Source organism: Scyliorhinus torazame, chromosome 14 (assembly GCF_047496885.1).
Source record: "Scyliorhinus torazame isolate Kashiwa2021f chromosome 14, sScyTor2.1, whole genome shotgun sequence".
Taxonomy (NCBI): domain Eukaryota; kingdom Metazoa; phylum Chordata; class Chondrichthyes; order Carcharhiniformes; family Scyliorhinidae; genus Scyliorhinus; species Scyliorhinus torazame.
This window is the reverse complement of record NC_092720.1, coordinates 119,494,461-120,511,862: the sequence shown is the minus strand read 5'-3', so window position 1 is coordinate 120,511,862 and position 1,017,402 is coordinate 119,494,461. Positions and strand designations below refer to the sequence as shown.

The window sequence follows — 1,017,402 nt, the reverse complement described above, 5'->3', positions numbered from 1 at the left end:
GAGCCTGCACCCGATGGAACCCGCCACCAGAGGAAAACTGGGAGCCCGCGGCACCGGGGCCCGCCGCCAGGGGGAGCCCCCGATCATTCCGTACCAGGTGTCATCGGCAGGGGGCGGGTGGAATCGGATGAACCAATGCTGCAATGGACAATGCTGAGATTGAATTATTGGTTCCAATTGCAAACAAATTTAAAACAACTTCCCCAGTTTTTTGTGGGAAAATGGCAGAAGTACAAAAGACCAAAAAGAAGTGCTGTTTTTTTAGAAGTAAATTTAAAGCGACAGTCCACTCAATGGCCTAGAATCCTGCGGATGCAGTGGCAGCCTCCGGTCAACAGCAGTGTCTCCCAAACCAATCTTCCCTCCCCCCGCCCCCCCCCCCAGCAGCTTTACGGACCCCCACATATTCTTATAATGTCGGCGCACTTTTTTGCTGCGAAATTGGTGGGAACAGAGAAATCAAATGTGTTGTGTTGGGTGCTCTGCTACACAGACAAACCAACACGGTTGCGGATGGTACAACTCAGTTTTATTACTAACAATATTAACAATGGTAAACTGGTTACTGTGGTTCGTTCATTACCCTTGAATCTGTGGACCTATTCCTAATACTATCTTGTAGTGGCACTCAGCACATGGTGGATGTCTGAGTGGCTTGCTGTGAGCTCTGTGCCCTGAGCTGTCTCCTGCTGGAATCACCCGGGAAGTGTCGTGTTCCCCGTTTTATAGTGTGTATGCTCTTGCCTGTGATTGGCTGTGGTGTTGTGTGTGTATTGATTAGTCTGTTGATCTGTCCATCAGTATGTATGTCTTTGCACCATGATGTTTACCTGAATATCATGACATCCCCTCTTTTTTACAAGAACATGTGCCTATGTGGTTATAAATAGAGATGTGTACTGAGTGCAGCTGAATGTGTGAGTGTGCAATATCTACAGCATGTACATGAGGCTAAACTATATACATGGGGCAATGTCAGGTACGAAATAGCAACGAGGTTGTACCATAAACAAAACACGTGGAAATGTTAAATGTCAAAACAAACTCCTGTAACGACAAGGAAAAAGAGAAACATATTAACACAGTGGTATAATACATCAGTGAGTTCAATGTTCAAACAGGCTCATAAATCCAGCCTAGTAGGTGGGCGACGAATTCGGGTTGACCGCCTCAAGGGTGGGTCAGGATTCACCGGCTGAGGAATGGGCCTGGCCACGGGCGACGACGGAAGGGGCATGGTGGCAGGAAGCTCCACGAAGTCGACATCAGGAACAACAGGAGGGCGTGGCACCGGTGTAAGTTCCCATAGCGAGCGTGGAAGCAGGCAAAGAGCCCGGCGATTGCGCCTGCGAATGTAGCCATCAGGCATGCGAACCAGGAACGAGCGGGGAGCCACGCGTCAGAGAACTTCGGCAGGTGCTGACCAGCCACCTTCTGGTAGGTGGATGCGGACGTCGTCGCCAGGGCGGGAAGATCAGTTGCCCGTGTGTCATGTGCCACCTTCTAGCGAACTCGCTGCTGTCGCATCCTGTGCAATACTGGAGCATGGTTGGTTGTGGGGACATGAATGGATAGCACAGTGGTCCTGAGGGCACGACCCATCAACAGCTGGGCTGGTAAGAGGCCAGTGGCTAGTGGGGCCGAGTAATAGGCTAGCAGGGCTAAGCAGAAATCCTATCCGGCAGCAGCAGCTTTGCAGAGGAGCCGTTTGACGATGTGAACGCCCTTCTCCGCCTTTCCATTGGACTGGGGATGCAGAGGGTTGGACGTCACGTGTGTGAAGCCATACGAAGCAACAAAGGAAGACCATTCCTGGCTGGCAAAACAGGGCCCATTGTCCGACATGACAGTAATTGGAATGCCATGGCGAGCGAAGGTGTCTGCAGGCCATTATGACAGCGGACGATGTCAAATCGTGCAGGCGTATGACCTCTGGATAGTTTGAAAAGTAATCTATGACGATTACATAGTCCCTGCCGAGCGCGTGAAAAAGGTCCACACCCACCTTCGCCCAGGGGGACGTCACCAGCTCATGGGGCTGAAGCATCTCAGGAGGTTGCGCCGGCTGAAACCTTTGGCAGGTGGGGCAGTTGAGCACCATATTGGCAATGTCATCACTGATGCCCGGCCAGTATACCGCCTCTCGGGCCCTCCGTCTGCACTTCTCGACCCCCAGATGGCCTTTGTATAGTTCGTCGAGGACCAGCTTGTGCATGCTGTGTGGAATCACAATCCGGTCCAGCTTTAGGAGGACACCATCAATGACGGCCAAGTCGTCCCGGACATTGTAGAACTGCAGGCACTGTCCTTTGAGCCACCCTCGCGTCATGTGGCGCATCACACGTTGTAGAACGGGGTCAGCCGCAGTTTCCCGGCGAATACGGGCCAGACTGGAGTCATCGGCTGGCAGATTTGCCGATGTGAAGGCCACCTGCGCTTCGACCTGACAGACGAACCCCTCCGAGTCGGGCGGTGTGCTCACTGATCTAGATAGGGCATCCGCAATGATAAGGTCCTTTCCCGGGGTGTAGACCAGTTGGAAGTCGTACCTCCTGAGTTTGAGTAGGATGCGCTGGAGGCGAGGGGTCATCTCGTTCAGGTCCTTATGTATAATGCTGACCCGGGGGTGATGGTCAGTCTCAACGGTAAACTGGGGGAGACCATACACGTAGTCATGGAACTTGTCTATCCCGGTTAGCAAACCCAGATACTCCTTTTCGAATTGCGCGTAGCGCTGTTCTGTGGGGGTCATGGCCCGCGAGGCATAAGCGACCGGGGCCCATGACGCAGTGTCATCCCGCTGTAGGAGTACCGCCCCAATGCCGCTCTGGCTGGCATCAGTCGAAGTTTTAGTGTCACGAGATGTGTCGAAAAACGCCAATACCGGGGCTGTGGTGAGCTTAATTTTGAGCTCCTCCCATTCCTTCTGTTGCGGGCAGCCACTGGAACTCGGTTGACTTCTTGACTAGGTGGTGAAGAGCCGTCGTGTGGGAGGCAAGGTTGGGAATGAACTTCCCCAGTGAAGTTGACCATCCCGAGAAAGCGTAGCACTGCATTCTTGTCTGCCGGCTGCGGCATGGCTGTAATGGCGCTCACCTTGTCTGCATCCGGACGGACCCCTGACCTGGATATGTGGTCCCCCAGAAACTTCAGCTCGGTTTGGCCGAAAGAACACTTGGCTCGGTTGAGTCGCAGGCCATTTTCCCGTATCCGCGCAAAGACGCGCTGGAGACGATTGATGTGCTCCTGTAGTGTGGTGGACCAGATGATGACGTCGTCAATATAGACGTGCACCCCTTCGATGCCCTCCATCATCTGTTCCATGATCCTGTGAAAGACCTCTGATGCCGAGATGATGCCAAACGGCATTCTGTTATAGCAGAACCTGCCGAAAGGAGTGTTAAAGGTGCAGAACTTCCTGCTGGACTGGTCCAGTTGGATCTGCCAAAAACCCTTCGAGGCATCCAGTTTCGTGAAGATTTTAGCCCGGGCCATTTCGCTCGTGATCTCTTCCCGTTTGGGTATGGGGTAGTGTTCCCTCATTATGTTGTTGTTGAGGTCTTTTGGATCAATGCAGATCCGGAGTTCGCCAGAGGACTTCTTAACACACACCATGGAGCTGACCAATGGAGTGGGCTCCGTGACCCAGGATAGCACCCCTTGGTCCTGGAGATCGTGCAGCTGCTGCTTGAGGCGGTCTTTGAGTGGCGCCGGGACCCGGCGAGGTGCGTGAATGACCGGGGTGGCGTCCGGTTTGAGTCATATTCTGTAGGTATAGGGCAGTGTGCCCATGCCCTCGAATGCCTCCTGGTTGTGGGCGAGGAGCGATTGAAGCTGTGCCCTAAATTCTGCATCCGGGAAGTCTGATGTGCCTTCTGGAGACAGAGCGTGGACCCGCTGCACGAGGTGGAGAACCTTGCATGCCTGTGCACCTAGCATGGAGTCCTTTGATGATCCAAATTTCGAAGGACAGTGTGGCCGTGTACGTGTTGTGTGTCACCTGGAGCTGGCAGGATCCCATGGCCGGGATAATGTTTCCGTTGTAGTTGACCATCTTGCAACAGGATGGCCAAATTGGTGGTCTGACCTTCATGGCGTAGAAGGCTGACCATGCTATTAGGTTGGCGGAGGCACCAGTGTCCAGGCAGAATGTTATCGGTGATCGGTTGACCGTTAGGGTGGCACACCATTCATCACCCGGATTGACGCTGTTCACTGGCATCGGCTGGTGGGTCCTGCCTGGAGACATCCGGTTCCTGTCGATGACCACAACGCGGAAGGCGTCCCGGTCGTCTGTGTCACGGGTTTGGATGTCGTCTGGGCACGACTCGTAGTACGGAGGCTGAATGGTCCGCAAGCCCCTGCGAGGTTGTCGGAATTGGGGAGCATTGGCAGGTTGAGCTGCTCGACAGCAGGCAGCATCGTGGCCCATCTTGTCCTCACCTTCCACGAACACCAGGGAGTTGTAGACATGGATGGCGTGTTGCCCTGCCGTGGAGAAGAGGAGGGCGATTTTTCTGGTGTCCGAAGCGCTCTCCCTTTCGGTGGCTTCCAGGAAGAACTGGAAGCGCTGTTTGAACAGCTTCCAATTGACGCCGAGGTTTCCAGCGATTTGTAACGGCTGCGGCATGCTGACGGTGTCCATGGCGCAGGATGGCAGATTCCTGAGGATTCGTAGGTAGGTCTCACAGTTACAGGGTTCCAATCCTGGTACTATGTCGTGTTGGGTGCTCTGCTACACAGACGAACCAACACGGTTGCGGATGGTACAACTCAGTTTTATTACTAACAATATTTACAATGGTAGACTGCTTACTGTGGTTCGTTCATTATCCTTGAATCTGTGGACCTCGGAGTGGCTTGCTGTGGGCTCTGTGCCCTGAGCTGTCTCCTGCTGGAATGAGCGGGAAGTGTTGTGTTCCCCGTTTTATAGTGTGTATTACTAACACTAGTGTGTATGCTCTTGCCTGTGATTGGCTGTGGTGCTGTGTGTGTATTTATTGGTCCATTGATCTGTCCATCAGTATATGTATATTTGCACCATGATCTTTACCTGAATATCGTGACAAAATGTAAACAAGTCTTTTCTAGCTATATCTGTGCCTCCCTCACACACACGTGCTCTTCCCTCTTCCTCACAGTAAGAAGTCTTACAACACCAGGTTAAAGTCCAACAGGTTTGTTTGGAGTCACTAGCTTTCGGAGCACAGCTCCTTCACCAGCTGAGCTCTGAAAGCTAGTGATTTGAAACAAACCTCTTGGACTTTAACCTGGTGTTGTAAGACTTCTTACTGTGCCCACCCCAGTCCAACGCCGGCATCTCCACATCATGGCTCTTTCTCACACACACACATGCGCTCTTCCCCCTTTCGCACATACACACGTGCTCTTCCCTCTCATACACCCACTCTTCCCTCCCTCTCATACACATGCATGGGCTCGTCCCTCACACACACGCATGCGCTCTCCCCTCTCTCACACGCACACGCTCTCCCCTCACATGCGCTCTCCCCTCATACACCCACTCTTCCCTTTCACACATGCACACGCTCTCCCCTCACTCATACACACGCACTCCCCTCCTACACGCACTCTTTCCTCTCTCTCACACATGCACACGCTCTCCCCTCTTTCATACACACACTCTTCCCTCACTCATACACACGCTCTTCCCTCTCACACACGCACATGCTCTCCCCTCATACACACGCTCTCCCCTCTCTCATACACGTGCTCTTCTCTCTCTCATACACGCGCTCTCCCCTCTCTCATACACGCGTTCTTCCCTCTCACACACGCACACGCTCTCCCCTCTGATACACGCCCTCTCCGCTCTCTCATACACGCGCTCTTATCTCTCTCATACATGCGCTCTCCCCTCTCACACACGCACACGCTCTCCCCTCTCACACACCCTCTCCCCCTCTCACACACGCACACGCTCTCCCCTCTCGTACACGCGCTCTTCCCTCTCTCGTACATGCGCTCTTCCCTTTCATACACGCGCTCTTCCCTTTCATACACGCGCTCTTCCCTCTCACACACGCACACGCTCTCCCCTCCCTCGTACACATGCGCTCCTCTCTCTCATACACATGCGCTCCCCTCTCTCATACACAAGCTCTTCCCTCTCTCTCATACACACGCTCTTACCTCTCTCATCCACACGCTCTTCCCTCTCTCATATACGGGCTCTTCTCTCTCACACACGCACACGCTCTCCCCTCTCTCATACACGCGCTCTTGTCTCTCATACACACGCTCTTCCCTCTCTCATACACACGCTCTTCCATCTCACACAAGCGTCTTCCCTCTCACACACGCACACGCTCTCCCCTCTCTCATACACGCGCTCTTCCCTCTCTCTTAAACACACGCTCTTCGCTCTCTCTCACACACCCACTCTTCCCTCCCTCTCACACAGGCACTCTTCCCTCCCTCTCACACACCCATTCTTCCCCTCTATCTCTCACACGCACTCTTCCCTTTCACACACACAATCTTCCCTCTCTCTCACATACTCTTCCCTCTCTCTCACACACAATCTTCCCTCTCTCATGCACTCTTCCCTCTCACACACACAATCTTCCCCCTCTCTCACACGTACTCTTCCCTCTCTCTCACACGTACTCTTCCCTCTCTCTCGCACACACAATCTTCCCCCTCTCTCACACACGCACTCTTCCCTCTCACACACTCACTCTTCTCTCTCTCTCACACCCACTCTTCCCTCTCTCTCACACACCCACTCTTCCCTCCTTCTCTCACACGTACTTTTCCCTCTCTCTCACACACCCACTCTTCCCTCCCTCTCTCACACGTACTCTTCCCCTCTCTCACACACCCACTCTTCCCCTCTCTCTCGCACACCCACTCTTCCCCCTCTCGCACTTGCACTCTTCCCTCTCTCTCACACACGCACTTTTCTCTCTCTCTCACACACGCAATCTTCCCCATCTCTCACACACGCACTCTTCCCTCTCTCACACACGCACTCTTTCTGCTCTCTCACAAACACAATCTTCCCTCTCTCACACACGCACTCTTCCCTCTCTCTCACATACACAATCTTCCCTCTCTCACACACACAATCTTCCCTCTCTCTCTCACACAATCTTCCACCTCTTTCACACTCTTCCTTCTCTCACACACGCACTTCTCCCTCTCACACAGTCCTCCCTCTCTCACACACACACTCACTCCTCCCTCCCTCGCTCTTACACACATTCCTCCCTCTCTCTCTCACATGCTCCTCCCTCTCTCTCTCACATTCTTCTCCCTCTCTCTCACATGCTCCTCTGTCTCTCTCTCTCTCTCACACACACACACACACAAACACACAAGTCCACAATATTTTTTTTTGTATACTTTGCCCTACTGGTTACTGTTAGATGGGCCTATAAATCACTCCCACTAATGACCTCTTTCCCTGACTATTTCTCTTCTCCACTCAAACCGATTGTACACCCTGCTCCCCTGAACAAAGGCAATTTCTAACTGTTGTACCAATGGAATCCTCAATGAACAGTGCTACTCTTCCATTTGCACCTAGATTCCTATTCTTCTTGAATGTCACGTACCCCTCAATATTCAGAATCCAATCCTTGTCATCCCGCAGCCATGACTCAGATAATATTTATTTACTTCAATGTGCATTATCAATTCATTTACTTTGCTATGAAGACTATTTGCAGATACAGAGCCTTAGGTTTAGTCTCTTTATTGTCTCTGTAACATCTAGTCTTGAACGTTGGTATATTCTTACTCTGCCTCTTCCTGCAATTCTCACCCTCATTTTCCATGTTACTATTTTCCCCCCCAACTTGACTCTACTCCTTGATTTGCAACATTAACCCAATCTTTTTCTCTCCCCCCCCCCTTGTTTAGTAGAAAGCCCTCTCTACATATGAGGCTCACTAGAACACTGCTCCCAGCGTGGCTCAGATGTAGACCCCCCCCCCCCCCCCCCCCCCCCCCCCCGACAGTATAACTCTACCGGAACGCACTTCTCCCACACCCGTCTGAACCATGCCCTCATCTTATCTACCCAATGTCAATTTTCACACAGCTCAAGTAATAATCCAGAGATGAACTCCTTTGAGGTTCTGCTTTGTCAGGGTTCTCCTTTCTCCCTCCGAGACCTTCACCGCAATCAAGGTCGAGGCACCAGATTCACGTGTGTATGACTTGAACAAAATAAGAGCATAAGAACTAGGAGCAGGAGTAGGCCATCTGGCCCCTCGAGCCTATTCCGCCATTCAATGAGATCATGGCTGATCTTTTGTGGACTCAGCTCCACTTTCCGGCCCGAACACCATAACCCTTAATCCCTTTATTCTTCAAAAAACTACCTATCTTTATCTTAAAAACATTTAATGAAGGATCCTCTACTGCTTCACTGGGCAAGGAATTCCATAGATTCACAACCCTTTGGGTGAAGAAGTTCCTCCTAAACTCAGTCCTAAATCTACTTCCCCTTATTTTAAGGCTATGCCCCCTAGTTCTGCTTTCACCCGCCAGTGGAAACAACCTGCCCGCATCTATCCTATCTATTCCCTTCATAATTTTATATGTTTCTATAAGATCTCCCCCGCATCCTTCTAAGTTCCAACGAGTACAGTCCCAGTCTACTCAACCTCTCCTCATAATCCAACCCCTTCGCTCTGAGATTAACCTAGTGAATCTCCTCTGACACCCTCCAGCGCCAGTACGTATGTCCTTTCTCAAGTAAGGAGATCAAAACTGAACACAATACTCCAGGTGTGGCCTCACTAACACCTTATACAATTGCAGCATAACCTCCCCAGTCTTAAACTCCATCCCTCTAGCAATGAAGGACAAAACTCCATTTGCCTTCTTAGAATCATAGAATTTACAGTGGACAAGGAGGCCATTCGGCCCATCGAGTCTGCACCGCTCTTTGAAAGAGCATCCTACCCAAGCCCACACCTCCACCCTATCCCCATAACCCAGTAACCCCACCCAACACTAAGGACAATTTTGGACACTAAGGGCAATTTAGCATGGCCAATCCACCTAACCTGCACATCTTTGGAATGTGGGAGGAAACCGGAGCACCCGGAGGAAACCCACGCACACACGGGGAGAACGTGCAGACTCCGCACAGGCAGTGACCCAAGCCGTGAATCGAACCTGGGACCCTGGAGCTGTGAAGCAATTGTGCTAACCACTATGCTACCGTGCTGCCCTAATCACCTGTTAACCAACATTTTGTGACTCATGCACTAGCACACCCAGGTCTCTCTGCACAGCAGCATGTTTTAATATTTTATCATTTAAATAATAATCCCTTTTGCTCTTATTCCTACCAAAATGGATAACTTCACATTTATCAACATTGTATTCCATCTGCCAGACCGTAGCCCATTCACTTAGCCTATCCAAATCTCTCTGCAGACTTCCGGTATCCTCTGCACTTTTTGCTTTACCACTCATCTTAGTGTCGTCTGCAAACTTGGACACATTGCACTTGGTTCCCAACTCCAAATCATCTATGTAAATTGTGAACAATTGTGGGCTCAACACTGATCCCTGAGGGACACTACTAGCTAATGATTACCAACCAGAGAAACACCCATTAATCCCCACTCTTTGCTTTCTATTAATTAACCAATCCTCTATCCATGCTACTACTTTCCCCTTAATGCCATGCATCTTTATCTTATGCAACAACCTTTTGTGTGGCACCTTGTCAAAAGCTAACTAGCGAGACAAGTTTCTTCTGATAATTCAGAATCACTTTATTGAAACACCCACCACCCTCAGGGGAGCTCTGCATTCAGCAATCACACAATGCAGTGACAATTACAGTAATGTTACCTGGAACCCTGTTTCATTACAAACAACACCTCCACCTTGTTCCTTATACAGGTATAGAATCAGAGAATCGCTACAGTACAGATACTGGGATTAATTTTTATAAAAGTTTTTAAAACTCCCAAAATTAAGACATCCCATTCCCAGTACCCGACATGAAGTCACTACAACTCAGTTTAAACTTACAAACACACAGGCAAAACACCATGGGCGGGAATCTCCGTCGGCCGACGCTGATATCGTAATCGGCGATCGGGCTGCGAATCCCTTCCGACGGCCAAATCGGGGCGGAGCCGGTTTTTGAGTCTCCGCCCCCGCTGAAATGGTGTCATTGCATTGCGCGTCACACGCTGTTGGAAAGGCGGTGGTGCGTCATCGGAAGTCCCTCCCCCAATGGGGCGAGTTCCCGACGGCGCGGAACACTTATGCTATTGCTTTTGTCAACCCCGCGTGGCGGCTGCAGACTGAGTCCAGCACAGTCGGGGGGCAGCTGTGCCGCTGACCGGGAAGGCTTCGGCGAGGGTTGCGGGGAGGACTGGTGAGGGGGATTACTGTGGTCATTATTTGGCAGGCTGGGTCTGCGCGCAGCCGCCACCGTGCGCATGCGTGGCCATGGAACCGACCATTCTCCAGACATTTTTGGCATGGGAACCAGGAGCTTTACCCGGCGCGGCTGCAAGCCCCCCCCCCCCCCCCCCAATGGTTCTGGAATCGATGCAGCTGTTGCGCCGTTTTTTCTGGTGTAAAACGCCACTGTTCCCATGCCGGCGTCAGCACTTGGTCTGGAAATCGGAGAATCCAGCCCCATGTCTTGTCCAGAAACCTTAAGTGTCCAGATATTTCAACCCCACCCGTACGTTGTGCAGTGGTCAGACAGCTCAGGTTCCAGGTCAATAATCCTGATCCTTAATTCTTCGGGCTGTGTACTTTCCGCAGACATGTTTGTCCTGGATTGCCTTGGCGTCCAGGTACTCCCACATTCCACAGCTGCTTTGCTGACAGATCAAATCCAAAATGTACCCAATGAACTCAACTCAGAGAACCTCTTCCCCGGAGTGTGGCTGGACTAACTCCAAAATAATCTTCATATAAGAAACGTTGACCAAGATTGAGAAACATCCGTAGAATCCCTACAGTGCAGGTGACCATTCGGCCCATCAGGTCTGCACTGACCTTCTAAAAGAGCACCCTTCCTCGGCCCACTTTCCTACCCTATTACTGTAAGCCTACCTAACCTGCACATCTTTGGATTGTGGGGGAAACCGACCACCCGGAGGAAACCCATGCAGACACAGGGAGAACGTGCAAACTCCACACAGTCACCAAAGGCCGGAATTGAACCTGGGCTCCTGGCGATGTGAGGCAGCAGTGCTAACAGCACTGCCAGCGTACCGCCCCACTTCTGAATGTTCTGAAAGTTGTGAACCTTAACCTGGATTAGCTAGACTTGTTCCTGAACCCTCACACTTATCTTCAAGAGACTGATCACTGTAAATGTGATGGAGATGGGTATAGGGAAAGTGTTTTATTTAATGCAGATGAGATATTCATAGTTGCAACACAGTTTACAGGTTAAGGGCATTCTATGCCAAGCTATAGTCGATATATTAGACAACCTTGACAAAAAAGGCTTTTGAGAGTGTCTTCTTGTAACATTCTCAGAAATTGAGTACTGAAGCTCTTCCAAATTGTTCAAAATGCCTATAAAGCCTGGTTGGTGCACATCTGCGATGAAAACTACAAGCACAAGAAGTAGGACCCACCTGTGAATGGTTCTGTTAGTGCTACACCTCACAGGACAAAGGAAGAGAAATACAAGGATCACCAGGTAAATGTCCTGTCGCCAGTGGGCAATTCCAATTCCCTATTGCAAAACCAAGAGTCATACGTTGATCTAAAAGTTAGACCTACTGCAGCAGAGATTGACATGAACAAGAATCTGGAGTTGCCAAAGGAAACAATCATTCAGGCGAGACGTCACAAAACATTATAGTCTTTAAATCCTCAGCAGATGGTGCAAATCCATCCGCAGGTAGCTTTTGCTTATGTATGTCTGGTTTAGTTTTAATGCATGTTCTATGAAGAGAAAGTTGAAGAATGTTGGACAGATGGTTACAGGCAGCTCCTTGGTGCATTAAAACGTCTATGATTCACACTCATGTTAATATGTCAACAGCAGCTGAACCATTCAACACCCAAAGATGGAGATTTTCCAATAGATTCTGAGATTTAAACAGTAGGTCCGAGCATGGTAGCAGTCTCGTCTCAGTATCCTTTTTGCCACCATTTTCAACCTTGGTTACACGGCTCGTTCAGCTCATCAGCTGCTTCAAAAGCTTCATAGAATATACAGTGCAGAAGGAGGCCATTCGGCCCATCAAGTCTGCACTGGCCCTTGGAAAGAACACCCTAAGTCCACACCTCTACCCTATCCCCGTAACCCCACCCAACCTTTCTGGACACGAAGGACAATTTAGCATGGCCAATCCACCTAACCTGCACATCTTTGGACTGTGGAAGGAAACCAGAGCACCCGGAGGAAACCCACGCAGACATGGGGAGAAAGACACGGGGCTTCATTACCTCTCAACCTGACTATTCCAACGCACGCCCGGCTAGTCTCCCACGTTCTGCCCTCTGCAAACTTGAGACCATCCAACGTTCTGCACCGAATGGCCCAACCCTCATTCACTATCACCACCCTATTCGCTGACCAAACTTTTTCATCCTGGTTATCAAATCACTCCATGGCCTTGAAATTTGTCCATCGCCGTAATCTCCTTTAGCCCCCAAACCCTTCAAGATGTCTGCACTCATCTAATTCTGGCCTCTTGAGGATCTCCAATTTTAATTGCTCTACTATTGGCGGCAGTCTCTCAATTGTCTCGGCCTTAAAGCTCTGGAGCTTTCTCCTTACATCTCTCGAACTCATTACTCTCTGGGCGGCACAGCAGCACAGTGGTTAGCACTGTTGCTTCACAGCACCAGTGTCCCAGGTTCGATTCCCAGCTTGGGTCACTGTCTGTGCGGAGTCTGCACCTTCTCCCTCTGTCTGCGTGGGTTTCCTCCGGGTGCTCCGGTTTCCACCCACAAGTCCCGAAAGATGTGCTGTTAAGGTAATTTGGACATTCTGAATTCTCCCTCTGTGTACCCGAACAGGCGCCGGAATGTGGCGACTAGGGGACTTTCACAGTAACTTCATTAGTGTTAATGTAAGCCCACTTGTGACAATAAATTCTTATTAAAACACTCCTCAAGAACTACCACTTTGAAAGTCTTTGGCCATCTGGCACTATATGGTTTAGTGTCTTACTGGTTTTTAATGATACCCGTGAAGCACTTTGGGACAATCCTTACATCAAAGACACTAAATAAACATAAATTGTTGCAGTATTCCAATTGAACATCACTTTTCCTTGAAATCCTCATTAAAACAGACCTTGGATAAGAGTTGAATTATTTGGTCTCCATATCCAAAGGCATACTTGCCATAGCGGGCGTTCTGCAAAGATTCACCACACACTGATTCCCGAGATGGGAGGGATTGTCCTATGAGGAGAGATTGAGGAGACTGGGCCTTATTCTCTAAAGTTTAGGAGAATGAGGGGTGATCTCATTGAGAGATTCAAAATTCATACTGGGCTCGACAGGCTAGACCCGGGAAGGATGTTTTCCCTGGCTGGGGAGTCGAGGACCAGGGGGCACAGTCCCAAAATGCAGGACCACCATTTAGGACTGAGATGAGGAGGAATTTCTTCACTCAAGAGGGTGGTGAATCTTTGGTATTCTCTACCCCAGAAGGCTGTGGGGACTCAGGCACTGAGTATGTTCAAGAGATCGCTAAGCTTCTAGATATTGAAGACATTAATGGAATTGGGGACAGCACGGGGAAAATGGCATGGAGGTAGATGTTTAGCCATGACCTAGTTGAATGGTGGAGTAGGACTGAGAGGCCAAATCGCCTCCTCCTTTTCCCTGTGATGCACAATGCTGTCCTAAATGTCAACAGGGCAAGTTGTGTATGGAGCACCTGAGAAGAATGCTCTTAAGTTGTGTGGGTGTGCGGCTCTTAAGTTGTGGGGATGTGCCACTCAGGGAAAACAGGCCCTGCTTAAGCCACAGTACGTTCAAAATGTACGCGCATACAGTCATCCTAAACGGACATGCAGTGCAACAAGCTGACTGCACACGACAAAGGGAAATTAGAGATGTCCATTGCCTGAGAACTGTTCTGACCACACAGTACCTGCTCCAGATGGATATTGAAGGGTGGCAATTAAAATGTGTAGGGAAATAATTCCACACCACGTCTGGCACATAGTGGACAGAAAATATTGTGGAATGCATAGAATTAGTTTAGAAAATTACACATCAATGGTACTTGTTAACTATTCTTTTTCAATTAGTAAGCTTTACTGTGCAATATTCTTTGAGTAGAATGTGCTTGTAGAATCTATAAACGTACATTATGATGCAACCCTAATTACTACCATTAGAATAATTTACACATTCCATGCATCCACAAAGATTGTGCGGTCAGATCTTCCACAATTTTAGCTTCTGCAGGAGTTAGCAAAGTCAAACTTTGCTGTTCAACATCGGATTCCTGTGTTTATCGATGGAAGCAGCAAATCTCAAGTAAAAGATGACCAGGTCCCATTGTTATTAACCAAGTTCTTTTCGCAACAGGAGACAGCTGCCAAGATGCTCACACGTCTATTTACCAAAGGAATGGATTTTTATATGTACCACCTTTGAGGTGCAACTGCAGAACAGGATTGACCACGAGTTCAAAACAATGGTGTATTGGTGCTGGCAATAAATCAACACTGACATAGCACAAGGATTTAATCTAAATAAATAATCTTTTAAACAATATCCGGGCCTCCTGATTGAAAGTTAGGAAATTTAAATCATATCAAGCATTGGATCAACACAAAATCAAACAGGTTGTTAAAAAGAATTCTCAGGTTGCTCATGACGCTGTGAAGTGCCCACCCTGATCCTCCGCGAATTGATGGCCACCGCTGGCTACGATGGTGCTTTCATATCATCGTTAAATCAGGAATTGGACACAGCGACATTGCAAAAGTAATTCATGTCCACGTCAGGTTGATGTTCTGCTTGGAGATGATGGTGTTCCCATGATACTGTTTTTTTTACTGGAGACACTCACCGTCTGGCCTACACATGGTATCAGCCTGTAGTTATTCAAGTCTGGCTCTGACATGAGCAGCTTCACAATCGGAGGGGTTGTCAGTGGAGCTGAACACTGGAATCATAAACAAATAACTATTTACGGCTGAACAGAAGGCCACGGATGATGGAACTGAAATTGAATGGGCCAAGGACACAGCCCTGAGGAAACCCTGTAGTGGTAGCTGATGGCATGCCTCGAACAGCTCTGAATATTTCCTTCTGCATCAGGCGCGGCCAAGGTCACGTTAATTATGTGTGGCAATCAGAAACAAGCAAATTTCTCACGGAATCTCACAGAATTACTAGTGCAGGAGGAGGCCATTCGGCACATCGAGTCTGCACCAACCCTACCAAGAGCACCCTAACTAGGCCCGCTCCCTATCCCAGTAACCCCATCTAACCTGCACATCTTTGGATTGTGGGTGGATACCCACGCAGACACGGGGAGAAAGTGCAAAGTCCACAGAGACCTCCACATAGACAGTCACCCAAGGCCAGAATCGAACCCCAGTACCTGGCGCTGGTGAGGCAGCAGTGCTAACCACTGCGTCACCGTGCCCCCCAGCAGTTGGGTCTTGATCCATCTGGAAAACACAGGCATGTTTACTCTGGAATCATACACACGTTCAAATCGCTATGCAATAAATCAACAATGCTAAATTTAAGGCAAAATTCTATAATTAAGTTTCAACAATGACTAGTTACATTTTTTTATTCTCTTTTTAAGCCCACCATTTAAAACTAGTGACAATGCTCATCATGGTAGTTTCAGAAGGCCTGGGATTATGAATAGCTTCATCTCACCTTGAGTGGGAAGTGCCTGATTACCATTCAGCCCACAAGAGGACAGGGCACAGGCAATCAATAAACACATCAAGTTTACATTCATTTTTGGAAATACAACTTCTTATCACATGACCAGACAATTTGTAGTGAGGAATTGTTTTAAATTAACCACACAAAATAGCCCCAAAAAATTGTTTGCGATATAATACAGCAACACACAGGACAAAAAGATTGGGCTGCATTTTCAATATCTACCACAATATACAACATATTCCAGATAAATAACAGCACCACCACAGAGAGACTGTACTGCTATAAAGATTGATTTTGATCCATTATTTTATTTCCCCAGGAACAGACAAAGCGGTGCACTGCCAGTTCAGCAACACAAACAACATAAAAAGCACTGTTCACAACAACATGCTAGCTGTGGAACATGAACAGGTAAATGTCAAAGGTATCATGCTGGCTCAGCTCTTAGCAGACATTGTGCAGCCAAGGTTCTTGCACTTGTTTGAACCTTCAGCATTAATAACTTCTGGATCTTTGGTCACAGTCTCACTTTTGTTGCCATCGTGTATGTGAATCAATTCCCTTCTATTGGCAGCACAATGACGTCCATTATTACGTCTGATCGCTCACGCGACTTTCACAAGCCACCTTTCCACAGTTCCAAGGTCTGCTTCGCCTTTGTCCCCTTTGCTCCCTCGTGCACTGCACTCGACAAATTCAATTTTCATTGGTGCCTGGGACAAATCAAACTCCTTTCCCTTCTTCCCTAAAGACACCACAGCCCCAGTGCTAGGTCCATCCAGTGACTTTGGTGCTCCAGAGCGAATCATCCTCAGGGTGTTTCTGTGGGTGAGACGAGATAAAACAGCGGAATTAAGTGATTCGTAGCGGTCAAAAAGAGACAAAGCAAACTCTGTAAGTTAATTTGCTCTTCCATACAGGACAGTGAGATTTCTAAAGGCGCACCCTCAAATGCAGTCAGGGTCAGACATTTTATAGTCAGGAGAAAGGTTCAGGTACACTATGTGCATTTGGTTCTTAAACAAATGAGCATCAAGCCTTTAATGCCAGGGATAAGTGCAGAGAATGTATGGCAATGTGCGTTATTTCTACCAGTTGCCCATTCTGAATCAAATGCAAGGAAAATCGATTTCTCCATCTGCTGTCCTCCCCCACTGTAAAAATCATAAACAGTCAAGATTAATAAATTAATTCACTTTAGTGTCAATTTATACCACCTATTACAAATGAGAGCGCAATATATCAGTTTTTATATTCTAAGTTATTTTGCTAATACTGCCTGAAAATGTAAACTCCTTTGGTATTTAGAATAATCAGATTTGCTGACTCTTGGCCCTAAGCTGTTTATTTAAATATAAATTTAAAGTACTCAATTCCTTTTTTTTCTCCAATTAAGGGATAATTTAACGTGGCCAATCCACCTACTCAGCACATCTTTTGAGCTGTGGGGGTGAAACCCACGCAGACACGGGGAGAATGTGCAAACTCCACAAGGACAGTGACCTGGGGCCGGGATCGCACCCGGTTCCTCAGCGCCGTGAGGCAGCAGTGCTAGCCACTGTGCCGCCCTGCCCTAAGCTACAATTTTAACTAACGCCGTATTTTTAATTAACATCTAATAAACAGACCAGAATAAGCTACAGAAGCCGGAAGGTACACTTGTGTTCAGCACGAGAGGTTTAAAATCAGGAAACCTTATTTATATCACAGATTCAAGGAATATTTACCCAGATGTAAAGAAAATAGTGTTTGAGCAAATGTGCACATTGAGCAAATGGCGTGTTATTCTTTTCTCTGCAAGCAAATCCAACATTACAATGACATTTTCTCATTTGAAAATGAACACGTTGAAAGGAGATTTGACGCAAGAAAGAATCTTCATGTTACCATTTTAGACGTTTCTTCGGCATATGTCAGGGTGTACTGAGAGTACAATTATAGCATAAATACAAAGTGCTTTCACTTTGTACCGACACCACAATTTCATAATACACCTGCTTTAAACACAGACCAGCAATAATTACATTTAACACAGAAAGAGGGTCATCTTAACCCAGCACACCCACAGTAAATAAACTCTCTGGAGTTTAGAAGGATGAGAGGTCATCGCATTGAAACCTACAAGGTTCTGAAGGGGGTTGATAGGGTGAATACAGAGAGATTGTTTCCGTTGGTCGGGGAGTCTGAAACACGGGGGCACAGTCACGGGATAAGGGACCGATCATTTAGGACTGAGATGAGGAAAAATTCTTTCACTCATAAGGGCTGTGAATCTTTGGAATTCTCAACTCCAAAGGGTTGTGGGCACTCCTTTGTTGTAATACATTGAAGGCGGGGATAGATGGTTTTTTGATCTCGCAGGAAATAAAAGGGATACGGGGTGGGGGCAGGAAAGTGGAGTTGGAGGCCCAAGATCAGCCATGATTGTACTGAATGGTGCAGCTGACTCAACGGAACGAATGAGTGTTATTTTGGCTTGTTTTTTCGGTCGATTAGGCTGAAATGTTCCCTTGTGGAAATTATTTTAATTAATGGTTTCCGGATTCCTCTGTCTTTGTGTATGGTCCTGCACTGTGAAATAGATCCATCTTTTTGTTTAACTGTATCATTGCTCTGTGATTATTTTCCTATAATTTTTATGGGTAAATTACACAATACCGGTTTTAAGGAATCTTTTATGGAATGACCTCAGCCCCGACCTATTCTGTAAAAACAGCATTTATCTGGATTATCAATTGAAAAATAGGGTATATCTGTGCTCTCAGCACTTTTATTGCTTTTTAAAAAAACTGTTAAAAATATACAATTTTAAGGTATTGCATCTCCCACAAATACTCCACCCTCTTCTGTGGATTTTCTTATGCAATCTAGCCACTGAGGTGCAGCGAGAACCCCAAGTCTGCTGCTCGTAGAAAGAAGTGCTCACACATCCAGTCTTTTGCTCCCAAACTGGGCAGCAGAAATGTTGAAAAGATAAAACTCTTGAATTACAAAGCCCACCTCGGTTATTGCGCATTCCAACAGTTACACCCTGCAAGAATCAGACACTTACAGTTCCTTTTCCAACTGCTGCTGAATTAATTTTGCAGATTTGGCCATGGTCACATCTGAAATTCAACAGAAAACAGAATGATAATCCCCCCCAAATTGTGGAGTGCACAAACAATTTCATTTGTGTGTGAGCCAAAATCCAAATGTTGCCCCTCAAGAGATATCTGCAGATAGACTATACTTTGGCAATTGTCACGCTCACATTTATAACAGAAAATAGGAGCAGGAGGCGGTCATTCGGCTCTTTGAACCTGTTCCACCATTCAATATGATCATGGCTGCTTGTCAAACTCAATAGCCTGATCCCATCAGCTAAGTGTAATAACTTCATCTTATTTGTTCTGGTGCGATTTTAAGCTAAATATTCTTTAAACTATTGAAACAGAGCTCATATAAATGGTAAGCAAACAGCCAGACACTAAACCTAAGCCTACTACTTCACAGCAATATTTACAACATTGTCCTCAGAATTTAAAGCTTTGGATATGTCAAAGTTTGTGAATAGCAATCAGTAACCTTTCTGACTTACCTCAAAATAGAGCAGAGACTGAAGTATCTCTCTATTCCCACAATAAAATGTAGGACTGAGGTCCCCCCCAAACTCAAATTAGACAGAAATGAAGAGGCCCTCTCATCTGTTCATTACACTGACAACATCATAAGACCTAGGAGCAGAATTAGGCCACTCGGCCCATCAAGTCTGCTCTGCCATTCAATCATGGCTGATACTTTTCTCATCCCCATTCTCCTGCCTTCTCCCCTAGCCCCTGATCCCCTTATTAATCAAAACGATCTACAATTATTCAATTGTTGTGTCAGGCTTCCAGTATGACAACTATTAGATTGTTAACCCCAACTGTATGATATTAAAAAAAAGGACAACCTTCTCTTTACCTTGTTTGTTGCAGGCTATAAGGAGTGGAGGTGCATTCTTCGCGATCACAGCATCGGTTAGCAACATGTAGAGGAACTCAGCTACATCCTTCACTTCTTTTTGAAATGACACACTGTCCACTACAAAGACAATGCCTCTGTGAAAAGAATACAGAATTATGTCCAGTGTTATGAGCAGTGTCATAAATACTCAGTATTTTATTTTACAGTGCTGTTTTGAATCCGAAAGGCACAGCCAAAAATTAGGATCTAATTGCTTCTTATTGTCATATATTAAATGCATAGGATAAATAATTAGGATAAAAGCCCCTCCCCCAAAAAACAAAGCCACAGTAAAGCAGATAAGATTGCTAACAAATGGGCAGACCGAGTTTAATAGTTCACTGATTGGAGGCAGTTCCCAACGATACTACCAAACCATGGGAAAAATAGGCTAGGGACCAGGACTTACTCACACCATAGAACAGGAGGCCATTCGGCTCATTTAGTCTGCACCGACCCTCTGAAAGGGCACTCTACCTAAGCTCGATCCCCTGCCCTATCCCCATAACCCCACGCATGGATCATGGCCAATTCACCTAATCTGTACATCTTTGGATTGTGGGAGGAAACCAGAGCTACCAGAGGAACTCCACACAGACACAGACAGTCACCCAAGGTCGGAATCGAACTTGGGTCACTGGTCATTCATAAATCCACCAGCTCAAAGAAACAACTCAAGTGTGGTCCAATGCCTTTCCTTGCATAAAACAGGTGGACTATACATCGCTTACCCCCAGATAATGTAGTCATTGACCTTTGTTGCCAATTTGATGAAAGTTTTGGCACAAACGTCATCCTTTGATGCTATGGTGTCATAAAGATCTTAAAATTTTCTTCTTCTTCTAATAATTATAATAATCTTTATTGTCACAAGTAGGCTTACATTAACACAGCAATGAAGTTACTGTGAAAAGTCCCCAGTTGCCACATTCTGGCGCCTGTTTGGGTACAATGAGGGAGAATTCACAATATCCAAATTACTTAACAGCATGTCTTTCGGGACTTGTGGGAGGAAACCGGAGCACCCGGAGGAAATCCACGCAGACACGGGGAGAACGTGCAGACTCCGCAGACAATGACCCAAGCCGGGAATCAAACCTAGGACACTGGCGCTGTGAAGCAACAGTGCTAACCACTGTGCTACCGTGCTGCCCGACAGGTGCAAGTTGAAGAGGGGATGGAAATGCTTGTGCTCAACCTGTTTTGAAGTGGTAAGTCACAAACAGGAGGGGTAAGTAAATATATTTGTGTAGTTTATTGCCCGAAACCCTAGGCCGAGAGACCTCTCCATCATGGATTCCTCTGAAAGGTCAGCCTATTTTGCCATCTTATGAAAAGCGAGAGGTGGAAATCAGGGAATTTTAGACTAGTTAGAGCTGCTGCTGGATAATGTCTAGAGTTGATAACCTGATTGTAAAGCTTGAATTTTTTCAAGCGCTCAGAGATAGCCAGTCTGAATTTGTAAAGGGTAGGTCCTTCCTGATGAACTTTATTGAATTTTTTGAATGGGTGACCAAGGGAGTGGACGAAACAATGTCTTTGGATGCTATTTATATGAACTCCCAGAAAATGCCCCTTGAGAGACTGTTTAGCTAAAGTTAAAGCTCATGGGACTGAAGGCAAATTACCGACCTGGTTAGAAAGTTGGCTGAGTGGCAGGTGAGAGATTAGGGATAATTGCTCATACCTAATTGCCCTTTAATTAAATGGCTTGCCAGGCCAGTTCAGAGGGCATTTCAGAGTCAACCACATTGCCGTGCTTCTGGAGTCACATATAGGACTAGGTAAGGACAGCAGATTTTCTTCCCTACAGGGTATTAATGAACATTTACGACAATTCAGGTTTTGAAAAAAAAATAATATATTGAATTCAAATTTTACCATCTGCCCTGGTGGGGTTCGAGCCTGGCTCCCCATATCATTACCCTGGGTTCTTGGATTAACATTCCAGTGACAATATCACTACAGCATCACCTCTCCAGTGATGCCATACAAGGATCTGTGCTGGGGTTTGAACTATTCATCGTATTAACTACTGAGGACATTGTAGGCACAAAAATTATTACTTCAGGCCCAAGCATAATTCATAATCTTTGATCACGGGGATCAGCTATTTTAAAACACAAATTGAATTTTGTGGATTCACTACGAGACCTTGGAGCAAAATGACTGAAATTTCAGCAGTAAAGTTTGCCGATTAAACAATTATTTGAAAGAACATGAGAACCCTCCAATGAAATGTCACGTTACAGCTCATCACAGCATGAAGGTAATCCACTCCCACATCAATCATAAACAACAGTTCTCAAAAGTTTCCACCCAAATTCACAGCTATACAATATAAAGCACAGTATTGTCCTGTTACCTGGCATCGCCCTTGTGTTTCTCCAAATACTTAAGACGCAGACTCTCATGCCCAGGAAGGTCGTACAAAGCAACAGTGGGGCCCTGTGAGAAGAGATACGGGGTCAATGGTTTTCTCACACTTTAAATTTTCATCAGTTCCTTAGCGCCTGCTTCGCTAATCTGGCAATAAACTCCACAACCCATCAGAAGCAACCTGAATTTTTTTTCGCTTTTAATGCTAGGCTGAGGCTGGTACCATTCCAAGAATTTGCACTAGGAAAGGAATATAGAATCCTAAGCATAAATAATACTTTCCCAGAGTTGAAACCCAAGGAAGGAAGCCTTGAACTTGTACACCAAAGATTGTCAATCAGTCACAAACACCATTGGATAATAGCAGTATCCCATTATTTGAAGCCCACTGTTCATTTAACTACATATTCAATAGAAATAGTTCAGCGTCGTACAGAACTTGCATGGAAATTCTCCCTTAAAATACCAGCCTACCTCAAATGTTTAATGCCTTGGTGTGAAGCTTGAACCTCCATTTGAACTGAAAGGTGAAAGAACCACCAGCTGACCAAAACCAATATTTACCAAAATCAACATTAACTGGAGTCAGAGATGCCCACCTTTGGATGAGATGTTCAACTGAGGCCCCTTCAGTTTGTTCTCGAGTCTAGGTATTGTGATGAATGTAGGAAAGTTGTATATGTGGTATTGTGTGTTTGTTGCAGTAATATTATTAAAAGCACTTGTATTAAAGTATCCATATTATATGTATGCTAAGGCTGTGATTAAGGGGTCAACCGCTAGGCAGGTGGTGATGTCACTCACAGGAGAGGCTGAGTCTGTTTTTTAGTTTCGTTTTCAGCCCCGACCTGTGCCTGCTGTCTTTTTTTTTAATAAACAATTTTATTGTGGTATTTTTGGCATATAAAACAATGACATTATATAGTACTGTACAAAAAGAAAAGCAAATAACACATAGTACAAACCACAACTCCATTCTCGCAAGGACCTGCCTAAACCACCCACTACTCTACTCTTGCATCCCCCCCCCCCCCCCCCCCCCCCACGATTAATTCTCCGTGAAGAAGTCAATGAATGGCTGCCACCTCCGGGCGAACCCAGATAGTGAACCTCTCAAGGCAAACGTAACTTTCTCTAGACCGAGAAAGCTCGCCATGTCCGATAGCCACACTTCGGTCTTCGGGGGCCTCGAGTCCCTCTATGCCAACAGTATTCGTCGCCAGGCTACCAGGGAAGCAAAGGCCAAGACGTCGGCCTCCTTCTCCTCCTGGACTCCCGGGTCCTCCGACACCCCAAAGATTGACACCTCAGGACTCATTACCACCCCAGTTTTCAAAACCCGGGACATGATGTCTGCGAATCCCTGCCAGCACCCCCTGAGTGTAGGGCACGACCAGAACATGTGCATGTGATTAGCCGGCCCACCGGCACATCTGGCACACTTGTCCTCCAGCCCGAAGAATTTACTCATCCGGGCCACCGTCATGTGGGCCCAGTGCACGACCTTAAACTGGACCAGACTGAGCCTGGCGCATGTTGCAGTCGTGTTTACTCTGCTCAGAGCTTCGGCCCAAATACCATCCTCCATCACCCACCCGAGCTCCTTCTCCCACTTAAGCGTCAGGTCCTCAGTCTCTGTATCCTCTGCTCCCATTAGTTCTTTGTAAATATGAGACCCTACCCTCACCTCGATACTACCCTGGTCCTGCCTCCCCTTTGGTGGGAGGCGTGGGAAGGACGGCACCAGCCTGCGCACGAAGTCCCGCACCTGTAAGTATCTAAAGTCATTCCCTCTCGCCAGCCCAAACTTCTCCTCCAATGCCCTCATGCTCGGGAAGCTCCCTTCCAAGAACAGATCACCCACCCTCGCAATCCCCACCCTCCGCCAGTCGATATCCGCCGTCCATGTTCCCCGGGGCAAATCGGTGATTGCCGCAGATTGGGGTCCGCACCGATGCTCTCACTTCCCCTATATGCCTCCTCCACTGGCCCCAGATCAGAAGAGCCGCTACCACTATAGGGCTGTCGGAGTACCGTGCCGGCGGGAGCGGCAGAGGCACCGTAACCAGGGCCGCCAAACTAGTGCCCCTGCACGATGCAGCCTCCATCCGCTCCCAAACCGACCCCGTACCCACCATCCTTATCATTGCCATGTTGGCCGCCCAGTAGTAGTTGCTGAAGTTCGGCAACGCCAGCCCCCCTTCCCCTCTGTTCTTTTCGAGCATCACCTTCCTCACCCGCGGGGACTTCCCCGTCCAGACAAATCCCAGGATAATTTTATTCAGTCTCTTAAAGAAGGTCCTCGGGATGAAAATGGGGAGACACTGAACTATGAACAAGAATCTCGGGAGAATCGTCATCTTAACAGTCTGCACCCTCCCCGCTAGTGACAGCGGGAGCGCATCCCAACTCCGAACCTCCTCCCTCACTCGTTCCACAGTCGGGACAGGTTGAGCTTATGCAACTTGCCCCAGTCCCGTGCCACCTGTATCCCCAAGTATCTGAATCTTTCTCCTACCAGCCTGAACAGCAACCCCTTCAGCCTACTCTCCTGCCCCCTCGCCTGAATTACGAACAACTCGCTTCTTAGCCATGTTCAATTTATATCCTGAAAACCGGCCAAATTACCTCAGGGTTTCCATGATGCCGTCCATCCCCGCCATTGGGTCCGAAACGTATAACAGCAGGTCATCCGCGTATAACGCGACTCTATGTTCCACTCCCCCCCGGACCAGCCCTTTCCAGTCCCTTGAAGCTCTCAGAGCAATTGCCAAGGGCTCCATGGCCAGCGCGGACAGCAGTGGGGAGAGAGGGTAACCCTGTCTTGTCCCGCGGTGCAGTCTCAAGTAATCTGATGTCGTCCTATTCGTCCTTACTAGCCTCTGGGGCCTGATAGAACAGCCTAACCCAGTTAATGAACCCCTCCCTGACCCCAAACCGTCCCAGCACCTCCCAAAGATAGTCCCACTCGACCCGGTCAAAAGCCTTTTCCGCATTCATAGCTACCACTAACTCTGCCTCCCTGCTCTACGGGGGCATCATAATCACATTAAGCAGCCTTCCAGCTGGCCACCAATTGTCTACCCTTTACGAACCCGGTTTGGTCCACCACAATTACGTCCGGCACACAGTCCTTCATTCTAGTCGCCAAGATCTTGGCCAATAACTTAGCGTCTACGTTGATCAAAGATATCGGCCTGTAAGATCTGCAAGCCTCCGGTCTTTTCCCCGTTTCAGAATAAGCAAAATAGTGGCCTGCGACATCGTCGGGGGTAGAACCCCTCTGTCTCTTGCCTCGTTAAAAACCCTGACCAGCACCGGCATCATTATCTTGGCAAACTTTTTATAAAACTCCACCGGATACCCATCCGGCCCCGGGGCTTTACCCGACTGCATGACCTTCAGGCCCCCTAATACCTCTTCGATCCTGACCAGGGCCTCCAGTCCATCTACCAACCCCCTACCCACTCTTGGGAAGGTCAGTCCGTCTAGGAATCGCCTCATCCCCTCCGGTCCCCTGGGGGTTCCGAAGTGTACAGCTTACTATAAAAGTCCCTAAACACCTTGTTCAGCTCTGTCGGGTCCCCCACCAGATTTCACGCCCCATCCGCTATCCTTCCTCTCTCCCTAGCCGCTTCTCTCTTCCTTAGTTGTTGCACGAGCATTCTGCTGGCCTTCTCTCGATGCTCATATACCACGCCTTTTGTGCCTGCTGTCTTTAGTTTCATTTTTAGAGTTGTGCTCTGGATTCTGAGGAAAGGAGGTGAGTTTCTGTTTTACTTCTGAAATCTGCTCTCCCAAGAACTTTAAATCTGCAAGCCATTGAGTGTTAACTTTATTAATGTAGTATTTGACTTGTGTGTGTGGATTTTGCTCAATTGCAAGTTTAGTAGATGGGAAAGCAAGGTCAAAGACCTTTCTTTATTTTATTGTAAGAACTGTTTAAACTGTTAATGGAAAAGCAATTTTTTTCCTTGAATTGCAAAGGGGTTAATCGTGAGTCAATAATAAAGTTTGTTTTAATATAAAAAGATCCTTAGTTGTCAGTGGAATCACTCCTGGAGCGAAGTATCCGTTCCTCACAGTTTACAAATTGAAAAATTGTTTGTCCGATTTCCTAATATAATTGGGGTCTGGTCTGGCTACTGTAACAGTAGACATTAAGGAACCGCTTGAACAAGAGAGGGATTTCCTCTTGAGCTAATTCCTCCCCAACCCTATTGATCAAGAACAGATTAACTGGCATTTTCTCATTTGTTGTCTGCAAGACCTGGTGACATGCAACATTACTGTCTCTTTTGCTTGCATAAGAACAGCGATTGCGTTTTTAAGGAACTCGTCACCTGCAAAGTGCTTGGGTGTTACTGACAGATAGGATAAGGTGCAATATAAATGCAAATCGTTGACAATATCTTCAAAAGAAATGGAAATAAATTGAAAAGAATTATCTCTCTTTGTACTCAAAACAAAACTATACAAGAAAAAGTAAAAACAAAATCCTTTAAATATCAGTAACAAGTGTTTGATATTTCATGGAAGGTAGTTGATATAATGGCACTTTGAGGGTCTTTACCCCAAGCTGTTTGAGTGGGAACAATAGTTAAACCAAGCAAATGTCCTAGTGAATGCAAACAAAAGGAGGACTCAATCATCACGACATTAAGTGTTTGTAAATTTCAGACACATTACGATCACTCTTGCCTGTCCATTACTCAATACTATAGGTATATCGAATGCAGGGAAGGCATCATGTTTCATCCCTTCCCCCCGTTAAGAACCAAGTGATGTCTCAGAGAATCGTACGTATCAATGAATGTTATTTCAATAAATGTAGAGGCATAAATTCATTACAAGGCACCTACCTTGTCACTTCTAACCCTGTACAATGCAGAGTTACTGGTAATGGATGTGTGTGTCACCTTAAATTTCCCGGACAATAACTGAAATGAGAAGAGTTGACAAAGGAGTTGAATTATTCTGAGGACTAATTCTTTGTTTTACATGTTGTCATATTCTGCATTGGATCTGTAACCAGTTATTCGTATGCAACCAAATTTATTCCAAGTGCCTCTCTCGCCAGGAAGTACCCCAGAAAGTTGGGAAAGGCTAAGACTTTGAAGTAAAAACTTGAAGAAAGTCATTAAAACCCATTTGAGTGGGTGAATGTAGTGTCAAGATGGAACATGTACGTCGAATTATTGTTATGATTAAAATCTGTTTTTGAAATTTCAGTTCTAGGCGGCGGGGGGCAGTGGAATTAGCACAATCGTTTCCCCAAACACCAAATTATTTGGTTCAATGAACTTGAACGACAACCATTTCTACTGGACGCTCCATCAAGTGGCAGTCCCCAGCACCACCATTACAAACGTCACATCATTGTGGAGAGCAGTCTACTGCAAGGCACACAAGACAATAATTCACCACATATTGTTTGTAGCGATCAATGAAACAATACCATTTTCTCAGACTGAGGAGTGGGTCTTTCAGCTCTGCTGCAGGTTTATGCCGTGGGTGTCTAACAGGAAAGGGAAAGGAGTGATGCAGCAAGATTGAATATGGACTTCACTCATAAATCCTGATGAGAACAATTTTGGGGAAGCACCAGGAAGTCGACCAAAAGGAGGCAATTACAAAGACCTCTAGTCACACATATATCAGATCACCATCTAGAGAAGATTACTGATCCTTTCAATTAGGAATGGAATGTAGTGGAACAGAAAGCAGAAAAAGTTCAACAAGGCTGATTTCACAGGAATAATGTTATTGCAGAGTCTTACCCGGCAGCACAGGACAGTCTTCCCAGAATCACACAAACCAGCCAAAAGCACTGCTCGGCGACTGCTTTTCCTGCTCCTTAACAGCACAAAAAGAACTGGAGAACAAAACATGAAATACAGTTTAGCAACAAACCCGCTGAATTATAGGAATGGGAGCTGGACATTTGATCCTGAGCTCATTCCGCCATTTAATTAGATGAGACATTAAAATCCGGGAGCTCAAAAGACCAGAGTTGGAGGAATGCAATATTTCGGAGGAGTGTGGGGCTGGAAGGAGGTGCAGGAATAAGGAGGGGGAAGCCACAGAGGGATTTGAAATTAAGGGTGAGAATTTTAGAATGCAAGCTTTATCTAACCAGGAGATAGTGTAGGTAAGCCAGCAAATACAAGAGTGAAACCAAAGAGAAAATGCTGGAAAATCTCAGCAGGTCTGGCAGCAGCTGTAGAGAGAGAAAAGAGCTAACGTTTCGAGTCCAGATGACCCTTTGTTAAAGCTCTTTTCTCTCCCTACAGAAGCTGCCAGACCTGCTGAGATTTTCCAGCATTTTCTCTTTGGTTTCAGATTCCAGCATCCACAGTAATTTGTTTTTATTAAATACAGGAGTGACGCGACTTGGTGCGAGTTAGGACGAGGGCAACAGAGGTTAGGATGATCTCAGGTTTACGGAGGGTAGGTCAGCATTGGAATAGTCAAATCTAGAGATAACACGCAGGTGGATGAGAGTTTCAGCAACAGGTGTGGAGACAGGCAATGTTACAAAGGTCAAAATTGATGGTTTGAACAATGGCATGAATATCTGGTTGGACGTTCATTTCTGGGTCAAGAATGGCACTAAGGTTGCAAACAGATTGGTTTAGTCTCAGACAATCATTCGGGAGAAGTATGGAGCAGGTGGCGAGGGAACAGAGTTTGTGACAGCGACCAAAGGCCATTGGTCTTCTCAATAACTAATTGGAGGAAATTTCTACAGGATGTTGGACAAGCAGTCTGATTAAATTTAGAGTTGGTGGAGGGGTCAAGAGAAATGGTGAAGTAGAGCTGGGTATCATGTGGAAACTGCTGTGTTTTTTCAGATGATGTCGCCAATGGGTACCATGTAGGAGAGAAACACGAGAGGGTCAAAGATAGGTGTCTTTGGAGACATCAGCGTGCAAGGGCAGAAAGAAAAGTAATTGCAGGTCACTCTCCAGCTACAATGTGTCTTACAAATTTGACTGCATTTTTCGAGGAGGTGTTAAGGTGTGGGTAGTGCAGTTGATATAGTCCACATTAACTTCAGTAAGGCTTTTGACAAAGTCTTGCATGGGAGACTGGTCAGGAAGATAAGATCCAGGGGAATTTGGATCCAAAATTTGCATCGTGGCAGGGGGGGAAGAGGGTGATGGTTAAAGGTTGTTTTTGTGACTGGAAGCCTGTGTCCAGTGGTATTCGGCAGGGATCGGTGCTGGGTCCCTTGCTGGTTGTAGTGTACATTAATGATCTAGATGTGCATGTGGGGGTATGATCAGTAAGTTCACAGATGACACAAAAATTGGTGAATAGTGAGTAGGAAAGCCTTCGACATAGATGGGTTGGTCAGATGGTAGGACAGTGGCAAATGGAATTTAACACTGAAAAGTGTGAGGTGTTACATGTTTGGAGGACCAACAAGGCAAGGGAATAGACAATGAATGGTCGGACCCTAGGAAGATCAGAGGGACCTTGGTGTGGATGTCCAAAGACCCTTGAAGTCAGCAGAACAGACAGATAAGGTGGTTAAAAAGGCATATGGGGTACTAACATTCTAAGCCTCGGCTAATAAAGGCAAGAGCAGGGAGGTTATGATGGAGCTGTATAAAACGCTTGTTAGGCCACAGCTGGAGTACTATGTGCAGTTCTGGTTGCCATACTCTAGGAAGGAAGTAATTGCACTAGCGAGGGTGCAGAGGATTCGCCGGGATATTGCGTTTCAGCTAACAAGAGAGACTGGGGTTATTTTTCTTGAAGTAGAGAAGGCGGAAGGGGGGGACCTGATCGAGCTGTGCAAATTATTAGATAGGAAGGAACTTTCCCCTTAGCAAAAGGGTCAATAACAAGGGGGCATAGGTTTAAGGTAAGGGGCAGGAGGCTTAGAGGGCTTGAGGGGAAACCTTTTTCACCCACAGGGTGGAATCTAGAACTCATTGCCTGAAAGGGAAGTAGAGGCAGGGACTCTGAACATTTAGGAAGTACTTAGATGAGCACTTGAAATCCCATAGCATACAAGGCTACGGTCCAAGTGGTGGAGAATGGGATTTGAGTAGATCGGCAATGGCTGGCATGGAAATGACGAGCCCCTTTCTATGCTGCAAAAACTCTATGACTGAATAGATAAGAATGAAATCAGGCAAGTGCAGTCCCCGCTAGCTGGACAATAGTGGAGAGGTGTTGAAAGAAGATGGTATGGTCAACATCAAAGACCACTATGCCCCAAATCCCAGAACCAACAAACAGTTTCTCTCCATCTACCCTCCGTTCCGCTTTTAATATTGAGAACTTCGATCAAATCACTTAACCTAATTGCCAGGGAATACAGCCTTAGTTGTGTTATCTCTCATAATTTAATCCGTGTAGTCTATTTAAGATTCTATTATAGTTGTTCTACACTCCCAAGGTCAAAACAACCTTTCTAATGTACCAAGTCCACAACTGTTCAATGTTCCAGCCCTCCCCACAGGAAAAAAACCCACAATTTTATAGTACTCTGGATATATAGGTAAGCATCACACTGGCTTTTTTGATTATTTTCTGCATCGGTCCGCGACATTTTATTGATGTACTAAATTTCTTTGCACCTCAACTGCCTTATACCATTTAGAAGTTTGATCCTTCAGAGGACAAAGTGGATTACCTAACCCTTGCCAATATTAGAATCCAGTTGCTTAATGCATCAGTGTAATTTTATGATTCCATCTATGCTGTTTACAATGTCATCAATCTTTGCATCATCAGCAAATCTGGATATGTAGCTTTATATCCCGCCACCCAGGTCGAGTGAATAGTTAAGGCTCCAAAAGAGAATTAGAAACATTGCCACAATCTAACATTATCGGCCCTGAGCGGGGATCTGCTCCTTTGATCTGTAGCTGCTGAACCTCACAGCTCGAATCGCTGGTTCTATTTGCTGCGTCCTTGCCCTCTTCAAATACTGGGCGAGAAAGCATAGGTCAAAGGCTGCTGTCCCGTCTCAGCACATCACCTACTGAAAGTTTCACGAACACCAAGGCGGTGTTTCTCTCAGCAAGTCTCATGGCAGCCTTTTCCCACGTATACAATGAGCGCTGCTCCACACAAATGCAGACAACATATAATTGTGTTCATTGTGTGTGTTTACATTATTGGAAGAGTTAACGCTGGCCTTGATACTGGGAGAATGACATTCCTTAACATTTAGTGTGGGATAAGTCTGAAGATTATGAATCCGGGGTGGGGGCGGGGAGACGACACCCAGCTGACACATGGCAGGGCTCTCACCGGCTGGGCCCCCGCTGTGCGGGACCGGACTAGTCGCCGCTCCCCGCTCCTGCAGCCTCCTTACCGATGGTGACCAGCACCGCCCCCAGCGCTACGATAATCCCCAACACACTTGGATCCTGACGCTCCAACTCCCGGCGGATCGACTCCAGGTAAAGTTGCAGAGTGGCGGCCGCCATCTTAGAGCCAGTGAGGCACCCTGGGAGGTGGGCCGGGCCCGCGCTGCACCCTGGGAGGTGGACCGAGCCCGCGCTGCACCCTGGGAGGTGGACCGAGCCCGCGCTGCGCCCTGGGAGGTGGGCCGGGCCCGCACTGCACCATGGGAGGTGTAGTTTATTTGCGTTGCAGGAGGACGGAATCAGATTCAGAATGCTGCTACTGTCCCAAAGAAATTGGTCATTTTTAAACAGATAAATTAATTTTCTAGTGACGGATATAAAGATTTCACGTTTTAAGAATTTTATTTTAGCAAATAAACTACAATCAACGTTGACTAAATATTACACTGTAGGCACCTAATGTTTGGATTGGATTGGATTTGTTTATTGTCACCTGTACCAAGTACAGTGAAAAGTATTTTTCTGCGAGCAGCTCAACAGATCATTAAGTACATGGGAAGAAAAGGGAAGAAAATAAATTACATAATAGGGCAACACAAGGTATTCTATGTAACTACATAAGGCATTGGATGAAGCATACAGGGTGTATAATTTAGGAGTCTGGTAACAGCAGGGAAGAAGCTGTTTTTGAGTCTGTTCGTGCGTGTTCTCAGACTTCTGTATCTCCTGCCCGATGGAAGAAGTTGGAAGAGTGAGTAAGCCGGGTGGGAGGGGTCTTTGATTATGCTGCCCGCTTTCCCCAGGCAGCGGGAGGTGTAGATGGAGTCGATAGATGGGAGGCAGGTTTGTGTGATGGACTGGGCGGTGTTCACAACTCTCTGAAGTTTCTTGCGGTCCTGGGCCGAGCAGTTGCCATACCAGGATGTGATGCAGCCAGATAGGATGCTTTCTATGGTGCATCTGTAAATGTTGGGGGTTAATGTGGACATGCCAAATTTCCTTAGCTTCCTGAGGAAGTATAGGTGCTGTTGTGCTTTCTTGGTGGTAGCGTCGACGTGGATTGACCAGGACAGATTTTTGGAGATGTGCACCCCTAGGAATTTGAAACTGCTAACTGATAGACATCAATTCAGACGAGACGCAGAGAAGCAGTGAACCGATGCTTTAATAAGCTAAATATGTGCCGACCTGTAGCTCCTCCCGCACTGCAAGGCTGACCCAGGTCAACAGGCTTTATACCTCCACAGCTGGGCTTAGCCACAGGCAGTGCCAACAGCAGCACCAATAATAACATTCCAACAGTACAACAGCAACAACCAATAACAGAACAGCAATAACAATAAGTATATACAAAAGTGGAGATAACAATACTAATAGAGCAGTAGAACATATATACAACAGCCTTACGTAGCCATACGTGGCTCACCACATTCACCCCCCGTTAAAGAAAAGTCCGGCAGGGGTGAAAGGGACTCATAAGTTCAGTCTCACAGGAGGATGAATAGTTCGCTGCGAACGCCTCAGCTCCGGCTACGGCGTGACCACTGGCACAAAATCTTTGGCTCCGGGAGCACATCGTCCGCACAACAGGGTTCCGGATAGGGTGACAACGCAGAGGCAGGGCTAAAGGACCCTGTGGGAGATGTTGGTGAAGGTGTAGGTGGGGAAGTGGGTGGGGAGGTGGCTGGGAGGGGCGCGGTGATAAGGGGCGCAGGAGTACCCGCGGGAGCCAGGTCCCGGAGGGAGACTGTGTCCTGTCGTCCATCGCGGTGTGCCACATACGCGTACTGAGGGTTCGCGTGGAGAAGCTGAACCTGTTCGACCAGGGGATCGGCCTTATGGCTCCTCACGTGTTTGGAGGACTGGCCCAGGTTTTGTTAACCAGGCCGAGAGTGAGACCCTGGAGATCGACGTCCTGGGAAAGTCAAATAGACGGTTGTGAGGGGTCTCATTTGTGGCAGTACACAGAAGCGACCGGATGGAGTGCAGTGCGTCAGGGAGGACCTCCTGCCAGCGGGAGACTGGGAGAATTTCAGACCGTAGCGTTCTCCCTCTCCACCTGCCCGTTCCCCCGGGGGTTGTAGCTGGTAGTCCTGCTCGAGGCGACGCCCTTACTGAGCAGGTACTGACGCAGCTCCTCACTCATAAAAGAGGAGCCCCAATCGCTATGTATATAGGCGGGGAAACCAAACAGGGAGAAAATGCTGCGCAAGGCCTGGATGACAGTGGCAGAGGACATATCAGGACAAGGGATTGCAAACGGGAAGCGGGAGTACTCATCAACAACGTTGAGAAAGTACACATTACGGTCAGTGGAGGGGAGTGGCCCTTTGAAGTCCATGCTGAGGTACTCAAAGGGGTGGGAGGCCTTCACCAGGTGAGCCTTGTCCGGCTGATAGAAGTGCGACTTGCACTGTGCACAGATTTGGCAATCCCTGGTCACAGCCCTGACATCGTCAGTGGAGTAGGGCAGGTTGCGGGCCTTGACGAAGTGAAGAAGCCGGGTGACCCCCGGGTGACAGAGGTCATTGTGGATGGCCCGTAACCAGTCTGTTTGCACCCTGGCGCATATACCGCGGGACAGGGCATCTGGGGGCTCGTTGAGCTTCCCAGGGTGATACAACATGTCATAGTTATAGGTGGAGAGTTCGATTCTCCACTGAAAATCTTGTCGTTCTTAATCTTGCCCCGCTGCGTGTTATTAAACATGAAGGCAACTGACCATTGGTCTGTGAGGAGAGTGAATCTCCTGCCGGCCAGGTAATGCCTCCAGTGTCGCACAGCTTCCACAATGGCTTGTGCCTCCTTCTCGACGGAGGAGTGTCGAATCTCAGAGGCATGGAGGGTATGGGAAAAAAAGGCGACAGGCCTTCCTGCCTGGTTGAGGGTAGCGGCCAGGGCAAAGTTAGACGCATCGCTCTCCACCTGGAACGGAAGGGATTCATCCACAGCGTGCAATATGGCCTTTGCAATGTCGGCTCTGATGCGGTTGAAAGCCAAGCGGGCCTCAGCCGTCAGGGGAAAAATGGTGGACTTAATGAGTGGGCGGGCCTTGGCCATGTACTTGGGGACCCACTGGGCATAATACGAGAAAAACCCCAGGCATCGTTTCAGGGCCTTGGGGCAGTGGGGAAGGGGGAGCTGGAGAAGGGGGCGCATGCGGTCGGGGTCGGGCCCTAGGACACCGTTTTCCACAACATAGCCGAGGATGGCTCTCCTTATTATATGTTAAATTAAGGAGTCGGGCGGTGCGGAGGAATTTGTCTAGGTTCGCGTCATGGTCCTGCAGGTCATGGCCGCAGATGGTGACATTATCCAAGTACGGGAACGTAGCCCGCAGCCCGTACTGGTCCACCATTCGGTCCATTGTTCGTTGGAAGACCGAAATCCCGTTGGTTTCGCCGAAGGGGACCCTGAGGAAATGGAAGAGGCGGCCATCTGCCTCGAAGGCAGTGTACTGGCGGTCTTCTGGCCGGATAGGGAGCTGGTGGTACGCGGACTTCAAGTCTACCGTAGAGAAGACTCGATACTGCGCAATCTGATTGACCATGTCAGATATGCGTGGGAGGGGGTACGCATTGAGCTGCGTGTACCAGTTGATCGTCTGACTGTAGTCGACTACCATCCGGTTCTATTCCCTGGTCAGGACGACCACCACTTGCGCTCTCCAGGGCTGTTGCTGGCCTCGATGATCCCTTCCTCCAGGAGCCACTGAACCTCTGACCTGATGAAGGCCCTGTCCTGTGCACTGTACCGTCTGCTCTGGGTGGCGATGGGCTTACAGTCTGGGGTGAGGTTCGTGAAGAGCAAGGGAGGGGCGACCTTCAGGGTTGCGAGGCTACAGATCGTGAGAGGGGGCAGGGGTCCCCCGACTTTTAGTGTTAGGCTTCTGAGGTTGTACTGGAAATATAACCCGAGCAGGAGGGGAGCGCAGAGATGAGGGAGGACGTAGAGCTTAAAGTTAGTGTACTTTACGCCTTGTATTGACAGGTTTGCGACGCAATACCCCCAGGTCTGTATAGAACGCGAACCGGACGCGAGGGATGTAGTCTGCGAGACGGGGAGGACCCGGAGGGAGCAGCGCCTTACCATATCCGGGTGGACAAAACTACCTGTGCTCCCGGAGTCGAAGAGGCAGGACGCCTCCTGCCCGTTGAGTTTGACAGCCATCATCGAATTTCGCAGATGATAAGGCCGGGACTGGTCGAGCTGGACCGAGCTGAGGTAATGCGAAGGACTATCTGTGGCAGCAGTGTGATCACAAAATGGCGTCATCGACAATGTCGGCCACGATGGCGGCGCCCACTGGTCGCACGTGGCGGGCCACGTCGGCGATGACGACCAAGATGGCGTCCTCCACGGGTCGCACGCGGCGGATGACACGTCAGAAGGGGGCGGTCCCGGCAGGTACGATGCCACATTGTGGGGTCTGTGAGCCTCAGGCCAACAGGCTTTTGATTTTGGGGCTTTAGAGTGGCTCAGACATACCTTCGCAAAATGAACTTTCTTGCCGCACTCATTACACACAGCGCTGCGTGCTGGACAGCGCTGCCGGGGATGCTGGCCCAGCCCGCAGAAATAACAGCAAGGTCCTCCAGAGCTGGCCGACAGCCGTGCGGCGCAGGAGTGAGATACACCTGGGTCAGGTGATGGCTTCGCCTCTGACATCCCCGAGGATGCCGTGTGGTCGGACGGGTAGGCCTCGAGGCTCTGGAAAGCCACTTCTAATGAGGTAGCCAGCTTCACTGTCGCCTCGAGGTCGAGAGCCCCTTTCTCGAGGAGGCGCTGCCGGACATAGCTGGACCGGACTCCAGCCACATAAGTGTCCCGAATCATTAGCTCCGAATGCTCCGATGCAGAGACCGCCCAACAGTTACAACTGCGGGCGAGTACCCTCAATTCACGAAGATACTCCGTGCGCGACTCACCCTGGCGCTGATGCCGCGTGGTGAGGAGGTGTCGGGCGAGGACCTTGTTCACCGGCCTCACAAACTGTTCCTTGAGTACATCTACAGCCTCCGTATATGAGCCCGCATCTCGGATTAACTGCAAGATCCGGAGGCTCACCCAGGCGTTGAGGGGACGTTGCTCGAGTGCCGGGGAAACCGCAGCAGTCGAGGATTCGAGGTAGGCCTCGAAGCAGCTGAGCCAATGCTCAAAGATAGCCGGCGCTTCAGCGGCCTGTGGGTCCAGTTCGAGACTTTCAGGTTTGAGGGCAGCATCCATTATCAAAATTTTAGCTTATTAAATTGATAGACATCAATTCAGACGAGACGCTGAGAAGCAGTGGACCGATGCTTTAATAAGCTAAATATGTGCCGACCTGTAGCTCCATCCGCACTGCAGGGCTGACCCAGGTCAACAGGCTTTATACCTCCACAGCTGGGCGGAGCCACAGGCGGAGCCAACAGCAGCACCAATAACAACATTCCAACAGTACAACAGCAACAACCAATAACAGAACAGCAATAACAATAAGTATATACAACAGTGGAGATAACAATACTAATAGAACAGTAGAACATATATACAACAGCCTTACGTAGCCATACGTGACTCACCACACTAACCATCTCCACCTGGGTCCCGTTGATGCTGACAGGGGTGTGTATAGTACTTTGCTTCCTGAAGTCAATGACCAGCTCTTTAGTTTTGCTGGTATTGAGGGAGAGATTGTTGTCGCTACACCGCTCCACTAGGTTCTCTATCTCCCGCCTGTATTCGGACTCGTCGTTATTCGAGATCCGGCCCACTATGGTCGTATCGTCAGCAAACTTGTAGATGGAGTTGGAACCAAATTTTGCCACGCAGTCGTGTGTGTACAGGGAGTAGAGTAGGGGGCTAAGTACGCAGCCTTGCGGGGCCCCGGTATTGAGGACTATTGTGGAGGAGGTGCTGTTGTTCATTCTTACTGATTGTGGTCTATTGGTCAGAAAATCGAGGATCCAGTTGCAGAGTGGGAGCCAAGTCCTAGGTTTTAGAGCTTTGATCTGAGCTTGGCTGGGATTATGGTATTGAAGGCGGAGCTGTAGTCAATAAATAGGAGTCTGATGTAGGAGTCCTCGTTGCTCTAGGGCTGAGTGTAGGGACAGGGAAATGGCGTCTGCTGTGGACCGGTTGCGATGGTATGCGAATTGCAGTGGATCAAGGCTTTCTGGGAGTATGGAGGTGATGCGCTTCATGATCAACCTCTCGAAGCACTTAATTACGACTGAAGTCAGGGCCACCGGACAGTAGTCATTGAGGCACGTTGCCTGGTTCTTCTTTGGTACCGGTATGATGGTGGTCTTCTTGAAGCAGGTGGGGACCTCGGACTGGAGTTGGGACAGGTTAAAGATGTCCGCGAACACCTCTGCCAGCTGGTCCGCGCAGGCTCTGACCAGGGATCCCATCCGGGCCCGTCGCCTTCCGAGGGTTCACTTTCAGGAAGGCCGATCTGACTTTGGAAGCTATGTTGGTGGGTATGGGTGAGTTATGGGCTGCTGGGGCACTTGACAGCGGATTGTTGGTTACCTGCTCGAACCGAGCGTAGAATGTATTGAGTTCATCGGGGAGGGGTGCTCTGCTGCCGGAGATACTACTCGGCTTCGCTTTGTAGCCTGTTATGTTGTTTAGTCCTTGCCACAATCGCCGAGAGTCTGTCTGTGACTCTAGCTTAGTTTGATATTCTCTCTTGGCATCTCGGATGGCTTTGCGGAGGTCATACCTGGATTTCTTGTATAGGTCAGGGTCGTCTGACTTGAACGCCTCAGATCTGTCCTTCAGTAGGGACTAAATGTACTAAAAGTATTCCCCATCAACTTCTCAACACAACTGAAAATCCCACACTGCATTTTTACATTACACCACATTGTCAGCAGAAATGTAGTCGTGTGTTTAAAGTCCCAAGCTCCTCTGGGCTTTAACAGGTTCGCTCCACCCTGACACATCAAGGTGAGTCTTCCAGTTTCCTTTTAAACAAGTCCCTTCACTCAATCTCTGAGCATAGCCAAATGGACTTTCAGAGGGCAATACGGTGGCACAGTGGGTTAGCATTGTTGCCTCAAGGCGCTGAGGTCCCGGGTTCGATCTCAGCTCTGGGTCACTGTCCGTGTGGAGTTTGCACATTCTCCCCGTGTTTGCGTGAGTTTCGCCCCTACAACCCATCGTTGGGTAGGTGGATTGGCCACGCTAAATTGCCCCTTAATTGGAAAAAATTAATTGGGTACTCTAAATTTATCAAAAAATTGTACTTTCAGTAGTAAGGCATCTTTTAATGACTCCTCAGTCCTTAACTCTCCACAAACCTTCAAAAAAGGAATCCATCCTCACCAACACTAATGCAAAAATATGACTTATTTTGTGTTGGATAGCAGCACCTGTCTTCTTTCTCAAATCACAGACTGATTCTTAAAGTATATGGACAGCAAGAACAGCTGCTTTCCACCAAATCCCAGATATTAAAACTTGTACCTTACTTTCAATACATTTTATCTGGGCCCCTGGCCTCTGTCCCCATGGCAACCAGGTCACATGGCTTTTCGCTAGGCAGATTTCATAGGAGGTCACATCCCCTCTCCAATCTACTCCATTGCAACTTAAATCATTGTATCTTAAATGGGTGGCATGATAGCACAATGGTTAGCACTGTTGTTTCACAGCGCCAGGGTCCCAGGTTCGATTCCCGACTTGGGTCACTGTCTGTGAGGAGCCTGCACGTTCTCCCCCTGTTTGCGTGGGTTTCCGGGTGCTCCGGTTTCCTCCCACAAATCCCATGCTGTTAAGTAATTTGGTCATTCTGAATTCTCCCTCAGTGTACCCGAACAGGCGCCAGAGTGTGGCAACTAGGGGATTTTCACAGTAACTTCATTGCAGTGTTAATGTAAGCCTAGTTGTGACACTAATAAAGATTATTATTATCATTGTTTTATGAAGACCAGTGCTCGTAACATGAGACACAGATGGGAATTTCCACCTGCCCCTGGTTTTCACCCTCTTCAAAATATAATATTGATGTTGTTGAGTTTGGCTTTGGCCCAGGGGTAGGATTTCCAACTTTGCTTGGAGAATTCCTGGAGGTTACATCATCCCATTTTACACTATTAAGGCAGTGATATCTCTGTTATATCTCAAAGATATCTCCCACTTCAATGTTGTGGCAGCATGGGGGTCATTTACAGCTTTGTGTAAAATGGATGAAAATGCATCTGCAGCTCATCCAATGGTCCCCCCTTTGCAAGGTGTCACAGGGACAGTCGTTTTGCTATCACCTATTACACTATCGCACAAAGTCAAATACACAGCCACCTCTTCCATGCACCCAAGCCCCATGCCCATCAAATGACTGCCACCTCTCTTTTTAACTGATCTTCAACGTTGTTGTGGGTGGGAAAATGGGCTGATTTCATATGGTGTTAGGTCACAGATCAGCCATCACCTCACTGAAAGGTGCAATAAGCTCAAGAAGCTGAATGGCCGACTCCTATTACCCTGAATTGATGGAGGATGCAATCTGCTGTGTAAATGAATGACTGACGTTTACTAGTCTCTTTAAAAGAACAATAATTTTCTTTTTAAAACCATTAAGCCAGTAATGTTATAGTTTGGCTGATGTTAGTGATTTTGGTTTCACACACTGTGTAGTGTATGAAACTGACCAAAATGAATTACGTAGGATTGCATTGGTTATACAGCATAGAATCTGCCATTCAGCCCAACCAATCTGTGCTGGTGCTTCTGCTCCACTCGTGTCTCCTCCCACCTATCCCATCTAATCTACCATCATAACCATTTATTCCTTTAACCCTCAAATGCTTGTCAAATTTCCCCGTAAGTGCATCTATACAATTCAGTTCAACCACTTCCTGTAAAGTGACCAGGCGAGTGACCACACGGAAGCGATGACTGTTGGACAACTCAATATTTATTTTACCTACTAGATATAACTCCTACTCCCCAAAGGGTCTCCTGCACCCACCTGAAATGACGCAAAAGTCGGGACTTACCAAGCACCATGCCGCGTGTTTTCCAGAGGCAGAGGGAGCCCGCCAGTGGGATCTACCAGTCCCGCGCTGTCAATGGGATTTGACGTTGACAGCACCCATTGTTGCCGGGAAACCAGTGTGCTGGTCTGAACAACCGGTAAATCCCTCCCTTAGAAACTTTTCCATTAAATCGTGCCCTATGTCTGGAGTAATGTATACAGTATTGATCGCCTTATTTAAAAAAGGATGCAAATAAGTTGGAGGCACATCAGAAAAAGTTTACTGGACTAATACCTGGAATGGATGGATTGTCTTATGAGGAAAGTTTGGACGTAGAAGGTTAGGCTTGTATCCACTGGAGTTTAGAAGAACAGGAGGCGACTTCATTGAAACATATTGGGGGGATTCTCTGTCCCGCCACACCCATTTTCTGGTGCGGCGCTTCCTGCCGGCAAATGGATCCTCCATCCTGCCAGCCGGCCAATGGGGCTTCCCATTGTGGGCACCCCCACGCCATAGGGAAACCTGCGGGCGTGCGCGAGTGCACTGCTGGCAAAAAGGTGGATCCTGCCGACGGAGAATCAGGTGGGGTAATTCCACCCATGATCTTATTGAATGGTGGAGTAGGTTTGAGGTGTTAAATGGCCTACTCCTGATCCTAATTTGTACATTCCAAATGAATCGGGACGGAATAGAGGTGAGACGACAAACAAAATGGCATTGACGGCCTGCGTACCCGTCTGCTGTCTCTGCTCCAGACTCTACTGACATTCCTCAGGACGGGATGGGGGAATGCGGGGAAGTGTGTGGGAAATGAGGTTGTTCACCCCTTTAATTGGCCGTGTTGACGTTATTAGGGAGCTCATTAAGATCTCACCTTCTTGCCGAGATTTTCACAGGGGTGGGAAAATAGCCATTAGGAGCTCGATGAAACTGACCAGCTGCAACCTGTGCAGCAACAAGGCTGGCAGTGCTGAAACGTTTTCATTTGATGGAAAAAAAAAGTCCTTCACCTGTGAGCTGCCTGATATGAAATAACGGAAATTAGGTCTGGAAAGAAAATGGAACCATTTTCATAGTGCACACTTGTTAGTTTAATGGTAAATAACATATAGTTTGAAGGGCAATTCCCTAACCAGCAGAATTTCACTCTTTTTCCATGGATGTGACCAATTTTGAGGGTGGGGTCTGACTCGAGAGAATTAGATATTTTTAAAAAAAAAATTTAGAGTACCCAATTATTTTTTTTCCAATTAAGGGGCAATTTTGTGTGGCCAATCCACCTACCCTGCACACATTCGGTTTGTGGGGTTGAGACCCATGCAGACACGGGGAGAATGTGCAAACTCCACACGGACAATGAACCAGGGCCGGGACCGAACCCGGATCCTCAGTGCCATGAGGTAGCAGTGCTAACCACTGCATCACCGTGCCGCCTGAAAATTAGATACTTAACCAGCATAAATGGAAAATATAAATGCTCGTGGTTTTGGGTGTAGTTCACTGACCATTAAATCCTTCTGTCCTTTGCATTTGTTTGGCCAAGCCCATTTTGTATTGATTTAAAAAAAAACTTTTCATGGGATGAGGGTGTCACTGATGAGGCCAGCATTTGTTGTCTATCCCTAATTGCCCTTTAATTGAGTGGCTTGCTGGGCCATTTCACAGGGTGATTAAGGGTCAACCACATTGCTGAGCCTGGAGTCACATATAGGCCAGACCGGGTAAGAATAGCAGATTTCCTTCCCTAGTGAACTCGGTGAGTTTTTACACAATCAATTGTTTCATGGCATCATTACTGGATTATCTTTCAATTAACTAAATAACCAAATTTAAATTTCACTAGCAGTGGTGGGATTTGAACCTATGTTACCCAGGGCATTAGCATGGACGACTAGCCCAGAGACATTACCATTATCCCACCCATTATAGAATCATATAATGACTACAATGCAGAAGGCAGCTATTCGACCCATTGAATCTGCACCGACTATCTGAAAGAGCACCCTCCCTCACCCTACCCCGTAACCCTGTAACCCAATCTAACCTTTGTGCTCTAAGGGATAATTTAGCATGGCCAATCCACCTAACCTGCACATCTTTGGACTGTAGGGGGAAACAGGAGCACCTGAATGAAACCCACAAAAACAGGGGGAGAATGTGCCAACTCCACACAGACAGTCACTTAAGGTCAGAATCACACTCAGGTCCCTGGCGATGTGAGGCTGCAGCACTATTGGTACACATTGGCTGAAACTCAAGCCCAAAGTACCAAAAGATTCAGATGTTGCTTTGCACGAGTTGTTCTCAGCAGAGATAAATTTCAAAATCATATTCAACTATTTTTATTCGTTTCCAATTGTGCCCTTTGCTCACTGACCAGCAGATGGCACCAGACACCAGTACATCAAGAAGGAAATGCCCTTGCCTGCATTTTCCCTTCCCAGATCGGGACAGAACAGAGGCGAGACGGCGAACAAAAAGACTTTAATCAACTGCATGTCCCTCTGCTGCCTCCTTTCCTGACTCTGCTGACACTCCTGAGGATGGGGTAACGGAGAGCAGGGAGGTGAGTGGGAAAGTGAAGTTGCCACTGTTATATTACAGAGATGTAATATATATATTACTCCTTTGTCTTGCCGAGTTGCATTTAACTTGATGATAAACAGTCGAAAGTCTTCCAGTTGATGACAAATTATTTATTGAGTAACAAAATAATATACTTGTGAGTTCTTTTACTTTAAGATTAGATTGAATTAACAATTAATATAATACACTACACTCTGTGTTGGTCACTTCTATCCTCCAGTTGCAACACACACACACTAACACTAAGAAAGAGCGGGAAACTCCTTACATAGTTCCTGTTAGCGTTGTCATCTAGTGATCATCTGACTGTACTGACTGCGCATTAACTAATCATGTATTTTAAAAAAATATATAAATTTAGAGTACCCAATTATTTTTTCTCCAATAAAGGGGCAATTTAGCGTGGCCAATCCACCTAACCTGCACATCTTTGGGTTGTGGGGGTGAAACCCACGCAGACATGGGGAGAATGTGCAAACTCCACACAGATGCGACCATCAATTCACGCAAAACCAGGAGTAGAAGTAAACTGTGGCTTTAATCAACTAGAACAGTGCCTGCCTGCGACTGGTCTGCTAGTGAGAGCCGCCTACAGGGCTACTGCTCCTTATACCTCCCCTCAAGGGTGGAGCCAGGGGGCAGAGCCCACAAGGCACCAACATGATACATTACAGGTAATACCTTAGAATGGTCCATTGGTGGAACCCACATGGGCAACAGCGTGATACAGTTATATACATGGTGAATGGTTACTGCAATACGTTCACCACACACACGGACAGTGACCCAGGGCCGGGACTCGAACCCGGGTCCTCAGCGCCGCAGTCCCAGTGCTAACCACTGTGCCACATACCGCCCTATCTAATCATGTATTCACATATACAGGGATCACTACAGCCATCTGTAAAGGCATGCTTTTACAGAGTTCATTAGCTAACACAAAAAGGTATTGACTAATAAGAATTGTACAGCAGCCGTATTGCTACAGCTTGCTCCAAAATGTCCCTTGCCTCCGAGAACTCCAACCCCTGGGGTGATGCCCTACTCTGATTCTCTTACTCTGCTGTGTTGGTCTTAAAGGGACAATTACCACACCCATTTTGTTTATTGGGCGTGTTGATGTCATGAGGGAGCTCATTAAGATCTCACCTTCTGACTTGCTAATATTTTCATAGGGCTGGGAAAGTGGCCTTTAGGAATTCGGTGAAGCTGACCAGCTGCAACCTGGTGGCAAGAGGGGCTGCAACGCTGAAAGACTTTCATTTGATGGGAAAATAAGTATAATTTTGGATTAAAAGAACTATTGAGCAGCACTGAAATTTTTAATGACTGACCTTTCCTGACCTTTTCCCAGGCTCCAGCTCTCCCTTTGTCCTGGCTAGTCTGTGCACAGACCATAGCAATGCTTGCTAAATCAGGACAGAAAGTGCCCACTCCCGTCATGCCCCACCTTTGTTCCCACCCTCTTGGGATTTGGGAGAGAAATCTTGGGCCCTGCGTAGTTCATCTTCTGTTTCTGAGGCCCTTATTCCAACCCCCTCTAAACACCCCGCCCTGCTCCCCACCACCTTTAATTATTGAGTGTGAATGAAGGGGAGAGGGAGGAACAATTTGAGACTAGAGAGAGTAATGTTGGTTTTTGCACCAGGGAAATGGTCTTTGAACAGGGGCCATGGGATCTGTAATGTCCAGCTGAAGTGGTAAATGGGGGCGGGATTTTCTCAGCCCTGGGCCGGGCTGGAGAATCTCTGCGACCGGGACACGCTGCCCCGACGTCGGCACGCGATTCTCCGTAGAGCGGGTACTCCGGTCAGCCCGGTGCAGCCCTAGTACTTGCTGAACCGGCAACACATTCACACAGTTCAGTAGTGAATGGCTCATATCACCTAGTCTGATACCTACCTACTCTTCCGCCGCCTTCTCCATCACTCTTCCCTGGCCTGCAGCCACAAAATCCCCTCAAATCCCAGACTCTCCCGGGGCCTCGTCCTGCCCAAAAGGTGGCCCACCCCACACCCACCAACTGTCAACTGCTGCCTGTGAGGCATTCTTCACATGATCCCATCCCTACCAATCACCAACCACAGTCCTGCAACACTTGGCCCCCATCGCCACCACCCCCACTGCCCAACGCGTGACCCTGTCACCGCCAATGGCGACCCGTCTGCTGTCCAACACATTACCCTCTCCTGATGGGATTTTCCATTTGTCTCTTTGACCATTTTCAGTATGGTCAGCCTGGTCCCTCCTAGGGCCTGGGCCCAGTGTTTCATACCCTGTGCGCCCGCCTGTCTCGGGTCTTGTGGCCACCTCCCCCTTCAGACAGAGACCGACCCCAAAACCAGCAAAATCCCGCTTCCCGGCATGCTGGTGACAGTGGAAAGAGCGTGGGCCGGGATTGGTCCTACCTCCTCGATTCCCGCCTCGAATAGCAAAACTAACCCCTTGTAATTGAATGCAGTGAAAATTGCCAGGGAGCTTCCCAGAGGCATGATTAGGTAAAAAATAGAATCTGATACTCGCAGGGCTGGCTACGAATTTGGTACGGTGATATTTTTATGAGGAGATGGATCTGCAGTGAGATTTAGGGAGGAAATTAGGACCTCAAAAGGCTGAAGTCATGATGCCAATGCTGGGGTGAAAGGATAGGGGTACACACAAGAGTCTGGGGTCAAATAAATGGATTCTTATCAAGTATTAATACAGTGGGAGCACCATTTGGTTGTGATATAATAGGGGGAAAGGACAACACCTTTCTCTTCAATATAGCGAGAGCAAGCAGAACTAAACCACCCCGTCCCGTCTCTAGCAGGCAAGCCAAAAACACTGATAGGGTTCCAACCATCAAACTGGAACAGGGGAGAGTGACACTGTGGTAAAACCTGCATTACAACAGTTAGGTTGTCTATAGTCATAGAACCAGAAACAGAGACACACCACAGTCTCTGTAAAATTGATAATTTTATAAATACTGCACCAAAACCCACTAAATCATTTTACAGAAATGATATAGGGCGCTAACTCAAGGTAATTGAGATTTGCTATGTCTACGTACAATATAGAATTTATTGAACTGAAAGCTCTTTCAGAATTATTTTGCTGAAGGGTCGATAGGTTTAGAAACAAACTGTCCTACATCTGCCCAAATTATCAGTGAGAACTCAATGTAACCATAGCAACTGAATATATATACTACTGCCATACAGACCATACAAAGGTCCAGGCTTTCATTCCAGGTTTGGGTGAACAGAGTCAGGAGATTTCTCAGCTTGGACAACCTGACATTTAAAAATGACTGCCCACAGGTTGGATTTTCGTTTGAATGGAGTGGGGGGCGTGGTTGGGGGTCTGAAGGGATATGATTTTTGTCCAAGGGAGAGTGTGGTTAGGGGTCCATAAGACCATAAGACTTAGGCATAGGAGCAGAAATAGGCCACTCGGCCCATTGAGACTGTTCCGCCGTGCAGTGAGATCATGGCTGATCTGATGTAATCCTCAAGTCCACTTTTCCGTCTTTAATGACCGAGGAAGTGAGAGCTAAGGAACAAAGATTTATTTTACTTATTAACAATAATTTGCCCACAGCGGTAACTATCTACAATCACAGTCCCATTGGAAAGGGTGCAAAGGAGATTTACCAGGATGCTGCCTGGTTTGCAGGATAGGTCTTATGAGGAAAGGTTGAGGGAGCTAGGGCTTTTCTCTTTGGAGCGGAGGAGGATGAGAGGTGACTTAATCGAGGTTTATAAGATAATGAGGGGAATAGATAGAGTGGACGTTCAGAGACTATTTCCTCGGGTGGATGTAGCTGTTACAAGGGGGCATAACTATAAGGTGCGGGGTGGGAGATATAGGAGGGATGTCCGAGGTAGGTTCTTTACTCAGAGAGTGGTTAGGGTGTGGAATGGACTGCTTGCTGTGATAGTGGAGTCGGACACTTTAGGAACTTTCAAGCGGTTATTGGATAGGCACATGGAGCACACCAGAATGACAGGGAGTGGGATAGCTTGATCTTGGTTTCGGACAATGCTCGGCACAACATCGAGGGCTGAAGGGCCTGTTCTGTGCTGTACTGTTCTATGTTCTATGTTGGAACAATCAACAGCTCCGGGTTTTGCTTGGGCCGGCTATTAGTTCAGTTCTAACGAGCCCCAGCTGGATGGGCCTCTGCCCCCCGACCTGGGAAGCTCGTACTCCACAAGGCCCATGGGGAGATCGACAATGGTTTCTCTGTGGGCCCCGTTAGGGTTATGACACCGCCTTATTCCCATAATGCTTGATTCCCTTTCTGATTAAAAATCTATCCATCTCAGCCTTGAACATACTTATCGATCGAGCCTCTACTGCCCTCTGTGGTAAAATAATTCCTCAGATTCACGACCCACTGAGATAAGAAATTCCTCCTCATCTCTGTCTTATATGGGTGACCCCTTTGAGATTATGTCCTCTGGTCCTAGACTCTCCCACAAGAGGAAACCTCCTCAGCATCTATCCTGTCAAGCCCCCTGAGGATCTTATATGTCTCAATAAGGTCGCCTCTCATTCTTATAAACTCTAATGAATACACACTCAATCTACTCAATCTCTCCTCAGAAGAAAATCCTTTTATAACCGGGATCAACTTAGTGTACCTTCTCTGGACTGCCTCCAATTCCAAAAAATCTTTCCTTAGATAAGGGGACCAAAACTGTTCATAGAATTACAGGTGTGGTCTAAACAGTGCCTTGTATAGTTTGAGCAGAACTTTCCTACAATTCAGAAGGAGGCCATTTGGCTCATTGGGTCAGCACCGACCCTCCGAAAGAGTACCCCATCTAGGCCCACCCCCCCACCCCAACCCATAATCCCATCTAGCCTGCACATCATTGGACACTAAGGGGCAATTAAAGCATGGCCAATCCATGCAACCTGCACATCGTTGGACTGTGGGAGGAAACCGGAGCACCCGGAGGAAACCCACGCAGACACAGGAAGAACATGCAAACGCCACACAGTCACACAAGGCCGGAATCAAACATGGGTCCTTGGCACTGTAAAGCAGCAGTGCTATCCTCTGTACCACTCCATTCCCTTTGAAATGAAGACCAGCATTCCATTTACCTTCCCAACTACCTGTTAAACTTGCATGCTAGCTTTTTGTGATTGATGCACGAGGTCTGGGCAATTAACTCTGGAATGAATGTGGAGGCTGCTGGGCACAGAGGCAGACTCGGTACAAGGCCTGCCTATATAGGCAATGGTATAGTGGTGTTGTCACTGGGCTAGTAATCCAGAGACCCAGGGTAATGCTCTGGGGACCTGGGTTCGAATCCCACAATGGCAGAAGTTTGAATTCAATAAAAAACCTGGAATTAAAGATTTAATAATGACCATGAAACCATTGTTGATTCTCAAGAGAACCCTTCTTTAGGGCAGGAAATCTGCCCTCCTTACCTGGTCAGGCCTACATTTGACTCCAGATCCATACCAATGTGCTTCACTCTTAAATGCCCTCTGAAATGGATTATTCAGTTCAGGGGTAATTTGGGATGTGCAATTTCCTGAAAAAATAAAAAAACCCTGGCACTGTGTTTCAATTTAAAAAAGAATAAAACAAAATACAGCCCTCACCACCAATACACCCCCTTATACCTCATCCATGCTAGCCCATGCTCCCACCCATGGCCCCTCACACCTGTTAAACCAACTTAGTGCTAACCTATGCCAACCCATGCCCTTCTACCAATCACCCTTTGGCCTTACCCATTCCACTCCAACTCACTTAATATCGTTGGACATTTCCTTGACAGATTTGACACTTTCGTGACAGCTGGACAGTTTCAATGAGTCTGTGCATAAAAAGTGTAAAACCACATTCACATTTAACCATTCCAAAGGGTGCCATAGCCATCCCAAAGGGATCCCGGCATGCTATCCAATGAGGAACCTTGGGCTGGATTCTCTGTTTTTGGGGCTATGTCCCCATGCCCTATGTCCACGTTAAAACTGTGGACGTTCATGCCAGAAAACCCAGCGTGAAAGGACTACATATTCCTAGACCTGCAGGGGGCTAGCAGTGAACCAGCGTGAAACTAGCAGCTTTTGCTGCAAATAGGGCCACGCATGCGCACGGTGGCGGCCTCCAGAGGCCGCGCCATGCTCCATGGCGGACTCAGACCGCGGAGCTGGACCTTGAACATAGTGCCCCCGATTGGCCACATGCCCAATCTGGATCACCCACCCCAAAATTGCCTGGCTGCGTATAAGGCCCCCCCTGCCCTCCAATCAGCCTGCCCCCAACCAGGGCGGCCACAGACAGAGTCCCCAGCTGCCACACAAGTATCCTGACCGGCAGGACCATGTTAGATCCACACCATCGGGACTTCGGACGGTCGAGGGCGGAGAATGGCAGGACGGGCCTCCAGCAATGGCCGCAGGTAGGGATATGCGGTGCTTTTCGCGACCTGGAGAATCAGGACACCGGCAGAGATTTTGCCATCGGTGTGTGTAGAACCCAGCCCCTTATCTCTCCAAAGGGGTACCTTGGTTTTCTATAAGAATCCATAAAGTTCAGACGTCCTGAAGGGCAGCACGGTAGCACAAGTGGATAGCACTGTGGCCTCACAGCGCTAGGGTCCCAGGTTTGATTCCCCACTGGGTCACTGCCTGTGTGGAGTCTGCACATTCTCCCCGTGTCTGCGCGGGTTTCCTCCGGGTGCTCCGGTTTCCTCCCACAGTCCAAAAACGTGCAGGTTAGTGGATTGGCCATGATAAATTGCCCTTAGTGCCCAAAAAAGGTTAGGAGGAGTTATTGGGTTACGGGGATAGGGTGGAAGTGAGGGCTTAGGTGGGTCGCTGCAGACTCGATGGGCCGAATGGCCTCCTTCTGCACTGTATGTTCTATGTTCCTTTTACCTGTTCTAATCCACACACTCTGGGTATCACATTTTGGGCTGACCAAAGTCCCATTTCAGTGGAGGCAACCGATGACTTAAATGGCCAGCAGACTCCGCAACCCACGCCTGTGCAAGCCCAGGTTCAACTCGACTGAGATGGGAAATGGGGGTGGCCTTGGAAATTTATGGATTTTCGCTGCAACAGAGAGACTCTGGTGAAAGGCTAAATGTTTCATGAAAACATGAGAGAAAATACTTGCCATCCCTTGAGAACAGAATTCCCAGCATAGAAACGCATTCCATCATGACATTCTCACCCCAATCAGGGACAAACCCTCCTACCATGGCTTACATGAAAGCCCTTAGTAATGATAACATACGTCTATAGTTATTTTATTTAGGGAAGTGGGGTGCTGGTAAATCCCACCCTCTCTGTCAAGGGAATGACAAAGGTGGGGGAAGTAAGCTTTCCTTCTTTGATGACCATAAATTCATTGTTTTATTGTCAGGAAGTATTCTTGGATGCTTTATCATTATGCAACCAGCTCTGTGCAAAACAAGTCCCACCACATTGAATAAATCCTCTCCTCTGAAAATCTCCTTTTGCTATTTACTTAAATATCAATACAACACAAAAATAGAAATAGAATGAGGACAAGGCTGAATACTGAATACAATACTTATTCTGAGGGAAGAATTCCTAAGAGAAATTCACTGGACTCATGTTAAACGATCAACATCATATACAATAACCATTCCAGCAATATCCTGTATATACTGATTATATTGGACAACACCAAGGTTAAAAACTGTAGCACAGAAACTAAAGTAAATCAAGAAGTTAAGGTTGGTTTCATGCCTTCAGAGGATGTTTGATCATGGTCACCCTCTCTTCATGGAATTGGACACGGGAGCCGCAGTCTCGGTCAAAGGTTAACACACATTTGAAAACATTCAGTCAGGAGCACAACAATTGACCTTCCGTGATACGGAGGCAAAACTGACAACCTACGTGGGAGAACCATAGCTGGGTGCACGGTGAGCCCGGTGATTTAGGGCAGCAATCTGAAAGACTGTCGTTGATTGTCGTAAAACGACAAGGCCCTAGTCTGTTAGGCTGCAATTCGCTGCAATGTCTTTGCCTAGATTAACAGCAGATTTTTCAGATGAGTGCAGGGGACGTCTATTTGGTGTTGGGAAATACCCTGAAGTTTCCCAAACCGGGCTGGGAGCCATGGGGAAAATCAAGGGAGCCATTGCAAAAACTCATGTTGATCCTGAAGCACAGCCTAAATATTTTCGGGCCTGCCTGGTCCCCTATGCACTACAGGCAAAGGTTGAGGCAGAGCTCAGCCAACTAGAGGGCATCAAGACTGTTCGGTTGGTAGAATTTGCCGATTGGGCAGCATCATTAAACTGGACAAAACTGTTCGACTTTGCAGCGACTATACATTGATAATAAATAGGTCCTCCTGATTGGATAGGTATCCAATGCCATGATGTGAAATTGGCTGGAGGTCATTCATTAACAAAGCTTGACATGAGTCATGCCTATCTTCAGCTGGAGTTAGAGCCTGAGTCTAGACAATACGTGACCATAAATACCCACAGGGGTCTTTAAGAGTACACTAGATTGCCCTTCGGTATATCGTCGGCCTGCACCATTTTCCGGCACCTCATGGAAAACATTGAGGGGCCTGCCACGCGTGGCGATTTATTTGGATGACGCATTGATCATGACAGAGTGAGAATACTTGAGCAACTTGGACGAGGTACTCTGTCATTTTTTTCAGAAACGGGCATCCGTCTAAAATGAGAGAAATACATTTTCCACGCCAAGGAGGTAATTTACATTGGCTACAGTGTAGACCGGGATGGGCTACACCCAGTCGAGGAGAAGGTGAGAGCAATCCAACAGCCCCCACACTAGAGAACACAACTGAGCTGTGCTCGTTTCTGGGGCTTGTGAATTATTATGGCAAATTCATCCTTGGACTCGCAACCTTGCTCATCCCCCTGCACGGCCTGCTAAAAACAAAGCCAGTCATCGGCGTGGAGAGTGCCTCAGGAAGAGGTGTTTATGCAAGTAAAGACAAAATTAACTTCATCTGGCCTGCTGAAGCACTACGATCCCGCCAAACCACTGGTAGTCACATGCGATGCCTCGCCATACGGCATTGGTGCTGTGTTGTCGCACTGCATGGGCAACAGTAGAGAGCGGTCGATTGCATGTCCCTCCAGAGTGCTGTCAGTGGCAGAGAGAAATGAGAAAGAAGGAGTGGCCGTAGTTTACGCAGCCAAAAGGTTATATCAATACGTGTATGGGCGTCGTTTACAATACTGACAGACTACAAACCGCTGTTAGGACTCTTCAAAGAGGACAAGGCTGTCCCATCCAATGCGTCAGCCCATTTCCAGAGATGGGCCCTCTTGTTGGCGACGTATGAGTACGCGTTCAAACACTATTACAGATTGCGAATGCCGATGCACTGAGTAGATTTCTGCTGCTGACATGACCCCCGACTCCCCTCAGAGCCGACAAAGTGATCGCCACGTTGAACTTCATGGATACGTTGCCTGTCACGGCAGCCCAAATACATGAGTGGACACAAAAAGACCCTTTATTTCCCAAGTTCCACCATTCTGTGTTATATGGTGGTCAACATTGGAAACTGCCCAACGGGTTAAAGGCTTTTTCGACTAAATGTTCAGCGACTAAAAGTTTTCGACTAAAGGTTTTTCAAATTCAGCGTCAAGGACAGCATCCTTTTGTGGGGAACTTGCATTGTGGTTCCCCCAGAAGGGTCAGGACTTTATACTGTGAGACCTGCATAACGGGCACCCAGACATGTCAAAAATGAAAATGCTCAGCCAAAGTTACCTCTGGTGACTAGGCCTGGATGCGGAGATAAAGCAGCTGGCTCAGCAGTGTGGCATTTGCCAGAAGCAGTAGAAGCTCCCGCCATCCGAACCTATTAACCCATGGGAATGGCCGGGTTGGCCTTGGGTGTGGCTCCATGCTGACTTTGACGGTCCTTTCCAGGACTCCATGTGTTTAGTTGTTGTGGATGCCCATTCAAAGTCGTTAGAGGTCCACAGGATGTTGTCCACTACTTCGAAGGCGATGACTGAAAAACTGCGACTCTCGTTCAGTACACAGATGTTGGTCACAAACAACGGTCCAGCTTTTACTCGCGAAGAGTTTGGGAAGTTCGTTATGGCAAACGGGGTACAGCACATCCATACGGTCCCGTACCACCCGGCTTCAAATGGGCTGGCCAAAAGGGCAATGCAAATATTTAAAAGAGGCTTGAAGAAGTAGACCTTGGGGCCTGGTCGACACGCGACTGGCCGGATTTTTATTTAGTTACCGTACCACCCACATGCCGTGACCGGTGTAGCGCCGGCAGAGCTTTTAATGGGCCAAAGACTCTGGACCCACCTCAGCCTTCCATTCCCAGATATTGGCGGAAAAGTGCGCCGCAGTCAAGAGCAGCAGGGGCATTGCCCAGACAGGTGGTCGCGGGCAATTTGGACCAGGTGATTTAGGAACTTCGGGGACAGCGCCAAGTGGGTCCCAGGAACGGTAGTTCGACAGACAGGGTCAGTTTTATACCACGTTCAAGTTCAGTGAGTGCTGAGTGCTGAAGAAGCACCTAGACCAGCTCAACATGAAGTTCCCGAAGGTACCAGTTTCAAGTCAGACAGCCACGGCGCAAATGAATCCAAGTTCATTGTCCCCTGGGGGACCCAATGCAGAGATATGGGAGGTTGAGGACCTGGATTCCGATGTGGAATCCCAGGCTTCGGAGGTTTCTGATGGTGAACCAGTCGGAGAGCGGCCGCGAGTGGTGACTCCCCTGCGGCGATCAGCAAGCATACAATATTCACGGTTCAGATATACACCTCCTGATCCAGCCCCACAGGCGCAGGAGGCAAAATACAAATGAAAAAACCAGGTGCCCTCCTGCTCCACCTTCCTGCGATGGGTCTTCAGACTTTGCAAGGGCAAGGGTGGGGGTGGGGGGGGGGTGAGAGGATGTTATAATCCACACGAGACCTACGGGTCGGACCAAATAACCTCCCAGTGAGCCTTGTAAAATATGAGCTTCCTTACTGAGGGGCAGGGGCCCATCAATGAGTAAATGGACTCTAGCATTAAAGCCAGCCCAAATGAAGTTGTGTATGAGTGGTCTCTGCTGGGTGCTGAAGCGTAATTTGTGTATATAGTTTACTTTATGATATTTTCTTCACTCCTCCCATTTGGACTTCTATGTGGCCACTAAAGCACCATTCATTCATATGGGATTGGGTAAACATGTTTTGCATTCATACATTTAGAATAGGTGCATGGGAACATTTGTACAAAGGTAGAATGGTTGAAGGCATTAGCAGCAGAGTTTTGTGTGTGTGTGTGTGTGTTCTGCTCAAAAGCGAAAGTGAAACTAATGGGGTGATTTTGCAGCGAGCATAAATTGCGATGCGGGCATAGAATCTCGTTGGTCGGAAAACGAGATTCTTGCCGGCAAGATCCTATTTCCCGATTGTCCCCAACCCTTGCCGGTGACCTAATGAGGTTCCCACCTAGAAAGGGCAGGAACTTCATTTAAATACATTTTAAATCAACCTGCAGATTATTAAATGGCCTACCTGTCACATGATCGCCCTCACTGAATATTCAAACCTCGCCAACTTGAGTATCTCAAGATCTGGTATGAAATCTCAGCAGTACATCGGAAGAGACACACTCTGGTTTTCAGTCCGAGCCTGGCACTCTGGCAAATTACAGGAAAATTCATTCAAAGACTGGATCACATGACACACTTCCCTTCTGGTGATGTCATGCAGCTATCCCTATGTGGCACATTACAATATCAATACTGCTGTGAATCAGTGAACCATTTCAAAGGGAATATAATAAACAAACGTTTATCAAACCTCCAGAGCAACCTGACAGTCACATTCATGCAGTGCAGTGATTAAGTTGTAGGACTAGCAATACTGAGGCCCAGATTAATAATCTCACAATTACAGTTCATGAACTTAAATTAATTTTTAATAAAACTTCTATCAGTAAAAGTGTCACAAAAATGCCAACTGGCTTTATGAATGAAGCACTCTGTTTGTACCAAGCTTCTGCAAAGAGTAAGAGCTCCTTCACCACAGACTGCAGAGGCTGAATAAGGTGAGCCACCAGCACCTTTTCATGGCAATAAATGTCAGTAACACCCGCAAGCCATTAATGAAGCAAAAATAGCATTAATGGATATCTCATTCAGATCTGTCTGGCTACCTGTCAAACCTTTCATTGTCTCAAGGATAACATCACTGTTGAGACTCAATAGGACAGACATTAAAAATGTTGTAGGAACTGGGGTGGGGTAAATAAATCTGGCCTTGTGGTATAATTACTAAAAATAGGGAAAGTGAAGGAATCCAGTCAGTTCATTAGGAATTCTGCTGGTGATTTCTACTGCCCAAACATACAGAATTAATATAACTTGGCTGTGCTGAAACCAAACTGTAACTAGCCTATAAATGATCAAGTCTTTCCACTTGTGAAATTAAACTATGCATTCTGCCATTCCCCACTAATAACCATCTATTTACTCACATGCACATGCACACATACACACACGTGCACACACATAAATGCACATTTACACACACGGATGCATATACATGCACACACACACAAGCACACACATACACAAGTGCACAGGTACACATGTGTGCAAATACACATGCTCTCAGACACGTGTACACATATGAACCTATACTAACACATACACACATCTCCACACACATACTCACATAAAGCTAAATCAAATTGCTGGTATCTTTGTAAACATTGTTCCTGCGTTAAATATACTAAATGCAGTCACGAGAGATCAAACCAACATTACCTTGGGGCTGTTGCACCTGAGAAATCTGAACCTGTGTCAATGAGAAGCTGAAGCATTGAGAGCAAGGTCAAATCATAACCTCACAGGGCAGCACGGTGGCGCAGTGGGTTTGCCCTGTTGCCTCACGGCGCCGAGGTCCCAGGTTCGATCCCGGCTCTGGGTCACTGTCCGTGTGGAGTTTGCACATTCCCCCCGTGTTTGAGTGGGTTACACCCCCACTACCCAAAGATGTATGAGGTTCAGTGACAAGAAAAGATGCTATCAAACTCTCGAGGTAAGACTGGCAGAGCCAGCACAAGCTCAAGGAAAACAAGTCAATCGCCCAGGGCAGCAAGTATTGGGGAGCAGCAACATGGCACACCGGCAATGTACAAATTGAAGTCAAAATCCTGAAACTTTAAAATGATATTGATATGACTTAATTATAAGATGAGCAACTCAATGGAGTGTGTAAGTGTGGGGCACTTCAAGGTCAACCATTGAGGCATGTTCCTGGGGAATGATCTTATGAAGTGGGCGCTGAGGTCTTGCAAGAGGAGCGGGGAAAGTGAATGTACATGGCACGAGAGAACATGGTGCAGCAGAAGCAGAGCAGTGTGATGGAACTTGGGAGGCTGAGACCTAAGTGAGGGTTGGGGGTAGGCCATAGACAACAGCTACCCTTGAGTTTGACCAATTTTAGTGGTTCTGTGAAAGTGGAACCATTTTACTGCATTCAATTTCAAAAGTTAATTGGAATTGTTTATTGTCACATGTACCGAGATACAGTGAAAAGTATTTTTCTGCCAGCAGCTCAAACAGATCACTTAGTACATGAAAAGAAAATACGTAATAGGGCAACACAAGGTACACAATGTAAATACATAGACACCGGCATCAGGTGAAGCAGGAGTGTAGTATTAATCAGGTCAGTCCATAAGAGGGTCATTTAGGAGTCTGGTAACAGCGGGGAAGAAGCTGTTTTTGAATCTATTCATGTGCTCAGACTTTTGTATCTCCTGCCCGATGGAATAAGTTGGAAGAGTGAGTAAGCCGGGTGGGAGGGGTCTTTGATTATTCTGCCCGCTTTCCCAAGGCAGCGGGAGGTGTAGATAGAGTCAATGGATGGGAGGCGGGTTTGTGTGATGGGACTGGGCTGTGTTCACGACTCTCTGAAGTTTCTTGTGGTCTTGGGCCGAGCAGTTGCCATACCAGAGTGTGATGCAGCCAGATAGGATGCTTTATAGCGTGCATCTATAAAAATTGATAAGAGTCAGTGCGGAGTTGCCGAATTTCCTTAGTTTCCTGAGGAAGCAAAGACGCTGTTGTGCTTTCTTGGTGATAGCATCGACGTGGGTGGACCAGGACAGATTTTTGGTGATGAGCACATCTAGGAATTTGAAGTTGTCAACCATCTCTACCTCGTCCCCATTGATGCAGTCAGGGGTGTGTACAGTACTTTGCTTCCTGAAGTCAATGACCAGCTCTTTAGTTTTGTGGGGGAGGGTGGGGTGGTGGGTGGTGGGGTGGGGTGGGGGGAGGGGGGGGGCGGTGGAATGTCACCAGATTAAAAGTTTTACTAAAGTGGCAAATACCCTTGCGTCAGCCTTTGAAACACTTTTTAAAACTCCAGCAATTAGGAATGAATTGAGGAAGACCAAATCAGGCAAGGAACCAACCTTTATCAGGGAGAGCTTTCTAATAAGTGATTGTGCCCAAAATGCCCTAATCATTTTAATTTACATTGATGGGACGATAGAGGACCTATTGTCTCATTATTGCATCTGGAATGGGTTATGCTTGGGCTAAATGTGAACGGAAACTGGATGGGGTGAGACACAACCCAATAATGGAGTCCTTCTCATTTTCTAATCATTTAAAATAACATGCAACAATAGGTTAGTCCACCCCATGAAGTTTATTTGACTGGGACGTACCTAATACTTTTGTTTTAACTGTGTTATCTAATGTTTGTCACACTAAAGAACTGTTCTGAGGCCATGCTCTCTACCTCCTCTGAGTCTCTTATCGAGACTCCCTGGCTGCCATGTCAAGTTGAAATAGAAAGCGCCTTTCTCTTTTGTCCTGCTTGACCCCCAAGATCGAGTTATGCGAGCTACCTTTTTCCAAAACTGGAACATTGCTTTGATTTTCTGCTTGTCTCTATGCTCAGGGCTTGACTTCTCAAATGCTCTTTGAATTGGCCTCATGTTACTCCTCACATATACCATGACTTATATCCCCACCACAGCCTGCTCTCAAAGACTCACTGGCTCCCTGTGCTCCTGCCCTCTGATCGCAGAATTCTCATTCTTGTTTATCAAATCTCTGCTTTGTACCTTGATGTTATTTTCTTTCCCTCTATGCCCTCCCCACTCCTTTAAACATTGTCTGTCACTCATTCCCTTCACTCCCCCATTGGCAACTCTCCATTCAACCACTACTCTGCTACCCTAAGTGATGTGTTGGGTGTTTTGGATCACATACAGGTCACCAACACTTGAAGTAGTGCAACACTATTTTATTAAAAGGTTAACTATTTAAACATACTTGAACTGTGTGTAAATACGATACCAGCTTTAACTAAAGACCCTTGCCTTGTCCTAACCAGTTGATGCACTCAGCACATGGTGAATGTCTGTGTTGCAGGCTGTGAGCTCTGTGCTCCTAGCTAGCTGCTACTCAAATGAGCGGGAACTCTGATGTCCCCTGTCTTTATAGTGCATGTGCTCTCACTGGTGATTGGCTGCGGTGTTGTGTATGTTGATTGGTCCCACTGTGTGTCCATCAGTGTGTGTCTGCACCATGATATACTGGTGTATATTATGACATCCCCCCTTTTATATAAAAAAATGTGCCTGCGTGACAATAAATAGTGTGTGGTGAATGTTCCTGACTACGTGTGTGCGAAATATTTACAGGACTATGTACATCAAACTAAGCTATTTACATGGGAAGGTGCCTGGTGCAGAAAAAACAGTGTGTCACACAAATAACGAAATGAACACGATATAGAAACCACTTGAACGATTAAACGGAGGAACAGAACAGACCAGGGAGTCCATTAGTGCAAAGTTCACAAATTAAGTCACTGAGGTGGGTGACGAATTCTGGTTGACCGCCTCAAGGGTTGGTCAGGAGCCACCAGCTGAGGACTGCATCAGAGCGAGGAGGATGCAGAGTAACCGGAATCTCTGCATAGTCCAGTTCAGGGACAACAGGAGGGCGTGGCACTGGCGGAGGATCACGTAGCGAGCGCGGAACGAGATGAAGGGCACGCCGATTACGGCGCAGAATGGAACCATCCGGTAGACGAACCAGGAATGAGCGGGGAGCCACCTGCCGAAGAACCACAGCAGTTGCAGACCAGCCACCATCCGGAAGATGGATGCTGACGTTGTCATCTGGAGCCAGAGCAGGGAGATCAGCTGCACGGGCGTCATGAGCCGCCTTGTGCTGTGCACGAGACTGTTGCATTCGTTGAAGGACCGGAACGCGGTCGAGATCTGGGACGTGAATGGACGGCACCGTCGTCCTCAGGGTGGGAGCCATGAGCAGCTGGGCTGGCGACAGGCCAGTGGACAGTGGGGCCGAGCGATAGGCCAGCAGGACAAGGTAGACGTCGGATCCCGCATCGGCAGCCTTGCAGAGGAGCCGTTTGACTATGTGGACGCCCTTCTCCGCTTTGCCATTGGACTGGGGGTACAGGGGACTGGATGTCACATGCACAAAGTTGTACCTCCTGGCAAAGTTGGACCATTCCTGGCTTGCGAAGCAGGGGCCATTGTCCGACATCACAGTGAGTGGGATGCCGTGACGAGCAAAGGTGTCCTTACAGGCACGGATGACTACAGACGATGTGATGTCGTGCAAACGTACCACCTCCAGGTAGTTTAAAAAATAGTCTACAATCAGTCCCTGCCCAGCGCGTGGAACAGGTCGATGCCGACCTTGGACCAACGGGACGTGACCAACTCATGGGGCTGTAGGGTCTCACGTGGTTGGGCCGGCTGGAACCGCTGACAGGCGGGGTAGTTGAGCACTGTGGTGGCGATGTCGTCATTGATGCCGGGCCAGTACACTGCCTCTCGGGCCTGTCGGCAGCACTTCTCCACTCCAAGATGGCCCTCGTGTAGCTGTTCCAAGACGAGCTGGCGCATGCTGTGCGGGATAACAATGCGGTCCAGCTTCAGGAGGACACAATGCGGTCCAGCTTCAGGAGGACTACTGCCAGGTCGTCTCTGACGTTGTAGAACTGCGGGCATTGGCCCTTGAGCCACCCGTCCGTTAGGTGGCGCATGACACGCTGCAGCAGGGGGTCAGCCGCAGTTTCGTGGCGAATTTGGACGAGGCGTTCATCCGTGGCCGGTAGATTGGAGGCCACGAAGGCCACATGGGCGTCAACCTGGCAGATGAGTCCCGCTGGGTCACACGGGGTGTTGACTGCCCTGGACAGAGCGTCGGCTATGATCAGGTCTTTGCCCGGGGTGTATACGAGCTGAAAGTCGTATCGCCGGAGTTTGAGCAGAATGCGCTGGAGGCGAGGCGTCATGTCGTTCAAGTCTTTTTGTATTATATTGACCAGCAGGCGATGGTCGGTCTCGCCGGTGAATTGGGGAAGGCCGTACACATAATCATGAAATTTGACGACACCGGTCAACAGGCCCAGGCACTCCTTTTCTATCTGCGCGTAGCGCTGTTCCGTTGGGGTCATGGCGTGTGACGCATATGCAATGGGGGCCCATGATGAGGCCTCATCGCGTTGCAGGAGCACTGCCCCAATGCCAGATTGGCTGGCATCGGTCAAAATGTTTGTCTCTTTCGCTGGATCAACAAAGGCCAATACCGGGGCCGTGGTAAGTTTGGTTTTAAGTTCTCTCCATTTGCGCTCGTGGGCAGGAAGCCATTGGAAGTCTTCCTGACCAGGTTCCTGAGAGCTGTGGTATGAGAGGTAAGGTTAGGGATGAACTTCCCTAGGAAGTTGACCATGCACAGAAATCGGAGGACCACCTTCTTGTCCTCTGGCTTTTTCATGGCTGTGATGGCGTTTGAACACGCGCTGGAGGTGACTGATATGCTCCTGCGGGGTGGTGGACCAAATGATTATGTTGTCAACATAGACACGAACACCTTCAATGCCTTCCATCATTTGTTCCATGATCCTGTGGAATACTTCTGACGCCGATATGATCCCAAACGGCATCCTGTTGTAACAATATCTGCCAAAAGGGGTGTTAAAGGTACACAGTTTCCTGCTGGATCTGTCTAGTTGAATTTGCCAGAATTCTTTCGCGGCGTCAAGTTTGGTGAAGAGCTTGGCCTGAGCTATCTCGCATGTGATCTTTTCGCGCTTGGGGATTGGGTAATGCTCCCTCATTATGTTGTGATTCAGATCCTTTGGATCAATGCAGATTCTGAGCTCGCCGGAAGGCTTCTTTACGCACACCATGGAACTGACCCAGTCGGTTGGTTCCGTAACTCTGGAGATCACTCCTTGGTCTTGGAGGTCCTGCAGCTGCTGCTTGAGGCGGTCCTTGAGGAGTGCTGGGACTCTGCGAGGTGCATGCACCACAGGCTTGGTGTTCTGTTTGAGTATGATCTTGTAAGTATATGGGAGCGTGCCCATGCCTTCGAAGACGTCGCGGTGCTGGTCGATGATGGTGTTGAGTTGCGCCCTGAAGTCAGCATCCTGGAAGGCAGAAGTGTCATCAGGAGCGAGAGAGTGAACTCTTTGAACGAGGTTTAGCAATTTGCACGCCTGTGCGCCAAGCAGAGAGTCCTTCGAGGAGCCCACGATCTCGAAAGGAAGGATGGCTTTTCATGACTTGTGCGTCACTTCGAGTTGGCATGAGCCGGTAGCAGGAATGATGTTGCCATTGTAGTCCAATAGCTGGCAGGCCGATGGGAGAATGGTTGGTTTGACACGAAGGCTTTGGAAAGCAGACCACGCCATGAGATTGGCTGAGGCACCAGTGTCCAGGCGGAATCGTATTTGGGACCGGTTGACCGTCAGGGTGGCACACCACTCATTGTCTGGATCGATGCTGTATACCGACAGCGGCTGGTGTCTTTGCTTCGGGGGCAGCCTGTTTTTTGCTATGACACCGACTCGAAAAGGCGTCTTTGGGTCCTCGGTGTCACTGCTGTGTGGGAGGTCGGAATCGGACTTGGTGACCGGTGGTTGAATTGCCCGAACATTCCTACGAGGCCCGCTGAAGCGATATGAATTGGAAGGCTGAGCTGCTCGACAGCAGGCAGCATAGTGGCCAAGTCTTCCACATCATAGGCATTGTCGAGATTTTGCGGGGCATTGCCGCTTTAAATGGGCGGAGCCACAGTTGCCGCACGCGTGATGTCAGCACGTTCGCTGCGCCACCGCGCATGCGTGGTGCGGTCCTGCGTGGTGCGCGCCTGCGCATTACGTTCCTCCATGTAGCCGTCCCCTCGTTTGGTGCGTACAAGCGCGGGAGTCCGTGAAAAGCGCGCAAAATGGCCGCCCTCATCCAGGCTGAGGCCCTGGAGGTGTTCAATCACTTGGACCCGTTCCACCTCGTGGGGACGTTGCCGTGCCGTTTCAGCCGCTTGTATATGGGAGTACCGATTGGTGGCATTTTCATGTAGGACACAGGTCTCGATGGCGGTCGCTAGGGTGAGTTGCTTTACTTTGAAGAGCTACTGATGTAGGGGGTCCGACTGAACACCGAAAACGATCTGGTCGCGTATCATGAAGTCGGAGGTGGGTCCGTAGCTGCAAGATTGCGCAAGGATGCGGAGGTGCGTTAGAAAGGATTGGAAAGGTTCGTCCTTACCCTGCAAACACTGCTGGAACACATAGCGTTCAAAACTTTCATTCACCTCTACGCTGCAGTGAATTTCAAATTTGAGGAGAACCGTCTTGAACTTCGTCTTGTCTTCGTCATCTGTAAAGGTGAGAGAGTTGAAAATATGGATGGCATGGTCCCCGGCCGTGGAGAGGAGAAGAGCAATCTTTCTGGTGTCCGAGGCACCTGCCCTGTCCGTGGCTTCGAGGAAGAGCTGGAAGCGTTGTTTGAATATCTTCCAGTTGGCCCCGAGGTTGCCGGCGATGCGGAGCGGCGGCGGCGGGCTGATGTTGTCCATGTTGCAGAATGATGGAATGCTGGCCTAAGGCAGATCACTTGCAGGTAGCTCTAAGAAGTGCTAGTATGCAACCACTTCTCGTATCATGATGTGTTGGGTGTTCTGGATCACATACAGGTACACCAACACTTGAAGTAGTGCAACACTATTTTATTAAAAGGTTAACTATTTAAGCATACTTGAACTGTGGGTAAATACGATACCAGCTTTAACTAAAGACCTTTGCCTTGTCCTAACCAGTTGATGCACTCAGCACATGGTAAATGTCTGTGTTGCAGGCTGTGAGCTCTGTGCTCCTAGCTAGCTGCTACTCGAATGAGCGGGAACTCTGATGTCCCCTGTCTTTATAGTGCATGTGCTCTCACTGGTGATTGGCTGCGGTGTTGTGTATGTTGATTGGTCCCACTGTGTGTCCATGAGTGTGTGTCTGCACCATGATATACTGGTGTATATTATGACACTAAGGATTTCTCTAAACCGTTACCTCTGCCCTATCAGCTCCCTTCCTACATAGGAGCAGCAATAGACCATTTGTCCCTTTGAGCCTCTTCCATTATTCAATTAGATCATGATTGATTTGTATCTTAACTCCACGTGCTCATATGGTTCTGTCGCCCTTAATTCCTTTGCCTAACTAAAAATCTATTCATCTTAGCTTTGAAATTTTCAATTGACCCCTAGCCTCAATAGTCTTTGGGAGAGAATTTTAAATTTCCACCATCCTTTGTGCAAAGAATTTATTTTTCCTGATATGACTTCTGAATGACCTAGCTCTAATTTTAAGGTTAAGTTCTGTTTTTCTGGACTTCCCTGCCAGGAGAATTAGTTTATCTCCATTTGTCCTCTCAAATCTTTGATTATTTTAAACACCTCAAGTAGACCACTCTTTGATCTTCTATATTCAGGGGAATACAAGCCCCGTTTATTGTAACCTGACTTCATAATTTAACTCTTTTAGCGCTGCTCTCATTCTGCATTTCACCAACTCCAAGGCTAAAATATCTTTCCTGAGGTACAGCATCTGCAGCACTCCTCATGTGATATAAACAGAGCTAGATACAGCTGTGACATAACTTCCACTCCTTTGTATTCTAACTGGCTTGAGATAAAGGCCAATTAGCCTTTTAAAATTATATTTTATACCTGTTCAATAGCTTTGGATGATAACAGCTCTTGAAACCCTGAAAACTCTTTGCTCATCCACTCTTCCTAGTCTCTCAGCATTTGGAAAATACCATCTGCTTTGCTAAGTCCCAAAGTACATGACATCACTCTTTATTACACTGAATTCCACACTCACTTAATCTATCATTGTCCTGTAGCGCACAATGACTTACGAGAGAGACGAGTAGAGATGAAGTCGATGAGGCTTTATTAAGCGAGACTTGTCCCCAGCAGTTCAGCAACAGAATGGAGCGGCGGGGAGAAGCTCGGGTTCTTATACTCCGCCTTCAGGGCGGAGCCAGGAGTCAACAGCTAACCAGGACCCGGGATCTCTCAGCCAATAGCATCACGGCTTCACAGTCCCACATGACCCCTAATACATACTACCACATTCACCCCTTGTTAAAAATTAACCCGGCGGGGTGGTGGTTCACATGGTGGTAGGGGTTTACAAGGCTGGTCCTGGGAGGAAAATTTTGGGCATGTCATTACAGTTTTAGCCCTACACTGGGCTATGTACAAGGTTTGTGAAACTATTTACAATATTAGTAAGAGAAAATTTTTTTGTTACAGTCCAACAACATTCTTGGTGTCACGCCGATGCCACGAGTTGAGCGGGCGGTCTGGTCTTCCTCGTCGATCGCCTCAGCCCCGGTGGTGGTGCAGGTACTTGTTCCGGCGTTGTCGTCTCCGGGAGCGTTTCGGTGTTTGTTCCTGTTTCACTCCTGGGCGGACACGGGAGGAGGACCGATCCTCCCGGGAAGGGGGCGTCGCGGGGTGCGCCGGTGGCAGGGAGGGGATGATCGGTGTCGGGGGGGTGTGTGTGTTGCCGGCGGGCGCCAGGTCTCGCAGGGAGACCGTGTCCTGTCGGCCGTCGGGGTACGCCACGTAGGCGTACTGCGGGTTCGCGTGGAGGACTTCCTCCCGACCAACGGGTCCGACTTGTGCGCCCGCACATGTTTCCGGAGCAAGATGGGTCCTGGGGCCACCAGCCAGGTCGGCAGCGACGTTCCGGAGGAGGACTTCCTGGGGAAGACAAGGAAGCGCTCATGAGGCGTTTGGTTAGTGGTGGTACACAGCATCGACCGGATGGAGTGGAGAGCGTCCGGGAGGACCTCCTGCCACCGGGTAACTGGAAGATCCCTGGACCGTAGCGCCAGTAGGACGGTTTTCCAGACCGTGCCGTTCTCCCTCTCTACTTGACCGTTCCCCCGGGGGTTGTAGCTGGTCGTCCTGCTCGAGGCTATGCCCTTGCTGAGCAGGAACTGGCGCAGCTCGTCACTCATGAAGGAGGACCCCCTGTCGCTATGGATGTACACGGGGAAACCGAACAGTGTAAAGATGATGCCAAGGGCTTTAATGACTGTGGCCGCTGTCATGTCGGGGCAGGGGATGGCGAAGGGGAAACGGGAGTACTCGTCCACCACGTTCAGGAAGTATGCGTTGCGGTCGGTGGAGGGGAGGGGCCCTTTGAAATCCAGACTGAGGCGTTCAAAGGGGCGGGAAGACTTGATCAGGTGCGCTCTATCCGGCCTGAAAAAGTGCGGTTTGCACTCCGCGCAGATGTGGCAGTTCCTGGTGACTGTACGGACCTCCTCCACAGAGTAGGGGAGGTTGCGGGACTTTATAAAATGGTAGAACCGAGTGACCCCCGGGTGGCAGAGGTCCTCGTGGAGGGCTTGGAGATGGTCTATTTGTGCGTTGGCACATGTGCCGCGGGATAGGGCATCGGACGGCTCGTTCAGCTTTCCGGGACGGTACAAGATTTCGTAGTTGAAGGTGGAGAGCTCGATCCTCCACCTTAAGATCTTGTCATTTTAAATTTTGCCCCGCTGTGCATTGTCGAACATGAAGGCTACCGACCGTTGGTCGGTGAGGAGAGTGAATCTCCTGCCCGCCAGGTAATGCCTCCAATGTCGCACAGCTTCCACTATGGCTTGGGCTTCCTTTTCCACTGAGGAGTGGCGGATTTCTGAGGCGTGGAGGGTTCGGGAGAAAAAGGCCACGGGTCTGCCCACTTGGTTAAGGGTGGCCGCCAGAGCTACGTCGGAGGCGTCGCTCTCGACCTGGAAGGGGAGGGACTCGTCGATGGCGCGCATCGTGGCCTTTGCGATATCCGCTTTGATGCGGCTGAAGGCCTGGCGAGCCTCTGTCGACAGGGGGAAGGTAGTGATCTGTATTAGCGGGCGGGCCTTGTCTGCATACTGGGGGACCCACTGGGCGTAATATGAAAAGAACCCCAGGCAACGTTTCAGGGCTTTGGAGCAGTGGGGGAGGGGAAATTCCATGAGGGGGCGCATGCGTTCGGGGTCGGGGCCTATTATCCCATTGCGCACTACGTATCCCAGGATGGCCAACCGGTTTGTGCTAAAAACGCACTTTTCCTCGTTGTATGTGAGGTTCAAGGCGTTAGCGGTCTGGAGGAATTTTTGGAGGTTGGCGTCGTGGTCCTGCTGATCGTGGCCGCAGATGGTTACGTTGTCGAGATACGGGAACGTGGCCTGCAACCCGTGCTGGTCAACCATTCGGTCCATCTCCCGTTGGAAGACCGAGACCCCGTTCGTGACACCAAATGGTGTCACTTAGGAAGTGGTATAGACGCCCGTCTGCCTCGAAGGCTGTGTACTTGCGGTCACCTGGGCGGATGGGGAGCTGGTGGTAGGCGGACTTGAGGTCCACGGTGGAGAAAACCTTATACTGGGCAATCCGATTTACCATGTCGGATATGCGGGGGAGAGGGTATGCATCTAGCTGTGTGTACCTGTTGATGGTCTGGCTATAGTCTATGACCATCCTTTGCTTTTCCCCGGTCTTTACTACTACCACCTGGGCTCTCCAGGGACTATTGCTGGCCTGGATTATGCCTTCCTTCAGCAACCGCTGGACTTCAGACCGAATAAATATCCGGTCCTGGGCGCTGTATCGTCTGCTCCTAGTGGCGACAGGTTTGCAATCCGGGGTGAGGTTTGCAAACAAGGACGGCGGTTCAACCTTGAGAGTTGCGAGGCCGCAGATAGTGAGTGGGGGTATTGGGCCGCCGAATTGAAATGTTAGGCTCTGCAGGTTACACTGGAAATCTAATCCCAGTAATGTGGGCGCGCAGAGTTGGGGAAGGACGTAGAGCCTGTAGTTTTTAAACTCCCTCCCTTGCACCGTTAGGTTCGCGATGCAGAACCCTTTGATCTCTACGGAGTGGGATCCTGCAGCTAGGGAAATCTTTTGCGTACTTGGATGGATGGTCAGAAAACAGCGTCTTACCGTATCGGGGTGAATGAAACTTTCGGTGCTCCCAGAGTCGATCAGGCATGATGTCTCATGTCCGTTGATCAGCACCGTTGTTGTCGTCGTCTGGAGCGTCCGGGGCCGTGATTGATCCAGCGTCACCGAAGCCAATCGTGGTCGTAGTGTCTCGGCGTCTTCTTCGGACCCCGTGGAGCCGTCGATGCTGGGGTCCTTTGTTGTCATCCAAGATGGCGGCGTCCATGAATCGCACGCGGCCAGGGGTGGACAAAATGGCCGCCCCATGGATCGCACGTGGTCGGGGGTGGACAAAATGGCCGCCCCCATGAATCGCACGTGGCTGGGGAGTCACAAGATGGCGGCGCCATCCTCCCCTCGTGGTGCCCGGGACCCAAAATGGCGGCGCCCGCGGGTCGCACATGGGGCGTTGGGGGGGTTGGGGAGCGTTTGGGATGCGCTGGGCTCGTTCTTCTCCGGGGATTGCGGCGACCCCCCGGGACCGGCACACAGCCGCGTAATGGCCCTTCTTGCCGCAGCTTTTGCAAATAGCTGCGCGGGCCGGGCAGCGCTGCCGGGGGTGTTTCGCTTGCCCGCAGAAATAGCAGCGGGCCCCCTCGGGATGATCTGGCGCTTTAACCGCGCAAGCCTGTGAGGGAGGGGGGGGGTTTGTCGCGACGGGGGTCCACAGAGCCCAAGGGGCTGCCGCGCGGTCGGGGCCGTAGGCGCGGGCGTTTTGCGAGTCCACATCTAGGGAAGCTGCAATGGCCCGTGCCTCTGAGAGTCCTAGCGACTCTCTTTCTAAAAGTCTTTGGCGGATTTGGGGAGAGTTCATACCTGCCACAAACGCATTCCGAATTAGCAGGTCCGTGTGTTCAATCGCGTTCACCGGCGGGCAGCTGCAGACCCGTCCCAAAATTAGCAGCGCGGCGTAGAATTCCTCTAACGATTCTCCGGGACTTTGCCGTCTCGTTGCGAGTTGGTCGCATGCTTAGACCTGGTTCACGGGGCGAACGTAGATGCTCTTCAGTGCTGCGAGCGCCGTCGGGAAATCCTCTGCGTCTTCTATGAGAGGGTAAATTTCCGGGCTTACCCTCGAATGCAGGACCTGCATTTTCTGGTCTTCTGTGATCCGGCCGGGGGCCGTTCGGAGGTAGCCTTCAAAACAAGCAGTGTTTAAAAACTGCTGCCGAGTTCGCTGCGTGGGGGCTGATCCGCAGGCATTCCGGGGCGATCCGTAGCTCCATAGTCCTTTAAGCTCGCTTAATAAATTGTAGCGCACAATGACTTACGAGAGAGACGAGTAGAGATGAAGTCGATGAGGCTTTATTAAGCGAGACTTGTCCCCAGCAGTTCAGCAACAGAATGGAGCGGCGGGGAGAAGCTCGGGTTCTTATACTCCGCCTTCAGGGCGGAGCCAGGAGTCAACAGCGAACCAGGACCCGGGATCTGTCAGCCAATAGCATCACGGCTTCACAGTCCCACATGACCCCTAATACATACTACCACATGTCCTATGGCATTTTTCTGCTCCATCTATATTATTTAGTGTGCCCATAATTTAGGATCATCAGCATTGGATACATGGCTCTCTCTTTTTTCATTAAAACTATTTACAAATGTTGTGGCTAGTTAATGCCACAGTACAGATCCCTGAAGGACAGCTTTCATAAAATCCTACCAATTTGTGTTCATACCCATTATCCCCACTGTCCTCTCACGCCTCCTAACTAATTCCATGTCTAAGGCAATAGGTTACCTTCAATTCCAATCACTTTAATTCTTGCTAACATCCACTTATGGGGAACTTTGTGGAATGCATTCTGGAAATCTATATAAATAGCATCTATAGACAATCAACACAGTTATTAATCTCCTCAAAAAATTCAATTTGTTTTTTTTACACATGATTTACACTTTTTGCAAATCCATGCGAGCGAGCTCTGATCTGTTCATATCTGTCCAGAGATGGAATACCCCAAATTTTCAAACTACTCTTCAAATCCTTCTTTCTGTCTATGCTCTTGATTCATCATCTTCAGCTCTGTATTCAGCACACCTGTCAAGTGCCAACGTGGATCATTCAGCAACACTCTCGCCTGAGAGTTGGATGTTCAAGCCCCACTGGCAGACTTGAGCCTGCAACATAGGTGGACACTGACTGAATGCAGTATTGGGGGAGGGCTGAATCATTCGAGTTCAAAAAGTAGCAGAGGAAAACATTAATCCTCAACCTGCCTCTCTCTCTTTCTTTAAGATGCTGCTTAAAAACTACTGGCTGGATTCTCTGATTTTGAGGCAATGTGCACACGCCGGTGTGGGAACAGTGGCGTTTTACGCATGAAAATATGGCGTAAAATGGCCACCGATCCTCCGTTTGGCCGGGGGCTAGCATGCCGGCAGCAGAGAGCACCCGGCTCTGGCTGCCGATACAGCCCAGAGAATTGCCGGGTCCGTAGCCGCACATACACATGGCCACAGCATGCAGCGGGCACACCGCGCTACAAGGCAGCGGCCGCTCACGGACCCAGCCTGCGAAATATTGCCCCCCCTTGGGCAGCTCGCAAGCCCCAGACCACCCCCCCACAGCCCCTGATAAAGTCTCAACTGCCCACGGATCGGCCTTCCCCCGACTGAGGAGGTGCTGGACTGAGTCCGCAGCCACCAGGCCGAGTTCCCGACGGATGGGACCATGAGAGACCCACGCCATCGGGAATTTGGCCGGTTGGGGACGGAGCATTTGGGGGCGATCCTCAGGCGTTGATACGTCGCATGGTGTACCCTCCATGTACGCCGCTTGGGAAGGGGCGGAGCATCACGAAAGCGCCACCGCCCCCAATGGTCGGGAACTGTGCTTCTCCGGCCAATCGGCAAACAAGATTTTGGTGTCAGCGACCGGAGAATCCAGCCCTACCTCTTTGACTGAGTTTTTCGTCACCTAATGTTAGGAAAGCAAAGGTAGTTTTAAGGGATTTATATTTGTATTAGTAAATATTGGAAATAAAGTATAGTTCTAAGTGGGTTTAATTTACCGTTTCTGTGCCTGGAAGGGTAAAATCTATAGTTACATTTATGCTAGACAATGTTGTTTGTATGTGTGGAGGTTGGTTAAGTTCCCACTGTGATTCTATTGTGCTTCGAAACAAGTGGGAAGAATAATTAGAAGTAAGTCGGTGCTTAGCAAAAGGAGGCCACTTTCAGAGGGAAGCGCTTTCCTTTGTTCTTAGTTTTAACTGGGATCCAGAGCAATTGGAGCCAGGTTACTGAGGGGTGAACAGCTCTCAACTCTGCCAGGAGAAGCTGGACAGGACAAAAGAGTTGCAAAGATGTAAGCTTCCTAAGGAACACGATACAGTTCAGATAACAAGTGAATTGGACAGAAAGATTGTCTAAGAAGTCTGAAGATACATAAACAGAGAACTAGATATTGTTCAGAAGAATTCAAGGAAGAGTAACCAAAGTGTTCCGAGTTTAAAAAAGACAATCGTAGTAACTAGATTTAACTTGGGACCGCTGATTTCAGAGGTAGATGAAACATTCAATGGAATTTTAATACAATCTGGGAATTGAGCGTTAAAGCAATTGTGAGCAGTTTGCACAGTAGTAAAGGCCAAGAAATCCTAAAAGGGTTGGTGTGAAATCCTGGACTGGATTCACTGTTAAAAATGGAGTAGTTTTTTTTCTGGGGGGCATTTGAGCAAGAAAATACATGAATGATCCGGAAAACTGAAATGTACGGGAGGAATCCAATGTACAAAGTTCTGTATCATATTGACTTGCCAAGTTCATGTCTTGCTACGCGAACTTTCTTTCTTTTGTGTTACTGGGGGGGGGGGGGGGGGGGGGTTGTTTATAAGGTTGAAAATTTTGTTTAAAAATTCTTAATAAATATATTTTTTTTAAAAAAGGGACTTTTTGTGTTAATGAGACCATTGTAGTTTAAGGTATACTTTGTAATCCATATTAATCTTTAATCTGTGTGTACTTGTTAAAATAAGGGAGGAGCAAAGACATCTGGTATTATAATCCAATGTTTTCATATTTAATACATGTTTTCTCCTTGTTGGCAAAACTGATTAGTGGTCCTGTGACACTGTTCCTCCATGTTTTATTAAAAAAGGTTGTGAGGCGGAATGCTTCACCCCACCGCACCCATTTTCAGATGCGGCTCGCCCCCGCCGGCAGCAGGATTCTATGTCCCGGCAGCTGCCCATGGGGTTTCCCAGTGTGGTCACCCCCATACTGTCGGGAAATCTGAGGGTGTGAGTGTGCTGTCAGCGAAACAGAGGATCAAGCCGACGGAGAATCCAGCTCATGGTCTTTTGAGTCAGGGTTCTATTCTGGGATCTTCCCACCCAGTTTTAACATCAACTGGGATCATAACACTCCCTAATATCTCCTTCCTTGGCTCAATGCCAGCTTTGTTGTTTGGTAACACTCTTGTGAAATGCCCTGGGGCATTTTACTATGTGAAAGGCTCTATATCAATATAAGTTATTGTTGTTGTTATATTATGACAGTAGAAATGTTGAAGAAATGAACTCCTGAGCAAAGCTATAAAAGCTACAAATGAAAGAAATACTGGGTGGGGGGTAAGGGGTATTGCTATTTGGAATCTTCCTCTGTTGGGTTCAAACGTTCGTGCATCACATCACTTCCAGAGTTAAAAAGCAGTCAGCCTTTGAAATAGCCTATCGCAAGTAAATCAAAATGTAATCAACACTTGTGTCACAAACAGACATCTTCTTCATTTGTGCACACACCAGTGATAATGCACCATGCCTCAGAGCGTGGCAGGAATAACAGGTTATTGTCATATAGAGTACAAGAGGCAAGAAACCTCACGTTATTCTGGAGCAATCCACTATTTCCATTCAAGCGTCAGCTGGACGCGACCTGACTATTCGGTGTGCAGTGATTTGTCAGTATAAGGAAAGGAGGAATGTATTTTATTAAATAAGAGGCAACTGTAAACCTTCTGAAGTGGGCATCTCGGCCATTAACATCATATTAGTGGGCAGCACGGTAGCACAGTGGTTAGCACAGTTGCTTCACAGCTCCAGGGTTCCAGGTTTGACTCCTGGCTTGGGTGACTGTGCGGAGTCTGCATGTTCTCCCCGAGTCTGCGTGGGTTTCCTCCGGGTGCTCCGGTTTCCTCCCACCGTCCAAAGATGTGCAGGTTAGGTGGCTTGGCCATGCTAAATTGCCCTTAGTGTCTAAAAAGATTAGGTGGGGTTACTGGGATAGGGTGGGGTGCACTTTCCAAGGGCCGGTGCAAACTAGCCTCCTTCTGCTCTGAATGGCCTCCTTCTGCACTGTAAATTCTATGATTCTATGATTCTATGATTCCATGATATTCAACTGTAGCCATCTGGGATGGCCACTTCCAGAGTACAAAATGGACATTTGCAAAGATTGCAGGGAAAAATGGACAATGTTAAGAAAGCAAGCAGGCACAGAGCCTGGCTGCATATTGGAGAAACAGCTCCCAGACGAGACCTAATCTGTAGGCCCATTAGCATATGGATGGTCCATCTCCGGGAACAAAGGAAGATACTTAAGTAACCGATCTGGCCCCAGACCTCGCGCCGCCAGTTCCCCAAACCGAAAGCAGAAACAAAGCCAGGCCAACGGCCACCTAGGACACGCCCAGCCATCAGGGCACCCACCCCTTTATTAGTCAGGATCAATGCGAATGATCAAGAATCGGCCCAATTGATTGGGGCCAGGTTCAAGGCCCGCCCAAAAGTGCGCGAAGCCTCCTTCGGGTATAAGACGAAGGCCCCAAGAGAGAATCGCTCTCTTGGAATCGGCTCTCACAGCGGAGAGATCCTTCCACCAGCTACACCAGAAGCAAGTAAGTCCAAGGTCAACGCTCGTACCAGACGGACGACCTTAGCTGTTCCCCTCTACCACTTCAACCCCAGCAGCCTCAGAACTGAACAACGGCCATTGTTCCTCTGACTGAGTGGGCGCCCGAAGCTAAGTATAGGCTTTAGCAGTAGTGATAGTTTAGTCTGTAGTATTTCGTGCTTGAGTAGATATTGCTGTGTGTGTAAATAAATAGTATTGACTTTGAACTAACTAACTGGTGTACCGGGTTTGAACCTTGTGGCAGTATCGAAAGATACCTGGCGACCCTAAAGCAAACGTAATTAGAATTAAGGAAGGTGACCATCTTGACCGACATATTTAGAAACATCCAAAGAGAGCGACACAACGTCCCAATACTTTAGTCATGTGGAGTTTGAGAGAAATGTATCTCTCACAGACCTGCTCCCTTACTGCGCCTTTCTGCATGATTGTGTCCTCAAGCTCCATTTTGCTGCCACAGAGATGAGGAGATGTGCCAGAGATGGATTCATAGAATTTACAGTGCAGAAGGAGGCCATTCGCCCCATCACGTCTGCACTGGCCCTTGGAAAGCGCGCCCCACCTAAGTCCACACCTCCATCCTATCCCCTTAACCCAGTAACCCCACCTAACCTTTTTTGGACGCTAAGGGCTATTTAGAATGGTCAATCCACCTAACCTTCACATCTTTGGACTGTGAGAGGAAACCTGAGCACCCGGAGGAAACGCACACAGACACGGGGAGAACGTGCAGACTCCGCACAGACAGTGACCCAAGCGAGAATCGAACCTGGGACCCTGGCGCTGTGAAGCAACAGTGCTAACCACTGTGCTACCGTGCCGCCTCCACTGTGCTACCATACCAATGTAGTGTTAGAGACTGGCTCACCCTTTTCCTTCCCTTCCCTTCAGCAGCTTGTTACAATGGAAGGTTTTTTAAAACCTTTTGGGAATTTTCCTTCCTGATATAACTTCTTGTGTGAGTGGAGCTGAAATCTCAGCATTCAAATGAAAAGGAAGAAGTTGCATTTATATGGCACCTTTCACAATCTAAGGATGTCCCAAAGTGTTTTATAGTCAATCATATACTTTTGAGATGTAGTCCTTGCTGCAATCTAGGAAACACAGCATCAAATTTGCACACAGCAGTGAGATAATGGCTGGATAATCAGCTTGCAATGAGTAGGTTGAGGATTATCTATTGGTCTGGACACCAAGGAGAAGTCCTGCTCTGAAATATCACAATAGGATATTTTTCATCCACCTGAAAGGGGAGATGAGGTTTTGGTAAATGTCTCATCGAAAAGGACCCTCCATAGATAAGCACGTACAAAGACATTTAAATCTTTTTGATTTTTGATTTTTTTGGGGGATTCCAGAATATTTATTGCTGATTTTGCTTTTGCATTTTATGTCTCCATCTGTTTTCTTCATAGAAGTTAAAATCCAAGGGCAGTGCATTTATTGATGAAGCAGCTGCTATTCCCTATGGTTGGGAATATTGGGTTACCCTGACTGAAGCCAAATTCCATACTTGTTATGTGGGATTCTAGGAGTTTGAATTAGTGTTTTGGGATATAGTCCATATTTTCATCTGTTTTTATGAATATAAAACCAGGGCCTGGCTTATCAGAGGACTAAACTGATGGAACCTACAAGCTGCTATTACGCATCTAGATTTTCATGCTTGTAGTTTATGGGTGATAGTACGGTAGTGGTCTTGTAAATTCTGCAGGCTACAGTCTGTATATTCATTAGATTCAGTTTTACCTTTGTGTGGATAATAGTCACATTTTTCTGGTTTGAGCACAAGGCTCCTTCTTGGCAGCCTCAGTATTTACAAACTCCTACTACAGACACTCTTGTGTCAACTCAGTACTATGTCCATTTCTGATCACCAAAGCACAAGGATGCCCAGAAGATGGTGTAGGAAAGAGTCACAAGTTGCCATCAGATGACGGAGATGTGAAACCGGTCACCTCAGCCTCAAGAGAAGTACAAGTGTATAAAACACAGACTGATGTGGAATGGGTAGGTCTGACACTCAAATTAAACTGAGATTCAAAGGCAGGCAGCAGAGGGTTAGGTTGGCGAGGGGAAAACCTCAGGATGATGTCAGGAGATTCTTCTTCACTTGTGATCAACATGCAAAATGGCCTTCAGGGTAGGTTGGTGGAGGCAGAAGCACAAGAACCACTTGAGGAGCTGTTTCTGTGACAGGAGAGTTCCTGGATAGTTTGGGATGCAACTGAGTGGCCTTCCTTATCTGTACCTGGCATATAATACTCTACAAAATCCCAAAAATTGGCTGGGCAGATCATCTTTGGTCTACTTTCACCTGATGTTTTATTGTAATATCTCACTTTCTCAAAGATAGAAGTCTTACAACACCAGGTTAAAGTCCAACAGGTTTGTTTCAAATCACTAGCTTTTGGAGCACTGCTCCTTCCTCAGGATTCACCTCAGGAAGGAGCAGTGCTCCGAAAGCTAGTGATTTGAAACAAACCTGTTGGACTTTAACGTGGTGTTGTAAGACTTCTTACTGTGCTCGCCCCAGTCCAACGCCGGCATCTCCACATCATTTCTCAAAGATGAGGTAACAAGCAAAGATTGATAGATAAAGGAGAATCTGCAGCTGTGGTGTACTTGTATTTCTTGAAGGCATTTGATGGAGTACTGCAACAAAAGTTGATATGTGTGTGTGTGTGTGTGGTGGGGGGGGGGAGGGGGGTCACATGATGTAGGTACGGGAATAGATGCTTTTGTGTGGGCTCTGGAGCAACTTGCTTAAATCTGTCATTTATCCTGATTTTCTGATGTTTATCTGCCTAATCCTTGAGTTAATATTTGCTGTTATGTCTCTGGAAGACTTTAGGATTAGTATTGTTAAGAATGTGACAAACATCATCAAGCAATCTGTTGATAAAAGGGGGCAACCAGATTCAGTGTGGGAGGGGGGAGCTGCCCTTTCTATATGGTAGCTTAATCGAGGGAGGTTTCTCGACCCCGCGTCTCCGGGGTTATCTTGCAAGTGGTGAAATGATGACTGCCGGTATTATCTGACTGATTGAGCAAAGGCTTAGTGTGTTGACCCAAAATCTATGTGCTCATGAGGCTGGGTTTCAAAGCATCATTCAGGGTCTTGATGATATGGAGGAGAATTATGCATGTGGATCAGGATACTGCCTCGGCAGAGGCAAAAATTCAATCCTTGCAAAACTGGTTGAATGGCATGGCGGAGGTCCTGGAGGACTTGGAGAACTGAGGTTGGAGAATGAGGGGTGCCACGGTGGCACAGTGGTTAGTATTGCTGCCTCACAGCATTTGGGCCCCAGGTTTGATTCCGGCCTTGGGTGACTGTGTGGAGTTTGCATGATCTCCCTGTGTCTGCGTGGGTTCCTCCAGGTGCTCCGGGCTCTTCCCACAGTCCAAAGATGTGCAGGTTAGGTGGAATAGCCACGCTAAATTTCCCTTTGGTGCCTGAAAAGTTTAGGTTGGGTTACGCAGATAGGACAGGGACATGGGTCCAGCTAGGGTGCTCTTTCGGAGGGTCGCTGCAAACTCAATGGGCCGAATGGCCTCCTTATGCACTGTAGGTTTTCTATGAATTGCCGGTCTGCTGCAAGGTGTGAAGGGTAAGACCCCTGTTAGAGGACTGGCTGCCACATTTCCTCAAGCTGTATGTGAAGGCTGGGCATTTCAAATTAGAAAGGGCGCTTCATATCCTATCTTTGACACAAGGAATGGTTTCCATCCCTGGGCCTCAATTATTTACTTACACAAGCTTAAAGACTGTCAGAAGGTCTTAGAGATGCCACGGAGGAGGGACCTGGCTCCATGGGGAATGAGGATGTTTCAGCGGCAACGCAGGCCAAGCATCAGAGCTCCAATGAACTGCGAAGGCAACTCAAGGCAGTTGTAGTGAAATAAATAATGCTTTATCGTGCAACCCTGCAAATTGTATCCGACAACTCCGTCAAGTTGTTTGATATACAACTCTGCTTTGGCCTTCATTCAATCCATGAGGGGCATGGAAATGGGCTGATGGTCTGCTGCTTGGACCTATCAAGCTCTCATCTGGACTCTTTCCCTATCATGGTGTTGTCTGATTTTATTATCTTTTATCCTGTTAAAGTGATTTGTTATTATATGTGCCCTGATTGATTGTCCTCTGCTTCTCCTGGAATGTTTCAGGGACTCGTATTATTAGTATTATTACTATTGCATCATTGTATTATTTCACCTTAGTCATGATGATGTGCTGGCTGCTTATTATCCATCTTATTTCTTCTTTTCATAGAATTTACAGTGCAGAAGAAGGCCATTCGGCCCATCGAGTCTGCACCGGCTCTTGGAAAGAGCACCCGACCCAAGGTCAACACCTCCACCCTATCCCCATAACCCAGTAACCCCACCCAACACTAAGGGCAATTTTGGACACTAAGGGCAATTTATCATGGCCAATCCACCTAACCTGCACATCTTTAGACTGTGGGAGGAAACCGGAGCACCTGGAGGAAACCCACACACACACGGGGAGGATGTGCAGACTCCGCACAGACAGTGACCCAAGCCGGAATCGAACCTGGGACGCTGGAGCTGTGAAGCAATTGTGCTATCCACAATGCTACCGTGCTGCCCCCATTATTCGAGTTTTAATCATGGCTGAACCAAATGGCACCATTGCTGAGGGATAGTTGGTGGTGGATATGGGTCTCCATGGAGGACCTAAAATGCAATTCTCATTCCCTTGTTGACCATTTTCTTCTCCTCGTTCTGGAGAAGTATCCAGATGGTAATGACGGTATGGCAGTCGGGTTAGTCCTACAGGTCCTCAGTATTAATGAGGGATGTCCCCATAGAATTATTGTGGTTGTTATTTTTCTTGTTTCTGTTTGGTTATTTTGGGAAGGTTTCCTTTTAAAAATTTTTAAAAATAAATGGAGAGTACCCAATTTTTTCTTTAACTCAATTAAGGGGCAATTAAGTGTAGCCAATCCACCCAATCTGCACATATTTGGGTTGTGGGGGTGAAAACCACGCATACACAGGCAGAATGTGCAAACTCCACACCGTCAGTGACCCAGAGCCAAGTTCGAACCCGGTACCTCGGTGCCGTGAGACAAAAGTGCTAACCACTGTGCCACGTGTTTCCCGGACATTGTTTCTTTGATGAATGTTTTACAGATCCCCAATTTATTCCCTGCAGTTCATTATTCGGGCTTTTTGGGATTTTGCTGAGTTGGCCTCGGCTAATTTGATTGTGACTGGTGATTTTAATTGCCAGTTGCACCTTCCCCGTTACCAGGAATCCCGCCACGCTGCAGGCTAGGGATTTATCCTCGGCCTGTGAGGATGTGGGTTTTGTGGATGTTTGGAGGACTTTACACACTAGGGGTAGGGACTTCATTCTTTTTCAGCCCAGCATCAATATCATACTGGAATTGACTATTTTTCTGTGCCTATGACGATCTTGCACTTTGTCTCCTCTTGCTCCGGAGGGCCAATTTACTTTTGCACTATGCCCCCATTTTCTTGGAATTTTTGCTTGAGCCCTGATGATCGTAAAACATGGATGCTTGATGCCTCCCTGAGATAAGATATATCGGGTGGGATTCTCCGTCCAGCGGCGCCGGAATCACGAATTGCGGTCAGGCGGCGAATCAGGCATCAGCCGAAGCTCGAGGACGGCGCCAGGCACCACGCTCCAGCGGCTTGATGATGGTGTGGATGCGTTCCACACTCCGCGCCAGCTTGGGCATGCAAAATGTACAGCAGCATTCGTTAACATATCATTAATGGCCCGACCCGGTAATCTCCAGCCTCCTGCGAATCTCCGCCTCGCAGTACTGACACTGACATGGTGCACTTCTGGTATTTTTAAATGGGGGATCTGACACCGTGGCGCCAGGAGGTAAGAAAACAATCCAAAAGCGCAACGGAGTGCGAGCAGTTGTGCCAATGACTGGGGGGGGGGGGGGGGGGGGGCAACCTGCCAGGGTCGGGGGAACAGTGGGGGTGGTGACCAGAAGATTGGCGGTGGGTTCGGGGTGTCCACCCTGGGATCGAGCTGTCCGGGCATGAACTGTCATTGCTCGTGCAGTCTGGCTGTGCTCTCCACTGACTCCCATTGGTGACCTGTAAATCTGCAGAGCGCCACCGGCCATATGGGTGCCCCCACCCAAGGCCATTCGCCCAGGGACCCTCGATCGCAGCTGCCCACCAACGGGATAGGCATGGTCCAGTGCAACAAGTAGCCCACTGGGTGCTGGCACTCCTCAGTGCACCCATCTGAGGCACTGCCCCCTGCAGGACGCACTTTGAACAGAAGACGCTTGCACCGTGGCTGTTGGCACCAACCCTGGTGCACTTCCCCTCAGAGGGGAGGCTGGATCGGCTGCGACTTTTTTCCTTGGAGTGTAGGAGGCTTAGGAGTGATAGGGCAGCATGGTAGCATTGTGGATAGCACAATTGCATAACAGCTCCAGGGTCCCAGGTTCGATTCCGGCTTGGGTCACTGTCTGTGCGGAGTCTGCACATCCTCCCCGTGTGTGCGTGGGTTTCCTCCCACGTCCAAAGATGTGCGGGTTAGGTGGATTGGCCATGCTAAATTGCCCTTAGAGTCCAAAATTGCCCTTCGTGTTGGGTGGGGTTACTGGGTTATGGGGATAGGGTGGAGGTGTTGACCTTGGGTAGGGTGCTCTTTCCAAGAGAGCAGACTCGATGGGCCGAATGCCCTCCTTCTGCACTGTAAATTCTATGATAATCTATTATCTTATAGAGGTCTATAAAATAATGAGTAACATAGGTAAGGTAGATAGTCAACATCATTTTCCAAAGGTAGAGGAGTCTAGAACTAGAGGGCATAGGTTTAAGGTGAGAGGGGAGAGATACAAAAGAGACCAGAGCGGAAATTTCATCACGCAGAAGGTGGTGAGCATCTGGAATGGGCTGCCAGAGGCAGTGGTAGAGATGGGTACAATTTTGTCCTTTATAAAGCAATTAGACAGCTATATGGGCAGGATGGGTATAGAGGGATATAGGCCAAATTTGGGCAAGTGCAACTATCTTAGTGATAGAAACTGGGTGGCATGGACAAGCTGGGCTGAAGTGCCTGATTCCAAGCTGCAAACATCTATGACTCTATTTGCCTGGCCGCAGCGGCCCTTGTGGACGCACTGAGGCTTCACAAACAGGAGCTTCTCAGGGAGAAACCCTGTAGAACATGAGCCTATCCCAGAGGAGCCGGGGCTAGCTCGTGAGGCTGGAGAGCTGGCTGTCCAACAGGCCGAGGAAGAGGTGGAAAGTAGACGCCACATTAAGCCTCATATTCACTAGCACCGTCTGTCATTCAAGGACCTGCTGGACAGAGCGTGTCGCCGATGACTATGGCTGATCAGAGAGACGGTGCAAGATCTCTGCCGGATGATGGTGCGCTTGGAAACCACGGGTATATGGGGGAGGACACTCACTCCCGGAGGCCATCAAGGTGATGGCCGCACTGAACTTTTATGTCATGGAGTCCTTCCAGGCGCTGAGTGGGGACCTGCCTGTGATATCACAGATATCCGTATACAGTTTCACACATACAGTCACGGATGCCCTATGTGCCCGAGCGGCGCATTATATAAACTTCAATGTGGACCGAGACTACCAGGTTTCCTGGGCAGTGGGATTCGCCGTCATCACAGGCATGCCCCTAGTCCATGGGGTTATCGATGATTCACATGTCCCTCTGCAAGCACTGGCATGAGGGGCTGCCATTCATCAATGGAAGGGCTTCCACTACATGAATATGCAGTTGTTGTATGACCACCAGCTGCACATCATACATGTTTGCATCTGGTGTCCAGACAGTGTGCACGATACATTCATCCTGGCACACATGTAGGTGCCCAACATGTTTGAGGCGCCTCCTTGGGTGAGGAGTTTGCTCTTGGGCGACTAGAGTTATCCGTTGAGAACATGGCTGATGACACCTGTCTGGAGGCACCAAATGATGCCCGTGCAGCAACCAGGAGTATAATTGAGTGGTGCATCGGTGTGCTGAATGTGTGGTTCAGGTGCCTGGACTGCTCTGGTGGGCCCTCTACTATAGCCCTCGTAGTGTTCCCCACATTGTGGTGGCTTGTTGCGTCCTCCACAGCATCGTGCAGCAGAGGGACAACCTGCTGGAGGAGGATGAGGAGAAATGTCATGCCTTGTCCAACAAGGAGGATGCAGAGGAGGGCCAGGATTGGTAGGGCATAGGGCCCAAGCCTGGACAGGAGGCCACAATACCTGTGCTCCAGGGCCGCCATGCATGGGACAACTTAATCACGTCCAGCTTTGCCGACTAGGTGACCTGGCCACAGGCAGACCAGTTGCCTCATCCCACCCCATCATACCCCCTCCTCCCCCCCATGGCCACCCACCTCTCCTCTGTACCCCCTACCTGTGCTCCACACCCCCACCCCAGCACCTCCAGCCCCTCCGAACTTCCCACCAGTTTCAGCATAGGATGCTAGTCCTAGGTTGACAGTATTAGTGGCTCTGGCCCATGGGATGGAGGATGTTGATGGCTCGTAGTGTGATGATCTCTGGTGCTCTGCACCGTTTGACAGAGTCGGACCCCTGCCCCAGTGCCATGATCCACTGTCCGCCTTTGTGATCCCTCCATGCGTGCTAGCCACTCCATTACACGGGCCCACAGAACTTCAGGGGAGGCGAGGTGGAGATGGGGTCTGGGCCAGGGGCTGCGGGGAAGGGGGGGTCATCATGGGGTTGGTGAGTGGTAATGGTCCAGTCACCGGGTAGACCTTACCACATTGCGCCCCCGCATCTCTGGCCTAGTCGCCTGCCACCACAGAGTACATGCCTGGGGGTACCCCCGACTGTCTGAGGTCCCTAGCTCGTGCCGTCCTCCAATTTCCACACCCCACATCATTGGCCTCCCACACTATCAGCTGTTTTCAGAGCTGTATTCATCCAGGCATTTGGTGAGTATTCTGTCACACTTGATTTGTGCCTTGCAGATGCTGGACATGACTTGGGGATTTAGGGGATTTGTTATTTGCCACAGAATTCCCAGCCTCTGACCTGATCTCAGTATTTATATGACTGGTCCAGGTAAGTCTCTTGTCATTGATAACTCATAGAGCATTGATAGTGGGGAGCTCAGTGATGGTTATGGCATTGGATATCAAGTAGAAATTATTAAATTCCCATGTTGGAGATGCTCATTACCTGACACCTGTGTAGGGTGAATGTTACTTGTCACTTATCAGCTCAAACCTGACTGTTGTTAAGGTCTTGCTGCATGCAAACATTTCAGTGTCTGTGTTGTTGCGAATGAACTGAATACTGTGCAATCAGCAGAAAATGGGAATTGGCAGTTCTAATCCGCAATCTATTCCATTGAGGCAGGCAGCACCTAAACCTCTTCCTCATTTGCTTGATCATAGTATGCAGCTGAGAATATCCCACACTATTGGTTGAATGTACACTTAGCAGGGGACCTAAGAGGGCACAAGGCTGGCACGTGTTCCAACTAGCCTCCAGCACTTAAATACAGTCTGTTCTTCATGTAGTGGAGCTGCACTGATTGAAAGGAAGCTGCTACTGACTGCCAGTACTGTAATTGTCTGCAACTGGAACAATGTGAGTGGAGTTCCAGGCCAGGGAGAAGGATCTTGAGATCACAAATACAACACAAGAGGTCTTAGTTATTGGAGTTGACTGGAGGAGAGAGGCTATGTTTTTGCTGGGATAGGAGGCCACCAAGGAATGTCCTCCAAAGAGGATCGGAAGAGGTGACCAGGTGAAGCCAATGTAAGGAGTCCAACACCAATGATCTGTAGTGATGCCACTGGGAGTTCAATGACCTGGCATAGGGGTCAAGGTCAGTGAATGGATCTTCAAAGGAAACCTACTGATACATAACCACCCTTGCACATTGCTCAATGCACACACCCCATCATAAAACTCTCGCAACCAGCACTCATGTTTAACATTCAGATGTTGCACCTCACCCCCACACATGTCCCAGTGCTACCGACTTCATGACACCTCCTGCTGCCTCTATATACCTCCAGCTATTCATTCATAGCAGGCACATCACTCCAATACAATCACTGACATTCTTTCTTCTCTCTTGCAGGACAAGATGGCTCAGAATAGAAAGCAGCATAGTGGAAGTGGCAGCAGACAAGGACTCCTCCATTTCATGAGCCCTAAGGAGGAGATGATTCTCTACAACATGAGTCTGTGTGTGACAGAACCCATTGCATCCTGTATTGTCCAGAACATTGAGGATAATGGTACGTTCCTACCTTCCACAACTTCCATCTCACCTTGTCCAGCAGCAGAACTGTATTCAAGCACAATCTGTAACTTCAGGGCCTCTCATATACCTCACTCTACCATTACTATCAAGCCAGGGGTCCAATCCTGCTTCAATATTGAGTGAATGATGAGCACAATGGGAGCAACAATAGACATACCAAAAATTAGGTGCCAACCCGGTGAAGCTACAACATAGGACTACATGAATTCTAGGCAGAGGAAACAAAATGTGACAAGCTGCTGAGAGATTCCACAACCAAAGCTTCGGGGATCACAACCCTGCAGTCTTCCCACATCCAACAATGAATGGTGGTGGACAATTAAACAACTAATGGGTGGAGAAGTCTTCACAAACATCCAGCCTGCTCAAAGATGGAGGAGACCAGCATGTTGTGGTATTATTATACATGCCAGTAAAGTTTAATAAAATGTCCACAGAGAGCCACTAGAGGAAGCTAGTCTCAGAAGTATATAAGGGATGATGCAGAGCCTTGTGGGACAGTAGGTTGGAGTAGGTGGTAGGAGCAGGAGCTGGCTAGAAGGACTGAAGATAGCGAGAGAGCAAGAGAGTAGTTTATTATGTTAGTGAGTTAGATGTAGATGAGTATAGTGAGTATAGTTTATGTGTGGTCAATCAACTGTTTGTTTCTTAGGGATAAGTGTCAAATCCAGTTAGTAGTGTTTAATGAAATATTTTTGTTGGTTTACAAGACTCATTGTTCTCTGACCAACACTACACATCGACACCATCTGGATAGAGCAAGGCAGAGAACACAAGGCTGAAGCATTTGCTACTACCTTCAGCCAAAATTGCATAGTGGGGGATCCATCTCGTACTCATCCTGTGGTTTCAGCTTCAGGTACTAGTCTCCAGTCAATTCAATTCACTCCACATAATTCCAAGCAATAGCTGAAGGGACAGGACACTGCAAAGTTTAGGAACCGGACAGTATCCCAGTTGCAGCACTGAGGACTTATGCACCAAAACTAGCTGCACCCCTAATAACTACATTGTTCCAACACAGCTTTAACACTGTTATCTCTCCAACAATGTGGAAATTTGCCCAGGTACGTCCTGTGCACCATAGGCAAGACAAATCCAATCCTGCCAATTACTGTGCCATTGGTCTACTCTTAATCATAAGCAAAGCGATGTAATGTGTCATCAACAGTGCTCTGAACAGAACTTACTCCTCAACAACCTGCTTGTCAATGTTCAGTTGGGTTGCTCCAAAATAACTTGATTCAAACATGGACAAAAGAGCTGAATTCCAGAGGTGAGGTGGGAATTTGTTTTGGACACCAAGGCAGCATTTGACCAAGTGTGGCATCAAGAAGCCCTCATAAAATTTAACTCAGTTGAAATCAGAAGGATTACTCAGTGTAGTGTGTTTGATCCAAACCTCAATATTCTGGGGATTACTATTAACATTAAACTGATTGGACCAGTCAGATAAATACAGTGGTTAGGTGGATTGGCTGTGCTAAATTGCCCCTTGGTATCCAAAGTGTTAGGTGGGGTTACAGCATTACAGGGATAAGGTGGGGAGTGGGCATAGGTAGGCTGTTTCTGAGGATAAGTACAGACTTGATAGATTGAAAGGCCTCCTTCTGCACTACAGGTATTCTATTATATTCTACGATTTCTATGCCTGGATTAGTGCAGCTCCAACAATACACAAGAGGCTCGATGCCATCCAAGTCAAAGCAGCCCATTTCATTGGCAATTCTTTCATTCTCTTAAATATTTCCTCCCCGCACTACTGACGCACAGTAGTAGCAGTGTGTACCATTCACAAGATGTACTGCAGAAGTTTACTAAGGCTCTTTCAACAGCATCTTCCAAAACCGGAAACTCCACCAATTAAAAAACAATGACAGTAGATGCATGGGAACACCATCAACTGCAATTTCCCTTCCAAGTCAAATGCAATCCCACCTTGGAACTATATCACCAGTCCTTCAATGTCATTGAGTCAAAATCCTGGAACTCCCTTCCTGTGGGTATATCTATACTACATGGACTGCAATGGTTCAAGAAGGTGACTCACTATTACCTTCTCAAGGTCAATTAGGGATGGGCAATAAATGCTGGCCTAGCCAGTGATGCTTTGCTCCAATGAATGAAAAATGTCCCAGCAGAAATGGAAAGGGGACAAAAGAAACAGCACACTCTTCTCATTCTTATGCAATTCAATGCTCGGGGAATTTAAAACAAGCAGGGACAGTCTCAGGATTAGGGGCCGATTATTTAGGACTGAGATGAGGAGAAATTTCTTCACTCAAATGGTTGTGAATTTCTGAAATTGTCTACCCCAGAGGGTTGTGGATGATCCATTTTTGAACACATTTAATTTCCGGATAGACAGAGTTTTGATCTCTCAGGGGATTTGGGGAGGGGGCAGGAAAATAGAGTTGATGCAAAGATCAGCCATGATGGTATTAACTGGGGGAGCAGGTTTGAGTGGCCGAATGGTCTTCCTGATCCTATTTTTTATGTTTTTATGTTGTTAAATCAAGAATTTTAACTGGATGCATTGGCTTAAGAAAAAGATGGCTTCTCTTTCACATATTCATCGAATCCCTACAGTACAGAAGGAGGCCATTCAACCCATTGTGTCTTCACTGACCTCCTGAAAGAGCACTCCACCCTTCCCAATAACCCCCTACACTAAGGGGCAATTTAGCATTGCCAATCCACTTAACCTGCATATCTTTGGACTGTGGGAGGAAACCGGAGTACCCGGAGGAAACCCACACAGACGGGGAGAAAGTGCAAACTCCACACAGATAGTGGTCCAAGACTGGAATTGAACCTGGGTCCCTGGCGCTGTGAGGCAGCGGTGCTAACCACTGTGCCACCGTGCCGCCCACTCATTGCAAGAAGCGATCAACTGACCGTTAATTGCACTGGCAGATTTAATAGCTGAACACTATTCATCATTCGCCTACAAAATGCTCACAGCGATATTATTAAGCCAGTGCTTGATATCTTGCTGTGGTATCTCTTTATTATTTTAGCTGAGCACCGGCACATTGGAAATAGCAAGGGAATGCCTTAAACACATCCCAGGGCAATGTCACTCAAACACTGCCTCGGTCCTCAGATAATCCCGACTGCAACTTTCAGGCTACTATATAAGGAGAACGGGTGGGGCAATGGGAGAACTGAGTAGTTTTTGCAGATGGCATGGACAGGCCGGCCCGAATAGCCGCATTATGTGCTGTACTGTAACCATTCTAAGGTTGTATGCTTTGAAAAGGCGGAATGATGCAGTCCAATAGGCAGGCTGTTGCAGAGCACGCTCTGACACTGTTGTAGGATTTTCAACCGGATATCTGATAATGGATTTGGTTCAATATTGAAAGCACCGACCAGCCACATCACAGAACCACCGATCTGCCCGGGGTGCTCTTCCCGATAATAACCCAGTCAAGGAAGCAAGGTATTGTTCGATGTGATTTTCTTTTGTTACAGTTCAAACACACGGCAGAGGCTCCATTCTGCAGGCGCCTCGTTTCTAACGTGAAACCGATTTAGAAATTGCCGTGAAATGCACAAAAAAAAAGAAACTCTCAAATTCGTATGTTGGTCTTCTGATCGGTGGGTCTTGTTAGTTTAACGGCGGAGGCTCAGCTGTTTTCTGTAAATACACCATAAATATTAATGTCAACATTTATTATGGAGCGAATTATCTCCAATTGCGGCGTGCGGTGCATTTAATTTTCACTAGTCGCATTCGCTGTGCAAAGGCAAGGTTGTGGGAAAACGCTTAACTGTTGCTGGGTCTTGTGTTTATTTCGATTTGCTGAAATATGCATGGATCTGTTGCAGTTTCTGGTGCAGACATGTGGCATCATTGTGGTGGGTGCTGCTGGGTTTGGTGTTTGGGGGTGACGCTGATTTACATTCTACCCGCCCATTTCTCCAGTCCTAGCCCAATTTCCGGATACCCCTTCCCGTTTTCCTTAGCCGGGAAGCCTTCCCTCATAAGTTCCAGGAGCGGCTGTTGAATGTGAAAGGGCAGCCGGGTGGAGTTAGGATAGTCGACAACCATGAGTCTAATTGAATGGCAGAATAGGCTCGATGGGCCGAATGACTCCTGTTCCCTGGGCAGCTGGACAGTGTCGATCAACCCACCGTGTTTCCAGGTATGGTGGTTCCCTGTAGGTCAGGGCGCCACATCCCGAGAGAGGCGTGTTGCAAGGCAGCGGATTTCTACAGTAACGAGGCGGTGCTGTAGGATCTCGTTGCAAGGAGGTTTCCAGGCGATGGGGGTGTATTGCCTTGCAAATCGAGCTACCTCTGCGCCACGAAACGGCAGGCAGCATTGCTGTGACTGCCGGCACTGAGAAAGCACAGCCCAGCTACCTCAGGTATGTGCAGCATCGCCCATCCGGCCCCTAGTTCCCGTGTAAAACGCTTCTATAATCAGGAAACACGGACCCGGGAGGCGAATCACTGTCACAGCCACCATGGCAAAAAGGAGACTCGCACAATAGATGGTTGGACTGAGAATACTGGAGTAAAACATAAGAACCTATGGTAAAGGAGGATTGAGGGTAAATCAGCTTTAGGGGTAAATCAGATAAATCAGCAAATCAGCTTTAGGGATTCTATTCCTCCATTGTTCATTTTTGCTCAGCAAATTACCAGTTGCTGCAGTGTTGCAAGTGGCAGTGCTGCCAGTCGTAGTGTTGCCAGTGGCAGTGTTGCCAGTGGTGGTGTTGCCAGTGGCACCGTTGTCAGTGGCGATGTTGCCAGTGGTAGTGTTGCCACTGGCGGTGTTGGCAGTGTTGCCAGTGGTGGTGTTGCCAGTGGCAGTGTTGCCAATGGTGGTATTGCCAGAGGCGGTGTTGCCAAGGGGGTGTTGGCAGTGTTGCCAGTGGTGGTGTTGCCAGTGGCAGTGTTGCCAATGGTGGTATTGCCAGAGGCGGTGTTGCCAGTGCTGGTGTTGCCAGTGGCAGTGTTGCCACTGGTGGTGTTGGCAGTGATGGTGTTGCTAGAGGCAGTGTTGCCAAGGGGGTCCTACTGCCAATACTGGCAGTATTGCCAGTGCTGGTGTTGCCAGTGGCAGTGTTGTCAGTGGTGGTGTTGCCAGAGGCAGTGTTGGCAGTGGCAGTGTTGCCAGTGGTGGTGTTGCCAGAGGCGGTGGTGGCAGTGTTGCCAGTGGTGGTGTTGCCAGTGGCACCATTGCCAGTGGCGATGTTGCCAGTGGTAGTGTCGCCACTGGCGGTGTTGGCAGTGTTGCCAGTGGTGGTGTTGCCAGTGGCAGTGTTGCCAATGGTGGTATTTCCAGAGGCGGTGTTGCCAAGGGTGTTGGCAGTGTTGCCAGTGGCAGTGTTGCCAATGGTGGTATTGCCAGTGGCCGTGTTGCCAGTGCTGGTGTTGCCAGTGGCAGTGTTGCCACTGGTGGTGTTGGCAGTGATGGTGTTGCCAGAGGCAGTGTTGCCAAGGGGGTCCTACTGTCAATACTGGCAGTATTGCCAGTGCTGGTGTTGCCAGTGGCAGTGTTGTCAGTGGTGGTGTTGCCAGTGGCCGTGTTGCCACTGGTGGTGTTGGCAGTGGTGGTGTTGCCAGCCGTGCTGCCTGGGACAGGAGCTGGCCGTGGTGCTGAAATGATCAGCGCCGCCACCACATTTGGGTTTGGTCCTGGTTTCCTCTTCCCATCCCACCTGTCACTTCCTATTTCAGGCGCTTTAGGGAATAACATCTCAAACGCGGGAATGCGCTGTTTACCTGAAAACATTCTTGTGCAGTCAAAGAAACAGCCCTGAGATTAAAGTGGGCGCTCTGCCTGCCTAACGTTGTATCTCAGACTCACGGTTTTTGAATAAATTAAGAAATAATTCACCTGCTGGTAGCAGAACAACATTCCTGCCGCTGATGTGCCGGTTTAGTAACACAAACAAAAGAATACTTAAAGCAACTCATCTATCTCGGTGTGGAAACAAGTCAGATCCCAAAACACCTTCATTGCCATATGTTCCAATAAAGTGGTCGCAACGGCAAAGCCCAATAACAAGCTATACTGCCCATGCTCCTGAGAAATATAATGACATAGTTCACAACAGCTATTGTTAAAAAGCACAATGAATGGGAATTTGCTGGACTTTCCGCTAGAATGTGGCTGCTGGGTTTGATAAAATGTACCCAACTTAATACTGGCGCAGTAAGATCCTCGGCTTATTTTTGATCGAGACAGTTTAAAACCAGCTGGAATACAATAATACTGTGCTTGTATGTTCATTTTGAGTTCACATTCAAGCGAGGCACCGACTGGCGAGCAATCAATACACACAAATGTATTTTGGTCTGAGAACAACGAATGTGTTTTTTTATTCAGTTAGGTGTCTTCCGCCTACTGGAGAACAATCACCCTGCTCCCCGCTACCAGTGCTATTCTGAACACGTTTCACGCGATTCAAGCCCAAATCAGTCTTTTCTTAAAACCTATTTGAGTGACTGCACCAAATCCCCTTCAGGAGGTAGTGCAGGTTAATAGTTTTATGTATATGTATCGACCCGCAGTTTGACCCTACCCACCCTCCCCATCTACTCTGGATGAAGTGAGTATGAAAAATAACTACTCGAATGAATAGATAATCCTGAATCAACAATGGCGCATTATCGCGTTCGTTTCACAAGTGGGAAACACCAAAATACTGGAAATAGAATATTATTTGCAATGCATCATTAAGTGAGAAATCTTTACCATATATCCAGTACGTATAAATAGTCTCTCCTTTACTAATGTTGTTCTCACAGAGCAAATTGGAGATCCTTAATTTACCATTTTGGAAACCTAATATGGACTGCATGTTTATTCTGGTTGGATCTGTTTCAATATCTGTCTGTTTTTGATGTCAATGCTGCTACTCTGTGGCTATTGCAAGGCTTTGTGTTATTTCTTTGTGTGAGAGGACATTTTAGGTACATTACAGTCTCATATATACTCCTAAAAAGCTAGAGCTGTGTACAATGAAACAACCAGTCCACAAAACAAACTGAAAGAAAAGGCTGATACAAATACAAAGAATAGCAGAGATTCCCCCCAGACTGGGACAGATATAAAGACTAATAATACCAAGAATGTGGAGAGAACTGCAAAAAAGGGCATATGAGAAAAAAAATTGCTAAGGAAATCTAGAACAAGATTAAAGATTTTTGCAAGTGCCTTGGTTAGTGTGTAGCACAGATTCCAGGGCTAAAACTGTTAAACTATGAGGACAGAATACCTGAACTATGTTTGTATTCCCTCGAGTATAAAGGTATAAGGTAGGGGTGGTGTAATTGAAGCGGTTACCATGATTAAATAATTTGATAGGGTCACTATAGAGAAGCTATTTCCTCTGGTGGGAAAGTCCAGAATGAAAGACAAACCCTTAAAATTAGAACTAGGTCATTCAGGGGCGATGTCAGGAAGTAATTGTTCAAACAACATATAGTGGAAATTCAGAACTCTCTTTTTCAAAGAAAGCTGGTGAGGCAAGGTCAATGTAACATTTCAAAACTGAGACTGATAGTTTTTTGTTAGCCAAGGGGATTAACAAATGTGTAATTAAGGTGGGGAACTGGAGTAAGATACAGATCAGCTATGATCCAGTAATTGGTGGAACAGCTTGAAGGGTTGAACGAGCTAACCTTAGAATCATAGAATCTACAGTGCAGAAGGAGGCCATTCGGCCCAACAAGTCTGCACTGGCTCTTGGAAAGAGCAACCTACTGAAGTCCATGCCTCGACCCTATCGCTGTATTCCAGTAGCCCCACCTAACCTTTTGTACACTAAGGGACAATTTAGCATGGCCAATCCACCTAACCCGCACATCTTGTTCCAATGTTTATTCCTACGTATAGGAGAGCAAGATTTTACAAAAGCCAAGAAATTATATGGTTTGTTGTAGCCATGGATAATGCATTATGTGATAGAAAGACAGCTTACATATGGGTTTGATGTACTTTATTTCCAGTGCTGTGAAACGTCACTGGTGTGGATGTTGAAAACATGGCAATCAATTCTTGAACCATTGCTTCCCCAGAGTCATGTTTAAAATATGCAGAGATTAGGTGTTATACTTTGCAATGCAGATTGCTTTCTTATTAGCATATTGGTTGAAGGACAGATTTTGTTTCATAATATTAAAAACTGGCTTCTCCTATCATTCCAGACTTCCATTTTTCTTACTTTTGAATATTTTACAATCTCCATATTAAGGGTGCATCTGCCGTACAACTGCATTGTCAGCATGGAGCGGTTTGTCTTTGTACCAAAATGAATGAAATTGTGTTAAGTACTGAGTCAGCATTTGACGTGAGAGACTCTTATGACAAAGTAAATTTGCTGCAAGTTGTGGTGCAAACACATCCATATTTACTTTTTAAATGTGTTCTGCTTCAAAAATTAATTGTCATTGTTTCATTTCTCTATATAGTTTTGCAACAGCTTTGTACTTGATAACAAGTCTGTAATTTGGTTTACTTTTAATATTCGTAATTAATATACTTGTTTGTTTATTGCTAACTTAATTTAACCTCCACCAAGTTAGTGCATCTAACCAATGCTTCACATTCAGAACAACATTCTGTCCATGTTACCAATCGTTCCTCCTTGACCAAATATTCCTACTGATTCAATCTTTAGTGATAAAAGGAAACAATAAAATGTACAAATGCATGCACGTGCATCATATCCTAACTGGCCAAAGGGAAGGCACAACCTGCAAATTGAGAGAATACCAGTTCAGGTATTTTAGTCGAAAAATGTATTAGCTGAACATTATAGTGGTAATTTTCTGCCTATTGCTCCACTGACTGCATTATAAAGCAAACCACAATTTATGTGCTTAATTGTCACAACAATAATATGCAAAGTAATTTGAGCTTTTGGAAGTGACATGCTAATTGTTTTAACCAGGATAGGAATTACAGGATTGCTTTTGTGTTCTTCTTTATTTGGTTGACAATTTATGTTTGTATTATTTGTGTGAATTCTTGGGTGTAATTTGCTGATTTTTTTCCAACTTAATTTGATAATTGTGTAGAGTGTTAATGCCCAAACTCAATGCTAGATTCTAGGTTTGATTGATCACCCACAATGGCCAATGAACTTCAGAACTATCCTGCATGTACGTTTAATGATGCTTTTGCAGAATTTTAGTGACCATTGTGCAAAGGATCAAATGGTATAGTCAATCTACTGACATGGCTGAACTTAGGTTTATCAGCAACAATCGATTGAGCAAGAAACAATTTCATCCCCTGAAAAGACTGGCCATTTGTGCATAGTTTTGGTCCCCTTATTTGAGGAAAGATGTATGGCATTGGAGGCAGTTCAGAGAAGGTTCACTAGGTTGATTCCAGAGATGAGGGGTTTGTCGTATGAGGAGTAATTGAACAGCTTTGGCCTATTCTCTCTAGAGTTATAAGAATGAGGGGAGATCTAATTGAGGTATACAAGATGATACAAGGTATTGATAAAGTAGATTTGGAGCAGATGCTTCCTGTTGTGGGGCATTCTAGAATGAGAGGTCATAGTCGTGATGTAAGGGGTAGCAAATTTAAAACAAAGTTGAGGAGAAACTACTTCTCTGAAAGGGTTGTGAATCTGTGGAATTCGCTACCCAAGAGTGTGGTGGATGCTGGGACAGTGAGGAAGTTTAAGGAGGAGTTAGACAGATGTTTAATTGGTAATGGGTTAAAAGGTTATGGAGAAATAGTCCTGGGAAAAAGAACTGCAACACAGGGAAGAATTTATGAAATACATGGAATGCAGTGTACACGTTTGTTTATTATGCTTTCCTAATGCACCCATGAAGAATGCATTATGATCTCAAAATGCAATGGAAAAAAGTCACCTTGACTTTTAATGAGCTAACAAAAGAAAACTTTTAGCCAGGCACTTTCATTGACCGCTGACAGGCTGCAAATTCAAAATAGATCAAAATCAAATTAAATTACTCAAAAGAGACACAAAGATATTCCAGCATTATCCACATGTTTCTCAATGAAGGCTAGGTATTGTTGACTGCTTGCAATCTTTTCATCTTTGATGATTGCGATCAAATCCAATCTTGACTGGTCGGCCTCATCCTCCATCCTTCTCTTGCTTGTAATGCTGCCGGATAAAATGTTTTCAACCCAGACTACAGGCACAAATTAGCAGCCTCACTGAAAAAGGGCACAATAATTTGAGTTGTAGGCAAAGGGAAAAACATCATGTGCATGAGAAGTGTTTTCTTGAGGATGGGACTAGGGACCACCATGCAAATTTCTAGTGCCTCTAACTCAGTGATGGGCAACCTGCAGCCCGGGGGTCACATGAGGCCCATCTGGGCTCTGAGTGCGGCCCCACGAGACGTTTTGTTGATCGGTGCCCATGCGCAGGGTAGCCACATTCCGATGATTTCCACCCACATAGCTTTTTTCCGACTGGCATGACTGAAGTGATATGGACGTAAAGCAAGTGCAAGTGAAGTGAGGTGCATACTGATTGCTCACAACATTGACTGTGAGAGTCCTGCGCTCCCTCTGAGTCTAAAGTGTAAATATTTATCTTGTTTTTTATCATTCAAAATTGACAGTTCTATTGATAGATAAATGATTAAGCATTTTTGGGTACCTTGTTGTAAAATATTCAGCATGTACTAAATATATCTAATCTTACTCATGGAGACATGGTTAGTGAACAAGCCCAATTTTAATCTTGTGGGCCACTGAGATGAAGGAGGGCCACTCATGTGGCCCGTTCGCTAGCCCAGGTTGCCCATCACTGCTCAAAATTATGACAAAAACAATATATTAAAAGATGAAGGAGCATGTATGTGGGGAAAATATATTCAATATAAAGAATTCTGCCTTAGGATGTGTCATGCAAATTATTTACTCACAAAAAAAATCATGTATTTAACAGTTCACCCATAGATACTGAATATTTACTTTCCAGAAAGCCAGTCAGTTCATTGAAGCTGTGGGAGCAGCAGTAAATTGGTACTTGTTGAGCCTGGATACTGGTCAGCTGTTTCTGTTTACTTGGTTAATGATACCAGTTAATTGACTCCCTGTAGAGGTGGGAAGCTCCAGCAGCAGAAAGGACAACAGAGCTGCAATTCTCAATAGATCCTTATTGCAGTCAGGTGGAATAAAAAGAAGAGCATTGCACATCACATTTATTTTTGATGCACTTTAAATTTAAAGTGTACCCATTGAACTTCCTCTTAAACAGCCATCTGTGAATTCGTAGTATCACTATGAGAGTAGTTAAGTAATTAATATTTATTAAAATTCACAGGTCCTTAAGGAATTTCAATGGTCTTTTATTTTTGTATCTAATATAAAGGGATATAAATGGCAAATGTCTTTTTGAAATACAACAAAAAATAATTTCTTTGTCTTCCTGATTTGATTTATGATGTAATATTTATAAAGGTGTGTTATGGGCCAGGGTTTAAAGAACCCCAAAGTGTATCATGGAGTTCACCTGACCCACAACTTTTACTAGATTATGGTATGGGGAGCACACGGCCCACTCTACAGGTATGGTACAGCCTAAATGGAAAAGTATTTTTTAAAGCAAAACAATGTTTATTCCATTGACTCAAGTTAACCTTTTTAAAACATACAGTGAACATCTGAGCAACCATCAATTCAACTACAACCCCCAAAGAATACAACACTAAATAATCATTAAACTGTCCTTTTAACATCCATAAGACTGTAAAACTTTAAAACACAAAGATCAGGTATAAATTCACTATTGAGAGCAGTTATTAGTTTTAAATCACCAAAGGATCGATTTACAGTCTTTAGACTACAGAGAGAAAGACTAATACCCCTTCTGGCTGTGACTGCAGCTATCCAGCTCTGAAAATGAAACTAAAACACATCCTGCAGCAAACAGCCTAAAATGAAAGAAAAAAGCTGACAGACAGCCCAACTCCACCCTCACTCTGACATCACTGATAAACACCCATTTCTTAAAGGTACATTTCTTAAACACTCATTTCTTAAAGGTACTCTCACATGACCTCCCAAGAAAAAAAATAAACCATCAACTTCAAGATGGTTTCATTTGTCACCTCTTCACTATTCTTTAAGAAATGCACACAGTAAATAAACTTTTTCATTTCAAAAAGCAACACACGCAAACAGGTATAATAAAATAGTCAATTTTCTGTTCTTCCTCCAACTGAAATCCTTCTCCATTGACAGTCTCTTTGAACAAGAAGGTCTCTGCACGATCCATCCATTTCTCTACACCTTGACATTTCTCTTTAAAGTCAGATACTTTAGTTCAATCTGATCACAGAGTCGCTTGTTATTCTCCAACACATGGGCATTGATTATCACAGCTCTCAGGCAGTCAAATGCTTGTTGAAAGTCCACTGTCCACTGAAACTTTTTCCGTTTCTTCAGCAAGTCCATTAGTGGAGCAACCACGTTATTAAACCTTTGCACAAATGTTCGATCAAATCCACTCAGGCCAAGAAATCGCATTATTTCCCTTCATCTTGAGGGTATCGGAAACTCCTCAATGACTGTTGGTTTCACATCCCGTGTGACCATCGACCCTGTCCGATTGTATGGCCAAAGAAAGTGACTTGGGCTTTTCCAAATTCACTTTTGACTAGGTTTATCACCAAACCTGCCTCCTGAAGTCGATCGAATAACTCCATCAGATGTTTTAAATCTTCTTTCCATCTCTGGCTGAAAATGACCAGATCGTCGATGTAAACCGCACAATTGGGTAATCCAGAAATGACTTTGTTAGTTAACCGTTGAAATGTGGCTGGAGCGTTTTTCATGCCAACCGGCATAACTTTGAATTGGTATATACCATCTGCAGTCACAAAAGCTGAAATCTCCCTCACCCTTTCGGATAAAGGTACCTGTCAGTAACCTTTAAGTAAATTCAGTTTGGAAATAAAAGCTGATTGTCCCACTTTCTCAATGCAATCCTCCAAACGTGGGATAGGATAAGAGTCCATTCTTGTAACTGCATTCACCTTTCTATAGTCCACACACAACCATTGGGTACCATCTGGTTTAGGCACCATCACTATGGGTGAGCTCCATTGGCTGCAACCCGCTTCAATTGTGCCATTTTTAAGCATACTCTCAATCTCTTTTTTAACCTGTGCCAATTTTAAAGGGTTAAGTCTATATGGATGTTGTTTGATTGGAACAGCATTTCCCACATCTACATCATGTATCGCCATTTTAGTACTTCCCAATTTATCTCCACAAACTTGCCCCTGTGATATCAATAACTCTTTCAGGTCAGTTCGTTTTTCCTCTGGAAGGTAACTCAACAATTTATTCAAATTTTTAAGAACATCCTTATTTTCCAATTTAATTTGAGGTATGTCAAATTCACAGTCATCTGGATTTGGTTCGTCACTTTGAGTTAGAATAAATAAAACCTCCTTTTTCTCTTTTTCCCTTTCAAAGTACCTTTTAAGCATGTTCATATGACACACTTGGTGAGTCTTCCTTCTATCCGGCGTTTTTACCACATAATACACTTCACTTAATTTCCTTTCAATCTGATAAGGTCCACAAAACCTAGCTTTTAAAGGCTCACCTACCACTGGTCACAACACTAAGACTCTATCTCCACTGGCAAAACTACGAACTTTGGATTTCTTGTCCGCTAACCGTTCCATCACATTTTGAGCACCTTTTAAATGTTGTCTAGCCAATTCACCTGCTCTATTTAATTGTTCCCTAAAATTTGACACGTAATCCAATAATGTAATTTCCGATTTCTCACTCACCAATTTTTCCTTTATCAATTTAAGTTGTCCTCTTACCTCATGACCAAAAATTAGTTCAAAAGGTCTGAATTTGGTTGACTCATTAGGTGCATCCCTAATTGCAAACAGTACGGATGCAATTCCTTTTTCCCAATCCTCTGGATAATGGTGACAATAAGCCCTCAACATTGTCTTTAATGTCTGATGGCACCTTTCTTTTAAAAACATTTTTTTAAATTCAATTTTAGCCAATTTTCAACAAACCCCCCCTTACAGAAAAAAGAAAAGCATAAAACAGACAGATCAGTATCGTACACTGATATCACGAATTCCCCCAATGTACAACACCTCCCCCATGAAACAATAATAAACACAGACCTGACCCCCCCCCCCCCATGTGTTGCTGCTGCTGCTGACCACCTCCTAATGTTCTGCTAGAAAGTCTAGGAACGGTTGCCACCACCTGAAGAACCCTTGCACAGACCCTCGCAAGGCAAACTTTACCCTCTCCAATTTAATAAACCCTGCCATGTCGCTGATCCAGGCTTCTACGCTTGGGGGCTTCGCATCCTTCCACTGTAGCAGAATCTTCCGCCGGGCTACCAAGGACGCAAAGGCCAGAATACCGGCGTCTTTCGCCTCCTGCACTCCTGGCTTATCCAATACCCCAAATAATGCTAACCCCCAGCTTGGCTTGACCCAGGTGTCCACCACCTTTGACACAGTTCTCGCAAAGTCCCTCCAAAACCCATCCAGCACCGTACACGCCCAGAGCATATGGGCGTAGTTTGCTGGGCTCCCCGAGCACCTCACACACCTGTCCTCTACCCAAAAAAACATACTCAACCACGACCCTGTCATATGCGCTCTGTAAAAAACCTTAAATTGTATCAGGCTAAGCCTGGCGCAAGAGGAGGAAGAATTAACTCTACCCAGGGCATCAGCCCACAGACCTTCATCTATCTCCTCCCCAAGCACCTACTCCCATTTACCCTTTAGCTCCTCCACCGAGGTCTCCTCCTCTTCCTGCATCTCCTGATAGACCGCCGAGACCTTGCCTTCTCCAACCCACACCCCCAAGACCACCCTAGCTTGAATCTTACGTGCTGGAAGCAGTGGAAATTCCCTCACCTGCCCTCTCATGAACGTCCTCACCTGCATGTACCTGAAGGCATTTCCGGGGGGTACCCCAAATTTCTCCTCCAGCGCCCCAAGTCTCGCAAACGTCCCGTCTATAAACAGGTCCCCCATTCTTTTAATTCCTGCCCGATGCCAGCTCAGAAACCCCCCATATATTCTACATGGGACAAACCGATGGTTCTCTCGGATTGGGCACCAAACCGAGACCCTACCTCACCCCTGTGGTGCCTCCACTGCCCCCAAATTTTCAGAGTCGCCGCCACCACCGGGCTCGTGGTGTACTTTGTCGGCGGGAGCAGCAGCTGTGCCGTCACCAGCGCTCTCAGACTCGTGCCCACACAGGACGCCATCTCCAGCCTATTCCACGCCGCCACCTCCCCCTCCATTACGCACTTACGGATCATCGCCACATTGGCAGCCCAGTAGTGCCTTCATAGATTGGGCCACGCTAGCCCTCCTCTGTCCCTGCTACGCTCCAGAGACACCCTTTTTACCCTCGGGGTCTTATTCGCCCACACAAATCCCATTATGCTCCTGCTGACCCGTTTACAAAAGGCCTTTGGGATCAGGATGGGAAGGCACTGGAACACAAAGAGGAACCTCGGAAGGACCGTCATTTTCACCGACTGCACCCTACCCGCCAACGACAGTGGCAACATATCCCACCTTTTAAATTCCTCCTCCATCTGCTCCACCAGCCGCGTCAAATTGAACTTGTGCAGGGCCCCCCAACTCCTAGCCACCTGGATCCCCAGGTACCGAAAGCTCCTTTCCGCCCTCTTCAGCGGAAGCTCATCTATCTCCCTTCCCTGGTCCCCTTGGTGTATCACAAAGAGCTCACTCTTCCCTACATTAAGCTTATATCCGGAAAAGTCCCCGAACTCCCTGAGGATCCGCATAACCTCCGGCATCCCCTCCACTGGGTCCGCCACATGCAATAACAGGTCATCGGCATACAGCGACACCCGGTGTTCCTCTCCCCCCCCCTCAAACCAGTCCTCTCCAGTTCCTGGACTCCCTCAGTGCCATGGCCAAAGGCTCAATTGCCAATGCGAACAACAAGGGGGATAGGGGACACCCCTGCCTCGTCCCCGGTACAGCCAAAAGTATTTCAACCTCTGCCGGTTCGTGGCCACACTCGCCACCGGGGCTTCATAAAGTAGCCTAACCCAACTGATGAACCCCTCCCCGAATCCAAACCTCCTCAGCACTTCCCAAAGATACTCCCACTCCACCCTATCGAAGGCCTTCTCCGCGTCCATAGCCACCACTACCTCCGCTTCCCCTCCACTGTGGGCATCATAATTACGGTGAGGAGTCTCCGCACATTGGTGTTCAACTGCCTAACCTTCACAAATCCCGTCTGGTCCTCGTGAATCACCCCCGGGGCACAGTCCTCAATTCTGGTAGCCAGCACCTTTGCCAACAACTTCGCGTCGACGTTGAGGAGCGAGATCGTCCTGTACGACCCACACTGTAATGGGTCCTTGTCCCGCTTCAGGATCAGTGAGATCAGCGCCCTGGACATTGTCGGGGGCAGGCCCAGGCCCCCCCCCCCCCTCGCCTCATTGAAAGTCCTCACTAGTAGTGGGCCCAACAGGTCCATGTACATCTGATAGAATTCCACCGAGAACCCATCCGGCCCCGGGGCCTTCCCTGCCTGCATGCTCCCCAACCCTTTAACCAGCTCCCTCAGCCCAATCGGTGCCCCTAGCCCAACCACCTGCTCCTCCTCCACCCTCGGGAACCTCAGCCGATCCAAAAATGGGCGCATCCCCCCCTCCCCCGTCGGGGGCTCAGACCTATACAGCTCCTCATTAAAGTCCCTGAAGACTCCATTTATTCCCACCGCACTCCGCACCGTGTTCCCCTCTCTATCCCTAACTTCCCCAATCTCCCTTGCTGCCTCCCGCTTCCGAAGCTGATGTGCCAACATCCGGCTCGCCTTCTCCCCATATTCGTACACCGCCCCTTGCGCTTTCCTCCACTGCACCTCTGCCTTCCTGGTAGTCAATAGGTCGAATTCGGCCTGGAGGCTTCGTCGCTCCTTGAGTAATCCCTCCTCGGGGGCCTCTGCATACCTCCTATCCACCCTTAATATCTCCCCCACCAATCTCTCCCTCTCCTCTCTTTTCTCTCCTTATGGGCCCTAGTGGAGATTATCTCTCCCCTGACCACCGCCTTCAGCGTCTCCCAGACCACCCCCACCTGCACCTCCCCATTGTCGTTAGCCTCTAAATATCTTTCAATGCCCCCGGATCCGCCCGCTCACCTCCTTATCCGCCAACAGTCCCACATCGAGGCACCACAGCGTGCGCTGTTCCCTCTCCTCCCCCAACTCCAACTCCACCTAATGCGGGGCATGATCTGAGATAGTTATGGCTGAATATTCCGTGCCCTCCACCCTCGGGATTAGTGTCCTACTCATAATGAAGAAATCTATCCAGGAGTAGGCTTTATGGATGTCGGAAAAAAAGTAAAATTCCCTGGCCCCTGGCCTGGCAAACCTCCATGGGTCCACTCCCCCCATCTGGTCCATAAACCCCCGAAGCACCTTGGCCGCCGCCGGCCTCTTACCCGTCCTGCACCTGGATCGGTCTAATGCTGGGTCCAACACCGTGTTGAAGTCCCACCCCATTATCAAGCTCCCTGTCTCCAGGTCCGGAATCCGACCCAACATGCGCCTCATGAATCCGGCATTGTCCCAGTTCAGGGCGTATACATTCACTAGTACCACCCGCACCCCCTGCAGCTTACCACTCACCATCACGTACCGACCTCCATTATCTGCCACGATGTTCAGCGTCTCAAATGACACCCGCTTCCCCACCAAGATCGCCACCCCTTGATTCTTCGCGTCCAACCCCGAGTGGAAAACCTGCCCTACCCATCCCTTTCTCAGCCTAATCTGATCTGTCACCTTCAAATGCGTCCCCTTCTGCCTTCAGTCCCTTCAGGTGCGCGAACACAGGGGCCCTCTTGACCGGCCCGTTCAGGCCTCTCACATTCCAAGTTATCATCCGGATCAGGGGGCTCCCCCCCCCCCCCACCGACTAGCCATCTCCCTTTCTAGGCCAGCCACATGCCCGCGCCTCCCGCACCCTCCATTCCCCCAGGCGGTGGACCCCCGCCCCGACTCTCTCTCCGAGCTCCAGCTCCCCTTTGGCCAGTGCAGCAGCAACCCAGTTCCCCCCCCTTCCCCCCTATTCCCCCTCCCCCACAGCTAGGTTCCCCCCCCCCCCCCCCCCCCCAGCTGTATTGCTCCCCCCATGGCACTCCCGTAAGTCAGCAGACTCCTGCTGACCCCGGCCTCTCCCGCTACTCCATCGACCCCCCAGTGTGAGAATTTCTCCTCCCCCTGGCAGTCAGCGTGCGCTCCCCTCCAACACCGCCCTTTCCCCTTGACCCCACCCCCTTCCTTCTGATGCCACCTTTCTAACGCTCCCTGCGATTCTGGATGGTACGCAGTTGATATAAATTGTTTTATTCCTAAGCTATCCATAACTTCTTTGAATAACCTTGAGGTAAAATTTAATCCTTGATCTGATTTTATTTCTGTGGGTAGTCCATATCTAGTAAAGAATTTAAGTAACTCCTCCACAATCCTTTTAGCTGTAATGTTACTTACTGGAATGGCCTCTGGAAACCTAGTAGACACATCCATTATCGTCAAAAGATATTGATTCCCACTTTTTGTTTTAGGAAGCGGTCATACGCAATCAATTAGGACCCTTGTAAAAGGTTCCTCAAATGCTGGAATGGGTATTAAGGGCACTGGTTTTATCACTGCTTGAGGTTTCCCTATCACTTGACATGTGTGACACGATTGACAAAATTTAACTACATCTTTATGTAGTCCAGGCCAATAAAAATGTTTTTGGATTTTAGCTTGAGTTTTCATATTCCCAAATGACCTCCCACTGAACATAGAACATAGAATGATACAGCGCAGTACAGGCCCTTCGGCCCACGATGTTGCACCGACGTGGGAAGTCAAAAAACAAAAGCCATCTAACCTACACTATGCCATTATCATCCATATGCTTATCCAATAAACTTTTAAATGCCCTCAATGTTGGCGAGTTCACTACTGTTGCAGGTAGGGCATTCCACGGCCTCACCACTCTTTGCGTAAAGAACCTACCTCTGACCTCTGTCCTATATCTATTACCCCTCAGTTTAAGGCTATGTCCCCTCGTGCTAGCCATTTCCATCTGCGGGAGAAGGCTCTCACTGTCCACCCTATCTAACCCCCTGATCATTTTGTATGCCTCTATTAAGTCTCCTCTTAACCTTCTTCTCTCTAACGAAAACAACCTCAAGTCCATCAGCCTTTCCTCATAAGATTTTTCCTCCATACCAGGCAACATCCTGGTAAATCTCCTCTGCACCCGCTCCAAAGCTTCCACGTCGTTCCTATAATGCGGTGACCAGAACTGTACGCAATACTCCAAATGCGGCCGTACCAGAGTTTTGTACAGCTGCAACATGACCTCATGACTCCGGAACTCAATCCCTCTACCAATAAAGGCCAACACTCCATAGGCCTTATTCACAACCCTATCAACCTGGGTGGCAACTTTCAGGGATCTATGTACATGGACACCTAGATCCCTCTGCTCATCCACACTTCCAAGAACTTTACCATTAGCCAAATATTCCGCATCCCTGTTATTCCTTCCAAAGTGAATCACCTCACACTTCTCTACATTATACTCCATTTGCCACCTCTCAGCCCAGCTTTGCAGCTTATCTATGTCCCTCTGTAACCTGCTACATCCTTCCGCACAGTCGACAACACCACCGACTTTAGTGTCGTCTGCAAATTTACTCACCCACCCTTCTGCGCCCTCCTCTAGGTCATTGATAAAAATGACAAACAGCAACGGCCCCAGAACAGATCTTTGTGGTACGCCACTTGTAACTGAACTCCATTCTGAACATTTCCCATCAACCACCACCCTCTGTCTTTCAGCTAGCCAATTTCTGATCCACATCTCTTAATCACCCTCAATCCCCAGCCTCCGTATTTTCTGCAATAGCCTACCGTGGGGAACCTTATCAAATGCTTTACTGAAATCCATATACACCACATCAACTGCTCTACCCTTGTCTACCTGTTCAGTCACCTTCTCAAAGAACTCGATAAGGTTTGTGAGGCATGACCTACCCTTCACAAAGCCTTGCTGACTATCCCTAATCATATTATTCCTATCTAGATGATTATAAATCTTGTCTCTTATAATCCCCTCCAAGACTTTATCCACAACAGACGTGAGGCTCACCGGTCTATAGTTGCCGGGGTTGTCTCTACTCCCCTTCTTGAACAAAGGGACCACATTTGCTATCCTCCAGTCCTCTGGCACTATTCCTGTAGCAAATTCCGGTACCTCATGTGCAACTCGCAACACCTCCTTTCTATACCCTACCGGCAATACTACTTGATGAACTTCTGCCCACTTTTCATCCGCCTGCATATGTAAAGGTCAACATTTTCTCATCAAGACATTACTTTTACGGTAATAACACTCTGGTATACACTCCGATTCCTCTTCCGTGTATGCTTTCTGATACATCCGTTTTATTTCTATATCTTTTTGTTGTAACTCCGCCAATTTTCCTGAACTAAAAATATCCGCCTCATCCTCCACCTGTTCTTGTTCTTTTTCAACCATCTGATCAAAAATCGTTTCTGATAATTGCTCTTCAACTTCATCTTCACTCTTTGATTTCTCCTCTTGTCTTAACCTGTGACTTTGCGACCTTGTTACTACACAATCAGGAAAACCCCCAGGATATATGTCCTTCAACACTTCAGTTGTCTGATTTTCCACTGGCTTATCCACCACAGTAGGCATCACTCCCACCTGCTATATCATTATATTCAGCTATATCATTACCCAAGATAAACTGTATTCCTGGACAAAATAGTTTCTCTATTACTCCTACTACCACTTCACCACTCTTCACTGGACTTTCCAAACTTACCTTATATAATGGAACACTGCTCCTTTCACCCTGAATTCAACATATTACACCTTTTCTGGCAACATTCTTCCCAAACTACACAACTCCTCATCTCTTACCATTAAAGATTGACTAGCTCCCGTATCTCTTAAAATTGTGACTTCTTTACCTGCTCCTCCTGATACACATGAGTAAACTTTACCCACACAAGTAAATTCTTTAAAGAGATCTGGCACCTTCTTATCAATCACCTCTTGATCAGGCTGTACAATCATTTGCACCTTCTTCGCTTCACTTGGGTTTTCCTTTATCACTATAACAAACCCCACTGTCTTATCCTGTTTTACCATATCAGCCTTCCCAGTGCTTTTCTTCAACCACCAACACTGTGACTTTACATGGCCTAGTTTATTTCAGTAAAAGCATTTGAAACTTTTCATTTCTTTTCCACCCTCCTGGATTTCCTTTTTAATCTGAGGTACATTCTCCTTATTATCTCCCATCAGATCACCTTTACCTTTACCACTTGAATATTTCTCATGTCCCCAGTTTCTGTGACTTTACATGGCCTAGTTTATTACAGTAAAAACATTTGAAACTTTTCATTTCTTTTCCACCGTCCTGGATTTCTTTTTTAGTCTGAGGTGCACTCTCCTTATATCGCCCATCAGATCACCTTTACTTTTACCACTTGAGTATTTCTCATGTCCCCAGTTTCTATCCCTCACAGGCTGATGTCGGAAACCAAACTTTGATTTATGAACTAATTCATAATCATCTGCCATTTCTGCTGCTATTCTCGCAGTTTTAACCCTTTGTTCTTCCACATGAGTTCTCACTACATCAGAAATTGAATTTTTAAACTCCTCCAAAAGTATAATTTCTCTGAGAGCTTCATACGTTTGGTCTATTTTCAAACCTATCAAAATTACTCTGTTTGATCCTATCAAACTCCATGTATCTTTGACCAGGTTCTTTCCTTAAATTTCTAAACCTTCAGGCACTAGTTCATATGCACCTAAGATGGATTTTTTCACCTCCTCATACGACTCAGATACCTCATCTGATAGTGATGCAAATACTTCACTAGCCCTACCTACCAGCTTTGTTTGAACCAGTAATACCCACATGTCCTGTGGCCATTTAATTTTGTTTAGCTACCTTCTCAAATGAAATGAAAAAGGCTTCTACCTCCTTCTCATCAAACCATGGCAATGCTTGGACATATTTAAATAGATCCTGACCAAGCCTTCGACTATGACGCTCTTTCTCACTATCCTCATCACTATCATCTAACTGTACGGTTCCCTTTGCACCTGCCAATTTTAACTGACTGTCATCTTTTATGGCCATTTTCTGAAGTTCAACTCTCTCTCTTTATCTTTTTCCCTGCTCTGTATCTCCCTTTCTCTTTCATTTTCCTCCCTCTCTTTTTCTTCTTCCTCTCTATCTCTTTCATATTCAAGCTGCTTTAATCCTTTCTCATGTTCCATTTGTTTAATTTGTAACTGAATTTTTGCCATTTCCAATGAGTCAAACTGTATCTCAGGCAACTTTAAATGCTTAGCCACCACCATAATTACCTTATCTTTTTGCATTTTGTCAGGTAATGTTAACTGCAATGTTTTTGCCAAATCTAACAGCCTGCTTTTGTCTCTGTCCGTAAGGTACTGCGTGTGACCATCTCCACCCCCAAAAACTTCAGAGCCTCTGAAAGAGCCATTGTTTACAACACACTCCCCACTTAAACTGAAATACCACACCTGAAAATCAACCACAATATGCTCACCCCTCACTGTCTTTAAGTTCACTAAGCCAATCCAATAGATAGACTTTTATCCCAGATGAGCCCCCAATTTGTTATGGGCCAGGGTTTAGAGAACCCCAAAGTGTATCATGGAGTTCACCTGACCCACAACTTTTACTAGAGTGTGGTATGGGGAGCACACGGCCCACTCTACAGGTGTGGTACAACAGAAATGGAAAACGTATTTTTTTAAAGCAAAACAATGTTTATTCCATTAACTCAAGTTAACCTTTTTAAAACATACAGTGAACATCTTAGCAACCATCAATTCAAATACAACCTCCAAAGAATCCAACACTAAATAATCCTTAAGCTGTCCTTTTGACATTCATAAGACTTAAAAAGCTTTAAAACACAAAGATCAGGTTTACATTCACTATTGAGAGCAGTTATTAGTTTTAAATCACCAAAGGATCGATTTACAGTCTTTAAATTACAGAGGGAGAGACTAATACCCCTTCTGGCTGTGACTGCAGCTATCCAGCTCTGAAAGCGAAACTAAAACACATCATGCAGCAAACAGCCTAAAACGAAAGTAAAAAGCTGACAGACAGCCCAGCTCCACCCTCACTCTGACATCACTGATAAACACCCATTTCTTAATGGTACATTTCTCAAACACCCATTTCTTAAAGGTACTCTCACATGACAGGTGCAATAAAATTTAACTCTTTTATAAGCTCACAGCCAACCAATCATTTGCCAAGATAAGTAATAATGCAAACAGCATTGTATAAACTGCAGACGAGATTTCTGAATAGCAGGATGACATGCATTCCATTCACAAATAAGAGCATACTGTACCTCGAATTATACATGTCTGCAGAACATATATTACATGTACTATTCACATCGTTATCTGCTACACGCAACAAAGAAATCAGTCGAAAATTTACTAAATGAATTATATTTAAACTCAAAATATTTTACAAACTTCATGTCAAAAATTCAGGGTTGCTGCATTACTAGTAATCAAGGTGGACTAACTAGATTGTGCTTTACTGAATACAGTTTATTTAAATGGGTAGCTATGACGTTTACAACTGAACAATTATACTATTGTGCTGAATACCTATGGATTATATTGCTGAATATTTGTACTGTATGTAGCAGAATTGTGTTGGGGTCGCAGTAGAAAATTTGCTGGTGTTACAAAACCTAGCAAAATAGCACAATAGTGATGATGATAATTAAAGGCTTCATGGTGGCATAGGCTGGATGGTGAAATGGGCAGAATCATGGAGTTCAGTTTGGAGAAATATGGGGCAGACTTCTCGGAACCTCCACGCCAAAATTGCGATCAGCGCGGGGAAGGAGAATGGGCATTGACGCCGAAAACCAGCGCGACACTGGTCCCTGGAGAATCACCGTGAATCACGCGCGTTCTACGCGGAGTGGGCCATTGACAGAGGCCCCACCTCACGATTCCCCGAAGAAAACTGGCCGAGTTCCCAATAGCGTGGTTCTAACCATGTTTTGCCTGTCGGGAATGGTTTCTTCAAGAGAGTCCAGAGTGAAATGCCCGTGTTTTGATGCTGGAGTGGTGACATAGCCCCATTATTGGAGAATCCCGCCCATGATATAATGCTCTTTGGGGGAACTAATAGAAAATGCCAGCATGCTAGAAATAGCACACTTTGAAAAGTGTAGATGAGCAGAGGCACCCTTGGTATTCAGAGACACAAGCCCTTATAGGCGGCACGACAAGTGGATATGATAGTTAAATAAAAGTGTATAGGCTAATTTGGTTTATAAATGGTAGAATTGAAAAAGAAAGTGATCATGCTAGAACTTCATTGATCGCTGGTTTGCCTGAGATAAAATATTGTGGACAATTCTGGGTACCTATTTATGATTTATTATTTCTATTAATAACACCACAGCAAGAGATTGGATTAAATTAAAGGGTTAGTTTATTTGCACACTCTCAAATTTTGGAGGGGGGTAGCAATGTTACCTCCTATGCACTCATACAGTAAAAGAGGGATAGATAAAATAAAGATTTACAGGGAAAAGACCAGAGAGAACATAATTGTTGTTTCTTGTGTGCCTAGAGTCCAGAATCAAAGTTCAAAAAGGTATCTCTTAATGGAGTTTGGTACGTTGAAAACCAATGCTGTATAATTCACTTTTCCAGTGGAGTTGACTTCACATGAGGAGGTAACCATACAGAGATGAATCGGTCTTGTAGGCAATGGTAAGTTCCAGTAGAAACACTGTAGATAGGCCAGGTATTTAATCTGGGTAAAGCCCCTTCTCTGTGTTTCTGCTTGTAGATGGTAAAATAGCAGTTACTTGCGAAATTCAGGCCATTGATTTAACAGTTTCCTGTGCACTAATTATGTGATTGGACTGATCTGAAAATAAAAACACCCGAATGAGTACTCAGATTTCTGGTAACAAGTATCATTGTAACATAATTGGTGATTAAGGTTATAGACTGTCGAGGTTCAGATGATCGGACGCTTGTCTTCAAGAATTTAAAAGGCTATGAACACATGATGATAGATTCTTTACGCTGAGAAGAAAGATGGTAAAATGGGGGTACAATTTTAAAATAATTGCAAATGGCACACATCCCAGTAGCCAAGGGTGGGCGATGTTGCTGCTCATCATTTGTTTCTAGAAGAGTGAGGAGTGCCGATCTGACAGGTGCTCAAACTGGCTCTCCTGGGGAAAGGGTTGCTGTGCCCTTAGCCAAGCTGATCCAATATAGCTACCGCACTGGCATCTACCCAGCAATGTGGAACATTGCCCAGGTATGTCCTGTACACAACAAAGCAGGACAAATTCAACCTGGTCAATTACTGCCCCAGCAGTCTGCTCTTGATCATCAGTAAAGTGATGAAAGGGGTCATTACCAGTGCTCTCAAGTGGCATTTACTGAGAAATAACCTGCTGGTGCTCAGTTTCAGTTAGTCCAGGGCCACCCAGCTCCTGATGTCATCACCACCTTGGTTTAACATTGACAAAATAACTGAACTCCAGAGGTGAGGAGAAAGTTACTGCCCTAGACATGAAGGCTGCATTTGACTGAGAATGGCATCAAGGAGCCTGAGCAAAGCTGGAATCAATGAGAATCAAGGGGAAAACTCTCTGCTGGTTGGAATCATATCTGGCATGAAGGAAGATAGTTGTGATGGTTGGAGGTCAGTCTTTTCAGTTCCTGGCCATCACTGCAGAGTTCCTCAGGGTAGTGTCCTAGACCCAACCATCTTCAGCGACTTCAACAATGACTTTCCTTCCATCACAAAGTCAGAAGTGGGCATGTTCGTTGGTGACTGCACAATGTTCAGCAGCATTTGTGGCTCCTCAAACACTGAAGCAGTCCATGTCCAAATGCAGCAAGACCTGAACAATATCCAGGCTTGGGCTGACAAGAGGCAAGTAACATTCAATGCCACACAAGTGCCAGGCAATGACCATCTCCTACAAGAGAGAATCCAACCATTTCCCGTTGGCAGTCAAAGACACTACCATTCCTGAATTGCCCACTATCAATGTCCTGAGGGTTACCATTGACCAGAAACTTAAATGGACCAGCCATATAAATACTGTGGCTACAAGAGCAGGTTAGAGGCTAGGAATTGTGTAGTGACCAACTGACCTCCTAACTCACCAAAGCCAGACCACCATCTACAAGGCATGAGTCAGGAATGTAATGGAACACTTACCTACTTACTTAAGGGGTATAATGGGACACTCCACTTGCCTGGATGAGTGCAGCTCAAACAACACCCAATAAGCTCGACACCATCCTAGTCAAAGTAGCCTGCTTGATTGGCACCCCATCTGCAAACATCAACTCCCTCCACCACCAGTGCACAGTAGCAGCAGTTGGAGCACTACAAGATGCATCAACTCACCAAGACTCCTTCGAAAGCAACTTTCAAATTTGTGACCTCTATCACCTAGAGGGACAAGAGCAGCAGATATGTGGTAAAACCTCCACCAGCAATTTCCCTCTCAGCCACTCACCATCCTGATGTGAAACTATATCACCGTTACTTCACTGTCACTGAGTCAAAATCCTGGAACTCCCTCCCTAATTGCACCATGGGTGTACTACATCACATGGTCTGCAGCATTTCGAGAAGGCAGCTCACCTTCACCTTCCCAAGGGCAATGAGGGATGGGCAATAAATGCTGGCTTTGCCAGCGACACCTACATCCCATGAATGAATGGAAAAAAATGGTGTTGCAGGTGAAGAATGGATTAATGAATGCACTTTCTGCCATTCAGATGAAGAGAAGCCATATTGCGCTGGTGTGCACACGGATGGGTGATGCTGGGGTGCCCAACATCCTGATCCTGTCCACATTTGAATCGGATGCCCTGGACTTGGAATGCAAGCGAGGAGCAAGGTCCACAGGTCTCAGAGAGGCAGGTTTCTAAGAGAACAATAAAGTGTAGTTGGCAGATGAGATACTGAGCAAGAAGGGCAGGGTTGTACCATATCCAATGAGACATTCAAATCCAGAGAATCCATTGCTTGGCCACTCACAGTGCATCAGCGAGGCACATGTCTGTTTTGGTAAGACATTGTTGTGTTTGCACAGTTACTTAGTGAGAATGCTCTTAATGACATAATCTGATTCTCCACCATAAGCACCATCCGGACGATGCTCTGCTGACCCTGAGGAGGAGCTGCTGACCAATGCACCCATGTCGCATGCACTGTTTGTACCGAGCACCAGTGCAGATACAGGCACATCAATGGTTTACGGTGCATCAGCTCAGTTTGGAGCGCACTGTGGTGAGGGCACATCATACTTACTTGAGAAGCTGGCAGAGGCAGAGAGAGCCCAGGGTGCTGAAGGCTGGAAGACTGCTGGAGGCCAGGATCTGAAGCAGTTTGAGGCCAATGGTGAACGGCTGGAGTCAACCATCAGGCAGCAGCTTCTTGTTATCCAGTGGAATGCGTAGGATGATCTGGCAGAAAGCCCTGAGGGTCTATGTACCATGGTATCTATCATGCAGGAATCCATGGGGAGCGTGAGCACTGCGTTGATCCTGAGAACTGAGTGCACAGCCTTCTGCATTGAGAGAGTAGCGACTATCATGGAGAGGCAGCCCCAGGAACAGAATCAAGGGTTCCTGGGTTTGCGCTTGGACCTGCCCACACACTGTCTGTGATAAAGGTCACTGTCAGTGTGAGAGATGGATGAGGAACCTGGTCTCTCTGCTAGGTGCCTGTCCATCAGTGGTGAGCAGGGAGGTTCAGCCATACTTCACGCTGGTTGACGTGCTGCCTGTTGCCTCTGTGACAAGGGCGACAGCTCCTCTGACTTTCTGTCTGTGACCTTGGCATCATCTGAGGACTCAGTGACAGAGGAGTGCCCAGTCCTGTCGTTGATTGTACCCTCCTAGGTGGATCCTGCTGAGGACTCACCAGCCGGAGCATGCCTGACAGGTTCACCAGGGCCAACAAGACAATAGAGCCAGCAATCTGCTTCCAATGCCACTGTCAACAAGGTGGGGGCACCAAAACGAGCACCTGCAAACGTACGTTTAAGGCACCATGATTACACAATGAGTTCTCACGGGTGACATGCATTCTTTTCATCAGTGTTATGTGTCATTTTTGTGTGATGTTAGTAACCTTGGGCGTCATTCTCCGACCCCCCAGCGGGTCGGAGAATGGCCGTTGGCCGCTGTGAATCCCGCCCCCGCCAAATATCCGGTACCGCGCCGGTTGGCGGGCCCCCCCGCTGGATTCTCCGGACGGGATGGGCCGAAGTCCCATCGATAAATTGCCTGTCCCGCCGGCGTAAATTAAAGTACCTATTTACCGTCGGGACAAGGCGGCGTGGGCGGGCTCCGGGGTCCGGGCGCGGTGCGATCTGGCCCCGGGGGGTGCCCCGGCCCGCGATCGGGGCCCACCGATCCGCGGGCGGGCCTGTGCCGTGGGGGCACTCTTTCCCTTCCGCCTCCGCAACGGTCGCCACCATGGCGGAGGCGGAAGAGACTCTCCCCACTGCGCATGCGCGGGAAACTGTCAGCGGCCGCTGATGCTCCCGCGCATGTGCCGCCCGGAGATGTCATTTCCGCGCCAGCTGGCGGGGCAACAAAGGCCGTTTCCGCCAGCTGGTGGGGCGGAAATCCCTCCGGCGCCGGCCTAGCCCCTCAATGTCGGGGCTCGGCCCCCAAAGATGCGGAACATTCCGCACCTTTGGGGCGGCGCGATGCCCGTCTGATTGGCGCCGTTTTGGGCGCCAGTCGGCGGACATCGCGCCGTTTGGGGAGAATTTCGCCCCGTGTTTGTAACTCTGGTAACGGTTTTGTTTCAATACCCTGAGTGTCCTTCTGTTCAATAGACCTCATCAGTGCCTTATTATAGATGGCATGGGCAACAATCTTCATTCCAGAGGTTGAGAGGTGACATTGGGGTCATGGCATTGCCTCCTCAGAAATGTGTATGATGGTGGTGTTGCCCTTGCAATGAGATTGAAGTCATGTCTTGGCATCCTAGCTGAATGGCATGGAATCAAGGTCTCCCTGATGTCTTTGTCTCCATAGTTCCTCAAATCTGCCCCCTCGTCCTCACTCTGTGTCTGTCCAGCCTCCTCATTCGATCCATCAGCAGTCTTCCTGTGATGCTTATGGAGCAGCCTTGCTATTCGCATTCTCTCGTGGATCCCTCCCCCCTTGCTAGAGCCACATTGTGCAGAGTGCAGCAGACAATAGTGATATATGACAGTCGCTCTGGAAGATATTGCAGTGCACCCCCTGATTGGTCCAGACAGTGAAACCTCATCTTCAGCAGCCCAGTAGTCCCCGCAACCACCACCCTTGTGGTACCAACTGTATCTCTCTTCTGCCACTATCCTAGAGTGCTGGAGTGGCGTCGTGAGCAACAAACCATTCACCTGAACTCGAGTCACAAACAACTTTGGCACCTGGGAATGTCGCAGGATGTGAGCATCATTGACCCTGGCAAGAAACCTCTCCTCCCACAGGTCTCTCCCTGTGACGCTGCCTGTGGACACCTAGTCTCCTAGCCCTTTGGCCCCTCTCTTCCTCAGAGGAGGAATTCCCCCAGGCAGAGGACACAATTCCCATCTGCTGAAATGCAGAAGGCACTGCCCTGGGCAGAAGGCTGCAATGGGTAGAAATGCTCCAACAGAATTACCAGGACAAAAATACCAGAGCAAAAGCTTCAGAAGACACCCCAGGGAAAGGTCCAAATTCTCGGCAATGAAGCAGCAGCAAACTCTCGCCTGAACTCCTAACAACTCACACAGCAAATGCTTCAGCCCCCTTTTATCTCACCCTTGGATGAGAAAAGTGAAAAAAGACAGGATGCCCACTTGCCCGTGTGACGAGCGTGAAATTGTATGGGTAACATAAAATCACCTTGATTTGTCCTTTTAATTTCTTTGAATGGCTGATTAATTGTCCGGCAGGTGCGTTTCTGATTCCTGTGCAACCGCCGACCGTGCTATCACATGAGTACGCGATGACGTCAGGCCACGCGCCTGGCATCTTCTCATGATATTTCACAATCTTCCTGTTCTGCTGCTCACCCACGTCTACCATGTAAAATTCAGGCCATTATCTATTTTTGTAACTATGAAATAATCTGCTGGTTTAGAAAGGTCTTCCCATTTTCAAATCTTAAATTCTTGTATTTTTCTACCATTCAATTCTCAATCAATGCCACCTAACTGAAAATACCCTTGCACTATGTGACACAATAGCCTGGATTTTCACATGGACAGAGAGGCTCTCCATCGTGGCACAAAATGACAACTAAGCCCAGAAATAGTAAGTCCCACCCCCAGACACACAGCACTACCTATTTCTGTGGGGGAGGGAATGGAGTCATGCTGAGGTTCACGCATGCACATTTTACAGAGACAGTTGGCCATTTAAATCATCAGATGCATCTGCTGAAGGAGGATTTTCGGAGGCCAGGAATGTGAAAACCTGAGTGTGCACATTTGATGAAACAAGAGCTGGTCTGTGCTTGGTGAATTTGTTTGGATAGCGAGGGTCTCCCTTTGGAAAGATAAAGTACCCCTTTGAATCTGATCAAGGCCCCCTTGGGAAGGTGACCTTTAGTGTAGGATAGATGTCCTCTGGAATTGTTAAAAGTAGGCTAAATATGCAAAAAAAGTGCATAACCCCAGTATTGTCAAGCTAATTGGAACTGTCAACAAATCTTTCAAACTCAACGATCAAAACTGTCAGAAACATCTGTCAAAGGGACCTGTAAAAAGAAGCTGTCAGAACTGTCAGGAAGACTCATCAAGACTGTCAAGATGACTTGTCAAGTTGTCAAGGTTTTTAAAATGCCTGCCCTTTAAATATTTGAAAGAATGCCTGGAGTGTTAAAACGTTGTTTGCCATAGTTGCAGGGGTATAGGTTGGCATGGAAGGTTTGGCATGAGGTGGCATGCATTGGCATAGGTGGGGCATGTGGAGTATTAGGAATGAGGACTGGAGGGATGTTTTTTGTTTTATTGTCTTTCACGCCATGCCAGAGCACAGATTCAGGCCTTCTGACAAGCCCGACTCTTCACTCATTCCGGGCATGGTCGGCCTGATTTCCAATCCAGCCCCCCCGCGCCCCCCCACCCCCCTCCACCCCCCCCTCCACCCCCACCCCCCCCCCTCCCCCTCCAACTACCCAGAGCAAAAATTACAATTTCCAAGCCTCCTTTTCCCGGGTCAGGCCCACAAAGTTGGGAAATGTCCTGACTCAGTGCAGCTGACCCGGGAGCAAAAATCCAGACTAGTGCATTAGCGTTCACCATTGGGACCCGGACTAAAGTTTTGTTGTTGAGATGAAAGCCTGCTCTGCCTTGGGCCATGTAAAATAACTGTGCGCTGTCTCATCGACGTTCCCATTGTATATTGTCTCACACTATTCGATATAGATTGTCAATCTGAGGCCGATAACTGATGTGAGGCATGATAAATAATTATCTGGTGCAGTAAAGCATATCCTTCTGAGGATGGGATTGTTGAGGTTGGTAGAAGGACTCTTCCTTCTTGGTATAGTTGGAGTGCATGATGTTGACACTGGGATGTAGAAATTGTGATGTGTGTAAACACTGAACTTACCTTCTCGGAAATTTATCCTTTACTATTTTGCGAGATTTATTGCCCATTTTTAAAACAAATGTGTCAATGGCTCAGTTAGCATAGCAGAAAAATATATTTTTAGATATGCGTTTGGAAAGTTAACACCTGCACTGCTCATTTTCAGTACCAAGGGTGGGAAAATGTTCTTTTTCTCAACTCCAAACTGCTGATCCCAAAAAACAAATTGCCAAATGCATATTTCCTTAAGTGTGAATATTTCCAAGTGTGGAAATGTGAATTTGACGGATATGAATAACATATTTCTCTTTTTAGCAGAGCAGTTGTGACTCGTGGCAATGGAGCCAAGAAGGTCAAGACATTTTCGGAAGTACAGTCTGCAACAGGCTGTAAGAAATGCGGAGACCTTCATCGATATTGATTTTGAGCGAAGGTCTGTCAGTAAATGTCCAGTTACGAGTGGAGGCAGCTGCAAAGATGAAAAAATGAAGAAACTGTTCTTGAGATCAGGGCAAGCTCGGAGTGTCACGAGCACCTCCGACAGAGATAAAGAGGAGGAACAGATTGGATTTTGGAATGTGCAGAGGTCTGTACGAAAAAGCAAGACGCATGACTGTGTTGTGTCTATGGCAGAAGATTCAGAAAGTAGTCAGTTGGAGAAACCGCAAGATGGTAAGATCATGACATCGCTGGAAAAAAATAAGGATAGAATTATTAACGCCATAAATTTCTCTGAAACTGCAATGTCCTCTGGGCCTTATGTTTTGAATAGGCTGCGTGAAAGAAGGGCCAAGTGCCAATCTAACCATTCAATACTTGAGCCTCCAAGTCCTTCCTCTCAATCATTGCCATCAATCACAAAATGCATTACAAGCAGGCGTCTTGCACTGCGAAAACCCAAAAGGGGCTTTAGGGGTTTATTTACTATGAGGAGAAACAGGCAGGAGAAAGTAACGTCATTGGGATCCAAGGCCCATAAGCCAGACTCCAAATTCTTCAGTGGCAGAGTGACATTAAGACCTAATAAAGGCATATACAAAAGCTCAAAGATTTTAACACATGCTGGTGATTCTTTAGCACAGTATTTTACTGACAGCGATCCACCCTCAGATTCCTCACATGAATGTAGTAGCACACTCTGTGAAGACGTTGCTTCCTTGAAGAGCTTTGATTCCCTTACAGGCTGTGGGGAGATCTTTGCAGATGAGGAAAGTACTGACCAACTAGAGACAGGCCACAGTTTTAAACATGCTGCTGAAAGGTGTGAAGATAGACCGGCTCCTTCAAACGGATCTTTCCAAGGTGGAGGGGAACAACTCGCATCACCTGGACAGACGGACAGCCTGGAACTAAATGGATTTTGGAAAAATATTAACAATCCTGATGCAGCACGCGAAATTGCTCAGGATGCAACCAGAAGTGTAGAAGGCGCAAACTCTGCAGCACTCAAGACTGGGGATGAACAGCTAGTTCTTTCACCTTCAGAATTTCAAAAGATCACAGAGAAAGAAGAGGTTGAGGAGGCTGAGAAGAATTTAGATGCTTTGATGGACCTGGGGACACCACAGAGTGACCATCAGGAATCAACATCAACCAGTGATGAGGGATACTATGACTCATTCTCCCCAGGGCAAGAAGAGGACGAGAACAAGTGTTCACAAAGTCCATGTGCAAGTAGGCAATTCCCCAGGGACAGTTACAGTGGTGATGCACTCTATGAACTTTTTTATGATCCAGAAGAACCTAGAATGAGCCCCATCTTAGATGAAGAAGTATCCACATCGCAAAATTCTTTGGCTCAACCCCAAACCCCTTTGTCCATGTACAGTTTTTATGTCGGAGCTGAAGAAAACATGGCCCCATCTCCTACGGTGGATGCCAACTGCCATGAGTTCTTCCAGGGCAGTTGGAAAGGCAAAGAGTGCTTACTAAAACTTTGTGATACTGAACTTTCTTTGGCAATGGGCCTGGTAAACTGGCTTAGGCAGAAGACAGAAACAAATGTGTTTGGCTTCAATGTTCAAAATAATACTGAAAGTCATGATCCATCAAGGACAGACATAATCAGTTCAACAAATATATCCACTAGTCATTCTGTTTCCTGTGTAGATACAGATGGAGTATTGGAAGACAGCAGTGTGAACAATTTGGCCGAGGCCACATCAATGCGACAGAATGGAGAAGATGAACATAGAAATAAACTTCATGGTCAAAATTCAACTTCCCCATTTGTTGAATCAACAAATGATGCTGTTTCCTTGGCAACGCATTTGATGGCTGGGGATGATGAGTCTGGATTCCTGCAGAGTAAACATAGCTCTACAGGCAAAGTTGTTCCAGATAGTTTATTAACAAAGCAGGTGTTGTTGACACCTCATCCACACAGAGAGCTAAAGAGCACAATAGTCTCAACAGGAGAGCTGACAGCAACATCAAAATCTATGATAATCGTGGAAATCAGTAAGACCAGTCTTTGTCAAAACTGTAGGAAATCAGTGGAATCCAATCTTGCTGAGGTAATGTTGTGTTCTTCTTGCTTTGCTTTGGTTGGCACCCATAAAACATCTGGTGTATTGTGCAATTTTAGCAAAAGAGTTTGTCATTCTGGACCAAAGGTCAATCATCAGAGTAATTCCAACAATCCAAGGCCACAAGAGACAGATATTTATGTGGCTCAGCTGCTGGAAGACTGCGTTAATCGTGTGGCATCCTTGAAGATGAACAGCAGTGAAACTGGTCAGTTCTGTAATGAAGCTGCCACTGAGGACTGCCCATTGTTTCTTGCATTGCATGTTGATCAACAGAATCAACAAGACAAAAATGGAAGACTCATAGGTACTAGATTTGTTGGAAACAATGACTATTATAACCGAAGAGTTAAAGAAAGAAATGAGGGTCTAAATAATTGTGCACAGAACATCAGTACAAAGACAAAAGAAGAAGTTTCTCTCCCAGGCCCTGAGCTTATTGGAATGGAATCATCTCGTAAAATTATGAATATAACACCCTCCGTCATAGGTAATCATCAATCTCAGCCCTTGAACAAGAAAGCCAAAGAGAAATCAGTGTCAAGGAGGTCAAGTCAATGCAACGATGTTACAGTTTCAGAGAATGAAGATGCCTGGTCCCTGGATGCAAACAATTATTCTGATGAACCACAACATGAAAGCATCCCATGTGGAACTGCTGGAGTTACATGTCCCAAGAGAAACCGATATAATACAAGTCTAAGTGAAAATGCACATTCACCTCCTCAACCATCCAATCTGCCGCTCTCAAAATCTGCCTGCTCAGGTCTCCAAAGCTATTACCACCAAGTGGAAAACGCCAAAGGTTGCAAGAAATCCATCTCACAGAAAGGAGGTCGTTGCTTTGCCTCGTTTCCCAGCTCGCCTTCTCTCCCTTCAGCTTCCAGAGAGAAACTGTTTGTATTGCAGGCTGCATGTGGTTTCACTCCACCTGAAGAACAATGCAATCACAAAAAGCAAGGAAAACACCCCGAGAAAGGAAAAGAATCAGTAAGTAATGATCATTCTCTTCAAATGAATGTTATTTCGAAAGCTGCTGTCTTTTCAAATGTAAACAAATTGGAATGGGAGCAAACACTAAAGAACGACACAAAATGGATGAGGGACAGAATTAATGTCGAAATACCATGTACAATATAAAGCAGAATTTGTGTCACTTTTACATTTAAATAAACCAAAAAGAATACCGAGGAGCTCAAGGTAATTAAAGTGACGTTGTTTTGTCCCAGTAACTTAAGGTATGTTGTGTCTAAATAACATTATGATATATTTTCTCTCCCAATTAACTAATTATTGCCAACATATGATTTGCCCATTTAAATTTCTTCACTGACATGGAAGATTAAATATAGATGTCCTGTCCTATTTGTGTGAAACCCTCAGACATACAGCATTTTGTGCCTGAGAGAATTCAGTAAAGAAAATATTGCAGGTGTGCGAGAATAAATTTAAAAAATAATACAAGATGGCCTTGAAGGCTTGACGAATTGCAGAACATAAGAAATTGGTGCCAAAGGAGGCCATTCGTGCCTGTTCAACCATTCAATAAGATCATGGCCATTTTTGTGTCTCAGTTCCACCTTCCAACACACTTCCCTCATCCTTTAATTCACTTAAGTGCCCAAAATTTAACAACCTCTGTCTTTAACAGACCTTTTGCAACTTTCTGGGTGGAAAGAATGCAAAAGATTCATAGCCCTCCGAATGATGAATTTTTTCCTCACCTCAGTCCTAAAAGGACGATCCCTGATTCAGAGACAGTGAGGGAGAACATTTTCTCAGCATCTACCCAGCCAAGCTCTTAGAATTTTAAATGTTTTAATTAACCACTTCTCCTTCTAAACCTGAGGGAATATATGCCTTCTCCACTCAATTCCTTCATCATGGACCAGAAGATATTCAAAATTGAGACTGTAGCTCAAAACTTTGACAGACCTTGCTTCAGTTTGGTGTAAGGAAGGGTAAGATCTCTAAATCTCACTAGAACACTATCGCAAACAGAATAATATATTTATTGGTCATAGGTTTCCAGACCGCATCCCTCCAACCCCACCCTGGGGTTCGTCATGGTGGGGTTGACAGGCCATTAAAATCTTCTTTCGCATCGGTACGATCAGAAGATCACGCCGGAGTGAAGGGCTGGAAAATTCCGGCCAATGAAAATGTGGAAGGTTATTCCACTGCCAGTCCAGACCTGATCCCTCTCTCTGTCATTGCTGACCCAATTTTCGACGAGTCCGAGGATGAACAGTTCCTATATGAAACTTTTGTTCCAACCTAAAGCTTGCCCTTCAGTTGAGGATAATTTGTAACTCACAAACGATTATGCAAAGAATACAGAAAATAAAGTTGTCAAGAAAATACCATCACCTTCACACTATTATAACAAAAACCAAATGAGATGCATAAACTCGTAAGAATCAGATGAATTATTGCAGCTGCATGTGATTAAAATACGGCCTTGTCTTCATGCAGCTCTGAATAACCATTTTATCCATAACTTTGCAAAGGTGTAGGGCAGCAGGGTGGCGCAGTGGTCAACACTGCTGCCTCACGGTGCCAAGGCCCCAATTTAAGATCCTGGGTCACTGTCCGTGTGCAGTTTGCACACTCTCCCCGTGTTCATGTTGGTTTCGCCCCACAACCCAAAGATGTGCAGGGTAGGTGGATTGGCCACACTAAATTGCCCCTTAATTGGAAAAAAATGAATTGGGCACTCTAAATTTATTTTTTTAAAACTTTACAAAGGTGTTTATTTTCTATTTACATTTCTATTTACAGTCACCAAGTTAAGAATATCCAACAAGGTTATGTGTTAATCCATTAGAATTAAGAATGAAATAGTTGGAGATTGAGCGTGAATTCCCCAACAGGTTTCTGCTCCTACTTAAAGGTAAAGTCTCCATAGCCTGCTTTCCCCTTTGAGGGGGAGAGCTGACTGGTGGTGATTTAACTTGAGGATCATCACACTTCGGGCGAGGGGCAAAGTTGAGAAGACGGGACCTTCATGAATAACATCAGCCTGCTGGCCTTGCTCTGCATCACGAACCTTGGGCGGAATTCTCTGATAATGGGGCTATGTCTCCATACCCGCAAGAACATGGGCGCGAATAACTCTGGATTTTCGTGGAGACTGATCCCCTTGCCCCCCACCAGGGCGGCCGTGGACTGGGTCCGCAGCCATCACTCCGAGCTCCCGTTGGGTGGAACCATGAGTGAACCAATCCGGCGGTAACTCAGCCAGTTGTCAGTGGAGAATCGCCGCGGGGGCCTCTTTCGGGTGGCCCCCGACCGGCGCCGCATCGACCACGCACGCGCGTCTAGCAGCGATTCTCCGTGGGAAGGCATCGAACCCGATCGCAGGTCTGACGCCCGATTCTCCGCCCCCGTGCCGAGCACGATTTCGGCGCGGAGACTCGGAGAATCCCGGCCCAGCTGTCTAGCCAAGTGAGCTAAACCGGCTCCTACATGCAATTGTAATCGTTAATGTTTCCTATCATTATCCGAGTTTCACCTTACTTCAAAAACCTTTTATGAACTTTTTCTAATGCCATGTTCATTAAATAGGACCTTATTAAGTGCTCTGTTAGAATATTGTGTTTATGTATTATCATGGAAGTTAAGCATGAAATTTGTAGACAATAATATATTAACAATAGAATGATAAAGAGTTTTTAATGACTGCGATGGGCAAAATGTTAGTGATGTGAAAGGAGGATGTTTGACATGGTGTTCAGGAGTGCTTACTTATTGCTGCTCCAAACAAGGAAGGAAGCAGAGCTTAATATAGTTCCAGTAAATAAGGGAAAGCACACAGCTAACAGGAATGTCTACATACAAACACACAAGTGAGGGGCAGGAGTAGGCCACCTGGAGCAGCTCTGCCATGATCATGGCTTCAACTCCACATTCTCCCCTACCCCAATAACAATTCACCACTTGCCTATCAAGAATCTTTTTAGCTCTGCCTTAAAAATATTGAAAGACTCTGCTTCCACCGCCTTTTGAAGAAAAGTTCCAAAGACTCATGACCCTTTGAGAGATAACATTTCTCCTCATCCCTATCCTAAATGAGTGATCCCTTATTTTTAGACAGTGACTCCTAGTTCTAGATTCTCCCACAAGAGAATCTTCCATATCCACCCTGTCGAGAACCTTCAGGATCTTAAAGGTTTTGATCAAGTCATCTCTTGCTCTTCCTAAACTCCAGTGGATACAAGCCTAGCGTGTCCAACCTTTCATCATACAAGAACCTACCCACTCCTGGTATTAATCTAATAAACCTCTGAATAGCTTGTAATGCAGAAAAGTGACCACACTACAACAAGTGCAAGAATATAAAAGGAAAAGTGACATGGCCGAGGGTATAAGATTAGATGAATAGCAAATTATAGTAAGATTAGAGAAGCTTTGTTTTATCCAGAGATATTTAATTCCCTCTGCTGCCCAGCTGCAGTCACCAATTATTGTTATGACAATATTTCGATTTTCTTTTCTAATCAATAATTCAAGATCTCGGGCGTCATTCTCCGACCCCCCGCCGGGTCGGAGAATGGCCGTTGGCCGCCGTGAATCCCGACCCCGCCCCCGCCGAAGTCTCCGAAGGGAGAAAAGTCGGCGGGGCGTTAATGGCGCCGCTGCTGCGGAGAATGTCACGGGTCTGCGCAAGGCAGCCGATTTTCGGCCTGCCGATATTCTCCCTCCCGGATGGGCCGAAGTCCCGTCGACGTGATGACCGTTCACGTCGACGTGAATCAAACCTCCTTTTCATCGGCGTGACCCGGTGCTCCAGGCTCACGCCGACCAGCGAGGAGGTGAGTGACGGCCTGGGGGGTTGGCTCTGGGCAGGAAATGGCGTGGCCGCAGACTGATTGCGTGAGGAGAGGTGTGTCTCGGCTTGTGTGTGTGTGTGTGCGGCGGGGGAGGGGGGTGGTTAGAGTAGGCTGGGCTCCGGGGGAGTGCCGGGAGGGGGTCCGTGCCGGGGTGAGGTGGGGGGGGGTCCGTGCTGGGGTGGAGGTTGGGGGGGGGTCCGTGCCGGGGTGGAGGTTGGGGGGGGGTCCGTGATGGGGTGGAGGTTGGGGGGGGGTCCGTGCCGGGGTGAAGGTTGGGGGGGGTCCGTGCTGGGGTGGAGGTTTGGGGGCGGGGTCCGTGCCGGTGTGGAGGTTGGGGGGGGGGTCCGTGCCATGCCGGGGTGGAGGTTGGGGGGGGGGTCCGTGCCGTGCCGGGGTGGAGGTTGGGGGGGGGGTCCGTGCCGTGCCGGGGTGGAGGTTGGGGGGGGTCCCTGCTGGGGTGGAGGTTCGGGGGGGGGGGGTCCGTTCCGGGGTGGAGGTTGGGGGGGGGGTCCGTGCCATGCCGGGGTGGAGGTTGGGGGTTGGGGGGGGTCCGTGCTGGGGTGGAGGTTGGGGGGGGGGTCCGTGCTGGGGTGGAGGTTGGGGGTTGGGGGGGGTCCGTGCCGGGGTGGAGGCTGGGGGGGGTCCGTGCCGGGGTGGAGGTTGGGGGGGGGTCCGTGCCGTGCCGGGGTGGAGGTTGGGGGGGGTCCGTGCCGTGCCGGGGTGGAGGTTGGGGGGGGTCCATGCCGGGGTGGAGGTTGGGGGGGTCCGTGCTGGGGTGGAGGTTGGGGGGGGGTCCGTGCCGGGGTGGAGGTTGGGGGTGGGTCCGTGCCGTGCCGGGGTGGAGGTTGGGGGGGGGTCCGTGCCGTGCCAGGGTGGAGGTTGGGGGTTGGTGGGGGGTCCGTGCTGGGGTGGAGGTTGGGGGGGGTCCGTGCTGGGGTGGAGTTTGGGGGTTGGGGGGGTGTCCGTGCCGGGGTGGAGGTGGGGGGGGTCCGTGCCGTGGTGGAGGTTGGGGGGGGTCCGTGCCGTGCCGGGGTGGAGGTTGGGGGGGGTCCGTGCTGGGGTGGAGGTTGGGGGGGTGGTGTCCGTGCCGGGGTGGAGGTTGGGGGGGATCCGTGCTGGGGTGGAGGTTGGGGGGGGGTCCGTGCCGAGGAGGGGGATGGGAGGGCAAGTGAGTTGGTCCACCTGGCCAGGTGCCAGCCTCCAACAGTTGGACCCATGCGGTCCATGCCACCCGACTGGGGGGAGGAGGGGATATGGGCAATGATGACATGTCGTCGTTCCCCTCACCCCCACCAGGCCGTCATGTTTTCAGATCATCCAGAGATGTTGGCCGCCGTGGTGGCAGCCGCTCATGTCTATGTTGCCCTGGATGAGGAGGAGGAGGAGGAGTGTGCCAGAGAGGCGGCGCAGGCTGCCGCAGAGGTGCAGGCGGCAGCCGCCCAGGCTGGAGGGACACCTGACCGTCAGGACGAGGAGGGGGAGGAGGACGTCGCGGCCCCACGGCAACGGAGGCACCCGAGGGCGCCCCGTGTGTACCGGCCCCGGCAGTCATACCAGGACCTCACGGACCGGGAATGCAGGAGGAGACTCCGGATGAGCCGGGAAACCGTGGCACACATCTGCCACCTGCTGGCACATCTGTCACCGCGTGGCACTGTCGGGGGACACCCTCTCCCTGTGTCCGTCAAGGTTACGGTGGCCCTGAACATTTATGCAATGGGGTCATTCCAGGCACCGAGTGGGGACCTGTCCGGCATATCGCAGACATCGGTGCACCGGTGCATCCGGGCAGTGACAGATGCCCTATATGCCATGGCGCACCGCTACATCCGCTTCCCCGTGGACCGGGCCAGCCAAGATGCCCGGGCCGTGGGCTTCTCTGCCGTGGCCGGGTTCCCCATGGTCCAGGGCGCGATCGATGGGATGCACGTCGCCGTGCGGCCACCTGCAGATAACAGGGCCGTGTTCACTAATAGGAAGGGGACCTATTCGATGAATGTACAGGTGGTCTGTGACCACCGCATGATGATCCTGCACGTCTGCGCCCGTCACCCAGGCAGTGTACACGACTCATTCGTGTTGTCACGGTCATCCATCCCCGGCATGTACGAGGGACGCCATCCCCGGCTGAGGGGCTGGTTGCTGGGCGACAGGGGCTACCCATTGCGATCGTGGCTGATGACGCCTATACGGAGGCCACGCAATGAGGTGGAGAACCACTACAATGATGCCCATGTAGCGACAAGGGGAGTGATCGAGAGGTGCTTTGGCGTGCTGAAGATGCGTTTCAGGTGCCTGGACCTCTCTGGGGGCGCCCTCCAGTATCGGTCAGATAGGGTCGGCCGCATCATTGTGGCGTGCTGCGTCCTGCACAACATAGCCCAGCAGAGGGGCGATGTGCCGCAGGCAGAGGAGCGCGGAGTGGAGGAGCAGCAGGAAGAGGCCCAGTCCTCCCCAGATGAGGGGGATGGGGGCAATGGTCAGGGCAGACGGGGTAGACACAGGCTGGTGGCTGTCCACCGTTACCGGCTGGCCCAGCGGGCACGGGATAGACTGATAGACGCCCGCTTCACTGACTAGATGGGCGTGGGAATCGGGTAGTATGGCCACAGACCGCACACCATGGCAACAGCCGACCACCCACACCCCCCACCCATCCACCCACCCAGCACCCTCACCCCCCTCCCCAACCCCATCCACCCCACCCGCATGCACACCCCCCCCCCATTGCCGATCCACCTGCGGCAAACGGGCTGGGCTCACACAGTTGCGGGTGGACGCGTGTCTATCGCAGGCCATGGAGGATGATGACAACCCGCCCTGCGATGAGCTCCTGGCTCTACATCGTTGGACTATGTCTGACCCATGGCCACAGTACCACCATCCACCCGGACCATCCCTGCATGCGGCTGTGACACTGCAGCGCACGGTCCCGTCCTCTGCCCGGGGGATGTTAATGGCGGCCCAGGGGGAAGGGGGCAGACTCACCTGGGGCTGAGGTAAGACCACCCCTCACACACACACTTGCGCTCAACATACATGACACCCCCGCACACTTTGGACAGAGCACAAAGGCAGCTTCAGTAGGTGTTACATTGACTTTAATAACCAAAGGAGTTCATGCACGTGCCCTAGCCCCTAAAACTCATCTGTGCCCTGCACCCGTGCCAACTTACTCAGTGTCTAATTGTTTGGCCTTACGGGCCCTTTGACTACGTCTACGTGGTTCCCCAGACGGTACAGCAGAACTGGAGGTGGACTCCTGTGATTCCTGCCCTCTGACACTGGATCCCTTTGGCGGCCGTTTCCTGGGGCGTCCTGGCCTAGATGGGCCAGGCTGCGGCCCGGGCGACTGGGATGGCGAGCTGCCAGCCTGTCCTGCCCGTTGCCCACCCGATGCACCTGGGACGGAAGGGGGGGAGTCCGAGGTGTCACGGTGTACCGGGACCTCCCCTACAGAGGGAGCCGGGACGGACCACACCACCTCCTCCTCCCTCGGGGTGCCCGATGGCCCCCAGGCCTCTACATGGGTGGGGGATGCGAACGGACTGGCCATCCGACGCCCCCCCGACATCTGGCGCTGCTAGTACTGGAGGCCCGTGCTGGTATTCACAGGGGTCTGCAGGTTTGCAGCCATGGAGCCCAGGGGGTTGGCAAACCCTGTCTGTGACAGTGCGGCGCCGGCTCGCACATGGCCACTGGCGCCGATGCCCTCAGCGATGGCCTGCAGAGACTGGGCCATGGCCTGCTGAGACTGGGCCATGGCCTGCAGAGACTGGGCCATGGCCTGCTGAGACTGGGCTATGGCGTTGAGCGCCTCTGCCATCTGGCGCTGGCACTGGCTCATGGCCTCCTGTGAGAGGGCAGCCATTTCCTGGGCCACAGACGCCGCCTGCACGGAAGGCCCCAGGCCTCGCAAACCGTTCCCCATGTCTGACACCGTCGCACCCATTGCCTCCACCGCGGACGCCACCCGTGCGGTGTCGGCCTGGGTGGCACGCATGACCGGCACCACTCCCAGCACCTTGACGCGGGTGGACTCCTCCACCTGCGACCGCAGCCGCCGCAAGCCGCCCGTCACCCTCTTCGCTCGTCTCTGGGTCGGTGGTTGCATCGGATCTATGTGTGGGTGTGGTAACTGCAGGAACCCGGGATCCATCTGGGCGGCAGATGTTCGCTTGGCCTGGGCTGCCCTCCGACCGCCCGGTCCCTCTGCTGCTCCTACCTCCACCTGCTGTACCGGGACGGCTGTGTTGTGCGCACCAGTGAGTGTACCAGACGCCTCATCACTAAAGTGCTCAACCGTGGTGAGTGTTTCTGCGATGGTGGAGGGTGTTGGTGACAGCAGTGGCGTTGTGTCGTGCTCTTCGTCCCACTCTGAGTCCATGGCACTTTGGGGTGGGGGTTCGTCTCCACCCGTCCACTCTGTGTCACTGTCCGGTATTTCGTCTTCCTGGGTAGTGCTGTCCCGGGTAGGGGTGTCCTGGGTAGTGGTGTCCTGGGTAGTGGTGTCCTGGGTAGTGGTGTCCTGGGTAGTGGTGTCCTGGCTCGGATGTGACGGGGGCCTGTGGCTGCCCCCCTCGTCGCTGGGTGGTCGCTCCCGCACGTGACGGGGGTGTCGTCTCCCTGTTGCTCCAGGTCTCTCCGTCTCCCGTGGTGTGCGAGGGGCATCCTGCGGGCGTCGCATGCTGGAGGGTCCGGGTCTCTCCGTCTCCCGTGGTCTCCGAGGGGCATCCTGCGGGCGTCGCATGCTGGAGGGTGCGGGTCTCTCCGTCTCCTGTGGTCTCCGAGGGGCATCCTGCGGGCGTCGCATGCTGGAGGGTGCGGGTCTCTCCGTCTCCTGTGGTCTCCCAGGGGCATCCTGCGGGCGTCGCATGCTGGAGGGTGCGGGTCTCTCCGTCTCCTGTGGTCTCCGAGGGGCATCTTGCGGGCGTCGCATGCTGGAGGGTGCGGGTCTCTCCGTCTCCTGTGGTCTCCGAGGGGCATCCTGCGGGCGGTCTGCATCTGCGGGGATGGGTGCCTGGACGTTTGGTCCTGCGATACACAATGAAGCATGCATGGTTAGACATCAGGCAGTGATCAGGTGATACGGGGGAGGGGGATATAGGGGAGGGGGGATATGGGGACGGGCTGTCGGTGGCTCACTCGCTAGTACGCCCCCGACCTCTGCATCAGCAACCTCCCGGTCCTCAGGTCCGCCAGCCAGTTCCAGGGCCCTTTCCTCGTGTACGGTCAGTGGCCTCTCATCAGCGGGCCCTCCTCCAGTCCTCACATGCTCCCTATTGTTGTGTGCGCGCTTCTCCTGTGGGGGGGCAGGGGTAAAAGGCAACAGTGTTAGGCAGGTATATGAATGCACGCCATCGGTTGCGCGTGCATTGCAGAGGTTAAGGTTAGGGCTGGATTCACTTGGGGATATGGGGGATATGGGGGAGGGGGGATATGGGGGAGGGGGGATATGGGGGATATGGAGGAGGGGGGATATGGGGAGGGGGGATATGGGGAGGGGGGATATGGGGGATATGGGGGAGGGGGGATATGGGGGAGGGGGGATATGGGGGAGGGGGGATTTGGGGATATGGGGGAGGGGGGATATGGGAGAGGGGGGATATGGGGGAGGGGGGATATGGGGATATGGGGGATATGGGGAGGGGGGTATGGGGGATATGGGGGAGGGGGGATATGGGGGAGGGGGAATATGGGGGAGGGGGGATATGGGGGTGGGGGGATATGGGGGAGGGGGGATATGGGGGAGGGGGGATATGGGGGATATGGGGGAGGGGGGATATGGGGGATATGGGGAGGGGGGATATGGGGGAGGGGGGGATATGGGGGAGGGGGGATATGGGGGAGGGGGGATATGGGGAGGGGGGATATGGGGGAGGGGGGGATATGGGGGAGGGGGGATATGGGTGAGGGGGGGATATGGGGAGGGGGGATATGGGGAGGCTCACCCTGCCTGCTCTGACGAGGTCGTTCACCTTCTTGTGGCACTGGGTGCCTGTCCGTGGTGTCAGGGCCACAGCGGTGACGGCCTCTGCCACTTCCCTCCACAGACGCCGGCTGTGGCGTGGGGCAACTCTGCGGCCGTGCCCGGGATACAGGGCGTCCCTCCTCTGCTCCACCGCGTCCAGGAGCGCCTCCACATCGCGTGACTCGAACCTCGGGGCTGAGCGACGGCCAGCCATCCAGTCGGGTGTTGCGGTCGAGTGTTGCGGTCGGGTGGGGGGGAGCAACGCGGCCTTATGAGCCGTCACGCCGTGCAGCGCGTATGACACTGCACGGCGTGAACCACTGCGCAAGCGCGGATCCCGTTACGTCGCTGCTAGCCCATTTCGGGCCGGAGACTATCGACCCATTTTTCCGACGTGACGCAAGTCGGATTTGCGCCGTTTTTTGCGCCGATCGGCGGACTTTCCGCCGATAACGGAGAATTTCGCCCCCTGTTAGGGAACCGGAGAATTCAGTCACGTATGTATAATACTTGCCAGGATGTTCACATTCAATAATATAATTTAATAACATTGAGCTGTTCACCCATACCCATTTCTTTATTACAGCTCGATCTAACGAGGGGCTTGAAATATGTGCCCGACTAATAATTGACAATTCTGGTGTTTTTTGCTGAGGGGAACATTAATGTTCTGTTTGTACTCTGATTAATTTTGCACATATAAGCTGGAGGGCACAAAGACTACAATTTGTGTGACATTGAATTGTTCTACACAGTAATACTCTTGGGAGAGCAGCAAGTGAAGAAAACTGACACGCATGTGCTCAGGGCTTGTTATGCTCTAGTGCCCCAGCTGTCATCTGCTATGTGCCAGAAATCATGATTGTAACTTATGCCACGGATGTATGTGACGCTATTGAACCAAAGAATGAAGCTACAATATAGGGTAGGTCTGCTCATTTCTCACAGTCATTGAGAATCGTGGACCATCAGAATGTTAAGCTTTGGAGAAATGGGAGCAACATTTTCTCCACATGCCTCATATTATATGCATGGCTGTCAAGCACATTCATCTATCTTGCAAACTTGGCAAGAAATATACCTCCCTCCTGACTGCAATGCCCTCAGAGGTGAACAGAATATCAGAGGACAACCAATGCCCATCAAACTATAGCATGAAGTAAGTAATTCACAGGAGAAGGGCGAAAGGAGGATATAAATTGATGGATGGGAGTGCAGAGGAAGAAATAGATGCCACTAACTATTTTCTATTGCTTCAGATGGGAAATTTATTTAACAATAAGAAGTAACCATTTCATTCGAAGCTCAGCAACAATTAGAACCATAGAAAAGGTACGGTGCAGAAAGAGGTCATTCAGAACATTGTGTTTGCGCTGGCCAATATAAGAGACAAAGAAACTAGCCACTTATTTTAAGCTCACTTTGCAGCACCTGGTCTGCAGCACCTTGCAGATGACAGCACATTAGAAGCAGATCCAGGTACCTTTTAAATGAGTTGAACATGTCAGCCTCAACATCCAATGCACTGCCCTCATCAATCTTCCTTAAAAAATTCTATTGTTAGTAAGACACAATTTTCCCCGAACAAAACCATACTGACTATCCCTGGTCAATCCATGGCTCTCGAAGTGACAGGTTTTCCTGTCTCTCAGAATTGTTTCCAATAATTTGTCCGCTGTGGAAGTCACACTGACTGGTGTGGTAGTATGACTGGGGGTACTACGATACCTTCAGAGGTGAGCTGCCATTGATGCAGAGGACTCGCTGCCCATTGGCCCAGGTAAGTCATGTGCCTCTCAGGATATAAGAACCCGTGTTCCCCGGCAGTCAGCCATTCTTCTGTTCATTTGCTGTCGGGCACACATCTTGTGTATTAAAGCCTTTTGTTTGGATCGCATCTTCGCCTCGTGTCCAATTGATGGTGCATCAATTTAATACACAAGTTTTAAAAAGATGGAGCTTTTTATCAAGCCGGAGTGCCTTCGACTCAGCCAGCATGCAGCAAATGCAACAGCTGCATTTAAACACTGGCTGGCGTGTTTTAACAGTTATTTAAGCACAGCCGAAAGCTGCCCGTCGAGGGAACAAAAACATCATATCCTCCACTCGTGCGTGGGCACTGCTGTGTACACTCTCATAGAGGACGAACCAGACTTTGACGCAGCTATGGACTTACTAAAAGGACATTTCAGCCGGCTGGTGAACCAGGTCTACGCACGGCACTTGCTGGCCACGAGACAGCAATTCCCCGGTGAGTCCTTAGATGAATTCCACCAGACCCTCCTTGTTCTGGGGAGGAACTGCGCCTGTCCACAAGTTTCTGCGGCAGAGCATACCGAACTTTTAATTCGAGATGCTTTCGTGGCGGGTATTCAATCTACCCAGATCCGCCAGAGACTTTTGGAGAAGGAAACTTTAAGCCTCGCTGAGGCGTGGGCCTCCTCTCTCGATATCACAAACCGCAATGCCCGCGCGTACACTGCTGATCGCGCGGCGGCTCCCTGGGTGGCATGGAACACGACCCCGCTCACCTCCACAGACTCTAACCCCACCCAGGCCTGTGCCGCAGGGCGGCCCGATAAACCCACGGGGCACCGCTGCTATTTTTGCGGCCAGGCCAAGCACCCCCGCCAGCGCTGCCCAGCCCGCACCGCAACCTTTAAAGGCTGCGGCAAAAAGGGCCATTACGCGACTGTTTGCCAGTCCAAGGCGGTCGCTGCGGTCCCGAGCAGTGACCGCGGGGTCACCCCCCCGTGCTCCTCACGCGCCCCGAGTGGCCCGCAGACCTCGCTACCCCCACCCCCCACCACCACGAGTGACCAACGGGCGCCGCCATTTTGGGCCCCCGACGCCACGTGCGATCCCAGGGCGCCGCCATTTTGTTCACCCCCCACCATGTCGGCCGACAGGCACCGTCATCTTGGATCGGCACCGAGGACCTTGCAAGTGACCACTCGCTGCCGGATGACGACTCGGAGTTCCTGCCTCGACTCGCCTCAGTAACGTTGGATGAGTCACGGCCCCGCAAGCTTTCCACGGTGACCACGAAGGTTTTCCTCAACAGTCACGAAACGAGCTGCCTGTTGGACTCCGGGAGCACGGAAAGTTTCGTCCACCCCGCCACGGTAACACGCTGTGCACTTCCCGTTCATCCGGTTAGACAAAGAAACGCTCTGGCCTCCAGTTCGCATTTGGTCCAGATCACAGGGTGCTGCAGAGCGGACCTCACGGTCCAGGGAAGGGTGTTTAACAATTATAAGCTCTTCGTCCTTCCCCACCTCTGTGCGGCAGCACTCCTGGGGTTAGATTTCCAGTGCAACCTCCAGAGCTTAACTTTCAAATTTGGCGGCCCTATGCCCCCCCTTACTGTCTGAAGCCTCAGGTCCCTCAAGGTTGATACCCCATCCTTGTTTGCCACCAGGAGCAGACGGTACAGTGCCCAGGACCGGATCTTCATCAGGTGCGAAGTCCAAAGGCTCCTGAAGGAGGGGGTTATCGAGGTGAGCAACAGCCCCTGGCGAGCTACAAGTGCTGGTGGTTAAGACCGGGGAGAAAAATCGGATGGTCATAGACTACAGTCAGACCATGAACCGATTTATGCATCTGGACGCGTATCCTCTCCCACGTATCTCCGACCTGGTTAACAGGATCACGCAGTACAAGGTTTTTCCACGGTGGACCTTAAGTCTGCCTACCACCAGCTCCCCACCCGCACAAGTGACCGAAAGTACACTGCGTTCGAAGCGGATGGGCGACTCTACCACTTTTTAAGGGTTCCTTTCGGTGTCACGAATGGGGTCTCAGTCTTCCAAAGGGAGATGGACCGAATGGTCGACCAACACGGTTTACGGGCAACCTTCCCGTATCTCCATAATGTCACCATCTGCGGCCATGAGCAGCAGGACCACGACGCCAACCTCTGCAAATTCCTCCGAACCGCAAAACTCCTTAACCTGATCTACAATAAGGATAAGTGCGTGTTTAGCACCAACCATCTAGCCATCCTCGGCTACGTAGTGCGTAACGGAGTGATAGGCCCCGACCCCGAACGCATGCGCCCCCTGATGAGCTCCCCCTCCCCCAATCCCCCAAAGCCCTCAAGCGCTGTTTGGGCTTTTCGTATTACGCGCAATGGGTCCCCAATTACGCAGACAAAGCCCGTCCCCTCATCCAATCAGCCGCGTTCCCCCTGTCGATGGAGGCCCGCCAGGCCTTTAGCCGCATCAAAGCAGACATTGCAAAGGCCATGATGTGCGCTATCGACGAGTCCCTCCCTTTTCAGGTCGAGAGCGACGCGTCTGATGTTGCTCTGGTGGCCACCCTCAACCAAGCGGGCAGACCCATGGCCTTCTTCTCCCGAACCCTCCATGCTTCTGAAATCCGACATTCCTCGGTCGAGCAGGAAGCACTGGCCATAGTTGAAGCTGTGCGACATTGGAGGCACTATCTGGCCGGCAGGAGGTTTACCCTCCTCACAGACCAACGGTCAGTAGTTTTCATGTTTGATAATGCACAGAGGGGCAAGATAAAGAACGATAAAATCTTGCGGTGGAGGATTGAGTTGTCCACGTACAACTACGACATCTTGTATCGTCCTGGGAAGCTGAACGAGCCTCCCGATGCCCTGTCCCACGGGACCTGTGCCAATGCACAAGTGGACCGCCTCCGAACTCTCCGCGTGGACCTCTGACACCCGGGGGCCACCCACTTTTTCCAATTCATAAAGACCCGCAACCTGCCCTACACCATCGAGGAGGTCAGGACAGTCACTAGGGACTGCCACATCTGTGCGGAGTGCAAGCCGCACTTCTACTGCCCTGAACGAGCGCACCTGATAAAGGCTTCTTGCTCCTTTGAACGCCTCAGCGTGGACTTCAAGGGTCCCCTCCCCTCCAATAACCGCAACACGTACTTCCTCAACGTGATTGACGAGTACTCCCGCTTCCCGTTCGCCATCCCCTGCCCGACATGACCACAATTACCATCATCAAAGCCCTGCATACCACCTTCTCCCTGTTCGGTTACCCCGCATACATTCATAGCAATCAGGGGTCCTCCTTTATGAGCGTCAAGCTGCGTCAATTCCTGCTCAGCAGGGCCATCGTCTCCAGCAGGATGACCAGTTACAACCCCCGGGGTAACGGGCATGTCGAGTGGGAGAACGGTACAGTCTGGAAGACCGTCCTGCTGGCCCTACGGTCCCGAAATCTCCCAGTCTCCCACTGGCAAGAGGTCCTCCCAGACGCCCTCCACTCCATCCGGTCACTTCTCTGTACCGCCACTAACCAAACGCCTCACGAAAGTCTTCTTGTTTTTCCCAGGAAGTCTTCCTCAGGTACCCCGTTCCCGACCTGGCTGGCTACCCCCGGGCCCATTCTGCTCCGGAAACACATGCGGGTGCACAAGTCGGACCCGTTGGTCGAAAGAGTCCAGCTATTCCACGCGAACCCGCAGTACACGCATGTGGAGTATCCCGACGGCCGACAGGACACGGTCTCCCTCCGGGACCTGGCACCCGCCGGATCAAGGCCACACCCCCAGCACAGCCACCCCCCCTCGACACCCACTGCCCCCAGCAACGACGCACCCACAGCTCAGCAGACAGGGACCCCCTCCCCCGGCCTGGCCCCCTCTAGCTCCAACTAGGGGTACGGGCACAGAAACACGATCATCGCTCCCGGAGTCACGGACGACCACCGCTCCGACAAGATCATCGCTCCCGGAGTCACGGACGACCACCACTCCGACGTCACCTACCGCTCCGACGTCACCGGCACTACTACGCAGGTCAAGCAGGACATCGCGGGCGCCCACTCGACTGATTGAATCGATGTGACCTACGGGTGGACCTGGGGTGGACTTCTGGCTGCGGATGGACTCTTGTGATTTTTTTGTTCTTTAACTGTTTGAGGGTATTACGGTACCTTCAGAGGGGAGCTGCCATTGGTGCAGAGGACTCACTGCCCATTGGCCCAGGTAAGTCATGTACCTCTCAGGATATGAGAACCCGTGTTCCCCGGCAGTCGGCCATTCTTCTGTACGTCTGCTGTCGGGCACACATCTTGGGCGAGATTCTCCGACCCCCCGCCGGGTTGGAGAATCGCCGGGGGATGGCGTGAATCCCGCCCCCGCCGGTTGCCGAAGTCTCCGGCACCGGAGATTCGGCGGGGGCGGGAATCGCGCCGCGCCGGTTGGCGGCCCCCCCCGTGCGATTCTCCGGCCCGGATGGGCTGAAGTCCCGCCGCTAAAATGCCTGTCCCGCTGGCGTAAATTAAACCACCTACCTTACCGGCGGGACAAGGTGGGGCGGGCGGGCTCCGGGGTCCTGTGGGTGCCCCCATGGTGACCTGGCCTGCGATCGGGGCCCACCGATCCGTGGGCGGGCCTGTGCCATGGGGGCACTCTTTCCCTTCCGCCTCCGCCACGGTGTCCACCATGGCGGAGGCAGAAGAGACTCCCTTCATTGCGCATGCGCGGGAATGCCGTCAGCGGCCACTGACGCTCCCGCGCATGCGCCGCCCGGAGATGTCATTTCCGCGCCAGCTGGCGGGGCACCAAAGGCCTTTTCCGCCAGCTGGCGGGGCGGAAATTCGTCCGGCGCCGACCTAGCCCCTCAATGTTGGGGCAATGCCCCAAAAGATGTGGAGCATTCCGCACCTTTGGGGCGGCGCGATGCCCGTCTGATTTGCGCCGTTTTGGGCGCCAGTCGGCGGACAAGCGCCGTTTCCGGAGAATTTTGCCCCTTGTGTATTAAAGCCTTTTGTTTGGATCGCATCTTCACCTCGTGTCCAATTGATGGTGCATCAACTGGTCTATAGTTTTCTGGCCTATCCCTCTCACCCTTTTTAAATGACGGTACAATAAGTTCCTTATTTTGCACATACTGCGGCACTTAACTTTAAATACAAGAGCAAAGCTTTTGACACTTATCCATAAATCAGTAAAGTTCCCACACAGCAAATGTGGAAGCATCGCTCATCTAGTTTAAGTTTAAAATAACTAAAATCTAACCTCATAGCTCTGTTGGTATACATTCCAGTTGGACTCAGAACATCTAGACTGTCTTTTTTGTCATGACAATTGCCGATTATTATTAAGCATCTAAAACCTGTACTGATGGAGAGTCTCTTGATTTGTTAAGAGTCCTTCCTTTTGATTTCCCTTTGGTCCCATTTCTTTTGTTTTTATGTTATTATTTTTGGTCAGTGGACCCATAATCGGAATGTGCTTTTAAGCAGTGGATTCAAACTGAAGCAGCCTGCTAGTCAGGACATTGTGTTCCAGGAATTGAATTTTGGAGAGGAGAAACAGACTCATCGATGCAGGCTTATATAATGTACCAGCTTTGGAGGAAGTCAGTTCGATTAGCTGACTGGCTGACAACTGTGGGTCAGTGTTCTGGCTGACAATAGTTAGTGATTGGTTCCTACGGGATGCTTCTGAGAGAGCTGGGCAAGGTGTTTGGACCTGGAACGAAGAAAGAAGTCTCCCTCTCTCTCTCTCTCTCTCTCTGCTGAAACAAAGAACTGCTTTATTGTTCTGAAACCAATGAGTACCTGCCACATCTTTACTGCATAGTTGAAATGATCTTGAATCTACAAAGAAAGTAGACAGCCTTGCCAGAGAAAACCCTCTCGAGCTTAGAAGGGCAAAAGCATTGAACCGAAAACTTGAACTGCTGAAAGACTTGAACTGAAAACAATTGTAGTGCATCTAAGATTTTTTTATCCTTATTACTTGATCATCACTTTTTCTTCCCTCTCCAATACCCATTCCCTCTGCATTGTCTGTGCACGTGTCTGGAGAGTGGGGTGAGTTGCAAAGGGAGGGGGTTGGGTAAGGGATATTAGGTAGTCAGTTACATTTTTGTCAGTTTAGTTGTACTACGGATGGAATTGACTGCACACTAGCCGAGGGGGTCGTGACAATTTGCAGCCTCTTATTTTCCATATTTTCAAATAAGAATATGTAATGATGTGTTGGAGATTTTTCACTATATCAGCTTAAAATTTCTGTTGAAATTCCTGCGTGACATTTGCAGATGTGTCTGTGTGTGCCTGTGTGTGTGAGAGTGAGGAAAAAGACTCAGTGGATCTGTTTCACATTTGTGAACTGTGGTAATACCAGGTATTGCGGTACCTGAGAGGTGGATGACCATTGGTTAGACCCAGGAGTCTACCATTGGCTGATGTACATAGCTCCACCCTGAGAAGCGGAGTATAAGAACCGATGCCGTCCCAGCAGCTTCGATACAGAAAGTGATCACTTGGGTATCGGTCGAGTCGGGAAACTGTATTCTGTATATATAAACTGTAAGTTTATAGTCGCCACACAAGCTAACTGTGGCATCTGGCTTCATTACTGGTACAATTGGTGCTGCCCAGTCAGCAAAACGGACGGGCCTGATAATACCCAAACTCTCCAAACGAGTGAGCTCCCCTTCTACCTTCTCGAGCAAAGCGTAAGGCACTGGGCGTGCCCGGAAATAGCGCGGCGTGGCTCCTGGTTCAACTTGGATACGGGCTGGGGAAGTGTTGTAGCAGATTAAAGACTATTAGTTATGACTCACCTTGTCTTGAGAGTAATTGATTGCGCATCATGAACATTTACAAGCAAACTGGCGTTGAATATTCCTTCAGTTTAATGCAATGCATAGAATCCATAGAATCTGTAAAGTGCAGAAGGAGGCCATTTGGCCCATCAACTCTCAAAAAGAGCACATCACCTAGGACCATTTCCCCCACCCTCTCCCTACCTAATCTACACACCTTTGGACAATGGGAGGAAAGCAGAGCACCCGGAGGAAACCTACTGTTATAACCTGCCTACTGACGATTGGCTGGGGACTAATGACTATCCCACAATCCTATGGGAGTATGAACTTCCCCAATGAGGGGGGTGGAGAAACTCCTACTATAAATAAGCTGGCCAGTCCAGGAACCAGGAGGAAGGAGAAGGTAGCAAGGGAAGTTACTGCTACTGTTATGTATATATTGTTATAGTAAATAAACGTTATTATTTTGTATCCTTAAAACTCGTGCTGGATTCTTCGGGGCCCTTACAAAACTGGCGACGAAGGTAAAAGTGAATAGCTGTCTACACTGCTGAAGCCACCTCCCTGGATTTTTGTTGGATACAGGTTGGAAGTTGTTTTCTATTATACCATGCCTCTGTACGGACGTTTGGATGTTTTTGATGCTGCGCTGGAAAGCTGGAACCAGTACACACAACGGATGCGTTACTATTTCCGGGCAAACAATATCACTGAAAACGAGCGCCAGGTGGTCATATTGCTCACCGCCTGCGGGCCGCATATGTTTGGGGTGATTAGGAGCCTTACGTACCCAGCTGCGCCGGACACCAAAACGTTTGACGAACTTGTGAATATAGTGGGGCAACACTTTAACCCAACCCCGTCCACGATAGTCCAGCGTTACCGGTTTAATACCGCTGAGAGGACCCCTGGAGAATCCCTTGCCGATTTTCTATCCAGGCTACGCGGGATTGCGGAATACTGTGACTATGGTAAGACCTTGTCAGAAATGTTACGCGACCGTTTGGTTTGCGGTATCAACAATGCGGCAACCCAGAGAAAGTTGTTAGCGGCGCCAACATTGACTTTTCAACAGGCAATACAAATAGTCTTGTCCCGAGAGAGTGCAGAGCGAGGAGTACAGGAGCTACAGGGAATGGAAGTGCATGCCTTGGGGTGCAACCCTTTCCGCCCAAAAACGTTCCCCCGCACTCCTGCGGTACCTTGGGCGAGGCAACGACCAGACCGACGCCAGTGGCCATCGGACATTCCTCCCCGAAGGGAGCCTTCTCCAGAGCCAATGGATGAGGAGCCATGTCCGTGTCAGACTTGTAGGCGCCGACCCCGTAGCGGACGGCGGTCCTGGGGACGCCAGAGGCGCCGTCGTTCTGACCGAAACTGGGACCAGCCCAGGGGCCGTAACTGGGACCAGCCCAGAGGCCGTACCTTCCATGTGGATGAACCTGCGGCGACCACTCCTGAGGACGTGGAGACGGAGGACGACTGCCTGCAGCTGCATTGTGTGGCAGCTCCCTGTGTGGCCCCCATTAAGGTGACAGTACGGGTCAATGGCCACCCGTTGTAGATGGAGTTGGATACTGGCGCAGCGGTCTCCGTGATCGCCCAGAGGACATTCGACTGCATCAAGCAGGGTATACAGACCCTTACATTAACTGACTCACAGGCCAGGTTGGCCACCTACACGGGGGCACCACTGGACATTGCAGGAACTACAATGACCCCTGTTGTCTATGGACGCCAGGAGGGGCGTTTCCCACTTATCGTAGTGTGTGGTCATGGGCCCAGCCTGTTGGGTCGGGACTGGTTGCGCCATTTGCGGTTGCAATGGCAGCACATCCTCCAAACAGTTTCTGGAGGGTTGACTGAGGTGCTAGGACGATACCCAGAGGTATTCCAGCCTGGTTTGGGGAAAATAAAAGGGGCCATAGCCCGTATCCAAGTTGAACCAGGAGCCACGCCGCGCTATTTCCGGGCGCGCCCAGTGCCTTACGCTTTGCTCGAGAAGGTAGAAGGGGAGCTAATTCGTTTGGAGAGTTTGGGTATTATCAGGCCCGTCCGTTTTGCTGACTGGGCAGCACCAATTGTACCAGTAATGAAGCCAGATGCCACAGTTAGCATGTGTGGCGACTATAAACTTACAGTGAATACAGTTTCCCGACTCGACCGATACCCAATGCCTCGCATAGAGGATCTCTACGCGAAACTTGCAGGCGGACTCTCATTCACAAAATTAGATATGAGTCACGCCTACCTGCAGTTGGAGCTCGACCCTGCCTCCCAACCATATGTAACAATTAACACACACCGGGGCCTGTATGAATATACACGGTTGCCCTTTGGAGTATCCTCTGCCTGCGCAATTTTTCAACGTGTTATGGAGGGCATTTTGAGAGGTTTACCACGTGTGGCTGTCTACCTAGATGACGTGTTGATTACAGGGACGTCGGAGCAAGAGCATTTGGAAAATCTGGAGGCTGTCCTTAAACGCCTTTCGGAGGCTGGAGTCCGTTTACGTCACACAAAGTGCGTATTTCAGGCAAAAGAAGTAGTCTACCTAGGTTATCGGGTGGACCGCGAGGGTCTGCACCCCGTCACAGAGAAGGTGCGTGCAATTCAACATGCCCCCACCCCGACTGACACTTCGCATCTTCGTTCTTTTCTCGGTCTCATAAACTATTACGGGAAGTTCCTCCCTACGCTGGCCCCCTTACACCTGCTGCTAAAGAAAAATCACACCTGGGTTTGGGGTCAGCCGCAAGAAACCGCTTTCCGGCGGGTAAAGCAACAATTGTCGTCGTCTGGGTTACTAACCCACTATGATCCGGGAAAGCCTTTGCTCGTCACATGTGATGCATCCCCATATGGTATTGGGGCTGTCCTGTCCCACAAGATGGAGAACGGGGCCGAGCGACCGATAGCTTTCGCCTCCCGCACATTGACTGCAGCGGAGAAAAAGTACGCGCAGATCGAGAAGGAGGGCCTGGCAGTGGTTTTCGCGGTGAAACGCTTCCACCAGTATGTGTACGGCCGCCATTTCACTATCGTGACTGATCATAAGCCCCTGCTGGGACTCTTCAGAGAGGATAAGCCAATCCCGCCCATTGCTTCTGCACGGATCCAGCGCTGGGCTTTGTTGCTTGCTGCATATGAGTATTCTCTGGAGCACAAACCAGGTACGCAGATAGCAAATGCCGACGCACTGAGCCGATTGCCTTTATCAACCGCCCCATGTCGACCCCCACGACCGGTGAGGTGGTCGCAACCCTAAATTTTATGGACACCTTGCCTGTCACGGCATCACAGATCCATGAGTGGCCCCAGACGGAGCCAGTCCTGTCAAAGGTTCGGCACATAGTCCTGTATGGTGGGCAGCATAGACAGCTCCCAGGCGAGTTGCGGGCATTTTCCTCCAAGCTGTCAGAGTTCAGCGTGGAAGACGGCATCCTCTTGTGGGGGACGCGTGTGATTGTCCCGGAAAAAGGCCAGGAGCTGATATTATCAGACTTGCACAATGGGCATCCGGGCGTGACCAAGATGAAAATGTTGGCCCGGAGTTATGTCTGGTGGCCAGGCCTCGACACCGACATTGAGAAGGTGGCCCAAAACTGCTCCATTTGCCAGGAGCATCAGAAGCTTCCGCCGGCCGCGCCCCTACATCACTGGGAATGGCCAGGGCGGCCTTGGGCACGCTTACATGCAGATTTTGCAGGCCCTTTTCAGGGATCCATGTTCCTTCTACTAATTGACGCCCAGTCCAAATGGCTGGAGGTGCATAAGATGCAGGGGACAACGTCCTGCGCAACAATTGAAAAAATGCGTTTATCATTTAGCACGCATGGCCTCCCCGAGGTGCTGGTCACGGATAATGGCACTCCATTCACGAGTGAGGAGTTTGCTAGGTTTACAAAGACGAACGGCATCCGCCATATCCGCACTGCCCCTTACCACCCGGCTTCAAATGGGTTGGCAGAGCGTGCAGTGCAAACATTCAAAAGAGGCCTAAAGAAGCAGTCTTCCGGATCAATGGACACGAGACTGGCTCGGTTTTTGTTTACGTACAGGACCACCCCCCATACAGTGACTGGGGTAGCTCCCGCAGAATTCCTAATGGGCTGGAGACTTCGCACCCGCCTTAGTATGGTCTTCCCGGACATTGGCGCAAAAGTACGCCGCACACAAGAACGGCAGGGACCGGGATTGTCTCGGCATCGTCCGATTCGGCAGTTTGCGCCCGGTGACCCAGTATTCGTGCGGAATTTTGCTGGTGGTGCCCAATGGGTTCCTGGTGTAACCTTTCGCCAAACGGGCCCTATATCGTACCAAGTGCAAGCCCAGGGTCGTCTCCAGCGAAAACATGTAGACCACGTCCGGTCCAGAAGATCATCCCCGCAAAAGAGCCCCCGGAGCTTAGTTCAACAGCGGCAAAGACCAGAAACAAGGGAAGGTAGTCCTCCAAATCTTCCACTGGTGCCTCACTCAAAGCCTGCGCAGGTCGTGACGGGACCGAATGGGGATAGAGACGCTGACATGACAGAGGCAGCAGACTCTGACTCCGAGATGGAGACACAGGATGAATCAGAGGGGGAATCCTCGGGTCCACAGGCCGTGGATGTACAACCGTGCCCATCATCACGGAAGCGCTGGTCTCCGTCTCGTTATATGCCGCCTGATCCAGCGCCGCGTGCAAATGGCGTCCGGCCTGCAGCCAAACGAGTTCGACGCCTTCCTTCGCCAGGGCCTACGGTGGATTCCTTGGACTTTGGGGGGGGAGGGATGTTATAACCTGCCTACTGACGATTGGCTGGGGACTAATGACTATCCCACAATCCTATGGGAGTATGAACTTCCCCAATGAGGGGGGCGGAGAAACTCCTACTATAAATAAGCTGGCCAGTCCAGGAACCCGGAGGAAGGAGAAGGTAGCAAGGGAAGTTACTGCTACTGTTATGTATATATTGTTATAGTAAATAAATGTTATTATTTTGTATCCTTAAAACTCGTGCTGGATTCTTCAGGGCCCTTACAAAACCTACACAGGGAGAATGTGCAAACTGCACGCAGACGATCGCCCAAGGTTGGAATTGAACCCATGTCCCTGGTGCTGTGAGGCTGCAGTTCTATCCACTGTGCCACCATGCCATTGCCACAAACTGGGATCTCGTTATTGCAGGCATATAGAAATATGCTCTGAGACAAATGGAATTACAAGTGACACGGGGGTACACTTGGTATTGATTACAAACTAAATCAGACATGGGTAGAGAAAATCATCTGTGACATTCTGACATAAACGTCGAGCATGCTGTTTGACTGGCTGAATAACATTAAAAATTGAAAGCAGAAATGTACCAGTGAATTTGACACATTCTAACTGAATTATTGTACTTTGAGTAGGATCAATGGATAATTAAAGAGCAACGTATATTAAATCACCCTTTTATGGGAACAAAGGAAAAGATTAAAACATCCTTGATAACCCGAGATCCCACACATTTACCTCAGGGCTGGAAGAAAATGGGAAAACTGAATCAGAATGGACAAAAACTGAAGTTTATTGCAAGAACAAAGGATGAAAGAAGATTTTAGATTTGAGTAAACCATTTTGCAGAAACACAACTTCATTAAAGCAAAGAAAATCAGCTATTTTTAAAATACAAAGACTGATTCAAAATGAATGATAGGATCTGAATTTAAAAGCTGTATTACATCAACCTGCAACATATCGGAATAGCTGTAAATTGAAGCAATTCATTGACACCATTTGAATATACCCATGAAAATATTAAATGGATGTAGAATCATTAGAGCATGATGGGATCTTCATATCTAATTGCTGTCTCGTTATGCTGCCATGGGAGTAATTTTGAACTCCTCATGGACGGAAACCTGTCAATGTATGTCACCCACCTAATATGGAGCCCATCCGAAATTGGTGCCATTGATCCAAAATCAGGTGGGTTCTGCAAAGGTTGGGTAGATTGGTCTGTCGGGTTAGTCTTTTCACAAAGTGTCAGTCAGCTTTTGAATGCGAGAACATGTGTGTTATTGATTTTGCCGGAAGCCCTTTATTCAGCTTGCATTCTGGAATATGGTCAGATGCTGCAGACATGGCTGGTGGATATTGTGGAGCAGCATAAGGCGTACTGCCTACAAGTGAGTTGTTTGAAGAGGGTAAGCAGAGTTTTAAAAATTCCCAGCCCCACAAACACTGTTAAATCTGGTCAAAGAAAATACTGGAAGTGCACGGCAGGCCAATCAGCACCTGCAGGAGAAAGAAGGAGTTAAACTTTTGAGTAGAGTGAATTTTGGCTGTCCCATAAATATCACAATGAAAGATTTAGCTAGATTGTGAAATCAACCTTTTCCTTGAGATAACTTGTTACTTTGACCAATCAATATTTTTGCTGAGGCAACTTTTTAATTTGCTTTATTGCTGATAGTGGCTATTTGTTAATCATTTTGCATAATTTAAGATGGGGAAACTGGCCACATGTTGACAGTTGGTTAACAGCTGCTTAGTTAATCTGTAGTAAACTACGCAGTTCAGTGATTCATGGAAATAGGTTCAAGACATATCCAAACATAGAAGAAGCAGTTGAACTACCAACATGCAATTATATAAAATCTGCAAACTCTGTCACATTTGAGGCAGGTGGTGCTCGGAGGGTTGGGTAATTGCTTTGTCTGGGGATTTCTAAACTCCCTCTGATGCTTTGACTTCATCTGCATGTTCCCAACATCTTTCAATGTGCTTGGTGTTTTCCCGAGAGAATCCTTTCCATTTTGGTCGGTCACGAGCAGGATCCCCCATGGACTGATGGGTATTTTTGACTTCTTCAGGGATACTCTGAGGATATCCCGGAAGTATTTCCACTGTCCTAGTGGGAGTCTTCTGCATGCGGTGTTCTTTGTGATGCTAAATTCAGGATGGTTGGCATAGTGTTCACAAAGACATCAAAATAGCTTGAACTTAAGCAAAGCTATAAAAGTATTAAAACTACTCATTTGGATTCGACACGTACTTCTAAAGCATAGAATTTACAGTGCAGAAGGAGGCCATTCGGCCCATCGAGTCTGCACCAGCCCTTGGAAAGAGCACCCTACCTAAGCCCACACCTCCACCCCATCCCCGTAACCCAGCAACCCGTAACCCAGCAACCCCACCCAACCTTTTTGGACACTAAGGGCAACTTAGCATGTCCAGTCCACCTAATCTGCACATCTTTGGACTGTGGGAGGAAACCAGAGCACCCGGAGGAAACCCACACAGAAACGGGGAGAAAGTGGAAACTCTGCACAGACAGTGACCCAAGTCAGGAATCGAACCTGGGACCCTGGAGCTGTGAAGCAACTGTGCTAACCACTGTGCTACCCTAATAACACACAGTTGATTGTTAACATATAAATTAAACTCATCTACAACTAATCTTAGTACAGTTATAAACTATGATCTGCTCTAACTCACACTAATAATACTTCTGACTGTCTCTAGGTATCTCCTGGACTACTCTCCCCCACAAGGCTTAACATCAATACCTTATACACTTGTATCTGTAGTTCCCTCTAGTGGCTACTCTACACTTTTTATTAACCCTTGCAGTTCTTACAGTTATGGTAATACTACACTGCATTGCCCATTTTATGAGTAGATCAATGGCTTTGGAGCTCTGGTGTCAGGCACACTATCAATATTTCCTGCCCAGTGAAGCTGGTACTGAGTGATTAATTCCTTGATGTAGGACAAGTTGGCTTGGGAGATGACAGTACTATTTGGTCACCTATCTTGCCAGCAGGTTTGATGGATCATGCAAAGGCACTGTTAGTGATCCTTCTCCAGTGCTTTGAGGTGCCTGCTGTAGGTTGTCCAAATCTCGGTAGCATGGGGATCACTGTTGCCCAGTAAACCATGACCTTCGTCTCAGGTTTGAAATCCTGGTCCTTAAATAGGCTTTTCCTCAGTTGGCTGAAGGCTGAGCTGGCACATTGGAGGTGACACTGAATTTCATCATCTATATCTGCCTTCATTGAGAGGAGGCTCCCAAGATATAGAATATGGTACACATTTTCCAGGGTCGCATTGACCTTACCCATAAAAATATGGAATACCAGGCCATGAGACAGACCTGGCACTACACTAACACATTGGCAGGAGACTGGATGATTTATTTATTCAGCATGTGCATAGTCAAAGTACAAAACAATAGCCTTCTCAGTGACTAGATGGAGTTCTATAATCCCACCTTCAAGGTTAGTCAGCGGACAAACCACTCCTCGACTATGTGCATCATTGTTGGATGGTCTTGTCGACCCCACTGATGTTGGGTAGTTGCATAGAGGTCTTTTCCAGGTCAGAAATGATTTTAAAAGGCCGATTGTTACCATGGGAGATCAAAGCCAGGTAGACAAATCAGTAAAGTCCTCAGTAAGAAAGAGGTCCCTGGTGGATGTTTTCTCCTGCCATGGATCCTTAGCGGTCACTTCTCAGTAAGGTGGGTTCAACCATGTAAGGTGGTGTGATGGAAGGCATACTGCTGGTGGGTAGAGGAGAACATCGGATAAGGCAGGCTTGGATTGGAGTTGACATTTTGCAATGGCTTGCTTGTTGCAATTACCATCCTGTTCGCGGGGGGGGAGGGGGGGGGGGGGGCCGGGGTGGATGAGTGGGGAGCAGAGGAATACTGCTCATCGCTGGGAGCCAGGGCAAGTGAGTTTAATTTTTTTTCGAATTAGAGGGCAATTTAATGTGGACAATCCACCTACCCTGCACATCTTTAGATTGTGGGGATGAGACCCACACAGACACGGGGAGAATGTTAGTGACCAGGGGCCAGGTTTGAATCCGTGTCCCCGGCGCCGTGAGGCAGAAGTGCCAACCACAGAACCACCATACCACAGGAGGTGAGATGATCAAAGACTACTGTACACATTGTTGAGTTGAGTTGCACATCTATAAGTTTGGTGTGTATGTTGTGTATGTGATGGCAAGAGCAGAAATTCTTAGATGGCACATGTTGGGTTGGTTCTACCATGGTAGGTGAGCATTAGACCAGAGAGGCATTCCTCAGAGTCATGCTGTGGGGAGTGGGCCAGAAAACAGGTACACCAGGGAAACAAGTATTGATGTTCAAGTGAACTTTGATCAGCCTATGCCTGATGGAGATTATAGCTTGTGGGGCAGATTCAAAATCTAAGAGATGCATTTTCAACAGGGTTTCAGCAACTGTGTGGGTGACTGACAGATGTTCCAGGCTTTAAACCTATCTTACAAATTGCATTTTTTCAATGGAGTGAATATTGACACCACTGTGCCAGTCAGTGAATTGGAGGTTGGGTGGGGCTTACAGGAGAAAAAAACATAAATAATCTCTATGAACTTCAACAAACAGAACTCATGACTGGAACATAGGCACAATCTAACGGAAAGGTTTTTAAGTGTAATTTGTGGCAGGTTTTGCTGGGAGCTTCCCGTTGGTTCTGTTGGCGAGTTCCCCACTGCCAATTGTGATTACACTAAAATAAGACCTCACCATACTTTCACTTTATTGGGCCCTGGGGAGTTTCTCCTGGTCAAGCCCATACTTAGAATTATTTTCATCACTGGGGAGTTGAACTCGCTGGCCAGACCAGCTCCTCAGAGATCGGGCCACCATTGCCCCACACCCCTCAAGTGATGACACCCCGCCATAGGGTCTATTATTCGGGCATGGCACGGCTTGTAGATCATACCTGACAGGAAGCTCGCCTGATAAATAAAGATTATTTCTCCAGAAAGGTGAAACAAATGGAAGATAGTCATGCAATACAATATGTGTGAAGTCAGTCCCAGCCACTTCCAGCAGTGGGACTTCCATTCATGGTTGCTAATTAAATTGTCCAACTTTCTCCCTTTTGGCCATGATTTATGGCATCACACTATCCCGCCAGCTTAAAAATTTTCTGTGGTTGATCCAGAATATAGAACAACATTGTTGGAATTTATTTTAATGTTTTAGAATGATTTAATTGTTCACTGTCAGCTTAAGAACTTTGTATAGCAGCTATATTAACCAGATTTGTTGTACTTCTATAAATATCAAATTTCAATTATGAAGATGTAAGAGATTTGGCTTGTTTTTATTTCCATGTAGATTTGATGAAGTGAGATAGGAACTGCACGTAGCCATGCTGATTTTTAGATTTTACTCTGGGATTTTTACCAATATTTTTGGGATTGCCTCTATTTATTGGTAAAGAGGAAATAAGTAGCCATAATTTTTTCCCCATTACTTACTTTTATTTTTATATTACAGTACGAAGTCTTACAACACCAGGTTAAAGTCCAACAGGTTTGTTTCGATGTCACTAGCTTTCGGAGCGCTGCTCCTTCCTCAGGTGAATGAAGAGGTATGTTCCAGAAACACATATATCGACAAATTCAAAGATGCCAAACAATGCTAGGAATGCGACCATTAGCAGGTGATTAAATCTTTACAGATCCAGAGATGGGGTAACCCCAGGTTAAACCTCTGGATCTGTAAAGATTTAATCACCTGCTAATGGTCGCATTCCAAGCATTGTTTGGCACCTTTGAATTTGTCTATATATGTGTTTCTGGAACATACCTCTTCATTCACCTGAAGAAGGAGCAGCGCTCCGAAAGCTAGTGACATCGAAACAAACCTGTTGGACTTTAACCTGGTGTTGTAAGACTTCGTACTGTGCTCACCCCAGTCCAACGCCGGCATCTCCACATTATTTTTATATGTTGTCAATGACTCAGATCTCCAGTGCAGAATTCTGCTAATTTTTCTGTGAGATGTATTTGGGAGTATTATTGTGTTAAAGATGCTGTGTTGTTCCCGTTATTCTTGATAAGCCAAATTGATTGCTCTGAAATTAATGTCATCACCAGTCAGTGGCTTCAAGCAGACCCTTGTTTTAGAGCCACAGTAAAGCATCGCTGAAGATACAACTATGCTGTTCAGTTGATGGATTTGCAACTATCGCTTCTATTGTGTGATCATCATGTGAACTGAGAAAAGAGGTAACTGTGCGATCAGACAATACGATGTTCATTCAAATTATGTTAGCAGCACTTCGAACTGGTCCAGGGGCTTGCTGTCAAAGGTAACAGGCGGCTCTAAATATAGTATTGATTTTTACTCCGGATTTCGCCTTCAGGGAGATTGGGATGTTGAGAAAATTATGATGTATTTTTGCTGCAATAACTTATTTACCATATTCACTTTTAAATCCATTAACTGGACCATTTCTTTCTGTCGTGAGAAATGGTCAATATTTATAACTTATTTTCCCCTTGTGTCTCATTTTAATGCATTTTTACCCATCTTCATCACAATTGATCTTTCTCTTAACAACACTTTTCTTCTGCTTTTCTTTTCTTCCCATTATTTCAATTCTTGATCACTAATTCCCTGTCATTCTTCTGCCTCATCTCACCCTCCCCATCCACATTATATTTTTATTGATTTCTCAACCAGTGTTAATGCTTCTTACATTTTTGATCTGTTCATATTTAAAGTCTCTTGGTTCCTTCATTTCCCTCACTACCTTTCTTTATCTTCCATGTCTGCCTGTACGGTTTGCAGAAGTTTTATGTTGTCTCCCAGCATTCATATTAAAATTGCTGTTTGCATTTACTAAAGATAATCACTTGGTAGTGGAGAACTTGAATATTGCTGAAAAAATACATTTTGTCGAAGCTTTTTGTCTTGAACGCATTAGGACAACCACACATTTCCTAAATAATCCTCAGTGTACTAACTGACAACCATTTTAAGACTGTCAATTAGGCACACATTTGCATGTGCTGGAAGCTACATATATATTAACACACAGGGACAGAAAGAACATGTACACACATTACGCCTATTTCAGCTAAACAAAATAAGTGAGAGCCATTTGCTGTTCATTCCTCAGGGCAATGCTGTGACCAATCAGAGTCAAGCTGCCTAGTTTAATTTTCAAACAATACTTGGCAATTAACTGTCAGCCACCATGACCTGGTGCATTCTCCATTGCATTGCCTCTACCAATCAGAGTCCACTTGCCAGCAAGATAACCACATTATTCAAGAAGAAATCTGTTTTGCCAGTGTTTGTGACAAATATAATTGTGTGGGATGCTATGCAGCCACATACATTTTAAATAGTTAGTTCAACAGCTAATAAACACAAGGGTCATAATAGGGACAAATGACCTGATTGCAGAAACACGTTGATCAGATTTACTCGCAACTGAAACAAGAGAGTGACATTCGATATTCTACAACCCTGTTTTTTTTCACAGAGACATTTTTTTCCCTTTGGGGGATTGTGGGGGAAGTAGTGGAAGGATACCCAAGCTGATTATCAGCCCCTTCAGCCAGGTTATGAATCTTGGCTAACAAATTCTGGGGGTGGACTTGAACTTGGAGCTTCTGGTTCAGAGGTAGGAATCCTATCACGGTGCCTCAAGACCTCCGATAAAACAACGCTCCTGTGTAAAAGGGTGGCTTTGAACTTCTCCCTTCCTCCTCTCAGTGGCAACTTTAAATTGCTGATCTTTAAAGATATAGGGCAGGATTCTCCGACCCCCGGGAGAATCCCCGGGGGGGCGGCGTGAATCCCGTCCTGCCGCCGGGTGCTGTATTCTCCGGCGCCGGGTTTCGGGTGGGGACAGGGGCGGGGATCACACCACGCCGGTCGGGGGCCGTTGGCAGCGCCCCCCCCCTGGCAATTCTCCGGGCTCCAATGGGTTGAGCGGCCGTCGGTTTCTGGCCAGTCCTGCTGCCGTGGATTGGACATGGTCCCACACGGCGGGACCTGGCAGTTAAGTTGGCTGGTGCGACACTCTGGGTGGTGCGGGGGGGATACGACCCCGGGGGGGGGGGGCCCACGGTGGCCTGGCCCGCGATTGGGGCCCACCGATCTGTGGGCGGGCCTGTGCCGTGGAGGCACTCCTTCCGCGCCGGCCCCTGTAGGGCTCCGCGATGGTCGGCACGGAGAAGACACCCCCCTGCGCATGCGGCAGAATACGCCGGCTGGTCTGCGCATGCGCTGCACCACACCAGCGGTTCTTCGCATGCGCTGACTCGCGCAGTCCCTTCAGTGCCGGCCTAGCCCCCGGAAGTGTGGAGCAACTTCCGGTCGGTCTGACGCCGAAATGGTTTGCACTGATTCTTATGGCGGCGTCGGGCCATCCCGCCGATTTGGGAGAATCCCGCCTATAGAATCCCTAAAGTGCAGAAGGAGGCCATTGGGCCCATTAGGTCTACACCGACCCTCCGAAAGAGCACCCCACCCAGGCTCACTCATCTCTGATCCCCGTAACCCTACCTAATCTGTACAATTGTGGGAGAAAACTGGAGCACCTGGAAGAAACCCAGACAGACACAGGGAGAATGTGCAAACTCCACACAGACATTCGCCCAAGGCCGGAATTGAACTCGGGTCCCTGGCATTATGAGGCAGCAGTGATAACCACTGTGCCATTGACGTGCCCTTTGACTCTCCAAACAGATAAAATGTTATTTCCTTACCTAATCTCTGAAAGCTGCACATGATTGTACAACGCTCAGGTAAATCTCCTCTTAGCATCTTTCCTTTTGGGATTCCCAGGCAATACTTGATAATGGAGAGCTGACTGACCCATCAGCACTTTCCCAACATTTAAATTTAACTGTTGCCAAAGTAGACCGTTACTTGGACATACAAGCAAAAATAATTGTTTTTCTCAGCCAGAGAGCATTGTGGAGCCTGCAGTATAACTCAGTTCTGTCAGTATGGCATTGTTCAACAGGTGTTGAACAGCGATGCTTTACTGTAGCATCATGTGCCCTAAGCTTCCGAACAGTCTGTGCAACTGAAGTGCATGTGTTATTCCATGTGTCTGAATAAAGCTCGTAGTCTTACAGTTGAAGTAGATGCTTTATTGTGAGTTTGTTCTATCTCCAGCGCTTATACTATGTTACATCTGAGCTGCCTGTCTATGTCCTGCTCACCAGCTGCTGTTCCTGTGAAGAGTGCCCTGACTTCCTGTCTGTATTTATACATCTCCCGTGCTCCCACTAGTGATTGCTTAGTTGTAGTGCATCTACATTGACCTCTGACATATATACACACACAGATATGCAGATCACTACAGTGCAGTGTTACTCAATTCACTCACTCTGCACAGGCAGTAGCTGAGCTCCAAATGGATACTGTCAGCTGCGGGCAAAACCTCTGACTGTTTTGGCCAAGGACTTGGAGAATGAAACCTTTATTTATCTCTCCCAGCCTACCCTTTGGCTTTCACATTTTATTGACGTATTCAGTTAAGATTCACTGTTCAGTTCACCACCCGCTATCTCTAGTGTCATTGAGGTTTGATTTGATTTGAGTTATTGTCACATGTACCGAAGTACAGTGAAAAGTATTTTTCTGCGGTCGAGGGAACATACACAGTACGTACTTAGTAGACAAAAAGAATAATCAACAGAGTACATTGACAAATGGTACATCGACAAACAGTGTTTGGTTACCGTGTGGAACAAGGGGGTCAAACAAAGCAAATACACGAGCAAGAGCAGCATAGGGTGTTGTGAATAGTGTTCTTATAGGGAACAGGTCAGTCTGAGGGGGAGTCGTTGAGTCTTGTAGCTGTGGGGAAGTTTGGCTGCATTTTGAAAAATGCTGGTGATCTTGCTGCATCAAAAGGGTTAAGTCACCATTTATCAATTGCATTATCATGCCAATTCCTCTCCTCACAGTATCTCTTGCACCACAGGAAAATGAATGATTCCATGGTGTTCGCTGCCACAGGAACTCTCTTACCAAACTTTACCATATTTCCTCTTCATCATTAGAAATTTCAAAGACCTTCTATTGGCCACTACTCTTAACCTCTCTCTATGACTTGATGTTTTTTACGCACTTTAGTGAAAATTAGACTAATTGACTGAACTTTGCAGGATATTGGCTATCACCTTGAAGTGCTTGTTTACATGGGTGGCATAGTGGTTGTCACTGCTCCCTCACAGCACTAGTGACGTGGGTTTGATTCTGACCTTGGGTGACTGTCTGTGTGGAGTTTGCACGTTCTCCCCATGTCTGTACAGGATTCCTCCCACGGTCCAAAGATGTGCATGTGTATTGACCATGCTAAAATTGCCCCGTAGTGTCCAAAGATTAGGTTACAGCATTATGGGGATAGGGCGGGGAGTGAGCCTAGGTAGGGTGCTCTTTCAGAGGGTCGGTGCAGACCTGATGGGCCAAAAGGCCTGTGCACTGTAAGGATTCTATGATTACTTACTTTTTAGAATTCATTTAATTCATATTTCATGGGGGGGAGGGCGTTGCTGTCTGGGCCAGTATTTATTACCCATCCCTAACTGTCCTCCAGTTCAGAGGGTATTTGAGAGCCAACCACATTGCTGTGAATCTGGAGGCACACGTAGGCAAGACCAGGTAAGGGTGCCAGATTTCCTTCCCTAAATGGATAGATTTTTACGACAATTGTTTCATGGTCATCATCAGAACTTTCATTCCAGATTTTTATTGAACTCAAATCTGCCATGGCAGTACTTGAGCCCAGGTCCTCAGATCTTTCTCTGGGTCCCTGAATTAATCATCTAGTGACAATACCACTATGCCATCACCTCCCCATAGGGTTCCTCTTATATGGCTGAAAGAGATTGCATTTGCCATTTTCATTGTTCACCTATCCCCATAATCATTATGTCACTCTGAAGGGTAGCAAGCATTTTGTCATTCCTTTGTACAATTATAATTGTGGTTAATGGAAGTTTAAGAACTTTGCAAATAGAGACCATTGTGTAAATGCATGATGGGCTCAGCCTCTAATAGCTAAAGCTAAGGTGCACTCAGTACCAATCAAACGATTCATTATTTGTCTTATCTCATTACAATCAAAGCTCAAGAATTGCCGTCATTGCATTATTCTCATATTTGGTAATTGGCACTGAATGCTCTGTCAGACATCACTGTTATTTTCCTCTAAGCCATTGTAAGTTTTAAAGAGGCTGTACTGGAGTGCTTCCCAGGTTGAGCTTTTTTTGTACATAGTATACATTTTTGCCCTTTGTAAGTTCATGCTTTGTATATTTGCATGTGCACAAATGAGAATGTATGGCGGCAAGAATGTAAATAATTAAAATGTTAAAATCTTTCAGTCCCATTACAAAATAAAGGGCAAAATGTGTTTTGCATTAGAAGATAATATTTCCCATGTCACATTAAACTCTCCCTTTCGATTTTGTCTTCCTATTGTCCTTTCTCTCCTTGTTGTATACAAACTCAGACTGTTATTACTTCAGCTAAACCAGTTCGCTGAGGACTTCCAAAACATATGAAGTTCAGCCATGTAAAAGATATTCTGAACCTTCTCCGGGTTCACAGGGAGGTTTTGCTTGTTTTCTCGAAGTGGCGGTTGTTAACATATTTGTTTTTCTTGGCATTCATTCTCTTTTCCCCTACGTGGTGGTGTGAATTTTCTTTCGTTCCTCTTTTAATCGCCTCTCTCTTTCTATCCCCCCCCGCCTCCCCAACCCCCCACCCCCGGTGATTGGATCAGTTTGCTTTATCTCTTTGATCTGCATTTACTTATCCCCACAACCACCAACACCTGCGTAGGCCCCCTCCCCTGCCCCTGCCTCCCAGGCCCCCCCTCACCCGAACATACATACACTTTTGCCTACATTGCTGCAGATTGAATATCACGGTCAATAAAATAGAAACTTTACTGAGAGAAAATGCAGTGGGCACTCTGCAATCAAGGGTTTGTTTTATAATCTGCTTCTTTTTCGAGAAGACTTCTCACTGGAGGCAATGGTCCTTGTTCAAAAACATTTATTTACATGCTAACTATTTACAAAGGCTGAATAGGACTAACATGTAGCTAGAACTGCCCCTGAGATACCACTCAGGCATCCTCATTCAGCGATTGACAACACCTTGACATAGCTTCTTTTGCTTATGCTTAGTATGCACCTATTAGAGTTAACCCTTTACTGTGCAGACACTCTATTAGAGTAAGCTTCTGTTTACCCACGCTTATTTCAGAAATGGTAGCATGTTGGCTTTTATGTAGAACATTAATGTTGCCTTCTTGCCGGCTTTATGATGCCATACATGTGGCTATTAGGGCAAATGTTAACATGCATTTGGAAGGGAAGTTATGGCAGCAACATCCCGATTGGAGAAACTTAGCCCTCAGCGGGTACAGCAGCTCCACATCAGTTGACATTTGTCCTTTAGTAATTTGCCCAACCCAGAAGGGATTGAGGTTGAACATTGCAAAATTTCATCTCCATGAATCAGCAATAGAAAAAAACAATAGTTTTGAGCAGTTTGGCGAAAAGGCATGTAAGGGTTCAATTTTCTCAATAAAACACTGAAATTACTGTAATGAAAGTGGAATTTCCTGCAGTTTTTACCACATTTTGAGGAGTCAGTGTGAAGAGGTGCTAATGTAGCACAGTCATTTTCAAAGTCAGCGTTCGACCCATGAGTGGGTCACGGGTGGGTGTCAGGAAGGTCGTGGGTCCATTGGTCGCAGCATTCCTGATCGCGGCACCATGTAGCGTGGCATTCCCGATCGTAGGACGTAGTGCCGAATGCCTGCGACTGGCTTTTAAAAATGCCGGCCACGACTGGCTTTCGGAATGGCGGCCTTCCCATGCGTGCCCCCTCAGCAGGCCTGAAGACCAGCGATGCAGACCGCCTCCTCCTGACATCAGTGCGCTGACCCAGCAGCAGATTCTTTTTAAAAATCGATGGAATTGCCTGCCTGGAGCAGCGGCAGAGAGCAGGTCACATGCCCTGTACACTGACATCATGTCCTCTATTTGGTAGCTGCCTCTGGTGAACCCATGAAGATTAAAACCTTAAAATTTCAAAGACATTTGAAAACTAAAAATGGCAAGTTCAAAGACGAACCTCTTGATTTTTTTCAATGGATGCAGCGAGATCTTAAATCATCAGCTGAAGTCCTCAGCAAAAATGTAACATTGAATGACAAAGCGAGTGAGATCGTGAGGACCAAGCAGGCTCACCTGTCACATTAAAGTAAGCGAAAATAGTGGGTCATGAAGTTCGGGGGGCATGGGTCGTGAAGTTCGGGCAGCGTGGGTTGTGAAGGTGGGCCAGCTTGGGTCGTGAAGGCCGGTTGGCGTTGATCCCGAAGGATGGCCGGTTGGTAAAAATGGGTCCCAGGCAAAAAGTTTGAAAAACACTGACATAAGGAGCTCTGTTACAGATGTGGAGGCTGAAGGGCAGAAGAGTGCAGTGTAAAAAAACTCCAGAGCAGATGGAGGTCTGCTGTGAGAACCCATTGCTAGCAGAGTCAAAGGACCTAATCAGATAGCAAAAGGGTGAGAAAACTTCAAAAAAAGGCTGAAATAAGCTTTTAAATAAGGCACATTAATCAGGCAGCACCGACAAACCGATTGTTTTGGTGAGCACAGCTGGAGGAACACTGCAGCCCAGATCCAGAGTCAATATCATAATACATCATAACTGTGTGTCAATGGAAAAAAAATTACAGAGAAGCCAGAGCAAAAAATTAACTTCAATTTGATTCTCCAGGCTTAGGAGAGCAACTGGCTGGTTCATTTAAAACAAATTCTGCAGAAACGCTGAAGTTTAAAACGGCTCCATATCTGCAATGGAAGCCTGCCAAATCCTGCCAAGTGCAAAAAGAGAAAGAAAAATAAATGATTACTCCAGCACCATTCAAAAAAAAAAGCTTATTCCTCTGTGCTGAAAACAGCCTTGGATGGAAAATCAACACAGACCTAAGGCAGATGGAAGGCCCAGACCAGGGGCAAAATTAGGTGTTATGGAGAAGAGGATTTTAAAGCTATCTGATAGCATCAGGCTTGGATAAGAAAGCAGAGGCACAGTAGGTCCAATAGCTGCTGTAATCTTCCAATAACTTTGAAGGGATCCTGAAGTCCTTTGATGCAGAAGCAATAATAACATAAGCCATAATATTTTAGAGTGAGCAAAATTTAACAAACGCCCAGGGAACCTGTAGACTCTTTCATAAATGAGTTATACAGATTGGCTGAAGGCTGTGACTATGGTGACCTTAAGCCTGAGCTCATAAGAGATCAAATAATAGTGGGAGTGGCTAATTAAATTATTTAGGATGTACTCCAGTCTAAAGAAGATCTGACCTTGGAAAAAGCCTTTCAAATCGGCAATCGGATGTCCGCCAGCAAAAACAACCCATTTTACATGGTGACGTTAAACCATGATACAGATCAACCCTGACAGCCCAACTCATAAAGCCACAAAAGGCCAAGGAGAATCTAAGACAAGGAAAGCAATACTCAAACAAAACACAAGATGGTGGATGGTGTCAATGCTGTGGAACCAAAACACCTCATGGGGCAGGCAGTGTCCAACAATCACTGCGCAGTGCTTCCACTGCAACAACCAAGACGCGTGATTAAAAAAGCTCTAGATTGCAGAGAATCCCAAACAAATCCATAAGATAGATGAGCTAAAACTAAGAAGTCCAATAATGCTTCTTAGGAGAAATTAAGGATCCCAGATTCACATTTTGGAATGTTGACATATCTGCGTATAGTCACCTCATGAATTTTGAATTAGACACAGGAGCCAGTGTGATGGTCCTGTTGGATCAGGCACGTAGCTAAAAGACCTCTGACTACTAGCATCCTGCAGGAATTCAACTACTGGTAATAAGCATGAATTAAGGGCTGCTTCAGTGTGGCAACCAACAAATAATTGAAGCTCTGTATGTCACCTGTAACAACCCTTTTCTCTCCTGAGCAGTGTTGCCCTCAGCCTCCTCAAAACAAAAAGAGATGTCAAAACAACCACTACATCATGGCACCGAGTCACTGTCCATGTGGAGTTTGCACATTCTCCTCGATTCTGCATGGGTCTCACTCCCACGACCCTAAGATGTGCAGGGTAGGTGGATTGGCTATGCTAAATTGTCCCTTAATTGGAAAAATGTAAAAAAAAACAACCACCACAGTCAACTATACAGAATTGGGGCAGCACGGTGGCGCAGTGGTAGCACTGCAGTCTCACGGCGCCGAGGTCCCAGGTTCGATCCCGGCTCTGGATGACTGTCCGCGTGGAGTTTGCCCATTCTCCCCGTGTTTGCGTGGGTCTCGCCCCACAACCCAAAGATGTGCAAGATAGGTGGATTGAACATGCTAAATTGCCCCTTAATTGGAAAAAATTAATTGGGTACTCTAAATTTATGAAAAAAAACTATATTGAATTGGAGACTCCTGAGAGCTTCACCAGTGCTGGTGATCTTCGACTGGGACATCAGTTCGGAATTGTCCTCATTCTTGGCAGGTGCAGTTATTCCAGCTCCTTTGTAGACATCAGGAAATAATCTTTTTCAGTCAGACCAGCCAACTTTCTCAAAATAGAAGGTACAGAGGAAAAGGAGCAGCAGCAGAAAGTTGAGCTTAAACTTCGGAGCGAAACAGTTGCTCTCACAGAGCCAAGAAAAACTACTGCGACAAAACTGGAGCTTCAGGCTGACACGCACAACCTGACGTTGTTCCTGGAGAAGGAGGAAAGCAACCATCACTCACCAAGACTGGTAATCACCACTGTTGTGTATATTAGGAGATGTGTGGTAAGGCCCTGTACTACAGGTACGTGGGTAGTCCCTGCCTGCTGGCTCTGCCCAGTAGGCGGAGTATGAATATGTGTGCTCCCTATACAGCAGCTATTTCGCCAGCTGCTGTAGGAGACCACACATCTTAGAGTAATAAAGCCTCAGTCGTATTCAACTCTCGTCTCTGTGCAATTGATCGCACATCAAAGACAAAACTCAGGGGGGCACAAGTGCTCATGAAGAAATGGAACACAGCATCAGAAGCTAAACTCCACATTGAGTTTAAGGATGAGGAACATCTAATAATAATCTTTATTATTGTCACAAGTGGGCTTACATTAACACTGCAATTAAATTACCGTGAAAGCCCCCTAGTTGCCACACTCTGGTGCCTGCTCGGGTCCACTGAGGAAGAATTCAGAATGTCCAAATTACCTAACAAGCACGTCTTTCGGGACTTGTGGGAGAAAACCGGAGCACCCGGAAGAAAGCCACGCAGACGCAAGGAGAACGTGCAGACCCCGCACAAACAGTGACCCAAGCTGGGATTCAAATCTGGAACCCTGGCATTGTGAAGCAACAGTGCTAATCACTGTGCTACCATGCCACCCTAAATATAAACATAAGGGAGGTAAGCCTTCAACTTCCAGGAAGAACATGGTGGACCCCCCTGAAAGAAAAAGCCAAGCACACTCTAAGAGCGTGATCGAACGCTGTGCCATGCCCGACTCTCGCAGGACCTTACGAGGCATCTCAATTTGCAAATCAAGTGAGCAGTTGGCCTCACTTGAATATGTCTATGCTGGATCTACCCAGCGCCCAGGATCGAATCCCTCACCTCAGAGACCCCAGCCAGGCGCCATTTGGCACTGGTATCCACAAACGTGGAACAGGTGGAACCAAGTCGGGGTTTTCCCAGGCGGTCGGAGGTGCTGCAAAGGTGCCCAGATGGCACTGCCTTGCTGGCGGGCTCGTGCCCTGCCAGGGTGCCAGGATTTTAGTGAGTTGGGGCATTAAGGGGGTCTGCAGCTCACGTTAGGGATCCAGAGATCAGGGCATCATTTGAAAATGCCATTGAGATGTCTCCTGCACAGGCAAGCTGAGCTTTTTAGTGCAGGAAATGAAGGTGAATGCAGCCTCAGCGAGGCCTTCCTCGTCGAGTCCCAAAAAATAAGAAAAAGCTGGGTCGTTTTTGGTGCTGCAAGCACTAGGATACACCCCGCTAAATGCTCCCACAATGGGACTCTGTTTTTTTCCCCTTTTAAATCGCGCCCAGTGAATGAACGGAGTGAACGTTCCCACTGGAAGGAGGGGGGATAAGTCCATGGTCACTGACCAAGGAAGTAAGATTTTTGATAAAGAAAAATAGGTAAAGTCACCATCATTCCAGGTGATCATAATCTTCTTTCTCCTTTGAGGGGGAGAGCTGACTGGTGATGATTTAACCTGAGGATCACCGCACTTGCATTTAATTCCATATTTATGAATTAATTGATTTTAAATTACCTCAGCTATGTGTGGTGGGATTTAAATTAATTTCTCAAGAATATAAACTGGATTACTAGTCTGGTAACATTAATAAAATGCTACTGCAGCATTTATGTAAATTAACAATAGTCCATGGCCTGGTCCTCAAATCTAAGGCACCTGACTCATTCCCTGATGGATACTCATTGTAATGAGTTTCTTATTCATTCTTAGTGAATAGCCCGAGTCGTCAAGACTTTACTTTATTTAATCGTGCTTTGCGTGGAATTAGACAAACCTTTCGGAATTTTATTTATTGAAGAGAATTTCACTCGATTTTCAATGAGAAGTGAACTCCCGTTTTCAATGTTGTGAATCGTCTGCTGTATGTTCTGTTGCAATCTAATTGTTTAGCTCCAATTTTATCACCAGGAGGTGCTGTCGCTTTTCTTCGATATAATGCATCATGGGAGGGCTGACATCAGTGTGATTGGCTTGTGTTGTTACACCATAAAACTCACAGCGCTGTAGGATAAAACAGCCCCTCTTGAGAAACACAAGTGTCTGTTTTGTTCAGCAGCCAAGAGTCTCTGGAAAGTTTTACAGCACACTACAAAACACAAGTCAGCTACAATAATAAAACCATTTCCTGGATCTTTAAGATGGAGGAAAAAGAATGATGGCTTTCTTCCCTCTCCCTCCTTATTCTCTCCCCCCCTCCCCCGTTGCCCAGTTTTACCAGTGTATTGTTACAATCTGAATTTTTACCCAACACAGCAACATGTGGTTTAAAGCAAATAGTGGAAGATTTTTTGGGGGGGTAAATTATTTAAAGTTACAGATTTCTTTCTCCTCAGCAAAGGGAAGATACTACTTCATAAGAAATCCCAGTTAAACTCGAAAGCACTTGACATATTTCTCCCAATGTGCGGTCAAGAAAGGAACTGAGTATTGTGCAGGAGGTAAAGTAATTTAAAAAGCAGATAAATACATTGCAATCTGCAGCACCTTTGAACACTTGGATGGACACACTACTAGTTTGTAATAACACTAATTCTTATAGATTTGAGAGGCCGTGTATTAATTGTGCATGAACACAAACATTGAGTAGTGCCTTCTCCCAGGCAAAGAAACTTTGCAACAATCGAAAAGTAGAACACTGCAGATGCTGTAAATCCAAAATCATAATAGGAAATGCTGGAAATAGTCAGCAGGTTATGGCAGTATCTGTGGATGAGTTGAGAGACTTTGCAATCAGCTGTTTTTACTTCACCTGAATATAGATAAACGCCACTGTAAGGGAATGCTGTGGATGAGCTAAACACAATGACCAAAGTGTATCAGATTGGCAATTTAACAAGAATCTGTACATTCTTGCCAGACCTTTCCACTGGAAGGTATGTATCTAATTTTTAACCCAGCCAAGCGTTTTTTTAAGTGAGGTAATTCTGGAATTGCAATTCTAACCAATACACTCAGAGGACTAGCCTAGATGTACGTTATTAATTGGACTTTGTGGGCTATCGGTTGATTTAACTTTTGGGGTGGGCATGGAGACAGTCGGCAAAATGTTTCCTCAGTATATTAAATGGAAAGATTGTATACGACCTGTGAAAGGGACAGGTTTGATGGGCTGAGTGTCCTTCATAGTGCACAAGGCAGGAGGACACAGAGGGATTGCTGCACTATCAGAGGTGCTACATTTTAGAGGCGCCATGAAAGAAAGGCCCTGCCTGCCATCTCAGGTGTACCAAAAGAATCCCATAGTAATATTCCAAGAGGAGTTCTCCCAGTGTCCCGGGCAGCATTTATCTTCAAGCAAAATCAGAGTATCTGGTCGGTCATCCCATCTCTGTTTGTATGAATGGGTAAAAATTGGCAGTCATGTTTCTCTGCTTAATTACAGGCCATTCAAAGAACCTACCTGATCAGCTGTTAACTGCTTTGTGAGATTCCAGGGCTGTAAAAGGCAATAGATATATATGAGTTTGTACATTCTTTTGGTGAATGATCTTCTCCAGGTCAGAGCTGAAATGTCATGTGAACCAAGGTTACTTACTTTCAGAAGAACACAAGAAATGGGAGCAGGATATGCCATAGGACCCACTGAGCCTGCTCTGCCAGCTGATATGATAATGCCTGATCTTGGGTTTCAACTCCATTTTTCTGCCTGCTCCCCATATCCCTTCATTCACTGAAAGACCAAACGTCTGTCCAACCCAGCCTTAAATGTATTCAAGGACTGAGCATCCACCACCCTCTGGGGTAGAGAAACTTCCAAATATTCGCAACCCTTTGAGTGAAGTAATTTCTCCTCATCTCAGTCCTAAATTATAGGCTACTTATCTTGGGATTGAGCACTCATTTTTTAGATTCCTTGACCAGCAGACACAATCTCTCAACGTGCCTCCTATTAAGCCCCTTCAGAATTTTGTAGGTCGCGATGAGATCTCCTCTCATTCTTCTAAACTCCACGGAATGTAAGCCCACTTTATTCTACTTCTCATTATAGTCTTTCATCAACATTTTCCCCATCACTCACTTTAACTTATGATGCATTGTCATTTTGAAAGTTGTCCCCATAAAGCAAACCTGCATGATGATACATGCACATTTTCAAATTCTTTCACAGGATATGGGTGACGCTGGCTAGGTGGTGAGATGACTCTTGAACCGCTGCAGTCCATGTGGTATACGTACACACACAGTGCTGTTAAGGAGGGAATTACATGATTTTGACCCAGTGACAGTGAAGGAACAATGATATAGTTCCAAGAAAGCCACCCTGGTCTTCCTAGGTGATAGAGGTCACAAATTTGGAAGGTGCTATTGAAGGAGTCTTGCAGGAGTAGCTGCAATGCATCTTGTCGATGGTACACACTGCTGCCACTGTGCGTCAGTGGTGGACGGAATGAAAGCTGAAGGTGGTGGAGGGGGTGCGAATCAAACGGGCTGCTTTGCCTTGGATGATGTCAAGCTTCTTCAGTTTGTCAGAGCTGCACTCTTCTGGGCAAATGGAATGTATTCCGTCAAGCTCCTGACTTGTGCCATGTGGACAGGCTTTAGGGAGTCAGGATGTGAGTTACTCACCACTGAATTCCCAGCTTCTGACCTGCTCTTGTAGCCAGAATATTTATATGCCTGGTTCGATCAGTTTCAGGTAACCTTCCAGGATATTGAGAGTGGGGAATTTGTTAATGCCATTGAATATCATGGGAGGATGTTTAGATTCTCTCTTGTTGGGGATAGTTATAGCCTGGCACTTGTGTGGTGAGAATGTTACTCGCCACTTATTAGCCCAAGCCTGAATGTGTTGAGGTATTGCTGCATATGGACACGGACTGCTTCAGTACTGGAGGAGTCGCCAAAGATGCTGAAAATTGTGTAATTATCAGCGAACCTCCCCACTTCTGACCTTTAAACACATACAGTTGAGTACATTTCTTTACACATAGGCTGTAATCCAGATTGGTCATTTGGTTCCTAATCATTCTTGTGCCCCACAAACCCCTGACAGCCACACCTCTGCTTGCAGAAAAGAAATGATGTCAAACAGCAGGTGGGAAATCATCCTCAGACTGGTTTTCTCTGTTCCTATGAACTTGCCAAGCTAGAACTGCTGGTGAATGTAAAGGGACAGAACCATGGTGAAACTGGAGGACCCACAGAAACTCAGAGCTGGTACCATTCCTTTCCTATTATTCTTTCACTCATTCACCTGCCCACCCACCCACAATCTTCCTTACTCCTATACTGTGGGAGTGCCTGGAAGGAATCTTAGTGGATCACTGTGCAGATCGATGCCCCTTGGTCCATCGCACCAGTTCTATCCTGCTGCCCCGCTCTTCATGGCTTTTTGTTTTACTCTAGTATCTAATTTCCCCTTAAAATTGTGTTTGCTACACGCGCTCTTCAAATATTCCATGCTGCGACTAGCCTCGGTATAAAGAAATTCCTACTAATCACACTCTTCATTCTCAGTGGCCATGTTTATTTGCTGGACACTCTCATCTCTGACTCACAGAAATAACCCTTTTCTAAACACCCAATCAGCATCATTCAGAATATTTAAAATCTCCATTAAATCTCTTTTTAACCTCTGTTGGGCCAATGGCATTGATTCTAATAATCTCAAGCCTGTCTTCAATTGCAGATTCTCATTACTAGCATCATTGTGATCAGTATAAGTTTCAAGCTCACTATGGCTTTGATTTCCTTTCTTTAATGTGGTGTTCATGCTGCAGCCAATCCTCTAGTTACAGGCAGAACAGTTCTTTACATTAATATTGAGAAAACCCCAAATTCTATTGGTTTTTCTCTGGCTTTATATACCTGCATTCACATTTCCAAGGAATTAAGTATTTGCACCCTTGGGGCTCTGTCTTTCCACAGTATTCAGCATCTTTCCATTGACATGTACCTCATATTTGCTCTTTTTGCAAAACTGCTTCCCTTTGGATTTTTTGGCTGTAACTTTTCTCTGTGTGCCCATTCTGCTCACTGGTCCATGTCTTTGTGAAGTATTTTTTGCCAATCTTTTCTTTGTTTGCTGAATTTAATAAGTACTTTTTTCAAATTGATTAATTAATGCTAGAAATGTCTTAACTTGCTTAAATGCTTAGAAATGCTTCGACTGTGAAATGTGGGGGATCCGTGACATTTCCAGCGTTCCGGGCAACTACATCTGTGGGATGTGTTCCCAGTTGCAACTCCTCACAGACTACATGGATTGTTTGGTGTGGCAGTTGGATGCACTTAGGAGCATGCAGATAGTGGAAAGCATTATAGACAGAAGTTTTAGAGATGAGGTCACACCTAAGGTGTAGGCAGATCGATGGGTGACAGCTAGAAGAGGCAGGCAGTCAATGCAGGAATCCCCTGTGGCTGTCCCCCTGTCTAACAAGTATACGATTTTGGATACTGTTGGGGGGGGGGAGCTATCTGGGGAAACAACAGCAGCAGCCAGAGCAGTGGCACCACAGCTGGCTCTGTTGTTCAGCAGGGTCAAAGCGTGGAAGAACAGTAGTTTTTTTAAAAATTTAGAGTATCAAATTTTTTTCAATTAATGGGCAATTTAGCGTGGCCAATTCACCTAACCAGTACATCTTTTGTAGGTTGTGGGGGTGTGACGCATGCAGACAAACTCCACATGGGGAAGAATAATAGTTATAGGGGATTCTATAGACAGGGACACAGATAGGCGCTTCTGTGGATGTGAAAGAGCCAGGATGGTATGTTGCTTCCTGGTGCCAGGGTCAAGGATGTCTCTGAACAGGCACATGGCATTCTGAAGGGGGAGGGTGATAAGGCAGAGATCATGGTACACGTTGGTACCAATGACATTGGTAGAAAGAGGGATGAGGTCTTGCATCAAGAATTTAGGGAGTTAGGCAGAAGGCTAAAAAGCAGAACCTCTCAGGTTGTAACTCTGGATTACTCCCAGTGTCACGTACTAGCGAGTACAGAAATAGGAGACTAGCACAGATGAATGCGTGGCTTAAGAGTTGGTGCGGGAAGGAGGGTTTTAGATTCCTGGACTACTGGGACCATTTTATGGGGAAGGTGGGACCTGTACAAGCAGGACGTTCTACATCTAAACCAGAGCACGGCTAACATCATTGATGATGGGTTTGCTAGTGCAAGGGAGGAGTTTAAACTAATTTGGCAGGGGGAGGAAACGCAGACTGTTAGCAGAATAGGGATACCGCATAACCCAGAAAAGCAATCAAGTCAGGTGGAATACAGCGGTGGTAAGTTTCAAGGGAGTAAGACAAGGCTGGATGGCCGCTAATTTAATGTCAGGAGTATTACAGATAAAACAGATGCATTAAGGGCGAGGATTGGCACATGGAATTGTGATATAGTAGCCATCATGGAGACGTGACGAAGGGAGGGTCAGGATTGGCAGCACAACATCCTGAGACATAGAATCTTCAGGCGAGACAGAGGAGGGGATAAAAGAGAAGGAGGCATTGCATTATTAGTTAAGGAGTCAGTTACTGTGGTGAGGAGAGATAAAATCTTGGAGCGGCATCAAATGAAGCTTTGTGGGTAGAGCTTAGGAACAAAACAGAGACAGCCACATAGACCCGCAATTAGTCAGCGGGAAACTGAGGAGCAAACATGTGCGTAATTTACAGAGGGGTGTAAAAATAATAATAGGGTCATTATATTCGGCGATTTCAACTTCCCAACATTAATTGGAATAATCACTGTGTTAAGGAGTGGAGTTCTTAAAATTTGTACAGGAGAACTTCTTAGCTCAATATGTCGAGAGTCCAAGCAGGGACAGTGCAGTGCTGGACCTAATTCTGGGGAATGAAGCCAGACAGGCGGTTGATGCATTAGTGGGGGACCATTTTGGTGATAACAACCACACATAGTGCAATTTAAGTTTGTTATGGACAAAGAAATGGACAAGTTACAAAAAAAAGGTTTTGGATTGGGGGAGAGCGGATTATAGTAAAATAAGGCAGGATCTGGCCAAGGTAGATTGGAAAGAGTTACTTGAGGGGAAATCTGCAGAAGAGTAATGGGAGGCAATCAAAAAGGAAATGGGAAGGGTACAGGCCCAACATGTTCCCTCTAGGGTAATAGGAATAAGTAACAAGCCCAGAGAACCATGGATGACCAGAGATATTCAGGATTCAATGAGAAAGAAAAGAGAGTACAAGTACAAGGGGAGCAAATCAACGAAGGCTTTAATGGAGTACAGAAAGTGCAGGATGGAGTTTAAGAAAGCAATTAGGAGAACAAAGAGGGGATGTAAGAAAGTTCTGGCTGGTAAAAGTAGAGAAAATCCTCAATATATTCTATAAGTATATCAATGGGAAGAGAAAGAGTAGGGCCCATTAGGGACCAACGGGGATATTTGTGGGAGGACATTGGTAGGGTGTTGAACAAATACTTCATATTTGTCTTCACCCAAAAGAATGAGGAGCGTCATATGAATGACGAATGTCACTTTAAGAAATGTTTGTTTTCTCAAGTGGCTGCGGTGATGTCATTATGTGGGTGGAGCTGAGCTCTGTCTCTGCTTTTTACTTTTGTTTTGAGCTGGAAGCTGTTTTGGCTCTGTGTTTTAGTTTTGTTTTCAGTTGGAGAGCTGCATTCAAACCAAGCAGATGTATATTGGCCTCTCTCTCTCTATGTTAAACAAGATGTTTAGATCACTTGATGATTTAAAACTGATAACGTTCTCTGTAGAGAATTCAAACCTACTGTCTTTGTTAAAAAGTGTTTTGGCTTATGGATGTTGTCAGGAAAGTAGAGTACTGTAACTTTTTTTTGGGGGGTTATCAGTGTTGGTGGTTCATAAGATGTTTACTGTGTGTTTATAAAATTTTAACTGGATTTATAGAATAATCATTGTTTTTGTTTAAAAATACTTTTAGTTCTATGTTGCATCACACCTGTAAAGTGGGTCCTTGTGTTCCCCATAACCAAAATCTATTAAAAGTTGTGGATCAGGTGAATTCCATGATATACTTTGGTGTTCTCTAAACCCTGGCCCATGACAGGAGGTAGATATGGAACTCGGGGAGAGAGACTGTGAGGTTCTTGAGCAAATTGTTATAGGGGGTGACAAGGTATTGGAAGTGTTGGCAGGCTTATAAATGAACAAATCTCCAGGTCCAGATGAAATGTGTCCTGGGATACTGTGGAAAGCAAGGGAGGAGATTGCAGGGGCTCTGACCCAAATTTTTAATTCCTCTCTGGTCTTGGGGGAAGTGCCAGAGGACTGAAGAACAGCTAATGTGGTCCCATTATTTAAGAAAGATTGTAGAGATAAGCCAGGGAACTACAGACCAAGGAGTTTCACGTCAGTGATAGGGAAATTATTGGAGAAAATTCAGAATGAGAGAATCTATCTCCACTTGGAGAGGCAAGATTTGACCAGGAATAGTCAGCATGGCTTTGCCAGAGGGAGCTCATGCCTAACACACTTGATTGAATTTTTTGAGCATGTGACCAGGTGTACAGATGAGGGTAGTGCAGTTCATGTAGTTTACATGGATTTCAGCAAAGCCTTTGACAAGGTCCCACATGGGAGACTTATAAAGAAGGCAAATGCACATGGGACACAGGGTAACTTGATAAGGTGGATACAAAATTGGCTTAGCTGTAGGGGACACAGGGTGATGACAAATAGCTGATTCAGTGACTGGAAATCAGTGTCCAGTAGCGTACCACAGGGATCTGTGCTGGGTCCCCTATTGTTTGTCATTTATATAAACGACACAGATGACTATGTGGGGGGTAGGATCAGTAAGTTTGGGGATAACACAAAGACTGGTTAACAGTGAGGTTGAGTGTCTTAGGTTACAGGAAGATATGGATGGGATGGTCAAATGAGCAGAAAAATTACAGATGGAATTTAACCCTGAAAAGTGTGAAATGATACACTTTGGAAGGAATAATGTGACAAGGAAATATTCAATGAATGGCCTGACACTGGGATGTTCCAAGGAACAAAGGGGTCTTAGCGTGTTTGTCCATAGATCCCTGAAAGCAGAAGGGCAGATTAATATGGTGGTGAAAATGGTATATTGGACACTTGCCGTTATCAATCGAGGCATAGATTACAAAAGCAGGGCGGTCATATTGGAGTTGTATAGAACTTTGGTGAGGCCACAGCTGGAGTACTGTGTGCAATTCTGATTGCCACATTAAAGGAAGGATATGATTGCACTGGAGGGAGTGCAGAGGCAATTCACCGGGGTGCTGCCTAGGATGGAACATTTAAGTTATGAAGAGAGGTTGGATAGACTTGTGTTGTTTTTGCTGGAGCAGAGAAGATTGAAGTGTACAAGGTTATGAGAGGTACAAGATTATGATGGGTAATGACAGGCTAGATAGAGAGCAGTTGTTCCCCTTAGTTAAATGGTCAGTTACGAGTGGACAGAAGTTCAAGGCGAGGGGCAGGAGGTTTAGGGAGATTTGCGGAAAAGCTTTTTTACCCCGAGGACGATGACGGTCTGGAATACAATACCTGGGAGGGTGGTAGAGGTGGGTTACCTCACATCCTTTAACAAGTACCTGGGTGAGCACTTGGCATGTCATAACATTCATGGCTATGGGCCAAGAGCTGGCAAATGTGATTAGGTAGGCAGGTCGGCTGTTTTTCATGCGTTGGGGCAGACTCGATGGGCCAAGGGACCTCTTCTGCACTGTATTATTCTGTATTGTTCTGTGAACATTCTGGTTTTGTGCTGTCAGTGAATTTTGAGGTTGTGATCCCTATAGCAAGTCTAATCACCGCGATATTTCCAGAATAGCACTCATTGTGCAGGCCTGGATCTGAAATTATTAGATTTCAACATAAGATTATTAATGGTTCTGAAAACGTGGGAGTTCACAGCTTCATTGTACTTCTGTCAGTTGAGCTGTGTGGTAAAGGCCATTTTGATCAACACTGGTCTCATGTAGTGATGAATACAGTGTATGTGCATAGCTGGTCTGGCACCTCTTAAGACCTTGTGATTTGCAGAGCTGTGAAACAAAAAGCTTTAACTGGTTAGCCCTGTGGCCACCAAATAAATGATGTGGAGATGCCGGCGTTGGACTGGGGTGAGCACAGTAAGAAGTCTTACAACACCAGGTTAAAGTCCAACAGGTTTGTATCGATGTCACTAGCTTTGGGAGCGCTGCTCCTTCCTCAGGTGACTCAGCCTTCACCTGAGGAAGGAGCAGTGCTCCGAAAGCTAGTGACATCGAAACAAACCTGTTGGACTTTAACCTGGTGTTGTCAGACTTCTTACTGTGCTCACCAAATAAATGATTGGTTAATAATGGCTCAGCCCAATTCTTCTTCAGTGTATATCCAAGGATAGGACAGGATTAAGCTGCCTGCTAAGTACCCAATATTATAAAGATCTTTGTTAATAATAATATAAAGGAAACTACTGTAAATAACCACTCATTAATAAAACAGTAATTACTGCACAATATCTGCTTGGAAAAAATGTAAATCAATTTTAATGAGGTATGCTGTTAATTTCTACTGCAATGTGAGGTCTCTGATCAAAAGAAATTCCTGCAGCACATTTGTTGGCAGATCAAATCTATTATGGAAAGTGGCATTCTGAAGGAATTCGGAGACTTTAATAGTTTCCAGATGTCTCCGGAGATTCCTTTGAAATTCACATGTTTTTGAGATAATGTTTCCTTTCCAGGAATCTTCCTTGCATTACGGGTTTATGAAAAATTATACAACAAAGCCAAGCTAGCTGTGGTTTTCGGTACCTGACACTTTGCAAAATCATTAAAATACCAAAACCATTGGCGCTTCATAACAAAAAAGGGAAACTGCTTGGGATGCAAATTCTGAAGTCGTTATTAGTTATAGTAGTGACAATAACAGCCTTTTCAGAATTGAACAGCATTATAGCACCAAGTTAAGTTGTCATAAGGTTTTATATTATGGTTTCTCCAAGTAGTAGATGTATTCAGAAATGTTTCTTCAGTATCATCTATTACTTGCTGTGTCCATGCCAGCACTTTGGAAGAGCTAACCAATTAAACCCACGCTTAGACATAGACATAGAATTTACAGGCCATTCGGCCCATTGAGTCTACGCTGACCTTTGGAAAGAACACCCCACACCTCCACCCTATCCCTGTAACTCAGTAACCCCATCTAACCTTTTTGAACACTAAAGTCAATTTAGCGTGCCAGTCCACCTAACCTGCACATCTTTGGACTGTGGGAGGAAACGGGAGCACCCTGAGGAAACCCACGCAGACACGGGGAGAATGTGCAGACTCCTCACAGACGGTGACACAAGCCGGGAATCAAACCTGGGACCCTGGAGCTGTGCAGCAACTGTGCTAACCACTGTGTTACCATGCTGCTTCTGCTCCTTACCCACGGCACTGCAAATATCTTCCTTTCTGAAATTTACTAATGCATTTACTTTCACCACACTTTCAGATAGTGCGTTACTGATTGTGAGAACACACTGAGTAAATACTCCTTCTCGTTCTCACCCTGAACCTTTTGCAATTTTCAGCAATTCATCCATAAATATCTATTTTGAAAGCTATTGTCTTCAGCACTCTCCACATGATTCTACAGTAGTCAGCACCATTTGCTACTCCTCAGGTACTGAAGGAGTCCATGTCCAAATGCAGCAAGACCTGGGTAATATCCAGGCTTGGGCTAGCAAGCAGTAAGTAACGTTCACCCCATACAAGGGCCAGGCAATTACCACCTCCAACAAAAGAGAATCTAACCATCTCCCCTTGACATTCAGTGGCATTGTCATTGCTGAATTCCCTACCATCAGCATCCATTAACCAGAAACTGAATTGGACCAGGCATATAAATAGAGTTGGAGCAGGAGCAGGTCAGAGGTTAGGAATACTGCAATGAGTAAGTCACCACCTGATTCCCCAAAGCCTGTACACCATCTACAAGGCACGAGTTCCATTTGCCTGGATGCGCCAACAACATTCAAGGAGCTTGACCTTGTCCAGGACAAAACAGCACACTTGGCTGGGACCCCAACCACAAACATTCACTCCCTCCACCACCAGCGAACAGTGACAGCAGGGTGAACCATCTCTGAGATGCACTACAGAAGTTAAGCAAAGCTTCTTAGACAGCACCTTTCAAACCCACGGACATGGGTAGCAGATATAGACGAACACCAACACCTGGAAGTTCCCCTCCAAGTCACTCACCATCCTGACTTGGAAATATATCATTGTTCTTTCACTGTTGCTGGGTCAAACGCCTGGAACTCACTCCCTAACAGCACTGTGGGTGTACCTACACCACATTGACTTTAACAGTTCAAGAAGGCATCACCTTCTCAAGGACAATTAGGAATGGGCAATAAATGCTGGTCGAACCAACGATGCCTTCATCCCTTGAATGAATTTAAAAAAAACATTGGACAGGTTTTGATCACCCTTCTTTCTTTGGTTTTCTCCACTATGAAAGAACCTTGGGACTTCTTTTCTTCATTAAAAGTGTTTCATAAGTGAAAGTTGATGTTGTTATTACTGTAATGTTCTTGTCGGATGGCCCGATTTATATTATAAGAATACTTGTGGCTAAATCATTGAATCATAGAATTTACAGAGCAGAAGGAGACCATTCGGCCCATCGAGTCTGCACCGGACCTTGGAAAGTGCACCCTACCCAAGTCCACAACTCCACCCTATCCCCATAACCCAGTACCCCAATCTAACCTTTTGGACACTAAGGGGCAATTTAGCGCAGCCAATCCACCTAACCTGAACATCTTTGGACTGTGGGAGGAAACCGGAGCACCCGAAGGAAACCCACGCAGATACAGGGAGAAAGACATTGACAGACACCCGAGGCCGGAATTGAACCTGGCACCCTGCAGCAGTGATGCAGCAGTGCTAACCACGGTGCCACCATGCCACCCCAAAGCTATAAACGATTTATCAACATTAACTGTGGATCAACTATATACAAACAACAAATTAATAATAATACGAACATGCACAAGCAAGCTCTCTCCCAACTCCCTAGTCAGTCTGAGGCCACCTGACTCTGACATTCACGTATATACTAATGAGTCTCCGAGTGGTCAGTAGGCAAATTACAATACCACCATGATATCACTGCAAATACAAAATGCTTTAGTGTTAAACCTCAAAGGATCATAAGTTTGCAATTCCAACCGGAGGCATTTATATTATTTTTAAAAACAACAATAAAATGAAACTGGGGTTGGGGCCACACCCCACAAGATGAGCAAGTGAGCTCAAATGCTGTTGGTAAATTTTTGGCATTACAACAGTGCTTGCCTTGGTCCTTGACATAGTTTATGTGTTTACAATCGGCCTGTAGCCTAGTGACTTAATGTTTTCCAAATACAAACTGGAAAGCTTTACTTTCAGCTTCTGGAGTGAAATTTCGACTGCCAGGAGGAGCATTACTGGCACTGAGATTCAAATGCGCAGGGATGATAACATTTGGCAGTATGCAAACCCGACTGACTCCTTCTGGAATCTCAAAGTGCATAATTTTCCACTTGGTGTAGATTTTGAATGAAAACTGTGATTTATTATACAATGGCCAAAACAAATGCAAATCAGAATGCATATGATTTCTGCCATTTATAGTGAAATATCTTGATTAAGTAAACCCACCCATCTGCCACACATGTAAAGCAAAGTATTTTGTGGAAAGGAGTTCTTAAAACGGTAACAGCATTAATTTCCTTTTTCTTCTTTACCTTGCTTTTTAAATGTTTCTGCTCATTTGCTGCATTTTATTTTATGTTGTTTTGCTTTACAGCAACAGAGCCAAATCAAAATGTTTCTATGAAAACAAAACATTGATTGCTGAAGCTTGAGAAATCCCTCTGTAGTTGCAGCATTTACAAGGATTTAGTGCAAAAGAAAATGTGTTGAAGAGCTGTCATTCCCGTAACTTTGTCTCAATGGGCAGGTTTCCTGCAGGCTTTGGGACCCCAATGCCATGGCTAAATGTAGTTCTTGAGTCCGCAGTCTCTGGGAGCTAGGGAGTGTGTTGATCCTTGTGTCTTAATAACACTCGTAGTCTTGAAGTTGAAGTAGATGCTTTATTGTCAGTTCATTTTCTTCGGTGCTTAACTTTAAGTTACATTTGAGCTGCCTGTCTGTGTCTTGCTACCAGCTCCCGTTCCTGTGAAGTGTGTGCCGACTTCCTGTTCGTGTGTTTTTCAAAATCCTGTTTGTGTGTTTTTATACCTCCCGTGCTCCCTCTAGTGATTGCACAGTGGTATTGCATCTACATTGGCCCCTTGCTTAATACACACAAATATACAGATCACCACATCCCCCTTTTTTTCTTTACATATTTTCTGTACAGTGTTAAAGAAAATTGTACAAAACAGTTAGATTACTTATGATATGTATATCTGTACAAGTGATGATGATATTGGATATTTTACCAAGTCAATTAATATTTATGAGTCCAATCTTAATAAAAACATTTATGAGTCCAAACTTGATGAATTTGTTTGTTGAGTTTTTTCTTTTTCGTTGTTGAATTGGTGATATTGATATTGCAACTCCGTTGTGAATGTTGTCGGTGTTATTGATTTTTTTTTAAAGTAACCAACAAGTCGCTCCGAGGTGTTTGAGTGGTCGAACCACTGATGTTGACTGACATGGACTTTTTTCTGTGCTTGTGGTATCGATTTAGTGTGTCATCTGTCTTGAAAGCTGGCGTGCTTGCTTGTTCTGGAGCAGATGTGAAATTGTGCGAATCGTTGTCATGCCATGGCATGTTTGTAGCCTCGTCATTGTTTTGCAGTGTGCTGTCGCATTGTCCTTCATGTGCAGAGTTGTACCATCTTGTACAGGTTGTTGTTTCATTGTTGTTGTTGCTGTCGTTTCTGTCTTTGTTGTTTTCGTTGTCGTTCTTGTTGCTGTTTTTGTCGTTTTTGCCGTTCTTGTTGTTTTTGTTGTTGTTTTTGTCATTGTTCTTGTCGTACTTGTTGTTGTCTTTGTTATGCTTCTTGTTGTTTTTGTTGTTGTTCTCGTAGTTTTTGTTGTTGTGCTTGCAGTTTTTGTTGTTGCTGTTGCTGTTCTTGTTTCTGTTGTGCTTCTTGTGGTTTTTGTTTTTCTTGTTGCGCTCAATCAGTGTTCCGTGTGGATAATTTGCGTAATTGGTGAGAGTGTCCTTTGTGGTATCTGTTACCTTGAGCGTTTCGTCTCGCGAATGGTCTGATGTTGCATTGATGTTGGTGACATCAGTCATTTGTGGTGGATTTGATTCCTCTTCTTTGCTTTCTTGGTGCTCCTCTTCTGGAGTCAAAATCTTCACAATTTCATTTTCTTGTTGGTCTTGGTGCTACTCTTCTGGAGTCAAAACCTTCAAGATTTCATTCTCTTGTGCGTCTTGGTGCTGCTCTTCTGGAGTCAAAACCTTCAAGATTTCATTCTCTTGTGGGTCTTGGTGCTCCTCTTGTGGAGTCAAAATCTTCACGATTTCATTTTGTTGTGGGTCGTGGTGCTCCTCTTCTGGAGTCAAAATCTTCAAGATTTCTATTGACGTGGTCTCTCTGGACTCTTGGTGCTCCTCTTCTGGAGTAAAAATCTTCAAGATTTCAATTGGCGTAGTCTCTCTGGATTCTTGGTGCTCCTCTTCTGGAGTCAAAATCTTCAAGATTTCTATTGACGTGGTCTCTCTGGACTCTTGGTGCTCCTCTTCTGGAGTCAAAATCTTCAAGATTTCTATTGACGTGGTCTCTCTGGACTCTTGGTGCTCCTCTTCTGGAGTAAAAATCTTCAAGATTTCAATTGGCGTAGTCTCTCTGGATTCTTGGTGCTCCTCTTCTGGAGTCAAAATCTTCAAGATTTCAATTGACGTGGTCTCTCTGGACTCATGAGTAGCCCTACTCTGTGCTTCTGTACAGACAAGCTGAGATCTGTCAGTCTTGCTGTGATCCTGCACCTCCTGTATGTCAAGTGTGATCACATTGTCACTGTTTTCACATGCAGTGGGTAGACTTACATTGTCTTCTTCTTATGTGAGCTTCGTAGACTTTCATAGTCTGCTTGTGGTAGCTCAGATATGGTGGGTAGACCCTCATGATCTTGCTCATGCATGGCGTTCACAATGGAGTGTTTGTTTGCTTCCATTTTGGAGTCTGTCAACGAGCTGTCCATGGAGGCTTGCATCGCTTCCTCTGTGGAGTCTTTCATCGCTCTCTCTGTGGAGTATTGCAGTGATCTCTCTGTGGAGTCAATCTGTGCTCTCTCAACTGAGTCGTTCTGTGCTCTTTGTGTGGCGCCGTCTTCTTCTTGGGTATTGCTGTCATCCAATATCTGGACGATCTGCCATGGCATCATGGTATTGGATTCATCTACCCTGAGTAGAGTCGTGATGAGCTTTGCAACCGTGTTGCTGATGCTGTGATCAGCATATCCAAATAATTCAGCCATGTCTGGGTAGTATTGTTCGAAAAACAAATCGTCCTTTTTTGTTTCGGATGTGTTTTCGTATTTGTTTCGCATTTGTTATCGTTCTCTTCACTTTGGGTGGTGCGGACTGCTTGTTCCAGGGTGTTGTGAACGTTATCTTCCACTGCTGGTAAACGTTCAGGCATTGGTGTGTCTTTTGAGGTAAGAAAAGTCGGTTTTACAGCTTTAAGTTTCTTGTTTTCAATTTTCGGGCATTTCCCTTTTAATGGGCGTGGTCCGGGTCCTCTGACGTCATGACATTCGAGACGTCATGCGTGGGGCTTGATTGCGCATGCGCAGACCCATCTTCGAATGTTGCGATCTTTTCTTTGCATTGTGCATGCGTGGCTTGCGCATGCGCCGAAGGCAAGATGGCTGATTTTAACTGCACATGCGCGGCTTCTGTTCCCTGCGCATGCATAGACGCAGATTTTCGTCTTTTGTTCCACAGAGATTGTAAAATGTGCTCAGACGCCATTTTGGAGTGGATTTCAGCGTTTTTGCTTTGGAAGACATTAAAGTTACTTTTTCCTCTCGATCTGGACTTTTCACTCGCAATTTCTAGACTGAACCCTTTCTGTTCTGGTAGTGATTATTTGAGTTTTGCATCACTCATTCCCTGTGCAATTTGGTCTCTGTGCATACAGTACTGTTCAAATTCCATACAGTGCTCTTCAAATTTTTTAATGAAATCCACGCTGAGGCGTTAAAAGGGGCGGGAGGCTTTCCCAGGCCCGCACGGTCCGGCCGGTAGAAGTGCGGCTTGCACTCCACACAGACCTGACAGTCCCTGGTGACTGTCTGTACTTCCTCGATGGAGTAGGGTAGATTGCGAGCCTTGACAAGATGGTACAACCGTGTGACCCCCGGGTGACAAAGGCTGTCGCGTAGGGCCCAGAGTCAGTCTACTTGTGCGCTGGCACAGGTACCTCGGGATAGGGCGTCTGGGGGCTCGTTGTGTTTGTTGGGGCAATACAGAATCTCGTAATTATAGGTGGAGAGTTTGATTCTCCACCGCAAGATTTTATCATTTTTGATCTTGCCCCGCTGCGTGTTGTTGAACATGAAGGCTAGCGACCGTTGGTCAGTGAGGAGAGTGAATCTCCTGCTGGCCAGGTAATGCCTCCAATGCAACACAGCTTCAACGATAGCTTGGGCCTCTTTTTCGACGGACGAGTGAAGAATTTCTGAGGCATGAAGGGTGCGTATAAAAGAATGCCACGGGTCTGCCTGCCTGTTTGAGGGTGGCAGCAAGTGCGACGTTTGATGCGTCGCTTTCTACTTGGAAGGGCAGTGTCTCGTCTACTGTGTGCATCCTGGCCTTGGCTATATCAGCTCTGATACGGGCGAAGGCATGTTGAGCCTCGGCCGTCAGGGGGAAAAGGATGGACTGAATGAGTGGGCGGGCCTTGTCCGTGTAGTTTGGGACCCACTGGGCGTAGTAGGAGAAGGCAGCGTTTGAGGGCCTTGGGGTAGTGGGGGAGGGGAAGCTCCATGAGAGGGCGCATGCGGAAGAGATCAGGCCCCAGAACTCCGTCCTGGACCACGTAGCCGAGGATGGCAATGCGGGTTGTGCTGAACACGCACTTCTCCTTGTTGTAGGTGAGGTTGAGGAGAGTGGCGGTGCAGAGGAATTTAGTAAGGTTGGCATCGTGGTCCTGCTGATCATGGGCCGCAGATGGTGACGTTGTCTAGGTACGAAATGGTGGCCCGCAAACCGTACCAGTCGACCATTCGTTCCATCTCCCTTTGGAAGACCGAGACCCCGTTAGTGACGCCAAAGGGAAACCTGAGGAAGTGATAGAGACGACCGTCCGCCTTGAAAGCAGTGTATGGACGGTCCGAATTACGAATGGGGAGCTGGTGGTAGGCAAATTTTAGGTCTATCGTTGAGAAGACCCGGTACTGCGCAATCTGATTGACATAACAGATATGCGTGGGATGGGTACGCATCGAGCTGCGTGTACCGATTGATGGTCTCGCTGTAGTCCACGACCATTCTGTGCTTCTCCCCAGTTTTAACGACTACCACTTCAGCTCTCCAGGGGCTGTTGCTGGCCTCGATGATGCCCTCCCGAAATGGCCGCTGGACCTCGGACCTGATGAAGGTCTTGTCCTGGGTGCTGTACTGTCTGCTCCTGGTGGCAACGGGTTTACTATCCGAAGTTAGATTGGCAAAGAGGGAGGGTGGGTCGACCTTTAGGGTTGCGAGGCCGCACACAGTAAGGGGTGGTAGGGGCCCGCCGAATTTGAGGATGAGGCTCTGGAGATTGCACTGGAAGTCCAGCCATAGTAGTAGTGCAGCACAGAGATTAGGAAGGACGTAGAGGCGGAAGCCACTGAATTCTACGCCCTGGACCGTGAGAGTGACCATGCAGAACCCCCGGATCGGGACGGAATGAGATCCGGAGGCCAGGGAGATTCTTTGATTGGCGGGGTGGACCACGAGGGAGCAGCGCCTTACCGTATCCGGGTGGATGAAGCTTTCGGTGCTCCCGGAGTCCAGCAGGCAAGAGGTCACGTGGCCGTTGATTTTCACCGTAGTCAAAGCGGTGGCCAGGTTGTGTGGACGAGACTGGTCGAGCGTCATTGAGGCGAGCTGCGGTTGGTCGTCGCTGGCGTCCGTAGATGGAGAGCGTGGGGTGCCCAGGTCTTGGAATGTTGTCGCCGTCCATGCCCCGTGGGGAAGACAAGATGGCGGCGCCTGAAGATCCTGCAGGGGACAAAATGGGCCGCACGTTGCGGGGACTGGATAAGATGGCGGCACCCATGGGCTGCACGTTGCGAGGGCTGGACAAGATGGTGGCGCCCATGGGCCGCACGTGGACTGCGGGGGGGGGGGGGAAGATGGTGGCGCCCACTGGGCGCTCGCGGCCCCGGGAGGTGAAGATAGCGGCGCCCACTGGCCGCGCGTGGCCCCGGGAGGTGAAGGTGGCGGCGCCCACTGGCCGGGCATGGTCCGGGACGAAGATGGCAGTGCCCATTGTGTGTGGGTCAGGGGGTCAGGGGCGATAGCGGCGACTGCGCGGGCCTGGCACACCATGGTGAAGTGGCCCTTTTTGCTGCAAGCCTTGCAAATGGCAGCGTGGGCTGGGCAGCGTTAGCGAGGGTGCTTCTGCTGATCGCAGAAGTAACATCGGGGACACCCGGGGTGCGCGGATTTGTGTGTGGCGCAGGCGTATTGGCTGGGTAAAGCCCTGGCTGGGACGGCCATTTGTGGGGTCCTCGAGGGATAGGAGGGGTGGGCTGTGCGGCAGGAGGGGTAGGCCTGAGCATTACGTGGGGCGACCGGCATGGAGAGTGCTAGCTTCTTCATCCCCGTTAGGTCGAATGTGGCCCCTTCAAGCAGCCTTTGGCGAATGAGGTCCGACCCAATCCCCGTTACAAAAGCATCACGCATAAGAAGCTTAGAATGTTTGGTGGCCGTAGTGGCCTGACAGTCACAGTCCCAGACGAGTGGGATTAGGGCCCGCCAGAAGTCTTCTATGGACTCACCAGGGAGTTGAGAGCGAGTGGCGAGTACATACCTGGCGAAGAGTGTGCTCGCTTTCTGTGCGTAGTTTCCTTTGAGGAGCGCCATGGCGTCCGTGTAGTTCGGGGAGTCCTGGATCAGCGGAAACACGCTGGAGCTCAACCTTGAGTACAGGATCTGTATCTTCTGAGCCTCCGTCAGAAGGGTGGTCACTGAGTTGATATAGGCCTCGAAGCAAGCTATCCAGTGATTAAAGTCCTTTCTGGCGTCGCTCGATTGCGGATCCAGCTGCAGGCGATCTGGTTTGATTCGGAGGTCCATCTTATAGAAAATCCTACTGCAATAAATTGATGCACGATTAATTGTACAAAGACTCAGGTTGCATACAACTGTGGCTTTATTACTCTACGATGTGTGGTCTCCCACAGCAGCTGGCGAAATGGCTGCTGAATAGAGGACACGCATATTTATACTCCTCCTACTGGGCGGAGCCAGCAGGCAGGGGCTACCGGCGAACCTGTAGTACAGGTCCTACCTTACATCACCTAATACAGGTGTAACAGTGGTTTACCACAAGCGGCAAATGTGGAGAAGGTGTGGAGCTGGGTCAGAGGGGTTGATTCCCAGTGGGTCAGAATGGAGGAGAGTTTGTGCAGGGGGTCGGGATTGAAAGCACTAGCAACAACGCCGCTCCCGATAGCCCCGGGGAAATACTCAGTGAGTCCGGTAATAATAGCTTCATTGAGAATTTGGAGGCAGTTTCGCCAACACTTTGGGTTGAGGGCAGGGTCAAGGGAAATGCCGATTAGGGGGAACCACAGATTTGAGCCAGGGAGGTGGGATGGAAATTTTCAGAAATGGGAGGAGAAAGGGATTAAGACACTAAAAGATTTGTTTCTTAAGGGTCGGTTTGCAGGATTGAAGGAGCTGGAAGCTGTAGCCATCTGGGATGGCCACTTCCAACTAGGTGCAGAGGAACCCGCAAAGACTGGCGGGTAAAATGGACAAGCCAAGACTCAGGCAGGCTCAGAGCCTGAAATGCATATTTGTCAGCAGAAGTCCAGACGGTATCGAAACTCCGTCCCATTAGCATGTTAATCAGGCCGATTAGCATTTGATGGCCCATCTTCCCCAAAACAAAGGACTGGTACTCAAGCAACCGGGACAGTCCCAGGCATTTTGGCGCCACTCCCTGTTCAAGGGAAACGCAAACGGGGTCAGTGACCGCTTGGGACACGCCCAGCCATCCAGATACCCGCCCACTTATTGGCTAAGGAATCTAACGGAGTGATCAGGGATCACCCAATTAGTGAGGTCCAAATCGAAGGACCGCCCAAAAGAGCGCAAAGACCCCTTGAGTAAGACCCCGGTCACGGTCATCGCCAATCGTAGCAACACCAGAAGCGAGTCCAAGTTCAACACCCGTTACCAGACGGATGAGCCTAGCTGAGCAGCAGTTATTCCTTTGAACCTGAGAGATCCAGAATTGAACAGCGGTCACTGTTTTCAGACCTAAGCCGGGTGCCCGAAGTTAAGTACAGGTTGTCTTAGTTGATAGGTGTAGTTAACTAGTAGTGTTTATGTTGCATGACTAATTGTGTGTAAATAAAGTACCCTTGACCTTGAAGTAACTAACTGGTGTTTGATCGATTTCCGGTTGAAACCTGTGGTGGTATCATTCGATACCCGGCGACTCTAAGCATTCGGACATAGATAGCATTGGAAGAAAGGCAAATTCACTGATTGCCCTAATTGGAACAGAGCCACAGAAAAGACCAAGTAGAAAGAGAATCAGCAACAAAGCGAAGTATGGGCTGGAGCTGGGGGAAATGTTTAGATACATGCAGGTTCGAGATTTTGCCAGAAAGGAGATACAGAGTTTCACGGTGGAGCCGGCCTCCACATTGCTGGAGGAGGTGGTGACGATAGGGGGACTGGAGAAGGGGTTAGTGTCAGCGGTTTACGGAGCTATTTTTGAAGAGGAGAAGGCACCACTGGAAGGGATCAAAGCAAAGTGGGAGGAAGAGTTGGGAGAGGATATGGAGGAGGGGTTCTGGTGTGAGGAGCTCCGGAGAGTAAATGCCTCCACCTCGTGCGTGAGGTTGGGGCTGATACAGTTGAAGGTGGTATACAGAGCACACCTCACGAGGGCAAGGATGAGCCGATTCTTTGAAGGAGTAGAAATGTGTGTGAACGTTGCGGGGGGGCCCCCGCTAATCACGTTCATATGATTTGGTCCTGTCCAAAGCTAGAGGATTACTGGAAGGAAGTTTTTAGGGTAATTTCTAAAGTGGTGCACGTGAAACTGGACCCGGGCCCCCAGGAGGCCATATTCGGGGTGTCGGACCGGCCAGGGTTGGAAACGGGTGTGGAGGCAGATATCGTAGCCTTCGCCTCGTTGATCGCCCGAAGGCGGATCCAGATAGGTTGGAGAGCAATCTCTCCACCCTGTTTACTGGCGTGGCGGGGGGACCTGTTGGAATTCTTCACTCTTGAGAAGGTTAAGTTTGAACTGAGGGGAAGGATGGAGGGGTTCTACAATTCATGGGCATTATTCATTACGCACTTTCAAGAACTGGGTAACATCGAACATTAGTTGGGATGGGTGGGTGGGAGGGTTGGGGGGAGGGGGGCTGTGTGTGTTAATGGCGACTATGGGCGATCCCTAATTCCTTTTTGTCATTTGCTTGTGTGAACATGCGGGCTAATGTTTGGGGTTTGGTGGAAGATATGGGGATTGACATATTTGTTACTGATTATTATTTATTGTTGGTGGGTGTAAATTTGGGAGAAAATGTGAAAAGGAGAATAAAAAATATTTATTTAAAAAAGCATTTAGACAGTTATATGGGTAAGATGGGTATAGAGGGATATGGGCCAAATGCGGGCAATTGGGACCACCTTAGTGGTAAAAACTGGGCGGCAGGGTAGCACGGTGGCACAGTGGTAGCACTGCTGCCTCACGGTGCTGAGGTCCCAGGTTTGATCCCGGCTCTAGGTCACTGTCTGTGTGGAGTTTGCACATTCTCCCCGTGTTTGCATGGGTTTCATCCCCACAACCCAAAAGATGTGCAGAATAGGTGGATTGGCCATGCTAAATTACCCCTTAATTGTAAAAATGAATTGGGTACTCTAAATTTTTTTTAAACTGGGCGGCATGGACAAGTTCGGCCGAAGGGCCTGTTTCCATGCTGTAAACCTCTATGGCTCTATGACTCTATCCTACATCCAGCATCATCCTCCAAAATCTGTAGCTCCCACCAAATCTATACAGTAACGGGTCTCTCCAGGCTCTGTGTCAGTCAATGGTTCAGCTGCATCATCAGTGAAAGAACACCAGGATAGCACTGCCTTTTCCCATGCTGCACAGTGGCAGCCGTGTGTACCATCTACAAGATGCACTGCATCAACTCACCAAGACTCCTTCAACAGCCCTTCCAAACCTGCAACCTCTACCATTTTAAAGATTCTTTCATGGGATTTCGGCATCGCTGGCTGGACCAGCATTCGTTGCCCATTCCTAATTGCTCTTGAACTGAATGGCTTGCTAGACTAATCAACTACATTGATGTGGGTCAAGAAACACATGTAGGCCAGACCAGGTAAGGATGGCAGATTTCCTTCCCAAAAGACATTCGTGAACCAGATGGGGTTTTACGACAATCAATAAAGGATTCATGGGTATCGTTAGGCTTTTAATTCCAGATTTCTTTTATTGAGTTCAAGAACCTGCAGCGGGATTCTCCGACCCCCCCGTCGGGTCGGAGAATCCCCAGGGGGTGGCGTGAAAATCGCCCCGCCGCCCCGATGCTGGCTGCCGTATTCTCCGCCGCTGTTTTCAGGCGGGGATGGGGTTCATGCCACGCTGGTCGGGGGCCCTGGCAATTCTCCGATGGGCCGAGTGGCCATCCGTTTTTGGCTTGTCCCGCCTGCGTGAATCACTGAGCTCACATACGCGGCGGGACCTGGCAGGTAAGTTGGCTGGGGCAGTCCTCGGGAGGGTGCGGGGGGATCCGACCCCGGTGGTCTGGCCCGCGATCGGGGCCCACCGATCTGCGGGCGGGCCTGTGCCGTGGGGGCACTCCTTCCTTTCGCGCTGGCTCTGTAGGGCTCCGCCATGGTCGGCACGGAGAAGAGAACCCCCCGCGCATGCGGCAAAACACACCGGCGGCTCCGCACTTGCGCGAGATCACGCCGGCCTTTTGGCGCATGCGCGAACTTGCGCAGTCCCTTCGGCGCCGCCTGGAATGGCGCCAACCCTTCTGCCGTCCACCTAGCCCCCGAGAAAGTGGAGGTAAGTAGAGAATTCCTCACCTAGGGCCCATTGACGCCGGAGTGGTTGGCGGCGGTTTTCCCGCCGGCGAGCGGACTTTGTCCCCGGAAAGGAGAATCCCGGCCCTGAAGTATCAACCTAAAGTGGGATTCTCTGGCCCACCCGGCGACCAGAGAACCCGCCCGAATGTCAATGGACTTTTCCATTGTCCGTGTCTCGCCCGTAGCGATCTTGCGGCAGGTGTGCCGGAAGAATCCAGCCCCTAATGTATCAAGCAGGTGAATATGTCAACGGTTCTATTTTCTTTACTTCCTGGCAAGGTAAAACTACCCAGTCAAACTCACTGTTAGCTTAAAACCTCAACCAGGAGAACTTTCAGATCATTAAAGGAATTTAATCAGCTTTACCAGCTATAGACTGGTAGACTGGCCCCTCTTGGAGATTTAAAATGAAGGCAAAATTATCTCAGGGTTGAATGTATCTAAAGGTGTGTTATACCAGAAACAACTCTTTAAATTTACCAATATCAGCACTTAGAATTCTAAGTTAAGAGTTCAAGGATCATGTTATCTACATGTGGGCTGAGGATATAAGGATGAGACTACAATTCTTTTATACTTGCTTATGACTATTTTTCTAGGAATCAATTACAGATTACATTGTAGTAATGAATACTATGTCATAGAATATATGGGGCAGGATTCTCTGTCGGCTGATGCCGACATCGGGAAAGGCGATTGGGCGGAGAATCAGGTTTGATGCCGGAATCGTGGCCGGCACCAGGTTCATGCCAAATCACGATTCTCTGGTGCCTCGACAGTGGCATCAATGCATTACACTCCACACATACAGTAGATGCCTTTTGCATATCAATCACGGACCTAACCCGGTATTCTCCGGGGCCTCTGGGATTCTCTGTCTCCACTGGGGGAAAATCCCACTGGCTGAGGTTCGCTTGTGTTTTTAAAAATCGGAAAACAGGTGCCATGGCTGATGAGGAAGAGAAAGGAGGGAGGACATGGAGAGGTGCGACCATAGGTTGCTGGTCCTGCCACTGACTGGGCTGGCCGGGAAGAGGCGGTGACAAGGGAACTGGTCGTGGGGCCAGGCTGAACCCCAATGGGACTGGGGCAGTGTCCAGGCACAGACCGCCAATGCCGCGGCCTGCAAGGCAGCCATCTTGCTACGCATCACACTGACCGCCCTGGCCCATGATCCTGCAGAGTGCCACCACGTACGGTGCCAACTGCCGGGTCTTCAAGCAGAAATTCAGTCTATACGTTCAGGCCTCGGGCCTCGTGGATGTGTCCAATGCCAATCGACTGTGGGGAACCAGGCCATCAAAATCTTCAATTCGCTCACTTTTGCCGACGGCGAGGACAAGACCCAGTTCCAGACCGTGTTAGCCAAATTTGACAGTCACTGCGAAGTCGAAACGAACGAGAGCTTTGAGCGCTATGTCTTCCAGCAATGCCTTCAGGGTAAGGATGAGCCTTTCCAACCCTTTCTAACTCATCTCCGCATATTAGCGCAATCCTGCAACTACGGTGACATCGCTGATTCCCTCATCAGGGATCAGATCGTGTTTGGGGTCCACTCCGATGCCCTGCGGGAGCAGCTCCTAAAGATAAAAACATGACCCTGCCAGTAGCCATCGAGACGTGTAAAGTGCATGAACAGGCAAAAAGTTGCTACTCCCGCCTTAAATCGGCAGAACAGGACCACCTAGCCTCCCACGAGGCAGAGAGTACAGGCCATCGCCTGAATGCGACGCCTTAGCACCGTGAAGGCGGCCATTTCGCGCGCTTTTCCCGGGGTCCCATGCATGCGCACCACAGACGGGAGAACGAAGCGGCCGAAAACCACACTGCGCAGGTGCGAGCGACGGCTGACCGCACTGCGCATGTATGATGACGCACGGAGCGTTACGACGTCAATGTCATGAAGCGCCCGAACTGCGGCACCGCCCACTTAAAGCGGCAATGCCCTGCAAGAGACAGGCAACGTTTAAACTGTGGGAAGCCTGGCCATTATGCAGCCTTATGCAGGGCTGCACCTCCGATCGTGGGCCAGTGATCCCACTTCCAACTCAAATGCGTTCGAAGTGTGCAGCAAGAGCTGCTGGATTCGGAACCTAGTAACACCACGGATCCAGAGGACAACTGCCTGGAGTCCCCATATCGTGTGGGCATCATTACCATGTATGACAAGGCCTCCTCAAATTCAGCAACACGCCTACCCATCCTCAACGTGGATTCTGCGGATGAATGGCGTGCTGTCGTACAAGTCAACCAATGCAGCATCCGGTTCAAGCTGGACACTGGTGCTTCAGCCAATCTCATATCTCAAGCAGATCTTGCTCGCATCCAAAGGCAGCTAAAAACTCTTCTGCCGGCCTGCTAGCTGCTTGATTATAATGGCAATGCCATTACTGCATTAGGGTCTTGTCACCTGCATGTCTCCACCAAGGCCATCAAAGTCACACTGCGATTCGAAATCGTCAAGCCTGCCAAGGCTTCCCTGCTTGGTGCCCATGCATGCAAGCTACTCAATCTCGTCCAGCGGGTACATGCCATGTCCTCTGCCACTATGAATCTTCAGGCTGACATTGCAGAAATCCTGTCACAATACCCGGATGTGTTCATTGGGATGGGCACGCTGCTGTACCGCTACAAAATCTTACTCAGGCCTGATGCCTCGCCTGTGATCCATGCACCACGCCGGGTGCCGGCTCCTCTGAAGGACCGTTTAAAGGCGCAGCTGCAGGAGCTTCAAGACCAGGGTATAATCTCTAAAGTGACGGAACCGACTGACTGGGTCAGCTCGATGGTCTGTGTGAAGAAGTCCTCTGGAGAACTGCGCATATGTATAGATCCCAAGGATCTTAACCGAAACATAATGCAGGAGGAGCTAACTAGTGAGATGGCACATGCCAAATTCTTCACGAAGCTAGATGCATCGCGTGGCTTCTGGCAGTACAACTGGACAAGTCCAGCAGGAATACACCTTTCAGAAGGTACTGTTCCAACCGCATGCCGTTTGGTATTGTTTCAGCCTCTGAAATCTTTCACAGGATCATGGAACAGATGCTGGAGGGCATTGAGGGTGTGCGGGTTTATGTTGATGACGTCATTATATGGTCCACGACCCCAGAGGAACACATATCTCGTCTCCAACAAGTCTTTAGACACATACATGCCAACGGCCTCAAGTTGAACAAAGCCAAATGCTCCTTTGGCATGTCATCAATCAGGTTTTTGGGTGATCAAATATCCCAGCAGGCTGTGCAGCTGGACTCGGACAAAGTCAAGGCCATCAACACCATGAAGACCCCGGAAGACAAAAAGGCGGTGCTCCGCTTGTTGGGTATGGTTAACTTCTTGGGAAAGTTCATTCCCAACCTCGCATCACACACCACGGCTCTCCGGCACCTGGTGAAGAAGTCCACTGCCTTTCAGTGGCTACCCATACATCAAGCAGAGTGGTTCGCGTTAAAGGCAAAGCTCACCACTGCTCCGGCACTGGCGTTTTTTGACCCAGAGCGGGAGTCAAAAATCTCCACGAACGCCAGCCAGGACGGCACTGGTGCAGTGCTCCTCCAGAAGGATGACTCCTCGTCCTGGGCTCCAGTGGCCTATGCGTCCAGGGCCATGACTCCCACTGAGCAGAGGTATGCTCAGATAGAGAAGGAGTGCCTGGGCCTCCTCACCGGTATTGTAAAGTTCCATGATTGCGTCTACGGTCTACCAAACTTCACAGTAGAGACTGACCACAGACCCCCGGTCCATATCATTCACAAGGACTTGAATGACATGACGGCCAGGCTTCAGCGCATTCTCCTTCGACTCCCCAGGTATGATTTCGAATTGGTTTACAAACCGGGCAAGGAGCTAATCATTGCGGATGCCTTGTCTCGCGCCATCACCTCGCCCTGTGAACAGGTCGACTTCATCCGCCAAATTGAGGCACAGGTGCAACTGTGTGCCAGTAACCTCCCGGCCTCAGACGAACAAGTCGTCAACATTCGAGAAGAGACTGCCAAGAACCCTCTTCTGCAGCGGGTCATACATCACCTTGCAAATGGTTGGCAGAAAGGGCAATGCCCCCAGTTCTTTAATGTCAAGGATGACCTAACAGTTGTCGAGGGGATCCTCCTCAAGCTGGATCATATTGTTATTCCTCGCAGCCTCCAGAGCTTAGTGCTCAAACAGATCCACAAGGGACACCTCGGTATCGAGAAATGCAGGCGCAGGGCCCGGCAGGCTGTCTATTGGCCTGGCATCAACGAGGACATATCCAACATGGTCCTCAATTGTGCGACTTGCCAGCGTTTCCAGCCTGCTCCGCCCAAAGAAACACTCCAGCAACACGAGATCATGACCTCTCCGTGGTCTAGGGTGGGAATCGACCTTTTTCACGCCAATGGGCGTGACTACGTGCTTATAATTGACTACTTCTCGAGTTACCCCGAAGTGGTGAAACTGTCCGACCTCACATCAAGGACTGTCATCAAGGCCTGCAAGGAGACATTTGCCAGGCATGGTATTCCGCTCACGGTCATGAGCGACAACCGTCCCTGCTTCTACAGCCAAGAGTGGTCCAACTTCGCGAAGCTATACCAGTTCAAGCACATTACCTTGAGCCCGCATTACCCGCAATCTAACGGGAAGGTTGAGAAAGGGGTCCATATCGTGAAGCAACTGCTCTGCAAGGCTGCGGACTCAGCTTCTGACTTTAACCTTGCACTCCTGGCGTAAACCCCTCTGTCCACCGGTATGTCTCCGGCACAACTCCTTATGAATCGTGACCTGCGGACGACTGTTCCGGCCATTCATTTACTTGACCTGGATCACCTCCCAGTGCTGCAAAAGGTGCAGCAACTCAGAAATCGGCAGACGCTGATGTACGATGCTCATGCTACTGATTTGCCTGTGCTCTCTCCGGAAGATGTTGTTCGCATCAAGTTGCCTGGTGGAGGCTGGTCAGCTCCAGCTGTTGTTGTTCGACAGGCTGCTCCCAGGTCATTCGTGGTTCGCATGGCTGATGGATCCATTGTCAGACGCAACAGGAGGGCACAATGCAAACTTGCCTACCCACCACCGGATCTCACATTCCCTGCTGTCGTTATGCCTTTTCCGGACACCTCGCGCCATGAGGCCACCAATCTGGCTGCAATCCCGGCTGTCAAGGCGCCGTCCTCCTCACCTCCACCTCTCAGGCGGTCGACAAGGATCCAACGCCAGCCCCAGAGATTGGACTTATAAATATTTCCTTTGTACATATTGTTCTGTATCTGCACGCTAGATACCTTACATGTACATATGCCTTCACTCGCCATTTGCTGTAAATAGTTATATCTGTAAATATGTCGTATATGCTCTAAGCAACCGACAAATCTTTTTTAAAAAGGGGGATGTCATAATATGCACCCCTGCACATCATGAGGTAAAAACAGGCAGTGACAGACACCCAGGTTAGCCAATCAACATACAGGACAGAACACAATCAATCACCAGACAGAACACCAGAGGGGGGCTTCCAACTATAAAACACACGAGGCATCAGCAGTCCGCCTCTTTCCACCGGTGACAACTGTAGTGACAGTCAGGGTATATATATCAGTCAGCACCACAGGGGGGGGGGGGGGGGGGGGTGGAGGGGGGGGGGTGGGGGAGGACACCGGAGTGGTGAGAACTGCTGAACTACGGTCCCTGGGCCAAGCCCACACCGAGCATCTGCCCATCCATCCCCTCCCCTCCCCGCCTGTGCCCTCTCTGAGGCCGGCGCAGTCCACTCCTCACATTCTTCTGACAGAGCACCGAGGCAGTTGTAACATTGTACAAAGGTGTTTAATGCGAAAACAGAGATGCAGGTTTGTGCCCTAGCCCCTATCGTTAAACTGTGCCTTGCACCCGTGCCAACTTAACTGGTGCTGACTTTTCTGGCCTTATGGGCCCAAATGCTACCCCTAGGTGGATCCGCAGACAGTATATCAGGAGTGGAGGCAGCCCGCTGTGGTTTCCGCTCTGTGACCTGGGTTCCCTTTGGCGGCCGCCTTCTGGGGCGACCGGGCCTAGATGGACTCTGCTGCTGATTGAGTGTCCCAGGTGGCGTGGTACTGCCAAGTTCTGACTGCTGCCCATGTGATGTGCCAGGGACAGGAGGGGGGGGGGAAGTCCAAGGTGCTGCGGTGTTCCAGCCCCTGCCCTGCAGGAGTCACTGGCACGGGCCCCATCACCTCCTCCTCTCTCGGGGTGCCCGGTCGCCCCTGGGCTATTCCATGGCAAGGGGATGCAAGCGGAGCTAACCCGAGGCTTTCTTGCCACCTGGCGCTGCCAGCTCTGGAGGCCCGCTGCTGTCTCGATCAGGCTCTGCATGCTGACGGCCATGGAGCGCTGGAAGTGGATCACCCTCCATCGGGACTGCACCACATCACGCTGTGACTGTGCCACGACCTTCTGGGTGTGTGCCACATAAGCCAGTGACTGCGTCATCTCCCTCTGGGACTGGGCCACCTCACCCAGTGTCTGTGCCACATCGGCCAGTGGCAGAGCAATGTGGCGATGCTCTGTGCCATGGCCCGCTGTGACTGGACCATGCGCTGGAGTGCCACTGCAATGTCCAGGTGGCCCTGTCACATGACTATGTATGATAGGGGAGCCCTGTCCTGGGCCTTGGCCACTGCCTGCACAGAGTGCCCCAAACCTTGGAATTGCTGATCCATGGCCAAAACCTTCACCCCCCCAAGGCCTCCATGTGGACGCCAGCTGTGTGGTGTTGGCCTGGGTGGCACGCATGGTCAGCACCACCCCCTGCTCCTGCATGCGTTTGGACTCCTCCAACTGTGCCAGCAGGTGCTGGATGCTCGCCGACCACTCCTCATGTAGCCCCTGGCTCTGCGACTGCATCTCCACAATCGACGGGGCCGTCCGTTCCAGGAGCCCGAAGCCCGTCTAGACGGCAGCTAGTCCCTGGGGTTGGCCCGCCCTACGACAGTCCGCTCCTTCTGGAGTTCCAACCTCCACCTGCTATACTCGGGCATGTGTGTGTTGCGCACCAGATAGTGCCCCAGGAGCCTTTTCAACAAGGTGCCCAGCCGAGGTGAGTGTCTCTGGGATGGTGGAGGGTGTTGGAGACAGCTGTGACGGGAAATCTGTGTCATCCTCAGACTTGTGCTCCGGGGTGTCCTGGGATGCAGTTGAGGGCTCCTGTTCATGTCGGTGTTGTCCTCATCGCTGCTCGGAACCTGGGGTTCTGGCTGTGGCTGGGGTCAGGGGCGGGGGGGACACCAGAAGGGCCCGTCCCATCAGCAGCAGCTCCTGCAGGACACATGACAAGAAGTATGGCGGCATCGCAGGCTGGGGGGGAAAGTAGGGGTGTGGGGGGGGCATTAGGGAGAGGGGCATGGGGAGTGTTGGGGAGGGGTGTAAGGCGGTGGTGGAGTGGGGGTTTGGGCATGTGGGTGGTGTGGGGTGGTGTGGGTGACGGAGGTGTGGTATTAGGGAGTGGGGGGGATGACACACATGCCATGGGGAACTGCAACTCTGCGGGGTCTCACTTCCTCGCCCGATGCAAAATTGCCCCCGCCCATCCCCGCCGCCCCCCCCCCCTCCGCCCGCAGTACGGGGTGCCCCGACCTGGGTGATTTCTGTTAGCTTCACAGCTGACCACTTCAAAGTCACTCAACTATGAAGTGTGATGGATGGAACAATGCTGACAGCTTTGTGTGTGTGGAAGCTGTCAAGGACAGCCCAGTAAAATCAATATCAAAGAGAAATGAATGAATGGTTTGCAGATCAAAGATCTATGGGGCTTTAAACCCAGTTGACTCGTTTTCTATTTCCAGAATTGACATGTTTTTAACTACCTCTGCCTGGACTACTCTCTAAATTCCAGACAGCGGTCTCTCTTCTGGGGGGGGTCTCTGTGGGGGTCTCTCTTTAATTAGCGGGTCTCTTAGTTAGGGGGTCTCTGTGGGTGGTCTCTCTTTTGGCGGTTGGAGGGCCTATTTACTTTGGGGTCTCTGGTGGGGCCTCTTTAATTAAAGGTCTCTGGAGATGATCTCTTTAATTTGGGGTTTCTGGTGGGGGAGCTGTGGAGGGAGTGCCGGGGATGGGGTGGGCAGATCTTGCATTGTGTGGGGGGGGGGCTTTCCGATGGAATTTGAGGGAAACTCCCATAAAGATTTACCCCCTTAGACCACTGCGAGGTCCACCGTGTCAGGTACACGCTTGTCAGGACAAGCATTAATTCTCGCCCATGTGATTCCGGCCCAGAGGGCCGGAGAATCAGTGGGCCCAGAGAATATGGGGCAGGATTCTCCGAGCCTCCACGCCGCAATCGCGCTTGGTGCGGGGGCGGAGAATGGGTGTTGACGCTGAAATTCGGCGCAACGCCACTCCTGCGATTCTCCGGTAACTGGAGGATCACCACCAATCGCGTGCGCGCGGTCGATGCGGCGCCAGTCGGGGGCCATTGAAAGAGGCCCCTGTGGCGATTCTCTGTCGGCAACTGGCCGAGTTCCTGTTGGCGTAATTCTAACGTGGTTCCACCTAGCGGGCACTTGGGGTGGCAGCTGCGGACTCAGTCCACGGCCGTGGTGGGGGGCGGGGGATCCGTCACCGGGGGGGGGGGGGGGGGGGGGCCTCCAGGACGGACAGGCTCGCGATCGGGAGCCACCGATCGGCGGGTGCGCGCGATCCGGGGACACCTATATTGTGGGTCCGCTGTGTGGGTCCGCCATGTTGCGCAGGACAGTCACCGAAGGCGGCCGCCACGCGCATGTGCGGACCCGCAGCCGGAAGTGCAGGGCCCTGTAACGGCAGCCGGAGCTGCGCGGAACACTTCGGCGCCCTGCTGGCCCCCTGTGGGCTACAGAATTGCTGGGCCAAGAGACCCATTGATGCCGTCGTGAAAAGCTCCGGTTTTTAGGCCCGTGTCAACATTTGCCGTTGTTTCGGAGAATCCCGCCCCCTGTATCCGTCCCATCTCAATGACCCATTTGTATCCTTCCGCTGATGCTGGGTGTGAACCTTGATCCTGATGCCAACGGCGGGGGGGGGTGCATTACATCATCAAACGGCGCTGGCGCCGATCCCGCTTTTTACCTGACGCTGGGTTCTCTGTCACACCGGGAACCCTGCTACTGGCGGTGAACAGCGGAGAGCCCAGCCCCTTGACTTTGTCTCTGTGGTTAATTGAAACAGGCTGGCATAGGGGGATGAGATGAATGGTGGGGGATGGGGGGGGGGGGGGTGAAGGGGAGGGTGGGTAGGTTTGAAAAGGGGGGCCCTCAGCGACCCCATAGTGGGGTCAATGCCCATGTTTGGTGGGGCGACCTTGTCTGCGGGTGAGGGTGTGGGGATCCTCAAGCTCACTTAGAGATCGGGGCATTCTTTCAAAATGGCGGCCTGATCTCTGAGGAGCCTCTCGCTCCGGCGAGCTCAACTCCCCACTGCTGAAATCATTTCTAAGTGTGGGCTGGACTGGGGAGAAACTCCTCAAGGCCCCCAAAAAATGACTAAGTGTGGTTGAATTCCGGTGTGGATATCACCCAAACAAGCCGGCAGGAAACAGTCCGCCAAACCCACCCAAAACGACACTTAAGTCAGGATTCTCCGGTTCCCCAGCCGCCTGTTTCTCAGCAGCGTTCCATTCGCGGGATTCACTCTTCCTGCCGCTTATCAATGGGATTTCCCATTTAGGCCATCCCACGCCGCTGGGAAACCCTCAGGAAGAAGTGCGCTCTCAGTGGGAAATGTGATTTGCAATGGCCGGAGAATTCCGGCTTTGGAAAATATTTGGTTAAATTCTGCCTAAAGTCAAACTACTCTGAAATATACAGTTTCCTCTAAAAATATTTAAAAAGGGAGAAGAGAAAACTTGAATAACTCGAATAATCAGAACCATATTAAGAAATTCAGTACTATAACTGCAAGAGCATTTTGAACAATAATTTCGATCTCTTCAATAAAATTGAAGTTGTGAATAAAACAAAGTTAGCAATATACTAGATCATTATTTCCTGAAGCATTTGTTGCAAAGGAAACTTCTAGCATGCATTCTTCATAAGCATTGCAGCAATACGTACTGACTTTGATATCATTGTCATGGAAACACTGAATAGGCTTAAAGGACAAGAGCTAATTAACCTCAATCATGGGAGCTAAAGGTGTACCTGAGATAAAATTGATCAAGTTCTGACAATCATCAATGAACAGAGGAGAACTCTCAGTGGATTGTAAACAAGCTAACTGGATCACGAAAGAGAATGAAAAAAATCTGGGTAACTACAGATCTCGTACTAAAAAAATAATGGAATTGATCAGTAGGAACACATTTGAGGCCCTATCAGTCTCAGACCTTAACGCTTCTGAGGAAATAGTATCCTAAATGTACTTTTGAAACTTCAAAACAGTGTATCCTGTCTTCCAGAAAACTTCCAGTAAAATCCACACGGAGAGTAGTACAGAATGATGGGGAAATAGGTTTCTGAGGCCGAACTTAGAGATGGATCAGCAACTGGCTGAAAGAAGTGAAGCAGCAGGTACAAGTTGGTGGAATTGTGTTGGACTGGGGAAACATAGAATACAGCACCCATGGATCAGCTCCAGAGCCACCATTATTTCTCATTTTCAATATTAATTAAACTTGCAGATGATACTGAACTAGGCAGGAGGAGGCAGAAGAGCATTAATGAAGAATTTATTACAGGTGACCCTCGATGATGTTTGTCAGTGAATAAGTGTTGTCTCAGATGAAATTCAATCTAAATTACAAGTACTGGGTCCACACTTTATATGGTCTTGGGTTCGGCCCTTACATCTATTCCTCTCAGGAATTTACATTCATTACTCTGTATATTTCAAGTAGAGTGGTTAAGAATGTGTTAATGGCAGTTGAAAATGCGACTTTCGCTGATAAAAAGCTTGTTGTATTAAAACTGCATAGGCAATTTGCACATCCGTCTCCTCGGAGGCTGAAAATTTTATTAAAGGATGCAGGGGTAAGGGATGAAGACTATACTAAACTGATAGAACAGGTTAGTGATTGCTGTGAAGTTTTAAGGAAGTACAGAAGGACACCAGCAAGACCGATAGTAACCCTAACTTTGGCCTGGGATTTTAACGACATTGTGGCTATGGACCTTAAGATCTGGGATAAGGCCATTTTTTCGAAAGGACAACTACCAAAAGTTGGTACAAAGGTGACATACTTGCCTGAAGGGTCTAGTCAATGGAAGGATGCAACTGTTATTAGAGCAGGGGAGGCCACTGGAAAGTATAAACATTGGTTGAATGTACAGCATTCAGGGAAGGGAGTTAAGACAATGGATTGGGAACACGAAGTTCAAAAATGGAGGTCACAGAAACGCAGTGCCAGTTCAGATAGTACATCGGTTAATGAACAGGTCCGCAGGAAAAGGGCGAGAATTTTGAAAGGACATCCCACAGCAGATAGGAAAGATTAAGCTGTAGCACTATAGAACAAGTTACCAGGCTGGAGAGCGGACGTAGTTTATCAAGGTCTCGGAACATGAGTAAGACTACGAATACTAATAGGAGTAGAAGCCCACATGCATGTGAGATTTTGGTGGCTTCCAATAAATTATATGAAAAGTTATCAAAGATGCTAAACAGCAAGAACTGCATAGTTGGGCTGAATTTGGGGTATACACGGAAGTACCGGATAGGGGACAAAGAGCTCTGTCCCACAGATGGATTTGCACAGAAAAGGTTCTTCCGGATGGAACTTATAAGGCAAAGGCCAGGCTTGTGGCAAGGGGATTTGAAGAAAACTTAGAAGATCAGGATTTAAGGGTAGATTCACCTACAGCAGGAAAGGTTAATTTTAATGATCTCCTTTTAGCCACAAAGGCATGGGAATGCAAATCTATCGATATGAAATCTGCCTTTTTGCAGGGGCATCAGCTCCAGAGAGACATTTTTCTCCGTCCTCCTAAAGAAGCAGTAACACAGAAGGGGTATTCTGGAAGTTGATAGTATGTGGTTTAAATGTTGCATCTAGAGTCTGGTATTTTTCAGTAAGGTCAGTTTTGTTAAAGTTAGGCTGTTACCAGTTGAAAGTAGATCCGGTAATGTTTTACTGGCACTATAAAGGGAACCTTTCTGGCATCTTTATGATGCATGTCAAAAAATTTTTGTGGGGTGGGACAAGTGATTTTGAAGCTTTTGTAATCTCTGGTTTGAGGAAAGAATTCAGGATCGGAAGTCAGGCTTCTGGTGCAATTAAATATATTGGACTGGAAATCGGACAGACTAAGTTAGGGGCAACTTTACGTCAGCAATCTTATTTGGAAAGCATCAGCCTAATAGCAATTAGTCGTGGCCGGGTTTTCACAAAAAGATGCAAGGTTTCAAAGATGGAAAAAGAGCAACTGCAAAGTTTAATTGGGCAACTGAATTGGTTAGGTAGACAGACTAGACCGGACGTGAGTTTTGATGTCTTAGAGTTGAGTACAAAAAAAATGAATGATCCCAAAGTGGAAGACATAATAAGAGCAAATAAAGCGTTTGGCCAAACTAAAAATGCAGGAGTGTGTTTTAAGGTTACCGGTTTTAGGTGACCTTAGGCACTTGAAATTCATAGTTTATAGTGATGCGTCCTATGCAAATCAAGTACAGAAGGTTTTATAATTTTCCTCTTGGGGAACAATGGTAAATGTTGTCCTCGTGTGTGGGAAACAAAGAAAATAAGGAAAGTGGTCGAAAGCACTTTGGCTGCTGAGACGTTAAACTTGTTAGAGGCGGTGGATATGGCCTTTTATTTATCTCAGATATTGGCAGAAATTTAACTTTTGGATATTGTTAATGAAGGGCGCCTGTTTCTGTGATTTTTTTTCTTCCAAAAAAAAAAATTTGAAAAAAAAGAAGGGGGTAAATCTCATGTGTGTTTTTGAGTTCTTTGAAATTTTGTTTTCACCTAATTATTTTTTTCTCCAGTGAAGGGGAGACTGTTAAGTAATGGGTTAAGAGTTAAGTAATGCATTAAGAGACATTGCAATTAGTTGTCTCATTTATGTTAAGTATCCAATGATTGACACTGATATGTAAAGGGGCTTCAGGTGGCCATTGGGTCTGGTGATGTGTTTCATAGAATTTACAGTGCAGAAGGAGGCCACCCGGCCCATCGTGTCTGCACCGGCTCTTGGAAAGAGCACCCTACCCAAGGTCAACACCTCCACCTTATCCCTACAACCCAGCAACCCCACCCAACACTAAGGGCAATTTTGGACACTAAGGGCGATTTATCACGGCCAATCCACCTAACCTGCACATTTTTGGACTGTGGGAGGAAACCAGAGCACCCGGAGGAAACTGACGCACACACGGGGAGGACGTGCAGATTCCGCACAGACAGTGACCCAAGCCGGAATCGAACCAGGGACCCTGGAGCTGTGAAGCAAATGTGCTATCCACAATGCTACCGTGCCGCCACTACCGTGTTGTTCGAGTTTTGTGCAGAGGCTGTGGAAGTGAAATAAATGGCGTTTGGTGAAAAGGAACAGGACTTTTGATTCTTCATACAACAGTAACTAAAACGTATAACAACACCCTGGGGGTTATAATTGACCGGAAACTGAACTGGACTAGCCATATAATTACTGTGGCTACAAAAGCAAGTCAAAGGTTGGGAATTCTGTGATGAGCAATTCACCGACTGACTTCCCAAAGTCTGTTCACCATCTACAAGGTGCAAGTAAGGAGTGTGATGGAATACCCTCCACTTGCAGCTCCAACAACACTCAAAAAGCTTGGCGCCATCCGGGACAATGCAGCCTTCTTGGTTAGATTCCATCTACCACTTTCAACATTCAGTTAATCACCACCGATGTACAGTGGCAGCAGTGTACCTTCGACAAGGTGCATTGCAGCAAGTCACCAAGTCTGCTTCAAAAGCACCTTTCAAATTTGTGACCTCTTATCATCTCGAAGGACGAGGGCAGCAGCTGCATGGGAATACCTCCATGTACAACTTCCCCTCCAAGTCACACACGGTCCGTTTTAAATATATTGGACTGGAAAAAATTTTTTTATTGAAGTTTTTACATTTTATACACTGTACAGTCAGCAAAGATATATGCGTCGCTTCCAATATAAAAGTAATTTCCCTCTGAATCGATCCACCCCCCTTCAACACTTCTTTTGTTGCTTCAGAGTCCTTTTCTGGGTCGCTTATTATACATTGGGTAGTTAGCTTCTATTTACATATGTGCGGTTTTTTCCCCTTCCCTCCTCCCCCTTTTTGTCGATTTGCCTCACCCCCTTCTCGTCCCCACCCATCCTATTTTCAGCGTTTCTTTGGGGGTTCCGTTACTTGTGGCCTTGTTCTTGGCCCCCTGATTTCTGTATTGGCCATTTTCCAGTCTTCCCCTTCTGTCTCTGGCCTCTACCAACCCCCCCCCTCCACTCCCCTCCCCTGCCTGTTCCCCGCTGTCTTGTTGGCTCCCGTGCACCCTCACTCCCCACATTCTAATGGCTGTTGGCCTCAAACAGGTGATGGAACAAGTTGATGAATTGTCTCCACGTGTTGTGGAAGCCCTCTTCAGTCCCTCGGATAGTAAATTTGATCTTCTCCAGGTGCAGAAATTTCGCCAGGTCTGCCAGCCAGTCTGCAGCGGTCATTGGTGCTGCTGATCGCCAGCTGAGCAAGATTCTCTGGCGGGTGATTAGGGGAGCAAAGATAAGGGCATCGGCCTCTTCCCATGAGTAGTTCTGGATGGTGTGATACCTCGAAGACTGCCACTTTTGGGCATGACTCCACCCTCACTCCCACAACCTTGGACATTGCTTTGAAGAAGGCTGTCCAAAATCCGACAAGTCTGGGGCATGCCCAGAACATGTGGGCATGGTTGGCCGGGCCTCCTTGGCACCATTCACATTTGTCCTCCACCTCCAGGGAGAACCTGCTTGTCCAGATTTTTATCAGGTGCGCTCTATGCAGCACTTTCAGCTGCATAAGGCACAGCCTTGTGCAGGAGGAGGTGGAGTTGTCCCTGCTCAGTGCATCGCTCCAGAGTCCCCACCCTATTTCCGTCCCTAGCTCTTCCTCCCATTTTTCATGTGTTTCATCCAGTGGGGAGCATGTCCTTTCTAACAGTTATCCATACAGGTACCCGCAGTTTCCCCTTCCCAGACTGTCCAGTAATTCCTCAAGTATTGTGTTTTTTTGGGTCCGTGGGTAAGCTGTCGGGTCCTTGCGGAGAATGTTCTTGACCTGTAGATATCAGAGTTTGTTTCCGTTAGGTAGCTCCAGTCACTCCGTTGGTTCCTCGAGGGTCGCTAGTCTGTCTTCAGTGTAAAAGTCTCTAACCGTCAGTACCCCCCATCCTGTCTCAACCTTTTAAAGATGGCATCTAGCATGGCTGTTGAGAACCTATGGTTGCCGCAGATGGGGGCCATGGTGCACATTTCAGTCAAACCAAAGTGCTGACTCATCTGGTTCCACGTTATGAGGGTAGCTACCACCACTGGGCTTGTTGAGTGTTTTGTTGGCAGTGATGGGAGTGCTGCCATGGCGAGGGCCCGACGGTTCGTTCCTGTACAGGAGGTCTCCTCCATCCTCACTCATTCCGTGTCTGGTACTTTCACCCATCCCCTCACTCTTTCCGCCGTGGCTGTCCACTATAGGTTTGGGAGGTCTAGGCCCCCCACCTCACACACGATCCTGACTTGAAACTATGAGCGTGATCGAATGGCCTCGTCACACCCAACTCGGTGTCGCGACGAGGTTGTTAAATCTCGCGGGATTTGCGATGTTCTGAACGTTTCACGAGGTCTAATGAGATGTTGCGATATGGAACTCGCCTTTGCTGGGTGAGATCCAGATTAAAATATTTAAGTGACACCAACTTGACAAGGCGTAATGGCACCTGGGGAGGGTTACCCAGGTCATCGGTGGCCCCGGGGTGGCTGCGCTCTAGACAGGGTGGTACCCTGGCACTCCCGCTGGAATCCGGACACCTTCCAGCCTGGCACCCTGGAAGTGCCACCTGGGCTCCCTGGCTCACCCTGGCAGAGCCACCATGCCACTACCATGGTTTCCAGGTGGCACTGCCAGGCCAGCAGGGACACTGCCACGGTGCCATGCTGGCAGTGTCAAAGTGCCCAGATGTCAGGTTGCCCATGCTAGGGATTGGCCTGGAGGTGCACTGCCCTTAAGAGGTGGGGTGAAGGGGGGGGCTTGAGGTCCCCCATAAGAGGTAAATTGGGGTGTTCTGGCGGGGTGGGGTTCAGAGGCTGCGGTGGGGAGATCAAGGAGTGTTGCGAGATCTGGGGCAGGCTCCGCTGCTGCAGTGTCCTCCTCCTCGAGCAGCCCAGCTCGCACAGCCGCAGTGCATCCCCCAGAGCTGCGGTAATTCGGAGGAAGGCTACGATTGCTGGTTGAATTCCAATATCGATTGTCTGCAGGGGGTGAAAGGCCAACATATTAGCACTGTACGTATCCCTGTGCACAACTAGGCCCAACGAGCTGCATGCTGGCCCTGGTTGGCACTGCGGATCCTGACGTCGCATGTCCCCCTGCCTCCCCCATTTCCGCGACCATGGCCTCACCCGTGCCCGGCACCATGGGGGTCTCTGGCTCTGACAGTTCCCATGCCAGTGGTACGCTCCGCGTTGCATTTGGGTGGGGCGTGTGATGCCCCGCCGGTGGGGGTGGGCTGCTTGCATGGCAGAGAGTGGAATGTGGGGATGGTGGGGTGGAATGTGGGGCTGCAGTATGGATGGTGGTGGGGTGGGGGCAGCCATACAGCTGGTGCCACTCTGCAGAATAACAGGCCATGGCGTGGTCAGTGGGGTGCACTGCAAGATGGCTGTGGCAATGGTGGTCCATGCCTGGACACCCTGGTCCTCTGGCCGGCCTCAAGGCCCATCCCCTGGTCCCCTTCCGTCACCTTCCCCTGACCTTGGCAAGGCCCCCCACCCCCCAGCCAGGCCGGCCAGTGTCAGGACCGCAGCCCACAATCGCACCTCTGCGTGACCTACCTCATCTCGCTCCTTCATCAGCCACGGTGCCTGTTTCCCAATTTTTAAAAGCACAAGTGAACCTCGCCGTCGGGAATTACCCCCGGCGGAGGTTGAGCATCATGGAGGCCCCGGAGAATACCGGGTCAGGCTCATTAATGATATGCAAACAGCTTTTATTGTCCATGCGGAGTAGAACGCATTGACACTGCTGTCGAGGAGAATTGCGATTTTTCTGGAGGGCAGCATGGTGGTGCAATGGTTAGCACTGCTGCCTGTGGCGCTGAGGAACCGGGTGCGATCCCAGTCCCGGGTCACTGTCATTGTGGAGTTTACACATTATCCCCGTGTCTGGGTGGGTCTCGCACTCACAACTCAAAGATGTGCAGGCGCTAAATTGGCCCTTAATTGGAAAAAAAATAATTGGTTACGCTAAATTTATTTAAAAAAAAGATTTGGGAATTGCCGCATCAAGACCGATTCTTACCTAATTGCCTTTCCGGATTTTGGCATCGGCTGACGGAGAATCCTGCCTTATATATTTCACAGCTCACTACTCATGGAATATTAGAAATTGTTTTTGTCACCAGAATAAATTCTAAATAAATTTTCACAATAAATTTTATCTAAAATCAAAACAAAATGTACAGATTTGTCCTGTGACCTTGTGTTCTGTATTCTTTTTACCTATTCGCCATTTTTTTTCATTTTCAAGGAATATTCAAGCTTTCAGTCATAATTGAGTTTGAAGACTGTTTAGCCTTTAGGCAGGATACAAGTGAGTGTCTGTCAGATTTGCTGTGTTATTGTTATGACAGTACAAATAGAAGAAGTATATGGTAAATTAGACAATTTTTTCTGACCATTAAACACATTTCTTCAATGCTGGCGGCCAAATATGAAAAACTGCTTACTTCACTGTTTCCTCAGTAATAGATCTGACCTGCCTGAGCAAAGAACATTCTGCACAATGGAACATTCTGCACAATGGAATTGAAAAGGATTCTTACCTTAATTCAATATCTCATTCAATCTGTCTATATTTGAGGGGTTTCGTTATTATCTAAATTAATGAACAAGATTACAGCAAGTTGGACAATTATCATCATTTCAATGTCTCATTCAGAGTGGTTAAAAATATCAATCTGTACACTTCAATATGGATGGTGTTGTAGACAGAGGCAAAGACTCCACAAGAGGCCAGACTGACAGGATATAATTCTCTTAATTCTCACACTAGATCCAACAATCACTCCTCTCCACTTCCCGCAGGGTCACCTTCCCTGAACTGCTTCCAGATCGGGGTTTATATCCTGTGGGGAGCTCCTCCAAATGGTGGGAAGCTCCACCCCCTAATCATCTGAGTAGCTCATACTCTGAGGTGTAGGAGGGGAATCGAATGTTGTACAAGTTCTGTGTCCGTCAGGAGTCGTAACACCACTCCTCCCCCCACAAGTCCGGAGAAATGTCTATGTCCTCAAGTGGAGGGTCTCGTGGCAGCTTGGGTTCTCGTGGCAGCTTGGGTTGTGGGCAGAGGCCCAGGGTTGGTACATTCGGCCCGAGAGGCGTGTAGCACACTGATGACTGCCGCTTCCGCAAGAATCGTTATAGTTGGCGCGACTTAGCCGGCAAGGCTGTCAGTACAATCAGCGCAGACGTATCCAAATGGATGTGGTCTCAGCAGTTTCTGGGCTTACCGAGCATTGCATTTTCACCCTGTTCCTGACTCACTCCAGTAGTTGTCCTTCGCATCAAACTCTCCTAAGCTTGTAAATTATAATCAATTATGTTAATTTATGAAGACACAATACATTGGTATCATAATCCTTTCCGTATTTTTTGAACAGAGTTGCCAACCTGTTTCCAGATGTTTTCTGCCCCTGTGATCAGACACCTAACTGATCGTTCAAATTTCCCTCATGACCACTTCCTGATCTCCAATTCAATTATTCCGATCCCTCCCCCCCCGATCTTTCCAATTTCCGCTGGAGCTTACAATCTGCTCCCATGACTCTTCCAATCTCCGCTTTGACCCTCCACTTTCCCCAGTCTGATCCTTCTGTTCTTCTCCACCGAGGTCCTTCCAATCTTCCCGCAACACCCATTCTTCCAATTTCCTCCAAAACCTATTTTATTCCAGCCCCATCTACCTTATGTCCCTGAACCTTCCAATATCTCCCATTGAGGCTCTTCCAATCTCTCCACGACACTTTGGATCATTTTCCAACCCCTTCTAAATCACCTGATCTATGTCAACATTTCTGATATCCCTGGCCTTGATCTTTCCAATCTCCCCATGATTTTTCTCATGTTTCCCCTGAAGCCTCCATTTTCTTCTATGACCGACCCTTCTATTCCACTCCCCGCCACTATCTCCCCACCACCAAGGCTGTTTTGATCTCTCCCTAACACTGTCCTTTCTGATCTCTACTCCAAGATCCTTCTGATCTTCCACCCAACTATTTCTATCTCCCTCAGCCACAACCCTACCAAGCCCCCATCATCCCTCCTTATTCTGTGGATTTGTCTTGGGATTCCTTGGTTTATTACTCTGGAAGAGATCTACTGGAGGCAATGGTCTTTCGCACAAAATACCTTTATTTACACCACTAACTATGAACAAGGTTATTGAACATCAGGACATAGCTACGCTCCGCTCTGAAATATTTCTCACTCATCATCTCTCGGTAAGTGACATCACTACGACATTACTCCTTGCAGACATGCTCAGTAGCTATCATCAGAATTAACCTTTTACTGGACATTAATTCTCTCACCAAGGCCTCTGACCATCACCCTTCACCACTCCCAAAGACTCTCCTCTCATTCCCTCTAAGGCCTCCAATCCCTTCTTGAGGCCTCCCCGCAGCCCCCAACTAAAATCTTGATGGTTAAAGGGAGGTGGATCCAAGGGATTTCCAAGTTGAGAGATAAAGGTTGTTTACACTTGTTGTTCATTTAGCAACACGAATTGTAAAACATCATCAATCACTGGAATATCGAAACTGTATTTTAAGAAATTTCCTTTCTCATATAAAGGGTTTATTAATGTACTGAATCCATGATTGTTTCTCAAGAAAAAACTAATAACATCATGGAAAGAGAGTCAAATGTTGATTTGACAAAGAGAAACAGAAAAGGACAGGGAAAAAAAGAGAGTACAGTTGATATTACCAGCTCAAGAGCTGGCACAGGGCCGAAGGGCAGAAAGGCCTCCTTCTGTGCTGAAATTATAATGTTTTCATGAGAGAATAATGAATAAAACAGCAGAAACATCAGTGGATGTACTATCAGCACCATAGGACATGACACGCAAGAAAAAGCAAGAACAGCAGCAATGGCGGGAATAGCACCAACTGTGGGAACAGGTCACAGCTGAGCATAAAATCACATCTAGTTCTTATTACTTGCAAGTAGTAAAACCCACGTTAATGCAAAGCAGTTTTATTTTGTATTTTTATTGACATCCCCAAAATGGGCTGAATTAATAATTAATTAGGAAAGAAAATGTAAATGAATCATGGTTAGTGGTTAGGACGTGAACCATATCGCGCTGTCATGGGCAAACAGCGCCTGGTCCAGACCAAGAACACTGACAATAGGTAAATAGCAACAAGTAAATATTACGTCACGAAACATAGGCCGAAATTTTCCGGTTTTGCCGAAGTCAATGGACTTTTGGCTGGCTCACTGTGGGGGCAGCCCGCTGCAGTGGCCCTGGAAAATCCCATTCCTAGGCCAGGATTTTCCAGCCCCATCATGTTGGGACCATCGAGGGAGATTTTGGAGGCCCACCGAAAAGCCCATTGACCTCTTGTGGGACTGGACAATCCTGGCAGAGGGCGAGGCCAGAAAATTCCACCATAAAGGGTGAAAATATTCATCAACAAGCTTCATTTGTAACTGTTTAAATAATGCTAATGCTTTCACCACATTCCTTTCTGTGCTCTTTTTGGTGCTACCTCAGTTAATGTTAACTGAGTTAAGGCTGGAGTGAATATGTTGCCCATAAGAAATCAATATAAGTGCTTTAACCATTTCTACATGAACTTCACTGATTTGAAGTTCTAAGCTCTTGACTTAAGTGTACAAGTTACACATACTGTTTAAATATTTTCATTTCATATATAATTAAGTTTGATATAAAAGTCCTTTCTTGTATTATTGTGTACGTGATCCTGATTTAGTGTTTAACACATAAGGGGCGGGATTCTCTCAGCCCGGGACCGGGGCGGAGAATCCCTGCGACCGGTGTGAATCGAGCCACGCCACCCCGACGCCGGGACACGATTCTCCGCAGAGTGGAGAATCGGCGGCGTGGTTGGTGCGACGCCGGTCGGGAACTGCTCTACTCGGCCCCCCGCTGATTCTCGGCCCGGGATGGGCCGAGCGGCCGTTTCAAAAAAGCCGAGTCCCGCCGGTGCCGTTCACACCTGCTCTCAGCCGGCGGGACCTCGGTGTCGAAGGGTCCAGGGGCGGCCTGTGGGGGCGGGGGGGGGGGGGGGGGGGGTATCCGATCCCAGGGGGGGCCTCCGATGTGGCCTGGCCCGCGATCGAGGCCCACCGATCGGTGGGCCGGCCTCTCTGGCTGGGGGCCTCATTTCTTCTGCGCCGGCCCCTGTAGCCCTGAGCCATGTTGCGTCGGGGCTGGCGCGGAGAAGGGAGCCACTGCGCATGCGCGCATTGGCGCCGGTGCCACAGTGCATGTGTGGACCCCGTGGAGCCCAGTTCACACCAGGCTCCAGTGCCATGCTGGCCCTCTGTAGGGGCCAGAATTGCTGATCCTGAGGCCATGTTGACGCCGTCGAGAAATGCGACGGCGTTTCCGATGGCGTCAACATTTAGCCTCAGGATCACAGAATCCCGCCCAAGGTTCCCATCACTTGCACAACTTGCAGGTTAAAATTAGACATTTTAGGGATCTGAATGTTTCACTTAACCTGCTCATTTAAAAAAATATATTTTTATTCTCCTTTTTCACATTTTCATCAAGTTTACACCAACCAACAAATAATCAACAATAACAAATACAATGGCAATCCCCTGGCCAACAATTTCTTCATCGTACCCATCCCCAAACAACATTTTAAATACAAAACACAAAAGAAAAAGAATCAGGAAGCCGTCGTCCAACCCGTGCCGGAATGTGGCGACTAGGGGCTTTTCACAGTAACTTCATTGAAAGCCTACTTGTGACAATAAGCGATTTTCATTTTCACACATAATTACCAATAATCTATACATTCCAATCCTCCCCAATGTTCGATGTCATCCAATTCTTGAAAATGCATGATAAACAACAATTGTAGAACCCTTCCATCCTTCCCCTCAGCTCCAACTTCACTTTCTCGAGCGTAAAGAACTCCAGCAGGTCCCCTCGCCACACCGAGGCACAGGGCGGAGAAGCTGACCTCCACCCCAATGGGACCCGCCATCGGGCGACCAGCGAGGCAAAGGCTAAGACATCTGCCTCCGCACCCGCTTCTAATCCCGCGCACGAAGTTGAGGCATTCACCCTCCGGAGCACCTCACACCACAACCCCTCCTCCATACCCTCCCCAAACTCTTCCTCCGACTTCACCTTAATCCCCTCCAATGATACCTTATTCTCCCCTAGAATCACTCCATAAATCGGAGACACCACCCCCTTCTCCATTCCCCCTGTCGTCAGTACCTCTTCCAACAGTGTAGGGGTCGACACTATCGGAAATCACTGTACCTCCTTCCTCGGGAAATCTCGGACCTGCAGAGATCGAAACATCTCCCCTGCCCCAACCCATATATATCCCCTGAGGGGAAGAATGAAAGGGTTCTACAACTCATGGGTATTGTTTATCATGCATTTTAACCTGCTCATTTTTAATTGCCCACTTTTATTTAGCGAATGCAAAGCCCCTAAGCCAAGCTGTTTCTTCCGGTCCTGCTGTATTGAGTGTGACTAGTCCTCGCTGAGTCTGTGGATTAGACATTCTTTTATGATGTGGTCGTAGTTTGCTGACTCCACAGGCACATAGGGGGCTGACACTTAATCCCCATCTGTGGAAGTTGGACAAGTAAGAACCATGGTCAGTCCTGAACCTGTTAAGGACTGAGCAGGTAGGGATTAAAATAGAACTATTTTAATGGTTAACTACTTGGCTATTTTATGGTCATAGCCCATGAATTTCCAAATTTACTAAATTTAATTGGGAGAACTATACACAAAACTGATGGGCGAGATCTACCGGCGCATTACGCCTGAAAGGCAGCACGGCGAGGCGGAATGCGACCGGTAGGTGCCAGGAGATCCCTCTTCCGGGATCTACCCAGCTTTACATGCCTCGCGAGATCTAACTTGATATCGCGAGATGTCGCAATGTGAATCCCGCCCATTGTGGGCTCGATCACTTTTTAGCAAATCTGCATGTTAGAGTGAGACAACTAATATGCATTCCCATAATCAACCCAAGGCATGGGATCCAACTCCCTTGCCTTGGAGATCTCAGGTGAATGCTGTTTAGTGCTGGTCTCCACAAATAGGGACCAGAAGGAACAGCATTCGTAGGGGTCTCCCAAGGAATCGGGGGCCCTAAGGTGCTTTCCCTCTGGTGAGGGTGGCACCCTGGCACTGCTGGTGCCATTTGGACACCCTGGCACTGCCAGCCTGGCACCCTGCCACTTGGCACCACCAGCCTGACACCCTGGCAGTGCCACCAAACTGGCACTGCCAAGGTACCCAGGTGGCACTGCCAGGGTGCCAGACTGGTGGTGCCAAGTTGGCATTTTTCCCATGCAGTTCACTGGGCCAAGTGGTGCCCTGTGTGGGTGCAGGGGGTGTGGGGGGGGGGGGCTGAGTATCCCTTTATTGGTGAGTTGGGGCTTGGGAGGTGTTTGGAGCTCACATCGGAGGGTCGCGGGATTGGGATGCCACTGATGTCCTCTTGCGTTGTGGAGTTCTGACGAGTGGAGCTTCTCAGTGCAGGAAACGGGACTAAGTGCGGCATCATCGGGACGTACCCTGCTGAGGCTCCGTAGCTACCTGAATGCCACTTTGATAGTTCGTTTCTCGGCCCTCTGATCGCCAGGAAGCACTTGGCTAATCGCGTGCGCTAAGGGACTGTTCCTATTCAAGTAGTTCGCACCCAGTGTTAAAATGATTGGATATCCTAAAATTCTTCTTCTTTGGCTTAACATGAAATTTGCTATATCCGGGTGAGGAGGTGTAAAAATTGACTCCACTAATTTATCACTCCAGCTCTGGCTGTAACAAGGCTTTTTTTGTGAATTTAACGAGAACATGCTTTGATAATATTGCACAAGTTCCACTGTGTACATTTTAAGATTGCAACAAATTAATCAGACAGATTTTCTGAGTTTAAATCAAAGAACAAAATAAGTTTATTGACCCTACTTCCCGAAGTCAAATAAAACCAAATAAATCGTAAAACTCATTCATATGTTCCTGGGACCCCCACACACCAGTTCAGATAGTAGAATATGAGGATGGACTTAAAGAATTTTTATAGTTTGCAAAGAAAATATACAGATAATTGTCCCTTGGATTGCCTCAAGGCACTGATTCCAAGTTGCAGCCAATTTGCTCAGTTCCTAGGGATAGCTGTATGGAGTAGATTTCCATGTCCCAAAATATCTTGGTTTGCAGTGGATTTTCTCTTCTTGGATGGTTGCTCTGTAATATCCATGCACAATATTTCCAAGAGAGAGAAAAAGAAAGAGACATCACTCTTTGGAGCCTTTCTACGATCTGTGGTCTGATAACCTCTCTCTGGCTAGGTAAACAATCTTCAAAGTCCAGCTAGTTGTATATTCCAGAGGAATTTGATTATTGTGTCTGCTGTAGTCATTGTTTTGAAGAACAGGTAATAGCATCCTGAAGGTTCATCTCAGAAAGTTTTGAAGAGTTTCAAGCTAGAATGAAACCCAACAGGAGATGGGGGGCTGGATTCTCTGGCACCCGCTGCTGGTAGCAGAGTTACTGATGCGGCGCAGAAACCAGCGTTGAGCAGAAAATAGTACTGGTGCCGATCTCCCACTGGTGTTGGGATCAAGGTTTGCACCCCGCACCAGCAGATTATGGGCCAGGCATCATAATTTCCGGCCATGCTTTTCCAGTCCCCTGCGCGGAAATCATGTGGGCAAGAATTGGTGAAAGTCGTAACAAATGTGGCCCTGATGCAGTAACCTCACGGTGGGCCAAGGGGGTAACTCTTTAAGGGAGTTGCCCCCAAAGTCCATTGGAGGGCTAACCTCCCCACACAACAATGCAGGACCTTCCTACTCCAACCCCACTAAACATCCCTCCACTGCACGAGAGACCCCCTAATTAGAGAGGTTCCCACCAGAGACCCTCCATAAGAGAGACCCCCTGGCTGGAAACCCCCCCAGAAGAGAGACTCCTGCCTGGAAGCCCCCTATAAGGGGGAGCCCTGCCTGGAAGCTAGAGAGCAGTCCATACAGAGGAAGCTAACAAAAAGATGCTTTAACATTCACCTGGGCAATACATCTGCTGGCTTAGGTAGAGGAAGCAGCACCTGTCAACTCTTGGAAGAAAAAATCAGTCAGCTGGGTTTAAACCCCCTCAGATCGTTGATCTGCAAGCCTTTCACTCATTTCTCTGTGAAATTGGTTTCACGAGGCAGTGATTAAAAGCTTCCACACATACCCAGGGGTCTGCATTGTTTCATTCATCTCCTTTCATGTTTGAGTGGCTTTGAAGCTGTGAAGCTAACCACAATGTTTATAAACATCAAGCTATGATTAACAGCTCCTGGACCACATCAAAGTTAGTTAAGTGCTTTCTGTTGGTTTCACAGTTTCCCTAATTAGTTCAAAATGGCCAGCAGATAATGGGATCCCCTGGGGAATCCCTCACTATCCTCACCATGCATAAAATTTCATGGCAAAGGATTGGGACTCATTTCCTGATTTGCATTCTCAGAGTGAAGGAAATCAGATGCGATTCAGCTCCGGTGGTAGAACATAGGGGCTGAATTCTCCGCTGTCGGGATTCTCCATTTTCCTGGAAGCCTGGGGCTTTCCCGCCCCACAATGGGGAAACTCCATTGACCAGCTGGCGAAGCGGAGAATCCCAGAAACCTTGTTCAGCAGGACGGAGAACCCTGCCCAAAGTCTCCCAAATGGAGAATCCTGCCCATGGTCTTTCACAATGCCCAGGGGGGTTTGAGTGTTTGCTGCCTTTACATCCTACTTGGGTGGAATGCAAGTTGTGTACTATGACTGGCAAACAGTCCCTCATTGTCTTAATAAGATTACAGTTAATTAAAATCCAGCCAGGACAAAAGGCACTAGGAATTGTATCTTACTCCTAAAAAAAAACACATCCTCATAACAAATTAGGAAATGATCAATGGTACATAATGCTATGGCACCTGTTCTGCCCTTGATTAGCTGTTGATTGTTAAGTCGTGGATGTACTTAATATTATTTAAATAATAATCCACCTAAACAACTTTTCTGTTTGCTCATTTACCCAGTTTCCTCCTCTTCACAGCTCAGTTGGAAGCCCAGCGAAGTTTGTTTGAACATCTGAAAAGTGCTGCATGTGCACTATGAAGGTGAATGATAATTCGGCAGATTCCTGGTGCTGAAGATAATAAATTCATACTTAAGGTCTCATCAAGTTTAAAATAAAAAGGTGATTTCTCCTGTTTCTAAAAGCTGAAAATATTCCCTGAAATTGGCTCCCATCAAACTCTGAAGGTTGTTGGTTGACATTGTATTCAGGAGGAATAAAGTCTTTTGCCTCAGGATGGCATGGTGGCACAGTGGTTAGCACTGCTGCCTCACAGCACCAGGAACCCGGGTTCAATTCAGGCCTTGGGTGACTGTGTGGAGTTTCCACTTTCTCCCTGTGCCTGCGTGGGTTTCCTCCAGGTGCTCCGGTTTCCTCCCACAGCCCATAGATGTGCAGATTAGGTGGATTGGCCATGCTAAATTTTCCATTAGTGTCCAAAGACGTGCCGGTTAGGTGTGGTGATGGGGATAGGGCAGGGGAGTGGGCCGAAGTAGGGTGCTCTTTCAGAGGGTTGGTACAGACTCGATGGGCCAAATGACTTCATTCTTCACTGTACAGGTTCTAAGGTTCTAATATGGATGCTGAATTTGAGTTATAGTCTTTGAATGATTACCCTTGAATGGGACAGAGACTCACATCCTCTCACCCACTTTGCTTAATACTTGCCATATTATACTGTTTCTCCAAGATCTTAATGGTGTTGACATATGAATTATGTTATTTAGCCTGCCCAGTTTAAATACATTCAGCAGGGCAAAAGTATTAGCTAATAGCTAGACATGCGAGTACATTAAAGTTGTTAAAAGTAAGGAGAGGTAGAACATTTGGAGTAATAGGGCGGGTTCTCCACGAACCGGCGGGGTGGGCCACTCCGGCACCGAGGAGTGGCGTGAACCACTCCGGCGTTGGGCCACCCCGAAGGTGCGGAATCCTCCGCACCTTCAGGGGCTAGGCCGGCGCTGGAGTGTTTGGTGCCGCATCAGCTGGCGCGGAAGGGCTTGGCGCCACACCAACTGGCGGTGGCCGGCGTGAGTTGGAGCATGCGTGGGAGTGCCAGTGTGTGCTGGCGTCATCCCAGTGCATGCGCAGGGGGGTGGTTCTCCGCACCGGCCATGGCGGAGGTTGACAGCAGCCAGTGTGGAGGGGAAGAGTGCCCCCATGGCACAGGCCCGCCCATGGATCGGTGGGCCCCGATCATGGGCCAGGCCACCGTGGGGGCCCCCCGGGGCCAGATGCCCCCACGCCCACCCGCCGAGTACTCTGCAGGCCGCCTGTGGAGCCAGTTCCCGCCGGTAAGGACCTGTTGTGATTTACGCCGGCGAGACTCGCCGAAAACGGGTGGCCACTCGGCCCATCGCGGGCCGGTGAATCGCCGGGGGGGTGGGCGCTGCCAGCGGCCGGTGACCGGCGGGGGGTCGGAGAAACCTGCCCATAATCTCCAATTACAATGCAATTCAAAAGTAGCAACAAAAATGTTTGGAATTAAACTATACTGTAAATATTGACTGGGAATGAGCACATCTGTATGAGCCTATCCCATGTGTTGTTGTAAGTACATGAGGAAGGGTCAAATGATGCCCCTACTCTACCAGTCCAGGTCTGACTGTAAAGGTTTTTTTTTGTAAATTTAGAAGGGTGAAGGTATTCATTCAATGTCTGTAGCTTAAGCATTTATGTGCTGATTGCAACAAAATAAATCCAACAAGTTTTCTTGAGTTTAAACAAAAGGGATTAGATTTTTATTGAACTGAAAACCCACCTAGGTAAAGATATAGAGCTATTTAAAAGGTAAACCCATGTCCCACCTTTTACAACACACGCATACACACAAGCATGCAGAAAGTTCTACGGTGGGAGGTTAGCCAAATTAAGATTCAACAATTAAAGACAAAAATAGAGAGTTCACTGATTCTGAGTCTTTTCAACTTTTATTTCTATTTGTGCTTATCTGGAGAAAATCAGGAAATGAAGTCTGCTTATTCCATGATGTGCAAATTGATGCCGCATTGAGTTTATGCTGAAGAGCTACGCAAGTGATGATATGACCATAATTAATCAGGACCAGGTTGCATCTATTGGCCGCTACTGTTGCTTTGCCAGCCACTAAACTTTAATCCGATTGTATCTTTCCCTGATATTACATGAGCAAGAAACCCTTTTACTTGTCCATTAGCCAGGGAATAGCATCATTAACACAACAAGTAAATGTTGCGTACTTGCCACTGTGACTCCTTAAATGCTGAAAAACAATGCAGATAATGTTGTCAACTAGTATTTTCTTCTCACAAACGTGGCCTGCATGTGATTAATATGTACAAGAACACCCTTAGGCTGGAAATGCATCAAAATCATAGCTATGATTGCTATTGATAATGATGCAGTGTAATAAGGTAACAACAGACTGAAAGGATTTAAAAAATTGAGTCCTTCGCCCACTGTGTACCCTGATGGAACATTCAACCTGCCAAACATTTTTCTGTTTCTATGGAAACTGACTCACACTTCCCCCAAAATCATTATGCAGAAAAACAGGCTGATGAAGTTAAATGATCATTTAACTTTCATCGTTAAATTTCAAGGATTTAGAAATTAGATAACCTATGCTTTTATTTCCCTGTTTCTTCATAGGCTGATAGGAAATTAATATCAGTAGTTACGAATGCCTGCCATTCATACCAAGCTTCAGTATCTGGGTAGATGGTGGGAGGAAAGGAATGCTTTCTATATTTACATGGCGTAATGATTTGTAGGTAATGTTTCCCAGATTAAAATAATGGCTAATCTACTACTCCTGTCCTTTAATCAAAGAGATTGAAGAAAGAGGTTTAAAATTTTACTTAAAGCTGCAGAGATAAGGGGAACTTCTCATTTAACTTTTGGAACACTGTTCAAATACATTTTCCTTTTATCCCTGGAGGACTCCATTTGAATCATAGAACATAGAACGATACAGCGCAGTACAGGCCCTTCGGCCCACGATGTTGCACCAAAACAAAAGCCATCTAGCCTACACTATGCCATTAACATCCATACATTTATCCAGTAAACTTTTAAATGCCCTCAATGTTGGCGAGTTCACTACTGTAGCAGGTAGGGCATTCCACGGCCTCACTACTCTTTGCGTAAAGAACCTACCTCTGACCTCTGTCCTATATCTATTACCCCTCAGTTTAAAGCTATGTCCCCTCGCGCCAGCCATTTCCATCCGCGGGAGAAGGCTCTCATTGTCCACCCTATCTAACCCCCTGATCATTTTGTATGCCTCTATTAAGTCTCCTCTTAACCTTCTTCTCTCCAACGAAAACAACCTCAAGTCCATCAGCCTTTCCTCATAAGATTTTCCCTCCATACCAGGCAACATCCTGGTAAATCTCCTCTGCACCCTCTCCAAAGCCTCCACGTCCTTCCTATAATGCGGTGACCAGAACTGTACGCAATACTCCAAATGCGGCCGTACCAGAGTTCTGTACAGCTGCAACATGACCTCCTGACTCCGGAACTCAATCCCTCTACCAATAAAGGCCAACACTCCATAGGCCTTCTTCACAACCCTATCAACCTGGGTGGCAACTTTTAGGGATCTATGTACATGGACACCTAGATCCCTCTGCTCATCCACACTTCCAAGAACTTTACCATTAGCCAAATATTCCGCATTCCTGTTATTCCTTCCAAAGTGAATCACCTCACACTTCTCTACAATAAACTCCATTTGCCACCTCTCAGCCCAGCTCTGCAGCTTATCTATATCCCTCTGTAACCTTCCACACTATCGACAACACCACCGACTTTAGTATCGTCTGCAAATTTACTCACCCACCCTTCTGCGCCTTCCTCTAGGTCATTGATAAAATTGACAAACAGCAACGGCCCCAGGACAGATCCTTGTGGTACTCCACTTGTAACTGAACTCCATTCTGAACATTTCCCATCAACCACCACCCTCTGTCTTCTTTCAGCTAGCCAATTTCTGATCCACATATCTAAATCACCCTCAATCCCCAGCCTCCGTATTTTCTGCAATAGCCTACCGTGGGGAGCCTTATCAAACGCTTTGCTGAAATCCATATACACCACATCAACTGCTCTACCCTCGTCTACCTGTTCGGTCACCTTCTCAAAGAACTCGATAAGGTTGTGAGGCATGACCTACCCTTCACAAAGCCATGCTGACTATCCCTGATCATATTATTCCTATCTAGATGATTATAAATCTTGTCTCTTATAATCCCCTCCAAGACTTTACCCACTACAGACGTGAGGCTCACCGGTCTATAGTTGCCGGGGTTGTCTCTGCTCCCCTTTTTCAACAAAGGGACCACATTTGCTATCCTCCAGTCCTCTGGCACTATTCCTGTAGCCAATGATGACATAAAAATCAAAGCCAAAGGTCCAGCAATCTCTTCCCTGGCCTCCCAGAGAATCCTAGGATAAATCCCATCAGGACCCGGGGACTTATCTATTTTCAGCCTGTCCAGAATTGCCAACACCTCTTCTCTACGTACCTCAATGCCATCTATTCTACTAGCCTGGGTCTCAGCATTCTCCTCCACAACATTATCTTTTTCCTGAGTGAATACTGACGAAAAATATTCATTTAGTATCTCGCCTATCTCTTCAGACTCCACACACAACTTCCCATCCCTGTCCTTGACTGGTCCTACTCTTTCCCTAGTCATTCGCTTATTCCTGACATACCTATAGAAAGCTTTTGGGTTTTCCTTGATCCTACCTGCCAAATACTTCTCATGTCCCCTCCTTGCTCGTCTTAGCTCTCTCTTTAGATCCGTCCTCGCTACCTTGTAACTATCCATCGCCCCAACTGAAACTTCACACCTCATCTTCACATAGGCCTCCTTCTTCCTCTTAACAAGAGATTTCACTTCTTTGGTAAACCACGGTTCCCTCGCTCGACGCCTTCCTCCCTGCCTGACCGGTACATACTTATCAAGAACACGCAGTAGCTGATCCTTGAACAAGCTCCACTTATCCAGTGTGCCCAAAACTTGCAGCCTACTTCTCCACCTTATCCCCCCCAAGTCACGTCTAATAGCATCATAATTGCCCTTCCCCCAGCTATAACTCTTGCCCTGCGGTGTATACTTATCCCTTTCCATCATTAACGTAAACGTCACCGAATTGTGGTCACTGTCCCCAAAGTGCTCTCCTACCTCCAAATCCAACACCTGGCCTGATTCATTACCCAAAACCAAATCCAACGTGGCCTCGGCTCTTGTTGGCCTGTCAACATATTGTGTCAGGAAACCCTCCTGCACACACTGTACAAAAAACGACCCATCTAATGTACTCAAACTATATCTTTTCCAGTCAATATTTGGAAAGTTAAAGTCTCCCATAATAACTACCCTGTTACTTTCGCTCTTATCCAGGATCATCCTCGCCATCCTTTCCTCTACATCCCTAGAACTATTTGGAGGCCTATAGAAGACTCCCAACAGTGTGACCTCTCCTTTCATGTTTCTAACCTCAGCCCATACTACCTTGGAAGATGAGTCCCCATCTAGCATCCTCTCCGCCACCGTAATACTGCTCTTGACTAGCAGTGCCACACCTCCCCTCGTTTGCCTCCTTCTCTGAGCTTACTAAAACACCTAAACCCCGGAACCTGCAACATCCATTCCTGTCCCTGCTCTATCCATGTCTCCGAAATGGCCACACATCGAAGTCCCAGGTACCAACCCATGCTGCCAGTTCCCCAACCTTATTTCGTATACTCCTGGCATTGAAGTAGACACACTTCAAACCACCTACCTGAACACTGGCCCCCTCCTGCGACTTCAAATCTGTGCTCCTGACCTCTATATTCTCATTCTCCCTTACCCTAAAACTACAATCCAGGTTCCCATGCCCCTGCTGCATTAGTTTAAACCCCCCCAAAGAGCACTAACAAATCTCCCCCCCAGGATATTTGCGCCCCTCAGGTTCAGATGTAGACCATCCTGTCTGTAGAGGTCCCACCTTCCCCAGAAAGAGCCCCAGTTATCCAGAAATCTGAATCCCTCCCGCCTGCACCATCCCTGTAGCCACGTGTTTAATTGCTCTCTCTCCCTATTCCTCATCTCACTATCACGTGGCACGGGCAACAACCCAGAGATAACAACTCTGTTTGTTCTAGTTCTGAGCTTCCATCCTAGCTCCCTGAAAGCCTGCCTGACATCCTTGTCCCCTTTCCTACCTATGTCGTTAGTGCCAATGTGGACCACGACTTGGGGCTGCTCCCCCTTCCCCCTAAGGACCCGGAAAACACGATCCGAGACATCACGTACCCTTGCACCTGAATCAATGCAAGAAGAAATGAGATGAAGGATTCCTTTGTGCCAAGGGTGAGAATGACAAATAGTTGACAAGGAGAATGGGTTCATAATTTCAAACTGCCCCACGCTTGACTCCATTCCATCTTAGAAAGAAGAAAGATTACATGTGCAAAAAAATGGAAATTGCACATTGTAAGAGTGCCTAAGGATCTGGCCTAGATAGATTAGAATCAAATGATGCCAGCAAAACTGGCATGGAATGGTGGGCTGCCTTTATCGAGGAGATTGTTTGAATACAGTCAAGGTACATTCAAAGGCAAAAGCTAGGGCAAACACTTCCAGAGCTCCTTGGATGATGAAAGAGAAAGAGAGCAAGCTGAAGCAGAAAAAAATGCGGATGATGATGTCAGGTGGTTGACACAATTGAGATCCAGCCTCAATACAGCTTTAGAGGGGAAGTGTAACAAATAAGAGAAGCAAAGAGAGAGTATGAGAAGAGTTAGGCTGCTAACTTAAAAGGGAATCGAAAAGTCTTCTGTAGGCATATCAGTTGTAAGAGGGTGTTGAAGGGAAAAGTGGGGCTGGTTATGGACCTTAAAGGGGATTTACATATAGAGGCAGAGGACATAGGAAGGCTACTAAATGAGTACTCATGAGTATCTATCTTTACCAAGGTAGATAACGCTGCACAAATCATTGTGATAGAGGAGGTAGTTGAGGCACTGAATGGCCTAAAAACTGGTAAAGGTGAAGATTTGAATAGGCTGGCTGTACGTAAAGTTAATAAGTGTGGAAGAGGTGGATTCAAGCATTCTGAGGTAAGTAAGGGTGGAAATTGCAGAGGCACTGGCAATAGTTTTTCAAAGCTCCCAGATACAGGGGTAGTGCCAGAAGACTGGAGAGTTACAAATGTTCCTGTTCAAAAAAAGGATCAAATGATACGTCCTGTGGCTACAGGCCAGACAGTTTATCCTCTGTGGTAGGGAAGTTTTTAGAAATGATAATTTGGAACCAATTTAACAGAGACTTGACAAATGCAGATTACTTAAGGACAGCCAGCTGAGATTTGTTAAGAACAATCCTTGCTTAACAATCCTTGCTTAACATGCTTGTGTTTTTTAACAAGGTAATAGAGGGTTGATGAAGGTAGTGTGGTTGAATTAGTGTATCGATAGTTCCAAAAGACTATTAAGTGCCACATAAAAGGCTCTTCAGCAAAGTTATGGTGCTTATGGATATAAAGGAACAGTGGCAGCATGGATACAAAATGCTGGTTTAGCTCAGTGATGCAGAACAAGGCTAGCAGCATGGGTTCAATCCCCATACCAGCTGAAAAGAGGGCATTTGATAAAGGTGTTCAAACTAGGAAAAAATGTTTCCATTGGTGGAAGCTGTGGGAACCAGAACACACCGATTTAAGATGACTGGCAAAAAAATAAACCTTTTACACATTGAGTGGTTAGGATCTGGAAAGAAGTAAGCCTGGAAGTATAGTGGAGGAAAATTCAATTGAGGCGTTCAAAAGAAAATTAAACAATTATCTGAAGAGAAAGAAATTGCAGCATTCTGGGGAAAAGACAGGGGAATAGGATGACCTGAGTTACTCTTGCTGAGACCCAGCATGAACAGGACGGACCTTTTTAAAATTAAGATTCTTTTATGGGGCGTGGGCATCATTGGCGAGGCCAACATTTATTGCCCATTACTAATCGCTCTTGGGAAGGTGGTGGTGAGCTGCCTTCTTGAACAATTGCAGTTCCTGTGTCACAGTTCCACCCACAGTGCTGTGAGGGAGGGAGTTCCAGGATTTTGATCCAGTGACGGAGAAGGAATGACGATATATTTCCAATTAGGATGGTGGGGGGCTTGGATGGCTACCCTTATCCTTCTTGGAGGTAGAGATCACGGGTTTTGAAGCTGCTGTTGAAGGAACCTTAGTGAGTTGCTGTTGTGCATCTTGTAGATGGTGTGCACCAACGCCATTATGCATTGGTCATGGAGGGAGTGAATGTTGAAAATGGTGGATGGGGTGCTAATCAAGTGGGCTGCTTTGTCCTGTATGTAGTTGAGGTTCTTGAGTGTCGTTGGAGCTGCACTCATCCAGGTACCTTCTTTGGGATTCAGGGGTCGGGATTTTCCCATTCGGCGGCAGAGTGTCCACGCCGTTGGAAACGGGTCGCTGGGAATACCATTTCTGGCCCCTAAGGGGGGAACCGCTCCAGCCTCCCATCCCAGCACGAACTGTGCGGCGCGGGATCCATGCATGCGCAGGGCGCCGGCGTCAATGAGGACATGCGCAGTGGCGCCGGCGCCAACCCGCGCATGCGCGGTGGCCTCTCTCACCGCGCGGCCCCGATGCAACATGGCGTGGGAGTTCAGGGGCCGGCGCGTAAGAAGATAGGCCCGGGGAGCGAGAGGCCGGCCCGCCGATTGGTGGGCCCCGATCGCGGGCTAGGCCCCATCGGAGGCCCACCCCGGGGTCGGAGCCCCCCCCCCCCCCCCATTAGGCAGCCCCACGACCCTGTGCGCAGAGTTCCTGCCGACTGCGACCAGGTGTGGACGGTGCCGGCGAGACTCTGCCTTTTTAGAGCGGCTGCTCGGCCCATCAGGGCTGGAGAATCGGCGCCTACGACCGGCGCCGCGCCAAACGCGGTGGCGCCAATGGCGCCGATTCTCTGCTCTGCAGAGAATCGCGTGCAGGTGTCGGGGCGACATGATGCGATGCGGGGATTCTCCGGCCCAGCGCGGGGCTGGGAGAATCCCGCCCAGGATGTGAGTTACTGGCCACAGAATTCCCAGCCTCTGACCTGCTCTGGTAACCACAGTATTTTTATGGCTGATCCATTTCAGGGGCGAGATTCTCCGACCCCCCGCCGGGTCGGAGAATCGCCGGGGGCTGGCATGAATCCCGCCCCCGCCGGTTGCCGAATTCTCCACCACCGGATATTCAGTGGGGGCGGGAATCGCGCCGCGCCGGTTGGCGGGCCCCCCCCCCCGCGATTCTTCGGCCCGGATGGGCCGCAGTCCCGCTGCTAGGATGCCTGTCCCGCCGGCGTGGATTAAACCATCTCTCTTACCGGCGGGACAAAGCGGCGCGGGCGGGCTCCGGGGTCCTGGGATCATCTGGCCCCGGGGGGGTGCCCCCACGGTGGCCTGGCCCACGATCGGGGCCCACCGATCCGCGGGCGGGCCTGTGCCGTGGGTGCACTCTTTTCCTTTCGCCTTCGCCACGGTCTCCACCATGGCGGAGGCGGAAGAGACTCCCTCCACTGCGCATGCGGGGGGTGCCGTGAGCGGCCGCTAACGCTCCCGCGCATGCGCCGCCCGGCAATGTCATTTTCGCGCCAGCTGGCGGGGCTCTTCCATCAGCTGGCGGGGCGGAAATCAGTCCGGCGCGGGCCTAGACCCTCAACGTTAGGGCTCGGCCCCCCAAGATGCGGATGATTCCACACCTTTGGGGCGGCGCGATGCCCAACTGATTTGCGCCGTTTTTGGCGCCGGTCGCGGACATCGCGCCAATACCGGAGAATTTCGCCCCAGTTTCTGGTCAATAGCAACACTAGGAATTTGATAGAGGGAGATTCAGTGATGGTAAAACAGTTTTTAAAATTTATCGTTTTTTATTCATTTATGGGATGTGGGCGTCACTGGTTAGGCCAGCATTTATTGCCCACCCCTAGTTGACCTTTCGAAGGTCATGGTGAGCTGCCTTCTTGAACTGCTACAGTCCCTGAGGTGCAGGTACACCCACTGAGCTGTGAAGGAGGGAGTTCCAGTATTTTGCCCCAGCGACACTGAAGGAGCGGCGATATGTTTTCAAGTCAGGGTCATGAGTGACTTGGAAGGGAACCTCCAGGTGGCGGGGTTCTCGGGTATCTACTGCTCTTATCCTTCTAGATGGTCGTGGGTTTGGAAAGTGCTGTCTAAGGAACCTTGGCGAGATACTGCAGTGAATCTTGTAGATGGTACACATGGCTGGCACTGTTTGTCGGTGGTGGAGGGTTTGAATATTTGTGGAAGGGGCAGCAATAAAGCAGCCTGCTTTGCCCTGATAGTGTCTAGCTTCTTGAGTGTTGTTGGAGCTGCACTCATCCAGGCAAGTGGAGAGTATTCCATTACACTCCTGACTTGTGCCTTGTAGATGGTGAACAGGCTTTGGGGGTCAGGAGGTGAGTTACTCACTGTAGGATTCCTAGCCTTTGACCTGCCTTGGTAGCCATAGTATTAATATGTCCAGTTCAGTTTCTGATCAGTGGTGACCACCAGGATGTTGATTGTTGGGGGATTCAGTGATGGTAATGCCATTAAATGTCAAGCGGTGACGGTTAGATCCTCTCTGATAGGGGATGGTCATTGCACCACATCCACTGGTTGCTCCTCTATATTGCAAGTAACATCATCAAATAACTCCAACATATTTGTCAAAAATGATTTCCCTTTCATAAATCCATGTCGACTCTGCCCAATCACCATTATTTTTAAAGTGTTCAGTTATCTGGGGCGAAATTCTCCCGAAACGGCGCGATGTCCGCAGACTGGCGCCCAAAACGGTGCCAATCAGACGGGCATCACGCCGCCCCAAAGGTGCGGAATGCTCCGCATCTTTGGGGGCAGAGCCCCAACATTGAGGGGCTAGGCCGACGCCAGAGGAATTTCCGCCCCGCCAGCTGGCGGAAACGGTCTTTGTTGCCTCGCCAGCTGGCGCGGAAATGACATCCCCGGGCGGCGCATGGGCGGGAGCGTCAGCGGCCGCTGACAGTTTCCCACGCATGCGCAGTGGAGGGAGCCTCTTCCACCTCCGCCATGGTGGAGACCGTGGCAGAGGCGGAAGGGAAAGAGTGCCCCCACGGCACAGGCCCGCCCGCAGATCGGTGGGCCCCGATCGCGGGCCAGGCCACCGTGGGGGCACCCCCTGGGGCCAGATCGCCCCGCGCCCCCCCCAGGACCCCGGAGCCCTCCCACGCCGCCTTGTCCCACCGTTCAAAAGGTGGTTTAATCCACGCCGGCGGGACAGGCAATTTATCGGCGGGACTTCGGCCCATCCGGGCCGGAGAATCGAGAGGGGGGGCCCGCCAACCGGCGCGGCCCGATTCCCGTCCCCGCCGAATATCCGGTACCGGAGACTTCGGCAACCGGCGGGGTCGGGATTCACGGCAGCCCCCGGCGATTCTCCAACCCGGGGGGGGGTCGGAGAATGACGCCCCACATCTTTCATAGTAGATTCTGCAATTTTTCCTACTATCTATTTCAGGTTAACAGGCCTGTCCCATTTTCTCTCTCCCTCCTTTCTTAAACAAAGGGATTACAAATGCTGCAATTCAATTCGCAGGCACCGTTCCAGAATCTATGGAATTGTGAAAGATGACAACCGATGAATCGACTAATAATAATAGTAATCTTTATTAGTGTCACAACTAGGCTTACATTAACACCACAATGAAGTTACTGTGAAAAGCCCCTAGTTGCCACACTCCGGCACCTGCTCGGGTACATTGAGGGAGAATTCAGAATGTCCAATTCACCTAACAAGCATGTCTTTCAGGACTTGTGGGAGGAAACCGGAGCACCATGAGGAAACCCACGCAGATACGGGGAGAGGGTGCAGATTCCGCACAAACAGTGACCCAAGCTGGAATTGACCCCTGGTCCCTGGCGCCGGGAAGCAACAGTACTAACCACTGTGCTACCATGCCGCTATCTCTATCGCCGCCTCTTTCTACACTCTGGGATGTGGATTGTCGAGTCCCGGGGATTTATCACCGTTCAGTTCCATTAATTTCTCTGATACCACTTTTTTTTAACTAATTTCCTTCAGTTCCTCATTCTGACAATGGCTCTCTACTATGTCTGGGAGATTTCTTGTATCTTTCTCTGTGACAACAGACAAAATAATTATTTAATTTCTCTCACACAATCTCTCCTCAATGCCAGCAAAACTAAAGAGCTGGTTATTGACTTCAGGAAGCAAAGTACTGTACACACCCCTGTCAGCATCAACGGGGCCGAGGTGGAGATGGTTAACAGCTTCAAAAATCTGTCCTGGTCCACCCACATCGACGCTACCACCAAGAAAGCACAACAGCGCCTATACTTCATCAGGAAACTAAGGAAATTTGGCATGTCCACATTAACCCTTACCAACATTTACAGATGCACCATAGAAAGCATCCTATCTGGCTGCATCACAGCCTGGTGTGGCAACTGCTCGGCCCAGGACCGCAAGAAACTTCAGAGAGTTGTGAACACCGCCCAGTCCATCACACAAACCTGCCTCCCATCCATTGACTCCATCTACACCTCCCGCTGCCTGGGGAAAGCGGGCAGCATAATCAAAGATCCCTCCCACCAGGCTTACTCACTCTTCCAACTTCTTCCATCGGGCAGGAGATACAGAAGTCTGAGAACACGCACGAACAGACTCAAAAACAGTTACCAGACTCCTAAATGACCCTCTTATGACTGACCTCATTAACACTACACCCTGTATACTTCATCCGATGCCAGTGCTTATGTAGTTACATTGTATATGTTGTGTTGCCCTGTTAGGTATTTTCTTTTATTCCCTTTTCTTCTCATGTACTTAATGACCTGCTTGAGCTGCTCGCAGAAAAATACTTTTCACTGTACCTCGGTACACGTGACAATAAACAAATCCAATCCAATCCAATCACACTTCCTTATGTTCCAATATTAAATGTTCTTGTATCTACCTGCAAATAACTCATATTTTTCCTGGCTAATCTACCTTTTTTACAAACCTATAGAAACTTTCACAGTCTGCTTTTATGTTTCTTGCTGGTTTACACATATTCTGTTCTCCGTTTCTTTATCAGTTTCTTGGTAATCCTTTTCTGATTTCTAAAAGACTCCCAATCCTCAGGCTCACTACGTTTTTTTGGCAACTTTATAAGCCTCTTCCTTTGATTTAATACAATCTTTAACCTCTTTTGTTCGCCCCAGAAATGATAATTAATATTACATTCTACACTTTCTCAGCCAAATCCTAACATTTATCAAATTTGACAGAATTACATATACATGCGCCAGGATTTCCATGAACTATGGATAGAATAGGTAGTGTATAAATCTTTATTGCCACAGTCCGTTTAAATATTTATTCTTATAATTGATTTGGTATAAAGATGTTTGTTAGTAAAAAGTGCCCGGAGTTCTGAAATGTAGTGATCTCGCTGAATCCAGTTTGCTACAGGATCATCTAAATTAGATAATTGGGGAACATTTTCTAATTGGATTTGATTTTTAATTTTAAATTATGCTTGAATTAAAAATTACATATCATAGTGAACAGTTGAACACCAGCTTGGTTCAAATACATTCTGTTCTGTAACAATTTCTCTGAATTTTGCAATTAAACTGGACAACTTATTTTTATTTTCGCTTTTGTTTTAAATTGTGTTTGTTATCAGAGGCCCATTCAGTGCAATCCCAACTGCCCTTTCATCACAACAGCCCAAACACAATGAAGGAATCAGCCACAACCAATCTGCAGGCAAATACAAATCATTCTCAGACCCCAGCAGAGATCAGTAACAAGCAAACTGCCGGGATCCTTCAATCTGCATTGCTCCCAACACAAACAACATCGACTTGCATTTCTATGGTGCTCCGCATGTGCAGAAGGACATCTCAAAAAAATTTCAAACAGCAAATACTGAGCAAAGAGAAAAATGGAAGCGGTTAGGGATTTGATCGAAGGTGTGGTAAATGAAAATGTTTTTGAGGAAGATTTGGAAAGGTGAGTGCTGTAAGGATTAGTCCAAATGTTCCATAAGGTAGGAGAGTACATATGTCCAAAAATAAACCGAACGCTTCAAGCTCAATGTGTGTGTGTGGAGTGAGACATTTGAGCATTTTTTTAAAAAAAATTCATTTACGGGATGTGAGTGTCGATGGTTAGGTTAGCATTTATTGCCCATCCCTAGCTGCCCTTCAGAAGGTGGTGGTGCGTTGTCTTGAACCGCTGCAGTCCCTCAGGAAGAGAAATTTCAAAGTCAATTTGCAGAATGCTGGAGAGTCATTAGAAAAGGACTGGGGCAATGGGAAGATGAGACTTTTGTGTAGGTAAGGACATGAGCTTCAGCATTTAGATGAGTTCAAATATAGGGAACCCTAACATTTTTATTATTTAGTTGCAGTAATGACCCAATGATGGAAAGGCTGCATTTACTGTGCATGGCTATTCTGTGGATTGTTTGTACAACTGTTGCCCTGAGAAGATTGTGGTGGACCTTCCAGCAATTGGGTGCCACTGAGTGGCTTGCTGAGCCAAATCAAAGTATATGAGTTAACCTCACAATGTGGACAGGAGTTACGTGCAAATCAGAAGTTCACCAGAGAATACCTCTTTTATTCATTTATGGGATGTAGGCGTTGCTAGTTCGGCCAACATTTGTTGCCCATTCCTAGATGCCCTTCAGAAGGTGGTGGTGAGTTGCCGTCTTGAACCGCTGCAGTCCCTGAGGTGCAGGTACACCCACAGTGCTGTTAGGAGGGAGTTCCAAGATTTTGACCCAACGACAGTGAAGAAACGGCGACATATTTCCAAGTCAGGGTGATGAGTGACTTGGAGGGGAATCTCCAGGTAGTGGGGTTCCAAGGTATCTGCTGCTCTTGTCCTTCCAGATGGTAGCGGCACGGTGGCACAGTGGGTAGCACTGCTGCTTTGCAGTGTCAGGGACCCAGGTTCAATTCCGGCCATGGGTCCAATGATGTAGGTGGATTGGCCATGCTAAATTGCCCCTTAGTGACCAGGGATGTGTAGGTTATGGGGTTACATTGAAAGGGTGGGGTGGATGGGGGAGTGGACATGGATAGATTGCTCTTTCGAAGAGTCGGTGTACACTCAATGGGTCAAATGACATTCTTCTGCACTGTAGTGATTCTATGATTCTATGGTAGTGGTTGTGGGTTTGGAAATTGCTGCCTAAGGAACCTTTGTGAATTCCTGCAGTGCATCTTGTAGATGGTAGACTCTTCCTGCAGTGCATCTTGTAGATGGTAGACTCTTCCTGCAGTGCATCTTGTAGATGGTACACACGGCTGCCATTGGTGGTCAGTGGTGGAGGGATTGTATGTTTGTGGAAGAGGTAGCAATCAAGCAGGCTGTTTTGTCCTGGATGGTGTTGAGCTTCTTGAGTGTTTTTGGAGCTGCACTCATCCAGGCAAGTGGATCCAGGCAAGTTTAATAGAAACTTACAAGATAATGAATGGCTTAGATAGGGTGGACGAAGGGAAGTTGTTTCCATTAGCAGGGGAGACTAGGACCCGGGGGCACAGCCTTAGAATAAAAGGGAGTCACTTTAGAACAGAGATGAGGAGAAATTTCTTCAGCCAAAGAGTGGTGGGTCTGTGGAACTCATTGCCACAGAGGGCGGTGGAGGCCGGGACGTTGAGTGTCTTTAAGACAGAAGTTGATAAATTCTTGATTTCTCGAGGAATTAAGGGCTACGGAGAGAGAGCGGGTAAATGGAGTTGAAATCAGCCATGGTTGAATGGTGGAGTGGACTCGATGGGCCGAATGGCCTTCCTCCGCTCCTATGTCTTATGGTCTTATGATCTTCTGGAGAGTATTCCATCGCACTCCTGACTTGTGTCTTGTAGATGGTGGACAGACTTGGGGAGGGAGGGTGGTTAGGAGGAGAGTTACTCGCCTTTGACCTGCTCTGGTAGCCCCAGTATTAATATGGCTAGTCCAGTTCAGTTTCTGGATGTTGACAGTGGGGGCAGTCAGCGATGGTAATGCCATTGAATGTCAAGGGTGATTGTCAGATTCTCTCTTATAGGAGATGGTCACTGCATGAATGTAATTTATGTGGCATGAATGTAATTTGCCACTTGTCAGCCCAAGCCCAGGTCTTGCTTCATTTGGACATGGACTGCATCATTATCTGGGATACATCATTATCTGAGAAGTTACGAATGGTGCTGAACATTGTGCAGTCATCTGCGAACAGCCCCACTTCTAACCTTATGATAAAAGGGAGGTCATTGATGAAGCAGCTAAAGATGGTTGGGACTAGGACACTACCCTGAGTAACTTCTGCACTGATGTCCTGGAGCTGAGATGATTGACCTCCAACCACCACAGCCATCTTCCTTGGTGCCTGGTATGACTCCAACCAGTGGAGAGCTTTCCCCCTGATTTCCATGGACACCAGTTTTGCTAGGGCTCCTTTTGATGGTACACTCGGCAAAATTCTGCCTTGATGTCAAGGGCAGTCACTCTCACCTCACCCCCTTCAGCCGGCTCGCGGATCGGCCCTCCCCCGACTGTGGCAGTGCTGGACTGAGTCCACAGCCGCCATGCCGAGTTCCCGACAGGTGTGACCACACGTGTCCCACGCCATCGGGAACTTGGTCAGTCGTGGGTGGAGCATCTGGGGGGCAGGCCTCAGGCAATGTCCTGAGGCCGCCAATATGTGGCACGGCATATTCCCTGAGTATGCCGCTTTGGAGGGAGTAGGGCATCGCGAAATCACCGCCGCCCCCGATTTGGTCAGAAACTTGGATTCTCCGGCCGGTTTCGGTGTCGGCGACTGAAGAACCCTGCCCCAGATATCTGAACTGTACCCTGCTCCCCCTCACTCCCCAAGCCAAACCTCAGCTTCCCTACCCAAGTGCTGAACTTACCTCATTATTTGGTTTCCCATATTTTCTTATGATTTTATGTGATGTGACTATCATCGCCAAGACCAGCATGTCCTGCCATGTGGTGTTGGTACACCCATAGGGCTGATGGGAGTTTTAGGATTTTGATCAAGTGAAAGTGAAAGAATGGCAATGTAGTCCAAGTCTTAATAAAATAAATTAATGAAAGGAGTAACAATTTGCGTTATTGCAATTGGCATTGAACAATGGATATTAGCATCAATTTTGTGGCTTTATGGAAACAGTAACATGATATTGATTATTAGTCTGATTGATTATTTGTTTTCAGTTACACAAACATATTGAATAACAAAGTGGCACAGCCTGCTTCGAAAGCTTCAGTACTCCTGTAACTTGCTGATTGCCATTTAATGAACTCAAATTAGTAAAATTGCCTCAAAGTGCCGGTATCACTTTACAAACATTCGTTTGGTTTGAATGACCAATCCTTCATGCTGAGTACAAACTAAATTCTCTCACCGAATCAGAAAAGGCTTGATAGGGTAGATGCTGAGAGAATATTTCCCCTGATCAGGGAATCTAAAACATGGGAACACAGTCTCAAGATAAGGGGCCGATCATTTACTACTGAGATGAGGAGAAATTATTTCATTCAAAGGGTTGTGAATCTTTTCATTCTATCCCAGAGGGTTGTGGTTGCTCCAAATATATTCAAGGCCGGGATGGACAGAAGCTTGGTCTCTCAGCGAGTAAAGGGATATGGGGAGTGGGCGGATAAATGGAGTTGAAGCCCAGGATCAGCCATAATCTTATTGAATGAGGGAGCAGGCTTGACGGGCCATCTACCCCTGCTGCCATTGTGCAGAAAAATTTATAGCACATATTCAATGGTTGGATACGAGTCACATCTCTAGACAAGAACTGGGCAGTCATTGCTTGCAAATATTTATTAACAGGTATATTTTGATTGACATGCATCTGCCAGAATGTAGGACTGATCACCTCTGGAAGGGGTTATACTGCCTTCACTAAAAGTGGGCCATGCTCTAAATTGTAAAGAACAGGTAAATAATGAATAATTGCCCTCAAAGCTCTGTTGGGGCCAGTTAAAGTATATGCATGCTGTCAATTTTGCTGTGATGAATCTCATTGGGCGAATTTCTCCAACCTTCAGTGTGAAATACTTCATGAAATGTTCTGTGAAGAGCCACTGAGCCATTAGGGGAGTTTTAACTCGAAGAGTCTTTGTCTGGTTTCTCGTGAGTGGTAGAGTGAAGTACACTAAAGTTGAATAGCTGTACTTTTCTTTGCAACAGTTTGAAATGAGTGTAGAAAAAAAATGATAACCGTTTGCTATCTGAAAATTGGACCTGAATAAAAACTGTTCTCAGGTGACCTCAGGTCAGGGATGTTGTTAGCGTGTACTGGAGAACCACACAGGCATCTTCTATTTAATGCAGTCTTGTCCAACTCAGTGTGGCCCGCCAAACTTGTTGGACATTCAACTGACTTGTGTTTGAAAAATACTGTGAAGCTACTGTCATGGACGAGACATGGAAGATAAGAAAATATATACTGTGTGGTATTATCAGGTATTGCAGTACCCGAGAGGCTAAAGACCATTGGTTAAACCTAGGAGTTTACCATTGGCTGTTTTGTATGTAGCTCCGCCCTGACAGGCGGGGTATAAGAACCGGTGTCGTCCCAGCAGCCCTCATTCTCTACCGAAGCTGCTGGGGAACAGTTCTAGTCTATTAAAGCCTTCAGTTATGTTACTACCTCGTTTTAATAGTAATTGATCGTGCATCATACTCATCAGCTGGACTATTTTCCAAAGTATTATTTATTTCCATCTTACCTCGAATTTGCTGTGCAACTGATTAATAGAGGAGTGGAACAGTTCCAAATTTAAGAGTAGGGGAAAATACACCACCATCTACAAAGCGGGAAATCAAGATTTAAAAAAACCTTTTGCTTTACAGACAGGTAGTGAGCGGGGAAATCAGGGCAATTTAAAATTGGTATAGTGCTTGTATACCCTATTGGCAGCTTTACGTGGAATTTAAAGCACTGAAACAGGCCATTTGGCTCATCCCATCGCCATTTGTGTTTATGTTTCACACAAGGCTCCTCTTACCCTTCTTGATCACATTATCAGAGTAACCGTCAGTTTTTTTTCCTCCTCATGTGTTTATCAAATTCCTTTAATGTGTCTATGCTAGAATTACAGATTCCAGTATACATTGGATGGAATTTTCCCATTAGCAGTCTGGGCGGGAAAGACGGCAATACCGATGGCTTTCTCCACCATATCATTTGGCTTATAGCCAAAAAGAAAATGAAGGCACAGGTTCCATGATGTCATGCTGGCAGGGCAGGTTCTGATTAAACCCATCCCTCCAACAACTTAGGCTTTAAAAGATTGGGGTGCCCTTTTTGAAAATAGACCTCCCCAACCAACACACTGCTGAACGTGCCCACCCAAACATCACCCTTCAAATACCAACCCCTCCGAACACCCCTCTCCCCCACAACTGTAGGGACAATTGATAAATCCTGCTGGCGCAAATCACGTTTTGAGCCTCCTGCAAGATTTTGTGCTCCAACCAACGATCCTGTCCTCCCAAAATTGTCTCTGTGTTGGTTTTCTACAATCAGCCAGTTCCACTTCTCCATCTTTTCCATGTAGATCTGTAAAAGCTTCACTTCAGATAATTGTCCAGTTCTCTTTTGAAAACCGCATTTGAGTCTGTCTACACCACACTCTCAGGCAGTACATTCCAGATCCAAACCACTTGATGCATAAACAAATTTTTCCTCATGTCATCTCTGGTTCTTTTGTTTGTCGCCTTGGGGGTCATTGGCCTGCTGCCAATGGGAACAGTTTCCATTTATTCAATCCAGACCCTTCATGATTTTGGACTCTGCCTAGAAATCTCCTCTCAGCCTACTCTTCAAGGAGAATAGCCTCAGCTTTCTCAACCTATCTGTAGAACTGAAGTCTCTTATCCTTAGAACCATTCTTATAAATATTTCTGCATCCTTTCTAAAACCTTCACATCCTTCCTGTTGAGGTGGAACCAATGTTTTATGAAGGTTCGTAGCTCAGTTGCTTTTACCCTGTGCCCTGTTTATAAAACGCTGGATTGAATATAATTTATTAACTCCTTTACCAACCCGCCCTACTACCTTCAGTGATTTATGCACATATACATCCAGTTCCCTCTGCTCCTGCATTTCCTTCAGAATTGTCCCTTTCACGAGCGACATGGCGGCGCATTGCTGCCTTGTGGCGCCAAGGACGCAGGTTCGATTCCTGCCCGGGTCACTGGCTGTGTGGAGTTTGCACATTCTCCCCATCTCTGGTTGGGTCTTACCCCCACAACCCAAAGATGTGTAGGGTAGGTGGATTGGCCATGCTAAATTGCCCCTTAATTGGAAATTAAAGAAAAGAATGTACCTTTCATTTTATGTCACCTCTCCTTGGTCTTCTGACCAGAATGTATCACTTCACACTTCCCTACATGAAATTTCATCTGCCAATTCCATCAGCCTGTCTATATCTTCCTGAAGTCTATCGCTATCTTCCTCACAGTTCGCAATACTTACAGATCTTGCATAATCTGCAAAGAATAAAATTGTGCCCTGTACTCCCAGGCCTAGGTTATTAATAAAAATCAGAAAGGGGCGGCAAGGTTCCGCAGTGGTTAGCACTGCTGCCTCACGGCACTGAGGCCCCGGGGTCAATCCTGGCCCCGGATCACTGTCCTTGTGGAGTTTGCACATTCTCCCAGTGTTTGCATGGATCTCACTCCCACAAGCCAAAAGATGCCAGGGTAGGTGGATTGGCCACTCTAAATTGCCCCTTAATTGGAAAAAACTATTGGGTACGCTAAATTTATTAAAAAATAAATAAATTTTTAAAACTTTATACAAATCAGAAAAGCAGTGTTCCCACTATAGACCATCCTCCAACAAGTAAAACTTAATGTAATTCACGTTTTTAATAGGCTTGAATTACATAATTAAACAGTTGCAGAACTAAATTTTAACTATGTTAATGTTTAATGATTCAAAATGTCATGTAGTTTGAAATAAAATGCCCACCGGCACTAACATGTTTCACTTAAAAAGCATAGTTGCACTGATGTTGGGGACTCAAGTGATGAATACACAGGAAAACAACATAATAGTCAATTTAGAAATAATATGACCAACATATTTAATCTTTCTGCACATTAGAGCACCTGCACTACACCTCTGCCTCAGGTATCGGTTAGTGGAGGGGCCTTTGGGGCAGGAGGCTTAGGATTCAACTCTGGGCACAAGCACATTTTTTTATTCTTCCATGGCTTGAAAATGCTATTTTCTTTGTGTGATCGCTCTAACTGATAAAATCATAGAATTTACAGTGCAGAGGAGGCCATTCGGCCCATCGAGTCACCATCCGTTCACAACAGCAGGATTCTCCCGAGCCCTCTGCAGTGAATGGACGATCTAGTTAACTGCCAAATTCCCGGTCCTCGCTATCAGAGGCAGCAAGGCGGATTCACAATGGAGAATCCCGGCCAAAGTCTTCAGTTATAAGAACTGGGTTTAAAAAATAAATAAACGTGGAAGCAAACAAATAATAAAAATCAAGTGAAAAAGCAATGTGCGTTGCACAATATTTTCACTCACAAACATGCAAGGTAGCATACACAGCTAAATCAAACCAAGAGACCTAAAGGATTATGAAAACTGCTGAGTTTGGTACCCCATATCGTGTTGCAGTAGAATACATCAATAGGAAATATTACCTACTATAAACCTTTCTTCAGATTTCAACAAAACATGTCTATTAGGGAGTAACCCACCTCTCTTTGCCTTACGTTCACTCGATATTTCAGGCTGTCTCAGCTGAATTTTCACTTTGGCACTGGGTAGCAGAAGCAGGACTGTTTCTGGGCTCCAAACCCGTCCCCAGGGGGTAACTGTCACTCGTTAGAATTTTGCCTGGGGTGCCTCCTTTCATTGGCATGGAGAAGGTTCATTGATCGATTAAGGGTGATAGGCTTTCAAAGCTGGTGGACCAAGCAGAGATTTTCTAGCCTCAGAGGAGCACCAATAGAGGGTAAGTAACTGAGAGGGTGCTTCAACATGAAGGTGCCCTCTTACCAATTTAAAAAAAAACTACTTAATGAAGAAATAGAGATAGCAGCCAGACCACCTGTGTGAAGGGGGTAGGGATTGGCATGTGGGTGGGGTGGAATAAGTCTGCAGAAGGCCTTTGCTTGCACCTTAAACCAGGCAGTCAAGGAGGGCCAAATGGGCCTAGACAGCTGGCACACCAGCCTATTATGGGGTGCACCCCCCGCCCCCTAGTCAGTTGCTTTTCCCCTGTTGTGTCGGGTTGACTGAAAAAATCCTTAACTTCCCTTTAACAGGGATTTAATGAGCCTAATTTTTCTGTCTCCCATGTTGAGGCTGTCAGCACTTCCTGCCCTGAACCTGCATCTGGCCAAAAGGGGTTGGCAGGCCAGCTGGTTCTGGCATTTTCAGGCCTCATCTGCCAGCATTCCAGACCTCAAGCGCAGAGATGTAATATTGAGGCTAGAAAAGGCTCTGGTCCGACCCCATTTGGAATCTTGTGAGCTTGTTTTGAGCACCGTATCTAAGGAAGGATGGACTGGCCTTGGAGAGGGTCCAAAGGAGGTTCACACAAATGATCCCCAGAATGAAGGACTTGACATATGAGGAGTGGGTGAGGATTCTGGGTCTGTACTCGTTGGAGTTTAGAAAGATCAGGAGGGATCTCATTGAAATTTATAGAATACTGAGAGACCTAGGGCGGGATTCTCCGACCCACCGGCGGGTTGGAGAATCCCCGGGGAGCGGCGTGAATCCCGCCCCGCCGCTCCGACGGCGGCTGCCGTATTCTCTGGTGCCGGTTTTCGACGGGGGGGGGGGATCACGCCGCGCCGATCGGGTGCCATTGGCAGCGGCTCCCACGGCAATTCTCCGGGCCCCGATGGGCTGAGCAGCCGTCGGTTCCTGGCCACTCCCGCCGGCGTGAAATGGACATGGTCCATCACGGCGGGACCTGGCTTGTAGGCCGGCCACTGAAGTCCTCTGGGGAGCGCGGGTGGATCCGGCCCCGGCGCAGGCCCGTAAGGTGGCCTGGCCTGCGATCGGGGCCCACCAATCTGTGGGCGGGCCTGTACCGTGGGGGCACTCCTTCCTTCCGCACCGGCCTCTGTTGGGCTCCGCCATGGCCGGCGCGGAGAAGAACCCCCCTGCCCATGCGCAGAAACATGCCGGCCGGTCTGCAGGTGCGCGGAACCATGCCGACGGTTCTGCACATGCGCCAACTTACTTCCCTCCGGCACCGGCCTAGCCCCCGGAAGTGCAGAGGATTCCGTAACTACCGGTTGGCCCGCCGCCGGAGTGGTTCGCGCCGTTCTTGGCGCCGGTGTTGGGCCATCCTGCCAATTGCGGGAGAATCCCGTCCCTGGAATGAGTGAACGTGGAGAGGATGTTTCCACTAGTCGGAGAAACTAAAACCTGAGGGCACAGCCTCAAACTGAAGGGACGATCCCTTAAAACAGAGATGAGGAGGTACTTCTTCAGCCAGAGGATGCTCAGTCTGTGAAACTCATTGCTGCAGAAGGCAGTGGAGGCCAAACCACTGGGTTCTTTATGACAGAGATAGGTAGGTTCTTGTAAATAAGGGGATCAGGGGTTATGGGAAGAAGGCAGTAGATGGGCATGGGAAACATATCAGTCATGACTGAATGGCAGAGCAGACTCGATGGGCCGAATGACCTAATTCTGGTCTCATGGTGAGGGTTTGAGACAAACAACCAGCTATGTCTTCCACCCCGGGACCCTCCATGTCCCCCATCGCGTCTCCACCCCACCCCCCCCCACATCAGATATGCACATGCACCCCCAGCCATAGCGGGGTCACTGGTCACAGGACCCCAGACCCTGTGCCCTAGACACCCGCATGAAATGCTACTAGGACCGGGTATTGGTCCCGTCCTCATTGCACACGCCCACCCTCTGGTTGCAGAATGTCCTGGGTACCGGGGCCCAGCCCCTGGATGTTTGGATGTTGGCCGCTGCGTCCTAGGTGTTGCCTCCCGCAGTGTTCAGGCACAGTAGTGTCCAGGCAACACGGTCTGATTGGGGTGTTAGGCAATAACTCCCACATGCTACATGGCGCGCCTACCCGCGGGGATCCACGTGGGATGTGTGAAGTGCTCACTTAACTACGATTGCCAATTCCCAAGTAGCAATGGCCTTCAGTCGCAAGGCCAGAGGCCTCTGCGGTCAGTGGGTTATAGGTAGTTGGTGGGGCAGGCGGGCTGGGACTGGGGTTACCCATGGAACAGGACCACATGGTCCAGTGGTTGGCATCGTCAACCCATGGGCACTGAGACCCCTCCCCAAGCCTAGCTAGGCCATGGCCGGCCATCTCCCCTGCTCCGCAAACCCCCTCCCTAGAGTGCGGCTCACTCCGACTGAGGCTGACCACACGGTGGCTCCCCTCTGCACTTCCGAGGACTGGCAGCAACCCCAGTGCCCCCGGGAGTTTTGCCTGTGAGTGAAGATGGGTAGTCGTCCCCTCGTGTCCCCACTGCAACCGTTTCGCCAAATTCATGTTTTTAAAAAGGGGCACTAATCGGTGCCAGCATGACCACTTGTTGGGCAGTTATATCACGAGAGGCTGTTAGATCAGGTGTCGCTCCCATTAATTGTATGGAAATTGGCCTTAAATGGCCACACTACGGTGGGATACTGATTTCGCCAAAGGGATCAAGCTGGTTAGATTGCAAATCAATCGGCGCCTGGAGCAGTTCTCATTTTTGGCCTCTCCTGCAATTCAGTGACCTCGTCGCGCGGTCTTCAGCGAGATACGGCCATTAAACCGCACCCTCTATGTTGGAGTTGTGGCTGGAGGATAGGAATGTCAATGAATTATGAAGCATTGTGGTCAGGATGTGGGATGGGGGGGTGGAGTGGGGAGAAACAAAAGGCGGCCTGAGGAGCTAACAGGAAGGGGAGGAGACAGGAGAGTAGGTCCCAGTGTAAAAACAGTGAAATAATAATAACAAATTAAGTCCTGAGCAGTCACCCAAATGCAAATCAGAATACATAAATCAGCAGAATACAGAGTCCCGGGGCGGGATTCTCCCATTCGGCGGCAGAATGTCCACGCCGTCAAAAGCGTCGTCGCGTTTCACGATAGCATGAACAGGCCGCCTGGAGTACTGATTCTGGCCCCTGCAGGGGGCCAGCACGGCGCTGGAGGGGTTCACGCCGCTCCAGCCGCCTATCCCGGTGCGAACTGTGCGTCGCGCCAACCCGGGCATGCACGGTGGCCTCCTTCAACGCGCCGGCCCCGACGCAACATGGCGCGGGAGTTCAGGGGCCGGCACGTTAGAAAATAGGCCCGGGGAGCGAGAGGCCAGCCCGCCTATCGGTGGGCCCCGATTGTGGGCCAGGCCCCATCGGAGGCCCCCCCCCCCCGGGGTTGGAGCACCCCCCCCCCCCACCCCCCCGCAGAGGCCACCCCCCGACCCTGCGCACAGAGTTCCCGCCGGCTGCGACTAGGTGTGGACGGCGCCGGCGGGACACTGCCTTTTTAGAGCGGCCGCTCTGCCCACCGGGCCAGAGAATCGGGGCCCGGCCGCGTAGAGCGGCCTTCAACCGGCGGCGCGCCAAATGCGCCGGCGCCAATGGCACCGATTCTCTGCTCTGCAGAGAATCGCGTGCCGGCATCGGGGCAGCGAGGCGCGGTTGCGGGGATTCTCCGGCCCGGTGCGGAGCTGGGAGAATCCCGCCCCCTGAGTCCACAAAACCTAAAAGCATAATTAATGTCACTGTGGACAAATAATTGTGAACATATTTTTGTTCCATGAAGACAGTGTGACAGTGATATTCTGCCAGCCTGTCTGAACCATAACTTCATCAGCTGGTTTACACAGTTGCTCAAAGGCTTTTGTGATTCAGTTGAACAGATCGCTTATAATGACCCTTGAGCAATCACATGATACACTGGTAATTAGCACACCCAAGCTACCAACCAAAGACGTATTAGCACACCCAAGCTGCCAACCAAAGTACAATTTGTCCTCACTAAATGCAAACGAAGATCCCAAGCACATTGATTTTACCTGTAGGGATCAACAAGTGCAACATCGTCAGTCTATGAATCTGAGCTGAACCCAAGTGGCATGGTCTGACCCAGTATAATCTCATGGAACTGTGTAAGAGAGAGTGACTGAGCATTGTTACACAGCAATTTAAAAAGCTGATCCAATTAAATTATTAAGCACAAAAATAAAACTCTGGAAACTTAAGGACAGCAAAATGCACAAGTGGGAACTTAAATATAGCTTAAATATACTGCCAGCTGTTTGATTATATCTGAAGATACTATTTATGTTCCCCAGTGAAATATTGGGAAGACTGAAACCTTTAGTTTTCAGTCCCTGCTCTAAACTCTTCCTAGCTACCGATACCATCCCGGCATATGTTTACAATCTTGGTGCCACGTTTACTGTGGAGATGAGCTTTGAGCCTCAGATTCGTGTCATCACTAAGACCACCTATTTCCACCTCTGGAACATCGCTCAACTTCATCTCGGTCTCAGCTCATCTAGTGCTAAAACTTGAGGTCATCCAAACTCCTGCTGCCTGTTTCTTAGTCACAGCAAGTCCCATTCCCCGGTCTCACCCCTTGTGCTTGCTGACCTGCATTGGCTCTGGTCAAGCAATATCCTGATTTTAAAATTCTCATCATTGTTTTCTAATCCTCCTTATGGCCTCACCTCTCCCTATCTCTGTAATCTTCTCCAACCCAGCGAGATATCTGCACTCCTATAATTCTGGCCTCTTGTGCATTCCCAAATCTAATCTCTCCATCATTGGTGTGAAGGTCTGTGCCTTCAGCTGTCCAGGGCCCAAGCCCTGGAATTCCTTCCCAACATCTCTCTGCCTCTATATCTCGCTTTTCTCCTTTAAGACCCTCCTTAAATACAACTTTTTTGACCATGGTTTTGTCCTTCTGATCTCATGAGGGCTGAGTGTCAAACTTTATTTTATACTGCTCCTTCAAAGGGAGCCACACGGTGGTACAGTGGTTAGCACTGCTACCTCACAGCGCCAGAGACTCTGGTTCGATTCCGATCTTGGGTGACTGTCTGTGTGGAGGTTGCACATTCTTCCCGTGTCTACGTGGATTTCCTCCGAGTGCTCCTGTTTCCTCCCACAGTCCAAAAATGTGCAGGTTATGTAGATTGGCTATGCTACATTGCCCTGAGTTGGGGTTAAGGGGCAGGGTGGGGGATTGGGCCTAGGTAGGGTGTTCTTTCAGAGGGTCGTGCCGACTCGACAGATCGAATGGCCTCCTTCTACACTATAGGGATTCTATGAACATAGTGCCCTGATATAGCTGTCTACATTAAAGATGCTATATAAATATAAGTTGTCGGTGTAATTTTTATTTGTATGTATAAAATATTCACTCTTTGAATTTGCTATCATGATGTACATGGTTCACTGGGATTAGCTGAGGTTGTGCTATTGACGTGAAAATATAATGAAATACACAGTGGCATTTGAAGGTCCATGACTGGCAAAGTATTATAGTATTATAAATGTTGTGAACTCTATTATTAAGAAAACTCAATAGTTTATAGAAGAACTTTTGCAGCTGCAAGGTTACGAAACATGAGCTTAGAGGCACCCAAGCCGTGAATTTGCACTAACTCAATTCAGTCTGGACAAATTGATGGATATTCTGAAAGTTTCAGACTTCGAAACACACAAGTCTACATACGATACTTAATTCAATTCGTATCATCTGTCCTATATGAATAAATGAGAACTATTGAAGCACTCAAATTGATTCAACATTTCCTCCTCAAAATGCTGACTGGTCAATCCATAATTTATATGACCGGCATGAATTATTCAATTAATGGGAGAGGAGAAAGGGGCAATTTGTGATGGGCACCAAGGTTTCGAGGGGATTTAAGCATTTTGTAAAAATGATTGCAGCACTTTACATATTTTATTTTGAAAACGTTTATCTTTAAACTGAAGTTTCTACAGGCCTGTGACGTGCTGCTGGAGTGGGATATTTGTAAGAGCGTGTCTCCGGGACGGAGGAAACAATTTGGCAGATTGACAGACTGCAAACTCCCAAAAGACACAGAAGGTGACACCGAAGGGCAGAGATCGAGGAGCAGGAGGGATTAACCGTGACAGGATTTATCAAACAGAAACACCAGATAGAGGCCAAAAAGGGAGGAGAAAAATATACAAAAAGCAGAAAGGTTAGAATAGGAGGGACAATAGACTATTAGAGAGAATGAGTTTAACAATGAGCAGCAAAATATATTTGCAAAATGAAAATAGAGAAAGCACAAATCAATAATTTTGAGCAGTTTGCTTGCAATGAGATAAATGAAAGGGCATTCTGTATCTACACTGATAATTTTTAATTTTTGAATTTAAGTTACCATTTCTTGATTAATAAGGGGATCGGGAGTTATGGGGAGAAGGCAGGAGAATGGGGCTGAGAAAAATAGCAGCCATGATTGAATGGCGGAGCAGACTCGATGGGCTGAGGAGCCTAATTCTGCTCCTATGTCTTATGATCTAATTCATGTTTTTTCCAATTAGGGGGCAATTTAGCGTGGCCAGTCCACCTATCCAGCACATCTTTGGTTGTGGGAGTGAAACACACGCAGACAGGGGGAGAATGTGCAAACTCCACACAGGCAGTGACCCAGGGCTGGGATGGAACCCAGGTCCTCGGCGCCATGAAGCAGCAGTGCTAACTACTGCGCCACCCTGCTGCCCAACATTGATAATGTTAACAATTAAAGATACTCCCTGGACGCGATTCCCTCAAAAGGGAACAAAGTCCCCTAGCGAACGTGTTTAGCCGTGTGTTTCTCAGTGCTCGCAGTGCCAAGAAGCACATGGCTAGTCAACATGGCCTGAATGGGGCATTTGTCGCCGAGGCTGTACATAGCCCCATTTTGTACAGTGGGGAGTTCCGGCATCCTGATCTCCGAAGCCCCCGAAACAAACTTGACCTCCCCCCCCCACCTCCAGCCCAACACACTATGGGAGGATATCCAGTCCCTTTACTCCCAAAGACCACACCGGGCAACACTTGTGCAAAAAATACCAGCTTGGCAGTGCCAATCTGGCACCCAAGCAGTGCCCATTCCAGCTGACAGTGCCACCCAGGCACCCTATCAGTGCCCATTCCAGCTGGCAGTGCCACCTGGGCACCTTGGCAGTGCCAGGCTGGCACCCAGGTGGCACTGCCATGGTGCCAGGCTGGCACTGCTAGGGTGCCCAGGTATCATCACCCTGTCCAAAGAGCATGCAGCTGGCAGCCTCCGATCATCTGAGAGACACCCATGAGTGCCATTCTGTCGGGTCCCCTTTTGTGGGGACCAGTGCTGCACGGCGCTCACCCGAGGCGAAGGGGTTGAATCTCAAGGCCCAAGGTACTTCAGGAATCTGCACATTAGAGTGAGGCTTACTGCCTCGCTTTAATATGCAGATTTGCCAAAAAGTGATGCTGCCATTGTTGGCGGGATTTACATCACAACGTCTCATGAGATCATGTTGAATCTTGTGAGGTGTTGCGAGCCGGGTAGGTCCCGGGAGTGAGGCCTCCCAGCTTTCAACGGCCACGCTGCCCTGCGGCAAGCTGCTTTCCGGACGCAGTGTAGCCGTTGGATTGCGCCACCTGAGTTTTACCTGGTAATGAAGCTGTTTAGCACAGGGCTAAATCGCTGGCTTTGAAAGCAGGCCAGCAGCACGGTTCGATTCCCGTAACAGCCTCCCCGAACAGGCGCCGGAATGTGGCGACTAGGGGCTTTTCACAGTAACTTCATTTGAAGCCTACTTGTGACAATAAGCAATTTTCATTTCATTTTCATTCATTTCATTTCATTTAATTTCAAGTGACGTGCAACAATTCTATTGGAGCAGTGAAGCAGACTTAAAATGATTATTGAAGTTATCTTGCAGAGAATAAAATGTGAAATCTTTTGGGGTTACTGATGAATTTACTGGGAAAAAGAACACCTGGTACATGAGACAAAGAGGTAAAAAGAGATTACTTGCCAAAGAGGGGGAATGGGAGACCAGTTTAATTATTAGGCAAGAATTGTACAGAAATGAAAGTCGAAGTTGAAGAAAATGTTAGGTTTGTAAAGATTTTCCCAGGTTAATTTTCTCCCCTTCATAACTTTCAGGTTGTGTTGACCAACCTCTGGGACATTAGGCCCAAATTACCATCATTTATATGTGAACCATGTGTGGTATTATCAGGTATTGCGGTACCTAAGAGGCTGATGACCATTGGTTAAAACTAGGAGTTTATCATTGGCTGTTGATACGTAGCTCCGCCCTGACAGGCAGAGTATAAGAACCGGTGCCATCCCAGCAGCCTTCACTTTCTGTACCGAAGCTGCTGGGGAACAAGTTCTAGTCGATTAAAGCCTTCAGTTATGAAATCACTTGGGCTTGAGTGTAATTGATCGTGCATCAATTTAATCGACTAGAAGGATGGATCTCCGAATCAAACCGGAGTGCCTACAACTCAGCACGCACGCGGAGAACTCGGCTGCAACATTTAAACACTGGCTGGCGTGCTTTAAAGGCTACCACGAGATGGCCAGAGGCACCCCCTCAGAAGAACAGAAAATGCATCTCCTGCACTCAAGGCTCAGCCCTGGGATCTACACCCTTATCGAGGAGGCGGCGGACTACGATGCCGCGATTGAACTGTTAAAAGGACATTATATCCACCCTGTAAATCAGGTCTACGCACGTCACCTGCTTGCAACTAGACGGCAAAGCCCCGGGGAATCGTTGGAGGATTTCTACCGGGCGCTACTGGTGCTGGGCCGAAACTGTGGCTGCCCACAGGTTTCGGGGAGCGAGCACACGGAACTTTTAATCAGGGATGCCTTCGTAGCAGGTATGAGCTCCTCAGAGATCCGCCAAAGACTCCTAGAAAAGGACACCCTGGGACTTAGAGAGGCACGGGCCCTGGCAGGGTGCATGGACGTAGTCTCCCAAAATGCACAGTCCTATGCGCCCGACCACGCGGCGGCCCCCTGGGCTGCGTGGCACCCCACAGCAGCAGCCCCACAGACCTTCCCCCTGACCCCGCAGGCCTGTGCTGCAAGACAGCACGCTAACGCCGCTGGGCCCCGCTGTTTCTTCTGCGGGCAGGCGAATCATCCCCGCCCGCGTTGCCCGGCCCTCACCGCCACCTGCAAAGGGTGCGGCAAGAAGGGCCACTTTGTGGGGGTCTGCCAGGCCCGCGCCGTGGCCGCGGTCTCCAGCGACTCCGGACCGCCGCGGCAACCCCCGCTTCAGGCCCTGACCGGCCAGCGCTCATCACCACCCCCCTATCCTAGGGCCACGTGCGACCCACGGGCGCGGCCATCTTGCCCCCGCACACCATGCTGGATGGGTGGGCGCCGCCATTTTGTCCATCCCCGCCGCCATCTTGTCCATCCCCGACCACCATGTGCGACCCATGGGAGACGCCATCTTGGATGGGGCCCCAGGCCCCAGCACGGCCAACTACATGCTGCCCAATCAGAACTCGCATCTGCTTCATCTGGCCTCGGTGACACTGGACCAAAGCCGACCTCGGACACTCGCAACAGCAACAACGACGGTCTTCATCAATGGCCACGAGACGTCTTGCCTGATTGACTCTGGGAGCACGGAAAGCTTTGTTCACCCCAACACGGTAAGGCGCTGTTCACTTGTTACCCACCCTGTAAACCAAAGGATCTCCCTGGCCTCTGGGTCACACTCGGTGGAGATAAAGGGGTTCTGCCTCGCGAACCTCACTGTCCAAGGCAGGAGATTCAACAATTTCCGCCTTTATGTCCTGCCGCACCTCTGCGCGGCTACACTCCTGGTGTTGGACTTCCAATGTAACTTGAAAAGCCTGACCTTTAAATTCAGTGGCCCTATACCCCCCCTTACTGTCTGCGGCCTCGCGACCCTGAAGGTCGACCCGCCTTCTCTGTTTGCGAACCTCACCCCGGATTGCAAACCCGTCACCACCAGGAGCAGACGGTACAGTGCCCGGGACCGGACCTTCATCAGGTCAGAGGTCCAAAGGCTGCTGAGGGAAGGGGTCATTGAAGTGAGCAACAGTCCCTGGAGAGCTCAAGTAGTGGTGGTAAAGACCGGGGAGAAACATAGGATGGTCATTGACTACAGTCAGACTATCAACAGGTTTACGGAGCTGGACGCGTACCCTCTCCCCCGTATAGCCGACCTGGTAAACAGGATCGCGCAATACAATGTCTTCTCCACGGTGGATCTCAAGTCCGCCTACCACCAGCTATCCCTCCGTAATAGTGACCGCAAGTACACTGCCTTCGAAGCAGATGGGCGGCTCTATCAATTTTTAAAAGTTCCCTTTGGTGTCACTAATGGGGTCTCGGTCTTCCAGCAAGAGATGGACTGAATGGTTGACCGGTACGGCTTACGCGCAACGTTCCCGTATCTGGATAACGTCACCATCTGCGGCCATGACCAGCAGGACCACGACACCAACCTCCGCAAATTTCTCCAGACCGCGAAAATCCTTAACTTAACGTACAATAAGGATAAATGCGTATTTAGCACCGACCGTCTAGCCATTCTAGGCTACGTAGTGCGAAATGGAGTTATAGGCCCCGACCCTGAGCGCATGCGCCCCCTTATGAAATTCCCCCTCCCTCACTGCCCCAAGGCCCTGAAGTGCTGTCGAGGGTTTTTCAGTTACTACGCCCAGTGGGTCCCTAACTACGCAGACAAAGCCCGACCCCTAATTCAGTCCACAACCTTCCCCCTGTCGACGGAGGCCCGCCAGGCCTTCAGCCGCATCAAAGCAGACATTGCAAAGGCCACGATGCGCAACATCGACGAGTCCCTCCCCTTCCAGATCGAGAGCGATGCGTCCGACGTAGCTCTGGCGGCCACCCTCAACCAAGCGGGCAGGCCCGTGGCCTTCTTCTCCCGTACCCTCCATGCTTCCGAAATTCACCATTCCTCGGTCGAAAAAGAGGCACAAGCCATAGTTGAAGCTGTGAGACATTGGAGGCATTACCTGGCCGGCAGGAGATTCACTCTCCTCACGGACCAACGGTCGGTTGCTTTCATGTTCGATAATGCACAGCGGGGCAAGATTAAAAACGACAAGATCTTGCCGTGGAGGATAGAACTCTCCACCTTCCACTACGAGATCTTGTATCGTCCGGGGAAGCTAAACGAGCCTCCTGATGCACAAGTGGACCGCCTCCGAGCCCTCCACGAGGACCTCTGCCACCCGGGGGTCACTCGTTTCTTCCACTTCATCAAGACCCGCAACCTGCCCTACTCCATCGAGGAGGTCAGGACAGTCACCAGAGACTGCCAAATCTGCGCGGAGTGCAAACCTCACTTCTATCGGCCAGAGAGGGCGCACCTGATAAAGGCTTCCCGTCCCTTTGAACGCCTCAGCATGGACTTCAAAGGCCCCCTCCCCTCCACCGACCGCAACACATATTTCCTGAATGTGATTGACGAGTACTCCCGGTTCCCATTCACCATCCCCTGCCCAGACATGACCGCAACCACCGTCATCAAGGCCCTCCAGGGTATCTTTACACTGTTTGGTTTCCCCGCGTATATACAAAGTGATAGGGGGGACCTCCTTTATGAGCGACGAACTGCGTCAATTCCTGCTCAGCAGGGGCATTGCCTCAAGCAGGACGACCAGTTACAACCCTCTAGGAAACGGACAGGTGGAGAGGGAGAACGGAATGGTCTGGAAGCCTGTTCAACTGGCCCTACGGTCCAGGAATCTCCCAGTCTCCCGCTGGCAAGAAGTCCTCCCGGTGGCCCTCCACGCCATCCGGTCACTGCTCTGTACAACTACCAATCAGACACCTCATGAACGTCTCCTTGTTTTCCCCAGGAAGTCCTCCTCCGGGACCTTGCTCCCAATCTAGCGACACCCGGACCCATTCTGCTTCGGAAGCACGTGCGGGCGCACATGTTTGTCGAGAGGGTCCACCTGCTGCACGCTAACCCCCAGTACGCCTATGTGGGGTTCCCTGACGGCCGGCAAGATACAGTCTCCCTTCGGGACCTGGCGCCCGCCGGAACCCCACGCGCACCCGAACCATTACCCCCCCCCCCCCCCCCCCCCACAGCATCTCACTGGAGGGTCAGTACTCCTGCCGCTCCTGCCTGGGCCCGCCCACCCACCGACGTCCCCTACATGCCCCCCCCCCGCCCCGTGTCAACCGTTTGCCACAACAGCGCCGCCTAGGGGTGACAAAGCTGCCAGGGAGGCCGAAACCACGCTCCCGGAGTCGCAACCACCTGGACCCCCACCAGAATCACCACCAAAGCCCAGACGATCCAGAAGGACGACCAGGCCACCCGATCGACTGATTGCTTCGCTGTAACTTTAACCGTGAACGAACACTTTGTAAATATTCTCGGCAGCCCTGAAAGGAGGTATCGCGGTACCTCCATATCTGATCATACCATGTTAAAGGCGACTGTTACCACTGGCCACCACCCCCGCCTGACTCTTTTTTAACAGGGGGTGAATGTGGTATTATCAGGTATTGCTGTACCTAAGAGGCTGATGACCATTGGTTAAACCTAGGAGTTTACCATTGGCTGTTGATACGTAGCTCCGCCCTGACAGGCAGAGTATAAGAACCGGTGCCGTCCCAGCAGCCTTCACTTTCTGTACCGAAGCTGCTGGGGAACAAATTCTAGTCGATTAAAGCCTTCAGTTATGAAATCACTTCGTCTTGAGTGTAATTGATCGTGCATCACCATGATAAGCACTCATCACCTTAGCTGCATCTGGTCCTGAGTTCACTGTAGGATGGGACACCTCCAGCACTTCTGCCCAATTACAGTCTCCAACGAAGGGGCAAACAACAGCACCATGGGAACACAATGCCTATCTCACACTTCCAAGGTGAAGTCAGTCAGCTTTCTCAGGATTTCTAGTCTGTCAGTTTGGAGCTCAGTGTTCCCAATATGCTTCACAGTTGATACAGGGACAGGGAGCAGTACTGGCTGATCACCTTCCATGGCTTCACGCAATATCTCTTCAGCCACCTGATATAAAACCCTGGGGGCTGGTAAGAATAAACCTACATGTTAAAGGTCAGATTACTGCCACATGACGCCACAAAGGGTAACAGATCATAAAGATCCTTCATATAATTTGCAACCAGAGTATTTCCCAACTCAGGAATATGTGCGTACAGTTAGATATCATACAGAAAAGCAACAAGTTTCTTCCATTGGACACCGGGGTCACATTCGTCCAGCAATATCCACAACTTTTTCAAGAGCTGGGGAAGCTGAAAACCGAATGTCATATTTCTCTGCTCCCAGACACCATGGGCGGGATTCTCTGATCCTGAGGCTAAGTGTTGACGCCGTCGCGTTTCTCAACGGCATCAACATGTCATCAGGAGCAGTGATTCTGACCCCTACAGTGGGCCAGCACGGCACTGGAGCGAACCACGCCGCTCCAGCTGCCGGTCCCGGCGACAGATGGGGGCCGCGGGTCTGCGCATGTGCAGTGGGACCGGCACCAATACGCGCATGCGCAGTGGCTCCCTTCTCCGCTCTGGCCCTGACGCAACATGGCGTAGGGCTACAGGGGCCAACCCGGAACAAAAGAGCCCCCAGCCCGAGAGCCAGCCCGCCGATCGGTAGGCTCTGATCACGGGGCAGGCCACATCGGAGGACACCCCCCCCCCCCGGCCGGGTTCGGACCCCTCTCACCCCCCACCAGGCCAACCCTGGATGGCTGCACGCCAAAGTCCCGCCGGGTAAGACCAGATGTGAACGGGGCGGGCGGGACTCGGATTTTTTGCGTGGTCGCTTGGACCATCCCGGGCGGAGAGTCGCCAGGGGGGCCGCCTAGAGCAGCCCACGACTGGGGCCGTGCTGGCGCCAATGGCGCAGATTCTCCGCTCTCCGGAGAATTGGCGGACCGGCCTCAGCACGGCGTCGCGCGATTCGCGTCTCTCCCGGCGATTCTCCAGCCTGGCCTGGGCTGAGAGAATCCCGGCCCAAATGTCCCTGTTCACCCCTTGGAGGTTCACCCCCGACTGCCAAAGATTAGGGAGGAACTTGACTGCTTGTTACACATGAGCCTATTTTCCCAATTACACAACCAACCTGCTGCCATTCCTGTCTGGTCAGCATTCTCAAACCTAATGGTTACCTCCGGGTTTGTGTGGATTTTATGCAGCTTTATAAAGCCGTACAGAGGTAAGTCCACCTGATAGTGTTGGCAGACAACAATTTGGCGAAGCTTACTAGTAGCATCCGTTTCAGCCAAGCTTAATGCAAATCATGGGTTTTGACAAAAGCCCCTCGACAGGGACTCTAGACTACAAATGACCTTCATCAAGCCATTTGGTCAGTTTTGTTTAACCACCTCCCTTTGGGCATTTAGTCTGCCCTGAGATATTCCAACATATAATGTCAACAATTCTTCAGGGCAGCACGGTAGCATAAGTGGATAGCTCTGTGGCTTTACAGCGCCAGGGTTCCAGGTTCAATTCCCCACTGGGTCACTGTCTGTGTGGAGTCTGCACGTTCTCCCCGTGTCTGCGTGGGTTTCCTCCGGGTGCTCTGGTTTCCTCCCACAGTCCAAAGACGTGCAGGTTAGGTGGATTGGCCATGATAAATTGTCCTTAGTGACCCAAAAGGTTAGGAAGGGTTATTGGGTTACGGGGATAGGTTGGAAGTGAGGGCTTAAGTGGGTCGGTGCAGACTCGATGGGCCGAAAGGCCTCCTTCTGCATTGCATGTTCTATGTTCTATGTTCTATCTGCCATATGGACAACATGCTCACACATGGTTCTACTGGAGCCAAACACAACCATAGGGTAAGAGAGGCCCTCAAGGCTCTCCAGGAAGCAGCTGAATGTCAAGTGTAAGTTCACCAGGACAACATAAAATTCCTAGGATATATCATTCCAGCAAGGTATTACAGCCAACCTTCAGAAAACAAAACGCCATTATTGAGCTCCTGCAACTGATGTGCATCACCTATCTCTAAAGTTTCCTGGGGATGGTAAACCAAATGAGAAAGTTCATCCGTAACTTGACCACACTTGCCGAACCATTGAAAGATGACCTGGAGAAAGCTTAACAATGGTTCTGGGACATGGAACAACTCAGGGCCTTACAATCCATTAAAGATCGAACAGTTTCCTTTCCACACCCCATACAACAAGAGATTCTTCACACCCTCCTCAGAGCCCACTGAGGCATTGCTAAATGGAGAGCTCTGTAATCAGTGTGTGGCCGTGCATTGCACAGGTGGTCCAGGATTATTTCCTATCCTGTCACATTAACCCTGGTTCCATATGTCTTTCCTTACTGATGTGGGCTCGACCCTTTTGACTTCAACGACACCTTGTGGTTATTGACTATTCTCGATGGTTCGCGATAATCTGGTTTCATACAACCACAATGGAATCGGCCACCAAGGCACTACAGACTGTTTTTTACATGCAGGGATCCCCAGGCAAAGAGCACGCATCAGAGCCAAAACAGAAAATACTGGACAATCGCAGCAGGTCTGGCAGCATCTGTGGAGAGAGAAGGGAGCTAACCTTTCGAGTCTGGATGTCTCTTTGTCAAAGCTGGAGAAAACTGAAAATAGGGTCAGATTTATACTGTTGTCGGGAGGCATGGAGCAGTGGGGCTGGATAGGGGGCCAGCAATCGGTGGAGATTGACAAAGATGTTGTCAAAGACAAAAGGAATGTAAATAGAAGTGATTAAGGGTGCCGATAGTGGTAGATAAAGAGATTAGAATGTGTGAATGGCAAACAAAGGTGAACAATCTGTCAAAGGGCAACTGGGAACAGGGAACAGATGTCCCAAGTGGGGTGGGGAAGGGGAACAATAGTGAGAGAAAAACAGATCTATGGAAGAAATGAAGATAAATTGATAGAAATAAAAATGGGGTGAAGGTGGAAGAGAGAGTTCACAGTCTGAAGTTGTTCAACTCAATATTAAGTCCAGGCAGCTGTAATGTGCCTAATCTGAAGATGAGGTGCTGTTCCTTCTGTTTGAGTTGAGCTTCACTGGAACATTTCAGCAGGCCAAGGATGGACATGTGGACATGTGAGAGCAGAACGGTGAGTTAGAATGACAAGTCAGGAAGGTCTGGATCCTGCTTGCAGATGGACTGGAGTTGTTCTGCGAAGCGGTCACCCAGTTTGCGTTATGTCCCTCCAATGTAGATCGCATTGGGAGCAACAAATGCAATAGATTAGATTGAAGGAGGTGCACGTGAAGCGCTGCCTTACTTGAAACGAGTTTGGACCCTGGGATGGTGAGCAGGGAGGAGGTAAAGGGGCAAATCTTACACCTTCTGCGTTTGCATGGGAAGGTGCCGTAGGAAGAGTGTGAGGTATTGTGCGTGATGCAGGAGTGGACCAGAGTATCCCGAAGGGAACGATCCCTGTTAAATGCTGACAGGAGAATTAGGGGAAGATGTGTTTGCATCATGCTAACATTTTTGGAACTGGTGGAAGATGATTCATTGAATGAGCAGGCTGGGGGGAAGAGTGAGGGCAAGGGGAACCCTATCCTCAATCTGGGAGTGATGGAAAAGGGTGAGAACAGAGGTGGAGATGGGTTGGACACGGTTGAGACCCCTGTCGACCAGGGTGGGTGGGATCCACATGATTAAGGAAGAATGAAGAAATGTCGGCAGCACCATTTTGGAAAGTGGCATTAGTGGTGCAGATACGTCAGAAGCGAAGAAACTGGGAGAATGGGATGGGGTCCTTACATGATGTGGGGTGTGAAGAGCTGTTGTCAAGGTGGCTGTGGGAGTCGGTGTATTTGTAATGGATATTAGTGGACAGTCTATCCCCAGAAATTAAAATAGAAAGGTCAAGGAAGAGAAGGGAAGCGCCAAAGATGGGCCTGTGATGGTGACAGAGGGATGGAAATTGGAAGCAAAATTAATAAATTATTCCAGGTCCAGGCAGGGACATGAAGTGGCATCGAAACAGCCATTGATAAAAGAATTGTGGGATGGGGCCAGAGTAGGACTGGAACAAGGAATGTTCCACATACACCATAAAGAGACAGGCAAAACTGGGACCCATGTGGGTACCCATAGCCACACCTTTGCTTTGGAGGAAGTAAGGCAAGTTAAAGGAGAAATTGTTTCATGAGGAGAGTGGTGGTGGATGGAGGTTGTTCAGGCCTCTGTTCGAGGAAGAAGCAGAGAACCCTCAGACCATCCTGGTGGGGAATGGAGGTATAAGAGATTGCATATTCATGGTAAAGAGGAGATAGTTAGGGACGGGGAAATTAAAGTTGTTGCTATGATGTAGGGCATTGGAGGAATCATGAATGTAGATGGGAAGGGACTGGACAAGAGGAGGGAAGATGGAGTCAAGATAGGAAGAAATGAGTTCTGTGGGGCAGGAACAGGCTGACACGATGGGCCTGCCAGGAGAGCCCTGATTGTCGATTTTGGGGAGGAGGTAGAAGGGGGCTGTCTAGGGTTGGGAGATTATGAGGTTGGAAGCTGTGGAGTGAAGATCTCTAGAGGTGATGAGGTCAGTGACAGTCCTGGAAACAATGGCTTGATGCTCGGTGGTGGGATCATGGTCCAGGAGGAGGTAAGGGAAAGTGTTTGAGAGTTGATGCTGAGCCTCTGCGGGGTAGAGGTCAGTACGCCAGACGACAACAGCCCCACCCTTGTCGGTGGGTTTGATGACAAAGCCAGGGCTGGACCTGAGAGAGCGGAGTGCAGCCACTTCAGAAGGCGACAGATTAGAATGGGTGAGAGGAGCAGACAAAGCCAGGGCTGGACCTGAGAGAGCGGAGTGCAGCTACTTCAGAAGGCGACAGATTAGAATGGGTGAGAGGAGCAGAGAAATCGAGATGAGACGAAGAATTAAATGAAACTGGGGACAAGGACAGCTTTGAGATAGTGTATCGGCACCGCTGGATTCAGAGATCGAGCCGTGCCTGGCGTGGATCCGGGTGCACTGAGCCAATTGCAGGAATGCCCCAAATCTAATATCTAATATTTTCTCTTTATATTACAGTCCAAGCAGTCTATCCCTACACATTAGTTGTGGGAGTGGTATCAATTATGGGGCGAAATTCTCCGGTATCGGCGCGATGTCCGCCGACTGGCGCCCAAAATGGCGCAAATCAGTTGGGCATCGCGCCGCCCCAAAGGTGCGGAATCCTCCGCATCTTTGGGGGCCGAGCCCCAACCTTGAGGGGCTAGGCCGGCGCCGGACGAATTTCCGCCCCGCCAGCTGGCGCAGAAATGACATCTCTGGGCGGCGCATGCGCGGGAGCGTCAGCGGCCGCTCACGCCATTCCCGCTCAAGCGCAGTGGAGGGAGTCTCTTCCGCCTCCGCCATGGTGGAGAAGGCGGAAGGGAAAGAGTGCCCCCACGGCACAGGCCCGCCTGCGCTGCCTTGTCCCGCCGGTAAGGTAGGTGGTTTAATCTACGCCGGCGGGACAGGCATTTTAGCGGTGGGACTTCGGCCCATCCGGGACGGAGAATCGCGGGGGTGGGGGGCCCACCAACCGGCGCGGCGCGATTCTCACCCCCGCCGAATATCCGGTGGTGGAGAAGTCGGCAACCGGCGTGGGCGGGATTCACGCCAGCCCCTGGCGATTCTCCGACCCGGCGGGGGGTCGGAGAATCTCGCCCCATGAACACTGAGTGAATTAATGATTTCCTGATAACAAATATTTCTGATATACATCAGATGTCCATTTGGCAAATTGAGCTCAAAAGGAGCCAACTGAGTTTCAATAGGAATTTCTTTTAATACAGGATGTCAGTATCTTTGCAACAAGTCGATCACTCACTTTACAGGGTACATAATGTAATGTCACATTACACTCAAAACTCAAGTGCCTGATTCTGCATCTTGATGCTATTGAATCACAGATGTGGAGGCTGTTCAGTAGCTTAATCCAGTTACCATGTTTAACTTTATTTTATGGTTAATGTCGCTTCTATGAATACCCACTTAGTTGGAAAGATTGGTCCCGTCTTCTTAGCAGCACATTCGGACTATTACTGGAAAAGTTCTATTGCTGCACAACAGCTGGTGTTGAGGTTTCTTCATGTTTCTGTTGTTGCCAGATTCCTATGACCTGCGCTATTCTTGGTACGGATTCATGCGACTACTGCAGTCAACCTTCCCGACACTAACGAACGGTTCACACAAAGAGATGGAAAATCATTTACTAGCCGCCAAGCTGACAACGTTAGGACATATCTGGTTACCTGCCTGAACAGGGCAGCATGCTGCTGACCCACACTCCTGTTGCTGCATGATAAATGTCCCTGGTGTGAAGAATTAAATAACAACCCACCGACAAATGATTCAACAGAGTAACTTTTATGATACACTGAAAGAAAAGATACATTTTCATTTGTAGCGTATTTCTCACAACCTCCAGACATCTCAAAGCACTTTACAGGCAGTGAAGCACTTTGAAAGCGTAGTCGCTGTTGTAATGTAAGAAACGCAGCAGCCAAGCTCCCACAAACAACAATGTGACAATGATTACATAATATGTTTTTGCTGAGGGATTTTGATTGAGGGATAAATATTGTCCAGGACTCCAGAGATAACTCCCTGATCTTCATCATAATAGTGTTATGGGACTTTTTACATCCAGCTAATAGTACAGGGGGAATCCTCACTTTAATGTATTAGCCAAAATATGGTACTTCCAGCACTCCCTTAGAGTGGCAGCTTTGATTGTTGGGTTAAGTCATGGAGTGAGACTTGAACTCATTATCTTAAGGGTCTTTGACTGCTACCAACTAAGCCGCAGTTAACACTGAAAACTTCAGTGAAGAGAAATCAAACAAGGGCAGCTTATAAGGAAGTAATATTGGAAGATGGACATAAATGCAGATCATTCAGCTCCTTGAGGCTCTTCACCATTCAATTAGATCATACTTGATCTATATCTTAACTCCATTTATTTACTGGATCCTTAGCCCAAATTGCCCTTAAAAAACCTATTAATCTCAGTTTTGAAATTTTCAGTTGCTCAACAGCCTCAATGGTTTAGTTCCAGATTTCCACTACCTTTTGTGCATATAAATACTTCCAGACATCGCCTCTGAATGGCCTAGTTTGAAGATGATGGTCTCTTCTTCTGGATAACCCCCATCAGAGGAAATGGTGTCTCTTTACCTGCTCTACTAACTCCTCTAATCACCTTGAACACTTCAATTAGAATGCCCTTGAGCTTCTATACTTGAGGGAATACAAGCCTGGGCTTTGAACCAATGACTTTATAATTTAACACATTAGGCATGATCATTTCCTTAAAGGCACAGAAAAAAATCATAACTTGTTCATGTTCAGGCAGTACATTTAAGGAGGGGTGCCCTGGTGGTCCATTTAAGGGGGGGTGCCCTTGTGGTCCATGTGACTGGCTCAGGGCCTATCGTGCGGGTGCGCTCAAACCCTGACCAATGAGGAAAAAGCGTGGGGCCCAGGGAGTGCGGTTCTGCTCAGAGGGAACCTGGAAGCCAGAGTGTTAACACCTATATAGAGGCTCTGTGCCTGCATATAGGTTACCCTTGTTAGTTTCCAATAACGTTTTTGTTCTTCCTTACTGATGCCTACTTGGTATTGCCTCGAGCCAGAACTTGGCGATGAGTATAAGCCAGATTGTTTGCAATCCCTGGTGAAGGAGCTGCACTCCGAAAGTTAGTGCATATTTCACCAGTTTGTTTATGGACGGCATTTCACAATATTAACGGAGCACAAGACTCTGCTGGGGCTCCTTAGTGAAGATAAGCCGAGACCATCAATCACCTCAGCCAGAGTACAACAGTGGGCATTGTTGCTACGAGCCGATGACTACATCTATCAGCATAGGCCAGGTGCACAAATATCGAATGCTGATGTGTTGACCCGGCTCCCACTTCCAAAAAACCTGGTACCCCGCAGGTACCTCAAGACGCCATCATTGCATTGAGCTTTTTGACACCCTGTTAGTTTCATCCGGCCACAAAGAGAATTGGACACAACCCGACCCAGTCCTGTGCAAAGTGAAATGCATGATCTTAACCGTGTGCCATCATGATAAATCTGAGCAATTAACCCCTTACTTATTCATAAAGACAAACTGTTGTGAGGATGGAGTCATACTCTGGGGATTTTGAATGGTAGTACCCCCAGCCCGAGAGCCATCTGGGCCAGATAAAAATGGAAATGCTCGTTCATAGCTACATTTGGTGGCCTGACATCGATAAGAACATTGAACACATGGTGAGCCAGTGTGACCCTTGCCAGAGACACCAGGTGCTGCCACCTACAGCCAACCTTCATCCTTGGGAATGGGCTGGTCACCAATGGACAAGGGTACATGTGGACTTTGCTGGTCCTTTTCTGGGAAAGATGTTCCTTGTTCTGGCCAGTGCCCATTCAAAGTGGTTGGAAGATCAGGAGATAGTAAAGGCAACCTTGGTGGCCACGATAGAGGTCCTACGGCGGATGTTTGCTACCCATGGCCTCCCCGAAGAAATGTGTCTGACAATGGCACTTCCTTCACTGCTGAGGACTTTCAGCAATTTGTCAGAGAGAATGGCATTCGCCATAGCAGAACAGCACCCTAAATGTCTGCCTCAAACGGGTTAGTGGATAGGGCTGTGTATAGGTTCAAGGCAGCTATGAAGAAGCAGTCCAGCAGACCACTGCATCTTAGGTTGGTCAACTTTCTTTGTCTTATAATACAACCCTCCCATACCTCTATGGGTGTCACACCAGCAAAATTACTTATGGACCATCATCTCCGAATCTGTTCGGACTCGGCTTTCCCAAATTTGGCGGGCCTTCCAGAAGAAACAACACTTTTCCGAAAAAGGGACAGATCATTTCAAGTGGGCACCCTTTGTGCTTGTCAGAAACTTTGCCTCAGGCCCACTATGGCTATCAGGCTGAATTGTGTTCAGGTCAGGTCAAGTCTCGTAGGTGGTGGATTTGAATGGCAGGACAGTACGGCAACATGTGAGAAGCTGGGGGACCACAACCCTAATCTCAGAACAGCTGGATCCAGGAGCACTAGGGCTCTTGTGATGAAGCTGGAACAATGGGGATCCAGGAGTGTTGAGGGGGCCCCATCGATGATTCAGGCACAGGCTACAGAAAGAAATAGCCCAGTGGGGTTGGTTGACTCTCAGGGATATTTTGCTAAGGATAACGATGTTGTTATCTCCAAGTTGGAAGAGCCAGTTAGGGCTGTCCATGAGACCCAGGAAATCTCCCAATGTGTTAACGTCGTGATGGACCATTTTGGACTCTTTTCCCTTTCATTCCTCGGACTGATGTTGTAAAAAGTTACTGTATATAGCATATTTGTAAATATGTTATTGATGGACTTAGACGAGGAGGGAAGCGGTAGCACTGCCCGTTTACAGGGGCATGCCCTCACAGTCCGTGTGACTGGCTCAGGGCCTATAGTACGGGAGCACATGAATCCCGACCAATGAGGGAAAAGTACAGGGACCTGGGAGTGGGTCTCTGGTCAGAGTGAATCTGGGAACCAGAGTGTTAACACCTGTGTAGAGACTGTGCCTGTATATACGTTACCCTTGTTATTTATGAATAAAACCTTCATTCTTCTTTACTGATGTCTGCCTGGTATTACCACATGTTCCATTGTGGTACCGAACTACCACATGTTCCATTGTGTTTTGCTGGAAGCTTTGGCTGCACAGGGCAAATATTGCAAGGACCTGCTGAGTTGCTGCAGTGCATCTTGTAGATGTTACACACGGCTGCTATTGGGATTTGCTGGGTGGAGGGAGTGAATGTTGAAGGTTGTGGATGGGGTGTCAATCAAATAGGCTGCTTTGGCCTGGATGGTGTCGAGCTTCTTGAGCGTCGTTGGAGCTGCACCCAGGCAACTGCAGAGCACTCAATCACACTCCTGACTTGAATCTTATTGCTGGTTGACAGGCTTTAGGGAGTCAGGAGGTGAGTTACTCTCCGCAGAATTCCAAGCTGTTCTTGTAGCCACAGTAAGTGGATAAGTGGCATAAAACTAATATTCTGAAAGGTCCCAAATCAGGTAAGCAAAGTAGATGGATTTCTATCAATGATTTACCAGCCATAAATACAAATATAGAATGTCTGGCAAATCACATATTGTATCTAAACAGAAAATTATGGTTGTAAAAGGCAATTCAGCTCATTGATGTTTAGATTGATCCTAAAGCCCCCAGTGCAGTATCCAGTTAGTTCTTAATAACTCCCAATGTTTTTATCTCTGCCACTCTGTCATAGACCTGAATGTTCATGCAGCTGGAGAGACTCTCCACCTTAGTGAAAATGGCTGCGGCGACATGGATCTGGAAGCCCCACCCCTGAAACTGGCTCCTGACATTTTTACAGAGGACAGGTTCTGAAGAGCACATCCATGTTTAACAGAGGCAACTGCACATATTAAGGTGCAACTGTCTCAGTCCGATCTTATTTTCGCGAATGGAATGTCCAAAATATAACTTGTATGCTTTAGACCTGGCAGGAATAGGTCTAATCTCACCGCAGTTCTTTGGCGAGGTAAGGTTCCATTTTGGGTATGGTCCACCTTTGGGATCTGTCAGCTGTCCTTTTTGAGAGATAAGGTGCACTTTAGGTTGTTGAAAGTAGACATGAATGTGTGTAAAAATGGTGTAGTTGGTGTGTAATCATACTGAGCAGATTTTGCAGATGAATGCCTGGTAGCTGTCATGATACCTTTGATCTGAGACAGTTTGCAGTAACATCCACATTTGTGGCAGCACCTGATACCAGAAGGTGACCGCTGGATGACAAAGACTATCCCCTATCCGTCCTCGGCATGGCTCCATTGTGGAACCCAACCACAGTTGGGTAATAAGAGTCAGGCTGACCACTGAAACATCATTGAACACTGGGGGACTCGAGCAATGCTTCCACTACTTGGCCTTCCTGAAGGAACCTTGAAGTACTCACAGGAGAGTGTGTCATGAAACATTGTTAGCTGCGGATCTTCAATGGGAGTAGCTGCAGGTGACTTTTGGGGGTGATCTTTCACAGCCTTGGCTTGAGAAGGCCCCATTATGTATTGCATCATCTTGGAAAGAGCAACAGTCTTGGCTGGATTACCTCACAGGTAACAGTAGTAGCAGTGATCAGAGGTTTGTTACAGGGTCAGCTCGGTAGATCATAACATTTATTTTTTGTTTAGAGATGTGGTTGTTTGTGTTATATATTAATGATTTGGACGTGAACGTGGGGGGCACAATTTGGAAATTGCAGATGACACAAAGATTGGCCGTGTGGAAGACAGTGTAGGTGATAGCTGTAGGGCGGGATTCTCCGACCCACCGCCGGGTCAGAGAATCGCCAGGGGGCAGCGTGAATCCTGCCCCACCGCTCCGACGCCGGCTGCCGAATTCTCCGCCGCTGGTTTTCGGGGGGGGGGGCGGAGATCACGCCGTGCCAGTCAGGGGTCGTTGTCAGCGGCCACCCTGGCAATTCTCCAGGCCCCGATGGGCTGAGCTGCCACCCGTTTTCGGCCAATCCCGCCGGCGTGAAATGGACATGGTCCATCATGGCGGGACCTGGCTTGTCGGCCGTCTACAGGTCTGCACCTTGCATCTCTGGGTGGAATTCTCTGGCCTCCCAGCCGGGGATTTCTTGGCAGCTCGAGGCGACGCACCGTTCGCTGGCAGCGGGTTTCTCTGCTCTCGCCACTGTCAATGCGAATTTCCATTGAAGCCACCCCATACCACCAAGAAACCCCCAGTTAGGGTGCATTGCCGATGGAACAAGATAATTCCACCGCCAGCAAACAGCCAGAGAATTCCGACCTCTGTCTTTAACTGGGAGCCTCTCTCTCTCTCTGTCCCTTTCTTTAACTTCAGTGAACAGTACCTTGTTCATATTCCTGTTTATTGTCCCTTTGCACAAACCTGGGCCCCCCGATGAGGAGTGCAGTCACTCAGCAGCACCCTCAGCACTGGTTTACATACTCATGATCGTTTATATTCACAGGTCGCATAAAGTTTATATGCTGCTAGCATCACAATGTACAGGTTAGGATTAACCGCATACCGTGTTCCCCGTAGCTGTTGCCAGACCAGATGCAATTGTTCCCCCAATATGTTTCAAAGTGATTTTATGTGACAACCCTGTGAATTGGCAAAATAAATTGCTGAATATCTTTTGAAAAAGGCAGGATTCATCCAGTAATCCAAGCCTTTGTATTATAATTTAAAATTATGAAACAGCCACTGTCTGCGAAGCAATAACAACAGCTCTGAAGCTCAGTCAAGGGTAAGCTGTGGGTTTATTTGAGTCCAAAGAGGAAAGAATAATGTAATTCTTAGCTAATCAAAACCCTTCTTTCTGACTTCCTGAAATCCAGTGGAGATTTGCTTCACTGCCTAATTGGTTTGCCGTCCAACATGCAGGATAAACGGATGGATTGAATTCACACAATATTGATCCAAATGGCTTTATGCAAAATGGGATATTTGCCAACATGCTTTAAAGATTGCGTCCGTGCCCATGGATTCTTTATTTTTTCGGTATCAGCAATCTATTTTAACCATAGAATTGTTTAGCAGTATGATAAGTGTACCTTGACTGAGCTTCAGAGCTGTTTTTATATTAGTAAGTTAGCCACTAAAGAGAAGATTTATTGGTTTGGAAGAAATCATCCAACAACAGGGGCATTCTTCCCCACAGCACTAAAGACTATCAAAGCTGGAGTCCAATCCTATTCACTGGACTTTAATAATGGACTCCTCTATGTAATTTGTTCACTGCTAGTGCTTTAAGTTCAGGGCAAGAAACATTAGAAGTTATTGGAATTCGATCACATGACAGGAATGAAAGAACTGAAGGAGTGAACGGAATCTAAACATTCAGCTCATCTGCGGAGCTGGGGGTTGGAACACGTCAAATGATTTACGTTCATATCTAGGAATTATATAGCACCGATCATTTTCCTTATACAGCTGTGCTTTTCTGTTCAACTTCAATTTTGTCATTGTACTTTGTATGGTTCCGGGCTACACTTGTTACTGTGGTGATTCTATATAAGGGGCATTGAAAAGAGGGAGGCTGTAAATTATTCAACAGCTTTGAAAGAAAATTCTCTTCAGTGATAAATTATTCAGCTAACTCTGAGCCTTTGTCATTTAAATGAGATCAATATTGTGGGAGAAAACCTCTGAAGGTTTGCTCAAGATTTACAAATTTCACTTTCCCCACCACCATCCACCATGCCTAATATGGAAGAGGATGGGTAGAGAGTTAAAGGTCAGATGTGCAGTTTGACATCTGAAATTTAGAAAAAGATTTGAAAAAGTCTCTGTAAACCCAGGACATACATATGTTTCAAGTAGAGACCACTTGAAAAACGGAAAATGTTGACAGCTGATTATATCAGGTTAACATCTCTGGTAGCATCAAGCTCTCCCAGCTTTCTAAACCTTTATAGATGGCTAGTTAGGCAAATGTATTTACCATTTTTATCTCCATTTCACTCAATATGCAATTCCTCTTCCTCTAAAAAAAGAATAGTACCAATTCGGAAACTTAATGTGCACCAACTGTTTGCAAAGATGACAATTACTTAAAAACTGTCATCAAGTCTCCCATGCAATATTATTGCACAATTACATGGGAGTGTGGTATTAACATAACTGTAAGAACTGCAAGGGTTAATTAAGTGTCTAGAGTAGCCACGAGAGGGAGCTACAGTTACAACTATATAAGTCAGTGTTGCTAAGCCTTGTGGGGAGTTAGCTGGAGAGTGTCAGAAGTACAAATAGTATAAATAAGAGCAATCATAGTTTAGATCAGTATTAAGATTAGCTGTAGATGAGTATAGTTAAATGTTATTAATCAACTGTGTATTCTTTAGCAGTACGTGTCGAATCCAAATCAGTAGTGTTAATACATTTATAGGTTTGTTTAAGTTCAAGCTATTTTGTAGTCTTTGTGAACACTACACCAACTATCCTGAAATAAGCAACACAAAGAACACCACATGGTACCAGGTGTCTATTTCCACTGGTAAGCAAGTTAGATTAGGAAAGATTAACATTAGGAGATTGAAGAAACAATCCAGAAGCTACAAAACTCAGAAAATCTTCGACGAAGACTAATCGGAAGATAGAGGGTCTCAAGAAGCCTGACCACTTCAGGACACACGGTAAACTATGCCAAAACTGGGAATTCTTTAAACAGCAGTTTGTCATTAATGCTGTGTCGCAGCAAAGAAAACTGCATACAATGGCTGGTGGCCATTTTGAGAGTGATGTCACGAATGTGATGATATGCACATGCTGTGACCACGGACAAATGGAAGGGGACTTTAAGAGATGGGACTTGCTCCCGTTATCACTGGCGGGGAGGGTACTGACCGTGAGAATGACAGTCTCCCCAGATTTCTGTTTGTCTTTCAGTGCCTCCCCATCTTCATCCCTAAGGCCTTTTTCAAGCAGGTGAATAAGATTATTTCGGGCTTTGTGTGGGCGAGTAAAACCACACAAGTGAAGAAAGTGTTGCTGGAGCGCAGTCGGGGGGAGTTTTAGCACTGCCAAACGTCTGCAATTACTACTGGGCGGCTAATATAGCGATGATTAGGAAGTGAGTAGTGGGGGAGGGGTTGGCATGGGAGCGGATGGAGGCGGCGTCATGTAAAGACACCAGTCTGGGAGCATTGGTAACGGCACCTCTGCTGTTCTCGCCGGCCCGGTACTCCACAAGTCCAGTGGTAGTGGTGGCTCTGACGATCTGGGGGCAATGGAGGAGATAGAAGAGAGTGAAGGGAGCATCGATTTGGACCCCGATTTATAATAACCACAGGTTTGTTCCGGGTAGGCTAGCTGGCGGGTTCCGGAGTTGGCAGAGGGCAGGAATTGGAAGGATGGGGGATCTATTTATAGACGGGAACTTTCCCAGCTTGAAAGCTTTGGAGGATAAATTTAAATTGCCAGCAGGGAATGGTTTTAGGTATTTGCAGGTGCGAGACTTCCTGCGAAAACAGGTGCCGGCCTTTCCGCTCTTGCCGCCACGGGGGATAAAGGATAGAGTAGTTTCCAGTACCTGGGTGGGAGAGGGAAAGGTATCGAATATTTACCAGGAGCTTTCGGAGGCGGAGGAAACTCCGGTGGAGGAGCTTAAGGGCAAGTGGGAGGACGAGCTAGGAGGAGAGATAGAGGCGGGTCTATGGGCGGATGCCCTAAGCAGGGTTAATACATCCTCATCATGTGCCAGGCTTAGCCTGATACAATTTAAGGTAGTCCACCGGGCACACATGACAGCGGCTAGGATGAGTATGTTTTTCAGGGTAGAGGATAGGTGTGTGAGGTGTGCGGGAAGCCCAGCAAATCATCTCCACATGTTTTGGGCATGCCCGAAGCTTAGAGGGTTTTGGCAGGATTTTGCTAAGGCAATGTCCACGGTACTAAAAACACGGGTGGTGCCGGGTCCGGAGGTAACGATCTTTGGAGTGTCAGAAGATCCGAGAGTTCAGGGGGCGAAAGAGGCCAACGTCTCGGCCTTTGTCTCCCTGGTAGCCCGGAGACGGATCTTGTTAATGTGGAGGGACTCTAAGCCCCCGAGTGTAGAGACCTGGATTAGTGACATGGCTGGGTTTTTCAGTCGGAGGTGGCAGCCGTTCGTCGACTTTCTCGGGGAAAATTCAAATGTCAGCATATGCAATATTCCAAAGGAGGGGGGGGGGGGGGCGGCTTGTTGTTGTATGGTTGAGGTGTGTGAAGATTGGGCTGAGAGGGAAATGTTTATTTTACCATGTTACTGTTATAAAAATTTTCAAATACCTTAATAAAATATTATTAAAAAAAAGGAAAAGCAGAGAAAGGAGTAGGAATAATAAAGAAATTGTTCCGCAAAGCGATTGATGATAATCAAGATCTATCGTTGGCGTTGTTTGCGTACAGAGCGACACCACTGTCAACTGGATTATCACCTGCTCAGTGCTAATGGGTAGACTACTTTGCACCACATTACCTGAGATCACCATTCCTGATATGGATAATAGAGAGATGCAAGAACGTATCACATCAAAGAAAAAGAAGCAAAAAGAGGACTATGATAAACAAATCAAACCTCTGTCTGGACTTTGAGAAGGTGACTTTGTACGGATTCAGAATCCAGAAGGAGGATTGCACCACATTGCAAAAGTTCTGAAACAAGAAGCGCCAAGGTCATACTCAGTCAATACAGGACAGGGATTGCTGTTCAGGAGAAACAGGCGAGCACTGCTACGTATCAAGCATAAAGCTCAACCTCAGTTCAGGAATGTTATAGAACCAGATTACATCTTCAAGGGCATTGACTTTCCTTACTTGACACAGGCACAGCAAGAAGATGTGGCAGAGCAATTGAATACCTTGAAGATGCCGTTAAAGAGAAGAAGACCACCTGAAAGACTTAATTTGTGATGACTGTATAATTAATCATTTGCTCATCTGTGATGTAACAGTTATATACAAATTAATGTATAGGATTCGAGCACGTTTATGATGAATACTGGCTAATAGTCAGATTCACACCTGAAATGTAAAGGTTAAAGAAAATATCACAACCAATATTATAAGAATTTACTTTTACAAAGAAAGGGGGATGTGGTATTATCTTAACTGTAAGAATTGCAAGGATTAATTAAGTGTCTAGAGTAGCCACTAGAGGAAGCTACTTTTACAACTATATAAGGCACTGTTGCTAAGCCTTGTAGGGAGAGTGTGTGCAGGAGTTAGCTAGTGAGAGTCAGAAGTACAAATAGTATAAATGAGATCTGATCATAGTTTATATTAGTATTAAGATTAGCTGTAGATGAGTGTAGTTAAATGTTATTAATTAACTTATATTCTTTAGGAGTACGTGTCGAAGTAGTGTTAATAAATTTCTGGCATTGTTTACGTTCAAGCTATTTTGTGGTCTATGTGAACACTCTGCCAACCATCCTGAAATAAGCAACCCAGAGAACACCACAGGGAGGATTACTTTGTGTGAGATGTATTCATGATTTGAGTTGAGAAATAGTTCCAGGGAAAGGGTAAGGGATCAAAATGAGCTGTACAATGTAATGGAGGATTCACACCAGAATTCAAAGTACTTTAAGATAATGTGAAAGGCAAGTGCCATTGATACAATAGATGAATTACTAGAAAGCACTGATCGGCTTTCTCTGCCATTCTTGACTCGGTAAATAATATAATAATAATATTTATTATTGTGACAAGTAGGCTTACATTAACACTGCAATGAAGCTACTATGAAAATCCCCTAGTCGCCACACTCTGGCGCCTATTTGGATACACTGAGGGAGAATTCAGAATACCCAATTCACCTAACAGCACGTCATTCGGGACTTGTGGGAGGAAACCGGAGCACCCCGAGGAAACCCATGCAGGCACGGGGAGAACGTGCAGACTCCTCACAGACAGTGACCCAAGCTGGGAATCGAACTTGGGACCCTGGCGCTGTGAAGCAACAGTGCTAACCACTAATATTGTGATATTGGCTGGGATTCTCCATTGACAGGATTTTGGGGCCAGAGTCCCGTAGTGCGAGATTAGTCAGGTGTTACCCAGCGCATGCAGCGCCGAGAAACACTCCACTATCTAACACCCATCCAGATAGATCCGGGACCTTAGCTGGGAACACGTGGCTGAGGCTGTACTTAGCCCCGTTTTGCGCACTGAGGAGCTCCACTTGCTGGAACTCCTCCCTGCAGGGAGAGATCGGGACGCCATTTTTAAATGGTGTCCCGATCCCCCAAGTCCCTGACATGACCCCCGAAACTCCACAAGCCCCAACTCACTATTGAGGAGTCCCTGTGCACTCCCCGTACCCGCACAGAGCATCCCCAGTCTGATCACCGCCTCACAAAAACTGCCAGCTTAGCACCTTGGCTGTGCCAGCCTTCCACCTAGATGGCAGTGCCAGGGTGCCAGGATGGCAGGGTCAAAGTGCCATGCTAGTGCCAATGTGCCACTCTGCCCAGAGGGCAAGCACCAGGGGGCCAATGAGGTGTTTGTCCTCTTTACGGTGTGATCTGCTGAAAGTGTCATGTGACCCGGGTAACCAATCAGGGACCAGAGTGGGAAATCATCCTAACAAGTGTGGGTTTCTGTATCAGTTCGATCCTGGGCTGAAGTACAGCCATGAGGCTGCGAACCTCTGCATTGTGCTTATATGTAAATAAATGTTACAATTGTTACTTACCTCTCTGGTTAGCGGGAAATATTATCCAAGCCTTTGGAAAAGAACTGTTTGGATGCACCTTTGCATCTCCAATTGAATGTACAGGCCATGGGGAATATTCCTATGTAATGGCAGAGCGATGCACATTTAGATTTTACCAGGGAGACTATTATGGCCTGCAGCAACACATGATTTCCCAAGTGAAAAATTGTGTTGAGAGATTTGTGGAGGAATGCCTATTCACAGCCAGAATGGGTAATTGAAGATTGAAGATTTTATATTGGGGATTTCCATTGTAAACGTTGACAAAAGAATTTAGGAATCTCAGTCATATTTGAACAATGTTGATTGTCAGCTCATTCTACGGTCTAACAGCTGGAGTTCAGACTTTGAAGCAACAAGGAGTTCTTTCTGAGAAAATGGAAAATGGTTGTTCATTGCAATTAAAATCTGGCTGTGTAAATTGATCAGCAGATTGCCTAGTTTTATTGCTAACACATTCCTGTTTGTCTTTGTTACCATGTGCAAAACACTAACATACTCTGAGTGACACAAAACTCACTCGCATGTCTTCTGCTTTATTGTTGCAAATAAATTAGGTGGTTAATTCACTAGTTTGGCATAGGATATCAGGTGGGTGACGTAGTCTAATGTTTCTATTACTATACTCACACATAGTTCTTTCATGGGCAACCACACGTAAGAAGGATATTATCCGCAGTGGAGAACTCCTAGAAAAATAAACTTCTTAACTGTAGGGTGTGAGGCCTTCTCTCGATCAAACCAATATAAGAATATTTTCATTAAAAAGCCTGGAGCAAAAGAGGATGCACAAATTAAAGCGGGCATGGTACACAAGGCAGGCTGTAATATAATGCAGGCTTTCGTTACATACGTTGGCAGCTACCAACAGCACATGGAAAGATGACTGCAACCTTGGTTGAAACATTGACACCATCTCATCAAAAGTTTGCTCATTAACCAAGGAACCAGGCTAAATAGGAGGCTTCTTGCAATTTCCTGGCTGTTACTATCCTTTTTGTTTTGCCCATTCACATCAAAAGCAGTGATGAGGTTTTTAAAACCCTTTCCATGGTCTAAGCTACTTTTGTCCTTCACCCAGTGCTATTGTCCTTAATAATGCAAAGCTGTACACCACTTCGAATTGTGGCAGGTAAGATGCCAAACCAGAACCAGTACCACGTCTGGATTAGTGTTTCTAGTTACTGCAATGTGAATATATGGATAACCAAGCCACCACATTGCAACGACATTGCTATAATCATACTCAGAAAAGCTTCCATTTTGTGTGGTGCCATTTTACTTCATGTCAAAAGATCACTTCCAAATGATCACAGCTCCTGGATGCTGATTTTGTGACAATCGTTCCTCATTTTGGATTCCTACACCAGGATTCCCATTCCTGTGCATTCTCTTCCTCAGGTAGGTACACTTGAGTTCTTTTTTGTTTACAAGGACTATGCTCCAAAATTCGAGATTTGGGTGGGATGTGAATCAATGCTCTTTACCTCCAATATCCTATTATCCTATTCTATTTCACAACAATCTACATGTTTCCCAAGGCTCTCTATCTGCGATAAACACATTGACGAAATGTGACACATAGGTCACCTTGTGTCTTAACAAGATTTGCTGGATTGCTGAAGTTTCATTTTATTTGCGATCTAAATCTATGGGTGCAATCGTATGGCCTTGTCGCATCCGACTTGGTGACGCGAAAAAGCCTCTCACGAGATTTGCAACACTCAAACACCTCACAAGATCTAACGTGATCTTGTGAGACCTCACAATCTGGATCTCGCCCTCATTGGCAGGATCCAGATTTGCATATTTAAGTAAACAGTTAGCTTCACTTAAGTATGTCTCCATTGGAGTATCCCAAGGCACGAGATTGAATGCCCATGTCTGGGAGACCACACTGTGGCGACATTTACCACTGGTTTCCACTAACGTGGACCAGGCATAACAGCACTTGGGGGGGGTCTCCCAGCTGATTGGAGGCCTGCGGGTGGTCAGGCTCTGGGCAGTGTGGTACTCTGGAAACCCTGATACCACCTGGGCACTGTGGCACTGCCACTTGGGCATCTTGGCACCTTGGCAGTGCCACCCTGGCACTGTCATGGTGCCCAGGTGGCACTGCCAATCTGGAAGGGGCACTGGCAGGGTACCAGGCATGCAGCGTTAATATGCTCGGGTGCCAGCTTGCCCATTCCGCGATAAGGTATCCTGCCCTTATGAGATGGACTCGAGGATCCCCTGATCGTAAAGTTGGGCATGGGGGTGGGGGGGGTGGGGAGGGGGGGGGGGGGTTAGGGGAGAAGCAATGTTGGGGGGAATCGAGAGGTTGGGCAGCGTTTGAAAATGGCATCCCGATTCTTCCTGTTCTGTCGAGTTGAAAGCTGACAAGTGAGATAGGCGCGTCATTCGTCATTTCTCAGCTCATCAGAACAGGAAGAGATCGGGATGCCATTTTCAATTGCCGCCCTGATCTCTTGGTGGGGCGGAGCACTCCCCACAGAGGCCCCCCAAAAAAGTGTCTGGTTTGATAGTGGGGTCTTTCTCAGCACAGCAGGCTCCGAGAAAGACACCACTATTCGCCCCCAAAACGGGACTTTTTTTTCTTTAAATTGCGCCCTATATTTTGCTTTTCACCTCCAAGTCTGGGCTAGCTCTCTACCATGATTTGTAAAACTGTCTGCTGTCCAATCCTATGCAGGGCCTTCCTCAGATTTGATTTTGATTACATTTATCAATTTTGACACCAAAGAGGGTTGGTCAGCTCAATTGGCTGGATAGCTGGCATGTGGTTCAGAATATTACGAATAGTGTGGCGTTTGATCCCCATTCCAGCTGAGGTACACTTGGGACCTGCCGCCTCACCTTAACCTGTATTAAGATCATAGCACAAGCCACAGCTCAGAGCCCGAACGTCCCAAGCGTTGACTTAGTTTTGATCCTGACTCTTTTCAGATTTGACTTTGTTTGGCTGCTGCCTGACCCAGGGTTTTTTCCTCTCTTATGAGTATGAGGTCCCATTGCATATTTTCCAGCACTATATAAATGTTCCTATTTTGGTTGAGTATGAGATCCCATTGCATATTTTCCAGCACTATATAAATGCTCCTATTTTGGTTGTTTTGAACTATGTTTTGTGAAAGGTTTAGTTGATTTTTTTTTAAACACTCTCACCTGTGCTTAATACGGTCAAACTCAAAATTTAACTGATGTATATCCTATCAGCAAGTAATTTGATTACGTCAGCGTATCCAGGTTAAATCCAATGCTTATTGTGATGTTCTGCAGTTCAAGTTGCCGCATGTGGACTGTACCCAGTTGTTGTTAGTTAGACATTGATTAAGCCAATCATTTGTAGGTTGATTTTTTAAAAAAATTCCTTTAAAAAAAATTCCTTTCAAAGCTGTTGATCAGAAAATCAATGATAAGCAAGATACAAGGACATGTTTGAAGAATTTATGTTTTCCAAAGTTTCCCACACCAGGCAGGGAAGAGATGGTCGAGTGAGGGAACCATGGTTGACAAGAGAGGTTGAATGTCTTGTTAAGAGGAAAAAGGTGACTTATGTAAGGCTGAGGAAACAAGGTTCAGACAGGGCATTGGAGGGATACAAGATAGCCAGGAGGGAACTGAAGAAAGGGATTAGGAGAGCTAAGAGAGGGCATGAACAATCTTTGGCGGGTAGGATCAAGGAAAACCCCAAGGCCTTTTACACATATGTGAGAAATATGAGAATGACTAGAGCGAGGGTAGGTCCGATCAAGGACAGTCGCGGGAGATTGTGTATTGAGTCTGAAGAGATAGGAGAGGTCTTGAACGAGTACTTTTCTTCTGTATTTACAAATGAGAGGGGCGATATTGTTGGAGAGGACAGTGTGAAACAGATTGGTAAGCTCGAGGAAATACTTGTTAGGAAGGAAGATGTGTTGGGCATTTTGAAAAACTTGAGGATAGACAAGTCCCCCGGGCCTGACGGGATATATCCAAGGATTCTATGGGAAGCAAGAGTTGAAATTGCAGAGCCGTTGGCAATGATCTTTTCGTCCTCACTGTCAACAGGGGTGGTACCAGGGGATTGGAGAGTGGCGAATGTCGTGCCCCTGTTCAAAAAAGGGACTAGGGATAACCCTGGGAATTACAGGCCAGTTAGTCTTACTTCGGTGGTAGGCAAAGTAATGGAAAGGGTACTGAAGGATAGGATTTCTGAGCATCTGGAAAGACACTGCTTGATTAGGGATAGTCAGCACGGATTTGTGAGGGGTAGGTCTTGCCTTACAAATCTTATTGAATTCTTTGAGGAGGTGACCAAGCATGTGGATGAAGGTAAAGCAGTGGATGTAGTGTACATGGATTTTAGTAAGGCATTTGATAAAGTTCCCCATGGTAGGCTTATGCAGAAAGTAAGGAGGCATGGGATAGTGGGAAATTTGGCCAGTTGGATAACGAACTGGCTAACCGATAGCCGATAGAAGTCAGAGAGTGGTGGTGGATGGCAAATATTCAGCCTGGATCCCAGTTACCAGTGGCGTACCGCAGGGATCAGTTCTGGGTCCTCTGCTGTTTGTGATTTTCATTAATGACTTGGATGAGGGAGTTGAAGGGTGGGTCAGTAAATTTGCAGATGATACGAAGATTGGTGGAGTTGTGGATAGTAAGGAGGGCTGTTGTCGGCTGCAAAGAGACATAGATAGGATGCAGAGCTGGGCTGAGAAGTGGCAGATGGAGTTTAACCCTGAAAAGTGTGAGGTTGTCCATTTTGGAAGGACAAATATGAATGCGGAATACAGGGTTAACGGTAGAGTTCTTGGCAATGTGGAGGAGCAGAGAGATCTTGGGGTCTATGTTCATACATCTTTGAAAGTTGCCACTCAAGTGGATAGAGCTGTGAAGAAGGCCTATGGTGTGCTCGCGTTCATTAACAGAGGGATTGAATTTAAGAGCCGTGAGGTGATGATGCAGCTGTACAAAACTTTGGTAAGGCCACATTTGGAGTACTGTGTACAGTTCTGGTCGCCTCATTTTAGGAAGGATGTGGAAGCTTTGGAAAAGGTGCAAAGAAGATTTACCAGGATGTTGCCTGGAATGGAGAGTAGGTCTTACGAGGAAAGGTTGAGGGTGCTAGGCCTTTTCTCATTAGAACGGAGAAGGATGAGGGGCGACTTGATAGAGGTTTATAAGATGATCAGGGGAATAGATAGAGTAGACAGTCAGAGACTTTTTCCCCGGGTGGAACAAACCATTAGAAGGGGACATAAATTTAAGGTGAAAGGTGGAAGATATAGGAGGGATATCAGAGGTAGGTTCTTTACCCAGAGAGTAGTGGGGGCATGGAATGCACTGCCTGTGGAAGTAGTTGAGTCGGAAACATTAGGGACCTTCAAGCAGCTATTGGATAGGTACATGGATTACGGTTAAATGATATAGTGTAGATTTATTTGTTCTCAAGGGCAGCACGGTAGCATTGTGGATAGCACAATTGCTTCACAGCTCCAGGGTCCCAGGTTCGATTCCGGCTTGGGTCACTGACTGTGCGGAGTCTGCACGTCCTCCCCGTGTCTGCGTGGGTTTCCTCCGGGTGCTCCGGTTTCCTCCCACAATCCAAAGATGTGCAGGTTAGGTGAATTGGCCAATGGTAAATTGCCCTTAATGTCCAAATTGCCCTTGGTGTTGGGTGAAGGTGTTGGGTTTGGGTTGGGTGCTCTTTCCGGGGGCCGGTGCAGACTCGGGGGGCCGAATGGCCTCCTTCTGCACTGTAAATTCAATGATAATCTATGATTAATCTAGGACAAAGGTTCGGCACAACATCGTGGGCCGAAGGGCCTGTTCTGTGCTGTATTTTCTATGTTCTATGTTCTATGTCAGACTCTGTGTCCTGGATTCCTCATAAGCACTCCAAGAGGGCTAGGCTTTGCAGTGAGAACTTGAACCTTGTACAATCCATCTCGTCCAGTAACATTACAAAATTTCACATTTAAAATATTAGCAACATTTGTGATGGGGTTCAAATGAATCAAAGTCAGAGTATCAGCTTATAGCTTTGACTTATTTTAAAGTTGAAAGTTACATAGGATTTGAATCTACTGAATTGGCCAATAAACTATTCATCAGTTCATACCTACATGTTTAGTTTTCCTTGTTTTGATGCTTCAAAGCATGATACCATATTAAGAAGAGACCCCAATTCTGGCATTACCCCAATCGTTTTGTGTTGTTTCTGGGTCCAAGTGATGATGCATCACATGTAATCAATGTCCCAGTTTCCAAGTGAGCAATTAAAAACACATTAAACTGCCATTCAAGGGTGGCGTGGTGTTTAGCACTGCTGCCTCACAGTGCCGAGGACCCGGGTTCGATCCCAGCCCCGGGTGACTGCCTGTGTGGAGTTTGCACATTCTTCCCGTGTCTGCGTGGGTATCACTCCTACAATCCAAAGATACGCAGGGTAGGTGGATTGGCCACGCTAAATTGCCCCTTAATTGGAAACATTAAAAAAAACACTGCCATTCAGATCTATGTATGTCCAGCACTTTATACATCATTCAAGCGGCCATATTACTTTCCTGCTTGTCCTTTATTTAAGAATCAGCAGTTTCTCATTTCATGAGAGGTGGTGGCATAGTGGTATTGTTACTGGATTAGTAATCCAGTAATCTGTCTAAATCAACAGATTTGAATAACTCGCTGCACCTGCCCTGGGGAAACCAGCCCTGTGGGGCTGGAAGATTCCTGCCACTATCACCAAGTTAAAACTTTGTGTCGTATCCAGTTAATATAGAGGAAAGTAGGGTGTGGTGTTGGGTGCTCTGGTGCACAGATGAGCCAACACAGTTGTATGTGGTACAACTCTATTTTATTTTAACTCTTATATACAGTTCGTTCTGGATACTCTGCACGTGCTGTCTCCCTGAGTGTGTCGTGTAACAGGTCTGTCCTTGTCCTTGTCTCCAGCTAATACTGTCCACCAGGTGTCGTGTTTGTGCTTTTATATGTTTCCTGTCTTTGTCTGTGATTGGTTGTGGTGTTGTGTGTTCTGATTTGTCTGTTGGTGTGTCCATCATGATGTGTGTGTTTGAATATCATGACATCCCCCCTTTTTACAAAGATATGTGCCTACGTGGTTATAAATATAATTGTGTCGTGAGTGCATCTAAGAGTGTGTGTGTGTGTTGTGTACAGCGTGTGTATATGATGTAACTATTTACATGGGGCGATGTCGGGTGCGTCACACTAACAAGGTTGTACCATAACAAAACATGAATGCGAGAAAAAAAACAACAACTTGAACAGTGGTCCGGTCAGACGATATCTGGAACGATAAAAAACAACAGGTTATAATACAGAAGTGTTTGACTTTTTGAACGTATGAACAGCGTTATAAGTCCAGTCTAATGGGTGACCGCCTCAAGAATAGGCTGGTCCTCAAGCCGGTTCAGCTGTGGAGATTTGGGTTCACACTGGTTCACATTGGACTGTTGGAGGTGATGCTGTTGCCGAAGTCTCTACTTTTCCATTTTTTGTACTTCGTGCAGTGCTTGGTTTTTCATTCGTGCAAATATAACATTCAACATCTTTGTTAGTGTTGCCTTGGCTGTGGTTTGGTTTAGTTTTTTGCTGGCCAGGTGTATATTGTAGCGCGTTCTAACAGCCTGTAACACAGTTCCTTTGTGTATTTCTATGTGCTGAGATGTTACTGTAGTTAGTAAGGCCTTAATTATCTGCAACTGAACACCTTCGTCGGTTTGTGGTCCTTGAGAACAACCACATATTGTCTCTCTAATTCTATCAATTAATTTCTGTAGACAGTCAGATGATGTGCTGACTATGCGGGGACATTTCGACTGGCATGCCAACTCAAAAGGGAGAAAATACTTGTCTGCTTCAATAAAGTTTGGCCTGGATTTGACAGGTGGCAAGGTCCCAGAAACAGCCTTAGCTTCTGCATGGGGAGGATTTTAGCTGCTGTGGCCTGGTCACGGGTGGCGATGGAAGGGGCATGATCCGTGGCATCTCCACGAAGTCATCCTTGGGAACCAGTGGAGGATCCAGCGTGTGCGTACGGTTCAGTTGCGAGCGTGGAAGACGGCGCAAAGCTCGCTGATTGCGCCTACGCACCAATCCATCCGCACTGCATGCCAGGAACAAGGTGGAGTCTTTATTCTTTTTATGTTTGTGGTGGACGGCATCTTGTAGCCGATGGGTCGTTGCCATCGAAGAAGCACCAACACTAATGTCATGCAAGGTGATGACTGTGCCAGATGTGGAAGTTGGCCGAGACCGTGCACGCTGGTTCCGGCCACCTGCTGTGCCGGAAGGGCGACTCCGCAGAGTAACGTCGAAGCATGTCGCCTTGGAGAAAGAATTGTTGCTCGCATCAACGTCTGGCGATGGCGCGAATTGGTGTGTCCATCTTGGACCGCCGGTGCTGGTGGCCACTGCCGACCCAGTGGGACTGCCACGCGATCCATTCCCTGTCGCCGTGGCATCCGCCGTCACCCTGAGCGTGCCATCACTGAGGCCGCGACACCGCCCGTCCGGAGCAAGGTTTGGCGTGCGCGAATCAGAGTCGGTGCTTGGCTGCTCCCCATCTGGAGTCCGGTCTGCCTTCCGTCGATGCTCCCCATCCGGAGTCCCAACAGGTTCACTGAAGGCAGCCGAGATTCCCTGAAGCTGCACATCTGGAGTCGGAACATGCAGGAATGCACTGACCAGTGGAGAGGCTCGAGCCATCGAGGGTGGAAGCGGTGCGCCGCCAACGCAGTCGTCAGTGGTCCCACCATGATCGTCGAGTGCCTCGGTACGCACTAGGCGAGGTCTGTCACCTTGCACCTTTTGCATGAGAAGTGGGATGCTGTCGTCACTCGTCTCACATCCCGTGGATAGATCCTCATTAGCAGCTTGCTGTTCACTAGGGTTGGGTAAATTGTCAGAGTTTTCATCTGGTGGTGCACACCATGTCGGTGGACTGTCATTGTCTTGCCGTTGTCCTTCATTTGGGCTTTTCTTCTTTGGAATTTTAAATCTTCCCCCAGACATTGCAGAACCTTGTTTATTACCCCCAAATTCTCCCATATGTATGGTCTTGAATATAGGATCCAATGTTTCTATCGACATTGTACTATTTTCCAAAGAACATTCCATTTCACTTTTCTTCTCAGGTACCTCATATGTATCTTTGTCTAATGTACATGCCTTCATGGTCTCTGGGTCTGATTTTGCTGGGACTGGCATGGTCACAGTCTCTCTTTTACTGTTCTCAATTGCCCACATTATACTCCCCATACATAACTGCTTAATCACTGGGGTTAGTGTGGTACAATGGATAATCGGGTCGACCTTATCTGCATCTTCACCATTAGTGGAAAGCACACTTGGTTCACTTGAAACTGCTGCGGGTTTTAAATTCGTTATCTGGCTACTCGATGTCGGTGTCCTCAGGATTCTTGCTCCAATGTTCTGCTCATTTATCAGTGGAGTGTGTTTAGATTCAATGCAGTTAATGTTCCCCTCAAGGTTTGAAGAGTCATTACTGACTAACTGCTGGTCTCCGAAGTTGGGACTCTGCGGTGTTGAGTTGAAGGGAGACATTTGTCCCTGCTGTAGGTATGATTCAGGTTGTGTTATTTCCATTAACTGAGGATCAATGTCTTGTCCATTTTTTTTTTCGTACTAAAACACTGGCAATTCTCAGTCTGCTCCTTTTGTGACTGTGCAGCATTATTAATCTCTGTTCGGCTACAATGATTCTGAAGGTCAGCGCATGAACCTTTTTCCTTCGGGCTTGGAAGAGGAGATTCCTTTGGCTTGTCTTCAGTTGGGCTTGAACAGTCATCAGCGCTGTGCCCTTCATTGTAGCATGAGAGACTGTCATGGTCATGCTGCTGTGCAGTGGAGCATGGTAGGCTGTCATAGCCTTCTTGCTGTTTACGTGAGCATGGCAGACTTGCATTGTCTGCCGCTAGTTGGTCAGAGGAGGTTGCTAGACCCTCATGGTCTTGTTCCTGCAAGGACTGCACATTGGAGTCTTGCGTTGCTTCTATCGTGGAGGCTGTCCACGAGCTCTCTGTGGAGGCTTGTGACACTGGAGTCACTTCTTGTTCGTGCAAGGACTGCGTTCTGGAGTCTTGCATTTCTGCAATTGTGGAGTCTGTCCACGAGCTTGCTGTGGAGGCTTGTGACTCTGGAGTCACTTCTTGTTCGTGCAAGGACTGCGCTCTGGAGTCTTGCGTTTCTGCAATTGTGGATTCTGTCCATGAGCTTGCTGTGGAGTCTTGCATGTCTTCTTTCATAGAGTCGGGAACGCTGAGCGGGAAGTGGACCATGCTCTGTGTGGCAGCAGGCCTCTCTCCGTGGGCTTGCTCCCTGTCTGTTAATGTCAGGCTGCAGCATCATCCAGTACTGATAAGTTGGGACGTCATATCTGCTAGGTTGAAGATCTTCAAATCCGAAAAATGAATCCACATCTGCGTCGGATTCAATGTGGGGACCGCCAATGTGCAACACGAAAGGTTCGTCCGAGTCATAGTCGTATAGGACCACAGAGCTATCATTAGGCTCGCGAGGTCCCGAAACACTGTAAAGATCGTCATCGAAGTATTCGAGGTCGGAATCATCGGCTTGTGCGTAGGTAACAGCTTGTCGGAGGGTTCTTCGGAGGTCAAATTCATCTCCTGGGTCAATTTGCGGCAATGTGCTGTCATTCTAGGTGAGGGAAGGTTGTTTTACAGCTTTAACAGATTTTTGTTTTTTTGATTTGGGAAGTTTCCCTTTTAAATTGGATTTGGGACGTTTCCCCTTTAAATTGGTGCGGTCTGGGGCCTCTGACATCCTGACGCTCGGTATGTAGCACGTAGGAAGCGACTGCGCATGCTCAGATCGTTGTTCCTTTACCGATGGCCGTTTTCTTGACTGCGCATGTGCAGCATCTCGCGCATGCGCAAACGAAACTTCCGGTTCTGCGCACTGCTCGCGCAACTGTGCTAGCGTGATACCTTTAGCAAGATGGCCGCCGACCTCGACCCAGCCCTCTCTCAGGCCCGGGATTTCGGCCTCTGGGAATTCGGGCTCCGGGATCCCGGCCACGAGGTGAGTACTGCCGCTTTTCTTACCTTTACTTGCCGATTGGAGTGCGTTTTCCTCACAGTATTTGGCGAATTTGTCCAGGACTGCCTGGTAATCGTACCTTTGCTGCCTCCTGAAGAAACTGAACCTTGTGAATATTTCTCTTGCCCTTGCACCGGCGATGGTGAGGAGAAATTCAATTTTTTCACTATCATCCAGGTCTTGGAGTTCAGCTGCCACCAGGAACAATTCGAACACTTGCCGGAATCGCCGCCAGTTTTCGTGGAGGTCGCCGTGGCACTGGAGCGGCTGCGGAACCGGGAGCTGTAACATTTTGTCTGGGCACTGCTGGTTGTCTCTGTACACTGAGGTATGCCGGCAGGTATCGATCCACTCCTGTACCATGTGGTGTTGGGTGCTCTGGTGCACAGATGAGCCAACACAGTTGTATGTGGTACAACTCTATTTTATTTTAACTCTTATATACAGTTCGTTCTGGATACTCTGCACGTGCTGTCTCCCTGAGTGTGTCGTGTAACAGGTCTGTCCTTGTCCTTGTCTCCAGCTAATACTGTCCACCAGGTGTCGTGTTTGTGCTTGTATATGTTTCCTGTCTTTGTCTGTGATTGGTTGTGGTGTTGTGTGTTCTGATTTGTCTGTTGGTGTGTCTATCATGATGTGTGTGTTTGAATATCATGACATAGGGCGAGGAGAGAGAGTGAGCATGGGGTAGAAATAGGAAGGGCAGAATTATGTGTTAATGTCTTGTTAATTATATTGTTAGGGTTTGTTTATGTAATCGATAAGGTTAGGAGAAACAAGTAATGGGTATGAGTTGTCTTTAACCATTTTTCAATAGGGGATACCGGGGACACTGGGTGAAATGGGAGGACAGCTGTGAGACTGAACAAGTCAATAAAGCTTCTTGATAAAGAAAAGCACTGTGACTTGGTTTCAACTTCATCAATTAGCTTGGATCCTATTAACATTCTGGAGGGTGAGGAAAATCGAGGCACAAGAGAGGAGGTTTTTGGCAAAATTACTGAAAAGGATTTAATCCAAAGTGCCTTATTTTATGGACAATAGCAGAGAATATTTGAAGCAGTAAAAAACATAGGCCGGGTTGCAGGTGCAAAATCCCACAAGACCTCCAAAACGACAATCTCGGCGGTGAGATCCCGCAGCACGATTATCCCCACCTCCTGCCATTGACGGAACGTGACAGGTGTCATGTTCTGTAGATTGGCCGAAGTAAATGAACAGCAGAACATCTAGTTTAAATAATTTATTATTTAACAACTGCGTGATAAAGATAACTAAGTTAAATAAAATAATAAACTACTAACACTAATTAACTTTTGTAGAGCTAATGCAAAGTACGTCTATTCCTCAGCACAACCTACTCCCAACTTCTCAGCCACTGGGTCACGGGGTGGGTTAACACTGCCACGTGGTCGGAAGTTGTGCATAACATTATGTACAAACTTGCTTTTTGCATATCATCACAATGGGAACCTTAGTTAAGTCAATTATTATTTCATTAAGGGGCTCCATGCAGTATCATCTCCCACAATGAGATCTCCCCACTTGTGGATGTGACTTCACATCGGTGCACTTTACAGCAGGTTTTTAAAAACAGGAACCAAGCGAAGGTAACCCACCGGGGGCACACACGTAAACACAATCCCCGGGGGGAGAGGGATGTGCCTGGGCAGTACCCTGGCACTGCCCCCGGCACTGCCCCCACTGTCAGGGGGCAGTGTCAGTGGGGGCCCTCTGGGGACCTCCATTGCAGGAAGGTTCCACTTATCCATGAAGGGGGGGGGTGTCCATGTGTGTCTGGAGGAAGGGTCTCCATGTATGTGGGGGGGTGGGGGATAGCCAGCTGTGCAGCTGGTGAGCTGCAGGCCTGTTTACTTGTCTCAGCCAGCATTCTGAGTAGAAATCAGGAAAATCCGGCCATAGGTATCAATCCCCATTGAAGAAAAGAGCACGTGTTGCCTTCCTTCCACCAAATCCCTTGCTACAGTACACCTGACAATAAAAGCTTAATCTGTAGAATTCCTACAGTGCAGAAGGAAGTCATTCGGCCCATCGAGTCTGCACCGACTCTCCAAAAGAGCACTCTACCTAGACCCACTCCCCCACCCTACCCCCGTAACTCCGCACATTGACAATGGCCAATCCACCTAACTTGCACACCTTTGGATTGTGGGAGGAAACCGGAGCACCCGGAGGAAACCCACACAGACACGTGGAGAACGTGCAGACTCTGCAGAGACAGTGACCCAAGCTGGGAATCGACCCTGGGACCCTGGAACTGTGAAGCAACAGTGCTAACCATGTGTTACCGTGCCGCCCATCTCGGGAGGAATTCACGCCATTTTGGTTGACAGACCGGTTGACAGATGGTAAATGGTTTGGAAAAGACAAATTCTTAATAATATTTTCTGAAAATTGGAAAGCAGGACAAGGCAAGACAAAGTACAAGGCAAATTTAGGACAGAGATCAGAAAGCTCTTTGCACAAAAATAATATATATGGTTGAAGTTAAGATGAGAACTGTAAATTTCATGTGCTGCTGGACAAGGAGTCCATGTGGATCAGCGATTAGAGGCGTGATAGGAGAACAGGACATGGTGTAAGTTAGGATTCAGGCGGCAGAACTTTGGATGAGATTTAGTTTACGGATGGTGAAAGATGGGAAACTGGTCAGAAGAACAATGGTTTGGTCCCGCCTCGAGGTAACAAAGGCAGGACTGAGTGTTCAGCAGCAGATGGATTGAGGCAGGCATGGTGACAGACAATATTACGAAGGTGGAAGTGTAGTGTTGGTAATACAGAGGATTTGATGTCTGGAATATTGCAGACAACCGTGCTTGTTGCCAGGGAGATGGATTAAGTTTTTAGCGAAAGATGTATGTAGCGGGAGGTGCAAACAAAGGGCACAAAGTACCCGACTGGGAACAGAATCCCATAGTGCGCAATTAGCCGGGTGTTTCCGAGATAGGCCATGCTATTGAACGGCCACTTGGGTAGATTGGGAGCCTTAGCGGGGAAAGCACAGCCGAGGCCGCACTTAGTCCCGTTTTCTGCACTGAGTGAGAGATCAGGAGACCATTTTTAAATGGCGTCCCAATCTCTCCACCTCCCAACACAACCCCCAAACCCCCAACTCACCGATAAGGGGTCCTCGGTCCCCCATCTGCCCCTGCAGGCCCCCACCTCCTGCCCCAGGCCCAATCCTCATTGCACAGAAAAGGCCTGCATGGCACTGCCAGCTGGCAATGCCATGTTGGCACCTAGGCAGCACTGTCAGGGTGCTAGGCTGGCAGTGCCAGGGTGCCATTCTGCCCAGAGGGCAAGCACTTGCCGTTCTGTCGAGTCACGTTTGTGGGGACCAGCACTGTACAGTGCTCACCTGAATCTCTAAGGCGAGGGAGTTAGCTCCCAAGCCTTGGGTAGATCTCAGAAATGCAAGTTAGAGTGAGACTAGCTGTCTCACTCTAATATGCAGGTTGCCAGCAAATGATCCCACCCATAATGGGCGAGATCGCATTCGATCTAGCGAGGTGTGGTGATCCGGGTTGATCCCAAAAGAGCGATCTACCAGCCGCGCCGCGTTACTTTCCGGGCACAACAGGCCGGTAGATCTGGTCCCCAGGTCTACCCAAGGTTTAACTGAAGGAAATTTCTGCTCATCTAGCACTGGATCTCAGGCAAGTAAAATGACAAATCTGGCGCAGTAGGTGGGTTAAGACAGGTGATGATGAGGTAGAGCTCGGTGTCACTTGTGGAATCTAACCTGGTTTCAGGTGATACATGAAGATGAGAAATAGGAGGGAGCCTGATGTTGGAATCTTTGTGACTCCAGAGGCACCAGCGTAGGAACTGGAAAAGAAACTACAGTATCCCTTGAAGACACTTCATTAAACCCACCTCTCTGATGGAAATTTTGATATCCCCATCTATCTCTCTCCTTCTTTGGCTGCTCGCCCATTTTCAAAATGTTGAGGTAACCTTTCAGTAATTATAGTCGAGGAAACACATAAGATTGCTGCAAGATACAAAGGTGGTGCTTCAACATACATTTCTATGATTTATACTCCACACGTGGCAGGGCTGTCAACACTCAGAAAATGTTTACGTGAGATTTGCGACCACTAAAACACTTTAATAAACTACAGCTGTTTTTTTTTTTAAAGGAGTGGCATGCATCGTATTTTTAATTCAAAATGGTTGTCACTTTTTTTATGAGTGGCACTTAACAGATTTTTGTCTGCTTGTAAAAGGGGCGCTTTTCTTTTTTTTAATCTGATTGCCTCTGCCCGTTGTTAAATGCTTCAGACTGGAAATTAAGTAATAAATCTAAGCAGTAAGCAACCCCAATACAGTCAAATTAACCTATCGTCAAAGTAACCTCCTGAGAAAAAGTGAATCAATAAGCAGATGAGTGGCCTGGCCTTTGTTCCGTTTCCTTGGCGACACACCTCTCACTGAGGGTCTGATCCCTTTTATGTTCCTCTAGAAGCAGTAGGTCATCCTCGAACTGGATTCTCTTACTACTCAGGAGGACGCATGTTGTGAACTGGGTCATTTTCCACTGAGGAAAGGAGCTTTGATATGCTCATGCATATCAGCTGCAACATAAATTGTTGTTAAATACTCAATTTATTTTCTGCAAAGTAATTTCTTGTGCTAAGCACAAAGAAGTTGACTGACCTGCTCCATTTCCTAAAATGTTTACAGCTAATGAGATTTTTTAAACCTGACACGGAAACAGTGATTCTGTACGGTGTACTGGCACTGGGTCGCGACCTCCTGGATGTCCAGACCCCTGCTACGAGGACGTCAAGTGAAATATGATGGACATTGACACTGACAACTGGGAGTCAGTTGCCGACGGCTCTGATCTCTGAACGCTGACTGTTTGGAAGGGCATTGGAAGAAGCAATCAGAAACTAAAAGCTCAGCCAGCCAAGAGGAGGAAAAAAGAGAGGCCAGAGAAATGAGCACCTTCTCCACTCATTGTCTTCTCTTTGCAGCTGGAGTGGCCACACCAGGTGATACTTGATGCAGAGATGCCCACTATGGCATTGTCTTACAAGATGGAAGGGCTGCCTGATGTGACCATCAATTCACACGAGACGATTAGTAGGAGTGAACAGTGGTTTTAATAAGCTAGATCTGTGCCTACCTGCGCCTGCCCTGTACTGAGTGCCGCCTACAGGCTACAGGTTTATATACCACCTCTGAGGGGGCGAAGCCACAGGCGGAGCCCACAGGGGCATCAACGTAGTACAGTACAATGCAGTGGTGAATTGCAGTAGCAATACGTTCACCACACTGCCTACGACACAGCCTGTGATAACCCAGTTGGTGGTCTGGCATTCAGATTGGTTCACTTAGTGTAAGCATACGGGTATCAACTAAACCAAAACGGATTTTCCCAGCACTAAATTCCTGAACTAGTCGTTCACATGTGGGAGAAGGTTGACTCACATGGGAAAAAAAGATGTTCAGCTTGTACACATGGGGAAGAACACTTTATATGGATGCCTCTGAGGTCAAACTTAGAGTTTCCAGAAATTGCTTACTGCATGGCACATGCGGACATGTACAGGAGGTTTGTTTAAGAGTTCCGCAATACAATTTGAAGCCCATGAACCGCTGCTCACTGTGACTCAGTTCAGAAGTACTTTTACAGGAATAAAATCCTGCGGATTCTGGTGATCAGGAATAAAAACAGAAAAATGCTGGAAATATTCAGCAGGAATGGCAGCATCTGTGGAGAGTGAAACAGAGTTAATGTTTCAGGTCTGTGAATCAGAACTCCAAAAGGTCATGTAATGAAAGGCCATCGACCTTGTAGCGCACAAAGACTCCGAGAGACGAATAGAGTGAAGTCGATGAGGCTTTATTAAGCGTGTCTGTTCCCCCGCAGCTCAATAGTAAACTGGCCTGCGGGGGAAGACGCATGCTTCTTATACTCCGCCTTCAGGGCGGAGCTTGAGGTCAACGGCCAACCAGGACCCGGGATCTGTCAGCCAATGACATTAGGGCTTCCAGTCCCACATGACCCCCAATACATACTACCACATTCACCCCTTGTCAAAAATGAGCCCGGCGGGGTGATGCTTCGTATGGTGGTAAGGGTTTACAGGGCTGGTCCTGGGAGGACAAAACATTCACATGGCAATACAGTATTGGACAATTTCGTCCTGTTGCAACTATTTACAGAGGGTATAGGAAGAAAAGCAAAATGTTCTTGTGAACAGTCCATATTTGTTTTACATCGACGCCACGAGTCGGTCGGGCGGTCTGGTCGTCCGTGTCGATCGCCTCGGCCCCGGCGGTGGTGGTGGTGCTTGTACCAGTGTTGTCGCCTCCAGGAGCCGTACGGTTTCAGCTCGGGCTTGATTCTTGGTCGGGTCTGAGGGGAGGGGAACCGATCCTCCTGGGAAGGGGGCGGTCGCGGGGTGCGGCGGTGGCAGGAAGGGGGGGGTTGGGTTGATGGTGTCGGGGGGGTGTGCGTGTTGCCGGCGGGCGCCAGATCCCGCAGGGAGACCGTGTCTTGTCGGCCGTCGGAGTACTCCACGTAGGCGTACTGGGGGTTCGTGTGGAGGAGGTGAACCCTTTCGACCAACGGGTCCGCCTTATGTGCCCGCACATGCTTTCGGAGCAGGATGGGTCCTGGGGCCGCCAGCCAGGTCGGCAGCGACGTTCCAGAGGAGGACCTCCTAGGGAAGACAAGGAGACGCTCATGAGGCATTTGATTAGTGCTCGTACATAATAACGACCGGATGGAATGGAGAGCGTCCGGGAGGACCTCCTGCCACCGTGAAACCGGGAGGTCCCTGGACCGTAGGGCCAGTAGGACGGCCTTCCAGACCGTGCCGTTCGCCCTTTCTACTTGCCCGTTCCCCCGGGGGTTGTAGCTGGTCGTCCTGCTTGAGGCTATGCCCTTGCTGAGATGGAACTGGCGCAGCTCGTCACTCATGAAAGAGGACCCCCTGTCGCTGTGGACGTATGCGGGGTAACCGAACAGTGTGAAGATGCTGTTCAGGGCTTTAATGACTGTGGCCGCGGTCATGTCAGAACAGGGAATGGCAAAAGGGAAGCGGGAGTATTCGTCCACTACATTAAGAAAATATGCGTTGCGGTCGGTGGAGGGGAGGGGCCCTTTGAAATCGAGACTGAGGCGTTCAAAGGGGTGGGAAGCCTTAATCAGGTGCGCTCCATCTGGCCTGAAAAAATGCGGCTTGCATTCCGCGCAGATGTGGCAGTCCCTTGTGACTGTACGGACCTCCTCTAAAGAGTATGGGAGATTGCGGGACTTGATGAAGTGGTAAAACCGAGTGACCCCCGGGTGGCAGAGGTCCTCGTGGAGGGTTTGGAGGCGGTTAATTTGTGCGTTGGCACATGTGCCGCGGGATAGGGCATCGGACGGCTCGTTCAGCTTTCCGGGACGATACAAAATCTCATAGTTGAAGGTGGAGAGCTCGATCCTCCACCTTAAGATTTTGTCGTTTTTGATTTTGCCCCGCTGTGCATTATCGAACATGAAGGCTACCGACCGTTGGTCCGTGAGGAGAGTGAATCTCCTGCCGGCCAGGTAATGCCTCCAATGTCGCGCAGCTTCCACTATGGCTTGGGCTTCCTTTTCTACTGAAGAGTGGCGGATTTCTGAGGCGTGGAGGGTCCGGAAGAAAAAGGCCATGGGTCTGCCCGCTTGGTTAAGGGTGGCCGCTAGAGCTACGTCGGAGGCGTCGCTCTCGACCTGGAAGGGGAGGGACTCGTCGATGGCGCGCATAGTGGCCTTTGCGATATCCGCTTTGATGCGGCTGAAGGCCTGGCAAGCCTCTGTCGACAGAGGGAAGGTCGTGGTCTGTATTAGGGGGCGGGCCTTCTCTGCGTACTGGGGGACCCACTGGGCGTAGTACGAAAAGAACCCCAAGCAGCGTTTCAGGGCTTTTGGGCAGTGCGGGAGGGGAAATTCCATGAGTGCGCGCATACGTTCGGGGTCGGGGCCTATTATCCCATTGCGCACTACGTAGCCCAGAATGGCTAGCCGGTCGGTGCTAAAAACGCACTTGTCCCCGTTGTACGTGAGGTTCAAGGCTTTGGCGGTCTGGAGGAATTTTTGGAGGTTGGCGTCGTGGTCCTGCTGATCGTGGCCGCAGATGGTTACATTGTCGAGATACGGGAACGTGGCCCGCAACCCATGTTGATCAACCATTCGGTCCATCTCCCGTTGGAAGACCGAGACCCCGTTTGTGACGCCAAAAGGGACCCGTAGGAAATGGTATAATCGCCCGTCTGCCTCGAAGGCTGTGTACTTGCGGTCACTTGGGCGGATGGGGAGCTGATGGTAGGCGGACTTGAGGTCCACGGTGGAGAAGACTTTATATTGGGCAATCCGATTGACCATGTCGGATATGCGGGGGAGAGGGTACGCGTCTAGTTGTGTGTACCTGTTGATGGTCTGGCTATAGTCAATGACCATTCTTTGTTTCTCCCCTGTCTTCACTACTACCACCTGCGCTCTCCAGGGACTATTGCTGGCCTGGATTATGCCCTCCTTTAGTAGCCGCTGGACTTCGGACCGAATGAAGGTCCGGTCCTGGGCGCTGTACCGTCTGCTCCTAGTGGCGACGGGTTTGGAATCCGGGGTGAGGTTCGCAAACAAGGACGGGGGTTGCACCTTGAGGGTTGCGAGGCCGCAGATAGTGAGTGGGGGTATGGGGCCGCCGAATTTGAACGTAAGGCTCTGTAGATTGCATTGGAAATCTAATCCCAGCAAGGTGGGGGCACAGAGTTGGGGAAGGACGTTTAGTTTGTAGTTTTTGAACTCCCTCCCCTGCACCGTTAGGGTAACTATGCAGAATCCCTGGATCTGTACGGAGTGGGATCCTGCAGCTAGGCAAATCTTTTGTGCGCTGGGATAGGTGGTCAAGGAACAGCGTCTTACCGTGTCGGGGTGTATAAAGCTTTCCGTGCTCCCGGAGTCGACTAGGCATGGCGTAGCGTGGCCGTTTATTAGGACCGTTGTCGTCGTCGTCTGGAGTGTCCGGGGCCGAGCTTGATCGAGCGTAATCGAAGCGAGCCGTGGTTGTAGTAGTGGAGTGGGGTCCGTTGTTGCAGTCCAAGATGGCGTCGGGGATGAACAAAATGGCCACCCCCATACATCGCACGTGACTGGGGGGTCACAAGATGGCGGTGGGGGTGGACAAAATGGCCACCCCCTTGCGTCGTACAGGTCTGGGGCGGTCCAAGATGGCGGCGCCCCTCCTCCCCTCGTGGTGGCCGGGACCCAAAATGGCGGCGTCTGCGGGTCGCACATCGGCGCCCCTCCTCCCCTCGTGGTGGCCGGGACCCAAAATGGCAGCGTCTGCGGGTCGCACATGGTGTGCTGGGGGGGCTGGGGAGTGCTAGGACCGCGAGCGCTAGGACCGAGAGTGCTAGGACCGCGCGGAGCTCCCTCACCGGGGACAGCGGTGGTCGGGGCCCAAGTCGGCGGCGCCGGCGGGTCAGGCGTGGGGCCGCGAGCGCTAGGACCGCGCGGAGCTCCCTCACCGGGGACAGTGGTGGTCGGGGCCCAAGTAGATGGCACCGGCGGGTCAGGCGTGGGGCGCGGGGTGGGGGTTAGAGTGGCGTTAGGGACGCGGAAAACTCCCTCCTCTCCGTGGAGAGTGTTGGCCGGGACCCAAAGCGGTAGCGCCAGCGGCGGGTCATACATGGGCTGCGGGGAGGGGGTTGGGGAGCGCAGGCGGTGTGCAGGGCTCCCAGTTCTCCCGGGACCGCGGCGGTCGGGACCCAGAGTGGCTGCGCCTGCGGGTCGTACATGGCGTGCTGGGAGGGTTGGGGCGTGTAAACTGCTTGCAGGGCTCCCTGTGCTCCCGGGACGGCGGCGACCTCGCGGGACCGGCACACAACCGCATAATGGCCCTTTTTCCCGCAGCTTTTGCAGATAGCTGCGCGGGCCGGGCAGCGCTGTCGGGGGTGTTTCGCCTGGCCGCAGAAATAACAGCGGGCGCCCCCGGTGCGACTCGGCGTTTGGACCGCGCAAGCCTGTGGGGTGTCCGGGGGGGGGGGTAGGGGGTTTGCCGCGACGGGTACGTACGGGGCCCAATGGGTTGCCGCGCGGTCGGGGCCGTAGGCGCGGGTATTACGCGCGGCCACGTCTAGGGAGGCTGCTAAGGCCCGTGCCTCTGAGAGTCCTAGCGACTCTTTTTCTAGAAGTCTTTGGCGGATTTGGGAGGATTGCATACCTGCCACAAAAGCGTCGCGCATTAACATGTCCGTGTGTTCATTTGCGTTCACCGACGGACAGCTGCAGGCTCGTCCCAAAATCAGCAGCGCGGCATAGAACTCGTCCATCGATTCTCCGGGAGCTTGCAGTCTCGTCGCGAGCTGGTAGCGAGCGTAGATTTGGTTAACTGGGCGAACGTAGAGACTTTTCAGTGCTGCGAACGCCGTCTGGAAATCGTCCAAGTCTTCGATGAGGGAGAAAATCTCCGTGCTCACCCTCGAGTGCAGGACCTGCAGTTTTTGGTCTTCTGAGACTCGGCCGGTGGTTGTTCTGAGGTAGGCCTCGAAGCAAGTCTGCCAGTGCTTGAAGGCTGCTGCCGCGTTCACTGCGTGGGGGCTGATCCTCAGGCATTCCGGAATGATCCTGAGCTCCATAGTCCTTTTTAGGCACGCTTAATAAATTGTAGCGCACAAAGACTCCGTGAGACGAATAGAGTGAAGTCGATGAGGCTTTATTAAGCGTGTCTGTTCCCCCGCAGCTCGATAGTAAACTGGCCTGCGGGGGAAGACTCCGGCTTCTTATACTCCGCCTTCAGGGCGGAGCTTGAGGTCAACGGCCAACCAGGACCCGGGATCTGTCACCCAATGACATTAGGGCTTCCAGTCCCACATGACCCCCAATACATACTACCACAGACCTAAAGCATGAAGTTTGGGATCAATTCAATGGAAAGGTTTCCAAGTGTGGTAGCGAGCAGGAAGTGCCGCGAGTTTCCCAATGCGCTGCCCGACGAGGCCGTCACCAGCATCAAACATTGATTGGTCCACTTAACGAGGCCGCAAAGCTTCACACTGCAAATGATGGACTGCCAGCTGATTTGCCGGCACAGCGTCTGCCAGCCACCCGCTAACAAGGGGAACCGCACTTAAACCGCTCCTGCAGAGCAAACACCACACAGCTCGTAACCATGCCACCGAGACGAGCAGTCTCACGATTCAGGGATGCCGATCAAGCCAGATTGTTGGACGCAGTTGAGTGCAGATGGGATGCCCTGTTCCCCTGGGGGGCCTGAAGGGTCAATCACAGGGCAGAGTGCCGCCTGGGAGGAAATGGCAGTGACCGTCAGCTCGGGGAGCGTCACTATGAGAATCGCCACCCAGTGCCGTAAGAACATCAACGGCCTCCACCGGGTCACACAGGTAGTTGGGCACTGGCCCCCTGGAACTGGCCCCCATGCCCCCCCCTCCCCCATGACCATGCGCCTGGCACTGGGCACTGCCCCTGCCCAGCAGCATACTGTGCTCTGACCCACCCTTGACCAGCCATGCCACCCAGGCTGTCCCCCAATCCCGCCACACACACCCATAACCCCCATTCCCCACCCCATAAGCCCATCGCCTCCTGCATCCCCCTATCTCCCCATCCCTCCCACCCTGCTCCCCCCCACGTGATGAACGAAGTGTGTGGTTCATGATGCCCCCTGTGTCTTTCTGCAAGAGAAGTTGGCCCACAACAGACAGAATAGGGCCCAGAGGGGCGGCGGTGGGCCGGACATCAGAGTCCCCACCCGCTACGAGGAGCGGGCTCTGGAGATGGTGGAGGTGGCCGATGACACTCGGTCACTGACATAGAGGTTGGCGGATGGAGCGGAGGTGAGGATCTATCGGCCCCCACCAAGATGACCTGCCATGCAGACTGACTCATCCCTCCCACTGACCACATGTCCATTCACCTGCAGGATCTCCATCCAATTTGGCGGCATGGTGGCGCAGTGGTTAGCACTGCTGCCTACAGCGCCTAGGACCCGGGTTTGATCCCGGCCCCGGGTCACTGTCTGTGTGGAGTTTGCACATTCTTCCCATGTCTGTGTGGGTTTCATCCCCCACAACCTAATGATGTGCAGGTTAGGTGGATTTGCCACACTAAATTGCCACTTAATTGGAAAAAATAATTGGGTACTCTAAATTTATTTTAAAAATAAATAATTAAGGATTGCCATCCGATGGTGCCGGCCCATCCTCGGTGTTCCCCCCCTCGCCACCCATGAAAACACCTCAGAGGGGAGCTCCGAGGAGACCACCATATTCACGGCCAGTTGTAATCCCCACCCTCCACCAGTGCAGAGACACACACCTCGGTGGGCGACAGTAGTGGTCAGGCTTCTGGGGCACATTATGGTGAGCACCACACAATTGCTGATGCACATCAGGTGGAGGCAGGAACGCCCACGTGAGACAGCAGTCGGAGGTCTGCTGGGTCCCAGGATCCAGCTGGGTCCCAGTCAGATGCTGAGCCTCTGGGCTAGGTTCACACAGAGCTGATGCAGTCAATAGGGTGTGGCCGTAATAGTTAAAGAGGGTGTCAGTTACGCTGCAGCAGGTCTGTAGCTGATTGGAGGAGTTCCAGAGGCTACGGGCGCAGGAGATGCCACCGGCAATGTGAAGCAACAAGGCCAACACTACTAGGGTGGCGGCTGCAGTGGAGTGCCTGGTGCATGACGTCAGCAGCATGAGTGGAGGAATCCAAGGCATGGCTCAGTCAGATTCAGCCTGTCCGACTGTGATGAACGGTTACTGCCTTATCATCATGTAAGTGATGTCCCCTTTAAGACCGGGCTTGGAACCCTGGGGACTCCGCCTCTGGCTCCGCCCATCTGGGAGCAATACATAAAGGGCTGCCTCATGGTCTATGTAACAGTCAGCTCTCGTCTCTAGCTCTAGCATAGTTATTAGTCTAATAAAGCCTTTTTTACAGTTTAATATCTAAGTGTCATTATTGAGGGTACCTCAATTTATTAGACTAAACTAGATTCAGGATGGACGCAGGCCTAAAACCAGAGAAGCTCAATCTGGAAGCACAAACGCCGGAGGCGAAGGAAGTTTTTAAATACTGGCTGCGGTGCTTCGAGGCCTACCTGGACTCCGCAGAGGCTCCCATCCTGGTGCCATGCAAGCTGCGTCTACTCCACGCCCGGGTGAGTCACAGAATCTCCGCCACCCTCAAAAAGGCGACGACTTATGATGAGGCGATCGGGTTGCTCCGCAAGCGGTTTGTCAAACCCATCAATGAGGTGCACGCCCGGCATCTGCTCTCTACCTGCCGGCAGCGCTCGGGGGAATTGCCCGACGAGTTTGTTGAAAAACTCACCGCGCTTGCCAGGGACTGTGACCATCAGGATGTGACAGGGGAAGTCCATATGAACCTGCACATCAGGGACGCTTTCATGTCCGGCATCCGCTTGACCTACATCCGGCAGCGGCTGCTCGAAAACGGGGCAAACGACCTCCAGGAGACGCTAACGCTCGCCTCCTCGCTGGCGGTGGCCCGACATAACTTGGGTACGTACCCCGCGGGCTCTGCCAGCCCCCCCCGGACTTCCTCAGACTGAACCGTATTACAGGCCTGCGCCACACGGCGACCCGCTCACCATACTACTTCTGCGGGCAGGGCCAGCACCCACGCCCACGCTGCCCAGCCCGCTCCGTGATCTGCAGCGACTGCGGAAAGAAAGGGCACTTTGCGAGGGTCTGCCTGGCCAGACCGAGGGGCCAGAAAAACAAAGAACAGCCGGCCCGAAAATCAGGCTCTCGGGCCCGCAGGCCTCGCAATGCTGCTGCGCACTGACCCGACATGCCCTCTTCTGACGCGTCATCAGCCTCGTGCGAATCATGGGAGTGGCCATCTTGTCGGCGGCCATCTTCTCGACCCGACACGCGCAGCCGGCGGCGGCGGCCATCTTATGAGTCCAACTCAGCTGAGGACTCTGACTACCCGCGACTGGGTGCGATCACCCTCGATCAAACGCCATGATGCAGGCCCAGGTCAACGGGCACGACACTGCATGCCTCTTCGATTCCGGGAGCACGGAGAGCTTTATCCACCCTGAAACGGTAAGGCGCTGCTCCCTATGCACCCATCCCGCATCCCAAACTATAGCCCTAGCATCTGGGTCCCACTCGGTACAAATCACGGGGTATTGTATTGTGGAACTCTCGATCCAGGGCGCCAAATACACCCGTTTCAAATTTTATATCCTCTCTCACCTCTGTGCCCCCCTACTGCTCTGACTGGATTTCCAGTGCAGCCACCGAAGCCTGACACTGAAGTTCGGCGGACCCTTGCCCCCCCCTCACGGTGTGCTGCCTTGCGACACTGAAAGTCGCACCCCCCTTGCTATTCGCAAACCTCACTCCTGACTGTAAGCTCGTCGCCATCAGGAACCGGCGCTACAGTGCCCAAGATATGGCTTTTATCAAGTCAGAGGTCCAGCGTTTACTGGGAGAGGGGGTCATCGAGACTAGCAACAGCCCTTGGAGAGCGCAAGTGGTGGTAGTCCGGTCCAGGGAGAAGAAACGGATGGTTGTGGATTATAGCCAGACCATAAACCGATTCACGCAGCTTCCTCACATCGCGGAAATGGTAAATCGGATCGCCCAATACCGAGTCTTTTCCATGGTCGACCTCAAATCCGCCTACCACCAGCTCCCCATCCGACCAAAAGACCGCCCCTATACTGCCTTCGAAGCAGCCGGCCGGCTCTTCCACTTCCTCAGGGTCACCTTTGGTGTCACAAATGGGGTCTCCGCCTTTCAAAGGGGGATGGACCAAATGGTGGACCAGTGCGGTTTGCGGGCTACATACCCGTACTTGGACAATGTCATCATCTGCGGCCATGATCAGCAGGACCATGACGCTAACCTCAAAAAGTTCCTCCAGACCGCCCGAGTCCTTAACCCGACCGATAACGAGGGCAAATGCATTTTCCACACCACCCGGCTGGCCATCCTCGGCTATGTCGTGGAAGACTGGGTCCTAGGTCCCGACCCCGACCGCATGCCCCCTTAAGGAACTCCCTCTCCCCCGCAGACTCAAGGCCCTCAAACAGTGCTTGGGGCTTTTCTCCTATTACGCCCAGTGGGTCCCCAAGTATGCAGACAAAGCCCGCCCACTCCTAAAGACCACCACTTTTCCCCTCTCGGCTGAGGCTCAATTGGCCTTCAACCTCATCAAGGCCGACATCATCAAGGCTGCCATGCACGCGGTGGACGAAACCATCCCTTTCCAGGTAGAGAGCGATGCATCAGACATCGCCCTGGCTGCTACCCTCAATCAAGGAGGCAGACCAGTAGCGTTCTTCTCCCGAACCCTCACCGCCTCCGAGGTTCGACAATCTGCAGTCGAAAAGGAGGTACAAGCCATTGTGGAGGCTGTGCGGCGCTGGAGGCACTACCTAGCCGGTAGGAGGTTCACCCTCGTCACCGACCAACGGTCGGTCACCTATATGTTCGATAACACGCAACGGGGCAAAATAAAAAACGATGAAATTTTGAGGTGAAGGATCGAACTCTCCACCTACACGTACGATATCAAGTATCGTCCAGGGGAGCTCAACAAGCCCCCAGATGCCCTGTCCCGCGGCACGTGCGCCAACGTGCAGGAGGACCACCTGCAAGCCATCCACAATGACCTCTGCCACCCGGGGGTTACCCGGCTCGTCCATTTCATCAAGTCCCGCAACCTACCTTACTCAACCAAGGAGGTCAAGGCCATGGTCAGGGCCTGCCAAGTCTGTGCGGAGTGCAAACCGCACTTCTATCGGCCAGACAAGGTTCGGCTCGTGAAAGCCTCAGGCCCCTTTGAGCGACTAAGCGTGGACTTCAAGGGGCCCCTCCCATCCACCAACCGTTATGCCTATTTCCTCACCATGATCGATGAGTTCTCCCGTTTCCCATTCGCCATTCCCTGCCCCGACATGACCTCAGCCACGGTGATTAAGGCACTGCACAGCATCTTCACCCTGTTCGGTTTCCCTGCTTATATCCACAGCGACCGGGGTACATCGTTCATGAGCGATGAACTGCGTCAGTATCTGCTCAGCAAAGGCATCACCTCGAGCAGAACGACCAGTTATAACCCGCGGGGAGACGGGCAGGTGGAGAGGGAGAACGCGACCGTGTGGAAGGCTGTCCTTCTGGCCCTGCGGTCGAGAAATCTCCCAACCACCCGCTGGCAGGAGGTCCTACCCGATGCCCTACACTCCATTAGGTCGCTCCTCTGCACGGCCATGAATGAGACACCTCACAACCGATTGTTTGTCTTCCCCAGAAAGTCTACCTCCGGGGTCTCGCTTCCACCTTGGCTGATGGCTCGGGGACCTGTTCTTCTCCGGAGGCACGCGAGGAGCCATAAAACGGACCTCCTAGTTGAAAAGGTCCGACTGCTCCACGCCAACCCCAGTTACGCCTATGTGGAGTACTCCGACGGCAGGCAAGATACAGTTTCCCTCTGGGATCAGGCACCCGCTGGATCCTCCACCACAGACGCCCCTTCCCGCGCCGCTCCCCTGCAGGAGCCGTCGCCCCCTACAACACACCCCCTTCCGGCCCGACCACCGTTTGTGAGCCCCTACCGTGCGCCCCCCCCCTGTATACACCCCGCCGGCGCCGTCACCGCTACCCCAGGCCCTGCCTACTTCCCCTGCCCCGACCCGGACCGAAGCTCCGACCGCTGTGCTCCCGGATGTGCCCTCAACCGGGACGTCCGTGCCCGCCGCACCACCGCCCGAATTGAGGAGGTCGAGGAGGATGATCCAGCCACCAAGACGGATGGACCTATGATGGCACTTCACCCCCGCCGGACTCTTTTTTAAACAGGGAGTGAATGTGATGAACGGTTACTGACTTATCATCATGTAAGGTGATGTCCCCTTTAAGACCGGGCTTGGAACCCTGGGGACTCCACCTCTGGCTCTGCCCATCTGGGAGCCATACATAAAGGCTGCCTCATGGTCTGTGTAACAGTCAGCTCTCGTCTCTAGCTCTAGCATAGTTATTAGTCTAATAAAGCCTTCTTTACAGTTTCATCTCTAAGCGTCATTATTGAGGGTACCTCACCGACTCACTGGGGGACCTGTCCCAGTCCCAGGTGGACCTGTATTGGTGCTGCGGAGAATGTCCCAGTCTCAGGTGGGCATTGCTGAGGCACTCCAGAGCATGTCCCAGTCACTAAGGAGCATCGCAGAGGGCATCGACACCATGCAGTAGGCATTGGGGAGCCGCCAGGGCTGGCAGAGCCAAATGACATAGGGGCAGCCAGGACTCAATCCAACCGACCCTCCGTCCCGAGGTGACATCCAGGGCACTATGGGCTCCAGCCAGGAGGGGGCACTGGGTGCCAACCAAGGGCCACCCTACGGAGTTGCGATGACGGCCACCAGCTCCCCTGAGTATTATACAAATGGCAACGGTGCGTCTAGGAGTCAGTACCCGGACCAAGGCAGCATGGCAGAGCATGTGCCACCGGCAAATGGGCCGGGGCCTTCCGGCCCCAGGGTCCCCAGAGGGCGCCTGCAAGGGGCATTGAAGGCCATGGGACAGGGTAAGCAGCAGGCTAGCACCACCTCCGATTTGCATCTTGGGAACTCACCTAAGTGCAACGATAAAGCACAGAAGGCTAAGCAATTTGAAGATCACTGAGAGGGCACTGGGGGAAGGAGGGTAGGGTAAGTAAGGGGGGGGTGAGGGGGGAAGGGGTGGGGGAGGGGTTGGAAGAGGTGGGGAATGTGGGGTGGCACCATCGGGGGTGAGGGACAGTTGGGGACACATATGTACAGCGTTAAAAAATACTGCACTTGAGAAATATGACGCCTCTGGCACTTTCTTCTGCAATTTGGGCCGACCACCAATGCGTTGCCCCAGCTCCCCGGGCATTGAGCTCCTGGATGCCTCTTCCCAACACCCCCTGCACCATTCCCCCCCCCCCCACCCGCCCCAGGCATGTGCAGGTGATGGGTGTGAGCGAGCACTTAGCAGGTAGGCAGGAGTCAAACTATCGCGTAGATTGAGGGACACCGGCACTCAGCTCTCAACGGGTTTTCATCATCTCCCTGCCTTCGACAGTGACCCAGTGACCGTGCCGACATAGTCCCATCACCCTGGAATGATGTTACACAGACACTGAGCGGGTGGAACAGGGTGGTTGGGAGGGAGGGGGATGGAAGGGGGAGGGGCGCGGGGAAGGAAGGGGGAAGGAAGTGAGAGGGAGGGGGGGGGAGGTCAGAGAGGGTGAGATGACGGACAAAGCCACGGCCTATGTGAAGCGGGTGAGGATGAGGACCTCTCTGGCCTTCCGGGCTAGCCGGTACCTTGCACCTGCCGCCTGTCCTCCATCCTCCGGCTGGTCTTGCGGGTCCTCTCAGGACTTGTCCTCCAGCCCCTCCTGGTCAGTCAACTCCTCACCCTCACCTCAGAGGTGGCAGCATGTTCCTCTTCCTCCACCCCAGCACGTCGCCCCGCTGCTCTGCCAGGTTGCACAGGGCACAGCAGACCACCACAAAGCGGGTGACCCTCTGGGAGGTATACTGCATTGCACCACCAGAGCAGTCGAGGCATTGGAACCGCATTTTGAGCAGCTCGATGCACCCTCAATGACAGCTTGGGTGACCAAATGGGACCCGTTGTATTGGGTCTCTGCTTCGGTCTCTGGCTAGGCCAGTAGCCAGGTCCTCAGTGGTTACCCCTTATCCCCAAGAGCCAGCTGCCCATCCTGGGGTCTCCGCGAAGAGGCTATGGGAGTTATTTCCGGCATCCCAATCAGACTGCGATGCCTGGATACTGTGTCTGAACACTGCAGGAGGCAACACCACAAACGCAGCTCCCAAAATCCGAAAACCCAGATGCTGGGCCCCAGAACTGTGGACAATTCCGTACTGAGGGTTGGTGTGCGCACTGGGGAGGGGATAGAACATAGAACATACAATGAAGAAGGAGGCCATTCGGCCCATCAAGTCTGCACCGACCCACTTAAGCCCTCATTTCCACCCTATCCCCATAACCCAATAACCCCTCCTAACCTTTTTGGTCACTAAGGGCAATTTATCATGGCCAATCCACCTAACCTGCACATCTTTGGACTGTGGGAGGAAACCGGAGCACCCGGAGGAAACCCACGCACACACGGGGAGGATGTGCAGACTCCGCACAGACAGTGACCCAAGCCGGAATCGAACCTGGGACCCTGGAGCTGTAAGCAGGAGACAGCTGGTGAAGGTCAAAGAACAGTTAGTGTGAGATGGTCAGATTATAGTTTATATCAGTTAGTGAGATTAGCAGTAGATGAGTGTGTTTATATGTTATTGATCAATTCTGTATTCTAACAGGACTGAAAAAAATTCCAAAATGGCGCTGCAGCGAGGCAACTTCTTGCAAGTTGTGCCCAGCATACCATCTAATTCTATCTTTTACTCTTGTTCTATGCTTCTAAAATATCATTCTAACTCTTTTAAACTACATTCTGCAGTCTCTCCTTCTTTCCCTATGTACGGTATGCATTGGCTGTATAGCATGCAAGAAACAATACTTTTTACTGTATACTAATATATGTGACAATAATTAATCAAATCAGTTTAGTAGTGTAAATAAAATCATAGCTTTGATAAAGTAAAAGCTATACTGTGGTCTTTGTGGAACACTACGTCTACCATCCTAAATAAGCAACACAGAGAACACCAGTCGTGTAACCATATATTTTTGTCTTCAGTCTGAACTCTCAGTAGCAAGGCTACCAAACATGTTCTGGTTAAGTAGCAGGGTTGCTGGGATTTATTTCAATCAGAGTTTTGAATACCATCTCTAGAACCCAAGTATTATCGTTGCCATAGGCTCCACCATTCCCAACAGCTGTTAGAAATAAAATTGATTTAACAGCTGGTGGACAGACTTTGGCTCAAGGAATAAAGTATGGCTGCATTGTAGTTCCAGCTATTTTTCTCCTTCATATGAGAAATTACTCTTAAGCAATACAATGAAAATGGCAAAATTACCTTGAGCTAAAGATATTTTTGTGGGCTATTCTCCTAGAGCCTCCATGGACAGAAACTGGTGGTCCAAACTGTAAAGTGCATGTGATAATTGCTTGGAATCTACAGTATAGAAACAACTATTTGACCTGACTGGTCTAAACCAGTTTAAACTCTGCCTAAACTCCCTCTCGCTCTAATTAGCTCTTCCAACCCTGACACCACAACCCCCAATTTGCAGCCCCATATCTCCCTTTTCGCTCCACTCTCATAAGCATGCTTCAAGGCTCCCTTTAAATACATTAATGATTTTTAATTCGATCACTTATGGCACTAAGATCTACATTTTCATCACATAAATATATCCTTGTTGCTTCAGACTTTACTCTTTTCCTTGTTAGTAATTATTCGTTTTTCGATATTTTCAAACTCTTTTCATTTGTTCATCTCTCCCTTTCTTGGTTGCTTATACTCCTTTGAAAGCAGCAGCAGAAGAACAGAATTGCTTTGGTCCAATGGAGGAAGCTGTGAAAATGCCGGCATAGATTTACTGACAAGATAGCTATGAATGAGAAAGGGCGTTAGGCTAAGCATAAGTCATCCATCCACAAAAACCTATAGTTCCTCTTCTTCCCAGCCCACCTTTGTTTTTAGTTAAAATTTTTGTCTTCATAACTTTACAGTGAATCCCATTCTAACTATTGCTCATTCTGTAGAAAGAGTACCCAGACGTTAATGTACCTTTCACTCGTCAAACCTGTGTTGCCTTGTTCTACAGTCAGGAGTTCCCTTGAAGTATGATGTTTTCTTTATTCTCTTTATTGTGGTATACATTTCTATGAGGTTCTCCAAACCCCATTGTTCCTTTTTCAAGGGGAATGGCCCAAGTCTTTCAAGTCTATCTTAATAACTCAGTTAGTGATCCAACATAACTCAATGATATCACTCCTCAGTCGCCTCCTTTCAAGATACTTTCTTACATCTCATCCTTTGGTATTAGACATCAATGTCATGGTTTGGCTCTGAACTGTTTTCACAGCCTGAATGTTCACTTGGGATGTCAGTGACAGTCAGCACCTTCTAGTTCTGAAGCAATGTCGACTGTTGATTACTCAGCTATCACTGTATCCTTCTTAAATTGTTCCAGGCACTATTTTGCTCCACACAGGACAAATAAATAATTAATTTTAAATTAATGCATTGATACGATGCTTTACCCATCAGTCGGACATCCCCAAGCACTGTACAACAAATAGATTGCTCTTGAAGTGCATTTACTGTTATGCAGGAAAATGCAGCAGCCAACTTGTGAAGAACAATAAACCACAAACAACAAATAAGTTAATAATCAGTTCATCTGTTTTTCATGATGTTGATTAAAGGGAGGATTGCTTATTCAGGCATGATGAAATCACTCTGCCCATTGTCAAGTAGTATCTGGCATTCTTGTCATCTACGTGGGCTGGCAGTTGAATTCTGTTTCCATTCCCCTCACAAAAAAAGCAGTTAGACTTTGGCAGAGAAACAAGAGGCAATCGTGAACCCAACATGCTATGGTTAAATCTCACAATTATATCGGTTGTAATGAGGTCGGAGCAGTTCAGAACAGAGGTTGGGTTCAGTGTCATCGAGTGGCAAGGGTTAGTCAGCAGGTAGCTGTCCTTCAAAGGTAGAATTTCCCCTGGCCAAAGCATTATCTAGATTGGTGGAATTTTATTCACTGCTCCACTAGCTGAGGTTTTCTCTCGCTCTCTTACCCTCTTCAAGGACTACAAAGTGGTAAGAATGAAGCTTTGGAGTGTTTAATACAAGGAAAGTCAGGTAGTTGATGCCCAGCGCTGGAATATATTGGCCTAGATCTTCTGTATAATCCAGCCACAATTCTAATCCAAGAGTCTGATCTTCAGGAAAATCTGATGACATTGTTACTTTATGTGACATAGTAATTGCTGCTAGGTTTGAAAACAAAATATTCAGGAATCAATAATAACAATAGTGAATGATATTGTTCTTTGTTATGTAAATTTTCTTCAGAATATTGTCTCCATAACTAAACACAATGTCATTGTCGTTTTGGCTGTTACTAGAAACATAGAAAATAGGAACAGGAGGAGGCCATTTGGCCCTTCAAGCCTGCTCCACCATTCGTTATGATCATTCAACTCAATAGCCTAATCCCGCTTTCCCTCCATATCCTTTGATCCCGCTTGCCCTAAGTGCTATATCCAACTGCTTCTAAAGGGACCATCTCCATTTATACTCAGTATTGCTACTACAAATCAAAGATTGGGGTGCAGTTTGATCTAAATAAATTCAATAGGACGTACAAGTCAGCCTGAGGGACCCTTGAAATCTGCATCCCTTTAAGGTGGCCATAAGGAGATTTGTAAGGCCCCAGATGTCATCTGAGAGGTGGGAACTTCGGTTTGGGGTGCAATATAATAAAAGGAAACTGCACGAGAATAGCTCCTTAATGCCGTCTTGCCACCGGGGCATATTCCCTCCAGGGGGCTGTGATGGCTGATTTGCCTGTGTAAAGGCCTAATAAGGGCCATTTACAGGCCCAGTGTATTGGATATGGTCTCTGTCGTGTTGGGTGCTCTGCTACACAGACGAACCAACACGGTTGCGGATGGTACAACTCAGTTTTATTACTAACAATATTAACAATGGTAAACTGGTTACTGTGGTTCGTTCATTACCCTTGAATCTGTGGACCTATCCCTAACACTATCTTGGAGTGGCACTCAGCACATGGTGGATGTCTGAGTGGCTTGCTGTGAGCTCTGTGCCCTGAGCTGTCTCCTGCTGGAATCCGCGGGAAGTGTCATGTTCCCCGTTTTATAGTGTGTATGCTCTTGCCTGTGATTGGCTGTGGTGTTGTGTGTGTATTGATTGGTCCGTTGATCTGTCCATCAGTATGTATGTATGTTTGCACCATGATGTTTACCTGAATATCATGACATCCCCCTTTTTTACAAGAACATGTGCCTATGTGGTTATAAATAGAGATGTGTAGTGAGTGCAGCTGAATGTGTGTGTGTGCAATATCTACAGCATGTACATGAGGCTAAACTATATACATGAGGCGATGTCAGGTGCGACATAGCAACGAGGTTGTACCATAAACAAAACACGTGGAAATGTTAAATGTCAAAACGAACTCCTGTAACGACAAGGTAAAAGAGAAACACATTAACACAGTGGTATGATACATCAGTGAGTTCAATGTTCAGACAGGCTCATAAGTCCAGCCTAGTAGGTGGGCGATGAATTTGGGTTGACCGCCTCAAGGGTGGGTCAGGATTCACCGGCTGAGGAATGGGCCTGGCCACGGGCGACGACGGAATGGACATGGTGGCAGGAAGCCCCACAAAGTCGACATCAGGAACAACAGGAGGGCGTGGCACCGGTGTAAGTTCCTGTAGCGAGCGTGGAAGCAGTCGAAGAGCCCGGCGATTGCGCCTGCGAATGGAGCCATCAGGCATGCGAACCAGGAACGAGCGGGGAGCCACGCGTCGGAGAACTTCGGCAGGTGCTGACCAGCCACCTTCTGGTAGGTGGATGCGGACGTCATCCCCAGGCGCCAGGGCGGGAAGATCAGTTGCCCGTGTGTCATTTACCACCTTCTGGCGAACGCGCTGCTGTCGCATCCTGTGCAGTACTGGAGCATGGTTGGTTGTGGGGACCAGAATGGATGGCACAGAGGTCCTGAGGGCGCGACCCATCAACAGCTGGGCTGGTGAGAGGCCAGTGGCTAGTGGGGCCGATGGATAGGCTAGCAGGGCTAAGCAGAAATCCTATCCGGCAGCAGCAGCCTTGCAGAATAGCCGCTTGACGATGTGAACTCCCTTCTCCGCCTTTCCATTGGACTGGGGATGCAGAGGGCTGGACGTCACGTGTGTGAAGCCATACGAAGCAACAAAGGAAGACCATTCCAGGCTGGCAAAACAGGGCCCATTGTCCGACATGACAGTAATCGGAATGCCGTGGCGAGCGAAGGTGTCTTTGCAGGCCCTTATGACAGCGGACGATGTCAAATCGTGCAGGCGTATGACCTCTGGATAGTTTGAAAAGTATTCTATGACGATTACATAGTCCCTGCCGAGCGCGTGAAAAAGGTCCACACCCACCTTCGCCCAGGGGGACGTCACCAGCTCATGGGGCTGAAGCATCTCAGGAGGTTGCGCCGGCTGAAACCTTTGGCAGGTGGGGCAGTTGAGCACCATGTTGGCAATGTCATCACTGATGCCCGGCCAGTATACCGCCTCTCGGGCCCTCCGTCTACACTTCTCGTCCCCCAGATGGCCTTCGTGTAGTTGGTCGAGGACCAGCTTGTGCATGCTGTGTGGAATCACAATCCGGTCCAGCTTTAGGAGGACAACATCAATGAAAGCCAAGTCGTCCGGGACATTGTAGAACTGCGGGCACTGTCCTTTGAGCCACCCACCCGTCATGTGGCACATCACCCGTTGTAGAAGGGGGTCAGCCGCAGTCTCCCGGCGAATACGGGCCAGACTGGAGTCATCGGCTGGCAGATTTGCCGATGTGAAGGCCACCTGCGCTTCGACCTGACAGACGAACCCCTCCGAGTCGGGTGGTGTGCTCACTGATCTAGATAGGGCATCCGCAATGATAAGGTCCTTTCCCGGGGTGTAAACTAGTTGGAAGTCATACCTCCTGAGTTTGAGTAGGATGCACTGGAGGCGAGGGGGTCATCTCGTTCAGGTCCTTATGTATGATGCTGACCAGGGGGCGATGGTCAGTCTCAACGGTAAACTGGGGGAGACCATACACGTAGTCATGGAACTTGTCTATTCCGGTTAGCAAACCCAGGCACTCCTTTTCGATCTGCGTGTAGTGCTATTCTGTGGGGGTCATGGCCCACGAGGCATAGGTGACCGGGGCCCATGAGGCAGTGTCATCCCGCTGTAGGAGTACCGCCCCAATGCCGGACTGGCTGGCATCAGTGGAAATTTTAGTGTCATGTGATGTGTCAAAAAATGCCAATACCGGGGCTATGGTGAGCTTACTTTTGAGCTCCTCCCATTCCTTCTGGTGTGCAAGCAGCCACTGGAACTCCGTGGACTTCTTGACTAGGTGGCGAAGAGCTGTTGTGTAGGAGGCAAGGTTGGAAATGAACTTCCCCAGGAAGTTGACCATGCCGAGGAAGCGTAGCACTGCTTTCTTGTCTGCTGGCTCTGGCATGGCTGTAATGGCGCTCACCTTGTCTGCATTCGGACAGACCCCTGACCGGGATATGTAGTCCCCCAGAAACTTTAGCTCGGTTTGGCCGAAAGGACACTTGGCTCGGTTGAGGCGCAGGCCGTTTTCCCGTATCCGCGCAAAGACGCGCTGGAGACGATTGATGTGCTCCTGTGGTGTGGTGGACCAGATGATGATGTCGTCAACGTAGACGCGCACCCCTTCGATGCCCTCCATCATCTGTTCCATGATCCTGTGAAAGACATCGGATGCTGAGATGATGCCAAACGGCATTCTGTTATAGCAGAACCTGCCGAAAGGAGTGTTGAAGGTGCACCGCTTCCTGTTGGACTGGTCCAGTTGGATCTGCCAAAAACCCTTCGAGGCATCCAGCTTTGTAAAGATTTTAGCCCGGGCCATTTCGCTCGTGATCTCTTCCTGTTTGGGTATGGGGTAGTGTTCCCTCATTATGTTGTTCAGGTCTTTCGGGTCAATGCATATCCGGAACTTAGGGCACAGCTTTAGCCAGAGGGCTTCTTAACACACACCATGGAGCTGACCCACGGCGTGGGCTCCGTGACCCGGGATAGCACCCCTTGGTCCTGGAGATCCTGCAGCTGCTGCTTGAGGCGGTCTTTGAGTGGCGCTGGGACCCTGCGAGATGGGTGAATGACCGGGGTAGCGTCCGGTTTGAGTCGTATTCTGTAGGTATAGGGCAGTGTGCCCATGCCCTCGAATGCCTCCTGGTTGTGAGCGATGAGCGATTGAAGCTGTGCCCTAGATTCTGCATCCGGGAAGCCTGATGTGCCTTCTGGAGACAGAGCGTGTACCCGCTGCACGAGGTGGAGAACCTTGCATGCCTGTGCGCCGAGCAGGGAGTCCTTCGATGATCCGACTATTTCTTCTATATAATAAAACCTTTTTATTAAAGGTTTTCATAAAATATCAAAAAGAAAAAAGAACCCAACAGGGTTAAGTACAAAACAAAATCTAAAAAAGCAACCCCCCAAACCCCTCCCCCCCTGTACATAAAAAATAAATTAACATTAATACCCTGACTTAACACAACAGGTTAATAACATAAACAAAAATAAAGTAACCCCCCCACCCCCGAGCTGCTGCTGCCATTGACCAATGTCTATCTTTCTGCCAGAAAGTCTAAGAACGGTTGCCACTGCCTAAAGAACCCTTGTACCGACCCTCTCAAGGCGAATTTCACCCTCCCAATTTAATGAACCCTGCCATATTGCTGATCCAGGATTCCACGCTTGGGGGCCTCGCATCTTTCCACTGAAGGAGAATCCTTCGCCGGGCTACCAGGGACGCAAAGGCCAGAATTCCGGCCTCTTTCGCCTCCTGCACTCCCGGCTCCTCTGCCACCCCAAATATTGCGAGCCCCCAGCCCGGTCTGACCCTGGATCCTACCACCCTCGACACCATCCTCGCTACGCCCTTCCAAAATTCCTCCAGCGCTGGGCATGCCCAGAACATATGGGTGTGATTTGCTGGGCTCCCTGAGCACCTAACACACCTGTCCTCACCCACAAAGAACCGGCTCATCCTTGTCCCGGTCATGTGTGCCCTGTGCAGCACCTTAAACTGTATGAGGCTGAGCCTCGCGCACAAAGAGGAAAAATTCACCCACCCTAGGGCATCTGCCCACGTCCCCTCTTCGATCTCCTCTCCCAACTCCTCCTCCCACTTACCTTTCAACTCCACCACCGAGGCCTCCTCCTCCTCCTGCATCACCTGGTAAGTTTCCGAGATCTTCCCCACTCCCGCCCACCCCCCCGAGAACACCCTGTCCTGTACTGTGTGTGGCAGTAGCCACGGGAATTCCACCACCTGCCGTTTGGCAAACGCCCTTACCTGTAAGTACCTGAAGGTGTTCCCCGGGGGGAGCCCGTACTTCTCCTCCAGCTCACCCAAGCTCGCGAACTTCCTGTCCACAACCAGGTCCCCCAACCTTCGTATCCCTGCCCTGTGCCACCCCGAAAACCCTCCACCTGTTCTTCCTGGGGCGACCGGTGGTTCCCCCGTAATGGGGTCCACGCCGAGGCCCCAACTTCCCCCCATGCCGCCTCCACTGCCCCCAGATTTTGAGGGCCGCCACCACAACCGGGCTCGTGGTATACCTCCTTGGATGGAGCGGCAGCGGCGCCGTTGCCAGCGCCCCCAGATTCATACCCACACAGGACGCCGTCTCCAGCCTCTTCCATGCAGCCCCCTCCCCCTCCACCACCCACTTGTGCACCATCATCGCATTGGCGGCCCAGTAGTACCCACAGAGGTTGGGCAGCGCCAGCCCCCCCCAGCTCTACTCCGCTCCAGGAACACCCTTCTCACCCTCGGAGTCCCTCGCGCCCACACAAATCCCGTTATACTCCTGTTAACCCGCCTGAAAAAAGCCTTTGGTTAAACACGGGGAGGCACAGGAACAGGAACAAAAACCTTGGGAGCATCGTCATTTTGATTGACTGCACCCTACCCGCCAAGGACAGTGTCAAGGCGTCCCACCTCTTGAACTCCTCCTCCATTTGCTCCACCAGCCTTGTAAAGTTAAGCCTATGCAGGGCCCCCCAGCTCCTGGCCACCTGGACCCCCAAATATCTGAAGCTCCTCTCCGCCCTTTTTAGTGGAAGCTCACCAATCCCCCTCTACTGGTCCCCTAGCTGAACTACGAACAGCTCGCTCTTCCCCATATTGAGCTTGTACCCCGAAAAGTCCCCGAATTCCCTAAGCATCCTCATTACCTCTGGCATTCCTCCCACCGGGTCCACCACATACAGCAGCAGGTCGTCCGCATAAAGCGACACCCTATGCTCCTCCCCTCCCCGCACCAACCCCCTCCAGTTCCTCGACTCTCTCAGTGCCATAGCCAGGGATTCAATCGCCAGTGCAAAGAGCAGGGGGGACAGGGGACAACCCGGTCTCGTTCCTCGGTGCAACCGAAAGTACTCGGACCTCCTCCTATTTGTGGCCACACTCGCCATCGGGACCTCATACAACAGCCTAACCCACCTGACAAATCCCTCCCCAAACCCAAACCTCTTCAGCACCTCCAACAGGAACCCATTCTCTACCCGATCAAAGGCTTTCTCAGCTTCCATCGCCACCACTATCCCCGCCTCCCCCTCCCTCGCCAGCATCATGATAACGTTCAAAAGCCTCCGCACATTCGCGTTCAACTGTCTCGCCTTCACAAACCCCGTCTGGTCTTCATGGATGATCTGCGGCACACAATCCTCAATCCTCGTGGCTAACACCTTCGCCAACACCTTGGCATCTACATTTAGCAAGGAAATTGGTCTGTAAGACCCACATTGCAGGGGATCCTTGTCCCGCTTCAGGATCAAGGAGATCAGTGCCCGGGACATCGTCGGGGGTAAAGCCCCCCCCCCCCCCCCCCCCTCCCTTGCCTCATTAAAGGTCCTAACTAACAGTGGGCCCAACAGGTCCATATATGTTTTATAGAACTCGACCGGGAAACCGTCCGGCCCCGGTGCCTTCCCCGCCTGCATGCTTCCTATTCCTTTAATCAGCTCCTCCAGCCCAATCGTGGCCCCCAGTCCCGCCACCAGTCCCTCTTCCACCTTTGGAAACCTCAATTGGTCCAGGAAACGACCCATTCCTCCCTCCTCCCGTGGGGGCTCGGATCGGTACAATTCCTCGTAGAAGTCCCTGAAGACCCCATTGATGCCAACCCCACTCCGCACCACGCTCCCTCCCCTGTCCTTAACTCCCCTGATCTCCCTAGCTGCGTCCCGCTTCCGAAGCTGATGCGGCAGCATCCGGCTTGCCTTTTCCCCATACTCGTAGACCGCCCCCTGTGCTTTCCTTCACTGCACCTCCGCCTTCCTGGTGATCACCAGGTCGAATTCGGCCTGGATGCTGCGCCTCTTCCTCAACAATCCTTCCTCAGGCTCTTCCGCATACCTCCTGTCTACCCTCACCATCTCCCCCACTAGCCTCTCCCCCCCCCGCTCCCTCTGCTCCTTGTGGGCCCTAATGGAGATCAGCTCTCCCCTCACCACCGCCTTCAGTGCCCCCCATACCATCCCCACTCAGACCTCCCCGTTGTCGTTGGTCTCCAAGTACCTCTCTATACTTCCTCGGACCCGCTCGCTCACCTCCTCATCCGCCAACAGCCCCACCTCCAAGCGACACAGCGGGCGCTGGTCCCTCTCCTCCCCCATCTCCAAGTCCACCCAATGCGGGGCGTGGTCCGAAATGGCTATTGCCGAATACTCAATATCCTCTACTCTCGCTATCAGCGCCCTACTCAAAATGAAAAAGTCGATTCGAGAATAAGCCTTATGGACATGTGAGAAGAATGAAAATTCCCTAGCCCCCGGCCTTGCAAATCTCCAAGGGTCCACCCCTCCCATTTGGTCCATAAATCCCCTCATCACTCTAGCCGCCGCCGGCTTCCTACCCGTCCTAGACCTGGAGCGATCCAGTGCCGGATCCAACACCGTGTTAAAGTCTCCCCCCATTATCAGGCCCCCACTTCCAAGTCTGGGATCCGACCCAACATACGCCGCATAAAACCCGCATCGTCCCAGTTCGGAGCATACACATTGACCAGTACCACTCTCTTTCCCTGCAACTTACCATTATGTACCTACCGCCATTATCTGCCACAATGCTCGACGCCTCGAATGACACCTTCTTTCCCACCAAGATCGCCACCCCTCGATTTTTGGCAACTAGCCCCGAGTGAAACACCTGACCTACCCACCCTTTCCTCAGTCTTACCTGGTCTGCCACCTTCAGGTGTGTCTCCTGGAGCATAACCACATCCGCCTTGAGCCCCTTCAGGTGCACGAACATGCAGGCCCGCTTAACCGGCCCATTCAGTCCCCTTACATTCCAGGTTATCAGCCGGATCAGGAGGCTACCCACCGACTAGCCATGACCCCTCCTCGGCCAGCCACGCACCCCACACCCGGCCTGTTCCCCACAGCGGCATACCCCCGTCTCGACCCCCCCCCCCCCCACTCGCTCCAGCTCCTCCTTGACCTTAGCAACAGCAACTCGATTCCCCCTCACCCACCCCCCACCTCCACCCCCTCCCCCCCGGCTAGGAACCATCCTAGCTGGTTTACTCCCCCCATTGCACCTCCGCAAGTCAGCTGACTCCTGCTGACCCCGGCCACTCCCACCTCCCCTTCGACTCCTCCCATTGTGTGGGACACCCTCCTCTCCCGCTCCCCATCCACAGGCTCTCCCCCTCCCCTCTCCGTTCTAAGTGCGGGAAACAATCCTCGCTTCCCCGCCCCGGCCCACCCCCCCCCAGTCTTCGGCGCGGGGAAAAAGCCCGTGTTCTCCACCTACCAGGCCCCGCCACCAACCAAAACAGTGCCAAACCCGCCCCATCCACCCTCCCCAACCCGAAAGAGAAAAACACAGAGAAAAAGAAACCCAAAACAATGCAAAGGCCCCCCCGCCCCCCACCGAACCAAAAATAGGCATAACATATCCACCGCAGTCCCCGATCGCCCATCCCGACCCTCAGTCTGTGTCCAGCTTCTCGGCCTGAACAAAGGCCCACGCCTCCTACGGAGACTCAAAATAATGGTGCCGGTCCTTGTAGGTAACCCACAGTCATGCCGGCTGCAACATGACAAACTTCACCCTCTTCCTGTGCAGCACCGCCTTCGCTCGATTGTACCCGGCCCTCCTCTTCGCCACCTCCACACTCCAGTCCTGGTATATCCGAACCTCCGCGTTCTCCCACCTGCTGATCCTCTCCTTCTTGGCCCACCTGAGCACACACTCCCGATCGACGAACCGATGGAACCGCATCAGCACCGCCCGCAGAGGCGCGTTAGCCTTGGGCCTCTTCGCCAGCACTCTATGGGCCCCTTCCAGCTCCAGGGGCCCCTGGAAGGACCCCGCTCCCATCAGCGAGTTCAGCATGGTGACCACATAGGCCCCCACGTCCGGCCCCTCCAGCCCCTCCGGGAGGCCCAGAATCCGCAGATTCTTCCGCCTCGACCGATTCTCCATCTCCTCAAACCGCTCCTGCCATTTCTTGTGGAGCGCCTCGTGCGCCTCCACCTTTACCGCCAGGCCTAAGATCTCGTCCTCATTGTCAGAGATCTTTTGTCGAGCCTCTCGGATCGCCACCCCCTGGGCCGTCTGTGTCTCCAGCAGTTTATCAATAGAAGCCTTCATCGGCTCTAGCAGGTCCATTTTAATCTCTCTGAGGCAGCGCTGGATACCCTCCTGTTGCTCCTCCGCCCATTGCCTCCACGCTGCCTGGTCTCCGCCCGCCGCCATTTTGTCCTTCTTCCCTCCCTTCTTCAGGTCCAGCACCACCTTTTTTGTCGCCCCACTCCTAGTTAAAGCCATTTACTGATGGGGAGCTATTATTAACTCCTTCCCATACCGGGAAACGTCGAAAAAGTGCCCTTGGGGGCCCTGAAAAGAGCCCAAAAGTCCGTTTTTGCGGGAGCTGCCGAATGTGCGACTTAGCTCCGCATAGCCGCAACCAGAAGTCTCGAGAGGGAATCCTTTTGGCAGTGTTCGCTTCACCAATCTGCCCCAAAAAGTCTGTGGAAACTCCTGAAAAAGGTCTGAGAGTCCATTCCAGACGGGAGCTGCCGAATGCGCGACCTACTCCTCCATGGCCGCCACCGGAAGCCTCGTCCCCGCTTCTTCAATGGCCTTGGTAGATCTTTTCACAGTTGTTCCCTCTGCTGCTAGAATTCACCTTTAATAAAGGCCCTCAAGTCAGCTTGAAGCCTTTCAGCTTTCCATTCCCCCGCCTGCATGCTGGAAGAGGCTTTGTTTAACCTGCAGTTATAGCCAAATCTTTTACTGTTTCTGCCGGGACTGGTATCCAAGAGACATACCATTCCTGGGGGACACTGTCGGGGGAATGTTGCAGTCTTCTTCCCACACCGGGAAATGCCGAACAAATGCCGTGGGGGCCCTATAAAGAGCCCAAAAATCCGTTCCAAGCGGGAGCTACCGAACATGCGACCTAGCTCTGCATAGCCTCACCTGGAAGTCATGATCCGACTATTTTGAAGGACAGTGTGGTCGTGTATGTGTTGTGTGTCACCTGGAGCTGGCAGGATACCATGGCCGGGATAACGTTTCCATTGTAGTCGACCATCTTGCAACGGGATGGCTGAATTGGTGGTCTGACCTTCAAGGTGTAGAAGGCTGACCATGCTATTAGGTTGGCATGTTATCGGTGATCGGTTGACCGTTAGGGTGGCACACCATTCATCACCCGGATTGACGCTGTTCACTGGCATCGGCTGGTGGGTCCTGCCTGGAGACATCCGGTTCCTATCAATGACCGCAACACGGAAGGCATCCCGGTCGACTGTGTCACTGGTTTGGATGTTGTCTGGGCACGACTCGTAGTACGGAGGCTGAATGGTCCGCACGTCCCTGCGAGGTTGTCGGAATTGGGGAGCATTGGCAGGTTGAGCTGCTCGACAGCAGGCAGCGTAGTGGCCCATCTTTCCACAGCGGAGGCATTGTCGTTTTTTTGCCAGACATTGCCGCTTTAAATGTGCGGCTCCGGAGTTGCCGCACGTCGTGACGTCATGGCGTTCGATGCGCCACCGCGCATGCGCAGTTCGGTCTTGCGTCGAGCGCGCCTGCGCATCACGTCCCTCTGCATCGACGTCTTTTTTGGCGTGAACAAACGCGGGAGGCCGTGGAAAGCGCGTGAAATGGCCGCCCTCGTCCAGGCCACGGGTAGGGAGGAACTCGAATGCCTGGACCTGTTCGGCCTCGTAGGACGCCTGCCTTGCCGATTCGGGCGCATAGAACCCCTGCCGCGCCGATTCGGCCGCTTGAAATTGGGAGTAGCGGCTGGTCGTGTTTTCATGAAGGACACAGGCTTCGATTGCAGAGGCTAGAGGGAGGCCTTTAATTTTGAGGAGCTGCTGGCGTAGGGCGCCCGAGGTGACCCCAAAAACAATCTGGTCCCGAACCATTGAACCGGAGGTGGTGTCGTAACCGCAGGACTGTGCGAGGATACGGAGGTGTGTAAGGAAAGATTGAAAGGGCTCATCCTTATCCTGCAGGCGCTGCTGGAAGAGATACCTCTCGAAACTCTCATTTACCTCGACGCTGAAGTGTTGCTCGAGTTTGAGAAGGACCATCTTGTAGGTGGTCCATTGGTCCGTTTGTCTGTCCATCAGTATGTATGTATGTTTGCACCATGATGTTTACCTGAATATCATAACAGTCTCTCTGTGGTAGTCTGGGAGGCCATTGGAACCGAGGCTCCACAGCATAAAGTGGATGGGGGAGATGGGTCGGGTGGTGCTCTGTGATGCTGCTGAGGTTTCAGTGTTTCCAGCCCTTTGATTGTACCGACAGCATCAGGAGCCCTTAATTGGGGTGGGGAGGATGTTTGCTCTGCAAAGAGGGCCAGTGATAAAGACGCAATGCCCCCCACCCCGCCCCCCGCCCCCCACCAACCTGAAGCCCAAGCATGTAGATTTGTAATTTTGTCCAGCATTGTTACAGCTATTTAGATGTTGGATATCTTGAATATCAGTGAGTATGTTCCTCCCAACATGTTTCAACAAGGAGAATGGTTTGACTTGAGGCAGGCTGATAACATCTGCCTTTGAATTGTGATATATGTGTGGTGGCAGCATGTTAGTTAATACAGCTTTCGTTTGAGTCCCTTGGAGATACTCTTGGGAATGATGGTTATGACTATAACCTGGATTTGGATGTGACGAGCTTTAAAATGTTTGGCGCAGATTCAATGCTAATAGGATAAATCCTGACAGTCTTAAGTGGAACTTAATTGGATAAATAGTAATAGAATTTAAGTTGACAGACAAGGGGCCAAGATTGATGACTGGAGTATATATAAAAACTTGGGGCCGGTTTAGATCAGTTGGCTGGACAGCTGGTTCATGATGCAAAGTGAGACTAACAGTGCACGTTCAATCCCTGTACCAGCTGAGGTTATTCATGAAGGTCCCGTGTTCTTAACCTTGTCCTTCTCCTGAGGTGTGGTGATCCTCAGGTTAAATCACCACCAGTCAGCTCTGCCCCACAAAGTGGAAAGCAGCCTATGGTCATCTGGGACTATGGAGACTTTCACATAAAAGGTGTGTGTTCTGGAATTTCGGTGAAGAAACTAAAAACTCTGTTGAGACAAAATTTCTTGTGTTCTACAAAGAAAACAACCTGTTATCATTATCAATCTGTCCGACAGGAATGATTGAGGAAGGTTGGTTTCAGAGCTCAGCTACATTCTACTGTCTGTATCCTAACTCGCAACAGATCCCATTCACCCATTATCTGTGTACTTACTGAATTACATTGCAATACTGGACCCAGAACCAGCAATTATAAACCTCTCATCCTCTTTTTCAAATCCCTCCATGACCTTGCCCCCTCTCAATCTCTGTAATCTCCTTCAGCCCCACAACTGTCCGAGAACTCTGCACTCATCTAATTCGACCCTCTTAAGCATGATTTTAATTGCTCTACCATTGGTGCCCATGCTTTCAACTACCTAAGCCTGAAGATCTGAAATTCTCTTCCCTAATTTCTCCTCCGCTCTACCCCTTTCCTCCGTTACGTTCCTTAAAAATTACCTCATTGACCAGGCTTCCGGCCATCTGCCCTAATGTCTCCTTATGTAATGTTGCATCAAAACTTGCTCCTGTGAGGGCAGCACAGTGGTGCAGTGGTTAGCCCTGCTGCCTCACGGCGCCGAGGTCCCACGTTCGATCTGGCTCTGGGTCACTGTCCATGCGGAGTTTGCACATTCTCCCCGTGTTTGCGTGGGTTTCACCCCCACAACCCAAAGATGTGCAGGGTAGGTGGATTGGCCACGCTAAATTGCCCTTAATTGGAAAAAATTAATTGGGCCCTCTAAATTTATTTTAGAAAGAAAAAAAACTTGCTCCTGTGAGTTGCGTTTTTGTGCTGTTTTACTACAAAAGGTGATATTGGAAACTAAGAGGCTTTTTAAGATGCCAGTATTAACTTCTATCAAGTTATATGCCCCCACGCCACCCGCAACACTGGGTGTACCTACATCACATGGACTGCAGCAGTTCAAGAAGGCAGTTAGTTCACCACCACCTTCTCAAGGGAAATTAAGGAGAGCAATAAATGCTGGCTTGGCTAGATATGCCACGTCTACATGAATGGATTTACCTTATTGACACTGTCCTTGCAGCAAGATGCTGCCGGAGCTTCTGAATGTTTCTATAAAAATGTAGGAGCTTTGTTTTTGTTATGACCCTCTTGGGGGCCCAGGACTATGCTCTATAAGATTACCCACCTTTACTACAGTGCATGAACTCTCCTGATAATTAGGGGTGGGGTTTTTATTTTAGAAGGGGGAACCTCTCAGTATAAAAACCTCGACTTAGGTGCAGGTCGAGAAGAGTGGCCCTTCAGGGAGAGGAGTTGTTGCTTTTGTAATTATTGTGTATACCGTAATAAACCTTTGTTCATTCCTATCCTGCCATGTGTTCCTGCATCTCTTCCGTTGGATTCTACACTGGCGAGGAGGATGGGACTGGGACTGGGAGAAAGTGGGAATGGGGCCCACAGTACAAGAAGGCGTTCCTAGAGTTTAAGTGGCAGCTGTCACCAAAGAAGCTGGTCACACACTTCAACCAGGAACAAACACTTTGTCTCATGTGTGATGCCTCGCCTTATGGCGTGGGGGCCATTTTCGCACACCAGATGTTCGACGGACCAGAAAGGCCAATCGCTTTTGTGTCTCGCACACTTGTCAACGCTGTGCGGAACTATGCCCAGATCGAAAAGGAGGGCCTGGCTGTTGTGCTTGGCATGTGCAAGTTCTACCAATACGTCAACGGCCATGCATTCAGGGTCTATATGGACCACAAGCCACTACTCGAACTGTTCAAAGGGGGTTGTCTGATTCACCCGATCCCGTCCGCCAGGGTGCAGTGGTGGGCACTACTCCTTGTGGCGTTCGAGTACATACTGGAACACCTCACGGGCACGTGGATCTGGCATGCCGATGCATTGAGCTGCCTGCCCCTCTCCACAAAGCTGCCGGCACTCGCATCGGCCACAGCAGTAATAGCAGCCCCCCACTTCATGGACACTTTGCCGGTCACAGCGGCTCGGATTGAGGAGTGGACCCAGATGGACACGCAGTTATCCCGGGCCCAGCACAGGGCCCAGCACAGAGCTCTGCCCAATGATCTGCGAGCCTGCATGATGAAGCACCCGGAGCTGAGCGCGAAGAACGCTGTTTTGTTGTGGGGGACACGGGTGGTCGTGCTGGAATGAGGACTTCACTACATGATTTCTACAAAGGACATCCAGGGGTATCCAAGGAGAATATACTTACCCACACCTACGTTTGGTGGCCTGGGATAGACTCTGACCTCGAGAAGATGGCCGAGCATTGCAGCCTTTAGGAGTAGCTTGGAAAGCCTTAGTCTCATATCCACATAGACTTGGCCGGCCCATTGCAGAGTGTGACGTTCCTTGTCTTGGTGGATGCCCACTTAAAGTGGCTCGAGGTCCACAAGGTGCAGGCCGTGACCACGAAGCCGACCGTAGACAGGCACAAGTTGAGTACCCATGGAATACCAGAAGTGTTGGCTTCGATAACAGCCCGGCTTTCGCCAACAGGGAGTTTGAGTCGTTTGTGGCCTCAAACGGAATCTGACATGTGCGGACTGCCCCCTATCACCCTTCCTCAAACAGGTTGGTCAAGTGGGCAGTCCAAACCTTCCTGCTGACCATGAAGAAGCTAACTACCGGATCGTGGGAGATGCAGCTGGCCTGGTTCCATTTCAGTTACCGGAGGACCCCTCATGCCACCACGCGAGCGGAGTTGCTGATGAGACACCGGCTCAGGACTCACCTCAGATTCGTCATCCCAGACATAGGTGCATAGATCCGCCAGCGGCAAGACCGCTCAAAGACAGACACTGGTCGGTGCAGGCAGCTGCCAACTTCGAGCCATGGGACTTAGTATATGTTCAGAATTTCAGCGCCAACTCCACATGGATCCCGGGTGAAGTGCTCAGAGAAACTAGTCTGGTTTTCTATTCAGGCTGGACATAAGGTCATGAACCCAGCCGCCACTTGGACCGCATCCACCGCCGCACGTAGGAACCTCCGGAACAGGCTCCATCACCACCTACATCATCCCAGAGAGCGCCACCCAGATCACCATCCTGATCTCCGTTACCTCTGCTCATCGAGGCCCAATGCCTCCTCGGAGAACTCTGAACACAAACCCCAACATTGACACTGGCCCACCCGAAGTAGTCATCCAGCGGCCTTCAACGCCGGCGTCCTTACTGGTCGCACCACACCCGTCTTGGCACTCTGAATGAAAACGGCGGCCACTGATGTGTTACACACCTCCTGGCCCCATTGATGCCAGACCATTGTTCGCTCCCGAAGCGCACGAGAGGGCCTCTGCCTCAGCCTATGTTTCTCTGGACCTGGGATGGGGTGGGGTGTTACGAACCTCTTGGGGGCCGAGGACTATGGTCTATAAGATTCCCCGCCTTTACCACACAGTATGAACTCCCCCCGGTAATTGGGGGCGCTGTTGCCCCTTAATAAGGGGAAACCTCTCAGTATAAAAACCCCAACCTGGGTGCAGGCCGAGGAGGACGGCCCTTCAGGGGAGAGGAGTTGTTGCTTTTGTCATTATCGTGTATACCGTAATAAACCTTTGTTCATTCCTATCCTACTGTGCGTTCCTGCGTCTCTTCCATTGGATTTTACAGTTTACTGTTCTCAAAAATACATGTCTGTACTCATATCTATGTAGCAAAATTCCTAACAAATTTACTGAAAGTACAAGGGAATAAATGTACAACAGGAAGGGACTGGAACTGTGAGGCTGGGGTACATTTATATGAGACAGGTCCAACTACTTTGTGTGACATACAAATGAAGACAGGTCCATTGGTTTACTTTTCCTCAATTGAATAATCAGCTCATCCATCACCTATTCAATTGTCCTGTTTTCAATTACCACTGGACCAATGAACAAGACTTTTCAGGGTGCTCACGGCATACACTAGTCATTAACAGCATGAGCAATCTGTCTACTGCTGATTAGTATGCAATGTCTCAGGGTGTATTAAAAGCCTTAACTAACTGCATATAGTTGGTGAAATAGTATCGTTGCAAGAAGCACTTTAACAACTAAGTACTAATTGGTTTTGTACATGAATTTAAGACTTTTTAAAAAAACATGTCAATGGTATTGAAAAAATACATAATGAAATGTGTGTGAAAAAACAACGATGAGCTTTAGTAAGCAGACTAATTGGCTTGTGAAGAAAAACTCATAATTCAGATCACATAGCCTGCCACAGAGGTTGAATGTTATCTAGTCTGACCCACTCTGCCAGTGTTCGCTATGAATAAACAGGACATTATCCTTAAACTGAACTCACACAAATTCTTTCCAGTGATTAACACTCGTGTAATTTGAGGCCTCACTTCAGCTTTGTTCTCATGTTTTGTGTGATATTGCAACCCCTCAATGAGATTAAGCCTCATCGTGATTCCGAGTTATCCGGTACTCTATAAATAAACTATCCATCACACTGTGTATAAACTGTTTTCTGTTTTATATATAAGCCATCTCAATTGTTTATCAGATTATTGCTGTGGATTGGGTCCTGTGATGGGTTGGCTCTGCAATCCTGGGACCGGCGTTCAAATTTAACAGCATCCTTTCTGATGCACTAAGCGTCAAGAACCACAAAGAAACGTGAGACTTTAACCAAGGCTTTAATACTTACCCGGCACAGACGACCCCAGACAAAATGGGTCAGGTCTCAGAAGCTGGGTCTTATCCTAACTCCCGGGGGAGTGGCCAAGGCGGAGCTCTCCGTGGCCAGGTCAGGTTACATACAGGTGACCGAACCTCTACAGAGCTACAGTACAATACACAGTACAATACACAGGATTACAGGGCCACGTTACACACAACTATTATATAACTATGTACAATGCTAGGGAAGTACAGTGGTGTATCACCACACTTTCTTCATTTCCTGAAAGGATTGCATGTGAAATGAGTCAGGCTGTCCAGGCCCCACTGAGCAAGGGCCGACAGTGGAAAGCTGCCTCAAATTAAACACCTTTTAGCAATCTCAAAGAGACCACATGATGCAGGTTATAAAACAGAAAATTGCCACAACTCGGCAGAAGTGGCTGATCTTCTCAAGTTGCACTGATAAATTCTGTTGGGGCAGAGTACAGAAAGCTGCAAACATCATGCTGCACCACAGCTGGAAATGACAATGTGCCATCAGTCAGAACCAACACTTATACCTTGAAAAAGCAACAAGAAAAGGATTGTATTTAAGATGGCACTCATGTCCTCAGTGCATCCTATAATGCTTTGCAAAATAATAATAGACTTTACAATTTTGTGGATAAATGTAGTGGCCAAATTATGCAGAGCAAGTTCCTAGGAACAACAATGTATTGATGACTAAACAATTTGCTTTAGTTGATAAATGATAGTCAGGGTACTGGGAGAAATTCCCTGGTCAGGATTCTCCGAGCCTCTGCACCGGAATCACGCTCGACGCGGGGGTGGAGAATGGGGAGTTAGACCCGAGATTGTTCCCACGCCGGGACGTAAACATCCAGAGAATTGGCGGCAGTCGTGCGCACGCGGTCGATGCGGCGCCGGTCGGGGGCCGTTGAAAGAGGCCTCCGCGGCGATTCTCCGTAGTCGACAGGCCGGGTTCCCACCGGTGTGGTTCACGTATGGTTCCACCCGGTGGGAGCTCTCCGTCGCAGCTGCAGTGGCCGTCCTGGTGTGGGACAGGGGGATCAATCTCCGGGGGGGGGGGGCACTCCACAACGGGCAGGCCCGCAATCGGGGGCCACTGATCGGTGGGCGCACGCGACATGGGGGGGGGCCTAACTTCTTCCTTGCCGGTCCGCTGTGTGTGTCTGCCATGTCATTTGGGGGGGGGCGCGGAAGCGGCCAGAATTGCAGGGCCGCATATCGGCAGTCGGAGCTATGTGCAACACTCCGGCGCCATGCTGGCCCCCTGTGGGCCACAGAATCGCTGGGCCAAGAGGCCCGTTGACGTCGGTGTGAAACACTTTGGTGTTTACATCGTCGTCACCAGTTAGCCACCGTTTTGAAGAATCTCGGCCCCTGTTCTTCGAATTGAGCCATTTGATCTTGCATGCCTACCTGAGAGGATGTGTTGTCTTTTAATTTAACATCTCATCTGAAAGATGACGGCCCCAATGTAGCGTCCCTCAGTGCCATCTGAATAGTCAGCCCTAATTGTGTCTTCTAGTCTCTGGCGTAAGGCCTGAATCCACAAGATTTTGATTCAGATATGTAAATACTCCCACTTAGTCAAGGCTAACTGGCAATAGAAGCAACAATGACGTAAGGACAAACGTGCTTTTGGAGTGAGTGGTCAGGATGAGAAATGCACCATCTGAGAATGTGGAAGGGACAGATTCAATTGTGGCATTCAAAAGAGAATTAGTCAATTATCCATACAACAATTAATTGCAGGGTTATGGAGTAAAGGTGGGACAGTGCACATTGACCAGTGGCTCTAACAGAGAACCGGCAAGGACACATCGGACTGAATGGCTTTCTTCAATGCTTTAACCATTCTAACTCTTAAAAGAAAATGCGGGTCACGGCCCAGTTACCAATCGCATTGGGTGGGATTCTCTCGTTCCCCAGCCACGTGTTTCTCGGCAGTACACCATTTGCTGGCGGCACGATTCTATCTTTCCGCCGCTTGTCAATTGGATATTCCATTGAAACCACAACACTCCGGGAAACCCGTGGGCGGGGGTGCGGTGCCGGCAGGAAAAGTGAATCGCAAAGGCCAGAGAATTCCGGCCATTATCTGGCTTGTCAAGTGTCACTCATTTGGTGCAAGGAGCACTTATTTTAGTTCGAAAATATTAACTATTTTGACCTATGTTACATATCAAATTGCATATCGGAATACTGCCTATTATCAATATCGCCCCTAACATTTCCCCCAAATTTACTTCTCGGCAATCAATAAACTAAAGGGCTGGTTTAGCATAGTGGGATAAACAGCTGGCTTGTAATGCAGAACAAGGCAGCAGCGCGGGTTCAATTCCCTTACTGGCCTCCCCGAACAGGCGCCGGAATGTGGCGACTGGGGCTTTTCACAGTAACTTCACTGAAGCCTATTTGTGACAATAAGCAGTTATTATTAGGGGCTGGTTTAGCACAGGGCTAAATAGCTGGCTTTTAATGCAGACCAAAGAAGGCCAGCAGCACGGGTTCAATTCCCGTACCAGCCTCCCCGACCAGGAGCTGGAATGTGGCGACTAGGGGCTTTTCACAGTAACTTAATTTGAAGCCTACTTGTGACAATAAGCAATATTCATTCCATTCATTCATTCATATCTGCTTTTTTCAATGAAATCATAGGGCGTGATCCAACGGCCATACTGTGCCCGAAAAGCAGTTCTCCATGGTGCAGTATGCCTGTTGAAAGCCACGAGATCCCGCTTCCTGGATCTAGCCAGCTCGTAACGCCTCGTGAGATTCAACACGATCTCGCGAGACGTTGCAATGTGAATCCCGCCCACAATGGACGATCACTTTTTAACAAATCTGCATATTAGAGCGAGGCAGTAAGCCTCACTCTAATGTGCAGATTCCCGAGGTACCTGAGATTTTGGGATTCAACCCCTTTGCCTCTGAGACCTCCGGTGTGCGCTGTTCAGCAGTGGTTTGCACAAATGGGGAACCAGACGGAACGGCACTCATGGGGGTCTCCAAGGGGATCGGAGGCTCCAGCTGCACTCCCTTTGGGAAGGGTGGTGCCAGCTTGGCATCTTGGCAGTGCCACCTGGGTACCTGCCTGGCAGTGTCTCGGTGGCTCTGTCAGCTGGCTGTGGCACTGTCAGTGTGCCAGGTTGGCACTACCAAGGTACTCGGCTGGCAGTTTTTGCATGCATGTGATTGGGCTGGGGTTGCCTGGCATGGGTGTTGTGGGGGGGTCCTGGGACCCTCCTTTACTGCGTTTGGGCTGGGGGAGGAGGTCGGAGATCATTTTGGGGGCCTTGGAGATTAGGATAACTTTTGAAATAGCCATGTGTTTCTCGGCACTGCGCGAGCTGGGAAAACGCGCTCATTCGGGGACTCTGTTCACTTTTGGGAGAATCGCGTTCATAGTTTTGTATTTAGTTTTTAAAATGTACTATTCCTGACTTCCCTTATGTGTGCTCTGCCCAAAGCCACGACCTTGGCTCATTGTCTCCTGATGCTTGATTCTAATCAGTTTCTCTGGCCAGTTTCTGTCAGTGGTGGTTTACCATTGCCTCAATTCACCAAAATGCATTGTTCTCTTCATTAAACATAAAACTCGAGGTTTGTTGTGTTTGACGTGAGAGTGAGGTGCTCCAGTGGATTCTGCAGCGTGAGATGTCTAACACCATTTATTGCTTTTCTGTTGCAGCTGAACCTCCAGGCTTCGCCCAGTACCACCAAGGGAAGTGAGGGGACCGCCGCTCATCATTGACCCACAAAAGACAAGGACAGTGACTGTGCTGCAAGAGAGAAAGTTATAACCTTTTTCTCTCCCTGTTTCAAGATCAGTTCCAATCACTTGCCCCTCAGCCCAGCAATGTTGGGAGCACTCCACACGTTCCAAACAAGCTACTGCACGAAAACCACATATCTGGAATGATTACCATAGCATCTGGCATTGGCTGAGAGTAACAACAGCTATTATTAAATGCATGATTCGACTGGAAGGATCTTGCTTCAATTCCTGGCAACCCTTTACACTCTCCTCTGCAGTGTTGTGAGAAATCACCGATTCAGGCTGTGTTTCAGGCAAAATTGTTTGAATCATCTGGAAATCTGCTTCTAACTAGGGTTAATTTTAATGCACACTCCCAATACAATCTGACAAACTAGTTTCTCAGTGAATAGAATGTAACAGCCGAACTCTCACTCGATCCCACTCATTGGCTGAAGCTGCACAATGGTGGCCCCACCCTCAAGCACACAGTTGCATTTAAGATTTTTTGCAGTTGTCCGTCATTTATGCGGGCAATTTAGTTTGTCCTCTTAAGTGGTCCACGGGTTATCACAAACCCTCAGCCAGGTCCTGAAGCGTTTACCTTTTCCAGAGTTAAAGCTGAACCCAGGCATCCTCGGACCCGATCGATCCCTGAGTGAAGATGAAGGTTCAGGGTGAGGCTGCACGGAATGTTGGCAATTTACTTCACACATCTCTCAATGGGATCCTTTTCACAACATTGTAACACTCTTTGTTCTGACATTGATGCTGGATTGTCAGTGTTTTCTGGGAGTAGAGGCTGTACAGAAGGATCATGCATGACCATATGTGTCACAACAACATTCTGTGTTAATGGTACAAGTCAGCCCCTTGAGCTTGCTCTACTACCCAGTTAGATCATGACTGATCCATTCCTCAGCTCCATTGAATTGTCACTGTATCTCTTGATATTTTTAACTAACAAAAAAATCTATTGATAATATCAGCGTGTTCAGGGGAGATGGTGGTGAATTAGTAATCCAGAGGGCGAGGCTAATGCTCTGGGGACATGGGTTCAAATCCCACCATGGCAGCTGGTGGAATTTAAATTCAATTAACAAAATCTGGAGTTGAAAACTCGTCTCAGTAAAGGTGGTCATTAAAGTATCATTGATTGGTGTAAACAAAATCATTTGGTTCAGTCATGCCCTTTAGGGAAGGAAATCTGCAGTCCTTACCTAGTTTGGCCTACATGTGACTCCAGACCCACGACAATATGGTTAACTCTTAACTTCCCCCTGAACAGTTCTAGCAAGCTGCTCGAGTTCAAAGGCAATTAGCGTTGGGCAGTGATACCCACATCCCATGATAAAATGAAAAGAAAGTAATGAACGCTTCACTGGCGTAACATCCAGATTATCTTTGAGTGAAAATGTGCTTTCTGATTTCACTTCTAGGTTGTCTGGGAGTAACAAAATTCCACAACGTCCACGCAAGCTGTGTTTCACTGTACAATATTGTCTGTTCAGTAATAGTGGACTCAGAAGCTTACAGGGTCAATAATGACCCTTTGTGAAGTCCGATAATTGAAGAAACAAAGAGAAAATGTAAAAGACCTGACGACTACCAATGAAATAGAAAAAGAAAGGCTTGCATTAATATCGTGCTCTGCCGGACCACCAGATGTCTGAAAACACTTAACAGCCAATGAAGTACTTTTGAAATGTAGTCACTGTTGTAACTTAGGAAACACAGCAGCCAATTTACACACACAGATTATCACGCGCAGCAACATGAAAATGATCAGATAATCAGTTTTTGCAATGTGATTAAGGAATAAATATTGTCTAGGACACCAGGAGTAACTATTGATGACTGTATTGGTGCCATTTCCTGCTCTGGTCCTGGATTGGAAAACATCATCAACTATTTTTCCAATTTCTATCCTTTCCTCCCCATTGTATAGTCTCAACTTCTCTGTCTCTATTTCTGAGGTCAGGCTACCAATACTCATTGTAAACACAATGACCCCCACACCTACTTCAGCTACACTTCCTCATACCCTGCAACTTGTAAGGATTGCATTCCGTTCTCCCAATTTTTCTTTTGCATCGGGTCTGATAATTCAACATCCATACCAGCATCTGTTATATATCCTCCTTTTTCCTGAACTAAGGAATCTCCTCCTACCATGATTGACGTGGTGCTCAACTGTTTCCAAACCATCTCCTACACTTCTGTATTCACCTCTATTAGCCGAGGCATTGAATATAAGAGCAGGAAGGTTGTAATGGAGCTGTATAAAATGCTCGTTCAGCCACAGCTGGAGTACTGTGTGCAGTTCTGGTCGCCATACTATAAGAGGAATGTGATTGCACTAGAGAGGGTGCAGAGGAGAATCACCAGGATGTTGCCTGGGCTGGAGCGTTTCAGCTACTGAGAGAGACTGGATAGGCTGGGGTTGTTTTCCTTGCAGCAGAGAAAGCTGCGGGGGAACGTAATTGAGGTGTATAAAATTATGAGGGGCATTGACAGAGTAGATAGGAAGAACCTTTTCCCCTTAGTAGAGGAGTCAATAACAAAGGGGCATGGAATTAAGGTAAGGGGCAGGAGACCTTGAGGAGATTTGAGGAATAGCTTTTTCAGCCAGAATGTAGTTGGAATCTTGAACTCACTGCCTGAAAGGGTGGTAGAGGCGGGAACCCTCACAACATTTAAGAAACATTTATATGAGCACTCAAAACACCATGGTGTACAAGGCTACGGACCAAGTGCTGCAACTAGAATAGATAGGTGCGTGATGGGCCAAAGAACCTCTTTCTGTGCTGTAAACCTCCATGACTCTAACCATAATAGAGTTCTCCATGTGCTCATTCTGCACCCCATGACCCTCTTCTGTATTCAGCCGATCATTTTCCTCCATTTCCACCAACTACATCATGATTCCACCATTAAACACATCTTTTCGTTGGCCTGGGATGGCACAGTGGTCAGCAGTGTTGCCTCACAGTACTAGGGACCTGGGTTGAATTCCGGCCTCGGGTGACTGTGAAGAGTTTGCACATTCTCCTCTTGTCTGCGTGTGTTTCCTAGGGAGCTCCGGTTTCCTCCCACAGTCTAAAGATGTGCAGGTTAGGTGAATGGGCCATGCTAAATTGCCCCTTAGTGTCCAAAAAGGTTAGGTGGGGTTACAGGGCTATGGGGATACGGTGGGGGCGTGGGCCTAGGTAGGGTACTCTTTCCAAGGTTTGGTGCAGACTTGATGGGCCGAATGGCCTCCTTCTGCACTGTAGAGATTCTATGATTCTCCTCCTCTGACAGAATTCCAAAGGGATCATCCCCTCCACAACATTTGGTCCACTCCTCTATCACTCCATGGTCCAATCCCTTTCCCAGGGCACCTTTCCATGTAAGTGCAGGACATGTAACGCTTGTCCTTTTACCTCCTCTTTCCTCACCATTGAAGACCCCAAATACTTGTTCCAGGTGTAGTAGCACTTAACATGTACTCTTTTCAACTTAGTTTACTGTATTCACTGCTCATAATACAGTTTCTGTAACACTGGGGAAACCAAATACAAAAAGGCAGAAGTGCAACCAGAGCTACAGTTGACAGTCAATGGCAATGCATCAGATTGCTGAGGCTTTTAATTGGTGATTCACATACACAGGAGTGTCTACTGCAGGGGTTCCCAAAACTTGGGTCGCGAACCCTGTTGAGGTCGTAGGTCGATAATTTGAGGTTGGGAGTTCCAAGCCAATAATGGCGACTATTGTGATTTTTCTTCCCTAAGTGGTTCCACAAACGAACAGCTTTTTGATGACCTGATTGCTTATTCTTTCATTATCCTGATTGGCCATTCAGTGCACTGCTGCAATTTGCTAATCAATGAATCCTTGGATGTGCTCTTAATGCTGTGGCACATGGATGGACAGTTCCATGATCGGTACCAAATTTCATTATACACACATGCGCAACTCTTAGTTCCAAGGCCCATCAGAGTCTTCAATATATCGTGGACAAAACCATTTGCCCCCATATACAATAATTCCCCCCTCTGCCAACCTAACATTTCCCTGCCAAATAGCTCCCCTCTGCACTTGACAACTCTCTCTCACAACCACCTTTCCCTCCATCCCAACAACTCCCTGCCCCAAAACTTCCCTTATCACCCAACAACTTTCCCCCCACCAGCTCCGCGCTTTCTCTGTGGCTGCACCAATTTTCACGTTTTGAGATGGGGTCACAGTGGGAATAAGTTTTGGAAGGACTGCTCCATTGTGTGTCATTTGATCTTGCCATTTGTCTTGGGACCCAGTATTCAGGGATGTTACAGAACTCGGTCAGTTGCGAACACCTTTATGTAAATAGACCCATGACAGACAAATTTATTTTGTCAAAAGGATGGCTAGGATCACTCGGGCAAGCCATCCATCAGAAGTGCACAGATGGCAATAACCAGCAGAAGCCTTTCAAAGTCCAATACATTAACTGTGCCCTCAACTCCCTCTTTCACGGGTGAACATGTGGGCACCTTGCTGGAGTGTGGTTCCCATGACATCAGGCAAACTTTTCCAACTGCCCATTTGTGAGACTATAAGCGTCCTGACTGCAGAAGACAAATTAACAGATTTAGTGCTCTTCCCACTTGCACATACCTGATAAGGTTCACTATATCATAATTGGGAATGGGATTTCTAGCTAATTGACTCAGAGAGAAGTATTTGTCACCATCCTAAAGATGATTATCCAACTCAGAACAGACCTGGGATTGAACTGCCAAACTTCCTGATCAGTTCACTCAGCTACTTACTCGGTTTGCCATCAGGAGGGTCAGTAGGCCATTGAATATTTATACTATAATCAGTACTCAAACACAAAATGAGAAAACTAATTTAGCTAATGATCTTTAGTTGGATCTTCAGGAGGAAAGAATTATTTTTTAAGTAAAATGTTTTAATATTGATTTCTTGCTTACTGGTGAAGTATCCCAGTTAACACGGCAAGAAAGGCCAAACATTCTTTCAACACACAAACCAATTCAATGTAATGAGCTGTGGAGAACAGAAATGCTCCTAATGCCAGCCAGATGGGACCGTTGAATGCAGGGAAACTCCAGTAACCAGTTGTTTGTTAGAACCTTTGGATGAGGTTGCAAGTTTGAGTCCCACTCCAGAGAACTGAGCATATAATTCAGCATTGAGGCAGTGCTGTGCTGTCAGAGGTGCCAACTTTCCGATGAGGCACTAAACCAAGGCCTGGTTTCCACTCTCAGGTGGATGTAAAAATGTCTGATAGCACTCTTTTGTAGAAGAACTGCGGATTTCTTCCTGGCATCCTAAAGGAACATTGAAATGAAATTTAGAAATTTTACACGCCACTCTTCCAAATCAAATAGGACCTTTCATAAGAGAAGGCTTGCTGGTGGGAAGGGAAGAATCAAACATCACAAAAATAAAAGACAATAAGCAGCTTTCAATGCTTAGGATTGGATGGCCATGTAAATATTTGCTGTGACTCACCACTCCAAAATGCTTTATAGGTCAGTTCCCCAATGAAACAACTAAACTTTACTCAAAAGAGAAAATGCTGGAAAATCTCAGCTGTCTGGCTGCATCTGTAGGGAGAGAAAAGAGCTAACGTTTCGAGTCCAGATGAAACTTTGTCAAAGCTTTGACAAAGCTTATCTTTGATAAAGGGTCACCTGGACTCAAAATGGTAGCTCTTTTCTCTCCCTACAGATGCTGCCAGACCTTCTGACATTTTCCAGCATTTTCTCTTTTGGTTTCAGATTCCAGCATCCGCAGTAATTTGCTTTTAACTACACTTTACTGTTACATCTTCTTTACTGTAGGTCTATTGAAGGCTGTATCACAAAGGACTCATTCTGAGAGGCCATGCTCCTGACATAGACCAACATTGGACAGGAGAGCTTATTACACAATCAGTTGTATCTTTCATCCCATGCCCATTGAGCAAACCTTGTGTAAGTACCCCTTAGGTGCTTATCACCACTTCATTTGCTGCTTAGCATGCAAGACGCTAATAAAAATTGGACAGGTTGACAATTTTAATTGCCTAAAACCATGGGCGGGATTCTCTGACCTGCCGCATCTGTTTCCTGGTGCGGTGTGCCCTTGCCGGCAGCGGGACTCTCCGTCCCAGCTCCGGCCAATGGGGTTTCCCATTGTCGGCACCCCCACGCCTTTGGGAAATCCCCGGGCGTGAGTGCGCTGCTGGCGAACCAAAGGATCCCGCCAAAGGAGAATCCAACCCCATTATTTTGAGTTCAAGATTAGGAATTCAATCCAGAACAAAGAAATAGGTCTTTTGATGTTACTTAAAAACCACTGAGTTACCTCATCTACATTTTAAATGAGGTCAAACCAGCAGCGGGATTCTCCCTTCTGGGGACTAAGTCAAAATTCTACGCACTTCCGGGGGCTAGGTGGACGGCGGAGGGGTTGGCGCCGCTCGAGCCAGCGCCGAAGGGACTGCGCGAGTTCGGGCATGCGCCGAAGGGCCAGCGTGATCTCGCGCATGCGCGGAACCGCCGGCGTGGTTCCGTGCATTCGCAGACTGGCCGGCGTATTTTGGCGCATGCACAGGGGGTTCTCATCTCCGCGCCAGCCATGGTGGAGCCCTACAGGGGCCGGCGCGGAAGGAAGGGGTTCCCACACGGCACAGGCCCCCCTGCAGATCGATGGGTCCCGATCGCGGGCCAGGCCACCGTTGGGGACCCCCCCAGGGTCGGATCCCCCCGCGCCCCCCTGAGGACCGCCCCAGCCGACTTACCTGCCAGGTCCCGTCGTGTGGGACCATGCGTAACCCACGCCGGCAGGACTGGCCAAAAACAGATGGCAGCTCAGCCCATCAGGGCCCTGAGACCCGGCGGGGGGTGGGTGAATCCCACCCCTGGTAAGCGACTTGTCCCCTGGCCTCACTGGGAAGACAACTGAAATATCAATCTTTACTGCTCCATAAGATATGCTTCATGTAAAGAAAAATTCAAACCTTCACAAACATAGAATAAACAGAACAATTTGCATAGAACATGAGTAATAGTCGTGTTTTTACAGTTCATGGGCGGAATTCTCCCGAAACGGCGCGATGTCCGCCGACTGGCGGCCAAAACGGCGCCAATCAGTCGGGCAGCGCGCCGCCCCAAAGGTGCCCCAACATTGAGGGGCTAGGCCAACGCCGGAGGAATTTCCGCCCCGCCAGCTGGCGGAAACGGCCTTTGTTGTCCCGCCAGCTGGCGCGGAAATGACATCCCCGGGCGGCGCATACGCGGGAATGTCAGCGGCCGCTGACAGTTTCCCACGCATGCGCAGTGGAGGGAGTCTCTTCCGCCTCCGCCACGGTGGAGACCGTGGCGGAGGCGGAAGGGAAAGAGTGCCCCCACGGCACAGGCCCGCCCGCGGATCGGTGGGCCCCGATCGCGGGCCAGGCCACCGTGGGGGCACCCCCCGGGGCCAGATCGCCCCGCGCCCCCCCAGGACCCCGGAGCCCGCCCACGCCGCCTTGTCCCGCTGTTCAAAAGGTTGTTTAATCCACGCCGGCAGGACAGGCAATTTATCGGCGGGACTTCGGCCCATCCGGGCCAGAGAATCCAGCGGGGGGGGCCCGCCAACCGGCGCGGCCCGATTCCCGCCCCCGCCGAATATCCGGTACCGGAGACTTCGGCCACCGGCGGGGGCGGGATTCACGGCAGCCCCCGGCGATTCTCCAACCCGGCGGGGGGTCGGAGAATGACGCCCCATCTCTTTTGTTTCTATTCTCTTTGCCCTGTTCTCACTCGCTGTTTCCCTCAAATGCCCTGTTTCATCTCTCCCCGCCTTTCTTACGATGTCATCCCTGATCTCTCCCCTCTCACTTCTATCTCTCTTCTCATGTTCTTCTTACTCTCATCTCTTATTCTGAAGGACAACAACAATAATTTGTTTTTATATCATGCCTTTAACTTAATAAAATGTCCCAAGGAGGATTAAAAAACAAAGTTTGATGCTAAGCCTCATATGAAAGATGATCAAAAACTTGGTCAAGGGTTTTAAGTAGTGTCCTAAAGGTGGAAAGAGAGTTAGAGAGGCAGAGAGATATAGGGAGAGTATTCTAAAGCTCAGGGCCTTGCCATCTGAAGGCACAACTACCGATGGTTACATGATTAAAATTGGGGTTGCTCTATTCTCATTTTCTCTCCATTTTTTGCAGCTGATTCGGTCACTGTCTTCCTACTGACATCCTTTCATTTCACTCACTCCAATCTCCTGGGCTGCAGATTATTTTTCTTTCTCACTGACAGTTTTAGATGAAGTTCAAACTTCCTCCTGAGCAGACAGACAAGTTACATCCAGAAGAGCGTGCAACAGGTGAAAAACATGTTTTCAGATTTAAAGAGAGTTCCTTCCCACAGCCAGACCTACTCCACAGCTATATCTGCTGGAAATTAAATCTTTAAAATAATTCTAGTAACCTGCTGGAAAAGATCCATGTGGTTTCCATGAAAAATACACTTCAAGCACTGCAGAATAATTGTATTTTTCATTTTTAGAAAAGCCCACAAATAAAGACATTTGTCCTTGAAAAGTCAACATCTAGTTCTAAATGACAGACAGCGTGTCGTGCAACAACACAGAACAAAGTGGTGGAATAAAGTGTAGTACATTACAGTTTTCATCCAATCATATGGATGGTTGCCTGCACTGTACTGGCAAGTTCAGGATAGGCAGACTGCATGAGATGGATTTTGACTGCACATCACAACACTGGCCTCAAGAGGCTTGTATAACCACTTAAACACAGTTTAGCCATTTTTTGCCCAATCCTTTGCAGTGAAAAGCATTGCCCTATCTCAAACTTTAGGTAGCCAGCAAGCAGCAGAGCTCCCCATTGCTGCCTGTAACCGACTGAAGCAGATGACCAACTGAAGACCAGAGAAAGGAACATAATAAAATACTGATACCAGTGGCAAATATTTCTTCTTTCATTGTAAACTCTGACTGCAGTTTTTCATAAGACATAGGACAGTAAGAATCCCAATGTATAGGCAAACACTTTTCAGCATTGTACATAATGCTCTGTTACCTAAAGGATGAACATTACATTGAGATAAATCTATCATGAGGTATACAACACTACCCTTCCAGTCTCTTTAATGAATCAAATGAGGTGTGCGTAACACAAGATTTCAAGAAAGTCTCAATTGAGAGGTAGAGATTTATAGGTAGCACTGGTTTTGATTGTTCAGTTAATTCAGCTGTTTGCAAGTTTATGTAATTTATTTTATTTGTTTGCTCATTTTAAATGGACTATAATTATCTTGTACCGAACGGCACCAAATCAGCATGATAATCGTGTTATGGAATCTGTAATGTCTTTTGTTCCAAATCCCAATTTCTGACGATCTAATCCAGATATTTTTTTGGAAATTGATTTGTAAAACTATGTTTCAATGCAGTTGTGTCCCCTTTAAGTGGTTGTGTAAAGTATATTGATGTTATGCACATGTGTTTGGTATGTATAATTGTCAAAAAGTTGAGACCAAAGCCAGATATCATTTTCTGCGTTCTAATATTATTGCAAAATATACAGCTTGGGAAATGACCATTACTGGATGATAACCAATTCAGAGTCACAAGGGGCAATGAGACGGAGCCACTACAAACTCATCTCACTTCAGACTCTTGGGAGATTGTGAGAGAGCAGGATTGGTCACTCTGTTGGGTCATCCCAGTGGCACTGAGAAGGGGCTAGCCTCTCATACATTGAGAGCATGACTTACCTTGAGAGCACCTGGTCTAAACACGTCAACCAAAACAGTTTTTGTATGGTATTGTTGAAGGCTTGTGATTTCCAACAGTAGCAACATCCCTGATTCTGCCATTTGGAACTCAGTAACTTAAGGACTGCCTTTAAATCCAGTGCAGACTATGTGAGGAAGATATTTGTCTAACACTGTGACAGCTGTTGAAGGACTGTTTGACAGCATTAGCTTTATCATGGAATATTGTTAACAAAACTAATCTAATTTTGAACTTTTTAATATTTAATTTCAAAACTTTGAGTTTGTGGCTGGTTTCCGATCCACAAACTTGTTGTATAGGGCTGGTACAATGGTTTCATTTACAATTCACTTAATAGATAGCTTATCACCAATTTGACAGTCCATATCACAGGTAGCACTAAAATGCTGCTCGGTTAGATAAATGCCACACATGCGCTGTATAGAAAGCTTCTTTGAGCTGGACCAAGAACTATATTAGGGGAGTTCAATCCTATATTTACTCTACTTCGTGATGGGCACAAAAAAGATAGCAAAAATGGAAAATGAGTTCAAGGAAATCCATGAGACGCATTGGGGAATCCTACTGAGCCGTGACTAACATTCCACACACTCTAAAGCTTACATTATCATTTGCATTGGGTACAGACGATCATTATTTTACACCCAAATATGAACAATGATAGAAGTATTCTTGTGGGATCCGCAGACTTGACCACTGCTCCCTGGCATGCACTAGATCAACAATTTAGGCTTGACAAAAATGAATTCAGATGAGGGAGATCATTTGGCCCATCCATCTCACCCTTTCAAAGGAATCTTGAACTACTGTAACAAATCATTGACCATGCAGTGTTACACAGACTAATTCAGACCATTTACAAAATCATGTTTGGTGCATTCAAAATTTATTTTAATACAAAACAGGTATATTTTCGCATTTGTAATTTGAAAAACTATGGCGTTTTAATTTTAGAAACTTATCTCATAGCTTAGTGCAGCTTTACCAATCCTCCCCCTCAGTATTAGTTTTTTGATCTAGCAGATTCTGTTGTCCTACACCCCCAACATTCCCATTCCCATTACTGTACCATTCACCCCAAACTTGGATATAGTAGAGACAGCAAGCTTTCAGAATATAAATTCAATGAGTCATTTTTATATGGTAACTGGACGTTTTAATAATTAAATAACAATTTCAGACTTCTATTAATACATTGGCAAAGTGGTCTATCCTTTTCCATTAGATTTTATGAAATGTAGTCATTTGAAATAGTTGTAATATACAGTTTTTTATGTAAAAAAGTTGATTTATTTATGTAACTGGAGAACGTGTTTGTACAAATTGTTTTAGAATACCATGGAAATAAACAGTAAGTGTAATGGAGAGATGTCCTGTTCTTGTTTTTTTTAAACTCATTTACAGGATGTGGGCATCACTGGCTAGGTCAGCATTTACTGCCCACCCCATTTGCCCTTAAGAAGGTGGTGGTGAGCTGCATTCTTAACCGCTGCAGTTGATGAGATGTAGCTACACCCACAGTGCTGTTAGGGAGAGAGAGTTCCAGGATTTTAACCCAGCGACAGTGAAGCAACGGCGAGCTATTTCCAAGTCAAGGTGGTGAGTGACTTGGAGAGGAACCTCCAGGTGGTGGTGTTCCCAGGTATCTGCTGACCTTATCCTTCTAGATGGTAGTGGTTGTGGGTGGGAAGGTGATGCCTAAGGAGACTTGGTGAGTTGCTGCAGTGCACCTTGTAGATGGTACACACTGCTGCTACTGTGAGTTTGTGGTGGAGGGAGTGAATGTTTGAGAAGAGGTACCAATCAAGCAGGCAGCTTTGTCCAAGATGACATTGAGCTTCTTCAGTGCTGTTGAGGCTGCACTCATTCACACTCAGGACTTGTGCCTTGTAGATAGTGGATAGGCTTTGCGTGTTTAGTTAACACAGAGGAGTCCAAAATGAGAGGCATAAAGAAACATATTTTAGTGAAAAGCAAATTATTTACACAGTACACCCCAGGTCCCAGCCGGGACCACCCTGCTTGGTTCCCATCTGGGCCGCCTTTTATGACAAAGTCCATTACTCTGCTGATGTGCCCCCACCCCTTAGCAGGGAAGCTCGTCTTCCACGAGGCTCACAGAGAGGCTAATTTAGCCGTCCCCGTGCGAGAGATAACAGTGTGTAAATGCTTAGGATCTTAGAACAGCAGCATGGCAACACAAGTGATTAGCACTGTGGCTTCACAGCGCCAGGGTCCCAGGTTCGATTCCCTGCTGGGTCACTGCCTGTGCGGAGGCTGCACGTTCTCCCTGTGTCTGCATGGGTTTCCTCCGGGTGCTCCGGTTTCCTCCCACAGTCCAAAGACGTGCAGGTTAGGTGGATTGGCCATGCTAAATTGCCCTTAGTGTCCAAAAAGGTTAGGAGGGGTTATTGGGATATTGTGGAAGAGAGGGCTTAAGTGGGTCGGTGCAGACTCGATGGGCTGAATGGCCTCCTTCTGCACTGTATATTCTATGTTCAACAGAAAACCATGTAGAGATCTCCTTGATGCTGCAACTTGGCCTCGAAATAGCTGTAAAACAGAACTAAAATGCACGTGCATTATATTCATATATCCAGTACCAAATCTTGTCCACAAAATGAATGTGGTTTATCCCGGAGCACTTCTGAGAAGATTGCCTGTTTTTGCAAGCGTAGTCATTGTTTTGTACTTAAAAATGGAACCAATTTCTGTGCAGCCATAAAAATAAGTGAGATGAATGACCTGCTAATCCCTTCTGGTGGTGTTGGTTAATGGATGACCATTAGTCTTTCCCTTGAAATCAGCCCATGTGATCTTGAGCATCCAGTTATATAGAGGGTAGAGCCTTAGCTTTACATCTCATTTGAAGCACTGCACCACCACAGCATTGCTGTGTTATTTCGCTGCTCCACTGAAGGAGCAGTCATAGGTTACATGCTCAAATCCTGATGTGAATTTGAACCCACAAGCTTCTGATTTGGAGGCAAGAGTGTTATTCACTGAGCCAAGATAACAATGGAAAACATGCATTAATCTATTCTTAAATATTTTACTTTAATGGTGTTGGGAGGGGGGGGGGGGGCTTAGTGGGGGGGGGGGGGGGAGGCAAAGCTCTTTTCACATTATGTTACCTTCAATTTTGAAAATGTTGGTGCTTTAGCATCAATGTAGACTGCTGTGTAGTGAGTGTAAATAGTTTGGATTACTGACTGCACCAAATTACTCAATTCAGTGATGTTGCTGTGGGTTGCGAGGAGCTGGAGTAAGCAGGATTTGTTGCTCATCCCACAGAAGGTGAATGTTTAGAGGGATAAGCATGTTGGGATCAGTTTGTTGGATATATTCAAGAGGGAGCTGCTTGTGGCCCTTGCGGCTAAAGGGATCAAGGTGTATGGAAGAGAAAGCGGGAGTGAGATAATGAATTTGCATGATCAATCATGATCATATTGAAAGGGATGCAGGCTCGAAGGGCCGAATGACCTACTCCTGCACCTATTTTCTATGTTTACATGTTTCTATATTATCGACAGCAAGCAGTAATGCTAGTGATGGCTCATTGCCCACAGCAAAAGAATGATAGAAACTTGTAAAGGAGCAATCGGAAGCTTTTATTTCCAAATTTGTTTTGTAAGAGGAAAAATACAGGTTTAGCACAGACGGTATTAATTTGAATTCATTGCCCTGTCTCTTGCTCACGACAGTCAGGAAATAAGCCAAGGACAAGTGTGGAGTGTATCTTCCTGACAATCAAACACAGCAACTTCTATATCATTCCCCTTTGAAATGATTCCCTTCCACCTCAGGAAGCTCTGCATTTTACGCTCTCCAAATTTGAAAGCAATTAGCTCTTCCTTATGGTGACCTCAAATTTCTGATGTTGGAAGATCTACTATTATGGTATATCTGATCTCTTCGCTTTCTCCTCACGCCTTTCACCTTCCTTGGCCAAGAGGACAAACCAAAGATCTTTACTGAGGCTCAAGCAGAACTGTACTTTGACCAGCCAAGTGGAGTTATTTGATGGTAACACATAGTATTCTCACTTCAAGTTTTGCTGCCAACTTGAAGAAGAGGTGTTATGGTGGCACAGTGGTTAGCACTGCTGCCTCACAGAGTCAGGGACCTGAATTTGATTCCAGCCATGGGTGGAGTTTGCACGTTCTCCCCGTGTCTGCGTGGGTTTCCTCCGGGTGCTCCGGTTTCCTCCCACAGTCCAAAGATGTGCAGGTTATGTGAGGTTACAGGGCTAGGGCAGGGGAGTGGGCCTCGGTAGGGTGCTCCTTTGGAGGATCGGTGCAGACTCGATGGGCTGACAGCCTCCTTCTGCACTGTAGGGAATCTATGGATCCAGCCTCTTTTTCCTTCACAGTTGAAATTTGGAATACCGCATGGGAATTAATGAGCACAAACCCATGTTCTATTCTTCCAGTGCATGATGTTACTATACTATGAATTGGATTTTTGAAGTGTGCGATAATATTTTGTGATAGTGTGATTGCGTCTGTCACAGACTCAGGCAGCACTAGGCTGCACCTGATTTCAATGGAAATGAACAGAAACTGAACAGTTCACTTTGCTGCACATTGGGGCACTAAAGTGTTGTGATGTAGACTGTTGGGATGCATCAAAATGTGGCTACAGCTGCTGCAAGTCCACTGACTGTCATGAACTATATTTGCTCCAGCTCAATCTCACACAGCTCAAACTGCCCAACTGAGACTCACGTGTATCTTTGGGGGCTGGGCAGGAGAGTAGAATTCACTGACCAGAAAAGAAAAATTAGCCTTACGAAGTGCAAAATAGCAGTTGGTTGCTTGCTTCACATCCCTGTCGAAAACCAAGCATGCACATTTGTTACACATCGAGCAGGGCTATCCAATGGAAGTGTCATTGCACATAAGTCCTGTGGCATTATAGAGAAGCTGCAAAACTGACTAGAGACTCTCAAGTATTGCAGATTATGAAGCAAATTCAAGCAGTTGTCCTGTGGCGTATACACACACAGACAGATGCAGGCACCTACACACGGACACAGATATCGACACACAAACACACGAACAAATAGACACACAAAGAGAAACACATACAGAGAAAGAAAAAGCAACTGGCCTCTATTTAAATTTGAAAAAAAGGTCTGCATTGCAAGTGAATGGGAAATAATCACCTCCTGCATTGAAACTGAGATTCATGCATCACTCTTCCCCATGGTATGATTGTTGTCCCACTCTTACAAGGCGAGACAAGCCTCCACTTGTACTGTCACCAATGACCTAACACTGTTACCGTGTTAGATCTAGCTTTGGGTTTGACAGGTTGGTGTCGACAAAAGTTGAACTTATTCAGAACTCCAAGTGTGTCATTATTTCAATGGTCATCATTGGCCAGGATTCCATTTGCTGTGTTGGATAAACTGCATAATTTCACTGTGGGATTCCACAATATTCAATAGGTTTCCTTCAAATGATCATTTTAGGTCACCTGGATTCCAGCGAATATGTAATGTCACAGGTTTATGCTCACAATGTGTCACAATGCAACCGTGTTCTCGGGAAACTAAGCTGTTAAAGAGTCGATTTGGGAATAAATGGGGCCATCGTCATTTCAGGGCTTAACAAAGGAATGATTTGTGACAGTCATGACTAACACACTGTGGACCAAAACAGCTTGTGCCTTCAAAATCTGGGGCTTTGTATCACTGCGCCCATTGCAGTGAAGTGCTTAATAAGAACAAAGCCCATCAGTCACTATTAAAGAGTAGGAAAGAATGCTTGTACTGTGGAATCTGTATCGCACACAGTTCAAAAGAAAAGCCACTGTGTAGACCTCAGGGGGTTAAGGTGCTGGAGTGCATGCCCATCCCCCGCCTCACCAGCTGTTCCCGATGACCTGTTACAGATGTAGAGACCTCAGTCAAACCTAGACAACATACTGGGACTGAAGTTTTAAAACACAAAGTTGCACTAATCAGATGAAAGTGAAGTGCTATTAATTTAAACAGATTAGTATAATCAGGAGGGAGGAGCCCCTTTCATTTTGACACAAGAGATTCTGTTCTGCTTCCAGACTCAAGAGTATGATCTCCCTTTCTCTGTCTCTCTCTTTCTTTTCTAGAAATAGTTGGGGCCAGTAAATTAATAGCAAAGTGGATAATATTTGTCTTTGGGGAGTGTTGCAAGATTCTGAACAAGTGGCACAAGCCTGGTGTTAGTGCAAGAATTGGATTTCAAAAGCTGTTCGACTGAGACAAGTAAGTCTCCAGTGCAGGGGGCTCGGTTGCTACATGCCAGAGTTCCTGAGGTGAATTTAGAGCAACTTGCAAGCTTTTCAGTTTAGTTGAATTCTGCTGAAAGGAAGAGCCAGCTCCGTCACGGAAAAGCGAGAGACAACAAACCACATAAAGACCAGAGGAGAGGAGAAAACAGACAAGGCAATTTATCATTTACCCGTCAGTGACTAACCCTGTACCTGATGTCTCGTCATCTGGAGGTAACTTACTGAAGTGGATGAGACAGTGTGGCGGGATTGTGGTCTCTGTACATGATGAGTTCAATCTCTACGAGAAAAATAAAGGAAGTATTATTTTTCCCTGTTGCAAAAGTGAACAGCAGTATGCTGCCTGCAGGAGTCGCTGCATGTCTGGCTAGTACCTCAAACTTGGATGTATTTGTTTAATTTCCTTCAGCAGCTCACTGTGAAACTTGAAAAACAAGGCAAATGGTTCGATCACCGGCCTATACAACCTTTATCGAGGAGATTAACTTTAAGTGAATGAATTCATTTTTAAAGTTGCAGGAGCCAACGTGGGATCAATGTTAGCTTTAAAAGGTTTGGGATATGTTCCTCTCTCCTCATATTGTGCTTAAGCAGTGTACACATTGCTTCAAAAAACTTTGCAAGAAAAGATTGACCCCCCCTCTTCTAATAATGGAATTGCTATTCCTGAGTTGCTGTGTGTTAAACCATGACTATATTTATCTAAGGGCAGTCTGTCAGTGACAGAGGATACATCAGACAGTTTAAAATAGATGGTGAATTATTGTTTTCAGTTCAAATTGGTTTCTACAGACGGTTGAATATTATGCTGCTGAATTCTTATTAGAGAAATCGTTATGCAGTTGCTTATTTGTTGTGAACTCGTGAGCCGTTGTTTCTGAAAAGGGAGCATACACCAACGTCCTAAAGGTGCTAAACGGAGGGCTAATTGGCGATTACCGTGCACGCAAACGGATATATCTCAGATCAAAATGGAGGCAGGCTCTGGACAGCATCATATGAATGGTGATAATGGTGAAGGGCCTGAGTCTGTGCAGCCATCCAGTGCTGAGCCTAACCTGCATCGGATGTACCTATCCTGTTTACCTGACCGCTACATGAAGGCAAAAATGAGCCTGGCAGCCTACCTCATAGATTGGGCTCTTGTACTTCTTTGCAAGGTAAGAATTTTAAATATGTTATGAACTGGCATGTTGTGATATTTGAATGCATGCTGCAATGTATGTACATAAAGAAAGACCTACATTTGTACGGTGGCTTTCGTGAGCATAGAACATCCCAATGAGCTTCACAAACAAACAGGTATTTCAGAAATGTATCGGCACTATTGTCCATTTAAGAAACATGGTAGAAGATTTGTGCACACAAGGACTCACAAACAGCAATGACATCCTGATCAGCTTATTTGCTTTTTAACTGCGAGCCAACGAATAATTGTAGGGTAGAACACCTGGAAAATCCCCTTTGATTAATTTGATGGGATCTTTCACACTTGTCGGAGAGGGGAGCAGCATCTTGGCGAGATGACTCAATCTGACAAGCAGCACCTCCAACAGTGTAGCATACTTTCAGTATTGCTCTCAAGTGTAAACCTGGATTACAATTTCAAGCGTTGTACATGCAACTTGAACCCATGATCTTAACTCCGAGGTAAGCGTATTACCAATTGAACTGCAACTGGCATTAAGTGCTGCTTTGAAGCTGCAATATATAATTCCATCCAGTGGTAAATATATTTTTTTCACACTATGTAGGGGGAAGACCAAATCAATCATAAACCAGACATTTTTGCAGACTGGAAACGAAATACACTTGCTTGCTCTTATAAACCTGTTATGCTGTTAAAAAGATATTTCTAAGGCCCCCATGTGTTTTCTCCCCTTCAGTTTAAATTTGACTCTGTGCTTGCTTTTCATTGATCTACTTGATACAGAATATAGCACAATGGCATCAGAGTCAAGGTCATTTTTGAATCAGTACGATTAAAAATTTTACATTGATTGAAATGAAGTCAGTCTGGACTCTAGATGGCATCCGGGTGTCCCATGCAAGTAAAATGATCAACGTTGTCAGAAACGTCATAGAATATCCATAAATATTGTTGTTCCTTAAACATAAGAGAAAGAAGGTCCTAGGTTCAATTCTTGGTTTGTGTCCAAGTTAACTGATCTCAGTTCAGGCTATAAATATGATGCTACAATTTGCTTTAGTGTTCCTGAGCTTAGATAGACATGGAGAATCAACTAAGGTTCCCAAGTGCTTGTATGCCAGGAAAGGATAAAGTGTGATGCCTCCAGAGTCAAGCAGGCTACTGGTAATTCCAGCCTAGATTTGCACTTGAAGACTGGCCAACTGGGCAATTTAGTATGGTCAATCCACCAAACCTGCAAATCTTTGGACTGTGGGAGGAAACCAGAACACCCGGAGGAAACCCACGCAGACATGGGTTAATGCCTTTAATCCATATGGTTATTTCTGCATTTATACCTTCTAGTCTAACACTCGACAGAGAGGAGGTGAGAAAATTGGAAGAGGGGGGAAAATATTTACTTTTGAGTCAAGGTAACTTGATCCTAATTCTAAATGAAAGAGCAAGAGTTCTGATTTGAAATGGGTCTTCTAACCATGCTGTCACCTCTCTCTTCAAATGCTACTGTTATTCTGATGGCTCAAGTCTCCAGGGAATCCTATGCCCACTTTGTTTAAATTTTCCCATTCGTAGTGCATCAGCCTAATTCTTACTAACCTCATTTGAAAACATATGCATCACATGGGGGTGAGGTGATTGCATAGTGGTATTGTCATTGGACTAGTAATCCAGGGCAATTCTCTCAGGACCCAGGCTCAAATCCCATCAAGGTAGAAAATTTGAATTCAATAAAAATCTGGAATTCAAAGTCTAATGATGACCATGAAAAGATTGTCATGAAACTCATCTGGTTCATTAATGTCGTCAAAGAAAAAAATATCCTTTGGGGAAGGAATCTGCCATCTTATCTTATCTGGTCAAGTCTACATGTACACCCAGACTCACAGCAAACTCTTAAGTACCTCTGAAATGACTGAGCAAGCTACTCAGTTCAGGAGCAATTAGGGAGGAGCCATAAATATTGGCCCAGCCAGTGATGCCCATATCCAACGAATAATTAAATAATTCAATGTGCAAGGCAAATGTATTTTTAAAAAAAAATTTTTTTTTATTCTCCTTTTTCACATTTTCTCCCAAATTTAAACCCAACAATAAACAATAATCAGTAACAAATGTAATATGCCATGTGAGAGTACCTTTAAGAAATGGGTGTTTATAAATGGGTGTGTATATAAATATCTGTAGTGAGAGTACCTTTAAGAAATGGGTGTTTATTACTGCAGTGATGTCAGAGAATGGGTGGAGCTGGGCTGTCTGTCAGCTTTTTACTTTCGTTTTAGAATGTTTGCTGCAGGATGTGTTTTAGTTTCGTTTTCAGAGCTGGATAGCTGCAGTCACAGCCAGGAGGTGTATTAGAGTCTCTTTCTGTAATCTAAAGACTGTAAATCGATCCTGGTGATTTAAAACTAATAACAGTAGTGACTTTAACCTGATGTGCTTCTGGTAAAAGGTGTTTTAAATCTTATGGATGTTAAAAGGAAAGCTTAAAGGATTACTTAGTGTTGTATTCTTTGGGGGTTGTATTTGAGTTAATGGTTGCTAAGATGTTCACTGTATGTTTTAAAAAGGTAACATGAGTTCATAGAATAAACATTGTTTTGCTTTAAAAAATACTTTTCCATTTCTGCTCTACCACACCTGTAGAGTGGGCCGTGTGCTCCCCATACCACAATCTATTAGGGGTTGTGGGTCAGGTGAACTCCAAGATACACTTTGGGGTTCTCTAAATTCTGGCCCATAACAAATGTCAATCCCATATCATTCATGCATGTGGCTGACATTTATTGTCCATCCCTTAGTTGCCTGTAGTGGTTTGATATGAATTGTTAGCTAGGCAGAGTCATCATAGGGCAGCACAATAGCACAGTGATTAGCACAGTTGCTTCCCAGCTTCATGGTCCCAGGTTCAATTCAGGGTCCCAGGTTCAAGCTTGGGTCACTGTCTGTGCGGAGCCTGCACGTTCTCCCCGTGTCTGCGTGGTTTCCTCCGGGTGCTCTGGTTTCCTCCCACAGTCCAAAGATGTGCAGGTTAGGTGGATTCCCATGCTAAATTGCCCATAGTGTTCAAAAATGTTAGGTGGGGTTACTGGGTTATGGCGATAGAGTGGAGGTGTGGACTTAGGTGGGTTGGTCTTTCCAGTCCCAAATGGCCTCCTTCAGCACTGTAAATTCTATGTCTATCTTTATATTTGTGTGGGGCTGGAGTCAAACATTGAGCAGACTTGGGAAGAGCAGCAGATTTCTGTCTCCAAAGGACATTAGTGAACTTTAAAAAAATGAAAATCAAACAGCTTCACACTGATACCAGTTCTTATTTTATTTCCAGGTTTTTAAAACTAAATTCAATTTTCAAATTGCCACAGTGGGATTTGAAGTTATGTTCTTCGGATTACCACTCTGGCTCTCAGTGGATTACTAGGCAATTGACATAACCCTGCATTGCCATAACATTGCAGTGTAGGCATTGCAGGTTTACCACAGTGTTCAGAATTATAACATATCATCATCGGCACACGTCTGCAGACATTGAATGATGAAAGATACCGGCGCCTAATCCATTTATCCTCCTGCAAATGTTTCCAATGAAATAAAAGCCGGCCTGAATCATTCTTAGTCAAAGCCAACAGTACCATATGCATGTAATGACATTTACATAATACACAGTTTAAACAGACAGCCTTTTGGGACTATTATATTCTTTGTAGTTAAGTACAGGGTAGATTTCTGTTTTCACCACCTGGAGGGCTGTATAGATTCCTCACCTTTTATAGAGCCCAGCTGATGTTTCCTCCAATGGTTTCTTTTTATTTATTTCAATGGGATGGAAACCAGTTGAGCTTCAGGTTGTGAAGGCAAATATTTGCCTTTGTGAAAGTGAGTCAAACACTCAATTAAAGTATAAGTAATCCTCGGAGACACTGACCGGAATTCCAGTTGGCGTGGAGTGGTATGGGGTGGAGGGAAGTGCTATGAGTCCTGAGGTGAGCAGTGCACAGAGAGAGTACAACAGTGTGGAGGCCCCTATCGATGTGAAAAACTTCACTCCATTGCCACACTCAAGTCCTACCACGTGCACTGCCTGGCCAAAGGCGGGAAGAGAAAATCACAGGCATTAGGCTGAGCTGTAGTCCCTCAGGATCAGGAACCAGCAGTCAAGTAAATGGGGGAGAGGGTGAAGGATCATCAGGCTCTGGTCTGTATATATAAAGAGGACTGCACCAGTGTGGGGGTGGTCTTCTGCTCAAAAGGACAGGCTAACATTCAGGTCTGTGGAGAAATCAGTTGGATTAGAAAATGTAAGTCATCATAAGCACAATGCATGTTTTCCTCCATGACAAAGAATGCAGAGACCTAGGAATTCATTTAAAGTTGAATGTCCAGAATAAATATGCAGCCTCCAAGGGATCCAAAGATGCTTGAGTTCATGAAAGAGATCTTCCAACACTCTTCAAATACAGTAAAAAAAATGGTGTACTAGGCATTTGTTACACCACACTTGGGGTTCATATACTGCTGAGAACATCACCCTCCTTGAGAACGCTCATGACACAGCAGCTCATTTCAGTACAAACAATTACTCGTGAGATTCTAGTGCCCCGGTTGGTCATAACACTAGGCTGGAAGTCTTCAGAACCCAAGAAGACCCATAGGTGACATGCCTCTATAAAATTTTGAATGAACAATTAAATATTTCTAAGCGTGTCAATAAGCCCAAAGGTGACCGAGTTCAAAGAGTTCATATCCAACAGCTCTAACTATATACGCTCCAATGTGCTTCCTTTGCTAACTCCCTTTCCTCCCTCAAGAACATTGAAAGACCGGAACAACTTTGCACAGACCTGAATCTCTATCCCCTCTAAGAATCCATTCAAAGAAAACCTGTTGAACCGTTTTAATTAATGTAACCATTGACTAAACACATTATGTATCTCCCTGGTGGAAGATTACAGAGGGAAACCAGACCAAGTGCCAGCTAGTAATCCCAATCCCATCACTTTAGGTGCTTCCACTGCCTGGTTGTGTGGGGCAGGGGAGATGACAGTTAAGATCAGAGACAGTATTGAAGTTGGATGTTTTATCAAGCATTAACAAAGAGTTATGGAATAGTAATGCAAACCACTGAGTAGTTATGCTTCAGCGAAACCATTATGGGGAGTGAAGATGCAACTGCTGGACAAAAATAATACTTCTAGGTTTACAAAAAAGAATCCCAGTAGCAACTCGAGAAGTTTAACTGCCATAAATGGAAAGCAAATCTCACCCTAAGAAGAATAAAGTCAAGCACTTGTGAAAAAATTAGAAATTACAAACATTTCTTGTAAAATAAGCAGAATGCACACAAAAATTTATTATCAGTACCTCCTAAATCCTCAAGATCATTTATAAAGCTCAAAAAACACTGGCTATGTTTCCTTAAACTTTATATCACAGCAAACAAAACAGCTCTCAAAGGGTTACACAGTTGCTGTGGAATAATAGCAGCTTCAAGGTTTGAATGTGAAATCTTGCCAAGACTCACTATTCGCCACTTGCAAACCTATTAATACATTCTCTGACTAGTGCAGTTGGACACAGCAAAAGCTAAGCATGAAAAGTATTTGGTACACTTGCTTTGTGGACCCCAGCATTGAACACTCTCTAACTTCCTTAGCTCATCAGTTTATGTTGTTTTTTATGTGTCAACAGCCTTAAGTTTTAAAAAGTTCAAAAGATTTTTGGTAGGTTATGGAGCCAAGGCAGCTGGATGAAGTTAAGGTACAGACAAGGCATGATCTAACTGAATGACAGCACAGCCTCAAAGGGTTGAATGGCTCACTCAGGTTCCTATGTTTCAATGTTCCTCATTATACAGATACAAAGGCATAGAAAGTTCTAAATGTTATCCTAATTAATTCTCCAATTATATCTATAATACAAAACCAAATACCTGCTGAAGTTACAAAGAACACTTGGGCATATTGTGTACTGCAATAGAAACACAGCTGGCAGCTTATGCCGAAAATCCAGAAGCATATAAAATAATATATTCACAAACTCTGGAACACAAACTTTGAAGGATTATCTATTCAGTGAACAAGGATTTCTTACAACCATGAAGGATTACAAATGGAATCAATCCTATAGATGAATTGCAATGAAATTCCCTGGTTTACTCTAAAGTCATGAAATACTGCCTGACTGAGAAACTGCAATGTTTAGTTACATGTGACTATTGCAGTTAAAAAAAAAGATACTGGGGTGAATTCTCTTCCGGCAGAATTCTCTGTACCGTTGGCATGGTTACACCCCCCCCCCCCCCCCACCGCCTCCCTCTGTGGGTTTCCCAGCGGCGTGGGGAGGCTACAATGGGGAAATCCCATTGGCCAGCGATGGAAATGGAGAATACCACTGCCAGCGATGGCATGTCACTGAGAAACACACGGCTGGGGAGGCTGAGAATTCACCTCACTGGAATTGAATGACGCAGCACCTTAGCAAATGGTTGCTTCACCTTTGGTACTTAGGATTCAAATTGAGTCCAAACTGATGGGGAGAACATCTTATATTGCTGACACGCTGTTGTGGCTGGCCTTCGATTCCATTCTCACATCCCTGTCCTGTAATATTTTGCCTTGTTTAAATTAACAAATTGTGATGATTATGCCTTTAAGGGCAACACAGCAGAGCAAGGGTCACCTGACATGGGTGACCAGTCGGGACTCAAAGTGGGGAATCGCCCCAAGGGGGAAGAGTTCTCCTAGGGCAATTGTATTTAACAATTAGTTGTAAACTTATAGCTCTTGAAGATCATTGCAAAAAAAAATAAAATTTTTTGGTCGACAAATAAAGTCTCTGACAGTGCTGAAATAAAGTTCATTGTGAATAAATGAAATGCATGAAGTTCAATGAGAATATAAAGGTTCTCTCAATTAAATGAATCGATCTGTTTGTGAATATACTCAAAACAGTCTCGGTATATAAAAGAACAGATGAGTGTTGTGGAGATGTATTTTTTAAACAAGTAAGATTTCTGTAACATCAATAGTTTAAAACTAAACACTTACAGCGAGAGGAGAGATTGGAGGGAAGAGAAGAAAGTATAAGGAAATACCAACAGAATCATGAGAGAGCAATGGCTGGTGAGGAGTAGCAAGGGTGATATTGTGATTATGCTAATGATTAGTAATCCAATAATGTGAGTTCAAATTCCACCACAACAGTTTCTGTATTTCCATTTGGTTGATTAACTAAATTTAAAAATATAGGATCAGTAGCGATCAGTATGGACGGCATGGTAGCACAGTGGTTAGCACTGTTGCTTCACAGCACCAGAGTCCCAGGTTCGATTCCCGGCTTGGGTCACTGTTTGTGCGGAGTCTACACGTTCTCCCCGTGTCTGCGTGGGTTTCCCTCGGGTTCTCCGGTTTCCTCCCACAGGTCCTGAAAGACCTGCTGTTAGGTAATGTGGACATTCTGAATTCTCCCTCTGTGTACCCGAACAGGTGCCAGAGTGTGGTGACTAGGTGCTTTTTCACAGTAACTTCATTGCACTGTTAATGTAAGCCTACTTGTGACAATAACGATTATTAAAAATTTAATGCTGACCACGAGGGGATATTATCACAAATCCAACTGGTTCACTTCATTGAAGCAATACCCGCTATCTGTACTTGGTCTAATGTAAATGTGACTCGAGACCCACAGCAATGGCCAACATGCAATTAACTCAGTTATGTCAAACTGGTATGACATATTTCAGTAGGGATAATACCCGAAGGAGCACTCAGCATTGACCTGGGATTAAGACTCGAACGTAACAAAGGCAGCCATGCCCATCCCACCCTGTAAATACATGCTAACATCTGGAGACATGGCACAATGTGGGCAGCTGACCCACAGCCTAGTTTATAAACAAGCTGATGAAGCACATGTCTCCCCCGGCAGATGTGGTCGACCATTTAAATCTTCATTCAGTTCGGCAGGATCGTAATATCCTGCCAGGTGGGATGGTCCATAAAATCCTGGTCGTACTTATATAAATAAACAGATCAGCCAACATCCTGAATCACCATCGTTGGGTGGGGGACTTCAAGGTAGCATCACTATTGAAGAAAATAGCTGTCAGATTGGAGTCAGGGTAGGTGTTGAGAGAACCAATGTGAGAGAAAAGCCTATTTGACCTTCTCCTCACCTACCTATCACAGTTGGATCTGTACGTAACACTGCAGAGTCCAGTATTCACACTCGGTTGTGTGGCACTACCTTGGCGCTCATTGAGAACTGATCAAAATTGGGAGTGAGTAACCCAGAGGCCAGGACTAATGAGGTGTTGTGAGCAATTAACATTAGCAAATTATATTCCACCACAATCTGAAATCTCATGGACTGGGACGGGCCGTCATTCAATGTCATTATATCAAGTTAAGTGGCTAACTCTGGTTAATAGGCGAGCGTAGGAGAACATGCCATGACATTATCTAGCATGCCTTGAAATGACGTGCCAACCTTGTGAAACTGTAACACTGGGCAATATGCATGCTAAACAATGAAAGTGACAGGCTGTAGATGAAGCCAAATTCTCCCACAATTAGCGCATCAGATCAAACTGAAATTCTCTGGCCATTGGGATTCTCTGTTTCCGCTGATAGCACACCCCTGTCCGTGGGTTTCCCGGCGGGATAGAGAATCCTGCCGCTAGCCAAAGACACGGCATCGAGAAACACACGGCTGGGAGATTGAAGAATCTGGACTTAAAGATTTTGGGCAGAATTTTACCTTCCTCTGAACATAGAACATAGAAAATACAGCACAGAACAGACCCTTCGGCCCATGATATTGTGCCGAACTTTTGTCCCAGATTAAGAACAAATTAATCTACACCCCATCATTCTACTGTAATCCAATAGCCGCTTGAAGGTCCCTAATGTTTCTGACTCAACTACTTCCACAGGCAGTGCATTCCATGTCCCCACTGCTCTCTGGGTAAAGAACCTACCTCTGACATCCCCCCCTATATCTTCCACCATTCGCCTTAAATTTATGTCCCCTTGTAATGGTATGTTCTACCCGGGGAAAAAGTCTCTTACTGTCTGCTCTATCTATTCCCCTGATCATCTTATAAACCTCTATCAAGTCTCTCCTCATCCTTCTCCGTTCGAATGAGAAAAGGCCCAGCACACTCAACCTTTCCTCGTAAGAACAACTCTCCATTCCAGGCAACATCCTGGTAAATCTCCTTTGCACCTTTTCCAAAGCTTCCACATTCTTCCTAAAATGAGGCGATCAGAACTGCACACAGTACTCCAAATGTGGCCTTACCAAAGTTTAGTACAGCTGCATCATCACCTCACGGCTCTTAAATTCAATCCCTCTGCTAATGAATGCTAGCACACCGTAGACCTTCTTCACAGCTCTATCCACTTGAGTGGCAACTTTCAAAGATCTATGAACATAGACCCCAAGATCTCTCTGCTCCTCCACATTGCCAAGAACCCTACCGTTAACCCTGTATTCCGCATTCATATTTGTCCTTCCAAAATGGACAACCTCATACTTTTCAGGGTTAAACTCCATCTGCCACTTCTCAGCCCAGCTCTGCATCCTATCTATGTCTCGTTGCAGCCGACAACAGCCCTCCTCACTGTCCACAACTCCACCAATCTTCGTATCGTCTGCAAATTTACTGACCCACCCTTCATCTCCCTCATCCAAGTCATTAATAAAAATCACAAACAGCAGAGGACCGATAGCTGATCCCTGCGGTATGCCACTGGTAACTGGGCTCCAGGCTGAATATTTGCCATCCACCACCACTCTCTGACATCTATCGGTTAGCCAGTTCGTTATCCAACTGGACAAGTTTCCCTCTATCCCATGCCTCCTTACATTCTGCATAAGCCTACCATGGGGACCCTGATCAAATGCCTTACTAAAATCCATGTACACTACATCCACTGCTTTACCTTCATCCACGTGCTTGGTCACCTCCTCAAAGAATTCAATAAGACTTTGAGGCAAGACCTACCCCTCACAAATCCATACTGACTTTCCCTAATCAAGCAGTGTCTTTCCAGATGCTCAGAAATCCTATCCCTCAGGACCCTTTCCATTACTTTGCCTACCACCGAAGTAAGACTAACTGGCCTGTAATTCCCAGGGTTATCCCTATTCCCTTTTTTGACCAGGGGCACGACATTCGCCACTCTCCAATCCCCTGGTACCAGCCCTGTTGACAGTGAGGGAAAAAAGATCATTGCCAATGGCTCTGCAATTTCATCTCTTGCTTCCCATAGAATCCTTGGGTATATCCCGTCAGGCCCGGTGGACTTTCCTATCCTCAAGTTTTTCAAAATGCCCAACACATCTTCCTTCCTAACAAGTATCTCCTCGAGCTTACTAGTCTGTTTCACGCTGTTCTCTCCAACAATATGGTCCCTCTCATTCAAAAATACTGAAGAAAAGTACTCGTTCAAGACCTCTCCTATCTCTTCAGATTCAATACACAATCTCCCGCTACTGTCCTTGATCGGACCTACCCTTGCTCTAGTCATTCTCATATTTCTCACATATGTGTAAAAGGCCTTGCGGTTTTCCTTGATCCTACCCGCCAAAGATTTTTCATGCCCTCTCTTAGCTCTCTTAATCCCTTTCTTCAGTTCCCTCCTGGCTATCTTGTATCCCTCCAGCACCCTGTCTGAACCTTGTTTTCTCAGTCTTACTTAAGACTCCTTCTTCGTCTTAACAAGCCATTCAACCTCTCTTGTCAACCATGGTTCCCTCACTCGACCATCTCTTCCCTGCCTGACAGGGACATACATATCAAGGACACGGAGTATCTGTTCCTTGAACAAGTTCCACATTTCAATTGTGTCCTTCCCTGACAGCCTATGTTCCCAACTTATGCACTTCAGTTCTTGTCTGACAGCATCGTATTTACCCTTACCCCAATTATAAACCTTGCCCTGTTGCACGCATCTATCCCTCTCCATTGCTAAAGTGAAAGTCACAGAATTGTGGTCACTATCTCCAAATTGCTCCCCACTAACAAATCTATCACTTGTCCTGGTTCATTACCAAGTACCAAATCCAATATGGCCTCCCCTCTGGTCGGACAATCTACATACTGTGATAGAAAAGCTTCCTGGACACACTGCACAAACACCACCCCATCCAAACTATTTGATCTAAAGAGTTTCCACTCAATATTTGGGACATTGAAGTCACCCATGACTACTACCCTGTGACATCTGCACCTTTCCAAAATATGTTTTCCAATCTGTTCCTCCACATCTCTGCTACTATTGGGGGGCCTATAGAAAACTCCCAACAAGGTGACTGCTCCTTTCCTATTTCTGTCTTCAACCCTGCCTGCAGATTTTTAACGTGTGGGATGACTGGAAACATTTTTGGACCATCCCACTGGCCTCCCAAATGGCCTCTCTGAAAATAAATGATTGGATGGTGGAGGCCTAGAACAGCCCAACTTCCTTTTCTCCAATTGAAGCATTTAAATTGACTACTTAACATCCATTTTGCACCCAACCTCAATTTTCAGGCTGGTGGGAGGAGTTCAGAGGCAGGGAGCAAACCTGAAAATTAACTGTGTCGAGGTCTTGGGCAGAAAGGGAATGAGGACCTCCTTTTGACATTGGATACCTGTTCCAGAAGGTCTGATCCCTGCAACTCTTCCCACCGCCCCCCTCCCCCCCAACACCCCATGGCCTCTCTATCAACACCCCAACCCCTTCTTCACAGTCACCTTCCGCCTTTGTCCTGAAACCCCTAGAAGTCCCCCCCAGTCCTGGAGTCCCAGGATTTAGATTCTGAGGACTGCTTGCAGTCCTAGTCCTGTCCACTTCAACTTCTGATGTTACAGGGATTAGAGAGATGTCAGCCAATCAGATTGGCCTCTGAGGCTTGACTTCCTCCCAAGTGAGGGATGGAAGTCCCATCTCCAGCCAATTAACGTTTGTTGGAACATTTGGACCAACATCTGTACAAAAGTCAGGACTTTCCTTTTGCGCCTTATTTACATCACAACATCCAAGGAGAAAACCAAAAGGAAGAAGCTACTGGAACACATTGCCTGGAATGGATGGTGGATCATCTTGTCTGGGGCGCTGCCACAAAGCAGCTCTCAGAGTTTGGGGAGTCTCCATGCAGCAGCTTCAGCTTTTCTGATGCTGGAATTGCTTAGAATCCCTGCGCTCGCAGTATCTTCCATGGTCTCCACTAACCTCTCCACTTGTTTTGGAACATCAGGGGTTCGCCAAGTGCTAGTAGGGATGCTGTGACAATGGTTAGTTGTGGGTCAACAGGGATATCTTAGGGATGGGTGTGTGAAGATATTGTTGGGGTGGTGAGGATGGGAGGGGGATGAAGATGTGGGAGGTGGTGAGGCTGGGAGGTAGCAAGATTGCGAGGAGGTTTGAAGGTGTCTGGGGTGAGGAAGGGGAGTGCGGGAGAAAGGTAGTGCTGTGGAGGAACGTGTTGTGGAAGAGAAAGGACTGAGGGAGGGAGTCTTGAGGGGTGAAGGACTAAGGATGGAAGTAGATGTTATGGGGGAAAGAATTTGGAAAACTAAAGGTGTCATAAAAGAGGACGGAGTGAAGGAGGATGCAAAAAGAGGCCCAGAAGGAAAAAAACGGTTCAGGCCAGTACTGTTATTTCCCTGTTTTGCTGTTTCTTCCTTCTGGGGGGGAGTTATTGCAGGATCTGCTCTTGTCCACGTTTCTAAAACTGAAAACAGACCCACCCACGGCGTGTTTCTCGGCAGCGGAAGGTAGCCCGCCATTGGGTGGCAGAGGGATCTTCTGGTCCTGCCTCTGTCAATGGGATTTCTCATTGAATCCACCTCATTCCTTTGGGAAACCCTCGATGGGGGTGCATTGTTGGCAGGACCAGAAGATCCCGCTGGTGTGAACAGCTGGAAGATCTTGCCTATTATTTCGCGCAAGTGTGAGTATATTTGTGTATAATACAGTGACAATGTTCATCCATGCAACCGCTTCTGCTCAAAATGTCTTTAATTTGCCATGGGTAGCATGATGGCACAGTGGTCAGCACTGCTGCCTCACAACATCAGGGACCTGGGTTTAACTCCGACCTTGAGTAACTGTCTGTGTGGAGTTTGCACATTCCCTCCGTATCTGCGTGCGTTCCCTCCGGATGCTCCTGTTTCCTCCCACAGTCCAAAGATGTGCAGGTTAGGTGCATAGGCCATGCTAAATTGCCCCTTAGTATCAAAAGGTTAAGTGGGGGTTACTGGGTTACATTGGATATGGTGGAGGTGTGGGCTTTAAGTAGCATTCTCTTTCCAAGGACCAGTGCAGACTCGATGGGCCAAATTACCTCCTTCTGCACTGTAGGGATTCTGTGGGATTCTATGAAAGAAGTTGAGGCTTCAGCACTGATCCATGTGGTACTTCACTCGTTATGTCTTGCCAATCCGAAATTTACGCATTGATGCCTACTCTCTGATTCCCGGTCGCTGACTGATGCTCTATCCAGGTTACCCTGAACCCTTATTTTGTGTAGCAATTTAGGAGCATGAACGTGCACTGAGATGCTTAAACCCTGCATTCAAAGGAAAACTCCCCTTCATTTGTTTCCCCTCACATTCACTTCAGAGTAACACATCAGGAGATGGGTTGAAACTGTCCAGATTACCAAAGATCCTGAGGAAAATCAGCATTTGAGGTGCATAAGTCGAATCATAGAATCCCTTCTGTGCAGACATTCTATTCGGCCCATCAAGTCGGCACCGACCATCTTGCTTCCAATTTCTAACGTTCAAAAATGTCCAATAAATTTGATCCTAACACATAAATCAATGTTTCTTACAATTTACAACCACATGAAGTATCTGAGGGAAATTGCATAACTGCTTTTAAGGGGAAGCTGGATAAGTTTGTGGGGGAGAACAAAATAGAAGGGTACAGTCATACGGCGCAATAGAACTGGAAGAAACTAGAGAGGAAATGCTGGAAAATCTCAGCAGGTCTGGCAGCATCTGTAGGGAGAGAAAGGAGCTAAAGTTTCGAGTCCAGATGAGCCTTTGTCAAAGCTAAAAGACAGAGAAAGTGGGAAATATTTATACTGTGAAGTGAGAATGAAAGATGAGCCATAGCCACAGAAACCCAGGAAACGGTGCTAATAGCCACAGAAACCACGGGGAAAGAGTGCTAAAGCAGTCCCCAGAGAGAACAAAAGTGTGAAAGGCCAAACAGCAGAGAAACTAACATCAGAGGTAGATGTGGGGGGAGGGGAAGGGGGAAGCAAATGGGAGAAAGGGTAAAGGAAAGGTGGATAAGATGGGGGGGGGGGAATAAATATATATAAATAAAAACAAGAAAGAAAGAAATGGTAAAAGACATTTAAAATGAAATGGGATGAAAACAAATGGAAGAAACTAGTGTGGATAATAAATACTGGCATAGTCCATTTGGCCTGAATGGTCTGCTTCTGTGCTGTATATTCTATGAAACTCACGAGAAACAATTTCCAGGAACACTTTGTTTACACTATCCAACCCCAACATGACGGGCTGTGATTGAAGACGTGAGGTACTATATGATCGCTCTATGCATGATCTAATTCCCTTGCCTAGTGAACACCACCAAAGTAAACCCAAAGTTCGCTTGGATGCCTCAATTTAGCCCATACTTGTGTCTAGTCACCACCACCAGCCCACCCCAGCCACCCCATGCCACCCTCACACCCGTTAATCACCGGCACACACTCTTCCTCAGTAGCTATGCAATCTTACAACAGTGGGATCATTTGTGATGACAGATTTGGAACACAGAGACTGGGAGCCAAGTTATCCTACGGAATCAGGATAATCTTACACCCAGAACACAATCCCTGCCATCCATTCCAGAACCATGATGGAACAGTGCTAATTGGGACACTTGCTTTAATTTTTAGAAATTTGCTGCGGCGATCACTAACCCACAGGATGTTCTGTTTGACCTTATAAAGCACTTTTCATAGAGAAGCTAGAGTGCTCCAGTGTGTCAGCGAGACTTGTGAAATCATAATAGCTCAATGGTACTCATGAGATGACAGATGTGGAAACTAAATCTGTTTGGTGCGGAAATACAATACCCCACAAATAGTCATGGAAACAGAAGTAAGCTCGTGGGAGTTTTTTCAGTTAATGCGAATAGGAGAGTATTTATTTTGGATAGTACACTGTTGGAATCAATGTTACTTTATGTCATTGAGCCGTACAAAATTCTTACAGGGCTCGACTGGGTAGATGCAGGAAGCATGCTTCCACTCGTTTTCGTGGAGGGGGGGGGGGGGCGGCGCGCTGAGGTGCCTAGAACCAGCGGACAGAGTCTTAGAATAAGAGATAGTCCATTTGGGGCTGAAATGAGGAAGAATTTCTTCACTCAGAGGGTGGTGAATCTTTTGAATTGCCTACTCTAGATGGCTATGGGGGCTCAGTCATTAAGCATGTTTAAGCCATAGATGGATCGATTTCTAGTTATTAAAAGATATCAAGGGACATGAAATCGTGCAGGAAAATGGCACTGAGGTAAAGTCAACCATGATCTAGTTGAATGGAGGATCAAGCTCAAGGGGCCGAATGGCCTACTCCTGTTCCTATTTGCTATACTCCTTCTTTGCTGAGTATCTATTTGAATATTAAGGCATGAGGAATGGGGCGGGTGAAGACGTAGATTCCCTTTGTTCTCTATTTGTAGGCTGGTCTTGATTGTGGTTGCTATCCTCACGATTGCAACTTCATTGGAAATAATAGAGCATAGATCTGCTACATTTGTTACTGTCTGTTTTCTCAGTACTGTTCACTTAAAATCATAAGAGAAACATCAACAACTCAAACACATCTGACAGCACACGTGGACCGCGCCATCGGAGGCAGAGCATCATGGGTGGGCCCGCTAATGAGTTGCGAACGGGGTTGAAACTAGGCGCGTCGCAATGATGCTGTTTTCGAGAAGGCAGAGCATCGCGATTCGGCGCCAAAATGGCGCCTGCCGCGATTTCGGCGTCGGGAGTTATTCTCCACCCAATCGCACGCCCAATTTTGGCGTTGGCTAATGGCGAATCCCGCCCATAGTCTCTTTTCATGGTAATTGATTTTAAACATTGATCATACTTTTTTTGAGAAATAATTCCTTCCAAAATCTGTTCGCCATGTATTTTCCTCCCAACTTTTGTCCTTTACTCCTAGTGTGTGGTGTTTAAAATACTTCAGCAAAATCACCCATTGAATCCTTTCCTTTTGCTACACATTGCGCTCTCCTAACCTCTCCTCCAGGATTAACCCCTGTCATATTTCAAATTGTTCTGATGTCCTTCCTTGCACTCTGTCCAGTGCTAGTGCATCGCCTTTTGTAGTGTGCTGGCCAGAGTGCCAGTTCTTCAGGAGTGACCCAGTGGAAACAAAAATGCTGACCATCCCTCTCTCCACAATCTGTAGAGCCTGTGAGTATGTGCCTTCTTTTTAAGCAATCGAGGAGGAATTATCCCAGGATTCATGGCAGAAATGAAGATTATAAATTAAAGCCGGAAGAATTGTCAGAATTAAAGGACGTTTATTACTGCCTTAAACAGTGGACTAGCCCTGCCTCCATAGAATCACCTCGCAAGCAAATGCAGCAGGGATGAATGGCATAATTTATACAAACCAGATTGCAGTCCTGAGATGAAAATCGAAATCTCCTGGATGAGTTTCCTGTCAAATGCACACAGGCAAAGCTTCTGCACCAGAACCATGGTTTAGAAAAAAAACTAATAAATCACTTCCATATGCGGAATTCCAAATATTGCTTCATTGGGGAATCCTCAAAGAATTTTACCTGCAGCCGCGTGTACAATATCTGAGATGAGGAACAGTTCATAGGTGATGTATCCTCATCCCCTGGCATAATCAAGGGAAGGTGGGGAGAATGAAGTGAGTGCATAATTTACATGGGAACTTTAAAAGGCAGTCAGCAAACAATTGAGAAATTTGGTACTGTATCTCGAGGGAATAAGGTCAGATTTGTACCTAGAATTCTTCAGATTGCCAACAAACAACAAACTCTGATCGCCACTGTGAAGGTTATTGGAGAGCGCAGCATCATATAGATTCATCCCGTCATATAGATCCATCCCATCATATAGATCCATCCCATGTAATGTCGGAGAAAGTGTATCTTGTTTTTTATATGTCCAAAGTTAGGAAATCTTTCTTCTCCCTCATATTGTTTTGAGTCATGTGTAATGCTTGAAACATGATTAAAGTAATGCTCCTTTCTCATGGGAAATTACTTGAAGTACTTCACAATACTGGAACTGGAGTTGGAGCAGATTGTGTCTTTCTGGTTGGGTATAGAGTGGAGAAGGAAAGGGATCACTCTCAATATATTAAATTCTGTCTCGGCAGATGGCTGCCTTGTCATGCTATTAACCAGAGGTCATTCTGCAAAGATCGTCAGATAAAGTGACACATTCATTGATCTGCAAAGTCAAAGGTACTAAATCTTTAACTTTATCTAATCTCTCAATTGAGGTCGGGTCTGATTCTTCATGACGGGAGCTAGAGCTCAATGCTTACAGCAGGGCTGTGATTTTCTACAAGTACATGGTGGATATCTTACAGTGATTATAGTGGTGGGTAGTTTACAGTGATTATAGTGGTTCAATTAATACAAGTGGACCTCTTTTAAATTGACCTAGGAACCCTAGTGCCCTTCACCTCCACTGTGAATCGCAAGTGTTTCGGTCCCACTTTCCATTTGCTCTATGAAAATCTTCAGTCAAAGCAATGCATATATGATTAGAAAGATTACCGAACGGGAATCAGGCAGCGTCATGTTTACATACATTGCCCAGTATGAAGATTCATCAGTCAGTTTGGCATTGATCTATAGGCCAACCACAAGATACACACTGGTACAATTGTATGGAAAACAAGCTCTCAACCTTTAGAATACAAGTTATTAATCACAGATAAAATCTCCATCTATGACAGAGGCTAATTCATTCAGAACAGCTCAGTGTACTGTCCTCATGTATTAGGAGACAAGAATTGAATTCTTTATTAGCCATTAAAATAATGTCACATAGTTTGAATTTTTATTTCAACTGCCCTGTGCAAATTGAATAATTTCCCTCCCTCTAGTATCAAACAGCCTAAACAACTATGAGAAACATTGTAATAAAATTGCTTTGCTGTTGCACAACAATTCCTAGTTGCACCTTAATAAACTGCTCGGCATGTTTAATCTGTGTTGGAAAAACAGCTGGACTAGAGTCAATGGTTCCGAAAAACAAATAAAAAATCTATGAAAAATGCACATTCAGGACGATTCATTCATTTACAGAAATAGATTAATTTACAACATTTAATTCATGCCAAAAGGACAAAACTGTTCCGAAATTAAGCTTTGCATTTCTATAGTACTTTATCATGTGTCTCCCCTGGGGTCCCGCTCAGAAATAGGCTTACAGTTCTGGAAATTGGTGAGGGCACTGGTCCATCAGAGGAGTGCAGTCAGAGCCAGGTTGGTGGCACCACAATCGGCTTGGCTATACAGGAGGGGAAGAAGAAGAAGAGAATAGTAATAGCGAGAGGGGATTCATTAGTTAGGGGAAAAATAGGCATTTCTGCGGCTGTAGACATGACTCCAGGATGGTATGTTGCCTCCCTGGTCCAGGATCAAGCGTGTCACAGAGCACCTTCAGGACATTCTTTCTTGGAGGGGGAATAGTCAGATGTTGTAGTCCACATTGCTATCAATGTCTTAGGTAGGAAGGGGAATGGAGGTCCTGCAATCAGAATCAGGGAGCTAGGAAGAAAATTAGCAAGCAACATCTCAAAGGTAGTGATCTCCAGATTACCCCCAGTGCCATGTGAAAATGAGTACAGAAATTGGAGGACAAGGCAGAACAATGCATGCCTGGAGAGATGAGAGGGAGGGTTTTAGATCCCTGGGACACTGAATCTAGCTCTGGGGAGATGGCACCTGTACAAGATGGATGGGTTACACATGAACAGTGCTGGGGCTGAGGTTCTTGTGGGGTGTTTTGCTCGTGCAGTCATCGGGAGGAGGGGATGCAGGTGGGGTAATGCGGTGGGAGGTAGTACGGTGTTTTTAAAAAAATTTGGCAGGGGTGTGGGAATCAAGAGGAAATATTAGGGAGGAATACCAGGATGCAGAACATAGTGGGAAGGGCAGAAAGTACTAGTAGAGAGAATAGTATGTTAAAAAGTGAAGCCAGAATAAGGGAGAAAGTAGTGCACTTGAATCAGGGTTACTGTGCATGTATGTGAATGAATGGAGTATAGTGAGTAGAGTGGGGAGTAACAAGGGCAGATTGTGTTGTGGAAATATGATGCTGCGGTGATAATAGAGACTTGGAAAAAGAAGGGAAAGACTGGGTGTTAAATATTCCTGGGGATGAGTTGTACAGAAAAAAAAGGAAAAGAAATAAAGGAGATGGGGTGGTTGTATTGGTGAGGGAGAGCATTCTCTGTGCTATCTCCCTGGCCCTATACTCATCCCTGGAGCATCTTGACAACAAGGACACCTACGTCAGACTTCTGTTCATCGACATTTTAAAATGCCGTCCCAAACTCCTCCTGCACTGGGGAGTCCCAGCTAACGGAGCTCCTCAGTGCAGGAAATGGGACTAAGTTCAGCCTCGGCTGCGCATTCGATAGCACCGGGAAACACCCGGCTAATTGCTCGCGCTACGGGACTCTGTTACCATTCAGGAAGATCACGCCCAATATAAAATAAAGAATAAAATTCTAAAATGGGTGCAGGAGCAGAAGGACCTGGGTGAACATATACCTAGATCATTGAAGGTGGCAGGACAGGTGGAGAGAGTAGTTGATTAAGCATGTAGTGTTCTTGGCTTTATTAATAGTGGCATAGAGTACAAGAGCAAGGAGATTATGGGGAACCTATACAAGACATTCGTTAGACCTCAGCTGGAATATTGTGTACAGTTCTGGGCACCGCATTTTCGGAACGATGTGAATGCATTGAAATGCAGAAGAACTTTAAAAGAATGGTTACAGGGATGAGAAACTTCAGTTATGAGTGTCAATTGAAGAGGTTGGGACTGTTCTTCTTCGAGAGAAGGATGAGAGGATATTTGATGGAGCTGTTCAAAATCATGAGGCGGCTGGACTGAATAGACAGGGAGAACTGTTCCCCCTTGTAAAGGGATCAAGAACGAGAGGGTACAGATTTAAGGTGATTCTGTGATTGTAGCACTCCTTCAGTCCGGCACTAGTGTGTTAGCCTAAGCCATGTGTTCAGGTTGTGATGTGAAATTTGAAATTATCCTCTTCTGTCTCAGTGATAAGAGGGCTAGAAATTAATCAAGCTGATAGAAAAGCTCTCTTGACGGAGAACTCAACACGTAATAAAAGATGACGAGGACTGTAAGTGACTCAGGAAGGGCAGTGACAAATTAATAGATTGGGCAGATAGGTGTATAGTGAAAGTTAATGCAAAGAAATGTGACATTATATATTTTGGTAGGAAGAATAACACAGAATCATAGAAACTTACAGCACAGAAGGAATGCCTTTGGCCATTCATGAATCTGCTTGCCTTTTCAAAGCGCAGTCTTGCTCAGTTCTACATCCTTGCTTTTGTCCTTGTAAGTTCTTCACCTTCAAGTATCTGTTCAGTTACTTTTTAAAATTACTCATGGAGCCAGCTTCCGCCACATTTTCAACTGAATGATTTGAGATTCCAACAAGCCTCTGATGAAAGGATTTCTCCTCATTTCCTGGCTAGATTTCTTGCCAATAATTTTAAATCTATGGGACTGGATTCTACATTCCTGAGATTGACTTTTGACACCGGGGCAGGATTTGTGGACATCCACGACAGCAAACTGACGCCGCACCTGGGCCGATACCGTGGAGCTAGCACCAGAAAAGGTACCGGATTCGCTGGATTCGCGATTGACACCCAAAGGCTGGCAAGCTGCAGCCACATAAACACCCTTCACTTTCCACACACACCACCCCAACAAGATGGCAGCGAGGAAGGATGGCCCCGAGATTCACAGATGCCGAGCTCGAGACCTTGCTGGACTCGGTAGAGGAGAGGTGGGCCCCCCTGTACACCGGCCCGGGAAGGAGGCTGCCCGCCGCTGCCATTCGCCGTGCGCAGGTGGCAGAGGCAGTAAGCGCTACCAGCAACACAATCTGGACCGGCCTGCAGTGCAGGAAGAAGCTACACGACCTCCTCAGGGCGGCTGGGGTGAGTAGCCAGCACTGTGCCCCTGGCATCAAACCCATCCCACACATCCGTCACCCCACGGCCCCCAACCCTGAACACCCACCCTGCACCACATACTGGCACCCATTTCTGCCGCCATGGGTTTAACATTGTGCATTCTCTGCATCTACCCCCTCCCCCACACCAGGAGAAAGCCGTCCATAACCGCAGGGAGTGGGAAACGACTGAAAGGGGACCGCTGGAGCTAGGCCCCTCACCATGGCAGAGCAGCGGGCCCTGGACATGGTCGGCGGACTTGACGAAAGGGAAGTCGCCTGGGTGGAGATGGGCCTCGGGCGAGGAAGTGAGACCCGCTGTTACAATTCCCCGTGACACGTGTGACAACTCCCCCAATACCACTGTGGTAATCACCACTGTTATATATATTAGGAGATGTGTGGTAAGGCCCTGTACTACAGGTACGGGGGTAGTCCCTGCCTGCTGGCTCCGCCCAGTAGGCGGGGTGTAAATATGTGTGCTCCCTATACAGCAGCCATTTCTCCAGCTGCTGTAGGAGGCCACACATCTTAGAGTAATAAAGCCTCAGTTATATTCAACTCTCGTCTCTGTACAATTGATCATGCATCAATTTATTACTCTAAGATTTTCAGAAGATGGACCTCCGCATCAAGTCGGATCGCCTGCAGCTGGATCCCGAATCAAGCGACGCCACAAAGGACTTTCAACACTGGCAGCTTGTTTCAAAGCTTACATCAGATCTGCACCAGACCCAATCCCGGAAGCTCAGAAGATCCAGATACTCTACTCGCGGCTGAGCTCCAACGTCTTTCCTCTTATCCAGGACACGCTGAACTACGACGAAGCCACGGCGCTACTGAAAGAGAATTACGCACAGCAGACGAACACGCTCTTCGCCAGACACGTACTCTCTACTTACAGTCAACTCCCTGGTGAGTCCGTAGAAGATTTCTGGAGTGCTTTAATTCCTCTGGTAAGAGACTGTGACTGTCAGGCCATCATGGCCACGGAACATTCGAACCTCCTCATGCGCCTTCGTTACGGGGATAGGGTCAGACCTCACATGCCAGCGACTTTTAGAGGGGGCCACGCTCGACCTCGCAGCAACAAAAAAACTGCCGCTATCGATGACGGTCGCCTCACGCAATATTCAGGCCTACACCCCCAGCCGTGCAGCCCACCCCTCCTACACATCGTGGACTCTGCAGACGGCCGCCCCACCGGGGGCCTCACCCAGTCAATACGCCTGTGCTACGTGCCAGCCAGCCAACCCCGGGGGCCCTCGATGTTACTTTTGCGGGCAACAGTAACACTCCCGCCAATGCTGCCCGGCCAGCACCGCCCTTTGCAAGGCCTGCGGCAAGAAGGGGCACTTCGCTGCAGTGTGCCAGGCCCGCTCAGTCTCCGCTATTGCCCCAACTCCCCTCGCGTACGGACAATGGGCGCCGCCATCTTCACCTCCCTGGACCATGCGTGGCCAGTGGGCGCCGCCATCTTCTCCCCCTCAGAACACGCGCGGCCAGTGGGCACCGCCAACTTCCCCTTCTCGGACCACGTGCGGCCCATGGGCGCTGCCATCTTTTTCAAACCCCGCCACGTGCGGCCCGTGGGCGCCGCCATCTTGTCAACCCCAAGATCATCAGGTGCCGCCATCTTGTCTTCCCCACGGCACATGGGCACCACCATTGTTCCTGGACCACTGCCCCCTGGGCACCCCATCATTCGACACCAGCGACGACCAGCCACGACTCGCCTCGGTCACGATCGACCAGTCTCACCCGCACAATCTAGCCACTGCCTCGGCAAGCGTGATGATCGATGGGCACGAGACCTCTTGCCTGTTGGACTCTGGGAGCACCGAAAGCTTCATCCATCCATATACGGTAAGGCGCGTCTCCCTTGCGGTACATCCGCCAATCAAAGAATCTTCCTGGTCTCCGGATTCCACTCGGTGGCGATCCAGGGGTAGTGTATAGCCACACTCACGGTCCAGGGCGTAGAATTCAGCTTCCGCCTCTATGTCCTCTCCAACCTCTGCGCTGCCCTGCTACTCGGCCTGGACTTCCAGTGCCTAACCTTGAAATTCGGCGGGCCCCTACCACCCCTTACTATGTGCGGCCTCGCGACCCTAAAGGTCGACTCACCTTCCCTATTCGCAAACCTAACCACGGATTGCAAACCCGTCGCCATCAGGTCCGAGGTCCAGCGGCTGCTTCGGGAAGGCATCATTGAGGCCAGCAATAGCCCCTGGAGAGCACAAGTGGTAGTGGTGAAAACTGGGGAGAAACACAGAATGGTCGTGGACTACAGCCAGACCATCAATAGGTACACGCAGCTCGACGCGTACCCCCTCCCACGCATATCTGATATGGTCAATCGGATTACACAGTACCGGGTCTTCTCAACTGTAGACCTCAAATCCGCCTACCACCAGCTCCCCATCTGTGAGGCGGACCGCCCAAAAACTGCCTTCGAGGCAGATGGCCGCCTCTATCATTTTCTCAGGGTTCCCTTCCAAAGGGAGATGGACCGAATGGTCGACCGGTACGGGTTGCGGGCCACCTTCCCGTACCCAGACAATGTCACCATCTGCGGCCACGATCAGAAGGACCACAATGCCAACCTTGCCAAATTTCTTCACACCGCCACTCTTCTAAACCTCACCTAAATCAAGGAGAAGTGCGTATTCAGCACGAACCGCATAGCCATCCTCGGCTATGTGGTCCAGAACGGAGTTCTGGGGCCTGATCCCAACCGCATGCGCCCCCTCATGGAGCTCCCCCTTCCCCACTGCCCCAAGGCCCTCAAACGCTGCCTGGAGTACTTTTCAGACTACACCCAGTGGGTCCCAAACTACGCGGACAAGGCCCGCCCACTCATCCAGTCCATCCTTTTCCCCCTGCCGGCCGAAGCACAACAGGCCTTCAACCGTATTACAGCCGATATCGCCAAGGCCGCGATGCATGCAGTAGACGAGACACTGCCCTTTCAAGTGGAGAGCGACGCATCAGACGTCGCCCGAGCCGCCACGTTCAATCAGGCAGGCAGGGCCATGGCATTCTTTTCCCGCACCCTTCATGCCTCCGAAATCCGGCACTCCTCCGTCGAAAATGAGGCCCAAGCCATCGTTGAAGCTGTGCGGCATTGGAGGCATTACCTGGCCGGCAGGAGATTCACTCTTCTCACTGACCAACGGTCAGTTGCCTTCATGTTCAATAACACACAGCGGGGTAAGATCAAAAATGATAAAATCTTGAGGTGGAGGATCGGGCTCTCCACCTACAACTACAGGATTTTGTATCACCCCGGCAAGCTCAACGAGCCCCCAGATGCCCTATCCCGAGGCACATGTGCCAGCGCACAGGTAGCCCGACTCCGGACCCTGCACGCTAACCTTTGTCACCCGGGAGTCACACGGTTGTACCATTTCATAAAGGCCCGCAATCTGCCCTACTCCGTTGAGGACATTCGGACAATCACCAGGGACTGCCAGGTCTGTGCGGAGTGCAAGCTGCACTTCTACCAGCCGGACCGTGCGCGCCTGGTGAAGGCCTCCCACCCCTTTGAACGCCTCAGCGTGGATTTCAAAGGGCCCCACCCCTCCACCGACCGTAACACGTATATCCTCAGTGTGGTCGATGAATCCTCCAGATTCCCCTTCGCCATCCCATGCCCCGATATGACGTCTGCCACCGGCATCAAAGCCCTCAACACAATCATCGCTCTGTTCGGTTTCCCCGCCTACATCCACAGTGGCAGAGGATCCTCATTCATGAGTGATGAGCTGCGTCAGTTCCAGCTCAGCAGAGGTATCGCCTCGAGCAGGACGACCAGCTATCACCCCCGGGGAAACAGGCAGGTGGAGGGGGAGAACAGGATGTTCTGGAGGGCCGTCCAACTGGCCCTGCGGTCCAGATATCTCCCGGCCTCCCGCTGGCAGGAGGTCCTCCCCGATGCACTGCACTCCATTTGGTCGCTACTATGCACCGCCACTAACGGCACACCCCATGAACGTCTCTTTGCCTTCCCCAGGAAGTCCACATCTGGGGTGTCGCTCCCAGCTTGGCTCGCAGCTCCAGGACCCGTATTTCTCCGTAGGCACGCCCGACTCCACAAGGTTGACCCATTGGTTGAAAGGGTGCAATTACTCCACCTAACTCCCAGTATGCCTACGTAGCATACACCTATGGCCGCCAGGATACTGTCGCCTTCAGAGACCTGGCACCAGCAGGTTCCTCACACACACACCCCTCCGGCCCGGCTCCACCCCCCCTCCCCCAGCACACCCAGCAGCAACCCCTCCAGGACCATCCGTCCTCCCCCTGCCCACGCCCGAGGATGAAGAGGATTTCGGCACGCTCCCGGAGTCATCGAGGACCAGACCAATACCGGAATCGCTGCCGCCACTGCGTCGCTCCCAACGCCACATCAAGGACCCGGACAGGCTAAATCTATAATTGGTTCGGGACTGTCAAACCACTTTGTACTGGACTTTAGAAAGACATTTTTTTTTTTCGCTTCTGTATATTAAACTTGCTCTGTATATAGTTCTCCATCATCCCGCCAGACTCAATTTTAACAGGGGGTGAATGTGGTAATCACCACTGTTGTATATATTAGGGGATTTGTGGTAAGGCCCTGTACTACAGGTACGGGGGTAGTCCCCCCTGCCTGCTGACTCTGCCCAGTAGGCAGAGTATAAATATGTGTGTGCTCCATATACAGCAGCCATTTCGCCAGCTGCTGTAGGAGGCCACAGATCTTAGAGTAATAAAGCCTCAGTTGTATTCAACTCTCGTCTCTGTCCAATTGATCGTGCATCAACCACCCTCACCCCCACACCACCCACACCACCACCCCCAAGCCCTTGGGCTAATCATCTTGTCTCGTGTCTTGCACGCGTTGCTGGTGATGGGGCGGGCCCTTCTGGTGTTCCCCCGTCCCCAGTTACAGTCACCACCACAGCCAGAACATCCCCCGTGTGCGGAGCAGTGATTAGAGTACTGACATGGAGAGAACCCATATGCCCGAGATCCAGGACACCTCGGAGCCCGAGTCCAATATTCACATGGATTTCCCATCACAGCTGTCTCCAACACCCTCCACCATCCTAGAGACGTTCACTGCGGTCGGGCACTTGAGTGAAGAGGCTCCTGGGACACTCCCTTGTGCTTACCACACAAATGCTCTGATACATGAAGTGGAGGTAGGAACTACCAAGGGGGCGGATAGTTGGAGGGTGGGCTGACCCCAGGGCCTAGCTGCCATCCAGATGGGTTCAGGCTTCTGGAACGGACAGTCCCATTGATCGTAGAGATGCAGACGCAGAGCCAGGGACTACATGAGGGTTTGTCGGCGAGCATCCAGAACTTGCAGGCACAGTGGAGGAGTCCAACCGCGGACTAGGAGCAGGATGTGGTGCAGACCATGCGTGCCGCCAAGGCCACTATCGCACGGGTGACATCCACGGTGGAGACGTTGGGGCAAGGGTTTGGCTATGGATCAGATATGGATCAGCATGTACAAGGCTTGGGGCAATCTGTGCAGGCGGTGGTTGCGGCCCAGACGGGGCTGCCCTCTCACAGGAAGCCATGTGCTAGCGTCACCTGGAAATTGCAGCAGCGCTCCTGAGCTAGGCCCAGTCATAGAGGGCCATTGCTGAGAGCGTTGGCGATAATGCCCAGGTACTGGCCTTCATGGCACAGTTGCAGAGGGAGGTTGCCCAGTCCCAGAGGGAGATGGCGCAGTCATTGGCTGATGTGGCACAGTTCCAGAAGGTGGTGGCACAGTTGCAGCGTGATGTGGTGCAGTCCCAGACGGAGGTGGCCCACTCCCTATGTTCTGTAGCCGCGAGCTTGTAGACCCTGGTCGAGACGGGAGCAGGCCTCTAGCACTGGCAGTGCCAGGTGACGGGGGAACCTCAGTGCATAGCTCCGCACTCATCCCCCGTCCCATAGAGTACCCCGGGGGCCACCGGGCATCCCGACAGAGGACGAGGAGGTGATGGGTTTCGTGCTGGTGGTCCCCGCAGAGGAGGTGCTGGAACACTGCAGTACCTTTGCCACCCCCCCCCCCCTCCCTTCCCCCTCCTGTCCCTGGTGCATCAGGCGGAACAGGGCAGCACTTGGGACACTTGAGCAGTAGCCGGGCCCATCCAGGCCCGGTCGCCCCAGAAGATAGAAGCCAACGGGGACCATGGGCGGGAATCTCAGTGGGCCATCTCCACTCCTAATGTACTGTCTGGGGATCCACCTAGCTGTATCATTAGGGCCTGTAAGGGCAGGAAGTTAGACACCAGTTAAGTTGGTACGAGTGCAGGGCACAGTTTTGTGATCGGGGCTAGGGCATAACTCTGTATATATTTGTTCACATTAAACACCTGTTCACAATGTTACAACCTGCCTCAGTGCTCTGTCAGAGAGTGTGAGGGTTGGGAGGAGGTGTCTGTGCCACTGGCCAGTCCCTCCCCCAAGTCGGTGACCTCCGGGAGGCGAACAGAGCACTCCGCGTGCGTTGGCCGTGGCGCACATCTTGTGCAACCTCCCGTGCCTATCTGGGCCCCATGTCCTGACCATCCTTGCCCTCCCCCACATCCTCCTCGTCGGATGAGGACTGACGTTCAACCTCCTCCTCCAGCAAGTCGCTCCTCTGTTGCGCAATGTTGCGGAGGATGCAGCAGGCCGCCATGATGCGGGCGACCCTCTCAGCATCATACTGAGGGTCCCTCCAGAGCAGTCCAGGCACCTGAACCGTATCTTCAGGAGACAGAAGCACCGCTCGATCATGGCCCTGGTCGATGTATGGGTGTCGTTGTAGCGGGTCTCCGCGTCGGTCTGTGGCCTCCAGATAGGCGTCATCAGCCACGAACGCAGTAGATAACCCCTGTTACGCAAGAGCCAACTCCCCTCCCCTCAGCCAGGGGACTGCCTCGAAGAGGCTGGGAATCGTCGAGTGTGCCAGGATGAAGGCGTTGTGCACACCGCCCGGGTATCGGGTACAGACGTGCATGATGCGCATCAATCACATATCAGCTGCTCATTCATCGAGTGCAACTCCTTTCAATTTGTGTAGGGTGGCCTGTCATCTGCAGGTTGTCGTAGGATGACATGCATCCTGTCGATCACCCCCTGGTCCTGGTGCATCCTATCGATGGCGGCGAACCCCGCTGCTGGGGCACACTGGTGGGCTTAGTCCACATTGAAATGGAGGTATAGTGCCGCCTGGACATATAGTACCTCCGTGATGGTGCAGTTGCACCTGTGCACCAAGGTTTGTGAGATCCTGGACAGGTCCCCACTAGGCGCCTGGAAGGACCCCGTGACACAGAAGTTCAGGACAACCGTCACCTTGATGGCCACCGGGAGCGGGTGTCCTCCCCCATTCCCCGCAGTGCCACTGCGCCATGATCTGGCAGATATGTCGCACTGTCACCCTGCTCAACCGGAGCCTTCGACGGCATGCCCGGTCCGGAACGTCCTTGATTGACAGGCGCTGCCGGTACACGCGAGGCCTCATCCTCCTCCTCGGCCTGTTGGGAGGCCGGCTCTCCATCCTCAGCAGGTGCCGATGTTCCACTGCTACATGCTCCATTGCTGCAGCTTCCCCCTTCTCATGCAGCTCCAGCTTGTACAGCTGCAGGGCATCCCCCAGGCCTGCGGCGACTAGGAGGAAGGCCACAGTTGCTGAATAAATTCCGATATCCATTGTCTGCAGGGGGTGAAAGGTCGACATATTAACATGGTACCTATCCCCATGCCCAACCAGGTCCAACGAGCTACACGGTGGCCCCAGTTGGTACTGTGGGCTCTGCCCCCGCATTCTCCCTTCCCCCCTCCTCCACACCTCGGGCCCCGTCGGTGGCCGGAATCATGGGGGCCTCTGGCCCTGGCGCCATGTGTACCATTGGCTGGCACTGCCCTTGCCAGCGGTAAGCTCTGCGGCTGCTGCCTGGCACCCCCGCAGGGGCTACAGTGGATGTTGCCATTGGTGGGCCGCGTGATGCCCCGCTGGCAGGTGGTGGCCGGTTGGCGGGGTGGTATGGTGGAGGGTGGGGTGCGGGATTAGTGGGTGGGGGCACCCAGACGCCCAGTGTCACTCTACAGAACAAGGTGGGTGGTAAGTGGTGTGCGCAGCAAGGTGGCCGCATTGCGGGCCGCAGCAATGGTGGGCCATGCCTGTGTAGTGATCTTTACATGGGTATGTAGATAAGTGGTTAATGGGAAATTGAAAGATAACTAGGGGGCAGCACTGGCGGGTATAAAAACAGACGCAAGCGGCTCTCTGCCTCTCTTGGTGATTAGACTGTGACGAAAGCAGAAGCATAGATCTAGCTCAGGACTACTAGTGTGGTCAGACATAGCTACTGTATATAAACGTTGTAACCTTTCTAATGGTATTGATCTTAAAGTAAGAACTCATGCAATTGTTAAATTCTGTTACTCAATAAACCTTTCAATACCTCTGGACGACTTCGAGCCTTCTTCATCAAGGTGCAGAAAGCCTCTGCCGCAACGGGATTGAGTAACGCATGTTACATACAGTAGTGCTACCAAACACACTACAGTAAGGTGACAAAAGAGGAGGCTCCCCGGGCCCACAGCATTCCCCCGTCACCATTCACCCCCACGCCCCCTCCCCACCGGTCCTTACAGTTACCTCACCCTAGTAGCCTGCCAGTGTCATGACCGGCAGCCTCTCCGTGTCCAACTGCTCTCTCTCCCTCATCAGCCATGGCGGAAGTTTCACGATTTTTAAAAGCACAAGTGAACGTCGCCGTCGGGAATTCGCCCCAGTGGGGGCGGAGAATCGCGGAGGCCCTGGAGAGTACCAGGTCAGGCCCATTAATTAGATGCCAAAGACATTTACTGTATGTGCGCTCTGGAATGCATTGACCCCGCTGTTGGGATGAGGGAGAGTTGTGATTTGGTGTGAAACCTGCGCCCGCCACAATTTCGGCTTCGGAATCGATTCTCCACCCAATCGCGTTTCCTGATTCCGGCACTGGCTGGTGGAGAATGAGCGGGATTCTCCGTAGCTCGACGCTGAAATCGTGATCGGCGAATGGGCCGGGAATGGATTCCCATGCTAAAATTGGAGCCGCGCCGGTTTGACTTTAGTCCGCTGGGTTCTGTCCCCGCCAAACTGTCATCATCGTGATGCGCATCATTTCAATGGCGTTGGTGCATCATCGGCCGGCCAATCCGCGATGCTCAGCCCCCGGTGGCCCGAGTTCCCAATGTCGCGGGCCACGTGTGGTCCCAACTTTGCGGGAACGCCGTGACGGATGCGAACTGTGTCCAGCGCTGATACACTCGGCCGGGATCCGTGCCGCTGGCTGGGGGGAGGGGGGGGGGTGCGTCTACTAGGGCTGGGGGACTAGTGGGAGGTGGCCAGTCAGTGATCTGTGAGGTGGCGAATGGCGGGTTGGGTCTGCTCACGGCTGGCGCCATGTTGTTCAGCGTGTCCTTGCAGGTCATCAGCCGTGAGCATGCGCGGCCTGGGAACCGGCCATTCTCCGGCTGTTTTCGGCACGGACGGCGGGAGTTTCAGTTGCTAGCCCCTCACCGGTACCGGAATTGGTGAGGGTTTCATGCCGATTTTCTGGTCGTGAAAGACCACACTTGCTCCGCTGGCATCAGCACCTAGTCTCCCAAACGGAAAATCCAGCCCATGATCTTTGGTTATTGACCTACTCACCAGAGGAAATAATTTTTCTCTATTTACTTTTTTCAAAAACTTTTTCTATCTTGAAATCCTTTATTTGATCAGGTTTTAACTTTCACTGATCCAAGGAAAATAGTCCTAACTTTTCCAAAGCCTTGATGTTTTTTCTGAGGAGTGGTGTCCAGAATTGTTCTCAATATTTTGTGTCAGGTCTACCCACTGATACCCTGAAACTTTAAAAGGTGTCGAGAAACAAAGTTAGGGATTCAGACGCATAAATCATAAAAGTGAGAGGACCTAAATCTGTGAAAAAAATCACGGAAAATAAGTTGTTATACCCAAAATAAATAATTGGCTAAGGCCGCAGTTAGAATATTGGATTGGGTTCTCATAATACATGTCCACACAATTGGACCTGCTGCCTCAATGCTGATTTGTTTCCTGGTTCAGAAGTCATTATGCATTGATGATGGGTTCCAGCAGTGGTTGCTCTCTAATAGTCCCCACTGATAGAAGATGTAGGAGGCATGACCTAAGGAGTTAGAAACCCCTGGTAACGGAAGACCTTCCATTGAAGGCCTTAGCTGAAACTGTAATCCTCAGCAGAGAAGGTATCTGAGGGAGAGGAGGCACCAACTAGGCCATTTATGCCAGTTTATACCATTTGAGGCCATTACCATTGCTCCCCAAGACTAACACTCTCTTCTACAAAGCGATTCTAGCGAGCAACACAAATGGACGGGAGGGAAATGGATCTAGAAGCAGAGCCTAAGACGACACCTGTTCAATTTGCCCAGCTGTTCCTGTCACTATCTGATCCGATTTGGGGTTGGATAGTGAAGGAAGAGGATGGATGGGTGCTTAGCTCAGGTGGCTAGACAGCTGGCATGTGGATCAGATTAGTGCCAACAGCATGGCACATCCCCATTCTGTTTGGCAGACTCAGGGCCTACTTGCCCTTCTAGTAATCAACACTTCACAGCACCTTTCCGTAGTTTGGCAAAAAAAAAGCAATGATCTATCTTTGAGTAGCGAACACAAGAAGAAGAAAAAAGAAGAAAAGTTCAGGCCATTATGTCCAGCTTTGGGGACCTTACCTTAGGAAGGACGCTGAGTATGTGGAAGAAATTCACCCAGAGGATATGAGTTAAGTGAAGTTATAGTTATGTGTTTGATCAGTGGAAATAATTCTTAGAACAAAGGTGTTTACCGGGATATCTGAGGGATATGTTCAACATTACGATGAATAGGGGATATTACTTGCATCAGCTCGTCTATGGGTAAGAAGAGGGCATAAATGTAATGTTCATCAGTAAAACAAGGGAGTGATTCAGAGAATCTTTTTTTTAAACACAGATGGTTGCTAGACTATGGAATGTGTGTCACACCAGGAACAGAATCGACAATAATTTTTTAAAAAAGGAAGTGAGCAAATGTTTGGAAACCAAGGTCTTGAGAAAGGTATGTAGAGGGAGAGAGGAGTAGGACTAAGTGAATAGTCTTTTAAAACATTGGTCTAAATAGTCTCCTCCTGTTTCATCAACCCTTGTGATATTAAGATACTTAGAAGGGTTACAGATGTTTTTATCTTAGCGCTGTTGTGATACCTCAGGTTATGTGATCAAAATTTTGCGGCACAGTTTCTGATCTCTTGGAGGGCAGGTAGTACGGTGGGGCAGGGTGGTGGTCGTAGCCAGAAGGTGGGGGTTTCTTACAAAAGGACAACATGGCAATTACCTGTTTAAAGTTTAAAAGAAGTTTAAAAACTTCTAAGGGGCAATTACCAGGCAGTGGGAACTATCTGAAACTTCCACTGGTTCTGGATCTTACCAGAATAGTTATAGGGAAAAGGTTAGCAAGGATTAAAAGCACTTCTGACTCCTGGGTAATTATAGCACTGGGAACCTCCAAACCCCGCACCCCCCACCCCCAGACAACCCCTTCCACACCCCGAACTGTTCTTCCCACACTCCTGACTACCAGACAACACCCCCAACAACCCTCCCCACACACCGACTACCTGCACAACCCCTGACTGCGCCTCCACACCACCTGACTACATGCAAGACCCCCTAAATACACTCCTAACCTCCCAGCTGCCCCTCCATCCTCCCTGACTACCCTCCCATTTTCCCAGCCAAGCTCCCCACCCCTGACTAAATCCCCAACACCTGACTGCTCTCCCAACACCTTGAATGCCCCCCATTCCCCTTTCTACCTTCCCATTAACCCAACCAGCCTCCGCACCCCACTCGCTACATTCCCCATCCCCCAATTACACCCCAACACCCTTAAACTAATCTTTCTGACATCTTGACTAGCTTTTCCACCCCAGAGCAACCTCTCTACACCCCAACTACCCTTCCACAACCACCCTCCTCATCCTCCTGACAATCTTCCCCAACCCCATCTACCCTCCTGACTCCCTGACTAGCCCAGCACCCCTCTTGACTACTAACCCCCACAACGACCTTTCCCATGCCCTGACCAGAAACCACCCACAACCACCCTCCCAACTCTGACTATTTCCCACCCCTCCCATCTCCGATTACACCTCCCCCACAGCCTCATGAATCCTTCCCAGGACCCTCGGCATCCACTCCTCCCGACCACCTGACCGCTGCAATCTGACCACTAGAAGACCCCCATTTTTTTTAATAAACAATTTTAATGAGGTATTTTTGGCATTACAAACAGCAACAGTATAAAAACAATGTGAAAAGAACAACAAACATAGTGCAATCACTGACTCCCATCCCGCCGAGACCCGCCGAATTGACCCCCTATTCTACGTTACCCTAACCCCCCCTCCCACCCCACCCCCCTCCCCCCACCCGCCTGCTGACGATTAATTCTCCGCGAAGAAGTCGATGAATAGTTGCCACCTCTGGGCGAACCCTAACAGTGACCCTCTCAAGGCGAACTTAATCTTCTCTAGGCTGAGAAAGCTCGCCATGTCAGTTAGCCAGGTGTCCGACTTCGGGGGCTTTGAGTCCCTCCAAGCTGGCAGTATCCGTCTCCGGGCTACCAGGGAAGAAAAGGCCAGAACATCTGCCTCTTTCTCCCCCTGGATTCCCGGGTTTTCCGACACCCTGAAAATCGCCACCTCTGGACTCATTGCCACCCTTGTTTTCAATACACTGGACATGACGTCCGCAAACCCCTGCCAACATTCTCTAAGTTTTGGACACGCCCAGAACATGTGGACATGGTTCGCTGGTCCTCCCGCACATTTTACACACCTGACCTCCACCCCAAAGAATCTGCTCATCCAGGCCACTGTCATGTGGGCCCGGTGTACCACCTTGTATTGGATCAAGCTGAGCCTGGCGCATGTTGCAGTCGCATTGGCCCTACTCAACGTGTCCGCCCATAAGCCATCCTCCATCCCATCACCAAGCTCCTCCTCCCACAGAAGACCCCCATTGACCCCACCTGCCCACCCTAACTCCTCATCCACTTGTCTCATAAAAATCTCCTCCTTTGCCTCTCAGAGTGGCTGGAAACATTAAACTTACCTGCTTTAAGGCAGCTAGTGCTGTGCAATGGGGGTGTGACATTACTACCCCCGATGTCACTGCCTGCGCTGGAAGGAGTCTGGAGCTGCTGTGTTGTGCTGCGTACTTATCACTGTGGTAATACCAGGTATTGCGGTACCTGAGAGGTGGATGACCATTGGTTAGACCCAGGAGTCTACCATTGGCTGATGTACAGAGCTCCGCCCTGAGAGGCGGAGTATAAGAACCAATGCCGTCCCAGCAGCCTTCACTTTCTGTATCGAAGCTGCTGGGGAACAGTTCTAGCAGATTAAAGCCTATTAGTTATGCCTCACCTTGTCTCGAGAGTAATTGATTGCTACAACTTCAGTTGAAAGGCTTGATCTCCGTATGAAACCGGAGTGCCTTCAGCTCAGCCCCCACGCGGACAACTCTGCTGCTATCTTCAAACATTGGCTGGCGTGCTTTAAGGGCTACCTCGACACGGCCGCCGGCACCCCCACGGAAGGACAAAAGGTGCACCTTCTACGCTCACCGGTCAGCTCTGGGATCTACCCTCTTATCGAGGAGGTGGAGAATTATGCTGCCGTGATCGAGCTGCTAGAAGGACATTATATCCGCCCTGTGAACCAGGTCTACGCTCGTCACCTGCTGGCAACTAGGAGGCAAAGCCCCAAGGAAACGTTGGAAGACTTCTACCGGGCGCTGTTGGTGCTGGGCCGAAACTGTGGCTGCCCGCCAGTTTTGGGGAACGAGCACACGGAACTTTTGATCAGGGATGCTTTTGTGGCAGGTATGACCTCCCCCGATATCCGTCGAAGGCTCCTAGAAATGGACACTCTGGGACTTACTGAGGCATGGGCTCTGGCGGGGTCCATGGACGTTGCCTATAAAAACGCGCTGTCCTTTGCTCCTGAACGCACGGTGGTCCCTTGGGCTGCGTGGCACCCCGTAGCGGCAGCCCCTCAGGCTTTTCCCCTGACCCCGCAAGCCTGTGCGGCGAGATGGCCTGCTAGTGCCGCCGGACAATGCTGTTTCTTCTGCGGGCAGGCGAATCATCCCTGCCCGCGCTGCCCGGCCCGCACCGCCACCTGCAAATGGTGCGGCAAGAAGGGCCACTATGTGGGGGTCTGCCAGGCCCGCGCCGTGGCCGAGGTCTCCAGCGACTATCGGCAACCCCCCTTTCAGGCCCCGACCGCCCAACGCTCACCGCCACCCCCCTAACCTCAGGCCATGTGCGACCCGCGGGCGTGGCCATTTTGCCACCCGGACACCACGCTGGACGGCTGGGCGCCGCCATTTTGTCCATCGCCGCCGCCATCTTCTTCATCCCCGGACTCCATGTGCGACCCATTGGTGACGCCATCTTGGATGGGGCCCCAGGCCCCCAGCACAGCCGACTACATGCTGCCCGACCAGAACTCTCCATTACTGCAACTGGCCTCGGTGACTCTGGACCAGAGTCAGCCCCGGATGCTTGCGAAAGCTACAACGATGATCTCCATCAACGGCTACGTGACGTCGTGCCTGATAGACTCTGGGAGCACCGAAAGCTCTGTTCACCCTGACACGGTAAGGCGCTGTTCTCTTGTCACCCATCCCGTAAATCAAAGGATCTCCCTGGCCTCCGGGTCATACGCGGTGGAGATAAAAGGGTTCTGCCTAGCGAACCGCACTGTCCAAGGCAGGGAATACCACAATTTCCACCTGTACGTCCTGCCGCACCTCTGCGCAGCCACCCTCCTTGGGCTGGATTTCCAGTGCCATCTGCAAAGCCTGACCGTTAAATTTGGCAGCCCTATACCCCCCCTTACTGTCTGCGGCCTCGCGACCCTTAAGGTCGACCCGCCTTCCCTGTTTGCGATCCTCACCCCGGATTGCAAACCCGTCGCCACCAGGAGCAGACGGTACAGTGCCCAGGACCGGACCTTTATCAGGTCGGAGGTCCAGAGACTGCTGAGGGAAGGGGTCATCGAAGCGAGCAACCATCCCTGGAGAGCTCAGGTAGTGGTGGTAAAGACTGGGGAGAAACATAGGATGGTCATTGACAACAGCCAGACCATCAACAGGTTTACGCAACTGGATGCGTACCCTCTCCTCCGTATAGCCGACCTGGTGAACAGGATTGCGCAATACAAGGTCTTCTCCACGGTGGATCTCAAGTCTGCCTACCACCAGCTACCCCTCCGTACTGGTGACCGCCAGTACACTGCCTTTGAAGCAGACGGGTGGCTCTATCACTTTTTAAGGGTTCCCTTCGGCGTCACGAACGGGGTCTCGGTCTTCCAACGAGAGATGGACCGAATGGTGGACCGGTACGGCTTACACGCAACATTCCCGTATCCGGATAATGCCACCATCTGCGGCCATGACCAGCAGGACCATGACACCAACCTCCGCAAATTTCTCCAGACTGCGAAAATCCTTAATCTGACATATAATAAGGATAAATGCGTGTTTAGCACCGACTGTCTAGCCATTCTAGGCTACGTAGTGCGAAGTGGAGTCATAGGCCCCGACCCTGAGCGCATGCTCATGGAGGGGGTACTCATGGAGTTCCCCCTCCCTCACTGCCCCAAGGCCCTGAGGCGCTGCCTCGGGTTCTTCAGCTATTATGCACAGTGGGTCCCCAATTATGTAGACAAGGCTCGACCCCTGATCCAGTCCACAACCTTCCCCCTGTCGACAGAGGCACGCCAGGCCTTCAGCCGCATCAAAGCAGACATTGCAAAAGCCACGATGCGCGCCGTCGACGAGTCCCTCCCCTTCCAGGTCGAGAGCGATGCGTCCGCCGTAGCTCTGGCGGCCACCCTCAATCAGACGGGCAGGCCCGTGGCTTTCTTCTCCCGCACTCTCCATGCTTCCGAAATTCACCACTCCCCGGTCGAAAAGGAGGCCCAGGCCATCGTAGAAGCTGTGCGACACTGGAGGCATTACCTGCCCGGCAGGAGGTTTACTCTCCTCACGGACCAACGGTCGGTTGCCTTCATGTTCGATAATGCACAGCGGGGCAAGATTAAGAACGACAAGATCCTGCGGTGGAGGATAGAACTCTCCACCTACAATTACGAGATCTTGTACTGTCCCGGGAAGCTGAACGAGCCTCCTGATGCCCTGTCCCGCGGCACTTGTGCCTCCGCACAAGTGGACTGCCTCTGATCCCTCCACGAGGACCTCTGCCACCCAGGGGTCACTCGTTTCTTTCATTTTATCAAGACCCGCAACCTGCCCTACTCCATCGAGGAGGTCAGGACCGTCACCAGGGACTGTCAAATCTGCGCGGAGTGCAAACCGCACTTCTACCGGCCAGAGAGGGCACACCTGATAAAGGTTTCCTGTCCCTTTGAACGCCTCAGCATGGATTTCAAAGGCCCCCTCCCCTCCACCGACTGCAACACGTACTTCCTTAACGTGATTGACGAGTACTCGCGGTTCTCATTCGCCATCTCCTGCCCAGACCACAACCATCGTCATCAAGGCCCTCCAAGGTATCTTTACACTGTTCAGTTTCCTCGCATACATTCACAGTGACAGGGGGTCCTCCTTTATGAGTGACGAACTGCGTCAATTCCTGCTCAGCAAAGGCATCGCCTCGAGCAGGACGACAAGTTATAACCCCGGGGAAACGGGCAGGTAGAGAGGGAGAATGGAACGGTCTGGAAGACCGTCCTGCTGGCCCTACGGTCCAGGAATCTCCCAGTCTCCCACTGGCAGGAAGTCGTCCCGGTGGCCCTCCACTCCATCCCGTCACTGCTCTGCACTACCACAAATCAGACACCTCATGAACGTCTCCTTGTTTTCCCCAGGAAGTCCTCCTCCGGGACCTCGCTCCCAACCTGGCTAGCGACACCCGGACCCATCCTGCTTCGGAAACATGTGAGGGCGCACAAGTCGGACCCGTTGGTCGAGAGGGTCCACCTGCTGCACGCCAACCCCCAGTACACCTATGTAGCGATCCCTGATGGCCGCCAAGACACGGTCTCCCTCCGGGACCTGCCGCCCGCCGGAGCCCCACGCGCACCCGCACCATTGCCCCCACCCCCACCCTCCCCACAGCACCTAACTGGAGGGTCAGTACTCCTGCCGCCCCTGCCTAGGCCTGAACAAACACCGACGCCCCCTACAGGCGCTTTTCCCCCCTGCCCACTTTTCGCCCCAACAGCGCCGCCTCGGGGTGACAAAGCTGCCTGGGAGGACGTTCCTGGAGTCGCAAAAGCGGGGACCCCCATCAGAATCACCGTCGAAGCCCAGATGCTCCAGAAGATCGACCAGGCCACCCGATCGACTGATTGCTGCACCATGAACACTTTGTTATTACCCTCGACATCACGGCACCTCCATACATGGTCATACCATGCGAAAGGCAACCATTAACGCTGACCATCACCCCGCCTGGCTCTTTTTTTAACAGGGGGTGAATGTGGTAATACCAGGTATTGTGGTACCTGAGAGGTGGATGACCATTGGTTAGACCCAGGAGTCTAGCATTGGCTGATGTACATAGCTCCGCCCTGAGAGGCGGAGTATAAGAATGGTTGCCGTCTCAGTAGCCTTCACTTTCTGATTCGAAGCTGCTGGGGAACAGTTCTAGCAGATTACAGCCTATTAGTTATGCCTCACCTTGTCTCGAGAGTAATTGATTGCGCATCAATAACCAAGTCCCAGTTGAAATGTGGGCTAGAAACATGCAGCTCCTGACTGAGGCATGATCAATTTGATTGGAGACGAAATTGAATCCAAACTGAGGCTTTATTAGTAACAGATGTGTGGCCTCCCACAGCAGTTGGCGAAATGGCTGCGAGCTGGAGGCCATGCATATTTATAACCCAGCTCCTGGGCGGAGCTAGCATGCAGGGGTCACAGGTGAACCTGTAGTGCAGGTTCTACCGTACAACCTCTAATATCAGAACACAGTGGTTTACCACATTCACCCCCTGTTAAAATTGAGTCCGGCATGGGTGGTGGATAACTATGTACAATTAGCATGTTTTAATATTTACAGAGCAGTAAAAAAATGTCTCTGGTCATCCGGCGGGCCGGTCAGAGGCTCAGCTGGTCCAGTGCCTTGATAGTCCTTTGAGATTGCCGAAGTAGTGACGGGGATGTTGGTGCTGTCGTGGTCGAAATTGACTCCGGGAGCATGCCAAAATCCTCTTCATCAACGGGAGTGGGCAGGGGGAGGACGGACTGTCCTAGGGGGGGTGATGGGGGTGGCAGGGGAGCGAAGGGGGCGCTGGGGGTGACGAGGGTGGTGTGGGGGCTGAACCTGCTGGTGCCAGGTCTCTGTCGGAGACGGTATCCTGGCGGCCGTTGGGGGACGCCCCGTAGGCGTACTGTGGGTTTGCGTGGAGCAGGTGCACCCTTTCCACCAACGGATCCGCCTTGTGGAGCCGCACATGTTTACGGAGAAGCACGGTTCCCGGAGCGGTGTGACAAGTTGGGAGCGATACCCTGGATGTGGACTTCCTGGGGAAGGCAAAAAGACGTTCATGTGGTGTACTGTTAGTGGCAGTGCAGAGTAATGAGCGAATGGAATGTAGTGCATCAGGGAGGCCCTCTTGCCAGCGGGAGGCGGGGAAATTTCTGGACCGCAGGGCCAGCTGGACGGCCCTCCATTCTCCCTTTCTACCTGTCCATTTCCCCGGGGTTTGTAGCTCGTCATTCTGCTGGAGGCGATACCCCTGCTAAGCAGGAACTGACGTAGCTCATCACTCATAAATGAGGATCCCCTGTCACTGTGGATGTAGGCGGGGAAGCCAAACAGAGTGAAGATAGAATTAAGGGCTTTAATGACGGTGGCAGACGTCATGTCGGGGCATGGGGTGGCGAAGGGAAACCGGGAGTATTCATCGATCACACTGAGGAAATACGTGTGTCGATCGGAGGAGGGAAGGGGGCCTTTGAAATTCATGCTGAGGCGTTCAAAGGGGCAGGAGGCCTCCACCAGGCGCGCGTGGTCCGGCCGGTAGAAGTGCGGCTTGCACTCCGCACAGACCTGGCAGTCCTTGGTGATCGTCCTTACTTCCTCGAGTAGGGCAAATTTCGTGCCTTAATGAAATGGTACACCCGAGTGACCCCTGGGTGACAAAGTCTGTCGTGCAGGGTCGAGGAGTCGGTCTACTTGTGCGCTGGCACATGTACCTCGGGATAGGGCTTCTGGGGGCTTGTTGAGTTTGCCAGGGCGATACTTAATCTCGTAATTATAGGTGGAGAGCTCGATTCTCCACTGCAAGATTTTATCATTTTTGATCTTGCCCCGCTGTGTGTTGTTGAACATGAAGGCTACCGACCGTTGGTCAGTGAGGAGAGTGAATCTCCTGCCGACCAGGTAATGCCTCCAATGTCACACAGCCTCAACAATAGCCTGGACCTCTTTTTCGACGGATGAGTGCCGAATTTCAGAGGCATGGAGGGTGCGGGTAAAGAATGCCATGGCCTTGCCTGCGTGGTTGAGGGTGGCGGAAAGGGCGTCGCCCGATGTGTCGCTTTATACTTGGAAAGGATGTGTTTCGTCTACAGCGTGCATTCCAGCTTTGGCAATACCAGCTCTGATCTGGGCGAAAGCCTGTTGGGCCTCAGCCGTCAAGGGGAAATGAGTGGACTGTATGAGTGGGCGGGCCTTGTCTGCATGGTTTGGGACCCACTGCACGTAATATGAGAAGAACCCCAGGCAACATTTGAATGCCTTGGGGCAGTGGGGGAGGGGGAGCTCCATATGGGGGCGCATGCGGTCGGGATCGGGCCCCAGAACTCCGTTCTGGACCACGTAGCCAAGGATGGCTAAACGGTTTGTGCGGAACACACACTTCTCCTTGTTATACGTGAGGTTAAGGAGAGTGGCGGTGCGGAGAAAGTTAGCGAGTATAGCGTTGTGGTCCTGCTGATCATCGCCGCAGATGGTCACATTGCCTAGGTACGGAAACGTGGCCCGCAAACCGTACCGGTCGACCATTCGGTCCATCACCCTTTGGAAGACCGAAACCCCGTTCATGACACCGAAGGGAACCCTCAGGAACTGATATCAACGGCCGACTGCCTCGAAGGCGGTGTATGGACTGTCCGATTTACGGATGGGGAGCTGGAGGCCATGCATATTTATAACCCGTCTCCTGGGTGGAGCTAGCATGCATGGGCCCCCCGGAGATCACTGGCTGGTGCGTAGCGCAGGCATATTGGGTGGGTAGCGCCCCCACTGGGGTGGCTGGTGTGGGGCCCATGAGGTGTAGGAGGAGTGGGCCGCGCGGTTGGGGGCGTAGGACTGGACATTGCGCAGGGCGACTGTCATGGAAAGCGTTCCCTTCTCGGAGCCGCTGCCGGATAACATCAGACCCAATCCCAGTCACAAAAGCGTCCCGCATAAGGAAATCTGAGTGCTCCTTAGCTGTAACGTCCTGGCAGTCACAGTCCCGAACTAGTGGGATCAGGGCCCTTCAGAAGTCCTCGATTGACTCACCAGGTAGTTGAGTATGCGTTGCGAGCGCGTGTCTGGCGAAGAGCGTGTTCGTCTTCTGTTCATAATTTTCTTTGAGTTGAGTCATGGCATCAGCGTAATTGGGCGCATCCTGGATCAGCGGGAAGACTTTGGAGCTGAGCCTGGAGTACAATATTTGGATCTTCTGAGCCTCTGGAACAGGGGTCGGCGCCGTGTTGATATACGCTTCAAAACAAGCTAGCCAGAGCTGGAAGTCCTTTCTGGCGTCGCTTGCGTGTGGATCCAGCTGCAGGCGATCTGGTTTAATCTGGAGGTCCATCTTCTGAATCAGATACTAATAAATTGAGGCATGATCAATTTGACTGGAGACGAAGTTGAATCCAAACTGAGGCTTTATTAGTGGATGTGTGGCCTCCCACAGCAGCTGGCAAAATGGCTGCGAGCTGGAGGCCACGCATATTTATAACCCGGTTCCTGGGCGGAGCTAGCATGCAGGGGCCACAGGTGAACCTGTAGGGCAGGTTCTACAGTACAACCTCTAATATCAGAACACAGTGGTTTACCACACTGACTAAAGTGAGTAAAAATGAGCAGGATGCCAATCCAACTGTGATTGTCACTCCAATATGATAGTAAATAATATGGAATTCATTTGACGTTTAGAAACAGTTTGATAAGGATGTTCTCTCATTGTCCTGGGAATGAAGAACCAGATGCATCATGAATGAGTGGGATGGAGTTCGTAATCAAATGAGAAGTATTTATAATTATACAAAATGATAGCATAGATAATCCCAGGGTTTCAAGTCGACTTGTGTTTTGTGAAGCACTGTCCGGATCAGATACCCTTTTCATTCATGTTTTAATATCTATGTGAAATCTCAATACACTATTTTGAAAAATAAAACCACAGACAGAGACATCTGTGAACCGCGAAGGACAGCTGGAATGAAAAAAATCACAGATGTTCCTCTTTAAACATTTATTTATTTAATTGTGAAAGAGATCCAGAGACAAACAGTGAAGCTGCAAACTGATTGTTATTGAAGGGACCAGGGGCGAAATTCTCCCGAAACGGCGCGATGTCCGCCGACTGGCGCCCAAAACAGCGCCAATCAGACGGTCATCGCGCCGCCCCCAAAGGTGCGGAATGCTCCGCATCTTTGGGGGCCGAGCCCCAACATTGAGGGGCTAGGCTGGCGGCGGAGGAATTTCCGCCCCGCCAGCTGGCGGAAACTGCCTTTGTTGCCCCTCCAGCTGGCGCGGAAATGACATCCCCGGGCGGCGCATGCGCGGGAGCGTCAGCGGCCGCTGACAGTATCCCACGCATGCGCAGTGGAGGGAGTCTCTTCCGCCTCCGCCATGGTGGGGACCGTGGCGGAGGCGGGAGGGAAAGAGTGCCCCCACGGCACAGGCCCGCCCGCGGATTGGTGTGCCCCGATCGCGGGCCAGGCCACCGTGGGGGCACCCCCTGGGGCCAGATCACCCCGCGCCCCCCCCCAGGACCCCAGACCCCGCCCACGTCGCCTTGTCCCGCCGTTCAAAAGGTGGTTTAATCCACGCCGGCGGGACAGGCAATTTATCGGCGGGACTTCGGCCCATTCGGGCCAGAGAATCGAGCGGGGGGGCCCGCCAACCGGCGCGGCCCGATTCCCGCCCCCGCCGAATCTCCGGTGCCGGAGTCTTCGGCAACCGGCGGGGGCGGGATTCGCGCCCGCCCCCGGCGATTCTCCGACCTGGCGGGGGGTCGGAGAATGGCCCCTGGGTGTAAAATACAAAATCTTTAAATGTCAAAAACTTCAATAGATTCGGAAACTTTGATACTTCAAAGTTCAAAGTAGCTACTGCAAGGAACAGACTGGGAATTGCATTAATGCTACTGAGATGATATCAATAAGAACTTACTTGCATAAACTAAACTGGTTTGAACAGTCTATACCAGCTTTAGAACATGAAGCAACTAGTTACTTAAGAGTCTATAACAAAATATAGTAACAAATTAAACAGGTTTAAACATTGGCAACCTATTCCATCCTGTGTGCACAGTATTCTTTTAAACATTCAACTGATCTGTGTGTCCAAGATGCTGAGAGAGAATATCAAACCAAGCTAAAGTCACAAACACACTCTCGGCGGTTGTGGCAATGCCTAAACATAACGGGCTACAAAGCGAAGTCGAACAGTATCTCTGGCAGCAGCGCACCCCTCCCCGATGAACTCAATGCATTCTATGCTTGGTTCGAGCAGGTAACCAACAATCCACTGTCGAGTGCCCCAGCAGCCCATAACTCACCCATACCCACCATCACAGCTTCCGAAGTCAGATCGGCCTCCCTGAACGTGAACCCTTGGAAGGCGAGTGGCCCGGACGGGATCCCTGATCATGTACTCAGAGCCTGCATGGACCAGTTGGCAGAGGTGTTTGCGGACATCTTTAACCTGTCCCTACTCCACTCCGAGGTCCCCACCTGCTTCAAGAAGACCACCATCATACCGGTGCCAAAGAAGAACCAGGCAATGTACCTCGATGACTACCGTCCGGTGGCCCTGACTTCAGTCGTAATGAAGTGCTTTGAGACGTTGATCATTGATGTGTTGGGTGTTCTGGATCACATACAGGTCACCAACACTTGAAGTAGTGCAAGACTATTTTATTAAAAGGTTAACTATTTAAACATACTTGAACTGTGGGGAAATATGATACCAGCTTTAACTAAAGACCTTTACCTTGTCCTAACCAGTTGATGCACTCAGCACATGGTGAATGTCTGTGTTGCAGGCTGTGAGCTCTGTGCTCCTAGCTAGCTGCTAATCAAATGAACGGGAACTCTGATGCCCCCTGTCTTTATAGTGTGTGTGCTCTCACTGGTGATTGGCTGCGGTGTTGTGTATGTTGATTGGTCCCACTGTGTGTCCATCAGTGTGTGCCTGCACCATGATATACTGGAGTATATTATGACAATCATGAAGCGCATCACCTCCATACTCCCACAAAGCCTTGATCCACTACAATTCACATATCGTCGCAACCAGTCCACAGCAGATGCCATTTCGCTGGCCCTACACTCATCCCTAGAGCATCTCGACAACAAGGACTCCTACATCAGACTCCTATTTATTGACTACACCTCTGCCTTCAACACCATAATCCCAGCCAATCTCATATCAAAGCTCCAAAACCTAGGACTTGGCTCCCCACTCTGCAACTGGATCCTCGATTTTCTGACCAACAGACCACAATCAGAAAGAATGAACATCAACACCTCCTCCACAATAGTCCTCAATACCGGGGCCGCGCAAGGCTGCGTACTTAGCCCCTACTCTACTCCCTGTACACACACAACTGCGTGGCAAAATTTGGTTCCAACTCCATCTACAAGTTTGCTGACGATACGACCATAGTGGGCTGGATCTCGAATAACGACGAGTCAGAATACAGGAGGGAGATAGAGAACCTAGTGGAGTGGTGTAGCGACAACAATCTCTCCCTCAATGCCAGCAAAACTAAAGAGTTGGTCACTGACTTCAGGAAGCAAAGTTCTGTACACACCCCTGTCAGCATCAACGGGGCCGAGGTGGAGATGGTTAGCAGTTTCAAATTCTCTAGGGGGGCACATTTCCAAAAATCTGTTCTGGTCCACCCACGTCGACGCTACCACCAAGAAAACACAACAGCGCCTATACTTCCTCAGGAAACTAAGGAAATTCGGCATGTCCACATTAAACCTTATCAACTTTTACAGATGCACCAGAGAACGCATCCTATCTGGCTGCATCACAGCCTGGTATGGCAACTGCTCGGCCCAGGACCACAAGAAACTTCAGAGAGTTGTGAACACCGCTCAGTCCATCACACAAACCTGCCTCCCATCCATTGACTCCATCTACACCTCCCGCTGCCTGGGGAAAGCGGGCAGCATAATCAAAGTCCCCTCCCACGCATCTTACTCACTCTTCCAACTTCTTCCATCGGGCAGGAGGTACAGAAGTCTAAGAACACGCACAAACAGACTCAAAAACAGCTACTTCCCCGCTGTTACCAGACTCCTAAATGACCCTCTTTTGGACTGACCTCATTAACACTACACTGTATGCTTCATCCGATGCTGGTGATTATGTAATTACATTGTACACCTTGTGTTGCCCTATTATGTATTTTCTTTTCGTCCCTTTTCTTCCCATGTACTTAATGATCTGTTGAGCTGCTCGTAGAAAAATTATTTTCACTGTACCTCGGTGCACGTGACAATAAACAAATCCAATCCAATCCAATCACTGGCTGGGCTAGCATTTTGCCCATCCCCATTTTCCCTTAAACTGAGCAGCTTGCTCGGCCATTTCAAAGAGCATTTAAGAGACAGGAGACCAGCTCAGATAAGGACAACAGATTTCCTTCCCTAAAGGAATCCCAGCTGTCATGGTGGGATTCAAACCCAGAGCATTATTGGCGGCACGGCACAGCAGCTCAGGGTGGCAATGGTGGCACAGTGGTTAGCACTGCTGCTTCTCAGCGCCAGAGACCCGGGTTCAATTCTAGGGTCTCTGTCAGTGTGGAGTTTGCACTTTCTCTCCATATCTGCATGGGCGTCTTCCGGGTGCTCCGGTTTCGTCCCACAGTCCAAAGATGTACAGCTTAGGTGGATTGGCCATGCTAAATTGTCCCCTATTGTCCAGTGATGTGCAGGTTTGGTTAGCTCCCTTCTCTCCCCACAGGTGCTTTCAAACCTGCTGAGATTGTCCAGCATTTTTTGCTTTTGTTTCGTATTCCAGCACTTAGTTTTACCAAAGTATTTTACAAGCTTTGGTGCACAGGATTGGCGGAAACCATTGAAAGCAGAAATGTGTGTAAAAAGTGTGTAAAAGGTCTGAGTGGTCACTCACAGCATGTCGATAACCAATAGGGAGCACACTCTTTATACTGACATCAATACTGTTCCAAGCCCCGGAGTTTGTTTGCGATTAGAACAGAAGGATGAGGAACAGTTAAGATGTCCTGGATTCTCACTCAGTAGGTTTTAAGGAAGACTAGGATGGACACAATGACTGGCAGCAGCTAGCACTGCTGACATCATCACATGGTGCATCCTACATCTTGTGTGACATGCCTGCAGGCCTTTAAATTGCTCTGAATTTACAAACACTGCATATAAAAGTTCAATCTGTTCGCTGCATTGAAGAACCTTCTTATTGCACATTTTATTCCTCCCATCCTGTTTCCGCTTTTTATGAGTATTATTTCTATCCAGGAACGTGCACATCCCCATTATACTAATAATTTTAAACAGGAAAATCTGTCTCAAAACACAAGAGTTTCAAAGGCAGTAAAAGGCCAATAGGGCTAAAAAAAAAGCCTTACCCCTATACCAACCTCTCAGCCTCACCTATCCACTTCTTCATCTATCTGTCAATCTTGCTTTGTTCATAAATGCATCTGAGTATTTATGAATGGATACTCTGGCCTTTTTAGCTCCATTATTCCTTTTGCTTCAAATATTTGAATTTGCTAACTTATCCGACACTGCTATTAACCTTTGAGTGACAAAGGTCCACCAGGGAGGCAGTTGCATAGCGGTATTGTCACTGGACTAATAATAATCTTTCTTAATGTCACAAGTAGGCTTACATTAACACTGCAGTGAAGTTACTGAAAATCCCCTAGTTGCCACATTCCGGCGCCTGTTCGGGTACACTAAGGGAGAATTCAGAATGTCCAATTCACCTAAGAAGCACTTTCAGGACTTGTGGGAGGAAACCGGAGTGCCCGGAGGAAACCCACGCAGATACAAGGAGAACTTGCAGACTTTGCACAGCAACCCAAGCCGGGAATCAAACCCATGTCCCTGGCACTGTGAAGCAACAGTGCAAACAACTGTGTTTCCATGCCGCCCTAGTAAACCAGAGACCCAGAGTAATGCTCTGGGGATCCAGGTTCAAATCCCGTCACTGCAGACGGTGAAATTTGAATTCAATACAAATCTAGAATTAAAAGTCTAATGATAATTCGTAAAAACCTATCTGGTTCACAAATGTCCTTTAGGGAAGGAAATCTGCCATCCTAATCTGGTCTGGCCTACATGTGACTCCAGATGGTTGACTCTTAACTGCTCCCTCAAGGGGAATTAGGGATGGACAACAAATGATGGCCCAGTCGGCGATGCCCATGTCCCATGAACAAATTTTTTAAAAATTGCATTTGACTTCCCTTCTTACTCTCAACTCGTGCATTTTAGCCATGTTATCCTCCCCCCCCCCCCCCCCACCAAACCCCAGGATTAAAACATACTGCGGTGTTGTTGCTTTCCTTATTGAGCTTTTTTCTTGCCCAGTCCAGTCCATGAACATTGTCACTCCAGAATTCCCCCACCTCTTTATCTTCAACTGTGGACATGAGGTGGACTTCTACACATATGCTTAGAAGCAAATTATTTAAACTCTGCTGCTGTACTATAAAAAGTTGATTATTCATGTACAAATTGTTTTTACTCTTAAAAATGAACCTCTAAAGTTTGCCTGAGATGTAGGACAATTTTTAAAAACACATTGAACGTTAAACTGGATGAGGCCCATAAAGGGGTGTCTTCGGCTGAGAGCTCTTCTCCCCATCTCTTCCTTCTTCTTTGAGTAGCTTATTCTGTTTCCTGCAGCCTCTGCCCACTCTCCCTGTCATGCTTAATGTCAAGAGGAAGTCCTACTCATCCACCCATGTCTGCAAGCTATGTCATGGATAAGCCTTTTCTAACAAAGTACTTCAGTGTAGGCTAGACCACTCCCTGTAGTCTATTGGGAGTGCGAACAAATGGAAAGTATCTAAAATGTGCCGAATTACAGCAACAGCCAGAGAAAACAATCCATCAACTGAATTATAAGTAGTTGATGTTCTCTTTAAACGGCATCTTTTGGTGGCAGGGGGGTGGGGAGGGGGGTCCTTCATGCTGCTGAATGCACGTTCATATTACAGGATTAATGTTGTTGGCTGTTATTAGTGCACAAACCCCTTTATAAATATAGCATTTCGTGCATGCTCTGTCAGAGTGTCATGTATGTTGGCGATACCATTTTGTTAGTTAATAGGCCTCGTAGAACCCCAAATATGAGAGCTACAGAGACCAATTTCACACATATGGCTACAAATATATAACTAACGCCATTACTTGTCAAACATAGAAAATTATCCAACTCAAGATTACTCTGTGGTGCCTTGTATAATAAAGATCTCCATATTACGTTATTCCCGTTTGACTTGTGAATTTCAAATTGACTTTAGACCCTCTATCATTCCAGGACAAAAATACAATACAACAGTTGTTTATAGACAGTCACATCTCCATGGGAGGGGGTGTGGGAGGTAACAAACTTATCTGGTTGACCTAGTGTCTGAAATGCTGACATAATCAAGGTCACCAGCTGGAACAAAATTAAAAATCTCTGCTTCAACCATCAAAGCATTGCCACATCAATCAAAATTCAAAATGCTACGTCTAGGACTGTTTCGGGCAAATTGTTGAAAAGGCAGCCAACAGAGTACTGTTCACACTCTATCCAGTTGAGAGCCAGAAATAATATGTTGATCTGATTGGTGAGAAATAACAGTTGTTTTTCCTAGCACCACACTCCCATTTCAAAGACAGATTATCTGGACAGCACTACACAGATGTTCAGTTCTTTGTTTTGCAGCAGTGGGAGGGGGTTTAACCAAGAACTTACATTACATTCAACTTAGCCAAAATATTCCGGGAGAAACCAGTGAGCTTTGAACTCTGTTACTGTTTCCGCAATAATTTAAATACTATGAAAACCATATGTGTTTATTACTTGTCATTTTGTTTTGCTTTTAAGTAATCAGCTTGCCCATCAATAAATTTGACAATCAGCCAATGGCCCAATCTAACAAAGTGGCATTTTATTGCGTTTCAAAATAGGCTTGAGCGCACAGTGTGAAACGCATATTTTTCTCCAGTGCATAACATTGCAGTAAAAAAGGTCACAGGTAGCTGGTGTCAATTATGATGCTGTAAAATGACCAATTCTTGCTATTTTCTATTTGCCACCAAAATTATACAGGCATAAAGTTAAAATGTAATGTAAAGTTCAGCACAGCAGTTGACAATGGATATTAATGGCACAGTACGATTGTGACCTGGATTGCTTGCCGAATGTTATTTTAACTCAATGGTAACCCACTTTTATTAAGTGAGTTATTGCTAACTGCAGGAATATACTAATTTGACTCTGGAGTTGATTCCAGATGATTTACCAGTATGGTTGCTTCTTTGATATATAGAAGGTTGAGAAGGTTAATCATTTTGTGGTGATTCAAGCATTGGGAAGTTGACAGGAAGTTGCAAAGTTAGCAATCTCATTCCAACTGACCAGTAGGACACTGGACCCAGCGATAATGCTGTAGATTGCCAAAGGAAAATGCAAGGGAAATCAAGAGTTCATAGATCCATTACCTTGGGACATTATAGATGCATTACTATGGGACATTGGGTTAAGAATTGCTGTTCCAAAAGCGAATCCATAACACAACGGGGGAGACCAAGTGCTGTCATTGAATACAATATTTCAGAGGGTATAGTGACTCTGTATGCAGGAAATTGGGCTCAGTTCCTTATTGTGATCACTGTCAATGACTGACCATCAAAGGCTTGTGTAATGTATGTGTAGTGAGGACAATTATTTCAAAAAGACAGGAATGTTCCTGTTTATGACATTGAGGAGCGTTGATGTACCCCAACAAAGCATAGTATGAGAGCCCATTTTAAATGGCTGGAAAAGAAATATGGGATTTAGCACCCTAGTAATATGAAGCACTAATAAAGTAAGTGATGATAAATCTGTTGTTCTGCAACAATAAATAGTGAGTAGCATGAGACTGGAAAACAGGCACAAGCCAACACTGGAACAGTGCTGCCAGCTATGATGAACTTTGTTGTGTTGGGGCAAAGCCGTCACCAAGTTCAACAATGTTAAGGAATGCACATGTCTGGAGGTGTGGAGGTGTACAAACCCCAGCACAGCAAAGCCATGTGGAGAAATAGTCAATCACCTGCAACGTGTCACTTGGCACGTGGGGGAATCTGGGGAAGATGAGCTGCGTACAACTGAAGGCGTTTCAAGTGGAGAGCACAAACCTTGCAATGTCAGGTCTTACAGGACCATTTGCACTGGGTATGAATCCATTTCCCAGGGATGAGGCACAATAATGGATCAATGTTATCACAAGCGTCTCATTCACAAAGAAGCTTGTCTCAGAATCCTGCCTACACAAATGGAAGAGAAAGTGGGGGTTGGGAGTTGTCATCAGCAAAGAACTAGATAACTGGAAAAAGCTTTCCTTCCAAAGATCCACTGTCATAACAGCTGGCAGTGTCCGTTGCTCAGTCCATGCATAGTTTTCAGTCACTAGACAAACCTGTCTGAGTAAGGTTTTTCTTCGAAAGGAAAAACACAAGCAATGCAATGTCGTCCCAGCATGCCTTGTCACATATTATACAGGACTATGTGGAGCATTGTGAGTAGGGAAAGCAAGTTTTTCAAAAAGAGCTTTGCAAATCCCATGAGAAATGGTGTATAGGTTGACATTGGTGTAACTGGGAGCAATGAATGTCCATCTTCTCAGGAGGAAGACTTATGCAGTGACAGAAAAACTTCCTCATGCTTCAAATAGTACAATATTTTGTCTCTCATATGAAACTTTAGATTGATCAGAGTATTGCCAATTTAAAGCTGAGTTCTGCTCACTATATTATTTTTTTTTAGGAGAGGGAGGTAATATTCCAAAGCTGTCAGAAGAACCAGCTCAACCACTATGGGGCTGAGGGAAATATCTAGCCTGGTTTCTTCAGGAAAGATCATTGGAAACAAGTTGAAGGCCACAACAGTATCTAACGAATCTCTAACTGGAGTAACTGACACAGACTGGGAGCAATCAAACAACTGGGAAATACATGAAATGTCAGCACCCGATTTTATCAGTTGCCTTTGGCTGTGCCATTTGTGATTTACTGGGGCAGTTGATTTGTGAACTGGGAACTGACTGTCTGATGTTGTGTCACATATCATATTGTAATGTTCCTTACTCTTTAGATTATAGATTGAACAGGGTTCTTATACCCTTGCAACCCATCTTCTGGTTATCAAATTTTACCAGGTATACTTACGTGTTATCAGACTGTACGCATACAGTGCCCCGAATCTCCACCCAGGATGACCAACAAGCCCATATTTTATGGGATTGTCTTGGAATTTGTGTTGCTGTCCTGTGTCCTGGATGCTGGTTGCCCAGGATACCACTTGTCCCAGAGCTCTCCAGGCAACGACTCGGTCATTCAGATAGGCCCAAATCAAGGGGGATGGTTGGGGGTTCTGGCAGGCTAGGGTAACGGGGGAGGGTTGAAAACGGGACTGAGGAGATGGGATGGGAGAGTGTTTGGTAGGCCTGTAGTGCGGGTGGTCTGACCAGCTCGGGGAACAATGGGGCAGGGTCTAGCAGGCCTGTGAAAGATAACTAGCGTGTCCATGAGCCCGTCCAGCTTTCTGCCCAAGTAGAAAATACTTCCCCAGACCCCACTTCCATTCTCAAGGTCCTATACATGCCAGTTCAGGTGAGTAGGTAGGGAACTGGTGTGTGGGGATAGCAGGAAAAAAACCCAAATACATGCAATGTGTTTCTCAGCAGCGGGAGGCAGCCTGCCGTTGGCCGGATATGGGATCTTATGGTCCTGCCATTGTCAATAGAATTTTCAGGAAATCCAGTGTAGGGATGCACCATCAGCGGAATTGAAAGATCCAGCCGATGTGAACAGCCAGAAGGTCTCGCTATGATCTTTTGTTGTTAAAATTATCAAAAGAGTATCCCTTAGTCAAAGTTCCAATGTGCTTTGTTTTAATCCTTAGCTAGAAACAGCCAAATAGACTCAACAGACTACAAGGTTCAGATAATATAGGTCTATGTGTCTGTTTATGCAATTTGTCATTTTGCTGTGAACCCAAGTAGGAAACATTGGAAAATAGCTTAAATTTTAATAGCCAGTTCATCCTGTAACTAACCACCAAGGTAAAGCAAATATAAAGAGCAGGGGGCTGGATTCTCCGCTTTTGAGACTATATCCCCACGCCAAACGGTGGCGTTTTATGACAAGAAAACTGGTGCAAAATGGTCACCGATTCCCCGTTTTGCTGGGGGCTCGGAAGGCAGCGTAGAGCACCTGGCTCTAGCTGCTGATATGGCCTGGAGAATTGCCGGGTCTGTGGCCTCGCATGCGTACGGTGGCCGCCTGCAGCAGCCGCGCCGTGCTTCATGGCCGACGAAATAGTCCCCTCTTCGGCTGGCTCGGGTGCCCGGACCGCCCCACCACAATGCCCCCAGCCACGAATGTATCCACCCCTGCTTCTGGATCGGCCCACCCCCGACTGTGGCGGTGCTGGACTGAGTCCACAGCCGCCATGCTGAGTTCCCGACCATACGTGTTCCATGCTGTCGGGAACCCGGCTGGTCGGGGGCGAAGCATCAAAGGGTGGGCCTCAGCCAATGGACGGAGGCCGTGGATATGGCGTGTGCCGTACTCTGCGAGTAAGCCGCTTTTCAGGGGGCGGAGCATCGCAAAACGACGCCGCCCCCGATATCTGTGTCATTGGGAATTCTGCGCCCGGTCGCCGAACGCGATTTCAACCTCAGAGATTGGAGAATCCAGCCCGTGGATTATATTGATGTGAAGCAGCAAATTGGGAGATTTAAGGAATGTAGTCAGGTGATGTATCCTTGGACTAATAGTACAAAAGAAATAGATTGCCAATGCATGTGGGTTAAATGCAACAATAACAGAGGTTTAATGTCATGTGACTTGGTTCTTAAAGAGACATTGCACACAACAATAACATGCATTTATAAAATCCCTCCCCCTTTACTTCAGAGGTCCAACACAACTAATATTGAGTATTTTAACATAGTCATTTACATATATACACAAATGCAGGCACCAAATTATTAAATTGCAATAACACAGTCAATATGATGGACGATCAGGTAGGCGTCCATTTCTCGCTGGTTGCCTGTGCTCTTTTGGAACTTCATCATTCTTGACCTTAGATGTATTTTCAATTTCTCCAGTAGCTGTCTCTACCCTGGAAGGTGTTACAGTCTCTTTTTCCAAGGGAAGACTAGTAGTAGCAGGTATTTTCCGGTGAAATCTCTGCTTTCGTAGATGGACTCGGAGTCACACAGTTAGGTGGAACGGAGGCCGTTACCTCCTGAGGTAGTTCTGACACTGGCGCACGAATGCGTGATGACAATAATTGATCTGCAGGGCATCGCCACATGAGTTTGTCAGTCGTTTGGACCATGTAGGAGATTGGACCCGTCTGAGCCAATACCAGTGCAGGGAGTCACTTCTCACTAGTGGTGTAGCTGCACGCTAACACTTGTGTTCTCCTTGTTGAGAGGAGCGTTTCCTTGAGTCGCTTTATCATCTCAAGATCTGTTTCACTCTAATATGTCAGATGTCTCCTCTGGCAAGGGTAAATCAAAGATATCCTCAGCTTCCTTTACATCAATAGCAAAGTGCTCACATGTATCGTATTCTAACATGTTGCTAAAATAGCTGTTGACACTGCGATGAAGTGAACCTTGGTCCTTGGAAGCTTTCAGAGAATGCTTCAAGGGCTGGACAAACCTTTCAGCTAAACCATTTGTGGAGGGGATTAAGGTGCTGACATTATACATTGAACTCCGCACATCTTAAAGTAATCTTTGAATCCCTGGGCGCAAACTGTGGTCCATTGTTGCTCCAAATCTGTACTGGTTTTCTGAATCTTGCAAAGATCTCGTTGAGTTACTCAGTGGTTTGTTCCACAGTGATTAACTTCATCAGGCCCACATCAAGCCACTTTGAGTATGTGTCCACAATGAACATGTGCCCTCGATGGCCCAGCAAAGTCAAGGCTGAGACCTTGCCATGGCATCTTAGGTTTCTCCCATGGATGCAATGAGGAAAACGGTGGTGCCTTCCTTCCCGGGCATATGTCTGGCACATCTTGCTTTTCTTCTATCTGGGTATCAATTCTGGTCACGAAAAGTAGCTCCATTCTATTTAGTTCATTGTAACTGTACCTGGGTGTCCATCATGTAACTGTTCCAATACTCTTTGTGTCGCAAATATGGAGGAATAATTACTCAACAAACATTCACTCTGTGCCGCTAATTTGAGTCTCTTGGAAATGTACAGTTTTAATTCAGGATATTTTTTTGCTATCCTCCTCTTTAATACCATTTCCAATACATTCCCATCAAGGGATAATTTCAGGTATGTCTTTGGACTTGAGCTGCAAACACTCGACCTGTGCACAATAAACAATATCATGACTAGATGGTATCTGACCAGCAGGCAAAGGTAAACATGGTAGTGCATCCACATTGGCAAGATGTTCTGACTGATGGTATTTGATCTCGTAAGAACTTGCAGATAGGATTAAAGACCATCGTTGGAGTCTACCTTCAGCCAATGAAAGGATACCTTTGTGTGCTCCAAATATAGCTGTTAAAGGCCTGTGGTCCGTCAGCAATGTGAAGTGCCGACCATACGGGTATTGGTGAAATTTCTGTACACCAAATATAATACACAGTGCCTCCTGCTCTAACTGAGCTTAGTTAGATTCTGCACTTGTACGAAATGCAAAAGCTATTGGTCTTTCGTTCTTTAAGATAGTATATGTGACACCACCACTCCAACACCATATGGTGAAGCATCACAGGCAAGTTGCCACGGGAACTTTGGGTTGAAATGTACCAACGCTTCTGACTTCTTCAGTGCTTCTTTTTAAGATTTATATTCTTTTTCACATTCTGGTGTCCATTGCCAAACCTGTCTTGTGCACAGCAAGTTATGTAATGGTTCCAATAAGTTTGCAAGATTCTGGATGAATTTTCCTTAGTGGTTGATTAACTCTAGGAATGACATTTGTTGGTCATGGAGCCTCCATATTGCTTCCATCTTTTTTAGGTGGTTTGTGTAGACCCTTACTATCAATTACATGTCCTCGATATTGTATAGATGTATGTAATAAATCATATTTAGTTTTCCTGACACAAATACTACACATCTGATGGCATTTCAGTGTGGCTTCTAAGTTTCACAAATGTTCTTATTCATTGGTGCCAGTTATCAATATATCATCTGGGTAACACTGTATCTCCTAATCATTTACTATCTGGTTCATTGATTGTTGAAATAAAGAGGGGGCTGACATTATTCCAAAAGGAAATCTCTTGTGGTGTAATAGGTCTTTGTGCGTGATGATGGTGAGCTGGTGTTGAGATTTAGTTGCCACATTTATTTGCAGATAGGTCTGCAATAGGTTACTGTTGCTGAACCTCTGTCCTCCTGCTAGACCTGAGAACAAATCTTCAATCAATGGTACCACATATTGATCCACACACAGAACCGGATTGATTGTTGTCTTAAAATCTAGGCAGATACGAATTGTACCATTCTGCTTCATGACAGTTTGGGTTTGGTTTGGTTTGGTTTATTGTCACGCGTACCGAGGTACAGTGAAATGTATTTTCCTGCGAGCTGCTCAATAGATCATTAAGTACATGAAAATAAAATAAAAAGGAAATACATAATAGGGCAAAACAAGGTACAGAATGTAACTACAGAAACACCGGCATCAGGTGAAGCATACAGGGGTGTAGTGTTAATCAGGCCAGTCCATAAGAGGGTCACTTAGGAGTCTGGTAACAGAGGTGAAGAAGCTGTTTTTGAGTCTGTTCGTGTGTGTTCTCAGACTGTTGTATCTCCTGCCCGTTGGAAGAAGTTGGAAGAGTAAGTAAGATGTGTGGGAGGGGTCTTTGATTATGCTGCCCGCTTTCCCCAGGCAGCGGGAAGTGTAGATGGAATCAATGGACAGGAGGCAGGTTTGTGTGATGGACTGGGCGGTGTTCACGACTCTCTGAAGTTTCTTGCGGTCTTGGGCCGAGCAGTTGCCATACCAGGCTGTGATGCAGCCAGATAGGATGCTTTCTATGGTGCATCTGTAAAAGTTGGTAAGGGTTAATGTGGACATGCCGAATTTTCTTAGTTTCCTGAGGATGCATAAGCGCTGTTGTTCTTTCTTGGTGGTAGCGTCGATGTGGGTGGACCAGGACAGATTTTTGGTGATGTGTACCCCTAAGAATTTGAAGGTGCTAACCATCTCCACCTCGGCCCCGTTGATGTTGACAGGGGTGTGTACAGTACTTTGCTTCCAGAGTCAATGATCAACTCTTTAGTTATGCTGGCATTGAGGGAGAGATTGTTGTTGCAGCACTAGGTTCTCTATCTCCCTCCTGTATTCTGACTCTTCGTTATTCCAGATCTGGCCCACTATCATTGTATCATCAGCAAACTTGTAGATGGAGTTGGAACCAAACTTTGCCACGCAGTCGTGTGTGTACAGGGAGTATAGTAGGGGGCTAAGTCCGCAGCCTTGCGGGTCCCCGGTATTGAGGACTATTGTGGAGGAGGTGTTGTTGTTTATTCTTACTGATTGTGGTCTGTGGGTCAGAAAGTAAAGGATCCAGTTGCAGAGTGAGTAGCCAAGTCCTCGGTTTTGGAGCTGTGATATGAGCTTGGCATGGATTATGGTGTTGAAGGCAGCTCTATCGTCAATAAATAAGTCTGATTAGGAGTCCTTGTTGTCGAGATGCTCTCGGAATGATTGTAGGGCCAGGGAGATGGCGTCTGCTGTGGACCGGTTGCGGAGGTATGCAAATTGCAGTGGATCAAAGCATTCTGGGAGTATGGAGTTGATGCCCTTCATGACCAACCTCGTGAAGCTCTACATTATGACTGAAGTCAGGGCCACTGGACAGTAGTCATCGAGGCACGTTGCTTGGCTCTTCTTTGGCACTGGTATGATGGTGGTCTTCTTGAAGCAGGTGGGGACCTCGGAGCAGAGTAGGGACAGGTTAAAGGTGTCTGTGAACACATCTGCCAGCTGGTCTGTGCAGGTTCTGAGTGCACGACCAGGGATCCCGTCCGTACCCGTCGCCTTCTGAGGGTTCACTTTCAGGAAGGCCGATCAGACTTCGGAAGCTGTGACGGTGGGTATGGGTGTGTTATGGTCTGCTGGGGCACTCGACAGCGGATCGTTGGTTTCCTGCTCGAACCGAGCATAGAATGCATTCCACAAGTCACGAAAGATCTGCTTGTTGGGTGAATTGGACATTCTGAATTCTTCCTCCATTTACTTGAACAGGAGCCGGAATGCGGCGACTAGGGAATTTTCACAGTACTTAAGTGCAGTGCTAATGTAAGCCTACTTGTGACAATAAAGATTATTATCATTAAGGGGTTGCCCAGTCACTAGTAGTGACTTGTTCTAAGACTCCTGTTTCCACAAGTGTCAGTAGTTCAGATTCAACTGTTGGATGTCTCGCATAGGCTACTGTTGAAACATTTTAGCTGGCTATTTTCCTTAATCTTCAGGGACACTTGTACATCTTTCATGGATCCCAGTGTCTCTTCAAAAACACTGCTGTATTTTTCCATGATTGCCTGTAAGTCCGACTTTGAATCAACTAAGTTGTTTTCAGTGCTCTAATTCAATGTAATTCTTTCTAACCAAGAGTGGCCAAAAGGAGGTGGAAAACGTCCACGGAGTGGTAGCTCTGCTGAACCATGACAATGATGTAGCCGACAAATTTACTTAGCTGCAAGCTCCATTGAAACAGCAATATCTAATGCAGTCTTCAGACTTAGATTTCATTCTGTTAGTAATCTCCTCTGAATGGCCTCATTTTTTAAACCATACACCAAACGATCTCTAATTGTGTCTTCGAACGAGTCACCAAATTCTCAAAACTCTGCAAGTCGCTTAAGGGTTGCGACAAACTGCAATATTTTCCCTTCAAACTGATTCTGAAGCCTCTGCAATAATTAACGGCTTTGGTGCATAATGGTCTTCTAATATTTTAACCAATTCTTGATACGCCTTATCTACCAGGTTCCTCGGCCAAGCTTATTAACAAATTGAAAGTTTTGCTTCCAATTGTACTTAGGAATACCTCAATATCTTCTGAAATTTTATTGGCGAGAATATAATAGTAGAATCTTCCTAAGTATGATTTCCGGTTCTCGGAGTTTTCATTAAATGAGCCCATCACGCCAAAATTTCTCGTTATTTTTATTCCTTCCAATTTCTCCTAAATTAATTGTCTCATTAAATAAAATTGAATTGCCAATTTGTAACAGCTTTAACTCGCATCGCAATCTGTGAGTATCTTTTGTTCTCTGCACCATTCTACCTCTGTGTCTTACTGTACTGCACATGGTGAGCTCTGCAACCTGAACTCCTTGGGATGCCGATTTTAAATTGGAATTTTTCCCCAAGGTCCTTACTGATTTTGTTGTGAGATGCAATTTCTTTTTTAAAAAATTTAGAGTACCCAATTCATTTCTTCCAATTAAGGGGCAATTTAGCATGGCCAATCTGCCTATCCTGCACATCTTTGGGTTGTGGGGGCGAAACCCACGCAAACACGGGGAGAATGTGCAAACTCCACATGGACAGTTACCCAGAGCCGGGATCGAACCTGGGACCTCGCTGCCGTGAGGCAGCAACGCTCACCACTGTGCCACCGTGCTGCCCCTTGTGAGGTGCAATTTCTGACCTTCTGTTAATCTGCTTGATGGATTGTTCTGTTGAAGCACCTTAACTCTTCTACATCGACGTCAAAGTCCTAGCCATCGAAGTTCGGCTTTGTCTCTTCCTTCTGAAAATAATTGTTTCCTTCTGGTCTGTTACTCGTCGCCAGTTTTCTTTTTGTAAATTATTGTATCTTTGGACGAACAGTACAAAAAACAATAGATTGCTAATTCATGTGGATTGAATGCAACATTAACAGAGGCTTATTCAATAGGTCTTCACTGTACAATGGCTGGACAAAGGCAAAAGCACACAAAGTAGCCAATGTCATCACACATGTCATGTGACTTGGTTATTAAAGTGACACTGCACACATCTGCAAACCCACATCTATTAAATCAGCGAGAACACTTAAAATATATTTTAACTTAGCAATGGCTGCTGTATATCTGCGATGGATGTGAAAGAAATTTCAGATGGTTGTGAAACAGTCAGTTGGATTACCAAGGAACTTTTAAAACTTGATTTCTGAAGTTAGCAAGTAGTCTTTTTCAATGTCTGCTCGTATTAAGTTCAGCACGTGAGTAAATGTGTCTGTTCACAGCTATGCTTTGCCTCCTATGTCAATACAGAGACAGGGGTATCGCTCAGGTTTGCTTAAGAGTCAGTCTCAAAGTAATACCCACTAGTTGCAAATAGTTATCAGTGTTGAAAATTAAGGAAGAAGTAAGGAACAGGTACATTTACACTGAAAGGTTTCTGTCCTAGATTGGGGCATTTCGAATACGGTGCTGGAAAGTCCGTTTTCTTATATGCTAAACTTCAGCCTGTAAACGTTGCAGGTGCTGGAAGTTGAAGAACACCCACAACTTAATTAAAGCCATCTGCACTCTAACAAGGAAGTGAGGAGTCAGCTTACCCTGAGATTTCTAACCTCTCCATACAGACCCCAACAGTTGATGACAGTAATGTACTCAGGACAAAGCAGTGCTTAGACTTGCATTCCATCATTGACAAAGTGTAAAATCCGTCAACATTCGTCCGTTAATGTAACCTGGCACAAAACCACAATACAACAAAGCCCAACTCCATTTTAATTGACTAAAAAAATATTTTCAAATCAGTCTGTGGCCCTTTGTGAGTATTTTAACCTCAGGAAGTAAAACTTGGATTGATTCATGAAGATCTTTGCTATGATAAAATATCCACATGGTAATACGAAGCTTTCCACCAGAACAGTGGATAGTGTACCTCTCGAGTTATCCCAAATATGTGATTTAACAGAGAATTAAAACTGGCAGAGTCCACACTCAGTTGCTGCTGCCTGATAGACTTTCAGCTTGGAAACAAAACCTGAGAGAAATGAAAGCAAAAGGGTGTGAAAGCAGGATTGCATGCCACTCACTCGGAATGCTAAAAATATCCGTATACCTCTATTATGTTGTCTGCAGCCTACATGTACATGTACACTTTTGGGACAAACCTTGCAGGATGCTGAATTGGTGAAGGCACACTGAATGGCTGCTGTAAATATGCAGAGTGGACAGGTCTCGAAGTCAGCAGTATTGGTTTGGAGCTGTACGCTCCAGCTAATGCCCTTTCTTGGCCCCGCACAGTTGAACACGCGTTCAGCAGCAGGAAGGACCCCCATCTGCACTATTTAAAAGATCATCAACTAATTACAGTTTCGTTGCTGGTTAATTTCCTCCGGCAGTTGTTTCGATTCTAGAAGTGTTTCATTCTTTCTATGGTCGTCTAAAGTTCAGCAGTCCACTGAGAGAGGTGTGGAAGGAGTTTTTGCTGACTTCAAAGCTTCTGCATGAACCAGTTGCTCCCAGATATGTGTGCGCTAGTATATATTCCTCTTGCAGCATGATTGGGAGAATAAACAGAAGGAGCACATGCCAGGAGAAGCGGGAGGGGCAAGAAGAAGGTAGAAGAAGTCTCAATGGGCCATATCCATCCAGGGTGTCCAGCAATTCTCTTACATGAACCTCAGTGAGGAACAACATGTCCGTAAGGGTGTCCTCACTCCATTCTGCTGCAACAACAACTGCAACCTCAGAGCAGGGTGATGACCACATTGACAGTGCCTGCGAAGATGACTGTGGCAGTGAAGTTTACAATGCTGCTGCCTTCCAGGTTGGAGCTGGAGAGATGTGTGAGATCTTACAGTTAGCTGTCTGTTGTTGTGTAAGGGAGATAACAAAAACTGTCTATTCATTAAGCGCTAACTATGTTTCTTTTTCTCCTGCCGGAGGGAGGAGGTGGTTTGGGCATGTGGCACTGTTAGGCATGGGTCCCATTCATTGCATGCACATTGCTTTGCAACTGCAACACATACACAGATTCTAACCCCTCAACATCCAGCTGGTGTTTGACCATACGCAGGTCAATGCCAGCTATCCTGGCAGCAGTCATGATGCCTTCATTCTGCATCAGTCCACTGCCCATGAGCCAGCACAGGAAATCAAACAGTGGCTAATGGGTGACAAGGGCTAACTGTTATGGGCCAGGGTTTGAAAAACTCCAAAGTGTATTATGGAGTTCAGCTGACCGAGAACGTTTTGTTAAATTTGGCACACCGCTAGAGCATTAACTTGAGGTGTGAGTCACCAGTCTTCCTAGACACTTTAATCAAAATAAGCTTTATTCTAAGAACTTAGTTAACATTTATATAACCACACAGCAAGAAATTTTATCAATTACAAACATAAAGACACCTCACAGCTACAGTAATCTATGTATAACACTTAATGAATTCCCTCTTAACTGTTCCAATTCAAAAACAAAATCCCATAAACCAAAAAACCTTTTTCAAGAGCGTGGCCCAGCACTCTGCATTCTCATTTGAGAATAAGACTGGCTTTTACTGAGATTCTGACCCCATATCACCAGTTGTTTTAAACCCTTCCGGAAAGCAAACTATACCTAAAGCCACCACCAAGGTGATTTTTACTGGAACAGATATTTAAATAGAAAATATGGAGAGACTGGCAGAGAACTTCTCTTCTCTGTCTGAGTCCACAGCAGCCAAATGTGAAAGCGAAACCAAACACAGCTCACAGAGCCATAGCCCAGCTCCACCCACACAATGACATCACTGAAGCCATGTGATAAGACAAAATCCTTTTTTAAAGGGACACTCCCATGACACAACTGACTACGTGGCTGATTAATCTAGTGCACAAGCCGCGCACACATGTGCAGCAAGCATATAATGAAAGCAATGCTGCCACATGGAATGTGAAACAAATTGAAATCATAGATTCCCTTCAGTGCAGATGGAGACCATTCGACCTATTGAGTCTGCACCCACTCTCTGAAAGAACACCCTACCTAGGCCCACTCTCCCACCCTATCCCTGTAATCCAATAACCCCACCTAACCTGCACATCTTTGGACACTACAGAGCAATTTGGCATGACCAATCCACCTAACCTGCACATCTTTCGACTGTGGCAGAAAACCAGAGCACCCGGAGGAAACTTATGCAGACATGGGGAGAATGTGCAAACTCCACACAGACAGTAACCCAAGGTCGGAATTGAACCCGGGCTCCTGGCGCTGTGAGGCAGCAGTGCTAACCACTGTGCCACTGTGCCATCTGCTTTAACCAATCTGAAGAAGCCCTCCGGGATTCAGCGTTGCAGGTGTCCAGGTTCGCTGTGGTTTGTTGCATGCTGCACAATCTCACCGTCATGAGGGACAGCCTTTGTCATCAGCTGGGTAGCGAGAAGCTGAGGAGCAGGACGATGAGAAGAAGGAGGAGGAGGAGGAAGAGAAGGAAGAGGAAGAGAAAAGGCAAACTACTGTGTCCTTTGTTGGCTGGGCAGTCAGTGAATAACTCGTGCAAATGCGATACTAGCATCCACAACTCAAAGTCCTGGGGCGGCACAGTGCCAGGGGCCTGGGTTCAATTCCAACATTGGGTGACTGTCTGGGTGGAGTTTCACGTTCTCCCCACGGGCGACATTCACCGACCCCCCGCCGGGTCGGAGAATCGCCGGGGGCTGGCGTGAATCCCGCCCCCGCCGGTTGCTGAAGTCTCCGGCACCGGAGATTCGGCGGGTCGGGAATCGCGCCGCGCCGGTTCAATTCCAACATTGGGTGACTGTCTGGGTGGAGTTTCACGTTCTCCCCACGGGCGACATTCTCCGACCCCCCGCCGGGTCGGAGAATCGCCGGGGGCTGGCGTGAATCCCGCCCCCGCCGGTTGCCGAAGTCTCCGGCACTGGAGATTCGGCGGGTCGGGAATCGCGCCGCGCTGGTTGGCGGGCCCCCCCACTCGATTCTCCGGCCCAGATGGGCCGAAGTCCCGCCGATAAATTGCCTGTCCCGCCGGCGTAAATTAAATCACCTACCTTACCGGCGGGACAAGGCGGCGTGGGCGGGTTCCGGGGTCCTGGGGGGGGCGCGGGGCGATCTGGCCCCGGGGGGTGCCCCCACGGTGGCCTGGCCCGCGATCGGGGCCCACCGATCCACGGGCGGGCCTGTGCCGTGGGGCACTCTTTCCCTTCCACCTCCGCCACGGTTTCCACTGCGCATGCGTGGGAAACTGTCAGCGGCCGCTGATGCTCCCGCGCATGCGCCGCCCAGAGATGTCATTTCCGCGCCAGCTGGCGGGGCCACAAAGGCCGTTTCCGCCAGCTGGCGGGGCGGAAATTCCTCTGGCGTCGGCCTAGCCCCTCAATGTTGGGGCTCGGCCCCCAAAGATGCGGAGCATTCCGCACCTTTGGGGCGGCGCGATGCCCGTCTGATTGGCGCCGTTTTGGGCGCCAGTCGGCGGACATCGAGCCGTTTCCGGAGAATTCCGCCCTACGTCTGCATGGATTTCCTATGGAAGCTCCGGTTTCCTCCCACAAGATGTGCAAGTTAGGTGGATTGACGATGGTAAATTGTCCCTTCGTTTCCAAAGGTTAGGTGGGGTTATGGGGTTACAGGGATAGAACAGGGGAGTAGGCCTGGGTGGGTGCTCTTTCAGAAGGTCAGTGTAGACATGATGGGCTGAATAGCCTCGTTCTTCACTGTAGGGTTTCTATGATTCACCATCAGTCCAAACCTTACACTCCGTCTGTTACTGACCATCACAACTTCTGCCTGATCACATTGCAAAAATAAAATTCATCACAAAAGCAACTTTCCAAAACAAATTTATGAATTAAATCATTCCACCCTGCAGACAAATGTCAGCTAATCAGCGCTGCACATTCCCTCAGTCCCTGTCTTCGGTGTGTCTTTACCTGTTTTAGTGCTTCTTTGAAATGCTACCTCAGTGTCTGTGACATGGCTGCTGGAAGGCTACTGACATTCAGGGGCAGAGACTGCAGATGGTCTTGGAGATTGACGTTGAGCTGCTTTGGCCCGAGAAAGTCAGATTGCAGGCTGCCCCATCTCAACATGGACGCCAGCAGTCCGAGCTGGCTGACAGGCACTGGCAGAGTGGCAGTGATGTGAAGACTCTCCTCGAGAGAACAACAGGGTCATTCTCTACAGAGTCGTCCTGCCATTCCCCTGGTGTGGCGCCTCAACAATCCTTGTAAATCTGTGGAGGACAGACCACCGCACTGCTGTGACTGCCTGCAGGCCCCATTGAACACTGCAATCTACAGCCATGACAAACAGAATTTCCCCCGCAGCATTCTGAGTTTCTGCTGCAGCTCTCTGAATCTTTGGTGACTGCTGCTTGTGCTGCAATGGCGGCTCGGACATCAGCCTTCAAAACCCTATGCCAGATTGCTGTTGGCCTCCTCCCTACACCTTGTCAGTAACTGTAGACTTTCTGCCAATCTTCACAATGCCCCGAGCATTTTGTTGTGCATTCTTCTCAATGTTATTCTGTAGGCTGCCCCATCAAAGTCCTCATCTGTTTCCTTTGCAGCAGGGTTTGTGTGCAACCTACTCTCTGGCAAGCTGGTACCTATGTTATCTTTCCCCCAGCCTAGCTGCAGGTCACACATGCCCAGTGTCTCACAGCCTGCAGATCACTAGACTTTGTCCATTTAGAGTTCCAAAATGGTCTTGACAAGGTAGCTTACAAGAGGCCTCTTGGATGAAAGGTCATTTACTGTTTATCTTTTGACAGTTGCCACTTGGTCTGCTGAGCATTTCCAGTATCTTATGCAATTTACCCTGCCGCAAACATAAATAACACTGCGCTTCTCCAAATTACAGATCTTTAGTCTAACTCCACAACTCATGAAGATTCACCTGAAGCAGTTGAGCAATGTCTACAGTCCTAACACTCGCACTGATCATCTGAAAATCACATTTTCAGAACATGTCTTAGGATGCCTCGGATGGAGAGGAAAACTGCAGGGAATGGGCACAATGGAAATGTGGAGCTTGTTCAAGAAACAGCTACTGCGTGTCCTTGATAAGTATGTACCTGTCAGGCAGGGCGGAAGTGGTCGAGCAAGGGAACCGTGGTTTACTAAGGCAATCAAAACACTTGTCAAGAGGAAGAAGGAGGCTTAAGTAAAGATGAGACATGAAGGTTCAGTTAGGGCGCTCGAGAGTTACAAGTTAGCTAGGAAGGACCTAAAGAGAGAGCTAAGAAGAGCCAGGAGGGGACATGAGAAGTCTTTGGCAGGTAGGATCAAGGATAACCCTAAAGCTTTCTATAGATATGTCAGGAATAAAAGAATGACTAGGGTAAGAGTAGGGCCAGTCAAGGACAGTTGTGGGAAGTTGTGCTTGGAGTCCGAGGAGATAGGAGAGGTACTAAATGAATATTTTTCGTCAGCATTCACACAGGAAAAAGACAATGTGTCGAGGAGAATACTGCGATTCAGGCTACTAGACTAGAAGGGCTTGAGGTTAATAAGGAGAAGGTGTTAGCAATTCTGGAAAGTGTGAAAATAGATAAGTCCCCTAGGCCGGATGGGATTTATCCTAGGATTCTCTGGGAAGCGAGGGATGAGATTGCTGAGCCTTTGGCTTTGATCTTTAAGTCATCTTTGTCTACAGCAATAGTGCCAGAAGACTGGAGGATAGCAAATGTTGTCCCCTTGTTCAAGAAGGGGAGTAGAGACAACCCCGGTAACTATAGACCAGTGAGCCTTACATCTGTTGTGGGCAAAATTTTGGAAAGGTTTATAAGAGATAGGGTGTATAATTATCTGGAAAGGAATAACTTGATTAGAGATAGTCAACAAGGTTTTGTGAAGGGTAGGTCGTGCCTCACAAACCTTATTGAGTTCTTTGGGAAGGTGACCAAACAGGTGGATGAGGGTAAAGCAGTTGATGTGATGTATATGGATTTCAGTAAAGCGTTTGATAAAGTTCCCCATGGTAGGCTACTGCAGAAAATACGGAGGCATGGGACTCAGGGAGATTTAGCAGTTTGGATCAGAAATTGGCTAGCTGGAAGAAGACAAAGGGTGGTGGTTGATGGGAAGTGTTCAGACTGGAGTCCAGTTACTAGTGGTGTACCACAAGGATCTGTTTTGGGGCCACTGCTGTTTGTCATTTTTATAAATGACCTGGAGGAGGGCGTGGAAGGATGGGTGAGTAAATTTGCAGATGACACTAAAGTCGGTAGAGTTGTGGACAGTGCGGAAGGATGTTACAAGTTACAGAGGGACAGAGATAAGCTGCAGCGCTGGGCTGAGCGGTGGCAAATGGAGTTTAATGCAGAAAAGTGTGAGGTGATTTATTTTGGAAGGAATAACAGGAAGACAGAGTACTGGGCTAATGGTAAGATTCTTGGCAGTGTGGATGAGCAGAGAGATCTCAGTGTCCATGTACATAGATCCCTGAAAGTTGCCACCCAGGTTGAAAGTGTTGTTATTGGTAGAGGGATTGAGTTTCGGAGCCATGAGGTCATGGGCAGCTTTACAAAACTCTGGTGCAGCTGCATTTGGAGTATTGCGTGCAATTCCGGTCACCGCATTATAGGAAGGATTGGAAAGGGTGCAGAAGAGATTTACCAGAATGTTGTCTGGTATGGAGGGAAGATCTTATGAGGAAAGGCTGAGGGACTTGAGGCTGTTTTTGTTAGAGAGAAGAAGGTTAAGAGGTGACTTAATTGAGGCATACAAGATGATCAGAGGATTGGATAGGGTGGACAGTGAGTGCCTTTTTCCTCGGATTGTGATCTCTAGCACGAGGGGACATAGCTTTAAATTGAGGGGAGATAGATATAGGACAGATGTCAGAGGTAGGTTCTTTACTCAGAGAGTAGTAAGGGCGTGGACTGCCCTGCCTGCAACAGTAGTGGATTCGCCAACACTAAGGGCATTCAAATGGTCATTGGATAGACATAGGGACGATAAGGGAATAGTGTAGATGGGCTTTAGAATGGTTTCACAGGTCGGCGCAACATCAAGGGCCGAAGGGCCTGTACTGCGCTGTAATGTTCTATGTTCTATAGATCACTATTTGAAATATTAAAGATCTGTGATTCCAATATTGATTTATGAAGGACATCACTGGAGTTCAGAAGAATGAAGGAAGATCTCATAGAAACGTATAAAATTCTATTGGACTAGGCAGGCTAGATGTAGGAAGGATATTCCCGATGGTGGTGGGGGGGGGGGGGGGCGGGATGGGAGGAGGGGGGGTGATCCAGAACTAGGGGTCATAGTCTAAGGATATGGGGTAAGCTTTTTAGGACTGAGATGAGGAGAAATTTCTTCATCTAGAGAGTGCTAAGCCTGTGGAATTCACTACTACAAGACGTAGTTGAGGCCAAAACATTGTATATTTTCCAGGTCGTCTTAGAGATAGGTCTTGGGGCTAAAGGGATCATAGAATTTACATAGAATTTACAGTGCAGAAGGAGGCCATTCGGCCCATCGAGTCTGCACTGGCTCTTGGAAAGAGCACCCTACCCAAGGTCAACACCTCCACCCTATCCCCATAACCCAGTAACCCCACCCAACGCTAAGGGCAATTTTGGACACTAAGGGCAATTCATCATGGCCAATCCACCTAACCTGCACATCTTTGGATTGTGGGAGGAAACCGGAGCACCCGGAGGAAACCTACGCACACACGGGGAGGATGTGCAGACTCCGCACAGACAGTGACCCAAGCCGGGAATTGAACGAGGATACCTGCCGCTGTGAAGGCCATGATAAATTGCCCTTAGTGCCCCAAAAAGGTTAGGAGGGGTTATTGGGTTACGGGGATAGGGTGGAAGTGAGGGCTTAGGTGGGTCTGTGCAGACTCGATGGGCCGAATGGCCTCCTTCTGCACGGTATATTCTATGTTCTATGTTCTTTGTTCTCCCTGTGTCTGCGTGGGTTTCCTCCGGGTGCTCCTGTTTCCTCCCACAAGTTCCAAAAGACATGCTTGTTCGGTAATTTGGACATTCTGAATTCTCCCTCTGTGTACCCGAACAGGCACCAGAATGTGGCGACTAGGGGATTTTCACAGTAACTTTGTTGCAGCGGAATGTAAGCCTACCTGTGACACTAATAAAAATTGTTGTTGTTATTATAAATGCAATAAGCTTTTAAAATTAAAAGCAAGGGGTACAGCCTCATCTCCCTGGGGGTCCCCGGGTGGCTATCATCCAGCCCAGTGACTTAAGTTTGAAGGGTCATTCGGACTCAAAACATTAACTCTGTTTCTCTCTCCACAAATGCTGTTTTTTTTCAGTATTTCCTGCTTATATTTCAGATTTACAACATCTGCAGTATTTTGCTTTTGATTACATTTATTTTCACGTCCTTAATCCGATCTAAATTCTAAAACAATAGGCTGAATTCCCCATCGTCGGGACTCTCCGTTTTGCCGGCAGCCCGGGGGTTTCCCAACGGTGTGGGGCTGCCCCAGAATGGGAATCCCCATTGACCAGCCGGCGAAACGGAGAACACCGAAAGCGTGCCGCTCCAGAAATCTGGTGCGGGGGACGGAGAAACCCGCCCAATATGTTTATCTCTGTTAGTATTACTAGCTTTATTCTTACCCTCATCATTAAATGCTCACAGGTGAGCATCATCTTTATGAGTAGAAACTGATGCAAAGTACTGTACTATTTTGGTCATAGCAAGGAGTGTTTTGTAACCTGTCCTTAAGCATTCTTCAATGGCCTAAGACAGTTCTCTGACTCTTCAAAAAACTGAAATAGCTTTTTCTATTATTCCCACAATTGGCTCAATCTTCTTTTCTATTATCTTTTTAGCGGCTCTAATTTATTTCCTCTGGCTGTTCTTTGTGTTTAATTCTATTTACGTGAGGATTAGGAAAGTCCTCAGCAGAAAATGCAAAAATTGGTGATGAGTGGTTAATTCAAAAATCATTTGGAATGATTTTTAGACAATATTACCTCATAATGCTGAGGAATGGAGTGCTTTCCCTAATTTAAAAAGAGTCCATGGTGACATCAATTCATAAACACTGACAGGAAGGAGTGTGATTGATGGGTGAAATGGCCTTTTCCCACTCACAAGGTGGAACCTTGTGCCCTCCCTGGCTTGGGTGGGTTTGGTGATGGGGGTATTTAGTCAGGTGAGAGTGTGGTGGGAGAGAGGGCTTTGCCTTCTACACTGATTATGTCTGTGAGTGGAAAGCCTGTGGACTGTCTACCCACCATGCCAGCATTTGAGGCCCTCATGCAGACAATCACTGAATGGCCTCAGCCCGCTGCCACTGGTATTAACCCATCAACAGCACGGTAGCATTGTGGATAGCACAATTGCTTCACATCTCCAGGGTCCCAGGTTCGATTCCGGCTTGTGTCACTGTCTGTGCGGAGTCTGCACATCCTCCCCGTGTGTGCGTGGGTTTCCTCCGGGTGCTCCGGTTTCCTCCCACAGTCCAAAGATGTGCAGGTTAGGTGGATTGGCCATGATAAATTGCCTTTAGTGTCCAAAAATGCCCTTAGAGTTGGGTGGGGTTACTGGGTTATGGGGATAGGGTGGGGGTGTTGACCTTGGATGGGTGCTCTTTCCAAGAGCCGGTGCAGACTCGATGGGCCGAATGGCCTCCTTCTGTACTGTAAATTCTATGATAATCTATGAAACAGACAGGAAATCTGCCATGCAGGGACTATGAGAAGCTCGCCCATTTGGGATTATTTGTGGGCTCCGAGGGGAATCGCTTGTTCAATGACACTCAATGTTGGATCGAGGGGCCCAGCATTTGGAAGGGCGAGCTCGCTGAAAGCCACCCCTTGCCTTTTCTGCCAAACCCCCCTCTGCAACTCCCTTCCTGCCATCAGTCCCTGGTGACTGGGCCTTTCCTCAATTGGGTGGCAATCGTACTGGCAGCAGCCACCACCTCCTGATGGAGCTGCTGAGTACAGAAGACCCGCTGGCCTCTGATTGGCTGGCAACTTTCAACTGTCTGCACTTCCGCTCTGGGTTTTTGATCCCGAGGAGAAACCTACTGCTGGTCTACTAAGTGCCGGAGTGACACAAGATGCACGGAGCCCTCTCGAAGAAAAACAATGTGGGGGTGTGGGTAGCTCTCTAGCTGGTAGCTAAGACCTCTGTTGCCTCCACAAGATTCTGAACATAGTTTACGTTCTCATGATTTACAGCGAATGTAATAGTCAAGGAAATGTAAAATGCATTTGAGCTGTTTCATAATCTTTGGCGTGATCTCTGAGAAGTGCACTTAGACAAATAGTGTTTTTTTTCAATTATAAGAATTGTTTCACATTTTGGGACTTACAGATATTTGGTAATAGAGAACTTGAGTATTGTGAAAAAGTTTGTCAAAGCTTTTCATCTTGAACTCATCAGGACAATTGGGATTTCCCCCTGTCATTTGGTATTCTTGCAATTGTCCTGATAAGTGCCAGAAGAAAAAAAATGACAAAATGTATTTTTTCAGAATACCCAAATATTGGAACTAATGAATTAATTAACTCAGAGACTCTAATTTTGGATTAATTGAGTATGGTCGCTTAGTCTAATTTTGAGAAATTAACTAAGAGAATCTCATTTTGTTTTAATTGAGCATGGTAGCTTATAGGACTGGATGAGAAACCTAGAGGTTGTGAGTACAAATCGCACCATGGAAATTGCTGAAATTGAAGTTAATAAATCTGGTCATTTGTGGGCTAGGCCACAAATAGGAGCATGCAAGTTGTTGGGTTGCTGTAAAATGCAATTGATTCACTTCAATGTTCTTGAAGGAATGATAGCAGCTGCCTCTACCTGGCAAAGGGTGCGGGGTTGCATTGTTAGTAAGGAATGAAGTTAAATCGATAGCAATGAGTGATATAGGGTCAGAAAGCATCGAGGGCGGAATTCTCCCCACCACGCCGGGTGGGAGAATCGGCGGGGCGCCGCGCGAGTCCCGCCACGCCGCCCCGGCACCCGCACGCGATTCCCCCAACCCCCCCACAACCCGGGCGGCGAGAATCACAGCTGGGGGCTGGGAAAATCGGCGCTCGTCATTTGTAACGGGCGAGTGGCGATTCTCCGGCCCGGATGGGCCAAGCGGCCCGCCCAACACGACAGGATCCCGCCGGTGCTGTCCACACCTGGTCGCTGCCGGCGGGAACAGCACGGGAATGCTGGGGGGGTGGCCTGTAAGGAGGGGAGGTGGGTTCCTGCACCGGGGGAGCCTCAAAAGGGGTCTGGCCCATGGTCGGTGCCCACCGATCTGCGGGCTGGCCTCTCTGAAGGAGGACCTCCTTTCCTCCGTCGCCCCGCAAGATCCATCCGACATCTTCTTGCGGGGAGGCCGTGGGGAGGACGGCAACCACGCATGGTGGATTGGCGCCGGCCGGCGCCGACCCACACTTGTGTGGGTGACGTCATTTACACGGCGCTGGCCGCGTCATTTACGCGGCGCCGCTTTTACGCGGCGGCAAGGCCCGGCGCGCGTAAATGATGCGGCGCCGCTCCTAGCCCCCCGGGGCGGGAGAACAGGGGGCTGGGAGTGGCCTCCGACGCCGGTGTGAAACACCTCGGGCGACATTCTCCGACCCCCCGCCGGGTCGGAGAATCGCCGGGGGCTGGCGTGAATCCCGCTCCCACCGGTTGCCGAAGTCTCCGCACCGGATATTCGGCGGGGGCGAGAATCGCGCCGCGCCGGTTGGCGGGCCCCCCCGCTCGATTCTCCGGCCCGGATGGGCCGAAGTCCCGCAGATAAATTGCCTGTCCCGCCGGCGTAAATTAAATCACCTACCTTACCGGCGGGACAAGGCGGCGTGGGCAGGCTCCGGGGTCCTGGGGGGGGAGGGGGGGCCGGGGTGATCTGGCCCCGGGGGGGTGCCCCCACGGTGGCCTGGCCCGTGATCGGGGCCCACCGATCCACGGGCGGGCCTGTGCCGTGGGGGCACTCTTTCCCTTCCGCCTCCGCCATGGTCTCCACCATGGCAGAGGCGGAAGAGACTCCCTCCACTGTGCATGCGTGGGAAACTGTCAGCGGCCGCTGACGCTCCCGCGCATGTGCCGCCCGGAGGTGTCATTTCCGCGCCAGCTGGCGGGGCAACAAAGGCCGTTTCCGCCAGCTGGCGGGGCGGAAATTCCTCCGGCGTCGGCCTAGCCCCTCAATGTTGGGGCTCGGCCCCCAAAGATGCGGAGCATTCCGCACCTTTGGGGCGGCATCTGATTGGCGCCGTTTTGGGCGCCAGTCGGTGGACATCGCGCCGTTTCGGGAGAATTTCGCCCCTGGGTTTTCACTCCGGCATCGGGACTTAGTCTCCCGATGGGAGAATTGCGCCCAGAATCTCTGCGGGTAGAGTTGAGGAATCGCAAAGGTAAAAAGACCCTGATGGGAGTTATGTACAGGCCCCCTAGCAGTAGTCAGGAAGTGGGGCAGAAAATAAATCTGGAGATAGAAAAGGCATGTTTTTACAATGTTTTTACAAAGGCAATATTACAATGATCATGGTGGATGGGAAAATTAGATTGGCAGTGGATCCCAAGAAAAGGAATTTGTGGCATGTTGCAGAGATGTTTTTTTTGGAGCAGTTTGTGACAGAGCCTACCAGGGAACAGGCAATTCTGTATTTGGTAATGTGCAATGAGGCAGACTTGATTAGGGAACTTCAGGTGAAGGAACCCTTCGGAAGCAGTGACCACAATATGAATTAAATAAGGGTAACTACAAAGACATGAGGGAGGAGCTGGCCAGAGTTGATTGGAAAAGGAGCCGAGCCGGGAAGCCAGTAGAACAGCAATGGCAGGAGTTTCTGGGGGTTATTCGGGAGGCAGAATAGAAATTCATCCCAAGGAGGAGGAAACATGCTAAGGGGAGGACAAGGCATCTATGACTGATGAGGGAAGTCAAGGACAGCATAAAAGCTAAAGAAAAAGCATACAAAGTGACGAGGATTAGTGGGAAGCCAGAGGGTTGGGAAGCCTTTAAAAGTGAGCAGAGGACAACTAAAAAAGCAATCGGAGGGAGAAGATGAAGTATGAGTGCAAGCTAGCTGGTAATATAAAGGAAGATAGGGAGAGTTTTTTTCAATACATAAAAGGTAAGAGAGACAAAAATAGACATTGGACTACTGGAAAATGTGGCTGGAGAAGTAACAATAGGAAACAAAGAAATAGCAGATGAACTAAATAGTTACTTTGCATCAGTCTTTGCGGTGGAACACACCAGTGGGATGCCAGTGCTCCAAGAGAACCATGGGGCAGAGGTGAGTGCTGTGACCATTACTAAGGAGAAGATTCTGGGGAAACTGAAAGGTCTGAAGGTGGATAAGCCACCTGGACCGGATGGACTACATCCCAGGCTTCTAAAAGAGATAGCTCAGGAGATTGTGGAGGCATTGGTGGTGATCTTTCAGGAATCACTGGAGACAGGAAGGGTCCCAGTGGATGGAAAGTGGCTAATGTAACACCACTGTTTAATAAGCCATGATGTGGAGATGCCGGCGTTGGACTGGGGTGAGCACAGTAAGAAGTTTTACAACACCAGGTTAAAGTCCAACAGGTCTGTTTCGATGTCATTAGCTTTCGGAGTGCTGCTCCTTCCTCAGGTGAATGAAGAGATATGTTCCAGAAACATATATAGAGACAGATTCAAAGATGCCAGACAATGCTTGGAATGCGAGCATTAGCAGGTGATTAAATCTTTACAGATCCAGAGATGGGTTAACCCCAGGTTAAAGAGGTGTGAATTGTGTCAAGCCAGGACAATTGGTAGGATTTCGCAGGCCAGACAGTGGGGGATGAATGTAATGCGACATGTAATGCCACTGTCATACTGAACAGAACGGACTACAGCAAAGAAGTATACCGACAACTGAACAACCAAGAACACTACAGACAGTTACCCACAGATCCGACCAAGGAACACATACGCCAACTTAACAGACTGATCAAGACCTTGGATCCAGATCTTCAGAGCACCCTACGTGCTCTCATCCCACGTTTTCCCCGCATTGGATATCTCTACTGCCTACCGAAAATACACAAGGTCAACACACCAGGCCGTCCTATCGTTTCAGGCAATGGGACCCTGTGTGAGAACCTCTCTGGCTACATCGAGGGCATCTTGAAACCCATCGTACAAGGTCCGCCCAGCTTCTGTCGTGACACGACGGACTTCCTACAGAAACACAGCACCCATGGACCAGTTGAACTAGGAACATTCCTCGTCACAATGGATGTCTCAGCACTCTATACCAGCATCCCCCATGACGACGGCATTGCTGCAACAGCCTCAGTACTCAACACTGACATCTGCCAATCTCCAGACGCAATTCTGCAACTCATCCGCTTCATTCTGGATCACAACGTCTTCACCTTCGACAACAAGTTCTTCATCCAGGCACACGGAACAGCCATGGGGACCAAATCCTCACCCCAATACGCCAACATCTTCATGCACAAGTTTGAACAAGACCTACTCACCGAACAGGACCTTCAACCGACATTATACACCAGATACATCGATGACATTTTTTGCCTTTGTACCCACGGCGAAGAATCACTGAAACGACTACACGATGACATCAATAAGTTCCATCCAACCATCAGACTCACCATGGACTACTCTCCAAAATCAGTTGCATTCTTGGACACACTCGTCTCCATCAAGGACGGTCACCTCAGCACTTCGCTTTACCGCAAACCCACGGATAACCTCACGATGCTCCACTTCTCCAGCTTCCACCCTAAACACATTAAAGAAGCCATCCCCTATGGACAAGCTCTCCGTATACACAGGATCTGCTCAGACGAGGAGGAGCGTAACAGACATCTACAGACGCTGAAAGATGCCCTCGTATGAACGGGATATGGCGCTCGACTCATCGATCGACAGTTCCAACGCGCCACAGCAAAAAAACGCACCAACCTCCTCAGAAGACAAACATGGGACACAACCGACAGAATACCCTTCGTCGTCCAGTACTTTCCCAGAGCGGAGAAACTATGACATCTTCTTCACAGCCTTCAACACGTCATTGATGAAGATGAACATCTTGCCAAGGTCATCCCCACACCCCCACTACTTGCCTTCAAACAACCGCGCAACCTCAAACAAACCATTGTTTGCAGCAAACTACCCAGTCTTCAGAACAGTTACCACGACACCACACAACCCTGCCATGGCAATCTCTGCAAGACGTGCCAGATCATCGACATGGATACCACCATTACACGTGAGAACACCACCCACCAGGTACGCGGTACATACTAGTGCGACTCGGCCAACGTTGTCTACATCATATGCTGCAGGAAAGGATGTCCCGAAGCGTGGCACATTGGCGAGACCATGCAGACGCTGCGACAACGAATGAACGGACATCGTGCGACAATCACCAGGCAGGGATGTTCCCTTCCAGTCGGGGAACACTTCAGCATTCAAGGGCATTCAGCCTCTGATCTCCGGGTAAGCATTCTCCAAGGCAGCCTTCAGGACGCACGACAATGCAGAATCGTCGAGCAGAGGCTTATAGCCAAGTTCCGCACACATGAGTGCGGCCTCAACCGGGACCTGGGATTCATGTTGCATTACATTCATCCCCCACCATCTGGCCTGCAAAATCCTACCAACTGTCCTGGCTTGATACAATTCACACCTCTTTAACCTGGGGTTACCCCATCTCTGGATCTGTAAAGATTTAATCACCTGCTAATGCTCACATTCCAAGCATTGTCTGGCACCTTTGAATCTGTCTAGGATATGTTTCTGGAACATACCTCTTCATTCACCTGAGGAAGGAGCAGTGACATCGAAACAAACCTGTTGGACTTTAACCTGGTGTTGTAAAACTTCTTACTGTTTAAGATGGGAGGGAGGCAGAAGATGGGAAACTATTGGCTGGTTGGCCTGACTTCGGTCATTGGTAAGATTTTAGAGTCCATTATTAAAGATGAGATTGCGGAGTACTTGGAAGTGCATTATAAAATAGGACTGAGTCAGCACGACTTTGTCAAGGGGAGGTCATGTCTCGCAAATCTTGGGCAGGACGGTGGCACAGTTGGTTAGCCATAGTGCCGAGGTCCCAGGTTCGATCCCGGCTCTAGGTCACTGTCCGTGTCCGTGTGGAGTTTGTACATTCTCCCCGTGTTTGCGTGGGTTTCGCTCCCACAACCCAAAAGATGTGCAGAGTAGATGGATTGGCCAGGCTAAAGTGCCCCTTAATTGGACAAAGAACAAAGAACAAAGAAATGTACAGCACAGGAACAGGCCCTTCGGCCCTCCAAGCCCGTGCCGACCATACTGCCCGACTAAACTACAATCTTCTACACTTCCTGGGTCCGTATCCTTCTATTCCCATCCTATTCATATATTTGTCAAGATGCCCCTTAAATGTCCCTATCGTCCCTGCCTCCACTACCTCCTCCGGTAGTGAGTTCCAGGCACCCACTACCCTCTGCGTAAAAAACTTGCCTCGTACATCTACTCTAAACTTTGCCCCTCTCACCTTAAACCTATGCCCCCTAGTAATTGACCCCTCTACCCTGGGGAAAAGCCTCTGACTATCCACTCTGTCTATGCCCCTCATAATTTTGTATACCTCTATCAGGTCGCCCCTCAACCTCCTTCGTTCCAGTGAGAACAAACCGAGTTTATTCAATCGCTCCTCATAGCTTATGCCCTCCATACCAGGCAACATTCTGGTAAATCTCTTCTGCACCCTCTCTAAAGCCTCCACATCCTTCTGGTAGTGTGGCGACCAGAATTGAACACTATACTCCAAGTGTGGCCTAACTAAGGTTCTATACAGCTGCAACATGACTTGCCAATTCTTATACTCAATGCCCCGGCCAATGAAGGCAAGCATGCCGTATGCCTTCTTGACTACCTTCTCCACCTGTGTAGCCCCTTTCAGTGATCTGTGGACCTGTACTCCTAGATCTCTTTGACTTTCAATACTCTTGAGGGTTCTACCATTCACTGTATATTCCCTACCTGCATTAGCCCTTCCAAAATGCATTACCTCTCATTTGTCCAGGTTAAACTCCATCTGCCATCTCTCCGCCCAAGTCTCCAGACAATCTAAATCCTGCTGTATCCTCAGACAGTCCTCATCGCTATCCGCAATTCCACCAACCTTTGTGTCGTCTGCAAACTTACTAATCAGACCAGTTACATTTTCCTCCAAATCATTTATATATACTACAAAGAGCAAAGGTCCCAGCACTGATCCCTGTGGAACACCACTGGTCACAGCCCTCCAATTAGAAAAGCATCCCTCCATTGCTACCCTCTGCCTTCTATGGCCTAGCCAGTTCTGTATCCACCTTGCCAGTTCACCCCTGATCCCGTGTGACTTCACCTTTTGTACTAGTCTACCATGAGGGACATTGTCAAAGGCCTTACTGAAGTCCATATAGACAACATCTACTGCCCTACCTGCATCAATCATCTTAGTGACCTCCTCGAAAAACTCTATCAAGTTAGTGAGACACGACCTCCCCTTCACAAAACCGTGCTGCCTCTCACTAATACGTCCATTTGCTTCCAAATGGGAGTAGATCCTGTCTCGAAGAATTCTCTCCAGTAATTTCCCTACCACTGAAGTAAGGCTCACCGGCCTGTAGTTCCCGGGATTATCCCTGCCACCCTTCTTAAACAGAGGAACAACATTGGCTATTCTCCAGTCCTCCGGGACATCCCCTGAAGACAGCGAGGATCCAAAGATTTCTGTCAAGGCCTCAGCAATTTCCTCTCCAGCCTCCTTCAGTATTCTGGGGTAGATCCCATCCGGCCCTGGGGACTTATCTACCTTAATATTTTTTAAGACACCCAACACCTCGTCTTTTTGGATCACAATGTGACCCAGGCTATCTACACCCCCTTCTCCAGACTCAACATCTACCAATTCCTTCTCTTTGGTGAATACTGATGCAAAGTATTCATTTAGTACCTCGCCCATTTCCTCTGGCTCCACACATAGATTCCCTTGCCTATCCTTCAGTGGGCCAACCCTTTCCCTGACTACCCTCTTGCTTTTTATGTAAGTGTAAAAAGCCTTGGGATTTTCCTTAACCCTATTTGCCAATGACTTTTCATGACCCCTTCTAGCCCTCCTGACTCCTTGCTTAAGTTCCTTCCTACTTTCCTTATATGCCACACAGGCTTCGTCTGTTCCCAGCCTTTTAGCCCTGACAAATGCCTCCTTTTTCTTTTTGACGAGGCCTACAATATCATTCGTCATCCAAGGTTCCCGAAAATTGCCGTATTTATCTTTCTTCCTCACAGGAACATGCCTGTCCTGTATTCCTTTCAACTGACACTTGAAAGCCTCCCACATGTCAGATGTTGATTTGCCCTCAAACATCCGCCCCCAATCTATGTTCTTCAGGTCCCGCCTAATATTGTTATAATTAGCCTTCCCCCAATTTAGCACATTCATCCTCGGACCACTCTTATCCTTGTCCACCAGTACTTTAAAACTTACTGAATTGTGGTCACTGTTACCGAAATGCTCCCCTACTGAAACATCTACCACCTGGCCGGGCTCATTCCCCAATACCAGGTCCAGTACCGCCCCTTCCCTAGTTGGACTGTTTACATATTGTTTTAAGAAGCCCTCCTGGATGCTCCTTACAAACTCTGCCCCGTCTAAGCCCCTGGCACTAAGTGAGTCCCAGTCAATATTGGGGAAGTTGAAGTCTCCCATCACCACAACCCTGTTGTTTTTACTCTTTTCCAAAATCTGTCTACCTATCTGCTCCTCTATCTCCCGCTGGCTGTTGGGAGGCCTGTAGTATACCCCCAACATTGTGACTGCACCCTTCTTATTCCTGATCTCTACCCATATAGCCTCACTGCCCTCTGAGGTGTCCTCTCGCTGTATAGCTGTGATACTCTCCTGAACAAGTAGCGCAACTCCGCCTCCCCTTTTACATCCCCCTCTATCCCGCCTGAAACATCTAAATCCTGGAACGTTTAGCTGCCAATCCTGCCCTTCCCTCAACCAGGTCTCTGTAATGGCAACAACATCATAGTTCCAAGTACTAATCCAAGCTCTAAGTTCATCTGCCTTACCCGTAATGCTCCTTGCATTAAAACATATGCACTTCAGGCCACCAGACCCGCTGTGTTCAGCAACTTCTCCCCGTCTGCTCTGCCTCAGAGCCACACTGTCCATATTCCCTAGTTCTCCCTCAACGCTCTCACCTTCTGACCTATTGCTCCCGTGCCCACCCCCCTGCCATACTAGTTTAAACCCTCCCGTGTGACACTAGCAAATCTCGCGGCCAGGATATTTATGCCTCTCCGGTTTAGATGCAACCCGTCCATCTTATACAGGTCACACCTGCCCCGGAAGAGCTCCCAGTGGTCCAGATAACCGAAACCCTCCCTCCTACACCAGCTGTTTAGCCACGTGTTTGTCTGCTCTATCTTCCTATTTCTAGCCTCACTGGCACGTGGCACAGGGAGTAATCCCGAGATTACAACCCTCGAGGTCCTGTCTTTTAACTTTCTGCCTAGCTCCCTGAACTCCTGCTGCAGGACCTCATGCCTCTTCCTGCCTATGTCGTTAGTACCAATATGTACAACGACCTCTACCTGTTTGCCCTCCCCCTTCAGGATTCCCTCTACCCGTTCGGAGACATCCTGGACCCTGGCACCAGGGAGGCAACATACCATCCTGGAGTCTCTTTCACGTCCACAGAAGCGCCTATCTGTTCCCCTGACTATAGAGTCCCCTATAACTATTACTCTTCTGCGCTTTGACCCTCCCTTCTGAACATCAGAGCCAGCCGTGGTGCCACTGCTCTGGCTGCTGCTGTTTTCCCCTGATAGGCTATCCCCCCCGACAGTATCCAAAGGGGTATACCTGTTCGAGAGGGGGACAACCACAGGGGATTCCTGCACTGACTGCCTGCCCTTTCTGGTGGTCACCCATTTCTCTGCCTGCACCTTGGGTGTGACCACACTTACATAACTGCGATCTATGACGCTTTCCGCCACCTGCATGCTCCTAAGTGCATCCAATTGCTGCTCCAACCGAACCATGCGGTCTGTGAGGAGCTGCAGTTGGGTGCACTTTCTGCAGATGAAGCCATCCAGGACGCTGGAAGCCTCCCGGACCTGCCACATCTCACAGTCAGAGCACAGCACCCCTCTAACTGACATTGCGTCAATTAATTAAAATTAAAATTTGTCTTTTTTTTTATAAATACTTTTTTTTTTTTTAAATTACAAAGTTACTGTCAACTATCTGTTTCCTAGCACTAGATTTCTAATAGAAATGCGATAGCTAACTATAATATCCTCCGATCTCTGGCTTAGATATCCTCTAAATTATAATTAAGTTATTATGTTTAATTAGTTCCCAAATAGTCAAAAAAATTTAGGTTAGAATCCCAACCAGCCACTCAGGTCACAGCTTTTCTGTGTCCCCCCCGACACACACAATTTGAAAAAAGGTATAAAAGTAAAAATCACTTGCTTACCTTCTGAGATGTTCTCAGGTTCTCTCGCTGACAGAGACTGCTCCTCCACCTCCAATCCTTGGCCTGCACAATGCTAATAATATATAATATAATATGGCACTTATCTTCCACCAATGGGTCTTATTATTAGGTTAGAGGAGGAGGGTGGGTGGGAGACACTACACGTGTAGTGTCTCGGGTTTCCTCTCCACCAGAATTTATTGGTGGGGGGGGGGGAAACTTGCCAGAGGTCGAACTTCCGGTTCCCGCCGAAATCCAAAGGGCTGCTCCTGTAAAGGTAAGTGCTTTTAAACTCACTACTCACCTCCAAGAAGGCCCCTGCGCACCGCTGCCGCCGAAATCCAATGGGCTGCTCCTGTAAAGGTAAGAGCTTTTAAACTAACTACTCACCTCCCAGAAGGCCCCTGCGCACCGCTGCCGCCGAAATCCAAAGGGCTGCTCCTGTAAAGGTAAGTGCTTTTAAACTCACTACTCACCTCCAAGAAGGCCCCTGCGCACCGCTGCCGCCGAAATCCAATGGGCTGCTCCTGTAAAGGTAAGAGCTTTTAAACTAACTACTCACCTCCCAGAAGGCCCCTGCGCACCGCTGCCGCCGAAATCCAAAGGGCTGCTCCTGTAAAGGTAAGTGCTTTTAAACTCACTACTCACCTCCAAGAAGGCCCCTGCGCACCGCTGCCGCCGAAATCCAATGGGGAAAAAATGAATTTAAAAAAAAATGTAATTAAAAAAATGTCTGACAAATCTGTTAGAGTTCTTTGAGGAAGTAACAAGGAAGTTAGACAAAGGAGAACCAGTGAACGTGATTTATTTAGATTTCCAGAAGGCCTTTGACAAGGTGCCACATGGGAGACTGTTAAATAAGTTAAGAGTCCATGGTGTTAAGGGTAAGATCCGGGCATGGATAAAGGATTGGCTGACTGGCAGAAGGCACAGAGTGGGAATAAAGGGGACTTTTTCAGGATGGCAGCCGGTGACTAGTGGTGTACCTCAGGGGTTGGTGCAGGGACCACAACCTTTCACAATATACATTAATGATCTGGAGGAAGAAACTGAAGGCACTGTTGCTAAGTTTGCAGATGATACAAAGATCTGTAGAGGGGCAGGTAGTATTGAGGAAGCAGGCGTTCTGCAGAAGGACTTGCACAGGCTAGGAGAATGGGCCAAGAAGTGGCAGTTGGAATACAATGTGGAAAAGTGTGAGGTTATGCACTTTGGAAGGAGAAATGGAGGCATAGACTATTTTCTAAATGGGAAGATGCTTAGGGAATAAGAAGCACAAAGGGACTTGGGAGTCCTTGTTCATGATTCTCTAAAAGTTAACATGCAGGTTCAGTCGGCAGTTAGGAAGGCAAATGCAATGTTAGTATTCATGTCAAGAGGGCTAGGATACAAGACCAGGGATGTACCTCTGAGGCTATATGAGGCTCTGGTCAGATCCCATTTGGAGTATTGTGAGCAGTTTTGGGCCCATATCTAAGAAAGGATGTGCTGGCCTTGATAAGGGTCCAGGGGAGGTTCACAAGAATGATTTCTGGAATGAAGAACTTGTTGTATGAGGGACGGTTGAGAACTCTGGGTCTGTACTGGTTGGAATTTGGAAGGATGAGGGGGGATCGTATTAAAACTTACAGGATGCTGCGTGGCCTGGATAGAGTGGACGTGGAGAGGATCTTTCCACTTGTAGGAAAAACTAGAAGCAGAGGACACAATCTCAGGCTAAAGGGACGAACCTTTAAAACAGAGACAGCGATGAGGAGGAATTTCTTCAGCCAGAGGGTGGTGTATCAGTGGAACACTTTGCTGCAGAAGGCTGTGGAGGCCAAATCACTGAGTGTCTTTCAGGCAGAGATAGATAGTTTTTTGATCAATAAGGGGATCAGGGGTTGTGGGGAAAAGGCAGGAGCGTGGGGATGAGAAAAAGATCAGCCATGATTGAATGGTGGAGCAGACTCAATCGGCCGAGTGGCTTAATTCTGCTCTTATATCATATGGTCTTATGGCATTGAGAACAGATGACAGGATTTCCACAATAAGTGGTTGGCAATAACTTTAGCTTTGCATGATATTATAAAACAGGCCATAACAGATCAGCATTCTGTTTTAAGATGCTCCGAATTTTGGAAAGATATAAAATGTGCTGCAGAGTCACCATAATCTTTTTTACAGTCTTTCATGAAGCCAAAATGATCCCTTTCACCTTTTAATGTCCGGCTTGCTTGCATCACCCATATCCCAGGACTAAACTGTTGAAACAAAATAATGACAGAAAGCACAAGGGAACAGGTGCAGACGAGGAGTAAAGGAATGAGAAAGCTACACTATGTATGGGTTGTTCTAAACTAATGTCGAACCTTTGTCCTTCAATCTTTTTGACAAAAAACACTTTATAAAAATGCTCTCACATTCCTCATAAAGCTGCTGGCATGAAAAAAATCAGTTACGTTTTTTTATTTTCAGATCGGCTATTCCCTAGGATACAGACACTTGCTAACTCTTTTGTTCTTTCCCAAGATCTGTTTTAAGCCCTCCCACAGTTTTTCAGTGCTGGAAACTCAGTCTCTGATATTGTTGACCTTAACTATCTGAGCACAATATTTGACGACACAAAATCCTTGGGCGAGCAAACACTGAGAATGGATATGAATGGTGTAATAGCTCCCAAACACTTCCCATGGCAACATGTAAAGCCCCCTCATACTTTGTGTTCTTCTGCTTCACATTTGTCCTAATATAATCACGGCACTGAATTGAGAACTTGTGCTGTAAGCATTAAACTTTCCACAGACACCAGCCAGCAGGATAGATACAATGCCAAGAGTTTGAAGAACAATTTTTGGCCGATCGATAGGCGGAAGTCGGGGGGGCTGGGAGGAGGTGCAGGGTGATGTTTTGGTAGGTTCACTTGCCGAGGACAGTCTGTTCCAACAACTTTGCTTGAACACTGCCAGGGAAATTGCAAACTGCTCACTTTGTAATGTGTTTGTATCACTGGCAAAAATATTTTCTGGGGGGTGCTTTCATACAATGTAAGACATGTCAGAACTGAAACGCATTTTCACTCGGAAAACTCAATGCAAGCTAAAAAAATATTGTTGTTGTTTCATGAGATCTGGACATCACTGGCAAGGCCAGCAAGGTCGGCGCAATGGCCCAGTGGGGCAGCACAGTGGCACAATGGTGAGCACTACTGCATCACAGCGCCAGAGACCCTGGGTTCGATTCTGCCCTTGGCTGACTCGGCGGAGATTTATTGCCCAGCCCTAATTACACTTGAATGGCTTGCTGGGCAATTTCAAAGGGGTCACATTATTGTAGGTTTGGAGTATGTGTAGGTCAGGGCCAGGTAAGGAGGCAGATTTCCTTCCCCAAGGATCATTAGTGGACCAGATGGGGTTTTTTGTAACAACAATTGATGATAGTTTCATGGTCACCATTACTGTGACTGGGAGCGGAATATTTCTATTTCTAAGTATTGTCTCCAGCGGGAAAAGCGAAGGGCAGCCTGCTAGCTGCCTTGTGCAGTTTCCCCGCTGCATTTTTAAACTTATTGAAAAAATGGAAGGGGCGGGTCCCACGACCTCTGCTCCTGACATACAAAAATAAAAAAAGTAATCCTCCGCCCCACGACAATGGCATCACCCCCCCACCCCAAAGAACATGGACATCCCAGGAAACCACCACCACCCCCACGGGCACAGCTTCACCACCACCCCCATGCCAAGGAACTCCCCTCCCCATCTCAACCCCCCCTAACGGAAGCCCCTTAGCACTTTACCCTGGCATTGTCCCCCTGGGCATGTCTCTTTCCCCACTGGGGGCTGTGCACCTCCAGTGGGTTCTGTTCGCCAGGTCCTCATTTGTCAAAACCCTACATAGAAGGATAATACAGCAGGGAGGGTGGCTATCTGGATGCTCATTGGGTTCCTGCCATGAAAGGTCATTAGTGAAGGTTAATGACCAAATGTCATTATGTCATTGGCAGGGGCTGGGGACAATTTCAACGAGAAATCCCGCCAGGCATAAAAGCCGTTTTGCCACTCGTACTGGATTTTCTGCCCCTTCTGGATTTTCTGGCGAAAACAGGGGTGGAAAATTCCTCTCTATATTGCAGATTTATTAATTGAATTTAAACTCCACCAGCTGCCATGGTGGGATTTGAACCTGTGTTCTCAGAGAATTAGCGTGGGCCTCCAGATTATCAGTCTAGTGACATTACCATGATAGCACCACCTCCCCTCGAAGCACACTGACTTTGCAATTCAGCCTCTATGTCAGAACTCACCTGGACATTTAACTAAGTAAGTTCAGTGATGACGGCTGTGTTGTGATTGTATGGTTGGAATTCTCCGGCCATTGGGAGCAACAGCACACTCCCGCCACAAGTTTCCCGACGATGTGGGCTATCTTTAATGGGAAACCCAATTGACAAGGAGAGGAAATAGAGAATGGTGCACCACCAAGAAACCCGCAGCTGGGGGATCAGAAACTTCGGTCCTACATTAATAATGGTACTAACATCTTAAATTACCTCCTCTTACAGGATTAAAATATTACCCAGTCAACACAGGTGGACTTGTGGGATACAAGTCCTTGCCATTATAATTCACTTCTACAAATGTTTAAAATAAAAATAGCTTTTATTGGAAGCACAAGTGGATAGCACTTTGGCTTCATAGCGCCAGGGTCCCAGGTTCGATTTCCCGCTGGGTCACTGTCTGTGTGGAGTCTGCACGTTCTCGTCATGTCTGCGTGGGTTTCCTCCGGGTGCTCCGGTTTCCTTCCACAGTCCAAAGACATGCAGGTTAGGTGGATTGGCCATGATAAATTGCCCTTAGTGACCAAAAAGGTTAGGAGGGGTTATTGGGTTATGGGGTTGGAAGTGAGGTCTTAAGTGGGTCAGTGCAGACTTGATGGGCCGAATAGCCTCCTTCTGCACTGTATATTTGATGTTCTAAGTTCTTAACTTTCATTTATATGACACCTTTCACAATTTGAATCAACATCAGGGATTGCCCCGAATGTCCCAGAATCCAAAGCTTGGTTGAATCTTTAATGTCAATGAAGAGTTGAAAAGGCAACTGACTCTTTTTTGACAGTCGAAAGTTCTTAATTTAAATTTGTTCAGGATGTCTGGAAACATTTTAAAATTTGCATTATAATGATTGCAGTTATACGGTACCTGGTGCAAAGTCCAAGATGAAATCACACTACTTCAAATTGGCCGAGACCTGCAGTGTTCCACCAACAAGTGAGTCTGTTGCTGGTACACTGCATAGACTTTGCCGATTTGATATGGGTTTCACAGTAAATTAACACCAAATGTGCAGTATGACAGCCTTGAAGATTGAGCTGGCTTTGCAGAATGATGCTCTGGTGCCAATGCATTACTTACTTCAATCAAGATGTAACTCAAGCAAATAATTTGGCAATCATATCTTTTTATTCTAGGAATGTGACAAATTCCAGTACTTTTGAATCATTAGATCTGGTTATTATTGTAGAAGCTGCATTATGTAACACAGAGATCCATTCTTTAATTTCCTCGATTTGTTCCATTGGCATCACTTTTGACACTTCCGATGTATTGCTTTATGTTACTCAATACCCCAGGAAAGCTCCGTTGGGTGATTATCTGTCCGATGTTTGTTTAAAATTCCACCAAGGCAGGGCAGCAAGCTGATATTACCCATTGAGCGACTGAGGTTTACAGGACAAAAGGAGGCCATTTGTCCCATCGTATCTGTGGCAGCTGTTTGCAGGAGTCATCCAAATCGTTTCAGCTTTGGGACTTTGACTAGGATTTCTTCTCATGAAGCTTTCTTTGGAATTTAGTCTTCCTGGTAGGGTCATTAGCTTCCCCAGTCAAACCTGGGTACTGGCAGGGGGCCGCAATGTAAATTCTGATCCATTGCTCCCTGGTACTTGGTCTCAAACCCAACCCAACAGCAGCCTCGTTTCAAGTTCTCAACCTTTCAGGAAAAGAATGGTCCACCCTCAACATGTTCAGGACTGGCCACAGCCCCTGCATGGTCAACCTCCACAAATGGGGCATTAGTGCCAGCCCCCTATGTGCCTGAGGCAGAGAGAAAACAATGCACCACATCATTGAAGAATGTCCAAATCCACACACTCAGCAGAGTGTGAGGCCTAGCCGCCTATCAACACAGCAGGACTGGAAGAAACTGCTTGACATAGGGACTTTGCATTCGCTCAGTAAATAAATCCAAAGCTAATACCACTGTCCTTCCTCTTCATACCCCCTCTATCTTCCTTTGCTTCAAATGTTTTCTCATTAGAACGGAGAAGGATGAGGGGCGACTTGATAGAGGTTTATAAGATGATCAGGGGAATAGATAGAGTAGACAGTCAGAGACTTTTTCCCCGGGTGGAACAAACCATTACAAGGGGACATAAATTTAAGGTGAAAGGTGGAAGATATAGGAGGGATATCAGAGGTAGGTTCTTTACCCAGAGAGTAGTGGGGGCATGGAATGCACTGCCTGTGGAAGTAGTTGAGTCGGAAACATTAGGGACCTTCAAGCAGCTATTGGATAGGTACATGGATTACGGTAAAATGATATAGTGTAGATTTATTTGTTCTTAAGGGCAGCACGGTAGCATTGTGGATAGCACAATTGCTTCACAGCTCCAGGGTCCCAGGTTCGATTCCGGCTTGGGTCACTGTCTGTGCGGAGTCTGCATGTCCTCCCCGTGTCTGCGTGGGTTTCCTCCGGGTGCTCTGGTTTCCTCCCACAGTCCAAAGATGTGCAGGGTAGGTGGATTGGCCATGATAAATTGCCCTTAGTGTCCAAAATTGCCCTTGGTGTTGGGTGGAGGTGTTGAGTTTGGGTGGGGTGCTCTTTCCAAGAGCCGGTGCAGACTCAGGGGGCTGAATGGCCTCCTTCTGCACTGTAAATTCAATGATAATCTATGATTAATCTAGGACAAAGGTTCGGCACAACATCGTGGGCCGAAGGGCCTGTTCTGTGCTGTATTTTCTATGTTCTATGTTTATTCCGTCATCCCTTAGAAGATGCAGTGCTTTCAGCCTCAACCTTGGCGTCATATTCTGTGAATTAAAGAACAGGCACTGTGAAACCAACATCTGTGTCAACAGAATAAATGCAACGATTAAGCATCCATTAAGGCCCTTTTCAAAGTATCTTTTACTGGTACTGTGCAGCAAAGTTAATATTACACATCTGTGAAAGTATCAGTCACTGTCCCCACAGCTTTGCATCACAGGAAGGAAGAAACACCAATGGCAAACTATGTCCAAAAACCCCATCACCATGGGAGCAACTGATGCAGCTTCAAGAGCCTTTCTTAAAAAATCACACTTTACTGAAAAAATACAGAAGTTGAAAGAAATCAAGAGCAGGTCAGTTAGCACCTGAAAAATAAGTCTTTATAAATACAACAAGCACAGGGTATCTCTTTCTTGCTGAAAAGTTTGAGCACAAAGAACATAAAATAAGAACATCAGAATTTGGTGCAGGAGCAGTCCATTCAGCCCTTCATGCCTGTTCCACCATTCAATAACATCATGGTTGATCTGATCATGGCATCAACTCCACTTTCTTGCCTTCTCCTCACAACCCTTGACTCTCAAAAATCTGCCGAACTCAGCCTTGAACATATTCAATGACCCAGATTTCACTGCTCTCTGTGGCAAAAAATTCCAAAACTATCAACTCCTGGAGAGAGGAATTACTCCTCATCTGCATTTTAAAGCTCTCTAAACTGTGCCCTAGAGTTCTAGATGCCCCCACAAAGGAATTATCATCTCAGTGCCTACCCTGCTAATCTTCCTTAGAATCGTACATGCTCTGTAAAAAAATACCCGTCATTCTAATCTCCAATGAATATAGGCCAAACCTGCTCAATCTTTCTTCATAAGACAACCCCTTCATCCCACGAATCAATGAATCTTACCATAGAACCTTAGAATTTCTACAGTCCAGAAGGAGGCCATTTGGCCCATCAAGTTTGCACCGAACCTCTCTCTGAATGAGCACCCTATCTAGGCCCGGTCCCCTGCCCTATTCCCGTAACCCAATAACCCCACCTAACCTGCACATCTTTGGACATTAAAGGGCAATTTAACATGGCCAATCCATCTAACCTGCCCTTCATTGGACTGTGGGATGAAACTGAAGAATCCGGAGGAAACCCATGCAGACACCTGAGACCGGAATTGAACCTGGGTCCCTGGCGCTGTGAGGCAGCAGTGATAAGCACTGTGTCACCCTGTCACCTTTCTCTAATCTTCTCTGATCTCTGTCCAAAGCAAATATGTCCATCTATCTAAACTGTACACAGTATTCTAAGTGCAATACACTAGACTTCCTAATTTCATAATCAACCCCCCTTACGAAAAAGGCCAACAAATCATTTCCCTTCTGAGTTAATTGCTGTATCTCCGTGTTAAATTTTTGATTCATGTATGAGGACTCCGTGGAGCATTCCGTGGTCTCGCTCCATTTAAATAAAATTAGATTTTCTATTATTGCAACCATTTTCCCACATTATACTCAACCTGCCAAATTTTCTCCCTCACACTTCACCTATCTTTTTCTCTTTGCAGACAATTTGGAAGGAATTTAATGCCACCCTATTGGTGAGTTTGGAGGTGGCATTTAACAGGCGAGAGGGTGTGTGGTGGGAATTAAGTCATCTGTCCACCTCTGCCTGATTAAGCCCAAGGCCGGATGGCCTTCCTGTCCCAATGCTAATTGAGGCTCTTATATGGGCAATTAATGCCCATTTAAAGGCCTCATCCCAACACCACTGTATTCAACGAGTGAAATGTGGTGAAATCACCAGATGAGCAACTGGAAAACCCTTGTCAGGTTTGCTAGCAGGCTTCCAGGAGTGGGTCCTCTGATTGACTGGTAACTCTATGGAATAGGGAAGGCAGTGGAATAGTGATATTTTCACTGGACTAGTAATTCAGAGATCCAGAATAATGCTCTGAAGACCCAGGTTCAAATCCCGCCACTGCAGCTGATGAAATTTGAATTCAATAAAAGTCTGGAACTAAAAGTCGTAAAAAGCCATCTGGTTCACTAATGTCCTTTAGGAAAGGAAATCTGCCGTCCTTACCTGGTCTGGCCTACATGTGACTCCAGACCCACAGCAACGTGGTTGACTCTTAACTACACCCTCAAGAACAATTAGAGATGGGCAATAAATGCTGGATAAGCCTGTGACACCCGCATCCCATGAACAAATTAAAAAAAGTTCCACCGCTGGGGTTCTAAATCCTGGTGAAGAGCCAACGCTGGCTGGCTAAGTGCCTGATGGGTGTCCCTTGGTTCTCCAGCGGGCCTGCAAGACTTCCATTGTTCATATTAAATTTCACCCTTTGTTTTCTCCTCACAACTTGCTTTCCCAGCCATCTCTGTATTGTTTGCAAATTTGGCTACAAAATACACATTCCCTACTTTGAAGTCATTGACACAGATTGTAAACCATTGAGGCCATACAGATTGAGACCCCAGCACTGAACTTGAGGCAACCCACTAGTTAGTTTCTCAACCTGAAAATTATCAGTTTTCCCGACTCTCTAGGCAGGATTTTCTGTTTGAGAGACAAAGTTGGAATTTGGTTGGAATCCCGGTATCGGGCGCCATTTTGAGCAGACGAGGTCCAATGGCGGGCCCCCTCCAACCCCACAATGCAAATCCTGCCCCCCCTCCCCCAATGACAAGGAAGGGCACCTTCACTCACCACCATGGGAATTCCCACACAGCATGCATGCATGAGGGTGACTCCACCCCCACCCACCGACCCCCCCATCAGACGCCTCCAAGAGAGACCCCCAATCAGATCCCAAACACAGACCTCCCCATCAGACCCCCCATCATTCCCCCAAACAAAGACCTCCCCATTATACCCCCAAGCAAAACCCCAAAGACCCCCATCAGATCCCCCACCAGTCCCTCAACTCTCTTTGAAGTGGTTGATGTTTGTAAACATTGTGGTATTTCAGAGTTACTCAACCATGAAGGAAGATAATTGAAGCAAGGCTGACAGTTTTGTGCGGGGAAGCTGCCTTTGGGGGGCGGGGGTGGGTCGTGTCACCCCAGTACTTGGGGATTGGGCGGGGCCCAGAAAATCCCAGGGTGGGGGCTGATGTGCACTGCGGTTGGGGGGCTGATTTCTGATGTGTGGGGGAGGAGGGGCGGTGGCCAGCTGCGAGACCTCGCTCTCAAAATGGCAGCCCGATAGCAGGATTCCCTGGGGAATCCCTCGTAATCCTTGCCATGCATAAATTTGGATGGCAAAATTTAATGAATCGCTTCCTGATCTGCGGTCCCAGCGGGAGCGCAAATCAATTGTAATTCACCACTGGCAGGAGAACATATGGATGGGATTCTCCCGCACTTGGCGCGATGGCCAGATGCCAGCGCCAAGAACGGCGCAAACCACTCCGGCGTCGGGCCACACGGAAGTTGCAGAATAGTCTGCACTTCCGGGGGCTAGGCCGGCGCCGGCGTGGTTGGCGCCGCAGATCGATGGGCCCCGATTGCGGGCCAGGCCACTGTGGGGGACTCCCCTGGGGCTGGATCCTCTCACGCCCCCCGAGGACTCCGGTAGACGGCCTACTAGCCAGGTCCCGCCGTGATGGACCATGTGCATTTTGTGCCGAAAACAGGCAGCCGCTCAGCCCATCGGGGCCCGGAGAATTGCTGGGGGACCGGTGCCAACGGCCCCCGACCGGCACGACGTGAACCCCGCCACCACCCGAAAACCGGAGCGGCAGAGTGGGATTCACGCCCCCCCCCCCCTCCCCGCGGGGGGTCGGAGAATCCCACCCATGGTCTCCCAAATGGAGAATCTCAACCATTGTGTCATTGAATGTCGGGACAGGCTCGAGGGGCTGAATGGCCTACTCCGGTTCCTATGTCAGAAGAGGTCCATCAGTCCATCAAATTTGCTCTGACAAATCTACACTAAATCTACATTAATCCCACTTTCCATCACTTGGCTCATGGCCTTTAATGTTATAACATTTCAAGCGCTGATCCATGTACTTTTTAAAGGTTGCGAGGATTCCCACCTCTACAATCCTCTCAGGCAGTGCATTCCAGACTCCCACCACCCTCTGGGAGAAAACATTTTCCTCAAATCCCCTCTAAACATCCTGTCCCTTAAAATTAAGCCCTCTCATTATTGACCATTCAACTAAAGGGAACAGCTGCTTCCTATCCACCATGTCCATGCCCCTCATAATCTTATACAACTCAAGCAGGCACCCCCTCAGCCCTTCCTGCTGTAAAGAAAACAACTCGAGCTTATCCAGCTTCTCTTCATAGCTCAAGATGCTAGAGTTTGAGGAATGGAGAGTTCTGAATGGTTTGTAGGTTTTGTAAGGGCCCCGAAGAATCCAGCACGAGTTTTAAGGATACAAAATAATAACGTTTATTTACTATAACAATATATACATAACAGTAGCAGTAACTTCCCTTGCTACCTTCTCCTTCCTCCTGGTTCCTGGACTGGCCAGCTTATTTATAGTAGGAGTTTCTCCGCCCCCCTCATTGAGGAAGTTCATACTCACAAAGGATTGTGGGATAGTCATTAGTCCCCAGCCAATCGTCAGTAGGCAGGTTATAACATCCCATCCTCGTCGCCAGTTTTGTAAGGGCCCCGAAGAATCCAGCACGAGTTTTAAGGATACAAAATAATAACGTTTATTTACTATAACAATATATACATAACAGTAGCAGTAACTTCCCTTGCTACCTTCTTCTTCCTCCTGGTTCCTGGACTGGCCAGCTTATTTATAGTAGGAGTTTCTCCGCCCCCCTCATTGAGGAAGTTCATACTCACAAAGGATTGTGGGATAGTCATTAGTCCCCAGCCAATCGTCAGTAGGCAGGTTATAACATCCCATCCTCGTCGCCAGTTTTGTAAGGGCCCCGAAGAATCCAGCACGAGTTTTAAGGATACAAAATAATAACGTTTATTTACTATAACAATATATACATAACAGTAGCAGTAACTTCCCTTGCTACCTTCTTCTTCCTCCTGGTTCCTGGACTGGCCAGCTTATTTATAGTAGGAGTTTCTCCGCCCCCTCATTGAGGAAGTTCATACTCACATAGGATTGTGGGATAGTCATTAGTCCCCAGCCAATCGTCAGTAGGCAGGTTATAACAGTAGGGCTGGTGGAGGTACAGATATGATGAGGAGTGAAGCCAATGAAGGACTTTAAACACAAGAGAATCTTAATCTTCACGTGCTGCGGAACTGCAAACCCATGGAGGCTGGTAAGGACAGTTGATGAGTGCGGGTTTTGTTGGGCTACAGTAAGGACGCTATATTTTTGGGATGGGCTGAAGTTTACAGAGTATGTAGAGTGGGAGACTGGCCAGGAGATTGTTGGAATAATGGACTGCAGCTGACTATGGAATGCTTGAACATTTCAGCAGACACTCTCATGGGCTGAGTAAACTCCATGTTATGATGGTACATAACTGGCCGTTATAATCTTCTTTATTTGGCACATTATTAAACTGTCCACATTATGATTTTACCTTATGCATGTACGTTGGTCGTGGCAGTTGTGGCAAAAGAATTAATTAAAAGAATGATCATAGAGGTAGAAGGAAAGTGCAAATCAACTAGCAAAGATTTTACAATCCAATTTTGTATAAGCCCACACACCATTTAAGGTGAAGTTTGTTCCATTGTACCATATCAGATCTCCTATGCAGCAACTGTCGGAATGTGCACGCACGTTAGTACACATTTTTTACACAAATTAATGTAATATAAATATAGAAATGCACATAAAATATAAAAATAACCCAAAGGCAATGATGAAATCAAAACTTATGTGTTTAACGCAGTTCTACTTGTAACTTGGCTTTGGTTTCTGCCAAAGTAGGTCGTTGTGAACTGAATGACTTCAACACATTGTAAGAATGGTTTAAGCACCTGTAGCAAAGGCAATTATTAAGGTTTCCATTTTTCTTCATTGGCTTCACTCCTCATCATATCTGTAACCTCCACCAGCCCTACAAACCATTCAGAACCTTCCATTCCTCAAACACTAGCATCTTGAGCTATGAAGAGAGGCTGGATAAGCTCGAATTGTTTTCTTTGCATTTATTTTTCAAAAGGCAACAGTAGGTACGAGTTGGGAGAGGGGTTCAGCAGAGAGGAGGATAAGCCGACAAGTAGCAATGTAACTGCAATGACTCTACCCTTAAGGAAATCTGGCAATAATCCGAGAATATGTAAATTGGTAAGCGTAGACCGCTTTCTGTTATTCACAGAGCAAATGGAAGAAGAGTTTCTTTCCCTGAAGGAAGTGCTGGATTGTACCAACCTGAAAAGTGCCTGGGCTACCTCAAATTATCCTGGGAGAGTAAATTACCTCAAAATTTTGAACAACAGGTCGAGCAAGGCATTTCACGCTGCTAATCTGCAGTAGCTGTGCGAATGCACTAACAGGCTGTCATTAGTCTAAAAGGGTGTTGTACCTATCATACAATTGAGCCACATTGTGTATGAATTTCAGTGCCAGTGCGATGCTAGGTACATAGGCTGGATGTCCCAACAATTGGTTGATTGAATCAAATAGTATTTTCTTCTGACTGTAATAAGCAGAGTACCAACTGTACTCAACAAGCCCACATTTATAAAATCCAACAGAAAACATCTTGTTAGATGTGATTTCGATATTGCGATTGGGCAATACTTGCTGAACAACTCTGAGTGCACGAATAACAACACTAATAACCAATTTAAGATAATCAGTTCATAGTGTGGCTCAAGTACACTTGCTAGACATTCATACCTAGATATTTGTTCTCTGCAAATAAAAGAGACCTTGGGTGAGCACCATTTAACACTGGTCCCCACAAATAGGGGGAAAGGCACTCGTGGGAGTCTCCCAGGGGATCAGAAGCCCCCAGTGCATGCCCTTTGGTCAGGTTGGTACCCTGGCACTGCTGGTACCAGGGCACTGGTACTGCCAGCCTGGCACCCTGGCAGTGCCAGCTGGGTGCCAGCCTGGTAGTGCCAAGGTGCCTAGGTGGAATTGCCAGCTGGCAGAGGCGCTGCCAGGGTGCCAAGCTGACATTTTTTGTATGCCGGTGATCAGACCCAGGGTGCCCTGCATGGGTTTTGGAGGGGGTGCGGGGACCCTCCCATAGTGCATTGGGGCTTGAGAGTGGGGGTTTGTTGGTCACATTGGGGGCCTCGGAGATCGGTACACCATTTAAAAATGGGTCCCGATCTCTTGCTATACATAGGAGTTCCGGTGAGCAGAGCTCCTCAATGCAGAAAACAGGGCTATCTAAGGCCTCAGCCGTGCAGTTTCCACTGAGGCCCCTTATTTAACGCGAGTGGCGTTGTATAGCCATGTCTTTCTTGGTGCTGTGAGTGCCGGGAAACTCAAGGCTAAACTCGCTCGCTCTGGGGCTTTGTTCCCATTTAGTTGAGTCATGCCCATTGAGTTACTGAGTCTAAGGCATTACCATAAATTCATAATAGCAATGATTTAAAAACCAATTCCAGGGACACACCACTCAGCATTTCTCCTCAAACTAACTGCCCTGAGTGCCTATCCTTAAGCCTATTTGTTTTTCATTCCTAAAATTTACTCTGGAGCCTAAAAGCTTTGATCCAACCAATAGACTTTGGTGTGGCATTTTGTCAGGCTTTACATAGTCCACTTGGGATGTCATACAAACAAAACTAAAGTTAAAATGGTCAGTAATGCAAGATCTTCCATTCCTAAATCAGTGCTGATTGGTGCTCCCAGCAGGGTTTCTAGGTATAATAAAGAATCAATTCTATTACGAGACACTGAACTGAAGCAAGAAAATTGAATTTGTGGTTGTCTGGCTCGCTTTATTACCCTTCTGGAAAATGAGCACCATTCTAACCTATTTCCAGTACTAACATCCACAATGCCGCATATTCTGTTTTACTGCACTGCCATAATTCCATCTGTTTGTTTTTAGGCCCCTTTACCTGGCTAAGAATTCTATTTTGTCAACGTAATTAATTCTGCTTAGGTTATCTTGGGCTGAGCTGGGCTGGGCATGTTGTTCATGTTTTCACTGTGGATACTTGGAGGAGGCAATTATTCAGCACTGATAGAAATTGACTTTTCCAGTCAGCCATAACCATGAGAGTAAATGATAGACGTAAATGGGTTAAATGAGAACTCATTAAGAATAATTAACTATAATCATATTAAGCATTACGTGAGTGCAACAATAGCTGGGAATCCACTAAGGGTTAATCCAGATCATACACTTTAATTTTTGTCTTAATCTTAAGTTTCACATTTGCAAGTTGCTTGAGGCTGCAAGGTCAGTGTTGTCAACTAGCTAAATGGCCTCATTGTTGTACAGCACGGATAGTCCCGTTTCTATGGTAACAACCAGTCTAGGGTGATAATGCCTTAATGAAAACTGTGTTTTTCTAATTAATGTTAGATGCAGGTGTGGATAATTTGGAAAATTGGCAAGTGAAGGAATGGGAAATTTGCACCAATATATTTAAATGCATATATCTCTTAAATTGATGGACAGACATTTTGGCCAAATTGAGTAAATTATAAATTAGTTAAAGCCAATCAGAAGTAAAAAGAAGGCTAGACCTTAAGATAATAATCTCCTTAAGAATCATTGACCGGAATCTCCGGATCACCCCATCTATATTTCTGAAACCTATTTCCTTTGCTGCTTGCTTTTGCTAATCGCCATGTTTCTTTTGTTCAAATTACTTAGTTATGTTATCCTGTGTATTATGATTTGAAGAATTACAACGATCTGTAATTAAATGAAAACTCAACTACTGTATTCGCTAAAGACAATCAATCTGACTAGCTTGCTGCAAGTCTAGTTGGAACTTTCTAAATTTTGTATTGAAAATAAGTTTACCAGTGGCACAGCTGACAAATAACGTTCAAGTGGGCTTTGACAAAAAACACAGACTTGATCTCTGTTATTTGGGAACTGAGAAGGGATAACGGATATCCAGGGTTCCGAATAGACACAGAGATCCATCAAACACGTTAATTATTCTGTGATAGTTCTTTGTTTCAGTCCAATTTGCATGCTTTACAATTCTCGCCTCATCTTTGACTGTCTTCTTCCTACTTGAACGTTGGAAAAAAAATCTCCTGCTGTTATATATTGAGTCTGCTGCTTTGCTTTCTTCTTCTCCATTCTCCTTGTGCACATCCTTTCAACATGTTTCTAAGTGTTCAGATATTTGGCCTAGTGAACTACTTCCCCTTTCTTCTTGCAAGATCTGTGGAGTTGACATCTATTCAACAAAGGCAACACAGCCTATAGGTTTATCTTTTGTTAAATCGGAAAAGAGATTTTTTTCCAGGGTGTCTAACTCTGGGTGAGAGAATAAGGTCTACTTCTCCGTAGGAGCTGGGGTAGAGGAGCTGGAAAGACAAAAAGAGAAGGGGTGCTGGTGAGACCTGAGGAGTGGGATAGGGATGATGACAAAAGACAGAGGAGTAGGGGAGGGTGGGGGTGCTGTTGAGGAGCAGGGTGGGGTCTAGCAAAACCATTTTCTGCAGGTTACTCTCTCGACTGATACATTTGCTTAATAAGTCCCTGCATTTTTACAATAATTTAATGAAGTGTTTTGTGGTGACAATGTGTTATGTGCTAGAACAGCACTGTGGATGTATCTACACCACATGGGCTGCAATGTTTCAAGAAAGCCTCCACTTTCTCAAGGACCATTAGGAATGGGGAATAAATGCTGGCCTAGCCAACCATGTCCACTGTCCATGAAATAATTTATAAAATGAATGTAAGCGTTATGATTCACTTTGTTCTTGCTTGTTTCTCCAGCACTCCCCCCCCCCCCCCCACCACCCCGCTCCCCCCCATTATAATCAACATGTTTTAATGAAGGATTGAGGTGTAGTTATTCAAATAGATTTTGATGCAGTGTAGCATGTAGCTCCTTGGAGCACCAGCATGCTGTGCCCAGCCTGGTGCGACATGAAGTTTCACAAATGATCCGTTCATGTTCTGACTCTCAGTCCCACTATGTTGGAGAAGTATAAATTGGGGCACAAGATTCCTCTGCATGTGGCAACAGAAAAAGACAGAACAAATGCATTGACTGCTCCTCAGCGCTCAGCCTCGCTGTAACATAAATCCCACCCCTCTGTGTTCCAGCCCTCTTCTGATAAAGGTCAACGTTCCTGGAGGGAGTAACTGACAGAAGGGAGAAGGCATGGTGATCCTCAGAAAGACTGGTTTGATCTTTCCTAATATAAATTGGCAATTGTTTCCAACATTTTATGGGCTATCTTTATCCTCCTTCTTCAATGATTGTTTCAGTATATTTTCTGTCATCTTCATTTTGAACTATGATTATCATGGCTTCATATAGAAGACAAAAGAATGATGGTGGGGCCACAATGGAAATGAACCGCAAACTGAAACTGGGCTGAATACAAGTCCAACTCTGATACCAATTCACCATTTGTATCATGTTTATGCTACAGGAGCAATGTTTCAAGCTCACATTATCTCACTTACTGGCCACACATGTTCGGGAACTAAGGCAGCACTGTTCGTGATATCCTATTCACTGAAATTAATGTTTGGGATTTTCTCACGATTCATGTACACTGCGAGCCTGAATCTAGTAAAAACAGGCTTCATAATTGTTAGCTTTGTTTCAGTGTTGGCACTCTCATTTCTAAGTCAGAAGATTGCGTCCTTCCGGGGACTTTTGCACATTATGTATGCCATTAATTCAGGGCAGTACAAAGAGTGCATGTTGCAGATGAGATGTTCTGAGGCCCTGCCTACCCTCTCATGTGTGCGTTAAAGATCCCATGACAATATTTTAAGAAGAGCAGGGGAGATCACCTGGCCGGAATGGCCAACATTTAACCTTCACTAACATCAACAAAAACGGAGTTCCTGATCATTTATTTCATGGCTTTTTGTCCGCTCTTCCTGTGTGTAAAGTGGCCACAGCATTTTCCCCACATTCTAACATAGACTTTCAAAGAACTTCATTGGCTGTGAAGAATTTGGTACATCCTGAGGATATGGAAATGAAATTCCCTACTTCCTTTCTTTCAGTTAATTCTTTCCTTCTATTGCTTTTGTGTGTTCCTTCCTTCCATTACATTACACTTATCGAGATGGAATAATATTGGGGAATAGCCTTGGCCAGTTCAGCGATTGCTTCAGGAAACTAATGGGAGGGTTAGTGCCTTTGCTGTACTGGGACTAGACATCATTAATTTAGCACAAAGTTGATGTTTAAAAATGAATAATTAGAGATGCCAGGCATTAACTGCAACATCCAGTGTGGAGTTAACTCCTGAATGTAAATCAGTGGTGTTTCAATGCATAGACAGTATAAGTTAAAAAACACTTGCTTGCCATCATGAACATGGTATTTTCTGCACTGGAACTAGACCCAGGGCCCAATCAAAATTGAGCCTGGAGCCTCATTTAAATCCGACCAGTGTGCCGTAGTTGCAAGCTGTGTATCCCATACAAGCAGCTGAAAAGGTGAAATAGACATCATTTTCAGGTCTGGTTCTCAGGTACAGTAACGTAATGGTTTGCCAACTGGACTAGCAATCCAGAACCCTGGACTAAATCTACCATGGTAACAGGGGAACATAACTCAATTAAATATCTCGGTATATAAAGCTAAGCTAATATCAGACTACGTGAAACTACTGGAATGTTGTAAAAGCTCAACGAGTGCCCGTTAGGGAGGGAAATTTGCTGTTGTTACTCAACTGGCCTATCTGTGTCTCCAAGCCCATAGCAATGTGCTTGACTCTTAATAGCTCTCTGAAGTGGTCTAGCAAGCCACTCAGTTGTGTTCAAGGGGGTGGCTTATCACTACCACTTTCTCAGGCACCATTAAGGATGAACAGGGGAGAGTAGCCAAAGCATGAGAGGGAGAGATAGACCGGGAGAGTGTGGGGGGGGGGGGTGGGCGGGAACAGCTAAATCTAAGAGGAAGGAAAGGCGAGCCACATGTCGGGGGGGGGGGTGCAGGAGCGGGGAGAGGGGGGGGGGGTTAGAGGGAAGAGATGGAACAATAGAGGAGAGCCAGGGAGGGGGAGGGGGGAGGCAGGGAAACATTAACAAACTTAACGTCCACAGGAACAGAAAAAACGGGGAAGACGGGAGGGCCGCAGAAGCGGAAGTGCGCAGAAGCGGAACGAGACGACAACGGCAGCGAACTCCGGCTGGGAGAAGCAAGGGGCGACAACACCACGAACAGATGCCTATTTATGTGTATAAATAATTTTGCCAAGTGTACAGAGCTGCTGCTGTTGAGCGGGGGCATAATACTCATGATGGCTTCTCAGGGAAAATTAAAACGTCAGCAGCAGCGACCCGTAGGGGAGTGGGGGTGAGTGCTCCGTTGGGAGGGTGTGGGAAGACTGAGGCACGTGGGGGTCACATCTAGTCAATTGCGATTGTATATTCTCTTTTTGCACTATGTTAATGTTCACTCTATTTTGCTGTGTTAGGATTATTACTACTTATTATGAATAACTTTGCAAAACTTTAATTAAAATAATATTTTTAAAAACAGGCTTGACATTGAGGGCAGATTTTTTTTTTAATTATCTTTTTTGCCGTGGCCTTCTGTCATCCCTGTAAGGACTGCTGTTTAGAACCTGATTATCTTAAACACCGCAGGTTTGGTGAGGCTCTGTTCATGACAGCTCAATTTCAGGAAGAGATTCTTCAACAGGGGGCGGGATTCTCCATTCCCGCACCGAAATGCCCACGCCGTTGTGAACGCCGTCGAGGTTCACGACGGCACGAAACGGCCCCGATCCTGAACGATTCAGGCCCCGACAATGGGCTAGGATCGGGGCCGCGTCACCTACACGTGCCAGGCCTTGTCGCCGCGTAAAGGCGGCGCCGCATAGATGATGCGGCCGGCGCCGCATTACTGCCTTCAACGTGGTTGCCGTCCGCGGAAGGAAGGAGGTCCTCCTTCAGAGAGGACGGCCCGATGATCGGTGGGCACCAATTGCGGGCCATGCCACATTTGAGGTACCCCCTGGTGCAGGATCCCCCCTCCCCCCCCCCCCCCCCCCCGCAGGCCGCCCCCCCCCCCCCCAGCGTTCCGGCGCTGTTCCTGACGGCAGCGACCAGGTGTGAACGGCGCCGGGGGGGGGAACCCGCCGTTATGGCCTGGCCGCTCGGCCCATCCGGGCCTGAGAATAGTGGGGGTGCCGGAGAATTGCCATTTTGGGTGTCTCCGGCGATTCTCCGGCCTGCGGCCCGTGGAACTCGACGGGGCCGTTCCCACCGCTTGGGAGAATCGCGGGAGGGCGTCGGACCGGCGGCCCGGGAAATTTTGGCGGCCCAGGCGATTCTCCCAACCGGCACGGGAGTGGAGAATCTCGCCCAGGATGTCCCTCGTTAACACATTCAAGGGACCTAACACCTATTTCAGGCACATGCCTAAACACCTAAAATTGGGCCCCTGCATTTAACAGTGGGACAATTGTCTATTCAGATTGGACATACTCTGGCTGCTAAATTGAAATTCTTTATCCAAATTTGACACCTTAACAGCAGGTGAAATGCATTTGAACATTTACACCTCAGTTTTCAAATTTACTGTAAAAAAATCTTGCAGATCACAGTTCTATTTGTAAACACACATTTCTGAACCTGATTAGTGCTTAAACCAAGTCACTCAAGCAAGGTTAAATTAAACAATATACATACCGAAGAGCTGAGCATGTACAGTTCTGTTGTTTCAGTCAGAGTAATAGCTTTTTTTCTGAATTGAAAGAACCTCATATAGATGACAGATATAATTTAATGTAATCATCAGGAAAGTAGAATACTGTCAATTGTCCAAGTAACTGTCATCTATCCGAGAGCAGTTTGTCTTATTCCAGGGAAAACATTTAGTATAATAGACTGTGACCGAGGTGCATTATCCTTTGCCTATCTTCCTCAAGCTTACTGCAGCCTTCAACAAAGCTGACCTCACCATCATCCTCTAACATTTCACCTCTATTGTCCAGGTCAGTCAAACTGCCCTCACTTTGTGTCACTCTTCCATATTTGATGAACAGCCAGAGTATTTGCAGCAATGACCTACACTCCCAGCTCTTTATCACCTTCTGATGCCTCCAAATGCTGTTCATCTACCCCATTGCCAGTTTTTTTGTGATGGATTCAAGATTGAGCCTGCAGACCTTGGAGGTTCAATCAAGAAGTAGAGCTTTATTTACAAGGTGTTAACACTACGAGCTGCGATGTTAGGCTGTCCATTTGACCGTGCAAATGGCCGATGATGTCACTCAATCATTCTCTTAAAGTGCCCCTGTTCACTGCAAGACATCTTGTGAGGAAACACGAAGAACACGATGAATACACAACACTGTTAATCATTGGGAGGACCAAAGCCAACTGTCTTTAGCCCTGCCTATAAACTCCACATCTTCAACACTGACACCAAACCTCTCCAAAGCCACTCTGTGGAATTAGGCTGCTGACCTGAATGCCAAAGCAAAAGGCTTCACAAATTTAGCAGTGGGCCCAATGCCTGGGCCGATTGGGAATTGGGCCACCCTCTGCTAAATTGGTATGATTTTCACCCGCTTTGAACCCATAAATAGGCCAATATAAAGCAACTTGTTACCCCTTGTCTCCCAGTCCTGTATATTCAGTGCTGTTCACAGGTCTGAAGCAAATCTCTTCAATAGAGGGTGAAACATGACATGGACCCATGAAATTCATTTCTACATTTTCTTTTGGATAAACAGCCTCTTGCTGTATGCCAAATATGGAGCCTGGCTATATGGCAGTGTCTATCACACTAGGACAGATACAGCCAATTCCTCATAATAGTACACAGAACAATTTGTAGTTAAGGAAGTGTATTGTGCATTGATAGAAATATAGGTGAAATTACGTGAACTCAGATTCAAGCCTCAACTTGTGTGGAATCCAGTACTATTTGTCGCACCAGAGACACAACGCAGAAGGGAACTGATTGCAAGATAATAAAAACAAATTCATCTACAATGTCAGATATAGAAGAATAATGATTCATGGAAGGAGTAAACTTAATTGAAATTGGGAATCATTTCATCTCAGCCAACAAAAGAAAATTCAGCCTCAGTTTCTCAATGCAACAAACCAGTGCTGAGAATACATTAGTAACCTTGAGGGAGGGAAGAGATACTTTAGTGGCCCCAGAGCAGTCTAAACAAGAAGTCTAAAGAAAGTAGTTTTATTGCAAAGTAAGCTCTACACACAGTAAGTAAAAATTAATAAAGTCGCCATAGTCCCAGATGACCATAGGCCGCTTTCCCCTTTGAGGGGGAGAGATGACTGGTGGTGATTTAACCTGACGATCACCACACCTCAGGCGAGGGGCAATGTTGAGAAGGTGGGGCCTTCATGAATAACCTCAGCTGGTACGGAAATTGAACCCGCGATGTTGGCCTCGCTCTCAACTGTCCAGCCAACAGAACGACGGTTCAGAGAAGACAGCTGACCACCACCTTCTCAAGGATCATTAGAGATGTCAATATATCATCAAATCCATAGAATCCTTACAGTACAGATGGAGGCCATTTGGCCCATCGAGTCTGCAGCGACCCTTCGAAAGACCCAATCTCCCGCCCTATTCCTGCAACCTCATCCGAAGGGGCAATTTAGCCTGGCAAACCCACCTAACCTGCACATCTTTGGACAGTGGGAGGAAACCGGAGCACCCAGAGGAAATTCACGCAGACACAAGAGAATGTGGAAACTCCACACAGACCAACACATGAGATCGGAATGGAACCTGGGTCCCTAGTGCTGTGAGGCAGCAGTACTAACCACTGTGCCACCATGCTGCCACAGGTGGCCTAGCCAGCAACACACACAGTCAGTGAAAGAATTAAAAAAATTGAATGCACGCATTATGACTCACTTTATTTCTGTTTCTTCCTCCCATTAGAATTGATTTGTTTTTATAAAGGATTCAGGTGTAGTTATTCCATTATATTTTGAAGACGTGCCCAGCCTGGAACAACATCAATTTTCACAAATGGGCATTGGTGGTGGGTGGGGTGCAGGTGCGGTTCTCCACCCCTGGAAACAGATAAGGGATTGGATTCTCCATTTTACGATGCCGGATGGGTGATTCACGATTGGGCAGAGAATCCTGTGTCGGGCAAAAAACTGGGGGCGGGATTCTCTCAGCCCGGGGCCGGGCCGGAGAATCGGCGCAAATCGCGGCACGCCGCCCCAACGCCGGGACGCGATTCTCCGCAGAGCAGATAATCGGCGCCATTGGCGCCGGTGTGGTCGGCGCGGTGCCGGTCGGGGTCCGCTCTACGGGGCCCCCCGGCGATTCTCAGCCCGGGGTGGGATGAGCGGCCGCAACAAAAAACCCGGCTAAGAGCATGTTAGAACGGCGCCGACGGGACCTTGGCGTGGAAGGGTCTGAGGGCGGCCTGTGGGGGAGGCGAGGGGGGGTTCGACCTCGGGGGGCCTTCATTGTGGCCTGGCCTGCGATCGGGGCCCACCGATCGGCGGACCGGCCTCTCTTCCGCGCCGGCCCTTTTAGTCTTACGCCATGTTGCGTCGGGGCCGGCGCGGAGAAGGGAGCCACTGCGCATGCGTGCATTGGCATTGGTGTCACTGCGCATGCACGTGTTGGCATCAGTGCCATTGCGCATGCGCGGACCCCGTGGCGTCCAGTTGTCACCGGGATGAGCAGCTGGAGTGGCGAGGATCGCTCCAGTGCTGTGCCAGCCAGAATTGCTGATCCTGAGACCATGTTGATGCTGTCGAGAAACGCGACGGCGTTTACGATGGCTTCAATACTTAGCCTCAGGATCAGAGAATCCCGCCCAGGATCAGCGGCTGTCTGATACTTCAGTCCCCTTTTGGCAGCAGGCTCGAGTTTCGTACCCTGAGCCAGTGGGAGGGTGAGAATGGGTCATTCAGACCAATTTGCATCCTATTAACAGGCAAGACATATTCTCCAAGCTTGTGTGATTGTCCGGTCCTCTGGGCTCGGAATCACATGGACAGGAATTGGTACAGGTCTTTACAAGTGTGGCCCTGATGCGGTGGGCCCAAGATGGGAAACTCTTTAACAGTTTTCCCCCAAAGTCCATTGAGGGCTGCCCTCCCCCTGACAATGTAAATCCTGCCCATCCCACCCCCACCAGAGCCCCCCACCGTCCCCTCCACCAGATGCCCCCCACTCCCCCACTAGAGACCCCCTAATTAGCGACCTCCCACCAGAAATCCCTACCAGAGTTCCCCCCAATTAAAGAGACCCTCACCAGTGACCCCTCATATGATAAACCTCCATGAGAGACCCCCATAAGAGGGACCACTGCCCCAAAGCATCCCATTAAAGAGACCTATAGCATCACAATCAAACAGTGCAGAAGAAGCCATTTGGCCCATCAAGTCTGTACGGATACGTGAAAAACACCCGATGTACCTTTCTAAACCCCTTTACCAGCACTTGGCCCACAGCTTTGAATCTTATGACCCGTGCCTGGATGCCCCCCATAAGAGGGACCCCTGCCCATAAGCCCCCCTTAAGAGACACTCCTGCCTAGAAGCCCCCATAAGAGAAACCCCTTCCTGGAATCCCCTCATAGAAAAGACCCCTGTCTGGAAGCTGGGCGCAGCCAGGCAGAGGCAGTGAAAAAAAATCACTGCTTTAAAACTCACCTGGGCAATACACCTGCTGGCTCAGTCAGAGGAAGCAGCACCTGTCAATTCCTAGAAAGAGAAAACCTGTCAGTTATGTTTAAACCCCATCTAGTCTTTGATCTGCAAGCCATTCATTCATATCTCTGTGAAATTGCATTCAATAGCCTGTGATTGACAGCTTCCACACACCCAGCTGTCTGCATTGTTACATTCATCTCCCTTCACACTCGACTGGCTTTGAAGTACCCAGATGTCAAACTAATCAGTTAAGTGCTTTAAGTGATCTCACTTCCGCTTTTTCCCGACAGAAAGCTCTTAACTGTCTTTAATGTGATCCAGGAGCAGTCAATCACAGCTAGATATTTATAGACATTGTGGTTAGTTTCACAGCTGGGTACTTCAAAGCCACTCAAACATTTGCATGGCTGAGGATTTGCGCTCCAGCATAATCGCAAATCAGGTGCAATTCATCTGCAGTGTGAGAACAGAGGGCGGGATACTCTCAGCCCACGCTGGGTCGGAGAATCGCTGGGTCGGGCGCGAAACGCGTGAAGCCGCTCCGTGCCGGTCCGCCGATTCTCCGGTGAGCGGAGAATCGGTGGCATTGGCACCGGCCTCTCGGACTGGAGGGCTTTTTTGTTCCGCGCCGGCCCCTGTAGCCCTGCGCCATGTTGCGTCGGGACCGGCGCGAAGAAGAAAGCCACCGCACATATGCGCAATCGTGCTGGTCACGGTGCACATGCGTGGAACCGCAGTGCCCATTTGAGGCCAGTATCAGCAGCTCGAGTGGTGTGGGTCACTCCAGTGCTTTGCTGGCCTTCTGTGGGGCTCGGAATAGCTGCTCCTGGGGGCCTGTTGACGCCATCGTAAAACGCGACGGCATTTACGTTGGCGTCAACACTTAGCCTCAGGATCAGAGAATCCCGCCCAGAGTCCCCTAAACGGAGAATTCGGCCAAGAGGTTGTCACAGGCGTAGCTGAGTGCCTCATTATGCATGTTTGGCCGAGAATCAAGACCAATTCTGAGTGGAAACTGTTTACACAGTTGGACAGAGTTGTTGACTTGCCTTGATTGATATATTTTTGTGGTTATAATAAGTTACTCTTTCTGTGATCACATTGTCAGTGTCTCAATGTTTACTTGCACAGGATTAAGAGCTGTGAAGCATTTAAAGCTTCTGTTGTTGATCATCAAAGGGCCTGTTATATTGACACTTTAATAGGGTTGTAGGAACACCAGTTTATCCTCAAGAATTATGAATGGGTGTTTTTTTCCAATCAGTTTCACACATGCCATTGTTACTATAGGCTTCATTGGTTCTGTACATACCATATACTGGGTGAATGGGCATGGCAGGGCCATGAGTGGCATGGAGGGTACGTGGTATTCTTTGTGATAGATGGGGACATGAGTTGACTTTGAGTTCGTATGGAGGAGGCATGGGAAGCAAACATAAGGGGCGGGATTCTCCACCCCGTCGATGGCAGGATTCTCCGTCCTGCCAGCTGGCCAATGGGATTGCCGATTGTGGGCTGCTCCACACCACCGTAAATCTCCGGGCATGGGTGCGCTGCCGGCGCAACAGAGAATCCCGACAGCGGAGACTCCAGCCCAAGACCTTTCGAATTCACCTTTCAGGTTCCAGAATCCAGACGATGGTTCATGACTCCTCCTCACGAGTCCTGCAGAGGTTGGCCCAGCTTCATGAAAATTGCTGGAGATGCCTGCCTGACCCCACAATGAACCTGGCCCGGTCTGGAGTGCAGGATTCAGGGTCACGAACCGTACCCTCACACGGCTCGAGCAAATATTGGGGAACAGCGGTGGGTAGGAATCTTGAATCTTGGCCTGTGCACCAATTTGAAATCCATTCCCCACCCCTGCCTCCATTCTGACTTGGTCAGAGCCATGAAAATCTGGTCCCATTATTTTCCAGGTGTGTACTGTACATGTTTTATTTCAGGCAGTCATTGAATTCCAATTCTTCTCTCTCTGTTGAACTGCCATTTCAGACTTCTGCCTATCGATTAACCTTCTGAATTTTTTGACTTTTGCCCAAAAAGCTCAGCTTTGAAGATTCTCTTCTTAAGTCCTCTGTTTAACTTTCTAAATCCTTCTCACACTTTTCGGCAGTTCTAATCAGTTCACAAACGTAATTTGCATGAAGTAAGACCCATTTTTCTCCCCGTTTCAATACCTGACCAATCAAAATTGACATCCTACTGTAATTAGGATTAATTTTAAGTTTCAATCCCCTGAAACAGACATGTTATAAGCAGTTACAATGAAGACATTTTCACAGCCATACACATTAGCTGGTTAAAAACTACCTTCTCAGCCTTAAAAACAACAAGTTGGACAAAACCAGATAAAATTGATTTTCCTTATCTCCCTCAGTCAGCATAACCTCCCTGTTCTCTAATTGTGACCCTGACAGGTCTGGGTCTAACCCAACTCCAATCATTAACTGGAACAGCTGCTAAGTTGTAAGACTCCTTTGTTTGGTGAGTGTTGTCTAAATTGCCTAACTGCATGTCTTTCTTTTCCCTGATATCTTCCTTCAAATTATCTTTTGATATTTGAAGCAGCTTCAACAGAACTCACCTCAGATGTTATTTTTGAGTGTCTGCTTGGCTCTGTTTGGTATCATTTCCCTCTCCGAATCTAAGTTCAAATCCCACTTGTGTTCAAGAATTAAGGTGAATACTGAACTGAGGGCGTGCCGCATTGGCAGACATGTTGTGCTTTTGATAAGATGTGAAAGTCTTGGTGGACGTTAATATCCCACCACCCCATTTGATGAAAAGCAGGAAAATCTTCCCTCATCCAGAGGCTGTTAAGTTTTATCTCATGGCTGTGTACAAACGGTTGCAGCTTGTTACCTACACATAACAATGGCAATCATCCTTTTCAGGTAATTTGGTGGATATAAAATATTTGGGGTAGTTGAGAGATATTAGCAAGGGCAGGAGAGGAACAGACATTCCTCTACTTGACCACATTCAGGTCACAGTGTGTCTTTTCCCTATTCCCGTTTACCTCTGTATGCTGCATTCCGCTAAGGAGCAACAAGATTTTCCCCATGATTTATAAGTACAAGTTTTTTCTTTACGTTCAAATAGCTTATTATATTTTGCCTTTTGTTGCTGCCAAATCTTCAAAATTTAACTTCACTTGGAGTTTCAAAGCAATGTGGAAAATCCACTTTCCTGATTAAGCTCTAAGCTGGCACAGCAAACTGTCAGCCGAGGTGTCATATGACCAACATAATTGCTCAATGTTCCTTCCATTATCAATCATTTTGAAGGCAGTTTGTCAAATGAATGTTTTATTATTTCTGAAATTCTAATGCGGTGATTTTTTTTGCCCACAGCGAGCGCTGGATAGAAACGCCAGTCTTCAACACCAGGTAAGAAGTTTTCTTTCTCCTTTACTTCAGTGTTGAGGATTTCTGTGGTCTTGCATGCATCCAAACCTTTATGTGCCAGAATTGATCTATTCTTTGAATTTAATTTTGCTTGGTTGTTGTATGTGTACATTTATCTCGGTCTTAAAAGAGGACTGCCCTGCTCAAGTATTTAGTGACACAGGGTGGCAAAATTTCCCAAGAGCTGCTTAATCGTGGTGTAAAGTTTAATGTATTGACGTAAAAGCTAGCCACCAATTTTAAATTGTTACAGCAATGGTTTGTCTTTACCAGCAAGTAGAACAACTTTTCAAAAATGCACTGTAATATTTACATTGTCACAGCCAGAGGCGCTTGTCCCACTTTTCAAAAGTACATAATTAAACTGCTTGAGCACTTTATTGGTTGTGCCTTGTTTCCTGCCTTCAAAGATTTGTGAATATGTACCCCACCCCAGATCGCTCTGCTCTGTTCCTACCCCCACTGGCAACAGTACCCGCCTACCTCTCCATATTATTCCTCCCAATATTCATCACTTCACACTTACCTGCATTGATTTGCATCTGTCATATGTTTTGAAATTATTGCGAGAAATAAATCCAAATAAAGCTCTTGAGTCCAGATGAAATCTCTCTCTGGATTTTAAAGTTAGCAGCTGGTGACCTGGCTTCAATATTGATCAATCTCTTTCAAGAGCTAATCAACACCACCTACTTACTAGACCAGCAGAAACAAGCTAACATCTGTGGCATATTCAAAAAAAGAGACAGATCAGTGAGATAATGACAGACTGGTATCTCTCGCCAACATTTTTTGAAAATTGCTTGAATATATATTGTTCATTCTCATGCCATGAAGCACTATGAAGCTCACAACATCTTGTAGAGAGTCAGCATGGTTTTCAGGCAAAAAGAGCTACCGAAACACAGCTTTTGCAGACTAACGATGACCTAGTTTCAAGTCTTGAAACAGGTGAACCTACTCACATGGCAAGGACAGGGGCGGGATTCACCGCAATCGGCGCGATGTCCGCCGACCGGCGCCAAAAACGGCACGAATCAGTCCGGCATCGCGCCACCCCAAAGGTGCGGAATTCTCCACATCTTGAGGGGCCGAGCCTTCACCTTGAGGGGCTAGGCCCGCGCCGGACTGATTTCCGCCCCGCTAGCTGGCGGGAAAGGCCTTTGGTGCCCCGCCAGCCGGCGCGGAAATGACTTTGCCGCGTGGCGCATGTGCGGGAGAGTCAGCGGCCGCTCACAGCATCCCCACGCATGCGCAGTGGAGGGGGTCTCTTCCGCCTCCGCCATAGTGGAGACCATGGCGAAGGTGGAAGGAAAAGAGTGCCCCCACGCACAGGCCCGCCCGCGGATCGGTGGGCCCCGATCGCGGGCCAGGCCACCGTGGGGGCACCCCCTAGGGCCAGATCGCTCCGCGCCCCCCCAGGATCCCAGAGCTCGCCCGCGCCGCCTTGTCCCGCCGGTAAGAGAGGTGGTTTGATTCTCGCCGGCGGGACAGGCATTCCAACAGCGGGACGGAGAATCGCCGGGGGGGACCCGCCAACCAGCGCGATTCCTGCCCCCGCCTAATATCCAGTGCCGGAGAATTGGGCAACCGGCGAGGGCGGGATTCACGCCAGCCCCCGGCGATTCACCGACCCCCCACCGGGTCGGAGAATCGCTGGGGTCCGGCGAGAATCCCGTCCCGCCGTGTCGTGAATTCTCCGCCACCAGTGATTCGGCAGGGGCGGGAATCGTGCCGCGCCGGACGGCGGGAATCCCCCGGCGATTCTCCGGTCCACGATGGGCCGATGTCCCGCCGCTGTCACCACCTTTGGGACGGCAGGACACGGTGGTGCGGGCGGGCTCCGGGGTCCTGGGGGGGTGCGTGGCGATCTGGCCCCGGGGGGTGTCCCCACGGTGGCCTGGCCCGCGATCGGGGCCCACCGATCCGCGGGCGGGCCTGTGCCGTGGGGGCACTCTTTTCCTTCCGCCATCGCCACCCCCTCCACTGCACATGGGCGGGGATGCCGTGAGTGGCCGCTGACGCTCCCGCGCATGCGCCGCCCGGCAAAGTCATTTCCGCACCAGCTGGTGGGGCACCAAAGGCCTTTCCCGCGAGCTGGCGGGGCGGAAATCAGTCCGGCGCGGGCCTAGCCCCTCAAGGTAAGGGTTCAGCCCCTCAAGATGTGGAGAATTCCGCACCTTTGGGGTGGCGCGATGCCGGACTGATTTGTGCCGTTTTTGGCGCCGGTCGGCGGACATCGCGCCGATTACGGAGAATCCCGCCCCAGATTTCTCAAAAGCCTTTGACAAAGCCCTTCTCCACCGCTATGGATCTGGGACATTATTAAATTGGATCTGGCACTTACTTACAAACAAAAGTGACCTTCCCAACAAGGTTTAAAAAATCGGGTGAGACTGTTTGCAGGTGACTGCGTGATTTACATATCAGGGAAAACTCAAGATCAGATTAATTCACTGCAAAATGATCTGGTACTACAAAAATGACATTCCCCAAAAATGTTATGTCCTGTGCATTACCAACAATAAGGATCCACCAACAGCTATCTTTGTGTTCCGTAATAAAATTCTCCAACAGGTAGATACACAACCATTGCTGGGGCTTCATCTTAAAAACAATCTTCAATGGGGATTCCACATTCAACAATAACATCCAACACAAACAGGCTCCATGGATTTTGGAGGAGGCATCTTTGGTATTGCAACAAAAATATCAAGAATTATATTTTACCTAACATTTGTTCATCCAGTCCTGGAGTCTACAAGTGGTATGCGGGTTCCATGAATGCTGAGATATATAAATAAGATTGAGACGATCCATAGAATCATAGAATTTACAGTGCAGAAGGAGGCCATTCGGCCCATCAAGTCTGCACTGGCTCTTGGAAAGAGCACCCTACCCAAGCCCACACCTCCACCCTATCCCCATTACCTAGTAACCCCACCCAACACTAAGGGCACTTTAGGACACAAGGACAATTTAGCATGGCCAATCCACCTAACCCGCACATCTTTTGGAGTGTGGGAGGAAAGCGGAGCACTCGGAGGAAACCCACGCACACACGGGGAGAACATGCAGACTCCGCACAGTCAGTGACACAAGCCGGGAATCAAACCTGGGACCCTGGAGCTGTGAAGCAATTGTGCTAACCACAATGCTAATGTGCTGCCCAAAAATGTGCTACATGCACATCTTCCGCAGTGGGAGAAAGTCCCACCCTTGACAGCTGTTGGCCAATCTGTTTCATTGGTAGCTCCAGCAGTGCCAGAATTATGGGCACTACTGGGACTGCAAGCCAGCTCACAGAGATTGAAAATGGATACCGCACCCATGTAAGTCCTGGGGAGGCCTCATGCATACAAGAGACAGCGGGCAAGGCAAATGAGGGTGGGTTTAGAGGCCAGGTGAGGAGGAATAAGGGGGGGGGGGCGCGGGGGGTGCCCTGATGTACTCAGGGCACGTCCCTGAATGATGTGTTTTCCCGCCTCTCTCCAACTTCCATCCTGCCTTTTCACCAAAGTTGCATAAGAAACGGCCTTCCCACTTTTGTGACCACAAAATAATGCAATGGAGGTGGAATCAGGGCATTGGGTGGACAATAATGAGCTATTTAAGGCCCTTAATACGTCTACGGGCTGGTGTGCTAGTGGATCCTTTACCCACCCCCGCAAATCATATCGACTGGGTTGGCAGTGGGTGGGAATGTGGTGGTCTAGCAATCCAACATACCTTCGGTGCCTGCTGATGCCACACCTGAGCAGAGACTGAAAAATGCAGATTAAGGCAATCTTAAATGGTTACTGTAGTAACCTTCAAGAGCATGTTGGGCTGATTTGGAGGCCCTTACCAACATGAATTTATATGGAACGAGAAAAGGCAATTTGGCTCGGCAATCTTATTACTTCCACAGATCATGTAGACCGTACACATTTCCTGAGTCATTGCTTCCGACTAATTCAGCCTCCTGAGAAAATGTTCTGTAAAAATAAATTGAAGAATGTTTCAGAATATCAATCTGAACTTGCCTCATTTATCCTCGACTGGCTGCCTTTTTGTCATAACACCAGCAGTTTAGGAAAGAAATATCATCTCCACCTCTACTTATCTATCAATCAGACATTTCAATCTTTGAGAGGGAAGGAACATTTACATTGATCCAGTGCTTCATTATATTTTTATGGTGTACCAAACCATTTCAGTTGTAATAAATGACTTTGAAGTGCATTATAAGCGAACACTGCTAAATTTTCACCCATCCAAATCTCTCAAACAACAACGAGTTGAACGAGCAGTGAATCTCGTTTCAGTGCTATTGATTGAGGGAGAGCACCTGGATTGCAAATTTTGGCTCCATATTACCAATGGTATGGCTGCAATGGAAGTCTAGAGCTCGTAAAGTGGAAATTGAACCATCTCCAGCTACATCTGAGGTGGCATGCTTTTAAGGGTACCAGCACAGTCATGGCATGCATTGAAAGCTTGCAGAATAGGTAGTTTGCAACGTCAAACAGCGCTTAATGCTGTTTTGGTGCTGTATCTTTCACTTTTGGACCTCGCGGGTCCTGTTAATGCCCTCTCTTAAACACTCCACCTGACCTTGTGGTCAGTTGCAGAAGAGGGCCTCCTCACTCTAAACCCCTGCCCAGCTAGTACTATTTGGGGCATTAGCATGCCTTTCAGATGACAAGCTTTTGACTTTCTTCTGGAGCTGTAGAGTTAGTGGAATTGTTGTGCACTGTACCGTCGGAGGAGTTTGGCAAAGTTGTTGCCGGGGATTGATACTGGACTTTTGTAAGGAACTCAGAACTTTGAAGGCCTGTCAGCAGAGAACTTGGTCTCACTAAGGGGATTGGTAGTCTCCCTTGTTCTGCAGCACAACAAGATATACAGTTAGGCAGCAGGGAGTGTGCAGAGGAAAAAGGACGAGAGCTCTCAATATCCATCCATCAGGAAACTTCAGGGAGCACTTCAGCTACCTCCACCAGCCTGGAGCAGTACCTGAGGTGGCTGTGATTCACCAAGGAGATGATGACTGTACTGTACTGCCTTTACAGCCAGGTCGTCACCCACACCAAAGAATGAAGATGGTGCTTCCGCTAAAAAAATGACTGAGGCCCATAATTTCTATGCCAGTCAATCATTTTAATCGTGAGCCAGAAACATTACCAGCATCTTCAGTATGTTGTGCTTCCCTTACATCAGGGAGGTGAGAGAGGCCCTGCACTCCAGGGTAGGAAACTCCATAGACTTGATTAGCAGAGAGAGGTGGGAGGGGGGAGGCACATGCTTTGCCAGCATAGCAGGATTCCCAATGGAGATGTAATGCAAATGAAAGGGACACCACTCCCAGAATGGATAGCTGATGTGCGACCACACAGAGAGTATCATGTTATTGAATGCCTGTTATCCTGGCAGAGGCCACAACGGCAGTTTACCGTGGCAGTCGGCTTTATAAAGGACCATAGGACATGAATCAGGCATCAGCCATTGGGCCCTTTGATCCTGCACCGCCATTTAAAAACATCCGGGGCGAGATTCTCCGACCCCCCCGCTGTGTCGAAGAATCGCCGGGGGCTGGCGTGAATCCCGCCCCCGCTGGTTGCCGAATTCTCCGGCACCGGATATTCGGCGGGGGTGGGAATCGCGCCATGCCGGTTGGCGGGCCCCCCCCCCGCGATTCTCCGGCCCAGATGGGCCGAAGTCCCGCCGTTAAAATGCCTGTCCCGCCGGCGTAGATTAAACCACCTACCTTACCGGCGGGACAAGGCGGCGCGGGCGGGGTCCTGGGGGGGGTGCGGGGTGATCTGGCCCCCCCCCCCCATGGTGGCCTGGCCCGCGATCGGGGCCCACCAATCCGCGGGCGGGCCTGTGCCGTGGGGGCACTCTTTCCCTTCCGCCTTTGCCATGGTCTCCACCATGGCGGAGGCAGAAGAGACTCCCTCCACTGCGCATGCGTGGGAATGCCGTCAGCGGCCACTAACGCTCCCGCGCATGCACCGCCCGGAGATGTCATTTCCTTGCCAGCTGGCGGGGCACCAAAGGCCTTTTCCGCCAGCTGGCGGGGCGGAAATTTGTCCGGCGCGGCTCGGTCCCCAAAACATTCCGCACCTTTGGGGCGGTGCGATGCCCGACTGATTTGCGCCATTTTGGGCGCCAGTCGGCGGACATCGCGCCGATACTGGAGAATTTCGCCCCCGATCTGATCAGATCATGGTCTTAACTCCACGTCCCTGTTTGCTCCCCATAACCTTTTTGATTCCCTTAACCTTGGTTACCCCACTTCTGTCACTTCCCCCTCCCACCCACCTGAACATGGTGTGAGTTGCTACTCCAGCTCCTCTCTCTCACTCCCCCACACCTCCACCTCTCTCCCGGGCCTCCTTCACCACACCCTCCCCAAACCTCCTTATGGGTCCCTGCTCAGCCACCCCTCCAGAACACTCTGCTCCTTATTAAATCCACCACCCCCCACACAAGAGCGGGACCTCCTCCTGCTCTTCACTGTGGTGTTGGGTGTTCTAACACACAGAAGAGCCAACACAGTTGCATATGGTACAACACTTGTTTATTTAAACTTGCTATTTACAACTTGGTCTTTGCACTCTGCACGTGGGGGGCTCCCTGCTTGTGGTGTTTCAACAGCTCTTTCATGCTTCCTTCTCCCCAGACCTACTGACCTCCAGGTGTCGTGCTCGTGCTTTTTATGTGGTTGGTGTTCTTGTCTGTGATTGGTTGTGGTGTTGTGTACTCTGATTTGCCTGTTAGTGTGTCCATCATGATGTGTGTGTTTGAATATCATGACATCCCCCCTTTTTACAAAGATATGTGCCTACGTGGTAATAAATATGATCGTGACGTGAGTGCATCTAAGAGTGTGTGTGTGTCGTGTGCAGCATGTGTCTATGACGGAACTATGTACATGGGGCGATGTCGAGTGCGTCACATGAATCCAGTTGTACCATAACATAACAGAAATGCGAACGAGAGAAGAAGAAAAAAAATTTTGAACAGTTGTCCAGTCAGACGACATCTGGAACGATAAACAACAACAGGTTATCATGTAAAATTGTCCAACTTATTAAACATATGAACTGTATTATAAGTCCATTCTAATGGGTTTGCGACGAATTCGGGTTGACCGTCAGGGTGGCACACCACTCATCGTCTGGATTGATGGCATTGACCTTGTTGACATCAATGACGGCAACTCTGAAGTCATCCTGGTCATCTGCATCACTTAACTGGAAGTCTTGATGCGTGGGCTGGACGGTCCTGACTCGTGTGCGAGGTTGTCGAGGATGCGCCGGATCCATGGGTTGAGCCGCACGACAGCGGGCTGCGTAGTGGCCTATCATGGCACATCTGTTGCACTGTTGGTATTTTGCAGGACATTGCCCTTTTAAGTGTAGACCTCCACACTTGCTGCACGTCATGACGTCACGGCGTTCGTTGCGCCACTGCGCATGCGCAGTGCGATCTTGCGGTGGGCGCGCCTGCGCAGTGCGTCCCTCGTTGTGGCCGTTATTCTTGGCGCGCACCTGCGCGGGAGACCGCGAAAAGCGCGGGAAGCGGCCGCTGTCGTCCGGGCCGTGGGGCGGGAAGAAATCGACGGCCTGGATGCGTTCAACGTCGTGGGCGGCCTGGCTTGCCGATTCGACGGCTGGGGACCCCCTCCGTGCCAACTCGGACGCCTGAAATCGGGCAAAACGGCAGGCAGCATTTTCATGGAGGACACAGGCTTCCACAGCAGACGCTAAGGTGAGGCTCTTTATTTTAAGAAGCTGCTGGCGTAGGCCACTGGAGGCAACGCCAAAAACAATCTGGTCCCTGATCATGGACTCTGTGGTGGTGCCGTAACCGCAGGACTGCGCTAGAATCCGGAGGTGCGTCAAAAAGGGTTGAAAAAGCTCCTCCTTACCTTGCAGGCGTTGCTGAAAGATGTATCTTTCGAAAGTTTCGTTTACTTCAGTTTGAAAGTGCTGGTCCATGTCCAGAATGGCAGGTTGGTAGGCAGGTATCGATCCACTCCTGTACCATGTGGTGTTGGGTGTTCTAACACACAGAAGAGCCAACACAGTTGCATATGGTACAACACTTGTTTATTTAAACTTGCTATTTACAACTTGGTCTTTGCACTCTGCACGTGGGGGGCTCCCTGCTTGTGGTGTTTCAACAGCTCTTTCATGCTTCCTTCTCCCCAGACCTACTGACCTCCAGGTGTCGTGCTCGTGCTTTTTATGTGGTTGGTGTTCTTGTCTGTGATTGGTTGTGGTGTTGTGTACTCTGATTTGCCTGTTAGTGTGTCCATCATGATGTGTGTGTTTGAATATCATGACATTCACTTCCCCCTGCTCTCCTCCCGCTCCTCCCACTCATCTTCATCTAAGATATCTCACTCTATTTGCGCCGCCATGATGAATCAGAGGCTGGATGCTTGGTGACAAGAGTGACTGGTTCTACACTTGGTTCAGGACTTCGGGTCAGAACCCATCCACAAGTGGTGTGTGTCCTAGTAATGCTACAGAGTTCCACCCCTGTGACTGCAGCAGATAGCTGGTGACCTTAAGTGCAGGAGATTTCAAATGGCATTGTAGGGTGATGTTTGTTGAATAGCTCTGGGACTTGAGGCCCTTGTCTTCGGACTGCAGCATCTCAGCCAGAGCAGCAGCAGACAGGGCTGGTAGAAGGACATGAGCAGGGCCACTGGCAGAGGGGCTATGGTGGGAGCATGAATGTTGTCAGGCAGGGAGAGGCCAACAGGTTCCTGCTCCACAGAACCACTGCCACCTTTTCGCGGTGTCATCTCAACAATTATAATCTGCTATAGCAATGATTGCAGAACATCATATGCATCCACTTTGTGCACTGCTATTCACGGCCATATGGCAGCGGTGTCAGCTTGCATGGATTTCATGACATATAGGCCGGAATGTTCCGGTCGTTCGCTGGCGATGGGTTTTCTGTTCCCGCCGCCAGCACACCCCCACAGGTTTCCCGGCACCGTGGGGTGGCTTCAGTGGGAATTCCCATGTGGGAACAGAGAATCCAGCGAGCAGCACATCACCTCCCACTGCCAAAATCATGTGGATGGGTGGCCAGTGGCCAGAGTCAGTGTTTCCACTGCAACACTGAGACACTGGATGGTTTCTGCTTGTGTTGCAGTGAAGTAATACAGGGGATGTGCACCAGATGTTGTATCACAGCTGGCCCCACATGTGCTATCATAGATTTTTTTTTCTTGAGTTCTCTGTCCGAGATCAGGCCTGATTCACAGCACCACAGTGCCCCATCACGGGTATGGGAAGGAGGCCACAAGCCCCCATCGCAAGGGCTCTTCGATTACTTTTGGTGAGAGTTCTTTCGCATTGACCTGAAACTCTGTAACAGTTCCAGCCTGTCAACTACTGGGCGGCCTGTGTACAGACCTCGTTAAAAAGGCATCGATGCTTCCGTTTCTGGAACAGATTGCTCCAGAAACTATTGTGGATCCAAAATATTGATAGCTATGAAGGATTGTAGGGCATTTGGTGTGCAATCCATTGTAGCACTGACTGTTGCAATGTGGTTGGATTGGTATCCATCTGAATCTTCTTATCTCCTTTGCATCATCCACAAACATAATTGAAAATGCCTTGTGCTTTTCGGTGGCTACAATGAGCTGCAAACAGTTAACAAATGGTGCTTTCAATTACCTTCCTTCTCATTCAATTTCTCCCTCAACTGTTCAGTCTATCTCGCACTGTGCCATTTACTGCTGCTCTTCTGTAGCACATATCACCTGTGAAAGGAGAAAACTGACCTGTGAATGAATTATAACAACGTTCTAACAAAGGCCAAGCTCTCGGTCATAGAGCCATGGTCCTTAGAGTCATTACTGCATAGAAGGAGGCCATTTCAATCTGTCAAGTCCATGTTAGCTCTCAGTAGAGTAATCCAGCTAGTCCCATTCCCCCTGCTTCATAGAATTTATAGTGCAGAAGGAGGCCATTCGGCCCATCGAGTCTGCACCAGCCCTTAGGATGAGCACCCCACTTCAGCCCACACCTCCATCCTATCCCCCTAACCCAGAAACCCCATCTAACCTTTTTTGGACACAAAGGACAATTTTGCATGGCCATTCCTCCTAACCTGCACCTTTGGACTGTGGGAGGAAACCGGAGCACCCGGAGGATACCCACGCAGACACGGGGAGAACGTGCAGACTCCGCAAAGACAGTGACCCAAGTGTTATGGGTCAGGGTTTAGAGAATCCCAAAGTGTATCATGGAGTTCACCTGACCCACAACTTTTAACAGATTGTGGTATAGGGAGCACACGGCCCACTCTACAAGTGTGGTACTTCAGAAACTTCTTTTTTAAAGCAAAACAGTGTTTATTCTCTGAACTCAAGTTAACCTTTCTAAAACAAACAGTGAACTGCTTAGCGACCAGTAAATCAAATACACCCCCCAAAGAATGAAACACTAAGTAACCGGTATGCTGTCCTTTTACACCCAAAAGATTTAACAAACCTTTAAACATAAGCACATAAGAGTTTACAGTCACTACTGAAAACATTTATAATTCTTCTGAATTCACCAAATGATCCAGAGATAGTCTTTGGATGGCAGAGAGCTCAACGATACAGCTGCTTTGGCTGACTTCAGTTGCAACACGCTGCTGAACGAAACCAAGAAGACAGGCACACCCAAGCTTTTCTCAAAGTCAAACTAAAAAGCAGAACCAGAGCTCAGCTCCACCCACACTCTGACATCACTGCAGTAACATGAGCAGCCAAACATTTCTTAAAGCGACATTCTCATGACACAAGCCGGGAATCGAACTTTGGATCCTGGAGCTGTGAAGCAAACCATAGTCTTTCAGGTCCATCTCCGTCAACTGCCTATCAAGCTTCTTTTTGAAATCGCCTGCTTAGCCTCATAAACAGAATCATTACTAGTTACTGGATTTAAAAGTCCTTCCTTACATCCTTTGCCCAAAGCCTTAATTATGTGACTCTTGGGACGGAATTCTCCCATGGCCCTGTGGCCGTTTCAGTAATGTACGGGGTTGGTGGAGAATTTGACAGGAGTGCAAAAACTGGTTCATACCAGCATGAATTTCCTGCGGTATTGTCCACTGCTGCCCACATGGGGGAAACCTGCTGAAGGCTGGTGTGAAACTGATTTTGCATCCCACTAATGGGGTGCAGATGAAGGCCTGACTGGAATCTTCCACCCATGCCCAATTCTCCACGATGCCAGTGGGAAAACATGACAGTCCAAAATACATCTGGAACAATGCGGCATGCAGATGTCAGGACTAACCTGAAAAATTCCTGGGGCTGCCTCTGGAATTTGGAAATGGAGGCCATCACAACCCTGGACCCTAGAACATCACAGCAGTGTCACACAACAGTGAGGGCGAGCATCTACGAGTATATCTTCCAGATTGAGTGTCATTGAGGAGATCCATCTTCCAGCCTCAGTATGTTCCTGGAGAGTAATCTTCTTTCTCAGAAGGTCCATCTTCTTATCTCCTTTCTTCAATTGTGGGTCAGTAATATTGTGCCTGGTTATGATAATGGATACATGACACTATGGCTACTCTGCCATGGAATATGTTGCAAGAAGGGCCTGTACTGCGCTGTATCGTTCTATGTTCTATGTTCTAAATCAGCCAGTTACAAAATTAATGAGATTGGGGCTGGAATATACAGTATAATGTTCCGCCAGCCTCCACTGCGGAAAACACTCTGCATTCCTATCCTCGACACAGTAAGTGTCCCCGATGGGAGAATTCCACCCTTGGTCTTTGTACTACCAACTAATGGGAAGACATTTTCTTTGCCCGTCTTCTTTAAACTTGTTCTAATCTTGTATACCTCTATCAAATCTCCTCTCAATCCCCTTTGCTCCTAGGAGAACAACCCCAGCTTCTCCAACCTATCCTTTCAGATGTTAGAGTATCCATCATTCACGATCAATCATTTATTTAACAACATATGCATTTGATAATGATGACATGGAATTTTATTCTTCAATTCATTGCTGCATTGAGAAAGAAATGCCGGGAAACCGAAGCATTGCACAAATTGAGAAGTTGGATGTAAATGATCCTATGGCCCAATTTCAAAGAAGAGCAGGTGGTGTACTGACCAAAGGTTCTCTCTCAAACACCAGGATTAAAAGAGATCATCTGGTCATGATCACGTTGTTGGTTATCGGATCTTATTTTTGTGCAATTTTGCTGATTTGTTTCCTGAATAACAAACAGTCATTACACCTCAGAAATGCTTCAATGGCTTTACCGTGCTTTAGGATTTCCTGAGGTTGCACTATATAAATGCAATTCTTGCAAATCATGATTTAGCATTTAGTTAGCATTGTGGCTTCACAGCGCCAGGATCCCAGGTTCGATTCCCCGCTGGGTCACTGTCTGTGCAGAGTCTACACGTTCTCCCTGTGTCTGCGTGGGTTTCCTCCGGGTGCTCCGGTTTCCTCCCACAGTCCAAAGACGTGCAGGTTAGGTGGATTGGCCATGCTAAATTGCCCTTAGTGTCCAAAAAGGTTAGGAGGGGTTATTGGGTTACGGGGATAGGGTGGAAGTGAGGGCTTAAGTGGGTCGGTGCAGACTCGATGGGCCAAATGGCCTCCTTCTGCACTGTATGTTCTATGTTCTAAATAGTCTAAGCACCAAACAATACTGCTTGTCTCATTGTAGTGCATCATCTCATCCTGGTTCTGTTAGACCCCCAGCGGGTCGGAGAATGGCCGTTGGCCGCCGTGAATCCCGCCCCCGCCGGTTGCCAAAGTCTCCGAAGGGAGAAAAGTCGGCGGGGCGTTAATGGCGCCGCTGACGTCAGAGAATGGCACGGGTGGGCGCAAGGCAGCCGATTTTGGGCCTGCCGATATTCTCCCGTCCGGATGGGCTGAAGTCCCGTTGACGTGATGACGGGTCACGTCGACGTAAATCAAACCTCCTTTTAATCGGCGTCAACCTGTGCTCCAGGTTTACGCCGACCAGCGTGGAGGTGGGTGACGGCCTGGGGGGTGGTTAGAGTGGGCTGGGCTCCGGGGGAATGCCGGGAGGGGGGGTCCGTGCCGGGGAGGAGGATGGGAGGTCCGTGCCGGGGAGGGCCGGGGAGGGGAATGGGGGGGGGGTCCGTGCCGGGGAGGAGGATGGGGGGGTCCGTGCCGGGGAGGGGGATGGGGGGGGTCCGTGCCGGGGAGGAGGATGGGGGGGGGGGTCCGTGCCGGGGAGGGGGATGGGGGGGGTCCGTGCCGGGGAGGAGGATTGGGGGGTCCGTGCCGGGGAGGGGTATGGGGGGGGGTGTCCGTGCCGGGGAGGAGGATGGGGGGGGTCCGTGCCGGGGAGGGGGATGGGGGGGGGGTCCATGCCGGGGAGGAGGGGTCCGTGCCGGGGAGGGGGATGGGGGGGGGTCCGTGCCGGGGAGGAGGATGGGGGGGTCCGTGCCGGGGAGGGCCGGGGAGGGGGATGGGGGGGGGGTCCGTGCCGGGGAGGAGGATGGGGGGGGGTCCGTGCCGGGGAGGAGGATGGGGGGGTCCGTGCTGGGGAGGGCCGGGGAGGGGGATGGGGGGGGTCCGTGCCGGGGAGGAGGATGGGGGGGTCCGTGCCGAGGAGGGCCGGGGAGGGGGATGGGGCTGGGTCCGTGCCGGGGAGGAGGATGGGGGCGGTCCGTGCCGGGGAGGGGGATGGGGGGGTCTGTGCCGGGGAGGAGGAAGGGGGGGTCCGTGCCGGGGAGGGGGATTGGGGGGGGGTTCCTGCCGGGGAGGAGGATGGTGGGGTCCGTGCCGGGGAGGGCCGGGGAGGGGGCTGGGGGTGGTCCGTGCCGGGGAGGAGGATGGGGGGGTCCGTGCCAGGGAGGGGGATGGGGGGGTCCGTGCCGGGGAGGAGGATGGGGGGGTCCGTGCCGGGGAGGGGGATGGGGCTGGGTTCGTGCCGGGGAGGAGGATGGGGGGGGTCCGTGCCGGGGAGGGGGATGGGGGGGTCCGTGCCGGGGAGGAGGAAGGGGGGGGGTCCGTGCCGGGGAGGGGGATAGGGGGGGGGGGGGTCCGTGCCGGGGAGGAGGATGGGGGGGTCTGTGCCGGGGAGGAGGATGGGGTCCGTGCCGGGGAGGAGAATGGGTGGGTCTGTGCCGGGGAGGGCTGGGGAGGAGGATAGGGGGGTCCGTGCCGGGGAGGAGGATGGGGTCCGTGCCGGGGAGGGGGGGTGCGAGGGCAAGTGAGTTGGTCCACCTGGCCAGGTGCCAGCCTCCAACAGTTGGACCCATGCGGTCCATGCCACCTGGCTGGGGGGAGGAGGGGGTATGGCCAATGATGACATGTCGTCGTTCCCCCCCGCCCTCCCCCCCCCCCCCCCCCCCCCCCCCCAAACCAGGCCGTTATGTTTTCCGATCATCCAGCGATGTTGGCCGCCGTGGCGGCAGCCGCTAATGTCTATGTTGCCCTGGATGAGGAAGAGGAGGAGGAGGAGGAGCGTGCCAGAGAGGCGGCGCAGGCTGCTGCAGAGGGGCAGGCGGCAGCCGCCCAGGCTGGAGGGACACCTGACCGACAGGACGAGGAGGGGGAGGAAGACGTCGCGGCCCCACGGCAACGGAGGCACCTGAGCGCGCCCCGTGTGTACCGGCCCCGGCAGTCATACCAGGGCCTCACGGACCGGGAATGCAGGAGGAGACTCCGGATGAGGCGGGAAACCGTGGCACACATCTGCCACCTGCTGGCACACCTGTCACCGCGTGGCACTGGCGGGGGACACCCTCTCCCCGTGTCAGTCAAGGTTACGGTGGCCCTGAACTTTTATGCAACGGGGTCATTCCAGGCACCGAGTGGGGACCTGTCCGGCATATCGCAGACGTCGGTGCACCGGTGCATCCGGGCAGTGACAGATGCCCTATATGCCATGGCGCACCGCTACATCCGCTTCCCTGTGGACCGGGCCAGCCAAGATGCCCGCCCAGCAGAGGAGGGCGGAGTGGAGGAGCAGCAGGAAGAGGTGCAGTCCTCTCCAGATGAAGGGGATGGGGCAATGGTCAGGGCAGACGGGGTAGACACAGGCGGGTGGCTGTCCACCGTTACCGGCTGACCCAGCGGGCACGGGACAGGCTGATAGCCGCCCGCTTCACTGACTAAATGGGCGTGGGAATCAGGTAGTACGGCCACAGACCGCACACCATGGCAACAGCCGACCACCCACACCCCCCACCCATCCACCCACCCAGCACCCTCACCCCCCTCCCCAACCCCACCCACCCCACCCGCATGCACACCACCCCCCCATTGCCGATCCACCTGCGGCACAACGGCCGGGCTCACACAGTTGCGGGTGGACGCGTGTCTATTGCAGGCCATGGAGGATGATGACAACACGCCCTGCGATGAGCTCCTGGCTCCACATCGTTGGACTATGTCTGACCCATGGCCACAGTACCACCATCCCCCCGGACCATCCCTGCATGCGGCTGTGACACTGCAGCGCACGGTCCAGTCCTCTGCCCGGGGGGATGTTGATGGCGGCCCAGGGGGAAGGGGCAGGCTCACCTGGGGCTGAGGTAAGACCACCCCTCACACACACACTTGCGCTCAACGTACATGACACCCCCGCATGCTTTGGACAGAGCACAAAGGCAGCTTCTGTAGGTGTAACATTGACTTTAATAACCAAAGGAGTTCATGCACGTGCCCTAGCCCCTAAACCTCATCTGTGCCCTGCACCCGTGCCAACTTACTCAGTGTCTAATTGTTTGGCCTTACGGGCCCTTTGACTACATCTACATGGTTCCCCAGACGGTACAGCAGAACTGGAGGTGGACTCCTGTGATTCCTGCCCTCTGACACGGGATCCCTTTGGCGGCCGTTTCCTGGGGCATCCTGGCCTAGATGGGCCAGGCTGCGGCCCGGGCGACTGGGATGGCGAGCTGCCAACCTGTCCTGCCCGTTGCCCTCCCGATGCACCTGGGACGGAAGGGGGGGAGTCCGAGGTGTTGCGGTGTTCCGGGACCTCCCCGACAGGGGGACCCGGGACGGACCACACCACCTCCTCCTCCCTCGGTATGCCCGATGGCCCCCAGGCCTCTCCATGGGTGGGGGATGCGAACGGACTGGCCATCCGACGCCCCCCGACATCTGGCGCTGCCAGTCCTGGAGGCCAGTGCTGGTATCGACAGGGGTCAGCAGGTTTGCAGCCATGGAGCCCAGGGGATTGGCAAACCCTGTCTGTGACAGTGCGACGCCGGCTCGCACATGGCCAATGGCGCCGATGCCCTCAGCGATGGTCTGCTGAGACTTGGCCATGGCCTGCAGAGACTGGGCCATGGCGTTGAGCGCCTCTGCCATCTGGCGCTGGCACTGGCTCATGGCCTCCTGTGAGAGGGCAGCCATGTCCTGGGCCACAGACGCTGCCTGCGCGGAAAGCCCCAGGCCTCGCAAACCGTTCCCCATGTCTGACACCGTCGCACCCATTGCCTCCACCGCGGACGCCACCCGTGCGGTGTCGGCCTGGGTGGCACGTATGACCGGCACCACTCCCAGCTCCTGGACGCGGGTGGACTCCTCCACCTGCGACTGCAGCCGCCGCAAGCCGGCCGTCACCCTCTTCGCTCGTCTCCGGGTCGGTGATTGCATCGGATCTATGGGTGGGTGTGGTAACTCCAGGAACCCAGGATCCATCTGGGCGGCAGATGTTCGCTTGGGCTGGGCTGCCCTCCGACCGCCCGGCCCCTCTGCTGCTCCTACCTCCACCTGCTGTACCGGGACGGCTGTGTTGTGCGCACCAGTGAGTGTACCAGACGCCTCATCACTAAAGTGCCCAACCGAGGTGAGTGTTTCTGCGATGGTGAAGGGTGTTGGTGACAGCAGTGGCGTTGTGTCGTGCTCTCCGTCCCACTCTGAGTCCATGGCACTTTGGGGTGGGGGTTCGTCTCCACCCATCCACTCTGTGTCACTGTCCGGTATTTCGTCTTCCTGGGTAGTGGTGTCTCGGGTAGGGGTGTCCCGGGTAGGGGTGTCCTGGGTAGGGGTGTCCTGGGTAGGGGTGTCCTGGCTCGGCTGTGACGGGGGCCTGTGGCTGCCCCTCTCGTCGCTGGGTGGCACACGCCTGCGTCGTCGCACCCGCACGTGACGGGGGCGTCGTCTCCCTGTTGCTCCATGTCTCTCCGTCTCCCGTGGTCTCCGAGGGACATCCTGCGGGCGTCGCATGCCGGAGGGTCCGGGTCTCTCAGTCTCCCGTGGTGTGCGAGGCGCATCCTGCGGGCGTCGCATGCCGGAGGGTCCGGGTCTCTCCGTCTCCCGTGGCCTCCGAGGGGCATCCTGCGGGCGGTCTGCATCTGCGGGGATGGGTGCCTCGACATTTGCTCCTGCGATACACAATGAAGCATGCATGGTTAGACACGCAGGCAGTGATCAGGTGATATGGGGGAGGGGGATATAGGGGAGGGGGGGATATGGGGGAGGGGGAGATGGGGGAGTGGAGATATGGGGGAGGGGGGATATGGGGAGGGGGGATATGGGGGATATGGGGAGGGGGGATATGGGGGAGGGGGATATGGGGGAGGGGGGATATGGGGGAGGGGGATAGGGAGGATATGGGGAGGGGGCTATGGGGGAGGGGATATGGGGAGGGGGGATATGGGGGAGGGAGGATATGGGGGATATGGGAGTAGGATATGGGGGAGATGGGGAGGGGGGATATGGGGTAGGGGGATATGGGGAAGGGGGATATGGGGGATATGGGGAGGGGGGGATATGGGGGAGGGGGGATATGGGGGAGGGGGAATATGGGGGATATGGAGGAGGGGGGATCTGGGGGATATGGGGGATATGGGGGAGGGGGGATATGGGAGAGGGGGGATATGGGGAGGGGGGATATGGGGGATATGGTGGAGGGGGGATATGGGGAGGGGGATATGGGGAGGGGGGATATGGGGGAGGGGGGATATGGGGGATATGGGGGAGGGGGGATATGGGGAGGGGGGATAGGGGGAGGGGGGATATGGGGGATATGGGGAGGGGGGTATGGGGGAGGGGGGATATGGGGGATATGGGGGAGGGGGATATGGGAGATATGGGGGAGGGGAGATATGGGGATGGGGATATGGGGAGGGGGGATATGGGGGAGGGGGGATATGGGGGAGGGGGGATATGGGGGATGGGGATATGGGGGATATGGCGGAGGGGGGATATGGGGGAGGGGGGATATGGGGGAGGGGGAGATGGGGAGGGGGGATATGGGGAGGGGGGATATGGGGGAGCGGGGGATATGGGGGATTATGGGGAGGGGGGATATGGGGGATATGGGGAGGGGGGATATGGGGGAGGGGGGATATGGGGGAGGGGGATATGGGGAGGCGGGATATGGGGGATATGGGGGAGGGGAGATATGGGGGATATGGGGAGGGGGATATGGGGAGGGGGGATATGGGGGATATGGGGATGGGGGCTATGGGGGAGGGGGGATATGGAGGAGGGGGATATGGGGATATGGGGAGGGGGATATGGGGGAGGGGGGATATGGGGGATATGGTGGAGGGGGGCTATGGGGAGGGGGATATTGGGAGGGGGGATATGGGGGATATGGGGGAGGGGATATGGGGGATGGGGATATGGGAGAGGGGGGATATGGGGGATATGGGGAGGGGGATATGGGGGAGGGGGAGGGGGATATGGGGAGGGGGATATGGGGGAGGGGGAATATGGGGAGGGGGTATATGGGGGAGGGGGGATATGGGGATATGGGGGAGGGGGGATATGGGGAGGGGGGATATGGGGGAGGGGGGATATGGGGGATATGGGGGAGGGGGGATATGGGGGATATGGGGGAGGGGGGATATGGGGGAGGGGTGATATGGGGGAGGGGGGATATGGGGGATATGGATATCGGGCAGGGGGGGAGGCTCATCCTACCTGCTCTGACGAGGCCGTTCACCTTCTTGTGGCATTGGATGCCTGACCGTGTGTCAGTGCCGCAGCGGTGACGGCCTCTGCCACCTCCCTCCACAGACGCCGGCTGTGGCGTGGGGCAACTCTGCGGCCGTGCCCGGGGTACAGGGCCTCCCTCCTCTGCTCCACTGCGTCCAGGAGCACCTCCACAACCTGTGACTGGAACCTCGGTGCTGAGCGGCGGCCGGCCATCCGGTCGGGTGTTCCGGTCGGGTGTTCCGGTCGGGTGGGGGGGGGAGCAGCGCGTCCTTATGAGCCGTCATGCCGTGCGGCGTGTATGACGCTGCACGGCGTAAACCACATGAGCAAGCGCGGATCCTGTCACGTCGCTGCTAGCCCATTCCGGGCCGGAGACTTCGCGGCGATTTTTGCGGCATGACGCAAGTCGGATTTGTGCCGTTTTTTGCGCCGATCGGCGGACTTTGCGCCGATAACGGAGAATTTCGCCCAAGAGGTGAGAACGATTGAGCTGCTCACTCAGCAGCTGGAATAGAACAGGTCAATTTGCATCTTGAGATGTTACTTTTGTTGAGAACACTAGTTCACTGCTTCTGGCACCTTCTATTGTTAATTTGATATGCATTGCTCTTATGTCAGTTTGAGCTGATGTGGTTTGACAAAAGCTACGTTTGCAGTTTAAGCATTATACTCCACAGGCCATGGCAACTTGTCAAGTATGACTCCACAAGTAGTCATGACACTTACCTTGTAAAATGCCAACTTCCATCAGTATAAGCTACACTCAAGCCCAGAAAACCATGGTAGTGAATGAAACAAATTATAACAGTGTATGTGCCGATGGAGAATCCTTCATGGGCTATAGTGAGCAAAATATAGGTTATCCTGACACCTGAAATTTCAGCTAGATTTGAAAACATGCATTACCAGAGAGGGTTGCTAAGCAATGCTTGCACACGTGTTATGGATGATGCGGTAAACCACTGTGTTCTGATATTAGGGGTTGTATGGTAGAACCTGCACTACAGGTTCACCTGTGGCCCCTGCATGCAAGCTCCGCCCAGGAGGCGGGTTATAAATATGCGTGGCCTCCAGCTCGCAGCCATTTCGCCAGCTGCTGTGGAGGGCCACACATCTGATACTAATAAAGCCTCAGTTTGGATTCAACTTCGTCTCCAGTCAAATTGATCGTGCCTCAATTTATTGGTATCAGATTCAGAAGGTGGACCTCCGGATTAAACCAGATCGCCTGCAGCTGGATCCGCATGCAAGCGACGCAGAAAGGACTTCCAGCTCTGGCTAGCTTGTTTTGAAGCGTATATCAACGTGGCGCCGACCCCTGTTCCGGAGGCTCAGAAGATCCAAATATTGTACTCCAGACTCAGCTCCAAAGTCTTCCCGCTGATCCAGGATGCGCCCAATTACGCTGATGCCATGACTTGACTCAAAGAAAATTACGAACAGAAGACGAACACGCTCTTCGCCAGACATGCGCTCGCAACACATACTCAACTACCTGGTGAGTCAATCGAGGACTTCTGGAGGGCCCTGATCCCACTAGTTCGGGACTGTGACTGCCAGGACGTTACAGCTAAGGAGCACTCCGATCTCCTTATGCGGGACACTTTTGTAACTGGGATTGGTTCTGATGTTATCAGGCAGCGGCTCCTAGAAGGGAGCGACCTCGCTGAGACTAAAACACTAGCGCTCTCCATGCCGGTCGCCCTGCGCAATGTCCAGTCCTACGCTCCCAATCGTACGGCCCACTCCTGCTACGCTTTATGGGCCCCACAGGCAGCCGCCCCAGCGTAGGCGCTACCCAACGAATACGCCTGCACTACGCACCAGCCAGTGATTTCCGGGGGGCCCCGATGGTATTTTTGCGGCCAGCAAAAACACCCCCGCCAACGCTGCCCGGGCCGCGCTGCCACTTCGCTGCGGTGTGCCAGGCCCGCTCAGCGGCCGCGGCCACCCCCCACCGTCACCCCTCCCGGTCACCAACAACAGGCGCCGCCATCCTCCTCCCCCTCCAGGCCATGTGCGACCAATGGGTGCCGCCATACCTCTCCCCCGCACAATACGTGCGTTCCATGGGCACCGCCATCTTACTCCACCCCCAGCAATGTGCGTTCCATTGGCGCCGCCATTTTGTACTCCCCAGGATCTCCGGGCGCCACCATCTTGTCCACCCCGCGGCACATGGATACCAACGGCTTTCCAGGACCTCAACTCAATGGCCGCCTCACTACCCGACGATCAACCACGTCTCGCCTCCATGGCAATCGACCAGTCCCGACCACATAATCTGACCAACGCATCAACCAGCGTGAATGTGACCTCCTGACTTCTGGACTCCAGGAGCACCAAGAGCTTTGTACACCCAAATACGGTAAGGCGCTGCTCCCTTAAGGTACACCCTACCAATCAAAGCATCTCCCTGGCCTCCGGATCCGATCGCGTAGTGATCCGGTCATGCTCACAGTCCAAGGCGTAGAGTTCCACGGCTTTCGCCTCTACGTCCTCCCTAACCTCTGCGCTGCACTTATCCTCGGCCTGGACTTCCAGGGTAACCTCCAGAGCCTGACCCTTAAATTCGGCAGACCCTTACCACCCCTCACTGTGTGCGGCCTTGCGACCCTAAAGGTCGATCTTCCGTCCCTCTTTGCCAATCCATCGCCACCAGGAGCAGATGGTACAGCACCCAGGATAAGGCCTTCATCAGGTCCGAAGTCTAGCGGTTTCTTCGGGAGGGAGTCATCGAGGCCAGCAACAGCCCCTGGAGAGCTCAAGTGGCAGTGGTTAAGTCTGGGGGGAAAAAACGAATGGTCGTGGACTACAGCCAGACCATCAACAGGTACACGCAGCTCGACGCGTACCCCCTCCCACGCATATCTGACATAGTTAACCAGATTGCACAGTACCGGGTCTTTTCAACGGTGGACCTGAAATCCGCTTACCACCAGCTCCTCATCCGTAAATCGGACCGGCCATACACCGCCTTCGAGGCAGACGGCCGTCTATATCACTTCCTTAGGGTCCCCTTTGGCGTCACCAATGGGGTTTTGGTCTTCCAAAGGGAGATGGACCGAATGGTCGACCGGTACGGCTTGCGGGCCACGTTTCCGTACCTAGACAATGTGACCATCTGCGGCCATGATCAGCAGGACCACGACGCCAACCTAGCTAAATTTCTACACACCGCCGCTCTCCTCAACCTCACGTATAACAAGAAGAAGTGTGTGTTCTGCACAAACCGCTTAGCCATCTGGATGTGGTCCAGAACGGAGTTCTGGGGCCCGATCCCGACCGCATGCGCCCCCTCATGGAGCTCCCCCTCCCCCACTGCCCCAAGGCCCTCAAACGCTGCCTGGGGTTCTTCTCATATTACGCGCAGTGGGTGCCAAACTATGTGGACAAGGCCCGCCCACTCATACAGTCCACTCATTTCCCCCTGGCGGCCAAGGCCCAACAGGCTTTCGTCCGGATCAGAGCTGTTTTTGCCTAAGCTGGAATGCACGCTGTAGACAAAACACTTCCTTTCCAAGTAGAAAGCTACGCACCGGACGTCGCCCTTGCCGCCACCCTCAACCAGACAGGCCGGCCCGTGACATTCTTTTCCCGCACCCTCCATGCCTCCGAAATTCGGCACTCATCCGTTGAAAAGGAGGCCCAGGCTATCGTTGAGGCTGTGCGACATTGGAGGCATTACCTGGCCGGCAGGAGATTCACTCTCCTCACTGACCAATGATTGGTAGCCTTCATGTTCAACAACACACAGTGGGGCAAGATCAAAAATGATAAAATCTTGTGGTGGAGAATCGAGCTCTCCACCTTTAATTACAAGATTAGGTCTCGCCCTCGCAAACTGCTACAAGAAACTCGCCTCCTGATTCCCCAAAGCCAGTCGATTCCGGCTTGGGTCACTGTCTGTGCGGAGTCTGCACATCCTCCCCGTGTGTGCTTGGGTTTCCTCCGGGTGCTCCGGTTTCCTCCCACAGTCCAATGATGTGCAGGTTAGGTGGATTGGCCATGATAAATTGCCCTTAGTGTCCAAAATTGCCCTTAGTGTTGGGTGGGGTTACTGGGTTGTGGGGATAGGGTGGAGGTGTTGACCTTGGGTAGGGTGCTCTTTCCAAGAGCCAGTGCAGACCCGATGGGCCAAATGGCCTCCTTCTGCACTGTAAATTCTATGATAACTCAACGAGCCCCCAGACGCCCTATCCAAAGGTACAAGTGCCAGCGCACAAGTAGACCGACTCCGCACGACAGCCTTTGTCACCCAGGGGTCACTCGGTTGTACCATTTCATTAAGGCACGAAATTTGCCCTACACCATCGAGGAAGTAAGGACAATCACCAGGGACTGCCAGGTGTGTGTGGAGTGCAAGCCGCACTTCTACCTGCTGGACCGCGCGCACGTGGTGAAGGCCTCCCGCCCCTTTGAACGCCTCAGCGTAGATTTCAAAGGCCCCCTACGCTCCTCCGACCAACACACATATTTTCTCAGTGTGATCGATGAATACTCCCGGTTCCCCTTCGCCATCCCATGCCCCGACATGATGTCTGCCACTGTCATTAAAGCCCTTAATTCTATTTTCACTCAGTTTGGCTTCCCCGCCTACATCCACTGTGTCAGGGGATCCTCATTCATGAGTGATGATCTACGTCAGTTCCTGCTCAGCAGGGGTATTGCCTCCAGCAGAACGACCAGCTACAACCCCCGGGGAAACGGACAGGTAGAAAGTGAGAATGGGACGGTATGGAGGGCCGTCCAGCTGGCCCTGTGGTCCAGGAATCTCCTGGCCTCCCGCTGGCAAGAGGTCCTCCCTGATGCACTACATTCCATTCGCTCATTTCTCTGCACTGCTATTAACAGTACACCACATGAACGTCTCTTTGCCTTCCCCAGGAAGTCCACATCCGGGGTATCGCTCCCAACTTGGCTTACAGCTCCGGGAACCGTGCTTCTCCGTAAACATGTGCGGCTCCACAAGGCAGATCCGTTGGTGGAAAGGGTGCACCTGCTCCACGCAAACCCACAGTACGTTCCCCGACTACCGCCAGGATACCGTCTCCCTCAGGGACCTGGCACCCCCACACCACCCCCGTCGCCCCCGGCACCACCCTCCCCTCCCCCGCCACCCCCATTACCACCCCTAGGACCGTCCGTCCTCCCCCTGTACACCCCCATTGATGAAGAAGATTTTGGCACGCTCCCGGAGTCAACTTCGACCACGACAGTGCCAACATCGCCGTCACCACTTCGTCGATCTCAAAGGACCATCAAGGCACTGGACCGGCTGAACCTCTGCCCGGCCCGCCGGATGCCAAGAGACATTTTTTTTACTGCTCTGTAAATATTAAAAATTGCTAATTGTATATAGTTATCCACCACCCCCGCCAGACTCAATTTTAACAGGGGGTGAATGTGGTAAACTACTGTGTTCTGATATTAGGGGTTGTACGGTAGAACCTGCACTACAGGTTCACCTGTGGCCCCTGCATGCTACCTCCGCCCAGGAGGCAGGTTATAAATATGCGTGGCCTCCAGCTCGCAGCCATTTTGCCAGCTGCTGTGGAGGGCCACACATCTGATACTAATAAAGCCTCAGTTTGGATTCAACTTCGTCTCCAGTGAAATTGATCGTGCCTCAGATGAGTTATTATATCAGAAATGTAACATAATATTCAGCAAATGATAAACGATCATATACATACTCCAGGCTTAATCTGCTTCTGGTGAATATCTGCTTGCAGACACAGCTAGAGAGTATGGTGTCATCTATAATTATCTCGGAGTCACAAGAATATACATTGGAGAAGCGGGGAATATGGGTATCAGCTTAAAGACAGCACTGAGTTTGGGTTTAATGAGTTTATGTAAATTTCTCTTCAGTGTCCCCAGGACCTAATGCTTCAGTTCAGCCTCGCTTTCCACATGAGCTTTTGTGGCACGTTTTAAGGCAAATTGGAAATAAAAAGAATGTTCAAAATACTCAGCACATCAGGCAGGACCTATGGAGAAAGAGAGAGAAAAAGGACAGAATTTCATGTAGGTGACAGTGATCTCTCCTACTAGCTGCAGTGCCGGTGAGGACCCCTTGTTCTTTATTTTAGGGAGGCTAGCTGCACTTGATTGGGCAGCAGCTGGCCTTCTGCAAGATACTGCTAAAGATTCTGATTGCTGTCTGAAAATATATTGATAAATCTTCAATTAAAACAACAACAACTTGCATTTAGGTAGCATTTCCTTTTGTTCATTGGATGTGAATTGCTTTCGGCAAACATTTTATTCCCTATCCCGTATTGCCCTCCAAAAGGTGTCGCTGAGCTACCTTCTCGAACTGCTGCAATCCAGGTGGTGTAAGTACACCCAGTGTGCTTTTACGAAGGGACTTCCAGGATTTTGATCCAGTGACAGTGAAGGAACAGTGATATAATTCCAAGTCAGTACAGTGTGTGAGTTGGAAGGGAACTTGCAGGTGATGGTGTTGCTTGGCATGTATCTGCTGCCCTTGTTCTTCCTTGTGGTATGGACCACGGGTTTGTAAGTCTCTGTTAAAGGAGGCTTGCTGCAGTGCATCTTGTAAATGGTACATATCACTACATTACTACTGTGTGTCAATGGTGGAGGGAGTGCATTTTTAAGTTTGTGAATGGGGTGTCCATAAAGTGAGCTGCTTTGTCTTGAATGGTGTCGTGCTTCTTGAGTGCTGCTGGAACTGTACTCATTCAGGTGAATGGAGCATAATTCATCACACTCCGTGTCGTGTTGAGTGTTTTGATGCACAAATGATCCAACACGGCTGTAGATGGTACAACTCTGTTTTATTGTCTAAACAATAGTAACAACTAACTGCTGGCTTGGGTACGTGCTTCACCAGCTAACCTGTGGACCCAGCCCTATCACTATCTTAGTGAGGCACTCAGCACATGGTCTATGTCTGAGTGGCACGCTGTGAGCTCTGTGCTCTGAGCTATCTCCTGGTAGAATGAGCGGGGAACTGTGGTGTTCCCTGTTTTATAGTGCATGTGCTCTCACTGGTGATTGGCTGCGATGTTATGTGTCCAATTGCCTGTCCATCAGTGTGTGTGTGATTGCACCATGATATGCTGATCTGGATATCATGACACTCCGGACTTGTATCTTTATAGATGCTGGACTGGCTTTGGGGAATCAGGAGGCGAGTTTCTTGTAGCAGCATCCCCAGCCTCTGACTTGCTCATGTAGCCACAGTATGTATTTGTCTATTACTGTAATTAAATATAACAAGATACTTCAGAGGTGCAATCTGGCAAAATTTAACACCAAGTCAAAGAAGGCGATATTAGGAGGGGTGAAATAGGTCAGCTTTAAGGCCTTAATGGAAGAGTAAAAGACCGAGCTTTAGGGAGGAAATTCCAGAGCTTGAGGCCCAGGTGGCTATTGGCACAGCCATGGGAAGGGTGAAGGGAGTGGGGTTCATGAAAGAGGCCAGCATTGGAGAATATTGTGTTTTCAGGGACATGGGGATGGACAAGATTGGTGAGAAGGCTTCGTGGCAATGAAAACATTCAAATGGAAGAAATTAGACATTTAAATTGCATGAAATTTGGGGACCGTAACACATAAGGGAGGGTGAATATATCTGCAGTCCGGTTGTGATTAGGCAAAGTGCTTGAAATTAGAAACAATGAACAGAATAAAATGAGAAAATATATTGACAACATTACCATGACCTCCGTCACACACATTAAAAGAACTGTCAGGATATTTGCGGTGTGGAGATGATAGAACTATGAGTAGTATAGAACCAAACATTCAGCCTGGCTCATGCTGTTAAATTATTTTTGTACTGTTTACGAACTGTAGGCATCGGATATAATGCTTCACAAAATCAGGTGATTCTTGGCCAATGCTCAGGGCAGGCCTATGGTTCTTGCTAGTGTTCTCTATTGAATCTGACATTTGCTGATAACCATCCGCAAACTCTCAAGCGGAATTAAAAATAAAAGGATGAACCAGATTAAAGATTAAACGTGCTGATGATCAGTAGATAGGCGGGTTTAAACAGGGAGCAGCAAGACAAGCAGATTTCAGTGTTATGAGCATTTCTTTCATGCGATCTCCAAACAGAATGATATGAACAGCTGCATTACAGACAGGGGCCTATTAGCAGGGTTGATCCATACACCAGATTTATTTGATGACACACTTGGGCAATGCCTCTTTTGGACACACTTGACTATTTATTCTGCACAGATATACAGTGAGCCAACAGAAACACGCAGTTTCTAGCCACTAAATCAATTAAAACGTTATAAGAAAATAATATTTTTAACTCTGTACCTGATACACTCTCTCAAAATCCAGGGGGTTGGATTGCCAACACCCCAGAATTATCTTTCGTCTCCGAGAATTAAAAATTAAACGTCCTGCACACTGGGGACAACACAGGTGCATTGGAAACAAAATAATGTGTTTTTAAAAAACTTTTAAACACATTTTGGTGCCATCGGGGAGAAATGTTTGACTGGGTGGGAGACAGGGGAGCGGGTGTGTTAAAACCTCTAGGAGAGTTGTTAACTCTAATATATGAGTGATCCAGTTGCCCAGTAGCTTACAAACATGTAAGTGAGACAAGTCAGTAATATGTCAAAGAGTTCAAATAGCACAATAGGCAATGTTTTACAATTCACTTTAAAACTCATTCAATAAATAGCTTGAATGTTAATGGACCAGAAGATTGGAGGTGTGCGAACATTGTACCATTATTTAAAAAGGGTGCGATGGATAGGCCAGTAAACTATAGGCCAGTTAGTCTGACTTTAGTGGTGGGAAAATTGGAATCAATGCTGAGAGACAGGATAAACTGTCATTTGGAAAGGCACGGATTGAACACAGATAATCAGCATAGTTCGTCGAAAATCGTGCCTTGTTTCCTTAAGAAAACTCTACTAAGATAGTAACCAAGAGGATTGATGAGGGTACTGCAGTGGATATTGGCTGCGATTTTATAGCCACGCTGCACCGAAAGCAGCTCGCTGTGGCACAGCGTGGCTGATAAAAGCTAGGAGTCCACGCTCCTGGCATCTACCCACTCGCAATGCCTCGCACGATCTAACACGATCTTGTTTTAGCAAATCTGCACATTAAAGTGAGATCGGCAATCGTGGGGGTCTCCCAGGGGAACAGAGGCCCCCAGGTGCATGTTGTTTGGGCAGGGTGGTACCCTGGCACTGCTGGTGCCACCTGGGAACCCTGGCACTGCCAGCCTGGCATTCAGTGGCACTGCCAAGGTGCCAAGCTGGTGTTTTTTGCATTGTGGCAATCCCACCTGGGGTGCCCTGTGCGGATGTTTGTTTGGGGGAGGAGGTTGGTGCTAGGGGTCTCTCCCATACTGCATTGGGGCTTGGGGGGTTGGTTTGGGGGCTTCAGAGATCGGGACACCATTTAAAGATGGCGTCCCAATCTCTCGCTACACTGAGGAATTCTGGCGAGTGGAGCTCCTCAGTGCACAAAACGGGCTGTGTGTGGACTTGGCCACATGTTCCCCGCTGAGACAAAATCAGAATGTCCAAATTTCCTAACAGGCACGTCTTTCGGGACTTGTGGGAGGGAACTGAAGCACCCGGAGGAAACCCACGCAGACACAGGGAGAACGTGCAGACTCCGCACAGACAGCGGCCCATGCAGGAATCGAACCTGGCACCCTGGCACTGTGAAGCAACATGTTGTCTTTGTGAATGAAAAACTGTTTCCAGTGGTGTTCCTCTGCGCTCAGATGTTGCGGTTCTTGATGTTTGTTGTGTATATGAATGGTTTAGATTTAAATGTGGGCTGAATGGCCTCTTTGTGCTCCGTAACGTTTCGATGGTTCAATGAATTTTAACTCCTGACCCTTAGTCGTTATATTCATTGGGTAAAAAAAATGGAAATTGTAAAAATGTTTTACAAAAATAAAATGTTGCATATTTATGAATACATGTTATCACACCAGCACTTATTAATTAAGCAGGAGTGAGTTTTTAAAATGAGTGCATCGTTGCTTTAAACTTACCACCACCATCAAGCCAATTTCTTGAGCTATCCCACTTTAAAACTCACTTTTCAGCAGTTACAGAACTGCAGGCAGGGGAGGGATAAACCAGCAGGTTTATTATTTTAATTATATACTCACCACAGGCTTCCTCATGCTCAATAAATCACAGCAGTGACACTGCAGCAACTAATCCTTGTGTGAGAATTGATGAGCACTTGAGGACCCATGGTGGAAAGGACATGAAAATATTGAGTAGATTTTACAATTTGCTTTTATTTATCTATCAATAAGGTTGGTAAGTTGCCTGTAAGATTGCTTATTGTCAGCTGATCAATATAAGGTGCTTTATGTCCGATATGGCAACAGGGTTTCGGAACATGCTCAATGTTGCCACCTAGAAGCAAGAGAATGCAACCACACCATGACAATATTGTCGAATTAAATGGAAACTGCTGACATAGGAATTTACAATAGTAAATGCTTGCTGACAACATGAAATACATGACTTATTTTTATATAAATGCTTTTTTGCAGAAATCCATCATACTTCAGAGTTCACTCCCAATCTAAAGCAAGTTCGCCACATTTGCCAAAAAACCAGACAAACATATTCAGAAAGAATGTGAAGTATTTCCAGCTTCTTGATCTGTATATGAACTTGTCCAGTATTTATTTAACATTAAGTACACTAGATATCATTTTTAAATTTAGAGTACCCAATTCATTATTTTTCCAATTAAGGGGCAATTTAGCATGGCCAATCCACCTGGCCTGCACATCTTTGGGTTGTGGGGGTGAAACCCACGCAAACATGGGGAGAATGTGCAAACTCCACATGGACAGTGACCCGGGGGCGGGATTGAACCTGGGACCTCGGCGCCATGAGGCAGCGGTACTACTCACTGCACCACTGTGCTGCCCTTACACTAGATATCTTTAAAGGGACACACACCATCTTCGCTGCAGTAAAAAGCGTGGTGCATTTTTCAACGTGCCAATTACATTTTTCCTGGATTATTGGTCTGAATTTCACACTTGCTTGCCAGAAGGGATTTAGGTGGGGTGGGGGAGAGAGGGTGAGTGTGAAATAGAATAAATCGGCTTCTTCCCACTGCATTCCCGCCTACTCCGACCGCTCAGCAATTTTACACTGGGGCAGGCAAAGTCTTGGACCGGCTGCCCACCCTTGCCCTAATTGAGGCCCTCAAGTGGCCACATATTGACCACTGTGAGCATAAGAAATTGCTATACGTGTGTCAGAATTGATGTAAGTAATAAAAAAGATGTCTCAAGTAGTATAACAGCACAGGTCAAGGGAAAAACCAGCAGGCAAGGGGTTAAAATGTTGGACCTTAAAGAAAAGTCACCTGCACTGGAGATAATTCAATCATCTCACAGGGCATTAGGATAAGAAAGGGGACCCATGTCACAGAAATCATGGCTCCAGCCTGTCTGTAGGAGATTCATTGTCCAGCCCAGTGCAGGGGATAAAAACACATTAACACCCCATCCAGAAGTTCAGGGTAAAGGAAATATGTTGAACAGAATCCAGGAGATTGTAAAGAAGCATTGTATTAGCTTGTCGTTTCCCATTAAAGGGATCAGAAAATATGCATACTGATCACCTTGTATTGTTCCGACTGAATTGATGACGTCAATGCCTACTTGTAAATCTGAAAGAACCTTAAATATATATGCGTATATTTCTGACTATGATCAGAGCTGACTTTTGCGAGCTAAGGCTAACAGCAGAACTTGCATCTCCTGTGTGCACACAGCAATTCCGAATAAACGCAACTTTTGCAACTCCACACGGTCGAGAAAAGACTGGGCATTTCTTCCCTCCAACAACTACTTAAGAGCCTCAGTGTTTGGGCTGGTGGGAGGATATCACTGGTGTGGGGGAAGATTAAAAGTGTTTGTGTTGAGGCCTCAGGTGGAAAGCCCCCCCCCCCACCTAGAAACCACGAAAATGCACCTTTCTGTTCATTCCTGACACTTGGGCTCCATACACTTCATGAACTTCCACTTCTGTCCACTGGAATTACTGTCACTGCAATGACAAGAGAGCTGCTGGCCAATCAGATTGGATATTTCTGGGGCGGTGTTGATTGGCCAGCATGTATTTAAGGTAGGACTTCCTCCTGAGTGAGGAATGGAAGTACCGCCTGCAGCCAATTAACGTTAATTTGAGCATGAAATGGCTGAGGGGCATGGATGTGTTCTGCATTGACACTTCAGGTGGTGGGACGGGAAACCCTGCCATCCAAAATATTTTGGCCAATGTCTCAAAGTTTCCCTACCACCAGATTGATGCTGACTGGCCTGTAATTGTTGAGTTTATCCCTCTCCCTTTCTTCGATAATGGGTGTAACATCTACAATTCTTCAGTCCTCTGACACCAGCCCAATATCTGAGGAGAATTGAAAGATTGTGACTGGAGCTTCAGCAATTTCCACCCGTCCATTAATTCAACAATCGAAGATGCATCCCATATGGACCAGGTGAATTTTCTACTTCGAGGATTGCCAAGCTTTTAAGTACCTCTTCTTCATTTTTATCATATCTAATTTTTTCACTACCTCCTTTTCTATGACATTAGCAATGTCCCATTTTTCTTAATGAGGGATGATGCAATCATTTTGTAGTTTAGCCAGGCCACCTGCCTCCATGAGAAAATCTCCTTTCTGGTCTTTAATTAGCCCTTTAACTAATCATAGATGCATGAAACACTAGCTCTCCTCTATTCTGTTTGGGTCTGTATTGCAATCTCAAACTTAGCACAAGGCTACTTTTTCTGTTTCATTTTCATTTCTGTATCTTTAGTCATATAGGGAGTGTCCATCTTACGATTGTTTCGAGTCCAGACTTGAGCTAGCCCCTATTTTAGGCAACCGTCCTTGCTCATTTCCTGTTTTGCTTGTCAGTCTTTTGATTCCAAAGCACCTGGGTCTGATCTCTTTTCAACTCACTCCTCCAATTAACCCTCCTCCAGTTGAATATTTTCCCCATCAATCCCCCATCAATCCCACCTGGGGACTGTAGCACTGTAAGTGTGATTGATATTGTAACAACAATTTGCATTGATGCAGCCTATTTAATGTAGTAAAACTACCCAAAAACGTTTAATCAGATCAATTTATTAATAAAACTAATTTAGAAGTTGTTTTTTTTAGCCCTGAGCCATTGGCGAAGTATCAGGAAGGATGGCCAACAGGTTCACCTATGGGGCAGATCTTTAGGAGTGTTTGAAAAGAGAGTTTTAGAGGCAGTGAGGTTTCGGGAGTGAATTCCTGGGCTTAATGCCAGGCAGCTTAAAGGACGGCCAATGGTGGAGTGATTACAATTAGGGATGTGCAGGAAGTCTGAGTTGGAGGATTACCGAGATCGCAAATGCTTTATAGGGTTGTACAACATGGAGGAGCTTGACAAACAATATGAGGATTGTACGATTGAGGCATTGTTGAATGAGAAGCCAGTGAAGAGAAGGAAGCAAAGTGGTGAATGAGACCGAGAATACAATTTTTGAAAGAACAGCAAAGTTTTGGATGAACACAAATTTAGGTCGGGTTGAAAATTGCAGGCCAGCCAGGAGAACATTAGAACAATCAAGTCTAGAGATAACAAAGATATGGATGAGGATTTCAGCAGCAAATGAGCTATGGGATTGTTAGAGTTCAGCAATAGAAAGTAGGGAGTCCTGGTGATGGTGTGGAAATATGAGAAACTCAACTTAAGGCAAAACTTTCAGACCCTGCTTTAGTCCACAGCAAGTAAAAGACATTTAGTTAAACAGTAAGTACATACATGAGCCCCGGTTAAACCTCACCGGGTTCTCTCTGTCTCTATTAGTCCGTTCCACACTGGCTGACCTTTTATACAAGTACGGGTAAGCTATCTCGCCCCTAGTAGGGGAGCTTACACTCCTCGAGCAGCACGGGGAAAACAATCATTCCCACACAGAATATCCCGTGCTGGTCATCACACCTGCCATGGTCGGGATTGGAGGGGTACAGGGCCCAAAAATAATGGTGCCAGCTTGTGAGCAAGATACTGGGCGGGATTCTCCGCCGGTGTGATTCTCCATTTTGCCGACGCCAGTTGGTTTCCCGACGACGTGGGGCTGCCCCATAGTGGGAAATCCCATTGACCGGCCGGCGTAACGTAAAATCCCGGCGGCGGGTCGGGGCAGAAATGTGGCGAGGCGGGGCGTAGAATCCCTCCCACTGTACCTAGCACTGGCCATTTTGAGGGAGGTAATTTTGGGATCCAGGAAGGCTGTCGACCCTCCACAAAGTGGGCAGCCAATTAGGCTCATTAAGAGCATTGTTAATGATTGTTAAAGGAGGTTGATTGCGATAGCCGACCTCCGCTTTCCTGATGGGGGTCAGATCAACTACCTGGAGGTGGATACTCAGTGGCATGCATTAAAATACACTGCTTGCTGAGAGCCTTGCCTTATGGTCCAACTCATTGGCTGTACAGTGATGTTAACAGACACTCTGCATTCTTACTGATATCAGCATTTTCTTTCCAGGAAAAAAAAAATTCAAATTATCAAACTGCAGTGGTCAAATTAGATTCATACAGATTATTTATTCCAGTGGTGGATTCTCCAGTCCGTCAGCCGCGTTTTCCAGTGTGGCATGTCCCCACCGACAGTGGGATTCTCGGTTCCCACAGCCAGCCAATGGGGTTTCCCATTGTGGCTACCTCACGCCGTTGGGAAACCCACGGGAATGGGTGTGCTTCCGGCGGACCAGAGGATCCCGCTGACGGAGAATTCCGCTGCAGGTGGCTGGATAACTAGTTCAGTTACATAAATATTACACATTTGTACCTGTTTTTAACCAGATGTTACGATACCTGGACCACATCCCAATTTACATTAGGAAACTAGACGAGACCGCAACAATTTTTCAATTTGTAAACTGTGACAAAAGGATATTTTGTTCCAGGAGTTCCACTGACAACTAGGGATCTTTTATATTAAAACAAATTTATTAACACATTAATTATTATTAACACAGGATTAACCCAATTAGCACACAAGGCAAAAATAGCTTTTCAAGAATCTCTACAGCTCAGAAGGAGGCTATTCGGCCCATCAGGTCTGCACTGACCCTCTAAAAGAGTACCTACATGGGCCCACTCCTTGCCCTATCTTCGTAAGCCCACCTAACCTGCACATCCCTGGACATGAGGCAATTTTAATACGGCCAGTCCATCCAACCTGCACATCTTTAGACTGTGAGAGGAAAATGGAAGACACGGAGGAAACCCACACAGACGGGAAGAAAGTACAATGCTGGAATTGAATCCAGGTGCTAACCACTGTGTCACCATGCTGCCTTTAATTAACAGTTAAATAAAAGAAAAGAAATGTCTTTGAGCTTGCTTTCCCATCGACTTCAAAAATTTCAGTTAAGCAAAATCTATGCACACAGGTCAAATGCCACTTATGTTAACACTTAGTGGCTTAAAGATTTACTCACAAAGTTCATGGGAGAGAAGCTTTCAAAAGTCAGACTGAGAAACACACCTCCTTGACTCAGGACCCAGAGCAGAGCCCTAAAAATGAAACCAAAAACAGCAGATACAGGGGGCGGGATTCTCTCATCCTGCGGCAGAATGTCCACGCCGTCTTACACACCATCGCCTTTTACGATGGCGTGAACGGGCCGCTGCCAGGACTAATTCTGGCCCCTACAGGGGGCCAGCACGGTGCTGGAGGGGTTCGCGCCACTCCAGCTGTCGATCCCGTGAACTGGGCGCCGCAGGATCCGCGCTGGCACACATGCGCAGTGGCCTCCTTCAACGCGCCGGCCCCGACGCAACATGGCGCAGGGCTACAGGGGCCGGCACGTAGGAAATGAGCCCCCCGGCCAGAGAGGCCGGCCCGCCGATCAGTGGGCCCCGATCGCGGGCCAGGCCGCATCGGAGGCCCCCCCCCGCCCCACCCCTCCCCACAGGCCGCCATCTGACCCTTCCACGCTGAGTTCCCGCTGGCTGAGAGCAGGTGTACACGGCACCGGCGGGACTCAGCATTTCCACGTCGGCCACTCGGCCTATTCCGGCCTGAGAAACGGTGGGCCAGCTGCGTAGAGCTGCCCTCAATCGGCGCCGTGCCAAACACGCTGGCGCCATGCCAAACACGCTGGCGCCAATGGCGCCAATTCTCTGCTCTGTGGAGAATGCGTGCCAGCGTCGGGGCGGCGTGGCTCAGTCGCGGGGATTCTCCGGCCCGGCCCCGGGCTGATAGAATCCCGCCTGGGGTAGGGCTGAAAACAAAACTAAAACACGGACCCAGCCCCTCCCATGAGTGACATCACAGCCTGCTTACCTGGTAACCCCTTAATTACAGCTTTCACAAACATATAGGGTTGTGATTTACCGACCACCCTGCCGCTTGTTTTTCGGCAAGGGAGGCGGCCCGTCAGCGGGATCTACCCATTGACAGCATCCCTCTCCGCCAGGAAGCCTGTGCACCGTGTGCGACTGGAATTTCCCGTCGGCGTGAACAGTTGGTAAATCCCGGCCATTATCTGGATACCTTAACCTAAGTTATTTTATTAATATTACTGCCATTGACGCACAATACAATACATATATATCTTCTACATTCATCACACAGAGTAATGATTTTGATCATGTGATCTTTGCCACTTCAAATCAGCAACCCTCCCAGGGCTACCCTAAAAAAAGGTGCAAAAAAGCAGAGGGAACTAGATCAAAAAATGGATTGCCTGTGAAGTGGTTGGGACAGTGGACTGACCATGGTCCTTGCAGGTTTGTGATCCTCGCTTTAAATTTTGCCCAGTTTCACTTGTGGCTTTGTATAAAATAGTCAACCCTGAGTTAATAGACAGATTAACAGGATGGAAGTGTTTTATCTGCTAGCTGCCAAAAGGCCTTACTTGAATCGAGTTTAGGCAGTTTTTGAGTTAGTTGGCAATCTCAATCAGATTGGCCAGTAGGCAGCCATGTGGGAAATGTCACACGGGATGCAGTTGAGTTACTCTTGTCAGACTTGAAGAAGCATTACTTCGTATATCTGCCATTGGAACTCTTGACCATATGTTGGGTGCCCAACAATTTGGGTAATGCTCCTTTAGCAAAGATTTTTAACATCCTTTGCCTTGATGAGCACAAATGTTTACCTGGCAAAGTAAACAAAAAATTAACACGGACTCGCATTGCCATTGAAACACACCTGCAGCTCACAGGCAAATAGTAAAGGTATTAGATCACTGTCATGCTTTATAACTTCTGATGGACAGTCTGTCAATGGGAACAAACTTTTTTGCAAATATTGAAAGTTTCAATTTCTAATGCACAGCAAAAAGTAAAATTGAATCAGGTTTACTTTGGGGTATCTTTACATTTTGTGGGCACTATTGAATTTTGCAACAAAACTGTACCTACTTTAAACTTCCATGAGTCAAAACATGCCGCTTCTGTGCAAGGTACAGCCAGTTGGGTGGAATTTTATGAATGAACTAACAGAAATAAAACAAAGACTGATATGCTAAATGTTTGATGTAAATTAGCACAGGGTTGACTATTTTATACAGAGCCACAAGTGAAACTGAGAGCTTCTCTCCAATTCTGTAGCTCTTGTTAAGCCAAAGGGATGACATGATCAGTTCCTGACTTGAGGGTATGAACCCAGCTCATTGGCTTACCTGAACTGCCTGAGACTGTCATAATGTGTTTTTTATCACTCTCTCTCTCTCTCTCTATCTCTGATAAGAAAAACAACTTCCCCCTCTCGAGTGCATATTTCTTGAAACTGGAAAACACTCTGTGAAAATCCTTGGCGTGATGGTTGTTTGAGGGCATAAAGGACAGCAGAGAACATCTATTCTAATTATTGGGAGAAGTTACTGGTAATGTTTGGTGTTTGAACCGAAATAGCGTGTGCATTGATCAGCAGCCAACAATGTCAGGAGCAAGTTTCAGGGTAGGCTCGATGTTTTTAAATCTCCCTTTTTTTTCACCTTGCGTGCTGAAATGTTTCAGATTCTGAGATGGCATCCTGCTCCTCCAGAAAGTTACACACTTAAACCGCTGTGGGTCATGTTGAGAATTCAACCCGTAAAGAAGAGAAACATTGTTTTTAGCCCTTAGGGTTATTGTGTGGCTCACTTGTGCCATGAAAAGAGAATGATCTGTCTTTGTTCCAATTGTTTTAATTTCAGGCAGGATAGCTAAGCAACTGAAGCTCGGGTAAAGATAGATAGGCACATGCTTTAATTTGTTGGCATTGACTCAGTAATAGCCTTCTTATCTCTGAGTCAGGAGGTCCTAGGTTTAAATCCGACGATTTCAGAGACTTGATCACATAATCTGGGCTGGCACGAGTGGAGTGCTTCACTGTTGGAGGTTTAGTCTTTTGGGAGAGATGTTAAAACTGTGGCCCTCTTAGTTGGATATAGAAGATCCTTTGGCATTCTTCAACAAACATTAAAGAACAGGGGCTGGATTTTCAGCTGCCCGTAGCGGAGTTCCCGGTGAGACAGCCAACGCTGATCCCGTTTCGGTCCTCCGGTCCCCCCCACTGGCGGGAGGATGCAAATGGGTCAATTATTAACGAGCTAGGCACCCGGGGCGTCATTCTCCGACCCCCCAGAGGGTCGGAGAATGGCCGTTGGCCGCCGTGAATCCCGCCCCCGCCGGTTTCCGAAGTCTCCGAAGGGAGAAAAGTCGGCGGGGCGTTAATGGCGCCGCTGCCGCGGAGAATGTCACGGGTCTGCGCAAGGCAGCCGATTTTCAGCCTGCCGATATTCTCCCTTCCGGATGGGCCGAAGTCCCGTCGACGTGAATTAAACCTCCTTTTCATCGGCGTGACCCGGTGCTCCAGGCTCACGCCGACCAGCGTGGAGGTGAGTGACGGCCTGGGGGGTTGGCTCTGGGCAGGCAATGGCGTGGCCGCAGTCTGATTGCGTGAGGAGAGGTGTGTCTCGGGTTGTGTGTGTGTGTGTGTGGCGGGGGGGGGTGGTTAGAGTAGGCTGGGCTCCGGGGGAGTGCCAGGAGGGGGTCTGTGCCGGGTGGAGGTTGGGGGGGGGGTCCGTGCCGGGGTGGAGGTTGGGGGTTGGGGGGTCCGTGCTGGGGTGGAGGTTGGGGGGGGGTCCGTGCTGGGGTGGAGGTTGGGGGGGGGGTCCGTGCCGTGCCGGGGTGGAGGTTGGGGGGGGGTCTGTGCTGGGGTGGAGGTGGGGGGGGGGTCCGTGCTGGGGTGGAGGTTGGGGGGGGTCCGTGCTGGGGTGGAGGTTGGGGGGGGGTCCGTGCCGTGCCGGGGTGGAGGTTGGGGGTTGGGGGGGGTCCGTGCCGGGGTGGAGGTTGGGGGGGGGTCCATGCCGGTGTGGAGGTTGGGGGGGGGGTCCGTGCTGGGGTGGAGGTTGGGGGAGGGGTCCGTGCCGGGGTGGAGGTTGGGGGGGGGGTCCATGCCGGGGTGGAGGTTGGGGGGGGGGTCCGTGCCGGGGTGGAGGTTGGGGGTTGGGGGGGGTCCGTGCCGGGGTGGAGGTTGGGGGTTGGGGGGGGTCCGTGCTGGGGTGGAGGTTGAGGGGGGGTCCGTGCTGGGGTGGAGGTTGGGGGGGGGTCCGTGCCGTGCCGGGGTGGAGGTTGGGGGGGTGTCCGTGCCGGGGTGGAGGTTGGGGGGGGGTCCGTGCTGGGGTGGAGGTTGGGGGGGGTCCGTGCCGGGGTGGAGGTTGGGGGGGGTCCATGCCGGGGTAGAGGTTGGGGGCGGGGGACCGTGCCGGGGTGGAGGTTGGGGGTTGGGGGGGGTCCGTGCTGGGGTGGAGGTTTGGGGGGGGTCCGTGCTGGGGTGGAGGCTGGGGGTTGGGGGGGGTCCGTGCCGGGGTGGAGGTTGGGGGGGGGGTCCGTGCCGGGGTGGAGGTTGGGGGGGGGTCCGTGCCGGGGTGGACGTTGGGGGGGGGTCCATGCCGGGGTGGAGGTTGGGGGGGGGGGTCCGTGCCGGGGTGGAGGCTGGGGGTTGGGGGGGTCCGTGCTGGGGTGGAGGTTGGGGGGGGGTCCGTGCTGGGGTGGAGGTTGGGGGGGGGTCCATGCCGAGGAGGGGGATGGGAGGGCAAGTGAGTTGGTCCACCTGGCCAGGTGCCAGCCTCCAACAGTTGGACCCATGCGGCCCATGCCACCTGGCTGGGGGGAGGAGGGGATATGGGCAATGATGACATGTCCTCGTTCCCCCCCCCCCCCCCCCCCCCACCGGGCCGTCATGTTTTCAGATCATCCAGCGATGTTGGCCGCCGTGGTGGCAGCCGCTCATGTCTATGTTGCCCTGGATGAGGAGGAGGAGGAGGAGGAGGAGGAGCGTGCCAGAGAGGCGGCGCAGGCTGCCGCAGAGGGGCAGGTGGCAGCCGCACAGGCTGGAGGGACACCTGACCGACAGGACGAGGAGGGGGAGGAGGACGTCGCAGCCCAACGGCAACGGAAGCACCCGAGGGAGCCCCGTGTGTACCGGCCCCGGCAGCCATACCAGGAATGCAGGAGGAGACTCCGGATGAGCCGGGAAACCGTGGCACACATCTGCCACCTGCTGGCACACCTTCCACCGCGTGGCACTGGCGGGGGACACCCTCTCCCCGTGTCCGTCAAGGTTACGGTGGCCCTGAACTTTTATGCAACGGGGTCATTCCAGGAACCGAGTGGGGTCCTGTCCGGCATATCGCAGACATCGGTGCACCGGTGCATCCGGGCAGTGACAGATGCCCTATATGCCATGGCGCACCGCTACATCCGCTTCTCCGTGGACCGGGCCAGCCAAGATGCCCGGCCGTGGGCTTCTCTGCCGTGGCCGGGTTCCCCATGGTCCAGGGCGCGATCGATGGGATGCACGTCGCCGTGCGGCCACCTGCAGATAACAGGGCCGTGTTCACTAATAGGAAGGGGACCTATTCGATGAATGTACAGGTGGTCTGCGACCACTGCATGATGATCCTGCACGTCTGCGCCCGTCACCCAGGCAGTGTACACGACTCATTCGTGTCGTCGCGGTCATCCATCCCCGGCATGTACGAGGGACGCCATCCCCGGCTGAGGGGCTGGTTGCTGGGCGACAGGGGCTACCCATTGCGATCGTGGCTGATGACGCCTATACGGAGGCCACGCAATGAGGCGGAGAACCGCTACAATGATGCCCATGTAGCGACAAGGGGAGTGATCGAGAGGTGCTTTGGCGTGCTGAAGATGCGTTTCAAGTGCCTGGACCGCTCTGGGGGCGCCCTCCAGTATCGGTCAGATAGGGTCGGCCGCATCATTGTGGTGTGCTGCGTCCTGCACAACATAGCCCAGCAGAGGGGCGATGTGCCGCAGGCAGAGGAGGGCGGAGTGGAGGAGCAGCAGTAAGAGGCCCAGTCCTCCCCAGATGAGGGGGATGGGGGCAATGGTCAGGGCAGACGGGGTAGACACAGGCGGGTGGCTGTCCACCGTTACCGGCTGGCCCAGCGGGCACGGGACAGACTGATAGACGCCCGCTTCACTGACTAGATGGGCGTGGGAATCGGGTAGTATGGCCACAGACCGCACACCATGGCAACAGCCGACCAACCACACCCCCCACCCATCCACCCACCCAGCACCCTCACCCACCCACCCCACCCGCATGCACACCACCTCCCCCCCCCATTGCCGATCCACCTGCGGCACAACGGGCCGGGCTCACACAGTTGCGGGTGGACGCGTGTCTATCGCAGGCCATGGAGGATGATGACAACCCGCCCTGCGATGAGCTCCTGGCTCTACATCGTTGGACTATGTCTGACCCATGGCCACAGTACCACCATCCACCCGGGCCATCCCTGCATGCGGCTGTGACACTGCAGCGCACGGTCCCGTCCTCTGCCCGGGGGATGTTGATGGCGGCCCAGGGGGGAAGGGGGCAGACTCACCTGGGGCTGAGGTAAGACCACCCCTCACACACACACTTGCGCTCAACGTACATGACACCCCCGCACACTTTGGACAGAGCACAAAGGCAGCTTCGGTAGGTGTAACATTGACTTTAATAACCAAAGGAGTTCATGCACGTGCCCTAGCCCATAAAACTCATCTGTGCCCTGCACCCGTGCCAACTTACTCAGTGTCTAATTGTTTGGCCTTACGGGCCCTTTGACTAGGTCTACGTGGTTCCCCAGACGGTACAGGAGAACTGGAGGTGGACTCCTGTGATTCCTGCCCTCTGACACTGGATCCCTTTGGCGGCCGTTTCCTGGGGCGTCCTGGCCTAGATGGGCCAGGCTGCGGCCCGGGTGACTGGGATGGCGAGCTGCCAGCCTGTCCTGCCCGTTGCCCACCCGATGCACCTGGGACGGAAGGGGGGGAGTCCGAGGTGTCGCGGTGTACCGGGACCTCCCCTACAGAGGGAGCCGGGACGGACCACACCACCTCCTCCTCCCTCGGGGTGCCCGATGCACCCCAGGCCTCTACATGGGTGGGGGATGTGAACGGACTGGCCATCCGACGCCCCCCAGACATCTGGCGCTGCCAGTCCTGGAGGCCCGTGCTGGTATCGACAGGGGTCTGCAGGTTTGCAGCCATGGAGCCCAGGGGGTTGGCAAACCCTGTCTGTGACAGTGCGACGCCGGCTCGCACATGGCCACTGGCGCCAATGCCCTCAGCGATGGCCTGCTGAGACTGGGCCATGGCCTGCTGAGACTGGGCCATGGCCTGCAGAGACTGGGCTATGGCGTTGAGCTCCTCTGCCATCTGGCGCTGGCACTGGCTCATGGCCTCCTGTGAGAGGGCAGCCATTTCCTGGGCCACAGACGCCGCCTGCACGGAGGGCCCCAGGCCTCGCAAACCGTTCCCCATGTCCGTCTCCCGTGGTGTGCGAGGGGCATCCTGCGGGCGTCGCATGCTGGAGGATGCGAGTCTCTCCGTCTCCCGTGGTCTCCGAGGGGCATCCTGCGGGCGTCGCATGCTGGAGGGTGCGGGTCTCTCCGTCTCCTGTGGTCTCCGAGGGGCATCCTGCGGGCGTCGCATGCTGGAGGGTAAGGGTCTCTCCGTCTCCCGTGGTCTCCGAGGGGCATCCTGCGGGCGGTCTGCATCTGCGGGGATGGGTGCCTGGACGTTTGGTCCTGCGATACACAATGAAGCATGCATGGTTAGACATCAGGCAGTGATCAGGTAATACGGGGAGGGGGATATAGGGGAGGGGGGATATGGGGACGGGCTGTCGGTGGCTCACTCGCTAGTACGCCCGCGACCTCTGCAGCAGCAACCTCCCGGTCCTCAGGTCCGCCAGCCAGTTCCAGCGCCCTTTCCTCGTGTGCGGTCAGTGGCCTCTCATCAGCGGGCCCTCCTCCAGTCCTCACATGCTCCCTATTGTTGTGTGCGCGCTTCTCCTGGGGGGGGGGGGGCAGGGGTAAAATGCAACAGTGTTAGGCAGGTATATGAATGCACGCCATCGGTTGCACGTGCATTGCAGAGGTTAAGGTTAGGGCTGGATTCACTTGGGGATATGGGGGATATTGGGGATATGGGGGAGGGGGGATATGGGGGAGGGGGGATATGGGGGATATGGGGGAGGGGGGATATGGGGGAGGGGGGATATGGGGGAGGGGGGATATGGGGGGTATGGGGGAGGGGGGATATGGGGAGGGGGGATATGGGGAGGGGGGATATGGGGGAGGGGGGATATGGGGGAGATATGGGGGAGGGGGGATATGGGGGGATATGGGGGAGGGGGATATGGGGGATATGGGGGAGGGGGGATATGGGGAGGGTGGATATGGGGAGGGGGGATATGGGGAGGGGGGATATGGGGGAGGGGGGGGAGTATGGGGGAGGGGGGAGTATGGGGGAGGGGGGAGTATGGGGGAGGGGGGAGTATGGGGGAGGGGGGAGTATGGGGGAGGGGGGATATGGGAATATGGGGGAGGGGGGAGTATGGGGGAGGGGGGATATGGGAATATGGGGGAGGGGGGATATGGGAATATGGGGGAGGGGGGATATGGGGGAGGGGGGAGTATGGGGGAGGGGGGGAGTATGGGGGAGGGGGGGAGTATGGGGGAGGGGGGAGTATGGGGGAGGGGGGATATGGGGGAGGGGGGAGTATGGGGGAGGGGGGAGTATGGGGGAGGGGGGAGTATGGGGGAGGGGGGATATGGGGGATATGGGGGAGGGGGGGATATGGGGGAGGGGGGGATATGGGGAGGGGGGATATGCGGGAGGGGGGAGATATGGGGAGGGGGATATGGGGGAGGGGGGATATGGGGGAGGGGGGATATGGGGGATATGGGGGAGGGGGGATATGGGGGAGGGGGGATATGGGGGATGGGGGATATGGCGGAGGGGGGGATATGGGGAGGGGGGATATGGGGAGGGGGGAGATATGGGGAGGGGGGATATGGGGGAGGGGGGGATATGGGGGAGGGGGGGATATGGGGGAGGGGGGGATATGGGGGAGGGGGGGATATGGGGGAGGGGGGGATATGGGGGAGGGGGGATATGGGGGAGGGGGGATATGGGGAGGGGGGGATATGGGGGAGGCTCACCCTGCCTGCTCTGACGAGGTCGTTCACCTTCTTGTGGCACTGGGTGCCTGTCCGTGGTGTCAGGGCCACAGCGGTGACGGCCTCTGCCACTTCCCTCCACAGACGCCGGCTATGGCGTGGGGCAACTCTGCGGCCGTGCCCGGGATACAGGGCGTCCCTCCTCTGCTCCACCGCGTCCAGGAGCGCCTCCACATCGCGTAACTCGAACCTCGGGGCTGAGCGACGGCCAGCCATCCAGTCGGGTGTTGCGGTCGGGTGTTCCGGTCGGGTGGGGGGGAGCAGCGCGGCCTTATGTGCCGTCACGCCGTGCAGCGCGTATGACGCTGCACGGCGTGAACCACTGCGCAAGCGCGGATCCCGTTGCGTCGCTGCTAGCCCATTTCGGGCCGGAGACTATCGACCCATTTTTCCGACGTGACGCAAGTCGGATTTGCGCCGTTTTTTGCGCCGATCGGCGGACTTTCCGCCGATAACGGAGAATTTCGTCCCCGGTTCGTGAATCTCTAGTCTTCTGAGCTGAGATTCATGTGGGTGAGAATTGCTGCAGGTTTTTCCCAGTGTGGCCCTGGCACAGGACAAGGGGATAACTCTTTTAGGGAGTTGCCTCAAAAGTCCATCGGAGGGCCACCCCTTCCCCCCCCCCCCCCACACTTCCCCCTGCACAATGCAAATCGTCCCCACCCTCCTCCCTACCAGAAATCCTCTCATTACAGAGACCCCCATCAGAAACACGCCCAGTACAGGGACCCCTGTCTGGAATCCCCCCCAATTACAGAGACCCCTGCCTGGAACCCCCCTCCCCCCAATAAAGAGATCCCTGCCTGTGAACCCCCCCACCTCTCATTACAAAGACATCTGCTGGAACCCCCGCCCTCCATTACAGAGACCCATAAGACCATAAGACCATGAGACATAGGAGTGGAAGTAAGGCCATTCGGCCCATTGAGTCCACTCCACCATTCAATCATGGCTGATTTCAACTCCATTTACCCGCTCTCTCTCCATTGCCCTTAATTCCTCGAGAAATCAAGAATTTATCAACTTCTGTCTTAAAGACACTCAACGTCCCGGCCTCCACCGCCCTCTGTGGCAATGAATTCCACAGACCCACCACTCTCTGGCTGAAGAAATTTCTCCTCATCTCTGTTCTAAAGTGACTCCCTTTTATTCTAAGGCTGTGCCCCCGGGTCCTAGTCTCCCCTGCTAATGGAAACAACTTCCCTACATCCACCCTATCTAAGCCATTCATTATCTTGTAAGTTTCTATTAGATCTCCCCTCAACCTCCTAAACTCCAATGAATATAATCCCAGGATCCTCAGACGTTCATCGTATGTTAGGCCTACCATTCCTGGGATCATCCGTGTGAATCTCCGCTGGACCCGCTCCAGTGCCAGTATGTCATTCCTGAGGTGTGGGGCCCGAAATTGCTCACAGTATTCTAAATGGGGCCTAACTAATGCTTTATAAAGCTTCAGAAGTACATCCCTGCTTTTATATTCCAAGCCTCTTGAGATGAAGGACAACATTGCATTTGCTTTCTTAATTACGGACTCAACCTGCAAGTTTACCTTAGACTCCCAAGTCCCTTTGCACTTCAGCATTATGAATTTTGTCACCGTTTAGAAAATAGCCCACACCTCTATTCTTTTTTCCAACGTGCAAGACCTCGCAATTGCCCACGTTGAATTTCATCAGCCATTTCTTGGACCACTCTCCTAAACTGTCTAAATCTTTCTGCAGCCTCCCCGCCTCCTCCATACTACCTGCCCCTCCACCTATCTTTGTATCATCGGCAAACGTAGCCAGAATGCCCTCAGTCCCGTCATCTGGATCGTTAATATATAAAGAGAACAGCTGTGGCCCCAACACTGAACCCTGCGGGACATCACTCGTCACCGGTTGCCATTCCGAAAAAGAACCTTTTATCCCAACTCTCTGCCTTCTGCCTGACAGCCAGTCATCAATCCATGTTAGTACCTTGCCTCGAATACCATGGGCCCTTATTTTACTCAGCAGTCTCCCGTGAGGCACCTTATCAAAGGCCTTTTGGAAGTCAAGATAGATAACATCCATTGGCTCTCCTTGGTCTAACCTATTTGTTATCTCTTCAAAGAACTCTAACAGGTTTGTCAGGCAAGACCTCCCCTTACTAAATCCATGCTGACTTGTCCTAATCCGACCCTGTACTTCCAAGAATTTAGAAATCTCATCCTTAACAATGGATTCTAGAATCTTGCCAACAACCGAGGTTAGGCTATTTGGCCTATAATTTTCCATCTTTTTCCTTGTTCCCTTCTTGAACAGGGGGGTTACAACAGCGATTTTCCAATCCTCTGGTACTTTCCCTGACTCCAGTGACTTTTGAAACATCATCACCAACGCCTCCACTATTTCTTCAGCTATCTCCTTTAGAACTCTAGGATGTAGCCCATCTGGGCCCGGAGATTTATCAATTTTTAGACCTCTTAGTTTCTCTAGCACTTTCTCCTTTGTGATGGCTACCATATTCAACTCTGTCCCCTGACTCTCCGGAATTGCTGGGATATTACTCATGTCTCCTACTGTGAAGACTGAGGCAAAGTACTTATTCAGTTCCTCGGCTATTTCCTTGTCTCCCATCACAAAATTCCCAGCGCCATTTTGGAGCGGCCCAATGTCAACTTTTGCCTCCCGTTTGTTTTTAATGTATTTAAAGAAACTTTTACTATCATTCCTAATGTTACTGGCTAGCCTACCTTCAAATTTGATCCTCTCTTTCCTTATCTCTCTCTTTGTTATCCTCTGTTTGTTTTTGTAGCCTTCCCAATCTTCTGACTTCCCACTACTCTTTGCCACATTATAGGCTTTCTCTTTTGCTTTGATGCATTCCCTAACTTCCTTTGTCAGCCATGACTGCCTAATCCCCCCTCTGATAACCTTTCTTTTCTTTGGGATGAACCTCTGTACTGTGTCCTCAATTACTCCCAGAAACTCCTGCCATTGCTGTTCTACTGTCTTTCCCACTAGGGTCTGCTCCCAGTCGATTTTCGTCAGTTCCTCCCTCATGCCCCTGTAGTTACCTTTATTTAACTGTAACACCTTTACGTCTCATTCTACCTTCTTTCTTTCAAATTGGAGATTGAATTTGACCATATTATGATCACTGCCTCCTAAGTGCTCCCTTACTTTAAGATCTTTAATCAAGTCTGGCTCATTACATAACACTAGGTCCAGAATGGCCTGTCCCCTCGTGGGCTCCATCACAAGCTGTTCCAAAAAGCCCTCCTGTAAACATTCAATGAATTCCCTTTTCTTGGGTCCACTGGCAGTATTATTTACCCAGTCCACCTGCATATTAAAGTCCCCCATGATCACTGTGACCTTGCCTTTCTGATATGCACTTTCTATTTCGTGGTGCATCTTGTGCCCCTGGTCCTGACCACTGTTAGGAGGCCTGTACATAACTCCCATTATGGTTTTTTTGCCTTTGTGGTTCCTCAACTCTACCCACACAGACTCCACATCATCCGACCCCATGTCGTTTAGTGCTATTGATTTAATTTCATTCCTAATTAACAAGGCAACCCCGCCCCCTCTGCCCACCTCTCTGTCTTTTCGATAGGTTGTGAATCCCTGGATGTTTAAATGCCAGTCCTGAAACCCCCTGCAACCATGTCTCTGTGATGCCTACCACATCATACCTGCCAGTCACAATCTGGGCCACAAGCTCATCTACCTTGTTCCGTACACTGCGCGCATTTAAATATAGCACCTTTAATTCTCTATTGACCGTCCCTTTTTGTTTTCTTAGTGTGGTGGACCTTGGTTTACTGAGCCTTTCCATACACTGTGTCATATTTTGTGGGATGGGGACTATTGTAACCTCTCCTGAGTTCTGTCTTTTCGTGCTTTTTTGTATTCCTAAGCAGCTACGCTTCCCACTGATTACTTCACCTCTTGGTTCCCTGACTTTCCCTTCCCCCCCAATCTTTAGTTTAAAGTCCTATTGACCTACAGACCCCAGTCTGGAAACCCACCCGCCCATTACAGAAACCCCTGCCAGGAACCCCCCCATTACAGAGACCCCTGCCTGGAACACTGCTCCCCCTCCCCCACATTACAGAGACCCCTGCATGGAAAGACTCCCATCACAGAGACTCCGGATTGGAAACTAAAGAACAGTCCAGACAGAAACAGTGGAAAAACATCACTGCTTCAAAACTCACATGTGCAATACACCTGCTGGCTCAGGCAGAGGAAGCAGCACCTGTAAATCCCCAGAAAGAGAAAACCAGTCAGTTCTGTTTAAACCCCTTCAGATCATAGAATCATATCATAGAATTTACAATGCAAAAGGAGACCATTCAGCCCATCAAGTCTGGCACCGGCCCTTCGAAAGAGCAACCCACCCAAGCCCACACCTCTACCTTCTCCCCCTAACATAGTAATCCCACCTAACCTTTGAACACTATAGGCAATTTAGAATGGCCAATCCACCTAAACCTGTACATCTTTGGACTGTGGGAGCAAACCGGAGCACCCGGAGGAAGCCTACGCTGACACGGGGAGAATGTGCAGACTCCGCACAGACATTAACTCAAGGTGGGATTCGAACCTGGGACCCTGAGCTGTGATGCAACCGTGCTAACCACTGTGCTATCGTGACACCCCCTTTGATCCGCAAGGCTTTCATTCATGCAAAATTGATTTTACTAGTCTGTGCCTGACTGCTTCCATACACCCAGCTGTCTGGATTGTTCAATCTAATTTCCCGTCACGCATGAGTAGATTTCAAATAGCCTGCTATCAAACTAACCACGATGTTTATGAACATTTAGCTAAGATTGACTGCTCTTAGACCATCAAAGTCAGTTAAGTGCTTTCTGAAGAAAGTTTTAAAGCAGTGATTTTCTTCCACTGTCCCTGTCTGGACTGCTCTCTCGCTTCCAGTCCCTGTAATTGGGGGCTTCCAGGCAGGGGTTTCTCTTATGGGGTGGTCACTTGTATGTGGTGGTCTCCATCAATGGTATCCATCGCAATCTCCAACATGCATAAATTTGCATGGCAAGGGATAGTGAATCCCCTCTGATTTATGCTCCCAGGGTGAGCAAAATCAGAGGCGATTCATCTCCGGCAGGAGCACATAGTCTCCCAAACAGAGAATTTCAGCCCAGATTAACCTGGTCATTATCTCCTTTTTATTTCTGGATCTCGTTGTGTGTAAATTTGTTTCTGAGTTACCTGTTACAACAGCAATTACGCTTCAAAAAGTACTTTCTTAATTGTGAAACATTCGGGTTCTCCTGATATGCTTTCTTTTATCCTTTTTTATATCCCAGCTGATCCTGTTATCATTCAACAACCTTGGGAACTTTGAGGTTGACACAACCTTGAGAAACTTTACAGGTCTCTGGCTCAATCCACTTCCCATTTTAGTTCAAGTAAATGGTGAAGAAATCCAAAACAATTCTGAGCTAAAGCAAAGCATGATAAAATGCAAATGCAGAATGTGAGGTGCAATGGCTCCTGTAAGGTACCAACAGCAGCCCTATTGACTTTATTTTGCAATTTGTGCACAGTACGCAGTGAATATTACAAGTCATGATTTGAACTTTGCCTGAATATAGGACCAAATGAGCCTATTTGCTTCTCATCCCACCTTAAGGCACCAAAAGAGCATTTGGAACAAACCTCCAATTGATAAAACAATTTTGTGCCATAAGCTCATTTATTTAAACATTTCAATCACAGTCAACCAAAATGGACAATATACCCAAATAATATGGAATATTTGATCTCTTACTTTTGGCTGAGTACTTTTTATCTCTCTCATTTGTGGCTGATACTTAAATGTGATTTACATGGGTATTAACATACACAATATAAAGACCTGTATGTCTCACGCTTAATAAACTGGAGTGATGTAACAGTGCTTGTCAGCACCTGATCCAATTTGTTACTTATATTTTCCACTTTCTGTATGTGGTGATACACCACAGTACTTCCCTAGCATTGTACATAGTTATATAATAGTTGTGTGTAACGTGGCCCTGTAATCCTGTGTATTGTACTGTGTATTGTACTGTAGCTCTGTAGAGGTTCGGTCACCTGTATGTAACCTGACCTGGCCACGGAGAGCTCCGCCTTGGCCACTCCCCCGGGAGTTAAGTATAAGACCCCGCTTCTGAGACCGGACCCATTTTGTCTGGGGTCTCTGTGTCGGGTAAGCTTCCTATGTAGTGTATTAAAGCCTTGGTTAAAGTCTCACATGTCTTTGTGGTTCTTGACGCTTAGTGCATCACTGTACAAGTTCCATCTGATAACTCACCCACTGTTACTTCCATAGTTTCCACATATGTTTGATTAAAGGCTATCTAAGATCAAATTCAGTGAAGCGCCTCTGCCGCCTTCAGTCCCACCTGTTTCTTTGTCTTCTATCTTTGATTTTGACAAAATGATATCCTCCATTTTAACATTAACTTGAGGAGCAAACATCAACCCGAATAAATGACCAGTGCAGAAGCTATAAAAATTCACTCTGCCGCAGTTATTCCCCACAAATCCAGAACAACATGTTTTTTTTCTCCTTGTAAAGTTTGGAACTGTGATGGTCAGCTCTGCCTCAAGGGGGTGAGTACTCTTTTTTTTTTAAATTTCAAGTACCCAGTTCATTTTTATTTCAATTAAGGGGCAATTTAGCATAGCCAATTCACCTACCCTGCACATCTTTGGGTTGTGGGGGTGGGACCCACGCAGACACGGGGACAATGTGCAAACTCCACATGGCAGTGACCCGGGGCCGAGATCAAACTTGGGTCCTCGGCGCTGTAAGGCAGCAGTGCTAACCGCTGCGCCACTCTGCCGCCTAGAGGGTAAGCACTCTTACCTCTGACTAAGAAGGCTGTGGGTGCAAGGCCCACGACAGAGGCTTGAGCACAATTATTTAGGCCAACACTCCTGTGCAGCGAAGTTTGCTGTGCACAAATTGATTGCTATATTTCCTGCAATTGTGACTACGTGTCAAACAATTTCATTAATTATTAAATGCTTTGGAATATCTTGAGGTAATGAAAGGTGCTACATAAATGCAAGTATTCCTTTTTCTTCAAGCATTCATTAGAAATATACAAAGGATGCAAAACAAGGGGGCATTATAGTTACCAATGTGTATTTTTATATAACACTCTTTTTGGTCACCTTACCCCCAAACTAATGGCCAAACATTTGATGGAGATTTGTTTGTCCATGTTCTTTTCTTGCTAAAGAAAAATAATGTGTTATGGAAAGAAATCACACCAGTGTTGGGAGCAACTAGTTAGTAGTGCTTAGTTTTGTTTCATCCTTACCATCTTCGACCAACAGTTAAATCACCTTCTCCATCTTTGAGTTGTTTTGGCAACATAATTTGTTAAAATGGCCCCGATTTTTATTTCTTTTTCCCATCGCACAGCGACGACATCTGTGTATCAAGTCAGAGATTTGAGCTGGGATTCTCCGTTCCAGAGTCTAAGGGCTGGATTCTCCGATTCTGTGGCTATGCCCACAGGATCAGTCTGGTCTTATGACTAAAATGTTCGCGCCGCCCCCGCACTGATCCTCTGCCCGGTGGGGGCTAGCAGGCCGCGTAAAGCCCCTGGTTTTACCTGCAGATATGGCCGCAGAATGGGCAGGTCCACGGCAGCGCATGCGCACGGCGGCGACCTGCGGCGGCCGCGTCGTACAACATGGCACCGGCTGCGCGCGGACCCGGCCTGGCCAAACTGCCCCTCAGTAATCCCCCTCGCCATACCCCAGACCACCCCTCCCAGTCCCCCCAGTCCCCGTCAAAGTCTCCCTGCCAGTGAAACGGCTCTCCCCACCCCCCCCCCCCCCCTCGACTGTGGTGCCTCTTAATAGGAAAAAAATAATTGGGTACTCTAAATTTTAAAAAAAACTATTCCCAGGTTTCTGTATGCCGACATCAACAGGATACTGGATGCGAGTCGAGGAGAGGAAAGACACCCTCTTCTCCAAGGTGGGGTGGAGACAGCATTCAGTCACAATGAACAAAACCTGGGAGAAGGTGGCAGAGGCAGTGAATGCTGTAGCCTCTGCAAGAGGACCGGCATGCAATGCAGGGAGAAGACTTCCTTTGAGCAGGTCGGGTGAGTAACAACTTCTGTGCTCCTGGCATCAAAGAACAAAGAACAAAGAAAAGTACAGCACAGGAACAGGCCCTTCGGGCCTCCAAGCCCGTGCCAACCATGCTGCCCGTCTATACTAAAACTTCTACACTTCCTGGGTCCGTATCCCTCTATTCCCATCCTAGTCATGTATTTGTCAAGATGCCCCTTAAATGTCACTATCGTCCCTGCTTCCACCACCTCCTCCGGCAGCGAGTTCCAGGCACCCACTACCCTCTGTGTAAAAAAAATTGCCTCGTACATCTCCTCTAAACCTTGCCCCTCGCACCTTAAACCTATGCCCCCTAGTAATTGACACCTCTACCCTTGGGAAAAGCCTCTGACTATCCACTCTGTCTATGCCCCTCATAATTTTGTAGACCTTTATCAGGTCGCCCCTCAACCTCCGTCGTTCCAGTGAGAACGAACCGAATTTATTCAACCGCTCCTCGTAGCTAATGTCTTCCATACCAGGCAACATCCTGGTAAATCTCTTCTGCACCCTCCCTAAAGCCTCCTCATCCTTCTGGTAGTGTGGCGACCAGAATTGAACACTATACTCCAAGTGTGGCCTAACTAAGGTTCTATATCACTCCCATCCTTGACCCCCACATCTGCCACAATCCCCTGTAAGCCAGTAACACCCCACCTACCAGATTGTCCCTCAGAACCCTCCCTCCATGAATCATAGAATTTACAGTGCAGAAGGAGGCCATGCGGCCCATCGCGTCTGCACCTGCCCTTGGAAAGAGCACCCTATCCAAGCCCACACCTCCACCCTATCCCCATAACCCAGTAACCCCACCTAACCTTTTTGGACACTAATGGCAAATCCACCAAACCCGCACATCTTTGGACTGTGGGAGGAAACCGGAGCACCCGGAGGAAACCCATGCAGACATGGGGAGAACGTGTAGTCACCACACAGATAGTGACCTGGGAATCAAACCTGGGACCCTGGAGCTGTGAAGCAACTGTGCTAACTACTGTGCTACCGTGCTGCCCACTACACATGTTCCCCCAACACATGCTCCATGTCCTGTCCTCTTTGGCTAGGTGCCTTGTCCACATATGCCACCAGCTTGAAACCACCACCCCAATAAAACCGGCGTGCTGGCATCTCAGTATGTCCTTTATGTGTCCCCAGCGATTAAATGGGCCATAATCGGAGGGAGCGTCAGAAGATGGGCGGAGGCATGCCAGAAATCTGGGACCACACCCCTTTGAAGAAGGGCCATGTAACTTATGGGGGGGCCGAAGAGAGGCAGTGGCTGACATGGAGTTCAGCATGTGGTGAGGAAGTGAGAGTCCGATGCAACTCAGGTCTCCCTGTTCCAAGTGAGTCTACCCTCTCCCACAGACCTGTCCGTCCCAATATCTGACCCTTTTGTCTTCCAGGATCCCCATCAGTCAAATCACAGCCCATCCATTCAGACCCTCAGAAAAACATGGAGCACCACTCCGGGTGCACCAAGCCGTTGAATCCTCGGCATTGGTTTCACCTGTACCATCCACCATTGCAGAGCTCCACCTCGGTGGGAACTGTTCGTGATCAGGCTCCTGGGTCACCCTCCGGTGAGCATCATACATATGCTGCAGCATATGAGGTGGAGGCAGGGACTCCCGAGGGCAGCGGCCGGTTGGAGGTCTGTCCGATCCCAGGGAACAGCTGCTGCCAAGTCAGGTGTTACGCATCTGGAAAAGATGATCCGGTTACTGGTGCAGATGCAGATTCAAAGTCAGAATCTACAGGAGAGAGTGCCAGAAACATTCCAGTGCCAGAAAGAACAGCTGGAGGGATCCAATCGCCTTCAGGCGCAGGAGCTGTTGCTGACAATGCGTGGCCTCAACCACCAACGAATGGATGCCGTCCACGGTGGAAGACCTGTAGCAAGGAGTCAGAGCTGTGGGTTAGGATATGCAAGGCCTGGGTCACACTGTGCTGTCCATGGCTAAGGCGCAGGACAGGAGGGCCCAGCCACAGGCAGACATGTCATTGGCACAGATGAACATTGCAGAGGTGCTCCAGAGCTGGCCCTTTCATAAAGGGTCATAGTTGAGGGCACTGAGAGCTTTGGCCAGGCACTGGTTGTCCTTGGCCAGCCACAGAACATAGAACATAGAACATTACAGCGCAGTACAGGCCCTTCAGCCCTCAATGTTGCGCCGACCTGTGAAACCACTCTAAAGCCCATCTACACTATTCCCTTATCGTCCATATGTCTATCCAATGACCATTTGAATGCCCTTAGTGTTGACGAGTCCACTACTGTTGCAGGCAGGGCATACCACGCCCTTACTACTCTCTGAGTAAAGAACCTACCTCTGACATCTGTCTTATATGTCCCCTCGTGCTAGACACCACCATCCGAGGAAAAAGGCTCTCACTGTCCACTGTCCACGGAGGAACATGCCACAGGCACAGAGGGACATGGCTCATTTGCTGAGGACATCAACACCATGGTTCAGACGAGAGCGGGTCTCCAGCACTGGCAAAGCCAGGTGATGGTGAGGCCTCTGAAGCTCACCCGGGCTTCCACTCTGTCCCATAGTGTAGCCTGCAGGAGGAGTAAGTGATGGGGCCCATGCCGGCACCTCCCATGGGGGAGGCATTCTAACTCGTCAGTCCTTCCGAATCCTCCCACCTGACACTGACATCCGCTGGGCAGCAGGCTCCTCCTGGACACAATCTTTGTCCAAGGCCTGCCATTCATCCCCCTCCTCCAGCTTGTCAGCCCCACTACTGCACTATGTGCTGCAGAACATAGCAGGCCAGCACGATATCCGTATCCCTTGGGCGGCTGTATTAGTGAAGCCCCACCAGAGTGGCCCAGGCAGTGGAAGTGCACCTTTAAAATGCTGATGCACCACTCAATGATGCTCCTGGTTACTGAATGAGCATTGTTATAACTCTTCTCTCCGCATCGGTGTGGGGCCTCCGCACAGGCGTCATCAGCCATCACCTCAGTGGATAGGCCTTACCACCCACTAGCCAACTCCTCACCCGAGGGGGAGTCTCAAAGGTGCTGGTAACCATCAAGTGTGCCAGGATGTAAGCATCATGCACGCTGCCTGGGTTTCACGCACAGACGTGTATGATGTCCAGCCGCTAATCGCCCATCAACTGCACAGACAGGGAGTGGAAGCCCTTCCTGTTAATGAAGGGCAACCCCTGTCGAGTTGGTGACTGAGGGTGACATGCATGCTTTCAATAACCTCCTGGACCTAGGGCATGCCAGCGATGGCAGCACATGCTGCAGCCCGGGGATCCTGCTGGGCTTGGTTCTACTTAAAGGTACTGCTAATGAGCCCCTGCTGGGTGGGCCTTAGTCCACTCACCATCGGAATTTGTATTCCATGAAGGCCATGAGGAGATCGATTAGTAATTCCTCATGGTTCTTCCTGGAATGAAGAACTTGTCGTGTGAAGAACGGTTGAGGACTCTGGGTCGATACTCGGAGTTTAGAAGGATGAGGGGGGATCTTATTGAAACTTATAGGATACTGCGAGACCTGGATAGACTGGACGTGGAGAGGATGTGTCCGCTTGTAGGAAAAAGTAGAACCAGAGGACACCATCTCAGATTAAAGGGATGATCCTTTAAAACAGAGATGAGGAGGAATTTCTTCAGCCAGTGGTTGGTGAATCTGTGGAACACTTTGCGCCGAAGGCTGTGGAGGCCAAATCTCTGAGTGTCTTTAAGACAGAGATAGATTGGCTCTTGATTAATAAGGGGATCAGAGCCAATGGGCAGAAGGCAGGAGAATGGGGATGAGAAAATATCAGCCATGATTGAATGGCGGAGCAGACCCGATGGGCTGAGTGGCCTAATTCTGCTCCTATGTCTTATGGCCTTCTGGACCTCCTGAGGGTTATCACAGGCAGAAAATTTAATGGCAGGTCAAATTTTGTTCTTGGGCTTTTCATGAGCATTCATGAGATGCAAAAGAGGTTCCAGGTGTATATCAGCAGAAAGCAAACCCATCACAAATGTTGAGAGAACAAGCATCTGATCTTGTCCCGACGGCAGGACACCAATTTATTTTTTAACCTTGCTCTATCTTCCACCACGATTCCCGCCACTGAAAGGGGTTGTCGAAACCGCCTATGTGTAACCGGATTTATTCATAGTGCTTTAAAATGTCTACTTCATGCTTCTATCCTCAGCTTCCAGCTCTTTCCACATTTTGTTTACTTTTACCTGAGTCCAAACAGGCCTAACCAATCAAGCATCGTGAGCATCAATAGTAAAGAGACTCACATAATCAAACACAGCAATTGAAAAATACAGGCAGTTCAATTGCCAACTAAAAAATTGGATAGTAAGATCAAACTGAAAAATATAGTATTTAGTGAAGGAGCTGTAATATAAACACAAATGCTGCCTAGTTGGATGGTGATGATGTAAATCCAGAAAGTTGAGCCAAAGGCATAAAGCACTCATGACCATCTGGACTTACTTTCTGCATAATCGTCATGTACAGCAGGACTTCAATCTTTTCATTTAACCTTCATGCGCCTCACTCGTTTTCTTTTTATTTCAGTTAAAGGACAATACTTCTTTTCAACGGAACAGCCACTAATCACACAAGGGAAAACCCTCCCACAGTTCTCTCAGCTCCCATTGCAATTTTTTCCAACAGATCCATCCATAAAAGCAGTCAAAATAAAATTAATTTTAAATCACTTTCAAATTGAATTTAAAAAATAACTTGTGATTAGGTTGCACGACTCCTGGCGAAAGGTGTTGCTGACAACCTTGTGCCATGGGAAACATTTTTTATGATAATCTGTTCCTACTTGTGCTTTGACTAAGGCTGAGTAAACAGTCAACATTTAGATCCAGTTATTTATGGGAGATAAGAAGATTGTGGGGAATCTGAAAATGGCCAACGAACCTGATGAGGCCGAGGATGTGGAGTCCCGCTGAGCCCATGATCATTTTATGACCTGTTTTCTGCCTGCCAGATAAGAAAACTGGCAGCCTCTGGAAGAGAAGGCAGTAGAAGAACACATGTGGATGGATCTTGGCAGTCAGGGATTCTTGGGGAAGGTCAGTGCTGGGAAGGGGAAGAGAGGGGTTAGCAATTGGGAAGGTTAAGGGTCAAGGTTGGTGATGATGATTAGTTATCAGGACTGGTGGAGGTCAAAGTTTTCCTTTGATCTCCACATCATTCCTTTTGAGGCCTGGGTGGAATATTCCTGCTGCCCCCAGCCCACAAGGAGCGCTGTAAAAGTTCCACCTTGTGGAGCTGGCAGTTCATTTCCCATTTCCCTTTCACGTTGGGTTTCCCAGCCTCAGTAAAATTAGTAATTGTAAAAGTGGTGACGGACAGGTAGGCAGCACGTTGGGAGAAAGTGCCCCTTACATAAATCTTTAACCCCTCCCCACCTCGGGATGGTTGATATCAAGCCATTTTGTACACCAAAATTTGGGACAAAAACTGATCATATTCAAAGCCGTGTCCTTAGATAAATTGAATATTAAATTCAAATATTTTAATTTGGAACAGTTTGGCAATTAACATTTGCAAATCACATTCTGATTTTGAAAAAGCTTTGGTTCTGATCTTCAAATTGTTGTGCAGAGCAGTGAAATCTGCATAATTAATACAAGGTGAAGCGCTCATGCGATTAGCACTCTCAAATGGGAATGTTTGTGTCTATATAAGTCTATCATAAGGACAAAGGGAATCTTGCCATATTCTACAGCTCATCATGTTTGAGTCCTCTGGGTAAGGTGGGAGGATGAATTTCTTGTGGGTTGGCTTATGGCAGCTTGTGATCCTCAATGGAGATCCTGCCAACTGTTAAGGCTGGCTTTTTATGTGTTAGTGGGAATTAGAGAACTGGTTTGGCCATACTGACTGTCATATGACACCATTTACATGTTGGAAAGTGGTGAGTGCCAGATTTTCTGTTGTGTGAACATCTGGATTCATGCTCTGTATGCTGTGTCCAACAAACAATGCACATAGTTTTTGTTACAAATTTGTCATAGGAAAGCTCATTTTACTGCAGTTGCTTTGAAGGACAGGCACAAAATCACAGAATTCTACAGCTTATAATGAGGCCATTTGGCCCATCGCAGTTGTGCCACTTCAAGAATGGAGTTGGTCACGGTAGGATGGGTGGAGATCACGGTATGGTCGAAGCACAGAAATGGGCTCCCCAGTGGTCCACAGTCTTCAAATTGGGAAGGAGGCCCATACAGAATAGAATAGAATCACTACAGTGCAGAATGATGCAATTCGGCCCATCAAGTTTTCACCGACCGCCTGAAAGGGTAATCCTAGCTAGGGTCAGGTCCTATCCCCTTAACCCAATAACCCCACCTAACCTCTAACCTTTTGGACACTAAGGGGCAATTGCTAATGGCTAATCCACCTAACCTGCACATCTTTGGACTGTGGGAGAAACCTGATTACCCAGAGAAAACCTATGCAGACATGGGGTGAAGGGCAAACTCCACACAGACAGTCACCCGAGGCCGGAATTGAATCCAGGCCCCTGAAGCTGTGAGGCAGCAATGCTAACCACTGTGCCACCGTGCCACCCCATTTGATTGTGTTGACTAGAGGTCACTTCAGGCAGACAGGATGGGTCTCGTTCACCCAGTGCTGTTTTATGCTGTAGCAGAGGCAGATATGAAATGGCAGAGGATTGCCCAGGACCAGACACAGCAATGGCCAGATCACCATTTTTGGGGGTGGAGAGGGGGGTGCAGTGAGGTTGAGACAGCTCAGGATGCTGGTAACCAGGGGCCAGTGTGCCACTGAGCACTAACATGTAACCGAATATACCACACACGGAGTAACTACCTGTAAATATCAGAGAAGCAATGTGAGAGATGGTTGAGACAGACAGTCACTGATCTTTTTCAGCTCCTTCAGGAAGACCTAAGCCTCTGTGGAATGGGAGGCAATCCGAAACCAATAGCTTTAAAAGTCATCGGGGCACCGGATTGTTCCGGGGCTCCAGGGGACATGTGTGGCATCTCTCAGGCCAGCCACACACGGTGGTATAAAGGATTTCATCAATTCCCTGTTCAAAAGGGACAAAGCTTTTGTGTGATTCACCATGGGCCTTGAGGGCCAGGCAGCCAGAGATGTTGGCTTCAGCTCCATCTCTGGATTTCCCCAAGCACAAGGGGCAGTTAATTTAGCACTAATGGTGCTGAGAGCTCCCAGCAGCATTCATAAACTGAAAGGGGTTTCACTGTCTCAGTGTGCAACTGGTTAGTGATCCTCCAGTGTGCTTGTTTCTCAGGGATCTCTCCTAACTTGTCCATTCTCAGTCACTCCATATGTTACAGCTGTTTGCACAACCTGTGCAACTGCAGGAGTGGCTCCTGGGTGACGGGATATCCACAGGGCACCCGGCTCATGACAGCAATGTGGGAGCTACAAAGACCAACAGAGGAGAGGTATAATGCTGTCCATGCCGAAGACAGCAATGGAACAGACCATTGAATTGCTGAAGATAAAGTTCTGCTGCTTTGACCACTCTGGTATGCACCACAGAGAGTCTCCCAGCTCATTGTGGTCAGCTATATCCTGGACAAACACACGAAACAAAGGGGTAAGGAATGATTGTTGGGAGATGGAGGAGTTGAATTTATCTTCATCTGAGGATGAAGGTGAAGAATCAGAGGACGCTAAGTGATGCATAATGTGATTCCAGCTGCAGATGCCAAGGCGATGGAGTAACACTTCATTGACCCCTGATTTCATCCGGAGTAAAGCCTCTACAAGGTCTCATGATTTCTGCCTCAAGAAAGTTTGTAGTGGAAGTGCCACCAGATCCAATCCACTCCCTGCAGATCAACTAGTACCACCCCCTCTGGCATCAGGGGGCCACCCCCTCTGGCATCGAGAAGGGAAACGCTTTAGGCTCTTGGCATGAATAAGCCAACTGCATGATCCTGTCAAAGCTGGATACACTTCTGACTTGAAAGGAGGTTGCACATCACGCAAGTGCAAACCTACTAATCCTGAAAAGGCCTTGTTGAGATCTCTATGCGTGTACCTGAAAAATATGGAATGCCTCCGCTGCAGACGGTGTGAGCAACATATTGGTTTAATAGTGAGGTTCCAGTTGTTATGGGCGAGGTGTTTCCAGCACCCCAAAATGTATAATGGAGTTCAACCAACCTCCCCCTTTAATGTATTTGTTGCTTTTCCGAGCACACGGCTTGTTCCCTAGGTGTGGGTTTTTAAACACAAAACAATGTTTATTCCATGAACTCAACTTAATCTCTGAAATAAACATTGGATTTTTTAACACCCCTTACTTCAAAGATAAACCCGAAAATATTACAACACTAAATAATCCTTCAGTTATTCCTTTCAACATCCATGAGACTTAACACCTGTAAACAGAAACACATCAGGTTAAAGGCTTTACTATTATGAGTTTAAATCACCCAAATGATCCAGAGATAGTCTTTCATGGCAGAGATCACAGCAGATCCAACTCACTGCAAACACAGACACAGCCCAAACTCTTTTCAAACTGAAACTAAACTGCAAAATGGCTGAACTAAAACCAAGCTCCACCCACACTCTGACATCACTGCATTTCTTAAATGTACATTGCTTAAACATCCATTTCTTAAAGGCACTCTCACATGACACCTCCCCCCAAGAAAAAAAAATAAACCATCAACTTCAAGATGGTTTCATTTTTCACTTTTGCACCATCCACTAAGAAATGTACACAGTAAATATACCTTTTCGTTTATAAAAAAAAACACACGCGAACAGGTATAATAATACAGTCCATTTTTCTTTGTTCTTCTTCCTCCAACCGAAATCCTTCTCGATTGACAGTCTCTTTGCACAAGAAAGTCTCTGCATGATCCATCCATTCCTCTACTCCTCGGCATTTCTCTTTAGAATCAGATACTTTAGTTCAATCTGCCCACAGAGTCCCTTGAAATTCTCCAATACAGGAGCATTGGTGATCACAGCTTTCAGGCAGTCAAATGCCTGTTGAAAGTCCACTGTCCATTGAATTTTTTTTTTAACATTTCTTCAGCAATTCCATCAGTGGAGTAATCACGCCACAAAACTTTTGCACAACTGTTCGATCAAATCCATTCATGCTAAGAAATCGCATTATTTCCCTTCATCTTGAGGGTATTGGAAACTCCGTAAGGAAAGTGATTCGGGCTTCTCCAAATTCACTTTCGGCTAGGTTCATCACCAAACCCGCCGCCTGAAGTCGATCGAAGAACTCCATAAGATGTTTTAAATGTTCTTTCCATGTCTAGAAGTTGTAAATAAAAGCAGATTGTCCCAATTTCTCAATGCAATCGTTCAAGTGCGGGATAGGATAAGAGTCCGTTCTTGTAACTGCATTCACCTTTCGAGAGTCCACACAGAACCATTGGGTGCCGTCTGGTTTAGGTACCATCACTATGGGTGAGCTCCATTGGCTGCAACCCACTTCAATTATGCCATTTTTAAGCATACTCTCAATCTCTTTGTAACCTGAGCCAATTTTAAAGGATTAAGTCTATATGGATGGTGTTTGATAGGAACAACGGGCAAAATTCTCCTACCCGCCCCGCCACATTTCTGCGCCGACCGGCCGGCGGGAGTCTCCATAACACCGGCCGGTCAATGGGGTTTCCCATTGTGGGGCAGCCCCATGCCGTCGGGAAACCCCCGGGCGCCGGCAAAACGGAGACTCCCGCCGGCGGAGAATGACGCCCAACATTTCCCACATCTACATCATGTATAGCCATTTTAGAACTTCCCAATTTATCTCTACAAACTTGTCCATCTGATATCAAATACTCTTTCAGGTCAGTTCATTTTTCCTCTGGAAGGTAACTTAACAATTCATCCCAATTTTTAAGAACATCCTCATTTTCCAATTTAATTTGAGGTATGTCAAATTCACAGTCATCTGGATTTGGTTTCTCACTTTGAGTTAGAATCATTAAAACCTCCTTTTTCTCTCCCTCCCTTTCAAAGTACCTTTTAAGCATATTCACATGACACGCTCGGTGAGTCTTCCTTCTATCTGGTGCTTTTACCACATAATTCACCTCACTTAATTTCTTTCAATCTGATACGGTCCACAAAACCTAGCTTTTAAAGGCTCACCTACCACTGGTAACAACACTGAAACTTTATCTCCCCTGACAAAACTACGAACTTTGGATTTCTTGTCCGCTACCCGTTTCATCACATTTTGTGCAACTTTCAAATGTTGTCTAGCCAATTCACCTCCTCTATTTAATTGTTCCCTAAAATTTGACACGTAATCCAATAGTGTAATTTCCGATTTCTCACCCACCAATTTTTCCTTAATCAATTTAAGTGGTCCTCTTACCTCATGACCAAAAATTAGTTCAAAAGGACTAAATTTGGTTGGCTCATTAGGTGAATCCCTAATTGCAAACAATATGAATGGAATTCCTTTATCCCAATCCTCTGGATAATTCTGACAATACGCCCTCAACATTGTCTTTAATGTCTGATGCCACCTTAACGCTCCCTGCGATTCTGAATGGTACGCAGTTGATTTAAATTGTTTTATTCCCAAGCTATCCATAACTTCTTTGAATAACCTTGAAGTAAAATTTGATCCTTGATCCAATTGAATTTCTATGGGTAGTCCATATCTAGTAAAGAATTTAAGTAACTCCTCCACAATCCTTTTAGCTGTAATATTACATACTGGAATGGCCTCTGGAAACCTAGTAGACACATCCATTTTAGTCAAAAGATATTGAATCCCACTTTTTGTTTTAGGAAGCGGTCCTACACAATCAATTATGACCCTCGTAAAAGGTTCCTCAAATGCTGGAATGGGTATTAAGGGCCATATCTAATGAGTCAAAATGTATCACAGGCAAACGAAAATGCGCAGATACCGCGTTAAGTACCTCATCTTTTCGTATTTTGTCAGGTAATGTTAACTGCAATGTTTTTGCCAACCCAACAGTCTGTTTTTACTCTCTGAAAGTAAGGTATCACGTGTTATCATGTCCACCCCCAAAAACCTCTGAGCCTCTGAAAGAGCCATTGTCCACAACACACTCCCCACTTAAACTAAAATACCACAACGGAAAAGCAACTCTCCTTCACTGTATTTATGTTCACAAAAGCCAATCCAATAGATAGACTTTGATCCCCCTCGAGCCCCCAATTGTTATGGGCGAGGTGTTTCCAGAACCCCAAAATGTATCATGGAGTTCAACCAACTTCCCCCTTTAATGTATTTGTTGCTTTTCCGAGCACACGGCTTGTTCCCTAGGTGTGGGATTACAATTATGGACACATGGGTTTTTAAACACAAAACAATGTTTATTCCATGAACTCAACTTAACCTCTTAAATAAACATTGGAGCTCTTAACACCCCTTACTTCAAAGATAACCCTGAAAATATTACAACACTAAATAATCCTTCAGTTATTCCTTTCACTATCCATGAGACTTAACACCTTTAAACAGAAACACATCCGATTAAAGGCTTTACTATTATGAGTTTAAATCGCCCAAATGATCCAGCGATAGTCTTTCATGGCAGAGATCACAGCAGATCCAGCTCACTGCAAACACAGACACATCTCAAGCTCTTTTCAAACTGAAACTAAACTGCAAAATGGCTGAACTAAAACCAAGCTCCACCCACACTCTGACATCACTGCATTTCTTAAATGTACATTGCTTAAACATCCATTTCTTAAAGGCATTCTCACATGACACAGTCCCCAAACCCAACAAAGATTAACAGGCATAGAAACCTCTATCTGTAAAGAAGCTCCAATATGTCACTACTTCCGACACTCCTCAGTGAATGTTGTTGTGTCCATAACCCCCACCTCAGCTATCATTTGTGTTTCGATGAAGCATCTAGCTCTTAAAAGCAACAATCTGGTTGAAAAATTCTCAAAAACGTGTCCTTTCAACACACATGATCAAAGTGATCAAAATGATGGGCTCGATCTACCGGCTATGTTGCACCTGAAAGTCAGTGGCCGGTAGATGCTGGGAGACCCCAATCCGGGAACTTCCCAGCTCGCAACGCATCGCGAGATCTGACGCGATCTCTCGAGACGTCGTGATGTGAATCCTGTCCACCTTTTGGCAAATCATCATACTATTTTATTTTTTTAAAATTCTAATTAAAGGGCAATTTAGCATGGTCAATTCACCAACTCGGCACATCTTTGAGTTGTGGGGGTGAGACCCACACAGACATCGGGAGAATGTGCAAATTCCACACGGACAGTGACCCAGTTCCGGGATCGAACCTGGGTCCTCGGCGCCATGAGGTAATAGTGCTAACGACTGCGGCACCGTGACGCCCCTCAAATCTTAATATCCGAGCGAGACATTTGGTCTCACTCTAATATGCAGTTCCCTGAGGGAACCGAGGCGCAGTTATCTACCTTTCACCTGGGAGTCCTCGGGCGAGCGCTGTTCAGTATTGATCCCCACAAAGGGGGACCAGATGGAACAGCACTCGTGGGGTCTTCCAGGGGATTGGAGGTCCGCAGTTGCTTGCCCTCTGGGCAGGTTGGCACCATGGCAGTGCCAGCCTGGCATCCTGACATTGCTCCGGCAATCTTGGGCTTTTGTTTCTATTTTTGCCTCCATGGTTTGCACAAGCACAAGTTTGGGAGAAGTGGCATATTTTTATCCAGCCATTGCCCATAGCATAACTAACCACAGCTGTTCCTCTGAATAATTTCCCAGTCTGATATCACTTTCCACACTTGTTGCTTCATTCTTAGTGTCTGACAGTTGGAATTCATTCTTGTGCTGAAGCAGCCACATTGCATTTTGAGTAAATTCCTATCTCTGTTTAACCGCACAGAGACTGGTCAACCTATGTTGCCTGTATTTTGTCATTGGTTTTTGGTTTTCTGTTGGTGAATTAAACAAGAGTTGCTTGCAGTTCATAGTTTTACAGAGTGATATTGCTACACGCTTATATGTGATTGTTTACAAGTACAATACTGAGTTGGTATTGAATATAGCATTATTGTTTTCTGTGGTCTTACTTCCCACTCCCTTAAAGCCCACAACCCACACATTAGGTTTATAATGAGGTGTTTATTCCAGTGTACGGGCTCTATTTTCAACTGCCCTATGTTCATTTCCATTGAAGTGAGTGGAAGTGAAAATTGGGCCATTTTATAACTTGTGACCAATCTGAAACTCCAGTTTTATGCCCAGATAGCACGCTAAAATTCTTCCAATGAGCCAGTTGGGGAGAAGGCGTTAGAATCCACTCCGAGACAGCAGGCGTTAAGAATCCAGTTGCAAACTGGATTCACAAACTGCAGAATTGGGACCATTTTGTCTTTTGCCAAACCTCTGGGACCTTCCTGGCAGAGTACAGATTAAAACAGGAATTCACTTGCAACATACACCATCTTTGGACACTGAGGGGTAGTTGATCATGGCGAGTCCACCTAACCTGCACATCTTTGGACTGTGGGAGGAAACTTGAGTACCCGGAGGAAACAGACATGGGGAGAAAGTGCAAATTCCACGCAGACAGTGACCCAAGGCCGAAATTGAACCCGGGTCTCTAGCACTGTGAAACGGCAGTGCTAACCACTCTGCCACCTTCTTTCAGCCTGAAAAATAACCATTACTCACTGTTTCCTGTTCCTTAGCCAATTCTTTATCCGTGTTTCGACGGTCTCTTTTATTCCATGAGCTATAGGTTTTCTCAAGTCTGTGGTGCGGCACTGTATCAAATGTCTTTTGGAAGTTCATCAACAACATTACCCTCATCAACCCTCTCTGTTACCTCTTCAAAAAACTCCAGCAAGCTAGTTATATACACCTTTCCATTAAGAAATCCATACTGGCTCTTTCTAATCAACCTACATTTTTACTTGTGATTATTAGTTGTATCCCAAATAATTGTTTCTACAAGCTTCCTCGTGAAGCTAAACAGACTGTTTTGCAATTGCTGGGCCTATCCTTGCAACTTTTTTTGAATAAAGGTGTAATATTATCAATGATCCAGACCTCTGGCTCTCCCTTGAGTCTAGGGAAGACTAAAAAATTGCAGCCAGCGGCCCTGCAATTTCCATTCTCACTTCCTTCAATATCCTTGGATCCATCTCATCCAGTTCCTTGTTTTATTTTTATGAACTATTTTTATAACGTTTTAACATTTCATTGCATACTTTACACACCCAAACAAAATCAAGACATGTATTTACAAGAATCTTACCACCACTGTAGTTTTAACTATTAAACATAAGGGTGTAGCATCTCAACCCGCAGGAACTGTCATACAAGGTTCAAAAGTTGAGGTTGCAAGGCAATCAAGCCAGATACAGAAAGAAGTTGCTTACACAAATGAAAAAACTGCTTGTGCGCTGGCTGGGCCCAGAGTAGATGTGTTCGGGGGATGTGTCCCTGGATGGCAGCACCTAGTGGTCGGCTGTTGCAGTTACGTGGCCTGTCCCCTGCCCTGGTTGCCTCCCGGCACTTAGCTGTGCTGGAGGGGTTGGGAGGGCACGTCCGCTAGGTGTGCTCTTTCTTTTGTTACCCTTTGTCCCTTGCAGTTCTCCCCCTTTCCTACTTGCCCTGTATTTTCCCTTGGTGCTTTTATTCCACCCCTTCCTACCCTCCCTCCTCCCTTCCTGTCCTCCCCCAACCCTGCTCTCTCCCCCCCCCCCCCCCCGACCCCCCTCCCTTTGTCTTCCTCATTTTGTAACCTGTCCGGTGTCCCCCTGTTCTCCCCTTCCCCCTTGTTTTACTGGGCACTGGTTATGGACAGGCCTGGTAACAAGTTGGTGAGCTGCCTTCATGTTTTGGGGAAGCCTTCCTCCAATCCTCTGATGGCATACTTTATTATCTCTACTTGCTGCAGATGTGTTCTTCTAGGTTACAAGAAGAAAGAAAATTTCTAATAAATTTATCAAATACAATTTTCCTTTTGTAAAACCATGTTGACTTGTTGTCTCATCAGTCAATGCTTTTCTAAATGCATTGTTAAGACTTCCTTAATAATGGATTCCAGTTTACCAATGTCTGATGTCAGGCTAACTAGTCTGTTTTCTATGTCCCTCCTTTTTTGAATAGCAGTGTTACATTTGCTAACTTCCAGTCTGTTGGGAACGTTCCAAAATCTGGGGAATTTTGGGACATCATCGCTGCAGAGATGGTGGAACTGCTGGGCTATCTCTTTTATAAGTATGACATGTAGGCCCATCTTGGGGTTTGCCAGATTTCAGTTCCTTGGGCTTCTCCACTTTTTCTGTATTGATATTAATCAACTTACTTATCTGTAATAAAACAGACTGTGCCATGCAACAAAACTAAAAATGGTTCCCAATTATAAGAGAACTGCCTCCAGAAATTCCCCATGTACATTTTGCAAGCACAGTGCAGATGATTTCTGTCATGATATGCCAACATGCAACCAATGAACACTCAGAATAGGACACAACCAATGAGCAGTCAGGACACTCAGGGGTGGCATTACCACAAGGGGGCATGACATAAACAGTAGAAAAGGGATCTAGAGAGTTAGACAGGGTTGATCAGCAGAATCACACCCCAGCACGTGGCTTAGAGAAAGCTGGTACAGTTAGACTGAGTTACTGCAGTTAGATTAGCAGAGAGTCGAACACATTTGAGAACTGTGTTAATAGTTCAATAAACACGTTGAACTCATTTCAGAGTCTGGAGCATCCTTTAGTTAAGACTGCATCAAGTAGCAGCCTGTGTTATCCGAAGCAGCATGACACAACATACCAGGAGTGACTGTTCAATCTATATAGTTCAACTCAGCAAGATCCGTGACAACCAGCTACTGAATGCAGGCACAATGGACAAGATTCAGGCTCCTTATCAACTCAGGACCACCAGCAATCTTAGTGCCAACTGGCGATCATTCAGAAATTTCAAATATACGTGGAAGCATCCGACCTCAATGGGGAGACCGGAAGATAGCTCTTCTACTCACCACTGAGGGTGACCATGCGATAGGGATCTTCAACTCCTTTCACTTTTCTGAAGGGCAGGACAAAACGAAGTACCAAACCATCCTGGACAAATTCGACAGCCACTGCGAGGTGGACCCCAACAAAATCTTCGAGCGCTACATCTTCAAGCAGAGGATGCAACGTAAAGACGAATCCTTCACCTCCTATCTAACTAACCTTAGACTGCGTGTGCAATCCTGCAACTTCGGTGATATCACTGACTCCATGATCAGAGACCAAATCGTTTTTGGAGACCCCTCTGATCCTCTGCGAGAGCAATTGTTGAAAATCAAGCACATGACCCTGCCAGTCGCGATTGAAACGTGTATTGTGCATGAGCACTCTAAAAATTGCTATTCACAGTACAAAACGGCAGAAAGTGAAAAACGGGCCTCCCAAGAGGTGGAGAGTGTTCAGGCCATCTCCCAGATGCAGCGCCTCCACATTGCCGAAAGTGGCCATGCGCAATGCAATCGGGAACACGAAGTGGCCGGAAACCGCACTGTGCAGGTGCAGGCGTCCGAGAACCGAACCGTGCATGCGCAACAACGCACTGAGCGTCATGACGCCGACGTCATGATGTGTGCGAACTGCGGCGCTGCCATTTTTTAACAAACTGCCCTGCAAGAGGCAAACTTTGGGAAATCAAAGCACTATGTAGCCCTGTGCAGATCCTGACCACCAGTCAGGAGCCAGCGCTCCCAATTCCGACAGCGGCGCATCAGAAGTGTGCAACACCGAATGCATGACTCTGATCCAGGCAGTGCGACGGATCCAAATGATGAATACCTGGACAGCACTTGCCGAGTGGGCATTATTACGAAGTGCGAATACGCCACACCGGACATATGGTGAGTCCAATCAATCTTGGCCGTGGATTCCGAGGACTAATGGCACGCAGTGATGAAGGTCAACCACTGCCCCATCCAGTTCAAACTGGACACAGGTGCCTCCGCCAACCTGATTTCGCAGTGAACTTCAAGAGAATCATGAAGCCCCCCACAATCCTTCCAGCTGCCTGCAAACTCCTAGACTACAATGGAAACGCAATCAGGGCACTAGGGTCCTGCCATCTGCAGGTGTCCAGCCGACACACACTAGTAAGCTTACGCTTTCAGATTGTTAAACCAGACAGGGCGTCCCTGCTAGGTGCGCATGCCTGCAAGCAACTGAACATCATTCAAAGGGTCTACACCATGACGCCGTCCCATTTGGATCTTCAGGCCAGCATCACCGACATCCTAACCCAGTACCCAGATGTATTTAGCGGGATGGCACGCTGCTGTACGAGTACAAGATTCGACTGCGGCCTGATGCCAAGCCAGTGGTCCACGCACCACGACGAGTCCCTGCTCCACTGAGAGAGCGCCTGAAGGCTGAACTCATGAGTCTACAACAAAAAGGCATCATCTCCAAGGTCACTAAACCAACCGACTGGGTCAGCTTGATGGTGTGCATAAAGAAACCTTCGGGGGACCGACGCATCTGCATTGACCCCAAGGATCTAAACAAAAACATTATGCGGGAACATTACCCCATACTGAAGAGGGAAGAAATCACGAGTGAGATGGCACACACGCGCTCCTTCACAAAATTGGACGCATCCCAAGGATTTTGGCAAATCCAACTTGAAGAATCCAGCAGAAGGCTCTGCACCTTCAACACGCCTTTTGGCAGGTTCTGCTACAACCGAATGCCATTGGGCATCATCTCGGCATCAGAGATTTCCCATCGCATCATGGAACAGATGATGGAGGGAAGAGAAGGGGTTTGTGTCTACGTTGACGATATTATAATCTGGTCCACAACCCCAGAGGAACATGTGTCATGACTCAAGAAAGTATTCCAATTCATACAAGAACATGGCCTCAAGCTAAACAGGTCCAAGTGCTGTTTTGGAACATCCACGCTGAAGTTCCTGGGCGATCAGATTTCGCGACACGGTGTGCGCCCGGACACAGACAAAATTAAAGCCATCGAGGCAATGAAAGTCCCCGAGGACAAGAAGGCAGTACTGCGCTTCCTGGAATGGTCAATGTCCTTGGCAAGTTCACCCCGAATTTGGCCACACACACCACGGCCCTATGCAACCTGGTGAAAAAATCAACCGTCTTTGAGTGGAAGGCGGAGCACCGAACAGAGTGGCTGGAGCTGAAAGCCAAGCTCACCACTGCACCCACCTTGCATTCTTTGACCAGACCGAATGATCAAGATATCCACAGATGGGAGTCAGGATGGCATTGGGGTGGTGTTGCTTCAAAGAGATGACACGTCATCCTGGATACCAGTAGCATACGCGTCACGGACAATGACACCCACTGAGACCAGATATGCGCAGATTGAGAAAGAGTGTTTTGGTCTACTCACCAACATCCTCAAATTTCATGATTATGTCTACGGCTTGCCAACATTTACTGTTGAGACGGATCATAGGCCTCTGGTCCACATCATCGAAAAGGACCTGAACGACATGACGCCTCGTTTGCAGAGAATTCTGCTCAAACTCCGAAGGTATGATTTCAATTTGGTGTACACACCTGGCAAGGTGCTCATCATCGCCGATGCATTGTCCCGCTCCGTCAACTCACCCAGTGAACCACTGGAGATCATCCAGCACATTGAATTGCAGGTCCAACTGTGTGCAAGCACTCTCCCGGCAACAGATGAGAAGATAGTTCTCATCCGAGAAGAGACGGCCAAAGACCCCCTGTTGTAGCGAGTCACCCACAACCTCAGCAATGGCTGGCAGAAAGGGCAATGCCCTCAATTCTACAACGTCAAGGATGACCTGATGCTATCGATGGCATCCTGCTCAAGCTGGACAGGATAGTCATCCCACTACGTCTCCAGAGCATGGTGCTGCGGCAGATTCATGAGGGATACCTGGGCATAGAAAAGTGCAGACAAAGGGCCCGGCAAGCTGTCTACTGGCCCGGCATCAACCAGGACATCACAGACATGGTCCTGAACTGCGAAACATGTCAGAGGTTCCAACCAGCGCAGAGCAAGGAGACGCTCCAACCACATGACCTAGAGACCTCTCCGTGGTCCAAGGTTGGCATTGACCTATTCCACGCGAATGGTCGCGACTATATTTAATCATCGATTACTTTTCGTACTATCCTGAGGTGCTGAAGCTGCCAGACCTCACCTCACGGACCATCATGAAAGCGTGTAAAGTGACATTCTCACGGCATGGCATCCCGAACACCATCATGAGCGACAATGGCCCGTGCTTCCACAGTCGAGAATGGTCCACGTTTGCCAAGAGCTACAATTTCAGGCATGTTGCCTCCAGTCCGCAGTCCAATGGCAAAGTCGAAAAAGGGGTGCACGTCGTTAAGCACCTCATCCGCAAGGCCTCGGACTGCGTTTCCGACATACACCTTGCACTACTTGCGTACCGGGCGACTCCCTTGTCCACTGGCATGTCGCCAGCTCAACTGCTGATGAACTGGAAACTGCGGACGACGCTTCCAGCCATACACCTGCCCAACCTTGATCACCTCCCGGTGCTGCAGAAGATGCAGCAGCTTCACGACAGCCAGAAGCAGGGCTATGACGCACAGGCCACCGATCTGAACGTGCTATCCCCGGCAGACACGGTCAGGATCAAGATACCAGATGGTGGGTGGTCTGCTCCGGCTGTCGTTGTTCGACAGGCCGCGCCCAGATCCTATGTCATACGTATGGCTGATGGCTCCATTGTGCGAAGGAATCGAAGGCACTGCGAAAAGTTGCTTGCCCACAACCACTTTCCCCTCCATTTCCACATGTCGAATTGCCACCTCCAGACACCTTGAACCACGAGGCCACCAGTCGTGCCTCCCACTCGCCTGTCAAGACACCGTCATCCCCTCCACCACCTCTCCAACGGTCAACGAAGATCAGACGCAAGCCTCAGAGACTGGACTTGTGAGCATTTGGTTTGTTTGTTCTGTTCTGTATTCCTCAGTCAGTCACATTAGACAGACACATTCACATGTATATACATCTAAAAAAAAAAGGGGGAGATGTCATGATATGCAAGCATGCAACCAATGAGCACTCAGAATAGGACACAACCAATGGGCAGTCAGGACACTCAGTGGTGGCATCATCACAAGGGAGCATGGCATAAACACTATAAAAGGAATGAGGCACTCACACCCTGCCTCTTTCCACTGACAGACATCTGGAGAGTTAGACAGGGTTGATCAGCAGCATCACACCCCAGCACGTGGCTTCGAGCAAGCTGGTACAGTTAGGCTGAGTTACTACAGTTAGATTAGCAGAGAGTCGAACTCATGTGAGAACTGTGTTAATAGTTCAATAAACACGTTGAACTTATTTCAGAGTCTGGAGCATCCTTTAGTTAAGACTGCATCAAGTAGCAGCCTGTGTTATTTAAAGCAGCATAACACAACAAGTTCAAAACCCCCTGCACCTTGATGGTGCAGATTAGTTAAATAAGCCACATTTGGTTTCTGATCTCACCTAAACCCTAAATGTGTTACTGCTGTGAATCAGTATGCTGATTTATATCTCAAATACTTGTTCAATGTGGCTGAAATTTTCCTGCCAGCTGGATCCAGTATCTTCCAGTCCTGCCGATAGCGACCGCCTCTCCCAACTGCATGTTGCCCAGCAACTAAGGTGGCGAGCCACAGAAATAGCTGTTGACATTGGCGGGACCAGAAGAACCCGCCCCCGACCAATGGCAGTCCGGCTCTGCTGCCGTAAAAAATGTGGCGGGGAGGGGGGCGGTGTGGTGGAAAATACTGGCCATTAACTCAAATCTGTTTGTAATATGTTTTTTGTTAAATGTTACACCTGCCTGCAGTTTCCTTTACAAACTCCAAGTCTAGGTCATGGAAACTGTCTATGTCAGCTTGTCATAATGTAATTGCACCCTTCCCCCAGAAGAGATGCCTTTCAAATGGAACTTATAACAATATTATCTATAAAGGGAAAACCTTACAATCTTAAACTGGGGACTGGGTTACGCCTGTGTTCTCTGGTCTAACTATTTCCCAGCCTCTAACTCTCATTCACATGAACAAAGAACAAAGAACAAAGAAAAGTACAGCACAGGAACAGGCCCTTCGGCTCTCCAAGCCTGCGCCGACCATTCTGCCCGTCTAAACTAAAATCTTCTACACTTTCTGGGTCCTTATCCCTCTATTCCCATCCTATTCATGTATTTGTCAAGATGCCCCTTAAATGTCACTATCATCCCTGCTTCCAACACCTCCTCCGGCAGCGAGTTCCAGGCACCCACTACCCTCTGTGTAAAAAATCTGCCTCGTACATCTCTTCTAAATCTTGCCCCTCTCACCTTAAACCAATGCCCCTTAGTAATTGACCCTTCTACCCTGGGAAAAAGCCTCTGACTATCCACTCTGTCTATGCCCCTAATAATTTTGTGACCTCTATCAGGTCACCCCTCAACCTCCATCGTTCCAGTGAGAACAAACCGAGTTTATTCAACCGCTCCTCATAGGTAATGCCCTCCATAACCAGGCAACATCCTGGCAAATCTCTTCTGCTCCCTCTGTAAAGCCTCCACATCCTTCTGGTAGTGTGACGACCAGAATTGAACACTATTATCCAAGTGTAGCCTAACTAAGGTCCTATACAGCTGCAACATGACTTGCCAATTCTTATACTCAATGCCCCGGCCAATGAAGGAAAGCATGCCGTATGCCTTCTTGACTACCTTCTCCACCTGTGTTGCCCCTTTCAGTGACCTGTGGACCTGTACACCTAGATCTCCCTGACTTTCAATACTCTTTAGGGTTCTACCATTCACTGTATATTCCCTACCTGCATTAGACCTTCCAAAATGCATGACCTCACATTTGTCCGGATTAAACTCCATCTGCCATCTCTCCGCCCAAGTCTCCAAACGATCTAAATCCTGCTGTATCCTCTGACAGTCCTCATTGCTATCCGCAATTCCACCAATCTTTGTGTCGTCTGCAAACTTACTAATCAGACCTGTTACATTTTCCTCCAAATCATTTATATATACTATGAACAGCAAAGGTCCCAGCACTGATCCTTGCAGAACACCACTAGTCACAGCCCTCCAATTAGAAAAGCACCCTTCCATTGCTACTCTCTGCCTTCTATGACCTAGCCAGTTCTGTATCCATCTTGCCAGCTCACCCCTGATCCCGTGTGACTTCACCTTTTGTACCAGTCTACCATGAGGGACGTTGTCAAAAGTCTTACTGAAGTCCATATAGACAACATCCACTGCCCTACCTGCATCAATCATCTTTGTGACCTCTTCGAAAAACTCTATCAAGTTAGTGAGACACGACCTCCCCTTCTCAAAACCATGCTGCCTCTCGCTAATACGTCCATTTGCTTCCAAATGGGTGTAGATACTGTCTCGAAGAATTATCTCCAGTAATTTCCCTACCACTGACGTAAGGCTCACCGGCCTGTAGTTCCCTGGATTATCCTTGCTACCCTTCTTAAACAAAAGAACGACATTGGCTATTCTCCAGTCCTCCGGGACATCACCTAAAGACAGTGAGGATGCAAAGATTTCTGTCAAGGCCTCAGCAATTTCCTCTCTAGCCTCCTTCAGTATTCTGGGGTAGTTCCCATCAGGCCCTGGGGACGTATCTACCTTAATATTTTTCAAGACTCTCAACACCTCGTCTTTTTGGATCTCAATGTGACCCAGGCTATCTACACATCCTTCTCCAGACTCAACATCCACCAATTCCTTCTCTGGTGAATACTGATGCAAAGTATTCATTTAGAACCTCGCCCATTTCCTCTGGCTCCACACATAGATTCCCTTGCCTATCCTTCAGTAGGCCAACCCTTTCCCTGGCTACCCTCTTGCTTTTAATGTACGTGTAGAAAGCCTTGGGATTTTCCTTAACCTTTTTGCCAATGACTTTTCGTGATCCCTTCTAGCCCTCCTGACTCCTTGCTTAAGTTCCTTCCTACTTTCCTTATATTCCACACAGGCTTTGTCTGTTCCCAGCCTTCTTGCCCTGACAAATGCCTCCTTTTTCTTTTTAACGAGGCCTACAACATCTCTCGTTATCCAAGGTTCCCGAAATTTGCCGTATTTATCTTTCTTCCGCACAGGAACATGCCAGTCCTGAATTCCTTTCAACTGACATTTGAAAGCCTCCCATATGTCAGATGTTGATTTGCCCTCAAACATCCACCCCCAATCTAAGTTCTTCAGTTCCCGCCTAATATTGTTATAATTATCCTTCCCCCAATATAGCACAATCACCCTAGGACCACTCTTATCCTTGTCCACCAGCACTTTAAAACTTACTGAGTTGTGGTCACTGTTCCGAAATGCTCCCCTACTGAAACTTCTACCACCTGGCTGGGCTCATTCAATACCAGGTCCAGTACAGCCCCTTCCCTAGTTGGACTATCTACATATTGTTTTAAGAAGCCCTCCTGGATGCTCCTTACAAACTCTGCCCCATCTAAGCCCCTAGCACTAAGTGAGTCCCAATCAATATTGGGGAAGGTGAAGTCTCCCATCACAACAACCCTGTTGTTTTTACTCGTTTCCAAAATCTGTCTACCTAGCTGCTCCTCTATCTCCCGCTGGCTGTTGGGAGGCCTGTAGTAAACCCCCAACATTGTGACTGCACCCTTCTTATTCCTGATCTCAACCCATATCGCCTCACTGCCCTCTGAGGTGTCCTCCCGCAGTACAGCTGTGATATTCTCCCTTACCAGTAGTGCAACCCCACCACCCCTTTTACATCCCCCTCTATCCCGCCTGAAACATCTAAATCCTGGAATGTTTAACTGCCAATTCTGTCCTTCCCTCAACCAGGTCTCTATAATGGCAACAACATCATAGTTCCAAGTACTAATCCAAGCTCTAAGTTCATCTGCCTTACCCGTTATACTTCTTGCATTAAAACATATGCATTTCAGGCCACCAGACCTGCTGTTTTCAACAACATCTCCCTGTCTGCTCTTCCTCAGAGCCATACTGGCCCAATTCCCTAGTTCTCCCTCAATGTTTTCACCTTCTGACCTATTGCTCCGGTACCTACTCCCCTGCCATACTAGTTTAAACCCTCCTGTATGACACTAGCAAACCTCGTGGCCAGGATATTTATGTCTCTCCAGTTTAGATGCAACCCGTCCTTCTTATACAGGTCACACCTGCCCCGGAAGAGCTCCCAGTGGTCCAGATAACGGAAACCCTCCCTCTTACACCAGCTGTTTAGCCACGTGTTTAGCTGCTCTATCGTCCTATTTCTAGCCTCACTGGCACGTGGCACAGGGAGTAATCCCAAGATTACAACCCTAGAGGTCCTGTCTTTTAACTTTCTGCCTAGCTCCCTGAACACCTGCTGCAGGACCTCATGCCCCTTCCTGCCTATGTCGTTAGTACCAATATGTACAACGACCTCTGCCTGTTTGCCCTCCCCCCTTCAGGATGCCCGCTACCCGTTCTGAGACATCCTGGACCCTGGCACCAGGGAGGCAACATACCATCCTGGAGTCTCTTTCACGTCCACAGAAGTGCCTATCTGTGCCCCTGACTATAGAGTCCTCTATGACTATTGCTCTTCTGCACTTTGACACTCCCTGCTGAACATCAGAGCCAACCATGGTGCCACTGCTGTTTTCCCCTGATAGGCTATCCCCCCCGACAGTATCCAAAGGGGTATACCTGTTCGAGAGGGTGACAACCACAGGGGATTCCTGCACTGTCTGCCCCTTCTGTTGGTCACCCATTTCTCTGCCTGCACCTTGGGTGTGACCACATTTATATAACTGCTATCTATGACGCTTTACACCACCTGCATGCTCCTCAGTGCATCCAACTGCTGCTCCAACCGAGCCATGCGGTCTGTGAGGAGCTCTAGTTGGGTGCACTGTCTGCAGATGAAGCCATCCGGGACGCTGGAAGCCCCCGGACCTGCCACATCTCACAGTCAGAGCACTGCACCCCTCCAATTGACATTGTGTTAATTAATTAGTAAATTAGATTTTTTTTTTAATTAAAAAAAAAAGAAAAAGTTACTGTTAACTATATGTTTCCCAGCACTAGGTTTCTACTATAAATGTGAAGGCTAAATACAGTACTCTCCGATCTCTGGCTTAGACACCCCTCTAAATTATAATTAAGTAATTATGTTCAATTAGTTTAACAATGTTTAATTATTAAATTTAGTGTAGATTCCCAAACAGCCAATCAGGTCACAGCGTTACTGTGATGTCACTTCAGATTTCCCCCCCCCACACACAATTTGAAAAGGTAATAAAGATCACTTACCTTCCCAGGATGGTCTCTGGTTCTCTCCCTGCAGATTAACAGTTACAGGCCAGAAGAAAGACAACAAAACGGTAGGGAAAAAGTACCTTCTCCCACTCTGCACCGAATTACCTCACTGCACCAAATTACCAAGTTCCAATACCCACTCTGTCTCACTCCGGCTGTGTCTCCTTGACCTGTGCAAAGAATGCACTTGACTTTAACTCTGTATGTCTAGTGCAATAGCAAGTAGACCGATAGTAAAATGGATAGTTGCCCCTCTGCAAGAAATAATGCCAAATTTTCTTAGTCACTATTTGCACCTGGAATGTTGTGTGTATCTGAGACAGAATTGTATCTGGTAGATATCAGGATGTTGGAGTTTAATCTTGCTTTAAATGGGGGAAAGGTTACACAGGGTGGAATAATCAGCTAACTGAGATTTATGAGCATATGAGCTATCTTTCCCACGTGGAACTGTTCAGAGCCGAATGCTAAGAAGATTTCTGGTACTGCAGGTTTGTCGGAAAAACAGAATTCCTTCATGACTGTAGCCCAGCCAAAATTACTTAGCCAATATTTGATTCTAGTGTGCAGTGCTGGTCTGTTAATGTTATTACTCCCTGGTCTACTTTGCAGTGTAAGAATTAATTTCTATCTTGTCTCTTGGATTTCCAGCAGCAACATTTGCAGGAATCTTGAACTGTTACTGCTTTGAGGACAGACCCTCTTTCATGTTTTAAAGTGGAAGCACATTCTCATGGCACAGTTTGCTGTCTAAATTGTCCTGACAGGAATTGGAGCAAACATCATTGCTCTGCAGCACCTACTAGTGGCCAGTTTAAATGCTGCAAGGGACTCTGTGCAAAGGTGACTTCAATATTAATCCAATCTTTAATGGGTGGGAGAAGGTTGTTTTTTTTGCTGGATTGAAGAGTTAAATACAAGAAACGTGAGCCCAATATGTCACAGCTCCAGTTCTTTTACGTTAACATATATAAATATATATTATTATATATATAAACTAATGGGCTGAATGGCCCCTCTTTATGCCATAATGACTCTGTGGCTACAATAATAATCTTTATTAGTGTCACAAATAGGCTTATGTCAACACAATGAAGTTGCTATGAAAATCCCCTTATATTTTTGGTTTCTCCTGTGCCCTTCCCACAACTTCCCTGTAACTGACTGAACCCCGCTGCCTCCAGTCTCTCAATAAGGGATTGCTGTTCAACTATCTGTGGAAGTGGGAGAAAAATAATTTATCGTGACAGGAAAAGACTGTTTTCTATATTTACACTTCACATGCAAGCACATGAACACGTATCTGATGTCTTACTGTTCTAGTACACTCCCTCAGGGACTGATGAGTTGCAAAATAGAGAATACCTTGCTCTATTTGAAGGGTAGGGCTCAGTGGCATGTGATTGGAATACTTTCTAGATTTAAATCCAATTTAGGCAAATGGAATTAAGGTCGACTCTCATAGCATTTCGAAGTCATCAATGATCTGAATCTGGGTAGACACCACCCAATTCCAGTTCTTTTGCAAAGCATGTGGTCAGAGTCTTAAAAATAAGTGTGATATTATGTTCAAATCTAAGACTTCATGCAGCTATTGAATCAAAAGCCTGTGCGAGCTCCAAAACCTATCTCTTTTTGCTAGACCTGTGAAAAGATGACTGTACCATTCCAGTCTATCTCAACAACAGCAGCAATGTACAAAGAGACATCAACTAAAACTTGTAGAATACGTCCCAGCTCATCCGTCAAAGGAGTCATCAAAGGAGTTATCAAAGAATATGGACACCAAGCAGACAATTTCCTACCTCGTCACCCATTGTCAAATTTCATCCATGAAAAGATTTTTTTTCACTGACCACAGAGGTCTGCCTATAAAAGGCCTAAGGTATTGAAAATATTCACATGTGAGCAGTGAAAATGTAGGCAGTCAGGCAAACAAATCACTGGTGTGCAGTGATTGTGATTTATTACATTGGGAGGGGTTTGCAGGCCCTTCCGGCTGTTTGGGATCTTCATGTCCTGCTGAGGCTGGCATCCCTCCCCCACCCCCACCCCCACACGCAAATGGCTATTTGATGGACTGGAAGATCCTGCTACAGTCAATACCTGCAGGAAAACCTGCCATGGGGGAACGGAAAATCCCAGCAATTGCTTTCTAACTTCAGGATATTTCCACTTAACCCTGTGCTTTTTAAATAAGTGGCCTCTAGTATCCATCAATAACCCTTGGAGAGAAAAACAATGAGTGAAACAAGCCCCAGACCAGGATCAACAGTTGCTTTATCACCCACAGCCAATTGTGGCTGTGGTGTTCGTTGTGATTCTTATTATCAGGATGGATGTCATAGTGTTCACAAAGACCACAGAAGCCAAGTTCAATACCATTTATTTCACTACTTATTAAAGCTCAACCACTTACTCCTATAGCAAGCAATAATCTAGTAATCTACAATCTACACTCTACTAACTCTAGTCTCTACACTCTTATCTATAAATGTACTCTGCACTCTCTAGACCTCTCCTCTGCACTCTCTCCAGCCCTCTCCCAGAAGCCTGAGAATCAGTGTTTTATATAGTTCTGTATCTAGCTCCATCTAGTGGTCAGTTATGATATTACATTAACCCTTTATATTCTAGACATTCTACATAATGTCACAGTGGCAACTAAAGTAACCAGAACCAGAAGCCTCTCTAATGAGGTGTCAAAACAAATATTCTCTCTGCCAAAGTTACGTTCTGGGAAGGTCATTGAATCGCGGCAATAATATTTGGTAAATATGTGGGAATTACTCCATTTCACTGTCAATAGCCACCTGGAGAAGGAGGTACAAGATGCTCTCTTCCCCTCTTAACCACCCCAATCAGAAAGACATTGGCTGAATTTCCATTTGGGTGTCCCCATCCCATTTTAGGGTGAAAACGTGGGTCAGAAATTATGAGTGGAGGTTGAGTAGATTGGGCCGACTCATTGGAGTTTAGAAGAATGAGTAGCACCCTTATTGAGACATATGGGATGCTTAAGGGGCTTGGCAGGGGAGATGCTGAGAAGTTGTTTCCCCTTGTGGGAGAATCTAGGACCAGAGGCATAATCTCAGATTAAGGGGTTGCCAATTTAAGACTGAGATGAGGAGGAATTTCTTCTCTGAAGGTAATGAATTTGTGGAATTCTTTACTGCAGAGAGCTGTAGAGGCTGACTTGTATATGTGAGGCTGAGAAACGCAGATTTTTAATTAGTAAAGAAATCATGGGCTATGGGGATAAGGCGGGATAGTGAAGTTGAGGATTATACATATCAATCATGATCTCACTGAATGTCCGAGCCGACTCGATGGGCTGAATGGGCTACTTCTGCTATTATGTCTAATGTCTTAATACAAATAATCAGTCCCTTTTAATTTCCAAATTATTGTAACAAAAACAGATAGTTAAAAAATTTATCAAATTAAAATAACATTTTGTGAAGAGTCTCTTTTTATATGTGCACCAGTCATTGTCAATAAGTGCCCCCTGTATACTTAACCTTAACTTATACAGTTAACACACTACCCTTTTATTCTTTTATTGAATTAAACGTAACATCTGCATAGTCTCGCCAATGTATCACACTTCGGGACATCCTTGCCTGCAGCGTATGTGGTAGACAACGTTGGCCGAGTCGCAAGAGTATGTGCTTGGTGGGTGGTGTTCTCACAAGACCATGCAGACGCTGCGACAAAGGATGAATCGCCAGGCAGGAATGTTCCTTTCCAGTCGGGGAACACTTCAGCAGTCAAGGGCATTCAGCCTCTGATCTTCGGGTAAGCGTTCTCCAAGGCGGCCTTCAGGACGCGCGACAACGCAGAATCGCCGAGCAGAAGCTTATAGCCAAGTTCCGCATATATGAGTACGGCCTCAACCAGGACCTTGGATTCATGTCACATTACATTCTTCCCCCACCATCTGGCCTGCAAAATCCTACCAACTGTCCTGGCTTGAGACCTCTTTAACCTGGGATTACCCCTCTCTCTGGATCTGTAAAGACTTAATTATCTGCAAATGCTCGCATTCAAAGTATCGTCTTGCATTTTTGACTTTGTCTATATGTTTCTGGAACCTACCTCTTCATTCACCTGAGGAAGGAGCAGTGCTCCGAAAGCTAGTGATTCGAAACAAACCTGTTGGACTTTAACCTGGTGTTGTAAGACTTCTTACTGTGCTCACCCCAGTCCAATGCCGGCATTTCCACATCATGTTAACAGGAGCACTCATTCTTGGTAATGCATCTTCCTGCCTGTCCTGACTGTGGTTCTACTTGCTGTGCTTGCTTCTGAAGGCAGTAATATGATAGAATACCCTGTGTTTAAATACTGTACAATCTGCAGCCAACTCTCAAGTGGAATTATTTATTCTAATGATCTAGTCCCATTCTACATTGTTTCTCCTTTTCCTTTTGTAATTATTCCTTTAATTCTTATCCATATCCCTTTTAAATAATATTATAGTTTGGTTCAATGGCCTCTTGTGCTCATTGTATTCCATGTTGAATAAACGTCAGTGTGAAAATAGCCTTTGACCATTTCCAATAACCCTAAATTTACAGCATCAGGGGCGTCATTCTCCGACCCCCCGCCGGGTCGGAGAATGGCCATTGGCCGCCGTGAATCCCGCCCCCGCCCCCGCCGAAGTCTCCGGTACCGGAGAGTGGGCGGGGGCGGGAATCGGGCCGCGCCGGTTGGCGGGACCCCCCGTTCAATTCTCCGGCCCGGATGGGCCGAAGTCCCGCCCAGAAATTGCCTGTCCCGCCGGCGTAAATCAAACCTGGTATTTACCGGCGGGACCAGGCGGCGTGGGTGGGCTCCGGAGTCCTGGGGGGGGCGCGGGGCGATCTGACCCCGGGGGGTGCCCCCACGGTGGCCTGGTCCGCGATCGGGGCCCACCGATCCGCGGGTGGGCCTGTGCCGTGGGGGCACTCTTTCCCTTCCGCCTCCGCCACGGCCTCCACCATGGCGGAGGCGGAAGAGACTCTCCCCACTGCGCATGCGCGGGAAACTTTCAGCGGCCGCTGATGCTCCCGCGCATGCGCCGCATTTCCGCGCCAGCTAGCGGGGAAACAAACGTCATTTCCGCCAGCTGGCGGGGCGGAAATCCCTCCGGCGTCGGCCTAGCCCCTCAATGTTGGGGCTAGGCCGCCAAAGATGCGGAGCATTCCGCACCTTTGGGCCGGCGCGATGACCGTCTGATTGGCGCCATCTTTGGCGCCAGTCGGCGGACATCGCGCCGTTGGGGGAGGATTTTGCCCCTTGTTTCTAACACTCTACCTATTTACCCTTTGCTGCTTTTTCCGAATTTTAAAACCGTTTCTCTGTTCCAACAAAAAATGTGAGTGTTTGCAAATAATTCAATTATAGTTACTCCCTATGTAATTCTCGATAGGGTTTACCCTGCTTGTTCCATTCAGGAGTAAACTCTAAGAAACACTTTGTGACACAAAAGTGTAGTAGAAATCTGGAACTCTCTCCACAAAAGGCTGGAGCGGCGGAATTCTCCCATCTGGGGTTAAGTCGGGGAAGCGGAGTGTCTCCCTCTGCGGAGCCAGACAGGAAAACACACCATGGGTTGGATTTCCCTGTCGCCGACACCAAAATCACGTTCAGTGACACGCCGTAGAATCCGAGTTCCCGACCAAATCGGGGGCAGCGCCGCTTTTGAGATGCTCCGCCCCCTAGGAGTACTCTGCACCACGTATCGATGGCCTCAGGCAACCCCCCCGATGCTCCACCCCCGGCTGGCCGAGTTCTCGACGGCGTGGGCCCCTCATGGTCTCATCCGTTGGGAACTCGACATGGCGGCTGCGGACTCAGTCCAGCGCCACCACAGTCGGGGAAGGGCCGATCCGTGGGCGGGCAGGGGGGGGAGCTTTATTAAGGATTGGGAGCACTGTATGGGTGGTCCGGGGTGAGCGAGCTGACCAAAGGGGGGGCACTATTTAGCGGGCCGGGTCCACGAGCGGCCTCCACCATGTAGCACGGCACTGTGCTGCAGGTTGCCGCTGAGCCCATCCGCGGCCCGGACCCAGCAATTCTCGGGGACATGTCAGCAGCTAGAGCCGGATGCTCTACGCTGTCGGTGTGCTAGCCCACAGCAAATTGGAGAATCGATGGCCGTTTTGCGCCATTTTACCTGGAATAAAACACCACTGTTCCCACGCTGGCGTGGGGACATAGCCCCTGAATCGGGGAATCCATCCCCATATATTCCAGCTATGACCTGCTTAATTACGCATCCGAGGGTTTAGCGTCGTATTCCATGGCTTGATTGCATGCGCCCCGCCCTTATATCTCAGTGTCATATTTCAAAGATGCCCAACATCGCTGACCCATCATTGAAGAAATAAGATGGACCTCAGAAGATTGAAGATGGATCATTAGAAAGAATCTTGATGCTGGAAGACGGACATCCTCGATGGCACTGAAGCTGGGAGATACACCAAATAGATGCTCCTCCCACCCACTGCCATGTCGTTCCATGAACCCTGGAGGGGTTCTCCCACCCCCATTGAATCTGCTAAGAGGAGGCAGGGAGGTTCAGTGAAGGGGTAGGGGGAGGACATTGGAGAATTCTGCCTAGTAGTTGGATAAATGGCATTCTCATAACTCAGTTCAATAGATTTTTGTCATTGTCATGGGAGTGTCCCTTTAAGAAATGTGTGTTTATCAAATGGCTTCAGTGATGTCATTGTGTGGATGGAGCTGGGATGTGGCTCCGGCTTTTACTTTCGTTTGAGCTGGGAGCTGGCTGTGGCTCTGAGTTTTACTTTTGTTTCACAGTTGGAAGCTGGATTCAGACAAAGAAGGTTTCTCTTGTCTCTCTCTCTCTCTCTGCATGTTAAAAGGTGTCCAGATCACTTGATAATTTATAAGTGATATCTGTTTTCTGGAAAGAATTCAAACCTACTGTTTTGATAAAAGGGTTTTTCTGATATTCTGTTATCAAATTGAAACAGTTGAACAGGAAGTTATTAAGGGTTATATATAAGGAGAACTGTAGCTGTGTGGGGTATCAATGTTTGTAGTTGATAAAATGCTTACTGTGTGTGTTTGTAGAAATGTTAACTGAATTCATAGAATAAACTTGTTTTTTTTTGATTAAAAGTGCTCAAGGCCTCTGTTGAATAACACCCTTATGCTTCTCATAACCAAAATCTATAAACAGTTGTGGGTCAGGTGAACTCCATAATATATTTTGGCATTTTCTAAACCCTGACCCACAACAGTCAGGTAGATGCATCAAGAAATAAAGTACGAAGTCTTACAACACCAGGCTAAAGTCCAACAGGTTTGTTTCAATGTCACTAGCTTTCGGAGCGCTGCTCCTTCCTCAGGTGAATGAAGAGGTATGTTCCAGAAACACATATATAGACAAAGTCAAAGATGCCAGACAATGCTTGGAATGCGAGCATTAGCAGGTGATTAAATCTTTACAGATCCAGAGATAAGGGTAACCCCAGGTTAAAGAGGTGTGAATTGTGTCAAGTCAAGACAGTCGGTAGGATTTCGCAGGCCAGATGGTGGGGGATGAATGTAATGCGACATGAATCCCAGGTCCCGGTTGAGGCCGCACTCATGTGTGTGGAACTTGGCTATAAGTTTCTGTTCGGCGATTCTGCGTTGTCGCGCGTCCTGAAGGCCGCCTTTGAGAACGCTTACCCGGAGATCAGAGGCTGAATGCCCTTGACTGCTGAAGTGTTCCCCGACTGGAAGGGAACATTCCTGCCTGGTGATTGTCGCGCGATGTCCGTTCATTCGTTGTCACAGCGTCTGCATGGTCTCGCCAATGTACCACGCTTCGGGACATCCTTTCCTGCAGTGTATGAGGTAGACAACGTTGGTCGAGTCCCACGAGTATGTACCGCGTACCTGGTGGGTGGTGTTCTCACGTGTAATGGTGGTATCCATGTCGATGATCTGGCATGTCTTGCAGAGATTGCCATGGCAGGGTTGTGTGGTGTCGTGGTCACTGTTCTGAAGACTGGGTAGTTTGCTGCAAACAATGGCTTGTTTGAGGTTGCGCGGTTGTTTGAAGGCAAGTAGTGGGGGTGTGGGGATGACCTTGGCAAGATGTTCATCTTCATCAATGACATGTTGAAGGCTGTGAAGAAGATGTCGTAGTTTCTCCGCTCCGGGGAAGTACTGGACGACGAAGGGTATTCTGTCGGTTGTGTCCCATGTTTGTCTTCTGAGGAGGTTGGTGCGGTTTTCCACTGTGGCGCGTTGGAACTGTCGATCGATGAGTCGAGTGCCATATCCCGTTTGTACGAGGGCATCTTTCAACGTCTGTAGATGCCTGTTACGCTCGTCGTCTGAGCAGATCCTGTGTATACGGAGAGCTTGTCCATAGGGGATAGCTTCTTTAATGTGTTTAGGGTGGAAGCTGGAGAAGTGGAGCATCGTGAGGTTATCCGTGGGTTTGCGGTAAAGCGAAGTGCTGAGGTGACCGTCTTTGATGGAGACGAATGTGTCCAAGAATGCAACTGATTTTGGAGAGTAGTCCATGGTGGGTCTGATGGTTGGATGGAACTTATTAATGTCATCGTGTAGTCGTTTCAGTGATTCTTTGCCGTGGGTCCAAAAGAAAAAAATGTCATCGATGTATCTGGTGTATAACGTCGGTTGAAGATCCTGTGCGGTGAGTAGGTCTTGTTCAAACTTGTGCATGAAGATGTTGGCGTATTGGGGTGCAAATCTGGTCCCCATGGCTGTTCCGTGCGTCTGGATGAAGAACTTGTTGTCGAAGGTGAAGACGTTGTGATCCAGAATGAAGCGGATGAATTGTAGAATTGCATCTGGTGATTGGCAGTTGTCGGTGTTGCGTATTGAGGCTGTTGCAGCAATGCCGTCGTCATGGGGGATGCTGGTGTAGAGTGCCGAGACGTCCATTGTGACGAGGAATGTTCCTGGTTCAACTGGTCCATGGTTGCTGAGTTTCTGTAGGAAGTCCGTCGTGTCGCGACAGAAGCTGGGCGTACCTTGTACGATGGGTTTCAAGATGCCCTCGATGTAGCCAGAGAGGTTCTCACACACGGTCCCATTGCCTGAAACAATAGGGCGGCCTGGTGTGTTGGCCTTATGTATTTTTGGGAGGCAGTAGAGATCTCCAATGCGGGGAGTACGTGGGATGAGAGCACGTAGGGTGCTCTGAAGATCTGGATCCATCCCAGTCCAACGCCGGCATCTCCACATCAAGAAATAAAGGCACAGGTGAATTGACGGAGTTGAGATACAGATCATTCATGATCTGACTGAATCGAAGAATAGGTTTGAGCGGCCAGTTCCACAGCTCAAATATTATACCGACAATTGTCAGTTAGAGGAGAGCATCAATTTTCAACCTTACCCCTTGAAAAAGTAAATTAGACAATTGAAGCGTGATTGTGGATTTCAACAACTGATCTGTTGCCACAGGCAGAATAAAGCTGCAATGGATTTGTATACACTATATGCAGATATGTGTGTCTGGCTGCATTGCCACTTTACTGCATTAATATTGATTATACCCTTGCAGTACTGAAACAGTGCTGTACTGTCAGAGGTGCCATTTTTTGGATATAGTCCCTCAAATGGAAAGTCTATGGCACCTTCAGTCGTGCTGATAGCAGTAAGCCATATCTTTGGGAAATCAAGTATCTCCCATGACATGCGAATCAGTGAATGTCTGCATTTGTGTCTGGCAAGATTTTATCTATAACTGCAAAACAGAGCTGCTTTATTTGCAAAACTGTATTCAGTTACAGTGCCTGAGGATATGGCATAGAATGAATGGCATCTTAATGGTCAAAGCCTAAATTAGGCTGCAGGATGTGCTCATCTGCACATAGAACATTTTTCAAACATTTCACCATGAAAGAAAAACTGGCATTTATAAAGTGCCTTTCGTGGCTTCAGGGTGTCCGAAAACACTTTACAGCCAAATAAGTACTTGTGGTCACTGTTGTAATACAAGAAACACCACAACTAATTTACATGCAGCAGGCTCCCACAAACCGCATAATGGCAATGCCATTCGTCCTAACAAAATGCTGAAAGTCCTCACCAGTGAAGAGAGTGACTTTGTCTGACACTATCACTTTGGGGAGGCCATGCATAACAAACATCCGCCACAAGGCCTCTACTGTGGCCGACTTGTTCACCATTCCCATCTCTTGAACCTCCGACCACTTTGAATGGCCGATGACTAACACGAGGAACATCTTGCCCATGAAAGGACTGGCAAAGTCCAGGCCACTCCCAAGGCTGAAGGTTGGATGTAGGAGGTAGTGTCTGCCATGTCTGGCAAGGGCTGCACTGGTGCACCATGCTTTCAATGTCCTTGTCTATGCCATGCCACCGGATGTAGCCACGTGCGAGTATCTTCATCTTTGTCTGGCCCGGATGGGCACTATGCAATTCTTGCAACATGGGCTCTTTGGTCAGGGGTGGCACTACCACTTAGAAACCCAAAGTGTGATTCCACCCTCACAACTGAATTTGTCCTTACCATTGAGGTATGGTCTTAATTGGCCAGATTTGCTGTAGTGCCACCCGGACAAATTCATTTATTTCACATTGATAGGACTGGGTCCCTTTGTGTCCAATTCTTTATGTGGCTGGCAAATTGTCCAGAAACCTCAACGCTAAGATTTCTTGAGGATTGACTGGGGTGTTAGGTTCTTTGGAAGTGGGAGCTGACTGCATGAGTGTTCAAAAACCTGGCTAATGCTGAAAGATGTGGTCATAGGTCGGTAACAACAAAGCCCAATGTTGTACTCTGGGAGAGGTGATTGGTGGCATTGCCTTATCCTCATGAAGGAGCCAAAGCAAGGGCTTGTGGTCCTTTATGATTGTATTTTTAAAAAAAATTTTAGAGACCCAATTCTTTTTTTTTCAAATTCTGGGAGCAATTTAACATGGCCAATCCACCTAGCCTGGACATCTTTGGAGTGTGGGAGTGAGACCCACGCAGACACATAGACAGTGACCCGGAACCGGGATCGAACCCAGATTCTCAGTGCCGTGAGGCAGCAGTGCTAACCACTGAGCCACCGTGCAGTCCCCGTTATGATTGTAAAATGTGAGTCATAAACATACTTGTGAAATTTATTGACACCATAGATTACAGCAAGGCCTTCCTTCTCAATTTGCGCATATTTATGCTCAGCATCAGAAAGCATTCTTGAGACAAAGGCAGTTGACCTCTCTGACCAATGCTCCATTGGATGGGATAGAACTGCCCCTATCCCATATGGTCAGAATGATGGTTTTTTGGGGGTCAAAATGAGCCAGTAGGCTGGAAGCATGCAGGGCTGCTTAACATATTGGAAGGCTTGCTCCCATGTTTCCTTCCAATGTCATTGCTATTTTTTCTTTAAGAGCATATGCAATGGCACCAATGTGATTGTGATATTTGGAATAAAATAACTATAATAGTTTACAATACTCAAGAAGGACATTAATTCTGCTGCCTTCTTGGGTGCCTGGACTTCCCTTCTGGCTCTCATATTGCCTCAAAGGTGTAGGTTCTTCGAGACCTAGGTAAGTGAAGTCACTAGCTTGGACAGTGCTCTTCTCATGCTTGAGTTGGATTCCTACATCTTGGTATCTTCTCAATACTCTTCTAAACTTGTAAGATGTTCCTCATGTGATGTTCCTGTTATTAGAACGTCACCCAGGTAGATGATATCCCTTGGCAATGATCATAGGTAACTGAGTATTTTGTTGCTGATATGAATGTGAAGTCACTGTTACAACATCTGAAGACTATCTCAATTGGGGCTGTTTTGCTCACTTTCACCATTTTCAATCTGTATATTGTAGACTCCTCGGGTGGGATTCTCCATTCCCGACGCCAGTTTCATAATCGCCGATCGGGTGGAGAATCCCTTTGTACGATGGAATTGGGGGCGGTGCCTGTTTTCAGATGCTCCGCCCCCTCCAGAATGGCATCATCGAGGAGCGCGCCGCCTATCATTGGGAAGGCCTCAAGACGTCACCTGAGGCCTTCCCCTGATGGGCCGGGTTCCCGTCCGCATGGGGGGGAATTGTGGTCTCAGCGTTCGACAACTTGGCGTGGCGGCTGCGGACTGTGTCCAGCCCCGCCACAATTGGGCGGGAGCCGTGCTGCTGGCCGGGGGGGAGGGCTTCGGCGAGGGCTGAAAAGACTGATGGGGGGTAGCCAGGGGGTGTCCAGGGGGAGCACTATCTGACAGGTTGGGTCCGCGCACGGCCGACGCCATGTAGTACGGCGCGACCGCTGCAGGTCGTCGCCGTGTGCATGTGCGGCAATGGATCCGGCAATTCTCCAGCCGTTTTTGTTGTGGATATCGGGCGTTTTACGTGACGCGGCTGCTACCCCCTCACCGGTTGGAGGATTGGTTGCTGGGGTACTGCCGCTTTTTCTGATGTAAAACGCCACAGATCCTCTGGACATAGCCTGAAAATCGGAGATTCCAGCCCCTCATCTGAATTAATTTACTAACTTTGTTCACTGGTGAAGTGCTTTGCTGCTTATTTTTGAATTTGGGTGTTCTAGTTGGGCATGGGAATGTGCCTGGATATAGCCCTTCTTATTGCACCAAAAACAAACTCTCTGCAGCGGCACAAGTCTTGGGAGTGATCTCACCTGCACGATAACAGTCATCTTGACATCTGGGCTGACGGCCCAATTACGTTTCGTGGCCTCTTGCAGTCGTACCACCCCACAACTGGTTCACCTTGCCCTCTAGCATGCTTTGAAGCTCTGACCGCACCCTTCTCAGTGCACTCTATTACCTGGGCTATTGCCGTGTCTAGGGTAATCTTTGTTTCAGTTACAAGCTTCTTTTGCACACTAATGTTGTTAATACCGCATACTAAACAATCATGCAGCATGTCATCAAGTGCTGCACCAAACTCACAGTGCTCAGCCATTTGCCCGAATCTGGCAGCAAAAGTGGAGATAATCTCTCCTGGGTCCCTGATAGTCGAATTGCACTTGAATCACTACAGTATGATCGAAGGTCTGGGGTTGAAATGCTCCCTGACCACCTTCACCAACAGGTCAAATGACTTTGTGTCAGGAGCCTTTGGGGACATCAAATTTCTTACAAGGTTGTCGGTTGTTGGCCCACAAACTTTTTGTAGGATAACTTTCAGTTTATCCTTCCCTATTATTTCATTTGCATTGAAGAAGTAACGGAGCCACTCAATGCAGTGGCTCCAGTCTTCAGCCCCTGATCGCATGGATCTAACTTCCCAATCATGGGCATTTTCCACTCACTGTTCTCTAGTATAGTCGACACATTGCGACTCTGTGTTCATCTTGAAGGCTTCTCCCTTGAATTTGACGACTGCAGCTTGCGATCAGTACAGTTTATACTCGCTGTCAATGTGGTGGCCTGAGGCAATACTAAGTAGACGGTAGTAATGAAGAATGAAGTGTTTATTGGCAACTAAAATGGGTAACGTATGTACAGGCGCAGAGTCTATATTGGATTGGATTGGATTTGTTTATTGTCACGTGTACCGAGGTACAGTGAAAAGTATTTTTCTGTGAGCAGCTCAACAGATCATTAAGAACATGAGAAGAAAAGGGAATAAAAGAAAATACATAATAGGGCAACACAAGGTATACAATGTAACTACATAAACACTGGCATCGGATGAATATAGGTATTAACACTCTGGATTCTGGGTTCACTCCGGCCAGAGCCATTTCAGCCCCATGCTTTTTACTCATAGGTTGGCCACTGTTTTTAATGTGTAAACATCTGTCGATCTCAGTCTTGAACATACTCGATGAATGAGCATCCACAACCCTCTGAGACAGACAATTTCAAAGATTCACCACCCTCTGAGTGAGTCAATTCTTCCTCATCTCAGTCATAAATGGCCTGCCCCCTTATTCTGAGACAGTGTCCCACCTGGCTTTAAATCCGGTGGAAAATGTCGAAAGGTGAGGTGCGGTTCCCCTAGTTTGTATTGAGCTTCGATGGAATATATAGCAGGCCATGGACAACAAGGTCAATGTAGCAGGCCATGGACAACAAGGTCAATGTAGCAGGCCATGGACAACAAGATCAGAATGGAAGAAATTTGGAGAATTAAAATGACAGTCACTGGAAGCTCATGGCCATGCTTGTAGACTTAATGAAGGTGTATCACAAAGTGGTCACCCAGATCCAGATTTCTACCACAGCAGAGAGCTTCCCTGTTGTGGCAATAATCCTGTTCAGTGCAAAGAGTGGTGGGGGCATGGGTGACATTAAATCAGCATAGAGATGTGGGGGGGTATGAGTTTGCGTAGAATGGGAATATGGAGTGTGGTGGGGTAGAATGTTTCTTTGTTTCATCATTATTGTTTTATTTAATTACGCGATGCTGGCTGTGAATTCATTGCGGGGTCGCCTGACCTGACTCCTATTTCAGACCGTCTCCACTTTAAGAAGGACACGAGGAATCCACACTGAGTAAAATAAAGAAACCAAGTTTTATTTAAAACACGATAAAGCACAGTTAGATCCCCATTGGCTGACCTTTTTAAACAGAGGTCAATAGAGATCCACTGCCCCTAGCGGGGGAGCTCGTATTCCGCAAGGACCACGGGGAATATAATCATTCTCACCCCATAGACAACGTGTGGGATATTGCACACACCCCTCCCCCAACCAAAAACCCACCCGTGGCGGGGGCCATTTTTATAAGCTGGACTTGCCCAGCCGGGAAATCACCTGACTCTGCGCTTCTGACCCGGGGACAAAAATCTGGGGCCCCTGTCCGTGTCTGATCTCATCTGTATTGGGTGATCACATTGTAAGCATGGAATACATAGGGCGGCACGTGGCACAGTGGTTAGCACTGGGACTATGGCGCTGAGGACCCGGGTTTGAATCCTGGCCCAGGGTCACTGTCATGTGGAGTTTGCATATTCTCCCCGTGTCTGCGTGGGTTTCACCCTCAGAACCCAAAGATGTGCAGGTTAGGTAGATTGGCCATGCTAAATTGTCCCTTAATTGGAAAAAAATAAAATAATTGGGAACTCTAAATTTTTTTTTTTTAAAAGAATGGAATACATACTAAATTCAAGGAGGTACAAATAAATCTGGAAGGTTTCATGACTTTCCTTTAAACTCCCACCCTTTTCTTACCTTTACATCACCCACTTGGAAGGAGTGTTTGCGAGTCTTTGATGGTGAGGCGGGAGGAGATCTGGCATTTCCTATGCCGTCGGGGACATGTTTCAGAGGAAAGGTTGCGGGTGACAGGGGGTGAACCAGGGTGTTCTGGATGAAACAATCCCTACGGAATGCTGAAAGGGGTGGAAGGGGAAGATGTGTGTAGTGGTGGAATGACACTGGAAATGGCAGAAATGGCAGAGGATGGTCTGTTGAAAATGCAGGTTGGTGAAATGGAAGGCAGGGACAAAGAAACCCTATCATGATTCTGAAAGGGAGGGGAAGGGGTGAGGGTAGAAGTGTGTGAAACAGAACGGACACCGTCGACCACATTGGGAGGAAATCTTCTGTTCACAAAAAGAAAAAGCAATCAGAAGCACTAGTGTGGATGGCTGTTTTGGAGAAATTGGGCGAATAGTGTCCTCATGGGAAGTAAAGTGTGAGGAAGTTGTATGGTTCCAAGGGTTTGTTGAGAAAATTTTGTTGATAGCCCATCCGCAGAAATGGGGACAGAGAAGTAAACGAAAAGAAGGTAATGTAGTGATCTGCATATCTGTATGTACACAAGGGATTAATGTAAAGACACTACAACTATGCAATCACTAGAGGGCAGCACTAGAGATGTATAAATAGACAGACGGAAGCAAGGATCACTCTCTTCACAGGAACAGTAGTTAGTGACCAGACACAGATAGACAGTTCAGCATAGGTGTAAATAATCATAAGTACTTCTTAGTTAATCTTGTTCATGTAACATCTAGTTTAAGCATTGGAGAGAGAACAAGCGCATCAACGTTAATGAGTTAGTTAATTCATCAACATCTGGAAGACTCAGTGTTAATCAACATTGCGTTAAGGATCATTCTGGAAGACGCAAGTGAGTAACTTATATTGCACAAAGCAATACAACATTACTATCAGAAATAGTAATATAACATGATACCAGGCTTAACTTCAAGAAAGCTTACTAGATAGATTAGATACAACTAGAAAGAAAGAAAAAAAAAAATAGTACCGGATATTCGACTTTGGAAGACTTCACAGCATTCGGATCCCTTGAACAACAATTGGCTCGATGGACCAAGTTCAAGCTCCACGTCTACTCCAAACTAACGGTAATTTTAAATCTAATTAGAAACTTTTTAAACAGCAATTCCATATCTTTCTGGAAGCACATGATTTGAACACCGCTTCTGAAGCTAGAAAAATAGCTCTGCTTTTATCCTTTGCAGGAGGACAGGCTGTAGAAATATACAACTCTTTCACTTACTCTGGAAGAGAGGACAAGAGCAAACTTGATGGGATAATTAGAAAATTTTAAATCCCATTGCAAAATGCAGGAAAATAAAATCTCTTGAGAGATTCAGCTTCACCAGACACTTGCAAAAACATGGAGAATCATTCAACAGCTTTCTCACAGATTTAAAATCACTGGCACAAGCCTGCAACTTCGCTGCTTTAAGGGACTCAATGCTCAGAGACCAAATTGTAAAAGGTTAAATGATGAGGGACTCAGAAATTCATTCTTAAAATGGAAAGATTGAACACTGGAAATCGCGATTGAAAAGTGCATATCACAAGAAAAAAATAATCAGTACCCTGAGTTTTCACAAAGAAAGAATGCCGAAAAAGTTCTCCACGAGGCTGGGAAAGTTAAAATGGTGCCGCAGCACATTTTAAATGGCATTCATCCTGACCGGGGATGCACATGCAAATAACCACAAAAGATGCAAACCGGCAAAATTCCGTTCTGCGCATGCACAGGAAACCGAAGCCGCGCATGCGCAGTTGAGAAAAACTACGCTGGTTGAAGATTGCTTTGCGCATGCACAAGAAGCTGCGAATGTGCATTTGAAAGAAGATCGCAACCAGTCCGAAGACCGATTTGCGCATGCGCAAGAAGCTGTGCATGTGCAGTTGAAAAATCACACTCGGATTGAAAATGAATTCGCGCATGCGCAAGATTACGCGCATACGCAGTTGGAAAAAAAAATCACACAACGTCCGATGATCAAATTGCACATGCGCAATCGACTATTATGCATGACTTCACAAGCATCATGACGTCAGAAGACTCAGACCACGCCCACTTAAAGGGAAAATGCACTCAAATCACAATCAAGACTCTTAAAGGTACAATAACCAAATTTTTTTACCTCAAAATGCACACATTGCCTGAACTTGAACCAACAGTTGAAAATAACTTTTGCAGCATCCTGGAACAAGCAGTTTGCAGCATCCAAAGTTAAGAGCACATTAACAAATCCAAAACTAAAGAAGATGATTTGTTAATTAAAAGTGAAGAGCACAAAAACAAATCTAAATCCAAAACTAAAGAAAATGATTTATTAATTAAAAGGGAAGAGTGCAAAAACAAATACAAAACCACAGAAGATGATTTGTTTATCAAAGAATACTACTCAGACATGGTTGAGTTATTCGGATATGATGATCACAGCATCAGCCACACGGTTGCAAAGCCTAATACGACTCTACTCATGATAAATTAATCCAGTACCATGATGTACTGGCAGATCGTTGATACATTGGATGACAGCAACGTGTCAAATAGCCAAGAAGAAAACAACGCCACACAGAGAGTACTGACCCACTCCGTTGAGAGAGCGCTGATCGACTCCACAGACAGAACACTGCACGACTCCTCACAGAGAGCGATGAAAGCCTCCATAGAGAGAGTGACGCAAGCCTCCACAGAGAGCTCGTTGACAGACTCCAGAATGGAAGTAATTAAAGACTCCAGAGTGACAACCATGCCTGAAGAAGACTATGAAGGTCTAGCCACCTTATTTCAACAACGGAAGAAAATCTACCCAGCTCATTTAAGCAACAACAAGAAGACTATGAAGATCTAACCACCTTATTTGAGCAACCAGAAGCAGACTATGAAAGTCTACCCAGCTCATTTGAACAACAAAAAGATGACTGTGAAGGCCTATCTACCTTATTTGATGAACAACAAGAAGACAATGAATGTCTAAACACTGTATGTACGAATAGTGACAATGTGATCACAATCAGCATACACGATGTGCAAGATCACAGCGAGACAGACAGATCTCAGCTCATCTGTACAGAAGCACTCAACAATCAAAGTAAAGCTACTCTTGAGTCCAGTGAGACCGCATCAATTAAAACCTCATCTACTCTTGACAACCTACAAGAAACTGAAATCTTGATGACGTTGACTCCAGAAGAGGAGCCCCAAGAGATCAAAGATGAAGCAGATCAACTAGAAATGACTCCAGAAGAGGAGCACCAAGGAATCAAAGAGGAATCAAATCAACCTCAAATGACTGATGTCACCAGGATCAATGCAACATCAGATCATTCTCACAAACCTCAAGTCGAAATGCTCAATGAACCATCAGATACCACAAATGACACTGATACCAATAACTTTGAGAATGACACAAATTATCCACAAGGAACAGTCATTGAGCACAACAAGAACAACAACAAAAACTACAACACAAAGCACAAAAAAACTACAACAAGAAGCACAACGAAAACAACAAGAACAACAATGAAAACAACAAAAACAACAACCACAAGAACAACAACAGAAACAACAAGCACAACACAAACAACAACAAGAACAACAACGAAAACAACAATGACAACGGCAGAAAAACAACAACAACAACAATGAAACAATGACCTGTACAAGATGGTACAACTCTGCACATGAAGGGCAATGTAACAGCACAATCCAAAACAATGGCAAGAGTACAAACATAACATGGCATGACAACGAATCTCACAAATTCATATTTGCTCCAAAACAAACAAGCCAACCAGTTTTCAAGGTAGATGATATACAAAATCAATACCGCAAGCACAGCAAAAGGTCTAGGTCAGACAACAAAGATGACATACAGAATCGATGCCGCAAGCACAGGAAAAAGTCCAGGCCAGACAACAAAAGTGATTTGACCATTCAAACACCTCATGATGACTTGTTGGTTACTAAAACACAAGAACCCTGATGATGTTCACAAAGACATTAAAATATCAACATCACCACTTCAACAACAGAAGAAGAAAGAAACTCAACCGACTATATTTATAAAGCTTGGACTCATAAAATTCTTTACAGAGATTGGACTCATAAATATTAATTGGCTTTGTATAAATATCAATATCATCACAACTTGTACAGATATACATATCATCATTTATCTACCTGTTTTGTACAATTTTCTTTAACAAGGTACAGAAAATATGTAAAAAGATAAAAAGGGGGGATGTAGTGATCTGCATATCTGTATGTACACAAGGGGTTAATGTAAAGACACGACAACTAAGCAATCACTTGAGGGCAGCACTAGAGATGCATAAATAGACAGATGGAAGCAAGGATCACTCTCTTCACAGGAACAGTGCTAGTGACCAGACACAGACAGACAGCTCAGCACAGGTGTAAATAATCATAAGTACTTGTTTGTCAATCTTATTCATGTAACATCTAGTTTAAGCATTGGAGAGAGAACGAACTCACAGTTAATTCACCAGCGTTACTCAATAAAGTATTTGCTCTAATTGGAAGACTCCGAGTGTTAATCAACATCGAGTCAAGGATCATTCTGGAAGGCACAAGTGAGTAACTTATATTGCACAACGCAATATAACATTACTGTCAGAAATAGTAATATAATAGGTAATAGTCCCGGATGGGTGATGTAAAGGTAAGAAAAGGGTGGGAGTCTGAAGCAAAGTCATGAAACTTTCCAGGTCAGGGTGAAAGCAGGAACTGGCACTGATCCAGTTACTAGAAAAAGTGGTTTGGGAGGTGTCCTGATGGGACTGGAACAAAGAATGTCTCACAACCAGAAAATGGCAGGCCAAGCTAGGACCTATACCCATAGCAACACCCTTTAGTTGACCTCTGTTGTTAATATTCCAGATTCAGCAGTATTTTACTATTTAGCCTTTTAAAATCTTGCCATTCTGCTGAGGAACGAGGAGTTCACCCCATTCATTGAATACTGAGTTCTCACCAAAATCATTAAGCAGTTAATGATTTTTTTTTTTTTAGTTTTGTTTTGAAATGTTCACCACAGTGTCACAAATGCATCAGGTTAATGGGCTTATTTTACAACTAGAACTATCGCAGCTGCTTTATGTACAGGAGCACTGTTCAAAACTTTGAAGGATGAGGCAGATGGAATTTGTTCAGGAATTCTGTTGATGTTCAGATTTACAGTCCCTCATCCTCCACAACCTCGGTGTTTGCCTTGCTTTAGAATTCATCCCCGCTCTTTCTCACTCTCTCTGTCTCTCGCCCTTTTTGAATTCACAGACCACTTTCTTTGCAGACTTGACATAAATATTGTGCTTCTGGCTCATGCACCATACTTGGACGAGCCCAGGGCCTGTGGCTGTTCTGCAACTAAAATTCAAAAGTGCTTGATCAGTGATCCAGTGAATTGTTGCCGTGGTTACTATGCTAATCTGCGGCCTACTGTTTGAAAGACAATAAAGACATTTTCCCAGACTTGCAGAATGTGGCTCGGAATCCAGCAAAAAAAATCTGCTGGTAGATGTAGGGGCTTTGCCGGAGATACAGTCATTTATCAGGACAACTGGATTTGCTACAAATAAATACGTGGAGAGCCGGGACAGTATCATTCTGTGTGAGTTGCTGTTGGTTTGGGAGCCTACATATCCCCAATTAAGATACCAGGGGCACCATGCTTATTTCTCCTGAGATCACTACTGGGAAGTTACAGAAGGTAAGTTATACTGTAAAGCAGCTGATTAATCCGTGAATCTGTTCTCTTAACTGAGAGTTTGATGAGCACTGCTGACTCAAAGTACATTCCACACAAAAAGTTTCAGAGAGCATGTTCAGACCAAATTGAAGACACTAACATTTCAATAGTTAAAACCTATATGCTGTTCAGTGATTCGACATCAAGCCAAAAGCATGCAGGTTTCTCAGCTGAAGGTCAGTTCGATAAGGAGGCTCCTTCACATCTGACAGCCTGATCGTGTCTGATGGGAAAATGAAAAACTACTTAGTGGACAAACATCTTGTCCGAGTCGCAAGAAGTTTGGTTTCTCGGACTCGTTTTTGAGAATTGGATCATTTTATTTTCTACTAACACCACGTTTACCCAACCAGTGCTTTTGGAATGCCAATCGATAAAATTTTAAGCTATAGGGGAAAGTGTACTTTTGCAGTCACCAAAATGCTCTTAAACTAGGTTACATCAATTAGCATAATGTAACTAAAAGTCGTCACTCAGTCCAAATATCAGAGAAAGGAGTAAAATTTTGTAAGTTTTTTCAATTGACCCTGTATCTTTCAGTGGGGGCAAAAATAGACATCTAATTTCCTGGAACACATATGTCATTACTTTTGTGCGTCAGGACACCTTGGGAGTTGCCCTGTATCATATGCGAGGTGAAACATTAAACAGAGGCTTTGGGGACGGTTCACTGGCCGGGATTCTCCAAGCCTCCGCGCCAAAATCACGCTCAGCATGGGGGTGGAGAATGGGGCGTCAGACCCGCGATCGGGTCCGACGCCGGCGCGCGAACCTCCGGCGACCGGAGAATCGGCAGCAGTCGCGTGCGGTTGACACGTGCCGGTCGGGGGCTGTTGAAAGAGGCCCCCGCAGCAATTCTCCGCGGTTGACCGGCTGATTTCCCGCCAGCGTGATTCACGTTTGGTTCCACCCGGCGGGAGATCAGTATCGTGGCTGCGGTGGCCGTCCTGGTGGGGGCGGGGGGGGATCAGTCTCCGGGGGAGGGAGGGACCTCCACGATGGCCAGGCCCGCGATCGGGGGGAGGTCCAGCTTCTTGCCTGCCGACCCACTGTGTGTGTTCGCCATGTCACGCATGGACGGCGCGGATGCGTGGAGCACTCCGGTGCCGTGCTGGCACCTTGCTGCCATGGAATCGCTGGGCCAAGGGACCCGTGAACGCCGGCGTGAAACACTCCGGTATTAACGCCGGTGTCAACACTTAGTTGCTGTTTTGAAGAATCCCGGACACTGGCCCCGGCACAAATCCCATTACAGCCGGAGACTCTCACGGGAGCGCAATGGCGAGATCTACCCCATCCCTGGTGGTGATGTAATCAGGTTCACGCTCAGCGGTGGTGTGACCCTGATTACCATACATTTTAATATATTTAAATATACAAAATTGGCTGAAAGCCGGATTTTCCGGGAACGTCTGATGTGTTCACCCACGGGTGAGCATTTGGTTCCAAAATTTGGTTCCAACTCCATCTACAAGTTTGCTGATGACACGACCATAGTGGGTCGGATCTCGAATAACGAGACAGAATAGAGGAGGGAGATAGAGAACCGAGTGGAATGGTGCAGCGACAACAATCTCTCTCTCAATGCCAGCAAAACTAAAGAGCTGGTTATTGACTTCAGGAAGCAAAGTACTGTACACACCCCTGTCAGCATCAACGGGGCCGAGGTGGAGATGGTTAACAGCTTCAAATTCCTAGGAGTGCACATCACCAAAAATCTGTCCTGGTCCACCCACGTCGACGCTACCATCAAGAAAGCACAACAGTGCCTATACCTCCTCAGGAAACTAAGGAAATTGGCATGCCCAAACTGACTCTTACCATATTTTACAGATGCACCATAGAAAGCATCCTATCTGGCTGCATCATATTCTGGTATGGCAACTGCTCGGCCCAAGACCGCAAGAAATTTCAGAGAGTCGTGAATACAGCCCAGTCCATCACACGAACCTGCCTCACATCCATTGACTCCATCTACACCTCCCGTTGCCTGGGGAAAGCGGGCAGCATAATCAAAGACCCCTCCCACCCGGCTTACTCACTCTTCCAACTTCTTCCATCAGGCAGGAGATACAAAGATCTAAGAACATGCACGAACAGACTCAAAAACAGCTTCTTCTCCGCTGCTACCAGACTCTTAAACGACCCTCTTATGGACTGACCTGATTAATACTACACTCCTGTATGCTTCACCTGATGCTGGTGTCTATGTATTTACATTGTGAACTTTGTGTTTCCCTTTTAAGTGTTTTCTTTTTCTTTTCTTTTATTTTCATGCACTAAATGATCTGTTCGAGCTGCTTGCAGAAAAATACTTTTCATTGTACCTCGGCCCATGTGACAATAAACAAATCCCAATCTGCAGTGGGACTTGAACTCAGAATGTCATCCTTAGAGATGCGCATGTTACCAACTGAGCCACAACTGACACTCAATGCAAAGTTAGTACAGCACAGCAAAGTTTCTGTTGAAAGATAACTTCTGATATTTCAAATAATAGGGATTCTCCGGGGCCGCGAGCCAACACGGGAATTGTGATGGTCCAGTGAATCGGGTGGGAGGCAAAAAACGAGTTTCATGCCGGGCGACAAACTCGTTTCAAGTTTCCTGCTAGCCCGACGAGTTTCCCGCCCAGACCCGGCAAGAACGTTCAAACACCTCTTTAACTGGGTGCTCCGGTTTCCTCCCAAAAGTTCCGAAAGACGTGCTGTTAGGTGAATTGGACATTATGAATTCTCCCTCTGCGTACCCAAACAGGCGCCGGAATGTGGTCACTAGGGGCTTTTCACAGTAACTTCATTGCAGTGTTAATGTAAGCCTACCTGTGACAATAAAAAAGATTATTATAAGTGTGACATGGCAGCGCGATATAAACAGTAGAGGCAAGGGAATGTTGGGGAAGAGGGCAAGATGGGGGAAGGGAGATCAGAGGGAAGGGAGGGGAGGTGAGAGAAGGGAGATCGGAGGGAAGGGAGGGGAGGGGAGAGAAGGGAGATCGGAGGGAAGGGAGGGGAGGGGAGAGAAGGGAGCGAAGGAAGGTATGGGAAGGGGAAAGAGGAGGAGAGGAGTGGAGGGAGGGAATAGACCTAGAGGAGGGGAGGGAGGGAGGGGACACGGGGGGGGGGAGGGGAGGGGACACGGGGGGGGGGGGAGGGGAGAGGAGGGGACCCGGGGAGGGGGGGAAGTGAAGGGAGGTTGGGAGGATGGGAATGGGAGGAAGAGAGGGAAGGGGAGGAGACGAGGGAGGGGGTGGGAGGGTAGAGAGGGATGCGGCGGGGAGGGTTGAGTTTTTCTTTTTTTTTGACGTTCCTGCCTGGCCTTCCGAATAATCTGATACTCCTGGATATTTAACTCCCAGTCCCGACCATCCTGAAACCAAGTGTTGATGCCGGCGTAAACACCGGAGTGGTGTACGCAGGTGGCAGCGGGCCTCTTGGCCCAGCAATTCAGCGGTGTTCAGGGGGTGGCACGGTGGTTAGCACTATGATTTCACAGCGCCAGGGTCCTAGGTTCGATTCCCTGCTGCGTCACTGTCTGTGCGGAGTCTTCACATTCTCCCCGTGTCTGCGTGGGTTTCCTCCGGGTGCTCCGGTTTCCTCCCACAGTACAAAGACATGCAGGTTCGGTGGATTGGCCAGGCTAAATTGCCCTTTGTGATCAAGAAGGTTAAGAGGGGTTATTGGGTTACGGGGATAGGGTGGAGGTGAGGGCTTAAGTGGGTCGGAGCAGACTCGATGGTCCGAATGGCCTCCTTCTGCACTGTATGTTCTTTGTTCTAACCCTGATTTAAATCACATTATTGGACAGGAAGTTCTGTGCCCCACACTTGGTCTTTCGAGGAAGCTCTTCAGACTACCTCTTTAAATACAACTGTGGTTAGAAAGAACAGCTGCTCAAAGGAGGAAGTACTTCAGAGTTAATAGGCCCCTGCAGAGTTATATAAATAAAAAATGGTAATCCTTCCTTTGAAATTGCCTCGATCTGTCAATCAAAGGATTTTAAAACACAATGGTTCATGAAATTGAATGTAAACAATGCAGTTCAAAGCTTTTAGGCTTCTAAGCATGCACAGAGGCTTGAAATTGAATGTGAAAAAGCCACTTCTACGGTTTCCACCGCATTAAAGAGAAAACATACCGTCATCTCATGGGTATTTTATTTGATCCCCTGAGATCAGCCAAATGATCCCCAAATCATCCCAGAGAGATCCCCTGACCTGAGGATCTCCCTCAGCACTTTGGAGGCAAGTGTGGGGAGGGTTTATTCCCCTCTATTCCTCTCCTCAAATGCAAGATGCCAGTTGGCAGTGCCAAGGGACAGGGGCAGAAGGGGAGGACTGGGTGAGGGAATGGTGGGGCTAAAACGTGGGCTGGGGAGCTGAGATGGGACACACTTGAGAGCAATTGGAAGGGGGTGCTTGCCGGTGATCCATGGGGGTTGAAACAAAATAATGAGATTGGGGTGCCCTTTAAAAAATGGCGACTTGATCTCAAAAGGAGCGGGTCCTGTCAAACAGATTAGGTCCCGCCTCTCTCACATCCAGCGCGAACCCCGACCCTCATTTAAAAATTTACTATGTGCCATTGCATGGCATGAGAAACCTGACCCTCATAGAACATAGAACATAGAACATAGAACATTACAGCGCAGTACAGGCCCTTCAGATTTCATAATAAATGCTGTGAATCGTTGAATAGCACGTCAACTTCATTCCTAGCACGAGCGAGAGTTGGTCCCAATTCTCCACTGGTGGTAGCGCTTGGGCCAGAATTCTCCGACCTCAGCCGTGGCTGAGATTCTCCGTTTCCACTGCAGTGAATAGAGCTTTGGTTGAGTGCCAAATCTTCCGTTCTTGCTGGGAACAATGGCAGGACGAACGAGATCAGAGAATCCCGCCCATCATCTGCAAATGTGAGAATTGCACAAAATGTCTGTCTGTCTGTCTGTGTCTGTCTCTCCTTTCCAATTAAACACTACTCCACAGTGAAATATATATGTGGTGGCCGTGATTGATCAAGAGGAAATGTAAAACTGTACTTAGTTGTTTGATTTGCGTGAATATTTTGTAAGGTTAAGCACTGCTTGGAGAGTCTGGGTCACTGGAAAGAAAGGCATTCATATAATTTATTGTGCAGAAGAGAGAAAACATGTGAAATCTATGATCCAATCCAGGCAGCGCTTTGGTGGTTTATATGTTTGCCCTTCATTATCAGCACAGAAGATGATAAGTTGAAGTGTCTATCAGACTTTCTGCCATCCCATCACACCCTCATTTATTAAAATGCATCAAAACAATTATGGAAGAACGGGTCTCATGGCAAAGCATAAATTAAAATTAGTTTATCTTTCTTTCTTTCAAATTAGAGTTGGGAACCCGACAGTCAGAACATTGCCAAGTCCCAACCCTACACTGTGCCAACAGCAGTGACGTGATGCAATTTTCAATGTGGCCGCCCCATACTTGGCCCAGAGGCAAGTTTGGCACCCAATTATGGGTGTTGGGCACGAACAAGAGGTGAGAGCTGAGCACAGAGGGATAATTTAAAAGGCAAACACCAGCCATGACTGGGTTTGCCATTGGCTTTGCAAATGGATGAGCAGGGAGAACAGAGGGCCAACAATGGTTTGGGCAGCCGTTCTAAGGAGGTCCCATGTTTTGCTAATTCCTCCCTTGAAGCCCTGATCAAGCCTGTGCTGGACAGGAGAGCTGTGCTCTTCCATGTAGGTAAGAGCTCCAGCAGTCATTCCAAGCAAGCAATAGCTCGAGGTGGCCATTGGTGCCAGCAGCCTCAGTTTCCTCCCTAGAGTCCCGACATTCTCTCCTCACAAAAGCAAACCTTTCAGCTCGAGTGATGGCATCTCCTTGTCATTGCACGGGCAACTGTATCGCCTATTGTACAACATTTCACACTGAACGTATGAGCATCAATGGATTTCTGTTGTGTTACTGACAGTAAAGCTCGAAGGCTCTCTGATCTCTGCTCTCAATTTCACAATGCTTGTTGACACAAGTTAAGTGGTTTTGAAGGTTTGTGCTTTTTGCAAATAGATGATTGACACTTCTATTAGCTTGTACTTCAGACCATTTTTCAATCGGAGAAATTTCTTAATGGATGACTCTTTTCAAGTTTTTTTATATATGTCAAGTCGGGAGGTAGTGGTATAGTCGCTGGATTTGTAGTTCAGAGACTCAGGTTAATGATCTGGGGATCCGGGTTCGAATCCCACCATGGCAGGTGGTGGAATTTAAACTCAACAAAATATCTGGAATTAAAAGTCTAATGATCACCATGAATCCATTGTCAATTGTTGTAAAACCCCACCTGGTTCACTAATGCCCTTTGGGGAGGAAAATCTGCTGTCTTTATCTGGTCTGGTCTACATGTGACCCCAGACCAACAGCAATCTGGGTGACTCTTAAATGCCTTCTGAAATGGCCTAGCAAGCCATTCAATCATGACAAAAACACGAAAAAAGAATGAAACCGGACGTACCACCTGACAACAACCCAAGGACCGGAAACAATGCCAAATCCAGCCTTGTTGACCCTGCAAGGTCGTTATTATTAACTTCTGGGAGCTTATGCCAAAGTTGGGAGAGCTGCCTCACAGACTAGTTAAGCAACAGCCTGACATAGTCAAACTCACAGAATCATACATTGCAGATAATGTCCCGAACACCACTGTCATCATTCCTGGGTATGTCCTGTCAAACCCGCAGGACAGACCCAGCAGAGGTGGCGGCACAGTGGTATACAGTCGGGAGGGAGTTGCCCTGAGAGTCGTCAACATCAACGTTGGACCCCATGAAGTCTCATAGTTACAGGTTAAACATGAGTAAGGAAACCTGCTGATTACCAAATACCATCTACCATCAGCTGATGAATCAGTACTCCGCCATGTTGAGCACCATTTGAAGGATGCACTGAGGGTGGCAAGGGCACAGAATATACCCTGGAGGGGGTCTTCAATGTCCATCACCAAGAGTGGCTCACTAGTGTCACCACAGACCGAGCTGGCTGGGTCCTAAAGGATATAGCTGCTAAACTGGAACGGCAGCAGTTAGTAAGGGAACCAACAAGAGGGAAAAACATACTTGACCTCATCCTCCCCAACCTGCCTTCTGCAGATGCATCTGCCCATGACAATATCGGTAGAAGTGACCACCACACAGTTCTTGTGGAGACCAACTCTCTTCTTCACATTGAGAATATCTTCCATCGTGTTGTGTGGCACTACCAGTGTGATAAATGGGATGCCATGATGTGGAGATGCCGGCGTTGGACTGGGGTGAGCACCAGGTTAAAGTCCAACAGGTTTGTTTTGATATCACTAGCTTTCGGAGCGCTGCTCCTTCCTCCGGTGAATGAAGAGGTAGGTTCCAGAAACATACATATAGACAAAGTCAAAAATGCAAGACAATGCTTTGAATGCGAGCATTTGCAGGTAATTAAGTCTTTACAGATCCAGAGAGAGGGATAATCCCAGGTTAAAGAGGTCTCAAGCCAGGACAGTCACTCAAAGCTGGAATTGAACCCGGGTCCCCAACGCTGCGAGGCAGCAGTGATAACTACTGGGCCACCATGCCGCTTTGCTTTTTGCACAATGCTGTCCTTATGCAATGTATCATTCACAGTCAAGAGATTGAGCAAGTGGACACTGGCTTTTCCCTATTCCTCTCGCCCTTCACTTCTCCCTATCCCACTGTGTGGATAAACTGACCAATCAGAGGTGTTTGTGGGAAGCTTGATGCTGAACCCTCCCCTGATTGTGTTTCCTCACTCCAGGAAAACAATTGACCTCAGCTTGGCCGTTTCTCACAACAATAAGGCTGAGATTGAGCCTTCGGGGGATGCCTATGGACACTGGCGTGAATCCACACCCCAGCTATCTAGCTTTCCATGCACTGGTTTGCTGATTTAATACCGTGCTCCACCAATCTTTTCAAAACCAGGCAACCATCAGTTAATTTCCTTTTAACAATGAGTAGATGTTTTAAGATGTTGAAGAACATAGTTGACGTCATAAAAGGTTAGATTATTTAACTTGGGTAGTTGCTTGCTCAGTAATCCTGGCTCCGATCCAGTGAAAAACAAAGAGGTGAGTGAGATCACAAGTATCTTTACATCTTTACAATGGAATGGTACAGGGGATGTGCCAGACCACACATCAGTTTTATGTTATGCTACCCATTTCCACCCTGATGCTCATGAAAATATCAACAGTGAAGATAATCGGGAATCAGGCTGTTGTGCATGTCTTTTTGTTTTAATCAGTGCAAATTCAGGCAGCTATTTATCTATTTCACTTGGCACTTCTCACTGTTCCATAAGGTTCCATGAGAACAAGAGTACTTTATAGCATGTAGTGGGGCACTGACTTATTGGCACAGGGGCTCACGCTGGGATCTGGGAGCACTAGGAACAGGCTCTGCAGTCTCGCAGTACAAAAATAAGGAGGTCTCCGACCTTTGTGGTACTGTTGAGAGAGTCTCGGGGGCTGAAGCATTACAAGGAAGGGAGGATCTGCAATCATGTGAGAGAGGTGTCTTATGATCAAAGAGAACTGGAAAAGAAGGTCTCAAGCAAAATCATTGGTTGGAAAATAACTGATTTGTGTGGTACACCATTTCTCAATATGCAAAAGGATTCAAGAGAAGAAAGATTAATTGCCTTTTGTGCACTATGAGTGCATATGTTGTTTTATACAGTAAATAGACAAATATTTTCATTCAGGTGGCAAAACTATTCCTTAAATGCTCAATGTTTCACTGTTTACACAGTTTGCAAGTGTATAAATTATATTTTAAAAATTCTTGCATCTCAAATGACCCTGGAATCGTACTCACTCTGCCTTAAATAACCGTAAGATTATGCTTCCGTTGTCCTGCCGAGGTGGTTACGCAATGGTGATGTCACTGGACGAATAATCTAGAGGCCCAGGCGAATGCTCTGAGAGCACGGGCTCAAATCGCACCATGGCAGCTGGTGAAATTTGAATTCAATTAGTAGATCTGGAATATAAAGCTAGTCTCAGTATCACAGATTGCTGTAAAATCCCATCTGCTTCGCATGTCTTTCAGGGGAGGGCATCTTACCTGGTCTGGCCTGCATGTGACTCCAGACCCACAGCAATGTGGTTGGCTCTGAAATGGCCTTGTACACAGTTCATGGATAATCGGGGGATGGGCAACAATGCAGGCCTTGTCAGCAACGCCAAATTCCCATGAAAGAATACATTTTTAAAAATGTTGTTCACTCTTTCTGTCAGATGTGCTATCCAGCAGCAGCTTAGATGGCAGGCAGTGTTTTGGGCTGCAGTTTATATGTCAATGTTTGCTGACAAAATATCAATGCAAATGGATCACTCTCTCTCCATTCTGAATCTAATTGAATTGGTCCGCATATTCTTTTTAGAAATTCTTGTGGGAAAAGGGGAAAGGATGGAAATTAAAGGAGGGAAATGGCGATGGAGTGGCTGATAATTTAGGTAAATGGAAAGGAAAAGTACCAGGTATCATTTTGGGGAATATAAGAGAGAATCGTTGGGTGCTTTTGGATGGAGATGGGAGATTGCAGAATTAATGCTGTAAACAATAATGAGAGAGAGTGCCAGCATTGGCTGACTGGGCAGGGGAAAAGCGTACCAATTTGAACTGAACGATCAGAGGTGTATCAATTTGTCTGGGGGAGGAAGAGGTCAAAACAATAGCAGTTTAAACTTGGTTGGACAGGAAGAAAGTGCCAGATTGAACTGAGGGATGAGAAGGGAAGTACAATATGGACTGGGAGAGCTGGAGAAGGAGAGAATGCAAAGCGAAAGGATGAGTTGTCTCTGAACTGAGTCGAGAGGAGGTTGGAAGGCTTTGTAATCTGGGCTAGTAAGGGGGTGATGATTTGGAGTTTGAAGTCGTGGTTCACCTATGGAAAATCCAAATGTCACTTTGGATCTTTATTTTTATATATTTTTTAATTTATTAATTGTGAAGGAGAGAAGTTTCCTGAATGCATCAGAATCATTATCTGGGACTTCTATCCGGAGCCCCTACACTTTTGAGTCTTACTGTTGCCACCAGTACAAGTGGAGGAAAACTGGGATTATTTGCAACAGATGTTACAAAGACAATGTAACCATTCACAAAGATAGGAACATAAGAAATAGCAGCAGGAGACAACCATTTGGCCTGTCAAACCTGATCCTGGGCTTCAACTCCGCTTTCCCAACTGCTCCCCATAGCCTTTGATTCCTTGAAAGGCGCAAAATCAGTCAGTCTCAGCCTGAAATACATTCAATATTTAAATATATTCAACAGTGGAGCATCCACGATCCTCAGGGATAGACAGCCCTCTGAGTGAAAAAGTGTCTCCTCATCTCAGTCCTATATGATCGTTCCCTAATCCTGAAACTGCGCCACCATGTTCTAGATTCCCAAATCAGGTGAAATACTCTGAATAACTATCCTGTCAAACCCCTTCGGAACCTTGCATGTTTCAACGAGGTCACCTCTAATTGGTCTGAACTCCAGAGAGTATAGATATAATTTACTCTGCCTTCATCGAAGGACAACTCTCTCATTCCAGGACCAAACTAGCGAACCTTCACAATGCAAGTATATTCTTCCTTAAACATCGAAACCAAAAATATGGGGCGGCACGGTGGCACAGTGGTTAGCACTGCTGCCTAACAGAGCCAGGGACCCGGGTTCAATTCCGACCTTGGGTGAATGTTTGCGTGGAGTTTGCACATTGTCTGCGTGGGTTTCCTTCGGGTGCTCCGGTTTCCTCCCACAGTCCAAAGGTGCGCAGGTTATGGGGATTGGCCATGCTAAATTGTCCCTTAGTGTCAAAAGATTAGGTGGAGTTGCGGGGATGGGGCGAGGGAGTGGGCCTAAATGGAGTGCTCTTTCAGAGGGTCGGTGCAGACTCGATCGGCCTCCTTCTGCACTGTCGGGATTCCATGAAAACTGCACAGAGCATTCCAGGTGCGGTGTCACTAAAGCTCTGTACAACTGTAAGAACAATAAGAAGTCTTACAACACCAGGTTAAAGTCCAACAGGTTTGTTTTGAATTACTAGGTTGTGGGGAGAAGGCAGGAGAATGGGGATGAGAAAATATCAGCCATGATTGTATGGCAGAGCAGACTCGATGGGCAGAGTGGCCTAATTCTGCTCCTATGTCTTATGGTCCTATGGAGCACAGCTCCTTCATCAGCCCACTCCAGTCCAACACCGGCATCTCCACATCATCAACTGTAAGAAGACCTCTTTGTTCTTGTACTTAAAACCCCTTGCAATGAAGGCCTACATGCCATTTGCCTTCCTAATTGCTTGCTGTAACTGCTTGCAACCTTTTTGTATTCGTTTGAGAATGCACCCAAGTCTCTCTGAACATCAACATTTACAAGCTTCACGCCTTTTAGAAAAATATTTGGCTTTTCTATTCTTGCCACCTCTGGTAGATGTAGTGATTGTGATGTCAGTCCCTTTAAAACAGAACAGCAGAAGAGGCTCAGCTGGCTTGGGAGACCAATGGGGACCGAGTGCAGGGCATCACCCCAGAGGGTGGAGTCCTGTCTTGGGCAGAATACATCTGGAAGCCATGTAGTAAGCATGTGTGGACTGAAGAAGCCGGGGAACGACTGCTCCAGGGGAACCAGGAGCTGCTAGTCTCTGTGCTGTTTTCCCTTCTTCATAAATATCTTTTTGGTGGCACAGTGGTTGTACTGTTGCGTCACAGCACCAAGGTCCTGGGTTCGATTCCCGCTTGGGTTACTGTCTGCGGAGTCTGCACATTCTCCCCGTGTCTGCGTGGGTTTCCTCCGGATACTCCGGTTTCCTCCCACAAGTCCCGAAAGGCGTGCTTGTTAGGTGAATTGGACATTCTGAATTCTCCCTCTGTGTACCCGAACAGGTGCCAGAGTGTGGCGACTAGGGGATTTTCACAGTAAATTCATTGCAATGTTAATGTAAGCCTACTTGTGACACTAATAAAGATTATTATTATTGTGTTCCTTACGAAGTCTGTCGTGCGCAACTATTATACTACCAAAGTGAACCGCCTCATACTCGCTATATTATACTCCATTCGCCAAACTTTTGCCCAATCAATTAACCTGTCAATGTATTTTTTAGTCCTCGTCAGAGCTTACACCTTGCTTTCATCAGCAAACTTAGATCCAATAATCTCCAGGGGCGATTGTTACGGCCACATTGCGCCCAGTGCAAATCCCACTATAGCGGTAGAATAGTGGGAGGGTCCCAAAAGAAGTTATGCGCCGGGTGCCAAACATTACACGATGCTCTTGATCCACTGAATCTGACATGCAGCTGGCGGCAGATGAGCACTGCTGCCTCTCAGAGCCAGAGACCCGAGTTTAATTCTGGCCTTGGGTGACTGTCTATGTGGAATTTGCACGTTCTCCCTGTGTCTGCGTATGTGTCTTCCGGGTGCTCCGGTTACCTCCCACAATTCAAAGATGTGCAGGTTAGGTGGATGTGCAGGATTGGCCATGCTAAAATTGCCCCTTAATGTCCAAAGATATGCAGGTTCGATGGATGGGTCAGGAGAGTGGGCATAGTTAGGGTGATTTTTCAGAGGGTTGGTGCAGACTGAATGGGCCACATGGCATGCTTATGCACTGCAGGGAATTTATGGTTCTATGGTGATTAGATTCATGCCCTCGAAGAGCATGAACCAGTTTAGCATGTTAAAAAGCAGCTCACATATTGAAAATCAGTTTTACGTTGAATACTACTGGCTCCCGCTTTTTTTCCATTCTGTTGGCGCAACGTGAAGCTGGCAGTAATCAGTACTGCTCTCCACCACCTGACGTGATAGCCATGCTGGGGGCTCTTAGCACATTGCAGTCCCCTGGTGGTCAGGGGCATGTCAGTGGCATTCTGGAAGTGCCAACTTGGAATGGGGCAGTGGGAGGATGCGGGGGGAGAAGGGGTTGATGCCGGCATGGAAGGTGGTGGTGGGGAGGGGGGGGTGCACTGAGGTCCCGTGCCGACAATGTTGGGAGGTGGACCCTTACTGTCACTTCGAGATCGGCATGCCCGATCTCTGTGAAGCCAGGCTTGTTGGCCTGTTTAGGCCCCACCCCTTTCAATACGAGTGCCTCTCCTCCAGAAAAATGACAAAGTGCTTGGAGACCTCAATGGGAATTGCACTGGATCGGCAAAGTAATTTGCACCGATTTTTGTGCCTGAAATGACACTTCATTTCTTGGGCGATTCCACCTGCTGTATTTGTCTGTCTTTAATATTTGTTTTGATATGCAGGGTTGTTCTTGGGATCCCAACTCTTCAAAGGTGTGCTAGCTTTTCAGATCAATATTTTCTGATATTTTGGGTTGACATACATGTTGAGTAAAGAAATACTTCCGGAGATCACTCTCAAATCGTTCCTTTACTGGTTTCTACTCCTATTGACTTTCTTATTGCCATTGTTCTGAGTGAAGTATTGTTCTAGATCTACCTTTGCTTACCATTTATAATAATAATAGTCAGTTTTTGTATGTCTGGACTTTTTAAATAGTTTATTTTAAGAGGAAGTGTCTGTGGGTTTATTTGATGTGCAGTGCATGGTACATGCAACAACATGTGGGGGATTGAAGGTTGACTGATGACTGTGCAGCTGCCAACAGTGGATGGCAGTGGCAGCAATGGGATGGGATAGGAAGTTGGTGGAGAACAAAAACAGTGAAGTATGAGGGGAGCCCAAAAACCAATTTACCACGGCTGGCGAGATCATTTCCTTGAGAGTTGGGACAGGATTAATGGGCAGAATGGGGATGGCATGGGAAAGGTGGAAGGAATGAGATGGGGATGGCATGAGGGATGGCATGGAAATAAAATCACACGTGATGGGAATGATATGTGAGAGAGGGGATGGCAGGGGAGGGGGTGGATATGATAATGGAACTAATTAAGTGAAGCAAAAAGGCAGGACGGTTATTTGATATAACTTATTATTCAAAAGCCATTCTTTGTGCGAGAAATGAGGATTTACTCGATTTGAATAAATATCTTTAGAAAAGTAGTCAAGTGAATTAAAAGAATACATTAGCCTTAATCCTACACATGAAGGGGCAGCACGGTGGCACAGTGGTTATCACTGCTGCCTCACGGCGCCAAGGTCCCAGATTCGATCCCGGCCCTGGGTCACTGTCCGTGTGGAGTTTGCACATTCTCCCCGTGTCTGCATGGGTTTCACCACCACAACCCAAAGATTTGTGGAGTAGGAATTGGCCACGCTAAATTGCCCCTTAATTGGAAAAAATGAGTTGGGTACTCTAAATTTTTTTTAAAAAATTCTATACATGAAGACGATCACGATCTATAAGCTTTAGAGTTTCTACACAGTCTAACTCCTATAGGCATATCACCAGGAAAACTTGGACTCGAGGGAGAAGCATTTATAATGTTGCTACAAAATTTGAATTCTAAACAAGGAGTTCATCGTGGAACAAGATTGGTAGTTAGCAATTGTTTTCTTCAATGATAGATGTGGAAATTATAAGAGGCAGATTTCAAGGAAATAGATGAAGTGTTCATTCCTTGAATATTATTGGCCCCATCATATGAGAACCTGTCATTTCAAATCAGGAGAAAATAGTTCCCAATTAGACTTTCGTATTCTATGACTATATAAAGAAGTCACAGGGCCAGAATCTTGACGAAAACATCTCACTCTGGAAAACTCGACATAAAGCTGTCAAAGTCTTAGGTGAAAGAAGAACTCAAAATTCCTGTAATTTAAGAATTACTGTTGCAATGAGGAGCCCAATTTGACTGCAGCTCTTTTGTGGGTCTCTGCGAGGTAACAATGTTAAAAGTTGACCTCTCAGTTGTGCCATTGAGAGCTACTTGCCTCCCCGAGACCTTCATAAATCATGTGTTATTTTAGAAGATCCTGATTTCATAGGCCCAAATCAGAAACCTTGGAGAACTAAATCTTCAATAGTGCTCAGCTCCATCAGTAATGTCGTCACAACACAAGCATGCCTGTAAACGACAGCTTCTGACACACGAGCCAGAAATTCCATTTAACACAACCCACTTGTGAAAGCAGTTTAAAGCTGGGGCTGTTCCACAAGCTTCACAGCTTTTTGAGTATGTTGTTATAAGTCAAGTCACAGAAGAGAAAAACATTTCTGTAATATTTCAGGTAAGATCGAAACAGATATTGGGGCAAAGTAACATAGCCCTCTGCAGATGTGTGAAACCACAAAGCCCAACTGAACATCAGCTAACAAAATTGGAAATCCTGTTTATTTAAATTTGTCACTCAATATTTTCTAAATAACTCATCCAGTCACATGCATTAGTAATCCCCTCAAAATGCAACTTTCACAAGGAAAGTCCAATCAAGAAATGTTTTTTATACCCCTCCTTTGGTAATCGTTTTTTTATTTCTTTATTATGTCTCTGTGAAGAATAAAGAACAAAGAACAATACAGCACAGGATCAGGCCCTTCGGCCCTCCAAGCCTATACCAGTCATGATACCAACCTTGGCCGAAACTCTCAGCACTTCCTTGTGCCGTATCCCTCTATCCCCGACCTATCCATGTATTTGAACATCTTTTCTACATTAAAGATGCGACACAAATGCAAGTTGTTGGCAAATATATAACTGAGCTATCAAGTAGGGACAGTGATGAAGCAAGCTCTTTAGCAAAAGGGGTTATTTTTTCACATGAAGTTGGCAACGGTGACTGGGCCAGCATTTGTTCCCCATGACTAATTGTCTTTGAGAAAGTGGTGGTGAGCCACTCTAGTCCATTTTGTGTAGGTACAGTGCTGTTAGGAAGGTCTTGCCGGGGCAGCATGGTGGTGCAGGGGTTAGCACTGCTGCCTCATGGCATCAAGGGCCCGGGTTTCATCCTAGCCCTGGATCACTGCCTGTGTGGAGTTTGCACATTCTCCCCGTGTCTGCGTGGGTCTCACCCTCACAACCCAAAGACATGTAGGTAGATTGGTACACTAAATTGCTCCTTAATTGGAAAATTTAAAAAAAGGAAGGTCGTGCCAGGATTTTGACCCTGCAATAGTGAAGGATTGACAATATAATTTCAAGACAGAATGGTGTGTGGCTCGGAGGGGAACTGGCAGGTTTCCCCTGTATCTGCTACCTTGGATTGGATTGGATTGGATTTGTTTATTGTCACGTGTACCGAGGTACAGTGAAAAGTATTTTTCTGCGAGCAGCTCAACAGATCATTAAGTACATGAGAAGAAAAGGGAATAAAAGAAAATACATAATAGGGCAACACAACATATACAATGTAACTACATAGGCACTGGCATCGGATGAAGCATACAGGGTGTAGTGTTAATGAGGTCAGTCCATAAGAGGTTGTCATTTTAGGTTGTCAAGGTCATGGGTTTGGAAGGTGCTGTAGAAGGAGCCCTGTTTAATTCTGCAGTGTATCTTGTATGTGGTAGGAATGACCATCGTATCATGCTTGTGGAGACAAAGTTCTGTCTTTACTTTGGGGATACCCTCAATTGTGTTGTGTTACACTACCACCGTGCCAAATGGGGATAGATTTAGAACAGATCTAGCAACTTAAAACTGGGCATCCAAAAAAACATTGTGGGTTATCAGAAACAGCAGAATTGTATTCAACCACAATCTGTAACAATATGGTTCGGTTCACATACTCATGGCCATAGCATAACACAATGTTCACCATTAAATCCAATGTTTATGCATCGATTATATGAAATTCAGGAGGAAGCTCTTTACCAAGAGAATGGTTGGAATATGGAAAGCAAATAATAGTTGAGGCAAAAAGCATAGTTGTATTTAAGGAAAGGCTACATAATAATAATAATAATCTTTTTATTGTCACAAGTATGAAGTTACTGTGAAAAGCTCCTAGTCGCCACATTCCGGCGCCTGTTCGGGTGAACTGGTACAGGAATTGAACCAACGCTGCTGGCCTTGTTCTGCATTACAAACCAGCTGTCTAGCCCACTGAGCTAAACCAGCTTTATCAATAAACTCATGATAAGTTTGAAACGAAGAAGGATTGGAGGCTGCTCATGTGGCGCATAAGCACCATATGGTCCACTTTCTGTGCTCTTGATGCAAATCCATCTCAACCACCTTAAAAACTGACAGGTGATATTTTCATCCCTTGTACTCGCTGCTTTGCCAATTTGAGGCATATTGATTTCAAGGCAATGACTGATTTTTTTATGGAGACAGTTAACTAAATGGTGACACTCACTCCTACCAAAATATTTTCCTTTATATTCTCACCAGATGAAGCAACATTTCAGTTAAGCCCAGCTAGTAGTACTTACCTCCAAAACTTTAACATGTCTCGGTTGATACTTTAGCGTGGTCCTGGGAAGTTCACTCAACTCCAATGAGCTGTTAAACTGAAGCTGATCTGTTTGCTCCAATGATCCATGTGATTAAGATCCCATACCTCTTACTCTTCCACATTGAGAAGATCGTTCTCCCAAATCCTCCTTCAAGCAAAACAAACAACGCCTGTCAAGCAGAAACGGCAACTCTCTTTTTATATATTGTCCGTAATGTAGCAAAGTTCAAGCGCGCTTCACAGAGATGTCATAAGATGACGAACCAACGAAGTGAGATATGAGGGAGGGATACAGTTGGGTTTTAAGGAGGGTTTTAAAGGAGGAGAGAGAACTGAGGCAGCTGTGGACTTTAGGGAGGGAATTTCAAAGAATTCATCCCATTGGCATGTGAGAGATCTTGCGATTATGTAAAGTGGCTGTCATACTGTCCTTCATATCAACTGCACTTTAAAATAATTCATTATATTCCTTTAGATGCTATGTAAATTCAAAGCTTTCCTTTATAACTATCCAACATCTAATTATATACACATTAATTATATAGTTCACCAAATCTTTATTATCCATGAGTCTTGCAACTTACCTTTCAGGCCCAAGTTTTCTCTTCACGCCAACTGCATTCTTCTTAAAACCCAAGCTTGGTGACAGTCATTGTTTTGATTTCCCTATCCTCTTGACAAGTAAACTGTGGATGTTTCACTTTCACAAGTTGAGCAGAAACCATTAACTTGCACCTACTGCAGCCACTTGCAGTTCGGTGTGTATATAGTTGTTTCTGTCAGCACTCATAAATTGAACGCCGCAATTTATGTGAGTGATGACATAGCGAAAACTTGAGATGCAATAACTCCTAAACATTCAAGGAATTCTGACACCCTTTGACCCCTGAGCTTGATATATTCAGTAATATCTAGAAAAGGTCCACTCTGTTAGCATAATGAAATGAAATGAAAATCGCTTATTGTCACAAGTAGGCTTCAAATGAAGTTACTGTGAAAAGCCCCTAGTCGCCACATTCCGGCGCCTGTTCGGGGAGGCTGTTATGGGAATTGAACCGTCCTGCTGGCCTGCCTTGGTCTGCTTTCAAAGCCAGCGATAATAGTTGTGTGTGTGATCAAAGGGACAAGGTGTCTCCACTGTCTTAAATATGAATGCCCTTATTAGTGCTTATCTCTAGGGTCCTTCCTATCTTTCAAAGAGAGTCTACTAATGTTTTCTCCTTCTTCACAAGCCCAAGACAGATCATTGATGTGTTCCCACTGCATCAATTCTGGGTGACATTGGGCCGTGGCATCTAAGCTTCCCAGAATCGGATTTGTGGGGTACCCCAAGAACTTTACAGTTAAGGGTTTCACCAGCAAGGGCCAACTTCCCCTGGGCAATTGTACTGTGCTAGGAACCATGCAAAAATGTGATTTACATCATTAACTCATTAACTTTGGATGGTTTTGCCAAGGCTACACCAATAGTTACTCCAAATAGGTTAGAAGAATTCAAACCTTTTCTTACTTTTGAGTAACTATTGTGAATATCCAGACAGACCCTTCTATTGGGACTCCTCCAACCACCGGATTCCCCTGACCTGAGGCCTTCCTGGACCTTGCTCATGGCCTGACAGCCCCCACCCCCCAACCTCCGAACCTCCCTGCCCAGCCCGACCCTACCCATCCCTCCATGATCTCCAAAAACCCCCACCCTGGGTCAGAGGTTGGACGATGAGGAGGGCAAGAGCTTGAGATGTTGGAAGGATCAGAGGGCGAGGGTGGAAGAGGTCAGAGATCAGGGGTGAAGGGAGTCAGGGATCTTGGAGGGATGGGTAGGATTGGCTTTGGGGTGAAAGGTTCATAGGCTGGGATTAGGGGGGTTGGAGATCAGGGGGTGGAGACATCTTGTCCCTTTCATCACACACACAACTATAATAATGCTAATATTAGAGTGGACATTTTCTAGATGTTACTGAATATATCAAAGTTAATGGTTAGGTGGTCAGAATTTCTTGAATATTTGAGTTGTTATTGCCTGGGTGGTTACAATATTAAAATCTGAAACAGCAAACCATCCCAGCTCAAACCCATCCACTTTGGTTTCAACAGAGATGGAACAGTGAGTGGTAATGGGGAGTGTGCAGGTGACGAATCCACTCCTCAGGAGGTTGTTAGTCAACTTTCAAGGAGACCAATTGCCTACATTTGCATGTGCCTACATTTTATTTTTTAACAAACAATTTTATTGAGGTATTTTAGGCATATAGAAAAAATGACATTGTGCAGTACAAACAAAAAAAGAAGTCAAGACACAAATTCTACATGAAACATAATGCAAACCACGGCTCTGTTCATGCACGGACCTGCCTCAATATCCCCCTACTCTACTCTACCCTAGCCGCCCCCCCCCCCACTCTCTCCCCCCCCTCCCCCCCCCCCCCACCCCTGCTGACGCTTACTCCTCTGCGAAGAAGTCAATAAATGGCTGCCACCTTCGGTCTAACCCTAATAGCGAACCTCTCAAGGCGAACTTGACTTTCTCTAAGCCAAGAAAGCTTGCCATGTTCGATAGCCATACCTCAGCCCTCGGGGGCTTTGAGTCCATCCATACTAATCGCCGGGCTACCAGGGAAGCAAAGGCCAGAACATCGGCCCCCCTCTCTTCCTGAACTCCCGGGTCCTCCGAAACCCCAAAAATTGCCACCTCCGGGCCCATTATCACCCCAGTTTTCAACACCCGGGACATGACATCTGCGAATCCCTGCCAATACCCCCCAAGTTTAGGGCACGACCCGAACATGTGTACATGGTTAGCCGGCCCTCCGGTGCATCTAGCACACTTGTTCTCCAGCCCGAAGAATTTACTCATCCGGGCCACCGCAATATGGGCCTGGTGCACAACCTTAAACTGGATCAGGCTGAGCCTGGCACATGTTGTGGTCGTGTTTACTCTGCTCAGGGCTTCTGCCCAAATACTGTCCTCCAGCTCCCCCCCCCCCGAGCTCCTCCTCCCACTTAAGCTTCAGGTCCTCGGTCTGTGCAACCTCAGCTCTCATTAGCTCCTTGTAGACATCTGAAACTCTACCCTCTCCCATCTTTCCCCTAGAAACTACCCTGTCCTGCCTCCCCTTTGGCGGGAGACGGGGGAAGGACGACACCAGTCTGCGTACAAAATCCCTCACCTGCAAGTATCTAAAGTCGTTCCCTCTCATCAGCCCAAACTTCTCCTCCAGTGCCCTCATGCTCGGAAAGCTTCCTTCCAGGAACAGATCCCCCATCATCACAATCCCCGCCCTCCTCCACAGTCGATGCCCCCCCGTCCATGTTCCCCGGGGCAAATCGGTGGTTGCCGCAGATTGGGGTCCACACCGATGCTCTTACCTCCCCTACATGCCTTCTCCACTGGCCCCAGATTCGAAGAGCCGCCACCACCATCGGGCTGATGGAGTACCATGCCGGTGAAAGCGGCAGAGGCGCCGTGACCAGGGCTGCTAAGCTAGTGCCCCTGCACGAAGCAGACTCCATCCGCTCCCATACCGACCCCGCACCCACCATCCATTTCCTTATCATCGCTATGTTGGCCGGCCAGTAATAGTTGCTGAAGTTCGGCAATGCCAACCCCCCTTCTCCTCTGTTCCTTTCAAGCATCACCCTCTTCACCCGCGGGGACTTCCCTGCCTATACAAATCCCAGAATTATTTTATTCAGCCTCTTAAAGAAGGACCGCGGGATAAAGATGGGGAGACACTGAAAAACAAACAAGAACCACGGGAGAATCGTCATCTTAACTGTCTGCACCCTCCCCGCTAGTGACAGCGGGAGCGCATCCCACCTCCGACCTCCTCCCTCACTTGTTCCACCAGTCAGGACAGGTTGAGCTTGTGCAACCTGCCCCAGTCCCGTGCCACCTGAATCCCCAAATATCGGAAACTCTCCCCCACTAGCCTGAACGGCAGCCCCTTCAGCCTACTCTCCTGCCCCCTCGCCTGAATTACAAACAACTCGCTCTTAGCCATGTTCAGTTTGTATCCGGAGAACCGGCCAAATTCCCTCAGGGTTACCATAATACCGTCCATAGCCACCATCGGGTCCGATACATAAAACAGCAGATCATCCGCGTATAACGAGACTCTATGTTCAATTCCCCCCCGGACCAGCTCTTTCCAGCTCCTAGAAGCTCTCAGTGCAATTGCCAGCGGCTCTATGGCCAGCGCAAACAACAGTGGGGAGAGAGGGCAGCCCTGTCTTGTCCCACGGTGCAGTCTAAAGTAGTCCGATGTCGTCCTGTTCATTCTTACACACGCCTCCAGGGCCTGATACAATAGCCTAATCCAGTCAATGAAGCCCCCCCGAACCCGAACCGTCCTAGTACCTCCCACAGATAATCCCACTCGACCCGGTCAAAAGCCTTTTCAGCATCCATGGCTACCACTATCTCTACCTCCCTACTCTCCGGGGGCATCATAATCACGTTGCGCAGCCTTCCAGCTGGCCACCAGCTGCCTCCCCTTTACAAACCCGGTTTGGTCCTCCACAATTACATCCGGTACACAGTCCTCAATCCTGGTCGCCAAAATCTTGGCCAGTAACTTGGCGTCTACGTTAATCAAAGAGGTCGGCCTGTATGACCCACAGGCCTCCGGGTCCTTATCCCGTTTCAGAATGAGCGAGATGGTGGCCTACGACATCGTCGGGGGTAGAATCCCTCTGTCTCTTGCCTCGTTAAAGAACCTGACCAACACCGGCCCCACTATCCCGGCAAATTTTTTGTAAAACTCCACCGGATACCCGTCTGGCCCCGGGGCTTTACCCGACTGTATGACCTTCAGGCCCCCCAACACCTCTTCGATCCTGACCAGGGCCCCCAGTCCGTCCACCAACCCCCTCCCCACTCTTGGGAAGGTCAGTCCATCCAAGAATCGCCTCATCCCCCCCAGTCCCCCGGGTGGTTCCGAAGTGTATAGCTTCCTATAAAAGTCCCTAAAGACCTTGTTCAACCCTGCTGGATCACCCACTAGATTACCTTCCCCATCCACTACCCTCCCTATTTCCTCAGCCGCTTCCCTCTTCCTCAGTTGCTGCGCAAGCATTCTACTGGCCTTCTCCCCATGTTCATAAATCACGCCTTTTACCTTTCTAAGCTGCTCTACAGCCTTGCCTGTAGTCCACCCCAAATTTGGCCTGCAGCCTCTGTCGTTTCCTGAGTAACTCTGGCCTCGGGGATTCCGCGTAACTCCTGTCCGTCCGTAGAATTTCCTTAATCAGTCGGTCCGCCTCTGCCCTATCTGTCCTGTCCCTGTACGCCCGGATTGAAATCAGCTCCCCTCTCAACACTGCCTTCAGTGCCTCCCAGAGCACCGTTGCCGAGACTTCTCCAGTATCGTTCACCTGCAGGTAATTCTGCATGCACTTCCTCAGCCTCTCACACACCGCCTCATCCGTGAGTAGTCCAACTTCCAGCCTCCATGGTGGGCACTGAAAGCTGTCCTTACAAAACTGCAGGTCTACCCAGTGCGGAGCACGGTCCGATATGGCAATCCCTGAATATTCTGCCCCCACCATTCCGGCCAGCAGGTCCCTACTCACAACAAAGTAGTCAATTCGGGAATACACCTTGTGGATGTGGGAGTAGTACAAGAATTACCTCGCCGTCGGCTGGCTAAATCTCCACGGATCTGCTCCCCCATTTGCTCCATGAACCCTCTCAGTTCCTTTGCCATCGCTGGCAATGACCGGTCCAGGCTCGGGTCCAGGACTGTATTAAAGTCCTCGCCCATGATCAATTTACGTGAGTCCAAGTCGGGGATCTCCCCTAGCATCCTCCTAATAAAATCCACATCGTCCCAAATAGGGGCATACACACTGACCAGGACTACTCTCACCCCTTCGAGCTTACCCCTCACCATAACGAACCTGCCACCCCCATCCACGACTGTGCCCTCCGCCACAAGTTGTACCCTTTTATTAATCAGGATTGCAACCCCCTGATGCACGATCAATTACATTCAAGATGAAGTGATTTCATAACTGAAGGCTTTAATCGACTAGAACTTGTTCCCCAGCAGCTTCGGTACAGAAAGTGAAGGCTGCTGGGATGGCACCGGTTCTTATACTCCGCCTGTCAGGGCGGAGCTACATATCAACAGTCAATGGCAAACTCCTAGGTTTAACCAATGGTCATCAGCCTCTTAGGTACAGCAATACCTGATAATACCACATTCATCCCTGTTAAAAAAGAGTCCGGCGGGGTGGTGGCCAGTGGTAACAGTCGCCTTTAACATGGTATGATCAGATATGGAGGTACCGTGATACCTCCTTACAGGGCTGTCGAGAATATTTACAAAGTGTTCGTTCACGGTTAAAGTCACAGCGAAGCAATCAATCGATCGGGTGGCCTGGTCGTCCTTCTGGATTGTCTGGGCTTTGGTGGTGATTCTGGTGGGGGTCCAGGTGGTTGCAACTCCGGGAGCGTAGTTTTGGCCTCCCTGGCAGCTTTGTCACCCCTAGGCGGCGCTGTTGGGGCAAACGGTTGACACGGGGGTGGGGGGTCTGCCTGCTCCTGGTGGCGACGGGTTTGCAATCCGGGGTGAGGTTCGCAAACAGGGAAGGCGGGTCGACCTTAAGGGTCGCGAGGCCGCAGACAGTAAACGGGGGTATAGGGCCGCCGAATTTAAAGGTCAGGCTTTGCAAGTTACATTGGAAGTCCAACCCCAGGAGGGTAGCCGCGCAGAGGTACGGCAGGACATAAAGGCAGAAATTGTTGAATCTCCTCCCTTGGACAGTGAGGTTCGTTAGGCAGAACCCCTTTATCTCCATTGAGTGTGACCCAGAGGCCAGGGAGACCCTTTGGTTTACAGGTTGGGTAACAAGTGAACAGCGCCTTACCGTGTCGGGGTGAACAAAGCTTTCCGTGCTCCCAGAGTCAATCAGGCAAGACGTCTCGTGGCCGTTGATGAAGACCGTCGTTGTTGCTGTTGCGAGTGTCCGAGGTCGACTTTGGTTCAGTGTCACTGAGGCCAGATGAAGCAGTTGCGAGTTCTGATCGGGCAGCGTGTAATTGGCCGTGCTGGGGGACTGGGGCCCTATCCAAGATGGCGTCTCTCATGGGTCGCACATGGTGGCCGGGGATGTCAAGATGGCGGCGGGGATGGACAAAATGGCGGCACCCACCCATCCAGCGTGGTGTCCGGGGGGCAAGGTGCCCGCACCCGTGGGTCGCACGTGGCCCTAGGATAGGGGGTGGCTGTGAGCGCTCGTCGGTCGGGGCCTGAAGGGGGGCTTGCCGCGGCTGTCCGGAGTCGGTGGAGACCGCGGCCACGGCGCGGGCCTAGCAGACCCCCACAAAGTGGCCCTTCTTGCCGCACCCTTTGCAGGTGGCGGTGTCGGCCGGGCAGCGTGGGCGGGGATGATTCGCCTGCCCGCAGAAGAAACAGCGGGGCCCGGCGGCGTTAGCGGGACGTCTCACCGCGCAGGCCTGCGGGGTCAGGGGGAAGGTCTGTGGGGCTGCCGCTGTGGGGTGCCAAACATCCCAGGGGGCCGCCGCGCGGTCGGGCGCATAGGACTGCACGTTTTGGGAGGCTACGTACCCCCTGCCAGGGCCCGTGCCTCTCTAAATCCCAAGGTGTCCTTTTCTAGGAGACTTTGGCAGATCAATGAGGAACTCATACCTGCTACGAAGGCATCCCTGATTAAAGGTTCCGTGTGCTCGCTCCCCGAAACTTGCGGGCAGCCACAGTTTCGGCCCAGCACCAGTAGCGCCCGGTAGAAATACTCCAACGATTCCACGGGGCTTTGCCGTCTAGTTGCAAGCAGGTGACGTGCGTAGACCTGATTTACAGGGCAGATATATTGTCCTTTTAACAGTTCGATCGCGGCATCATAGTCCTCCGCCTCCTCGATAAGGGTGTAGATCCCAGAGCTGACCCTTGAGCACAGGAAATGCATTTTCTGTCCTTCTGAGGGGGTGCCTCCGGCCGTCTCGAGGTAGCCTTTAAAGCACGCCAGCCAGTGTTTAAATATTGCAGCCGAGTTTTCCGCGTGGGGGCTGAGTTGTAGGCACTCCGGTTTGATTCAGAGATCCATCATTCCAGCTTAAGTCTAGTCGATTAAATTGATGCACAATCAATTACACTCAAGACAAAGTGATTTCATAACTGAAGGCTTTAATCGACTAGAACTTGTTCCCCAGCAACTTCGGTACAGAAAGTGAAGGCTCCTGGGATGGCACCGGTTCTTATACTCCGCCTGTCAGGGCGGAGCTACGTATCAACAGCCAATGGTAAACTCCTAGATTTAACCAATGGTCATCAGCCTCTTAGGTACCGCAATACCTGATAATACCACACCCCCCTCGTCTTAGAATCAAGCCCCAAATGAAAGACCTGACTGACCCAGCTCTTCCTTAACCTAACCTGGTCTGCCACTTTCAGGTGCGTCTCCTGCAACAAGACTATGTCCGCCTTCAGAACCCGCAGATGCGCAAACACACGCGCCCTCTTCACTGGCCCGTTTAACCCTCTAACGTTCCAGGTGATCAGCCTGGTTGGGGGGCACTTTGCCCCCCCCCTTTGCTAATCTTTGGCTTTTCCTTGGCCAGCCCCCCAGCCATGTGTCGCGCTTTCTCTGGCCCGCCTCCTGGCCGGCTCCACCCATGACCTCCTCACTATTACCATGCCCAGTTCCCCTCCCCGCCAGAAGAACAACTCTCTCTCTCTCTCTCTCCCCCCCCCCCCTCCCCCCTCCCCCGAACAACGCATGTGCCTACATTTTTAAATGCTTTGTATTTTCAACCCATGGCCAATTTCCTGTGCCTTGGAAAATCTGTCAGGTAAAAGGGCTGGATTCGAAAGTGCCTTTACAACACTGTTTGTGGATCAGGAGGAGTAGGAGTGGCTCAAAATGCAACACAGTAAATGCTCCCCCACCCCCACCTCCACAATCTCTCCCTGAACCCCTCCCCATTACTGAACTGATTGTGACCGACACCCCTGCGATGATTGAACCCCCCCTCCATGTGATCACCGATTCCTTGAAATCTTCTTAGATCCCCCCAAACATGCTCCATTTACTTTCCTTCATTTTCACTCTCATTTTCCATGACACCTACCCAATATCCATCAAATTTACCTAACCCTGAGCTGCAATCTTTTCTGGGACTTCCCTTGTCCAACAGTCAGTCAATCCTGACAATCGCGCTGTCAACCAGGCTGGCATCTGGTTGGGGTATCTTTTTTACACAAGAAACAAAATGCACACACGGTTTAGTCAAAATTCCATAATGTTCAGGCAACTCACACTTGTGTGATCCTCAACTTTGAATTCTCCCTGCTGCACCAAAACTCATTCCAGTGACACTTAACAGCCAATATCTCAAAATCGACTGACTGGATGGGTTAGATAGCCCTGTATGTCTGTATGGTTTTGCTCATTAGATGTGGCAGCATCACCCTCTGGCTAGGCATTCAGGTTAGTATCCTGAACAATCATTTGAGCTACTTGGGTTTGGTCAGTGCATGGTGTTTATGGGAAGCAAGAAGAACCAAATTATTGGGTAAATGAGGACAATGCCCATCCCAATTTCTTAGTTACATGGTTAATGGGTGAGTCTTCTTGCTGATAGTGCTGGCTTGTAATATGAACCCCATTTATGTGACGATGATCCCTCACAGGGGATGAATTTTAATTTTGGTATGTACACATATGGACAACAAAATGAATTTATCAGTAAACGCCTAGTAATTTCTAAGTAGCACGGTAGCCTTATAGATAGCACAATTGCTTCACAGCGCCAGGGTCCCAGGTTCGATTCTGGCTTGGGTCACTGTCTGTGCGGAGTCTGCACATCCTCCCCGTGTGTGCGTGGGTTTCCTCCGGGTGCTCCGGTTTCCTCCCACAGTCCAAAGATGTGCAGGTTAGGTGGATTGGCCATGATAAATTGCCCTTAGTGTCCAAAATTGCCCTTAGTGGTGGGTGGGGTTACTGGGTTATGGGGATAGGGTGGCGGTGTTGACCTTGGGTAGGGTGCTCTTTCCAAGAGCCGGTGCAGACTCGATGGGCCGAATGGCCTCCTTCTGCACTGTAAATTCGATGTTCTAAGTACAGCCTTGGCTCAGTTTTAGTGATTCTGCCTTGGAAGATCTTGGGTTCAAGTCTCACTGGAGGGCCCTATCCCATAAACCAAGCTGATACTTCATTGCAATGCTGTGGGGGTGCTACATTGTTAGTGCTGCAATTTTTTGGATGAAATGTTCAACCCTATCAGCCCTTTCAGGTGGATGTTGAAGATCTGATGACACTATTTAAAGAAGAGCAGGAGAGCTCTCCAGGGATCTCAGCCAATATTTATTCTTCAACCAAAATTACTAAATCTGTTTATGCAGTTGCTATTTGATTGCTGTTTGTGGAACCTTAATAACGTGACCCCTCCCTAACTCTGTAAACTTCTCCAGCCCTGACCACTCCCTAACTCTGTGAACTTCTCCAACTATACAATCAGGACATTCAGGATTAAGAATTTAGTTGACTAGATGACTTGCCATTGGCTGAAAATAGTAGCAAGAGGTACCTCCTATCCTTATAAACTATCGCCCCATCTCCAATCTCCCTTTCCTCTCCAAAGTCCTTGAGTGTGTTGTTTGTTTATGACTACATCCTATAATGTTAACCAGCTCGTGAGTCGATGTCAAAATTCCCATATCCATAACAGTGAATTGTCATGCTTGCATTCTATTCCACATAAAAATGAGCTAAAACTCACAATTAAAGTGCCATAACTCATAATTATGGCTGAATGAGTGCCTGGCAAAAGTCCAGTTCAACAGCAAAATCTATGACTATTTTCTCATAGTTATATATCCACAATCACTATACTGGAGACCAACTGTGATTTAATAGTTTGTGCTTCTTTAGTCTCAACCTTCCTCAATCTGATAGGGATTTACTTATTCGCAGGAAGTAACTTTAACCTGAAATAAGATATTGCAATCTTCTTGTGTCATGTGAACATGTGCGTACTCATGTGCGTACTATCTTACACGCAAAGAAAATGTCAACTGTACATCAAAGACTATAAAATCCTGTCTATCAATGTACAGCTTGCTTCCTTGGACAAACTTTACAATGTGTAGATAACTGAAACAGCCTTTTTTTATACAGTTATACTGAGGGTCCCAAAAAAGGCCAGACAGTAACATTACACCAGGATGCACAGTGAATTGAGAGAAGGACCAAAGATCTTGGGAGTCAGAAGTCTTCAACTCCATTCAGTATAATAGCAGTTACATGGCTTTGACAAAGTTCTGAGCAGCTGATCGGCCTGAGATGTGTAACATTGCAGTCCCAGATGGCCAAGATTCATGTGCAGAGTGATAGATGGCAGACCATTCCAGTCAGCAATTGTAGATGCCCAATACTGAACAAGAAATAAAGCAAACTGCAATTCTAAAAGGAGGAACTCCAGAAGCTGCATGATACTCAGGCAATGGATTCCTCAAGAAATAACTAGTCTTTCCTCAATACTGTAAACTGGGTATTTTTTGGCCAAAATTGATTAATATTCCTGTCCTGAAATCTTTATTTTTTTTCTCTGTTTTTTTTACTCCTGTGAATGTATAATCATAAAGGAAAACCAATGCCTCAAACAGCTCATCACTAGTTCACTGGACATTTCATTTATATCCGATTTAGAGGAACGAAATGGAAAGAGATTCTTTTACACTTTACAATGGTTGACTCTAATACTCCATTGGCAGTAAAACCCTTTGAGACTTCCTGCGGCTATGAAGGATGCTATATAGCTGTGAGTCAGTCCTTCTTTTATTTCTTTCCTCCTTCCTTTCTTTCTGAGCCCATTATGCCCTTCTTTTACACATTACCTATAAAATGTCAGTGCTCCACTTACCGTTACCATAACCATACTATTTACTTCAATTGTCAAGCTACCAATTTTTAACTGCTGATTCTAATAGGAGGATGACCTGGGCTGATGCAAAGGAATCTCCTGCAACACTGGGACGGAAAACCACTTTTGCACTAAAGAAATCTCAGATGTGGTGCCAATCATTTGCAACACAAGCCACTTTGTTCATCAAGACCTTACTCCATAAAACACAAATTAGCTGTAAGCACAATTCAGCTCAAAAAGCTGCTCCATGCATGTAATTAGGGTGAAACGACCCTTTCTGGGCACATCTTTCATGAAAATTCCTGGCAAGTATTTCATTGTGTGAGTAATGAGGATCAAAAGAAATGTGCATGATTTTTGTCATGATTGAATCAGGCAGAGTAATCGGGTGATGGGTTTAATTAAAACTTATTTCACTTGTGTATGGGTCTGCAAATTAATTAATTCGGTCACCAAACACTCTTTGCAAGATAGTGGTACCCCTTTAAAATTGTGTGTTCAAATGAGTGAGAGGCACGTTTTATTCTCTCTCTCTTAGGCAGTCGCTTGGGATCGAAGATAACTTTCTTCCACTCTGGCTCAGTGGGTCCTGACATGGCTGATAAGTCCTGCAGACTCTGCCACCTGCGGGATTGGGCAGATGGGTCGTTTGGAGGTTTGTGCAGTCCCTCCAACGTTCCCGGCCAAGTCTTCTGATGTGTCCGGTCCAGTCCTTTCCATTTTACTCGGCGACCTAATGAATTAATTTGCAGACCCATCCACAAGTGAAATAAATTTAAATTAAACACATCACCTGATTACTCGGCCTGTTTCAATCATGACAGAAATGATGCACATTTCTTTTCATCAGGCACTGCTCATGCCACCCACCTCCATCCAATTCCTCGCAGGTTGACTCAGAGCAGAATGCTTTAATTTGGATTTGTAGAGTACCTTGTAGCAGAAAGATGATTGGAATTGGAGTGCCTCTGACTTCTCAAATTTCCAGACCTTAGGATGTCGGAACGGGGGGATTTCCCCACTGTCTGGTCGGTCAATATTTATCCCACAAATACATCACGAAAAGAAATTATCTGGTCATAATTACCTTGCTGTTTTATTTTCCACATTACAACAATGGCTATAATTCAAATGTACTTAATAATAATAATCTTTATTAGTGTCACAAGTCGGCTTACATCAACACTACAATGAAGTTACTGTGAAAATCTCCTTGTCGCCACACTAGGGTGCCTGTTCGGGTACACAGCGGGAGAATTCAGAATGTCCAATTCACCTAACAATCATGTTTCTCGAGACTTGTGGGAGCACCCGGAGGAAACCCATGCAGACACGGAGAGAACATGCAAACTCCGCGCAGACAGTGACTCAAGCCAGGAATCAAACCCGGGTCTCTGGCACTGTGAAGCAACTGTGCTAACCACTATGCTACCTTGCCACCCGGTTAGTTAGCTTTCAAGTACTTTGGGATACCTTTAGGTTGTGAAAGTGACAATATTAATGCAAGTTTTATTTTTTTCAAATGAAGCCAAATTCTCTCTCATTCACTACATTATGAAAACCATAAAAACAAGAATTTTAATTCTGCCACCTACCTCAAGCTGATTGGAAGTTTCATTCAAATGACTTGAACCTGTTACACTTAAATAGCATCAAGTGTAATTATTGTACGAAAATAAATGGAAATCATTCACTTTCGAACAGCAACACAATATCACCTCTCAGCCTGGTGGTGGCACTATTAATCTCTATTGCTGTTGACACCTTTGGCGATAGTGCTGCTAAACGTTCAACTCAGTTCATTGAATGAAAATGTTGCCAAGCTGTAAATTTGTACAAGCAATCAAGTGCGGTGTAACTTGTATAGACAACAAATCAGAGTGTAAAATTAATTCCTGCAATCCAATTTTAATTCCTAAGTCCATTTCGAAAATACAAGAATTAACTTAATAGAAGTTGATGCTAAATCTCAGTGTGAGCTCAATAAGAACCTTTCATTGAGTGCAAAAAGATTAGCAAATATAAGTTTCTTTTGTAATTATATCAAAAGGGCAAGCTTAGTGAACGTCACTTTTAAAACGCAAACCTCTTGCAATTAAAAAATATGGCTGGAAGAATGAGACTGGAGTCTTGCTTCTCTTATGTTAAATCAAAGTAACTTTATTTGCTTTTGCTCTTTTTTTTGCCATTCATCAGTCACTTAAGACAGAGAGTGGGAAACCTGCCTTTGGACCTCTGCCAATCTGAATCTGTAATCAGTTGCAGAAAGGTGCACGAAGACTGCGTTGCATGGCCTGTCTGCTGACGTCCTCTCTCCCTATAAAGAGAAATGCCTCCCTTCTGCCTTGCTTGACACCTGGCCAAGTGACCTGACCAATGTCACTAACATTAGTGTGGGACAGGATGGGTACAGACTCTCAAACTCTGAACAGCCATGCACTGGTGCACAAACATGTTCCCCCCCATGGGTTGCTCCTTATCCACCTTATATTTAACTCTGTAACCAGCAGCACAATTAACTCAGCATTAAAGAACATGATTAGCGAACATGGTTTTATGTTAATTTCTGTCGAAGTTTGTTTAGAATTTCAAAAGTGATGAGCAGATTCAGCTTTCACATTTGTACTATACCTCCCCAATGCCACATTAGTGAATGATTATTTCACCTCTCCCCAGCCCCACTCTTGCCTATAAGGAGCTAGGTTCCCATTGATTCTCGGGCTGATATTTTTCCATCACATGCTCATAAAATAATACCGCATCGAAAGAGCAAGTCCATTCAGCCCATCCTAGACCTGTTCTTTGAAAGAATACTTTTCTTGTAGTCCCCTTTTACCTTAAAGCAAGGAGGACACTTGCCGTGGAGTGCAGCCGGCAGGAAGAATCCTTTAACATGGGGAGGCTGTTGCACCATAGCTACAACATGTAGTATTCTGTCTGGCCATGAGACTCTCCCACACTTCCCACCTGCCATCGAGGTTTGCAAGTTTAAGCACACTGAGTGCACTTTCTGTGGTCATCCAGTCCTGGAGTGGGACTTGAACCAAGAGCTTTTGGCTGCAAGGTAAAGATTCTACCGATTGCAACACCAGAATCCTTGGACTTCATAAGGGCTATCCAATTAGTGACACTTGTCTCCCAAAGCAGAGCAAAGTTTTCTTCCTTAACACATACCCATGTGTTAATACCTTAAATCTATGTCTTCTAGTTTTTAGCCCTCCTGCCATGGAAGTAGTTTTTATTTGCTCAATAAAATGCCCGATCATTTTGAGTACTTCTGTCAAATCTCACAACAAAGATATTGGGTGCAATTCAGCCACTGTGCCAGGCGCAACGGGTGAATCCCACGAGAGATCCAAATTGGATTCCGTGCCAGACCAATTGCGAGTCACCCAACTCACTCCACCTGGCGTGATCTGAATCCAGATCAGTGTATTTAAATGAGCCATTAAGTTTATTTAAATACCCAGGCGCCGCTTGCACCCACGCCCGGGAGTCCATGGCCACGCCTGCAAGACCTCGACTGGGCGGCGTTTTTCACTGATTTCCACAAACGTGGACCGGACCAAGCATGATGGCACCTCGGGGGGGGTGGAGGTCACACAGGCTACTGGAGATCCCTCTGTGGATAGGGTACTGTCAGCCTGGTACCCTGGCAGTGCCATGGCAGTGCCACTCTGACACTGCAAGGATGCCCAGGTTAGCCCTACCAAGGTGCCAGGCTAGTGGTGCCAAGCTGGCAGAGCCAAGGTACCCAGCTTCCAGATTGGCACTGCCAGGGAAGCCTTGCACATTAGAGGGGGAGTCCAGAAAGCCACAGAGGAGAGGGGGGGCCTGACGGGGTAGGGGAGATAGGGGCAGCCAGTCAAAATGGAGCTCCGATTGACGAGGAGCTGGTTCTGCTGGCGAGCTCAGCTCGCAGGTGCAGGCAATCCACTAAAGTGTGGCCTCGACGCGGAGAAATTCTCCGAGGCCCAAAACAACACCTAAGTTCCCGTGAATAGTAAGGTGAATCTTGGAGCTGCAGCCTCCGAGAAACACCCCGCCAAACGAACTTGCTGAATCGCACCCATTGCCTACGAAATTGGCACCTGCCTGTAATTCTGTGGCTACAAAAGCAGTCATTGAGATGAAGCAGCCCTACCCATTATTTGAATATGGAAACTCATTTAGTGAAACGCTCAGTACTGTCCTCCAGGTGCACAATCACATTGTTGTTTTTTGAGTAACTAAATTAGAATAAAACATTCTCTGAGAAGTGGGAAGCAGCAAGAGGATGAATACAAGTTACGTTTTGTAGAACTCCTTAATTTTTTAAATGTACAAGACATTTATTGCATTTGCAATTTATTTCTGTTGGGCCTGTTACTTCCTCAGAGTGGGCACCATAAGAAGTCTTACAGCACCAGGTTAAAGTCCAACACGTTTGTTTGGAGTCACCAGCTTTCGGAGCACTGCTCCTCCCTCAGGTGAAGGAAGGTGTAAGCTGTCTTACTGTGCCCACCACAGTTCAATGACGGCATCTCCACATCATTCCTCAGAGTGGTAATCTGTCGGAGCGCCACTTTTGCCACACTGACCCACGCTGCGATCCTGAAGCCCCTGTCTTGCTGAACCTTCCACACTCTGATTGGGTGAGACAGGAGCAGTGAGGTGCACCACCGGCTGCATCGTCGTGGAGTAGTAACTGGGGCGCAGAGAGTAAAGTCACTCCCCCCTTTTTATGGAAGTAATTGGTGTAAAGGGGAGGTTTAAAGGGACAATTTAGAGGGAGCAGGTAAGTTATGGAGTTTAGAGAGTCAGGAGGGGGGGTGGAATCGGTCCAGGGAAGATGGTGACCTGACTGGAGCGGCCGGACCATGGGAAAGGGTCGGACTGTAGAAGAGTAGAGGGAGGTCTGATTAGAGAAGAGGGGTCTGGGATGTTTAAATAGTTACTATGGTGCAAGAAGTGGTTTTCTTTCCTTCTAACTCTTTCAGAGTATCTATCAGGGTAAAACTGGCAGAGCCACTTGAAGTTAATGATTTAAATCACTTCTGTTGGATGGCTCCCAGTCCAGCGCAATTGTCCAGAGGAAGTTCGCACTTCTGGGCAATTGCCAGGTAACCCCTTACGTGGGAATGTCTGAGAGGTACTCCCCCAGCACATCATTGTGGTACCCCCTAAATGTGATGCTGGGGAACTCGGACGTTGTGGGCCTTGGATCTGGCTCAGTGCTTGGTATTCTTGAGTTAGAAGGTTGTGGGTTTGAGACCCAGCCCAAATCCAGGCTGACACTCCGATGCACAACTGAAGGAGTGCTGCACTGTCAGTTGTGCTGCCTTTCAAATGAGATGTTATTTGCATGTCCTCTTAGGTGAATGTAAAAGATGCTGTTTTGAAAATGAACAGATATGATATTCCCGGTGCCCTTCATCTACATCTACCAGAACAGATTATCAGCTGGCCAGGCTGTTTGTGGGACCGTGCTGTGCAAATTGGCAGCTGCATTTCCTACATTGCAGCAGTGTCTACACTGCAAAAGCATTTCATTGGCTGTAGACTGTCGGGTTATGTACTCTGGGATAACAGAGGCTACAACTGGATGCAGCTTTAACCAAAAGATACTCCAGACCTTGAAGTTAGTTCAATCTGATTTATTGACCCAGTAGCACAGTTAGCACAGTTCTCTGTGAGTTCGACTCTCTGCTAATCTAAGTTTGGTTACTCTGTCTGATTGAACCAGACAAGCTCTTAGTCACGTGCTGGAGGTGTGATACTGTACATACACCCTCTCTCTGTAGATGTTCATCAGTGGAAAGAGGCGGAGTGTGGGCGCCTCGTGCCTTTTATAGTGAGATACCACCCCTGAGTGTCCTGCCCGCTCATTGGTCATGTCCTGTTCTCTGTGTTCATTAGCTGCCTGTCTGTGCCTGTCTGTATATCATTATCTGCATGTCTGCATATCATGACATCTCCCTTTTTAAAAAATATTTTGTTGGCACATGGGAACATACTTACATGTGGTGGCATATATTAACATATTTACAAGCGGTGGCATATGTGAACGTATTTACATGTGAAGACAGCTGTCTAATGTGAGAAAACAGAACATAGCAAACAAAACAAATGTTCATAAGTCCAATCTCTGGGGCTTGCGTCTGATCCTTGTCGACCGCCGGAGAGATGGTGGTGGGGACGATGGCGCCTAGGCAGGTGGGATGGAAGCCTGACTGGTGGCCTCGTAGTTCGAGGTATCAGCAGGTGGCAAAACAACGGACGGAAACGGAGAAGAAAGCGGTTGCGGGCAGGCAACTTTGCACAGTACCCGTCTGTTTCATCGTACAACAGAACCATCAGCCATACGTACAACATACGAGCGGTGTGCAGCCTGTCGAACAACGACAGTTGGAGCAGACCAGCCACCATCCGGTATCTTTTTTTTATTTTTAAAAAATATATATTTTATTCAAAATTTTTGGCCAACCATGACAGTACATTGTGTATCCTTTACACAGTAATATAACAATATAAATAACAATGGCCAGTTTTAAGCAAGAAATAAATAATATATAAACATCAAAATTAAAAAACAAAACGAAATGGCGACAGCCTTGTCCCAAATAAATACTCTCCAAAAATACAATTCAGCAGTCCAATATACAATTACCTATAACAACAACCTATACATATTATACATGTACACTAACATCCCTGAGAGTCCTTCTGGTTCCTCCCCCCCCCCGCCCCGGGTTGCTGCTGCTGTCTTCTTCTTTTCCATTCCCTCTATCTTTCTGTGAGGTATTCGACGAACGGTTGCCACCGCCTGGTGAACCCTTGAGCCAATCCCCTTAGGACGAACTTAATCCGTTCCAACTTTATAAACCCTGCCATGTCATTTATCCAGGTCTCCACACCCGGGGGCTTGGCTTCCTTCCACATCAACAGTATCCTGCGCCGGGCTACTAGGGACGCAAAGGCCAAAACATCAGCCTCTTTCGCCTCCTGCACTCCCGGCTCCTCTGCAACCCCGAATATAGCCAACCCCCAGCTTGGTTCGACCTGGACCCCCACCACCTTCGAAAGCACCTTTGCCACCCCCACCCAAAACCCCTGTAGTGCCGGACATGACCAGAACATGTGGGTGTGATTCGCTGGGCTTCTCGAGCATCTCGCACCCTATCCTTTACTCCAAAAAATTTACTGAGCCGTGCTCCAGTCATATGCGCCCTGTGTAACACCTTAAATTGTATCAGGCTTAGCCTGGCACACGAGGACGATGAGTTTACCCTACTTAGGGCATCAGCCCACAGCCCCTCCTCAATCTCCTCCCCCAGCTCCTCTTCCCATTTCCCTTTCAGCTCATCTACCATAATCTCCCCCTCGTCCCTCATTTCCCTATATATATCTGATACCTTACCGACCCCCACCCATGTCTTTGATATCACTCTGTCCTGCACCTCCTGCGTCGGGAGCTGCGGGAATTCCCTCACCTGTTGCCTCGCAAAAGCCCTGAGTTGCATATACCGGAATGCATTCCCTTGGGGCAACCCATATTTTTTGGTCAGCGCTCCCAGACTTGCAAACGTCCCATCTACAAACAGATCTCTCAATTGTGTTACTCCTGCTCTTTGCCATGTTCCAAATCCCCCATCCATTCTCCCCGGAGCAAACCTATGGTTATTTCTTATTGGGGACCACCCCGAGGCTCCTGTCTTACCCCTATGCCGTCTCCACTGCCCCCAGATTTTCAGAGTAGCCACCACCATCGGGCTTGCGGTGTATTTCTTCGGTGAGAACGGCAACGGCGCCGTCACCATAGCTTGTAGGCTAGTCCCCCTGCAGGACGCCCTCTCCAATCTCTTCCACGCCGCTCCCTCCTCTTCTCCCATCCACTTGCATACCATTGAGATATTGGCGGCCCAGTAGTGCTCACTTAGGCTCGGTAGTGCCAGTCCCCCCCTATCCCTACTACGCTGCAAAAATCCCCTCCTCACTCTCGGGGTTTTCCCGGCCCACACAAAACTCATGATATTCTTCTCAATCCTTTTGAAAAAAGCCTTCGTGATCACCACCGGGAGGCACTGAAACACAAAAAGGAATCTCGGGAGGACCACCATTTTAACCGCCTGCACCCTCCCTGCCAGTGACAGGGATACCATGTCCCATCTCTTGAAGTCCTCCTCCATCTGTTCCACCAACCGCGTTAAATTTAACCTATGCAATGTACCCCAATTCTTGGCTATCTGGGTCCCCAAGTAGCGAAAGTCCCTTGTTATCTTCCTCAGCGGTAAGTCCTCTATTTCTCTGCTCTGCCCCCCTGGATGCACCACAAACAACTCACTTTTCCCCATGTTCAGTTTATATCCTGAAAATTCTCCAAACTCCCCAAGTATCCGCATTATCTCTGGCATCCCCTCCGCCGGGTCCGCCACATACAACAACAAATCGTCCGCATACAGAGATACCCGGTGTTCTTCTCCTCCCCTGAGTACTCCCCTCCACTTCCTGGAACCCCTCAATGCTATTGCCAGGGGCTCAATCGCCAGTGCAAACAATAATGGGGACAGAGGACATCCCTGCCTCGTCCCTCTATGGAGCCAAAAATATGCAGACCCCCGTCCATTCGTGACCACGCTCGCCATCGGGGCCCTATACAGCAGCTGTACCCATCTAATATACTCATCTCCAAAGCCAAATCTCCTCAACACCTCCCACAAATAATCCCACTCCACTCTATCAAATGCTTTCTCGGCATCCATCGCCACCACTATCTCCGCTTCCCCCTCTGGTGGGGGCATCATCATTACCCCCAGCAGCCTCCGTATATTCGTATTCAGCTGTCTCCCCTTCACAAACCCAGTTTGGTCCTCATGGACCACCCCCGGGACACAATCCTCTATCCTCATTGCCATTACCTTGGCCAGAATCTTAGCGTCTACATTCAGGAGGGAAATAGGCCTATAGGACCCGCATTGCAGCGGGTCTTTTTCTTTCTTTAGGAGAAGCGATATCGTTGCCTCTGACATAGTCGGGGGCAGCTGTCCCCTTTCCCTCGCCTCATTAAAGGTTCTCATCAGTAGCGGGGCGAGCAAGTCCACATATTTCCTGTAAAATTCAACTGGGAATCCATCCGGTCCCGGAGCCTTCCCCGCCTGCATGCTCCTAATTCCTTTCACTACTTCCTCCATTTCGATCTGTGATCCCAGTCCCACCCTCTCCTGCTCCTCCACCTTAGGAAATTCCAGCTGGTGCAGAAAACACATCATTCTCTCCTTCCCATCCGGGGGCTGAGCTTCATATAATCTTTCATAGAATGCCTTCAACACTCCATTCACTCTCTCCACCATCCGGTATCTTGATCCTGACAGTGTCTGACAGGGGTAACACCGGCAAATCGGTGGCATGAGCATCATAGCCCTGCTTTTGCTGGTTTCGGAGCTGCTGCACCTTCTGCAGCACCGGGAGGTGATCCAGGTTGGGCAAGTGTATGGCTGGAAGTGTGTCCGCAGATCCCTGTTCATCAGGAGTTGAGCCGGCGACATGCCAATGGACAGTGGGGTCGCTCTGTACGCAAGCAGCGCGAGGTAGATGTCAGAAGCAGACTCCGCGGCCTTGCAGATGAGCTGTTTCACAATGTGCACCCCTTTTTCAACCTTCCCATCGGACTGAGGATAGTGTGGGCTGGAAGTGACATGTTTGAAATGGTATGACTTGGCAAACATAGACCACTCGTGGCTGTTGAAGCACGGGCCATTGTCACTCATGACAGTGAGTGGGATACCATGCCTGGAGAACATCTCCTTACAGGCCTTGATGACAGTCCGAGATGTGAGGTCTGAGAGCTTCACGACTTCAGGGTAATTGGAGAAATAGTCAATAATCAACACGTAGTCATGACCATTCGCACGAAAGAGGTCGATGCCAACCTTGGACCACGGGGAGGTCTCGATTTCATGCTGCTGGAGTGTCTCCTTGCTCTGCGCTGGCTGGAAACGTTGACAGGTCGCACAGTTGAGGACCATTTTCGAGATGTCCTAGCTAATACCGGGCCAGTAGACAGCCTGCCTGGCTCTGCGTCTGCACTTCTCGACGCCCAGGTGTCCCGCATGGATTTGGCTGAGGACCAAGCTCTGGAGACTGAGTGGAATGACAATCCGGTCCAGCTTGAGGAGGATACCATCAATCACCATCAGGTCGTCCTTTATGAAATGAAAAATGAATGAAAATCGCTTATTGTCACAAATAGGCTTCAATGAAGTTACTGTGAAAAGCCCCTAGTCGTCACATTCCGGCGCCTGTTCGGGGAGGCTGGTACAGGAATTGAACCGTGCTGCTGGCCTGCCATGGCCTGCTTTAGAAGCCAGCAATTTAGCCCAGTGTGCTAAACCAGCACCTCATTGTAAAATTGAGGGCACTCCCTTTCTGCCAGCCATTGGCGAGGTAGTGCATGACACGCTGCAAGAGGGGGTCTTTGGCTGTCTCCTTGCGGATACGATCCACCTTCTCATCAGACGCCGGGAGGGTACTAGCACACAGCTGCACCTGTGGTTCCATCTGCCAGATGATTTCCAGCGGTTCACTAGGCAATGTGATGGAGCGGGACAATGCATCAACGATGATGAGCTCCTTGCCAGGCGTGTACACTAAGTCAAAGTCGTACCTTCTGAATTTGAGGAGGATGCGCTGCAACCGAGGCGTCATGTCATTCAGGTCCTTGTGGATAATGTGGACCAGAGGCCTATGATCCGTCTCGACAGTGAATGTCGGCAGGCCGTAGACATAGTCGTGAAACTTGAGAATGCCAGTGAGAAGACTCAGGTATTCCTTCTCTATTTGCACATACCTTGTTTCGGTGGGCGTCATGGCCCTCGATGCATTGGCTACCGGTGCCCAGGGTGAAGTGTCATCGTGTTGAAGCAGCGCCGCACCGATGCCATCCTGGCTCGCATCTGTCGAGATCTTTGTCTCCCTGTCTGGGTCGAAAAATGCCAAGATGGGTGCAGTGGTGAGCTTGGCTTTCAGCTCCAACCACTCTGTCTGATGTGCTGCCTTCCATTCAAAGGCAGTGGACTCTTTTACCAGGTTTCGTAGGGCAGTGGTGTGTGAGGCCAGGTTTGGGATGAACTTGCCCAGAAAACTAACCATGCCCAGGAAGCGCAGCACTGCATTCTTGTCTTCAGGGACCTTCATGGCTTCGATAGCCTTGACCTTATCTGTGTCTGGGCGCATGCCCTGCTGAGAGATCTGGTCACCTAGGAACTTGAGTGTCGACATGCCAAAGCAACATTTGGACCTGTTCAGCTTCAGGCCATTGGCATGGACATGGCGGAGTACCTGCTGGAGACGGGAAACATGCTCTTCAGGGGTCGTGGACCATATGATGATGTCGTCCATGTACACACAAACCCCTTCAATGCCCTCCATCATCTGCTCCATGATGCGATGGAAGATCTCCGATGCCGAGACAATGCCAAATGGTGTGTTGAAGGTGCAGAGCCTTCTGCTGGACTCATCCAGCTGGATTTGCCAAAATCCATGCGATGCATCTAACTTGGTGAAAAAACGTGCGTGTGCCATCTCACTGGTGAGTTCCTCCCGCTTCGGGATGGGGTAGTGTTCACGCATTATATTCTTATTGGGATCCTTGGGATCAATGCAGATGCACAGGTCTCCCGAAGGCTTTCTGACACCTACCATCGAACTGACCCAGTCAGTCGGTTTGGTTATCATGGAAATGATGCCCTGTTGCTGAAGATCCTTGAGCTGTGCCCTCAGGCGCTCGCTCAGTGGAGCTGGGACCCGGCGTGGTGCGTGGACCACTGTCTTGCCATCAGGTCATAGCAGAATCTTGTATCGATATGGCAGCGTGCCCATCCCGCTGAACACATCCGGATACTGAGTGAGGATGTCGTCAGTACCGGCCTGAGGATCCACATTGGAGGATGTTGTTGTGTAAACCCGCTGCATGAGGTTCAGCTGCTTGCAGGCCTGCGCGCCAAGTAGGGATGCCCTGTCCGACTTGACAATTTCAAAACGTAACCGTGCATGGGTGCTCCGGTTGGAGACGAGTAGATGGCAGGATCCCAGTGCCATGATGGGATTTCCATTGTAGTCCAGGAGCCTGCAGGCTGCTGGAAGGACCTTGGGGGCTTCTTGATGCGTTTGGAATCTGCCTGTGAGAGGAGGTTGGCAGAAGCACCTGTGTCCATCTTAAACTGGATGGAGCAGTGGTTGACCTGCATCACCGCACGCCATTCGTCCGCAGAATCCACAGCGAGGATGGATTGAATTTGTGATGAGTTGGATGTGGCATATTCACATTTGGTAATGATGCCCACACAGTAGGCGGAGTCCAGGCATTCTTCCTCTGGATCCGTTGTGCTGCCAGGATCAGAACCTTGTCATCCTTGTTGCACACTCTGAACGCACCGCCGTCGGAATTGGGAGCGCTGGCCCCTGACTGGCGGTGCAGAACTGCACAAGGCTGCATAGTGTCCAGGCTTCTCACAGTTTAAACGTCGCCTGCCTCTTGCAGGGCAGTGTTTAGTTAAGTGGGCGTTGCCGCAGTTCGAGCACGTTATGACGTCGGCATCCTGACGCTCCACGCGTCTTCGCACATGCGCAGTGCGGGTGTCGGCTGCTTCGTTATCTCGTTCGCATCGCGCATGCTTGGGGCCCTGGGAAAAACGCGCAAAATGGCCGCTTTCTTCAATGCTGAGGCGCTGCATCCGGGAGATGGCCTGTACACTCTCTGCCTTGTGGGAGGCAAATCTCTCATTTTCAGCTGATTTGTACTGGGCATAGCGATTTTTGGCGTGCTTATGCACTGTGCATGTTTCAATCGCGACTGGCAGGGTCAAATGCTTGATTTTCAGTAGCTGCTCTCTCAGTAGGTCAGAGTGAACTCCAGAAACGATTTGGTCTCTGAAGCACAATCAATACTCTCGAGACAAAGAGGAGTCATATCTAATCGGCTTTAATCAGCTAGAACTGTACCCAGCAGCGGTGATACAGAAAGTGAAGGCTTCTGGGACGGTATTGGTTCTTATACCCCGCCTCTCAGGGCGGGGCTCTGTACATTATCCAATGGTAGACCCCTCGGTCTAGCCAATGGTCATTCACCTCTCAGGTACTGCAACACCTGGTATTACCACATTCACCCCCTGCGAAAAAGAACCCAGCGGGGTGATGGCCAGTGTTACTGTCGCCTTTTGCATGGTAGGACCAGGTATTGCAGGTACCATGATGTCGAGGGTAACAGAGAAAGTTTTTTTTTTCATGGTGCAGCAATCAGACGATCGGGTGGCCTGGTCGTCCTACTGGAGTGTCTGAGTTTCGGTGGCGATCCTGGTGAGGGCCCCGGCGGTTGTGACTCCGGGAACGTGGTGTCTTCCTCCCAGGCAGTTTCGTCACCCCTAGGCGACGCTGTTGGGGCGAAAGGTGGGCAGGGAGGAGGGGCGCCCGTAGGGGGCTTCGGTGCCTGTTCGGCGCTGGGTAGGGGTTCCGGCGGCAATACTGACCCTCCGTTCAGGTGCTGTGGGGGTGGGGGGGGGGGGTGGGGGCAATGACGCGGGCGCGCGTGGGGCTCCGGCAGGCGCCAGGTCCTGAAGGGAGACCTTGTCTTGGCGGCCATCGGGGAACGCTACGTAGGCATACTGGGGGTTGGCATGCAACAGGTGAACCCTCTCGACCAACGGGTCCGACTTGTGCGCCCTCACATGTTCCCGCAGAAGGACGGGTCTGGGTGTCGCTATCCAGGTGGGGAGCGAGGTCCCGGAGGAGGACTTCCTGGGTAAAACAAGGAGACGTTCGTGAGGTGTCTGGTTTGTGGTAGTACATAGCTGCGACCGAATGGAGTGAAGGGCCACTGGGAGGACTTCTTGCCAGCGGGAGACTGGGAGATTCCTGGACCGAAGGGCCAGCAGGACGGTCTTCCAGACCGTTCCGTTCTCCCTTTCTACCTGCCCGTTTCCCCGGGGGTTGTAACTGGTCGTCCTGCTCAAGGCGATGCCTTTGCTGAGCAGGAACTGACGCAGCTCGTCGCTCATAAAGGAGGACCCCCTATCACTGTGAATGTATGCAGGGAAACCGAACAGTGTAAAAATAGTTTGGAGGGCCTTGATGACGGTGGTTGTGGTCATGTCCAGGCAGGGAATGGTGAATGGGAAATGGGAATATTCGTCAATCACGTTCAGGAAATACGTGTTGCGGTCGGTGGAGGGAAGGGGGCCTTTGAAGTCCATGCTGAGGCGTTCAAAGGGACGGGAAGCCTTTATCGGATGCGCCCTCTCTGGTCGGTAGAAGTGTGGTTTGCACTCCACACAGATTTGGCAGTCCCTGGTGACTGTCCTGACCTCCTCGGTGGAGTAAGGCAGGTTTCGGGTCTTAACGAAATGGAAGAACCGAGTGACCCCCGGGTGGCATCGTGGAGGGCTCGGAGGCGGTCTACTTGTGCGGTGGCACAAATGCCGCGGGACAGGGCATCAGGAGGCTCGTTCAGCTTCCCAGGACGGTACAAGATCTCGTAATTGTAGGTGGAGAGTTCTATCCTCCAGCGTAAGATCTTGTCGTTTTTAATCTTGCCTCGCTGTGCATTATCGAATATGAAGGCCACCGACCGTTGCTCCGTGAGGAGAGTGAATCTCCTGCCGGCCAGGTAATGCCTCCAGTGTCGCACAGCTTCTACTATGGCCTGGGCCTCCTTTTCGACCGAGGAGTGGCGAATTTCGGAAGCATGGAGAGTGCGGGAGAAGAAAGCCACGGGCCTGCCCGCTTGGTTGAGCGTGGCAGCCCAGAGCTACGTCGGACGCATCGCTCTCGACCTGGAAGGGGAGGGACTCGTCGATGGCGCGCATCGTGGCTTTTGCGATGTCCGCTTTGATGCGGCAGAAGGCCTGGCGGGCCTCCGTCGACAGGGTGAAGGTTGTGGATTGGATCAGGGGTCGAGCCTTGTCGGCGTAATTAGGGACCCATTGTGCATAGTAGTTAAAGAAGCCGAGGCAGCGATTTAGGGCCTTGGGGCAGTGAGGGAGGGGGAACTCCATGAGGGGGCGCATGCGTTCGGGGTCGGGGCCTAAGACTCCATTTCGCACTACGTAGCCTAGGATGGCTAGACGGTCGGTACTTAACACACACTTCTCCTTATTGTAGGTCAGATTAAGGAGGTGCGCGGTCTGGAGAAATTTATGGAGGTTGGTGTCGTGGTCTTGCTGGCCATGGCCGCAGATGGTGACATTATCGAGATACGGGAAAGTTGCGCGTAAGCCGTACCGGTCAACCATTTGGTCCATCTCACGCTGGAAGACCGAGACCCCATTCGTGACACCAAAGGGAACCCTTAAAAAGTGGTAGAGCCGCCCATCTGCTTCGAAGGCAGTGTACTGGCGGTCACTATTACGGAGGGGTAGCTGGTGGTAGGCGGACTTGAGATCCACCGTGGAGAAGACTTTGTATTGCGCAATCCTGTTTCCCAGGTCGGCAATACTGGGAAGAGGGTACGCGTCCAGTTGCGAAACCGATTGATGGTCTGGCTATAGTCGATGACCATCCTATGTTTCTCCCCGGTCTTTCCCACCATGACTTGAGCCCTCCAGGGGCTGTTGCTTACTTCGATGACCCCTTCCTTCAGCAACCTTTGGACCTCGGACTTGATGAAGGTCCGGTCCTGGGCACTGTACCGTCTGCTCCTGGTGGCGACGGGTTTGCAATCCGGGTTGACGTTCGCAAACAGAGAAGGCGGGTCGACCGTAAGGGTCGCGAGGCCGCAGACAGTAAGGGGGGGTATAGGGCCTCCAAATTTAAAAGTCAGGCTTTGTAGGTGGCACTGGAAATCCAGCCCGAGAAGGGTGGCTGCGCAGAGGTGCGGCAGCACGTACAGGCGGAAATTGCGGAATTCCCTGCCTTGGACGGTGAGGTTCGCGAGGCAGAACCCTTTTGTCTGCACCGCCTGTGACCCGGAGGCCAGGGAGATCCTTTGTTTGATGGGATAGGTGACCAGAGAACAGCGCCTTACCGTGTCGGGGTGGACGAAGCTTACCGTGCTCCCGGAGTCGATCAGAAACGACGTCACGTGGCCGTTGATGGCGATCGTTGTGGTGGCCTTCGCTAGCGTCCGGGGCCGACTCTGATCCAGGGTAACGGAGGCCAGCTGCAGCAAGGAGTTCTGGTCGGGCAGCGCGTAGTCAGCCGTGCTGGGGGCCTGAGGCCCCATCCAAAATGGCGCCGGCCATGGGTTGCACATGGAGTCTGGGGCGGGGGCTCCGAAGATGGCGGCAGCGAGGGACAAAATGGCGGCGCCCACCCATCCAGCATGGTTGCCGGGGTGCAAAATGGCCGCGGCCGCGGGTCGCACGCTGCCTGGAGGGACAAAGGCTGCGGTGTGCGTTGGGTTGGCGGGGCTTGGAAAATGGACTGCGGTGGGCCTTGGGCTGCCGGGACCTGAAAGAACGGCCACGGTGGGCCTTGGACAGCCGGGTCCTGGAAGAACGGCTGTTGGTGGTCGCTGGATACCGCGGCCACAGCACGGCTCGGCAGACTGCGGCATAGTGGCCTTTCTTGCCGCAGCCTTTGCAGGTGATGGTGCAGGCCGGGCAGCGCGCGCGGGTGATTCATCTGGCCGCAGAAGAAGCAGCGTTGGCCGGCGGCGGTAGCGGGGCGTCTTGCCACGCAGGCCTGCGGAGTTAGCGGGTAAGTCTGCGGGGTTAGCGGGTAAGTCTGGGGGGTTGCCGCGGCCGGGTGCCACGCAGCCCAGGGGGGGCGCCATGCGCACGGGGGCGTACACGAGTGCGTTCTTGTACGCAACATCCATGGACCCTGCCAGGGCCCAGGCCTCGGTGAGGCCCAGTGTGTCCATTTCGAGGAGCCTTCGGCGGATGTTGGGGGAAGCCATACCTGCCACGAAAGCGTCCCGAATTAAAAGTTCTGTGTGCTCGTTCCCCATCACCACTGGACAGCCGCAGTTTTGGCCCAGCACTATCAGTGCCCGGTAGAAGTCTTCGAGTGTCTCATCTGGGCTCTGCCGTCTTGTTGCCAGCAGGTGACGGGCGTAGACCTGGTTCAGTGGATGAATGTAATGTCCTTCTAGCAGCTCCATGGCTGCAGCATAGTTCGCCGCCCCTTCAATCAGGGGGTAGATCGCCGGGCTGACCCGTGAGCGTAGGAGATGTATCTTCTGCCTTTCCGTGGGGGTGTCGGCAGCCATTTCGAGGTAGCTCTCAAAACACGCCAGCCAATGCTTAAAAATAGCAGCAGAGTTTTCTGCGTGAGGGCTGAGCTGAAGGCACGCCGGCTTGATGCGGAGATCCATCCTTCAAAAGTACTAGCTGATTAAATTGATGCACAATCAATACTCTCGAGACAAAGTGGAGTCATATCTAATCGCCTTTAATCAGCTAGAACTGTACCCAGAGCGGTGATGCAGAAAGTGAAGGCTGCTGGGGCGGCATTGGTTCTTATACCCCGCCTCTCAGGGCGGGGCTTTGTACATTATCCAATGGTAGACCCCTCGGTCTAGCCAATGGTCATTCACCTCTCAGGTACTGCAATACCTGGTATTACCACAGTCTCTGATCATGGAGTCAGCAATATCACCAAAGTTGCAGGACAGCGCTAGCAGGTGGATGTTAGTTAAGAAGGAGTTGAAAGATTCATCTTTACTTTGTAGACGCTGTTTGAATATGTGGCACGCAAAGATTTCTTTGGTGTCCATTTCACAGTGACTGTCAAACTTGTCCAGGATGGTTTGAAACTTTGTCTTGTCCTGGCCTTCGGTGAAGTGAAAAGAGTTGAAGAGTTCGATGGCTTGATTGCTCGCTGTTGAGAGGAGAAGCCCCATCTTCCTTGCATCAGGCGCACCCACGAGGTCTGAAGCTTCGATGTACAGCAGAAACGTTTGCTTGAATGTTCACCAGTTGGCACTGAGATTGCCGGAGGTCCTGAGCTGGTGAGGAGCCTGAATCTTCTCCATGTGGCCGGGATACATTCATTGGTCGTCACGGAATGGACTGAGGTAAACCATCTAGATTACACAGTCTCCTGGTAGCATGTCATGTTATGGACTCTGGGATAACACAGGCTGCAACTGGATGCAGCTTTAACCAAACGATATTCCAGACCTTAAAGTTAGTTCAATCTGATTTATTGAACCAGTAGCACAGTTAGCACAGTTCTCTATGAGTTTGACTCTCTGCTAACCAAAGTGTGGTTACTCTGTCTGACTGAACCAGACTAGCTCTTAGCTATGTGCTGGAGGTGTGATACTGTACATACACCCTGACTCACTCTGTAGATGTTCATCAGTGGAAAGAGGCGGAGTGTGAATGCCTTGTTCCTTTTATAGTGAGATACCACCCCTGAGTGTCCTGCCTGCTCATTGGTCATGTCCTGTTCTCTGTGTTCATTAGCTGACTGTCTGTATATCGTTATCTGCATGTCTGTATATCATGACATAGAGCACTTAGTGTCGTGCTAAGGTTGTGAAAGGTCTTATATCAATCCAAGTATTTCTTATAATAGCCATAAAATTAGGATTCGTTTGGATGCTCTGAATTTAGCGCTTATAATCACTGTGCACCGAATGCAAAAGCTTTAAATATTTTAAAAAAGACTGTCTGTAGCATCAACTGCAGATACTGACAACATTTCCTTTGCAACTGCCTGTATGCATCAAATGACTGGAAAGAAATTCGCATTTATATGAAACTTACTCCCTCTGACGGTGCTGGTTAACATTCCTTCGCACTCGATTTTCTTCAGTTGAATTATATGCTCAATCAAAACCACAATCTTAAATTTGTATAAGATTACACTGAGCGCATTTTTCCAGCCCTGCTTCGCTTGCACATAGCAACTGCTTTGCAAAGGGGAAACAGATAAGTTCTAATCATTATGCAACTCCTTAATGTAAACTCCTGGCAGAGCTCATGTACAGCAGCAGGACTAAGTCCCTCCAAAATAGTAACAATAAACATCATCTAGCTAAGGCACGGCAGGAGATCGGATACTGAAACAAGCCGTGTACGTTTCCCTGGACAGACTTCGCTGGAAGAGAATGCTCAGTATAATCTATTTCGTGCGAACACTCCTCAAGGTAAGTTTGTGTTTAATGTATGCTGGCAGTGTACGAGTCGAGCTGTGCAGCAGGGCAGGGACTGCCGCCAAGATTGTATTGAGAAATAGTCGGGACGGGGAAATTGCTCTCTTTGAACCCAGAACTCTGACTCTCAGCCATGACATTGCCCATCAGACACGGAGAGTTAAGTTGCGAGGCTTTGCGGTTCTCTCGTTGCTCCCGTTGTGACATGCTGCTTGATTTCCACCAGCAAAATATAAATGTAGATCCTCATTGTCGAACTGCAGGGGAACAGCGCTCCCATTTCTCAAATTGGATTAGTTTGCCTGTTGTGAATTTGGGGTAGCGGGCTCAGGGTTGTCTTGTTAACAACACCGGCCACAGTTCATATTTGGAGAGCTGCTCCTTCGAGGACTAATGCCAGTGTACACCGCATAAACTTGGTGGGTCCTGTCCGCCCCCCCCCCCCCCCCCGCGCATCATTATCAGCAGACATTGGAAGGTATGCTGGTTTTGGTTTAGCTCATTGCGGAAATATGAACGCCTGTGTGTAAATGCCATATTTTGACTTGCTGTGTTGCATGTCGGTTGGTAGTGTTCGCCCGTTTAAAGAAAGACTCGCATTGCTCAAAACCGGTTTGTTCATGCCAGAACTGGTCAGACTCCTCCAACAAGCCTCCCACTGGATTGGCACCCATCCACCACCTCAAACATTCACCCTCTCCATCTCTGGTGCACAGTGGCTGCACTGAGTACCATCTATGATGCAAGCCTTTCGGGATAGTACTTTCCAAACTCACGACCTTTCCCACCTGGGAGGGCAAGGGCAACAGATGCATGGGAACACCACCACCTGGAGGTTCCCCTCCAAGCCACTCACTATCCTCACTTCGAAAGATAGCGCCGCTCCTTCACTGTGGCTGGGTCAAAATCCTGGATCTCCATCCCTAACAGCACTCTGGGTGTACCTACATCACATGGGACTGTAGCGATTTATAAGGCAGCTCATCACCACCTCCTCGAGCGCAATTAGGGATAACCAACACATGCTGGCCAGCCAGCAATGCTTACACCCTGCAAGTTAATTTAAAATCAAGTTGGGCAGATGTCAGATTTGACATGTACAGTACAAGTCCGGTCAGGCACACATTTAACTGGTTAGACCAGACCTGTACAAGATGTAAAAACATGCAGCACACTTCAGATCAGGTACACATAACACATGCCAGGTCAAGCAATCTCAAAATACATCAGCTCAGGCATGCACGGCATGGGTCTCTGCCATAATCCGAATGAATGACCCGTTGATAGACAAAGTGAAATGTGTAATGAGAGTTTATTTCAGAGTAAACTGTGAGACAAATGAGCTCTACAGTATTTTGTAATTGAGATTTATTAGATTTTGTTTTTAAGGCAGTGATTGTGAAATCAAAACTAATTTGGTATCTGACACATTCCATCTCTTAAATAAACAATGAGTTTAGCCTCCCAATGCCTCTACCATCGCTATCCATAGGTACAGTCTGCAACATACATGTAAAAGTGCATGTTATCACAGCAAGTTGGACTCCCTGAATGACCTGCAACATACCATGGCCTCCCACTCATCTGACAATTTATTCACATTGCAGACTCTATAACTCGATGATATCTCGGTGGGCAAGTCAGCTCTTGTACAAAAAAACTGTGACTATTATTATGCTGTTGGTATATGCTCAGATTTTTTTCTGTTTTATTCTGTTTTTGTTCCTGAACAAGGGTTAAACATGTGACAGTTCTTTTATGTACTTGGAAGGGGTTACCTTTGTTCTTGTAAATCAGATTAGTTTGTTAGGTTAAAGTGCTTTGTGTTAATATCAGGACTGGAGTTGTGTTTGTACTAATAAAGGCTGCTATGTTAATTGCCCCAAGTATTAGACGTTGCATTTCTGGATTTCAAATGTGTTTGGAACCCAAATCAGAGGTAAATGTATTTAAGTTGTTTGGTGACTTGAAAGCTGTCAGGTGGTTATGTTCCAATCAGCTCATTCAATGGTGTTTGTTTAAATGTTAATTTCTATTTAGTCAGTGAATGCATTTTAAGCAAATTTACTGCAAGTTCCACCATTTTTGGTTAAACAATCAAGCAAAGGGGTGTTGAAAGCAGACCCTGCCTTGTGGACATTTTCATTGGTGTGTTGTAATTTTGGTGCTTTTCGGATGGGGAGTGCTAAAGCTGGACTGTTCTCGTGAATGTAAAAAAAGGGAGTGGTGCACAAATCCATTTTCTGGCAGCCAATTTTATTTTTTCACTCTACTCTCCGTTTGACACAAGTTTTAGTTCAAGAGCATTTGCCTGAAGTATTCCTGGTGAAACATGTGACGGTTACATCTCAAGACATTGTGGTGAATTTTTGTGCCTTCCATTTGTGAAATGGTTCAGTTGCCAGGCTTTCCAAAGAGGACTCGAAAGGAGAGATCCTCTTAATGGACTTCCCAGCCCCACAAACCACAAACAAACCAGGTTTGTGACATTCACCGTTGAAAAGAAAAAGGCCTGTGTTCATATTGGACCTTGCAGTAGATCGAAAGCCCTTTGCAATCCAGATGCAGTTGCAGCTATGTTGGATAAATGTGACCGCGAACTATGCACAGCAAAATCCCGCAAACACATCTGTTTCAGTGATGTTGGACAACCAGGAGAACACCTTTGTTCTTCAAATAGTGCCATGGAATTTTATGGGACCCTGCCTGAGAGGCAGACAAAGCCTTGGTCTAGGGTCTCATTTGAAAGCCAGCACATCCGTTCGTTCAGTATTATATTGAGGTATCAGGCCCGATTTTGTGCTCAAATGCAGGAGAGGGACTTGACTTCACATCCTACTACTTTAGAAGTAAGAGTGCTCCCACTGAGCCACTGCTGACATCCAAGGAAGAAAAATAAATCGATATTTCCGAGTAAGATAAACCAAGTAGGAAATTAAGTACCCAGTAGTTACTTATCATTGTAAACAGTTGGAGCAATAGCTTAAATCAAGTGCATTTTTACTGGTGCTGAGAAAGGTTAAAGAGTGACCTGAAAGAGGGCTCTGCGGTCATGAAAGCTTAGGAGAGGTTAAATAATAATAGATTGCTTCCCCTGGTTGGTGAGAGATACGTTTAAGATGATAATTTAAAAAATCAAAGGGGACGTTAGAAAAATGCCTTTCTTTATGCAAAGAATTCATTGTCACAATGTGTGTTGAAACAATGTCCATAAATGCTTCTGAAAAATGGATTAGATAATTACTTAAGAGGAATACTGCAGGTAATGGGGAATGAGCAAGAAAGTAGAATTAGACTGTAGCTCATGCGATGAGAAACACCAGCACAGAGTTGGTGGGCCAAATGGCCTCTTTCTATTTTGTAATATTCCCTGCCCAGGCTTCCTCAAAAATGACATACGTCTCCCAAATAAGATGATGTGAATTTTAAAAAGCCATTTATGTATTGAGAAGTATTCTTAAGTGTTATCTGAACTGCTATAATGCCTCATACTTAAGTAAAACTGTTCTTGGTCGTAGCGAACTTGAATATTGCTGAAAAGAGACTAATGTTGCTGAGGTTTTTCATCTTGCACTCACCAGGACAAGTGCAAGTGGTCACGCGTAAGAATTTTCTTATACACCCTAATGCACTCCATTCCATGCGCTCCAACCCATGGTCAAATTCACTTTTTTGAGATGAAGCAGTCAAATATGCTCCCTTTTGTCAACGGATTGAGAAATCTGTTAATAGTTTCTTTACTACCCCAAGCTTAACTTCCCCAATCAATATATACTTTGGATTCGTATAGTTCCACCTGCTAAAAGAATGGCCATATCAGCAAACTTATAAAAAAGGTCCCTAATTATTTACTCACCTTGCAAGCTTGATGCTGAAATAGAGTGCTTCAAAGCTATCCTGCAGGACAATGGTTGTCCTGATCAAATTATTGTTTGTACAATGCGCAAGCTCACAAATGGGTTCGAGGCCACCACTTTCAGGCCTGAGAATTGCTGGGTCGACCTCAAATTACCCTGGAGAGGCAAAGTATGTCAAAGATTTGAACAACAGGTTCGAGCAAACGATCTCACACTGTTACCGTGCAGTGACAACTTTAGTTGTGTTTTCCATTAACATGATGCTACCATCAGTCCAGAAAGACACTCTGCCCATCACACAATTGAGCAATGTTGTGTATGAATTTGCATGCAGGTGCAGTTCCAGATACATAAGCTGGATGTCCCAATGCTTCACCGATGGGATCAAGAAACAAGTTGCCCCATCTTCTTGCAATAAGCAGAGACTTGCACTTGCAAAACAAAAACAAAATGGTTCTGTTGGATGTGTTCTGCGATTGGGCAGCACTTGGAGAACAATTATAAGTGCTATATTAGCAACCAATTTAAGATAATCAATCAAACCAGCGGCTCATTTACTCTTGCGAGAAATTACGTATTCATATGCAGAGACTTTACTCTGCAAACAAAATAAATTTGCTCAAGCCTGGCACCTTAAGTTGAATTTCCCAGAAGCATGGGGAGCTTTTGCCAGGGAAACTCCACGGCCAATCAGAGTTGACATGTCCACCAATCAGCACCTTTTATCTCTTGCAGTACAAATTGTTATGATCATTTGAAGCTTGACATTCTTGTGTTTGTTCTGATGAGTGCAAGGCTAAAAACTTCAGCAATGTCTCTCTTTTTGACAATTCATAAAAACTGCAGCCCCATTTTCAATATTAAAATGGCACGGTGGCAGAGTGGCTAGCACTGCTGCCTCACAGCACCAGGGACCACAGCCTTGGGTGCTGTGTGGAGTTTTCACAGTCTCCCCTTGTCTGCATAGGTTTCCTCCAGGTACTTTGTTTTTTCTTCCATAGTTCAAAGACCTGCAGGTTAGGTGGGGTAACAGGGATAGGGCAGGGAAATGGGTTTACATCGGGTGCTCTTTTGAAGGTTTGGTGCAGACTCGATGGGCCAAATGGCCTCTGTCTGCACTGCAGGGATTCTATGGATGAAAGCCAATTTTCCTGTGAGTTATAAATTTAATACAGTTATTCTGGCGAATAAATATAATAATGTAATAGGCATGATTTATTGTGCATTCCTATGGTGGGTAGATAATTGGGAGTTATGATTTTTCCAGTATACGAAGCTAGTCGAATCCTTTCCAGTAATGCATTCCGAAAATCAACTGTGAATTTCCAAGACTTTGACTTTCTGGGCAGATTGTTCAATTCCCATATTGTCCATAGCTCTTTTCCTGGACACTTGGAGATGTGTGAGAATTGGGCACACTGGTAAGATAAAATCGCCATTGCCCCAGATGACCAAAGGCTGCATTCCCCTTTGAGGGGGAGAGCTGACTGGTGGCAATTGAACATGGGGATCATCACATCTCAGACGAGAGGCAAAGTTGAGAAGGTGGGACCTTCATGGATAACACAGCACCTTTCTTTGATGCAAAGGCTAAAATTGCTAAATTGTCATCTGGATTGCAACTATATTGGCCTGGATCTTCCGATCAGGATCGGAAGGCTCATTTACCAACAATGCACATTCACCTTCCTCTGATCTTTCTGAGTGACCTTTCGCTGGAGGATCCTTCACATGTGACTCAATACAGCAAATTCCTGCATGGAGCAGTACAGATAATCTGCACAGGGACTACGCTTCCTTTTTATGGCACACATTGCCATATTACAGTAAGTAAAGAGTTTAAATGTCCCAAAGCTGCTTTGAAAAGCAATGTGGAGAAGTGAGGTGTGGGTATAGGGTGGGTAAAGTGGGAAGGTGGGTGCAGTAGGTGGGTAACATGGCATGGTGGTAGGTGGCAGAGGTGGGTAAGGTGGAAGGCGGGTGAATGAGTAGATGGGTCGGGGTTAGTCATGTTGGGAGGGACTGTCAGGTCAGATCAGCAAGCAATCGGGTGAGGAGGAGTCAGCTGGTGGGATTGGACCAGTGTGGGGGGGGGGGGGGGGGGTGGTCACCTTGGGTCGGGAATGTCATGTTCTGTAGACTGGCCGAAGTAAATGACAAACTACAGAACATCCAATACAAATAATTTATTATTTAACAATGATGTGATTAAGATAACTAAGATAAATAAAATAATGAACTACCAACACTAGTTAACTATTATAGAGCTACTGCAAAATGCCTCAAGCCATTATAATCAATCACCATAAGAAGCATTCAACTGTCCTAAAACATCTGAAGAACACATAGAAAAAATATAACAAGAGGATGACACATCAATGCACGAGGAACATCAAACTCAACCTACAACCACGACCTAACACGACCTACTCTCAACTCCCAGACTCAGAGTCATGCGGCAGGTTAACACTGCCTCCTAGTGGTCAGAGGTCGTGCATAACATTATATACATAACTGCTTTATGTATATCATCACAAATCATCACATCCCCTTTCCTTCAGAGAATGAAATTATTTACATACATTGTTCTTTACATTGCATCATGATATAACTATTTACATGTTCAGGATTCTTTTTACAATCTTTCATAAGTTAAGTCTTTCTGGCTGGTGCCTTCTTGTAAACCATCTCAGAGTCTGTTGAATTTGCAATGGCTTTTAATTTTCTGTTTTGGTTGTAGGTTGAGTTTGATGTTCCTCGTGCATTGATGTGTCATCCTCTTGTTGTATTTTTTCTATGTGTTCTTCAGATGCTTGAGGACAGTTGAATGCTTCTTATGGTGGTTGATTATAATGGCTTGAGGCATTTTGAGACTCATCAGCAAACCTCTTTGCGGATTTGGCTTTAAATCTCTCCCTTGCCTCCTTTTTATTGACAAAGTGGTTGCCTTTCTGCTTCTGGATGAGCAGATGTATCCAACACTTGGAATTGAAGCAGTTTACACCATGTGCCTTTTGTTTGCTTCCTACACTGTGTACAGATGTTCACTCTCCTGCACCGTGTACACTTTCGAACCACTGTGATGATATCCCGGATGATGCCCAGCTGATAGACCGTGTCTTCTGCTCTCTTTTTAAACTTTTTATTTCCATTGTGCTCTGCATGAAGCTTGCTTCTCTTTTTCCGGAGCAAGACTCCATCTTCAACACCCAACTCTGCTCTCGCAACAGAGCAGGATTCTCCGAGCCATCCTTCACGAAGATATCTTCTCATTTTCCACAACATCGAGTCCTTCTTAGTTTCTTCTCTTAGTGAGATACCATCAATACAGGCCATCCATTGTGGAGGTTCCTTATTGCACTTCTTTATTCATACCACTGAATTAAACCATCTGTGGGGACCTCAATACGCTTGTCATTCTCACGAGCTCTGCCTTTTGTTTGTCCCTTAATAGCACTGGCACACGTCTGGGTGCAGGAATCACAGGCTGTATAACTTCCTTTAATTGAATCTTGTAGGTGTATGGCAACGTTCTAAAACCTTGGAAAATTTCTGGGAAATCATTCAGCATGGAGTCTCTTGAAGGATGAGGGCCTGTAGCAACACTGTTTGCACTGTAGAATCATTGGACTAACTGCAGCTCCTCACACGCCTCAACTCCAATTAAAGACTTGCGGTTCGCTGCCAACTCAAAGAATTTCAACTTGTGCGTTTTATTCTTTACTTGAGCCTCAAGCTCACAAGATCCTAACAATGAGATTTCATTACCATTATAATCTCTTAGCATAACCGGGTAACTATTTTTGATGAAACCCGCAGCTTTTTTACATCGGAGTGGTTGATGAGGTTGGCTCGCCCACCAGTGTCAAGCTTGACTGTTATCACTGTACCATTTATCTTTAATGGTACTGTCCATTTTTCTTCATGATTCTCTGCCTTTAATCCACTGTTGCTTGTGATTTGGTGTGACTTGAGTCTCCATGTTTTCTCTGGAGATCATGTCCACAAAGAATGTGTCCCGTAGGCACACTTCATCAATGGCGTTGATACTCTTTGTCTGTTCAGGCCTTCTCCTTGAATAACACTGGGTTGCAAAATAATTTCTGCCATTGCAAATAGCACATGTTTTTCCGTACACTGGGCATTGCCATAGCAAATGCCATTCGCCACATCGTGAACATAAAATGGAGGATCGGGTCGGCCGCTCAAAATGGCCGCCCGCACTTGGAGCACATTTCTTATTCGGCTGTGGCACCACACTAATGGCAACTGCCGCCTCTTATGCCTTCATGCCAAAATGCCGTAGATTCAACTTGTTGAGTTGCTTCGTAGCCAGCTCACTAGCGTGACATATTAGAATTGCACTTTCAAGGTGCCTGTCTGTTTCCTGCAGAAGCCGCTCGCGCACTTTTAGAGATTCCGAAAACTATTTGATCTCGTAACATTGAAGCCTGGAGTTTGCTGAAATTGCACGACTGCACCTTCAATCGCATGTCTGGAAGGAAGCTATCGAATGACTCTCCCACGTTCTGGGCACGCGTGCAGAATATATAGCGCTCAAAGGTATCATTTTTTTCAGGGGAGCAATGCCGATTGAATTGTTTAAGCACTTCATCGAAGCTTTTGCTGTCAGCCTCTTTTTCAAAAACAGAAGTATTGAAAATCTCAATTGCTTGTGGACTTGCTACAGTAAGCAGCAATGCGATGCGCCCCTCATCAGGCTGTGCCTGCAGACCAAGGGCTGCAAAATAGAGTTTAAACTGTTGCTTAAACACCCTCCACTTTTCATCTATATTACCGATAATCCGAAGCTGTTGAGGTGCCTTGATGCCTTCCATCCCAGACCTCGAAGTTTTACCGCACGTTGAGCATGAGATGCCAGTAGCTCGCAAGGTTAGTAGCAAAGATGCCGTCTTAGATGGGCTGGTGTAGCACAGGGCTAAATCGCTGGCTTTGAAAGCAGACCAAGGCAGGCCAGCAGCACGGTTCAATTCCCATACCAGCCTCCCAGTACAGGCGCCGGAATGTGGCGACTAGGGGCTTTTCACAGTAACTTCATTTGAAGCCTACTTGTGACAATAAGCGGTTTTCATTTTCATTTCTTTTTTCCTTCAAAGTTATCTTCCGTGGTTTGGATTTGTTCTTATTTCTTTCAGTAAATCATCATCCTTGGTATCATGTCATGTTCTGTAGACTGGTCGAAGTAAATGATAAACTACAGAACATCTAATTCAAATAATTTATTATTTAATAACTATGTGATTAATATAACTAAGATAAATAAAATAATGAACTACCGACACTAATTAACCATTGTAGAGCTACTGCAAAATACACCTGTCTCCGAACACGACTTACTCCCAACTCCCAGACTCAGAGTCACATGGTGGGTTAACACTGCCACCTAGTGGTCAGAGGTTGTGAATAACATTCTGTACATAACTGCTTTATGCATATCATCACAGCGGACAGTCAGGTTGCGTCGGGAGGGAGTTGGCTAAGAAGGAAGTCTGGTGGGGTTGGGGGACAGTCAGGTTGGGTCGGGGAGGGCATGGGCTGGGTCGGTGGCTAGTCAGCTAATGGGTAGTGGGGTCAGGTCGGGGAACAGGTGGGTTGAGTCGGGGTAATCAAGTGGGTGAGGAGGTAATCATGTGGTATGGGCCAGTTGGGTCAGGTCGGAGGATAGTTGGGAGGGTTGGGGGAATAGTAGTTGTGGGAGGGAGGGGTCAGTTGTATAATTACTCAGCAATTAGACTACGATTTTTCTGTCTAACATTTCCTGGGTAACTATCCAGCTAGTTAAGTCAGAATTGTCTGAAGTCTCTGACTCTAACTTACCTTTTTCAAAGGGTCCTGGGGAACAGAGTTATTGCCCAGGAGAAGTTCAAACTTCCTCTGAATAAGTCCCAGGAAATCTTGCATTGGGACTTCTGAGGAGTCCCACCGTAGAGTGTCTGGGGTCGTCCTTGCCACTTGACTCTGCACCACCGCCCCCATACAGAGACTGGAAGATCTAGATTACTGTCAGTACAAAGTATGTTGTCCAGTCCATGGTTGCCCTGAGATATGATTGTGGCCTGCCTCTTGAGTGTGATCTATTTTCTGGTGCCACCTAAAAATGACCAGATTTATTCAATTTAATTTTCTGACTCGCCGTGGGGGACTTTGAACTTGTAACATCAAGGTTATTCGTGTTTTAGCAAAACCACTGCGGTAACTGTACCTGAACCTGATGGGTACCAACCCTGATCCTATCATTGTGTACTGTCCACACAGCTTGTCAAAGCATCTATATAAGGTGATATCTCCTCCATGAATGTCCTTCCAGTACAGGGCTGCAAGTAAGGGAATGCTATTATCTGTAGCAGCTGTAAGCAAAGCTTTATGTTCTGCAATTGTCTTTACAGGACTGCATTAATTTAACCTTGACTCATTTCACCTAGAATTCAGTGGAAGGCTTTCACCCTTCTGATTCATTTTGGGGTGCTTTCCAAACCACTGCAACACCCAGGCCTGATGTAACTATTAGAAACATAGTAATATACCCATCAATCCTGAAGTTCTGCGTGAAATGTAGGCAGCACCTCTACCATGTGATGCGTTTTCTGAAGGTTAAAGTTAACTTGATAATTTGTGGAATTGAAGTTTGGAAAACTCACCAAGTTTTCGGGGCATCTCCAATTTGAAATATTTGTGAACACTGTGTTTTTGTTACGCCCTACCAGTGAGATGGTGACAGGCATACTAATGATGGCACTTCAGAAACAGCTTTTGTTCCTTTTTTGCTCAAAATTGCAAAGCAATGCCCATCTCCTACTGGTTTTCAGATTCATTCTTATTTCTGTTACTTAACATGCAGTCATTCAGAGCCTGCGTATGAAAATAGAGGGCTCTCTAGTGACCTCTCTTATCCATTTGCAAAAGGCAATTGACCAACTTTAAAGACTGGATTCATCCGAGGGAGCACAGCATGGATTTTGCCTGGTGCCAGAAGCATGCACTTTGTTGGTTAGCACAATCTGAGGTTGAAAACTGTCCTGCAACTTGTTCGTCACTCTCCTGTTCCTGCGCTAATTTCAATTTGATAATGTAAAAAAAAAAATCAGTCACTCGCAAGCCTCAAAGTGAATGAATGCCAACCACTGGTAAGTAAATGTCTTATGAGCATCTGTCACGTGTCTAGTAGGAAGGTGTTGCAAAGTTGCTTTCCACAAAGGCCAGCTGATACATCAGAGTTGGATTATCTGTGTCTAGCCTCAACTGTTTAGTTTGGTGGAAATGCCATGACCAGGGCTTTTGGCTCCCATGAGGGTGGACACGGAAGCGGGCATGTGTAAAAATTAATGCCAGCTTGCCAGCCTATCCTGAGGTCATTTTCCTGGAGGCAATATGGGGCCTCAGCAGGGCTACCTATGACATAGTCAATTCAGGAAATTAAATCGCCCATTGAGTCCTGCTGTCAGAGGCTGCCTGAATTCTCGAATTAGCCTCTGGATTTTTGGAGGTACTGGGGACAAGGTCAGCTGCATGGAAATGGTTTCCCGGTGGCTGACCGGAGTGCTGGTCAGGGCTGCAGGTAGGCTTTGAGGCCTCCCCTGCCTGTCTGGCTTCAGCTGCAGCTTGCCATGCTGTGGATAGGTTTCCCGCCACAACAGTGACCCGATGGCTGAGGGCATTTTTTATTTGAAATTTTAAAAAGTTGGAGAGAGAGCACCTCCACCATGAGGTGTCCTCTCTTACCTGAAAAGGGCCTCCTACTGGCCCTCAGGCCTTATTGGGTGATGCCGCGATGATGGTTGTGATTCACCTCCTAGGAACCCAAATGGCCTCAGTATACCATGGGGTGATGATTTTATACTAGTGAAATATAAAGTGATATTTTTAGCAGCTGAGGGTCACTATGATATTTAACAGTTCTATTTTCAGGCAGATATTGATTGTATTAAAGTAGTAGGTTTTTGTCTCGGGCGGAGGGATGATGGTGCCATGAAAATTACAGAAAATATGTTGGCTCGATATCCCAAAGTGTTTCCACCATCTTTCCCGAGGGAGCGTTGATAGGTCAGAAATTCCAAGGCTGAGGCGGGAAGCAAAATTACTTAAAACCTAATTAAGAGCTCAATTCCCTCTTTCCCATAGTGGAAGCAGGTTGTACGAAGGTGAGTGCACAGTGGGAAGAACTTTCTGGTAAAACTGACAAGGACAGGATAAAGGCTGCCACTCACTCTTTCTGGCAACCAGTGCCAGCATTGTGTGACAGTCGATTGCCTAATATTTGGAAGGCAGTTCATCTGTCCAGCATTTCATTCACCTTCAGCTGCACATCCTGGCTGTCAGTTTTTACTATGGCCTGGAAGCAGCTTATGCAGTTCCACCTTCCCACTTCTAATGTGAGACAAAAGAGGAGGCACACCAACATCCAACAACACCAGCAGCAGGAGCTACATCAGTAGCAGCAACATCGACTGTCTCCTTTGCTTCATAGAACAGGTGGCCATTAAGATCCAGCTGGAATGACTAAGACCCAACACAGGATCTACAGGCATAGGATTTAGCTCTCTCGACTCTGAGCATCAGTATCTCTGGAGGCTCAGTCTCTCATGGCAGGTCATTACTGACAGCTACAGTCTCCTGGAGCATTCTCCTTCTCAGTGGACCAGGTGGGCACACACTGCCAATGGCCGCAGGCGTCTGTCACTCAAGGCACTCCCACCACCCACCCTGCAGATGCTTCACTGTAGCAAGCAGAGAAAGCAGAGATGTGCGAGTGTTTGTAGTAGCTTGTGTGAAGAGGAGGGAAGAACAACATCAGTGGAGGGTGCCTGTGACATGGATGTGAAAGAGCAGTAGGTTGAGGACAAGTGTGAGCATTGGCTGCTCAAATAGGGATGAGTTGATCTGCAAGGCGTGTGGTCCTGAGGAATGCTGTGCAGGATAATGTTGGTCAGTCAGAGTCTGTGCATTGGTACCCAAAAGTGTTATGCCACTCACCTGATCGGCCCTCCTGAGGTCCTGGATTCCCTTCCTACATAATCCACAGCTCAGAGGATAGGAATTCTGCGGTGTGTAACTCACCTGCCTCCTCAGCCTGTGCACCATCGATAAGGCTCAAGTTTTTTAATAATAATAATAATCTTTATTAATGACACAAGTAGGCTTCCATTAACACTGTAATGAAGTTACTGTGAAAAGCCCCTAGTCGCCATACTCCAGTGCCTGGTCAGGTACACGGAGGGAGAATTCAGAATGTCCAATTCACCTAACAGCACGTCTTTCAGGACTTGTGGGAGGAAACCGGAGCACCCGGAGGAAACCCACGCAGACACGGGGAGAATGTGCAGACTCCGCACAGACAGTGAGCCAGGCCGGGAATCAAACCTGGGACCCTGGGGCTGTGAAGCAACAGTGCTACCCACTGTGCTATTGTGCCGCCCAAGTAACTAGTGTAATGGAATAGTCTCCACTTGCCTGCATGAGTGCATCTCCAACATCAGTCAAGAAGCTTGACACCATCCAGGACAAAGCACCTCACACTATCATTATCGTTATTGTAGCAGCTAGCCCCTTTAAGGAGGCGTGTAACGGAGGAGTCATGTGACCAAATGGGGTGCATGCACAGGGATCTAGGTGCAGAAAGCGGACCTCTGCAGCCAGTTGTGATCCTCATGCTAAGAATGAAGACATAAATTATAGTGCTCTGTATTTAGTTTGTTTTATAATAAACGCTTTGTTGTTCATTAGCTTGCTGGTGTGGGGGACGTCACTGCCCAGAAACGTGTAGATTTAGAGAAGCAGAGTGCTTCATGTATGGAATAAAAGGACATTTGAGAAAAAAGTGTAAAAATAAACAGGACCTGTCCAGTACCAGCAGGATAAATAATCCAACCCTGATGATTAGTATGGAGGATCGCCCAGCGGGTGAACGGAATGTTCTGTCACTGAATAATGTAAGCGTGGCCAAGGTAACCCCATCACAGTAGCGTTAGTGAACGGCCAGCCACTGAAGATGAATGTAGACATGGGGGCATCAGCTACTGTCATGAACAACGAGACCTAATGGTATCTCCAAGAAGGGGTTCAACTCCTGGATTGAAGAATGCTGCAGCTAGACTGGCTACATATACCGGAGAGGCCATGAAAATAATCGGGTGACCATGACTCCCGTGAGTTGTAGGCCGCAGTCTGCACAGCTACCATTGATATTGGCCGAGCCAAGGACTGAGTTTAAAGGGGCGTGACTGGTTCTAAGAGATCAAGTTGAACTAGCTGGAAATGTTTTAATTAAAAGAGGTGGGCCTGCATAAAGTCAGAAAAGAATACTAAAATGTGTACCAGGAGGAACTGGGAAAGATCAAAGAAATGCAAGCAAAAATCCATGTGGAACTGGAAGCCACCCCAAGATTTTTTAGTGTAGGGTCTGTGCCCTATGCATTAGTAGAGAAGGTAGAGACAGAACTAAAACAACTGGAAGACTTGGGCATCACTGAGCCAGTAAAATGCGCAGAGTGGGCAGCACTGATATGCCAGTAGTCAAGCCAGACAAGACGATCCGCATTTGCGAAGATTACAAGCTGGCAGTAAATCAGTCCATGAAACTAGACAGAGGCCCCATCCCAAAAATAGAGGATCCTTATTCCAAGTTGGCTTGGGTTTTGACATATGCCAAATTGGATATGAATCACGCTTACCAACAGTTAGAGCTGGACGATGCATCAAGAGGATATGTCACCATAAACATTGATAAGGGGTTATACCAATATAAACGTTTGCCATGTGCTGTTTCATCAGCTTGTGCCATCTTCTAGTGAACTATGGCGAGTGGGCTGCCTGGTTTTCCCAAGATTGTTGTCTATTTGGACATGTTTTGATTGAGGGATCCACTGAAGAGGAACATCTGGCCAATTTGGATGAAGTTTTGAAGAGATTTCAGGAGGAGGGAGTGCTCTTAAAAAGAGAAAAGTGCATTGTAAAGCCCCAGGCTAGCGACCACTCAGAGGAGATGACAGTTGAGAAAAACACACTATTCATTTACCTATTTGAATACATACTTACTCCCCGAAGCGTCTCCCATGCCTGGCTCACACTCAGGACAGGGTATTTATGTCCAATGGTCCCCTAGGTTAAGGGTGTAGCTCTGCCCTCTCATCTGGGGAGTTCATACTCAGGCGAGGCTACTGGGCACCTACTGGTGCAGACTGTGACTTTGGGTTGGGTTATAACACCCCCCCCCCCCCCCGGCACTCTCCCATGTCCGGCATGTCATCCATCTCGATGGCTGGAGGGGGAAAATATTTTGCCCTCTTCGCTCGGGGCTGTTTCTCAGGCATCCGCTGTGCCGGACAGGAAGGGGTATATCAGACTGGAGAGTGACATTTTCGTGCCAAACCCCTGAGTGGTTCCACCGTGCTGTCTTTGGCGTGCACCACTGGGCCTGCTGCGACTCCTGCTGTTCACCATGTCAGACTCAGGGTCTGATGAGTTGGCATCTCGCATTTCCAGATCGAGGGGTAGGTCCTCCTCACGAGAGGCCAACAGCGGCTGTGCCGGAGGAAGAAGTACCATCTGCCCTGGGAGCTCCAGGTGCCATTCGAAGACCTGCTGGGCCGGGCTGTGGAGATGGTCCACGTGCCAATTCAATTCCTTCCCCTGTACACGTCTCGGAGTCAAACGCTTCCAGTTTTACAATTAGTGACATACCTGCAGCCTGGTGTGGGGCCTCCTGAGGCCTGGTTGAGGTGGGCCGGGTGCAGAGGAAATGGCATCTCCTGCAGCTCCACTTTACTCTCGTTGACAGTGTAAAGTCCCAGGTGAGCGACCACTTGGAAGCGATGATGGTTTAGAACAACACTATTTATTTACCTATTCGAATACGCTCCTATTCCCTGAAATGTGTCCCGTGCCTGGCCCACACTTGGCCGGGGTATTTATGTCCCAAGGTCCGCTAGGTTAAGGGTTTGGCTCTGCGCCCTCATCTGGGGAGATCATACTCAGGTGAGGCTACTGGGCACCTGATGGTCCAGACCCCGTGACCTTGGATTGCGTTATAACCGCTACTGGCATAACTCCAGCTGAGCTGCTGAAGGGTCAACACTTGAGAACCAGGCTCAGCACCAAATTTGGTGCGGAGGGTGGAGGCAAGATAGAGCTGCCAGTAAAGGAACCGTGATTTAACAAATGTAGAAAGAGCATTTGAGATAGACGATCCAGTTTTTGGAAATAAGTTTAGAAGTGGACCAAGTTGGTCTCGGGAGTTGTGGTGGTCAAGACCTGTAAGGGGCCACTCTCTTATGAAGTGAAAGTATTGGACAGGTTTTTGAAGATGCACATAATTTGCTGGGATGGGAGCCATCCCAAGGGCCAGTGCTACTGTTTGATATAATTGTGCCAGCAGGTGGTGTTATTGTGTGTCCGAGGAGTGAAGCAGCTGGTCAGCCAGTGGCCAAAATGCTGTCCCTGTGAGACCGAGAAAATAGTGCTCTACCAAGAGAGAGTCCCAGTGATGTAGGTCCAATCAAAGCTACCTCTACAATGGAGCCTCTACCATTTGAGCTATGTCGATCCCAGAAAAAGTCCCCTGACAGACTGAGGGTTGGATTCTCCAATTTGTAGACTAAGTGCTGATGGCGGTGTGGGAACAGTGGCATATTACGCCAGAAAGAATGGCGCCGCCCACCCCACCAATCCTCCGTCCGGTGGGGGGGCTAGCAGCTGTGCAGTGTAAAGCCCCTGACTTTACCTGCGGATACAGCCGGAGAATTGCCGGGTCTGTGGCAGCGCATGCGCACAGCGGCAGCCTATCGCGGCCGTGCCGTGCAACATGGCGCCGGTTGCGTGTGGACCCGGCCTGCCAAAAACTGCCCCCCTGTAACACCCGGACCATCCCCCACCAGTGCCCACAGCCCCCGCCAAAGTCCCCCCTGCCTGCGGAACGATTCCCCCCCGACTGTGGCGGCAGCCGCAGCCGCCACATGAGGTTCCTGAACACATGCCATCGGGAAGGTAGCCCCTAGGGGGTGGAGCATCGGGGGAGGGCCTCAGGTGACGTCCTGAGGCCATCCACACAGCGTGCGATTTTTATGGGGGCAGAGCATCTCAAAAGCGCCGCCGTCTCCGATTTCGGCGCAAACGGGGATTCTCCGGCCGATCGCCGAACATGATTTTGGCATCGGCGATTGGAGAATCCCGCCCTGAGTTTCTGGTAGACTGTTAAAATTTGTTCTTTATTGCTAATGTTTTAATAGTTGTATAAGTTATTAATGTTCTATGTAATAAGGAACCTAAAGGGGATGGGATGTAGTATGGGATGTAGTACGTAGCTCCTTTAAGGGGGCGAGCTTCAGATGTCTCATTTGACCCGATTGGCCAATGGGGAACGAATGTACGATCTCGGTCCAGAGTGTGGGCCTTTGCAGCCAGTTGTGATCCTGGTTCATTTTATAAAAAACTCTTTGTTGTTCGTGAGCTAACTGGTGATTGTCAATTATTGCATTTACGACTAGGATGTCTTTTTGCAGATCTGGTGAAGCTAACTGTCACCTTTTGATCTGAATCAGTCACTTTTTCTAAGATTCTCTTCAGTTACGTCAGTAAGAGAAGTGAAAATGCTGTGGAAGGTTCCTCTCCACCAAATGTGGACAGGTATATTAAAATGACCTGGTGAATGACTTAAACTATGTTCTATCACATATTCTCTGCAACCTGTGCCATGATAATGCAGGAGGCAAGCAGCACATCACCATGGTGTGGAAGGAAGGGGTTTGCATTTTCTAGCCCCCCCCCGCCCCCCCCCCCCCCAAACTCCACCACCAAAGGAGTGCGGCTGACCAGAACAAAATTGCACACTACTTTTATAATTTAAAGAAAATAAATAAAACTAGACGTTCCTCTTCAGCTGCAGGCAACCTGCCTGATAGTATTGTAGCAGTGACCCTCTCCCTGCCACACTGATCCCCCCAAAGTCTTTCCCCCAAGGCCAGCTCTCTGACAGAGGGTGGGAATCACACGGGAAACCCACTGTACATGCCTGACTGAAATTACTCGAGGTTGGGATGGGAAGCAGAGGCACATGTAAGGAAGGAGGAGACTGGAAGTATTGGGACTGAATTTACACTGATGTCATGATCAGGAGGGAAATTCCTGATGTGTGACTTCAAACTTTCAAATGATACTGTATCCTGTGTGACTGGGTTGCTTGTTGAGTGCAGACCAAGACTTGCGTCCAATTGACTTCTTCAGTTAGCTCCACTTCTCTTCATAAGGTGCTGCCCGTTGCTGTAAGGGTGGAGTGTCCACTCTGTTTCCCCCAGGATCTTCAGCTGACCTTTTTAGCCATGATCATGTTGACACTCAAAGAAACAATTTTCTGTATGGTTAGAAAGGGAAGTTTCATGTCGTGAGGGAGCTTTAAAAGCATTTTATTTTGGCCAATTTTATTGGCTTCATAATGCTGGCTTTTTCCCGCTTGGTTTTGTTTCTTGGCCTCAGAATATGTAGGGAATGCTTTTGCAGAATCAAAAACAGCAGAATACTGTCCACAAAGTCCCCCGGCAGCCAGCTGTAATTGAAAGTTACAGAGTTCAGCAGAATAGCAAGACCATAAATGAAGAATGGTACGAAAATGTAATTTCAGTAAACACTGTAGTGACAAGACATCCAGCCGACAGCTACAGAATCCAATGTAAGAAAGCCCATAATGTAATTTGCTTTCAATGCAACCAACTTGCAATATTTGAAAGTTGGACTTGTACAACATGAAATAAGGTAGATCAGGGTGGCTAGCTAACACCAGCCTGGAGTAATCACAATTACGTCACCTGCAGGGACTGGCACCTCTCATTGGCAATGACCAAGAACAATTGTTCCATAGCTTGGGATAAGCGAGAAACCAGGAGACCTATAACGACCCTGAACATAGCACGATGGAATAGTGGTTAGCACTATGGCTTCACAGCACCAGGGTCCCAGGTTCGATTCCCGGCTTGGGTCACTGTCTGTGCGGAGACTGCACGTTCTCCCCGTGTCTGCGTGGGTTTCCTCCGGGTACTCCGGTTTCCTCCCATAATTCCCGAAAGACGTGCTGTTAGGTAATTTGGACATTCCGAATTCTCCCTCTGTGTACCTGAACAGGCGCCGGAATGTGGCGACTAGGAGCTTTTCACAGTAACTTCATTGCAGTGTTAATGAAAGCCTACTTGTGACAATAAAGATTATTCGATTCTAAAATTTGGGGGCAGTAACGACCGTGACCATTATGGTGGCCGTGAAGAGGAGACTCCATCCTGGCACGGACACTGAGGTGCCATGTGGCACTTTTTCCCACCCTGCTGTTGGCGAGTGGCCAACAAATAGCCTGAACAGGAATCCGGAGTGGATGAACAATAAGGACTTACTGCATTTGAAGAGTTACAATGAGGGTGGAGCTAGGAAGTAGCCTCTGTGGGGGTAAAGATTACGCACTCCTCATTAGCTTGATGCTTCCCATCTGCAGTTGCACAGTCTGAGGGCGATATGATGATTGCTTGCAGGTTGCGCCATGGACTAATTTTTTAGCAGTGCTTCCATCTTGAGCGGTGAGCCTTCTGATTCCTCTGCAAACTAAAAAAACAAGAAGGTAAGAAATGTGTTCATAAATATGGCAGCACTTTCCTTGAGCCTGGGTTCAGGAGTCTTTCAGTCACATCTGAAGAAAGGCCGAATTGCCTCATTTGCCTACAGGTGCTGTCCTGGGAACGCATGTAGCCAAATAAAGCTTGAGTGACACTTGGAGAATGTCACAAGGAATACTTTGGGAAACCAAAATCACTTCTCTGACATCAAAGGGGAGAGCTTCTAAAGCAACAATCTCATTTGAAGAGGCCCATTACCACCTCTGAATTGTGCTGCTATAGCTGCGAATGGTGCAGGAGGAGCCTGTTTTGTTATGCTCTTGTCGTAGCATAAGCTGCTTCCATGATGTGCACTCTGACAAAGGAAGGTTCAGACTTGGAGATAGCTTTAACACATTTATTAAACTATTAACAATTCTCCTACTTGGATTCGACGCTACTGTTAATCCTGCTATAGCTACTCAGACTGACGAACCAGTCTGCTACAATCCACGTGGTGGGAGTGATGTTCAATCAACCCTGTGTCTGTACTCACTGAGTGTCTCCACTGGAAAGAGAGTGAGCATGTGTGATGTGTCCTTTTATATGGGTTGGTGTAATGCCCTCCTGTGGTAGTGTCACCTCTGTGTGTATCGTGAATGCCCATTTGTCGTGTCCTATCTTACTGACCTATTGGTTGACTGTCTGTGTGTCATGTCTCTGGTGTTCCCTTTAGTGTCTAGCTAGGTGTAATGTATGTACATTAACCCTTTGTGTACTTACAGTAATGTATATCACCACATCCCCCCTTTATTCGTGTTACATATTTTCTGTACAGTGTTAAAGAAAATTGAACAAACTAGATAGATGAGTGATACTCTGTACAAGTTATGATAACAGTGACCATTAAACAATAAGTCCAAATCATATGCATGAGTCCAAAGTTCATTAATTATTATGGTCGAGTGGCTTTCTTGTTTGGTTGGTGAGTTGGTGATGTTGATGGTGGCATTGCATTGTAAACGCCATCAGTGTCCCTGTGCCGAAGGAACCAAGAAATGGTCAAATCACTTTGTTGTCGGATTTGGACTCTTTTTTTTCTTCTTTCGGTGCTTGTGGTGGTAAATCTTGATGGCATCTGTCCTGAAAGCCAGGTTGCCTGTTGGTAGTGCAGCAAACGTGAATTGGTAAGATGCATCGTCCTGCCATGGTATGTCATTGTACAGAGCTGAGCAGTAACAGTGTCCTTCATGGGCAGAGTTGTACCATGTCGTACCAGTCATAGTTCCATTGGTGTTGTTTTTGTTGTGCTTGTTGTCGACGTTGTTGCCTTTGTCTTTGATCTTGTTGTTGTGTTGGTTGGTTTTGTTGTCATGTTTGCTGCGCTCAAGGACCACACTCTGTGGATAATACGAGTCCTTCACACAGTTACTTGTGTCAGCGTCCTGTGCGGCATCTGCTGTTTCCTTGAGCGTGCTGTCACTGAGTTTGCGGCGCTCCCCGTCTGGAGTCATGTCCGGCTTACTTGAATCAACTTTGGCTTGTGGATGCTCCCCGTCTGGAGTCTGGTCTGTTTCACCTGAGTCAGTTTTGGCTTCTTGATTCTCCCCGCCCGGAGTCATTTCAGGTTCACTTGCATCTTCTGAGGTCTCTTGATGCTCCACGTCCGGAGTCATTTTAGGTTCACATGAATATTCTGAAGTTTCGTGATGCTCCCCGTCTGGGGTCAAAACCGTCAAGAATGCATTTGCTTGCGGAGAGGCTCGAGCGAGTGAGGTTTGAAGTAACGTGGTGTCACCGGAGTCACCAGTAGTCTCACTGTGATTGTCGAGTGCCTCTGTACATTCTAGCGGCGGTCTGTCACGTTGCGCATCTGGTATGGGAAGTGGGATGCCGTCGTCACTTGTCTCACATACAGTGGGTAGAGCCTCAGTGTCTTCTTGTCTTTCACTTGAGCGTGGTAGACTGTCAGAGTCTTCTTCTTGTTCACTGGAGCGTGGAAGACCGTCATAGTCTGCTTGCTGTACACTTGTGTACTTACAGTGATGTATATCACCACAGAGCCCAGCTATTCCGGTTCCTATGTTCTGGTAAAGCCCAAGTTGGAGAAAGTTTGTGGATAATCTTTCAGCACCATGTCAGAGGTCCCACACATAGATTTGGAGCAGCTGGGTTCTGTTGAGGTGGAGGTCAACTTTTCCCCCCTGTGCCTCGGCGTGGCTGGGGGACCTAATGGAGTTCCTAGACTTAGAGAAGGTGAAATTTGCTCTGAGAGAGGCAGATGAGGGGTTCCACAAGAGATGGGGTTTGTTTATCTTTGGGGATCTGGGTGGAAGGGTGAGGGCTTGTGTTGGGTTTGTGTCTATTTTCTGTAAAAATGTTAAAATATTGAAAATTTGAATAAAAATATACATTTTTTAATGAATTGTGTTGCTGTTTTGCTTTGCTTCATTTTGACACTTCGATACAGTGTTGAAGGTTATTATCCTACTGTTTTTCTTTGTTAGTCACTTTAACAACAAAATATTGATGGTTACCATCCTACTGTTTTGTCTTACTTTAAAGCTGCATCCCTCTCACCCGACCCCAACCTCCGCCTGGCTCAAAATCCAAAGGTCATACCACCCTACCAACTCACTCTGAGGTCACACCATCTGCGGTGCTAAAATGGGGTCGCGCAAGGAGGAAGTTTGGGAAGCACTGCTTCACGATGTTTGAGTCTCCTTTCAAACTGGACATGATGGTGCTGAAAGCTGTGTATCCTAACAGTGGTTCCTTTTTATTTTTCCAACACCACTGTTTGAGCCTTCTAATTCAGGACTCCATACTACTTCCTCACGCTGCATTCTCTGGATTTTGCGTATGTTTGCAAACATTGCTGTGGGTGCTCTGAGGTGCCTTCCTGTGAATCCACTGACAGATCTTCAGCTCTATAACAACATCAAAGGAAGAAACATTGGAATGCTGGCTCTGAGACATACAAACGGTGGTGTGCAGATAAGAAGGAGGACAAGACATAACAAGTGCAAAATGGTATTTGCCATTTGCTTTAGGCTGAAGAAAATTGTTCTCGGTGGCTTAAGGAGGCCTCTTAGAGGTTTTTAGTAGTTGTAGTTTCTAGACTGCCCTAGCTCAGGCCAATGTATTCGGTGTCAAATGTTGCAGAAGAAAATATAATATTTGCAACTCCTACTTTTGCATTGTTGGTAGCTTAAGAAGTCCAGATATAATGGCAGTCACAGATCCACCCACCTTGTGAGTTAATAGCTGACCATGCAGCTAGGTTGTTTTCGAATGATCTACTGTTATAACTCGACCTGAGGCCAAGCGATCTGCAACCTCTGAATCCCTGTGGCCTCACCTCAATACAATCTCCCCAGCTGAGGGGGCGGAACCACCTCCTTAAGCTAGGGACCTCCGGGACATAAATACCCCAAGTGTTGAGGGAGACCTTTCGGGAAGTAGGAGCTGCAAATATAATAGGTATGATAAATTGGAATTTTCTTACAGTCATCGCCTCCGAGTGGTTGCTTGCCTGGGACTTTACAGAAACCTTTATAGAAATGTGACTATGTAAAGGGTTTTATGGGTGGCCTGGTGGCACAACGGATAGCATGGTGGCACAGTGATTGGCATTGCTGCCTCATAGCTCAATCCCAGGCGCAATTCCGGCCTCAGGTGATTGTCTGTGCAGAGTCTGCACGTTCTCCTGTCTACGTGGGTTTCCTCCGGGTGCTCCGGTTTCCTCCCACAGTCCAAAGATGTGCAGGTTAGATGGATTGGCCATGCTAAATTGCCCCTTAGGTTAGGTCGGGTTATGGGGATAAGATGGAGGTGTGGGGTTAAGTAGGGTGCTCTTTTCAAGGTTCAGACTCCAAGAGCCGAATGGCCTCCTTCTGCTCCGCAAATTCTATGATCTATGATTCTATGATTTATTCCAGTGTGCGTCCTATTGTACAATGAGCATGATTGAAAGAGTTAGTGCAGGATCAATATTTTGTGGCATGCATACTTGGTTCTTCCACCTGGTAACTGTATCATGGTCCCTTTCAAAAGTTCCCCCATTATCATCTGCCAATTCTTCCCAAGTGCTTTACTGGTCACTATTTCCTATGGGTGGGCAGTACTGGGGGCTGTCCTGGAGTACCAATAAGGCCAACTGTCCTCACATCCACATCATTTAATACCTTCTCAGCTTTGCTATTGTTTAGCAGAAGGCTGAGGCTTTGCCAGGCCAGCACTTGCTAACATATTCAGGTTCCTACCTCTGTGTATGTTCAACAATGGATTCCTGCCTGCCATTCCTTACACTTCAAACAGCCCTTGGAGAGCATGCGAGTAATTTTTGACTTAATGTGCGACCATTTATCTTTAAGCATGCTTCCAGCAGGAGAGTCAGCCTGCACCAGGAGCTTGTATGTATATAAAATAAGGATATTAGAAAACTGTTGGGGTTTGCTGTTACTAGTTTGGACAAATGCAAAAGTTACATTGCAGTGCAGTCCCGTCAATCTTCAGATAAAAATGTGAGCGTGCCAGTGCAAAATTGCAGAGCACCTCTGAGACATCCCTGTCATCACTCCAGAGCCTCTCCTCTTCTCCTGAGCAAATGAACTCCGAGAATCCATCCCACATTATTGCTCCATGTCTGTATAATTTGTCACAAGGAACTAAACATTTCCTTTCACCTCTGGAAGCTGCCCTTGAATTCAGCCTGCAGAAATTAGATTCCTGTTTTGCTCCCTGATAGTTGAGCAATCATTTGCAAAGTTGTTTCGGGAAGTCCTGTATTCTGCAGCCCAGCAGTATAGAACGAGCTGTCAGACTCATGGAGAAGGTTTGTAAACATGGTTAGTGTGGGAAAATGAAATGTGATATCAAAGGGCTTCTTCTAATATTGGGTTCAGGCACACTGTCAAGACAATATAGGCAGAGTATTATTCAGTATCCAGCTGTGCTCTAAATGATCTGGGAGTGCTTGACAGTGACATTGATTTCCCAAAGTGAAAAAGAAATCCATTCATAGGCAACAAAATCTCTGACGAAAGGAAAACAAATCACTAAGAGATACATATTTGAAAATTTGACTGAATCTGTATCCCTGCCACATTATTATTAAGAATTGCTTTCATTTTAATCTGTATTAATTGCCATGGAAGCCATTATACAATGGATGATATTTCCCTTCAATGTTGTTAATGGTAATGATGCCTTACTTAATTATACGGAACGTTGCAAACTGCTCAGAATTCTTCAATATAATCAAGACAGAAAGTATAATGAGGTGAATACTTTATAACTGTTTCGACGTGAAATGGTGAGCAAGTTGTATTTGACTTGGGTAAAACTTAAATGGAAAATGTCATCTTTGTTTTGATTTTAATCTCTTCCTCGCTGATGATCAAGTTTCTGATTTTTTTTTACAAGTCCTCTCCAGTTGCCAGGTTTCTGCAAGCCATACACAGATTGTGTTTCTGCCTGCGTCACAATGTGTGTCTCCCTCCACTTTGCCACTCCACAGCACTGTGGTTCAGAAAAGAGAGAGCAGAGCAAGGGGGTGAAACCTTGATCCCACTACTACATTGTGCAGTTGGTGCTCCGACACGCTACAGCATCAGTGTTTCATGTTCTTCTTGGGAAATGTAGCCAACAAACAGTGAAAGACTACTTGGACACTGAGAAAGGCAAAGTAGGAGCACAGGCTCCTCTTGTATACCTTAAAGCAGCCACTTATGCCAAACATTATGGACGCTTGGCGATCGATCACATAATGGTCCTCGCAACTGAAAAGTAATGCATGACCTGAAGGAACCTGAAATATGGATGAGAAAATAATCGATCGCAATATTAAAAAAATCATGTCAAGGCCTCAGGTCGAGTGATTGACCTGATTTTGCAGTCAGTGGCAAAGTGCCCATGCTTGTCGCTGTCCTTGAAGAAAGCGTTCCACAAAGATCTGGGGCGCGATTCAGCGATCGCATTGCGCTCGGCCTGTGAATCCTGGGAGAGCCCTAAATCTGGCTCCGTGCTGGGCAGAGGGCCGATTGCGAGTCACCCAAATCACTCTGCCCGGAACGGTCTTGATACTTCTAGCTGGGCGAGATCCAGATCGGCATATTTTAAAATAGCCAGACGCCGGATTCACCTGGTGCCTGGGAGTCAATGGCTGCACCTGTGAGACCTCGCTTCATAAACGTGGACCAGACATAACAACACCTCGGAGGGCATTAGAGACCCCCGCGTAGTAGGGGATAGGCAGGATGGTACCCTTGCACTCCCTGAGGCACCCAGCACCTTGACACCCAGCACCCAGCCTTATACCCTGGCAGAGTGCCAGGCTGGAAGTGCCAGGGTACCTGGGTGCCAGGTTGGCACTGCCAGGGGTCAGGCCCGAGGGGGGGTGCCTTGCCAATTTGAGGGCAGGTGAGGGGGGGTTTGCAGGGCCTTGACAAGGCTGGGTGATGATTGTGGAGTCCAGAAAGCAGGGGGGACCGTTCTGACGGGGAGGGCAAGATGGGCGCTGCCGTTCAAAATGGTGCCTTGATTTGTGAACAGCCATTATTGCTGGCAAGATCAACTTGTCAGCTGGAAATCTCTCTAAATGTGGCCTTGAGGGAGAAACTCCCAAAGGCCAAAAAGAATGGAAAGTGCCGTTGAGTAGCGGGGTGATTGTTGGCGCTGCAGCCGATGAGAAACACTCCGCCAAAAGTGCCCAAAAGCAGACTTAAACTTTTGTCCACTGAATCGTGCCCCTGGTCAATATTTCTAACATGAATTCACCTTTGCTGATATTAACTTCATTTGGGCACCAACCATAGGGGATCCCCAGCATCCAGCAACAGTGATGTCATCAAGCAGTCTAAGCAGCCAATTGCATTTTAAAATTCTCACAGAAAGCAAACCAGAAAGTTAAAAGCGCTGATTATCCTTCATTTAATAATTTTATTAAAGCAAAATAAGGATTGGGATATACACATGGAATTAAAGCATAATCTGAAATATCATCAATTAATTTTAACTTTTTATAATTTTAAAAATCTACAGATTTTTAAAATAACATTATTTTGACATTCTACAAATATAGAAATAGTTTTTAGGACCAGAGAGGTTTCTCCATAGTAATTATGACTTAGTAAACCATTAAAAACACAGTTACTCCGCATTCAATGAGGTGTAACGTGTTCAAGGCAAGGTAAATGGTGCAGATAGTGGGTGTTCTCGTCACGTGATTTCTGTATTTCCACATTGAACATGATCTATGAGATGTTTGACAGTAAACACTGACAGTTTCTGGACTGTTATCTTCATTCCTAAGGGTCCATCTGATTCATTTTGATGTTATCAGCCATTAATCCCTCAACTAGGGGCAACACGGTGGCGCAGTGGTTAGCATTGCTGCCTCACAGCGCCGAAGTCCCAGGTTCGGTCCAGGCTCTGGGTCACTGTTCATGTGGAGTTTGCAAATTCTTCCCGTGTTTGAGTGGATTTTGCCCCCACAATCCAAAGATGTGCAGGGTAGGTGGATTGGCCATGTTAAATTGCCCCCTAATTGGAATAAAAATGAATTGGGTACACTAATTTTAAAAAAAAATTAATCTCTCAACTCCCTCATGAAGACATTTCTCTTTTGTTTAATTTTATAATTTTTCTCCCACTTTGTCCACTGTCCTCCTCAAAACAATTGGATCACTGCAGGGATATCGTACTTCAGTTCACTTAACCTGATTGCCATTCTTGTTGATTGAAATCTCAGAGTGGGGTAGACCTTGAACTACGTACTGGTGTAAAGTAGTTCATAGCGAGCCAGCATCCCATTGTGCATCTTCCCCATCACCCTGGGTTCATCATCAAACAAAGGCAGAATTTACCTGAGTGAATGTCACCATTTGACATCCATTTGACATCCTATTCACCCAAGGGAAGCATCAACCCTTGGTTGAATCTGACACTTGTGAAGGTATTTGTCAGCTTTCACTTCTGCAATGTGATGTATCCCGTGTTCCAATGCCTGGGATGATTTTGATTGAAAATAACAACAATGACTTAACTTTTCCGAGTTTTTGAAAGTGTGCAGCTGTACTTTGGTTGCATGTTTGGAAAACAAACAATGTGATGATCATGTGAACATACTGTCCAGTTGCAATTTTTAATTCAAATTCTTATTTCTTCAATTCAGGTCCAACAGGGTACATGTGTATGATTTGTGGAGCAGTAATCTTACCCTTTAGGCCAGGCACTTCCCTCAGCCAGCTGTTATGGACAGGGGAGGAAAGCTGAAACTTCCAATTCTCATCCCTTCTGTCCGTAATTAATGTGGATTTATTTTTGAAAAGGTAGATGTGTCTGTTAATGTGTGGTCAGAGTACTAACAGAAAGAGAGAGAGTACTGCACACAGGCATGCGCACGCGCACAAATGCACATGCACCTCATGACGATAGTGCACTTACGTAAGTATTAAGCTGATCATGTATTTTTCGAGAATCAAGTGAAGAAGGACACTTCTCCATTCTTGAATTGTAGTTTAGGTACGTTTAATTGGCTGAGGGATGAACATCAGGATTACTCCAGGGTTCCATCGAAGAGAAGTATGTTTAGCAGACCTTCAAATCAGGCAACCATGGCTGTTGCCTCTGGAGGTCCAATTTCCTTACAAGCGAACTCAAGTTTCGGAATCAGGCTGGGAGACTTTTATAAGACTTTTAAGCCTCTCAGTTCTTGAAAGGCAAAGATAGCACCACCTTTCTCTGAGGCTGTTGTCTTGCCGGTGTTATTCTGAAGGCTTCTCCCAGGTTTCTTCTAACTTCTGGGATAAAGGAATTTCAGTATTAGAGAATCAATTTCAATCACACGACCAGCGGCCATTGGTATTCAATCAATGGTAAACGGTGGCCATTAGGGCAGCACGGTAGCACAAGTGGATAGCACTGTGGCTTCACAGCGCCAAGGTCCCAGGTTCGATTCCCCGCTGGGTCACTGTCAGTGCGGAGTCTGCACGTTCTCCCCGTGTCTGCGTGGGTTTCCTCCGGGTGCTCTGGTTTCCTCCAACAGTCCAAAGATGTGCATGAGTTGCTTGGCCATGATAAATTGCCCTTCGTGACCAAAAAGGTTAGGAGGGGTTATTGGGTTACAGGGATGTGGTGGAAGTGAGGGCTTAAGTGGGTCAGTGCAGGCTCGATGGGCCGAATGGCCTCCTTCTGCACTGTATGTTCTATGTTCTATTCACATTTAACTTGTGGATAACTGGTCTCGTCAGCTTTCCTTAGATCTGCATCACGTGTGCCCTTTGCCTGACCCGATAGTGAACAATTGGTAAAAGAGGTGGTTGGTAAAGTGTTTTCCATTCTGACGAGAAGAAAAAAAAACAACAAATGTAATATAAGGACAGTTCTCTGTAGGATTAGAAGGTCCTTACAGACATGAAAAAGGATACCTATATAGCTTACACTGTATATATTTCTAGGTTGGAATAATTACCAGTTCTTTCTAATTGCTTGTGTCGTCTGTAACGTAGATCCTGGCAAAGCAATATAAACATAAGACGACTGATAGTAAATTTATAATCTGGTTGGAATTCTGAGCTTCACCATTACAACAACAGTTTTCCTTTAAATGCCATAGATCCTACCTTCAAAAAGGCTCAATAACTAACGTTGCACAATCATACATTCACTGGGAGGAAATTATAGGCAAGGCACTTAAATGAAGGCAGCCATTTTTCTTTACATGGCTTTTGGAAAAGGGAACTGGTAGCATGTTCTAGAAATAACAGTTAATTCTTAGAAGACTTTATTCTCCCTATTTCACATCATATTTAATATGGAAAAGTGAACAAGGGACTCACTCTCGGACCGCACTGGCTTCTGTTGTTGAAAAGGCCACGAGGAGGCACACAAGCATTGGCACAGGTCACCTCATCTTCAAGCTCAACTTCTTCTGTGGTGAAATGCCTCGCCTCCACTCAGCACCTCTCTTATTGGGAGGAACAAGTTTTCCACATCATCCTCTGCTCAATTCTGAACATAAAATCCCATTTTCACACATTATGGGCGTCATTCTCCGACCCCCCGCCGGGTCGGAGAATGGCCCTTGGCCGCCGTGAATCCCGCCCCCGCCCCACCGAAGTCTCCGGTACCGGAAATTGGGCGGGGGCGGGAATCGGGCCGCGTCGGTTGGCGGGACCCCCCGCTCAATTCTCCGGCCCGGATGGGCCGAAGTCCCGCCCAGAAACTGCCTGTCCCGCCGCCGTAAATCAAAGCTGGTATTTACCGGCGGGACCAGGCGGCGTGGGCGGGTTCCGGGGTCCTGGGGGGGGGCGCGGGGCGATCTGACCCCGGGGGGTGCCCCCACGGTGGCCTGGCCCGTGATCGGGGTCCACCGATCCGCGGGCGGGCCTGTGCTGTGGGGGCACTCTTTCCCTTCCGCCTCCGCCACGGCCTCCACCGTGGCGGAGGCGGAAGAGACTCTCCCTATGCGCATGCGCGGGAAACTGTCGGCCGCCGCTGACACTCCCGTGCATGCGCCGCATTTCCGCGCCAGCTGGCAGGGCACCAAACGCCATTTCCACCAGCTGGCGGGGCAACAAACGCCATTTCCGCCAGCTGGCGGGGCGGAAATCCCTCCGGCGCCGGCCTAGCCCCTCAATGTTGGGGCTCGGCCCCCAAAGATGCGGAGCATTCCGCACCTTTGGGCCGGCGCGATGCCCGTCTGATTGGCGCCGTTTTTGGCGCCAGTCGGCAGATATCGCGCCGTTGGGGGAGAATTTTGCCCTATAGGTGGCTGCATTTCCACAATAGCTTCTCATTACCTGTCTATAAAAGGGGGTAGGAAATCAATGCGATGAAGCTCGGATGCAGGTCTGGAAAAGAAGTTCTCCTGTGGTGCTGAGAGTGTGATGTGGACAGTAAGTGCTCCATGGGATAACTCGGAAAGAGACAGACACAATTGCAGCCTTAGTAATATTAATATTTTGTATATGGAAAAGATAATTTTCGTCGTCTAAGCGGGACAATCCAGTGTAAGAGTATGCAAGAATATCTATTCCCACTTGTTTGCGTGAATTAGGAAGCACTTCAAGATCAAGAATAGCACAGACAAAAAGGTATGGAGCAAACATTCATCTACATTGCTTCAAAAAATGTATTTTATCCCTGATCTCTGGTCTGCACTATGGTGTATTCATCACACTATATTCAGTCTTATGATTCCTTGGAGTGACTGCACCAAATTAATAACAGTTTGTGCCAAATACTGAGCTGTTTTGGGCAGTAACCAATAGGAATTTTACGGAAAAATGACCAAAATGTAATTTAATTTTGGACCTTTAAAAATAATGATTTTTTTTCACTTTGAACCTGGACAAGATTCAAATTCTTAGTCACTGAGCGGAGAACTTGTTGCTCCCACTTCGTCACGCTGAAATTTTTAATTTGAAATGTAATGTAATTCACATTTAATTCTTGGAAACAAGTGGAAATGTTTCAGCCTTTAAATTTTTAGTCTTTTATTACCCAAGGCAAACACAGGCCAAATATCCTCAGCAACCTGAAACATCCCTCAGCGCCTATGGTTCAATTCAGGTTTCCTGTGCAGCTGCCAAACATGTCATCAGTGCCATGGCTCTAAGCTTTGGGAGTCAAAGCTGTGGAGAAAGTTTCCCAGCAGCCCTCCCAGTCAACCCCGACGTGGCCGTTTTCAGGCACTGTGCTCCGAGCATTCAAGCCTTGGGCAAAACATGCCTTACACCCTGACAATGGGAGTTTGTAGTCTGTTACACAACTTGGACATGGCCATCTGAAGGCATTTAACAGAAGCAAATACTCAACAATTACTATTTAAGAAGATGTACCCAGGTGGCATCTATCGTTTTTTCTTTATACTCCAAATAAATTGTATTACAGGAATTAGGATCTCTGTATTTCCAAATTCTCTCTCCATGAATGAAATGAAATGAAATGAAAATGAAATGAAATGAAAGAGCAGATATTAAAGAGTTCAAAAATTCTCTTCCTGTTACAAATTAAAATGTACGCAATGTCATAACGTCTGTGGAAGGATATCAGTTGCTTCCTCGGGCTGGCTTATTTTACAAAATTATTTTTAATATGGCATTTTCTGCCAATAAAGCTGCTGCCTCAAATTAGTGGTGTCCCGTACCAGCAGGGTCCACCTGTTTTTGGGCAATCGGAGATCTCTGTGGTTGGTGACTTGAAGTTGGTACTGGCTGCTTGAGGAGCTGGTCTATTTTGGTTCTGTGACTATTCCTGTGGTTACTGCAATGGATTGTAGTGAGTTGTTAGATATTTACACAGAACCTGGGGCGGGATTCTCCCCTACCCGGTGGGGTGGGCCATACGGGTGCCGAGGAGTGGCGTGAACCACTCCGGGGTTGGGCCGCCCGGAAGGTCTGGAATCCTCCGCATCTTCAGGGGCTAGGCCGGTGCCGCCACGAGTTGGTGCATACGCGGGAGCGCCAGCGTGTGTTAGTGTCATCCCAGCGCATGCGCAGCGGGGATCTTCTCCACGCCGGCCATGGCGGACCGTTACACCGGCCGGAGCGGAGGGAAAGAGTGCCTCCACGGCACAGGCCCGCCCGCGGATCGGTGGGCCCCGATCGCAGGCCAGGCCACCGTGGGGGCCCCCCCCCCCCCGAGGCCAGGTCCCACCCGGCCTCCGAGGACTCCGCAGGCTGCCCGCAGAGCCAGGTCCCGCCAGTACAGACCTGGTGTATTTTACGCCGGCGGGACCCGCTGAATAAGGACGGCCACTCGGCCCATCGCGGGCCGGAGAATCGTCGGGGGGGGCCGCTGCCAACGGCCCCCGACTGGCGCAACGCGATTCCCGCCCCCGCCGAAAAACCGGCGCCGGAGAATCCGGCAGCCGGCGTCGGGCGGGATTCACACCGCCCCCCCCCCCCCCCCCCCCCCGCCGATTCTCCGGCCCGGCGGTGGGTCGGAGAATCCTGCCCCTGGTAAGTACACTGAAGGAATCGCTTCCAACTATATCACCAAACACCACTATTCCAAACTTAAATTGATAATAATAGTAATGATAATCGCCTATTGTCACAAGTAGGCTTCAATGAAGTTACTGTGAGAAGCCCCTAGTCGCCACATTCCGGCATCTGTTCGGGGAGGCCGGTACGGGAATTGAACCCGTGCTGCTGTCATTGTTCTGCATTACAAGCCAGCTATTTAGCCCACTGTGCTAAACCAGCCCCATGGGAAGGAATGGAGGGCATCCACAATATTCCAGCAGTCCAGTAAATGACCTTCAGTAAATAAAATTCTTTGCACTATTGGGTGGCACAGTGGTTAGCAGCAGGGTCCCGGGTTCAATACTGACCTTGGGTGACTGTCTTTGTGGAGTTTGCATTTTCTCTCTATGTCTGAATGGGTTCCTTCGGGTGCTCCAGTTTCCTCCCACAGTCCAAAGATGTGCAGGTTATATTGATTGGCCGTGATACAATTGCCCGTTAGTGTCCAAGGATGTGCAGGTTAAGTGGGGTTAAGGCGATATGGCAGTGGAGTGGGCCTAGGTAGCGTGCTCTTTCAGAGTTGGTGCAGACTCGATGGGCCGAATGGCTTCCTTCTGCACTGTAGGGATTCTATAAAAGCCATGGTTTTAAATTTGCCCAAGTAGATCATTGAAGTGTATTATTGTTATCTTCCTGAAGGCATCAATGAGTTTTTAGTTCTGTTTCTAATAACTTCATTGAAGCCTACTTGTTACAATAAGCGATTATTATTATTATTATTGATTTACTGGAAGCATGTGTTGTCTTAGCACAATAAACTGGCTGTACAACAATGGGAATCCATAAGACCATAAGACACAGGAGCGGAAATAAGGCCATTCGGCCCATCCATGATAATAGGGCACACTGATTCTCTTTGCCATTTTACTGAGGTCCCAATCTCACTGGTGTTGCGTTGGGGGAATCCAGAAAGGGATAATGGAAAATCAATGAGACTGTAATCCTTGAATCACTACCACCAGCCTCCAAATGGTATGTGTCAAGGCCTGAGATTGCTCCCAGCTGCAGGGTTTGTGTGCCTTGGGAGTGAAAAAGCAGGGCAAATCTCGTACGAAACCAATCAAATGTCTCAAAGAATTTAACACCTCAGTAGCAATTTTCTTTTATAAATTACATTTAAGTCACCTTGAGAGGGGTAGAGAATGTGCTGGAAGATGAGGCTTCAGGGCCCACAAGAAAAGAGCAGAATAAGTAGAGCAGAATGAAACAGAATGTGAAAAAAGTAAAAGAGTAGGCAGTGGTGTAGTAGTATTGTCACTGGACTAGTGATCCAGAGGGGACTCAGGTTCGAATCCCACCGTGGAAGATGGTGAAATTTGAATAAAAATCTGGAATTAAAAGTCTAATGATGATCATGAAACCATTGTTGGTGGTGTAAAAAACCATTTCGTTCATTAATGCCCTTTAGAGAAGGAAATCTGCCATCCTTGCCAGGTCTGGCCTATATGCAACTCAAGACTCTCAGCAATGTAGTTGATTCTTAAATGCCCCCTCAAGAGCAATTGGGGATGGGCAACAAATGTTGGCTCAGCCTGCGATGCCGACACCCATGTAAGAATTGAAAAAATTGTGGGAAGAAATTGCGACAATGAGAAAGAGAGAGGAAAAGCCTTTGTGAAGAATGTATTGCAGACCCACACCTTGGGCGAGATTCTCCGACCCCCCGCCAGGTCGGAGAATCGCCGGGGGCTGGCATGAATCCCGCCCCCGCCGGTTGCCGAATTCTCCGGCACCAGAGATTCGGCGGTGGCGGGAATCGCGCCGGTTGGCGGGGCCCCCCGCTCGATTCTCCGGCCCGGATGGGCCGAAGTCCCGCCGCTAAAATGCCAGTCCCGCCGGCGTAAATTAAACCACCTACCTTACCGGCGGGGCAAGGCGGCGCGGGCGGGCTCCGGGGTCCTGGGGGGGGGCGCGGGGCGATATGGCCCCGGGGGGTGCCCCCACGGTGGCCTGGCCCGCGATCGGGGCCCACCGATCCGCGGGCGGGCCTGTGCCGTGGGGGCACTCTTTCCCTTCTGCCTCAGCCACGGTCTCCACCATGGCGGAGGCAGAAGAGACTCCCTCCACTGCGCATGCGCGGGAATGCCGTCAGCGGCCGCTGACGCTCCCGCGCATGCGCCGCCCGGAGATGACATTTCCGCGCCAGCTGGCGGGGCACCAAAGGCCTTTTCCGCCAGCTGGCGGGGCGGAAATTCATCCGGCGCCGACCTAGCCCCTCAAGGTTGGGGCTCGGCCCCCTTTGGGGCGGCGCAATGCCCGTCTGATTTGCGCCGTTTTGGGCGCCAGTCGGCGGACATCGCGCCGTTTCCGGAGAATTTCGCCCCTTATGTATAAGTGCAAAACTACATTCAAATTTATAATGAAGCCAAAGTATTATCTTTAGTAACGTTGAGTATTGTTTCGTAAAAGAGCATTATCAACATAGCTTACCTGTGTGAATAATTTTTTAATACGAATGAATAATGTGCATAAGAAAATGATGTGCATCAACAGACAAGGTAAGAGGTTTCAAGCAGCATTCTTTTCAGAATGTGTGACATGAACGACGTGTTAGCTTACATGCCAGTTGCATGTTAACTGTTACAACCAGCTTCAGATGAGGTTCCCCAAAAGTTGTCGATCCAAGCGCCCCCTGAAATTGTTACCAACCTGGGTGTAATGATATGCAGTCACTGTGTATATAACAGTGTATTTAACAAGTGTATATGATAAGTATATATAGCCTCCGACGACTAGGTGTCATGCAAGAGGAACAGCACTGGAACCGGACACAACCAGTCGTAGTCAGAGTTACCGAAGCTGTTAGTAGCATGGTTAGAAGCTCCACAGTTTGGTTAGCAGTAGTTTTGTCTACCCACAGTTTATTTAACATTAGCTAGTCTTGAACTAGATGTTCTGTCACACACTGATTCATTTATTATCATAGTACACAAACAGAACACTGGGTGAGGAGGGGTGACTGGCTTAGTGTCTTTATTCAACCCAACCTCTGTTGGTAGCAACAAGGTTTAATCTAACAATAGTGATGTTTAAAAAAGAGCCAATTTAACCAGGCTTACTAGAATTAAGGCAGAGTAAGTTTATTAACTACTAAAAAGTTAAGGAGAAATGATAAAACATAAATTTACATCTATTGAGTCCAATAGTATGTGCAAAAACAAAGTTATGTGGAACGATCATTGAGTTGCAAAGAGTAGGTGATGAAGCATTGCGGCCTAAAAATGGATCCCAGTATAGTTGACTTCTGCTGGTGAATAGTTGCTCCTTTGATTCAGGTGTTCCGTTGTTTTGTAGGGAGAACTCAGTTAGTTTTTCCAGCCGCAAACCTTTTCTTCCTGGTGGATTGCCTTCGACAGTCAGAGAGAGAGAGTTTTTCCAGCTGGTTAATACCACAGCTGTGGTATTAACCACCCGAGCAGACTCCTCCCAGGCAAGTGTGTGAGAAAAGTGGGCTGCCTCTGCCCATCCGTGGGAAACAGGACCTCCCACTTGTCCTCCACGACCAGCATTACAGTCTCCCATGAGATGTCACTTAAATGTGGGGCAGGTGCTTCCTAGACGACATGTCTGCCTTGTAGAGTCCTTATGCGATGCATGAATGAATGTCCAGGTTTCTTTTAAAGGTGGCACCCGAATAGGATGGTGGGCATGTAACTTTGTGTCACAGCACTGCTTGACTCAGTGGCCAGAATTTTAAGTTCAAAGTTGAGACGGTGCCAGACAGAAGCATGTGAAATCATGTGTGAAGATGGCGGGTGCGCATTCCGTCTTCATCGCGCACTCGCAATATAATTTGGTCGGCAGGGGCATTAGAGAGTGGGAAGCGTTCTCACCAACAATCAAGAAGCCAATTTAAATGACTTAACCACCAATTAACTGGAATATTAAATTGCCTGTCTGCCTTTATGGTTAGTGGACAGGCTGACTGGCCAGGCGGCATTTATGTTTAAGTTGCAAACTCGACCCAGGGTGGGAGCGAGAGGTCAGGACTCAGACAAAATGAACAAATGTGTCAGGGGACTGAGATCTGAGTATGACTGTGCTGCCTCGGCATAGTTTGTCCATCAATATTAATTATTAATGTTGATATACACGTTTGCTGATGACACGACCGTAGTGGGTTGGATCTCAAACAACGATGTGTCAGAATGCTGGAGCGAGTTAGAGAACTTGGTGCAATTGTGCAATGACAACAATCTCTCCCTCAATGTCAGCAAAAGCGAAGTGCCGTACACGCCCCTGTCTGCATCAATGGTGCCAAGGTGCAGATGGTTAACAGCTTCAAATTCCTAGGTGTAAACATCAGCAACAACCTGTCCTGGTCCACCTATGCCGACTCTACAACCAAGAAAGCACAACAGCGCCTATACTTCCTCAGGAAATTAAGGAAGTTCGTCATGTCCACAATGACTCTTCCAATTTTTATAGATGTATCATAGAAAGCATCCTATCTGGCTGCATCACAGCCTGGTATAGCAACTGCTCGGCCCAAGACTGGAAGAAACTACAGAGAGTACTGAACACAGTCCAGTCCATCACGTGAACTCGATTGATTCTGTCTACAGCTCTTTGGGAAAGCGGGCAGCATAATCAAAGACCCTTCCCACCTGGGTTTTCCCTCTTCCAACACCTTCCATCGGCAGAAGATGCAAAAGTTTGAGAACATGCAACAGGTTTAAAAACAGCTCCTTCCCTGCTGTTACCAGACTCCTGAATGACTCTCTTATGGACTGAACTGATCTTTCTATGTATCTTCTCTACAGTTGTCGCACTATATTTCGTATGCTTCATCCGATGTCTCTGTTTATGTGTATTTATCGTATGTTCTATGTTTTCATGTATGGAGCAATCTGCCTGGACTGTACACAGACAATACTTTTCACTGTACCTCGGTACATGTGACAAATCTAAATTTGGGATATTTCAGCTTCTATTCATGACACAAAAACAAATGATTAATTTCAAAATATCGACTCAAGTGGACATAAACATGTGCACTGACAAATGCCTATTTAAAGTGCATAATTTACAAGCTTTTGTGCGCTTATTGTAGAAATGAGGAGGTTATATAACCCAACGGCTGGGCTTCTGATCAGCGTGTCTGTATTTCTCTGCAGTATGGATCAGGGTTGAGGACTAATAAGGATATGTGAAGTTATTTTTAGGATTCAAAGAATGGCTGGATGCCCATACTCTCCTAAATCTTGCGGATCATTGATGGGCTCCTCACATATCACACAATTATAGATGCTTTGGATTTTTGTTTCACCATATAATGGACAGGAAGTAAACAAGAGAAGGAGCAGAAGTACATCAGAAGTTAGAACTAAAGCTGTGGGATAAGGGTTTTCCTGCTGCTCATGGATGTTGAAATCTCTTTTCCTTCTGAGTGACTGAATGGCAGAGTGAGCTATAATGCAATTCTTTCATCAGTGAGACCTAGATAGATTGGAGGGAGCCTCTGGTTGATACGTTTGGGAGTCTGAATGGTAGTGTCATACAGCTGCAATAGCATCTAGATTTTCTGTTCAATATTATCTCATCCAGAGAGGTCTTGTGTTGTAGTGGTTAGCGTCCCTGCCTCTGAGCCAGTATCTCTGGGTTGGAGTCCCACTCAGGGACTTGATGGGCAAGGAAGGCCCACTCCTAATGTGGCCAAACATTGCCAGTTGGTGAGAGTAGGCCTGTTTCACGGTTGCCATGTAGTCAGACATGTCAAGAGAGCTAATCCACTGCCTGTAGACTCAGTGTTGGAGTTCTGAAACCTTTGCGCTGGATCTCTTTGTCCACTTCCTCTCTCCTGTGAAGCAGAATTTGGCTGAGGAGAAGGCAGCTGGTGTTAGTCCTCTTTATTCCTGATTGGAGGTGCATGGTTTATAGCGCTGCGTAAGCTTTTCCAGTGCTGGGGTGGGGTTTGGCAGCATAGAAGTGCAGCTGAAGGTAAATGAAGACAGGTGAACTGATTTCCAAGAAGCTGATAATCAGCTGTCAAGGGGAAAGAGTGACGTGAGCATCAATCACTCACCTCACCATGGCTGCAACTCTTCAATTTCACTGATCAAAGTGTTCCCAGCCTGTCAGTTTCACTTAAGTAGCTCTCTCTGTACTGCAGACTCTCCTAGGTGAATCATGCAAATGGGTGAGATGATGTCAGGTTCCTGAGCTGATGTCACCTGTGAGAGAATTTAATTCCCTACACGCATCTCATGCCTCCTTCCCAGTAAAATCCCTCCCACCACCCCCCACAACCACCACACCAGATCACCTATTTCTTTTTAACTTTTTAATATTTGGCTTATATCTCAAGTCGGATTTACCCCTGTATTACAGAGTCAACTGTCTTATTACAGAACGGTTTAATTCTGTTTTTTAAAAGGCACGGGAAAAGCTACATTATTTCAATGCTCACTACCTGAAATAAATTCAGATGGTTGGACCTTTGCTACTACTTGTGGGATAAAAAGCCTCTGAATGTATGCAGCAGATCAGATCACATCATTGGCTAATCTGCAAATAACAGAGCTGAACCCTATTGCTAAAGCCTGGCTGTTCACAATTTGTTACAGCTTCAGTGACCACCAACATGCATTATATGTGGTGCTGCTTATTACTGGTTTAAAATGCCTGGTTGTTCAAGGTTTGGATGCAGAGTTCTCAGATGATTCAATAGGGGCAGTATTAATTAAGTCTTTTGTATCTGTCAACAGCATGAACTGTGCAATAGATTGTCAATATTTTGCTGGACTTGTATTGCAACAATGGTCGCATTAGTGACCTGAGCTGTAAAGTCATTACTGCTTCGTGTGCTATAGGCTACCAGCTTCAGAGTTTTTTGTTACTCTGCACCTCTACAGCTTCAGTTTCCAGTGCCAAGCCCAAATGTAGCTTGCTTATAGTGCTGTCTGAATTCAAATCTCTGCTCCCCACTCAAGTGTTTCCAAACACAGATCCAAGAACAGCAGGGGTGGTGTAGTAGCGGGCCCCTTAAAGAGGTGAGGTTTCAAAGGGTCACGTGACCGGATCAGCCAGTTGGGCCGTACTTTGCAGATCCAGGCTTTCATGGCAGAATCGATCTTGGAGCTATAGGAGTCAGTAGCACATCCTAGCACCTTGTTTATCGTTATAGTTATTCTAATAATTAGTTTGTTGTTGTTCAAACCTGCTGGTTGCCAATCACACAGATATTACATTGGCGATGAGGATCATCGGAAGCGCCTTCGAATTGCTGCCAAAAGAGTAAACAGACCGCGAGTCAAGTAGTTCAGATCAAGCCAGTCTGCAACTGAGTCACCAAAATGCCTCTTTATGGAAAATTAGAGCCGCTTGATCCTAATTACGAAGATTGAGTTCAATATGTTGAACGCCTTTTTCCAGGCAAACGAAATAGGGGCAAAAAGAAGAGAAAGATCATACTACATACAACCTGTGGAGCCCAAATTTATAATTTAATCAGGAGTTTGACATTTCCAGACATCTACAGAGTTTGTAGATCTTGTGAAGGGGCATTATCATCCAAAGCCCTTGATAATTATGCAAAGGTAGAAATTCAGTTCAACGCAGAGCCCCTGGAGAAGTGATAGTAGCCTTTGTGGCCAGATTATGGCAAATAGCAGAGCACTGTGAATATGGACCTGCCCTTAATGACATGTTAAGAGATGGTCTAGTGTGTGGGGTGAAAAACATTGCGATACAGAAGAAACTGTTGGCAGAGCCTGAGATAACGTTGAAAAAGGCACTTGAGGTTGCTCTAGCTATGGAAAGCACAGAAAAAAGCTTCAAAATGAGCAAGGCGGCAATGTCCACCAGGTCTGGAAAGAAACTGCTAGCAGCAATGATGCCAAAATTGAAGGCATGAGGTTTAATAAGTAGAGAAATTCAAAAATCGAGAGAAAAGGAAGTTTCAGTCAGCAGCCAGTAGTGCAGTGTGCTATAGATGTGCAACGGGTCACTCTCAGGAGAAGTGCTGATTTAAAGCACTGTGTTTTGCCTATGGTAGAAAAGGGCACGTAAGGTGCAAGTGCAGGAATAAGCAGGGCCTGCCCAGTGAAAGCAGGGTCAGCAATCCAGCTCTGGTGTACAGCATGGAAGGTAACTCAGAAAACAGACCAAATATTTTTAGATTGAAAAATATAAAGGTGAGCAGAGTAGCGCCAATTACAATAGTGTTAATGGCCATCCACTCAAGATGGAGGTCGACACGGGAGCCTCCGCCACGGGAGCTGAAGAACAAACTTACATACAGAGAGGGGTTCAATCCCTGAGATTAAAGAACACTGCAGGCAGGCTGACCACATATATAGGTGATGCCATCAGGATCGTGGGGACAACAATAGCCCCTGTCAGTTACAGGCGGCAATATGCCCAGTGACATGAGTCATGCGTATGAGTAACTGGAACTGGATGATGCTTCCAGTGAATTTGTCACCATTAATACAAAGATATCAGTAAATATGATTAGCATTTGGGGTCATGTCGGCTTGTGCCATTTTTCAAAATACGACAGGGAATCTGCTGCCGGCTTTACCACAAGTAGTTGTTTAGACGATGTGGCGATAATGGGAACCACAGAGGAGGAGCATTTCGATCCTTCCAAAGAAATAATACTCACAATGCATCTCCATATGGAGTTGCCGCTGTTTAGTTACATACAATGAATGATGGGACAGAAGGACCCATTGGCTATGTTTCAAGGACCCTGACTGATGTAGAGAGGGGATATTCACAAATTGAGATGGAGGGCCTAGCCGTCATGTTTGTTATCAGAAAATTTCACCAGTATGTTTACTGGAGGCACTTCACAGCCATCCCCCACCACAAACCTCTACTTGGGCTTTTCAAGGAAGACAAAGCAATCCCTCCAATTGTGTCTGCGAGGATACAGCATTGGCTGTTTACAAAAGGGGCAATTTGACAATTGAGTCAATCCTTTTATGCTCGATCTCGCGTTTACCATGCGTGATAATCGTTCCCAAATATACCACTTTGTTTTCCAAAATTTGGGCTTTCTTGGGGTTCACTTTGCATCCAATTTGCTGTAGGAGTTCCAGGAGTTCGGCCAGAAGCGCGATGTGCTCTGCCTTTGTGTCTGTCTGCAGTAATAAGTCATCTACATACTGGACCAGACATTCGGGAAGAGAAAACTTTGATAAACCATTAGCCAGCTGTCGGTGGAAAATGGAGGGGGAGTTGTGGAATCCTTGTGGAAGGCATGTCAATGTGTACTGCTGACCTTTAAAAGTGAAGGCAAATTTGTACTGGCACTCCCTTGCCAATGGAATGGACCAGAATCCGTTACTGATGTCCAAAACCGTAAAATATCGTGAGTTGAGTTCCTGTTTGAGCATGGTCTCGGGACTTGTGGCTACCGTGGGGGCTGCAGCGGGGGTGACTTTATTGAGTTCCCGGTAATCGATGGTCAGTCGCCATGATCCACCGGGCTTTCTCACTGGCCAAATCGAGGCATTATTAGTAGAGGCTACTGATCTAAGTACGCCTTGTTCTAATAAGCTATTGATAACCTTTGAGATTTCTCCCTCTGCCTCTTGGGGAAAACCATATTGCTTCTGGGGTTTAGGGTCAGGTCCTGTTATTTGAACCGAACCAACCATCCTGCCGCAGTCATGTTTATGACTTGCAAATGCGGTCCTGTTTTTCTGAAGAACTGCCCTAACCTGTTTGTCTACACTAATCGTGGTCGGGTCAAACCAAAAATCGCCGACTGCGCTAATCTTATTAACATACTCACCTACTGTGAGCGTTGCGGGGGCTCTTGCTGACTTTATCATTTTCCAGACACATTTGTTTACTACGTCAAATGAAAGGTTGTGGGAGTTCATGAAATCAATGCCCAAAATGTGTTCTGCTGTGTGGTCCAGATCGACCAAAACTATGGGGTGTTTTGTTGTGATGTTGCCAATTTGAATGGGTACAGGGGCTGAGATGTGTCCCTGTTGTGAGTGGCCTGTGAAGCTGCTGAGGGTGATTGTGGCTGTAGTGGGCCACGTGTATTTTTGGAACATGGAGGAGGAATTAATTGTGGTGCGGGACCTTCCTGTGTCCCAGAGAAATTCGATGGGCTGTCCCCGTATTTTCCCTGCAACGACTGGTCGGCCGGACCTATCCCAAAGGGTGTCGCAGGCCCAAGTGGGGAAGCCCGAACACCATCAGTCAGTTCCGTTCATGTTTGCCTGGTCTGAACGGGTGCCTACACTATGGGCTTTGTCCTGTTTCTATTCAGAATGCCTGCCTGCTGGGCTCTCTGTGGCTTTCGTGGGGCATTGCATTCTCGTGCAAAATGACCTAATTGTCCACAGTTGTACCACTCCTATGGTTTCTGTGGGCGGCTGTTCCTGCCTTCGTTCACCCATGCGGGGTTCTGGTGCGCTTTCACTGCTTGGATATCTGCCTCTGCCTGCTGTTGTTCGGGTTTCCTAATCGCGGGTTTGTTTTGGACAGATTGCTGCCAGGAGCGGGACAACCTTTTTAAAACCCACTTTTCGTTGTGCATTTCTTCCGAGGGGGTCATAATTGGTACAAGCTTTTAGTCCTGCCTCCGTGGCATGGGAGATAAGGGTGCGGGTCCATTTGGCCATGTTGCCTGGGGCCAAATGGGCGCGGTCTAACTCTCCGAAAATCGCTGAAAAATGTATCCACAGGCGTCCAGCAAATGCTGTGGGGTGTTCTGTCTTCTTCTGCCTGCACTTATTCAGGCCTTCCACTGGGTCACATCTGTTACAAACCGATCGCGTCTAGGATCGCCGTGTGCATCTCTGCAAGGGTGCCTCCTCCTACATTCTGTGGGTTGGGAAGGGCTGCTACAACCGAAGGGTCTAAGCTTAAAACTGTGACCTTCACTTGCTCATGCTCATCCAGGCTGTACATGGTCGCCTGCTGCTTCACTCTAGCAAAGAAGTGGTGGGGGTCTGAGGTGGGGAGGAACGGTGTGATCTTTTCGCTCGTGTCCCGTAATTGGGTCACGGTTAAGGGGATGGTGTAAAGGAATTCCGCGTCTCCTTCCGATGTGACTGTGCGGTGGGTGGTTACTGGATTCATGGGTGCCTGATCTATCTGCTCTGTGGGGGGTTGGGGTGCTTTTCTCCTTTGGGGCTTTCCTTGCGCACATTTTCCCTGTACATATCTATGCGCGGTTTTGTGTAGTTCTTGCCAATCAAGGCCGTCTTCTTCATCTAATTGGGATCCAAAGGTGCTTTGAAACCCATTTTGCACTGACAGCAAAGACTGCAGTTCCGCAATCTGCTTCCTGCATTTCGCATGATCCACTGAGCTTTGTCTGTGCTCCGTGGTGGCAACATGGAGTGCTCTTTACGCTGCTTTTAGATCGCTGCACTGCCTTTGCAATGCCTCTACCTGTTTCTCTGTCTCTTCTCTTACCAGGACTGCACATTTCGTGTCCTGATAGGCCTTATCGTATTGGGTTTGGAAGCTGCTCAGATGTGCTAGACAAGACTGGTGTGCCCACTTGGCATCATCCACCTCTCCGTCCTTTGCTTCCAACTTCCTTCTCAAATCTATATTCTCTCTCTCGATCTCACTAACAGCGACCTTGCTCATTCAATGTCTCTCTTCTATCTCTTTGCGGAGCGTCCGAACGACCTCCTCTGTGCCTCGCAATTGTGCCAGACAGGACACGATTGCCATCGGCTTGCGAACTTTTCCCATGCTCTTCTTATGGATATCGCTCAGGTTCTCCCACCAAGTATGTCCTATACTCCTGGGTCCTGTTTCCTCATTATCACAGAATTCACTCCAAAGGGGCCATCCTTTCCCTTTGAGATATTTTCTGATCTCCTCTTCCCAAACGGGTCACTGTCCTACTCTGCTGCTGGTCGCTGCAACCTCGAATTCAGTCAATCACTACTCATGCATAAAACTCTATTTACTAGACTATCTCTAACACTAAAAGGCCTATACTTAGCTTCGGAACCGGTCAGGGGAACAAATGGCCTTTTGTTCGATTCTGAGTCTGCAGGATTCAAAAGCTGGTATGGACTTGTAGCTAGGAGCGCCTATATCGTAGCGTGCGTTGACTGGAGACTTACATGGTTGATGCGGCAGCTTAGGCAGGTCACTGTCAAGGGTTGTTTTGAGCTGCTGAGTGACCCTGCCAAGAAGGATGAATTGAACTTGGGGACTCTACTTTATAGTCCCCAGGGGCTTTGCGCGTTCGGGACGGACCCCGTATCTGGTTCCAAGTGATTGGACTAGGTTCCAATCACTTGGATCAATACTGGAGCTGTTCCCTGATCGCTGGGTGGTCCCTAAGTGTCCGTTGGCCTTCCTTTGTCTTGGCTCCTGCTGGCGCCGAGGAGTCTGGCTTGGCCTTATTCGCCTTAAATGTTTCAACTGTTCCCGGGGATCGCTCATTAATATGCAGATGGCTGTTGGTTTCAGTGCTGTCTGGGTTTTTGCAAGCTCTAATACACAGGAAACTTTGCATCTGCTAGTTTTCCCTGGCTTGACTGAATTTCCCTGTATCCTTTGCGGATCTCCATTTTTAAGTCGGGAAGTGGCCAACCCAGATGGCTACAACGTGCGAGCGAGGCGAGGAATAGGGAGAGAGAGGAGTTGAACACGTGGCGATAGGGATGGTGCTGGAGGGAGGGTTTCGGATTTCTGGATAATTGGGGCTCATTCTGGGGTCGGTGGGACCTCTACAAACGGGATGGTCTACACCTGGACCAGAGGGGTACCAATATCCTGGTGGGGAAATTTGCTAATGCTCTTCGGGAGGGTTTAAACTAGTTCAGCAGAGGATTGGGAACCTGAATTATAGCTCCAGTATCCAGGAGGTTGAGAGTAGTGAGGTCATGAGTAAGGTTTCAAAGTTGCAGGAGTGTACCGGCAGGCAGGAAGGTGGTTTAAAGTGTGCCTTCTTCAATGCCAGGAGCATCCGGAATAAGGTGGGTGAACCTGTGGCATGGGTTGGTACCTGGGACTTTGATGTTGTGGCCATTTCGGAGACATGGATAGAGCAGGGACAGGAATGGTTGTTGCAGGTGCCGGGGTTTAGATATTTCAGTAAGCTCAGGGACGGTGGTAAAAGAGGGGGAGGGGTGGCATTGTTAGTCAAGGACAGTATTATGGTGGCAGAAAGGACGTTTGATGAGGACCCGTCTACTGAGATAGTATGGGCTGAGGTTAGAAACAGGAAAGGAGAGGTCACCCTGTTAGGGGTTTTCTACAGGCCTCTGAAAAGTTCCACAGATGTAGAGGAAAGGATTGCAAAGATGATTCTGGATAGGAGCGAAAGCAACAAGGTAGTTGTTATGCGGGACTTTAACTTTCCAAATATTGACTGGAAACGCTATAGTTAGAGTACTTTAGATGGGTCCGTTTTTGTCCGATGTGTGCAGGAGGGTTTCCTGACACAGTATGCAGATAGGCCAACGAGAGGCAAGGCCATATTGGATTTGGTACTGGGTAATTAACCAGGACAGGTGTTAGATTTGGAGGTAGGTGAGCACTTTGGTGATAGTGACCACAATTTGATTATGTTTACTTTAGTGATGGAAAGGGATAGGTATATACCGCAGGGCAAGAGTTATATTTGGGGGAAAGGCAATTATGATGCGATGAGGCAAGACATAGGATGCATTGGATGGAGAGGAAAACTGCAGGGGATGGGCACAATGGAAATGTGGAGCTTGTTCAAGGAACAGCTACTGCGTGTCCTTGATAAGTATGTACCTGTCAGGCAGGGAGGAAGTGGTCGAGCGAGGGAACCGTGGTTTAATAAAGCAGTCAAAACACTTGTCAAGAGGAAGAAGGAGGCTTATGCAAAGATGAGACATGAAGGTTCAGTTAGGGAGCTCAAGAGTTACAAGTTAGCTAGGAAGGACCTAAAGAGAGAGCTAAGAAGAGGCAGGAGAGGGCATGAGAAGTCTTTGGCAGGTAGGATCAAGGATAACCCTAAAGCTTTCTACAGATATGTCAGGAATAAAAGAATGACTAGGGTAAGAGTAGGGTCAGTCAAGGACAGTAGTGGGAAGCTGTGCATGGAGCCCGAGGAGATAGGAGAGGTGCTAAATGAATATTTTTCGTCAGTATTCACACAGGAAAAAGACAATGTTGTCGAGGAGAATACTGAGATTCAGGCTAGTAGACTAGAAGGGCTTGAGGTTCATAAGGAGGAGATGTTAGCAATTCTGGAAAGTGTGGAAATAGATAAGTCCCCTGGGCCGGATGGGATTTATCTTAGGATTCTCAGGGAAGCTAGGGAGGAGATTGCTGAGCCTTTGGCTTTGATCTTTAAGTCATCTTTGTCTGCAGGAATAGTGCCAGAAGACTGGAGGATAGCAAATGTTGTCCCCTTGTTCAAGAAGGGGAGTAGAGACAACCCCAGTAACTATAGACCAGTGAGCCTTACTTCTGTTGTGGGCAAAGTCTTGGAAAAGTTTATAAGAGATAGGATGTATAATCATCTGGAAAGGAAGAGTTTGATTAGAGATAGTCAACACGATTTTGTGAAGGGTAGGTCTTGCCTCACAAACCTTATTGAGTTCTTTGAGAAGGTGACCAAACAGGTGGATGAGGGTGAAGCAGTTGATGTGGTGCATATGGATTTCAGTAAAGCGTTTGATAAGGTTCCCCATGGTAGGCTACTGCAGAAAACCTGGAGGCATGGGATTCAGGGTGATTTAGCAGTTTGGATCAGAAATTGGTTAGCTAGAAGAAGACAAAGGGTGATGGTTGATGGGAAATGTTCAGACTGGAGTCCAGTTACTAGTGGTGTACCACAAGGATCTGTTTTGGGGCCACTGCTGTTTGTCATTTTTATAAATGACCTGGAGGAGGGCGTAGAAGGATGGGTGAGTAAATTTGCAGATGACACTAAAGTCGGTGGAGTTGTGGACAGTGCGGAAGGATGTTACAAGTTATAGAGGGACATAGATAAGCTGCAGCGCTGGGCTGAGAAGTGGTAAATGGAGTTTAATGCAGAAAAGTGTGAGTTGATTCATTTTGGAAGGAGTAACAGGAATACAGAATACTGGGCTAATGGTAAGATTCTTGGGAGTGTGGATGAGCAGAGAGATCTCGGTGTCCATGTACATAGATCCCTGAACGTTGCCACCCAGGTTGAGAGGGTTGTTAAGAAGGCGTACGGTGTGTTAGCTTTTATTGGTAGAGGGATTGAGTTTCGGAGCCATGAGGTCATGTTACAGCTGTACAAAACTCTGGTGCGGCCGCATTTGGAGTATTGCGTGCAATTCTGGTCGCCGCATTATAGGAAGGATGTGAAAGCATTGGAAAGGGTGCAGAGGAGATTTACCAGAATGTTGCCTGGTATGGAGGGAAGGTCTTATGAGGAAAGGCTGAGGGACTTGAGGCTGTTTTCGTTAGAGAGAAGAAGGTTAAGAGGTGACTTAATTGAGGCATATAAGATGATCAGAGGATTAGATAGGGTGGACAGTGAGAGCCTTTTTCCTCGGATGGTGATGTCTAGCACAAGGGGACATAGCTTTAAATTGAGGGGAGATAGATATAGGAGAGATGTCAGAGGTAGGTTCTTTACTCAGAGAGTAGTAAGGGCGTGGAACGCCCTGCCTGCAACAGTAGTGGATTCGCCAACACTAAGGGCATTCAAATGGTCATTGGATAGACATATGGACGATAAGGGAATAGTGTAGATGGGCTTTCGAGTGGTTTCACAGGTCGGCGCAACATCGAGGGCCGAAGAGCCTGTACTGCGCTGTAATGTTCTATGTTCTATGTTCTATGATATGACAGCTGGTAAAACAGGAATAAGGTTCCTCTAATTTTCACAGGATATCTTCACATGAATATTTCCAGAGCATGTCAGGAACCCTGGGCGCGATTCTCCGCTCCCGCGACTAAGTGCCCACGCCGTCGTGAACGCCGTTGTGGTTCACTGCGGCACGAAACGGCCCCGATCTCGACCGATTCAGGGCCCGAATATGGGCTAGGATCGGTGCCGCGAGAAACTCGGGGGGCGTGTCGCTAAAGCAGCATCATCAGCGCGCGCCTAACTGGCGTCGCCTGCGCATGCGTGGTTGCCGTCCTCCCCGAGGCCGCCCCGCTAGAAGATGTAGGATGGATCTTGTGGGGCGGCGGAGGAAAGGAGGTCCTCCTTCAGAGAGGCCGGCCCGCCGATCGGTGGGCACCGATCGCGGGCCAGACCCCTTTTGAGTGCAACCCCGGTGATAGAACCCTCCTCGACCGCTCACAGGCCGCCCCCCCAGCGTTCCCGCGCTGTTCCCGCCGGCAGCGACCAGGTGTGGATGGCGCCGGCGGGAAGCCGTTGCTTTGGGCAGGCCGCTCGGCCCACCCGGGTGGGAGAATAGCGGGTGTAGCGGAGAATCGCCATTTTGGGTGTCCCGGGCGATTCTCCGGCCTGTGCCGCGCAGAACTCAACGGGGCCGTTCCCGCTGCTTGGGTGCATCGCGGGAGGGCATTGGACTGGCGTCGCGGGAAAAAATGGCGCGCCAGTTGATTCTCCAAACCGGTGCGGGAGTGGAGAATCGCGCCCCATGTCCTTTTGGGCTGAATATGACTTTTAGTAGGGGGGTGGTCATTAGGGGTGGGGTGGGGATGAAAGACTCTCCACCTACCCAGAAAAAGTGGAAGTTGGATGCTTCTAGGGCTTCTTTATCCACAGCGTCACAATAGGAAAAAACCTCATTGAGCCAATTCAGCAGGCGAGGGTCACAATCTCAGAGAAGTTCTGTTTTCTCGTAATCATAGATTATAGAATCTACAGTGCAGAACGAGGCCATTCGGCCCATCAAGTCTACACTGGCCCTTCGAAAGAGGACCCCATTTAAGCCCACACTTCCAACCTATCCTCGTAACCCAGTAGGGAAATTTAGCATGGGCAATCCACCTAACCTGCACATCTTTGGACTGTGGGAGAAAACCGGAGCACCCGGAGGAAACCCACGCAGACACGGGGAGAACGTGCAGACTCCACATAGACAGCGGCCCAAGCCGGGAATTGAACCTGGGACCCTGGAGCTGTGAAGCAACTGGGCTAACCACTGTGCTAATGTCCTGCCCATGGTGTTAGTAGGAATATTACCATGACAACACAGTTCAATTCCATTCATCTAAATGTCTTAAAAGGCGTGTTAGTGGATATGACCGTATTATTGAAACTACAAGAAGTTTTGTATTAAACTCAATGTGAACTCGAGAGTTTTAATTTCCCTCATTTGTAGTTTTAACAATTCTTTCTCACTATCTGCTGGATTCAATTTCTGGACCGGAACTTTCCGGCCGATCACGCCGGTGGAATCTTCTGGTCCTGCCGCCTGTGCCCCCCGCCATGGGTTTCCTGGCAGCGAGAGCTGCATTCAACAAGAAACCCCGTTGACAATGGCAGGACCAGAAAATCCCGCTGCCGGCCAATGTGGGTGGGATTTTCCTCCCTATGCGGTTGTGTGGAAAATCCCGCCCTTGTCTGACTTCTAGTTTCAATGATACTGTTGCATCCACTGACAAGCCTTCTGAGTCATTTAGATGAATGGAACTAAACTGTGACACTTTATATACTTCGCCATGTACTACATAATAAACTACATCTGTCTGGAGTTTGGAGAAACAGCAGATTAATCGAAAGCATTTATTTTTGTTTCTCTTGTCCAGTAAATTAATCTTTACATTTTTGTTGGGCTAATCAAAATATCACCAGTTTGTTTCATGAAAACTGTAGCACTCTGGTATAACTTCACTGTGACATGTTATCCTGATTGAGCCGGCTCAGTATTCCTGAAGCAAGAGCTTTAGTAAAGTGAGAATGAGATATGTTTCGGGCAGCACCGTGGCACAGTGGTTAGCACGGCTGCCTCACGGCGCCCAGGTCCCAGGTTCGATCCCGGCTCTGGGTCACTCTCCGTGTGGAGTTTGCACATTCTCCCCGTGTTTGTGTGGGTTTCGCCCTCACAACCCAAAGATGTGCAGGCTAGGTGGATTGCCCATGCTAAATTGCCCCTTGATTGGAAAAAATGAATTGGGTAGTCTAGATTTTTTAAAAAACGAGAATGAGATATGTTTCACATGTGAAAGAATTTGGAAAGCAGGCCTCCTCAAAAATTGAGGGACTGGAAAGATACAGTCATTCAACTGTAGGCAACCTGCGGAACAGCCTCCTGCTGAAGTGAATGTGATGCTGCATGTGTGGTTACACGGTGGGTGGTTCTCTGTGTCATCTGCAGCACCATCCCAGTTGGCCAACATTGCAGCATGTCAGCAAGCAAATGGATTTAAATTCCAGACCATAGCTTAGTGATACTGCCACTGATGTGCCAGCCTTACACTGCATGGAAGCTGCATTGGTGGCACAATACTTAATTGGTTCTCTGCTGACCCAAAGCCAATGAAGAGAGTTCCCTACGCTCATGCCTTTGGACCTGCAGATAATGATTACTAGCACCATAGCAGATTTGACCAGTTGGTGTACATTGGTTGTTATCCAACATCAACACTGCAATGTTGACATTGGGTCTGATATTGTTGATCTGGCAAGATGGGCTCAGCCCGCAGGAAAGATCTTGGAAGAACAATAAAGTCTTGAGTACAACTTATACAAATTGTGCATGTGCAACTTCTGGAATGTCCTGTGAAGCTCCTTATTTAATATCAGTAGATGTGCACAGTTTTGTCTTCCTTGTTTGTCTTTAAATGTCTCTAATTTTAGTGGTCACCGCCACAGTCTGTCTTTGCTTTGAATACTGTTATGTACTCAATGCTATCTCTGTAACTTTAGTTCCTTGTATGCATGTACAGTCTCAACATTAAGTGTTTGTGCCAAGTGTAAATGTTACTGCCTCCAATCAAAAGTTCCTAAAGGGAGGAATGCAGTGACAATGCCAGGTAGTGTTGAGCCAAGTGGAATTAGCAGCTGGCTTGCAACTGGATAATATCAGTGTCCAATGTTTTCCATTCTGATGATCCCTTTTTGAGTGTATGGAATAAGGAATTCTGAGACTGCATGTTCAAAACAAAACTGCTAGTCCCTACATCATAGAATTATAGAATTTACAGTGCAGAAGGAGGCCATTCGGCCCATCGAGTCTGCACCAGCTCTTGGAAAGAGCACTCTACCCAAGGTCCACACTTCCACCATATCCCCATAACCCAGTAACCCCACCCAACACTAAGGGCAATTTTGGACACTAAGGGCAATTTAGCTTGGCCAATCCACCTAACCTGCACGTCTTTGGACTGTGGGAGGAAACCGGAGCACCCGGAGGAAACCCACGCACACACGGGGAGAACGTGCAGACTCCACACAGACAGTGACCCAAGCCGGGAATCGAACCTGAGACCCTGGAGCTGTGAAGCGATTGTGCTAACCACAATGCTACCGTGCTGCCCGTACATCTCTCCGATCAAACTGCCTCATTCTCAAGAAGAAAGCCTCATTCTCAAGTGAAAGCTGAAGCTGGTGAATTTAAAGCTCCATGAGCAGCAGTCATATGAAAACTGTTTACCATGTTTGAAAACATTAGGAATTGAAAACCACTGCTCTCCTCAGAAAGATTTGAGAGTTAGGCACAGAGCTCAGTAAACTTGTCCAAAGACCAACATGCCAAGAGGATAAGGTTGCCAACCCTCTGGGAAGTGAGTCTGCCGGATTTGTCATCAATTTCCAGGAGGTTATTAAAAGCAATCCGGGAGATTTTATCCCATATTTCCAGCGAATAATGCTCAAAGTTCATACCGCCTCCCTGGCCAATAGTCATTCATTGAAAGTGGTGATCTGATTGCGTTTGCAGCGACAAGACATAAAACGTAAACCGATCCGCACGTGTACTGTGCTCACAAATGTCGCTGTGCTGCCAGTTGTTTTCTCGCCACTGCTGACCCTTACCTTTGAGGAGAGAACGGGGTGAAACAATGAACAGGAGTTTCTGCAAGGGCAACCCAGCCTCATAATATTGCTAAAAGTCTGATTTCTCTGTCGTGTGTAGTTCCAACTATGTGAGAATATATCCCATGGCCTGCATTTTGGGGATGGCATCTGAGGTAAAATTGGTGGGAACAAATGCCTGCTGACTCCAAGGCCCGGCTGCCACTTTACCCTCTGATAAACACTGATTAGTTTGAGGGACTCCCGTTCCCAGTTGGGAGGAAGTCCAGCCTTGGAGAACTGCCAGTCAATTTGATTGGCTATCAACTCTCCAGTCCATGAAGCACCAGTGCTGAAATGGCCAGAAGAGGCACTGCACAGAGCTGCCTGAGAATAGGTCCTAAGAACTGGAGGCCCAGGTAAGCGTCAGGGCACCCAGGGTGAGAAGGGTAGGAAAGGCCGTTGGGGACATAAGGGGGACGCAATCGGAGATCCGATGGATAGGCCGGCAGGTAGGGGAGGCAGGTCCGGAGGACTTAAAGGAAGGGCACCCCCAGTCATAAGAGGGCTCTGATGTAAGCCCCCCATGCCCCCACCACCTAAGATCGATCTTTCCTCATTGGGGAAATAATGAATGAAATGAAATGAATGAAATGAAAATCACTTGTCACAAGTAGGCTTCAAATGAAGGTACTCTGAAAAGCCCCTAGTTGCCACATTCCAGCGCCTGTTCAGAGAGGCTGGCACGGGAATTGAACCTGAGCTGCTGGCCTTGGTCTGCTTTACAAGCCGGCTCTTTAGCCCACTGTGCTAAACCAGCCCCTAAATATCCACCAAAGCAGGGAATGAGTGATTTCGATGGAAATGCCCATTGTTGCCATTGGATTCTTTCTGCCCATAGAACCAGCATGGAGGAAAGGAGAGTAAGTTCCTAAGAAAGAGCGGTAGGAGCGCAGCAGTTGTAGGGAGATTCAAACTTTGCAACCATACATATTTAAGCTTTGTACATATGCTGATATGTTTCCATTGTGAAGAATGATACATATTGTAGAACATGCCATCTCTGTTCTGCTCTGCATAATGAAGCTTGGGACCTCTTTATAATCATAATTTTAAAGGTCAGAATAATCGTAATCTTAAAGGGCGGGTATAAGTGAGTATGATCTCACAGCCAAGACTCCTGTTTGAGTGCAGGTGTCATTTGATCTGGCATTCCTGGTGTGAGACAGCACCTGTCTGACACACCATATCAGGAGATTCCACACCTACTATCCCTGATGGTTCAACTAACATCAAGGATTGAAGATGCGCAGTTTCCTAACATGGACTGCAAATTGGTACAGTTTCACAAGGCATGCGCTTAAGTCAAAGGTTTACCTGAACGATTGCAATGCTGAGCTGATACTCTTGAGTTTCCTCATCCTGTTAATTATCTCTCTAATGGTTCTTTTCCTTCAACCTGTGTTAAAGGTGTTCTTTAAATGCGAGCTGTTGTTGGTGTTGATGGAGCGCGTTAGGACTAAGTCATGGTTTGGAAGGTGAAAATTATTGTTATCGTAGTCCCTGACTGCTCTCTTTTGTGAGAGAGCTGACTGGTGGTGATTTAACCTGAGGGTGGCCACACCGCAGGCAACGGGCAAGGTTGAGAAAGCGGGGCCTTCACAGATAACCTCAGTCGGTAGGGGAATTGAACAATGCTGTTGGCATTGCTCCGCATCACAAATCAATCATCCAGCCAACTGAGCTAATTATGGCACGAATGACATGGCCTTGGTGAAAGGAAGCTGAAAGAAATAGCCAAGTAGTTTCTTCAAATTAAAATCCCAGGATTTTTTATTCCTTCACAGAACGTGGGTATCACCAGTTAGGCCAGCATTTGCTTCCCATCTCTAAATGCCCTTAAGAAGGTGGGGGTGTCCACCATGTCACCCACTGTGACCTTAGGAAGGGTGGGATTTTGATTCAGTGACATTATTTTAAATCTACGTCAGTCAATAGGGAGAGTGAAAAATGCAATATTCTCCACACTTCTATATCCTGCTCACCTGAAGGTGCCAAAAAGAAAATGCAGCCTTTTGAAGTTCATGTAGCCTGGCCCAGCATAACAATCACCACGAATGCCAAGTATTTTATTTAAATCTCTTATTATTCTACCTGCTAGGTTCCTGTTTCAGTCTGTGGGAAGAGGGTCAATGAAATGCCAAACCATCAAACTTGCGCATGTCTGGCATGAGGCCAAAACATTTCATTTCCTGCCACATCCACCTGCAACATCTGTCAATCTTTCTTATTTCTAGTGTGGGCTGCCACTAACTAAAACAAAATGCCAGGTAAGCCAGCATGCAGCCAGGTTACACTCAGTTGTGAGATCCTTAAATTCTTAGTGGTATGTATCCTAACATCTGATGGTCATATATGCTCAGATGTTATGCTGCAACCTGTCTATCAGTATGTTGATTTGAATGGCAGCTATTAAACTGTAATGAACACTACGCTTTTCTCCTTTTGGAGAGGATTTTCAACTTGCTGCCTGGTATAAAAGAGGCATTGTGGATGTTAATAGTATGTTAACACACGGTAATTTTATTCAGGTGATGGGGCATCACATATGTGCACACAGACGCAAAAACATATAGATATAGCATATGAGCAGGCTGAAAGAGGGATTTTTGTGTGGCGGTGTATGTATGTATGTCTCTAAATTAAAAGTTGTAAGCGAATAAAGACTATAGTCCAATAGTCTATACTTCACCACCTGGCTACTCATGTTTTGACATGGATTGCCTGTTATAGATACTAGAAGATTTGCAGTCTCATTTATAATGGAATCCCTTTGTATATTATTTTCCGAGATGCAAGCTTCTATATTTAAACAAAATTGAGGATAGAAAAAAGGGCGGGATTCTCTGACCCCGGGGCCTGGTCGGAGAATCGCTGGGCCCAGACGCGACTCACGCGATGCCGGTCTGCTGATTCCCCGGTGGCCATTGGCGCCGTCGCGGCGCCGGGAGTGCCCCTCCCCAGCGATTCTCCACGCGGGATGGGCCGAGTGGCCGCCAAGATAGCCCGAATCCCGCTGACACCGTTCACGTGGTGGGACCTCGGCGTCCATCCTGCGGGGGGAGACCTGGTGGGGTGGAGGGGGGATCCGATCCGGGGGGGCCTCCACCGTGGCCTGGTCCGCGATCGGGGCCTACCGATCGGTGGGCCGACTTCTCCCGGTGGGGTCCTCTTTTACTGCGCCGGCCACTGTAGCTCTCCGCCATGATGAGCGGGACCGGCGCAGAGAAGGGAACTAGCGCACATGCGCGAATTTGCGCCAGTCGCAGCGCACATGCGCAGACCTGCGGCGCCCACTTGATCCGGTATTGGCAGCTGGAGCTGCGTGAGTCACTCCAGTGCCGTGCTGGCCCCTATGGGAGTAGGATCGCTGATCATGGGGGCCTGTTGATGCTGTCGTAAGACGCCATGGCGTTTACGACGGCGTCAACACTTAACCTCAGGATCAGAGAATCCCGCCCAATATGTCTATCTGAGTGGCACCTTATTCACGCAAAAACATGAGGTAAAATGTTTAGTGTCTCAAATAGGAGATGCAACTATCGATGTCACAACAAAACACATTACTACTGTATTTCTTGTGCACAACGCTTTGACAGTGGGGCGATTTTCCCCGAGCATTGCGCCTGGCACATCTCCCGCTATTCTCCAGGAATAGCGGGAGAGCCCCGAAATGGGGTTTGTTGAACAGAGAGTCCTGGACACAATCTAGTTTGTGCCCTTACTGAGCATGACCCAGACTCACATATTCAAATGAGTATTTAAACTCCTTTAAACATACATTTCCAGGTTTGAGCCGGAACCTCCCGCCTCCCGGGAGTCACTGCCCCAGCTGGCACAGCATTGGGTTGGCAGGAATCATTACTGGTGTCCATCAATGGAGACCAGATGTGATGACTTCGCCAGGTGGCTCGGAGGTCATTGGAGCCCCCATATTGGCACTGCCAGGATGCCAAGGGGCACTGCCAGTGTGCTAGGATGCCAGGGCAGTACCAGGGTGCCGAGGGGCACTGCTATGGGGTGGGGCCTGATCGGGGCATGGTGAAGAAATGGGGAGGGATGGCGGGGGAGGGGGGGGGAGGAAGGTGTGCATGATCTTTGGCAACCCCATAGCAGTGTCACTCACATGGAGGGGGCTGGCGGTGTGCGGTGGTATCAATGATGTTGGGAGTGGAGGTTTCAGTGACTGGTTGGAGGAGGGGAGCTGGGGAGGTGTGGGGGAGGGTGCCTGTCTATAAACACTGAGATCAGGATCCTCTTGAAAAAATGGCGCCCCAAAACCAGTGACGGTATGCTGGCTGCCGTGCTTCGCAATATACATACCTTTAAAAACTAAAGGTGGATGAATTGTGATCTGGATCGCACCCATCTACCCAACGGGAATCACCTCATGGTTCCCGACCGATCTAACATTGTCATTTTGCGGAAGAATCACGCCCTTTGTTTTTATATAACCTTAAAAAAGGGACAGGGGTATTGAAAGCTTCCAGCAGAAAAGTGCATGAAACATTCAGCATTAAACTGCCATCCACAGCATTCTGTATGGTAATTCTTTGTGTGATTTATAATTAGTTTGTTGTTGCGGGGCACATGCCTCACAAATGAATACATCCCTTTGAACGGAGCTACACATGCAGCAAATCAAATATTCCGTACAGCACAGCAGTTACTGAAAATAAGAGAGAGGTGGGAGACGTAAGGAATTCCCTTATTATCATGAATATTCGTTCGAAGCTCAACACTGCCCTTGTTTAATAAATGACATGAGTCAAATATAATATTCAAAATGTCAAAATGTCAACTATGTCCCAATGTTTTACTTTGATCCGATTGGTTGAAAATTTTAAATGGTGCACATTTAGCAGAGCTTTTTGCAGAATACGCACCATCTAAGCCTTAAAAAAATGCAACCTGTTAAAGCAACTTAGAAGTTGTTTCAAAGATTTTTTTTAGCTGTGATTCCTGTTGCTTTGCTAAACATATTTTTTTATTGAATGCAAACAAATGTAATTTCTACCGATTTTAGCCGTTCTCAGTGCCTGGAACTTCAATATTAAAATGTAGCGTTTGTCAACGGGTTGAAGTGGTAACACTGCAAACTTTAATTGTAGAGCTAAAACAAAATACAGCAGGCAGAGGGAGGCGCTAGAACATTATCATAAACTCATTTGCATCATTGTAGATTTCCATTTGCAGAGCTGGTGAAATGACACTCGGGAGGATTTATTTAGGGGAGGCTTTCATTTTAAGCAATGCATCAACTGTACCAACTGAGTGAATGTCTCCCAAAATATAAACATGTGTCATTTATATGGTGCCTTGAAGTTAAAAAAACTTTCCATGGCACATCACAGCACGTAATTGGATAAAATGTTGATCTTGAGCCACATAAAGAGTTACCAAGACAGATATCCAAAGGTTGGGCAAAGAGGTATATTTTAAGCAGCAAGATATTGTTGGGACATGTCTGAAATAAGTCTGATTTTCCACAATGAAATTAAACAAAAGATTGTGTCTTCCTCTTATCACATCTCTCTGAAATATCACAAGGTATTTTACATACAGTAAAATTACTCTGGAGAGCACAAGTGTTATTTGTCAACAAAATCTGCATCTAGTTCACCCACAGCAAAATCCTACAAAGTAAAAGATTTATGAGTAGTTCATGTGTTTTAGTAGCATTAGATGAGAGCAGAATGTTGGCTGGGCCAACTCCCTGTTCTTTTTCAAATAGTCCTATGAAATCTTTAATGTCAACTCTGAATGTCAACCCTGAATCAGTAGAAGGAGCAAATGTGATCCTGGTTGAATAAGCTCATAAAAAAGATGGAACCGCTGGAGTGAGACTTGTGCCCACGGTCGTCTTTGAGGGGATGGTATTGATGAAATTGAGTTCTTTCTGGTCTCAGTCAAAGGCTGAGTCGGATTTATAGGTATTCCTATGTTTTATTTCAACCCGCTTGCAAGTCTCACTCACCCTGACAAAGATCAGAGACCACAAACTCCGACTTCTCCAGAGTGAGTGAACAAAGAGAGGCAAAGCATGTGTTCTCATATACATTCATGTAGCATCAAGTTTCACATGCACATGACCAAATAAGGTAACGGTAACAAATGCAAGATTCTTATAGGTCTTTCTTACACATTCCTTGACCTGGCCATATAAGCTGACCCTGGGTCCCCTTTCACCCAGCATCCTCTGCACAAAGAACCGGTCCTAATGGCTGCCATAATGTCTTTCTGTTCATTTCCTTAGTATCATCAACCAATCACCAGTAATATGCATAACAATCTTTTAAGTTGTTGCCTTGCTGCTGTGGTGACTGACAATCCCTTTAATGAAAGTTTCCTGGATCTACCACTCAATAGGTTCATGGCTGATTTACTTTTGGGCCTCCACTTACCAGCTCCCCCCCCCCCCCCCCCCCCAAACCCTTGATAACCTTTCTCTCCCTTGTTGATCAAAAACCTGTCTAACTCAGCCTTGAATATATGCAATGGCCCAGTGTCCACTGCTCTCCAGGGAAGAGAATTCCAAATGCAAACAAAACTCTTGAGAGAAGAAATTTCTCCTCATCTCCGTCTTTAATGAGAGGCCCCTTGTTTTGAAACTGTGCCCTCTCGTTCTGAGTTCCCCCATGAAGGGGTAACATCCCCTCAGGCTCAAAGGGCCGAATGGCCTACTTCTGCTCCTAGTTTCTATGTTATCCAGTCAAGCCCAAGTTTCAATTCTATCTCCTTTCATTCTTCAGTCACTGACACTGCTTTGTTTTTTGCTTTTATGTTGTATCTGCGAAATATGGAAGTATTACTTCACATCTGGATGTCAAACAAAACTGAGGGTGTGGGGAGGTGGGTCTCATGTATGATTCCATGAAGCCATGCCGACAGTGAAATGAAAGATGCAAGCTTGCAATTCATTTTATGCAATAAACCAAATCGATTTGTACAGGAATAACAGAGGTTTGGGGTGACTGCAGAGACAGTAGAATCTTCTAGGGTATCAGACGTTGTTCCAAACATTGAGAGCAAGGCTTTTGGCCTGAACTTGAAGTATTAGACTTCAGCATTAAAATCAGGCAGCATCTTTATTTATCAAAAAATACACAGCGAGCTGCACGGTGGTGATCTATTTGGTTTTGGCTTTATTTTTCTCAGTGATAGCTGAGTGTCCTTTGGCCATGACAGATGGTGAGATCTGTACTGAAGGGTCAATGATGCTGATGTAATTGTGGCAAGTTTATCGAGACATCGTTTCATTAGGGAGCAAAATATGATTAGAGCACATTTCAGAGTGCTTGAATTTACTGCATGTTTGACTTCTCATGATCTTTTGACGGTGTCTGTGAATAATTTTCTCTCTCAGTACAAATGGTGCATAGAAGACCATGCTGACTCTGTAGCATGACCCATATTTCATATGTTTCAAAAGCCCTCAATAGAACATCTCTGTGTCAAAATGAAAAGAGCATCACTATTTTCTCAAGGCTTTTAAAGCACTACACAGGAGGTTTACAGCATTGATTGAGGCTATTCCATTATGTTTACTAGAGCAATACAATGTTAATTCCAGTGTCCCAATCTGTGAAGATGCACTTTTACAGGCTTCATTAGTGAACATAAAAGGTTATTTATTAATAAGAATTGTTCAGCAATAACCAGCTGTAACCAGTTCCTAAAAATGTCTCTGCCCAGGAGCCTTTCATTCCATGTGTGATTCCACACTTTGAGTTCCAATTGGTCACCCAGGCCAGGTGGTCCTAATGACACACACGTTTCATTGATAAACATCCTCCAACAGGACCAACTATACTTGGCATCTTTTCCATTTTGGCTTTTTCCAATATGCCAGCACAGGCATGATGGACTGGATTAGCCTCTTTCCGATATACATCTCCGAGGCTTTATTCCTTCCCCACCTTGTATTGTGCCTGGAATTTAGTGCAGATTAATTACCTAGCTTTGTAGGGAAAAATCAGTGCCACTGCTTCGTACTGACAAAACACACATTTACTGCAGCTTGGAAACTGATTCCAACAAGCTAAAACATTCCTGCTGACTCTCCACTGAATTCTGTTAAAGCATGTTACTGGACTTGAAGTTTTGTGCTATTGACTCAAAATTAAAAGCTTCCGGGAGGAAAAGCTTCCGAACTCCACGATGCAGTAAAATATTTTATTATACGCCCGATCTAACGGCCACGCTGCTCCCGAATCAAATGTAATCTCGCAAGACACTGTGTCGTAAATCACAGCTAGTCTCATTTTAATATATAGATTCCCGAGGCACCCGAGGCGTTGGGATCTATCCTCTTCACCACGGTGACCATGGGCGAGATCAGTTCAGCACTTGTGGGGACCAGATGGAGTGATACTCATGAGGGTCTCCCAGGGGATCGGAGACCCTCAGATGGCATGTCCTTTGAGTACTGTTGGTGCCAGCCTGACACCATGGTACTGGCACCCTTGCAGTGCCACCTGGATGCCAGCCTGGCATTGCCACAGTGCAAGGTTGGCACTGCCAAGCTGGCATTTTTGTGTGCTGGCAATTGGGTTGGGGGTTCTCAATGAAGGTGTTGGGTAGGGGGCAGGGGGTCCGGGACCCTCCCATAGTGCATTGGGGCTTGGGATCTCCCTACACCGAGGAGTTCCAGCGAACGGAGTTCCTCGTTGTCAAAAAAGGGGCTATGTGTGGCCTTGGTCGCGCGTTCCCCACTGAGGCCCCTTATTTAATGCAAGTGGCATTGTATAGCCATGTTTTTCTCGGCACTGCACCACCGGGAAACAAGAGGCTAAATGAGCTCGCTATGAGACTTTATTCCCATTTAATTGAATTACGGCGTATGTGTTTAATAAGTAAATATTTGTGTAATACTTTAGAAAAGTACTGTAATAAGCATACTATTTATTTTGGGAGACATTAGGTGCAAATAAGTGCATTACTAGTTCTATATTTACTATTTAGAAATGATATCAGCATTACCAGGTACTTACACAAGAACACACAATCCCTTTCACCATAGTTCCTGTCAACTATATCTAATACCAGTCATATGAGAGCACATCCTCAAGGGTGGAATTGGGATTTAAAGGGATTTATGTGGGCCTTTACCCTTCCTGCCATTTTTCACCATGTAAGTGCCAGTATGTACTGTCTTGTGGTGCAGTGATAACATCCCTACCTCTGGGCCAGAAGCTTTAGGTTCATGTCCCACTTGAGGATTTGATGGCCATGGAAGATGCGTTCATCATATGGCAAAACAGGTGAATTATCAGCCTGTAAATCCGTCCAATATGCCTGATGGCAGGCAGTAAGAGTGGAGAGTTTCCTGGTCAGCCAGACTGCAGAAGGCAATAGAAAACCACTGCAACACTTTGTCGTGCATGATTATGAACCAATCCAATGGAAGTCCATGGTCAACGATACCCTCTAAGTGCATGGTAGCTGAATAAAGAGTAGGGCGAGGCCAGTGATTCCCAAGAGTTTGCCAGAATGAAAGTGAACCACTATTTACTCAGGTCTGGTGTTCAGGAAATCACTTTTACTTTGTTGCTTACTGTTGTAGAGAGGCTGTCCAATCTTTTGTGAGTTATTGAAATATGTTGCTTTACCTTGCAATGCACATCCATATTTCAGAGTCTTAATAAGTCAAGGGTATTTTGATTTTTGTACCTGTTGATTTTCCAATCCCAGGGCAGATTTAGGGGAGATGCCAACAAGTGGTGCTAAACTGAAGCTGGTCTGGAGGAATGCTACTCTTGAACTCACCCTTGCCTCATGTTTATATACCACTTAAGCATTTCACAACTTGGGACCATAAAATCCCACTGGCAGGAAGGGCCGAAACATCCCACAATTAGAGTGCGTTCATCAAAATCTAGAATGGTAAAACTGATTCCTCTTCAGGTTAAGGTTTATAACCCACCCAAAAGAACATGTCATTTGATCCGATAATCAGTACAGTACACAGGGAGATTTGTCCCAAATAAGCATTTGCTATTCATCCTTTTTCACTTTGAATTTAAACTCAGCAAATTGGCGTTGATGGTTTATCTGGCTGTGGTTTGACTCAATTACATTAAGAATGATGCTAAAGACTTTAACAAGTTTTCATATGTATTTAACAAGGATCCTTGCCTTTAGTACACTTTAAACGCAATTAAAACACACTAAGCTTCAACATTTTTGTTATTTCACCTTGTTTAATTGTTGCTGATTTTATCATTAGACTAACAGGCAATATTGAGCCTGGTTGTGCAAGATAGTCAAACTATTACATACACAGTTAAACTGTGGGCTGGATTCTCCACTTCTCCAGCCAAATGTTTCTCTGCCGCACTCTGTTCGCTGGCGTTGGGATTCTATGGGCGGGATTCTCCAAAATCCTGGCCAAGTGTTGACGCCCGCGTCAAAACCAGCATGAGCGACGCCAGTGTCTACGGGCCTCCAGGCCCAGGCATTCACTCCTTCCTAGGGGGCTAGTACGGCGCCGGAGTGCTGTGCGCTCGAAAGTCGGCGCACCACGGCCAGCGCGTGTCCGCGCATGTGCGCCATGGCCGGCGCAGGTCCGAGCATGCGTATGGGTTGTCGGTACGAAAATGAATCGCAACAGCCGAAGAATTCCAACTTGTGTCTGGGTTAAGGATTGGATCTATTGGTGCTGATGAAATGTGCTTTCCCCTGACCAATGGGCTCGGAGATTGTTCCCAGCCTGTTTCTTCGAAAATAATCTACACATGACAGTACTTGGGAAGAAAAATTAACAGAGCAAATAAGTGTTTAAATTAGCTTGGATTCTTTGGATTGGTTTGCCTTCTAAAAGGGGGTTGCAGTGGTGAAATGCCCTCTTTCCCTCCATTACACTGCACCCGCCCACCCACAGGTACCTGCTTAGAATGACACAGACTTGAGTTGTAGGCCAGCGTTGTTTTCTACACAGGAAAAATCAAATGATAGGTATTCGAGATGGCAGTTAGCCGAGAGTCAGACGATGGCTTATGGGGGCATCTGGTGGCAGGACCATGCCAGTGACGATTAACATAGCAAAACTGAACATGAACCCCCAAAAAAGAGTGACAACAGGAAGTAAGATTTATGGACCAGAAAGTGTTCACTCAATGCGCGATTCATATTAATACATAGATAGATATTTTAATATTTAATGTTGTTTAATGATCCGAAAATAAATTGACGCTGTTGTATGCAACAATTTACTTCAGCAGGACTGTACCACTTTCCACCTGATATGGGCTGGACCTCAGCTGCAGATCCTCTGAATAAATCCCCTGACTAGTTCAATGAATCTGATGGAGCAATCTGGTGTTGTGCTGGTTTCAATAGAGTGGAAACACTTTTAATTCTGAACCCATTCATTCTATGGACAGATTGGACCCTCTTCAGTAACTTTGTAGGTGTGTAGTAAACTTTTTTCTCAGAAGGTGAAGGTGTTAGTGTTTCCTTAAAACCTTGAAAAGTCAGGAAGATTTCTTGCACAGTTTTCCAAGTGGCAAGACACCCCTAGGATTAACAAAAGCAATAGCAATTGCTGCTGTCAGATATAAGTGACTGGGATATGTGTGTCCAGCACTCAAACTTGCCATTATAAAAGGTTTTGTTTTTGGAGTTGTGCTGTTTTACCATTATCTTGTGTACATTATTCCAAGTAAGACGTAAACTAAAAAACGTTTTCACAGAAAACAGAGTCAAGCCATTTCTTGAGCATTAAAATACATTGGATTGGATCTTTCAGGAACATACCATGTTAATGACACGTGTGTTATTCTCATGCCTCACCGAGTAAATCCAAGGGATTAAGCGGCATGGCGTGAGTTGTAAGTCTCGAGAATTTGTTGGTTGGTTTACTTAGTGTGCCATTTACTTCACGTGAATAGCATTTCACATTTAGTTTTCTCGTTACTTTTTAAGAGCTTGCTGAATTGCCATTAAGCACACCACATTCAAGTAATCAATTATGCAATAATTGTCAATGCAATGCTAATTGATCTATCTGACCCTAAAAGAGAGTGATTTAAAAACAGGGAGCCCTCACTTAAAGAGATGGTTGTGTTCCTGAAAATCGCCACTTTAAGTGAAGCCCATTTCAGTGAAGCATGGTTTCCCATATACATCAATGTAAAAGCCAGAGTTAGGTTCCTGAGGGTAGTTTTTGCCTGGAAAAATCAATGTAAAAATGTAAACACTGCATCATACAGTCTGCAGGCTTCATTCTTACAGACTCCTCGTTCAAACACCAAGTATACAACAGGTTTCTGAAACACATATGCTGTACAGGGTACAAGGCGGTACATTTGTGTAGCAAGAATTCTTTTAAAAACATAAGTCCACTGCAGTTCCTCAGGTACATACCGTAACAGTAGCACAGAAAGTTGAAAAACATAGTTTACATACAGATCTGTACTTTAAGATAGTGCAGTGGAGAATTCCGTCAAAAAACAAAGACCACAAATTTCCTCAACTGATACAGAGTGCGGTTTAAAAACGGAGGGCGGAATTTTCTGCGACCCCAGCATTGTGTTTTGCTGAGATGCCTACCATTGGCCGGCGGTGGGACCTTCTGACCTGATGCTGCCAATGGGGCTTCCATAAGACCATAAGACATAGGAGCAGAATTAGGCCACTAGGCCCATCGAGTCTGCTCCGCCATTCAATCATGGCTGATATTTTCTCATCCCCATTCTCCTGCCTTCTCCCCATAACCCCTGATCCCCTTATTGATCAAAAACCTATCTATCACTGTCTTAAAGACACTCAGAGATATGGTCTCCACAGCCTTCTGTGGCAAAGAGTTCCACAGGCTCACCACCCTCTGGCTGAAGAAATTCCCCCTCATCTCTGTTTTAAAGGATCATCCCTTTAGTCTGAAATTGTGTCCTCTGCTTCCAGTTTTTCCTACAAGTGGAAACATCCTCTCCACGTCCACTCTATCCAGACAACACAGTATCCTATAAGTTTCAATAATATCCCCCCCCTCATTCTTCTAAACTCCAACGAGTATAGACCCAGAGTCCTTAAACGTTCCTCATACGACAAGCTCTTCATTCCAGGGATCATTCTTGTGAACCTCTTCTGGATCCTTTCCAAGGCCAGCACATCCTTCCTGAGCTATCGGGCCCAAAGCTGCTCACAATACTCCAAATGGGGTCTGACCAGAGCCTTATATAGCCTCAGACGTACATCCCTGGTCTAGTATTCTAGCCTTCTCGACATGAATGCTAACATTGCATTTGCCTTCCTAACTGCCGACTGAACCTGCACGTTATACTTAAGGGAATTATGAACAAGGATTCCTAAGTCCCTTTATGCTTCTGATTTCCTAAGCACCTTTCAATTTAGAAAATAGTCTATGCCTCCATTTCTCCTTCCAAAGTGCATAACCTCACACTTTGCCACATTGTATTCCATCTGCCACTTCTTTGCCCACTCTCCTAGCCTGTCCAAGTCCTTCTGCAGCCCGCCTGCTTCCTCAATACTACCTGCCCCTCTACAGATCTTTGTATCATCTGTAAACTTAGCAACAGTGCCTTCAGTTCCTTCCTCCAGATCATTAATGTATATTGTGAAAAGTTGTGGTCCCAACACCGACCCCTGAGGTACATCACTCGTCACTGGCTGCCATCCATATTCATGATGCCGGTGGGAAAATTCCGGCATGAAACACATTCGGAACAACGTGGCATGCAGATGTCATCTGAACAATGCCTGGGCTGCCTCCGGAGATCAGGGTGGAGGCCGCCTGCAACCCTGGAACACCACCATAGTAGGTGGGGGTGTATCTGCAAGTGAACCTTCCAGATTTGGTGTCCTGTGGAGGGTCCATCGTAGCCCTGCGCACATGGGGGTGAAGTTTGCCCTGTGCAGTGCTTCGATCCAGAGCCCTCCCCATATCTGCCTGCCTGGCTCTTCCTCCTAGTTTTCTCTTGTCTTGTCCAGGGGTGAGCGTACCTCCTCCAGTAGTCATCCATACATGCCCGCACAGCTCCCATCTCCTAGTTCGCCCGTGTTCAGTCGTCTGTACAATAGTGAGTGCTTTGGTGTAGTGGGAATGTCGTCATTTTCTTGCAGAGGGAGATTTTGATTTGATTGTACCTTAGCTCGTTTCCTTTCCCGAGCTGGAGATTGTCAGTTCTCTGACCGCTACTCTGACTTCTATGTACATGTCTCCTACCATCAGTGTCCCTTCGTCTTGTCTCCACCTTTTGAAGGAGGTGCCCGTTATTGTGGGGGTGAATTTGTGGTTTTTGCAGATGAGGGCCATGATGGACATCCCGGTCAGACCGAAGTTGGTTACAGTTGGTTCCACGTTCTCAGCATGGTGACTACACTGGGCTTTTTGACTGGGGGGATAGGAGTTCAGTCATGGGCAGTGCTCGGAGGAATGACCTTCTGCAGGAACTCTCCTCCATTCTGCTCCCGATTCCTTGACCCATCCCCCCACCCTTTCTACGGTAGCTGCCCGGTGGTAGAATTGGTGGTTTGGGGGGGCTAGGCCTCTCATGTTCCTCTTTCTTTGTAGAACCTTCTTCCTAATCCTCATGGACTTCCAACCCCCCCTCTTGCCACTCCACAATACAAATGCCATGATTAGTATATGAACTTTGGTGAAGAAGACCTTGGGGATGAAGATCCGGAGGGATTTGAACAGGAAAAGGAACCTGGCCAGTATTTTGGCATCAGTGTTCAGGAATGAGATGGGACTGTATGTCCCACGCTCGTTGGATCTTTGTCCTTTTTAGGGATCAGCGATAGCGAGGCCTTGGCCTTGGCCAGCTTTGGTGGCAGGGTTCCCCTTGATAACGAATTGATAAACATCTCCTGTTGCGAATATTTTGTAGAAGTCTGCTTGGAATCCATCTGGCCCCGGCACCTTCCCCACCTGCATGGAGTTAATACTCTCCATGACGTCCTCCATATCTAGCGGTGCTTCCAGGTTCCTCCCCCATGGCTCGGAGTTGTACAGCTCCCAGTAGAATGTCGCAACAGTCTCGTTAATCTCGTCTGGCGATTCAACTAGTTTGCCGTTCCTGTCCCTCACCTGCACTCTTTCCCTCGTGGCTTCCTGCTTTCTCAATTGGTGAGCCAGCAGGAGGCTGGCCCTGTCTCCATGCTGTCTGGCGGAAAGGTTTCTCATGTCTGGTGGAGCTGGTGTAGTACCCTTCCGGTGGAGAGCATGTCAAATTCCATTTGTAGCTTTCTCCTCTCCGCCTGTTGTTCTACAGTCGGAACTGTAGAATACCATCGGTCCACCTTCAGTATGGAGTGGACAAACTGTTGCCGAGCTACTCTGTCCTTACTATCTCTGCAAACTATAATTTCCCCTCCTTATCAACGCTTTCACTGCCTCCCAGAATGTGGAGGGTGAGACCTCCTCATTCTGGTTTCAGGTTACATATGCATCGATGGCTTGTGATATCTTCTCGCAGTACATCTTGTCAGCAAGAAGGGCTGTGTTCAACCTCTATGGGGCTATTGGGCCCGGCCCATCTCTAATCTCACATTCACGTGGTGTGGAATGTGGTTGGAGATTACCATTGCGTGACTAGTTCTTTTCGTCCACCACCTTCTCCCTGAGTGTTCCCTGTGCTGCCACCAAACTTGCAACTTCACCTTCCAATGAGGCTTTCTGGTCTCCTTGGTCAGGAGCTGCCTTCTCGAGCTCCCGCACCGTCACCTCCTGCGCATCCAATTGTCGCACCGTCCTTTCCATCACCTCCTTGAAGGGGGCCAAGTCATCTTTGACTGCCGACTTCACTGTCGCCATAATCTCCTTCTTTAGAGGGTTTCTATCTTTAAGGAGCTCCTGTGTTAGGAGTTCCATCCTATTGGTGGTTGGGCTGGTGGTAGTATCGGCAATCTGGCTGGCTCCGCCATGTCCTGTTCCATCTCACTCCCCGTTTCCGCCACCTAAACATTTCTCTCCTGACTGTTACTGATCTTATTGTCCTTTTAACCCCTTTGTGAATTTGAGGGCGTATGTTTTCATTTGCAATGGCTTTGAAGGGTGGGGAGGGCGATTTGGTTGGCTTAGTGGCCGTTTTGGGGGCAAAAGTACCTATCTCCATTCCCCAGAGGTGAGCCATCTTTCCTGCGACCGCTCAGAACATCCCCATGTTCCCTTTCTTAGTCCATAAGTCTCAAAGATATTGGACCCATTGCACAATATGTCTTTTTGTAAATTAGCAACCCGCATTTGAAGCAAGTTACAGTACCAAATATTTTTGAATGAAGGACACAGGGGAAAGTACCTAATGCTGAGATCCCTGCTACAGCCAAATCTGGCCCATTAAATACTAGTTAGTAAAAATCTCACATCAAGAACCTACAGCCTACCCACAAATGTTACTTGTACATGCATGCTTAGTCAAAAAGTTTTTAAAAATGAGAAAACATTTACTGCTACAATGAAAGGCATTAAATATCATTGTTGCCTTCTTAAGCTTTGAATTTTAAGGTTTTAGTTGGAGAATTGCACCGTTATACCCCAGGTCATACAAAATATTAACATGTCCCTGCCCTCATTCAAGAACATAAGAACACAAGAATTAGGAGCAGGAGTAGGCCATTCGGCTCCTCCAACCTGCTCCGCCATTCAGTAAGATCATGGTTGATTTGATTGTGGCCTACACTCCACTTTCCTGTCTACCCCCCCCCCCCCCCCCCCACCCCTTAACTAGCTTGCCAATCAAAGATCTTTCTAACCCAGCCGTGACAATATACAATGACCCTGCCTCTAATGTTATCTGGGGATTAGAATTCAAAAGACTAATGATCCTCCTCGGAGAGAAAAAAAACCTCTCCTCATCTCAGTATTAAATGGGAGCCCTCTAATGTTTAAACTGTGACTCTAATTCTAGACTCCCCCATAAGGGGAAACATTCGCTCAGCATCCACCTGGTCAAGTCCCCTCAGGATCCTATATGTTTCAATAAGATCACTTCTCGTTCCTCTTGGAGGAACCAGTTCAACCTTTCCTCTAAAGAAAACCCGTCATTCCAGAATCAGTCAAATGAAACCTCTCTGGATTGCTGCTGAACAAAGAACAAAGAACAAAGAAAATTACATCACAGGAACAGGCCCTTCGGCCCTCCCACCTGCGCCGATCCAGATCCTTTATCTAAACCTGTCTTCTATTTCCCAAGGATCTACTTCCCTCTGTTCCCCGCCCGTTCATATATCTGTCTAGATGCATTTTAAATGATGCTATCGTGCCCGCCTCTACCACCTCTGCTGGCAAAGCGTTCCAGGCACCCACCACCCTCTGCGTAAAAAACTTTCCATGCACATCTCCCTTAAACTTTCCCCCTCTCACTTTGAAATTGTGACCCCTTGTAATTGACACCCCCACTCTAGGAAAAAGCTTGTTGCTATCCACCCTGTCCATACCTCTCATAATTTTGTAGGCCTCAATCAGGTCCCCCCTCAACCTCCGTCTTTCCAACGAAAACAATCCTATTCTACTCAACCTTTCTTCATAGCTAGCACCCTCCATACCAGGCAACATCCTAGTGAACATCCTCTGCACCCTCTCTAAAGCATCCACATCCTTCTGGTAATGTGGCGACCAGAACTGCACGCAGTATTCCAAATGTGGCCTAACCAAAGTCCTATACAACTGTAACATCATCTGTCGACACTTGTACTCAATACCACGTCCGATAAAGGCAAGCATGCTGTATGCCTTCTTGACCACTCTAACGACCTGCATTGCCACCTTCAGGGTACAATGGACCTGAACTCCCAGATCTCTCTGTACATCAATTTTCCCCAGGACTTTTCCATTGACCGTATAGTCCGCTCTTGAATTAGATCTTCCAAAATGCATCACCTCGCATTTGCCTGGATTGAACTCCATCTGCCATTTCTCTGCCCAACTCTCCAATCTATCTATATTTTGCTGTATTCTCTGACAGTCCTCCTCGCTATCTGCAACTCCACCAATCTTAGTATCATCTGCAAACTTGCTAATCAGACCACCGATACATTCGTCCAGATCATTTATGTATATCACAAACAACAGTGGTCCGAGCACGGATCCCTGTGGAACACCACTAGTCACCTTTCTTCATTTTGAGACACTCCCTTCCACCACTACTCTCTGTCTCCTGTTGCCCAGCCAGTTCTTTATCCATCTAGCTAGTACACCCTGAACCCCATACGACTTCACTTTTTCCATCAACGTGCCATGGGAAACTTTATCAAACGCCTTACTGAAGTCCATGTATATGACACTACAGCCCTTCCCTCATCAATTACCTTTGTCGCTTCCTCAAAGAATTCTATTAGGTTTGTAAGACATGACCTTCCCTGCACAAAACCATGCTGCCTATCACTGATAAGTTTATTTTCTTCCAAATGTGAATAGATCCTATCCCTCAGTATCTTCTCCAACAGTTTGCCGACCACTGACGTTCTGCTTTGTTGTGTGCTCGGGGTTGAGACAGAGCTTGGGGACTGTCTGATCCTCCAAATATATCCTGCTCGAATCCATTGTCTTTTTAACCAGAGCTATTTATTTACAGCAAGTATTTACACATTTAGACCTCCATGTGAGATAACAGGTTCTGTCTTCTTCATGATCTCTCGTACTTCTCAATCATGTGATGTGACATCATCATTGCATCAACACCATGCATGCTTCTAATGTTAATTCTTTACTCAACAATGTCTAATGCAATTCTAACCATTCTTAAGTAAGGAGACCAGAACTGTACACAGTACTTCAGATGCAATCTCACTGAGGTCCTCTCCATCTGTAGTGACACTTTCCTACTTTTATATTCCATCCTCCTTGCAATAAATGTTAACTTTCAATTTTAATTTCTAATCACTCGCTGTTCCTGCGTACTAACTTTTTGTGATTCATGTACAAGGACATTTAGATCCCTCTGTACCGGCAGTAGTTGGCAAAGCTAGAAGGGATAATACAGGCTGTCTAGACCCTTTAAGTATGGCAGCCAAACCTTGGACACCATGAGGTATAACACCAGGGATGGTAGCTCCCTGCCCGCTCCTGCGACGCGATTCAGTGAGATCTCACCGATGCAAAGCTAATGAGCTGAACAGTGCAAGATCATGTGTGGTCAGCCACCTCGCCCCACACCTGGAGTCACTCCCACTTCTGAGTTTGGCAACAAATGCAGATTCCAAAATGGAAGATTCCGGCCTCTGTCTCCATATACACAGCAATGTGGTTGACTTCTAACTGCCCTCTGAAGTGACTTAGTACCCAAACCACTATTAATATAAGTATTAACTATGACAACACCACTTGCACCACCCAGCATCGACCTAGGCATTGATCGGGACAAAACAAAAGCACAATCAAAATCCTCCTCGATAACATCAGGGGACTTGTGCCAAAAGTGAGAGAGATATCACATAGCCTAGCCAAGCAAAGTCCCGAGGAGATTTGTGCCACCCTCCGAAGAAGGTACAGCGGAGCAGCTCCAAGGAATTTGCCGTCCATTTTGAAGGCGTCTCTTTTCCTAAATTCACCCAGGAGTTTCTGCAAGACAAATTCTGAGAGCAGCACTTTGTTACCATTTGCCTGCTAGAATTGGAGTGAACAGCTATGAAATGCCAATGTTGTTCCAAAGGAGAATAATTTTAGACTCAAAATATTAACTCTGTTTCTCTTTTGATGCTTCAACATTGAACGTAGGGTGGCAATGCCACAACGGGCTAAGGAGAAAGAGGGGGGAAATATCGTGACCTCTCACCATTGTGCTATGGCTTTGAGGATTGTTTTTCCTACTTACCCTTAGGTGTTAGCAATGGTTGAATAGATAGACATTTTTGTCCCTGGTGTCAAAGATTGTGGATTCAAGTCCCACTCAAGGCTTGAACACTTTACCGAAGTCCCAAGGGATTGCTACTCTCTCGGCGATGCTGTCTTGCAGTTGTCTAAGTGTACTGAAAGGCTTTGTGTTGAATATGTGAAGAACACGAGAAGGAAAAGTATTTGCTATGTATGTTCCTGAGGTAGATTCTTTGCTTACTTAATTTTGTTATTGTGTCGTGAAACAGTGACAGTTCAGGGTGCCGCTATTGCATTTCGCCAGCAAGATAATATCATGACAAATAGATTAAAAAATGTTGCTCAGCGAGGATTTGTTGAGAGGTTAGTTCCTATTCCATGATGACCATCACATGACTTGTGCCTGGAAGCTACCTGGCTTGAATCACGGAACAGATGAATCCTTTTGAGTTTTTAATGGCTTTTGGAAATGCAAACCGATCAACTGCCAAGAATGATTTGTCTTTATCCGGACTCACTGCCTGAAAGGTGGTGGAAACAGATCTATAAACAGCTATAACTTTCAGAAGAGAATTGGAAAGAAACTTAAAGGAAGAGAATGCACAGTGCTGTAGGGAAAGATTGGGAAAGTAGGATAGCTCGATCAAAGAACCAACCAAGGCACAATGGACTGAATGGCCTCTTTCTGTGCAATGATTCTAAGATGATCACATTGCTGTTGATGGGAGTGTGCTGTTAGCAATTTGGCTGCCATGTTTTCCTATAATACAACAGTGATTAGGCAGCACAGTAGCATAGTGATTAGCGCTGTAGCTTCACAGCGCCAGCATCCCAGGTTTGCTTTCCAGCTTGGGTCACCGTCTGTGCGGTGTCTGCACGTTCTCCCCGTGTCTGCGTGGGTTTCCTCCGGGTGCTCCGGTTTCCTCCCACAAGTACCAAAAGACGTGCTGTTAGGTAATTTGGACATTCCGAATTCTCCCTGCGCGTACCCGAACAGGTGCCGGAATGTAGCAACTAGGGGCTTTTCACAGTAACTTCATTGCAGTGTTAATGTAAGTCTACTTGTGACAATAAAAATTATTAAAAATCACATTTCTATAGCACCTCATTGGCTGTAAAACACTTTGGGGGACCCTGACAGCACGAATGATCCTGTTTCAATGGTAATTCCACTTTTCTTTGAATCATTCCAGTTTAATTATCATAGAATTTACAGTGCAGAAGGAGGCCATTCGGCCCATCGAGTCTGCACCGGCTCTTGGAAAGAGCACCCTACCCAATGTCAATACCTCCACCCTAAACCCCTAACCCAGTAACCGCACCCAACACTGAGGGCAATTTTGGACACTAAGGGCAATTTATCATGGCCAATCCATCTAACCTGCACATCTTTGGACTGTGGGAGGAAACCGGAGCACCGGGAGGAAACCCACGCACACACGGGGAGGATGCGCAGACTCTGCACAGACAGTGACCCAAGCCGGAATCGAACCTGGGACCCTGGAGCTGTGAAGCAATTGTGCTACCCACAATGCTACCGTGCTGCCCGCTAAAAAGATTAGGCCCAGCTTTCCTCCCAGCCCCTGCAACTGCTCAATTTAATTGGGTGGAGCATAATGTCCACCTCCTGGCTGTGCCCCTAACTCTGGCCCAACGTCTGGAGTCAGTTCAATTAGTTCTGGTAGGCCCCCAATATAATTCCTGCTTGCATCAGGAGCCTGACTTGAAGTCAGGAGGGTAAATGCTGCTGCAAGTCACAGGAGCCATGACGGTTTCTTTTAAATTGAGGCAAAGTCTGCTCGATCTCGCTGTAAACCCTTCACATTTCCTCCACTCTATTTAAAATTTAAATGCTCTCTTCTCGGGTTCTAAACAATAGAAGACCAATGCTTCTCATCCTGATTTCTTCATTTAAAAATCCCAAGTATAAAAGGCAAGATTTTACAAACTGTGAAGTCCATGCTTTTCTAAACTGAGAGACCAGTAAATACAGACCTCAATCCACTTCATGCTGATCCAAACATCCACAAGTATGTAAATTCCTTGCACTGCCTTTGATCTACAGTTTTTGCAAGCTGCTGCAACATTGGGCTTTTTGCTTAATATACAGACTTTAGGCAAATCAAAACGCCCCTGGACTCGCCCTTATAGGTTCTGTGGTAGAGCCCGTGATGTCAATTTGATAGTCTGGCAAGTAGCCAATCAGTGGGTCTGGAATTCTAAGCCGTCTCCTGTTGTTGCTTTCGTTTGGTGGAGCCATTCAGAATCTTCTGGAGGAAAGGTGGGTCATGTGAAGAGTTCTGTGAGAAGACAGGCAAGAAACAGCTGGAAGACTCTCTCTGCCAAGCGATTCAAACGGCTCCACAGACAGACCTGTGAAAGCACTTTTATTTGGAAGACTGCTGGCAGCACTTAGGTCTGTGAAGGGAACTTCTGGAGCGAAAGGCACACAGTTTCTCACCAGATCTGTCATAATTTACTCCTCTGTCTGAATGGCTGGGGAAAACCCAATCTGAGAATAATCTTCATAATACAACTGGTGTTTGCACAGATATCAGGTGAACGGAGAAGCTTGTGATTTCTCAGGTTTAAAGCTCCAGTAATATCTCAGGAAGCTCCATCTGGTGGTCGCAGGTCAGAATTGCACCCACCTGAATCTCCTGTGTAAGGCTCCACCTGGTGATCAAAGGACAGAATTGCACTGACTTGAATCTCTTGTATAAATCAATTCCTCAGAGGGACGCTTTCGGAGGAGACCGGCGCCTACAGAGGCCACAGGCGCAGCAGCGAAGATTCATCTCAAACCTTTTCCTTGAATTCCCATTATTTTAATTCTTCCCCTACTCTACCTTACCAGGTGGCTGTCTTGTGTGTGTTGGGTGGAGGGTGGGATGGGGTGTTGGGAATAGGGAGACAAGTAGATCATCGTTCCATTATTTTCTTTATATGTTCATATTTTACTCTTGTTATAAATAAACAGTTTGTTAATGTTTTACTAATAAATCTGGTGCCTGTATCTCATTGGAGAAGTCAAGGGTTAAAGATCTTAAGAAAACACACAAATGATTGGTTAATTTATTTATGCCGGACTGCGGGGTCAGTGGGGCTGGAATTGACCGCACACTTTCCCAGGGTGTCGTAACATTCAGTTTTCTAGGAAGGCTCAGAGTTGTGAAAAAAATGCAGTGTTTAAACTATGGGGCTGAGTGAGCAGCTGTGGAGAAAGGGAAAGTACTTGAGGCTTTTTGATCAGCTCTGCAGCTATCAAGCAGAGCAGCTCAAAGTGTTCAGCCTCTGCCTGCTGCTCATACAGACTCCAAACGGCAATCCCCCCCCAATGAAACTGACTTCTCCTGTCAGTCCAAGGGCACATCTCACACCTACAGTGTCTGAGAGAGGGAAAGGGGAATCCCTTCTGCAGAATGGAGTTCTGCTATGATTTGTAAGTCTTCCAGGTCTCCAGGGTCATGGAGTGACCAGGCTATTTCAATGGTTTCATAGTTTTCATAGACAAGAATGAAGGTTTAGATCAGAGAGCTGCCTGAAATTACCATGCCAAGAGTAAGATTCAGGTTTCCGGGGGTTGGAAGGGGCAGTCTAGGCACGAGACCACATTCCCAGGGGAGAGTCCTGAGGTCCTCCCCTTTCTCCCAGCCCAAGCCCACCAAACGCCCACGACCGTTGGGTGACCCATGCTCTGCTGACTTCCAGCAGCAGAGGGGCACATGGGCACTGGGCATACCTCCTTGACCTCCCCCCCTCAAGGTCCACTGTTCCAGGTCAGGATGTCAGTGCCAGGGTGCCAAGGTGCACCATTAACATTGTCAAGGGGTGAGACCTGTAGGGGAGGAATGGAGCTGAAAGGCTGAAGGTGGGGGGGGGGGGGGGGCGTCAAGTCACCCTTATCCCTTTTTGATTGGAGGGAGGATGCCCTTCTTTGCTAAGGGGTTATAGGTGGTCCCCTTGTCAGTGGGGGGTTACCATTTCCATTGTACGGGGGATAATCTGTGAAAGTTGGGACCAAGGCGCTGTGTAAAAGTGGTGCCACGAAATCGGTGACGGCAAGCTTGCTGCTGTGCTTGCCAATATGCATACCTTAAAATACTAAAGGTGGGTGATTTGAAATTTGTATCGTGCCCATCCATCCGATGGGAATCACCCCGCAGTTCTCACCCTACTTTCTTGTGGCTGGCGCGACGGAAGAATCCAGCCCTTTGTCGTTTTTCAGGAGAATCACGCCCTTAGACATTTTTTGGGAAAATTCCGCCCAATATTCACTTTAAGTGGAAGTTGACTCCTGAGATTAGGATTAGGGTTCGGTTTTCATTTGTATCATTGCTGTGTTAATTCCATAAACAAAAGAACAAGACTATATAAATCACCTCTATTATTATATTTTGACTGAAACTTCAAACAAGCTAATTAAAGCTAATAAGCTTACAATTCTCTACCCCACAGGTTGCTTGTGATGACTGGGATTTCAAAATGACTGTCTTAATTTTGCTTTTAGAGTTAGCTGTCCGTTACGCTGGACTGATGGTCAAATGTTGCAATGTGCATTTAAAAAGGTCATCAAGGGTTTTTGAAGGAATTGGTATTGGAGTAAAAGTAGGAGACTTCAGAACCACATTGCTTGAAGATAACAAAATCAGAAAATGTAAATATTCATTACTGAATATTTTATAATTATATTCAAATACCCATATCTTCGTCAAAAACAGAAAATGCTCAGCCGATTTGGCTGCATCTGTGGAGGTTGAAACAGTGGGCAAATTCTCTGCCTTGCCCTGCCGGTAGCGTAGTGTGAGATGAGGCGGAGACTCCAGCGCCGGGGAGAAAATGGGATCAGTGCCAGGTGCTGATCCATTTCCAATGCTCCGGTCCCCCTCTGGCGTCAGAATCGATGTTCGTGCACCAGCGGAAGGATGCAAATGGGTCATTGAGATCCATTTGCATCCACTCAGCAGGATTAGCCCCCCTCCCCCATACAATGGAAATGGTAACCCCGCACTGACAAGGGGACCACCCCTAACCTCTTAGCAAAGAAGGCCTCCCCCCCATCAAACAGGGATAAGGGTGACCTGACCCTCCTCCCCCCCCCCCCCCCCCCCGCCCCCTTCAGCCTTTTCCCTCGGCCTGGGCACAATATTCTTTGGGCCTGTGTGATTCTCTGGTCCTCTGGGCCGGGAATCATGTGGGCGGGAATCACTACTGGTATGGACAAGTGTGGTCCTGAAGTAGTGGACCTTACGGTGGACCAAGTGGGTAACTCTTTAAGGGATTTCCCCCCAAAATCCATCAGAGGGCCCCCCCCCCACAATGCAAAACTTGCCCACCCTACTCCCACCAGACGCTTCCTCCCCACTGCCCTATCCAGAGACCCCCTAAATAAAGAGACCTCCCAGAGATCCTCAAAATAAGGAGGCCCCCTTGAGATTACCTATATAAGGAGACTGTCTCAGAGACCCCTTAAATTAAAGGACCTTCCCAGAGAGCCTCTAAATAAAGAGACCCTCACAGACCCTCCAGAAACGAGACCCATGTCAGGATGTCCCCGCAGAAAAGTGACCCCTGCGAGGAAGCTAGAGAGCAGTCCAGACAGAGGCAGTGAAAAAAATTAATGTTGTAGCACTCACCTGGGCAATATACTTGCTGGCTCAGACACAGGAAGCACCACATGTCAATTCCTGGAAAGAGAAACCAGTCAACTGTATTTAAACCCCCTTAGATCCTTGAGCTGCAAGCCATTCATTCATTTCCCTCACTAGGTTTGATTGAGAGCTTCCACACATGCACAAACATACACATCTTTCTTCATGGTTGAGTAACTCAGAAGTGTTCCAATCGCAATCTTTATAACCATCAGCTTTAATTGACAGCACCCGGACCATTTCAAACAGAATGAAGTGCTCCCAAACACCTCCCTTTACGCTTGAGTGTTTTGAAGTCAACTGGAAATTCACCACATGCTCAAACTGATGCCAGACAACGGGAATCTCTCGCAAACCATGCCATACATAAATTTGCATGGTGAATGAAAATGAAATGAAAAATGAAAATTGCTTATTGTCACAAGTAGGCTTCAAATGAAGGTACTGTGAAGAGCCCCTAGTCGCCACATTTCGGCCCCTTAAATTGCTGGGAGTGCAAACCAGGTGCAATTCAGCTCCGGCGGGAGAGCATGGGGCTGGATTGTCCGTAGCCCGACGTTGAAATCGATCGGGCAGGAGAATGGATTGGGGAGAACACCGGGATTGGGGCCGGCGCCAGTTTGACACCGGTCCGTCATGCTCCGCCCCCTCTAAACCAGCATCATCGTGATGCACGCCGCCTCAACACTGTTGGCGTGTCAACGGCCGCTCCACCCACGATGCTCAGTTTCCGACAGCACGGGCCACATTTGGTCCCAGTAGTCGGGAACCCAGCAGTGCTAACCACTGTGCTACCATGCCGCCCATCTTATACCCAATGGAGAGTCTCACCAGCGCAAGGGGGTGATCTACCGGAAGCCAACATCCTGTCTTTAACAACGACCTTTCCCCCCTACCACTGACCAACCCCGGTAATCCTGCCCCACTCAACGTCATCTCGGGGATCCAGCAACGGTCTTCAACCTCAGGCTTATTGTCGTACTGGCAGTGGCCTCTGCTCCTAACGGCACTGCCAGTACTGGAAAGCTGCCAAACTCTGATCAGCCAGCAATTCTCTGAGACAGAACATCCAACCCCCACCAGAAAATGTGGCAAGAGTTTGTCCCTGCTGGAGCTGGGATCCCTGATGGATGCCAATATGCTGACTAATTGGCATTTAACCCCGACAGTTCTCCCGGAAATGACCAGGGTGGTGTTACCACTGACTCTCCAGCTGGTGGACAGGCTCACCACTGCCATCATTAAATTCCACCTTTCAGGTCGGTGACCCATCCGCAGAATTGTCCTTCTGTTTGCCTCTTCAGTGGTTTTGCCGGATCTGCTGAGCACTTCAGCCATTTTCTGTTGTTATTTCAGATTTTCGGCATCCACAATATTTTCCTTTGCACCCTGATCTTAATGCAGAGGAGAGGGAGCGGTGAGAGATGACAATCATTTCAAAACTCCAGAAGAGCAACCGGATCTCATTTAGGTTACTGCTGCTGGCTTTGACCTCGTCCATTCACCTGTTTATTTAAGATTAAATAATCTTCAAAAATGCCCTTTTCTATCTAAAATAAAATTGAATGAGTCACTGCCAATAGAATCATAGAATCCCTACAGTGTAGAAGGAGGCTATTCAGCCCATCGCGTCTGCACCGGCCCTCTGAAAGAGCACCCTACCTATGTCCACTCTCCCGCCCTATTCCCATCTAACTGCACATCTTTGAACACTAAGAGGCAATTTAGCAAGGGCAATCCACCTACCCAACATATCTTTGGGCTCCTGCACAAAACTGGGATTCGTATCCTCCACATAAAGACATACTTTCCACTGATAATGCTTCAAAAGATTGACTTTTGCTTCTTGTCCGACAACTCCTTGCAGTTTCAGAATATTTAACTTTCATTTGTGTTTGCTTTATTTTCTGAACCCCGGTTTCTCATCCCCGTGCCTGTGCCCAGTGCACTGATATGGAGTGAAGGTGACCGGCCCCTTGGCCTCTCTTTAACCCAGCCTTTCAGTAGCTACCGGGAGGTACGCCAGTTAAATTATCTCCTGACTTTTCTCTTTGGGGAAGGCTCCAAGAAACTGTCTCTGACTTTAGTGCATCCTCCCAAAGGCCCTATCACAATGAGGAACTAAAGAACAGAGAGTCTTCCAATCACGTTGTGTTTTGGAACAACGATCGACCAAGCTCTCCTTCCAATTCTGAGAAAGACTTACCCTTCTTCGAATTAGCCGTGTGAAAATTATGATCTGTTGAATAAACACAAGGCATTGATGACATTCTGTTTTTGATTATGCCACCGAGTTATACTTGCAGTTATGGTACAAGACCAGTGGTCATGAGTTCAAATCCCAGCATGGCAATCTGAGTTCGATAAATCTGGTGATTTGTAGGATAATCCCCAGAGAAAGACAATGGAAATTGCTGGATTGGCACAGAAACTTAACTGGTTCGCTCCATTCAGTCCGCAAACATTGACCCCAAGCTTCTGATCGTCTGTCATTTTAATTCTTCACCTTGCTCTCACACTGTCCTCTGACCACGACCTACAGTGTTCAGATTAAAGTTCAATGCAAGCTCGAGGAACAGCATAGTATCTTTTGAATAAGCACTTTACAGCTTGCTGATTCCAGCAATTTCAGACTGCAATCTCCGCCCCATTTCTTTTCCCTTTGTATGCTTTGGCCTTCTGCTTTTGGACATTAACTGTTCTTCATTCTGCCATTCACGCCTTCTCAAGGCCCGTCTTTTGTTTCTTTGCTTGTCCCATTCTCGCTCCCTTTTCCCTGCACCATTAACGCCTTTGTCATTTGATCTGCCTTCTACTCTACAACAGACCTTCCTTCCTGGTTTTTTTCCCCCACCCTCCCACTTTGTTTGCTTAAAATCTATTACATTTCTATCCTTTCCCAGTTCTGATGAAGAGCCAGCGATCTAAAATGTTAACTCTGTTTTCCCTCCACGGATGCTTCTCGACCGGTTGAGTGTTTCCAACGTTTTCTGTTTTTATTTCAGATTTCCAGATTTCAGATGTTGTATTGGTCCACTCATACCTTTCGGGAAGGGAACCTGCTATGCTTACTTGGTCTGACCTGTTTGTGACTCTAGTCCCACAGCATATGGTTGACTCCAAATACCAGAAGTTGTCCCCACTAACTTCTCAGTTCATCTAGCATTGGGCAGTAAATGTGACCAGCAAACATCGCATTCAATCCAAGAGAAACAAAACTAACTTTCTGTGACCATAGGTCTGTTTAGTTCTGCTTATCAGCTTAATTGGGTGGGATTGTCCGGCCCTTCCTGCCAAAGTCGATCCCCCGCAGTGGGGCGTGTGAACATGCGAAGCGCTGTAGATTTTAGCGAGACCAGAAGATGGCGGCCAATAGTTCGCTACCTCTGCCACGGGGTGGGAGTGGGGAGCGTGTAGGGAGCAGAAACTCTGGGCACCGAGAACTGAATTACACATGGTTAGATGGTGCACAAACGCTGCCTTTTTAGCTATTGGATTAGGTTTTGTACAAAGCCCAGTTTGACATTTTCATTGGGAGCAATGGAACCGAAATGCTGCTCCTGAAAAGCAGCTCCCCACAGCGCAGCATGGCCGATAAGAGCCAAGAGACCTTGCTCCCTGGTTCAACCTGACTCGCAACGCCACACGTGACCTAACGTGATCTCGAGAGATGTAGCGATGTGAATCCCGCCTGTTGTGGGTCGGATCACTTTTTTGTATATCTGCGTATTACAGTGATACAGTTGGTCTCACTTTAATGTGCAGTGTCCCGAGATACCACCCTTCCCAAAGGGCATGCATCTGCCGGCCTCCAATCCCCAGGGTGACCCCCACAAGTGCAGTTCAATCTGATTCCTGTTTGTGGAGACGAGTACTGAACGGCGCTTGCCCGAGGTCGCCGAGATTGATCCCACGCCTCGGGTACCTCCGGGAATCTGCACATAAAAGTGAGACTAGCTGTCTCGCTCGAATATGCAGATTTGCTGAAAGGTGCCAACCCGGATACCCTGGTACTGCCAGCCTGGCACCCTGGCAGAATCACCTGGGTGCCAGCCTTGCACTGTCAAGGTGCCCAGGTGGCATTGCCAGCTGGCAGGGGCACTGCCAGGATGCCATGTTGCCACTGCAAAGGTGCCAACCCAGCATTTTTTGCACAGGTGCGATCGGGCAGGGGTGACCTGCGTGGTGTTGGGGAGTGTGCCGAGGGGGGGTGGAGGCGGCCCTCCCATAGTGCGTTGGGGCTTGGGAGTTCGGGGTTGCTTCGGGGCCTTGGATGTCGGGATGGCATTTGAAAATGGCATCCCGATCTCTCGCTGCACCGATGAGTTCTGCCGTGTACAAAACAAGGCTATGTGCAGCCTTGGCCCCTTATCAAACGCGAGTCGCATTATGTAGCGTTGTGTTTCTTGGTGCTGCTAGCGCCACGACACACGCGGCTAGTGCACTCGCGATGGGACTTTGTTCCCATTTAGTTAAATCTTGCCCAATGCCTCCTCCCACAACCAGGTTATTATCCACATTTCACTCCCTATTGTTTTACATCTGGGTGTTATGTTTTTCAGGCCTCATTATATAATTCCTTTGTGCTCAGAAGCAAGGACCACTCCCAGAGGTTAGGCATCGTGTTGTCATAAGGTTATCGCCTCATGATTTCAGCTGCTTCAGGATTTTTCAGCCTTTGTCAAGTGGCCCTTGTGTTAGGGCAGCACGGTGGCGCAGTGGGTTAGCCCTGCTGCCTCAAGGCGCCGAGGTCCCAGGTTCGATCCTGGCTCTGGGTCACTGTCTGTGTGGAGTTTGCACATTCTCCCCATGTTTGCATGGGTTTCAACCCCACTACCCAAAGATGTGCAAGGTAGGTGGATTGAACACACTAAATTGCCCCTTAATTGGGAAAAAAATTAATTGGGTACTCTAAATTTATTTTTTAAAAACATGGCCCTTGTGTTGACAGATTACAATAGACAATTCTCTTTAGTTGACCATCACTATTTGTTTCACTATTACTGACTGATTAATAATACCATGTGCTTAGCAACAAATGGGAGTGAACTGTGTAAAATGCTCTAAGCCTTAGCTGCCATTAGAAATGGTTCATTTGTTAAATTATCCATATACGAGCTGCCATTGAGATAGCAAAGCTCAGCAAAAGAAATGGATTCCAATTCAACAGTCTGGAGCAAAAGGACTTGTCAGTAGACAATGGACAGACTGAATACACTGCCAAAGTTGACAAGTCTGATCCTCACTCCACCCTGCTGAGGCTGACTCATCATTCCTCCATGCTCCTCCTCCTTTTAACTCATTTCATGAACTCATTCTGCATCCGATGTGCGAAATTTGAACCGTGTCCAGGATTTTCTGGAACAGAGTGACTTCTGAATGCAAACTGTCCTGATATGCACTCATGCACATAATGAGATACAGACAGGCAGTGACAGACACCCAGTACAGCCAATCAACACACGGGACAGAACACAACCAATCACTAGGCAGAACACTGGAGGGGGGTTTCCCACTATAAAATACACGAGGCATCAGCACTCTGCCTCTTTCCACTGGTGACAACTGTAGTGACAGTCAGGGTGTATATATCAATTAGCACCTTCTACACGTGGCTCAGAGCTAGTCTGGTCTAGTTAGTTATAGTTAGCACACTTAGATTAGTAGAGTGTCAACCCACAGCAAGCTGCGTGCACTGCTCCAGAAGTTCAATAAAACGTATTGAACTAAAGTCTAAGTTTGGTGTCTATTTTACAGTACAACTGCATCCAGTTGCAGTCCGTGTTACCCCAGGGTGAATAACACGACACAAACCATATGGGCCAAGGTGCCAGGTTTGATCGACAGCATGAGTCAGCTGATCCTCGTTCGGGCAGTGGGAGGGATGCTATAATTTGGCTCAGCATCGCTGGGCCAGCAATGGGTAAAATTGGTTGGTTCCAGCCCAATGACCTATACTGCGATGATGGGTGTGCACTCGTTGGATCAGGACAGGATTAGGCTTGAGCCCTGCCTTTAAATAATTTGACAATATTCACCATCATGGCCCAGCCATGGATAATTCCAATGTGAGAGAGGTATCAGACTGCGCTTGTGGATTCATACCACAACAAGACATCAATGCCCTTCAAGAGGAGAGGAGCAAAGATTAAAGGGCAAAAGTTGAAAAGTTTCTCAAAGATTATTGTCATGGCTAAATGTTATATGTTGGAAATGGCATTCCTTAGTATTTTGTTCCGGTGATTATGTAACACAAGGTGCACATACTTAAACTTAGTTCCTAAAAGGCAGCTGCTACTGAGCCTAATTTCACCCTTGGTTTCTTTTGCTGTTCATTTCATAAGCTTATCTGTGTTGAGCTGCTATCAATTATCTGTCCAATATTATACAATGTTTCCACCTAGCTGCCCCATCAAGAATAGAAGAAGCCATAGAGGAGCTGCTGTTTCCTTTTTACAGTAAGAAGTCTTACAACACCAGGTTAAAGTCCAACAGGTTTGTTTCGATGTCACTAGCTTTCGGAGCGCTGCTCCTTCCTCAGGTGAATGAAGAGGTATGTTCCAGAAACACATATATAGACAAATTCAGAGATGCCAAACAATGCTAGGAATGCGACCATTAGCAGGTGATTAAATCTTTACAGATCCAGAGATGGGGCGACCCCAGGTTAAAGAGGTGTGAATTGCATCAAGCCAGGACAGTTGGTAGGATTTCGCAGGCCAGATGGTGGGGGATGAATGTAATGCGACATGAATCCCAGGTCCCGGTTGAGGCCGCACTCATGTGTGCGGAACTTGGCTATAAGTTTCTGCTCGGCGATTCTGCGTTGTCGCGCGTCCTGAAGGCCGCCTTGGAGAACGCTTACCCGGAGATTAGAGGCTGAATGCCCTTGACTGCTGAAGTGTTCCCCGACTGGAAGGGAACATTCCTGCCTGGTGGTTGTTGCGCGATGTCCGTTCATTCGTTGTCGCAGCGTCTGCATGGTCTCGCCAATGTACCACGCTTCGGGACATCCTTTCCTGCAGCGTATGAGGTAGACAACGTTGGCCGAGTCGCACGAGTATGTACCGCGTACCTGGTGGGTGGTGTTCTCACGTGTAATAGTGGTATCCATGTCGATGATCTGGCACGTCTTGCAGAGATTGCCATGGCAGGGTTGTGTGGTGTCGTGGTCACTGTTCTGAAGACTGGGTAGTTTGCTGCAAACAATGCTAACGGTCGCATTCCTAGCATTGTTTGGCATCTCTGAATTTGTCTATATATGTGTTTCTGGAACATACCTCTTCATTCACCTGAGGAAGGAGCAGCGCTCTGAAAGCTAGTGACATCGAAACAAACCTGTTGGACTTTAACCTGGTGTTGTAAGACTTCTTACTGTGCTCACCCCAGTCCAACGCCGGCATCTCCACATCATGGTTTCCTTTTTAAATTGAGGAACTCTTAGTGAGCTGAATTTTCCCAGCCCACTGGAGACGGGCTAAGAGGCAAGGGGGCTGGCTGTTTGCAGAGAGGGGGTCTGTGGCAAAGGCATTAGGGGGGGAAGTCCAATATCTTCCCGCCACCATGGTGCGATCTTCAATGGTATGGTTGCCCATCGGGAAGCCACCTCTCACACCTTCTTGCACTTTGCCCTCGTTGTGAGGATCCATCATCCCCAGCTGAATTCTGGTTGTCTCTCAGTGAGTTCTCAGAGATGGGGGCATTGATGTGTGCTCCATGGCCAAGGAGGGACACCCCGATGGCAGTGGCCATCCAGAATCCAAGGTGCTGCCGCAAAAGTAATTCCCAACAGCCACCCCCCCCCCCCCGCCCACCCCCAACCAATCGCTATGCCCTGCCTGCTGGATCCGGCTTCCTCAACTCATTGTCTTGAAGGATGCCCTTGGCATTAATGCAGCTTCAGCAGTGACTAATGCTGACAGTGCCAGTGCTACTGCCGAGGCCTTGTGCGGTTGGTAAGATGTGGGGCCGTGGGGGAAATGGGCTGGTAGGCTACTGTGTTCAATTGGATAGGGGTTCTGTTGTCACCGGAAGGGGGAAGGGGGTCATCACCCACTTTTGGTCCTGGTGCTGAGACATCAGCATCATTCTGAAAATTCAGTCAACTGCCTTTTACAGGGAGTAGGGAAATTACTTCAAAGCTAAATACAAAGGGTAAATATATGGCTGTGCTCCAGAACTGCCTATTTTCATTGATTCAAGTTGGATTTTTACGACAATCTATTTACTCTAACAGGGAAATGCTAGACAACAACTAGTTCTGAGGTAGGTCTGAAGTGTCGGTTTATTATATAGTTCCTGATTCTCAATCAATCAGAGTCATAATTGAACTCAATTATCCTTAGTTGGTACATATTTCCTCCTCGATTCACTTATTACTTACCCTATCAAATTATAGGATTGTCCTTGTCTGCACTGAGTGTTGGTTGAAATTGGAAAACCCCATCTGTCCCCTTTTTGTTCTTAACAAAAATCAAATTGTTAACCCTTTTAAATAGTAATTATGCACAGGGGAACAAAAAGATGACTTTGAAATTCTAGCACTGGTGGTCTAGCACGAGCTAAACAAGTCTAAAATCATGTGTCATGTGTTTGAAACCCCACGGCCGCGACGTAGCGGCCCTGTTAGCCACAGATGCAAATCTCATAATGTCCGCTAAACGAGGATAACTGTGGATCACGGTGGCCAGAACCTAGATTGGCGCTGGCGCAATCTCAGTTTGAGATCTTCCCCGTCCTCGCTGCCGGGCGTGAACCTGAGTCCCATAAAATCACCGGACTTGGCGTTGTAGTGACTGCCCATGATGTATTACCACCCCGCTCGAGGCGTGATGTAGAAAATGAAAAGCAGTCCTGATGACCACTCCAGGAGCACACAGTAAGGTATAGCCCTCCAGTGCTGTAGGACATGGACTTGATCAGTCCCAGGGTGGCAGTGCCACAGGCAAGCCCTCTGGAGAGCCCCGATCTTTGTGTCATGGTGAGGGGGTGAGTTTCCCCTTCTGTGCGTGGGGATTGGTGGGGATTCCCCTTGACTGTTGAGAATCCAATCTCCATGGGGTGGAGTGGGGGAAGGGGGGGGGTGGTGGTCACGATCTCTGTGGAGGGGTCCTGATGTCTGATGGGGGAGGCTTTAAAATTAACTTTGAGATTGTGGCACCCTTTAAAAAGCTTGCCCCAATTTTAGAACCCTGGCATGTTTAGGTGTCTCCCCTCCAGCTGGCTGTGCGATCCTCACTCGCACTCTGAAATTGCACAGAGTGCTGATAAATCAGGTGAGGAAAGGTGCCTGCAAAGGCGGCAAGCTTCACATAGTTTTTCTCACCTAATGTAGCACTCTGTGTAATTTTGGGAAGATTCAGGGGGTGGGGGCTCTTGCCTCAAACCTATGGAGGATGCTGAGCCTTGGTTGTAAGTGGGGTCAGTGGGGGTGTGGGGGTGTGGGGGGGGGGGGGGTGGTTTGGGCTTCAGTGGGAATGGGAGGAGGTGTCATGTCAGGTCGTGCCTGCTGGGGGTGGGGTTGAGATTTGATCCCGCAGCGTGGGGAGAGTGGAGTCCCATGGGGTTGTGGGGGGGGATCCTGTGGGGATCTGAGGTAGTCAGGGAGGATACAGAAAGCAAAAGGCAGGGAGGATAATCTTCTTCTCAAATTTATTTTCACTGAGGTATAAAATCTGGACCCACATCAACTCTTGTGTATGTCCCTGCTTGCACCTCTTGTTACATCAGGGATCTTTCTAAGTGTTGAATGTTTAAAATGAATAGGCATCCACTATATTTAGAGGTGATGGAATTGAAATTGGACCTCGTTGTGACAGTTATCCAGATCCAAATTTTGGGATCTGGCAGCCATAGCTGCACAACGCCAATAGTGTGTTCAATACCATATTGGTGTTATAGGTAACACCCTTGGCAGTAACCTAAAACAGGTATTACTCACCTTGAGTATGCAAAAATAGTAGGAATAATAGCTGAATTAGTACCGAAACCAGAAATTGCTTGGCCCTTGACGCAGCAGTTGTAGGCCTGTGGTATTCAGAATTATCTACTTTACATGCAGTCAAATCAGTAGTTCTTTAAGGCTCTGTTGCGGCCCACCATTAAAAGATAGTGGGAAAAAAAACCCTCAGTATGGAGTCAGGAGGAGCAGGAGCAACATTAAGTTTGCAGGCTCATTGATGTCTACCGCTCATCTCTTCTCCTCCCAATTCTGTCCCATTCTCAGACTCCTCCCTGTGCCAGCAGCGCAACGTGCCATCTTGCCTCATACCCATGCAGCAGGTGAGCTGCCTCCGGGGCTACGAATGATGCCACTGCTTGCTAGTACTGTACTGTGACAGGCAGACCAATTTACCAGCATGATTCTTTCTCTCGGCCTGCCCTTCCAATATTGGGCACACACAATTAATGCAGAAGTAACTCTTGTCCTGATGGAGCGGGGGTAACCCTCATAAAACCAGTTTGACTATTAAAGGAGTATAATTACCCTGCTGTATTCCTCTTCAGTTCCACCCAGTATGACTCAATAGTTTTATTGTAATCAGTTTTTTTCTAACCAAAACATATATTGAGAAAAGAAAACAACCAAGGGACAACAAAAACAAATAAATACAGAAAATGCCAGGAATACTCAACAGATCAGGCAGCATCTGTGGAGAGAGAAACAGTTGATACTTCAGGTCAGTGACAACTGCAGCAATTTTGGATATATCTCAGTGGCTTGCAATGGCAGTTAAATAGTTAACCAATGTTGATGTGGTGACTGGAGTCACATATCATCCAGGGTAAAGATGGAAATTCCCTTCCCAAAAGGAACTTCCGATGGCAGAGCAGGCTCAAAGGCCTCCTCCTGTTCCTATCTTCTAAGAAAGGTTATCAACCTGAGATGTTCACTGTTTCTGTCTCCACATATTTGCAGCGTTTGTTATTTCAGATTTCCAGCATTGGCAGCATTCGTATCAAAATGAATCAAAATGTTTTTTTTATGTTCTAAAAATGTAAAAGGGACTCATCGTGACACTCCCTCCTCAATCGTGTCCTGTTCTATCTTGACTTCCAAAAGGCCTTTGATAAGGTGCCTCACGGGAGACTGCTGAGTAAAATAAGGGCCCATGGTATTCGAGGCAAGGTACTAACATGGATTGACGATTGGCTGTCAGGCAGAAGGCAGAGAGTTGGGATAAAAGGTTCTTTTTCGGAATGGCAACCGGTGACAAGTGGTGTCCCGCAGGGTTCAGTGTTGGGGCCACAGCTGTTCTCTTTATATATTAACGATCCAGATGACGGGACTGAGGGCATTCTGGCTAAGTTTGCCGATGATACAAAGATAGGTGGAGGGGCAGGTAGTATGGAGGAGGTGGGGAAGCTGCAGAAAGATTTAGACAGTTTAGGAGAGTGGTCCAAGAAATGGCTGATGAAATTCAACGTGGGCAAGTGCGAGGTCTTGCACTTTGGAAAAAAGAATAGAGGCGTGGACTATTTTCTAAACGGTGACAAAATTCATAATGCTGAAGTGCAAAGGGACTTGGAAATCCTAGTCCAGGATTCTCTAAAGGTAAACTTGCAGGTTGAGTTCGTAATTAAGAAAGCAAATGCAATGTTGTCATTCATCTCAAGAGGCTTGGAATATAAAAGCAGGAATGTACTTCTGAAGCTTTATAAAGCATTAGTTAGGCCCCATTTAGAATACTGTGAGCAATTTTGGGCCCCACACCTCAGGAAGGACATACTGGCACTGGAGCGGGTCCAGCGGAGATTCACACGGATGATCCCAGGAATGGTAGGCCTAACATACGATGAACGTCTGAGGATCCTGGGATTATATTCATTGGAGTTTAGGAGGTTGAGGGGAGATCTAATAGAAACTTACAAGATAATGAATGGCTTAGATAGGGTGGATGTAGGGAAGTTGTTTCCATTAGCAGGGGAGACTAGGACCCGGGGGCACAGCCTTAGAATAAAAGGGAGTCACTTTAGAACAGCGATGAGGAGACATTTCTTCAGCCAGAGAGTGGTGGGTCTGTGGAATTCATTGCCACAGAGATCGGTGGAGGCCGGGACGTTGAGTGTCTTTAAGACAGAAGTTGATAAATTCTTGATTTCTCGAGGAATTAAGGGCTATGGAGAGAGAGCGGGTAAATGGAGTTAAAATCAGCCATGATTGAATGGTGGAGAGGACTCGATGGGCCGAATGGCCTTACTTCCGCTCCTTTGTCTTATGGTCTTATGGTCTATATCCGTCTGTTCGCATATACTCAATGGGCGGATTTTTCACATCTTTTTCAAAAAGTTGACTTTGGTGGGAAAAGCTGAGGGCAACCCACCAACTGCTTTGCCAGGGTCTCTCACAGTCTTTTTAAACCCTTTGAGAAAAAGACCCTGCCTCTGAATGAGCAGCCCCGCCAGCAACCTCAGCTCCTTATAGATCCATGGACTGTTTTTAAAGGGCACCCGATCTGAAAAACAATTATAAATAAATCACCCCCCAGAACCATGAAATACCCTCCCCCCATCCCCCGCCATGAACCTCCCCAGCAGAAGCCCTTGGCAGTGATCCTAGCTGTGTCCCCTGGCACCGCCCGGGCATTGCCAGGGTGCATTGCCAGGGCACTCCCTGGCATGACTCTCTTCCTCCTAGGGTTCTGTACTTACCTGTACACCCCGGCAGGTTCCGTTTGCCAGTTCCTTATTTTTCAAAACATGTTGTAAACCACGCCAACATGACATTTTGCAAGTGGGAGGATGGATGGGAAACGAGCGGGATCGGCTATGTGGGGGGATAGAATAGAATTCCTACAGTGCAGAAGGAGGCCATTCATCCCATCGAGTCTGCACGACCCTCTGAAACAGCACCCTACCCATCAACGTTACTCCATACCCCCACCTAACCTGCGCAACTTTGGACATGCTAAGGGGCAAGTTAGCATGGCCAATCCACCTAACCTGCACATCTTTGGACTGTGGGAGGAAACCGGAGCACCTGGAGGAACCCCACGCAGACATGGTAAGAACGTGCAAACTCCACACAGACTGTCATCCAAGGCTGGAATGGAAGCCGGTCCCTGGCGCTATGAGGCAGCAGTGCTAACCACTGTGCCACCATGCTGCCTGATGATACTGTGGGAAGGCCCACTAAGTGTATTAAATGATGTTCCTCGCATTTCATGGTAGGAATCCTGTTATCTCATTGGTGCGATGCGGGGACAATTGAGCAGGGAAATGCTGCTGGTGTTAAAGTTGTTTTGGGATTCCCCTGCAATTCTCTGCCCCACGACCATTCTCGCCCACCGAAACCAGGGCAGGAAATCCCCACAATGCGTTACAATGACACATATGCATTTCGAAGTACCCTGGTTGTAATAGTCTGCTCCAGTTTCAAAGTTGCAAAAGTGCTAATATCATTTGTGCAAAGTTTTTGAGCATAACAATGCTTCAGTGGTATACTATGTGGCTCTGACTGCACAATTATAATTACCAGACCACTTTTTCAATATATTCATTATGTTCATACATTAACCATCACCTTGCCCACCTTTTCCCTAAACCTAATGGGAAGATAATAGCCTTTGGCTGACGTTTGACATTCTGTTGTCACATTTAGTTGTCCTGCCTTCAACACAGCAAAAATGACCATTGTGTTTGGGCTGCTGTTGGTGTTGTGTGGATCTAACTAAACAATTCACCAGCGCAGAGCTTTGTTGAGATCTCCTGCTGACACAGTGCAGATCTGGACCATGGTGCTGAGACAATTGCCAGGTTTTAGTGCTGCATTTCCTATCATGGCAACATTTATATCCTGATTATCCTTGTGTCAAACATGCCTGCATATGGGGGTATATTTGTTGCTGATGTAACAACTACAGTAATTGTACATTTGTTGCTGTTCAAAAGTAATGGAGCCAACATGGCCACATGTAATCCTGTCACATCTTGAACTTTTCAATTCTGCCCACAAATCCTGTGGTCATCAAAGCTGGAGGCTCTATGCCCAAATGGCAATGCCACAGCAGGAAAAGGTACACCGGCAGATAAAATGTATTCTCCAAAGGGGTTTCTCCTTCACTTGAATGGGTCTATCAGCTTTGTTCCTCCATTTTGAGACACCCTCGCGCTCTTCTTTCTTTTTTTAATGTTTTGATTGAGTTTTTGGTTTACAGAGCAGATATATAAATACGAACATACATTAGGAGATGAAAGAAAAAACAAAGAGAGAAAGAAAAAGAAAAAGAAAACGTAAACTGTTTACACATGTATCGGCTTCATCTATTTACATATATACATCACAGTCTCCCTTTTTCCTCCTTGCGGTATTTGCAGTGGCAGTTGTGGTCCCCTGCGTATCTCCTCCGACTGTTTTTCTCTTTGTTCCCACTCCTTGTGTGTCATGTTTCTCCTGTTGGGCTTGATTGAGTTCCATGTATCCCTGACTCCCCTCTCAAACCCCCCCCCCCCCCCCCCCCCCACACACACACACACACACACCACCCCTGTCTTCCTTACTGTGTCATGGCTGCCCCCTCCTGTTCTTTGGCTTCCTAGTTGTTGGCTACAAACAGGTCTTGGAACAACTGTGTTAATGACTCCCATGTTTCGTGGAAGCCTTCTTCTGACCCTCGTATGGCGTGTTTAATTTTCTCCATTTGGACGAATTCCAATAGGTCGGACAGCCAGTCTGCAGCTTTGGGTGGTGCTGCTGACCGCCAGCCGAGCAGGATTCTCCAGCGAGCGATTGGTGAGGGAAAAGGCAAGGGCGTCGGCTCTCCTCCCCGTGAATAGATCTGGCTGTTCTAATACTCCAAAGACTGCCACTCTCGGGGCATGGTGCCACCCTCATCCCCACCACCTTAGACATTGCCGCGAAGAAGGCTGTCCAGAACCAACAAGTCTGGGGCAAGACCAGAACATGTGGGTGTGGTTGGTCGGGCCTCCTTGGCACCGTTCGCACCTGTCCTCCACCTCCGGGAAGAACCTGCTGGGTTCTGGTTAAATGGGTTCTGTGCATCTCTTTCAGCTGCATTAGGCATAGCCTTGCGCATGTGGAGGTGGAGTTGTCCCTGTGCAGTGCTTCGCTTCAGAGTCTCCACCCTATATAAAAAGGCCTTGGGGATGTAAATCGGGATTGGGTCTAAACAGGAAGAGGAACCTGGGCAGTACGTTCATTTTGATCACCTGCACCCTCCCGCCAGGGAGAGTGGGAGTGTGTTCCATCTCTGCAGGTCCTTTTTAACTTCTTCCGTCAGGCTGGTCAGGTTCCACTTATGGCTTTCCATCCAGTCATGAGCGAGTTGGATCCCCAGGTAGCGGAATTTGTGTTGGGACTGTTTAAACGGCAGCCCATCCTGCTTTGCCCCTCCCCTTTGCGGGTTCACCGGGAAGATCTTGCTATTGTTCATGTTAAGTTAGCAGCCTGAGTAGGCTCCAATCTCTTTCAAGAGCACCACGATGCCTTCTGTGGTGCTTTGTGGGTCCAAGATGTAAAGGAGCAGGTCATCTGCATAGAGTGAGACTCTGTGCTCTCTGTCTCCTCTCTGGATTCCTTTCCAATTCTTTGCCGCCCTAAGCGTGATCGCTAATGGTTCGATTGCTAGAGCGAACAGCAACGGGGATAACGGGCATCCCTGTCTTGCGCCTCTATGCAGCTAGAGGTAGTTAGAGCTAGTGGTATTAGTCCTTATGCTCGCCATGGGAGCATTGTACAGGAGTTTCACCCAGGCAGTGAACCCTGTTCCTAGCCCGAACCACTCCAGTAACTCGATGAGTTACTTCTATTCGACTCTGTTGAAGGCCTTTTCGGCATCCAGTGAGACGACCACCTCAGGTGTCCTCTCCCCAGATGGGATCATGATCACGTTCAGCAGGCGCCTGATGTTCGATGTTAGCTGTCTACCCTTGACAAAGCCCGTCTGGTCATCTGGTACCTCCTCTGGTACGCAGTCCTCCAGCCTTTTGTCTAGGGTGTTGGCCAGCATCTTTGTGTCTACATTTAGCAGCGAGATGGGTCTGTAGGAGCCGCATTCTGTTGGTTTTTTATGTCTTTTTTACGTATCAGCGAGATTGAGGATTGTGCTAGCATAGGCGGCAGGGTGCCCCTCGCCAGCGAGCCAGTGAACACCTCCCGCAGGTGCGGGGCCAGTGCTGTTGGAAATCATTTGTAGAAGTCTGCCAGGAAACCGTCCAGTCCCGGTGCCTTCCCCGCCTGCATGGAACTAATGCTCTCCATGAGCTCTCCCAGTTCTAGCGGTGCTTCCAGGCCCGTTTGCTACCCTCCCCCACGGCTAGAATGTCCAGTCCATCAAGGAACTGCTTCATCCCCAAGTCCCCTGCTGGGGGTTCCGAGGTGTATATCCCCAGGTAGAAGGTCTCAAACGTCTTGTTGACCTTGTCCGACTCTGCTACTAATTTGCCTTTGCTATCCCTGATCTGTGCTATTTCCCTCGTGGCTGCTTGCTTTCTCAGCTGGTGAGCCTGCAGGCGGCTAGCCTTGTCTCCATGCTCGTAAAGGGTCCCTCGCGCTTGGTGGAGTAGGTGCACTGCTTTCCTCGTGGAGAACAGGTCAAAGTCCATCTGTAGCTTTTTCCTCTCTGCCAGGAGCTCTAGGGTTGGGGCTTCGGAGTATCCAGCAGTCTACCTCCAATATGGAGTCGACTGAGGGCAGAGGTCGGTATTTAGCATTCAATTTTACAGCAAAAATCATCTAGCGTCGGGGCCATATAGTTAATTGTAACTCAATCTAACAATAATTCAAGTGTTTATTTTAAATTAATTAATTAGTGATTAAATGTCACTCAGTGTGGTGCAGTGCTCCAACTGTGAGATGTGGCAGATCTGTGATGCTTCCAGCATTCCGGTCGACTACATCTGCAGCAAGTGTAACCAATGGCAGCTCCTCACAGATCGCGTGGTTCAGTTGGAGCAGCAATTGGATGCACTTAGGAGCATGCAGGTGGCGGAAAACGTCATAGATTGGAGTTATAGAGATGTGGTCACACCCAAGATTCAGGCAAAGAGATGGGTGACCACCAGAAGGGGCAGGCAGTCAGTGCAGGAATCCCCTATGGTTGTTCCCCTCTTGAACAGGTACACCGCTTTGCAGACTGTTGGGGGGAATAGCCTTTCAGGGGAAAACAGCAACATCCAGAGCAGTGGCACCACGGCTGGCTCTGATGTTCAACAGGGAGGGTCAAAGCGCAGAAGAGCAATTGTCATAGGGGACTCTATAGTCAGGGACACAGATAGGCGCTTCTGTGGACGTGAAAGAGACTCCAGGATGGTATGTTGCCTCCCTGGTGCCAGGGTCCAGGATGTCTCAGAACGGGTAGCGGGCATCCTGAAGGGGGAGGGCAAACAGGCAGAGGTCGTTGTACATATTAGCACTAACGACATCGGCAGGAAGGGGCATGAGGTCCCGCAGCAGGAGTTCAGGGAGCTAGGCAGAAAGTTAAAAGACAGGTCCTCTAGGGTAGTAATCTCGGGATTACTCCCTGTGCCACGTGCCAATAAGGCTAGAAATAGGAAGATAGAGCAGCTAGACACGTGGCTAAACAGCTGGTGTAGGAGGGAGGGTTTCCATTATCTGGACCACTGAGAGCTCTTCCGGGGAAGGTGTGACCTGTATAAGAAGGACGGGTTACATCTAAACTGGAGAGGCATAAATATCCTGGCCGCGAGGTTTGCTAGTATCACACGGGAGGGTTTAAACTAGTGTGGCAGGGGAGTAGGTACCGGAGCAATAGGTCAGAAGGTGAAAACATTGAGGGAGAATTAGGGAATTGGGCCAGTATGGCTCTGAGGAAGAGCAGACAGGGAGATGTTGTTGAAAACAGCAGGTCTGGTGGCCTGAAGTGCATATGTTTTAATGCAAGAAGTATAACAGGTAAGGCAGATGAACTTAGAGCTTGGATTAGTACTTGGAACTATGATGTTGTTGCCATTATAGAGACCTGGTTGAGGGAAGGACAGGATTGGCAGCTAAACGTTCCAGGATTTAGATGTTTCAGGCGGGATAGAGGGGGATGTAAAAGGGGTGGCGGGGTTGCACTACTGGTAAGGGAGAATATCACAGCTGTACTGCGGGAGGACACCTCAGAGGGCAGTGAGGCTATATGGGTAGAGTTCAGGAATAGGAAGGGTGCAGTCACAATGTTGGCCTCCCAACAGCCAGCAGGAGATAGAGGAGCAGATAGGTAGACAGATTTTGGAAAGGAGTAAAAGCAACAGGGTTGTTGTGATGGGGGATTTCAACTTCCCCAATATTGACTGGGACTCACTTAGTGCTAGGGGCTTGGATGGGACAGAGTTTGCAAGGAGCACCCAGGAGGGCTTCTTGAAACAATATGTAGATAGTCCAACTAGGGAAGGGGTTGTACTGGACCTGGTATTGGGGACTGTCTCCCGGCCAGGTGGTAGAAGTTTCAGTAGGGGAGCATTTCGAGAACAGTGACCACAATTCAGTAAGTTTTAAAGTGCTGGTGGACAAGGATAAGAGTGGTCCTAGGGTGAATGTGCTAAATTGGGGAAAGGCTAATTATAACAATATTAGGCGGGAACTGAAGAACCTAGATTGGGGGCGGATGTTTGAGGGTAAATCAACATCTGACATGTGGGAAGCTTTCAAATGTCAGTTGAAAGGAATTCAGGACCGGCATGTTTCTGTGTGGAAGAAGGATAAATGGGGCAAATTTCAGGAACCTTGGATAACAAAGATATTGTAGGCCTCGTCAAAAAGAAAAAGGAGGCATCTGTCAGGGCTAGAAGGCTGAGAACAGACGAAGCCTGTGTGGAATATAAGGAAAGTAGGAAGGAACTTAAGCAAGGAGTCAGGAGGGCTAAAAGGGGTCACGAAAAGTCATTGGCAAATAGGGTTAAGGAAATCCCAAGGCTTTTTACACGGACATAAAAAGCAAGATGTTGAGTCTGGAGAAGGGTGTGTAGATAGCCTGGGTCACGTTGAGATCCAAAAAGACGAGGTGTTGGGCGTCTTGAAAAATATTAAGGTAGATACGTCCCCAGGGCCTGATGGGAACTACCCCAGAATACTGAAGGAGGCTAGAGAGGAAATTGCTGAAGCCTTGACAGAAATCTTTGGATCCTCACTGTCTTCAGGTGATGTCCCAGAGGACTGGAGAATAGCCAATGTTGTTCCTTTGTTTAAGAAGGGTAACAAGGATAATCCAGGGAACTACAGGCCGGTCAGCCTTACGTCAGTGGTAGGGAAATTACTGGAGAGAATTCTTCGAGACATGATCTACTCCCATTTGGAAGTAAATGGACATATTAGCGAGAGGCAGCACGGTTTTGTGAAGGGGAGGTCGTGTCTCACTAACTTAATAAGAGTTTTTCAAAGAGGTCACAAAGCTGATTGATGCAGGTAGGGCAGTGGATGTTGTCTATATGGACTTCAGAAAGGCCTTTGACAAGGTCCCTCATGGCAGACTGGTACAAAAGGTGAAGTCACACGGGATCAGGGGTGAGCTGGCAAGATGGATACAGAACTGGCTAGGTCATAGAAGGCAGAGAGTAGCAATGGAAGGGTGCTTTTCTGATTGGAGGACTGTGACTAGTGGTGTTCCGCAGGGATCAGTGCTGGGACCTTTGCTGGTCATAGTACATAAAAATGATTTGGAGGAAAATGTAACTGGTCTGATTAGTAAGTTTGCAGACGACACAAAGGTTGGTGGAATTGCGGATAGCGATGAGGACTGTCAGAGGATACAGCAGGATTTAGATCGTTTGGAGACTTGGGCGGAGAGATGGCAGATGGAGTTTAATCCGGACAAATGTGAGGTAATGCATTTTGGAAGGCCTAATGCAGGTAGGGAATATACAGTGAATGGCAGAACCCTCAAGAGCATTGACAGTCAGAGAGATCTAGGTGTACAGGTCCACAGGTCACTGAAAGGGGCAACACAGGTGCAGAAGGTAGTTAAGAAGGCATACGGCATGCTTGCCTTCATTGGCCGGGGCATTGAGTATAAGAATTGGCAAGTCATGTTGCAGCTGTATAAAATCTTAGTTAGGCCACACTTGGAGTATAGTGTTCAATTCTGTTCGCCACACTACCAGAAGGATGTGGAGGCTTTAGAGAGGGTGCAGAAGAGATTTACAAGGCTGTTGCCTGGTATGGAGTGCATTCGCTATGAGGAGCGGTTGAATAAACTCGGTTTGTTCTCACTGGAACGACGGAGGTTGAGGAGCGACCTGATAGAGGTCTACAAAATTATGAGGGGCATAGACAGAGTGGGTAGTCAGAGGCTTGTCCCCAGGGCAGAGGGGTCAATTACTAGGGGGCATAGGTTTAAGGTGCGAGGGGCAAGGTTTAGAGGAGATGTACGAGGCAAGTTTTTTACACAGAGGGTAGTGGGTGCCTGGAACTCTCTGCTGGAGGAGGTGGTGGAAGCAGGGACGATAGTGACATTTAAGGGGCATCTTGACAAATACATGAATAGGATGGGAATAGAGGGATACGGACCCTGGAAGTGTAGAAGATTTTAGATTAGACGGGCAGCATGTTCGGCGCAGGCTTGGAGGGGAGAAGGGCCTGTTCCTGTGCTGTACGTTTCTTTGTTCTTTGACTAGCTGTTCCCTAGTCACCATCTCTTCCCCATCTGTCCGTGCTTTATAAGCGATCATTTCTCCCCTGATCACAGCCTTCATTACCTCCCAGAGCTTGGTGGGTGAGACCTCCCCATTCTGGTTATTAGTAATATACTCGTCTATGGCCTGTGCTATTTTCTTGCAAAAAGCCTTATCGGCCAGTAGGGCCGCGTCCAACCTCCATGTGGGGCGTTGGGGAAGGCCCGTCTCCAACCTCACATCCATGTAATGTGGTACGCAGTCGTAGATTACGATTTGCGCTTTCCTTTCTGCCTGTGCAGCTGTCTCTCTCCCACTGGGGCTACCACACTTCCCAGGAACCAGCCCACTATCTCAATTGGATGACCGATAAGAAGACAGTCAATTAGGCCGTCTCCCAATGCACATTTGGAACCCAGAAATGATCCTTACCCCTGAAAATATCTGGACTGAGATGAAGAGAAAACATCAGATGTGTAACGGACATGTTTAGCCTCACATCGGTCTGTGCTGGGTTCGTACTTGTCATACATTTGCATGTCATGAATACTTAACAGCTTAAAACTTAAAAAAATTATGTCCTACTTTCAAGATAAAGTCAGCGGTGTAGGAGAATCTTGTGTCTCCTGGTTCACATTTGTTTAGAGGAGACGTGCACCAGTTGGCTATATGTGATTTTCTTTGTTGAACTCCAAGGCACAAGGGAGGAGAGCAGGAGAATGGTGACTGGTATGGAGGCTCAGGACCAATGAAGGTGAAATCAGTGGTGAAGATGGTGGGCATTGTGTTGTGAAATAGATTTGGGGATTTGGAGGCTTGGAAGCGAATCCAGGGGAAGACAGAGGTTGGGGTTAGAGGCTTGGAGGAGTGGAAGAGGAAAGGGCCTGGCATTCTGGGTGTGGTGAATGGAGAAGGTGGTGGCAACACCCAGTTAAGGTAAGAAAATGCAAGGCCTAATGGCTAGTGGCAGTACTGTCCACATGTGGCTGCATCTCAGGGCGTTGGCTGGCAGTGTACGTACAGGGCTATGAGATCTCCTACAGCATTTTAACCCACTGAAAGTGATCTCAGACAATGCCCTTTACAATGCATAGAAAGATCAACCAGCTAAGCCTGCACGTTCAGCCATGTCCCACAGACAAAGAACACTCAACACTAACATGAGCAGTCAATAAATGATGAACAAAAAAACACAACATTGTTTCCTCCACAACAAGAAAATATCCCAAGTTCCCCTTAAACCAGCAATGCATGCCAACTTTCAGCCCTGTCAATACATTTACCTTTTTGACTAAGTTAATTCCAACAAATTAAGATGAGCACACATGAATAATGTGAAACCAATGTAATGTAAAATACCTACAAGTGAAATGATTTGAAAAACACCCTTTGTGCTGTCGAGTCTTATGTTTTTCCCATGATGCAGAGCCTCCCTGTTTGCCTAGCAGGCTCTTTCATAGTTTGCCTGTACCAGCTGACTGCGGGTTTCACAACGGAAAAGCTTCCCCACTGCAGAATTACACATGTCTCCCATGTACACTGCCAACACTTTCAATTTTAATTGTAATCGCATGAGTAACAGGAAAAAGCAAGAGAGCAGGAGCAGCACACACTTCTGGCTACGTCACTGGAAATGGCACACCGTTGACAAAATCTTCCTCATTGTGTTTAGGGGCAGGGCGCAATAGAAATGAGGTGTAAAGCTCAATACAATACAGTCCATCTGTCTCTGGGCGACAAGTGTTAAGTATTCAGACTCCTTCAAAGAAGCACAACATCTCCCCTAAGCTCCGCAAATAATAAATTGGGAAAGGCAAGTGGAGGAGTCTGATGTGGCTGATTAATGAACTGGTAGAAAGGGAAATGAGGAGCTCCTTCCTGTCTCAAATCAAATGTCTGTCAGTCCCAAATGTACAACACAAGCGACATTACCGGTTCTGCAGGCCTTTTGTCAAATTACGTCTTTTGGTGACTACTTCACCTGAAACTCGCTGAACACCACTGACGCATTCTGCATGTCAGCTCGAGGCTGCAGGCTTCTGGTGGTGCCCTATTGTTCTATTAGTTTTCACCACTTTTTGTGGCTGCGCTAATACCAGTTTAGCTCTGACAGTTTCGCGCTGGGCCATGAATTAAGAAGGTAAACCTTTCTTTCTCTTTCCAAAGAGGTTCTTGTTATGGATTATTTTCTGCATTGTAGGCAGGTCCCTGGTGATCGAAACTGTCTTTTGGTGAGAGGTGGATATCAACTAACTGATAAGTATGACACAAAATGGAGAGGCCAGCCTGAAGAGATGTTTTGATTCAAACTTGCTGCTGGGCAGCTTTACTAGAGTTAGATTATTGTGGGGGTCTGGAATTTGTACTATTCAAGAATAACTGGCTAATTTTGTAAATGAGGCACGTACTAGCGAAGCACTTGCATTAAATATATTGCAAATTATGTTTTAGGAGTGTCACCCAAGAGGTTTTTTAAAACTGTTTACTGTACCATGCCACACAGCTTAGTTAAATGTTGCTTTATATTCACATCAGTAGGACAGTTCAAGGAATTTCAAAAAATGTGTTTGAACCAGATAAACTCTTAACTTGGAAGTGAAAAGATAATAGACTATTGCTTAAATGGGGAGAATCAGGGTTAAGGCTGATACTACATGACTAATAAGTTAAGGAGCTGTATTGTTGTCTCTGTAAGTCCAATAAACAAGTCTGTTGTCATATCAGTTTTATTCCAGATGCAATAGAGTGCTTACTGTTCTTTTTGTGTACCTCGTTAAAAGTTATAATACATTCAGTTTTAAAGAGGTGAATTGGTCACTCTGAATTCTCCCTCTGTGTACCCTAACAGATGCTGGAATATGGCGACTAGGGGCTTTTCACAGTAACTTCATTGCAGTGTTAATGTAAGCCTACTTGTGACAATAAAGATGATTATTATTAGAGCTTTAAACTTCATCCAGATTACCTGAGATAACGTAATTCCTCCAACATGGAGTGGGCAAATGTTGAGGGAGTTTGAGGAGTTCTTTACAAGCACCGTGTGTGCAAGTCAATTTAGTTTTGAATCTTGTGGGATGGATTTAGGGGGCTGAGAACAGGCACAGCAGCAGTTTCTATCAAGTTGCAGATGCAGCTTTACCATGAAGTGCTCTCTTCTCTTTGCTCCTGATGACCATGCTAGCAATGTTAAACTCGCATTACTGACTCATAACACACAGGATGAAGGTTTATAGCTCACCTACAATCAGATGCTGGAAAGCAGGACTGGTGGTTTAACAGTGTTGTGCTCTTCCTGAACTGTTGCAATATAAGTTGGATATAAAATTACTTACTTCGAGAGATCAAGACAAGATTTATTACTGGAAAAACACTGTGTACAAGCCTCACACCAGGGCTTGAGTACAAAAATCTGCGTTGTAACTTCAGTGCAGTACTCAGGGTGCGCTGCACTGTCAGAGATGCCATCCTATGGATGAAATGTTAAACCGAGATCCCATTTGTCTCCTTGGCTGGATATAAAAGATCCTTTGGCTTTAATTCAAAGACGAGCAGGAGAGTTAACCTGGTGTCTTGGAACAATATTTGCCCTTCAATTAGTATCAGAGAAATACAGATTATCTATTCACTACCACTTGGTTGTTTGTGGGAATTTACTGAGTGCAAATTGACTGTTGTTTTCTTGCATTGCTATGACTACATTTCAACAAGTATTTCACTAACTGTGAAGTACTTCGCAATGTCCGGTGATCATGAAAAACGCTACATAAATGAAACTTCCTGTGTCATTGGGAATATATTAAAATTATGAGGGTCAATATTCCACTTTATTGCCCAGTCAGCGCCTCAGTACCCCTGAGGCTGCATATCAGAAGATTTTCTGCCCATTATTGGGTGGATTATCTATGCTCCTGGTCAGCTAGGTTCTACGGGGATAGGGTGGAAGTGAGGGCTTAAGTGGGTCGGTGCAGACTCGATGGGCTGAATGGCCTCCTTCTGCACTGGATGTTCTATGTTCTATGATGGGACAAAAAGAGTTGTAAATTAATCATTCAATCATCACCTATTCTTTTCTCCATGTTTTGCTGCTTTTCAATTTTTTTTTTGATGATTAGAAAAAAAACCCTGGCATCAGGTATGCATCGTGTGATTGGGAAAGGAAAGGTATAGCATCATATGAATGGGCTATAAGTAATGCATATTTGTATTCATTCAAGTGATATTCATGTCTCTAGCTTGGCCAACATTTATTGCATGATAAGCATTGAGAAGATGGTGGTGGTGAGCCGCCACTTGAACCATTGCAGTTTGTAAGTGGTGAGATAGTGCTGTTAGATAGGGAGCTCCAGGAATTTGATCCAGCGGCGATGAAACAATGGCAAGCAACTTCTCGGGGAATTCACAAGTGACGGTGTTCCCATGCATCTGCGGCGCTGGCCCTTCTATGTGGTAGAGGTCGCAAGTTTGGAAGCTGCTGTCGAAGAAACCTTGCCAAGTTATTGCAGTGCACCTTGTAGATGGTACACACTGTTCCCATTGTGAGCCAGTGTTGGAGGGAACCAATATTTGTGTTGGTAGATAGGATGCCGTTCAAGCGAGTTGCTTTTCCTACATAGTGTTAAGCTCCTTGAGTGTTGTTGGAACTGTGCACATCCAGGTGAGTGGAGATTATTCCATCCCTCTCTTGACTTGAGCCTTGACGATGATGGAAAGGCTTTGGGAAGTCAGAAGTTGAGTGTCTCACCACAGAATACCTAGCCTCTGAGCTGCTCTTGTAACCATAGAATTTAAGTGGCTGATTCAATTATATTTCTGGTCAATGGTCATCCCAGAATGTTCACGCGTGGGCCATATGGCAATGATAATGACGCTGAATGTCAAGGATAGACCCTCTCGTGTTGATCATTGACTGGCACACGGTCGCACAGTGGTTAGCACAGTTGCTTCAGAGCTCCAGGGTCCCAGGTTCGATTCCCAGCTTGGGTCACTGTCTGTGCAGAGTCTACGCGCTCTCCCCGTGTCTGCGTGGTCTTCCTCTGGGTGCTCCGGTTTCCTCCCACAGTCCAAAAATGTGCAGGTTAGGTAAATTGGCCATGCTAAATAGCAATAATGTCCAAAATGTTTAGATGGGGTTACTTGGTTACGGGGATAGGGTGGAGGTGTGGGCTTAGGTAGGGTGCTCTTTCCAAGGGCTGGTGCAGACTCGATGGGTCGAATGGCCTCCTTCTGCACTGTAAATTCTATGATTCTACATGTGGGCGATTGTTACTTGCCAAGTAATCCATCCAAACTTGAATGTCATCCAGGTTTTACTGCATCTGGGTATGGATTGCTTCAGTTGAGGGGTTGCAAATATAACTCAACTCTGCAATGATTAGTGAACATCCCACTCCTGACCTTGTGATGGAGGAAAGGTCATTGATGAAGCAATTGGCAATGGCTAGACCTCAGACACTGCACTGAGAAACCCTTGCAGCAATGACCTGGGATTGATATAATTGGCCACCAGACGCTTTCTTACTTTGTCCGAGGTATGACTCCAGCCAGTGCAGAGTTTACCCTCTGATTCTTATTGACTTCAATTTTACTAGGGCTCACACTCTGTCAAATGCTACCTCATTGTCAAGGGCCATTACTCTTTACCTCTGGAACTGAGCTCTTTTGTTCAAGACCATAGTGGTCCTGGCAGAACCCAAACTGTGCAAGGTATGTAGTTTATTTTTTTGTAAGTGCAACTGTTGATGGCCTCTTCTGATTGAAAGTAGACTGGGTGAGCTTTGCGCATGGGCAGTGGGAGAGGCTGCACACGAGCTGTGAGCTTTGCACATGAGCAGTGGGAGAGGTTACATCCGGATGGAGGCACTGGCAGAGGGAGCTTTAAAGTTGAGAATTTGAAACAGATTGGGAATTTGGTGCAGAGCTTTGTTCTTTGCTTTTTCTCCTTGCTTTTTAACTTTTACATTTTCAGAGAGTGGTCTTGCCCTGCTGTAGCTGAGGCTACAAGGGAGAGAGCTGATTAGTAAGGAGTGGGTAATGTTGGTAAGTCCTTCACAACTTCTATCACTTATCATTTGAAAATACATTTCATGGTATATAATCTGTAAGGGCTATCGGTTATAAATTGCTTTCAGACTTAGGTAATGAGGAGAGATGTAAAAAAAGTTATAAAGGAAAAATTTTAATTAAAAAATCAAATCAGAAACAAATGAAATATAATAGAAATGGAGGGTCAAGTGATCTGTTATTCCTGCATGATGTGGGAGCTGGTGGACCCCATTGTGATTTCCAGTGACCACATCTATAGTAAGTGTTGGTGCTTGAGGAACTTTGGCTCAGAGTTGATGAGCTGGATTCTGAGCTTCGAACGCTGCAACACGTCAGGGAGTGGGAGAGATACCTGGACACTGTGTTCCAAGAGGCAGTCACGCCCCTTAGGCTAACTAACTTGAATTCGGCCAGTGGTCAGGAACAGGAGGGTGTGGGTGCGAGAGAGGCAGGTAGAGGGATCTAGGAGGGAGGGTTGCAGGAGCCAGCCCTTGTCCCTGTCCAACAGGCTTGAGATTCTTGCTCCCTGTGTGGATGGGAAAGGGGACTGCAGGGAGGATGGGCAAACTGACCACAGGAGCATGGTACAACGAGCCATTCAAGTGGGGGGAGAGAAAAGAAATGTAGTTGTAATTGTTCTCTGTGACCAGGATCGAGAATCCCAAAGGTTGTGTTGCCTGCCTGGCGCTCGGGTTTGGAATATCTCATCTGGGCTGTTGAGGAACTTGGGGTGGGAGGGTAAAGATCCAGGTGTCGTAATCCATGTAGGCACCAATGACATAGATAGAATAAGGACAGAGGTTCTGCTAAGGGAATATGAAAAGCTAAGAGCTCAATTAAAAAGCAGAACCGAAAAGGTAATAATCTCTGGATTTCCAACTGAGCCACGAGCTAATTGCATAGGGTCAATAAGATTAAGGAGGTAAATGCGTGGCTCAAAGATTGGTGTGGCAGAAATAGGTTTGAATTCATGGGACATTAGCACCAGCACTGAGGAAGAGGGGACCTGTTCCAATGGGACGGTCTTCATCTGAATCATGCTGGGACCAGAGTCCTGGCGAATCGCATAATGAAGGCTGTTGATAGGGCTTTGAACTAAATAATGGGAGGGAGGGTTCAGTTGTATGGAGGATTAGAACATCAAAGTTAAAGGAGAGGGTAAAAGTGCAGGTTAATTAAGAGACCTTTAAATGAGTTAAAGGGGCCGAGGGCTCAGGAGAGTTTAGTAATGTTCCCAGAACACGTAATAGAACAGAGAGCATAGAAGGTGGCAGGAATCTAACTTCAGACAGAGCAAATAAGGAAACAAATATGAGAAGGAGGCAGTCTGAGGGTGTTTTACTTAAATGCGTGCAGTGAGGGGCTGGTTTAGCACAGTGGGCTAAACAGCTGGCTTGTAAAGCAGAACAAGACCAGCAGCGCGGGTTCAATTCCCGTACCGGCCTCCCCGAACAGGCGCCGGAATGTGGCAACTAGGGGCTCTTCACAGTAACTTCATTGAAGCCTACTTGTGACAATAAGCGATTATGATTATTATAATATGGAACAGGGGGACGTGGTTGCATTGTCAGGAAGAAATTAAATTAAATCAATAACAAGAAGAAATATAGGATCAGAAGGCATAGAATCTGTGTGGGTAGAGTTGAGGACTCGCAAAGGTAAAAAGACCCTGATGGGAGTTATGTACAGGCCCCCTCGCAGTAGTCAGGATGTGGGGCAGAAAATAAATCAGGAGATAGAAAAGGTATATAAGAAAGGCAAGATTACAATAATCACGGGGGACTTCACTATGCAGGTGGACTGGGAAAATCAGGTTGGCGGTAGATCCCAAGAAAAGGAATCTGTGGAATGTCTAAGATGCTTTTTTGAGCAGCTTGTTGCAGAGCCTACTAGGGAACAAGCATTTCTAGATTTGCAATATGTAATGAGGCAGACTTGATAAGGGAACTTAAAGTGGACGAACCCTGAGGGGGCAGTGACCACAATATGATAGAATTCACCCTGCAGTTTGAAAGCGAGAATTGAATAAAGGTAACTACAAAGTTACCCACAATTGAATAAGGGTAACTACAAAGACATGAGGGAGAAGCTGGCCAGAGTTGATTGGAAGGAGAGCCTAGCAGGGAAGACAGTGGAACAGCAATGGCAGGATTTTTGGGGGTTATTCGGGAGGCACATCAGAAATTCATCCCAAGGAGGAGGAAACATGCTAAGGGGAGGACGAGACATCCATGGCTGATGAGGGAAGTCAAAGACAACATAAAAGAAAAAGAAAAAGCATACAGGGTGGCTAGGATTAGTGGGAAGCCAGAGGATTGTTAAGTCTTTAAAAGTGAGCAGAGGACAACTAAAAAGCAAGAAGGGGGGAGAAGATGAAATATGAGTGTAAGCTAGCTATTAAATAAAATAAATAGCAAGAGGGTTTTTCAGAATATAAAAGGGAAGAGAGAAACAGGAATAGACATTGGAGCACTGAAAAATAAGGCTGGAAAAGTAGTAATAGGAAACAAAGAAATGGCAGAGGAACTGAATAGGTACTTTGCATCAGTCTTCATGGTGGAAGACTTCAGTGGGATACCAGAACTTCAGGAGGATCAGGGGGCAGAGGTGAGTGTAGTGGCCATCACTAAGGAGAAGGTTCTGGGGAAACGGAAAGGTCTGAAGGTGCATAAATCACATGGATCGGATGAACTACGCCCAGGGTTCTAAAGGAGATAGCTGAGGAGGTTGTGGAGGCATTGGAGGTGATCTTTCAGGAATCTGGAGGCAGGGAGGGTCACAGAGGACTAGAAAATGGTTAATGTAACACCACTGTTTAAGAAGGAGGGCGGCAGAAAACGGGGAATTACAGGCATGTTCGCCTGACTTCGGTCATTGGTAAGATTTTAGAGTTCATTATTAAAGATGAGATTGCGGAGTACTTGGATGTGCATGATAAAATAGGACTGAGTCAGCACGGCTTTGTCAAGGGGAGATCATGTCTGACAAATCTGTTTGAGTTCTTTGAGGAGGTAACGTGGAATTTAGACAAAGGTGAACCAGCGGACGTAATCTATTCAGATTTCCAGAAGGCCTTTTACAAGATGTCGTATAGGAGGCTGTTAAATAAGTTAAGAGCACATTGGCTGACTGTCAGAAGGCAGATGTGGAAATAAAGGAGTCTTTTTCAGGACAGCTGCCGGTGACTAGTGGAGTGCCTCAGAGATCGGTGTTGGGACCACAACTTTTCACAATATACATTAACGATCTAGAAGAAGGAACTGAAGGCACTGTTGTTAAGTTTGCAGATGATAAAAAGATATGCAGATGGACAGGTATTATTGAGGAAGCAGGGGGGCTGCAGAAGGACTTGGATCGGCTAAGAAGTGGCAAATGGAGATCAGTGTGGAAAAGTGTGAGGTTTTGCACTTTGTTGGAATAATGGAGGCGTAGACTATTTTCAAAATGGGAAAAGACATGGTGGCACAGTGGTTAACACTGCTGCCTCACGGCGGCAAGGACCTGGGTTCAATTCCAACCTCGGATGACTGTCTGTGTGGAGTTTGTACATTCTACCCCTGTCTGCATGGGTTTCCTCCGGGTGCTCCGGTTTCCTCCCACAGTCCAAAGATGTGCAGGCTAGGTAGATTGGACATGCCAAATTACCCTTTAGGATAAAGTTGTAGAAATAGGGTGGGAATTTGGCCTAGATAGGGTGGTCTTCTTTCGAAAGAAGGGCCGGTGCAGACTCGAGGGGCTGAATGGCCTCCTTCAGCACAGTAGGGATTCTATGATTCTATGAAATCAGAAACACAATGGGACTTAGGAGTCCTGCTTCAAGGTTCTCTTAAGGTTAACATGCATGTTCAGTTGGCAGTTAGGAAGGAAAATGTAGCATTCATGTTGCGAGAGCTAGAATACAAGAGCAGAGATGTACTTCTGATGCTGTTTAAAGCTCTGGTCAGACTCAATTTGGAGTATTCTGAGCGGTTTTCCGCCCCATCTCTAAGGAAGGATGTGCTGGCCTTGAAAAGGGTCCAGAGAAGGTTCGCAAGAATGATCCCTAGAATGAAGAGCTTGACTTATGAGGAACATTTGAGGACTCTGGGTCAGTAGCCATTGGAGTTTAGAAGGATGAGGAGGATCTTATTGAAACTTACAGGATACTGTGAGGCCTGGATAGAGTGGACATGGGGAGAATGTTTCCACTTGTCGGAAAAATTAGAACCTGAGCTTACAGCCTCAGACTGAAGGGACAATCCTTCAAAACCAAGTTGAGGAGGAATATCTTCAGGCAGAGGGCGGTGAATCTGTGGAACTCTTTGCCGGAGAAGGCTGTGGAGGCCAAATCACTGAGTGTCTTCAAGACAGAGATTAAAGGTTCTTGATTAATAAGAGGATCAGGGATTATGGGGTGAAGGCAGGAGAATGGGGATGAGAAATATATCAGCCATGATTGAATGGCGGAGCAGACTCAATGGACCGAATGGCCTATTTCTGCCCCGATGTTTTATGGTCTTGTGGTCTTAGTTTGCCAGATTGCCAGATTGTCCCTTTTGTGGACAGAACATACCTGGGCAAATTTCCACATTGTCGATTAGATGCCAGTGTTGCAGCTGTACTGGAACAGCTTGGCTATAATTCTAAAGCACAAGTTTTCAGTACTACAGTTAATTTATTCCCAGTGCTTTGTTATCGAGTGCACTCAACATTTCTTGATATCAAACTAATTGAATTGGCTGTAGACTGGTGTCGGTGATGCTAGGACATCAGGAGGACGCCAAGATGGATCATTCACATGGCACTTTTGGCTGAACATGGTTGAAAATGTTTCGACCTTGCCTTGTGCTAGTCTCCCACATTACTGAGGATGGGGATGTTTGCGGTACTTCCTCCTCCCTTTTTTTGTTTTGTCCACCATAATTTGTGATTAGCAGTGGCAGGACACCAGAACTTTGACCTGAGACATTGGTTGGGGAATGCTCTGTATTTCACTTGCTACTTCTGCTGTCTAGCATACAAGTAGTCCTGTGTTGTAGCTTCGGCAGGTTGAAACTTTATTTTCAGGTAGACTGAGGCGGTGTCTGACATGCTATGCCACACTTTTTGTTGAAGCAAGGTTGATCCGCTGGTTTGATTGTAATGATCGAGTGAGGGAAATGTTAGGCCATGAGGTTAAAGATTGTGGTTATTTACAATTCAACTGCTGATGGTCAACAGCCCCTCATGGGTGCCCACTTTTCAACTGCTAGGTCTGTGCTGAATCCATCCTATTTAGAGCAGTGAGTAGTGACGCATAATATAGTGGAGGATGTCCTCAATGTGTATATAGGGCCTTATCTCCAAAATACTTTGTGGTGGCCACTCCGACCAATATTGTTATGGACAGCTGTGTCCTTTAGGACCCAGCCACCTCAGTCAGTAGTGGCGCTACCTTGTTACATTTAGACATTGCACCCAGAGTGCATTCTGTGTCCTGGCTGCTCTCAGTGCTTCTCCTAAGTGTTGTTTAACATGGAGGAGTAGTGATTCATCAGCTGAGGAAGGGAGGTAGGTGGTAATCAGCAAGAGGTTTCCTTCTCCATGTTTGACCTGTTGTCATGAGACTTACAGAATCAACGTTGACGATTCCTCAGATCTTTTGCTCCTGCATTCGTGACAGACTCCCCTGGCAGGTCATGGGACATGATGGTGGAGGCTGAGATGTTGGCTGCAAGAGATGATTTTATGAATATAATTAATTTACTTAACTGGTCTGTGAGACAGCTTTTCCTATTCCGTCTCAAGACCCCAGATGTCACTGAGGAGGATTACCCTGGGTATGAATTTGTTGTGTTCAGTGCCTTGGTCAATGTTGGCCGGTTGACCAGTTTTAGCCGCCTTGTATTTTTATGATGTTTTTAGTGGCCTTGATTCCCTGCTGCCCTCTGAGAAATCTGTGTTTCTCCAAAATTAGCTTCTTACGCATCCACATTTCCTTCATCCCGCTCCTGGCCCCATTGCCTTCAGCTGTGGAATTCCCACTCTGTATCCCTTCATCTCTTTACCATTCTTTCTTCCTTTAAGGAGATATTTAAACCAATTTGATGACCTGTTGCAATGTCTCCCTCTTCGGCTCTGTGCTAAATTTCTTTCTGATTGTAGTTGTGTGAACTGCCTTGTGACCTATTACTACATCAAAGGCACTAAATAAGTGTAAGTTGCTGTTGTTTTCCAATCAATATTGATGCTATCAAACTTATCAAAGGAATGGGAGTTCACCTGAAGTAATGCCAATCCCATTGGTTCATAATTCAAGAGGCAAGAGAATCAAGAGTTTTGGCATATGTCTTTTTCAAAAATAAAATTATTAGTTTATAAACCTCATAATTTCTATCAGATTAGTGCATTTTACATTAATTATTATTATATATGAAAATGTTTTACATAAGGCTTTTAAAAAAATCCTGGGCTGGATTCTCCGATTTTGAGGCTATGTCTGGAGTATCCATGGCGTTTTACGTGGGCAAAATCGGTGCTGCCCCAGCACCGATCCTTTAACCGGTGAGGGACTAGCCGCCGTGCCACGTAAAACACCCGGCCTCCACAAAATAAATGGCCAGAGAATTCCGTGGCTGTGCATGGCGACGACCTGAATAGCTGTAGCTAGGCATTCGCGGGAAGTTGTACAACTCATAACAGTTTTAAAATATAGTTTAAATGAGGCAGAATTTTAAAGAACAAGTGTTTGTCAGCAAGGACTCGCTTGTAGCTCACTCTCTTGCTCAAAAGTGTTACAATGATCCATTTTACCACAAACTCAGAGAATCTCTACAATGCAGAAGGAGGCCATTCTGCCCATGGAGTCAACACCGACCCTCTGAAAGAGCATCCTAACTAGGTCCACTCCCTCACCCTATCCCTGTAACCCCATAACTCCACCTAACCTTTGGACACTACGGGCAATCCATCTAAGCTGTACATCTTTGAACTGTTGGAAGAAACTGGAGCACCCAGAGGAAACTTACGCAGACACGGGTAGAATGTACAAACTTCACACAGTCATTCAAGGCCGAAATTGAACCCAGGTCCCTGGCGCTGTGAGGCAGCATTGCTAACCACTGCGCCACCGTGCCGCCCTGTAAGTGACTTCATGGTGTCTTTTGCAATGCTGAATTCATGAAGACAGTCCCCCATTGAATGAGCCTGAAGTACGTCCATTGTGTCAGTGGTCGTGATATATTAGAGAGTGTCATTGGAGGGTAAAGACAGAAAGCGAGTTTCTATAATGTGTGTAAGGCTGCAGACAGACGTGGATTTTATAATTAACTGAAACATTATTCAGTACCACATAGGAGATTTCAAACGTGTCCAGACTCGTGTAGTCAGTTTTCTTTTCGGCTCACCCAGCTGCTGTTTTGTGGAAATGGGAAGTTTTAGTCCTTTTATATTCAGCCTTTCTTATCCTGCCAAACTCAGTGCCTCTCTGTTGTGTAATCATCAATCATCAGACTAAACAGAATCACATGAGACAGATTCTCAGACCTTTGGCTATTTACTGTAGGTTTACTGCACCTGCAGGTCTATTTAGGTGAAACCTCAAACAACAAACAAACCTTTTTTCACTTTAAAAAGTTGGGTGATAGCTTTGCCAATTTTAAATAGTTTTAACTATAATGAACAGAAATGCTAATTTTCTACCGAGTGTGATTATTCGACAAAATTCTGCCAGCTTTACCAGCATTAGCAAATTATAATTTGACTGCAGTAGAACTAATTTTACAGCAATCGGGCGGTCACTTGATGGACTGAAAATGGCCTCAGATATTCATCCAGCTCCTACAGTGGACACGATAGGAAAACAAGCAAAGTAAAATATATGTACAACCTAGCTGACTGGCCTGATCTTTTCTGGATTTTAAAAGACTGATTGATGGTGTTAGAATGAAAGGGTGGGGCGAGATGGAGGGGGAATGAAAGGGTAGGGCGAGACGGGGGGACGGGGGGGGGGGGGGGGGGGGGACGGGACTGAAAGGGTGGGGCGGGATGGAGAGAGGACTGAAGGGGTGGGGCAGGTAGGGTGGGGTGATTTTCACCCTTGGAGCCCTCCCAGGTTTGCTGATACTTTACCCAAATTCAGACCCTCCTCCTCCACGCTATTACTAACCTACTTTCTGCAAGCTCCAGGTAGCAGCCTGCTCCACAGCATTCCCCGCCCGGTAGGGAATCTAGCTTATCTGGGTGGGGAACTTGCTGGAAAGAGGACACACACTGTGATGCTAAAACTGCCCAGTGTACGTGCAACCAAAAATCCTAAATCCTGCCCCAGTCGAGGTGAGGGCCAAAGTATCTGCTAATGTGATTAATTTAGTCTCATATTGAAGGCTGAGTATAGACTATCATGCATTTATTTTAAAATGTGTGCTTCTTCAGATTGTACTGAAAATTATATTCAGGAGAATTATATTCAGGAGAATTATATTCAGGAGAAGTACTTGACTTGTTCTGACTTATCTTGTAATTACAATAATTTATTTAGGTATCTGAACAAATGCTTTTCAATTTCCCATGAGGGAAAACCCAATAATAATGCTGTCATCCAGTTTAATAAGTCATATTTGGCTCCAAAGTGGACACTGGCAATAGACGTTTGAATTTTGGGTGGCATTTGGAATGTCGACTGCAGAAGATGCAGTTTTCTTTTTCGCAAAGAATAGATAGAGAGAAACTATTTTTATTGGTGGGTTGGCTGAGAACCAGAGGACACCAACATAAGGTGATTAGCAAATGAACCAGGGGCAACACATGAAAAGAGTTTTTTAATAATGCAACAGGAGGTTAGGATCTGGAATGCACTGCCTCAGAACGTGATGAGTATTTAATTGTGGTTTTTGAAAGAAAATTGGTTAAACATACAAAGAGAAATAAAATTGCAAGGCCGGAGGAAAGGGAAAGAGAATAGCTGGGAATAGCTCTTGCAGGGAGCAAGCACGGACACGATGAGCCAAATGGCCTCCTTGTGTGCCATAACCATCTCATGATTCTGTATTGCTAATTGGTATTGCTATTGACAAATCGTATGGGAGTTAGTGTCCTCTAATCTCTGTTGTATTCCGTGATTGTGTCTTGCAATGAAGCTACAGAACTGCGGATGACATAGCCAGAACAAGGATTTATTAATGCACACGTGGTAAGATAACGATCAGATACATTAGACTCTCCTGGAACTACCCTTATGTGTGACTGTCCTTATGTATGTTTCACGTGGCAGCAGGGTGGCGCAGTGGGTTAGCCCTGCTGCCTCACGGCGCCGAGGTCCCAGGTACGATCCCGGCTCTGGGTCACTGTCCGTGTGGAGTTTGCACATTCTCCCCGTGTTTTCGCGGGTTTCGACCCCACGACCCAAAGATGTGCAGGCTAGGTGGATTGGCCACGCTAAATTGCCCCTTCATTGGAAGAAATGAATTGGTACTCTAAATTTATTTTAAAAAGAAAAAACCCAATGTGTTTCACAACTTTCTGATGAGAGTCCGATGTCACATGACCCATGTCACAAGATCACATGGTAGACCTGTACTTCCACCTGCTGGTGGGAGGTCAGACTGCTGAGTACATGTAATATTATCTACAGGCATATCACCACAATCTCTACCTTGAACGAAGTAGGATATAGTGGTGGAAACCTTCAAGTGATGCCTTTGCACAGCCAAAGAGTGGACTTCAAATGGTATTGAGTGGAAAAATAATAAGGACAGCTGTTTAAATTCTGATTCATTTGTGCGGGGGAGGGGGAGAGCGGTGTGTGTTAGCATGTGCGGCGTGCAATGCGTTTCAGCTTTGGCTTAACTATGCTGAGAAAGGTAACGGACAGTTGTGTCTAAACTGCTCGCAACCCTGTTTCAGAACTGTTAGACATGTGCTGGAAGGACTCCTATCACCTCTCATGGAAGACCCAAGGTCAAACTGTGAAGGTGAATTTGCAATTTTAAAAACGGGCTGTAGAAAGTAGGGGTTCTGGCCCATATCAACCGGCAGCTGAGCAAGAAGAGAGTCGGTTCTGCACCTGGGCATGACCCTGGGTCAAAGTAACTTAAATGGACCAAGATTAAACGGTTACTGATGGGTAAGAATACTGTCTTGGACCTGGATATCTAGGACACAAAGGTGGCTGTAACATAATTTATTGATCTGCCTTGGTTGATCTTCCATAGTGAAGGTGGTATTACAATCTGGACCAGACTCCAACAGTGGCTAGGATACTGGACAGAAACCCCAATATTTTATTTCAATTTTGTAAGACTGAGAGGAACAGGATACCTCGCTCAAAGCCTAATTTCATGCAAAATAGGGATGTAGGATATTAAAACAAACTTTATTACTGACACAATATTAAAATATATTTAACAGCACACAAGAAAATTGCTTACAATTACCCCTTGAACAATGCTAATCAATACAGTGATACAATGACCTTTAACTGCTATCTTTATTTCCACTCAAACCATAAAACCATCTCTGATCCTAATCCATTTTTAAATACAGTTAGCACTCAGGAATACTTGCTGTACAGAGATGTCTTGAATGCTCCACTTTGAGAAAGAGAGATCTTTTGGGACTGCTTTAAAGAAAGAGACCTGATACCCTGTACGAATAATGCAGAATCTGTGGCTGCAATTCTTCAGAAACTGCTTCTCAGCTTGCCTTCCACCCACAAATCAAACTGAATCCCAACACCTGACTGCTTTAACTTCTGGCTCCCTCCATTAATTACATCATCTCAATAAACTGAACACAATGGCCGGAATTCCCTGGTCGTCGGGATTTGCTTTTCCCTCTGGCAACCACCTCCCACCAGTGGGTTTTGCTGGTGGCATGGGGTGGTTTCAGTCAGAAATTCCAATGACAGTAGTGGGAATATAGAATCCCGCCGCCAGTGCACGGGGTACAGCCAAGAAACACATGGATGGGGGTCCGGAGAATCCTGTCAAATGTCTCTAACTAATCCAAAGGGAACCCTCTTAATATAAACAAAAATCCATTAGCCCAAACTTTTACGATGCTGTAACTGCACTTTTGGCTCAAAAGCCTAGCTGTCTTGTAAACCGTCTCTACGTCCTTCCCCAGTTCTGCGCGGCTACACTCCTGGGTTCAGACTTCCAGTGTAACCTCCAAAGTCTAACCTTCAAATTCGGCGGCCCTATACCCCGCCCTTACTGTCTGCGGCCTCGCGACCCGTAAGTTTGACCCGCCTTCCCTGTTTGCGAACCTCACCCCGGAATGCAAACCCGTCGCCACCAGGAGCAGACGGTACAGTGCCCAGGACCGGATCTTTATTAGGTCAGAGGTCCAAAGGCTACTGAGGGAAGGGGTCATTGAAGCCAGTAACAGCCCCTGGAGAGCTCAAGTAGTGATGTTAAAAACCGGGGAGAAGCATAGGATGGTCATCGACTACAGTCAGACCATCAACAGGTTTACGCAGCTGGACGCGTACCCTCGCCCCCGCATATCCGACCTGGTAAACAGGATCGCGCATTATAAGGTCTTCTCCACGGTGGATCTCAAGTCCGCCTACCATCAGCTCCCCATCCGCCCAAGTGACCGCAAATACACTGCCTTCGAGGCAGATGGGCGGCTCTATCACTTCTTAAGGGTTCCCTTTGGTGTCACTAACGGGGTCTCGGTCTTCCAACGAGAGATGGACGGAATGGTTGACCGGTACGGTTTACGGGCAGCATTCCCGTATCTCGATAATGTCACCATCTGCGGCCATGACCAGCAGGACCACGACACCAACCTCTGAAAATTTCTCCAGACCGCAAAAATCCTTAACCTTACATACAACAAGGATAAATGCGTGTTTAGCACCGACTGCCTAGCCATCCTCAGCTACTTAGTGCAAAATGGAGTTATAAGCCCCGACCCTGAACACATGCGCCACCTTGTGGAGTTCCCCCTCCCTCACTGCTCCAAGGCCCTGAAGCGTTGCCCAGGGTTTTTTAGCGACTACGCCCAGTGGGTCCCCAACTATGCTAACAAGGCCCATCCCCTGACCCAATCCACAGCTTTTCCCCTGTCAATAGAGGCCCGCCAGGTCTTCAGCTGCATCAAAGCAGACTTTGCAAAGGCCACGACGCACGCCATCGATGAGTCCCTCCCCTTCCAGGTCGAGAGCGATGCGTCCGACGTAGCTCTGGCGGCCACCCTCAACCAAGCGGGCAGACCGGTGGCCTTCTTCTCTCGTACCCTCCATGCTTCCGAAATCCGCCACTCAGTCAAAAAGGAGGCCCAGGCCATAGTAGAAGCTGTGCGACATTGGAGGCATTACCTGGCCGGCAGGAGATTTGCTCTTCCACGGACCAACGGTCGGTTGTTTTCATGTTTGATAATGCACAGCGGGGCAAGATAAAAACGACAAGATCTTGCGGTGGAGGATCAAACTCTCCACCTACAACTATGAGATCTTGTATCGTCCCGGGAAGCTAAATGAGCCTCCTGACGCCCTGTCCCGCGGCATATGTGCCACCACACAAGTGGACCGCCTCCGAGCCCGCCACGAGGACCTCTGCCACCCGGGGATCACTCGCTTTTTACATTTTGTCAAGATCCGCAACCTGCCCTACTCCATCGAGGAGGTCAGGACAGCCACCAGGAACTGCCAAATCTGCGCGGAGTGCAAACCGCACTTCTACCGACCAGAGGAAGCACACCTGATAAAGGCTTCCCCTCCCTTTGAATGCCTCAGCATGGACTTCAAATGCCCTCTCCCCGCAACATGTACTTCCTGAACGTGATTGACGAGTACTCCCGGTTCCCATTCACCATCCCCTGCCCCGACATGTCCGCAACCACCGTCACCAAGGCCCTCCATAGCATCTTTGCACTGTTCGGGTTCCCCGCTTACATACATAGTGATAGGGGGTCCTCCTTTATGAGCGATGAACTGCGTCAATTCCTGCTCAGCAAGGGCATCGCCTCGAGCAGGACGACCAGTTACAACCCCCGGGGTAACGGACAGGTAGAAAGGGAGAACGGAACGGTCTGGAAGACCGTCCTACTGGCCCTACGGTCCAGGAACTTCCCAGTCTCCCGCTGGCAGGAAGTCCTCCCGGATGCCCTCCACTCCATCTGGTCACTGCTTTGTACCACAACCAACCAGACACCTCACGAACGTCTCCTTGTCTTCCCCAGGAAGTCGTTCTCTGGGACCTCGCTCCCGACCTGGCTGGCAGCACCCGGACCCATCCTGCTCCGAAAACACATGTGGGCGCACAAGCCGGTCCCGTTGGTCGAGACGGTCCATCTGCTCCATGCTAACCCCCAGTATGCCTACGTGGCGTACCCCGACGGCCGTCAAGATATGGTCTCCCTTCGGGACCTGGCGCCCGCCGGAACCACATGCGCACCCCAGCCACCAGTCCCACTCTCCCCTCCACCACAGCACCTTACAGGAGGGTCGGTCCTTCCGCCGGCCCCGTCTAGGCCCCCCCACCCACCGACGCTCCCCGCAGGCGCTCCCGTCCCAGGTCAACCGTTTTCCCCACCACCCCACTAGGGGTGCCGAAGCTGCCATGGAGATCGAAGCCACGCTCCCGGAGTCACAGATGCCCGAGCCTCCACCGGAGTCGCCGCCGAAGCTCCGACGATCACAGAGGACGACCAGGGTCCCCGATCGACTGATTGCTTCATTTTAAATTGTAGACTGTAAACTGTAAACCGATTGCTCCATTTTTAATTGTAAACTGTAAACTGTAAACTGTAAATGTAAACCATCAAATGTACATAGCTATCAGAATTGTTAATGGTTACAAAACACTGTACGGAGGTATTACGGTACCTCCATAACTAATTCTACCACGTTGCCATGTTTTGTAGTTTCAGGCCACCACCCCCGCCGGACTCTTTTAACAGGGGGTGAATGTGGTATTATAGGTATTACGGTACCTGATAGGCTGAAGCACCATTGGTGGAAACTGTATGCTTTCTATTGGTTAGGATGTATGGTAGCTCCGCCCTGCTAGGCGGGGTTAAGAACCCGTGCCGCCCCAGCAGCCTTCATTCTGTACCTGAGCTGCTGGGGGAAACATCTAGCTTATTAAAGCCTTCAGTTGGACTACAACCTCGCTTTAGTGGTCATTGATCGTGTATCAAACCCGATATACCTAAACATTGTGATTGGGGTGTCAATAGTTCTAAAGCTGAATCTGAAAGGCTTTCAAAAGGGGTTTTTAAGAGTAGGTTTGCAATGATGAACATAGAGAAAAACTTTCCACTTGAGGGGATCTCTAAAACTAGGGGCATAAATATACGACAATCACTCATAATCCTATAAGAAGATCAGGAGAGAAGTCTAAGATCCATACTCTCACCACATGGATAAACACATGAGTATGAGAGGATTAGAAGAATATTTTACTCAAACTAGATGAAGTAATGATGTGGAGATGCCGGCGTTGGACTGGGGTGAGCACAGTAAGAAGTCTTACAACACCAGGGGCGCGATTCTCCGAGGCCACGGCAGTTGGGAGAATCGCCGACCGCGCCGTTTTACCACGTGACGCCGGTCCGACGCCGTCCCGCCATTCTCCCAACCAGCACGAACGGCCCCGTCGAGTTCTGCACCACGCCAGCCAGAGAATCGCCTGAGACACTCACAACGGCGATTCTCCGGTACCCCCGCTATTCTCCGGCCCGGATGGGCCGAGCGGCCGCCCCAACACGACAGGTTTCCGCCGGCCCTGTCCACACCTGGTCGCTGCCGGCGGGAACTGTGCGGGAATGCTTGGGCGGGGGGGGGGGGTTTCCTTCACTTCGGGAGGCCTCCGATGGGGTCTGGCCCACGATCGGGGCCCACCGATTGGCGGGCCGACCTCTCTAAAGGAGGACCTCCTTTCCTCCGCCGCTGCGCAAGATCCATCCGCCATCTTCTGGCGGGCGGCCTCGGGGAGGACGGCAACCAAGCATGCGTGGGTGACTTCATTTACGCAGGGCCGGCTGCATCATTTACATGGCGCTGCTTTTTACACGGCGCCAAGGCTCAGCGGGCGTAAAATACGCAATGCTGCTCCTAGCCCCCCGGTGGCGGGGGAATAGGGGGCTGGGAGCGGGCTCCGACGCCGAAGTGAAACACTCCGGTTTTCACTCCAGCGTCGGGACTTTGTCTCCATTTCGGAGAATCGCGCCCCAGGTTAATGTCCAACTGGTTTGTTTCAAATCACTAGCTTTTGGAGCACTGCTCCTTCCTCAGGTGAATGAAGAGGTAGGTTCCAGAAACATAGATAAAGACAAAGTCAAAGATGCAAGACGCTACTTTGAATGTGAGCATTTTCAGGTAATTAAGTTTTTACAGATCCAGAGATAGGGGTAACCCCAAGTTCTAGAGATGTGAATTGTCTCAAGCCAGGACAGTTGGCAGGATTTCGCAAGCCCAGGCCAGATGGTGGGGGGTGAATGTAATGCAACATGAATCCAAGGTCCCGGTTGAGGCCGTACTCATGCGTGCGGAACTTGGCTATATATTTCTGGAGAACGCTTACCCGAAGATCAGAGGCTGAATGCCCTTGACTGCTGAAGTGTTGCCCGACCGGAAGGGAACATTCCTGCCTGCCGATTGTCACGCGATGTCTGTTCATCCGTTGTCACGGTGTCTGCATGGTCTCACCAATGTACCACCCTTCGGGACATCCTTTCCTGCAGCGTATGAGGTAGACAACGTTGGCCGAGTCGCACAAGTATGTACCGCGTACCTTGTGGGTGGTGTTCTCACATTTAATGGTGGTATCCATGTCGATGATCTGGCACGTCTTGCAGAGATTGCCATGGCAGGGTTGTGTGGTGTCGTGGTCACTGTTCTGAAGGCTGGGTAGTTTGCTGCAAACAATGGTTTGAGGTTGCGCGGTTGTTTGAAGTCAAGTAGTGGGGGTGTGGGGATGACCTTGGCAAGATGTTCATCTTCATCGATGATGTGTTGAAGGCTCCAAAGAAGATGTTGTAGTTTCTCCACTCCGGGGAAGTACTGGACGACGAAGGGTACTCTGTCAGTTGTGTCCTGTGTTTGTCTTCTGATTGGTAGAGGCATTGCCATGGAGAATGCACCAGTGACTGGCAGTTACCTGCCAAGCATTGCCAGAAATTTAAACCATGTCCTGTGGAATGAACCGGTCAGTGGATACAATTTATTTTGTTTACCTGAAACATCTGCAATACGCATACATGTTCTTTCTGTCCACAAAGAACATGGCCATGTGTATTAATATATGTAGCCTCCAGTATACATAAATGTCCCACAATGTGAGCCTGACTGACAAACTTAAATTGGTTGTCAGCATAATATGTAGCACACTGAGGATTGTTTAACAAATGTTGTCCACTCACGGAATCACATCTAATGGGTTTTGCGTTTTGCACGCACAGACTGGTTAGATACTATCTGTATCCTGCTTGTAGCAAGCAATGGAAGAGACATGGGGTGGATTCTTCACCAGCGGAATTCTCCATTGTGCCGGCAGTGCATCCAAGCTCATGGGTTTCCTAGCAGTGTGGGGCAGCCACAATGGGAAATCCCATTGACAGGTGGTGGGAACGGAGATAGCCGCTGCCGGCAACGGCACGCCGCTCAGGAAAATGTGGCTGACAGACCGGAGAATCCCACCCATAGTGTTTGATCTGATCTAACAGTACTTGGGCCCTTAAGATTAGCCTTATGAAATGAAAATCGCTTATCGTCACAAGTAGGCTTTAATGAAGTTACTGTGAAAAGCCCCTAGTCGCCACATTCCGACGCCTGTTCGGGGAGGCTGTTATGGGAATTGAACCGTGCTACTGGCCTGCCTTGGTCTGCTTTCAAAGCCAGCGATTCAGCCCAGTGTGCTAAACAGCCCCTTAGGAGGGTGGCAAGGTGGTGCAGTGGTTAGTACTGCTGCTTCACGGTGCCAAGGACCTGGGTTTGATCCTGGCCCAAGGTCACTGTCCGTGTGGAGTTTGCACATTCTCCCTGTGTCTGCATGGGTATCAGCCCCACAACTCATTGATGTGCAGAGTAGGTGGATTGGCCACGCTAAATTGCCCATTAATTGGGGGGACAAAATGTAAATAAAAAGATTAGCCTTAGGGACAACCTTGTAAATAGGGCCCAAGTGATTTGCTCAGCATGCAAGCTTGGTATCAATAACATCCTGCGGGGTAATGGCTTCCCTGATCAGATCATTTTGCATTGTATATTGTGCAAAGTCATAAACGGGCTTAAGGCTGTCACTTACAGCCCTGAAAATTGCCCAGTCTATCTCCGATTATCCTGGAAGTACAAGGTATCTCAAGAATTTGAAGAACAGGTGAAGCTAACTGTTTTACACTGTTACTCTGTAGTATCAACTCAAGTGGTATTCACCACTAACAGGATTCTGCTGTTGAGCCAAAAATACTTTTTGCCTATCACACAAATAAGTAATGTGGAATATGAATTTCAGTGCCAGTGTGATGCTAGGTATGTCGGCCAAAGTCCCAAAGATTGGCAAATTCTCTGTGACAAATTATTAACATGAGAACATAGGAAGATAGGATCAGGAGTAGACCTTGTGGCCCCTGAAGCCTGCTCTGCGATTCAGTATGATCATGAGGGACCATCTGCCTCAACTCCACTTTCTCATCCATACCCTCCCACCCCATACCCCTTGATTTCCTCAAAAAGCAAAAATCAATTTCAGACATAAATATGCACATTGACGGACCATCCCTAATCCTCTGGGACAGTGAATTCCAAAGATTTATAATCCTCAAAGTGAAGAAATTTCACTTCACCTCTGTCCTAAACGATCAACCTCTTACCTGAGGTTGTTTCCCCCGTGTTCTACATTCTCCAGCCAGGGGAAAAAAGCTCCCAGTCTCTACCCTGTCAAATATGTTATAATAAGATCCAGTTTAGAATTTGCTCAACCTCCCATCATAGGGCAACACTCTCGTCCCAGGAACAATCAAGGGACTTGCTGTACCACCTCCAATATATCCATCCTTCAGCATGGAGACAAAAACTGTGCAGAGTACACTGGGTGTAATCTCATTAAAGTAATGTACAATTGTAGTAAGACTTCCTTTACTTCATCACCAATCCTTGCCATATAGGCCAACATGCCATTTGCCTTTATGTTTTCTGTATCTGCATGCTAATTTGATGTGCTTTCTGTATGAGCACATCTAAGTCTCTGTGAAGATCAACATTTACAAATATTTTGCCTTTTAAAAGTTATTCTGTTTTTCTATTCTTATCAAGTAAACAATCTCACACGTTGCTATGTATTAAATTGTTGGAGCAGAGAGCTTTTGTAATTTAAAAAAAGTATCCACTTGCAAATGTGATGAGATGGTGATCCTGTGGTAATGTGACTGGACTAGTAATCCAGTGGCCCATGCTAATGTGCTGGGGTCACAAGTTCAAATCCCACCACAGCAACTGGTGGAATTTAAATTCAATTAATAAATCTGGAATTTAAAGCTGGTCTCTAATAGCTCTAACTGTCGTTGATCATGATAAAAACCCATCTGGTTCAGTAATGTCCTCTCAGGAAGGAAATCTGTCATCCATACCTGGCCTGGCCTACACATGACCCCAGACCCAGAGCAATGTGGTTGTCTCTTAAGTTCCCTTTGAAATGACCTCAATTCAAACGCAAATAGGGATGGGGAATAAATACTGACCTTTCCGTAATGCAGATCAGCAGAAGAGTGTCATTCGACTAGTGGCTCACTGCAGATTAATGAACCCATTTCTTTGCTAGAAGATGATAATAATTCTCTTTACCCCAATATATCTGATTTCCTTTTTTTAAATGTTCGCAAATGTCTTTTCATTTGGGTAATTTGTGACATGATGTACCTTGTCCAAAATCGTCCCTTAAACCTGATGCGGAATAATGCAGGGATTGTTTTCAGTACAGTTTCCAATCGCTCCCGAATGTCTTGATGTTGTGGAACTCTGTTAACCAGTGAAGGGCGGGAGATCTCACACTCTCTGAGTTTACTCAGTCTCTGCAGTGAGGATTCCGGGATCAGCTCGGGGACACAACAGATTTTTTCCATATTAACACAATTTTATTTGAATAGAAAAATTGTAATACTCTATATAATGGAGCAAAAGGCACAGAATGGAGACCCTAAATGACAGACCAGCAAACTCACAATCTCTCTCTGAACACTGATAACAAGCCCACTGTGGCTAGCTGAATAAACAAACAAAGAAGACACAAAATATTATTTGGAGATATTCACACACTGCCCCTGTGACAGTGGCGGCATGGTAGTGTTTAGCACAATTGCTTCACAGCTCCAGGTTCGATTCCCGGCTTGGGACACTATCTGTGTGGAGTCTGCACATTCTCCCCTGTGTGGGTTTCCTCCGGGTGCTCCGGTTTCCTCCCACAGTCCAAAGATGTGCCGGTTAGTTGGATTGGCCGTGCTAAATTGCCCTTAGTGTCCAAAAAGGTTAGATGGGGTTGCTGGGTTACGGGGATAGGGTGGAGGAGTGGTCTTAGGTAGGGTGCGCTTTCCAAGGTCCGTGCAGACTCGATGGGCTGAATGGCCTCCTTCTGCACTGTAAATTCTATGATCCTGAGCTGATTTAAAAGTAGCTTTCAAGAGATTTGAATAATTATGAGAAAAGGAAAATAAATTGCAGGGCTAGTAGAAAGAGCAGGGGTAGAGAAGGTCAATTTTTTTTTATTTGTTCATGGGACGTGGGCATCGTAGGCCTTGCCAGCATTTATTACCCATCCCTAATTTCCCTTGAAGGGGCAGCTAAGAGGCAACCACATTACTGTAGGTCTGGAGTCACATGTAGGTCAGACCGGGTAAGGACGGCAGATTTCCTTCCCTGAAGGATATTAGTGAACCAGATGGGTTTTTAACAACAATCGGCAATGGTTTCGTGGTCATCAGTAGACTTTTTTTAAATTCCAGATTTTTATTAAATACAAATTTCACCATCTGCAGTGGCAGGATTTGAACCTGGGTTCCCAGAGCGTTACTCTGGGTCTCTGGTTTACCAGTCCAGTGACACTACCACTAGGCCACCGCCTAGCAGGAGATAGCACAGTTACGATGGGTCAAATAGCCTCATGTGTTGCATCATTCTATCAATCTGAAAAGTCATCCATAGCTGGGAAAGTTGGTAATTGCAATTGTCATGAGTGGATCTCCTGCATTCATCAGCAGCGCTTCACCCTCTTGCGGATAAGAAAAGTGATGCTGCTCGACTTGCTGAGATTTTCCAGCATTTTCTCTTTTGTCTCTACCTATCAGTCGTTAATGATCGGGATGGAGTAAAATTTAACATTGGAGATCATCCACAAACAAACAATTCAAATTAAATAATAATGTAGAGCTTTTCTTGAGCACTTATGTTCCCAAGCAGCGCTTTTCTTGAAGAAACTCGTCGCACAGCTATTTTGTGGCTTTTTAAATAAAAAAGGCAATTTTCAGAAATGTTGGCAGGTGAACATAAGATTCCTTGATTAGACAAAACATATTTCACACCTATCTACCGCCCACATGAGGAATTCATCTCCATAAACAATATTGCCTAAAGGTGAAAGAGCAGAACAGAAGCAAATTTAAGAATAAAAAAGGTTTCAAGCAACACCTTGCCGACAAAGCCACTGTTCTCTAACAATTCATTTGTCACTCCCTAAAGGGTTTCACAGAATCCCTAAAGTGCAGAAACCAGGGGCAAAATTCTCCCGAAACGGCGCGATGTCCGCCGACTGGCGCCCAAAACGGCACCAATCAGACGGGCATCGCGCCGCCCCAAAGGTGCGGAATGCTCCGCATCTTTGGGGGCCGAGCCCCAACATTGAGGGGCTAGGCCGACGCCGGCTGGCGGAAATGGCCTTTGTTGCCCCGCCAGCTGGCGCGGAAATGACATCCCCGGGCGGCGCATGCACGGGAGCGTCAGCGGCCGCTGACAGTTTCCCACGCATGCGCAGTGGAGGGAGTCTCTTCCGCCTCCGCCATGGTGGAGACCGTGGCGGAGGCGGAAGGGAAAGAGTGCCCCCACGGCACAGGCCCGCCCGCGGATCGGTGGGCCCCGATCGCGGGCCAGGCCACCGTGGGGGCACCCCCCTGGGCCAGATCACCCCGCGCCCCCCCCCCCCAGGACCCCGGAGCCCGCCCACGCTGCCTTGTCCCGCCGTTCAAAAGGTGGTTTAATCCACGCCGGCGGGACAGGCAATTTATCGGCGGGACTTCGGCCCATCCGGGCCGGAGAATCGAGCGGGGGGGCCCGCCAACCGGCGCGGCCCGATTCCCGCCCCGCCGAATATCCGGTACCGGAGACTTCGGCAACCGGCGGGGGCGGGATTCACGGCAGCCCCTGGCGATTCTCCAACCCGGCGGGGGGTCGGAGAATGGCGCCCCAGTAATCTAATCTGCACAATCTTTGGACATTAAGGGGAAATTCAGCATAGCCAATGCACCTAACCTGCAAATTATGGGAGGAAACCGGAGGAAACCCACACAGACACATACAAACCCACACAGACACATACAAACTCCACACAGACAGTCACCCAAGGTCGGAATCGAACCCGGCTCTCTGGTACTGTGAGACTACAGTGCTAACCACTGTGCCCCCCTGCTGCCGATTTGCAGTAGAAGCCTGAGTGATTCAGTTGATGGCGTGCTGCTGCATCCGGATTGGCAAAGCCCAGGTTCAAGTTCCACTTGCAGAATATGCTCCAGGAAGACATATTCATATGGCCCAAATTAGGTTGTTAATCTGCCTGCAAAATCCTTCCAATGCTCCACCATGTTCTCCAAGGGGGAAAAAAAGAGTATGAAGGTATGCCAAATAAACAATGGTATATAAGAGTCATCCAGACTAGAAACATTAGTTCCCTTCTCTCTTCACAGATGCTGTCAGACCTTCTGAGATTGTCCGGTATTTCCTGTTTTTGTGACATAACAAAGTATTTTTTTTGTCAGGTTAAAGAGGTGATTCATCCTAATATTCCAGGACTTGAGTAACAGTATTCTTTTCCTTTCTTTCAGCAGGTTTCCGAGTCCATAGAGAGTCTTTCTGAACACTGTGAATCCGAAGAGGAAGACGGCTCAGAGGAGGAGGAACCTCCAGGGCCCAGCCAATTTTCTCCTGATGTACAACATGAGTCAAATAAAACTACCATAGAAAAGGCACCAGCAACGAGCGAAACTAAACTAGAACACAATTGGACTTCTTCTCATCTTTTTGTCCCTCAACCTGAAGTAACGATTGAGGCAAATGACATTGATCCTGAATGCTTAGGAAGGCTAATTCATGCATCTACCAAACCACAACTCAATACCAGCTCCTTGGATACAATACCGCCGCTGTACCCACAGATAAGGCCTCATACAACTGCCTTTTGTCGAGATTCAAAGCCACGTGGCATATCCTGCAAGGCACAGGAGGGAAATGGAACTGCACGAGGAGTGGAATCAGAGATAAGTGGCTTCTCAGCAGAGACATCTGAAGTGAATTTCAACATCCATTTCAGCACACCCTCTGAGCAACACGCTCTTCATTCAGGATCCAGTCAACCTGCACTCGACACCACTTCTGAAACTAGCGACGTTTCTTCTGAGACAGAATCAGAGGCAAGTGAATTATTTTTTCTGACAAATACAGCAACAAATGAACTTCCTTATGAATTAAATTCTGAAAAGTGCACTGGTTCTTTTGAAGCAGAAACCAGTCACAATGCAATCGCACCTTGGTCGGAAACGCTATCTGCTACTTTTCTAGAAGCACATGGGAGCGGCAGTTGTCTTGATTTGAAATGGGACTCAAAGGAGAATTCTCCACACACAGCAGAACAGTTTGAGATTTTGCCTGAAACAAAAGCACTGCTAAATAAGATTCCTTTGGACATTAAAATAGAGCCAAGTGTTCTTTCGTCAGAAGCAGCAGAGCCAAAAACGATTTCCCTGAATAAACAAACGGAGTCTGCCGCAATTTGCCCTGGGATATGTCACACGTCTGATGGAATTAAACCAGATCCAAGTAAAATCCCTCTGACTGAGTCAGACTGGGCTTTCTTGAACAGAAACCAAGTCTTAAGTGAAATTCCCTCGGAAATAAATCGAGGTTCCACTGGAATTTGTCCCGAGACAAATGAGATTCCTCCTGCCGCTATAACAGAATCAAAGACAATCTGGGCTCCTCTGGGTGCGAACCCTTGCCCATGTGAGATTCCACAACAAGTCGAGTCAAATCCAATTGAACCTTGTCCTCTGCTAACTAAGGTTTCTACTAAACTCATATCAGAGCCAATCTGCCTTTCTCTGGATGTAAACAATGATCTAAATAAAATTCCTATTGAAGGTGAATTAGAGTCCCTTCAGACTTTTCCTGAGTCAAGTGACATTTCGAATGGAATTATAGCAGAGTTAGAACGCTGCTGGGTTTCTGTGGATGCAAACCAGGATCCAAGTGCAACTTTCTCTCAAGTGCGATCAAATCCCACTCAGGTTGATCCTGAGAAACGTGAGGTTTCTGTCGGAACAAAATCATCCTGGTCTTCTCCAGACACCGATCGGGATCAAAGTGAAATTCCCACTGATAAAGAGCCAGATTCCAGTGCCGCTGCACCTGGGACAATTGAGATTTGTGGTAGATTTGAATTTAAGCCAACCTGGCCTCCTCCGGATACAAATCAAGATACAAGTGAAATTCCTGTTGAAATTGAATCACCTGCCAGCAGGAATACTTTCGGGGCGAGTGCTAAAATTGTATCAGAGTCAGTCTGGGCTTTGCTGAATACAAACCAAGATCAAAGTGAATGTTCTCTTGAAGTAAAACCAGACTCAGCTGCAGGAAGTCCTAAGACTAGTGAGATTTTTGCTGGATTTAAATCAGAGCCAACTTGGACATCACTGTACACAGAGCAAGATCAAGGTGAGATCCCATTTGAAACCGAGCTGCTTCCCATCGTAGTCAGTCCTGGGACAAATGCGGTGCCTGCTGGGATTATCTCAGATTCAGGGTCAACCTGGCTTCCTCTGGGTACAGATCAGAATCTAACTGAAACTCCTTTTGACACAGAACTAGTCCCCTCTGAGAACTGCCCCGACACAAGGTCGGAAATAAGTAAAACCTCTGCTCTGATAAGTTCAGAGGAAAATAATTCTTCCCCATTGGAAGGGAACCTCCCAACGGTAGAAACAAGTGCTCCTGAATCAGAGGCCAAACTAGAGCCCTTTGCAATTTCGACTGAGAACCCACAAGAGATCAATGTCAGAAATCTTGCAGCAGAACTGAGGACCAATGAAGAAAACTCTGACCAGCCTGAATTCACCGTTGAAAGCCAGGTAGAGCTAACTAGGGCTTTTCAGGAGTTGGATGGATACACAGACTTTAGTGACACCACTGAAATTGAGACAATCTCCTCTGTGATTTTCCATGAAGCAGATCAAGACCTGAGTGACAAGTCTGCAGGAGTAAATGGAGTCATAAGTGACCATATTAATGAAGGAAGCACAGATACTGCTCACTATTCATTTGAAGCAAAACTAGATTGTGATGAAATTACTTGTGAAACACTCACGCAGAGGTCAGAGACTGAGGCGGTTTCACATGATTCCGGTGCTGTAGAAAGCACACAGGACAACATTACTGGAGCAGGATTGGAATCTGTCGATTCTTCTATCAAAGCCAATTTTGAAGCAGCTGCGGGAGATTCTCTTCAGACAGGATCAGTGACAAGTGAACAGATATCGGCAAAGACACAAAGCACAAGTTTCACAGAAAAACATACAACAGATTTTCAAGAGGGAGAACTAAAGGTCGGTCAGAGTTCATCAGAGAACCAATCGCAGGAAGATTTTGTTAAGGGTAAGCAAGGGGAAATAGCTAACTTACTCTTGTCAGAAACAGAAGAACATAAGAAATTTCTTGACAGAGATTTTGAGACAATTGAGTCAAGTCAGACATCAGGCCTGGATAGCAGCTCATCATACATTGCACCAGAGGCCAGAAGTCTAGAAGTACAGCCACAAGAGATTGATCTTAGAAAGGACAGTGAAGGAAACACATTTTCAGCGAACACAGGGAGTTGTCCTGGCGCAAACTCAGATGGTGAGGATTGCATTGCTGAACCAATAACTGAGCTTTTATTCGATACGACAATAGAAGTAAGTGAAATCTCTCCTGAAAACCCATGTGCCAAAAGGGAAAATTCTATTAATTTCTCCGGACAGGAAAATGATTGCCCAATTGAGCTGATTAGACAATCTTTTAAACACTGCACTGGAACAAGTTCAGAAACAAATGTATTGTGTTCTTCATTCAAAGAAACTACAGAACAAAACTTAAACATAATAAAAATTTCCAATGAAGAAGTAGAAGCACATGAGTACCCATCTCAAACTAGCATAGAACCAGGTGCGGCCAGTCTGGTTTCAGATTCTGAGCAAAGGGAGATTTTCATTGAAGGATTCACAGTATCACATGCTACGACTTCTCAACAACTGAACACAACAAAAACAACTAAAAAAGGATCTACAATTGATGCTGAATTAGTGCCAACATTCTTTCTCATTGAGCCATCAAGGGATAATAATAAAGCTCCTAAAAATAGTACAGAAAATAGTCACTTCTATATTGGTGACATTGGATCAATGACAAGTGACCTTCCTTTAGGGGCAGAGTTAGAGGACACTGGAATTGCAAACAAAAATTTGGATAGACAATATATGGCCCTTCCAGCAGAGGCAGGCACTCTGCAGGGTGAGAGTGATGATAGGTTGGATTATGACGACATGCTGGATGAACATCTATACAGAAGAGAAAATGGAAGCCAAGAGACAATAAAATTAGACGCCGTATCCAGTGATGTTCCTCAACTTGTTTATGATACTGATGGTAACAGTACAACTAGTGAGGAAATAGATGAAAATATTTACCAATTTGGAAGTAATAGCAGTCTTCACAAAGCTGTACAGAGACAGACCAACACTAAAGGAGATGATCGGTTTGGATCTTTGTCCTCATTAAACTCTTTCAGCGCATCTATTAAAAACTCAAAATTTTCAGTTTTCACCAAAATGGCGTCATTCAGGAAAAGCAAAGCCTCAACACAAGAGCATCAACCTGAAAGCAAGGGTGAAAATCGAGGTCAACTGGCCAGAGATGCAGATGAGAGTAAAGCACAAACAAAGGGAAACATAAATGGTGCTACGGTGTACAAAACCCATGGCCCTAGTTATAAACCTCATCTGTCCTATCATTTCAGGAGTAGCAACAAGAGTGAATACTCTACGTTAGATGGATCAGATGATGATGATGAGGTTTTTGAAAGAAGTAGTCTGGTCAGTGAAAGTTTGAAAAGTGCATTTGGCCCTTATAGACTTCAGGAGGCAGAAGACATGGAAGAGGTTCAGAGAGTGGCAGAAAATGGCCGACACTTCCACAGCAGGAGCACAGACTCTATGGAAGGTGATGAGAGTACTGCTGAAGAGCAAAGTGTCAAAATACCTCCTGTGACAGGAAACAGGTGCAAAAAGAGCAAAAGTGCTGATAGCCTTAATCTTAGAATGAAAAGGGTTTTTGCCAATAAGTCGCTTTCGGTGTTTTTTGAAACAAAATCTGGAGACAAAGATCAAAATTCTAAATCTCATAAGAGGAACGATGGCGATGAAGGGAAGACAAGGCATTTGTCTTGGAGAAAATTTATGAAACTGAGTGAATCTGAGTCTCCAAAGGCAACGAGTCCATTGAGCACTTCAAATACAGCTGGTGAAGAAATTCAAGCTGCAAGATCACAGTCTCAGGTGCACAGTGAATATGCGAGGAGGATCTCGATGGAACAGATAGAAAATACCCCTTTTTCAGCAGCTTCATCTCCCTCATCTCCTCAGGCACCCAGTAAAGACCAGCTTTCCGATAGCTCTCTTGAGCAAGATGACTGCATGAAGCTGGTGGGGCAGAGGGTTAAAAGGACATCACCAAATGGATTACAACTTAAATTGACATTTGACGGTTGTCTGGAATCTGAAGATCGTTTCCAAACCACATCAAATCAAACCCTTCCAAATGCCTTGTTGAATCAGTTAAGCCCAACATGGAACAGACCTGGTGTGATTTCAGAATGCTTTGACTCCACTTTCCCTGCAAGGCCAATGAGTCCGAAACCACAAAGCCCAAGGTCAAGTTTTCGGAGAAGCTTCCGTAGCAGCAACCGAGCTAGCACATCATCCTGGACCTCCCTTGACTCTAGCAGGACAACAGATGGAGAAGGACCCGAAAGGCCAACAACATTGAAACCGAGAGGAAATCTTCTTCTTTCAGTACAGTCACTGAATTATGAATGTCAGAAAGAAGACAGTGGCATTAGTAGTCAATCGCAGACAAGTCTAAATACAACTTGCTCCGCCATTGATATCGCCAAAGATGAGGTGAGTGGTTCGGGAAGTATTGTACAGAACTGCAGGTATAAGATCAACCTTCTGATCACCATAATAAATGCTTTTCCTCAATGCATATTCTTATTAACTGCAAGCTCATGAATGATTGACAAAACACCATATAAAAAAATGCAAGTTTCTGTGAGAGAACTTAAATTTTGCATCACGACACAGCAATGATGTGGGTCTATTAATGTAAACTTTGAGAATAAATTGAGAGAGACGGAAACCTGGTGAAGAACATGTTACATATGTTTGCGTGTGTTTTGCCCCTGGAAATTGCAAGAACCATTTTAAGCAAAAGAAATTGAATAACTAAACTTTCATTGTAATCACTTAGAAAACCTATATGAAGACAAATTCACAATCAAATTTCTGTTTGATTAGGATAGACGTTAGTCATCAGGAATGCTATAATATTGATCAGAATATTTGGAGATCATTTGACTGAATCTCCAGTGGCCTTGAGGCAGCTGACCACAGGCTCCCAAACTGGGGAGTCAGCCAATGTGTCATAATTGCCTTTTTCAAATAGTTATAGCAACGTGCAAGGACACACAGCATTAAAAACAAATACGGGTGATATTTTGTTTTGAAATGGCGATTCTACCATCTACTGGCCAGTGGTAGCTATTACACATCTATTACTCCATCAGTAGCTTGGGCCAGCCTGGTTAGTTTTTGCTTTCATATAAGCATATCTACAGAACACACTACGTGACAGACATTGAGTGAGCAGTACAGTCAGTGTGTCTTATAACCTTGATAATGACAGATAAATAGAGCCATCTATTTAACCCACACAGGGCAATATTAAACATTATCATAGAATCATAGAATATACAGTGCAGAAGGAGGCCATTCGGCCCATCAAGCCTGCACTGGTCCTTGGAAAGAACACCCCACTTAAACCCACACCTCAACCTATCCCCATAACCCAGTAACCCCACCTAACCTTTTTGGACACAAAGGGCAACTTAGCATGGCCAATCCATCTAACTTGCACAACTTTGGACTGTGGGAGGAAACCAGAGCACCTGGAGGAAACCCACGCAGACACGGGGAGAATGTGCAGACTCCGCACAGACAGTTACCCAAGCCGGGAATTGAACCTAGGACCCTGGAGCTGTGAAGCAACAGTGCTAACCACTGGGCTACCGTGCCGCACATTAGAAGTAATATCTAATAGGCTAAGTCTTGAGAAAGTTGTCCTTTTACTAACGTGCCGATTGGGGGGTTGTTAATGTGTATAAAATGCTACTTCTCCAATCCTATCCCTTTAGGTGTTTCCAGTAATAAATGAAGCATACAACTTGCATCACATCATATTACCTTGCTGTCAAATCAGCAGTGTCTCTTTTCGATCATCAGTTGCTGCCAGATCTGGATTCCTTGGCACCAGCTATGGGGATAGGATTTGTAAGTGTAGAAGCTCAGCCATGCTAATATTGAATGTCAAGCAGACATGCTGGATCGGTCTGCTCTACTCTGTTCCTATTTCTTGCCCCACATCCCCAATATCTTAGCTGATGAGGGAACATTTCCCAATGCACCAGTCTTCAATTCTATTTAATGTAGTACAAAATAAATAACTTTGTGCCATGTCTGTAGGTAAAAAGAGCAACTGATGGGGCATCACAAACATTTAAATTAAGAGAAGGAGTCGGCCACTCAGCCCCTCGAGCCAACTCCACCATTTAATAAGATCATGACTGATCAGATTGTAACCTTAACTCCACATTCCTGCCTGTTCCCCAAAACCTTTCACCCTGTCTACCTCTGCCTTAAGAATGTTCAAAGATGCTACTTCCACCGCCTTGTGAGGAAGAGAGTTCCAAAGACTCAAGATCCTCTGAGAGAAAAAGATTCTCCTCATCTCTGTCTTAAATGAGCAACCCCTTATTTTGAATAAGTGACTCCTAGTACTAGATTCTCCCACAAGAGGAAACACCCTCTCCACATCCCCCCTATGAAGACCCCTCAGGATCTTATATGTTTCAATCAAGTCGCCTTGTTCTCTTCTAAACGCCAATGAATGGGAATCTAACCTCTTCAACCTTTCCTTGTAAGATAACCTGACCATTCCTGGTATTAGTCTAGTAAACTTTCTTTGAACTGTTTCTAACACATATACATCCTTTCTTAAATAATGAGACCAATACTGTACATAGCACTTCAGGTGTGGTCTCACTTATGCCCTGTATAACTGAAGCATAACTTCCCTACTTTTTCCATCAATTTTCCTCGCAATGAACAACATCATTCTATTAACTTTCCTAATAATTTGCTGTACCTCCATTTAGGTACGAACATATATACAAATTAGGAATAGAAGTAGAGGCCACTTGACCCTTCGAGCTTGCTCATGACTGATCTGATTGTAACCTCAACTCCACCTTTCTACCGACCTCCCAACCTTTTGCAATTCAAGCACTAGGACATCCAGATCACTCTGCATCTTAGAGCTGTGCAATATCTCACCATTTAGACATGGACAATTTCATATTTTCCCCTATTTTTCCATTTGCAGGATCTTTGCCTACTCATTTAACCTATCTATATCCCTTTGTAGGCGTCTTATGTCCTCTTCACAAGTTACTTTCTTACCTACCTTTGCATTATCAGCAAATTTAGCTGCCAAAGTTTTGATCCCTCCACCCAAGTTATTGATATAAATTGGAAAAACATGAAGTCCCAGCACTGATTCCTGCGGCAGACCATTCGTTCCATCCTGCCGACCAGAAAATGACCTATTTATGCCTACTCCCTGTGTCCTGTTAGTTAGCCAATCTTCTATCCATATCATTATCTTATCCAATGCCTACTGGAAATCTAAGTACAGTACATCCACAAGTTTCCCTTTATCCACAGCACATGTTATTTCCTCAAAAAACTCCAATAAATTGGTTAAACATTATTTCCCTTTCGAACCACGTCGAGGTAACATAACCAGGAGGTGCAGAAGCAAACTAGTTTCCACAAACTGCCCCTCATGGCTTTCATTGCCTCCAATCAGAGTCAGTGCTGCTTCTCATTGACCACACCAGATATGTGAAATAAAATTCATCCACCTCCATCTATCCATGATAAACAATGCAGCTCAGGTCTTTCCGACCTAAAGTCTCTCCCCTCAGCCCAAATCAGTACACTAGAGCAACACCTGTCAGACTCATTTCAGCCCAAGATCCTGGTTCAAATATTCAGTCAAATTCCTCTTGGGTGACCACGTCGAGGAGTGCCTTTGCTCAGTCTGCAAGCATGACCCCGAATTTCCTATCGCTTGCCATTTCAATTCACCCTTCTTGCTCTCATTCCCACATGTCCATCCTTGGCCTGCTGCAACATTCCAGTGAGTCTCAACCCAAACTGGAGGAACAGCACCTCATCTTCCGATTAAGCACTTTACATTCTTCTGGACTTAACACTGAGTTCAACAACTTCAGACTATGTACTCTCTACTCCATCTTTTTTTATCCCAGGCATCGCCCCCACCCCTTTAGCCTTGAGAGATAACTTCCAAACCCATCCCAGCTGGCTCCCTTCTCTTTGCCACGCCAGCGCAAATCTTCCAATATCATTTTAAAGTAATTACATTCAGTCTTCCTAGTATCCCAAACAGATTTCCAGCAGTAAGACCCACTTCAGTGACTCCTTGGTCCTCAAATCTCCACAAGTCTCATCTCTCTGAACAAAGAGCCAATTTCCCAAGAATCCCATTTGGTGGCTCACACAAAACAATCTTTACCGTTGCTTTACACTGCAGCAGACCTTTCTTCTTCACTCTGGGTACGTGTTGTTTCCATGCCTGTGTGTCTCCATGCCCAGAACACCAGCTACCCCCCTTTTGTGCCAAGGTGTGAAGATGTCAATAGGTTTTCATTCCAAATCAACTGGGCCTGTTTCCAAATTGTGTTTAGTATGATCGCCAGCCCCCAGATCAGGAGACTCGATTCAATCTTAAATTAAAACAACCATTTGAAAACATAACCAACCATCTTGTAAAGTTCACCATTTATAAAATATTATTCAGGAATGGCATAACCAGAATATTACAGTGGTTGTGACTAGATATGTATTCAGTTTGAGAACTATGGCTTCACTCATAAAATGCTTCCTACATCCCAATACACTATGTTGTAATGTTCTACAGGACCACCATTCTTGGGATGAAAATGCTCTGTTCCATATATTTCAATCAGTTTGCTATGTCTTAGGGGAGGGAAATGGAAGGAATAGGAAAGATTGTCCCAGCAAGCTTACAAACCAGACACGTCTGCTTCCAGTGCCATTGGCCTGCCCCAGAAAGCCATAACAAGATGGATAACAATCCTGCTCTACTGGATAGCACTAATATGATGTTTGGAATTTAAGTATTGCTGAAAAAAAGAGGCATGTCAAAGCTTTTTGTCTTGCACTCATCAGGACATCTCAGAACAATACCAAGATAAGGAGAAAACACCAATTTATACTGTATGAGAAGAGAAGGCTATATAGCAAGAGAATACAGGATAATCTTTTCCCAGTATTTTTGCAAGTGTTCAGATGAGTACAAAATGAAAGATTTCAACATTCTCTTTTTCTCAGCAAAGCTCAAGTTCTGTATCACCAAACAACTAAATGGAATTTTAGTATCCCTCAGTTTACCCATGTTCCATCAATATGTCACACGTGTTCATTTTCATTCCTTTATTGTTTGAATCTGAAACATTTCTCTGCCTGACACTGCCACACAGGAAGTAAGTAAGCTTGCAACCCAGACAGCACAGGAGAAGGACTCAACTGTGCCAACCATACTACGAAAACACCACCAGAATCATCCACGCCAGCGACCGTTTTCAGACCTTGAGCAAGTGGCCTGGTTATTTGATCGCCCTGAGCCTGAAGGGAAGTGTAAACTAGACAGTGAAGATGAAACAGAGGAAATATCTTTACCGCCTCATAAACGTTGCAGCTCGGATGAATTATTGTTGGAAGAGGCAAGAACCAGACGGAGAAGGTTGGTTGAAGAGCTTGAGAACAGCAGAACAAGGCATGGCAGGACCAACGCTCCGGTTCGCAATGAAGTAAGATAACCCAACAAGCCGTCTGAAGTATTGTGAGCTGCTGCCTTTTATGGCCCTTCAGCCTTCTTCTTGTAGCTGTGTGTCTTGGGTGCTTCACTTCACAAGCTGTCTTTTCAATCATTACCGTTCTGTATTACCTTCACATCTTGGGTGACCCAGCAGTCCCGATTGGCTGGGTCACCTTGGTATATCCTCGTCTTTCTAAGGCTCTTCGGAGTTTCATTGGATTTCAAAGTAGGATAGAAGATTGGAGATAAGTAACAGGAGATGACATCAAGAGGATGTGCAAACAGTGCACGGCTCTCAAAAGGATTCCATTTAAATTAGCCAATTTAGCGACTGGCTATTTGACTTAGAGAAAATGAGGGCAGTTCTCCTGTTGTTGACTTCCAATGAAACCCCAGGCTTGAGATCTTCATCGTTGTCCTTTCCATTAGCAAACTGAATACTGTGTTGATGTCGTTTTAGCACAAGATGTAAATAGGTATAACTCATTATGGGGGTATGAATTTTCCTGGTTGCTATTTATTGCGATTGCTTCTTTTTTCTTTCTGGAAATTTCCTCCTATTTGTAATTCCTCGCGAAAATGTGAGTACGTTTTTCAGAAAGTGTTTAAAGCCTGACTTTAAACATCAAACAGAGGAAATTTTCACAAAGATATTTGCATTGTCACTACACATAGCAACTAGAGTAATCCTGATTTGAACCTCCATTTTAGAAAATTATTTCATCTTTGTTTTACCCAACTACCTTACCCACAGAGCATAAAGAGCAGATCTCCGTAGTGTCTCCAGTTCATAACTCATCTTTCAATGATGGTGCAAGCCAAAACAAATTCAGTGTGCTCCTCCTGTGCTTACATGTTGCAAGTTTACTCCTAATGAGATTTTCTTTAACTATTGACACGTTATGCCTTTTCTCTTCAGGTTTTGTTCCATTTCTTGGCTTTCACTCTAACTGCTTCTCTTTGTTTGGGACACGGGTTCTCAAAATATTTCTAGTTACAAAAGATGTTTGATACCGGAACAGGAGTGCAAAATGTAAATCTTACAGACCTGGGAGCGTCGTCCTGTTTTTAATCTTTCAGAATAACTAAACAAACGTTCTATAAAACCCTTCAAAATAGTCGTTCATTGACCATTGGAACATTGTGAACTTTGCTGTATTTATAAAGCAAAATAATCTTTGTTACAATATTAAGTTTGCATTGCTTTGATCAACGAGTTTATTTTTTGTTCTGTTATTTGCACATCGCAAGCATGTTTAATGAGTAAACTGTGTTTGGCTTCTGTCTGCTGAGGAGTCAGGCATGGCTGATGGACAGAGACGTTGTGCACAACTGTACTATTGCATTGGCTGCTTAGATAATACACCTGAATGCTTCATCCTTTCCCTAGGTCAGAAGGAGATATTCCTTTCTATCACCTCTCTCTGCTACCTTCAAAGACATTCCCCTGAGGTTTCTTACATTGTCCCAGAGCACACCAACAGGACTCGACTGTATAGGGTATAAACGGTGGATAGCAACTCCTGGTATGTAATCCAAGTTTATTTCACATTGTTTGAATTTGAACAAGTAAATAATACACCCATTGATCAGAGGAGGGGAATGATTGTTGAAAAATGTCTTTTCAGTCTAGCCTATGACAAACCTCTTTGGGAATGATCACAATTTTGAACTATTATTGGCATTTTTAAGTTATTTGTTATGCATTGGAGGTAATATTTTTTATGATGTGGAGATGCCAGCATTGGACTGAGGTGAGCACAGTAAGAAGTCTTCCAACACCAGGTGAAAGTCCAACAGGTTTGTTTCGAATCACTAGCTTTCGGACCACAACTCTTTCACCTGAGGAAGGAGCTGTGCTCCGAAAGCTAGTGATTCGAAACAAACCTGTTGGACTTTAACCTGGTGTTATAAGACTTCTTACTGTGCTCACCTCAGTTCAATGCCGTAAGACTTCTTACTGTAATATTTTTTATGACACATTTAAAAGGAACCGGATCCATGGATACCTCACTGGATCAGAAGATTTGACCTCATTTTTATGACTCACAACTCTTGACTAAGAGCTGGCCCCTTTCCTCAACACAGTTAAACTCATCTTAGTCCTTGTGGATCTTGTTTCAAGCCAGTGAGTGACAAAATTCAACTTACCAAAAAATGTTGATTAATTTCTAGTCTAAAGTCAGACCAATTTTTCTCGTGATTGTTTGCAATTATTTTCCCAAACCAAGTTATGATAAATCAAAGATTATTAGTTGGAGCACAAGGACTTGTAACGGCTTCAGGAAGAAGCGGACTTACAATGAAACACACCGTGCCGAGGCATTGATCCTCAACCAATGGGGGCCCTGTGCCAGTTGATGTCTGTGGGCTGAGCAGGCCATAGCCAGGCAGCCGTTCCAGCAGCGAGGTGAGGTTGTTGAGGTGAGGTGCGAAGCGTCGCAGGGGTCAGGCAAATTGGTGGAAAAAGTCATGAAACGGGGAGGCGGTGAGCCAGCAGCGAGGCAAGGTCGTCAAGCTGATGTCCGAGGCATCACCGGGGCTGGGCGAATTTATGAAAACGCCACAACAGAGGTGCTCAATGAGCCAGCCAGCCGGTCGGGGCTTGGGGTAGAGGTCATCAAGCAGTGATGGGAGCAGAGGTGACTCAACTCCCAGGGCTGAGGGCCAAAAAAGCTTGCTCTTTCCTAAAATCCATACTCATTGAAATCAAGAAAGATCAGTTAATATGAAGCGACATTATCAATCTGGCAGTCAAAAACGCAGAAAATTGAAAGCGAGGCAAGAGGACGAAGCGAGCAAAAAGGCAGTTGTCATTTTACTTTAAAAAGTTTGTAGTATTGAACAGTGCACTAACTGCTCATTCATCCTCATACACCAAAGTATGGGTGAATTATCTGATGATGACTTAAACTTGCCGATTTGTGGAGAAACCACATCACCTGAAAAAGTTGAAGAAAGTGTTGTCATAATATACACCAGTATATCATGGTGCAGACACACACTGATGGACACACAGTGGGACCAATCAACATACACAACACCGCAGCCAATCTCCAGTGAGAGCACACGCACTATAAAGACAGGGGGCATCAGAGTTCCCGCTCATTCGAGTAGTAGCTAGCTAGGAGCACAGAGCACACAGCCTGCAACACAGACATTCACCATGTGCTGAGTGCATCAACTGGTTAGGACAAGGCAAAGATCTTCAGTTAAAGCTAGTATCGTATTTACCCACAGTTCAAGTATGTTTAAATAGTTAACCTTTTAATAAAATAGTGTTGCACTACTTCAAGTGTTGGTGACCTGTATGTGATCCAGAACACCCAACACATCATGATACCAGGTGTGGTTGCATACTAGCACTTCTTAGAGCTACCTGCAAGTGATCTGCCTTCCGCCAGCATTCCATCATCCTACAACATGGACAACATCAGCCCGCCGCCGCCACTCCGCAGCGCCGGCAACCTCGGGGCCAACTGGAAGATTTTCAAACAACGCTTCCAGCTCTTCCTCAAAGCCACGGACAGGGAGGGCGCCTCGGACACCAGAAAGATTGTTCTTCTCCTCTCCACAGCCGGGAACCATGCCATCCACATTTTCAACTCTCTCACCTTTGCAGATAACGAAGACAAGACGAAGTTCAAGACGGTTCTCCTCAAATTTGACACTCACTGCAGCGTAGAGGTGAATGAAAGTTTCAAACGCTACGTTTTCCAGCAGTGTTTGTAGGGTAAGGACGAACCTTTCCAATCCTTTCTAACACACCTCCGCATCCTTGCGCAATCTTGCAGCTACGGGCCCACCTCCAACTCCATGATACGCGACCAGATCGTTTTCGGTGTTCAGTCAGACCCCCTACGTCAGCAGCTCCTCAAAGTAAAGCAACTCACCCTAGCGACCGCCATCGAGACCTGTGTCCTACATGAAAATGCCACCAGTCGGTAATCCCATATACAAGCGGCTGAAATGGCACGGCAAGTTCCCCACAAGGCGGAACGGGTCTAAATGAATGAGCACCTCCAGGGTCTCAGCCTGGATGAGGGCGGCCATTTCGCGCGCTTTTCGCAGACTCCCGCACTTGTACGCACCAAACGAGGGGACGGTGACATGGAGGAACGTAATGCGCAGGCGCGCACCACGCATGACCGCACCACGCATGTGCGGTGGCACAGCGAACATGCTGACGTCACATTGTGCGGCAACTGTGGCTCCGCCCATTTAAAGCGGCAATGCCCCGCAAAATCTCGACAATGCCTACGATGTGGAAGACTTGGCCACTATGCTGCCTGCTGTCGAGCAGCTCAGCCTTCCACTTCATATCGCTTCAGCCAGCCTCGCAGGAATGTTCGGGCAATTCAACCCACGGTCACCGAGTCCGATTCTGACCTCCCACACAGCAGTGACACCGAGGACCCGAAGGCGCCTTTTCGAGTCAGTGTCGTAATGAAAAACAGGCTGTCCCCGAAGCAAAGACACCAGCCGCTGTCGGTATACAGCATCGATCCAGACGATGAGTGGTGTGCCACCCTGACGGTCAACCAGAATTCGTCGCCCACCTCAGAGACTTAATTTGTGAACTTTGTGCACTAATGGACTCTCTGATCTGTTCTGTTCTTCCGTTTAATTGTTCAAGTGGTTTCTATATAGTATTCATTTTGTTATTTGTGTGACACACTGTTTTTTCTGCACCAGGCACCTTCCCATGTAAATAACTTAGTTTTATGTACATAGTCCTGTAAATATTTCGCACACACGTAGTCAGGAACATTCACCACACACTATGTATTGTCACGCAGGCACAATTTTTTATATAAAAGGGGGGATGTCATAATATACACAAGTATATCATGGTGCAGACACACACTGATGGACACACAGTGGGACCAATCAACGTACACAACACCGCAGCCAATCACCAGTGAGAGCACACGCACTATAAAGACAGGGAGCATCAGAGTTCCCGCTCATTCAAGTAGCAGCCAGCTAGGAGCACAGAGCTCACAGCCTGCAACACAGACATTCACCATGTGCTGAGTGCATCAACTGGTTAGGACAAGGCAAAGGTCTTTAGTTAAAGCTGGTATCGTATTTACCCACAGTTCAAGTATGTTTAAATAGTTAACCTCTTAATAAAATAGTGCTGCACTACTTCAAGTGTTGGTGACCTGTATGTGATCCAGAACACCCAACACATCAGGCGTGGAATCTGAAATGGCAACGGGTTACAAGCTATTTCTTCTGTTGAAATGAGGGAAGGAATCTACCCTGAGGACATTGCCTAATGTCAAAAATCTGTTCCAATCCTTATGATACAATATTTTGTTCTAAGTAAACCAGAAAATGTAGGTAATGTGGAGAAAGAGTGTTGATTTTAGAGGTCTAAAGCAGGTTAGAAATCTTCAAAAGTCCCATTTTCTGAGGGTGAAGAGAAGTGGAATGACGGAAATTAGAAATTGGCTGACTTTTCTGGAAACTTCTAGGGCAGTTTGCTGTTATGTTTGTGATGCACTATCAATTACGGGACGAGAGTAGAGAGTAATCGAGGCTTTATTACGCAGAGATGTCGTGCCTCCCGCAGCTGCTGCCGAAATAGCTGCAGCTCGGAGAGCCCACACATTTATACTCCGCCTACCTGACAGAGCTAGCAGGCAGGGATCTATCCCCGTACCTGTAGTACAGGGGCCTTACCGTAATACCCTCGTATGCAGTATATACAATACAACAGTGGTGACTACCACATTCACCCCCTGTTAAAAAAGAGTCCAGCGGGGGTGGTGGAAAATTATTTACATACAGGTTGTTTGAAATTTAAGAAAGATGTTACAAATATAGATGATCGGGCGCCTTGATCCGTCGTTGCGAGCGCCGCAGTTCTGGGGGCGATTCAGGCATCGGTTCGGTCGTGGGGACCCAGCTGGTGCCAGGTCCCTGAGGGAGACTGTGTCTTGGTGGCTGTCGGGGTATGCTACGTCGGCATACTGCGGGTTTGCGTGGGGTAGAGGTACCCTCTCAACCAACGGGTCCGCCTTGTGGAGCCGCATGTGCTTACAGAGGAGAACAGGTCCTGGAGCTGCCAGCCGTGTTGGGAGCGAAACCCCGGAGGTGGACTTCCTAGGGAAGGCAAGGAGACGTTCATGGGGGGGTTTCATTTGTCGCAGTGCAAAGGAGCGACCGAATGGAGTGAAGGGCGTCGGGGAGGACCTCCTGCCAGGGGAGGCCGGGAGGTTTCTGTACCGTAGGGCCAGCTAGACGGCCTTCCAGACTGTCCCATTATGCAGCTCCACCTGCCCGTTTCCCCGGGGGTTGTAGCTGGTTAGCCTGCTCGAGGTAATGCCCCTGTTGAGCAGGTGGCGCAGCTCCTCGCTCATAAATGCGGATCCCCGGTCGCTTTGGACGTAGGCGGGGAAACCGAGCAGAGCGAAGATGGTGTTGAGGGCTTTGATGACGGTGGCAGACATCATATCGGGGCATGGGATGGCGAAGGGGAATCTTGAATATTCATTGACCACATTAAGAAAGTACATGTTGCGGTCAGTGGAGGGGAGGGGCCCCTTGAAGTCCATGCTGAAGAGTTCAAAGGGGTGGGAGGCCTTCACCGGGCGCGTATGGTCTGGCCGGTAGAAGTGCAGTTTACACTCCGCGCAGACCTGGCAGTCTCTGGTGATTGCCCTGACTTCCTCGATGGTGTAGGGCAGATTGCGGGCCTTAATGAAGTGATAAAAGCGGGTGACCCCTGGGTGACAGAGATTGTCGTGCAATGTCCGGAGTAGGTTCGCTTGTGCGCTGGCACATGTACCTCAGGATAGGGCATCGGGGGGCTCGTTGAGCTTACCGGGGCGATACAAAACCTTGTAATTGTAGGCGGAGAGCTCAAGCCTCCACCTCAAGATCTTATCATTTTTGATCTTACCCCGCTGTGTGTTGTTAAACATGAAGGCAACTGACCGTTGGTCAGTGAGGAGAGTGAATATCCTGCCGGCAAGGTAATGCCTCCAATGCCGCACAGCTTCAACGATAGTTTAGGCCTCCTTTTCGACAGAGGAGTGCCGAATTTCGGAGGCATGAAGGGTGCGGGAAAAGAATGCCATGGGCCTGTCTGCCTGGTTGAGGGTGGCGGCCAGAGCAACATCTGATGCATCGCTCTCGATTTGGAAGGGGAGCATCTCGTCGACCGCGTGCATCGCAGCCTTGGCGATGTCGGCCTTGATACGGTTGAAGGCCTGGTGAGCCTCAGCCGTCAGGGGAAATACTGTGGAGTGGATGAGTGGGCGGGCCTTGTTTGCATAGTTAGCGACCCACTGGGCGTAGTATGAGGGTCTTGCAGCAGTGGGGAAGTGGGAGTTCCATGAGGGGGCGCGTGCGATCAGGATCGGGCCCTAGAACTCCGTTCTGGACCACATAGCCGAGGATGGCTAATTGGTCCGTGCTGAACACGCACTTCTCCTTGTTGTAGGTTAGGTTGAGGAGTTGTGCGGTGTGGAGAAATTTGGAAAGGTTAGCGTCGTGGTCCTGCTGGTCGTGGCCGCAGATGGTGACGTTATCCAGGTACGGGAAAGTGGCCCGCAATCCGTACCAGTCAACCATTCGGTCCAACTCCCGTTGGAAGACCGAGACCCCGTTAGTGACGCTGAAGGGAACCCTAAGGAAGTGGTAAAGGCGGCCGTCCGCTTCAAACGCTGTGTACGGGCGGTCCGCCTTGCGAATGGGGAGCTGGTGGTAGACAGATTTCAGGTCCACTGTCGAGAAGACCCGGCACTGTCCAATCTGATTGACCATATCAGATATGCGTGGGAGAGGGTACGCATCGAGCTGCGTGTACCGATTGATGGTCTGACTGTAGTCAACGACCATCCTGTTTTTCTCCCCAGTGTTCACCACTACCACTTGGGCTCTCCAGGGGCCATTGCTGTCCTCGGTAATACCTTCCCGCAGCAGCCGCTGGACCTCAGACCTGAGGAAGGTCCTGTCCTGGGCACTGCACCATCTGCACCTGGTGGCGACAGGTTTGCAATCCGGGGTGAGGTTCGCAAACAGGGAAGGCGGGTCGACCTTAAGGGTCGTGAGACCACATACAGTAAGGGGTGGTAGGGGCCCGCCAAATTTCAGGGTTAGGCTCTGGAGGTTGCACTGGAAGTCCAGGCCGAGTAGCAAGGCTGCACAGAGCTTGGGGAGGACGTAGTGCCGGAAGCCGCTGAACTCTACGCCCTGGATGGTGAGGGCGGTGGTGCAGTACCCCCGGATCACCACGGAGTGGGATCCGGAGGCCAGGGAGGTTCTCTGGTTGATGGGATGTACCGTGAGGGAGCAGCGCCTTACCGTATCGGGGTGAATGACGCTCTCAGTGCTCCCGGAGTCCAGAAAGCAGGATATCTTGTGCCCGTCGACCTTCACTGTCGTCGCCGCGGTCGCGAGGTTGTGCGGTTGGGACTGGTCGATCGTGATGGAGGACAGACGTGGCTGAGTAGCGGCAGTTGCAGGCGATGAGTGGCCCAATGAGGTGCCCGACGAGCAGGGGTCCTGAGGCGGGGAAGATGGCGGCGCCCACGGGCCGCACGTGTCCTGAGGCAGGCAGGATGGCGGCGTCCACTGGCCTCACTGGCCTCACGTGCTGTGAGACGAGCAAGATGGCAAGCAAGATTGCGGCGCCCACGGGCCGCACGTGTCCTGAGGCAGGCAAGATGGCAGTGCCCATGGATAGCACGTGTTGTGAGGCGAGCAAGATGGCGAGCAAGATGGTGGTGCCCACGGGCCGCACGTGGTCTGAGGCGAGGAAGATGGCGGCGCACGCGGGTCGCACATGGGGGGTGCCGGGACAATAGCGGTGACCGAGTGGGCCTGGCACACAGCAGCGAACGGGCCTTTCTTCCCGCAGGCCTTGCAGAGCGCATTCCGTGCCGGGAAGTGCTGTCGGGGGTGTTTTGAGTGTCAGCAGAAGTAGCACTTGGGTCCCCTGGGGGTGGTTGGCTGCCGCGCGGCGCAGGCCTGGGGTTGGCTGGGGGAGGTCACTGATGGGGTCCATGGTGGGGTATTCGCTGGTGGGGTCCACGATGCCCAGGAGGGGTGGGCCGTGCGGTCGGGGGCATACGCCTGTATATTGCGTGAGGCGACTGTGAGTGAGAACACTAGTTTCTTGGTCGCCGCGAGGTCGCGGGTAGCCCATTCTAAGAGGCGCTGGCGGATGTAGGCCGACCCTAGGCCCGTAACGAACACGTCTCTAAGTAGCAGGTCAGAATGTTCAGCGGCTGAAACGGCCTGGCAATCACAGTCTCTCACCAGGACGTGCAGGGCACGCCAGAAATCTTCCACAGACTCACCGGGGAGTTGATGCCGCGTGGACAGGAGGTGCCTGGTGTAGATTTTATTAGTCTGCTGAGTGTAGTTCTCCTTCAGTAGCGCCATGGCCTCAGCGTAGGTCGGTGCGTCAAGGATGAGGGGGAAGATATCAGAGCTCAGCCTCGTGTAAAGGATCTGGAGCTTCTGTGCCTCTGAGGGTGGGTCTGTCGCAGAGCCAATGTAGGCTTCAAAGCAAGCTAGCCAATGTGCGAAGGCCGACTTGGCATTGTCTGCTTGAGGGTGCAGCTGCAGGCTTGATGCGGAGATCCATCGTTGTAATATCGCTGCTTAATAAATTGATGCACTATCAATTACGACGAGATGAGAGTAGAGTGTAATCAAGACTTTATTATGCAGAGATGTGGAGCTTCCCGCAGCTGCCGAAATGGCTGCAGCTCGGAGAGCCCACACATTTATACTCTGCCTACTGGGTGGAGCCAGCAGGCAGGGATCTACCCCCGTACCTGTTGTACAGGGGCCTTACCATAATACCCTCATATGCAGTACATACAATACAACAGTGGTGACTACCCCAGTTTGAAAGTCTCTACAGGACAAAGACTGGAATCCTGCAGACAGTGCCACTGCATTTGGACTTGGACTCACAGGAATGAGATGGCGCGACCTGGATTTCGCTCTCGTTGAGCAAAATCCAAATCAGCATATTTAAATGAGCCATTCGGCTCTTTTAAATATTCTTGCGCCGCATTCTCCCAGGGCTCGGGAACTAACGGCCTCACCAGTGAAGCCTCGACCGGGTGCCATTTGTACTGGTCTACACAAACATGGACCAGGCATAAAGGTATCGGGGGGGGGGGGGGGTTCTCAGTTCAATAGAGACCATGGGTGGTTGGGAACAGGGGAGGATGGCCCCCTGGCTCTCCCTCTGGCACCTCGGCACCTTGACACTGCCACCCTGGCATTGCCAATATGCCTGTGTGGCACTGCCAGTCTGGAAGGAGCACTTACAGGGTGCATGGGTGGCAGTGCCTGGGTGCCAGGGTGATACTGCCAAGAGTTTGAGCCTGAGGGCGGCCATGCCCATAAAAGTGGGGTTGAGGGGATGTATGAAAGGTGGTGGTGGGGGGTGGGTGAAGGGCAGGCCCAATAAATGTTGGTTGGGTGAAGGATGGGCTTGAAAGGGGGGATGGAGAGACCTGAAAAGGGAGGGGGCCCTCAGTGAGCCCATAGTATGGTGTCCTCAGTTTGAGGGATGTGGGGTAATGCTCATGTGTGCAGGTGGTGCTATTATCCGTGCATGTATGGTGTGGGGGTCCCTCAAGCTCACTTAGAGATAAGCGCACACTTTAAAAATGGCGCGCCGATCTCTAAGGAGCCGATCTCGCTGGCGAGTTCAGCTCCCAGTGTTGAAATAATTTCGAAGTGTGTGCTTGACTGGGGATAAACTCCCCAAGGCCCCCAAAAATGACTAAGTATGGTTGAATAACGGTGTGGTTTTCACCCAAAAAGCCGACGAGAAACACCCCGCCAAACCCGCCCAAAATGGCACTGAGAAATTGTTTGGGTGAATCCAGCCCGAACATTCAGGCAGCATAATTTCAATGGCACTTTCACTTTCACCGAACAACATGATTCCTGGTGCAGCCACAGGATTCAATTTACATCTTGTTATTTGGGGAGCCAGCTGTGAGGGATTCATCAGAGTGCCCGAGAAACATCGTCATGACAACATCAGGGAGGAACGTGAACTCAGTGAGGGGAAAGATTGTGTTGCAGGTATTGGTGTGAGGCCAGTACGTTCTGTAATGGGACAGAAGAACCAAGTTATACCTCTGGCCCTGCATTACCAATTTGCCAGGGAGTCCAGCATCCACATATAGAAGTCCACTACAAGCTGTGAATAAGTAATTTATTTGGTATAAAAGCTCAGGAGGCCTGAGAAGCTAAGTTAAACGGCATTTAATAAACCAACACAAGTAAAGGCCGCAACACTGTTTATAGTCCAACGGTCCCAACCGGGCCTGCTGATCCCGATGGTCCCAGTCCGGGCCGGCTCTCATTAGGCGGATTTACGAGCCCCAGCTGGGTGGGCCTCTGCCCACTAACGGGGAAGCTCATATTCCATGAGTCCCATGGGGAGGTCAATTGGTGTACCCCCATTGGTATCGTGAGAGCTATTATATCTCCCCCCCCCCCCCCCCCCAGAAAAATAGGTCCGAAGGTTTTCCTGCAACAGATTGTAGAGGGGAGGGTCTCCTTCGTCGTTTCTCCCATGGCTGTGCTTCTAGTAGCTGTGGGGCTGGGTTTGGGGGGAATGTATTGTGTTGGGGAGCGCATTTTTCGCGCAGTACACAGAAGGGGACCTGTCAGGAGTTTGTCTCTGATTGCAACATCCTTCGAGAGCACTGAGGACTCTGTATCCATTTCTGATGCCGAATTGTCTTGCCTCCTGCTTCCCAGGCATCAGTCCCTGATGGGGAATGCTTCTTGGCTAAAGGACGACAGAAAGGGTGGTCAAGGTACAGATTCCACTGGGGCAGGATCCCTGCCCTTGAGGGGTTCACTTGCTTTTGCACGGTCTGCACTCAAATCCTGACCATGTATGAAACTGGCCCCGTTCTCTCCACCCTGATCCCTGGGATTCACTGGCTGCTGCCCCCAAAATTGCGAACATGAACATCGTCTCCTGGTTAAAATCCTCTGTCACAGGTTTGGTGATCGTGATATTTCTTCTGGAGGTTGCGCTTTCTGTCTAACCTCCCGCCAAGTCTCAGGAACTCTAAACTCAGGCGGGTCCAGAGACATGGCCCATCAGTAATTCAGCCGGCGCTACCCCATTGCGATATAATAATCTATATTGTCACAAGTAGGTGCAATGAAGTTACTGTGAAAAGCCCCTAGTCGCCACACTCCGGCACCTGTTCAAGTACACAGGGAGAATTCAGAATGTCCAAATGGCCTAACAGCATGTCTTTTGGGAATTGTGGGAGGAAACCGGAGCAACCGGAGGAAACCCACGCAGACGTGGGGAGAACGTGCAAACTCCACACAGACAGTGACCCAAGCCGGGAATCAAATCTAGGACCCTGGAGCTGTGAAGTAACAGTGCTACCCACTGTGCTATTGTGCTGCCGCGTCATTCGGTAATTGAATAAAACCCTCGCCAACTTCAGTTCAATGGACCTGCAGTCTGTTTCTTCATGCCCGGTTTAAATGTTTGGACTGGCAACTCAGCTAGATCTTTAGAGGATGGGTGATATGAGACGGTTCGAATGTTTTTCACCCCATTGGTGCTCATAAACACCTGTAATTCCTTGCTGGTAAAGGGAGTGCCATTGTCCATGACAAGCAGCACTGGGATCCCATGGGTGCTGAAGGATTGGCAAACTTATCCACGGTGATTTGTGAGAAAGTGTATGCCCATCCGCTTGGAGTGAGCATCTATAAGGAGCAGAAACATTGAACAGCTTGGCAGAGTTGACATGCAGGCGCCCCAAGAATGTTCTGCCATCCCAAGGGGTGGAGAGAGGCTGACAGAGGGAGATTCTGGTGTTCTTAGCAAGCTGTACACTGCTGCACCATTCGCTCGATGTTGCCGTCGGGCGATGGCCACCAAACGTAACTCCTTATGAACACCTTCATCTTTGAAATACCCGGGTGTCCACAATGCAAATCTTGCAAGATTGTGCACTGGCCCGGCCATGGAATGGCCACCCGGGCTCCCCAAAGGAGAATGGCGTCCTCCAAACTCAGTTCCTGCTGTTTTGCCAGATAGACCCACATTTCCTCTGGAGATTTTCTTTGTAGCCCACCATGTAGGACAACATGGTGCAGTTTCACCAATGTTTGGTCCCTTTGCTCCATAAAATTCAATGTTGATATGACTTTGTCCGCTACTGGCAGGGACGGGGGTCTTACAGGTAGTGGTATTCCGCTGAGGGCATCCACATATGCGATCTGTGCTCCTGGACGATGTTCAAATGTGTACTCATATGTTGCCAACAGCAGTGCCCATCGTTGGATGAAATAAGACCCACACATGTACTGATTAAATTTCTTTCCTGCAAATATCACAGCCAGTCCGTCATTCTCAATTTGCACATAGTGGCATTCTGCGTCGGCCAGGGTTCTGGACACATAAACAATCAATCGTCTCAACACATCGTCCCACCGTTGGGACTACACTGCCCTATTTCCATTTGGAGAGGCGTCACATGGGATGACGAGTGGCTTTGACGATCGTAGTGCGTCGACAGTTGGGATGATAACAGAGCTTCACTCTGGCGATTACTTCCACCTGCAGTCCTTTCTGGTCTTCTTTAATCACGCATATATGGGCGCCAACAAGGTAGCCAAGTTCGGGATGAACTTCCCACAATAATTGACAAGTCCTGAAAACGACCTCAACTCTGTCACGTTCTCAGGTGTCAGGGCACCCTTGATAGCCTGGACCTTTTCCACTGGGTGCAACACATTCTTATCGAAATGCCATCCAAGGTATGTGACCTCTTACGCCTAAAATAATGCACTTGCCCCTCTTCAGGCAGACATCCATGTCAGCGCACCATCAGAGGAACTCTCTCAGGTTGCCCAGGTGTTCCTTCTCAATGGATCCTGTAATGAGTACGTCGACTAGTGGCAGCATGGTAGCACAGTGGTTAGCACAATGGCTTCACAGCACCAGGATCCCAGGTTCAATTCCCGGCTTGGGTCACTGTCTGTGCGGAGTCTGCACGTTCTCCCCGTGTCTGCATGGGTTTCCTCCGGGTGCTCTGGTTTCCTCCCACAGTCCAAACATGTGCAGAGGTAGGTGGATTGGTTATGCTAAATTGCCCTTAGTGTCCAAATAAGATAGGGTTATGGGGATGAGGTGGAGGTGTGGGGATGGGGTGGAGCTGCGGGCTTAAGTAGGGTGCTCTTTCCAAGGGCTGGTGCAGACTCGATGGGCCGAATGACCTCCTGCTGCACTGTGAATTCTGTGATTCTGTGACCAGATAGACAAGCACTCTGGAAAATCACACGCACTGACAACACCCTGAATGGAAGCCGCGTGTACTCGTAAAAGCCCCTGTGGATGTTGAGGTTTACATATTTTCTCACTGCAACTGGAGGTATGCATGGCTCATATCAAGCTTTGTGAATGGGTGACCCCCCCGACCAACTTTGCACATAAACTTTGCATGGGGTACCAGTCCAAGCGGATGACCCTGTTTACTGTCATCTTATAATTACCACACAGGCAACTGGACTTGTCCAGCTTCAGCACCGGGACCACTTGCGCTGCCACACTGTGAACTGGACCAGGCGTGTGATGCTGAAGCTCTCTAGTTGGCTCAATTCTTTGCCCACTTCAGTAAGCAGGGCGTATGGTCCCTGAAATATTTGGTCCGAACCTCCGGGCCAACATAAATGTTCGCTTTGGCCCCCTTTATTAACCCTAGGCCCTCCTGGAAAACCTCTGGATACTTTTGGAGGACTTCATACAGACCATCAGTACCCATCTGAAAAATATGTTGCCAGACCAGATTAAGTCTTTGCACTAATCATGGCTTAGGAGGCCAGTTTCCATGTCCAAGGGATGACCATTGACTTGAAGTCGTATTCTAATTGGTATTACTTTGGAGCCATAATGCAAATTAACTCCATTAGGTCTTCCTCATCGGACAGGGCTAAGGGCAAAGCCCTGGCTCGGGGCGCATGTGTCACCCGGCCGGGGTGATGCGTTCGCTGTTGATTCTGGTAGCCTCGTTCGCCATGGTACCTGTGACCGCAAGTGCAACACTGTTGTGGGTACTCCTCTTCGTCCTCTGGGGTGTTGTCCCATTGGACCCGGTGCTCCTCTGCCACCAGGTCTGCCTCTGGTGCTGTTTTGGTGGTGGCTGGGTTGTGTGAGCCGCCCTTCGAAATGAGGACCACTGTGTATGCCATGCAACTCTGGAGCTTCTGGACCTCCTTTTCCACATTCCCATGGGAGAGGGACACCTCTATGGCCTTTTTCATGTTCATCTTGTTAATGCCACACACCAAATGATCCCTTAACATCTCAGGAAAGGGTGGATCGAAGTCACAATGTTTGGCTAACTTGCAAAGGAGCGTCAGAAATTCCGGAATCAATTCCGCTTGGGTTTGTCCGGCCGTATCAAACCGTTACCTCGGCATAATTACTGATGGTTTAGGGTCGTAATGATTCACGACGATTCGAGACAAGTGCCACTAACTTGCCAAAGGTCCTTGCGTCCGGGGCCGCCAGGTAGGTCAGGTTCTTGATTACACTGAATGTCGGGGATCCACAGGTGGTGAGGAGCATTACCTTCTGTCGGTCCTCTCCAACAATATAATTTGCCTGGAAGAAATACCACATCCGTTCAATCTACTGGGCCCAATCTTCTACACCTGCATCAAAGACCTCTAGTCTTCCAAAAAGCAGCATTTTCAAACACCCGCTGACCTTGCTCCCATGCTGGGGCATTTTGGTGTGGTCAGGTCATCCAGAATCACAGCCGCCATTTTCCTTGTCACCAGTATAAAGCTCAGGAGGCCTGAGAAGGTAAGTTAAATGGTATTTAATAAACCAATACAAAGCAAAGGCAGCAACGCGGGTTACAGCTTAAAGGTCCCAAGTGGGACTACCGATTGCCGGTCCCAGTCCCGTTCGTCTTTTATAAGCTGGATTTACGAGCCCCAGCTGTGCAGGCCTCCACCTACTGTCAGGGGAGCTCGTATTCCACGAGTCCCATGGGGAGATCAATTGAGGTGTCCCAGTGGGTCTCATGAGGGTTATTACACTTGCCTGTACTATTAGCCATTAAAATTAAATTATAAATCTTTCTGTGTAAAACTGCTTTGCATGATTCAAACTGCATATGGCACAGGAGCATAATTTTATCAAACACAACAGACTATCTGTCTATTTTTTAAGTTGGGGGTAAAAGAGTAGAGGAACAGTCGCAGTATGGCAGAGATCATCCCAAATACAGGAGTCTGGAGATAAACAATGTGCTCATGTTCCCAGTTGTACTTCCCTGGACTCTCAGTAGTGTTGGGGAATATTTTGTCAGTGGTGAGGTGCTTAAGCACCAGCAGGTGGCTCACTATTGACAAAGATAGAATAAGCAGATGGCAGAAACTAACGGATTCAATTAAATCAGTTTTTGTTGCTAAGCACTCAACAGGAAATAAAGGACAAAAGTGTAATAGTATCCCTAAAACATGCAGTTGAAAAACAGAAAAACATGACTGCATATAGTGAGGCCTATTTTACTGTTAGCAGATAGTTGTGCTGTACTTTCTATCAAATCATCCTTGGTCTTCCTTACCAGATTCTCCTACCACATTATCCTTTGCTTCATTAAAAACACATTTAAAATGACATAACTATGCTTGATAGGTTCTAACAGTTGTCATTTTGAACAGGCCTTACTCAATTGAAATACAATTGCAGTCCACTATCTTTGGACCTGCGACCTAACTACAAAACTGGATTGTACAGAGAGTGATGTGCCATCCACCTCCATCTCTCTCTTTATAGTTGAGTGTAGCTCCTTTCCTTTATTTAGGTGCTGAGACTACACATACATCTGGGAGGATGGCAGCAACTACTGATGCCATGTAAATGCAACTGTGGGAATGTGGGAAACACTCGGACCAGTGAGCTAGTCAGAGACTCTTATGCTCCAGATTTATGAAAAATTGTGAAACACTTTGCTGAACAATCCTAGATGCACTAACAGCAACACCAATAACCAATTTAAGATAATCAGTCAAGCACGTAACATGGCTCCTTTACCCTTGCTAGAAGTGACGTACATTCATACATAGGGACCCATTAGGGGCTGGTTTAGCACAGCGGGCTAAACAGCTGGCTTGTAATGCAGAACAAGGCCAGCAGTGCGGGTTCAATTCCCGTACTGGCCTCCCCGAACAGGCGCCGGAATGTTGCGACTACGGGCTTTTCACAATATCGTCATTGAAGCCTACTTGTGACAATAAGCTATTATTATTATTATTATTCGCTGCAAATAAAAGGAATATGTTCTCACACCCTTTTTGAATTACTCTGGAGCCTGGGAAGCCTATAGCTCCCTGTTGTTTTCCCCATGGCAAAGCCTCAGTCAATTAGTGTCAACTTGCCAACCAAGCAATACCCCTTTTGTCCTCTAGTATAAATTGAAGTAGTTGTTTGAATTTTGACATTCTTTCATTTGGCTGTGCAAGATGAAACCCCTCAGCGACATGTCTCTTTCCAGCAATATTCAAGTTTGACACCACCAAAAACTGTTTCCACAAAAGATTCTGTGATGTATCACAAAAAAAACTAGAGATACGATTGCAAGGATAACTGACTTTAAATAAATCCAGCACAGTAAAGGTACAGAAAGAATAAACTGAATTGTGACATTATGCAGAACAGTGTTGCAGTATCTGCATTTATTGTTCCATTAAGAGTGTTTCAGGTAAAATTCCATATAAATTCAAACCCATCCTCTTGTCTCAATGATATATTGCAGTTACAAAGATGCCACGGTACTGTGGATAACAAAGATTGAGAGTGCAGGGAAGTGCAAGATTAAACCCTATTAAAAGAGAAAATTAATAAAACTTCTCTATGAGGTGTCAAAGAAGCTGGTGAAATGGAGCAGCTGTTGTAAAATCAGAGATTTATTATCATTTTGACTGCAGTTTGAGGATGCTATTAAACTTTGAAATACACTTGTTGCGTATGCCTGTCTGGAATGTCAGTCCCAAGCCTCATTTAATTGACCCTTTAATTATTTTGATGAACGGGACCAATTTTCAGCAGTTGTAAGAAGGGTCTACCATCCTCCTGGTGTATTCAACATTTTTATGTTTCCAAATTGTGGTAAAACACTGTTGCACCTGTATTAGGTGATGTAAGGTAGAACCTGTACTACAGGTTCGCTGGTAGTCCCTGCCAGTAGGCGGAGTATAAATATGCGTGTCCCCCATTCAGCAGCCATTTTGCCAGCTGCTGTGGGAGGCCACACATCTTAGAGCAATAAAGCCTCAGTTGTATCCAACTCTAGTCTTTGTTCAATTGATCGTGCCTCAATTTATTGCTCTAAGATTTTCTAAAAGATGGACCTCCGAATCAAACCAGATCGCCTGCAGCTGGATCCGCAATAAAGTGACGCCAGAAAGGACTTTAATCACTGGCTAGCTTGCTTCGAGACGTACATCAACACAGCGACCACCCCTGATCCGGAGACTCAGAAGATACAGATCCTGTCTCAAGGTTGAGCACAGAAAACGAACACACTCTTCGCCAGGCATGTACTCGCCACTCGCTCTCAACTCCCTGGTGAGTCCATGGAAGACTTCTGGCGGGCCCTAATTCCACTCGTCTGGGACTTTGACTGTCAGGCCGTTACGGCCACCGAACATTCCAACCTTCTTATTCGGGACGCGTTCGTAATGGGGATTGGGTCGGACCTCACACGCCAAAGACTGTTAGAAAGGGCCACGCTCAACCTAGCTGAAACAAAGAAGCTAGCGCTCTCCATGACGGTTGCCTCACGTAACATTCAAGCCAACCATACCAGCCGTGCGGCCCACTCCTCCTACCCCTCGTGCACCCCACAGACTGCTCCCCAGCGGGGTCTTTACCCAGCCAGTACGCCTGCGCCACACGACAGCCTGCGCACCCTGGGGGTCCCCGATGTTACTTCTGCGACCAGCAGAAGCACCCTCGCCAACGCTGCCCGGCCCGCGCTGCCGTTTGCAAGGCATGCGGCAAAAAGGGGCACTTCGGCGCGGTGTGCCAGGCCCGCGCAGTCGCCACTATCGCCCTCAGCCCCCTAGCCTACACACAATGGGCGCCGCCATCTTCATCTCCCCGGACCACGCGCGGCTAGTGGGCGCCGCCATCTTCACCTCCCGGGGCCACACGCGGCCAGTGGGTGCCGCCATCTTCACCTCCCGTGGCCACGCGCGGCCCATGGGCACCGCATTTTGTCCCCTGCAGGATCTTCAGGCGCCGCCATCTTGTCTCCCCCACGGGACATGGACACCGACAGCATTCCAGAACCTGGGCCTCCCAGGCTCCCCATCATCCGACATCAGTGATGAGCGACCACGACCCGCCTCAGTGACGATCGACCAGTCTCGTCCGCACAAACTGGCCACCGCATCGACCAGTGTGAAAATCAACGACCACATGACCTCTGGCATGCTGGACTCCGGGAGTACCGAAAGCTTCATACACCCAGATACGATAAGGCGCTGCTCCCTCGCCAACCAAAGAATTTCCCTGGCCTCCGGATAAAATTCCGTCGCGATCCGGGGGTTCTGCACGGTCACACTCACGGTCCAGGGCGTAGAATTCAGCGGCTTCCGCCTCTACGTCCTCCCTAATCTCTGCGCTGCCCTACTACTCGGCCTGGACTTCCAGTGTAACCTCCAGAGCCTAACCCTCAAATTCGGCGGGCCCCTACCACCCCCCACTGTGTGCGGCCTCGCGACCCTAAAGGTCGATCCGCCTTCCCTCTTCGCCAGTCTAACCCCGGATTGCAAACCCGTTCCACCAGGAGCAGACGGTACAGCACCCAGGACAGGACCTTCATCAGGTCCGAGGTCCAACGGCTGCTTCAGGAGGGCATTATCGTGGCCAGCAACAGCCCTAAGAGAGCCCAAGTGGTAGTCGTTAAAACTGGGGAGAAACACAGAATGGTCGTGGGCTACAGCCAGACCATCAATCGGTACACGCAGCTCGACGCATACCCCCTCCCATGCATATCTGATGTGGTCAATCACATTGCACAGTACCGGGTCTTCTCAACGGTAGACCTCAAATCTGCCTACCACCAGCTCCCCATTCGTAAATCAGACCGTCCATACACCGCTTTCAAGGCGGACAGTCGTCTCTATCACTTCCTCTGCCTATATCCACAGTCCAACAGGTTTGTTTCGATGTCACTAGCTTTCGGAGCGCTGCTCCTTCCTCAGGTGAATGAAGAGGTGCACCTGAGGAAGGAGCAGCGCTCCGAAAGCTAGTGACATCGAAACAAACCTGTTGGACTTTAATCTGGTGTTGTAAAACCTCTTACTGTGTATATCCACAGTGACAGGGGATCCTCATTCATAAGCGATGAGCTGCGTCAGTTTCTGTTCAACAGGAGTATCGCCTCCAGCAGGACCAGCTATAATCCCCGGGGAAACGGGGAGGTAGAGAGGGAGAACGGGATGGTATGAAGGGCCGTCCAACTGACCCTACGGTCCAGGAACCTCCCAGCCTCTCGCTGGCAGGAGGTCCTTCCTGATGCACTCCACTCCATTCGGTCACTGCTGTGCACCGCTACTAACAACAAACCCCACAAACCTCTTTTGGCCTTCTCCAGGAAGTCCACATCCGGGGTATCGCTCCCGACTTGGCTCGCAGCTCGAGGACCAGTCCTGCTCCTCAGGCATGTACGCCTCCACAAGGCGGACCCGTTGGTGGAAAGGGTGCACTTGCTCCATTGTCAACCCCCAGTATGCCTATATACCCCGACGGCCGCCAAGATACAGTCTCCCTCAGGGACCTGGCACCAGCAGGTTCCACACACACCTCTCCGGCTCGGCGCCACCCTCCCCTCCCCCGCTCCCAGCATCCATCCTTCCCCTGCCCACGCGGGAGGATGAAGAGGATTTTGGCACGCTCCCGGAGTCACCGAACATCAGGCCAGCATCGACATCGCCGCCACTGCTATGACGCTCCCAGCGGAACATCAAGGCACCTGACCAGTTAAATCTCTAACTGACACCGGACTTCAAAAGACATTTTTTTTTTCTGATCAAATACTGTAAATATAAATTAATTGCTGTATATAGTTCTCCACCACCCCCACCGGACTTAATTTTAACAGGGGGTGAATGTGGTAAACCACTGTTGCACCTGTATTAGGTGATGTAAGGTAGGACCTGTATTACAGGTTCGCCGACAGTCCCTGCCTGCTGGGTCCGCCCAGTAGGCGGAGTATAAATATGCGTGTCCTCCATTCAGCAGCCATTTCGCCAGCTGCTGTGGGAGGCCACACATCTTAGAGCAATAAAGCCTCAGTTGTATCCAACTCTAGTCTTTGTTCAATTCATCGTGCCTCACAGATTATCCGTCCTCCAGGGCAATACAGCCATAGTGATGCGTAGTCTCCACAAAGGCTGTCACAACTATTATGCTGTTGTTGTAATAATAAAAAAATGCACAATACAAAGTTGAAGTGCAGGGATTCCATTGTTCGAACAGTTCCAAAATTTGTGCACACGTACAAGCCAAACCTGATCATTTTGCACTCCAGACATAGATAAAGTCGCCATTGTCCCAGACAACCATAGGTTGCTTGCCCCTTTGAGGGGAAGAACTGACTGGTTGGTGGTGATTTAACCTGAGGATCATCACAAATCAGGCGAGTGGCAAGGTTGAGAAGGCCGGGCCCTTCAAGAAGGACCTTCACTGCTGATGTATTGGGTAGGCTGGGTCGATGTGGACTGCACTTGGTGCAGTGTAGCGAGAGACAGACCACCAACACTTGATAAGATGCAAAAAGATTTTATTTAACATCTAAACTATTATACATGTTCAACTGTGGGTTGACACTATGCTAACTTGACTGGAGACCTGATACTAACTCTGACTGTCTCAGAGGCTGGGTCCCGAGAGAGAGAGCGGGAAACTGGTGCCCTCTGGCTTTATAGTGGTTGTGTCCGGTCTGGTGATTGGCTGCTCTGTTCTGTGTGCTTACTGGTCATTCTGTGTGTCAATCACTGCCTGTCTGCACTCCATTATATACATAGATTTATATTCTGACATCTCCCCCCTTTGTATTGTGTGTGCTGAGATAATAAATATTAAGGTGCATGAGCGTGTGGATGTGTATATGTGCGTGACTATATACAGAATGTGCTAAATGACCTTATGTACACAGGAAGGTGTCGCTAGTGCAGAGATAGGGCAGGTGAAACGGTAAAAAAGAATATTTACAGAGGTCAAAAAGATAAGGTAACACAGTTGTGCAAATGTTCAGTCTATAAGTTTAGTCTCTGCGGCAGGCGACAAATTCTGATTGACCGCCTCAAGAGTGGATCAGGGGCCGCCTGCACTTAGATAGGCGGGACTGACGCCAATGCGATGGTTGCAGAGGTCGGCAGGATTGCTGGTAGATCGGTGGCGTCATGGTAGGGTACGTCCGGAGGAAGCATTGTGTGAGGTGGGACATCATGGTCAGGTGGCGGGCGTGGAACTCTGCGCGTCTGTTGCGTCGTAGGAAGGAGCCATCAGCCATGCAGATGAGGGACGATCTCGGGGCAACTTGCTTGACCACCACAGCTGTGGCGGACCAGCCACCGTCAGGCAACTGCACACGATCAGTTGGGACCAGCGGGGAGATCCGTGGCATGAACGGCGTATGCTGATTTCTGTTGGGTCCGAGACTGCTGCATCTTGTGTATGACCGTGAGGTGGTCAAGGTCTAGAACATGGATGGCTGGCACCGTGGTTCGCAGAGTGCGATTCATGAGCATCTGCGCGGGAGACAACCCAATGGACAGCGGAGATGCCCTGTATGCCAGCAGCGCCAGGTTGAAGTCGGAGCCTGAGTCTGCAGCCTTGCATAATAATCTCTTGACGATATGGAGCCCTTTTTCGGCCTTCCCGTTTGACTGCGGGTAGTGGGGGCTGGAGGTTACGTGACGAAAGTTGTATAGGCGGGCAAAATCAGACCATTCCTAGCTGTAAAAACAGGGACCGTTGTCATTCATCACTGTGAGCGGTATCCCATGCCTGGCAAATGTTTCTTTGCATGCTTTAATCACTGCCTTCGACGTGAGGTCGAATGGTTTCACCACTTCTGGGTAATTGGAGAAGTAGTCGACCAGGAGGACATAGTTACGCCCCTTGGCGTGGAAAAGGTCGACACCGACTTTGGACCATGGGGAGGTCACTATCTCATGTTGCTGCAGAATTTCTTTGGGTTGAGCTGGCTGAAATTTCTGACAAGTGGGACAGTTGAGGACCGTGTTGGCAGTGTCCTGGCTGATGCCCGGCCAATAGACTGCCTCTCGAGCTCTGCGTCGACGTTTCTTGACCCCCAGGTGACCCTCATGGAGTTGGCCGAGCACCATACCTCGCATGCTCTGTGGAATCACAATCCTATCGAGCTTCATGAGGATGCCGTCCACCATCGTCAGGTCGTCCTTGACGTTGTAAAACTGGGGACACTGTCCCTTCTGCCAGCCACCCGTGATGTGCTGCATCACACACTGTAGCAGAGGATCCTTGGCCGTTTCCTCACAAATTTGGATGACCTTCCCATCAGTGGCCGGAGGTTTGGAGGCACACAATTGCACCTGCGCATCGATTTGGCAGACAAAGTCAGTTTGTTCACACAGTGTGGTGATAGACCTGGAAAGGGCATCTGCAACAACGAGTTCTTTGCCTGGCGTGTAGACAAGTTCAAAGTCATAGCGGCGTAGCTTGAGAAGGATTTGTTGTAACTGAGGCGTTATGTCATTCAAATCCTTCTGGATTATGTGGACTAATGGCCTGTGGTCTGTCTCAACCGTGAAATTTGGGAGGCCATACACATCGTCGTGAAATTTGTCGATTCCCGTTAGGAGGCCCAGGCATTCCTTCTCAATCTGAGCTTACCGTTGCTCAGTGGGCGTCATGGCTCTGGAGGCATACGCAACTGGGGCCCATGTGGAGGAGTCATCCCGTTGGAGGAGCACCGCCCCAATACCGTCCTGGCTCGCGTCAGTGGATATTTTGGTCTCTTTGGTAGGACCGAAGAACGCCAGAACCAGGGCTGTGGTGAGTTTTGCCGTCAGCTCACGCCATTCGTTCTCATGAGCGGGCAGCCACCGGAATTCCGTCGGCTTTTTAACGAGATGACGGAGGGCTGTGGTGTGTGCCGCCATGTTGGGAATGATTTTCCTGAGGAAGTTGACCATCCATAGAAAGCGGAGGTCCGCCTTCTTGTCCTCTGGGGTCTTCATGGCGTTGATCGCCGAGACCTTGTCAGCATCTGGCCGCCGCCTTGCTGCGAGATGTGGTCACCAAGGAATTTGATTTCTGATTAACCGAACGAGCACTTGGCTCTGTTGAGTCGGAGGCCATGCTCATGGATTCTGTGGAATACCTGTTTGAGGCGATCGATGTGTTCTTGAGGAGTTGTGGACCAGATTATGACATCGTCAACATACACGCGCACCCCCTCGATACCCTCCATCATCTATTCCATGATGCGGTGAAATACCTCTGAGGCAGAGATGATGCCAAAAGGCATCCGGTTGTAGCAGTAGCGACCGAACGGGGTATTGAATGTGCACAGTTTGCGACTGGATGCATCCAGCTGTATTTGCCAGAACCCGTTGGAGGCGTCCAGCTTCGGAAAGAGTTTGACATGAGCCTTCTCGCTGGTCAACTCTTCTCGTTTTGGTATCGGGTAATGTTCCCTCATGATGTTGCGGTTTAAATCCTTGGGGTTGATGCAGAGTCGAAGCTCCCCTGATGGCTTCTTGATGCAGACCATAGAGCTGACCCAGTCCGTAGGTTCTGTGACCTTTGATATGATGCCCTGGTCCTTGAGGTGGTCCTTGAGGGGTGCCGGCACCCAACGTGGTGCGTGGATCACAGGGGTGGCGTTTGGTTTGAGCCGGATTTTGTCTCGGTATGGGAGTGTGCCCATTCCTTCGAACACGCTGTGGTACTGCGTGATGAGGTCATCAATTTCAGCCTGGAAGTTCTCATCAGGTGAGGCCGTCGCCTGTGAGGATGACATGGTGTCGACTTGCTGATCAAGTTCAGGAGTTTGCAAGCCCGAGTACTGAGCAGGGATTCTCTGTCAGGTCCCACCATCTCAAATCGCAATGTCGCTTTAAATGACTTATTGGAAACTCCGAGTTGGCATGAGGCACTGGCAGCTATGGCATTGCCATTGTAGTCAAGGAGCTGGCAGGCCGGTGGAAGAATGCTTGGGCTGACACGGATGGTGTAGAGATCGGATTTGGAGATGAGGTTCGCCGATGGCCAGTTTGAATCAGATGTGAGCCTTGTTGACTGTGAGGACAGCACACCACTCGTCGTCGGGATCCACTCTGAGGATCGGGAGGTGCTTCGCTGTCTTGGAGAAAGGCAGCGCATGCTTCGTAATGATGCCCACCCGGTATGGAGATTTGAGGCACTCAGCATCAGGATCTGTTGGGCTGTCGGGGTCGGAGTCTGGCATGGCCTGCTGTATTGAACGGATGCTTCTGCGCCGCGGCTGGGTTCGCTGGATGCTGGGCAGTGGAGCAGATCTGCAAAGGGCTGCGTAGTGGCCAAGTTTGCCACACTGTAGACACCGTCGTGATTTTACAGGACATTGCCGCTTTAAATGAGCGGAGCCACAATTCGGACACGTCATGACTCCAACGTCAGCCCGTTCCGTGCGCCATCGCGCATGAGCAGTGCGGTCGAATGACGTATGCACCTGCGCAGTCTGGTCTTCAGTCTCGCCGTCCCCTCGGTTGTGGCGCGCATGCGCATGGGCCCGGGAAAAGCGCGCGGAATGGCCACTCTTGTCGATACTTAGGCCCTGCATTTGTGTGATGGCCTGCACCCGTTCCGCCTCGTGGGAGGTTAGCTTTGCCGTTTCTACCGCCCTGATGTGCGAGTACCGATTGTTAGCATGTTCGTGGAGAACGCACGTTTCGATGGCGATGGTGAGGATGAGCTGCTTGACTTTCAGGAGTTGCTGGCGAATGGAATCGGAGTGGACCCCGAAAACGATCTGATCCCGGATCATGGAATCAGCGGTCGAGTCATAGTTACATGACTGCGCGAGGATGCGGAGATGGGTCAGAAAGGATTGAAACGTTTCATCCTTACCCTGAAGCCTCTGCTGGAAAACGTACCGTTCAAAGCTCTCATTCACCTCACCTCAATGTCGCAGTGGCTGTCGAACTTCAGTCGGACTGTTTTAAATTTCGTCTTGTCTTCGCCTTCAGCGAATGCAAGGGAGTTGTAGATGTGGATGGCGTGGTCCCGGCTGTGGAGAGGAATAGTGCGATCTTCCTGGCGTCCGATGCGGCCTCGAGGTCGGTGGCTTCTAAATAGATTTGGAACTTTTGTTTGAAGATCTTCCAATTTGCACCGAGGTTGCCAGCGATGCGGAGCTGCAGAGGAGGGCGGACGTTTTCCATATCACCGGATGGCTGTTTGCTGGTCAACGCTGATTCACTCAATGTAGCTCCGTCTGTTTGCTGGTCAACGCTGATTCACTCAAGGTAGGTCCGTCAATTTTCAGCATCACTCACTGGTACCATGATGTGTTGGGTAGGCTGGGTCAATGTGGACTGCACTTGATGCAGTGTAGCGAGAGACAGACCTCCAACACTTGATAAGATGCAACACGATTTTATTTAACATCTAAACTATTATACATGTTCAGCTGTGGGTTGACACTATTCTGACTTGACTGGAGACCTGATACTAGCCTAACCAGACTTACTAGCTACCACATGGTGTTTGCACTGGCCAGCTCCCTAACTCTGACTGTCTCAGAGGCTGGGTCCCGAGAGAGAGCGGGAAACTGGTGCCCTCTGGCTTTATAGTGGTCGTGTCCTGTCTGGTGATTGGCTGCTCTGTTCTGTGTGCTTACTGGTCATCCTATGTGTCAGTCACTGCCTGTCTGTACTCCATTATATACATAGATGTATATTCATATATACATACATATGACAACTGGTACAGGAATTGAGCCCTCATTGCTGGCCTTATTCTGCATCACAAACCAGCTGTTTAGCCCACTGAGCTAAACTGGCCTCTGCAGCTGTACACTGCACCTTTTCAGTATTGCCGGAGGAAGAATGTTCTAATGTCTTGAAAGCTGGTGCAAATGGGGAAAAACGTCAAGAACAGTCAGTTTGATGAAAACTTTAATTAAACATGGGAATGTATGACTTTCTGTGTTGGTGAGTCTCAAGAACAGATTCTCTTCCTCTTCAAATATTATTAGATCCTTTCTCAACGCACTTGCTCTGTTACTCTTGATTGGTATTGACAGTTGTAACAAGCAGATGCTGTGCAAATAAAGGAATGTCACAAAGGAATTGTTTCCTGCTCGTGGCTAAACTTTTGTGTGTTAATCATTCATTTTGGAGAGCAGAGATGTGTGCTTCACAGCTTAGGGGGAGCCAGTGACTTCAGTCACAAGCCAGCTAACTGGCCAGCCGGGCATTCTTCTCTGTTAAAAATATTTACTGCAATTCACCTGTAGAAGGCAGACAATCTCAGGATCAGAGTTATTTTTGGCACAGGGACACACAAATTTCAGCCCTTAAAATGTCTGGTGCATACTACCACAAGTGGCGTGACTGACACAGAGCCCCATGCGTGCGAGTGCTGTGTGTGCGCCGGAAGCTTTTTAATTAGATCATGACTTCAACTGGCACCTCAAGCTCACTTGACACATGTTCTGCAAGCTTGGACCACACAGGGTCACTGGTGCTGTCTACTAGTCATTTGCAACTGTTTGGAGGATCCTCCCACTGGTGCTATTTAAAGGATTAGCCATCCAACTTGCAGGTGTGGAGCTTTTGACTTACTTTTGCTCCTGCAAAGTTTGTGGAACCACTGTTGTGCATTCTTGGAGGAGCTTTGGTGACTGTCAAATGAACTGTCCTGTCCCCCTGGTCTGGCTGCTGCCCACTCATGCCCAGTGACTCACCATGTGTGGTTCCTGATTCTGTACCACATCGATTCTAGACCGCATACTAAGATACGCACATACCAGTATCTGAGCTGGTGGTTTCAAGTGTCAGATCAACAGAGATGTGAGTCTGAATTTTCAGGATGGTGAATGCTCAATGCCCAAAAGTTCCATATTGGGGAGTTGTCGGCTTATCAGACTGACCTTAAACAAGGAGACCAAAACTCTACGCTCTACTCCAGATGTAGTGTCATCAAAGCCCTGTACAACTGGAGCAAAACATCCATTCCCCATGCATTAAATGGCAACATTTCATTTGCCTTTCTGATCGCTTGCTGAACCTGCAGACTAACTTTTTCTTATTCCTGTACCGGGACACCCTCCATAGGTCTGCAACCCCTCTCTATTTAAATAATATGCTGTTTTTCTCTTCTTGCCAAACTGGCACAGGTTAACTGAATTACACTAGTCACAAGCGCTGCTGGGCCAGTAGGAAGCATTCAGCCAGCCAGCAGCATGGTTCATTCTCAGCTGAACATTACAGTCATTCCAATTATAAAGTTTACGTGCCTCAGAGCATGGCCTGAGAGCGAAACCTGACCCCTGCACCGGAAATGGGAGCAGTTAGCATCTGGTCATCCTCATAGAGTCCTTCAGGTCAATGTCTTTAATTCTAATTAAGTCTTGTTTATAGTGTGGAGTTCACCAACAGAGAAGAAACTACTGTTGGTGCACATAATATGTGAATAAAGAAAGTATTTGCATTTATATAACGCCTTTCACAAGTTCAGGATATCGAAAACACGTTACAACCAGTGAAGCATTTTTGACGTGTAGTAACATAGGTGCACAGATAGTTCTTAGTATATTCCCTACTGTAGCCCATTGTTTTACCATCTGCTAGATAAACCAACAAGTGCTCACAAAGCGTAAGGAGGAGTGGAAAACCTTGAGACAGAATTCAAACATGTTTCCTTTTTAAAAATAATTTAGAGTACCTAATATTTTTATTCCAATTAAGGAGCAATTAAGCGTGGCCAATCCACCTACCCTGCACATCTTTTTGGGTTGTGTTGGCGAGACCCACAGAGACACGGGGAGAATGTGCAAACCCCACATGGACAGTGACCCACAACATGTTTCAATCATCGTCAACATTGGGCGGGATTCTCCGGCCTTCCAGCAGTAGGAGGCAGCCTGCCGGTTTGCTGGTGGCGAATTTTCTGTTCCCACCGCTGTCAATAGGATCTCCCATTGGGGAAACCCGCAGGCGGGGGTGCGCTGTCAGCAGGGCCAGAGAATCCCACAATCAGCACATAATGTTGAAGGATTAAAAGAAAAAGGCATACTGTCTGCTGCTGATTCATTTAAGCCCATTGAAGAGACCGATTTGGTCAAGGTGGAGTTGACTGAAGTCATATGGTGTGTTTTCTGGTGGCAGAGATATTGGCAGCCAGTAGAATCTTCCAGTCCCATTGATGTCTATGGCATTTTGTGTGGCTTGCCTGTCCCTCTGCTCGGGTCAGTCATCTTCGGCGGAACTGGAAGATCCCGCCAGCTAGAAGGGTTGGAAAATCCTGCCCACAGTCTTCGCTGTAGGCAGTGGGACACTGAACATGTATCAATTTGGCTTTTGTTCGCTACTATAAGCGAAACGTTAGAATCAGCGCTAAGGATGATACCAAAAATAAAATATGATTAATAATTTTTTCTGTTGTATCAACCTGCTGGTGCAAAACAGTAAAATCAAACAATGCCTTAGACCAATCTATAATTGTTTAACCACGTGGGCGGCATGGTAGCCCAGTGGTTAGCACTGTTGCTTCACAGCACCAGGAGCCCGGGTTCGATTCCCAGCTTGATTCAATGTCTGTGCGTAGTCTGCTTGTTCTCCCTGTGTCTGCGTGGGTTTCCTCAGGGTGCTCTGGTTTCCTCCCACAAGCCCCAAAAGACACGCTTTTTCAGTGAATTGGACATTTTGAATTCTCCCTCAGTGTACTCGAACAGGCGCCGGAGTGTGGCGACTAGGGGATTTTTACAGTCACTTCATTGCAGTTAATGTAAGCCTACCTGTGACACTAATAAAGATTAATATTTTAAAAATTAAAATTATTATTACCCTAGAGCGATCTGGCAGCCTCCTTAGTTGATTATTAGTTGATCTATCCTATATCTTTAACTTACCACAACTCTCCCTGTAACAACCATTCTTATCTCTCTCTTTCTCTCTGTTGATCTTACTATGGTTGTTGTGTCTCCTTCTTTCACTGTTTCTTTGGTAAGTTTTCCAAAGCGAGCACAGCACAGACTGGAAGGAGAGAATATAAAAACATCTAAGAGAGAATTGGACATGTATTTTATGTTTTTTGTTCTTGGGACCTGCCAGAAGGTCTAAACATTCCTTGCCAGTCCTGTATTTCCCTATGTCCCTGTGAGCAAACCAGTTCTGTCCCACTAGATAAGGACATGAATGGACATAGATAGCTTAAGTGAGTGGGCAAAAATCTGTCAAATGGAGTATAATGTGGGAAAATGTGAAATTTTCCTATCTGGTGGAAAGAATAAAAAACAAGCTTATTATCTAAATTGCAGACTCTGAGAGGGATCTGGGTGTCCTAGTGCATGAATCACAAAACTCCCGTAAACTGGTACTGCAAGTAATTAGGAAAGCTAATAGAGTGTTACCATTTATTGTGAAGGGAATTGATTACAAAAGTAGGGCGGTTATGCTTCAGTTGTACAGAGCACTGGCGAGATCACATCTGGAGTATTGTGTACAGTATTAATCTCCTTATCGAAGGAAAGATGTAAATGTGTTAGAAATGGTTCAGAGAGGTTTACTGGACTAATACAGGAATGAGTGGGTTGTCTTATAAGGAAAGAAATAAGACCAGAAGATATAAGAGCAGAATTAGGCCTTTGGGCCCATCGCGCCTGCTCCGCCATTCAGTCATGGTTGATGTTTTTTTCATTCCCATTCTCCTGCCTTCTCCCCATAATTCCTGATCCCTTATTGACCAAGAACCTATCTATCTCTCAGTGACTTGGCCACCACAACCTTCTGCGGCAATGAGTTCCAAGTTTCACCACCCTCTGGCCGAAGAAACCCCTCCTCATCTCTGTTCTAAAGGATCCTCCCTTCAGTCTGAGGCTATGCCCTCGGGTTCTAGTTTCTCCGACTAGTAGAAACATCCTCCCCACATCCACTCTATCTAGGCCTCTCAGTATCCTGTAAGTTTCAATTAGATTCCACCCTCATCTTTCTAAACTCCTTCGAGTACAGATCCAGAGTCCTCAACCGCTCCTCATATGACAAGTCCTTTATTCCAGAGATTATTTTTGCAAATCTCCTCTAGACCTTCTCCAAGGCCAGCGTATCCTTCCTTAGATATGGTGCCCAAAACTGCTCACAATATTCCAAATGTGGTCTGACCAGAGCCTTATACATCCCTGCTTTTGTATTCTAGCCCTCTTGACATGAATACTAACATTGTATTTGCCTCCGTAACTGCCAACTGAACATGCATGTTAACCTTCAGTGAATCCGAACTAGGACTCCTAAATTCCTTTGTCCTTCTGATTTCCGAAGCCTTTTTCCATTCAGGAAGTAGTCTCTGCCTCTATTCTTCCTACCAAAGTGCATAGCCTCACACCTTTCCAGATTGTATTGCATCTGCCACTTCTTTGCCCACTCTCTTGTCCAAGTCCTTCTGCAGCCTCCCAGCTTCATCAACACAACTGTCCCTCTGCAAATCTTTGTATCATCTGCAAACTTAGCAACAATGCCCTCAGTTCCTTCTTCCAGATCGTTAATGTATATCATCGAAAGGTTGCAGGGGTTAGGTTTGTGTCGACTAGAGTTTAGAAGAGAAAGAGGTGACTTGATTGAAACATATAAGATCCTGAGGGGTATTGACAGCGTGGATGTGGAGCAGATGTTTCCTCTTGTGGAGAATCTAGAACTGGGGGTCACTGTTTAAAAATAAGGGATCGCGCATTGAAGATAGAGGTGAGGAGAATTTTTCTCTCTCAGTGGGTCGTGAGTCCCTGGAACTCTCTTCTTCAAAAGGCAGTGGAAGCCGAATCTTTGAATATTTCTAAGGCAGAGATAGATAGATTCTTGATTAGCAAGGAGATGAAAGGTCATCAGGCGGTAGGCAGGGATGTGGGGTGGAGGTTACAATCAGATCAGCCATGATCTTAATAATGGCAGAGCAGTCTCGAGGGGCTGAGTGGACTACTCCTCCTATTTGTATGTTTGTATGATTTTGTGCTTTCGTAATCCCTTCTCATTCAGTTGCTAAGGCCATAATTATACTGAAAAATATTATTACCATTACTGCCACAAGTTTCTGGTCTGCCACAACATTCCTCTTGGATACAGAAGCAGGTAAATGGTTCAATCTTATATTAAGGAGTGTGTTTATACAACAAACTATCTAACTACATCGGCGTCTAACCCAGTGGTGTAACAATAATGCACCCTAGTAATCTGAACTGAATATTACGTCTGCCCTAATTAGGCTTTTACAACCTTTCCAAAGGTAGACTGAAACACTTTCTAGTGGGCTGCAGAAATATATAAATTATTAATTTGCTTCATTTTATTGGCAGCCAGTGAACACATTGAAATAAATAACCCTCACTTTTAAGCAGCTAACTCAATGATTCTCCCCAGAGAAAACATAAAACTATATAAATACAGCATACTATTCCCACATGTAGTTTTCTTAACTTTCTTTGGATTCTAACTGAAACTCCGACCTTGAGTTAAACAAGTGTTCCATCACTAGGCCAGGCTCGATACCGAAGTAACTAACTACTGTACACATTTGGTCCTTTCCTCACCATTTCCAGCAAGTGAGAGGCTGTCCTTCGAACTTTTTGCCCATTCTGTAATCCACCAGTACGCCTGTCCGTCTCATCTCTCCCTTTAAGGTATGGGTTTTCAGATACCATCCTCAAATTGAATAAAGGCCAACCTGGCTAAATAGGCCCAGGATGATTGACCTACATTGTCTCCAATTGAAGTAGTGTGTGAGCCACAAACTCTTCGCAAATAGGTTTTCCCAGGTTTAATACTTCAGTGCCTGCCACCTGGGGCCATATTTGAAAATCTGTACAAACACTTTGCTTTAAAACACAGGGGTCAAATTCTCCCAAGCCCATGCTGGTAGGTTCAATAGCTGGTGGGGGCGGCGGCAGGGGCAGGTGCGAATTTGGTGGGAGGACCAAGAATTTTTTTTATGCCGGTGTGAATGCGTAGTGGGATCTTCTGATGGTGCCCGCCATGGCGGTTTGGGAAACCCATTGGAGGCCAGCGTGAAACTCATTTGCATCCCGCTAATGGGGTGCAGATGAAGATCCGACCATCCACATCCAATTCTCCGTGATGCCAGTGGGAAAACAGGAATGTGGCATACAGATGTTAGGACTCACCTGAACAATGCCTGGGGCTGCCTCCAAAGGTCTAGATAGAGGCCACCAGCAATCCTGGACCCCAGAACAGCAGTGGCTTGGAGAGTATCTGCACATGGACCTTCCTGATTGGGTGTCCTGGAGGGCGTCCATGTTTCAGCCTCAGAATATTTCTGGAGATCCATTTTCTTTCTCAGGAGGACCATCTTCTGGCCTCAGAGATCCAAGTACATTTTCAAGAGGATCACCTTTTTTTATTCCACAGCGGGTCAGTGATGCTAGGTGCTTTTTCAATATGGTGCTTGGACTACGCGCCACAAGGCCTGCCCCACCACAGAACACGCCACAAAACACCCGGGTGCATAATTAGTGAGGTCGGGGCTGGAAGATTTTGTATGTTTCCCCACTGACCTCTGCAATGGTAAACCACCCCCCCCCCCCCTCCGTTACCTCTCCTGGTCAAGGGACTTTGTCACCGGTTGGGGAAGTTCTGCCCAGCATTTCAACATAACAGCATAATAAGTATCACTAGAATCTTTATGTTGCTAGTTATTTAAGCAAGATAAATACTAAAGCTACAGTCCATCTTTTGCTTCCAAATTCATACTTTTACAATTTGGTACAAGTTTGTCGCAGGCTCCAAAGGGCGCGATTCCCCCAAAAGAGAACAAAGTTCCCTCGCAAGCACGTTTAGCCACATGTTCCCCGGTGCTCGCTGTGCTGAGAAACAATAGCTGAGGCCGCACATAGCCTCGTTTTTTATAGTGCTCTCCAGTGTAGCGAGAGATCGGGACGCCATTTTTAAATGGTGTCCCAATCTCCGAGGCCCCCAAACTGATCCCCAATCTCCCCCCCAAGTGCACTATGCCCCTCCCTCCCTCCGAACACCCATGCCAGGCATCTCCAGTCCATTCCGTGTATGCAGAAAATTCCAGCTTGTCACCACCAACCAGCCAACTTGGTGGTGCCCATGCCTGCTGTCAGTGTAACCTGGATACCTTGACAGTGCCAGGCCAGCACCCAGGTGGCAGCACCAGGGTGGCACCAGCAGTGACAGGGCACAATCCTACCCAAAGGGCATACAGCTGGGGGCCTCACAAGTGCCATTCCATCTGGCTCATTTTTGTGGGGACCAGTGTACAACAGCACTTGCCCGAGGTCACTGAGGCAAAGGAGATGGATTCCAAAGTCTCAGGTACCTCGGGAATCTGAACATTAGAGTGAAGCCAGCTGCCTCGCTCTAATATGCAGATTTGCCAAAAAGTGACCCCGCCCACAATGGGCGGGATTTACATCACAACATCTCGCGAGATCACATTGGATGGAACTTGCGAGGCGTGGCGAGTAGGGTAGATCCTGAGAGCGGGTTTCCCAGCTTTCATCGGCTATGCTGCGCTGTGGCGAGCTACTTTTCCGGCGCAGCATAGCTATTGGATCGTGCCCCAAGTATCAAAAGTTCGGCCATGACGTTCTGGGTTCGCATCTGCAATTCCCCAGTATATAGTGGCTTCCTACCCTCGGCCTAATGCTTTCCTATAGTGTAGGAAATGTAAAAAAGGGGAATTTTATTATCGGTAAAATACCTGGCTAAAGGTCTCTTGCCCAGTAGCAATGCTTAAATCTCAACCAAAAGCTCTTGTCACTCTCCCCAGAAAAAGCAAGAAAATGCAGGCATGCTGACTTTAAGACCCTGTAAATGTTTCAAAATTAACCGTTATCAGTATCTGCATTTATATATATATGTTCAATACAGCTTTGGTTTCCATAGTTCTGAAATATGATGAGGTTTACCAAAATGAAAAAAAAAATCTTAATTATTTAAAACATTTTTTTAAATGTACATGACTCATGTACAACATCTTGACTAGTGCTACAGTGGGTCAAGGAGCCCCCTTCAGTGGACCCCCGTGACATCACTGTGTGTATGTGAGAGTGATGCAGCTAGTGTTCACTGAGAGATTCGCAGTCAGTCTATCAGCAGACAGTAGCAGGTACCACACCAAAGGCTGATTGCGACGCCTCTGGCTCAGGTTTGTAAGCGACTCTTAAGCGTGGAAGGCAGGGGAGACCTCTCCCTGACCTGTCTATCCTGTATGAGGACCCAACAATGTGGCGAGTCAAGTGGGCCACACACGGCAGGCAGCAGCAGTAGCAGTGGCAGCTCAGGGCTGTCTCCTGGCTCGGAGTCTGACAGCAGTTATGGTTTTAGGGGCGCCCTGTCAAGGTACTGGAGCCTAGAGAGTCTGCACTCTACTTGTGGTAAGCATCACTTGATCTCTGTGCTATTGACTGACCTTGAGTGAAATCATCTGCAAAGACTGGGGGATAAAACTGATTAATCCCAGGCATAGAATGGGACTCTCCCTTTCGTCGACATGTTGCTTCTTTTAATAGCAGATCATTTGGTTGGCATATTTTATCTTAAATAAGCAGTTCTTACCTACGGTTGATGGAATAAACATGATAAGGGTACTTTTATTTTATCAAATAGTGATTTCCAAAAAAAAAAAAGGAAGCTTTTAATCTTTTTAATTTCTGGTTGAGTTACGATCGCCCAGTTTGCCAAATCCCAGAAAATCCAAGCCTGCTCATAATTTTCCTTCGTGGGAGTTTGTGACACTCTCGCAGAATCTAATTAATTTCAAACATGGGTAGCTGGAATGTTGCCAATTTGAGGAGGGCTGCAATTAACTATCTGCTGTGCTGTTGGAAGCAGCTCTTTCCAAAAGGTTCTCGGATTTTACAGACTGAAAGGTTTTTTTGTGCATGTTTTATTTTATGCAATGTGATTTCTCCATATTCTCTCTGCTTACGACAAAGACATTTTTATGTCTGGAGAGTAAATTGTTGCTGTGATTATTAGCATTCACAGACTGTCAGCAAGAAGTCACAGGAAAGGTTGGGCAGAATGCAAGTTCATTCTGGATCGGGTTCTAAAATACATTAATTTAGTAGACAGAGGGAATTCCTTAAAGCGATTTAGATTTTCCAATTGATGATGCAGTGGTTAAACATTTGTGTAAAATTCCTTTGTGCACCATCTTTTTGAAAATAAATGGGTTTTACCAGGGTAGAGAGGAATATTATTCATTTGCCAGTGCTTCACCAGAACCGCCTCCCATATCTCCAGTACTTCATCTCACCCTCACAACATATCGGTGCTTAATTGGTGTTTATCAATGCTTCACCAGAGAAGATAAAACCTCCAATGTTGTTGAAATAACTCTAGTTCAATTTTATGGAGTAAAAAATGGGCACGATTCTCCCAAAAGGGAACAAAGTCCCCTAGCGCAAGGGCAGCATGGTGGCGCACGGATAGCATTGCTGCCTCACAGCGCCAAGGTCCCAGATTCGATCCCGGCTCTGGGTCACTGTCCGTGTGGAGTTTGTACATTCTCCCCCGTGTTTGCCTGAGATTCACCCCCACAACCCAAAGATGTGCAGGTTAGGTGGATTTGTCACACTAAATTGCCCCTTAATTGGAAAAAATGAATTGGGTACTCTAAATTTATTTTAAAAAGATAAAAAGTCCCCTAGTGAGCACGTTCAACCGCATGATTCCCAGCACTTGTAGTAAGTGGCCTGAATGGAAAATGCCTGAATGGGGAAATGCGCAATGAGGCCGCACATAGGCCCGTTTTGTACAGTAGGGAGCTCCACTCGCCTGAACTCCCCATTGTAGCGAGAGAGCGTCCTGATCTCCGAGGACCCTGAAACAATCCCCGACCTTCCGCCAGCCCAAATGCCCATGCAGGTGGCACGAGTAGTGCCAAGGCACCGCCCTGCCCAAAGGGCATACAGCTGAGGGCCTCCAATCCTCTTGGAGACCCCCAACAGTACCGTTCTGTCTCGTTGCCGTTTGTGGGGACCAGTGCTGAAAAGCACTCACCCGAGATCTGTGAGGCGAAGGGGTTGAATCCCAAAGCCTCAGGTACTTCGGGAGTCTGCACATTAGAGTAAGGCTTACGGCGTTGCTCTAATATTTAGATTCGCTAAAAAGTGATCCCGCCCATTGTGGGCAGGTCTCACATCGCAAAGTCTCGCGAAATTGCATCGAATCTTGCGAGGCTTTGTGAGCTGGGTAGATTCCAGGAGCGAGGTCTCCCGGCTTTCAACGGCCACGCTGTGCTGCGGTGAGCTGCTTTTTCAGCGCAGCTTGGCCATTAGATCGTGCCCATGTTTAATATTGCCATCCGCGTTTAAACTCTGTTCGAGTAAAGTTAAGATTTTACTTCATGCTGTGTGTCATTCAAAGAGTGCCTCCTCTTCATGAGAATCTTTGCTAACATTTATATTACTCCTTTACCAACACAGTGCAATACAAGATGATTTGATGAACATTTATTAATGCTCGGTAGTCCGGATGTTAAAGGGTGAAACTAGGAATTACAGACATTCTGAAGCAAGAGCATCCCTCACCTTGATGAGCTCCAAAGAAAAAATGCCATCACAATGAAACTGATTTGGGGGATCCTAACAACCTGAATCCTATTAAACCTGTATCGAAAGATATCCATGCTGGGAACTTACACCTTAAGGGTGTCCCATAGCCCGCTACAGCCAATGAGGTAGTGTCCAGGTTGAAGCCATTAAGTGCCTTTCATAGCAATGCTCATCTCGCACTATCCATTTCGAGGATCTTTAGAACTTATTTTGGTGTTGATATTTTTGAGTTTTACTTTCCTGATCTTTTGACAATGTGTTCAAAATTGGAGCCCGACATAACTCCAGAGAGAACTAGTCTGATACCTTTGAAGGAGGTAGCCTCATTTAATTAGATTTATACCACAGAGTGTAAACCCCCTTAAGCCGAAGAAATACCTTTGTAATGAAGAGAAATATTATTGGTTTAGATAGATGGTCAATCGGAGTTGAAATTGGAGGGTGCATTGAAATGTATCCTGTGATGCAACAGGGGTGGGGAATTGAAACAGTGACTTGGTGGTAGGGGAATTAAAACTACACACATAAGGGGAGCGAGATTTAAACTTCCACCCAAAAGAGACATAATTTTAAAGAAGGTTGAAGTTTAGCAGCTGTGAAAGGATGAGCAATTCACATCTCCGATGTGAGCTAGCTGGTAGGTAGGGCTTCGGAAATGGAGGTGAAGCTTATTTCAGGACAGTCTGATCATGAGCTGACGTTGGGCTGCAGTTTTCCTCGTGCAGCAAAGAGAAGAATGGAAGAAAATAAATCCTGGGGCACTATCCAGCGGCCCCATTGGCCACGGGTGCTAATCCCGTTAGGGCCACTAAACATAGAAAGCGGCCAGAAATGGGATTTGAACAGGCGTGATCTCAGTTTGAGATCTTCCCTGCATCCCGCTAGTGATGTGATCAGGTTTACACGCTTTCTGGACATGAACCCGGTTTCCATTAATTTAAATATATTTTAATATAATTAAAGGGCTTGAAACAGTAGCTTCTCTCCATGAAGTATTCTTCTACGTCTCCCCCAGTCACCTGACATCATGCCAGTGCGAATCATGACTGATTTAGCAAAGATGAGAACCAGTTGTGAAGTCCATGTCGGGGGCACAGAGTTGAGTATAGCCCCAGGTTGTGAGGAACATGGCAGTGCCAGGGTGTCAGGGGACAGTGCCAGGTTAGTACTCCCGAGGCGGGCGCTCGGGGAGCCCCAGTAGCAGGTTTCCCATTATGTACTTGGGTGATGTCAGTGACAGGGAAGGGCGGCGGTGCTAGTGAGAGGCAGAGTGCCCAGATGCCAGCGTGGGGGCGTCACTCCAATGCTTGTGTGGTGTATTGAGGGGGTGTTGGGTCACCCCTGTGCCTATATAGTGTGCTGATGGGCTGTCGGGTCACACCGTTCACCCTGATGCTTGCATGAGGTTGACGAGTGGGGGGCCGGGTCACTCTGATCCTTGCGTGGTTTCGGGGTGGGGTGCCCCAATCTTTGCATGGTGGTGTTGGCGGGGGCGGGGGGGGGGAGGTTGCCCTTCTGCATCTGGGTGGGGATTAGGGGGTATGTCCACTGCAGGGTCCCGATCTCCGTGGAGGTGGTGGGTCCCAATATCCTTGGGGTTCCAATCTCCATGGGGATATCCCAATCTCTGTCAGAAGGGGTCTTTAATGTAACTTTGAGATAGGGGCGGCCTTTAAAAAGGGTGCCCTGATCTTAGAACCCTGGCGCAGCTGGTGTGTTTAGGCCCCGCCTGTCTATATGGCCGTGTAATCCTCGCCAGCACTTTGAAATTGCGCACAGCGCTGTTAACTCAGGTGAGAAAAGGTGCCCGTGAAGCCGGCGAGTTTCACACAACTTTTCTCACCTGATCTAGCAATTTGTTCTGTGTCCCGATTTCAGTCGAAGCCTGACACTTTCACAAATTTTCAGAAAATTCCACCCTGGAGTCAAATTCAGATGGCTTTGCATTTTTATACTTAAAAATTGCAGCTGAGATCCAATAATAACTCAGGGCCCTGTTTGAAAATTGCATTGGATGGGCCCTTCCCTGAGTGGACCTTTCCCCTTGCCAGCTTCATCCTGCCACCTTTTAGGACAAGAGGCGAGTGGCTGTCAATTGATAATCATTCCAACATGTTCATTAGTAAACTGCAATCTTTTACAACAAGCATCCACACTCATCCCGACTCCATAAACTGGCAGAATAGAACTCGCTCCCTATCTGTAGCCGGCCACGTGGAAGCCTGAAGGCAAGGAGCAGGCCAGGAGATTTCAGGACTGAAAGATATGCTGACTCAATGGTTTTATACAAATTGCTTTTCTTGTTTGAAGTAGTTTCAGGAGGAATAAGGATGAGTCAATATCATCAAACCAAAGTGTCAAATTACACCGTCTTATTTTGAGGATCCTATTTACACTTGATGACGTAGCTGTGAGTTTCAAACAGGGGACTAGATATTACTGTTAGCAATAACTACAGCCAATATCTTAATGTATTCACTTGGCATTCCTCTATCTGCTATGTCAACCTACCCAACAACATATCTATATTGCCACTTTAATGAAATAAAATGTCCAAGGTGCTTCACAGAAGCATTATAAAACAAAACATCAGTATAAGAATTGGCAAGTCATGTTGCAGCTGTATAGAACCTTAGTTAGGCCACACTTGGAGTATAGTGTGGATGTGGAGGCTTTAGAGAGGGTGCAGAAGAAATTTACCAGGATGTTGCACGGTATGGAGGGCATTAGTTATGAGGAGCGGTTGAATAAACTCAGTTTGTTCTCACTGGAACGACAGAGGTTGAGGGGCGACCTGATAGAGGTCTACAAAATTATGAGGGGCAGAGACAGAGTGGATAGTCGGAGGCTTTTCCCCAGGGTAGAGGAGTCAATTACTAGGGAGCATACGTTTAAGGTGCGAGGGGCAAGGTTTAGTGTAGATGTACGAGGCAAGTTTTTTACACAGAGGGTAGTGGGTGCCTGGAACTCGCTGCAGGAGGAGGTGGTGGAAGCAGGGATGATAGTGACATTTAAGGGGCATCTTGACAAATACATGAATAGGATGGGAATAGAGGAATACAGACCCAGGAAGTGCAGAAGATTGTAGTTTAGTCGGGCAGCATGGTCGGCACGGGCTTGGAGGGCCGAAGGGCCTGTTCCTGTGCTGTACTTTTCTTTGTTCTTTGTTCTATGACACAGAGCCACATAAGGTTTGATCAAAGAGGTAGGTATCAGGAAGTGTTTTAAAGGAGGAAAACGAAGTAGAGAGATTTAGAGAGCTTCTGGTCAAGATAATTGAAGGTGGAGCCCATCAATGGTGGATGATTAAACTCAGGGATGCGCAAGAGACTGGAATTAGAGGAGTGCAGATATTGCAGAGTGTTGTGGGGCTGGAGGAGATTATAGAGATAGGGAGGAGTGAGGCCATGGAAGGATATGAAAATAAGGATGCGAATGTTAAAACTGATGTTGCTTGGCTGGGAGCCCATGTAGCTCTGCGAGCTCAGGAGTGATCGGGAAATGGGACTTGCTGCAAGTTAGGACAAGGGAAGCACAGTTTTGGATGGTCTCAAGTCTATGAAGGGTAGAATGTGAGAGACCATATTCCAGGAGTGCATTGGAATCGTCCAGTCTAGAGACAACAAAGGCATGAATGAGGTTATGAATGAGGAAAAGTAGCTCTCCACGGCGCAGCATAGCTGATGAAAGCTGGGAAACCCCGCTCCCAGGATCTACCCTGCTCGCCACGCCTCGCATGAATGAGACAAACCAAAGGGTGGCTACGCAGTGACAAGGGCTAACTCCTGCTCACATGGCTGATGTCTATGGTGCATACCTTGTTCTTACAGGTGTGGCATGCATGCAATGAAAGCTGTGCTGCCATATAAAATGTAATAGAACAGACCATTGACGGGCTAAAAACAATGCACCTGCTGCCTAGACTACACTGGAAGAGCCTTGCATTTCTTGGCAAAGAGGATGACAAGATTTATGGTGGTTTTTGTTATATCCTGCAGTTTCACTATTATGAGGCGACAGCTGTTGCCGCCAGCTACATGGCAAGCATCTCAGGCACAGGAGTATGACGAGGTTGCGGAAGAGAAGAAGCAACCTAGTCTCTTTTGGCTGGGCTGTTTGTGAGGAACTCATCCAAGTCTGATACCAGTAAACACAACCCCGAACTCCCTATTCACCACAATTTCCCACACCTTTACTTTTCCTATGTTACTGGCCATCACAGTGTCTGCTAGGCTACAATGGCTAAAACCCACCACAAAATAAAAACTCCAAACTAAATCCATAAGTGAAACCATGCATATTGTATACAGATCTGCTTTTGCCTGGCCTAGTGCTCCTACACAGTGCAGCAGCATGGCTGACAGAAGACTGTCACCTTTCAGTGGACAAGGCGACAGGTGGCCTTAGAGGACAACCGTGAGCAGCCTGTCGAAGATTCGGCTGCGGACAGAATCGTTTTTGTATGGACAACAGAAGCCTATCTGTGTTGCTGATTGGCAACTGCAACAATGCTGGTGGTCTGGCAGCGGTGGAACAATAAATACTGTCAACCAGGTTGTACTCCATTGAGCCACTGCCACTCTCCAGGGCCTCAGCAATCTTTGGAATCTGTTGCAGGACTGGTTGTGGGACTGCTGTGAGACCCTGCTGGTTCCTTCGTGCACTCTCATCCGCATCAATGTTGATTGTAGTCTGTACTTCCATTGTAGTTCTCAGGCATTGGTTAGCTGCTGAAATGATCACTGGCCACCAGACGCTGCATCATGGTTGGGTTTATGAGTGTGAAAGTTAAGTTGGCCAACACTCCTATGCCAGTAAGGATGGGCTCCAAGCTCTGCGGAAAGCCCTGTGCTGAGATGCTGCCAGATTCCTTCATGCTCCTTGACAATGATGACAGGCTTCTCAACACACCAAGTATTTTTTTGTGCATACTCATCTGCCGCCCGATTGAAGTCCTAAACTGAGCCTTCAGCAGCAGACTTGGCCCTCCATCAAGCTGCCACCCGTGCTGTCTTTGTCCCTTGGCCAGCCTGCTGGTCACTGGTGCTCAGTGTCTCACCCCATACAGATCCTTCTTCTGCGATGTCAGGATCTGAGCTGGCGGTTGCGAGTGTGAAATGAAGTCGCCTTCTTCATCACCATCTTCTTTCTGTTCCTCCAATGCTTGGCCAGGTTGCACTTACGGGTGTCTGAAAGGAGAATGATTGTGGCACGGGGAGTAGAGGCAAATAAGAGTTGTATGTTTCCACCTTTTGCAGCTTAAAACAGTAGAATTTGAGGAGGAGGATAAAGTGTGAGAATACCATCATCTTCTATTGTTTCAACCCAACAATGATCATGGTTTTGGCTCTGTTCCAATAACAGTCAGCTCCATCTCCCGACCACTTTTGGTTGGGTGCAGTTTGCTCCACTGCAGTGTCCAAAGATCTTGAGGTTCATTCTCTCTCCCATCTTGGGTCATTCTTCAACACTTCTCAGGTCAGAATCACTTTCTGTCTGGCTGCCAATAAAATTGCTCTTTTACAAAGTATAGGCGAGTGTTAAGAGGTGCTAACTACTCATGATATCGCTCTCCTAATGAAATGTTCAACCAATCAGCAGTATGGTTAGCACTGTCTGGAACATGAAATCATTGAAATGAGCAGGAAACACAAAGTTGGCATTCTCCTTGCACCATGGTCAATTGACGCTGATCAATCATGCCCCCCCCCCCCCCCCCCCCTCCACCCGTCCCAGCCTTCATAACTTACATATTGAACATAACTTCCTAGGTTTGTGGGAACCATTCGTAGGAGATGAAGTTTGTGCTCTTGACAGGCTGCTCACGGTTGTCCTCTAAGGCCACCTGTCACCTTGTCCACTGAAAGGTGACAGTCTTCTGCCAGCCATGCTGCAGCCTCCAGTCGAGGTTTTAAAATCCATTACACATAGATTATTAATGTCATATCTCATGCTCCCTGTGGATGTTGACCAGTTCTACTGAAGACAGGAGACTCTCTCCCTGGTCCCTGCACAGTAACAAAGAGATTTGCACCCCGAGTGCACAAATTAACAGCAAATAGCTTTCAAGGTAGCAGAAGGTAAATGGATGCTACAATTCCCATGATAAAGGAGACTAGAATAAAATACAAAAGGTGGGAAACAGAGAAGGCTCTTGAAGATGAAGTAAAATTTATCATTATCCCAATTCTTATTTTATTCTTAAACTCTTCCTGGTGATGGCACCCTCATGCATTGTTCGTTGATGTATTCAAAAGAGGGAATATCCTCCTTATTCAAAAAAAAACTTACCTGCAACATTGAACACACAAAAGCCCTTAGAAGTAAGCTATTCAGTCCATTGAGCACTGTGCCTTTCAATAAGATCATGGTTGATCTAACTGGCCTCAAAACCACTTTTCTGTCTATCCCCATAACGCTGGGCCCTGTTGTTCATAAAAAATCTATCTAAATCAACCTTGAATATATTCAATGAGCAACACCGCCGCCACTCTGAACCTGAGGAGTCAAAGCTAACTTTTCGCCTCAAACATAAATATTTTTGACATGCGGATCGGAACAGTAATGCCAGCAGAAAATCCTTTTGATTATCATTAGCTTGTTTGTGCTACTTCTTGGTCTCCTATTTTGATGTCAAACTCCCAAGGTACAATTCCAATACTTCACTGTTGCTGGGTCAAAACCCTGGATATCCCTCCCTGACAGCACTGCGGCTATGCCTACAACAAATGGACTGTGGCGGTTCGAGAAAGGCAGCTCACCACCTCCATCTCAGAGGAAAAAGGGATGGGCGTTAAAAATGTTGGCCGAGCCAGTGAAGCCAACGTCCCGTGAAAGAATTTAAAAAAAATTAAACTGCTGCATTTGGTTTCGCAGCAGGCAATGCAAAAAGGTTCTTCATCCTGACTCTTGAGGTGATAGTCAGTCTGACCCCAGCCAGAGATAATGTGATCACTTCCTATGGCCTCACTGTCTGTGGCGCTAATAAATTCACTCGATACATGAATGACCAAAGAATACGTGACAAATGTATTTGTGATTAGAGATTGTCACAGCTTCTGTGCCAATGCTGGAAAATATATTAACGGCCAACACAAATATTATCAATCAAATGCATCAGTGTTCCACATCAAATGCGGAATTGTATAAATAATTTACAAAGCTGTGGTATACATTAAATCATTAAAACAGATTACATTACAATCTGTCCTTCTCTTCCTTTTACGGAAAGTTTCATTACATGCCATACCTATGCCAGTGAACGCAGACCGGAAGCATTTTCAGAGTTCAGTACGATAGATTCAGAAAAATTTGATTTTCTTTCGGCAGAAATGCACTCCAACCAATCTATATGTATTTACACTCTTATAAGTTTTATATCCGGTGAGAATCCTTTCTCATATACCTCTCTCTCAATTTTGATCGAGTTCATCTGAGGAGAAAAAAATACAGATTCTTTTAAATTTGTTTTTTGGAAATGAGCATTATTGGCAAGGTCAGCATTCAATCCCCAGCCATAGTCAAAGTGCTGGTGAATTGACTTTGTGAACCACTATCATCCGAGTGGAAGAGATACACACAGAGTGCTCTTAAGCTCTTTAGTAAAGACTCGATGGGCCGAATGGCCTCCTTCTGCACTGTAATGATTCTATGATTTCGTTATTTCCAGAACTACAGATTTGTATTCTATATTTAACTGTGGCACTAATACACCGGATTACAAATTTAGACTAATTCGAACTGGAATTCTTGAAAAGATAATTTCGATCAGCCAATGACTTAATATAATTTAAGTCTGTTCCTACACAGCCAAATAAATTATCCAAACAAGAGCCTGAATAAAATACACATTCAGAAGTCTGTTCTCCTCAGACAGAACCATAAATAAGACAACAATTGCAAAGAGTGATGTTGTGAAGAATGCATGGGTTCAAATCTTGTCTTTTGACCTTTAAAGGAAGTGAAGTAAGTCGGATTGAAACTAAGCCGAAGCCAGAAATGTTGGCAATTGAATCATCCAAGCTATCTCAGGTCAGTTCTCTGGCAATTGCTTTCTGCCTGGCAAATCTGAGTATTAATCAGTTTGAAGAATGGATACTCAGGAGGGCCATCAGCCTTTAAATGCAGTCATACTTCAGATGATGATGAGATTAAAATATAGCCTTCAGCTCCCTCCTCCGCATCTGTCATTTTATCCAATACACACACTGACAAATTATGAAAGAAAACATTTTAAGAGATACTTTCTTTAAAAATGTAGCCAAGGTGGAACGCAATGCAGCGAACGTTATGACCACTTCACTTACATAGGATAAGATCACTATGTATGCAACATTTGCCACTGCTCGATTTCTGCTCCAAATGCGAATTGTCAATGTGTGATCTCCCCTCAAAGCATTACAACCCAATTTGCTCTTGGGAACTGTGAATAACTTGCAAGTTTGTCAATTGTTTAATTAAATAGCCATAGGGTTTAATTAATCAGCATGACGTTGAACCGGCATAATAAGGCAGCCACACAATTTATGGAAAGGCCCAATTTCTTTGTATCCTACAATATTATTAGAACTCCCATGAGACCCACGGGGATGATCCGATTAATCTCCCCATGAGCCTCGTGGAGTATGAGCTCACCCGCTGAGGGGTAGAGTACCATCAGCAGGCTCATTAATTCATTGCCATAAAAGTCGGCCGAGGTAGGTGCTGAGCTGCAGAGTAGTCCCGGCTGGGACTTGGATCGTTGCATGTAAACACTTTCCTTTTGGAAATAAACCATTTTTCCACCTTCCTTTCTGAATTCCTCCTTGACTACTAAATTGGGGATGAGGATAAAGTGGAACTACAGTCGGTGCTGCTAGCCATTTGGAGCATAGCCAAACTCTCTTCACAAAGGATTAAGTTTTGCACCATTTAGAAAATGCTGCTCTTTGGCAGACCCGATGCATTCAATGTGAATGTAGAGGACTGGACTCAGTGCGTGGAGCATATGCGCTATTTTTTTAAGGTGAACCCTATTGTTGGGGATGATCAGCAGACAGTAATTCTTCTGACTGCCTGTTGGGCCTCCATCTTCAGCGTCATAAAGAGCCTAACATACCCCGGTCCCCGGACTCCAAGACCTTTGAAGAGCTTGTGGCGTTCTTGACAAACCACTACAACGTCAAGCCGTCGGTCATTGTACAGAGGTACTGATTTAATATGGCTGAGAGAACCCCAGGGGACTTTGTTACCGAATTTTAGGTGCGATTGTGCAAACTGGCAGAGTATTGCACATACAGGCCATCCCTACCTGAAATGCTATGGCACCGCCTTGTATATGAAATAAATAATATGGCAACCCAGTGGAAATTGCTGGCCGAGCCATTGCTGGACCTTAAAAATGCCGTCAAGATCTCTCTCTCACAGAAGAGTGCAGAGAAGGGAGTCCAGGAACTCCAGGGGATGTCAGGAATGGAGGTAAACAGCGTAGGACTCCCCATTCCGAGAAATAGAGCCTCTTCGGAGTGTGACCCCCTGGAACCCCAGCCTGGCTTAAACACCATTAGGATTAGAACTGTTGGCCGAGTGCCACTGCAACCAGGTGGGACACCTCCTCAGAATCGATGGAGGATGATCCACGGTAGTGCAGCACCTGTGGCCAAACACTGACACTGAGGCCGACTGTATGGTTCCTGGGTGGGTTTCACGAGAGACCAGGATGTAGGGGCAGAGTGGGGGGCTCATGAGGCATGAAGACCCTCTTTTACTGTAGGAAGGAAAGCCAACTGCAGTGTGAGTTGAGCACCATACTCAGGCAGCACTGTGAGGATGAAGGGATTAAGCAGCATGGAAGTTTAAATCCACTTGTCAGAAAAGTTTAACTATCAGGAATTAGTACTGGGGTGAATGGCTGTGGCTGATGGAAGGTTTGTCTACTCTGCAGCCCTAGTGACCTGGGAGAAAGAGGGTGTCCTCTAGGGATTTGCTTACCATGCTAATTGCAGGCTTCACTCAAATCAGCTATGACTTGCCTGCTATGAGATGCAGTCACTTACCTGAAATTCTAGCTCACCCTTCCTTGACTAGTCAATTGTGCCATTAAAATCTGCAGAGCTAAACATGAGTGCCACTGATTGGAACCAAGTCCTTAATCCTTTGAAAGCGTTTGCCCCAAGCATTGAACTCCAATGCTTATTCAAGTGTTAGCATTACACAAATAACACTGATGTGTACCCCTATGCAAGGTTCCCACCTTGATGATCTCTATCATCACTCACCGAGGTCATGACGGGGGGGGGGGGGGGGGGGGGGGCATCTTTGAGGTCCTCCGTGATGATGCAGACTTGGTCCCAAGCATCCACTCTTTCACCTAATGGCAGGGTTGGGAGGGGGTTGGGGAATGGTCAGAGGTAAGATGCCACTGAGACTCTCTAGGATCCTCGTGCTTCACCCAGGGGGGGTTGAGAGGAACAACTGTGGGGAAGTGGCTATAGTGTGACAGTGGAGGGTGTGAGTCTTGGAGGAGAGGCACTCACTAAGGTGGAAGGTGGATATCCCAGTGGCATAAAAGGCTAAAGGTCAGGGCTCTGTCCAGAACCTTCAGTGCTAACTTTGGTGTTTCCGTTTCTTCAGTTCATGATTCTGGGGAATCATGGAGCCAGTTGAGTTGGGTTTCTACTCATAGCAATCGGGCAGCAGCAGATATATCAATGTGCCACTGCATGTGGTCAGGACCAGAACCCTACAGAGGAGAGGGAGGCTGGGCCCATAGCTGTTCCGGCGACGCCACCGGCAAAGAGTCTTTCGACCTCAGACCTCCTACCTGTAGATGCCGGGAGCATCCATGTCAGTTACATCTTGTGGCGCTCGCAGATCCCGGTCGTTTTTGAGGGAGAGCAGCAGCTGGGCAGATGGTTCCTCGGGCACACGGGGTACCCATTCAGGAGGTGGCTTATGACAGCAGTGCGGCAGCCACAAACACCTGCAGAGATGAGGCTCATGCATTGACGTGCATGCTGGTCAAACAGGCGATTGGACAGCTCAAGGTGCAGTTCTAGTGCCTGGACAGGTCATGGGGAACCCTCCAATACAGCCCCCAGAAGGTGTCCCGCATTAGTAGTGGTCTACTGCACTCTGCAAAAACTTGGCACTGCAGAGGGGGCACCAGCTGGACCAGGAGGTGTGCCACAGCTCCTCGGGTGAGGAGGAGGTCAACAAAGGCAGCGAGGGGCAATCTGCAGAGGAGGAAGGATCTTGGGCAATGGCCCAGGCCCGCATGGGTTGAAGAACTAGGGACATCCTAACACAGTCTTGGATGACCAGGATTAGGTTGTGAAGAGCTCTCCCACCATGGGGTGTGACATCTCATTATTAATGTGGTGCCGATGATAGGTTCTTGTGATGGTGCCAAGTTCATGGGCGGGGCACTAAATTTATTTGCCGGACTCTGCGGGTGAATGATGATGACTCGCATTGAGGACTGAATGATGCTCCTCTCATCGCTGACTCATGCCTGACCGAGAGCTGACTGCATCCTGCCTACGAACGGCCTTAAAATGAGGTTCAGAGACGCTAGATGATCTGTCACCTGCTGCAGCCCACTCCGAGATCAGGGCGTTCCGGTATTTTTTTCCGCAGGCCACCCTCAGATCCAGGTCCCACCGGTATAGACCTTGTGTAATTCAGGCAGGCGGGACTATCCAAAAATGGGCAGCCCCTCGACCCATCGGGGCCCAGAGAATTGCCGGGGGGGGCCACTACCAATAGCCCCCAACCGGCGCAATGTGATCCCCGCCCCCGCCAAAAAACCGGCGCCGGAGCAGTGGGTCGGGATTCACGCCGTCCCCCAACGATTCTCTGACCTGGCGGGGGGTCGGAGAATCCCGCCCAAGGTGTGGCATGTGTGGGACTTGAGTGGGAGCAGGGATGTGAGGAGCTGAGTAGATACTGGGAGAGACCATGTGGATTGGAAGGGGAGGGGGGGGGAAGGGCCTTGGGGTGGCACAGTGGTTAGCACTGGTGCCTCCAGGGTCCCAAGTTCAATTCCGGCCTCAGGTGACTGTGTGGAGTTTACACATTCTCCCTGTGTCTGCGTGGGTTTCCTCCGGGTGTTCCGCTTTCCTCCCACAGTCCAAAGGTGTGCAGGTTATGTGGATTGACCTTGCTAAATTGCCCCATAGTGTCCAAAAGGTTGGGTGGGATTACTGGGATCTGGGGATAGGGTGGAGGCGTGGGCTTAAGTTGGGTGCTCTTTTCAAATGGCCTCCTTCTGCATCAATTGTATGATTCTATGACAGGTTGTTGGCAACCTGCGAGATGGTTGGGTAAGAGATCGCCTTGGAGCTGTGAGTGGTGTGTGAGGGGGTGCAACGAGAGAGACTGGAGGTTGTAGACTTACGCTGGTCGGGTAAAGTAGATCATTCATCTTCTTGTGCCACTGATACCAAGTTCTCTTCTGCAGTGAGTTGGCACTGACTAAGGCTGCCACTGCCTCCCAGGCGGGGGTGTTCACCTTACTGGAAGGATGTCTGTGTGACTGTAGATGGAGGACATTACGCCTCTGCTGCACACCATCCAGGAGTCTGGACAAGGCTCTCTCTGTGTAACACGGTGCTGGTTGTTCTAGAGCCTCTAATGGATCTAGAACAAGTGCTGCGGCCTATTGGGGAGGCATTTATATGGAGTACCCAACCAATTGCAGTGACTGAGTTGCCCCGGGGCGAGTGAATCAGTGGGAGGCCGCCACAAGCGTGACACGATTTAATGAGGTAAAGAATAAAAGTTTCAAAGAGGCTCAATATTCCGTGACATTTCCTGCCATCGGCGGGATCCACATCAGTTTTCACACCGGAACCGACACTTTGCCTCATTGTGGTAAGAATCCACCTCTTATCTGAAAAACAGCAGCTCTGATAATGTAACACCTCCTTAGTAGGTCACTGGAGTTCTAGTGTTGACGTTTGTGCTCAGAGCAGGCCTTGAAGTCACAAGCTTCCGACTGACAGGCAAGTGCACTATCAACTGAGCAACAGCTGATACATAGCCACACCCTGGTACCCAAATCAATGTGTTCTGTTTTGTTGAAGCTCGATAATGCGGGCCACCCTGTAAGAACCTCGATGTTTTTCATATTACGTCACAGGAACATTCATAATCCAGTTTCTATAAACCAATTTTAAATATACGAGTGGATTTCCTGTAACATTGTAATTGGACAGACGATAAATAACGCATTCAAAAGAGCTGGTTCAAATCTGTAATCCAATGGTAGAGTTCAGATAACAGCATTAAATCTCTTGAGTTTTTGTTCTTATTGCTTTTGAATCTCTTAATTAGGCTTTCCAGCACAAGATCACTGTTGGATATCCATTATTCCCCATTCCTCTGTCTTATGTGTACAAGTGCTTTTGCACATTTTTGAGGGGCTGGTGCAATTATGGAGCGAAATTCTCCGGTATCGGCGTGATGTCCGCCGACCGGCGCCAAAAACGGCGCAAATCAGTCCGGCATCGCGCCGCCCCAAAGGTGCGGAATCCTCCGCATTTTGGGGGGCCGAGCCCTAACCTTGAGGGGCTAGGCCCGCGCCAGACTGATTTCCGCCCCGCCAGCTGGCGGAAAAGGCCTTTGGTGCCCCGCCAGCTGGCGCGGAAATGACATTGCCGGGCGGCGCATGCGCGGGTGCGTTAGCGGCTGCTCACAACATCCCTGCGCATGCGCTGTGGAGGGAGTCTCTTCCGCCTCCGCCGTGGTGGAGACCGTGGCGAAGGCGGAAGGAAAAGAGTGCCCCCACGGCACAGGCCCGCCCGCGGATCGCCCCGCGCCCCCCCCCCCCAGGCCCCCGGAGCCCGCTCGCGCCGCCTTGTCCCGCCGGTAAGAGAGGTGGTTTAATCCACGCCGGCGGGACAGGCATCCTAGCAGCGGGACTTCGGCCCATCCGGGCCGGAGAATCGGGGGGGTGGGGGCGCCAACCGGCGCGGCGCGATCCCCGCCCCCGCCGAATCTCCGGTGCCGGAGAATTCAGCAACCGGCGGGGGCGGGATTCACGGCAGCCCCCGGCGATTCTCCGACCCGGCGGGGGGTTGGAGAATCTCGCCCCTGCTTTCAGCCATGTGAAAGCTTCTTCCAAGGCCAACAGGTCCTGGACTAAGTCTTGAACCCAGAGCTTTTCAGCGTAGATGCAGCAGCAATACTGGTAGTGTGGCGACCAGAATTGAACACTATACTCCAAGTGTGGCCTAACTAAGGTTCTATACAGCTGCAACATGACTTGCCAATTGAGTAATTGAGTTGGAAGCAGGATTGGTAATTGGAGGCAGAGCGTAAATCACATAATCATATTTTAAAATTATACAGATAAATAATTATAGAGTGAGCTGGCTGGTAACACCAAGACTGGTGACCCCCGACCGATGAGGCCAAGTTTGGGAAAACAGCGGCAGCCATTATAGGGGGGATGAAAGAGAGAAATGCTGCACTGGTCTGTTCTACATGATCAGTGGGCTTTCAAAGACTTCATGAGTGAGCACAAAAGTTATTTATAAATGAGAATTGTACAGCAGCTTCATGGCTGTAACCAGCTCCCAAAATCTGCCCGGGGGACCCTCCCAAAATGTCTCTGCTTGGGAGACCCTCTTTCACAACGGGGTGATTCCACACTCTGAGTCCTGATTGGTCACACAGGCCATATGACCCTGACTTTGCTGTGTTTCCCTTAAAAACAGTGGTCTCCAAATAGTCGATTGCGATCAACAGGTCGATCTCAGAGTCTCAAAGTCGATATTCGTTGCCTGCAGAACTGTACCAGAAATGCACGAGAATCCGGATTCTCGTAACGACGAGCGAATCATCTCATTGCCTGCTGAACGGCACCAAAAATGCATAATAATGAGCGAATCAGCTCATTGGCTGCTGAACAACACCAAAACTGTGCGAGTCTAGGGCAGCCAGATTCTCGCAGGCGCCAAAACTTTGAATAGACTGGTTGAAGAGAAAACGATGAGCGGGTGGCCAGGGGCTCCAGGAGAGGGCAAAAGCTTACCGATTCCACCAGGAATGGGAAAACAAATGTATTTTTATGAATGTTAAAGACAAGGCCATATGTTTCATTTATCAACAGAGTGTAGCCTTGAGTAAAAGAGGTAATTTGGAACGGCATCGCAAGCCAGTACACGCAAAATCTCAAGAATATTTCCCTTTAAACAGCGCGATTCAGATGAAGAAAGTTGGGTAGTTAAAGGGACTTTTGAAAGTTCAACGCTCTTTTCAAAATCTGTGGCTAAAGGCAAGGCTAGCAAAGAGGTGCCTTTTCGCATTAGCCTTAGTGAAACACAAGAAACTATTCACCAATAGCGAAGCTATCAAGGAGGCTATGACGGTTGCTTCTAACACTTTGTTATGACAACCATCAAGTGCATGCCGCTTGGCACTGCTAACAGTAGCCAGAAGCATGGAATTGTCCGAAGACCTGTCTCAGAATACTCCAAGACTTGTCAGGCTGTAAATGTTTCACACTGCAGTTTGATGAATCAGTAGACATGACGGATACCGCCCAGCTGATTGTTTTTCGTTCGCATGGCATACAAACACTCCGCAACAAAGGAAGACTTTCTCACTTTTTTGCCACTCAAAGAGAGGGTGTCAAATTCAAAATATATGACTAAGAAAAATATTCTGATCAAGAAACTAGGGCGCGATTCTCCGACCCCCCACCGGATCGGAGAATCGCCGGGGGCCGGCGTGAATCCCGCCCCTGCCGTGTCGCAAATTCTCCGCCACCGGAGATTCGGCGGGGGTGGGAATCGCGCCGGTCGGCGGGAATTCCCCGGCGATTCTCCGGTCCGCAATGGGCCGAAGTCCCACCGCTGTCAACCCACGCCAGCCGGCGTGGATTGAAACACCTTTGGGACGGCGGGACACGGCGGCGCGGGCGGGCTCCAGGGTCCTGGGGGGGGGGGCGATCTGGCCCCGGGGGGTGCCCCCACGGTGGCCTGGCTCACGATCGGGGCCCACCTATCCGCGGGCGGGCCTGTGCCATGGGGGCACTCTTTTCCTTTTGCCTTCACCATGGTCTCCACCATGGCGGAGGCGGAAGAGACTCCCTCCACTGCGCATGCGCGGGGATGCCATGAGCGGCCGCTGATGCTCCCGTGCATGCGCCGCCCGGCAAAGTCAGTTTCGCGCCAGCTGGCGGGGCACCAACGGCCTTTCCCGCCAGCTGGCGGGGCGGAAATCAGTCCGGCTCGGGCCCAGCCCCTCAAGACTTCCGCACCTTTGGGGTGGCGCGATGTCGCACTGATTCGCGCCGTTTTTGGCGCCGGTCGGCGGACATCGTGCGATATCGGAGAATCCCGCCCCTGTTTCCAATCACAACTGATGGTGCATTGTCAATGCTGGGTATCAGTGCAGGCTTTGTTGCACATTTCAGAAATGATCCTAAATTCCCCTCCTTTGTCAATTACCACGATGTTATCCACCAACAAGTGCTAGTGAGCAAGATTATTGACTTTGCTCATGTAATGATGGTTGGTATCAAGATTGTCAACTCAATTCTGCAACATCGTTTGCTCAAATTACAACCCCATGAGATTTTTAAGTCTACTCCCTATTATTGTCACCGTTCCTAAATCAAAAAATGAGATGTACAGCGAGCGGTCAGATAATGCGTGGTTGCTAGACTTGGTGTTTCTTACAGACACAAGTTAAAATTGGATGAGCAGAATCGACAACTGCAAGGGAGGGACAAGGATTTGTCACACATGATCAGTGCAGTGAATGCGTTCAAGTTGAAACTGAGCCTGTGGTTCTCTCAGTTAAAGAACAAACTTACTGAGTATTTCCCAAATCTGGAGAAAATCCAACAGGACAAACTGAAAGTGTTCTATCCAAACAAATTCTGTGACCATCTGAACAAATTGGAAAAGCAGATGATTTCAGGAGGTAGCCAAATGGAACAAATCACTACGTTTGTCTCAAATCCTTCTCTTTAAGTGGACTTTGGAGAACTGACAGCACAATTGGGGCGGCGAGGTGGCACAGTGGTTAGCACTGCTGCCTCACAGCTCCAGGGACCCAGCTTCGATTCCGACCTCGGGTGACTGTGTAGAGTTTGCACATTCTTTCCGTGACTGCGTGGGTTTCCTCCGGGCGTTCCAGTTTCCTCCCACATTTCAAAGATGTACAGGCTAGGTGGATTGGCCATGCTAAATCGCTCCTAGGTGGGGTCACAGGGATAGGTTGGGGGATTGGCCCTCGGTGGTGCTCTTTCAGAGGGTCAGTGCTGACTCGATGGACCAAATTGCCTCCTTCTGCACTGTAGGCACCCTACGAATTTCAGCAGGTATTTGAACAAAGCAGTGGACTTGACACGGAAATCATCACCATTCAAATTGACAAAGAGCTGAGTTAGGTCAAGGGACAAAGATTTTTAGGGGCTTGTAAACAGAGAGAAGAGCCTTCTCTGTTATCGTGTGCGCTCAAGGTGAAGGCCAACTTGGTTCCACATACCTCTGTGAGATGGTTTTTTCCGAAATGAAAATCATCAAGTCCAAGTATCGCACTGGTCTCACAGATGCCCATCTATTGGACTGAATGAGACTGGCCATCTCAAACTACAACCCAGACTCACAGCTCTCATTGATAGTGTGCAAGCACAGGTCTCACACTAAGAATAGGTGATGTTATGTATCGCATACATTTTTAAGGGTTTTAGTAAAATCAACTATTTAAGAGTAGATCTTGTGCTACATTCGGATTCTAAAAGTGATCTTGTGCTGTCATCGATCAGAGAGCTTGAAGCAGCTCATTGGACAAATCACAAGGCCTGTTATACAAAGCTAGATTAATGTAGAAGCGCAAGTGAATCCTTTGTCAAATTTTGTTTGATAATGCTCCTGTAAAACACCTTCAGCTTCACTATATATAAATGCAAGTAGTTGGTTTGAAAATGATTCAGCATATATTTTTGTCCATGGTTCGTTTTTATCTTGGCAAAACCATGTTGCATTATTTTGTTTTCCACATTGTGTGGAAGGGCGAGTAGCAGCTTGCTGCACACAGCACGATGTCCCACACAGTAAGAAGTCTTTTTGAGCCCCGTTCAGAGATAACTCACAAACCTATCCAGGACATGTATCAAATGTAGATTCAAGTTTGATAAAAGAATGAAAATTAATAATTAATAATTTATTGCTAATGTTTCCCATGTTTGGCAAGTAGTACAGAACATTGACGACCATTAGACTAGTGCTTTGTTATAAATGAAAGCAAGAGATTGCCAGAGTGGCTGTACAAACATTTATAAAACTGCTGCACTGTGAATTAACATCTATCATATTTGCACATTTCCTTTGTGCTAATTTGTTGCAGTAGAAATGTTGATTGTTATTGGGACACAAAGTTCAGACTCCCTTTGGAAGAGGTTTCCTTTTACGAAATCCTGTATCATGGAAGTTATTCTAAATATACTAATTATAGGGCTGGGAGGCGTTAGTTACTATCAATTGTTATTAGGTGAAAGCCGAGTGATAATGAACAGAACATCGAGTGCTTCATTAAATAAATAATTTTATGCTGAGACACACACTTTTGTTAGGTACTCTGGTTACTAGGCAACCTCTATTTTTCTGCTTTTTCAGCTAAATTTTTAATGCTTTTGTGTAATGTGCAGGCTCAGACCAGACAATGAAGAAATTATCACTGTGAAAGAAAAATATAATCGAATCCCACATAAATCTGAAAGTATCACCCATCGCCTGTGGCATTTCTTATCTCTCTTTTTCAGCTGAATCACTGTAGATGTACAAATATATCCTGATGTCAGAAACCAGGAGAAGCGACAATGCATTCTAGCTAAAGCATCAACAATACTCAATAAGGAATGCCACTTCCTGGCGACTTCATTCTTAAATGGTGTCTGTTCTTTTGCAGTTGCCTAATGCACATTATGGGCGTCATTCTCCGACCCCCCGCCGGGTCGGAGAATGGCCGTTGGCCGCCGTGAATCCCGCCCCCGCCCCCGCCGAAGTCTCCGCTCCCGGAGATTGGGCGGGGGCGGGAATCCGGCCGCGCCGGTTGGCGGGACCCCCCGCTGGATTCTCCGGCCCGGATGGGCCAAAGTCCCGCCCAGGAATTGCCTGTCCCGCCGGCGTAAATCAAACCTGGTATTTACCGGCGGGACCAGGCGGCGTGGGCGGGCTCCGGGGTCCTGGGGGGGGGGCGCGGGGCGATCTGACCTCGGGGGGTGCCCCCACGGTGGCCTGGCCCGCGATCGGGGCCCACTGATCCGCGGGCGGGCCTGTGCCGTGGGGGCACTCTTTCCCTTCCGCCTCCGCTACGGCCTCCACCATGGCGGAGGCGAAAGTGACTCTCCCCACTGCGCATGCGCGGGAAACTGACAGCGGCCGCTGACGCTCCCGCGCATGCGCTGGGAAACTGACAGCGGCCGCTGACGCTCCCGCGCATGCGCCGCATTTCCACGCCAGCTGGCGGGGCAACAAACGCCATTTCCGCCAGCTGGCGGGGCGGAAATCCCTCCGGCGTCGGCCTAGCCCCTCAATGTTGGGGCTAGACCGCCAAAGATGCGGAGACTTCCGCACCTTTTTGCCGGCGCGATGCCCCTCTGATTTGCGCCGGCTTTGGCGCCAGTCGGCGGGCATCCCGCCGTTGGGGGAGAATTTCGCCCTATATGACAAATCCCAGCAACTCGCTGCTGTAATGCTGTCAACTGTGTTTATAAATGGCAGGGTGCTTTTCAGTACAGATCCAATAAAACTCAGCTAATTCATACCCTTGGGGGTAGGGGGAACTATTACCTTTTTCCCCCACCACACTTTCCCTTCATCCTCCTCCAGGTGACGATTCATGATGACGTAAAGAGATGTAAGCGATTTTTCCAGTACTATGGTGACTATTCTTCATATGAATCTCGGATAATGGATGCTAGTAGGCCTTAATCATGGGAAAATATCAAAGCTGGCCTTCTCCTTCCCACATTCAATGAGCACTCGTGTGCATTTTCCAGCAGGGGTCACTGGAGAGCAACCAAGAGGCAGAAACGTTTTCACTCTCCTCTGAAACAGTCCTTTAGATTGGATCAGTGAAGATAAAGGCAATAGTTCCAATCAAGTTGTTGACATTTTGAGTCCCTCCATGCCAGCAGTATTCGCCGCCGGGCTATTAGGGAATCAAAGGCCAGAACATCTGCCTCTTTTTCTCCCTGGACTCCCGGGTCTTCCAAACCCCGAAAATTGCCACCGCTGGACTCATCACCACCCTTGTTTTCAGCACCCGGGACATGACCCCCACAAATCCCTCCCAGTACTCCCTAAGCTTAGGACATGCTGTGTGAACATGGTTCGCTGGTCCTCCCGCGCATCTAGCGCACTTGTCCTCTACCCCAAAGAATTTGCTCATCCGAGCTACCGTCATGTGGGCCCGATGAACGACCTTAAATTGAATCAGGCCGAGCCTGACACATGTTGCGGTTGAATTTACCCTACTCAGAGCTTCCGCCCATAGCCCGTCCTCCATCTCCCCGCCAAACTCCTCCTCCCATTTGAGTTTCAGTTCCTCCGTCTGGGACTCTTCTCCCTTCATGAGCACCTTGTAGATATCCGAGACTCTACCCTCTCCTCCTTCTCCTCTAGAGACTATTCTGTCCTGGATCCCTATTGGCGGGAGGCGTGGGAAGGATGGGACCTGTCTGCGTACAAAGTCCCGCACCTGTAAGTACCTAAAGTCATTTGCCCTTACCAGCAAAAATTTCTCCTCCAAGCCCCTCAAAAACTCGCAAAGCTCCCCTCCAGGAACATATCGCCCACCCCCCCCCCCCCATCCCCACCCGCCGCCATGTTCGAAACCCTCCATCCATGTTCCCGGGGGCGAATCGATGGTAATCCATATTGGAGCCCAGACAGACACACCCACCCTCCCTACATGCCTCCTCCACTGGCCCCATATCCGCAGGGCCGCCCCCACTACCGGGCTGGTGGAGTACCTGGCCGGCGACAGCGGTAGGGGAGCCGTGACCAGGGCTGCCAAACTGGTGCCCCTGCACGAAGCCGCCTCCACTCGCTCCCAGATAGACCCCGTACCCACCATCCACTTCCTTATCATGGCTATGTTAGCCGCCCAGTAGTAGTTGATCAGGCTCGGCAATGCCAGTCCCCCCTTCGCTGCGGCTCCTTTCAAGCATCGCCTTCTTCACCTGCGAGGATTTTCCCGCCCAGACAAAGCTCATGATGATTTTGTCAGTCCTTTTGAAGAAGGACCGTGGGATAAAGATCGTGAGGCACTGGAAGATGAACAGAAATCTAGGGAGGATTGTCATTTTACAGTCTGCACCCTCCCCGCCAGTGACTGCAGGAGTGCATCCCATCTCCGAAACTCCCTCTTCATTTGTTCCACCACACTAGTCAAATTTAACTTATGCAACCTGCCCCAGTCTCGTGCCACCTGTATCCCCAAGTACCAGAAACTTTCCTCCACCAGCCTAAATGGCAGCTCCTTCTATTCTCCTGGCCGCTTGCCTGCACCACAAACATCTCAATCTTGGCCATATTTAATTTGTACCCTGAAAACTGGCTGAACTTCCGCAATGTTTCCAGTATATTTTCCAAACCGGCCAGTGGGTCCGACATGTACAGGAGCAGGTCGTCCGCATAGAGAGAGACCCTATGTTCCACCACCACCAGCACCGCCCCCCCCCCCCACCCCCCCCACCCCCCTCCTAGTCATTCCCTTCCACCCCTTCGCAGCTCTCAACGTCATCGCCAACGGCTCTGTGGCCAGCACGAACAGCAACGGGGAGAGTGGGCACCCCTGCCTGGTCCCGCAGTGTAGTCTGAAATGATTTGACATTATCCTGTTCATCTTAACGCTAGCTTTTGGGGCCTTGTACAATAATCAACCAATTAACCAGTCCCTCCTCGAAACCAAACCGTGCAAGCACTTCCCACACGGTCGAAGGCGCTCTCAGCCTCCATTGCCACCACTACCTCCACCTCCTTGCCCGTCGGGGGCATCATGATCACATTAAGCAATCTTCTCAAGTTAGCTGTCAGCTGCCTGCCTTTCACAAACCCTGTCTGATCGTCCCCAATCACCTCCGGTACGCAGTCCTCAATTCTAATCGGCAGGACTTTGGCCAGGAGCTTGGCATCCACATTGATCAGGGAGATTGGCCTGTATGACCCGCAGGATTCCGGGTCCTTGTCCCGCTTCAGTATTGGCAAGATGGTGGCTTGCGACATCGTCGGTGGCAGGGTCCCTCTGTCCCTTGCCTCATTAAAAACCCTTGTCAGGACCGGTCCCACTATCTCTGAGAACTTCTTGTAAAACTCTACTGGGTATCCATCCGGTCCCGGGGCTTTCCCCGACTGCATGACCTTTAGGCCCCCCAATACCTCCTCCGCTCTAATCAGGGCCCCCAGCCCGTCCACTAGTCCCCTGCCTACTTTGGGGAAGGTTAGTCCATCCAGGAACCGTTTCATTTCCTCCGGCTCTTCCGGTGGTTCTGAAGTGTACAGCTTACTATAGAAGTCCTGAAATACCTTATTCAGTCCTGCCGGGTCCTCCACTCTGCTCCCCTCCCCATCAACCACTCTACTTATTTCCCTGGCCGCCTCCCTCTTCCTGCGTTGCTGCGCTAGCAATCTACTGGCTTTCTCCCCATGCTCATACACCACTCCCCTCACCTTCCTAAGTTGTTCCACGGCCCTACTCGTGGATAGCACCCCCAGTTCCGCCTGCAATCTCCTTTTCTCCCTGAGTAGGTCCTCCCCCGGGGACCCCGCATGCTCCTCGTCTATCAGGTGAATTTCCCTAACCAATCTGTCCATTTCTGCTCTGTCCGCCCTGACCCTGTGAGCCCGAATTGAGATAATCTCCCCCCTCACTACTGTCTTCAGCGCCTCCCACAGGGTCGCTGCTGAAACCTCCCCCGTATCGTTCACCTGCAAGTAATTTTGCATAACCCCTCCTCCGACAACAGTCCTACATCTAACCTCCATTGCGGGCGTTGGTAATTCGCCCCCCCCCCCCCCGACCTGCAGGTCCACCCAGTGCGGGGCATGGTCCGAGATAGTGATTGCCGAGTATTCCGTATTCTTTACCTCCCCTACACAGTCCCTGCTCACGATAAAAAAATCAAACCTAGAATATACTTTATGAACATGCGAATAAAACGAGTAGCCCCTTCCCGTCGGCTGTCTGGCTCTCCATGGGTCCACAGCCCCCATTTGCTCCATGAACACTTTCAGCTCCCTTGCCATTGCTGGGAGTCTGCCCCTTCTGGGACATGACCGGTCCAGCCCCGAGTCAAGGACCGTAGTAAAGTCCCCCCCCCCCCACCCCCATTATCAACTTACGTGAGTCTAGGTCCGGGATCTTCCCCAGCACTCTTTTGATAAAGTCAACGTTGTCCCAGTTTGGTGCATATATGTTCACCAGCACCACTCTTCTCCCCTCCAGCTTGCCCCTTACCATAAGGAATCTGCCCCTGCCGTCTGCGACTACGCCCTCCACCTCAAATTGAACCCGCTTATTGATCATAATTGCTACCCCCCTGGACTTAAAACCAAGTCCGAGTGGAAGACCTGGCTGATCCAGCCCTTCCTTAGCCTAGTCTGGTCAGACACTTTCAGATGTGTCTCCTGCAACATGATTACCTCCGCCTTTAGAGCCCGCAAATGCGTGAACACACGTGCCATTGTAACTGGCCCATTTAGTCCCCTGACATTCCAGGTGATCAGCCTGGTTGTGGGGCCCGCCCCCCCCCCCCGGCCCCCCCCCCCCCACCCCCCTGCCGGTCAGCCATAATCTTTCTTCGGCCCGCCCCCGGCCCATGCGCCGTGCTATTCCTGGCTCGCCTCTTGGCTGCCTCCATCCCCGACCTCCTTTCCATTACTTACTTTTGATCCCCCCCACGTCAGCAAAATAACTCCCATCCCCCCCCCCCCCCAGCAACATCCCCCGATAACCCCACCCCTGCCATTAACTGGCTGTATTCTCCCCCCCCACCTGACTCCCTTGACTAGCCAATCTGCTAGCCCGGTGACTCATCGCTCCGGCGACCCCTTGTCTCACTTCCATTGTTCCCCCGACCTCATCTCCCCACTCCCCAGCACACCTTCCCCCACTCCGACCCACTGGAGCAGTCTCACTAAGATGGGAAAGATCACACAAGATGTAAACATCAAACAGCAACGTGAGGCTGCTCCAGGTACAATGCAGTTCCAGCTGTGTACACAGAAAAATGTTAACCCACGTCCCTTTCTGACCACCAAACAAATATATATAACACCGCAATAACCCAGTCCCCGTACATCCCCCATCCGAAACAAACATAAAAACCATAGACATAAATGAAATAAAAGCCCCCAACCAACATCTTTAATCCCCATTGCTGACCGGCCACCCTTCTGTTACAATACAGGCTCCAGCGCACTCAGAGAGCCCAACAAAAGGTACCCACCACAACAGAGAAAAAAAAGGAGAGAAAAAAAAATAAAACAACAGAAAAAAGGAGAAAGACCATTCGAAAGGGGGCAAAAACTGCCCACAAAAAATACACCACAAGGCACCTTTAAAGCAGTAAACAGTCGACCTGCAGTCCAGGCACAGTAGGCGTCCCTTCAACCAGTAATTCTCGGACCCTAGCTTGCGTCCGTGGGTCCTTTTTCCGAGACTAGCCCCTGATCCCTCACAAAGTCCATCGTTTCTTCGGGCTCGGAGAAGTAGTGGTGTTGGCCCTGATGCGTAACCCAAAGACGGGCCGGGAAGAGCAGACCAAACTTCATGTGCTTTTTGAACAACACCTCCTTAACTTGTTTAAAGGCTGCTCGCCACCTGGCCACCTCCTGGCTTAGGTCCTGGTAAATGCGAAGGACACTGTTACTCCCCGTGCTGCTCTTAGCGTTCTTTGCCCACTGCAGCACCCGCTCCTTCTCCACAAACCTGTGGAACCTAATCACCATCCCCCCCCCCCCCCCCCCCCCCCCCCACACGCACCTGTCTCGCCTGTACTCTGTGTGCCCCCTACAGCTCCGGCGGTCGCGGACAGACTTCAGCCCCCATCAGCTGCATCAACAGGTCCGCCACGAACGCTGTGGCATCAGCTCCCTCCGCCCCCTCCGGGAGGCCGATGATCCTCAGGTTTTGTCTACGGGCTCTATTTTCCAGCTCCTCTACTCTGTCCTGCAGTGTTCTCTGTCTCTCCTTCAACACTTCGACTTCTAGCGCAGCAATCGTCTGCGCGCCCACCTGCTCCTCCACCGCCTCCTTAACTTTTTCGTCCTGGGCATCCAGTCTCTGGTTCAGCTGATCCACTGCCTTCTGAAGTGGGTCCAAGTTATTCCGCTTCAACGATTCAAAACTGCTCTTTATCACCTGCAGCATGTTTTCCAGCACTTGCTGGATCGCCGGATCCGCAGGTCCGCCATCTTTGCTCCCGGCTCAGCTTCCCCTGCACCTTGCCTTTGTCCCTCTCCCGTTTGCGCTGCTTTCTGCTCTCCCGCAGTTCCATGCAGCTCTGCTTGCTCCTTGGGCCCCCCGTGGCCGTCCTTTCAGCGCTCCACAGCCCCGCAAAACCGGGGAACCAGGTCCTCAAATCCCGCCGGAGTGAGAGCCCCCGAATGTGCGGCTCACTCACTCATTGCCGCCACCGGAAGTCAGTTGTTGACAGTTTATTGATTAACCCACCTTGAAAAGAATTCTATTAATTACTTATTCAGAAGACAATCGCAGATTTTAAACACACACAAAGTCTAAAATTCAATTGCCCTCCTGCCAACAGCGGGAATCATGGCGGGAGGCAGAAAATCTGTTTCAAAATGGCGGGATGAACTGTTGGAATTTTGTTCTCCTGAATAATGTTGGGGATATCATTTGCATATTTTAGTATCTCATGCACGCTGATGTAAAAAGCCACCTTGCCGGAGTTACATTCCCCTTCAAATGAAGTTCCCCACTAGACAATTTAGAATATTCAATTTTGTTGAAGCGGAGTGCACCTGGTGAGCTTCACTTCTTCCGTGACTTTGAGGACTATATGTGGTGCTTTCTCCTTCTTTAAGACCTTGCATAACTTCACTCATTTTAAGTGCTGCTAGCAAACACTGTGCCAAGGCTGGATAGGGGAGGATGCCGAAGGCTGGAGGTTGGGGGAGGGGAGGGGGAGGGGGGAGGGGGAGGTTAGCAGGGTGGATTGAAGACTGGACAAGGGAGGCTGGCATATGGGGAGGGGAGGATGTCTTCGAGGACTGGGAGGTGGCGACGGAGGGGTCCTGGGGTGTGAACTCAGAGGGGGGGACTTGGATGCGATAGGGCAGCTGGTCAAGGGTGAGAGTCTGGTAGTGAAGGTCTTATCAAGTGGGTCATGGAGGGGGACAACACTGGTGGTTCGGATAATAGGAGTGGGTAGGGTCAAGCTGGGCATGGAGACAGCAACAGATATTGACTCTGAGGGAAGGGAAGGCATGTGGAGGTGGTTTGCAATAGAGTCCAGGGCATTGGGGGGTGGGGGGGGGGTGGGGAGGGAGGGAGAAGTTCAAGGGTGTCCGAGGGGAAAGGGATGGTGATATTGTGTGCGCCTACGGTGATGTGGGAAGCTAGTGGGTGGTGGGGAGTATAGAAGGTGGTGTGGTGGGTTTCAAAGGTGGTATTTTCCCAAATTGAACTTGACCATGCAGTTAGTCAGTTAATGAGGACAAAGGTCTTTTTAGGTGGGTGATGATGATCAAGGTCAGAATAAAAGTGGCCGACTAAAGAGACATCCTAATAATTATGAGGCATTGGTAATGGCTTTCATCAAGATGAGGAGATGGAGGCCCCTTGCAGGTTGGCACAAGGCCTGCAGGAGCAAGGGACTGAGCATCAAGAGGCAGTGGGGCATTTAGAAGGTCAAAATGCTGGCAAACATGTACAACTGCAACAATGGACATTGGCATGACCATGGGTGTACTGTAGGTGGCTCTCTTATCTAGAGATGAGTGAAAAGCAATGCCAGGGGCAACCTTGTATGTCCTGGAGTATGATTGCTCACATCTGCCAGATTCTCCAGTACAAGCTGCAGTCATAAGAATCCTGGAGGAGTAGTGCAGAGCTCCTGGCCTGCAGTGAGCACATGGCTGACCGACTACCTTTTGACCATGGTGCCAGGGCCAGTAGCCCCATGAGAGAACAGCTGGGCGGGAGACGTCCTGCCCACCCAGCCATGAGATTCGCCAAACTCTGAAAGCTAGGGATGGGGGAAGGTGGAGCTATGAATATATTCCAAAAATCATTAATTTGTCATTCAGCTGTGATTTACCACCTCCCACAAATGATTAAGGCTGGAATTTCCAACCCCCTCGTTACAGGGCCGGTGAACAATTGAAATCACCATTCACATCTGTTATGGGCCAGGGTTTAGAGCGTAACAAAGTATATCATGGAGTTCACCTGACCTACATGTTTTTAATAGATTTTGGTTATGAGGAGTACAAGGGCCCACTTTCCAGGTGTTATGCAAGAGAGATCTTAAGTATTTTGAAACAAAACAATGTTTATTCTATGAATCCAGTTAACAGTTTATAAACACATAATAAACATGTTATCAACTACCAACACAAATACGGCCCCCCCCCCCCCACCCAAAGATTCAGTACTCTATAGGTAACCCTTAATAACTTTCCTAACAACATCCATAGGCCATTGTTCTATATTTAGCAGCTCCAGAAGCAGTATCCAATTAATAGTCTAGTAAATCTAGGTTTGACCCTGCTTGGAGTTAATTAAATGGGATGGAAAGGTGCCTATGGCATGAATACCTTCAAACCTGGTATGACGTCTATGCCGCAGTTGATTTGGAACTAAAATACTGCTTGTGTGTCTGCTTCTTGAATCACTGACTGTAAGCTGTGAGGAAATTACACCAATATCTCTAGTAGTGCATCAAAGTGTCTGGGACATAGATGTGCAGTACTCAGTATTGTAGGGCTGAGCAAAGGATTGGAGTGGCAGAGAACAATTCGGAAGGGAATTCTGGAACATTGGGCCTAGATGCCTGAAATGATGCACCGTGATAAAGCTGTTTACTAAAACAATAAGACTCCCATGCTTGATGGAGATAGCAGGTGAAATAAAGTTGTGGTTACAGTTCACCTCTGTTGGACCATCTTGTAATTAGTTACAGAGCCTCTGGAGAATGCCAGATTGTGAGCAGGATGTGAATGCATTGGAGATGGTTCAGAGGGGGTTTACGAGATTGATACCTGGAATGAGTGGGTTGTCCTTTGAGGAAAGGTTGGAAAGGCTGAGTTGGTTTCCACTGCAGGTTGGAAGGGTGAGGGGCGACTTGATTAAAGTATATAAGATCCTGAATAGCCTTGACAAGGTGGATAGATGGGAATGTGACACAAACAGATCAGCCTGATCTTATTGAATGATGGAGCAGGCTTGAGGGGCTGAATGGCCTACTTCTGCTCCTAATTCATGCGTTCATATGAATCCACTCTTGGGAATGGTATTTTAGGGCCAGGATGGGGGATCTATTATTAAGAAGAAATTGACATTAAATGACAGGATGAACAAAGTGTTAAACATTATACTGGGGTCAGATGATGAGAACAGAGCATTGTTGAAAAGTTAAACTTTGTTATACAGGGGGCACAATAACTCACCTAAGCATAGCCGTAGCTTTGCATCTAACTGGAAGACCATTTTATGCATTGTTTTGAGCAGTGACAAATGCATCCAATTTTGGTATTTGTGATGATATACATCACTGTAAGTACACAAAGGGTTAATGTACATACACTACACCAAACTAGACACTAGAAGGAACACCAGAGACATGACACACAGACAGTCAACCAATAGGTCAGTAAGATAGGACACGACCAATGGGCAGTTACGATACACACAGAGGTGACACTACCACAGGAGGGCATTACACCGACCCATATAAAAGGACACATCACACATGCTCAGTCTCTTTCCAGTGGAGACTCTCAGTGAGTACAGACACAGGGTTGATTGAACATCACTCCCACCACATGGATTGTAGCGGACTGGCGAGTCAGTCTGAGTAGCTATAAACAGGATTAGCAGTAGAGTCGAATCCAAGTAGGAGAATTGTTAATCGTTTAATAAACGTGTTAAAGCTATCTCCAAGTCTGAACTTTCCTTTGTCAGAGTGCACATCAAGGAAGCAGCTTATGCTACGACAAGAGCATAACAAAACAGTATTCACAATGCCCTTATAGTCCTAACCTCTGCCAATTGGTTAATGAACTGCAAACCTTTTAAAATGAACAGAATTGAAGGCAGATGAGGAAGTTTTGTGACGCAGTGGTTGTTATCCCTGCCTCTGAAGCCAGAAGTTCAGGGTTTAATTCCCGCTCCAGGATTTGCTGGCCAAGGAAGGTGCATTCATAAGGCAGCCAAACAGGTTGAGTATCAATTTGTAAATTCTTCCAACATACCCCAATGGCAGGTGGTAAGAACAAAGAAATTTGAGTCTCTACCATCACTATAGTGCCACGTTATAACATGAATGTAAAAGTGTACTTGGACTCATTGGTTTGGCTTGTTTGTTAAGTGGGCCAGATGGCCTGTGTGGATCACATTGGTGCAAACAGGTCAGGATTCGATCCCTTTCTGGCTGGGGTGGATTCAGGACCTGTCTCCTTGCCCTACCTGTGGTGGAGATCACGGAGCTGTATATCGGATCTGCCTTCAGGCAGCGAACGTAAGAAGAAGAAAGGCAGATTGCAAAGGTTTTGTTTCAATGGAATAATATGTAACATCGTTCTAAACCAGTGATGGGCAACCTAGGCTCACGAGTGGGCCGTATGAGTGACCCTCATTGATCTCAGTGCAGATCAAAATCAGGTGCATCCACTGGTATTGTAGCCAAGACAGTCTCCAGAGATGGGTAATTTTGATAACTACACTAGAATTTGCGGGGAATATACCAATTGAACCATAGCAGCGCTTTTATTGAATGCAGTTGGAGCACGTGGATCTCACCCATTGAGTGCAATCAGAATGCACCTCACTTTTTGGCCCGAGCTTACTTATGTATTTCTTTACTAACACCGTATCAAAAAAAACTTACGCAGATGGAAATCATTGGAGTCTGGCAATCCTGCGCGTGGGCAACGGTTAACAAAATGCCTCGCAGACCACAGTCAGAACGCTGACAGGGCACATAAAGCCCATGGACCGCAGGTTGCCCACCAGTGTTCTAAAGAGCGCAAAGACATCCGTAAATCACAGCAGCATAGACACAAGATGATTAAGGTATCCAAGCAAAGCAATTGGAAATGTGGGCAGCAGGGTAGCACAGTGGTTAGCACTATCGTTTCCCAGCGCCAGGGTCCCAGGTTCGATTCCCGGCTTGGGTCACTGTCTGCACGTTCCCCCTGAGTCTGCACGTTCTCATTATGTCTGCATGGGGTTCCTCTGGGCACTCCAGTTTCCTCCCACAAGTCCCGAAAGACGCGCTGTTAGGTGAATTGGACATTCTGAATTCTCCCTCTGTGTACCCAAACAGGTGCCGGAATGTGGCGACTAGGGTATTTCCACAGTAACTTCATTGCAGTGTTAATGTAAGCCTACTTGTGAAAATAAAGATTATTATTATTATTGTGTATTGTTAGTATTACCAACGGTTTATATATTCTTAAAATGTATTTATATTGAGATTTTCAAGTTTTTAATGTAGTTGCAGTAAACAAATGAAAAGGAGACAAAATAGGTACAGCACATAAGAAACGTCATTGCCATCATAGGATTAGACCGGATTAGTTGGGGAAAAAATCTCCAACGTTTTCCTCACACAACTACAAGATTTGGCTGCACCAAGCAGGATACCGTCACCAACACAGGGTTGCATCATATCCACAGCTTTGAATAAAAATAATAGAGGAAAAAATCCCTGGGAATCCCAGATCTCAGAACAGAAGAGTCAACTATCAGATAGCTAGCTGTAAGACAATAAGGAGAGGACCGATTACCGCCTTTCTAAGAAGTTTGGATCACTTCCTTCCATTAAAAGGACAGAGGTGGAGAGGGAGAGACAATTAAATATTTTTTTACCTGTAACTTTAATCATTATTCACCCTTGCTGCAAATTTGTCCCATTTACCTAATGCAAGTTGGGTTTTTTTTCTCTCTCGCTTTGAACCGACTTGTGCCATTCAGGCAGCTTTCCGTGACATCAGTTCTGAAATATGTCCGGCCAGAGTGGACAGTCCTAGCATGTGTCCCGCTCCATTAGGAGTGACTTCATGGTGAAGGTGCAGAGAGCAACAGGTCTACTTTGCCAACTGTGCAACATTTTCTGTGAATACTAGTCTAAAATTCATCGTTGCAGTATAAGTACAAGATTGTACTGAAATAGATTGCAGAGCGCCTTCAGATTGGGTCTATAGTAAAGTAAAAATTCGGGATATATAGCAACAACAACTTCCATTTTTGCAGCACCATTAGTATAGTAAAATATCCTCAAGTGCTTCACAAGAGCAATATCAGAAAACATTTTGCACTGAGCCACAGAAAGAGAAATGTGGTAAAAGAGACAGTAGGCATGATTTTCATACCCCCCCTTCCCCCCACCGTGAGGTATTTTATGCTGGCGGAGGAGGAGGCCCGCCATTGGTCAGCGGTGGGACCTTCTGGTCCCGCTGAAATAAACAAATTTTCCCATTGTTCGCACCTCTGCTGCTGGGGAACCCACGGCACAGGGTTGCCATCGGCGGTAACAGAAGATCCCACTGGTGTGAACAGCTGGAAAACTTTGACCAGTACATAAGGACTGATTTAAAGGAGACAGTGAGGTGTAGGGAGGAATTTTGAGTGTTAAGGCATGTCAGCAACTGTGGAGCAAAGAAAATGGGTGATGGGCAACATGTCAGAATTGGAGGAGTACAGAAATGTCAGTGATGTATAGGACTGGAAAAATGTTACAGAGATAGAGAAGAGTGAGGACATGGAGGAATCTGAACACCAAGACTAAGAATTTTAAAAACAAGATGTTGCCTCATCGGCAGTCAATGCCCGTCAACAAGCACAGGGGTGAACAGGAATGCACAGGTGAAGATTTAGCAGAGGAAAGTAGGCCAGAGCAGCAACAGAGCAACACTGAGGTGGAAGCAGGTGCACAATGGAGAGGACATGGATCAGAAGCTCCGCTGAGATTCAAGTAGGATGCTGAGGTTGCAAACTGTCCAGTTTAGCATCAGGCAGTGGTCAGAATGAGAGATGGAGTCAGTGGTTTAAATAATCACAGAACTAATTCTGGTTGTAAACTACCTCAGCGTTCGTTCTGTTAGAGCCAAGCAATTATCTGACATTGGCTGTTCTTTAAGGCACCCATGTCTGCTATTCCACACCCATGATGGCACTATCCTGCAGAAGGAACAGAAATCCCTTACGTTCTTATAAACCAAACAAAGGTTTACTGCATTGGAAAGGAAAATAAATTTGTCAATCACAGAACAAATGATTCTTTGAAAAATACATTAGCGGGAATTCTCCAGCCGTTCATGCGGGATTTTCGGGCAGAGCAACCCTTCCTGTGGGTTTCCCAGTGACTTCAATGGGAATTCCCATTGGTGGCAACGGGAGCACAGAATCCCGCCACCAGCGAACAGCGTGCCGTCTCCTGCCGCTGAGAAACATGCGGTTGAGAGGCCGGAGAATCCCGCCCATTGTCTTTGCAAAATACTGTGGAAGCTAGAAATCTGAAATAACGTGGTGGAAATACTCAGACAGCCTGGCAGCACCTGTGGAGAGAGAAAGAGTTAACATTTTGAGTTGAATATAACTGAATACAACAGTCCTGAAGAAGGGTCGCATTCGACTCGAAACATCAACTCTCTCCACAAATCCGGCCAGACCTGCTGGGTATTTCCAGCACTTCCTGGTTTTACCGCCTTTCACAAAATAACTATTGAAATACATTACCTGGAGACATTTCAGTCCTTTCTTCATAATAGATCAATTTCAGAGATGCTGCTGCATAATTTATAGACATGTTAGACTCCTGCACACCACCAGCTAAAGCCATTCATTCTCACATGCATTCAACTCCAGTGAGAAATGTAGACACAGTGAGGATTTTAGGCACAATGACTTGAAGTAGAAGAGTTATTATTAAAACCAACCATGAAGAAATTTCTTGCTGCTTGCCTTCATACAAATTTCATCAAGGATTATCCGTCAGACAAAGACTCTGCTCTGCTGGAATATATTATTTGCTGGACTGTCGAGATGTATCATTAAACATGTCCATTGACATTGTTTTGAGGGAACCATCATCCTTGCTTCATGGTAATTTCAATAATGAAATGAACTGAGTGAGACATGTAAAAAAGGGAACACTGTATCCATGCAATTGAGGGACATTTTGGTATTAAAAGTTTGCAGTTCTTCCTCTCAATAACTGAGGGAAAAAGGGCACAACAAGCACTTTTTGCACTGAAATTTTCCACTAAATTAATTTCATCCTTCAGTGTTGCATAGGTCAGATGCATACTGACCAGGTAAAAGTCCTCTACATGGCAGTACATCACCACTCCTGCAATATCAGTATGGATGGGGTCACGTTTACCACCCGACACTTGCGCATCATTACTTCTTCACCCTCACCTTCCATGTCGTATCTACTCCTCAGCCCCGTCACTTCTATTGCTGCCTCTCATACCCTCCCAATCTCCCAGAGTGACGGTAGCACAGTCGTTAGCAACGTTACTCCACAGGAACAGGGTCCCAGGCTCGATTCCTGGCTTGGGCCACTGTCTTGCGGAGTTTGCACGTTCTCCCCGTGTCTGTGTGAGCTTCCTCCGTGTGCTCCGATTTCCTCCCGCAAGTCCCGAAGACAAGCTGTTAGGTGAATTGGACACTCTGAATTCTCCCTCAGTGTACCCGAACAGGCGCCGGAGTGTGACGACTGGGGGATTTTCACAATAACTTCATTGCAGTGTTAATGTAAGCCTACTTGTGACAATAATAAAGATGATTATTATTATGAATCAGCCCAGCTTAGTCCCTGACCCCATTCATTGCTATATCCCCATCAAACACCTTCATGGATAGCCTGAGTACTTTCCTCTAATATTTGTCTGAAACCAGAAAATACCAGCCTGAAGATGTGGAGGTTAGGTGGATTGGCGATGCTAAATTGCCCTTAGTGTCCAACAAGGTTAGGTGGGGTTACTGGGTTGCGGGGATAGGGTGGAAGTGTGGGGTGTTCTTTCTAAGGGCCGGTGCGACTCGATGGGCCGAATGGCCTCCTTCTGCACTGTAAAGTGTATGATACTCATAATACCCCAATCTCGCTAACTTCTCTATCAGTCTCACTTCCCCAAAGCCCATCTCAAGGCTATCCTCGCTTCTGTTGCCTCTGCATCGATTCTGATCCCATTCAGTCAATGGGCCTTTCTCCATCGCTTCCTCTGCACGTCTCTTCAAAATGCCTTATCTCAAAGAAATTCTTCCCATCCAATAGCTTGCCCTAGAAGAATGCCACGAAAGTTGCCCTGGATTCACGTTCATGTTCATTTCTGAAAAACAATTTTTGTTCCCAACATTCATTCATGCTGAGATACTCCTCTTGATTTCAACCTCTTCCTGTCCCACCACAGCCAATTTCCATGTCATTACACCTGACCTCACCCTGTGCACAAGCAGATTTTTGGAGCCTGTTACCACATGCAATCTCACGATCTCTGTGTTTTTAGCCCATACTCATCTCCCTTATTCTTCATGTTAGCTCAACTGGCCAACTCCTCCAGTATCACCTCCTCATCTGGACTCTTGCAACAAAGCCAGTTTTAACTTTTACTTCCCAACTTTGAGCCTGTGATTGTACTAATTTCACACTCTTTATTAATTCCCTCCGCCCCAACCCCCCATTTAAATGCCCTGATCCCCAGCAACTCCTAGCCTTTGAGGTAATGTAAATTCCAAATTTCATATTCATCTACTTGCTATTAGAAAGTGACAACAAGAAATTATAATACAGCCTTAAATGAGTAAGAATGAGTTGGACATTTTGAATTCTCCCTCAGTGTACCCAACCAGGCGCTGGAGTGTGGCGACTAGGGGCTTTTACAGTAACTTTATTGCAGTGTCAATGTAAGCTTGCTTGTGACATTAATAAAGATTATTATTATTATAAATATGATTTATACTGAACCATCCCTTTCCAAAAAAAAATAATGGATTTTTATTTTTATTGCACCTTTAACTTCAAAGCAACTTGAAGGCATAATCAGACAAAATTGGGTGCTTTACCTGGAAAAATATATTAAGGAGATGACGAAAAGTTTGTTCAAAATTATGGGTTTTAAGGAGAAGCAGGCAAGAGGATGAAGATGTTTGGAAATATTTAGGATGTGGATTTCAGAGCGTGGCGCCTTTGCATTGATTTAGCTGTCATAGTTTTGTGTCCTTACACTAAACTTTAAGCTCTTAATTTTCCATATTTCTTTCAGCTTAGAGAGGGAGGGGTAGCAAGATAGATCAGTTTTATAAAATAAAACTCATGCAATGTTCTCATTTGTCCTGTTGTGATCGTCCTACCAAAACCCAATTCCGTGAGAAACATGTCTGGTGAAATGATCATTTCCCACTGTAGTAGTGGAATTCCAAACATGCTTCTGAAGATAATAGGAATTTGACAGTGGATTAGCAAGTAACCAGCCTTTGTCTACCTGGGTGAATTTTGTTTGTCTGATATGCATTATCAGCATAGTGGAAATTTGACTCCGTTCCAAATTTCCAGTTCCTAATAAGGGAAAAAAGTAATGCAAGTGGAGTTCCAGGCTTCCAAAAGCTATATCCTGTGTGAGTCTCCTAAACTATCTGATCTGGGATAGTCTCTATTTTTGAGTTGGGGTATATATTCAATTCTGTTACTCTGTCTCATCTCTTTCAATTTCAGGACCGTAGAAGCTAAACATAGTGACAGGGATAGGCTGTGTTAACTCGTTCATGTTCTTTACAAGTTGAGATGTATACTACAAACCTGTTAGAAAAAATGACTTTCACAGCCCTTCGCAATGGGTGTAGTTTTCCCAAAAAATGGCAAAATATCAGGTTCTGGTTGAAAACCGATGGGAAACAGCCAGGGTTTCTCTTCAGATCTTCTGGCACTTTGTAAAAAAAAGCAGGGGGATGTGTTTTACACCATCATTCTGGCTGGGTGGAGCCTAATAGATTCAGCAAGGCCGGTTCTACAGAGAAAGGAGCCTTATCCATCAGTCGAACTTTACTTGCTTCAGCAGCTCAAACTCGATGTATGCTGCTTCCAAGCGTTCTGGAATTGTTACTGTTCACATTCCAGGACTAACTTGTAGGCATTTGGAATGGCAGCCTTGGTCTGCTCATAATTCAGGAATATATCAGGGGTAAGCATGAAGTAGTGCTCTTGGGCTCTCCCAGGCAGCTGCTCTTGAATTACAAATATCCAGATCTCTGGGGGCAATTTTAGCTGCAATGCTCTTTCCTCAAAGGTGGTTGAAGTATGACTGCATCACTCCCTTCAAATTTGGGAAGGGATCCTGCATACCTGAGAGCCTCAGAGAATGGTTCTGGATTGGGGGCGCTACCCGGTAGAGAGATTTTTCCCTGCCGCTGCTGGCTGTCTGCTCTCTCTCTCTCTCCCTGCCTCCTTTTAAACGGCTATCTCCATTCCTAATTTTCAGAGCGAGAATTCTCTTTCCTTTTATTGTTCCCTTTTCTTTCTTTTCTCTCTTGAGCTTCCCTCATTTTCTCTTTCTCCCTCCTGAGTCTTTGCTCTTGCTCTCTCTTCCTCGCTAAAATTCTAGCTGCAATCCAAGCTTTTCCAGCTGGAAATTGGCTAGGGTGTCATTTAGAACTCTCCTGATTTCTCCACTCATTATCCACCCATAAAAAGAAAAAGTTTGTTCTTTGATTTCACCCTGTTTCCCCCAAACCACCACTGTTGGAGTGATCCAATCCTCTGGTAACAACCCACGGCAAACTCAAGATTGGTTAAAATCAGAGTGTTGATTTATTTTACACACATTCAAAAACACAGGAAGCAGGTTTGCAACAACTCCACTTGTGCATTCACAAACTAAACGAGGGATAAGGGAAAGAAAAAGGTTCAGGGACAAGACCACAGATAAAAATAGGAACTATGGTTTCATGTCCAGAGTCTAGAATTAAAAAGTTCAAGGGTGTATTCCTTCAGAGGTTAGCAGGCTGAAACCTTTGCATGGTAATCCTCTTTTGTGGTGACATCTCTGATAGAAGAAGGCACATAGAGATGAATTAATTTTGTCAACACCAATACAGAGGTTCCGATGTTCCAGTAGTGCACAGTGTAGATGGGAGCCAGGTAATTTAACCCTGGACTGAGTTCTTTCTGTTGCTACCTGTTAGGTGGTAAATGTAAGTCAGAGGCAGGCTGCTCGCCTGGAGTCCCGGTTCTCCTCTGAAGTTAAACAGTGACTGTTGATAAATCCCTGTATAAATAAATTAATTGAAACAGCTCAAGTCTCAGTCATGTGACAGAGTAGTTTCGGGTCAAGACATTCCACTAAAACCGATCGTGTTTTGAGCAGGTAACTATAGTCCCATTAGCACAACGTTCTAAATGAGAGGTGGGATTCTCCCGCAACTGGCCGCAACTGGCCGGATGGCCCGATGCCGGCGCCAAGAGCAGCGCGAACCACTCCGGCAACGGGCCAGCCGGAAGATGCGGAATCCTCCCGGAAGTGCCGGGAGCTAGACCGGCGCCAGAGGGGTTGGTGCCACGCCAATCGGCGTCGAAGGGCCGGCGCGAGTTGGCGCATGTGCAGAACCCCCGGCGTGATTCCGCGCATGCGCAGACTGGCCGGCTTGTTCCTGCGCATGCACAGGGGGGGTTCTTCTCCGCGCCGGCCAGGGCGGAACCCTACAGAGGCCGGCTGGGAAGGAAAGTGTGTCCCCACGGCACAGGCCCGCCCACAGATCGATGGGCCCCGATCGTGGGCCAGGCCACCGTGGGGCCCCCCCCCCCGGAACCGGATCCCCCAGCGCCCCCCCCCCCGAGGACTCACCTAGCCAGCCTGCAAGCCAGGACCCGCCTTGATGGGCGGCCGCTTGGCCCATCGGGGCCCGGAGAATTGCCAGTGGGGCCGCTGCCAACGGCCCCTGACCGGCGCGGCGTGATTCCCGCCCCCGCCCGAAAACCGGCGGCGGATAATTCGGCAGCCGACGTCGGAGCGGCGAGGCGGGACTCACGCTGCCCCCCGGCGATTCTCCGACCCGGCGGGGGGGTTGGAGAATCCCGCCCGAGGTGTCTCAACTAACTCTGCCTGTGTCCATATCTGGCTGGTGGGGGCATCTCGTCAAATATCCTTTGTGTTGGAATGTTTATACAATGTGAGAAATGCTACATTCCAGGAGTTTAAACTGCTCTGAAACTTCCAGAACCACCATGTGGTGACTGCAGCCATTTTGTCAGTCCAGCCATTTGTTCATTAAAAAAAATAGTTTTATGAAGTAGCCAGGATGACATGTATTTATACTCCTTCATGCTTTCTGATTATGACATTGGTAACATTAATTGCATTTACAGTATTAATGAGTGGATTTGAACTACATTCCGAAGAACTACGCAAAGTTGCAAAACATCATTTAAATTGTGTAGAAAGCACAAGTAATCAGAATTTAAATGACAATATATCCAGCTACCAAACCATAAGGCCTTGGCTTTGCTGGAAATGTTCCCTGGGGAGGTCAGAGCAGATGCAAACAATCTGTCCTTACAAATGGATTATTATTTTAGACGTGCCCCATTGCCCAGTGAAAATTGAGAAATAGGGTCATGCCCCTGGACTATGTTTGACACTATGGTAAACTCCACGCACAGTCCAACCACATTCCAGTTAATGGGAGTGATTGCTGGAAGCACTGGAGCGGAGTTTTGGGAAATATGATATATGTAGGAAAAATGCAAGGTGTTTTCTTTTTGGGAGGAAGATCTGTTTGAGAGTTTACAGCAAATTCAGTGGTGTTCATTAGACTTCAGTTAGTGAAATGTTGCCACTCAGCATGGTATAAAAATTGTCAGTTTGTAAGCTTGGCCCAAAGAAATAGAATGACCTATTTATATATTGCGGTGATGGCATTGATTTTAAGTGAACTAAAGTTTTCAATTAACTAATGTTGTCACACCTTGACCTGCATTATCCTCCCCACACTCTCCCTCTCCCTGCATCAGTTCTGCTTTTCTATCTTTAGCGATGTTGGTTGAGGGATAGACATTGGCAATGGCATGTGGAGGATTCCCTTGCTCTTGATTGAAATAATAGCTTGACATCTCTTTCATCCACCTGAGTGAGCAGAAAGGGCCTCCATTTAGTGGTCCATGCAACAGTGCAGCGCACAGTGAGGCATGCTAGATTGTGTGCACAATGCTTTGGTGTGAGCCTTTAACCCACAACTTTTCCATTTAGAGGTGTGAATGCTATCACTAACACAAGGCAGGCGGGACCGGATGATTCCACCGCAAGTATTTCATATGTTGAAAAGGATGTTGAGTAATGAAGATGCTGCTCTGTATATTTTGTTTTGTATAAATTTAAGATGGGTTCATTATACTGCTTCCAAACCACTAAAATGACTAGGTCACTGATGTTTCAATCTGTTGAATGAAAAATTGCAGAGGTACAAGTGCCACAATACAATACAATGCTGCTGTTATGATGTATGGGGACTTCCAAAAGGTGTTTGATACAGTGCTGCACCACAGACCCGTGAGCAAAGTTATAGGTCATGGCATAAAAGGAACAGTCGCGACATGGATATGAAATTGGGTGAGTGGCAGGGAACAGAGAGGAGTGATTAATGGATGATTTTTGGGTTGGAGAAATGTTTGTGATGAGGCTCAGCAAGGGTAGTATTGGGACCCTTGCTTTTCTTGATATGTATTAATGACTTAGATCTTGATGTACATGAGTACAAGCAGTTTCTCCGTAACTGCTCTATCCAGAATCCTCAGGGCACAATTCCAAAATTTGCAGATGATTCAAATTTCAGAAGCATTATGAGCTGTGAGGAGGATAGTGTAGTATAGAAACAAGTTGGTGGAATGGATGGATGAAATTCAATGCAGAAAAATGGGAAGTGATTCATTTTGGTATAAAGAATGCTCACAGACAGTATAAAATAATGGGTAAAATTCCAAAGGGGATACAGGAACAGAGGAACATGGGTGTAAATGTGCATAAGTCATTGGAGATGGCAGGACAAATCGAGAACACGGGATAATAAAGCATATAGTATTCTGGGTTTATTAATGGGAGCACAGAGATTATGTTGAACTTGCATAAATCACTAGTTCAGACTCAGCTAGAGTATTGTGTCCAGTTCTGGAGGCCACACTAGGAAAAATGTGAAGGCATTGGAGAGGGTGCAGAAAAGATTCACAAGAATGGTTCCAGAGGGGGCAGCATGGTGGCGCAGTGGTTAGCACTGCTGCCTCATGGCACCAAGGTCGCAGGTTCGATCCCGGCCCTGGGTTACTGTCCGTGTGGAGTTTGCACATTCTCCCCGTGTCTGCCTGGGTCTCACCCCCACAACCCAAAGAGATGGATTGGTCACGCTAAATTGCCCCTTAATTGGGGGGGGGGGGGGAAATTAAATTAAAAAATGAATGGTTCCAGGGGTGAGGAAATCCGGTTGTGAAAATGATTGGAGAAGTTGGACTTTTTCCGTCGAGAAAATAAGGCTGAGAGGAGATTTTACAGAGGTATTCAAAATTATGAGGCTTCTGGACGGAGTAGATTGGGAGAAACTGTTCCCACTCGCGAAAGGATCGAGATCCAGAGGACACAGATTTAGAAGTCATAAATGAAATAAGCCATAGTGATTGTGACATTATGTGAAATGTTCAGAATACAAAGGGTTAATGTCATATCATAATTAACCAATAGATGGAGCTAGATGCAGAACTATATAAAGCACTGACTCACAGACTTCTGGGAGAGGGCTGGAAAGGAGCCGTGAGAGAGGATGGAGTACAGTTATAGAAAGAGTGTAGAGACTATAGTTAGCAGATTGTAGATTACCGGGTTATTGTTTAATATAGGAGTAAGTTGTCAAACTTTAATAAGTAGTGTAAATAAAAGTTAGCTTAGTTAATGAACTTAGCTTCTGTGGTCTTTGTGAACACTACAACATCCTGATAAAAGAATCACAAAGAACACCACAGTGATATGGGGAGAATGTTTTTCATGCGGTGAGTTGTTTAGTATCTGGAATGCTCTGCCTGAGAGTTTGGAGAAGGCATGTTCAAATGAAGCATTCAAAAGGGAATTACACTAATGCCTGAAAAAGGAAATGGGTGCAGGGTTACGGGGAGAAGGCAGGAGAATGGAATTGAATTAGTTGTTCATTCGGAGAGCTGGTGCAGACACGATGGGCTGAATGGTCTTCTTCTACACCCTAACAATTCCGTGAATTCTGTGAACATTTGTATGTTTGATGCTTTTGCAAGGTACGGTCAAAATAATCGTAATGAGGTTAGATGTTGAATTATTTATGGCATACAGATAAATGTTGTTTAGGTGAAAGGCAACCAATGAATCAAATACGTTCACTAACAGCAAGGGTGATGGTGTGAAGTAACTAAATTAACAAGCATGACACTCTTTAAATGAAAGAGAACAAGGAATAAAAATAATATTCAAGCAGGCACTTGTTTTTATAATTGAGAATGTTCAGCCGCTTTTCTCCTCATTTATTTGGGAAATGAAATGGCATAAGTATTCAGTGAAATTGCATAGGAAGAACTGCGGATAGGATTTTTCAGCTCTTCCTGCAGGTGGGACCTTACGGCCCAGCCGAAGGTGGGCACCCCCCATGGTCGGTTCCCCGGCAGCAGGGTCGGCAAGCCACGCAAAACAGCATAGACTTCGGCGGGACTGGAAGATCCTACTGGCGGCCAATGACAAGTGGAAAATACGCCACAGGGGGAAGGGGATCGCGGAATCTCCCAGCCCAGCAATGAAGGTCAAGGCTGTGGGCTCTCAAGTTGAATTTTTGGAACTGGTGTGATTGTACTTTGAGTAATAGAATCATGCAGCAAAGACCATTCGGTCAACCTGCCTGTGCTAGTTCTTTGAAAGAATGACCCAATCAGCCCCACTCCCTTGCTCAATCTCTGTAGCCCACTGGAATTTCCCTTTTCAAGAATATATTCAACTTTCTATCGAAAGTTAAAGCTGAATCTGGTTCCACCATCTTACCAGGCATGCATTCAATAATTTTTAGAAAAATCATAATGCGTAGGGTTGTTTATTTCGTCTTAGAGATATCTTTACAAAGTAACACTGTTGAAAACTGCCTTGCGGAACTGAAGCAAAACTTGCCCCGCCTCATAACTTGTTCATTGTTTATCTCAGTCCAATTCCACCAAAATAAGAATTTTACAGACAAGACAGGGAGATAAATTGGCAAATCCAATTAAACGATCAGATCGCCAAAGGGCATCAATGTGCCCATCCCTGCAGTTGTTAATGAAAAATGTTGTTTTCAGAGCTGCTGGGGTGGAAATTGATAAGCCTGTTTTTTGCACAAAGCATACCAATTTAACAAAGTGACAATCTGTGCCTAATCTGAGCTGAGGTTGGTTCCATTCCTGAATTTATTGGGGTTTTGTTTCTTGGTATTCCAGGGAGGCCTCACAGCTGCCAACTCCAGGTCAGTTGAAAAATAAAATTGTTGCAAAAGGAAATGCTCCTGACGCTGAAATATGCAGTTAAAATGTGTTTTGCTTCAATCCGGAAAAATAAAATGACGCAGAAGATGGGCAGTTCGTCCCCAAAAAAATTTATATTGATAATAAATCCTTCTCAGCCTCGTTCGTAGCACTTGGTTTTATTGGTGCCTTCTCCAAGTGACCAAATTGAGCAGCAGATGGGTTATGAGCAGCTGATGCTAGAGGCTGCCTGTCTGCATCCTGCTGAGGCTATGCTTCTGCTCATCTGTGGCTCTTATCTTTCCTTACTTAACCTCATTTGTGGACTCGTAGCTTTGCATTGGACTAAATGACAAAGATACCCCTGAAATGCTCTTTCCTCCCACCACAGGTCAAATTGGAATTCTCAACTATCAAAATAATTTAGAGATAAACGATCTTGCGCAAAAATTGTAAATCCTTCCATTTTACAGCTGCAATTAAGAAACGGAGGTAAATTGTGTGTGAGTTAGAAATTTAGAAACATAGTTTATCAGCTTGTGTGGCTAAATTTAACAGTATACTGACACCTGCAAAGGGTAGAATACCTTATATGGTGAATGTAGGAATTTCATATATATATTTATATATTGTATTATATGTATCTGGTGCTGTAATGGTTTTCAAAAGCCTAGGTTAGGGCGTGCATACATCTGCTGCAGTAATAGTTTTAAGTATTCTGGTTTAAAAGACAGGCAGACACGGCTGCAGAAGGTGCAATTAGGATGTATTAAGATATTGTAAATGTTGGATCACCCTTTTTTTTTTCAACCTTGTTTATTTTTACAAGGAGACCGAATGAAATTTTGTTATAATTCCTGGGCATTCCCTGATAGATAATTAGAGACATTGGGCACGGTTTAATGACCACACAGCGCCCAAAAAGCAGCTTGCCATGATGTAGCGTGGCTGATAAAGCTGAGAGAACCTGCTCTCGGGATCTGCCCAGCTCGCAAGATCACGAGACGTTGCGATGTGTATCCCGCTCATTCTAGGCAGGAATCCCTTTTTAGCAAATCTCCAAATTAAAGTGATACAGATGGTCTCACTTGAACGTGCAGATTCCTGAGTTACCCCAGATGTGGGACAAATCACCCTCGCCTTGGAGACCTCGGGCGAACGCCATTCAGTACTGGTCTCCACAAACGTGGACCAGATGGAACAGCACTCATGGGGGTCTCCGAGGGGATTGGAGGCCACCGGTTTATGTCCTGTGGGCAGGGTTGCATCCTGTTACTGTTGATGCCAACTGGACACCCTGGCACTGCCAGGCTGGCATCCTGACACAGCCAAGGTGCTTAGATGGCACTGCCAGCTGGCAGGAGCACTGCCAGGGTGCCAGTTTGGCACTTCCAAGGTGTGAAGCTGGCATTTGTTTTGTGGATGCGATTGGGCAGGGTGTACCCTACGTAGGTGTTGGGGGAGGTGCGGGGGGGAGAGAGGACCCTCCCATACTGTGGTGGGGCTTGGGGGAGCTCAGGGGTTGCCTCAGGACCTCGGAGATCGGGGCGCAATTTAAAATGGTGTCCAGATCTCTTGCTACAGAGTTCTGGTGAGAGGACCTCCTCCGTGTACAAAATGGGGCTATGATGTTGAGGCCTCTTATCAAACACAAGTCGCGTTTTAAAGCCTTTTGTTTCTTGGCGCTGCAGGTGCCGGGAAACAGAAGGCTAAACGTGCTCGCTGTGAGACTTTGTTCCCATTTAGCTCTCCAGGGGCGTGATTCAACCAAAAAATTTCAAAGTGTAAATTTTGGGCGGGTTTGGCGGGGTATTTCCCGCCAGTCTTTTGGGTGAGATCCATATCAGTATTCTCCCACACCTAGTCTAGGGCCTTGGGGAGTTTCTCCCCGGTCTAACCCAGAAATGTTTTCAGCAATAGGGAGCTGAGCTCGCTGGCCTGACCGGCTCCTCCGAGAGTGAGCCGCCATTTTGAAAGGGTACCCTGATCTCTAAGTGAACGTGAGGGTCCCCCACACCCTCACCCATGGGCAATGTCACTCCAGCACACATAGGCATGACCCTCCCTCCCCCCCCCCCCACCCCCGTAGTGAGGACATCCTACTATGGGGTCACTGAGGGTCACCCTTTTCAGGCCTCCCGACGGCCCCCTTTTCAGTCCCCCCACTTTCATGACCCCTACCCTTCACCCCCCCAACCTTTATGAGTCCCTTTCATACCTGCCCGCCACCCTCCCCACCCTTCATATACACCTCATCCATCCTTTTATGGGCGTGGACCCCCTCAGGCCCCGACCCTTAGCTGTGCCAATTAGTAAGCAGACGAGTTTGTGGTAGAGATTGGAGACAAAGGGTTAGGAAACCCAATATTTAATTGGAGTAAATTCTCCATATCTGATATTTGATGTCAGGCAAGTCAGATAGAGGATGGATCAAGATAGGAGGAGGAGGAGAGATAGAGCTGGGTATAGTCAACATATTATGTGAAAATAAGCAACATGATTTTGGATGATTGATGCGACCATCAATTCACACGAAACAAGTAGTAGAAGTAAACTGCGGCTTTAATTGACTAGAACAGTGCCTGCCTGTGACTGGTCTGCTAATGGGAGCTGCCTACAGGGCTACGGCTCTTTATACCTCCCCTCAAGGAAAGGAGCCAGGGGCGGAGCCCACAAAGTCACCAACATGATACATCACAGGTAATACCTTACAATGGTCCATAGGTGGAGCCCTCATGGGCAACAGTGTGATACAGTTACATACATGGTGAATGGTTAATGCAATACATTCACCACAGTGATATCTCGGAGGGACAGCAGGTAGATGGGAAGGGGCCCAAGGATTGATCTTTGGGGGAAGCCAGGGCTACCGATGTGGGAACAGGAAGATAAGCCATTGCAGGTGATTTGCTAGCTCTGGCTGGATAGATTTGTCACATGCAGTCCCATCGAGCAAGATGACAGAGCAGAATTTCTTAGTCATCCCTGTTAAAGATTGCAAAGAAGGACAAGGAGGAATAGTTTACCATTGTCACAGTCAATTACCATTGGTGATTTTAGCACTCTGACGGGGACAGAATCCTGCTTGGAGGGATTTAAACACAAAATTCAGAGAAAAATAGACAAGGAATTAGAAGGCAACAATATGTCCAGAGGACAAGGCTGTTTGAGAGGAGGCAGTGCTTTGCAAGGGCAAAGAGGTCAAATGTTGATTTTTTGAGGCGGGCGATGATCGCAGATTTTAAAGGAGAGAAGTTGGGTGGTCAACAGTTTAGTAGAAAAAGGGTCTGCAGGGAAAAAAAGTGCGTTTTATGGACAATGAGCTCAGAAAGGGCATGAGGGGAAGGAGATAAAGAGAGGAACTGGAGAACAGTAAAAATTCAACTTTATGGTGGGGGGTGCAATCCCTATAGGACATTAGGCACAGTGGGTTAGGGAAGCCGTTGGGGCAACTGAATGTGTGGTCTTGATCTTTGTAAGATAAAAGTCCATGATCTCCTCACACTTTGGATGTGAGAGTGGAGAGGCAGGGAAGTGTGGCTTACAAAGACAGAGATTGAGGAGAGCAGACTGTTGCTATCTTTGCCTTCCTGAACGATCTTTGAAAAGTGGGTGGTTTAGTGATGGAGAGCATTGCCGGATCATGCTTTTAAGTGATCTTGACCAATCTAGCAATGTATAGTTTATCCAATTAGATGATGATTCTAGCACTCCCAGCCACGTCGGGCATGATCTGCACAGTGCCCCATAACGTGAATAGCACTTGGGTGGACGATGAAGTGCATACGTTTGTCAGAACTTTTCCAACTGGCCAGATTATGACACAAACAATCATTCCGTTGACTTGACAACTTATTTCAAACTTGGACCACATAGCACCACTGAACATATGCTCTATCCACTTACCGAAGAAAGTGAATTCAGCTTCAAGAGGGAGGTTTATTTAAAGAGTCTGCTGCGAAGGTGGTTTAGACTGACTTGTGCTGTCGCAGTGTTTTTGGAATTGTGGTGAGTTGCTGGATCAGGAGTGTTGCTGCCTTCTCACAGTGGGGGCAGAAGGTCAGGTGACCTGTCTGTACTGAGGCTGCACCATATATAGGGTGGGATTCTCCCAACGGGAGTCTAAGTGCCAACGCCGGAGTAAAATCCGGAGTGTTTTACTCCAGCGTCGGCGCCTGTTCCCAGACCCCTATTCTCCCCCCTCCATGGGGCTAGCAGGGGCGTCGCGTGATTTACGGGGGCGGGGCCTCGGCGCGGTGTCAGAGACCCGCCGCCGTAAATCAGTCCCGCGCATGCGCAGTTGGGCCGGCGCCGTTTACGCGCAACCGCTTGGCCTATCCGGGCCGGAGAATTGCCGCTCGCCATTTGCGGCGATTCTCCGAGCGCCCCGGCGCGATTCGCGCGGCACTGGTTTCGGGTGGGTGGGAGAATCGCGTGCGAGGGTCGGGGCAGCGTGGCTCGATTCGTGCGGCACCCTGGCGATTTTCCCACCTGCCGCGGGGGGGGGGGAGGGAAAACACCGGCCATGGGCGGGATTCTCCACTCCCGTGCCGAAGTGCCCACGCCGTCGTGAACGTCATCAAGGTTCACGACGGCGCGAAACGGCCCCTAACCCGACCGATTCAGGGCCCGATAATGGGTTAGGATCTGGGCCGCGTCATCTACACGCGCCAGGCCTTGTCGCCGCATAAAGGCGGCGCCGCATACATGACGCGGCCGGTGCCGCATAACTGCTGTCACCCGCGCATGCGCAGGTTGGCCGGCGCCAACCCGCGCATGTGTGGTTAGCATCCTCCCCGAGTCCGCCCCGCAAGAAGATGGCGGGCGGATCTTGCGGGGCTGCGGAAGTAAGGTGGTCCTCCTTTAGAGAGGAAGGGCCGACGATCGGTGGACACCAATTGCGGTCCACCCCACATTTGAGGTACCCCCCCGGTGCAGGATCCCCCCTCCCCCCCCCCCCCCCCCCCCCCCCCGCAGGCCGTGCCCCCAGCGTTCCCGCGCTGTTCCCGATGGCAGCGACTAGGTGTGGACGGCGCTGGGGGGAACCCACCGTTTTGGGCAGGCCGCTCGGCCCATCCGGGCCTGAGAATAGCAGGGGCGCCGGAGAATCGCCATTTTGGATGTCCCGGGGGATTCTCCGGCCTGCGGCCCGCGGAATTCGACGGGGCTGTTCTCGCTGCTTGGGAGAATTGCGCGAGGGCGTCGGACCAACATTGCGGGAAATTTTGGCGGCCCAGGCGATTCCCCCAACCGGCGCGGGAGTGGAGAATCGCGCCCATAGGGTTTGCAATTGCTATGACTCTGGGCCTGCAGCACGACAGGATGATGGAGCAGAGGATGTGAAGAGGATTGGCTCTGCACACTGCCCTTGGTCAGGTTGGAGTTGGACTCATCCCTGCTCCTTGATAGTATTTTCCTGTATGCAACTCCCCTCAAAATTCTCATCTGAGTGTCCTGTAACCAAATGGCCTCCTTCTGCACTGTACTAATTTAATGATTTGAGCTTCTTAAGGTTTGTGCAGCGCTGGTATCTGAGCTGATGGATCTGAGTGTAAGGCAAGTGACAGGCCCTCATCTTCAACTCCCCTCCTGAGGCTCCTATAGCTGGGCAGGTGGTAGTACTTGGGTGTCTGAAGGCAGGAAGTCAGATAGCAGAAGGTTGGGACAAGGGAAGCAGGGTGTCACCTGCAGCTCGCTCATCATGCCAGACAGCACAATGAGGGCAAGCTGAAAGTTGAGGAGGGGAAAATGGCAAAAACATACTGTCATCCTCCATGTATTCAGCAACTTGAGATGCCACAGCTAAAGGCAATTTCATTTTGCAGAGAACTAGCTCCTCCATGGGGCTCTACAAGATGCAGGTGTATCTTCCCCTGCCGTTTTGGTCTTCTCCTGTTTACGGCCATTTTGTCCTCCAAGAGTAGGAAGAATGTCAATGATTGTGTTGCACTGTGCTTAGGCGATGTGTCTGTTACAGCTGACAAGCCGGAGGTATGTGGAAGCAGGGGAGCCAGGTATGAGGCTGGCATCATTGAGGCTGGAATGTGGGTGAGGTTGAAGTGAAGTAGCTGGACTTAAGTCCTGAGTATCAGGGACTGCTGAGGAGTGAGTGATGTGTCTGTGTATGTGGTGCATTGAATAGCGTTAGGTTTTGGTGACTTGGGTGTGGGAGAACATGCGGAGTTGCATTCAATGACCTTAGGCGCCTATGTGAGACCAGTGAAACTTTGTGTGTCACTGGCTTGGGGCCAGACTCCACACATGACCTCCATAATCGCATTCTATTCTGTGGAGTTGCCTTACGGGTCTCCTGGCCCAAAGCAGCAACATGACCTCTCCCTTCCTGTCGATGGCCACAATAAGTCCTCCAGCAGCACAGTCGTGAACCTGGGGCCCTGTCACTTCCCTGCTGACTCGTTTGACATGCAACCAGTGTTTGGACAGGCAGTCCATCGCAGCTCCCTTCCAATGATTGCAGCTCCCAAACAAGAGGGGTAGACTGCCTTACAGAGGGGCAGGCTGACTGCATCCCATGATATCAGGGCATGCTCCTGGATGCTAAGACTCCCTGCTGAGCACTAAGGCAGCCCCAAGCGTGTCCCCACTCGGACCAATGGCACAATCATTGTTGCTCGGTTTACTTGCTATAAATATACTTTCAGAGTCGCCAGGTGTCTCTCGATACCGCCACAAGGTTTTTTTAAAAATAAATATTTTATTGAAAATTTTTGGTCAACCAACACAGTACATTGTGCATCCTTTACACAATATTATAACAACACAAATAGCAATGACCTATTTTATAAACAAAAAATGAATAAATAATAAATAATGAAAACTAACCCTAATTGGCAACTGCCTTATCACAAGTAACACTCTCCAAAAATATAATTTAACAGTCCAATATATAATTATCTGTAGCAACGACCTATACATATTATACAGTATATATTAACAACCCTGAGAGTCCTTCTGGTTCCTCCCCCCCCCCCCCCCCCCCCCCCCCTGATCCTGGGCTGCTGCTGCTACCTTCTGTCATGATATTCAAACACACACATCATGATGGACACACTAACAGGCAAATCAGAGTACACAACACCACAACCAATCACAGACAAGAACACCAACCACATAAAAAGCACGAGCACGACACCTGGAGGTCAGTAGGTCTGGGGAGAAGGAAACAAGAAAGAGCTGTTGAAACACCACAAGCAGGGAGCCCCCCACGTGCAGAGTGCAAAGACCAAGTTGTAAATAGTGAGTTTAAATAAAGAAGCGTTGTACCATATGCAACTGTGTTGGCTCATCTGTGTGTCAGAACACCCAACACCACATGGTACAGGAGTGGATCGATACCTGCCTACCAACCTGCCATTCTGGACATGGACCACACCGGCAAACCGCAGCCGATGCAAGTCACGGGGAACCTAGGCACCAACTGGAAGCTCTACAGGCAGCGATTTGACCTGTACATCCGTGCCACCGAAAAACAGAATGTCTCGGATGATTCGAAGATTGCAATGCTCCTCTTCTACGCAGGCCCCCACCCAAACGATGTCTTTAATTCACTGGTGTTCGAGGAAGGCGAAAACCAGGCCAAATATGACACGGTCATCCTCAAAATGGACCAGCACTTTCAAACTGAAGTAAACGAAACTTTCGAAAGATACATCTTTCAGCAACGCCTGCAAGGTAAGGAGGAGCTTTTTCAACCCTTTTTGACGCACCTCCGGATTCTAGCGCAGTCCTGCGGTTACGGCACCACCACAGAGTCCATGATCAGGGACCAGATTGTTTTTGGCGTTGCCTCTAGTGGCCTACGCCAGCAGCTTCTTAAAATAAAGAGCCTCACCTTAGCGTCTGCTGTGGAAGCCTGTGTCCTCCATGAAAATGCTGCCTGCCGTTTTGCCCGATTTCAGGCGTCCGAGTTGGCACGGAGGGGGTCCCCAGCCGTCGAATCGGCAAGCCAGGCCGCCCACGACGTTGAACGCATCCAGGCCGTCGATTTCTTCCCGCCCCACGGCCCGGACGACAGCGGCCGCTTCCCGCGCTTTTCGCGGTCTCCTGCGCAGGTGCGCGCCAAGAATAACGGCCACAACGAGGGACGCACTGCGCAGGCGCGCCCACCGCAAGATCGCACTGCGCATGCGCAGTGGCGCAACGAACGTCGTGACGTCATGACGTGCAGCAAGTGTGGAGGTCTACACTTAAAAGGGCAATGTCCTGCAAAATACCGACAGTGCAACAGATGTGCCATGATAGGCCACTACGCAGCCCGCTGTCGTGCGGCTCAACCCATGGATCCGGCGCATCCTCGACAACCTCGCACACGAGTCAGGACCGTCCAGCCCACGCATCACGACTTCCAGTTAAGTGATGCAGATGACCAGGATGACTTCCGAGTTGCCGTCATTGATGTCAACAAGGTCAATGCCATCAATCCAGACGATGAGTGGTGTGCCACCCTGACGGTCAACCGATCGCGCGTCGCCTTCCGTCTGGACACCGGCGCATCCGCCAACCTGATTGCTTACTCTGCAGTCCAGGCCATGAAGGTCAAACCACCCATCACACCATCCCGGCTTAAGATGGTTGACTATAACGGGAACGTTATCCCGTCCGTAGGATCTTGCCAGCTACAGGTGACTCACAAGAGGTACACGGCCACACTCCCCTTCGAAGTTGTGGGCTCATCAAAGGACTCGTTACTGGGCGCACAAGCGTGTAAGGTCCTTCACCTGGTACAGCGCATCATGTCTCTCTCTCCAGATGAGATATCCGACTTCCCGGATGCTGAGTTCCACGCGAATCTCCATTCCCTCCTCGCTCACAACCAGGAGGTTTTTGAAGGCATGGGGACATTGCCACACACGTACAAGATTCGACTCAGACCGGACGCCATCCCTGTCGTTCACGCACCTCGCAGGGTTCCTGCGCCTCTCAAAGACCGCCTCAAGGCACAACTGCAGATTCTTCAGGACCAAGGGGTCCTATCCAAGGTCACGGAGCCCACGCCATGGGTCAGCTCCATGGTCTGTGTAAAGAAGCCCTCTGGCGAGCTCCGTATATGTATAGATCCAAAAGATCTGAACAACAACATCATGCGGGAACACTATCCCATCCCGAAACGAGAAGACCTCACCAGCGAGATGGCGCGAGCCAACATATTCACTAAATTGGATGCGTCCAAAGGATTCTGGCAGATCAAACTGGACCCGGCCAGCCGAAGACTATGCACATTCAACACCCCTTTTGGCAGATTCTGCTACAACCGGATGCCATTCGGCATCATTTCGGCATCTGAAGTATTCCACCGCATTATGGAGCAGATGATGGAAGGCATCGAAGGGGTACGTGTATATGTGGACGATATCATCATTTGGTCCACCACTCCGCAGGAACACATGCATCGTCTTCGACGTGTCTTCACCCGCATACGGCAAAATGGCCTGCGTCTCAACCGTGCGAAGTGTGCTTTCGGCCAGACGGAGCTGAAATTCCTCGGGGACCACATCTCAAGGTCCGGGGTCCGTCCCGATGCAGACAAGGTTAGCGCCATCACAGCCATGCCACGACCGGCTGACAAGAAGGCTGTCTTAAGATTCCTGGGCATGGTCAACTTCCTTGGGAAGTTCATTCCCAACCTGGCTTCTCATACAACAAACATGCGCCATCTCGTAAAAAAATCGACGGAATTCAACTGGCACCAGTCGCATCAGCGGGAATGGGAGGAGCTCAAGCACAAACTGGTCACGGCACCAGTGCTGGCCTTCTTTGACACGACTCGCCCTACAAAGATCTCAACAGACGCCAGCCAATCTGGTATTGGAGCGGTACTCCTGCAAAAAGACAGCACGTCATCATGGGCCCCGGTTGCGTATGCCTCACGAGCCATGACCCCTACCGAACAGCGCTACGCGCAAATCGAAAAAGAATGCCTGGGCTTGTTAACTGGACTGGACAAGTTCCACGACTATGTGTATGGCCTGCCACGATTCACGGTCGAAACTGACCACCGCCCCCTGGTCAACATCATTAACAAAGACCTGAACGACATGACTCCTCGCCTCCAGCGCATCTTACTTAAACTCAGGAGGTACGATTTTGAACTGATCTACACTCCGGGGAAGGAACTCATAGTGGCGGACACTCTTTCCCGAGCAGTGAGCACACCACCAGATGCGGAGGGGTTCGTGCGTCAAATTGAGGCACACGTGACTCTGACAGCAGCAAATATGCCAGCTGATGATCCTTGTCTGGCCCACATACGCGCAGAGACGGCGACTGACCCTCTGCTGCAGCGAGTGATGCGCCACATGACGGAAGGGTGGCTAAAAGGGCAGTGCCCCCAGTTTTATAATGTGCGAGATGATCTCACCAATATAGACGGGGTCCTTATGAAATCGCATAGGATCGTCATTCCACACAGTGTGCGCCAGATGATTCTTCGTCAACTACACGAAGGCCACTTGGGCGTCGAAAAATGCAGACGAAGGGCCCGGGAGGCGGTATATTGGCCGGGTATTAATGAAGACATAGCCAACATGGTGCTCAACTGCACAACCTGTCAGAGGTTTCAGCCAGCGCAACCTCCGGAAACACTTCTACCACACGAGATGGTGACGTCCCCCTGGGCGAAGGTGGGTGTTGACCTATTTCACGCGCTCGGCAGAGATTACATTGTTATTATAGACTACTTCTCAAACTACCCGGAAGTCATGCCTCTCCATGATCTGACGTCGTCCGCAGTCATTGGGGCCTGCAAGGAAACGTTTGCTCGCCACGGCATTCCAAGGACTGTCATGTCAGACAATGGACCTTGTTTTGCCAGCCGTGAATGGTCGTCCTTTGCCGCAGCATATGGTTTCACTCATGTGACATCCAGCCCTCTGCATCCACAATCGAACGGGAAGGCTGAAAAGGGTGTCCACATCGCAAAGCGGCTCCTGTGCAAGGCGGCTGATGACGGATCGGACTTTAACCTTGCCTTGCTGGCCTATCGATCGGCCCCGTTATCCACGGGCCTCTCGCCAGCGCAGCTACTAATGGGTCGCTCCCTCAGGACGACGGTACCTTCCGTCCTGGCACCGACAACAGACCATGAGGCGGTTCTTCGGAACATGCAACTGCAGCGTGATCGCCAGAAAGGTCGGTACGACACACGAGCGACGGACCTGCCCCCCCTGTCCTCCGGAGACAAAGTACGCGTCCATCAACCGTATGGTGGCTGGTCAGCACCGGCCGAAGTCCTCCGACAAGTGGCTCCCCGCTCGTTCCTGGTTCGCATGCCGGATGGTTCCGTGCGTCGCCGCAATCGGCGCGCCCTTCGCCGACTTCCACGCTCACAGCCACACAACACGCCAGATCCTCAACAGGCTTCCGAGGATGACTTTGTGGAGCTGCCGCACATCACGCCCTTTCCATCGCCACCCATGGCCATGCCTGCACAGCAGCCGGTGGTTCTTGATCCACCCTTAAGGCGGTCAACCCGAATTCGTCGCAAACCCATTAGAATGGACTTATAATACAGTTCATATGTTTAATAAGTTGGACAATTTTACATGATAACCTGTTGTTGTTTATCGTTCCAGATGTCGTCTGACTGGACAACTGTTCAAATTTTTTTTCTTCTTCTCTCGTTCGCATTTCTGTTATGTTATGGTACAACTGGATTCATGTGACGCACTCGACATCGCCCCATGTACATAGTTCCGTCATAGACACATGCTGCACACGACACACACACACTCTTAGATGCACTCACGTCACGATCATATTTATTACCACGTAGGCACATATCTTTGTAAAAAGGGGGGATGTCATGATATTCAAACACACACATCATGATGGACACACTAACAGGCAAATCAGAGTACACAACACCACAACCAATCACAGACAAGAACACCAACCACATAAAAAGCATGAGCACGACACCTGGAGGTCAGTAGGTCTGGGGAGAAGGAAACAAGAAAGAGCTGTTGAAACACCACAAGCAGGGAGCCCCCCACGTGCAGAGTGCAAAGACCAAGTTGTAAATAGTGAGTTTAAATAAAGAAGCGTTGTACCATATGCAACTGTGTTGGCTCATCTGTGTGTCAGAACACCCAACACCACACCTTCTTTTTTCCATTCCGTCTATCTTTCTGCGAGGTATTCGACGAACGGTTGCCACCGCCTGGTGAACCCTTGAGCCGACCCCCTTAGGACGAACTTAATCCGCTCTAGCTTTATAAACCCCGCCATGTCATTTATCCAGGTCTCCACCCCCGGGGGCTTGGCTTCTTTCCACATTAGCAATATCCTGCGCCGGGCTACTAGGGACGCAAAGGCCAAAACATCGGCCTCTCTCGCCTCCTGCACTCCCGGCTCTTGTGCAACCCCAAATATAGCCAACCCCCAGCTTGGTTCGACCCAGACCCCCACTACTTTTGAAAGCACCTTTGTCACCCCCATCCAAAACCCCTGTAGTGCCGGGCATGACCAAAACATATGGGTATGATTCGCTGGGCTTCTCGAGCACCTCGCACACCTATCCTCCACCCCAAAAAATTTACTGAGCCGTGCTCCAGTCATATGCGCCCTGTGTAATACCTTAAACTGAATCAGGCTTAGCCTGGCACACGAGGACGACGAGTTTACCCTGCTTAGGGCATCTGCCCACAGCCCCTCCTCGATCTCCTCCCCCAGCTCTTCTTCCCATTTCCCTTTTAGTTCATCTACCATAGTCTCCCCTTCGTCCCTCATTTCCCTATATATATCTGACACCTTACCATCCCCCACCCATGTCTTTGAGATCACTCTGTCCTGCACCTCTTGTGTCAGGAGCTGCGGGAATTCCCTCACCTGTTGCCTCGCAAAAGCCCTCAGTTGCATATACCTGAATGCATTCCCTTGGGGCAACCCTATTTCTCGGTCAGCGCTCCCAGACTCGCGAACTTCCCATCCACAAACAGATCTTTCAGTTGCGTTATTGCTGCTCTTTGCCACATTCCATATCCCCCATCCATTCCCCCGGGGCAAACCTATGGTTGTTCCTTATCGGGGACCCCCCCAAGGCTCCAGTCTTTCCCCTATGCCGTCTCCACTGTCCCCAAATCTTCAGTGTAGCCACCACCACTGGGCTTGTGGTGTAGTTCCTCGGTGAGAACGGCAATGGGGCTGTCACCATAGCCTGTAGGCTAGTCCCCCTACAGGACGCCATCTCTAATCTCTTCCACGCCGCTCCCTCCTCCTCTCCCATCCACTTACTCACCATTGAAATATTAGCGGCCCAATAATACTCACTTAGGCTCGGTAGTGCCAGCCCCCCCCTATCCCTGCTACGCTGTAAGAATCCCTTCCTCACTCTCGGGGTCTTCCTGGCCCACACAAAACCCATGATGCTCTTTTCAATCCTTTTTAAAAAAGCCTTCGTGATCACCACCGGGAGGCACTGAAACACAAAGAGGAATCTCGGGAGGACCACCATCTTAACCGCCTGCACCCTCCCTGCCAGTGACAGGGATACCATATCCCATCTCTTGAAATCCTCCTCCATTTGTTCCACCAACCGTGTTAAATTTAACCTATGCAATGTGCCCCAATTCTTGGCTATCTGGATCCCCAGGTAACGAAAGTCCCTTGTTACCTTCCTCAACGGTAGGTCCTCTATTTCTCTACTCTGCTCCCCTGGATGCACCACAAACAACTCACTTTTCCCCATGTTCAATTTATACCCTGAAAAATCCCCAAACTCCCCAAGTATCCGCATTATTTCTGGCATCCCCTCCGCCGGGTCTGCCACGTATAGTAGCAAATCGTCCGCATACAAAGATACCCGGTGTTCTTCTCCTCCTCTAAGTACTCCCCTCCACTTCTTGGAACCCCTCAACGCTATCGCCAGGGGCTCAATCGCCAGTGCAAACAATAATGGGGACAGAGGGCATCCCTGCCTTGTCCCTCTATGGAGCCGAAAATATGCAGATCCCCGTCCATTCGTGACCACGCTCGCCATTGGGGCCCTATACAACAGCTGCACCCATCTAACATACCCATCTCCAAAACCAAATCTCCTCAACACCTCCCACAAATAATCCCACTCCACTCTATCAAATGCTTTCTCGGCATCCATCGCCACTACTATCTCCGTTTCCCCCTCTGGTGGGGCCATCATCATTACCCCTAACAGCCTCCGTATATTCGTGTTCAGCTGTCTCCCCTTCACAAACCCAGTTTGGTCCTCGTCTACCACCCCCGGGACACATTCCTCTATTCTCATTGCCATTACCTTGGCCAGGATCTTGGCATCTACATTTAGGAGGGAAATAGGTCTATAGGACCCGCATTGTAGCGGGTCCTTTTCCTTCTTTAAGAGAAGCGATATCGTTGCTTCAGACATAGTCGGGGGCAGTTGTCCCCTTTCCTTTGCCTCATTAAAGGTCCTCGTCAATACCGGGGCGAGCAAGTCCACATATTTTCTATAGAATTCGACTGGGAATCCATCCGGTCCCGGGGCCTTTCCCGCCTGCATGCTCCTAATTCCTTTCACCACTTCTTCTACCTCGATCTGTGCTCCCAGTCCCACCCTTTCCTGCTCTTCCACCTTGGGAAATTCCAGCCGATCCAAGAAGCTCATCATTCTCTCCCTCCCATCCGGGGGTTGAGCTTCATATAATTTTTTATAAAATGTCTTGAACACTCCATTCACTCTCTCCGCTCCCCGCTCCATCTCTCCTTCCTCATCCCACACTCCCCCTATTTCCCTCGTTGCTCCCCTTTTCCTCAATTGGTGTGCCAGCAACCTGCTCGCCTTCTCCCCATATTCGTACTGTACACCCTGTGCCTTCCTCCATTATGCCTCTGCAGTGCCCGTAGTCAGCAAGTCAAATTCTACATGTAGCCTTTGCCTTTCCCCGTACAGTCCCTCCTCCGGTGCTTCCGCATATTGTCTGTCCACCCTCAAGAGTTCTTGCAGCAACCGCTCCCGTTCCTTACTCTCCTGCTTCCCTTTATGTGCCCTTATTGATATCAGCTCCCCTCTAACCACCGCCTTCAACGCCTTCCAGACCACTCCCACCTGGACCTCCCCATTATCATTGAGTTCCAAGTACTTTTCAATGCACCCCCTCACCCTTAGACACACCCCCTCATCTGCCATTAGTCCCATGTCCATTCTCCAGGGTGGGCGCCCTCCTGTTTCCTCCCCTATCTCCAAGTCTACCCAGTGTGGAGCGTGATCCGAAATGGCTGTAGCCGTATACTCCGTTCCCCTCACCTTCGGGATCAACGCCCTTCCCAGCACAAAAAAGTCTATTCGCGAGTAGACTTTATGGACATAGGAGAAAAACGAGAACTCCTTACTCCTAGGTCTGCTAAATCTCCACGGGTCTACACCTCCCATCTGCTCCATAAAATCTTTAAGTACCTTGGCTGTTGCCGGCCTCCTTCCAGTCCTGGACTTCGACCTATCCAGCCCTGGTTCCAACACCATATTAAAATCTCCCCCCATTATCAGCTTTCCCATCTCTAGGTCCGGAATGCGTCCTAGCATCCGCCTCATAAAATTGGCATCATCCCTGTTCGGGGCATATACGTTTACCAAAACCACCGTCTCCCCCTGTAGTTTGCCACTCACCATCACGTATCTGCCCCCGTTATCCGCCACTATAGTCTTTGCCTCGAACATTACACGCTTCCCCACTAATATAGCCACCCCCCTGTTTTTCGCATCTAGCCCCGAATGGAACACCTGCCCCACCCATCCTTTGCGTAGCCTAACCTGGTCTATCAGTTTCAGGTGCGTTTCCTGTAACATAACCATATCTGCCTTAAGTTTCTTAAGGGGTGCGAGTACCCGTCCTCTCTTTATCGGCCCGTTCAGCCCTCTCACGTTCCACGTGATCAGCCGAGTTGGGGGGCTTCCTACCCCCCCCCCCCCTTGTCGATTAGCCATCACCTTTTTCCAGCTCCTCACCCGGTTCCCACGCAGCTGTATCTCCCCCAGGCGGTGCCCCCCCCGCCCATCCCCTCCCATATCAGCTCCTCCCTCTCCCCAGCAGCAACAACCCAGTAATTCCCCCCTCCCACCCCCCCCCCCCCCGCTAGATCCCCCGCTAGCGTAATTACTCCCCCCATGTTGCTCCCAGAAGTCAGCAAACTCTGGCCGACCTCGGCTTCCCCCCTTGACCTCGGCTCGCACCGTGCGACGCCCCCTGCTTCCTGCTTCTCTATTCCCGCCATGATTATCATAGCGCGGGAACCAAGCCCGCGCTTCTCCCTTGGCCCTGCCCCCAATGGCCAACGCCCCATCTCCTCCACCTCCCCTCCTCCCCCCATCACCACCTGTGGGAGAGAGAAAAGTTACCACATCGCAGGATTAGTATATAAAACTCCTCCTTCCCCCCTTTTTAACCCCCCTCTTTGCCCCCCACATTCGCCCCACCACTTTGTTCAAACGTTCTTTTTAATAACCCGCTCATTCCAGTTTTTCTTCCACAATAAAAGTCCACGCTTCATCCGCCGTCTCAAAGTAGTGGTGCCTCCCTCGATATGTGACCCACAGTCTTGCCGGTTGCAGCATTCCAAATTTTATCTTCTTTTTATGAAGCACCGCCTTGGCCCGATTAAAGCTCGCCCTCCTTCTCGCCACCTCCGCACTCCAGTCTTGATAAACGCGGATCACCGCGTTCTCCCATTTACTGCTCCGAGTTTTCTTTGCCCATCTAAGGACCATTTCTCTATCCTTAAAACGGAGGAATCTCACCACTATGGCTCTGGGAATTTCTCCTGCTCTCGGCCCTCGCGCCATCACTCGGTATGCTCCCTCCACCTCCAACGGACCCGCCGGGGCCTCCGCTCCCATTAACGAGTGCAGCATCGTGCTCACATATGCCCCGACGTCCGCTCCCTCCACACCTTCAGGAAGACCAAGAATCCTCAGGTTGTTCCTCCTTGCGTTGTTCTCCAGTGCCTCCAACCTTTCCACACATCGTTTCTGATGTGCCTCATGCGTCTCCGTCTTCACCACCAGGCCCTGTATGTCGTCCTCATTCTCGGCTGCCTTTGCCTTCACGACCCGAAGCTCCCGCTCCTGGGTCTTTTGTTCCTCCTTTAGCCCTTCGATCGCCTGTAGTATCGGGGCCAACAGCTCTTTCTTCATTTCCTTTTTGAGCTCTTCCACACAGCATTTCAAGAACTCTTGTTGTTCAGGGTCCCATGTTAAACTGCCACCTTCCGACACCATCTTGGTTTTTGCTTGCCTTCCTTGCCGCTGTTCTAAAGGATCCACTGCAATCCGGCCACTTTCTCCTCCTTTTTTCATCCGTGTCCAGGGGGGATTCCCTTCTGGTTTACCGCACAGTGTTTTTAGCCGTCAAAATTGCCGTTGGGGCTCCTATCAAGAGCCCAAAAGTCCGTTTCACCGGGAGCTGCCGAAACGTGCGACTCAGCTGGTCATCGCCGCACCCGGAAGTCTCTCCCGCCACAAGGTTTTAACCGAATACCGATCAAAGAGCCAATACACCAGTTAGTTAGTTCAAAGTCAATGCTACTTTATTTACACACAGTATGATTTACTCATGCACAATAACACTACAGGCTAAACTATATCTATCACTAACACCTATACTTAACTTCGGTCAGAGGAACAATGGCCGTTGTTCGGATCTGGGCCGGTTGGGTTCGAAGAGGTAACAGGAGTACAGCTAAGGTCGTCCGTCTGGTAGCGAGCATTGAACTTGCTTCTGGTGCTGCTGGTGGAAGGATCTCTCCGCTTGAGAGCCAAATCCAAGAGAGCGAACCTTTCGCGGGGGTTCCTTCTTATACTTGGAGGGGCTTTGCGCACTTTTAGGCGGGCCTTAAACTTGGTCCCAATTAATTGGGCCACTTCTTGATCATTATCATCGATCTAAGCCAATAAAGGGGCGGGTGCTTTGATGGCTGGGCGTGTCCTAAGTGGCCGTTGGCCTTGCTTTGTTTGTGTCTTCTGGTCGGGGTAGTGGCGCCGGACTGTCTGGGACAGTATCGGCTACCTGAGCACTCATTCTCTGTTTTCCGGTGATGGGCCATCAATATGTAAATCGATCCAGAGTTTCGGTTCCGTCTGCAGACGGCCTTCCAAATATACATTCAGGCTCTGTGCCTGCTTGTTGCTTTGTATTGTCCATTTTGCCCTATAGGCTCTGCGAGTGTCCATTTTGTATTCTGAAAATGGGCATCCCAGATGGCTACACGCCCTCCTTGAGATCCTCAACGCGAAGCGTGAAGGATCATATTACTGAATCGTCTTTGTTCTCTGCCTAAGTCGAGCACCCGCAATCAAGGACAGATTCTATTCTACTCTGTCCTATGATGTGGAACCTTTACCTAAATTGCTTTATGTACATCACATTATTATAAAATCCTAAGGGGTGCTATGACATTCAAGCATGCATTACATTTCTTTATCATTTAAAACACGGGGACCTCTAACTCCCCTTCTCTAAACTATCCTTAGTCAATCAAAAAATTTACAAACAGTATAAACTATATAATAGCAGCATTATATTTCCCTGTATCTTGGCGGTCAAGTACAGAATTTCACATCTTTCTTTTAGTAGAACAAACAAAAAAAATTAGTCAATGCACTTTATTTACTTAGAGAGAGTGGGGGGTTTGCTGGAGTCCGAAAATAGGGGGTCTGAGTGTATATACTGGAGGGCCGGAGGTTTTACTTCGCCATCTCCGAAGTCTCAGTATCTGGATGACACTGCAGAGTATTGCTATGACTAACAGTGCTTCTACGATGTATGACAGGGAATACCGTTATATAAAGTTGTCACACCAGGTTGGTGTATCAGTGTCTGTCTCTGGGTGTGGTGTATGACAGGGATGGGAAACATTCATGGCCTGTGGGGTAGGGGTCGGGGGTCGCGTCCGCGCGCAACTGTAGTGATCCCACGAAGATCCAAATGTAGATCATGATGTCTGTCTTCATGTTCTCTTTTACCTTCTTGGTCTTCCTTTGCCTTCTGTTGTTCTGGATGTCCTGTGGACACAAACATAATATCTGTTATTACCTTGTTTGAGATCTCATATGTCTGTCTGTCTCCCCTTTTGTTATCAATTTCCCATTAGAATTGTCACCAATTGTCACTGGGTGTCTGTCGACAAACTTGTTCCTCTAACTACCATTTGGCATTAAAAGAGTAGTTATGACTGCATCAAAATTTTGCGTGAGGCCATGAATAAACTTTATCAGAGAGTCGTACACAAACAAACATTCAACCTTTAAAAACAGCAAACTAACATAACAAAATCGGGCAGGCTCCATCAGAAGGACACCGTAAATCTCAATCGGTTCCTTTCTACCATCATCTGGACACCTTATTGCTCTATAGCGAAAAGAGTCGCAAAGGGGCTCGTCTGGTGGGAGTCAGAGTCTGAGTCATCATCTTCTCCCGGTTGCCACACTCGTGACTGGAGCAGCTGTGCCAAGGCTGCTTGGGGCGATGTGGGGTCCATCTCATCGTTACGGATGAGTCTGTAGGAATTATCGCGGTGCCAATGTTTAGTGTCTAGGTTGGAGGTGGTAGGGGGCAATCCATAGTCGTCGGGCGGTGGGTCTGGTTCAGGGGCTTTTATGTAAGTGGTCTCGAAGGGGTCGAATGAATCCTGTACGGAGTCGCTGGGAGTGGGGCCTGGTGCAGAATTGAAATTGTGTGGCGTTTCCATGGGGCCTAATGTTTCAGTGCTATCGCTGTCGGTGTCGGTGCTGGTCGAATGAAAGGAGAGGCGGAGTCGTGCCTCTGGGGATGGAGTCGAAGTGGTGTCCGAGGATGGGCTGGACTGGTTGGGGGAGGGTAAGAATAGGTCATCCATGGGCGGAGCCTGTTCGTCTGCTGCTGCGAGTGAGATGTGGTCGGAGTGGTTGCTCTGTGTGCCATAAGCCTTAAGCTGGTTTATGTGAAACCACCCTGACTTGCTGTTAGGATAAGTGATCTTATAAATGGAGGGGCTGACTTTATCTGAAATGGAGTAGGGTCCTGCGAATTTGGGGGAAAGAATTGAACTGGGTTTGTACAGGGAGAGCATGACCTGCTGTCCAACTGAAAATTCCGTGGCGTGTACTGTTTGGTCAAAACATACTTTACTTTGCTTCTTTCGTGTACCAAGCCTAACAGCTGTGGTGAGCTGGACTGCTTTAACATTATCGAGAATCTATTGTACTGCTTTCTCATGGGTGAGGGTGGTGACTGTGGGGCTAGCCAAATCAAGTGCTAACAAGTATTCTCTTCCATTCATGGGTCGTCCGGTCATGAGGGTGTGGGGGGTGTATTCTGTCGAAGTGGATACCGTGTTCCTTATGAACATTAGTGCAAAGGGGCAAACTGTGTCCCATGTGGTGTTGTGCTGTTGCACCATTTTCCTGAGGGTTACCTTGAGGGTTCTATTCATTCTCTCTACGATTCCACTTGATTGGGGGTGAGAGGCAATGTGGAATTTTTGGCGGATGCTGAAAATTGTGAGGACATTTTCATGATGCGTCCTGTGAAATGTGAGCCTTGGTCTGATTCTATACTATGGGTAAGTCCCCATCTTGTAAAGATGTGCTGCGTTACGATCTTGGCTGTCGTTTTAGCCGTGTTAGTTCTAGATGGAAAAGCTTCCACCCATTTCGTGAAGGTGTCGATTACTACCAACACGTACTTAAAACCATTTTTGCAGGGGGGTAGGGGACCGATGTAATCAATCTGTAAATTCGTCCAGGGGCCATTAACAGGGCGGGTGTGACTGAACTGACCTTTCCTCGCATACCTGTCTGGATTGTTCTGGGTGCAAATTAAACAATTTTCAATGTAATACATTACATTGGATTTCAAATAGGGCCACCAGCAGAGAGGTCTGAGGTGGGCAAGGGTTGCATCTATCCCTTGGTGTCCATGGTTGTCATGGAATTGGCAAATAATTTGGTTTCTGTCTTGGGACCACATGAATACCATCCTTTAAAATTATACCGCCGTGTGTCGTTAAAGTGTTTCTGTATTTATCGTAGGGGGCTGGGAAGTTACCTTTTAAATCTTCCCTGAGCTTTTTGTCTTCCTTTTGGGCTTGAGCTAAATCTTGGATATTGGTGTGTGAGACCTGGACCGTGTGTACTGGGGCACTCTCGGGGGGATTCCAAAAGTGTCTGAAACGTGCCTTTGCTAGGGCGTCTGCCTTAACGTTACCGGGGGGGGAAGAACGATGGTGGTTATGGACTTTAATGATACCGTATTTACGATCTTTTGCTGTCCTGAGAATATGCTGGAGTAATGGGGCTGAGGGTAGGGGCTTTCCATCCGTGGAAACAAAACCTCTAGATTCCCACAGGGATAGGAATTCCGTTAAACTATTGCAGACATATAGGCTGTCAGAGTACATGTCGGCTGGGGTCGGGAACGAGTCTGGTTGCTCTACAATGTATGCTACGGCTGCGAATTCTGCTGCCTGCGAACCTAGATGTCCAGGCAATTTCAATGATATCTCCTCTAACGCGCGTCCCTGCGCGTCCTCTACATAAATTCCACAATCAGTGATTCGTTTACTGTTTAAAACTGTGGAGGAGCCATCCACATAAATCTTAAGAGGTGCGTCTGTGTCTGTGGGCTGGGGTCTCTGGGGTGTAGTACCTGGTTTCGGGGGAGCTGATTTGGGTACAAAGGGTCCTGTATTGTGCCTGGTGGTGATGATCTCACACTCATGTGGGGCGCCTGCGTACTGTAAATTATCTGCTAGAAAAGTGTGTGTCTTAGTCCTTTTAACTGTAATGTCCCGTCCTTGTAAGAGTAGGGTCCATCGTGCGCCGCGAATTTGGCTGACTGTGACGTCCTTTAGTCTACTGTCTAGTAGAAGTTGGGTTGGGGTGTGCTCTGTTAAAATGGTGACGGGGTTGAGTCCTGTTGTGTACGCAAAGTACTGAACAGCCCAAAAAACTGCGAGCAAGTGCCTTTCGCAGGCAGAAAATTCTTGCTCTACTGGATCGAGAATCCGTGAAGCGTATGCTACGGGGCCTAAACGATCGTGTCTTTCCTGGAGGAGCACGGCGGGAAGGCTTCGGTCGGTGGTTGCAACCTCAATTGCGTATGGGGAGAGTGGTTCTGGGACCTGTAATGCGGGAGCTGTGCTGAGGGCCCGTTTTAATGCATCCACGGCAACCGTGTGCTGTGGAAGCCATTCCCATGGAGCTTGCTTTTTTAGGAGTTCGGAAAGAGGCGCTGCCTTTGTGGCAAAACCGTCGATGTGGTTCCTGCAGTAGCCGACCAGTCCTAGAAATGACCGGAGGGCTGTGACATTATGGGGCAAGGGTAATTTGACAATGGAGTCAATGCGCTTCTGCTCGATCTCACATTTGCCATGGGTGATCACTGTGCCTAAATAAATTACTTTTTCCTGGAGAATCGGGGCCTTTTTAGGGTTAACCTGACATCCGATTTCGTGAAAGAGTCCTAATAATTCGGTGAGAAGCGAAATGTGCTCTCCCTTAGTGTCTGTCTGTAGAAGCAAGTCGTCTACATACTGGACAAGGCAATCGGGTCGGGAAAATTTAGCTAATCCATTCGACAGCTGTCGGTGGAAATTGGAGTGGGAGTTGTGGAAGTCTTGTGGTAGGCACATCCAAGTGTCCCTGGAAGGTGAAAGCAAATTTGTATTGGCACGCATTCTCCAATGGAATGAACCAAAAGCCGCTGCTGATGTCCAAAACTGAGAAAAAGTTTGACTGGAATCCCTGTTTTAACATTGTCTCGGGATTCGTGGCTACGGTGGGGGCTGCTATTGGGATCACTTTGTTTAGTTCCCTGTAATCGATGGTCAGTCGCCATGAGTCATCGGGTTTCGTTACGGGCCAAATTGGGGCATTGTTAGTTGAGGCTACTGAACGAAGTACGCCTTGGTCAAGCAAACTTTGGATGACCTTTGCGATTTCTCCCTCTGCTTGTTGGGGAAAACCGTACTGTTTTGGGGGTTTGGGGTTGGGTCCTATAATGTTGACTAAACCTGCTATCTTGCCGCAGTCGTGCTTGGCAGGGCAAAGAAGCTTTGTGTCTCTGTAGAACGTCTCTAACGTCTTTGTCCTGACTAATGGCTCATGGATCGAACCAGAAGTCTCCTACTACGCTAAACCTGTGTGCGTAGTCTCCAACTGTGAGCGTGGTGGGGGCTCGTGCTGCCTTTGCCATTCTCCACACACATGTATTGGCGGGGTCGAACGAATGATTGTGGGAGCTCATAAAGTCTATCCCCAAAATGTGTTCGGCTGCCTGGGGTAGATCTACTAAAACAACGGGGTGTTTGGTTTTAATGTTTCCTATCTGCATCGCTACAAGGGCTGTAATGTGTCCCTGCTGCTAGTGTCCTGTGAAACCGCTGAGGGTAATGGTATCTGTGGTGGGCTATGTATGCTGTTGGAACATTGTGGAGGAATTTTAGTGTGGTACGGGACCCTCCTGTGTCCCAAAGAAATTCTATGGGGTGTCCCCAGACTGTGCCTGCTACTACCGGCCTTCCGGACTTGTCCCAAAGGGTGTCACAGACCTAAGTTGGGGAGTCCAAACACTGTCAATCGGTGCCGCTCATGTCTGCGTTCTCGTAACGGGCGCTAACACTATGAATGGGCTTGGCTCTATTCTTATTCAGGGTATTAGCCTGCTGGTTTAGCTGCTGTTTCTGGGGGCATTGTACTCTCGGGCATAAGATCCTAACTGTCCACAATTGTAACACTCTTGGGATTTAGGCTGCTGTGGGCTGTTTGTTCCCTCGTTTACCCATGCGGGGTTTTGGTGTGTCCTGACTGGATACATGTTAGCATCTGCCTGCTCTTCATCTGCTTTTCCGTATTGTGACTTTCCCTGAAGGGACTGTTCCCAAGCTCGGGATAATCTGTTTAGTACCCATTTCTCATTGTGAGTATCATCTGAGGGGTCATAATTGGCGCAAGCTCTCTGTCCTGCTTCGGTCCCATGAGAGACTAGGATTCAAGTCCATTTAGCAATATTCTCTGGTGTCAAATGGGCGCGGGCTAACTCTCCAAATACTGCTGTGAAATGAGTCCAAAGGCATCCAGCAAACGCTGTTGGGTGCTCAGTCTTTTTCGGCCTACATTTATTGAGGCCTTCTACGGGATCTCCCTTATTGCAGCCGATCGCATCTAGGATCGCTGCATGCATTTCTTGGAGGGTGCCCAAGATGGACCTCTACAAATTTTTAACCCACGATACTTAAGTAATTATTGTTTTGCCAATTTGGTTGTACATTGTGCAGAAAAATGTGAAAGTTCACTCGCATCTGGCATCGCAAAGGAGTAAACAAGCCAATACTTGTGGTGGCGGTAATAGCTGGCAGCGCCGTTGAGAAAAAAAAAACGCATTTACTTCCAGATCAACCAAGGTATAAATTACAAGATATAAATAAGTTTTACGGATGACATTTTGATTAAAAAAATAGGTTCCCTTGCCCTTTATATCTTCCTTAAAACACATAAAAATGCCCACCACTTTTCATGAAGAGAATGCCTCTTTAACAGTGAGAAGCGACAAACAAATCTGTGGGCTGAACTGATTCATTCTGGCTCAGTCACGACCGTGTTTCAGTGCTGTTCCTGAATGGTGACTATAGAATCTGTTGAACTGCAGTTAACCCACAAAGAATTCTGCGTAATGGGTTTGACCTCATCTCAGATAGGTCAGGGTGATTACATGCCATGAGGGCTCGTGGGTAGATCGTATGTTGGAGGGGAAAGGGAAGAAAAGGCGATGGGACCATGTCAAGAGTTGAGACTAATCTGTGAAATTTTAATCAAAGGAAGTGAGATTGTCTCACAAATGGATGGTTACCCTAATTATTCCCAGAAAAGATGAACTCCTCTGCACTCTGCCTGGCAGCAACATGTCAGAGGTCAAGAAAAGATTCTTGCTCAGTGTTTCCCCTCATGTGTCCAAGGTCATAATCAAGATGAAATTTATTAATGCACTATTCTCCACTTGGAACGCATTTCATTACATTTTCAGCTCAGCGTTAGATTTGGTGACACGTTACATATCGTGGAATTAATTGAACATGGACTAAGAATAAGGAGCCAGGGGAATAGGCCTTACACAAATCCAGCATGTTGGGTCAGGGCATGTGAGCCACGGCTTTTGACTTCTAATTTCTCAAAGAGATTGAATCCTAATGTTCAGCCAGATTGGTTTGTAAGGCGTCGAGGGACGCGATCATTTTTCACAAGAGGTGGCAGGCAGACGGGCCCAGATAAATAATCTCAAATGGCTCGTTCACAGGCAGCATTATCAGAAGGCTAGAAGAGAAATTGCATGATTACTTAATCACAAGAATACTGAGTGACGCTGAGAGTATAATTCTTGAATTATTTTTCAATGTAGTACAAAGGTAATGGTAGATGCGGGAAGTTTGGAAAATCAGGAACAGGAGGGGGCCATTCAATTCCTCGATCCTGGTCTGCCATTCAATTCGATCATGACTGCTCCGTACCTCAAAGTCACAGGATCACCATTTGCCCATGAACCTTTCAGTATTAAAAATAAAGCAGCCATTTGAGAGCATAGAGAGAACTAGCATTCATCACACATGCATTGTATGCTCAGGATTTCCGAAAGCATATTGCAGCCACTGAGCTATTTTTCATGTGTAATCACTGCTGCGGACCAGATAAACAAAGCCCACACCAAGGGCCCACAAATAGCAGTTAATGGGAATAGATGTTGGCCAGGACACTAGGTGAGATCCTGGGTCTTATTTAATTAGTACAGTAACATTATGATTTTGAGTGCAATTTGATGGAAATGAAACCGAGTTCCGTATCAGGCGCGTTCAGCGGGCAGTTTCCCAGTGCTTGCAGCGCTCAGAACGACCCCACTATTAAACGGGACTTTGCTCCATTTATGGGACTCAGCGAGGAATGCCCCGCCGAGGCTGCAGTTAGTCCCATTTCCTGCACTAATGAGCTCCACTCGCCAGTGCAGGAAGGGATTGGGACGCCATTTTTAAATGGTGCCTGAATCTCTAGATGCCCCGACCGCCCCAACTCGCCAATCAGGGGTCATCGAGCCCTCCCGCATCCCACCTTTAGGAGCAGGGCACATGGGCACCTTGGCACTGCCTGCCTGCAAGATCTCGTTAGATTTTGTGAGACGTACCGAGGCCGGTAAATCCCACGAGAGGTCTCTCGCGAGATTTACTACTCTCCTCGTGCCCCACGTCAGGCATGATGAGGCGGATAGATTTCACTTTTTGTTATTGGACTCATAATTCAGAGACCGGGGCAAGATCTTCTAGTCCTGCCAAAGGCAACCCCCGCCACAGGTTCCCTGGTGGTGATCCTGGTGAGCCATGCTACATGCCATAAACTTTGGCATGAATGAAAGATCCCCCCGGCCAATGGCCAGCCGTCCGGTAAACATGCTGCAGGAGGGCTCGGAAATTCTGATCCAGAACTAGTGATCCAGAGGCATGAACTCAAATCCAACCATGGCAACTGGGGAAATTAAATTCTATTGGTTAAGTAAATGTGGACTAAAAGTTAATAGAAATGTGACCATGAAATTATTGGATTGTCATAAAGATTGGGTCACTAATGTCCTTTAGGGAAGGAGATGCCCCTTCCTCGCTGATCTGGCCAACAATGTGATTTGTTTTGTTATGTTTCCTTTGTAACATAAGCGGCTTCCTTGTGTTGCATTTGTCATGGAAGGTCGAGACGTGTAAATAACTTCAACTCATTTATTTACACTATGTAAACTTTTATAACTTGAGTTCGACACTACTGCTAATCCTATTGTAGCTACCTAACTGACTAACCAGCTGCTGTCTTCCACGTGGTGGGTGTAATATTGAATCAACCCTGTGCCTCTCCTCACTGACTGTCTCCACTGGCCAAAGGGCTGATCATGTGTGTGGTGTCCTTTATGTATGGGTTGGTGTAATGCCCCCCTGTGGTCGTATCACCTCCTTGTGTATCATGAATGTCCATTGGTCACCTCCCATCTAACTTATCTATTGGTTGAGTGTGCGTGTGTGATGTTTCTGGTGCTCCCTCTAGGGTCTGTCTAGCTTACATGTATTTACAGTGCACTAATGTCCTTTAGGGAAGGAGGTGTCCCTTCCTCGCTCGATCTGGCCAACAATGTGATTGACTCATAACTGCACTCTGAAGTAATCCTGCAAGACACTCAGTTGTATTCAAGATGATGCTCGCCACCACCTTCTCAAGGGCATTTAGGGATGGGCACTAAATGCTGGCCTTGCCAGTGATGTCCATATCCCATGAATGCATTTAAAAAAAAGGAATAATACAATTTAACATCCACTTGATGACCAAATAGTGTCCTTTAGGCTTAACATCGCATGTGGCATCGACTGTGCAGTTACCCCTCAATCATCTCATTATCTGCTTGCGTCCTAGGGTGGGACTTAAACCCACAAACTTGACAGAGACCAGAAATTACCACTGAACCAAACTGGCACTTTGCATTCCAACGATATCCCCACTAGCTGGGGCCAATTTATGGTCAACTATTCCAGCTCTGACTTCAGCATTACTTACCAAATGGGCACAGACAAATTCTAATTGACTAATAACCGAGAAAAAAAAAAGTTAATTTATAAGTAACCCATTTTCCCAATCTAGTGTTAATTTCATGCCCCCTCTCCCTTTATGAAAAGATTATTTTACAGTTGTAGATCTGAGGGTACCTGTGACAGAGGAGAGGTTCATAGTAAATATCTGGAATCTCGATCGAAGTAATGAGTCCTGTGGACAACGCCTGATTACAGGCCTTCGGTGTATTATCAAATAAATGTGTTGCTACATTAATTTAAGGAATCAAAAATTAATCCAAACTACTAATCTCTGTTTGTTGGGTTATTTATCTATCACCCTCCCTGTGTGTTTGCATGGGAACTGAAAGATGGTGGTGATATAACTTTTATTTTTGTCAAGGGAAAAGACTGTTCAGCAGAAAGAACATTTGCAATCAGCAAAATACATGTTTTGCATACTTGTGAGACACAGATCAATGTTGAACTGCTGCTGTGTGGACACAGTCAGCGCTTTCACCTACTCATCTCATTATTAAAAACAAGGGGTGCGATTCTCCGGCTTCGTTGCGCTCGAACAAGAACGCAACGAGGCCGGTGAATACCGACAGGCCAAAAACGAGAACCGCGCCGGGCGCCAAACCGTTTGCGATGCAACCGGCCCACTCCCATAGGCGAAATTGGGATCCCGCCGTAGCGTGGTGAGAAACCAGTTATCACCACTTCGGCCCTATTTCCATACAATTGATGAGAGCCACCCGATATGCAATGGCTTCCTGTGATCCAACGGCCTCCCCAACAAGTGGTCAGGCTGGTGCTGATTAGTACTACTTCTGAAAACCATGAACCTGCTGTGGGGAGCTGAGGAGGAGAGCCGCCATCTTCGCTCACAATGTTACTGAGCATGCTGCCACTGTGATCGGGGGGGTGGGGGTGGGGGTTGGGGGGCAACTGGCGGGTACAGCCACGGTTGGGGTATGCCACCATGGATATCGGGGCTGGGGGTGCTCTACTGGTGTGGGGAGTGTCGGACATGCACGGGTCCGCCATGCCACCCCCTGGGCCGTGTGTTCACATTTCGGGGGCACCCCTAGCCCCTGCCTGTCAGCCCCACCAATCACCCATAACTCCCACTGACCACGGAGACCTCTGGCATTGTGGTTGAAAGCCAACCGTGGTTAAGTGAACACTTCACACATCCCAAGTGGATCCCCGTGCGTGGGTGGGACATGCAGCATTTTCAGGCTCATAGCCCCGCATCCCAATCACACCTTGATGCATGGACACTGCTTGAACACTGTGGAAGGCAGTACTACAAACGCCGCAGCCAACCTCTGAACACCCATTGGATGGCCCCAGCCCCGGGCACATGTCCACAGCCTGGTGTGTGTGGACAGGATGTCTCGGGTGGGTGGGATTTGGGGGGTGGGGAGGGGTGCATGTCTGGGGGGATGGGGAATGGGATTGGTGGTTGGCCTGCATCGCAGAACAAAAAGAGCCAGAGGGGTCCTACTGGTTGTGGTGAGGGTATTTTAATGTTCCTCGTACAAGTGTACATCAGTGCCCCAGTATCCCGATGGTGCCATCCCGCTATCCGCACCATCCCTCCCCCCCACCAAAGACACCAAGACCCCACTACACCACCTCTCTCCCCCCCCCCCCCCCCCCCACCAATGCACACTCCATTCCTTATGCTCCACCTAGCCCGCCACCCCAGTGCCCTCGATGTGCTTGGCCTTCCTTGCTCTACCACTGCATCTAGGTGTATACCCAGGATGCACATCAGAGGTGAAATCAGCCAGCTGCTTACCTCGTCCCGTGGCCTTCGATGTCCCTGGCAGGCATCCTCTGGGGTCTCTGGAACCAGAAGGCCCCGGCACACTTGGCGGCACATGCATAACCGTGCCACCCTGTTCCGGGTGCTGACTGTGAGACACAACCTGATCAGAGGGGTAGAACTCTGGGGAGCTGGTGGCCACCACTGTCAGTCCATAGATCCGTATTGTCACCCAGCACCCCCTCCTCCTGGTCAACGCCCAGAGGGCCATTGGGATGGCGGGGCAACTGGATTGAGCCCTGGCTGTCCCTGCGTCATCTGGCTCTGTCAGCCCTGGCAGCTCCCCAATGTCTGCACCATTGTGTTAATGCCCTCGGTGATGCTTCTCAGTCATTGGGACATGCTCTGCAGTGACTTGGCAATACCCACCTCCGATCTGGTCAAGCTCCGCAACGCCTCGACCATTCCCATCTGATAATGGGACATGTCCCACAGCACCTCATCGAGGTCAGCCTGGTACAGGGTCATGTCCTCTAGCGAGTCGGACGTTCTGCCGAGGCCCTCAGCCATGGCCATCACTGACTGCGCCACACCTTGGACATCTCCATTAATGGTGCCGATGTCATGCACTAGGCTCTCCACTGCGGCCGCCACCCGAGCAATGCTGGCCTCGGTGCCACGCATTGCCGGTGACATCTACTGTGCCCATAGCCTCTGGGACGCCTCCAATTGTCTATGGACCTGCTGGAGTGTCACTAACATCTCCATCTGAATGTCTCGGCCACTCCCTAACATCTCCAACAGCTCTGAGTAACCCTGTTCCAGAGGCTCAACATCTGGCTGGGACCCAGCTGGGTCCGGGGATCCAGCAGACCTTTGACTGCTGTCGCGCCTGGATGATCCTAGCTCCACCTGATGTGCATCAGCGACTGTGTCACATTCACCAAATTGTGCCCCAGAAGCCTGTCCACTAACGTTGCTCGCTGAGGTATGTGTCTGTGCTGGTGAAGGGTAGGATGACAGCTGTGACGCATTGACTGTGGCATCTTCGGACATCTCCTCCGAGGTGGTCTCATGGGAGGCAGAGGAGGGGGCCATCCCGGATGGGCCAGCGCCGTCGACTGGTGGAGTTGCGGGAGATTGAACACGTGGTCAGTGGGAGGGATGGGTCAGTCTATATGGCAATAACAACTCACATTTGACAGTCCATCCAGGTGGGGCCCGGTGGACCTTCACCTCTGCGGCATGGGCCGACCTCCTCACTGGTGACCGCACTGTCCTCAGCCACCCCCGTAACTTCCAGGGCTCGTTCCTCAAAGGTCATGTGGATTTGTATATCTGGCATCCCTCCGCCAGTTTGGGCTGTCTCCTACCAATTTTGGGAGAGCTTCTCCTGCAGAGACACAGAGAGGGCATTGTTAGCCACATGTGCGGTTCACATGGGGGGGGGAGGGGGGGTGAAGAGAGGTTTGGGTAAAGAAAGGGAGTAAAGGGAGGGTGCATGAATGGAGGGGGTGAAGGGTGGGTTGGGGGGGCAAATGGATGGATTTGGGGGCTGGTCAAATTAGGGGGCGGGGTGTTTTTTGTGGGGGGAGGTGGAGTGTCAACCGGTGTAGGTCGTTGACCTTCTTGCGACACTGCAGGCCAGTCACCCTAGTAACGCTTCCCGACCTGACGGTCGTTGCCCCTTCATCGCAGGCAGCATTGGCTGCCGTGGCTGACCCTCCAGGACCCTTGGGGGAACAGGACATCCCTCCGGGCCTTGATCGCATCGTGGAGCCTCCCAAGTGTCTCCAAACCTTGGGGTCGGTTGTCTCGCTGCCATGGCTGTGAGCTGAGTGGGGCTGGCTGTGCAAGTGCAATTTAAGTACTGCTCAACCTTGTGCGTGGAAGGGAGGCACTGGCGAGCGCGGTCCCGGTGAATCGACTGGCGAACCTTCATTTGCGGTGTGAAGCCCGTGGGGCCTTCTTTAGTGGACCAATTAACGTTTAATTGCATTGCCGGACTCACCGGGTCGAGCACCGGGAAGCTTATGGCAGTTCCCGCTTGCTACCACACTTAGAATCCTTTCCGGAGAAGGGAGCCCAAGATGTTTTGAAGGGCTTTCTTTTGGGCCTCAACAGTGAAGAAGAGCAGTAGGAAACTATCTGTGTCGTAACCAGGGAAACTGTGTTGGAAAAAGCAAGAATATTCCTTCGACTCTGCAATGGCCTGATATGCTACTGCAAAAACTGAACAGCAGTCAGTGATATTTCAAACAATCTTATGTATTCAAAAGGACACAGTCACTACTTATTCGAATAATTGCAGTTTTATGGCATCTGATGGTGTTCCCTGTGATTCCGCTTCAAGCTAATAAAGGTGGACTGTGAGATAAAGATAAATTAATATTTTGTTCTTCATCCTCAAGGGTCTTATACGTTTGTGACATCATGCTGAATGAAACTGGATTCAGAAAATAAAATTTAAGTTGAACATAGTCATGGAATGATCCTGAACTGCTGTATGAATTGCAAAAAGGAAATTAAAAGTTTATTGTGCTCAAAGTTGCAATACCATCAACCAGTATTTGACAGATAACATTTATAGATTTGTTCCAGCTTCGCTTGTATGAGTTATAACATCAGCCCACTTCTGCAAATGTTTAAAGCCACATTATGCATATGATGCTTTTCATTGATGATGCTGTTTCTGTGCTGGTTGTGTCTGTTACTTCGGCTCTTTAGAATGGGTGACCATAATAGTCGGTCAGTAGAGCGGAGCATAAGCGGAAGTGAGTCTATATCGCTGAGTTTAAGATGGCAAGGAGTGGTAACTTTTGTTTCAATTCAAAACTGGGCTAATTTTCCCCTAATAGAAAAAAAAAATCTCAAATCCTTCACTTCTTTTCTTTCCCTCTGTCACATTCTTTCTGACTCTAACCTTTCACAATCCTGATTTGATCTAATTAAGTCCAACTTACAGAGAACACCAACAGATACATATACCGTTAACACAAAATCCCAGTAACGTGCTCCAACTCTTCTGCTGCATGATAATGCTGATCCTTGCCAGATTCATTCATTGGTCGTGGGTGTCACTCGTATGGCCAACACTTACTGCCATCCCTAGCCACCCATGAGAAAGGTGTGGTGAGCTGCTACCTTGAATTACACAGTCCATTTGGTGCAAGTAGTCCCTGCTTGGGAGGAAGTTTCAGGGTTTCAGCAATGCTGAAGGGACAGTGGTGCTTTTCCAAGTCAGGATTAAATGTGACTTGGAGGGGAATTTACAGTTGGTGGTGTTCCCAAGCGCTTGCTCTCTTTCTCGGTCATAGAGTTGGTGGGTTTGGGATGTGCTAAGTCTTGATAAGTTGTTGCAGTTTCTTGCAGATTGTAAACCCTGCTGCCACTGTATGTCAGTGGGGTAGAGCATGTTTAAAGCGGGGTACCAATCAAACAAACTGCTTTGTCCTGTGCGGCGTTGAGGTTTCTCGAGTTGAACTTATTGGTGCTGCACTCATCCAGGCAATTGGACAGTATTCATCCACACTCTTGACTTGTGGCTTATAGATAATGGGAAGATTTTGGGGAGTCAGACAGTGAGTCACTCACCACAGAATATCTAGGCCAGGATTCTCCATTTGGGAGAATATAGGACGCAACGCCAAAATCGCGTTCGCTGATCGTTCGGAGAATGCATTTTTATGTCGGAATCGGGGGCGGCACCATTTTTCCGATGCTCCGCCCCCTCAAAATCAGCATACTCAAGGTGTACGCCGTCGAGACGGCCTCAGGATGTCACCTGAGGCCCTCCCCTGATGCTCCGCCTCCGACGACGTGGCCACGTGTCCTCTCTCTTTTCGGGGTCTTAGAACACAGGACATAGAACATAGAACAATACAGCGCAGTACAGGCCCTTCGGCCCACGATGTTGCACCGAAACAAAAGCCATCTAACCTACACTATGCCATTATCATCCATATGTTTATCCAATAAACTTTTAAATGCCCTCAATGTTGGCGAGTTCACTACTGTAGCAGGTAGGGCATTCCACGTCCTCACTACTCTTTGCGTAAAGAACCTACCTCTGACCTCTGTCCTATATCTATTACCCCTCAGTTTAAAGTTATGTCCCCTCGTGCCAGCTGTGGTGTTGGGTGTTCTAACACACAGAAGAGCCAACACAGTTGCATATGGTACAACGCTTGTTTATTTAAACTCACTATTTACAACTTGGTCTTTGCACTCTGCACGTGGGGGGCTCCCTGCTTGTGGTGTTTCAACAGCTCTTTCATGCTTCCTTCTCCCCAGACCTACTGACCTCCAGGTGTCGTGCTCGTGCTTTTTATGTGGTTGGTGTTCTTGTCTGTGATTGGTTGTGGTGTTGTGTACTCTGATTTGCCTGTTAGTGTGTCCATCATGATGTGTGTGTTTGAATATCATGACATCCCCCCTTTTTACAAAGATATGTGCCTACGTGGTAATAAATATGATCGTGACGTGAGTGCATCTAAGAGTGTGTGTGTGTCGTGTGCAGCATGTGTCTATGACGGAACTATGTACATGGGGCGATGTCGAGTGCGTCACATGAATCCAGTTGTACCATAACATAACAGAAATGCGAACGAGAGAAGAAGAAAAAAAATTTTGAACAGTTGTCCAGTCAGACGACATCTGGAACGATAAACAACAACAGGTTATCATGTAAAATTGTCCAACTTATTAAACATATGAACTGTATTATAAGTCCATTCTAATGGGTTTGCGACGAATTCGGGTTGACCGCCTTAAGGGTGGATCAAGAACCACCGGCTGCTGTGCAGGCATGGCCATGGGTGGCGATGGAAAGGGCGTGATGTGCGGCAGCTCCACAAAGTCATCCTCGGAAGCCTGTTGAGGATCTGGCGTGTTGTGTGGCTGTGAACGTGGAAGTCGGCGAAGGGCGCGCCGATTGCGGCGACGCACGGAACCATCCGGCATGCGAACCAGGAACGAGCGGGGAGCCACTTGTCGGAGGACTTCGGCCGGTGCTGACCAGCCACCATACGGTTGATGGACGCGTACTTTGTCTCCGGAGGACAGGGGAGGCAGGTCCGTCGCTCGTGTGTCGTACCGACCTTTCTGGCGATCACGCTGCAGTTGCATGTCCCGAAGAACCGCCTCATGGTCTGTTGTCGGTGCCAGGACGGAAGGTACCGTCGTCCTGAGGGAGCGACCCATTAGTAGCTGCGCTGGCGAGAGGCCCGTGGATAACGGGGCCGATCGATAGGCCAGCAAGGCAAGGTTAAAGTCCGATCCGGCATCAGCCGCCTTGCACAGGAGCCGCTTTGCGATGTGGACACCCTTTTCAGCCTTCCCGTTCGATTGTGGATGCAGAGGGCTGGATGTCACATGAGTGAAACCATATGCTGCGGCAAAGGACGACCATTCACGGCTGGCAAAACAAGGTCCATTGTCTGACATGACAGTCCTTGGAATGCCATGGCGAGCAAACGTTTCCTTGCAGGCCCCAATGACTGCGGACGACGTCAGATCATGGAGAGGCATGACTTCCGGGTAGTTTGAGAAGTAGTCTATAATAACAATGTAATCTCTGCCGAGCGCGTGAAATAGGTCAACACCCACCTTCGCCCAGGGGGACGTCACCATCTCGTGTGGTAGAAGTGTTTCCGGAGGTTGCGCCGGCTGAAACCTCTGACAGGTTGTGCAGTTGAGCACCATGTTGGCTATGTCTTCATTAATACCCGGCCAATATACCGCCGCCCGGGCCCTTCGTCTGCATTTTTCGACACCCAAGTGGCCTTCGTGTAGTTGACGAAGAATCATCTGGCGCACACTGTGTGGAATGACGATCCTATGCGATTTCATAAGGACCCCGTCTATATTGGTGAGATCATCTCGCACATTATAAAACTGGGGGCACTGCCCTTTTAGCCACCCTTCCGTCATGTGGCGCATCACTCGCTGCAGCAGAGGGTCAGTCGCCGTCTCTGCGCGTATGTGGGCCAGACAAGGATCATCAGCTGGCATATTTGCTGCTGTCAGAGTCACGTGTGCCTCAATTTGACGCACGAACCCCTCCGCATCTGGTGGTGTGCTCACTGCTCGGGAAAGAGTGTCCGCCACTATGAGTTCCTTCCCCGGAGTGTAGATCAGTTCAAAATCGTACCTCCTGAGTTTGAGTAAGATGCGCTGGAGGCGAGGAGTCATGTCGTTCAGGTCTTTGTTAATGATGTTGACCAGGGGGCGGTGGTCAGTTTCGACCGTGAATCGTGGCAGGCCATACACATAGTCGTGGAACTTGTCCAGTCCAGTTAACAAGCCCAGGCATTCTTTTTCGATTTGCGCGTAGCGCTGTTCGGTAGGGGTCATGGCTCGTGAGGCATACGCAACCGGGGCCCATGATGACGTGCTGTCTTTTTGCAGGAGTACCGCTCCAATACCAGATTGGCTGGCGTCTGTTGAGATCTTTGTAGGGCGAGTCGCGTCAAAGAAGGCCAGCACTGGTGCCGTGACCAGTTTGTGCTTGAGCTCCTCCCATTCCTGCTGATGCGACTGGTGCCAGTTGAATTCCGTCGATTTTTTTACGAGATGGCGCATGTTTGTTGTATGAGAAGCCAGGTTGGGAATGAACTTCCCAAGGAAGTTGACCATGCCCAGGAATCTTAAGACAGCCTTCTTGTCAGCCGGTCGTGGCATGGCTGTGATGGCGCTAACCTTGTCTGCATCGGGACGGACCCCGGACCTTGAGATGTGGTCCCCGAGGAATTTCAGCTCCGTCTGGCCGAAAGCACACTTCGCACGGTTGAGACGCAGGCCATTTTGCCGTATGCGGGTGAAGACACGTCGAAGACGATGCATGTGTTCCTGCGGAGTGGTGGACCAAATGATGATATCGTCCACATATACACGTACCCCTTCGATGCCTTCCATCATCTGCTCCATAATGCGGTGGAATACTTCAGATGCCGAAATGATGCCGAATGGCATCCGGTTGTAGCAGAATCTGCCAAAAGGGGTGTTGAATGTGCATAGTCTTCGGCTGGCCGGGTCCAGTTGGATCTGCCAGAATCCTTTGGACGCATCCAATTTAGTGAATATGTTGGCTCGCGCCATCTCGCTGGTGAGGTCTTCTCGTTTCGGGATGGGATAGTGTTCCCGCATGATGTTGTTGTTCAGATCTTTTGGATCTATACATATACGGAGCTCGCCAGAGGGCTTCTTTACACAGACCATGGAGCTGACCCATGGCGTGGGCTCCGTGACCTTGGATAGGACCCCTTGGTCCTGAAGAATCTGCAGTTGTGCCTTGAGGCGGTCTTTGAGAGGCGCAGGAACCCTGCGAGGTGCGTGAACGACAGGGATGGCGTCCGGTCTGAGTCGAATCTTGTACGTGTGTGGCAATGTCCCCATGCCTTCAAAAACCTCCTGGTTGTGAGCGAGGAGGGAATGGAGATTCGCGTGGAACTCAGCATCCGGGAAGTCGGATATCTCATCTGGAGAGAGAGACATGATGCGCTGTACCAGGTGAAGGACCTTACACGCTTGTGCGCCCAGTAACGAGTCCTTTGATGAGCCCACAACTTCGAAGGGGAGTGTGGCCGTGTACCTCTTGTGAGTCACCTGTAGCTGGCAAGATCCTACGGACGGGATAACGTTCCCATTATAGTCAACCATCTTAAGCCGGGATGGTGTGATGAGTGGTTTGACCTTCATGGCCTGGACTGCAGAGTAAGCAATCAGGTTGGCGGATGCGCCGGTGTCCAGACGGAAGGCGACGCGCGATCGGTTGACCGTCAGGGTGGCACACCACTCATCGTCTGGATTGATGGCATTGACCTTGTTGACATCAATGACGGCAACTCTGAAGTCATCCTGGTCATCTGCATCACTTAACTGGAAGTCTTGATGCGTGGGCTGGACGGTCCTGACTCGTGTGCGAGGTTGTCGAGGATGCGCCGGATCCATGGGTTGAGCCGCACGACAGCGGGCTGCGTAGTGGCCTATCATGGCACATCTGTTGCACTGTTGGTATTTTGCAGGACATTGCCCTTTTAAGTGTAGACCTCCACACTTGCTGCACGTCATGACGTCACGGCGTTCGTTGCGCCACTGCGCATGCGCAGTGCGATCTTGCGGTGGGCGCGCCTGCGCAGTGCGTCCCTCGTTGTGGCCGTTATTCTTGGCGCGCACCTGCGCGGGAGACCGCGAAAAGCGCGGGAAGCGGCCGCTGTCGTCCGGGCCGTGGGGCGGGAAGAAATCGACGGCCTGGATGCGTTCAACGTCGTGGGCGGCCTGGCTTGCCGATTCGACGGCTGGGGACCCCCTCCGTGCCAACTCGGACGCCTGAAATCGGGCAAAACGGCAGGCAGCATTCTCATGGAGGACACAGGCTTCCACAGCAGACGCTAAGGTGAGGCTCTTTATTTTAAGAAGCTGCTGGCGTAGGCCACTGGAGGCAACGCCAAAAACAATCTGGTCCCTGATCATGGACTCTGTGGTGGTGCCGTAACCGCAGGACTGCGCCAGAATCCGGAGGTGCGTCAAAAAGGGTTGAAAAAGCTCCTCCTTACCTTGCAGGCGTTGCTGAAAGATGTATCTTTCGAAAGTTTCGTTTACTTCAGTTTGAAAGTGCTGGTCCATTTTGAGGATGACCGTGTCATATTTGGCCTGGTTTTCGCCTTCCTCGAACACCAGTGAATTAAAGACATCATTTGGGTGGGGGCCTGCGTAGAAGAGGAGCATTGCAATCTTCGAATCATCCGAGACATTCTGTTTTTCGGTGGCACGGATGTACAGGTCAAATCGCTGCCTGTAGAGCTTCCAGTTGGTGCCTAGGTTCCCCGTGACTTGCATCGGCTGCGGTTTGCCGGTGTGGTCCATGTCCAGAATGGCAGGTTGGTAGGCAGGTATCGATCCACTCCTGTACCATGTGGTGTTGGGTGTTCTAACACACAGAAGAGCCAACACAGTTGCATATGGTACAACGCTTGTTTATTTAAACTCACTATTTACAACTTGGTCTTTGCACTCTGCACGTGGGGGGCTCCCTGCTTGTGGTGTTTCAACAGCTCTTTCATGCTTCCTTCTCCCCAGACCTACTGACCTCCAGGTGTCGTGCTCGTGCTTTTTATGTGGTTGGTGTTCTTGTCTGTGATTGGTTGTGGTGTTGTGTACTCTGATTTGCCTGTTAGTGTGTCCATCATGATGTGTGTGTTTGAATATCATGACACCAGCCATTTCCATCCGCGGGAGAAGGCTCTCACTGTCCACCCTATCCAACCCCCTGATCATTTTGTATGCCTCTATTAAGTCTCCTCTTAACCTTCTTCTCTCCAACGAAAACAACCTCAAGTCCATCAGCCTTTCCTCATAAGATTTTCCCTCCATACCAGGCAACATCCTGGTAAATCTCCTCTGCACCCGCTCCAAAGCCTCCACGTCCTTCCTATAATGCGGTGACCAGAACTGTACGCAATACTCCAAATGCGGCCGTACCAGAGTTCTGTACAGCTGCAACATGACCTCCCGACTCCGGAACTCAATCCCTCTACCAATAAAGGCCAACACTCCATAGGCCTTCTTCACAACCCTATCAACCTGGGTGGCAACTTTCAGGGATCTATGTACATGGACACCTAGATCCCTCTGCTCATCCACACTTTCAAGAACTTTACCATTAGCCAAATATTCCGCATTCCTGTTATTCCTTCCAAAGTGAATCACCTCACACTTCTCTACATTAAACTCCATTTGCCACCTCTCAGCCCAGCTCTGCAGCTTATCTATATCCCTCTGTAACCTGCTACATCCTTCCACACTATCGACAACACCACCGACTTTAGTATCGTCTGCAAATTTACTCACCCACCCTTCTGCGCCTTCCTCTAGGTCATTGATAAAAATGACAAACAGCAACGGCCCCAGAACAGATCCTTGTGGTACTCCACTTGTGACTGTACTCCATTCTGAACATTTCCCATCAACCACCACCCTCTGTTTTCTTTCAGCTAGCCAATTTCTGATCCACATCTCTAAATCACCCTCAATCCCCAGCCTCCGTATTTTCTGCAATAGCCTACCGTGGGGAACCTTATCAAACGCTTTGCTGAAATCCATATACACCACATCAACTGCTCTACCCTCATCTACCTGTTCAGTCACCTTCTCAAAGAACTCAATAAGGTTTGTGAGGCATGACCTACCCTTCACAAAGCCATGCTGACTATCCCTGATCATATTATTCCTATCTAGATGATTATAAATCTTGTCTCTTATAATCCCCTCCAAGACTTTACCCACTACAGACGTGAGGCTCACCGGTCTATAGTTGCCGGGGTTGTCTCTGCTCCCCTTTTTGAACAAAGGGACCACATTTGCTGTACTCCAGTCCTCTGGCACTATTCCTGTAGCCAATGATGACATAAAAATCAAAGCCAAAGGTCCAGCAATCTCTTCCCTGGCCTCCCAGAGAATCCTAGGATAAATCCCATCAGGTCCCGGGGACTTATCTATTTTCAGCCTGTCCAGAATTTCCAACACCTCTTCCCTACGTACCTCAATGCCATCTATTCTATTAGCCTGGGGCTCAGCATTCTCCTCCACAACATTATCTTTTTCCTGAGTGAATACTGACGAAAAATATTCATTTAGTATCTCGCCTATCTCTTCAGACTCCACACACAATTTCCCATCCCTGTCCTTGACTGGTCCTTCTCTTTCCCTAGTCATTCGCTTATTCCTGACATACCGAAAGAAAGCTTTTGGGTTTTCCTTGATCCTTCCTGCCAAATACTTCTCATGTCCCCTCCTTGCTCGTCTTAGCTCTCTCTTTAGATCCTTCCTCGCTACCTTGTAACTATCCATCGCCCCAACTGAAACTTCACACCTCATCTTCACATAGGCCTCCTTCTTCCTCTTAACAAGAGATTCCACTTCCACGGTTCCCTCGCTCGACGCCTTCCTCCCTGCCTGACCGGTACATACTTATCAAGAACACGCAGTAGCTGATCCTTGAATAAGCCCCACTTATCCAGTGTGCCCAACACTTGCAGCCTACTTCTCCACCTTATCCCCCCCAAGTCACGTCTAATGGCATCATAATTGCCCTTCCCCCAGCTATAACTCTTGCCCTGCGGTGTATACTTACCCCTTTCCATCATTAACGTAAACGTCACCGAATTGTGGTCACTGTCCCCAAAGTGCTCTCCTACCTCTAAATCCAACACCTGGCCTGGTTCATTACCCAAAACCAAATCCAACGTGGCCTCGCCTCTTGTTGGCCTGTCAACATATTGTTTCAGGAAACCCTCCTGCACACACTGTACAAAAAACGACCCATCTATTGTACTCGAACTATATCTTTTCCAGTCAATATTTGGAAAGTTAAAGTCTCCCATAATAACTACCCTGTTACTTTCGCTCTTATCCAGAATCATCTTCGCCATCCTTTCCTCTACATCCCTAGAACTATTAGGAGGCCTATAAAAAACTCCCAACAGGGTGACCTCTCCTTTCCTGTTTCTAACTTCAGCCCATACTGCCTCGGAAGAAGAGTCCCCATCTAGCATCCTCTCCGCCACCGTAATACTGCTCTTGACTAGCAGCGCCACACCTCCCCCTCTTTTGCCTCCTTCTCTGAGCTTACTAAAACACCTAAACCCCGGAACCCGCAACATCCATTCCTGTCCCTGCTCTATCCATGTCTCCGAAATGGCCACAACATCGAAGTCCCAGGTACCAACCCATGCTGCCAGTTCCCCTACCTTGTTTCGTATACTCCTGGCATTGAAGTAGACACACTTCAAACCACCTACCTGAACACTGGCCCCCTCCTGCGACGTCAAATCTGTGCTCCTGACCTCTATACTCTCATTCTCCCTTACCCTAAAACTACAATCCAGGTTCCCATGCCCCTGCTGCATTAGTTTAAACCCCCCCAAAGAGCACTAACAAATCTCCCCCCCAGGATATTTGTGCCCCTCAGGTTCAGATGTAGACCACCCTGTCTGTAGAGGTCCCACCTTCCCCAGAAAGAGCCCCAGTTATCCAGAAATCTGAATCCCTCCCGCCTGCACCATCCCTGTAGCCACGTGTTTAAATGCTCTCTCTCCCTATTCCTCATCTCACTATCACGTGGCACAGGCAACAACCCAGAGATAACTCTGTTTGTTCTAGTTCTGAGCTTCCATCCAAGCTCCCCGAAAGCCTGCCTGACATCCTTGTCCCCTTTCCTACCTATGTCGTTAGTGCCAATGTGGACCACGACTTGGGGCTGCTCCCCCTCCCCCCTAAGGACCCGGAAAACACGATCCGAGACATCACGTACCCTTGCACCTGGGAGGCAACATACCAAATGTGAGTCTCTCACGCTCCCACAAAATCTCCTATCTGTGCCCCTGACTATAGAGTCCCCAATTATTAATGCTCTGCTCCTCTCCCCCCTTCCCTTCTGAGCAACAGGGACAGACTCCTTGCCAGAGGCCCGTACCCCATGGCTTACCCCTGGTAAGTCGTCCCCCCCACAAGTATCCAAAGCGGTATACTTGTTTCTCAGGGGAACGACCGCAGGGGATCCCTGCACTGACTGCTTTTTCCCAGTCCCTCTTACAGTTACCCACCTATCTCCAATCTTTGGTGTAACTAATTCCCTGAAGCTGCTATCTATGACCCCTTCTGCCTCCCGAATGATCCGAAGTTCTTCCAACTCCAGCTCCAGTTCCCTAACTCGGTCTTGGAGGAGCTGGAGATGGCAGCACTTCCTGCAGCGCCACCAAGTCGGAGGTGGGGGAGAACCATTCCGCTGGCAGGGGGGGCTTCGGCGGGGGCTGGGGGGACTGGTGGGGGGTGGTCCGGGCAGTGTTTGGCAGGCCGGGTCCGCGAGCGGCCGGCGCCATGTTTTATGGCGCGGCTGCCGCTGTGCGCATGAGCGGTCACGAACCCAGCCATCCTGCGCCGTTTCAGCAGGTAAAGCCGGGGGCGTCACATGGCATGACTGCTAGCCCTCCACAGCGCGGAGCATCGTTGCCGGAGTGGCGTCAACATTTTGGTCGTAAGACCAGACAGGTACTGTGGACATGGCCGCAGAATCGGAGAATCCAGCCCTATGTTCTCCTGCCAGAGTTGAATTTCACTAGTTTTGTGATCCCCTTGTGATCGTAAAGAAGTATGCAATTCCGTATTCCTTGTAATGCAAATTTATGCACCCTCCCCAACTCCGCACCACAAATCGGCAACGACCCCACCCCTCCATGCACCGCAAATTGGATCCGGCCACCCCCCAACCCCAAGGCAGCTCCCCACCCCGGATTGCCTGGGTGCCCCCCTACTCTGCAGACCCCTGTAATAGGGGGACACCCCCAGGAGCACCTGTAATAGCGACCCTTGTAATAGGGACTCCCTGCCTAAAGGAACCCCATCCACAGACCCCCTGCCCCCACACACAGACAACACCCCACACACAGACCCTCCTCTCTGTTCCCCCCCCCCCAGAAAGACCCCCCCCCAAGCACACAGTGATCCCTATCTGCAAGTTAGGGACCAGTCCAGACAGAGGCTTTGGTAAGAATTATAGCTGTAATATTTACACTGCAGCTCCATGTTTAAATGGATGAAACAGCTATGTTTCTGGACAATGCACCCCCAAGATGTACATGGTGGTGAATTCAGCGCTGGTGATGTCCATGAATGTCAAGGCGAAGGAGTGGTTAGGTTGTCTCTTATTGGAAATGGTCATAGTGCGACATTTCTGTGGTGTGAATATTTTCTGCCATTTATCAGGCTGAGTTTGTATATTGTCCAGGTCATACTGCACTTGGATGTGGACTGTTTCAGTATCGGAGGGATTGCAAATGGTACTGAACATGATGCAATAATCAGCAGACAATGCAACTTCCGACCTCATAATGAAGCAAACATCATTGATGAAGCAGCTGAAGACACTTGGGCTTAGGATACAATCCTAAAGAACTCCAGAAGCGATGTCCCAGGGTTGAGATGACTGGCCTCCAACAATAATAATTCTTGCTAGGCAAGACTTCAGCCAATGGAGATATTTTTCCCAATCTCCATTGGCTTCAGTTTGGCTAGGGCTCCCTAATGTCACACTCTGTCAAGTGCTGACTTGATTTAAAGGCAGTCACTCTCACCTCACCTCTGCAATTCAGCCTCAGTTGTCCATATTTAGACCAGGCTGTAAATGGGACTGGAGACAAGCGGTCTTGTTAAATCCCAAACTGCATCAGTGAGCATGTGAGTAAATGCCAATGATACCTACCAGTACTAATTATTGAAGGTTATTGCGATATTCAGTTCCTCGTTTTAACGTTTTGACACCTTTTGACTTAAAATATCAAAACTGGCATTCTGAATGTACATGCTACTGAAATGTATGTTGCTTAGCGATGACCTAGGATTCATTTTTTAAAAAATTGTTTTTATTCAAGTTTTTCTCAAACAAAATCTTACATAACCAATAACAAAAAGGAGAAAATTTAACAAACAGGTGGTTATAGTCCATTTACAAAAGAAGAGTATACATTACATACACAGTTTCCCACCTATCCCCCCCTCTCCCCGGATTGCTGCTGCAGCTGACCTTTGAACGTTCTGCCAGAAAGTCAAGGAACGGCTGCCACCGCCTGGAGAACCCCAGCAAGGACCTTCTCAAGGCAAACGTTATCCTCTCAAGACTGAAAAACTCAGCCATGTCACTAACCCAGGTCTCTACACTCGGGAGCTTCGAGTCCCTCCACATTAACAAGATCCGTCTCTGGGCTACCAGGGAGGCGAAGGCCAGGACGTCGGCCTCCTTCGCTTCCTGCACTCCCGGATCTTCCGACACCCCAAATATCGCTATCTCCGGACTCGGTTTTACCCGAGCGTCCAAGACCTTGGACATAGCCTTTGCAAAGCCCTGCCAGAATTCTTTAAGGGCCGGGCATGCCCAGAGCATATGGACATGGTTTGCTGGGCTCCCTGAGCATCTCACACACCTGTCCTCCACCCCAACGAACTTGCTCATTCTCGTCGTCGTCATGTGTGCCCGGTGGACCACCTTAAACTGAATTAGGCTAAGCCTGGCACACGATGAGGAGGAATTAACCCTGCCTAGGGCATCAGCCCACAGGCCTTCATCCAGCTCCACGCCAAGCTCCTCCTCCCACTTGCCCTTCAGCTCCTCCACCGAGCATTCCTCTGCCTCCTGCAGTTCTTGGTAAATGTCCGACACCTTCCCCTCCCCTACCCAGATGCCAGAGACCACCCTGTCCTGTATCCTGCGGGGAGGTAGTAGCGGGAATGCCACCATCTGTTTCTTCAGAAAAGTGTGGACTTGGAGGTATCTAAAGGCATCCCCCGGGGGCAGACTAAATTTCTCCTCTAGCGCCTTCAGGCTAGGAAAAGTCCCATCTATAAACAGGTCCCCCATCCTTTTGATACCCGCCTTATGCCAACTTTCTAACCCTCCGTCTATGTTGCCCGGCACAAATCTATGATTATGCAGTTTGGGGTCCAGACTGAGGCTACTGCCTCTTTCGTGCCTTCTCCACTGACCCCAGATCCTCAGTACCGCTGTCACCACCGGGCTTGTGGTGTACCGTGCCGGCGAGAATGGCAGCGGTGCCGTTATCAGTGCCCCTAAGCTGGTGTCCTCGCATGACGCCACATCTAGCCGCTTCCATGCCGCCCCCCGCCCCCCCCATCCATTACCCATTTCTTAGTCATCGCTATATTAGCCGCCCAGTAGTAACTGCAGAAGTTTGGCAGCGCCAGCCCTCCTCCCCCCAGGTTGCACTCTAAGAACAGCTTTTAATTTGCAGGGTCTTGTTTGCCCACGCAAATCCCATGAAAATCCTGTTCACCCACTTGAAGAAGGTTTTGGGGATGAAGATGGGAAGGCACTAGAAGACGAACAGAAACCTGGGAAGGACCGTCATTTTCACGGACTGCACCCTACCCGCCAGGGAAAACGGGAACATGTCCCACCTTTTGAAGTCTCCCTCCATCTGCTCTACCAGCCGAGATAGATTGAGCTTGTGTAGGGCATCCCAATTCCTAGCCACCTGTATACCCAGGTACCGAAAGTTCCTCTCCACCCTCTTGAGCGGGAGCTCCCCCAGTCTCTCCTCCTGGCCCCTCGCATGGATCACAAATAGCTCACTTTTCCCCATGTTCAACTTGTACCCCGAGAAACTCCCGAAGTCCTTTAGAATCTGCATGACCTCCCCCCATCTCCTCTATCGGGTCCGAAATATACAAGAGTAGGTCGTCTGCGTAGAGCGAAACACGATGCTCCTCCCCCCTCCCCGAACCAGCCCCCTCCAGTTTCTTGACATCCTCAGCGCTACGGCCAACTGCTCAATTGCCAGGGCAAATAGCAGCGGGGACAGGGGGCACCCCTACCTCATCCCTCGGTGCAGCCGGAAATACTCCGACCTCAGTTGGTTCGTGGACACACTTGCTACGGGGGCTTCGTACAGTAGTTTGACCCACCCTATGTATTCCTCACCAAATCCACATCTACTTAACGCTTCCCACAGGTACTCCCACTCCACCCGATCAAAGACTTTCTCCGCATCCATTGCAGCCACTACTTCTGCGTCCCCTCCTTCTGAGGGCATCATAATAATGTTTAGGAGCCTCCACACGTTCGTGTTCAATTGCCAGCCATGGACGAACCTGTCTGATCCTCGTCAATCACCCCCGGTACACAGTCCTCTATTCTGGTGGCCAAGATCTTAGCCAGCAGTTTGGCATCTACATTTAGGAGCGATATCGGCCTGTAGGACCCACACTGCAACGGATCCTTGTCCCACTTAAGGATGAGCGAGATCGAAGACCGCGACATCAATGAGGGGAGGGTTCCCCTCTCCTTGGCCTCGTTAAAGGTTCTTAGCAGGAGTGGGCTCAGCAGTTCCGAGAATTTCTTGTAGAATTCTACAGGATGACCGTCCGGTCCCGGGGCCTTGCCCAACTGCATATATTCCAAGCCCTTAACTATCTCCTCCAACTCAATCGGGGCCCCCAATCCCTCCACCAGCTCCTCGTCCACCCTTGGGAACCTCAATCGGTCCATAAATTGCTTCATCCCTTCCCTTCCCTCCCCTCCGGGGGCTCTGACTCATACAGCTTGCAGTAGAACTCCTTGAAGACTTTGTTGATCTCTTCCGGGCTCAGGACCATGTTACCCCCCCTTATCCCTAACTCCCCCAATTTCCCTGGCCGCCTCCCTCCTTCGAAGTTGGTGTGCCAAAATCCTACTCCCTTTCTCCTCATACTCATATACTGCCCCATTCACCTTCCTCAGCTGTGCCCCTGCTTTTCCTGTGGTCAGCAGGTCAAACTCCACCTGCGAACTCCGGAGTTCCTTTAGCAGCCCCTCCTCGGGGGTCGATGACCTAGGATTCATAATCTAAGATGTATGACTTCAAGATTTATTTGGGTTATTGTAAATAAGAAAATTGGCAAAACAGTGTTGTTTATAATAACTCAGCTTACCCACATTAATACAACATTTCAGAATTTCTTCTATTATCGTATGTTTATTTCCAGTACACACTTACAGACCTTGTTGTAGCCTAGGTGACTAAATATTTGTGCTGAGTCTTACAGAAGCCTGCAAATTCGAGGCTTGGTACATCTCTATATGAGGCGAGAAGATGTTGCTTGGTAAAATGCAAAACCTAAATCTGAGTCCTGAGTGAAGAGATGAGGGGGAAAAACTCTTTAGGTAGGATTCTCCGGCCTCCCAGCCCTGTGTCTCATGGCGGTGAGCCATTCGCTGGTGGTAGGATTATCTGCTCCCGCCGCTGTCAATAGTATTTCCCTTTGAAGCCATCCCATGCCACCGGGAAACCCATGGGCGGGTGTGCGTTGCCAGTGGGACCAGATAATCCCGCCGCCAGCGAATGGCCGGAGAATTCCGCCAATTTAGTTCTGTATCTTTTCTTGAAATTGCAACTTTACGAACCATTCTTAATTGTAAATCGAATGTTTTTCGAACAACATTTTTAAAATGCATATAAAAATAATCATCTTTACTGTCACAAGTAGCCTTACATTAACCCTGCAATTAAGTTACTGTGAAAAGCCCCTAGTCGGCACATTCCTCTTCGGGTACACTGAGGGAGAGTTCAGAATGTCCAATTCACCGAACAAGAATGTCTTCCGACCTTGTGTGAGGAAACGGAGCACCTGGAGGAAACCTACGCAGACACGGGGAGAACGTGCAGACTCCGCACAGACAGTGACCCAAAAGAGGATTGAATCCAGGTCCATGGCGCTGTAAAGCAACAGTGCTAACCACTGTGCTATTATGCCGCCCATATTCGGCAGTAAAGCAATTTTCAGATATGTAATATTAGATAGAGAATATTCATTTTTGTAGATTGACTGTTCATTAGATTAATTCCCCTCCAACAAGTGAAGTTATAGAAATTATTAGTGTGGTCCCAAGTAAGTATTACCTCCTGAGTAACAGAGTGAATCAGCATATACAAATTCTGACTCGTGCGTATCCCTTGATATTTCACTCCTATCTCTCCTCCATATATCCAGAGTGCACCCTTCTTCCAACGTCCCACAGTGGGCAGCAGCTTAGCGCTGTAACGTCTTTCACAATGTAGGCATAGCTCTGCCTTTACCTTGCCAAATCCCAGTGACTGTATGAAGTTATTCTGATCCTCAGACCCGATACCTTGGGCCCGCGGATGGTCCTAGCATATGCACAACTCCAATTTTCCGCTCTGTTCTCCTTCAAATGCCTTGTGAGAAAAATGCACAATGACGCCGCACAAAGTCTATTTATTTATCTTCTCAGAAACATTTTTGAAGCACCTATAAACAAAAATACACATAGGTCTCAAACTATAAGATGATAGGTCACTCAAACCAAAGCCAGGTTGCAAACATTACTGGTGTGGTTTCGAGTTCCCTTTCACTTTGCACATGCACAACTCAGTAAAGCTCAGGACTGTTTCTTAATGTGTTTGTAGGCAAATGAAAAGAGATAAAAAGAAACTGCAAATACTGGAAACAAAAACAAAAGATGTCAGTGGAAGAGATTCATTGATCTGGGTGTCCCAACTTCTGGCCTTGGATGAGGCCCCTTTGGACACAGGGATCCTCATACAAGACCAAGAGTGTGATCATTCATCCAGATGTTAAAAATCAGCTGGTGGACTTAAGAAAAAAAAATCCTGGAGGGATCAGTGGTACATAGATAATGGAATCCAGCTGAATTTTCTTCCACTTAATGGAAACGTGTAATATTCTCCATCAGAGGTAGTGCTTTTCATCAAGTAATGACAAAATTCTACAGTGTGATGAAACAGAACCTAATACTGTATATGTTTATAAAAGAATCTATCCTAGCATGTAGGTTAAGCAAGTAATTAGAAAGGCAAATAGAATGTTGGCCTTTCTTGCAAGAAGAGTGAAGTATAAAAGTAGGGAAGTCTTGTTACGACCGTATAGAACATTGATGAGTCCTCACCTGGAGTACTGTGTACAGTTTTCATCTCCTCACTTGCATCGGAAGCACTTCAGAGAAGGTGACCTCGGCTAATTCCTGGGATGAAGGGGTGGCCTAATGAGGAAAGGTGCCTATACTCATTGGAGTTTAGAAGAATGAGCGATGATGTTAATTAAACATACAAATTTAACACAAATCTTCACAAATTTAAAGTACCCAATTCTTTTTTTTCTCAATTAAGGGGCAATTTAGCATGGCCAATCCACCTACCCTGCACATCTTTGGGTTGTGGGGATGAGACCCACGCAGACATGGGGAGAATGTACAAACTCCACACGGACAGCGACTCGGGGCCGGGATCGAACCCGGGTGATCGGTGCTGTGAGGCAGCAGTGCTAACCACTGTGCCGCCCTGATACAAATAAGATTCTGAGGAAGCTTGACAGGGTAGATGCTGGACAGGTGTTTCCTCTCATGGGGAATGTACAATTAAGGATCACCATTTCAATATAAGGGATCTTGCAAATAAGACGGAGATGAAGAGGAATTTTGTCTCTCAGAAGATCGTTGGCCTTTGGAATTCTCTTCCCCAGAGCACAGTGGATCATTGAACAAATTCGAGGTTGAGTTAGACAGATCTTTGATTCACAAGGAAGTCAAGGGAGTTCAGGCAGGAAGGTGGTGTTGAGGCCACAATAAGATCAGCCATGATCATACTGAGTGGTGGGAGCAGGTCGTTTAACCGAATAGCCTACTCCTATTTCTTATGATCTTACGATGTAGCATCTTTCACACCAGCATGTCCCAAAGCACTTAACAGAAAATGAAGTACTTTTGAAGTATAGTCACGGTTTTAATGTAGGAGACACAACAGCCAATTTGCCCACACAAACGGCATTGTGATAATGACCAGGTAATTTATTTTTGCGATGCTGACTGCGTAATAAATATTCACCATAATATCGGGAATAACTCCCCTGCTTGTCTTCAAAATAGTACCAAGGGAGCTTTCATACCCAGCTGAGGGCCTCAGATTAATATTTCATCCAAAAAGGCTGCACCTATGACAGACCAGCACTCCATCAGTCCTGCACTGGAATGTCAGTTTTTATGCTCAAGTCCTGCAATGGGGCTTTCAGATTCTGAGGCAGATCTAACATGGACATTTAAATATTGAAAATAAAGGTTACTGTTTCTGTACAGTCCTTCATGAAAACCAACACTCTCTTCATAAAAACTGCATATTTCCTGCATATTCTATTCTTGTTCCTATTTTGCTGCTGTGATTTCCACAGAGACCGTTGACAATACAGCCCCCGATAAGTCAAAGCATGTAAATGCCTGACTACCTTTAGACAGATGCCACCACCATCAAAATCCTATTAAGCAAACACTGCTGTCGAGCAGGCCGTGAAGCATGAACAAAATTGTGTTGGTTAATTGTCCACCACCTAGCATGCTCCACCTAGCTCAGAATGTGCTTTTTTACACAAGATAATGAGTCCAAAATAGGTTTCGCCAGTCTGTAATTATTCATTGAGAGTTCAAGGTGATTTGAAGTCAGATTCACCATTAATGGTTCTTGAATTCAAACAAAAGTGTAAATTGTAATGGTGTAGCATAAAGCAAGAAGTGACCGAAGGCAACAGCTCCACCTACACTGAGGACATAGTTAAAAATAAATGGCCACAATCGCACCAAATATTTATACCCGACAAACAATCAAAAGTCCAATCCGATGTTATGAAATAAGGTTCCTCACTTGCATTGGGCTATTGGGCCAAATGCCACTTGGGGCACTTCTTAGAATCATAGAATTTACAGTGCAGAAGGAGGCCATTCGGCCAATCGAGTCTGCACCGGCCCTTGGAAAGACCACCCTACTTAATCCCACACCTCCTCCCTGTCCCCGTAACCCAGTAATCACACCTAAACTTTTTGGACACAAAGGGCAATTTAGCATGGTCAATCCATCAAACCTCCATATCTTTGGACTATGGGAGGAAACCGGACACCCGGAGGAAACCCACACAGACACGGGGAGAATGTGCCGACTCTGCACAGACAGTGACCCAAGCCGGGAATCGCACCTGGGACCCTGGAGCTGTGAAGCAACAGTGCTAACCACGATGCTACCGTGTAGCCTTTTGTGCCTGCATACCCCAACTGCCTGAAAATAGGCTCAAAATCAAGGGTACAGGCTGTCTACCAAGCTTGGAGTTCACTGTTGAGACCCATAAACACCCTTGTAGACACCGCTGTATCTAATCTTTCTCAGTGTACCACTGGTACATTATCCACCCCTCCCTATGACGGGTTGACCCCTTGAGGAGGTGGCTCACCACCGCTGACAGTGGGTTTTCCAGTTCCACTGAAGTCCTTTGGCAAGGCTCGACTCCAGCTGGACCAGATTTTCCCGCTGGCGGGAAGGACTGGAGAAATCCCGCCAGTGGAGTCATCAATCAAGGCCAGGAGTGGGAACACCAGGATCAAAGATTCTCTGTCGCTGGCAACATTTAATCCATCATTAGCCTTGTTTGAGGTGATGGAAGTCTGACATGTTTGATTGAAATGTGTTCCTCAATTGTCGAGTGAACTATCCATCTTTGATGGTGATGTGTAACCAAATTTCATAACCACATATTTAGGGAGTTGGGCCGGGTGAAGAGCACACAGAGGCTAGAATTTTCATTTCTCGTTACCAATTGTGCCATTGGGGGTGAAATGTGAGTCAGAAATGCAGAAGTGTTGGCGGCAGGACGTCAAGGGAGAAGTTTGAGGATTTGTCCAATTGTGTGTCTATCTCATGGAGCTCCATTCAATTAAGGATGATGGGTGGGCTCCCAAATGTGTAGGGCCAATAGGAGGCCAGCCAGCACTAAATGATTGGCAGGTCCACCTTCATCGACACCTCCGTTGCTAGTTGCTGGCCACAACCGGGGGAAATAAGAAGGGTCAAAAGGGAGTGCCATTGGAAAGGTGGGAGAAGGTTTGCCACTGTAATGGGCAGTGAAACGTTTGGAACTATTTATTAGCATGGTTCCTTTCCCATTGGTTGAAATCTCTGGCTCTAATAGTCAACCATAATTTCACTAACGACCACCTGGCTTGCCGGGTATGCCCTACGCTGGCTGTAAAATGCAGGTGGTCTTACGGTAATGCCCTTAATTACACCCTCAAAGGGTTTATTTGGTACCCATTGCAACAGAGTTGGCAGCCAGACCCTACCTCCTTCAAAATCCCATGAGGGTGGGAATGTGTCATGGAACCAGCTAAATGAGATTTCCCTCTCATTTTTGGGACCCTTGCCTCTAGACTTGCCTCCATGGACCCTTGAAAATTTTGCCCATAAATGATTCTCACAAGGCACCAAAAAATGTCACTTGCAGTTGCAACAGCAATGCTCTTGTCTATATCTGCTGCTCCAAACTACCTTCATGCCTATGAGCCTCTGCGAGATCTACATTCCTCTAACTCAGGCCTATTGTGCATCCCTCACTTCATTTCCCCCATCACTGGAAGCCATGCATTTGTCCATGAGGGCCCCAAGCTTGGAAACTCCTTTCTAAAGCTCTTCATCTTTCTATCTCTGTCACCTTCATGACTCAGTTTTAAATCTCTATGGCCAAGCAGTTGTTCCTTTGTCCTAATGCCTCCTCCTTCAATTTGATGTCAGATATGTGTGCCTAATTACATTCATGTGATGTGGCTTGAGATGTTTTATTACATTACAAGTTTTTAACGTTGTTTGTTGATTACAGGAATGTAAGTTGTCTTGTTTTTGTTCACATTGTAGTCATCAACGATGGCGCACCAGATAAGACTGCCTTTGCTGATGAAGCAGGAAGTGAGGAGGATTTGTATGAGGACTATCGGAGTGGAAATCACCGTTATGGGCACCAAGGAGGAGGCGGAGAGCAGCTGGCCATCAATGAGGTATTAAGCATTAGAGAATCAAGTAGAATATTGTACAAGTTGAGTATCCTTTCTTCTTCTTCGGTGATCACGTGCTAATGAGTGTGATTGCCCACCTAAGGAACTCATGTCACTGGTCATGCGTTCTGTGGGTCTTTGCATGGCTGATGAGCCCAATCCTAGAGCCGCATGTCCGATCGCACATTTGGCAGATGTTTCCGGGAGATGGGATTGGTCCTTGGACTCAAGATCACTGGTATCCCTTTCTCAGGCTCCCTTTCTGAACCTCCTCTAGCCATTGAGTGTTCTCGAAGAATTGTGTCCCTTCATTCAGGAGGTTCCTCCAAGTAGGCCAAAAACCGAACACATCCAAAATCCACACTTCTTTTTAACACCCCCCGTCCACAACCTTTCGTGCGGAAGTCTAGTTGTTTGTCTGCAACTGTGCTGAACATATCAAAATGAAATTTATCAGTTACCCTATAGTTATTATTTAGTGATACATCTTACTTTTCTAGCCAGTGTATTTGCTTCAGAAGAGCTAGCCTTGACTTAGGCAGTTGTAATGTAAGCTTATGTGCCTGAGCCAAGGCTAGCTTATGAAAACTGAAATTATCTGAATTCCAAAATGCAATCAGCCCTGAGGGTTTTGGACAAAGGACACTCAACCTATATGCTCAGAGGTGCTAACCTGTTTTCTCCTCATGTTAATATTTTAAAAATTTATTCATTCATGGAATGTGGGCATCACTGGCTAGGCCAGCATTCGTTACCCATCCTTAATTGTCCACCAACCAAGCCCTTCAATTAATCAATCAGTCAGGTGTTGCATTATGGTCTCCAGAGTAATGCATAAAGTATTGACAATCATACAATTATAAATATATTGCTCATCAAATTTTAAGCACATTATACAGGCCAAATCTCGATGAATATTTATATAAAATGGAAGATAAAAATAGCCAACTTAGAAATCTTTGTCACAGCCCATTTAATCAACCCTTCTTCAATTCAATTTAAATGACGGCAGAATTTTGTTTTTATTTGCTTGCAAAACAATATTTTACCCAAGGATGCTTACACATCTAAAATATGTTTTGATCTGTAGGTGATACTTGTCAAGTGATTTATTGTATTTACTGCACTGGTACTTAAAAATATATTGGCATATACTATATTATTCCTCCCTTCTAGTGTGAAGGTATTACAGGCCAGGGTTTAGAGAACCCCAAAGTGTATCAAGGAGTTCACCTGACCCATAACTTTGAATGGATTTTAGTTATGGGGAGCACAAGGGCCCACTTTACAGGTGTGATGCAACAGAGAGCTAAAGTGTGTTTAAACAAAAACAATGTTTATTCTATGAAATCCAGTTAACACTTTATAAGCCCACAGTAAACATCTTAACAACTATCAACACCAATAATCCCCACAGATACAATATTCTATAAGTAACCCGTAATTTTTCCTCACAACATTCATGAGACAAATATCCTCTTTAACACAGAGATCAGATTCAAATTTTCTACTGAGAGCAGTTATCACTTTGAAATCCTCAAATGATCTGGATACAGTCTTTAGATTACAGAAAGATCCTTATACAGCTGCTTGCGTTGCCTGCAGCTATCCAGCTCTGAAAACAAAACTAAAACTCACAGACACGCACCAGCTTTTGTTCAAGGCGAAAGTAAAAGCAGACAGAAAGCCCAGCACCACCCACTCTCTGACATCACTGCAGCCATTTGACAAACACCCATTTCTTAAAGGTACACCCACTACAGCTATTTGATAAACACCCATTTCTTAGAGGTACTCTCACATGACAACGGCATGTTCGAAAAAAGCATCTGTTGATAAATGGATGACAGAGGAGTGTGGCACTATCTGGAACTTGTGTTTTCTTCTAGCATGGTACACTGTCAAGACTGCAGGGCCATTGAATTTACCCTAGTGTCAAAAACATTTGTATTTGAATAAGTACTCTTCAGTTCAATGTGATGCTAAAATTATGAATTCAATACAATGGAAAATTGTTGAGACTATTGGAAAATCTACATGATGAGAGTGAGAAATATCTTGATATATCGGGATTCTGTGCAATAGGTGTGAATGGGAATTGATTTTTTGGACATTAAAACTCTTTTGACGAATGTAAATGGGAAATGGTTTGGAACACTGGAATGTGATTAATGAAATTATCAGTATATGATGGATTGTGATTCTAGCCCTCTTTTGGGACAATCCCTGATCAGACATGGCTCTCAGATGATTCCTCTCAATTTTAGATTGAGAACACTGCCAATCCTCGACCCTCGAAGGGCAACCTCCCCCATCAATAAACGTTAGGGTGAGCCCCTCCCCCCACTATCTTGGCATGAAGGTTACCCTGCCCCACATTCATCCATCCTTGTGGGCATCGGGGTATCGCACCCCCATCTCCTCCTCCCCCCCTCCCCCCCACACACACACACAAGTGAGCATATGGGGTCGCTGAGGGCCCCACACCTTTAGGGCTTCCCTTTTCAGTCCCCCATCTTTCAAAACACCCCCCCCTTAACCACCCCCTTCATAGATCCCCTTTTTCATGGACATAGTTCCGCTCAGGTGAAACCCCTTGACAGCACCAACCTGGCACCCAGGCATTGCCCCTGACATTCTGGAAGTGGCAGGGTGCTAAGTTGGAACTGCCTGGGTGCAGAGGGTGGTGCTAGGAACAGTGTCAGGGCAGTGCACTGCCCTATCCTCGACCACCCAGGGGCTACAATGGCCCCCAAGATCCTCAGAGCAGCCCTTGCACCTGGTCTCTACTTGTGGAGACCAGTAATTGGTGCCTGGGTGAGGCCTTGTTGGTGTGACTCCCAGCAACCGGTAGAATGTTGGCTCAACCTGGCCACGCATATATACATCAGCATAATGGCTCATTTAACTATGATTATCTGGATCACTCCCAGTAAGGCACCTGGAATGTGGGTTGGATGACTCACACATGGTTTTGTGCCTGACGTGAAGCCCATTTTGGGCTTCTCCCGCGATGCTCCTAGCATTTGGGGTTGGTGCCAGACGCAACACGGTGGGAAAATCGCGCCCATTGTCTGTGTTTAACCATTGATGTGCTGATTTCAAAGAAATAAGTCTGGCAGGCTTGCTTGAAATTAAAAACAAAGAGATTCACTCTTAATTGAGTTCAAAACTCACCCACGTAAAGGGAGCAATGTATTTAAAAAGGTAATCCCATGCATCTCGATCTTTTGCACCCCACATTTACATCCACACAAGCATGCATAATTTACAAGCCATACATGTAGGTAGTTACTTTCTTAGCCAAATTAACCTTCAATGCTGGAAGGCAAAAATGAGAGAGTTCACAGTTTGAGTCCTTTGCTGATCACTTTGGCATTCTGCAGAATATTTTCCAAATTCAACTTTAGATTCCAGGCGTTGAGTTGCAGATGGTGAGTAGATACTGTAATGCGCCAGCCATTATCTCAGTTGTCTGTGATCGACGCCAACAGCCTGGGTTTAATTTCCGTACCGGCTGAGGTAATTCATGAAAGCCCAACCTTTCCCCTCACCTGAGGTGTGGTGACCCTGGGGGTAAATCACGACCAGTCAGCTCTCAAGGAGAGAGTGATCTATGGTCCTCTGGGTCAGTTAACTCAGTTGGCTAGATGGCTGGTCTGAGATGCCAACAGTGCGGATTCAATTCCCTTACCGGTTGAGGTTATTCATGGAAGTCCCGCCATTCTATCCTTCTCACTCACCTGCGGTGTCATGATCCTCAGCTTCTGTCCTCCAGCCAGCTCTCAAAGGGGCGAGCAGCCTTCTAAGCCACCAATGAAGGAAGGGGGGGAGACAGATGATGGAAAAAGCTATGAAAATAGGAAACTACTTTATTTGTAAATATCAAACACACTTGAGCTGTTACTCTGTCAAAACTGGAAAATGCCAATAAAATACTTTTTTAAAAAGTAATAAAAAGAACAAAGGTATACTATGAAAGAAAGTTAGTACAAAATGTAAAAATGAATAGCAAAAGCTTCTACAAGTATGTCAAAGACAAGGCAGTAGCTAAAGTGAATGCTGATCGCTTGGAGGATGAGACCAGGGAGTTAATACTGGGGAACACAGCATTGGCAGAGATGCTAAATCAATATTTTGCCTCATGGTGGACGACACTAGTACATCCCAATATTACAGGTAATGCAGAGGTAAAAGCAAGGGAGGAACTTAGAATCATCATCAATAGGGAAAAAGTATTAAACAATTGTTGGAATTCAAGGTAGACAAGTCCCCAGGGCCTGATGGCCTACACCCTAGGATATTAAAGGAAGTGGCAGCGGAGATAGTGGATCCATTGGTTTTAACATTCAAAAATTCCTTGGATGCAGGAAAGGTTCCAGTGGATTGTGATATGAGCCAGGGTTTAGAGAACTCCAAAATATATCATGGAGATCACCTGACCCACAACTTTTATTAGATTGTGGTATGGGGAGCACATGGCCCACTCTACAGGTGTGGTGCAGCAAAAATCTAAAAGTATTTTTTAAAGCAAAACAATTTTTATTCTATGAACTCAGTTAACCTTTCTAAAACATACAGTGAACATCTTAGCAACCATTAATTCAAATACAACCCCCAAACAATACAACACTCGAAGTAATCCTTAAACTTTCCTTTTATCATCCAGAAGATAAAACCCCTTTTTACAGAAGCACATCAGGTTTGAATTCTCTACTGAGAGCAGTTATCACTCTGAATTCACAAAATGATCTAGAGATAGTCTTTAGATGGCAGAGAGATTGAAATTTCACCTTCTTTGGCTGGCCTCAGCTCCAACACTAAAACAAAACCAAAAAACACAGACACACCCAAGCTTTTCCTCAAAGCGAAACTAAAAAGAGAGCCAGAGCACAGCTCGACCGACACTCTGACATCACTACAGCCACTTGAGCAGACAAACATTTCTTAAAGTGACATTCCCATGACACCTCCCCCCAATAAACCATCAACTTCAAGATGGTTTCATTTTTCACCTTTTCACTATCCTTTAAGAAATGCAGACAATAAATATACTTTTTCGTTTAAAAAAACACAAGCAAACAGGTATAATAACATAGTCCATTTTAGTTCTTCTCCCTCCACTGAACTGGCTTCTTGATTGACAGTCTCTTTGGACAAGAAGGTCTCTGCATAATCCATCCATTTCTCTAGCCTCGGCATTTCTCTTTAAAGTCAGATACTTCAGTTTAACCTGATCACAGAGTCCCTTGTAATTCTGCAACATAGGAGTATTGGTTATCGCAGCTTTCAGGCAGTCAAATCCTTGTTGAAACTCCGCTGTCCACTGAAATTTTCGACATTTCTTCGGCAAGTCCATTAGTGGAGCAAACACGCTACAGAAATTTGGCTCAAATGATCGATCAAATCCACTCATGCCAAAAAATCGAAATATTTACCATCGTGTCAAGGTATCGGAAACTCCCCATTAACTTTTGTTTTCACATCCCGTGGGACCATTCGACCCTGTCCGATTGTATGGCCAAGGAAAGTGACTTGGGATTTTCCAAATTAACTTTTGGCTAGGTTTATCACCAAGCCCGTCTCCTGAAGTCAATCGAATAAGGCCATCAGATACTTCAAATGTTCTGTCCATGTCTGGCTAAAAATTACCAGATCATCGATGTATACAGCACAATTGGGTAATCCTGAAACAACTTTGTTAGTTAGCCGATGAAATGTGCCTGGGACATTTTTCATGCCAAATGGCATAACTTTGAATTGGTATATACCATCTGGAGTAACAAAAGCTGAAATCTCCTTCGCCCTTTCGGATAAAGTAACCTGCCAGTAACCTTTAAGTAATCCAATTTGGAAATAAAAGCAGATTGTCCCACCTTCTCAATGCAATTCTCCAAGCGTGGGGTAGGATAAGAGTCCGTTCTTGTAACTACATTAACCTTTCTATAGTCCACACATAACCGTTGGGTACCATCCGGTTTTGATACCATCACTATGGGTGAGCTCCATTGGCTGCAATTTTTTAAGCATACTTTCAATCTCTTTGTTAACCTGTGCCAATTTTAAAGGGTTAAGTCTGTATGGATGTTGTTTGATTCGAACAGCATTGCCCACATCTACATCATGTATTGCCATTTTAGTACTTCCCAACTTATCTCCACAAACGTGCCCATGTGATATCAATAACTCTTTCAGGTCAGTCCGTTTTCCCTCTGGAAGGTAACTCAACAATTTGTACCAATTTTTAAGAACATCCTCGTTTTCCAATTTAATTTGAGGTTTGTCAAATTCAAAGTCTTCTGGATTTGGTTCGTCACTTCGAGATAGAATCATCAAAACCTCCTCCATTTGCTCTCCTTCTCTTTCAAAGTACCTTTTAAGCATATTCACATGACACACTAGGTGGGTTTTCCTTCTATCCGGCGTTCTTACCACATAATTCACCTCACTTAATTTCCTTTCAATCTGATAAGGTCCACAAAACCTTGTTTTTCAAGGTTCACCTACCATTGGTAATAATACTGAAACTTTATCTCCACAGGCAAAACTACGAACTTTGGATTTCTTGTCCGCTACCCGTTTCATCACACGTTGTGAAACTTTTAAATGTTGTCTCGCCAATTCCCCAGCTCTTTTTAATCGTTCCCTAAAATTTGACATGTAATCCAATAATGTAAGTTCTGATTTCTCACTCACCAATTTTTCCTTAATCAATTTAAGTGGTCCTCTTACCTCATGACCAAAAATTAGTTCAAAAGGACTGAATTTGGATGACTCGTTAGGTGCATCCCTAATTACAAACAGTACGAATGGAATTCCTTTATCCCAATCCTCCGGATAATCTTGACAATAAGCCCTCAACATTGTCTTTAATGTCTTATGCCACCTTTCTAATGCTCCCTGTGATTCTGGACGGTATGCAGTTGATTTAAATTGTTTTATTGCTAAGCTATCCATGACTTTTTTGAATAACCTTGAGGTAAAATTTGATCTTGATCCGATTGTATTTCTGTGGGTAGTCCATATCTGGTAAAGAATTTAAGTAACTCTTCCACAATCTTTTTTGCTGTAATATTGCATACAGGAATGGCCTCTGGAAACCTAGTATACACATCCATTATAGTCAAAAGATATTGATTCCCACTTTTCGTCTTAGGGAGCAGTCCTACGCAATCTTGTAAAAGGTTCCTCAAATGCTGGAATGGGTATTAAGGGTGCTGGTTTTATCACTGCTTGAGGTTTCCCTATCACATGACATGTGTGACATGATCGACAAAATTTAACTGCATCTGTATGTTCTCGAGGCCAGTAAAAATGTTTTTGGATTTTAGCTTGAGTCTTCCTTACTCCCAAATGACCTCCCACTGGTACCTTATGTGCTACTCGTAACACCTCCTTTCTATACCGGCAATACCACTTGATGAACTTCTGCCCACTTTTCATCTGCCTGAATATGTAAAGGTCTTCATTTTCTCATCAAGACATCACTTTTATGGTAACAACATTCTGGTATACACTCAGATTCCTCTTCTGTGTGTGCTTTCTGATACATCCGGTTTATTTCTACATCTTTCTGTTGTATTTTCCTGAACTAAACATATCCGCCTCATCCTCCACCTATTCTTTCCCAACCAACTGATCAAAAATTGTTTCTGATAATGGCACTTCAATTTTATCTTCACGCTCTGATTTCTCCTCTTGTCTTAACCTGTGACTTTGCGACCTTGTTACTGCACAATCCGGAAAAATCCCAGGATAATCGTCCTTCAACACTTCAGTTGTCTGATTTTCCACTGGCTTATCAACCACAGTAGGCATCACTCCCTCCTGCGATCCAGCTATATCATTACCCAAGATAAACTGTATTCCTGTACAAGATTGTTTCTCTATTACTCTTACTACCACTTCACCACTCTTCACTAGACTTTCTAACCTTACCTTATATAATGGAACACGACTCTTCTCACCCTGAATTCCACATGTTACACCTTTTCTGGCACCATTCCTCCCAAACGACATAACTCCTCTCTCTTACCATCAAAGGTTGACTAGCTCCGGTATCACTTAAAATTGTGACTGCTTTACCTGCTCCTCCTGATGCACATGAGTAAACTTTACCCACACAAGTAAATTCTTTAAAGAGATCTGTCACCTTCTTATCAATCACCTCTTGATCAAGCTGTACAATCTTTTGCACCTCCTTCGCTTCACTTGGGCTTTCCTTTACCACTTTAACAAACCCCACTGTCTTATCCTGTTTTACCATATCAGCCTTCCCAGTGCTTTTCTTCCATCACCAACACTGTGACTTTACATGGCCTAGTTTATTACAGTGAAAACATTTTAAACTTTTCATGTCTCTTCCACCCTCCTGGATTTCCTTTTTTTGTATAAAGTTAGAGTACCCAATTAATTTTTTCCAATTAAGGGGCAATTTAGCGTATTCAATCCACCTACCATGCACATTTTTGGGTTGTGAGGGCGAACTCCACACAGACAGTGACCCAGATCCGGGATCGAACCTGGGACCTTGGCACCGTGAGACTGCAGTGCTAACCACTGTGCCACCGTGCTGTCCTTTGGATTTCCTTTTTAATTTGAGGTACACTCTCATTATCTCCCGTCAGATCACCTTTACCTTTCCCACTTGAGTATTTCTCATGTCCCCAGTTTCTATCCCTCACAGACTGAAACCGTTGTCGTAATCCAAACTGATTTATGAACTAATTCATAATCATCTGCCATTGCTGCTGCTAATCTCGCAGTTTTAACCCTCTGCTCTTCCACATGAGTTCTCACTTACCAAGAATTGAATTTTTAAACTCCTCCAAAAGTATAATTTCTCTGAGAGCTTCATACATTTGGTCTATTTTCAAAGCCCTTATCCACCTATCAAAATTACTGTTTGATCCTTTCAAACTCCATGTATGTTTGACCAAATTCTTTCCTTAAATTTCTAAACCTTTGTCTGTAGGCTTCAGGCACTAGTTCATATGCACCCACGATGGGTTTTTTCACCTCCTCGTACGTCCCAGATACCTCCTCTGATAGTGATGCAAACACTTCACTGGCTCTACCTACCAACTTTGTTTGAATCAGTAATACCCACATCTACTGAGGCCATTTCATTTGTTTAGCTACCTTCGCAAAAAAAATGAAAAAGGCTTCTACCTCCTTCTCATCAACCTTGGCAATGCATGGACATACTTAAATAGATCCCCACCAAGCCTTCGACTATGACGCTCTTTCTCAGTATCCTCAACACCACCCTCCAACTGTACTTTTCCCTTTACGTCGGCCAATTTTAACTGACTGTCATGTTTCATGGCCATTTTCCGAAGTTCAAACTCACTCTCTCTTTCCCTGTCCTCTCTCTCAGTCTTTTTCCTCTCTCTCTCTTTCTTTTCCCCTGATCTGTATTTCCCTTTCTCTTCCCTTTTGTTCTGCTGGGGCCATTCTTTCTTTTCTCCTTTTCATTTTACTCTCTATTTCTTGCTCTCTCTTTTTCTTTTTCCTCGCTCTCTCTTTCCCTCTATTTTTCTTTTTCCTGTCTATCTCTTTCTCTCTCTTTTGTTCTGCTGGGGCTATTCTTTATTTTTCTCTCATTTCGTATTCAAGCTGATTTAATTCCTTTTCATGTTCAAGTTGCTTGATTTCTAACTGAGGTTTTGCCATTTCTAATGCGTCAGACTGTATCTTAGGCAATTTTAAATGCTCAGCTACCACCATAAGTACCTCATCTTTTTGTACCTTGGCAGGTAATGTTAAATCCAATGTATTTGCCAAATCTAACAGTCTGTTTTTATCTCTGTCTGTAAGGTACTGCGTGTGACCATCTCCACCCCCAAAAATTCTGAGCCTCTGAAAGAGCCATTGTCCACAACACACTCCCTACTTAAACTAAAATACCACACCTGAAAAGCTACCACAATATGCTCACCCCTCACCGTCTTTAAGTTTGCAAAGCCAACCCAATAGATAGACTTTTATCCCCCTCGAGCCCACAATTTGTTATGGGTCAGGGTTTAGAGAACTCCAAAATATATCATGGAGATCACCTGACCCACGTCTTTTACTAGATTGTGGTATGGGGAGCACACGGCCCACTCTACAGGTGTGGTGCAGCAGAAATCTAAAAGTATTTTTTAAAGCAAAACAATGTTCATTCTATGAACTCAGTTAACCTTTTTAAAACATACAGTGAACATCTTAGCAACCATCAATTCAATACAACACTCTAAGTAATCCTTAAACTTTTAACATCCATAAGACAAAAACCTTTTTTACAGCAGCACATCAGGTTTACATTCTCTACTGAGAGCAGTTATCACCAAATGATATAGAGATAGTCTTTAGATGGCAGAGAGACCGAAATTACACCTTCTTTGGCTGGCTTCAGCTCCAACACTAAAACGAAACCAAAGAACACAGACGCACCCAAGCTTTTCCTCAAAGTGAAACTAAAAAGCAGAGCCAGAGCACCCACATTCTGACATCACTGCAGCCACTTGAGCAGACAAACATTTCTTAAAGTGACATTCCCATGACAATTCAATAAAATGCTAATGTAACACACTTATTCAAAAAGGGAGGGTGACAGAAACTAGGAAGCTATAGACCAGTTAGTTTAACATCTGTTGTTGAGAAATTGTTAGAATCCATTATTGAGGAAGTAATAACAGGACATTTAGAAAGTTAAAAAGCAATCCATCAGAAGTATAGATCGTGTTTGACTAATTTGCTAGAGTTCTTCGAAGATGTAACAAGCCAAGTGGATAATAGGGACCCTGCAGATGTAGTATATCTGAATTTCCAGAAGGCATTTGATAAGATGCCGCAAAAAAGGTTAATGCACAAGACAAGATCACATGGGATTTGGAGTAATTTAATAGCTTGGATAGAAAACTGGCTAACTGGCAGAAGGCAGAGAGTTGGGATAAATGTGTCTTTTTCTGGTTGGCAAGATGTAACTAGTGAGGTGCCACAGAGTGTGGTTCTCGGGGCCCTAACTATTTACAATCTCTATTAATGACTTAGATACAAGGACAGAAGGTACTTTAGCCAAATTTGCAGATGATAGTAAGTTGCAATGAGGAAAGAAGAAATTTACAAATGGATATAGATAGGTTAGGTGAGTGGGTCAACCTAACCTATCTATAGATGGCAGATGGAGTTTAACGTGGATAAGTGTGAGATTGTCCATTTTGGTGGGGAAAATGGAAAGGCAATTTCTTATCTAAATGGAGAAAACCTTCAGAGTGCTTCGCTGCAGAGGGATCTGGGTGTGCTCGTACATGAATCGCAGAAAACTAGCATGCAGGTACACCAGCCAATAATGAAGGCAAATTAATTTTAGCTTTTATAATCTTTACTATCACAAGCAGGTTTACATTAACACTGCAATGAAGTTACTGTGAAAAGCCCCTAGTCGCCACATTCCGGCACGTATTCGGGTACACGGAGGGAGAATTCAGAATGTCCAATTCACCTAACAGCACGTCTTTCAGGACTTGTGGGAGGAAACCGGAGCACCCGGAGGAAACCCACGCAGACACAGGGAGAACGTGCAGACTCTGCACCGACAGTGACCCAAGCCGCGAATCAAACCTGGGACCCCGGCACTGTGAAGCAACAGTGCTAACCACTGTCTTACATAGGTAATGGAATAGAGTATAACAGTCGGGAAGTGTTGCTGCAACTGTGCAAAGCCTTGGTGAGATCACACCTGGAGTTTTGTGTACCGTTTTGGTCACCTTATTTGAGGAGGGATGTAGTTGCATTCGAGGAAGTTCAGAGGAGGTGCATTAGATTGATTCCAGAGATGAGGGGTCTGTCTTATGAAGAGAGATTGAGCAAAGATTCTTGAACATAAATTTGGTCAGCCGATGAAATGATGGATTGATATCACTCATGCACAACTCACATCATCGTGACACAATAAGTACACTGAACTATGCAGACTAATGATTATACAACAAAAATACAACTGTATTTAGTGATGGCAACATATGAGGCTATAATGATAACACAATTTTGATCAATCACAATGCAAAGTTCAACTGTTTTATTTCAACTCAATCAATTTGATTAAAGAAAATGAATAACTTGAATTTTGTAAAGCCTTCCACAGCCTCACAACATCTCAAAGTACAATATTCCCAATCAAATATTTTTGAAAGTGCAGATTTTGTTGTTTTGCAGGGAAACTGTGCAATTAATTTGCACATAGCAAGGTCCCAAAAGCAGCAATGGGATTAATGACCAGAGAACCGGTTTTTAAATGCTATTAGTTGAAGAATAAATATTGGCCAGGACACTGAGCGAACTTCCCTGCGCTTCTTCAAAAATAATTTGTGATTTCTTACATCTACCTGAAAAAACAGGACTAGGCCACAAGTTAACATCTCATTCAAAAGACAGCTACTCCTACTGTGCAGCACTCCCTCGGTATTGCAGTGAAGTGGCAATCTGCATTCTGTGCTCAAGTCTTTGGCTGGGTCTTGAACCCACAACTGCTTAACTGAGAGGTGAGGGTTCCAGTTCCGCACCAAGACTGACGATTGAGCATGGTAGCACAGTGGTTAGCATAGTTGCTTCACAGCTCCAGGGTCCCAGGTTTGATTCCGGCTTGGGTCACTGCCTGTGCGGAGTCTGCACGTTCTCCCCGTGTCTGCGTGGGTTTCCTCCGGGTGCTCCGGCTTCCTCCCACAGTCCAAAGATGGGCAGGTTAGGTGGATTGGCCACGCTAAATTGCCCTTAGTGTCCAAACAGTTTAGGTGGGGTTACTGAGTTACGGGGATAGGTTGGAAGTGTGGGCTTAAATGGGATGCTCTTTCCAAGGGCCAGTGCAGACTCGATGGGAGAATGGCCTCCTTCTGTACTGTAAATTCCATGATTCTATGAACTGATTTTACCAAATGGGAGCAATGCCACAATGTAGCATCCAACATTGCTTCATTTGCTGAGTGCAGGATTCCTGTAACTGTGTCGAGTGCACACTTTCAGATAAACATAACATAATAAGTGTAATTTCTGTTGATATCAAAAGAAATGAAAAAGTGGAGACATGAAAAATGGACTATAAACTGTCTTACTCAATCGCATTAAGTTAAGGTCTATACCATTATCTCTTGCTGCTGTCCAATGGTCCAATGACAAGATTCTCAAATGTTCCTCTGTCTCTGAATTCAGCCTCACCACTGGGCGTTTGACCTTGTCCCACTGTTCACTGCCTCCATTAGATGGAGTGGTGTAATTATCTTCTGAAAGGAAATTAGAGGAGGCACATTTAAATGTTAATCACAAATTACACTCAAGTTCAGGCCCCTAAATATAGAATCCATTAGCACTGCCAGAGTTGGCAAGGTGCCCACCTTTTTATGAAACCTAAAAATTGCAACTTGACAATTCTTCCAGAAAAAGAAAATATAACTGACCTTGAATTTTCTGAGAGGCTTAACCAGGCTTTAGTAGTATTGGGGAAAAACAATGCAAGAACAATCAGAACGTCACAGAAGTCAGGTTATAAAATGAAGCAGCACTCATAAAAAAGCTTTCAGTCCGATTGCCTAGTCCCTTACTTAGCTCAAACACAGAAACGTTACACAGCACTCAATGAGTTAAATCCCACATCCTCTCACCAAGTCCCTTTCAACCATTACCCCGTCAAGCTGCTGTGATAAAGATTTCTTGTAAAAATAAGAAACAAGGCAATGAAGCAGTTAACAAAATTATGCATATATAATTTCTAAGAAAAAATGTAGCAGTACATTGGAAAGCCCCCATTCCCTAAAAAACGAAAAGACCTGGAATTCAATTTCAGTGATGTATTAAAACATCGATAAGTGGTGTATCTCGTTAAAAGAACAGTTGTCTTTGGTACCGTTTTTGGTACCGTGTTGTAATGAGCACCATTGTTTCCCTAAGCCCTTGTGGGCAGTGCTCCCAGCCCTGACCCTCAGGGTACCAAGGCAGGAACCATCCATCTTACCAGTGGCTGCAATCCTATTAACCGGAATTGGCATTTTACTGAAGGATTGAGCACCCGTGAACCATTTGTGAGCAAAGCTGTACTTTCCAGAAGGATAAAGACCGCCATCGGTTTCTGTTGATGCAAACAGGAGAGAGCTCGAGACATTTACAGTAAGTGGGCACACATGAATGATATAATCTGCCATGAAAGCTTCAAGCACTGTTCTTTCTTCCTTTGCAGTGTTGCATTGTACTGTGTTCTCCAGTAAATTTCTGTTGTAGCTTCATGCTTGTGAATGGAGAATATTGTTTAACAGCTCCCGAGTGCAGTCTTTCTCTTCGTTGTTTTATTGAGGATATATTTCCAGTAAGTTCATCAACCATTACTCCCGTTAAAAATATTTTTGAAATTTTATTCCCCTCAACTATCTTTAATTCTATGTTCATCCACATGAAAGGTGTTATGTAAAAAAGCACCTTTATTCTCAGGCATTCGAACATTGTGATCTCTATAATTAGGTGCAAAGTGGATAGACACCAAGGGAGCAATCTCCCGGCCGCATCTCACCCGAATGGGGCAGCGATGCGGCAGGTAGATATCGAGAGAGGCCATCCCTGGGTTTCCTGACAGACATTATGCCTCGCGAGATCTAACCAGATCCAGCGAGGCATCACGATCTGGTACTGTCACCCTGGCACTGTGACCCAGGCAGGAGGACTGCCAAGGGTTAGAGTCTGAGGGGGGTCATGCCCATGAAAGGAGGGATGAGGGGGTATGAAGGGTGGGGGGGGGGGGGGTGAAGGGTGGGTATGGCGTGGCCTCCAGAAGGTTTGTGGGGTGGTGGAGGATGTGGGTGCTGGAAGCGGGGAAGGAGGGGTTGGCATAAGAGGGTGTGGGAAGGCCTGAAAAGGAGGAGGAACCTCAGCAACCCCATCGCTGGGGTGTCCTCACTTGGGCTGTGGGGGATGGGGTGGGGGAGTAGTGGCTGTGTGTGTGTGGTGACATTGCCCACAGATAGGGGACCCTCAAGCTCACTTAGTGGTTGAGGCACCCTTTCAAAATGGTGGCCCCATTACTGAGGAACCGGTCTGGCCAGCGAGTTCAGTTCCCCAGTGATGGAAAAAGCTCCAAGTGTGGGCTAACCCAGAGAGAATCTCCCCAGCATCCAGAAAGGTGACTAAGTATGGTTAGATAACAGTGGGGAACTTGCCGACAGAGCTGGGGAGGAACTCCCAGTCAAACCCGCCTGAAATGACACTTAGAAACTTTTCAGTTACATCACGTTCCAAAATTGTACTCACCAATGTAACTGTTGCAGACTTAGAAGCATCGGCACTTTCATAAATGTGGGGTTGTCAAAGATTTGGCTGCCCCTTTTCTATATGCCCCAAGACCCATTCACTTATCATCATCACCCCTGTGGTCGCTGACCTATAATGACTCCTGGTTAAGCAGTGGGCCGGATTCTGCTGTTCCCCCAGCTGCATATCACCCGGCAGCGTACCGTTCACTGGCAGCGTGATTCTCTACTCGTGCTGGTTGTCAATGAGATGTCCCATTGAAGCCACCCGATGCCGCTGGAAAACCCATGGGTAGGTGGTGCGCTACTGGTGGGAAAATAGAATCCCAACAGCCGGAGAATACCGGTATCTTGGTGTTAAAATAGATTTTCACCCTTGTTTTAAAATGTCTCCCGTCCCCCTCCCCTCCCTCCTTCCCCTTCCCTCCCTATCTCTGTAATCTCCTTCAGTTCACTACACACCTGAACTCTTCTGATTCAGGCTTCATGAGCATCCTTGATTTTAATCGCTTCACCATCGGTGGCCTTCAGCTACTTTGGCCCTAAGGTCTGTAATTCCCTCCCTAAACCTCTCCACATCAGTTTTCTTCTTTAAAACATTCCTTAAATCAAACTCTTCGACTGTCTACTGTAAAATCTCCTTATGTGGCACAGCGTCATCTATTGTTTTAAAATGCTTTTGGATGTTTGCTTACATTAAAAATGGTGTGGAGATGCTGGCGTTGGACTGGGGTGGGCACAGTAGTAAACCTTACAACACCAAATTAAAGTCCAACAGGTTTGTTTCGAATCACTAGCTTTTGGAGCGCAGCGCCGTCCTCAGCTGTGCTGAGCTCCGAAAGCTAGTGATTAGAAACAAACCTGTTGGACTTTAACCTGATGTTGTAAGACTTCTTACTGTACATTAAAATGCTAAAGAAACAAAAATTGTTGTTGATAAGAGTTGAAAGAAAAATGTTTTTATATAGTGATAAGAAAAAGTTGTTCAGCAGTTCAAAACTTGAGTATTGTTGGAAAAGGAGATTTGCTGTCAAAGCTTTTCGTCTTCCACTCATCAGGACAGATTTGTATGAATACCTATTATAAAGGGAACAACAATTTTTACTGCAGAAGAAAATAGTGCTAATTGGTTTGTTTAAATTCAAACCAGGCAGGGCAACTCTGATTGCTGTGAGATCTTTTGCATCCAATTGAGAGGGAAGATGAGGACTAGGTTTAAAGTCTCATCCAAAATAAAACATCTTGGGCGGGATTCTCCGACCCCTCCGCCGGCCGGAGAATCACCGGGGGGCGGGATTCATCTTGCCCCGACGCCGGCTGCTGGATTCTCCGGCGCCAGTTTTTCGGCGGGGGCGGGAATCGCGCCACGCCGTTCGGCGGCCGTTGGCAGCGGGCCCCCCCCCCCCCCCGGCGATTCTCCGGCCCGCAGTGGGCCGAGTGGCCACCCGTTTTCGGCGGGTCCGTAGCAGCGGGACCTGGCTCTATGGGCGGCCTGTGGAGTCCTCCCGCGGGAGCGGGGAATCTAGCCCCGGGGGGGGGGGGCCCATGGTGGCCAGGCCCGCGATCGGGGCCCACCGATCCGCGGGCAGGCCTGTGACATGGGGGCACTCTTTCCCTCTGCGCCGGCCGGTGTAACGGTCCGCCATGGCCGGCGCGGAGAAGAACCACCCTGCGCATGCGCTAGGATGACCCCAGCACACGCTGGCCCTCCTGTGCATGTGCCAAGTCGCACCGGCCGGCGAAGGCCCTTCGGCACCAGTTGGCGTGGCGCCAACCCCGCCGGCGTCGGCCTAGCCCCTGAAGGTGCGGAAGATTCCACACCTTCCAGGCGGTCTTACGCAGGAGTGGTTCACGCCGCTCCTCGGTGCCGGTACGGCCCGCCCCGCCGGGTAGGGGAGAATCCCGCCCCTGGTTACAACACCCTGGGCTAGGACGTAGTCAATTCCAGCCCCACTTTATCCGGAGTCACAACGCAATTGAATTAACCAATAATTCATAGCAAAATACCCAAATTGTTTGGCCCTTGGTTGCCCAATAATTACAGTCACCAGATTTGTAAATTTAAACACAATTAATTTTTACTTATAGCAAGAACTGTAATGAAATATGCAGCAAATGCAACTGGTTAACTATTATCTAATTCCTAACCCCCACTTTAACTTGCCCTCACCCTCTATACACACATACAAGACAGACAAACACAGGTGGATGAAAAATAAATGAGAAGTAAAAGTAAAAAGAGTATTTGTTTTAGATGGTTGTCTTCAAGCAGACCTTCCTTCAAAGTAAGCTTTCAGATCCAGGTCTCTGTTTGCAGCACGTAATGGTTTCATTGTAGATTCAGATCTTTGTGTGTCCAGCTCTTAACTCTGCTTTCCTTAGGTGTCTGGAAATTATCCAATTCAAGCAGGATCCAATCACCACCTGTTACTGGCAGAATATGGCCTTTTGGCTAATTCATTGGCCACCAGCCACCTAATCGAATTGAGTCCCACCCCATCTCTCAGGTGCCTAAATGTCTGAGTTCTCCTGTTCCAAAAACCAGCCCCATATATTATGTCATAACTTTTTGAATTCCTCATTGTCTCTGCTGCTTGACTTAAAGATACAAGTCCTTTAAGCATCCATGGATCAAAATGATAACAGCAAAAATAAAGGGGAATAAGGGAATCATCAGGACCCTGACAACTTCCAACAGTGCTACACTCCCTCGGCTTCAAACTGAAGTCTCAGCTCCAACTATTTGTTCCGGTGTGGTAAGAACCCACAACCTCCTGACTCAGGTGTAGGAATGCTACCATACAACCAAGGCTAACACTTAAAAATGAAATGCATTCATGGCATGAGTGCATCATTGGTAAGGCCAAAATTTATTACCCGAGCTACCTGGAGTTAATTGCCTTTGAGAAGATGGTAGTGAGCTGCCTTCTTGAACTGCTGGAGTCCAGGTAGTAAATGTACTTCTAACGCACTGTTAGAAAGGGAGATTCAGGATTTTTGACCCAGCAGTAATGAAGGGATTGTGATATATCTTCAGCTCAGGATGGTGTGTGACGTGGAGCCAAACTTGGTGGGTTCCTGTGCACCCACTACCCTTGGTTTTGTCTAGGTGGTAGAGGTCACAGATTTGGAAGGTGCTGTTGAAGGAGCCTAGGCAAGTTGCTGCAGTGCATCTTGTTGACAGGACACACTGCAGCGACATTGCACCACTGTAGAGGGAGTGAATGTTTAAGGTGACTTCAAGGATGATATTGGTCACGATGACCAACACATGATGGAGAAACCCCCTCGTCACGGCAAAAGTATCAGGAATGCCTGAACATCCCACGTTCCACCCCCAAACACAGGACCTCCCATTTTCACGAGGGCACATTTATATCAGCAGCCGCCTCCACTGAAGTAGGATTTTGGTTGGCCAGGAATGTGACATCTGGCATGTGTAGACTAGACCAGATAAGAGCATGTCAGAACTTTGTGCATTGAATAGGATAGCCAGCCTTTGTAGAGGTAAGGTACCCCTTTAGATCTGGTCCAAGACACCTTCAGGAAAGGTAAGATGACTTTGGTGAAGATCAGGTACCCTTTGGGATATGTCAGGTGCCCTTTGGAATTGTTAAAATTAGGCATAAATGAATGTAATAATTGCATTAACCCATTACTGTCAAACGTATTGGAACTGTAAACAAACCTGTCAAAGTCAACTATGAAAACTGTCAGAAGCAGTTAAAGGATCTGTCAATTGGACCTGTCAAAACTGTCAGAAGCATCTATTGCAGGTAGTTGTCAAGATGTTGATGCTTTTAAAAGTACTGCCCTTTAAATCACTGAAAACATGTCTGGAGTGTTAAAATGATTGTTTGCTATTTAATTCTGCCTGTTGACATATGCCTGTGTGTTACTATTACTGCATTACTGCTACAGACTGATTTTACAACCATCAATTATCAGAGTAGGGTGCCTGATATTTCACAGTTTGACTGAAAGATAGAAGTGGTCATAGGCTGTTCAGTGTGGGATTGTGAATTCCAATGCTTGTTGTTACATGGGTTTGTGCACTTGAATAAAATGTTTGTTATAAGGCTTTATTTAGTTGAAGGAATATAAATGTAGTAGATAGCTTTTTAATGAATAAATGTTTCCTTTCAATATGGCCTATATTTGACATTTTTGGGTGCAATTCAGCTGTTGGGCGCATTTAACGATGTGTTTCTTGGCAGTTGCAGGACCGCTATTCAACGGCACTTTACTGGGTTTTTTTGCCTCGGGGTGTTTCCCTCCACCGAGCCCACACTTGGAATGATTTCCTGCTGATCCCCTCCCTCTCCTTACCCCAACTTCCGCCAGACCACTGGAATCCCCCCCCCCACCTCTTCTCCAATTGGCAAGGTCCCGCCCATGCCCAACACCTGGCAGTGATAGCCTGGCCCCCTGAAAGATTCCCTGGCACCCTGGAAGTTCCACACTAGCAACCTGGGGGGGTCATCTGACCCGGGAGAGGAAATCTAGGTCAAGTTGGCCTTTGCTATGAGGATGCCCTCCATTGTTAAAGCTGCGCTCTCAGGGTGCCAGGCTGGCAGTGCCCAGGGGCCCAGGTGCCAGGGAGGTGCGAAGGTGCCACCTCGCCCTGTCCCCAACCACCCGGGTCTCTAATGGCCTGCAGACCACACCAGGTGCCGTACGTCTGGTCCACGTTTGTGTGGACCAGTATTAAATGGTGCCTCGGCGAGGTCTCTCAGCCGGGGCCAATGAGTACTGGCGTCTGGATATTTAAAGGCTTATTTAAATATGCAGATCTGAATCTCTCCCTCACAGGATCCAGATCATGCCAGGGGGAACAAGTCGGGTGACTCGTGATCGAAACGGTGCCCGGCATGGATTCCGTTGTGGGCGCAGAGCCGGATTTGCTCTCATTTCTTCATGGGCCTTGAAGTTTGCCCAGGGTGGTTACTAGATTCATTGGCATTGTAGGTGTAAAAGCAAAGTGTGGTGGGTAGACAATGCATGGATTGACGTGAGTTGGTATCGGGGCTTTAAAAATCCATGGACTGGCTGGTTGGGCATAGATGGAACGGAGGGTATGAGGGGTTACTGAGGGGTGCCGTGGGGTAATGAGTTGCAATGATTGCCATGGATTGGGCATGGGGAGTGTGTGTTGCGGGGGTGGGGGGGGGGTGTTGCTAATGAGGGGTAATGGCTAGAAGGATATTTCATGCTGAATCATTATTTTTAAACTTTGGACAATGCCAGTTTCCCGATGCAGGCCTTCCACCCATCCCACCTCTGCATCCGGCAACCTCTACACTTCTTCTTAGGTCACCTGCGCCAGATTCTATTCCAGTCCGCACCCTGGACTGAAAAACCAATCAGCCATTTATAAAAGTCCGTTTATGGAGCCAGGAACTCTCTTGTCATTGTGCACCTGACCCGGGAGCAAAAATCTGTGCTGAGTTGGTCTCTATTGTGAGAATGCCCACCATTGTTTGAAGTGGCACCATCGTTGTACTGGGGAGAGGTTGAGAACAGTTCTAAGAGCCCAAATACACCTCATGGCCCATGACATCTCTCACTCTTTGATATGTATTAAGTCAGAAAATGCAGCTCTTTGTCAACACAGGACGTAGAAAGGAGTGCTAGCCCAGAAAGAAGAACAATTCGGACCAGTTTTTTTATTTCCCAGTTTTTGATGGTGTTCCATTTTAAGGTATACAAAACCAGTTTGGGCCAGTATCCTTATTTCGTTTTTTACTTCTGGGAGGAGCAGCACTCGGCAGATCTTAATATCAACCTATTGAAGCTACCGCACAGGACCATCATGCTGAATACCAAAACGAATGTGCGAAAGACAGACAGAAGCAACATTACATCCAATACATAAGAGCAAAGCTCTGGAGCTGCAGCACCACACCCAGTCCGGAATGGTGATGAATAGCCAGGAAACTAACAGGAGATGGGTTCTCCAAGAGCACCCCGAGCTGGTTTAGCTCAGTGGGCTAGACAGCTGGTTTGTGATGCTGAAAAAGGCCAGCAACGTGGGTTCAATTCCGTACCAGCTTATCCGAACAGGCGCCGGAATGTGGCGACTGGGGGCTTTTCACAGTAACTTTATACTTGTGACAATAAAAGGTTATTATTATCAATCAGAGTGTAGCACAGCTGAAGGGCAGGAGTCAAGGCTGATTGAATTACAGCCAAAAGTGCCAAGTGGCTGATCATACTGAACCATTTGTCAAAGCACCTAACCTCATTGATATCCGTACCAAGCCAATTCAGTCAACTCCACATGATATGAAGAAATGAATGGGTACGGTGGGCACAGCAAAAGCTGTGGGTCCTTCACCAGTTCTAGCTGCTCCCCTAACCAAGCTGCCCCAGTTCACCTGAAACCTTGCTATGTACCCGACCACACTGAATATTGCACAGTCATGTCGTACCCACAACTAAACAAAATCTAATCTGGTCATTTACTTCCCTATCAGGCTACACTCATTCAAAGTCATGAAAGGAGTCAGCCTTCAATGGTGCCTCAAATAATACTTGCTAATCAATGCTTAGTTTGGATTCCATCAGAACCACTCTGCTTCAAACCTAAGAACATCTTTGAACCAAACATGAGTGCATAATCTGAATGCCTGAAAAGTGGCGAAAGTAGCTGAACTCCATTTAAAGTCAGTATTTAACAGATTATTGCATCAAAACAGCCCTAGTGAAACCAAGGTTAAAAATGGGTCAGGTTGGTTAAAGAAGGGTGAGGAGAGTCAAATGAAAACTTTTCAGCGGCTGTGGTCATACCTGACAGAAAGATTGCTGTTGTTATTGAAGGCCAGTCATCATAGCCCTAGGACATCATGTCACCTCTTCAGACCCCTTTCATCTTTTCAAGAATGCTCACATTACTCTTCTGTTAAATCCACATTTGCAAAACACACTGATACAGTTACAGTTCAACATTTTTGTTCTACTGTCCACATTCTTCGGGAAATTAAAGCGCTTACAAATAAATCCTTAGCAGCATTTAGATTTCTGCCCTGGGGGAGTTTGAAACTATTTTTTTTTGTGTACGCTGATTAGGAGCGGACAGGATAGGTTGGCTGTGAAATTAATATGAACTTTAGCCTTTTTGTGACACCATCGTTCACATATAACTCATTTGGACACATGACATAAATGACAAGAACTGTATACTCCGACCATCAAATCCCCTCAACCTCAAGAGAAACCAGTCTTCTACACCAATGCAGTGTTTCCATCCAGCACATCACTTATACATAACGTCTGTCTGAATAATATTGTTTCATTATTGTTACATTAATGGCAGTGCTGTTCGGTGCACTCAATCTAAAGGGAATTCGATTTCATTGCAAGTTATTTCGCCTCATACATTTTTAAAAGGTACTACAAAAGCAAGGTTTTCCTTGTCTTTTTTGCAGCTTTGAGTCAAATTCTTGTACCACAGATAAAAGGACGGTGACAAACATTAAAAATGTTTTGTGGTTAATAAAATTTCAAGCGGCATAAGTAGAAAATCCTGTTTGTTGTTGAAGATGGTAGACTTATCCCTTTTAAGATCCAAAGGCCTACACAAAGTGGACCCAGCAGTGGGTCCTGTTGTCTAAACAAGGAATGGCTAAGCTCAAGTGAATGTTTGGAAAGAGATACTGTGAGCAAAGCACAGGGGCACAATTATGTGCTCCTGTCAATTGTTCATATGAAGGAACCAGTTGAGTGATCAGGGGCGGGATTCTCTCAGACTGGGGCCGGGAGGGAGAATCCCCGTAGCCGGCGCAAATTACGCCACGCCGCCCTGATGGCGGTACGCAATTCTCCGCAGCGCCATTGGCGCCGGCATGGTTGGCGCGGCCCGCCGATTCACGGCCTGGGATGGTCTGAACGGCCGCCGTGAAAACGCCAAGTCGCGCCGGCACTGTCCACATCTGGTCTCAGCCGGCGGGAACTCGGCGTCGAAGGGTCGTGGGTGACCTGAGGGAGGGGAAGGGAGGGTCTGACCCCAGGGGGGACTCCGATGTGGCCTGGCCCACAATCCGGGCACACCGATCGGCGGGCCGGCCTCTCTGGCCGGGGGTCTCCTTTCTTCCGTGCCGGCCCCTGTAGCCCTGCGCCATGTTGCGTCGGGCCCGGCGTGTTGAAGGAAGGCACTGCGCATGCACACGTTGGTGCTGGCGCCACTGCGCATGTGCGCGTTGGTGCCGTGCCATTGCGCATGCACGGATCCCGCGCCACCCAGTTCATGCCGGGATCAGCAGCTGGAGCGGCGTGAACCGCTCCAGTGCCGTGCTGGCCCCTTTTGTGGGCCAGAATTAGTCGTCAGGTTGACCTGTTCACGCCGTTGTAAAACGCAACGGCGTTTACGATGGCGTGGACACTCTGCCGCCGGATTAGAGAATCCCGCCAGATATTTATAGCAGTTAATTAAGACTGTCCCATGTGATGTGCATTATATCTCACAAGGAAATGTTTGTCTGTTTATGACATTCCTCTTATGCAATCTTCTTTGTGGTCTTGTTATATTAACCAATCAATCTGTCATCATCAAAAGAGGCTTAAAAGTTGAAAAAAAGTGGTCTTTTGCTGTAACTTTCCAGTTCATTGTAAATGCTAGGATTGAGTCAGAAAGATGAATTCCCCAGCATGAAAGCTGACATTATGTGGACCATAGGTCAAATTCCATTCAGAAGGGAGACTACAAGGAGTCAAAGTAGGCACAGCTAGGCAGGGTTTGCCAACAGAATTTCTGTTGTTTTCAAAAGACTTTGCTAAATAACCCCATAGCAGTGTTGCTGATTGCACCAGCATACAATTATTGTTTATTTTACAATTATAAAACTTGTAAAGTTTTGTCTTTTTCATGCAATTGTAAATAGATATTTTCATTACTTAAGTCTAGAAAATCATTGTTGTGAGTTTTATATTTCAGGAATAATAGCAATCGGAGGATCCTTCACCCCTTCACCCACAGCCCCCCCCCCCCCCCCCGCCGACCCCTCCACCCTACCGTCTATCGGCCTATTATACATTTTGTGGAATTGCAAAGGTCAACTACATATATTATGGATACTTATTATAGTCACTCTATATTCAGACCAAATACATGATTAACACAAGAGAATTAAGCCAAACCTTTCATGACTCCTGCTTGAAAACAGAAATTGAGGAGTTAATCTGTTGTGCCTGATATTCGACAGAATGTGAATCTGGAATGTTGTAAATTTACTGAAGCAGAATGCTTTGCGTTTGTCGACAATTGGCAATTGATTTTTCACCTTTCTGATCTTCTACTCACCAAAGTTCACAGAATGATAGTTCAAACTTCTTTTGGACACTGGTTTCCCAATCTCACTGTCACTTTTACTTTGGTTGAAATTAAAAATCTTGCCAATATTTTTAGTCAATGGGAAATTTAAAAAATATACACGGGCTGCCAATTTGTTCCAAACCTGTTAGGAGCTGCTGTCACAGTCCAATTTCCCCTACTGCTCTCTCCATTGTGGTATCATGGGCCATCAATGTACAATTTCCTTCTCTTGAGTTTTGACAGTGTGTCAGTTCCACTCCCACTGGGTTGCACATTTTCTGTTCTCTCGTCATCCTGCTGTTGATGTGGAGGCGTTTAGAATAGGAAATCGCAAGTGTGAAAAACTGATGAGCAGTGCAAGTTGGAGGGAAATGACAACTTAACCATTCCAACTTGGATGGCTAGAAGTTTCACGGTGCCATTTCCGGTTTCTCAACCCCCCAAAAAATCAGGACCTGATTTGAATACTGCATTATCATATTCCGTGATTCACAGTATGTTACCTTTGCCTCAGAGAATAGATTTTAAATTCAGGAAGTTTGGCTTCCGTGCTTTTTTCTCATTAATGAATTGTTAAGAGTGAGATTGATTAGTTGATCTATATGCAGGAAATAAAGCCTTGAGACAAAATTGAATTAGAAGTTGATAAATGGACCAGATTCAGTTTCCATTTTAAAGCCATTCTATTCTGCCTTTTTTATAATATGATAGTTTCACATTAGTACTAGTTGATCAGGTGTTGCCAATGGCAGACTGGAGAATTTAGCTCTTTTAAAAATTTATTCATGGGATGTGGGCATTATTGGCTAGGCCAGCATTTATTGCTGTGGATCATAAAGGCCAGATCAGGCAATTAGATGGGTTACCACGACAGTCAACAATGGTTTCATGGACATCATTGGACTTTTCGCTCCAGATTTTTATTGAATTCAAATTTCCTCATCCACCATGGTGAGATTCAAACCCTGGTCCCTGGAGCATTACCCTGGGTCCCTGGATTACTAGTCAAGTGACAATACCACTCAACCACTGCCTCCCCTTGCTTAACTTTATCTTTCTGTTGCTGTATGAAGTTTTCTCTCCTCTGTATGACTCTCTTTCCCAAACTTCTTTGTATTTGCTTCCTCTGTCCTCTCCTGCTCCTTGTTCTGATCTTTCTTTCCTTTCAGGTGAGTGGTGTATGGCATGTGGGTGCCACACAATGGGGTATTTCACAAACATAATTATTTTTGCTCGCAAAGATAAGATGATTAATCGGCTTCGAAGTTCAACCAGTGCTTGTTTTCAGAAAGGTGAATTAACATTTCTGTTCAGGATTTCACTCTGACTGTTTTTCTTTGTACTTCAACATGCATCAGGGCTCACTAATTTGGCAGAAAATCATGAGCTTGCGAATGCTTGACTCAGTCTCAATTTTCCCCTCTGTCTCCATCACCATCTGTCCCCCCCCCCACATACACACACACACAAATACACCAATATCCATTTTATATCTGCCCCTTTAGCAAAATAAATGATGAATATGGGGAAAAAGATAAAGCATTTTGATTTCGGGATGCTTTTTGGGAATCCAGTGACCCAAGTGTTGAAACTGCAGATGATAAGTGTATACATACTGTTATTATTCAAAATAGATGTAGGACCTTATAATGCTAAAACAAATCTATATCTAAAATGTGACAAAAGAATGTAAGGTTCAGTAGACTGGAAGTACGTGTCAATGTTTATGCCATTTAGGATATAGTATCACAAAACATGCTCAGACTGTAAGGTTTTATAGATTCAAAGTAAGATTCTTAATATACTGTCATAAAAATCTTCTTGATTTTTGTTTGCTCCTTCTCCCTCAGTATAATTTCCTATGTCCTGTTTTGCGATTACATTGTTAGCTATTACTTGTCACAAGAATTGATAAACTATAGCAACTAGACGGTGCAAGACTATCTTTTATCAACAAACCACACAAAATGATTGCTGGGAAAAAAAACTATCGAGTACCTAAAATTTTTCTGAGTACCTAAAATTTCTAATGTTCAAAATAAGATCAGAAACATTATATTTGAAACATAATAAAATACATATATCTCAAATAACACTAATGTGATTATCCATTGAACTGTCTTAAGTATTTCAATACCTTCTTCAACATTTTTACTCAAAGGCCTCAGCTATCTCCCAGCTGCCTGGGTTTGATATTTATCCCCAAAGCTGTGAGTCTATGAGCTAAATGCAGATTGTGCAGCCTGAGCATGTTGCAGAAATATCCTTATTGTTATAAACAGTGAATTCTCTGATTGACTCTGAGCAATGTTGTGGAAGTTTACAGGAAGAATGAAATTAATTGTAAACCTGCTTTTAAAAAATGGGCCGGAATTCTCTGGATGTCGGGATTCACTTTTCCCACTGGCTTCAATGGGAAATTCCATTGACAAGTAGCGGGAAGGCAGGATCGCGCCGCCAGCGAACAATGCGCCACCAAGATACATGCAGCTGGGGAACTGGAGAATCCAGCCCCAAGAGGTTGACAGTCCTGCTTTTGCTCACTTGCTTCTTGGTGATAAATCAACTTTACCTGATGAATCCTGAGAGTTCCTCAATATATTGTAGCAATTAAAACATTGGCTACTAATTGGCTAAATTTGAATGATCTAAATTTGAATGATCTGTAAGTGATCTCTTGCGGTCTCCATGAACAACTTTGCTCATTGAGTATTTTTGGATTTTAATTCCTAATGGCTGCATCAAGACCAGAAATGGAGTGGTCCCAGCAAAACCCAAACCAAGTTTTGATGAGCAGATTATTGCTGAATAAGTGCTGTTTGACAACACTGTTGACAACACCTTCCACCACTTTGCTGATGATTTGAAAGAAAATTGATAGGGCAGTAATTGGCTGGATTGAATTTGTACTGTTTTCGTGAACAGAATATTATCTGGGCAATTTTTGGCTTTGTGGGGGTAAAAGCCAGTGTTGTAGCTGTCCAGGAATGATTAAGTAGGGGTGCAACTACTTCTGCAATGCAAGTCTTCAGTATCATTGCCAGGATATTGCCAAGGCCGGTAGATTTTGTGGTATCCAATATCTCAACCATTTCTTGATACCACATGGAATGAATTGAATCGGCTGTGATTGGTTTGCTGTGCTGATAGAATCTGAGGAGGAGGCTGAGATGGGTTATCCATCTGGCACTTCTGCTGAAGATGGTTGCAAGTGCTTCAGCCTTGACATTCTGCACTCAAATGCTAGACTCTGCTGTCACTGAGGATGGGGATAATTATGGAGCCTTGTCCCCTGGTTAGTTGTTTAATTGTCCGTCACCATTCATGACTGGATGTAGCAGCACAGTTTAATCTGTTCTGTTGGTTGTCAAATTACTTTGCTCTGTCTCTGTTTCTGCTGTATAGCATGTGTGTAGCATAAACAGGGTCGCAACTCGTTTTAGGTAGATCTGATGCTGCTCCATTGAGCCAGAGTTGGTTCCCTGGTTTGTTGGTAATGATAGAGTGAAGGATATGTTGGCCATAGGATTACGTAATGTGGTGGAATATAATACTGCTGCTCCTCATGGCCCACAGAACCTCATGGATGTCCAATTTTGAGCTGCTGGATCTGGCCTCAATCCACCCCATGTACGATGGTGAGTAGCTTCACACAATACAATGCAAGGTGTCCATAGCATGAAAATAGAACCTTGCCTCCACAGGTATTGTGCAGTTTCACTCCCATCAAGAATACAATTGGCAGATATATTTATGATTAGTAAGGACTAGGGAAAAAAAGTTTTCCCCTTGTGTTGATTTTTTTTAACACCTGTCACATGCCCAGTCTGGCAGCTATGTCCTTCAGGGCTCAACGAGCCTTGTCAGTAATGGTGCTCCCAAGCCATTCTTGGTGGTGGGTGTTGAAGTTCTCCTACCCACAATGCATTCTCTGCCCTCACTGACTCTTCCAATTGGTGTTCAGCTTGCAGGAGCACTAATATATCAGTTGGTCGGGGGTAATTAGAGAGGTCCATGTTAGACTTGATGCCACTATAATTCATGGATATTAATTCAATTCTGAGGACCGTAGTGCCACTTCCTCTCAATTATATACCACTGTGCTGTTGCCTCTTGTTGATCTGCCTTGCATGTTGGACAGACGTAACCAGGAATTGTGACGGATCTGGGATAATGGCTGAAAGGCACAATTCTGTGAGTGACTATATTAAGTTATTGCCTGACTAGTCTTTCTGACAGCTCCCCAGTTTTGGCACAAGTTAGCACGTTGAAGCAATTCTGCCAATATTAACAGCAATTCAGACTAGCCGCAAAGCACTTCTATCTTCAATCGCTGTCTTTGATCCTGTGTGGGAAAGAAGGAACTGGTTTTCACACCTCAGCTTTTATTAAATCCAGTAAGTTTTTAATTTGCTTCACAGCTGTTCTCATGAAATCTCATGTTGTGACCCTGGTTATTATGGCATTTGAAAGCTTGGTACAGAAATAAAGCTTCTGTGAGAGTTGGAAGTTCTAAATTAAAGCCCACATATGTCTCCGGATATTAACAACAACTAGCACCTTTATATAGTTCCTTTACCATTGTTAAATGACCCATGAGCCTTCATAAATGTGTAATCAGAAAGAAAAACTGAGTGTTGTGTTATGCTTCTTCATGTACCATAAGCTGCTTCCTTGATATATGCTCTGACAAAGGAAGGTTCAGACTTGGAGATAGGTTTAACACATTTATTGAACAGTTAACAATTCTCCTACTTGAGTTCGACTCTCCTGCTAATCTTGCTATAGTAACTCAATCTAACCAACCAGTCTGCTCTAAGCCATGCGGCAGGTGTGATGCTTCCGATCTGCCCCGGTGCTTCTCACTGAGTGTCGCCTGGGGAAAAGAGGAAGAGCATGTGTGCCCTGTCCTTTTATATGGGTAACCCCCTTGTGGTAGTGTCACCTCTGGGTGTCTTGATTGCCCACTGTTCGTGTCCTATTCCAAGTGTTCATTCGCTGGTGTAGCGTCAGGCCGCTCTCTGTGGGCTTGGACCTCTCTCTGTCTCTTGGCGTCAGGCCGCTCCCTAAAGGCTTGTACTGCTCTCTGTCTCTTGGCGTCAGGCCGCAGCAGAATTCTGTACTTCTGGGTTAGGATGTCGTCTGTGCTGGGCTGAGGATCCGCAAATCCGAAGAACTGGACCATGTCTGTTTCGGATTCTTCACTGTACAACACATCTCGTTGCGGTTCGGATCTGGTACTGAGGTCGCCACGTACAATGATGAAATCATCGTCTGAGTCGTAGTCTTCAAGGGCCATATCATCACTTTCTGTGTCGGAGCTGTCATTGTGCTCGCGATGTCCAAAGAAGTAATCAACGTCTGAGTTGTAGCCTTCAAGGACCAAATAATTTCTTTGGGCGGTGCAAACTGCTTGTTGCAGAGTTCTGCGGAGGTTACTTTCAGCTACTGGTCGAAATTCAGGCATTGTGCTGTCGTTCCAGGAGAAATAATTATGTTTTCCGGCTTTAAATTTTTTTTCTCACTCTGTTGGGACATTTCCCCTTTCAGTGTGCGTGGTCCGGGGCCTCTGACGTCATGACGCTGGAGCATAGGAATGGATCGCGCATGCGCAGATCGCTGTTCCTTTACTGTGCGCTTTGCGCAACTGCTTCTCACGCATACGCAAAACGCTGTTTTGCCGGTAAGCTTCTTTTGCGGAACTGCGCATGTGCGGCTCCTTTCTCAAGATGGCTACCAATCAAAACTGCCGTTTTCTGCATTTGCAGGCCTACCTTCGCCTCGTGGTGCGTATTGGCGCCTCTTTTACCGCTCTCTCTTGTGTTTTCCTCGCAGTATGTTTCAAACTTGTCCAGGACTGCCTGGAAGTCTCTCTTGTCTTGCCCTTTGAAGTACTTGAAGGTTTTGAAGATTTCTGCTGCACTTTCACCCGCGATGGTGAGCATTGCTTTATTTTCTCAGCATCGGCCACGCTATCTAGGTCGGACGCTACCAGATAGATCTCAAATCTCTGTTTGAATGCACGCCAGTTGGCACTGAGATTGCCGTGGCATCTGAGCCGCTGAGGAACCGGAATCTCGAACATCTTGCCTGGGTGCTGTTGATGGTAATCACAGATCTGTTGAGTTGAACTATATAGATTCAACAGGCACTCCTGGAACCATGTTGTGTTATGCTTCTTCATGGAGCATAAGCTGCTTCCTTGATGTATGCTCTGACAAAGGAAGGTTCAGACTTGGAGATAGGTTTAACACATTTATTGAACAGTTAACAATTCTCCTACTTGAGTTTGACTCTCCTGCTAATCTTACGAAAGTAACTCAGTCTAACTAACCAGTCTGCGCTAAGCCATGCGGTGGGTGTGATGCTTCCGATCTGCCCCAGTGCTTCTCACTGAGTGTCGCCTGTGGAAAAGAGGAAGAGCATGTGTGTCCTGTCCTTTTATATGGGTTGCCCCCTTGTGGTAGTGTCACCTCTGGGTGTCTTGACTGCCCATTGGTCATGTCCTATTCTAAGTGTTCATTAGCTGTAGGTCTGCATGTCATGATGTCTCTGGTGGTCCCTCTAGTGTTTACTCAGTCTTAGTGTATTTACATTAACCCCTTGTGTATTTACAGTGATGCATATCACCACACTGAGCACAAATAAATAGGTGTTCAAGCAGGGAGGGAGGTGGAGAAGCAAAATGATACAGAGAGAGAAGGCGTGGCTGCCAGTGGTAATGCCAAGGAAGTGGAAGCTGGATGAGAGGGTAGGGTTGGAGGAATGCAGAGTTCTCAAGACGCCTGGAGAGCTGAAGGAGATCACTGAGATAAGAAGGGACAAGAATGGTTTGAACATGGGGGTGAGGATCTTAAATTTGAGGCATTGATGGAATGGGAGCCAATGTAGGTCAGCAAGGACATAAGTAATGGATGAACTGGAATTGATGCGCACTAATACATGGACAGCAACATTTCTGAAATCAAATTTGCAAATTTGAAAGGAGTATGCATAAAGAACAAAAGTTGTGTAGTTATGTTTCTAACAGCCTGCGCTTCAAACTTTGCAACATGTTCAAGCCCTGACAACTGCATTGCAAGACAATTCCAGTTGACATCTATTCCTATTAAATATTATTACTTCTGCTGTGGGCAATGTTGTGGTCTAATTGTTTTGACCGGGGTATCAAAAAAAACAAAAGGAGCATGTTGTTCTATTTTGTTTAGGCAGTGAAGAGACCCCCGTTTGAGCTAATTGTGGTAATGTTAAATAGAATCTGTCTGCCAATAATGCAGGTCTCTGACAGATGTAATTCTCTGAGAAGTCTCTGAATATGATTTTCTAATTAAATGTTGGTTATTCAATCTCCAGTTATGTGCTTTTTAAGGAAGAGGTGTACTGTGCTGCTTATTTTTGCTCACCCTCCACGTTGCTAAGGTCTGCAGGTTGCTGTGCAGCAGCTTAGATACTGTGCTGATCACCTGATTCATCGTAGCCTCTCAGATAACTCCAGTAAGTTGCCTGGACGCAGCGTTTGAGTTGATTCATACCTGCTATGCAAAACGGATTGCGAGTGAAAGCCTATCGGGGCCCACTAAGGTACTCAGGGTAGAAGCACAGTGGACTAGATCGCTGCCGAGTGACTTCACTGCAATAACGAGACAAGTTTGATAGGTACTGAAGATTTTTCTTATAAATATAATAAATGTAAATGCTGTAGTTCCATGAAACGGCTCTTCCCGACCTGAGAGCGCACTGCAAACTGGTAGAATTAGTCGAAAGCTGCTGCAGGGCTGAATCGTGACTGAGAGAATTTGCATCGTGGTGAAGACTTGAAGAATCATCAGTCTTTGAGCTGAGGCACTGCAAATTAATCGGCTGCCGATGTTCATGCTGTCCTTTTACGACATGGTCAAAAATCAGTATTGCTTTTATAGGTAGTTGTCTAGGGTGGTGGCATCATCATAAATTTAAGCATTAAGGGTAATGAGAGGTTAACCCTTTCAAAGCTCAATATGGTGATCAGGACACTGAGTACCCACCAGAATTATATAGGAGGACTATTTTAACCACATTTTTCAATACATGCATTGAATGAGTATTGTTATGAATTATAAACTAGTTTTCAACCTAAAATTGGTGAGTCGATTTTGAGCGTGTAGCACCTTTCCTCATCTTGCGTTACGTTATTTGACTCTGGTTCCCCAATAACAAGGGCACTTCCAATGCCTCTGCTGAGCATTTGGGAGATTAGCTATATATTTATCTTTTCACATTCTCCTGGAAGTTGGATATTGGTGTTTCAATTCTCGAAGATTCTACCTCATCTTCATCCACCACCAGCCCTCAAGTTTCAAATTTTGACTTTGATGTTCACGGTACAGTTACCCTCCCCCATCCCTCAGTATACATCAGTACTCCTCTGTCTTATTCTCTCTTGCCACTGTCACATGTTTGCATTCCTTTAGATGAGTTCACATTTCCATGCTGTGCTTCTCAGAACTCTCGGAAGAGCCGTCATTGTCTCCTTTCCAACGTCATCTCTAACTATCCTACTTTGTTGCTCAACATACCTGCTGGGGCTAATCTCGCCACTGTCTTTCTTTTTCTGCTCACCCCAATTCTCCCTTGGATTCTGACAACTATTCAACAATACCTACTTCTTCATGTTTCCTGTCAGTTTATCTGTTCACTTATGAACAAAGCCTTGCCATCAATTGCATTGACTACATTATTTTGACTGAAAATGTGATCATGCTTAGGAACGCCATGCCCCTCGCAGAATCCTCTTCAGCTCTCAATATCTTCAAACACCTTTTATACCTTATGGCGGTTAATGGTGTTTTCCTTATCCCCGAGTTATACCTTGGTCATCTCCTCTACTCTTCTGACACCTCTCCCAGTATCCCGCCTTGTTCTGCCCCTCTCAGCCAATCCTTGTTCTCTGCCCCTATCCCAAGCATCAATCTAAATTTCCACAAATATATCCTCTTATTTCCCCCCTCAGCCTCTCTTTCTTTTCCCAGCTTCTTTCACATCTTCCTTCATGCCCTTGGTAAGCTCTCCCCTTCAAGAGTTCCGTTCCTGTTCACTTGATCCCCATTTACAGATAGTGGTTAAGTTGGGCTAGCAATCCAGATGCTTGGATTAATGATCCAGAGACGTGAATTCAAATCCTACCTTTCAGTTAATTAATTAAATCCGGAATAAAAAGCTAGTTTCAATAATGGTGAAACTATTTGATTGTTTTTTTTATATTAAAAAATCTGATTCACTAATGTCTTTAAGGGAAGAAAATCTGTTGATGTTACCTGGTCTGGTCTATATCTGTCTTCACAGCCCCAGCAATGTGGTTGCCTCTTAACTGTTGTCTGAACTTGTCTTGAGCCATTAGGGTGGACAATAAATGCTGGCTTTGACAATGGTGACCACCTCTTGTAAATGATGAAAGATTTCCACAGAAGTGTTCAGCCCCCAACTTCCCATTCTGAATTCCATACTAGCCAACATTTTAAATCTCTCTCCCAACTCATTCACAACACCTCTGTCTTTGCAGAGTACTATTCCACCCCTTTCCAAAGTTCTTGAATATCCCCAAATCAATGCTCCCCTTACCCACGCCATGTTCTCTCCAATCCAGTTTCTTCCTCTGCCACAGCTTTAAATACCTTTGTGTTTGCAAGCATGGTGCATTTTCCCATCTCATCCTCCAGGACTTCTGCAGGCTTTAACATGCTCATCCACAATGACTTTCCTTTCATGCCAGTTCGGTGGGACTACCCTGGATTGATTCCATGCTTCCCCATCTGAAGTAGGCAGCGAATCTTCAGCAATGTCATCTTTTACCTTTCCCAACATTACATCTGGAGTCCTCTTAGTGATGATAATTTACTTTCTTCTCTTCCTCACCTACATGCTATCCCTTGGTGATATCATCCGTAGGCGTGGGATCAACCTCCACACTAAAGCCTGCTTGTTCACTCCAGGACTTGCCTTTATGCTGTTAGACTAATCAACGTCTAGCACTGGATAACCCACAATTTTCTGCAGTTGAACCTTGGAAATACTGAAGCCATTGGCTTCAGTCCTTAGCATAAGCTCCATACCTTGCCACCCATTCCATCCCCCTTTACACCCTTGGTCGAAATGTTCACAATCAATGTATCCTATTGAACTCCAAACTGAGCTTCTGACTCATATGGCATCACAAAAAATGCCTACATCCACCTCCAGAATCTTGCCCATTCCACCTCTGTCTCAACCAGTTTACCGCTCTCGCCTCCATATCTTTGTCATGTATAGAGAGGTGGTCACACCACAGGAAGGGAATGGGTGACCACCAGGCAAAGCAAGAGGGCGAGGCAGGCAGTGCAAGAATCTCCTGTGGCCATTCCACTGCAAAATAGACATACTGCTTTGGATACTGTTGAAGGGAATGACCTGTCCAGGGAAAGCAGCAACAGCCTAATTTGCACCACAGTTGGCCCTGCTGCAGAAGGGAGGAGTAAGAAATGCAGGAATGCAATAGTTATAGGGGATTAAATTGGAAGGGGAATAGATAGGTGTTTCTGTGGTCGCAAACGAGACTCCAGGATGGTATGTTGCCTCCCTGGTGCTTAGGTCAAGGATGCCTTGGAGCAGCTGCAGGACATTCTGGAGGGGAGGGTGAACAACCAGTGGTTGTGGTACACATTGGTAAAAATGACATAGGTAAAAACAGAGATGAGGTCCTAAAAGCAGAACATACAGGGTTAGGAGGAAAGTTGAGAAGTTGGACCTCAAAGATAGTGATCGGACGATTAATACCAATGCCACATACTAGTCAGAGTAGAAATAGCAGGATATATCAGATGAATATGTGGCTGAAGAGATGTTGCGAGGGGAAGGGTTTCAGATTCCTGGTACATTGGGAACAGTTCTGGGACCAGTACAAACTGAACGGGTTACACCTGGGCAGGGTTGGGACTGATGTCCAAGGGGGAATATTTGCTAGAGTGGGTGGGGAAGGTTTGAACTAAAACGGCAGGGGGATGGAACCTTTGCCAGAATAAGCAAGGACAAAAACAAAAGATAGAAAGGGGAATATGAAAAGTGATCTTCAGAGAAACCAAGGGCCAGATTCAAACAGGGCCATATGAATCTGTGCTGGGACCCCAGCTATTCACTATAAATATCAATGATTTAGATGAGTGTGCTAAATGTAATATCTCCAATTTGCAGATGACATAAAGCTGGGTGGGAGGGTGAGCAGTGAGGAGGATGCAGAGATTCTTCAGTGTGATTTGGTCAAGTTGAGTAAGGGGCAAATGAATGGCAGCTGCAGTATAATTTGGATAAATGTGAGGTCATCCACTTTGGTAGCGAAAGCTGGGAGGCAGATTATTACCTCAATTGCCATAAATTAGGAGAGGGAATGTACACCAGTCACTGAAGGTAATCATGCAGGTGCAGCAGGCAGTAAAGAAAGCAAATGTTGACCGTCATAGCAGGAGGATTCGAGTGCAGGAGCAGGGATGTCTTGCTGCAGTTATACAGGGCCTTGGTGAGGCCACACCTGAAAAATGTTTGGTCACCTTCTCTGAGGAAGGATGCACTTACAATGGAGGGAGTGCAGAGAATGTTTACCAGACTGATTACTGGGATGGCAGGACTGACATATGGATTTGGATTTGGATTTGTTTATTGTCACGTGTACCGAGGTACAGTGAAAAGTATTTTTCTGCGAGCAGCTCAACAGTTCATTAAATACATGAAAAGGAAATAAAAGAAAATACATAATAGGGCAACACAACATATACAATGTAACTACATAAGCACTGGCATCGGATGAAGCATACAGGGTGTAGTGTTGATGAGGTCAGTCCATAAGAGGGTCATTTAGGAGTCTGGTGACAGTGGGGAAGAAGCTGTTTTTGAGTCTGTTCGTGCGTGTTCTCAGTCTTCTGTATCTCCTGCCCGATGGAAGAAGTTGGAAGAGTGAGTAAGCCGGGTGGGAGGGATCTTTGATTATGCTGCCCGCTTTCCCCAGGCAGCGGGAGGTGTAGATGGAGTCAATGGATGGGAGGCAGGTTCGTGTGATGGATTGGGCGGTGTTCACGACTCTCTTAAGTTACTTGCAGTCCTGGGCCGAGCAGTTGCCATACCAGGCTGTGATGCAGCCCGATAGGATGCTTTCTATGGTGCATCTGTAAAAGTTGGTAAGGGTTAATGTGGACATGCCGAATTTCCTTAGTTTCCTGAGGAAGTATAGGCGCTGTTGTGCTTTCTTGGTGGTAGCGTCGATGTGGGTGGACCAGGATAGATTTTTGGAGATGTGCACCCCATGGAATTTGAAACTGCTAACCATCTCCACCTCGGCCCCGTTGATGCTGACAGGGGTGTGTACAGTACTTTGCTTCCTGAAGTCAATTACCAGCTCTTTAGTTTTGCTGGCATTGAGGGAGAGATTGTTGTCGCTACACCGCTCCACTAGGTTCCCTATCTCCTGCCTGTATTCTGACTCGTCGTTATTCGAGATCTGGCCCACTATGGTCGTATCGTCAGCAAACTTGTAGATGGAGTTGGAACCAAATTTTGCCACGCAGTCGTGTGTGTACAGTGAGTAGAGTAGGGGGCTTAGTAGGCAGCCTTGCGGGGCCCCATTGTTGAGGACTATTGTGGAGGAGGTGTTGTTCTTCATTCTTACTGATTGTGGTCTGTTTGTCAGAAAATCGAGGATCCAATTGCAGAGTGGGGAGCCAAGTCCTAGGTTTTGGAGCTTTGATATGAGCTTGGCTGGGATTATGGTGTTGAAGGCGGAGCTGTAGTCAATAAATAGGAGTCTGATGTAGGAGTCCTTGTTTTCGAGATGCTCTAGGGATGAGTGTAGGGCCAGGGAAATGGCGTCTGATGTGGACCGGTTGCAGCGGTATGCGAATTGCAGTGGATCAAGGTGTTCTGGGAGTATGGAGGTGATGCGCTTCATGATCAACCTCTCGAAGCACTTCATTACGACTGAAGTCAGGGCCACTGGACGGTAGTCATTGAGGCACGTTGCCTGGTTCTTCTTTGGTGGTCTTCTTGAAGCAGCTGGGGACCTCGGAGTGGAGTTGGGACAGGTTAAAGATGTCCGCGAATACCTCTGCCAGCTGGTCCGCGCAGGCTCTGAGTGCACGACCAGGGATCCCGTCCGGGCCCGTCACTTTCCGAGGGTTCACTTTCAGGAAGGCCGATCTGACTTCGGAAGCTGTGATGGTGGGTATGGGTGAATTATGGGCTGCTGGGGCACTCGACAGCGGATTGTTGGTTACCTGCTCGAACCGAGCATAGAATGCATTGAGTTCATCGGGGAGGGGGGCGCTGCTGCCAGAGATACTGTTCGACTTCGCTTTGTAGCCCGTTATGTTGTTTAGTCCTTGCCACAACCGCCGAGAGTCTGTCTGTGACTGTAGCTTGGTTTGATATTCTCTCTTGGCATCTCGGATATGAGATGAAATTGAGTCGGTTGGGATTGTATTCGTGGGAGGTCAGAAGAATGAGGGGTGATTTTGTAGAAATCTGTAAAACTCTAACAGGACTAGACAGGATAGATGTAAGAAGGATGTACCTGATGGTTGGGGTGTTCAGAACCAGGGGTCACAGTCTGAGAATACGGGATAGACCATTTAAGACAGAGATGAGGAGGAATTTCTTCACCCAGAGAGCAGTCAGCCATTGGAATTTGCTACTTCAGGAAGTAGGTAAGGTCAAAACAATGTATGTTTTTAAGAAGCATTTAGATATAGCACTTGGGGCAAAGGAGATCTCAGGATATGGGAGGAAGGAGGGATCAGGCTGCTGAGTTGGATGATCAGCCATGATCATAATGATTAGCAGAGCAGGCTCGAAGGGCCGAATGGCCTCCGTTTGCTCCTATTTTCTATGTTTCAAAACTCAACTACTGCTCTGCACACCCCTTCCTCCATGCATTATACATTTAATCTTATTCTGCTGCCTTCTCTTATTCTGTGTCAAGGATCCACTCACTTGTCAGCCCGCTGCTCTCTGACCTATATTGGCTTGTTTCCTATCCCTCTACATCTCAAATTTAAAATGCTCATCCTTGTTAATAATAATCTGCAATATAGGATTATTCAATTGAATAGTGTGAAACAAATTCTTACTGAATTTGATGTGTTGAAATGGATTTTAGGCCTTTGGAAAAATCGAAAAGATGAAGTAAGGTACAGATGTCGGAACACACTGTGCTGAAGAGGAAGATTGATGCGGCTTCACAGAATATCCGTGCACACATTATTTATGCTAAATAGTTACTTTATGTCTGACACAAACCAAATTGGTATTGCTTTAAACTGCAAATGGCACATTTCTTTAATGGTCTGAATGTTTCTCATAATTAACGCAAACAAATGTAATTGATAACATTTCTGTATTTCCATCATATCTTTATTCTTTTAAAACAGCTAGCGTCTCGTATGCTAAATAAGCAAGCTTCTATTCCCCCTTTCAATAAAAATAATCAAAAGTAAGAACAACACATTTGTATTGTATTTTCAAAACCTTCAGAGGCCCAAAAGTTCTTTACAACCAAATTTACGCACAGTAAGCTTCCACAAGCAGCAGCATGGTAATATTTTCATAATATTGGTTGAACTCTCCTGCTTTTCTTTAAATAATGCCATGTGATCTATTGCATACACATGACAGGTTGATTGGGCCCTCAGTTTTAACACCTTATTTGAAAGCTAATACCTCAGCCTGTGCATACCCCCTCCATTCTGCAGTGTCGGCCTAGATTTTTCTGTTCAAGCCTCTGGAATAGGACTTGACCACAGCACACTAGCTTAGTATGAGACATTTAAGATTATGTGACTTGAACTCCATTTAGTATATTTTTGACAATCGCTTCAGCCAGAAATGCTTCTAGCAGTATGTTTCTTTTTGACGCCCTTTCAAGCGTTAACCTTTCCTTTCTTGAACCAGTGCCATGCACTTAATTTCTGATGATGCCAAATGATTTTATTATAAAAGAATGTCAAATCATTGTCACTGAACTGAATAGTTTCTCTGTTTTGAATCCTCTGAGGCAGACAGGGATATTGCCAGTGAACATATTTTCCACGGTATTTTCCATCCTTTAAAATCCTCCTCAAACAAAAAACAGAATCCCTCAAGAATGCATTTGGAATAAATGCAGATGCATGAAACATTTCCCCTTACCAGCACACGCTGATGAAAACAGCCACACTATTTTTATGTTCTTTTGGATATAAAACACAGATCCTAGTTCTGAGCAGATGAAAATGAGTAAGAATCTTAATTTCCTCTTTTTCAAATTTCAAACTGCTGAATCTTGTAGAGATTTGTGCAGGATCATTGTCATACATCCTTGCTTTGTGCTTCTGATGATTCCGCTGCCATTTCTGCACCTGATTATACTAAATGTTCTGTTGTATCTAATTCTGTTTCTTGACTGTTTTGTACAAACAGGTCAAGTCAATCCAAAAACTAGCAGTGGGCAGATTAAAGAGCTGTTGACTGTTTACGTACAGAGAATGGAACTCCTTAGAGCATAAATGAGGCATTCTATGAGCAAAGGAGTTTGGGGTCAAATCTGTCTCCCAGGTTTCCAAGGTTCAATGGCAACAAGACTGGGGCAGTTCCTTCTGTCTCAATTCCTCTTCTCAAAGCAGACTGAGGCTCCCCCAGATATCCCATGTTGAAGATAGCTATATTTCCACCTGCAGAGAGCTGTGCTGTTCAATGCAATGTCAGTGGGATCGATTGCCATTTGAATGTGGGTCCAGTATTGAGGCGGTGGCATCCACAGATAAGAGGGACCCCTGAGGACATCTCAGAAATAAAGACATTTTGCAACAGATAATTTTTTATGCTCACTCCCCACCGACAATTTTTGAGTGTGGATTTTCATCTATGTCACTGGGCAGATACATCAGGAAGAAGCTCCTTCCAACACCTTTACTTTGCCTTGGATTTTAAAGAGCTGTCTCTGCACCCACAGTTGCTGTGAATCCATTGTAAAGGTGTTAATGAACCAAGGGAGGTGGGACACAGTCATGATCCCCATGGGACACAGTCATGATCCCCACTTATTTGCTTCCCATTTTGTTGGCCCATTGACCACCTGTTTGGTCGGATGCCCAGGTTGAAGAAGAGACTCCTAGAGAAGCTGGAAGATAAAGCAGGAGAGGTAGACTGTTTTGGTTTGATGCCCTCCTCTTCGCAATATAATCCTCAGGCCAATGGCCTCTGCTTGTTACTCTGCAGGTCAAAACATGAAACGTTCACGATTGATTCCATTTCACAAGATTGCTTCACAACCAATGAATCATTTTCAAAGCATAATGACTGTTACGTTGGTAACCTGACAGATGGTTTGCTTAGAGCAAGGCCCCACAAACAGCAACAATTAAGAGCAATTGAAGTGGTACAGTTAGACTTGGTTGAAAGATAAATATTGACATTGGCACTGGAAGAACTCTACGGGTCTTCAAATAGTGTCATGAGACTTTTTTTTATTCCTGAGAGGATAGACAAGGCCATGGTTTGCAGTCTTATAATTTGATGAAATGGAATTGTCATTAACATGTTCTAGGAGCAGCGCTGGCACAAACCTGCCCACTAGCATTGCCAACCACCGATGATAGGAGTCAGGAAAATGATATGTTGTTGTGCGTCAAGCCGCAGTGGGTGTTGCATGTTGGTCATCAGGCTTCTGGGTGCTATATGCTAGGAGCAGAGAACAACATTAGTGCCTGCTCCCTGGCCCCTGGCAACATGATTTACACAATTTAGGCTGTCAGACAAACTTTCCTCATCCTTTGGACTCCTGTCGTACTATTTCAGGCACTACTGCCTTGAAACTTTTTCTTTTCTTTTACGTTAACTGATTTATATGGGAGAAATAGGCCACAGAATGGAAGCAACAAAATGATGTGCAAACTTCCGAAAAGGATTTTATGGTCCTCAGTGAACCCTTTAAATGGACATCACCAACAATTCATAGCTATACTGGTATCAATTAGAAAATCTGCCAGCAAAAATTCACACAAGCAGTATAAGCCGGTCTTCCTTCATTCCTTAAAGTAACCCCTTGTGTTGGAATTTGGTGCAGACTCCTTGTAGCGCTTCAATCTTTTTTCCTACAAATTCAGACATTGGAAACAATGCACTGAAGTGGGGATCACCATGGCGGGAGGGGGTGGGGGTTGCTGAGGGAGGAGTGAATGTTGAACCTGTCTTCAGCTGACAAATGGGTACACTTTGAGCAGTAGTGAGTAGACAGCGAACAGGAACCTTTATTTTCCCATCCCTACCCGGGAGTGGCTATAGTCAATGGTGCCACCTCTACTTCAAACCCAAATAAAATTGAATAATTCAGCTCAGGCCTGGTACTGAACTTGGAACCTTCTGCGTGACTCACATAGGGACATGATTTACCAACTGAACCACCAGGAGACCAACAACATGGTGAATGTTTCTCTTCATTGGTCTTTGTACTCCACTTACTCTTTGACAATTCCTGTGGCTATTACCCACCATGCCTCCTGCATTACCTTGATCCAACTTGCTCATTTGATCAATGATATTTCTTGTTATTAAAAGAAGCAGCTTGGAACCCACACTCCAGCTATCACCACAGCACCTGGTTGCTTTATGTACTTGATACCAGTTCCAAGGAACGCAAGATTATAACAATCAACTATGACTTGACCATTTTCAATCATAATATTCGGCACTTTACAACTGTGGTGAATGTATAATTACTGATAATTCATCAGACCACTGTGTTATGTTATTAACCCTGTGGGCTCTACCTATGGGCCATTGTGAGGCTTCACCCACAGGGGATATGTTGGGGCATGTACGGGCTCCGCCCATGGCTCCATCCCCTTTACAGGAAGTATAAGAGCTGCTGACCTGCGGGGCCACCTTCAGTGTTGTATCGGTCACAGGCAGGCTCAGTTCTAAGCTGATTAAAACCACGGTTTACTTCTCCACGTGTCTTCGAGTGAATTGGTGGTCGCATCAACAACCTTCCAGACTCACCGGTTAGATCTTCACCACTGCTCCCATTTCAGCTGTTGCTAATGGTTCTGCTGTTGCTATTTACAGCTCTTCTAGGCTTGATTTCCTTTTCAGTACATGTTCCATTACCATCTCCTTTTGCCTTGCATCATCTGTTTTTTTAATCATTACATTTCATCTGCCTTCCACTTATCACAGATCTTCCCTTTTGTTCTTTTACTCCCTTCCCCGTTTGACTGCCTCTGCACATTGGCAGGCATTTACATTTAAAAACTGACACTAAATTCTTCCTGTTCTGACCTGAGATTTCTCTCTCAACAGATGCCATCTGACCTGCTGAGTATATCCAGCATTTCCTCTTTTTATTGCAGACTTTTAGCATCAACAGTATTTTGCTTTTGTGTACCAGTGGGTAGAGCACTACTGAAAGAACAGTGGAAAATTATTTCATATTCATACACTGAACTATGCTGGAAATAATGTTTCAGATTAATTTAACTCCAGTCTTGCTATGCTCATCATGTCCCTATTGTATTTCTGCATGACTCATTAAATGTCACCAAGTTGCCTTCCAGATAAATAAATTATTGCAAATCCTTTGAAATTATCTCACCCGTCCTTTTTGTAGTTCAATCATTAAACCTCTGTTAAACCTATACTGGCTGAATATCCACCAATCATCCTTTTTCCTGATGATCCCTTCTTGTGGGATTTTGCGTTACCAACCTGCACTAGCAGCAACAATTTCATTTGAATCGTACTTGATATCCTTCTGTATCTTTGACTTTCATTATTATAGTTATCAGAGGTCAGACGTCCGGCCGGCTGCTACCTTCATATGTGCACTAAGGTGTTACTTTTAAAGACATTCATTTTCATATGAGATTTTATTCATATTAAAGCTTACAATTGGATGTGTGATTGTACCATTCATTCATGTATGTTCTGTCTCAAGGGCAGGTCCATTCCACATTGTCTGCTGATGCTTCATCCTGAGCTATTTTCATGGCAGTTTTGTTTTCTCAGTGGTGTTTTGCCATTGCTTTCAACTCTGTTGGGCAGAGTGAGGAGACAGGTCCCAAATCTACCTCAGCCAGAGCAGAAATTGAACCAATGCTGTTGATGTTATCCTGAACCACCAAACAGCTTTCAAAGCTAACTGGCTCACTGACATTGTTCAATATCTTCTGCACTGTAAATTCTATGATCTATGAATATGCTATGGTAATGCTGGAACTCTATAAAACGTTGGTTAGGTCACAGCGAGAGTATTGTTATGGAATCCACATTAGAGGAGGGATGTGGCAGCACAGGAAAGGGTGCAGAGGAAATTTACCAGGATGTAGCCTGGGCTGGAGAGTATTAGCTACAAAGAGAGTTTGGATAGATTGGGGTTGTTTTCCTTGGAGCAGTGGAGACTGAGGGGGGACATGATTGAGATGTATCAAATTATGAGGACCATAGATAGAGTAGACAGGAAGAAACTTTTCCTCTTTGGTGAAGGAATCAATGACCAGGGTGCATAGATTTAAGGTAAGGGGTTTAGAGGGATGTGAGGAAAAATCTTTTCACCCAGAGGGTGGTGGGAGTCTGGAACTCACTGCCTGAAAGAATGGTGGAGGCAGAGACCCTCATAACATTTAAGAAGTATTTATATGTGTACTTGTTACCAAGGCAAACAGGGCTATGGGCCAAGTGCTGGAAAATGGGATGAGAATACTTAGGTGGTTGTTTTTGACCAGTGCAGATGTGATGGGTCTACTGTGCAATAGATCTGTAGGACTCTAATATCCCCTCTTCTTTGTTTCAGCCAGGCCAGTTATATTCACCAGTCAACTTGCCTAAAAGCAAGTTTTTATTTGGGCAAGACAGACAAGGTGAGGAGGAGTCAAATGGCTTCCCTCTTTGGCCTTTTTCCATTTGACAAGACAGTTCTTTTTATGCTCTGTGATGAATGTAGAAATTGTTATATATTGTATTTTATATCTATTGCAATAAGATTTTTAAATGCTTGGGTTGAGGTATATATTTGTTGCAGTAATATTATTAAAGAACCTAGGTGAAGGTACCCAGTGGTAATAATTGGCATTACTGGTAAAGTGAGTGTATTCTATTATGTAAGGTTAGGTTAAGGCATCTGGTGAAAAGCGGTGGTGGTGGTCGGAGTATTGAGAAATGACCTTTTTTAGGGGTACAGTTTATCCTGGATAATGAAATAGATGGGACATAGGTGGGGGTGATGCCTACTGTGGTTGAAAAACCAGTGTAAAATCTGGTAAAATCAAGAAGCATTTCCCAGATTGTGTGGCAACAGAATCACAAAGCCACGGATTGAGATAGGAGGATGAGAAATCAAGGAGTAATGATAGGGAGGCTGAGGTTTAATAACGGAAATAATCTTTGACCAGATTGTTGATAAAGAGCAGAGCAGCTGGGGGATATCTTTATTTCAGTAAAATTGGTAGAATTACAACAGATGGATTCAGAAATAACGCAGATAATAATAATCATCATCTTTATTGTCACAAGTAGGCTTACATTAACACTGTCAATTTGTACCAAATTTTAGCAGTGTGGTTGCTCCACCACTGACTGAACTTTTAAAAAAGAACTGAAAATTTCATTGGACGTCAGAATTGTTTTGTTATGCTCTTGGCGTAGCATAAGCTGCTTCCTTGATATGCACTCTGACAAAGGAAGGTTCAGACTTGGAGACAGCTTTAACACGTTTATTAAACTATTAACAATTCTCCTACTTGGATTCGACGCTACTGTTAATCCTACTATAGCTACTCAGACTGACGAACCAGTCTGCTACAACCCATGTGGTGGGAGTGATGTGTTTCAATCAACACTGTGTCTGTACTCACTGAGAGTCTCCACTGGAAAGAGACTGAGCATGTGTGATGTGTCCTTTTATATGGGTTGGTGTAATGCCCTCCTGTGGTAGTGTCACCTCTGTGTGTATTTTGAATGCCCAATTGTCGTGTCCTATCTTACTGACCTATTGGTTGACTGTCTGTGTGTCATGTTTTTGGTGTTCCCTCTAGTGTCTAGCTAGGTATAGTGTATGTACATTAACCCTTTGTGTACTTACAGTGATGTATATCACCACCATCCCCCCTTGTTTCGTGTTACATATTTTCTGTACAGTGTTAAAGTAAATTGAACAAACTAGGTAGATGAGTGACACTCTGTACAAGTTATGATAACAGTGATCATTAAACAATAAGTCCAAATCATATGCATGAGTCCAAAGTTCATTAATTATCATGGTCGAGTGGCTTTCTTGTTTGGTTGGTGAGTTGGTGATGTTGATGGTGGCATTGCATTGTAAACGCCATCAGTGTCCCTGTGCCGAAGGAACCAAGAAGTGGTCAAATCACTTCGTTGTCGGATTTGGACTCTTTTATTTTCTTCTTTCGATGCTTGTGGTGGTAATTCTTGATGGCATCTGTCCTGAAAGCCAGGTTGCCTGTTGGTAGTGCAGCAAACGTGAATTGGTAAGATGCATCGTCCTGCCATGGCATGTCATTGTACTGAGCTGAGCAGTAACAGTGTCCCTCATTTGCAGAGTTGTACCATGTCGTACCAGTCGTAGTTCCATTGGCGTTGTGTTTGTCGTGCTTGTTGTCGACGTTGTTGCCTTTGGTATGCTTCTTGCTATTGTCTTTGATGTTGTTGTTGTGTTGGTTGGTTTTGTTGTCGTGTTTGCTGCGCTCAAGGACCACACTCTGTGGATAATATGAGTCCTTCACACAGTTACTCGTGTTAATGAAAATGAATGAAAATGCAAATCGCTTATTGTCACGAGTAGGCTTCAATGAAGTTACTGTGAAAAGCCCCTAGTCGCCACATTCCGGCGCCTGTTCGGGGAGGCTGGTATGGGAATCGAACCGTGCTGCTGGCCTGCCTTGGTCTGCTTTAAAAGCCAGCAATTTAGCCCAGTGTGCTAAACCAGCCCTTTAGCATGCTTTGTGGCATCTGCTGTCTCCTTGAGCGTGCCGTCACTGAGTTTGTGGCGCCCTCTATCTGGAGTCATGCCCGGCTTACTTGAATCAGCTTTGGCTTGTGGATGCTCCCCGTCTGGAGTCTGGTCTGTTTCACCTGAGTCAGTTTTGGCTTCTTGATGCTCCCCGTCCAGAGTCATTTCAGGTTCACTTGCATCTTCTGAGGTTTCATGATGCTCCCCGTCTGGAGTCAAAACAGTCAGGAATGCATTTGCTTGCGAAGAGGCTCGAGCGAATGAGGTTTGAAGTAACGTGGTGTCACCGGAGTCACCAGCAGTCTCACTGTGATTGTCGAGTGCCTCTGTACATTCTAGCTGAGGTCTGTCACGTTGCACATCTGGTATGGGAAGTGGGATGCCGTCGTCACTTGTCTCACATACAGTGGGTAGAGCCTCAGTGTGTTCTTGTCATTCACTTGAGCTGGGTAGACCGTCAGAGTCTTCTTCTGGTGGCTCAAATAATCTGGGTGGACTGTCATAGTCTGCTTGCTGTACACTTGAGCGTGGTAGACTGTCAGAGTCTTCTTCTTGTTCACTGGAGCGTGATAGACTGTCATAGTCTGCTTGCTGTACACTTGAGCGTGGCAAACTGTCATCGTCTTTATGTTGTTCACTTGAGCATGGCAGACTTGCATTGTCGCTGCTGGTTGCTCAGATGAGGTTGCTAGACCTCATGGTCTTGTTCATGCAAGGACTGCGCTTTGGAGTCTTGCATTGTTTCTATCGTGGAGGCTGTCCACGAACTCGCTGTGGAGGTTTGTGTCACTCCCTCTGTGGAGTCTTGCAGCGTTCCTTGTGTGGAATTGTGCATTGGTCTCTCTGTGGAAACTTGTCATCACTTCTTGTTCATGCAAGGACTGCGCTCTGGAGCCTTGCGTTGCTTCTATCGTGGAGTCATGTGTCACTGGAGTCACTTCTTGTATGGAGACATGTAGTTGTCTCGCTGTGGAGTCTTTCACCGCTTTCTGTGTGGAGGCTGGGACCCTTTGTGGTGCGTGGACCACTCTGTGTGGAGTCGGGGACCCTTCGCGGTGTGGCAGCAGGCCGCTCTCTGTGGGCTTATACCGCTCTCTGTCTCTTGGTGTCAGGCCGCAGCATAATCCTGCACTCACAAGTCGGGATGTCATAGCTGCTGGGCTGAAGATCCTCAAATCCGAAGAACTCGTCGTCGGGGTCGTCAATGTGCAACACGTCTAGTTGCAGTTTGCATTTGGTACTGGGGTAGCCTACCAAGGTGAATACTTTGTCTGAGTCATTGTCTTCAAGGCCATATCATCAGGTTTTGTGTCGGAGCTGGCACTGGGCTCGCAATGTCCAAAGAAGAATTCAAGGTCTGAGTCATAGTTTTCAAAAACTGTATCATCTCTTTGGGCGGTGCTAACTGCTTGTTGCAGGGTTCTGGCAGGTTACTTTCAGCTACTGGTCGAATTTCAGGCATTGTGCTGTCGTTCCAGGTGAAAGAATCTGGTTTTGAGGCGTAAATTTTTTTTTTCGTGTTTTGGGACATTTCCCCTTTAAGTGGGTGTGGTCCGGGGTCTCTGACCTCACGGCACTTGTGACGTCGTGCGTAGGAAGCGATTGCGCATGCGCAGATCGCTGTTCTTTTACTTGGGGCCTTTTTCGCAATTGTGCATGTGCGGCTTCTCGCGCATACGCAAATGGATCTTTCCGTTCTGTGCACTCTTCGCACAACTGCGCATGTGCAGCACCTTTTCCAAGATGGCTGCAATTCAAAACTGCCGTTCGTTGCTGCAAGCCTACCTCGCGGTGAGTTTTGGTGTCTCTTTTACCTTTTCTTCTTGTATGTTCCGCGCAGAAGTCTTGGAATTTGTCCAGGACTGCCTGGAAATCGCTCTTGATTTGCCCCTTTGAGTATTTGAAGGTCTGGAAGATTTCAGCTGCTTCTGGACCTGGGATGGTAAGTAGAAGCTTTATTTTCTCTGCATCCACCACGCCATCTAGGTCGGACGCTACCAGGTAGATCTCGAATCTCTGCCGGAACCAACGCCAGTTTTCACTGAGATTGCCTTGGTACTGGAGCTGCTGTGGAATTGGAATCCCGATCATCATCTTGCCCGGCTTTTGTTGCTGTTTGTCACTGTTCGCCGAGTTGAAACTGTATGGATTTAACAGTCCACTCCTGGAATCATGTTTTGTAATGCTCTTGGCGTAGCACAAGCTGCTTCCTTGATATGCACTCTGACAAAGGGAGGTTCAGACTTGGAGATAGCTTTAACACGTTTATTAAACTATTAACAATTCTCCTACTTTGATTCGACGCTCCTGTTAATCCTGCTATAGCTACTCAGACTGACGAACCAGTCTGCTACAATCCATGTGGTGGGATTCATGTTCAATCAACCCTGTATCTGTACTCACTGAGTGTCTCCACTCGAAAGAGACTGAGCATGTGTGATGTGTCCTTTTATATGGGTTGGTGTAATGCCCTCCTGTGGTAGTGTCACCTCTGTGTGTATCTTGAATGCCCATTGGTCGTGTCCTATCTTACTGACCTATTGGTTGACTGTCTGTGTGTCATGTCTCTGGTGTTCCCTCTAGTGTCTAGCTAGGTGTAGTGTATGTACATTCACCCTTTGTGTACTCACAGTGATATATATCACCACAAGAATATCAGGAGGCATTTGACAATCCGAAAACTATTCAGCAATGCACCAGTTTTAGCAGCACCAAATTAGTCATTGCTATTAGCAATAGCAATTTAATGTGGCCATTTTTGTGGCCATTGGTGCTGTACGATTACAAGACAATGAAGGAATGGAAAACCTATTAGTTACTTTACCAGAAAATTAAATAGTCATCAAAATAAATATTGACCATCGAGGAGATATTAAGTTTGGTATTGGCATTGCAACATTTTTACACTTATTTTGCTCACAATTCATCAGAGTAATTGCTTATATATCGTAATCCATGGATGTTTTTGGAGAAGTTTAAAGATTGAAATGCAAGACTCTTTGATGGAATTTATTACTACAAATATTTATCTAAATGATACATGTATCAGGAAGAGAAAAATGTGATTGCAGATGATTTATCTCGGCTTTGAGAGATAACATGAATGGAACATTCAAAGTTGTGAAAGAGAGATTGAAATGGACTATAGAGAAGTTGCATGCACAAATATGATGATATCTGTATCATATAGTGTAATGAGTGCTGTTTAAAGTTGAAAATGCTTTGGAAAATGAAACTATCTTCTCATATTGCTGGATCATTTTTACTAGGGGGAGTGTGATGAATGTGGAAATTGATATGTATTTTTTATCTGTTGCAGTAATGTTTTTAAAAACCTGGGTTGAGGTATATTTGTTGTAGTAACATTATTAAAGAATCTAGGTTAAGTTATCCAGACTGATTATCTGCTAAATCTGTAGTTAAGAAGTCATAAAAGGCAAGGTCATGATTGATTCCAACCATTTGCTTGTTTATATATCGCGGATTAATGGGACATTGTTATGATTGCTGGATATTCTCTGGAGAGTAGATAATTTGAGGGGTTGTATTTAGTCCTACCTAAGCAGGTCATATGACATCTTAGTGTGAAACAGATGATGTAATTAATGGGAGGGGCCAGGTCTGTATGTAGTTTTGCAGTATGCCATAGGATTTGAGTCTGACAAGACAGAAGGATTTTAAGTTGAACAGAGGTTTTGCAAAATACTGCTAGGTTGAGCAAAGGTGTATTGATTCTGCTCTTGAAAGGAACTCTCTCCAAAATCTCTATACAACCGAGAAAGTAGTCTGTTTGTTAACTTTATTTAAAGTACCATTTGAACTGTATTAGGTTGCTTAATTAGAGTTAGTAGCAGGTCTAACTAGTAAATTTAAGTTTCCCCTTGTGTTTAAGAACTGTTTAGCTGATAATTGTAAAGCTATTGTCTTTGATGTTAATGTGGTTAATTTTGTGTTTAAATTAAAATATGTTTGAACATAAAAAATACCTATTGGCCAGAGTCATCACTCCTGGAGTGAAGTATCCTTTCCTCAATTTCACAAATTTAAAAAAATTGTTTGGGGTTTTTGTCTGGGATCCTAACACATGTTGGGGTCTAATCCGATATCCTAACATTTCAAAAAGAGTTACTTGCTAATTCACTGAGCATTTAACTTTTTAGATGTCGTGATCATAAAAGAACCAATAGAACAGTATTTTTAAAGTTTATCAAAGGAAGAGATAACTTTATAACACTTAAACCAATCTAAGTAAAATAATAAAATATGCACCAACGTTCACACACATAAAAATAAAGATTACAGAGTGTGGAAGGACAGGTTGACCAAATTAAAGTCTGGGCGGGATTCGCTCAGCCCGGGGCTGGGCCGGAGAATCCCCGCGACCGGCGCGAATCGCGCTACGCCGCCCCGACGCCAGCACTGAGGAGAATCGGCGCCAATGGTGCCAGCGTGGTTGGCGCGGTGCCGGTTGGGGGCCACTCTACGCGGCCGTCCCGCCGATTCTCGGCCCAAGCGGCCATCGTAAAAACGGCGACTCCCGCCGGCGCCGGCCACGCCTGCTCTCAGCCGGCGGGAACTCGGCGTGGAAGGGTCGGGGGGCAGCCTGTGGGGTGGGAGGGAGGGGGGTCCAATCCCTGTGGGGGCCTCCGATGTGGCCTGACCCGCGATCGGGGCCCACCAATCGGCGGGCCGGCCTCTCTGGCTGGGGGCTCCTTTCTTTCGCGCCGGCCCCTGTAGTCCTGCGCCATGTTGCGTAGGGGCCAGCATATTGAAGGAAGCCAGTGCGTATGCACGTGTTGGCGCCGGTGTCATTGCGCATGCGCGGATCCCTCGGTGCCCAGTGCTGTGCTGGCCCCCTGTCGGGGCCAGAATTGCTGATCCTGAGGCCGTGCTGACGCCGTCGAGAAATGCGACCGCGTTTCCGACGGCGTCAACACTTAGCCTCAGGATCACAGAATCCCCCTCTTTATTTGGTGACTTGGCTGTCTTCAGACTGAATTTGATGCTTTTGATTTAAAGATGCAGATGGCTGAGTTGGTTGTTCGAGAGACTGTAGTACTGGTTTGCATTCTTTTAAGAAATGACTGTCTGCAGCCATCACCAAACAGGGCTTAAGGCTTACCAGGCTTGTTGGAGGGAAAAAGGAACCAGGGGAGAACCACTGATGTCTTCTCCTTCAGCTGCTTGTTCTCAGTTCTGCCGAGAAAACATACTTAAATCATACAAAAAGTTGGCTTGTCATGTGTCCTTCTATCTCCAACTGTCAGAAGGCTTTAAAAAAATGTACTTCAAAGGGTTATTGTTTAATTTCTGGAAGCTAACCTAGTCAGGGTCCCATTGTCAAAGTGATTAGTCACAATGACCCATCTCCAACTGTTGAATACCTCGGGTAATCATCATAGATATTTTCCTAATGAGATAGGAAATGTCTTTCACACTCCTCTGAAGTTGGGTTTTTGATGGGTTTTGCATGCAAGCTAACTCCACTCTAATAACTGGAATGCGGAATATATTGTAGTGCAAATTGGAGTTAGCCATCTTGGGTTATGAGTTCAATTCACTTTGGTCTCTTCAATTTTTTTTGAAAGCTCAGTTCAGATTTCCAATCGGTGGATTAAAAATCATTATTTGGCGTAAAGCATGTCTTCATGGTTCATGATGATACACTGTCAATTTATTTGTCACTCAACCGTGTAAAAATTGGTTAATATATTCCCAATTTTGTTGGGAACCCTGATCCCAGCTATTTGCAATTTTTAAAACTGTGAGGAAAGGTAAATGTACCACAGGAATTATAACACCGACCAATCACTACTTTTTATGTAAAAACAAGCTTTAATTTAAATACAAAATCAAGCAAGAAAGTAATAGTTTTACAGTTCACAGTTAAAGCAGTTATTAATTAAAAGGAAAAACTTAAACTTACTCCCTATACCTGTATCTATACTATATGTATTCCAATGAAGCAAACCAATATAGTCGAAAAGCCACTTATAAATAAAATAAAACATCAGGTTTACTTGCTTTCCTTTGTGCCGAGACCTTGGAAAGAATCTTTCAGGAGTCAACTCAAGACAATTCTGTTCAACGTAAAATCCTATGCAAACTGAAACTACAGGCACACCTGGCTCCCCCACTTAATTACATCATCTTGACCCTAAGCAGAATGCATTCTACTGTCTCCTCCCACAAGATAGCCCATGACCTGGTCAGCCAGGACCAAAACACAATCCCTCATAAATTATCTACAACCAAGGGGTCCTCCAAAACTCAAGACAATATTTTCCTTAGCCTACTATCTGTAAAATGGTTAAACTCAGTGATTAACTCAGTTTTACAATCTCCTTAATCACAGCTTTACCAGACATACTGGCTGTATGCATCTTAAAGTAATTTTTTAATAACATTACTGCAACAATTATAAAATATATCAATTTCTTAGAATTGTAGCCATCTGGGTTGGCCACTTCCCGATTTAAAATGGAGGTCCGCAAAGACTACAGGGAACTTCAGCCAACACAGGCAAAAACTAGCAAGTGCAGAAATCCTGTGTATTAGAACTTGCAAAAGTCCAGACAGCACTGAAACTCACAACCATCTGCATACTAATGAGCGATCCCCGGGTACAATAGAAACATTTAAGGTGAATAAGGCCAAGCCAGACTCCTTGGCGCCAGCAGGAGCCAAAGCAAAGGAAGGCCAACGGACACTCAGGGACCGTCCAGCGATCAGGGAACAACTCCAGTATTGGAGAAATCGATCCAAGTGATCGGAACGTAGTCCAATCACTTGGAACCAGATACGGGGTCCGCCCCGAACGGCGCGAAGCCCCTGGGGACTATAAAGTAGAGCCCCCAAGTTCAAATCATCGTTCCTGGCAGGGTCACTCAGCAACTCGAATTAACCCTTGAGAGTGAACTGCCTAAGCTGCCGCATCAACCAAGTCTCCAGTCAACGCACGCTACGAGATAGGCGCTCCCAGCTACCAGTCCATACCAGCTTTTGAATCCCGCAGACTCAGATCGAACGAAAGGCCATTTGTTCCCCTGACCTCGTGAGCCAATTCCGAAGCTAAGTATAGGCCTTTTAGTGATAGAGAATAGTCTAGAAAGTAGAGTTTATGAATGAGTAGCAATTTACTGTGTATAATAAATGTGTTTTGATTTGAATCTTACTGATTGGTGTGTTGAGTTATTGATCAGTACTTGAACTTGAACCTCGTGGCGGTATCATAAAGATACCTGGCGACTCTAGAGCAAAGGTTATAGAAACAGAGCAAATTCAGTAAAGACCCAACGGGCAAAGAATTAAGAGCCAACCAAAGTTAGCAACAGAATCTATTCTGAATAATGATGGAAAGGTTTTCAGTAAGTTGCGATCAAAAATTGTAATTGAGATTTTCTTTCCAAAGTTCAGGGGCGGGATTCTCCAAGCCTCCGTGCCGAAATCGCGCTCAGCATGGGGGCGGAGAATTGGCGTCAAACCCGAGATTGGGTCCGATGCCGCTCCCGCGATTCTCTGGTCCCCGGAGAATCGCCGCCAATTGGGCGCGCATGGTCGATGCGGCGCCGGTCGGGGGCCATTGAAAGAGGCCCTTGTGGTGATTCTCCAAGTGCAGCTGGCCAAGTTCCCGCCGGTGTGGTTCTCTCATGGTTCCACCCTGGCGGGCACATGGCGTGGTGGGGGGCGGGGGCATCATTCACCGGGGGAGGCCTCCAGGACGGTCAGGCTATCGATCGGGGGCCACCGATCCTCGGGCGCGCGCGATCTGGAGGGTGCCTATCTTCTTGGTGCCGGTCCGCGGTGTGGGTCGACTATGTCGCGCAGGGCAGCCAACAGAGGCTGCCGCCGTGCGCATGCACGGACCCACGACCGGAGGTGCAGGGCCCCGTATTGGCAGCCGGAGCTGCGAAGACTACTCCGGGGCCCTGCTAGCCCCCTCCAGGTTGGAGAATCACCCTGGACTTTCTCCAGATAAGTCCAGTGATTCGCACGTGGTTTTCCGCGAGCGTGAGGACATAGCCCCATTATTGGAGAATCCCACCCACCTTTCTCAATATCTTGACAGACAGTTAATGTGACACTGGATGTTATTTGAGAACCCACTTTCACGAGCTGCTGTATTTCCTGCTATGCCAGGTACCCAACTCTAGGGTGCATTAACAAAGTAAGAAGCACGCAACGCTAATATTAACCATTAGGTGGAGGATATTGTGTTGTGACATGTTGGTTGAAAGTCATTGGGAAAACTTGCTGTTGGATCAGTCTTTCTATTCCAAGCGGTTCATCTCCAATCACAATGATCCTTCTGTATTGCAGAGAAATAAAAACAAGAGGACCCCTGGTGGTAGTTTGATGCTACTGCTGTCAACAGACAGAAAATCAGCTCAGGACAGAGCATTATTATCAGTCCGTGCTTTAATTAAAAATATAAATTTTCTACTTGATTGAGATAATTCCCTCATTTGAGGAAAATTGCAGAAAATTGATTTGGATTTTTCATCTGTCATGTTTATTCGTACATTGAAGTGTTCTGTTTTGGGATATTTTAAAGAATAATTGGTGTTATGTAACAGTTCTTTTACAATTGTACAGTGCCTTTTTTCTCCCATGGTTACCTAGCATTAAGAACCTACGCGCATTTCCCGTCACTGCCTGTTCATGCTCAGTTACCTAGCAGCATCTATTTCACTCTTTTTAACTGTCGAGCCTCACAGGAAGCTTGTTGCACTTCGATCTGGCGAACAATCCAGTTAAAAGCGATATCTGATCCAGGGTGCTTACGGTGCTGCTCCACGCAGGTACGGGCCATCTTGTGGCATTTTCCTTGAAAGGGGTAACACGGCACTCGACTTAAATAAACCCCATCACAGACTCGCTCAATAATAATCAGATTTGAAAAATCTGATTCGGGGCGGCTGGCAACAAGCCAATGTGAAGTTTTTTTTTAAAGCGTTTTAAGATAGAAGCTGAAAATTTGTATTGGAAGTGCAATCCAAATAAGATTTTTCTGATTCCTTGCAGCTCATCAGCGATGGCAGCGTGGTGTATGCAGAGGCCCTCTGGGACCATATCACTATGGATGACCAGGAACTGGGCTTCAAAGCTGGTGATGTCATTGAAGTAGTGGACGCTACCAATAAAGAGTGGTGGTGGGGGAGAATCGCGGACAGTGAAGGCTGGTTTCCTGCAAGCTTTGTGCGGGTAAGGACAATTCCACATCGGAAGGCAGATTGACCGGTGGGGGGACGGAGAGGCCGGGGATGGCAGGGTTGGTATCGGTGCTCAAACTATTGAATTGAGCAGTTCTGATGGCATCACTGCGAGTGAAGCTCAAGCAGCCTATGTAAATAGGTCTGCAATGCTGAATCTCTTCTTCGATTGCATTCTTTGCTGTTAACTACATTGGATCGTCCAACACGTAATTCAATTTTCTTAACAATATGGTTAGAACATTGCAAATTAAACTGGAATAAGTAAACCCCTAAGGTATACTATACTGCACAACAGCTGCTAGTGCGAAAAGATGTTTAGAAAGTTAAAATATTTGAGAAAATATAGGTGTTCTTTTTGAGCAGGCAGTGTAGATACAAAATATAAAGGGGTAAATTCACTGATGCTGCACTCTGAGCATGGAGCGTGATTCAGTATTATTGCTCTTTCCAAATGGATTGGAAATCTCTGTTGAGTTCAGTGAATTTACCCTTAAATGCCATTCCTCCAAAAGTTGCCAAATATACAATGAGTTTCAGTCTTACTATCTGCAAGATTCAATGAGTGACCCTCTACAGCACTTTGTGTAATTGCTGGTGTTGAAGAAGACCAGAATAATCTGAAATCCCAATGTGTCAGAAAATGGCAGTAGTGCATTGATCTTGCTGTTTTCTATACTTTAAACAGGCTGGCTACAGCGAGCCAACATTTTATGTGGTACTCTACCCAATATGTGATCATGAACGTAAGTGTTGCTCAGTGGTCATTACAATCTATGCCGGTTGAGTCAAAGTATTATTTTTTTGTTTGAAGAACAATCTAATCCCCCAGTAATCTGAACTAAGCAGTTCCATTCAAATGATACCGGGTGTTGGATTTTAGCCATGATTTCAATTTGAATTTAGCAACCTCGAATTAAGATTCGAACTGTATTTGCCCTAGCGATGTCTCAGGAACAGGGCATCATGATGCCACATGGGGGCAGCACGGTGGCGCAGTGGGTTAGCCCTGCAGCCTCACGGCACCGAGGTTCAATCCCGTTTTTGCGTGGGTTTCGCCCCCACAACCCAAAGATGTGCAGGGTAGGTGGATTGGCCATGCTAAATTGCCCCTTAATTGGAAAAAATGAATTGGTTACTGTCAAAAAAAATTTAAATTATGCCACATAGAAACTACCTAGCATGAATCACAAGAAAAATACAGGTGACTGAAAGGTCCTGAGTACAAAGTAATGAATGCTTTCGAGTAACTAGTTAAAAAAAATTAAAAATTCATAGTGGTTTCCTAAAGATGACTGGCACAGTTATTCTCTCCTTCAGGTTGTGACTGATCGATGGTCATCATACAAGAAATTGAACCAGAACTTGGATTCATAGAGCAACGTTAAATGTAGAAAAAAGGTGCTTTGCTGAGGCAGATGTTTACAAAAAGGAGACTGTGCCAAAAAAAAAATTAGGAAGGATGGTCAAAGAGGTGGGTTTTACAAGGGAATCATACAAGTGGAGAAGCCAGTATTAAGGTTTAAAGAGGGAATTTCAGAGAGTAATCTAGTTGGTTGAAAGATTATCCACAATGGTGGGATGAAGGGAAAATGAGCGGTGTACAAGATACAAGAGAAACTCAGGATTGGGAGCTGAAGGGAGTTTTAGGGATGATGAAATTAATTAAAAGGGACACCATTCTGGCACAACCCTTCATTGGCCAGTACATCTCAGATCTTGCTATGAACACAGTCCTAGTTGGAAAGACTGTAAGTTCGGTATAAAACTGCCTTTTCCTTTTGCTCTTAAAGTTGTGGGTCAACCAGGATGAACCCATGGAAGAATATCCAGTCAAGGTCAAAGACGGAAAACCCGATGATGCCAACAGTGCCAACCGCCGCCTGGCCACCGGCCAATCAAAAAAAGACCAGATGAGGACCAATGTCATCAGTGAGATTATGAGCACAGAGAATGATTATATCAAACATTTAAAGGATATCTGTGAGGTAAGAGCTAGGATAGCGCATTACAAATGTACCATTCATTTGCAGGCTTCAAAGAGAATGATATCTGCTCAAGTGTCAGTCATTTTACATTCCCCATTGTAAAGCATTAATATATTGTTAGATATAATGAAATATTGCTTCATAGATTTTCAGGTTCCACTTTCTTCACAGAGGGTGATATCATTTCAGCCTCAACCTGCAATAAGCCTAAAGTCTTGTTCCAAGAGTTGGCAGTCTGGGACATGCACGTCGCAATTTCAGTGAGCAAATACTGATTGTCTGTAGTTGGTCACCGACCTGTGCAAAATCTGACATGCATGAGATTAATACCAATATTGCATAAAAGAGGAGCAAAGCTTTTCTTCTTGCACTGGCATCATCCATCTGGATGAGCATCTGTGGTAAATGTGGTGAAGTGTAAGTTAAGAAAAAACTGCTTAGAAGCAGTGTTGCTTCAGTATTAATTATTTGAAAAATATTTTTTCATAACCTGGATGTTATAGATAGATAGATAAGAAGCTGGATGTTTTATCTTTGAAGATAATTTAACAAAAGACGTTTAATTCTGAACTGAGGTTGATTTGGTACTTTGTTTAGTTGCAGTAAAGCTCTGAAGGATCTTTGAAGTTTATATCTGACCTTGATGTTTAAGACCTCCCCCCCTATGTTTGTGCATGTTTGTCATCTTGAGTTAACCTACAAAACAATCATTTATTTCCTCAGATGAGTGAGGTGAGGTGAGGAGAAATTTCTTCACTCAAAGGTTTGTGAATCTTTGGAATTCTCTACCCCAGAGGGCTGTGGCAGCTCCATCGTTGAGTACATTTGAGGCTAGGATAGATAGATCTTTGGTCTCGCAGGGATTTAAAGGATATGGGGAGGAGGAGGGAAAATGGAGTTGATACCCAAGATCAGCCATGACCAGATTGATTGACAGAGCAGGCTCAATGGGCCATATAGTCTCTTCCTGCCCCCTATTTCTTGCGTTCCTTTTCCTGTTGCCTTTTCCCTCTAAGGCATATGTTCCAAGTCGGCCTGTCATCTCTGATATCTCACCCAATTGGCCATTGCTCATTTTGACAGCTAGGAATTATTGGCTATTCGACTATAGGGGATTACAGTCAAGCCCGCTCTTGCCCTCATCCAATGTCAGCTCATGTAGTCCTGAGAGTGGGAACTTAGCTGATTAGTTCATCCAATGTCAGGGCCATCCTAGTACTACCTTGGTTTGAGATTTTCCAATATAACATTGGAGAAGAATCAAATCTGTAATCTTCCTGGTCAAACTCACTGGTCAAACTCACTGAGATATTTTTGGGGTGCGCCGACTGCCTAACTTTAAATTCATTCTCCTGCCCTCTTTTAAGTCCCCTATCATCATGCAATATTCCTCGCCAAGAATATAGATGGTCACCTGTGATCTTGAGTTTTTGTTAATGTGGAAAGTATGCCCAGGCTGTGTGCCCTCTGATTTTCCTGTGGAGGCATACTATGGTGACAGGTAGAGCTGATAACTTTATTACATGGAAAATTCCCAGGATAAACCTGCATCCAACTATTCTGTGGAACACCCTGTTGTAGCATCAGTGCAAGAGCTTTAACAGAACAAAATTAACTGGAATGGATTGCACTGGAAATTTAAGGAGGCCATGAATTTGGTGCTGAGCACTCTATTGTGGCTCGAACAAATATGAGAGAGTTATCCATCATGCTGTAAGTACACAACTCATTCTGCCACATCTCACACTCTACCACTTTGTTAAACATTGGCGTTTTTTCTGTTCCACAGGGTTATGTTAAGCAGTGCCGGAAAAGGACAGATATGTTCACAGAGGAGCAGTTACGCACCATCTTTGGGAACATTGAAGATATTTACAAATTCCAGAAGAAATTCCTAAAAGGTCTGGAGAAGCAGTTCAACAAAGATCAGCCCCACCTGAGTGAGATCGGTTCCTGCTTTCTTGAATATGTGAGCAATTCTTCTGATTGCAGATAACATTTCTGATTTGTTTTTGTAAATTTGATTCAGTAATAGCCATTTCACCAATAAGCATTAGAACCAGAGGCACTGAGGTATTACAAGAATGCAAGAAAGATCTTGCACTTCAATTACACAGTGTTTTTCACAGCCTTAGGACATGGCAGACAGCTTTCACAGTCAAGTTGAAGTTCTTTTGAATTGTACAACAACAACTTCCATTATGTAGCACCTTTTAATATAGTAAAATGTCTCGAGGTGCTTCATAAGAGCGATTATCGAAGTTTGATGCTGAGTCACATATATTAGAACAGGTAGCCAAACGTTTGGCCAAGGAGATGTTTTTTTGGGAAGAATCTTGATGGTGGAGTGAGGAAGGTAGAGAACTTTAGGTTGGGGGCAAGGGAGCAGGAAACGGAAGGTGTGGCTAATAGTTGTGAAGTGGAGAAAATTAGGTGCACAAGAGGTCAGATCGGGGGCATGTTGGCCTCACGTTGACAGAGAGTATATAAGAGGCCAGCCAAGAAAGCGTCATAATAGTCGAGTCTGGTGGTAAAAGGACAATGATGACTGAGATTTTCAGAAGCAGCTGAGTTGAAGCAGAGATGGATTTGGCAATGTTACTGAAGTAAAAATCTACAGTCTTGGTAATGAAGAGGATATGGGGTAGGATTTTCTGCTTAAAGCCAAATAGGATACCAAAGAGTCTCATTCAGCCTGAAACAGAAGCTAAGGAGAGTGGTAGAGGTGGCTGGGGAACAGGTATTTTGACATCCTTACAACTATTTTAATAAAGGACAGGCGGGAGCCCGTTTGCATCAGCAACAGCAATAAAATGTACAGCCAGATCATGGCCTGAATCCTTTGAGCAGAGGCAATGCTGGGTGTGAAGTTTCACCTGATCCAGCGCTGCTGTGCATTTCTTCCACGATGGTACACCCCCAGCTGTCAAAGAAATGCGCAGTGCAGTATGTCCAATGGCCATTAGAAAGGAGTCGCGGCGGAGGAAAATATGACATCCCGCCCCCCCCACCTCCCCTTTTTAGAGCACTAGCTCTATTCTGCCTTTGAACTTGGGTTAGTGAATGAATAAGTGAATTAATGAGTGAATGGCTGAGTGGGCAGATGGGTGGTAACCAGATCAGATCGGGGTAATCGGGTCAGGGTGTAGTCAGATGATTGGGGTAGGGAGGGTAGTCAGGTCAGGGGTGGTAGTTGGGTCAGGGAGGGAGGAATAGTCGGGTCAGGTTGGAGGAGTAGTCGGGGGGCTAGCCTGGTGGCTAGGACATTGTCAGGAGAAGGTAGTCATGTTGGGGGAGGGGCATATGTGTGGTCCAGGGATAGCTGGGTTGGGACAGGACATAGTTCGGTGGTCAGGGAGTCATATAGTTGGGGGGTAGTCAAGTAGTTGAGGGTTAGTCAGGTTGAATTTGGAGGATAGTCAGGTCGAGGGGGTTGGATTGACTGTGTAGTTAGCTGTTCTGGGCGGTGTTTGGATGGTCAGAGGTAGTCAGTTTGAGGGTGTGTGGTTGGCTTGCGGGGTAGCCGGGTTTGGAGGTGTGGTAACGGCCTCAATCACTCATAAGGGTTTTGTGGGTTCATTTATTTATACCAATGTTAGAAAACCACAAAATACTTGCCTAAATTGGGAGTTTGGGAATTACTATTCCCAGAAGGCCTCGGGACTTCTGCGCATGCCAGAGAAGGACCACATACTCACAATTGGCATCTTTCACATTTTCATGTCAGGAACAGCCCAACCTACATGTTCAAAAGGAAAAAAGAAGAAAAGAATTGGAAAAGTGTGAAACCCAAGATCAGGTGACCTGAAGCATCGTGCTGTTCAAGAGAAGATGTCCCGGGGGCAGGACACATTGAGGAGATAGGGATACGGTCTCAATCCAAGAAGAAGGTCCAAAGCCAAGCAGGGATGAAGTCAGGGTTCAGAGATAGATTCCATTGAGTCAAGATGAACAACAGGAACAGAGATAAATGTTCCAAGTTTAAGAAAGGGCTGCAGGGAACAGACTGAAAGCAAAGTGAGTTTGAGAGAAACCCTGAAGAACTAAGAGGGCAGCTGCGAGTCATAAGGGCAAAGGTACCCTTTTGGTGTGGGGGGTTGGGTGGGGCTGGTTTCTGTTTGGCAGGACAAAAGATCTGAAAGTGTACTTGGAAGGTGAAATGTCAGTGTACTCAGAGAGATCTCGGGGAAAAGGCAAGATTAAAATCCTTCTGGGAGATCCTTCTGGAAGCTGTCTGAGTGGGAGTGACATTTGAAGTGGATTCCAGAGAAAGATCTTCAAGGGGTGATTGGTTATTGTAAGAAAGACATAGTTGCAATGAGACTGGTTGGCTCAGATTGTAAAAAGCATGTGGGTGAGTTGTTAAGAAATCCATAGATTCTGCTTTGGTCGCATCTGTCAGTCACTTTGGTGTGTAGTATGTCTGACCAATTTGCCAGTTAATTCATGTACCATATACTTACTCTGAATGTTCAAGTAGAAGTCAGATAAGTCAGATATGGTAAATTGCTTTATCTTTCCAAATTTGTGTGTTTGCAAAGATATTATAGTTGGGGTGGAGGAATAGTGAATATTTGAATTATTTTATTGTGCTTGTATTAAGATCCTGACAGCCTTTTAATCTTGTGTAATATAGTTCTATTTTCTTGTTAAATAAATGTTTAATTTTTTGTGTTAGAAGTTAATCAGAAACTCCTGTGAGTTTGTTTAGTAACTTACCACCACAGTTTATTAAAGATAGTAGCTAGGATGTATCAAGCCAGGTTTTTAAGATAAAGATAGATAGTTTTTTGAAGAATAAAGGGATTCAGGGTTATGGTGTTCGGGCCGGAAAGTGGAGCTGAGTCCACAAAAGATCAGCCATGATCTCATTGAATGGTGGAGCAGGCTCGAGGGGCCAGATGGCCTACTCCTGCTCCTAGTTCTTATGTTCTTATGTTCTTATGTTTCACTTTGGAATCTGACTTGTCTAGTGGTAACATCAGCTGACACTGGGAACCGAAGAACAGCTACAACAAGGTTAAAGACAACAGAGGCAGAGCTGTGTGTGCTGCGTTCCACTCATAGCCAAAGTGAAACTGAGACTAAATCACATCACATACTTCCCTTCAAGTGATGGCCTGCGGCTATCCCTTAAAGACATATTACAACAACAACAGCCATCCCAGTATATTTGCAGGACCCCCCAAATCCAATATTATCAAAGTCCTCACCCATGTGAGAGCATTATTTTACACCTCCCACTCCTGAGGTCATTGGTGGATTCATCAGTGTTTTCCCTCTCTTGCTATTCTTTGTGCCAAGTAGTATTTAAAACAAAAAAAATCAGTTTCCTTGTTAACTATTTAAACTTAAGGAGTGAAAACAAGGAAATGAGATTGTGAGTTGAAAATGCTTGAGTTATTTTCATGAGAAAAGTAAAATCAAAAATATGATGCAAAAAGTGGAACCTCCGCGGACAATACCATAACATAGATTCTCTGGTAGTTCATAAGTAACAGTAACAAACAGTTTGAGAATCGCAGCCTTGTTTTACCGCTGGTGGGATTTTACGGTCCCCGCCAAAGTCAACGGACACTTGAATAGTTCGTCACATTTTACGACCCCATTCCCACCACAATGGGGCTGTAAAGTTCTGTCCCATGGTTATTACATGTTTTGTCATGATGTCTCCTATTTGCAGAGTAGTGAATATCACATAAGTAAATAAGAAATAGGAGCAGGACTAAGCTATTAGGCACTTCGAGTCTACTCTGCCAGTCAATAAGATCATGGCTGATTATTTATCTCAGCCCCAACCTCCTTCCCGCACTATCTCCGTATTCCTCAGTGTGAAAAACTCTACTGATCTCTGACTCAAATAGAATCAATGACTGAACATTCATAACTTGCTGCAATAGTGATTGCCAAAGATTCACAACCGTTTTAAATGAAGACATTTCTTCTCTTCTTTTTCCTAAATGGCTGGCCCCTTACTCTGAAACCCCGACCATTTGTTTGAGGTTCCCCAGCCAGGGGACACATGCTTCCAGCAGCTACCCTGTCAAATACCTTCAGAATTTTAAATGTTTCATTGAGTGAGCCTCTTTTCTAAACTCTAGGCAATGTGGGAGCATTCTATTAAATCGTTCTTTATAGGACAATCCCCCCACCCCACCCCCACTCTATCCCAGGAATCAATCTAATGAATATTGCACCGTCTTACTTGGGTAAGGAAACTAAAACTGTACACAGACGCAAAAAACATTCCAACAGAAAGGGGAATAAGGGTCTAGCAAAAATGAGAAACTTAAGGATATTAGTATTATAAAGAAATGGTGCTTAAGAAATTGATGAGACTAAATGAAACTGCAAATGAGGATTTTAAAGAGATAGTGGAAACAATTCCCTGGATTCTGCCCCTGTCGATTGGAAAGTGGCAAACATAATTCCAATAAGGGAGGCAGAGAGAAAAGAGGAAGTCATAGTTCAATTACCCTGGCATCAGTAGTTGGGAAAGTGCAAGAATCTATTCTGAAGAACATGACAACAAAGCACTTAGAAAATCATCATATTATTGGTCAGAGTCAACTAGATTCATGGAAGGGAATTGGAATATTTTGAGGACATAACTGCTAGGCTGGGTAAAGGGGAACCAGTGAATGTACAGTATTTGGATTTTCAAAAAACATTTGACATGGTGCCACACAAAAGATTATTATTCTGAAAAATATTTAAATGGAGGGGACTTGCATTGTGAAGAACTTTTAATGTCAGTTCTGTTTTTCGGAAGTGTTGAGGGGATTGACTTTTGCACGGAGGCAGCTGTAGGTTCAGAAGTTGAAGAACAGGAGAACTTAGAGATGCCTCCCTGTACTTTTCCACCTCTAGATGTGTTTCCCAGGATCAGGCAGCCACAGGAGTCAACAACCTGCTGCAAGGAAATGGGCGCCCAATTAGGTCAATTCAAATCCATTTCAGGAGGTATTTTCAGGCACCAACGGCATGTTCCAGGCACCAGACTGTTTTCTGCTCACCCCACTGTGTATGGAGGGTGGCAGCAACGAGGTGGTGCCATCCTGGTGCCAGAGGGCCATCGGTGAGCCTCTTCTCACTGGCCCAATGATGGACTTAAACTATGAAGAGGCCATGGAAGCAGTTACGGTCAATGCCATTGCTGTGGAGAAGTTTCCCCTCCATACTGATGGCCCAAACAATTGGTGGCCTTCTTTAATTTAAAATTTTTAGCTGGCAAACAAGTGGGCCTCTGATCATTGTGTCCCTCTGCCTTGCTAGTGCTTACTCCTCTTGACAGGACTGCTGGTTATACATTGCTACAGTGTCTCATTGAGCCGCCCACCTTGGGAACCCCCCTCCCAAACCCCATCATCTGTAATTGGGCTATGAATGTGAAGGCAGCCAATTCAGAGCCTACCCCACATCAGGAATGGGCTCTCCCTCCATATTTGGAGCATATCACCAGGTGATTGCCCCCTCCCCTCTCTTGCCACCCACCATCAACCCTCCCACTGGATAAATCGACCTGCCCGATCAATAAATATTTCACACTTGGAAACTTTTCCAATTAAGACCAGCAGGTAGCAAAATCCTCAACCAGAATTTCCCCACCAACCCAGGGACACTGAAATCAGAAGTAGAACCTACCTCTGGGTTCAGCTGGCATTGCTTAACCCTGCTTGGTACAGCGTTTCAAACCAGAGAGCTCAATAACTGCAAGTTGAGCAGTGGACTGGGGTGATGGGCCAAGAGAATGGGGCCCTCCACCCAGCTTAGGCAGTTGGTTTTCCCCAGTCCATCCATCGGCTGCTGACCTCTCTGTGCTATTCTTTCATTCCAGCAGACAGATTTCCAGATATATTCTGAATACTGCAACAACCACCCCAACGCTTACGCCGAGCTCTCCAAACTCATGAAAGTCAACAAGTATGTGTACTTTTTCGAAGCATGCCGCCTGCTTCAGAAGATGATCGACATCTCCTTGGATGGTTTTCTGCTCACACCAGTCCAGAAGATCTGCAAATACCCACTCCAGCTGGCAGAGCTGCTCAAGTACACCAATCCCGAACACAGGTAAGGACAAGAGTGGTTGCACGGTGCAACAAATCTTCAGAGAACCAGCATCTAAGCACATGAGAACATTCATTGGGACAACCAAATACAAGTAAATTTGTCACGGTCCCTGCAAGGATGCCTCAAACAAAGGCATTATCTCTTTTCCCTTACAACCTCAGCGTGGCAGCTGTCAGTGTGCTGTTAAGGCTGAACTGCTGCTGGCCTTCTGATTGAGTCGGCAGTGTGGAGAGCCAGCTACCATCCTTAACCGGTAGTGGACCCGTGGCGGCCTCTTAATTATCTGCTGTAGTTCCAGATCAACATTGGGTCCAGACGCAATACTTATTCCAACCTTTACCTAGTCTCTCGCCATCAAGAAGGTATTTGTTCTTCTTGGATTCAATGTGGAAGAGCAAATGGATTTGGATATATGCAGAATCACTAAACACGACTGAGTGCCAATCGAAAAGACTTTTGGAATGTTGATCTTAGTAAGAACAAGAACAAAGAACAAAGAAAAGTACAGCACAGGAACAGGCCCTTCGGCCCTCCAAGCCCGTGCCGAACATGCTGCCCGACTAAACTACAATCTTCTACACTTCCTGGGTCCGTATCCCTCTATTCCCATCCTATTCATGTATTTGTCAAGATGCCCCTTAAATGTCACTATCGTCCCTGCTTCCACCACCTCCTCCGGTGGCGAGTTCCAGGCACCCACTACCCTCTGCGTAAAAAACTTGCCTCGTACATCTACTCTAAACCTTGCCCCTCTCACCTTAAACCTATGCCCCCTAGTAATTGACCCCTCTACCCCGGGGAAAAGCCTCTGACTAGCCACTCTGTCTATGCCCCTCATAATTTTGTAGACCTCTATCAGGTCGCCCCTCAACCTCCTTCGTTCCAGTGAGACCAAACCGAGTTTATTCAACCGCTCCTCATAGCTAATGCCCTCCGTACCAGGCAACATTCTGGTAAATCTCTTCTGCACCCTCTCTAAAGCCTCCACATCCTTCTGGTAGTGTGGCGACCAGAATTGAACACTATACTCCAAGTGTGGCCTAACTAAGGTTCTATACAGCTGCAACATGACTTGCCAATTCTTATACTCAATGCCCCGGCCAATGAAGGCAAGCATGCCGTATGCCTTCTTGACTATCTTCTCCACCTGTGTTGCCCCTTTCAGTGACCTGTGGACCTGTACACCTAGATCTCTCTGACTTTCAATACTCTTGAGGGTTCTACCATTCACTGTATATTCCCTACCTGCATTAGACCTTCCAAAATGCATTACCTCACATTTGTCCGGATTAAACTCCATCTGCCATCTCTCCGCCCAAGTCTCCAAACAATCTAAATCCTGCTGTATCCTCTGACAGTCCTCATCGCTATCCGCAATTCCACCAACCTTTGTGTCGTCTGCAAACTTACTAATCAGACCAGTTACATTTTCCCTCAAATCATTTATATATACTACAAACAGCAAAGGTCCCAGCATTGATCCCTGTGGAACACCACTGGTCACAGCCCTCCAATTAGAAAAGCATCCTTCCATTACTACTCTCTACCTTCTATGACCTAGCCAGTTCTGTATCCACCTTGCCAGCTCACCCCTGATCTCCCGTATGACTTCACCTTTTGTACTTGTCTACCATGAGGGACCTTGTCAAAGGCCTTACTAAAGTCCATATAGACAACATCCACTGCCCTACCTGCATCAATCATCTTTGTGACCTCCTCGAAAAACTCTATCAAGTTAGTGAGACATGACCTCCCCTTCACAAAACCATGCTGCCTCTCACTAATACGTCCATTTGCTTCCAAATGGGAGTAGATCCTGTCTCGAAGAATTCTCTCCAGTAATTTCCCTACCACTGAAATAAGGCTCACCGGCCTGTAGTTCCCTGGATTATCCTTGTAACCCTTCTTAAACAGAGGAACAACATTGGCTATTCTCCAGTCCATCCGGGACATCACCTGACAGTGAGGATCCAAAGATTTCTGTCAAGGCCTCAGCAATTTCCTCTCCAGCCTCCTTCAGTATTCTGGGGTAGATCCCATCAGGCCCTGGGGACTTATCTACGTTAATATTTTTTAAGACACCCAACACCTCGTTCTTTTGGATCTCAATGTGACCCAGGCTATCTACACACCCTTCTCCAGACTCAACATCTACCAATTTCTTCTCTTTGGTGAATACTGATGCAAAGTATTCATTTACTACCTCGCCCATTTCCTCTGGCTCCACACATAGATTCCCTTGCCTATCCTTCAGTGGGCCAACCCTTTCCCTGGCTACCCTCTTGCTTTTTATGTACGTGTAAAAAGCCTTGGGATTTTCCTTAACCCTATTTGCCAATGACCTTTCGTGACCCCTTCTAGCCCTCCTGACTCCTTGCTTAAGTTCCTTGCTACTTTCCTTATATTCCACACAGGCTTTGTCTGTTCCCAGCCTTTTAGCCCTGACAAATGCCTCCTTTTTCTTTTTGACGAGGCCTACAATATCTCTCGTTATCCAAGGTTCCCGAAAATTGCCGTATTTATCCTTCTTCCTCACAGGAACATGCCGGTCCTGAATTCCTTTCAACTGACATTTGAAAGCCTCCCACATGTCAGATGTTGATTTGCCCTCAAACATCCGCCCCCAATCTATGTTCTTCAGATCCCGCCTAATATTGTTATAATTAGCCTTCCCCCAATTTAGCACATTCATCCTAGGACCACTCTTATCCTTGTCCACCAGCACTTTAAAACTTACTGAATTGTGGTCACTGTTCCCGAAATGCTCCCCTACTGAAATATCTACCATCTGGCCGCGCTCATTCCCCAATACCAGGTCCAGTAACGCCCCTTCCCTAGTTGGACTGTCTACATATTGTTTTAAGAAGCCCTCCTGGATGCTCCTTCCAACTCCGCCCCGTCTAAGCCCCTGGCACTAAGTGAGTCCCAGTCAATATTGGGGAACTTGAAGTCTCCCATCACCACAACCCTGTTGTTTTTACTCTTTTCCAAAATCTGTCTACCTATCTGCTCCTCTATCTCCCGCTGGCTGTTGGGAGGCCTGTAGTAAACCCCCAACATTGTGACTGCACCCTCCTTATTCCTGATCTCTACCCATATAGCCTCACTGCCCTCTGAGGTGTCCTCCCGCAGTACAGCTGTGATATTCTCCCTAACCAGTAGCGCAACTCCGCCACCCCTTTTACATCCCCCTCTATCCCGCCTGAAACATCTAAATCCTGGAACGTTTAGCTGCCAATCCTGCCCTTCCCTCAACCAGGTCTCTGTAATGGCAACAACACCATAGTTCCAAGTACTAATCCAAGCTCTAAGTTCATCTGCCTTACCCGTAATACTTCCTTGCATTAAAACATATGCACTTCAGGCCACCAGTCCCGCTGTGTTCAGCAACTTCTCCCTGTCTGCTGTGCCTCAGAGACCCACTATCCCTATTCCCTAGTTCTCCCTCAATGCTCTCACCTTCTGACCTATTGCTCCCGTGCCCACCCCCCTGCCATACTAGTTTAAAACCTCCCGTGTGACACTAGCAAACCTCACGGCCAGGATATTTATGCCTCTCCAGTTTAGATGCAACCCGTCCTTCTTATATAGGTCACACCTGCCCCGGAAGAGCTCCCAGTGGTCCAGTTAACGGAAACCCTCCCTCCTACACCAGCTGTTTAGCCACGTGTTTAGCTGCTCTATCTTCCTATTTCTAGCCTCACTGGCACGTGGCACAGGGAATAATCCCGAGATTACAACCCTAGAGGTCCTGTCTTTTAACTTTCTGCCTAGCTCCCTGAACTCCTGCTGCAGGACCTCATGCCCCTTACTGCCTATGTCGTGAGTACCAATATGTACAATAACCTCTGCCTATTTGCCCTCCCCCTTCAGGATGCCCTCTACCCGTTCGGAGACATCCTGGACCCTGGCACCAGGGAGGCAACATACCATCCTGGAGTCTCTTTCACGTCCACAGAAGCGCCTATCTGTGCCCCTGACTATAGAGTCCCCTATTACTATTGCTCTTCTGCGCTTTGACCCTCCCTTCTGAACATCAGAGCCAGCCGTGGTGCCACTGCTCTGGCTGCTGCTGTTGTTTTCCCCTGATAGGCTATCCCCGACAGTATCCAAAGGGGTATACCTGTTCGAGAGGGGGACAACCACAGGGGATTCCTGCACTGACTGCCTGCCCTTTCTGGTGGTCACCCATTTCTCTGCCTGCACCTTGTGTGTGACCACATTTATATAACTGCGATCTATGACGCTTTCTGCCACCTGCATGCTCCTAAGTGCATCCAATTGCTGCTCCAACCGAACCATGCGGTCTGTGAGGAGCTCCAGTTGGGTGCACTTTCTGCAGATGAAGCCATCCGGGACACTGTATGCCTCCCGGACCTGCCACATCTCACAGTCAGAGCACTGCACCCCTCTAACTGACATTGCATCAATTAATTAAAATTAAAAGTTTATCTATATATTTTTTAAGTTACTGTTAACTATCTGTTTCCTAGCACTAGATTTCTAATATAAATGCGAAAGCTAAATATAGTACTCTCCGATCTCTGGCTTAGATACCCCTCTAAATTATAATTAAGTAATTATGTTTAATTAGTTACCAATGCTTAATTTTTTAATTTAGTGTAGATTCCCAACCAGCCAATCAGGTCACAGCTTTTCTGTGATGTCACTTCAGTTTCCCCCCGACACACACAATTTGAAAAAGTTATAAAAGTAAAAATGAGTAAAAATCTCAAAATGATATAAAAATGTGGAAACTGTGCTTCAGTTGTAATGGTTGAGTGGTGATCAAATGGAGATGTTTAAATTACTAAAAAGGTGAATACAGAGAAACTGATTCCACTGCTCAAGAATTCAGAAGGGTGAGTAACTTTAAAATTGGATTAACGTATTAAGGAGTGAAATCAGATTGCATTTTTTCAACCAGTGGTAGTGCAAATCTGAACTCTGTCTCCCAAAGTGCAGTGGATACAAAGACAAATGAAATCTTCAAAATTGATGTCAATAGATTATTGTTAGGAAAGGGTGTCAAAATGTCTGGAGTAATGATAGATGAATGAATTTCAGTTACAGATCAGCCATTATTTAATTGAATGGTATAACTGGTTGGAGGGGCTGAATGGCCGACTCTTGTTCCTTGTAATTATTTGGCACTTCTAGTTCCTTGTTACAAATTGGACTAAAGAAGCCACGTATGAACACTAAATGCTAGCTGCTGATCCAGACTTCTTTATTCAAAGATATGCCAGGTAATAATGTTGTGCTCACACACCGGATTTAATTATAGGCTGGGAGCGGTGGGTACAAATCGAACAAAAGTTTGTTGAGTTTTTTTTTTCTGTGCCCACAACCAACTCATGCAATACCCAAACTAACTGTAGGTGATAATGGGGTGAAAAAATGTTCAATTCCTCAACATGGACATCTTCATTCTGACAGGTAAACGAATTGAACAGTATTTCCTGGAAATAGCTAAGTGGAACCATCATGGAAAGAGGCTTTGTCAAGAAGGCAAAACCTTAATTCCTCAGCCTAAAGACTGAAAATGGTTACAGAGCATGCTTATGTGAAATAAATGACTCCTTAGCCCCGAAGACCAAAGGTTGCTTTCCTCTTTTGAGACAGAGCTGACTGGTGGTCATTTAACCTGAGGGTCACCATACCTCTGGCGAGATTGAGAAGGTGGGACTTTCATGAATAACATCAGCCGATACATAATGCTTAAGTACTTGGCAAAGCCTTATAACACTAGGTTAAAGTCCAATAGGTTTGTTTCGAATCACTAGCTTTCGGAGCACAGCTCCTTCCTCAGTTGATCGAAGAGGTCAGTTCCAGAAACATATATACAGACAAAGTCAAAGATGCAAGATGATACTTTGAATGCGAGTCTTTGCAGCTAATTAAGTCTTTACAGGTCCAGACAGAGCAACTGGAGAGAGGGATAATCACAGCTTAACGAGGTGTGAATTGTCTCAAGCCAGGACAGTTGGTAATATTTCGCAAGCCCAGGCCAGATTGGAGGACGGGGGGGCTGATGAATGTAATGCGACATGAATCCAAGATCCTGGTTGAGATCATAGTCATATGTACGGAACTTAGCTATAAGTTTTTGCTCGGTGATTCTACATTGTTGCGAGTCCTGAAGGCCGCCTTGGAGAATGTTTACCCAAAGTCCGGAAACATATATATAGACATTTCCTGAAGGCCGCCTTCGGGTAAGCGTTCTCCAAGGCGTCCTTCAGGAACTTCGGGTAAGCATTCTCCAAGGCGGCCTTCAGGACGTGCGACAACGTAGAGTCGGCAAATCTTACCTGAAGTGTATGATTTTCCATTTACAAACAAAGTGCATCTACAACATCTCAACTAAGTGGCATTTTTCAGGAAATTCATTCAGATTGCATATACAGAGGTTTTTTTTGTTTTACTGTTCATCACTATTCCCACATGGAGTGTATCATAATTGACATATTTCACCCAGAGATTACAATGATGTTGAGGCTGCGTTGAATGCCATGAAGAATGTCGCCAAATTGATCAATGAGCGCAAGAGGCGGCTGGAAAACCTCGACAAAATTGCTCAGTGGCAAAGTTCGATCGAGAATTGGGAGGTAGGAGACTGAACAATGTGAACTGTCATCTTCCATTACAGGTTATGCTCTATGGATTTAGCCATATTTTCTTTTCAATAAAATATAGGGTGAGATTCTCTGGCTTCCCTATGGTGTGTTTCTTGGTGGCAGAAGGTGGCCCATGATTAGCCGGTGGTACGATCTTCTGGTCCCGTCACTTTCAATGGGATTTCCCATTGAGCCCACACCATACCACCAGGAAACCCGCGGCAGGAGGGCGCTGTCAGCGGCACTGGAAGATCCCACCCACGTGAACAGCCGGAAGATCCCACCCATATTGTTTCTTTTGTGTATGTGCCCATTTGCTTTGGTCAATGCCATGACTATTTAGTAGCTATTTGCTCTATCCTAAGAGTGCCAACATCCTTGTTTGTCAACTGACGCTTTAACCAATCTCTCCTCTCCCTCTATCCTTTTTTCTTTTTTCTTGTCAAGTTGACTTTACTTTTATATAATGATGTAGTTTATGCCTCAGTTATCCCCTGTGGTAAAGCAGTCCATGTTCCACTAGCGTCACAGTGCTTGCAACTTGTGCCTTTATTGTGTCAGTGATAACCTTGAGTTTATGTGTAAGATTCCCCAATGCTATCCTCCCCACACTGGGGCAGAATAGCAGCAGAAAATGTGCTAAATTTTGGTGGTGAGACCTCCTGCCATCTCAGCAACCTTGTCCCAATTTCCCTTCCTCAATCCAGTGGGGGAGTGGAGGTTGGTGGAGTTCAGCAGGTGGGAGAGGAGAACAGACCCCAGTACAGAGTACAGAACCCAGCCTCATAATTCTGCAGCGCACAGACTACGATTTACTAATGTGTGTAAGGTCCTTACTGAGGCTCTGTTGACCTGCTGAGATCTTCTATCCTTGCAAATATTCAGCCACTTCTAATGCAGCACAGTGACTATTGTTTGGCTGGGATAGTAATGTTCACTCACTTTGGCTGGGATAGTAATGTTCCTGACAGGATCCCAGTGTGGATAGATCCAGTGACCAGGGAAATGACTTAAGGGTTTATTGTAGTTAGAAAATTCTGAGGAAGTCTGCTACTCTGATGAAGGAGAACATTTCCAAGGAAATAATTTCTCATTGTTGTGACAATTGCAAAACCTTTCAAAAATGTGCTACCTCTGTGCCATTGATTTTACAAAAGGTTTCAAGTCTTTTTCTCAAAACTGTGAACTAAACATAAATACAGACTCCATTTGTCAGATACGGAATGAACATTCCCTTTTATAATACTCTGCTTACAAGTAAGATCGGCCACTGCCTGGTTATGAATTTGACAGTTCATTTTTCCAGTGAGCAGACAGGCACTTCTCAACTGGATACCTGAAGCCTAATTGTCGAGATAGGTACCCATTTTTTTCTCCAATTATTCAACATGCCTTATGTTAAGAAAACATTGCTTATTCAAGGTTTTCAGTGAATTTCCAGCAGGAACTCCAACTGTGATCCACCTGGCATGTAGGCCAGGCAAAAGGCAAAACAACCTACTTGCCACTCTCCAAGAATGAGACGTCCAATTTCTCAAAGTCAGCAATAGTATCATTTTCTGCCATCTGCCGACACATTCAGTAAAATTCCTCCCGGTTGGTTTGCTGGGACCACCCTCACTTGTAGGTTTAGATTAAAATAATATAAAAAGCTCATTTTTTCCAATTTGCCTGGCTTGTGGCAGAGGCCCATCTACAACAATAGGAAACCCAGGAACCAAGAAGCTTCTTAAAAGTTCATGCTTGATGAAAGTGATTGTAGATTGTATTTGGGTGAGTACTTGCCTTTAAATGTACATTCCAATAAACTCTGACAAGGTGATGAGCGTGCAACTCGGTAGTGCCATGTTGAGAAATTCTGTTTTGTTGCTGAAAATAACCAGCACTTGACGTGATGCCACACTCAGTATCCTGTTTGGTATGATGCCCTCTTTTAAGGGGAGTCCTCATCAAATCTCTTTTTTTTAAACCATGAATCTGTTGTTTGATGTGCAGAATGCTTGGAAATTACAGTGAAATAAAACACTTTTGTCAATTCCACGACTCATCGCAAACAGTTATGCCATTTAGCAACAGGCCCATGGTGCAACTAACGCTACTAATGATAGTATAAATCTCACCATGACCCGTGATAAACAATCTGGCAAATTTCTTAAAGCCTGAAATTTAGTTTCAAGGTGCAGAAAATCGATCAAAGAAAAAATAAATCATTGCTCCTATTTGCAAAGCTGATAAATTATACACCTACCAACAGAGAAGTGACATTGATTGCAGACGGGTTGGCATAGCTTTCTCGCATTTTTAATATGGTGCAAGTGATCATCAGTTTTACATCACAGCTTATTGGGACAACATCAGTAAGGTGCCAATTCGTAAGAAAATTGCTCATTTTAACAGCAATTGGAAAATAGCAATTTGACAATTGTGACTGACTGTACAAAATAAGACATTAAGTTGGCTGGCACAATGAATACCAGAGGGAATTTACTGCACAAACCACTACATTTGAAAAACAACCCTGTCCTCCTAATGTTTTAACAAGTACAAACTTGGTTTGCATTCACAGCGTGGATTCTGATACAATCAGTTGCATAATACTCTAGGTTGAATATGGGATGTTCATGCACCCCTCTCCCATCCCCAAAATTAGTTTTAAGGTACAGTAGCATAACAAAGTAATTATTTTCCAAGGGACAGGGGAGATTTGGGTATCATTGCTGACATAATGTGGTTCCCAATACAACCACAAACATAGAATTCCTAAAGTGCAGAAGGAGGCTATTTGGCTCATTGAGTCTGCACGGAACCTCTGAAAGAGCACCCTACCTAGGCCCATTCCCAAGCTCTATCCCCGTAACCCCACCCAACCCGCATATCTTGCGACACGAAGGGACAGTTTAGCGTGGCCAATCCTAACCAGCGCATCTTTGGGCTATGGGAGGAAGTCAGAGCACCCAGACGAAAGCCACACCGACACTAGCAGAACATGCAAACTCCACACAATCACCCAAGGCTGGAATCGAACCTGGCACGATAAGGCAGGAGTGCTAACCACTGTTCCACTGTGCCGCCCATATGATATCCATTCCAGCATGTTAAATGTAGGAGGCTCAACAGGCTAAGTGATACTTCCTTTCTATTTTGATGGGTTCTCGCTTAATAGCTCCTGGTTTGCAATCTGTGACAGTCTAAGCATGTCAAGCTTTCATTCCAGATTTTCCTTTCTTTCCTCAGGGTGAAGATGTTTTGGCCCGAAGCTCCGAGCTTATCCATTCTGGTGAATTAACAAAGGTCTCCCAGCCTCAAGCCAAGAGCAAACAGCGCATCTTTTTCCTCTTTGACCATCAGGTGGTCTTTTGCAAGAAGGTACATGTGCCACCTGAAGCTACGGAAACCTTAACACTTTGACTTCCTTATTTATAGAGAACATCTCAGCAACTTAGAAACAATTTCTAATGAATAAAGACCAAAATCCATCTAGTTCTCCTCTCACCATCATGGCAATCACAAGACACAATGATAGTAGAATTGTTCGCTAATTAATCAATAGCAATTAATAAGAACATAAGAACTAGGAACAAGAGTAGGCCATCTGGCCCCTCGAGCCTGCTCCGCCATTCAATGAGATCATGGCTGATCTTTGTGGACTCAGCTCCACTCTCCAGCCCGTACACCATATCCCCGAATCCCTTTATTCTTTAGAAAGGTATCTATTTTTTTCTTAAAAACGCTTAAAGAAGGAGCCTCAACTGCTTCACTGGGCAAGGAATTCCAGAGATTCACAATCCTTTGGGTGAAGAAGTTCCTCCTACACTCCGTCCTAAATCTACTTCCCCTTATTTTGAGGCTATGCCCCCTAGTTCTGCTTTCCCCGACCAGTGGAAACAACCTGCCCACATCTATCCTATCTATTCCCTTCATAATTTTATATGTTTCAATAAGATCCCCCGCATCCTTCTAAACTCCAATGAGTACAGTCCCAGTCTACTCAACCTCTCGTCATAATCTAATCCCCTCAACTCTGGGATCAACCTAGTGAATCTCCTCTGCACTCCCTCCAGTGCCAATATGTCCTTTCTCAGGTAAGGAGACCAAAACTGAACACAATACTCCAGATGTGGCCTCACCAACACCTTATACAATTGCAGCATAACCTCACTAGTCTTGAACTCCATCCCTCTAGCAATGAAAGACAAAACTCGATTAGCCTTCTTAATCACCTGTTGCACCTGCACTCCAACTTTTTGCGACTCGTGCACCAGCACACCCAGGTCCCTCTGCACAGCAGCATGTTTTAACATCTTACTGTTTAAATAATAATCCATTCTGCTGTTATTCCTCCCAAAATGGAGGACTGGCATGTTATTTGTGTCTTCCACTGTGAAGACTGACCCAAAAAACCTGTTCAGCTCCTCAGCCATTTCCCCGTCTCCTATTATTAAATCTCCCTTCTCATCTTCCAAAGGACCAATATTTACCTTAGCCACTCTTTTTTGCCTTATATATTTGTAGAAGCTTTTACTATCTGCTTTTATGTTCTGAGCCAGTTTACTTTCATAGTCTACCTTACTCTTCTTTATAGCTTTTTTAGTAGCTTTCTGTTGTCCCCTAAAGACTTCCCAGTCCTCTAGTCTCCCACTAATTTTTGCCACTTTGTATGTTTTTTCCTTCAATTTGATACTCTCCCTCACCTCCTTAGATATCCACGGTCGATTTTTCCCTTTTCTACCGTCTTTCTTTTTTGCCGGTATGAACCTTTTCTGAACACTGTGAAAGATCGCTCGGAAGGTTCTCCACTGTTCCTCAACTGCTTCACCATGAAGTCTTTGCTCCCAGTCTACCTTAGCTAGGTCTTCTCTCATCCCATTGTAATCGCCTTTGTTTAAGCACAAAACACTAGTGTTTGATTTTACCTTGTCATCCTCCAACTGTATTTTAAATTCCACCATATTGTGGTCGCTCCTTCCAAGAGGATCCCGAACTATGAGATCATTAATCAATCCTGCCTCATTACACAGGACCAGATCTAGGACCGCTTGTTCCCTTGTAGGTTCCATTACATACTGTTCCAGGAAATTATCCCGGACACATTCTATAAACTCCTCCTCAAGGCTGCCTTTACCAACCTGGTTAAACCAATCGACATGCAGATTAAAATCTCCCATGATAACCGCTGTACCATTTCTACATGCATCTGTTATTTCTTTGCTTATTGCCTGCCATACCATCCTGTTACTATTTGGTGGCCTATAGACAACTCCTATCAGTGACCTTTTCGCCTTACTATTCCTGATTTCCACCCAAATTGATTCAACCTTGTCCTCCATAGCACCAATATGATCCCTTACTATTGCCCGGATGCCATCCTTAAACAACAAAGCTACACCACCGCCCATACCGTCCATTCTATCCTTTCGTATAGTTTGATACCCTTGGATATTTAACTCCCAGTCGTGACCATCTTTTAACCATGTTTCAGTAATGGCCACTAAATCATAGTCATTCACGATGATTTGCGCCATCAACTCATTCATCTTATTCCGTATACTACGAGCAATCAGGTAAAGTACACTTATGCTGTTTTTTATGTCTTTGTTATGAATCCTAACACCTTGATCAGTAACTTTTTGCAAATTATTTTTCCTCTTACCCTTTCTCCTAATTTTCCTTGTCTTTGAACCCATATCTCTACATAATAACCTGTCACGTACCTGCTGCCTTGCTCTCCATTAACCATTATACTGTCCATAGCTTTACCCTTCCCTTACCCCCAACTTGCTAGTTTAAAGTCCTTGTGAACAACCTATTTATCCTATTCGCTAGAACACACTGGTCCCCGAATGGTTCAGGTGAAGACCGTCCCAACGGTACAGGTCCCTCCTGCCCCAGTACTGATGCCAATGCCCCATGAAATGGAATTCCTCTTTCCCGCACCAGTCCTTTAGCCACGTGTTAACTTCCCTAATTTTCTCAACCATGTGCCAATTGGCACGTGGCTCGGGTAGTAATCCAGAGATTATAACCTTGGAGGACCTGTTCTTTAATTTAGTCCCTAGTGTTTGATAATCCCCAAACAGGTCCTCTTTCCTAGTCTTACCTATGTTGTTAGTCCCAACGTGGACCACAACAACTGGATCCTCCCCCTCCCTCTCCCAAAATCCTTTCAAGCCGATCAGAGATGTCCCTCGCCCTGGCACCGGGCAGGCAACATACCATGCGGGACTCACGATCTGGCTTATAAAGGATGCCATCAATCCCCCTAATTATAGAATCCCCTACAACTGCCACTTGATAGTCCACTGCTGGCTCAGACATGGTGCAAAGAAAACTCCAATGAGCATTGGGAGCCATTGGTGCAAATTCACCTGTTCCTTCATGCTGCAGTAAAAAAGATAGAATATGCATTGTAAAGCCATTTTCATAGCCTCAGGATATCCCAAAGAGCTTATAGCCATTTAACCATATAGCCTTATAGCCAAAGGGGCAGCACGGTAGCATTGTGGATAGCACAATTGCTTCACAGCTCCAGGGTCCCAGGTTCGATTCCGGCTTGGGTCACTGTCTGTGCGGAGTCTGCACGTTCTCCCCGTGTCTGCGTGGGTTTCCTCCGGGTGCTTCGGTTTCCTCCCACAGTCCAAAGATGTGCAGTTTAGGTGGATTGGCAATGCTAAATTGCCCTTAAGTGTCCAAAAATTGCCCTTAGTGTTGGGTGGGGTTACTGGGTTATGGGGATAGGGTGGAGGTGTTTACCTTGGGTGGGGTGCTCTTTCCAAGAGCCGGTGCAGACTCGATGGGCCGACTGGCCTCCTTCTGCACTGTAAATTCTATGTTAGTCTATGATAACTCGCTTTTAGAATCGTAGGCCTGAATTTTCGTTCCTGGGTCAGGGGCGCAGTCACCCCCATACTTGTCTCCTGAAAAGCTGCCCTGGCAGTGCTGATTTTCATATTTCCATTCAATGGGGGTAGGGGAGGGTTGTGTAAAGAGAGTCAGGCCCACCAACCTGGAAGACAGTTCCGACACAGGAATGAGGTCTGCAGGGTGCAGTGGCGGGATAGCGAATGTTCGACCGCAGTGATCGGGCATTTGGTCCCAGTTGCAAATAAATCAGTGAACCTCTGGAGCCTGCTGAAACTGCCCATTGACATGTCACAACCTGTGGACCTCATGGCTCCATCACCTTCAGTGGGACTATTCCTGAGATATTGTACTGTCATCAGTGTTCCTGAGGTCACCTTAATGCGGTCCACAGAACCATCATCTCTAACAGTGTCGAGTATAAAGGTTTCTGTGTTATCTGTAAGAAGTCACTTGACTGTTCGGATGACTAAGAATTCTGTACTTCATACCAAACCCTGTAAAGTTGGAATCAGAATGCTATTTAACAAAGCAAACACCTCCACTTAGAAACAACCAGTTATTCTTCGGCTGTCACCCCTAACTCCTCCATACCTATCAGGAGTGACTCAACCTAATACTTGGTGATGGCACTGACTGTTGATAACGTTTGTTGCTAAACAATATCCCTCACTCCTAACACAACTCCTTGCCAACCAAAGGCCCGATAAACACCCCAAAAGGCTCTTATACCCTCTATGCCAGCCTATTCCCCTCTACCCACTGCATGTCACTCGTCCCCACCCACCATCCTTTGCCCTTACACATTCAATGCCAACTCCCCAGTATCCACCGTGGATATACGTCAGGACTAACTGTGAGAGGAAGTAAAATAATGCCTTAACTATCTATTGATGAGTTCACTATATTAAAAATGTCAATTGATAAAAACCCACTCACTGCATTTAAATTCCGTCAACCTCTTAATCACGTTCTACAACTGTCATTTTTATTAACAGCCCCACATCAAAGACTTTATAGCCACTTGGAGTTGTCAGTCAAACTGTGAAATGAGACCAGACTCCCTCCCACATGTGATAATGAAAAGTTTCAAAATCAGTTATGCAGCCCACAAGCTTATGCCAACAGATGGGGTGACAGTTTTTTTTACTTTAAAGGACAGGAGATTTACAGCCTTGACAGCTTGGCAGTTAAAATAAGCTTGACAGTTCCACTGAGTCCAACCACTTTTTACGCATATTAATGCCTACGTTTAATCATCCGGAGGGCAACTTGTCTCTCCCAAAAGGTGCCCCTCAACTATCCTACCTCTCTAAAGAACTCTGCTAACTTTACACTTTATATTGATTAGTCTAAAGTGCAGAGGGCATGTCTCGGATATACCACTAGCCAAAATTAGAAATAAATGAAGGCAGCCTGTATTTTACCATGAGCAGCTGCCTCCGTAAACCATGGATGTGCAAATACAACCCGATCCCTTCCAATATGCCTGGTAGCAGGCGGTAGGTTTCCTGGTCAGCCATACTCAGAAGGCAACAGCAAACAATGGCGGTATTTTGCCAAGCATAATCATGCACAAATCCAATGGAAGTCCATGGTCAGCAATGCCTTTCCAGGGCATGGTGCCGGAAGGAGAGGAGGAAGTGCCATGTTTTCTATGTTAGAGGTACAATATAAAATTAAAGTTACTGTTGTTATTGAAGCACACTAAAGTGCACTGATGTTGTGGTAATCAGACAAGTTGGAAAAACATACTAATTCTGTAGGACGCAAATGGGTCAAAACCTGGTAGCTTGTATAATCTGACTTGTGGCACATTTCACAGGACCTCCTGCGACGTGACATCTTGTACTACAAAAGCAGGATAGACACGGACAGCATGGAAGTGGTGGATGTAGAAGATGGCAAGGACAAGGACTTCAACATCAGTGTCAAGAATGCTTTCAAACTTCAAAACAAGTTCACAAATGAGATCCATTTGTTCTGTGCAAAAAAGACCTCCGTGAAACAGCGCTGGCTTCAAGCCTTTGAAAATGAAAGAAAACAGGTTCAACTCGACAAAGAGACCGGTAAAAGTCATAATTGTAAAACAATTTGGCAGAGTGAAGCAATATTAATGTGGCTATTAGTGTCAAAGGAATTCAGTCTTGAATATAAATTCAACACGAGATCAGTTTCATGTAGATATATGGGTCGCAACCGCAAATTGTGTCTGGCAGTGCCCTGCCTTCATTGAGAATGTAAGATCCTGCTTGGGCCCAGTATTGGGTTTCTCACATATAAGGGGCTGACATGCAGTATTCCCTGCTGCCTCACTTCTTCCTTCTCTTGGAGTAGCAATTATTAAAATTGCAACATGAAGTGGCCCTCCGCGTTGTTCTGAACTTTTCAAAGTAGTTAATTGCTCAAGATGCTTTGAAAATTAGGTGCAGTTCTCAGTAGAACAAATTCAACCTCTTTCATTTTTGTTACTATGGACCACATAGATGCAAGACACAAATTTGCCAGAAACTGATTTCAGGGAGTAAATACATATAGATTTAAATGTTTAGATAGCACAAGGGAATATTTTCCCAAATAGGATCATGTCTACTGTTAAAACTTATCCATAATGCTCTTATGTTCCTGCTGTGTCGTTACAGCAGCAGAAATTATGGGGAAAATGGATGGCAATGGAAGGTTCAAATTGGAATGACAGAGCCTGCAGTGGTCAGCTCCCCCCCCCCCCCCCCCTCCTCCCCAACTCCAAAAACTAGACCTTGGCTCCTTAAAGTTTCTCCTACACCTTTTGTGCTCTTCTGCCCCTTTAAATTCCGAACCAGGTTCCCCTCCTCCTCGACCGATCAGGAATTCACCTCATGCAATTAATGAGGCCCAGGGAAGAAATTAGACCGGAATGATGGGAGTGATTGAGGCAATATGTGGAATCTGAACATTCAACTTAACCTCTTGGGAAATAAGTAGGGCACATCAGCCCAGAGAATCAGCATGCACATCTTTTAAAAGTCACACTTCTCTGATCAAGTTTCAACATCATTTGAGATTTAAGAAAAAGTCTAGTGCTTTGCAAATCATATTGTTTCATCTTTAAAGTCTGATAACAACATAAAATTAATGAACACCAGACACTCTCGGGAAGCTGAATCAATACAGCTTTGAAATGACACAAATGTTGAAGTGTTCAAGTTAGATATAGATCAGCCCTTTAAAATTATTCAGTCAGGTTGCAGTTACAGAGAGATTTAATGAAGAAAGTAAAGAGGGAAGAGTCCAGTCTGCAGCAAAGGGAGAGGAGTCAACAAACATTTTGGTGGCTAGAACTGGAAAGAGTGACTATTAATGGACAGTACCTTCCACACCCACGACACTACCATCGAGAAAGACAAAGGCAGAAGATTTATAGGAACATCACCATGTAGAGGCTCCTCTCCAAGTCATACACCACCCTGGCTTGGAAATATATTGCCGTTCCTTCACTGTCCTGGGTCAAATTCCTGGAATTCCCTCCCTAACAGCATTGTGGGTTCACCTCAGGGACTGCAGCGGTTGAAGAAGGCAGCTTCTCAAGAACAACTAGGGATGGGTAATAAATGCAGGCTTTACCAGCGACGCTCACATCCGGAAATTATTATTTTTTAATTCTAATGCTGGATTATAGAGTTATGTCTTTAATCCTCGCAAAAGCCCAACCCCCAAATAGTTCTGGTTGACATTAGTACAGATTAATATCCCTATTCAATAAGTTATATTGTATACCAGAAGTTGAATTGCAGTTGAAATCATTGAGTCATTACCGCACAAAAGGAGGTATTTTGGACCATCCAGCCTGTATCAGGCCAATCTGATATTGGCACCAGGATGTTGAATGCAAAAGTAACATTATAGAACAGTATCAAACACACTTTCTTGTGAGCCAGGTACTCTTTTAACAAAAAAGTTACTAGATTGGAGGTGTATCAATCAGCATTGTGTATACCCGACCTGGAAACCTTGACATTTTTCAGTTCAAATGCTCTCAAAAATGATTAGTGATCATTTGACATCAAATGTTGCATTTTGAAATGTGTTGTGTGTGTAGTCATCAATGTTTTGCCATCTTTAACAATCAAAAAAAACCAAAGGGCACTTAAAAGCATCAAGTGTGCTTGAAGCTATTCAATGTGCTCAGCTACCCAATAATCTCAGTGATCAAATGCACTCAGTAATCTGGATTAACAAATGCAAGAAAATTAATTACTTAAATAATATCTGAATTTATTCACATTTTTATTTAGTCCAGTTGCTGGGCATCAGGCCCTGCCAAACACTTGGCCTCAGAGCTGCCACCAATCTCCGGCTGCCACCAAATTCATGGGCTGCCTCTGAATTCCAAGCTGCTCCGGGGCTGAGGAGATGATCCATCTATGCCACCGCAACCTTGCTGGTCTCCCCATTTCAGTACTAACCTTGTTTCCAGTGTCATTTGCTGTACCCACACCAGGTGGAAGCTGCAGCAGGGGCGGGCTCACTTCTGGGGCGTCATTCTCCGCCGGCGGGAGTCTCCGTTTTGCCGGCGCCGGGGGGTTTCCCGACGGCGTGGGGCTGCCCCACAATGGGAAACCCCATTGACCGGCCGGTGTTACGGAGACTCCCGCCGGCCGGTCGGGGCAGAAATGTGGCGGGGCGGGTAGGAGAATTTCACCCCTGGTTCCTGTCACCCTCAGCTGGGGAGGCTTCAGGTGGGAGGGTGAGGGGGGAGGGGGGTTAGGGAGGGTGGGTAGAGAGGTTAGAGGGAGGGAGTGTGGGAGAGAGGCAGGAGAGGGAGTGTTAGACGGGGGGAGTGAAGAAGGGGGTAGTGGGGGAGAGGAGAGGGGAGGCGGTGAGTGAGGGGGAGGGGAGAGAACTGCTATAGCCTGGGGGGTAGGATGGGGGGTATGGAGATCAAGACTGTCTTTCCCTTCGTATGATTGGAATAAAGCTTTGAAACTTGTTCTAAGTCTCTTCTGGTGGTGACTGGTGTCATGCGAGAGTGCCTTTAAGAACTGGATGTTTAAGCAATGTACCTTTAAGAAAACAGTGATGTCATAGAGTGGGTGTAGCTCAGCTCAGGTCAGCCATTTTGCAGGTTTTTAGTTTATTTTAAAAGCAGTGTCTGTGTGTTTCCAGAGAGCTGCAAGTTTTGCAGTTTGGTTTTGCTGAGAGCAGCTAAAAAGTGCCTGGCTGGTTTTGCTGAGAGCAGTTTAAAAGTAGAAAGCCAGTTTGCGACAGTCTCTGCCATTCTACAGAAAATATATATATCTTTTGTGAGGGCCACAAAGAATCCAGCACGAGTTTTAAACATACAAAGAAATAACATTTATTTACAACATATAAAATATATATATATATATATATATATATATATATATAATAACAGCAGCAACAACTTCCCTTGCTGCTCACTCCTTCCTGCTGGTTCCAAACTGGCCAGCTTTATTTATACAGGGAGTCTGCTAATGGTTTCTCCACCCCCCTCATTGGGGAAGCTCATACTCCCACAGGATTGTGGGATTGTCATTAGTCCCCAGCCAATGGTAAGCAGGCAGGTTATAACAATATCCTTTAACCTGATGTGATACTGTTTAAAGGTGTTAAGTTTCTTGGAAGTTTGAAGGAACATTTTAAGGAATTATTTACTGTTGCAATATTTTCTGAGTTATCTTTGAAGTAAGGGGTGTTAAGAGATTCAATGTTTATTTAAGATGTTAAGTTGAGTTCATGGAATAAACAGTGTTTTGTGTTAATTGTAATCCCACACCTAGAGGAAAAGAGGTGTGCTTGCAAAAGCAACAAATCCATTAAAGGGAGAGGTTGGTTGAACTCCATGATACATTTTGGGGTTCTGAAAAGCCTCGCCCATAACACTGGGAAGAGAACTGCTGTAGCTTGGGGGCTATGGAGAGGGAGTAAACTGTTCCCCGGGGATGGCAGAGGAGAATATTGCTCCAGGAGCGGGAGGGTAGTGTGGGATAAAATTCTGTGGGTGTGGGGAGGGTGGGGTGCGGGAGGACTGGCAGGGTTGTGCTTCTCTAGTTATGGATTATGAAGAAAAACATTAATATAGTTTACTAAAACATATGTTGAAACTGTTATTAAAGTTAGCTGGGTTTTAGGATGTTTGAAGCCATTGAAATTCAGAAACAAGGAAAATAAACTCTGGAATCATTTTTGGTGTCCAAAAGCTTAAAGTAAGTGATGATCCTAATCACAAATCTTTGAGCACAGTGGTTTGGGACAATTGGTGACATTGATATACTTGCAAATGATAGCTAAATGACTGTTTTTTAGCATAATTAATATCAAATGAGTGCAATTGAATGCTGTTAGAGGTGTTGTGGGACAATTCAGTCGACACCAGAAGAGACTCAGGCACAGGTTTCTAAGCTTTATTCCAATCATACAAGGAGAGACGTCTTAGGCAATCCAAGCCTGACTCTAAAAATTTACATCAAAGTCACTTTCTATCTACAGTTAGTCATGTACACATACCATTATCCACTTCTAATCTTGTCATTCATGGTCATGTGCGAAGCATATGTCTTAGACTCTAGTTACTTGTTTCCCATGGGTATCTGCATTAGGCATTCACACAAATGGAGGCCCCCAGACCTTGCAAGGTATGACCTTGTGCTCCTGTATCCAAGATTAATTTGTTTGTCTCCCTTCTTCTGTTGACTAGGTTTCCAATGAACAGAGAACATAGAACATAGAAAATACAGCACAGAACAGGCCCTTCGGCCCACGATGTTGTGCCGAACCTTTGTCCTAGATTAATCATAGATTATCATTGAATTTACAGGGCAGAAGGAGGCCATTCGGCCCTTTGAGTCTGCACCGGCTCTTGGAAAGAGCACCCTACCCAAACTCAACACCTCCACCCAACACCAAGGGCAATTTGGACATTAAGGGCAATTTATCATTGGCCAATTCACCTAACCCGCACATCTTTGGACTGTGGGAGGAAACCGGAGCACCCGGAGGAAACCCATGCAGACACGGGGAGGACGTGCAGACTCCGCACAGACAATGACCCAAGCCGGAATCGAACCTGGGACCATGGAGCTGTGAAGCAATTGTGCTATCCACAATGCTACCGTGCTGCCCTTAAGAACAAATAAATCTACACTATATCATTTTACCGTAATCCATGTACCTATCAAATAGCTGCTTGAAGGTCCCTAATGTTTCCGACTCAACTACTTCCACAGGCAGTGCATTCCATGCCCCCACTACTCTCTGGGTAAAGAACCTACCTCTGATATCCCTCCTATATCTTCCACCTTTCACCTTAAATTTATGTCCCCTTGTAATGGTGTGTTCCACCCGGGGAAAAAGTCCCGGGGAAAGAGTCATAGAGAGCAGCAGTATAACTTGGTATTACCAGTTTTCATAGAATCTCTGAAGTGCAGAAGGAGGCCATTCGGCCCATCAAGTCTGCACCAACCTTGGAGATAGTACCCGACCTAGGCCCACACGCCGATCCTATCCCCGTAACCCAGTAACCCCACCTAGCCTTTTTGGACACTACGGGACAATTTAGCCTGGCCAATCCACCTAACCTGCACATCTTTGGACTGTGGTAGGAAACCGGAGAACCCGGAGGAAACCCAAGCTGACATGGGGAGAAAGTGCAAACTCCACATAGACAGTCACCCGAGGCCGGGATTGAACCTGGGTCCCCAGTCTAAAGTGGGCACAGTAGGGCCTAGCATCTAAAATTCCTAAATCTAAATGTTTCCACAACTGAGGTCAGCCATGAATCACTGAGATTCCCTCCAATTATTCCCTGCGGAGTTGCCACACTCAATCACAGATGAACCATTCTCCAATCTGTTACTTGCCTACTAACGGAAATATAGAACCAATTCAGAAACCCTACTTTAATATAATTATGTGGGTGGTAACAAACTTCTCTGTGCCATTCATGATAAGCCGATTTTTCTCCAGATTTAACACTCAGATGCCTATTTCACAATCTTACTCCATTATTGTTGAATGGGACATATTTGATCTTAAAACTGTGCTCATCCATAATATTGTGTTCTTTCTCAAGGCTTTGCTATCACAGAAGTTCAAAAGAAGCAGGCAATGATGAATGCAAAGAAATCACACCCGGCTGGGAAGCCTAAAGGTGATTTTTCTACTTTAATAAAATATCACTGATCAGTCAAGCATGAAACAGGCATTGCAATTTCCATTGCTGGTTCTAGAAATTCATCATCAATGTCATATATTTACATTGACATTTTAGTGAGAAAACTTTTCTGGATATAATAGTTTAGAAGCACAAATCGATCAGAAACATTTTGTTGAGAAAGAAATTGAAGCGCAAATAAATTTATTTGTGAGTTAGGGAAGATCCACAAGATTATTTGACACATGTCAGAGGGGACTGACAAGTGATGCCAATTTGTGACTTCCCAATGAGAAATGAAGCAAATCAACTTGGCAACTATTTGTCCCTCCTTGGGTGATGGGTTAACGGGAGAGTGCAGACAAAAGTCTGAAAATTGGGTAAAGTGCCTATTTTGGGAATGCTGAAAAACACTGATCGAGCAAGAGAGAGTGGAGAAAAAACAATAAAAATATGGGTGAAGCAAAATGGGGCAAAGTGCAGATTAAAAAGCTGCACAAGTTGTGTATCCTGAAAAGCAAATTTATAGAATGGTCATGTAGCTCAGTGATAGCACATTTGCTGTTGAATCAGAATTTGCAGCTTCAATTGCCACTCTAGTGATTTGAGCACAACTGTTAGTCTAGCACTCCAGTGCAGTACGGAAGACGTGTGGCACTTGTTCAAAGATCCATATTTTGATGAAGATTTTAATCTGAGGCCCCATCTGCTTTATTAGGTGAATGCAAGCGATCCCATGGCACTGTTTCGAAGAAAAACAGGGGAATTCCCCTAATGGCCAAACACTATTTATTCCTGAAGCAGGATGACTAAAATTATCTGGGTAACAGTCTCACTGATGTTTCTTAAATCTTGTGTGGTAATTGACTGCCCTACTGCCAACATTGCTTATGTGCTTATAACTGATGTCAGTCAGATGCATAATACGGCTGAGAATCAGGCTGAAAGGAGAAAGTTCAGAGGGGAATTGAAGAAGCAAATACGAAAAGCAAAGAGAGAGTAAGAGAAGAGACTGGCAGCTAACATATAAGGGAATTTAAAGTCTTCCATAGGCATACAAATAGTGAAAAGGTGGCAAAAGTTGGAATGGGGCCACGTAGGGACCAAAAAGGAGATCTACGCATTGAGGGAAGGGACATGGCTGAGGTATTAAACGAGTATTTTGAATCCACCTTTACCAAAGATGGTGCTGTACATGTCATGGTGAAAGAGGAAGTAGTTCATACATTTTGAAGAGTTTCAAATTGATAAGGAGAAGGAATTTGATAAGCTGCCGGTACTTAAAGTTGAAAAGACAAGATGAGATTCATCCAAGGAAGGATACTTCGAGAACCCAAAGATGTGTAGGTTAGGTAGATTGGCCACACTAAATTGCCCCTTAATTGGAAAAAAAAATTATCGGGTACTCTAAATTTAGGGCAGCACGGTAGCATTGTGGATAGCATAATTGCTTCACAGCTCCAGGGTCCCAGGTTCGATTCCGGCTTGGGTCACTGTCTGTGCGGAGTCTGCACATCCACCCCGTGTGTGCGTGGGTTTCCTCCGGGTGCTCTGGTTTCCTCCCACAGTCCAAAGATGTGCAGGTTAGGTGGATTGGCCGTGATAAATTGCTCTTAGTGTCCAAAATTGCCCTTAGTGTTGGGTGTGGTTACTGGGTTATGGGGATAGGGTGGAGGTGTTGACATTGGGTGGGGTGCTCTTTCCAAGAGCCGGTGCAGACTCGATGGGCCGAATGGCCTCCTTCTGCACTGTAAATTCTATGAAATTCTATGAGAAGCGAATGGAAATCATTTTCCAATCTTTCGTCGACTCAAGGATGGTGCCAGAGGACTATAGAATTGAAAATGTTGCACCCTTGATCAAAATAAGTATGCAAAAGTAAATACGGCAACTAGAGATTAGTCAGTTTAGTGGTGGAGGAGCTTCTAGAAATTAAAATTTGAGACAAAACGAACAGGCTCTTGGGCAAATGTGAATTAATGAAGGAAAGTCAACATGGATTTGTTACGGGTAAATCATGTTTGAATAACTTTCTGGAGGTTTTTGATGAGGTAACAAAGAAAGTTGATGAGTCATGGTGTTGATGTGTGTACGGGCTTCCAAAAGGCAGTTGATAATGTACTGCAAACAGACTTGTGAGCAAAGTTAGAGCTCATGGAATAAAAAGAAAGTAGCAACATTGATATGAAATTGGTCGTGTGACAGGAAAAATAGAATAGTGGTTAATGATTGTCTTTCTGATGGGAAAAAGGTTTATAGTGGGGTTCCTAGGCATTGGCGTTAAGATCTTCCTGCTATATATTAATGATCCAGACAGGGCACAGTTTCAAAACTTGGAAGTATTGTGAACTGTGACGAAGATACTTCAAAAGAGCATAGACAGGCTGGTGGAATGGGCAGTCAGTGGAATAGGCAGTCAGTGGCAGATTAAACTTAATGCAGAGAAGTGTGAAGAGATTTATTTTGGTAGGAAGAATGCAGTGAGACATTATAAAATAAAGTGGACAGTTCCAAAAGGAATGTAGGAGCACAGGGACTTGGGTGTATATGATCATAAATCATTGAAGGCGGCAAGACAGTTTGAGAGAATGGTCAATAAAGCATATGGCATCATGGGCTTTATCAGTAGGGACTTGGACTACAAAATCTGTGCAAAATACTCGTTCAGCCTCAAGTGAAATATTGCATCCTGTTCTGGTCTGGTCACCACACTTTAGGAAGGCAATAGACAGGATGCAAAAAATATTCACGAGAATGGTTCCGGGCGTGCGGAACTAGAGTTATACAGATAGATTGTGGACGTTGGAACGGTTCTCCTTGGAGAAGAGAAGGCTGTGAGGAGACTTGATAAATTTATTCACATTTTTGAGAGGTCTGGACAGAATAGAGAGGGAGAAACTATTCCATTGGTGGAATCGAGGACCAGAGGGCAAGATTTGATGTACCTGGCAAAAGAAGCAATGGTATCTTGAGAAAAAGTTTTTCACACAGCGATATGCACTGCCTGATATTGTGGTGGAGGCAGATTCAATCGAGGCATTAAAGAGAAACTTGGATTATTAACTGAAAATAAAGAATGTACAGGGTTATGGGGAAGGGCGGGAGAATGGTTCTAGGTTAATTGTGCCTTCGGAGAGCCAAAACAGAATGGCCTCCTTCTATGATTCAACAGTGACTATAATTCAAAACATATTTCATTGGTGCTAAAGCGCTTTGTGATGTCCAGCAGTTGTGAAAATCTCCATATAAATGTGAAGCCTTTCCTTCTTGATAGCACCAAAGGGCAGCAAACATCAAGATATAAATTTTAAAAATAAGCACCTTTAATTGGAGCATTTCATGCAGTTCATATCAAAAGACATTTTGAGCTTTCTAAACCAGTGAACTCTTTCTTCAATAGATCATTGCTCAAAATGAGCTTGAACCCAATTAGCTGCAATACCCATTTTCTATCATTGTGTATGTTGGTAGCATACCGAATAAATAATATGTGGGAAAGAATAAGTGGCCAGTATGCCACTATTCCAGCTGCAGTACGATGGCTGGGATAGCTGTCTCAGTCACATCTGTTTTTCCATTACTCTTCTGTGAATGTCACGAACACTGGCCCCCATTTTGCTACCGAGGACATCCAAACTTGTAAAATCTCAGGCATTACAGTCCCCTCTTTTTCAGGTTCTTCTGGAAAGAAGAATTCTGTCCAAACTTTCATTTGACTTGAGCTTGCTGAGTGTACTACTGGTACAATCCATTCAACTGAAACTTTGGCATAGTGCACATGTCACTAGACTAGTAATCCAGAGGACCAGGCTAATGGTCTGAAGGCTCTTGGGACATGGGTTCAAATCCCACCATGGCTGTTGGAATTTTAAGTTCAATTAATAAAATCTGGAATTGAAAGCTGGTCTCAGTAATGTTGAACATGATACTATTATCAATTGTTGTAAAAACCCATTTGGTTTATTCATGCCCTTTAGGAAAGGAAATCTACCATTGTTACTTGGTCTGGTGACTGCACCATGATATGCTGATGTATATCATGACAGTCTGGCCTACATGTGACTCCAGATCCACAACATTGTGCTTGACTCTTTATTGTCCTTCGTAATGACTTAGCAAGCCACTCAATCCAAGGGTAGTGGGATTTGACAAGAAGTGTTGGTTTTGCTTGTGATGCCCACATCCCATCAAAGAATAATTTTTTTTAAATTGCTTTTATTAACCTATATAATGTACTATAGAGTAACGCAGCAGCAGTAATTAACAGTCGTGCAGTTAGACTTCTGCTTCTGGTCAATTCCTTGAATCTAAACTATTCACAGAGGACTGACTTACTGCCTGGGGAAAGCTACAACAGCTTGTGGTCAATTCAAACACATTAAATCATATCTAATATTCGACATAAGTTAAAAATGTATGCATTTTATTATCCTAAATTATATCAAAGTGAATGATTGTTGTCAGGTGACTAATGCTAGGTAAACCAGTGACAAAAATAGAACATGTTTTAAAATATATTATAATATAATAATCGTTATTGTCACAAGTAGGCTTACATTAACACTGCAATGAAGTTACTGAAAAGCCCCTGGTCGCTACATTCCGGCACCTGTTCGGGTACACAGAGGGAAAATTCAGAATGTCAAAATTACCTAACAGCACATCTTTCGGGACTTGTGGGAGGAAACCGGAGCACCCGGAGGAAACCCACACAGACACGGGGAGAACATGCAGACTCTGCACAGACAGTGACCCAAGCGGGAATCCAACCTGGGACGCTGGAGCTGTAAAGCAACAGTGCTATCCACTTTAAAACTGTATTTTCCTTTATTTTGTCCCACCGTCAATTAATGGAAATATATAGACAGCTCCTCAGCTAAGCAGTCAAAGTGAAAATCGAAGCTCATGATACAACCTTCAGATAATTTAATTGCATTTGGCTGTTCATTGCTGTTGTCCTATATTTCTAATTGGGCAGGGTGTATGCTCCACTGTAGCAATTTAGTTGCAGATGGTGTAATCTGTCATCATGCCTTAAATTTCAGGTAAGTGAATCAAATGAACAAATGGCATTCACCTGTATTAGAGGCAGTGTATTAATATTCCCTGTAAAATAGGGGCTCCATTTTCATTTGAAATGTGATGTGTGCTTAATATGTTCACTTTTACACAATGCATATTTAGTTTAGTTTGTTTTTAAATGCTAGCAGATACTCCTTTACCATTCTTTCATCTTGTCTTATTTTGTGCACTTTTCAAAAAAGAATGTTGCCGAGCATTACTGTAACTTTATTTGTGTGTTCTGTCTCTTGTTTTTCCTTCCTTCCTTTCTTTCACTCGTTCTTTTCTATCCCTGTTTCTTGAACAAGATCTCAAGCAACTGCTGAATGTGACATCATCTCTGTCTCAGTCCACCACATGTCTGCACGAACCTTCTCCCCAGCATCCAAAACCCCCACCAGCAACCAAACTCCTCGAGACCCCACGGATGTCGCAGGCTCGTCTTCTGCTGCAGAAAGGGGGGGATGTGACTCCCAGCATTTTACGTAGGGCTATGTCCTGGATGTCCACTCACAGCCGAGACCTGTTTCAGTAATGCCAGATTAAGGTGATCAGCCTATTGTCCTTTGACTCTCGCTAGCATAACCAGTACGAGCTTGTAGTTGCTTGCGAGCTGATAATCCAGTGAAATCTGGCCTTCTGGTCACCTTGACTTTTTATCTCATCATAGCTTTACTGAGAACCAAGCAGGTTCCATAAATAATTTTGAGTAGGTCATTCACCAATCCCCAAATCCTCTGCTCAACATTTGCAAATAAGGTCAAATATGATCTTATCTAGATTTATCTATATGGAAGTTTCAAGGTTTTCATCGTAGTCCAAACATTGCACGTGACAATTATAGAATGATACCGCACAGAAAGAGGATATTCAGCCCATCATCCATGTGCCAGCTCTTTGAAATCAGTCCCACCTTCCTACGATTCCTCCGTTATCCTGTAAATTTATCCTTTCTGAGTATGCATTCAATTCCCTTGCAAAGGTTATAATCAAACCAGCTTCCACCAATCTTGTAGGGAATGCATTCCTAGTGACATTGGATAAAACATTCTTAAAAAAAGCTTATTCAACCTTAAGTCACTTAGAGACTGAGAACCAAAGACAGCCTTTCTTTGCAGTCTTTTCTGATCTTGATATGACAGCCCTTCTGCCCAAAGGGTCCACAGAGCTTCGAAAGTGGTGGACGAGACCCAGATTTGGAATTCCAGCCCCCATTTCCGACAGACTAAATTTTTGCCAGTAGCGGAAAAGGGGCAGGGCACAGCTCCTTCAGTGCTGAGTTCAAGTTGACCCCCTTTTCATTTTAGCAAGCGCCTTATTCCCATGGTATGGGAGTCATACATTTCGGTAGGAGGTGTATGAAGGATCGACAAACTCTGTAGAACTCTCAAGGTGTGATGTTATTTAAGTCCCCAAAAAACTGTTTGCTCAAGTTGTTAAGCTATTGAAACCCAGTCCTATAAAAAAATAAAGAACAGCCTATTTGTGTCGGAGTGTTAGAAAAATCTGTTCTATTGGTTACAATAGTTGTTTGTTGATGTTATCCCAAGGGCTATCATTGAAATTTATTAATGTTTGGCTGCTTTTCATAATCTACAATTATCCCAGCAAAGTGGTTGTCAATTCACAGTTTGCTTGACGGCTCAAAATGATTATTGAAATATTAACTGTCCTTGGTGTGGAGTTATGCATACAAGTGTGTTTGTTTTTATAAGGGATAAGGTACTTCAGGGTATTTTAGAGATTTGAATGGGCTTTCATGAATGGGAGTGCTTTACTATAATAAAGTTTTGAATAGATCTTTAGACCTGTATATTATTTAATCTCAACATGGCTCTTGAAGTCTGCCACTGGTGGATATTGGTTGAGTTGGCATGCAGGGTGTAAAGGTAAAGGGTGGGGTGTGAATTGGCAGTGAATTAACATGGGGGCTACTAAATGGTCACTGTGGTGTGTAGGGGACATAGGTTGAAGTGGAGGGCATTGGGGGTAGGTTGGGGGGGGGGGGGGCGGGGGTGATGGTGTATGAGTGGTGAAGTTGAGAGGTCATAATATTTAACAATGAGGACAAAGCCCCAGAGAACTGAGCAGCCCATCTTGGCACTTGGTAGCTCCTTCAGCTGCTTGTGATCTATATTGGAGAGAAAACGGAGTTGTTTTCCTGGGGTGGGTGTGGTGAGCTTGAAGATTTTCCAACGCACGTTATCTAACTCAGGAGTGAAAATCAGGTAGTCAAGTGAAGTTAGATAGCTTCCAATCCAGAAGCACTTCCATCAACAAACAATAATTGATCCCAAAATAATCTCGCAGCCAACGGGGAGTAACTGAGTGGTTACCTTCTAAGTAGAAGGTTAGCAGCTGAACATGACATTCAAATGTCAAATCCAAAAATCCCCATGAGTGATGAAGAATAAATCCATTTATTAAACAAAGAAAGTCTCCCACAGTGAAACAGTATGTGGTCAGAGCTTTTTAGTTAATCCCCGACTGGTGCAGGCTGTTACTACAGTAATGGAGAAGTCAATTTTACTGCAACTTTATAACTGAAGTCCTACATGAATCGTTTTCTGGGAAGTTTAATAACCACATGGGAAGCTGTTCTGTCTGGCATGTGCAGCAAAATCATGAATTTGTGCCTTAAGAAAGGATTTCTTACTTTATTACATATCCTCCACAGAGGAAATGTCCTGATTATTATTACCATATTGCTCATTAATCCCAGATGCATCTCCCTGCACAAAGTTCACAGTGCTTTCCCATCATCCCTTTTCACCCTCCACCCCATCTTCTCACAGACTTGTTAGGATCTCAGTCACATAAGGGCACTTGTGTAAATCATTGATGTGACCCATCAATATACCTTGAAATGAAAATCGCTTGTTGTCACAAGTAGGCTTCAATGAAGTTACTGTGAAAAGCCCCTAGTCGCCACATTCCGGCGCCTGTTCGGAGAGGCTGGTACGGGAATTGAACCGTGCTGCTGGCCTGCTTGGTCTGCTTTAAAAGCCAGCGATTTAGCCCAGTGTGCTAAACCAGCCCCACCTTTTGGGAGTTGACTTTAAGCAGTCACATGTTATCAGAGCCACTCTTTGTTTGATTCCATTGTTCATTTCTTATTTTAAAAGTTCTTACTGGGGTGCCGCCTAAAGTCATTTAAAATAATTCATATTCATTCTTGGGGCAGGGATGTTGCTGGCAAGGCTGGCATTTATTTTACGTTCCTGGTTGCCCTGAGAAGGTGGTGATGTAATTGAATAGGAATCTGGCAAATCGCTTCAGGTTAAGGATTGTATTTTATGGAGGATTAGAGGGTCTTGCCTGCTCGCTAGAGAACGAGCAAGGGACCAGTCTTCCCTCCTCCAGGATAGCCTTTACTCGTATTAAATGCCACTCAGGTACATAAGTAGCCAGCAGCAGGCCTTTCTCAAGATCATGGACTCCAAGGGTGGAGGTTCTGCTTACCAAGAGTTGTTGAAAAATCAGAGGCCAGCCGCTCTTTTGAAAGCAGAGCCACTGGAGAGGTTGTGGCTGCTCGTGGAACAGCAACCAAAGAACTAGGATTACGGATCAACCAATGCCACAGGTAAGTAGGTTGGGAGTGATTTTGCAAGGCGTGGGTCCCTGGTAGAGGGATGTAGAGGGGTTGGTAACATGGGCAAGGAGGGGTGTGGCTCTCATTAGCACACCACCTTCCTTTCCCAGTGTCATGTCCCTCAATCAGACACTGAGTGTCTTTAAACAAGGGACCCTTCTCCACTCCCAAGGATAAAACAAGCTGGTCGCACGGTTTCATATGTTATGCACACTGCATGTCAACAGGCCTGCCCACTGCTGGGTTAACGTCAGCAGTGGCATGATGACACCTTGACATAATCATTAATTACCCACATAAGGGCCTCAATTCATGGCAGGGGCAAGAGGTCTGACTACAGGCCTTCCCACTTCAACTTTGTTCTGGTAGAGGGGTTCAGATGTGCCACCATCCCTCCTAATTAAACAGCCTTCCTGCCTCCAGCTACACCACAAGAAAGGCTATAAGATTCTGCCCAAAGAGTCAACCAAGTTGTTGCTGGCTGGAGTCACCTGTAGTCCTACCTGAGCAAAGATGGCAAGGTTCTTTCCTTTAAGGAAACTCATAAATCAGTTGGGTTTTCCAACAATCCAGCATTTTATAGTCCCATTTTATTGATAAAATGAATTAAATTATCAAACTGCTATGGTGGGTTTTAAACTCACCTTCATGTGGTTACCAGTGTGGTAACATTACCACAGTGACACTGTACACATCTGATCATAGTCACCCAACGAGGAGCATTTTATAATTGCTTTTCAATTCATTGTCAGTGCTTAATAATTCATTAATTTATAAATGGAAGAAAAATGTTGTATTATATTAATATATTGAAGATAAAAATTGCATTGACCAGACAGTCAATGCACTAAAAGCTGTGGAACAACCTTCAGTTATCTTGCTCCATTTTCTTTAACATGCTCAGTCATCACTCAGACTTGCTATATCCGTCCTCACCATCAACAGCCTCCTTTTCCTTAACTGCGTCTTTTCTACCTGAGCTGACTTCTCTCTTTCTCCTGCTCAAATCTGTCCGTAAAATTAGAATATCTTGGTATAGTTGCTGAGTTGGGTGGCATGTGGCACAGTGGTTAGCACTGGGACTGCAACGCTGAGGACCCGGGTTCAAATCCCGGCCCTGGGTCACTGTTCGTGTGGAGTTTGCACATTCTCCCCGTGTCTGCGTGGGTTTCACCCACACAACACAAAGATGTGCTGCTTAGGCGGATTGGCCATGCTAAATTGCCCCTTAATTGGAAAAAGAAAAATAATTGACTGCTCTAAATTTATTTTTAATAAGTTGCTGAGTTAAAGGCACTTTACACATTATTGTACACATCGGGGGCCGGTTTTGCTCAGTGGGCTCGACAGCTGGTTTCTTATGTAGAATGAGGCCAGCAGCACAGGTTCAATTCCTGTACTGGCTGAGGTTATTCATGAAGTCCCCATCTTCTCAACCTTGCCTCTTGCCTGAGGTGTGGCGATCCTCAGGTTAAACCAGCAGACTGCTCTCTGCCTCAAAGGGACTATGGTGACCTTACATATTGTTGTAACTAAAGATGGAAGAGGAAGACTTTCAATGTAACATGGTGCTTGGCTTTATAGGCACTTGATCTGCTGTACCTTTTTGTACTGGTTCAGGTACATTCCTTTAAAAGGCAGCTAGCTTCTGTTCTATGGCCTTTTAGCAATGACTGCACGAAGCCCAGGATCAGAAGCACACAACTGATGATAAACTAATTGGCTTTTCCCTTTAAAGCCAATGCTTAAATGTTTATGAGTGGGGAAATGATATAAATAATCAGATCAAGCCGCAGATAACTGTTTATAAATTCCAGACATTAACCCAAGCGCAATTAGTTACTTGTGAATTTCCGGTTTCAGGTCAATGATTGGCATTCTCTTAAAGTCTGGACTAGAGGACTGTGTGCTACACATATAAAACAATCATCCTCATATAATATGCACTTCCTGAACGCTAAATTCTCCGTCCTCACTAGCAGTGGAAGTGGAGACCGACTTGTAGCGGAGAATCCCAGCCCCTATCTCACTGGCCGAAATTCTCCAGTCATTGCAATTGACTTTTCCCAATGGCAGTGCACCCCTGCCAGCAGGTTTCCCGGCAGAGTGGGGCGGCGACAATTAGGAAAAGCCCATTGACAGGTGGCAGGTGTATAGAATTCCACCATCACCGAATGCCGTGCCGCCGAGAAACCCGTGGCTGGCGGATCGGAGAGTCCCGCCCATGATTTGCCATTTTGATGGGGAGAAGCCTTTTTTCTGAACATTTGCCAATCGTGCTACAATTGAAGGCCTACACCAATAGGTGGTGTGATGGTGCAGGTCACCTCAATCCTGTGATTCTTTATCCCCATCTTTCTTTTCACCTTAAATCCAAATTTGTAAAGTTACCCGACTTTTAGAATGACCACACTCACCCGACATGTTTGTGACTACCCAATTCCCATTCCCTACCTGGACAGTTTACTTTCTTCTCTTCTGTGGCAGCAGTCTGGTCCAATGGTCAGCTTCTGGCTGCCACCATCATGTTGGCGCCATCCCACCGGCGGGAATGGCCGGAAAATCCCGCCCAATGTTTCAAGTCCAGGTGATTCTCATTCAGAAAGTCAAATGGACTCAGCGTTGGCCGTGGTTTAGTGACCTCTTTTGCGGCACATGCAAATACCATAATGGCCGCTAAATCTCACCAACGGCCAATAACAGGATTTGCAATGACGAGATCTCAGTTCCCTGAAAGTGATGTAATCTGGCTCATGCGTGAACCTGCCATCCATTTGAATAATTTAACATATAATTACTGGGCTTGACACTGTTAAGTCTATAACAATATTTCTTCACCCTGGCAGCATGGCATCACGTCGGCATGAATCACTACTGGTTTTCATAAAATGAAAACCAATCATGATAACCACTTCGGGGGCGGGGAGGTGCCTGTAACCCCTGGGGCTTCAGGGTATTGCACCTTTCCACCCTGGCAGTGCCCTCCAGGGAGAACATGCAAGGGACTCTGGCAGCCTGCTGTTACCTCTCCAATGAGGTGGGTTCCCCTTCTGTATGTGGGAATGGGGGGTGTTCCCCTTATCCAGCAAGGGTTCCCGATGTCCATATGGTGTTCCCAATGTCTATAGGACATTTCCTGATGTTCGTTGGGGGGGGCTTTAAATTTCACTTTGAGATCGGGTTTCCCTTTTTAAAGGGCTCCCCGATCTCAAATTCCTGGCATGTTTAGGCCCCACCCTTCAAGCTGGCTGTGTGACCCTCGCCAGCACTGAAATTGTAGACTGCCATTAAATTAGGCAAAAAAACATGGCTGAGTTTCACACAGCTTTTCTCGCCTGATCCAATACTGTGCAATTTTGGGACGATTGCAACCCGTTCACTGTTTCTCTCTCCACAGATGCTGCCGGACCTTCTGAGTTTTTCCAGCACTTTCTGTTATTATTTATGAACTCTAACTAGATGAGTCTTTTCCAAGCATCGATAGCTATTATGTTATTCAAACATATTATATTAAGTCTTTAAACTGTTAGCAAACTAAGCTAAGACTTTCTTATTTTTCACCTCCATTTTAAATAGATTTTTTCCCCAACATTTTACATCTGTGCTGGTAGCTCAAAATTTATAAAGAGTGAACTATTCAGATGGAAAACAATGTTTTAATCCACTGTGAAAAATACCATAGAACATCTATTTTTTATCTTCTATGATGTTAGACACTTTTCAGCACCAGAAAAATATTTGATATCTTCGTGTCTCTTCACCAGTGTCAGTCAGATCAGGAGTTATGTTACTTTTACACAGTGACCCCCACAAACCCATTATTTTCATCAATCAAGCTGCTCCAGAATACATTGCGATGGTCTTTGCTGAAACCTCACTGGAAAATCTAGTGGATAGAGATCATGGCCACTTCTCCTGGGGTCTATGTCAATAAAATGACATATGTTTTTCATGCATAAAACAAATCTTGAGCACCTGGAATTTTTTTCATAAGCCTTTGAACCCAACATTTCCCCCTCACTCAGACCTCTTTAAGCTGTTGAATTTCCACAATCAAATCAAACTGTTTAATTAATCTAAATTGGTAGCTGATGATGCAGCAAAGCCCAGCATTTGAATCATTGATTTCATTTACCAGTGGAACAGCCACAGTGATGTGCAGACAATCCAACCTTGATGTTCAAACTTCCTGAAAAATCTGAGTTGGAGCACTTATTTTGTGGAAATGTATGCTGCTCCATTTACACTTCTCCTTTTACACTGTTCCTTGTCATTCAGGGTTGCAAAAAGCTGTAGGTTAGCCAAGCTTGAACTTAAGAAGTTACCATCATAATGTGTTTCCTTGCAGGAACTTGGGGCGCGATTCTCCACTCCCACGCCAGTTGGGAGAATCGCCTGGGCCGCCATAATTTCCAGGGACGCCGGTCTGACACCCTCCCGCAATTCTCCCAAGCGGCGGGAACGGCCCGGTCGAGTTTCGCGGGCCGCAGGCCGGAGAATCGCCGGAGACACCGAAAATGGCGATTCTCCAGCACCCCCGCTATTCTGAGGCCCGGATGGGCCGAGCGGCCAGGCCAAAACGGCGGGTTCCCCCCCGGCGCCGTCCACACCTGGTCGCTGCAGTCGTGGGCGGTGCGTGAACGCTGGGGGGGCGGCCTGTGGGGGTGCGAGGGGGGATCCTGCACCGGGTTTCACCTGGAATGTGGGGTGGCCCGCGATCGGTGCCCACCAATCGTCGGGCCGTCCTCTCTGAAGGAGGACCTCCTTCCTTCCGCGGCCCCGCAAGATCCGTCCCCAATCTTCTTGCGGGACGGACTTGGAGAGGACGGCAACCACGTAAGCGCGGGTTGGCGCCGGCCAACCCGCGCATGCGCGGATGACGTCCGTTATGCGGCGCCGGCCACGTCATTATGCAGCGCCGCTTTTACGCGGGCGACAAGGCCTGGCGCGTGTAGATGACGTGGCCCCGATACTGGCCCATTGTCAGGGCCTGAATTGGTCGGGACCGGGGCTGTTCCGCGCCGTCGTGAACCTCGACGGCGTTCATGACGGCGCGGCCACTTCGGCGTGGGAGTGGAGAATCCCGCCCAGGGTTCGTTGATTCCTTCAGTTTAAAGAATCCACTTACATACATTCAGGCTAATTGAACTCCTTCATAATTCATGAACCAAAATACTTTTTGTTGGCTTTCATATGATACACATTGTCTGAACATCACAAACAACCACGATCCTACATATTGTAGAATGGAGATGAAGGTGTATATGGAATCATGTGGAACTTCTTCAAGTGTGTCTTTGCAATCTATTCTATCTATTGCTGTGACAAAGATCTTATCTGAACATGACATTATTTTGTTAGAAGTATTAAAACTGTAGTGTATGGACTTAAGATTTTCAGATAATATGTTATCTGACAGATAACAAACATCTGTTGTGCACTCCACTACTTTAAAAAGTAGCAGTAGATCTAAAAACATTTTTTAATTTATTTCATTTCAGGTCAGTCGATTAATTTTTAAATATACAAACGTAGCATTAACTTTGTCATACCCAGGGGTAAAGGTTGATCATCTACTTAGCAGTGTTGCCTTCCACTGTTTATAAACATTCATAGTCACAGCGCTAAAGGTAATTGTTTGCCAGCCTGCATCTTTCTGAGCTATTCCCAGCATTGATAGTCCCAATCCCTGAGATCCAGTTTGGCTCAGTTGGCTGGACAGTTGGTTGGTGATGCAGAGCCAACAGCGCACCTGTACCTGTTGAGGTTATTCATGAAGGTCTTACCTTCTTAACCTTGCTCCTCGCGTGAGGTGTGGTGATCCTCAAGATAAATCCCTACCAGTCAGCTGTCCAGTCCCCCTCAAAGGGGTAAGCAGCCTATGGTCCTCTGGGACCATCTACTCCTGAGGGTGGTCTGCTACAATTGGCATGGAATGCCTCCCTTTGTGTGCATACCTGCGCAAGTGAAATACCTCAACAGAGTTTTCTTCAACATTTCAAAGTGACCTACTATGGCTGACAGTTGAGTTAGTTGAACTTCAGTCAATGACATTGATGCTCGAAATTTAAATACGCACACTCACTGTGGGTATCCAGTGCATTGCCACTATAGTTATCTAGCAGAAGTATGTAAAAGGAACTTGTTGATCTGGATAGAGCCAGTGCAGTTGGAGTTCCAGGATCAATCTAGGACATACCATTGTAACCTCTAGGAAAGACCAAAGATGCTGAGACTCCTTTCTCTCAAAAAGAGAATGCTGAGAGGAAATATGCCATCTATATTTTTTTGGAGAGCGCTTGTGATTTGTTTAAGTATGTAGTCCTTTTCCATTTTTTTCATATGGCCATGCATTTATGTTATCTTAAAGGGGCCACCTTATACAGAATGTTTGGGTGTTTGCAAAGGAGCTCGGCAGCTTCGAAGAACATTGCTGAGGTATCACGTAATAGAGGTCTTTAAGGTGGATGGAAAGGAGATTTTTACACTTTTGGAAGAATCTAAAACTAGGGCTCACCAACATAAATAAATTCAACAAGGAAATCAGGACTACTGTCTTTACCAGAGTGTGGTTAGAAGGCGAGGCTCACTTGCACATGGTGTAGATGAGGTCAATAACATTGAGACATTTAAGGGAAAGCTAGATAGATATACAAGGGGTTAAGGGAACATAGGATATGCCAATAGTGTTAGATGATGGAGGTTTTTGTGGAGCTTTAACACCCACACTGTTGGGCTAAAAAGCCTTTTTCCGTGCTGTCAATTCTAATCAAAAACAAATTCTAATTCTTTGCCATCTATACAAATCTATACAAATCTGGCAACAGATCTTAGGATGTGGTTGCTATGGAGACAACATCCATTAAATTCCCAATGTTAGAGAAATGTTAGACCTTATATTAGTTTTTTTCGTTTAAGAGAATGACAACTAAGTTTAACCAAGAATAATGTAAAACAGGTCAGCAGCAGTCATGCACCATTTTCAACCTTGGACCAACAATAGTTAAAGACATAAGATAGAATCAGTTCATACTTGAATTGAGGCTTGGAAATCCTCCTCTGTGTAAATTCTAACGGCTGGTTCTCTTCCTTGTCGCAGCTGTCACCAGGCCGTATTATGACTTTCTGACATTACGGCAGAAACATCCAATGATGCCCTCGACCATCCCCCAACAACAGGTCTACATGCTGGCTGAGCCCAAACGCAAACCATCCAATTTCTGGCAGAACATCGGGAGACTGACACCATTCAAGAAGTGAAGGGACAGCTTAGTGAACACGACTAAATGCCTATCCAAGGGAGCACTTTAGCGACCAGTTGCAATCAGAAAGAACGCGTGCTCTGTGTGTGCGCGTGTTCGTGCACCAACACACTGTATGTGCTACTACTACACGATGGCAATCTCCTCACTGGGAGGAGATGGCACATCCTGCGTCCAGCAACCTTTACGGCCAGAGCACACCGACCAAACCTCACCATCAGCAGCGCCAGGAGGTGAGATGCGGAAATACATATTATTCACATCGATAACTGCAGTCAAGTTCAATGTTCTCTTTGAATCCCACAAAAACAAAGCTCTTTGGTTTCCACTTCCATTGGAAAGCATCGTGAGTTTTTAAAGAGGGGAGCTGCATCCTGTTACTCTAATGAGACTGTAGGCTTTTATTGAGCGGTTCGGTGTATTTGTAAAACTGCAGACTTAAGGAAACAACAAAACTACTGTAAACAAGGACGCTTCCAGAGGCTCCTCGATTGCAGCAATTTGGCCTTCCTCTGTGTTTTCACTGGAGTACATGTGTGCCTACGTGCAAGGGATGCAAACTATTTAAAACAGCTAGCGAACTTTGAATCGTGCTATTCAAACCCCCTTTTTTGCCAATGTTTTAGTGAAGAAAATGCCAAATTGACTGCACAAAACTAAAATATTTAGGGTTCCTAAGTTGCAAACAGTTGCTGGGCTACAGTCCGAGTTGGTGCCAGCAATGGCGAAATAGAAGCAGCGCCGACACATGGGTCTACAATCGTTCCTTTCATCTCGGGTACCCAGGTTTTAACCCATTGTAGGTGGGCGGGGTGGAGATCTCTCCCCTCTTACATCTACACCGGGTTCCTGAGCAAAACTAGGTCACACAGTGAAGTCAGCATTGCACTCATATTTGGCACTGAAATGATGACAGCGTATGGTCACCTCCTCGAACATTTACAGTATTACCTTTCTCACAAGATGAAAAGACAAGTTTGAATTTAATCAGTGTATAGGAGGAGAGAGTGACACGCCAAATTGTCACGTGCTAATGTTTATAAATGAGTTGTGTAAATATTAACAAAATGATTTATTTATGTATATTGAATGTATTTTATTTGCTGTTTGGCTTCTCCACATTCTTTCTGGTAAAAAATGCCTTATTAAGGAATGCACTTACCCAATTGCTTGTTTATTTTCCCCTGGTGTGGAAGTGATTTTACTTCAGGATAATTCATTAATTTTTCTCCCAAGAAAACATTTAAAGGGTGTTTTTGAGAAACGAAATGATTGTAGTCATTTGTTTGGAATGGCGGTAAGATTGGATGAGAGTTCCTACAGTTTACTGTCCTTTGTAGCGAGATTTCAGAGCCGAAGGGGACAACTTCCTGTGGAGAAACATTGGTTTATTGGACAAGTTTATCAACTCAAATGCTGTAAATTTGAAGAGCAAATGAACACAATGGAATGCACTCGGGTCTATTGAGCACAGGACAATGAAAGCAGCAGTTGACCACAAGGCGCTGTTCCAATGTCACCAGGATTTTCATTCAGATGCAAACCCCAACACACAGAGGACCGGGAATAACAACGGAATAATTGTTCAGCCACTTCAATTAAAAATAATGACATGGCAGCCAGTAATCTGTAGCTGAAATGCATTGATGTAAATAAATAAAATATCACTTGATAGCCAGACAAATTCTAGCTAAAAGGGAAGGAAAGTCAAGGGAAATAATTCTCCTCCTCCCCATGACAAATAAGGAAATTTGTTTACGTCCCCATTAATCATGTTTTCCATGTTCCCTTTCAGCAAGATCACTTTGCTGGTGTGGCCCACGGCAGCTCCGCGCGTGTGGCCCTGGCTGGTCTCTTTTCCGAAGGTGGGATCAGCAATTTAAAAATGCACCGAAGCTACGGTACCCTAAACAATCAAATTACAAGCTGAGAGGGTGACTTCCCCACTTCGCTGGGGTGGACTTCCACAGATCATACGATTTGCAGTTCCTACTATTTGCAATGTGATCACATTTGCAGTGTGAACACTGTCATTGGTGACATGAATCACCAATAGTAGCTCAGCGGCAAGAAGGGACCAGCTGGAGGGTTTGTCTCCCCACGTGCCGAGTAACATCGACAGTGCCACAAAAACAACAAATAAAACGCCAGGTTTATTTGTCTATGTTTCTCCCTTAAAAATCAGATAGTGATCAGTTTCCCCTTCCCACACTGGCCACTAGAATACTCCCAGATACACTTCGCCCAAACAACCGTGGATTCTTGAATCCGAGTCTCCACTGCAGGCACAATGCCAGTACAATACAGTGACTGAACTATCTCAATCAACAGTAAAAGGAAAAGACAAATTTGCTGGGAGAATATCCTATTCTAACTTCACAGTCTTTTCTTTTAAATGTTGGCATAGCTTTATCTTTCATTTAAGTCATCTTAGAGGTTAACCTTTATGCTTCCCTCTAAAGCTACTCCAAGGAGAGATCCCATGAACCAAAATGGGAGCTAGCCTTTCAAAGTAGTGAGGGGGATCAGGCCAGAACTACTCAACTCTGACTGCAGCAGCCAGTGTTTTATCCCCCCCCCCCCCCCCACACACACACACAAGCCATTGGCGACCTGAAAGCTGGTATTCAAAATTATAAGGAGTTTTTGTGAGGTAAATAAAGGAAAAATAATTTCCGCTGGTCAAAGAGCATCAATGTCATAAATTTACGAGCGCTAAAAAGAATGAAAGAGGCTAGGAGGATTGCTTTCACATAGCTGGCTTTTTAGGACATGGCCATGTTAGGACATGGAACACCTTACTCAAAACAGCAGTGAAAGCAGAAATAATCATAATGTTTATAAAGATGTGGACAAAAATGTGATAAAGGAGAAAGGAAGGGATATCGAGCAAGTGCAGGGGAAGGGGACAGTGACAAGCTTTATCAAGGGGCCAGAATAGATATTGTGAGCACAATGGTCACCTTCTGTACTATAACATTCAACAGTTCAAGTAGGGGTTATGAATAACACCAATGGCTGAAGGGGAAAAGTGAAATGCAAAATATTGGCCTCCATGTTAAACAAAAAGAGAGGAACTTACATATTAAAAGGGGAAGAACTTTGTATCACCCCTTGCCCTTCAATTATAACTTGTTCTCGAACAATGAATGCACTCAATGAGTCCTGCTCAAATGGACATTCGTGATTGAAGCACTTTCTGCTTTTCGCTTAGCTTTTCTCGTACCTCATATTCTCCCAGTGGACGAATTTGCCCCCACTACATCCTGCTTTTTGACAACATTATCCAGTCTGGGGCCAAACTATCTGATGAAATGCCAATCAGATGCACAGGTGACACAGATTGTCAGGCGGGTTCTAGAAGCAACCCCATTTGAATGTTCAGTGATTTGCAAGAAAAAAAGGTTAGGCTCTTTGATGACGGGCAGCCAATCCACAATGATACTTTTATCACCCAGGTGGCAGATTGAAAGGATTTTTAAAAAAACACTCCAAAAAAAGTCTAATTCCCGCAAGTATCGAAAGTTTTTATCACATGCACAGAGTAAATATAAAATAACAGCCATTTGTAACTACAGTAATAAGTCTCTGGCAGGAGACCGACTAATGTAAACATTTTCATGTTGATGGACAGCAGCCTCTGCATATACAGCGTGAATCCTCTACCTCCTCCCCCAACTCCCTTCAAATAAACATCCTGTCCCAGGTCCACCTAGCTAACCAACCTTGAGTTTGGTCCCGAGGGAATATCTGGTGCTGTTTAAATAAATCAACTGTTTAAACAACGTTACCAGCGAACGCCCTCAGGTGTCATCTTGAGGACATACCCTGCCCACACTGCAAAATTGAGACGTGCCAAGATTTCATGTAAGTAACTGAATGTTTGACCATGGTCAAAGTCCACCTATCATATTTCACAGGGTTTCTTTGTGCACCTATGATGGACGTGCAGCCCCTGGATTTTTTAAAAATAGCAGCATTAGATGAAAGGAATACACTACAAATTTTCGCCACTATATCAATGAAAGTTCCTTCCTCCCCAAGGGCTATTCTACATTCTCTACACATGCCACAGTTCCAAGATACTCATGTTAAACTGTGTTGATATCCGCTGAACTGTAAAAAGCTTCGTCCTTACTCAGGTATGAGTATCACTAACTGAAAGCCTTTAAAAGATTTAAAATACATTAGGAAGAAAAACCCTTTGATCTCAGCTGTGTTTCACTGAAGGATAGTGCAGTGTAAACTGATGTACTGGACAATGTAAAGTGGTTTCCTCACAATGTTCGATGCTTAAGACTTTTGACCATTGGTGTCATGTTAAGCCACTGTATGCTGAACCGTGTGGCCTGTGGGGATGCGCTGGAATACGGTAGCTGTTAGCAAAATGAAACGCATTCGGATACACATTTTTGAAACATTACACTAATTTGCCTCATGGCTATGTTTTCGAGTGACAAACATAATCAAATTTTAGAATGATCCTTCTTTATTTCTTTAAATTAGCAATATCATTTTAAGTACATCCTATTTAATTAATATTACGAAGGAATAACAAGAATGTCGCTTGGGAAATAAAATTGATTTAATACTCATAGTCATAGAATTTACAGTGCGGAAGGAGGCCATTCGGCCCATCGAGTCTGCACCGGCTCTTGGAAAGAGCACCCCACCCAAGGCCAACACCTCCACCCCATCCCCATAACCCAGTAACCCCACCCAACACTAAGGGCAATTTTGGACACTAAGGGCAATTTATCATGGCCAATCCACCTAACCTGCACATCTTTGGACTGTGGGAGGAAACCGGAGCACCCAGAGGAAACCCACGCACACACGGGGAGGATGTGCAGACTCCGCACAGACAGTGACCCAGCCGGAATCGAACCTGGGACCCTGGAGCTGTGAAGCAATTGCGCTATCCACAATGCTACCGTGCTTTCCCTGTTTGGAAAGAATATGCTCCCTGTACAGTCTGATGACAGGTAGTGCACACGATAATTAGCCTAATTGTGTATTTTTTTAAAGTTCTAACTATAGGGCAGAACCACTTTTAATTAGATGAATTCCATGAAAAAACAACTCCGTAACCTTGGTTAACAATTTGAAGGTGACAATTTGATTGTTGACACTTTAGTGCTTTGATCTTTGATTCAAGTCCATATTCACAGGACATTCCAATGTGGCAGGTGATGTTACCCAACTGGTATCTCATCACTACTGACCAGTAAACTAGACCGAAAAGCATAGAAACCATTCATCTTATTTAATCCAAAGTCCTCCCTCACAAATAAACATTTTTCAAAAAATTAACTTTTCAACTGGCTAAACTTACAGTGCTATGAACCTTTAGGTCCACACTGTACTGTGCACCATAATCTGGTTACAAGTGCTGCATTGTTTTTAAGTGTATCTGCTCATGGAAAGTTAGAGACAAAATTTCATTTCTGTCCCCTTTCTCACCCAAAGTCTGCTATCTAATTGCACTGTGATACAACAGTGTATAAGTATGTTGGCACCATTCTTTGGAAGGCATAATGGGGTATATCTAAGCTTTGTGCAAGGGATATAAAATGGATGACAGCAAGTCAGCGTTCCGTTTGACATCTCTTCCTATATTTGCAATGAATCGAGAGAGAAACAAAATGAGCAGCCGACTCACTCTCAGCCATTGTACAAAGTCAGGAGTTAACCCATTTTGTTTTATCAGCAACTTTTGTGGGTTTGATCCTCTGTTACCTAAATATAAATTAATTCAGCCAGATTGTCTCACTGAAGGCAATGTGTGATTGACTCCAGCAGTGGAACCACACTGTTGCAAGCAAGGCTGCAGAATCACCGAATACGAGGCTTTCAATACTTTGCATAATATTCCCGGCAACTGGACACTGAGCTCCAATATGTCTAGTCATTTAATGATGTTGTCTCAAAAGTTGCTGGTCAAGGGCTTTCATGAAAACAAAATGTATCCTACTGCCTTGTTCGCTTTTTTTGTGTGCAAGAGTCTGTGTTCTTGATTTATAGCAGTGATATGTAAAGTCTGCTTCTGTTTCCTTGGTTTAGAAACCAGATAAAACCACTGAACTTGGTTCAAGAAAAAAAGGGTTGTGCTTAAACCAATTCTATGTTAATGTGCAAAAAAGGTAAAGCACTTTAAGTTGAGCTGATTTACAATGATTTATTTCAGATCGATGATTTACAATGAATTGACTTTTTACAGTCTGTACACTGCATATAATATGGACCCATTGTTGTCGAGAGACTGCTTTTTAAATACAACCTGTGACAGTTTCAGGTGTTACATGAGATGTGCCATGTTATGGCAACAAGCATGGAGAGCTCAGTTGTTTTATATGTGGCATCTGTTTATACCCTTTGAGAATGTTGGAACAATCAAGTGTGCCAAGCTTCCTAAAGGCCCTGCAGTTGGAAGCAGTAAGAGTTGGCGACAACCTGTGGAGGTCAGAAGATACCAATTTGTGTTCCTACACCTGGGGTAACCTCCTGTAATTTTGTCTGTGGCTCTGGAACAACCATCAACATTATAATGTTTTAACAGTATTTTTAAAATCTATGGTGTAGCTTTCAAATTACTACAGTACTAATATGATCAGTCCATTCTGTGCCACAAAGTTTGGTTGTAATGTTTTTGTACATACTTCTCTCTATGATTTGTCAACCACTTTTGTAGCTCTTCTGTTCCAGGACAAATTGAGTTTTAGGGACCCGATTTTTAGTTCTTTTGATTTGTGTGCTAGACACCTGTGATATGCCAGTAGAATTTGCTGAAAAATACATGACAGTGTTTGTATAAATTCTCTTTGTACGTGGATGGTTGTTTACATAAGCACTTCAAGCACGATATGGGGAAATAAAATGTTTTCAATGTGTCAAAGAATTATTGTTTGGTATTTACAGCGCGAATCAGTGCATTTTTACCAATTGTCTGCTTATTCCAAAGTTGCCTCAAAAATGTCACCAGAATTCACACCAAAGTGCTTACCTTCACCAAGCCTTCTGAGAGCCAGATTTCAGAAATTTAGATGAAAAAGAACCAAATGCTGAAATTGCAAGCTAAGCCCATCAGCACCCAAGTGAGAAGTGATGTTTAATGTAAGGCGAGCCTCTGCAAAAACAGTTTTATCTCTCACACTGAAATGAATGGGGTGGCAGTGGTGTAGTGGTATCATCGCTGGACTAGTAATTCAGAGACCCAGAGTCATGCTCTGGGAACCCAGGTTCTAATCCCGCCATGGCAGAATTCAATACAAATCTGCAATTAAAAGTTTAAAGGTGATCATGAAACCATTGTCGATTGTCGTAAAACCCCATCTGGTTCACTAACGTCCTTTAGGAAAGGAAATCTGTTGTCCTTATCTGGTCTGACCTCCAGATCCACATCAATGTGATTGACTCTTAAATGCCATCAGGGTTGGGCAATAAATATTGGCCCAGCCAGCGATGCCCACATCCCATGAATGAATTAAGAGTCCTGATATTTAGGCTGCTAAAATTCAAGGGTATCGCCTCAAGTTAAATCTTGTGCCCATAAAAAACAAGGCAAGTTGAGGATAGGAAAAGATTGTCAGGTCATTGACATACAGCCCCTTTATGTCTTGGGCCTTCTATTTTCACATTTTGAATACGTTAACAATATGTTTCCTTTAATTACTCTTCCTGACACATCATCCGTATATTTGTCATTCTTTAAATAGTGATCATGAAGTCCTTCTTCATTTCTGTTTCAAGTCCACTCCTTTTTGTCATTCGTTCATGGAATATGGGTGTTGCTGGCTGGACCGGCATTTACTGTCCATCTCTGAGGGGATTTAAGAGCCAACCACATTGTTGTGGATCTGAAGTCGCATGTAGACCAGAACAGGTCCACACTGACTCTTACCAACTTTTACAGATGCACCATAGAAAGCATCCTATCTGGCTGCATCACAGCCTGGTATGGCGACTGCTCGGCCCAAGACCGCAAGAAACTTTAGACTCGTGAACACAGCCCAGTCCATCACATGAACCTGCCTCCCATCCATTGACTCTATCTACACATCCCGCTGCCTTAGGAAAGCAAGTAGCATAATCAAAGACCCACCCGGCTTACTCACTCTTCCAACTTCTCCCATCGGGCTGGAGATACAAAAGTCTGAGAACCCGCACAAACAGACTCAAAAACTTCCCCACAGACTCCTAAACAACTCTCTTATGGACTGACCTGATTAATACTACACTCCTGTATGCTTCACCCGATGCTGGTGTCTATGTATTTACATTGTGTACCTTCTGATGCCCTGTTATGTATTTCCTTTAATTTTCTTTTCTTTTCATGTACTAAATGCTCTGTTCGAGCTGCTCGCAGAAAAATACTTTTCACTGTACCTCGGTACACATGACAATAATCCAATCCAATCTAAGTAAAGCTGACAGATTTCATTCCCTAAGGGACATTAGCAAACCAGATGGGGGTTTGCAACAATCAACAATGATTTCATGGTCATCATTAGATTTTTAATTTTGGATTTTTTAATTGAATTCAAATTCCACCATCAGCCGTGATGGGATTCAAGCCCGGGTTCCCAGAGCATGATTCTGGCTCTCTGGATTACTAGTCCAGCAACAATATTGCTACGCAACTCCTCACCCAAATAAACCTGTAAACTTGGTTCCTTGGCTCAAACCAATACATTGCTTTCCCTTAATCCACCCAATGGTCTGTATTTTATGTGGGGAGGGGTGGTGGACCAGTATAAAAGTCAGTTCATCTGCATTTGTCCCTCAGCCATATTGGCTATTGGGCCATTAACTGACTTGAGGTGCACCATCTGCCCACCCCCCCCACCCCCCCCACACACCTTTGGAGTGGAAGTGCTGTCATGATATGCAAACATGCAGCTAATGAACACATAGAATAGTACACAACCAATGAGCAGTCAGGACATTCAGGGGTGGTATCTCACTATAAAAGGGATGAGGCACTCACACCCCGCCTGTTTCCACAGACCAACATCTACAGAGTGAGACAGGGTGTATCTTCAGCATCACACCCCAGCAAGTGGCTGAGAGCAAGGCTGGTTCAGTTAGACTGAGTTACTACATTTAGATTAGCAGACAGTCGAACTCATCGAGGACTGTGGTAATAGTTCAATAAAACACATTGAACTCACTTCAAAGTCTGGAGCATCTGTTACTCAAAACTGCATCAAGTGGCAGCTTGTGTTATTCCAAATTACACAACACAACATGATACCAGGAGTCAGTTCAATCTAGTTAGTTCAACTCAGCAAGATCCGTGACGACCAGCGAATGTATACCGGCACAATGGAAAAGGTTCAGGCTCCTCAGGACCTCCGGCAATCTCACTGCCAACTGGCGGACATTCAAGCAGAAATTTCAGCTTTACGTCGAAACATCAGACCTTAATGGTGCGTCTGACGCACGGAAGATAACTCTTTTCCTCACCACAGCGGGTGATCATGCCTTGGAAGTATTCAACTCCTTTCACTTCGCCGAACACCAGGACAAGACAAAGTTTCAGACAATCCTGGACAAATTTGACAGCCACTGTGAGGTGGACATCAACAAAATCTTCGAGTGTTACATATTCAAGCAGCGATTGCAAGGTAAAGTCGAATCCTTCAACTCATATTTAACTAACCTTAGACTGCTAGCTCAATCCTGCAACTTCGGTGATATCACTGACTCCATGATCAGAGACCAAATCGTTTTTGGAGTTCACTCTGATCCTCTGAGAGAGCAGTTACTGAAGATCAAGTATATGACCCTGCCAATCGTGATTGAAACATGTACAGTGCATGAGCACGCTGAAAATCGCTATTCCCAGTACAAAACGGCAGAAAATGATAAACTAGCCTCCCACGAGGCAGAGAGTATGCAGGCCATCTCCCGGATGCAGCGCCTCAACATTGACGAAAGCGGCCATTTCGAGCGCTCTTCCCGGGCCCGACGCATGCACGATGCGAACGGGATAACGAAGCGGCCAAAATCCGCACTGCGCAGATGCAGACATCTGAGAACCACACTGCGCATGTGCAACAACGCACAGGGCATCAGGAAGCCGACGTCATGACGTGTTTGAACTGTGGCACCGCCCATTTAAAGAAACACTGCCCTTCAAGAGGCAGACGCTGTTTAAACTGCGGGAAGCCAGGCCACTATGCAGCCCTGTGCAGATCTGCACCGCCAGTCAGGAGCCAGCGCTCCCAATTGCGACGACGGTGCATCCAGACTGTGCAACAACGCCTACAGGATTCTGATCCCGGCAGTGCAACGGATCCAGATGATGAATGCCTGGACAACGCCTACCGTGTGGGCATTATTACAACGTGTGAATATGCCACACCAGACACATCGCAAGTCCAATCAATCCTAGCTGTGGATTCCGAGGACGAATGGCAAGCAGTGATGAAGGTCAACCACTGCTCCATCCAGTTCAAGCTGGACACAGGTGCTTCTGCCAACCTCCTCTCACAGGCAGCCTTCAGACGCATCAAGAAGCCCCCCATGGTTCTTCCAGCTGCCTGCAGGCTCCTGGATTACAACGGGAATGCCATCATGGCACTGGGATCCTGCCATCTGCACGTATCCAACCGACACACATAAGCATGGATATGCTTTGAAATTGTTAAGCCGGACAGGGCATCCCTACTAGGTGCGCACGCCTGCAAGCAGCTGAACCTCATTCAAAGGGTTTACACCACGACATCCTCCCATGTGGATCTTCAGGCCGGCATTGATGACATCCTCGCCCAGTATACAGATGTGTTCAATGGGATGGACATGCTGTTATATCGATACAAGATTCTGCTACGACCTGATGCCAAACCAGTGGTCCACGCACCACAACATGTCCCTGCTCCACTGAGAGAGCGCCTGAAGGCACAGCTCAAGGGTCTTCAGCAAAAGGGCATCATATCCAAGGTCACCAAACCGACTGACTGGGTCAACTCGATGGTGTGTGTAAAGAAGCCTTTGGGGGACCTGCGCATCTGCATTGATCCCAAGGATCGCAAAAAGAATATCATGCGGGAACACCACCCCATCCCGAAGTGGGAGGAACTCATGAGTGAGATGGCACATGTGCGCTTCTTCACCAAATTGGATGCATCACAGGGATTTTGGCAAATCCAGCTGGAAGAGTCCAGCAGAAGGCTCTGCACCTTCAACATGCCTTTTGGCAGATACTGCTACAATCGCGTGCCATTTGGCATCTTCTCGGCATCGGAGATTCCATCGCATCATGGAGCAGATGATGGAAGGCATTGAAGGGGTTTGTGTGTACATGGACGACACCATCATATGGTCCACGAACCCTGAAGAATATGTGTCCCGTCTCCAGAAGGTATTCCGCCATGTCCATGCCAATGGCCTAAAGTTAAACAGGTCCAAATGTTGTTTTGGCACATTGACGCTCAAGTTCCTAGGCAACCAGATCTCACAGCATAGTGTGTGGCCGGACACAGACAAAATCAAGGCCATCAAGGCGATGAAGATCCCTGAGGACAAAAAGGCGGTGCTGCGCTTCTTGGGTATGGTCAATTTTCTGGGTAAATTCATTCCAAAAATGGCCACACAGACCACGGCCCTACGCAACCTGGTGAAAATGTCAACTGCCTTTGAGTGGAAGGCAGCACACCAGACAGAGTGGCTGGAGCTGAAAGCCAAGCTCACCATTGCACCAGTCCTGGCATTCTTCGACCCGGACCGGAAGACAAAGATATCCAGAGATGCGAGTCAGGATGGCATTGATGTGGTGTTGCTTCAACGAGATGACACATCATCCTGGGCACCAGTAGCCTACGCATCAAGGGCGATGACGCCCACTGAAACCAGATATGCACAGATTGAGAAGGAGTGCTTGGGTCTTCTCACCAGCATCCTCAAATTTCACGACTATGTCTACGGCCTGCCGACATTCACTGTCGAGACAGATCATAGGCCTCTGGTCCACATCATCCACAAAGACCTGAATGACATGACGCCTCGGTTGCAGAGAATCCTGCTTAAACTTAGGAGGTATGACTTCAACTTGGTGTACATACCTGGCAAGGAGCTCATCATCGCTGATGCATTGTCCTGCTCCGTCACCTCGCCCAGTGAGCCGCTGGAGATCATCCAGCACATCGAATCGCAGGTGCAGCTGTGTGCTAGCACTCTCCCGGAGACAGATGAAAAGGTAGTTCTCATCCGTGATGAGACAGCCTTGCAGTGCGTCATCCACAACCTCACCAATGGCTGGCAGAAAGGGCAGTGCCCACAATTTTATAATGTATAGCATGACCTGACGATGATTGATGGTATCCTCCTCAAGCTGGACAGGATTGTCATTCCGCTCAGTCTCCAGAGCTTGGTGCTGCGCCAGATTCATGAGGGACACCTGGGCGTCGAGAAGTGCCGATGCAGAGCCCGGCAAGCTGACTACTGGCCTGGCATCAGCCAGGACATGACTAACATGGTCCTGAACTGTGCTACCTGTCAGCGGTTCCAGCCAGCGCAGAGCAAGGAGATGCTCCAACAGCATGAGGTAGTGACCTCTCCGTGGTCCAAGGTTGGCATCGACCTCTTTTATGTGAACGGTCGCGACTACGTATTGATCATCGACTATTTCTCGAATTACCCTGAGGTGCTGAAGCACCCGGACCTCACCTCTCGGACCGTCATCAAAGCCTGTAAGGAGACGTTCTCAAGGCATGGCATCCCAATCACCGTCATGAGTGACAATGGCCCGTGCTTTAGCAGTCGAGAATGGTCCATGTTTGCCAGGTCATACACTTTCCAGCATGTCACCTCCAGTCTGCACTATCCGCAGTCCAATGGAAAAGTCGAGAAAGGGGTGCACATTGTGAAACAGCTCATCTGCAAGGTCGCGGACACTGCTTCCGATATACACCTTGCACTGCTCGCGTACAGGGTGACTCCATTGTCCACTGGCATGTCGCCGGCTAAACTCCTGATGAACAGGGACCTGCGGACGATGCTTCCAGCCATACACCCGCCCAACCTTGATCACCTCCGGTGCTGCAGAAGATGCAGCAGCTCAGAGACCGTCAAAAGCAGAGCTATGATGCCCATGCCACCGATCTGGCCATGCTATCCCCGGCAGACACTGTCAGGATCAAGATACTGGATGGTGTGTGATCTGCCCCGACTGTCGTTGTTCGACAGGCCGTGATCCGCTCTTATGTTGTATGTATGGATAATGGCTCCATCGTGCGAAGGAATCGACGGGCACTGCGCATAGTTGTCTGCCCGCAACCACTTTCTCCTCCATTTCCATATGTTGAATTGCCACCTTCTGATACCTTGCACCACAAAGCCACCAGTCAGACTTCCATCCCGCCTGTCAAGGTGGCGTCTTCCCCTCCGCCACCTCTCCGGCAGTCGACCAGGATCAGACTCAAGACTCGGAGACTGGACTTGTGAACGTTTGTTTTGTTTGCTCTGTTGTGTTGTCCTCCGTCAGTCACGTTAGACAGACTCATTCACATGTAAATATATTCACATACGCCAACAAAACATTAAAAAAAGGGGAGATGTCATGATATGCAAACATGCAGCTAATGAACACATAGAATAGGACACAACCAATGAGCAATCAGGACACTCAGGGGTGGTATCTCACTATAAAAGGGATGAGGCACTCACACCCCGTCTCTTTCCACAGACCAACATCTACAGAGTGAGACGGGGTGTATCCTCAGCATCACACCCCAGCACGTGGCTTAGAGAAAGGCTGGTTCAGTTGGACTGAGTTACTACATTTAGATTAGCAGAGAGTCGAACTCATTGAGAACTGTGCTAATAGTTCAATAAAACACATTGAACTCACTTCAAAGTCTGGAGCATCTTTTTCTCAAAACTGCTTCAAGTGGCAGCTTGTGTTATTCCAAATTACATAACACAACAAGTGCCACCTCCGCGAACTATTTCCCAATCAGACAGCTAACAGTAACAGTTATTTTGGCTAGCAGCACCCCACAGAGTTCTGTCCCTGACAATGAGCAGCATGATGCCTGACACTAGGTTGGCAGGCTCCCCCTAGGGAGTTGGGATGGCAGGGTTCGTCAAGGCAGGAGTTGGGGAGGGGAAGCAGAGTTGGGGGGGGTCTTGAATGGACACACAAGGAGCCACCTCAGTCTGGCCACAATGCCATCGGGCAGCCTGGACTTGAGATGCCAGCCTTCCCCGCCACAGGTAAAGCACCTGTTGGTGTGGGAGAGAATGTGGTGGACAAGTGGCAGCAGCCATGAGGCCCAATTTTACATCCTCCCCGCCTGCCAATGCACCCAATGTAAGCATAATATTTTGGGAAATATTACATTGTATTCACAACACAGTAACAGACCACTTACCTCAACAGGGCTACGTCTGTTTTTATGTTGCACACCAGTCTCCACCTTACCGTGCTTCAACTATTGCTATTAGAGTATACCCACTGATTGATTTTGCCCACATGTGTATCCAGATTCCTATCGAATACAACTATGTTATTTGCCTCAACTAATCTGAGTGACGATAAGTTCCACGATCTACGGTAAAGGGTGGAATCATGCCAAAAGAAATTCAATTGTCAGTTCCGGTGAAACAAACGGTGCAAATCCCGCCAGCACTAGTGGTTGGAAATCCTAATGAATATTGAGCCTCTTTAACAAAAGTGTTTTTCGCCACGTAAATCCCGCTGCGCTCGTGGCCATTGATTCGCTCGCCTTGGAGGAACTTAATCATTGCAATCAGTGGGGAACTCCATTTAAACATTTCCCGGCAGTTGTTCCAGATCCAGTCGGGGCGGGGGGGGGGGGGGGGGGTGCAGAGGGTGGGCACGGGGGCTGGCTGCCAGGAAGCTTTCACCTAGACGTTTTGAGGGAGTCCTCACCAAACTACTGATGGAGTGCAGCAGAGGGGGGTAACGTCCTTTACTCGTGTTCCCACTGTGATGAAGGTAAGAAATTCGTACAGAGATTGAATGTTATATCTGTTGCAGTAAGATTTTTTTGAAAGCCTGGGTTATATTTTGTTGCAGTAATATTATTAAAGAAATGAGGTTAAGGCATCCAGACTCCATGTTTGCTAAAGCTGTAACTAAGAAGTCATAAAAGGTGAGGTCATGATTGATTTTAGCCATTTACTTGCTTACAGAGAGATGTCTAATGCAGTGTTTTTTATGATTGCTGGTGATTTACTGGAGTACAGATAATTTATGGGGGAGTGGTGTTTACACCGAGCCAAACAGGTGATAGAACATCATAGTGGGATACAAATGCTATAATTAATGGGACGAGCCAGATCTGTCTGTGGTTTGGTAGTTTGCTAGAGGATTTTAAGTTTAGCAGCAGTTTTGCCAAATAATGCCAGGTTGAGGCCAAGCATACTGAATCTGCTCTTGAAAGAAACTCTCTCCAAAGTCTCTACACAAGTAAACATGTTCTGTTAACTTTATTTGTAAGTGGTATCTAAACTGTGTTGGAGTTGCTTGGTTGGAATATTTATAGTGAAGCTGTATGGTGTAAATTTAAGTTCTTTCTTGTATTTAAGAACTGTTTAATTGATAATTGTAAGGCTATTCAGCTGGATTCTCCACTGGTCGGATCCTCCGTTCCGCCTGCAGCGCACTCATGCCCGCGGATTTCCCGATGGCATGGGGTACCAATAATGTCATACCCCATTTAATTACCTGCAAAGACTCGCATTCAAAGTATCATCTTGCATCATTGACTTTGTCTATATATATATTTCTGGAACCCATCTCTTGATTCACCTGAGGAAGGAGCTGTGCTTCGAAAGCTAGTGATTCAAAACAAACCAATAAAATCTTTGATAATGGATTCTAGAATTTTCCCCACTAGCTATTTTTTAAATAGTGGGGTTAAATTAACTTTCCTCCAATCTTTAGGGGCAGTTTCAGAGTCTATGGAAGCTTGGAAGATGACCACCAATACATCCACTATTTCTAGGTCCACTTCCTGGGACCTAATAGATACCTGTTGGTCAGAGTCATTCCTGCAGTGAATATATCCTTTCCTCACAGTTTTTACAAATTTTTTAAAAATGTTTGAGTTTCTTGCCCGGGACCGTAACAAATGTTGGAGTCTGGTCCAAGATAACACCATAAGCCTCCCTCCAGCAAGGTCACCACCTTGGAGGCCGTGGCAGCCCTAGTCAGTGACAGCTTGCTGTATAAGACGACAGGACAGCAGTTCCGCAAGAAGACAAATGTCCTTCTTCACAAGGCCAGGGTCTACCACCTCCAGACTCTCACGTCACCTCCTTACACACCCCTCGCAACTACAAGGTGATCTCTTACCAGCCACCTTGTGGGTTACCAACACCTGACACAAGACCCTCTGCCCCCACCTCCCCAGTCCCCATGGACTCCCAGTATCTATTCTGCTCCTCACAATCCTGCTCCCACTGCAGTCTACACATGCCACTCCTCATCACCATCTGAAGTGACAGAGTTCCCGCCTACACTCTCTCCATCTGTCTCTCCACAGGACAAATTTGAGCATAACTCAAGTGAGCAGGCACAGATACCTGGAGTCATGTGCAAGCTCACATGTCTCACCCACTTTGAGGAAATAGCCACACGGGCCATGTGGGTGCAGTCTATCACACCCTGTACCTGGGGCTTTCCTGAAAAGCAGGTGAAGCCTATGGCCCTGGCACCCTGGTCCAAGTTTATATACAAGTGGGCCCGCATAAAGGCCATCTGTCACCTCCTTAATGCATTTGTGTACAGCTGACTGAGAGATGCCACACAGGTCATCTGTACAGCCCTGAAATAGGCCGCTCACATAGATGTTCAGAGCAGCAATAACTTTAAGGGCCATGGCAAAGGATGTCCTCCCATTCCATGTGATGCCAGCTCTTGCAGGAACTGGCAACGGTGGTCCACCATCACCTGAGACAGACACAGTCTTCTGCAGTATCGAAGCACTGATATCCGCAGGGAGGATGTCCGACATCGGAAGACCCTTTACTTTTTTTTAAAGACTATTTTATTGAGGTATTTGAAAATTTTTATAACAGTAACATAAACAATGACATCTATATGATAAAATAAACATTTCCCCCCCCCCCCAGCCCAATCTTCACACACCACAACCACACAACAATCCATCCACCCCGTCGCTTCCTCTCCCCCCCGCCCCCCCCCCCTTGGAATACTGCATCTGCTAACATTTTCATTTTCCCCGAGCAAGTCGACGAACGGCTGCCACCTCCGGGTGAACCCAACCATTGACCCTCTTAAGGCGAACTTTATTTTCTCGAGACTGAAAAACCCAGCCATGTCACTAACCCAGGTCTCTACACTCGGGGGCTTTGAGTCCCTCCACATTAACAAGATCCGTCTCCGGGCTACCAGGGAGGCAAAGGCCAAGACGTCGGCCTCTTTTGCCCCCTGAACTCCCGGATCCTCCGACACTCCAAAGATCGTCACCTCCGGACTCGGCACCACCCTTGGTTTTAGCACCGTGGACATTGCCTCAGCAAAATCCTGCCAAAACCCTCTAAGCGTCGGGCATGCCCAAAACATGTGGACATGATTTGCTGGGCTTCCCGCGCACCTCGCACATCTATCCTCAACCCCGAAGAACTTACTCATCCTCGCCGCTGTCATGTGTGCCCGGTGGACTACCTTAAATTGAATCTAGCTAAGCCTGGCACATGATGAGGAGGTATTAACCCTGCTTAGGGCATTCACCCATAGATCCGCCTCTATCTCCCCTCCTAGCTCGTCCTCCCACTTGCCGTTAAGCTCCTCCACCGGAGTTTCCTCCGCCTCCGAAAGCTCCTGGTAAATATCCGATACCTTTCTCTCTCCCACCCAGGTACTGGAAACTACTCTATCCTGCATCCCCCATGGCGGCAGCAGCGGAAATGCCGGCACCTGTTTTCTCAGGAAGTCTCGCACCTGCAAATACCTAAAACCATTCCCTGCTGGCAATTTAAATTTATCCTCCAAGGCTTTCAAGCTGGTAAAGCTCTCGTCTATAAATAGATCCCCCATTCTTCTAATTGCAAAATAATCTTGTTCACTTGCTTGAAAAAGGCCTTAGGGATGAAGATGGAGAGGCACTGAAAGACAAACAGAAATCTGGGGAGGACTGCCATTTTCACGGTCTGTACCCTCCCCGCCAGTGATAGCGGGAGCATGTCCCATCTCTTAAAGTCCCCTTCCATTTGTTATACCAAGGGATAGGTTTAACTTGTGCAGTATCTCCCATTCCCGGGCCACCTGGATTCCCAGATATCGAAAGCTCTTCCTACCATTCTAAGCGGCAGCTCTGCCAGTCTCTTCTCCTGTCCTCATGTCTGGATCGCAAACATTTCGCTTTTCCCCATGTTCAATTTATACCCCAAAAAATTGCCAAATTCCCGCAAGATTCGCATTACTACTCCATCCCCTCCAACGGGTCCGAAATGTACAAGAGCAGGTCATTTGCGTTGAGCGAGACCTGGTGCTCCAACCACCCCCCCACCCGAACTAGCCCTTTCCAGTTCCTAGAGGCTCTTAACGACATGGCCAATGGCTCTATGGCCAGAGCAAACAGTAACGGGGAGAGGGGGCACCTTTGCCTCGTCCCTCGGTGTAGTTTAAAATTCCCCGACCTCAGCCGGTTCGTGCGCACATTCGCTACTGGTGCCTGAGCAACCGCACCCAGTCAATAAAGCCCGCACCAAACTCAAACCTTCCCAGCACTTCCCACAGGTAATTCCACTCCACCCAATCAAAAGCCTTCTCCGCATCCATCGCAACCACCACCTCTACCTCCACTCCTTCTGAGGGCATCATAATAACATTTAGAAGCCTTTGAACATTGGCCTTGAGTTGCCTGCCCTAAGCAAATCCCATCTGGTCTTCCCCTATCACCCCTGGGACACAGTCCTCTATCCTTGTGGCCAGTATCTTAGCCAGCAGTTTGGCATCCACATTCAGTAGAGAAATCGGCCTGTATGACCCACATTGCTCCGGATCCTCCTCCCGTTTCAGGATCAATGAAATTGAGGCCTGCAACATTGTTGGGGGAGGATTCCCTTTTCTCTTGCTTCGTTAAATGTCCTCACCAGCATGTGGGCTCAATAACTCGGAAAACTTCTTATAGAATTCCACCGGGTAACCGTCAGGCCCCGGGCCTTGCCCGACTGCATGCCCTCCAGCCCCTTGATTATTTCCTCAATCTCAATTGGGGCTCTCAGCCCCTCCTCCAGGTCCTCCTCCACCCTCGGGAACCTCAACTGATCCAGAAACGGACTCATTCCCTCCACCCCAGCCGGGGATTCTGACTCATATAATTTACTATAAAAGTCCTGAAACACCTCGTTCACCCCCGCTGGGTCCAGGACAGTATTATCATCTCTACTCTTTACTTTACCTATCTCCCTGGCCGCCTCTCTTTTCCTGAGCTGGTGCGCCAACATTCTGCTTGCCTTTTCCCCGTACTCATAGATTGCCCCCTCCCTTGCCTTCCTCAACTGTTGCACTACTTTCCCTGTGATCAACAGCCCAAATTCCACCTGTAACCTCCGCCGCTCCATCAGTAGCCCCACGTCCGGGGCCTCCGAGTATCTCCTGTCCACTTGGAGTATCTCCTCCACTAGCCTGTCCCTCTCAGCCCATTTCACCTTTTCTCTGTGGGCCCGTATCGAGATTAATTCCCCTCTGACTACTGCCTTCAAAGCTTCCCAGACCGTCACTGCAGAGACCTCCCCCGTATCATTAGTTTCCAGGTAGTTCTGGATGGACTTGTTAATCCGCCCACAGATCGCTTCGACCGCTAGCAACCCCACATCCAGTCTCCACAGCGGGCGTTGCCCTCTCTCCACACTAACCCGTAGATGCACCCAGTGCAGGGCATGATCCGACACTGCAATTACCAAATACTCAGTGTCCACCACCTTCGGTATTAGCGCCCTGCTCAGAACAAAAAAGTCGATGCGAGAGTATACCTTGTGGAGATGTGAAAAAGAAGAAAACTCCTTCGTCCTCGGCCGTGCAAACCTCCATGGGTCTAATTCCCCCCATCTGTTCCATAAAACCCTTCAATTCCTTTGCCGCAGCCGGCCTCCTCCCTGTCCTGGATTTTGACCAGTCCAATTCCAGATCAATGACTGTATTGAAGTCCCCTCCCATGATCAGGTTATGTGACTCTAAGCCTGGGATCTTAAGTCTGGGATCTTACCTAACACCCGCCTCATCAATTCCACGTCATCCCAATTTGGAGCATATATGTTCACAAGTACCACTCGCACCCCCTCCAGCCTTCCCACTCACCATTATGAACCTACCACCCTTATCTGACACGATTCTCCCTGCCTCGAATGCCACTCGTTTGCTGATCAAGATCGCTACCCCCGTGGTCTTTGAGTCCAGTCTTGATTGGACCACTTGGCTGACCCACCCCCTTCCTCAATCCCATCTGGTCTGTAACCTTTAGGTGTGTCTCTTGTAGCATTGTCACGTCCGCCTTCAGCTCCCTCAAATGCGTGAACACGCGAGCCCTCTAGACCGGCCCATTCAGTCCTCTCACGTTCCATGTGATCAGCCTGGAAGGGGGGCTTCCAACCCCCACCCCCCCTGCCAACTAGCCATCACCCTTTTTAGGCCAGCCTCGAGCTCGCGCCCTCAGCTTCCTCGAGTCCCCACTCGGGAAGTCGCCGTTCCCGACCTCCCATTTGTCCCCTAGTAACAGTTCCTCCCCTGTCAGCAAAGCAGTTCCCCTCCACTCCTCCCCCCCCTTGCAACAACACTAGAAACCCAATCCCCCAAGTCAAGCTCCAGCTTAACACCTGCTCACCCCCCACTGCGCTTCCGAGAGTTAGCTGACCCATGCTGACTTGGTAGCTCCCGCCCCTGGCACCAAGCAGTCTGTCTCCCCATTGTTCTCTCCTCTCTCCCCCCACATTAATAAACATTTTAAAAGCATCACATTCCCCAGTAAACAAACATCAGAAAAAACAGCGAAGAAACAGTCACTTTAGAAAAATAGTCACCCAAAAAGCAGAACCAAATTCAAAGCCCATCTCCTCCCTAACAAGGTCCCTGCAAGCCAAAGCAACCTTTAACCATCCACACAGCCCATTATTTCTCATAGTGCTACTTAAATTTATATAATCCAGCACCACAAATCGCCGCCACAGTACTTCTCCAAGGCTTCAGTGTCTTTTAAATCGCCTTCAGCTTCATTTCTTTAATAAAGGTCAGTACTTCGTCTGGCGTTTCAAAGTAGAAGTAGGGCAGCACGGTAGCATAGTGGTTAGCACAAATGCTTCACAGCTCCAGGGTCCCAGGTTCGATTCCGGCTTGGGTCACTGTCTGTGCGGAGTCTGCACATCCTCCCCGTGTGTGCGTGGGTTTCCTCCGGGTTCTCCGGTTTCCTCCCACAGTCCAAAGATGTGCGGGTTAGGTGGATTGGCCATGCTAAACTGCCCATAGTGTCCAAAATTGCCCTTAGTGTAGGGTGGGGTTACTGGGTTATGGGGATAGGGTGGAGGTGTGGACCTTGGGTAGGGTGCTCTTTCCAAGAGCCGGTGCAGACTCGATGGGCCGAATGGCCTCCTTCTGCACTGTAAATTCTGTAAAAGTCCCATTCCTTATGTGTGACCCACAGACAGGCTGGGTACAGCATCCTGAACTTCACCTCCTTCTTAATAAGGGTCATTTTTGCCCGATTGAACCTAGCTCACCTCTTGGCCAAATCCGCTCTCAGGTCCTGATAGATGAGCAACTCACAGTTCTCGCACTTGCTGCTCTGCTCTTTCTGAAAATGAAAAATGAAAAAAAATGAAAAATGAAATGAAAAATGAAATTGAAAATCGCTTATTGTCACAAGTAGGCTTCAAATGAAGTTACTGTGAAAAGTCCCTAGTCGCCACATTCCAGCGCCTGTTCGGGGAGGCTGTTACGGGAATTGAACCCACGCTGCTGGCCTGCCTTGGTCTGCTTTCAAAGCCAGCAATTTAGCCCCGTGCTAAACAGCCGCAAAACGTGTTCCTTGTCCATGAAACGGTGGAAACATACCACCATGGCCCTCGCGGCTCGTTCACTCTGGGCTTCCTTGCGAGGGCTCTGTGTGCTCTGTCCAATTCCAGGGACCGAGGGAACACCCCAGCCCCCCCATCAACATCTCCAACATGTCCATCACATAAACCCTCGCATCCGATCCCTCACTGCCTTCAGGGAGGCCAACAATTCTGAGATTGGATTGGATTGGATTGGATTTGTTTATTGTCGCGTGTACCGAGGTACAGTGAAAAGTATTTTTCTGCGAGCAGCTCAACAGATCATTAAGTACATGAGAAGAAAAAGGAATAAAAGAAAATACATAATAGGGCAACACAACATATACAATGTAACTACATAATCACTGGCATCGGATGAAGCATACAGGGTGTAGTGTTAATGAGGTCAGTTCCATAAGAGGGTCATTTAGGAGCCTGGTGACAGTGGGGAAGAAGCTGTTTTTGAGTCTGTTCGTGCGTGTTCTCAGACTTCTGTATCTCCTGCCCGATGGAAGAAATTGGAAGAGTGAGTAAGCCGGGTGGGAGGGATCTTTGATTATGCTGCCCGCTTTCCCTAGGCAGCGGGAGGTGTAGATGGAGTCAATGGATGGGAGGCAGGTTCGTGTGATGGACTGGGCGGTGTTCACGACTCTCTGATGTTTCTTGCGGTCCTGGGCCGAGCAGTTGCCATACCAGGCTGTGATGCAGCCAGATAGGATGCTTTCTATGGTGCATCTGTAAATGTTGGTAAGGGTTAATGTGGACATGCAAAATTTCCTTAGTTTCCTGAGGAAGTATAGGCGCTGTTGTGCTTTCTTGGTGGTAGCGTCAACGTGGGTGGACCAGGACAGATTTTTGGAGATGTGCACCCCTAGGAATTTGAAACTGCTAACCATCTCCACCTCGGCCCCGTTGATGTTGACAGGGGTGTGTACAGTACTTTGCTTCCTGAAGTCAATTACCAGCTCTTTAGTTTTGCTGGCATTGAGGGAGAGATTGTTGTCACAACACCACTCCACTAGATTCTCTATCTCCCTCCTGTATTCGGACTCGTCGTTATTCGCGATCCGGCCCACTATGGTCGTATCGTCAGCAAACTTGTAGATGGAGTTGGAACCAAGTTTTGCCACGCAGTAGTGTGTGTACAGGGAGTAGAGTAGGGGGCTAAGTACGCAGCCTTGCGGGGCGCCGGTGTTGAGGACTATTGTGGAGGAGGTGCTGTTGTTCATTCTTACTGATTGTGGTCCGTTGGTCAGAAAATCGAGGATCCAGTTGCAGAGTGGGAGCCAAGTCCTAGATTTTGGAGCTTTGATATGAGCTTGGCTGGGATTATGGTGTTGAAGGCGGAGCTGTAGTCAATAAATAGGAGTCTGATGTAGGAGTCCTTGTTTTCGAGATGCTCTAGGAATGAGTGTAGGGCTAGGGAAATGGTATCTGATGTGGACCGGTTGCAGCGGTATGCAAATTGCAGTGGATCAAGGCGTTCTGGGAGAATGGAGGTGATGCGCTTCATGATCAACCTCTCGAAGCACTTCATTATGACTGGAGTCAGGGCCACTGGTCGGTAGTCATTGAGATACGTTGCCTGGTTCTTCTTTGGTACCGGTATAATGGTGGTCTTCTTGAAGCAGGTGGGGACCTCGGAGTCTGCCTCCTGGACCTATTCTCCAGGTCCTCCAGCTTCTCCTGCATTCTTTTCTAGCGGTCGTTCACCATCCCCACCTTGCTTTTCAGCACGGTTATATACTCCTCGTGCTCGGACAACTTTTTTTTTTGATAAACAATTTTATTGAGCCATTTTGGCATAGTAAACAACAACAATACAAAACAGTGTGCAAAGAATAATCAATATAGTGCAAAAACCAGCTCCCCTCCTACAAAGACCCGCCAAACTTCCCCCCTAATCTACATTGCCCTAATCCCCCCCTCCTCCATGAGTCCTTCCGTGCCAGCAGAATTCGTCGCCGGACTACCAGGGAAGCAAAGGCCAAAACGTCAGCCTCTCTCTCCTACTGGACTCCCGGGTCCTCCAAAACCCTAAAAATTGCCACCTCTGGACTCATCACCACCCTTGTTTTCAGTACCCGGGACATAACGTCCGCAAATCCCTGCCAGTACCCCCTGAGTTTTGTATATGCCCAGAACATGTGGGCATGGTTCGCTAGTCCTCCCGAACATCTGGCGCACCTGTCCTCTAATCCAAAGAATTTACTCACCCGGGCCACTGTCATGTGGGCCCGGTGGACGACCTTAAATTGAATCAGGCTGTGCCTAGCGCATGTTGCGGCGCGCGTATACCCTGCTCAACGCCTCCGCCCATAAGCCTTCTTCTATCTCACCTCCGAGCTCCTCTTCCCACTTAAGCTTCAGCTCCTCGGTCTGCGACTCCTCTGCCCCCATAGGTTCTTCGTATATATCTGAGACCCTCCCCTCCCCCACCCATCCACTGGACACTACCCTGTCCTGGATCCCCCTAAGTGGCAGGCGTGGGAAGGATGGAATCTGTCTGCGTAGAAAGTCCCGCACCTGCAAGTACCTGAAATCATTCCCTCTCGTCAGCCCAAATTTATCCTCTAGCGCCCTCATGCTCGGGAAGCACCCTTCCAAGAACAGATCCCCCATCCTCTTAATCCAAGCCCTCCGCCATGCTCGGAACCCACCGTCTATATTACCTGGGGCAAACCGGTGATTGTCGCAAATTGGGGACCAAACTGATGCTCTCACTTCCCCCACATATCTTCTCCATTGGCCCCAGATCCGCAAGGTCACCACCACTATAGGGCTGGTGGAGTACCGTGTCGGCGGGAGCGGCAGGGGCGCCGTAACCAGGGCTGCCAAACTGGTGCCCCTGCACGAAGCGGCCTCCATCCGCCCCCAAACCGACGCCGCACCCACCATCCATTTCCTTATCGTAGCTATGTTGGCCGCCCAGTAGTAATTACCAAAGTAATAGACTGAACCTTCATTAATTAAGTCACATCAGCCTCTGAACCCTGATAATAGACTGAACCTTCATTAATGAAGTCACATCAGCCCCTGAACCCTTATAATAGACTGAACCTTCATTATTAAAGTCCCATCAGCCCAAAACCCTAACCCAAGCCGAAACAACAATATGAAATCCCATCAATTAAAGTGCTAATCCCCAGACTGACCTGTGATTTCGTCGAGGCGGTCTTTCTGTGCCAACCGCGAGTGACCAGACTAATCAGACGATAAGAAGAGGGGAACAATCAATGCTGGTCGTTTTCCATTTCTACATTGAGGGCCCTTTGTTCCCGTCCTCCTGTTCAGAATCAGTCTAATTCTGATTTCGCAGTTGGATCAGGATCGCCCAGAGAAATCCCGGTTTTCGGCACCAAATGTGGATCCCCAAATTTCTTTCTCTGTCAGTCTGGCCTCAATAAAAGTTGAGACGGATTCGCACGTAAAAAGAAGTTATTTATTTAGCTTGCAAGCTTGAATCATCTTACAGAAATGTAAGAGACATCCAGCCTCTTACACCCCAGAAAACGACTGACTAAAAGACAAAGGGATCTCTGCAAAATCAATTCAAATGGTATCAAGTTTCACATACTCGACGGACATAGGTCAGCCTATGTCCCTCCTGACCTGTTTAATCTATGCTGATTGGCTCACTTCCAATCCCTTTCTCTGGCCCCTATCAATGAAGCATCACTCTCACAGACACACCTCTTCCTGCTTTTTCCATGCGGTCTCAAATTCCTTTGTCCCTAACTGCAAGAATCAAAGTGGCTTATTTCTACATTACATTAACTAGTATCTCTAAAGTAACTATTTTATATCACATTCGTCATTCCCTCCTTTTATCATTCCATGATAACCGAACTATCCAATCTATAGCTACGGTTCCTCATCTAAAAAGATCCGTCGCTGCATTTCCAATTCCTGTCTTAGCCCCCCTTCATCTGCTTCACCCTCATGGATTTTAACAGTTAAATTTTTTTTCTCGGTGATTGGGGCGGTGATCTGATCTAGTGCACCCCGCATTCTACCCATCACACATTTAAGGATGGCCAGGCCCACAAAGATGCAGCCGATAGCTACCACTAGATACATGGCCATATTTATCAACCAGTCCTTCCATCCTCCAAATCCCCAGTCACCCCAAGAGCCAGGATCCTGCATCCCGTCCAAGTGATCCCGTATGCGATCCATAAATTTAGTGATGTTAGCGGTCAAGTCTTGAACTCCCATGATACACTTGCCCTGTACTATGGCGCATACCCCACCCTCACGGGCCAGAAGATAGTCAAGAGCATACCGGTTCTGCATTGCAAACAACCGTAGCTGAGACAACTCCAATGAAAAAAATATGAAATATTGCCCCGAGGGCTCCCAAGGTTTCATTTCCCAAGATGGTAAGGCCGCAAATAAAATAATTCCGATCACTAACAGCCAAGGAACCCCCCACACCTCCCAGTGTCAATACGCTCAGAATGCCCCACCCGGCTGAGTGGCCCCGGTTGGGTGCAAGAACCTGAGGTTTTTTCCAGTTCTCGCAAAATTCAGCAGAGACTGCCCGGCGTGCTAACTGATTATGCAGGTTCCACGCCGAAGGGCAGGGGACTGTGGTAGGGACTAGAGTCCCTATAGCAATTCGGCGGGGAAATGGGGGTGACAAAACGTTGGTCGCCGTACCATTAAATAAAAAGTAGTATCCTTGTTCCGTGTGGAGACTAGCATCACAATCAGCATATCGGTTGCGTAAGGACCTCCCAGTAGCCCAGTTTATCCAATTTTGAAATGCCCATTCGGGCCGCCCAGCAATGCGGAAAGCCCTAGTCCCAACAGTGATATGAGAGACATTCGCCCAGCCACAGAGGAGCTGGAGGCCGGCGTTCAATGGAACGCAAGTGATGTTGTAACAAACGCATTGGCCAGACGCCTGGGGGATATGGCACCTCCTGTCCGTACAGGTGGGAAACAGACATGTTATATTTGTGTCCACCTCTACCAGCAAACAGCCATATCCTTCACTGCTGAAGCAATTCTTGTACGACCGGGAATCCCTATTGGGAGTGAAGTGGCTAGGTATGTACGCCCTCCACCGTCGCAGCCTATCGTACTGTGAATCGGAATTATCCCGAGGGAGGGGAAGGCAAATAGCCGGTGGTGCTGAATCCGGATCGTAAGGAAGAGTGACGTGCTCGGGCAATGGCTCGGAACGCTGACAATGAACCACCGTTTGGGGAGTGCCCCAAAGCGGTGAAACAGAAAATAACCTAGACACCGCTGCGGGGTTTGGGTAGCAGACAACCCGTCCCTGGCCATACAGACGGTGGTAAATCTGGTAGAAGAGATTCATACTACCCGGGTTTTCCTCAGTTTGGCCTTTTAATTATCTTAAGTGTATCTCCCGGTAACCTACGTTCTAGCTGTACTTCCCTTCTCATACGCCCCGTCCTCTCTCTAGTCCCTTTCTCTTTCTCATGGTCTCTTCCTACACTCTTCTGACAGCCTGATTTTACCTTTATTGTACCACTTTTAACACATCCAAAATCAAATTTACATGTATTCCAAAAACAAGGCAATGTCCACATAATGTTCCCTTCCCATCGCCGGGACCGGTGCAGCTGCTTCATGACTCCCGCATTCTCCTTAACTTTGATGACCTTCCATGAGTCGATACCATGTCCTCGTATATGGGGGCAGCGAAGAACATCACCTGTGCATAGGTGATGTATCCTTGTAGATTGGTTGGGGCTACACAGATACATAATATTCCCCTTTTCCATGTCCATCGCCAATAACACGCCAAGCGAAGTGAGGCCAAATATCAGACAGACGATGCGTAGCCACTCCATCATGCTCCACACCTGTAAAATAGCACTGGAGAAGGGAGGCAGGTTAGTATCTGACCTTTTACAGTAGTGGAGATGGACCCAATTTACAGTGATGTAGGTGGACCCAAGCACTTCGCCCCTCCACTTTAACTGCTGTGGGGGTGGTAAGGAGAACTTGGAAGGGCCCGTCCCATCGCGGCTCCGACCCCTTCCTAGTCCAATTTTTGACCATGACATAACTACCGGGCTGGACTGAAAGTGAGCTAGGTACTGGGGCAATGGCTCGTGAGCCGCGCGGACTTGGCCATGGAGTTCCTTGAGCACTTGCGTAAGGGCTAGAACATAGGGGGTCATTTCTTCAGTCATCTGATGAAACTGAACCCGTCTGGGAACCTGCAGGCTCCAAGGAATTCTAAGAGGCCTGCCATAAAGAATCTCAGCGGGAGAGAGCCGGGCTGGTCCCGCAGGTGTAACCCGCAGCTGGAAGAGGGCAACGGGGAGCAACTTAAGCCATGTCAGTCCCGTGTCTGCTCTTAATTTAGCCAATTTAGTTTTGAGGGTCAGATTGTGTCTCTCAACCAACCCGGCTGCCTGCGGTCTGTAAGCACAGTGTAACTGCTGCCGTATGCCCAACTGGGAGCAAAACTCCTTGTTAATTTGTCCAATAAAATGAGGCCCATTATCAGAACTTAACTGAGCTGGTATACCGTACCGGGGAATGATTTCCCTCATCAAGACTTTAACCACAGGAGCAGCTTTACTATAGATAGTCGGATACGCCTCGACCCATCTGCTGAACACATCCACAATGACCAAAACATATTTGTAACATTGACACCTTTCCAACTCAATGTAATCCATTTGGAGCGTCTCAAAGGGACCACTGGGCAACGGGGTTTGCCCCTTCCCACAAGGGATACCTTTTCCGGTGTTATATTGCTGACAAATCAAACACCGATTACTGATACTCTGGGCCAACCCCTGCATTTTAGGGTGTCACCAAGTGTCCAGCAACAAATCACTAGTCCCTCGAGCCCCACAATGAGTTGCAAAGTGTACACATTCGATGACCCATAAAGCCAGCACATCAGACATACAAGTCTGATGTGCTGGCGTGGTCCATAAAGAGGAAACAGAATCATATGTACAACCTAACCGTTTCCACATTTGTTTATCACTCTCAGGAGCGTCCTCCTGTAACCTTATGACGTCTTGGATGGTTGGCATTGGCTTGTCAGAAGCAGACACATTCATAGTAGATCGTTTAGTCTGACTTAACATTTTAGGCACTTCACTTGCTGAATTTGTGCGGCTGTGCGCGCTGCACGATCTGCTCGTTCATTACCAACGTCAACTGGGGTTGTACCATTCGTGTGGGCAGCGCATTTAATAACGGAAATCTGCGCTGGCAGAAGGAGGGCCTGCAGTAGGTCATTAACTAAACCCCGGTGGGATATTTCCGTGCCTGCCGAGGTAAGGAATCCCCTATTCTTCCAGAGTTGTCCGAAGTCATGAACTACCCCGAAAGCATATCGGGAGTCAGTGTAGATATTTACCCGGCGATCTCCCCCAAGTATACATGCACGGGTGAGGGCAAAAAGTTCGGCTTGTTGTGCTGAGTAAGGGGTCTGGAAAGCTGCCGCTTCTAAAATCAGACCATCCTGATCTATGATTACATAACCGGACAGTCTCCGGCCAGTGGGGCTTACTAATGCACTGCCATCAACATACATAATCATGTCAGGTTGTTCTAACGAAATATCACTCAGATCGTCCCTTATTGTGGTAGTTTCCTGAATCAAGGCTAAACAGTCGTGGCCAGGTGCGTCTTCATGCACAGGGGGACCACTAAGAAAACAGGCTGGATTGATAGTGGTACAGTATTTAAATGTCAGACGTGGATTGTTCAAAAGGTATATCTCATACCTATTCTGACGAGCTGCGGTAAGATGCTGACCATTCGCCCCATATCCCTGGCATGGTACTGGTCATGGACCTGACGTGTAATATGAGGGCTTACCGAAGCTGACTGTGGCCATAAATGTGGTGATATTGTAACAAAATCGGCTGTACCTTCTTTTCCCGTGACTGTGGCTGTAACCTTGACTGGCCATTCGGTCTCAAGTAATGGCCGGTATTTGTCCTCCAACTCCCTGTTTCGTCCAGTTCTGTCATAGGCCAGGGTAACGTGATGCAGTGACTGTTCAATGTCTAACGTCCACCACTGGGGGGTGATAGAAATATAGCACTGTTGTCTCATCCTCCTCTTCGCTGATCCACCCACCCAAAGTCACTATATTGGAGCTCCTGCTGGTCAACTACCATTTCTGCCGCTTGTTGGGGTCGCAGATCATCCTTTTTCATTACATACTCAGTCTTAACCTTTGTAACTGAGCCTCCTTCTTGGCCTACACCCTCCTTCCAGTAAAATCTGACTGCCCTTGCCATCTGGGAAGGGTCGTTCTCTGTCCAATTCATGTTATTACATTTCACAGCAGTAACCACAGAAGGTGGTAGGCAATGCATTAACATAGCACAGTATTGAGGGGAATTCTGACCATTTTGATACAGCAAATCGCCTGACTGCCCCCGGTAGATTTCATTAAAACGCCCCAGACATTCCTCTGGCTCGTCAATCTTCCTAGGTTTTAGGTCTAAGATAACAGAAAGATTTATGGGCCTTTGAAATGTGCTATTCAACGCATTCAAGATCTGTGTCCTTCTTTTCTCTATTTGCTCTCTTTTTTTTAAAACTTAAAATGTTTGAAAATTCAAATTGAATTACTGCAACTTGCAAGCTTAGCTCTGATCTCAACTCAGAACTAAATTTACAATTTGCTTAACACAAACTTGTATAACATTTACAACTTAATTATTTCTTTATCTTAACAATTTTTTTTTAACAAGTTTTTTTTCTTTTACATACACATAAGTATTAGCAAAATCAACTATCATCTCCAGATTGACACTTTTTAAAATGGTGTCCATGATCTTCTTTAAGTTTCTATTAATCTCCAGATAAAATGAGATAAACCTTATTTCAAGTAAGTAAAACTTAAGATTCTGGCAATTTCAATCAATTGCTTTCGAAAATAATAACTTTTATCAAAGAGGTGGAGAAACCCACTGGTTTCCTTTAATTAATTCAAAACGTAACTTTGCTGGTGTTCACTGACTCAAAGGAAAGGTATCCGATTACACTGCAGACTGGTGCTGTTATCTCAAGGCCTGAGTGAGAAGCACTGTCTGTTTTCAACTCCGCCTGCTGCTGTTAACCCTTTGAGAGACTTCTGCTTCAACCAATATGCAGCATTCCTCACAATCTCAACTAGACCTCGGAACTTTACAGTCCAAGGAGACAATTTTAGCTTAATCAACTATATATTTAAAACACTCACACATAGAGTTGAACCATCTTCAGATTTAAAAACAGTTATACTGGACTGAACCTTCATTAATTAAGTCACATCAGCCTCTGAACCCTGATAATAGACTGAACCTTCATTAATTAAGTCACATCAGCCTCTGAACCCTGATAATAGACTGAACCTTCATTAATGAAGTCACATCAGCCCCTGAACCCTTATAATAGACTGAACCTTCATTATTAAAGTCCCATCAGCCCAAAACCCTAACCCAAGCCGAAACAACAATATGAAATCCCATCAATTAAAGTGCTAATCCCCAGACTGACCTGTGATTTCGTCGAGGCGGTCTTTCTGTGCCAACCGCGAGTGACCAGACTAATCAGACGATAAGAAGAGGGGAACAATCAATGCTGGTCGTTTTCCATTTCTACATTGAGGGCCCTTTGTTCCCGTCCTCCTGTTCAGAATCAGTCTAATTCTGATTTCGCAGTTGGATCAGGATCGCCCAGAGAAATCCCGGTTTTCGGCACCAAATGTGGATCCCCAAATTTCTTTCTCTGTCAGTCTGGCCTCAATAAAAGTTGAGACGGATTCGCACGTAAAAAGAAGTTATTTATTTAGCTTGCAAGCTTGAATCATCTTACAGAAATGTAAGAGACATCCAGCCTCTTACACCCCAGAAAACGACTGACTAAAAGACAAAGGGATCTCTGCAAAATCAATTCAAATGGTATCAAGTTTCACATACTCGACGGACATAGGTCAGCCTATGTCCCTCCTGACCTGTTTAATCTATGCTGATTGGCTCACTTCCAATCCCTTTCTCTGGCCCCTATCAATGAAGCATCACTCTCATAGACACACCTCTTCCTGCTTTTTCCATGCGGTCTCAAATTCCTTTGTCCCTAACTGCAAGAATCAAAGTGGCTTATTTCTACATTACATTAACTAGTATCTCTAAAGTAACTATTTTATATCAAATTCGTCAAGCCGACCCTCCTGGCCCCTCGCCTGGACTACAAACAACTCACTTTTTGCCATGTTCAGTTTATACCCCGAGAACCGGCCGAATTCCCTCAGGATTCCCATGAATTCATCCATCCCAGCCACAGGACCCGTGATGTATAAGAGTAGGTCGTCGGTGTACAACAAAACTCTGTGTTCCACCCCCCCCAACCCCCACCCCCCCCCCACCCCCCCCACCCCCTCCAATCCCTAGAAGCTCTCAGGGCAATTGCCAGCGGCTCTATTGCTAGCGCAAACAGCAGTGGGGAGAGGGGGCACCCCTGCCTCGTCCCTCGGTACAGTCTAAAATAGTCAGACGTCGTCCTATTCGTCCTAACACTATCCGCCGGAGCCTGGTACAGCAGTCTAACCCAGTCAATAAAGCCCTCCCCGAACCCAAATCGTCCCAGCACCTCCCATAATTAGTCCCACTCAACCCGGTCAAAAGCCTTCTTGGCATCCATTGCCACAACTACCTCTGTCTCCCTACTCTCCGGGGGCATCATGATCACATTCAGTAGCCTTTTTAGGTTGGCCACCAACTGCCTGCCCTTGACGAACCTGGTTTGATCTTCCATAATAACGTCCGGCACACACAGTCCTCAATCCTAGCCGCCAAGAGCTTGGCCAGTATTTTAGCATCTACACTGAGCAGAGAGATCGGTCTATAGGACCAACATGCCTCCGGGTCTTTGTCCCATTTCAATATCAGGGAGATGGTGGCCTGTGACATCGTTGGGGGTAAAACCCTTGACTCGTGCCTCGTTAAAAACCCTAACCAGCACCGGCCCCACTATCTCTGAGAACTGTTTATAAAACTCCACCAGATACCCATTCGGCTCCGGTACTTTACCCGATTGTATGGCCCTCAAGCCCCCCAATATTTCTTCGGTCCTAAAAGGGGCCCCTAGCCCGTCCACCAACCCCCTACCCACTTTTGGGAAGGTCAGTCCATCCAGAAAGCGCCTCACCCCTCCGGCCCCGCAGGGGGTTCCGAGGTGTAAAGCTCACTATAGAAGTCCCTGAACACCTTGTTCAGCCCTGCCGGATCTCGTACCAAGATTCACCCCCCCCACCCCCCCCCCCCCCCGCCACCACCCCCGTCGACTACATTCGCTATTTCCCTGGCCGCCTCCCTCTTCCTCAGTTGCTGTGCCAGCATTCTACTGGCTTTCTCCCCGTGCTCATAGATCGCACCCCTCACCTTCCTAAGCTGCTCCATGGCCTTACCTGTGGACAACACCCCAAACTCAGCCTGAAGCCTTCGTCGTTCCTTTAATAGCTCTGCCCTCGGGGTCTCCGCATATCTCCTGTCTACCTGTAAGATCTCCTTTACCAGTCGGTCCGTTTCTGCCCTGTCCGTCCTGTCCCTATGTGCTCGAATCAAGATCAGCTCCCCTCTCACCACTTCAGCCTTCAGCGCCTCCCAGAGCACCGCAGCTGAGACTTCCCCTGTGTCATTGACCTGCAGGTAGTTTTGCATACATTTCCTCACCCTCTCACACACCGCCTCGTCCGCCAACAAACCGACCTCTAGTCTCCATTGAGGGCACTGAAAACCTTCCTTGCAGACCTGCAGATCAACCCAGTGCGGAGCATGGTCCGAAATAGCGATCGCCGAATATTCTACGTTTGTCACCCCCGCCAGCAAATCCCTGCTCAGATTGAAAAAATCGATTTGGAAATACACCTTTTGAACATGTGAACAGAACGAAAACTTCTTCCCCGTCGGCCGACTAGCCCTCCATGGATCAGCCCCCCCCCCCCCCCCATTTGCTCCATAAACCCCCTCAGTTCTTTTGCCATTGCCTGCACCTTACCCATTTTTGAACACGACCGGTCTAGGCCCCCGGGGTCAAAGATTGTGTTAAAATCACCTCCCATAATCAGCCTTTGCAAGTGCAGGTCAGGTATCTTCCCCAGCAGTCTCTTAATAAAATCCACATCATCCCAATTTGGGGCATATACATTGACCAAAACTACCCTCATCCCCTCGAGCTTGCCACTCACCATGACAAATCTGTCTCCCCTATCCGAGATTGTACTACCCACCTCGAATTGCACCCGTTTGTCAACCAAAATCACGACCCCCCTGGTTTTAGTGTCCAGCCCCGAATGGAAGACCTGGCTAATCCAGCCCTTCCTTAATCTGACCTGGTCAGCTACCTTCAGATGAGTCTCTTGAAGCATTATTATGTCCGCCTCCAGCGCCCTCAGATACATGAACACACGTGCCTTTTTTAGCGGCCCGTTTAACCCTCTAACATTCCAGGTGATCAGCCTGGTTGAGGGGCACCGTGCCACCCCCCCCTCGCCGATCCGGCGCCAACAAGTCTCCCACCTATTGCTTCCTCTGAACCACCCTCCCCCTCCCGCCCATTAACACCACTTCCCCAAACCAGCCATCCTCGAGCAAATGCTCTGAAGAAAAAAACATCCAAGGAACAAAGAAAGCCTCGACGCTAGTGCAAATCAAATAAAACAAAATAAATAATAGGCACTTCCAACCACCCCGATCAGAACACAAAAAGCCCCCAGCACCAAATACCTTAACTACCCTCTTTTTCCAGTGAAAACTCGAGTACAGAAGAGAAAAAAGCCCCAACACAACACAAGAAAAACATGTAAACATCGCTTAGTAAGTTTTTAACTTAAGTCCAAAAGTCGTCAGTTCGGCACCAGCCCTTCACTCTTGGCGAAGTCCATCGGGCTCCTCAAAATAATGGCGCTGTCCCTCGTGCGTGACCCAAAGGCGCACTGGGTAAAGCAGCCCAAACGTCACCTGCATCTTAAACAGAATCTCTTTGACTTGCCTGTAACCTGCCCTCCTTCTGGCCACCACCACGCTCAGGTCCTGGTAGATGCGCAAGACACTATTGTTCCAATGGCAGTTCCGCGTGCGCTTGGCCCACTGTAGCACCCGCTCCTTGTCCAGGAACCTGTGGAACCTGACCACCATCGCTCGGGGGGGGGGGGGGGGGGCCGCATGCGGCTGCCTCGCCAGTGCTCTGTGTGCCATGTCCACCTCCAACGGGCGAGGGAAGACATCACCCCCAACAGCTTCTGGAACATGTCTGCCACATACGCCGCGGCAGCCTCTCCCTCAGCCCCCTCCGGGAGACCAACTATTCTCACATTCTGCCGACGGGACCTATTTTCCAGGTCCTCCACCTTTTCCAGAAGCCTTTTTTGTTGGTCTTTCAGCCTCTCCATCTCCACCTCCACCACCGTTTGGTGATCTTCCTGCTCCTCCAGCGACTTTTCCAGCTTCTGGATTGTCCGATCCTGGGCATCCAGCCTGTGATCCAGGCGCTCGATTGATTTCTGAATCGGGTCTAAACTGTCCCGTTTCAGTGCGGTGAAGCCTTCTTGGATGACCTTCAGCAGATGCTCCGTGTTGGCTGGGCTGTCTGCACCGGGGTCCGGACATCGGCCATATTGTCTTCAGCAGCAGCTTCTACATTGCCCTTGCTTGCCCACTTCTTCAACTGTTTACGATTCTTTCTGCTACTTAATTCCATGCACCTATATCTGGAGTCAGTGCCTGAGTGCCTATGCCTTCAGATCCAGCGCACAACAGTACAAAAAAGTCGGGGAAAAAGGTCCAAAAGTCCGACCGGATCGAAAGCCACCAAATGTGCGACTTATTCCCTCATAGCCGCCACCGGAAGTCCGTGCTCGGACAACCTTTGTTCCACCTCCTGGATCGCTCTCCCGTGGATTTCCTGATTCTGAACCACTTGATCAATCGAAGCCTTAATTGGGTCCAGCGTGTCCTTCTTCAGCTTAGCAAAGCAATCCTCGAAAAACTTCACCAGCTGCTCCGTTGACCACTGTGTTGTCTCCCTACGGCCCTGCTGCCCCGCCATGCTGTCCCGTGTTACCAGCTCTGCTTGCGCCTCCCTTATAGGACTTTGTCATCTCACACGGCCACTTCTGGTCCAATTCTCCATACACCAGAGGGGGATTTCTCCTTACTGCCTCACTCTTCACCGATTTATCCCGTAAAATCGGGAAAAAAACAGGGGAAAAAGTCCGTTACAGGCAGGAGCTATCAAATGTGCGACCTACTCCTCCATGGCTGCCTTCGGCAGTCGGAAGACCCTTTACTTATAGTGCCTCCCACAGGGCTCCAGCCTCTGTGGGGCTGCTTCCAGAACAGCGACAGGCCCAGCCTCCCATTCTTCTGCAGGGCGCGGGTCCTGGCCAAGTGCAGCGGCATGGCGGTGTCTCTGCTGCTGGTCAATTGAGTAGAATAGCCAAATTAACTGATTCCATCATTCTCCAGAATCATGCACTGAAAAGAAAACACCAAAGTGAACATTGAGGATTCCTGACAGAGCCCTGATCCTCAGCATTTCATGCCTTTGCACCCTCCCCTCTCACACAATAGTCACTTTCCCCCACTTGTTCCTCTTAATTCCACCTGGAGGAGGCGCATGGACCCCTGAGAGTTTCAGTGGTACCTTACCCTCCACCATTCCCCAACACCACCCCAGCCCTGGAATTAGGTGAAATTGCAGTTGAGTGGGACCAGCATTTGCACCCTCAAGGGGGACCTCAAAGACAACCCCCAACATCATGACATCAGCTTCACACCTTCATAGGGGTACACATCAGTGGCATCTGTGTAATGTTAATGCATGTATGATCATGGGAGTTTAATGCTTAGGGACAACATTTCCAAAGTGTGAAGAACTTGGCTCCAATCAGTGTCACTGATGTTTAGCTCTGCAGATTTCATTGGCACAATTGACCAGTCAAGGAAGAGTGAGGTATCATATCAGGCAAATAATTGCCACTTGGAGTAGATGCGGCACAGCTGCTTTGAGTGAAGCCTGCAATTCGCATGATGAGCGCATCCCAGGTCACAAGGGTTGCAGAGTTGACAAGACTTTCATCAACCATCCTTGCAGCGCGTCCTCCCCTCTGTATTCACCTCCTCCCACCCACTTTCCAACTATCACTAAGGATGGACACTCCCTCAGCGGCAAATTGAACACAAGCCAGGACGGAGGACACAGGAAGCGATGCCAGCCTCCAGACAGCCTTAAAGTAATGGGTGCCACAACATGAAGAGAAGGTAAGGCACGTGAGCTACCCCTTCCCCCCGAGATTGAGAGACTGCATCCCAGCCCCGACACTGAGTTGAACTTATCTGTGCCCCCCTCTCCTCATTTTCTCTCTGGTGCACCCTGAGCATTTAACACTCTATCATAAATGGCGCCGGCATGACGTCACTTCAGCAACCACTGATTATTCAGTGAGTGGGAAGTTCCATAGTGGGGGCGCGTTAATGAAATGCTAATGTATTAAAATGAGATTCATAAGAACATAACATAAGAACATAAGAACTAGGAGCAGGAGTAGGCCATCTGGCCCCTGGAGCCTGCTCCGCCATTCAATGAGATCATGGCTGATCTTTGTGGACTCAGCTCCACTCTCCGGCCCGTACACCATATCCCCGAATCCCTTTATTCTTTAGAAAGGTATCTATCTTTTTCTTTAAAAGATAGATAGGCTCCCGCGGTGTGTTTCATGTTACTCCACCAGCCAGGAGGTTGAAAATCATAAATTGCGATCTCACCGGAGAGAATTGCGTTTCCTATTCTGTCTGGATTTTTCTCTTACACCGCCATTCTCACTGATGGCTACCACGGGACCAAAATCACCCCCAAAGGTATTTCCCCAGAATTCCTGAGTGGATTTATTTGTGACTATCTGACATTGATTTTTGGAATTTTTTTCTATTCCACACAAATGGAAAAATCTTCTCTTCATCCATCTTTTCAAATGCCTTTATAATTTTGAATACATCTATCATGTTACTCATTGGCCTACTCTTTTAAAGAAAATAGTCTCAATCTATTCAGTCTTTCCTGGCATATCTGTTCTGGCATTTGCAGGTCGGGAACCTGTTGACAGCTGGAGAGGGTTTTCCTGAAGCTCTTTAATGAAGCTATCCCACCTCCGTGTTGCAGGCAAATCAGGGTGGTTAAGTGGGATGACACACTGGACCTGTCAAAGGGGGAATTTTTAATTAAAAGGGCCACAGTTTGGGTTACGAGTGCTCATCAACACTTTGATTCTTTGAGGCTGTAGCAACCACAGGAATGGAGGGGCTGTTCCCCATCACGCTTACCTGTAGGTCCTTCTGTAGGATGTGAGGAGGTGGGTTCACCCAAGGGCTGGAGAAAAAGGACAAACTCTCGACTCAAGTCGAAGTAGATGCAAGTTGCCAAGGGTGTCAGCAGCACATGTCTGGTATATCCAGCATGGAGCCAGTACACCAAGAGGATTCAGGAATTCTGACAGTTGATTGGCTATCCATGTTCCAATCCACACACGCTGAAATGTCCAGCATTCCCTTGCACGACATTCCTCAGGACAACACACCTTGCAGATTCACTCATTCCTCTCTGTGCAGGCACTTCAGAATCCCACCTGAACAGTAATCTCTCAATCTCAACTTCATTCTATTACCCTCTTGAACCCATGCCTCACAGTTGCCCTCCACAAATGTTGTCCTTCCTCCCCACACAAGCCATTATGAACACTTTCTTTCCCCTTTGCATCAAAGGTTCCTGCAATGAAACACAGTATAATATGAACAATCCAAATTTACAATATGAACAATTAACAAGCAAAGCAATCAATAAGGTAAATATTTTGGAGGACGTAGATTCAAGCGTGGTTGTCTGTGAACCTCAGGTGTCTGCTTTTTTGTGTTGACTGTAACCTCTGTTTTCGGTGTAGTGTGGACATAGTTTGTAGTTGTCTCAACTGGAGTCGATATAGGATTTGGAGTTTGACTCGGTGTTGAAATGTCCTCAACTGGGGTACTGTCTTTCACAGCTGTTTCACATATTGCCAGTTTAATAAGGAGTAGTTGAAAAAAAACGTTGTTTATTTCCAATCACCATTACATACATCACAGGGTAGATCCCAACTGGGTCTGCCTTGCCGATGTCTAACTGGCCACTTTATGTAGCCGACAACTATACATCGTCTAGAGGCGCTCGGGCTTAGATGGGGCAGAGTTTGTAAGGAGCATCCAGGAGGGCTTCTTAAAACAATATGTTGATAGTCCAACTAGGGAAGGGGCTGTACTAGACCTGGTATTGGGGAATGAGCCCGGCCAGGTGGTAGAAGTTTCAGGAGGGGAGCATTTCCGGAACAGTGACCACAATTCAGTAAGTTTCAAGGTGCTGGTGGACAAGGATAAGAGTGGTCCTAGGGTGAATGTGCTAAATTGGGGGAAGACTAATTATGACAATATTGGGTGGGAACTGAAGATCCCAAATTGGGGCCGGATGTTTGAGGGTAAATCAACATCTGACAGGTGGGAGCCTTTCAAATGTCAGTTGAAAGGAATTCAGGACCGGCATGTTCCTGTGAGGAAGAAGGATAAATACGGCAATTTTCGGGAACTATGGAAAATGAGAGATATTGTAGGCCTCGTGAAAAAGAAAAAGGAGGCATTTGTCAGGGCTGGAAAGCTGGGAACAGACGAAGCCTGTGTGGAATATAAGGAAAATAGGAAGGAACTTAAGCAAGGAGTCAGGAGGGCTAGAAGGGTCATGAAAAGTAATTGGCAAATAGGGTTAAGGAAAATCCCAAGGCTTTCTACACGTACATAAAAAGCAAGAGCGTAGCCAGGGAAAGGGTTAGCCCACTGAAGGATAGGCAAGGGAATCTATGTGTGGAGCAAGAGGAAATGAGCGAGGTACTAAATGAATACTTTGCAGCAGTATTCACCAAAGAGAAGGAATTGGTGGATGTTGCGTCTGGAGAAGGGTGTGTAGATAGCCTGGGTCACATAAAGATCCAAAAAGACGAGGTGTTGGGCGTCTTGAAAAATATTAAGGTAGATAAGTCCCCAGGGCCTGATGGGATCTATCCCAGAACACTGAAGGAGGCTAGAGAGGAAATTGCTGAGGCCTTGACAGAAATCTTTGGATCCTCACTGTCTCCAGGTGATGTCCCAGAGGACTGGAGAATAGCCAATGTTGTTCCTTTCTTTAAGAAGGGTAGCAAGGATAATCCAGGGAACTACAGGCCTTACGTCAGTGGTAGGGAAATTACTGGAGAGAATTCTTCGAGACAGGATCTACTCCCATTTGGAAGCAAATGGACGTATTAGCGAGAGGCAGCATGGTTTTGTGAAGGGGAGGTCGCGTCTCACTAACTTGATAGAGTTTTTCGAAGAGGTCACAAAGATGATTGATGCAGATAGTGGATGTTGTCTATATGGACTTCAGCAAGGCCTTTGACAAGGTCCCTCATGGTAGACTGGTACAAAAGGTGAAGTCACACGGGATCAGGGGTGAGCTGGCAAGATGGATACAGAACAGGCTAGGTCATAGAAGGCAGAGAGTAGCAATGGAAGGGTGCTTTTCTATTTGGAGGACTGTGACTAGTGGTGTTCCACAGAGGTCAGTGCTGGGACCTTTGCTGTTCGTAGTATATATAAATGATTTGGAGGAAACTGTAACTGGTCTGATTAGTAAGTTTGCAGACGACACAAAGGTTGGTGGAATTGCGGATAGCGATGAGGACTGTCAGAGGATACAGCAGGATTTAGATTGTTTGGAGACTTGGGCGGAGAGATGGCAGATGGAGTTTAATCTGGACAAATGTGAGGTAAAGCATTTTGGAAGGTCTAATGCAGGTAGGGAATATACAGTGAATGATAGAACCCGCAAGAGTATTGAAAGCCAGAGAGATCTAGGTGTACAGGTCAGCAGGTCACTGAAAGAAGCAACACAGGTGGAGAAGGTAGACAAGAAGGCATATGGCATGCTTGCCTTCATTGGCCAGGGCATTGAGTATAAGAATTGGCAAGTCATGTTGCAGCTGTAGAGAATCTTAGTTAGGCCACACTTAGAGTATAGTGTTCAATTCTGGTCGCCACACTACCAGAAGGATGTGGAGGCTTTAGAGAGGGTGCAGAAGAGATTCACCAGAATGTTGCCTGATATGGAGGGCATTAGCTATGAGGAACCGTTGAATAAACCCGGTTTGTTCTCACTGGAACGACGGAGGTTGAGGGACGACCTGATAGAGGTCTATAAAATTATGAGGGCCATAGACAGAGTGGATAGTCAGAGGCGTTTCCCCAGCGTAGAGGGGTCAATCACTACGGGGCATAGGTTTAAGGTGCGAGGGGCAAGGTTTAGAGAAGATGTACGAGGCAAGTTTTTTTACACAGAGGGTGGTGGGTGCCTGGAACTCGCTGCCGGAGGACGTGGTGGAAGCAGGGACGATAGTGACATTTAAGGGGCATCTTGACAAATCATAGAATCATAGAATCATAGAAGTTTACAGCATGGAAACAGGCCCTTCGGCCCAACCAGTCCATGCCGCCCAGTTTTTACCATTAAGCTAGTCCCAGTTGCCCGCACTTGGCCCATAACCCTCTATACCCATCTTACCCATGTAACTATCTAAATGCTTTTTAAAAGACACCATTGTACCCGCCTCTACTACTACCTCTGGCAGCATATTCCAGACACTCACTACCCTCTGAGTGAAGAAATTGCCCCTCTGGGCCCTTCTGAATCTCTCCCCTCTCACCTTAAACAGGTGTTTTTAAATCTTTCCAAGGACTCGTTGCCTCTTCCATCCCTACAATACTCCGTTTTTTAAATTTCACTTTTCGTCTCTTGTGCATTCCTAATTTCCGTCATTGGTAGTCATGCCAAAATCTGGCTAGGCTCCAAGCTCCGGAATGCCCTCCCTACTTCTTTCCGCCTAAAGACCTGTGCGGGTTTCCTCCATGGGCTCTGGCTTCTTCCCACAGTTCAGAGATGTGCAGGTTAGGTGGTTTGCCCATGCTAAATTGCCCTTTGTGTACAAAAAGGTTAGGTGGGTTTATGGGGATAGAGTGGAGGTGTGGGCTTAAGTAGGGTGCTCTTTCCAAGGGCTGGTGCAGACTCGATGGGCCAAATGGCCTCCTTCTGCACTGTAAATTCTATGATTATAACATAAATGTTTGTTGCTGCTCATCATCAATGTCTGCTGTCAAAGCTCACATGGAAAGTTTTTTTTTAAATGAGTCAATTAAAGGATGCCTGAACCTAATACAACAATTTTTAGAAAAATATCACTGTTTCTTTGAGGTACAAACAGGAGTTTTCTATTAGAGTTAACCAAGGAGCTCCCACAAAACAAGAGCAAAATGCCACTTCACTACAGCATAGTAAAAAGTCACTGCCCTTTGAATGTTAATGTTCTCTCTTTAGACCAGGCATTGTCAAACTCAGGGACGTGACTCGCGGAGCCGTCTGTCGCGGCGCTCCCGATCGCGCAAATCTGCACGTAACAGACGCCTTTTAATAATACCAGCTGCAAGCAGCCTTCAAAATGGCCAGGAACAGATAAACAAAATTCAGCCACATGCGACCACATTTTTTTTTTTTATATGGTCGCAGCCATTTTTTTTTCAAGTTCTGGGGGGGCCAAAGCGACAACGGGACCATTGGGGCCAAAGGGACCCAAAACTATTTCCTCCATTTTTGTCAGCAACAAACAAGGCAAGAGAAAATGATGGGTCGCAAAGGTCGGCCGGCACGACCCGCGAAGGTCGGCCGGCGCAATACATGAATAGGATGGGAATAGAGGGATACAGACCCAGGAAGTGTAGAAGATTTTAGTTAAGACGGGCAACATGGTCGGCACGGGCTTGGAGGGCCGAAGGGCCTGTTTTTTTTTTTTGTTCTTTTCTTTGTTCTTTAGGTCCCTGTCTCCTTAACAGGGGAATTCATATTATGAAAGGTCTAGGGGAAGTTAATTGTTCCCACCCCATATTGTATTTGTGGGTTATAACAGACAGGTTCTCATGATACTTGTCACGGTTTGTTGCAGCATCTCGGTTGACTCTGTCCCTTGCAACCTTGTTCCAGTTGCTAAATTTGGTCAGAGTGTCTTCTCCACACAACATTATCCCAAGTTTAAACGGTGTAGGAGACCAGTACTGTCTGTGCCAAGATGATGGCAGGTACCATCTCCACATTGGTGATATAATTCCTTGTCAGTACTTCTTGACCTTTATGAAAAGCATGGCGTGTAGCCCTGTTCTCATGCCACTAAACCTGATTCTGCTGATTTTTCAGATCTTTCACTTCAGAGGCTGGTTCTTTAGTTCTTTCCCGAGGCTGTTGATCTGTTTTTCAGTTGTCAACCGCTGACCCACCAGGTTGCATAACAGGGCCTCCTTTACCTGAATCTGGCACATACTCTGCAACACCTGCTCCAGATTGTGGCGTGCCTCTATCAGATTCTGCAGCTCTCCCCTCGGGTTTTCATTCTCGTTGCATTAACCCTCATATTTCAGGTCTTGTTTCTGGAATGCAACTTCTAAACTATCCAGTTGAAGCTGTTGCTCCTGAAGATTTCCAACAAGAGTCCTCCCCTTAAAGAACATATCAAATTTAGCCTTTAAGGTTGGTTTGTTCACCAAAGTCAGGTTATGATAATTCATCTTGCTGCTGGTACGTTCATTGGACTTCAGATGCTGCTGTGCAGAGTTAAACAGGAAAGGAATATTGGCGTTGCAGACTGCACACTGAGCAGCTCCAACTCTTCATTTGGTCATCTGGAGCAACTCCCAACCATTAATGCATGAAGGAAGTCAGCAACTCCTTCCCCAAACGGAATGTTCTGTCCAATGAACATGAGAATTTCCTTGTGGTAAGGCATTTTGAGATACGCCTCAATTTTCTTGTTCCTTTGTGGTTCGTAATTTTCCAAGGGAGTAAATAAATGCATCCTGGTCATACTCGCCAAATTTTTCAGTGTACTTTTGACCTTCAATTTGGTCAAAGCATTCATCTGTATCATCCTTAAGCTCTACACCCTTTGTTTCTCGATCCCGAACCAGATTTGTTCCAGTTTGTTGAGCCATTGTTGTCTTGTCCCTGCACTGCTAGCCTGAGCCTTGGTCACAGCTGCTTTTAGGGCTCTTTCAGCAGTTGTTGCTTTCTGTTCCTTTAGGCTATTGGTTGGACCTGCTTCGGACTCCGACGTGAGATTCACATCGGCCCAATTTAGTTAGATTTTCTCCAGCCAGGTTCTCCCCATTAGGGCTGGTTGGTTATCTTGAATGACATGCAGGGAACAGGTCTGTGGACTGTCCGTTTAGCTGCGCATTTACATCAATACGGCCCCTCAGCCCTATTTTTTTTTGTGTGTTTTAAGGCAATATGCCATAGTTTCTCTTGTTAAACATTTTTTGGGAACAATGAAATGTCTGCGTTAGTGTCCACATCCATTTTCATTGGTTGTCCATCCAATTAAGAGGTGACCCAGTAATGGTTGGTTGCACCACAATGGAAAGTACTTTCGATGACAGTTCATCAGCTGACTATGACTGGTCCTTTTCACGTTCTTTTCATATCGCGTGGATAATTTTCCCTCTGTTTGATTTTTCCTTGATGTATTTGGTTCTTGTTTTTTATAATTCTTGCTTGAAATTGGTTGTTTCTTTTTCCAACACGCATGTTAGATGTGCCCCTTTTTAACCACAGTTCTTACATTTTACACCTTTACTCCAGGAATCAGTTGTTGTGTGACCGGTTCTTGCACATTGGTGGCAATTTCGAATCCGTGTCGGAGTTCGGGTCTCAGCCGACATTTTATGGATTCTAGTATCTGAGCTTAATTGTTGCACCTCCTTAACCGCTTGTTCCATAGAGATAACCTGTTCCTTAGAGATTTTGAAGTTGTTTTCTGTTAGCAACCTTTTCTGGATAGATTCGCTTCTTCGTCCACACACTTGTCTGTCTCTAATGGTGTTGTTTGAGACATGTCCAAATTCACAGTATTCAGCTAATTTCTTCAAAGTAGCTACGAATGATGTGATTGATTCACCATCTTGTTGCTTATCTTTATGGAACCTGAACCTATCGGCAATGACCAAAGTTTTAGGTGAGAAGTGGACCTGCAAATCTTCACCATCTCACCATAGGTTTTCGAGCCTGGTTTTTCTGGTTGAACCAGATTTCTCAGGAGGTTGCTAATTCCCCACCCCATTGTGCTCAGGAAGGTCGGGACTACTATGTCCACTGAAATTTTGGTCGGCAAAAGTTTCTTTTTTCAGTGCCTGTGCTCCAGCGCTCAGTGCTTTTATCATACGGTCCCATGGTGCCAAAACCCCCCCCCCCATTTTACTACGGGAAGGGTTAGTGTAAGTGCAATGTGTCACAAAGCTTTTTACATCACCTTGCTTCTTTTTCCTTTCAAACAAGGTAACCCTGAGCTCAGCCTGTTCCTTTCGGAGATTTGCAAGGGGTGCCGGAAAAAGTTTCTTTGAACATAAGAACATAAGAACTAGGAACAGGAGTAGGCCATCTGGCCCCTCGAGCCTGCTCCGCCATTCAATGAGATCATGGCTGATCTTTGTGGACTCAGTTCCACTCTCCGGTCTGTACACCATATCCCCGAATCCCTTTATTCTTTAGAAAGGTATCTATCTTTTTCTTAAAAACGTTTAAAGAAGGAGCCTCAACTGTTTCACTGGGCAAGGAATTCCAGAGATTCACAATCCTTTAGGTGAAGAAGTTCCTCCTCCAGCATTCCTTTGGATGCTGTTTTCACCAAAATCATTGGAATTTTCTACACAAGACGATTATGGAGGCTCCATCACTTTTTCATCTTTTCATTTTCATTTCATTGAGATGGACATATTTTTTAGTCTGTCAGGGAATCAAGGGAGTTTGTAGGAAAGTGGAGTTAAAGCAGGTCAGACAGAATTGTAATGAATGCTGAAGCAGATTCAAGGATCTGTATGGTCCACTCCTGCTTTTATTTCTTATAATCGTATATTCCAAATCCCATTGTGGCAAACTAACTTCAATTACTTCCATTGGAAAAAAAATTGCAGTGTATCGATGACCCCCCACTTCATGGCAATGCTTCATCGTCTGCAAAAGATGGAACGTCAGAGCATTTTGTAACCAAAGCATCGAAAGGACAGTGACAAGGGGGGCAAATGTTTTTGAGCCCATGTTATCAATGCAGAAACATGAAGCATATCGTGGAAATTGAAGTGTTCCTAATGGTAAGAAAACCATATGCCTGAATTTCTAATAAGTTTATCCGCTGGGCAAGGCTCCAATTTGAGAATACCACCTTGTAAAATTCTACATATTATGCGGCTAAATCAAACCAGGTGCAGTCAAAGCTGAAATGCAAGCTGAAAGCTATTATGTAACAAACTGCAATATTTACCTGAAGTTCAAATCGAGGGCTGACTTTGGGAACTACAGGACGGGACTCTCCCAGCCCTGGGCCAGGCCGGAGAATTCCCGCGACCGGGCCACGTCGGCATGCGATTCTCCGCAGAGTGGAAATCGGCGCCATTGGCACCGGCATGGTTGGCGCGGCGCCGCTCACGAGCCGCTCTACGCGGCCGGCCGATTCTCCAGCCCGGATGGGCCGAGCGGCCATGAAAAGGAGACTGAGTCCCGCCGGCGCCGTTCTAACCTGCTCTCAGCCGACGGGAATGCGGCATGGAAGGGTTGGAGGGGCAGCCTGTGGGGGGGAGAGGCGGGGTCCGACCCGAGGGTGGGCCTCTGATGTGGCCTGGCCTGCGATCGGGGCCCACCGATCGGCGGGCCGGCCTCTGTGGCTGGGGTCCTCCTTTCCTACGTGCCGGCCCCTGTAGTCCTGCACCATGTTGCGTCGGGGCCGGCGTGTTGACGAGGCCACTGCACATGCGCACGTTGGCGCCGGCGCCACTGTGCAGGCACGGCTCCCGCGGCGCACAGTTCACGCCGGGATCGGCAGCTGGAGTGGCGCAAACCGCTCCAGCACTGTGCTGGCCCCCTGTTGGGGCCAGAATTAGTCCTGTGAGCGGCCCGTTCACGCTGTCATAAAATGCGACGGCGTTTACGACGGTGTGGACACTCTGCCACGGGATTGGAGAATCCCGCCCATTGTTCCTGGAATGTCTTGGGACATTTCCGCATGTGAAGCCAGAATATTGCCGCATGTTCTCAGATTGGCCATTTTCAGGTAAACGGCCCTGTGCACATGCGCAGAAGGTAAAGGAAACAAAGAAGTGAAGCAACATGAAACTATAGGTCAGATGATCTGTACCGCTGCATCATTCAAGTGAAAGTGTCCCACGGAGCAAGACATGGGGTGGGGGATAGGGAGGAGATCCCAAATTAAGAAGTGGGACAGAAAGAGATCCCAAAAGAAAGTCAAGGAACAAAGTCAGGGATTAGAGATGGACCCTGTTGAGCCAAGATAAACAACAGGTGCAGATAAAGAAGCTCCAAACTAAAGAAAGAGCTGCACAGAATAGACTTTAAGTAATGTGGGCTCAAGAGAGAGAGAGAGATCCGAGGGGACAGGAAATGGTTGGTGACTCGGCGCTCTAGGCTGTAAGTACCCTATTCAAGCTGGCGTGTTCTGCTGGGCACAGCCTAAAATTCAAAATGTGCTTGGAAGGTGAAGCCTGAGTGTACAATAAGATCTATAGGAAAGGAATCTCATAAGGTGAGATTGAAATCCTTGTTGCTCCCATCCAAATGAGGATGATATTTTAAGAGAATTCCCAGGCGAGTTCTTTAGATGTGGATGTTAGAAACACTTGTGAGAAAGCCAGAGTTTCAGTGAGACCTCCTGGCTTCTGGTGTGACAAACATCTGGTTGGGTTGGTGAGAAATCTATAGAGTCTGTTTTGGTTACATTTGTCATTTACATTGATGTCTGACCACAGTTTGCCAGCTGGTTCAGGTGTATTGATTATTTACCCTGAGTATTAAAGTATAAGGTAGATATGGTAAATTGTTTTATCTTTCCCAATTTGTATGTGTTTGTAAAGATAGAATTGGGGTGAAGGAATAATGAATATTTGAGTCATTTCCTTGTGTTTAAATTGAGATCTTTCCAACCTTTTTGTCTGGTGTAATATAGTTCATTTTTCTTGTTCAATAACTTTTTTATTCTTTGTGTTAACCATCAGCAGATTCCTATGAATTTATTTAATAACTTTGTTCCACAGTTTAAAAAATATATATTAGGGTCCATCACGTCAGGTTTAACTCTGGAATCTGACTTGTTCAGTAGTAACATGAGCTGAGGTCATAACAATTGCAATACTCTTCTCAGGGACATGCAACAAAAGGAGGCTCAATTCTCTCAACAGACAGACCTGTAAGTGGATGATTATATATGATGGCTCCCAAGAGTAAGGAGCACAGCATTACCATAGATTCAAAGGTTGGCTACAATACAGAGGAAGCCATTTAGCCTGTCATATTCTTATTGTCTCTCGTGCCTGCTTTTCTCTGTAGCAATTTCTTTTCTTCAGACATTTATCAATTCTGTTTTGTAAGTTATGATTGAATCCGCCACACCCTCAGACAGTACATTCCAGATCCTAACCATTCGCTGGGTTAATCTTTTTCTCATCTTGTCGTTGGTTCTTTTACCAATCATCTTAACCTGGTGTTCTCAACTCTTCCACCAAAGGAAGCAGTTATACCCTATCTACTCTGTGCAGACACTTCGTGATTTTGAACACTTTAATCAAACAATCCCTTAAATCTCCCTTCTTTAAAGAGGACAGCCCAGATTTGCAAATCTCAGGGGGGTTTGGCAGCATCCCAAATGCGGGCAGGATTCTCTCTTTGGGAGATTATGGCCGGAATTCTCTGTTTCAGAGACTAATGTTGAAGCCGGGACTGAATCGGTGGATTTCGACGGCAACTAAATTGGCGTAGGTCCCGGAGCAATTCACGGGCTAGCACCAGCGCCACATGTAAATGGAGCGATTACTAATGACAAACAGTGCCCAATTCATCCAAGTCGGGATTGCCACTCGAGAGACTGACAAGGTGCAGCCGCATATCAGTACTCCACCCCACACACCCAGCCAACATGATGGCAGCACGAAGAGCTGTTCCTTGTCCTTGGTTGCGGAGCTGCAGACCCTGATGGATGTCATGCAGAAGCTGGGTGCCCTGTTCAACGGGGTAGAAAAGAGAGGAGGAGCTGCTACCCGCCGGTGTACACTGAGTCTGGGCGCAGGTGGCAGAGGTCCTGAGCGCTGTGGGCCACACCACCAGGACCAGCCAGCAGTGCCGGAAGAAGCTAGACAGCCTCCTCAAGGCAGCTAGGATGAGCAGCCAGACTGTGCCCCTGGTACCAACACCTGTCCCACACACCCGCAATCTTCCCCTGCTGTTCCCCAAACCCAGAGGGCGATCGAACCCCACTTGCCAGCACTCTGCTCACACAGCACCCTGCATCACATGCCAGCACCCATATTATCTGCCATGGCCAGGTGCCCTGAGCACAAAGGCCACCAGCTGCCCACCAACTGTGCTGCACATGTCCAACTGCCTCCACTATCTGTCCCCCCCCCCTCCCCAGGAAAAGGCGGCGCACAGGGAGAGAGAGGGAAGACTGGAGGGGAACCGCCGGACCTGCAGCCTCTCACTGTCGCAGAGCGTCGGGCACTGGACCTAGTTGGTGAGCCCGGAGAGAGTGCAGTCGCCAAGGCCGAGGTCAGCATCGGACAAGCAAGTGAGCCTCCGCTGAGTTGCGGTGTCCCTATGGCGGGCGTAGCACAACCCCCACCACCCCCACACCACCTACACAACACCCCATCACATTCGCACCAATCCACTCCCTCGCCACGCCCAAACAACTCCATACCATCCACCCCACACCTCTATCCCCACCCCACTGTCACACCATCCACCACGCCCACACCACCCTAGTCTGCAGTCCAACTGTGCATCATGCCAGCTGCAGGATCACCTGACGACGCGGCGGGCCCTTCTGGATTTGCCTGCCCCCCCCCCTCCCGCTCACCGGAGCACTGCCCGGGCACTGGCTGACCTGAGGGCCTGGCACAGTCCCAGAGGGAGGTGGTCCAGTCCCTGTGCTCCATGGCCGTGAGCATTGAGAATCGGGTTGAGACGAGAGCGGGCCTCCAGGACTGGCAGCGCCAGGTGATGGGGGAGCCCCTAGAGGCCACTTCCGCCTCACCCACCGTCCCAGGGAGTAGCTCAAATTGGGGACCCTAATGGAGGTGGAGGTGTTAGGGCCCATGGCAGGTTACCGCCGTGGGGGGTTGGGGGTGCCAGAACCCCCCCCCCCCCACCCCCTCCTGTCCCTGGCGCATTCGATGGGCAGCGAGAAGAACAGAGTGACACCACATCACCTGGGACACCCAAGAGAGTGCCAAGCCCGTCGAGGCATAGTTGCGCCAGAGGACGGCAGCCAAAGGGGATCCAGGTTACAGGGCAGGCATCACAGCAGCCTGCCTCCACTCCTGATCGACCACCTGGGGATCCACCTAGACATAGCATTAGGGGCCATAAGGCCAGAAAGTTAGACATCAGTTAGGTTGGCATCTGGCAGCACATGGGATAGCGTTAAGATCGGGCACAGACTTGTACAAAAAATGTTCACCTTTTTACAGTAAACACCTGTGCACAAACCTTCCAACCTGCCTTGGTGTTCTGTCATAAGGGTGTGAGGAATGGGCTGGCTGGGCCGGGCTGGGCTGGCTGGGTTGGGTTGGGCTGGCTGCAGAGGGGGCGCTGTTGGGGCGAGTGGGGGTGGGGGGGGGGGGAGGAGGGAAATGGGCAAGGGCCAGGGCCCCCAGTTCAGCCACCTATCACCACCCTAGTACCTGGCCCGATCCCCATCCCTCTCCACTCCAATGCCCCCCTCCCCACACCCCATCCGGCACCCCAAAGGTTCGATGGGACCGTGTGATGAAATGGCCAGCCTGCATGCAGGGATCATCCAGGTGGATGATGGAAAGTGCTACTGTGGGTAGGAAACAAACATTATCGGACGATGCAGAGCACCAGAGCTCATCGCAGTGCACGTTGTCATCATTCTCTATCCCATGGACCAGACCCGCTGTTACTGCCAACCCAGGGCCAGCACCGTGTAGTGTGGCAGGTAGGAATCCCAGAGGAGGTTGCAGGTGCGGGGTGGGGAGGGCTTTGTGCCGCCGGCCAGGCCCCCTAGTCAGTGAACATGGAGTCGGTTAGAGCATCATACGCATGCCGGCCCTGGAGGCGCTATGCGGCCTCCTGAGCCTGCCCGGAGCCCATGCCCTGGCCCTTCCCCATCAACCTTGTCGGATGAGGCCTGACATTCGTCCTCCTCCTCAAGCGTGTCACCCCTCTGCTGAGTGATGTTGTGGAGGAAGCAGCAGGCCACCACAATGTGGGAGAGTCTCCTACTGCCATACTGGAGGGCTTCTCCAGAGTTGGACCTCTTTGGGCCATCCCGGCGATGACGGCGAACTCCGTTGCCCGGGCATCCTGGTGGACGCAGTCCACATTGAAGTTGAGATATTGTGCAGAGCAGGCATACATGGTCTCTATGACGACACGGATGCATCTGTGCACTAAGGCCTGCGAGATCCCAGACAAATCCCCATTCAGCGGCTGGAAGAACCCCATGGCATAAAGGTTTAAGTGACCGTCACCTTGACAACCACAGAGAGCGAGAGTCCTCCCCCATAGTCCCCCGGTACCAGGTGGCCCATGATCCACCAGATATGCCCTACGGTCCCCCTGCTCAGCAGGAGTCTTAGACGACACGCTTGGTCAGCAGGTCCTCGAATGAAAGGTGCTGCCGACACACATGCCGGGCGGGGCCTTATGTGGCGCCTGCTTCCAACTTCCTCCTCAGCCTGTTGGGCAGTCAGCTATCCATCCTCACCAGTTAGCTCCCGTTCCTCTGGGACAGGCTCCACTGTTGCATGGTCCACCCCAGAGAGCTCCTGCTCGTACAGCCACAGTGCATCCCCCAGGACTGCAGTAGCTAGGATGATGGCAACCATTCCTGGCTGAATTCTGAAGTCCATTATCTGCAGGGGGTAAAAGGCAGACATGTTAGCATGGTGCATACCCACGTGCCCAACCAGGTTCAACAGGCTACTCTGTGATCCCGGCCTGCACTCCAAGACCTGCCCCCACATAACCCCCCCCCCCCCGCACCCGCACCCGGCCCCAGGTCCCGTCGGTGCCCAGCATTGCGGGGGCCTCAGGTCCCAGTACCTGTCCCTGCTGGCAGGGATACTGGTGGCTGGTGCTACCTATGCCAGTAGTATGTTCTGCTGCCCCTGTATGGCACCCTCCTGTAAGGGCTACCATGGGCCCTAGAATGATGCCCCTCTGGTGGGTGGCATCTGTTGGTGGGGTGGTGGTGGGGTGGAGGGAGTGTCTGGAGGTAGGGGGGGTGGGTGAGTGCACCCATACGGCTAGTGACACTCTGCACAACCAGGGGCCACGGTGGGCGGTCTGTGGGGTGTTCAGCAAGGTGGCTACCTTGCAGGTCACGGCAATGGTGGTCCATGCCTGGACAGCACCCCGGCCCATCCCCTGGTCACCCCTGTCAACCCCACTACACTCCCCGCCCCCCCCCCCCCCCCCCCCCCGACCGCTCTCCAGCCATGCCAGCGGCAGGACCGACAACCCATGGTCTCGCCTCTGGGAACAACAGCCACGGCGCCTGTTTCGCAATTTTTAAAACCGCAAGTGAAACTCGCCATCGGTAATTCCTCCTGGCGGAGGCAGAGCATCGGGCAAACCCCGGAGAATACCGGATCGGGCCCGTATACAGCATTTACTGTACATGAGTAGTAGAATGCATTGACGCCGCTGTAGAGGCACGGAGCATGGCATTCCGTCGCCGCCAGCCACGATTTTCGGCTCACGCATATTCTCTGCCCAATGTGAGTGGGATCACAGGGGTGCATGAGGTGTTTTAATTATTTGTAAATGGTGGACCATCTCGACCACATCGTAGAATTATTGTCTGAGATGCAGCTAGAGAACAATGTTGAAAAAGGAAAGTTAGCTTTAAAAAGACGATTCCGGAGTCGCTGAATGGAGAATCCCACCTTATGTTCTTCTGCCCGAGCTGAATTGTACCTGATTTGCGCTCATGCTGGGAATGCAAATCAGGAAACGATTCCTAATCCTTAACTGTGCAATTTTTTGTTTGCCGAAAATGCGAAGGATTCCCTAGGATATCCTAGTATTGGGCCGCTAAATTGAGTGGGCAACTCAATAGCGAGGTCCACTGACTGGGCCCCACCCCCACAATGCAATTCAACCCAACCCCCAGGATTTTCTGGATGACCCCACACACTCCCCCTGGTGATCTGACCCCCACTCCCACCAGAGTGCCTTTAAGTAAAGGGACCGCCCAGAGAACCCCTAATTAAAGATCACCCCCCCCCCCCCCCCGATACTCTCCAGAAGAGAGATCCCGGACTGGAAGTCCATGGACTTTGGGGGCATCTCCCTTACAGAGTAACCCCTTTGGTCCACCGCGAGGTCCACCATGCCAGGTAAATGCTTATCAAGACCGACAACAATTCTTGCCCACATGATTCCCAGCCCAGAGGACTGGATATAATCACGTGGGCCCAGAGAATATGGTGCCCGACCCATTACCACGATGCAAGTGAACCTCGACACCAGCAGGGGACCGGAGCATAGGAAAATGATCGTGCCCTTTTTCCCCAACGCTAGATTCTCCGCCGCATTGGGAACTCCACTACCGGCAGTGTGCGGCGGAGAATCCAGCTCCGTGTGTTTCCCGGCAGCAAGAGGTGACACGTCGATCACTGGTGGCGGGATTCTCTGCTCCCAACACTGTCAATGGGATTTCCTTTGAAGGCATCCCGTGCCGCCGGGAAACCAACAGGCACTGGTGCGCTGCCGGTGGGAGCAGAGAATCCTACCGCCAGTGAATGGCCGGAGTATTCCAAACTCACTCTTCTATTTGAAGTCTCTCAATCCCAGGACTATTCTTAAAACTCTATGAAGTTTGTCACTATCCTTTCACAAATCACTTCCAAGTTTTATGTCACCTGCAAATTTTGAAATGATGCGCTGCGTATCTGAGTCAAAGTTATTATACCGAACAAGAAAAATGATGGTTTAATAACGGCTTTTGGCAAACGTCACCATTTACCTTCCTACACCCTGTTTCCTGTAACTCATGTTCCCCTCTACACCATGAGATTTTATTTTATGCAATGGCCTTTCATAGAACCCCTACAGTGCAGAAGGAGGCCTTTTGGCCCATCGAGTCTGCACCGGCCCTTGGAAAGAGCACCCTATTTAAGTCCGTGCCTCCACCCTATCTCCGTAACCCAGTAACGCTACCTAACCTTTTGGACACTAAGGGGCAATTTATCATGGTCAATCCACCTAATCGGCACATCTTTGGACTGTGGGAGGAAATCAGAGCACCCGGGGAAATGCAGACACGGAGAGAAAGTGCAAACTCCACACAGGCAGTCACCCAAGGCTAGAATTGAACCCGGGTCCCTGCCACTGTGGGGCAGCAGTGTTGACCACTGTGCCACCGTGCCGACCATGCGGTACCTTGATGCGGTACCTTATCAAATGTCATCTGGAAATTCAAGTACAGTGGCTGCCATTTAGTGGCTGCATTAACCACAGGTACAAATTCCATATTGCCATTTTACCTCGCGAGAGGCCAAGCGCAGTCTCAAAATGAGAACTTCCCCAGGCTCCATAATTAAGTTCATACTCAGGAAGGACGTGACCCCAATTTTACGT

The 1,017,402-nt window shown here is 47.7% G+C and overlaps 3 protein-coding genes and 2 long non-coding RNA genes across 16 annotated transcripts; 2 read left to right on the top strand and 3 right to left on the bottom strand.

Annotated features, from left to right (window-relative positions):
• Nucleotides 1-16,143: 16,143 nt before the first annotated feature.
• On the bottom strand, nt 16,144-31,735 carry srprb (SRP receptor subunit beta). The gene is made up of 7 exons (XM_072474712.1): nt 31,559-31,735; nt 28,002-28,096; nt 27,084-27,161; nt 22,208-22,290; nt 19,801-19,937; nt 18,908-18,962; nt 16,144-16,677 (listed from the first exon to the last, which is right to left on the bottom strand). Exons 1-7 carry the CDS (start codon nt 31,671-31,673, stop codon nt 16,461-16,463), a joined length of 780 nt encoding a protein of 259 aa, XP_072330813.1. The 5' UTR covers nt 31,674-31,735; the 3' UTR covers nt 16,144-16,460.
• Nucleotides 31,736-86,706: 54,971 nt separating this feature from the next.
• amer3 (APC membrane recruitment protein 3) lies at nt 86,707-327,664 on the top strand. 3 transcript variants are annotated; one of them, XM_072474710.1, is made up of 3 exons: nt 86,707-87,007; nt 115,596-118,795; nt 316,448-327,664. In XM_072474710.1, exons 2-3 carry the CDS (start codon nt 115,616-115,618, stop codon nt 316,508-316,510), a joined length of 3,243 nt encoding a protein of 1,080 aa, XP_072330811.1. In that variant the 5' UTR covers nt 86,707-87,007; nt 115,596-115,615; the 3' UTR covers nt 316,511-327,664. The 3 variants fall into 3 exon arrangements, with proteins under 3 accessions (XP_072330811.1, XP_072330809.1, XP_072330810.1); XM_072474708.1 differs by having other exon boundaries at nt 115,593-118,795; XM_072474709.1 differs by lacking the exon at nt 86,707-87,007 and adding an exon at nt 87,855-87,938 and having other exon boundaries at nt 115,593-118,795.
• LOC140389976 (uncharacterized) lies at nt 321,681-333,106 on the bottom strand. The gene is made up of 3 exons (XR_011934526.1): nt 332,950-333,106; nt 332,746-332,855; nt 321,681-321,834 (listed from the first exon to the last, which is right to left on the bottom strand). It is a non-coding gene; the product is annotated as an uncharacterized lncRNA (long non-coding RNA).
• On the top strand, nt 332,897-969,514 carry LOC140389974 (rho guanine nucleotide exchange factor 4-like). 10 transcript variants are annotated; one of them, XM_072474698.1, is made up of 16 exons: nt 332,897-333,735; nt 443,018-443,053; nt 715,541-720,922; nt 725,665-725,994; nt 727,393-727,528; nt 859,092-859,231; nt 914,829-915,008; nt 916,810-917,004; nt 918,794-918,973; nt 924,845-925,074; nt 931,553-931,682; nt 934,926-935,057; nt 940,375-940,618; nt 946,621-946,698; nt 952,071-952,309; nt 962,454-962,584. In XM_072474698.1, the coding sequence occupies exons 1-15, from the start codon at nt 333,547-333,549 to the stop codon at nt 952,295-952,297; spliced, it is 7,809 nt and encodes a 2,602-aa protein (XP_072330799.1). In that variant the 5' UTR covers nt 332,897-333,546; the 3' UTR covers nt 952,298-952,309; nt 962,454-962,584. The 10 variants fall into 10 exon arrangements, with proteins under 10 accessions (XP_072330799.1, XP_072330798.1, XP_072330800.1 ...); XM_072474697.1 differs by having other exon boundaries at nt 924,842-925,074; XM_072474699.1 differs by lacking the exon at nt 952,071-952,309 and having other exon boundaries at nt 924,842-925,074; nt 962,454-969,514.
• On the bottom strand, nt 859,225-872,485 carry LOC140389977 (uncharacterized). The gene is made up of 3 exons (XR_011934527.1): nt 872,350-872,485; nt 862,972-863,033; nt 859,225-859,657 (listed from the first exon to the last, which is right to left on the bottom strand). It is a non-coding gene; the product is annotated as an uncharacterized lncRNA (long non-coding RNA).
• Nucleotides 969,515-1,017,402: the final 47,888 nt, after the last annotated feature.

Coding starts and splice junctions, on each gene's coding strand:
- LOC140389974 (XM_072474697.1), top strand. CDS start 333,547: ATGGAGGCAGGCTCTGGACAGCATCATATGAATGGTGATAATGGTGAA. Junction 725,995..727,392: donor ACGCTCCGGTTCGCAATGAA/GTAAGATAACCC, acceptor TCCTTTCCCTAG/GTCAGAAGGAGATATTCCTT. Junction 915,009..916,809: donor TTCCTGCAAGCTTTGTGCGG/GTAAGGACAATT, acceptor TTGCTCTTAAAG/TTGTGGGTCAACCAGGATGA.
- amer3 (XM_072474710.1), top strand. CDS start 115,616: ATGGAGCCAAGAAGGTCAAGACATTTTCGGAAGTACAGTCTGCAACAG. Junction 118,796..316,447: donor CCGAGAAAGGAAAAGAATCA/GTAAGTAATGAT, acceptor TTTCTGTTGCAG/CTGAACCTCCAGGCTTCGCC.
- srprb (XM_072474712.1), bottom strand. CDS start 31,673: ATGGCGGCCGCCACTCTGCAACTTTACCTGGAGTCGATCCGCCGGGAG. Junction 28,097..31,558: donor GGCGGTGCTGGTCACCATCG/GTAAGGAGGCTG, acceptor TTTGTTCTCCAG/TTCTTTTTGTGCTGTTAAGG. Junction 19,938..22,207: donor AAACACAAGGGCGATGCCAG/GTAACAGGACAA, acceptor TTCTTTTCACAG/AGGCATTGTCTTTGTAGTGG.